This window comes from Lycorma delicatula, chromosome 3, assembly GCF_047948215.1.
Source record: "Lycorma delicatula isolate Av1 chromosome 3, ASM4794821v1, whole genome shotgun sequence".
NCBI lineage: Eukaryota > Metazoa > Arthropoda > Insecta > Hemiptera > Fulgoridae > Lycorma > Lycorma delicatula.
The window spans coordinates 82826008-83979440 of NC_134457.1; the positions used below are offsets into that span (position 1 = coordinate 82826008).

The following is a 1153433-nucleotide window of genomic DNA, read 5'->3' on the forward strand; positions in this document are numbered from 1 at the left end:
AATTTCAGAAAACATGACTACAAGATATAAAATCACTGGAAATTTTCGGTATTGCTTTTACTTAATATCAAATTATTTATTTCTGATATAAGCTTTTTTCTACTAGCAGGCAGTAATTATTTTTTGTTGTGCAGAGGAAAATATATGATGTAAGAGATTGTTGTGTGTTGTATTATTAAATTTTTTCTGTAATGCTATACAATAGTAAATATTACTGTCTTTTTTTTAAAAATAAGTTAAAAATAATTTTGAATTATTCACTGATATGAATCATACTTTGGTGTGTAGAATGTCCACTAGAAAGTTAAGAAAATTGTGATAAGTGAATTTTAGTGTTAGGTGTAGATTTTTATTGCAATAACATAAAATAATGTTTGCACATAGTGTTAACTTACTAAAATTCAAAATATTAAACTCACATTTTCTATGATGGTGAAGTACAAATATTTTAATAATTATTTTTCGTATGAGGTGAATATACCTTGTGTGTTTATCAGCATTTTCATCACTTATATGTTTAGACAAAATAGTTTTGAAGTTGAGGGGGTTTGTTGTGGGTGCCTATAAAAATTATGAGTTTTCTAGAACTATAGTACATTTTTTTTTGTCTTATTAAGATTGACAGTTTTTATTAAATAATTTTTTCGTATATAAATTATTCAACTTGTGTTTCTGTTTCATTAGTCAAAAGGTTATTAATGTTACAACATGTTTGCTCCTGACTGATAAAAGAATTGTTTTTGTTTTCAACATTAGGTAAACCCTTCATTTGTTAATATTACTGTAAAAATGAAATATTTTACATATGTATAGTAATCATTTACAAATTTAAAAATAAGATTTATATATTTTTTAATTTATTATAATTAAGTTGTTTTTGTTGTCCTAGTGGTTTGTGTTCCTTCAGTAATTCTTTTGGTATTTTTCAACAGTTTTCATATTGTTGTAATTTTCTATTGTGATTAAAAGGTGTTAATTTGTGTATATTTATAAATTTAAGTTTTTTTTTATGTGTAGGTAAATGTAATCATAAATAATGGCAGATATCACGAGTTACTACTTATTTTATCTTTAATTTATAAGTTAGAAAATAAATATTGATTTATATATATATATATATATATATATATATATATATATGTTAAGTAATTTATTGAATTTCTATTATAATAGTGGATGTGAGCCTGATTTTTTTTAACTTAGCAACTAGATTAAAAAACATGTTCCAAAAATTTAAGAAAAAATACAGTATAGTTTCCAAATTAAGCTAAATTGTTATTTTTAAGGTTTCACACATTTACTCTTATTGGTCACAAATTATTCAGCTTTGGTCAAGAGACGTAAGAATTGTAAATAAATGTAAATTAAACTTGAAGGCTGAGAATTGTGGAACTGATGAAAGATATGGCTGTAACAGTATGTAGTTTGTAGATTTGTGCTTATATACTGAAAGTAATAAATTAATTGATTTTTTTTACATTTACTTCATTTTTAATAATTTTATTTATGTACTAGTGTAATTAAATAAAAAATGTATGGAAGTTCATATAATAGTTGATATTTTTTTAACGTGTTTTGCTTTTTATACAGTAAAGGAATTCTAATAATAATGCATCAGTATATTGTTAATATGACCTATCAGTGTTCTTTGTTATAATTTTTTTTGTAATTACTTTGATGCAAATTACATTTTCTCCTATTAATTTTGATCTTGAAGAGTGTTGTTAATTCTCTTAATTAAAAACTGAAGAAGAATAAGAAATATTTATGAAGTAAATTGTGATATTTGTCATTATTCTATTAGGTTGTGGTAATGTATAGTAAGTGAATAGTGTAATATATTAGCATAACAACTAACTCAAGATGAACTGGCTATTCTGAATAAAGTTCTGGTTTCATTTCTTCAATTTTTATAACGCAGGTAATTGAAAATGTAGACATGTATAAAAAGAAATTTCATGTTTTTGATATTCCTTGAGATTTATTTGGTAATGTCTATAGGGATATCACAAGTGCTTTGTGAGACTAGTCAGTTTTCTTAAAATTCAGATGTAAAAACCACTTTAATACCTTAAACATTTTTTTTATTTTTAAAAGATTTTCTCAGATGATATCTATTTGGTATATATTTTTACATTGTAACTTTTTCCTTGTACCAATTTCAAAATACGTAGAATTTTTTGCAGTTCAGTTTGGATTTATGTAAAATATTTTTTATTGACGTTTTTATAATTAGATTGATATGGTATAATTTTTCTTTTATCAGACAGTCCAATTAGTATCAAAGTTATTTTTTATTTTTGCTAATATTTGATATTCAACATTTATATAGCCATTTAATGTTCTTTGATAACTACTTAAGTATAACTAATAACTAATAATTACGTTAAGCCTACCTAAACGTGTAGCCAACTTTGTTGATTAGGATTATTTTATTTATGTTTTTAAATAAAAAAAAGCATTTTTGATTTTATTTAAGAGAGTTTGATTATTTCTGCTACATTTGTGTATGTGTAAATAAAAAAAAAATGCTTATGGAGATAAAATTAAGTTTTAAAATAAATACCTTGATTAAAATTGTTCTGTTATCACTTCACCTCATAATTTATGACATATAGAATATAGAGAATCACATCAAATCCGTATGGATGGAAACAGTAAAAACTTTTAACTTGAAATTTTTTATATTGCCTTTTTTATATCAGAATTGAAATCAAACAACTCGGAATCAGTCATTTTATCTTTATGGGTTTTTTATGTGGTTAGTTCTACATTTGTTAATAAAAAAAATTATGTATATAAATATATTTCTTAGTACATTGTTCTAATATTCTATGTTGCTTTTATACATTAATTATACTTTATGTTTATTATTATTATTACTATTAAGTATATTCTTTATATTGTTCTATTTTAGGCTGTTTTAATTAAATTTCATACTGTGTGAACTTAAGATTCTTTTTTCTTTTACATCTTTGAGCAATATTTATACATAATTTTATGTGGTATATTATTTTCTGTGATTTATAGGGTTTTTTCAATTACAATATGATTTATATAAAAGTGAAATTTATATACTAATTAGAATTTAAACACTTACGGAAAATCTTTTCTTAAAATTCCATTTTTTAAGTTTTATTTTAAACATTATTATTATTTTTATGTAATTTATAATTTAGTAATGTGACATTTCAAGTACATGATATAGTGTTAGGATTTAAAATGAAATTAATAAATTTTACAAAATAAATTTAGCTATTAAAACGTTAATAACTACCAAAAATAAATATATTATTATAACATATTTTTATATATTAAAATATTTATTTTTAGTATTAGAATTATTATTTTTAACTTACATTTGTATATAATAATTATTTATTATATAAATTGTATGTTTAGTTAGTTTATGACGTAATTAAAGAATATTATTAGAGAAAGGTTGTTCATTTTTTTCATTGGTTATAGTTAGTTAAATGAAAAAATATATAAATTTAATTATTATAGTTTTAGAGTTAATATTTTTTAGCAATAAATTTTTTGTAGTTTTTAATTAATTGTCTTTTAACATGTTCGTACTGGTCTTGTGCATGATGTGAGATTTTTTTAGCCCTTTGACTGATGCATGTTAAGTGTTTATACTGAGGTGGGTTATTTAATCAAAAAATTTGTTTGATTTTTTATTTAATGTTTTAATAGTTTAAATTATCAAATGTAAAGCACTGTAGAATAAATTTAACAGTCTTTCCATTTTTCCTGTACTTGTCAATATGATTCTTCCCATCGCTTTAGTTACTACATTTCCATTACTCATGAATTCATCTTTAAAATTGCATATTGTTATTTCATCAAAATCAGATTTCATTATTTGAAATATATTTCTGATATTTTGCCTTTAAATAAAAATGATATCTAACACGGTAAATTGAGTACTATATGGCTCATTTACAAAATCATTGAACCAGCACAAATGGATTGTACATATTAGCCTTTGACTTTTTTTTTATTCGTGTTATTTATTTCTAACGCCTATAATTTCTTTCTTAACTAAAATCACAGCATTTATTTAAACAGTAAACATTATGAGTGTGCTAGCTGAAGCAAAATTTGAATTTGTAAATATATAAGTGTACCATAACAGATCATTTCTGTAAAATTGTAATCAAATTAACTTATTGGTCAAAGGATTAATATTTGTACGGCACAACCCTTCCTTACCTTGAGTTTTAATATTCTCTCTCCTGCTTATTAGTAGAGACTGAAATGAATGTCAATGATTTTCTGAGATATTTTATTGGTCGAATAAAAATTATTTATTTGAATATGTTTGTTTTTATCATTTTATTTTTATTTATAATTTCTGACTAGCACTTGACCTTGTACATAAATTTTATTGGACATGCTAGTATTAAAAAGTTTTGTTTGTTGTACATTGAAACTTCCTTTTCACAAAAAAAAAATAAATAAAATAAAATTTTATCTTATAAGAGTTGCTACTGATTGATGGCAATAGCATTGTTATTTTGGATTGTTAAAAACAATTTAATGTTAATTTGGACACACTTACAGTAAAACTTTTTCACAATCTTCATGCAGTTTTATCTATATTTGTAAATTATGTACCATTAACCTTAGAAAGTGCTTCATAAAGAATGCTTAATTCATGCAGTAGAGTAGAAAACTATACATAGTAAACCTGTAATTAAAGATTTAAAGGTTATAATTACAAATTATATTATTATTTTGTTAGTTATGAAATAAATATTTAAATATGTATATATTCTTTGTTGACCAAATTCTAAAAAGCTGCATCATTTTTAGTTTTTTATAACATAGAAACGGCCAAATTTGTGTTTGGATAGATTAAAAAAAGGATGGGAAACCATAATAATATTTGCTTCACTATATTTACTTATTACTTTATATGTTAAGCGATGGTTAAAAGAATTTTAAATGTTAAATTAATATAATCAATTAAACTTTTTTTTTTTTTTAGTAACAGAAATACTGTAAGGAAGTTGTAAATTAGTATCACATGATTCAGTGTATTTAGCATACCGAGAAGAATTTCACCTGTTTATAACATCGAACATGTTAAAGAAAGAATAAAAAATCATTTCCTTTAGCCATTTATAATTGTTTTATATTATTAATTAATAGTACTATTACAACTGTCTTTATGTATATGTATATCTAGTTTTAACCTATATTTTTTACTTGTAATATTATGATTAATATTTCATTTACTGAAATTTAAAAGGCCAGTTTTTATTTACTAAATTAATCAAAATCAGTGATTTGTAGTATGATTAATAATAATTAGAAAATATCAGTTTTTAAATTTAAAAATATAAAAAAATATTTAATTTCTATCATGAAGAGAATAAAATATTTCATAATTAAAACTTAAGAATAAAATTAATTACATAATTTTTTTTATTATTTTTTCTATCACGAATAAAAAAAAAAAAAGAAAAAAAAAGTAAATTGTGCAATAGTTTCAATTAAAAATGAGCCCCAAAAATTCTAGCATGAATTATAAGTAGTATATATGCCGCTAATATTATACGGCTTGATTATTTCAATTATCAAGTTACCTTACTGATGTAATTTTGTTTTAGTAATAGTTGTAATCTGTTGTAAATAATAATTTATCTTCTATTTCTTTTAGACTTGAATTATGTATTCTTCTCATTTCTCTGTTTTTCTTTTTATCAATAATTATAACTTGTAAGCAATAATTTGTATGTATATTAAAAAAATATTGCAATAGGTCATTTATAAGTATATTATATATTGTAATTAAAATTTATAATACTATATTGTTATCTTTCTACGACTGCTGGTGTCAAGTGCTTGTGGGTCAGGTGTAATGTGTATTATAATAAATGAAAAAAGAACATTGATTTTTTATTACTGTTAATGATATATGTTGTGCTGGTTATCAACTATTTAAAGGTTGGCACAATTTGTTTTTTGTTATTTTTTTTTAATTTATATTACATCACATTTAGAAGATAATTATATTTTATTACTAATACTATTAACATTATTATTATTATTATTATTCATACAGTAATTTTTTCTTTTTTAAGTTCAGTATGTTTTACGTTATGTTTATATATATATATATATATATATATATATATATTTTTTTAATAAGTGCTATGTTTTTCTATTTCTTTAACAGTTTGTTTTTTTAAATATATATATATATATATATATATATATAGAACAATAAAAATTTATAAATATGTCAGTTCATAAATATTCAGTTTGGGGTTTCATGTTAATTTATCAATAAAATTTTTACACATTTTAACTTTTTTTTTTTTTGTGAACCATTACTGACTTAACCTTTGATCTCCTAATATTACAAATTTTTATTGTGCCTATTATTTCAACTCTCAGATCTTTTAGATCATTTAGTACTTTAAATTTATTTTTTGAATGCACATTTATTTGTGCACTGACAGCTTTCGCAACATTCATTTTGATTTTTTTTTTGGACAGTGTCTAATGTTGGATGGCTTTGTTTACTTTTAGTTTATTACATAATAATATACAGATTCAGAAATTATTGTAGACATTAAAAATTAGTAAGTGTTAATGCTTAATTATACAACAATAAAAAAGTAAACAAATGAACTGCTGCACAACTTATTCTAGATAGAATTACTGCTTTTTAAATCAAAGAATGGTTTATAAAATAATTTTTTTTTGTTTTCAGTTATTTGAGTGGTTTGATGCAGCTCTCCAAGATTCCCTATCTAGTGCTAGTTGTTTCATTTCAAAATAACCCCCTACATCCTACATCCCTAACAATTTATTTTACATATTCCAAATGTTGCCTGCCTGCACAATGTTTTCCTTCTACCTGTCCCTCCAATATTAAAGTGATTATTCCAGGATGCCTTAATATGTGGCCTATAAGTCTGTCTCTTCTTTTAACTATATTTTCCAAATGCTTCTTTCTTCATTGATTTGTTGCAACACCTCTTCGTTTGTCACTTTATCCACCCATCTGATTTTTAACATTCTCCTGTAACGCTACATTTCAAAAGCTTCTAATCTTTTCTTTTCAGGTACTCCGATCGTCCAAGTTTCACTTCCATATAAAGCTACACTCCAAACATATACTTTCAGAAATCTTTTCCTGACGTTTAAATTAATTTTTGATGTAAGCAAATTATATATAAAATAATATAAACTTTAATTTTCATTATTCTGTAGTATCAGAAAAAAAAATATTAAGGAATGAGTTTCTGAAATGCTTGAAAAACATTGATTTTTGATATGGTGCAACATAGAATATAAGATAAATAACCTTTCATCCAGACATAATAACTATATTTTTTGAACCTGTTACTTCTTAACATACAATATCATTAAGAAAATGTAATTATACAGCCGGAAATTTTGTGACGAATTCTTAGAATGTTGAGTCTAGTCACTAACAAATAGATTATTTTCATTTGGTGTTAAAGCTATTTAGTTTGTAAAAAAATTGTGAATTAATTAAAACTTAAAATGCTTTATTTCAGGATCACATTATCTGTACTTCATTTACTTTGATTAGAGGTGGATTTTTAGTAACATCCTCTTATATAGTTAGTTGTTCCTTCTGATGGAGATTTGCATTGTAATGTTTTCAAAATTCCAAATGATTATATTTATAACTTAATATTTGCTACAAATTATGCTGGCAGGAGAGTTTGTTCTACATGCACAAGGTTTATATTAGTGAACTCTGGAGTTTTGGGAGCCTCAGAAATTTAATATGTTCTTTGTAATTACCTGCAAATATTACAGAATTATTTACAGAATTATGTTGTACAAGAAATCCATTTTAACACCAAATCAAATGTTTGCATCATGTTGGTTAATTTTTTAAAAGGTAATGAAATTTTTTAGGAGGGTGTTGTTTTTTCATGTTTAGAAAAAACTGATAAGCTTTGTGCTGATATAACATCTACAAGTTTTGTTTAAAAAAAAACTGAACGTTTTTAATTATGCGCCAACAGAGACATTTAGTGACATGCAGTTGGCATCATTGTGTTCTGCATAACCTCCTCTGTAACGACATGTTCTTTGATTGTTGACATCTTGTTTAGTTTTTGTATTATTGTTATTTGGGTCAACATGTTTAAAGTGTTAGTAGCAATTTTTGTAATGTATGTTTTTCAGGAGGAACAATACAACAAAATTCTGTGTGAAACTGAAAACTTTCCAAGTTTTGAAACAAGCGTACGTAGATGATGCTCTGGGTTGTATGGAATGCTGCAAATGGTTTTCACGATTTAAAAGTAGTCATCAGTCAATTGAAGATGACTTCGACCAAGAAGGCCTTCGATTTCAACTGATAACGCGCGTTCAGAAAATCAACGATCTGGCGCTGGCAAATCGTTGAGCTACTGTCAGAAAACTTACAGAAAGAGTTAGCATCTCGATTGGATCATGCCATGACATTTTGACTGAAAAATTGAACATGCTTTGAGTTGCAGTAAAGTTTGTTCTTCGTTTGATGTCTGAACAGCAGAAAGAACATTGAGTGGATAATTGCTGGCAACTCCTTGAACAAGCCAATGATGATGAAACGTGCATGCAAAGGATCATAACGGGCGCTAAAAGCTGGGTTTATGGCTATGACATTGAGACAAAAGTTCAATCATCAAAAAATTGCACATTATAAAACTCACCACTAATACTTGTTGCACTCAAATAACAATAACACAAATAAAACTAAATGAGATATCAACAATTCAAGAATATGTGGTTACAGAGAGGGTTTTACGGTATACAATGCTGCCACACGTCATTAAATATCTCTATTGGCACACAATTAAAAGAGTTTGAACTTTTTTTGAATAAACTTTATATATTGTTTGTGTGTAAAAGAGAATTGTCTTTTATTCAAGAAACCTTGTGTTGAAATAATCCTCTTATTTTTACTTCATTAAATATTGCTACTCTACCAAATTAAAAAAAAATCCATAATATAAAGAAACCCTTTTTGCCTGAATCATTATTGAATCCTTTTAAACATACTGATCTTTGTTAAAATGTCTCAATTATGGCCAAGAGATGGACCATCTGTTAATGATGTAGTCAGGTTGATTTTTATCATTTTCTTCCAGTTTGTAACTGGTTTGGAAGGGTTAATCTATGTTTTACTGATAATATTACATTTACAGTGTAAATAAAATTATCCAATGCAAAAAACTGGCTAAGATGACTGTCTCAAACAAACAAGAGTAATTTTTGTAGTTTCAATAAAATTATTTGAATCTTAAAAGACAGCATGGAATTGAGTTATGTTGTATATTAATTTAGAAATTTCATTTTTGAAGTTAAAAAAGTAATAATTGTTATGCTGAATATTTTTGTACTAATTTTTCATAAATTTGTGAGGAGAAAGTTATTTTTCTTAAAACATGATTCCTGTACTTTTAAGTTATTATTGAATATAATATTGATAAATATCAATCTGTGCCTTCTGGATTTTGGTAGCCTTAGCCCAGGCGGGCTAAGGCTATGATATAATATTTAAGTAAGCAACAATGTATCTAAATGTTTATAGATTAAGTACAAATAAAACATATAGTGATCAGACTAATAAGGACTTTATTTGAAGATATTAATGATCCAGCGACATAAGTTCTAAATAATGAAAGGTGCACTTAAACACAGTAATTTGAACCATTTACATCAGTGGCATCCTGGCAAGCTGTTAACTGAGAGATGTTAATCATCTGTGGGTTCAGAATATGACCTCTGGTAAAGCCCATCAGGGCTAGGTATGGTGGGGGATGGCGTGGTGACTGGAATCGTCACATGGCAGGATCTTCCCCTTCAGGGTCAGGATGTGCTAAATGAAATTCTTAGCTGAATTATGTCGAATTCATTTCTCTGATAACTTCATCATCTGTTGTATGAAGAAAGGTTTGAACTATGTGGTGATATATATTTACCATAGCCAATTGGAGTGCAAAGTGGCAGAGACCTGATCACTGCGATAGGCAATCACTGATCTGGCAAACACATTTGGAAATTCATTCAAGACAATTTTACTTTCATCATCGTACTTTTCTGAGTTTGTAGATTAAGTTGCAGGTAAAAAATATCCCGTTTGTTGGAAACTCGCAAAATGAATTTAACGTACCCGTTTCTTATGTTGAGCTAAGGTATGCTTTGAATATATCTCGTGATGCCAACTCCAGAAATGATAATTTCTGGAGGAGGCATAGCTCAGTATGTTATCACACCTCCCAGATAACGCTAATCCCTAACAAATAACGACATGTTTTGTTATCTATAATAGGATGTTCTCTGATCAGGTGTTTCCAGATGTTTGGTCAGAGGTACTGGTATTTCCTGCACTGAAACCTGGTAAGGATAAATCATGCCCTGCAAGTTGTAGTCCTAGCTCCTTGATCAGAGCCCTGTGCAATGTGTTGGAAAGAATGGTAAACCGTCGTCTAGTGTGGTACCTTCAAAGAAACGCCCTGATTACCGCAGAACCATGCAGTTTCCACCAGGGTAGATCATCTGTTGATTACATAGTTGCCCTGGAAGCTGCTATTCAAAACACCTTTTTATTATGCCAGTGCCTAATTGCTGCATTTTTCAATTTTCAAAAAACGTATGCCACGGCATGGTGGAGAGGAATCCTAAATGCACTTCATGAATGGGTTATACAAGGTAATCTCCTCACATTTATCAGGGGTTTCCTCAGTACTCGGTTATCTGAAAGGTTCACACAGGAAAATGAAGTACCTCAGGGAAGTGTCGTCGTTGTTAGTTTGTCATAGCCATAAACAGTATAACAAACTGCATTCAAAAACCTGTTGTGTTATTTATTTGCACACGATTTTTCTATTTATGTAGCATGTAGAAAGTTAGCTATAGGTGAGAGGCTGCTTCAAAACACAATAACCCACTTAGTTTTGTGGTGTAAATCTACTGGATTTTTACCTGGAAAAAATGAAGTGCAGTTGAGAGGACATGTTGGTCCTCAACTGTATTTACATGATGAACCAGTTGAAGCATGCACACAGGGTAAATTTCTAGAAATATGGTTAGACCAACGACTAATAACAGATTTGAAAGAGCTGAAGGTAAAATGTCTAAAAATGTTAGACTTGCTTAGGGTTTTTCTAATACCTGTTGGGAAGCTGATCGTATATGCATGTTGTACTTCTACTGAACTCTGTTCTGTTCCTGTTTAGACTAGGGCTGCGTGGCTTGTCATCAGCATGGGCCACCGCTCCAAGGGTGCTCGATACAGTTCATCATTCATTCGTCCGTCTTGCTGCAGGTGCTTTTCACTCAAGCCCTGTGGTAAGTATTCTGGTGGGTCATATCTTTGGAATGGGTAGAAGCAAATGATATGTTCCTGTGTGGCTCAGATTAAAGCACAACCTACACATCCAACTTTTGATGTGGTATTCTCCAACCAGCATGTTAAATCAATACCAGGAACAGCAGAGATCTACTGCTCCGCTTGCCATCAGAGCTCAGCTCTAAATATACAATCCAGTGCCTTACTGTTGCTTCATGTTATTACTCCTCTTGGCAGCCTTCTCTCATTAATTACTGCTTTGATATTAAAAAGAACACAAATCCGGTTATTTTGCAAAACAAATTGTATATTATTATGAATGGCATGAATCCTGATGTTGCAGTTTGTACAGATGGTTCTAAAAATGTTACTTCTGTTGGCTGTTCTTTTGCAGTAGGCAACAAAACAAACATGTTTCTATTCAGTATTTTTGTTTTGGCACTTTTCACTATTAATAAGGCCCTATGTGCAATTAGCCCAACATTTTGACATCTGCTTGTTTGCCTGGATTCCATGAGTGCCTTATAGGCAATTAGTGATATACTCCAGACACCCTATTGTTTGTGAGATTCGGTGTGTTATTTTACAAATGACTAGACGTAGTACAACTATGAGATTCTGCTGTATCCCCCAAACATATAGAAATTTCAGGTAATGAGCAAAAGAGGCTTGTTTTCAGTTTACGTTTACCAATTTTGTTGATTCTAACAATCTTATCTGTTTTTTGAAGAGGGTTGTTCATGACGAGTGGAATGAACAATAAATTTTTCCCCATTAAGAACACTATTTCATCATGGAGCTTCTGATGCAGAAATAATCAAGAAGAGGTTATTATATACTGTTTACGAATAGGGCACACTACGCTCAGTCAATGGATACACCCCTTTGTGTTGGCTGCAGCTGCCAAATAACAGTGCACCACATCCTAGTGGATTGTATCTGTTATGTGGCACTGCATCGCAAGGTTAACCAAGGGGTTAGCATGCAAATTATTGTAGGGGATAATGAAACGTTATCATAGGTTTTACGATTTCTTAGGGCTGTCTGTTTACAATCAAATATTTGAATTACTGTAGTGAGTTTCAGCTATTCATGCCAACTGCAGTAAAGGAGGATGATTATTTTATTATTTGAATTGAGTATTATAACATGATACATCTTTTTTTATTACAACAATTACATCGTATCTGGGCAATGATAATGCTTAAGCATTTTTTGACCAGAAAAACAAAGATTTTGGTCCTTTGCTGTTATTTTTTTATTTCCATAGTATTTACAATCAAAAAACCATAAAATTATGTAGTTTTACTTTTGTACATTAATTATTATTTAAAATTTGATATAAACAGGAATTAATAATTTTGAATACATTTATTTAATAACAATGTAAAACTTTGTATTAAACCTAAATTAGTTTTTAATAAAAATTTTCAAAATTATTGGTTGTTTGATTTTTTTCAAAATTATTGATTTCAGTGAAACGGAGAATTATAAATGATTTCAGTGAAACGGAGAATTATAAAAATTATGTTCATTCATTTAGTTTTGAAATGTATAAATGAATTATTTACATGTAAGCATTTAAATTATTTAAATGTTATATATATATATTTTTAAATAATATCCTTCAGATTACCACCAATTTTTTGTAGACACTACAAAAAAATTATGGGGAATTTATAAAACTTTGTTAAATAAAATACACATCATACTTTGCAGCAATTTCATAGAAATTTTATTTACTTTAGCTGGATTCAGCTTTTGAATTATATGTTGGACTGAATGACTGGATTTTCAAACATTCCCTTAAAGAAATAAAAGAAACTCTGGAAGGTTGGTCATTCAACTTGGCTGGGTACATGATGTATCCATGTACATAAGGAAGTAAATTGGTTAGGGAAAAGTTATGCCAAACTGCTTTACGAACAAATAAGTCACCTTAAGCTTCATCTTTTTGAGAAAAAAAGATTATTTTAGGTGAAAAATGAATTCAGGAACTAGAATGGTACCTAATGTATGTAAAAAGGAAGTATTCTAATCACAAGATAAATACTATTACTAGAGTGTATCTTGTGTTTATAAATTTACAAGCTTTTGTTTAAAAAAAACTTACTTTCTTAAAAAATTATAGTAGCCAACTCATCCAACCAGACAACAGTGCTTTTTATCTAATACAGTTTTTATCTAATTTGACACAATAATTAGGCTAAACATCCACATCTGGACAAAAAAGGTGCTCTTCCACCATGATAATAGGCCTCTACACATGTCTCAGGTGGTTACTGTAAAACTCCATGATCAACTTTTGGTTATGTGAAAGGATTCAGCTTTCAGCAATTACTTCCTCTTCCCAAACTTGAAGAAATGTCTCTAGATGAAGTCTCACTTCAAATGATGAAATCAAAGCTGAAACAAACACTTATTTTGCAGAATTAGACAGATCGCATTATTCTGAAGATATTAAAGAGTTGGAAGGTTGTTGATGTAATGTATCAAATTGCAAGGTGAATATATTGAAAAATTAAAAAAAGGTTTCTGAAAAATCTTGTGTTTTCTTTGTCAGGCTGAGCGAGAACTTTTCAAACGACTCTGTTGTGTTTTATACATCTAATTTTATTAATTTAGCAGTTTTTCTTGTATTTATATTTTAAATTAGCTGATCAGGGCTTGCTTTGCTCTAGCCTTCCTACCCATCTAGCCAGGACACTAGCTGGACCCCACTGTGTTGATTATCCTCATGCTTGTGAAAATATTGATAAATAACGATTTAGTCCAATTTTTAAAAAGTGTCAGTGTATTGTAATTTCATCAGGTTTTAGAATAGTTGATCCCAATCTTAAAAATAGTATAAAAATAGTTATAAAATAGTATTAAAAATAGTTATAGCTGCTTACTCATTCTTCATAAAGGTAAAAATGTATTTTGCACAGTTCTTAGTGTTACCGTACCAAACACCACAAGAAGGTGACTGTACTTCTCATTTTTTTTTTTAAATTAATTTTATGTTTTTAATTTTTTATTGTATTTTTTATGGAATAGTTTAACAACATAATCTTAAGGATGAACTTGATACAATATTTACTGCTTTTCTCTCTGGAATGTATATATATATAGATTGATCCCACAGGAGACTGGAACAAGCCACATACAGTTGCCCTTGCAAAAAGCATTATCCTGCAAGTGGGGAGACAAACCACTTGAAGCATCTACTCTTGGGATTTATTTATTGTTTCTGAAAAAGCAACTTTACATCATCTAAAGCTACTTTCTTGATAACTGAAAGAGATATTGAAAAAGACACAGACTTTTTTGAGAAAATTTAATTCTAAATACTGCAAGTGATCTTCGAATTTGATATGACCATAGTTTGGCCATAGCAAAGTTGAATATCAGCAAGGAACATAATTCGGTTATTACCCCAAGCCATTAAAACTGCCACCACTTTGAAACTGTGAAATATTTCATAATAGCAATAGTCTTGTGTTCTTTTCATTATAAAAACTATGTTCATGCAAAATTTCAGCTTAATCGGTTAAGTAGTTTTTTTGAATGAAAGATTTTTGTGTATGTTATTCCATTTTGTATTTTATGATGCTGCTGTGACTGAAGTATTAAGTTTCCGTTATTGTGTAAAGTAAGACTAGAGTTGTTTTTTTTCTACAGAGAAGGTCACGCTTAACATTCCGAATTTGGATCTACATAACATATAATTTGTACTGATCTGGATAAAATATTAATTTTATTTATTAAAAATTGATGATTATATAATTTTTTCCATTGATTGTGGTGTACAACACAATTATTATTAATTTCTAGTAAGGTTCCCTCTTTTATTAAAACGAGCTCTTATAATTGTTTTTATAACGATTCATTCTTTTATACCGCTTTGATATATTTTTATTTTACGAGGGTAAGTCAATGATTATCCGCAATATAGTTATAAATTTTATTGCAATAGGAAACATATATGTACATCATTTTTCAACATAGTCCCCTTGCATTTCAAGCACAAGCTTCCTGATGCCCTCATAAGAGAAGGATTTTGGTTATGCTGCGAGCCAGGAATGCACCGCTTCTTTCACTCTTTCGTCCGAGGTAAATCGACGGCCCCTTAATGCCTCTTTGACTGGACGAAACAAGTGGTAGTAAGAAGGGGAAAGATCAGGACTATACAGAGGGTGAGCCAGTACTTCAAAGTTGAGTTTCTGGAGCGTTGGCAGCAGTATTTGGTCGGGCCATTGTCGTGTAATAACACAACACCTCTCGACAGCAGTCCTCAGCGTTTGCTTCGAATTGCAGGCTTCAGCTTGGCATCTCATTGTAACGCGCACTGTTTATTTTCGTGCCCTTTTCCTCATAATGTTTTAGTACTGGGCCTTGTAAGTCCCAAAAAACTGTAAGCATCAGTTTTCTTGCGGATGGTTGAGTCTTGAACTTCTTTTTGCAGGGCGAATTTGGATGTTTCCATTCCATACTCCGTCGTTTACTCTCCGGCTCGTAATGATGGATCCGTGTATCGTCACCACTGATGATTCTGTCTAAGAATGGTTCGTTACCATAGCGATCCAAATGTTTTTGGCAGATGTCCAAGCGCTTTTGTTTATGCAATTGTGTAAGTTGTTTTGGGACCCATCTTGCACAGACTTTATGAAACCCAAGTCTGTTGTGGATGATTTCGTAGGCATAACCGTGACTAATTTGATGATTTGCCGCTCTGCCTAAGAAAACCATGTCACGTGCACGCTCAATGTTTTCCTCATTTGTAGCGGTAAACGGTCGTCCGGCTCCTTCGTCATGCGTAACACTTGTGCAACCATTTTCGAATTTTTCATTCCATTCGTCGACACTCCGTTGCGGCAACACACTGTTCCCGTACTGTACCGAAAGTCTTCGATGAATTTCGGCCCCTGATACACTTTCCCATCACCTAACGTTGCTCTTCTTTGGTGCAAACAGAAAGTGGAGCAGCCATGGCTAACGGCAGGGCAGCGATAATAAAGCTAACATAGCAGCATCAAACCTGCACAGACAACAATTAAACCATGCATGCGTCATCTACGCAACACTACAGTACTACCAACATAAACAAAAATATAACTAAATTGCTGATAATAACTGACTTACCCTCGTAGCTTACAGCATCATTTAATGATAAAGCAAATACTGCTTCTTAAAATTATAAGTTTTGTTTAATGTAAGATTAGTAAATAAGAAATATTTTATATCAATCGATAAATAATAACATAAATAATATATTATAACGATTTATGTTATATAAATAATACATACTATAAAGATATTTCACGAATATATGCCACCATGACTAATGAAAAACAAGAACTGGCCCAACATTTGCCTAGATGGATCGAATGAAATAATAAGTTTACCTTAAATCCACAACAGTGGATTAAAACTTTAACCAAAAAACTTAAAATATTTTACTTCTATCAGAGCAAAATTACAAAAATACACAATTATAAAATAAAATATAGAGTTGGTTCATAGTAATAATTTAAAATATTTTACATAATTTTATATTTTAAATAACAATGGTAAATTAAAAAATAACATATAACAATGGTAAATTAAATACCGCGTGATTAAAAAAGCATATAAAAATTTATTTAGACAACTTACTGATTCGATTAAGGTTTCATTTCATAGCAAAACTATCAAGTTTTGACTCACGTAGTTCAGTAGTACCGAATTTGGCCAACAGGGCTGTCATCAGTGATGTTAAAAATGGATACATTTACTGATATGGAAGTACTTGCTGTGTGTTTTGGTTTCACGATTTGCAGTCAGCAACTGCAGTTCAACGTAATTTTCGTGGTTTACGGTAGGGGGCCTAATGAGGCTCCCTACCGTACAATAGGTACGCATATTAGGCGTACAATTTACGCTTAGCACTCTAATCACTCTGTATAAATAATAAAAAAAGTTTTCCTTCGGTTTAATATTTAAAAAAAACTTCTGTATTTTATAATTCATATATAGGATTATCAAAAAATGTCTACAATTTTCCAAAATTTAAATCCCTGACCTTAAGCACAGATAAATTTTTGAAAATTTGTATGTTCTTGTTTTAGTTTTTATTGGAGGACAGTGTTAAATTTAGATGAAACTTTACCTAAGCGAATTTGTTGAGCTTAATCTGTATGAATATTTAAAAAAAAAAAAAATAATTTTTCACCTCAAAAAAATAAAATATTCTATTTTTTTGAACCCTTTTAATTTTTATTGTTACAACAAAAAGATTATTTTTCTTTGTCACTTTAACGATAATTAAAATTTAAGTATTTTTGATCTCTGTAGTTTATCCTGGACCCAAAATAAGAAGCAATTTTTTTATTACTATCGTAAAAGTTTTATTTTTTAAATATTTTACACATTTTTTTTTAATTTAATTTTTTTTTAACACTTTTATTTATAGTCGCATCAAAAATTAAAGTCATTAGCGACTTATTAGTATAATGTGTAATGTGTATAAACGTGTAGTCTTGAACAAACTCATGTTGACCATTACTAAGACGTGTGGCTAATTGAAACCCAACCACCAAAGAACGCCACTGACTGTAGGGGCAGTTAGGGCTTACAGAACGGTCTCGACGAAGGCTGCGTTAGTAGTAGCAGGGATGCCGCCGTTAGATCTGGTAGCCGAGGAGGTTGTTAAGAGGCCCTACGGCATAGCCGGACTCAGTATGGCCACCCGAGAAGTTAGAGGCGAACAGTTACCCCCCCCCCCCCCCCGCAAAGGCTGTATCGTGCCAAAAGGCGGGTCTGGTTTCGGGAAATTGGGGTATTGGAAAAAAAACCGCCAAGGAACCCCGGTATACACGATCTAGTTTTTAAATCCGAATAAAAGTTCAAATCCAACCTTCATTTGGATTTGAACCTGAGAACTTCGACTTCGAAATCGGATGATTTACGATAAGTTTACCACTAGACTAGACCAACCCAATGGGTTAATTTTTTTTCTTTTGTTAAGGACCACTTCAAAAAAAAGATTACTAAATTGTTCCTACAAAGTAAGGAAGAGCTCATAATCTAAAATATTTTTATTTGAAATTTGGGAATTTTGATGCCTAAATCTTATTTGGTAATAATCATTACAATAAAAAAGCCCCCATTGATACTGGCCGCAAAATTAAAAAATAGAAATTTTTTTTGTTACTTATTTAAACGTTTATTATAAAAATAAAAATAAGATTTTTAATGACTGAATTGAAATGAAAAACCTGTGTAAGGTATTGTATGGCTTGACCGAACGGAATTTATATTTCCTCTTCTTTTACCAGTAAGCCTACATGATGTGTCGAAAGATTTTTTTTTTATAAACCTACTAGTGTTACATTATATATGTATATAATACACAATGATTACGGGATGTTGTGGTTTAAGTACTACTACTATTATTATGTTGTTTCGTCATTAACAAACAGGAAAACCTTCAGTTACAAGTAAATTTATTTATAACTGTAAACTCCACAATAATTTATATTGTAGATTATTCTGATCTACAATAAAACCTTCTGAATGATATTTGGTCAAGAGTATCAACTACTAAAAAAAAACAAATATTATATAGGAAATATTATAATAAGAACTGTGTACACACATTACAGAAGAACAATATTTTAAAATAATTTTAAAAAATCAAATTGTGTGAAGAAAATGTAACTGTGTTGGATAGCATATTTTTCTTGTATAGTACAGCATAAAGGTAAAAACATTTATATTAATTAATCTCGTATTCTTTTAATATCAGACATTACTATTTGATTTTAATTCAATTTTTTTTTTCTAAATAGTTATTTTTCTTCACAATAATGGCAGAATGTTTTAGATGTAATATCTTAATTTCAAAGTTCTTAATTCGATAATTTAAAGACAGTGTGGCTTGGAAAAATTCAGTACACTTTGTAATTATAAATTTAAATAATTTGAATTTATTAAAAGAATTCAAAGTTGCATATTAATCTCATAAAGCAATTATCACTAATTTTTTAACTTTTGCTTATACACATCAAGGATTTAAAAATACTTAAATTAATTTAAGAGACCTACGACGATACACGATTATAAATCAAATAATTTACAAGGTATCAAATTATATTATTTAAAATCACATTATATTTGTACCATAATATTTAATTATTTTTAATAAATTAAATGAAAACTAAACAATTCTTCATTTTAATATCTTCATCTAACTTAAAGAAGTTATTTACTCATTAAGACAGTTTTATTCATATACTTTAATGATCACGGTTTCGTGAAAATTACTGCGGTTTACTCTTTTTTAATGGGATTTTAAGATCATTGAACTTTCTTCCGTCTAATATATTTTATATTATAGAATTAACTATCATTTAGAGCATCATTAGAAGATCACCTTCGGCGAGTTTATTCTTAGAATTTTTAAGTCTGTCTTCTTTAGTTTAAAATCTTTTGTTAAAATGAATAAATATGAGCGGGCTTTTTGTTGCTTAAATATTATAAGTTTGATTATAGCGTTAAATGAAATGAAATTTTATCTTTCCATTTTTAAAAATGTTGAATTCTATATTCTTAAAAAAAATTATTATTTTCAACTAAATTATACTTCATTAATTATTTGGGTTAGTTCCATACCATCGTTTTGGGGTTTTAAAAAATTATAATAATTAAAAAAATTAATTATCTTTCTGTGTTTGTATATTATCATACCCGTATATTTTTTTTTATTCTATGTAAATTAAGCTTATTTTAATTTCTAGACCTATAAAATTTTTAACTCGAGCATGTAATATTTTTACAATTATTTGTGCAATACGAGGACAAAAATATGCTACTGTTAAAGCATTAATTACATTATTCCTTAGGAAAAAAAACTGAATTACTTCGTTAGTCGTCGTTTATCTTTTACTTAAATTCGGCTGGTTTAGAAATAACTACGACTTTTTAAAAATATCAATAAAGAACTAGAAAAAAGTGCTCAATAAAATAAATAGCGCATTGTTGTAATATTATATTATAAACCACGGTCGACAGAAACAAAAATATTCTACAGCCTCTTGACCACACTCGTGGGATCATAACGAGGACTGTAGTCATAGTCCAGCATTTTTATTGGCGTAACAACAAGCGTGTTACGTCAATTATCATTACAGCTATGATAGGATGTTCTTAAATAAGTTGAGTGATTGTGAATCAACCTAAACGAGGTTGTTATGCGAATTATTTTATACTTTAATGTATACGTGTAAATTTAATTATAAAATTTATTGGTTTCTTATTTACACAATTAAATTCTTTTATATAATTAACTACTCCGCCGATCGCTTCTCTGCCTTTCATTCAGCAGGTTCGACTCCCAGTCAGGGTTGTCATTTTTCACACGCTACAGAAATTTATCTCTCATCAGCGGTTATAACTGGGCGTTTAGCTTATAGGTGTTTAAAAAAGAGAGTAAGTAAATCATTTTGTTTGTTACTCGTAAAAGATTTTGTAATGAAGTTGAAATTCCGATATTTGAGCGTAAAATACAACACTTAAAAACGGCTGATATTTTATAAGATTCGGATTCATGGACGTTGTAAAATGTTGTTTTTCCTTAATTTATTTTATTTTTAGAACCTCTTTTTGAATCTCCAGCCACAACTACGGATTCCTGGATTCCAAATCCGAAGTATGAAATTTCCTAATTATTTAAAGGAGAAAAGAGCTTAATTTTGTACAAGGCGTGATAAAAAAATACGGTGAATAACTTTTTATTAAAAAAAGTAATAAGATTACATAGAATTCGATTTAATCTCATTCAAAGTACTGTCCTGGACTAGTAATGCGCTTATCCCAACGTTGACTCCATGACTGAAGGCATTTCTGGAAGGCGTCTTTCGGAAGGGCTTTCAGCTGCTCGGTCGTGGTCCTCTCAATGTCAGCAATGGTGTCAAAACGTTTTTCTTTAAGCACAGTTTTAATTTTTGGGAAGAGCCAAAAGTCGCATGGTGCTAAATCCGGTGAGTATGGCGGATGTGGACAGACAGGAACACTTTTTTCGGCCAAAATCTCGCGAATGAGAAGCGAGGTGTGACACGGCGCGTTGTCGTGGCGAAGATGGAAGTCATTGGTCCATTTTTCTGGTCGCTTTCTTCGTACGTCATTTCGCAAACGTTGCAGTACACCCTTATAAAATTCAGAGTTTACAGTTTTTTCCTTGGAACGAACTCTGATCGCACTATGCCCTCACTATCGAAAAAAAGAACAAGCATGACCTTGATGTTGGATTTTGACTGACGTGCCTTTTTAGGGCGAGGAGATGAACTGGTTTTCCATTGGGAACTCTGCATTTTGGTCTCAGGGTCATAGCCATAGACCCAAATTTCATCTCCAGTTACAATTGTGGCCATGAAGTCCGGATCTGCATGAAGACGACCCTTCAACTCCGTGCAAATTGACACACGATTTTCCTTCTGTTCATCAGTCAAAAGTCTGGGAACAAATTTTGCACTCACTCGTCTCATTTGCAATTCATTAGTTAAAATTTTTTGAACGGATCCGTACGAGATGTTCTCGAATAGTCATTTGCCTGTTTGAACGAACTATTTTTTCCACTTTTTGCACATTTTCAACTGTTTTTGAGGTTACTGGACGTCCCGCACGCTGCTCGTCTTCAACAGACTCATTTCCGTTTTTAAATCGGTCATACCACTTGTACACAGTCTTCAAAGTTACCACATTATCGCCGTACACCGATTCTAACATTTCGTGAGCTTCTTTGGCACTCTTTTGCAACTTAAAACAAAACATAATGTTAATGTGTTGTTCAAAATCCATGTTGCGCGACAGACACGATAAACACAACCTCACTCTAGCGGCTCTGAGCCGCTAGCTGCCAGCTGACTGGCAAGCTCGAACGTGTTACAACTTGTCCCTGCCTGTCTCAGTTGATCACGGTATTGGACAAATTACAGCATATGGATGTAGGGTCGGCAGTTGCCGCTATAAAAATTCATTCACCGTCGTGTTTTTGTTTTAAGTCGAAACTTCCCAATACAGGAAAATTTTGAGTCTTTGACGAATTTACAGTCTAGTGTGACATCTAGGACTACATATAATCTGAAAATAAAATTTAAGAGAAAGAAAGATTTTTATTTTTGTTTACAAGTTTTAAAAATTCTTTTCTGAGTTAGGGAAAAAGTTTTTTTAATTCTTGGTATAAAAATATTAAAGTCGTGATTCTATCACACTCGACTTCTACATCGCTCTAACAAATAAATAAAAAATCTAACGTGAACACCACATGACTTCCTTGTACGCCTATTAAATTACACGTACGTTTACAAGGAACATCTTTTTTAAAACTTTAAATTTTTATTTTTGTTTTTATATGTGTTCTACTGTATATATATATATATCTGAAATTTTCTACTGTATATATATATATATATATATAGTAGAAAATTTCAGATACTGAGAAAATGTAATAAAAAATTATGTGGAGTAAATTTTGACAAAATTTAAACAGCGATTTGTGTTAATGTCTCTTTGAAACAAATCAGTCAATATCTAATAAATATTTTCACAATATAAAGATGTACACTAATCAGTCGTTTTATGCTTCTACTCCAGTCTTTCTTACGATTGCAATCAATGTCATGCGTTTGAAGTACAAGAAACATCAGTCCAGATTTGAATCATATATCTTTGTGTGATGCATTTTATAGAAATAGTCTGGTACTGATAAAACTCAGTCAATTAATAAAACTTAAAAAAATTATTTCAGTCGTTTAAGAGTGGTATAACAGGAAGTAAATTCCATCCGATCGGTAGTCTAGGTGATCTGTTTACTCTTAGTTAATTTTTTGACTCTGACCAAATTTGATAATACTTTCAGCATATAACAACAGAAAAAAATTATTTATTTTGCTTTCTATATCTTTTGTAAGTAATTTAAAAAAATAATTATTTCTTTGATGGAGAGTAACAGTTTTAGTATTTCAATCTAACCGCTAATGTGATGAAATATCTACCTACTTACAAAGAAGACCGACAAAATTCAGTAAATAAATACGATTTTACGGAAATGTTGTCAATACTTTTATCATGATCGAGTTTGACCGGTTTCCTGATCAGATAAGCTTCATACTATTCTACTATTCTACATATATGAAAGGAAATTATTATTTTTGTGTTAAAACTGATGACTTTTTAGAAAACCATAAAAATTTACGTACTAAAATTCTTTTATTTCATTTTAATGTAGTTAAGATGAAGTACAATTTTAATGTAGTAAACGGTATTACCTCTCACTTCTTATCTCACTTCAATTATTTATATGTTACTGTGAAAGACCAAAATTAGAGAATGTCAGTATTCTCCAGTGAATGTCGACACATACCATATACGTCGGTGAAAGATCGAAATTTTGCTTATTCGGACCTTCGCCCATATATGTCGACAAACGCAGAGAAACCGACATTGGAGGCTATTAATCAAATTCACCGCATTCAGCATGCACTGATAGTGAAAGTTGAATAAAAATATTTTTATAAAAAAACTGAACAAAGGGAAAACCATCTGACCGTTTATTTGTATCGTTATCGTTTATCCATGCAGTTAACATATTCTGTATAACCTGATTGGCCCTTTCGATTTATAAAATGCTGAAAATTTAATTAGATTTATTTTAATAAATACAGTGAATTTTATTAATCGCCTCCAGTGTTGGTTTATCTATGTATGTAAACATATACCGGCGAAGGTCCGAATGTATAATAATATAAACAAATGTTTCGGTCTTTATTTGGTATATTTCTTTCGGTATTTGGTATGTGTAGACATTCACCGGAGAATATCGACATTTACCTGATATCGGTCTTTCACGGTAACGCATACACATAGTCCAGCACATACAGAATAATGTAGTCTAGTCAGTGTATTAAACCGTTCGTGGTACTTTTGATTGTGTTTGGATCATTTTTGCTTATACATTTAATAAAGACTATATTTTTCTTTATGTACTTCATTTTATACATTTTCTTCAAAAAGCTATAAAATGAGTATAAATGAAAAAGGTATTTTTTATATTATTTTTATTTAACATATTAAATTACCTTATTTCTATTTAAAAATAGCATTTATGAAGTCAGTTTTATTATTATTTAGGTGGACTGTTTTATCCAAATTATTTACAAAAATAAATACTGCCCTTATGAAAAAAAAAGTTTTCTCAAGAAATGTGTAGGACAAAAGCATGGGTTTTAATGGTAATAGTACAAATTTCTCTACAAAATAAAAAGCTAACTAAAATGGGTCTATTTGATGAAGAGTATACTAATATACAAAAAACTGATCAGAGATTTGCATAACTTTCCCGGCTTTTCACTTGACAGATTTTTATTCCAAATAAATAGGTTTTAAAATATTAATGACTTAATTATGCAGTATTTATACCAAAATTGCAGAGATCAAAATATTAGTAAAAAAAATTTGGGTTCGATTTAATCTCCTTCCAGAGTCGTTTAAAATCATGCAGTTTTAAAAGTATAATTAAGAAAAAAATAAAAATTCTCAAAAAAAATTTATATATTAAGCATTGATGACATTAAATTAAAAAAGGGAGAGAGAGTTTTCGTTATTTTTTATTTTTTACATAGTAGAAAATTTAGGTTTAGTAAGATTAAAATACTTTATAAAGTTATTTAAATTCCAAAATTTTAAGTATATCTGTTGAAATTCAACATTATTTCTGAACATCTTTTACTTCACATCTTAAGTAAATTTGAAAAATATTTAAACTGAAGGGTAATAGAGAAAAATAAAAAAAGTATTTTATTTTTTAGAGGTGGGGATTGATTTAAATTTTTTTTATTATTTATATATCTATGGTAGATAACAAATCTGTTTTAACAAAGTTTTCTTTAAAATGCCTCTGAAGAAAATCGAAATCGATTTTTTCACTATATCCCTCCATCCCTTAACGAATTTTGAACAAAAATTAATATGATCAAGAAATGTATAGAAATATTTTAACCAACTTTGAAGAAAATCGGTTCAGTCAATCCTGAGCCATAAAGCCAAAAGCAGTGTGACTCATGTATATGTACACATATCCATAAATACATACTTATGTTTTTGGTCTAGATGAATTAGTTGGACCCTAAAATTAAAGATCTGCATAAAACCAATACATTATTTTTGATATGTTCACCATACTTTCCTCTTTTAATATATTTGCAAGAAAAGTAATATATATATAATGTACTACATTTAGATCAAATTGATTCTTCTTTTGTGTATGTTAAAAAAAAATCATTCATAATTTAAATAACTGAATCAATGAGAAAATAAGAGGTGGAAGGAAATCAGTTCTAATTAATTTAATCATTAATGTAGTAACAGAAAGTGATATAAACAATAGGAACATAATGAAATGAAGTATGAAGTGCTCTATTTTAGGAAAATTTAATCAGTTTATTAAAATAAACATTTCCAGGTAACTAGAAATTGACGTCAACAAGCTATCACTTCAGTTCTTTATGCTCCATAATTTATCTTTGAAATTCAATAAAATTTTAATATAAAAAATGTAATAGTGTTTGAAAAGTTGTTGGATGTAATGAAAAAAAAAAATAAGTAAAATAACAGTTGCCAATTTCCAATTTCTGAGTTTAAATAAAATTTTCATAGTGTTTTTTATCCTTGTAGAAGTCAATTGGCTGACACTTTGGAGATAGTTTTAGTTCTTAGAGTATCTGATTAATAGATAAAATAATTCACGTATATAAATACTGCAGTAGAAAAATTGGTAGACTGATAAAATTTATACGTCAAATATGATTTTAGCCCACTGGGTTGGTCTAGTGGTTAACTCGTCATCACAAATAGTTTTTTAACAGCTGATTTTCAAAGTCGAAAGTTGTGAGGTTCGAATCTTAGTAAAAGTTAGTTGCTTTTATATGAATTTGAATACTAGACTGTGAATACCAGAGTAACTTTGGTTCAATTAACCACATGTCTCAGGACTGGTCAGCCTGAGTCTGTACAAAACGTTCACCTCGTTTACATGTCATACACATCATCTTCATCTCATTGAGCCATGAAAGCAGAGTTGTTGATCACTAGTTGAACAGATTGCAAAGTTCACATTAGGAAAAATAAAATAAAAATATGAAAAAAAATTAAATCTATAATTTTTTTGGTTGAATCAGTTTTCAATCGATCAACATAAATCAAGATAAATACGAGTACATTCAACATAAATCAACTACATTCCGATTAATATTAATTTATAATAGTACCTCTTAATTTTCCACATAAATTTTTTAAAAAATCTTAAAAAAATTTCTAGTATTTCTCATATTATAATGGTAGTAATACCATAAAATTTCTAATCAGAAAACCTAAATTATAATTTTTTAATTTTATTTTGCATTTTAAGATGAATAGCCAAGACATCTGCATAAATAAAACATTTTCTTTTTATATAGAACAGTGATGTATATAACTTAAATGTATATTTACAATTTTGTTGATTATATGAAAAAACTGAAAGAAAAAACTAGTGGAATATATGGAATATTCTAAACTGGCAAAATACCAATAGAATGACCTAACCAAACCTTTCATTGTGTTGTCTTTTTATATTGTGACTTTATTAATAATTTATTATAACTTAAATATGCGTTGCCTTAGAAATAATTAATTAATATGTATAATACTAATAAATATGTATATTTCCAAATTATAATGATGAGAAAAAATCTATTTACATTAACAAAATGATTTTCTACAGATGAAATGATCTTTTATAGATGATTATGATTGTGTAAAACTAAAGAATTCACTAAAGAATAACATTGCTGTTTAAAAATTAACAAATATGTGTATCATATGTCTTATAGCTGGCATTATTTTATTTGTAATATTGTTAATAATTATAAAATCAAGATATAACCGCAGCACTTAAACAAACATGTACAAGGGACCAGCTGGATGAAAACAGTTTCATTTATTACAAAGAGAAAAATCACGGTAATAATATAAAAATACTTTTTAAGAGAAATGTATATTTTGTTTGGTTTACGATTAATAAAATTTCATACATGAGTGAAACAAATAATTAATATATGTATTTGTTGGCTTATTATTTTTAATAGTTAAAAGTTTGCTGTTTTCCTGTAGAGATAGGAGTAATGAATGTACAACTAGAAGGTCGATCAATTAAACTTGATAAACTGTCAGGCAGTCGCTTTTTTCCCGCATTTTTAAAAGCATAATTATTGAGAAACTTGGAAAGTTGTAAATAATAGCTAATAACTATATGCATATACATACAAACCTAAAAGTAAGAAATTATATATATATATATATATATATATATATATGGTGAACGGGAGGGTTAGTAGAGGGAATACTGATGACAACCGTCTTACTTATCTCGAAGCTTTTACTGTACACTATTTTTCGTTTGACCGTCCGGAGCACAGACAAATAAATTATTTGGCGTGCCGACTCTTGAGCAAACTACATATAATTGGGCGGACAAAAAACAGACTTTCCAACTTAATACCTGCCACACATGATACTCATAGCGAATGCAAGCCGGATGGAAAACTGCAATCGTCTGAACTCAAAAAGCATATTTGTGTCATTGAGTATTAACGTAATGGGAGGGATAAATACGTCTTCTCCTGCGGCGTTCCGCGTGATGATCGTGACATCTATTACGTTGGGTCTTGATCCGTTGCACAGTTTTGACGAGTCAATGTTACGAAATAGAACAATACGGGATAGTTTTTTTTAAATTTGTTCTTTAGTCAACTTGTATGGCGGAATTCCCGAGGGTTCCGTAGAATAATAAATACCTTGTTCACTATCCGTTACTGAATCAATGGATGAATATATAGTAGAGTTGCCGGGAAGCATTTCATATATGAGATCGTTAACGTATTTAACCTTGACGTTTTGGGAACCTAAAATGGCTCTTTCTCATAGCCATCGGCGGGAGTTGTAATTTTCATATAAATCCGGAAACATTTTAGTTATAAGTTCGTCGAGTGAAGAAACAATATGGCAGAAATATGAGGGAAACGAAATTAGACCGATAGTGTGGTGTACAGGAAATTCTCCATTAACAAGTAACAGAAGAAATTATCACGCTGCTCTTTTTTTCGGTGGTATTTCGAAAGGTCTGAAGGGTACGGAGTTAAAAGTTCCATTTCCAACGCTCTTTTTCCAACATAATTAAATAATTATGTCCCAATACTATTTTTTCACTTTTAACTATTCGAAAATAATTTTTTCAATAATCATCGATTTCCTTAGTAACGACTTTATTTTCTTGCTAAATTTTTGTAAACTTAATCGCAAAATTTGAGATTGGTTAGAGGGTACACTGAGCGTGAAAAGAGGGAGAGATATGTAGATAACAATTTTCCTTTTGTTTGGAACTTGTTAGTGTGCAAAATTCAATCATAATCGGATTAAAATTGCAGATCTGTATAAGGCAAACGGAGACACAAACATTCTTCCTATATATATATATATATATTAGCCGGTCAGGGCTCGCTTCGTTCGCCGTTTCCGTCTAGTCCGAGGGCTCCGCCCCCTGTACCCTGCAGTGTTCGTTACCCTCATGGTTGTGAGAACAATACTGGTAAATAAAAATTTTAGTATTCAGGCTTTACCTGGAAAAGATACTAAATTACAAAAGACAGAATAGTAGAACTTTTTTTTGTTTCCAATGAGTCTGAGGAACCCCATTTACGGGTGAAGTGTCAGGCTCACTTACAGTAATTGCTTTTCTTCAAGAAAAATGACTCATTAAACACGTATTCTGAATTTTAATAGAATATTGAAAATCCGTCCTTGAGATATAAATTTCTATTTAAAAATATACTGTCAGTAAATAAACCGTTTTCCTATTTATATTTATAGATTTTTTGCTTATGTTAATTACTCCAATTGCTTCCCGAATTATATTTTCCTGTCTCCTTGGACATTATATTTATATACATAATTTTAAGATATTTTTACAATATTTCGCAAAGGTAGCAAAAAAGCTCTTTTATATTTCAGTAGTCAGCAATAATAGAATTATTTACTGGCAATAAAAATTATGCTTTATATTAGTTTTACTTAGTATTTCGTAAAACTAATTCACATTTATAAAAACGGAAATTTAATTATTAAATATAAATACTGACACATGAACAAACGAACATATTTCAGGATGCATTCTAAAAGTCAAACCTTAAAAAAAATTGTCATATAAATATATAAATCCGAAAACATTTCATTTCCAATTATTTCTAACAAAATATTATTCCAAAATTTCTCTTATGAAAGTAAATTATATCATTTACATATTTGTGGACGCTAGAGAAATTTTGTTATTTTAAATATAATTTACGTATTTTGAATAATTAAAATAAATCTTAAAGCTTTATCTCCATTATTATATGATTAATCTTTTTTCTATAAAACTCAGTAAATTTCTTGTCTTGACATTTCGATGACATATCATTGAACATCTAACGTTAACGTAACACATATAATTGAACTTAATAACATATAACTTAATGACATATAAGTATAAAAAGAAAATAAGCGTTCATCCGAATATTAGTATGAGTGTCCATCCGGACTGAATACAACACGACCGCTCTGGTTCAGAATGAATACAGGTCGGTACATCATGACTACTCCTTGCGGTATTATGACGTAGGACATGGAGTAACCATCGTATGACCATAGCTTGCCGGAGAGCCTTAGCCCTCGCTGGGTAGCAGCACCCGACGGCAAAGGTGGAACTTAGCAATTTCAATCAATTGGCAATTATGTTGTCATATGTTTCAACGAAACTGAATAAGCAACTGATATAGATACTTTCTTTTTTCCATTATGGTATTCAAAACTGCTTTTAGGCTATATTTAGATAAATCAACACAAAGGAACCGTTATGCAGGTTTATGATCTATTCCAAAGTTCAGTCATTAATCAATCGAGAGCGAGGTGGCTGTGCAATTGGATCTTCACGATCAATCTACCGACTTGGGAATCGAGTATAAAGAAAATTTCTAGGCGGTAGTAAGGTGGTGCAGTAATGCTGACAGTAATCTTGCTGACAGTAATGACTTCCATCTTGATTATCATCGTATTACTGAGGAATTTTAAGCATGTTCAGATACACCATTTACGGTTGCCTACTTGAAGAAGAACGGGCCGTATAGACTGTTTGCTTAGGGAACAAAAAAATTGACCTTAGGGCTATCACGAATATGCTGCAAAGTTTTATGAGGGTTTTCGTTACCTCATATTCGGCAGTTGTGTGTTCACCTTACCATTGATGTGAAACGTTGACTCATCACTAAAAATTACATCGTCTAAAAATGTGTCGTCTTCAGTTCTATACATCATGTTCACGCAGAACTGCAGCCGAACAACCTTTTCGTCATCTGTAATGTGTTGAACCACAGTCAGTTTGTATGTCTTCAAGTGCAATAGTTTACTAATATGCGCTAAATAGTCGTTTGTGGAATGCCAGTCTCACGTGACGCACGTCGAGTTGGTTTCTTCGGATTACGTGCAAAGCTTTTTCCGAGTTATTCCACAGCAGTTTCAGGGACGCGTGGGCGTTCTGGTGAATTTATATGTTTAACAGAACAACCTGTCTCGATGAAGGTTTGGTGGCAAGCGTAAATTGGATGCTTACTAGGAAGCTCCCTACCATACTTTGCAAAAATTACGTTAAACTGCAGTTGCTGACTGCAAATCGTGAAACCAAAACACACAGTGAGCACTTTCCGCACCAGTAAATGTATCCAATTTTAACTGATGACAGCGGTGGTGGTCAAATTCGGTACTGATGAAGTACGTGAATCAAAACTTGATGTACTTTTATAGGAAATGAGACCTCAACCGAATCTGTAAGTTATCTAAATAAATTTTTAAGTGCTTTTAAACTTGTGAAGTCCTTTTTGAATTACCCGTTATATTAGATTATCTCATATGTATTTTCTTAACACACCTTATTTATAGTAAATTTCGTTATTATAAAATTCAAATGAAGTAGAAATATTAATTAAATACTTTAATATTTACAGACAGCACCTATAAATGTACGACAAAGAATGAAAAAATGTTATATAACGAGCTAAGCATAAAAAATATCCTTTTTTTAAATGTACGACAAAGAATGAAAAAAATGTTATATAACGAGCTAAGCATAAAAAATATCCTTTTCAATAGAGTACTTTTATGATTACAAATTAATTACACGATTCAGTCTTTATTATTATAAAATTACTGTCTTGTGCGTTTTTATTTTTTAATTAAGAAATTCTCTAATAAAAATAATGTTAATTCATTCAACAATTGTTGGTAAAAGCCGAAAGTGAATTGCATAAATTTCTTCGCCGGCCTGGCGAATACTAATAGCCTGGCTCACAAATTCGAAAAATGTTATCGACTTTTTGAAAATTTGAGAGTGCTTGCATCTTGAATCAGAGTGCTTTTTTTATGTTAAAATATTTTCTAAAATTGGTTTTAAATAGATTAAAATCGAAAATTACAACAAAAAAAATTCGATTTTTTTAACAGCGCCATATTTCCTAACAGTGATGTCGAGGCCACAGATATTTTGTATGAGATTTCTAGTACAGCAGAGTCCTTCGGACTGAGGATCAATATTAACAAAACGAAGATACTAACAACTGAAAGCTCACAGCCCATTGTTTACCTCGGAGGAGCTCAAATCAAACAAGTCCAAGAATTCAGATATCTCGGATCACTGGTCCAAGAAAAGAAAGTGGCATCTACAGCTGATTTCCGTTCCAGGATTGAGCAGGTAGCTACAGCTTTCGCCTCAATAAAATGGTGCCTTTGGAAGCGTGCAAACATTACCATCCGGACAAAATTCCGCCTCTTCCCACACTTATCATCCCAATTCTCCTCTGTGGATCAGAAACTTGAAGCCTCTTCCAAACAACATAACTGGCTAGAGGTTTTCCAAATGCGATGCCTGCCAGATCATACGGGTTTCACTTGATGACCATATCCGAAATGAAGTCGTCGAATCCAGATGCGGACAACAACCAATAGTTGAAGAGCAGATCCAAACGCGGAGGCTGAGATGGTTTGGTTATGTGTACCGGATGGAGCCGGATCGTTTGCCGCACTGACTCCTCTGTAGGCAATTTCCTACTCAATGGAAGATTAAAAAATCTGCGTCAAAGAAAACTTGGAAAAAACAAGTTGCAGATGACCTGAAGAATGAGCGAATTGACTTTGACCAGGCCTGGATCATCGCTATACACCGTAAAGAATGGAAATGCGTTGTGAGCAAAGTTAGGAATCCTACGGCACTCACAGCAGCTTATTGGTTGCGTGGCCAGCCGTCCCTTCCAGTCGCCAGTCAGGGGTCAAAGAAGAAGAAGTGGTGTTAATAAATTTAAAAAAATAATCACTTTTTAAAATTATTTTAAAAATTAAATATACACCCACAATTCTAAATAAAAAAAACTGTAATTTTCTAGAAAGGGGTGAAAATTTTTGACTAATATTTTTTAAAGCAATATTAAACATTGAAAGCTAAAAAAAAAAAAATTTTTACATTTTAAATGGAGTGAGTAACTTGCGAGATGGATTTGAATAAAAAATAAATAAAAAAAAAAATTGTTAAAAACGGAAAAAAAATCTTTTACCGCTGGAGTGGGATGGCAAAAATTTAAAGGAAATAAAATTATTATTACAGGTTTATTATTTATTATAAATCTACTTATAAAATAATATTATTAATTAATAATAAAATAATTTTATAATTATTTTTATAGGTTTGAAGGCCTGTATAAAATATATGTATAAAATATATATAATGTATAAAATATAAATACAAAAAAACTCCCATTAACTCCTTTTCTGAAACAAGATAAAGAAAAGTATATAGTAATTTTTTGGGTAGGCAGTGAATATTAAATAAGAATCTTTGGTAATTTGTGATCTCGATAAAAAAAAAATTCAACTTTTGTAAGAAATGTTTTTTTGCTCAAGTGCCACAGTAAAGATTTGAAATATTAATTCAGCTAAAACCCCGCCCTCCTGTTCTTCCAATATTTGCAAAACTTTTTTTGCTAAAAAAAAATTCTTTTCTCCTTAAGGTCTACCAAGTTTGAAGATAATCGGTCATCGGGGTCCACAGCTATAAGACCAACATACATTCGCACAAACGCCCGTCTTACAAAAATAAATGTTTTGGATATGGGAGCCACGGAATTAAAACGTTTTTCGCAAATATTTAAATCTATTTTTTTGTTGAATTTTTTTTGTTTCTTAAGACGCAAAACTCTATTTTGTAGATTTTTTGTATCATTTAAAATTTATTTAAATCTATTTTTTTTGTTAAATTTTTTTAAATGTCTCCTAAGACGCAAAACTCTATTTTGTACGAGTATCATTTTCAGGAAGTTTTATAAGATTTTTTTTTTTGTTATTTAAGTATGTAAAATATTTATAGAAGCGTATTTTGATCACCTTCGTAAAACGCAATATTAACACAGGCAAATAGTGTCTTTGTTATTCATCTACACAAGTTGTTATTTATCAGCTATAATCTTTATTGTAGAGGTATAATTAATAATAAACCTGTTTGTTCAGGCAGCGCTGCTGTCTGGTACCATGTGATATGAAATATTAGTTTTTTCTTCTATTCGACGTAATTTGTATTTTATTAAACATCTGTTTCAGTCATTAATTGTAGTGCGTAACCCGCAACCATACGATACCGCCTAGTTGCCAAGCTTGTTGGATTCAATGTTATATTATCGAAAGATGTATTAAATTATAATTGTTAATTCGATTCACTTTTTGTTTTATTTACAGTCCGCTTAACATAAACGAAACATATTAACAAATTAATAATTTAAATAGCAGATAAAATCTGAATCTTGGACTTGCCAAAGATTGTAACTGATACAATAAAATACAAGCTTATTGAATGAATAATATTTTCTTTATTTGGAATACTTTGTTATGAGTTTTTATTATGTTAGGTTTGTAAAAAAATATGTCAATAATAAATTATACAATTTTATCTTTATTTTTATTTTATAATCTTATCTTTCGGTGTTATTTTTTCTTTTGGTGTTCCGAGATGGTTTTGAGATGTATATAACTTAAATTTGTATTTTAAATTGTTTAGTCGTTTAATGATATAGATTTATCCTAACAGGCATTTCTTAACATAAATCAACTTACTTTATATTCTAACCTAACCTTCAGATCACATTAGGTTAGAATATAAATTAAACATCCCATTGTCCTCAAAAAATATGGACCGATTATTCCATAGGATACTGCTACTCAAAATTCAATGGATTTATGCAGCGAATTTTAATGCATTTCATTAGGTTTGTTGTCCGTACCGGAATTTTTGTTTATTTTCGTATCGAGATAAATGGAAATGTGATTCATCACTCATTAGCATATCGTGAATAACGTCTCCCTTAACTTTATAAGATTGAAAAGCTGGCGACAAAAGGTCATACTATTAACTCTAGCAGCATCATTAAATCGAATTTTATGTGGATGCACTTGTAAATTCTTATGAGGAATCCGTTGAATTTAGTGCTTGGCAAGACAAGTGAAACTGAATGGCGACAGGAAAACCATTTGCGTCTTCGTAGTACTCCACTCTGGAGTCGAGTGGAAGATTTTGTTGAGAGTAGACGTGGTTTATATTCCTCTGTGTTTATTTAGTTTTGGATCGGGTTTTGCGGTTTTCCTTTATTGAACTATCATGGTAACTGTGGTTGATTATTTGGACGTGTTTTTTATACATATAAAGAGTTTGGATAACGGACGACCTTTGTTTATAGTGTTTTTTTTGTTTAAAATTGCTTGTCATTGGTCTGTGTGGGTTGGCGTGTGTGTTTCTAATGCAGTGGACTATAAGAATTTTATTTCTTATCGTGTAGTTTAAATATTGTTAACTGTTATCTACGTTGGTTACATTTAACATTTTTAGAAGTACATTAATTTTAATTTTTATTAATTTCAATTTTAGTGATAACGAGAAGCAGTTAGTTATCTATTTGATAACAGACTATTAGTACCTTATATAGGTAAGCTATTATACAGCTGAGCGTAAGCTATTGTGTAAGCAATTGCATGTAAGCTCTGTTACCGGGAAAGTGGTTAAAAGAAGCCATATTATGCAATAACAGGCGCTTCAATATGCATGCAGCTCCAGAGGCTCGACGGCAAGTGAGTCAATTGAGGCTGCAGCGACAGAGGAGAAGAGGAAGGAGAGAAGGAAGAGAAGTCGCTCTACAAAAATGTACTAGTTGATCTAGGGATGGAAAAGAGGCTGGAGGGCACCCCGCAGGGGGAGCTTTATAGATAAGAGTTCATTAGTGTCAGTGGAACCTTAACCAGGCACGCTGAGAAGAGCCATACGGCCAGGAGCTAAGAGAGCTGCCCGAAGATATGGCAAGACTGGTGAAGGCCTTGCGAGGGTTTGTAGAGTCCAACCCGTTCGCGAGTAGAAGGGGAACGAGGTGACGTGCCAAACGAGGAGTGATGTTGGAGATAAGGAACTACTACGCCAGCTGGAGGAAGGAGTTAAACATGAAGACGTACTGGTGGCATCCAAGTGGAGCAGAGAATAGTTTGAGAACGCCGTGTGCTGCAGGGGTTAATCGTGGAGCCCATCTTGTGGGATGTAGTGTAGGACGATCTCCTTTGACAGGAATTGCCACCAGAAGTACAATTAGTGGCATATGCCGATGATTTGGCGAAGAAGCTGGAGAAGGTGGTGAAAGTAGCTACGAAGACCATTGAGAAGATCAAGTCATGGCTTCAGACGCAGGGACTGCAAATGTCAGCTAAGAAAACTGAAATTGTAGCAATGACAGTGAGGCGGCGAATACCCCCTTTTGGTGTACAAGTCGATAAAGAAATGATTGCCCCGAAGGAAGTGGCAAAATACTTGGGAATGTGGCTCCATAGGCAAGCGGGAATCCGGGAAAAAGTGGTGGTTCTCCGACCTTAGTATGCTGCGCGCAAGAGTTATGTCCGCTAGGAATAGGTACCAGCGTCGCCTCCTAACGAGGATTATCGTCGACGACGTGCGCGCTGAGCGTCTGTGGATCTACCGGGGCGCCCGTAACCAGTATGTTCATGCCATCAGGGAAGACAAACTCAAGTTTAGGCAAGACTCCATGCGCGAGTTGCAGCGCAACCCTTGGCAGCTCGCAAAGCCATGTTACCGGCCAAAGTCATTGCACGTGCTGTCCAGTGTTCGATGCGGGTTTGGTGGTCAAGACCACACTTTAAATCTGTGGCGACTTACCAGGCGTTCCTGGATACTCTGTTTCCAGATGCTCCGAAGGGTGAAGCAGAAGTCGGCGTCAGGGCGGGGGAGACACTATTCCCTGGAGTGAGGGCTGTGGATCCCGTAGATATAGACCGAGTGGTTTCTCGAATAGCACTGAGAAAGGCACCTGGAATTGACCAACTTGACCCAGATATTTTCTATTATCTGCTGTCTGTCATAAGAAAGCCCCTTGGCAGGCTATTCTCGGGCTGTCTAAGCTGGGGCTGCATTTCGGCTTGCTGGAAGGGGGCTTTGGTGAGGGTGCTCTTAAAATCAGGAAAGGATCCTTGTGAAGTCGCATTAATGCGCCTTAATACTTTACAGCTCTTTCTGGGAGAATTTTCTTTTTATTTTTAGCATTTTGCACACTGTAAAACGTGATTTCCAAAGGAAGGTCTTATGATCAATTATTAAATTTATTTCCATCTCCGCTTAAGGCGTGCTTGAATTAGCACGCCTTGAAGCTTTCAGTATTTGCTAAAATTCAGATTTCTTTTGCTGTCTACCAAGAAATTGTCTCTCTTTTTTCTCTCTTTTTCTGTTTAGCCTCCGGTAACTACCGTTTAGATAATACTTCAGAGGATGAATGAGGATGATATGTATGAGTGTAAATGAAGTGTAGTCTTGTACATTCTCAGTTCAACCATTCCTGAGATGTGTGGTTAATTGAAACCCAACCACCAAAGAACACCGGTATCCATGATCTAGTATTCAAAACCGTGTAAAAATAACTGGCTTTACAAGGACTTAAACGCTGGAACTCTCGGCTTCCAAATCAGCTGATTTGGGAAGACGCGTTCACCACTAGACCAACCCGGTGGGTTACCAAGAAATTGTCTAACATTTCATAACCTTACTTCAAGAGGATGAGCGTGAGTGTTGGTTACAAAGGGACAGCGCCACTTGCTATACAGCTCACTCTACTATGGAAATGCAACAGTTTTTCCGTATTAGAATCATTTTTAAAGGATTTTGCCTATCAAGATCCGCTGAGCTGACTAGTCCAGACTTCTTTCTGTGGGGATTCTTAAGGGAAATCGTTTATAGGAGCAATCCCCACATCCTACAGGAATTGAAGATAAACATTACCAATGCCCATTTAGGAAATAGACAAGGTGCAACTAAAAAGAGTGGCCAGGAACATGGTCAAATATGTTGACAGGTGCATGGAAGTGGATGCATGTCATTTTCAACACCTTCAGTAAATTATTATGTAAGTGTTTGCCAATAAATTATTATTTATAGATTAAACTAAGGGATGCGGCCTCTTTTATGTTGAACATTCTGTATTTATAATAGAGGACACGTGAACTTCACGTTACAAAGATTAATATCACAGACTGACGGCAGAATCTGCGCAATCAGCCTCATAAACAGATGTCTCCACGAATTTCATATATCTTTGACTGCAGGGAAAGCAATAGTTTATCCTTGATTTTTCATTTGTACATAAGAGATAAATATCTAAATGATAATGACTATCTATGATAAAAACATCGTTGTTTTGTATGTCAGTATATATATATATATATATGTTTGTGTGTGTGTGTGTGTGAGTGTGTGTGTATATATATATATATACGTTTCTTTATTAAATTCCAAGATTTATTTAAAATTCTTTTGTTCGTCCTTTTCGTCTTAAGATTAAACCTTTAGGGTTTTCATTTAAAATTTTCAACGTTTTATCAATGCGAATTTATTTATAGCTACCTTTTTTGTGTTGGAATCCTTTTATATAGATTTTCAAATTTCATATCGGAATTCTGCAACAGCTCGTACAAAAACTTATTTATTTCTCTTATTTATTAATCTAGAGCTTAATCAACATATTTTGAAGTTGAAGCAACGAGGCCTGATAATTGAATTGAGCCGTATTTAAATGCTGGTACAATATTTTCAGTAACGCTTTGTTGGTGCAACGATCTAATAATAAAAAATTGAATACTAAGTAAATAAGCTAAATTTGGAATGAACATTAAGGAGCTACACATCCAGTGATTTGTAACTTAAAAGTTAGCAACGAAAAGAAATGAAATTGAAGAGGACATCGTAAAGCTGGTTTATAAAACCACTTAATTGAATCGATATATCAAGTCAAGAATATTGTTTCTCATTAATCTTGAAAAACCGCTGATAGTGTTATTCAATAAATTGACTGTCATATAATTTGGATGCCGATCCAAACGATTTTGATATGGTTGACTGATCAGAGAGATCTCTTACCTAACGGTTTGTAATTTAAAATCATTATGTATGAGGTTATTGCTTATAAACCAAGGTATGTTTAACATCTTTCGCAGTGTTCAAGTATGTCTGATATCATTCAAGTATGTCAATACTGGAATTGCTTGCTGTAACCAACAATTCAAGCCCGTAAGTCCAAATTGGTTTCAAGATGGATTTATAAATCAATAATTTATTATCTACTGAGACCCGAGGTCTGTGTCCTGTTAGCAAGTAAACATTTTTAAACTTAAGGTCTAACTCCATTCGCTTATATTTGATATGTTTTATCCAAGTAAGGCGCCGGTCAAGATGAAAACCTATGTATTTACATTCTTGAAAATTTGGAATTGGAATATTAAAGATAGAAACAGTTGGGCAGTTTTCCTTTCGAAGAATGAATGTGACGTGCCTCGACTTTCTTTCGTTTATCTTTATTTTCCAACATGTAAGCCATGATTCGAGAAGAGTGAGATAATCTTGAATATGAGATGCAGTAGCTGGATTTTCATGAACAGCAAGAATTGCAGTATCATCAGCAAACGTTAAACAGTTGTATCTACCGTAATTGGCAACCTCGTGGATTGCAAAGCGTTTAATTGGTAAGTACATTTGAAAAGGAGAAATGAAATATTCGGAAATTTTCCTAATTTTATTTGGATCCGTTTCGATATTACGGGGCTGGTACACGTTGGAAAAGTGCTCAGCAAATAAGTTCGTCTTCTCTTGAAAACGTCTCGCCCACGTACTGTTATTTTTATAGAGAAGAGGAATAGACTGCTGGGGTCTCTTTAACGAAGTCTTGAAAAGCCCTGTTAAATCTTCCACTGCCTGCAGGGTAACGAGTTCTCTGACATACGTGTCGTAGTCTTGCGTTCTTCTATCTTTCCTCTGATGAAGACTGATTATGTATTTGTACTGGGGGAGCAGAATCTAAATTGGGAGTGGAAGCCCGCACCGCTGACTGTGTCAATTCGGTCAAATCGTGTACTCCATTATCCATATCGGCCGGTGACTTTAAAGGCATGTCCAATCGTATATTTTCCTCCAAAAAGTCTTTAAAACGTTGTTTGTGGGTAAATTTATTAAACAAAGTGGAGACCTGGCAGTTAGCGTAAAGGCAATAGACATTGTAAGCACAACAGGTGTATGATCTGACGACAAGTCAAAATGTGGTTAACATTGAATAGTTTTCAGAAATACCTTTGAAAATGAAAAAATCCAAGAGATCTGGAATTTTATTAAGATCTGTAAGCTTGTAGGTTGGTTTTCCAGAAGACAAACACTCCAAATTATTGTCGGTCGATCTGAAAAGTACCCTGATGCATTCCCTGATGGGTGATTGGTGCAATATATTGTATAGCCATGAAACTTGACAAAATGGCTATCATTAAACCTTTTTTCAGATATAAGCATTACGTTTGTTTTATTAATATATAAAAAAGCTTCTAAGTCTAGTTTTTTATCAGACAACCCGTTAGCATTCCAGATTGCTAGTCTGAAAGATGTGTTCATTTTTTCTCAAGAGGATTCATGAATAGTCCAATTATTCTATCATTATATTTTCAAGCATTCGCTCAAATCTTATGGTTCACGACATTCATAAACCCATGAAAATTTTAGTTATCAATAGTTTGTTAATCACAGTAACTACTCATTTTAACGTTTTCAGCGTAGGTAGACGGTTTTCAGCATAGACCAAAAATATTCTATCTATTATTATGTTCATTATTATTGTATAATTATATTATACAATTATATAATTATAGTAACTAGTTACTATAATTATAATTATGAAAATCATTTTTAGTCGAGTTAGTTACACGAACATCTCTTTTAGCACTCAGATTATCAATAGAATTGTTATTAGTTGCAACTCTGGTAGATAGGGCGAGTTTGGGAGAATAGACCTTAAGCTTTATACTACTGATACATTTTACACCGTTTTTAACTCTCTGGGTGTTGATCGCCGCGGTTGACGCAGGAAGCTGGAATCTGTGGTACCTTAGAATAGACTGTTGTGGCATGATCTGCACCATATTTTACACCATGGTGCGGACGATTACATAGATTTTTGATATGTTCAAAGCGTTGGCAATGTTTGCATTGGACTACTTATTTTTTTAATATATAGAGCTTCAAAGCTAACAATCGTATAGCTGACAGATCTTACGTCAAACATTTATTTACTATTAGATTTGAGCTCCAAAACTACGAAATAAAGTGGCAGCGGTTCCTTCGTTTGACAATGTAGAACGTTTGTAACGTTTCTAACTTCGTGGCCTAACTTAATGAATTCATCAGTGATCAGTGATTTTTCTTCCGAGTGATTCATCCCTCAAATGACCGCTCTATATGCTCTTTCATGTTTAAGTTTATATGTACAGCGAATGATGTTTTCAAGCATTTTTGACCTAATAATTTTATATGTTTCATTATCAACTGACAGAACTTTTACCGTGTGGCCCGATTTCATTGTCGTTAATTTATATTTAATATCATTACAATTAGAAAATAATTATGACAGAAACTTTTTTCAGTTCAGTTATTGCATTAATGCCAGTTACAAAAATAGGCTCACGTTTTAAGGTTTTTCCAGAAAACTTTCTTTGTCAACAAGAAAGACTAAATTTATTTGGGAAGACTAAATTTATTAGACGTAGGAACAGCAAAAGTGGATTGGACAAGCTAATTGTACGCGAATATTAGGTTCGTTTTACCAACTGACATTTTCGTTTTATATGAGTAATACTGGTATTGCTCGGCAAGAAGGGTTTGCCTCACTGAAATCCGTAATATCACTTTCACTCTCTGTTCCTGAAAAATCAGTCATGTTATTGATAATGTCATCTCTGACGCCGCGTCGATTTCCAAGAGTCCCTGACAGAACACTTTGAAGTCCACATATTGCATTACCTTGTATGTTAGGGTTTACATTAGGTAGTAGATTATTGTTTACATGCAATGATTTGCCGTTGCTAGGAGTAACAACTTGTAGCTGGTACATAGCAATACGCTATGGAAGGTTGTTTTTGTTTTAACTTACTATCAAGTCAATTTAGACCATATGTAGGTACGCTCATACATACATCTACATTTTTGTACGTCAGTGTGATAAGCATCAAGATCAGTTACAAGATCCCCAGTATTTAAAAAATTAGAATATTGTGCAATATATTGCTGGAAAACTTGGTCTTTTAAGTAAAAAAAATCATAAATTCATAAAAACAACGTATTTTACACTTAGAAATTTTAATTATATACATTAAAAAATTGTTTACAATTTATTTACATTTAAGTTGTTTGTTATCTGCAAAATTTTGGTAATATACATTAAATCATTTTTTTAATATTATATCTATACATATTTATTATTTACAATATTTACATTTGAAAGTTTTCTTTCTTAAAACTTGCTTCCTGTGAACATAAATTATAAAGTTGTATTAGAATTAATTTTAAATTCTTAATGATTTTAAATACTTAAGTCTAGTTTATCAAGGTGTAATGACAAAATGGAAGCGTAATCTGTCTTTTGTACAGTATTTTTCAAATACAAAAATTAATTTAAGTAGGAGGCGGTAACTGTTGAATGGCAAATGACAAGTTAGGGTCAAAAATAATCTAAAATCCAAAAGTAAAATGTTTAGAATCTGATTATTTATATAACATAGTGGTCGGGAGAAAGAAAAGGAAAAGGGAGACTATTTACATAGTATGTACGCGGTAGTCAACTGTAATAGATTATTCATTACATTTCACTGGAATATGTAAATTTAATAAGAATCATTTCAAGTCTGATGATTCATATATTTTAATGTCATTTACCGCTTGAATTTGAGTCGAATATAAATGACCGAGCAACTTTTGAAGATAGTGTACGACCCTTTTCTTATTCGAACTAAATGATATGATAACAAAAGAAGGAATTGTCAAGTAAACCTCCTTTGTAAGTTCGCGAACATAAACCTCTTTAGAAGGTGAACGAAGTAGATGCACCTTTAAAAAACTGCCAAATCATGCGATAGAATACGAAGTAGCTGTATTAATTGTAATAGAAAAATTTATTATCTTTGAAAATCTCATTTTCACAGGTGGTTTGATGACGATGCGGTTTGGTTCAGTCCGAAGTGAGTAGTTAAAATTGTATAAGAAGAATGAAAATACGTTGAATGTTATGTGTTCGCTTAGTAATTACAAGTTCCTATGTATCGTAAGAAGGAGATTGACGTTGTTGATAAACTTAAGAAAGAAAGGATTATAAACGAGCTTTGAGCGAGTACATGTATCTTTAAAAATTAAAAGTTAAAATTTTATTCGCAGAAAAAGCTGCAAAAAACGAGTTGATTATTTCCAAAATCGTAACGCGGATGAAATTCTTAGGATGTGAAATATTTTTTGTGCTGCTTCAATAATTCTTGTTTCGTTTTGTTAGATTTATGTTTTAGTTTCAATGAGTTGAATAAGGTGTTGAAGAAAGTTTATTAAATCCCGAGAATCGGTCGTATCCTTGGATTATATTATCTTAATTTAATTATTACTTATTTTAATAAAATATTGAACTGTAGAAAAGTGTCTGACTTTCTGAGAAAGTCCACCTAAATAAGAAGTGTTCGTGGTAGTAAATTAGAGGGATGTTTCGCTATTAATGGAATTTTACTGAAAAAAATTGAAGAAGATCAGAAAGTAATCGATGATCAAAATACTTTAAATTTAATAAGCATGTATTATTATGAATAACTTAAAAGGTTAGAAAATAAGAATGAACTTACACAGTTCTCTAAAATTAGTTCGAAAGTTTTGCAATTTTACTTGACACCTACGTAAAAAGCATGAAAAATGCCTCGCTTATATAAATTACATATTTATCCAAATATTCTGGATCGGTATTCTTTCTATTACTTCCGTTACGGTCTGATATACTAAAGTAAGTAGCATTTGGATAGCACAACCGATTTTCGTCGGATAGTAAATAAGCTTAAGTCTAGAGTTAAAAGTTTATGTTTTGTCTTTAGTAGCCGCTTGTTATGTGATCTTCTGACGATATGTAAACCTTTTGAAAATAATCTAGGTTTAAACTACGTCGGTCTTGATTTATATTTTTCAAATTTATAAATTATTGTTATGTTTAAGTGTAATATTTTAACTAAAAAATAATAAAATTGTTATTCAGAATGTATGGGGGTTGTCTTATAAATATTTACGAATAAAAAAGTCCACCACTTATTTTATATTACCGACAAGAATTTTTTTGCCTTTCTTACTGTTTTACAACAACTGGACATTTCTATTATGGTCCCGCTACCTATTTAACATGCAAAATTATTGAGGAAACCGTATTTAAGCTTTTCAAGTGTTACTGTAATTAAATTAAAAATTGTAACTCCCATTCATTCATTAAAAAATTACAAAATCTTCTTACATTAATACGGGCTTTTTATTAAAGTCCTTAAGTCCATGTTATATAGCGATTATAAAACTGTGAGAAAGGGCGAAACAGAATTACGTAATTAAAATAAAAATAATACTACTGTCACAAAGTAATTATTAGCACGTGTATTTGTTCGGAATAAAATCTTATCCTATTACTGTGAACAGTAATGCAGTGAAATTACACATTCATAAATAATCCTCACCCACATGACAACATTATCTATCCCTGATATTTAACTATGAACGGGGTCAAGTGTTTTTAAAATGTAATTCGTGCGCAGATTTTGACACTTGTAGGATCATTTAATAAAAATATATGTATTACGTAAAAAAGGATAATAATTTCAGAAAATAAACTGGGCAAAACCGATCGTTCGGTTCAGTTACTACGTGATCGATTGTTTTTTTGTCATACCCCGTGACAACTAGTCTCTGTTTACTGTTACTTTAATTTTATTTGGAATCGTGTCATGTTTACATCGTTACGGTTTACCCTTCTTTTATTAATTTATTATAATAAAAAAATTAAGTAATTTTGAATAGATTTTTTACCTGCAAAATTGCAGTCACCGGAGCTTGCTCCCTGTGAATCCAACAAGTTTGTTGTTCCGTATGATCTCTTAATGAGTATCACAGAGTCTTCATCGCCTTCATAATAAGTATCGTCAAATGACGTGGAAGATGAATCTTTCTGGAGGGGTTCATTATCTTCACTAGTTTCTGTTAAAGTTGGAGATGGAGTTTTAACTTCTAATTGATTGCTTTTGCGACTGAAAAAATACAAACTTCTTAGATTAAACAAACAAATTTATTTATATTTTAGTTCTGTTCTAATTTATTTAAAGTTTTTTTTTATAATCATCGGTAGAGCAAAATAATAAATTTCAGTTTGAAATGTAATGTCGAGTATTTTATCAGAATTCAATTTTATACGGTGTAATATTTCTTTCTGAACGATTAGACCTGCCGGTAGGGATTAGAGTCTATAAATTTTCGGGTTTTTTGTGATGAAGACAGGCATGGAATAGGACCGATTGATTCACAGCCAAAAACAAAAGGGTGAACGAACATGTGGCAAATAATATCCACAAGGTACCACTACAAATATAAAATAAATGTGCAGTAACAACGAAAAATATAGACGAAAACAAAACTAATAAAAGAAAGCACTAATAGTAACTAAAATCAAATGGAAAAATAAATAAATTGAAATCATAAAAAATAATAATTTTGTGAAAAATTCGTCGATACCCGATAAAAGAAAAAATCTCTCGAATTACCATTTAATTCAAGTGAATTCAAGTTTAGTGGATCGTCAACATTTAGTCACATACTCGTATTACTCGATCTTGAGACGACCGTGTTATAATACTCCTTTCCACCGTTCATCGTTTCGCATTCACTATACCGGTAAGCGAGATAAACGAGTAAAAGTTAACCGGTTTCGTCAGGAAAAGAAACGTAACCAAATTTTTTTGAGAAGTTACGATGGAGATGCAGAGGGGCTCGTTTCGAATCGCACTCATACAGGCGAGATGAAACCCAAGCACATCACTCAATATACGCCACTGACGAATCGGTTCTGTGTTGAACTACGAAGAAAAGGTCAGAACCAGGTACAGGGAAAGCTAAAATAAATTTGCCAAGGCATAAATACTGCACATTATATGCCCGTTTTGCAAGATCGAGGGAAAACTTATCGCTTTAAAAGACGTAAAATTCCGATCCTCAACATTTCCTCCTATAATCCGAACATCTTAATGCTAGATCACACTTCACCGCAATAATCGAACAAAATTATTTCAAATGCATTAATCTCCATCTTCAGCCGTGCGACTATTAGCTTGGACCACTAGAGGAGGAATCAGGAGATCAACGACTTGAAAGTAATAAAGAAGTAAAGGTGGAATAACCAGGTGTATTATTATTTTCTATGAAAGTAGCACTTTCTACAATAAATGAAGAAGTTGTTTTGAACAAATAAAAACTCGCTACAAAATTTCGATTTGTTTTTGACCAGCCCTGACATGACTCAAAATCAGTTGTTCCATTTCATTTGTACATGTTGCTATCACTAGTATTGTTAGAACATCTAAATAATAGGTTCGCAAACATTAAATTTTGATCACGAACCTATTAATCCCCGATTAGATTTTAATCGTCAGTAACATTGTGCGGGTTGATAGGAATACCTACCGACCCGATTTTCTTTAAACCAAAAAACCGATGCGTATTAACGGTCTAGAGGGTTAATTGCTAATGATAAATCTGTATTAACCAGTACGCAAAGAAATTTTGGTTATCCGAAAGTTTACAGGTTAATAAAGTTTGTAACGTGTATGAATATGAATTACGATTAATCGGAACGAAGATAGATTTTATGTCGCTTGTAACTAGTAGAAACAGGACGGTGTGTGATGCATTATAATGTATCAGGCGATGTACATTTACGGTAGAATTGTACAAATTAAAGTTATTTGTGGAAAAGAGACATTCTTATACGTGAGGATATTTTAAGTCGAAATGTTTAATATATACTTTATCACGAAACAGTGATGCGCTCATTATGTTTGCATCAAAACGATTATGTGACTACATAATTCACATTTAAAATTAATTTCATGAAATAATTCGTAGTACATCTTACATTACTTATATATTTATACATAAATTAAATAGAAACAATGACTTTTCACCGCTTTTATTTGTTGAATGGGTCTTTAAATATTGCGATAACTATGACATCACTTGTACTCGCAGATATTTCTCGATTCAGGTCGTTTCTTTATGTCATTACGTTTATCAACAAGTAAGTTACGATGAAATAAGTGCATTGTAGGGGATTGTCTTGTGTAGAATTTACGAATGCTCTATTATTAGTTAGGGTAAATTCCAGAGTTTTCAGATTTTTCGGAGTTCACAGGTAGTTCATCGGTAAAAAGGATGGTTAGATTCGTCAAGGAAATGTAATTGTGAATCGAATGAAACTATCGTTAGCAGAAAAGAGCAAAGGCGAGAAAAGGAGAGAACAGATAGAGCAGAATTCAATAACTTGTGTAAGGATTTGTTTCGGGACCTCGGGAAACTCTGGTATTTGTAGTTTACATAGGGACCATTTGTAAAGCCGGAGTAATAAAATCTCAGGAAGAGAAGATTTTAAAAAATGTATATAAATTATGTGCTTATTGTTTTATTTACTTATCGATCGATTATGTTAGAAAAATGAGAGCTCGATTAGTTTGCTTTATAAATTTTCAAATAAAATGTTTAGTTTCTAGACATCGAAACGGGCAGGAAACTTCGCTGATCGATAGGAAAGATTTGTTACAAGTAAGCGTGAAATGAATTATTATTTATCTAAACAATTGTTTCACTTCGGTGCAATGTGATTATTCTATTCTCTGAGAGAAAATCCTGGAATTGAATACATGCTATCTTGGTAATAATGAATACGTCTCTATTTTATGGAGTAACTTATGTACGAATGTCAGTTCATCAACAAACGTTATGCTTATTATATCTAAATAATAATATCGGGTTGGCTTGAAGTTATGAATAATCATTATGCTGGAAAACTCCCATATTAATTTACTAATTAAATAGGCAATTAATTATATTTATAATAGTAATAAATATCCAGTAAATATTTTTAACCGGTTTCATTTAACAAAGCATGTTTCCGCCTAACCGACTTTGTTGTAATTTGACATGAATCCTTCCAAATTATCTATTTACTTCGTAAATTTTTATAAGAAAGAAGCACGAATAAATGTATGACTTTTTAAACAACTCGAGACTTTTGTATAATTAATTAATATATATTAATAAGTATATAATATATTAATATATATATGTTAATTAATTATTTGTTTAATTAATAAACAGAAACTTCTTGCCATAATTTCACATTCGTTTAACCACATTCTTTAGCGATCTGGAATGATTGACAGTGTACATTATTGTATTGCGTCCCATAATTATAACCTTAAAGGATCGATATAAAATTCATCATGTTATATTTCTTTTAATGTAAAGGTGTACACATTAAGTGTTCAAAACGTCAGATCTAAAAATAATACCAGGAAGTGAAGGTAAATACTGTCATGTTTCGATTACTTGTCAGTTCATAAATGTAGTCCGGATTTTCACTGCTAGATAACTAATTAAGTTACGGTTTCTACTAAAAAAATGTTTTTGCCCCTTTAAGATAAAAAAAATTCCAAAGTTATAGGATAAAATTTGGAATTAACAATTTTAATTATAGTTTTCATCGACTATCCTCATATTTTCTATTTGAAATTTTTTAGTTAATTTTAATTTGATCTTGTTTTTTTATATTCTTTTAAATTCTACTCTAACTGATAGTATTATTTTGATATATTACACCTAATCGGTTTTTATTAGTAAATGGCTGTCGCTCAATAATTTGTTTCTAATTTACAAAATATAGTAAATAAAAAAACAGTTTTTAAATAAGACTTTTATATACAAAAAGTAAACATTCTTATCTGTTTCTTGTATTACACACATACTTGTATGTGTGCGCGCGCGTGTGTGTTTGTAAGCACGTGCATGTGTAGTTTTTCCGTTAATAAATTCAACTCATTTATACTTTATATTTTTTCATAGTTTTTCCTATAACTTTTATTTTTATTTTACCTCACAGTCAGTCCATGTATTTTATCGAGACGATGATAAATATTATAGCAATAATGTTAAAAAATTCGATTGGAATTGCTGCTATTCGAAACAGTGACCGTTAAGTTAAAATTAGTCACACTTCAGACAATTACTTTAACTATCTTTCTTTCTAAAATTATTTTAATTTCATTAGATGCAGGTAATGAATCTCATTCCATGACTCTTAGATATGTGTTACCTCATTAAAATTATTATAATAGAGTGTAGATTAGTAAAAAAATTAATGAAGTATTAATACTAATACTAGTAAAAATAGTAATATCAACACTCGCTGTAACTAAGTACAGTTAGTGTCGATATTACTATTACTATTTTTGAATACATTTTATAAAATAAAACACAAAATTAAAACACCTTCACGAGATTAGATCAATTTCAGCAATAATTATATAAAGAGATCGACTAGTTGACAGATCGAAAAATATATTATAATTTGAAATTAATGTGATAGATCTTATAATATATTGTTTCCATAGAAATAATGTAAGTTTAATTTCTATAGAATCTATTATTATATATTTGAAAACAATCGGCAACTAAACCGTAGTATACCTCGTATAACCTTCAATTACTCTGTCATTCTACTCAATCGTCTTTAACGCAACTAAAAACAATTTGTGTTATTATACGTCACTTTTTTTTGGTTTCCGCAGTGAGAGGAAAAAGTTCTACCAGCTGCTGTCATGCCCGAACTGACGGCAATGCGGGGCTCTCACCCGCTAAAAAATCTCCTCTCTAATAAAAAGTATAATAGACTGTAGATTAGTAAAAAAATTAATGAAGTATCTTCAAAGAATTTTTACTGAAAAATATTACTTACTTCTTATACCAATATGCGGCAGCTACTCTGCCGTTATTGGTACAAGAAGTAACAGCTACTCTGCCATTTATTGGTATTTTTTAAAACATTTTCTTAAATGCTGTTAAATACTAAGTTTTCTAAATATTAGAAACTTACTCAATACTTATTACTAAATATACTTTTCTTACTCGCTTATTTATCTAAAATACTAGATATTTTAGATAAAATACACTTCTTACTCGCTTATTTAAATTTGATCTTTTACAATTAAATAAGTAACATTTAAGCACTCAAAAGTTATTTTTACTTTTAATTTCGATTTATTTATTAAATTTTATTCTTAACTTTCCTTTATTCTAACATACGCTCCTTAGTTTGTTAACTGGAGTTAGATATTTGGAGGGCTGCATTTTTAGACTGTCATGGTCGTCCTGAAGAATTGAAATTACTTCAGTTAAGAAAAATGTTCTGAATTATCGAAGTTGTATCTCTATGGAATTTCTTATCCAATTTTTCGCAAGAGCGCTAGTATTAGCAGAGGTATCTCCTGAAGCTAAGATGTTACGGTTGAAATGAGAGAGACTAGGGGAATTCTTTTGAATGGATCATTCATCAAAACCTAGATGTTTTCACGGTTAACAGCAAGGTTGATGGATTATACAAACATATAGTTATTTAAGTGCTAAATGGACAGCACCAGTTTAATTTATACAAAATATTTGATCGTAATCTAAGAAAGCGTATTCTCAGTTCAAAAATCCGGAAATTTCAATAATTTTGATGAGAATCACATTCCGGCATTTCGTTTTCAGTTATTTCTGTTTATTTTTACATTAAAATATTCAATTCATAATAATTTTAGTTGTAATGTTTTTTTTAAGTTTTATGGTTATCAACTGCTGTAATCATTAGCTCTATGGAAGTTATAGCGTATGGTAAATGCCATGCCTGACCGGGATTCGAACCCGGAATCTCCGGATGAAAGACCGAGATGCTACCACACCACAACGGAGATCGGCTGTAATCTTATTAATCCGATTTATGTATTCATACATTATGCAGAAGTTTTCAGTACATTGTTTCTCAATAGTAAGGAATCATTTAATTTGAGTTTTTTTTAATACTTACATATTCCATCTTTCTTATATGAGATGCTTAAAATATTTTTTGTGCAAGATGCAACTTTCTCCGAGCCACATTCTTTTAAGGTAATGATATTTTTTATACAGCATTTTTTTCATGAAAGTTGTTGTGCCATTTTGTCAGGAACGTTTGTGTCGGGTTATAACAATACGGTTAAAAGTTGGTTAATTTGACTATTGTCCCTTATAGGTATAGTTTATTGTATAGGTATATATATATATATATATATATGTTTTTGTTTGCACCGGCCACTATAGGATCACTTATATTAGTTATTTCTGCTTCCTTCTGTCTTCCGACCATTTTAGGTTAGAGCATTCTTTCCTCTCTTGGGTCCTTTGATTTTTAAGGTTTTTTCCTAAGCATTGCTCTGTCTTTTAAATCTGTCACGTTTTTGTTTGCTGGACTTAGATCCTCTAACTTGTGTGAACTATTTAACGTACATCTTTTCTCCATAACGCTGGTCAAACATTCTCTTCGTAAGTGTCTGCTTGAATCCAATCTTGTCAGAAGTCCGTAGAATTCCAGTCTTTCCTTACGTATTGCTTTCGTGATGTTAAATAGTGAATAAATATATTAATTGTTTATTAAAGTTTTTACTATTTAATAAGATTAGTAAAGAATATAATTCGGAAAGAAGAAAGGAACTGTCCCTTCATTCCATAAAACATCTGATCAACATCTAGGGTTACGTAAGTTTGTTGATTGCAGTAGTAATTCACTAGTAGAATTTTAAGTTCAGTCCAACGAAGTTGGACTGTATATTCATAGGTGATGAATGAAGACAAGGCCTTGTTGCTTGTTGAATAACGGTTACGTAAGTTTGTTGATTGCAGTAGTAATTCACTGGTAGAATTTAAAGCGAAGTTGGACTGTATATTCATAGGTGATGAATGAAGACAAGGTCTTGTTGCTTGTTGAATAACGGTTTAATGAATTGTCGTCTTGACAGCAAGTGAAATATGTAATTGAACTTGACACATATCTTTACATATATAATTAAATTAAATAACATATAACTTATACTAATAAACTAAACGTTCATCCGAATATTTCCATCCGGACTGAAAGTGCATACGACTGCTCTGAATCGGATTTTGACGTAGAATGCTAGTAGGAGCTTCACTTTCCGGTTAGCGCTAGCACCCACTAGATCGCAGCACAGAACGGCTCGACCTGGAACGGAACATTCACTCAAATCGATTTTTATTCTGATGACATAGAGATCCATGATAATTTGTACGTGTTTTATTTCATATTTCCTATACTAATCGTTTAATATTTTTTGTATATTTCAGGTATGTTTTGTATCCATAAGTAAAGATATTATTTCATTAGTTACACATTTTGCCATAAGTAAACAGTTTTAATTTTATTTTTTAATTATAAAAAAAAACTAGTAAACTTTTTTTTATAATTAATAATTTACTTTTACATATTTTAAGCTCTCTATAATTTTAAATTGTTCTTACAGTTTGTGTTGATTCAAAGCATCTAGATAAAATTATTCATGTACTATTAATATCTAAACTCTGTGCATAAGTTTTGATCCGTTGCCAGAGCTAATTTATATATTTTTTTTATATATATATAATGAATTTAAGTAAAAAAAAGTTGTCATTTTACTATCCCGCCTAGATATTGCTATAGCAGAGGTATAGCTCTAGAAGGAAAAGTATTGTTATCGGTGCTTTTTGGGCATATGCGGTTTTCACCGGATCTTCAATTTTTGTTACCTAAGAACCCAAAAAATTTGATGTACATTTTCCGGATGTTAATGTTCGTCTGTTTGGTATTGGCCTCTATCTACTTATCATCTTATATCTCCAGAAGTATTAAACGATTTTGACCAAACTTGGTAAGATTACTTCTATATATAGGGCATTGATGCCATTATATTTTCAACTTAAAAGATCAAGGAGGTGAGGCTATAGGGCAAGGTCACCCTCAGAATCTCGAAATTTCGCCTAATTAAGATCATATTTTTCTTAGTTACATTTGTTAACAAAAAAATAACAGTATTTGCAGAAAAATACATTTTGAAAAATTGCAATCCATCACAACAAATGCTGTTTTAGTCATCTGCTACGTTGTGAAGTCTCAGTTGAGCGGTATAATTAAATAAATGAATGATATTTAAAGTGTAAAAAAAGTAACTCTGTCTGGCCAGACGGATGTAGCTGGGCACGAGTTGCCGGAGGAGGAAAACCGAGCCCCCAGCCTAGGTAGTTTTACCGGCGGCAACGGTGACGGTGGAAAAAAGGGAATCACCTACCCCCACACCAACAAAACCTGACCCGGCAATAGTTACAAGAAAGGTGGAGGCAAAAAAGCCGAACAAGCCTGCGACAAAGCCTGCTCCGCAGGAAAAAAGGCAGCCGAAAAATCGGCAAAATCAGAGGGCGGATGCCAAACCCACGACGTCTGGCAAACACACCAAGGTCTCAGAAGCCCCACGCTCCACCAAAAAGGCGTTAACGATTCTCGGCCCCTCCAGCAACAAAATAAATACAACCGCACTCCCGAAGTAGATTTTCGACAAGGATTTCTTGTCACAAGTGACAATTAAGGATGTCCTACCGGAAATTCTAGCAATATTGCCCCGCCTGCTCCAAGAAAAATCTCTAAAAGACTGTATTCAGTCCATCATAGAGTGACTCATTAACCTGCTATCTAGGTATGATTAGGCAAACTCTCACATTGCTACAGTGGAACGCCAACTCAGTAGTAGGCAAGACGGCAGAACGTGCCGTCTGGCCGAGAATCTACTAGTAGACGTGATACTGTTGTCTGAGACGTGTCTGAACGCGAACAAACAACTGACCATTCGAAATTACTTTACGTATAGGACGGATATTGTTGGTTAGCTGGCATCTCTCCCACCACCACCCCATTCGGTCGCCCTAGAGCATAGACCAAATGTCCGTACCAAGAAACGGCTACTGTGCCGCAGAACGGTTTTGCGACCTCGTCTCCTACAAGCTCCTAATGAGCAACTTAACAGCGTGAGCGGATTAAGCAGGGTGCTATATACCACCCGCTTATGTGTCCCTACCGCTCACTTGTCAAGTTAATCTAGATCGGGGAGGCGCACCCCTTGTACTAATTAATAAAATAAATAAAGTCAGTATAAAATAAAACACAACAATTTAAGCTGTGACGCCTCGGTCGCTGTCTGCCAGCTAGTGCCTGTCCACCATTTAAAGCGCTTGAAAAACTTCCCACAGCGGGGCTATAGGAATCGGTAAAACCCAGATTAAATAAAAATCTAACGATGACGGTTGAACATCGCAACCTCATCGAGGAACTTCCACACGGTCCGACAATGCGGCTCTCGCCCCACTGACTCGCCGTTTATGAGCGGCCAGTTTTTTCCCTGACCTCTAAGTTCCAGGGTGGCCCGGTCTCTGGCATCCCCAAGAGCAGGACAGTCGAACATCATATGCTCGTTCGACTGGACCCCCCGCAGACACACAACTCATCAGCCGCTAGGCGAAACCGAAACAGATATTGCATCAAATTCACATGGTTGGTAAGCACTTGGGCGTCCGCCGCCCTTAAAAATGAATTCGAGGCATACCATCCCCCAGATCCTGTATAAACGTATACAGGGATCTTCCCTTATTCGTGGTGTGCCATTCAAGCTGCCATGCCTCCATCGCGAGGCTCCATAGCCTCTTCCGCAGGCGGGAAATGGGCAACTGAACGAAATTTAGACCCGGTGCATTGTGATAGCCGTTCCGCTCCGGTTCTGGCCCGGCTGGAAACCGCATCCCAAATGCCTCGGCTTCCCGACCTCTTCGCAACTTCCACATGGCTGCCCGAAAACTTTCACCACTAAATCGATTGGGAGAGCCTTTCCCAATATGGTGGTAGCCTCGCAGGAGGTTGTTTTAAAAACACCAGTGCATACTATTAAGGCTCTGCGCTGGGCACTCCTTAAATTTTGAAGCAGTGCTCTATTTCTATCCAACCTGTGCGCCCAGACTGGCGCCGCGTATGCGATCATACTCTCGAAGACACCTCGGTACACCAAGCACATTTGGCGACCTGACAGCCCGTAATCCTTCAGAGCAATCCTTCTAAGTTTGTGCATCACAGAGACAGCGTCCGCCGCAACTTGCTTAATGTGGTTGCTAAGAAGAAACTTATCATCAAACAAAACACCTAGGTACTTATGAACCCTTACTCGGCTGATTACACAGCATTTATACTTAATGTGGGGGTTACGACTGCTTGATAATTTGTCTGCGCTCTTCAGAAGCATAAACTTCGTCTTGGGTACAGAAACCTTTAAATTGTGCCTGTCCATCCAGCCCTCGGCGGTCATGTGGAAGTTGCGAAGCAACTCTTGCTTTCTCTTCTCTCTTATATGAGATAACTTGAGATTAAGTTCAAGAAAATGTTCTGGTTGTTGGGCAGACGTTCTCGCTTGTCCTCGTCTAATAAGCTGGTGGTATATTCAACAATTCTAAAACCTATCTGAACCTATGGAATCGAACTAGGGGCATCGTGAGCAGAAGCAATGTCGACATCTTACAGCGGTTTCAGAATAACCTAGCGAGGTGTATAACAGAAGCACCTTGGTTAACAAGGGAAAAATAAGATCCAGGATTATTTAGGATTATGGCACTTAGGAGAGGAGGTACAACATTTCAGTTCAAAGTACGACCTTTGGCTTAGTTACACAAATCACTTGGCAGTAAATCAACTAGACAATGGGGATGACATTAGAAGGTTGAACCGATTGCACGTTCTAGATTTAAATGTCCCTATAGTGTCTTAATGTGTCTAAAGTAAACTTGGATGTGAGTATTGTGCATTATCAATTCGACTTTTAATTTTAAAGTTGTTACATACAATTAATTTTCTTTTTTATTGGTTCACGATTGATTTTACTTCTATTTATTATATCTTATTTTGCTTTCCATTGTTCTAGTGGTCTTGTGTCATTCATAATAGCTAATTTTATGTGCTTGGCATAAAATTTTTTATTATACTCGAGTGCAATTTTTGAGAAGTTTTGCTGAGACTGTTATCACGTGATTTGGGAAGTGAACCAGTTCATGTAAATGTAACCGATTGTAAATAAGTTTTGAAACAATAAAAAAAATCTTTGCTGTTATAAAACGTAGGTACACAGAAACTACGTACTGTAGAATTAAACTGATTCAAGAGTAGATTATGATTCTTATTCAGGGATGGAAGCAGAAGGGCATTTTAGAAGGGGAGCGATTTATCGATAACGTAAATTCCAGTTGAAACAAGTATCTTTCGTTGACTATCGGCTATTGGTCATGAGAAGAGATAGGCACCTCCTTTTGAGGTGGTTCCTTCCTTGTTTAAAGGAAGGAATTTGGTACACATTATTTAATTATTCGGATGTTTATATCCGAATTTATAATAATTATTATTCTTTATGTAAATTAATAATAACAATAAAATTATTTTAAACAAAATAATTTAAGTTGTTTAAGAAAATGTTTAAATAAACGTTTTTATAATAATTTCTTGAAATTCTGAAAAAGGGCTCAAATGTCCTGTAAAAAAAAATTGTAATTTATTAAAGTAAATTTTTGGAAAGAAGTTTAAAATACAGTATTCATAACCTATTTCCTTCTTGTAGGAGGATTCATTTTTTTTATAACCGTTTACTATATACGATTTTTATGTTTTATTAATGGATCTGTTTCTCTAAATTCTAGAAATTAGGTAGGTATTTTCAGTAAATTAATTTTTAAAAAATCTTATATCTGAAGAATGATCTTTAAATAAAAATATTACATTATCATTTTGATTAAGAAGAAAAGGAATGAGAAAAATAGATTACGAATATTAGGTATCATTTGTATTTATTTGGAATACAACCTCAAATAAGAATATCATATAATAAATTAATTAATTAATAAAAAATACAAATAAAGAGTTATCCTAAAACGTTTCTGGAATAAATTGCGAAACTACATTTTCATTAAAAGATTTTACTTAAAATCTAAAACAATATGGCCAATGCTATTTGACCGACTGATGAATTAATTCATCCCACAGAAACCTAAAAGGAAGCTTGTACGTGGGATTGTGAAAATGGAGATTTAAAGCGAATGAAAAAGTCATGCCGGGATTCAAACCTAAGACCTCTGGATGAAAGACCGAGACGCAAACACTTTTCAACAGAGATCGGCAATTAATTTCCTACTCGCTTCAAAGACGCTTGCTTGCTCTATCAAACTTCTCTTGTTTAATTCCAGGAGTACGGCCCTGGAAAATTTTCATCCTTTTGTAGAGTCATTACCTTAGTAGTTGAGTTTACTTAGAAACAACATTTTTAAAGATCTACAATTAGAAATAATAAGAAAAATTTGCGTGCTTTATCATATATATATAATAAATCATGCAAATATGTATACATAATATACTTTTCTTTTCTTTTTTTTTTTAATGCTTTTATTTATAGTCGCATCAACAATTGTTGTCATTAGCGACTACAGTAACACTATCACGTAGTATTACACAAAACAAAAAAAAATCATAAAGAAAATAAAAAAGTAGGAATAATAAATAACAAACATAGACAAGTGACTACAATAAATACAACATAAATCAGACAAAAATCACTAAATTGTATTCTTCATGCCACTGTAGGAGAGGAACCGCAACAGGCGTTTTATTCCTTCGTTCTGGTTTAACAGAAATTTCATATCCGAACCCAGATCTAAGTTGTTTTGTCGGATGGTTCCAAAGATTGGGGAATCAACAAGCAGGTGGTACACGGACCATTTGACCTTGCATGCCTCACAGATCTTCTGAGGAGAGCCAAATAGGTGAGCGTGGGTAAGCCTGGTGTGTCCAATCCTTAGCCGAGTTAATATACATTTATTATATGTATATATAATGAATCATTCATTAAGTGAAACTGTTAATGATCAGCTGCATTTTAAATAAATAATATTTAAAAAACTAAATACAAATTACGTAAAAGAGCTTTTGATATTAATTACCACATTTAATTAAATTTTTTTATGTTTAAAAATAATATAATAAATTTAAAAAAAAATTAATTAATAATTTAAAAAAGTAAAGAATGACAATATAAGTGTTTCTACTATTACAAAAAAATAAAAAAATTACTATATTTGATGTCATTTTGTCTTAACTTTTACCTTTTAAAGGTTGAATTTTTTTTTTTAACGATTCTTTGACAATTTCTAGATCCTAAGTAAAATCATTCAGCAGATTGAATAAAAATCGATTCGGATTTTAGTATTACACCAGTTTTTAACAGCAGTGTATATATAGTGATTTTTTTAGGGGTTGAACACATTCTAATTACATAAAATTTATCATTAAATATTCGAAAATAGAAAAATTGGTAAAATAATCAAAATATACAAATTTGATATTCTTAGCGTTTAGGAAGTAGAAAAATTTAATTTATTCGGAAGTCAGTCTAGACTGTGTTTTTATCCTTTATGGATTGAAGTTTTTAAAAATACTACTTAGCAGGTATCTAGAACCTTAGAACAACTCGCTTACAAATTTATTTTCCTTAGCACAACAAAGAAATGCGGGAGATATATAAATGAATGGTTGAAAGAAAATACGCCTAAGTAGGATGAGAGAAAGGAAATGAATGGATTTCGCTTTTGTTTACATATATATAATGTAAAATTAATTGATAGGAAGAAAAATTTAGGAGCTCTATTTCATGGTTGTAATGAATGAATCTTGTAACAACTAAAGTCGCTCCCACATAATAATCAATAAAATGTGACGTACGTTTACAGGCGCATGCGTTCGTCTGCTTTATAATACCACAGTATTCCTTCCATAGTTTTATACATTGGCAATATATATAAAGTCGACTCCAGTTCCATTTATTCAGCAGACGGTATGATAGTAAAATTACAGCAATCTGGTTTTTAATCGCTTGGAATATACTTAATTTCAGTCAACCAAATTTAAAATAGTAAGAAAATTTTTAGATTATTTTAGTTATATTATTTTAATATTGTAGATATAATTCATTCATGATTTATTAAAAAAAAATTAATAATTTAAAAAAATAAAGAATGACAATAAAGAAATACATTATTAGTCTTTAATATCAAACGTAATTAATAATTGTTTTCTTTTTTTAATTAGATTAAGTAATAATAATATGCTTATTATTAATAATTAAAAGTTATTTAATTATCTTTTCGAGAACAGAATAAGTAATAAATAACACATAAAAAGATTTCTCAATATATTTTATTGTATCTTAAAAGTTTAATAACTAAATTTATTTTAATAAACTTTATTTATTAACTTAACATATTTTGAGTTAACTCAATAAAAAATGTTTTGTTTATGTGCATGTGAATATATCTTAAACATCCATCTAATAAAATGTAATTAATAGTGGACCGGGTGAAATGAAGTAAAGCTTAAAATCATTTTAAGAAATTTAAGGGAAAAGAGTATTTTAATGTAAAATAGAATACGTTATAAATTTAAAATTGATACTAATTCAACGCTATTATATGTAATTAAACAGAAAATAAATATTTTCCGTCGTGATTTATAGAGTATTTACTTGCGTATAAAATGTAAATTTTATTTTTAATAAAACAAAAGAATGCATTTTACGTCATCGGTAACAGGTTATTACCTTTATTATAAATATATTTATAAAAACCGTTTTATAAACCTTAAAAAATAAAAAGTTAATAAAAACTAATAGACAGTTTATTTAATTGTTTTTTTTTGTATTATTTAATTATCTTTTTGAGAACAGAATAAGTAATAAATAACACATAAAAAGATTTCTCAATATATTTTATTGTATCTTAAAAGTTTAATAACTAAATTTATTTTAATTGATTGAACAACTTTCATTTCATTAAGCAAGACGGTTAAGATCAACTGCATTTTAAATAAATAATGTTTAAAAAACTCGATAAAAAATGTTACATTAATTACTAAATTTAATTAAATTGTTTATGTTTAACTTAATACAGACATTAAAAATAATATTAATTTCTGTTTTATCTTTAAATAAAAATAATGAGAATCAGTTTATACGATCGGCTAGTATAAAAACTAATATATCTGTTCCGGATGGAAATAGATTTTCATCTAGCAATAATACCGATCAGGAATTGATGCTACCAGCTTATGTGTAACGTACAGCTAATTTATGTGTAAGTATATCCGCTCATCGCACATATAATATATTATTATTTTTATTGTATATAACTTTTATTGTTCTATGATTCGGAAAGGATATCGTGTTCAGTCTAGTAAAACAACTGATGATTAATAAAATTGTAATATTTTAAAAGTTCAACGTACATTTATTTTTATTTGACGGTTACAATCATATATTTTTAATAGCAATATACTTGAACTAAATGAATGATAAAATTCCAGGTTATTACTAAAAATGGATTTCATCTGTCATTCGTGAGAAGTCAGTGTGTATAATTCTATATAAATTCATTAAAAATAATACAGATATTTATAAAACAATATAAAATATATTTTTATCTTTTAAGCTTTATCTTACAGCTTTCTTTAGTTTTCTGGGGTAAAACGGTAAGTCAACCGATTATCTTTCCTGATTCCAGCTTTATATTACACAGGACTTGCAGTACGTAATAAATAAATAAATTCTTCATTCAGATCTTAAAATAATTATACGTTATATAAATCACGGCAGGATGATAAATTTGTTACTCCAAAAATAGTAAAAAGGTAGCTTTATAGCATTTGCCTGGACTAGAGAAACTTGAAATACTTTGATTCTGACCAGCATTACAAAGGATAGAATTAAAAAAGAAATGGTTGAATTTTTATTTTTTTGCCGCGGTGTTTAATTTACAATCGGTTCCAATTTACCGGAACCATAAGTAAATCTGAATACACAAAAAATAAAAAAATATGACATGCAGAGAGGAGTTTCCATTGAAATCCCTCAAAGAACTGTGTATGTATACATATATATGCATATGTATAGATAACTTATACAGTACACATAAATCATCCTTACTAATATTATAAATGTGTACTGAATGTGAGTGTTTGTTACGCTTTCACGCAGAAACTACTCAACCGATCATCATGAAATTTCGTACACATATTCTCAAAGGTATTGCGAAGGATATAGGACACTTTTTAGTAAAAAAAAAAAAAACAATATTTTTTCGGGAGCGTAAAAAATTTATATTGGTAGGTATGATCGTCCGAAAAAAAATTGACCAAATTCAACGCCATCTGGCGTTCCAGTAAGTAAATGAAATAAAGTGCCAATCCAACACTGTAATACCGACGGTCAAGTCACTATTCAATTGAGTAAAGTGCTTCTGCTGTTTCGAATCCTTCTATATTTATTGCTATTCTTCTGTCACTTCTAAGCAATACTAAAACTTTTCCAGTTTTTGAGGTTAGGTTCCTGTTTATTGTTTTACTTCTTTTCAGTTTTTACTCTGTTTTTTTTCCCTAAAATGCCTCGGAAGCGCAAATCTAACCTGTCCAGGGATTCATCATGGGACCAAGCGGCAAAAGTTGCTCGAACTCAAGAATCTTCCGCTCATGCAGAACAAAGACGACAACAACAAGCGAGGCGACAATGTGCTTTGAGGGCTGGTGAAACAAATTCTCAGAGACAAGAAAGGTTAGATGAGCAAGCTGAACGCCAAGCTACCTTAAGAGCAGCTGAAACGCCAATTCAAACACAAATCCGTTTAGAAAAACGGATGCTGCCTGCTGAACAGCAGGCAGCTATAAGAGCGAGAGAAACTTCAGAACAATCCCAAGCGAGAAGAATCGTTCATGCAGAAATGCAAATCGCGCGCCGTAACTTCATGCGTAACAATTGGTCTGTATTTAATAATTCTGGATTTCAATATGATCCTTCACTTGAATACCATAAGCATTCTTTAATTGGTATTAGCTCAACGAATAGAAAATGTCAGCATTGCGATGCTTTGAAATGGAAGGATGAAACTGCTGGAATGTGCTGTTCCGGTAAAGTTTCGCTTCCTTTACTTGGTGAACCAGAGGAGCCTTTGAAAACTCTATATTTAAGTGTTACAGATGAGTCAAAGCAATTTTTAAGTAAAATCAGAAAGTATAACTCTTGCTTCCAAATGACATCCTTTGGAGTAGGTAAAGTGATAAGAATGCCCGGATTTCACCAACTTTTACTGTACAAGGACAGATATATCATCAAATTGGATCACTTTTTCCAGCAGATAATGAACAACATACATTTTTACAGGTGTATTTTATGGGTGATGAAGAAAATGAAGTAAACGAATGAAGTAAAAGTTGTCATTATATGAAGGAGTTGAAAGAGATACAGTATTAAAAATTCAACGAATGTTACACAGCCACAATTTGTTGGTAAATACCTTTAAAAGTGCAATAGAAAACTGGCCTCCGGATAATTACATAGTGGTCATTCATGCTGATCGGACTCCACGTGGCGAACATGAGAGACGTTATAATGCGCCGATGATCAATGAAGTTGCTGTTTTGGTTACTGGTGACCCATGCTTTCCACGAGACATAGTGTTACGGGCACATTAGCCGATACTCATAAATTTTATGATGCTTTGCAGTACCCGTTAATTTTCAGTAAAGGTGAGCCAGGATATCATTTCAATATTCCAGTCATTAATCCAACAAGACAGCCAGTTCCCAATAAAGAAGTTTCCTGCATGGATTTTTATGCGTATCACATGATGCTTCGAGAGCACGACTTCAATCTCCTTTCGCGGTCAAGGCAACTCTTTCATCAATTCTTGGTAGATATGTATATTAAAGTAGAGAGCGAACGTCTTCGTTACATTTCTATAAACCAGACGAAATTACATTAGAGCTGAAAATTACATTCATATACAAGATGCGATTAGCGCAGATGGTAATATTAGACCTAACGACATAGGCAAGATGGTTATTCTGCCTTCTACTTTTGTGAACAGTCCCGTTATCTGCATGAATACACTCAAGACGCTTTCGCTTATGTACGAACTTACGGCAGGTCTGACCTCTTTGTAACTTTTACCTGTAATCCTTCGTGGCAGGATGTAAATAAAGAGCTAATGCCCGGGCAAAAAGCCACTGATTAACATGACATAGTTGCTCGCGTATTTTGTTTAAAGGTTCACCGCGAGCGAAGCCGCGGGTAAAAGCTAGTATATATATAAAAATGAATGTTTGTTTGTTTGTCCCGTACGCGTTCCTATACCATTCATCTGATTGCGATGAAACTTTCGTGAGTTGTTGTGCGCACGCCCGTGAAGGTTTCTGAATTAGTTTGGACCCGCTAGGTGGCGCGGGGGTTGAGATATTTCAAAAAATTGTATTTTTGGTCCGATTTAGTAGCTCATATTCAGAATGTATATTAGTTACGTGAAAAGAAATATTTTTGCGAAAAAGGGAAGAAGGTTAAAAGGTGAAAGGCGAAGGGGTGAAGATTGGAAGAGGGAAAGAGGGTAAAAAGGAAACGTTACATTTTGTGATGTTCCGTAATGTTCAGTGTTATCAAACTTTCATTTGTTTTCGTTTAATCTATAAATATATATACTCAAATCTAGCAGTAGCGAAGCATTGCCAGGTCAGCTGATGTATAATAAAAATAAATAAGCACATACATGAGTACAAAGAAATTGATCCGAGTTCAGATCATAAAAAGAAAACATAAAAAAATGTAGTATTACCAATCACACAAAGAATAACTAATCAAACAAAGAAACGGTGAAACAAATCAAAGAACCGACAAAAAAGTGGGGAAACGAAATTAAGAATTTCATCGATGCACAACACCCTAAGGTTCCTGATTCGCCTCAAATCTCGCAGAACTGAACAGCATATGCATTCTCGTTCTAGGCGCCTAACGTCCTCGCTGTTATTTAGGAGGTTAATCGCGAACCACTTCGCATATTTGTTCCGTCTCTTTGTATTTTGAACCGAATCGCCGAATCTCCTCTCGAACGGTTGGCAATCCCAGAAAATGTGTATTTCTGTGTTTTTCGTAAACCACTTTTCCGCTTCTGTTATATTTCTTAATAGTTCTGGAATCGCTGTATGACTTCGATATTGCTTTCGCTTCTGAGAAAATCCGTAGGTCTAAATCGGTTTCAAGACCGCTGATTACAGCAATCGGTTTTTTACATAATGATAGTTGCGATCCCCTGCCTAGTAACCAGTACGTCTCCTGAACTTAATGTTGAGTTGCTCTTTTTCTTTTTGACATGACTCCTCCACGTCGGACGACGATCCATCTGTATTATTATATAAAAATAATTATGTAATTGAAGGTATGTCGAGCAACTACATAAAAAATATATTTATATATATATATATATATATATATATTTTTAATTTAAAGGAGTTTATTGGTAAATAATTAACCGAGTATGTGTTTTAGTGTTCATTAAGCGAAGTATGAAGAAAATTCAAGTTTATCTGATAAATATTATTTAAAACCTTATCAACATAATGTTGTTTTTATTAAAAGAAATATTTTAGTTTAATTTTTAAATAAATTAGTTAATAAATAATAAAAAGGTAAATTATATACTCATATTTTCATTTTAGTTATTGCGCTTTGAAATAAAGTGTTTGACGAGGCTAACATGTGACTTTCAATGTTATTGCTGATAAATTGTAATAACCTCAGTAATATCTCAGTAATAAATATTCTTACTGTAAAAATACATTTTAATAACTACATTAATAAAATATATTCGTAAAGGTACAGTTCGATAGGCGTAAAATTTATAATGGTACTAATGAAATTCTTTTAGAAAGTGTGATAAATGTTTTGTTTTATTAATTAAATATCCTTTCCTTTTACTTTCCTGCCATCGTAGCTCTAGAGCTATACTGCAAGAAGGAATCGGTCAAAAAATGGGATCGGGCTTTTTTTGCATTTCTTAAACGTATCATGACCCAGGGGTCCCAAAAACAAAAAAGTGGGGGTAATATTCGTACGTATATACGTGTGTTGGCGTGTTTGAAGTCTAATAACTTTTGACTGGAAATCGATTTTGATGAAATTTGGCACAAAGAATCGTATATTTTGGGCAATTTGCTGGTAAAAGTTTGCGGACACTATTACCAGGGTGTGGGATAGATAGTTATTTGGAGTCAATTTTCTCAAAAATTTTCAAACATAGCCCCACTTTATATTAAGCTCAGTATATGCATGCGTACATGATTATCTTACCATTTAAAAAAAATTGTCTCCAAATTCTCCCCTTCCCCAAAAATCGAAAGAACTATATTTTATTTTTTTCATATTTTTTTACCGATTTTTTGTCCTCCTAAGCATAGTAGTAGTGTAAGTGACAAAAAAAAAAGCCTTGGGGCGATATGACGGCTGGGGAAGCCGATCAAAGTTTAAAATGTCGATTTTTGAATTTTTTATACTTGTTTCATGTATCTTTATTTTTCCACTAAATAAGAATAGATGCCAGGAAAGTATAACAACTTTGTTGTCAGCTATTTTTTTTTTCTTTTATATGTATTTTTTATTTCTTTAACATCAATTTATAGTGTTAATAATGATGTTAATAATAATTGTTATTACAGTTCGGTATAATAATGGTAAAATTAATCGACTGAATTTCATGCACGTGAACTTGTTAAAATAAAAATTATTGTATCATTAACGTATAATTCTGTTTTACTATTTTATACTTGCTTATAAATTAACAATCACTAAATTCATTTTAAACAGTATAGTTTAAGATATATTCAATATGATGCAGCATTCATTTTTTTTTAAATTTGGAATAAATAATTGCACCTTATGCATAACAATCATTTTCTTTTAATAACAATATACATTATATGTGATAGAGTGATTTTAAAGCAGGCATAATAACGTAGTAATTAAATACAAATACAGTAGAATCAATAAAATGATAAGTATTGAATTGAGTTTCTAAAAATAAATATTACATAAATAAATAAATAAAATAAAAATTACTGAATGGTACTGAAAAATCATATAAAAAATGATATAGTCTGTCATAAAAATAAATTTCACTAGTAACATCAGAGTCATATAAACAAGTTTAGTTTTCTAACAGCTAATTTTCTAGTTGCAGTTTTGAGAAGTAGCATGTAACTGTTTTTTTTCTGATATAAAATTCACCACCTAAGGTCACAAGGCTAGTAGGTACATCATTTAGCAGTTGGTATATCTAGGAAATTCAGATTGTTTCAAGAATTTCTTGGTAAAATTTATGATCATTTTTTCTTTTTTTATTGCAGCCAAAAAAAAATTAATTCCATAATAAGAATTTTATGACTTAAACCGTAAACTTTAATTTATTCCCTTCATAAGAAAAGGAATAACTATATGATGGTCAACTATAAATCACCTTTTGTCCTTTGAAACACCTCATGATTCAATTTTAGGTCCAAAAAATCAAGTAAATTTCACTGGTCAGAATGGTAAACAAATTATGATGAATTATTATACTATTATTAATTAAATTTACATTAAAAAAAAAATTGTACCCTGTTGTTGTAGTAGTTGGAAAACTGACTTCAAGATTAAATAGTCTCAGGTTCAATTCCAGCAAGGTTCTGGCATATTTTCACCTAAAATTTCAATCATCCACATTAAAATATGGTAGAGATTTTAATAATAAAAATAAAAAATATAGCTCAATACATAAAAAATAACGCTCAGTAAAATATATGCTCCCAATTTAGTTTTTTCTTTAACTTTGTGTAAGCAATTATAATTCACACATTGACTGAAAATGTAACCTGTTGTGGTTGAAAATAACATTGTATACAAAGTTATCTCTTATAAAGCACTAGGAGGAACTTAGGCTCCAAATTCAACTTGAACATTCATTTCACAATCTAGCCTAAAAAAGATATTACAGCTTTATATATGCTGAAATATTAGGTACTAAGTTTTGCTTTTTGCACCATTTTCTAATAGTAACTTAAAGAAAATTTTTTAAATATAATAAAAAATCATCACATGCATTTCATCTTTTTAACTCGGGGAATCTCATAGACAATCATTCGTTATAAAAAAAATCCAACTTTTATATCTTGTAAATCATTCTATATGTAAAAAATGAACAAATCTATAATGAAAATGATTACACTTTCAAGTTCTTTAAAGTTTTCTAAACAACACCAACTAAATTCATCGACAAAAAAGCAATCATATGTAAGAAGAAACTTTGAAAAGTCACCAACAAACATAAAATGTATTAAATTCATGCAACTACTTTTAAAAATGTTTATAATGTAACTGTGCTTTATTACTCTTTATGAGTGTTCAGGAGATAAGATAAACTCTTTGCTCTTCTTGGAACCAGTATTTTATAATTATATTTTGTATGTAATTATTTTTTATATCTATATATGTTAAACAAGGATTCAGAAAATTTAGGTTTATTTGATTAATATTATTTAAAATTTTATCAGTGTAATGATTATATCATGGTTAAGCAAAGATTTAGAAATCAACTCGTTGACTGCAAAACTTACCCTGGAGCAGACATTGATAGCGACCATAATTTGGTGATAATGAAATGTAGATTGGGGTTTAAAAACCTGAAGAAAAGTTGTCAGATGAATAGGTGGAATTTAGAGAAGCTTGAGGAAGAGGAGGTAAAGAAGATTTTTGAGGAGGACATCGCAAGAGGTCTGAGTAAAAAAGATAAGGTAGAAAATGTAGAAGAAGAATGGGAGAATGTTAAAAAGGAAATTCTTAAATCAGCAGAAGCAAACTTAGGCGGAATAAAGAGAACTGGTAGAAAACCTTGGGTTTCAGACGATATATTGCAGCTGATGGATGAACGTAGAAAATATAAGAATGCTAATGATGAAGAAAGTAAAAGGAACTATCGGCAATTAAGAAATGCTATAAATAGGAAGTGCAAACTGGCGAAAGAAGAGTGGATTAAAGAAAAGTGTTCAGAAGTGGAAAGAGAAATGAACATTGGTAAAATAGACGGAGCATACAGGAAAGTTAAGGAAAATTTTGGGGTACATAAATTAAAATCTAATAATGTGTTAAACAAAGATGGTACACCAATATATAATACGAAAGGTAAAGTCGATAGATGGGTGGAATATATTGAAGAGTTATACGGAGGAAATGAATTAGAAAATGGTGTTATAGAGGAAGAAGAGGAAGTTGAGGAGGATGAAATGGGAGAAACAATACTGAGATCTGAATTTAAGAGAGCATTAAAAGATTTAAATGGCAGAAAGGACGGAATAGGATGGAATAGACGGAATACCTGTAGAATTACTGCACAGTGCAGGTGAGGAAGCGATTGATAGATTATACAAACTGGTGTGTAATATTTATGAAAAAGGGGAATTTCCGTCAGACTTCAAAAAAAGTGTTATAGTTATGATACCAAAGAAAGCAGGGGCAGATAAATGTGAAGAATATAGAACAATTAGCTTAACTAGTCATGCATCAAAAATCTTAACTAGAATTTTATACAGAAGAATTGAGAGGAGAGTGGAAGAAGTGTTAGGAGAAGACCAATTTGGTTTCAGGAAAAGTATAGGGACAAGGGAAGCAATTTTAGGCCTCAGATTAATAGTAGAAGGAAGATTAAAGAAAAACAAACCAACATACTTGGCGTTTATAGACCTAGAAAAGGCTTTCGATAACGTAGATTGGAATAAAATGTTCAGCATTTTAAAAAAATTAGGGTTCAAATACAGAGATAGAAGAACAATTGCTAACATGTACAGGAACCAAACAGCAACAATAACAATTGAAGAACATAAGAAAGAAGCCCTAATAAGAAAGGGAGTCCGACAAGGATGTTCCCTATCTCCGTTACTTTTTAATCTTTACATGGAACTAGCAGTTAATGATGTTAAAGAACAATTTAGATTCGGAGTAACAGTACAAGGAGAAAAGATAAAGATGCTACGATTTGCTGATGATATAGTAATTCTAGCCGAGAGTAAAAAGGATTTAGAAGAAACAATGAACAGCATAGATGAAGTCCTACGCAAGAACTATCGCATGAAAATAAACAAGAACAAAACAAAAGTAATGAAATGCAGTAGAAATAACAAAGATGGACCACTGAATGTGAAAATAGGAGGAGAAAAGATTATGGAGGTAGAAGAATTTTGTTATTTGGGAAGTAAAATTACTAAAGATGGACGAAGCAGGAGCGATATAAAATGCCGAATAGCACAAGCTAAACGAGCCTTCAGTAAAAAATATAATTTGTTTACATCAAAAATTAATTTAAATCTCAGGAAAAGATTTTTGAAAGTGTATGTTTGGAGTGTCGCTTTATATGGAAGTGAAACTTGGACAATCGGAGTATCTGAGAAGAAAAGATTAGAAGCTTTTAAAATGTGGTGCTATAGGAGAATGTTAAAAATCAGATGGGTGGATAAAGTGACAAATGAAGAGGTATTGCGGCAAATAGATGAAGAAAGAAGCATTTGGAAAAATATAGTTAAAAGAAGAGACAGACTTATAGGCCACATACTAAGGCATCCTTAAGATAGTCGCTTTTATATTGGAAGGACAGGTAGAAGGGAAAAATTGTGTAGGCAGGCCACGTTTGGAGTATGTAAAACAAATTGTTGGGGATGTAGGATGTAGAGGGTATACTGAAATGAAACGACTAGCACTAGATAGGGAATCTTGGAGAGCTGCATCAAACCAGTCAAATGACTGAAGACAAAAAAAAAAAAAAAATCAGTGTAATTAATATTTTAAGGAGATTTTAATTTTAAATAAAGTGATTAGATCTTGGCTAATTAACTGGAAAATCAATACACACATAATAAAGAAGTGGATATTATTTTTTTAAAAACAATTTTTATATTTTTACAAATATTATAAACTTAAATACATAACACAACATTTTCAATTTATTAAGTATCAGTCTACGCAACTCATAAATTATCAATACCAACAATGACCTAAAAGTCCATTTTTTCTGAAATTTTTTCTAACTCTGAAAGGGTTTCAAGATTTAAAATTTCACCTTAGGTGGGAATATACATAGATATAACATTTTAACAGTAATTGTACATTGTTAATCACTAAAAGTATAATCACCTTTTATAAAACCTATGTATGTAAAACTTTATTAAGAAAATTTTTTATAATCAAATTTGATTCAGTTTTCATGTAACTGTTTATTATAATGATTTAATCACTGGAGAAGCTTGAATCTAGTACTTGTACAGTTTCTTCACATTATACTGATGTATTTAATATTTTTAAATTTAAAACTTAATTAAAGTTTTATCAAATTAATTTTTTTGCCTAAATTTACCACAAATTATTGTTATTATATCAAAAAATGCAGTTAAGATAAAATCTAAAAATACTATATAAATAATTACATCTTTAAATTATTTTAGAGATTATTTTTTGTTTCATTTATCAGTAGCTCTTTCTAGTGTCAATCAGTGGGGGTCATGGACCCCTCCTGATTGAGAAAGAGTGGGACAGTATATTTGAGTTTGTTCATAGAGAATCCCACAGTTTTATTTTGTTATTTTACAACCATCCCAAACATATCAGTAACAATTTTTACATTACTGTAGCTTAGGCTCAATAACCACTAAACAGTGATGTTCTAAATATAGCTTACATTAGTGGTTCTCTGAGGCACATTCCCTAGGAGAGCATAAAAAGTCAAGAAAATTAATGGACTCTTTAGAGATTTTTATTAATGAAATCTCTGTCTAAGAAAGGAGTATGATGTATTATTTTATAGAGGGAAGAGTATATGAAATCACTTTGAAAAAACTTAAAAAATATTTTTTTTTTTTTGTTCAAAGTTTCTAGATGTCAATTCATTTTTAAAAATAAAAAAAAAAACTGCAGTTATAATAAATTATGCTTATTTTAGAAATAAAACACATGGGAGGCTGTTTTCCTTCATGCTCATGTAAAATTCACTCATTGCATTAAATGTAACTATATTATAAACAGTAATTAACAATTTAATATTCCTGCTGAGTTCAGTTTGAAAAAAATGTTTGTTTACTTACTGTCCAACCATTGAATTAGTATTATTATTGCCACTTCTTGCATTTTGGAAAGCATTTGACTTTTCATGAAGGGATAATTCAATAATTACTGTAAGATGTAAATTTCTATAGTTCTTAATTCATTGTACAAATTTTATTAGTGTTTAATTTAAGAAAATATGATTTAAAACTTGTTTTGATATAAACTGTAAAGAATTCTTTGAAACCAGAGTTCTTTACAACCTATTACTCACTGGAACTGGTTTAGTCTGGTTCCTCTTACACTATACAAACCTGCTGTAAGAGAAGTTCATGCATTTATTTAAACACCTTACACGGGTCACTGAATGTATCAGAAAAAATCTTTAATTAATCCATGATGCCAGGCAAATGAATTACACATGAAATAATTAACTGTAGTAGCTGAATACTCCTTCTGAATTCATTTTGGCTGGAACAGAATATATTATGTGATTCAAAATAATTATACAATTGTTTGTATAAAATAATTTTTAAAAACGTTGGAAATCTTTGGAAAATTTTGCAATGGAGCTTTAGGTCTGTAGTTAATTAAGATCAAAAGTAAATCTTTCTTGTAAGTGGGTGTTACATAAGGAAATTTCCATTAGAAGGATATGTATAATTTGTTATAATAATTAAGGAAAAATCTGAAATATTTCTGTCAATTTAAACTACTGATCTCTATGCTGAGTGTTACTGATTCAGTCCTTCATCCAGATGTTCCGGTCAGAACCTCCTGGTCAACTAGGGCATTTTTCATATTGTAAAAAATTTCCCATTCCTTATTCTGCCTAAGCTTATGTCATGAATTAAATATAAAAATAATCACTTCAGTTGAAATTTTATCCTATCGTATACATTTATTATTCTTTAGGGACATAATATAGCATTAAAATTAAAAATATATTATTAATTATAAACACTTAAGAAAAAAAATAAAAGGAGTATTATTTACAATCTGAAAGATGAAGTTTACAATTATGAAAAATGCCAAGCCCAGCTGGGGTTTCAACTCAGAACCTTCTAGGTAGAAGACAGAGACTCTAGAATTCAGTCATTGAGCTGGTGAGTTGCAGGTATAAGAATGAATTTAATTTATAAATATTCTTAATTACTGAATCTTCTTCATTAAAATATATGTATATATGTTAGTCAAAGATTTAATAGAATAAGATAAAGAAATAAAACTAATAAAATATAATTTGGTTAACTCATCGTCATAAATCAGTTGTTTAACAGCTGATTTTTTAAGTCAAGCTTCTGCGGTTCATATCCTAGTAAAAGTTAGTTACTTTTATACAATTTGAATACTAGGTATTGTAACTGGTGTACTTTAGTGGTTTGGGTTCAATTAACCGAGATGTCTCAGTAATGATCGGCCTGAGTCCTGAGTCTGTACAAGACTACACCTCATTTTCATTTTATATATATGATCCTTATCTCATTGGGCCATGGGGAGGTTGCTTATTGTTTACTAGTTGAACAGATTGCAATGTACACATTACATATATATAGTGTGTGATATGTAGCAATATCATAATAATCGTTTCCATGGCAACACAGAAATTTTTAATTTATTATATCTCTTGAATTTTGTGACGTATACAGCAGTATACATTTCTAATATGTACAAAATTTGAAAAATAATATTATTTATTTATTTTAAATTTATTTTTAATTAAATGGTTGTATTTAAATCTAATTTTGATTTAAATACAACCATAAAATCATAAATGTATTACCAACTTAATACATTTTATTACTTAAAAAATTTATTGGATTAATAATTATATACATTGCTAGTAAACACTAATTGTCTTACATGAGTAATAAGTATCTGAAAACTAAATTCATAAAATCAGATATGTATTTTAATGATTTTCTATCTCAAAATAATCAAACCCAAAAAAACAAAAGCATACGTGTTTCTTGAAGATTGAATTGAATTTGAAAATGGTACATTTTTATTTTATCTGTAAGTATTAAGTTATTGTGTGTTTCTGTTTATTTTATTTAGCTACCTTTTATAAATATTTGTTATATAAATTCACTAATTTGTTATATAAAATCGTTTAAAAAAATAATGGAGCTTCAAAGTGACAATCATGGGGCTCATGATTGTCAATTTAGCTGGGTTAGCTAAATTAAGTGTTATTTAGTTTAGCTAAATTACACTTAATCTAAACAAAAAAACACAATGCAACACTAAATATTTCAACATTATAATATTACTTCTAATACTGGATAATATGCAATGATTCTAATCTTGATTCCTTACATAGGTTTGGTATTTTTTTATCAGATTTTTTTATCAAATTCATCTTTAATATTTATAAAAGGATTTAGAGGAGAAATTAACCAACCTTTATCCAATAAGCACCTTTAGTAGCCCCATGAACATTTTTGTACAATTTTTTTGATACTATATTAGAGTCCCATGGATAGATCATGTTGTAACAAGACCGGTATAGCAGACCTGGGCAACGGATTCCTGCTAATTAAAAGAAAGTAGTAGAAAATATAATAATGAGAGCAATCCAGAAAGGGGCTAAAAGAAACCCTTTTAGTAAAGGTAACAGGTCCGTTTAACAATTGTTTTTTGTAATACTGTCCACTGACACACAATAAACACATGTCGTTCTATGAGTAGAGTTACTGGACCAAGGTTTGGAAGGCATGGGAGTGAAAGCATTCAGTCGATCGTTCTCACACTTTGAGTTGGATCCAGTCCAACAGGTAACAAGGATAGGCGTATAAATATTCCGGAGAAGACCAATTAAAAATCAGTTCTGCAAGGAGAGTCTGTGATGTGAGTCTGCAGATGTGATATGCAGGATTAAGTCTGCAATGTGAGTTCTGCAAATCAGTCTGCGAGACGTCAGTCAGTAAGAGTATTCTGCAAGGAGGTCAGTAAAGGAGCGAATTTCAAAGTGAACTAAGGTAACGTCACAAGTAATGGTTTGGTTCAGTGAGTTACTGTAAGACTATAAGTGAAAGAAATAATGTACTAAATTTCAAACATAAACTGTTAGGGTAGTTTTATTTGTGAACAGCTAAGGTATTTGCAGTTAAAGAACTTTATACTTGTCTTATTTATTGTACTATTGTTGTCAATACAAGATTGGTGGTTAAAAGTGTTAAGACTAGCGGTCATGTAATGTCTTTTGTCAATGGGACTAAATTCTACTTTTCATTATTTATCTACCTGTGAATAAATCTTGTCAATTACTTTAAATTCTGTTTTGTACGTAATCTCTGTTTATTAATATAGAACTCTTTAACTTTTGTTACTTTTATATATATATATATATATATATATATATATATATATATATATATATATATGTAAAAATATTTATAAATTTTTATAACAATAACATATACGTCCAGGCGTAGAGAATCACATACTGTTTGTACTGAATTGTGTACAATGTGGCTGAACAACGTAAAATAGATCTATCTAAATCACTTTGAACTTTTCTGAACACATTTTCATTCCTCTTTCTTTTCATACCACCAAAATTACTGTTAGTGTTATTAGCAGTATACAAACCAACTTTTCTTCAACTTTGTATTTTTTCACACACTGTAAAAGATACTGAATCAAAATTTGAGCAATTTTATCTGACACTTCACTGAAATCTAAAAGTTTAACTTGAATTCCCACCTCCAGACTGAAATATCTTATAACAATCAGAACAAGTTTTACTTCACTTCTGTTTGAGCTATCCATCATTACTGTTACATAACTAATGTTTTCCAAACAACGCAACACATTATCAAATATAAATGGAGAAATAACGTTAACAATAATTGCCTCGGTTTTGGTACTAGCAGATGAAAATTTTGAGTCATATAACTTTTTAACCATTTTAGTTGTGTATGCTGATGTTTTGAAACTGAGTTCGTGTCTTGTAGTGTGGTATGAAAATGTAGCTTCTTTAGCAGCACAGTCCAGATCACTGTTATTGTTATTTCCATCTTTGGCTTTAAAAAAATCTCTTATGTTTGCTGAAGCAGTAGCATTAATAGCACTCTTATGTTTAGCTGTTTTCACGTGATCTTCAATATCACCCTTTCCTTTATGTGCAACAGAAAATTCTCCAGTACATAGTGTGCAATAAACACATTCATTGTTACTGTCATTACACAATTTCAAAAATTTGTATTCCTGTTGCAGGTTAACAGTAAACACACATTTTCTTTTGCCCATTGCTAAACGATGAGATAAAACGAATAAAGATAAAATTATCAAAAATGTGTAGACGAGTTACTTTACACACGAAAACAATATAAACACTCTGCCCCTGTTATGTTGCCAAATGACTAAGTAAAAAGTTGTGGTGAGACTGATAACCACGCCTCCGTCAAAATCGACGTCAGTGCTTGCTCCAAGGTCTACTGAGAGATGCACGGCTGTAAGACAATGTTTACAAACAATGTCGAATACAGAGGTCTAAAATTAAAAAAAATCCTTACCAGTTATAAAATTCTCAAGCTCCAGGCAATTTTCAATCTCAGACATTAGTCTGGACAGCACTAAAAAACCAGGACTGTCCAGGCTAATCCCGGATGTGTGGTAAGCCTATCTTTAAGGCCATCCCTAGGTAATGGTTGAACAAACCTACAATCCTTTGGGAGTTCAGAGTATCTTTACCTGTTCAGTAACAATTATTTTTATCAATTCTTGCATTGCAGTAATTTGATGGTCAAGGATTTTGAATATAATAACCCATATGACTATCCACTCTCACAAAATTAAAAATAAATAAATCAAATAGTAATTTTCTTTCAAGTACTAAAGAGCAGCTAGAGATCAAGGTCATATCTCATTAAGGAAAATCCTCACCCATAGTTAACTTATATGAAATTATCCACTGAACTACAAATCACTAAGGCAGACCTCACCGGATGGTACTTATTAGGTTAAATTAACAAAATTACTCAAATCATGAACTTTGTGACCCCCCTTCTCAAAATTAAATAAAATTACAACATAAGTACCAAGTGCTTTTAACTGAATTCAGCAAAATCAATTTTTTGCCTATTTTGAGAGCTTTTAGTTAGTCAGAAAATTCTTAAATGTAAAATAATAATAGACACCACCCTGTAAGACATTATATTGCAGCCCATCTTAACAGTCTGATGGTTCCACAATATCTGGACATCAAGAGTTTTGTCTCAAAGATAGGTCAACTGAATTGAAGACAGCTGAACTGAGGATTGTTATTAAACATTCACATGCTTAGCACTTGAAACTCCATTTGCCTGGATAAATCAAGAGAAACCAAGATAAAACCTTGATCAGACTAACATGATAAAAAAAGAATTAATTATAAAATAAAAAATAGATATGATTAAAATACATAATTATTTTAAATATAATCACATGAAACAATGTTACGGAATTTTATATTAAAACATTAAATATCAAAAAATAACTAAAAAGTAATTCACAAAACAAAAGGCAGATATTTATGTTCATGTTGAACAGGGTGCAGAAAATATCAGTTTTTTTTTAATTTTTAATGAGTATTATACAAAAATGCATTGTTAGAATAATATTGTTTCTGTAAAAGAAAATGTTTTAATTATGTCTTTAAAATAAATGGATAGGAACATTTTTAAATGATTCAATAATTATTAATGGTGAGTCATATGTATTATTAATGCATATAAATTATAGATCTGGAATAATACAGCTCAAAATGTATATTGTACAATCCATTTTTACAACCAACAAAATAAAGTTAAATTAGACATAGGTATAAATATACCTGATAGACATTAGATGCTCTTTTATATTTTTGGTTACCAATATAAACACCTTTTTAATATGAAATTTTTATGAAATACGAAAAAAATTAGTTAATATTTAAAAGTGATATCTAGTTGCAGCACAATTAGACAATTTGTTTAGTCTATCAGTAGATAATCATTCTTCATTCAGTAAGGAAGATATAAAATGGAATAACAAAAGATAGCAATGGACAAAAACCTTGTTTAACAGATCACTGAATTGCATTCAGTAGCACCAGATGAATTTTTCCATGAAGCTGTGAAAAATTGGCCTTTAATAAAAATAAATGTTTTCTTAACTTTATAAATAATTGTTAATGATAGCACACTGCTGGATAGAAAAGTAAAAACAAATTTAAAATGGAATATTTACAATGCAAATAAAAGGATCTTTTATTGAATTAAAAAAATATATTGTTTACATCTTAATAAAAGAGATTTAAAATAGGAAATTCATATAATAGAAGATTTTAAAAGAGTACTCCTACACAATGAATACATTGTTAGGAAAAACAGGTTATAACAATAGAGAAATAAGTGAAATTTGTACTTTTGTAGAAAATTTCAAAAACCGGTTAAGGACCTGTTCTTACTAATACTAATAATATTTAAAACAATAAAATATGTCAGTAAATATGATTGGTTAATAACTCATGTTAGAGTCTCATCAGTCTTTATTGGTCATAAAGCAAAGTGTGCTAGTGGGAACAGATATCTCCTTACAAGAAATTCAAAATAGTTACAGGGATTCTATAACTAGATGTTAACCATGAAATATATTGTTATTATTTAAGTGAACATAGTGTTGTTATGAAGAGATGCAGGTACTGTCATTACTAACTGAACTAATTTAATTTAATTTAATGATTATATTATAAGAAAAAAAGAAACAACTAATAATAATAATAATTTTTTAAAGGAAGACTCTATAAGAAATTAATATTTGTATATTTATTTATTCTTTAAATAACTACTGGTACAAGACCCATTTACAGTTACTGAGCAGAAATACACATTTCGGCATATGAGAAATGCTAATCCTGACAAGGATTTGAACCCAGAACCTTCAGATGAAAGGCGTTATGGAGGTTTGTAATTATGAAGTCATATCTTTTTTCGCCACACAAATAATTAATTTACAAACTTGTACAAGTAGTATCTAAACCAGTTCAACCTATAATGATACCTACTCAATTGTTGTTTGGCCTAGCTTTTCTGAACACACTATCAGTTTCTCTATTTATTACTTCCTTCTCATCAAAGGAAATTTTTATTTCTAATATTAAGGATACAGAATTCATAAGAAATTTTACTTCAAGATAAGTAAATAAATTTTTTTAATTGTTGAGAAAGGAAGACTGACATTCTCTGTAAGCGATTTAAGATTTATATTTTTGATGTTAATGAAAATTATTGCATATTCTTTTCCCTATTTTCAAAAAAATAAAGACTGGATTCCAATTTTTGATTTGAAGGCAGTCTCAAAAATAGAATTTAAATATTATTAAAAAAGAAAAATTTGCTTGATTTAAATTAGACTTCTACAGATAAATTCTTTACTAATTATGTTAAAAAACATAAAAATATTTTCAAAAAGTATATTGCATATGCAAAGTTACTCTACAAAAAAGAGTAATTAAAACTTCTTTAATATGATTAAGACAACTAAAATTTTGTTAAGAAGGAAACTAGTATTTCAATAACCATATTATCACAAAACAATTGCAGTGGTTAGCCAATAGCTACTAAGCCAAATGAAATTTCGAAGTGATTAAATAAATTTTTTACTCATATCTGTGGTTCTTTTGGGATATTCATAAATATTGATCTGGATAGATCACTATTAGTTAAAGGTATTATGAGTAGTAATATTAAAGTCATTCTTTGCCTTTAAACCTGCTGGTGTTGTAAAGGTCAGCAACATCTTAAATCAATCTAAGTTATGTGGGTGGGATGAAATTAGTCTTCCTTTATTTTCCAAATACACACCACTCTAAAAATCAGCTACATTATCTCTCATTTATTTATTATTTCTCTTCAGTCAGGAATCTCAGTTGATTTGTCCAAATTTATTCTTACAGTACCTGTTTATAAGGAGAGTGACCCCATCTACTTTCCATATACTTGCAGCTTCATGAACCAATTTCTAATTGCCTGTCATCTATCCTAAGGTTTACAAATGAGCAAATATGCCTTCAAATACCAAAGTTTCTAAAAAATTCACAATTGTAATTATGTTGTTTTGTAAATTTTTAAGTGTTTAAACATTCATTGTGGTTACATCATCTATTCTTTGTCTGTCGTAGATAGTAATCATTTAATGATAATGTTAAATATATTTCTTTTTAATGCAAAATATATTATATACACCCCTTTTGATGTAACAAATCATACTGTTATAATATTGTTCAATGGTTGATATAATTATGTACTTGGTCTTTTTTTTTAATTGTTTTATATGTTTTGGACTTTAGTTATTTTTATTTATACTTTGTATTCTGTGAAGAAATAAGAATGAAATAAAGCATTTGACTTACATACATCGAAGTAAAAAATAGCAGCTAAAATATTTTGAAAGTGAAGGCAATTAAAAGTTACAAAAAATATTTTTGTAAAAATGAAAATCCTTTCAGTGACATGACTTAATAAATGAATAACCTGAGTAAAAAAAATATTTGACAAATTATTGTGAATGTAATTTATATTATTTGTGTCTTAAAATCTCCCACTTTTAACATTTTTCCTACCAAATGAGAAATTATCACGTGAAACCTATTACTAATTTATCAATTAAAAATAGAACTTGGCATTAATGACTGATTTTCTAAACATTTTATGATACTAATTAATCTAATACATGGAGGGTCCAGTCTCCAAATAATCATTCTTAATACTCACTGTCCATAATGTAAATTAGTTTATTATATTATTCACTTAGATTATCCACTCAAGCGTAGTATATTGCATATATCCATTATTTATATTTAGATTTCATACTTAATTAAATAAGTGAGTATTTATTCAGGTGTTTAGTAGTGTTTGTTCTCCTTAAAACAACAGTTACCTACAATGTTTAAACAGCATATTTATTATGTTGCAATGTCTTTTTTGTTTTCTTATGTTTTTGTTTCTTTTGTAATCATATAAAAAGAAAATTTATGTATTTAATGGTGGATTGTATTATGTATTTAATAAATAGTGTAAACATGTCTCTATTTTCAGATTCTTATTTGCAATATGTTGATGGAATTGAACTGCTGTATCTTGGCCACATTTTGCTTATTTTTGTCATCAGTAGCAGGAAAACAGAATTCAAATTTTCAATTCAAACATCACAACAATACAGAACTTTATCAAGTGCTGAATGATGTACATAGCAGATGTCCAGATATTACGCGTGTTTATACTCTTTCAGAAACATCAATTAACCATATTCCTTTATATGTTATTGAATTCTCTACTACTCCAGGACACCATAAAGTCGGTCAGTAGTGAAATTTATTTTAGTATTACTAATATCATTGCAGCATTATTTTTCAGTTATTACTTTATTTTTACAGAGAATATTTTTTTTTAAATCATTTTTACCAATTAAGTATATAGCAGTCACAAAAGTAGAATTAAGCTAGTTTGTTAATGAGCTTTGATAAAATAAAAAAATTTGAAGAAAATAATTTTTTTTTTTAAATTTAAAAACATTCAGTCTTTATAAACAATAATATAGGCTTATAAAAATTCTTAATTAGTAATGGTTAAAAAGTTATTTTTATCAGTAAGCATAAAGAATATTCCAAATAAACACTAATATGAAAGCCATCTGGGTAGTATAACTTGCCATAATTGTATTTGTAGGTAGTCACATCAGAAATTGTGTTTATTCAAGCTGAGTGGAGGATGTTAGGATAGTGCAATGATTAAGTATTTGCCTTGTTCTAAGTTCACTTTTTATAATTTGAAGCCAGACAACTGATGAGAATTGAAAATTATTCCTTTATCAATTTTCTTTTGTTGAATTAAAGGGTCCAAATTTTCACTCAAATGTAAAAGCATTTAACTTGTTTAGAATCATTCACTTTACTTTGAATGGGCCTTAATTTTTCATAAAGAAAGGAAAATTTATTCATTGAAAGTAAAATCTGGGTTATTAGTTGGATGTTTTCTAGTTCATTCTGTAATTCTAGTCACTGTCCACTCGCATGAAGACATGAAATCTTAAAAGATATTTATTTATCTTTTAAGTTTAGATAGAAATTAATCTGGTGTATATACATGAGTACCATAATTAAGTTTCTCTTTTGTTCTGCACAACTGCCTGTCCATGTAGTCAATATTTTAGTTTCTGAATTTTCAGTTAAACTGCATTGGGTGATACAAGTAAGTAACCATGAAGACATCATGTTTTTCCCCCATCCCATGGTTGCTTCAATCCAAACCACGCATCATCTTTACACACTCCTTCCTTCAATGTAATATTTATTTATTTTAGATATATATATATATATAATATTTTTTACACTCTTAAAATTATTTACACATCTGCAAAGTAGTCTGATGGTTTCTGAGATATAATTTAAGTATCAGTTCTTTACTATAGGAGTTTGATATTCATTTATTTTATTAGATCATTTTTTATTTGCCTAATATATGACTTGGAGTCTTATTTGACAGGGGTATGTTCTCCTTTTTTCATATGAAACTAACCCTACAACTGAGTTTTGGCAGTTGAATTTCTAACAAGTGTACCTTTAAAAAGATAATGGTTTCAAAAATCAATTTGTATAAAATATTACTTTCCTGTCTAGCGCTATAGTTGTAGAAGGGAAAGTATTGTAATTGGTCCAGTTTGGGCATATGAGGTTTTGACTGGATCTTGGCATTTTGACTCCTAATAAACCCAAAAAACCAGATATAAAGTTTCCCAATGTTCATATGTATATGTATGTGTTCGAGGTGATCTAGAGATATAAGATGTCTCTCAGACCTTACACCTGGACCAGTTTTGACCAAACTTGGTCAGATTACTTCTGCATATGGGGCATTGATGCTGTTAAAATTTTCAACTTAGAAGGTCAAGGGGTGAGGCTGTAGAGCAAGGTCACCCTTAGTATCTTGAGATTTTGCCTAATTAAGGTCTTATTTTTCTTAGGCACATTTTGTTAACAATTAAAAAATAATAATATTTTTAAAAAACCATTTTTCATTGTTTTCAAAACCCCACTCCCACCCCAAAAAAATGCTATAAACTAGTACAGCTGTACGAAGAATATTATATTTAAATAAACTTATAAATATTTTTAATTAAGTTATGTGTGTGTGTAAGCTGTGCATCAGAAACAAGTCGTGTAAAGGGAAAGTACGACAACTTTGTCAGCTTTTTTGTAGCATTAATATGAAAGTAATAACAGGAGTTTTGGTCCTTTGTTTATTCTGTCTACAAGTTTCTTACAAGAAACATCCTTAATTTCTACACAAGAAAGATCTGATGTGGACACCAGATAATTTCCTTGTACGCCTATTAAATTACAATTTTTTTTTTAATGAAAAGTTGATAAAATTTTATTCCATAAATAACTTTTGATATTTTTTCATATTTGTTTTTGTTATTGTTATTATTGAATTATTATTTATTGTGAACCTTTTTTTACAATCAGAGTTAACAATTTTTAATAAATCTATATATTTAAAAAAAAAAAGGAGATGAAGTCAAAAGACTTCATCTCCTTTTTTTTTCAGAAGGAGATGAAGTCTTTTGACTTCACCTCGTTCTGAACCGATGTGCCTTCCCCATGTAAAATCCAAATATTTCATTAATTAAAATTTTATTTGGCTATAACTCTGGAACCAGTGAAATTAAGTAACATTATGATATATTGTTGAAAAGCTCTCAATGAGGGCTTATTACTGCAGTTAAGAAAAAGCTCAAAATCCAAATTTTTTTGGATTTTGGGCTTTTTTGGACACTTTTGGTCCAGCCGATTGCAGCCAAAAGGGGAGATGCACAATTAGATGTTACAACAGTCCTAAATCCAAAATTTCAACATCCTTCGGCTAATCGTTTTTCAGTTATGCGAGATACGTAAGTACGTACAGACGTCATGTCGAAACTACTTTAAATGGATTCAGGGATGGTCAAAATGGATATTTCTGTGGAAATCTGAAAACTGAAATTTTTCACGATCACATTACTTCCTTTACTTCGTATAAGGAGGTAAAAAATGAATACTATTTAGATTCCTGTGAACATAACTTCATCACTCACAATTTCTTTTGTAAACCAAGTTTTCTGAAACATGACCTTTTTTCAGTCTGCAATTACTGGAGGAAGACTAACATTTACGTTATGCTGTTCTTACCCAGGAACACCAAGATACTTTTCACTTATATTTTTTAAACATTTTTCTTGCAATTTTTTTTTCCTCTAATTCTTTTCTTTCCCTTAGTTAACAGGTTTTAATAGAAGAAACATACTAGTAAATAATTTTTTAAACAGCGTTTAGCATTATTTCTTCCCTATTCAAAGTTACATCAATATTTCCAAATGAAACATACTTTATGGAAAATAAAATGTGAAACAGTTTATCTTTCATATAAAACTTATTTTGTTTAGTTTTACACAAAACAGAATTTAGATACAAACACCATCTCTAAGAAGAAAAATAAGTTGTTAGCTTGAATTGTCAGTAATTATTGAGTAAACATGTATGAGAACAAAACAGGTATGATTGGAGTTATGGATAAATATCATTAAACTGTGATTTGGACAAAAAAGTTGAACATTTTACATACTGCAATTTGGATTTAGTCAGTTTGTAGTAATAATTTAATCTTCACAATGTTAGTAATTTTAAATTTTGTATTTAACGCTTTTGGGCAGTGATAGATAACAAGAAAATAAACTAATTTATGCAGTAAATTTAAATGTCTAATTTGGAGTTACTTTCCTTTGACTACGTGGTTCATAATTGTATTTCAGAAATACATATTTTTTTACACTTTTGCTCAGGGGTAGAACAAGTAATTTACCATCTGTACATTGTATTAAAATTCATCCAAGTACACCAGTCATACCTCTTTACCAGTTTTATAAAAAAAAACTCATAATTTTTTAAATAAACAGAAATCCTAACAGCATTATTTTATTTCCCATTAATAAAAAAAATAAATGGCTGTTTGAATTCACATATTCATCAGGCTTTTGTAGTGCTTTTGAATAGTGTAATCAGGTAACACATTTCATTCAATTTTGTAATGCAGTAATATATTATCACACAACAGCTCAATATTATACATAATAACTTAAAAAAGGAGGATGTCAACTATTTACAAGCCTTACTCATGTAAACAATACAATCTCAACTATAAGTTGTGCCACAATTAAGATAGTATATTGTTGTGGAAGTCATCAGTGAGTGACAGTTGCTATCAATATAATTTCTTCGTAAAATTTTCAGAATTATGGCTTTTTATATTCACATTTTGTTTTGCCTTCATTTAAAACTGCTATAACCATTTCACTGAACTTTAATACTACACGCCCGTATAACTTTTATAATTTTGCTTATCATTAATCAGTAATGATGGGAACAATTTTGTTATGAACATAATCCCAGTTATTTGTTGACAAATTTCAAGCAAATTCATAAATTTATAATTCATATTTTTATTTCATAAATTCATGTTACTTTGCTCTTTTATTAAAATAACCATAGTTCCTCCTGTAAAAACTCCATAAAAAAGAGATTCCAATAATCTAGCCATGCATTTTTTCTTCATACTATATTACCCAGCTGTATTTCTATTGTTAAGGATACAAAATAGTTTTCTTGAGAACTAGGTGAGGGTGGAATAACAGCAAGTAATGCATAGGGGTTAACGTATAATTGTCTGTTTTAGATTTTATTTATAATTTATACTGAAGTTCACCAAAGATGAAAAATTATGTAAATAAATTTCTTGAACATGGTTCCACTGGTATATTTTAATAAATTAATTAAAAGGTAATTAACAAGTGATATATCCACCTTACCAGTAAATAAAATTTATTTAGTTTATTTGCTGAAAAGGTGGATACATCACTTATTAATTACTTTTAATTATTTAATTATGTAAATTACATATTATTTCTAATGGTTGATAATACATTTTTTTATTTTAATTGTTTATAGATTTAAACATTTGTAATCAAATTATAATTACTTTAATATCTGTATTACCTGCTAGGTTAGTCTAGTGGTTAAACTCGTCATTGTAAGATCAGCTGATTTTTGAAGTTGAGAGTTCTAAGCTTTGAGTCCTTGTAAAGGCAGTTTCTTTTATATGGATTCGAATACTAGATTGTGAATATCAGTGTTCTTTAGTGGTTGGGTTTCAGTTAACCTCAATGGAAAGACAATGGCAAACCACCCATAAAACCTGCCAGGAAAATTCCAATGGCAAAAACATCAATGCCTATGTGTTTGACCAAGGGTCAAACATGATTGAATGGCTGAGTTTGACTTTTTTTATTTGTATCAAATCAAAATTTAATATTATCATTTTTTATTTATTAAGTTAAAATTTTATTTTAAAGTGAAAATAAGCACAAAAGCAACATTTTGTGCAAGGCCAGTGACCATTCATTTGCCATGAAAATTATCACACATAAAATAATTAAAATTTTATCTCTCAGAATTCACTAGTAAGCTGATTTTAATGCTTTAATTTATTTTTTTTAATTTTTAAGAATTGATTTCTTATTGCTGTTTATTTTTTTTATTCTACAGGTCGACCTGAATTTAAGTATATAGGAAACATGCATGGAAATGAAGTATTGGGAAGAGAATTATTATTAAAATTAGCTGATTATTTATGTGAAGAATATTTAGCAAATAATCCTCTTATTGTTGGATTAATAGAAAAAACAAGGATTCACCTCCTACCCTCTATGAACCCTGATGGCTGGCAGATTTCCACAGATGCGGTAAATATCCCATGTTTAAATTATCAAAATAATATTTTATTATTAAGAAATAATCTATAAGATAATGCTATTAAATAATTGTGACAAGATTACTCTATCTAGAGTATGTCATCAATTTAATTTCACCGATGTGATTTTTCTTAGAGAAAAGATATTTACTTCAAATGTAATTTACATGATAAGATGAACATGTAAAAATCTTCAAAAAAGTTAAAATTATTAACAAGACAAATAATGAACAAGTCTTGCTCATAAATTAGCTAGAATATGGAAAAAGATTATCTGGTCATGAGTATTTGAGAATATATCATACATAAAGAACACTAAACAAAAGGTTAATGAAATCCTACACTTGCACTCTAATTACTTCATAACATAAATTTACAATAAACTACTAAATATTACAATTAGTATTAAATCACAACACCACACAAATAAAATTAATAACTGAAATAATAACCTTAGCTCAGGACATTCAGAGCAAAACAATTTCACTATACTGGGTCTACCAATGTGTTCTGGGCAAGAACAAACTTCATGTGCCCTCACCAAGACGGTAAACAACATTGACCTACCCTGATTCCTATTACCACTTACACTCTATTCTTTGATAAAAAACAGATCCTGGCATCCTCATAAACAAGAGTTTTTGGATTCTGTTTCATGCCAGACTGTACAAAATGCCCAATGATAAAAGTTGCTGTTAAGTAAATTAAATCCTCACAATCCTATCTAATAAATAATAATAGTGTGTTCACTATTTCCAGCATCCTGGGGAAAAAGTTTTTACATTTTGAAGAAAAACACATACTGTTTACAATCAAAATATCCAGGGAAATGTTATACTATTATTGCTATGTTGTTAATTCATAACTTAAACAATGATAATGCAAATAATGTCATAAATTCTTCATACTTATTAACAAACTACAGCCTATCTTATAGTTCACTGCAGAATATTATAACAAGTCATTCAACTTTCTCTGTAGAATCACATCCAAAGTACAAAAACCTTTAAAATATTTAGACAACCCACCACAAATGACTCGTTTATCTACAACACAGCTAATCACTTTAAACAACACAAACAACAGCTTTTTACATATTTATAAATGCTATCTTTGATATGTGAAATGACCAAACATACAATCACCAAACATTTCTTCCAAAAATTCTATAGTTTTTTTTGGATTATGGCACGTGTCTTGTTTCTGGTATAATAGCATTCATCAGTCTGAAGAAATGCTACAAATTGCATAATTATATCTTGGTATGCTGAACTGTCAAGGGCTTCATAAAAAAAAATTGGGCTCACTATTTGTTGTCAAGAATTTGCACACCAAAATCTTATTTTCTGTGAGTGCAGCAGAATATAATTCATGTAAGGTATGAGGATTTTGTGTTGACCAATATCTGTTGTTCTGACTATTGATATAACCACTAAGGTCAAAATATGCCTCATCACTAAAGAATACATAATCAGTATACCCTTTCCATTAAATAATGTCCACAAAAAAATCATGCTGTACAACTGACAAAAATTTTCAACATTTTCAGGAATAAAGATTACATACAGTGTTTCATTCAAACTAAAACCTAATGGTTTGACCAAATTAAATACATAAAATCATAAGAATCATTCAATGGAAATTAGCTTGATAGAATATATAAAAAATTACATATCAACAAGAATAAGAGCTATGCCATTTAAACTGCAATGACTGTTCAAAACATAACCAAGGGCAGATCAGGTTTACAATCACCTTATCTTCAATAAAGTTGTAGCTGCAAAGAATATCTAAAAGCATTAAACACTGTTACCAAATTGATTACATTGTTACTTTCTGCCCTTCCTACCACTGCCACTCTATCATCATGAGAGAAAGAAAAGAAAGAGGGTGAAACTGCACAAACAAACTAACTGACAGAAAAAAATAGTGTGGAAAATGACTTTCAGCTGCACAGTTTGTTGCTGATGTGCATAAATACACTTTAAGACAAATACTGGTTAGGATATAAGTCCTGAAGACTTTTTAATATTAGAAATCTGTAACGTTGCAATAGTAACATTTCTTCAGCATTGGCATTGCCTAATTTGTCTTGAGTTAAAAATCCATTTAAATGAAGACACTCAACAACAAATAAAGATTCTTCAATTTCAGTTGCATAAATTTTGTGTGAAGAAGATGCTGCCATGGAGATTTCTTCAGCATTCAAGCTGCATAGATTTGTAAAAAAGGAGAATCTGGTGAGAAATTCAATATACAGTGATTCTTTTATTCAAGTCAGAAAGAAGCTTATTAAGGATCAAATGAAAGCTTTCATGCAATTTGGTGGAGTCAGATCCATCAAAGAATATCTTCTCTTTTCTTAACCTTTTAGCCTATCTTCTACACATTCACTATCAAATTCAGTTTGAACAGTCATTTTTTTCTTCAGCCACATTATAGAAGTTAAACAGTCCTCTCACTTAATCCACAAATGTAATCAGAAATTTGTATAGTACCAAAACTGTAGCTACAGTCGTATGATGTGAGTGTATTTTTTCATTAACAGAGTTAAATTTGTTTAGAACACCACTGCCATAAATGAAGTTTCAGTGAAAACAACTTTTCTTAAAAGCCCTTTGGCTTTTTTTATTTTTCATTTTCATCTTGGCTGTTAGTCATACTTTTGAAAGCCTTTTCAGTTGTCTCAAAATTTCTGTTGAGGCTTTTGCATGTGTCTTCCCTGGCTGACTATCTTGTTATGCTTAGTGATTTTATGGAGAGGTTCTTCATGAGGCTTAAAAAATTATTCTAGCACGTTCCATCGATCAGTCAATGAAGAAAAAAGTTTTTAGAGGCCTTGTAACAAATCAAAGAATGATCTAAAAAGATCAAAGCATTCTGCCACACTAGATTCCACCAAAGTAATGAAATGGGCAGATCACGGAATGTAAAACATCAATGGATGTGCTTCTTTTATTCTAGTTTGTAATTCAGAGTAGACCCCAGACATAGTTGAAACATGTTCGAATGATTATCCGTGGCAATTCTGAATATAAGCCAAGAAATTCAGAAACTAAACCATGTTTTTTGCCTGTATGATCTTTAAACAATCTACAAAGCATTCTTCAGGATATCTGGACTCATTCACATACCTTAGAATGAAAGATATCTGGTTATTATGTGTAACATCAGTTGAATCAACAATTTTTGAAAAGTATTTTGAGGTTTTGACTTCTTTTAAGATACTCTCTATAACACTTCTAACTAATTAGCAAATTGTAGATAAAAGGTAAGATGATTTACCTTGACCAGGATTTCCATGTTTATCAATGTGAGCTTTAAAAAAGGTTCAAAAATCTGTGATCAGTTCTAGAAATATCATTTTGTTATTAATGGAATAAAAGAGTTCATATCCTCTAAAGGCAAGGTCACATGATGCTAGCTTCTTGACCAAGACAACCACTCATTGAAGCACATCTCTCTGATATTGACTTCTTCAATTTGAGTTTTTAATTGGTCATCAAACTTCCCCATTTCAGCAGCTCTCCACTTGTAGGTTAACACTCTATTGAGTTGAGCATGTGAGTTCTTATCTTTTTTAACCCACTGGTAACCACATTTCCACTAGATGAATAATGCCACTAAATGATTTAGTCATTTAGTTTCTACTAAATGAACATGTAATCACTAAATCCACTTTTACTGAATTGACGTGAAGTTAAACAAAACAGTTTGCAGGACCTATAAAACAAAAATCCCTAGCTGGGGGAATAAACACTATTCACTATAACTCCACTAGCAAGTTTTCTGTCAAACAATGCTTTGTTCAAAAATCTGTTTGAATTGGATACTCTCTTTTGGATTGTTCAAAGTCATAACCTTTATTTTGACTAACACCATTTTTAACAAAATAGTCTCTCATAGTGCCTTTAATTTTCCACAATACTGCTTCATTACTTGGCTCATGTTACCAGTAAACTAGTAGTAGGAGTATCAGATTTTAAAAGAACATCTTAATCTTCATAGTCAGATGCAATTTTATTTGGATCTCCACTTGGCTCAGTAGACAACGATATGAGACTAGGTTGATCATTAACTAAAGTTTCTTCTTCGACAATATACACAACAGATCAACAAAAGTCGTTTCGACTCCATCTATCTCCCTTGAACTTTGTGAAAGTGTTGAATCAGATTGAGAAGAAGTTTCCCCTATACTAGAACTACTTTTTAAAAAAATAATCTAAAATTATAGTTTGGTAATTGTGAGCCTGAACATCCTCAACCTTAATTTTTTTCAAATTGAAGTATGTTGAAAAATATGTTATATAATTAATAAATATACAAGTTTCAAAAGTCGGAAGAGTGAAATTACCTTAGTATTCTTCCTCAGAATCTGTAATGGCAGTAGTGTTGTTATCAGCTATTTTGGTCAACTCCATCATATAATCAGGATACTGTGAAGCAAGACTGGACCATAAATGATGAAATCGAGTCTTGTAGTCCTTGTATTTTCTTTTGAGAAAGAACTCTGCAAGATGCCCGTGTAAGTGATGCTTACAATTTCCGTACCGAGGAAAGTTTGAATGCACTTCTCGCCATGCACACTCGATTGTCTATGTATGAGCTCCTGTGTCCGGATGTATGAAATTATATTTGTGCACTGCTAAATGTTGGTAGCCCTCATGTTGCAAACAATTATATGTCTTCTAGCAATCACTAACAATTTTTGTACCAGGAAGAATATACTTCTGTATGATAGGCAATAAGGTGCATTTTCACGTGTAGCAACAGGAACCAATAATACTGCTTTTGTTTCTCGCTAGATGCAACCGAAAACCCAACTACCATTAATAGTTCTTCCTCTACTATATTTTCTATTTCCTAATTTAACTTTGTCGATTTCGACGATTTTTTTGGGTCATCTATCGTATTGGATTTGAAACAAAACAATTGAAAACATTTTACGGAACTATTGACCTAACCTACGTCTAACAATTTTTTTTTTATAGTGGTGAAGGCATATCATTTATGTACAAAGTGTCGGACTCGCTAAGAGGTTCCGCAAAGGTGTTAATAAAGTGCGTGTGCATGCCTGCGCCCTACCGATTAAATCTCCACCCCGATATCATCCTCCTATCGGAGGGTTGGCTTTCCAATGAGATCTGACTTCCCTCAAGTTAGCTAAGGAACATGGATCAGGACAGATTGCGGCGCGAGTGTGTAGCTGTCTTACAGGGGTTGGAATGGCACATGGAGCACAGGGAGGAGGTGGAATTGAATGTTGGGCGATTCGGCTGGGCCATCAAGACTGGCTGCGATAGGGTTCCAAGGTGGCCACACCCAGTGAACGGATCCTTGGGTATTGGCTAGTCCGCTGATCAAAGAGAGCCTGGAGCCGTCATGAACTCTGCTTCCAGGGGACCGTCTGTTAGTCGCAGGCGGCGGCCCAGGAAAAGGTGGTGGTCCTCTGACCTGAGTGTGCTGCGTGCAAGAGTGAGATCAGCGCGAAGAAGGTTTTATAGACATAGACGCAGCATCTCCTTTCTGGTATTGGAGTTCTATCCTCTATGAGTAGGAACGCCGCAATGTTCCCGTAGCCCTGCAGGCCGTAGTGCGTGACTATTTATCTAATCGTAGGGATCTGCTTAGAGACGCGCACCTGGCTGTGGAAACGTCAAGGCCCAGTCTTTCGCCGACGACTGTCTCCTTTTAGTTTGTGGTAAATCACGACTGCAGCTAGGAGAGGGCTGGATGAACATGCAAAATTTAAAGATTTCTGTGCCTAAGACGAAGTACATGCTTCTCAAGGGTACAGACAATATATAGTTTAGTCGTAAACCCCATATTAAATATAAAGGATATGTAATCAGCCGAGTTATAGTTCATAAGTACCTAGGTGTTTTGTTTGATGAAAGGTTGCTATTTAGCAACCACATTAGGCAAGTAGTGGCAGACGCCGTCTCTGTGATGCACAAGCTTAGGAGGATTGCTCGGAAGAATTACGGGTTGTTGGGCCGCCATTTGTACATGGTGTACCGAGGTCTTGACCTCGATAAAAGGTCGAAAGTATAATCTCTTATGCTGCGTCCGTTTGGGCGCATAAGTTGGACAGAAATCGAGCACTTAATCAAAATTTAAGGAGTGCCAGCGTAGAACCTTAATTGTATACATCCCAACCCCGTAGGGGAAGACACCCATTTAGTGCCGTTCCGGTCGCCACACCACCACCCTCCGTTCTTAGCCCTGACTAGGCTTTAACAGGAGTCGTCTATCGTCCTCTGAATTTTTACATCTCACAGTAATAAGCCTGGTCTCGTTGGGATGCCACCGATGTAAATGCCTCTGTAGACATTTACATAGGTGATATTTATTAACTCAGCTTTTGCCTTCGCTGTAGGCCTCGTCCGGACATCTTGAATGTCCTACATCGTATCCCTCTGAACTAGCTAACTGAGTTCGCGGAAGCACGAACCCCGCGCCTAGTTCTACTTTATTGAACCAATTTCTGTGAATGTCTCGAAATTCCAGGCAAATCTAAACACATCATACCACCTAAAAATGTTACTTGCAACAACGAAATTTAGTCCTAATTCCCTTACTGAAATCAACTTGGTTCATACCCCAGACTTAGGTTAAATTATGGACTCCGGTTGGTCTACAAGGGAGAGGCGGACAGACCTCCTACTCCAACTCAGCTCCATCGCAGAGTCCCGCGTGATATTCAGTTACTTTAACCATCGTCGAGATGCCGCAACACCTCACGGCTGCATGGGATTAATGCCCTCAGCAGTGCAGTCCCCGTTCCGCCAACAGCTTGTACAATTTAATAATCACCACAATTCTAACTTACCATGGCTCGCCGCCAATACGCCTACCTTCGGCCAATCAACTGTCCAGGCGGTCCCTAGCTACCCGGGGTCCTACTCTACTAAATCCCCTCGGCCGTCCTGCGCAGGGCAAGGAAACGGAGGAAGCCAGCCACAATTGTCCAATCTCTGCGAGTCCTCCAGTTGACTCGCAGATCAAAGAAGGAATTTACTCTCTCAAGTTCCCTAATAACTCTGGCACGTTCAGCTTCGTACCGGGGACAGACATACAGGACATGGTCCACAGTATCATCGACCCTACAGTTCGGACACAAGCCGGAGTCAATCAAACCAAAGCTAGCCAAACTATTCCTAAAGGCACCGTTTCCCGAAAGGAATCGAGTTATATGCCGATTGGAGGAAAACCAACTAATTGCTCGCAACTCCCTAACATTTTGAAAAATACCAACTGTGTATAGACCAGTAAAAGAATCGTTCCACCTAGTTTGCCAAGAGTCAAAACATTGGTCTTTAATTTCTCGCATACGCCCTGAAGTAAGAAGGCTTCCCTTCTTGGAAATATAACGCTTGCTACGTTCCGTAGCTAAAACGTCAATTGGTTTCATACCGGCGATCACAGTGACTGCCTCTCTCGAGACAGTGCTGTAGCCACCAACAACAGCTAACAATAGAAGACGCTGAGCTTGTAAAATAATATCCCTATAACATTGGAATTGTAAACGATGAGTCCAGACGGGTGCAGCGTACAACATTATAGTCTCACAGACACCTTTGTAAAGAATACGCATTCTACGATAATTCAACCTCTAATCAGGATGGATGACTATGGACGCCGAAGAAGGCATCAATGGTCTTCTTCGGTACAAACCGGAGGTGCTCCTTGAATTGAAGCTTCTCATCAAGGATAACTCCCAACATCTAAATACTTCTGAACGGTAACATACCTAATTGGAAGACCGTCCATCACAACCCGCGAATGACGAGTTGCGGCTAGACGACCCTTCAAGAACATCATAGTAATGTTAATTGTATACACTAGTGTTTTTAAAACAACTTCCATACGAGGCTACCACCGTATTGGAAAAGCTTTCCTAATCGATTTAGTGGTGAAAGTTCGGGCAGCCGTGTGGAAGTTGCGAAGAGGAAGGGAGGCCGAAGCATTGGGATGCGGTTTCGAGCCGGGACAGTACCGAAGCGGAACGGTGATCGCAATGCAACGGTTCTAAATTTCGAACAGTTGCCCATCTCCCGCCTGCGGAGTAGGCTTTACAACACCGCGATGGATGCATGGCAGCAAGAATGGCAAGCCACGACTAAGGGTAGGTCCTTGTGTAGATTTATACAGGACTTGGGAGAATGGTACGCCTCTAGTTCGTGTTTAAGGGCACCGGGAGCCCAAGTGCTCTCAAACCACGTAAGTTTGACTTTTCCAGTCAAATGAACACATGATATTCGACTGCCCAACTCTTGGGGGGTCCAGAACTCAGGCCACCCTGGAACTTAATTGACGGGGTGCGCCTACCCATTTTAGTTATATATGACAAGTGAGCAGTTGGAACACGTAAGCCGGTGGTGTATGGAACCGCGCTTAGTCCGCTCATGCTGTTAGGAAAGCTTTAGGAGCTATTAGGACACTGGTCATCCAACTGTTTTGAGGCTCAGCCATCTGTAACACAGACATTCGGTCATGCTTTTGGGGGAGGGGGCCGAATGGGGTGGTGGCGAGAGGAATGCCAAGGAAACCAGTTCCCTGAAGTCGCATGGCCAAAGACTCAGTGCATACTGGCTAGTTTCTATCCTGCCTGATCCTTTCTTCCTCTATCTTAGCCTGGATCATTGTTGTTACGGCTCTAAATATTCTGTTCCAGGCGTCTTTATCTCTCAACGTTATTTTTATATGTTGTTCACTTGAACATCTTCTTGATCTATTAGTTAGGCTCTCAACTCCCTCCATCTAACGCATGAGATTATTTGATGTTCAACCGTATCTACTTCTCCACAGTCGTTCCATCTCCTTGTATTGCACCTTCTGAACCTAAATAAGTAGCCAAGTTCAGCAAAGCAGCCATATACTGAAAGAAACTGGGTGAATCATAGCTCGTATTGCCATATTTTCTTTCCACCCAGCTTCTGATATCCTGTAAGAGTCTATTTGTCTCCGCGACCTTCTCCGCTGTACGCCTTCTTCCATTCCATAGTTGGTTCATTCTTCGATGTCCTCCGTTCCATCCTTACTTATCTGATGCTATGGCCGTTCTCGCACTAGCCTGGAGATCTATCGGAGGTATTCCTGACCCTCATCTTCCTGGTCAATGTAATGAATTGACACTTAGCAGCAACAAGTGCCGATCCTGATCCCTCATCCAACTAACAATTGACGATAGCACGATGTTTCCTCTGTCTTGCATCTCCTGCTTGATCCTACCACTTACTAGAACCACCAAATCGTCCGCATAGGCTATGGTCTCCGTATTCGATGGCAGCCGGACTCGCAGAACACGTCATATGTTCGACAGGAGGGGGTCCAACACCGACTGTGGGACCCCCCCGAACATCTGGTACCTGAGCCGACCTCCCAACGTCTCCGCTGTCTCCCATCTATCCTTAAGAGACTCGCTCACCATCTTCAAAAGGTAATTGCTGATGCCCTTCCTGGTTAGGACCCTCATAATAACGTCCCAGTATACGGACCCAAACGCTTTTCTAACATCAAGTACCACTAACATAGGTATGTCCCTCGTTCTCCAAGTGCCACGCCGAATATTCGCTGCCCTGCTCAGCACACGCGAGACTGCCTGTATAGTGGATCTACCTTTTACAACCTAACCTAATCTAACCTTTCCGACGACTAATATATGTTTTTCTGTTTTGTACTAGTTCGATTGCCCATCATATACCAATATAAGAGATATTTAAGTTGAGGACGTTCAGGCTCACAATTATCCACAGTCTTACTTATTATTTTATTCACTTTGTTTTTCATCTCGCCCGCTACTTTTCAGTATTTTACACTGCTAAGCCGTTTGCGTTCATCCATTTTTTTGGTTAAAATAACATAACGATACTTAACTTTAAACCAAAATTATAGTAAATAAAATGAACTGAGTGCATACAAAATAAATGCACTAGAATATACTGGGAATAAGATTTGAACTGATGTAAATTATAATTTTTAAAAAATATTGTAAACTTTTTATATACAACAAAAAATTTCACTGAAACGGCAAAATAGGGGTAGAATCGTAATGGAGCAATAACGACCAGACACCTCACAGCTCGTTGCAATAGCAACAGAAATAAGCGCTCGCGACAGCCGACTGTAAGCATTCTGGTAGGTCAAGACGCTCGGCTTATCGAATATAACCGATGAGGCGCAATTATCGAGCTTTAGGCTACTTTGAAAAGACATGTTTTCCATATTTTATTTTGTCATTAGTTTATATGTATAAAATTTATTTTTTGCAATGAAATTCAGATTTTACCCAAATTTTCAGCCCTGGACCCAGGCCCATGCCTAAATCCGGCAGTGGAGTTTCCTGACCAGTCAAAAAAGATGGACACAATTAACAGCAGCACCTTTGTTTATAACACTATACTGACGCCTTAACACTTTTTTTTTATAGAACTAGTCTTCATCTAAAACTGATAAGTGGGAAAACTAAAATTCTGAGGGAGGATTTTTAATCTTAACTGTAATTTTTTCTCATGGCATACAGCAATCAAAAATACCATTTAAGAGTATTTACCTGATATGAGATACAACAATTTTGATATCTATTATATAAATATTGAAGACTCCTCACACTACAAGTTTTTACTCTTTGCAAGTGTTATAATATTCCAAAAATGAAAAAAAGATCTTAGCTTATACAAAGTTATTGTCTGTTGTTCTGTGTTATTGTCTTTGGAGTAACCTTACTTTTGATTTTTAATTATAATATAATAGTGAAGAAATATCTCTCATTCATTCATTCATCATAACAACTACAGAACTAAAAATAGAGAAATAAAATTTTTAATTTAGATTCCATTCTGAATCTAAGCAACTGAAAAATAAACTTAGCCAAAAAAAATTCTATTTTAAAATACTTATATGTTCGGACTGTATGGCCATCATATAGCTGGATAGCCTCAATTTTCTATATGTAGGGTCTAGGACCTTAAAAATAGACTATCCTTAGTTTTATTATTTTTTTAAACATTAAAAAAATTATATACTAAAAGAGGATAAACATTATTGAATATAAATTTCACTGTTTATTTTTTTTTGTAACTGTTTTATATTATTAATAAAACCAAAAATTAATAACATCTGATACCCAATATGATACTCTCTATATCTGATACTCTCTTGATTTATATCTGATTTATACTTTAATATCATTGATCTAAGGTTAAAAAAACTTTTAAAGCACTTTTCTTGTGATGAAAAGCATGAGGTAAGTAAGTAGTTTATCATTAATTTAATATGTGATTCAAGTAATGATTTTTAAAAAAGTGTTATTTGTACATAATAATTATAAATAAATATAATTTATGCATTAAAAAATAATTTGTAATGGTGCAGTTTTTTTAATATAAAAATTAATTTTTTTATTAAGTTGTATTATCAATAAATAAAAGAAATTCTATCATAGCAATGTAACAAGATTAGTATTATATTCAAAATATTTCAATTCAGTGTCAAAACATACAGCTAGTACTACTAGCATATTTTGGCAGTTGGTGTGCCAAATGTAAAGTTTTTTTAGCCTCCAGGACCTTTGTTAGGTATTGCCTCAGAGGATGAGATGAAATGCCAATTTTGTAGCATGAAAAATTTGAGACATTATCACTCTGCCATGGGCATCAAGAAATAAGTACCATTATAAAATGATACCTCTACCATTCTAAATTGGGAGAGTCCTAATTACAAAAACTTTTATGACTACAGTTATGTAAAACATCTAGCCCCAATCTATATATATTAAAATATTTTACAGTATCCTACAGCAAAATTATACTGACAAAAAAATATAATACATATATTTGTACTAAACATTATAGGTATTTTAACGTATACACCACTTGTAATAACAGATATATGTATATATACATATTACTCTTTTCAGGGTGGTCAAGATTATCTACTTGGAAGAACAAACAAGAACAATATTGATCTAAATCGTAACTTCCCTGATTTGGACAGAATTGTATTTAGTTATGAACAAGCTAATATAGATCGTAATAATCATCTTCTTGAAATGGTCGACCGCTTAACACAACCTGTAAGTTATACACAACCTGATAATTTTTTATAGAACTAATTTTCATTTAAAACTGATAAATGGAAAAACTAAAATCCTGAAGGAGGATTTTTAATCTTAACTGCAATTTTTTATCTATGACATGCAGCAGTAAAAAGTACCATTTAAGAATATTTTTCCACTAGAAAAGAGAAAACAAATATAAAAACAGAACTCTAAAACACTGTGTACAATGAATTAAACATTCTCTTTTTTTATTCTATTTTAAGGCAAGGTCTAGACACTAGACACAGGACTAGACACTAGCTTCCCACCTACATGATTATTTTAACATTAAAATCTACAGAAAGAGTAAATAAATATGAAATAAGTGGAAAGAAATTTATATAATTTTTTATGATGAGATTCTTTATTCAATAATCTGGTAATGGTTATTAGAGCTTTCTTCTTTTGATGCCATATTCAACAAGCATTAGCAATTATGTTACAATCTTAACTTCGTAAAACGCCTTTCAGTATATTTCAGTTGGCTAAATCATTTCCTCAGTCACTTAACTATGATTTCCCCTCTTCTTCTAGGTAGTCTTTTATCTTCAATTTTATTCTGAATTATAAGATCTGTCCAATGTTTCCCTTCACTTATAATAACAATTTCTTGTTTTCACCGTACCTATTTCATTCATTACACAATTTAGCTATCTGATCCTCAACATTTTTTATACAATCATATTTCATCAAGATCCTAATTGTCTTATCAATGCTTCAGAGACTGTCCAAGCTTCCATCTCAAACAGAAGCAGCAGCGACTCACATATAGGCATTGTGGAACTGCAGCACCTGCTGTTTCCACTTGATGTTATTGATAACATTTAATATAATGAGTCCTTTTTTCTTTAATTCTTTCTTTATACTTATACAATATATAATCCTTAAGCTTAATGTCAGTAGCCATCCCCCAGTTTATGAAAAAGATACAAAAATCTTTGTATGGAACTGTGCACTTCACAGTTGTGAAGTGCATGTCAACTGTTACAAATCAATAATGACAAATTTATATCTCTCATACTCAGAAAAAAATGAGTATAATATAATTTTTCATTGATTTGATTGATGTCATCATATTATTATATTAAGTTACAACATATATACCAGCAAGATCAATTCGATCGTCAGGAAACATCAACATGGTTAATTAAATTCCACCTGAGTCAAATTTAAATGTTTCTGCTACTTTGAAATGGCATTGATGATACATAAATTAAAAAGTAATGGTGTTTATGGACATTCCTGCCTGACACCCTTTTTTATCCCCATTTTCTATTGTGAAATCCACTTCTAAACTTTAAATCTACTTTTATATAAGCTTGCATAGCCCTTTTTTTATGTTAATATGTTTTTCAGGTACTGTAGTTTTTGAGTAGTTTAATAATTATTAACAAGTTTGTGTAGTCTTAATGTTATTACAAAAAGTAGTTGAAATAGAATGAAACATTTATGTAGTTTAAGAGCTTACTTAATTTTTTTTTGTTAAATATAAAATAACACTAATAATGTCATATTTATTTATAATAAGAATCATTTCTCGCTTTTTAAGGAAATTGTAATTTTTTTTCTGTTATCGCTAAAAAGGGTTACTATAAAAGAAAATCAATTGTGTAAACAAAGAATGTTAAAGCAACAATAGGGACATCTTGATGAAAAAGAAGAAAAATAATTAAGTTTATCTTAATGAAAATTAAGTTATCCAACTTCAGTATAAAAAAAATATGTTCATTGGATACATTTTTGCTACTGAATTCATAACAGTATTTGCTGATAAAAACTCTCATCTTCTTATAGTCCTACTGACATTGTACGTATAACAGGAGACTGCATGAGTCATTATAAAAGTTCTTTCATTTAAAACAGGGAATTAGTTGCTGTGATTTATTTTCAGTTGCAAGTATATATTTTTTTACTTCACTACTTCAGGAGTAGGGTCATAATTATTTGTGCTGCTGTAATTTGAGAATGGCTACAAATTTTTGAGCTAACATTTTTTTCCTCTTTTCTAGTAATAAAAAATAATTGATTTATTTTATTAAATATGTTGACATAATTTGGTGTAATAATAATAATTATAATGTGGAATTATTGTTAATTATTAACATTCTACAAGACTTATTGGTTATATTGCAAATAACAGTTCAATTTGTGATGGTTTTAACACAATTTTGATATATTAATTACCAGTTAGTTAATCAGAACATCAATTAATTTTTATTAAGTATACTGTAATTAATATAGTTTATTATAGCAAAAGCTGTTCATTTATTGAACACTAAATTGCATAATTTTAATAAGTTATAATAAAAAGATAATGAAATAATATTTAATTTATTATGTATTGAAAAATAAAATCGGCGTAAGATTCTGAGAATGATATTTAAATTGTTAATATAATAATTCTGATAAGAATAACAGTAATATAAAAATTATTTATTACTTAGCAGTCAATTACATTATAGTATAATTAATTAATGTGTTCTGATTATGTAATTTTTATGAAGCAGTTTTTAGCAATACTTTTAATGTTATAATTAGAAAATAATACATCATGCACCGATTAAAATAATTAAAGTTTCTATAATCTGAAGATTTGTTTTCCCCACAATTCCATGTAACAAAAATTATTTACCAAATTAACCAAACCTTTATGTCTTAGTACTAAGGCTAAGCAATCTAATTCATCTTTTTACAAAATTCTGCTATAAGTTTCCCTTTTCTCCTATTTGTGTTTAGATTTTTCATTTCATACTTTATCAACCTACTTAAATTTTAATTAAGTATGTTACTTCATTTTTTATTTGTTTTTTTAAATTTTATTATTATTTTTATACAAAAAGGTCTATTTAAGTATGATTATCTTTTATCTGTTTATTTTCCTACTGCCTATATTTTGCTATGTCAAAGCATTTCACTCCACAGAAATATTTTTATAATCATATTTGATACAAGCAGACTTTTTTCTAGGTTTTCCTTGTGACAGCAACCTTTTAAGTACCTTCAAATATTGACTGAAATTTTGCTACCTACATAACAAACTTTTGCAAATAATTCCTGATATATTGTTTTACTGTTGGTATTTATTTTGAATTTTCTTTCCTACTAACAAATGCGTGCCACCCAAATATAAAATAATTTAATATTATAATAAATTATAAATAATTCTTTTCGTGCTCATCTCATAATTCCATCACAGATGTGGCGTTCTTTTTTGTTTTTCTCTAACCTCTTTGTAAATGATTCTCTGATATCGATTGTTTAATTTTGTTCGATATTTTTGCAAATGTTAGTGTGATATCACACTAACATCTTTGTAATGATGTCCGCATGTATTATAAGTAATGAAAAGCAATCATAAGCCCTGTATTAACTGATTTTTATTGATAGACCTCTGAATGAAGGTGATGAAGAATTAACTGAGAAATATAATTCTGCGTTTGATTTTGGAAGTTTCGCTGCAAATATGACTGATAAATGCGAGAGGATAACCTAAATTGTGAATGGATGTCGAATGTTTTAATAATTGAAATCTCCTGTTTACAGATAATAGCTATATAAACAGGATATTTTTAATACAGTTCTGTTATCTAATTTTTCAAAAAGATGTATTTAATTTTTGGCAGTACCTTTCAGTCATAAAAAATCGGGTGTGGCTGTGCGGGGCGGATGAAGTTCCTCCGAACTACAGATTGACTAACTTATCTGTAGAGTTAAATGCGAGAGCCAGCGTAGTATTTTTTTAACAAAACCTAAAGTCTCTTAATCGAAAATTTTAGTTCTTCATTTGGCCAACTCTACAAATTGGTCGGTCTGTATGCCGAGTCACTTTTATTGTATCGGATTGAAGTAAAAACGAGACATTGACCGAGTACTAAATTTAATTTTAACATAAAGCAGACACTAAACGGTACATGATAACTATTTCGACTAATATTTGACAACAATTTTGTTCAACATCGGTCTGTGATATGAGAAGTAAGAGACGTAATAAACAGCGGGAGAAGTACTCGCGCCGTCGGCGTCGTTCACTGAGAGCGCAGTGCCAACTTTGCGACGCTCCCGAAACAATCTCGCTCGCTCGGCACCGGACTCGGGGTACCTTGCGTGGCCCCTAACCTCCCCTCTACAACGATATGAATAATTTCTATTTCGGACTGGCTTTTGCGCGAGCTGAGGCTGACACTGATTTTTTATACTTTTTTACATGTTTACTTTAATTTTTTACACGTAAATATTGTCCAATACACACTTATTTAAATCGATTTATCTCGACAAACTCTAAACACAAACACACGAATCACCGCGCTATCATGTCTAAGTCGTGAGCGACACTGAATGGAAGTGTGCGAGAGCGCTAGTTTTGGCCGATCTGCGCTGTGCCCCTTTCCTACCAATCCTCTCACAAGTGACACAAACTCCAAGTTGTACCGACGAGCTGATCATGTAAGTTATAAAATGACACCGCATTTACGTTTCTGAAACTAATAGTAACGAAGTTATTAAGGCAAGACAATGTTGGCCTTTTCATTATGCTACAAATTTCTGTTCAGGTACCCGTATGTTTCGGTGTGATTAAAGATGTTTCATCCAAAACTATTCTTGATCACAAGAATGTTCAATTAAAAAATATTCAGCCCCAGGATACTTGAAATCGTAGATTAAAATTAAGATTTTAGTTGTTTAATACTGTTGTAACAAATCAGTGTTCGATGTTTGTACAGATGCTCGCTTAAAACTCGGGAACCGTTAAATCGATTTGAATGATTCTTATATCACTAAATATGCTGAACATAAATGAAGGTTTCAAGTGTTAATTTATCCATATAATTCTTAGTTTAAGAATGATGAAATTTGGTACATGGTTATATTTGTGCAGTATCACCAGCCAACCCCTTTTATTTATTGAAAAGTTAAAATTCAGGGGTATTTTATTCCCATAAGTAGTAAAAGGTTTTTTTTTCAAAAAAATGACTCAAACAATATTCTTGAAATTTCCTCAAGTAATGAATATTCATTAAGATGAAATTTTGCATAATCACCAAGTCTGGGATAACTCATAGATTCCCAAACCACTAGTGATAAAAATTAGTTTTTCACAATTTTATATATATATATATAAAACTTTGAATCTTATGCATTCTCTCATGCATATTAATGTTTATGAGAAAAGTGGAATTGGATAAACAAAGTTTACTAAAAGCACTACCCTATGTTGTGAACAGTGATCGATGCAATTTTTAGGTCAGGATGCATTGTATCCAAAGTTGTTTAATAATAACCGTGAATACTTCTTGGTATTGTGCATATGTGAGAAAGTATGTACTACATAGTACATACTTTCTCACATATTTATTATCTTTCCACAACATTTATTATCTCACCCTGCTCCAAAGTTATGACTTTGTTTGACAAAGTAAAAACTTGTCTTCAGGTCCACCCTCCCTTTCAAAGAACTTAATTTTTTATGATTTACTTGTATATATTCGCTATAGCCAATTTATATTAAATATCTTCTTTTTCAAATTAATTTTTTTTGTGTTTTCTTAGTTTATGAAAACATGTTTCTGTGTGATGGTATTTTAAACCATATTGATTGTTCCTTTTATTTTTTATCCTTTTTTAAGACCTTTTACTCTACTTGGCATTATTATTACTCACAAACACCTAACATTAACAAATTACAAAAGTGCATGTCAGTTACTAAGATTGTTATTAGTTTCTTTTTGAGACTCAAATATTCACTTTTTTTTTTAATTTAATCATTCAGTTTATTTAAACTTCCAAGTACTGACATTTATTTTTACATTTTATGATTTACAAGAATCTGTACAGAAAAATTGAGAGGAGAGTGAAAGACGTGTTAGGAGAAGACCAATTTGGTTTCAGGAAAAGTATAGGGGCAAAAGAAGGAATTTTAGAACTCAGATTAGTAATAGAAGTAAGATTAAAGAAAAGCAAACCAACGTACATGGCATTTGTAGATTTAGAAATGGCATTTAATAATGTAGACTGGAATAAAATGTTCACCATTTTAAAAAATTTAGGGACATTTTTTAAATAAAATTTTTTTTGGCTGAAGACAAAACAATTTCAGAAAACTGAAGAAAAGAAATAATGAAGTATCTTAAAATAGTTAGTTATTTGGTGGAAGAATGAGTTAGTATCAGAGTAGTTAATTAAAAATAATGTTGCTTCAGGTGTTGTTTTACCATGTAATTCTAAGCTTAAGAATGATGAAATTTGGTACATGAAATATCTGTAATATCTCCAGCTGGCTTTATATATATATATATATATATATGTGTGTGTGTGTGTGTATGTATGTGTATGTGTGTATATACATGCAACGAATATTTATAGAATTATATCTAAATTAAGTTAATAGTAGTAATTTTTTTTTAGATTCAACCTGAAACTAAAGCAGTTATACGTTTAATAATGGAAGTACCATTTGTTCTATCGGCTAATTTACATGGGGGTGATTTGGTAGCTAATTATCCATATGATGAAAGTCGTTCAGGAAAATCGACTGAATATTCAGAAAGCCCTGATGATGATACTTTCAGGTAAAGTTTTCACGAGTTAAATTTAAAAATAGTTCACTAATAAATTCATTATAATTTAGTTTACAGATTTAGAATAAATTATTTTCATAAAGCTCACTGTTACAGACTATATTTTATTTTTGCATTGTGTGAAAAATACGCATAACATTATGTAACATACATTAAATATCCAGCACTTGTTTATGTTTACACAGCCATACATGTAGATATGTTAGCCAACATATAATATAGGACCAAAATATATGTAATTTCAAAAGCATATAAAACTGTTATACATAATTAATATTCAAACAAAACTGCCAACTTATTCAGGAAAGGTAGTCACTCTTCTTTATTTTAAAGAGTACTAGAAAAATACTTAAAATCATTCAACAAACTTACTTAAAACACGACAACCCCAGATTATGCTAATTAAACTGTAGTGATAACAGTGTCAAATACACCAAATGTACCTTTTGCTTATGTAAAAAAAAGAAAAATGCAGAAAACTGTCATACAAAACTACAAAATCAATCTTTGAAGATAATCTAGTAGAAATTCTACATGCAGATTTTATAAGTACACAGAGCAGTCAGAAGTTTTAGTATTAAGTTAATTAAGAACAAAAATCTTATAAATTTATTTTATCTTTGATTAGCTAAAAATTATCTATCTGGCTCTGTGTACTACTTGGCACAGGTTTCCAATTTCTGAAGGCACTACTGAAGTAGAAGGAATCTCCTTCAAATGCTCAAACACAGCTCTTTAGGTTTTACTAATAATTTTACACTGAAGATGTACACATTTAAAAATTTAAAACAATGATCAAATGGATATTTAACTGTAAAATAAAATTCAAAAAATAAATACAGGATAAAAATTGAATTCAAGTATTCTAAACATTTAGTCTAAAAACTACACAAAAAGTTATGAATTTATTGATAGATTTTCTTTACGTTGTAAAATATGATTTCTGTCTAATTTATAACATCTATGAACTTATAATTTGATTTTATGATAATGTATGAAACAACTTTTTTATGACTTCTTAAGTCTGCTGAGTGAAATTTATCAGATTTATATTTTAAGCATTCTAGCTTTATGCCTAAATTCATGTTTTTTTTAACAAGCTATATCAAGGAAGGAGTTAATCTTTTTAAGGTTAAGACTAATCAGAAATAATTTGCTTTGATTGGTGCATTATGCATTTGATGGGTAATTTAGCCATGTTTTGAAAAATGGGCCGTTTTAATTTTTTTTTTGAAAATAAATGTTAGCAGAAAACCACTCATAAAAATAAATATTAAATTAATTGTTTCTGTTTTATGATTAACATAGCTATTATTTACTTTGCTTAGGTAGATGCCCAGTAATAGTTAAAAGTGTTTTTTTTGCTGGGAATAATAGCAAAATAATAAAAAATACCAGACCTTAGCCAGTTAGAGACCTGTTCATTGTTGCAATTGATCAACCAATATGTAATAATAAAATTTAGTTTTGTCATGTTGCTGCTTTAATAGTTGTTGCTTCATAAGATGAATATTTATGAATAAGTATTCATCTTTAAACCCTTGGATTTTAAATTGCATATTAAATATTCATTGATTTCTCCAATCATGAATTTCAAAAACAGTAAATAATAGCCTTTTTCCCCAGAATATTATCTAAATTGAATCAGTAAAAAATAATCCATTTATTTATATTTTTTCAGATTTTTAGCCATAAATTATGCAAAACATCATAAAGATATGGCTGATATAAACAGGAAAGGTTGTGGTCGAGATGGATATAACTTTGGTAGACAAGAAGGCATAACAAATGGAGCAGCATGGTACAGTATAGATGGAGGTACATACATCTCATGATAATCTTTCCTTGTTTTATTCAACATTAATAAAATTAATTTTTCTCTAATAATAGAAAAAACCCACAAAATCATTTAACTCATTTGTAAATTACAAATATAATTTCACTTTCAAATGCAAAAAATGTAAATTTATGTAAATGTAGTTGGATAGGTAATCAGACTAGACAAATAACAAACTTTACTGCATTACCTAATTTGAAGTTGGGTCCAATATTTCCAATTTTTATCATTATATTGCGTGATTGTACTACTTTGTAGAATTAAAATTTGTAGTAACCTATTTATAAGAGTTAGCTTTAAAAGCTATTTGCTGTATAATTTGGTCAGTGGTGAGAATAACACAATATGTGAATTTAGCAGCATTCTATTAGAACCTGATGGTTCCATAATAGCTGAAACATTTCAAGAAGTAATAACTTGAAAATTTAAGGTTAAAAAATCATTTATATAAAAAAACTGATTTCACCAGAGTATGGTTATGAAAACTATGAAATAAAGAGATCTGTGTTAAATGGTATAACCAAAACATAACATGCTACCTGGCTTGAAATTAACATAGTCTTTCTTAAGAATAAGCTTCTCTTGCCAGGTTTAGGAAAAGTGAGATGTGGAGTGGTTCCTGCTGCCTTCTTCACTAAACTAAACCAAACATACTGTTGCATATTGTTATACCAAGCCCACCAAAATTCAGAAGGTATTCAGCCCTATAGATAACTTCTCTCTGTTCACTATAAGGACTTGCTATGCCATTAACATTGTTAATTTCAGAAAAAGCCACCCTTAGCACCTCAATCACTTCCCTTAGCATCTCAATCACTTCAAGTGGTTTACGTACACCAAAAAGAGACACTGAAATAAAAGGTATATGACAACATATTGTTTTATATGACAAAAATATATATATTTAAACACCAGGTATCATTTTTTTTATTCCTTAACTTCTTCCTTGCATATATTTTTAATGTATTTCTGTACTACAGAATTTTACACAGCTGAATGTTTTGTAAAAAATAAATGCAAAAAAAATTATTGAATGGTTTCAAAGAAAATTTTATTTAAAAAAATAGTATTGATCGGTAGAAATTTTAAAATATTTTTAATTCCCTGATCTTAGTACACTGCAAACTTATTCATAAATTTCCAAAACTTCTGTAAACATAAGTTATTAATAAATATATACAGATGTGTATGGCCATCAAGCAGACACACAAATTGCTATAAATGTTGTAAATACATAAAATATTTAGCATCAGAAGTATTCCCAATAATAGCTCTTTTCAACTTTCTGTAGGTAAATAGAATTTGTTGTTAAAAATTAAATGAAAAATTTAAAATAATACAAAAGTTTTTGCTATGTTGAAGAAATGATGGTAATTCTACAAAATTATTAATCATTAGTCATTTATCAGCATGTAAAATTATACCATGATTTTATTAATAACAAAATTCTTTTTATTAAATATGGGTTTGACCACAGGCCTGGCACATTTTCCTTTTTCATAAACCTAAATTTTCAAGTTGTTACTTCTTGAAATGTTTCAGCTATTATGTATGGAAGTAGCAGCATTCCATTAGAACCTGATGGAATGCTGCTACTTCACATATTGTGTTATTTTCACTGCCGACCAAATTATACAGCAAATAACTTTCAAAAAGCTAACTCTTATTAACAAGTTAATACAAATTTTCATTGTCCAAAGTATCCGTACAATCATGCAAAAAGTCTATTCAGTGTTCTGTACTTATATGAAGCTTTTGTATTCTCTTAAGTATACCTGAACAGGAATTTTTTTTGTACTGTTTCTTAATGATGTCATGGAACACTTAAATGTATTATCCACAAAACAGATGAAGGATAAATTTTACATGTAATTTTCCATAATTTCTAAGATTTTCTTTAAATATACTTATGAGTTACAATTTTGCAACTCAAAAGAATTAGTTTTAATTTTATATAAAAATTCAGTTACTTCCACCAACTGATTTGTGATATATATGACTTTAAAAAAGAGAAGCTTTTTCTTTTGGGATAAATACTCTAGATAATTTTTTTGAAGAATAGAATGAAAGATGGAACGTGCATCAGATAAAGAATAATTCAATTTCAGGAAAAGCAAGACACCAATTTGTATATGAAAAATTAGATATAGTAAAAAAAAATAAATAAGAATAGAGATATCCACAGAAGGCATTATTAGCCTTCAGCTTATGCCTACTGTTTTTAAATCTATAGCTGGAAGAAGCAATAAATGAACTAAAATAACATTTTGAGATATGTAATATAGTTCAAGGCAAAATATGAAAATATTCACATTTACAGATGAAGTTATTTTTATTTGAAACTTGGATTGAATTAGAAATAATGTATGATATAAATAAATTTATTGTTTGGGGGAAAAAATCATTTTAATAGAGAAAATGAAACAAAGATAAAGAAAAATTAAATATATAGTAATAAATAAATAGTTACACAATTTAAATTAATTTTTTTACTATTGGCAGGCGTAACTGGGAAAGTTATGCAATTAATTGCCAGTTTTTTCCATTCACAATCCATGTTTTTCATTTTTAATATTAGTATATTAGTAACCCAATTTTGAAAAATATGCTTTAGACATTTTAAAATTTGGGTGCTCATGGATCTGAGGGCATTTTTTTAATAATTAAAATATTTTAAAATTGATTTTAAATAATTTTTTTTAAGAATTTAGGGTCTCCCCCATCACAAGAAGTTATTAAGTTATATTAATGACATTTTTGTCGAAAAAAATAAATTTTGAGAAAAAAATTTGAAATTGCAAAATTTTTTTTTTCATTTTGGGGCCTCCCATACTCCTAATTTTCTAGTTAGGGGGTGAAAATTTCTTTTGTACAGATACTAAAGAGTAAATTATCAAATTATTTAATCAAATTATTAAAATTACATTTAAAAAAATACAATGGTCACTTGCGAGATGGATTTAAATTTAAAATTAATCTTTAAAAGATTGAAAATATATTTTACTGATATGACAGACCATTGGAATAGGATGGGCAAAACATTTATGATGGTTTGAAGTCCTATTGATGTATAATATATAGATGCAAAAATTTCCCATTAATCCTTTTTTGAAGCAGGATATAGCTAAAAAAAAGAAAAAATATATAGTTATTTTTTTGGGGAGGGGTAATAATTTTTTTTAGTATTTGTAATCTTGATAAAAAAAACTTCAACTTTTGTAGGAAATTGTTTTTGCACAATTGCCCAAGTAAAGATTTGAAATTTTATTTCAACCAAAATACCCCCTTCTTCAAATTTTTAACAAAAATTAATACATTTCTTTCCCTTCCCTGAGGGTAGTATTTGTCTACAAAGTTTGAAGAAAATCAGTCAATAGGGTCCAGTTTATAAGACCAATATACATATACACAAATGTCCATCTAACAAATATAAATTTTTTGGACTTGGAAGCACTAGAATAAAATTTTTTTGCAGATTATCTACAATTTATTTACATTTTTTTAATATCTCCTTAAGGCACAAAACTTAAGAGACCAATTTTTTTACAACTCTGAACTTATAACTTAGCCGTTAACCATTATACCCTATCATACTCTTATACTTAACCATTGTGCTCTATAACTTTCCTGTTATAATAGCAACATATATTGCTATAGCTGGGAAAGTAATAAAGCAAGACAAAGTTTAACGTATATAAAATAGAGAAGTAAGGATGCAAGATGTATCCTGAAGCATACGGACAACAAATGGATTAGAGTAAGAGAGAAAAGTTATATTAAACCAATCAGATTGCTAATGTCATAAAGTATGTGAGACAACAATAAATCATTTTTATAATATTTAGTATAATATTACCTACTATTACCATTTTTCTGAATATAAAACATACATTCATACCCAGACACTTGATCATACTCAGTTATTCTTTTGTAGTTTTTACTGTTTTCTGTTAGGAGTGAAATAGCACAGAGGATAGAAATCAAATATGGCATCTAGAGTTTGAATTTTGTTTGCAATAAATATTGTTAATTAAAAAAAATTGTATCAATTTTATGTTTATAAGACACTAAACATTTGAGTATAAAAATTATTAAATTAAAGGAAATATCAGTAGCATTAAATCAAATATTATAATAAGATATTACTCGTATATAAACTAATTTTGATTACCAGGAATTAACATTTTTTCTGTATAAATTTTTTTTAAGGCATGCAGGATTTTAACTACTTATCTTCCAATGATTTTGAAATCACTTTAGAACTTGGATGTAAAAAATATCCACCAGCAGAATCATTAGAAGAAGAATGGAATCGAAACAAAGAAGCCCTAATCACTTTCATATGGCTGGTAAATATCAAATTATTTTTAATATTAAATTTGTTAAATTTTTATTGAAACATACTTAAGAATGTATAGAAGATAACAAAGTAGCTTTTAAACTATCAAGAAATAAAATGCATCAAGAATAAAGATTTTTGTTTGTCTTGTGACCTCTAATCTTTCTTTAATGCAAAATTGCTTTATTGTCTATTGAAAACCCTATACAACAAATTTAAAAAATTAAATTTTCTACAAAAATTTGTAAAAAATATCAGCAAAATTAAATAACTTCCTTGCTTTGCCCTTGAAAGATTTTTATTTCAAATATGCCTCATGAATTTAAATATTAATGTATTACTTAAGAAATATGTACAATTCCAAAATAGCTAAAAGTTTTCTGGAAAAAATTGGGTTCCATTAGATGATCGCCTTGCACGACAGCTACTTCATGTAACATTTTTTTATGTCACAATTTGAAAAACGAATAAAGTATGATATAAAAAATTCCCATGGAAGCCTCTTTTTTAAAGAATCTCAAATGTCATCTGAATAAATACTAGTTAGATTTTCAATCCTGAAAATTAAAGCTAAAAAACTTTCTTTTTTTTAAGTACAAGTCCCATTTAGCCCCTTGTTCTTTGGGGCTTAAAAGTTTATTTATTGGAGTGATTATATACAGCAAGTATCATTTATAGTGACGTCGGATAAAATGACCACAAACTTGTCTCTTGATTGGTTTGGTATGCTGTTAATACATAAATACAGTATGTACATTTTATAAAATTTTGTTAAGCATGGCCCGTTGGTATAAGTATATAATTGAAGTTAATATACTACAAACCCCTTACCAACAAATGAATTTGAAGCGTTCAAGCGCTTTCGGAATTAAATTACATTCTTAGGATGGGAGCTTTTAGTCCTCGGATGTAAATTATAAAAAAAAATCGTGTTATTTGTTTAAAACGTAACAGTTGGTCGTCGTCATATAGTATAAAATTATGTCAACGTAAACGTCCTGTCAATTTGGTGGCCTCAACTGTTGTGTTTGTTCCAGAAACAAATTAAGTTTTTTGTATATTTGTTGTTTTTTTGTATATTAACTTAAGGTATGTATATTGTTTGTAATTACATCGGTTGTAGTGACATATCGGTTACATTTTTTCGCCATAAAATGTTGCAATGCAACATTTTATCGCGTGTAATGACGGACGGAAGTGACTCGTCAGTAACGTAGTAGTATATCTACATTGTAACTACAAAAATATTTTGACGGTTAAAATGAGTTATCTTTTCCTTTTTACCTGCATGAGTACCAAAATTCTTATTTTTCTTATCATCTTCCTGTACCAGATTATTGTAAACTGAAGAAACCGCATTCAGCTGTTATTAATTTTTTGGTGTGAGCGTATAATATCGTGCGGCTACAGTATTTCATTTTACGTATCCTCTGTAATTCATTTAATAGTGATTTAATTATGATTTCACCATAAACATTAGGTAATTCAACAATATCGGTGACATGGAAAAACCTTGAAAAAATTATGAAAAATTTTGAAACACTTCTATGAAATTACGGCCTAGTCATCATAATGATGTAGATCAGGTGCTGTTATAATTGTTTAAATTCCAGAGGGCTAGTGATATCCCTATTAGCGGCCCTATATTGCAAACTAAGGCGAACGATTTTTTTCTGAAAAATTCGGTAAACCACGTGAAATAACCTCAGCTTGGATACAACGGTTCCGTCAGCATCAGCGGTATTATGTCGGCGAGAATAAGCAGCAAACCGCAGCAGTTTCAACCGGTGTGTCAGAAAAATGACTACAAACCATTTGGCCAAAATGAAAAAAGGGCAATTATGACGAAAAAATCTATAGTGCTCATGAATCTGATTTTTTTTTTTAACTGACGCCAGAAAGAACCCCTCGGTTTAAAGGTGAAAGGTGTTCGAGGGTAAAATTATCAAAAAAAAAAAACTAACAGTACTAATTGCTACAAATATGATTGGAACTGACAAAAAACTCCTGGTTATAGGGAAAAGTTCTAAACCCAGATGCTTTAAAAATTTGAAATCGCTTCCTGTTATCCACGAAAGTAACAAGAAAACTTGGATAAGAATGATATTTTTACGTCTTGGATACGAAAATGAGACCGTGAATGAAAGATTGAAAATTACAAAATACTGCTGCTAATTGACAACTGTCCGGCTCATCCACACGTTGAAAATCTTTCTTATATAAAGTTAGCATTCTTACCATAAAAACAGCAGTCTTACAGCCCTTAGATCAAGTCGATAAAATTCCACTACAAAAAAAAACCTGATTTTACAAATGTTACAAGATTTAGAGCAAAAAAACGAAACACAAATAACTATTTTGTGCTATAATTGTGTTGGAAAAATCATGGAATGAGGTTTCTCCGCTGACTGTAACTATTGCTTTCGACTCCCAGGATTTTTACCACAAGCTGGCGAAGTCACTGATGTTGCATGCAAAAAAGAATCTTTGGCGGAATGGGGCAATAGTCTGCAAAACCAATCGTTATTAAATGCATTTTTGAAGATTATCAGGATATTGACAAAGATTTAGAAATGCATAAAACTGTAACAGATAATGTAGTGGCTTCAGTATTAGTAGAAATTGACGGGGACGTAGTGATGACAAAAAAGGTAACGATAGTGACAACGATGAAGAAATCAACCAGCCAAATCTTCCAGAAATTTTAGCGGCAATGAAAACCGTTTGCCGATATTTCAGTTTTACAGAAACTGCTAATGAACAAACAAAGAGTGTTTGTTTTGATTAAGAAAAGAACCTTCAAAGATTCTACTACAACACGAAATGTTCGAAACCAAGCAAAATAACAGACTTTTTGCAAAAAAAGTAATTTTTTCAATTTTTCTCTATCTCTTACTCTACCGTATTTGTATTTATTGCATATTTTTGTTTTTTATATTATTTTATTATGGAAAGAAATTATTTTGCTGTATTACAATAGCCGTGTAAATGGCATATTAAAGTAGTACCACTAAGCTACCTAAACATCGGTTACTGTGACTATCGGTTATAATGACCTAAAATCGTCGGTACCTTGGAGGTCACTATAAATTATATTTACGTATTTCAGTAAGTTGGACCAATTTGGTGCTGTTATTCAACAAGGCTAAAATTACTTTTTGACCAACAAGTTTTTGAGGTATGAGGCAAAAACTGTTTAGAAATAATGCTGAATATCCCTTCCCCTAAATTTAATTTAAAATTTTGGCATTTTTAATAACTTATAGTATTTACCTCATTTTTCTGCGACCAGTATAAAAAATAAAAAATGGTGAAAATTACCCTTACCTGCTTTTTTATTTTTTCCAAAATTTAATGCTATCACTGCCCCATAAAAGAGATTCTTTCAGTTATTTTCAAAGAATTTATTTTGAATTAGTACATATATATATATATGTGTGTGTGTTTGGAAGATAACTTGTGATTCGTTATTAAAAAACACCAATTGATAAATAAACAATTTATTATACACATCTTAACACTACTTTTCTATATAATTGCCATCCAAATTAAGGCACTTGTCATATCCATAAACAAGTTTTTGAATATCCTCATCATAAAACTCAGCTGCCTGTGAATCAAGCCAGGTAGTACCATTGTTTTTCAACTCCTCATAATTTTCAAAATGCTGTGTAGCTAACAATTTTTTCAGTTTTGGGAAAAGCTGATTATCACTGGTAGCCAAACCAAATTAAGAAGGGTGATACAAAACACTCATTCACATACTCCAGAACACACTCAATGCCAAATTGACAGTTTCAAAGTGGAGCTGTTTAACCATCTTACAGTCCTGATTTGGTTAACAATGATTATCATCTTTTCCCAAAAATGAAGAAATGGTTTGCGATGCAGCATTTTGAAAATTGCGAGGAGTTGAAAAACAGTGTTACTACTAGCTTAATTCACAGGTGGCCAAGTTTTATGATGAGGATATTAAAAAATTTGTTTATAAATATGACATTTAGCTAAAAGTAAAAATAGTAATATTAAGAAATTTTTTTTACCCGTAATAATTTTACAATCCTTAAAAATTGAAGATTGAGTTGAGGAAGTGAAAGAGCAGGTAAGGGTCATCATATGATGTAAACAAATGTTTCTTTGAAACCATAGAAAAAAAATCAAAATAAAATTAAATTGAAGGTAGAGCAACAACAAATTTTTATAAGTTTACTTTGAAGTTTTCCTTTTTCCCTTTCTTCTTTTTCGCCATTTTTAAGTGCAATTTCTGCTTTCCCAAAATTGTTTATCCCATATATTCCTGGGTGACCTTTATCTGCCTGTAGATTTATAGTTTAAAAACTAATTAGAATTCACACATTCAATGTAACTGAACACTGTCACTGATATTTCTTTATTTTGATACTCAAACACATATGTTAAACTCTTTACAGATATTAACATTACATTTTAGAAAATTATAAGTTATAACAACTGCGGCCTACTACAGCCTCAGGAACCAAGTTTTTTACTGCACTTTGAAATTAATGCTAGTGAACATTTATTAAAAACCACATTTCACTTCCAAACGAGCAGGACCAAGATGATTTTAGAAAACTTTTATTTCTCTGAACATTATTCTTCAGATTTCACTAATCCCTTTACTCCTCTTGTTTTGTTAAACCTGTCAATCTAAATATGCAGATCTATCTTTTCACAGTATGAAAAATTGCAACCTAGAAGCTGAAATACCTGGTGGTGCTTAATATGTTGGTTCTCTAAAATAATCTTGAACTTTGTAGGCTTCATTCCTTTAAATGCCGTAACATTAGTTTTTTCTATAGAAATCATCAAATTATATTAAAAATTGTTTGCAATTACATTTAAAGATATTGACCAACATGGTGAACATTAAATATGCAAAAAGGTATTTAAACTGACATTCTAAATACATATTATAATTTCAAAAGATTGTTTTGGAGTTATTATGCAATTTCTACAACATAAGTATTCCAGTTCCAGGCAGTGTTATCATGGGTCCATCTTGAAGTAGTTAGAAAATTTCTGTTGTTTGTAGTTGAATGTTACGTTTGATCATAAGAATATATTGTTTGGATTATTTGGTTATCAGATTTAATAAATTTCATACTGTGTTTAAATATGGTATTTTTTAAATATAAATTTTTTTAAGTATGGTTTTTTATATATGTAAAAATAAATGTTGTTAATATCAAGATATTTTTGGAGTTACCTTGCAAAATTAATTTTCTATGTAAAAATAACTCTTTAGCTTTCAAAAGTTTCAACAGATTTAGTTAAGTAAAAAATATTAATTTAAGAAAAACATTTCAGTCTCATATTGGAATAAAGGGAGTTGTACGTGATGCGATCAGTGGACATCCAATATCAAATGCTGTCATACATGTCACAAATATAACAAATGGGATAAAGAATGAAATCCATCATGATATTACATCAGGTAAGAAGAAAGTATTATATGAATTATATAAATTTTGTACGAAGAAATATATAAGTGAATAGAATATTGTAGAGGTGAAAAATCTGATTTCTCATCATTACAAAGTTTAATCAAAATTAAATAGATGCATAATTTTTTTTACTTTAGAGTATAATATTTTTGATTAGTTATTTTCTTAAACAACATAAATATAACTTTATTATTCTATGTAATTTGAGAAGATATTGTAATAAATAAAAACATAAGAATTCTAAACAAAAAAGAATTGCAATAAATTTTTAATAACAATAAAGCAAATTAGAAAGAGCTGTCTCTCTCTCTTCCTAGGGATACACATATAATAGAACTTCAGTAAAGAAAGATAATAAGGCAGTATTTTCATAAAAATGGATAATGTCAAAATGGATGATAGCTTTCTCTTTGCAATGTAAAAAAAGGCATGAAAATTTTAATACACTGTAATTTATTTAACTTCTTACTTCTAACAAAATCATTGCCTAAATTTATAATGTAAGCATGAGCTTATAATATCAAAAATTCTTTCTTTACGTAAATAAGGCATTAGATTTGGAATAGAGAGGATTATTCTTTGCCTAATCAAAAGTCAAAATTATTTAAAAAAAAAGAAAATATCAAAAAAGTTATAACAAAATATTTAGTAAATTCATACAAAAATGATATGCAATTGACAATAGGAAAAAGTTATCACTCTCTGTAGAGAGAAGACTTTTATTTTGACACTGAACAAATTTTTTTTTCTATTTAAACAAAAGTATTTAGAATATATCTTTAGTAATGAAAACTATCTTCTAAAAGAGAATCTCCACAGCTCACTTAAATATGCAACAAAAAAAAAAGCATAAAATAAAATAATGACTGAAACACATTAAGATAGAAATCTTTTTAGACCTTAAAACACCAAAATCATATCAAGATCACAGAGTATGTGAGATGACTTGGAATGTCTTTCTTCTCTGTTCTTATATTATGATGAATGTTGGGCATAGTTGTTAATAGTAAATTAAGTCAATTTCATAATTCATCATAGTGTAGTTATTATTTAGGGAGTAAAGCTTCATTTATATTTTTAGCTATGACAAAAGAAACCGAAGCGTTGTATTTAAATAAAAGTCAATTTTTTAATTCTATTGTCAAACAGTGATGTGAGACCTTGGTATATACACATCTTGAACGTAAAAGAATTGATCCCAGACTGTCATGATGCCACTCATCAAATAAGGAACTAAAAAATAACCTTCAGAAACATTTGGCTTCCAGCCAATCAGTAAGTTACTAAGTATGGCAAGTTAATGATTAGAGGAAATGAGGCTAAACAAACAGTAAAATCAAGTCTTTGAATATTCAAAGACTACTTCCATAAATAAAGGCTAAATATATGCTACTTCCATTATGCTTTAGAAATGGTTGTAAATTCATTTTTTTATAAATATAAAAACTTGAAAGATTAAAATATGTAAAGTTTGATATTAAAAAATGGTTGATTGAAAGAGAAAAAAGAAAATAGATCTGGAAGATATAAAATATGCACACTTCAATAAACTAAAAGTATTAACATCAGAAGTATAAGTACTCTGTTAGAAAACAAAGGAGTTGTTAAGTAGCAAGAATACATACATATGATGGTTGTACAGAAGGAAAAACTACCTGAAAATGTAATAGAGAAAGAGAAATGTGTTAAAAGAAGCTTCCTTTTTTATAAGATCAGAATTTACTCAACCTCTGAAATATTCAAAGAAGAAGACAATAAACATAGATTATACTCTGAGAGAGTAAAAATTTTAGCTGTAGTAAGGCTTTTGGTGGTAAAATTTATTATGAGAACATAGGAAAATTGATTACTTCCTTTGTACTTAGAGAATAATAATTGAAATCCCAAATGTAGAAGTGAATGTATGTGAAAACAGTCATGCAAGAGTTCTTGTTAAATAATTTACACCTAATTAATTTATACATGACTGCAGCCAATGTGGAAGTCTTAATAGACAGTTCAGATGTAGAAAAAAAAACTTGAATTAACTATGAAAGAAGACTTCAGAAAAACAAAGCAGCCTATATTATATTAATTAATCTTAAAAAGGCAATCTGTTAATGTGGAGTAAAATAAATTGTTAAAATAAAAAAAGAAAACAAGACTGAATTATACAAAATGAAGAATTATTCATAACCTACATTAGAATCAACTAACATTATACATGAAAGGGTTTGTTGAGTGACATATTTGAAGGAAAATATTGAAATTTATGGATAATATTGTCCATTTTATTGAAACTAAAAATGAGTCAGAAATATATTGAATAGTGTGGTATAAATATAGGATACATAATAAATCAGAAGTCAAAAAAGTTATTATTTAGCCAGTAAAATTATAATATAAGGGTTAAAAATGGTGAGATTTTATGTGGAAAAGAAACTTATGGTATCAAATGCAAATAATTAGGAATTACAAATTTTAAAAATATCTTTTTATTGATTTTTGCACTAAATGGAATCTTTACAGTGTAAAGATAAATAAGCACAGAATAGAGGCTTTTGAAGTAGACAAATTTGGAAAATAAGCTTGGCCAATATCTTTTAAATGATTATAGTTTAGATAAATTTGAAAACAAAGACTGTAGCAGATTTTTCTCTAGAAGAACAAAGTTGAAATGTACATGTTGAGATACTCAGGTTTAATCAATTTAGGTAACAGAAAGGTAGTATAACTGTAAGTGGAGTCAAGGTATTGTTAGAACAAGTAAAGTGAATAATTAATTGAAGGTGCATCAAAATATTTTGAGATAGTAAAGATTCATGCTGTTATTACAAAGGATATGGTAAACATTACTAAGTAGGCATGGCAGGAGACTGAGTAATGTTTTGGTATCTGCAAAGCTTTAACTTTAATAATCATATTTATTTCTGTATTTATTAGCTACCACAGATAAAAATCTAATTTCAATCACATATGAAAGATGACGACTACACATGTTTATTAATTATTTTTTTAACATCAGTAAAGTTAGTTTTAAGTTAAGAGTAATTAAATGTAGTTAAACAGCATTAGTTAATTAGTTTTCCTAGCATTCATGGCTTTGTAAAAATTATAAATTGAAACAATATTTATAGTTTTACTTGTAGATAGGAACCACCAAGTTGTATAGTATTTCAAATGTATTATGTCTTTATACTTGTCAGTTTACTGTATTCCTTATTTGTTTGTGTTTGCCTTATTTAAAGAAATCCTAATTTTTAATCTCTGCATGCCCTTCTTGCTAAACACAAATGCCATCATATTTTTTATTTTACTTTTTATTTTACCCATCCTTGACTCCTTTTCCATGCCATTTCTACTTTTTAATTCTTTATTCAAAAACCAAAGTACTAGAATAAATTGGATTACCAGTTGAATAACTGTATCTTATATAAGACAGTAAATGAGTTTAAATTTTTACTTGTTTACATACATTACGTGGGCTGAAGGAAGAACAGAATTACCCAAAATAAGGTTGATATAGAGCATTAGTGATTTAATATTTAAGAATCTTATTTATTAAATTTATTATCAGTAAAAAAATAATATTTCAGTTCACGATGGTGATTACTACCGCCTGGTAACTCCAGGAGTGTATAGAATTACTGCTTATCATGAGGGCTACTATCCTGCTACACATACAGTGCATGTTACTTCAAAACCATATCATGAAGCACAAATACTTGACTTTAATCTTCATCCTTCATCATCAGTAAGTAATACAGTGATTTTTAATGTCATCAACTAATTCTTATTTTTTTAAATATTTTCAGCTTATTAGTAATGACATAAAAATATGGTTCAGCACATGAGTAAACTAGGAACAGTATTGCAAAATCCAGCTCAGCTGAAGTCCTATAGTGATTCAGCAAGGAACAGGATGTCTATTAAATAAATTACATGCGTCTGATGTAATTATCCAACACCAAAAACATACATATGATTAAATCACAAAGCAGCATTATTCTGTTGTTAAAAACTGTAATAAATTTCATATGCTTAAAGTAATACATAAGTAGTAGTACAACACAAAATAACCTTTTACAAGGAAAAAATATTTAATTTGAATACCATTAATTATGAACATGAAGGTAATTATTTTAGTTTTCATGATCTCTTAAAAGTATTCATTAAATATTAATTAACTTAGTTTTACATTATTACACATATGTAAAATTTCTACATGTTGTATATAATTAACTTCATAATAACTATTAGTATAAATAAACAAAATATGCCAAAAAATAAGCTTTAGAGTGAATGTAAATACAATGAACAAATTAATTTTCTGGACCTCACCATCAAGGAAAACAACCTATAATAAAGGATTTTCAAAATATAAACAGAAAATACAGATGAGAAAACATAATCAGAGTAACAACCTCACTCACATTGCCTCAAACCACCAACCTCATAGAAAATAAATGCTTTTATTAGTATGATCCACAGAGCACTCAATAAACCTGTGTTGCCTAAAGCCAACATAGTAAAATTCAATGTTGTAACATTGTAAAATGCCTACCACACACAAATTGATATAACAGCATACCCACTGACATACTCTTAGACAAAATAAATTAAAATAGAAACAAAGAATATATAACATTAAGACTCGGAGAAAATAGCTCACAAATTAAAAATAAAAAATTAAATGTAGCCTTCAAAACAATAAACAAAACAAAATAAATCGTACACACTTAATGTATCACCAAACAAACAAAATACATCCCTGATATATATATATATATATATATAAATAAACTATTCAGATTGCAAAATGTTTTAAATTGATCAAATGGAACACAATTTTAATCAAAGTATAACAAGCACTAAAAGCGCTCCTTAAAAAAAACATTAGCTGACCACCTCATAATTACACAACAACCTTGATATTTGTTGTTACAACTAAATTATATACTTACTAATTATTATTATTATTATTAAATTTAATTGATTTTCTTTCAGCAAATGGTATGATAAGCAAAACAAAGCAATCAATGGTATGATGGACATAAATTTTCAGACACAATAATAATATTTTTTATTAAAATGTGAAATCACCAGTCACAGTATAAAAACAGATAAGAACACTTACCAAAACATACTGCATTTAAGAAGAATGCTCATTTTAGTGTAAAATTATTATATAACACACATAAAGTATTAAGTTAATACTTTTAAAATATCAATCAGATGAACACTGTCACTGCCTGTAATTTCCTGTCTTATTGTAGTAGAAAATAGAATAGTTTTAACTTAATAGAAATTAAAGAATTTTCTAAAATGTCTGTTTCCATATTACTATTATTTATTTTCATGATTTCCAAATTGTTAGTTCGTTAATATTATTTAGCCTATAAAGTTACTAGTATATCAGCACTTTAAACTTTGTAGAACGGCTACTGTGTAAATTATCAAATTTATCTGAACACAAAAAAAATAAACCAATATAAAAAATAATTAAGGTGTAATTAGTGACAGTCCTGCACTTGTCGATTTTTAAAATTATCTAATATATTTTTGTTTTATGAATTTTATATTAATTTTTCACTGATGATGAGAGTAATTCTCTAGAGTGCTAATTTTTTGTAACTGTACTTTTACTTTACATTTTAGAGTCGGAGCATTTTCTTCCATTCACAACACATTTTAGAACACTTGATTGTTTTTTTTTTGGTTCTCTTTCAACACTGAGATCCTGGATTTAGAAAACTGTTAAAATTTACCTCAAAAATTATTTCACATCTTAATCACTCCTTGTACAGGATCTTGCCCAGCAGTTTTTTTACACTACTTAATTCCCAATTGATTAAATTGTAAGTTAATTGTAAATAGCATTTTAATAACAATTCACAACTGAAATATACATAAGATAAAAATCAAAATTTGTTTATTTATTTATTAAACTAAGTTTAAGTAGAATAATGTTGTTTTTTCTAGGAAGAACCAGTTATTGTCAATAATGGTGTGGAACCAAATTATGAAAACTACGATGACATGAACGTTGGTGATGGGAAATCATGGTTTTATGGGATTAATAATGTGCTAGTTAAACGATCAATAAGGAAATTTAATTCAAAAAAATAGGTAACCCTGATATAACTGTGATATATTTAAACTTTTCAACATAAGAAGGCAATTTTGGCCTTTATTTTCTGTACCTGTCATACATATGTATGTAAAGTTATCTTTAGCAGTAGTTTACCAAATAATACCAAATAGTTAAATCATTTAAAGAATGTACATTTTGTAAAATATATTCATGTAAATGATAATTACATTATACACCTTTCAACAATTAACAATGAAAAAATGATTTTAATATCTGGTATTGTAACAGTTGTAAAAAAGTATGTACAATAAGCCTGTGCAAGTCATATTGAATCACTTGTTCTGTAGAAACAAAAAATATACATCAACTTCTAAATAATAATGTGGTTTCTTTTTATTCAAATTACAATAGTCCCATGATTTATATTTTTAGAATTTTACATTAAGATTTTAGTTAATTAATGATTTGATGCTTCTTACGCATGATATTTATTGTTTCATAATATCTATAAGTTTAAGTACATTCTAAATTATAATCCTTGTTGAAACATTACTAATTTATCCCTCAATTTGAAAATAATGTACTGGTTATATTAAAAAAAGTATTATAGTATTATTACATAATAAAATAATTATTTAGAAAATAAGAAAATATTATATATTATAATTGTAATATATAATACTGGAAGTAAATAGAAGAAAGAACTCAAAAAACTAAATATTGCAGAAAATGTTAAAATGGGATATAAAAACAAATTTATAAACATAATATTATTAGCCTTTGCAGATGATATTTGCAAACAACATGGATGAGGCTCGAGTCTAGAAATTAAGCAAATGTTCTAATAAAATTTCTTTTGAAAAAAGGGTTCTCCAGTAATAAAAAAAATAAATTACAGATGTTAAAAATTCTCAAAAATCAAGAAATTAATGCACCCAACTACCAAGACAAAATTTATAAAATAAATAGAATCTGAGAAGAAGATTACAATTTTATGGGCATTTATAAAGAATGAGTGAAAAAAGATTAACAAAACAAATATTTAACTTTTATAACAGAACTATTAAAATTAGCTTAAAATTAAATTGGTTTAAAGAAGTAGAAAACTATCTTAAAACTTTAAAAATCTCCAAAGAAACCTGTTTAAATAGAGACCAATTTAGAAAATTAATCTAAGAATCCAAGTTTCCGGAGAAGAAGGATAACAGGAGTATGGGAAGAAAGTGAACCGAGGAAGAAAAACAAGAGTGAAAATATATTGGGAAAATAAAAGAAGTCCCAACTATTATGCAAATGTGAATGTTTTTTGGAAAATAGAAAAACTGGAATTCATGCAGCGATTAAATACTTTTTTCTGAAAGGCCTAAATGCAAAAGAAATTAAAGAGCTTGATATGACATCAGGAGACTCTTCTGTCAAATACAACAGTTAAACACTGGGTGCCAAAATTTAAAATGGGTCAAACACAAGCTAGCAATGAACAGTGCAGTGGATGCCCTTCTGAAGTAACTACCTCAGAAATGACAGAAAAAGTGCATAAAATTGTTTTGGCAACGAGTTAAAGTGAACAAGCTAGCATCAACAGAATGTGTGCACAATATTTTGCATGAACAGGCTGGGCACTAGTTGGGTACCGCATTTGCTCACGCCTGACCAAAAACAGTGCCGAAAAAACATTTTAAGCTATTGTCTCGAGCTCGTTCAGTGCAATCCAAAGTAATCTTTATATTGATTTGTGACAGTTAATGAGACTTGGTTTCATCACTAAGCTCCCAAGACAAAACAATGGGCTGAAAACGGTCAACGTACTCCAAAAAAAACTAAAAATTTTATGGCAATTGTTTTTTGGGATGCATGTGGAATAATTTTCACTGATTATCTTAAAATGGGTGAAACAATAAATTGTAAAAATTATGTGACCCTATTGCAGCATCTCAGCAATAAAAATTAAAAACAAACCCACATTTGGCAAAAAAAGTGCTTATCTATAAAGACAATGCTCCAGCTCACTTCAATATCAAAAATCAACGAATTACGGTTTAAATTGTTTCAACACCCTACATATTCACCTGATCTGGCTCCCAGAGACTATCACTTGTTCCTACCTAAAAAAATGATTTTGAGGAAAGAGATTATTGCTGCTATAAATGATTATTTTAAGATGTTAGATACATCGACACCCTGAACTGAGTGCTCTTGTGGAATGCTGGCCTAAGTGTTGACCTTAATGGTGATCACATTGAAAAATAAATCAAAAAGGACCCAGAAAAATGTTGTTTTCTTATCCAGGCTCAGAATTTTTCACCCTATCCGCATCTTTCCACAATTTGATTAAATCATATAGAATACCAATTTTATTTTCATGTAAATCTAAAATGTTATTACTGATTAATGGTTAAAAAGTATGGGACTACTATATTAATTCTTATATTTTAAGTCTAAATTCAATTAGTGCATTTACTAACTTCACCAAATTAAACAGGAAATATACTAAAGTAAAAATATTTTATTAGCTTTATAGTAAGTTTTAATGGTTAGTTTAATGTTTTTAATTAATTTTAACTACGTAGATATAAATCTACATATATTGAAAGTCTATTTGTCCTAATTAGTACTTAGGTAAATAAATACTTATTAAATAAAAATAAAAAACAACATAATATAAATAATTAAATTAAAGATAAACCAAATACTCTGAGAAAAAATATTTCAGTGAAAATTAAACAATCAAAAACTCAATTCATACAAAATTATGCTGCCCTTAACTTGGTTGGGTGATTTCTTGCAAAGAAGGAAGAATAAATTTACAAAAAAAGGAACAATTATTCTCTAGATCAAATTGGAAATGTGGACCAGACACTGGTAATTTTTGAAATGCTATCGATACAAATAATTGAAAACAGAGTATTCAGATAGAAACTGCCTGTTATGAAAAATAATGTTGCTCAGTGAAGCTGAAAATACTTTCAGAAAAAATTACCTCCCCCATATGTAATTTTTAGAAGAAACCATCTACTGATTTCCACCAGATATTGTTGTATGAACACAAGAAAAGGGTTGGATGAATAATCAATTAATATTGGACTGGATTAAATGCATCTGGGAATGTTGACCAGACATCTTATGAAAACCATCCACACTTGCAATGGACAGTTTTAAGAATCATATCACCAATGATGTAAACAAGATTGATTACTGGAAAGTGTGATCAGTTTATTATTATAGCTGAATGATATCTTTTTCAATTTTTGTATAGCTTTGTAAATTTGGTGTGTACCCAATATACCATGAACTATAATAGTTTTAAAAAATTATATAAAAATCTCCGACATAATTGCAGAAATAGATGAATCCAATGGTAAACCTTTTGTTTATGAATAATGTTTGTTCTCATATCTGAAATAATTTTGGAGAAAAATATTCCTTACAATGGTGATCAACACATTTGTACACACTGGGGTTTCCTTTAAATTGTTTTTTTATTATTTTTATTGTTAAATTAACTGTGTTGTACTGTTATATCACACAGTGCTATTATGGATAAGATATGTAGATGACATTTTGGTCGCATAGTAATCCGTAAATAGTGAACATTTGATCATTTTAAACAAACTTAATAATTATAATGATAATTTAAAATTTACATTAAAAGTGGAAAAGGACAAAAAAATACATTTTTTGGATATTGAAATTGAAATAAACATAAACAATGTTATAGGAACATCAGTTTATAGAAAACCCACAACGAACAGCATTTACAATATATGTAAATTCTAATCACCCATGGTGACAAAAAATTGGTACATATAAAAACCTGAATTTTAGAGCTTTACTTTATACAAGGAATAATGAAAACATACTCAAGAAGGAAACAGATGTAATAAAACAAATAGTAGTATTTAATGGTTTCAGTGCTGTAATTATACAATTTTACAAACAAGTTTTTATACTTCTTTTCACTTGTGTAAATACATTACCTATCTACTTATTACTATAAATGAAGTACTTTTATAACATATACCATTACTATGAATTCAAAAATTTACTCAACAGTTAATGAATCATGAGTCAAGACTTCATAACTAGTAGCATTATTGTTACCATAATTACTCAGAAATGCAAATAAGACTGCTGACAAAAAAGTAAAAAAATGCCTACTAGTTGCAAGTATCTGTGAACTGTGCATGTAGAAAGGTGCTTTTAATTGTTATTGACCACTAGTCAGCTAGTCATTGGTATCTAATCATTACTACAGTAACGCATATTTTTTATCTTAACGTACTTTTTAACACAAAAATTAAAAAACAAAATTACTAGCTACGACACTAAATAAACTAGTTATGACTTGACTGAAACTAAACAGGTTAAAAGATATTACAAATAAACAATAGATTATAAAAAAATTAATTTTATTTATTTAAGGCATTTATAAGTTGCAATATAATACTAATAATAATAATTATAATAACAATAATAATACAATATAATGCATCATCTATGCAATATAAAAATAGTAAAGTTATGAACAAACATAGACCTTACGACCTTAGTTTTGCTAACTGTGCTTCAATTTCTTCATCAGTAGGTATTCTTGATTTCGATGACTGTCCAACACTTCCTTTTATTGCACTAGGAGCTTCATTTATCTATTAAAAAATCAAAGAAAATCTCATAATTATATTATAAAAAACATACATTTTTTAACAAATAAAAAATCATTGTAGCTTTTCCCTAAACTTTAACCCCTAAAACATCTGTTGTATCACTGAATACTAATGTTTACTATATAAATCAATTTTGTAATATAAATAAAAATAAAGTAAATATTACAATTTATATTTTAATAAATAGACCACCAGGCTATTTATTAAATATAGCTATTTATATAGCTGGTTTAGTGGTTAACTCATTGCCACAAATCAGTTGTTTAACAGCTGATTTGTTCTGATGTTTAACAGAGCAGCTGCTTCAGCTGTTGTTTAACAGCTGAGGTCGAAGGTTCTGAGGTTCAAATCCTAGTTAAAGTTAATTGCTTTTATATGGATTTGAATACTAGACAGTGGAGTTTGAACCCAGAACCTTCTAGATGGAAGACAGAGATCCTAGATTCAGTCATTCAACTGCTGAGATCTAGATATGATAAGATAGTCTGTACAAGGCTATACCTCACTTATTGAGGCTCATTCTCATCTCATTGGGCCATAGGGTAGGTAGCTTATTGCTCACTAGTTGAGCAGATTGCAATGTACACATCAGGAAAAAAGTATGTCAATAAATAGCATATTATTAGGATGAAAGCTGAACTGCAAAATTAAAAAGAAATTTATCTTGCACCTTATAAATCTATCTTACAACAAAATCTGAAATAAAGACTTTTTCTTACCTTGCCCGCAATTTCAATTCCTATTTCATCAAGTACTTGGTTAACAACTCTATCACTTTCTTCCTCATCACCTTCATCATCCAAAATATCATCTAATGTATCATTAACTAAAATATAAACATACAAATTATTAGTAACATTAAAAAACAATTATAATTATTATTATTTATCCATGCTGGAGTTGGTTAGGAAACTGAATATGACTAGTTCCTGATGAAATGATGTTATAATACTGTATTTAATCTACTGTTTTCTAGCAATAGTTCAGAAGGCATCAACCTGGTTGAGATCAAGACCAATATCTGTGGTAAAGACAAGAAAACTAACTTGCCAATTGTCAGGCTCCATAAGTACATTATTTATTCATCACTAATAATTATATCAGAAAAACAAACATGAGCAAAGGATTAATTCAAACAAACATTAAAAGAGGCCCAAACTTTTCACCAATATTAAGTTCTTACTCGCCTCCACAGAAAAACTTTTTGAAAAAAATATTTACATCAGAATTTTATTTTCAGTTACCAAAGAGAGGTTAGGAAGCAAGCAGTGGTATGAGGTCGTTTTGATGGTGTAATTTAACTTGATATATGCTCTTCATGTTAATGAGTTGTAATTAAAAAGTTAAAATATCATAGAAATTAAAATTTTTATTAATTAACACAGCCAAATACTTAGAATTTTTAACTAAATGGATCTGAAAGAAGGCAGAGAATCCTGAACCTATTTGACACTAGTTGAGTTTTCTAATCCAAAAATAAAATTTGAAAAATAATGGTTGAACATTACAATACTTCAATTTATATTAATTGAGGAGACTAGAGGAGGAGGTTAGTGCTAGAGGGCAAATGATCAAGAAATCCTTTTGATACAAATGAATTTCTAATTTCCCCTTGAAGGTAGACCATATTTTGAAAAAAAAAAAACTAGTTGAACATGTCAATATTTCAGGTTTTTTTATTGATGACTAGAAACTAGAGAAGTTGAGAGAAGAGATTTTGAATTGCCAACATGTTTTTTACTTTTAAATATATCCCAAAGAACTGTAAGTTTACACTTATTTACTCCAAGTAATGCTACACATACTTTTAATGGGTACATTAGATCTGACTAAACATAAAATCTACAAATATCTACATCAAAACAGTTGTAACAATTATCCTAGTCCCTCCCCACAACTTATAAAAACTAAATAAAATTTAGTTTTAATATTTTTTCAGCACAAATATAAAAAAAACGTCTTTCTAATAAATTATAAAAATAACCAACAGTAAGTTGTTAACTCACTCATTTCATCAGTCATATCCATTTGCATAGATGCTTTTGAAAAGTTTGACATATCAGCCATTACTTGTTCAGGTTTAATAACAGCATTTATATTACGCATTGTTTTCGTTGTGGTTGACATTGCTTCAGCTAATTTCATATTAGCACCCATTGCTTTGTTTTTAACACCTATACTCATCATCTGGAAAAAAAAATGAAAATTAAAGATGGAACTGTACACTTTCTTAAAAAAAAAAAAAAGTCAATTACTGTCAAATCTTAATGTCAGTACATTACTTAAAACACAAAGAAAACTTCTAACAAAAAAATTTTACCACAAGACACTACTAAAATTATCTATAATATTCAGTGGAATTTTGTAAATTTAAAGTTGAAGAAACCAGAAGAAAGTTTTGAATCTCATGCTCTCTCAGATATACTTTTCATCTCGCCACTAATGCATGCCACCTTAGCTGCTAAACTTAGCATTTTATTATGCTGCACAAGCAGCAAATGTTCATCACTGACTTGGGGGTGAACATAAATTATTCAGCACATTTTAGGGGTTAATAAAAAATGAACAAAGCAATGTAGTTGTGCCTTATTACAGTTACTACAGTTACTGATGAGCTTGAATGAACATTCTGATACAATGCAATGTAATAACAGGGGGGATTGTCAGCTGAGTAATGGCTACTGTGCAGGAGAAAGCAATGTGCATATTATGGTTTAATGAAAATGGATCTATTAATACTGTTCGTAGAAGTTTTCATTTAGAGTTCAGCCATATTCTACATAAACTCATAAACTCTATTAAATACTGATATCAACAGTTTAAGCATAGTTTAAGGATGGGGATATTGAAATCAATAACTGTGAAGGCTCTACACAAGTGCTTAAAACTTCATGCATACAAAATTCAGTCAGAGCATGCAATTGAAGATGAGACAAACCACACTACTACAATTTTGTCATGGACATTCTTGATAAAATTAACAAAGATAATACATTTTTAGAAAAAGTAATATTATCTGACGAAGCTATCTTCCATGCTTCTGGTCATGTTACCATCGTAATTGTTGAATTTGGAGTAATGAGAACTCTCATTGCGTCTGATGAACATAACATGACAGTCCGAAAATAAACATTTGATATAATTTACTTATAAAATGATCAGACCATTCTTCTTCGCCGAGTTGAAGGTTACTAGTATTAGTTATCTAGACATGTTACGGGAGTATGCAGTACCACAAGTTGAACATATCAGCAATCTAATGTTTACTTTCAACAAGATGGTGCACCTTCACACTGGGGTTTACAAGTTAGGGAGTAACATAGAAGGGGTTTATAAAGACATTGTGTACATAACAAATGTTATCAAAATCAATGAACTAAAAAGAAGAATCAAAGGTGTAATTAATGAAATAATTCCAGATATTCTTTGTAATGTGTGGTGTGAAATAGAATATTGACAGAACATTTTACGTGTCACAAAAGATGCCCATGAAGATCTTGTTTAAATTAATGTGTTATAAACAAAACTGTTTCAAATGCTCAACAATAAAACAACCATGTAAGTATGTTGTTTTGTAACATCTAAAATGTACTGAGTATTTTAAAATCAATCTGTACATTATAATGTTACCTTTATACAGTTCCCTGCACAGTTCTGAGATGAATAAATGTGCTTACATAATAAATTAAATCTCTAGAATTTACATAATGAAAAAGTCATCAACTAAATTTAAAAAGCAAAAATACACCAATGAAACAGACAATTATATCCAATTAAAAAAAAAAAAAAAACAATAACTTCATCTGAATGAACAAGGGTCTATCATTATTAACAACTCTCATAACAGGTGAAGACGCTTACTTACTACTCTAATAAGAAACTGGTTTTTCTTGTAACAAAGTCTTTGTACCACAAATTGAATGTGATACAAAATAATCATTTAAAATTTAGCTAACATATTTTCCATTACTTTTATTAATAAATTAAAACTATATTAGCAGAGTTAGAGTATAAGAATAGAGCTATATCCATGATCTTTGCTCTGTTAAAAAATCTCTGTCTAAATCTAGCAAGAAACCATTTCTGACTGATAAATCAAATTTTATTTATTCCAGCTAACAATAATAATAAAAAAATAAATTACTACTCAAGAAGTTTCAAAAGAATGCTGTCTCTTAAATTAGCTGATCTAGGTTTCATTTCCAGCAAGGTACTGGCATTTTTTTCTTACATGTAATATTTTCTATTTCATTTTCCTCATTAAGTATACATAAAACATGATTTTATTTATTTATTAATTTCAACTATACATTTTTTCTATTAAAATTTCTATTTTAATTAGATTCAATAACATAACTAAACAAATTATTTTTTACCTTTTTTTAACATAATCTCTAAACCTCTGTTTAAACATCTGTCCTAACATGGCATTAACTTTGAAATGACCACTGTGTTTCTACCAGTCAGTTTACAGTCTCATGTCAAAAAATTAACATAATTTCACATGGATTTGAATAATTTTTTAAGAAAATTATTTTTATTAGATGAATAAGTAAAAAATACTTTCATTTTGATATGTAAGCGAAATAAAGATATTCTAAAAAAAATTTCATTGGTTTATTTTAACATAGCTTTTGAAAGTGTCCTTAATTAACAAGTAAATAAGAATTAAATATTTCACCAATATTAAATATTAACTTATGTGTAATGCTTGTTTTAAAATTTACTAAACCAATTAACATAAAAAAAATTCTAGTAGATATAAAATAGTAATTACCGTGTAATAAACTGTCTTAGTTATCAGCAAAACTTGCTTATCTGATTATTCATTAAATGAGAAACTATTAGCATTTTTATAATCACAGTATGAATAATAAATACAATATACAGATAAAATAAATTTTAAATAACTCTGATTTTTTCCTACCTTACTGTTTGCAGCAAATGTTCTATTTTTTTGTCTTCTCATTTGAACTAATTGTTTTGCTAATACCATACATCCTTCTTTATTTCCTTCTTTTGCCAATTTTTTTATCTCCATTTCCTAAAAGGTGATTATTCCAGTGAAAAAAAATTATCAACAAAAATCAGATTCAAAATGTGTTCAAAAGAACAATAATAAAAAATTTAACAATAGAATTTAATACTGTTGACAGGAAAAAGGTCCTAATAGTCATTCCTTGACAGCCGTTGACAACAGATATAATAAATTAAAATATTATTTAAATTATTCTATATTCATATGGGTATCTCTACGGATATATCCATCTACATCAACAAAAGCCAATCCATGGAAAGACGAAAGATTCTTGCTGCATGTAAGATGAAAAAGGAAAAAAGATTTGAATACTTACAGATACATAATGGAAACATACTAATAAGGAAAACAGAAGGTCAGCCAGTCATTACATTTAAATATCTCTCAGATTTAGATAATTTAGCGTAAATGGCCTAAACATAATTTTTTTATGTTTGTAATAGTTTATAATCAAAAGAAATGACAGAAAAAGATTTGTGTTTAGTTTTGAAAAATGTTAGAAGTATGGGCTAGGACTTTTCATTATTTCTATAAGAGCTATTATTACTAGGAAAAATGGCTGAAATAATAGTACTGACTAAAATATGGATTTTTAAAGAAGAATTATTTAAATATCAAATAGATAATTATAACTATAACTGTTTCTCTACCTTTAATTCTAGGAATGGAGCTGGAGGAATGGGTTATTGTGTATATTAAAAAAAGCACAGGCCTACATTGTACCAATTATTCTAAAATAAATTTTAAATCTGCAGACGGTAAATGAATTGAAATTGAAGAAAATAATTTTAAGTTTAATATAATTCCTTTCTACAGAATTAATTTGGTATCAAAAGATAAATATTTACAAGAATTAAGAGAATTATTTGAAAATGAGAATGTAATATATGCCCGTGATATAGATAGTATGACTGATAATGCAATAACTGGTAAATATTTACTTCTACTGCAAGGACATTATGGACGTGATATAAATAATATGATTGATAATGCAATAACTGATAAATATTTACTTCTATTGCAAGGACATGGTTACAGTATTATAATGAACAATCCTACAAGACATACCTGGTACATGTACAGACCACATTGCTATAAGACTGAGGAAATTATTAAGTTGTGAAAATTATGATTTGGAAAAATTCTTGATATAAACATTATAGATCATTCATTGATTTTTGTTTAACAAATAATAAAATTAAAGATAACATTAATAAAGTTTACATGAATATTATTTATAAGCTAAAAGAAAAACTTTATTAAGTGTGAATAGAGTTTAACTCAGTAAAAAAATACACATACACGCAAAACAAAATATAATCCCTTAAAACCATGGATAAATATTAATCTAGTATGTAGAATTGATAAAAGGAATACATTGTATAAAAAGACAAACCAGCATCCTAATAACATAAATATCAAAAAGTATAATGTAAAATATAAAGACATATTAAAAATTGAACTAGAAATTGCTAAAGATAAATATTTCAGTCATCTTTTTTTGAGATCCTGAAATAGTGCAGAACAATGGATGTTATTAGGAATAGTCGGATCTAAAAATAGTAAAACAAAATCTTTAAAACTTATTGGTGATCAAGTGATGAAGTTTAGTTTAACTGCAGAAAAAACTAATAACTACTTTTTAACTATAGTGGAGGAGATTAAGAAAAAAATTAAAACCAAATGACGTGCATTTCGATAATAAATTGATAATAAAAACAACCAAAAAAGTCTCTGAAAAGTCATTTTATTTGAAACCTACACGTAATGAGGAAATAATTAATATCATTAAAGGCACGAAAAACAAAAAGTCAATGAGAAAAGTTGGAATAAGGGTTAAAATAATAAGTTAGTGAGATTGTTATTAATGTTTTAACTCATTTGTTTAATTTGAGTATGGGTAAAGGTAAATTTCTCTCTATGTTTAAAAAATTTGTGGCTGTACCTATATTTAAGAGCAGTGATAGATAAGAAATATTAATAATTACCGACCTATTATTCAAAAATCGACAAAATCTGACCTATTCTCAAAAATTATAAAAATTAGATTAACAGATTTCCTAAAAAAAACAAAAATTTTCAGTAAAGATCAATATGGTTTTTGCAAAGGAAAAACTACTGAATTTTTCAATTTTATGCCCAATATAACAGAAGGTAAAAACAAAGTCAACAAGTAGCGGGATTGATCTTGGATATGAAAAAAAAATATTTGATACTGATCATAATATTTAGCTTAATAAACTATGGAAGCTGGAATAAGAGATCAGTGCAACAAATAGTTCAAGATATATTTGAGTGTAAAATCTTAACAGGTCAAATTAGGAGAAGAAATGAGTTTTCAGGGTACTGTTAAATACGATATACCACAAGGTTCTGTACTTGGAACTACTTTATTTATTATATAGGTGGAAAATTTAATGGAGAATGAAAACATCTGCAGATGGCATAGCATTAGATTATGAAGATGAAAGAGTATATGAAATATAGAAAAATACCTTACGAGAATTAGGTGGTGGTTAATCAAAAACGGCTTAAGTTTAAATGTTAGGAAGACAAATTATATAATTTTTCAATTACAATATCTGTCCGAAATGTTATACAGCATAAATATCACAATTTAATCGGTAATACAAACATAAATTGAACATGCCAAGATATATAACAACCAAGTATGGTTAACTATTTAAGAGTAATTTTAGATGTGAATCTGTCTTTGAAGAAACATATGAGTAACATAAAAAAAGAAATAGGATTAAGTATGTATAATTTTATTTCTTAAAGAATTTTTGTACAACAAAGTTACTAAAGATGTATGACTCCTTGACAGAAGTGAGATTAATGAATGTTATAACTTGTTGGAGAGGTATATATTATTCTAACATAAAGCCATTATTGGTAGCACAAAAACATGTAATGTTTTCTCATAAAAATAGATTTAACAAATCTTTTCCACTTTTTAAAAAACGTAGCATATTGTGCCCTTAAGATATTTGTATGTTTTTTGAGTCCTAAAACTTTTTTTGTAAAAGGTATAAAGTAATAATACACACATATGTTAAGAGTAAATTAAGTGGGAATAATAAATTTGTTATTTTGCCAAAATTGAAACTGTAGACTTTTTATTTATTTATGGCTTCGAAGGTGTACAATTTGTTACCTAATAAGATAAAGGAATAAAGAAACTTGGAGAATACAATGCTCTGTTATTTGTATGGTTACTAGAGATTGATGAAACGGAAAAGTTATTACTCTAATTTAATTATTGACAAAAATTGTTAAAAGAAATTACTATTTTATGATTACAAAATTTATAAATGTTTTTATTATTTTAAGTTACTGGTGGTATATATCAGAATTTTTGTTGACTTTATAAAACATTATTGTGACGGAAACCCTCAACATGGATTTATCTACAGATGGTACCTAAATTTTATCCAAGTTACACAATTTATATTATAGTGTAGAAACTGTTTTATTGAATTTTCTTTTTATTACTATTATTATAATAAAAATAAAATATGTATTTGTGTGCAAAAAGAAAATTAATAGGATGAAATTAATTTTTTTTTATCAGATTATATCAGGAGTCTATGTATGTTTCTAATTCAGAATGCTGCCTTACATTTTCATTAAATAGGTATCATGCGATGTGTACTGATCTACATTACAAAAGGTATAAGACAACTTCAAAATAATAAAATATTTAGTAGTCAAATCATATTTTCCTCAAAATAAGTAAAAAAAATAACCGTTTGAAATTCATCAAGCGGTTTATAACATAAAAATGTCTAAAATATATAAGTTAACAGGTTTTTTTTAATAAAAACTATACTCTTGAAAATATTATAAATAAATATTAACAGTAGATTTACAATAAAGTTCAAGACATAATCAACTATTGTGTATGCTTCACTGCTTTCCATGAATAAAAGTAAATTCATCTACATGGAAGAATGAATGAATTTTGATTGAAAGTATAAATTTCATAAGAAAATAACACATTTGCAGAATTCTGTATCAATAAAAATGTTACAAATAATTAGCCTGAACTCAAATTAAAGTAACTGTTGGGAAGGGAAAAAACAGTACTTACCAATTTCTTTTCTTCTCTTTCCAATTCACGACGATCTCTTTCAATATCTCTACCAGCTTTACGTAGTGCTCTATCATTTTCTCGTTGTTGTTCTAAAAATAAACAATACATTAAATGTTAACTTCAAATATTTGTATCAGGTGCATTTATCAACTGCATTTGTGACATAAAACACTTATGATCCACGAACAAATCTGTAAAATATAGTTTAACCATTTCATAAAATTAATATCACAAATTACCAGCAATTATGTACATTTGTTAAAATGAATGGTACTTACAAGCAGGCCTTTGAAGCAGAGCTGGAGCAATGGATTTTTACTCAGAGCCGGAGCACGGAAATTTGTAGTACTCCACTGCTTCGACATACATATTTTTTTAATCTTTGAGTTCGTGAGAATGGAAATGGGATAAGTCATAAAATTTAAAAATTGAGTTAAGTCCAAGCTTGAAATCCTCTGTTTTGTTTAGAATGACAGTGGCGTCAGTCATTAGCACAGAAATTCACCAGTAGAAGCAGCATTAATATTTATTTCTTACATTTGATTTTTCAATAACAATTTTAACAAACCATTAAATATTAAATTAAATTTCTCCAATTAGCCATAAAGTGACTTACGCCACTCTCATTCTCACCGGCTCATTTGATATTTTGCATTGTTAAATTTACAACACTGATATTATTTAACATGTGGCAACTTTGTCACGCAATACATACCCTTACTACTATTTTTGCATGTGCTGGGTTGTGAGTGTGACAGTTGCTTGTTTCTGTTCACAATCAGTTTGTTATAATCGCACATTGTAATTCGTAATCCGTTTGCAGAGGTAAGATTATTATTATTTGGTTATTTTATATCCACGAATGTTTATATGCGCTATTTCTCAATTAATAATACTTAAATATTTGATTATTTAAGCCATGGTGTCAAACCAAAATTTAAAACCATCACCATGATAGACAGTCGATTTAAGGAAGAGGAGCTTAAAGAGATATTTGTATTTGAATACAGTAACGGGAAGAAGTCCCGTTACTGTATTCAAATGTGTTGAATACCAAATTGTAAATGGCGAATCTAAATAATGCAACTTCAAGGCAAGTGGAACTAGTGTGTCAAAAAGTTCAACCTTTGGCAGCATGTGAAGCGTAATCATCCTGAAATTTACAAAAAGTTAGTTAAAAAGAATCAACAAGATGAAGCTGGTGCAAGAAGAACATGTAATTACAAAAATTTTACCACTGCACTTTCATGTCATAAAAAATGCAGAACTGATGAACCAAAAATTGATACATATTTTACATCATTGAAGATTACAATCATTATGGATAATAATACTTTTCGCAAGGGACTTGTTGAGATGGCTTGTATGAGTATGACACCATTCACTACGTTCACCAAAATTGACATATTATTTGTCTTGTCTTATTTGTCTTATTTGATGCGAGCCTGTTCGCATCAATCTAAGACAAACTTTAAAAGGAAAATTATGTTATTTAAAGCTAGATGCTACAACCCCCCGAAATAGAAATTTTCTTGGCATCAATGTACAATTTTTGGAATGAAAAAATGAGAAAACTGAGATAAAAACATTGGCTATTTTCGATAATGAAGAAGGCATAATTCTTTATATGTGAAAAATCAAATTAAAGAAACTTTAAACAAATTTTAAACCGATGAACAACAAGTACTGAGTATTAGTATCGATAACGCAGCGAACATGACATGTGTTGTAAATAAACTTGGCGACCATGAAAATATTTCCCAGGATAAAGAAGATGAAAAAACTGAAGAGTGATTTCCCAACAATGAGTTAAAGATCCTTTCCTAATATTGGCAGCATGGACTAATGATAATACAAAAATTCAACTAATGAGGTGTGGGGTTCACACTCTTCAACTGGCCATTTGGGAAGGATTAAAGAATGAACGAATAATAAAAATATTATGGAAAATTTGACAGGCTGTGGTAAAATTATGAATGCCAACAATTTGTAATGATGTGCTGAAAATGTATGGTAAAACTCAATCCCTAGATACAGTAACAAGATGGGGTTATTCTATATATGTCATGCTTGATCATCTTCTTTTAGGTAAATTTCATATTGTAATGGGCACCATGACTCGACTTCCAGAAAATTTAGACATATCTTTGCATTTCACATACCCCAGACCCCAAAACCACTGTCAGCTCAAAAGTTTATACATAAATTTACATATATATATTTCAATTTCTTGTTGACACAATAACTGCCGTAATTTTGTGCCAATCACTTTCAAATTGTTCCCTAAAAATAACTCAACCCAAAATCTCGGTCAAGTTCATTAACAGACAAAATCAAACCATGAAAAAATCACCATGGGGTGGCTTTTTTGAAAAACAAAATATCACTGTAACTTTCTTATTAAGTAAAATATCAAATTTGTTTAAGTTCTTACTATTCTTTGGATAGGGGTCTAAAACTTATCTAAGTAAAGTTTTTTGATATATAGATTCAGAAGACAATGATTTTGAAAAAGAACTGGATAGAAGAGAAAAGTCGGTAGAATTTCCACTATGTATAATAAAGATGACAATGAAATAGACAAACATATTGAGGAAGATTGCAATGCAATAGAGGATGTGGGGAGATTAAAGGTGAGTCCAACTTCTCAAGCAAGTGTTGAGCATCTATTTTCCAGATTAAGATTAATTTTAAGTGATAATAGACAGTCAATGAAGGATGATTTGTTTTCTGTTATTTTATTTACTAATATCAATGAATAAATTTTAGGTTGTATGTTAATTTTTTTAATAATAAATAAATTAGTCATAAATAAACAAGCTTTTTTTAAATGAATTTAAATATCAAAGAAAAAATTAATGCAATTCCTATAAGAACATTTTAACCGGAGCATGGAGCGGAGCTGGAGCAGAGCAACTCAAAAAAGTGGTCACTCCAAAGCCCTGCTTACAAGGCAATGAGCTATCAATCATAATTTTTTTATCCTAACTTTAAACAAGTAGACATTAAGTATTCAAAATTTGTCACAATTATACAGCAGGAAGATAATTCCTAAATCATTTAGCTTTTTGGTAAGATTGTTACTCCTTTGCATGTAAACCTAAATAATATTTATAATTGTTTTCAAATTCAAACCTATAACTCAATGTTACCAACAATTCTAAATCCATATTCAAATAGAATACTTTTTGAATTGAATAAGACAGAGAGATTCTACCTAAAACCCTCGAGTCTTTAATATTATTAAAATAAAAAAATTGTTAAATCAATGTTTACTACAATAACTAATTTTTATTTATCAACAGATATTAATAATTTTGGAAGAATAATGAAATTTCACTCTACTAACACAGTGATAAATTTATAAGTGCAGTAGTCATTTAAAATATTCATTAAATTATAGGGTGAAAAGTTAAGAGAAATGTGCAAATATTAAATATCGGTTGTGAGCCTTCAAGCTCATAAAATTCATTTAAGGCTTAAAGTAAACCACAACCAATTGTGATTCTTTAACACATAAACACAAATAAGTATTTCCTATCTACATAAATCACACTACTTGAGTAAAAAAAAAATGGTACGTTAGTACTGTTAGGGCATAGCAGTTCTTGATGACATCTCACATTAAACATTTTAACCATCAATTATTTGTCAGCCACTATGAAATTCATTTTTATTAAGAAGTACATGTGAAAATACAGTCAGTACTATTACAATGCAAATTTAAAAATGTTTCTAATATGTTTTAAGATGAAACAATAATTCATTAAGTAGATAAATCAGGATCAAGTTTATATTAGTAACTGCTATAGACACAGATTGACATATTCTGATAGCTCTAAATGCAGTTATTATTTCAAATACCACCACTGCCTGCTGTTACAAAATGACAGTTTAATGAAGCAATTTTTTTTTTGTTTAGTTACAATTTGATTATTCATTTAACAATAAAATTTATGTACATATTTATATTACATACTGTACTAGCCAACTCGTCTAGCTAGAACCTGGATCTCAGGGGTTATAGGTGAACCCCGGAGCCAACTCAGGGGCTTCTTGAGGCCTCTTCGAGTCAAAGGGTTACCCCAGGGCTGTAAGATTGCTTTGCTCGCCATTCTGTCTTGCCTAGGGAGGACCAACGCTCTGGACACCTGCAGAGCTCACTTTAGTCGCCATTCCTGTCTACCCTGAGGGCTCCACCCTATGGACCTCTTCAGTGTTTATTACACTCTTGGTTGTGAGAATAATACTGATAAATAACAATTAAGTATTCAGGCATTATAGAAACCTGAAAAAGAAATTAAATTACAAAAGACAGAATAATAGTAATTATGGTAAATAAAGTACACACACCTTTGACAACAAAAAATTCACAAGATTTCTTTGCCGTGGTAGCAGAACTATATTAATAAAATAAAAGGATTTTTTTTTTGCTCCTTAATGAATATCTTTCAATTCACCCTCCTTGGGAGTGAAGAAATAATGAATATTTTAAACATCTTAACATTCAAGGGAGCTAGACCCTCGGTGTATGATAAAAAAACTTCCCTGGAATAACACGAATGTATCCTGAAAATTTGAAAGCAATCGGTCAGTTGGTTCTTGTGTTATGAGAAGAAACAGTCAGATTTCACACACACACATCTATTGAAAATATCAGCAAATACCGTTTGAATTTTGAAAATTGATTGCAAAGACAAAAGATTTCTGAATAACAGTGATGTGTTGGATTGAGAGTGTAGCTGATGCTTGCAAAAGTTAGCCTTCAACCTACTAACAAATACCCCCATTTGAATTTTGAAAAATCAGACGATTGTTTATAGAGATATTATAAGAGCATTCCATTGCACCTCTCAAAAACGTGTCTCAGGGGCACCCGGATTGTTACCAGCTGATGGAGAAGATTAGTCTAGCCTCACATGAGGTGCTTGCATATCTCACCACTCTAGCCTTACACACAGTCCACATGGAAAGGCAGTTATTGTTAAACAGAAATTTATTTAATATTATTTTATTTAACATAAATTTAATTCTATTATTTTTGTAATATTATTCATTCAATTGATTCAAATCATGCACTTCTAATTCAATTCATTAAAATTTGTGCTTCAACCAGCAAATCTCCACTTCTATACACTTTTTTTTCGAAACTTTTCAATATGAAAGATATCTAAAAACCTTCTCAGTTACTCGACAAGAAACATGGGTAAAAATTTGGGGTTGTGATTAACCAAGTAGTTTTTTTTGTTTATCCTGAACAAACAAAAACCCTCCTCCTCTTTTTGTGACTATTGATATATTTTTTTAAAATTTCTTACTACAAACACACATATAATTTTAGTAATCATCTTAACATAGATTTGTCATAGGAATTACCTAAAATTAAAAATTATATGTGTATTTGGTAAAAAATAAATATACACCACGTGATAAAAAATGCTATCAAAAAATGAATATATATATATATATATATATATATATATATATATATATATATGTATATATACATATTATTTTATTATATAATTAATGTTAATTCTGAGCAATTACTTGATCACCTTCAATTTTGTTCTAACATGTACTTTAATATATCATAGTGGATTGCACGGGTCACCATTAAAGTTAAGACTTTTGTGGAGAGGGGAATAAACCATAAATTAAATTAACCTTAATAATCGACAGAATCAGACTCTGGAGTCTGTTAAAGATGACTGACGACACTCTTCGTAGGTTAATTCTTCATCGTACACATGATTAATAGCAACGAACACGTAATGTAGTTAAATAAAAATTCAGCCAAGTGTCCTATGACAGTGTTTAATATTATCATACCTTGCTACTTTACCCCTCAACTCTCTCCACAGCTGCTTGACATGATGGGTATGGGTCTTGGTGTCTACATCCACAAAGTTATAAATATAATGTGGTGATAACCTTGAAACTGTAGACAACTGTATGTCTTTCATTAATCACGATTGTAATACTGCCAAGTAAAATGTATTTTTTTAAATACATTCAAGAAGATGCCCGCCACCAATAAGACGATTTGTAGTTAATCAGTTAGTCGCTGTCGTTAGTTATTACATGGCTGAAAGGCTATTGCTATCACTTAGCTAGTAAAGATAAACTTGGTATCTGAATACCTATGTAGGCCGTACTTATTTAGTACATCCTGAACATTGCTATTGCTTAGCTAATAAAGATAAACTTGATATCTGAATACCTAAATAGGATGTAAAATTATAATCTAACCAAACTTAACTTTTTTTTTACCTCTGGGACCACTGTTAGATATTAATTTAGAGAATGAGACGAATGACAATTTTTGTAGTGTGTGAAAATGCCATGCCTGACCAGGATTTGAACCTGGACCTCTGGATGAAAGACCAAGACGCTACCACTGCCATGGAAGCCGGCAACGAAATCAAATGTAACCTATGCTTGCTAACCTTCGCATGAAAGTTAGCAATGAAGCGATCATGTTGGTAAGGAATTAAAAAACAGTTTTTAGATTCGCGTTCACAGTCAAAGCCGCATTTACCAAACTCCATTCAATAATACTTTCCCTGTTCTACTTACATTTGCCTATTTTTGCTTCATAAATTTCAATCATTTTGCCAACACCACCAACAGTTAAAGACTGTCTGTAAATAATGACTGAACACATTTTCCCAGTCCAGTCAACGACAGCCCAGCTGCTCCAGTCAACAAAGTGTGATGTGATAAGTCTTAATTCATCAAGCAAAATCTCATATCGTGGTGGTTTAATTAATGACCAGTACACAACATAATGACAAATTATGGTTTTCAAACAATGTGAACTTCATTTGAGATATGTATTTTTTGCACTGAACCTTATTTTTCATTTTATGTTTATTCACAGTGTCTACTCGGTTCAAACACTGGAGAAATTTGATTATAACAAAAATTTCCCAACTAACCTCAGAAAGCACTATAAAACTTGTTAAATATGCTCACAGTTGTCACACAAAATTGAGTTAGCATCTGAAAATGTCACCAAACTCACAAAACTTGATAGCTATTGACTAAGAGTACTGACAATGCACCATCAACTTTGACCTTGTACACATCATCCACTAACCAAACCAGCTTTCTGACAATTAGATGTTATGTTTTCTGATTTTATTATAACATATCTATTATGTTATATTAAAGTATGAAAAAGTTGAAGGATATAAAGTAATTGATAATGAGGAACATACCTAATCAATAATAATTATATATATATATATAAAACATAATGTATATTTTTTGCACACAAAAGGATTCAGCACTACCAAGATACATCAAAGATTGTCATGTTCATGACAATAATTTTATTACTGTTTTTGGAAATAAGTTTATGCATAGTTGCTCACCTAACAATCAAACATTGTTTTTACCACCCATCTGGAAATCAAATCGGAATAATCATATTTCAAACAATCTATCACCTATAAAAACATCATAGATTAATAAACTAAATTCATGAAACAAGATATCATCAAATTAACAATTACCACGATAAAATTTCCTCAATCTTATCATAGGTTTGAGATCTGCTAACAAAAAACCCTACCTGCAATCTACATTGTAATTAAATAGTTATTTCATATGTGTGACTAATTTTATAAAGCACCAAAAAAGATCACTGAAGGACAGAACAATATTGAGGTACTACTACAAAACGGAATATTTTTCTTCCAGAAATAATGTATACATGTATTGCATCTGAAAGAAAAATTTTAGACATTCAATTACAAAGTACCAAAAAAGAAGAAATTAATGACAGTTGAACTTGAACGCAAAATTCATTCGAATGTACTCATTTATAGCCAATTCAACTCATGAAATTTAAAAATATCTAATAATTTTATATGTCTAAGTGGTCATCAGCCACTACACAAAAATCTAATATAACCTTAAAACACGGATAGTACATTTTAATTCTATTCTTCTTTAATATAAAACTAAAATTACCTTTTGGAGTTAACTTTTTGCCAAAAAAAAATTCCATGATCAGAATAAGCTAGTAAAAACGTTTATAAAGCACAAACACCACAGCACGTTTGAAAACATACGATTACATTAACGGATTGCACCACCTTTGCCACTCTGGTTAAGCAGGTGATTCATAAGCAGAAAAATTTCGAAAAGCTGTTAATTTTTGTTTTGAAAAACAAATTAAAAAATGAGATATTTTATTATTAAAATGAGTATTTTATTTTTAAAAAAATTAAAATTCAAATAGCTAATAAAACTAATAACGTGAAAAAAAAAATTGCAAGATGAACTTTGGGATTATAAAGTGCGTAGTATAATCCCAAAGTTCATCTTGCAATATATATATATATATATATATATATATATATATATATATATATATATATATATATATATATATATGTAATTCTGATTTATTGTTGTGCTTTATAATTTGATATTATATTTTTTTACGCATTCCGTTAAAAAAAATCACATTTTGTTTCAAAAGCTTAATAACAAGAGTAATTTTTAAAGTTTTTGTTCGCGCCTTCAATTGTCAGCTGATCTAATATTTCAGCTGAAAGCGTGTCAACGTAAATATGAAACTGTCATTTAGTGAGGTTAGGTTTTTAGTTGGTTGTTATGTTTAGTTACAAATTTAGCATAATTTGTTCATATTTAGTGGATTAAATATGTTAATAAATTATTAGACAGCCAGTGCTATTGATTTGTACCCAGTATGTCTAATAAATTCAATTTGGACAAATTAAATAGTATAGGATCTGGTGTAGATTTAGCTGAGGTAAGTTATGTAATCTGATTATTACCATCAGATTTTTGAAGAATAATCCAAAAAATTACTTTCTGAAATATTTTATTCCATTCATGTCGCACTACCGTGTTACGTATTCCGTGATATGTTTTTTCTTTAACAAAACCAAATTATTTTTCAAACAAAATAAAAATGATAGCTGAGAATATTCTTTTATTTTAAAACTAAATCTTCATTTTGGCTATATTTTCTTCTGCTGCAGGCCAAGAGTCACAGATGAGCTCATACTTTATTGGCCCAGTTTTTAAAAAGATTTATTAATTGGTGGTGTGTGACCTACATGGAAGCCCTGTAAAATTTCTTTTCTCTCCTATCAGAATTTAAGAATGATTCAGTACTGGGAAGTAAGGCCACTTATTTTTTTATTATACATTAACAATGCATAGAAGGAACTTTCTTATGGTATTCTATTGCCTTTTGCTGATAACAGTAATGTTAAGGGAAATTAAATGATATGAGTGTTTCTTTGAATTCAGCTTTATAGTAGCTATTAATTAATTAATTTATATGTTATTCCAAGACTGAAGTTTTGAATCTATTATTAAAAAATTATTGATTCTGGTTCTTGCAAAATTCTTTGTATACAATATTTTAGGTGCAATTGTGGTAGGTATTCTGTTTGTACCATTACTCCTTAAAATTAACATGCCTCTGACAAAACTATGTATAACTGTCCTTGATTAAATACAGGTTGTTACAAAGACAGTTGCCTTTTTTGGGATTTTCCCCTGTGCTTTATTTATGTCACACAAAATGCAATCTATGTTGGAAGTTGCCTTTTTTTTAAAGGAATAAGAAAAGGGAATGTTTAATCAAAGAGTACTTGTTAAGTTTTTAGATCTTCCTTATCTGGTTTCAGCTTGAAGATCTTAGTGCCCTGTTTAGTTTATGAAGAGAAAGACCACGCAAGTTTAAACAGTTTAGAAATATGAGGTCTGTAAATAAAGTAATGAGACTAGTTTATTTTAGCAGCCAAAGTGGAAACACTGCAAAGTTACTAGTAAACATGGTAATATGAACAGCTGATTCATATTAGGTATTAATATTTTTAGTCTTGTTGCCACGTGAGATGTAAACAAACCTTTCATGAAATGAGTTTTTGTTGTGTGTTACAAAAATGTTGATCAGAAAAACAACAGGGTGTAAGTGCGCCGCCAACTTCTAGGCCAAATTGAAACTGATCCTAATTTTCTAAAAGATTAGGATTTTGTTGTTGGTGATGAATCTTGGATATTTGAGTACGACCTAGAAACAAGACACTAAAACAAGGAGTGGCACACTTCAAACTCACCACATCCCAAAAAAGCTAAAATGAGCAAATCAAAAATAAAAACCATGCTAATTTGTTTCTTCAATAGTAATGGCATTGTCCATAAGGAGTTTTTGTGTAAAGGGCAGACTGTAAATCAATATGTTTACCCTGAAATTTTTGAAAGACTATGGAAAAGAGTTGCCCGCATGAGACCAGCCATCATGACAATGTACTGTGTCACACTGCACCCTCAGTTAATGAGGTTTAGGCAAAGAAAAACATTCCTGTAGTTCCTCAACCACCTTATTCACTTGACTTGATGCCCTACGACTTTTCCTTTCCCGACTTTAGAAAAACACCTCAAAGGACACCATTTTGGAACAGTAGAAAACATTAAAAAAATGTAACTGGCCATCTGAAGTGTATTCTGGTTTCTGAGTTCTAACACTGCTATGAAGAGCGGGAAAACTGTTTGAAGCATTGCATGGCTTCCCAAGGGAACTATTTCAAAGGTGATAGAGTCCATGTGTAATTTGATTGTAAATAAAAAGTTTTTCTTAATCAGTCTCATTACTTTATTTACAGACCTTGTATACTTGGGTGTTGTACTTTGTTGTTGGTGACTTTTGAAATAGGTTTTGAAAGTAGTGTATGTAATAATTCAATTTGTTTATGATTTTATTATTTATTTTGCCATAGTATTTGATTTAGTAAAAAATGTAGTATAACTGTATAGAATGCTGCTTTCTTCTAAGCCATATCAAATATTTCTTTTACAATATTATGTATTACTGTAATTTGAGAAGGTAGCTTGGTTACATTTGTAATAACTGGTCTCAGGCACTGTTGGATGTACTCCATGTTTTTCATCAAAGTTTTTTAAGAGGTTAGAGAATTCTTCATTGTAACTTTCAGTTCTAATGTTTTTCTTGAAAAACCGGATTGTATTTGATAAATAGATTATACATAGATTTTTTTTTATAAGGTTTTTTATTAGGTTTTTCCTATGGCTGCAATTATTAATCAGTGGAATGTATACAGTCTTTGTTCTCGCCCTGAGGATATTGAAATACTAATAAAGGAAGAAAATCCTGTAATACTCAGCAGAAGACTCACCTCCGTCCCTAGGGTGAAGTGTCCTTTTGCAGGTACATCTACAAAAGATATTACTATCATACTGAGGGCAGAGGATGAGAAAGTATGTCTCTTTCATGAAGGAAATCGTAATAGCCACCCGTATTCCAATAGTGAAACCATCCCTGCAGTCACAGTGAAGATATTGGCACTTTTCAAAATGAATATCTCTGTAACTTATATGGCACAGTCATTCGTGCAGTGGTTTTGAGATTTGAACAGACTAGATCGGTGGGAGATGCCAGAAGATCAGGAAGACCAAGATCTTCCGGACATAATGAAAAAAGTAGAGTTTCTAAGGAACAGTGTATCGGAGGATGCCACAATGTCAACACAAAAACGTTCCACTCAGTCAGGCATTAATCGTACATCATTGCACAGAATATTACACAAGGATTTAAACCTTTTTCTTACAAAACCCAATTTGCCTATAAAATTGCCTTGAACAACTACTTATTATGCCTGGAATACTGCTGGTAGTTTATCAACACTGATAATTCCTTTATCCCTAATATGTGAATGAATGATGAAGTCCATTTCCACCTTAGTGGCTATGTTAACAAATAAAGTGCTCGTTTTGGAGTACTGCCAATCCCCAAGTTACATATGACCATCATGTACAGCCACAAAAAGTTTAGATTTTTGTTGGTCTTGAAGGCACTGGATTTGATGACTCCTAATTTTTTTTTTGTTTGGGGCTATTTGAAAGAAAAGGATTATGTAAGTAAGTCACGATATTTAGAAGAACTAATAAACAACATTCATTCAAAATAGCGGCAGTACTGGAAGAAACAATGATTTTAACAGTTCAAAATGTGTTAAAAAAGAGCCTAGATTTGTGAATGCATCAGAGGTCAGCATTTAAAAAATATTATTTTCAAAACATATTCATAAATTATTCTTAGTGAATTTAATTTAAAGATAAAAAAATTAGGTTTGAGTTAATTTGTAATATTTTATTAAAAAAAAAATTGAGAAGTGACTTTTGGCCCACCCTATTTAAAGAAGGAACTTAAGATTCATCTAAATTAAGGTTATTGTAAAAGAACTGGCTACAGTTCACCTATCAGGTTAATAACATTGCTATAATACCAGTTCAAGCTACTCTATAATGTCATAACTGAAACACTTGGAGTAACCAATTCAGACTGTGAAACACAAATGTTTTGCCAGTGTCCCTGACCTGTCAATGAAGTTCCCCCACTTGGATCATCCTGATCCCCATAGAGGAAGACACAGTGAATACCAGTATTGGTATACATAGAGAATACGTGGCTGCTGTGCATGAATACCATCCTGATCCCCGTAGGGGAAGACCCCTTCACCTTGTGACCATCTTGGTCACCACACCACTCCCTCTGTTCCTAGCCCTAATGGACTTTACTAGAAGTCACTTTTTAGACCCTGTAAACTTGATAACATAACACAGTCATCAGTTTGACTTCTGTCAGGATGCCAGTGATGCAAATGTCTTTGCAAACATTTTCAATGTATTTACACAACCTACTGTGGCCTTCGTATGGCCTCTTCCAACCACGACCATCTACTACAACCCTCAACTATCAAATTAACCGATTCATGGAAGCACAATCTTCTTTAACTAAAGTTTTCACACAAAAACTCTTCCTACGTTTCATTTCAATTAGATTATGCACTCAGATCATTACTTGATTGATTCTTTAAACACAAAAAATATTATCGTCATACTAACAAAACAAGTGATGATCACAACAATTTTGTCCTACAATTCAATTTAGTCAAAGTCCTCTTGATTTACTTAAAATTCAAGAAATCGACTCACAAATTTAATAAGCCTCTAATGAAAATATAATAACCTATTTTTCTCTGCTCTGGCCCACTTTTGAGAGCAAGGTCAATGTCTTCATTCCTCCTCACTGAAGCTTCATCACAGAGTTCTCTACACATCATTCTCATCCTGAATATTTCAGCTAACCAAGAATCGATACCAAAATGCCTATCTTGGCAAATTAAGCCACCCAGGTTGCTATTCCATCTATAAAGGCATTAGAACCCTTCAGCCATTCTCTACAGATCTAAGAATCTAAGGAAGCCAGGGACTATGTTCCATTCCCTTTTGGTTTTCCAGTTAATTTGCTGATCAAAACCAGAATTGATCCTCGTAAGTTGAACGTACCGAAGTAGCTCTCTAGCTACTTTGGTACGTTCACTTTGTACCTGGAGCAGACATATAAGACGTACGCACATCATCAATGTCTCTACACTCTAGACCCAAGCCTGAATTAATCAAATCAAATCTGGCCAACCTATCTCAAAAAGCACCATGTCCAGAAAGAAACTGTGTAATATGCTGATTGGGGGAAATCCACCTAACTATCTGCATACTTCTTACATCAGGAAAAATACCATGTGTGTAACAGCAATTGAACGATTCAGTCCAATTTTTGCAGAAAAAATTGTTCGGTACCTGAAAATAAAATTGGAAAAATCCATGGTATTTCAATATTGTAGAAATCTCTTGAAAATCAGATTCATTCAAATAATTTCCATTGTAGTTATGTAGGTAATATTGAAACATAGCCCATTTAAATGAATCTCTCATAATTACATTTTTTAGTTGCTAGAAAATGCAAATTTAAGCAAATAATTATCTCAATTACTTGAGAGTCTGAAAACTGGATACTTCATTTAAATACAGTGTCATTCAGAATCACATAATTAAGTCTCATAATTAGATATTAGGCCTTGTTACATCCAGCTCTACTTTTTTGAATGTGGAATTTATAATGTCTTTATATTTTTAAATCTTGAAAATGTTTTGCTTAAACAACATGCATTAAAAGTAATCTGAGATTGGAGACACGTTACATTATGAGATTGTTCTTTCATATATACAAAAAGATGTGGTATTCAGTAGAACCGATGTATTGGGTATTTAAAAATGTCTTTTTAACATCATGATTACTCACACTCTCATCACACTTCAACACAGATGTCAACTTTTATTTGCCTAAGGCTAAATTAAGATATAAAATAATAGATTGCAATGCATGCACAAACATCCCCACCACAATTGCTTTTTGGATACATTGCAATACACTAGTGTAATGAGTATATTCTATCTGCAGATTCAAAACTGCAACAGAAATTTCAGATTTGAAGAATTATTAAAACATTATTATTCAGTTTGTTCATGTTTGAACAAAATTACAAATTTAAGAGATTTGGTTTCTTTCTTTCTGTGCCATAATTTCTTCTTCAAGAATATTTTTGGGAATTGTTTCAAAAGATTTTTCATAACTGTTACAATTATTTATCAACTTGGTTAATAGAAATATTATACCTTTTGCAGATTTAATTTTTTTTTTTTTTTTTTTTAATTGAACCTGAGTTGATTTTGCAATGGCTAGAACATGCAACTGACCATTGGAGGGAGGAGAGACTTATCTTGGAGTAAAGGGAACTTTTAGAATGATATGGCTCTCCAGAGATTTGAAAGTGTATATCCTAGAGATAATTTTACACTCGCATTGAAAGAAACTAGTGACATTATGTTGTTATACTTCAAATATATTGCCCAAAACTTTTTACTTTTGTCCTAAAAATGGCTTTTTTAAAGGGAAAGGTATAACTTTGAATAACAGACTATATTAAAAATAGCCATTAATTATCAAATCAGTTGCTTTATGTTCACTAGAAGTTAATATGTCATATTACAATGATTAATTAACCTTACATTATTATGTGGCATCTAGTTAGCCACCAGATGTTCAAGAATAGAATAGGTTGTGAGGAATCTCTTTACAAGATAAGTTATTTTATTTTAAACTGGTCAGCACAATTTTTATGCGAATTGTTAATAGAATAACCAAAAACAATCTAAATGGAGGAATAAGTATTATTAATCAGTTGATTATTATGAAAAATAAATTAAGAAGTTATTCAGTTCATCTGATTGGCACTATGAGTATACACATTTGTATTTTGTTAAAAATAGATGGTTTAATTCAGCGATAACATCAAATTAATCAATGTCTGATAGCAGAGATACACAATCCCTGCTTTCTGACTAAAAATGTATAGTCTTACTGCAGCAAAGGTTTGCATTTTAAAGTTTATATTTTTTTTAGTTTTTGACTTATATAATAATATAAAATCAGCAGCATTCATTTAAAAAATATTACATCAAAATTGGTGAGATAGAACTGAAGAAACAAGCTAGAAAAAAAAAATTAAATGGATGAAATTTTGTAAATTGTAAATGGTATGATTGTAAATAGATATCAGTTTTACCAGCATGAATACTGGTGTAAATTTTGTAAATTTTGTTGTGCCTACTTGGACAGAAATTTGACATAGCAGGGATAAATTACAGATTTTCTTTCATTTAAAATACATTCAATTATATTTTTAATTGAGACTACTTCTAGACTTTAAACAATGAGTTGGGCTTAAAATATTATTTTTAATTCATTTTCTACCATATACTTGTAGTTTTTATGTTGAAAACTTTAAATTTTGTTATACTTAAGTTTTGATATTTGGTGCTTTTTTATATTAATATTATTATTGTAATTATTGTTTTCATTTTAAGTATTTGTTATTCTGTACTCTGATTCTAGGTGCCACAAATAAATAAGAAGCGATTATTAACATTTTTGAATGACTTTATCATTACAACTGTATCATTCCTAAATAATTTTGCACAGTCATGTGAAAGCAGATTACACAATTTTGAAATGAAGATGCAAAAATTGGAAGCTGAACTCTGCATAATTGAAACAAAAGTAAAGTTATTTATTTTTTTAACTTTACATTAAAATTAGCATCTCATTGGATTTTTTAAAACCTGTTTATAAAAAATTAAAATTTTAATTGATGAACTATTTGCCATTAAAAAATGGAAAAATAGAATTCTTGCAACAAAAAGTAAATTAATAAATTAAGTAGATAATATGGCTGTGAAAATATTTTAATCAAAATAAATTACAGTTTAACTATTTACCAGATATCTTATAGTAATATGCCATTAATTACATTTATTATGCAGTATATATGGGTTTTATAAAAATATTTGTTTTTAATTTCCTCTGCTAGAAATGTCCTGATGAAAAACCTTCTTTGCCAATAACACGTAAAAAATTAGATTAGTAATCCTAATGTGGTAGAAATATTCCTAAAGGCTTCTGTGACTATCATCAGTAGCAGATTATTTATAAATGGTACAAACACTTCCATAAGATTGTGAATCAGTTGAAAATTATGATAATGTTGTTTAGGAGTTTGTAAGCCCTAATTTAAGAAACCTAATAACAAGTACAACCCCAGGTGCCTTGATTACTGATTCTATTGTTGTAGGAAAATTACAGAATGAAACTTTGAATCTCTCTGTGATGATTAGTTTGTCATTTTAATCTTAATACTTTTCATAGCTGTTAGAGATGAACTAACTTTTAACAAGAACACGCTTATTAAAAATATCTCAACTACTTAACAGGATTCATTTTATATTTGTAAGTGATTAATTTATTTAGAAAGTATATATTATTTAATTAAGTTACTGTTATATAATATTCTGCATGAGAGAGATTTGATCTCAATTTGATTGAGACTGATTTACTGGTTACCTGATTTAAACAACCAATTAAGTCACACCAATCATAGTTAGTGAATTAGCACAATTATTAATTATCTGTTTATGATGTTGCAGAACCGCAGTTCAATTCACATATATTACTGGGTAGGCAACTTAAAACTGAGCTGAGCCAATTCAAACTGCAATTATTTGAGTGTCACGTTTAACCCCCATTAACATCGCTGCTACTATTGGTTGTGCTACTACTCTCATCTACTGTTATTTGTTAACTGTTACTGCTTCAGTGCAATTAAGTTTCCTTCTTTGGAATTGTGTTTTTTCTAAAATGCCTTATTCAGTCAAGGAAAAGGTTCTTATACTGGAAACTTAACGTAAAAATTTCTAAATGTCAGTATCCCAGCAAAGAGTAGCATACATGATTTGGTAAAAAAAATCGGATATAACCCAGAGCGGTTTCAAACAAAACAAAATAGGCAACCTTCGATTAGGACTCCAGAAGCCATAACCAATATTCAAAGAACTTCTGCCCATCCAAAAAACTATACTATGTAATCACTACTAAGTGATGTAAAATGCACGTCTTGTCATAAGATTCTTCATGATTTAAATTTGAAATCATATTATGTTACAACATAAATCAGACAAACCAAAACATCTTGATTATTATGACTGGCTTCTCAAAAACATTGTTGATGGACAGATTGACCCGATGTTGTATTTCATGTCAGATGAGGCATGTTAATTTACTATTGATGAACTGAAGAAGTCAACGGCATTGAAAGCAACCATTTTTGTAAGGGTCTGGTCACTTAGGCACAAAATGCATCACTGCACACCACTTCAAACACCTTTTGTAAAGATGTGGTAAATATGTAAATTTTACTAATGTAATTACAGAGTTTAATTAAATTCATATTTTCATTTCATTCATAAAATGTTGCATGTCGCAACTGTGTTTAGTCTGTAGCAGTTCGATTTTAAGTTCCTCACCTTTTATAATAAATTATTATTACTAACTTACTTTAATGTGTAATAAATTGAACATAAAGTATGTTATGAAGTAGTAAAATCATGAAATAAAAACTGTATATAGATGGAGCCAGATTTTAGAACTCATTTCTCAAGTTAGACATTTATATAGCTTTGAAAATGTATCGATCTTCTCTGTACTTCCATTAATTCCATGAAGGGATTGTTAGCAATGCCATTCCAAAACATTTTTGGCCTTCTTCCAAACTGTTTTTTAGTATAAATATTCAATAAAAAAAGATTCCTGTTATAATTTTCATGACTGTAGAACCTATAAAAAGAAGAAGTATATTCTAATCTTACTATGGACAGAACTTGTTTTGAATTATTATACAGTCCATTTATTATGGCCTATAACAAAATGAAGCATAGCTACAAAGTGTGTGTAGTAGGCTTTTTTTATAGATACTAGGCTGCTTAATCATGATTCTAGTAATGTACTTTACTGTTCATTTAAATGGTAGGTAGGCTACATTGGAAGAATAACTTTCATGAGTTATTTATTTAGCTTAAAATTTCTAAATCATTAGTTTATGCATTACATGCATGTGTGCTTGTGTAATGCAAAACTGTATTTGTAATGTGTTCTTTTTGAAAGAATAAATATCTTTAGTTTTATGATGAAGCTTAAAAAAGGTTGGTAGACTAGAAAACTTAAAAAGGGAAATGAATAGGATAAATGTGGATATAGTAGGAATTAGTGAGGTTCGGTAGGAAGAGGAAGGCGACTTTTGGTCAGGTGATTTTAGAGTAATTAACTCAGCTTCAAATAATGGGCAGGCAGGAGTAGGTTTCATAATGAACAAGAAGATAGGGAAGAGAGTAGAGTATTTCAAAACGCATAGCGATAGAATCATTGTAAGGATAAAATCAAAACCTAAACCGACAACGATTGTTAACGTCTATATGCCTACAAGCGCCCATGATGATGATGAGGTAGAGTATGTATACGAAGAGATTGATGAAGCAATTAAACACGTAAAAGGAGATGAAAATTTAATAATAGTTGGAGATTGGAATGCAAGCATTGGAAAAGGCAAGGAAGGAAATATAGTGGGGGAATATGGGCTGAGCAAAAGGAATTAAAGAGGGGACCGACTTATAGAGTTTTGCACGAAGTATAATTTTGTAATTGCCAACACCCAATTTAAAAATCATAATAGAAGAATATACACTTGGAAAAAGGCAGGCGATACTGCAAGGTATCAGATAGATTATATCATGGTTAAGCAAAGATTTAGAAATCAACTCGTTGACTGCAAAACTTACCCTGGAGCAGACATTGATAGAGACCATAATTTGGTGATAATGAAATGTAGATTGGGGTTTAAAAACCTGAAGAAAAGGTGTCAGATGAATCGGTGGAATATAGAGAAGCTTGAGGAAGAGGAGCTAAAGAAGATTTTTGAGGAGGACATCGCAAGAGGTCTGAGTAAAAAAGATAAGGTAGAAAATGTAGAAGAAGAATGGGAGAATGTTAAAAAGGAAATTCTTAAATCAGCAGAAGCAAACTTAAGCGGAATCAAGAGAACTGGTAGAAAACCTTGGGTTTCAGACGATATATTGCAGCTGATGGATGAATGTAGAAAATATAAGAATGCTAGTGATGAAGAAAGTAAAAGGAACAATCGGCAATTAAGAAATGCTATAAACAGGAAGTGCAAACTGGCGAAAGAAGAGTGGATTAAAGAAAAGTGTTCAGAAGTGGAAAGAGAAATGAACATTGGTAAAATAGACGGAGCATACAGGAAAGTTAAGGAAAATTTTGGGGTACATAAATTAAAATCTAGTAATGTGTTAAACAAAGATGGTACACCAATATATAATACGAAAGGTAAAGTCGATAGATGGGTGGAATATATTGAAGAGTTATACGGAGGAAATGAATTAGAAAATGGTGTTATAGAGGAAGAAGAGGAAGTTGAGGAGGATGAAATGGGAGAAACAATACTGAGATCTGAATTTAAGAGAGCATTAAAAGATTTAAATGGCAGAAAGGCTTCTGGAATAGACGGAATACCTGTAGAATTACTGCGCAGTGCAGGTGAGGTAGCGATTGATAGATTATATAGACTGGTGTGTAATATTTATGAAAAAGGGGAATTTCCGTCAGACTTCAAAAAAAGTGTTATAGTCATGATACCAAAGAAAGCAGGGGCAGATAAATGTGAAGAATACAGAACAATTAGTTTAATTAGTCATGCATCAAAAATCTTAACTAGAATTATATACAGAAGAATTGAGAGAAGAGTGGAAGAAGTGTTAGGAGAAGACCAATTTGGTTTCAGGAAAAGTATAGGGACAAGGGAAGCAATTTTAGGCCTCAGATTAATAGTAGAAGGAAGATTAAAGAAAAACAAACCAACATACTTGGCGTTTATAGACCTAGAAAAGGCATTCGATAACGTAGACTGGAATAAAATGTTCAGCATTTTAAAAAAATTAGGGTTCAAATACAGAGATAGAAGAACAATTGCTAACATGTACAGGAACCAAACAGCAACAGTAATAATTGAAGAACATAAGAAAGAAGCCGTAATAAGAAAGGGAGTCCGACAAGGATGTTCCCTATCCCCGTTACATTTTAATCTTTACATGGAACTAGCAGTTAATGATGTTAAAGAACAATTTAGATTTGGAGTAACAGTACAAGGTGAAAAGATAAAGATGCTACGATTTGCTGATGATATAGTAATTCTAGCCGAGAGTAAAAAGGATTTAGAAGAAACAATGAACGGCATAGTCCTACGCAAGAACTATCGCATGAAAATAAACAAGAACAAAACAAAAGTGAATTGTAGTAGAAATAACAAAGATGGACCAATGAATGTGAAAATAGGAGGAGAAAAGATTATGGAGGTAGAAGAATTTTGTTATTTGGGAAGTAGAATTACTAAAGATGGACGAAGCAGGAGTGATATAAAATGCCGAATAGCACAAGCTAAACGAGCCTTCAGTAAGAAATATAATTTGTTTACATCAAAAATTAATTTAAATGTCAGGAAAAGATTTTTGAAAGTGTATGTTTGGAGTGTCGTTTTATATGGAAGTGAAACTTGGACAATCAGAGTATCTGAGAAGAAAAGATTAGAAGCTTTGAAATGTGGTGCTATAGGAGAATGTTAAAAATCAGATGGGTGGATAAAGTGACAAATGAAGAGGTATTGCGGCAAATAGATGAAGAAAGAAACATTTGGAAAAATATAGTTAAAAGAAGAGACAGACTTATAGACCACATACTAAGGCATCCTGGAATAGTCGCTTTAATATTGGAAGGGCAGGTTGAAGGAAAAAATTGTGTAGGCAGGCCACGTTTGGAATATGTAAAACAAATTGTTAGTGATGTAGGATGTAGAGGGTATACTGAAATGAAACTAAATAGGGAATCTTGGAGAGCTGCATCAAACCAGTCAAATAACTGAAGACAAAAAAAAAAAACTTTTATGATTTAGAATATAATAGAATTTCCTTTCCTTGTGTTTTTTTGTTCTAGCTGAATTCAATTCCAGGCCTTGAAGTTAATGAGGTTGAATCAAGTACCAATGTAAATATTACTAATTTAAGTACAACCAATAATGTGCCTCCCTCCTCATCTCAACCATCTGGAACAGAAGATAAATCCAGTCCTGATGTAATAGATAAAGTCACGGTGTGTATTTATTTGAATGTATATTATTAAAATGTTTTTGAATGATGCATGCATATTAATTCTTGCTGTTTTTAATATTAAAATTGTTCTAGACATAATCAATATATATTTTTAAGAATCTTAACTGTATAATGTAATTTATGTGAAAGTGAAAATATACCATTTGAATTCTTAGTATTAATGTAATCTTATTTTATTCAACAAATGTTCAAGCTACAAATAGTTAATAGAAGAATACACCCTGCAGATGTTTGTGATGGTGAGTGATACATGCATTTTCATTTAATCAAACTACATATATTAGCGTAAATATTGATTAGAATTAAAATTGTACAGTTCTACTGTGATAACTATTAGTGCATATTCCATTTTATCACTTAAGTATTCCATATTCTTTATACCAAAAAGGGTTCATCAGTTAATTTAAATATACATTTTTAGAGCTTCCTTATATTTATATATGTAAGTTCCTAATCCATTAATGCAATTTTAAAGGTTTATGTAATAACCAGATATTGAATTGAACATACAAATATCTGTTATGAGAAAATTATTTTAATCTCAAAATTATTATTTTGAGAAATTAGTAAATTTAAAAAAAAAAGTAAATTATCAGAACTACTGGTTATTCTCTTTTGCTACATACAAAAATGCATTGCACGTAAAAGAGGATCAATTAAAGTATAAGATACTTTAATGGGTACTTTTAATGAGTACTTCATAAAAAGGATCATGGGCAAATTACATATCACTCAACATTTTCAAGATTACAATTATAGGACTAGATAACATCTACATGTTGAAAACAGTATTTTGCCTCATTTCAAGGATTAAGAAATATAACCAACTATGCCACTGTAAAGTTAACATTTCAAATATGTACAAGGTTTTTAAGGACAAAAGATATAATTATTGATAACTATAAAATATAGCAAGGTATTTACATATTTATTTTTATGTGTGGATTATTCATTGATTAAATGTGTAGTTATCTCTTGTTTTCCTTAAATGACAATGTCAGGAATTTCAATTTAAAAGTTAGGCTTACTTAGGTATTTAGTTTACATACTCTTCAAGGTAAACCACTTCTTTATAAAAAGAATAAAACTGTAGTTTTCTATTTATGAAATTATAAATTGTAAAAAAAACTGATATGTCTTCTAATACAATTAAGATTATTTGCCTTTCGTGAAGGTGAAATTAATATATTTTTAATTAAAATTTTTATGGTTTATTATTTTATTAGATTTTATTACAAAAAAAATGATTAAAAATACTTTCCAACTCGTTCTTAACGAAAAGAAACGTTTTTCATTATTTAATGCACATTATACATAATATAATATAAAACATATTAGCATAATATAAAACATATTTTCAATGTTCTATTGCTATTACCTCTATCTTCTACTTTAATAGTCAATATTAAAGCAAGATGGGTAGTTCATCTGAAACAAATTATCATTATAAATGATTACGTTTATTAATTTTTTTTAAATACAAGTTGTAGTTCAAATATAGCTCGTTTTATTCATAGAAGAATTGCCAAAAGCAACATTTAACATTTCCAGTGCGGTGCTGCACTTTATTCCATTCTTAAATTAAAATTTAATGCTGCAAATTCTTTGTTCCATTTTTACCACAAGTTAAAAATCGCCAACCATACCAAAGACATGTTACTTTTCAACAGCCAACAATAAACCAAGCATCCAATATGGCTACCAATGTAAACATATGTTAGAGAGAAGTGTACCAACATAACAACAAAAGAATTGTGACAATTGTATTTATACAGCCCGGGAATTTAAAAATTCTGCATATTTTTTATTAAACCTCGTATTTATTTACAGCACTTTTAGATAAATTTCATAAGAAAGCTACCTATTGTAATAGATACTATGATTCAACTTCTGGAAAATTTTGACATATCTTCACGTTCCACATTCCCCAGACCCCAAAACCACTGTCAGTTTAAAAGTTTATGTATTATATTAATCCTATCAATATAAGTACATAATAATAAAATAAAATAAAATAGGATGACACTTACCTTATTTCATAATTGAAGCAAGAACGCTTTCGCAATTCCCTTGCATCATCATCAGTTGCTGTATATAATTTTTCAAATCATTCATACCAAATTACACATTAAAATTAAAAATTGTATACTAAACATAAGATTTAAAATTGTTAAAAAAAAAGATAACTTTGGCTAGCTAGTCCACATGGATTTCTATTTTGTTTTTATTATTGATTTTAATTTTGACTTTTTAATTTTATTTTATTAAATGACTTCGTATACTTTTTATATATATGCAATTTTTAATTAAAATTTTAAAAAATGTTTGAATTCAAAAATTTTTAGCTTTAATTTCTGTTTTGATTTTAATTCGGTAAAAGATCTTTTAACAATTTAAAATTTTAAATCTTATGTATAGTATAGGATTTTTAATGTGTAATTTGGTATGAATGATTTGAAAATTTATTTAGAGCAATTGATGATGCGAGGGACTCGCGAAAGTGCTCTTGCTTGAATTATGGAATAAGGTAGGTATCATGCTATTTTATTATTCTGTACTAAGGTTGAGTGGATTAATATAATTTGTGTAGTGCATTGGAATATGATTCTCAAAAGGATCGATTTTAGAAAAAAACATATATATATATATATATATTCATATTGAGCAAATACAACAACGTATTGTATTGAATGAATTTGAAATTTTTCTTAACCTTAAGGTAGAAATCTTTTTTATCCCCTACTTAGCACCAGTGAAATCTACCTCCGCCTTCTGGCATGCCAAAAGGGATTTTTTGATTTTCATTTATAATTAGTATTTTTTTTCTATAAAATAAATTATTTCTGTCTTGCTGTACAGCATTATAACATACCAATTAGCATCTCTTTGTAGCAGTAAAATTGTGAAAGAGTTTTCAGTGGTTCTTGTAGTCTCCTTCAGTGTCAGAAAAGTGATTTCATCATTTTAAAATCTTGTTCAGTATATTCTTTGGGACTTTCTTCTGCTTATGTGTTTCAAAGTATTTTCAATTCATTTTCATAACTCATTTCCAAGTGATTTCACATTGAAATGCTTAAACCATTCTGAGAATGGGAAGCCCATTACTCAGAGTGGTTTTGTTCTTTCTCCAGACTGCTAGCAAATTAGTGTCTGCAAGTTGTGCTAAAGAACTTTGATATTGCCTGCTGTTACATTCTTCCTTGCATTGTTCAAAAATTTTATTGCGTGTAATAAGAAAATTGCAATAGAATTTGGTATATTGATGTAGAAAATAATTTTTTGTTTTTGATACTGATACTGAACTTCTAAGCCAACTTTATGTATAGGCTACAACATGCTCATGAAGTTTGTAGGTAGAAGATAAAATTAGTCTTTGTTAAATTTAAATTTTGATGGACTTGACAGTTGGCATATTATACTTTTGTTAGAGTAGAAGTTTTCTGTTTTCTAAAAATAAGTGTTGGTTCCACTTTTTAAGTCTATCTCCAACAATACTTGATGTCATACACACATTTGTTTAAAGTCTAGTTAACAGGAAGTTTTTTAATGTTTTTTTGTAACCTAGGATTATGTTTCTTCTCAATAACTAAAAGTTTCTTTTTAATTCCCATCTTTGTTAAAAATGTTCTTTATATAAGATCATCTAAGGTCTCGTGAGGTAGTTTGTTCCTTTTCACATGTTATGGTTAGATCCATGTCTTCTGCTTCGCACTAATTTTTATGAAGGAAATCAAATATTGAGCTTTTTCTGACCACTTCTTGAGCCATTAAATTCACTGTCAAACAGTTTTCCAAATTCTTCAAATGTGTAAAGAGGGGTGTAAAATCTATTGTGGAAAAAGTTGTAACCTGATATGGATTTCAGTGAATAAGGGTTCTGGTTCATATAATATTTCATGAATATGTGCATACTTTAAAGGAAATGTAAATATTATGTTCATTTGAAAATATATCTTTGAACGAACCTGATTATTACTCAAAATGCACACTTTTGGGCAGTTATATTTGTTGTTGTTTCAATTGTGTTATGTGTTTTATTCCTTTAATTTCATATTATAAAGAATATTGCACAAATATTTTGACAAATCACAAACAGCTGTACCACATTTTACAAAAGCATATCTTAAGTGGCTCTCAAAGTAGGCATAATAAATATTTACAGTACATAAAACTGCAGCTGTTGTTTAATACCTCCAACGCAAAGAATCTGATGATAAAAGATTTTGTTTATGTGAGTACAAGTGACATTGTACATATACACGATTGTGTCATTATAATGCCAAGAATGTCTGTTACCACATCAACAAATATGGAAACGATACTAAAAGTTATATATTGAAAAAAAAATACAATGAACAAAATGTATAATTACTATAGATATGTGCTCCATGAACAAGAACAAAGTAAAAGATTCCAATTTTTTCCATTGAAAACATTAAGTGTATGATTTTGCTTGTCTGGCATATGTGGCAATTTTTATCTGCAAAAATTCTACAACCATAGTTAAGTAAATATATAAAGACAAGATTTTCATGCTCTTACACTTACAGAATTTCATTTCCAAGATGTTTGTAGGTTTGGATTCAAACTGTCAAGAAATATTAAAATCCAGATGATCATTACTGATATTTACATAAACTCATCTTCTATTTTATATAGATAGATTGATATATTAATTAATACTCTGAGAGTATTCACATATCTAATTTGGCTTTGCTGATTTGGAACACATAGGCAGCTTCATCCCTTGTTGGTTCAGTAATGTATCTAACCTTCTCACATCTGTGAATTGTGTGATCAGAATGTGTTAATTTAAACCCATTTTAAGAACCCATGATAAAAAATATCAAGGAACATCATTAAAATAAAATTTGTCTGGCTCTGGACCTTTCATATTTTTACCTATTGCATGAAAAGGAAAGTGCTATCTGCACTATTCTGTTACTGCTTCATATTACATATCAGCTTGTATCATAATATGGATATTTAAAAAATTGTTACTATTTGTTTAAAAAAATTAATTAATTGAAGATTTAAGTTCTTAATTGCTTTTCTGTTTATTTTAATGGTTTACAGGACATTGGAATTGAAACTCAATCGCCAGCTGCAACTACTGCCAGCCAAAATCCTGAACTAGCAAAATACTTTAAAATGTTACAGTTAGGTGTTCCTGCTCAAGCTGTGAAATTAGAGATGGGGTTTGATGGTTGTGATCCTAACCTGCTGGATCAATAAACCTTATATATATTTTTTTAATGTACATATATAATTTTTTGTTGTTTCAATTGTGGTATCTTTTTTATTCATTTAATTTCATATTATAAAGGATATTGCATTATTTGTAAGATGTTCATTTTTTACAATTACCAACATATTTATTTGAAAAATATTAAACTGTATTTGTAAAATAATAAACGTATCAATATGTTTTTTGTGATTAATGCTTTTATAATGTACTTGTAGGAATAAGTATCCTGTTAAAAAACTATTGATTTTTAGCGAGTTAAAATGGCAGTAGGTTTTGAGATTAATAACAGACTTCTGCATCTGTCTACAATTTGTACTACTTTAGTCAAAAAATGCATAAAAAGTATTGCCAAAGTAGCTCTTTTTAGGGATACAGTGTTTTAGAAATTCCAGTATGTTGTTATTTCTTATCATTAAATTTGATGTAATTAGGATTAATTAGGCTGAAGCATGTATAACTGTAAATGGTGGAAACATTGAAAATTCTTTAGTACAATGGCATTTGGTTCTTTTTTTTAGAATCCTAGACATCTTTTTGTTTTTCTATCATTAGTTAAGATAATCAGATAGATGATGGCTGATGAAAAAATGCAATTTCAACCTGGGATGTTAAGTTTACCAATCAGTCGGTGTATGTATATTAATACAGAGTTCTGTAACTACTTTCTAATAATTATTTTGATCGTTAATGTAACTATTGGAATGGGTCTAAGTTTGATCTTTCAATTGTTTTCTATTGAAAAATTGTCTGCTCTTGTTTACATCCATAAAAGACCAAAATCACCTTGATTGTAATTAACTGTTTGCATATGCAAGTTTTTTTACTAATTTTAATCTTTTTTTTAATATATAGTTTTGCATAACATTGGTATCTGTATGGTTTTATAAATTTAACTTGGCGGCTTCTCTCTATTTCTTTAACAGCTGTGTTAATTTGATTTATTACAGTTCTGAGAGTGAAGAGTCCAGTTTATGGAGTCCTTCTACAACTCCTTAGTTATTTACTTGCGTGCAAACATTACACTAGATATCATTAGTAGAGTCTCTGGTTCATTATGTCTTATATATGTAAAGTTCATAATTTTTTGTTGATATTTTGTTTTTTATTTACATCCTCTGTAACCTTTCCTCAAAATTTTATTCAAGTTTTTCATAGTTTGAAGACATATTCCAATGCACATCTCTCTTAGTCAATAATAACCTGTATTTAAAGAAAAAACTCTTAGGTTTTTAAAGGCTTTTATTTACATAAGAGGCAAACATCTAATCTTTATATTTACCTTTAATATTTTTTGATAATTTCATCATTTTGTTACATTAATTTTCATATGCTGTAAACTCCCACTTCTGGCTACTGTTATCTGATCAAATGCAAACTCTTAATTATGACATCAACAGTTGAGTGGAATTAACTTGCAGAAATTGGTTTATTGCTTCATTAACATTCAAACAGCCCAAAGATATAATCATCTATATAATTATTTATCTAGGCTATCAAACAGGGTATTTATCTTGATAACTTAAATGGGTTTTTTTTCCTTCTACTGCAAATTGTATTTCTACTGTCATTAAAGTAACTTCTGGTTTTCACTTAAGTTCTCTCCAACCTTTCTGCAAGTGACCTACCCTTTCGCTCTGCTCACACCTTTTTCTGTGACTTTACTCCTTTATAAATTTCATAAGCAGTTTCCAAACATTCAGTGTTTCAATATGATAGATAACTTTTTATGGCCTTCTTTATCTTTACAATCCTTATGATCTTTCCCACACCACCATTACTTTCTCTTCTTAGTTAACACAATATTTGGAGTTTAAGAATGTCAGCAACTCTTTTTCTCTGAATTTCCAAATTCTTCAGTTTATGATTCTTAAAACTATTTTGGACTGTTTTTTCCATAAAGTTAATCTATGAATCTTTTTAATGCTCAAAAAAGCTGTTTTAAGAAGAGGAAAATGTTTAAAAGGCTGTAGGTCTAACATTACAATTATTTCTGTATACAGATTTATACTCCAGTTCTAACAAATTGAGTGAAAATCTTGTAATATTAACAAGAAGATATAAAGCATAATACTGATAATGGAAAGTGCTATCGCATTAGGTGAAAATTATAGGTATAGATAGTATTTGTAACTACAACATATGAAATAGTTTGAATGCAAAGAATGGGAAAAGTGAATGTGAGGAAGTCAACATATCTTGCACCTGTTAAACATTCAGCATCAGCTTCAGCTTCAGTTTAGACTGTGCACTCAGATCTTTACTTGATTTGGTCTTTAAACACCAAAAAAACTGTCCCATACCAACAAAATAAGTGTTGATCGCAATAATAACAATTTTTCCTGCAATTCAATTTACTCTTGATTTACTTAAAAATCAAGAAACAGATTCACAAATTTAATAAGCCTCTAAAGTATCCTTTCCCCTACCCCAAGATAGTGTGAGAGTGCTACTAAGATAGATTGGAATGGAGGAGTGTAAGATTGGCTGTGTAGACAAAAATCATAATCATTAAAGAAGAGTAGCTAAATAAAGTGAGCAAGTCATATGAAGTTTTTAAATTAAAATTGCATTTTTTCCATTTATTTAAGTAACATCTTTGTGAGTGTGTGTAAATCAGAAGTTTTATATTAAACATTACATTTTATTTATATCTAAATTTATAAAAAAAGGTGTTGTTCACCAAAGGCCATTTTCTTCTTCATTCTTTAAACTATCTTTGTGTTAAAAAGATTATACCTTGATTTATATCTGGTTCAATTCCCAACAAGGTCTGACATTTTTTTACCTTTCATTTCATCCATCTTATTTTCCTTGTTAAAATACATGCAAGAACATGTGTAAGATGGTAATAAAAAAATTTGTCTTGAATCTTCTTTATTTGTGGCTTAATCTTCATTAAAATTTAATAATAAAAACACAAATTCTACATATTACAAAAGATAAATGCTCTGTTCTGTGATTGCTTATATACTGCTGGTCAGATGTTTGTATTGCTCTATTTGTGTCTGTTCAAATTATAATTGCAAGTAACAGTATTATTGAACCTATTAAAACTTCAACACCAGTTGATCATTAAGTAAAGTTAAAAATGCATCTTTGTGTATTTTTTTAAAATTCACTTTAAAAACTGTGCTACACATTCATATTATCAACATGATTTTAATTTTGAAGACCTCTCTTAAATAAGAAAAACCAGCCCCACACAGTTTTATATTTTTTCATGAATTAAACTGTCTTAATTGCTTTGTAATCAGGATGTTTCTGGCTGTCTAGTGCAACTTTGTTGCATCAGGGCTCATAGCTAACTATATTTCTTGTTCATTTAGAGAGTGTATCTGAAGTATGTTTAATTCCTGGATTGCCAAGGCAGGATGAGTCATTAATTAGACTCAGTAATACAGTGGGTTCGGAAAGTTGTTGTGCACTGGAATTATGGACGGGAAATGTTGAAACATTCTTAATTATTACTTTGTATATTTATTTCATTATTTTATAGAAACTGATATTACAATAACTGGAATAGTTTTATAAAAGGTGTTGAAAATGACCTCCTCCAACATCAATACAACAGTGCACATGTTTCGGTTTCTTTTCAAACATGAACTAGCTGATGTACCACTGGAATGTCTAATATGTACACAATTATTGTGGTTTTTAGTTTGTCAATCATGCATGTTCTGTTGCAGTAAACTGATTGTTTCGCTGACCCATAGAAAGTAGTCTGGGGAAGTCAGATTGGGCGACCGTGTGGGCTACAAACCCCTCAAAATGATTCATGAAGGCATTTCATAAAAAAGCCATTGACAAGTTAACTGTGGCGCCATCTTGTTGGAACCAACCATGATTGATTTACACTTCTCTTAACTGACTAATGAAGTTTGTTAAAACAGCACAATAATGGTCACTATTAACTATTTTTCAAAAAAGATGGGATCCACAATGTGGTTTCTACTCGCCCAGTCCCAGACTCCAATTTTCACTTCATGTAACGATTGTTTGTATAATTCATGGGAGGTTAGTTGTAACCACAGTCATGTATTTTGTTAATTAATATACCCTCCCACATGAAACCTTACTTCATCTATAAAAAAAACATAATTTCAAGGATACCTAAGGAATTTTGTTCAATAAAATATTTAAACCATTGTCAATAATTTAGCGTTTTGGCATAATTTGTAAGTTTAATTTCTTGAACATACATTACTTTATAGGGGAAAGGCTTCAGTTCTTTTCTTAAAGCTTTATGTGGAGTAGCAAGTTTGATATTTTGCTACTGTGCTAACTTATGCATAGACTTTCAGCCATAGCATCCGAAGTATCAAGCAACTTCTGTTCGTTTAGTTAGGTGGTCTTCCACTTTGATCAGCATCTTCAGCAGAACCTATTGCCCAAAATTTTTTGTTAAGAGTTTGAACTGCATTGCAGTGAAGAACAGGAGTATTTGGAAAATTTTCAGAAAACTTGGGCTTCATTAAATTGGTATACGTGTCACTTCATGAAAAACATGTTCAATGAGAACAATGTGTTCCTCGATTAGAATTGCCATATTTTGTGGCAAATGGGCTCACCAATTTGTTCGTAAAATCCTTCTTTCACTCTTGCTTTAGTTTTGTTTTTAAATAATTTAAGCACCTGTTACTCCTAAAGAAACTTCATTCTAAAACAAATTATATCAGCAGTTACTATACCAGAGATAGAGGGGGAAAGAGTAAAATGTACATGATGCTTTGGCATCAAGGGACGCAAAATGGTACCTAAAACAAAATTAGGTATTGTAGAAAAATAAACTAATAATTGGGTTAAATGACATTTGAATTACTACATATTTATAATACTGCAGAAAATTCATTAATTTCAACTTCTATCAACATGTAGCCACAGTAAACATTTTCTGTTGGAGAATGATACAAGCTATATTTTTAATTTAACACTATTCATTATTGTTATTATTATTATTTAGCAGAGCATTTTAAAAGTACACAATAACTGAATGAAGGATACAATAACCTCTCAGAAACATAGCAAATATCTGTGGAAAAATCTGTAAATGTCAGTATTCCAGCAAAGAGAAGCATACACAATTTTTTAAAAATTGTGTACAATTGGGTTGGTTTCTAACATAAAATGAAAATAGGCAACCTGTAGGACTCAAGAGCCCATAGCCAATATTCAGAGAAGAATTTCTGCTGGTCTGAAAGAAATGTACTTATACGTTACCATAAAAAGTGCTGCAAAATTCACATCTTGCAGAAGATTCATGATTTTAATTTGAAACCTATCATATTAAAATCTTAAAAGAACAGTCAAACAAAATATCTTAATTATTGCAACTGGCTTCTCAAAAACATTGTCCAACGGACAGATAGACCCAATGCTGTATTTAATTTCAGATGAGGCTTGGTATTATTTATCTGCTAATATTAATTCGTACAACATGACTTAATTGTAAGCAGATGTTTAAGCATCCACTGATTTTCACAAATAGAAAATTGGTGTATCTAGTTGCAATTTTTTCCTTTGGGGCTATTTGAATGATAGAGTATGAATCAAATCCTCATACTATTGATGAATTGAAGGCAAACATTCAACAATATGTTGTATTGACAACATTTTGCACCAGTTAACTCTCATTATGTTCTTCAAGTACATAAATGCTACATTGTGCAGGACGTCACTTCAATTATCATATTTTTATTAATGTAAGTACAGAATTTAACTTACGTTTTCATTTCTTTGTACAGTTTTACATGGCACAACTGTATGTTTTTTGTAGCAGATCGGTTTTAAGTTGGTCACCATGAAAAAACATCATAGCTTTTATAAATGATACGTCACCTAATATCACATTAAGGAATGTAGCCAAAAATTTGGAATATAGAACTTTATTTATCTAGATTTACTAATAAATAATTTAAATTATTTAATTTATTAATTAAAAAATTTAAGGTAAAATTAATTAAAAAATTAATTAATTAAGGTATCCTAAAGACAAATTACAGTATACTTAAATTATTTTCTAAAAAATTCCCTTCGATATCAGAAAAATATAAGAAATAATTTGGGGGAAAAAACAAAACAGAACACCCAGCATTCAGATCAATATATAAATCTCATGAGGAATAGGAATGGCCATGTGTGATATTACCTGGAAAAAAGGGAACTGCCCAGGGTTTTTTATGTATTAATAAGAATTTTGAACATTCCTTTTTTTATTTATTAAATTTGTATTCCTGATGTATATTTGGTTTTTCCTTGATCCTTCCAGTCAAAGGCTAAGGAAGATTCTTTTATATATACATATATAAATTTACAATACTAGATTTAACAAGAAATAACAATTAATATTTAATCAAATTGAACATAAAGTGGAGGACATGAAAACAGACACAAAGTTGCATCGATTTTTAGGCATAACTCAGCCTTTGTTAACCGATTTAAAAAAATAAAAGGTCATTTTGTTTAAAATAAAAGGCTTAATATTTTAGCAAATAACATAAATTTTGATAAAACTAATGTTTATGGAGATATAATGGATTGAAAAATAAACATGGCCACCATTGTGTAATTTGCGAAGGTGTTAATTCCAGATTTTTTACTAATTTTAAAACTTTATTACCAAGACACTTATCAAATATTAATGTGGTTCCTCAATCTGAAATTGAGATATAAATTTTTATATAAAAATAGCGAAATGGAGACTGGGAGAATGAAGGAGAAATTGCCATTTTTCCTAAGGGGATACTTTCTGTTTAATTTTACAATTAAAATGCAAAAAAGTATAGCCAGCCCACCATCTTAGAAACACATGTGTGTGTGTATATATATATATATATATATATATATATATATATATATATATTACACTTTTTTGTATTTTTAAAATAAAATTAAATGATTTTCTTTTACAGAATTAGTATTACTGTTTAATACATTTTAAATAATCATATTAAAAAAAAAGAATGAACTTTCTGGATCTTTGTTTAACATCTAATTTATTGTATCCATCCATCTCAATTCTTATTTTGATTGTCTCCTTATTCAACAGAACAATACAGTAGTTTTAATATTCTTATATATCTATATATTAGTATAAATTTTAACCAATTTTTTTTTGTTTTAATTAATTGGAAATTTTATAAGTCTGCTCTGACCTATGTTGTAGAGCAATCTCATTCTAACATGCAGAATATTTAAACATTTAGTTACATGTTGTATTAAAGTGACTTAATCTTAAATGATAATAAACTTTAAAAATGACTTATGTCCATTAAAATATAACTGAACCTACTATCCTACCATAGTTACCTATATAACTCATACTTAGAATTAATTATAGGAATAAAATTAACCTGCAGTATAAGATACATAATGAAGATTTCACATAAAAGAATAGAGCAAAGAATAGTTTAATAGCATACAGTGTAAGCTAAGTAATGAAACAACCTTTATTTAGTCGTATTTTAATCTGGCAGTTGCTCATAAGTTTGACAGCAAGCAGTTTAGCAATATTCTGCTAGATAGCGTTGGTATAAAACTTCAGAAAAAATTTAAAATAAATAATATGTGATTACATGTGTAACCGACTTATATTGTTTTATTGATATGATAAGTTTACTTGAAAAAAAGATAGAAAAAACTTTTGGATTTACAAGAAATTTTTCCTACGATGCACTTTTCAAAAAAATTTGATGTAAACATCAAGATGGCGTCATCGTTTGTATAGTCGGCTACAGCTGACGTTTGTGGTTCACGTTTTGGTTTTTAGGACTAGGCACACGACAATGTTTTTTTTTGTATTTTTGAAATTTTTCAGTGTTTAATATATACTCTTCTCACACTTCTTAAATTATTCAGTTTATCGTTATGAGTCGTAATTTTCTTTTAAATTTTAATTGTCGGTTATAATTTGGTTTTAATTTTGATATGTGATCGGGTTGGAACTGAAAAAAATTCTTAACGTGTAAATTTTACTCTGTTGAATTTGTAAACGATACATTGAAAAATAATTGACTACAGCTGGTTGTCTATGTAAGTACGCTTTTAATGTTAGATGATGCAGTTATTTCATTAAAATATGATGTTTTAAGGTTAACGTTCTTCACGATCGTCGATATTCCAAATTTGCTATTACAAATTTTTCAACTGTCTTTATGAAAAAAAATCGCATTGCTTTGATAGATACATGAATCGTGAAGATTTTTAATAAATTTTAACATTGGCTCGTGCAAGTACAAACCGTTATTAACACATGGTCATTAATAGGATGGCGTATCATATTACTTAGTCGTTTGTTAACTCATTATCGATTTTTTATCCGCCTATTTGGTGAAATTTGTTGAATATTAGTATTTAAAAGAAGTTTCGTAGATTTATGAATTATTTAGTTTTACCCACTTTTTCATAATTTGTTTTGATTAAGCAGTATTATTTTTTCTATTTTAATGAGGCAATGTTTAATGAAGTTTTTTTTATCATTAATTACATTTGGTGACATGTTTTTATGCTAATTATTTATCAAAATCATTTTTTATGTTGAATTGTGATTTATATCTGCCTTCTACAGCAGCAAGTGAAGCTAATTTAATAATTATGAACAATATCTAGATTTTCATGTTAATTTTGCTATTATAACAGTAAAATTATCAGTTTTCCAGAAAAAAGAAAAAGTCTTTAAAGCTTTTAATTGGACACATTTGCAATAAGGTCACATATGGTCATGTGATGGGTATATGTTATTGTTTTAAACCATTAGGATAGATTGGTTGTTTTCTCTTACCCTGAAGTTGATTGCTTGATTGTATTTTAACTTATTCTGTGATATGGGTTGTATTTTAAATTTTGTGTAAGAATTTTAGTTTTATTAAAACCGAGTTTAAGTTTTTCCATTTTATTCTTTATGAGTTTATTTTATTGAAGATGTTTATAATTTTATTCCCACAAAAAATTAAAATTAAAAAGTTTTTTAGTTATTAATTTTTTACTAATTACGTGTTATTCGTAATCTTCTTCATTCTTAATAACTTTGGTTATTCGAATAGTTAAAAATAACAAAAAGCCATTGTGATTCATGTAGCAACTTCACTGCCATTTAAAGTGCACATCATGTGTATATGTAAACAAAAATTAGAATTAAGATGTGTAAATTTGTGCAATAAAATAATATATTTTATGTGTATTTTCTTACACTGAGATGTTTTAAAATTTAATTTTAGTTTGTTAATTTATTTACTCATCTTTCCATGTTAATTTTTCTGTCTTATTTTAATTATGTAAATTTTTAAAGAGTAAATCTAAGATACACTGTATTTTCTGTTTGGAAAGCATGAAAGTATTCTAATGTTGGATAATATTTCAAAAGTTGTGCTATAGGGACTCTTATCTAATGACAACCACTTCTCTGAGTTAAATTTATAACTTATAATGTACTTAATTTTTTTTTAAATATTTATTTTTAAAACGCAAGTGTTTTTAATTACCATCAAGTACAATATGTTATCAGTTGCTTATGGTACCTTAATTGCATCTGAGGTTTGTTTCATGTAGTTCCGTGCTTTTGTAAATAACTGCATTCCTTCTTCATGACTCGCTGAGGATGTACTTTTACTGTCATTCAGACAAAAGTCAGTAGAAATATTTGAAAACAATTGATGTTAAAGATGAACTGTAACAAGGGACTCTTGTTGAAAAGATAATATGCAAATTTAAACAGTCAAATATTTAGTGATTATACATACCAAAGTGGATGATGGTCCATAAAATGTTCTAATATACTCATAGCATGAAACTATTTATTGGTGCAGTACTTATTTACTTTGTAATCTTAGCAAGTCACTCTATTATGCTTATTGTAAGCATATTGGTCTATCGTGGACTTGATGCTTTGTTGAATCATAAATGGATAGGTAATGGAGAAGTATGTCTTGGTATGATAATTTTAAATAATTATTTATATTAGTTTAATTTATTGCAAATTATTGTTGATATTATATTTACAAATTGCACTAGGAACGTTTTGCAATACTACACAACGGATCATTACAGGGTGTTAAAAGTTTTAACACAATTCCTAAACTGCACTGTAGTTTATTCACTGTCTCGGTGACATTTGCTTTTTAGCTGCATTAGGGAAAAGAAAGAGATAGTGGTATCATCATGGTTGAAAACCACAATACCATCACCCTGAATATTGAACATTTTGCTTGTGGGTTAAGTGTTAGTTGATCATGTTTAGAGGAAATGACTCCGATAGTGGAGAGGATTTTCCTCATTATTCAACATTATTTAGGTGGTACCAATAGTTTGAAAAAGGGAATTTTGGCCTTTAGGATGCTCCAAGGTCATGACAACTGTCTTCATCTGTGACTGAAGGAAACATTGCTGCAGTATAAAAAATGCTTGAGACAGACAAGCATATGACCTAGCAAATAGAGGAATCATTGGGCATTATACACCAGCAGTTTGTGTTATTCTGTGAGATCACTTTCAAGTTAGAAAGCCTTGTACCTTTTAGGTGCCGCATAACTTGACCGATGATCAGATGCCAGGTTGTGTGTCATGGTGCCATGAAATGCTGAAAAAGTTTGGAAATGGGAGATCTTCTTATGTGAACAGTATTGTGACAGGTAACAAAACTTGGCTATATTATTTTGACTCCCTGACCAAGGCCCAGAATAAGTGTGGGTGTTCGAGGATGAGAAGACCTTCATTGCTATTTGAAAATACAGATCACTAAAGAAAAGAATGGTGGCCGTATTATTTAGTGTGAGAGAAGTTTTAGAGCAAGTTGTGATGGAAATTCAGAAGACAATTACGGGAAAGTGGTATGCTGAGGAATACCTGCCTAGCAAGTCTAGAACCTCTCAAGAAGCTGCGCCCAAACTCAAGGATGTACATGTGGTTTTTTCACCACAATAATACTTCAGCGCATAAAAAATATAGTTGTATTGTAAAATTTTCCTAGGCCCTTTGACATAATCCACCGGGTTGGTCTAGTGGTGAACGCGTCTTCCCAAATCGCCTGATTTGGAAGCCGAGGGTTCCAGCGTTCAAGTCCTAGTAAAGCCAGTTGTTTTTACATGGATTTGAATGCTAGATCGTGGATACCGGTGTTCTTTGGTGGTTGGGTTTCAATTAACCACACATCTCAGGATTGGTCGAACTGAGAATGTACAAGACCACATTCATTTATACGCATGCATGTCATCCTCATTCATCCTCTGAAGTATTATCTAAAAACGGTAGTTACCAGAGGCTAAACAGGAAAAAAAAGGCCCTTTAGCATAAAATTCATATTAATAATAATAATGGGTATAAAACATTATTGTGTTTTATGTCCTTGTGTGAAACACAATAATGTTTTATGTGCTAAACTAGTTGAAAAGCATCTTATGTTTTAAAAGATCAAAATTATTGCTATGAGTTATAAAAGGATTTCCAAAAAAAAGAATACTGTGATATGGCTATTTATCAGTTTTACAATTTAGATTACTTTTGAGTTTGAATTTTGTTATTTTATATGGGGGGGGGGCTTCATTTTTAACTAAATATTATGTTACATAAATTAACTATATGTATAATGGAAGGTAGGAATTTTTGCTTATTTTACAGAATTTAATGGATTTTCTACATTGGACCATCCCACCCCCTTCCCAATGATTATTTTCCAGCCTTGTGATGTTTTCCAGTGTGATTCATTTCATTATGATTTGAGAAAATATGTATTATCAGTTTAAAATCTCTGTGATTGATAGTGTCATTTATTTTCAGAAGATTCTGGGTTGGAATCCTGGTTAGGCTTGACATTTTTCAAATGTTACAAAAATCACCTCTTATCCAAAAAAAAACCTTATAAAAAAAAGCCGTATTTACATTATCAGTAAGTAAATTTTGAAATAATTTTAACAGGTTAAAATTATAAATTGAGCCATATTAAATCACCACAATGAAGAGTAATATCAAAATACTAAAGCTGTATTAGAATTGTCATTCTATGTCACACAGTTTGTTTTATAATGAACATTTCTTTTACAGATAGAATAAATTATACAGCATACAACTATTTAAATGGAAATATCAATTTGTTACTTTAGAAATTTTAATATAAAAAGGTTTTATTTTTAATATTTATTTAAAGGGTTAATTTTAATAAATCGTTCAACAGTTGTGACTAATTCATGAGAATTATCAGTTAACTAATTTCTCATGAGTAAATTATCTTTTTGAATTCAGACCTATGTTTCACAACAAATAGTCTTTTTGGATTTGAAATTTGGTAGTTTATTAGCTAAATTTGTAGGAGGTGTTTCCTAGTGAAGTGAGTGGTAACATTCATAAATATTGTAATCCTTTTGTGAGGAGAACCTTGATTTAACATTAATGTCTATTGTTAGATGAATTAAGTATGAAAAGTTGTTACTTCTAATTTTTATAGAATTTATTGAAGTTAAGAATTTACTTTTTATTTTATAGACTACTTTAAGGGAAAGTATTGTAATTTATAAGATTTTTTGGACCCGGTTTTTTCATATCTCAATGGTGATTGATTGCGTGTGTTTTGCATTATAGGGCTTCAAAGCTATTAAATTTTTATGAAAATCTCTCTTAAGAAGCAAGGTAGTTCCTTCTTAATCCATGGTATAGTTTCATTAAAGAAGAGTCTTTGGCAAGACAATAAATTACTCTGATAGAAGTTAGTCCTTTTTCACCAATCCTTTATCCTTATCATCCTGTTCAGCGGATACAGGTTGACCCTATTAGGTATTCCATGCTGTGGCTCCTAAAGAGCCAGCCCATCTTTGATATCTATTAGGAAGCCTATTCATAGACTGACTTGGGATTCTATTTGTCTTGTAGCTGCACAACAAACTGATTGGCTGAAGTGCTTATTGGTGAACCACACATCTCAGAAATGGTCGAACTGAGATTGTACTCTTCATTTACTTTTATAAATATCATCCTTATTCATCCTCTAAAGTAATACCTTATGGTAGTTCCGGAGACTGAACAGAAAAAGAACAGGATCTACTCATCTCACCTCCTAAAATGCAATATATTAAAGTTATTTAAATTTATTGAACTTACGAATTAAAGTAGTTCTGGAATGGAATTGTTAGTTTATAATTTGCCACATTTCTAATGTTTTCAACCAGTAATCGTACTTTTTTTTGAACGTACATAAATGTTTTAATCAGATTACTTTTTAAACATGAATAATCAGTTTAATTTCATATTATCTTTTTCCTGAAATTAAGTACATGTACTAATGCATTGTTCTGTTGTTTTTTTCCTCTTCTCTACTTCTTTATTTTACCCGTTAGTTTAATATTTTTGCTTAATCCTTTAACTTCAGTTATGCTTTTATGCAATGCTCTCCCTTGCTCTCTCTATTTTTGCTGTAAACTAATTCTATACATCATAACATTCAGCCTTCAAAACTTGTTTTTTTGATTTTTATCAAAAACTCCTCTTTCACTTTTTTGTGGTGGAGAAGAAGGGGATTGGTGATAACTTTATTTTGAATTTTGTCAGTCCATTTTAATTCATCGCAAAATGTTTTCTTTGTAGCTTTATAATTTATTCATGTTTCACTTGCATAAAATCCTGTTTTGTTCAGAATCAGATTTTCAGAAATTTCTTTACAATTACATTTTTATTTCAGAAATTTCAAGTAAGTTCCTCTTTGACAGTAGAGTAGGTTATACAATGAAAGTCAGTTTGTAATTATTAACTGTTAGTTTTTGAGTTTAGTTAGTTAACTTTTGTATAGATGCCGTTTGATTAATCCTGTAATTTGTAAATATGACCACTGAAAAGGCATTTGAACTGCATGATTATAACTTAATAATTGTACTATATTGTGTAGTGTTCAAGTATAGAGTTTCATTTCTATCAGATTAAACGTTCTACAAACAGTTTTTTAATGGATTATTAAATTGTACTAACAATTATACAGCTCTGGGTACCAGGGAAAATCATTGGGATGATCACACTGAAAAAATTAAAGAATTTTACGAATATTGTTTCAGATTTTATTTACTGCCCGATTCTTATCTCCTAAAATACTTTACAAAAATGTTTGTATAGCTTGTAAGTCACATAAGAATGTTTCCACAAGAAGTTTGAAGAAACAAAACTTCAAAAAAGTTTCTGTCAAAATAGAAATCAGTCCTATTTTCCTTAATGTTAAGCGGTTGAATTTTTTCCGCCATGAGCGTGTAAATAAAAAAAAACGATTCATCTTAAAGAATGCATCCTGAGAGAGTAAATACAGAAATCTGTTTTTCATCCAGAGGGCGTGGCTCACTCGTAAATATTCTAAATGAAGAATTAGAGACACTGCTGAGAATTCAGAAATGTTAATTGATGTGGCTAATTAAGTAATTTTTATTTTTCAAGTTTCGTTAAGAAAAACGTTATGTCGTTAATGCGTAACTCCGCAGTCTTAGTAAAATGGACACAAATTGAAATAAATCAAAGTACTGCCGTCGAAGGAGAAATCTTGTATTTTGCACCGAACGCAATGAAAAAATGAAAATAAACGTAATAATTCTACCTACAGACGTAACTTTAATTATATTTATAGTACACAGATACCGCTTACCTCGAAAAATTATTTCATGAGATGAGCACCTCTTGGTGTTGAAGTATAATGATTTTTATGAAGCCCCTTCTAGTTGATATCTTGGTTCTTGAAGTGTTAACAAAGTTTGAGTGCTACCTTATTTTCATTACGTCCGTGAATCTTGGACCAAAGAAGACAAATGACATCCCAAACGGTTGAGATGAAATTTTTAAGAAGTGTAAAAGATGTAGGTAGTTTAGCTTAAGAAGTGATAAGATTACCTGAATGAAGACATTAAAAGTGAGATCCAAGTACAGCCGTAAATGATACAGTCAAAACGCACACAAACAATCGATATCCTCATGTAGAGAGATTAATAGATGATAGGTTGCTTTCTCTTTCGTGCCTCATTGTAAACATGTAGGAAGATATAAGATTGGAAGACCAAGGTTATGCTGAATGGAACAGGTCTAGACCAAAATCCCGTAGATGATGAACGTTTAATTAATATTTATAGTATATAGAAAACGCCTACTACAATAAGTTTTAAATTTGTTAAAAATTAGAAAACAAGACCGCCAAAAAAAAAAACTAAAATTAGAGTTCGCCACTTAGCGGTCGAAATCGGAAACTTCTGGTTTTTTAAATTTGCATTTAATTTTCAGATGAGTACGTTGACAAACATTGCTCTTTAATATAAGATAATTAAAGAGCGTACGAGTGACAATTTTGTATATAGTATTTGTGTATAGTATAATTGTTTTTAAATTTATTTAAACACATACACACAAACACACACACATATTATAAGACACTCCTGGTAACGTTAGAATTCCAACGCGGGGTCAAACATCTAAATCGGTTCATTTGTACGGTGAAAAAACAACCAACAAACAAACATACATACACCCTGAATACATTGCATTTCTTTTTGGGCAATCTTGTAAAAAATTAAAGCTCGGCTAAGTAGAAAAATCATCATGCAGTAAAATTTTATTTTAAATCGATTATATCTCGAGGACGGTTTACTAGATTTTAATTTTATTAAAAATTCATTCTCGAGAATAGAATAACTGTGTCTTACAGATTAGGTGACTCAGAATATTGCTAACGAAAAACGACGCTGTAAAATACGAAATACTGTTCTTTTAACTACCCACCCAGTATTGGATTTATTTCGATTTACTTAATTTACGTCCAACGCTGACACCAAATTTCAGTTAAGGCAGTGATAAAAACAGTCATTCATATCGGCCCAGCCGTTTTTTAGTTTTAAATAAATATCGATGTAAGTTAATATACATACATTCTTACTGTGAATTATATGTTTTCTGTGATTGGTGTACTATTACGGTAGTTCTTCGTTATTACATAACAATAGAATGCAGATTATGTATATTTTAAGTGACCTGATTTATCTATACAGTACATGTGACAAGTCAGAGGCCACGTTTTTGATTGATATAATAAATTTTTATTAATTGTTAATTTCCTTTGTTAAAGTTATATCATTTTTTTAATATTCACTCTTAAGCTAATAATTTTGTGATTACCTTGAGCATCGTGTATTAAATTAGGTATATATTTGATTTTTTTTTTAATTTGTTTTGTTATAAATGTAATTATTAATTTTTTTGTCGTTATAGTTTCTTAATGTTCTTATTATATTCAGAAATGTTTAATAGAATTTCTCTATACGATAAATAATATTAGTAATATAGTGTATCTTTGAAGAAAGTTATTAGTCTTGCAGTTCAGTTGCTTATTGCTCGATTATTTTATTTTTTATGAATTTAATGTTGACTCCTTTGTAGCAGCTGATTGCCACAACGTTTTGCTTGTCCAGGGGACATGAACAGGAAGCAATTTTAACTTCGACAGAAAGAGAAGTTTCGACGCGTTTCCTAATGCTAAAACTTGGAAAATCTTCGGATGGTAATACTTCGTTTCCTTCTGTCTGTATAATAGCAACACTTCAATGCGGGGAGCAAACGCTGCCAATTTTGTAGCGTGTGAAAATGCCATACCTTACCGGGATTCGAATGAAATGCCATACATCACCGGGATACCCGGATGAAAGGCGAAGACTCTACCATTCGCGCCACGGCGGCCGGCTCATAACATAGACTTAACTCGAGGCAACAGACGCTGCCGTGAAACCGCTCCGACCGTGGGAAATAAACGCTCCGTGCTTAGAAGCAGTGTAAACTTCTAAAAAATGTAACAACAAAGACCTGAACTTCCTTGATGGGTAAAATACAATAAATAGGAAAGATGAAGTAAATACAACAGGCTGGAAACATAGAACATTCATTCAAGAATTGTGCCTAAATAAGAAGACTACCACAGTATAAGATAATGAAGATTGTTTGACCTAGGAAGAGGAAAGGTCCAAGAATGCTGCCCGCCCTGGCCTTGTTTAATGTGAATATTAAAATTCCTAAAGATGTGTTAAAGTCCCTTCATTTTCTTCAAGAAGGTGTCAGATGATCAGAGTATGAGGGAAGAAAACGTTTTAGATTCCCAGATAACATGAATGCTTAGAAGGTGAAGCACAGGATACTTAATAGATTTTATCAAAATTAGAAGGCATTGTAACGATGAACGTTTGAGGAAAACAAACATAATTATAGGGTTTAATAATCCAGTGATTGCCTACATAAAAGAATGAAGAACTGAAAGACGAAAACTGTGCAGGTTTCAGGTATTTAGATGAACCCACCGGGTTGGTCTAGTGGTGAACGCGTCTTCCCAAATCAGCTGATTTGGAAGTCGAGAGTTCCAGCGTTCAAGTCCTAGTAAAGCCAGCTATTTTTACACGGACTTGAATACTAGATCGTGGATACCGGTGTTCTTTGGTGGTTGGGTTTCAATTAACCACACATCTCAGGTATGGTCGAACTGAGAATGTACAAGACTACACTTCATTCACACTCATACATATCATCCACATTCATACATATCATCCTTATTCATCCTCTGAAATATTATCTAAACGGTAGTTACCGGAGGCTAAACAGGAAAAAGAAAGGTATTTAGATGAAATGTTGACTGAAGGTTTTGCATTACGTGGATAAGTTTCTAAAAGGCCATTTTTAAGTTGAAGATGATCGGTATTATTGTGATATTTCTGATGCGCGCGCGCGCAACTGCGGTCATTCCTAAACACGTTAACCACGATACTCTAATCAGCGCGCTTCAAACTTTACATGTTTAAGTTTAAAAAAAAAAGTAAGAATTATAAAATGCTGTGTAGATTCAGTATAAATATAATAGTCGTATATTATTTTTTCTGTAATTTATTAAAAAAATTAAAGCTCCTAGTTATTATTAAGTTTCTGTAATTTTAATTTTCTTTATTTAATGTCACGCGTAATTGCATGACACGTTTTTAAGTCCCAGCTTTTTTTCTAATCCACTTCATTATGCAGTGTTAACAGCCGAACATCGTTCGGTTGCCAAACAGTTAGTGTCTGATTAGCTGTTTCAAGATGCAGCAGATTTAAAATGAAAATAAAATCATGATTACTCTTCAACTGGGTGTTAGGTAAACGTATTTAAATTCCAACGACTAATCGTTGGGGTTCAAACATTGGGATTGTCTCATGATTAGGCCTTCATGTACTACAAACACGTAGACATTTTATCTAGTATGCATTTTATTTAGTAAAATGAACGAAATGTACATTATTGTAGATCCAATTCTCAATAAACGGATAAATTCATACCCTTGCTTGCGTAAACGTTTTTTATGCAATTCGCTGCTTTGCTGATCTTTACCGTTTAGCGTTATGAAATTAATATGTAAAGAAGTAACTGTATTTTGTATTAATGATGTACAGTAATATTAATGTTTTAAAAAGGAGAAGGATGGATTAAATGAGTATTCAGTTGGGTGTCGGCCAGCAATGTAAACAGAAAAATGTAGAGGCTGGAATACTATTACATCGCTCCGCTATCATCTAGTTAATAATACGATGCATTGAACTCGAGCGACGTCTTTACAGTAACGACGTCTAGTCATAATGTCTCGACGCGTCTGCTGGACAAACTCCCATGCTAGTTTTTATTGCTTAAGTTTCTCACAGTTATATCGGCTTTTATTGTATTTGTACAGCTTTGATTTCTTATTTTTAACTGCCAAGAAAGGACGTACGTTGTCGGAAGTGTTCATTACACTGATATTATTTATTACATTCGCTCAATTTTTTTTCTTGTAAAAAGTAAAATTATTTTTTTTTACTATATATTTTAATTTGTATAATCTAAAGTACAGTGGATAGTTCCCTCAAAAGCACTGCATAGTTACTTTAAAAAAAGAAAATTATAAAATTTAGCCCTGAAGAGTGGTTGTAGTAAATGGATATAAGTTGCACTTAAACTTGTTGAATCATTTAAATACAAAAATATCGTGTTTAGTATCAATTGTTCGAAATTCCTTACTTATTTTAATTCTAGTTAGTTTTATATCTATATATATATATATATATATATATATATATATATATATATATATATATATATATATATATATATATATATTAAATTCGACTTACAAAAGTGTAAACTGAATCTGATCTGAAGTTCCATACAATAAAATCTTCAAAAAGTAGGGTATATATTAACAAACAAACCACACATTTGCAGTAATGCTTTTGATTAAAGGTATCCGAAGTCAAAGATTTGTTATGATCACCGTTAACAAATATTGTAACGCATGATACTTATATTTGCGGTCAAGGGAACTTCAATTCTGTCGCACTCTGTATCAGTAATTGAAATACATTTTTTATAAACGTACGAGTTGTGTGTTTTTTATATAAGAAAAAATTGATATTTATATAAACCAGATTAAACAGTACTGTTTGTAAAAGTTAACGTATAAACTGACTGTTTGGTGAACTAAAATTATTTATTTGAATCGGCGTCATACTCCAACCAATTTACACTTGAGAAAAAAAATTGTTGCGTGGACTTTTATAAGTGGAAATGGTAAAGGGGCTTATAATAAATGTAAAAAAAATAATTGCCTGAGCGGAGGTGGTAGAGGGGTGATTTGGGGGGTTCGGCATTAAAAAAAAAATGTCCGATACAAAAGTTGTAGATCATGCAAAAATCTACAACTTTTATAGCGGTCACTTTTTTACATAACCTCAATTTCAGAGGAAAATGCGAAAAATCTGTTTTCGTTTTTTTATTTTTCATTTCCGCAAAAATAATTTAATTTCGACGAAACTTTGTGAAAGTATACCTTTCTGTGTCTTCAATTACCAAAATTTTTTGACGTCAACTTTCGTCGGAAATCGCAATAATAACATTTTTCACCCCTTTTCAACCTCTTCAAATCAACCCTCCACCACCACCGCTCAAAATTTTTTTTTTACGTTTATTATAAGCCCCTTTACTATCTCCACTGTCCAGGTAACAATTTTTTTTACCTTCTAAATGAGTTATTTCGATCGGTCTATCACCAGTACCAGATCGGTCTAGCACCTTGACAAAACAAATGGCGGAAGTTTTTGTACGTGTTGTCTTTCAGAACTATTTACTATTCAGTAATTCTAATTGAGTTATTTCTGATTTATTTGAAAACAAAAAAAAGCGTATTAATAATCACATGTAATTTTAATTTTTTTATTTATGTAATAACGTTTTGATTTCATGGTATGAACACTTTTGTCTACGTTTAATGATTTAGCATAAATTAGAATTTATTAATCATTATTTCAGTTAAATAAAAAAATAACATGTAAAATATACGAAATCTACTTTATATGGCTGGGAAAGATTTTATTTATTGCAATAACTTTGGTTAATTATTATGTATAATAACGATTCAAACATAACATACTATTAAAACGACTATAACAATGTTTTGTAACATACGCGCTCACACACACACACACACACACACAAATATATATATACACACACAGAGAGAGAGAGAGAGAGAGAGAGAGAGAGAGAGAGAGAGAGAAAGAGAGAGAGAGAGAGAGAGAGAGAGAGAAAGAGAGAGAGAGAGAGAGAGAGAGAGAGACAGACAGACAAGACTGGTTAAATGCTTTAAGAGATTGGTAAGTAGAATTGAACTGTTAACAGGGTGCAAGTTAAAACAGAAATAGTAGTGCCCCTCGTCTAAAAGATAAACTGCTAGCTTTGTTCTTAATAACTAGTCGTCTTTAATAAATAAACTGCTGTTTTCAACAAACTAGTACCTTCGGCTAGTTTTTGGAAAATGAAAATATAAATTAATAGTTATGATTGAATGAATGATTATTTGGACCTATAGTATTATTAGGGTTTATAAAAATAATTACATTAGATTATCGTTATTAGGGATTTAAAAAACAAGGAAGTGCTTATTTTAAAATAAATACTATCTCTGCCCTACGTTTTAGGTCAGGAGATAATTTTTCATTTATTATTACATTTTTAATATTTTATAAGTTGAGACTGTATACACAATGCATTGTTACTCGCAGAAAGCAGGTACATTATCTTTTGGTTTACATTGCATGCTACTGTCTTCCTTATCACTGTGACGTATGTAAACAACTTTGGTACAAGTAGCACTATTCAGAATTATTTTCCTCAAACTTAATGTTGCGTATTATACAGTCAATCCATGTAGTGAGCAGAATAAACGTCATTTAATTTGTAAAGCTGCAATTTAGGTGACAACCTACATTTTAGAGGCTTAATATTCTTATATGCCAGCAGCATATCGGGCTGCCTTTATTCAATGAAGGCAGCGGGAAACTACTTCATTCTTCACTTTGGTTAAGAATCCAGGTATTGGATGCTTATTCTGGGGAATAGTTACCCCATTTTGGGGGTGAACGTTCAGGACACCTACATGGGACATTGAAATAGACGGGATCAGCGTTTAGCATTTTATTCTGCCCGTCTTAAAGGACATCCAAATCATCCGATTTTTAATACAGTCCTTGCGAATTCTTATTTACATAGATATGAGGACCATTCACGTTGCACACCTAGTTTTTCTACTTATCCCTGTTCATATCCTAGGTGGAGAATCAACCCTGTACAGTTTAATTTTGACTTTAGTATATACAATAAAAAAATCAATAACTCCTTTTGCCTTTCAGCAAATTTTTTACCAATTCCTTTCAAGGACAAACAAATTTCTTTCAAGACGCATTAGTTTACACGGATGGATCGAAACAGAAAGATACCGTTGTGTACGCATACATAGTTAATGACAGAACCTATATGTTCGGCCATGTCAATAAGGCTTTGTATATTATTAACCCAAAATACCGAAATATCCGTATTTGCAGCGACTCGTGTAGTGCTCTCCAAGCTTTAGAAGGTTTGCATTCTAAACCTATCGTCACCGAAATCTATAATGCAATCGCTGTGTTGAACCATCGCTACACTCAAGTGGGTTTCTACTGGATCCCTAGCCACGTCGAAATTCCGGGTAATGAACATACAGATTCCGCTGCTAAAGGCGTATGTACCATCCTTCACCATTCGTGTCGTACTACATCGATTTTATTAATTCTATAAAACACTATTCATGCAGACTGGACTGCTGCAGTAGATAATAAACTCCGGCACATTAAACATACTGTATTGCCATGGGACTCCTCACGCAGACAAATTCGTCAACAGAAAATATTCCTCTGCCGATTGCGGATAGGACATACCAGAGCTATTTGCTGGTACCTGATGTCAGGAGAAAACGCACCACAATTCTTACGATGCAATTGTCCCGTAACTGTGCGCCACATCCTTGTGGATTGCGTATGTTATGCGGCCTTACGTCGTAAATTTAAATTGCCCGAAAACATTCGTCGAATCCTGGACAATGATAAGGAAGTTTTGACCGGATGTTGTTATTTATACGACTTGTTAATATTCTACACCAAATTTAATATTGAGGTTTATTTATTTTCTACTTGTGTTGAAGAGTTATTTTAATAGTTTTTTTAAAAAATAAATTTATCTTATTGCAAAGATTCCGACTGTGATATTAGTTGTAAATTTTTGGTAATACGAGGTGTGGCTAATAAATAACGAGACTGATGCTGTAAAAATTTTATTTTAAATTTATAACTATTTAGTTATTATCCCCTTCAATATAATACACCCTTCCTTTATCCCTACAACGCTCCATGCGAAGTTTCCATTGTTAGAAACTGTGCTGGAAGTCTTCTTCAGTGAGCTGTTTCATTACACGTGCTGCTTTTTCTTTCACTAGCTTCAACGGTCTGAAATGTTGTTTCTTTTAATGGAGATTTGACCTTCGGAAACAGATAAAAGTCGTATGGTGTCAGGTGGTGAATAAAGCGGATGGTCTAATACTGAGATGTTATATGTGGCTAGAAACGTCTTGACAGACAATGCAGTGTGCTGGCCTCCGTGGCGCGAGTAGTAGCGTCTCGGCCTTTCACCCGGAGGTCCCGGGTTCGAATCCTGGTCAGGCATGGCATTTTCACACGCTCTAAAATTCATTCATTTCATCCCCTGAAGAAATAAGAACTGTGGATCCGGGGGTAAACAAAAAAAAAGAAAAGAAAAAGACAATCGGTGTTGTGAGCCGTGTCCTGATGAAGAATCTATGACTTGTTCTTCCACAATTCGGGTCGTTTTTTTTTCTTATATTGTCACTGAGTTGAGCAAGGACCTTGATTAAAGACAAGACTATTTAACCGACGGTCAGATCGGATCAGATTACCAATTTTTTCTCAATAGTTTTATCTGTTTTTGACGTGGAAAGGCGACCCGAGCGAACATTATCTTCAACGTCGTCTCGGCCATCTTGGAAACGCTTAGACCACTCAAAAACCCGCGCACGTGATAAACATTCATTACCATATACTTTTTTAATAAATGATAAGTTTTAGTAGCGGTCTTTCCAAGTTTCATATGAAATTTCACGACAATTCTTTACTCTATTAAAACACTTATCATTTTTTTCGGCAAAACAAAAAACAGATGTTATCCAAACGAAAGCCACGGCCAGACTAATATGTCTACAGTAACTGGAGTGGCAACAATCAAATAATCGTTTGGTTTTGTTTTAATTTAGCTGTAGTTTTTTTTGTTAGTTATATTTGTTACAGGACGATGATAACGCGAAAGCGTTTTTTCGTTCACAAAAAAAAAGATCACTTACATGAGGCTACGGCGCTTAATACAAACATTTACACCGTTTTAAAACGGTTATACTTTGACGTATATTTTTATTTTACACTTAACTGATACAGTGGGCAATAAAAGTACGAGTTACTTCTAAATTAACCGAATACGTGTACCTGGTGTTTTTTGATATTGCAACTCATACGTGATTAAGTGATCGCACAAAGAAAAGTTATACCCACGATACCAAACCATATGTACTGTGACGTAGTGAGCACGCGTCGAACTATTTATCAATCTATCTTGAGTTCTAAATCGATTAAGAGGAAGGCCCTTTAATAATATGAAAATCCGGACGATAGCAACTCAAATGTTGTGGGGATTATTTACCGAATTTCTAATAAAAAATATAAAAGTTAATTTACCGACGTTGAATAAATATCACGCCCGATATAAATTAATTTAAAACGCATACTACAAACTGTAACAAAAACATCTTTAACCCCTTTTTTGCAAACCTAAACCTAAATAAAGAAAAAATTTATCATTTTAAAATTAAGATAATATGATTGCACTAAAAGATAAGCTAAAAAATAATTTCATAGCTTATTTTCGTTGGCAAGATGGATGGCGTTTTCCAATAACGGAATAACCTGTACAGTGTTCATTTTAAGCCTGCCTTCATGAAAATATTTGAAACTGCAAGAAAATAAAAACAAATAAACCTTAAATAATAAAAAACCTTGAATTTTGTATTATTTTTCTCTAAGGATTAAAAACACGATAAGCTGCATTTTTTAATCTACTTCCATTTTTCCAATATGGCGATCAAGGTTTTAAATATTAACGCCTACTTTTTTCAATAGAAAACATAATTTAAAGACTTTTTTATTCTTCGTTATTTTTCCCTAATAACCATTCTGAAACTACAAGCCAAAATAATTTTTTTCCTGTAACTCATATTTTTTATTTAATTTACTAAGAATGCATCATTTTACTGGTTTAGCTGGAGACGTGGTGTATCTCCTGTACGGTTGAATTAGGGGAAAAATACCCAGAAATAAGAATGTCTTAAAATTATGTTTACTACTGAAAACTGGCAAAAAAGTAAGGTTTGATATTTAAAAATTAATTTTTGAAAAATGGAAGAGAATTGTAAAAATGCCAATAACGTACTGTTAATGAATTAATAGAATTAATAGGGAAAGATAAATTAATTTTCCCATGTAGAATATTTTATAGCTCTTTCAGTTTCAGAAATCCTGTTGGTTGCACCCTTAAAATGAGCATTTGTTAATCTTGTTGTCTCATTCTTAAGGTTGTTTATTTGCATCTGTCAGTACTTTACTATTCGCAAATGAAATATTTATTTCTAGAATTTAAATGTAGAAAAAAAATTATAGTTATCAAATCATTATTTTAGTTGATAATTTATTTAGCATGTACCTAATTCAGTTTTTTTTTTAAATTCAGGTAATTATCATTCGGTTTTATATACTTGTTAGCGTATAATTCTTTGTTCTTTGTTAATTTCTTAGCCGTAATAAGAAAGGGAGTCCGACAAGGATGTTCCCTATCTCCGTTTCTTTTTAATCTTTACATGGAACTAGCAGTTAATGATGTTAAAGAACAATTTAGATTTGGAGTAACAGTACAAGGTGAAAAGATAAAGATGCTACGATTTGCTGATGATATAGTAATTCTAGCCGAGAGTAAAAAGGATTTAGAAGAAACAATGAACGGCATAGTCCTACGCAAGAACTATCGCATGAAAATAAACAAGAACAAAACAAAAGTGAATTGTAGTAGAAATAACAAAGATGGACCAATGAATGTGAAAATAGGAGGAGAAAAGATTATGGAGGTAGAAGAATTTTGTTATTTGGGAAGTAGAATTACTAAAGATGGACGAAGCAGGAGTGATATAAAATGCCGAATAGCACAAGCTAAACGAGCCTTCAGTAAGAAATATAATTTGTTTACATCAAAAATTAATTTAAATGTCAGGAAAAGATTTTTGAAAGTATATGTTTGGAGTGTCGCTTTATATGGAAGTGAAACTTGGACGATCGGAGTATCTGAGAAGAAAAGATTAGAAGCTTTTGAAATGTGGTGCTATAGGAGAATGTTAAAAATCAGATGGGTGGATAAAGTGACAAATGAAGAGGTATTGCGGCAAATAGATGAAGAAAGAAGCATTTGGAAAAATATAGTTAAAAGAAGAAACAGACTTATAGGCCACATACTAAGGCATCCTGGAATAGTCGGTTTAATATTGGAAGGACAGGTAGAAGGGAAAAATTGTGTAGGCAGGCCACGTTTGGAATATGTAAAACAAATTGTTAGGGATGTAGGATGTAGAGGGTATACTGAAATGAAACGACTAGCACTAGATAGGGAATCTTGGAGAGCTGCATCAAACCAGTCAAATGACTGAAGAAAAAAAAGAAAAATTCTTTGTACGGTTCTTCGTTTTTTGTTTTGTAGTAAATTTTTTTAATTTTTTAATTAATCATGTAAATGATTATTTACATGAATTTACAATTTTTATTATTTTTTTACAACGATTAGTTAATTCATTGTACTTTTCATATTTTAGTAATATTATTTATAAACAGATTGTCAATATATTTTTTCTTTTGTGCTAATTTTATCATTTGAGCATAAATCGCAAGAATACTCTATCATTAAACCAGAACATTGTGCATCTGCTTTGCTTGATTATTCGCTTTACTGCGTTCTTCTTTCAGTTCAAGCGTTACACTTTGCAAATTTTTTGTTTGATTTGCAGGTGCTAGACAGGTGCCTACTCAACTGGTCGTTTAAATATTTTTGTATAATTTTTTTTATCAATTCTTACTGCTTCTATTATTATTACTTTTTTTTAACAATAAGTTTATATTTTGTTTTTATGCGGTGTTAGAATAATTGCTTTGTGAAAGCTGCGATGGAGATATGGATTGTAAAAAGGTCATTAAAGCCATGATTTTAGGTCGATGGACATAATCGATTTAGGTCCGGTTTGTAAATCGATCAAACTTTACTATTATAAAGAGGCTGTTGTACTTTTCCGTATGATTTTATTGCATTTATTGATTGTACTGTTTTATCGTGACTAATATCCATATTCGAATAATTTTTATTTTTATTTTTTTTTGCAGTGATTTCTGAGTATTAATATAACCGATAAAATAATGGCTGATAATAATCTTGAAAAGACATGAAATTATATTTATAGACTCTGCAGGCGATCTAATTTACTTTTATCATGAAAATTGTGTTTTCGAGATTTTTTTTATCATTGCTGTAATCCTTACTGTAATTTAAATGTAGATCCTCAATTTGAATCCTAATATACTCGTATTTGCTGTTTTTTTCCATTCTGTGCTGACACGATGGTAAATACTGTTTTTATTTACCTCCTACAAACTTTTTCTTAAATGTCCGTCTTTTTTATAGTTTAAAAAATGATAAAAAAATCAATATTTATAAAACTATAAATATTCATGTTTGGGTGGAAACCAAAAGAGTTATTTCACATACACCTTGATTATGTAATTATTTGCGTTATGCGGCACTGCGTAGAAAATTCAAAATAGCACGCTGAATTGACATATTTTAAACCACGTTTGGTAGAAGTATTGTTTTATATAATAGTTATTAATGGTAGTATCAATTTTTGCTCGTACTTTCACGCGTGAATCGTATTTTGTTGTTTGACTCGTGTAATTTCACTACACCTTTCTTATACTGTTATGCACAACTTAGGGAAACTTTTTAATGACTTGTTTTAGACGGATGAGGCACGGAAAGGAGGGTTGCTTATTGGGCCATTTATGTACATACATTTGCACCATTGTAACTACGGAATAGAAGCACTGATTTTCATGAAATAGATATTAAAGAATCCGTCTCGATTGTACACGTGATATTAAATTTATGAAAACATAGGAAGAAAACTAAATGGCTTACGGTGGTAGACTCCACGGATCTAAGTGGAAAACCAACGTCTTTTTAAATTGAAACAACTTATCAAGACGATATTAACATTTAAAAAATGAATGAATTTGTACGGTCGGTAACAGAAAAAACTTAGTCCACCTAATAGTACAACTAAAACCAGTATAACCATTCTTATGAATAATATGAATCTCATGCCAGTTCTTACTTGAGAACGTTAGAAGGAAAAGTTCCATTGCCATCTTTTTTCACAGAGTCAAACATACTATTGTACCTTGCTTTGACAAACCACTATAATTTAGGTTATATTCAGACCTACAATCGTCACTGTTCTTTACAGGGACTGAATATTCATTTTTACTTTTAAAAAAAGCAACTCTAGTTTTTCTTGTACTTCAAAAGATGCTTTCTATGTCACAACAATAATAAAAGTAATAAAATGTTCTCTTTATTTAATAGTTAATACATTATGGAATAAATTGCTTCTGTTCATTCAGTAGGAGATATAAAAACAGTTATTATCAGGTACTTTAAAAAGGTATCGTTCGTTCTTTAAAAGCATACGGGCTTATTAATTCGGATCTAGGCGTTAAGCGCCATTAATATTGCAATGATTGCGGTTCATTAATATGATCATATATTATTCCCGAAAATTTCAGAGCGATTCTCACGAATAACAACATCCTATGGCAGGCTTACTAAGGAAAGCGGGGAGTGAAGTGATTTTCCCGGTACATTCTTCACTACAAGGTTTCTGCAATAGTATATATCCGTCTTACATAAAAAGTTTAATTAATAAAAATGAAAATTAATGAGAATAAGTAATTTAAATCGAGTTATGGAGATGTTCGGAGAAATAGGTCGTGTATGTGCTGAAGGGTAGTAACCTTTTTCTGGTTGCTTGTTTTTTAAATCCTCCTCTCTCCTACAATAAAACCTTAAATAACTAGAAGTAGTCTAAACGTCACTAAGCAGCATAATTAATTCATTAAAATTATTTAATTAAGTTTATTATTATTAATAAATAAAATAAATTTATGCGGGTTTACAATAATTGAAAAATAATTTTTTGTTTGTTAATGAGAGATTTTTTTACTGATTATTAAGAATGATTATGACAAGGAATATCTTTATTAAATAAAGATTTTTTAAATTAATTTCAAAAAAGAACTTTGTACAGATACAAGTCTTTTTTTGTTTATTTAATATTTTTGTTATTTAATATCCCTCGTATTTTTTTAAAAAATTGAACATTTTTGGGGTTTCCGTTAAACTTTGTGAATTTTATAGGTACGCATTCATTTAATGATAGATAAAAATGTAATTAAACTAGGAAAACTATAAATCGAGAGTTGTACCAAAATCAGATAGCTCAGTGTTGCTACCTATCGTGTTAAAATAGTCTTAATGTTGTATTGGACATATGAAAATCGGATGCAGACACTATTTTATTAAATCTATATTACAGAATACTCTAAAGTAACCGATTTTTAGAGAAAAAGAGTTACTAAAGTCCTGATCTGTTTTAAAGTAACTTTGTTTTAATATTCGAGTCAACAGAGATTCAAAAAGGCCTTAACCTCGAAAAAATTCTCCACAACAAATAAATTATTGAAGCGGGTTCGGAAAAGTATGTAGAATAAAAGTGTGCCCTACCGGACACGAACGAATAACTATTTACTATGATTATTGACAAATTAAGGAAAAATGTTTAGCTTTTCACCATCAGCGGCTTTATTTTTAATCGCATGTAAAAATAAAAAGCACCATTAGATAACTGAGGAAATTTCCTCAGTTAAAAACCTTGCGGGTACTTTTTTCTACGAGCTAGTCTAAAGGCGATAGCACATTTTACAATAAGCACCAAAATTGCGCTACGGTAGAGTAGCTTGGGCATTGGGGGCCTTCTCGTATACTTTAAGACTAAATGGTTAAATTAATAATTTAACCATAATTTCTTAATTTTTCTCGTAGAAAAAAGTGTTCGGGAACTTTTTTCATGAAAAATTAGGTCTTAGTTTTCTAGTGGTGGTATTTATGTTTTTCATAAGATAAAAAAATAAACAAAATACTGTCGAACACTTAAGAAAGCTCAAGAACAGAATCGGCCAAGAACCTTTTCATTTTTTTGTAATTTGTTTATTGTTAGGCATTTATTTGTTTATAGGCATTTTATCAACAACTCGCAAATTTTCACAGGTTGTTTTAACGAGCAATCAGAAATTGAAAATACTTCAAAAATTTGACTAATTTATTTAGCCTTGGGCCTTAGGAATTCGTTCCTTTTTGAATTTTTTAATTATCTCTAATAGGAACAGAGTTGTGGAAGTTTATTTATTGGGCGCCCTCCAGTTACTATGTATGATAGCTATAGTGCTATTTTTTTGCTTATTGTAAAATTCGCTAGAGTCCTTAGTTTTGCTCGTAGAAAAAGTACCCAGGAGGTTTTATATGCGAAATTTCACCAGCTATGTATTGGTAATTTTTATTTTTACATGCGATTAAAAATAAAGTCGCTATTGGCGAAAAACTAAACATTTTTTCTTAATTTGTTAATTAACAAATTTTATAGTTAATCGTTCATGTCCTCTAGGCAAACGTTTCTTCTGCACGCTTTTCCGAATCCATTCCGATAATTTATTTGCTGTAGTTAATCTTTTCGAGGTTAAAATCTTTATTGATTTGGCTATGGGATGTTAACTGGAGTGCTACAAGGCTGCGATTTTCCTAAATTTCCTAGCAACATAGAAAAGAGAAGCGATGTTTAAAAATTACTTCGTCATTATGTTTAATAATAATTAAAATGAAAAGCATTTTTACGACTTCCGTAATACTAGTTTGGTGATACGTGATTAAGAATTTTATTTCATTAAAGTACAAGAATCACCGCAACAAAATAGTTCATCGGTTCTACTTGCAGAGTAAAAATAGATTGAACTTTTCTAAAATATTAAGGATTTTTTTAAAATTTTACTAATACTGATTTTAGAAATGGAATTTTGACTTCAAATTAATATTTACACCGGAAGAATACGCGCCGCGTAGTTGAAATTTTAAACTAGCTGAAATTTTACCAGTTTCTTTCACGGGAATAAAAAGATAAAAAAAATTACAATACGGTAGAGTAATAGTGAACGGCGTGAGAGAGGTTAGAGGAAGGACTCACCGCATTGCGGTTCGTCCAATATTTGCAATAAATAATATTCACTATACGAGTATAACCTTTCTAGCTTAGTCGCCGCTAGTAGTGGCGTGGCCCTAATGAGCTGGGCGTTGCCGCCATTCTTTGATCTTCTTTGTTATGTTGTTTTTGTTGTTAATAGCGGTTAGCCCTTTTGAACCTCCTCTTCTCTCTGAACGGTCATCGTAATCATCGCCGTCATCATCCCCTTTTGTACAAATTAAATAAATTTTCATCCCCCTCCGCTTGTTTATCGCTGCGTCGTATTTTGATCGTCCTATTAATTGTTGAAAGCATGTAACAATGATAAGTAACATAAGAGAAGCTAATTATATAACATTTATCAGATAGTGTAGCGCGAAATAGTGCTGTGATAAATGCTAATCGTTGTAATTACTTTGTTTTTGAGTAAAAATTTATTAGATGATATATTCTAAGTTGCCTAATAATTATTAGAACCAAATGGCCAATAATTACTAATACGTTTAATTGCATATGGACTGTGGTTTTTAATTATACGACTTCATGTTCCATACCGGAGCGCGTGAACCAAAAGAGCTGTTGTTTTGTTAATATTTTACATTTATTGGGTATATATTTTTATCGATTTTTTGTGAGGCTTTTTAATAGTTTTGTGACAAATTTTCACTAGGATTGGGTCACGTACTGGTATTTTTTACCTGCTCTGCTACTTAGCGAGTAGACGAATGCATTAGTAGAATCTGTGTGAGTGTGTGTGTGTTTTTTTCTCTTGAATGCTTCTTTTAGTTTTATAACGCCTTAGCCTTTGTGAAAGGCAATACAGCAATACATAAAAGTTTCAAGTTCTAAGTTCTATATATATAAACTTGAAATAAGTATTCTAATTGCTTTTATCTAGGTATATATATTTTGATTAACTGTTTGCTTTTGATCAGAAATTAATCGTAATTACTTTGGTAATTAATCAATCGATAAAAAATGTTTATCACACAATTTTTACAATTTTTTAAGTAAATTGTAAAGCCCGGAATTATATAGTTGAACGGCTATGTACTTAAATTATGTATAATTCAGATTAACAAATTTAAATAATGTATGTCATATTATTTTTTCTTTTTAATAGTCAAAACTTATTTTGGGTTTGATGTAATTTTTTTTTTTGTGAAGGATGATTTATCGTTGTGGGTATTTGCTATTTCGATATCTTAAAACATTATTGTAAACTGGTATTTTAAAGAGGATAATGAGAGAAGTGAATTTGAAAGAAAATCCCAGATCTTATTGTTATTTAAATTAGATTCTATTAACAGTAAAAACAGTTAGTAATAAAACAGGGATACTGTTGCCAAGTAGTGTGATTTGTGTTTTGTAGTAATTTAAAACTCCATCATTAATTAATGCATTTTTATTAATATATTACCTCTGACTTAGTAAATATCTTCTAAGAAATCTACAACCGAAAGAGGCTGTGTTTTCTTACTCCATTATTCTAGAGTGAGAAGATAAATCTTGAATTAAATCACATAAATGATTACCGCTGTAACTCCAACATAGCTTTTTTTTTTAAAGAGGTGGAGGAACCCCATTTACGGCCGCCTAAGCAGTGTCGGGCTCGCTAACAGGTTCCGCCAGTTATATCCAAAGACATACGTATACCTGCGCACTACCGACTAAACCTCCACCCCTGGCTTCCCTCTTGCTGGGACTGCTTATAAAAAAATGTCATCAGAATAGGGAATAACCCACACACACAGTCATAACAAATCAACAAATGTCACACACCACACAAACAACATCACTGGAAGCAACATATACAGCACGTCAAATACAAACATCGACAACATAACACAAGAACCCTGCAGGAAACAGGACAAAGCTTCTAACATCCACAACACCCACGCGTTACACACCTACACAGCAGTCAAGACAGAAATCTCAAATAGTCACAACACTTACCAGTGGCCACCATCAGACGCACGAGCAGAGTGTCCTCAGCCTCATCGCAACCAGGCGACCCCCACATTTACGGGGGATCCCCTAGGCACTCAGCAGAGAACCTGTCCGCCCCGCGCCCTCCGGCGCCATTCTCCTCTGCGGGACTCCTCATATAATTGCAGCTTCCTCATGACCGTCCTGACGAATCTTTTCTCAGTCTTCCACTGTGCCTCAACTTGTAATAGGATTCGTGGGGTATCTTCGGGGCAAAACATGCGCTCACGTCTCAAGTTGCCGAGCAGCTCTCTACGCTCTATGGCGGATCGCGGGCACAAAAAGAATAAATGTTGGGGGGGGGGGGTCTCTTCCACCTCGCACTCCGGACAATTTTCAGATAGATCGAGCCCGAATCTATACAAATAAGATCTGAATTTCCCATGACCCGCCAGAAATTGTGTTAACTCAAAACTCAGCGTGCCATGGGTCCTCCGCCACCACCCCCTGATGTCCACAATAAGGCGGTGGGTCCACCTACCCTTCGTGATCCGGTCCCACCGCTCCTACCATGTGTATGCGATCTATTCTAGTTCTTCAGCAGAACGCTTCCTTTCCTATAATGGAAGTGTTCTCAGTACTATAGTTCTGCTACGCCGCATTATCATCAAGTCTACAGGCGGAAATCCAGCAATCACCTCAACCGCCTCCCTGGACAACGTCCTATAGGCGGCCGCTACTCTGATGCAACACCTCCTATGAATGGATTTCAATTTACCCCTGTACTTGGCAAATCTAACAACGCCTGCCCACAACTCGGCTCCATATAGCAGGGCTGAATAGACCACACCAGTTAGGAGTGATTTCCTTCTATGTTGGGTGGGCCCTCTTGTATTTGGGAGTAGGCTGGCAATAAGCCTTTTCAGTTTCTCCGCCTTCTCAGAGATCACCACCATCTCCGTCTTTTCAGGAGCCAACTCCAGTCCTACCCCAGCCATCCACTCACTAATCCTTGTATACGACTCTGTTATTTTGCCTACAGCCTCATACCTTGTTTCCGCCTCCACTAGCAACGCTATATCATCTGCGTAGCCAAATAATGTAACCGATTGTAGCAGAACAACCCGAAGCACATCACACCCATCTATCGAAGTTCTTCTCAGCATACACATTATGCAGTCTAAATATCATCTGACGTCCAATGAGGTAATTTCGCACCATCCGTCGCAGGTAAGATGGGACACGAAGGTCCTCCATTGCTCCCATCATTGCACGAATGCAGTTAAACGCGTTTCGTACGTTCAGTGTGAATCGGACGCAGATCCTACCATCAACTCCAACATAGCTGGCAATAACGAACAATATCACATTGTGTTATATTAGTAATTTTAACAATTAACTATGTTATATTGTATGGAATTGTTACAGTTGTATAGAATTAAATAATCGTGTGTGACACGTCCACGCGTATTTTCATAATAGCATAATCATTTTGCCATCGTCGCGAAGTACTCTTCTTTGACATAGTTTGTCAATTTAGTAGTTTTTAGTTTCACGATTATTCACTCGTTGTGTTCTACCTGCCGTTTCAATTTTAATGCTACTAATTATTTTACTGTAAGCTAGATCCTGATGTAAAAAAAATCTGTGTGGAGTTTTATCGACCACGTAAGTATATTAGCCACACTGTAATTCTAAAACTGTTATTCTAAAAAAACGAGTCTTGTATTTGATCCGGCCGCTGTGTTACTATAGTGCAGTGGTCTCCAAAGCGGGTACGCGTACCTCAGAGAATCCGCAAAGTGACACTTTGCGTACTTCGAAAGTACGCCAAAGAAGTAGTATAAGTAATAAATAAGTAGATTTTAGACTAAACACACACGCGCGCGCACACACTCACACACACACACACACACACACACACACACACACACATATATTACACTGGGTACAACTTGTAATTATTTTCGTCTTAGGGGTACGTGATCAAAAAGGTTTGGAGATTGCTACTGTAGTGTATGTATTTATAGGGCATTAAAGCATCAACCTTTTATTTACTTCAGGATTCAGCTTTTAGTAAATGGAATGTAGAAGGCCAAACACTGCCCATTAACTAATTCAGTAAATTAGTAACAATAAATTTGCATTAATTGAATCTGTTGTTGAGGGAAAATGCTAGTCTACCTGACAGGCTGCAGTTATAGTCTTTTAGCGATCTAAGTAGAATAGTACTTGTACTTTTAAACAGAAACTCAATTTTTGTTCATATTTTATCAAATTAATAATGTTTTGTATCGGCAACTGAACGTACACAAACGTACCAGATGACTATCGAGGTAAAATTTCGTTAGCTTCAATTTATTGATTGTAAAAATGGATTATAAACAGCCCATTTTAGTGCTCCGTTATTCCGAATATGAAAATTATATGTGCAAGTAGGTTTATCGTTATGTAATTTGTTTTAAATATTTAAAAATATTTTTAATTATCACTGAATAATTTTGATGTACAAAATAATGTACTGTTAATAAAAACCAGTTTCGTTAAACATAAAATTAATAAATCTCCAAGAAGTAATAATTTAAAAATTTACGATAAAGATTTTTGTTTATTAAAAACATATTATTATCGCTTATAAAGTCCCTTAAAACTTTGCTTAATAGCAGCAGTGTTTTACTGCAATTATTTATAATGGCCAAACAGTAAATATATGTTTAGATTTTACTGTATTAAAGGTGCTAGAAAAGTGTGTATGAAATAATGCATGGACATTTTAATCCTATATTTTTAATATTATACCGAATGTGCTGAGTTCGGAGGAGTATGTGAGCGTTTAGCATTACGTGCGCATGCTCAGACCAATGCTTCTCTCGATTTAGCCGATCCATATACCATATACCATCTTGGTATCACGTAGTTATTTTTTCACTTTAGATTTTCCTAGATTTTGTTTTTTCGTTTTCCGTTTTAGAACACTCTCTGAAAACAATTGCTGCTGTTCGAGCATCGTTGTTTCAGTTATTCATTTTTTAATTAAAAGTTAGATCGTTTTGAGAATATCAAGAATATTTCTCGTTTCCAAAAATATACCACTGTAAAAGAGTTCGTTTAAAACATTAGATCCATTCAATTTTTACCGATTTTGTTTGAGGAAGCTTTAGGGATGAGAAGTTAAGGTGGCTCGCATCCCCAAAACTCTAGGTGTTTGCTTGGCATTTCTCCCACCACCAGACATTCATAAGACCGAATGTCTGAGCCTAAACGGCAGCAGCCTCGAACAGTTTAGCGACTAGTATCCTAACATAGCTCCTACAGCTTACCTAACAGCGTGATCGGACTAAGCGTGGTGCCATACACCATCGGCTTACGTGTCCCAACCGCTCACTTGTCATATATTTGCTAAAATAGGTAGGCGCATCTTGTCAACTACTTAAAATATATATATGACATCTATAATAAAATTTACTTTGTCTAGGCAGCAATTCGCTGCCACGCCTAGGTCGCTGAATGCCAACAAGTACCTGTCCCTATTTTATACCGCTTGGAGCCATAATAATTGGCTGATGATCAGCCATACTCAGGGTTAGCTTCCCACGGCAATGCGGTAAGAGTCTTTCCCTTAAGCAAACTACGGATGCCGGTTGAACAAAGCAACCGCATCTAGGAACTCCCATACGATTCGAGAATGTGGCTGCCCGCCACATTGACTCGCCGCTTATGCGTGGCCAATTTTCCCCTTGACCTTTAAGCTCCAGGGTGGCCGGTGTCTGGCCTCCCCCAAGAGCAGGGTAGTCAAACATCAGGTGTTCATTTGACTGGACCTCCCCGCAGACGCACAGCTCATCAGCTGCCACAGGCGGAACCGAAACAGATATTGGTTCAAATTAGCGTGGTTGATGAGCATCCGGGCACCCGTTGCCCTTAAAAACGAGCTCGAGGCATACCATCCCCCAAATGGTTCCATAACCAGCCTTTCAAGCAACTTGCCATTACCTGCAAGAGACTGATGGGCCGATGATTGCCGACCTCACTAGGATCCTTTCTTGGTTTTAAGAGCACCCTCACCAAAGCAACTTTCAAATAAGTCGGGAAGCCCCAGCTTAGGCATCCCGAGAACAGCCTGCCCAGCGGCTCTCGTATGACAGGCAGCAGTTGGTCAATCCCCGGTGCCTTTTTCAGTGCCATTCGAGAAACCGCTCGGTCTATATCAACGGGATCCACAGCCCGTACGCCAGAGAAGGGCATAGTCTCCGCCCTAACGCCTCTGCTTCACCCTCCGGAGCATCTGGAAACACAGTATCCAGGAACGCCTGGTAAGTCGCCACAGATGTTAAAGTGTGGTTACGACCACCAAACCCGCATCGAACATTGGACGTGCAATGGTACGTGCAAATGGCTTTGGCCGGTAACATGATTTTGCGAGCTGCCAGGGGTTACGCTGCAACTCGCGCATGGAGTCTTGCCATAACTTGAGTGTGGCTTTCTTGATGGCATGAACATACTGGTTACGGGCGCGCCAGTAGATCCGCAGACCCTCAGCGCGCACGTCATCAACGATAATCCCCGTTAGGGGGCGACGCTGGTATCTTATTCTAGTGGACCTAACTCTTGCGCGCAGCACGCTAAGGTCAGAGGACCACCACTTTTTCCCGGGTTTCCGCCTGCGTTTAACAGACGGCTCTCCGGAAGTAGCGGTCATGATGGCTCCAGGCACTCTCCGAACAGCGGACTGGCCACTACCTAAGGGGCCGAGACCGCCGTAGGCCGCTTACAACCATTACAATTATTGTACTGATGTAAATATATCTCTTAAATTGGACCTCATAAAGATTGAAGATTAATTGACCACGTCTAATTTGATTTAAATCTGATGAATTATATGGATGATAATAGTCGTTGATATTGAAAAATATATTTTCATTGCACATCAATTGATATATTGAACTGAATGAAGTTATGAGAAACTTAGAAAGTGTTGTTGGTTAATCGATTTGCAAAGTTAATCAAAACGTTTATTATGAAACGCAGTGCGATGAAATTTTATTCGTACAATTATTATAAAAAAAAGATAACAGCACAACGTATTTTACTATGCAGGTGATAATTGATTGGTTTTAATATTCGTATTATGTAATTAATAAGCAGAACTACTTATCAGAATTTTTAACTGAAATTAAAGTATTTATTACTGAACGTCTACAATACTAGTAAGTTATTTATCGAATGATGCAAAAAATATATATGTATAAAAAGGATTCTTTATGGTATAAAAATCGGTAAGCGTGAAGTCCATATCATGGAAGAATAACTTAGAAAATTGTTATGGTATAAAATAATCATATATGGTAATTAAATAACGTATATTATGTTAATTGATTAATATAATAATTGTTGAGCGATTTAAATATTAAATGAAACTTATATTCGTTAAAATAAGAATTACCGCATTTTAATCTAATATATTAATAGACTAAGTTACAAACCGAATTATATTTAATTCAAATTTTTTAACGGTGTCTTTAATTTTAATCCTGCAGGCATACTTTTACACAAATATTATTGAAAAGACAATTGTGAAAGTTATCAGGCAAGGAAATATGTTCGCCCATAATTTAAAATAAACTTCAAAAGATTGTAAAAATGTAATTGAATTTTTTAGATATTAAATAGGTTTACATTTAATCCTATTTTCAGTATTTAAGTTACGACAATTATTACTAGTAAAAATTTTTTTTTAATTTGTCGCGTTCCGGGAAAGTCCTACAACTGTGAATTATTTCTGCTCCACCGCTTACACACACAAAATTTAATTAAAAATATTTATCATTTTATTTGAATATAATATTTTTTTCGTTTATTTAATTCAATGATTCTAAATAAAGCGCCAGCGCATACCGTATTTAATTCGCGCGGGTCTGGCGGTACTAGCGGTGACGGTCGGTACTAAGTAAACTAATGTAATTTCACAACTTACATAGAACAAATTTCGCTTGTACGGTCGGCGTCTGGTGTAGCCGTGAGGCTTAACGCACCAGGTACTGAGTCAACCGGACGATCGAGTTCGAGACCCAGTCAGACCGAGCTGCGTTTTTATGCTTTAAATATTATTTATTTATTTAATTCTATCGCTAATTTGTAACGTCAGAACATAGAAAACAACTATAACAGCATTTTTTCGGGTGGGGTGCGTTTTTGCAAAACATTTTTTTCAGATATTATTTTTTAATCGTTAACGAATGTGCTTAAGAAAAATGTGACCTTAATTAGGCGAAATCTCGAGGTACTGATTGTGATACTACAGCCTCACCCCTTTGACTTAAGTTGTAAATTTAATGGCATCAATGCTCTATATATAGAAGTAATAATTTCACCCGGTTTGGTCAAAATCGGGCCTCTACTTCTAGAAGATATAAGGTGATTTTGAGGTCAAAGCCGAATACACACACATATACATATGAACATTAACATCCAGAAAATTTCCATCCGGTTTTTTGGGTTCTTTACGTGTCAAAACGTCAAGATCCGGTGAAAACCGCATATGCCCAAATTGGACCTATTACAATACTTTCTCTTCTAAAGGTATAGATCGCTATAGTGCTGTCTAGACGGGAAAGTAAAAAATACTTATTTTAAATAATAAATTACTTTATAATTATTAATTAGATTAAAGAACTTTTTTAACGGCCGGATCTTTTCGTTATACTTCTGAATCGTCTTTATTGATTTCGTAAGTTAAACATTTTAAGTATTATAGAGTTGAACGTGGATATTTGTATAAAATTTAGAAAAGATGTTAATCATTATAAATAAACAATATAAAGCCCATTATTATAACACCTTTCTTTTTATAAGAACTTGCGTTTGCGTGATGTACAACATAATTAGTAGATGTCACCGGTCAAGAAAGACGTGAACATGAGCGATGCGCAAAGTTATGCCGCAACCCACACCGCGTCGCATGGAGATATAATACAGTCGGATTGTTTAGGTCCGCCCTTTTGCATTTCTAATTAACTATTGTTTCGCTCGTAAATTAAAAACAACCCTCACATTTAAGTGTGTTTTTTATTTTTCCCCCGTCTAAATTTTTTTTTTTCTTAAATCTACTCGAAGCTAGCCCCTTCATCATCATACAAATTAATTCTTGATAAATTGGAATAATTACTATTTATTTTAATCTAATATTTAAGGAAATATTAAATTTGCATACCTTCTTTTCTTATCTTATTTTTTTCTTAGTATTATTTACAGCATTCTCTAAGAATATGATGAAGAGAAATTCCTAAAATATGAAAAAAGTTACAACATAAAAACACGCACGTTAAAATAGACTCCTTCCCCCCTTCATCGACACCCTAAAAGTTATAATTAAGATCTTGTTTTTTTAGCCGTAAACTACAATTATTTATAAAAAACAAATAGTAATTTGCAAGTCAATAACGATTTTAGTATAAGTACGTGTGTGTGTGTGCAACAAGGTCACGTATACCACCAACGTATCCAGATGGAAACTGTGCCCTGCGTGATTTAATTTTGGTGATCTACGGTATCAGGCCTATTAAATATAGCTTTGATAATTTTTATATGTAGTTTCTTTACATTTTGATTTTCAGCGTGCTTTTAACGGTGAAGCTTCATATTCTTTGGAAATATCAGGAAATACATTTTACCTTAGTTTTGCCCCGAAAAACTTTTTTTTCGATATTTGTTATTCAGGATCCTTCATCAAAACAAAATCATTATGATAAAAATTAAAGCCTTAAGATTTGCAATTGTATTTTTATAGGAAATATATTTGTTTAATTTTGGTTGGGCTCCGATTGTGTTCTGGTGGAAGTATTTTCTGTTTTTACACGATGACCGTAGATTTATGTAAAAGATTTAAAAGAAGAAATTTATTTTAATGTTAGAGCTGTTGTATAAATTTAAAAAAAATCATCTTCAGAAGAATTACAATATTTTCTATGATTTAAAGAATGTTTTATCCCCTTGATTTAATTGCCGAGGATGATTTTCGTTTATAAGTATTTAATTTAAAAAAATACAATGTTTGGAAAATAGCGTACCTAGAATAAAATTGTATGGGACTCAATCTTCTCAAATCAAACCTGTCTATTATGATTTTTCAGGATTGCAGCGAAAAATTTCAAATGATTTTAAATAACTTGCACTGTTTAATTTCAAACTGTGAATTCCGTTTGATATCCATCTGTGGATACAGGTTTTGTAGTTTACTCGCTGAGGGACTCATTTTAGCAAAAGATTTTAGTTTGCGAGAAAAGCATAAGGAAGAAAATGGGAATTTTGACCGAGGTTTGTGAACGGATAGTTGATAAAACTGATACCTAAAAGAACACCCTCCAATACATTTATTAAAAACAATAGAACAAAATATTTTTAATGCAAAAACCTCAGTGACTAAATTAGACATTCTGAAGTCTATTTCAGTTTGCCCATTTGGACTCCACGCTATATTTCTTGTATTTAGTTTTCACTTAGATGCGGTGAACGTCAGAAGTGAATTTTTTATTTAATTTTTTGTAGACGACGATCCGCACACTCTTGCTGACATTTACGCGATTCAACTACGTCTTTCTCTAGCCTGGCAACTGATGAGCTGTGTGTCTGCGGGGAGGTCTAGTCGAATGAACATATGATGTTCGACTGCCCCGCTCTTGGGTGGGAGGGGAAATCGGGCCTTTCTGGAAATTAGAGGTCAAAATTGGCCACTCATAAACAGCGAGTCAGTGTGACGTGAGCGGTATTGTCGGACCGTGTGGGAGTTCCTTGATGCGGTTGTGTTGTTCGACTGGCATCAGTAGCTTATTAAGGAAAAAGACTCCTACCGAGCTGCTATAGGTTGCCTTCTAGGAATGGTCGATTATCGGCCAACAGCTCCAAGCGATATAAATGGTGTTCAGATACTTGCGGGCATTCAGCGACCTGGGCGTGGCAGCGAATTGCTATCTTTAGATTTAAGGTGACAAATTAAATTTTATGTTTACGATAGTCATATATTATATTATAGACAGAGTGCGCCTACCCAATTTAGTTTAATATATAAGTGAACGGCTGGACACAAAAGCTAATGGTGTATTTACTAAGCTTACACCGTTCACGCTATTAGGTTAGCTCTAAGATAGAATATAGGTCGATTAAACTGTTTGAGGCACAGTAGCCCATCGTAGCACGGACATTCGGTCTTATGCTTTAAGTCGACCGAATGGGACGGTGGCGGGAGAAATGCCAATAAACCAACCATAAAAAATTTGAAATTACAAAGTACCGGTTGAATGTTTCAAAAAACATTTTAAACATTAAATCATGTTATTTATTCTGAAAAACGTTAATAATTACGCCGTTAAAGAAAATTGTATAAAAACAAAAGATAAGTCTGTTCTTTTGCATTTCTTTGATTGACGTGTGTGCCTATTTAGTTAATAAATTTCAGCTTGCAACTTAAAAAGTTTATCGACTGTACATCACATGTTGTCAGGGTTTACCGACACGAAAAACGAAGAAAACGTAAATTCTACCTGTAATTAAAAATAATGGGTTAAATGTGAAAGGTTACTGATGAAAGTTTTAATAGCAGCGATCCTAACTGTTGTCTCTTGGATCTCCAAAGGTCAGTAGAGTTCGCGTTAGGAGCTCTAATTTAGAAGGTAGTAGTAAAGAAATCATAAATTTTCTGACCAGATAACATTTGCTGAAGTTAACAAAATGCATAGTACGTAGTGTAGGAAAGTTGAGCCACAAGTCTTGGCCTATATTTTGGATAAATAAGCGATTGTCAGCGCGTCAAATTGGGTTTAAACCACAGTTTCCGTATTTACGTAGTAGTTGTTTTATAGAATTTCAGTGTTAATACTACACTTAAAAACATAAACTGTTAAAATTTAATTAACAATGAGCATTTACATGGGAAATACATAGGTAAATGATGAATGGAGTCGTTTCAGTTCCCACGAGCGAAATAGTTTAGGTGGGCGGTCGGTTATCTTACAAGAATAAGAAGAAAAATAACAAATGTGTTAACGTGGGTGAGGGTTTGGTTTGTGGTTGTAGAAAATACGACGATTGATAGATTGTTTTAAAATAACCAATTTTTGTAATTTGTTGTTTTTTTTTTTACCATCATTATGTTTAGTAACTGTAAAATATATGTTTAGTACACACTTTCAACGTCAATCGTACGATGTTGCGTTCAAATTAATGAGAAATGAGGTTTTTTTTGACAGTATATCAAATTATAATTTCCCTACTGTTATTTGGAACTATTTATTATATGCTTTGGCTATGTTAAATAAAAATTCATTATATGCTGCGAGTGCGCAGAGAGAGAGAGTGAGAGACAGGCAGTCAGTCATTCATTATATAGGGGGTCCAAGCGGAGGGGTTGTTGTATAAACTTCAGGGACTAATTCTGGACATCAAAATAAAACATTTCATGTGAAATTTCCTAACTGGCTTCATTTCTCTTCTGTCGCCATTTATCTTGTGGACGGATTGAGAAATTTAATAACATTTGGTGTACATGTACCTATCTACAGACAGATTAAATAAATTCTTACATTTGCAAAATAAGTATGAAAATTTTACCTTTTAAGTTAACTTTTTTAATCATTAATACTCCGTAAATATTATTTTTATCGAGTTATGTTTTATTAAATAAAACAGTAAGACTTTTATTGTGAAAAGACTGTAATTCGCTTTTTCAAGTCGTTTTAAACAGCTGAAGTACGGCTGAAATTGTTAAAGCGGATCGTAAAAATTAGACCAAGGTTATTCTTCCTTTTCTTTGAACTGTTCATAATAATTAGTAATAATAGAAATTGTTATTATCGATTCGATTAGTGAAGAAAATAAAAACAGCAAAAATTGTGAGACTGCTTAAGTTTTGCGACCTACTTTAACAATTTCAGCTGTTTATAAACAGATTTAAACAATTGGGTTTTATTTTATTCACAGTAAAATAAAAGCACTTTATCTGTTAAATAGTAACTCGAGAAAAGTTATTTTTACAGAAACGTTGATGATTAAAAAGTTTTAATTACTGCCATTTTGGGATTTCTAAAGGTAAAGTTTTGAAGTTTATTTATTTTATAGAAGATGTTAGGCACATTTACATCAAATTTCATCAAAATACCTCGATTCTTTCTTAAGCTATAACATTTTTGTGTTAAAAAAAAGGTTGTGATTGAGAAATTGAAGCAAGATAGGGCATTTGTCCTCAACAAAAAAAAAAGGTCATGAGGACAAATGCCCTCATGACCTTTTTTTTTGATCTCCTGGATCAGTCCTTAAATTTGGCCATCATCTCCCGGAGCACTCTGTATATAAATATATGTTCTTGTATTATAATATCCCCTTCTTATTATATGAAAGTATGATTGAAAATACATATTGAAGTTAATCAGTTTTATTTAATATAACTTAAATCGGCGCGGTGCAAGAGAGTGCTTTTTAACGTTTGGTGTTATTTTTTTATCAGGTCGAGATGAAAGGCTGCTTCTATTATTTCTTTTTTATGTCTTAATCCAGGACAGTAATGTGTACTATTTCTGAAATATTTCGAATCTCTGACGATAATGTTAATCGAGATGGTGTTATGCGAGTTCGCAGTTTTATCAACGTTGAATGTCTGCTTTACTCGGACCCAAAGTTTGGAGGGCCTATGTAGGTTTCAGTTTAAAAAAGTGCATCATTAAAAAAAAAAACTTTGAATTAAAGAAAAATCGGGTGCTTTGCTTTGACTCAAAAATAATTTTTACAATTTATATTATTGGAAATTTGGCCTAATTATCATAACTTCAAAATTATTTTATCGTTAGGTGTTTCTATATTTTTTGTAAACAGTAATTCATTATCTTCATTATGAAGATTACTTTTTCATTCCAAAAAGTAACATTTTTGTAAAGAATCCAATTCGAAAGGTTAAAAAATTAAAGTTGTTATTAATTTAATATTACCTACCACGTGAAAAATTCTTTTTACGTTATTTGTATTGTGATCTATCCATTTAATAGCTGTCATCTGTATTGTCTGTGGTCATTTATGTTGATACTTGTAATGTGTAATCGACTATTTTGTCAATGAAAGTAAATACGCAATATTGACTGTATAAGTTTAGACCGTATAGATAGATGTAGATGTACCGTACACGTATATATCTGCCGTAGCACGTCCTTGAGTCCGACTCACACTAGGTTTGCCTAGTGGTTGAACTCGTCATCGCAAATCAGCTGATTTCGAAGCCGAGAGTTCTAAGGTTTAAATCCTAGTAAAGGTAAACTTTTATACGGATTTGAATACTACATCGTGGATAGCGGTGTTCTTTGGTGGTTGGATTTCAGTTAACAACACATTTCAAAAAAGGTCGACCTGAGACTGTACAAGACTACACTTCATTTACATTTATATATATCTATTATCCTCATTCATCCTCTGAAGTAATATCTTACCTGAGGCTAAACTGAAAAAGGCAGGTCCTCGAGTCAGTCTAAAGATAACTTTTAATTTATATGAAGTTTCAGTTAAGAATTTTTATATGATTATTTCCATTGTATGATAAAACGAACTATTAAACCATTATTTAGCAATAAATTGGAGCTATTAAACAACTGTTTACTGTGACGGACATTATTAAACCTACATTGTCTTTTCTGGTTAAATGTTGCTTGTTTTATTGTTAATTTGGTATTATCTTGCTTATTATAATTGTGGTTTTAATATTAGTACTCTTTTAGAAAAAGTGCAAACTTACATGTTACACAGTTTTTTGCTTTTATATCTTGGCCTAAAGATTTTGACATTTCAAAAATTAATTTTTGTCTGTAATCTGAAAGAGGGGGAGAGTTCCATCCGTACACTGACTTTTCCTACCATAACCTTCTGGTAATAACGTTAGACGTTTTTCTTTCTTAGAGTACGTTTTTTCTATTTATGTTAAGCTTCGTTAACTGGTTTAGGTAGACCCGTTCTGGTTCATAACTAGATACATTCATGAAATTCATTGCTGTAAGACAAGAAGAAGAGGAATTGATTATATAGGCACATCAAAGGGTTTTCCGATCGGTACTTGTTACAGTTCAATCAACGACAAATCCATTACGACTATAGATCGGTTTATGGTTTCTTAGATCGGTTTCTATTGTAGAATTTCAGTACTTGCTTATCACAGAACGCCCTTTGGTTATGGTGATGTACTGATTTTTCTGCCACTTACAAGGCATCAAAAAATGAACTTCAATCTCATCGTTTCAGTAACGTTGAAGGAATGTGAGTGTGTGTTGAAGAAGCAGTGAGAGATAAAACCAAATAATTTGTCTGTTATTCGCCAAGCCATCACTAAAAAGTAAGTGCATGTAAAGTGCATCTTTGAAAGCCACTTATACAATAATAGATGACTTACAGATAAATACTTTCTTTTTACCAAAGTAGATATACAAATTCATCTTTCATATAGGTTTTATTTTCTCTTTTCTTTTTTGTAAAGAATTTTTCTAAAAATAAAAGTCTTTCTTTATTCAGGATTGAATGTTGTTACTTTTAAAAAGCTTTTCAAATTTCTTCCTATTTTCTACGGCCATCAGAATGTAGTGTGCATTGAATTAAAATGAATGTGTAATATGAATGGGAGAAAACAGAAAAGTAGCAATATTATTTTCCCCTTTTTTTTATTAATAAAATATTAATGCAAGAAATTTTTGAAATAATGTTTTTCCTAAGCGATTTTTGTATGTTGGTTAGGACTGGAAACACGCGAAACTGGCATCATGAATTAATTCTATCGCCTTATTGCTGGTAATAAAATTATTTTATTCAACGTACAGCCCCAAATAATTATATACGTAGTGGCCGTTCCAAAGATACATTAATTTAAAATCGTTTTTTTAAAAATCTAACTTATAGTTTATATTAAACATCTAATTCTAACTTTGGTTTTAATTTAGTTTAACATCTCATTTAAATTTTTTGAAGAATATTTTCCCCTTAGAAGTATGATATGCAGGTGTGTGTATGTGTATTTATATATATAAATTATATATTTACTTCGTAAATTCTGTTTTATTCGCAAAAGAAAAGTTACCTCTCGATACAAGAAAAACAGAAATTTAGTAGACTTCTTACAATCTTGACTCAAATAAATGAAGCAACAGACCATAATATAGAGCCAAAAGGTTTACTATCCTAAATTTATCCCGGTACTTTTGGTGAGTGAGTGTGTGTGTGTGTGTGTGTGTGTGTGTGTGTGTGTGTGTGTGTGTGTGTGTGTGTGTGTGTGTGTGTGTGTGTGTGTGTGTGTGTGTGTGTGTGTGTGTGTGTGTGTGTGTGTGTGTGTGTGAGAGAGAGAGAGAGAGAGAGAGAGAAATTATAGTTTACTATTAAACCGTAAAAAATTACAATCTTTTTTTAACATACCAATTGTGGATTTCTTGTCGACATAATAGAACTTTTATAGAAGCACAGTTCTTCGGCGCCATTGTAAGCGTTCGGAAATATGTTGGTTAAGTTCAGACTCAGCAGTGAATTAATTTGAATCCTAGTCATCACAGATGAGTGGGACTAAAAAAAATTCCAGTTTTTATACTTTCTTTGTAGACCGAACTAACCGCCGGACCCTTGTCCAGTATATGGGAGTAAATTCGACTGCATGTACCTTGGCTTTACCCTTCATCTAAAACAGTTCTGGATTTCTGATAACATGGTCAGTTTTAAACCTCAAGTAATAAAAAATAACGTATGTTCACCGGGTCAGCCGATTGAGGTTCGTTGGGATAGGGGTGGCTGTAATCGCATTGGGCAGGCAGGAAGGTTACACACTCTCATACCTTGTTTGACAGTGCTTCCCGGTTTGTTTCATCTCTCAACTTGGATGATGGTCTTTTCCTTGCGCCTCTACAAACCAGATCCAAGCCGGGCAATATATAGTTCCGAAGTAGGTCAATTCTTTGCGGTCAGTTACCTGACGGTAGTGCAGCTTCGATTTGCATGTTTGAGTCAACTGGTGACAATATAAATTTTAACAGCTCCCGTCAAAAATCCGTTGCTTTCGGCGTCAAACCTCTCTTGAAGAAAGAAGACAATTCTTCTCAATTCTTGGAAGACAATTCTTGGAAGGAAATTCTGAGTGAATGTTGTATAACTGGGAATGCCGGTGGATGAACAGGATGAAATATTGTTCCTCAGGGTTGTGTGTAGCAAGAGGATAGTCTGAAACCTACCGAGGTGACAACAGACATCAGATATAGTTCTGTCAAAGAACGCCGATGACAGCTCTTGAAGTTAGGTTGGTGATTGTGTGTTCACATCATAATGAATCGGGGATTACGTGAAATGATAAGAGCCCCTTGGGCTAGGTGCGTGTTCTTTATCGTTTGGCATATTTTAAAAGCTGGGTGAGCTCGCAATTTCATTTTCAGCCCTCTACAGAGGTTTTTATATCGTTGAAACTGTGTGGAATAAATAGCCGTGAAAAAATTATTTTTATTTGAAATTGTTATAATGATAAAATATTCTAATTCAAGTATACAAAAAAAAGGAAATTATTTATTTGTATAATAAAATATATTATATTAAATTACATTTATATATGTATATATATACTAGCTCTACCAGCCACGCTTCGCTGTGGCACATTGTGGTTGCATGGATGAGAAATGAGAAACAAAACAAAACATACGTTTCATAGAAGTTTAATTTTGCAATACTTGTGGATATACAATATTTTTTGTTTTTCCATTGTCTGCATAGATATGCCGACTCGGGAACACGCAACATACAGTTGCCCATGTGAGAAGCAATCCACATCAAATGAAGCAATCGCAGCTCGGGTGGGTGCTGGCATTCCCAATTGACTAAGAACTTTATTTGCAATAGCTAAGCACTTGTCTTCAATATTTATCAATGCTTCGTTGTAAATGCCTTCTGTAAATTCCATGGTCATATTGGTATTTTCTAGGCGTACTCTATGCAAAATATCCTCAGCCATATGCGATCGATATCTTTCCCATAACTCTGTGGGAGATGAAGGGAAGCAAGCGGTCAATATAATTGCGAATAATGCGCGAATTTGGTTTGGATGTGCAGTGTTGCACGCGTCATTAATATATATATCCCACTGTTGGTAGTTTTCTAATAAATTCAGAGCTTGGTGAAAGGCGCAGCTCAATCACGACACGATCACACAAAAGTACCTCGATTAAAGTGAATATTTAATTCAGATTGTATAATAATCTGAATCAGAAGCAAAGTGGATACGTTTTTTTTTTTGTTTTGTTAGTAAACAATGTAATTGGGAACAGGTATTGTTTCACATGTGACTGCGGTTGTCGTTAGCTAGTATGGCGAGTGTTCCCCTCGCTTCCGGCAGATGGCGCGGTTACTGGTACACAGCTGACCGTTAAAAAAACTGTTTTCTCGCGGTCGCGAGTATGTGACTGATGCGAAAAATAGATAAAAACAATCTTTGATGCGGATTATATATCGTGCTAAAATTTGTGCTCAATTGGTGCAGAAAATGTTCTGTTTTTGAAGCATACACAAACGAACTTAACATTTTTTATATATAAAGATTTGTGGGCTGCGAAAAAAAGCCCGTAAGTCGTGCTTAAAAAACACATCATTTTAAATGCTTACAAAAGCAGAGTAATGCTTACAAATTACAGAATAGTCAAACGGCGTTGATTTCAGATGTTAATAAACTGCAAACGTAAGTAGAAGTTGTGCTGCTTCAGTGTACAACGTGATTCTTGAGTATGAATCTACTAATGAATTACGGTCTCCAAAGAAAACAAAACCCCGCGGGTCAATTGAGAAAAAGGTGAGATTTTGATAAAAACGCGATTCGTAAAAAAATTATACGAATTTGAATTATTTAGAAATAGTTTAGCGGTGTATTATGTCCTTTGGAAGAGAATTCGGTTACTGTGTTCAACAACGCTTCTTATCATTAAACGAAAAGAATTTTAGCCGTGTTATAGAAAAACAATGATATCAAAATGTGGCTTAGTTCAAAAGGAATAATTTTTGAAGAGATTTAAGTTAATATTCAATCATTGCAAAGGGTATTAAAAGTAATTATAGTCCGTATAAAATTGGTTTGGCACACAACGCCATATTGGTGTTTTTATTCGGCTCCTACCGAATACGTTTGCCGGCCTCCGTGGCGCGAGTGGTAACGTCTCGGACTTTAATTCGGTGGTTCCGAGTTGGAATGCCGGTCAGGCATGGCATTTTCATACGCTATAAAACATTCATATCATCATCTGAAGCAATGCATAACGGTGGTTTCGGAGGTTAGAAAAAAAATAAAATAAACGAATACTTAAGTTATGTGGTTTCAGTGTTACTATTTGTGAATTTTGTTCTTTGCTTTTACATAGTAAAGAACGCTAAATGACCAAAAAACGATTGTTTGGTCATATATATGTAAAAAAATAACCTAACGAAGGATTTTTTGGTCATTATGTAGGGATATTATTTTTTGTGTATTTGGTTATTTCGACTTTTTTTGTTTGCATAGTCTTAAGTCTATCTGGGCTATAAGAAAGTTGGGTGTTTTAATTTATTTACTGTAAGTCATCCTTCTTGGTGGCTTTTCTTTTTGTTTTGGTGGTTTTTTTGTTTAATAAAATACAGATGTTTTAGCTGTTAAATATAATTCAAAGAAATCTGTTACTTAATCAGTTGTGATTTGCAGTTGTTTACATTGGCAACGGCCATACGGGCTCTTTGTGATTGGTCGTTGTGTTTGACAGCGACCATCTTGCATTGATCTGATTGGTTTTCCTTTGTTTACATTTCCATCTGATTTATTAGCTTCTTATTTATTAAAAAACTGAACAAATTAAAAATAGATAGATAGATAGATAGATTTATTAAAAATAGATGAAAACAATCTTTGATGCGGGTTATATATCGTGCTAAAATTTGAGCTCAATCGGTGCAGAACATTTTGAGTTTTTGAAGCCGTACACAAACAAACTTCACATTTTTATATATATAGATATATAGAATTATTATATTATATAAATGTAATAAGATATTACAAAAACTATGTTGTTTGTGTTTCGTTAACCCTCCAAACGCCAAGGTGGCACCTTCTACCGATAAAAATACGAATTTGATTTAGTACTACGACCTAGTTGACAGATGAACCAATCACAGTTAAAACATTTCATACGGTAATTTTTGTGTTTTTAGATTTTGAAAGTAGGAAAATTTGGGACAGTAATTAGTATTTTTCCCTAGTCCCCTCACTAGAAAAGAATAATAATCTTTACATAAGCACCACCACCCCCTCCAATACGCCACAAATTGCGTGTTTGATGAGTTTTTAATTATTCAACTTAATTTTTCATTATCAGTACGTAATTAAATTAAATGTTTATATTTCATTAAGTGATATCATTATATAAAATGTCTTAATTACATCATGTAATGTGTGTGGGTTTACCAGAGGATATTTACCTAATTGATTGAGTTGATTAGTCTGATCATGCATGACTATAATACACTTCCGATTTCGTGTTTTTATTGTGTGCTGGAAGGTATTTAAATTCCTGAAAAATCACAAAGGTAATTTTTGTTATCTCAAAGTTGCTGTGACCTTAAATTTAATCAGTGGTAAAAGGAAAATTTTATTAGTTATAAGTCTCGGTCATTATGTTTTTTTTTTATATATTTGGGAGCGTTTCTGTGTTAGTAGTTTCTATGCATTAAAGTTACAGTGTAGTGTAATTTCATTGAGTGTTATGAAATTTCGTTATCTATAAATTATTATTTATGTCGGAGAATTCCTATTAGTAATAGAACAGCACTAGTAGTACAATTGTATTCGGTGTATGAAATAATCTAACGATCATGCTGGCTTATAATGTACTCATTTTTTTAAATTAACTGCCTCAGCATGACATATTTATAGCAAATTGTGGGCTAAAATTGCTGCTTTTAAAGCTGAAACTTCATGTGAAAACTCGATTTAAACTTTGTTTAAAGCCGCCTCCGCATTAAAGTACTTAAACAATAATGTTTGAATTACAGATACTTACAGATACTGCTCTTGTTCTTTTAATCAAATCTAATGCATTTAAGTCGATTACATCTTTCTTTTCTGCCTTTTTTTCTTCTTCCATTTTTATGTAACCATTTTGCTTTTGCGTTATTCTCTGACTTCATTGTTATCTTAGTCGTTTATTTCATGTGCTTTATCTACAATATAATGTTGTTATTTTTATTTATTATTTCGTTAATTTTAGATCATTAATGTATTTTTTGAATTGTTAATTTTAAAAATAGTTTATTTTACATATGAAATGTTTATGTCCGGTTGAAAAAAGATTTATTAATTAATGTTCCAGTTCATCAGTGAGAGTCACTCGAATATTTACACTCACAACGGCTATTGATTGACTTGTACTTCAATTTATCCCAGAATTTGGTTCTCTACTGAATCGAAAGATTATGCATAGTCGTCGCCAAGTAACGGCGAGCTTGGAGTGGTGACGATTACTATCCAACATAATAGCATCATGTTTATGCTACTAGGAGATGAATAATCATGGTGTGCCAATGTTTCAGAGAACAATAGTATAGCAGTGACGTGCGGTTTATCATCCAAGCACGCCGTTACGTAGCGGCTAATTTATATCGAATTTTTTCATTACCGAAAGGGATCCGTTTACTTGTAGGTCTATTATTTATCCCAGTTTTTCTTACAGTTGTGATATGTATAACTCCTGAATTGGAAGAGGTTTCAGTGAAGTTTCTTTGGCAGCAACGGTGTCCTCTGTATACGCAGCCTCCGTAGTGAAAAGCGAAGATGTCATTTGTAGATCTGAATATTACCTGATCTCCTTGGTTTGTCGTGCTGATATTCGACTGAGTGAAAAGGACGACATTTCATTTTTCATTTTTCTTAGTAAGCGTCGCATAAGTTTCTTATTTTCTTGAAAATGACTCTCATTTTTGGGAACGTTTAGCGACTCACGCTATAGGTCTCTTACAACCTTTACGATTACGACATCTAATTTTTATACATTGCTGGTCTCCGTGGCGCAAGTGTTAGCGTCTCGGCCTTTCAACCGGAGGTCCCTGGTTCGAATCACAGTCAGGCATGGCATTTTCACACGCTACAAAAATCGTCATTCATTTCATCCCCTGAAGTAATACCTAACTGTAGTCCCGGAGGTTTAAAAAAAAATTACACATACACCCACGATTGTAGCACGATCACATTATGTATTGTAGTTGCATAATTTGTTAGCTCGCAGTGCCTCAGATTAAAATCAGCCAAATAGTCTAATGACGATTTTCATAACAGCCGGGTTAAAGGTTGAATTACAGATATTTTCTCGGTTTATCGGTCAACATCAGTTAAAATATAGATTAATCCAGAAGAATCCTGCTAAACTTTACAGGCATTCCTCTGACTAAGTAATTAAAACCGTTCATATAATTTTGAATCCGGAAACGATTTGTTTTCGAATTACGGTAAGTCAAAAGTTTTCTGCCTTTTTTTTATCTATAAGGTTGAAAAATACAGTATTGCACATACGCGAACAGGTAATCTATACGATGCGGTTGAATTTATGATTTTTATTGAAATTTTACAATAAATAATTAAAATCCATTGGTTCCCTATGTTTTGTATTGAATATTTTTTTCGAAATTCCTGTGAAAAATCATTAACAATAGTCAAAAAATGTAACTTTTAACTAATCTTTTTTTTAATTACAAAAATTAAAGAAAAAATGAAAAAAAAAAACACTGAACAATACTTAAATTATTTATAAACGGTCTGTATTTACATTTCAGCTCTGAGAATTACAAATGAGATTGTGTGTGTTTATCCAACATTTTTTGGTTCTCGATTTATTCGGCTGTTATCATGGTTCGTTATAAAAATTCATTTATATTCTCTCTGATTTCTGGTCATACATTAATGCTTTCATTTATCACAAAAAAAAAATAATAGAGAGAATTTTGATTGCGTGTACTGGTTGGCCACGCGTGTTACATCTTAGTCATTCGAAGGTTGGAAAATGTTCTATTTAGATGATGAATAACAGCGATAAAATGAATATGGGTATTCTATCATGTTGGTAATACATATATGTTCATTTTAGTAGTGGGATATCCTTTTAAAAGTTGTGGTAGAACACTTTGAAGAAAGTTTAAGTTACCGTTACTTTTGGGTGTATCGCTGAAAATATTGAAAATATGAGTTTCGTTAAAAAAGATGGATCCGATAAGGACACTTATTGAGAAATACGTTAAAAATTATTTCAGTGTTGTAGAAGGATATTATTGTTTCAAAAACCTGTGTCTAAAAACACACAAACTACTAGTAGTTTTTGGACTAAAACTACTACTAGTTTTTATGCATAATCTTGTGTAAATTTTGGGGACGTGTAAAGAGTATTTACGAGAGTTGTACATTATTTTCAAACAAGAGATAAACATTAAAAATTAAAAAACACATCTAACAAAAAGTATTACTCTTTAATATAGGATAATTAAAGAGCGTGCCGGTAACAATTTTGAATATTTTTGTATAAAGTATAATTTTTTTAAGATTTAAAAACTTTTTTTAAACACACACACATGTATATATATATATATATATATATATTTATACAATGTATGACACTCCCGGTAATAAAGGGTGTCCCATATAAAACGCAACCCAACCTTATATTGGTAGGTATTGAAATAATAAAAAGGCATGTGTAAATGTAAATGTTATTTCTATTATTACCATCAATTACCTTACATTTAGAGTAAATGTTGGAAGTGGCCGCCATCTTCTTGAATACAAGCTTCAATTATTTTTACAGCGTTTCCTGCAACTTTTTTCAAAGTTTGTGGCTGGATATTTAATACAACTTGTTCAATATTGACTTTCAATTGTCCAAGTGTTCCTGGTTTGTTGCTGTAGGCTTCTTCTTTGAGGTAACCCCATAGAAAAAAATCCGCCGCAGTCAAATCTGGAGATCTTGGTGGCCACAAGCCTCGACCGATAACACGATTACCAAAGAATTCCTCGACGAAATCAGAAGTTGAACCTGCGTAGTGCGATGTCGCACCGTTATGTTGTAGCCAGCAGTGTCTGTCTTCCTCTTCCAAGAGTGCAATGAACTGAAATACTGTAAAATATCCTGATATCGTTCTGCATTAATGGTGTACTCGAAAAAAATAGGACCGATTATTTTCTTCCGCGATATCGCGCACCACACGCCCAACTTCTGCGGGTGTAATTGTTTTTCGTGATAAACGTGGGGATTTTCAGCACTCCAAATTCTACTGTTTTGCTGTTTACGTAGCCATCCAAATGAAACCGTGCTTCATCTGTGAAAAATAACGAATCCATAACATTAATTCCCTCTCGCAGAAATCGACGGAACCATTGACAGACAATATTGTAGCCGTTTTTCTTTGTCGGGCTCAAGAAGTCGATGAACCGTTTGAATGCCATAAGGTCGTAATTGTAATTGTTTGGTCGCCCGATGAATAGTTGATTTAGACAAATTAATTTCAGCAGATAAACGTCTGATCGATTTATTTGGCGAGGCGAGTAATCGGTCTTTGATTTCAGTGACTGTATCTGTATTCAACACTGACGCAGATCTTTTGTGTTCCTTGTTATTAACAGAACCAGTCTCTCTAAATTTTGTTAGGAGCTGGTTTATCTGGGTACTTATGGCGAAACAAATCTTGCACTGCAACCACTGATTTCGTACTGAAGTACGACTCAACAATTAAAACACGTTCATCTAGCGAAAACACCATCGTCCTTTAGCAATACACTGAACGGTATAATTGCATTGTTGTTACTATCGGTAGTGTTCTACTGCGTCGCCGCGATGTTCAGATGTTGGACGAGTCCATTTCAGTAACGAATAGGGGTGTAAGCTTGACTTTTGAAATTTCATGGATGAGTGATTGATGGGTTGCGTTTTATATGGGACACCCTGTATCAGGATTCCAACGTGGGGTCAGGAATCTACATCAGTACAGTCGTTGAGCTGCTGCGGTGGAACATACATACATAGACTCTAATAAAAATTAAATGATTTTGTATTATTCTAGCAAATACCCTGTTTGAGTTTTGAAAATCGGAAGGTTAGTTGCGAAGATATAACAACATTTCTGAATAACCGTGATCTATTGATCTATTTTGATCTATTGATGAATTCAAAAGTTAGCCTTCAACCACTAATAAATACCCCGTTTGAATTTTGAAAATCGGGCGGTTGTTTGCAGAGATATTATAAGAGCAGCACCCCATTGCTCCTCCCAATACAGCGCCTCACGGGCAACCCGTTTTTTTTCCAGTTGATGGTGATTAGTCTCCACGCACGAGGTGGAGACCAATGACCTCACCCGCAGCCTCACACGCAGTCCCCACGGGAAGCTCATTATTATTACGGAATTTGTTTAGATTTATTTAATATTATTTTATTTAACGAAAATTTAATTATATTTTTGAAATATTATTCATTCGACCGATTCGAATCATTCAGTTCAAACCCAGCTAACACAGTGATAAGAGACTCGCAGTTCATTAATTCAATTCATCAATGTTTGTGCTTCAACCGGCAAATCTCCACTTCTGTTACTGTAACGCTCCTTTTTTTATAGTTGCTTCTACCTTTATAAGTACTCATCTATTAGGAATCTTTCAGTAGGGAAAATGCCAACGATATTTCAAAGTTGTATGTGTATATTAAATGAAATTAATATCTCCGTGTTCTTAATTTGTGAAATGATGTGATATTGTTCTTTTACTATACCTTACCTCCTTATTACTTACATTTTAAAAACAAGAAACTACTTAATTTACAGCGAGATCTCTAATGATTGTTTGTTAAATTACTCCTTATTCGTGTTCAGTTTTTTAAAAATAGTTAAAATTTTCAATTAAAGCCAGTAAGTAGTCACGTCATCTTTTCAATTGCTATAATACCAAGTAATAAAAATAGTACTTCATTGTGAGATGCTGTAGGACATAGATTGCAATACTAAGTAATATTACAGCAATCCTAGCGGCATAATAATTGCATTACCAAATTACTTATAAAAACAGTTAACAGTACACAAATATTAAGCGTACTTTTTCTTTACTGTTATTTTGGCTGAAAATATGCTTAGTTACTCTTCTTGCGTTCTCTTACTTTGTCTTTTTTGGTAAGAAAAGCATTGCTTTGACGAAATGTCGAAACAAATGTAAATGTTGAATTTGAAATGCTGGGAAATGGAATTTTTCAAAAATTATTTAAACGCTGGGATAAACTAAAAAAAATTGTATAAAATACATCTAAAAATCATTAATTTAGTCTTGTATCAAGTACAATTCGTTTTTTAACTGCAATACCGTGTTGTTTTATCTTTGAGGCTAAAACGAATCTGTATGAAAATTTTTTGTTATTTTAAATCAGAGGAATAATCTTTCAAGTCTAGCAGGAATCTCTTGGAACGCCTTGTATTTTTGAGGTACTAATTTTTTTATAATTTGAAAATTTTTGGACTACATATTTTATATGAACTGATAGTATAAAAGATAGGTTTGATAAAAAATACACGGAATTTTTCAATTTCCCGGGCTGTATGAGTCTAATTGTCACAATTTTTTGTTGTTGTGTTGGTACACTTGTCCCTTACGTATATTTACATTGTTAGTCATATTGGGTGCTTAGTTTATTGCTGGCTATCATAAAGGTTACACGTGTTTTGGTATGGTCGGCGATTTGCAACTTGTGGAAAAAATAGAATAAAGAATGTGCATTATATTTTGTTTTAAGAATGGTATAAGTACAGCACCACATTGCAAATGTTGAATGTTGTTTTTGGCGATTCGGCTATGAAGAGGACCGTGAAGACGTTGAAGATGACGAGGGGCCTGGACGTACCAACACAAGAACAACAGATGACTGCCGCTGAATCACTAGCAGAAAGGTTGCTGATGTTGGCATATCATTTGGCTCATGTCAATCACTTTTTTCGGATGTTTTGGGTATGAAACGTACAGCTGGAAAATTTGTTACAAAATTGTTGAATTTCGACTAAAAGCAGTGCCGAATGAACATTGCTCAGAAAGTTTCTGAATGAAGGGATCGACGATCCAAACTGCTCAAACGAGTCAAAACTGATCATGAAACACAGTTGTATGGATATAACATCGAAACTAAGGCCCAATCATCCACATTGAAGCTTCCTGAAGAGGCAAGACCGAAAAAACCTCATAAAGTTCGATCGAATGAGAAGGTACTTATCACTGTGTTCTTACATTTCAACGGCTTAGTGTATCATGAGTTCTTTTCACCAGATCCTACAGTCATAAGGAGTATACCTAGAAGTTCTACGCTACGATGTTTACGTGAAGCATTGCGAAAAAATCGCTCAAATTTGTGCCATGAAAACAATCCATGAATATTTCACCACGATAATGCACCTGCTCGCACTTCACTGCTTATTCGTGAATTTTTGGCCAAAAACAACCCCGTTATGTTGATGCCTCAGCCCCCATATTCGCCTTATATGGCCCCCTGTGAGTACTATAGAAGTGGGGAGTCTGGGACAATCTTGACCTTTGACCCTCTTCCCTCGACGTCATCACCCCCTCTGACGTCACAAAAATCTCCTTCTCTGACGTCACAAAAAATATCCCCTATCTGACATCACAAAAAATTAAAAATTGGGTTTCCATATCTTTCTCAATCTCACTTTTCAATCGGGAGGCTGTTTCACGTAACCGCTGTTGAACAGCGGGGTCGTTCGTATTTGTACTTGTGAAAGGATTCACCACTTCTTTCTTGATCATATTTTCGATTCGGATGATGACTTCTCATGGTTTGAGGTCATTTTCATCGTCTGGATTGGCGGCGTTTTTAGCACAAGCACCTTTAAAATAAATGACATTAAAATTGTTCTGCTGTTCGCACGTTAATGAAGTACTACTGCTCGATGAAGTACAAACAATCTTCCATGTTAACAGCATCATCAGGACTTTCCACCCCGGCTAAATTACAAATTCTTTTTTCGCGGACGTCGATATCGCCATCGTCGGCAATCCCAAACGGGATCCTCGCGCTAAATTCTGACTGGCCTAACCTGTTGATCGGCATTTTATCGAATGAATCGTCTACAACATGGTCTCTCTTTTATTAGCCCTCGTTCTTTCAATTCCTCAATTATCGATACTATTTCATTATCGAGAGCCGTATTTCCAGCTTTTTAGATGCTATCAGCAGTTTCAACCTCTCGCATATTTCGTTGGGGTCATCGAAATAGACGTAATTGATTTTTCGGTCTTCGTATCAAGTCATCTTGTTAGGTTTTAACAATCCTTCCCGTTGTGTTTTAGTAGCTCCAGGTGGGAAAAATTTGCTTATTATCTCTACATATTTGAATTCTGGATTGGTCTTTTCTCGTTCTATAGCGGAGTTTTTTCTTCTGTGTGCGACCTGTGTGTTCGCGACCAAAATTTTCTTCTATCCTTCCAAATCCTCTCTTCTGTGTGTAACTGTGGTTTTCTCTTAAAAATCAACTCAAACAAGCCTTGAGTCGCAGGATCCTCTCTTATAACAATATTACTATCCCTATTATTACGTCCCTATTATTGCATCACTACATTTCAGTTCGTTTCCATCAAAGTGTACACCGTACACGCTATCTTTGTTATTTTCTACGTCTCTAATGGCATTCAACATATACTCTTGCGCTAACCCTTCTCGAATGCTAGTCCTTAGTCATACTCGCTTTCATCTTCCCATCAGGTGATTGCAAAGCTGTTCAATGATGGGTTGGATTTCGAAAGACTCCTCCAGTTCATTTTTTGATTGCGGTTCAACATGTTTTTCAGCACGTCGTCGATCCATGTAAGGGATTAATCTTTTTGCAGTATTTCGTTTCGTTGCTCCTTTCATCTCATCATCAACCGTATCAGACGGTTGAGCCATCCCGAAAGGAAGCATGATAGACGTATCCATTTTCTGGTGTACCTCATTAACTGACAGTTTACTTCCTTCAGTGAAACCTTCATTTATTACAGAACGTTTAGCAAGCTTCATTCTATCTTCTTCGGTCAGTTTACCATACATTGAGCCCATATCGAGTCTCTTTTCAAAATTGCGATATTCCTCTTCTTCTTTTTCTCTCAGCCCTTCAGCCGATACCAACGGTGGCGGTTTTGCCTTCGAGTATATTTCTTTTTTTATTCGCTTTTCCTCACCCTCTTTCGGTGATATCAGAATCGGATTCGCAAGTAGTCCCATCAGAACAAATCTCTTCCATCGAGCTCAAATACTCTCCTTCGGATGAAGAAGAGTTCATTGTTTCTTCGGAGCACTCCATCAGTAATCAGTTTAGAAGAAATAATACAAAATTAATAGACAACTACTTAAATACTAATGATAAAATTGTGCGTATAAATACACACACCTTTCGTTTTGCTTTCACCAGTTTGCAATTAAGCGAAGCCTTTTTATGTTCCTTAAATGGGTCGTCATCATCCAACCAGCCAAAAATTTCAACACCGCATTCGATACAAGCCACAGAATCCAACACACCGGTGATATGAAATCCTGCTTCTAACATCAATTCAACCTTCGGAAAAAGTCGAGCCCAATTATAAAAGGTATTCATCATTACGTCAAAGCGAACTATGATATCTTTAAAATATACACAGCTACTGTATTTTGCGGCGATTTTGCAAATTTAATTATATTTTTTATGTTGAATTCCACAGTGAAATAAATTAGATTCAGAGATTGTAGTCTAATTACATTCTTTACATGAAACGAATCCATCGTTTTCGTACTGATTTAAACCACAATCCTTAATCATTTTGAATGAAAGTGTGTTTAACCTTTTGTTCAGCGCCGCAAACGGACAAACATTTCTTAGATTTATTTTTCTGATTCCACTTCTGATAGCATACAGTTGTAAATAGAATTCTAATGCTTTCAATTCTTTTTAATGTTGTCCAGTCTCTTGCAGTAACTCCTTATTATCTCTTCATTCGGGAGCGGCATCAATCTTAAACACAAACAAAAAAATATATACAATTGAAAAAATTAAAAATTTAAAGATTTAATGAAAAAATTTACCTCTCAATAAATAATTAACATACCTTTTCGCCCATCGCTTCAACCTGTAACTGGACTAAACTTTTACAAAAAGGACTTTTTTCAGTATTCATTAAATGATTGCATGGGTCACATACGCGATGCCCACAGGATATGTAAATAACTTTTACCGATCTATTAAAACAAATTTTACACATGTTTTCTTCTTTTATCTCATCTTTTTTAATGATCTTACTATAAATTTTATATAATCTATCCTCAAAACTTGATTGGTTTTGCTGAAAAAGGGAAACAAAATAAAACTATACATCAGTTGACAAGAAAACTAAAAACATTTATTTAAGACTAAAATTAAAGTTTCACATAAGATGCATTGAATTGATAAGTTTATAAAATATTTAGATTTACAGTTAAAATAAACTGGATGTTCACATGGAACAGTAATAAATTGAATTAATTTTTTTTGGCAAAATTGGCATGTTATAGCTTCACGCTTATTTAACTCTTTCAATAAGAATACTTTAATTGGGAAACTATTTTTTGAAGGTTTTCCTTCAGTGTTTTTTTTAATTTTCCGAGCCGTAATTTAAAAATTGAAGTAAAATTGACCCTTTATTTATTTTATGATTAAATCCTGTACATTTTTTTATCACTGAATCTTTAGATGATATTATCACCACACCGCAATATTTTACCTCTTGTAAAGTACTATTTTTTATTTCCATCGTTATATTATATTTTTCTGTTTCTCCGTGTTTAGACTCCATTCCACTGCAAAATGCACATCCTCAACGTCACGAAACAGAAATTGGAAAAAGTATAATTAGTTTTTCTATAAAATTATTAAATATATTTTTATTCAATTATATAAATGAATAATAATTGCCTTTCAAATTTAATGCAGCGCTCTAGTGAGAATATATCGTTATCGACAAAGTCCAATCCTCTGTATCAGTAGTAGCAGCAGCAGCCTGCCGCCTCTACTGCCGTCATCGTTCTCATCATCTAACAGTCTCTGATAATCAATTTCATCGCTCCGGTTGAAATCTAACCTTCAAGTTATTAATTTCCGTTCAGCTGTAGGAGGACTTTCCACCTCATCCTTGTTTAATACTTACTTGGTTAACTACTTCTTCTAATTGCGCGCTGTGACTGGGGAAGATTTCTTGAGACATCTGTGAAAAAATATTTACAGTGAACTCAACTAAATATAGGATAAAATCTATGTTAATGTTCTATAAATTTTAAACTTACGGTTTTTTAAAAAGATCACGAATATATAAAAATACTCCTAACCAGCACGCCAGTGTAAGTTTTAAGACTTGATTTATACTGAAATAAACAGATTTTTTTATTCGTATAATCACATAAATATATTTACCATTTAAAGTTTATAACTGGAAAATATTTTACATATTATTTATAGCGCGTTTAAAAATGAAATATTTTACTTACGATTAAAATTCAGAATAGAAGTCGAATTAAAAGCGGCACAAAATTATTTCTGCGGCTTATAGAGATGTTGTTAACACTGAAACCAATCAATTCATTTTCAATTGAATATTGTTTTATTTAAAGTTAAGAAATTCCATATTATTTAATAAATACAATGAAAATTCTTTTAACATATTCAAAGTGTTTAATACTAATTATTCTAGCATTGGATATATTATTTATTCGATTCAGTTTTAACTATTATCAATAGTAATCTAACTACTAATATACTAAATATTTTATTCGTATAATCAAATAAACATTAACTGCTATACGCTTAATGTGCCAATAAATAAATATCGTTGTTTTATTCTAGAGATCATATTAATTAAAATAAAATTAGCTGAAAAAATATTATACATATTAAAAATGCGTAATAAAAACTGGAATATAAAATTACAACCAGCACGTAATTAAAACTAAAATAAACATGTTCATTTAATTCTTAAACGTATTTAACTGGAAATTATTTTACATATTATTTAGAGTGCGTAATTAATAAGTATTTTAACATTTAAGGTTTATAAGTGATTAAGATTCACCTGATTGAAAAAATATGATATCGAAGATAATACGCAAAGAACACAAAGAAGAATACAAATAACTGTAGCACAGTATAACGTAACATAAAACCGTTGAAAATCTCCCGCTATTTATATAAAAAAGTTGGCCTTGTCATTGAGATAACTTTCAAATAACAATTAAACAGATATGATGCAAATGAATTATCACCAGATATATTTCAATTTTGTAAACAAGGTTATGCAAAGTCAGAAAGCACGTGTACAACATAACGAGAGCATTTTAAATTTTTTTTTGTGACGTCAGAGGGGAGGATTTGTTTTGAAACCTCATTGGGGGGCAGGGTTAATGGTCAAGGTTGTCCCAAACTCCCCATTCTATACTACTCTTGTGACTTCTTCCATGAACGGACGACGGTTTGCCAACATTGATGAGGTAGACAGAATCGCTGAAGGAGCTAAACGCCATACCGAAAATTGCGTTCCAGAGGTGCTTCAAAGATGGAAAAAGCACCAACACAAATGTATTATATCTGAAAGGTAGTACTTTGACGGTGACAAAATTAATATTGATGAATCAATTTTTTTTTTTTTTTTAAGAAATGTAAAATTCAGCCTCTTTTTGTATGAATAAATTGCTTTAAGTGCGATATTTTAAGACTTTCTTATTAATTGTATTTATGTGAAAAGATGAATTATCAGAGAAAATAAGTCATTACGGTATCTGTAATAACAAGATCTCTTGTCTGTAAAATACGTATTTACATGTCATTGGATATTCGGTGCTGTATTGATGTCGGAAGTGAATTTTCTAGTAGAGAACTACAAAAAAAATTGGAAAAAAAATTGATACAGGATTTTTCAAGTATACTTCCCACACTAAAGGTAATCCTGAGCATACTAAACTGGTTGTGAGATTAGATTTGATTTTTTTTTTACGTATTTGGAAATTACTCCGTTGTAGTTTTCTCGATTGAACTGCGATATTAGTACGTTTGATTATAATAATAACACCAGTATGGAAAAATAATCGAGGTAAAGTGGTTTTCCATGGCAGATTCCCATATCTATTGTTACAGCCACGAAGTTGATCAAAAACAGCAGGTGTGACGGGTGGACCGTATAGATGGTAAACCGCGGTTCGATGGACCGGTACGCTTTGTTACGTATGCATTATCCCTCTAATCGATCAACAGTCTTGTATTATTTTGCCAGTTTTATTACTAATATAGTATAGAATACATATTCATATTTCTATTGAATGTAAGGGTATTGAATTATTGACGTTAAACTAATTTGATAAGTACATCTATTAATAAACATTTCAGGTTAAGAATTATGTAAAATATAATTTAATTGTGCAAAAATGTATGTAATTTTATTTAATTAAAAGATTCTGTATAATTTTGGATATGATTGCTGTATGATGTTGGATGTAGGTAAATGTTAGAGCTGTGTGCGATATGCTAATGAATAATTTTAATCTAAGAGGAAGCTTATAATTATAGTGAAAATTTTATCTTTAAATTTCAGTTTAATTTGATTACTCTAGCTGCAATAAATTTAATTAATTATTTTAATAGATTGGAGGACAAGAAATTAATGCAAAAAAAATTAGCCTAAAACTAGCTAGCTCGCTGTTTCGGTAAACAATAATTATTTATTTTCTCTCCAGTAACTTGATTTATGCCCAATTTACTACTACTGTATTTAAGTTTTTACTTCCTTGTACGAAGTAAAGGAACTATTGTGATCGCGAAAAATTTCGGTTTTCAGATTTCAACGGAAAAATCCATTTTGACCATCCCTGAATCCATTTTGACCAGTTTCGGCTTGACGTCTGTACTACGTACGTATCTCGCACAATTCAAAAACGATAAGCCGTAGGATGTTGAATCACATAATTCAAAAACGATTAGCCGTAGGATGTTGAAATTTTGGATTTAGGTCTGTTGAAACATTTAGTCGTGCAGCTTTCCTTTTGATTGCAATCCACTGAACCAAAAGTGCTCAAAAAAGCCGAAAATTTCCAACAAATTAGATTTTGGACTTTTTCTTAACTGCAGTAATAAGCTCCTCATTGAGAGCTTTTCAACGACGTATAGTAAGTAGTACTTATTTTCATTGGTTCCAGAGTTACAATCAGATAAACGTTAAATTAATGAAATATTTTATCTTACAAGGGGAAGACACATCGGTTTGAATCAACTTCATTTCCTTTTTTTTAATTTAAATGTATTGATTTATTAATAATTTTTATTAACTTCTAATTGTAAAAAAAAAAGAAAATGTACGATAAATCGTAATTGAATAATAACAATAAAAGAAATATGAAAAAATATCAGAATTTATTAATGAAATAAAATTTTATGTACTTTTCGTTTAAAAAAATAAGTGTAAATGTAATTTAATAGGCATACAAGGAAGTCATATGGTGTCCACATCAGATTTCTTAGCGTGTGAAAATACCATACCCTGACCGGGACTCGAACATGGGACCTCCCGATAAAATGGCTAGACGCTACCACAGGCCCGGCTTCCGTGTAGTAAATAAAACAGAGATGAAGTCTGATCATCTCCTCTTTTTTTTTTAATTTAAATATATTGATTTATTAATAATTATTAACCCGTGATTATAAAAAACGTTTTACAATAAATAATTATTCAATTATAAGTTATTAGCGAAATAAAATTTTATGTACTTGAAAAATGTGTATATGTAATTTAATAGGCTTTATTACATACGTGTATAAGAGATTTGGTGAAACATATGATTTTTAAGATTAATTGAAAATTATAATTTAGTTTCGTATTATTTTTGGATTTTCTAGTTTAATTTTATTTAATTATTCTGGAATTTCTGTTTAATTTGATTACTTTAAAGTTAACTACAGAGTGACTGAAAAATAGACTCTCGCAATAACAACATATACACAGAGGCATTCATGCCCGAACTTTAATAAATATTTTTTTGTTCACATTATTCCTCTGATGTTGTCTGACAGTATTCTCCCTAGGTCGGAGTTGAACATCATTTCGTTTATTTTTCTTTTGTTGCCAATCATTTAATCGCTCTTTGGTTTGATATAATTCTTCTGATCTTAATGTGTACACGTTCTCTACGTTCTAGTTTCCAAATTTTCTCGTTATTCTTCATCCTCTCTCAATCTTTCGTTTTAACGTTTTCTTTCTCTTTATATTTATCATCTTCTCTTAGTGCTTTTTTTCTTTCTTTGTTTGCAACATTTTCTTCCTGTTTATTGTTTTAAATTTGCAACATTTCTTTCCTTTTTATTCTTTCTTCGGTTTTAAAATTTTCTTCCTCTCTATGTTTATCATCTTCTCTTAAATTTTTTATCATCTTCTCTTAAATTTTTTATTTTTCCTTTATTTTTAACACTTTCTTCCTCATCATATTCATCTTTTTGTCGTTTTTTTGAGATATATTTCTTGTATGATTTTTTCTTTTTCATTTTTGATTATTCACCAAATAATCCAATATGAATATTCCAACTGAATATGAATCCAATTAAATAGTTTACACCGTAAGCTCGAAATTAACATTTGTAATCAGTATACTAAACTAGTTCACTAAACGGAATATTTTAATTATTGTAAACTTTTACTTAATTAGCTGTTAATTACCTTTTGTTAATCAGCAACTCACGAAGATACAAATAATACTGATCTAGTAATATGTGAAATAAAAAGGGACTTTTACTCTGTCCTAATATTTTATGTAAAATTGTTGAATTAATAATTGTATAAAATTTGATGTTTAAACTGTCTACTTCATAAAGAATTGGAGGATCGTATCTCACTTTCAAATGAAATAAGTTTAAGTGAAGTACAGCAAAAAATGTGTATATGTAATTTAATAGGCGTACAAGGAAGTCATGTGGTGACCACATCAGATTTTTTTTTTACGATTAGAAATTAACTTTTGTAGCGTCTGAAAAAAATATCAAGTCTGACCGAGATTCAAGCTGATGAACATCATTAGTAGATACTGAAGAAAAATAGTGCAGTAAAAAAAAAGATAAATTACAATAAAACGTTATTAAATAAACACTTTCGTATCGTTTTAAAAATTGTATCTTAATTAGTGTTTTTAAAATAAACCGAAAAAATACAAATAAGTGTTGTTTTAGGATGTTATAATCGAAAGCAAAGATAATAATTTTAAATTGTGAATCTTATTTGGAGGTTTAAAGTGTTTACATGTTGGTAAGGTAACGTTTATAAGATATAAGGTGTTTTTAAGCTTTTTTTATGTAAATATTTACGTATTTGTATTGGCTTACCAGTAACCACGTAGTATAATTTTGTATACAATATGAAGATAAATAAAGAAAATGTATGTTATACACAAATAAACGTAATTTTAATAAATATATGTGTAACTAACTCCAAACCGTAAATAGCGATCAAACTCCTTCAACGTTACAGTTCTTTTCTCTTTTGATAATATCTTATTTCACATTAGAATTCTGTAAGAATATTTCATAAACTGAAACACGGTCTTCTATGTTGTTTTATATTCAAATTCATACCTGCATATCCTTCCCAAGTACTTGAGCTGCAGTTCAGGATTTTGTGTGACCGCCGATTAGGAAATAGAATTCCCATTTTGGTCTTTGTAATCCCACCCTCATCCAAACATAGGACCCAATACATCCAAAGATTCTTAGCATTGATTCAAAGAACTTAAGTCTAAAGCTATAAGGATAAAGGAAAAGAGAATGCGCGGGTATGTAGTGACAGAGATGATTCGCTCTCAAGAGGGACTGCGAAACGAGACAACTTCATAAACCTCTCCAGTTTGCATCCTTTCCGTTACCTGCAGTTCTTTTGAGAGATTGAGATATCTTTACACAGGACGATTGTAGTACTGTTACATTACTTGTTAACAATTTTGCACAGAACGCTTCGATGTAAGTTAGAAAAAATTATTTTTTCTTCAGATACTAAATCGTCATCATTGAATAATTTAGGAAAACCAGCTCATCTTCTGATTCTTTTTTCTTCACAGAACTGATCTTAAATTTGTCGTAATGTGGTTGAAATGGGAGTAATAACGTTTAGAGAAAAGAAACAGAATCAGGGACACTGGGATACTATTTTATTTGTGTCTTAATGAAAAAAAAAAAAATTAACGCCAGTTTTGTGTTTCATATGGTAATTAGTAATAATATTATTTTTTTCAAAATAATTTTTGACATGTTTTACTAAGGTATATATAAAATAAATGCTATATATTGTAGGGCATAAATTTTTTCATTGTTAGCCGTATTTGTAATAAAGTTGTTTATTTTTACTTTTGTGCAATTATTATATTATCAAATTTCACAGTTCATTTAGATTTCAAATAATTTAAGGGCAATGTCCGAACGAAGGTCATAGCAGTTTCTTCTTTACGTTAATTAAATTTGTGACCGTATAAATATTTGCTACTAAAATATATATGATAAATTAGTTAAAGGCATGAAACTAATAATAGTAGGAGGGATATAGAAAGAATTTTAAGGTGGAGGTACGCTGTTCAGTCTTTAACCGGCCCCTTGGTCAAGGATCTGATTTCTTGTCCTATCAGATGTTGGGATGATGAAGTGTAACAACTACCAATTCACGAAAGAAGGGGGTATTCCACAGCTATAGGACGGACGTCACGCGAACCAATCCCCTCTCTCTCTCTCTCTCTCTCTCTATATATATATATATATATATATATTTCCAACACCTCATTTGTCTGTTTGTGCCAGAATTTTCGTTTTTTTTTTAAAGAAAAGATAATCGTTATCAGATATATTTGCATTTATTTTTAAGTTTATTCTTAATTGCTGTTTATCCTGATTTAAAAATACAAATTATTTTCTCTCATTTACATATAACCCTAAAATAAAATAATTCTGTTTAATGAATTCATATTTTAAAATATGTTTAATTTCTACTTCCTTGTACGAAGTAAAGGAAGTACTGTGATCGCGAAAAATTTCGGTTTTCAGATTTCAACGGAAATATATATTTTGACCATCTCTGAATCCATTTTGATTAGTTTCTGCGTGACGTCTGAGAGCTTCAACGATATATCATAAGTGGTCTTATTTTCATTGGTTCCAGAGTTATAGCCAAATAAAAGATAAAAGTTTAATGAAATATATGGATCTTACAAGGGGAAAGCACGTCGGTTAAAATTCGACTTGATTTATTAATAATTATTAACCTCCGATCGTAAAAAAAAGTTTACAATAAATAATAATTCAATAATCACAATAAAAAATGAAAAATATAAGTTATTAATGAAATAAAATTTTGTGTACTTTTCATTTTAAAAAGATGTGTGTATGTAATTTAATAGGCGTACAAGAAGTCATGTAGTGTCCACCTCAGATTTTTTTAATTAAAGATTTGTAGCGTCAAAATAGTTAGGCTGTGTAAAATAAGTATAAAATCCGTATTATTTTGTAGAATATCGGTGTCAAGTTAGATTAAAGCATATGTTTGTACTTGTAACGATTCACTGTTATTTATTTATCGGTTTGTTTGTATACTCCGTGGGACTAGATTGCGGCTCCTTTCTTTTTATTCTTTTAACTGGATATTATTAATTTTTTCATTAACAGTGAATAGTTTCTATTTTAGCTTCAGTTAATTTGAGTATGAGGATTATCCTTAATATTAAGACGAAATTAATTGTAATTTTACTTCTTTACTCTAAGAGAAATTGATTTTTCAATATTTTTTATTTGCAAAGTAAATGTTATATTTAACTATCCTCCTCATTTTCTTCATTCGAGTATTGCTATTTTTCATTCGTGTATTAGTCCTATGATTAGAATTGTAATTGTAATTGTTGATGAAATAAATCATTCATCTATGTTTATTATTTTTGTTGAAAATATTGGTATAATCATTGAGATTTCGATGTCAAAGATTAGGAAGATAGTTCTAAGTAATGAGGACTTAGTACTGAGTACTAAGGATACTCCTAGCGTGGTATCCAACACTAAAAAATGAATGTGTAGGTATTAAAAAAAATTATAATGACATTAATTTATTCACATGGAATGAAACAGTTAGGTTCCATTCATATACCAAATAAATCAATTGTTTTTCTTTATAAAATAAAGATCTTTCTTGGCTTAATCCGCTTAATATTTCTATGGTTTTTCGATGATTTCATTCCTGGAAAATAAAATCTTAAGATTCTGGATATCAAAATTAATCTCTAATTTTAAATTTGATAGAGTACTTTAACGAGGACTAATTAGCCTCATGAAAGCTTAATGATTCGACCAAGTTTCGTTAGATTACGTTGCAAAGTTAAGCATTTGTGTAGTCTCGAGACTATTCTTTTTTACAGTTATCGAATTTGTCTGATACATGGGTAAACAATTCTCGTAGTCGCGATTAACAAATTTGTATCTGCGGAAGTAGAGAAAGGATGACCGATTTGTAGAGAAAATGCATATAGTGTTTCAAAGATCGGTCGATTATCCCATAGAAGCTGTGAAGTTCGTAAGATTTTTATCCTATGTAGATTCAGTCTTGAGCTCCTCCGGGTCCATTTATCTCGGGCTGCAATTTCTCCGTGACAATTTTCCTTTTTGACAAGGCATTCTCTTTTAATTATTCTTAATATCTTGTTACCCATTATAAGTTCTTAGAATCGATTTAAATCTTATAAGATGGTTGCCGATGATAACAAGACTTGAGGAATCTACCATTCGGAGAATGGTAGATTCCTCAATAATCAAATAATAATAATAATAATTATTGAATAATGAATAGAAGAATAATGAATAATGAATAATAAAAACAATAATGAAGAATAATTATTGTATATGAATAAATATAGTTATTCTATTTCTTCTCCGGTGGAGACACTGCATATCTAACGGTTGGAGTGCTTATCTGATAATACAGAATCTTCTAATTTATTTAAAAAAATAAATAAAATCTTCAAAAGGTTTTAGTAGCAATAAAAATGTTATTTTACTAATTGATGTAAAGGTAGAATCGAATATGAATGTTTTTAATGAAGTTTAATTATTTTGTTGTTTTGTAATGTCTTTTGTGCATGTATTTTGAAGTAAACTACATTAAGTAACATACCGTGTGAACTTATTTTTATGAAAATGTGCACGCGTACATAGCTGTACATATGCGTGTGTTAAAATGAAAGTACTGGTACTAAGCTGTCGTCTATTAACATATTTGAGTTATGCTGAATCACGGTCTTTCATGTTTGTAGAACTCTACGAACGTAATGTTTATAAACTTATTAAAAAAGTTCATAATACTTTAATGAGAATTAATTTAATAAGTTTTATGCAAAGGTATACAAGTAAAAAAAAAAAAAAAAAACGCGTTTTAAAATGAATTGGGTCCAATTTATTTAATCTGTGTATAGCATTATTTTAACACAATTTTCTATTTTATAAAAATTCAAGAACTATTTCGGTTAGTAGTAGTTTTTCATTCAGCCCTTCGTAAATAAATTTCAACTTTTTTACATGCTTTGTGATTTATGTTGAAGTATTATTTTAATTTAATATTTATTATATTGAAATGACTTATCCTATTATAAGTCATTGTATTATTTAATTTTAAATTATTCTATGAATGTTTTATTCAATATACTGTTATTCATTTACGCGGATAACTTTTCTGCTCATGAAAAAATATATACTACATTTCTGAAAATTTTGTTGGAAAAAAATAAGAATAAAAGAAAAAAGATTTATCCGAGTATTTTGATGTAAATGATAATATGATAGTTAATAACCGACGAGCCGTTTCTATGACAACATAATTGTGGTTTAATCTGTTTGTACGTCTCTGTGACTTCTTTGTGTTTTTACTCAAAACGTAGGAAAGTTGAACCGCGAAAAAATAATTAACGGCAATTCCGGCGTACAAAATGAGGTTGTGCGTGAAAGTAGGAGGACATTTGAATTGGGTTTTGGAGGATTAAGTAGACCGTATAAAAATTAAAATTATCGGGACGGTTTTACTGATAAATACGCGTTTATTTACTGGTAACTTAAGGTCTACGAAAACAGCAACAAGCCTGCTAAAACAAACACTTGCACTACCGCTGAGATATTTAGACTGTGTACTTAATATTCCGGGTTTGTGCACCGACAGAGATACAATTCAGTGTTAGGTCCTCATTTATAGTTGGGTGTCAAAAATCTTTAAGAATGAGAATTAATAAGTTCACCATATGAAATAAATCTTTCATTCAAGTTGAAAGTTTTAATGGTGAAACCGGACCTAAATAAAGGTAAGCGAAGAATTTTTTGTGATTGGTGCAAAACTTTTCTGTTCAAAATGCACTACTTGATCAGACAAAACGTTGAGCTTGAAATATTTAAACATACGTTAAAATGTACCGGTTACTACATTTTTGCACGTTAATCCTATTCGACTGTGGGCAATTAAAAAAATGGACAATGAGATAATCGTCAACGCTCACAAAACGCGTTAATGCACAAATTATTTTTTTTATTACAAAAAAAAAATATTATAAATAAATAATAATTATAACAAATAAAATTTATTATTTAATAATAATTATTTTATAATATGAAGCAAAACTTCTCGTTTATTTATAAGTTAGTAAATTTGATAAAGAAAATTTTTGAATATCTCAGTTAATGCTCCGGCGTACATAGTATGAAAATTATGTTCTTTGATTGACGCTTGTAGTTGAGCGAACTATCCGGAGTTTATGTACTGGTTAGAGAGTGTTTTTCTTACTATGTTTTGCAAGTTTCAACTTGTTCAGTTGAGGCAGTCGAGAATGTTGATTGTTGTGGTGGTGAGGTTCGATTTATGAAGTTTAAAAAAGATACAAAGGGCAGCGAATAAATGTTATGTAAAGCTTGTGAAAAAACCCCTCCTGAAACGTTTGAAAGTCATACGTAGTGGAAAATATTTATAAAAAACTACTGTAATTTAATAACATAAACGGTTTAATGAACGGTAAAAGTCTGAGAATGTAGTGAACGATGAATAATATAGGTAGGTATTCCTTCATCTTCCCAAACAAAAAATCATAAACTGATTCAAGACGGTTTTATAAAATATTGAACTTTGAATGTTAGAACTGTCAGGAAATCGATAAGATTTTCAGTTAATATTCAGAAGAAAAAAAATATGCGCATGTTTTGTTCCTAGTTTTCCAACGTCGGAACTAAGGAACCAATGGTGCTGCATTGTCCGCTGAATCCATTAAAATTATAAAATTATTTAAACGGATAATGAAACTTGTACAACTTTCCTGAATACGAAGAAACTGAAAGCTCAAAGTGAAACTGCAAAAATCGGAAATAAAAACGATGTGAGTTTCATATGTTTGATGGTAAAGTGTCATTTCATTATGAATTTGTTCTTGAAAATCAGACAAACGATAAGTTTTATAAACCTCTTGTTTGACCAAACAAGGAATTACTGGATTGTTCTACTTATCTAACTGTCAGATTACTACTTACCGATTTTTTTATATTTTATAAAAATAAAAATGTAATAAAAGGATTTGAAGATGTCTCATCGATCCAGAAGTCTACGTCAAGTGAACTGATGCAAATCAAAGATAAGCATTTTTTTGGGGCATTCGAGTTGTATCAGCTACGTAAACGGTGTACAGAATTAGACCTTATTGAATGAAGATAATAAGATAATAATATGTACATACAATACAATATAAATTATGAAGAAAACGATAGATTTTATTTTAAATCTATTTTTTATATTTTGTAATTGCCTCATTCCTTAAGGTTAATCGTCCCACGACGTGCACCATGTCGGTTTTTATTTCAATTTTACTTTTAGTTCCGAAATATGAACTCATTAAGTCGGGATTTACGGTAGTTATAATTACGGATATTTTTGGAAAGGTATTTTCTCCACTAATAAAAAATGAACCTAGTTCTCTCCTACATCAGTATTTTGTTACTATCACATTTTTTAATCGATTAACAGGTCTAGAATATAACCAGTATATTGTGGCCGTGCTTAATGCATCCGAACCAAATACGTAAACTATAAACACTGCTGAATTTTCCAATCGTAATTCAAGAGGTCGATGCTAATCCACCTCTGTATATGAGTACAGAAGGCAGTTTTAGTAGTTGACTGTGCTAGAGGACCCTTGTGATTACGAATATTAACCGACTGTCATTTTGGCGCTAAAATCTTGCAATATTTGTAACTTAATAGTAACTAAAACTAACCTTTCAGTGAACTAAAATAGTGATTAAAGTAATGATTATCTATTATTGTCTATCCATCATACACATAATACGGTACATACATATAACCATCACATATAACCATTCATACATTATAATGACAATGCTATGCCGATTTTCGAAAATTATTTTATTCAGTATAGCTATATGTGTTTTTTTTAGATGTCGTCCGAAGATAGTTTCTCATATCAAGTCGGTAGCGGACAATAAGCTGCGACGTATTAAGTCTAGTGATTTAGAAATCTCCAACGAGAGACATTTCTCGAGAAAAAGTTGCCCCTTGTGTGTGTTTGGGTACACACAAACACACACAATTGGGTGGGTTAACGCAAGAATTATTCATTTCATCTCGTGTTGCTCCTCCTATTTCTCTTTTAGATAAAATTCCGCGTAACTCTGCATCACGTTCTAGTTGATAATATATATATATAACGTAGATTTATACTAGCACATAGCATCGGGTTAGTTTTTTGTGGGTATGAGGTAGAAATTTAATAACTTCAAAATTCTTGAAGTAATTTCTTTTCAATTACTTTTATTTTTGGTAACAGTCCTTTACATCCCTTCTTTCGTCTCGGATATCTAATTTGGTTATCTTTTTTACGAGTTCATCCTATGTGTAACCTGTTTCATTTAGATTTTCTTATCCTTATCTTCCAAAAATGTAATTATAAAAAAGATATACATGCAGATCAAGATATGATATGCACACGCGCGCGTCATTTTACCATGTACATTATTAAAATTAACCTCCACACTTCATAAGACAATAGTGAATCAGCTTTACGTAGAGTATTAAAATAAATTTTAAAATTCTATTATTATTTAGTTACTTTTAACTATTTCTCTCTAAAAAAAATTATTGTATAAGAAATAGAGCTAGAAGTAGTTTAGATAATTAAAAAATTGTTTTCGATGTTATAAATATACAGAGATGAACGTTTTTAAGCGTTCAGGAATTGATAATAGAAACTCTAGTTGAAAAGTTTATTCGATATCACGAGATTTTTATTTTGTTTGAGTCACAGAAGACTGCATCGCCTGTTGTGCGTGGATTTTACTTAAAATACATGCTGATGCCTAAGAGATTGAACTTAGGTAAATAAATAAAGCAGGGATGAAAAGAATTTCTAGATCCTTGAAATGGAGGATTTACAGTAATTAACGACGGTTTACATCCAGCATTGATCTCATTGCCCGTTATTACAGTTTGAGAATACAGTTAACTTAGAACGTAACTTTCCTAGATGATTGTATCGTAAACATCCAGTGAAGAAATCTAAAAAAAAATATATATCTATCTCATAATATGCAGGCTACAAGTAACATGCAGGTCTCTAATCGTGTGTGCCTAATAGTATGACTCTACGGTAGACTTCACGTTGGAATTCATACTAATCGCAGAGCTGAAACTCATCTGTTAATTGTTTGTTAAGAAAAAAAGTGAAGATGTGAAATATTCAGCGATTTAAAAATCCCTACAATATTTAATTCTCTTCAAATAATTGCTGCTCCACAACAATAACTCCAAAAAAAGGTCGTGATTAAATATGCTGTAGAGGTTTTTCATTAAGTGTTTCATAAGATACGATTTTTAAATCAAAGAGAAACGTTTTCTTTAGTGACGTGTACTGTAATTGTAAATTAGATTCGTTAAATTACTAATCTAGCTAACGGAGTATAGCCAACGTATGGACGATATTTAATCTTAACTCAGTAAAACAGAAATAGTCTTAAAACGTTTTTTCTCACATTGCAATGAAAACTTCAAGTCCTATTTTACGAAATACGTATGAAAAAAAGTACAGCATATTCAACCACGATTTTTTTCGGAGTTATTGTTGTGGAGCAGAACTTTATTTGAAGAGTATTCAATACTGTAGGAACTTTTTTTAAACCGCTGAATTATTAATTGTATTATTAATCTGTATTTTTCTTACTTGTATTCAAACGTTTTTTTCAAAATGAATTACCTTTAAATTAAATCTGTTACTTTCTTATTATCTATTAAATAACAAAATGCTTATAATCATTCCAAGGACTTCTGGTTAAATGATTGAGAATTCATGTTGAAATTTTTATGGAGAGGAACTCAACAAATTAAATTATTTAAAAAAGTAGAGGTATAAATAAATGATATTTGTATTGTAACGATCAACAGTAAATACAGAATTTAGAAAAAAGATTTATACTTGCCTGATCCTCTGAATTTTTATTGTTATTTTGTTATTATTGCATTGATCTTTTATCGTTACAGTCTAAAAGGTAATATGCAAAAACAAAATTACGCGGCAGTGAGGTATTGAAAACGACGAAAGAATAAAATATTTCACAGAATATGGGAGTTCTTTTTTCTATCGGTGGCCTCATATAATATCAAAAGAGAAAAATGAAGCGATAGATAGTATACCAAACGTACGCTATTGAATATCTTTCTAAAAATTATTCATTTACTTCAGAGTGTGAGTTGACTTTTATATAATTATTTTTAAATATAATTAAATATTTAATTACTCTGTGTGTTTATTTTCGGAGTGTCTCTCATCTTTATTAGATATCGTGTAGCGGATCTCTTAGCATAGCCGATTTACATTAGTATGGGAACACGTTTCGTGACGTCATGTCCCGTTTCCTGCAGACAGCTAGGCGGCTGGCGAGGCTAGGCCCCGAAACCGAGCGGTAGACGACTCTTGACGACTGTGGTGTGGACTGGGTAACATCATTTAATTTCATCGCGTTAGGTGTCCTCCAGACTCGCTTTCCGGACTGTACGACTGATATACCTACCACTGTCGACCCTGGTTGGTAGCGACTTTGACACTTGTTTCCGTTCTCGCTTGTATAAGAAAAATTAGGTATAGTGTATTTTATTGAATTGTTAACCATTGTGCCAAGTTATTTCCGTTATATGTTAATAATAAAAATACATCGATTATGTTAACGCCTTTTAACGGATTTGGAATGATAATTAGAGGGGAAAAGTTGCTTAGATATACACGTACTTAATTGCAAAAAGGTAGTACCTAAATTCTATTTGTTTTAAAACTACGTGTTTTGCGTAAATTTATTTATTTTTAGTATTATATAATCAACTTAAGGTATTGGTTTATCTTAACATCGATTAATTTTAATTTGTACTAAAACAACGGTAATTGGTTGTACGAAACGTTTAATTTTCAAGTCAGTATCGTTTAATACGGTCGATACAAGTATTGTTTTAATATGTAAATACTGCATAAATTTAGCTTGGCAATAATCATTCAGATTTTTGATTAAGTTTACTTATCATTATTGCCTCGCTCGTATTTTAATTACGAGCGAATGGTAAGTTTTATAAAAATATAATTTTTATACAATTGTTTAATTGATTTATTTTTTATGTTGATGACCGATAAATAATTATTTGATATGCATATGTTAAATATTTTGCTGTAATCGTGCGTTTAGAGAATAATGATTGTAACCTGAATGATTTGGGGTGAATCAGTTTTGAGTATTAACATTGATCAATTGAATTTTCATCATGTAATGCTGCAAATCAGTTTTTAAAAATTAGTTTAAGTTTAGTTTAAAAAACTAAATACTTACCATTTGGATTAAATATTTTAATTAACTTATGATGTGTTGTATCTAATATTAGGAGGACCGGATTTACGCGTCAGATATATCCAGTTCAAGGTAGACTGTTTTATAGTCAGAATTAAAAAAAAAAGAATAAAAAACCGGAATGCTCTGATGGATTGATAGGTTGAGCCGCTCTCATCAAATCTGTCAAATGTTTAGGATGTAGTAACTCCTAAATAATGCCGTAATCTAGCAATAACCAGTTGTCATCTAGCCAAAACCACCAGATAGACTACCGGAAAGAAAGAGATCAAGGATAAAGAAAATTTAATGAATTATAAGAAGAGAAAGTTTTCCCGCATAGGGATATCCGAAACGAGACGAATAACTGTACCAACTTGATAGGGCTCCTCTAGACAGTAGGATTCAGTACTGTAAACAACTCTTCCACAGATCACAGTACACATACCAGAATGTAAGGATAACATTACCGAACAACAATTTTGCATTGACCGGCATTGCAACCATCAAATATATGCTACAAAGGATGGACTTTTTCTTTAGATTCTGAAGAGCTACCTGTGTAAAGTCTCAGCCTTCATCCTTGAAGAAACATGAGATTTTTTAAGTCTCTCTTAAAAAAAATTCGCCCGTCCCAGTATTGTGTAATGTATGGAAGTATCCAACTGAACTGTGAACCAGTTAACCAGACCCCAGTCCTTTTTGAAAGTAATTTCGGATTTCATGCGGGATTAACACTGTGTACCCTAGGGTTAATATCTATGTTTCTGATTTTTTTAGTCCAGTTCTATAGCCTTAAAAAAGAAACGCAGAACTTTAATGCGAAATCAGAATTTCTAATTGGAAAAAATCTGTTGTGGACACCACATAACTTCCTTGTACGCCTATTAAATTACGTATACTCATTTTTAAACAAAATGAAAAGTACATAACATTTTATTTCATTAATAACTTCTGATATTTTTTCATATTGTTTTTAGTAAAAAATTGTTTACAATCGGAGGTTTATCATTTTTAGTAAATCAATATATTTAAATGTAAAAAAAAGTTAAAAAGAGAAGTCGGATTTGAACCGATGTGCCTTTCCCTTGTAAGATCCAAATATTTTTTTAATTGAAATTTTATTTGGATGTAACGCTTGAACTAATGAAAATAAGATTACTTATGATATATCTTAGAAAGCTCTCAGTGAGGGCTTTTTACTGCAGTGAAGAAAAAGTCAAAAATCCTTTTTTTGGGATTTTGCGCTTTTTTGGATACTTTTGGTTCAGTCAATTGCAATCAAAAGGGATTAGATTGCAATTAAAATAGATTTTACAACAGTCCTAAATCCAAAATTTCAACCTACTACGGCTTGTCGTTTTGAGTTACGCAAGGTGCATACAGACATCACGCCGAAATTAGTCATAATGGATTCATGGACGGTCAAAATGGATATTTCCATTGAAATCTGAAAACCGAAATTTTTTGCGATCGCAATAGTTTCTTTACTTCGTACAAGAAAGTAAATAGGGAAACAACTTTTGAAAAGTAACTGTGCTCTGTTGATTTTGAAGCAAGTCGCATCGTACTGCTTACCAGTTTCATTGGATTGATGTCATAATATAGATTTCGGGTCTCCTCGATAAAGCATTAATAAATTAATACTGAAGATCCTGATTGTATTTTCTTCAAGTTATTAAGTCTTTCTTGAATTTGCCTTTACAGTTTAAGAACAGTGAAGAGAAATCTTTACTGAGTTTTTTCATTGAGAAATTGGTAAAGTTTATTACAAATATTATACTTATGTGCGTATTGGGTGTTTATGTTTGTATTGAAAAATTACTTAATGTTTTGTACGTAGCGTAGGTCGGTTGTGTGTAGGTTTGAATACAGCGTTTGTATAATTCGAAGAAAGACTGAAGTTAGTTCAGAATACTGGAGTCGCTACTTTCAAGTCGAGAACCTTTCAAAGCCACTGTTGTGTTACTGTGAATGGTAAAATCATTTACGATTTGCCTAATAAAGAGTTTTCTTTAATAACGATTTAAACATTTTAGATGAGTAGTTACTTTTATGCGTACATTCTTTTTTCAAAATTGTTTTCCTTTTTTGTTTCAGACGAAGAACGACGTGGTGACGTTTCCATTCGAGACGATCTTTGGCCGCGCCCCTGTCAGGCGCTGGCCACCATGCCAACTCTCTGCGTGCACAAGGTATTTTGCATTCTGTTTAATCTATTCTTGAATCTTTTAATACAAGGGTCGTCCAATAATTAATAAAAACACAAATGATTGTAGAAACATTATTTATTTAATGGCAGTGAAACTAACGTTACTTTTCAACATCGGTTACATTTAGACACTTGTTTCATCTTTCTGTGAACTCTTTTAATAGTAAAGAATTGCTCACCTTATTGTCTGAGCCATTCTTGTAACGAATTATTGACATGCTCGTTATTGTCGAACTGGTCTCAACACTCTCAAAACTCTTTGAGAGGGCAGAACAAAAAAAGAATCAAATGGTTATTGTACGAGATCGGTACTGCAAGGTGGAAGCGGGAATACCTCCCAACCCAAGTTTGAACAGATTCCCGTGTCTTGAGCGGTATGTGCGCTGGTGTAATCGTTCAGAAGAATTATGGCTTTTGAGAAAGAACCTTAACCTTTTCTTCTTATTGCGGTTTCATTTTATTTTCTGGCATGTCAAAAGAGTACTCACTCTTGAATCTGTATTGTTCTTCCAAATAATCAAAATAAATTGGACCTTTGTAATATATATGAAATAAAACATTCAGTTTTCTTGGTAATTAAATCATAGGAACATTGTCATAAGGCTCGTAGTATCAATTTAAAAATATTACAATAAAAATAGAGTTTAAAAAATAATATCCTAATTTTTTTTTTTTAATTATGTTCAGTTATATTATTTTTTACAAACACTAATTATCCGGACAAAAACGTAAAATTTAAGTCCTGAGACTATAAAATGTATCCTTTTACAATCTCACTGCTAAATAAAACCCGAATCATCTGAGAATACAACGATACGAAATAGTGTGTAAATAAAATAGTGCTGTAACAGGATCAGTATAACGGACCAGAGTAACGGATTTCTTCCGATTAAGAAGAAAAAGTGAAATAAATACTAATGAAAAGAAGAATCCAGAAGGAACTAAAAGGGATTCTTTTTTCAGACTAACAGGTCCATTTAACAATCTATTCTTTATATTACAGACAATGGCACTTCAAAATCTCCTGTTCGACCAGATGGGTTACCAGACAGGAATAAGAATTTATGGGAAAACGTAAGGGCATGAATGATAAAAATCATATGTACGAATCTTTGCAGTTTTTTTTAATTCCTCCAAAAAATTCATTTTACTTTGTAACCCTAATAAAATAGGAGTTTATTTTGTACGATATTCTTCTATTGTTATTATAATGTTAAAATTTGTGTCAGGGTTGAAATTCTCCTTGTGAAAACATGTAGTATTGACATAAGCGTAAAACATGTAGTATAAAACATGTAGCGTTCTGTTCATAAGTTCACCTCATATATTAAGCAGAATATGTATATATATAATGTATATATACACATACACTCATCTAGTGTTTATATTTTGTGTGCACGCGCATTTCATGTTTTGTTATATTCCAAAAAATATTACTTTTAAAAATTTTTTTATAAAGTATTTTCTTGACTGCAGAAAATTCCATTTAATATTTCAGTCCGTTTTAGTTCATTGGAATTTTTTCCTAAAGTATACTGAGTGGCTGAATTTAATTATATGGTTTATTTATTATGCTTCATATCTTGTTTTGATTTTTCTAGAAATAACAGCCGCGGAAAAATTCCCGTCGTGTTTAAAGAATGTAACCCTTCGTCAGAGGTCAAATTCAGTTTTTATTGGGAATTTTTTCTCCATACTTGATTGTTCGTGTGATAAAACAATAATATTTTTCCCATTTTATTAAAATATTTTTTTCTTACTTATATATTCTATGACTGAAGAAACGTTTGTTATGTATTGCGTGTTACTACCCTAACCTTTGTATGTCCAAAAAAATTCACTTTTGAATGTTATAAAAGTTTTATTTATGAACCAGTAACAAACAATATGTTGAGATTTTTTTAATATTCAACCTAAAAAGTCTGATATAGACACCACATGACTTCCTTGTGCGCCTATTAAAGTTTATGTACACATTTTTTGATGCAGTTCATTTAAGTTTATTTCATTTGAAAATGAGATATGATCCTTCCGTTCTTTAATCACAATTACTGAAATATTAGTTTTTATTAACATAAAATATTAATACAGTTATTAATCCTACAATCTTTCATGAAATATAGGATAGAGTAAAAGTCGCTTTATTACTCGTATTACTAGATCAGTATTATTAGTATCTTCGTGAGTTGCTGATTAACAAAAGTTACAGATTTCTGGTGTGTCATATAAATAAAAGTTAATAATAATTAAACTATTCCGTTTAGTGAACTCCTTGTTTCTGTTTAATTGTATTAAATGCTTCTTAATTTAATTTACTTTATAAAAATCATTTTTCTGATTTTGTTAACAAACCGCTTTAAATTCAATTAAATTTACTTGCTTTATAACAGGTTGCGGTTTTTAAGATGTTTCAGTTAGGTTTATATTTTTGAAATGTTTTTGTTTTTTTGAAGATAAAATCGTTAACGGTTGTGTACGTAATCCAATAAAACGTGTAAGTCACACCTAAAAATGGCATAAATATTCTCAGTAACATCAAGCATCCCATGCCAAGCTTATTAAACAAAATTAACAGTAATTTGATTTTCCACCGCCGTCTTCAATGAGCCGATCGTAGTGTTGTATATTAACTAAGTCCAGTAAAATGACAGTGGTATTCAAGCCCGTATTAGTGTTACCTGATTTATTGGAATATCATAAGTCTCAGTAAAAGTAAATGTGACTAGCGTTTTTTTTTACCTCAGATGATCTACTTGCATCTTAACTAAAAAAAAGACTGATAGTGTAAATTTTGTTTTTGAAATACTGAGTTAATGGAGGCATTTCCTCGTTTAATAAAGATTTTAAATTGATTTTATGTAATTTTCGGTTAATTGATAAATTTTTCCTTTTCAATAGACGAAACTGTACGTGCTTGATAGAACTCAGAAATGTAGGTTTTTGGTCTTTTGTCCAACGATAGTAGGTTCAAAATGTATTATTTTAATATTTTTATTATGTATGATGTACGCGTTTATTTTATGAATGCATATTATGGAAGCACGATTACTCCCGGAATCGAATTCCTAAAATGTCGGTACGCTTATTACACGGAAGTTAACGTGTGACACAAGGATTACAGATGAACGAAACTTTATTTTAACAATAATATTATTGTTATCAAGATTTTCGCTTGGGTGGTCAAAACATTATTCTTGTAAATAAGACGTTAAAGGTAAACATTAAATAAAAGATATATTAAAAATCTTTGTAGTAAGTTGGGATAAATTTGATTTTCTCTTCTATAATTGTTATTAAACTACGCTATCAGAAATAAGTGTTTTAGATTATGTACTGTACTATGAGTTCTGGTTCGTGTAATGTCTTACAATAAATTCTGGTTCATGTAATGTCGCATACGAACCAATAACGGTTGAAAATTTATAATAAATAACTACATAATTATTAAATGTGTTACATCTAGTATTTGACTTCATAAGATTGAAAAAAGATTACTTGATTATGAAATCAGATCAAAAGGTTAGTACAGTGATCGTACATTGTACATATTTTTCTCGAAATTTGTTCTCAAAAAGAATATGTGTACATTACTGTGTGAGCTCAGGTTACAGTCTTGGTACGGTATATATATATATATATATACCACCATAAAATATATGTTTTATGGCGTCCGTTATATTTATTTTTAGTTATGTGCACTATATTAATGCTTAAGTTTTCAAAGTTATTGTTACGAGCATTAAACTAATCTTAAGGAAAGTTATAATTTATTACAATTTATTTTTATTTGTTTCATTTTTACGGTTACACTTCTCATGGAAAAGTTTTTCAACATTAAATTTTTGTTCATTTTAGTAGAGAAAATTGTTTACTATCATAATGTTAGCAATTTTTTTAAATATCATCCGAATTAATTTCTTATTAAGATTTTGTATGTGCCACAAATATTTAATGATGCAATACTAATTTTTTCCAAAATTTTTAAGAAAGAAAAAAGATTTTCTTTTTAAGAAAGAAAATTTTTAAGAAAGAAAAAGTAAGAAAGAAAAAAAATCACTTTTTTAAAGTACAGTTTTTATTTCAAAATGAACATCGGGGTTTTAAAGTTATGTAATAGTTATTAAGTTTTAGTTACATTTATAAATTATACAAGATATGAAAGAGCAACTCAATAGTTTTTCCTATTACTCTTCAATGTGAACATCATTCGTCACATGCCACACATCCAGCCGATAGGAGAGTTCATTCCGTACTTAATCAGCAATTCTGGAGTAATTGATGCGATAACTGCTTCAATTTTGTGTCTCAAGTCGGGTAGGTAGACCGTTAACGTTGGCACATACACTTGATCTTTTAGAAATCCCTAAAGGAAAAATCGCACGGGGTCAAATCGGGCGAATGTGGAGGCTACAGCGAACAAGCCCTGTCATCTGGTTCCCGGCGACTGATCCAGCGGTCGGAGAGAATCTCATTCAACCGAACACGTACAGCGTTGCCGTTGAGCTTTTTGCCAAATAAAATTCTGTGATTCGTATAGCAGTTGAGGAAAGAGCCATAGTTGTAGTATATCATGGTTGTAGCATTCCAGACACACTTGCTTCCGCGAAATAGAACGGCCCGTAAACTTGCCGTCGGGATACGGCACAAAAACATTCAGTTTTGGGGAGTCCCGTTCACTATTTCGTGAGAATTTTCTGATTCCCAGATACACACATTCTGAGTGTTTACTTTTCCATTAACATGAAATCTTGATTCGTCACTAACACGGCACGACAAAGAAAGTCTTCATCGTCACGGTGCATCATTTCATTTGCAAAGCTAGCACGCAAATCGTAATCTGTAGTCTTTATTGCTTGTAACAGCTCCCAAACGGTATGGACGCAGTTGTAAGCGTTTTATTAAAACCCTCCACGCAGAAGTCACTGGAATCGCTAATTAGCGGCTAGTTTTCTTAACGGATTTCCGAGGACTACGCACAAAAGACTCTGTTACACGTTCAATATTGTTTCCGAACACCATTCGGTCGTCCTGTACTCTTCCCTTTACAAATACAGCCTTTTGGTTTCAAATTGTTTATATCATCTACGAATGTTATTGTCACTTGGGGGATCACAATGGAACTTCAAACGGTAATTACAGATTAAAACTTTGCAAACTGCAAAACTCAGAACGATTTCTGTTGGAGGGGTTGCGAATTTAAAAAAAAATGTAATCGTTATCAAGAACCTAACAAAGGTTTTCTTTTCTTAAAAAAAATGTTATACCGCTAAAGAATTAATTCGTAATTTGAAACTTAGAATTCCATCTTGTAAGAAATTTTCACGTACGATAAACAAATTTCGTTATGATTTATGGAAAAGCATGTGTATGTTCATTTTAAATTTACTATTTATTACATTTACTGAATTTCTATTTATATATTGAGGTGAGTGACTCGCTTAAAAAGTACATAATCGTCATTAAGAACGAATTTTGTTTTTATCATTATGATTCACTTTTCTGGCACTGTTTAAAAAATAAAGTTCATCCAGCTGGCTTGGTTATTACGAATTTTCTTCATGTTTATTTCCTCATACTTCAGATAGTTTGTGCAAACTCTTGTAAATACTGTTCTAAGTTTATCCACTATAAATAAACGTGTTTAAAAATGCACTGTATTTTAACGGTTATACAATTTTTTTCGTGAATCACTTCGACTATTTACTAACTGAAAATTGCGTGTTGAATTACGATGAAAGAAGTTGAAAATTTCTGTATTTGGACAATTTGATTAAATCTTTTCCTCTAATTGCTTTCTGATTACAAGACTAGAATTTCGATTGTTCATCGTCCGCCTCAGTAGAATTGGATATTGGCGTTATTTTATAAATGGTTAAATTGTCTTAAAAAATATAATTTTAACAGAAATTTAAATTTCCCTGATAATTAACAAACGATTATAAAACCGTAAAATTCAAAATTATTTTTCACCAAATTTTGGCTTAAACAGTTTCTAATGATGTAAATTCGAATTGCGCTTGGTCGCTTGGATATCAAAAACTTAATAGAACCTTTAATTTTTACATGATCGTAAAAATGTTGTGATCGTGGAATTTTCCAAAACAACGCATAAATTGTACTATTTGATTAAATATTATGAGTTGAGTACGAGGATAAATAATTCGAGCCGTCTAATTTTCGTAAACTGTTCATTAAAATTTAATTCGTGCAGTTTTACGTTAAAAAAATGTTAAGAAATTTATTTGAGTAGCTATTAAGTAAATTGGAAAAAAACTGATTTTTTTAGAGTTCTGATTCGGAAGACATTAATTTTGTTGATTTTATCTTAACGTAAATCACGCATCAATCAATTACTAAATACTTATTAATTGAAACTTTAAGCTGTTCTTAATCATATAACAACGATATCTTATTGTTCCCCTCTCCTAACTCAAATTTATTATTTTTCTTACCTTTCCAGCGAAATATCTGGAATAATTTCTGAAAAATGAAAAATGTCATTTTCAGAAATACTTTTAGTTGGATAAATTTACCTTCTTCATTTTAACTTTAATCGTAATTCTTAAGTAATATATAAATAGAAATCATAAATTAAACAATTTGTAAGACTTAAAACTTGTTATTTTGCAAGATAAAAATCTTTACAATGTAAATCTTTGATTGGCTCTAATTAAGATTATTTTTCATTCATAACGGCTTTTCATTATTGTCGCCTACGGGAATTATAACTACGATCTACTTAAGAAATAGCGTTCAGCTTACGTAGGTTTTGTTGTTATTAACCATATTTTTAATTACACTGGAAATTATCCAGCGTAATTTATTTATCTTTATAAATAATTTACATTTTACCTTTGCTTACTCTATACATTAAAAAACTCGTACTTTATTAAAATTTAAATCCCCCAGACAAATCAAAGTTCCGGCCGCAGTTTTCGGCATATCACCTTATAACTAAACTTGCATACCTTTCTGATTTCTGTCAATCCCTTTTATTTTGTTTGAGCTTATCCGGCTGTTGTATTTTTTTATCGTTTAATGTAAATCATAGGAATTACGTTATCGTCAAGTAAAATTAAAAAACTGAGACTGTCCTGCCGTTCACTAACTTCGATTGAATATGAACAAATCTTCCGAAAAAGCTTGATCGTTGACGTTTTATAATATGCAGGGTGCCCTACGAAGAAACTGAGAAACTTTCAGAACATATTCCACTGTGAAAAATATGAAAAAAACTTCATATAAACATAGTTCTGAAAAGATATCGATCGATTTCAACTCTTATAAAAAGAAGCCCTACTGTGATTTTTGGGACCCAAATTAAAACTAAAATTCACGATTTCTTATGTAATCTGAGCTGGGGAATTAGGATAAAACTGGTCGCACAACTGTAACTACAGTAGTTTTTAAGATGTCCGATGTAAATCACAAAATTCGGTTTCGAAAAACAAGTTTTTGTTTTAGGTTTGTAGTACAATAGCTTTGTTAAATAACTAATAAATGCGGAAGATTTAGTTACAAAACTTGTGGAGAATTTAATTCTGAGAAAATTAATATAAATACAGCCAAAATAAGTAAGTAAAAACTTTTAAAAATCTGTTTTTTTATTAAAGCAAAACAGACGAAAAATAGAAAATCGTATTATTATTCACCTGAATGAATGCTAATAGTTTCTTAAACTGGATTGGGCGTGGTAGACCAATCAATTGACCACCACGATCTCCCGATTTATAGCCAGTAGATTACTTCATTTGGGGCATATGAGTACGATAGCATACCAACAAAAAGTTAATACTAAAGAAGAGTACTCATTAAAATACGAAATACTTTACTATACGAAATATTTTATTAATACAAAATATTTTACTCATTAAAATACGAAATACTTTTGAATTTATACGAAACGATCCTGAAATGGTACAGAAAGCCACCGTAAATATTTTACGTCGGAACAGAGTCCTTTGTGCATTGTGAAGGAGGGAATTTTGAACAATTACTGTAACTGAGGTTTTTTATTTTATCATTTACAGTTTCTTGAATTTTATTTTTTAATTTTGCTATATTAAGAATAATGTTTATTTGGCACAGTTTTTCTGTAATAAAAACCAATTTTTAAAAGGTTTATTTACTTTTAATTGGCTATATTTATATTAATTTTTTCAGAATTAAATTCTCTGCAAGTTTTGTTTAGTCAAGTCTTCCGCATTTTTAGTCATTTAACAAAGATATTGTACTGCAACCTAAAAAAACTTGTTCGACACCGAATTTTTTTTTTTATTTCTTTCACTTTTACAGAATTAATAATTAATGGAGTAATCCTAATACTAATTATAATACTTAACTTAATCATACTTAATTTAACATTGTTTTATAATACAATTTAATATTTATTACTTAACTTAACTTAATTATACTTAATTTATATTATTTGTAAAAGATGAAAGATTAGGTGTCCACAAGGGTCTCGCCCGTTTTGTGGCACCATCCCTTTTCTATTAATATTTTTAGTTTGAGTAAGGGGAAAAGTAAAGTTTCATCTTATATAGGAGGATTAGTTTTGGTTCAATTCGTGATTTACTCTGGTGGAAACTTATCTTTTCTGCAGTTAAGTATAGTGAAGATCAATCGTCGCCAAATATTTATGTTTACTAATAAACCTTTCATCCAGTGCTACCCGTTAAGTTATATATGTAAAAAATCTATTACTATGTTAAGACCAATAGTATAAAGCATTATAATTAATTATATATGTAATCATAAATCATTTAATTACATGGAACATACTTTCAGCGTCATCAATATTAATTAGCCATCGTCTTAGTAGCTTTAAGAAAGTGCTTAGGTTCCTACTGGACATTATACGATTAGGAAGTATGTTATACAATCTAGGAGCAGTACTTGAAAAGAACTTCATATAACTCGTTTTATTTTCTCTTGGGACATATACATTCCTTTTACTTCTAAGTTCGTACTCGGATATCATACTATCTCTATGACCGCTTCTGATAAAGAAAATTTTTATTACTTTATAAACATATAAATAACGTAGCGGTAATATAGACAGTTCCCTAAATATTGGCAAAGAATGATCCATAGTTCTTTTTTTACTTATCATTCTAACGAATCTTTTTTGGATTTTGATTATGGAATCTAAATTTGTAACATAAGTTCCTCCCTAACAGCTGATGCCGTAGTCTACTCGACTATGCACAATAGCGAAATAAAGTTTTCTCATGTTTATTTTTGGGGATAGTTCGTTTAAAAAATAAAATATCCTAAGATAGCTTACAAGTTTTTGCTTTAATAGCGCAATATGATTCTTCCAGGTTAGATCACTATCTAACACAATGCCTAAGTATTTACAAATATCACGTTGTTCGATCTCACTACATTCTAAACTGTCGGATTTATTTATCACACATTTTTCCATTTATATTTTATTGTAAGCGGGAATTTTATTTTCCCCTTTAAGCAGAAGTTGATATACAAAGTTTTTTCAACGCTCAAGATTATATAATGATTTGAAAAGCATAACCGCAGAGCGTTTAAATCCGATTGCATGTCCTGAGCCACTTCTATCCAGGTGTTGCGGACTTAACACAAGGCAGTATCATCTGCAAACGCATATACATTACCTCTAAGCGGTGCCGAACAGACACTATTTACATATATTATGAATAGTATGGGTCCCAATACGGATCCTTGTGGGACTCCATATTGTACCCCAGCAAGGTTACTTAAACACCCTTTTATTCTTACGCACTGTCGCCTGTTGATCAGATAGCTCTCAAACCAATCAAATGAAACACCTCTAATACCACTCATCCACAGAATGCGTAGAAGGACATTGTGGTCTACACAACCAAAAGCTTTTGTTATGTCTAAAAATAGACCGCTCACACATTTCTTATCGTTTATGCCCTGAAATACTTGGGTAGTAAAATTTAAGAGCGCCTTTTCAGTATTGCTCCCAGCCATGAATCCATATTGGTTTTTACTAAAACAAGAAGTTTTATTGAGGTACGATATTAATCTGTTCTTCATACATTCCTCATAGATTTTAGAGAAGAAATAGAGTACAGATATTGGTCTATATTGAGTAACAGAGTTTTTATCTCCTTTTTTAAAGGAGATTTATTTTGTGTTTTACTGTTAAATATCTGTTAGATATCTTAAACACTACTGAAGTTACAGGTATGGGACCTGTTTATCCTATTTCCCAGCTCAAATTACATAAAAAAACTGCCAATTTTACTGCTTAATTTGGGCCCCAGAAATTACAGTAGGGCTTTTTATTAGAAGAGCTGAAACCTGGGCCAAATTGTTCGCCAGCCGTAACTCGAAAACAAAGCGTTTCCAGACCTAGTATATGAACTTTTTTCGTTATTTTCACCGGTAGAACATGTCCTGAAAGTTTCTCAGTTTCTTTGTGGGACATCTGTAAGTTTTTTTTTCAGTGTAGCGTTTACTTTTAATTATATTAAAAGTGTACTTATATTATTATATTTTTATTTTGATTATCAATCACAATCTTTTAATATTTATTATTAATATAACATTTAATTTTTTTTTCTAATCTTTAAGGTTAAAAGTTTCTTAAGTATTGAAAAATTAAAACTGAAAATATTTTTCTGCATTAATTAAATTAATGTGGTAATGTAATTTAATTGAAAAAATTCTATATTTGGTAGAATTTTGATGTTTGGAATTCTACAATTCTAGACAAATCTGATAGATTTTTGTTAACATTTTGCTTTGTACTATTTGTAGTTCCCCCTAATGTCGACGTTTCATGCTGATTTGTTCACTGTGTCAATAATTGTTACACTGACTCTTTTCGATCAGGCCATTTTCTCAATCGACCGTAGTAAGAAAGGAATAAATTATGTATGTAAAAATGTTACACTCTTATAACTCTAAAATATGTTTTTATATTGAAAATTAAAAAAAAATTGTAATTCAAAAATGAAATGAAATGAAAATACATTTAAAAATCACATTTTTTTATAAAAAAGTTTAAAAAACACTCGTTTACTAATCAGCTTGTCTACAAACTAAAAAAGGATTATTAAAAGAATTTTTCATTATTTAGATTAGCGTCTGTTTAATATGAGTCGCCTAGATTACTGTGGTATAAAGAATAAAAATGGGATATAAGAATGCAATAGTGAGAATATTATTGAGAAGTTTAGACCATAGTCGTTATTGTTCGGACTGTGGGTTCATCACCATGTTTGTTTTACCTTACCGGCCTTATCTGTACTTATTTACCGTATAGTTTAGCGCTATAAATTTAGAACCTTAAATTAAATTTAGGAGGCATCTTCGTCTTTGTCGCTATTACAAAATTTCCAGGTAAATAATTAATTTGTACTATTTTGTTATCGTGTTTTCTTTCCTAGACAAATCTCACGGGACTGTTATCCTTACGGTTTATTGTCCTTGATTGAATTTTTTTTACTTATCGAATATTTTTTCTTTCGTAATACTTTAGTCCTAAGTCGAAACCTTTTAAGAAAACTTTTCTTTTCTTCAGTATTCTTTATTTTCTAGGTTTTTCAAACAGTTTTTTTTATGTTGTTTGCTATTTAACAGCCTTATTTGTAATTGATTTTAGGATTGCTTGTTCTTGTCTACTTTTTCTTACTCTTAATATTTATTAACACTATTCTGATAAATAATTGAATATATATTTAATGGTCTATAAATTGTATTTTATTTTTATAATAAAGTAACTATACCGCGTCAGGGATCGCTAGATGTAATCCTCTGCGGATAACAAAGAGTAGGTAGTATCCTAGCGTTACTTCGAAAAGATCGTGGAAAACCGTGGAAAAACCGCAGAAAGGGAAATAAAATATAAAATTAATTAGTGAAACTTAGGTAAGTGGTTGTACGTAACCAATACTCGTACATTAAATAATATCGATCCAAATTGTGAAAAAGATAAATAAGTGAAATCACTATTAAAAAAAATAATAATAATTTAAAAGGCGTTAATAAAAAAATATTTGCATACGTTTAATTAAAGTACATGTTAAATTAGTGTAGAGAAATAATTTATTTAATTTGTACGCTTATTTGTTAGGTGGTTTAACACTAATAGTGTTAGATAATATTACAAGCCTTGTAATAAGGCTTGTAATATTATTCTCTGGAAACATAAGAATTTCATACCTTGCGACGTATTAGAGTAAATTAAGCTGTGAAGTGTGTTCTCTGCTCCCGTCTCTGAGATGAACATACCGTCCCACATTTAGATTGTCAAACCTATTTCGAATCCGGTAATGTTGTATTGATAAGAGCAACACTTTCATTGTGTTCGTTACCATCATTACTCTCAGAAAAATCAGCTCTGACTAGTATCTTTTTAGGATGCTTTACAAGGACCACGATAATGGTAAAGATGTAAACGGATAGCTTAAATCAACAAAGTAATGGTACCCTCTAGGCTATCGTTTGAAAACGTTAATGGAATAAAATTATAACTTTTAATTTAAATAATAATAATTTGGTATGATCGTTTAGATAGTCGTAGATTATTCATTAAAAACTTAAAAAAGGAAACATAATAAAAGGTCCTTCGCGTAGGTCGAAATAATGGTTGTGTTATGTGAAAATAATTCGTTTCCCCTTTTTGTGGAAGCATATTTTTTTCTTTTATAAGCTAGGCTTATTTTTCCAGTAAAGGCGACGAATGGAAAAGTTAGCATTTTTAATTTACTAAATATCCGTTAAAATGTTTCGTTTTTACTGATACCAAGCAATCGGCTGTCAACCTAATTTTCTACCCTGAAAACAGGAATAAAAAGAATTTCAAGTATTCCCAGATAAAATATTATAATTTAGATAGCTTTATATGTACGCATAATAATAATTTTGACAAAAGTCGGGGTTTTTATTAAATTATTCTCAAAACAAATAGTAAGTTTTGATCTTGCTGAAAATGAAATCTACATTTTTATCGTGCTGTAATTGTTATCTAAATATAAAATATTATTAGATAACAGCAGTTAGCAGATTATCACTAATGAGAAATATTATCTACAAATTTTTATTTTTGGAAAATTTTCTTTTCTCAAATTCTTCAAGAACCCAGATAACATAAACAGATTATCTGTTTGTTAAAAATAAATAAATATATTTCCAAAAGCACCATTCCCAATTTAAAAAAGTGTTTTCATTTTCCTAAAAAAATTATATATCATCTTCTTAAAGATAGTCGTTGCTTGTGTTTTTGTAATTGCAAGAAAGAAATGATTTTCATATTTCTCACTTGTATGTGGAAAAAGAATTTATTACGTTTCTTTACCTCATCGTAGTCATTCATTTGCTGTTTTTAAATTGTTACGCAAGGTTTCCCGTTTGATATTGCAGAATTTATTAGTTATGTTTTGACCGATTATGTAATATGATACGATCTTTTATTATATAAAGTGGGGAACGTGGTTTTTGGTAAAATCCGTGAGGATTGCCGGTATGTCGCGAATTTTTTTTAAAGAAAGAATGACGATACATCTGGGCGGGTAAATATAAGAAAAAATTATTTTTCGGTTCATATTTTCTATAACGATAACAGATAATGGGCATCCGTTTAATTGTTAAAAGCAGCATTTAATGGCACACGTTAGGTAGTTTTTCTGGATAAAAATCTACACAAATACACAAGATATATAGTAGTTATTTTATTTTTAGATAACATCTGCTACTACTGCCGCTGCTTCTGTTTCTGTCTACCTTAATACACCGCACATATTACAACATATATCTGATTGCTTTCCTGCTTCTTCACGCACAATGTATTGAATCGCACAGCTGGAGCTAAATGTTCCACAACACCCGTATTCAACATTCACCCTTTATTGTCGTCGAATGTTATATCTCTTCTTGTTACATTATAGGCACGTAATAAGGGTTGTCAGTTTTACCACTTCTGTATAATAAAATTTGAAGAAGATTGAACTGCTTTTATAGTAAACTGTTATCAAACTATATTTAGAAACCTTTTCAACAGGGTTAAATCGATGAGCCAGTCGTACGCGGGATCAGTAACACCCACCTTTTGAAAAACTGTTACGTTATTCTACAGTCATTTTTTGATATTCTATTACTGGCATCCGCCATTTTTTTTCTCTTGATTCTTAAACAGCTTTAAATATATTCGTTTATATATATATTACAAATTCGTAGGCGTAAAGCAGAAATATATTGTAGTTTCTAATGTTAAAATAGGTAGTTTATTTTATTGCATAAGATTAGGGAAGGTACATTATTAAGATAAACGGGTTAGAAATTAACAAAAGAAAGCTGCGAAAATTCTATACTACTTTATAGTGTCCACCGCCCACATTGAGAATCAAAAATTTTCTAGCGTCCCTCAAAGTTTTTAAACTTACCATCTGTTAAAAGTAATAATTACAGTTGCTGTTTTTAAGATATTTTTATTTTTTGTACTAGTGTGGTAGGTATTTCATTTTAGTTTGAAATATCAGGAAAACGTAATTTTTGCCTTTTTTTTAATCAGCCATCGCCTTCTTAGACCACCTGATGAACGCCCTCAATTTTCTGTGGGCGTACTACCGCCCCCTCCGGAAGGCCTCCAGCGCCCACAAGGGGCGTTATCGCTCACTTTGAGAACGAATGGTTTACATTATGATCTTTAATTGTTGTTATAGTCCGGACAACGAAAAAAGATAACAGAAAAATATTTTAATGTAGACCGTATACAAAATTGAACACGTTTGTTTAAACGGCAAAAAACGCGCGCCGTTCAAAATTTTCAGCAAAAAATGGAAAACACAGTTGTTTTTTTAAAATATAATAATTTCTGAGTCTTATAATTTCGACAAAACATTTCCTTAAAATATGTTCTTGATACGTGTAAAAATATTGAATTGTTTTTTATTTCCAACGAAGTTCATAAAAGGTGGATTATAAAAAATGTTATCTCCATCTCAGTTTCTTAAACGTTGTACGTCTCTTTAACGATGTTAAACAATTTATTACAGAAATGCGAAAAATATCACTGTCTATATGACTTGAGGTGTATATATTAAGTAAATCGAAAAAGAATTTTTTCCTACATTTTCGTATTATGCGGAAGAGTCCAAGAGTATCAATTTAATCTGTTTCCCAAAGGGAAACCGTCAGTCAAAAAAGAATCACTCAAAATTCCGCTTTAAACAATTCATATTTTAATTGCTTGTGTTTTTAAAGTGCATCCCCAACGAATTAAATTACTTAACTTTGTTTTGGTCCTAAGAGTTCATAACAACTGTTTAAAATATTAGATTATTTCTTAATAGGGGTTATTTCAAATCTTATATTCTATCATTCTTAATTTGAAATTTTTGCCTTTATTTTGACATTTGGTGAAAGCATTTAGTTTTGAAACTATTAACGTTTACGCGCTTGTGTATGTATGTATGTATGGTACTTTTAGGAATATATTATTGCATGCATTTCATTGTATTTGAATTATTACCATTGAGATAACTGCTGTTTTAATATACTGTAAATCATTTACTCTAAAAATGGGTAAATTAAAGGAAGAAAAATGTTAAAGGAAATGGAAGAAGACTGTTGGTTTGGTTGAAATACTTGAACCTGTCTCCTATAATGACAGTCTTTTTCCCCATTTATGGATAAGACATTGTAATTGAAATAAATAGTATATAAACATGTTTATTTGGCAAAAAAAAATTAAAATTTTTTGACAGTTTTTCATATTCTGTAAATAAGGATCTTTTTAGTACCGAGGTGATGACATATATTTCTAAAACATTTCAAAAGTAGTAAAGATTTTTTCGTATTACCTAGATCAGACTATTTTTAGTTGTTTGAACTTTACTACCAAATATTTAATTATTGAAATAAATATACATGTAATGTTGTAACGGTTCGTTAGATTTTCACTCGATGTAACTAAAAATTAGTTTTTAATTTTACTAAAATTAAAACGTATGTGTTTTATTTTAAAGAGAACCAGTGTGGTGTGTGTGTGTGTGTGTGAGAGAGAGAGCGCGCGCGCACACACACATTATGTTCTGTACTTATAAAATGTTTTGTTTTTATTTTTTGTCCGTGCCATATATATATATATATATATATATATATATATATATATATATATATATATATATATATATATAGAACTACTCATGTAATTTAGTGGTAATTTATTACAATATCTGTTAAACATAATTAAAAACATAACATCCTCCACATCCGTTTTGATCTGGATGAATACAAATGAATTGAGTTGTATTAGATAAGTCGTATAACGTCTATTTTTTAAAAGCCGCTGTTTTAAATCTGTTGTAATAAATAAACACATGAAAATTGTTATAATTTTACTGATTTTGTATCAGTCTCTGAACTAAAGAAAATGTTCTTATTTTTCTTTCATTTGGGTTAGTGAAAATACAACTGAAATACACTAAGTCGCTTTTCGGAATAGGATAACTTTCTAATGATTTTTTTTTTTTAATTCTTGAGCTTGGTATTATGTATTGAATAGTTTTCGTAACTAGGATCGCATAATCTTTTTCAATTTTTAATTTATTGAACAAAAAATAACTAAAAGTATTAATTTTTGTTGGATTTAAATAATTAAATTGAAGTATTCGTAATTACTTCCATTTTGTAATTTGAGCATAAAACTATTATTCAACTTTTCGTTCCAAGATTGAAAAGAGGCGATTTTAAAATTATATTTTGCGCGGAATACGGATATGGTTTTTAAAGTTTTTGTCAGTAATGTCTTTGGATGACGCTTAAACCTTAAAACGGCACGGTAATATTACGTATTTGAAATTTGTGCCTAGTATATGAATTTCTCTTAAAAGTATAAAAGTAAGACTTCCTTTTCTAATTTACCTTGGAAACACTCTTTTTAAGGGTCTAGCAATAATTAATAATAGTTAATAATTCTCGGACTCTCCTTTGCCTTAATATCGCTTTTCATTCGAAAAGTCTTGATAGACTGCTCACCATTTTCTTTGCTGAATGTTGCTAGATTTTGTGGAAAAGAATTTGTTTTATTACAAGAAGTAGCTTTTCAAAGACAAATCCTATAATCTTGTTAGATTTTAACGGATTATCCACTATTTCTCCATAGATATCTGACTTTGAGATTCCCTTAGAAGTTCTGTGAAATAATTTTAAAAGACTGGCACACAGCATTTCCAGACTTCTACGTATTGTGAAAGTTCTCGTTTTTTATTTGATATCTTATTTGAAGTCTACAAAAATATTTTCTCTTTAATCCTTTCTCCTTGTGGACTTTTGGAAATCTTTATTCGTTTTAAAAATTCAAGCCCATTTTGATCATCTTTCAAAATAAAATCAAGTGTTTGGAGTGGAAACACTTTTGAATCAATAAGTACTGACAACACTTTTTTCCCTGAAAACTGAAAACTTATGTTATTAAACCCAGCAAAAAAACGGGTAGTTTTAATCCATTAGTTTTTATTTTGAAATAAAGGATTATTGATTTGCCATTATTTCTTCAGTGTAAGTTAGTATCAGATTGAGTATGTATATTGTATATATTGAGTATATACAATGTATATATATATATAATTATATACATTGTGATAAAGTATCCACACTCAACTTCAAGAAAATCACTCGATAAACCTCAGTTAAGTAATAATACGTATTTTCCATCCTACACAGCTTATACCTTATGCTTGGAAGTACTTAACGTCGTTCCTCCTTCTTTATTTTATTTTTATCGAGTTGTTTTTCCCACATTTTCCGTTTGTTGTGAACGGCGTTTTTCATAGGATTACTGATTTTTGTAAGTTTACCATATTTTAACAAATATCAAGCTATGGAATAAAAAATAAACTTTTTTTCATATTTAATCTTTTATAAAATGAAAAATATTACTTTATAATTCTTCTTTAAGCTAAATTTTTTTTGAAGACGGCTGATATTAAGGGTTTTTAAGTTGTTAATAGTTTAATTGCAGTCGAAATTTAAAGAAAGATTAAATAATTTTAATCTTTCTTTAAACAAAAATCATTTTTTGTTTAGTATTTAATAGGTTTTTAGGCCAGTTCTGTTTTCTTCTTATTTTAGTCTATTGAATAAATGATGTTTACTCAAAACAAGGAGTCACTTTTGTTTAATCTTCTTTTTCATAAAGTTTAAATATTTCAGACCGTAATAACTTTATTTAGACAATGCCTTATTAACCGGGCACTTCCCCCGCTCAGCCACTTCTCACTCGGGCGCGCCCTTGTCAGATCATTAACGTTACCTTCTAAGACCTTTATATCCTCCATTAAATGTGCGTTACCGTAACGCCTCGCACCATTATTCCATAAAATAATGGTTAACAAGAGAAGTCGTTTGTTCGTAATAATCGCGAACGATCTGTTTCGTTCGTATCGTCGGTAATAATGTTTTTGAAGGTCGCGATGGTAAATTTAATAGTTTATAGATTCACCGTCGATCTGTAAAATTTATATATGTTTTATTCATATAATTACATCAATTTTATAATAACTTTATTCTCAGTCGAGTTTAAGCTATGTGGGTGTAGTGTGGTCTACTGCGGAGTTTTACGGCCTTGTAGCAGTTGTCGGTTTCAACGTACGTCGCCCCCAGTTGACAAGACTGACTGAGTCACGGTTTTAACCGAGATGTGAAACCCACATATTGCACTTCCGTAATATTCATATCCAAATTAGTAAACAACGCAACGGAAATAACGTATTATTGTAAAAATTATACTGACGTAATTAAGGTGCAGCAGTGACAATAAACGCCTTAAAAACTTTTATCACATTGAAATAGATTAAGCTTATTAAATGATTATCTACTTAAAAAAAATAGTATTAGTATGTATTCTACTCAGATACGTTAAAATCATCATCTGATAACCGTTAAGAATCATATTACCGGTGTTCATGAATAATATTATTTCTAAAAATACGAAACTTCACTGATAAAATTCTTCGAATAAAGCAATGGATAATTAACTTGCTATTTATCTACAAAGTGCTTCTATAAAAGTACTAGTTGAGTCATACAATTTTCCTCCAGTTTTTAAGTGTTTATTATTTATCAGAAAAGGAGTTTTGGATCAATATTTCAAAAACTTTTTCCTGACACTTATTTCAAACTTTTTAATATATATATTTTTGAGGGTGTGTATGTATTTTGCACTAATAACGTTAGCGAATTGATATCAACGAAAGCAATTTCAGCCGTAAGGAAGCACAGCGCAGTCCTTCAAAATTTCAATTTTTCCTGCTATATTTGAGTTATATATTTTTTTTAAATGTATTTTAAGAAAATAATTTAAAAAAACTCTTTAGTTGGAATACGCCTCCTGTAAACATTTTATGACATCGGTAAGAAATTTAATCGCATTTAACTTATTATCTTGCATTACGCGGAATTCTTCTTTTATTTTTAAATCAAACGAGAGTCGAGCAGTATTGAGAGGATACTATCTCTTAAGTTAAACTAAATATTAAACGTGAATGTTACTCCCGCGTAATTGTTTTTAGGTTATAAAATAAAGTTAGGAAGTATCTTTTTATTTTTTTATTATATTTACATATTTTTATATTTATTTATATTATATACATGCAGTGTGTTTATATACATATATAGACAACTTATGAACAAAATAAGAATTCAGTAAGGTAGATACAAATAGAAGCTAACTAAACATCAATATCTAGGCTTCGAATCCATGCTAGCGCTGTAGCGTTGTCAGCTTTCATGAAGTCGCTCTATCTTGAAGTAATAACGAAAAATATATTTCCATAGAGGCTCCCACTCTGTAAGTTACTTTTTCTTTTTACTGTTTGACCTGTTGACTTAGATCTGCTGTTTGAACAGTTTTGAATTTATTTATTTTTTTTAAAGTGAAGAATTAATAAGCGATGGTTGAATTCTTTTTTGGATAACTGTTTTCGTTCAACCTTTATTAGAATTTATTATAAAAAATTTAATAAATCCTAAAGTCACCGAGTTTGTAGTAAAAAATGATAACCCCTACCCCAGAAAATAAATGTCAGATTTTTCTAATTCCTTTTTTTAGTCTCTAAAAATTTTGGGTTTTTGTGTTTTTTTCTGAATAACAAATTACGAAGTATAATTTGTATAGTTTTTTATTATTATAGAGCTAGAAGAAATTTTTAAAATATTTCTTGTTTGTTCAAATAGCTCAAAATGTTATTTTAGGTGTTTTATATAAGCCCCGGCCTCCGTGGCGTCTAGCCATTCTAACGGGAGGTCCCACGTTCGAGTCCCGGTCAGGGTATGGTATTTTCACACGCTAAGAAATCTGATGTAGACACTATATGACTTCCTTGTATGCCTGATAAATTATATTTACACATTTTTTTTTAAAAACGAAAAGTACATAAAATTTTATTTCATTAATAACTTATGATATGTTTTCATTTTTTTTATTGTTATTATTGAATTATGATTTATCGTACATTTTTTTTTACAGTCCGAGGTTAATAAAATTATTAATAAACCAATATATTGAAATTTAAAAAAAAGCCTTCCTCTTGTAAGATCCAAATATTTAAAATTAATTAAAATTTTATTTGATTATAATTCTGGAACCAATGAAAATAAGTACCACTTATGAAAATCGTTGAAAAGCTCTCAATGAGGGCTTATTACTGCAGTTAAGAAAACGTTCAAAATCCAGATTTGTTTGGATTTTGGACTATTTTGAACACTTTTGGTTAAGTCGATTGCAGTCAAATGGGTGGGGGGGGGAGGTGCACAACTAGATGTTACAACAGTTCTAAATCCAAAACTTTCAACATCCTACGGCTATTCGATTTTCAGTTATGCGAGATATGTACATTTCATACATACATACATACACGTACAGACCTCACGCCGAAACTAAAAATGGATTCAGGGATGGTCAAAATAGATATTTCCGTTGAATTCTGAAAACCGAAATTTTTCGCGATCACTATACTTAGTTTACTTCTTACGAGGAAGTAAAAATTATTTCATCTCATTCTATGTAGCAGTACCTAACTGTGATACCAGAGGCTAAAAAAAATTATCTACGTTTTATGATGACTTAAAAAAATTACTTATTAGGAGAGGATTGAGTTTGTGCAATTTTTTAAAATTTTTTATTGTTTTAAACTTCCCAAAAATATCCATAAAATATTGATTTTTAATTTTTTTTTTTCATTTTACAGTTTCATCCTGTGATAATTGCATGTTTTTAAAATTATTTTTTTAACGAATCCCTTATCAGATGAAAACATGTTTTTAAAACTTTTCAAATGGTTTGCAAATAATAAATTCCCTTCTTAAAAGTTATTTTTTATCATTTTTTAACTGAACGACTTTATTTTTTTTTTCTAGTTTATGTATTTTCTCGGTCAACATAGAGTAAATTAAATAAAAACAATTTTCAACTAATTTTTTATTGAAGTAATAAAAAATATATTTTCATTGTTTTACGTTATCTTAATCGGTAATTAAACTATTTTATTGATTAAGAATATAATGTTTTAACGTGACTCTCATCCCGGAATTGATTTGATAGTAATTTTTGTAACTAACTGGTATAATACACCGTTCAAAGGAATTTTATTTACTTTTATATATATATATATTTAGTTAAGAATATTTATATATATATTTATATATATTTATTATAAAATAGCTAAGGGTAATATTATTTATAAAGATTATTGCTGTGATAAGAATTACTGTCAAGAGATTGTACTTTAATAAGTTTTAGTTGACTTTTTATTGAAAATATTACACTTTAATTAATTAATTGATACTGGATTATTATTTTTTTGTTAATATTGAAAAGCTCAAAATGAATAAGAAAAAACTCTTAATGGTCGTTCCTCGTATGCAAACTGGCTGTTGGATTTGTTTAAATCTAATTGTTAAACGTTCAAATATTCCAAAACTGAAAATATGAGTATTAAGTATGTTGCAGTAAAAATTCTAAATATGATTAAATGCTTAATCTAATATGCTTAATACATAAGGAAATGTTCAGTTTTACATCTGTGGTTGTTACATTGATGATTGTTCCGATGTTTGATATCCATATATTTTTTGAATAAAACTTATATTTAATATATGATTTTATCCATCGTAGTATGAAATTCCCTCTTTCTGTGCGATATATAAATGAAAGTATTATAAAATTAGTAAATAATTCTATCCTAAAAATATATAACTATGTATCATTGATGTTTGAAACGTAATTTTTATTCTTTTTGTACTTACTTTTGACCGGTAGATTTTGTTAATCGTCGTTTACTGTACAAAAATAACGTGTATATATTATATATATAATATAAGTGTGTGTACTTCTTTTTAATAGTGAAATTTTCATAAAAACATGGCGAATTCCATTCACCATTTTTATTTTTTAAGATTGAAGACAAAGCTCTTTGAAGTAGCTGTTTTCCTTAACGATTTTTCTTCTGACGTTTAAAGTGTATTTCTTCAAAACGTTATTAAAATGTTTAGATCCGATCGCGAGCTACCGTTGTAGTTCCCAACTAACAACGTTGATTGGCGTTGTAGCTTAAAAGACAACAAAAAATAAAAAAAGGAATCTTTGTTTTTTTCGCTACCATTTCATTTTTCATAGCAGGTGTTAATGTATGTTTGACTGAATAAAAGGATTTGTCGTTCGGATATTAACCAGCAGTTTATTTGGTAGCCGTAATTTATGGTAGAAGTACTGAATAAATTGAATGTATGAATGAATGTGTGAATATGCTGCTGGTGGTCATCGTTCATAATCTATATCGTGTACACGCGCTCTCAAAAGACACATACATACACACACATTCAGGTGAAGGCTGGAGGATTATGGAGGCAGTGGCGCCGCCAGGAAACGTGACGTCACTTCCTTATGAAAGCTCAATCTTCATTAACACACCCACTTTATTTTATTCTACGGACAATTCGCACTCCGCAGCTCTTGTGCAGCCTTTCTTTTATGGATAACCGAGTATAGTACATTGTAAAGTGTGTCAGTAAAGATGTTTTCATTTCTTTTTTTTTTAATTCTAATAAAACAAGGAAATTGTTTATTTAAAATTTAGTCTGTAAATTTCTTTTCCCCTGTAAAACGTTTTTTTTTCTTTTTTAATAAAAATAAGATAATGCTCTTTAAAATGATTCTAGCTTACCAACTTCTAAAGAATATAAATGTTCTACTCGTATCAAGGTAATACGCTAAATAATAGAATAAAAACAAACAATGCGAATGCGCCCCAAGTTTTTTTCAAATGACAACTTATCATTATAAAAAATAAGAAATAACCCCCAAAAATTAAAAAAAAAAGTTGTTTTATTTTTTAAATAAAAATGTTTATGAAAAAACAATTTTTTGATAATTTTTTTCTTGCAAATACAGTATTGTCTGCATTAAAAAATAAATAAATAAACGTACATAGTATTTCTACAAGGGATCTACGTAAAGCTTTAAGAAAAGAAAATTATAATAAATTTGAAAAATGAATGATAAATAGAACAATAAAAAACTAGGAGAAAATGTCATAATAGTCTTATACGGTAAATTTTTTTTGTTTACTAAACTGAAAATCTTTTAAACTTTTTTTTATAATATTGTTTTTAATATTTTAAAGATATCATTCTATCATCCTGCCGTAAAGGAATCAAAGAAGAAAGTCTGATGTGGACACCACATGCCTTCTTTGTACGACTATTAAATTACACATACACATTTTTGAAAGTACATAAAATTTTATTTAACTTCTGATTTTTTTCATATATTTTTTTATTTATTTATTGTTATTAATGAATAATTATTTATTGTAAAAATTTGTAAACAATTACAGGTTGATAAATAATCATAAATCAATATATTTAATTTTAAAAAAATGTTAAAAAAATAAATAAAATAAAAAAGGAGATAAGTCTGATTCGAACCGATGTGCCCCTTCCCCTTACAAATCCAATTATTTCATTAATTAAACTTTTGTTTGGATATAACTCTGGAACCAATGAATCTAAGTATCACTTGTGTGATATATCGTTCAAAAGCTCTCAAGTTTTTTTGGATTTCTGGCTTTTTTGCATACTTTTGGTTCAGTCGATTGCAATAAAAAAGGGAGACGCACAACTAGATGTTACAACAGTGCTCCGGCTAATCGTTTTTGAGTTATGTGAGATATTTCCGTTGAAATCTGAAAACTGAAATTTTTCGCGATAACAATTCTTCCTTTACTTCGTACAAGGAAGTAAAAATGGATTTTAGGCATAGAAAAACCTACAAAATAACGGGCAACGTATTATTGTTTCATATAAATTAACATTTTTCAAAAATATCTTTAAAATTATTAGTTGGTGATTGAATAATACAGAAAAAAACCGTGATGACGTTTTTAAGTTGCTCTTAAAAATGTTAAAAACTATTATTTTTTATCCATCCACATGTCATCTATATAAATAAAACCAATCTTCGTTTTGTGTGTGTCCTAATAACTTAAAAACTTAACCGATTTCGCTGAAAATTTCTCATTTATTTGTCTCGGGTGTGTTTACATGTTATTAGTTCTATAATATTTATTTAATAATTTAATAACGTAATATTTAATCAGATAACTGTCTGAGGAAGTCGATATTGACATAGGCAACGATCGATATAGACGATTTCTCTCTCTCTCTCTGTATATATATATAAACGACATTAAATTTAGTAAAATAGAAGTTTTAGGTTATTTATCTGTACCTTTTTTTTAACGGTTTATATAGTAGTGAGATCGGTGAGGTTTTTTACTGTAGGAAGCATTCTAGCAATAGCGAAGCATTGTTGGATCCACTAGTTTTAAATATACCGAAAAAATTGGTTACTTAGAGATACTATTTATGCAATATTTACTTAAAATTGATGTTATTTTCAGAATTTGTCACCTCTAAAATATTAATTGATTAACGCGATAAGGAACAACATGTTATCTCGTTGATTGGTTTTTGTTTTAATGATAGTATAGGGAGGTTAAGTGTAATAAACTGGAACGTTCCCCTGCAGAGTTAAGCCGTTATATAATGCATTGTTTAACAACAGAGAGGGGTACATTAATTAGTTGTTAAAATAGAGTCGCAGTCGTTCGTATGGCTGTAAAAAGGCACCTAAAGTGTACTCTTAACCTCAACGAAAATTGCTTTTTTTTCCAAAAGTAACGTTGGTCACTGTATAGCCAAAAACTGATAGTGAAAGGTGTCACTCGTAAGTCTGAATAATGTCTGCATTTTAGTGGGCTTATCTTGCTGATTTGCAGCTATATATTCAGTTGGGTAATTAAACCAACGCGATCTTAAATCTCACGTAATTTTCCGTAATAAACCCGATATGGAATATTTATTATAATTAAAAACGGTATGTCGTTTCTGGAAATAAATTGTAAGTCATGTCAGGTCGTTTACCAGTGTTATGGTTAAACACCTAACAAACTGTATGTATTTGACTTTTTAATTTCTTCTACGCGTGACTGTATTGTTAAACCAACAGTTTTGATACGGTGTTAAAAAGTTTAAACGGTTTCTCAATTTTTAAAAGTACGGGACAGGTGAGAAATTAAGAGTTAGTTAAATTATTTAAGAGTAAAATATTTTGCCTTAAATCAAAGAAAGCTCTCGTATCGTTTGATTGAAGCTTTTTTAAATTGACTTTAAATAAATTTACAGACATATTCGTATAGATCTGTTGTTAATTACGTTTGTAATACAGTTATCAAAGGCTTTTTTATCTAACAGAAATTACAAATCGGCTGAATTTTTGGATATTGGCTATGTTTATGCTGATTAATATATCAAAAAAACCGTTTGAACGTTTTAAAAAATACGTACTGGTAAAGTAGTGATTGTCTAGATTTTCATAAATATGTCTAAAAAAAAAATAAAATAAATATGTAAATAACTGTGATGTAAATAGTGGCTGAAGTGGAGGAGAACATTTTAAAGGCTAGCTTTTTTTTGTAAATAAAATAGAAATGCAACTATTGATTGCACTTATAAATAAAAGGACGCTTTCATAAATAGAGCATGAAGCGGCTACAGTAAAATTCATATTTTTACGGTTACTGTTTGTAGTTTAATGTACAATACACAATCTTTAGACATTGGTCAATAGATGTTAAAGAAATAAAGGGGGGAGAGATTTCGGTTCTGTATATCATATTTATTAAAATTAATTATCTTTTATTTATAAATATCAAAATTTGTTATAATTGATAGTGACAATTCTTTTCTTGGGTAAAAAATAAACATTTTCGGAACTAAAACCTAACACACCCTCTTGAAAATGGGAATTATTTTGTTTATATTCTCTAAATACTTAAAGAAATTATAATTATTCTGTAAAGTTTTCTCCCTTTTTGCCTTGTAATCCAGTTTTTTACGTATATTTTTTTTTATTTCTTGGGGATTATTTGAAATACAATGAAAACATTAAATCTTGCCATTTTTTAACACACCTCCGAAAATCGTAAAAAGTTTTTTCCATTATTCTGCACCGAAACAAAAATTCTTATAAGTTAAAATTCAGCCTGTTACGAATTTTTGATAAATTTTAAATAAAATTTTATTTTATGGAATTGACCGGTAATGTTTCGCATTAATGACAATAAATAATGTCAAGTGGTTAATGGAAAATTGATCTCAGTTTATTTCAGTAACTTGCAATCTTAGTTAAGTAATTTGTTCGAGAAAACTCCAAAAAAGTAGGTCAGGATGTGACCGACCAATATAAATTGATCTCTTTTCTCAAGAATTTTGCAAAATCAAAATTGAGATGTACTTAAGGTTTTAAAAACATGGAAGAGGTAGAAAATGAAAAATCAAATGTTTCCTTTTTTTATACATCTATAACTTCTGGTAAACGGAATTTAAAAAAAAATGATTTTAATTTCAAGTCATAAGTAGTTTTCCTTTCTTTTATTAGAGATGTTTTGAGTGTTCTAAATGATATTTAGTTTTTTCTTCATGAAGAATATCTGTTTTTTGGTAGTTAGATGCCGTAACCGGATTTATTCCGAAGATGCGAAGCCATTTTGAAGAATAACGAGAATTCCTTGAAGGAAAGGAATCTAGTAATTTTAAATCATTAAGAATAAATTTTTTCTATACTATTTTCATTTTGTTTTGTTTTTAAAATTTAGTAGGTAATTCCCATGTTTAGCACTGCTTACTTCTCTTAGCTTCATTCTTTTATCTCTTGTTGACGCGTTTCGGAACCACTCAATTGTCAAAAACTTTTGTAATGGTACTTTATATTTCTGTTAATCTTTATATAGCTTTAGTCAACGCCCCTCTCTATATTTGATGTCATGCCTTATCTGGTATTCTTCTTGTTTATTTGTTATGTACACTTATGTGTTTATTAGTTGTATCATTAATAACAAATAAACAAGAAGAAGGCCAGATAAGGCATGATTTCAAATGTAGGGAGGGGAGTTGACTAAAGGCTATATAAAAATTAACAGAAATATAAAATATCAGTACAATAAGTTTTGACAACGGAGTGGTTCCCAAACGCGTCAACAAGAGATAAAAGAATGAAGCTAAGAGAAGTAAGCAGTACTAAACACAGCAACTATAGTGATCTTAGGAGAAAAGGTAATAGGAGCTATTATCTTAACAACAAAAATTTTAAAAGTTAATCATCTCAAAAAATATATATCACTTGAATCTAAGATCAATAATAAAACTATACATCATGATAATTTTGTGTTTACAGATAATTTGATTTTTTCACTTATTTCTCTGTGAGAAGTGCTGATGTGCCTTCTTGATCGAACCGATACTATTACTAATCAAAGTTTGAAGTGAAATAATTTTTCGTTGCCTTCTTCATTAAATAGAATATGCTTTGTATCAGCCATACCAAGCCTATCGAATGCAGGGTGATACGTCAGCGCTACAAGTAACGATTTAACTCTTATTCACCACAAGGACTGGTTGCATTATAAATAAACATTAAACCTCAGAAAAAACAACTTTCAGTAGTGGTGCTTTTATCTAAGATTTTTTTACATTAATCATGCTCTAAGAAATATTTGAAATTAGAATGAAGAAGTAATGCGTTATTTTCCATGAGAAACTATGTTGTCGCCATTAATAATGATTTAACATTATCCATTTGAAACTTTTTGGTGATGAATGTTTCGATTTACAATTTTAAATTATTCTTTTGTTTGTTTTAATGCCATGACCTTAAAAGTTTAGCACTTCACATGAATTTTAGCTGGATGAGTTTAGTTACAAGTCACTCCCAATAACGACGTAACCATTAATAATCACCCATGCTAGATTTATTACGAAAACTGTGGAGTGGAATGTTTTGCCGTTTGATTTTTCAGTAGATCGAATGCATTGTCGTAAAACAGCATACATAGCCACCGAAATGCTGTTAATATTCAGCAGTACGTGACGTGAAGGTATCAAAATCGAAACTTTTATAAAACTAATATAATGTCATCCAAATATTATCCCTCGTAACATCGATATGTATATAAATTATTAAAATCATAAACGTATGTACCCGACCCGACAAGAATCACGAGTGGCTTTCGGAAACGACATAGCCGTTCTTAAGAATAATAAAATTCTAAGTCGAGCTACTACAGAAATTCGGAAATGAAGTTGTTTTCTGTTGCCTTCCTCATGAATGTACTCGTGTTGAGGGGGAACATATCAGTACCACTGAAATGGAGTTACATTCAAAGCGGATCTACACTCTATTCATCAGAGGAACTGACTTTATAAGAAAAACGATAAGCCTCTTATAAAGCAGTAATAAGAAAGTAATCCTGACATGTGTCACAGCCGCAAGAAAAATTAAGAGGTGGTGTGAAACTTTCAGTTAAGTTATCCTTTTCTGTTGAAAAAACAACACGAATCCATTATTTATCTTAGTGTATCTCTCTTAGTATATCGAGTAGAGTAAAAAAAATAAAGAAAAAAAATAGTTGTATTGTTCTGGTACTTTTTTGGGGTATTAAAGTATACAATAAAAAGTGGGTCCACTTGCTGTTGAAAAAAAAATGACTAATGTATATTTGTACATTATGTTTTTAAAGTTTCCTTGTCTAAAGATATAAAAACATCCATCTCGTTTACAAAATTTACAACGTATATGTGTTGGCGTCTAATTTTTTTTTCCAACTAGTTAATCTAGTCAGATTAAATTTTTAATCGTAGCTTTTAGTATTAACAGGATGGAAATACTGTTGATCGTTCTCACAGAGGGGGAGTATATTTTAAGTTTTAAGTTACGTCTTTTTTAAATCTTAATAGAATTTTTTATTATCGTTCGTAGTTACAAAATGTAATTTGGGCAAATTTCAGTGACGTTTTCCTGGTTTGACTTTTTTTTTTCATTAATTAAAAATAATTTTAAACTTTTGTTATTAAGAAGTAGAAATTGCATTTTTTCTCAACTATTTGACGATAAGGTAATTATGTAAGGTATTGTATGTTTTATGCGCTTAAAATTCCGAAACAGCTTTTCTAATTTTTATGTAAAAGATTTCAATCTAGATTAGATTTACAAAATTATTAAAAAAAAGAAATAATTTTAAGATCATGTGCGGTAATTAAAAAATAATATTTAAAACAGATGATATCTTTTGAAAAGATTTTCTGAAATTTGTATACAAAAAAGCAAAATTAGTAAGTGCTGAAAACTTTTTTGTGATAACTGCATAATTAACTTCCTCATTGTTTAAAAGATATAAATTTAGAAAATATATTTAAAGGGCTGTTTAAGAAATATTTATCCCAAAAGACCATTCAATAAATGAATATTTGTGACCGGTTATTATTCATTACCATTTGGAAACAATGCATGAATGGCCTTGAGACAATAATCATTTAATTTATGTTGTAAAAATGTTAATTTTATACATATTGTTAATTTGTTTTGTTTTAATGTTTGTAATTTACGTTTATCTAATCGTATTTTTGTTTTGTTGGTTAACCGTAAACTAGTGAAATTCTACATTTGTGTAAGCAGAATTAAATCAGATTGATATGTAATCTACATGTTTCGTACTGATTTGTAAGATATATTGATTTCTTAACCAGTTATATTTAGTCAAGATGTAGGTAAACAAATTTTATTTGTGAAAAATTAATTTATGTTGTTGAGCCGTCTTGATAAATATTTTTTTAGTGGCATTATTTCTTGCAGTTGTGTTCCATTCTGTTGTGTTTCTCGTAATTTTTTTAATTTTTTGTTTAAATTTGAATGAATTCATCTTTTTTTAGAATAAATTTGTCTGATATCCGTTAAAGTATCTCACTGTTTATCTTTCGACGATTATTGTTTTCTTATTTTAATTGTTATTTTGCTGAAAATCGGCTAATATTTTTATTTAATGTTGTGGAGTGTCAATGAAATTGATGATTGAATTGGACTTTATCATGGGCGACTTTGTAATTGTTTGAACTAATTTATTCCTGTGTAAAAACTTTATTATTTGAAGTAAATTAATTAAAATTAAAAAAATATATATACATGAATATTTAAAACATTTAAAGAAGTTTGAATTTTCTTGAATGTAGTACCAAATTTTTGTCTACATACTGTAAATGATATGCTGGTTGCAAAATTTTTTAAATATATTATACAGTATTTGTTTAAGACTAGGTAACCATCTGGAGATGTAAGAATTCCACAGTCAGCAATCACGGTGGTTTTTCCTCTTCTTTCAGTATAAACTACAGCAACAAAACACAATCCTTCAGAATATTGTACTTTTAGACCTTCTTCTTAGAGTTATTTTCATGATTTAGGAAATGTAATGAAATGAAAAAAAAAAGGTTATTATTAAAACGTGGAATTTTATACCTATGATGACATATTTAGCTGTTCCTAGAAAATTGTTTTCATCCAACAAGTAAAAAAATATTTTGTTCCGATCAGTACATAAATGATGATGATGATTAAAACGTGTAAGGAACGGTTAGAATGTACTCCTACTATTTCAAGGGTAAAAAAAACGGAAGCGTTGCAAAATAATTAAAAAAAACTTAAGAAAGTAGTTAAAAGCTACCATTTTTAATACAAAAAAATAGTACATAAAATAATAAAAAACAAGTATTTGAAGGTATATTTATGTACTTATTACATGTTTTTCTTAAAATATTATCAATATAAAAATAAATTCAGTAAGAAAATCTACTATTTGCTTCAGGTGTTGTTGGAAATTATTTGAACAAATATTGTTTGTATACGTTAAACAAGCATGAAAAATTAAGATGATCTAATTATTATTTTTTTTAAATCATAGTTAGGGTAATAATTTGTTCCGTAAAAGAAAACCTTTTAATTTTATTTTAAATAAAGTGATGGAAAGAACTTTTAGAAGGGTCGATCATTTATTAAACATGGCGACGAAAGCACAATAAGGCCGAAGTAGTTTGTCGTTTAAAAAATAATTTTGTCGCCTGGTTTAGTAAAGACAGACAGTATTATTATTCTAATTATTTCTCTCTTTCTTTTAATATATATACTTTGCGTAATTTCATTACGCAAAGTAATGAAATTTGATCAAATTAGTTAAAGAAAAATTCCCCCACGGCCAATTATACACCACACGTAAAACATTTTGGTTGGCCCATTCTGTCTTAACATCGAAGGCAGCATGATCGTAAAATTATTACCGTATAATTCATTTATAAAATAATTTATCAATAGAATCTTAGAATTATACATTACCAACAGTAGTTTCCGCTTAACTCTGGTTGTGATCTACTGCTACCCTTAGAAGCTGTAAATACTACTCCCCCCAAAACGAATTGAATCAAAGATACAGAAAATAGATTTTTTATTAATTTTTATTAGGAGGGTTCATTTCATCAAAATATACAAAAAACGTACTCTACAAAAGTTGTTTCAAATGTTATATCAATTTTTTCACTTGAAAATTTATGAAATGTCAATACAGTAAATTGTAGAGTGCCGAGGTAATCAGAATGTATACTGGTTCCGGAGTGTAGTTATGTTGTGCGGAATGCAGACTCGTCCCTGACTAGAATTGTAAATCGATGATCGGTGGCCGTTTTTCATGCTACCATAAACTTATTTCAATTTATTTATTTATTGGCAGACTAAGCATTCAGTGTTGGTTTGTTGTCAAGAAACCGATACTTGGTCTTTAAATACGGTAACACAGTTACTATATTTAAATTAGTTCAACGTTTATTTTCCTCGTATGTTACTTTTCTTTACTTTACTTAATCGTTAAATTACTGAATATTATTTTGTCATTTTATTACATTTACCTTAACTTAATAATATTGCAAAAGAAAATCTTAAAAACTGAATGTGCTTTATGTAAATTTATATATAGAGTGATATTAAAGTATGGGGCTTCATATTTCAAAACTGAGAGGTAATAGGAGGTAAGTGCGGATCTTCATAGTTTCTATGATGTTTTAAATTTTTGTCTGCAATCTTGAAATTGAATCAAGCTTTTTTTTAATAGGAAGGTAGACATTTGATAGATGATTTTAATGTAAAATTTTACAAGAAAATCGATGGTGAAAACCGTTTCACGATATATACGCCTTCGAGTTAACAAGCAATCAAAGTTTCGAAAATCGCGGTAGTAATAAAACGAGGTAAAACGCCCCATAGTAACTTTTGTATTTCGAATTACCTTCAGAATTATGTCCAATAATAAACGTTAAGTTAATGTTGAAATTAATAACTTATAAAACAGCCTTCATTATAATTAGTAATAATAATATACAATAACTAATAATTTGCAATAGTACTACTAATTAATTGGCCTGGTCAACTGATATTATGTACTTTAATTAACACAATATTTTATTTTACAAATGTTTTAATGTTAATGTAAATGATAATTTAACATTATGAAAATTTATGTTAATGTTAAATATTTTTGGTCATAAATTACTTATTACAATAAATTTGGGATGCATATCATTCTACAAGGAATGTTCCAAATGCTTCCCTTCTACAGATTTGCAGTGTGCTTATTTTAAGTAATATCTGTTTATAACTTGCATCATATTTACAACCTCTTCGATCTATTCAATGTTCTGGAAGTCTTTCATTAAAATTTGCTTTACCCTTATATAATGTAAACGGCTCATCAGACTGATACAATCATTCCAAAGTGTAACAAACATCTATGCCTAGCTTAACGGTAAGTTTCTTGTGTTGTTCTTCAGCATGCCGAATGCATTGTTGCATATCATGGTGCTAGGCCCTTCTAAATGTAGACGATGTTCGTTACCTCAACGAAATATTAACTCCATACATAATAGGAACTGGCTGCTGCATAATGAACGACTTAAAACAATAAAAAGGTGGTTGTAAAGAACCAACTATTTTGTTTTTATTATTTTTGTATCTCGTGTGTCTGGTCACCTACAACCTTTTTTTTTTTTTTTTAATGATAAAACATTGAAAGCTTGGGTTTCTGTTATTGTCCATTATTTACGGGCTTTTAGTTCACGTTTATACGAACGTAAAATATAAATCTTTCTGAATCGGAAATTAGCAAACTTTTCAGGTGTTTTACAGTTTACGAAATCTTTCAATTGTAGGGGTTGCTGTACATTTTTTGGATTAATGTTCCGTAATATTTAAAGCTTTCATTGTTAATGTATAACGACATTTAAAATCTGAACTAGCTAAAAAAAAAAAAAAAAAAAGGTTTGTTACAAATCACAGTTATGTGTTATTAAAACTTTTTTTTTAGTTCTTCATGATATGTAAATTTTTTTTACTTAATGTGAGCTATTGTAGCTGATTATCATAAAAAGTTTCCTTTTTCTTGTAAATACTTGTTTATCAATTGCTTAATCGAATGTGTTAATTGTGTTTATTTGATATCATTGTGCTAATTTTATAAAAATATAATACAGAATTTTAATAGTCGCAATCGTGTACAAGGTTATCTCTATTCTATTTTTTATTATTAAAATTTAGTATTTAAATAGTTCAGTATTTAAGTTACTTTAATGTGTTGTTTTATTGTATTTTCCTTGTTTATAAACATATTACATCTGAATTTGTTTAATGCTGTTTTAGAATTTACAGAAATAGGTACGTATAAGGAGATTTTCTTATATTTCTTGTACTCAGTTTTTTTGTATTATTTACGTGTATGAATTCGTATCATATTCATAGTATATTTTTTGACGGTATACATTATACGTTTCTTTTTTTTAATACTTAAGTTTGGCATGATATGAATGTACTATTATCTAGTCTAATTGAAAAGATGACAATGGAGAAGACAGCAAAGAGAAAAAGAAGGAATGAGGCGGTAACAACGAGGGAGTGAAGCGTGTTCGTTACGCTGTTATGTTTCCTTCTTAACAGCTGCCCACTCTCAATCAGTAATTCTCCACTTTCGCAAGAACGATTCCCGTCTGTTTTAAAACCAGCTTTTTTATATTATACGCTGCACTGTCGTATTAGTGAAATCGAAGTAAAATTTTTCATTTAAGTTTATATTGTAATATTTTCTGTTAAGCAATTTTAAATAAGTTTTCGACTGTCCAGTTTTCATAGCCGAAACACCTCATAGTTTGACCATTTTTTTATCCGCAGTAAAAACGGAAATTACTATAAATAAACCTATAAATTAACATGAAATCATGTGTACATCATCCCTTATAAGCCGTATATTTGTGTACCGTAAGTGCCGTAACCGTAATGATTTTTAAGCATCCCGGTAGCAATCACGAATCATTTCGGAAAGCGACTTAGCTATTCTTAAGATCCGATGACGGGCTGCTGGGAAAGTGAGGCGTGAAGTGATTTTCGTTGTCTTCTTCACTGGTAGCCGAGTATACGTTTCATTTGCGCGTACCACGCCCACTGAAATGTAGAAGATATCCAATCCTGCAAGTGACGTCGTCAGTCATATTATTTGCTAATTTGCACAGAATATTTAATTTAATTTTTTTTTACCAGTTATGTCCGGTTGGCTCTAAAATTTCTGTTATAGTTTCCGTATTGTTTGTTTTACGTACAGATTTAACGTGGAAAAAAATAATTTTTATCTCATTTTTGTGTACTGGAGCTTGGCTTTTCGTTTTTTCAATTATAATAACAACTCTTTGATTCTTGTAAAATTACTGAAAATGTGTTATAAGTACTGTAAAACACATGAACGTTTCTTCAATAAAATTTTTATTTAATGATATATTAAGATAAATAATTCTCTCATTTTATTTAAGTAATTTATGAAATTTAAATATTTCTAGACGTTGTTTTTTTAATTCTATTTTACTACGTTAACATTCTATCTTATGAATTCTTCGATAAGGATGTAATATTTAATATTCTTATGAATTTTTACATTTAAATAATATAAAAAATTCTTTGGTGGGAATGTAATTTAAAAGAGAATAAAAATACTGTAATTATGTTACTTGAATTGATATATAGACGAAAGAAATTTTCACAGGATTTAACTTGAAAAATATTGTAATTTATGTTGCTGGGACGGTATTATTTTGTTGTAGTAATGGATTTTTAATGAGTGAATTTTTCATTATCTAAGCGGTTTTTTGTTGTTGTGCGTGCTCTGTAGTTATCTGTTTTCTTTCTAACCAAATTCCTTATATTTTCTGTATTTGTTTTGATTTTCTTAGTTCAGGATTTATAGTTCATACGAATTAACTGTCAAAAGAATTTATAGAATGTAATGTTTTATTTAGTATTAATGCTCTTTCGTACCGTGGATCTTCTTCTTTTAAAGAGATTAATTCGATAATTTTTCTCAGTATATTTGAAAATTATCAGTCATCTGGAATTTTCATAACAAAATATTATGAATTCTATAAGATATGTATTTATGTTATGATTTAATTGAACCAGATCCCTATTAAAACTTTTGAGAGGTAGATAGCCTAAGTGAAAATCTGGTTTGAGCCCGTTTATCGACAGATTCTTGTGATCTAATATGTTTCAATTCTTCAGAACAGTTGATGTTTAAATTTTCTTTTTAACATCCTGATTAAAACGGTTAACATCAAATTTGTTATACTTTCCTGGCGTTGGTTATTATTTATTCTTATATTGTGGTAAAATAACGCAACAAAAAAATTTAAAAAATGGATTTTTCTTTACTTTTCTGCTCCCTCCACTCCCAAAATCACCTCCCAAGAAACTTTTTTGATTTTTCTACTATTACTATATATATTTATAAATGGAAGAAACTAAAAAAAAAATCTACTGAATAATGTAAACCATTAAAAAAAGCTACGTAAGATTTCTTTTTTTAATATTATTATTAAAAGTAAACTAAAAACTTTTTAAAAATTCAAACACTCGATATTTTTTAACTTTGATCGGCTCCCCCACTCCAATATTGCCTCCAAAGTATCTTCTTTTAGGTCATTATACTATTATTATTATTGAACTACTACTACTACTACTACTACTACTACTACGCTTAGGAAGACATAAAAACATCTGTTAAAATTATGCAATAAATAAAAAGATCGTTTTTCAATTTTTGGGGAAGGTGGAATTTAGTGGAAAATTAAAAAAAAAATGGTGAAACAAGCTTGCACGAATGTACTAGCCATAATATAAAGTGGGATTATGTTTATGATTATGATTATCTATTCCCTCACCCCCCCTAAAAATATCTACCTCCAATTGGCTCCAGATTTTACCAACAGATTGTCTCATATACAAGAGACTACAAAATCTCATCAAAATCGGTTTATCCAGTCAAAAGTTATTAAATTTCAAATAAGCCAACATATCTAACGTATCTACAATTTTTTTTTTTACACCTATACCCATTTATTTTTACTGGTACATTTTTTTTACCATACTTTCGTTCTTGCAGCATAGCTCTAGAGATATGATTCCAAGAAAGTAAAAATCTCCGGATTGTAGCTAGACTCCGAATTGACATCGAATATTTGATGGGTACTTACGTATTAACGCCACCGCAGCTACAGCTTTATTTACAAACAAAGTAGTCAATCGGATTTCGGTGGAAAATGAACAGTCTCTTTATTAATTATAAAAAATGGATATTTATATTTATTTATTTTATAAATATAATTTAAGCAAACAAACTTAACCTACGCTCGCTTCGCTCGCTAACCTTGTCTAATTAACACTGTAATTTTTTGAGTATTAATTTAATAAATTCAGTAATTATTGCAATTATTTGTTATTTAAATAATCAAAACACTCCTGTTAATTAGTCAAGATTAGCGAGCGAAGCGAGCGTAGGTTAAGTTTGGCTAAATTATATTTATAAAATAAATAAATATAAACAACCATTTATTAAAATTAATAGAGACTGTTTTGAAATGTTAAACTCTACATCGTCTCATTTTCTACCGAAATCAGACTACTTTGTTTTTAAATAAAGCTTAGCTGCGGTGGCGTTAATACGTAAGTACCATTTGATGTTTATTTTAACACTTACGTGTTAAAATAAACTATAAGAAGTTACTTTTTGGTCAAGATACCTTAGAGACTTAACCCCGTAAACTCTTTCTAGAACGATAGAAGATCCTGTTATAGAAAGCTGTTATAATTTTGTAAGTAACGTTTTAAACCTCCTATATTTTTCGTTATATTATTAAAAACTCGTTTAAATATCGCGGTACCAGATCATTTGCATTTGCATTATCGAATTTTTAGATTAATTGGAAGAATTCTTATGTCTTTGATGTATGCAATTTCCGTTTTTTTAAATTTGATATATCACACTTTTGCAGAAGCGTGTTACAGTACAGAAGTTCAACAATAAATATGCGATTAACATGTGTTAAAATATAAACTTTTATTCTTACCTTCATAAATTTTAGGTCGTTTCGTAATTACGTTTAATTTTTTCAACCAGCTTGACCGGTTTGATGATATTCTCCATTTATTTCTGTTCTGTGCTAATCTTCTAACCTCTACATATTTAATTTTCATCCTTCAAATAAAATATATAATTTGTATCATATGTTTCATCTTGTTTTCTACAGTTTTGACCTTCTACGTGTACTTGTATCGATCAAATTAACTGGATTTGAATTTCTTAATACGTGGCCTACCGCGACCTAGTTCGTCTTGTTAACAGCCAGTGTCAGAAATTTCTCTCCTTTCATATTGGTATTGAAATATTTCCAATTTGATCGACCCATCTGATTTTCAACGACCTGCTGCAACACCGTATTTCAAATTCTTTTTTTTTTTGTTTTTCCTAATGTCCATGTTTCACTACCATGAAACGGTTTCTTTTTAATTCTTACATAATATTTGATGCTAGCCGATTTCTTTTCTGCATAAAAGACCTCTTTGCACGTAAAATTCTGATTTCTTATATCCATTTTACTTCATCCATCTTTTGTAATTTCACCACGTTAACAACATTCAATCGCGTACGTAACTTACGTATTCGTATTCTCCTAATATTAAGTCTTAGTATTCTCCTGTCTTAATATTTAATCTCTCACTTTTCTTCTTTCTTCACAGTTTCATTATTTTTGTTTTATTATTATAGATTTTCATGCTGAAATTGCCTCTTTTATAATAAATCCATTCCTTTCATTATTTCATTTTTGGTTTCTGCCAAAAAAAATAATTTCTTAATTTAAATCAGTAGTGAGTTTTATATACATATAAAACTACTATTTATTTTATATATCCAAATATAATTTTTTATTTTATTACAAGTAAACCGCAAATAAATCATAGTCTGTCCGTTTCTGTGATTTGGATTGTAGTTCTTTTAGGCAACCGCACTTTTGAGGAAAAGATCCTTTCCCTCGCCCGGGGTTTCTCCGTTTTCAATCCGGCAGGATGATGCCATCCTACTCTTTATTCGGTTATTTATCCGACCATCATGAAATCACATCCGATCGTTTCGAAACATTTTCATCATTATCTGTTTTTAGTTCGAAAATAGTCGAATTACTGCCAGAATAGTCGAATTACTGCCAGAAGTTTATTACATTTCATTAAGTGTAAGCGATGCATACTTTTCTAATAGTAGCATGCTATTAGATTCTATTCTACTGTTAGATCTATGAAGATTTTCGTAATTCATATAATGGAAGTATTACAGAACTGTTTTATATTTTATTTGAATATACATTTTTAGTTTATCAAAACTATATAAGTTTCAGTTCAATGTTTGTAGTATAGAAAAAAATTTAGATTTAGACGACTATCATTGATTTTTTTCTATTTCAACGTTTATTTTTCTACGATAATTTTTTTCGCTTTACTTACGTAATTCGTATTCTATATTATAGTTTTATTTGAAATTTGTTTCATTTTGGATAGTTTAAATGTTAATTATAATAAATAATTCTTTGTTTATTTATTAATTATAGACGAAATAGTAAATATTACATATCTGATGGTACTAATAATGAAACTTTGTGTTTTTTTTAAATATTTCTATATGTTTTTTGTATTGGATAATAAGGCTTTCCGTTTTTGTACGTGAAACATATTTTAAAAGAAAGATTTTGATTTTATATAAGTAAAAGGTATTATTAAAACAAAGACTTGTTTGTTTTAGGGTATGAATGAAAGAATGACAGTAGTATTGTAATGAACATAATGTACGTGTAAGTGTGAGTCTGTGGCCTTCGTATACATGAGGCAAATGCACGCTTTATGATTTCCGTAAAGTTCTTTCCCATTCTTGCAATATCCGCTTAGTTGCTGAATTTTGATGCACGCCGGTCGGGACTCTTGTGTAAAATGCACATGAAATTAAATAAATTATTATTATGTTATTTATTTATTCTTTATAAAACCAGGATCGTAATTTGTGTGAATATTGAAAAAATATCTTAAGATCATTTAATCATATAAACGTTGCAGGAAGTACGAATAGATTAATTAAATTTGCGAGGGTCCTTTATAAACCGCAACCAGAAGCTTATGTGAACTTTTTGATATGGAAAGATAATTTAGACAATATGATGTGTACGAAAACTATTTATAGTTAATCGAAAGAATTTAACTCATGCTGTGTTAATGCTTACATCTTATTTATTTATCGACAATATCGATAATTGGTAATGTAATATACTATAAGAAGGGAAAAGAGTGATCATAGTGAAAACAATTTCCTTTCCACTTTTTTTTTTTGCTTGGGGAATACGAAACTTTAAGAAGTATAAAAAAGAAGAAATTTTGTTCTTTCGTGAATATTTAAGTGCGCGCGTGTTTGTTAAGATCTATTAGGAATAATAACTCAGATTGAGTGGACCAAAAATTTTCACATTTTACAAGGTGACGTATGAAACATTGATACTATTAAAGTTTGGAGTCGGAGTCTCCTAGGAGTATGGTGATAAACAGGGAGATGAAGATTAAGAGGTTCTTATCTCCATCCATTTGGTGCAAGTTTAACTTTGCGGTTGCTAATTTTTTACAATAATCTATGTAAAATATATATGTTTGATTTGCATATAAGGGAACTCGTATTTTGTCTACGAATATGTATGTTCAGATGCTATCTATGCATATTAACAGTCTTCAGTCTCTCTTTGCGGTCACTTTCTGTTTTTTACTCTTCGTACTGATAACGTTCTTTTCAGTCACTATGGGTAAAAGGTTTTTATTATTTCCAACTACTTTTTTATGAGTGTTTTATACATTATTTTTATTAATTTATTTTCGAGCTTCTATTTTTAAAAAAATGAACAAGAACTATCTCATTTTTTATTACTGTTTTATTTATTTGTGTTGATATGAATAATGGATTTTTACGTAATTGTTTTCTAATAATACGCTGTTCATAGCAGTTTTGTTAAACTCGTGTTACATATGTTTTGATAGTTTTAAAAATTTGTCACGTGGGAAGATAAGTAAGACTTTGACCTTACATTTGTAACTCAACGCAACATATTGTAATGAGATTCGCAGTAATCTAATGAAATTAATAATTTGATATATTATGCATATTATGGATCCAAACCGCTTTTTTATCGTAATTACCTAAGTAATTAAACTACTTAAAATTGAAAAATTTAAATATATTGAAAATATATTCAAACAAACATATGTCCGAAAAACCTTTATCTTTTTCCGGCTAGGGATTTCAGTTCCCCCGGTGAAATGGGAGTCTTACTGTAATTTTTAAGGCGTTATATAAAGAGAAACCTTATTTTTTTCAACTTAAAAAACTGAATAAAACAGGTCTCAGAATTGTAACTCATAATATCCTACGTAAAACAGAAAGATTCGGTGACGAAAAAACACGTTTTTTAAAGTTTGAAGTACAAAAACGTTGTTATATGACTAATAAATAAATAGGTAAATTTTATTATCAAAACTTGTAGAGATTTTCATTCTGATAAAATTGATATAGTAAAGTCTATGAAAAATAATAAACAGATCAACTTTTATTATTAAAAACAAAACAGAAAATTGTATAATTTGTAAAAATTAAAAACAGCTTTTTTTAATTATGTATAATAAATTAGACCTTTGAAAAATTAAGATACTTTTAATTTACTCTAAAAGAAAATACACTGTGGTGTAACTGTTTTAATTTACAATAAATGTACGAAAAATCCACCATTGGCATCGAAGTACTTTCCAACTAGTTTCCTTACATTTTCTGTCGCCAATCTAATGATATCTTCGCGTTCTTGATTAGGGCAGCAGCACTGAGAATGCAAGCGATCAGTCTATTACATGTGTGTACGTTTTTCTTGTATACTTTAAATTTCATCCATCCCATAAACAATAATCTAAGAGAGTAAAGTTCAGTGTTCGAGGTGATAATTTATCGGCACTCTACGGACTATCCATTTATCAGTAAATTTTTCATATATTCTTACTTCATTCGTGAAATGTATTGGAACTCAATCATTTTATTAATAGTCACAATTCAATTCGTTTCACCGATGAGAACTTTTTAAGCATCGTAAGAAATTCATTGTTCAACAATTCTAGATAATTTCTACCCGTAACACGTTGTTCTAGTATGAAAGGGCTTATTAATTGGTTGTCCATCGCCACACCAAACGTTTATCAAAAATCGTTGCTGGAAATTTGATTAACTACAGCAAATGGGCTCTCTTAAACCACCGATGTGATTTCCGTGTGTTGTATGTGCTAGTACGGTTAAAACTAGCTTCATCCGAAAATAGTATGTGACGTATTAAGTGGTAATGATTGTTAATCCATTGATTGACTAAACTACAGTCGTGTGGTACAGTCACCCTGCTGGAGGTGTTGAACTTTCTAAAGGTGATATGGACACAGTCCGTGAGCATGTTTTATGTCCTCCGTACTATACTTTGTGGAATTTTAAATCGTGTAGAAATGCTTCACGTGCTCGTTGTTGGAGTAAGATATATCAGCTGAAGAATGTGCTCTTTTCGTCCCAATGTACCGGTTGACGTTCAGATGAAATGAGCGCTGGGAAGTATCCATTCTCAAAAAGATTATTAAACATTCTACAAAATACTATAGCACTTCCACCGCAAAAGTCGTGAACAAAAATCATATTGGCACATTCTGTTTGATTGAATTGACGCGGAATTTTTCAAACACAGGTTCAAAACGGAATTTCACCTGTTTAAATTCAGATTCAATTGTAAACTGTAGGTACAGTCGAGCACAACAAATACAAAAACACTATATTACTTGATTCTCAAAAATAATTAGACACAAGTATTTAAATTATTTTCGATGCATGCAATTAGTGTTGCCAGCCTAATTTTACAAAAGTCTAAAATTTATTATACTAAAAACTTTTAATTTTTAATTAAATTAGTTTTTAATTTTTACAACATAACATTTTTCAGTCAAGGTTTGCTGTTTTTCATAATAAAAGTTGATTCTTATTTTGTTTTTAATATACATTGAATTGATGATTTCAGTGGTATTTTCGCATTTAGCGGTCGTTTAATAAAGTTGTACTTAAAACCTAACAAACCGTATTTTTCGTCGGTGAAGTTTTTTGACTCACGTGGGATATCATGAAAAGTACGGGAGATATAGTTTTGAGACCTGTTTTATTCGATTTTTTATGTCAAAAAAAATAAGAAACCCCTTTATATAACTCCATAAAAATTTCAGTATGACCTGATTTCACCGGGGTGAACTGAAATTCGAACGAAATTTCCCGCTAGCCGTAACTCGATAACAAAGCGTTTTCTAACATATGTTTGTTTGAATTTTTTCCTTATTTCAAGTTCTAGAATCGGTTCCAAAATTATTTCCCTTTCCTCCTGAATCACTCTGTATATTAACTCCGAAGAATTGTTGGAATTAATAATCCCAGACACATTACAGTGATTTATCTTATCTTGGCAGAAGTACGCTGGTTTTCATTCAAAGATGAATTAGGAAAAATTCCGTTCGTACTGGTAACTTATATAAGGGGAACGTCGTTACCAGGTTTCAAGTAATCCAGCACATCTGGTCGTGTTATCCTTTTTTTAATTTAACTCATAAGAATTTGTTGCTAATTTACGTGGATAAATTTTACTTGCTTTTCCTAAAGACTCCTTTAGGAATGAACAAGCCAAATTTCACTTTTATAGCTTTTGTGGTAATGGAAGAATTAGAGACGAATCGAGGGCTTTTCTAATCTTGGACGTCTTTGTGTGGACCGGTGTTTTATCACATAACAGATGATACCGATACGGGAAACTGGAAGATTATACGGTAGGTAATGTATTCAAAAAATGTAAATGCGTCATTGTATCGTTATACGATTAATAATACTCTTTTAGAATGTATACCGATTTACGTTTAGTATAAAGAGTATGTTCGTATGTTGGATGAATAGTTTTATATTTCATGTAAAGTTAAGATGTTTTTAAATAAGCGACAGCTTGCTGATAGAAAGAATTTATATAACTCAGTTACATCATATGACTGTATACAACATAATAATTCTTGTATAATGTATCATATTTATTTGACGACTGAAAATACAAAATAACACCGACATTGAAATCCAGTTAAAAGTAATTACGTGCGTTTATTTTTGACGGAATTAACGAGTTCTGTTATTGTTAGCGCTTCTTTAGTTTAGCAATAAATTAAGAATATACATCTACATCGATCTATATTTTGTAAAATTAACTAATATATTTGTAAATTGAGTTGTATTTTAATTATACTGATTTAATTCAGTTAATTTATGGGTCGTATGATATTGCATTTGTTTATTTCTTACGATCGGTTATCATTTATAATATATATATATATATATATATATAAACAAAAGAAAATATTTTTTTGTGTATGTTTATTCGAGAATAATTTTCCGATTGGCTGAATACATTCCAATAAACTCTATAGAATTGTTTATTATACTGTATAAAGATATCATTTAGTAGGAAAAATGTTTTTGCCTTCGCGACATTGAACATTTTTCGCAAAATTTTTATTGGTAACAAATTTCTTTCTTTCTATATTTCACATAGAACTGGAAATGTAATTTAAATTATGCGGTCGTAGTTTGAAAATTGCAACGTTAACGAACGAAAATTATTTAAATGATTTTAGTTTGTAATTATTTTTAGAGTTTAAGGTTCATATTTAATGCTGATTGTAAATGAATATATATTTGTTGATATAACTACTTTAGTTATATATTTTAATCGTTTAATTTTTTTTTCTTTATGTAGGTTGAATTTATTAATTATTTATTATTACTCCGGATAAGTGTACATTTTGCAATAGAAAGACACTAATTGTGCGACTAGGAATTTATTTGAATTTATATCTGTTTAGTAAGGTGCATTGTGCCCGTGAGAATGCTATGCCTTCTCTATTTTATAGAAGACAATAAAATGCTAACCAGATAACGGCTCCTTTTAGCTTATTATTCCTCTTTCTCATTTACCCTCTATTCCCTTCTTTTTCACTTTGTAAAGTAATTGCGATGGCATTAGCTAGAGTAAAATTAATAACTTTATTTTTTCCCTTAAGTATTATTATAACACGAGCAATTTAGTGCGGGGATCTTAATACTGTTACTTATTTGTTGTATAAATTCGATCGAAGTTATTGTTTTTATCGACAAGCCGATGATGTTACCATCTTATACGTTTATCGTTTTATGAAGCGATCGAGAAACATGTTTATAAGGTTGTTAGTCTGACAGCAGCAGCCTAACCTCTATAATGTTTACTGTCAGTTTAGCTGGCTGCCGGTGTGGACAAAAGACATTTGTGTGGGAGGGGGGTGCATTATGGCAGGAAGCAGCCTGCCCGACATCTGCTCTGCTACCCCTGCTTCTGCTGCTGCCGCTAGTCCCGCGCCACTGCCAGGCCACGTCTCGACATACTGTATGTGCGTATGTATAAATATGTTTAATGTGATTGTGTGTGTGTTTGTCTCCTTTATTACTTAGCCTAGTACCTTTGAAATAAAGTCTTATTACAGTTTTCAAGTACTTTTACTTGTGGTGAATTTTCAAGAAATTATACAGTTTTTTTTTTATTAAGGCTTCTAACCAGAATTATTGAAAGATTGCTTTGACTTTTTATCATAGATTCTTTGAATATTTAATTATGAACCTGTGCAAAGCACAAGAAAAAACGATAAACTAGCTACTGTTGGTAGCTAGAAAGATTATCCTTTTGCCTGTAAGAGTTTTCAGTTTAAATTACCGTGGTCCTAAGCAACTTTTCATCAGTCAGAATGATAGTTACAAAAATGCGGCTACTTACGGTTTTCGGTACTCTGTTTACCGATCCCTATTATTATATATATATCAAATTAAACTTAACTTTTAGTTATAATGAATTGTAAATATACCTGGTTAAACAGTAGGTATAACAGTTCTATCCAAAAACCTTCATTTTATCTTTTGATCAACATTTGTTGAATTTCCTTTTTCTTTCTTAATGAGGAACAAATTTTTTTCTACTACTCGATCAAAAGGTTGATAAAAATTTTAATTTTATTTAAATTTCCTTCCGGTTGCGATTTGTTTTAACTTGAACTTAACATTTCCGCTAAGCCCCATTAAGTCCTCGGCCAATTCAAGTTGTAAACTTTTTATTGTTCCCTACACGATTTTAAGGGATCTGTATCTCGTCCGCAAGATATCTAAAATCCTGATTTTTGTTTTATCATTGTGATCGTTTCAGATGATCTCTGAGAAATCAATTTAAAATATCATATTCTTTTTAACATTTTTAACGTTTTTCTTATTTCATCATGATGTTGCCAGTCGTACGGCGTAAACAATAATCGACAAGTGATTAATAATTTTAATTTTGATCTGGTACATCCTTTTATGTTAAAATTCAAAGCACATACTGGTACAAAATCGCGACTGTGGTTCGTATTTTTAGCTTTTTTTAATCATACCACCGTAAGTATTTCATATTAGAAATTATTTCCTTCTTATTTATATATATAAATATATATATTTTAGCACGAATTTCTATTTAATTAACTTACCTAGAGTATACTGGATCGGACACCAATCGATACCGAAAATAGCTTGGCCATTTTCAAGAATATCGAGCTATTCATTCCTCGCTTACTAGGGAAAATAAGAAGTGCAGTAGTACCTTTTATCTTCTTCATTAAGAAAGTTTATTAAGTAAAATTAAAGTGATAGGGCCTAATCCACCAGGTTGGTCTAGTGGTGAACGCGTCTTCCCAAATCAGCTTATTTGGAAGTCGACAGTTCTAGCGTTCAAGTCCTAGTAAAGGCAGTTACGTTTATACGGATTTGAATACTAGATCGTCGATACCGGTGTTCTTTAGTGGTTGGGTTTCAATTAACCACACATCTCAGGAATGGTCGAACTGAGACTGGACAAGACTACACTTCATTTACAATCATACATATCATCCTCTGAAGTAATACCTGAACGGTAATTCCCGGAGGCTAAACAGAAAAAAAAGGTGATAGGAACTGAGTACTACTCCATTCTGATCGGTGTCGACTATGCCTCAGACGTTTTACTTCATTGCTATAAAAAGACAAGTATAAACAAAGTAAAGAAACGAATTAATGTAAACGTTTCTTGTTTTAGAAACAAATGCTATATATTTTACATTATCTCCAAATGGTAAGGGATATTTAACAGCATTTGTTAAATATAACAGATTATTATTTTTTGATATCAATTAAAAAAGACCACAACAGTAATAATAATTGTTGTTATAATAGTTTTTTGTGAGTGATATCAGTACAATTAGACATTTTACGTCATCAGCATTATTCGCGTTTTAATCTGTCTTTGTCGGGTCCGTTTATCTGGATTTTTCCGTGAGGAAAGTTTTTTTTTTTGTTCACCGTAGTTCTGTTTTCAATCAATTTTTGTTTAATTTGTAAATTATACTTCGGTAAAATGTATCTAGTTAATTGTAATAACATTCAAAAAAGCCTTGGTATTTTTAGTGACTGAATTACGTATTACTACTACAGCTGTATGAAGATGTGAAATAATTTACACTAGTTACACAAATCAAATAATTGATAATAAATATAATTATCTTTACATACATAATAATATATCTCTAAAAAATCGTGTGTATGTTATTATAATTACATCTTATACAAACCAACTTCATTTCTAAAAAGATTTCTTTTTAGTTTTTTCTTTTCAATGTGGCTTAGTTCTTATAATAAATAATTATACTGTCTTTTATAAGTTGGTGGATATATAAAAATTCAGTTCATAGTAGTAAACGGGAGCGGCTGATTTCAGTAGCTGTTGTTGTTGTTGAAAAAAGAAACTGGGAAATTGGTCGGTAAAACAGGTGTGTAGTGGGTATACTAACAAATGGATATGGGGGATGCTTTGTCGAGCGACTGTTCAAGCGTGTCCCAGCAGATATGTACTAACGCCGCCTCAATGTATACTACCACCTACCTCTTTCATTGCCACACGTCTCTGCCTGTCTGCGCCATTTAAAACCTTCTAGTGCTTTTATATGAACTGTTATAATATTATGTAATATTTTAATCATATTTCTTTGCGACTAAAGTAATTTGTTAATTGGCATGATTTTAAATCATGTCGTAATATTCGTTAAAAATTATTTCTCGGTGGAGTTATTTGTTTGGAAATCGTTGATTAAATCTTAGGAATTGCTTTTTATTTGATTTTATCGGTGCATAGTATCCGTATGAAAAATAATAAAATGTTTGTACTATTTTTATTTTTTTGAAAATGTTATTACAAATATAGTCTAAATATTTTTTTTTTAATTTTTGATTTTATTCGCTGTTATCTTTAATTTGTTTCAAGAAAGAAGGAATTTCTCAACCTGTATTTATTTTTCTTTTATATTTATTTAGAATCTACACCTCGCCAGATTGAACGATTCTCTCTTTTATGTAGGAATAGTGTTTTAAGTTTATCCCGTACTAAAATTTTCGTATAACTTAGGGGAACATTTTTTTTATATTTTTAATAAAAAAATACATTATGTATAATTGAATTGTTGAAGTACGCTGATATATGCATATATAGCCTGATATAATTCTAAAGATATTTACGTAAAAATTCAAAGAAATCACTCAGTTTGAAAATTTAGCTTAAAAAATAATACACATTCCGGGATATCAGAAAGCCTTAACCCAAGGCTTGTAACTAGTTTATACCTGTTTATATTTTATCTTTTGCATTGTTTTTTTAATTTTTTGTCAAAGTGTAGTATAACAAAATATTTCAATTCCAGACGATAATTAATCGATAGCAACAACCTCTTATCTTTTCTTTCATATTTTTACGAAAACGCAGGTTTCGCGCCTATGGTGTTATGCAAACGGCTTCTGTTTTTTCATACGGGTAGAATTTTTCTTGTCATATCCAGCTTTGAAACAAAAAAAAAACTGAAAAATATAAATTAAAATGTTAAATTTTTGTTAAAACGGTTACAGGTTTCAAAAAATGTGTAAAAAAAACATTTTATTTCTTCTTTGAAAATCTCAATTATTATTTTAAATCTCAATTTGAAAAGTCATTATTTTTTATTTATTTTGTAGTGCAAAGGTTTTCAGAATCTGATTTATTTATACATACGAGTATTTTTTATATTCTTTGTACTAAAATATTATTTTAGTCAGTATAACTACTAAAAATGACGTTAAATTGATTTTCAGGTATTCATTTGTCTCTGAAATATTAAATAAAAATTTCGTTATATTCATTAACGGATTCCAAATTATTTTAACAGCTTTAATTGGTCATACATTCCTAAAACTAAGTTTATTACCGGTCTAAATATTTTAAACCAATGACTTAGTGACGTAATTATATGTAGTGAAAAACTTCAAGGTAAAATCAAATATGAATAAAATTTGTTTTACAGAAAACTTTTTAATGCTATTAAACGATTTTCTCGTTTTATAAACGTGAAAACAACAATATAAATAGAGAAAGACAATGAAGAAAGAAAACGAAGAGAAGGTTTCTTCTGATGTCCCTTATTATTGTCCGAGAATACAAAATAAGAAATTTTGTATAAAATTTCCCGTGAACTACCTTTTTGCATTTTTTTTTAAGGAACATTTTTGTAATCTATTTTTATTCATTATTTAATGTTTTTACAGGAAGGTTTTGCATTAACATTATATTAATTAAAAAAAGATGCAAAACCTACCTAGAACAAAAAGAAAATTGTGAATTAAAACTTTAAAATAAAAAATGATAGTTTTCTAAACTAAGTAAATTAAATTTTAAATCGGTAGTTCAAGGTAATTGATGTAACATTTACTCAGCAAGTGGTCTACTGTGAAATTTTATGCTCAATATTTGATAGTATGCATAGTTGTGTGCATATTCCTTAAGGAAAGCGTTTCTTGATAAGCAAAATATATTCAGCTAAGTGAAATATGGAGAACAAGAAAATGATAATCATGAACTGCCGAAACTCAGTCCCAAACGGTATTTTATTCAAACAGTCATTCTATGAAATAAATAACTATTTTGTTAAAAATATTTTATAATTATACATACATTACGTTATTATAATTATTTATTGTTATTGTTATTATAATTACATACATTATGTTGATGTGCTACTTCACTTAAAACAAAAGGAAATTAGCTTGAAGAGACCAACAAAAACTGTAATCAGAAGAGCATAGAATAAAAGACTGAAAAGTATAAAAAATGAATTCATTGTTTATAGTTCACGTTATAATAATAATAATAATCGTATTTGTAAATATTTAAGTACACATAATTTAAGTATTCGATACGCTACGAAGCAGGTATTATAGGTTTATTTTATCAGTTTGAAATTTTTAGTTTTCATAATCAAAGTTGTTGTAGACGTTCTGACAAAAAGTCGCTCCCAAAAGTAATATAGGTTTTCTCATGAATGATAACCATCCATTTCAAGCGTAACTACATATTAAAGGGAAAGTAAGGAATAAAGTGGTTTTTTTATGCAGGGGATATTCGACACTAATTCCTGTAAGGCGACCTTCACACTTCTCTGTAAGGCGACTGGGAAATAAGTTATAATTTCATTTTATTGCCGCGTTATCATAAGAAATATTGGTAAGAAGCGTTGTGAACAAAAAATGAATCGACCGATACACCGAGCGCCTAAAATCTCGTACGTTTGGGAATTATTCTTATAAATAAATAAATAAATTGTTTATTAATTAATTTCGAAATTTTATAAATAGGAGTTGGAATGACTGGGGTTTGATTATGCTGATTCGTTTGTGAATAATAATGATGATGAAAGGAGGTCGTTTCATCACACATACCCGCGTTTACGTACACGCATTATTTCAAACTCGTGTTTTTTTTTCCAAAAAGTTGTGAAATTGTATGAAAAATTTACGAAGTTTTTTTGTTACGTACGGTTTCTTTTTCAGATCAGTATTTTCCTTTTCGAAGCCTCTTTGTAACGGTAAGAATTTTATTATCCGTAAACGATTGTCTGCAATATTCATCATTTTCTGTTTCCGTAAGTTAGCCTAATTTTCTTATTTTTAAGTCCATAAATTTTCTGAATCGTACTGGTAGTTTTCATCTCAAAAAAATAATAGATTATAATAAATGGTAACACGAGTATACATTAATGTAACATCTGATTTCATATAGTCGTATAATCCGATTTAAAATAAAGATGCCGGTTACAGATTTATTGCTGTCAGTTTTATAAGACCGTATACGGTAATATGTTTAAGAAACGTAACATTAAAATGTTTGTTTGTTTCTCTAAAGCTCCTCAATACTAACTAAGGAGAGAGTGATAGCTAGTATTTCGCTGCTTTTTAAAAAAATGAATTTAATGGTTGACGTTCTCGGAAGGACTTATCGTGAAGGAAGCCTAATACAATCTGAAACGTAGAGAAGTTATCCGATTTTTTGTGGAAAATACGAGTAATTAATGTGGATCGAGCAACATTCCAAAGATGCCGAAAAAATAATGTACTTAAGGAAAATGTTTTTGTTGTTATTGAGTTACGGAACTCTTGTAAGAACTCCAACAAACTGTTATCGTATCTTTATTTCTTTTTACGGTAACTACCGTTTCACGTATTCGTTACACGAAGTTGTCTACAAATAACAAAATGGAAAATTTGAAAGTTTTGGAGATGAGTAACACACTTTCTTCTTAATAAAAGTTTTAATTATTAAAATGTTATAAATAATGTCAATATATAAAATAATATGTTATAAATAATATTAATGATGTCGATATTTTAATCTGAAGCGTTTCTTTTTAGTGAAAGGTATTGTATTATTATTAATAAATTATTTTAGAAAAAAAATGTTTTTTCTTAAATCATAAAAATTAAATTAACAGCTTTATTTCTTATATTTATAAAATCTTTTTACTTTTTGATTCGTGAAAACGCTTTATTTATTATGTCTAATGTAGATTATTATACCGTTCCGGTTTTTTTCTCCTTAATACATTCAGCAAGAAAACTGTAACAAACAGAATATTAAATAAAAAAAGCAGCTTACTATATTATTAAAATATTGATCGGTTTAGTGGTGCCCTTGAAAGTAAAATTAATTCATGAATGAATAATAAAGTAGTACGAGGTTTTAAATGTATATTAATATATACAGTATTCCGTATCTGGTCGGTCGGTGTTTAAAGCTTTATTTTAATAATTTATTATTATTTCTTTTATTTCCTTTAAGTTGTTAAATTTTTCTTTTAAATAGAGTGACCGTACTTTTTAAGTAAAATTCCTGAATATTTTTTTAGGAATTAGCTTTTTTTTTGAAAAAATTATTACTTGGCCGTTGCAACTTATATTTAATACATAACTTTTAATTGATAGATAAATGAAAACCTAAAATACGTTTATTATCTGATTATACACTTGTTTAAAATAAATTAAAAATATTTCTACTACAGTCCTTGTATAATTATATATAATTAGTTAATTATTTATTGTAAGTACAAGTATGCTAAAATATATATAGTACAATTTATTTAAGAGATAAATATCTTATGAAGCTCGGATCAATGTCAAACGGTATCATTTTTTTACCGTTTTTTTTCTATAATAGTATACAATTTTCTGCTTGTTTTTGTAACCGACGGGGTTTCTTGTGTGTTTAAATATTTCATGAAATGAAGGTAATATATGTTTAGTCATTAATATAAAAAATACTTAAAATATAAAAATTGTGATGTATTAAAACTTCTGTTATGACCATCGGATACAGTTCGTTCAATTTAACAGTTATATAATCCGGAACTGAAGTTCGAAATCTAACGCTCGTAAATCGATACACAGTTCAAACAGTCTTGAGCTCTTCTACTTATTTTATACTTATGTTTGTAGATCGTCGTACTGAGGAACGTAAAACTTTATTGTGAAGAACACCATGATCTGAAGCACTGATAATCTTAGTTTGTATTCGACGTAAAAGAAATTAGAAACTGTTGGATTTTTCAATATCATTTAAAAATAATTCAGGTTACTTGGCCGGTATGGTAGAAAATAATCATCATAAAATTTTAAGGAATTATTAAAATTAAGAAAATATTACGTATGGTTGTATGAAAACGGTGTTAAAAATGTTTGTTTCATATCAAGACCGAGTGTTAACAAAGCTGAACGTTACCGAATATCATTCCTTACGGCGTTGCCTCTGCTTTTAACCTGTTTTGATAAAGTATTTTAAAGTTCCAACCAAATTATATAATTGTAGTTGCTTCTTTCTTTTACTTCCACGTTTTTAGTTATAATTTTTCAAATACAAAATTATACTCTAAAATATTTAAAACCCTGGATAAATCAGTGTTTCGACAGTGATGTAACCAAATTTTATTATTTTTAATTTCCTGGTAAAAAACCGGCTGAAATTAATATTCTGAGAGCTTATTTTAAATTTTTTAGTGTAATTATTTTTATTAATTCTTAAGTAAGACTCGTGGTTTTACTTCTACAGTCTTTCATAAAGAACTCTTTTTCTTAAGTCTTATTCTATTTTGATTAACATTAGCGTGTAAAATATGTTAGAAGAGCTTTGTTGCGTAAAATGTTGACCTCTTTTAAAAGGTTTTAACATTTTGTCGTGCAACAAACGTGTAAACGTAGTATAGCGATTTGTATCTGGCTTTGGTCCTTTTAGTCGTCGATGAACTCAGAAGGAAGAAGTTTGTGACCGACCGGTGTATGAGACAAGATGTCGATGATTAATTCGATTTTAGAAGGGAAAGGGGGTGACAGCATCCCTCGGGATGACCTTGGTTGTTGACCTGGGAGACAGGAAGCGCACGTGGGCTTGCCTCCAGGAATAGCGGTGACAGCTGCCACGGCTCCCTGCGCACGCGACACCCAGCTGCCTTCGCTTCTTACCTACCCTACTATCTGTACCTTGAGTCTTGCGTTGCATCTTGATCTCGGAACGGGATCTCGTCATCGAATCGACTCCCCACTTTCGTTCGAGACATTTTTAAAATCATTTGTCGTTCGTTTCTGAACCTCTACTCGATAAAACTATTAATCTATAATATTTTAATTTGAATTTTTATCAGAGAATCGTTGGCAGGTTATTAACAGCATCAGCGTTTGTTATACTTTTCCGGTTGTTATATGCTATTACATTAAAAGTAAGATATCTTTCATCTAAAATGTAACGCCTTATTTTTAATTATAAAAGTTTTTAAAAATCCCTTGAGCAAGAAAAATTATCGATTAAAAATGTATATATGTTTACAGGCTCAGTTTTCGCTTTTTATTTCAGGAACCTACCCGGGTTAAATTACCGTTCACGAAATTATGCAGTCGAGTAGAGTTTACGCGACATATTCTTTACATATTTTACAAGTCGTGTGCGAGAGGCAGCGGAAAAAAATTTACCCAGGGCTATACTTCGAAAGGGAATTTAATGGATGAAAGTTATACTTGTTTTAATTTTCTAAGATTTTTCAAAAATTATTCCGTCCGAATGGCATCATTGAAGAAAGAATACTTGAAAAAAAGATTTAGGTTAAATGTAAAAATTGTGATTAAAATTTATGATTTTTAAAAGACGTTTTTATATTTTCAGAGGGGACAAATTTCTTTGTGATAGTCATTACGAGAGTAGAAATAATTCTCAAAGTTTTATTTTAATATTTAGATAACCCATTTACTTTTAGTTAATGATTTTATCTAGAATTATAAAAAAATGAAATATTTATCAAAATTTTAAATTGAATTAGCATTTTACAGTTTACTGCATCATGATATTGAATCTTTTTTTAAGCCTAATTCCATACCTTTAGTTCATGTTTGTGTACATAATTAGTTCACTCGATCGATTAGTATAATTTTATGAATTCAATATTATTTCCTGCCTCATCACTTTCCGTTGGTTTATCTCGCATTGTTATGACTTAATGATCTTAAATCAAGATAAGTCGCAATATAAATAATTTGGGCTTTCCTAAAGTATTGAAAAAAATGAATTTATTAATTTATTTTTAATAACATTTTAATCACATTTTGTTCATTATATAGTGAATGTGTCTCTTGAAGGCAGAATTCGTTGCATTTCAGCGCCTCGGCCTGCTGATATCTAATAGTAAACAACTACTTCAATTTTTCTTTATTTAGTAAGCCTTTATTTGATGCTTGTTATTCTTGAGAACGGTTTTATCCTTTTTAAAATTGACAGGTGATAAATATTAGGTCAACTGTAGTCGTTAAAGTTATATTGTTTAATACACAAATTAATTTTTATTAATTAGGTTTTTAAATATTTTCATAATTATGAATTTTTTTATATAAGATTTTCAAGTACATTTTTTTTCTTATGTTGTTTACAGTCTCCAATTATTTTTTTCGAATCATATTCATTGTAATTCGCCTGATTTAAATGAATTGTTTGCCATATATTTAATTAATTTTTGTTCCCCCTTTGTAGATTTTCAGGAGCACAAACAATATTATGTTCCTCCTGGCATAGGACGTAAACACTTAATTGAATTAATGATCTATAAACTTCATTCGTCAAGTAGAAAAAAAGGGGAAAAATGTTTAGATATAGCTCAATTGAATATTTTTTTATCTCAGGTCGATATTACTTTTACAAAAAAATATCTATGTTCTGTATGTTATATAACATATCTATATATTCTTTCGAAGGAAAAACTCTGGTAAATTCCTATACTGCTGAACTTTCCAGCGATCCGGTGAAACATAACGAAAACATTTTTTTACAAACTCATATGCAATTTGCTAAAGATAGCCATGTTATGGAGGTATTGTGAACGTTAAGTTATATATTTGTTGAAGACAACTCGGTAAGTTGTGTTTCCTAATAATACCGTATTCCTATTTATGTAGGCAGTTAACGGATTGTTTCATTATGCAATATGTTCTATCATTACGTATTTTGTACAGTAGGCAGGTGGTGGGTTGTTAATTATCATACATATTTTACACTGTGTGTAGCGTATTCGCTTTTAAGAATGAATAGGACTTGCGGCGGTGAAAACTGTGTGAATTGAATTTATCTAGATCTCTTTTTACTGTTTATCATTACATCTGTATTACTCCATTTCTGTAGTAAAATTTATTGCTGATAATATTTTTTTCAAGTTTTATCCAACATTTATAAATTATAAAAAAACCAAAATACTATATAATAGGAACATTAAAATTATTTTTATTAAGTTAACCGTCCAATTAAGTTACTAAATTATACAACGCACATCGTTTCCCTTACAATTTTTATTTGCATAACATTTAAAGATTCAGTCATACGACGTTCACGTGTCATATTTGAATTTGTTTTTATTTGAAAAAACTTGAAAAAGGGTAAAATTGTAAGAAAAAATTTAATTTTAATAATATAATGATGACTGTACAATTATTTAAACTACATTTGAATCCGCTGTCTCAGTTATCCAAGAGTATGTATTTTCAACACTACTATCACTACAGAAATTCTTTATGAAACAAAATCACCCATTCCACATAGTAACAAAAAGACGTGACCTGCAATTTTATCAATTAATGTAATAAAAGGAACTGTAAAATGAACCTAAACAAAATAATTTAATAACAATGCGAAGTTTAACATCAGTTACGACACATCATCAATATACTATGATTAAAATTAATTATTATTAATGATACATTTTACATGTAAAAACTGAAAAAAAAGATAAATTTTATACGTATACACACACGTTTGTTGCAATACTGAAAAAATGGTAGGTTTATTTTTGCAATAATAAAAAGTGTTTTTATGTTATTTTAAAATTATAATAGTTTTTTTCACTTCGATTTTAAAAGAAGGTTGATTTCTTTTATTTGTGTTAAGCTGATTTTACTTAGATCGATTTATTCAGAATTATCCTTTGCAAATTTTTTTACAAAATTTTTTTCTTTACTGGCAATTTAATTAAGTATTTCATGCCAAATCTAAAGAAAACTGTGTATTTCGGCTGAAATGTTTTGACACATAATCTCTACTGGAGATATTATTAGAAGACCCTTTTTACGGGTCAAAAACGGGTATAAAATGCAGCCAAATTTTGTTAAAAACATATGTCCGTCAAAAATGTCAGTATATTCTTATTTTACCGCATTCGGACAATTAACCTTTTCTTTATTTACAGTTTTGCAGGTAGATCATATTTGGAAATTATTTCAGTTTCTTTATTGTACATTTTTTATGTATGAATTTTTTGTATTAAAATAATAATTTATATTTTTAAAAAAAAGATACGTTAATATGATTTATAATTTATTTTTTATCCGCTTTCTAAGTAAAATTTTATAAGCTATTACTTGAAAAATAACCAGTTTAGTCGTAAACGGATTCAAAGCTTTTAATTTGAAAGTATTTTTTCTTTAGGCTGTTTTCACGTGACGTTAGTTTTTTTAACGTTTCTCTTTTTAAAGGTTTAAAATACCTTTTCTCTACTTTTATATATAGCCTACTTTATTTCTTATTTTGAGGTATCATGGAATTCTTGGAATAATATTTATTATTTCACTAGTTCTTTTTTGAAAGAGGATCATTGATAAAAGAGTTATTTTATGTAAGCTTATTTCATAATTTTCAGTCTAAAAAGTTCAATGGAGGGGGTCATTAGACCAGTAAATCAATATTTGATACGTATTTATTTATATTAATAAAAGGCAATCTTCGTTTTGTATCTGCCCTAACTACTCAAAAACTACTTAACTGATTTCACTGAAAATTTCACAATCTATTATTATTATTTATCCCAGAACATGTTATATGTTATTAGTTCCACAACATGTAATAATATTTTAACGTAATATTTAATCACATAATAACTGTCTGAGAAAGTCAATACTGACGTAGACAACGATCGATGTAGACAACGATCGATGTAGACAATTATAATCGATATAGACAATATCTCTCGATATATGCAACAACATTAAATTTAGTAAAAGAAGTGTTAGGTTACTTACTTATTTACATTTTTTTATGATTTATATAGTAGTGGAATTGGTGAGGTTTGAACTGTAATAAACATTCCGGCGGCCATAAAAGAAAAAAAGAAAATTAATAGTGAATTAATATTGTATAATTTATTGTTGTAATATTGTCCGTTTCATTGATGTCGTAAATTAAAAATATGTAAAAAAACCTTAAATAATAATATTAATATTTATATGGAAGTTAAAAAATTTTTATAAACAAAATATTGATCGACACACAATTCGAGCCAAGAGAATAGAGAAGAAATGAAACAGAGGAAGAAACAACACAACGAAATACGAGTAGATTACATATGTTACTGTTACGGGTTACAGGATCATCAGATGAAAATTATCGTTTGCATCAATTGGAAACACTTGATCGTATCGCATTTCAGTATAATTTTGAAATTGAATATACCTTGCATCAATCCAATTCAAACGATTGCAATTTCCAATTAAATTGTCTTTTGCAATAACGATAAACAAATAATAAGATCAGTCTTTGCAAGTATGTTTATTGAGTTTGGAAAATCCATGTTTTTGTCATGGTCAATTATACGTTGAATGCTCCCGTATAGGAAAATCTAGCGATTTGTGTATATATTCTCAAAATGAAATCATCAAAAACATCGTATATCCCAAAGTATTGGATTGATTTTGATTTATTTAATTGAAATATAATTAATATTGAATTGATATTGTACATTTTATTATTTTCATAATATAATTTGACAAATGTATTTAATTCCTACACTCAAATTTAGCAATAGCGAAGCATTTCCGGGTATATATATATATATATATATATATATATATACCAAAATTAATGGTAGAAGAAACACTTGATTATGTGCTCTGTATGTAAATTTGTGCTGGCTAATTTCCTACTACATCGTTCTTTTTTTGTTTGGTGCTGTGCGATATATTTACCACTGTAAACGTACAAATATTAATTTTAAAAAGTCTACCACTATTTTAGCCGTGGCTACTTAATTTCAGTTTTTGTTTACATTGTTTCTGTTGTGGGTATGAGGTTATTAAGACTGTAGCTAGAATAGAAGGTATCTGATATCGCCTGCATTCTTTGAGATTTGTTTTAAATCAGTAACGTTGAAAGGTCATTAGGCAAGATCGTTCCTCCTGATGTATAATTTTGAATACATATTGAGGTTAGTAAGTAAAGAAACAATATTTATTGTTAAAATTATTAAAAAAAATTGATGTTATTTTTTATGTAATGTTGAAATTTTTGAATGAAAATCTCGCTAAAGGAATTTATCGTGATAGAGAACAGTTTGGACAATAGAATTGGTGGAAGATAAACGAACATCAAGGGGGTAAACGACATCTTACTAAAGCATTTAAGAAAATTAAGCCGATAAAAGAATATTTCTTTTGTTTCCTAGGTTCAGCCTTTAATGTTGTGAAAAGAATGCTGAAATTCATTTTATACCGGTGAAAGGTTTGGTATTAAAATATTCCTGATGTTAATATAAAGATTGATTACTGTACTTAGTCAACGAGCTCAATTTTAGGCTTCACTGGCATTTTTCACGTTATATCTTTGTGTTAGTGGGTATACCAGTAGTAGACGCACCGGACATGAGATAATGAAAGCTTGGATAAGTTTGTAAATCTATATATACATAATAAACAGGGATATGTCGGATATTTTTAGGAACCTTAAGATAATTAATAGATTACTGTTAATTATATTTAAATAAAACTAATTTACTCTGGGCCCACTTCAAAGTGGAACACTCAGGTATCTACCTACTCTAAATACTAAATTACATTCAGCGAAAGTTGAATCCTGGCTTCAAACCCACGTCCTCATGAATTCGTTGAAATTTTATATATGCATGGTTTGTTTTAAAGCCTTGTTTTTTTATTTGATCATTTTGACGTTTTATTCTATTTAAAAAAAGTTATTTGAGCGCAAATGTATAATAAAAGAAAAAAAAGTCCGGCTTCTAACGTATGTTTTTTTTTTGTTTACTTATTTACATTAAACAAATAAAAAAGTTACATTTTCATTTGATCGTTGAAGTTTTACCGTAGCTACTCTCCTTACATTTATTAATTTTACTGATAAAAAATTCATCTGTGTTTTCTCAGCGTCTAAAATTATTTAGAGAAAATTCGACTTGACGGCATCAGAAAAATTATTCTTACACTCTTATGATATTGAATTCAGAAAAGCATTACCCGTAATTAAGATCGAGTGAAAATGTTTCTTTACTTTTGTCGGGTCATACGTTATGAATGTGGGGCTTATGCGTGACGTAATCATTTACTGGTTCGTACCGATGCATACGTTTTTACGTAGCCTATTTTGGATTCAAAAAGCATACGGGTACATGTATTTAATTAGTACACACATACTAAATCATTGTTACGTGTAATCTTAGATCGATTGAAGGTTACACGGTATATTCACCTTATGAGAATGAAAACTAATTTTTCGATTATTATTTTAATGTTGTGGCAGCAGCAGCGGCCTGTATTGTGGGAGGAACCCCTTACATCAGATCGAACGTTTAGAGTGTAGCAGATCGACTCCTGATCGGACTGGTAATTGGGTTATTATTTATTGGTTGTAGCTTTAGTATCACGGGTGAACCGATTTGATTGTGGATGAGGGGCAGACAAGCGGCACTTATAGACCAGTTAGTTATTTAGTCCTGTTCGAAGGGATCATTCTCCATTCTCTCAAAACACACACACACACATACACACACACACACACACACACACACACACACACACACACACACACACACACACACACACACATACATACATACATTCTCTTCCTCTGCCTCCCCCTTTCCAGTTAACATTTTTAAATATAACCTTTCATGGAATTTATTAATTTGTGTTTTGACTCGTTGGCGGCACCTCGTTTGGAATGTGGTCTCATTTGTTATAGTTTACATCGAACGAACGTTCGTGGTTCAGTATACACCAACATTTATGGATTTAGTATCGTTTTTCACTATTATTAATGTAATAATAATAAATAATTGTGAACAAATTTTACATAATTTCTTCAATGATATGTATTATTGATGCGAATTTGATATTTCGACTATCAAAATATGTTAATATTTCTACCGACACGGCCTTGAAATCCGTCATGGATCTCTATAATGTTTACGTACAAAATGTTTTTTTTTATTTTTATTTTTAATAGTTGATAAATATCTAAATTTTTAAAAATTATTTCTTTAATTTTTTTCTTATTATTTTTTTAAATTATTTCTTAATATGCACTTTTATCAAACTAGACAACAGAACTGAATCTTAATGGAGCTTAACACAATACTTCGATGTTGACAAAGGCTTTCTGTTGCTATTTTTAATGGATTAAAGATCCACCAGATCCGTTTGAAAGATTTATCTTCTATATACATATAAATTTATATATATATAAATAAAATGAATGTTTGTTTGTCCTGTATCCGTACTATACCATTCATCCGATTGCGATGAAAGTTTGGTAAGTTGTGCGCACGCCCACGAAGGTTTCTAAATTAGTTCGGACCCGCAGCTGACGCTGGGGTTGAGATATTTCGAAAAATTATATTTATGGTCCGATTTGGCTCATATTCAGAATATGTTACTTACATGGAAAGAAATACGTCTTCAAAAAAATGGACCCGGTAGATTGCACGGGCTTGAAATATATGGAAAAATTGCATTTATCGTACGATTTTGCTCATATCAGAATAAATATTAGTTACACGAAGAAATATTTTTGCGAAAAATGTACCCGCTAAATGGCGCCGGTGTCGAACTATTTACGAAACAAATAAATATACAAACAGACTTTCTTTTAATCTATTTATATATATAAAACGCAATGTTAGTATGTGTACGCTATAGACGAAAAAAACCACTGGACCGATTTACGCGCAGGTTTTTTCAAAATGGTCCACGTTGTCCGGAGAAGGTTTAAAGCATTTAAATCCTCGATCTGACCAGTAAAAAAAAAGGGGTATTTTGAATCGACTACTGTCCTCAGAGAGTGGTTTGAATTAAATCCGATAGGTAGTGCTGTTGTTTTTCCAAATGGATTTATTTATACATTCTGGCTTTTATAAAGTAAAATGCTAAATTTTGTGAAGTTCCATAATGTTTTGTAACTTTCTTAATGTTCACTATTAATTGTGATGATCTTGCAGCCATATCTTTTTTTGTTAAAGTTATTTTCCACCAACTACTGTGTTTAGAGAGTGGTTTGAATTAAATCCGATAGGTAGTGCTGTTGTTTTACCAAATGGATTTATTTACAATCTAACTTTTATAAAGTGAAAGGTTAGTTTTTGTGAAGTAATGTTTTATCAAACTTTCAATTTTGTTAATTTAATCTGTGCATATAATATACTAAAATACAGCAATAGGGAAGCATTGTCGGGTCTGCTAGTATAAAACAAAATTGATAAAATTTTCATTTAAAGAAGTAATATACTCTTTGATGAATTTTTAAATAGTTTTAATTAAAAAAAATTACAAAAAATAAACCTGAATTTGCGTTTTTTGCATCTCCAAACATATACATAAATGTGTGCTCAATTAGTTTTTATAAATTCCTTCTAAACTGTTATTTATTAAGCATCTTCTCATATTTAATTTACTATTCTTTCATGTATTTTATTTTTAACTTTTTTCTTGCTCATATAACTTCTTGCTCTCATGTAACACATATGTAATAAACGGTCGGAAGATCGTAGACATCAATCACCAAATTAGTACGATAATTACGCTTCGGGTATAGGATCGTAACTGTAAAACATCTTGCAGATTCCAATACTTTCCTTTCAGTTGCATCTTTCGACTGACAGCAGAAACACCAGATATACATTCTATCAGCTGCATTCCCCGTGGGGAATTGTATAATTATTATTATTATTATGCATTTTAATCACTTTAGTTTTAATTAATCATCTATTTTGTGACACTGTTCTGGTCAATAATTTGTCACGTTTTCCCCTTGATTCACTCTGCCATATGTTGAGATGATCCCTTTGATCGTTCGTAGAGTAGCTCACCTGCCCTATTCCTGATTTTTTTATACTATTCATCATTAATTATTACGTACCCGATCATAATAAAATATTTTATAGATGTGTTCTCTATTTTCCTTAGTTATTTATTCTTAATATTTTAATATACTTTACTTTCCCACCGTTTCTGTCCGAGATAGATATCTTAAAATTGAGCCATTTCCACTCGGCTTTGTTTTATTTCTTTACTTGAATCTAATAGAAAGGGACCGTCCAGATTTAAAAAAAAAAGAAAACTTATGTTTGAGTGCTGACACATTTGATAAGATTTAATTTTAAATTTAACCGAACAAAAAATCCTATTATGTTGAAATTACTATCGATCACCTTCTAAAAAAAAAATTACCTTTTAAGTTTCGTTAATAAGAAATAGATTTTAAATCTTTCATTGTAAGTTTACCAAATGAACAGATTTTCAAAATGTCATTGGCTGTATTTAGAGGAGGAAAGCAAATTACACTTGGCAGATGACACTTTTTAACAATATGGAATGTCAAAATTTGTAAACCGATTTCATAATGATGTTTATCTGAAACTCTTAAATTTGATCAATTATACTAATATTAAAGCGTGCGTATATACATGGTCTGTTTCAGAAAATAACCGAAGATTTCTAATTACTCGTCAACAGAGATATTTAGTGACGTGCGGTTGACAGCATTATGTTCCGCATAACCTCCTGTGTAACCACATGTTCTTGGATTGTTTATATCTCGATTAGTTTACGTGTTATTGTTATTTGAGTGCAACGTGTTAATAGTGATTTTTGTAATGTGCAAATTTTTGATGATTAAATTTTTGTCTCGATGTCGCAGCCGTAAACCCAACTTTCGTCTTCCGTAAACATTCTTTGCATGAATCGTCATCGGCTTGTTCATGAAGTTGCCGTCAAACGTCTACTGGATATTCTTTTTGTTGTTCCGTCATCAAACGAGAAACAAATTTTGCTACATCTTCAACTTTTCAGTCAAAATGTCACTGCATGATCCAAACGAGATGCTAACCTCTTCTGCAAGTTCTCTGACAGTCAGTCAGCGATTTGTACGCACCAGATCGTTGATTTACTGAACGTAGCTGTCATCATTTGTAGTCAAAGGCCTTCCTGGTCGAGGGTCAATTTCACCACTTTTAAATCGTGAATACCCTTCTTAACATTGCGTTCGACCCAGAACATGATCTCTGTAAGCTTGTTTCAAAAGTTGAAAGGTTTCTGTGAAAGTTTTCCCCAATCTCAAGCAAAATTGCATGTTGTATCGTTGCTCTTGAAAACCACACATTACACAAATCGCTGCTAATAAATAACAGTAACACGAGAACTAAACGAGATATCAACAATCCAAGAACATGTGGTTACAAAAGAAGTTATACGAAACTCAATGTGTTAATTGCAGGTTACTAAATGTCTCCGTTGGCTAGCAATTAAAAATGTTCGGTTATTTTCTGAATAGACCTTTATATGTATGTCTTCTCATGTTCTGTATATTTTTAAATCTTCTGTATCTCTACATGAAAAACCGATTCGTAATTTTAATTATAAACTACCATTTCATGTAGTGGATTAATTTTCAAATTCTTCCATACACAATTACGTTTATTTATAGGTCATTTAAATTTTGTATAATTTAAACTCGATTATAGTAACTGGTGTGCAATGAAAATTATTATTCTCTTTATTAAAATCTAAAATAATTTTACATAACATGAATTTGCATTACGGTTATGTTATGGGATTGCATGTAATCTTTTTAAATTAAATATAAAATTGTTTATATGCATATACTTTGTGATATTTCACATAAGGTATAGCATGCGATTTGAGCTTTTAACATTATATAGTTTTAAAATAATGCAGTTTTTTATTGTTTATTCACAGATTACTTGATCTTAGTTTTATTAAAAACATTTTTTTGTTACTTGTGAGCCAGTTCGTGAAGGATTTATATTTTATGTACTACTTACTTGCATGTTTCTTTGAACTAGTTCACTAATAAAACGCACATAAAATGTATTTTGTTAAAGAGATTATATGTTTAAACGGTTTAGATTTCGATGGCAATATAGTTATCGGCTTACCGAGCGTAATACGCCGTCACGATTCCATGCATTATTAGTTTTTTCTTTTTAACGTACAGGAAAAAAGTTATAATTTCATATTTTCAACGTGCTGGAAAAAATAAAAATCTTGTGGAATAATAATCTAAATTTGTGGAATCGAGGAATAATTTATGAAAAGTTAGGTAATTTTCACCTTTCGCATCCGTTTATCAATCTACCGTTTTCTATGATCTTAGGTTTGTGTTTTTTTCTAATTCTAATGATACTCAAGCCCTACATCTTTTTTCAGCAGTTATATCGGCGTAAGAGTCGGACGAAGAGTTATAGCTTGTTTCCTTGAAGTTGAATAGCTCGCTGATGCTTTGTTCATTCAAATAAATAATGCTAGTACAGAAGGATAAGCTAGAGTAGTAGTCGGACGAGTTTTGATTTATTCACCGATTAGATGTAAAATGTAGCCGTCCTAACGCGAGACGGGATGGTATATTTCTTAAAAGGACAAAGAATAAAAATGTGTGCGGTGTTCAGTTATCACGGGGAGGAAACGAGTTTAGGCATAAAGGGCGAACTTCCGCTCTGACAACAGCGCCCTCTTGAATCATAACACCTTCAATTAAAAAGATAGACTGGCCGACTTCCTTTACTTTACCTTTATTCTTATCTAAATATATATATATATTACTATTCTTCTGCTTTTACCACCCGTTTATTTAATTTTTTTTTTATCTCGGTCTCGTGTTGGGTGTAAAAAAACATATTTAAAATTAAAAGTTCCCTCTTTATCGTCTGTATTACTGTTTTATAATCCGGATACTTTCCTTTACGGCGTAATATAAGTTTTTTAACTGTAGTTAAAATGTTATATTAGTTATGCAATATATACATATATATTTTATCAATTTTTGATTATCAAAAACACGGCTATAGGATTCCAAAAGGCCAAAGCTAATAATGGCCGATATTCAGCTACCTATACGGTAAGATTTAACTAAGTATTTTTTTTTTTTATAAGGGATACCCTGTGTGAGGAGAGAATATTTTTAAAAAAATATTATTTTCAAACCTTCATTATTTATATATTATATCTTTTAATTAATTCCATTTAAACGTGTAATATAGATTGTTTTTGAACTAGAATTGAATAAAATAAAAAGTTTTTATTTGGTTAAAGCTAAATAAATGTTGAAATGGATGTTCGGGCCTTTTAACCTGACTTGACCGGAGTAGAAGTGGCAGTTCCCGATTGCTACTAACATTACCCAATAGATTTGATAATTTTAGTTGAAAAGCAGGTACGATGTTACCACGATAATTTTTTTTTTGTTTTTCTCGATTTGATTATAAATAAACCAGTGTTACTTTCCGACCAGAAATGATCACTCAGAATATTTCAAGATCTTCCTTATTTCAAAAGTTTAAAAATGTAGGTTAAACTAATTCTTTGTATGTTTGGGTGCGTTATGATATATTTTACTGACCGTTTTTCTTTGCTTCTTAGGAATAGTGGAAGTAATAAAATATTGAAGTTTACAATAATGAAAATTAGTGTGATCGCTTTTATATATGCCAGGCAGATTTCTATTAGTGCAATGTATCTTTACTTCCTTTTACGAAATAAAGGAAGTATAGTGATCGCGAAAAATTTCAACGGAAATATCCATTTTGACCATCCCTGAAATCATTTTAACTAGTTTCGGCGTGACGTACGTACGTATGTATCTCACATAACTAAAAAACCATTAGTCGTACGATGTTGAAATTTTGGATTTAGGACTGTTGTAACATCTAGTTATGCACCTCCCACTTTGATTGCAGTCGACTGAATCAAAAGTGTCCAAAAAACCCAAAATCCCAAATAAGTGGTACTTATTTTTATTCGTTCCTGAGGTAATAGCCAAATAAAAATTTAATTAATGAAATATTTGGATCTTACAAGGGAAGGAACAATGGTTCGAATCAGACTTCTCCTTTTTTGCTAGCTTTTTTTTAATTTAAATATATGGATTTATTAATAATTATTAACCCGTGATTGTAAAAATATGTTTACAATAAATAATTATTCAATAATAGCAATAAAAAAATCTATGAAAAAAATCAGAAGTTATTAGAAATAAAATTTCATGTGTGTATATGTAATTTAATAAGCATTATTACGTATGTATACTTGTAATGTATTTGGTGTAACATCTGATTATTTAATATTAATTGAAAATTATAATTTAGAATCGTATTATTTTTGGATTTCCAAGTGTAATTTCTGCTTAATTTTTGTTTAATTTTGTCTACATTAAAGTTAACTACAGAGTAACTGAAAAATAGACCCTCACAAGAACAACATAAAAACACTGAGGCATACAAGCACGATCTTTAATAAATTGCAAAAAATTCATATCTTTTAGTCATTACTCCTCTGATATTGTCGGACAATATTCCCAGTCGGAGTTAATCATTTCGCTTATTTGTTTTTTGTTGCCAATCATTTAATTGCTCTTTAGTTGATATAATTCTTCTGATCTTAATTAGTGTACACATACTCTAATTTTCAATTTCTTGGTCTTAATGATTTCTTCTTTATATTTATCATCTTCTCTATCCTAATATTTCAAGTAAAATTGTTGAATTACTAATTGTATAAATAATTTATGTTAATAAAAATAATATTTTAGCAATTGTGTAACTTTCTACTTTATTAAAGAATTGCAGTATCGTATCACACTTTCAAATGAAATAAGTTTAATTGAGATGCAGAAAAAAGTGTGTACAAGTAATTTAATAGGCGTACAAGGAAGTAATGTAGTGTCCACGTCAGATTTTTTTAAACTGGAGAGGTCATATCTCTTAAAAATTTTGAAGGATAAATTTCTTCTACCTTCTTATTTATTGTCTCTTAATATGAATAATGTTCGTTAAATATTATTTTATACTTCCAAAAACTTTTAACACGAATTTCAGTGAATGCTAAGTTTTAAAAATTCTTTTGTAATTTTATTTTTAAATAACATAAATATTAGTTTAAATTTTTTTTTTAGATTTAATTATGAAGAAATTTTTTGAAAACGTTAGCGTTCATTCATTTTTTAAATTTTATATTTATCAATAATATAGATATATATGATAGATATCTATTTTTATATGATAGATATCTATTTTTATATGATACATAATAATATGTTTGTTTATCGATCATTTTCGATATCCGATCAAAATTGATCCTTGATAAGAGTTCAGAATTCGTTTTAATTAAATTACTTTGTTATTTTCAGAAATTATTATTCAGTAGGCATTATTGCTTTAAACAAACACAATAATTTTTTATTTACCGTAAATTTAATTTTTTTGATCACGATTATATTATTCAGTAAAAAGAAATGTTGATATAATTTTCATATTTATAGGCGAATCCTGGAAATCTATGCAGTTCGTTGTCACTTTTTAAAAATTTAAAAATTACATTGTTGAATGGATGATTTAAATCTTTTATTTCTTTATTGTTGTCATTATTGCGTTATTATTGATCTACTATTGAGTATTGATTTATAGTCGTAACTTATTATGATATCAAAGCCGTTTTCGTAAGAAAATTCTAGAAAATTAATCGAAAAATGAGTTGAAAAATAATAATTTCCCGCTTTCTTAAATAAGTGTCGGTAGTAATAGTTTTCTGCATATTTCATATTTTTTTGTAAATGACTTTATCGTCTGATGAAAGTCTCCAGTCAAACGGAAAACTCTCCAAACGGGAAAACGAGACTTGCTCATCTTTCAGTTTCCTGCAAACAGATTTTTTCATATGAGTGGTTGTTCACTCATTAAAATTTGTATTTTAATTACAAAAGAAACTAAAAAATTTCTTCGAAATTTAAGACTTACGAAAGCTTAGCTTTCTTTAAGCTAAGAATGCTGTTTCTTAGGCTATTTTAAAATAAGCTTAAAAAATAAATTAACTAAAACTGCTCTAATAAAATTATAAATCTGAAAATTGTTCTTTAAATTTTTTCTTAGTAGCTTAGATATCAGTCAAAACCAAATTGAAGGTAATTACTTTCAATTTGGTAATTACCAGATACCAGACACTGAATTGGCGCTTTAACACTAATCTAACGCCGGCTTCAAAAAATTTAACGGTTAAGAATTGCATCGTTTTTTTATTTTCAGATCAATTTTTATTTTCTTCATTTTTTTGCAGTTTTTCATTTTCTTTGAGCAGTTAAAAAATTAATTAAAAAAGAAAGAGAAAATGAGCATTGTCATAAAAATAAATAAATAAATTGATTTGTTGACTTTTCCAGCATCGCGTGACAAAAATCCTTTTAATGGGCAATTTTAAAAATAGGTTAACGCGAAATTTATCTTTCAAACATTGGAGTTCGTTAACTTTCAAGTTTTAAAAGTTAATTATTTTTTGTAATAAGGCAGTATAAATTATTGTTTAATTGTGGATAGTTTTATATAAATAATTTAAAACGGCACGATGTATTCAGCACATCCAGTTAAATGAAGTTGCAAATTAATTATAAATGTTACTTTTGCCCCCCCCCCCCCCCCCAACTGTTCGTATTCAGGACAAAGATAATGAGTATTTCTCAGGTTCTGTAAATAATGTATTTTTATGGCTGATGTATTGATTTTTATGTTTTCTTTTGCCTGTAAAACGTTCGTTATGAGTGATACTGGTGATGGTTGGTTAATAATCTTTTAACGATCGAGTTTTTTAGGTTTTTTTTTTTTTTTTTAGTGTCATAAATACTATATCGTTTTTACTTTTTATAATAAAGAAGTATTTTGACAATTAAGTAGTTTTATAAAGAAGTAGTTTTACGATTTAAGGTTGTTTATCAAGTTATAATAAATAAACGTAATAATAAAATAGAAAACAAAATTTTGTGTCTTTTCTTTGAAGCGATTTTGTTGATGTAATAGTTGTAAAATAGACAACAGAGTTCTGATTTTTTCTTCAATTTGCTGGCTACATAATTTTTGCTAGGTGTAATTATTAAAATACTTAAAATATTAAATCACAATGTTTTAAATTTCTTAGATATTTGCCAAAAGAAATAAAATAAAATTCTTGTTTTACTAAGTGGCAAAGTGAGATAGCAAACAGCGGTTTGGTGAAAAAAAACCTCTTTATGAACTTCTGAGCTACTATATAGTTAAATATTTCTTCGTGATAGATAGACTACTGGAAATTTTTGTGTATGTGATGCCTTTTGATACTAATTCGGTCATTATTTATTTCGTAATATTGATTATTAGAAACTACGTATTGACTATCTTATCACATCAGAATTAACATTTTTAATGTAAATATTATTACCGTATTATTCTAAAATCATTTATTAATATTAAGTATACTGTCATTATTCTATAATAACTATTACTAATGGATGGATGAAACTAAATAAAATATAAATTGTCAGTATACGAGTACCATGATAAATACATTTTATGTGTAAAATTTATTGTAATAATTTTAATAATCTGTGGTTTATAATTGTTTAATTAAAAAGATTAAAATTTAGAATAATATCGTATACGTGTACTAAAGTGACTGTACAACTCTTTATTAGAATACCTCTGTTTTGTACAGAACCATTGTTTTAACGACACTGGTTCTATATTCCGGTTATAACATACTGTTTGTCAAGTTTTAGCTTTTTGCTCCATATGCTGATAATTAAGATTATCAGCTGATTATATACGAATAATCAGTACAAATATCTAGTTTTCAAATAATATATAGGATGTATATAATATATGTATATATATAAATATATATGTAAATATATATATGTATATATATATATATAGGATGTATATAATATATAGGATATATATATAATATATAGGATGTTCTGTTGTAACCGAATTTATTTAATACAATTTTTTACTATGTTTTTAACTTCTGAACACTTCTTACTGATGAAATACTTCATTGTAATGAAAAAAAATTATACATTATACAGTGTGTGTAAAATTAATGATGAGGTAATTGTACGTTGTATTTTTTTATAATGGTTTTTACGGAAAATTAATAAAATGTCAAGGTGCTATGCGATTTTAAAAAGATTATTTTTTTCCTTTATGGAAAAAAAATTTATTAAAAAAATTATATTTTTACTTATATTCGTTGTTGATTTTAAAATTCGTCAACGTATTATCTTTTTATTTTGATTTTTTGGCATTGCTTTATTGTAATACGTACATCGGTCTATGTTTATCATCAGCTTATAGGCTTATTTGTATCCTCCGGTGCTTCCATTGTATACATCGTAACTATGAGTATATAATGCGTAAACAGCTGTTAAGGTAAGATTTATGGGTCATTTCCTTTCCTGCCTATATCATTTTAATAGTTGTTATATTAGCCAGATAAAAATGTATAGAACTATCACAGAATTTAGATTTTATTGGATGGTCTGAGATTATTTATTTTTTTTTAGTTTTAACTACGAATCCTCCGTTCTGTGAAAAATATAAAACTTATATAGTTTTATTTTCCTTTTAATAGTTTATATTCCATTTTGAAAAGAAGAAAACAAAAATTTGTTTTTGTTTTATTCAAAATTTTGTCGGAAACAAATATACCGGATGGTTGTTTTGACTATCTTACTGTTTATAAGGTTAAGATGCAGTTTGCCACAAAACGGATTCTTTTATCCACAAAAGTGCTGCTGGGCTACAACAGCCATCCAACCACCCGACACCATATGTGAATGTGTGTTCACGTATAGTCTACATATTTATTTATATATATATATAATAAGTTGTTCTTCCTAGGCAGCTGAACGGCAGGCGCCTGCAACTGGCACGCGCGTGCAACCTGATCTTTCACTACGTCCGTCCTCTTTATCCTCCCTCCTCCTTCTCCTCTTCCTCGTCCGTCTTTCATACCGCTACTTCTATTAGTTTCTTTCCCTTAGTTCCGCAGTTTTAATATAATAATAATTCTTCATTCCCTCTGGATTCTCTTGTTAGTTTTTGTAATACTTGGAAGATGGGATATTCTAAAAAGAAAAGGTTTTTTTCATCATTTCATCGTCGCTAAAATACATACGTTGATGATAACTGGAGTTCTACTGAGGTCTTTTTTTTTACTTTTTAAATTGGCTTTAAAATTATTCTACTTGTACAGATTCATCTTCCTAATCCAAAATAAACAAAAAAGGAACGGCGACTTTTCGACAAAAATCTCATCGTCCATTGCATTTGTAAATTCCTACCGTAGTTAACAGTATGAATAGCTTTCTCCCAGTTAAAACCGGGCGCCATCAGAGTTTAAAAAATAAAGATAACCATCTTATAAACAGTTCAAGTATTAAATTTAATGTCATAAACATTGTTAATTATTTTATGTATAATTTAACAATAATGGGATTTGTTGCGCTAAACATTCTCAGTGAACTCAAGGATTCAAATAGTCAGGCAGTGAGTAGAGTTTTTTTTTGTTTTCGACTTTAAGCAGTATTAATTTAAATCGAGTTTTACGCCATTCAGTTTTATGTTTGTATTATCTTATTTAGAAACCAGTATAGTTTGATTAGAGTATCCGTACATTTTTGTCATAGGCATGTAGTTCCGCAAGACATTCATTGTAAATATACAAAACTAATTTTCGTGTGTGTGTGTGTGTGTATATATATATATATATATATATATGTATATGTGTGTGTGTGTGTGTGTGTGTGTGTGTGTGTGTGTGTGTGTGTGTGTGTGTGTGTGTGTGTGTGTGTGTGTGTGTGTGTGTGTGTGTGTGTGTGTGTGTGTGTGTGTGTGACAGAGACCGCATTTTTTGTGTTAAATTAATTTTGATTATGGAAAATGGGAAGATTTTTTAGTTTCTTAAAAGTACTAAACTTTCCACTTTTGGTTGTCTTATAGATCGATAGCTGTAAAATGTAGAAACAGTGAATACAATGCTTTATTTCAAAGAGAAAGAGAACATACTATTTTACACTATCTGTCGTAAATCCTTAATTCACTATTCAGAATTGGTTTCTGTTGGAGTAATGATTATTATCATACAGTTTATCCCGTTGAGAAGTATAACTGGTAAGTTTTAGTAGTTTTATTTTCGGGGCTTAGAACGTAAATGCGACATAATATTCTATTCAAAGAGTAAGAAAATTACATTTATTATATCGATCGTTATTTTTCCAAGTAAGTCTAATATGGATTGTTTGTCAATCTTTAAGAGGGAAGGTCAACTTCAGTCGTGTAATTATGCTGCTTAAGGAACATGGCCGATATGTAACACTGCTTTTTATCGAAAGAAAATTAAAATTAAAAATTGAAAGAAAACAAATTTTCTAGATTAACATTATTTGTTTTTATTTATTTTAATTCATATATTAAACTTTTAACAAATTATTAACTTAAGATTGATTTTCTGTGGGTAGAGGTAATAAGCATTTTACGTGTTTTCATGTTGTTAAATATAATAGATATTATTCTGTTCTATTTTTTTTTTTTTTTTTAATGTTGCTCGGCAACGTGCATATAATTTAAGTTTAATATTGTTTGTGTTGTGTTGTGTTGTATAAAGTTCTTCGGACAGTATTTATTCTAATAGTCCAATAAAATAACAGGGAGAGTGAAAAAACTACTTAAGCGAAATGGGTAAATGTAAGAAAGAAAACCACCCTACTCGATATATTCCAGATCCTACCGAACCAAGTTGTTTCTATTTACGACTCTCGGTTGAATTTATTGGCGTAGGAAGTCGGTGCATTCAGAAAGGGTGGTTTTCTCCATATTTTTTTACCGATTGCTTTAGAGACGGAGTTTCTTTTCTGGCATCGTTTAAATTGCAAACGTAGACAGCCGCCCTGTGGCTTGTTTGTTTGTTAAATAATTGTATACAGTGCTTTAGAAAGGATTGTATAAATTTTGTTTAAAAATATTTCCTCGCAATCTATTACTTATTCGTATATCTCTTTTGGGAAACATTTTATATGATTTATTTTTTATTATTTGCGTGCGATATTTATTAGTGAATTAAAATTTGCTTAAATTTCACGTTCAGTGTTTTATAAATAAGATTTTGCGTAAATAAATTTTAAAATTTTCTTTTTTTTATAAATAAAGGTTTGTAGTAGAACTCAAATAAATCTAAAATCAGCTTGCTTTTCAAGCACATCGTCTGTTACTTGGTTGCTTTTTGTTTGGTTATATAAAAATTGATTTTTGAAGATAAATTAAAATATTCTGTATTTAATGTGATACCTCTAATATTGTTTTTAATTTTATTTATAAACAACAAAAAAGTGGAGGTTCTCAATTTTCCCAGTATTTTTTGTCTGTGTTTGTGTTTTACGGTCTTTGCATAATCACATTTGTCGATTTCGATGATTCTTTTTTTTGTAGAAGTTCTTACAGTGGTCTAGTTTTACAGTTTTTGTTTTAAAAAAGATTGGAATTTTTTTTTAACGACGAAAAAACACTATCTTTAAAGATTATACTTTTACACAGTGATTAATACTTAGTACTGATTGTTATGACATTTTATGATATTTTACCTGATGTAATTCTGATATTTTGAGTATTTTCGCCCGATAGTCGTAGAAAATTAAAAAAACATTATCAAAATTAAAAAGAAAATTGTAAAAATTAATCATCCCGGATTCCAAGAAGCTTTAAATAACTCTCATTAGTAGCATATTTTTAGACTTCTTCTTTCACTATTTAAACCCAAAGATTGTTTAGAGAATACGAAATGAAAATTCTGTGGTGTATGATGTCAGGCCTAATCTGAATTTGAATCCGGCACTTTCTGATAAAAGATAAATACTACATTTATGTAGTGTAGTATTTATATTTGGTTGATAAGGTGGGTCGAAAAGACATTACCATTCCGCCAGAAGGTTGAAGGTCTTTCATTTCTTAGCATTCATTTTCTTATTTTATGTGTACGTAGATTTCTAACCTTTTAGTCTTAATTAAATGAAATTTGACGACTTAGCATATTTTTTGTAGGCCTATCCAAATTAAAAAAAGCGTAAAATTATGAAATCAAATAGGCTTAAAAATAAGGTGACTTTAAAAAGTAGCATAAAAAGTAAAAATTTTACCTTTTCTATTCATTTTTAAATTCTACTGTTTTCCAAGTCTACATCAAATCAAGGTTGATTATTAAGTCGATGAGAAAGAGAAAAGAATAGATATTTGAGAATTGTTGCGCTTTTCAGGAGGATGTTGAAAAGATGAGTCGATTAACTTCGAAATACAGCGACCTTTAGACGAATACAGAAGATAGAAATTTGTAACACTATTTAGAGGCAAACTACTCATACATTTGACACCCGGGTTTATTTACTTGAGAATGTTATAAATAGAGACCGGATTATATGTAACATAAAAAGCTTGAAATATGCATGAGAAATGCTTAAAATATACATGAATAGTGTCAAAATATGCAACTTTAAATAATAAAAACATAGTTTTTAGTATTTTTAGTATTTTATTTCAAAATCAGCGTACAATTAGTAAGTAGTTGAATAATATATCGATAAATTCGATAATTAAGAATTATTTAACATTTTGTTACTTTCGTAAACATAAATAATCAGAGGTACTGTTCCATGGCTGCTAAGTGCGCCCTAAGAGCCGTGCAGCTAATATTTTTGGCCGGCTAAAACGTAAGATTTGATTTAACAAGGTACCCTACCGAAAAATATTGTAAATACAGCAAAAATATGTATCATTCCTAGATTTTAAGGAAAATATGCAATAACCGGTGAGAATGGACTTAATATGTAAGTGCATACGCAAATGCATATAATCCAGTCTCTAGTTATACAGAAAAAACTTGTAGAAGGCAAAGATTGGGTTATATAAACAAACATTTGAGATTGTTGGATGTAATAATAGGCCTATTTTGAGATGAAAAAATTAACATTTAACAAAAAAGGATGAACAGCTTCAAACAATTAAAACTTGAAATTACGAAAAAGCCGCGTTTATTTATTTTTGTTTTCTCTTGCGTATTTCTCTTGTTTTTTTTTTTTGTATTAGATAGAATTTTATATCAGGAAATACCAGCAGTGTATGGTATAAATGAACCAAATTACTGTCTTGCCCAGTATCGCTTATATTCGGTATACATATTGTAATTAGCTTTATCTGGGCTTACAGTTCACATCCAAACTAGAATTTGTTTCTAGAAATTCTACTCAAGAGATAATCAAAATCTTTTAGTTTTAATGTAGCGACTCCAATGTAATCTCCTTGTCCTGACATCGTGCAAAGCTTTTTATTACATTCTCAAAAAATTATTCGCTTTAATGACAAAACCACGAAAGAAAGTTTCAGTTAATTCTCAAACAAAGCTTGACGATTTCATCATTATGGTTAAATCTTTATAGAAATTTCTCTCGTGGTTCAAATAAGGGCTTTATAAACGACAACGTGCCGAGAGTTGCCGTTGTTTGCGCAGGAGTATAAGGAACGTTATCTTGCAAGAACGTAAAAAAAATAAGTTTTCTTTTTAATGGAGCAGATTACTGAAATAATGCTGCGTATTAATTAATTTGCGGTCGGGAAGTCCAAGTAATTAACGCTCTTTGTAGCCGAGCTACAAACCTTCTTTGTTAAAATAGAACGGTCCTTAAGTTTCGACGTATATTTGCTGTCTTTGTTCCAAGAGGAAAATAGTGGAACGATTTTCTCATCTTTATTACACCAAATTTAAAAAATTTCCTTTTTCTTTCAAAGCGAAGACGATTTCTTTTTCATCGGTCTTTTTTTTTCCGGAACAAAATTGGTTGTTCATTGATGCAAGTAGACGTAAAATGCGTCTGTCACAGACTCTATTGAAATTGCATTTGCATTATTTTGACATTACTGCAAACACTACTCCGCAATTAACCTGACAAAGATGCAATGGTTTATAGTCTGGGTTATTTGTTCGATCAATTTAAATAGCTTTCGATTCTTTTTTTGCCTCGTACTCGAACATGAGATTTATTTTCCTGCGTTCCCTTCCTTCACGAAATGTTTTTTCCCAAACTTCGTTATTATGATGTTCTGCACTGCTAAGTTGTGCTTGCAATTTCTTGAAAATATTTAAATCTTATATAATATCAAGGCTTCAAGAAAAGTTTGGTAACGGGTCGTTGTGCAATACTATTCGGCGTTTCGTAATAATGCTTAGATATCACAATAGCGAAGTGGGAGAAACCACCGCTTAATTCAAAGTTTAATCATGTTTTTGAACATTCACGATAAATAAGCATACAGAAATGAAGCATTCAGAAATGAAGTAGAAAAATGAAGTTCGTATTTGGTTGAATCATGAGATTTTAAGTTATTTTTATTACAAGAAATAATCTTTTATATTAATTTATCTTATTTTTATGGGTTTTATTACTGAATGATTTTGAATCCAAGTATAACCGGTTAAAAAATTTGAATCGCTGAATGTTGAACCCTTATTAGAACCATAAGAGAAATCTTTTAAATAAATTTTATTATTTTTAACTCCAATTTTCTGGATTTAATTTTTTTTGTAAGATTCTTTTTATTCCGTAATTATTTAACTGCATGTTAAATTAGATGTACTAGGTAAGAAAAATAATTTTATTGTCTACAAATTTGTGATTTGGGTCACAAATTCTTTCTTTTTGGGTCCCATTACGAAAATTTTGATTTTTTTTTCTCAAAAAGACGCAGTTTCAAGTTAAGACCTTAATAATGATATTTATCTGTTTTATGTTTTATAAATGAAACAGTACGCAGCCAGAAAATTTTACTTACTCATAAATAAATAGGCCGTAGTAGTAGTATCTTTATTATGATTATAAAAAATGTTGAATCATTTTATAAATAAGTTAGTTATTTTTAATTAAATTACATAACCTTTCTGTTTTTTAATGATTTATGTAGATATGGTTACACGTGTTTAATAATTAGTCGTAAGTATAATATATAATTAAAAAGGTTTTTTATACGTTATCTGTTTGATTAATCTAATCGTACGTAATACGGATATTTAAATGATTAGCTTTTACGGTATCTGTTTTGCATCTTACCTTCCCTCTCATCTGGAGGATTACGGTGACATCTATTTATAGCATTCTATTAAGAAAAAACAAAAGTAAAGAGGAACGGATCGTAACCAGGGATTCTGTGAGGGGATGTAAATCTCAGTTATTTCCTTCCTACGACTTTGAAAAAAATTTTATTTTTTATTCCTATTAATAATAATAGTTATTATTATTATTACAACAGGATAAATAATCAAATAGTAATTAATAATAACTTTTTTTTTTATTAATTTGTTTTTAAAAGATAATTATATAACGATTTAATTGTCAGTCTACTCGTATCTGTAGTATGTTTTTACCAAAAGAACACTTCTCTATATTGTAAACACTTAATTCAAAAATTTTTCTTCACTTAATTCTTTTTTTCTCATAAACTTTTTCAAATGTATAAATTCATAAAAGTAAAGCTTGTGAATTGTTTTCCTATACTTTTCCAGAAGGTATCTTATATCTTATATTTCCAGAAGGCCTTTACTTACAAAAATGTTCTTTTTATTAATATAAAATTAAATGATTACCTATTATTAAAACATTTCGGAAAACTAAAAATTGATTTGTGCAATTTTATAAGCATTGCTTCTCCATGGTGCGAATGGTAGCATCTCGGCCTTTCATCCGGAGGTCCTGGGTTCGAATCCCGGTCAGGCATGGTGTTTTTCATACGCTACATTTCCATATCCCACCCGCAAGCTTCAAGCATATGTGGCGATATCATCAAGCAAAAACAAAAACAAAATTATATATATATATATATATATATATATATATATATATATATATATATACTTATTGTAAAGTAAATCTTTTTTCTCTTTATTCTTGATAAAATATAGTCTTGATAAAATACTAATCTATAATAGATTGTTATTGTATATTAATCGATTACTGCGGTTGTTTCTTTTTTCTATTATTCTAGCTGCCCAGTACCGCTTCATTCTTTCTGATATCTCTTTCCTTTGTTCTTCAGAAAGTTCAGCCCTATTGTTCCTGCGTTTTGGCGCTTCTTAGAACCTTTTATTTTCATCTTTTAATATTCTCTTTAAAGTATCTCTTTCTCTTATAATTTCTTCAGTTATCTTTAATTCTTTTTGAACTTGTGTGAACCAATTTTCCTTTAGTTTTTTTTATTTTGGAAGAGATAAAAAATTTATTTAGTCAATCTACAGTTATTCATTCTAAATGAATGGAAGTAAAATGCAACTCGTCGTTTCCTGCTGTGTCTGACAGTTTTTCATCGTTTTTTAAAAAAAAATAAAAAAGTGTTCTTTATCAGATCGAATCATAAATTGGCAGCAACTTCAAAAAATTGAAATTTAAAGAACTGGCTTGTGTACTGCATTTTTTTGCTATAATTTTATGTATCTTTATTTATATCGTTTAAAATGTTTATTTTATTTAAACCATTATAGTGTGATTTTTTAAATTTAAAATTAGGTTACGTATATAAAAAAAAAATTCATCGTATAAGATTATTATTCTAGTAACGTAAAGAAGATAAGCTGTCTTGATAAACATTAGGAATGCAGTGGAAAGGAACTAGGTTAAGGAACTACTACCGTGATAAGTAAGGCTGTCTGGAATTATTTTTCTCTCTTATTTTACAATTATTTTTTTTAATTTCGCCAAAAATAAGCGGAATGTCAGATGATTTTAGGCTGTAACATAACTTACGCATTAACGGTCCACAACTAAACAGTGATGACAATAATAATACCTTTCCATACAGTAAGCAAAAAATAATTAAAAACAAAAAATATTTTCATAACACCTATGTTATGAGAAAGAAACTTCTACTACAAAAAAATATAAGTCAGAGCGTTTGAACGCGAGTGAGGTTTGAATATTGACTACATTCTTTTTTGAAGTTGTTAAAAGTATGAAACGGAAAATTTTCCGAAGGGTCAAGAATTTTTATATTCGTAAAATTTTTGCTTCGGTTTTTTACTTTATATTGGAAAAATCTTTTACATTAATATTCTCAGTTTTTAGCGTTTATTTAACATTTTTATTTTTTCGATGAGTTTTCATTCTCTTATAGCGACAGCAATATCTCCGGCGTACGTACGTGCATTGAATTGCTTGTGGTTCTGTAAAAACTGTGCGTCACCTCACACCAGTTGCTCCGGAATGAACCTACTGTTAACTGGAATGATTAAGTTTATTACAAGAGTCTAGAGGAAAAATAAGTTCCGTAGCATTTTACATTACCGTATCTCAGATCCGAATTTCTTAATTCAGAAGTTTTATGTTTTTACGTGGAGTATTTAAATCATATGGTTATTACTGTTTTCTGTGTTTTGACCTCTGATGTATATTTATCTTTCTGTTTAGCCTTCGGAACCGTCGTAAGGTATTACTTCAGAGGATGAGCGAGGATGATATTATGAATATAAATGAAGTGTCGTCTTGTACAGTCTTAGATCGACCGTTCCCGAGATATATGGTTGATTGAAACCCAACCACCAAAGAACACAGATATCTACGATCTAGTATTCAAATCCGTATAAAAGTAACTGCCCTTTTTAGGACTTGAACCGTAGAACTCTCGACTTCGAAATCAGCTGATTTGCTATGACGAGTTCACCGCTAGAGGTTTAAATGTAATTGAGCAAGGGAAGGACGAAGGGAATGAAATAATACTGTAGAGATGATAAGTCAAAAGCCAACTTACAACGGGTACGGAACTGATAATCAAGTTAAAACTTATTATTAAATGATTTTTTCATCTGTAGTTCTTTGGTGAGTAGATTGTATTTTTTCAACTACGTCTCTTTTTCTTTATCCTTAAATCTTTCAATCCTAGGACCAAAATTTATATGTAAGAACCTGTAAAACCGATTATCACAGATTTAATGTGGTGAGGCACAGTTGCTTTTTTTTGATTCGGGCGAATCTGGATTATATTCAATCCACCTAATCTGTCCGGTGTAGAGAGTCTAACTTAAAATTTATGCAAAGAATAAATCGGAAAAGAACTTGGAAGTGGCGTCCATATAGTGAATAAGTTTCGTTTTCCTTTTTTTATTAATTGTATAATTTTTTATAACATGAGAATAACGTTTTCTTCCTTTTTTATTGACATTGATATGGCTACAGTTCTAGTATATTTACTCAATGTAGTTAAAAATATAGTTAAACAACCTTTCATGATATTGTTCGTGTTTTCTATTGAGAAAAATCAGATAAGAGTAAAAAAAATAAATATAAAATTAAATCCTACCTTCGGAGAGTTTTATTTTAGTGAAATTTCTTTTCTTAGTTACCTATATGTACAGTAAGAGTCGATTTTTCGGGTACACCAATCGACATGTATGATTTTGTTTTTAATAATTCATGATAAATTGAACTTATTTAACTTCAAGAATATTTTATTTAGGTTTTGTGTGTGTGTGTGTGTGTGTGTGTGTGTGTGTGTGTGTGTGTGTGTGTGTGTGTGTGTTATCAATTGCAACAATCGTAGTAGTTATTGTAATATTCATGCTAAAAAATAAATTGTGAAATAATATATTAACATAAAGACAAATAACGGAAACAAACAAATACTTCATCAAAAAAAACTTTCACGCGTAAAAAATACATATATGTATTATATTTTGTAGTCTTCTCCGTTTTTCCCTATTCTATTTTTTTTTTCATTTACTTAAACCGAATCTGTTGGAATCTCCTTTGTTGTTTTTTTTTGTTTTGATTATATAATCTGCATTTATATGTCCACTTATTTCTGCACATGTCTCAGTAAATTATTTTCGTGATAATTTTGTGTATTATAGAAAACTGAAGCAATTTGATCTATATTTTGCGCATAATCGTTTCATTTACTGTCCAAACATCCGGTTTAATTGATTTTAATGAAACGTGCACGATAAATTTATTTTAAATATCTCCTTTGAAGAGTCTGGCTTAAAAATTTATAGTTGGATACGTCTTTGTAGTAAACAGTTCCGGAAATATGCGAGGTTTTTTCTTCAGGATTCTCTTCCCGTTTTCTAGTATTCTTAATTATTTCTAAAAAACATTTTTCGTAATCCGGTATTTGTTTAAGATAGCCGACGGAAAATCATTTTACTGCTGCTTCAATAATTCATTGATCTACCTTGGAATTACGAGTAGGACGTGTCTGTTACTGAAACGGGTCTTGAGCTCTGGGCGGCTGGTGTATTATAAGTCTGTTCTTCCCTAATTTCTGTTTTGTGAGTGTATACTACACCTTGACCTAATATAAAATAGTGTATTTATAAGGGCTCTGTCCCCTCGATGAAAATTAATGTCGTATTATTTACCTATTCAGGATCTACTTAACGTAAAAATTTGATTCAAAAAGCCGAAACTCGGTAAGTAAATTTATTGTAGGAAATATTTTCTGGTCCCATTCCCTTTCTGTAGAAAGATTTATTTTTTTTTATGAGTTACCCTCAGAGAACGTATTATGGCAAGACATTTCAAGGGACGTAGATGAAAAATTGTATTAATATTTTTTGAGAAAATAATGTTTTTTTCTTCGAAATCTCCTGCTCACACTTAAAACAAAACATATTTTATTCATATATATTGAATGAGTTTTATTTATTTTCTTATTTAATTACTATACACTTAATCACACCTACACCTAATTAACCACACCTTATTTAATCATACACCTAATTGAGTAGTTTTTATTTTTGGGGTAAATCAATCTCAAATGAAAAACGATAACTTCTCGTTCGTGTTCTCCAAACTTTTAAAAATCGCAGCTCCCTTCATGAATTTTTGGCATCTAACTGTGACTTACCTTATACATACATTCACATTTACTCACAGATTTATTGGCGTACTTATACATTGATATTTATTTATATGTAGTGAACGTAAAATGAAACAATTTAAGCAAATAAATATTAATTTTCTCTTTCGTCTGTTGTAGAACTGGAAAAAAGTAATTTGATAATTAAAGATTTTATGTACCATAACCGAATGTTATGAAAAATTCTAGGCCCTAGTCAAGAAATTCTAAAAAAATGAAACGTATTTTGAGTGACTACAGACGATTTTGACTTGCAGACGACTAGTGAGCGTCTGTGCTGTGCGCAATGTTTAAAGTGGACTTCATATACGGTGGAATATATAACGTCGGCTGCTGTTCATTGAAGTTTTAGTATTATCAGTAAAAAAAATAAAAAAAGTACAAACACTGATTTCTGGACACAAAATTTATTTATTTATTTACTAAAGTTTGGCTAAATGGATCTCCAGAGAAAAATATCTGGGGTTGCATTTAGCGCAACTCTAATAAAATAGTAAGTTTTATGTCCTTGGCGCCTTCAGGCGGCGTGTAATTTGGAAACCATTGTGTTCATGATTATTATATCACCGGATAGAAATGACGTAAATTATAGTTTTAAACAATTTGCTATAGAATAAGTAACTACATAAGGATAACAGTCGTCAGAAAAAGAATTTTAACTGCTTTCTTAGGAGTATTTTTTTTTTTTTAATTTTGATGAGGCTGTGTCTATAGGGTAAAAAAAATTGTTGTATCGAAAGAACGTCGGATAATTAAGCGAGACGTGATTTACGGGCATCTTTGGTTTTCGGTAGTAGTAAATGTACGAGTATATATATTTTTATTGTTATGTTGTCAGTTTTGATTTGTCAAGCGTTCATTCAATCACAATCGTTGTAATATTAATGTTTACAAGTTGTCAGCGAGTCGAGAGTTGTTATAGTAAAGTAAGGTCAGAGTTGTAGACCGCATGTTGATGATGGCGTTATACAGTCAGGTGCGGTAAGATGCGGCACGGCGTCGGCAGCTGGTTTGATACCGCATCACTGAGCACGAGCACTGGAAGACTGCGACTAGCGTTGCACCTGCCTCTTTCATACCGTCTGATATTTAAAAGATCAACGACTTGTCGCTTATCGCTTCACTCGGTGATCGTAATGTCTACTTATTTATTATTCAGTTAGCGCTAAGTTTTTTTTTTTAATGTCAGGTTTTATACTCGATTTAGTATACCTCGAGGAACAAAATATTTCTAAAAAATTACTAACAGATAATATGGCAGAGATTTTTAATTTAATTCAAATAAATAGTTATTTTATGTCTGGGAGTTGTTGGGTGAAATAGAATTATTAAAAAAAATTGTTAAATATATATTCGGGAATAAAATTTGCTATTCTGTATTGTGTAAATTGCTAAGGTCAATTTGGACTGGTCCAAAATTATTATAGTAAATGACCCTAATTTGACTTGTAAATTATTAAGTTATTTACATATCATTCAGCGTAGCTTGTTCTTTAAGAAAAAACAGTATAAAATCGAAACGCGTAATAAACTAATGGCAATATTAAGATTTGACGACTTTAAGAGAGAATAAGTGAGGGTAAAGTATATTTGATTTTATAAATATAAGAGGAAAATTTATGACTCTTCTGAAGATAGGACTCAAACCTAGAGACTTTTTTCGCCAATTTTCTATGTTAGTTTAATCTCTTCCTTTTATCTTTATCCTTGTATTCGGTGTTCCTTCAGATAACATTCTTTTATGTGTCATAACTGGCTTTTCTTTTCCTTATAGTGTGTAAAATATGTTTTCCTTCTTTGACTTACTTACTTTTTACTGACTTAATTACTAGAGAGTAAGTATACCGACTATACTCTTTACCAATATTTCGATTACAAATATTTTCCATCTTTTTTAAAAAGAAAAAAAAGTTTATTTTAGAACCATGTATAACTACACTTCTTATAACAAATGTTTTTCAGATTTCCTTATTAAAAAGAAGGAATGAGGTAAACGATAAAAAATTACGAAATAATCATCAAACTTAACCGGGGAATAAATGAGGAAAGTAGTACTTTTCATTCAGGAAAGAACAGCCATGTTTAATAAAAATAAAACAGTGACATACTTTCATTAAATCAATCTGATTATAACTAGATGATAAGGAAACTATCAGCTAATTTTATAATTATTTTAGACACCAGCAATCAAAGTTATAAAAAAAAGTATTTTGTAACCACGATTAAATTCTAGTAAATTGATTTCCCCAGATTACTTTGTAGGGATCTGCAGAATAAAATTATTTACTATTCAGAGTATTTAGGATAGATTCAATAATTTTGTTTTTAAACAAACGATACATTTTTTGTTACAGATAATACATTAGGAGCAATTCTTAAATATTATAATAAATAAAAATAGTGGGCTTAATCAACGCCTCGCTTGAATAAGGAGTACTTCTGGCGCGATTAAAACTATACGAAATTAAACAAACATAATAATAATAATAATAAGAGACTAAAGTATGACTGACCGAGTTTGTTTCCTACTTTTTTCTGATTCTGACAAGCGAATTTTCAATAGATTAAAATCTCATCCGAATGAAAGTAATGTGTTAGTAGCAGAAAAGTATTTAGAAAAGGGTAAATATACAAATAATTTATTAGTAAGTTATGTAAACAAGATAATTCAGAAAATGTTTAAAGGTGGTGTTGAAAATGGATGCAGTATTGTCAAGTAATGTATTTCGTTGTATGAATTGTTAGCTCCTATAAAAATTGGGGTAAAATAAGTATAACAAGTGTAACTATTACATTAAGTTAGTAAGTGTGTAGGTAAATTATTACAAGTAGAAACATTGTAAATAGAAATAAAGCGAGAAAAAAAAGGAGTAATCAGAAATTATCGGCCCTAACTTGTCGAAATATTACCTTGAGTTCAATGCTAGTTTTAGCTTTAATTTTAATACGTGTGTTTAATTTGTATTTTACGCAGATGGTAAAAATCGACACGATCCGTGTTAATATAAAATTACTTTCATAGCTATATTTTCCAACACATCAATCAGAATAATTTAGTAATAAATGAAAATAAATCCAATTTTATAAAATTAAAAAATAAATGCAGAAAAAATGAAATAATATTACGTCGTGATAAGTAATAACATAATAAAAGACGTTATTGTAAAGCTCGAAGTGTAGTGATCGAGTGAAGTCTATAGGCATCATTATTTATTTATGAGAGAGTGTAACATTATAGGAAAACAGATTAGTTATTCATTATCATTACAAACACGAAATGGAACAGTGGGTTTGCGGAAGTCCATAAAAGAGCATTATTTGAATATAAAACCGTATTTTTTAGGACCAAAGGTTATAGGAAACTATCATAGATATTAGACGTCTAATAATCGAAAATAAATGAATAAAAAAGTTTTAATCGGAATACGTTTTAACTCCATTAATAAATTCGTACCCCCTTCCCAATTATTATTTGGCTGGCATTAGTAGGTTTAGAATTGGTTTGAAGTACAGATCTGACTCGCTTGACTTCAACATTGAATAGACAGCAAGAGTGGATAATTTTATAAATAAATAAATTTCTATTTCCGTCTGAAATTGGTGTTCTCCGTCTTCTTGATCATCCTTTAGGATTAGTTACACATATTTCTCTACTAGTTATTTCTTTCCGGTCTTCCGTTTCAGAACCTAGTAGATCTCGTATAATATTGACCTTCAATGATTAACTTTACGTACCGTCGTCGTCTTTATGGCTTTATGGCAAAGTAGATTCATTTATTGATTCATCGGAAATGAATCATTATATAAGCCTTATCGTTATACTGATAAGGCTTATAAACCGCTACAAAACGGTGTTGGAAAAAGGAACTTAGGAATACCAAAATCAACCTACCGGTTTGGTCTAATGGTGAACGCGTCTTCCCAAATCAGCTGATTTGGAAGTCGAGAGTTCCAGCGTTAAAGTCCTAGTAAAGTCAGTTATTTTTCACGGATTTTAATACTAGATCGTGGATACCGGTGTTCTTTAGTGGTTGGGTTTCAATTAACCACACATCTCAGGAATGGTCGAACTGAGACTGTTAAAGATTACACTTCATTTACACTCATACATATCATTCTCTGAAGTATTATCTTAAAGGTAATTACCGGAGGCTAAACAGGAAAAAAAGAAAGGAATATCAAAATCAGGTTGAAAGGGAACTGCAAGAGGATTAGCGTTTTATTTATTACGATATGCTATATTTAAACAAAGTTTTGCGAGTAGGAATTTCTGGTCAAACGTTTTTTATGTTCATCAGTTACTATCTTTAATTATTATTGTCTAGTAAATGATATAGTAGTTCTATCCGACATAGAGTTTTAATTTATCTGTCTCTTGCGATACCAATTCATTTGTGACGATATTGTGTATTGATCAACACAACTCGTAGAAATAGTTTTATTTGAAGATATTCCATTTTGTATTGTTTTATATATTCTACTATAAGTTTTGACAATGATCGTCGCTATTGTCAACTCAATTGTCAACGAATAGACAAATATAGATATCAGGCAAATTGGAAAAGTAAAGATTTTAAAAGGAATGGGAAAAAAGTATCTACACGCAGAGGAACCACAGCACGAGTATAATACTACTATTCAGAGTAAAGTACAAACCCCTCCAGGCAACGGGCGCCCATCCTACCCAAAATCTGTCGGGAGTTTTGATTAAGATCTCCCCAGATGGGAGCAGCACAATGTAAATTGACAATTTTGCATCGACTAGCTTTTACAGATATTTATTGAAAATACAAAAATTGAGGTTTATTTATTAGTCAGGGAAATATTGTTTTTATTAAAATGACTTTGTATTTTCATTTTAATTCACTGATCGACAAAGCTTTACAATAATTACGCTAATCTATTAAAAAAACGCAGCGGAAGAATTATAAGGTTCTCCCCGTTTGCCGATTATCGCGCTGTATCTTTTGTGTCAGAGTAATTGTTCGGTTTGATGGAAACTGGTATTGTTGTTTGTAGGGATAATTGATTTTTTTTTACGCGAAGATTTTTAGTAAATATGGAAAACGGATGGAAAAGTTAAAATTTAATTTTTTAAATATCGCTCTGCATTAATCATATTTACGTCGCTGAACAATGTTCTTATAGCGGTATAGACCATTAAATTATACAAAAAAGGTTGTTTTTGTTTATCTCCATTACCTTTTCTTCTAATCTTCAATTTCAACGTATCACTTCATCCCTTATCTCTTCTGCAGTTATTCTAATCTTTGACTATTTTTACGCTTTCTTAATATTTGATCTACCGACTTTTTACGTATTGCAGTTTTTCAAAAAACTAGTACTTTTTCATAAAATGAAGAAGATGCGTAAAGAGAATTTTGTTTTATGTAGCAGTTATGTTGAAGTTAAAAAAAATAAGTAGAAGAGGATGGTGAATTGCATCGAACTGATGAAATTACTGGTGATGAAGTATCATAAAAGATTGAATTCCCCTTTAAATTTCGTTTACTGTTCTATTTTATTTATATCGTTTGGTTTTGTTCGCTTTCTGGAAATTAAATTACATAAATCTGTTTTAATTGTAGTATAATAATTTTCGTCAGACTATTCGTAAATGATAATTATTTGTAGAAGATTATGATCGGGCGTCTTTGCTGCGTTATATTATTTTATATCGCTACTATGTTTTTGTTCTAATATTTTGAACGAGAGCGTCGACGAAAGAAACAAGAAGGGTTGCGAACTATACTGTTTTCTTCAGATATATCATTGCATTAACGATTCAAGTTAGTACAGTACGAGTATTTCTATCTAATAGCTCTGGTCTAATGACGGTCATGAATTATTAATGCCTTCATCCTTTTACATCAATTCGTTTTCTTTTCATTAACCCGATGCTGTTCAATATTAATATATTAATCTATATAAGTGGAAGACAATTTTTTGTAATTCTTTTTTAGTGTTCTGTTTGTCGTGTAGTTTATATATTTTGTACTTTTTATAATAAAATGATTTCTTTATTAACTTTCGTAATTATTAAATCGATTTTGTGTAATTTTTACCGTCTTTTAAGTTATTCTTTAAAATTGTAAATGAATTGTTTTAACTAATTTTATAAAAAGCAAAACAAATTCCACCTCTGTGTATTTATTTTATGTAGTTCCAAGTCGAATTTCTTTTTTCTTTTGAGAAAAATTATACTGAACTTTTTACATAAACGATTTGAAGATAACTACTTTTTGTGATGTGTAAAAATTAAACATAATGAAATATGATAATATGATATTCTTATATTTCATTTTTTTGGCATGAGAATTCTTGGAAATTAATTTGAAAACGAGAGTTTTTTTTATCTTTCCCAAGACGAAAAATTTTCGCCTTGTTTTATTTGCGAACGCTTATTTTTTTAATAAACTTTTGTTGTCTGGCCATCCGCATGTTAGATAAAAATATGACCCTAAAATTAAAATAAAATAAGCTTGAGAAATGAACTAAACCGACTTCAAAAAATTAAAATAAAAAATAACATAATTTTTCATATTTTTTTGATATTTTTCTTTTTCGGTAGATTTCATAAGAAAGCTACTTATTGTAATGGGTACCACTTTCGGAAAATTTCTCCCTATCTTCGCGTTTCACATTCCCCAGACTCCAAAACCACCGTCAGCTCAAAAGTTTATTCATACATTGATATATAACTACATATTTATATTTCATTTTCTTGTGGATACGATAACTGCTGTAATTGTGCCCCAATCCCTTTCAAATTGTTCCTTAAAAGTAACTCGTCCCAAAATCTCGATCGATTTCGTTAACGGCCAAAATCGGACCATGGGGTTGGAAATGGGGGACAGCTTTTTTGAAAAAATAAAATATAGCTATAACTTTCTTATTAAATAAAATATCGAATTCGTTTAAAGTTCCTACTATTCTTTGGATAAGAGCCTAAAACCTTTATAAGTAAAGTAAAGTTTTTTGATATCACTAACCATTGGCCCAGAGGATGGAAAAAAAGGGTTTTGAAGACGAAAAAAAAATCATACCTCCCTTTAGGCGCAGTATCGAACCTATTTGAAGTTGCCGTTAATCCTCTAAACAGTATCTAAAACTTTTGTCTAAAACAATTTTTGATATTACCAACCGTACGGCAAGGGAGGACCAAAATGTTGCTGGAATTGTAAGAAGATGGGGCTTGTCGTATGCTAAACATGTGAAATTGTTTCACATGCAACCATTGTTGTACTGTATTGAGTAAATTTGAAGTTTTGCTTAACTTTAACGTGGAAATCTTTTTTATCCCCTACTTAGCAATCTATCTCCGCCTTCCGGCGTGCCGAAAGGGATTTTTTTAAATCGATTCCAAATTAAGGGATAAGTTAGATAGTTTTCAATCCGGTACAAATTTTAAAAAGTCAAAACTTAAAGGAGAATAAATTACGTTTTACTATTTTAGAGAGGTATTCTTATCCGTATTTTAGTTATTATTAAGATTATCTCAACCAACTTGATAAATAATTATTTACTGCAGAAAAATCATTGTGAATTGTCAAAAGAGGTTTTATTTAATAAATAAAATTTTACGTAAAGCATTTTTTCGGTGGTTTACTGGTTTAAAGTTTCAACAAATGTTTTTTTTTATCATTATTTATTTAATCAGACGTAACTACATACTAGAACCCGTTTATAGTTACCTACATTTTTATGCTAAATAAAAGAGTTATATTTTGTAGCGTGCTAAAAGTGCCAAGCTTGTCCTACATTGTAATCCAGGATCTTTTATGAAAGGCATGTAAATACAAATAAATTATGTACGAAAATTATACCTATGTTTTTTACTTTAACAAATATTAAATTGTTAGTTAAATTTATTATTTCATATGCTTCATATTTTAAAGTATGTGAAATGTAATAAAATTTATACTACTATGGTATATAGTTGGATTTTAGGTATTTTCTTCTTTTTGCCTCCTTAGATAAAATTAATTTGTTTCGTAATTGTAGAGTTTTTGAACAATTAACTTCCTTAACTATTTGAGCTTGAAATTATCTGATAATGTGAATAAAAACTGAAAATGTCAAAAGGTTCGATGATATGTACTGTAAGTAAGAGATTATCTGGCAGAAATAAAATGTTAAACATTTTTGAATTACTTGGAATAACCCTTGAATTTTTCATAAAAAAACTTCTTGAGAGTAATGATATTAATAACATCGCTACACTGTTCTGTGGTGAAAAGAGTGAATATTTCACCTTTAGATTTGTTGAATATAACCAAATTTAATTTTTGGAGAGCATGGATTCGTCATTTGCGATAATATATTCGCCATGGGAAACCAATTTACTCCTCTTTTCCTAGCAAGTTTAGAATCAAGTTATGCTTCTTATTCTTTGAAATGACTACTATTAGGTCATTTAGTACCGCCTCTTTATAGCACCCAACTCAGTTTCATTTCTCGTTTTATTGTAGATATCTAAATCCAGTACAGATTATGAACAATATTGTACTTTTTCGTTTTTATTCAAGAAGGGTCCTAAATAATTTCTCTGTTATTTTACATTTTACGGAATGGGATTTTTTTTGTCTCTTTTATATCTATTCTAATCTTCAGTTTTCAGGTAAAATTTTATTTGCAATAACCCATGTCATAGCCTCTGTTTGATATTTTGTTAGATAACAATAACCAACAGGTTGTAAAAATAATTTGTTTCTTTGGAAGATAAATCCGAAAACGGCACGATTGGCTTTATCGCTGTTTCTAAATAAATTATTAAATTTAACGATCAGTTAATGAATGTTCCAGAAAACTTTGATCGACGATAACTAGATATTTAGGTAAATGTCTTTCAGGACTTTGAAAAAATGAAAGATTCCGAGAGAAATCTGAGAAGAAACATTTTTACCAGCTTTTGGTAGCTCCCAGAGCTAATCAAATTTAGAATCGGTTTTCCTTAACCCCAATATTATTATTATTATTCTATTCTTATCAGAATGTGTATTAGTAAGCAGAATTAGGTTCGTAGAAATGTTACCCATGTAATCTTTGCGGTCGGTTTGCCTCAAATAAAACTAATCTTAGTCTAACTTAGATATTTTTTTTTCTTGTGGGGTGGTTTCGGTTTTGGAGTATATTTTCCTATGAAAATATACAAACTTGATTCTTTAATTTTGTTAGTTATTAATCGAATGTTACCTCTTTGTACCAAATTAATCTTACGCTATCTTTTTTGAGGTCGTTAGTAACCGTTGTGTTTATATGGATACATATTAGTGATAGATCTTAATACAGGAATACTATTGATTAAGAAGAAAAATTTGTCGTATAAAATTAGGAATCTTTTTAATTTGATTAATTAGAGACGAGGTTAAAATAAGTTTATGAAGCATTTAGTCGTTGAAAAGTTTGATGCTCGTTGTTTTATCGTCACTTGTTGAAAGAATGTATTATATTGTAAACCTCACGATGGCTGAATTAAAGTACGAGTATAAATACTGTGATAGTTGTCAAAGAAGCGAATAACTGAAGCAGTTAATGACTTCTTTTATACTAACGTGACTCAAATGAACGTGTACAGCCTACTGACATTACACTTGCACAACATCAGCAGGAAGGACCAATCTTGTTATACTATATGCGTCATCCAATCACCTCTTTTTTATTAATATGATATTTATTCTGTATCATCTTGCATTGTGTAATGGTTATAGTTATGTGAATTTATTTATTACTTGAATTAATCTAACACATAGTCTCTCGTTTATAGTGGCAATCGTGATGAGTGCGAGATAAAGAAATTTTAAATTACTTGATCGCGCCCTAATCGAACAGAAAATGAATTGAATATTGTTTTTCTCAAGCAGTTAGAAATATAACTTTGTACGAAAGCTGGGCGGTAAATCTATGTAATATTGCACATATTTTTTTCTAGTAACAATTTTAACTTAAATCTAACCGGTTAAAAAATTACTTTAAAATTTATGAAAAATCAGATTTTAAAAAATCCCAATGTTTTTGGTTATGATTACTGTTAAACCAGTTGCTAGAAACTTGAAATTTCGTATATATAGATCAAATATACCAAGGAGGATAGTAAAATTAATAAATATAGATTATTTAGTTGTATGAAGTAATAGAGGCGCGTTTATTAACCACAGTTTTGATTAATATTCGGTTTGACATCAAAAGGTCGCATATAATGTAAGGAGTTATAATTGTTTAAAATAAGGGGAGGGGTGAAATACATTGGTATGAATAGGGAGAATAGAACGAACTATACTACTACTACTGTGTTAGGATATTGTAAACAAAGGTCACTTGTATTACTCACTTCTGAGTTGATTTAAATCTTTACATAACTGTATAATTTTTCTTCTTTCCACAGTAGATGTAAATTATACAAAAAAGATATTATAAATTTAATGTGATTTTAGAATATAAAAAACGTCAAACAATAAAATTGTAGTATCTTTCTTTTCGTTTCATTTTTATTTTTAAAAAGTGAGATCCACCTACTTAGGTATTTTAATAACTGTATGAAAGATGGTGCCGTTTATAAGAAGGTACATATTTTCCGTCTACCCACTGGTTGACACTGAAACAAATTTAATTGAACGATGTAACCCTCCAGAGTTGTTCGACGTATTGATTTATTTCAATTTAAAAGATTAAACTAATTTGCAGTCGACTGGTTAAAATTGCGTGAAGTACGGCCTAATGTAGTGACGAGTTAGAAAATGTATCGAGTCCACTCCAAATACCAAAGCAGTATTGCAATATTGCCATCTTACTATAATTTTTGAGTTTGAATACATTTTATAATTTTATTTTTAAGAAAATTATTTGGAACGACGACTGTACATGAAAAAAATATCTTGTGTTTTGGTATAAATATAAATCTGTTATCAGAAAAAATTTGAAGCTGGAATATAACAATTTAATTACACCATTACTTTGAGAAGTAAGTAGTTTTGGCATTCAATATTATGTGAGAATACATTTTTTATTGATGTATTTGAAAAGATGATATTTTAAAAGAAGCAATATTTTTACATCATACTTCTGAAATTTACTAAAAATCAGAATTTTGAATACTTTGATTATTGATTGCTGATATTGTCAGTTTTAGGAACGATTTTTTTTTTTTTTTTTTAATTATTCATTTGACTGTTTGTATAATATTTTGTTTGTTTTTCTTACCTTCTACATATGATATAGAAAATACAAGGTGCAGACCCTTTCACTGTATCCGTCTCAATCCTTTTCTATTCTCAGCAAAACATTTCCTAGTAGAATTATAATATTTACTCTTAATCGGCTCCTCTTTACATCTTTACCGATCCTTCTGGCTCGTACTGATTAAACTTCTACTCATTTTCACCCTATTAACATTTTTTTAAAAATCTTTTCCTTCCGTGTATGATTTTATCTTTTTCCTCTTGTTTTGTACTTTAAAAGTTATTAAAGGGTGAGTTTCCTTTCCTTTACGAGATGGTTGAAATAAAAAGTTTTCCCGTTGATTTCAAATATATATAAATTTTTCATAGACGGTATTTTTTTTATTTTGTTATTTGTAACGTTAGACATGTTGAAAAGGAATTATATAATTTGCATCGAGTACTGTTTTTGTGTGATATAACTTCGGTAAGACGTTTATTTAATAAACAGATGGTTATTATCATAACCTAACTTCACATGTTTTTCAAACATTGTTTTTACGTAAAATTTGGGTGATATATTACTACTTTTTTTTGAAATATGAAAAAGTTGTCGGAATACATTATCGTAACAATGTAATGCACCGTAACAGTCGCTCACCTCGTCACGCTCTAAAATCAATGGGAAGTAATAATATTTTAAATTACCATTAGGTTTTTCAGCAGACCGTGCAAATTTTGTGACCCTAATTGAATTTTATAACAGCTTTACCTTTGGACCCTTACTACTACCACCGTGTTATTTCCTTTTCGGAGATTAATTATCTTTAATGTTATTATTTAATTTTTAAATTGAACACATTTTAACATTTTTGAATTTATATTCTTTAAAGATTGCAATATATAAGTTGTTTTTATTACATGTTTAAAATGATGGGCGATTGTGATAACTATTTTGTTTTTTTTTTGCTTGCCTTCTTTCTGCCCGTTGTTTGTAGATATCCGTATGTTTTAAGTTTAGGAAGACATTACTATTAAAACGTCTCAACGTTAGGTCAGCTATTATTACATCATCGAGTGGGTCCATAGTTAAATTCGCACCAAAACATACAGATACCGAAGGCGGAGAAGCAGTTTCTGATATGCTTTGAACGGATTCGATGTACGTCTAGTTAAAACTCTCCGAAGACTTCTGGAGATTGGTTAGGAATGTGGTTGACAGTGAGAAAAGAATACTTCACCCTTAGAGGAACGCGATTGTAACAGACCTATCCAAAAAGAACTTCTAAACTTCTCCTTGTAAAGGATGATTAGTGGTATTTTTGTAATTTACGGTTTTGCATCCACCAAAATATTTCTGTTTTTGAAACAGATTACTTTTCGCTTTTGATAATATAGAGCTATTAGAAAGTATGTTCAGTTTTCCTTAAGAGAAACCTTCAACCGTTATCAAGAACTAAAAGCTGAACTATATGAAATAGAAATGTTATTCTAGCCCTTACAACGATAGGATTATTTTGTTTCTGAATCACTTTGTTTCTTGTTTGTGACTGGCCAATGAGAGGGATGTTGTGTGTTCGGCTTAATGATATGAGTAGTGTAATGTTTCGGAAAATAGTTTAGATGTGTACAACCGTTAGTGTTAAAGAAGTATTTGTTACTCGAGGTCATTATTTTCTGTATCTTTGAAAATAAGAAGAATTAAAAATCTGATTTAAGTTAAAATGAATTTTATCTGAATTTTAAAATTTTATTAAGTTAACATAACCGTAATTTAACAAACTTATAAATAGAATTCCCCTCCCCAAAAAAAGTTACTGTTCTATCTCGTTGAAAGTTGTTTCTTAGTGTAATTTTTTTAGACGGGATATATATTCTTAGTTTCTGATTATACATATTGGAAGTAACTGTTGATTTTGCTTTCCTTCTGACAGTGATACGGTATGTTTTTGATAGAATTATTTATACATATGTTACGGTAAATTTTATTAACCGGTAATTATGCATAATTACCTAATAGGTTATATAGGTAAGTATGCATAATCGCCTCCAATGTTGGAGAATTTAACAAATATACAGCAATATATAATTTGTAATAAACTAGTATGTATTTTAACTAGACGAGGTTAGCGAGCGTAGGTTATGTTTGGTTTGATTATGTTGATTCCGTGACTGACGAATAGTATGTATTCAATATAACTTAACTAAACATAACCTACGCTCGCCAACCTCGTCTAATTAAAATACATACTAGTTTTTTACAAATTATATATTGCTGTATATTTATTAAATTCTCCAACATTGGAGGCGATTATACATATTAACCGGTGATTAAGCGTATTCATCGGATTAATTTAATTTACCGTGACACACACACACACACACACACACACACACACATATATATATATATAAGGAGAAGAATGAGGTAGTGTAATAATATTTGTTATACATATGTTTATTTCAAAATTTTCTAGTAAATATAGTTTTTCAGATATTTTTAATATTACAGTCATTAATATATTGTTAATTATTTCCCTCAAAAAAAATGTTTTATTAGGTTACTATATTAATCATAAACAAAATGCCGCCTGATTTAAACGAATATGTTTTTAAATATTTGAGTTTCAGTAGAAGTTTTTAAAAATCTTTTGTCCATTTTTTTAATTTTTTCAGAAAAAAAAATTAATATTGGAAAATTAATTCATTTACGATCTCAAAGTCCGAGATGAGACATCATCAGTCAATGGATTATCAATCGCTTGATAATCGGCTTCATTTTTGTCATTTCATAAAATATTTATTTTGCATCAAAGATTGTCGGGATTAAAACACTTGGAGAACTGATTATTAAATGAAGATATTGGCTTGGGATGACCTCCATTATGCAATTTCGAGCTACAATTAATGATTTCGCCATAATTTTCGCAAATATTAAGATATGCGATAATTATGGGGAATTTTCGCAAAACAAATTTTAAATTTGTAGTTAACATATTTTCCATCTTCCTTTATCTTTACCCAACTTTGAAGAAATAACAGTGGTGGATTGTTAAGCATCATCTAGCAAATCTTGAAGTATTATTTTTAGCTTGTATTTTTTTGTAATTTGTAATATAATAATACATATCATTTATATATTTCGGTAATTGTTTTTATATTATAACGTAATCGTTAGTCGATTAATTTAAACATTAACCGTGTTAGTAAAATTCAAAATCAGGAAATAATTAGAGACTGAATTCTTAAAGGCGCAACTGCTTCCTTCCTAAAAAGAAGATTGAGTTTTTCTTAATTAAACTTTAATGGAGTAAAACAGAAAAGCATTGAATTCCGAAGGGGAAAGAGGAGAAACCACAGTTAAATCTCTTTTCTCTGGCGGTAGTTTTTTCGTTTATATTTCTGCGATGTCATGAACTTTAGAACAAGACTTCTGATTATTATTATTATGAATAAATATCTGCATTCTAATATAAGGTTTTTAAACTTTACGTAAAGTCGCTTTTACGGATGTAAGTTAATAAAAATGCTATCGATATAAAGCGGAAAAATTTACGAAGGCAGGTCTATTTCGAGACGTTTATTACTTTTATCTGAATCATGGTTTGGCTTCAAATTTGACGAGGGAGTATATAAAGTAGATTGAATCAATCAAATAGGCCTGTACGGGTTAGTACCGTCACTCAAAAGACTCGTGGCTTTAACATCGACGGCAAACTGGAATTGAATGATAAAAAGAGTAATACTTTAACTCTTCCGCCTTTATTTTCTTTCCACGTTTCCGAATTTTATTAAGAAGTTTTAAACACGCACGTATTCTTACATTTCTGTTCTTGTTATATTCTTATACGTTTTAATCAGTTTTGATGTACTTAATCAATTTATCCTTCTCATTTTCTTATTTTTTAAATAGAAATTACGTTGTAAAATTGATCACTTGAAAGAAAATAAATTATTTGCTTGTGCATTTATTCTGTCGTCTTTACTAATTATATTTATCCCTATTAAGAAAATAAGTATTGCTTGTAAGTTTTAGTGTTCAGAATCCACGATTTAGGTACTTTTAGAATACAGTTTAATTACTTGTTTAAAGATGTGTGCGCACGCTTGTACTGTATATGTGACGACGGTTCAACTTATAGCTGTCTGATTAGGTGTTAGCCAAAATTCATGAGGTAGTATTAACAACGTAACCCTGTTTTTTTCTAACTTAACAGGGGAATCACCACCACCCTCTCAAAAATGTTTTTCTTTAAAAATTTATTGTCATATGTAGAAGTCAGGATAACAAATTTCTAGTTTTTATGATGAAGGAAAATAACTGAAATCTGTTAAGACTTTAGTCTTAACTGAACATTAAGACTTTAGTATCTGTAAATCTTATTTTACGCCAATAATTAACTATTAAATTACAATAGAATCTGTTAAAATCAGCTCTGATTGATTGAATTCGTACATTTGAAATTTTTGAGGGGGGAACGAATGCTTTGTGGTTTTTTAAAAATTGTCTTGCAAATATTATTGTAACAAAAAGTTTATTATGACATTTTTGTTGAGATATCGTATTATGATACCCCTTAACTCCGTACCTCCGTGTACCTATCGACGATTTTTTCAAAATGTATTATGTGTAGAAGTGATCCTACTAACTCGCCAATCCCATTTTAAGATTAAGTCAAGTGGAGACCAGTACACACGGTTTTTGTAAACCGCTTTTGCCTCATTTCAACGTTCCATGGTTCCTGAATCAGAAAAACTATGTCGATGGACAAAAATATTTGTTATGATTATGATTCCTCTGATGAAGTTGACCTGGAAATGTTTCCATTTCGATTGTAGATTTTTGTCTGCCGGTTTTAAACCCACGTCACCAAATATTGTTTGTATTCTTCACCAGAAAAATTCGCTTACTTCAAAACAAAAAGAAGCAGGTACTTTGCTGTTATCTCTTTGAACTCGTTCATTTGGAAAAATTATTTTTCTGTAGATTTTTTTTACTATTTCTGTTATCAGTCAGTTGACTTGTTTAATGTTTTCTTAATTATTCTGTATTCTCTGTTAATCTTTTAATTGCAATTTATTTTTACCTTTCTACAGTTTGTGTATTCTGGTGATTTACCTTCTTCTACGGTTTTACTTTTAGGATTCCGTCAATTACTTGACGGAAGTTAGGTCAGTTAGAACTTATAAGGCATTTTCTTCTCCAGAGTTTATAATATTTTACTTTTTATACCTTTTTACAAATTCTTTGTGTAAAATTCTCTTTTATATACTCTGTGTAAAACTGATTTAAGGAAACTTCAGTCAGCAATTGATTAATGCTTGCAAGTTCGATTGTTAAAGATACATGTTTTCTACTTTACATCTTTCTTTTATAAAATACTGTAGAATATTATAAAAAAATTATTTTTATTTAAAAATTGAATTTTTGGCAGGACTGAAAAATGTCAGTGTTTATAGGTAGTTCATATTATGCACCTGCGTCACATTGATGATAATTCTTTTATTTATATTTTTTAATAAAAATAAATAAATTTAATAGCGTCCGATTCAGTTTTGTTTACTCCTGTCACATTGACAGTAAATTATCGGTTCATATAACTTGAAAAATTGAATTGATACGTCAAGACGGGTCGAAGGGTTGCACAGTGTGTGTATATGTGTGACAGAAGGGCGACGTTGCAGATGGACGTACTATACGAGTGGTGCTTCGACCCGGCCGGTTCGAGACGCGAGCCCAACATGTCACGTCACCTGGCGGGTCGGATTTCCCTGCAAATAAGCAACACCCGGTCAGGGGTTACCACCCTTCATATTCTTTCTTCTACCTTCTTAAATTGTTAGATCAGCATCTGGACAGCAACAAGTCCAATCCGCGCGGCTTGTCCTCTCTTTACCTGTAAAATTTATTTGTTTCATTAAACATTCTGTTGGTATACCCATAATTTATTTGGTAAATTATTAATTTCTACTTTTCCGCTCTTAGGATTTCAATATAAAAAATATTTGAAAAATTATTCGATCAGATTTTTGCAGGTTTTAGGACTTCCGAATCCAACAAAAATGTTAGGTAGAAGTTATAAAATTGAGTAGTTATATGAATAAATGTATAGTACGTATTACAATAAATGTAAATAATACTTATATATTTCTATATATTTCACGTACATTTTAAACATATATTTTACGTATTCTGGCGTAAAAAGCCTGTAAATTCCATTTTGATATTGCTTTTCATGCTTAGTTCTTTGAATCATGATGTAAAATCGACGATATTTAGTTTGAAGTTTTGTTTTGGCCATTAGACTTAACAATGCCTAATAGACAATGAAATTAGACATTACAATGTCTTTACATTTATTACATTGTAAGTTACTTGCATAGCCCTATATTTAACCTATTAATTTAGCTATTTTAAGTACATTTTCTCAAAAACCAAATAAATAAATAAATATATATTTCATTATTCAATATATTGGATTTCTTTATTCTTACGTTTTTTTTTGTCTACAGAGGAGGGATGGGTTGCATTTTGATTCATAAAAACTGATATTTAATTCTTTAATTTTTAACTAAGCCCTTGTAATTGCATGACAGTTAACAAATGTTAATTTTTTTATAATCATTTATTAGATATACTTAAAAATATAATTATAGCAATATACAGGAGATTATCATCGTTAAACTTAATAAAAAAATATTAAACCATACCTACATTGTAAAAGTGTACCAGTAATTAAAAATGAGACATTTACGAAATTAATGTTAAGCTGATAAATTTGTCTCAGTGTTCGCCAGTATATGTTGGTTCATCAGAAGAATCCTATTATTACACGGCTGCCCAAAAAGGAGTGTAATGTATTTAGGGTGTATGTATGTTCCACCGTACCAGCTCAACGACTGAACCAGTTAGATGTATGACCCAGCGTTAGAGTTCTTGCGTTACCAGGAGTGTCATAGGCTCTATAAATAAGTATATATGTAGTAATGGAGATTTTCCGGTTGGAGCACAAAGTTTAATGAATTGAATTAATGAACTGTGAACTGTGAGCCTCTATCATTGTGTGAGCTGGGTTTGAACTGAATTCGAATCAATAGAATGAATATTATTACAAAAATAATAGAAATAAATTTATGTTAAAATAAAAAACGATTTAATAAATTTCTGTTTAATAATAATAGGCTTCCCGTGGGGACTGCGTGTGAGGCTAGAGTGGTGAGGTATGCGAGCACCTCGTGGGAGGCTAGACCAGTCATTACCATCAACTGATAACAAACCTCCTGGAATCCCCCAGGGGGGTGTGCCACTGGGGCGCTGTTTTGGGAGGCGCAATGAGGTGTTCTTATAATATCTCTGCAAACAATCGTCCGATTTTCAAAATTCAAACGGGTTGTTTGGTAGTGTAATAAAAAATCACGTTGGAACCAAACCAGAAATAACTGATTTACTGAGAAATGGACCTTATTACATAAAAGTGTAATGTATTTTAGAGAATATTTTGTATATATGTTTGTTCCACCGTAGCAGTTCAACAGCTAAACCGATGTAGGTATATAACCCCGCGTTGGAATCCTTACATTACCGGGAGTGTTGTAGGCTTTACAGTTTATATATAAATTTTAAAATATTGAAAGAACAATTATACTGTATAAAAATACTATATACAAAATTGTCACCCGCATGCTCTTTAATTATCCTATATTAAAGAGCAATGGTTTTTTTTTTTTTTGGCAGTCATGTTTTTCAATATTTATTCATATTTAATTTTCATTTTTTATCTTTATTGGTAAAAATTTAGCCTAATTTTTTTTCAGTAAGCTATCTCAGCTTCTTTAATACGGATTTTGTAAACTATTTTTTTTGCAAAAATTAGATATTGTAATGTTACCTGTATTGTAGGAGAAATACACACCCTCATATCAGCAAAACCGCGCATTGTATTTCTTGGAATAAATACACTTTTTTTAATTGTGACCAAATATTATCCAGTGATTTATTTTCCATGTTTTTCTTTTCATTCTAACTGTGTTGAATTGCGGTTCGGATTGTTCTCTTAATTGGCAGAAATTTTTTCAACTGAAATCCTAAATATCTTATTTTAAGAGTTTACTTTTTTCTTGAAATCCAGACGAATTTATTATTAATTAAATTATGTTCATTTTAATAATTTTCTTGTAGGGTTGGTAAGTGAAAAACACACCTGTTTATATGTATACCTTCATGTAGATTTTTTAATTCTTCTTTCTAATGTAACGTAAAAAAAAAACGATATACGTGTTTTTAAAAAAGCGTTTATGTAACCTGATAAATGAAATTTATATGTAAACTGTAAAATGTGGAACACGAAACATTTTAATATAATATAAACGCTACTCGGCTACATTTACCATAAAAAGCATTATGTTAGTTTTATCGCTTTTATTGTCGAACAGCAGCCGATACACTCTTTTACACTATATAGCATCGATTCTTCATGATAGTGTTTAAAGTAAACAGAATAATAAGATTTGTCGGTTACCTGTCAGTTGTCATGCGCACGCTCCGGTGATAATCGATTTGAAACGCCTTGGATCGATAGATGTTGTTCATTGTTACATCGATTATTGAAGCAGTTTTTTTTTTAATTTCAATTATCTACTTATTCGATCTACTTTACATATTCGATTTTATACAATTAAAATGATTTTTAATTTATTTCGTTTTGTTATGATTGATTTTATAATATTATTAATAGTATATTTGTTTTTGGATATTTACGTATTAAACTATAAAAGTCGAAAGTTATTATGAATTTAATACTCGGTCTTATTTTTATTAAATTAAAGAACTGTATTATTATTATTGTTATCATATTTTTATCTGTTACTGGTCTCAAAATTAATAGCTTCTATGATTACAAGCCTATATTTTTTAGCTGGAAGTTTTTCTTTGATCGTAGGCTACCATTTCATTTTAACCTTTCACGGTTTTATTGAATCTTTATTTTAGCTATTCTTTTGTTAATACTTAAAATTTCTTTTGTAAAAAATGTGTTAATATTTTTAATCGGCTTCAGTATTTTTGATTTTAACCTAGTTTTAAGTTTTATGTTTGATCTATTATGGTTTTTAGTTTTCTTTTTAATCTTTTTGTTATCCGAGAATGGGCCCTTTACACCCATCTCCTCGGACTTTGTTAAATTCTATTCACTTTTGGTTTTAATTAGATTTTTTCTGTAATATTAGTTTTAAGTTTTATTCATCTTTTAGATTAGCTTTATTTTCTTTTATTTTTTTATTAAAAAAAATTTCCGGGCGATGATAACGCGCCGGCGTTTTTCGCTCAAAAAAATAAAAGAAAGTATTTTTGATTATTAAATAATTTCTATAAAAACGACTTAAAACAACCGTAATAAAATTTAAAAATAATTATTTTTTAAACTTTTAGATTTCTTTGTCATGGTGGCAGAAATATAATAATGAAGCAAAAGGATTATTCTATTTTTTCTTTAGTGAATATCTTTAATTCACAACTTCATCCTCCTTTGGGGCGAAAAAATAATGAATATTTTTTATATCTTAATCTTCAAGAGATTTGAAACGGCCTAAAATCTTCGATGGCTTAAAATCTTCTCTCTGAGAACACGAATGTATCCTACAACTGTGAAAGTAATTTCAAATGTAAAAGTAAGTAAATTTGTTGGTTCTCGCGTGATGCAATTTCAAACAAACAGACAAATTTTATATATATATATATTTCCGAATAACCGCAGTCTGTTAGATCGACACTGTACCTGATACATGCAAAAGTTAGCCTTCAACCTACTAACAAATACCCCGTTTGAATTTTGAAAATCGGACGATTGTTTACAGAGATATTATAAAAGCTCCCCATTGCACCTTCCAAAACAGCGCCCCATGAGGTACCTCGTTTGTTACCAGGTGATTGTGATGATCGGTCTAGCCTCCCACGAGGTGCTTTCATACCTCACCACAGTAGCCTCGCTCGCAGTTCCCACAGAAAGCCCGTTATTGTTAAGCAAAAATTTTTTTAATTTATTTAATATTATTATTCTATTTAACGTAAATTTAGTTCTATTATTTTTATAATATTATTGATTCGAATTCAGTTCAAACCCAGCTTACATAGTGATAGAGACTCACAGTTCATTAATTCAATTCATTAAAGTTTGTGCTTCAACCGACAAATCTTCTCTACTACATATATATAAATATAGAGAGAGAGATTTTTTGACATGAAATATATCCAAAAACTTTATCAGTTATGCCAAGAAACATGGGTAAAAATATGGTTACGATTGATCGAGTAGTTTTCTTTTTGTTTTTCCCGAACAAACAAAAACCCTCTTCCTTTTAGTATAGTATTTTTCTTTATTTTCTGTTTAGCCTCCGGAACCACCGTAAGGTTATCATTTCGGTGAATGAATGAGGATGATGTGTATAAATTTAAAATGAAGCTTAGTCTTGTACAGTCTCAGGTCAATCATTACTAAGATGTGTGGTTAATTGAAACCCCAACCACCAAAGAACACCGGTATCCACGATCTAGTATTCAAATCCATGTAAAAGTATCTGCCTTTACTAGAGGATTTGAACCTTAGAACTCTCGACTTCGAAATCAGCTAATTTGCCATGATGTTCGCCGCTAGACCAACGCGATGGGTTTTATATAATAGTATAAATATATACAGATGATTCCAAATTGCACGGCAATCTCTCAGGAGATGATTCTATAGCCAAAAATAAGAAAAATGTTCTTATTAACATAGGTCAAAAAACGGTTTTTTATCGAGTTTCAGCTCGCGAAACATTTATCCTTGCTTTTTGCTCACTCTTGAAATTAAACTGTACTAATATTCTTGGGGTAAATTTGGTGCTTCCTTATGGTATTTTATCTAAGAAATTGAGTGAAATTGGTTTCAGACCTCTATCTCAATTAGGTTTTGTCGGAAATTACGGCTTTAGGTTTGGAATAAAATAACTTTATTTACCAGTAAACAAATAAAAATTTCCAGTTAACTTTGTAGAGAAGTTAATTCTGAGAAAATTGATGTAAATAACGTCTATTAAAATTAAACACAAATTTCATAAGTTTAAGATTAATTAAAAACACACCTGGATCGGAAGAGTGATACAATTTTCGTCAATGTTTGATCAACATAATGTAAATGAAAATAAATATAAAACTTATTGATAACAGAATGAAATGATTAAAAAATAATTGAAAAAAATAAAAAAACAATATAATTTGAAATCACGTTTATTTGGAATCACTTTGTATACATATATAATTAAGTCGTTGCATGAAACCTAAAGAGGACAAACCTGGCGTCTTTGCTGAAAAACAATTCGCAAGCTAATGTCTCCGAAATGAGAGAGATTATATTTTTTAAAGCTTTCAAGTAATTTTTTTGAAATTTTGTTCGGAAATATCTCGAATATTAAAATGTCTCGACCGTATATTATTATATTACAGTATCTGTTCCTAAAAAGCAAATTTTTAATTTAACACAAATGAGTTTTTTCTATTTTTTTAATATTAAAGCATAACATTTTACTAAATGGATCGCTTCTGATAATTCTTGTTCTTTTAATTGTGCAGAGGCAATTTAGCTGATAGTCCATCGGAAGTTTGACCTATGTAACTCAAGTGGAAAATGTTAAAACGAATATTTAGATTGTTACGTAAACTATTTCATTTATTTGCCATCTTCATTACTTATTATTATATTTTCGTTATTATTCTATTCAAACGTTATACGAGTGATAAAAATGTATTAAAACGAAATAATAATAATATAATTGGAAAATTTGTGAAGACTCAGGGCTCAAAGGGCCCTGGAGAATTGCTGGGGAAGTTCGCCCCTAATTGAAACCGTTTAGTTTTTAATTGTTCCTGAAAGTTAGGACATTTTTAGAAAAATATGAGTTTAAATACTGTAGTATTTAAAATTTTTTCTTATACATTAGTGTACGAGAAGTGTTGCGCGCTCGTAAACCGCTCAAAACAAATTTTGCTCTTAGTTTTAATACAACAATGATTTGATGGTCAAATCGAATTTACTACAGTTTTATTAGATAGCAGCTGGATTATTTATTAAAATACGATTTGGTCATCTAATATTATTATTTAGAATATATGATTACCAGAAGCATGACTTTTAATCCAATATAGTAAACATATTAATTGAAAAAAACTAAAAATTATTTTCAGTTTTTCGATTAAGTATTTAAGTTTTAAAGTAGTGTATTATCGGTGTAACTGTATTTCAATTTCAAAATTCTTGTTAATTATGTAGTCATATTAATTATTTATTTTTCCTTGTATGTTCAAATATTATAGAGTTGATCGAATCTTAACATTTTTCGCAGAATGTATAAAATTGAATATAAATTGAAGTTATAGTATGTCTATCTTAACGTTTTAAATATTAATAAACGGGTAGATTATTCGTTAAACATTCATATCGAATAAAATTTTTAGAAAAAACTTCTCAAATTGATTTTTTAGAACTTTGAGAACCAACTTAAGTCCTTCCAGGGATAGAATTGAAAAAAGAAAAATACATACAATTTATAATGCAAATAATGTACTATTGTAAATTTATGTTAAGAAAATGGTTTTACGTTAGCTTTAAATTGAATAAATTTATTTCTGAAATGTGAAAGAAAGTAAATTGAATAACACTTAAACCACCCTTCATTATAGTGAGTTTTAAAGCGCTTATTCCCGTGTATGTATGTATGTATTTATCTATTATTGTCAATAAAGGGGGTTTATTATTGAGTAGACGCTAGTTACAGGTTTATGTGCTTTGTAATGTAGTTATAGTTAGTAAATGTTTGTTAAACAAGGCCATTCCAAGGACGTTACCGTCGCAGTAACGAAGGTACTTGTTTATGTATATAGTATATCGATTAATGTAATTTCTTCTTGAGCCCCGGTGTGTATTGTACGGATTGGAATATGGACTATATATTTTTTTACATATAATTCACCAGTATATTTATTATACATGTGATGCCAAACCGTTAAAGTGACATTGATATATCTGCTTGTATTATATCCACGATTCGTCAACATTAATCATATAACTTTGGATCTACAAATAATAATGCACTATACAACATTATATCACTGATACTTATATTCAAATATTATTTTATTATAATGAATAATAGTTGATATATTAGCCGTTAATATTTTTTATTGTATTAGTGATTTTTATGTATGGACCGGTTTTCTCTAATATTTGTTGTTGGTAGTGTTTTGTAATTAAGTATTGGATTCATAGTTCTTCGTGAATCAAGTAGATGGGAAAAGTTGTGCCGGCAGGGAATGTTTGGAATATTTAAAACAAATTTTTAGGGATGTAGGATGTAGGGGTATACCAAAATAAAACGACTGGTACTAGATAGGGAATCTTGGAGAGCTGCATCAAACCAGTTAAATGACCGAAGACAAAAAAAAGTTCGTGAAGTAAACTTACGTACAGGTGGGTTACTAGGATCGAATATTATTAAATTGTGACACAAATATGAACATATTACGTAATTTATGATGTAAATTTGATAAACTCGAAGACAGAATTCTGTAAAAATCCTTAGTTTCTGCTTATTTGCGTTTGCATTTTTATTCGTAATCACAAACATTTATTCCTCATTATGTACGCATAGAAAATTCCTCTTCTATATGTTTACGAATATTTTCCATAAGTTCATTAGTGTCATCTGAACGACAAACAATCGCTTTGGTTTTTAAAAAGCCTAGTAATGGACAATATGCCGCTCCATTCTTGAGACATCTATCGTACTGTTTATTTGATGTTACTGAACTTTGCTGACGTTATATTGACTTGTTCCCACAAAATCATTAAAGCCGATCGCTAAAAAACATAAAAATATATTCATTAAAAAGAAAAACTCGGTCCAATGCATAACGAATTTAGGCATAACGAATTAATTACCCCGTTTGGTCTAGTGGTGAACGCGTCTTCCCAAATCAGCTGATTTGGAAGTCGAGAGTTCCAGCGTTCAAATCCTAGTAAAGTCGGTTATTTTTACACGGATTTGAATTCTAGATCGTGGAACCGGTGTTCTTTGGTGGTTGGATTTCAATTAACCACATATCTCAGGAAAGGTCGAACTGAGTCTGTGTACAAGACTACATACATTTCATTTACACTCATACACATCATCCTCATTCATCCTCTGGATGAATTACGGTAAGCTAAACAGGAAAAAGAAAGAAAGAAAAAAGGCATAACGAATTACATTTTTGGTAAATAGTGTAGTGTTAGTTGGTCGAAACGTAAAGGGGTTTTGAGATCGTAATGTGCTTCAGCATGACAATTGAAATTTTAGAATTATTTGAGAAACAATTTTGTTTCTCTTTCAGAAGTTTCATTAAATATTAATAATTCAGTTTCATTTTTCCATTCTTTTAATGAATAATAGAGGGAGATGTAAAACTACTGGATATATGTTTTTTAGCCGGTTAACCGAATTCTGATCGGTTGAAACAGTCTAAAGTTTGTGCGTGGGATATGGAAATATAGCGTATGAAAATCGCCACGCCTGACCGGGATTCGAACCCTGATCTCCGATTGAAAGTCCGAAACGCCTACCACTCACGCAAAGGAGGCCGGCAAAGCATATCATTAAAATCATTAAAGAAAAAAATCATTAAAATGAATGTAAAAATATCATTAAAATTAAATTGTGGACTGCGTTTTAACTATTTCTTTATTTTTGAGCATATTTTTCACGTATTAATAATATTCAACATGGCATTAGTAATTTTCTTGAACTGTATTTTATACTTAAGGAATACAACGTATAGTAATAATGATTTACTTTAATTTCCAAAATTTCTTAACAAATACGTGTGAATAGTTGAGAAAGGCTTTTAAAAGTCTATTGAGCTAGACACAAGATTGGATGCGGCAGATCGGTTTTGTGAAAAAAAATGTTTCCTTAAAACGTTATTGATTGACTGAATTTTGTCTCTTTTTTACTTACTTGTAGAAAGTAAAGGAAGTATTGTAATCGCGAAAAATTTCGGTTTTCAGATTTCAACGGAAATATCCATTTTAACCATCCCTGAATCCATTTTGACTAGTTTCGGCGTGACGTCTGTAAGTACGTACGTATGCATATCGCCTAACTCAAAAACGATTAGCTGTAGGATGTTGAAATTTTGGATTTAGGACTGTTGAAACATCTAGCTGTGCACCTCACCTTTTTATTGCAATCGACTGAACCAAAAGTGTCCAAAAAAGCCCAAAATCAAAAAAAAATTGAATTATGACTTTTGTCAAAACTCAAGAGGGCTTTTCAACTATATGTATCATAAGTGGTACGTATTTTCATTGGTTCGAGAGTTGTAACCAAATAAAATTTTAACTAATGAAATATTTGGATCTTAGCAGAAGAAATATTTCGATTTAGAAGGGGAAGGCACATCGGTTCGAATCAGACCTCTTTTTTTTAACTTTTTTTTAAAATTTAAATATACTGATTTATTAATAATTATTAACCTCTGATTGTAAAAAGTTTTACGATAATTAATATTTCAGTGATAACAATAAAAAAAATTATGAAGAAACAAAATAAGTTATTAATGAAATAAAATTTTATGTACTTTTCATTCTAAAAAAAATTTGTATATGTAATTTAATAGGCGGTACAAGGAAGTCATGTAGTGCCCACATCAGAATTTTTTTTCTACAGATGTTTAAATACATATTTAATTTTTAACTTGCACGAATGAGTTGTAATTAATGAGTACGAATTCCGGCTGTCATCGACTTCATATGTTGTGAAATTATTTTTTACCAGTTACATTTAAACAATAGCAAAAGTTAAAGCTTCCTTTTTTATCGCATAAAAATGTGTTATAACTTTATTTATAATAATGTGTTATTTTACTTATTTATAATTTAAAATTATTTGTAACAAAATGCAAAAGAAAGGGTCTTGACATATATATATATATATATATATATATATAGAGCATTGATTTTTTTTTTCATTTTTACATATAGAGAATCTTTTATTGAATTAAATTTTAAAAATGAAATTATTAAGATGGTTTTTTATATTCTTCACATTCTACAGTAATAAATTTGTTTAGTTTTTATATCAATTTTCCAGTAATGGGGAAGGAAAATGAGAAAAGAAAGCCCATTGACCTTGACTCTTGGTGAAATAAGGGGTTACTTTTATTTTATCGCTGTAAAAAATCAATATAGTTTTCATAAAATTTTTGTTGCTGAATTTCATCAAGCATTCTTTTTTATGACTTTTAACTACTTATTTACTTCAACTACAGTAGGGGTCTAACTTAAAAATTTGTAGTTCAGTTAGATAGCCCAGCTTCCATCATGCCCTATAGTTATGCGAATGGGAGTCTTTTTTTTAAATTCTCTAGGGTAGCTGGTAATTTTCTCTAGGGTAGGTAATTTTCTTAAAGATTAGCAGCTTTTTGACGTATATAATATACGTTTTGGAATATTGCTGGTCAGTAATGTAGATCTTCCATTTTGAATAAAGATATCCCGATTTCCTGAGGGATCATGAGCTGGAAGAGCGTGCTCTTCTTGGTGGTGACTTTCGTCTTCGGTTGGTTGTCTTACTTCTGCAATTCACCCAAGGTTAGATCATTATTTCTTCTCACCTATTCTTTTTCTTATTCTAGATGCCTTATTTTTTTTCTTCTTGGTTCTGTGAGTTTATTTCAGTTCCCGCTGGGCCCATATTGATTAAGCTGGAAACTGTAGACTATCGCATTTCTGGTGTGATCTAAGGTTGTTGACTGTGGGCAGACTCAGATTCTACATTTCCAGATCGGTGAGTGCAAAATAAATCTAAATACCGTTCGGTATTTAGATTTAATTGCCTGTCAGTTAAAGCAGAGCCTCGTAATCCTTTTTAAATTTAAAATAAATATAGTTTTGTACAAGTAATCGAGAATTCGAACTTTGGTATGGCCGCTTCGCTTTATTGTCTACTCTGTGTGTGTTGTGCAATTTCCAAGGAAAAATAACTGGCCCCATATTCTTTGACATTTCTATTTAGGTGATTTCGAACTTGTAATCTATAATGAGTTGGAACCTCATCCACCATGAACCACATTTTGTTGTGTGTGGCAAATATTCGAGAAAAGTGAAGATCAGCCATCAAGAAATGTAAATATTTTTCTCCCTTGGGCGGTTCATGTAAAAAACAGATAATAAGTGGTCGCCCAGAATACCAGCCCGTAAATTTACAGAAAACTGATATTGGTGATTGTTCTCTAACTGAAATGACATGAGGAGTTTCAGTTGATCAAATGACCGTGTTGTGAGTTTTAAGTATGCACGATCTTGTAAATTTTACTTCATCGCTAAAGAAAATTACATTAAAAAATTCGGATTAGTATATTTTCGGATAATCCATTGGCACAAGCGAACACGGCGAGTATGATTTCGAGGTAAAATAGCTTGTGCTCGTGACAGATAATCATGGAGTTGGTGCTTATGCAAAAACCTTTCAAACTGTTGCGTTAATAACATTGAACTCCAAGTCTAGCACTCTAGTATTTTTATCGTGATGGTTTGATATTTCATGTAACACACCTTTCTCGAATTCGGGTGTACATATTGAACGTGGTCGTCCTGATTTACCACGTTTTTCAGGTTTTAAGCTTACTATGTCTCTGATTAGTCTATAAATGGATGAAAACAGTGTGTAAGATGGTAACACTCGATTGGGAAAGTGTTTCTGATACAGCCCTCTCGCTTCAATGATGTTGTAACGTGCGAGACCGTACATTAAATGCATATCAGCTATTTCTAAGTTAGTATAAATATAATTCACATTACCTGCCATGGTGCATAAGATAACTGTAAAAACAAATTAACTCGTACAGCAAAGATCAATGTATTCACTTGGTCGGTAAAAAAATAAATTGGTATTAAAAAAATGTTTATTTACATTTACAACAATGACAATAATATTAATATTTTTATTGTTATAGTATTTTCATGTTTCAATAATATTTTATTGCAATATTTTCAATATTATTAAATTATTGTAAATTATTACATGAAAAACATCAGTAAAATTTTTTTCAGTCGTGTCAAACTATTTAATTTTATTCGGGAGGAAATGAAAATTTGCTTTTAATCTAGTGACTTAAAGAATTTTTACCATAACTTTGTTATTTAAGAATGGATTTTGTTTGTTTGTCATAAAACGCTTAAAGTTTTTTTGTAACAACATTTAAGTAAACCAACGGTTGTGAAGATATTAACAATTAAAAAGTTTATATGGCCGCAATTTTAAAAGGATTTAAAAGATCAGGTTCATTATTTTTATACAAGTAAACCTAACCCTAGCACTATACGAAATTTCAGTTCTACGCGATTATCCATTCCTTAGAAATAATTTTTTATGTTAAAAATACAAAGTGGTGGGTAGCCGGTAAACTAAGCGTTTCCGGACATATATTGGTATATTTTTTTTTTTCGATGTAAGGACCATCCCTGAATTCTTGAAACGGTTTTTATAAACACTCTGTATATGCTAAAAATTGATTATTAAAATGAATCCCCCGATAATTTAGAATACAGAGATGTATAATTTGTTTAACAATAAAAAAAATAATTTTAAGTTGCACACTTTTTATTTTTTTTTGTCAGGTAGCCTACAGCTTTTGTTCTGATTTTGCGAGGTAAATATTGTATTTCTTAATATAACTTCAACTTCTGCAAACCTAGAATAAGGTCTATTCCAAATAGTTTAATTTACCTCATTTTGGTTCCATTGTAAAACAAGATTGTTTTTTTTTTTTTAATGTTGCATATGTTTTTTTATCACAAAATTCTTTATAGAGAATCGACTTTTTTGGTTCGAATAATGTAAAGGAAATTAACGATGCAGAAAATTGTTACGATTCAGATCATCGTTTTAGTAGTGAATCATTCACTCGTTCATTGCTCAAATGGAATGATTCAATTCGGATTTAGAGTTATGATAATAATCCCCCTAGATTGATATTGCGCAATAAATTACTCATCTTGTTACAGTGGTATTTTAAACTACTTTGTCCTTTAGTATTATTTATACGCTGGATATAATATATGGATATACTTGCAGTAACTACAAGAAGTCGTTTTCAATCAACTGTTGTGCTACGACATTGATAATGCCGCTTTTACAAAACTTTTCTTTTTGTAATCGCACTTGTTTGAACATGTCTTTATACGATCACATCACCTGATTATATATTTTTTTATAAAGTGAATAGTATTGCATTACAAGGGTGATTTTACTTTTTTCGTCTGCGCATTTCGATTTTTATGAAGGTTAACTTGAGTGAAGGTAATTTTTTTTTGTTTTTTGAACTGTATTTATATTGTTCTGTATCGTTTATACCGTGTTTACATTACAGTTAATATATATAATTGTTATGCTTTTTATTTATGAAACTGTGCTATTCTTCCCTCTTTCATCTTCATGAATTTTCTTTCTGAAAATGAAGAAACGTTTTATCGGTGAAAATATACTGTTTTTCATACTTTAGAAAGTTAATTCTTAAGTAATGAAATAGAAGTGATATATTTCAATTCTGAGCAAACTGCACTCCGGTTTTTTTTAGTGATTTATTTTCATTGATTTGTGTTATATTTCGTTTCCATTGCTTAAAATGACGATAAACTGCTAAAATAGCGGTTAATGGTAGATGCCAGACGAAATAACACAGAAATGTGTGTTACTAGTATGCCACAATTATTAAGTTCTCAGTTAGGTTTTTTTTTGTTTAACCTCCGGGACCGCCGTTAGGTATTGCTTCAGAGGATGAGATGAACGATTTGTAGCGTGTGTATGATTTGCCATACCTGGCCGGGATTCGAACCCGGTACCTCCGGATGAAAGGCCGAGACGCTACCACTCGTACCACGAAGGCCGATTTTTTAATTTTTTCTGACATGGTCAAGCAATTAATCGTTTTTTTCTGTACCATTTGGTGTGGATTGACCTTTCTTTCTTTTCCTGGTTAGCCTCCGGGAATTACCGTTCAGGTACTACTTCGAGGATGAATGACGATGATATGTATGAGTGTAAATGAAGTGTAGTCTTGTACAGTCTCAGTTCGACCATTCCTGAGATGTGTGGTTAATTGAAACCCAACCACCAAAGAACACCGGTTTCCACGATTACAGTTTACACTAACTTCACTATGCCACGGCCTCTGTGGCGCGAGTGGTAGCATCTCTGTCTTTCATCCGGAGGTCCCGGGCTCGAATCCCGGTCAAGCGTGGCATTTTCATACACACTACAAATCATTTATTTCATCCTCTGAAGCAATACCTAACGATGGTCCCGGAGGTTAAAAAAAATCTTCACTTTAGTTTTACGTGTGTGTAGGACCAGAATACTTCATTACTAATTTTTTTTATTTTATATATATTAATGTGGCGGTCGTTCAAAAATTACGGAAGCACTTCTTTTGTTAGCTATTTCAGTCACTCTCCCTGTTATTAGTAAATACCATATCTCCTCCCTTTGCTGACATAAGATTTCTAGTTTTATTTATTATTTTTACTTCACTTTGGTTTGTAATTCGTTGATTAAATAGGGAGCTATAAATTTAAAACCTACTGCATCTAAAAATCTATGAAATATATACGTCGACGAACATTTACAAAATTAAAACTTTTCATTATTCGTTTACTTATGCATTATATTTCGTAATCAAATATTGGAATTTAATTTAAGTAATGGTATGTATTACTAATGGGATGTAGTAGTAGCTTTTAAGTGTAATACTTCAAAAATTAAATGAAGTTGAATTTTGACAAGCAGGCGCATGAGCTAAAGTTTACTTTTCCCTAATATTCCAAAATTGCTAAATTATCTTTGTGATGTTTCTAGAATTTTTCTCGAACATTGCAATCAACAAATCCTTGCGAAACATATCCTTTAAACATAGATATAATGAACCACTATATGTTTTACGGTTATACACTTTTGCCGACTTGGCTTTCTGTGTTTTATTTTACCTAAGCATTTGAATAGCCCCAAGCTCCATGTAGAAAAAATAAACAAAGCACAAACCCCTTTCTCCTAAGATGCTTACCTATTATTTGAACGGCCCGTTTAAACTTAATTTGGTTACTAAAGTCTATTTTCAAAAAACTAAAGAAAATTAAGTATCCTCATTTTTTATATTTTAATTCCATTTGGACATAAGTGTCATTAAAAAATTTCTTAATTATATTATATTAACTGCCCCATATTAATCTTTTCTCATTTTTTCACTCACTTTGGCCTTTTTCTGCTATGCCTTTCTCTATTTATCTGCCTTTTTTTAAGAAATACTTCTTCAATAAGTAGTCTGTATTTTTACTAAAAAAAGAATGGTACATTCGTTTTGATAATCAGATTAAAATGTAAATTAAAAATTGCAAATATAGAATGATTCTTACAATACTGATGAAGTGATATTGTTTAGGCTACAGGTATCCAAAAGTAACAGTTTATATTAAGAGAACTAGTTAATGTAATGTAAGCCCACCGGGGGTGGTGTAGTGGTTAACTCATCATCGCAAATCAGCTGATTTCGAAATCTTTCTAAGGTTCAAATCCTAGTTAAGGCTGTTACTTTTATACAGATTTGAACACTAGATCTTGGATATATCGGCGTTCTTTGGTGGTTGGGTTTCAATTAACCATATATCTCAGGAATGGTCGACACTGTACAATACTATACCTCATTTACATTCATACATATCATCCTCTGAAGTAATACCTTACGGTGGTTCCAGAGGCTAAACAGAAAAAGAGAGAGAGTTTACGAAATATAATAGTTCTTTTTTTAATAAACACGCAACTCGCCAAGTTTTAATATAGGATAGTCAAGTTCAATGTGTGCACCTTTCGTAGTTCAGCAGACTAGACGATAATCTAACTCTTGCCAGGTGTTTAGGAGCATCTGTGGCGTTACCAGACCAATAGCTTTAACAATTCTCTGTTTTAAATCTTCCAAATCTCGTAATTTTTTTTGGTACACAACTTTTAATAAATCCACAAGCAAATAAGTCCAAAGTAGTGATATCTGGAGATACAGGTGGACCTCCTTGTGCAATCTATAATCCGGGGAAAGTGTTGTTCAAGAACATTGTAATATCTTGATTAAAGTGTGGTGGAGCACCATCTGTTTGAAACTGAAGCCTACAGGAATCTAAAGGACAGCAGTGTTCTCAAGCATGTCGAGGTGCGTGTGTCCAGTTAAACTAATCTCCATAAAAAAAAAAAAAGAACCGATGGCGCCATTTTTATGGAGTCCTAACTAGACATTAACTTTCAGTGTGTCCCTTTCATTTTCGATTACTGTATGGGAGTTTTTAGTACCCCAAATTCGACCATTGCGTCCCTTAATTTCCCGCACGTATTAAAAGTTGCCTCATCCCTAAATAAAAAAATATCAAGATAATTAGAATTGTTTTCGATACGGTGTATTACCTCTACAGCAAATGTATATCGTAGGCGGCGAACATTTGATTTAATGCGATGAAGGGATTGCAGCTTGTACGCTCGCAAACAAAGCCGCGTATGAACAATATCGTGAACAGTGGAACGAGAAATTTGCAGTTTGTAACTAGCCCGCCTAATTGACTGTCCAGGACTGGGGGTGTATGCTTCGCGTACACGATCCACATTCTCGTCACTAACTGAAATTTTTTAATGATTTCCAGTTTGTAAATCTAAGCACCCAGTCTCTCTCTTAACGTCGTATCCCACCTAGGAATAGATTTGGATGTAGGAGGATCGATCGGTATTCTATTCAGTTCGTACACGCGTAACTGATTGAAACTCCGCTAACCAAAGAAGCATTGATCCTTCTGTTGTGGAGTCCACATCTCGGCCGACTGCTATTGCATTACGAGTCGGTTTGTCTGCGTATGCGCACTCCGCTGACCTTGAGAGTATACAGAACAAATCTTGGAAATTTCCTGTCGATTGAGACGACGTTTAAAAAATTACGACTGATTTTCTAAATATAGGTCACATACCAAAGTAAAGCTGCAATCTATATATTACATTTCTGTTACAGTATTTTATTTCCACAGCAGTTTGTGGTGTTATTTATTTTTAAAGAATTTTTTATTTATATATTATTACTTCATTATTGGTTATTTAATTATTGCGCACATTTGGAAGTTACATATTTTAAAAATATCTAAAAATGATCGTAATTGTTATAAATTTGAAAATTTTCAATTTTAATAGATCTATTAATAGAAAATCCAGGATCCAGAGACGTATAAATTGGGCGAAAGCAATGATAAAGGATTAAACTGTTTATTATATAATTTAATAGAATATATTTTTAGAATTTTTTCTATTTCTAACGAAGTCCAGTAAAATTGTAAAACTATTAAAAATAGATTACTTTTCTTTATTTTTTCGAAGACATATTTCAATTAAGAAATGAGATTTCGTAATATAACAGAGAACTGATCGAGAAGTAAAGTATGATCATCCCTAATTTCACAAACAATTTTTTAAAGCTAATTGTAGATTATTTACAATTGTTATAACTACTTAAAACAAATCGATAAAGACCGTAATGCGACCAACAAAAGTTTTATAATGTTTATTTCAGTATTAGTAAATAAATTGCGGCTTTAATTCTAATTATGATTAATCTTTACTTTATTTGCTATAAAATTTTAGCGTAATATTTTTTAATTCGCTCTTAGTAAAATAACAGCTGCATTGCTTGTATTTCGTTTTATTACGTAGAAACTAAATAATATAATCAATATTATTTATAAAAGCTTTTTCGATTTCTTCAACGGTATAATATGCGTGGTTGAAAGCCATAAATTTATTAAATTAGTCATTTATAATAATAGATTAAATATAGTTCATATTTAAGAAATATCGACCAAAAGTTAAATAATGGTTTGTTAATAATATTCATCAGAAAATATTTATTCATTGTGATATCGAGTTAAATCGTTTACAATAAGAAAATTCGTCATCTATTATGCTCGCCGAGTGCTGTAAAAATGGATTAAATATCTCAACATATAAGTTCCTTGTATCGATTGTAGTTGAAAAGTTTCATTTCCATGTATAGCGGGCGACGTATAGCTGTGCACATTGCGTGAGACAGTGATAGGACGGGTGAACAGTTAGTCATTCTTTTATGAAAACATCTCGTATAGCTCCGTATACTTACATAGTATGCAGTACATTGTCAAAGTTGTCAGGATAGTTAATAGCGCGGTAAGCTAGCCGTCACCCTATGTGCACAGCAATACGTCGCTGCATGAGTATTTTTATTTATTATATTAGTATTAAAATATAGTAATTAATTATTGATTAACAAAAAAAGCGATTCCGTTTCACTTTTCGTTCTGCAACAGGTGGAAATTGTAAAAAAAATTCATCCTTTATTTTTTAAATTGTGAACCTTTTGAAATTTATTAGAAAGTGCGATGACAAAACAAAATTTGTTTTAACATAATTCCCAATCCTCTTTTCCATAACTTAGCTTAACTTATTGGCCTATACGGCTTCATTTGTTTTATCTTGACTTGATTAAAAACGTTTTCCTGAAAATTTCTTCAGCTCCTAATAAATGTAAATTAAGTTCAAAACTGAGCTCTCAAGAATTTCTTAATATGTCAATTTTCTGATAATACGTAAAATGGATGATAGAAATATATATTTAATATTTTTTTACAAAGGCTTTTTCGAGAAAGTCGGACTGTTTATTAAAAATTCCTTGGGAATTATGATGAAAAATAACTTTTAAGATAAAACGCAAGCTTCATTTTGGAATTAAAGTAATTGTTCATTTTGCTAGTAAATAAATTGTAAATAGTTTCAGTTAAATGCATCTAGGATTACTTAACGTTCCTGACAAAGGTCTCCTTAAAGCATTTATCTCATATTTCTGTTATAATAATGTGAAAGTATGCCCGATAACTTAATAAAAAAAAAATTTCATTTCTTTATTTCTCATTTTAATTTACTTACGTAGTTTTACTCTTTCTATATATTTATAAATTTTGGTATGTTTCTTTTGCGCCTATTAATTCATATACCAGGAATGACGCAGTTTAAAACGATTTTTAAAAAATTTAATTTTAAAGAATATTATTTAAAATTTGCTCCTAAAAATTTTAAATGAGTTTTCATAACGTTTTATTGTAAAGATTTCTATTCCATAAATAAGGCGTTTTCACAGCGGAAGTATTTTTTAATACTTATTGTATTTTTAAATAATGTTTTCTAAAGTTAATTTAGTAAAAACATTTTACTATATTGCAACATGCTTTTAAACAGAGAGATTCATACGGTATTCATACAGTAATAGTGTAATATATAACCAAACATGGAATAGAATGCTTGTTATTCTTAAGAATGCTAGTAACGTTTACGAAAGTAACTTGTGTGTTTTTTTGCAGGCCGCCTACATCTATTATTATTATTATTATACCCAATTAACAAAACAACTTGGAGAAATATAAAAACACTTATAACTTTTATTTCTATGCTAAACAAAGTTCACCTGTAGCGCTGTCAGCTTGTTATTTTTTTGTTTTTTGTTATTTTAATTTGCATTGTGTGTCTCTTCATGTTTGTGAGATAGTTAATGCGGTTTATTAATGTCGTATAAAATTGAAAATTGACAGTGTGACTTGATTTGTCATTTATGGTAGTTGTTCATTAACAAAATATTGAAATTTTCTTAATTGTATGTTTTAATAAATTATTGTTAAATAACGTCAGGTTTAATAATATTTTTACGATAGAGAATTACAAATAAAAATTTAAAAATACACTTCTTATGAATAAAAAATAAATTACAATATAATAAATAAAGTACTTATACAAATTATAAAAATAAAATGTACTTTCCGTAAAGTTAATTAACATACTTAAGACGTGACCCTGAGATAATCTAAATTTGCCTTATACCTTTTGATATTGTTATTACTATATATCAATATGTTTGCGCTTTATGTAACTTCACTAAAATCATACCGTAAAACAAACTATTTTTTTATTTTTTGAGTGGTTTCTACCGCTTAGATTAGCTAGTAACAGATTACTTACCATTTACGAGTATTTTAAACGTACTTGTGTACGAATCGTGGAAACGTGTGAAGAGTATTGTGAGGGCCTTTAAAAAAATATTTAAAATATAACTTATCTAAGAACATTCATTACTAATCGGATGAAAATTATTAAAACTTGTTATTAATCATTAATTTGAAAATTTTATCTAATTTAACCTATTAAGTAGCGATATCGTCGATCATCTATTATGATAGCTTCTCTATCATGCTGCAGGAAGAGTTTCAAATTCATGTAAATGTAAGGTTTTTATGGATTTAGTGACATGAACATAATGTTATTACTGACTTTTTATTTAATTAATAAGATATAACATATTTTAACATGAATATGGATAAAAATAACTATTTTGTAATTCGGTAATTAATAAGTAATCTGTTTTGAAGCAAAATTAATTTATGTGTAGTATGGAAAGTCGTTGTGTGAGGCGGTTGCCGATTAGTTTGATCAAATTGGCAACCTACTTTATGTAACGAAGGCGATTTTAATTTAGCGTCATAGCTATGTATAATATTTAAAAACATATATAGTTATATTATACAAGATCTTATTTATACGAAGGAAAGATGTTTCATAAATGAAGATAACCAAAAATATATTTACCTCTTACACATTAACTTATTTAAAATACTTGTACGTTTTTTGTTGCCCGCTTAATTTTAGCACTTTATAATGAAACTCATCGCGCCGCGAATTAAATCAAAACACAAAAATAAATTTTTGTAGTACATGATTAGTTATGTATAACACAGACGTAGGATATTGATTTCACAGTATATTTTATTAAACAATAACAGTGCAGCTATTTTTTCACACATTAATAAACCCACAAGTTCGAAAATTGAACTGATCTACATCCGTTGTATCTATAAATATCGAATGTGTAAACAAGGTCATGTTCTTTAGCTAAACTACTTTTCTTTTTTTAATTCATCTATATAGATGGATCGTCTGTTGTTTTATTACAATATCATTGTATTATCGTATTCGTAACGTTTATCTTCAGCTTTCTGTCGAACGTACTGCCGAAGAGTTTGGTTAACCTTTTCAGATCAGGAAGCCAGTAAAGTGGCTCTGTGCGGTGACAGTTTTAAAACGCTGTTACAAAAACATTTTATATGGGATCTAAGTCGGTTATATTTTTTTATATTCACAAAGAAATCAGTTTTATTATACAATTTGAACTATAGTTATACGAATTAAAATGTTTTATTTGGACAAGAAAGAATATGACCATTTTTTTCTCAGAAATGTGCTTGTGTGTGTGTGTGTGACTGGTGTATTATAATTGCTATGAGGGTTACGGATTTATTTATTATTTACAAAACTAGCTTATTATATTAGCAACATAACGATGTATTGAAACACATAATAAGTTATGTTATACGGCACACACAAAAAAAAAAGGAATTTGTGGTCATAAATGTGTCACTTTTATTTGAGGCCTAATAAATCTTTTCTGACAAAAGATATCGGCATCAATGAAACACATACCGATTCGTAATGAATAACAGTATACAGTAAAAATAGTTTTTTGTCAATCCGAATAGCCTTTTAAGTGGAGGGGATTTTTATAAAACGTAGTTTTTACTGAATCTCTTTCTTTATACTAACATATGTTACTTTATTGTGCGAGTGAGTACGAGTGAACTGCAGTAAGTAACTTACTATCGCAAACCGGCGTTCCGTTGGTAATATATTATTTCATTATTTTTTTCAAAATTACATCGGTTTTTTTTTATTCAGTGCGATTTTTTTCACATATTGGGCGTTTTTTTTAAATTTGTGATTTTTTTTTATTTGCCGTAATTTTTTTTTTTATCGAGACAATGAATGACGAACAGATTAGGTTTGCTCTTGACGAAGAACTTTCAGATTATGACGAAAATGACAGTGACGACCTTGAGGGCTTGGATGACATCAAAAATACTGAAATTAGGAGTAACGATTTTTCGGAACCGCATCTCCTGAATTTTAGTAGCGACGATGATGATCCAGGTCATTCGATTAGTGATACTGACACGGAACAGAAAATAAATGTAGCCGGTTCAGTTCTACATCCACATGCTGAAGGAAACGGTAATATATTTCATGAAATCCATTATCGTTCTCCAGTGCAGTTGGATGTTGAAATGCAACCAGCTGTTGAATTTCCTCTCCAAGATGAGGAACTTGACACGGCGGAGTTACAAGAAAATCCAACTGACCGGGCCCAAAATGACGAAACAGTTACAGATGACGAAGGTTACGAGTTGGAAGGTCGTCTGCCGGTTCTTGGAAATCCCTGGTTAGTTTGTACTGATAGGTGTAAATATGACACACTAAACAGTTTGCCTTTTACGGGTCCGGAACCAGGTGCATTTGTAAAGAATCCCGACATTTTGGCTAAATCCGCTCCTCATAAGAGAGGTCGGCCTAAGAAGCGTCGTAGGAATTTACACAATGTGCCTGAATATATTCCTGATCCCCGTATTCATGGGCAGACGCCGTTTGCCGTATCTATGTTGTTTTTTGGGGCTATCCTTGAAAAAGTAACATCACAAACTAATTTGTATTTTCAAAGCCGTAGACCTGATAGGCCATTACCTAAGGACAGAATTCAAGGTGACGTTAGTCTTGCCCAGATGAAACGTTTCTTTGCAATCATCCTGGAAATGGGTCATACTGTAAGACACACTTTACAAGAATACTGGTCAACTGACGAGGTTTCCCATTTCGCTTGGTTTGGGAATACATTACCGAGAACTGTCTTTCTTCATATTTTGAAGTATTTACACTTCACTAACCAGGATCCACCAATAGAATCAGAAATGCAAACTGGTAACTATGACCGTCTCTGGAGAGTACGCGAAATATTTTAAATTGCTCGTCAGAAATCTCGTGAACTCTGTAATCCACGACAACAAATTGTAGTTGATGAGGTTTTATGCGCCTACAAGGGTAGAGTCTTGTTTCGGCAGTATATACCTAGTAAACGAAAGCGCTTTGGGATAAAGGTTTACAGACTTTTCGATAATTCTGGGTACACATTCGATATGAATGTATATCTCGGGAGACAACGAGAGGAACAAAATGTAAACGAAAAAATTACTGAACGTACAGTTATCAATCTAATTGCAGGTTATGAAAATTGTGGATATCATTTGTATATGGAAAATTTTTTTTCATCCCTGCAATTATATCGACGACTGAAAGATGTGGGAATTCTAGCTTGTGGAACAGCTCGATCCAATCGTGCTGGAATGCCAGCTGAATTCACACGAAACAGACGTAAACAATTAGGTTTGACCAGACACCGGTTAGCCTGTCGTACGACACTGGATGGAATATCTTGTATTCTATTCAATGACAAGCGAATGGTAACACTTCTGTCTTCTATTCATGGGCCTGCTGAAGAGGGTAAATACAGTGTAACAATTCACGGTACAGAAAATGTCGTGAGACCTGTAATGATTGTAGATTACAATAATTATATGGGGGCTGTTGATCAATCTTATCTTCTGTCTTCAAGCTATTACTTACATAGGCGCATGACAAAATGGACGAAAAAACTTTTTTCCACATTTTTGACATGCTCTTTTTCCACATTTTTGATATGCTTCTTGTCAATGCTTATACGGCTTACAATAAATAATAAATAATACGGCAATAAGATGGAGAAGAACCAATCCTTCTGATGGTTTCGAAATGAGGTTTTGAAAGGGCTTGTTTCATCATCTCCTACGAGATTTTCTGCACGAGGATCTTATGTAAGAAATCGTGAATTTTTACGTCTTGAAAGTTGTGAAGCAAGACATTTTCCTAAACGTGAGGGAACAAACAGTTTTAGACAATGCGTTGTGTGCTCGGCAAACGGCATTCGCGTAAGATCAGTCTGGAGGTGTATGGCTTGTGAGGTACCACTCTGTATAGATGGATGCTTTCTCGTGTATCACACACGCCAAAATATCACCAACTAGGGGTAAGAGCTTTTTATTTATAAATTTATTACTTCATTTTATTTGTTTAGGTTATTTATTATTTTTCATCTATTTCATTCTTTTGTTTTTTTGGGGAATCTCCCATATTGCGATTTATATGTTGGTGTAAAAACTAGTGCGCGCTCGTAATTTCTTATTTTATATATTATATATATATAATATATATTACGATTTTATATACATAGTAACATAAAAAATAACTGTTGTTTGTACCGAATAGCTTGTAATTACTGGGGTAATTATTATGCGTTTCATGAACTCTATTGCCCCCCCCCCCCCGTGGCGTGTAACAGCAATACTCTGTTGTAAAAAAAGTTTTTTTACGTGATAAATGCTCTAAGGAAGTCTTATAATTTTTAAAATAAATTTTACATTATATGTAACGCTAAGAAAAAATAAATAACTATAAAAATTTCTCGAAACTGATATGCTAATTAATCTGTAATTTATGACACGGGTTTTTCATCATATTTTGCCCAACTTTCAACCGATTTGCTTGAAAGTATTTTTTTTTTAATCTGCAAACTATGTTTCATAAACACAAATCAAAAAAAAAAAATTTCGCTAATAAAAAACGCGGTAGAAATGCGCAAAAAAAATTCTGCAATTAAATTATCGTAATTTTTGTACGGTTTCAATTTTTTTTGTTGTTACAGGCATAAAAAATATCCAATCGTAAGGTTTTTTTTTTTGTCAGAATCTGTTAAATCTCGTTAATATACTGTAATTTTTTGAAAATTTTTTCACAAGAGGGTAGCATAAGACTATGAAGAGAGGCAATCAGATACCAACTATTTTTGCGGAGCGCTAAGAAGCGCGGAGCATTGTGATGGGAAAAGGTTAAGCATGTCGTAGTTATTTATTTATTCTTACCAGTAGAATTTCTTTACAAACATCTTCATCCGATTTTTTCTTAATTTAGATATAGAAGTGGTGCTTTCTCTACGAGTTCGACCGCTAGAATCTATGCGTTCGTGTATCGTCCTCCACTTTTCGTACTCTGTCTTTTGCCATCTTCTTTTAAGCATTCTTTTATAGTTTCATATTTTCAGTTAATTCTTAGAGAAAAATGATAATAGTAATCGAAGTAAACGGAATATTTTCATTCTATTTATTTTTACTACTTCTTATCGGCCCTTTGAAAAAGTGATAAAATTAACTGTTTGATTATGTCTTTGATTTACAATAAATCGCGATCACTGTGTTAATTATAAAAACTGATGTTATTTGTATTTATTTGGTTTACAAGTACTCTCTAGGTGTGAAAAAAAATTAAATATTTTTTATTTATAAAGTATTTTGGCTTCCAGAAGAGACGGTTAAAGTTCTACAACCAAGGTTTTTTTTAATGTAATGTAATGTTTTTTAATTTTTTCAAAGTAATGTTTGTAATCCTAGAAAAAAAAGGATGTCAGCGTAATGACAACAATTAAGAAAGATTCAGAAACATCTAACTACAGTACCTTTTAATGTAACAAGGGTTCTGGCTGACCTACTGTTTAGTGTCCATTCCTAAAATTTACTTACTAGGCAAGATTTTTTTTTTACGTATTTTGTGTAACCTTATTTATGGAAAGTACGATTTTTTAAATTTTTTTCTTTGGCCGTCCGTCATGCGATTGTGTTTTACAAGTTCATAAAGAAATCATAACATTTTTTCGAGGAATTAAGTGGAAATATTTTTATTTATATTTAAGTATCTTAAAATAAAATCATCATTCAAGATAAAATATAAGAGTGGAATAAATTTTGTTTAATGGTTATATCCCTTATTCTGTTGTTTGCTCATCTAGTTTTGTTTATCTCTCGTTGAGATTTCAAAATGGAAGCCATTACGCGGTACTAACGATGCAACATTATTCATTTCTCCCGGCGTTAAGTTTAAGCCTTTCTATTTACACATAATACTAAATAAAATTATATTTATACGCGTATAAATGAAATTTTGTTTTACTCTTTTTGGTATTTTCTCTCTTCACTCCTTTTTTGTGTATGTTTTTCCCTTATCAGTAAATAAGAAACCTTGTTGCTAATTTTTATGTTCGATTTTGGTTTTTTATCAGTTTTAATAATTATTTCATTTCTATTTACGACCTAAATTTAAAATAATATATTTTTTTATAAAAACATTAATTACAAAAGTAAATGCAAACGTAATATACTTATAATGTTTTTATTTTATACATTTATTAATTGTAATGGTAATTGCTGCATATATATAATTTTTCAACGTTGTTGTATTTTATTATTATTTTTTTGACAACATTGCTGTAAGTTACCTTAATTTTGTTTTTATGTTAGGTAGTTAAATTTTGTTTATCTTTCCTTCAGTTTACTTCCCTTAACCTCCTTTGTTTGTACACAGGAACGTATGAGAATTAATTTTTCAAGCTTTATTAGAGGGGTAAGGTATATTTAATATCCTTAAAAACGAAATTTCTATAAATTTTCCCAGGTATTTAGTATTTATATTAATCGATCATACGTTTTTTTTTTTATTCTAAATGATTAATGAAGCTTTTTCAGGGTTACAATGTTTTTCAACCTTTAAAATACTGGTTAAAGTTGAATACAAATTAGCCCGATATAATTATCACTGTCGTATATTAATTTGAGCTCCAATGAAGAGGTAAATATTTGATGAGTGAAATTTGTGGCAGAACCGTATTAAGAAACAAACTAACTAGTTTGGTTTCCGGTTAGTATCTAGTTTAAAACCTATTGAGTTTTGGAATTAAAAAAAAGAAATAATAAATAACTGGAGACATGTAGCGTATTATGTTGAAGATTATCTTTCGCCCATCCAACATACTCTTTAGAGTAGTATACTTGATTAGATGAAGAGTAAGCTTATTAAAATATACCTGTTGTATTATTTTTTCTTGTTTATTATTAACATCTTCTTAATAGCTTACATTTATTCTTATGCGCGCTTGTAATTTTTTGTTGTTGTTGTTAGATAGCCTATCTAATGCATCTGTGAAATCTAAACGATGTAATTATTGTGCTGCCTACTAATAACGTAAATTGTGTTTAAGATATTTATTTTAACTTGAATGGTGTTTTTTTAATTCTACTTACCAAACAAAACAAAAAAAAAAGAGTAAGAAAAAACCGATGGAAGTGATGGTTGATATGATAAGCAAGCATTTATAACAGCGAGCAGATTACCTTGTTGACAGTTTTACAGATTTTATACAAAAATAGAAATTCTCTTCTGCCTTTTAAAATGCGTTTGATTACGGTTCGATAGTATTGTTTATTAATAACGGTAAATATTTTACATCTATGTAGTGTATATTATTTCATTTAAAATAATTTTTCCACTTTTTTGTTTACACGATGCGTAGTCTTTTTTTTTTTTTTTTACTGTTCAAAATCATCCACATGTACACGTGTGTGTTTGAAGTTAAATATCGTAACCGCTTAAAATTTCTTGCGTTTAATTACTAGTATTTGTGTATTTGTTTTAAAAATTAAGAAAAATAAGTTTTGTAAACCGCGTATATTTTGTCGCTTAAACTTAGTATTTGTAGGTTTTATATTCAAGAAATTTACTTTTCTGAAGGATTGTGATTATGGACTGTGAAAAAAGGCTTTTTAATATTGTCTTATAAAAAATGCTTTTGAGATGAAAAAGAAATTCAAAATTTTAAGATAAATTATCGAAGAGAGAAGTTTAGAATACAGGGTCTTGTAAAAAGAATTAGGTTGATATGGTACACTTTAACAGGTTCAGGGTTAGATAATTTATTTACACAAAGAAATTTCCCTCACCACTGATTAAAAGACAGTGAATATTTGTTAAAATTTTTCTCAGTATAAAATTATTTATTTTTATTTATTTTTTTTTTACACCGCCTGTTCTTCTCTTTCCAAAGTATGTGACGTGTGTAAAAAGCACCTCAGGTACAAGAATATTTTTTTTTTAGCGGGGTTGGCATTCTGATGAACGAAAATATATTCGGATTAGTGAAGAAGGGAAAGGGAAACACGTCGTTCTGATTTCCTTACTGATCTGTGCTAAAGATGCACATTCTGATGAATGGATACGCTTTACTAAAAGGTGAATTGTTCCCGTTTCTCATGCATCTCCTACAACTTTTAATGTTTAGAGAATGTATACACGACAGAAATCAGTTTATAGAATAAAAGATGAAGGGAAAAATATTTCTCTACAATCAGAAATAATGAATATAATAAATTTTCTCTTAATTACCCTTTCTTGCTTATCGTCGGGATGCATGTAAAACGCTTGAGGTACAAGACATCAGTCACATTCTTTCTCTGAGAATTATGATTTATTGTGCGGTTTGTGCTTGTGATGAATACAGTGAAGAATTACATGTAAAAGCTGACATCACCTACATTTAGTTTGGCTTGGTATACCGATGCAAACATGTATACTTTCATTAAAAAAAGGCAAAGAAAAATGACTTTATACTTCTATACTAATTCTTGGATGGATATCACGCTGTAATTAAGATTTAATTTTTTTTACCGCTATCAGATATTACTTGTGTACGACCACAGGTAACCTCTGATAAGAAAGATGGAGATTAAAATCCCACACATGAAATAAATAACTGTTATGAATATAAAAGTTGTAGAAAATGTTTTATTATTGAAAGGCCGGAAAAGAATAGAAAGGAATGAATGATTTGCATCGAACCGGTCGATAACTAATAAACAATCACATGTAACTTATTCATTAGAGAGATATTGGTGAATTTTATTTGTAACTTTATATTTGAATAAATTGAGTTTTATTTAGAATTATTCATTATTTAATTTATTATTCATCGTGTTTTCGTATGTTTATTGTAATCTTTTTCTTTTTTTCAGGTAAGCTGAAGATTCTCTTTGTGATCATTATTACGTTTTTGTAAGTACTTTTAACCGATCTTTGTTTTTTATCTTTGTTAAATAGCTTGGAAAACTTGCATTAATTCACACCCTAAGTATACAAATACTTTCATTCGCTCACCCCAATTTTATTTCTCCATTTAATTTTCGTCATCTATCACACTCGTTTCTATTGTCCCCAGTCTTTATTTTTCTCTTTTTTCTTAATTTCTATGTTTCGCATCCATACAAAAGTACACTCCAAACGTAATGAAAAGAAAAAATATTATAAATTTGTTACTATGTTATAACTGAACAAAGGTTTTATGTCAATACAAAATAATACGATTAAATACTTATTGTAATTAACTTTTGTGTCTCGGTTTAGATTTACATATTTGTTTTATCGTAGACCTTTGTCTGCATTTTGTGATTAAATATCCTAACGTAATTGTCTAATATTTTTATGTTTTTTTTTTCGCAGAATCTCTAGAATTCTTTTAAAGAATCTTAAAGTATTAAGTTTATTTATTACGCATGTTGGCATATTATTAAAAAACATTATACAAGAATGAATTTTGAGTGTTAGGCTTCTTACCTGTATTTATTTTTTAGTTATAATAATTTTTTTAACGAAATTTGAAAATATGATAAATTAATTGCTAAAGATTAATATCTCAGATAAATTTTATCGATGCTTTTGTAACATAATTTTATTCTGAAATGGTTTCTTATTTTGAATGTGTAAATTAAAACCAATTATTGCTGTTTTTTGCTTAATACTTAACCAATTTATTGTTTGTAGCATCATATTTGTATCAGTTATCCCTCAATACGTAAAATAAATTAGAATCATAAACATCAATGTGTGGGACTTCGGCATTTTAATATATATTAACCCCGCTTACGTTCTCATAACACGTAAAAGTGCAAAAGTTCTACTTAAGGTACTAGTGTTGCCATTAATAATAATACAGTGGAGGTGATATTCTCAGTTACAGAACGTTGTAGGAAGCAAGAAGCCAATCGATGATCACTAAACTATTTCTAATTCTACTCAAAGAGTAATTCTTTTAAATCACTTGAACATAGCGGGCGTGGCAATGAATCGGGCGATTTTGCAACACGGTTTTTTTTCAAAGATAGCTTAGTATAGGGATGAAAGCGCTACTGCCATTTTGTAGCTTTCTGAAAAGCGTTTAGTTGAAATTGGGCAGTGAAGAGGAGAACAACGTACCTTTGCTCTGAAAGTGTTTTACAAAAAACAGTGACAGTTACGGTAATCGCTCAGCGTGAATTTCCAAAGCATTACGTAATCGATTGCAATCGTGCTGTTTTATTAGCTCGTGTCATAAAGACTTGGTTTCGAAACTTTAAGAAGAAAGGCTTTTAGTACAAAAGCTGTACGTACACCCGAGAATATCGAGATTGTGACAAAGGAATTTCAGCGAAGTTCACGCCGGTCAGCGGGCCACCATTTTGTATGTCTTTCGAACTGTCTGACCGGAATTTACAGCGAATTTTATATAATGACCTGAAACTTCCCCCATGTAAAATTCAAATAACTCATGCAATACACGGACGTGAGTCTGAAAACAGGGTAAATTTCTGTCAGACTTTACTGTAGTTCATTAATTTCTTGCCGTTCATTAATGACCTTATTAACAATTTACTGATGAGCAATGAAGCTCATTTTCATTTGTCAGGATTTGTTAGCAAGCAAAATTTCCAACACTGGGCTTTTAAAATCATTATAATTTCCTCGGAAATGCTGCAAAAAGTAGCTAACCTTAGCAAGAGACTGGGTGTGTACGGCGGAATGGCGGTCATCTGCAAGATGTCCATTTTTAATGAAAAATTTCTGTTTTCGGTGACTTAAAATCAAAAATAGTAAATGATTTCATTTGCATGTTGTGTTCATGCTTGTTAAAACCAAACAAAAATTAATAATTTACTCTAGTACTAAAGTTTTTAAAATCGCCCAATTCACTGCGGACCTGCATATACAGGTTGTATCATGAAGCTATCTTGAGACTTTCATAGTTTATTCTACTCATGAAAATAATGGAAAAAGTTCATATATGTTCTTAAATGCTTCGTTTGCGAGTTACGGCTAGTGAAACATTTAGCTCGGGTTTCACCTACCACGGTGAAATGAGGACGTACTGAAACTTTTAGGACGTTAATTAAGGACCAGAGATTTATTATGAATTTATTATTTTTCATTAGTGATTTCATTTTATGGTTTTTGACCTGAAAAATCGAATAGAACAGGTTCCAGAACCTTATCTGCAATAGTTTTAGAGAAATCTGGGATGAAAACCAATAAATTGGGGTAAAAACCTTTTTTCTTTACTTTTTCTGTTTAGCCTCCGGAACCACAGAAAGGTATAACTTGAGAGGATGAGTGAAGATGATATGTATGAATGTAAATGAAGTGCAGTCTTGTACAGTCTCAGGTCGACCATTCCTGAGACGTGTGGTTAATTAAAACCAAACTACCAAAGAACACCGGTATCTACGACCTAGTATTCAAATCCGTATACAAGTAACTAACTTCCTTCACTTCCTTAACGTTAGAACCTCTACCGTTTAACCTTAGAACTCTCGACTAAAAATCTCGAACTCTCGGGTAAAAAACCTAGCCACCTTCCCAGAATTTCAGTAGGGCTTCATTTCAGTGGAGGAGTAGAAATCGGGGTGATATCTTTCACTAGCCGTACGCGCTAACAAAGTTTTTTCGTACCCATGTTTACTTGAACGTTTTTCATATTTTAATAGGAGTAATACGCCTATTTACCAAAATCCTCCCTGGATACCTGTGTATATATATATATATATATATATATATATATATATAAAGCAACTTGTCCTGACTGACCGACTGATTCATTAACGCCCAGCAAAATATAATTTGAAGAAAATTTGTAAATATGTACTTCTTATGTTGTAAGTGTACACTAAGAAAGGATTTCTTGAAATTCCGAGTTAAAACGGTAAACATAGAGTATCAATGAAATTTATAATTTTTTTAATTTCTCGGTAAGAAATGAAGATATCAGTTTGATTTTTGGTGTGAATAACTAAAAACCAGTTTCCAGAGAATTGAATTCGATCTTGAAAGAGTGGAAGAAAGGTAAAATAATATCGAACAGCGATTGCAAATTTTTCCCAATTCCTACTCTACTGGACGAGATATTCACTCGATTTGGGCTTGCAAATAATCTTTGGATAAATGTCTAAAAAAAATTGTTGGATTTTTTAATTTTAATATTTTACGAGGTAAAAATCATAATTGATTTGTGAATTTTTGTCATTTTATGCTACCGCTAATCGAATCAATTTTAATGAGATTTGATGACAATATGATTGTAATTTATGTTTGTAATTCTGATTATGTGTTTCGCGAACGAAACCGTGATGGGAAATCTAAAAACCAGTTACCGAGTCCTGTACTGACCAAAGTGTTGCTCTGAAGAAATTACAATACACTAATGGTTTTAAAACATTAAACACAGTTTAATTTTTATTTATCATTATTATTCTCATAAGATGAGTTAAACAGAGGGGAACATCCTCTGACGCGACGGGAAACGCAAGTAACCATATAGCGCAGGTGAAGCCGTGACGGGGATTCTAGTATATACTCGTTTCAGTGGCGGCTCGTGTATGCACTGTAGAACCGCAACACCCCCTATTTCCACTTTATATTATTGATAACATTTAATATAATGACTTCTTTTCTCTTTAATTCTTTCTTTTTACTTGTACAGTATATAATCCTTAAGCTTAATGTTAGTAGCCATCCCCCAGTTTATGAAAAAGATACTAAAATCTTTGTATGGAGCTGTGCGCTTCACAGTTCCAGCAGCGTGGTGTTTGGCTGTTATGCGCAAGCTGCACGTGAGGGAAGCACTATCGCTCCCGCAGTGCCGACCCAGGCGTGCTGGTGGAAGGTAGTTTTTTTTTACTCCGCGGGTGTATGGAACGGTCCTTGTTCGTTCCCTTTTCTAGTTTAGTCGGAATATATAATTGGTTTAGTTGTTTTTTCAGTAGTGATCAGAATTTGGTGGAAAGCAAGGGCTCTTGGATTGCGAAATCTGTCCTAAAACACGCTGGAAGGGCGAAAGTGAAGGTAATTAGTAAAAACTAATTATGCATTTGTTTCTGTGTATCGAGAAATTTAAATTAAGCACCATTGGACTATAGTGTTTTTAAGCGGACATTTTATTAAGTATTATTTAATAATACTAAAAAATATTATATGTATTGACATTTTATTATTTAATCGGTTAGACCAAATAAATGTTGTTTTTAAGCACAATGTGCTTTAACACCGTGAACCATATTCTTGAATGTGATAAAGTGTAGAATATAGATTATTACCCTGCTTCCAGCTATTCCATTTGATTCATTTTTTCGGTTCTTTTATTTTATAGAAAACTTTAACGGTGGCCTTGAAATGGCCCAGAAAAGATTTTCTGGAGCAGCACGCTCACAAATTTTAGATACGAGCCGCCACTGCTCGTTTTATATTTATTAAATTACCAATCAGTTATTTATTCAAGGAAATATATTTATACATTGTACGTGTTTGTTAAATTTTAAATATTCTACTATTGTTACAATATATAAATATTTTATGGCACTTGCTTGTTCCATACTATCATTTTGTTGGTTTATAAAGTATATTTTATTTCACTTACGTTTAAGCTTATCAATTTTAATCATCTGTTACGTCATTTAAATCTCTTTGAATTTTCTCAGTTGCTTCGTTTATTTTTATAGCTTCCATATTATATTAAAAAGCGTATCATCAACATATAACTTAAATCTACTTTTTTTTTCAAATGAATATTTATATTATGTGCTTGAGGACAACAGTGCTTTTAAAACTGTTCTCCTGTACCACTATGTTAACGTTTATTTCACTGGAATCATTATTAGTTGTTTGTGTGCTATTTGTTTGAATAACTCCTAAACCCCCTCGCTCATAAGCGTTATAACATAACCTCTTATACCGTAATAGTATCTTTATTTTAAAAATAATAGATCTGTATCTATAGATTAGAATTTTTTTCAGATAAAAAAATACAGTAGCTTTTTCTGTTTAATAATAACCTGTTCTCTAATTTCTTCATAATTTCAATTAATAACAAAATATGTCATAATTATGTCTGGATGTGTTTATTTTAAGAACTTTTGCATCTTACAATTTATTTACTTAAGAGCACTTCAAAACCAACATACAAAGCAGTTTTTTTTTATTACGATGTTATTAAAATACCTTACTTATCTTAACACATTTATAATGAAATTACTTTGTATCACACCTTAGTAGCAAGTTTTTTTCCTGTTTCGTAATATTTAGCAGAGAGTTCACAATTTACGTTCGCTACGTTCTTTTAAGTCGTAAAAATAGATAAGATAAAGGTTTATTGCTACAGTTATATTATTACTTAAACAAGCCTGCGAATAATAAAAATGAATGTTTTATATGCATTGATGATGAGTATAATGAATTTTATATTGGAAATGATGAAAGGAAATTATTTCTACTGTTTTAACTGAAGAATTTATAAGAAAGAATAACTCCACCATTGTACCACCTGAAATCACCAATATTATCACGGCGTATATCATCCAAATGACCATTCTATTTTTATCACACTATAGCCATCATTATTACTGCAGTAGTAAGTACTATTTTATTGTTGTTAAACTCAACTGAAGTAAGTTTTTTTCCTTAGTATAAAGTGGAATTTTTAAATGTTGCTTTTAAATAATTAATTGGATATTATCACTCCTGAGCCCATTCTGTCCAGTTAAATATAAATATTAGTACATAATGGTGCAGAACTTGACATCTTAAAAAAACTTCGTTCTGATAAAATTATGAAAATAGTTTTGTTTTGCCAAATACAAAGATTTTTTACCAAACTTTTTTTGTAATGTGAAGCTAAGATTATTATTATTTCTGTTACATTTTCATTAATTACTTCTGTTTATTAGAGAAGTACATAATTAACTATTTTTTAAAATTACATTTTTTACAGTACTGTCTTAAGGCATTTCTTCTACAGTGTAATATGAAAGAGAAAATACTAAGGTACCAATAACACAAAATACAATTTTTAGTTTGATTTGTGGATAAATTGATTTATAGTGTTCTATAATGTTACTGGGTAGAAGACCATACCAGTAAATATTGTCGAGGTGATTAAATTCGAATACTCATTTTACTGATGCTGTTTGATGGTTGAAATCAATTTAGTACAATGTCTCAGGAGCGGTTTGCATGATACTCAAACAACAAGATCAGCTGAAGATCTGGGCTTAAAACCTCGCGCGCGCGCGTGTGTGTACGACAATCTTCATTTTATGCGTGCCCTAAAGACTCAAAAACTACGTAACCGATTTCACTGAAAATTTTACAATTTATTATTTGTCCCGGGAGTAAACTAATTTTGGTCCTGCAAATAACTGTCTGAGGAAAAAGTCGATATTGACATGGAAAGCGATGGATATAAACACTGACAATCGGTGTAGACAACGACATTAAAATTTAGTAAAAGAAATTTTAGGCCGATTTGGAAGTCGAGAGTTCCAGCGTTCAAGTCCTAGTAAAGCCAGCTATTTTTACATGGACTTGAATACTAGATCGTGGATACTGGTGTTCTTTGGTGGTTGGGTTTCAATTAACCACACATCTCAGGTATGGTCGAACTGAGAATGTACAAGACTACACTTCATTCACACTCATACATATCATCCTCATTCATCCTCTGCAGTATTATCTAAACGGTAGTTACCAGAGGCTAAACAGGAAAAAGAAAGAAAAAGGCTATTTAGTTATACATTTTTTTTGATGATTTATATAGTAGGGAGATGGAGTTTGGTTCGAACTGTGATAAACATTCCGGGGGTCATAAGAAGAAAGAAAGAAAATTTACAGTGAATTAAAATTGTACAATGTATTGTTTTCTTAATACTGTCCGTTTCATTGGTTTCGTAAGTTAGAGAAATGTAAAAAAAAAACGTAAATAATGATAGTAATATTTATATAGAAAATAAAACTTTTATAATTTAAAAAAAAAAGCGTCCAAAACTACAAAATATTGGTCGATTTAGAATTCGAGCAAAGATAATGAGAGAATGCAGAAGAAATGAATCAGAGGAAGAAATAGCACAACGAAATAAATTACATATGTCAAGTATAATATAAAATTTAATTCATACTCTTAAGTTTAGCAATAGTGAAGCGTTGCAACGGTCTACTAGCATATATATATATATATAAAGACGTCGAAATTTAATACTCGATCAATTTTTACTTTATCGTACGTTTTTGAATTAGATTTAATGATTTATCAACGGGAAAATCTAGTATGTGTAAGACTCTCTTGTAATTGTATTTCATTCGTGCTACAAAGAATGAGAAGTATTACAAAGCATACAAGTAAAAACAATTTATCATAACGTTTCATAATACTTTAAGTCGCTTCTATTTTATATATGATGAACTGTTAACCCGCTAACTAACCAGCTGGATTTTTATTAAATAAATATACTTTATATAAATATATATATATATATATATGCATTATAAGAGACAAAATAGAGGGACAGAGAAAGAGAGTGAGAGAAAGAGTGAGTGATAAAGGAAAGAATGACGATTGAGAGAGCGTAATAACGCCTGAACACATGCAGCACGCTAAAAATGTTTTGCTCTGCGGGTTACCTAACAGTCGGTAAACGGCGTTAACCGTAAATTACATCGGATTGATTTATTATGTAAACAGAAACAAATAACGACATAAACGTAGAAAATAGCATGCTTCCTTAGTCAACCAACAACTAAAGCAGAGCTTACACTTTAATCTGGGGCATCTAAGACTAATAAATTGTAGTATCTTGTACCTTAACTTGTACCACTATCTCTTGAATAAAATATGCTATTTAATACTAATTAAAATCGTAAAATAAAAGAAAAAAATATATATATAATTTTTATTTTTAAAAACACCTGGCACCAAAATTTATTTATTTACGCCGATTTCACCTTAATAATAAATCTGTCTGACTGATAAAAGTAAATTTACAAAAAAGATCGTCCAGTAATATGTTCCATGTTCGAAAAAAGTAACACGTAAACGAAAGAAACAATTACTGGATGAGAATAACGATAAGGAATCTCTATTATTCATTAGAATTAAAGTTAAATCTTATTACTTATAGTAACACTATTTTTAAAAAAAAATTTCATCTTTATTAATCTTTTTTGAACATTTTCCCCACTATTTCCACTTTTTATAAAATTAGGGCCGCAACTATATTAGACTTAATAAATAAATTAATATCTGGAATGTTAATATGAGGTAGCTGCTTTTTAATTTTTTTTTAACTGTAATACAATTATTAACGATAATAAAATTTACAGTTTAAAAAAATATGAAACCCCTCTCAAACAATAAATTGTAAGGCAAGTAAAGAGTTTTATTTTTCATAGCTCTTTCCGTAAGTGAAGTAGCAGAAACAGGCTAAATTTTAAGGAGTTATTTTGTATTATCATTAAAAGACTTTTTTTATAACTGTAATAAAAAAATAAACAGAATTTTTTAAAGAATGTGATGTCAAATAGTTTATACAAGCCTCAGAAATACTCTCTACAACAATAATATATATTTTTAATAAATACGAGTAACTTTAAAATTCTGATCTGGCCAGGACAGATAGATAACGTTTCTCAAGATTACTGACAAAAAAAAAGATCAAAACAACCAATTTTTAATTTCCTTCTTACTTATCTTATTACACACACACACACACACACACACACACACACACACACACACACACACACACACACACACACACACACACACACACACACACACACACACACACACATATATATATATATATATATATATATATATATATATATTTATACAAAGTATATTTATTTAATAAAAATCCAGCTGGTTAGTTAGCGGGTTAACAGTTCATCATATATAAAATAGAAGCGACTTAACAAAGTATTATGAAACGTTATGATAAATTGTTTTTACTTGTATGCTTTGTAATACTTCTCATTCTTTGTAGAACGAATGAAATACAATTACAAGAGAGTCTTACACATACTGGATTTTCCCGTTGATAATCATTAAATCTAATTCAAAAACGTACATAAAGTAAAAATTGATCGAGTATTAAATTTCGACGTCTTTAAATCGGCAGCAAATTAAAAAGAACTTACCTTACCAACCGTAAATTTACATCAATTTTAAAGACAAACTGAGTAGTATTATTTTATCTTTTCTATTTAGTCCCTTTTTTGAAGTCGGTTTTATTTAGTGATTTATTTGGATTCAAATGTTGAATAAACCTAATAAGTTTAAAGATTATTATTTTTTTAAACTGCTATGATTTTCTTCTTACGCCTGTTCTTCCCAGTGTTTTTATGGGATCGGCGGCTTTAATCGGTGGGATTTATATTGCCGAATTCCTTTCCTGGTGACCTATACGAAATTGGATGAAGTAACATGTTTGTGTATTTTAGTACGTTAAACAATGCCGGTCTTGACCGAGATTTTAATCTAAAGATCTTGCAATTTGTAGGCTTGGTCGCAGTTATGGAAGGGGTTGTCAGATCAATTTTTGTAATGATTTTTTTAAATAAGAACAGTGCCTTATCTGTTGTTCTTATTTGTTACTAACGGTTATACTTATCTTGTAATTTTATTTATCTGTTTTTTGTTTTCAACAATTAGAGGTTCTTGAAAAGAACATCCGCTTGATTGTCGATCAATTCATTTACGATCGTTTTATTGTTAATTTTTAATTTGAAGATTTTTACATTTTCAATAATTTTTTTCTTCATCCTTTAATTGTGAATTAATTTCATTGATTCTTCCTTTTAGATTTGTTCGGGATGAGAGGCCACTTAGTACGGAACAATAAGAATTTACTATATTTTTATCTGACTTTAAATGTTCCATATGTAATTCCGAAATACCTGCTTCAATATTCATAAAATATTTGTGGAATGATACAGGTTGTCAAAATTGTATGGGTTACATTAGATGAACATAGAACATAAAAAAAGAATATGATGGACGATGAGTATATTTTTAAAATCTGAAAATATAATTTTACAGAGCAAGTTTATTAAATTAATAATTTGTATGATTAATAAGACGTTGTATGTAATAGTTTTAAATTAGTAGAATAAAATGTAAGTAAATTTGTAAAATATGATATCTGTATGAGATATCGGTACTTACAAAACATTTTTGTTCTAAATTAAAATTAAGTAATAAACTGAGAGATTATAGAGCTATTTTATAAATATTTTTTAGGAGTAAACTATTAATTTTTCCTTTAAATCCTGTGAAGTACAATGGCACACCTGGTTTTGAAAAAAGTTTGAAATATTTTCAAACTACTATTTGTTATTAGTGATGACCATACAGCCGTTTCCGGATTAGACGATTTCGCAATTAGAAAACCAAGTTTTTCATTTCCTTTTAATCAACGATAAAAATTTCGTGTTTATTCTCTCTACGTCATTTATATGTTATGACAAATTATGATTGCACAACCTGTGTTGTAAACTTTTCTGAGTATTATTTAAACAGTAACTTAACCGGTAACTGGAAAGATGTTGATAGTTAATTTTAGAAAATTGTAAAAGAAAGTTGTTAAATTATTATGAATATAATTTTTGTTCTATCTAGGATATTTTTGAAATGTTATACACCCTACGTTTGAATCAGGACTAAAACTTTAAAAACAATCTACCAGTTTTATTAAAAACGGATAAGTCGTTCAGAACTGTATATGTGTAGATTATTACTCAATATTCCGACCATATTTTATTTTCTAGTATCGTTACATTTATTGTAAGTAACCGCATAAAAGTTTGATGTTTGATATTAAAAATTGAAGAGAATTGAAGAATTAGAAATATCAGATTTTCGGGAAATCGGCCTTGCAATCTTTCATAAGGAATATTTTTAACATTTTTCGTTACATTCGTCAGTTGGATAATATCGAGTATTGAATAAAAATTTCTAGTTTACTTTTCCTGTAGTCTGATAATAAAGATATACAGCGGAAGGCATTTTATTAATAGAAGACAGATGAATGGAAAGTGAAGTAAACCGATTTTTGATGATTTATTAGTGTTGAAAGCTGATGTTAACATCTCTTTAAATATTTATATATATATATATATATATATATATATATATATTAAACTATTTTATATCTGCTCGTTATTAAAAATAAACGTACATTTATAAAATTAAAATGTACATATTTTCTGTTACACTATTTCCTGTGACATTATTCCAAAGCATTAAATAATTAAAAATTAATTTTACACGTACGTAAGTAATTTTCTTCTGTAAAAATATATAAATTTAATTCCGCTTACCAACCAATGTAATTAATTATTATGTTCTAGCGTTTTCGGAAGTTATTTTTCCATCTTCAGGGACATCTAATAAACTTGTATAAAAGTAGTATTCACGTCACATTAATATGATGTAGATTAAAATAAAAATAAAATAAATAATGTCCATTGAAAATTACGTAATAATTGCGACGCTTTTATCGACTGGACGTACAAATGTATTTGTACAAATGAATTTATTTATAACTTGTCGATCGATTGTTACATTTATGGAAATTTTATTTTATGTCAAATTAATATGTGAAGTGAATACTTATATCCTGAAGATGGAAAAATAACTTCCGAAAACGCTAATTTCGAGAACATAATTAATTACATTGTTTGGTAAGCTGAATTATATATTTCTATATTATATATATCAACGGGCCATGCCAAATAAAATTATTCTAGATTTTTCTTGTAATCCAACACTTACCGCTTTTCTATTGGCTTGACATCATCGTCACATCGTATTTCTCGAAATTAAAACGTAGTTAAAAACGGATAAAATATTTTAATCGTGTTTGTACTTTAAAATAAATTTAACAAAATATAAGTGAAATATTTTAATAATTCTGTTTTTTGTACATTAAATTGTTTATCAGGAACAAACGCTTTGCTGATGGGTATTTATCGAAGAGCAAAGTGTTGGATCACAATAAAAGTAGTTCGTATGTAATAAATTAATTTTTAATGATTTCATATTTTAAAATACTTCAGTTTTTCTTCGGTTCGTTCTCCTTTAAATAGTTCTTATTTAATCTAGTAGTTTCCTTATTTTAATCGTATTGATGTTGACCTAATGATAATAAATTCGCTTAGCTTTATTGTTTATCACAGTTTTTATCCTTATTAAGCTCTTTTGATCCACTTATTCCATTATTGGATATCAAATTGCGTACTAATTTATTATCGTTAGTTCTCACGATTTTATTGTTTTCTTATTAATACATATCGTCACGTATTTACAGTTATTTGATCTAAATTTTTATGGTTTTACCACATTATAATCGTTTAATCATATCTTATAAAATATGTCGGTACAAAATATATCGCTTTTAATATTACTTTTATATACAGTATTTCAATATCTATTTTTATAAGGAATATATCAATTTTTTCCTGCTTTTGAGCCATTACCTTAACGACAATTAATAAAAATAATATGCTTATAAATAAGTGTACTAGTTGAATAATTTACAATAAAATATTTGGTCTTAGCGTGCAGCTTAAAAAATTCAGAATTGTTATTACCTTTCGTTTTAATTTTATTAAAATTGTAAATAAATGATTTAAGACACTTCTTTTTATAGAAAAAGTAAAAGGAGTTCCGCTATAAGAACATATTTCGATTGGTTTAATAGAAATGTTTCTATTTTTTTCATTTTTCTGCCATAATCGAGGAGGTCCGTGGGGATTTTGGAGGCGTGAACCCTTACATAAGTTACTTGTAATCCACTTTTCATAACGGGAAAATCGATTGAGCGTTTGGTGAACGTTAACTATCACGGTTTTCTCGCAAAGTTGATGACGCACGCAGTTAACGAATGAACAAACTGACGAATGCGGCGTTGTTGAATTAGAGTTGTTTCATTTTTTACTTTCTTTTGATTATTTTACTATTTTTATTAATAATAGTAAACGTGTAAAAATCTTTTTTTATTGTGTTAATATAGAAAGCGTAGGCTTCCGAAACATTTTAAAAATGATTTTTTTTATCGATATTATAATATTTTTTCTTCATTTCGATTTTTTCTTATGCGTCCGACGGTGGCCTGTAGTAAGTTTGTTGCATGTCAGTCACTGTTTACGACTGTGTGTGTTGAGGGATGTGTCTATGATGCGATGTGCGGGTATGGTGTGCGATTGGTGTGTTGCTGTTGTGTTTTGGCGAATGTGTTGTTGTTAAGGAAGTGAATATGACTTGTGATGTATAGCGAGTGTGTAGTTTGTAGTAGTTGTGTTGCATGTGTGATGTGCTTTTGCCTTACGTCAACTTGTTAGAGTGTGACTTTCTGAGTGGTGTTTGATTGTGTCTATGGACGTTTTACCCCTTTCTTGATGAAATTCACACCGGCTGTACCAGGAAGGGGGTAGCCAGGGGTGGAGGTTTAGTCGGTAGTGCGCAGGAATACAGTACGCACCTAATGTCATCTTGCGGAATCTGTCAGCGAGTCCGACACTGCTTCGGCGCCTGTAAATATGGTTTCTCCACTTCTTTAACGAAAAAAAAAGGATTAAAAATGATGTAACAAGATATTTGATTTTTTTGCAATTACAGTATTTCGTAAACGTTTTTGAATAATTTGAAATATACTATAGGAAATTGAAAGGGAACATCGGGTGTAGAATACCTTCGGTGCCCTTTCGTTAAGGTCAGGCGTAAAAACAAACAAAAAATTAAACTGTTGTAGAGAATGAGAATATCTTATTGCTGGACTCAACATTTTCATAGACTCAGGCTATATCATCTTTGTGATTTGACGGATTTTTTTATAGGAATCAGATATAACAAGTCTGGAAGTACCGTAGCAAATACTTACAGTTAGTGAATGGAACATTTTTTTAATGAAAAATTAATTAATCACATAAACATAGAAAAGTATTTTTTTTGCTTATCATCATCACGACGTAATATCATCAAATGCAGCGGTAATGAATATCACTTACCTTTCTAATATTCAAAGGATTTTCCCAAAGTAAAACGTCAAGAAAATTATAATTGATGCAAATAAAATAATACGTATTTCGGCATTGCAGACAGCCCACACTCGGAAGTTGTTAGTTAACGTTGTTACACTCAATTTCTTTTGTCAGTTTATCAAGACGCTGGATTATATTTTTTTTGTGTCTGTCGCTGTAAATAAAATATAAAAGGAAATACTTAAAAAGATGATAAAATCTTCATATCAGAAATATGTGATTTTCTTTAGTAAGAAAATAACGAAAGAAAAAATGTCTAATTATATGTTCTTCATAAATCGAAATTATTTTACTTTGAGACTTATAAATCTTATATCTGTACCTCATAAAAACTACATTTAAAAAAGTTATCGTAAAAAAACTACTATTAGTTTAATAAATAAAAACCTAGTTCTTCAAAGATATGATATTCTTCAAATCTAATCCAGCAAAACGCAGAAAAAAATTTGCGTAAAAACATTTTTAATTATAATATAAAATAATTTCTCGTTCCAGAAAGTCTTTTTTCATACTTCATTGTGATTAAAATTTTTCTGTATTTTTTTTTCTTATTTTTATCAAGTTTTTATGATTATCTTTTTTTTTCATTTACATTGTAGGTCTATTCATTCATATTTGAAATAAAATAAAATTTAAAGCAACGAATCATCTTTAAATTTTGATTATTTTTTTTGAAGTTTATTTTATTTGTTTTGTATCGAATGACTAAAATAGCATCAGTTAAAATTTTAGTACACATCCAATGATTGCTTATTAATGGCAGTTATAGTTTTCCATAAGAAGGTGTTTCATAATTTTCTTAAACTTAAATCGATTTATTGTTATTATCATTATTATTAATTTTATTTAAATTGTAATTTATGAATTACAATTTTTCTTTAACCATAATTATAATGAATAAGAAAAAATGTATTTCTATTGATTAATGACCTCTTAAAGAACAATTACTTTTAAATTTGTATGACACTTTATTTTATTCTTATAATAACGTAATGAGTCGGAAGAATTCATTATAACGGAAGTGAGTGAAAATAATTACGGTGAAAGTATCATCTAAGGTTGGGCCGGTAGCGATGAATTGCAGTCTAAACATTTTAATTCTCTCTCATTTACAACTATTCTCAAGAATAAGTAATTGCATGATTCATATTGTATTCATTTGTAAATTTAAATTTAGGTTGTTTTATAAATACTGTAGTTTCTTTTTTTTAACGATTCGATCAAATATTTTATTTCACAACTTGCTAAAATAATTTGCAACTTTTTAGCGACTATTTTAGTTATGTAAATAAGATGTTAAATTATACATTCCGTTATTTTACTGAACAAGCTGATGCAATATTATTGTAATAATACTGTACGGTGTAGATCGTGAGTAAAATTCTTTTAAAAAAACTTCAGAGATAGTTTTTTTTTCTTTTAATATCGAATTCCTATTTGTTATATATTTGATGGATAACAATCGTTAGTGAAAGTTAGGCTATCTCAGATGTTTCTGGACGTTGCTTTTAATTATTATGCGGTTAACGTTATTAAATTCCGGTTACACATATTCGCATTGATACTATCACTCATTAACATTTTCCTGCGAATAAACACCTCTTCCTTTGTCTTTCCGTAATTATATTTATTTTTAACTTGTATAATGTTAAAATTAGCAGTAACACGGTAACCCCAGTTACGGAAAACCTACATATTGGAGTAGACAACGGTACATTTATTGAAATAATTTTTTTTCAAACAGAGAAAAGGAAAACATTTATTTCTTTTTGTGGTATTCTCTAGAGTTGGTATGGTTTTAGTGACATAACAAACATTAAATAATGTTTTACTTATCGTATGCAGTGTGTTGGGGCGGTATATTTCTGTCCCTTTAAGTCCAGAACGGCTGGATATATGTTCGTAAACTGAGTGTAAGTATTAAACGATTCTTTCTCAATTACCCTTACAACACTTAGTTCATAGCGATGTATAACATTTTTAACTTTATTTTAATTGTAATTAAATATGTTGTCAAATTAATAATAAAAATATTTATTACATAAAAAAATCATGTAATCTGGACTAGATTTATCTAACTCAGATCACAAAGTCCATTAAATGTACAAATCACAAGAAATGAGAGGACCCTTCCATCTTTTTTGATCTGACGAAGACGCAAGGATTAATTGCATGATCATTTGCAAGGTTTTTTTTTTTTTTAACAGTAATTATTGCTGGTTAATAATGATGTATATATAAGTTGTAATTTAAAAGAAATCGAAAATCAAAAAATTATGAAGCATAAAGAGACCTTTTTTTCTCTGTTGTCTAAATTATTCACCTATTTATTAATACTGATAGCTGTCTGGTATGCTATTTTGTATGACTCCTCAAAATATTAGATTCAATTAAAAAATAAAAAATATATATTTTAGAGCGAAAATCGCTTCGCGTTATCATCGCTCGGAATAAAAAGACATGAAACAGTCTAAAAAATAAAACAAAATTAAAATAAACTTAAATATAATAAAAAAATTTTTTAAAAATGAACTAAAAATAAATAGAATTTTAAAAACTCCGAGAGGGGTGTAAAAAGCCCCTTTTTGGATAACAGAAAGTCTAAGAACGAACATAAAAACTAAAATATTAAAATTTAAATAAAACTTAAAACTGATAACCCTAAAAAGAAAAAACCTGCTAGTATCACAGTCGAAATCTTAACAATATGATAAAATTATTTAAAAGAAACATAAAAATAAAAACAAAATAAAATAAAATAAAATTTACTTAAATATAGAATTTAACATAGTCCCAGAAGGGTGAAAAAGGGCCCCTTCTCTGATAACAGAATAAAAAACCAACGCAAAAACATAAAAATTAGAGCAAAAACAGACACATGCAAACTGTACGTAACAATATCAGATCTTATGTATAAGATCAACACAACGCAAAAATAGAAACATCCGGTCTAAATCTTCATTATTATTTCCCAAGATTTTACGGATATTTCTGAATTTAAATTTACGACGCAAGGCCGCATAAAACATGTAAATATTATTTGTGTTTTATACGGTAAAAATGTTAGGATATGTTCTGCTGGTGAAAATAAGAAGTAATTTTATATGAACAGGTCCGATAAAGCTTTACTTTCGAGATACGCGCTGATTTCTACTCCAGCGTTATAGTACTGAAACATTAATTGTTGGGCAAAGTTTGATGATTCTGTATGATTTTTATCGAATCATTTTCTCAAACGGGATCCGTGCACTGCATCTCCAGTCACTAATAAAGATGAAAAGCCAAAAATTAAAATTGTGAAACAAACTTTTTTTAGGTTTGGCGTAATGTTACCTTGTAAAATTGCCATTAAAGAAATAAAATTTATAAAACTCTTTAGAGAATTTATTTCTAAAAACAGTTTTACGAGGAAACTAAACTTTTAACGAATTTAAGTAATTTGACTTTTATTTAAAATCGTAACAGATCAAAAAGTGGTAAAACCAAACTAAACCAAACCCTACGGTATCGTAAAACAGATTATTGGGACAAAATTATCTGCTTTAAATAAATGAAAATAATACTAACAACTGAATTTGATAAATTATTTAGCTACAGTTTAAATTATTTAAAATTATTTCTGTTAGTTTACACAGTGCTCCTCCCTTTGATCTAAATTTTATTGGTAGCTAGCTGTAAGGAAGTTTATTGTATCAAGATGGTTTGGTATTACCTGAGCGGCGTTGTAAATTCTCATCGCTTAATTTTTTCTTGCATTAACATTTTTGTTCGTGTATTAAAGATTTTTTATGATCCCACAAATAGTAGTTTAGTGGCGTCAGATCATGTGTGCTTGGAAGCCCAATAGTTGATCTACTTTACTTTGTCTTTACTTCACAAAAATATGGAAATTCAGAATCATGTTGAAGATTTATTTTTCATCTTGTCTATATAGAAACATCTTCTAAAAGAGGTAATAACTTTGCGACATAGATTTAATTTATAACAGTTTTTCTTCCACTTTTCTGGTTAGTTTTGTTTTAATTAAAAGTCAAATTCTTTAAACTATTTATTTCCGTTTACTTTACTAGCATCAATTTTCTCAGAATTGTATTTTCAAGTTTGTTAATGAAGATGTACAAGTTTACTGGTAATTTAACGGGGTAAATTTACGGCATTTATGGTGTTTTTCGATCCCAATTTCTTAACAAAATAGTGAGATAACATTTTGGACTTAATTGTTACATTTTTCGATGTAAAAGAGTGGGTTCATAATAGTTTGTAAAAATTTTATTGGAATCTTTGGATGACGTTCCTGTTTGAGGCTATTTGTGTTCCTGCACCATTATTCCGAATGTTCAAATGATCTTGAAAGCTGAATTCTTATAGTAAAAATGTATTGTTCAGATTTTGACTACGTTTTCCCAATCGTCTTGTTGTAGGATTGTTTACATTTTAAGTGAAGTTGTTTATTTTGTTGCTTTTCCATCTTTTACCTAGTATCTAATTTTAAAATATTTGAAAACAATTTATAAATAGTTTACAAATGGAATAAATTGAATCGTTGGAAATTCCTCCGCAAAAAATCAGAGTAAAATAAATAGGACTCCCGTTTATAAATTAAATTAAAATATTTGGTTTTACGATTAATTTTACAATATTTTAAAAGCTGAATTTTTCATGATAGATACTTCGTCTTATCATTAACAATGATTGAACGTTCGGAAATAATATTGTTTACTACTCATTAGGTATAATCGATTTCAGGCTGGTTAAAAACGAATCCACTGGGTTGGTCTACTGGTGAACTGGAAATCAGCTGATTTCGAAGTAGAGAGTTTTAAGGTTCTAAAGGCAGTTACTTTTATACGGATTTGAATATCAGATCGTGTATGTCGATGGTTTTTGGTGGTTGGGTTTCATATAACATCTCAGGAATGATCGACCTGAGACTGTACAAGACTACGCGTCATTCACATTCATACATATCCTTATTGATCCTCTGAAGTAATACCTTACGGTGGTTCCGGAGGCTAAATAGAAAAAGAAACAGGCTGCTTAATAATTCCTTAAAAACACATGTTTCTCTTCTTTTCCTTTAATCACATAGGAAAGGACTCTTTCGATTAGTGTATTGACATAGTAATACACATAACTACTACGTCAAGTGCTATGTCATAGTACTACTACGTCACATAGTAATACTACATAAGGAATGAACTGCAATGTAAGTTGTTTTTGAACATGTTGATGGGCGAAGAAAAAAACTGTAAACTTTGAAGAAACGAAAAAATGTAAAACCTTTTTTTATTGAACAAATTTTTCCTGCTTCTTTAAATACTGATAATTAAAATTGGTCTTGAATTTAATTTGAAGGAGAGTATATTCACATTTCGATTAAATGTAACTTAATGATTGTAGGTTCGTTAGGGTAACGTTTCGTTTTCTTGTTCTCTAAACCAAATCGATTTTCTCTTTTACTTTCTGAATAATGGCGTCAATTAAATTTTAAATTACTTAACTTTGAATAGTGTTGCACTTTATTTATTGTATTGGGACTTTCAGAAGTCCCTACCGTAGTTTGTTTCTCCACGCGTTACCGTCACACTCTCTCTGTTTTCTCACAGAGTTGCTTGTTTTCAGTCTTTGCCGTTGTTCTTCCGCCTTTCATTTCATTTACCTTGTCATCTTTTTTATTTAACATCTACCTACATGATATCTTTTTTCTTGCTAAATTCCACCTGCAATTGTTAAATCAGATAATGATAACATTGGGAAAAAAAACAATCAGAGTTGTAGAGGTTTTGTATTATTATGATTTCAATTTTGCAGTATGTTAATTTGTTAGAAAAGTGTTACTTATTTTTTTTTTTAGATTGCTAATCATATTTATTTACAATGCATTTATCATAAAATCTTCCGAATTTATTTTGTCTACGTTCTATAGACGCGCTTGAAGGGCCTTCAGTAGGCATTGGTAATGAAAAAATAATAATTATAATCTGTAGCGTTAACATTTAAAAAACCTTTTATTTAAATTTGAATCCAGGTACGTATAATTTCTGGAATAATTTAGCAGTTATAGGTAAGTATATAAATACGTTCAGATCTATAGATTATAGTTTTTGTTAATGTTTAAAGTGACCATTTTTGTTCACTTCTTTGAATTTGTTTTGTAATATAAATACAGAGATCAGGATAAAACTACCAAAACCTGACCGATAATTGAACCCCAGAGTTTTTAATTCAATAGCCAGCATATTCTTAACACTGCACCAACTGCAGTGTTATTAATGTTTACTCCTTTTGTTGTTTAAATAACTGACAGCAGTCGGTTGTTTATTTAAATAAATTAACAATGAATTTGTGAATAATTCAATTTTTCCTCCTGTTATACTTTGTTGTTGATATTACTGTGAAATAACAATTAATTTCTGCATTTTAGGTAGATTTCATAAGAAAGTTATCTATTGTAATAGGTACCATGATTCGACTTTCGGAAAATTTCGACATATCTTCGCGTTTTACATCCCTCAGACCTCAAAACCACCGTCAGTTCAAAAATTTATATATATATATATTTCACTTTTTTGAGGACACGATAACTGCCGTAATTTTAAATATAATGACCCAAAATCTCGGTCGAGTTCGTTAATGGGAAAAATCGGATCACGGTGTGGGAGTGGGGGGGTCACAAAAAAACAAAATATCGCTATAACTTTCCTGTTAAATAAAATATCGAATTCGTTAAAGTTCCTACTATTCTTTGTATAAGGGCCTAAAACTTATCTAAGTAATGTTTTTTGATATCACCAACCATTGGTCCAGGGGGGTGGAAAAAATGGGGTTTCGAAGACAAAAAAGTCATACCTCCCTCAATAGACAGAGTATCGAATCGGTTTGAAGTGTTCGTTTGTTCTCTAAACATTACCTAAAACTTTTGTTTGAAACAATTTTTGATATGATCAACCCTTATAGCAAGGGATGACCAAAATGTTGTTGGAATTGTTGTGTTGTTCGTATGCTAAACATGTGAAACTTTATGGAATGACCAAAATGTTGTTGGAATTGTTGTGTTGTTCGTATGCTAAACATGTGAAACATGGAATTCTTTATTATCCCCTACTTATCACCGGTGAAATCTACCTCCGCCTTACGGCGTGCCGAAAGGGATTTTTTTTTTTGAGTAAGCTAAAGAATATAAAATGTGTTCCTTATAGAATTTTTGCCGTGAAAAAATAATTTCATACCAAATTTAAAGGTCATATTCACAAATCGAAATGAAATATATAAATTAAATGAAGACTCGCAAATTGTGAATCTTGATTTACCAACTTTTGAATATTTTCAGCAGTTTACTACAATGTTTTCTTGCTCCTCGATACCTTACTCCAATGAACCATTGAAGTAAGAAATGTTGTTATAACTTTCCTTTATTTGAATTTATTACTTACTTTTATGAAATCGAATATATTTTTATACGTTTTTAAAAAAATATCGAAATTTAAAAATGTTCATATTTTGAATTTCTATTGATAATCTGTTGTTCAAGTACTGCCTTCGGTCTGAATCCCGCGGGATTAATTGTTAGTCTTTTATGGTGTCCTGACTTCTAAAATACCAGTATATTTATTTAAAAAAAATATTTTGTTTCTACTTTTGTTATAACTTTTTATTTCAAAAAAAAGTTTTTTATCTAGAATCAAAAAAATCTCAGGTTGTGTAGTATTAAATTGTTTGTCGGAAAAAATTTGACAAGAAATATTCACGTTTTCTTAACTTATAAAAGAATAATTTTAATAATATTTCTTTTGAAATAGTAGTGAAAATGTTTTCTATTTTCAAAAAGTCCTCAATAAAAATGAAATTTTATAAAATAGCCTCTTAATTCTTGAAACTGATAAAATGTTTTTTCTTTTTCTGTTTACTGAGGCGTTATCAGATAATTTAAAGTTTAACGTAAGTAATTTTATTGTAAAAATAGTATAAAATATCAGTTTGAAGTACATTTTATGATTCTTTAGGACAGATATCTTAACATTGGTTTCAATTTGGACGAATGTTTGTAATAATTGTATTAACTGTCTTTCCTACTGTAGTAGGAAAGTTTTTTTTATATTAGACTATTAAATTCTCTTAAGTATTGAGTTTAAGTTTTTTGAAGTATATGTTTTTTAATGCATTTAATTTATTATGATTCAGTGTATAAAACTGCTCAGAAAATTGTATCCTGACAGCAAATTATTTTTTTTTCCGTTAAGAATTTCGATATAGATCTGTTTCATTAGAAAGTTGTTTCTTTAATTTTAATAAAATAATTAAAATAACGTTTATCTACAGCAGCCTTTATCATATTTATTAAAAAAAACTGAAATTTTTATAATTTTATCGTTTGAAGTATGACATTTTTCAGTCGGAAATAAATCATTATTATATTTTATTTATTTTGATTTTATAGATCGAATAGAAATAACAGGTTCATACTAGTTATCAGTGAGTCATTTTTAGAAGAAAAATATACATAAATTATTGAAAATATTTTTAAATACTGTAATCAAATGCTTCCATCCTTCCGCTCCTATGTAAAGTGTTCGTCGTAATTTACTGAAATAGTGATAAAGAATCCAAAAGTCCCTGTAAAAATCTGTCGACACAAACGATTGATTCTATTGTAATTTTTACCATTGCTTCTACTACATTTTTCTTCTGTGTCGTTCTTTGTCTAGAATACATTTATTTAATGTACGAAATTTGTTAATTGTTAAAGCTGGTTGAAAGTGTTTTTTGATGTAAATACTTTCTATTTCATGTGCTTGTTAGCGATTATTTCTTGACTATTACAAAACTAAATTATGCTACTTATTTTTTTGTTGGTTTATTTATTTAACTGTCCCCGAATGTACAGTAGTAGTTAAAATTTTTAGCGCTTGACTTACCGTCCGAGAGGTTGATAGTTCAAAAGAAATTATATTTTAATCCTAACTGTTCATTGATACTGCCTCAATGATCATTTTGTTGTTGGTTTTTAATTAATAGCATATCCTATCTTGGCAAAAAAAATTATATAACAAGCAATAGGGTTATTTATTAAATGAATTAGGGAAAAAGGTAATTTGTTGACTCTAGTTCCAGAAATCTACATTAGATATCTGTAGATTTCTGGGTTATCAAAAAATTATATTTTTTATAAAAAATAATAAACAGAAGGAGAACAGAAATTAAGTGTCAATTGAAAATAGAATATTAAAACTGGAGAAGCTTAGATTTATCACTAAAGACATCTACCAAAGAATATTCTTTCCAAGATCGCGAAAGTAAGACAGTATACAAATCTTTCAAAATCAAGAAGACATAGAGACAACTATAAGATTAGGAAAGTTAAATTTCTTGGGGATCAGGACGGACCCGAACAGATTAAATAAACAAATCTTTGATAAACCGAGGAACATGGAAAGCAAGTCAAATTGGCTGAAACAGGTGGAAGAAGACTGAGGTCTTCTTCCACCTCGTCTTCTTCTTTTGCCTCTTTTGGAGAAAAGAGGCTTGAAAGAAGATGACTGTAGCAATAGATAACTTACGATGAATGATTTACAATATGAAAGCTTTTGCAGCAGTAAAAAAGACAAGAAAATGAAAACGAAACCATGCCGAAAAAATGAGAAACAGGAAAGAAAAGAAACAAGAAAGAAGTAATATTTGTATGGTTCTATGTTGGCCTTTTCGCATATAAAAATAAATAAATAAAATAACTTTAAGGCGGAGGGACTCTTATCGAAGGGGTTTTCAGTACAGTTTACCAATTCCACCTAAATTCTGTTCGTCAGAAAAGATTTGTGAAAACGAACCAGGAAAATGTTTTATCTTATAAAATTAAACTTAATAACTTATAAACTAAGTTAATAACTTTAATAAGCACTTTAAAGTTGTTAACTTTATTAACTTGTTTTTCCAGTGAAAAACAAGCATTTTTTCTCTTGTAAGTATCACTTCCAAGAGTGCTACTGTTTTTGGCTTGTTTCTTGCTCTTATATACTATATCCAAATGATGGCATCTCTTTTTAGTTTATTATATCTTTATTATTTCTTTCCTGTTTAGCTTCCAGGAATCACAGTCAGGTATTACTTCAGAGGATGAATGAGGATGATATGTATGAGTGTAAGTGAAGGTGTAGTCTTGTACAATCTCAGGTCGACCATTTCTGAGATGTGTGATTGATTGAAACCCAACCACCAAAGAACACCGGTATCCACGATCTAGTATTCAAATCCGTATAAAAGCCTTTACTAGGATTTGAACCTTACAACTCTCGACTTCGAAATCAGATGATTTACGAAGACGCGTTCACCATTAGGCCAACCCGATGGGTCAGTTTATTACATCTGGAACTTTTTAGCTGAACATCATAATATTCGGTTTAGTTTAGAAATCTGTCCCATTGTTTTATTTTTAATCTTATGAGGAAGTGTTATTTATATTTTCAAAGTAGGTTGGAACTTTAGGAAAATTTTCTTGGACTTTTTAACTTATTAAAAATGTTACCAAAGGAAATACAGTAAACGCGCTTTTACATTAAAAACCCTTGTTTTTTCCATTAAAATATTTACTTAAAATATAAACTTTTATATTAAATATCATCAGCTCTCAGGTTTCTCGTTGATTGTAGGTGTTCTGTTTATTTTTAAAAAGAATACTCCTGTTTCAGTTATCATATCGGAACTTTTTTTAAAAGTGTAATTAATTACAAGTAGCGTTTTCTAGTATGCAAATTTTTTTCGGTATTAGGTAATTTCTTTTTTAGGATTTTCCCAGTTCATTATTTTGTTTTTCCTTTTCACTTTTACGAGTAAAACAATGTTCCAGTCTAAACTCACTGTTCAGAAATGTTGAACTATTTAGAATCCTCTTGAGGTAGAGTTTTTATTGAAATATGAAAATATAATGTTTTTAGTTACAATATAATTTATCTGTATATATAGAGTAGTATTTAAAGTATTGATTCTAATTTAGACTTTTAATATTCGTTTCAAACTTAATCGACCGTTATTTGCCCTTAGCTTGTAATAGGCAACACATCCTAAACGGGTGAACCTAGTACAGCCTATAACATGGGTGATATGTGCGCAGTCACTTAACGAATAAGGGAGAAACTACTTACCAGATATGTTTGTAATTATTGATTAAAATACGATTCATTCTTCTCGTAGATAAGCATGAATAAGGGTATGCATTCCTTCGACCTGATCGATTTTTACTAGGGGAATTGTAATAATATAATATTACAATAGGAGGAGGGGTTGATGAAATTGTGATATGTTGTTACAAAAGATAGGGGAGTTCGAAGTTGTCTAACAATACCTCTAAAATTACGTTGTTTATGAATAACATTTCAGCGTGTGTAATTGCAGTGAAAACATTTTTACGTATGTTTCTAAAAAGTTTGAATTAGAATTATGTTATTAAATAAAAAAATTAACATTCTGGAATAATGTGCATATATTTATATATATATATATATATATATATATATATATATATATATATTCGTACTTTTGAAAGGTAACATATCACTGAATAATTTTAAACAAGCTTATGTTTAGATTTGTTTATTTATTTAAAAGTTATTGCTTCTTGAAAATGAGTAAAGAACGAAGAAGAAATTTGATACTTTTAAAAATGTTGTTATAAAAAAGGGAAGAATGCGACTTAGGTTGCCAAAAAAATTATAATTTTTACGAAAATGATGCGGTGTCATTATGTGTGGCTAAAAGCTTGTTCAAGCTTATAAACTGGAAATTTTTAATAGTGATGTTGCATCTCTCTCTGGTCGACCGATGACTGAAAAAGTCGAAGAAATCATGAAAAAAATTAAGTCCGGCATATTAGCGGTATTGATATCAGTAACAATCGACCACAAAATAGTTAAACTCGATAATAAAAGATAACAAAAAAAACTCGATGTTTGAGTGCCACATGTTTTAACAATAAAAAATCTAATTGATCTGATTTCCATCTACGAATCGTTACTAAAACGGAATGAAATCGAACAATTATGAAAAGGCTCATTAAGGACGATGAAAATTGATCACATACGACAGTACTGTACAGCGAAGATCGTGGTCGAAGCTAGTTGAAACTCCGTAAATAGTAAAAAGCCAACCCACCGGGTTGGTCTAGTGGTGAACGCGTCTTCCCAAATCAGCTGATTTGGAAGTCGAGAGTTCCAGCGTTCAAGTCCTAGTAAAGCCAGCTATTTTTACACGGACTTGAATACTAGATCGTGGATACTGGTGTTCTTTGGTGGTTGGGTTTCAATTAACCACACATCTCAGGTATGGTCGAACTGAGAATGTACAAGACTACACTTCATTCACACTCATACATATCATCCTCTGAAGTATTATCTGAAAGGTAATTACCGGAGGCTAAACAGGAAAAAAAATAGTGCAAAGCCAGGGTTAACCTGGGTGGATGGTGACATCGGAAAGAATTATTCGTTATGCCGCCCGGTTAAACTATTGATTCTGAGCTCTACTGTCAACAACTGCAAAGATTACGGCTAGCGATAGAGATAAAGCAAACCAGAATTGATCAATAACGAAATGTATTGTCTTTCATCACGACATCAGACTCCCATACGTTTTTAGTAACCTGTGAAAAATTGAGAGAGCAGGGCCCCGGGATATTTCGCGTTTTGATGCATCCACCGTACAGTTTTTACCTTAAACCTTCAGACTACCATTTGTTTCCGTCTCTACAGAACGCTGTAAAGTTGGCTTCAAAAGTCGTGTTAAAATCACTTATCACAGTTTTTCATCCAGAAAACGCAGAAGTTCTACCATGATAGGATTTTAAAAGGATCTTTGGTTTTTGTTTACGCTTTAATAAATTTAAAAGGCACTTATGTAATCTTTTTTTTTTATGTATATATTATTTTCTCATGAACGTTGATTGATTCATTTTTTTTTTTTTTTTTTTTTTTAGAAGTTTCTTCTAATTCGTCTGCTAATTCCAGATAACTGTATGAAATTTTTTTGTTGAAAAGTTAGATGGTTAGTGTAGACAGTCTTAAAATTGTTTTGTTTGTTGTTTTTGTTTTATAACGTAAATCATTACTATATAATTATAAATTATCACTTTATAATTAAGGTAAAAAATACTGCTACAGCATTTTTTATACTACATTTTTTAGGATCAAAAACCTTTTTTTTGTGAAAAAAATAATTACAGAAATATTATTCATTTTATTTTTAGTGTATTTAATTTAAAACGGTTTTTTAAAAATCTTATGTAACGATTATTGAATCTATATAACTGCAGGTAATGGATTTAATGATCATTAAAACCTCTAGTTTAGATTTAAACGCAAAGAAGAATATTAAAGGTATTATTTTACTACATCATTAATTACTGTTATTTTCGATGTAGTAGCTCTTTTTATTTTTTATATTCTTTTTTAACACATTACAACAATCATGCATTTCCTTAGAAGCTTTAAATAGATGTTAAATTTAGTTTTTCTATAAAAAATTATTAAACTTAGATTTAGAATGCGTGTCTATGAATGAGTAAGAACAAGAGTGCATGCGTAGACTTCTTGCGTGATCTTTCAACGGGAAGGGAACTTACATAGAAATCATTCCCCGCCTTACGGTATTCGCCTAAAATAGGGGAGATTTTTCACACTGGAAATTCACTATAGGGGTAGTCAGTCGATGGCGTGGGGAGAATTTGATTTTGATAGAACAACCATCAACCTACCCTCCCCCTACGCCGTCGCCGCATACTAAAAGCAAGGTCATTGCCGGCCACTCACCTGAATCGATACTTAAACCAAAGTATAAAATTGCCTATTTTAAATCGCTACATTTAATAGCCCCAATTGATATACAAAACCGTTTTCATGTACATTTATATATAATAATAATGTACTTTAATGTTTAGGTATTTCAACCAGTATTTATCGATATTTACGAATCCTGATATTTTTGCATCCTGATATATATGTATGAAAGTTAAGAATTTACAAAGAATAATTTTATTGGTACGTTTTTTAGATATTACAAATATCTTATTATCGGTGTTTCGATATTTATTTTAATGGAGTAAGGAATCTTAAGTTCTATATGTTGCATACAGAACAAACGTAACACTTCGGCTGCCGTGAGAATCACTGGTGAACATCAGAAAAAATAATTCGTACGCCATGAGGTTCGTATAGTTTACTAGCCGGCCCGTCTAGCCAGAACATGGATCCTCGGAGCTCAGGTCAGCCCAGGCGATTGTCGGAGCCAACTCAGGAGCTCCTCGGGACTAAGGGACCAACCCCATGGCCGCAGAGCTTGCCATTCTCCCAATTTCCCAGGGAGACCGGCACCCTGGACACCCGCCATTCCGATTTACCCTGAGGGCTCCACCTCCAGGATCCCTGTAATCTACGTTATCCTTATGCTTGTTAGGATAGTAAGATAAGTAATCATTTTAGTATTCAGGCTTTATAGAAACCTAAAAAAGAAACTAAATTTAGAAAAAATAGAATAATAGAAACTATGTAACTAAAGTACACACACTTTTGACGACGAAAAATTCATAACTTATTAATTTGCCATGGTGGCAGAAAAATAGTGTAAAAGGAGTAATCTATTTTTTCCTTAATGAATATCTTTAATTCACGACCTCAACCTCCTTGGGGTCGAATAAATAATGAATATCTTTAATTCACGACCTCAACCTCCTTGGGGGCGAATAAATAACGAATATCTTTAATAACTTACCTTCAAGGGAGCTAGGGCCTCGGTCGGTGGCTTAAAACCTTCCCTACGATAACACGAATGTATCCTGCAAATTTGAAAGTATCGATCGGTTGGTTCTTGCGTGATGCAATAACAAACAAACTTTATATCCTGCATCATAATGAAAACGTGTCTTATAATGACACTCGTTATGATACAGGTTCCAGCCGCGTAATTCAAACGTTATAATACAGCCGTAGAAAAAATATTTTTATGCAATTACATCAATGATTAACGCCTTGAAAATATATCTTAAGTTCGGTTTAGATCCAGGAAAGTAATGGAAATTATCTAATTTTTTTTTTCAAATCCTACACCAGGCTTACCAATGGAAAAGACTGAGGTGGTTTCTTCACTGGACCAAATATTATGTTGCATTTCGGCGTGCCAAATCTATCAAAATGCAGGTAATTTATATCCACTTTTCGTGTGACATCTTGATTTTATTCAAAAGAAGGATTGGCTCTTCATAGAGAAAGCGACTCTGAACAGTAGTTGTTGCACCTCAATTGGCTTCACACTGAGATCGAGAACGGTAGCGAAAAGCAGAAAATTAATTTATCCCTTTCTGTTTTTTTAAACGATGCTGTGTACTTTATAGTTTCCCAAAATAAACGGGGTACTTAGATTAATTTGTTGCTTTAAGTAGATAATTAATAACGATGGATATTCTTTCTTAGTTTATTCAGGTTTTTTTTAAGTACTTCTGCGATGTTTGAGATTTTAGAATCTCGTTTTTTTAGATCTCATTTGACTACAATTCTAAAACAACTATGTGAAGTATTCATTGATTTTTGTTCTTCTTTAATTTTATTCCCATTTTCTTTACTGAAAGCACTTATATTTATATTTTTTGAATTTTTTACCATATATTTATTGCCGATTAAAGTCTACGTTTTTTCCAAAATTATCAAATGAAATTATTATTTAATCTACGCTGTATCTTTAAAGGGGTTTTCTGAATTATTTCGAATAGTTACGTATTTGTTACAAAATTAATATTTTTTTTATTGTAAAAAAATCCGTTAGCTTTATGTGTAATGCTCTTATGTGCATCAAAGGTTAGTTATTTCCTAAGTTGTAATCTATGTAGGCCTAGAAGTTGTGTAATCCGATTTGTAAATTGTGCACTTTATTGGCTGCATTATACTCAATAAATTCTTCTATGCACTTTAAAATTATTATTGTTATTTTTTTATTACTATTTTCTGATAATCGATTGAATTTTTTATCAGCAAAACTTCCTCTCCGCTTGTTAATATGCTTCACCGTATTCGGAGTGATGTCATCTTTCTCTTATTCATTTTATAGTTCATTTACACCATTATATTCACGTTACATTATTAGTTATTCTAATCTTATAAAAAGAGATTATTAATATTTTTTATCGAAATAGATAATATTCCTATTTAAATGCTGTAATGAGATCTTTCTCTGTGTATTACATTAATTAGCTTGTAATTTATTGCAAACTCTAGATGAGTTACCGGAAGTTCATATGGGTTCATGTTTACTTATTACAGAGAGGGGACCCGCTAACAAGTTTTGAAAACTGTTTCCTTGGAAGGTTTATTCCAATTTTATTTGCTTTAATTTTTTTCCATGAATCTTTTTTCTAGTAAATAATAAAAAAATTATTCACACTAGAACAGATCCTCGTTATATTCAATAACTAAAAACAAGAAATAAATTCACGGGAAAAGTCGAAGAATCAACCCACTCAGGGTATTTTCTTTACTAAAAATTAAAAAAACCGAAAGTAATAAAGACTCCGCAGATTTTTTAAGCCAGAAAATTTACTAATTTTTTTTTTTGACTAATTCACTACAAAATCTCAAAGTTGATGCGTTAAAGTGTACAATTTAAATTGTGTAGCATATGATAACTCCATGATGCATCATCGGGATTCAAATCTGAAACCTCTTCCGGATGAAAGGCTGAAACTTTTTTTCAACATAGAGGCTGTTTTTTAACTGTTATTTTATTTATAGGATTTGAAAATATTTATTGAAATACATTTTGAACGTCTTAACAAAATTAACGTTTCCCCGAAGGACATGCCCAGCCACACTTCATGAAATTCTAACAAAAAAATATAGTTTCATAGAAAAGTTGTAACAAATTTTATTTCTCTTTTAAAATTATAAAGAGGTCGAATTAATTCGTTACGTGAAACGCAATCGAGAGTAAGTTAAGGGTTTCTCATACCTGTAAATACGACGAACCTTTTAAAAATAAGTTAAAAATACTTTGTACGTATTTCAGAATGACATCAGGATACATTATTACAACCTACCGGGTTGGTCTAGTGGTGAACGCGTTTTCGCAAATCAGGCGATTTTGAAGTCGAGAGTTTCAACGTTCAAATCCTAGTAAAGGCAGTTAGTTATTTTTATGCGGATTTGAATACTAGATCGTGGTGGTTGGGTTTCAATTAACCACTCATCTCAGAAATGATCGAACTGAGACTGGACTACACTTCCCTTACATTCACAAATATCATCCTCATTTATCCTTGAAGTAATACTGACGGTGATTCCCGGAGGCTAAACAGGGAAAAAATTATTATTACACCATAACAATCAAATATTGTGAAATTATGATGAAATAGCACATAACTTAACTTATACATTGTTTATATAAACGAGGTAATTTTTGCTTAAAGAAATTTTAAGGTTATTATGTCGAAAAGTTACTGTCTGATCACCAGAGACAGTTTTTCTCTTAAAAATAAGAAAGGATTATCGAAATAAGCTTATTTGGTAAAGTGCAGAGCGTGAAAAGTAGAAGTTAAATTCAAAGAGAATTTTCTCTTTTTTTTTAATTCAGTTAAAACGGCAAAATTGGATTTTTTAAGGTTTTAATAAAAATTTATAACAAGCCTGAGTATGAAATTAAAATTCTAAAAAAAAAAATCATAACTCATTAGGTTTTTATTTATTATTAAATTATTACATAATAAATTTTGTTAGAATTTTTTTTATCTTTTATTTTAAATCGAATGATTATTTAAAAATAATTTATAAAAAGGTTTCTTTTCAACGTTGTCTTTCGCATTTTTATTATAGAGAATGATTTCATTTATCACCGGTTGGTATTTTTATTAATTTCCTTTACCGTGATGAGAGTATCGGATTAATCGCTTCCGGTTGGTTGTACGGTCTGGCTCGATCATGTCATCGTGCTTATAATTGGTCATTCGGTTCCGCGATTAAGAAGGGATTCCCCCGACGTAGTAAGGTAAGAGGCGGTTAACAGAACGGCCTTGCTCTACTAGTCCGGTCCGGTATAGCTTGATTAGGTGCATGACATACTTTTATCATGTCGCTGGCATAGTCTTAAGCACGAAACCACCTCGGGTCTATATTCCTACCCGGGTTAAACTCTGCCATTTCTATCACGTTGACATTACACGCGCACAATAAAATTTAATAAATTATAGTGGAAACAAATTTAAAAAACTGCAAGTCTGTAAATAATACTTATTAAAATCATTTCTTATTATTTTGGAGTTATTACATAAATAATAGAGTTATTTCTTCGTAAGTTCAATAATTGCATTTACAATTCAGTTTATTAAGACAAAAATACAACTAGGAGGTGAAGTATTTCGGTTATAAAGTACTCTATAATTATTACTTCTTTTTTTACTTTTGTTTTTATAAACATCACAACTGATCGTTATTCATATGTAATGTATATAATAATCTGTTACGAGGTGGAATCGTGTAGTTTACATTCTTTCTAATAAATATTGTAACTATTAGATTACATTGTTCGTGTATTATTTGATATATTCTTATTCTGAAATTATTTAATACGTGTTTTTTTTTTGAAAAGCGATTTTTTGTTTTCCATGTTGTATTATTTAATTTATATCTACTGTAGTATTTTTTGAATGGTGTTTTAGAACATATATATACATTGATTATATATATACCGTGATTCAGAATCACAACGCCCAGCAAAAACTACTGAAGATAAAATTGATGAAAATTTGTATATACGTTTATCTTAAAACGTTTCAAAAATATTTAAAAACGGTGTTAGTAGTGCACGCTAAGAAATGGTTTTTTTGAAATTCCGAATTTAAAGGGTGAAAAGGGAGTAACAATGAAATTTCTCGGTGAAAATTGAAGATATCAACTTGATTTTTTGTATGTGTAATTATCATGTGAATATCTAAAAAACAATTTCTAGATTTTTTTAAATTCTACTTTGAAAGGGGTGAAGAAAGGTAAAAAAATTTCGAAAAGTGATCGAAAATTTTCCTCATTCCCGAGTATACTGAACGAAATAATCACTCGATTTGGGCTTGTAAATTCTCATGCAATTCTACATACTCTTTAACATCTTGTCTGATCATCGCCCTTTACTTGATCCCACAGAAACTTTTCAGTGACATATTTTTTAAAGGAATTACTATTTTTCTATCGTACACCACTACCAAGTCTTTTTTTAATAGGTTCTTAAAATTTTCATCTTTATGAAAATCCAATTTCTTACTTTTTCAACACTTATTGTTGAAAATATTTCATACTTGGTTACAATAAACACGAATTATTGGTATTGAAATAGTATGTAAAGTGTAATTTAATTCCATCACTACTGATTTTGCAAGCCGAATATTAATGATAACTGTAAACATGTAAGGTTTGTGTGTGTGCGCGCGCCTGTGTACAATGACTTTTTGTTTGAGCTTGATGATTTTAATAAGCAGAAAATATAAGATTTTCCATAAGTTTCCAAACAAAGAATACATAATAAATAAAAAAGGTTTTAAAAAAAAAATTTATTTTCCTGTATATGGAAACTTATTATTGGTCAACTTGTGTATTATTATACATTGCAACCATCCTTTTAATTTAAATTCGAATTATTACGTTATACAAGTGGTTAATTTATGCTCAGACATTTCCGATACACATATGAATACTAGTCGAGCGCTTGTGAATAAATGCAAACTTTTAATAATTATCACGTAATTTATAATTATGCACTTTTGTTATGTTCTTGTCAATTACAGTTTACGATTATCGATAATGTGATCAAAAAATGGGTGCTACCTGAGTTGTGTTAGTTCATTAATTATATTTACATCAGCTGAATACTGTGTGAAAACAACATCAGTCACTGAGGATGGTCGCAAAGATAGCGAAAATATTTTTAAATTAGCTTTTTAAAAAGGCGTTTTCATATCCTAAAATAAAGGTAATGTTATTTCTCTAGCAAATGTGCATATTGCATTACGGGTTTTACGGAAATCTTCAAAAATCAATAGTCTCATCGAATCCTGAGGTATTATTTGCTTGGACCTGGAAAATTGTGGCCGACTTTAGCAAATTCAGTTAAAATATTAATGAAATGATGATCTGATAATTGTTGATAAATTAAATGATTTTATAACGCATATTGTTTACAAAAAAGAAATCCCTTTCTCTCTCTCTCTCTCTCTTTCAAAATTTAGACATACTTATCCTAAAACCGTTGTTAATTTATTTTAATATCTTCTGATAAAGTATTTTTAAAGGTTTCACCTGAAACATTTACGATTTTTTAAGTATGCAATTACTCTATCAGTATAATTCGATTAGGTGTATCCTTACTGGAGTTTAAAGGTTTAATTAGGTATGTGACTAAAATAGTTAATTCTTTACAAAATTACTGACAGATTTTTTAAAAATAATTTTTCTATAAGTTTCCGTATACTGGTGTTCTATTTATGGTTTAACCCAATTTGAATGCGTTTCATCAAGGACCTAAACAAAAAATAGGACATTTAATGTAGCGAAAAAATTACATTAGCTGTTGTTATCATTTATGTCCTCGGTAGAAAACGTATTGATAAAATTATACGACTTGGCCAAATTTTTTGGGGTGAGGAGTAAGGAGTTCAAAAAGTAAGTGGCCTTTAAAAAAAAAATAATAATAATGGCGGTTTTTTCCTCACCTCCAGAAATTCGTGGAAACTGCTTATTATATTTCCGTTAGCCCAGAAATTGTACGTTTTATTTTCAACGTATTTGCTTCGGAACAATTAGTATAGTAGAATTTTTTTTTCGACTTATCTTGAAATCTAAAGTACCGTTGACGGAAGATTTAGCTCCACGCAGCGGCCTTTGGTTCTAAAAAATGTACTAAAACTTTTTGGAGGTATGTTACATATTCTGCGATAAAATGATAACAGCTGATTAAGTTTCCTTTCAGTCGAAATTAATACAACTCGGCTCATTATCCCTGAAGTAATAGAGCCAGTTAAAATGAGATCTAGACAAAAAAGAAAGAAAAATGGTCGAAGGTTCCAGAATGATTGGTGTGACTCTGAGTATACATATAATTTTATGAAACCGCTAAAAAACTAAGTTGATTAACAAATATTGTTTTTATTACTAATATGGCTCACTAGAAACTCTATATTTTATGTGTATTCCATATTGTATCTTGGAGAAATGGTTATTAAAATTTAAACCTCGGTAAAGATAATGTGTAGCGTATAGTATTCTATGTATTTATTTAAATCATTTTTTTACCCGACCCGATTATATCTTACACTGTACATCGTTTATAGATTTGTCCCGTCATACAAATCTGTTGTAAATGAGCGTAAATAATAAGTTTTGTTAAAAACCTGCATTATATTTCGTTATTGGTAATTTTTAATTTCAATACGCATTCCTTCTTCGAAAATATCACATTAGTATTTGTTTTATGTTTTTTTCCAATATTCCTATAGACATAAATAAAAATGCTTTTTAGGATTGCGAAAAACAGAGTTATTATCGTCATGTCATTGGCCTTCTGTAAGTATAATTCATCTATGACGTGAAAGAAGTTTTATTCAAGTACGTGTAACGACTCGTAATAGTACTGTAATCGTTATCACGAGCTTCGATCCTTGATTGAAGGTTGTCAACTTCTGTACAGTGAATCTATTTTTGGACTATTTTTTTTTAAATTAAATTATTTTATTCCACTTGCCGTCGGGTTCTTATTACGGTTTTTGCTTAAGAATTGTCGGACCGATTTAATAATGACTGGTTATTACGTATACATATACGACTTAACGTTACAAGTTCTCGTAACCTAAGCAATAAGCGTTAACCTTGACTCGTTAAATGTGACAGGGAATCGAGCAGAAAATAGCACCAATTACCATTACATGTAAATTCCTCATACATTGTATTTTATGTGTGTAGGCTGTTAGAATGATTACATCGGCTTATCATTATTTCGCTCGCTGATGTACTGTCTTGCTTCGTTCGGCTTCTGAGGTGTCGCAGTTCTTCGGAAATTCAATACATATTCTTCCTGAGAAAAGTAAATGTTTTCCTAGAAAATAGATTTAATTTTACTTTTACTACTTTTTTTTTTGTTTCGATATTAAAAAGAACAAGAGTAATGGAACACTAGGAAATTTCCAACAAAATTGTCCGTTTGTCTTTTCAATGTTTTTGGCTAATTCACCATTATTTTGGTCGAGGTAACCCGACTATTAAATTTAGCTGTTCTCTGACTCAGAATCGATCGTTTTTCTTCCCAGTAAGAGTGTAAAAATTGTATATTTAAATCTTTTCCCGTCCCGTGGTCGGGAACCGGGAAATAAATTAATTACCTGGTAAATTTTACTAATATCCATTTTGTTGCATCTAGATCATCTTAATTACTAGAGCAACTCTCAAATTTTGTTTCTTTTGAAAGTAACCAATTAAAAAAAAAAGTACCAGCGACATACAAAATAAAAATGTCTTGTAAATCTGAATATCACCCTCCATATTGGGGTCGTATGCGTACCTATATGCAACAGTATTTTCGGTTCACTGAAGAAGACAGCAGCAAATTCGCTCTTTCCGAATAATTCTTAATACATACGGTTGTCTTTTTATAATGTCTAAGCTGTGTTCGGGAGGAATTTATGTCTAAAAACAAGTCACCCAAAACCGTTCGGTTGTGGGACTCAAACGCAATTACGATTACGAGCGTATGTAAAGTCCAATAAACACAATGGTTGTACACGACCTGAAATGAATCATAAGTCGATGTCAAAAACAGTACAGCTGTTCTCATTTATAAAAAGCATCCAGCGCTAAGCTTACCGTACGATTTAAGAAGTGAAGTCGGTTTCCCTTTGTCTTCTTTACTGAGCTCAGTGTAGGACTATTGATGCATATCAGGATGCCAAGTCCAATGAAAAGCAGGTGATGTTCAGCCCCACAATCGACACGTACTCTGTTCACCATAAGAACTGCCTGCATATTCGATATCATAACTCACAGAATGAAAATTTGATTCCTCTTATACGGATTTTAAAATATTAGAATTAGTTGAAATTTTGTTTTTGTTCAAACAAATGAAAAATGTGTTTTACATTATAATGGATGGTATTATATTACTTACAGTAGCCTTTAGTAAATTTACACGTAATTATGTTATTAATTATTTACGTTAGATTTTAAATTATTTAATTTTTTAAACAATTATTTCTTTGTGGACTTGAAAAAAAACAAGCGATCTAATAGTAAAACATAGTATGCTTATGTTTAATAAATTTATCATCTACCTTCAGTCATACGATGTTATCTTTTTATTAATGTAAGTACAATTAATAAAATCTTTACATAGAACTAGCAGTTGTTGATATTAACGAACAATTTAGATCCGTAGTAACAGTTCAAGGTGAAAGGATAAAGGTGCTACGATTTGCTGATGATATAGTAATTCTAGCTGAGAATAAAAAAGATTGAGAAGAAAGAATGAATGGCATGGATGAAGCTCTACCGTGCAAAAATATGCATAAAAATAAACAAAAACAGAACGAAAGTAATGAAATTTAGTAGAAATAATGTAGATGGATCACTGAATATAAAAATAGGAAGAGAAAAAATAATGACGGTAGAAGAATTTTGTTATTTGGGAAGTAGAATTACTAAAGATAGACGAAGCAGGAGGGATATAAATTGCCGAATAGCACAAGCAAAACGAAATTTCAGTGAGAAATATATATAATTTGTACATCAAAAATTAATTAAAACGTCAGAAAAAAATGTTTGAAAGTATATTTTTGAGCGTAGCTTTATATGGAAGTGAAACTTGGACGATCGGAGTACCTGAGAAGAGAAGATTAGAAGCTTTTGAAATACGGTGCTACAGGAGAATCTTAAAAATCAGATGGGTGGATAAAGTGACAAGTGAAGAGGTGTTGCGGCAAATTGATGAAGAAAGCGTTTGGAAAAATATAGGCCATGAATTAAGGCATCCTGAAATAGTCGCATCCTGAAATAGGTAGATGGGAAAACTTTGCAGGCAGGCAACATTTGGAATATGTAAAACAAATTGTTAGGGATATAGGATGTAGGGGGATATACCGAAATGAAACGACTGGAACTAGATAGGGAATCTTGGATAGCTGCCTCAAACCAGTCAAATGATTGAAGGCAGAAAAAAACAATCGATAAAGCGTGGGTGGAATCTACAGAAAAATTAAATTATTCCGTCTTATTTTGAATTAATTTTATGTTTTTATTTGGGTTTATATTCGATTTTGATGTTTTTGGTTTGATACATTTTGGATATGCATGTTAATCTTTATTTCTTTCTGTTAAATTTATGTTTACGTTATTGAAATTATTATGTTACCTTTGAAACAGCTTCGTTTATAAATGTTTGCATATGGATGTTAACATTGTTGTATATAACAATAGTAATTGTAATAAGTAATTATTTGATTGTAAAATCATGACATTAATGGGATTTAATAAAGTCGTTATTATGTATGTGGGACATTAATAGATTTTATTATTGATTTACGTTATATTTCATGGGTTTTTCTTATTAGTTCCTTTTGTTTCTTGGAACGCTGTATTTTATTCTGTTATTTAGATTAACCAGTATCCGATACAGTTTAGTGTCATCGGTTATAAGATATTGCCAATGTATATCCTTTAAATACATAAGTGGAATTTCCTTTGTTTCTGATGAACTCTAATTAGTGTTTTCCCTAAATCACTTCCGTCTTCTTTATAGTGTAAGAAAATTGATTGCGGTATCAGGATCCTTTAATTTTTTATTATTTCAAGTTATATTTGCGTTTTAATCCCGACTCCGAATAATTCAATTATTAATTTGTTAGTAACAAATTCATAATAGTATGATTTTCGTGAAATATGTATCAAATGATTTGTCACAATCAGACAAAAAATTCTGAGTATATGACGATTTCACGTAAATAAAATAGAAGCGTTATCAAATATTTTTTGCAATCCGAAAACCAATGTTTTTTTTATTCTTTTATCAAACTCATTTTCAAGTCGGAATATGATATAAGTACATAAAAAACAGATTTAAAAAATATCTTAGAAAGATTGTAACAGAATTGATTTTATCAGGGTACGATTATGAATATAAATAGGTAATTTTAAATAAATTTTTATTGAATTATTTGAAACTCCTCCGAGAAACTATGTAAATAAAATTATTCATTTTGCAATTATTTGGAAAAGGAAAAAATGCCAAAATCATTACAATTAAAATCTAAAACTAGATAATATTTCGATTGTCAAACAATCATTATTTTTTTTAAATATCGAGGAAGTACTATATGTTTTTAAAAAATAATTAATAAATAAAACGATTAAAATATTAGGAATCGCTGAAAAAAAATTTAACAGTGTTTTTAGAAATAAAATACATGAACAACTTCGGTTATTTTAGGCAATCCCAATCGAACGCGAAAAATTAGCTTAAAAAGATCTAAAACCACTGAAACTTCATGATTGAATAATCTGAATAGGAAGTTTCAGTGGTTTAATCTAATGCCCCGGTATTAGGGTCGGATTAAATAAACAATTATTTTTAAAAATTCTAAAACTTCCTAATCATAAACTAATCGGTTACATTATTTCTTCGTTTAATCAAAATTTAAAGGAAGTAATAATCGTTAATGTTCTTATAATAAATAACTTTATTAAAATATTTTTAATAAATTTAAAATTCTGTGAGGCTTTTAGATATTGATTATCGTTATTCAGAATGAAGTTATTGCATCGTTAATGATAAGTAAGTTTCCCAATTATGTGTAATCTTTTTTATTACAGATATTTTAGAAGACTTGTTCATAATATTGTGACAAGTTTTAAGACTGTATCGAGTTTTTACCGATTTCTTGTGTCTTCTTTATTTAAAATGCTATCAATACTGAGAAAATGAGACTGCTATTGAGTGCGAGCTAAGACACTGCAATATGGGAATTGTGGACTCGCAGTTTTTTCTAATTAATTGTCTATCACTTTCGTGCATTGTACTTAGTATACCAGGACGCCATCTAGCAGTGTATTGTTTAACAATAATGATATAATACTATATTTATATTATAATGATGTAGTAGCATCTATGTCGAAAAAACGTAGAAAAATATGTTCATGTAGATCATGTAATTACTCGTTTAAAAAGTGTTTAGCTAAACTTTGGCGGAAAGTAATTACTACGGGATCATCAAAACCAAATTCTATACCAAATAAAAACATTAATCGAACGCTTTATTCTCTGAAGTGTAATGCTGAAACATACCTAAAATAATACATAAGAATTGAAAACCGTCGAATTGAGTTTGTTAAAAGAGTATCTAATGTGCGTGAGATTTAATATTCTTACTGCTTGTATTAGTACATTCCGACAAAAAAAAAACTTTTTACATTGGGTACAGTATAGTATTTATATAGTCATTTTCGGGCTTGAAAATCCCATCAACGAACGATTTTTTTCTATAATTTATTTTTTTTCCGGTAGCTACCGGCCTACGCCCGATTACGTGTACGTTTTTATTTTCCTTGAACAGCTAATAAAGGCTTGAATTGATAGAATATGACTAAACATTTACAAATACTTGTTTTCTTCTTTAAAAAAATATTCATTTAGTCGTATTTTGTAACCATTTTTTCCAGATATAAAATGCGTGAAATGCATTACTCTCATATTAATTGTAAACGAAGTTATTTTTAGCTTTCATAACGTTATTACTGTTATTTGTCATTCCTTTTATATATGTTGTTCTCCTTAGAATTAAATGTTAAAAAAGAAAATGAAATATTATTACATATTTCATACCAAAGGATGTAGTTAGTCGGGAAGGAATGGAAATGATATCTTTAACGCTGAAATGAAACGTGTTAATTAGAAGCAATAAAAACTGAAATTAATATTGTGAGTTAACGGTCGTGTGGCCAAGGTTGTAATTGTAAATGTCTTTTTTACTCTCAGAAAATATTTTTCATTTTATATTAATGAATTTCATTCCCCATAGTTGTTGCTACTTAACTTAATATAATAAGCGTAGTGTAATTACTTTTGTAAAATATTAAGGCACTTTAATTGCGTGATTTTATATTATTTATAAATACGTAAATATACATACACGCACAAATAGACGTACATACTGTATTTTTTTATTTCTGCACGATTGTATGTTTTTGCGTTTTCGTAATAGAATTATTTGAAAAATTGTTTAAATTACATATTTTTTTATTAAGTAACCACGGTCGCAATATTTTATTTATAGTTTATATTTAAATTTCCGTATAAAATAATTCACGATAATAATTATGATTGCATAATCAATAAAACCACCCTCTAATAAATAACTATAAATCTGTTGTAAAAATCATAATTATTTCTGGTTAATCTGTTGCGTTTATCTTAAAAAAAAGTAATTATTTTGAAAAACATTTTTTTTATTAATATCGTTACAGCATTTAAACCGGTCAATGAACTGTAATAAATTTAGAATGAATTTTACAGAATTATGTATGAAATCGTATGAATCGGTTACACTGTAAAATGGGTGTAGGAAATGGTTTCACTGAAAAGTAGAAAATGGGTGAAGGAATCTAATTATTAATTTTTATGAAAAACTATCCAAAACCGGAATTTGTTTTTTTAAAATCTATATAGTCTTAATATTTGTGTGTTATCCATTGTGAAAGTTTTTTCATCAGTAATAAAATTTTACTGTAAGATAAAATTTTGTTTGGCGTAAGCGTGTGCCTGTGTATATGCATTTTGTGTTTTGGTAATAATAATTAGCTGTTAGTTTTGTTTTGTTGCGGATTAATCCGAAAATAACAGCATCGCTTTATCGTTATGTTTCTAAATTTATCGTTATGTCCGTTCATTCGTTGTTGAGGAACAAAGGATAAAATTAGATACCTCGAGAATTGTCTGGGCTCTAAAGAAATGAAGAATTCAAGCAGAGATCACGGACCTCAAGAAGAAAAATTGTATTTTTTGGTCGATTCCAGAATCATTAAAAAATTCATTTCATCATTTAGTAGTACGCGCAAACATTTTTTTTATGATGTCGTCTGAAGCAAATTCAAATGAAATTAAAATTACTAAGTCCTAATTAAACTTTAATTTAGCCCCAAATTTAAGTAATGTAAATTTGAGGAAGAATTTATTATTTTTTTAATATCTTCGTGAAGGCGGTTTAATTTTTACTTTCCCGACTAGCTCTATTGCTGCTGCAGCAGCATAGTTTAATATAGCGATCAACCAAAACTTTGGGTATTTGCAAATTTCGATTGCTTCAAGACTTCCTTAATGAAGGAAAAAATAATATATATAGAAATTTCTGGAAGATGTATGCAGGTACTTGTATGTTAGTCTATTGGCCTGTACTTTTATTAATGTATCCGGACTGGCTTAATATAAATTCATGTAAATTTTCCCAAAAAATTGCCTTGTTTTGGGCATTGATGAAATTAGATTAACAAAATTAAAAAATTTGATGTGGACACCACTTGACTTCCTTGTACGCCTATTAAATTACATATACACATTTTTTTTTAAATTAAAAGTACATAAAACTTTATTTCAGTAATAACTTCTGATATTTTTTCTATTTTTTTTTATTGTTATTATTGAAGAATTATTATTTATTGTAAAAATTTTGTTACAAAGTTAATAATTATTAATGAATCAATATATTTAAATTAAAAAAAAGGAGGTGAAGTCAGATTCGAACCGATGTGCCCTTGTAATATCCAAATATTTCATTAATTAAAATTTTATTTGGCTACAACTCTGGAACCAATGAAAATAAGAATCATTTATGTTATTATCGTTGAAAAGCTCTCAATAAGGGCTTATTACTACAGTTAAGTAAAAATCCAAAACGTGTATTTTGAGCTTTTTTGGTTAAGTTGATTGCATCAAAAAGGGAGGTTCACAAATAGATGTTACAACTGTCCTAAATCCAAAATTTCAACATCCTACGACTAATCGTTTTTGAGTTATGCGAGATACGTACGTTCAGACGTCACGCCGAAACTAGACAAAATGGGATTCAGGGATGGTCAGAATGAATATTTCCGTTGAAAACCGAATTTTTCGCGATCATAATACTTTCTTTACTCGGTATAAGGAAGTTATCGTTTACTTTGTATAAGGAAGTGGGATTTCTTCGTTTGTAATTTCTTGACTGTACAGTGATCGTAGAAAATTGAGCTGTAGTACGATTAAAGAACTTATTGAAATATTTAAAATTCCAAAGTTTTAAGTCAATCGGATTTAGGGGATTTTCGATATTATTTTAAAATAGTTTTTGTTTCACACCAGTTTTTAGACCAAACAAATTGAAATTTTGCACAAATATCTGACAAGGTAACTTTCTGTTAAAAACTTTTCTACTATACCTGAAGAATATTATGACGGAACTACCATAAGAACTTCGTTTACAAATTACAATAAAAAGAATATTCGAATTCGGTGCATTTAAACAAGCGTAAAAAATATATACTGGTCGTAATGAGAATCTTCTAATTTTTATTACAGAAGTCTATCAAAATTGTTTTATTTTTCTGTTGGATGGCCAGTCTTGGCCGTTATAGACATTATTTAAGTGTCACGCAAAAGGATAAACGTCAGGTATGAAATGACTCTTGCTATAACCGGAACGTTAACTCTGTGCTGTTTTTTGTATCATACTCTGCCGATCTTTTCAATAACAAATTTTTACCGCTATGCGAAAGAACTATGCCAAAACTACAAAATTAATTTTCACTTGTTACTTTATCCACCGACCAGCCTATAATATTCATTCTCTATTGAACGTTTTCTAGTATTTAATTGTAATTTTGATTTTTTAATTTTTTTTTAAGCTGTGATAAAATTATTTACGGTTAATAATATTAGCTTGTTTTTAATTGTATTTTTTACTTTTTACCGGAAATGACAGCATCATTTATTGAATTATTGACGTACTTTAGATTCAAGAATATAGTGGGATAATGAACTGTCCGTTTATTGTTGCTGATAAAAGGTAAGGAACACCCTTCCTGTCAAACGACTTAGAGGTATATGACTCATTTCCTAATACGCTTACTAATTGTTCCGGACTGTTATTATTATTTAAATCCGCATCAATAGATTTTTGGTGTACAACCATATGATATTTCCGTAATATTATCATAGTGTACTATTTGCGTACAAATTGTATTGTTAGTTTGTCTTTGCTAGTATAGTAAACTTAAAGTATTAATTCTTTAAATGAAAAGTACGATTCTTTAAATGAAAATTGAAGTTAACTTATGTCGTAAATAATAATTAAATGGATGTTGACTAGTGTATTTCCATAAAGTTTATAAATGATATTTTATGAGTCACAAGCCCTCCTGAAAATGACATACCCGTTCTCAAGAATAACTAGCATCTCGTGCCAGGCTTACTTAGGAAAACGAGATGTGAAACGGTTCACATCTCGTGCTAAAATCACCGAAATGTAGGTAATATTCAGCTCCTGCAGGTGTCACAAGGACTGGATGTATAGTGAACATATTATTTTCATATTAGTTATTATATTTTCATATTATTATTATATTAGTTAACATATAATTTTCTCAGAGAAAAGGACTCTGACTTACATCTGTTGCACCTTAGAATCTTTATATGCATCGCAGACAGAAGAAACAACGAGACACATTGCAGGCAACAAATTACGTGTACCGCTTTCTGTCGAGAAACAGGATTTACTCGCCAAATTAATATATATTGCTAGAATCATCCCATGAATATCCATTGGTTATCCATTCCTATGATTCTTTCCAAATTCCTACCCTTAATTAAAATCTGGGCAAAGTGAACGTACGAGATCGAAGACGTCTTCCCTATTTTTATTCTTTACAAGAATAAAAATAACTGTTTTGTCTTGTTAATTATCGCGAAAATGTTAGAGGTAATAGATCAGTTATTCGATTTCTTAATTGGATTTTAAAAACAGCCTGCATCAAATAATATTATTGTTTTTTTATGATTAATAATAATTAAATGATTTATTTGTTAATTATTTTTAATTACTATTGGGGTTAGCTAATTTGTTGATAATTAGTCGACTTTCAATTCAAATTTTGCCCCGCTAGTTTTTTTTTTTAAGACTAACGACTAGATCATTCGTAAAATCGAGTTGAATTAGTTAATTTAGTATTAGATTCGGATAAATGGTTACGCTATCGGAAATAAAATGAAATGCTACAATTTTAGTAAAAACTTATTAATTTAATGATTTCCTCAGTTACGGCTTTTGAATATTACTTACTTGACAATGCTATTAAGAAATTAATTTTTAGGTTTTTTTTTAAACTTTTGAGGTGACTTTAGTGTCGTTTACCTATAGCCGCTATTTGCTGTGATCTATATCCGCATTTTACATACCCAAGTAATATTTCCTGGAGCGATCGTAGTTTGAATCGTAGTATCTGAATGTGGGATAGGTCGATTAGCAGATGGAAGATTATGGTATTGAACTATTCCGCTTTTCTTTATCGACAATCCTTCCTTTATAAGTGCAGTCGTGCAGAAGTAGCAGTTATCTGTATAGTTTTTAGACTCCCGCCAAACCATAGGCACAACAAAAGCCAAAGATCGTTTTTCATTTTTCAGCCATTCTCGTAGTATAACTGAACAAAAGTTATCCTGGTCCCCTACCTTCAGGGGTCAGGTTGCGTTTCTGTGACGAAAATGTTGTTTCACCACAAAATAGCAAAAATTAATCACTGAATTTACACATTTTCGTCACGTTTTGATTTAACAAAATGTTCACTTCAAAACTATGAAACTTACTCATAGCGACAGTAATAATGTTTATAATGTTTGACAACTCCAAAAACAAAATTACCCCCAAACTAAAAATGTAGATCGGGTAAAAGATGACATGTCATTGTATCTCCAAACCAAGAGCTAATCGGTCATTTTTATGGTGATTTTTTAATTCAGAGATAGAAATATTTAAGAATAAGCCATTTTTGAGCCCGAAACATTTTCATTGTTGGACAGTGTAATTAATCAAATAGTTAATGAATTTGTACATAATGTAAATTTCGTTAACTCTAAATATTTTGTTTGGATTTCTTTTCGTACCGGGCGTTTTCACAACCACCAAATTTCCTCCATTCCCTTAGTATCTAATATAGTAGACAATTATTTATAACTTAATGTGAATCGAGATAACTAGAAAAGAACTGTGTAATATACGGAGATATAATCACCGAGTGAAAATAAATAAATTCATATTAGATTCATCGAACTATTCATAAATAGATTCATCGACATTCATATTAGTAAAATATCTCTAGCGTTTCCTGGAATCTATGACAATACATTAATAATACATCCTTAATTTTTATCGTATTCTGTAAGAAATTGCGATCGAACTGCTGCTAACAAAAATGTTAGAAGGTCCAAATATTTTGATGTATATATAAGAAAGAGACTAGATTTATAAATGAAATAAAAGTGTATATTTAAAAAAAAAAACTTTTTTCAAAATAAATTTTGAACGAGATTACTTGTGCTCTATTTCCCTCCGCAGTCGTTTTCATCCAATGCTGCAGTAGAAAATTATGTTGGGATGTTGATTAGTGGTTTTTTATTTGTTTTATTTTGATTATGTAAAATAATCAATTTTACAATAATAATTATTATTTTTACAATAATAATTTTGATTATGTAATACCTTACCCCTGGTACATGAAGAATATATATACTAGTTTTCATAAAATAAAGGAATATATATGTATAGACAGTGAATATAAGTTTATATATTGTCTATGATTTTTTCTTGTCCTGTTAAAAGATTTAGTTTACTGAAATTTTTGTTGGGTTTTATGTCTGATTAATAGTGGCATACGATGAATATATGGTCGAATTGTGTGTTCAAAGTATTTTATAATATCGATAAATGTTTATTTGCTCACAATATAATATTTACTAGGAGAATTTATTTTGTAGAAGTGATAATTTTTATCCTTGTTAATTATTTTAATGGATTTACATGTCCTGTCTTTTATTTCTGGACTAAAACCGTACAATAGATTAATAACTATAATACGGAATAACTACTAATCGTTTATTAATGATATTTTTCACTTTCACGTATCTTGTTTCTGGACTTATTGTATTTTGTGAGTATTTTTTTCAATCATTTCTTTTTTAACAAAAATTTGAATGTTTTTCATCTGATGTAAAATGGTATAAATTGAAGAAAAAAAATGGCGTTCCCAAAAAGTATAATTAATATAGAACGGCAGATGTATTAATTTAGAAGAAATACTATTTACATTCCTTTTGTTTTACCCATCTTGGAAAATTATTAAAAATTACTATTACGAATGTTTTATTTCAAATAGAATTTTACTTGCGAAATAGAAGGTTATGTAATTCGCTTTATCTATAAGTAATGTATTAAGTGATCGAGTTAGTCCTCGTCATCGTTTTTACATGAATCATAATAATATTTATGATATGTTTATTTATAGTCTAGAAATAGAAATACTATAGAGGAAAAACGCATACTTTTTTACAGCTGTAATTGCATTATTTGAAGATGATAATTCATAATCGTTTGAAGTGATGTTCACTTTTGTTTTAATCGGAAGTAAAAAATTGTTAATTTGTTAGTAATTGTTTGATAAATAATGAAATTTAAAAGAAAAATGATTAACAAAAATAATTTCGAAGGACTTTTTTTATTACGCATGTGGACTTCTATGAAATGTAATACATATTATTATTTTTTTTTTAAATAGTTTTTTTGATAATTGTTTTTTTTTTAAATCGGATGAAAAGGAGCTGTATTTCAAAAGGAAATTGGTCTTGACAAATTTTAATAAAAAAGGTATTAATATGTTGTTTTCATCTCGTATAAGAAGATCATCATGCGTAATGGTGGTAAAGGCTCAACCCTAATCATAGCTAAGAAAAGGAAAAAAGTTCATATAAACATCGACTCGAAAACGCTTCGTTAGCGAGTTAACGGCTAGCGAAAGTTTTTGCCCGGATTCAGTTCCCTCGGGAAAATGAAGATTTCCTGAAATTCTGGGAATTTAAATTAAGGTGCGAATTTAGTTCTTTTTCATGGTTTTGATCTGAAAATATTAAAAAAAAAAAAATAAAAAATAAATGGCTCCTAGAAATGTACCTACAGTACTTTTAAAGATATCTGTCGTAAAACTCAATAATTGGGGGTAAAAAATAACACGTGTTTGGGTTCAATGTAAGAAAACGTTGTTAAGTTGTATTTTACTTTTTTTCGATTAGAAATGTACAAAATTTAATTTTGAAAAGATTCATATAAATTGCTTAAGCAAAAAGTAAATGCAGGATACTGAAATTTAACTTTAACAGCATGAAATAACTAGGTACGTTTTCGTTTCTCCCTCCTCCAAAAAAAAAAAAACGGAAATTACTCAAAATTCCACCTGGAAATTACTCAAAATAGCAAGAAATATTGATATTAACAATAAGCAGTTGGATAAATAACCCGATATAACCATTTAATGAAACTCAATATATGAATGGAAGGGTTGCTTTCACAAATCTCTCGAGTAGGCATGGTTAACTTATCGTTAACCGCGTCATTAAATTTTATTACGTGTTCCACAGCGATGGGTAGCAGGTTGAAAGTCTGCAACCTATCATGTCGACAGCTGACGCCGCGTATCCTGGTTTGATATCCCGAGATTGCTGATCGAATTTAAGTGCCATATGGTGATTGCGTGTTCTAATGACGTGAGTGACAACATGATATTTGTCCTCAGGTTGGGTTATCATCTTCAGTGTTCTGTGCCGTACTGTTAGGAACCCACAAGGATTAATAACTATTTCGACTAAGGGACTTAATTTTTTTTTTCTAAATCAGGATGCGAATACTTCTAAAACTACCTATTAAGAGGATAAAAAAATACACTATAAATTTTTGTAATATTTAATTTTGTCAGTCTGCCGTCTTGAATTAAATTTGATATAATATTAACTTTCCCGACTAGACCAATATATGCTTCTATAGCTCTAAGTCGAGAAAATGTATAATAGATCGGTGAAATATATTTTTTTAAGTTTTGTGCCTGAAGACATGAAAAAAAAAAAAAATTGATATAAATAAATTGTAAATAATTTACGAAAAAAGTTTTATTCCTATGCTCTTAGTCCAAAAAATCTATTTTTTTTTTTTACCTTTGTGCGTATGTACGTTGTCCTGTATTTGAAGTCTTAAAACTCCGGTTTCTGTTGACCAATTTTATTCAATCTTGGTAGACAGGTACTACTTCCGGGGGGGGGGCACCAGCATAAATCCACCAGCATTTATTAAATGTTTGAAAAATTGGTAGGATTGCTTTGGTCGAATAGAATTTCTAATCTTTACTGGGGCGCTTTAGCTAAAACGTTTTCTTACGAACTTTTTTTAAAACGATCACAAATTATCAAAAATTGTTATTTAATATTCACCCCCTCACAAAAAAAATTAATATATATTTTTTTCTTTTTTTAGCTGTATCTTGCTTCAGAAAAGGATTTAATGGGGTTTTTAATCTAAATTTTCTACATCAATAAGCCTTCAAACCACTGTGGTAACAAAAGATTTTTAATAAAAAATAATATATTTTTTTAATTATAACACAACACAGAACAATAGTCCCACCATTCATCGCTATTAAGTCCTCCTCAAGTATAGAAACAATAAGCTTTTTTTTTGTATTTATTTAACTACTAGCCGGCCTGTCTAGCTAGAAGCTGGACTCTCGGGGCTCAGGTCAGCCCAGGGGAATCCAGGAGTCAACTCAGGGGCTGCTCGGCGCCTCCCAGGTTCAATGTTCCTATCCCATAGCCGCAGAGCTCGCTTCGCTGGTCATTCCCAATTTTTCAGGGGGGCCGGCGGTCTGGACACCCGCATAGCTTGCTTCGGTCACCATTCTCATCTACCCAGTAGGCTCCACCCTCTCAACCCACCTCCCGCACTGTACGTTTTTATACATTTCCGAATAACCGTGACCTGTTACATCGAGAGTGTACCTGATGCATGCAAACGTTAGCCTTCAAGCTCCTTTGAATTTTGAAAATTGGACTTTTGAAAAAACCTTTTTTTGAAAATTGGATTGTTTGCAGAGATATTATAAGAGCATCCCATTGCATCTCCCAAAACAGCGCCCCAGGGACACTCATTTGTTATCAGTTGATGATTGTTCTAGCTTTCCACGAGGTGCTCGCACACCTCACCACTCTAACCTCACACACAGTCCCTACGGGAAGCCCATTATATTGTTAAACAGAAGTTTAAAAAAAATAATAAAAAAGACAGTAAAATCCCAAATCAAAAAAATTATATAAATTGAAAACAATAAAATATAAAACCTAGATAAAAAAGTCGTTAAAATTTATTTAATATTATTTTATTTAACATAATTGAATTCTATTATTTTTGTAATGTTATTCATTCGATTGATTCGAATCATTCTGTTCAAACCCAGCTCACAGTTCACAGTTCACAGTTCAATAACCCAGACTCACAGTTTAATAATTTAATTCGTTAAAGTTTGTGCTTCAACCGGCAAATCTCTATGAAGAGATATGAATATTTTTCGGTATGAATTATGTCTAAAAACCTTCTTAGTTTTGCCAAGAATCGTGGGTAAACATTTGGTTTAGATTGATCGAATAGTTTTTGGTTTATTCCGAACAAACAAAAAACCCTACCTCTTGATATAATAGTATAGAAATAGATATATCTTTAAATTATAAATAAATATTTTTACATAAAAATCTGGAATAAAAATCATAATTTTGGTTATTGTGTTTTAATAAAAGGATTTATTTTATCTTAAAGAGTTTTTTCTATTACATTATTTTAATTTACAAATATAGCTTAAAATGATTGAATTGTAAAATCTTAAAAATGAATTGTCGGTTATTTTTTTAAAATAAGGTAGAGTAGAATCGTTTTACTGAAAACATAGAATCGTTTTGTCATAGGAATATATTAAGTTCTTAAATTAAAAGGATAAGTTAATAATTTTCTATTTAAATACCTAAAATATGGTTAATTTTTAAGTATATTTTCTTAGATATTAAAACAGAGCACTAGCCAGAGGGTTGTAATTGGCTAACTTTTATTACTAGTACTGGTATATAAAATCAATTGAAAATCTTTTTCTTTAGATAAGAAAGTAAAGGTAAACTAAAATCACAATGCTAAACTAATTTTAATTACTGACTGAAGCAAGAGTTAGATTTTACTATTTTTCACGTTTCGTATATGTATAGCATTGTCGTTGTTAGCTTTTTAAAGTTGTTCTTTTATTAAAATGTCAATAATTGCAAAGAATGTTTGTGTTTGTCTTTGAGGTTTATTTATTTATTTTTTTTGTGTTTAATGCTATAACTTGATTTTTCTGTTATATTCGGGATTATAACAGTCCTTCAATAATCGATTAGTTTTATCCAATTAGTACAATTAAAATTACCCACCGGATTGGTCTAGTGGTGAACGCGTCTTCCAATCAGCTGATTTGGAAGTCGATAGTTCCTCCGTTAAGGTCCTAGTGAAGTCAATTATTTTTACACGGATTTTAATACTAGATTGTGGATACCTGAGTTCTTTGGTGGTTGGGTTTCAATTAACCACACATTTCAGGAATGGTCGAACTGAGACTGTACAAGACTACATTTCATTTACACTCACACATTTCATTCTCATTCATCATCTGAATTATTATCTGAAAGGTAATTACCGGAGGCTAAACAGGAAAAAGAAAGAAGAATACAATTAAAAATATACTGTGCCTTTAATATACTTTCGGTGACCAAAATGCACCTCCAAATCCGAATTTAAAATTAACGATTATTTAACTTTGTATGAATTTGATTTTCAGCGCCAGAATATTTTTATCAATAACCAATCAGTAGATTAAAAACCTTTAAATAAATTCGTTTGTTTTATTTATTATATCTTATCAAAAATAGTAAAATATATTCTATAAAAGACCTTTTGTAGCGCAGTTCTATTTTCTGAAACGGAAAAAACCAGTAATAAAAAATTGCGGTTTTCCGATTTTGATTATGCAAGTGCTTAAAAAATGTATATTTAGCTTTTGCCACCGGACTTCCTGGTTTGTCTATAATGAAATTTTTATTTATTTCGTAACCACAATTAACCAATAGGTTTTGCACTTTTATCATTATTTTTAAAGGAAAATCATGGAAAATGTTTTACCTGAGTAACCACTACGATTTCCTTAAAGAATAGTTGCAAAGTAGATAATAATAAATTTATTATAGAAAGAGTACATGATTTGCTTTAAACAATTGTCACAGTTACAGATTGTGTTTTTCATCTAATACGTATATTAACTTTGTGTGTGTGTTTGTGAGTGTGAATGTTGCGGTCTGGAATTTCCTCCAATTGTCATCGATTTTATTTACGTATATTGACCATTTTACATATTATGATGTACTGAAAAATTTTAACCTCACATAATTTGATAAGAAAAATTTACTTAGATCGTAGTTGTGGACTACCGTCGATTGCGGTATCATTTAAACATGGTATCATTTAGAAATCTTATTGTCAACAATTCGATACGTGATAAAATTATCGAACAGGAAAAATTGATAATAGATTGCTGTTTGGGTTTAAAATCGTATTTATTCCTTGTTAGTTCCTATACATAGGCGTATATTTCTATTCATATTCTGTAAACAAAGGTAATTTCGGATTAAAAAAAATTATATACAGCTGTATCTGTTGAAGATTATATTTGATTGGACCGTTAAAATCATAAGCTTCTGTGAAAATCTTCTTACTACAGTAAAATTTATCATGAATTTCTAAGCACGGCTTCTTGTACAGATTTTCAGAACATCACGTTTTCGAACACAAAAAAAGGGTTTTGACCGCAGAAGTTTTAATATTTATTATTTTTATTTTTGTTACCGATTTTCGTTGAAAGTTTTAAGTTTATGAAATCCAGTAAAATTGTTGTTGAGCAATCGTTGTAGCCGTCAGGAATTTCTGAAATTAGTTCCTGTAACTCTTTGTGTTTTAAATTCTAAATTTAGGAATTTTTTAAATTATTCTGCGAAATACATAGGCAATCAGTTGTTTGCCCGTAGACTGAAATAATGTATGGAAAAAAGAATTCCATACTGAGTGAAATGTTTTGGAATGGAAGAACAAACGCACATAACAAAAATTATTCGAATCACTGCTTACCGTACTTCTTGTATGGCTACTATAAATTTATTTGTCTTGACGATGATTTATAGAGAAATAAACCGTAATTTAAAAAAATAAACTTTAACTTTTATTATACTTTAAATATTATTTTATTATTAAAAATAATCGGTCTGCATTGTGAATCCCTCGAGAGTAGTTTTTGTGAACTCACCCCTTTTTTGTGTCCCTTCATCCATTCTATCCTACTTTTGTCGACGTAGAACTGACCGTGCTAGGTTCTTTATTGAAAAAATACCAGCAGAGCCGTGTTTGTTATGATTTAGTTTGGGGAGGGGCGGTGGACGCTTATGGTACACTCTTATTCTTGTCCGATGGGTATATTTTCTAATGGCTGAAATGCCTAATGGGTAAACCCGAGCATTCTCATCCGTCCTAAAATGCAGAATATATTCAGAATGGTTTTTTTCCCATTTTAACATTTGAAAGTCAATTTTGGTTAGGTTACATTTTTTGAATACCTGATATACTATTATATAAAGAGGAAGAAGGTTTTTGAGACTATGGAAGAGCATGAGGATCTATTTTACGATGCTATTTAATATAGGAAAGCTACTTGAAAGTTCAGATCTGCTTTTGAGTATGATCCTCAGTTGGATTATAATTATAGTAAAGATTTACAAATTGGTGCAATGATTAAAATATGCAGTCATTGTTTAAAAAATAAAATGAAAAGATGAAGTACCTGGCTTGGGTTGTTCTGGTGGGTAAGTTTTTACTTTCTACACTTAATGAGCTACCAGAACCAGTCAACAGTTTAGTTTTAGGCTCTCATCCTTTGTCAAAACATTTTCTCGATAATGTTGGAAAATACAACTCTTTATTTCAAATGATTTCTTTTGGTGCTAAACAAATTGTAGAAGGGTATTTTATGCTTGCGTTTAAAATTCAAAGTCTACCGTCGCATAGGAAGTTTATTACCAGTATATGTGGCGATCGCCAATTTATACAAATTTACAGTTTAACAACTGCGACCTTTACATAACAGACATTACTAACTTTATACTATGACGACCAGTTGTGATTTTAAATTTACTTTTTACATGATTTAATTTTAATGATATAAATTGAAGAATAACTTTTCCTGAGGATGCTCGAATGACCGAAAGTACTAAAAAGGAGACTGCAGACGAATTGTTGGTAATGTTGTATTTAATTTATTTATATATAAATAAATTTACTTCCTTTCCGATGCTGATCAAACTTCTCTTCTTACGAGTATTATTCCAAACTTGAAGAAGGAATTTATAACACTCCAGCAAGTTTTTCTGGAATGCAATAATTTTATCAGAGTTTAAGTTCAATATTGACAACACGCTTCTGGGAAACGCGGAAGATTTTAAACTACTAATTAATGCTGATCGTGTTAAACAACATCTACAATGCTCAAACTACTAATGGAGTTGTTGTTTTATTGGTCGATCAAGATGAAGGACCTAGAGCTATATAATCTTACATTGTGATGATCAAATGCTACGTTTGTCTGAGCTTCATCGCTCTTGTGATTCTTTACAAGAGCGATGAAGCTCAGACAAATCCTGATTCTTTCCTTTTGTTTTTGAAGGGTGAAGATTGTTGTTATATAACTATTCCGCTAAATAATGAACAAAATAAAACAGTTTTCTGTATGAAATTTTATGCTTATTGATTTAATAGTTCGAGGTAACATTGACAATTTTTTACATTATTTCAGAAACATATTTAATCAATATTGTGTTGACATGATAGCCAAAATGATCACTGAAAGCTTAGCCGTCATTCGTAAAAACCAAAAAAACATTACGTACTGTTGATTATCTTCGAGATATTGTGCAAGACAGCAATGTTAATGCTAACAACATGGGTCAAAGTGTCATATTTTCCTCATCTTTCAATGGTTCACGACGGTATATGCATGAGAAATCTCAAGATGCTGCGATATACTAGAGTAAACACGGGTGTCGAGATTTATTTAACTTTTACGTGCAACCCTGAATGGCCAGAAATAAAAATGGAACTATTCACTGGTCAAAAATCTACTGATAGACACGATATTATATCCAGTTTTCCGTTTGAAAATGAAAAAAACTCTTAAACAAAAATACGACCTGACGAAATCGATCTTATCATATTGCTAAACTCCCTGATAAAAATGTTGAACCATTATTATATGACATTTTTTGTAAACACATGTGTCACGGATCATGTGGTGATATAAATAGGTCATCATGCATGATAATTGGAAAACGTTCAAAAACGTATCCTCGAATGCACATTTACAACACTCAAACTGCAGATGACGGTTACCCGACTTTTCGCAGGAGAAGTCCAGAGGACGCAGGTCATACAACTTTAAACATGCAAGGTAACATAATTGATATTGATAATAAATGGATCGTCCCACATACTGTCATACTGTCCACTACTGTCATATTGCTTTAATGTTCACATAAATATTGAATTTTGTAACTCCGTGCAAGCGATTCGATATATCTGCAAAAATATTACCAAAGGTTCAGATCAAGAAACATTTTTTCGGTTGAAAATCAAAGAGATGAATTGAATCAGTACATTAATAGTAGATTTATATGTACGTACATCTGAGGCCGATTGGCGATTTTTTGAATTTCCAGTACATCTACGTTATCCCACTATTATTGTTCACTTAGAAAACCACCAACGTATTTATTTCATTTAACAAAATCTCCAACGAGTTCTTGACAGCCCGCAGATCACTCTTATTGCTTTTTTGGAACTTTGTCATTCTGATGACTTTGCTAAGACAGTGCAATATCCTGAAGTTCCTAGATACTATACCTATAATAATAATAATAATAAGTTTAGGAGAAGAAGCGCGATTTCCTGGAATCAAAAAGGATGCGGCTCTGGATAGAGTATATACAATTTATCCAAACCAAAGTGAATGCTTTCATGTGCATATGTTATGGCATAACATAGATGAAACATTGACATATTTCAGATGAAATATTGAGTAGAGATCTCATTGAGATTTAATATATTCTCGTTACGTTAACTGAGAAATACTTATGCGATTTCGGTTTACCAACATCAGCACGTGATAATCAAGATGTTATTTATTCTTATGATTCAATTTTAAGACTTTCTTTCGACTTCGATGAAAAGAAAGAATTTGTAAGTATTAATCTTCCTAAATTAGTACCAGATCAACGTCAACCGTTTGATAATATAAATTTCAGTGTTGCTAGCAACAAGGCACTGGGAAAACTTTCTTAATCAATCTGCTTCTTGCTCTCTCAATTAAAAATATTGCAGTCTGTGTAGCATCATCAGGAATAACTAGCTGCTGAATTTATAAGTAGTGGGAGAACTGAACATTCCACTTTTAAGTTACCGTTAAATGTTGTATGTGGGAAAGAATCTGTTAGTTCTGTTCGTAAAAATGGTCCACTTGGACAGATTTTGGAAGATGCTAAACTTATAGTGCGGGATGAATCAAGCTCATATTGAAGCCATTGATTGAACCCTTCGAGATATTAGATCATGCGGTAAGTTAATGGGTGGTATAACTTTCGTTTTTGCTGGAGACTTTCAGCAAATATTGCCTGTCATCGCGAGAGGAACTAGGGGTGATGTTCAGGCATGCCTTAAGTCATTGCCCTTATGGAAATTTGTCCTCACTATTAACTTAAGAACTAATATGAGAGTTCATCTTGGTAGTGGCAATGCTAACTTTCCCTTACAACTATTAAACTTTGGAAATGGGACAATTCTTCACAATAATGGTTACATTTCTGTTGATGAAAACATCGGTACCGTTGTGCATACAGTGGATGATCTCATTTCCAATATTTATTTTACAACAACCGTACGAGTGGCTTTGCGAAAGATCTATCTATATATAACTTGTCGAAATATTTTTGCATTTGAAATTAATAATATGATTCTAGAAAAAGTTCAAGGGCAAAGCAAGGAATATCGATTTGTAAATTCTATAATCAGTACTGAAAATGCAGTCCACACTGTCCTCCAGAATTTTTGAATTCTCTTAATCCTCCAGGATTTTCAGCTCATAGTCTCAATCTTAAAATGGGAGTTCTGATTATTTTACTAGGAAACCTTCAACTCTCCAAGGTAATGCAACGGCACGAGGTTGCAAATCAAGACTTCGCGAAATCACATATTGAGGCTACTATTTTGACAGGTCTAGCTGCAGGAGAACATACTCTTATACTCCACATCTCAATGATCTGGAGCATCACCAACAGATTATCCATTTCAATTCAAGAGGCTGCAATTTCCTATAAAACTTTCGTTTGTTTTAACAATCAATAAAGCGCAACACATCGGTATTGATTTACGATCAGACTATTTTTCTCATGAACAGTTTTATGTTGGACTTTCCGGAACTGGTAATTCGGAAAGTTAATACATTCTGCTGACAATAAATCAAAAAGCCGCAGAAAAATCATACACCCGGAGTTCTATCAATTTAATACTGTTAGAAAATGGGTTGCTACATTATAATCTTAGGCCAAGCCGAGACGGGTTAATTGCTATATATAAATAAAATAACATGTAATTGATCAACGCCCAATGAAAACTGCTAAAAATAAATTGATAAAATAAAATTGTGTGCACTTTCTTCTTACGGTGTAAGTGCATACTAAGTAAATTCACTTTGAAAATCCGAGTTTAATGGGTTAAAATGGAGTAACAATGAAATTTTTTTTAATTTCTCGGGTACAGACGTAGATATCAACTTAATTTTTGGTATCAATCATAATATGAACATCTATTGATTTCTTTACATTTTTTTTATAATTCAGAGATTAAAAATGTTAAAATGAATTTTTACTTTTTTAAAATTTCTCTGTAAAAAATGAAGAAGCCACCTGATTTTTGGTGAGTGTTTTCTTCATGTCAATAAACCAATTTCTAGATTTTTTGAAATTCGTCCTTGAAAGGGGATGAAGAAAGATAACAAAATTTTGAACAACGATTGAAAATTTTCCCAATCGACTATAGTAAACTAGATATTCAGTAAATTTGGGGTTGCAACTACTCTACAGTTAAATATTTAAAAACCATTTTAGGGTTCCTTTTAATTCGGATTTTTTAAGGGGTGCGAAGGTATACGGCGCTATGGCACAACCAACACACCACTACCACCGTAATTGTATGTGTGATTGGCTGCCCTTATCTCCGGTTATTTTACTCCATAAAATAAAAGAATTGACCGTTACGGGAAACGCAAGTAACCATACAGCGCAGGCGAAGCTGCGACGGGGAGCTGGTGTTTTTATAACAAGAAAAACTATTTATTTATAATGAAATAATCCATTTTTTTTAAAAACATTAAAATTACAATATAATTAACATAACTTAAATTTTTTTTCGGTTTGTAAACATTGATCAGTAAAATATTGATTTTAAACGATAGACGTTTGTTTTGAAAACCTGTCACTTTTTAACGTAATGATTAGTTTAAAGGTAGAAGGAAAGAAAGACTGCAAGGAGTTGAAATATTGAGTACCTTTAGTGTAGGTAGAACAACGATTATTTATTAAATACTTATTATTAAACTGAATATAAATATTTATTTGTGTTTATGCTCAGCGGTTCCATTTTTATTATGAAATATTTATAGGTTGTTTTAGAGATTTATTCTTTCGCTTTTCAACGTGTTTACGGGGCGGCTACGACAGTGAATGTTTATGAAATATTGGTACGTTTAATGTTATAGGTTTTCAACAGAATTTATTTGACTTTAACAGGTCCTGTCCAGTTATTCTTCTTTTTTCTTTTGTATCCTTCCTTTTTTACACACAGTAATCTATTAAACAAGAAAATATGCATCAAATTCATAACTTATTTACATATTCATTTAACAACTAAGGGCTGACGTCCAATTCAAATAACTTTGGTTTCGATGAGGGTCATGAATTGCTTTTTAGCGTACAAATAATATCTAGTCTAATGCGATTCGAGCCCTAAACCTTCAGAAAGAGATGCAGAAACCATACCGCTCCACCTCGAAGATCGATATAGCTTCCAATGACAGGAAGCAGAAGAATACTTTTTGGCAGACTAATCTCCTGTTCAACGCATGCGCACTACACTTTATACTTCCTTGTGTTGGTCTGCTAATGTAAGTGATTGTGGTCTTTCTGACGCGACCGTAGTAGACTAATACCGTTTCGTAAACCACCGATAGATATAAATGATTGGAGTCAGGGTGCTTCTGATGACGTCACGGGGACCCTCGAGGTATGTGAGGGCGCGAGATGAGTGAAGGGCACTTGATGCGTAACGCACGTCCGGGTCTTTGTAGGTCAGGGACGGGAAGGGTAGCTTTCCTCAGGAGGGCGTTTCGGCCACCCGGAAGAGGGAGTCGGAAAGTCTCAGTGAACTAGTGGAGACTCCGATGGGGACCCCAGGTGGGGTTAAGACAGGGTGGGCAATCTGCTGCCACGTCACTACGGGAGTAACTAGATGGTAAACCGAAAGACGGATGTTCCCGTTAATTAACGTTAAAAAAAGATATAATTGATTACACCCCGTTAATAAAATTATAACCTATTCAGCTGTTTGGTTTAATTGATTACTTTTGATTTCCTATTATTTTGAACTTAAAAAAACTTTCTAAAAGTACGTACATTAATACTTTGTTCATCGGTTTACCCTGTTGGTCTGTAAATTAGTTAATTTTATTTTTTCCAATTCGTTGGTTTTTTCGTTTATCGTTTTAAAATATTCGAGTACATTTATTTGTTTGCGCAAATAAGTTGGAAATAAGTGCGTGTTTGTGCGGGACCTATCAATTAAGTCAAGCAATCGTCAAGTTTACACAAGTACTATGGATTAATTAAATCAAGTGCCTATATTAAAAAAAAGGAAATTTTAGATAAATTTTTATAAATGTTGAAATGCTATTTGTTCGTCACTTTTGTGGTTAATTGACTCCTTTTAGATTAATTGTTGGTTATTATTTTAAATAATAAACCGCGTGTTTTTCGTAAAAACTAGAAGTAATGAAACATTAAGTCGTTTCAAGTCTTCTTCTTTGCATAGTCGAATATATTCGTACTCAGCTAGCTGTCTGCACGAGTACGGTAAAACTACCGAAATGCAGACAATATTCTGCAGTAGAAGTGACTTTCACATGTACCCAAGGAAACTGGATACATATCGTATTTTTTTAAGAAGACAATTCTTGTATTTCAAATGATTTACGATGCACCACAGTCGTAAGAAAGAGTTATACAGAGATTTTAAAAATAAAACGTGACTTTTTCCGCGGAAAAGATTGTTTTTAAAACAAAAATACTGCTTATATTGAATGTCAGTAATTATTTACCTCGTACATTACTTTTATAACATAGCTGATATAATTGTATTGTCTGTATCTCATTACTTAACAAGGTATTTTAATGATAACAAAGTTTTGCTTTAGGAGCGCGTGGATAAGATAATTTGTTATCGGATAGGTTTATTTAAGATAAATTATTAGCTTGTGTTACTTTCATTGTTATCTAAGGAAAGACCTCTTACAATCGTAATTTTATATAATCGTAATTGGTTAGTAGACTTTTGAACATTTAGGTATGCTGTTTTAGCTTCTGTTTTATAAAATACCGGTCGTTGGTTTCATGCTATACTGTCTACTCTTCGTTCATTTATATCCACTAATCGAACTGACGAAAGCCTGCCGAATTATTAAATTCCGTTTATTTAATCACAAAATCGATCGAATATGCTGTGTGTTAATGATATTCATAATCGTGTTATGTTGTGGCCTGCGCCTGACGCCAGTGCTGATAAAGGGTGGTTTTGTAACAAATTTCCCTTCGGTAATATATCGATGCTTCACTCGGTAAATGTTGTATTATTGTAGGTTACTTTTAAATAATTTCTGTACTTCGTGTCTGACGTGTTTGTACATCAATTACAAGCGAATATATTCTGATTTTTTTTTTTTGTTTTTTTTTTGTTCTCATATTCTAGTTTGTGAACAAATCATAACAAATATTTTGATTAACAATATATCAAATTTTTAAATGGTGATAGCTACTTAATCGATATGTTTGTATTTTAGAGAGGTGGTGGGAATTATGATGTAGTTTTACCAGTGTTAGATTTTAAATTAAGTTCAATCTTAACATTATTAAAAGTAGGTTCTAAAAAGAATTCTTTTCTTTCTTTATCAAATTTTTTTCTCTTAACCTTGTATATTTTTTGCATTATTTTAATAAAACGTTAATTTTAACAATGAATAGTATTTATTATTTTTTATCGTTTAATTTTGCAAAAAATGGGGGGAAAATGTACTTGCAAATCACTTTTCTTCTCATGAAATATTTTATACTAGCAGACCCAGCAATGCTTTACTATTACTACATTTTAGTATATATAGAGATTAAATAAGCACAAATGAATGTTTGATAAAACATTAAAAAACTGGACATAACGGAACTTCACAAAATTTAACCTTTCACTTTATGAGTCAGAATGTAAATAAATCCAATTGTTAAAACAGCACTATCTATCGGATTTTTTAATTCAGTCTACTTGCAAACGCAGTAGTCTGTTCAAAATACCACCAACTTTCTTTCTACTGGTCAGATCGAGGATTTCAATAGCTTTAAACCTTCTTCGGACAAAACGGACCGTTCTGCAAAAACCCGCGCGTAAATTGGTCCAATAGTTTTTTAGCGGACACACATACGAATGCCTTTTGTACATATAGAAGAAGAAATTCTGTTTGTATATTTGTTTCGTAAATATCTCAACACTAGCACCACCTATTGGGTATATGTTTTGCACAGATTTTTCTTTTCACGTAAATATTATTTATTCTGAATATAAGCCAAATCGGTCCTTAAATACAATGTTTCTAAATATCTTACCCCCAGGGCCACCTAGCGGCTCCATGTTTTGCAAAGATATTTCTTTTCACATACCTAATGTATATTCTCAATATAAGGCAATTCGGACCAAAATTCAATTTTTAAAAATATATCGACCCCAGCGCCACGTAGTGGGTCCATTTTTTTCCAAAATATTTATTTTGACGTAATTAATATATATTCTGAATATGAGCCAAGTCGGACCGACCATAAATACAATTTTTCAATATATCTGGACCCCAGCGCCACCTAGCGGGTGCAAACTAATTCAGAAACCTTCGGGTGTGCGAACAACTCACCAAAGATTTTTCGCAATCACATGGAATGGTATAGGAACGCATACGGGACAAACAAACATTAATTTATACATATATATATATATATATATATATATATATATAAAGATTTAGATTTTTTGAGGTTTTGTATTCAACGGTATCATTAAATAAATATTAAAAAAAAAATTTTTTTTGTTTTTATAAAACAAAAAAACACTTCACTACCATTTGCGGCAAGTGATAATTTGACGCACTCTTTCAAATTCAATCTAGTTTTAACAATGCTTACAAGAATACAAGAATTGAAAGGTCTTGCGTAAATAATTCTCCATGAGATATTCTAAATAATAATTAAAACAACATTTGAAGTATTAATGAGGAAGTGTATGTTGGAGATCTAGTTATTGCCCTGTAATTTATCTGTGTTCATTTTTACGAGTAATTATGAATTTGATGTAATAAAGAGAATTGTTAAAAAACGACGCGTATTGTTATTTTTCAAATAAAACATAGATTTTGTTAATGCCTTTACTCTTCTTTATTTTTTGTAAAATACATTATTTGTTGTAAGAAAATAACTTTGATGTTATTTGTAGCGAAATTGATTGTATGAAATTAGTCTTTGTCCTAAAGCAGCTGTTCAGCGTTGCTTTTAGCATGTTTTGTGTAGTTCTAATTAATTTTAACCTGCTGTTGGTAACCCAGCCGCGCATTAAAACTTGATTAATGAAGAGGTTATATGAATTTTATCATTTTTATGTCAAAGTAATTATATTTAAGTTAATTGTTCTTCAGCTAATGATTTTTACGAGCTAGTCACATCACTAGCTTGTGTGACTATTAAGTCACATCACTAGCGTCCAAAAGTCATTAGACTTTGGGACGCTAGCGATGTGTAAAGTGGAACGCAATTATTGTTCTACTGTCATTTTGTTGTAAATGCTACTCGCTTGGCACAGATTTATTTAGCGAACGAATTGTGGAAAATAAAAATGAAATTAAGTACGTAACCTATAAAAAATTGTATATACATATAGTGACAGGAAGTTATGTTAATGCTGCTGTGTTGTCCAGCACAACGTGGTTTTAATTGTAATGTTCTGTTATGTACTAACAATTGTTTTCCGGTTTTATTATACTACATACTCGCTGCAGTTTCATTCATGATAAAAACATTTAGTTACATTATGAATAAAACAATATGTTATTCAATGTAACATGTGTTTATGTTGCTATTTTACATAACGCGTAATGAAATTTTATTATTTTTTAATTAACAAATTATAATAATTTTTACGGTTTCTTTGGTTTATGACAAGTCGATGTTAATATTGTTAAAATTATAATGTGCATTATTATTCAAAAGTAAATGTTCATTAATTATAATTGTGTTAAAAGAATACGTACAGCAATTTTGCTAATTATCGTAATGTATTATGTTTATTCATTTTGAATTATTATAAATTTGCTATTTAAATTATCTTTGAACGGTACCGATTTTGACCTACTATATTTTTAGGTCACTGACACTCAAACAAATTTCCTCAGATAAGGAACTTTTTGAATGCCCTTTGATCTCATGTTTCTAGAATGAAAAAAACGTTTATAACCTGGTTTTACGAGGGTCATTCAATAATTAGAGACAAATGGCAACGAAAAAACTATTTAATAGAATAAACTGTAAGTGTCTGATGTTCAAGTTGGCACCCCAGATATAGAAAATATCAGCTGTTTGAAAAGATTTTTCATTATTATTACCTCTTTTGTTTATTTTTAAATGTCGGTCTCCGCCGACAAAAATGTGTACCGTGGATTAAGACAGCTTGCTGTGATAAGAGTTTTATTTTCTGAACATGTAAAACGATGGAAATACAGTGGAGAAAAATGTATTACGGTGAAAAGTTGTAAAAGTACCTCTAAAAATTTATATCGGGCAGAAAAGCGTCACGGAGTTTCGTTGTAACTTTTATGGTCGAAGTTTGATTGACCTTTTCCATAAACGCATTAATGATTTTATTTGCGAGGACAGTCGCGTAAAAATTTGGGGACCTGCTGAAATTTGTATTGCGAGTCGGCCATTATCCATGAAATGGATAATGGCACTGTCCATTATCCATGAAAAGTTGAATGAAATGGTCAAGAATGCGGCAAAAGAATGGTTCAGACACCAAAATGAAAAATTCTTTACAACTATAGGCTTACAGAAATATGGGAAAAGCATCTAAATGTAACCGGGGATTATGTTGAAAAGTGATTTTAGTTCCGTTTTTTTTAATTAATAGAATCCCTACAATAACTTTTTTGTTGAGATTCATGTAAAAATCTGCGGGGATCTAGAGCGTAGGCATAAAATTGTGGTGCAAATTTTTTTATGTTTCATAATAGTATGAACTAACGTGCTTTCATGTTCCATTGCAAACTTACGTAAATAAACGTCAAACGGTAGCGGTACTTGACCAGTCAAGAAAAGAAATATGTCGATTGTACTGTTTACAATGAGACGATACAGTCCGGTACAATTTTCATCAGTAGGAAATATACTGCATAATTTTTAAGCTACAAAAATAACATCGATAACTATTAGAAAAATTATATAGAACGTATAAAATATATACCTTATTCAGTAGAGGTTTTACCGAACTGCTTTACTTAAAATTTTATCGAAATATTACCCGGAAAGGATAATGACAGTACGCCAAACAAATTGGTGGTGGTCATATTAGTTGTTAATGCACAAATATATAATTGCACAAACACATATTTTAAAGTACACACACACACACACACATATATATATATATATATATATATATATATATATAGAGAGAGAGAGAGAGAGAGAGAGAAAGAGAGAGAGAGAGTTTTATTCTATTTTATCCTTAACGGAAATAAAAAAGGGTGAAAATCTTTTATAATCAAATTATAATTGAATAGAAAAACCATAATTTTCACTTAGTCATTTCTGAATTTTAAAATTAAAAAATTCATATTTCGGTAACGGATTGAAATATTTCAGCCAAATTTGGTACTTATCTAAACTGAAAAATTTATTCCAAATAAATAAATGTGGAAACTACGTTCTCCGGTGTAAAAATGACAGCCTGGTTAAGTTATTTATATGTTAAAATAGTTCTGCATATGAATTATTTTAATTAACTGAAAACAGGTTTTATTTACTTATTTTTAAATAAGAAAAAATAATAAGAAATTACTAATTAACGAAAAATTTTTTATTATCAATAATAATACTTTACATCTGCTACTATCACATGTCATGCCACTTCAATCAAGAGTACTTCTTTCAATTGATTTTTTATTAATTTGTAGTAGAGACAAAATGTGGCTTTAAATTGTTTCTTAATTTTGGAATTTGACTTTTTTCTTTTAATTTTTCTACCACAAAGTAATTGGTTAAAATGGTATTTGAATATACACCTGATATGTCGTTTTTATTTTTTATCTCAAATAATTTAGAAAATTAGGGTTTAGACAATTAAAAGGTACCAATAACTCAAGGCCAATTAGATGATTTCCTGTAAATATTTAAAAAGGTATATTTTTGAAATATCTATTTAGATTGTTCGTAAAATTTTACTCGCACAATCATAAACAAATATGGAAAATCTCTGTGGAATTTCTATTGAAGTGACTTAAGATTGAAACAGGAGTGTAGCCAGTGAGTGGCTGTGTCGGTATTATATTAATATCCATTCCTTGAATTTTCGGTGGAAATAATTTAATTTTATTTTGCTAAAGAAAACTCAGCGAGTGGTTCGCGGTCGCCTCTATCCGGTACTAATTCACGGCCTTAATTTTATACCTAAATCGTAGATTTGTAAGATGTACAAATTTTTAGTGAAACCAAAAAGAATAATGGTTTTTAAAGTAAGTTATTCCAACTGCGCTAAAAATAGTACTTCATGAAACGGTGTATTTGTGAATCTGTGTAATATTAATAACAAATTACGTACGGCAAGCCAGTAGTATGAGATTAATGTTAAGCAGTTTCCGTTTAAAATTAATGGTATATTGATGAAATAATTTTTTTATACCGTTAGATGATTAGATTATAATCTAGTGTTTTTTCAGTGCGAAACGGGATGTATTAAATTAATATCTAGAACGGGTCTCTTTTGAAAATAGTTTTCACGGTTTCATCTGCTGTTCGCCCGTTCTTAAAGCCACGTATTGAGTACCGGCGAACGTTCGTCAAGTAAGAATGCGGTAGCATTAATTTCTTTAGAATAGCCGGTGTGAGCGGCCCCGATGTCAAAATATAAAAAAGAGTCCCTTCTGCCTATCGTTAATTAAAGGGGGCTGGATATAAGATTCGTACATCGGCTGATATTCCGTGAATTTGTTAGCCGATACACGCCGGACGGCCGATTCTTTATTATTCCCTTTTGTTGTTCGTTAAGCGCCCCGACTTGCTGCGTGATGGTGGTGGGGAGCTCGGTTATTTCCGCTGACGTTCGGTTTGTAGTGGGTCTTACGGTCGGCTGCCTGCTTCCGAGTGACAGAGCTTCGTTGACCATCGAACGGTGCAAGGCGTGCTAGTTGCACATGGCTCCGCGTTTTATTAGCGGTTATAGTACACGTTTGTCATTTTAATATTTTTATGCGTTTAGTTTTAACTGCTTGTCCTGATCGCAATGGGACAGAACAGTATTGAACAGTGTTACGTGAAAGAGTGAAGAGTGCCGTCCGTCGTGATGCTAGATTATTTTTTGTTGTGTGGTGTACAGTGACATGTACATAACTAGTACTATGTGGTTGTGCTCTTTATGTGGACTGTCAGCGACTTCACGGTTTTACAGGTTCCTCGCCAGGTTTTCAGGTACCGTATCGTTTTATCACTGACCCTTTTTGTAGCGATATAAATAATCTGTTTGTTTGTGTATTTTTGTTATCTATTTACCGGTAAACAGTCGGCGTGTTTTCATAGTAAATGAAGTATTTACTTTTCGTTTATATGAAGTACCGGTATAATATAAGGTATGTTTATTTTGTAATCGATACTTTTTTTTAGATTGATTACAAATACATTTCGAGTACTTAACTATACCAGTAGATAAACTTAACACAATCATATCTATTCGTCAAAATTTACCGTCTTGTTCTTATTCTATTATAATTTAAATTATAAACGTTTTTAATTATATATTATCCGTATGTTTTCTTTGAAGAGCTTTCTAAATCATTATCTCGTTTTTATTTATACAATAAACTTAGTTTTAATTTTTTTTTTTTATTAATATTTCTAAGTACATAGGTTGATGTTAATTATTTTATAATATATGGATGACTACTTTATATAAATAAATACTCTTTCTAAGGTGTTAATTTATTATTAACATTGATCCTCTGTTGTCGAACACTTCTTTTTTTATGTTTGTTTGATTTTTTATACAATTTACTTTTTATACAATTCACAGTTGGCAGAAGTATTTATTTGAACGATTGAAGTAATGACTGAAATATGTACGAAATTTCTACTTTCTATTTTTCGTACGGTATGTGTCCTTTATTGTATCGGCAGTTCTTAAAACGGTACTCAACTGCTACTGCCAGTTATTAATCCACGTTATTGCATCGTAGTTAATTCTGTAATATTATGAACTGTATCTGTGTTACAATCTCATCGTTATAAAATCATATTAAACAATCTCTTTATAACAACACGGCAAGTTAAAATTATTTTTTGACCCTAGGCGTTTTTAAAACGCATTAAAAATTATTTAAATATTAATCAGAGCCGATGCTCTACCTGTTTTACAATAAAATTTATTCAGCATGAAAATACAAAATATAAGATTAGACTAATACACGATTTGTTGTAGTAATTAATTAATAATTTCGTTTACTTTATTTAAGTTCTGTATTTTTTCCGACGTGTATTAATTTTTACACCGTTTTTAAAATGATATTAACTTAGCCCGTACAATTTTAATTATTATACCCTTATTCCGTTTAACTAGTTCACTTCCTTGCGTTAATTTAGCGGTGTGACGTCTTAGAAATTTTTATTTTAGATGAATCACACTATTGTGAGTCATTAAAAAACCAATCCTGCTGTTCCGCCTTCGAATCTGTTCAAGGTATTTTGTAACTGTTCGTTCATCTCCGTAACGTTATTGACGTAAATAAGCCACCGGTATTAATAGTTTATCGCTTCACTTACGTTTAATTACTATTTAGAACCCTTGTGTATTCCACAATTATATTGATTGTTAGCCTTAAATTTTGTAAATGGTAACGTGTGAATAATTTTTTTTTTTAGTAATTTCCGTATTTTGGTAAATATTTTAGAAATTAAAAATGTTTTGCTTATTTTCGAACATTACTGTAAATATAAAAACAATATTAAAGTCAAAAAGCGTATTTAATTTTATCGCTTATAATAATATGTCATCGGATGAATCAGATTTATATTACTTTTGAATATAAAATATTTTCAAGTGTTAAGGATTTAAAATTAATTTACAGTTAACAAAATATTTTAAAATAATTTTTCTTGATGTCGTACTTCAAGCGTGAATAAAAAGATATATTTTACTTATTTTTATCCGGTATCTCTAACACCTAATTTTTTATTATTCGATTCACAGCGGTGTAGTTTGAAAAAAAATTGTTTTAAGTCACATCTTTAAGTTTAACATGGAATAAGGCACTTAAACTTAATCGCCCACGCCGTTCTGTGTGCTAGGTATGGCATGTCACTGTTTGATCGCTGCCAAGAGACTTTAAGTTCAGATACGAACGCCCCTGTCTGGTCTAGAACGGCCGTCTACTGTCTGGGATCTCTTGGCATCGTAACCAGCTACCGACCATATTGGAATGAAGAAAACACAAAAGGAAAATGTATTTATTTATGTATATATATATATACCAAGACAATATTTAATTTGAATATTGTAACGATACAATACCGTAACATGTGTTATTGTTTTTATAAGTTTAATGCATGTTTAGTTTCGTGTAATATTGAATAACATATTTCTAGAATTTTATTCGGTGTTATTTACACAATAAGTAGATTTTTAGGAATAAAATTAAAAGAATGTCAAGTAAAAACAAAATAAAATAAAAAGTAAACTGTTATTATTTAAAAGGATACTTATTTTATTAAAATAAAATAAGTGTTTATAGTTAAATAAGATGCATTCTTCTAGCAGAGCGTTAAAAGTGAAATATACTTTCTTGCATTTCGGGTTTTGTTTTTGACCTTGCTTGACCGTGTTATACTGCATCATGATGCCTTGTAAAAATGTAAACAGATAATTTATAATTTCAGTTTAATTATGTATAAGCCCTTGTAACAGACAAGTTATTAAGGCCTTATCCGGTTTCCTTCTTTTTTTTAACAAACGCCTAGATAATATTATTTCACTCCTGGTCATTATATAGTTGTATCCGTTCATTTTTTGTTTCTTCATTCACGTTTTATCAAATGATTAAAAAAAGTAAAAGAAAACTAATAGGGATCGCGGTATTAACGTAAGCCGAGTTTTTAAGTATAAAAATTATTTTAATGTTTAAATAACTTCGATTGTATTATTAATAATCATTTATATACGTTATTGTATATCGATTAAATACAGCATTTAATCTTTTTCTGCACAAATCTTTGATATAAAAATTGTACTCGTAATGTCAACTATTCAATTTTGAAATAAGTAAGGCAGAACTGAAATAAAAATTAAACCCTTTTTTATAGAAATTAATAGCATCTGAGTTTTTGAAAATAATAAGTTCTAACAAATTTTTTTTCGTTAAAAATTTGATTTGAATATAAAGATATGAACGTCACATAATTAAATTCCTTTTATGTTGAAATCGTTAGCTTACATATTAGTTTACATATTTTATAAATACTTAACGCTATATATATTTTAGGTTTGACCTGTTCGTCTAAACGGTCATAAAACATTTCGTATTATAATCGTATTTTTATGTATATGTTCACATAAAATCGTATGCATATTCGATAGAAAATGCAATGGTCACCTCTCCAACCAATCGCATGGCTTTCGTGACTGAGGAAATTAAGTGGAGGGGAATTACATATTTGGAAATTTACCTTTTAGAATCCGTTTATGATTGGTTGAAAGTTTTACCGATCGCATTTAAAGTTAAACCTTTAAGAGAAAGATATAAAAACTATGTTTTTTTGCCTTTGTTAAAAAAATTGACTTTTTTCAAAGTTTTTGTATCTGTAAAATTATTTGAAACTGTCAATTTAATAGTTAAATTTAATCGATTTCTTTAAATTGTATTTTTAATATAAGCAGATAAAAATACAATTAAAAGTTTTTTAAAATAGTATATGTATTCTATTTGTGTGTGTGTGTGTGTGTGTGCAGGGTACAATTTTTAGATTAACGAGAAACTATTTAAATTAAAAAATGTGTAAATTTATTTCTAACTTACACGATTTTTTACAGTTTCATTACATTTTGAATATTTTTTATACAGATATTTGTGACTAAGTGTTAAATAGCAAAATATAATTATCTACTTGATAATTTGTTTTGAATTAAAATATTTATCGCTTTATTTGTTGATTTTTCTCACCGTACCGTAATAAATTAACTAATTAATATATATATTTTTTTAAATCCACGTATACGACACCGTGTGATGTAAATTTAGTTGACATTTGTAGCAGATATAATAATTATTCAGTTTGTATAATTATAATTGAATAGCCTATTATTTTATTCCATTTAAAATATAAAAAAAACTATTTTTTTATCTCATTATACAATTCTTTCTTGTTTTTTTAAAATCACTGTATGTCTTATAACACATACGAGTACTTATCCGTTATGATTGTGATGGGAAAATTTTATATAAAAACAAATATTGTTAGACTTATGTCTGTTTCACTCTGTCTCTCTCTCTCTCTTATATATATATATATATATATATATATATATATATAAGCATTTCTTCAAACTTCTCCCTCACTCACATTTTCTCTCTCTCTCTCTCTCTCTCTCTCTCTCTCTCGTGTGTGTGTGTGTGTGTGTGTTGTACATTTTATCATTAAAGTTACTGTAATAAACAACTAACAGTTTTAATTATTGTGAAAAGTGTATTGTTATTTATTTAATCTACTTTTAAATTATATTAACGAATTATGCACTTTGTACGTATATAATTTAACAAAAACTTTTTCCCAATTAGTATTTTAGTATTAATTATTATTTTTTACCGTATATTTGTTACATTATTTTATATATCTGTTATGCGAACTATATTTATTAAATAAAAATTTATCTTTATATACATAATTTAAACAAAACTTCATGATTTATGAGTGGTTTAAATTGCCGTCCCGTCATCCTATTAAATAATTTTAATTGATTAACAATTTAAAATTCGTAATAGAAATACTACAAATATATTAAACCTTTTTTATAATTCTAATCCTAATTGAACATAAACATTTTTATGAGACATAAAGGGATATACATTTTTATGCCTTTATAATCTAAAATTCTAAGGATGAATTTCAACACAGTAGCTTGTTTGGAGGCATAAATACTTTCATATAATGTAATTTAACGTTTGTTATAACATACAATTTAAAATATTTTAATTATAAAATTGATTTAGTAAACATTAATAAAATTATTAGTATGTTATTTATAGATGGACGCGTAGCTTTATTTTAAACGTAAATAAGATATATTATTTAATATTTTGATGATTGCATATTAGGCTATTCGTTCTTTTTTCATTTTAAAAACGTGATAGGGTACATTATAGTTTACGTTTATAGTTTGTCAATACTATTTTTAAGGTCATGAATTCCGATTTTTATTATAAATTTCATCATAATGGTACTATAGCAGTATATAGTTATTAAGATTGCCAAAAAGCGATAAAGAAAAAACTTATTTATTCATGCCCTATTATTAGCAAAGTAAATTAAAATTAAAGCGCTGATTAATTCTATTTTAATATTTGTTTGAATAAAATTTCTTTATGTAAACTTTGTGTAAGGTTTTTTTTTTAATTTATAGAATCTGGTTGATAATCTTACACGAGATAAGTTATTTTTAAGGTCAAATTTCTTTATTTTTGTATATATAAATAAAAGATTATGTATTAAAAAAAATAAATAGCTGACACATTATTGATAGACGATGACGTGCATCGTGTATTGAAAAAAATAATTTCGCTAAATTATTGTCTGCGATTAAAATAATTATTATTTAATCCGTAAAAATAGGTTAGACATTTTTTTATTTTATAATTATTATCGTTATTTGCTTTTATCCAGCCATCGAATTATTTTTTTTTTGATGTCACATTTACTACACACACATCTAATATAATAAAACAGGTCATGATAGTTTCTTTATTACAGATTATGAGTATGTCATACACCCTGACCTTCATCTAATACGGAATTATAAGTTTATATTACGAAATTAAACGTGAACAATGCAAATGTTAAAATAAAGAAAAAAATAGGTCTTAACAAATATAACTATTTTTGTTTTTTCTTATGCCCTTATTTAATGATTGATGGTTAGATTATTAATAGTTACAGTACTGTATTTCTTTGTTTTGGTTGGTTCAATCTGTAATATTTTTTTTAGGTTTATGATGATTTTTATTTTTTATCAAGTTTCACGATATACATTTCACATTATGTTGTAATATAATGAAAAACTGCATTATGTTGAAAATGAGTTTTTATTTAATATATTAGTAAATTTTATAAATCTCTGTTTACAATTTTAAACAAATTCTTAGCATAATAAATAAATTCAATATAATAATAATAATAAATATTTACAATAATAATATCACAATATTATCAATATTTACGTAATAATAAATTCTTTATATATTTATAACTTATAAACATACAGTAGAGTTTATATAAACAAAACAATTATATTTATATCTTTTCCCTTTATGATTTATTTACCTATGTGTAATTTTTCGTCACTGCCTAGTGATAATGACAATAAAAATTTTGTTAACGTTTTTTGAGCGTAGTTTTTTCAAATTTATTTCAATAGCGCTTCAAGATAGAAGAACTTTTATTTGCATTGTATTACATTATAAATTAAATAACAAAACAAAAAAAATTATAAAAAAGGTTGTAAAACCTTTGAAGTACTAATCGATTTGGCATTTGTTATACCCCCAGTACGCACTATTGAATTTTAGTGTTGACGGCGCAGTCATCAGTATAAAGTTTCAATCAATATTCTTTTTATTAATAAAGAATTTTCTTGAAAATTTTTCAAGAATTACTTCGTGAACATAATCTTTTTTATAGATTTAAAAATAAATTAAAAATTTCTTATCTCATATATAGTTTAAATGCGTTTCATTGACAGTGTATCCGGCAAATACACTCATATTTCACAATACACTAATACAACAAGGTTATTTTTCTATTAAATTTCAACGTTCGGTTTTTTATTTAAATAAAAACAATCGATGTTATAAATATATGTACGTTATTTCTTCATTCCAAAATGTAGATGTTATATTAAAACGAAAAACGTGCCGCATTGGATTTCTTTTAAGCATCACGACTCAATTTAACGCGTATAATACATATTTTTTCTCATTATTTTGGATTTAATACGTATTGGGATTTTTTTTTACCCTTATGTGTTTTGATTTAAGCCGTTTCATATTTATTTATTCGGGTAGATTCGGTTTTATTTATTTCGTATCCTACCGTGGAAGACGTTTTACGCTTTAAACTTATGAATAATACTGGATGTCTCATAAGTTTCCATACATAGGAAAAATAAATATATTTTTACGAAGGGCATGGTGTTTCAGGAAAAGATACTAAACATAAATCATCCCGAGGAACGTATCGTCATGGCTTTTATTTATTCTTCCTACGTATGGAGACTTACGGGGTTACGTGTTGTTCAGCAGTGCAGGGAGGACACGCATCGAAATGTGTATTTCCAAAACAGTGGTAGTTATGCAGAGCATATTATGTAAATAAAAATAGTTTGGTTAAACTATAGTTAACGGTATATACTGTTAATATGCTCGGTTATATATTATTAACCGTGGCTTATAGCTTTAGAAGTCGATTCCTGTATTAAAAATAAATAATTCGATGAAAGGAAAGTAAAATATAGAAAGATAATTAATATACTTATATTTTAAAGCCGCTGATTCACTGTCGAACTTTTTGTAGTGAATATGTCACTACGATACCAATTAAAACGTATTTTTGTTATTTTAATACGGTGCGTATTAATGGAAAATCTTTACCATTTTATGTAGCTCCTCAATTATAGATTATTATTATTGTTGCAGGTGTAATTTAATTTATTACCAAGATTTTAATACAGTTTCCTACCGACTTAAATAGGTTCCTATTTAAATATAATATATGTTATGAAGACGAACTGGTCTTCATAACATATAACTATAAAGACTTGTAATAACTATTAAGACACTTAATTCCGAAATAAAACTTTAGTATCAAGTTTCGACTGGTTTCTCTGTATTATACATTCCAGCGTTATTATAAAATAATTTTTTTATAAGTGGGTGTGCATTGTTGTATACCTTCCTTCAGTATTTTAGTGAGATGACGTTGCGTAGGTCGGCGAATATTTCAGTTTAATTGGGACAGTAGTATAGTCTGTGTTCTGTTCTGTACTGGCTTTGCTTTATATCGAATATATGATGGTTTATAAAAATTATTACAGTAATAATTTTTTTTTTAGAGCGTGGTCGTTTTTCCATATGGAAGCTTTCGTTACCTTATTTTCTTTTATTCTTTACGAACTTGCGTATAACATTTATTTTCATAATGATAAATCTTTACTTATTTCTTTAGTACGAAAAAAAATTGTTGGTTGAAGTTTTGCGTGTTACTACTACATAAATAAATAAAAAAATCATAGGGAATACGTAATTGTGACATTAAACTTCTAATTTGTTTTGTATAAAAGTACAAAATAAAATGTTGGATTATTTTTGACCGGCTTAAAAAAAGTTTCTTTTTATAGATTTTTCTTTATTGGTAAGGTCATATTTGAAATAACTGAAAATTGTAGTGAAGCTATATTATAGTATAATTTTTTACAGTTGCTTACCATAACTTTGTTTACAATCCTCCCGAGTTCTAAATCAATTAAATTTAACTATTTTATTACATTATCCGAGTGTTTTATTTACATTATTTTATTTTATGGTTGTGAAAAAGTTTTTTTTTGTTTTAAGATTGATGTACTCAAGAGTTATTGCGATAAAAAATAGGCGTAAAATTTTGAATTAAAATAAAATTACGGAAACGGTAATGATGATTGTGAATTTTTTGAAAAATTATGAACAAAAAAAAATAAGAAGTTGACTGTCCTTTGCTGGTACTTGTATAGTCCCAGTTATAATTAAAACCGGTGGTCCCCAAAGTATGCGCCTCGGAGGCCTGGGAAGCCACAATTTCCTTACAAGGCACCATGAAATATTACATAATTTCCTTTTTCAGTTCAGTCATAGGATGCGAGATAGATGTTACATCGACAAAAATGTGTTTTTATTTATTTTTACTTAACCCTTACAAAGCCTTATAGGCTACTTCCGATAAAAAAAATTGTAGGATTTGGCGTTGTACGCCTTGGAAAAATCTGGTTACAGCAAGGGCGCCGAGAGTCGAAAAGGTTGGGAACATTACGTTAAACTGTAAATTTTCTTCGATTATGGAAAATTACTGAAGTACCATTTTTTGTCAAAAAGCAAGGTTGAAGATTGTTTTTCCTTATTTAATTTTTTTTGTAAATATATTAATTAACTTGATTGTAACTACTCTTTTTTTGATTACCCAAATTTTATTACTCCCTTGTACGAAGTAAAGGAAGTATTGTGATCGCGAAAAATTTCGGTTTTTCATATTTCAACTGAAATATTCACGTTGACCATCCCTGAATCCATTTTGACTAGTATCAGCGTGACGTTTGTACGTACTATGTATTTCGCAACTTAAAAACGATTAGCCGTAGGTTGTTGAAATTTTGAATTTAGGATTGTTGTAACATCTAGTTGTGCACTTCGCCTTTTGATTGCAATCGACTGGATCAAATGTGTCCATAAAGCCCAAAATTAAAAAAAATTGCATTTTGGATTTCTTAACTGCAGTAATAAGTCCTCATTGACAGCTTTTCAACAATATATCATAAGTGGTACTTATTTTCATTGGTTCTGGAGTTATAACCAAATAAAATTTTAATCAAGCAATATTTGGGTCTTAGGTGAAGGCACATCGGTTCGAATCAGACTTCATCTCCTTTTTTTCAACTTTTTTTTTCAATTTAAATATATTGATGTATTAATTAACCTCTCATTAAAAAAAAAAAAATGTTACGATGAATAATAATTCAATAAAAAACAATAAAAAAGTATGAAAAAATATCAGAAGTTTTTAATGAAATAACATTTTACGCATTTAACATTAGAAAAAAAAAATATAAATGTAATTTAATAGGCGTACAAGGAAGTCATGTGTTGTCCACATCAGATTTTTTTACATCGTTACGGTAGGGTTGAAAACCCATACGTGCCAATTAATTATTTCTTTGTACCGGTAATTATCAAAAATAAAATTTTATGAAAAATGTTGTGAAAGGATTCTTGCTTATTCCTCGTTATCAAAAACCTTTGTGTAAAAAAAATTAAAAAATGAAAGAATAAAAAATATCCGGTGCTTTTAAATATCGTTAACGGTTAATTCAAATTAAATATTTTACGTGTTACTTTGACAAACTTTCATACCAAAATCACAGCGTATAAATTTATACTATTACTACTTCGTATTTATTCATCGCTATATATAGCCTTTTAGTATTAGCAATACTTCTTAATATTATTTGTTAATTATTTAACAAAAATGATTCACATCTTATCTGTCTGCAATTAAATTACGTCGACCGTAATTTAAAGATTATTATTATTCCTTTAGTTTATTTACTATGAATTTATTATTTATTTACGAAAGACTGGAACTTAGTCGTATGTATCTGTTATTACGTGTACACATATCGTTGTTCAAATGTAAATACAGAGTTATTGATTTTTTCCCTTGTTTTAATTCGTAGTTTTATTAAATTTTGTATCAAATTAATTATAGTCGAATTACATTTCTTTTTTGATGAAATTTATAACTCTCGTTCTTCTGAACAGTTCCGATTCCTTAACGTTCTGCGGTACGTTAATTAAGATTAGTTACTAAGGATTGCTTGACATAATCATTACATAAACGTAAATCATTTGTGTGACTAAATTTAAGACTAAAATGTGTTTATCGATCCAAAGGCACTCTTCTTCCTATGAAAGAGAGATTAATCTTTACAAGATTTTTTTTTAAAACAGTCTGGATTTAACAAGGTATATCTATTTGGATCCGTTTAGAAAGGTTTTAAACGTTATCGAAAAATCTACTCCAAAAATTTCCGTCGATACGTTACGAATACCGTTGGGTCTTCACGTTCCTTCCATTAATTGACGATTTTGCGAAACAGGTATACACAAACTTTCCCTCAAAACTTTGCTTCTAGAAGACATTTTTCGTCCAACTCATTTTTGATCAATAGCAACAAATCCAGTGATTGTGTAAACCGAGTATTTTGGCCGAATGAACTGCTGCTGAATCCGTCTGAGTAGGCTTTTCGCCACTTTCTCCGAGGGACTGATGGAAAACAGATACTTTTTTGAACAAAAAAAAATCTCTGTTAGGTTCTTTAAATAACTTCATTCTTTGTTTCTTCAGTTTTATTACAGTACTCGACGGTTTATTCTCAAAAGAATACAATTTTTGATTTTAATTAAAATCTTCATTCGATAATGGCCGATATTAACACTGGTTTTGAAATTATTTTTATACCGATTGGAAAAAAGTATAATTGAAATTATTTTAAATTAAAACAGTTTGAAGAATCTATCCGCCGTTTTTTTTTTATTTACTGTTTGCATGAACGTCTTGTTTTACCTGGGTATTTATTTTCTTTTTATACTATTCATAGTCATGTGATGGATATTTTATTTAAATAATACTTTTTGTTCATTAGAAATTTTTACGATGGTATTATGTTGTTAATTAACATTAGTTTTATTATTCTAATAACTTACAGTTTTCATATATTAAGTTTACTTAGGGAAGTAGATAAATTCTGTTCATGTGTGGTCTTTTGTTTTCCTTTGCTTACGTATGTGTGTGTGTATATATATATATATATATATAATATATCTAGATGGTGGTATATGTATGTGGTAGTGCTCGCACAGTTGCTGCTGGTTATCAGAGCACAGCGGCAGCTGAGCCCGTGCGCGCGCGTTTTCTATGTCGTACTCAGCTGGATTCAAACAAGTTTACCTCATCCCCTCTTTAATAGGTTGATCCACTACTACTGTATAAAGTGAATCTAGGCCGATTGTTATCTGTGATTATGTTCATTTATTTGGTTTATCGTATTAAAATAAAACATTTATTTTTATTATAAATACATGCATGTGTGTTTTCTATGAGGAAAAGAGGGGAGCTTTTTCAGTTTGAACTTATTTAATAAGATTTGTGCTCGAAAGGTCGATAGTGTTATATCTACTTGTTAGAAAAATAGACAACATACTGTCCTTCTGATATTCTTTAGTGTAGTAAAGCGTGAGATAATAGATTATTTTTATAACTGATAAAGTGTTATTAAATTTGATAAATATTGAAAATTGTTTAACGTATCATCTATCTATTACGTATTATTTATTATTTACGCATTTGGAAAATCTTATTTCCTTACATTTTTCCTTACATTTATTATCAAATAATTTCCAATCTTGTTATTCCTTATTTACTAAACATTTATAAATTAGCGTTGTTTATTACTTTTTTCTATCGATACAGTTAAAAAAATTGTTTTCTTCATAGACTGTACATTTACAGTTTAGACAGACTTTTAAAATTCATAACAACCGATAAAAATGGAATAAAATAAATTAAACTTAGAAATTATTAATTAAAGGGGAGCGATAAAATTAACATTTTGTAGTGAATTAATATTAATAATAAAATATTAACATTTTATTATTATCCAAGATTTTTGTACATTGTACAAGATTTTTGTCCTTTTTCTTATGAAACACAGTGTTTCAGCTCAGTAAAAACCAAAAAGGTAAAACTTTTTTTTAAAGTAGAAATTGAATCTTTTGGACTTACAAAATAAGCACGATTTAAAAAAAATGGGATTTTAGAATACCCTTTCCGTTTTTGGCTTCGCATAACTTTAGGAAGTGTCTTTTTATCTGCTGACGGGATTTAGGATAGTAATTATTTATAGTCCTTATTTATAGAGAAAAAGAGAGAGAAAGAGATAATTCTAAAGTGGTGAACGTAATTTATTTTGTTCAGTTAGTAGCTGTATAACTTAATTAGTAAGTCCTGCATTATACTAATGCCCAGATATCACGAGAACTTCACCTATTCCTTTTGTTTGTCGTACTAAAGACTACACGTTGTGTAATGTAAAATCGGTAGTATCATGTTTTTACCGCTTTATAAAGTCATCATTTTAGACTTATCGTCATGTGCATATTCAGTGCATCTAGAAAAATGAGTGTATTTTTTTTCGTTATGTATTCAGCATTAGGTTTCATTTTTGTTATTATAAACGGCATTTCGGTCTAAGAACATTTAATTTGTCGTATATGTTTGTGTAATTCTATCGTAATTGCGTAACGGTCGAAGATAAGTGATAAATCTTTCTAACGTTCTAACGCAAAGGATATTTATTTGACGAATGAACTGTGCATTGTTCTGAATTTAATTAGTAGATTTATAGTTGTATAAAAAGAAAATCTCGTAACGTTCGAATTACAAAAAGTATGTAACCTGTTTATTCTTCAAGAGAGGATCCGCATGTTAAAATTTATTTTAACATAATTTTTTTTTTTAGTGTTAAGTTATATATACTACTGAATTTCTCAGTGCAACTAATTCGAAAGGAATCCTATTATAATTTATGCAGGTGAAAGTTCTGTATAACATGTTTCTAAAGAATTGCATTGCACCAGATTTCACATTGCTAGTAGTGGTATGTTGTTAAAAAATTATTATTAGTTTTTTCTTTTACTATTTTTATATCATTTAAACTCTGTTACATATGTTCTAATTTTTTTGTATGCAATTTCTTGTGTAATTTAGTAATTAAACGAGAAGAATTTACGAGATTACTGCAATAAAATTTTTTTAATTGCATCTTTGTCCTTTGTTTTTTCGTTCGATGGATTATCACAAGGGATTCTGTAGAAGTCTTCCTTTTCGGTTCACAATACTGTATTTTGTTAAATTTTTAAAACATTAATTTAGCGGTAGGTAATTACAAAGCATAACGTTATTAAACCTATGTTAATTATTTATAAATAGCAATGATTTTATTTATAAATGTATATAATTATGTTATATTTATTGAAACGTATTATTTAAAAAAAAAACACAAAAACATTCGTAATAAATTTGAAGGTTCTTTTTGTGAATCTTTTTATCATATCAAAATCAATCAAAATTAAAATTAAAATTTTAAATTAATATTAATGAATGGTGCATATTTTTAAACGTGTTAAACAACGTTTACTATAGAATGCGTTTTTATTATCGGTTTGCTTGTTTTTTTACGCGTTCTCTTCACGAAAGCAATGTCTACTATCTGTTCTATCATGACAAGTACCTCTTAACGTTTGGTCTTAACTGGTAATGTAATCCGAACCTTTGATAGTTATTTTAAGACATATTTCGATCTCCGTAACATTAATAATTTAAAGTCTATTTTTTCGATTTCTTATTAAAGTATCGTATTCTTTGTACCTTCGTCGTACTTGGTACACGAATTACAGGGTCAAAATATTTTTTGAAATAAGTTTACCGAATAAAATAATAAATTGGGGGACCGTAATATTTTAGTATGTTTGCTGTTCTACTGTTTGCGGTGTTGTTTGTATATAACATAATGGGCAGGAGGAGAATATCGGGACGTATATCGTAAAGAAAGGGGGTCTATTGTGAGGTCGTCTTCTACATATTATAACTGCGCGGCTTGGTTTCCTGAAGAATTAAGGAGCCGGCTAGGAGTCGGAGTCGATCGCAAGCAAACCTGCTGGGCCGTTTTAACAGCAGCTGCTTTCGTGGACCACAATGCAGTCTGGACTTAGACAAAAGTCGGCCCCCTTCATGTCACTCATACTAATTTCCGTTCCAAACGGTTCTTCCTCGTATGCATCCAAAAGTTGTACAGCACTCCGCCTCTTTTTGCTTACTCTTGGGTCCTTAGTTTTTTAAGAGGTTTGAATATTTGATTCAAAACTTTGCTAAGGTCGGTTGTATCCCAGGAAGTCGATTATTTTCAGTTTTTTATCATAAAAAACTATATGTATTATTTCGGAACCGCTTTATTTAATGAAAGATTACAACAGTTTTGTACCGGAGAACTCTCATTTTTTCATTCTTTTCTCTAAGTTAAACTATTTTTAATAAATTTCTTGAATCTCTCTCTCTCTCGCCAGCTCTTATTCTTTAGTTTTCTACTGTTTTTAGTAGACATTTAAAGTATCCCAACTACTAAAATTCCTTCTATAAAAGCGAAGAAAAAGGTGTTTCAGTTGAAGAAATTCCGTATAGGTTCTGCTCTGGTAACGAAAATCGTATTACAACCGAACCTTTATTTTATTTTTGCGGTAAAACGTTAAAGTCGCACGATATGATAGAAGAATTATTGCTTTGCATTTCAAAAATTAAAATGTATAGTATTAAGTAGCATAAATTAGCATCAGAATGCGTTGTTGGTCTACATTATAGTTATTGTAAGTATTATTCCATTCTCAACAGTACTGTATGCATAACAAATGAATGGAGTATTTTCTGAGTTCCCCTAGTAGTATATTAAGGTTTTTTCCCAACTCCTAACCATTGTTTTAGGGAGAAAAGGTATTCGTGAATGATTTTTTTATGCAGAACGATTTTATTTTTTGTTTTGATTATTTATTTTTATATTATTAATTATTTATTATAATTATTACTGCTATTTATAATTCATCCGATATTGTGGAATATGAATATTTAATTTGTACGGGTTCACATATTTTTTCAAACCTTATATAAGATTTTTTTTACCAAAAATAAATTCAGTTTTATTAAAAATTATCGGTAAAGAAACAGCGATGCTAAAGAGTTATTAACATAAATTGGAAAACACGAAAAGGCTCAAAAACATTTTACAAAAAAAATTTTCAAAATACCGCAAAATGAGTATTTCTCGTAAAAAATTATTATGAGTATGTAAATTCTAAGTAAAAAAAAATACGAACTGTTGTCTTTTTAGGCAGGCACAAACTATAGGATAAATTAATTTTAAAAATTTTAGCCACTGAAATCGCTAATTATTTTGAGTGGTAACAGCAATTTAAATGTTTTATTTTTATTTTTTGTATCTCTAATAATTAATTTTGCTTTGTTTTTTCGGAAATTTCGGGAGACTATTTGGAAAAGATTTCTTGTTATTTAAATATTGCCTTATTAATAATAAATCTCATTACCGATTGTTTTTTGTCTACATAGGTGAAGGCTTCTCGTAAGGCAATCCAATTTGATGATTACAATAGTTTAGTTGTTTTAAGTTAAATTTACGCTATCGATAGTAAATTGCCTAAAACAACAATAGTTGTCTATATTTTTTTATTAATATTTATTGTTATCTCGTCATCTATTTACTTAATTTATTTACCTTTTTATTATTATTTTTTTTTAATTTACCCTTAGTATACACTGATTGATGATTGTTTAGTGAAGGAAGTAGAGATTTAATTTTAAATTTCAAAAAATTTTTCCTAACGTTTATTTAGTCTTGTTAATAAATTTACAAGAATTATCAGGTTTATTTATTATGAAAGCCATTGTTTATGTAGAGCATAGGGTTATTTGTAGAGTATGGGTAATTTCTTTTTTTTATCTATGGTTATATGTTTGATAATTTAGATAATTTAAAATTGTTATTGATTACAGTTATTTTTATTAAAGATAAAAGAAATAAGAAAAAAATGCATATATATGTATATTTAGTAAGTAATTAGAAGTTCCATAAAGACGTTGAGTTGAATTAGTGCGAAGACTCAACAGTGCGTCAATCATAAAAGTGAAGAAGAAAAAAGATATTGATAAAAAATTGTGCGTTTAATTAGAACTTTTAAATTTGGCTCAGATTTATCGGTCAAAGTTGTTTCTTGTTTTATATTGTGACGTAGTGTCCGTATTTTAAGTTAAATTTTCGGAATCTATTTTTTTCTACGATTTTTGTTATTAAATTACTATAAACAGTCGAAAAAAATGTTCTGATTCGTTTTCACTGAATTTACTTGAACTTTTATTTAACAAAAAATTGTACTTACGTTCTTCTAATTTAGCGGACATTATTTATATCCTGAAAAAAAAAGAAGAAAATAGTTATCAATTTTCAATCATTGGCCTTAAAGTCAAAAAATTGTGAGTATATTTTACGTAAAAATTGATGTGGACACCACATGACTTCCTTGTGCGCCTATGTATATACAAATTTTTTTGACCTGAAAAGTGCATAAAATTTTATTTCATCAGTAACCTCTGATATTTTTTTTCATATTTTTTATTGTTATTGTTGAATTATTATTTATTGTAAAACTTTTTTTAAAATCAGAAGTTAATAATTACTAATAAATCAATATATTTAAACTAAAAAAAAATATGAGATTTGAACCGATGTGCCTCCCCTTGTAAAATCCAAACATTTCTTTAATTAAAATTTTATTTGGCTATAACTTGGAACCAATGAAAATAAGTAACACTTACGATATATCGTTGAAAAGCTCTCAATGAGAGTTTATTACTGCATTTAAAAAAAAGTCGATTGCAATCAAAAGAAGTGCACAACTAAATGTTACAACAGTCCTAAATCCAAAATTTCAACATCCTACGGTTAATCGTTTTTCAGTTATGCGAGATAAATAAGTGTACATTACGCCGGAACTAGACGAAATGGATTCAGGAATGGCCAAAGTGGATATATCCGTTGAAATCTAAAAACTTAAATTTTTCGCGATCACCAGTTACTTCGTACAAGGAAGTAAAAAAAAAAAATTGGAATTTTTTACCATTTTTTTTAAGTTGTGGGAAAAATTTGTTTAAATTATAAAATACAGCTTCCGTATATTTCTGAAAAATCAGTTACCATTGTGATTAAGAATTCAAGAATGAAGGTCTATTATAACCGGCAGGCCTACCAGTGCAAGTTTAACTTAAGTCTGATTCCACTACTTTTTAATAATTACAATAATTTATAAACCTGACTTAGCGGCATTAGATCTCCTTATGGTTAATTATAATTTCCTTATTGCATGTAGATTAAAGCACGATTAGAAAGCATTAATATAATAGTTAATACCAGTACTGGAAATTTTCTTCTCCCTTGAATTGCATTAAGGTATTTCTTCCTGTTTCAAATTTTACTTTATATTCCTTCAGTATTTGTTTTTCCTACACGTTCCAATCGATGTGTAGATTCACAATTTAATATTTATAGCTTTTATTTACTCGATTAGAAATCGATAATTATATTAATTAATTTTATTTTCAGTTAGCAACTTTATTATTTTATTATATAGTTGAAAATGTATTATTGCTAAAAATTGTAATACCAAATTTATAATTACGATTTGAAACCAATTACAATCCCAGATAATAGTCATCAATTTCTCTTGTAGCATCTTATTATTTCTTTATTCTTTATTCATCAATTTACTATTTCACGTATTACGTCTCGTTATTTTTCAAGATGCCGCTTTCTACACGAACCATACGTTTTTTAGAGTAATATATGTCTGATAAAATTTCAGCTTTTCGCCGCTAAGTTTTCGTTATTTTTATTTATCAATTTATTTTTGTATTATATAATTTGATGTTCCTAAGATACAATGTATTAATGTTTTTGTTGATAAAATGATATGGTTTTTCGGCGTTTCATTTTTATTTAGCTCTTGGTTTAAAGAAACTGGATAAATTATTCGTTCACAATCCTGCCGTAAATGCTTATAATTTTGTTTTGTGGTTGAAATATTTGTTCAGAGATATTTGTATAATGATTTATTAAATAAAACATCTTCAGGAGCCGAGTTGAAGATTTTTTTTATTTGAAAGTTCAGAAATAAGTTAAAGTTTAGTTAATAATTATGTTATTAAATAATAATTAATTATTATTTTTATTAATAACTAATAATTATTAGGTAACAGAAATAAATTAAATCTGTAGAAGTTATGTACTAGTTTTTATTATTTTACACCCCTGTAAAACTTGTTTTATTTCATGATAATAAGTAGGTAAAGCAATTTATAACTTTATCTGATGTATTTCATCATATAAAAATTATTCATATTAAAAGTTTTTGTTTTTTTTAGTGGTGATTCCAGTTTAACCTTGGTTATAAAGGTTTTGGCTGTATCGTGTTTTCCCCTTTATGTATATTTTTTTTAATATAATAAAATTATACTTTATTGCGGTTTTTAAATTAATTATAATTTTTTTTCTTCTTATACTATTATTAATAATTTAAGTTAATATCCAGTTTTTTTATATTTTCATTTTATTTAGTTTTATTAGTTAACCATCTTTATATATATATATATATATATTTATTTTTTATTCTTGCCTTTAAACGTGGTAGTGTTAATATAAAGTTATTCAATTTGCAAACAAAATAAAATGCCGGTCTCCCTTTAAATTAAAAAATAGTTTTGATAAAATAATAGTTGTGGCATACAGACAAACGGAGGCAATAAGAGACTATTTGGGCATCTCCACCGCAGATGTAAAATATAAACTACAATGAAAGTAAAAATCCATTGCTCAGAAAAATAAACTTGCAGAGAAATTGTTTTACAAAAAAAAAGAAAAATAATTACAAGAAAGACTTTTTTTATTAAACGAGTTACTTCGCTGATCTCTTGAGGGTTTTTTTTATGATTGTGACGCTGCGGGTGAAGTTTTGGAAAGTATTTCATGAGAACAAGAATTAAATTTAAAAAAATACTTTTTTACTGAGGTTCTCTTACGGACAGTAAACAAGATTTGGTATTAGTAAGAACACTGGATAATTTGGGTTATTGTACGTAGTTACAAATTATACTAGTGATAAATATAAAAAATTGAAAAACACGTCATTAGATAAACATTACTCTTCAATATAGGATAATTACTAATATAGGATAAATTAAAGAGCGTGCGGTAACAATTTTGTATGTAGTATATATTTTTTTTTCAATTTTATATATATATATATATATATATATATATATATATATAAACCTATAACACTCCCGGTAACGTGACCCCTATACGGGCTAAATCGGTTCAGCCGTTGAGTTCCTACGGTGGAACAAACATGCATACATACACCCTAAATACATTACTTTTTGGGTAGTCGTGAATAAACTGTAAGTAATCTACATGGAAGTGGGATCCCAACAAAAAATCGGGAAGCAAGAGAAAATATATTGAAATTTCGACAAACCCTAACGGGTTTTTTAAAAACTTTAAAAATATTTGTAAATTTCGGCTTCAACATCACCTTGAATTCCGCCATTCCTCTTAACTATTTTGAATCTCTGACAAAATGCTGCATAGTTTATCTAGTATAAAATTAATGCGGTAGTTACAAGTCGTCACTTGAGGTATCAACCTGGTTGTCCCGAGTGCAAACGACAAAGAACGACTTTAAGGCCGCTGTTTCGCGTTGATATTTGGATCGACTAGTGGAAGTACTTAGTACAGGCATGACCAACTTACTGCCCACGAGCTGGATTCGGCCCGTATAATGAATTTATGTGGCCCGCGAAAGAGTTTTCAATATTAGCTTTTTTTTATAAACAATTGAATAATGGAAAATACGGAAATTTAAAAATCTTAACAGGTCACATTAAGTTTTTTTATTAATTTGTTGTACTAAATTTACTTACATTTATTCATAAATATCGTTTTTGTATTTAACATTTTTTAATTTTAATAATTCCTGAAAAACGTTTTCCTTCCAATTCGGCTCGGAGGCAAAAACTGTTGGCCACGCCTGACTTAGTGTGATGCAGCTTATGCGGATAACTTAAAATATATGGAGAGGTGCAAATAGTGCTTACTCTTAAAAATTGATGTGTTAAAATAAACGCACAGTATATTTTTGGAACAAATTTTAAAATATTAATAAGTACAGTAATAATTAATAGGTTTGTACGATTGATTTATTTTTAGCTTATGTTTTTGTTTAATAGTAGCAGTATCGGCCTAATCACCGAAGTGCTGACTAATTGTCAGTATCGTTGTCTTCAATATCTAGCCTACATTTTAATTGTGATCTGAATAAAATAGGTATTATTTTATATTCCATTAAATTATTATTTATCTGTACGGTGTTGATTTATTTATGTTTTTATTGACGTCGATTTAATATTGTATTTTTATATTTATCTTTAGTCTATATAAATGATTAATAATAGATAATCTTAAAAGTATAAATTGATTATTTATCGTCGTGTATTATTTATAACCTTTGACTTATAATTCGGTACGGTCTTAGCTCAGCGTGTAGTCAGACAAACAACCGAACAAACCGTGAGAAGGGACACCTTGGAAACAAGGTAAAAGAAGATCGTCTTAGTTGTTTGTAGTACTATATTATGTGTATATAGTTGAGCCGCTTCAGCGCTGCACCGCTCCGCACTGAACCGCCAGCCGGTTCGATCGGACGCTCTTCTCCTTTCCGTCCGCATCTATCTTTCCTTCCTTCCTTATAAGGTATGATGAATGACCCTTGTCTTCTGTTGTGTATAATACAATAAATAGATTTTCCAATCCGATCCGGTCTAACCGCATGCTGCTTACCATTTCTATCAACAGTCATTTTTTATTTCTTTCGCTTGAGGATCATCATTGTACTGAATTGACATCATTATTGAAATAAGGGCGATTTATTTATTTTATTTATAGCAAATAAAGCGTACTTGTCAAACTAAGAAACCGGCGACAAATAAAACAAATACGGTACACTCTCAAATACTAATTAACATTTTAATTAATTGGGGAAAAGATAAAAAAATTGTTTTTACGCTTCATGACTATGCGGATATATGCGAACAAGCCCGACAAAAATGAGAACCGAAATCAGCATAACTATGGTCAAAAATAACAAAATAACAGGCTTATTAAGAAAATGAAGGTTGAAGTGGTTTCCCATCGCTTTTTCTTTTCTTAGACGAATATGTTGTTACACACCAGTAACATAGCCTTATCAAAATAATTATAATATTTTACAGCGCTAGACATACGTTGTTCACAGCCGGAATGGCTGTGAAATAAACATCGGTACTCTCGGATAATACAATTCTGACCGGTACATATAAGATGCTTCGTATCGTTACAACCGTAAAAATAGCTACTGACCACAGATGGTGTAAAGTAACAAAATTGTTTTATCCGTTTAGAGTAAAAACGAATAGATGAGATGAATAAACTTTATTTAATTGGTGGGAAAATTGTATTGTATAATGCGCAGATATTCTGCGCAGTTAAGAATATTTAACTGGACAGTATTTTTTTGCTAGATGAATTAATTAATTAATTAACGGTCGAACTGAGAATGTACAAGACTACACTTCATTTACACTCATACATATCATCCTCATTCATCCTCTGAAGAATTATCTAAACGGTAGTTTCCGGAGGCTAAACAGGAAAAGAAAGAAAGATGAATTAATTCACCACAGAAGCTTTAGAGAAGCTTGTACGTAGGCCTATGGAAATGGAACATTGTAGTTCCATTGTCAAGGAAAATGGAAATGGCAAGATGCCATGTCTTAAAATTGTTGTTTCTGCTGAGATCACTGTAGTTTCTTTATTTATTACTGGCTACCTTTCTTAGCTTCATTTTTTTGACGTGTTTCGGAACCACTCCATTGTAAAATCTTCTTGTACTATAAGTTTTGAGTACAATAACTTTTGACAATGGAGTGGTTCCGAAACTCATCAACAATTGATAAAAAAATGAAGCTAAGGTAGGCAGTACTAAAGATAGAAAATGCAATGCCGTGCTTTTACTTTTAAATTTGTATTGTTGCATAAAGCTCTGATCGCTTTTTTATAATTAAAGTTCTGTATCATTTTTAAAATCTTTAATACGACACCGAATTTAAAAAAAAAAACCAACAAATTACTCTTTGTTTGGGCCGGATTTAAAAAAATTGAAATTTCAACACGAATTAGATAATGTTATTTTCCAATTTTACTTTCATTGAAAATGTTAGTAGACACGTCGCTCACATAAAAAAGAAATGTTTGCGAGATTAAGTAATTAAGGTTTATTATAATTTTTATAAATCCATGTGTGTGTGTGTGTGTGTGTATGTCAATAAACTAATAAAAATGATCTTCGTTAAATTGACATGCAATTTTTCATTGACTTGAATTGCGAACCACAATTTTTTTTAAATCTAAAATTTTTCAAACAGCTAATTTTTTACTTTATTTATAAAGTATAATCATTTAACTTAGTTTATTATTAAAAAAAAAACAAAAAAAACTACTTTTTATGCTGATATAAGTTTACTTAAACTTTTGCGTGTATTAAGTATATAATCGATCCAATTTAAAAAAATTAGTATGTTTGTTCCTGATTTTTATAAAAATTTTATAACGATTTCGTGATTACAAACTATAAATAAAAATGTGGATTATATAAAAAATAATGGTTATAAGGGTAGCGCTAAACATTTATATTAGCAGGGTACTATTTACTAGAATAAATATTTTTTTATTAATGCTTATTTAAGTAAAAAAAAAAAACCACTTCTCGTAAGGAAATAGGAAGTATATTTACGTACAATTGTTGTTTTTTTATTCATTATTTACTCCCCTCTAATATTGAATAAATATACAATATGTGTTTATTATTAATTGCGTTTTATTAAAAAAAAGTTTTTGTATGTAATTACAATTTATTATAATTTTTTTTATTAGAGATTAAATTTTTTATATTATAATGGATAAATGGCGAACTAATCTATGATTAAATTTTATTCTAGAAAAATTGTTGTGAAAAATATTATATCAAAATTTGATCTAAAGATTTACAAGGTTTTACTTGTTTTACTTTCTTGTGATTTTGTTTTGGCTGTGTGATTAATTAGAACTAGATTTTGTTTCACGAATGTACTTAATGCACGATAGAATATTGTATTGCTATTTTTATTATTATTTTATGTACTCTCCAGTTACATTAATATTATTTGTCGAAAGACACGAAGCTGTTATTAGTTAACCGTTCCGAGTCGCCTTGTGTATACATATATAAATTTCTCTTGTTTTGTGACATATTGTTACATGCTTATCTGTAACTATACTTAAGTCTATGCGCTGTAGTACAACGTTTATTACTGTAATAGTAATAATATTATTGTTTTATAAACCCTTGTTGCATTCTTAGCCGAACACTGACTGCATGTATTGCCTTCATGCTATGCTTATAATGCGGCTGTCATGCACGGGTTTTCTGTGTTTTTTTCTTTATTGTAACAAAAATAACGGTTATTAAAATATAATTATCTGGAAAGTCAGCGTGTTTATTTTTAATCGATTCCGCGTTATGTTTACACGCTAATAAGATAATATTTACAAATTATTTCTTAATAATCTGTTATTATTCTTTTCGTTTGTTCAAATTTATTAAAATGGAGGAATGAACATATAATAATATTTATTATTATGAACAGGTACGCTCATTGTTAAGATTTACGTTCCGTTTGTTTAAGTACTTTTAAAAGTTTGTTAATTTCCTATTAAGCATTTGTTATATATTACAAAGGCTGACCACCAGGAAATATTTTTTACTCCATATTTTAGTATTTAATTAACTTGAAGGTTTAGTCTGATTTAAAAATAAGTTCACGCTTTATGTTTCGTTATAACCGTTTTTTTTCTCAATATTTATTAATTGCTTAATATTTTTAAAAAAAATTTAGAGCATTAAAAGTATAAAAATTGTATATTTTTTAGATAAAAATGTTTGTATAGATACAGTTAGTAGATGATTTTTTTCAAAATCAGTATCTCAGCTGCGGCTGGAGGAGAATAGCGTAGTTTCTATTCGTTCCCTTCAAGGAGAAATTATTACACTGAATGCCGAGTAGTAAAACCAGGCGTACAATGTAACATCAAGGGGTAGCTGTGATATAGGCTTTACCGCAGACGCCGAATCTCTATCTTGGCGTCCCTTATACCCGTATTCTATCATTCTGTAGATGAAGGGTGCTAGTATACCCCAGACTAATTTTTTTTTTGTGTTGTTGCGTATATCTTTTAGTAATCTTTCCCCTTACTCGAGACTAAACTTCGGATTTACTTCTGTATCCAGAGATTTAAAATATGATTTTCTGTAGAAAATAGCAAGAAAAATTATTTTTATGTGTATATATACATAAATATATATATATATATATATATTTTTTTTTTTTTCTCTTCGATCAGTTGAGTAATTATTTTGTGTGAAAAGAGGCTTTGTTTCGAAAAATAAAACTATAAAACATTTACTCTGACTACTTTAATTTTTAAAACAATCTCAAAAATACACATTAAACATATTTATAAATTAATTTTTAAGTTTTCACTTTTAAAAGTCAGCAGAAAATTTAAATTAGAAATTTGTAGTTGTAATAAATTTGTCACCATGTTAGAAAGTAAAATCAGGTTTATTTATTTTTTTAAATTTTGTTTCGTGTATCTTTAAACATGAGTACTGCCTATATATTAAAAAAAATCCCTTTTGGCACGCCGGAAGGCAGAGGTAGATTTCACTGGGCCTAAGTAGGAGATAAAAAAATTTCCACCTTTAAGTTAAGAAAAACTTGCAGATTTACTCAATACGACAATCGTTGCATGTGAACAAAGTTTCACATGTTTAGCATACGACAAGCCCCATCTTCTTACAATCTCAGCAACATTTTGATCATCCCTTGCCGTAAGAGTTGGTTATAACAAAAATTATTTCTCACAAAAGTTTTAGGTAATGTTTAAGGGACTAACGATCACTTTAAACCGATTCGATACTGTGCCTATTAAGGGAAGTATGGTTCCCTTTTTTTCCACCCCCTGGGCCAACGGTTGGTGATATCAAAAACTTTACTTACATAGATTTTAGGCCCTTATCCAAAGAATAGTAGGAACCTTAAACGAATTCGATATTTTACTTAATAAGAAAGTTACAGCGATATTTTGTTATTTTTTTAAAGCCCCCCATTTCAACCCCCATGGTCCGATTTTGGCCGTTACCAAACTCGAACAAGATTTTGGGACGAGTTATTTTTAAGGAAAAATTTGAAAGCGATTGGCGCAAAATTACGGCAGTTATTGTGTCCACAAGAAAGTGAAATATATATATATATATATATATATATATATATATATATATATATATAAACTTTTGAGCTGACGGTAGTTTTGTGGTGTGAAACGCGAAGATATGTGGAAGTTTTCCAGAAGTCGAATCATGGTACCCCATTACAATAGGTAGCTTTCTTATGAAATCTACCTAAAAAGGCCATTTCGGAAAATGCAAAGGTGAAATTAAAATACAGTGAAATGATGTAAAGAAAACTATCACCATGTGTGAACTACGGTTCTCAAAGTGCTTGAATATTTATTATTATTATTATTATTATCTTTTTACCCGATATTTTTTACTAATTTTGTGGAATCTTCGAGCCAAAATAATGTAAGTATTGAATGTATTAGGTTATGTATCAATTACATTATAACGAACCAAAATAATACTGAGTAATCAAGAAATATAGAAAAATAATTTCCGTATTTGTTGATAATTTAATTTTTCATTCAAAAACGTTATCGTATAAATTCAACTGGAAATAATTATTTCAAGACATCAGAAAAATTTACTTCAGAAAATAAAAAAAATGTTGAAATCACTGACTTTCCTTGAGAACCTCCTCTTCTTTTTGTAGTCCTTTAAAAATATACATAACAAATAATTGCGTCAGTATGATTATTTAAAATTAATATTTCCACTTACTGCTTAATTTTTTCTTCCATGTTTTACGGTTCTTTAAAAAATAAAGTAAAAGGTAAAAAATTAATGTTTATTAATAAAATTGTGTTTGCTAATAGGATATACTTCCAATTTGCTTGACTATTAATCGCAGGTATTTGTATGTATTTGGCGTATTTTAACCGTCTGTACTTTTAAGTCGGCTATCTTCTTTTTAAAATTCGTTTTAACTATATAATATTTTTCTATTCTAAATTAAATGTATATACAATTGTGGTCGCAACGATTGTATTATGTTCCGACGAAAATAAGTTGTGACAGTAGTACTGAATAAATGTTATTGTTTTGTTGAGAGCCCGAATCGTTTTTCACACTATACACACAGTGAACAGTCGGTAATGTGTATGACCCCCCCATCGGAACTTCAGCGTATGAAGCCAAAATTATTTTTTTTTATATTGTTTAAAAAGTAATAATAAAAAAGAAAGGTCATTGAACAAGGACGTCTCCTACGTAGGTAAATATCTAAATATTCGTTATGGGTATGGGAGAGAGTTTATTGCTAATTAGTGTTTATTAACTTTGTGAACTCCATTTTTTGTTTCGTGTTTTTTATACTCTCTTTAAATTATTATAATAATATATAAAATATTTAATATAAATATGTAACCAATTTTATAATCCATTATCTTCAATTTAAAAAAAAAGTTTTTTGCAAGCATCTCTTAATTTAATAATTTATATTAGATTGAATCTAAGTTTTCATTAATTTTACTTTATTTAAATTAAAAAAAAAAAACATCATTTCAATAAACCAAAACTACACTTAAATATGAATATTATATATGAAAATTATATTCTTATTTTTTTTTTATTAATCGAAGTATCAAATTTTCTATCTTTCGCTTCTGTGTTCTTTCGATAACTAGAACGTCTGAATGAATTTCAACAAATCATTATAGAATACACTCCTGCATACTGCAAACATAAGTTTGTCACTACAAAAAAAAAATCAGTGTGTGGTTGAACCACGTTATCGCAAAATGCAGGTCTAGCCTCTTAACAGGTTTGTCACACTATCTTCTTTTGCATATACTGTCAGGGTATTTAATAGACCGGAAAAGCTAAACCATTTGTTACGACTAATTTCTTCTGTTCTATGATCACATAGCTTTAATATATACGAAGTCTATAAATAAAGTAATGAGACTAATTTTTCTGGCAGCCAAAGTGACAACACTGTAAAATTACCAGTAAACATATGGTTATTGGGTAAACATATAAACAGCCGATTTATATTAGGTATTAATATTTTTAATCTGTTGTTGCCTTGTGAGACGTAAACAAACTTTTCGTGAAACGAGTTTTCGTTGTGCGTTACAAAAACGAGTGATACTAATTATGGGCAACGTTTTGCAATCGAGTTTTGTGTTAGACTCTGTGAGAATGCTACTGAAACTTTTTCCGTACTAAATAGGGCATATGGGGATGAAGCTCTGTCAGGAGCTCAAGGTTTTCGGTAGTTTAAAGCATTTTCAGATGGCCGGGATTCAGTTACGGACGATCCACGTACTGGAAGACCGTTAATGACAAAAAGTGACGACAATGTTGAGCGAATCAGATTTGATACGGTACGACCGGCGATTAACTGTCGGAGTGATTGCAGAACAATTTAATTTGACCCGAACCACAGTCCAACAAATTTTGACAAACGAATTGGACATAAAAAAAGTTTGTGCAAAATTGGTCCCAAAAAACCTCACCGTTGAACAGAAAAATAACATGGTTTAAGTGTGCCGCGATCTTTTAGAGCGAATTGAAACCGATCCTGATTTTCTAAAAAATGTTATTACTGGTGATGAATCTTGGATATTTGAGTACGATTAAGAAACAAAACGTCAGTGCAAGGAAGGGACACACTTCAAACTCATCACGTCCCAAAAAAGCAAAAATTAAAACCATGCTAATTTATTTCATCGATAGTAGTTGCATTGCCCATAAAGAGTTTTTGCCTACAAAGCAGACTGTAAATCAATATGTTTACCGAGAAATTCTTGAGAGACTGCAGAAAAAAGTTGTCCGCGTGAGACCAGCCATCAAAGATAACTGGATGCTGCATCATGACAAAGCACCTTGTCACACTACACTCTCAATTAATGAGTTTTGGCAAAGAAAAACATTCCTGCAGTTTCTCAACCACTTTATTCAACTGACTTGAGTCCCTGCGAATTTGTCCTGTTCCCGACTTAAAAAAAAAAAAAACACCTCAAAGGGACAACATTTTGGAATACTAGAAAACATAAAAAGAAATGTAACCGACCATGTGAAGGATTTTCTCGTTTTTAAGTTTCAACACTGCTATGAAGAGTGGGAAACCCGTTTGAAGCGTTGCGTGGCTTCCCAATGGAACTATTTCGAAGGTGATGATAAGAGTCCATGTATAATTGGATTGTAAATGAGAAGTTTTTCTGAACCACTCTCATTACATTATTTACAGATCTCCTATTTTACGCACGCTAAATAGATCCGACATTCATGTAATTGTAAGTTGTTTTGTACCTTTTATCTATATTATATTGTTTTTTTCTTCAGTGTCATTTCCTTAGTCATTAGAATAAAATTTAATCTATTTTTCGAGATTGATTAACCGTTTTTAATTAGGAATGCCTCATTTTTTATTTTAAGATCTTTTGATTTGATTTAACATAGAAGTTATATCGAATCGTTTTTGTATCGGATTTTGTTTTATAAATTTATTTCATTTTAATACGACGTTCTTCGGCTCATGTGGTAGTGTAATAAAACTGTTTTTATGGCCTAACGTTTTGCCTTTTCATAAGTTTCAGGTATCCGTCGAAGCAGGGTGCATTTCATTATTATTTTTAATCCTTTATCAAATGTTATTATTTAGTTATTTAAACATTTCTGTCTTGTGCGTGACATAAAAAAAAATTGAATTGTAATATTTATGAAATTTTCTGTTGAACCGGTATAAATATTGTTGTTAAAAGTGTAGTGCATCGATTATCTCGCATCGCGTTAAAATAAAATGATGGCGACGTGAATTTATTTAGTAAATTTACATTTTGTTGAATTAATATAGCAAGTATGTTTTATAATTTTCAATAATATGCTATTATTTCAATGTATAATTCCATTTTAACTACGATTATGTTAATTAAAATGAGATAAATCTGTATCTCATTAATAAATAATTTTTGTATTAAGTAATCAAAAGCGTATATAGAATATAAGATAAATAGCCAATAAAAGTGGGAAAGCATACTATCAAAGTTTACTAATAACCGTCTTAGGATACAAAATGAGGGATTCGTAATGTTTTATCTGTTGAGATGGTTTTTCGGTATAGCGTTTAAAAAATTATACATAGGAATTAACATTATTTAGTAAGTGTTCAAATTATTACAGGAAATACAAACAGTCTCTAACTCTTTATGTTACTTAATCCTTTCAGTTTAAAGTCCGGTGGAGTTAAAATTTACATACATTAAAAAAAAAAAATTATTCTGTTCTAGAAAATAAAATCACCGCTTTTTTACTGTTTGAGAGTAATGTTTTATATTGCTTTATTAATATTAGGAAGTCGATTTACGATATATTCTTACTGATTTTATTTAAATTATTGCAGGCTCTATTAATTAAAATTAAATTACGGCTGTGTTAATTAATAAAGAGTAGATTATACCTTAATTACTTGTAACTTTTTTTATGGGATAATAGTTATTTATCTTAGTTACTTTTTAGCGAGTCTTCTGTAAGAGCTTGGCTATGTGCACGTTTAGAGTTCTTGAGTTTGAATCTCCTCATACAGTATTATAATATAATGACTATTTAGCGAGGAAACTGGCTTCGCTATATGTTTGACATTAAGTTAAATAATAATAATAAAATAGATTCTAAATATTTGAACCGTTGGATTAACGTAATAGTTTAATTTTTAATGGTAACTTCTTTTGTTTTCATTTTACGTCAAAAAAATAAATCCTATTAAAAATAATTCTCCACATAAATGTATACCTACAGTTGTTATCTTGTACCGGATGTTTAATGATAGCGAATTTTAGTTTACCTTACGGAAAATTCCGTAGGAGTTGCTAATTAAGCGTTTTTTTATTTTTAATTAATTTATATTAATTTTTTTATTTGAATTGAAAATTGTACCTTCATTTGATTATGGAATTTTATATAGGGCATTATTTATAATTTAAACTCTAATTACTAGAAAATAAAATGGTACCACTTTACCTAATAAACAGAGTGTGATGTGCTTATTGCATAAGGAACCTATGTAGTTGAACTAATGTTACAAATATATTTTAGATATATGTAACGTAGCCTTTTATAGACTGTTGCGTTAAAATTCATATTTATACGAAATATATATATATTTTTTTATTTTATTTATTTATTTATTTTTTGATCGGGTCGCTTTGCGTCAGTACATTACGAGTGATGTCTTCCGAAACAGGCGTTGAACTCGTAATGGTGGGGTACACTCGGTTCGTTGCACAACTGGACCTTCTTTCCCGGTCCGAATGACCTCTTTTCGTTGTATTTTATTTTTCTGTGTTTTATATAAAAAAAGGTTATTTAAAAAACGTGTATATAAAGAAAACTACATATATATATTTTTTTAAATTTTTTTCATAGCATTATATTAGTGTTAACAAAATACGAAGTACAAATCAGATTTGTTTTGTAAATATACGTACTATCCAATGATTTTTTTTAATGATACATTTAGTATTGTAAATCAACTCATGGAAGCATCCCTTATTTAAAATAAAAACCATACGATATAAAATCACGCACTTATTAATGCTTCCTTCGGATAGCAGTTGATATTAGGCTCCCTTCGTATATGAAGGTCCTGTGTATTAGGATTGTAAAAGTAGAATATTGGATTACTGGGAAATAAGTTTGAGGTTAGCCAACTGATAACATATTATTTTTCCTACAGAAATGAGAGCCCCAAATCCATGAGAACGGGCTCAGGGTTCATTGTGGGACATCCTTGATCGTTCCCTTCTACCATTATTAATACGTTGAGTAATGCTAACAAATCTTACTTTTGCTTGGTGTAGGATTTTATACGTTCAAAACTATTGATGTTAAAAAAAAATCGATAAACTAAATTAACTACTTTTCTTTTTCTTGTTTTCACAATAAAGGAAGTTTACTTCCTTTTCTTTATTTTCTTTTTTTCGTATAAAAGGTTAACTGCTTGTTTGGATAATATAAGATTCTTTACAATTAAGTTAATATACACTAATTTAACGAAAATATTTTTTCACTCCCTGAATTCGTTTGTGTACCGGTAATCGTTTTATTTTTATAAAGTCGGATTATAACTTATAAAAGCGGAAGTTGCTTACTTTTTGCTTAATGTTATTGATTTATCTTTTTTTTTGCATTAATTATGTTTTCGTGCGGTCTTAATTTTTGTAATTTTTTGCGTTACCTTTTTGTTTTTGTTAATATTTGGTAAAATATAGTTTATATATATTTATTATTTTTTTCGTGTAATTATTCTAATCTGAATGAATAACCTCCTTGAATTTTAAAATATTTTGTATAAGTGGTGTGAAACAATTATTTTGTTAATTTTTACTTTTCAATACTCAGATTTGAAGGTTAAGTAAAACTAAAGATTCAGAAATTAAAAGCGTTTTAATTATTACAAAATCTAGAATAAATTTCTTCTCTAAATGCCGTCTATACGTCAGAGGTTGGCCGTTATCATGGCGCCGGTTTGGAACAGATCGCCGCAGAACATTCACAAATTGCACAGCCGCTATAATCTTCCTGCACTTCGCCTTCTCGTTGGATTTTCCTACTTCATCTTACGTGGAATATTTTGTTCCCCGTACTGTGTAATCAAAATATAACTTTTTTGCTTTTAACCAAACCACAATTATCATAATTTCTGCTCGTTTGTTCATTCTTATCAAAATTTCACGTTCACAACCAGATCTGACCAAGACATTATTAAAATTATTTCATATAGCCTTAATTGTTTGTGTTCATGATCCGTACTTCCATTCCTTAAAGAAGAACAATGAAGACGAACCATATCACCGAACGAACGTTTAAATTGAAATTTATATCCCCGCTAAATAATACCCTTTTCATTTTAATGAAATTTACTTTCTTTCTCAATTTAAATTTAAATTCAGAACTAAAATTTAATGAAAAGAAAGAAACTATTTAAATTTAAATTTTCTAAAGTCGTGCTTAATTATAGAGATATAGTAGTTGTATACAATCTCTTCAATTTTTCAATATTATTTTCTTTTATACCGAGAGATATTGACGGGTTGTTTCAAGATTTGCATGAATTTATTCTTTCTGACGCTCATTATTAATACACATTCACTGCTACACTTGACTGATCAACCTCTGTAGATCTCCAATACACCCACTAAAATCAGTTTTCGTCGGCATATCGTATATTGTTAATATTAATCCCATTGGCTTTTTTATTTTTTTTCTGAGAATTTCCTCACTATACGGCGAAAAGAATCTGTGCTTAATATATACTCCTTTTTTACTTATCTTATGGTTTCTATTTCTTCAAATAATTTTTTATCACTGCGTATTATCCTCAGTAATATAATTTTATGAGAATAATTATTATTAAAATTGACAGCTAGATTAATTTCAGTATTTAAAAAAAAATATTAATTACGATCAATTATATATATATATATATATAGTTGACATGATTTCCCAAAACATTAACGATAACAATCTGTTTACATTAGATAGTTACGACTCTAATTATTTATTTGATTGCACTACTTTCTCAATAGAAATTTTTTGTGTCCATTTTCGAGGATTTCAAGATCCCATATAAGTCCTCTTGAATTAAAATCCTTTAGACTTACTTTTGGTAACGTTTATCTGCTTTTTTAATTTGTGGGCATTTTGCTATGTAGTTATGATTTTTTTTCGTTATTGTGTTTTTGGTTAACTATTGAAGTATATAGGTGATATACCTATAGTATTTATAAAATCGAAATTTGTGTACTTACTTTATCATTCGGTCGTTTACAATCTACCGTTATGAAATTTTCTATATAACATTATTTTAGCGATATCGAATAAGAGTATACTTATCGAAATACCTTAAAATTTCTTCTTTGATTTTAATTAAGATTTCCCACACTTTCTAAACGCCACAGGATAGTTATTTTATAAAGGAAATTGTTTAATTTTTTCACGTAGTCTACATAATACAATAAACAGATTTTTACTTATTTTCCTTGAATTAAAAGTTATATTTTTCGTGTTATTTGCAGATTTTTATACTGGATAATTTATTTTATCTTCTTCTTTTTCCATGTTCAATAAAAATACAAGAATTCTGTGCTTACCAGAATCAAAAGAAAAAATAAATTAAATTAGATGGTTATAAACTTTTAAATTGATAAAAATTTTTTATTTTTAGTATTAGTATTTTTTTTGGTATATAAATTTACATCCACTCCAACTCATAGGTTTAACCGCTATCAACATTGAACTAGTATTCGTTTATATTTTCTCCTAGTCTATTTAATTTTTAGTCTAGAATTAATTTCCGTATTTTGTTACATCTACGCTTACATCTTATTTGATTTAAAAACCGTTACTCGGTTTGTTTGTATTATTTTATTATAGATTTGTATCGATCTTGGCGATCTAATGTTTTCAGAAAGGCGTAAGGGAATCCGCATATTACGCTTTGAATGTAGCTTACGGCTTGTCGTTTGTGGGCAGTTGTCATTCTTAATAGAACGATAACGTATGTGGGTTTCTACTGTCAAAAGTTGTTTTACCTTGACGGCCGCGTACTATATAGATAAATATTTTAATCCGTCTGTTGTGAACCGGTTTCTTTTTCTTTGCAGAGACTGTACATCGTCACCTCGGGGTCGAATAAATGTAATGGAATGAAAAAGTGTGTTGGGCACCGTCACGGTCCGAGGAAACGCTGCTCTTTTTTTTATTAATGTTTTACCATCCATGTCGGCCGGCCCAGCATGTCTCTCGGAATCAAATCGGTCGGGCGCGTTGAATTAAAAGAATTTTTCACGTGCCGTATGTCTCCGGAACAATCTTTCCGGACTCGTAGCCTACTTAAGATCCTATAGGAATTTTTTGATCGGTGTCAATGATGTTTGATGTAGAAACACGATTCTATCAGATTCAGGTCGTCCTCCGCGTCATTATTTTTATTCGCGAGTTTATTTTAAGCGTTTGTAAATAATCGTGAGTAAAAACAATCGATTTCCGGGACGATTTATTTTTGTATATATTTTCCATTATCTTTTAGTGTAACGATGGCTGTGGACGATGGATATTATTACAAGAAAATTTGACAAATTAAACCTTATTTTTAACGTTTTAATTTTCCTAAAAAGAAAACATATTTCAAGAAATATTTTGCAAATAACTGAACCACTGCTTGGAAATTCGTACGGTAAGCGTTAATTGTTAATATTGTTAACCAACCATTAATTGTTAAAAAATTTAATAAAAATATAAATTAAGGGTTTTTATCAATTTCATAGGTGCCCGTTTTAGTTATTTTTAATTTGGAAACATAATCGTAAGAAAAGAGCAATTGATATGTTGTTATTCGTTTAAACCTATTATTGCTGAATCCTCCTTTATGAGGGATTATATTTTTTGTGGGGAGTTATATATTTATTATATCAGAAATTTTTGGAGGTTTTTAGGGTTGTATATTATTTTAATTCGTCTGTTTAAAAACTACTACGTAATTTTTTAATGATTACCAACACGAATCGCAAATAAAGACTGAAAAATGTAGAAAATTGTGTTACTCTGAGATTGCTTCTTTACGGATGCTATTTTATACTACTAGTTAAGGTTTTTAAGTAATTATTATTATTAAGACTTAGCGTTATTTCCTTAATTTAAAATATTTTGTACGGTCGTAGATAGTTATTATTATGGTATAAATAAAGTTTTATCTTTTTTTTAATAGTATATTAGTTTGTGCTTGAAAAAAATAATATTTACAAAATATATAACTTCGGAAGATGACTAGTTTTACCAAATACAATCAAAACGCTTTCTGCGATGTAAAAGAAAATTACATATAACCAAGAAGACCTTATCTATGCATCAAGCTTTTCTGTTATTATGTTATTTATTTAAACTTAAAGCCTATATAAAAATATTTTGGTTATTTAACCTTTGAAAGTTTCTCATGTGTTAACTTAAGAAAAATAGTATTCGTTCTTATTTTTTTGTAATTTTTCAACACATCTGGTCATATTTACTTGCGATTTGTGACATAACTTTTCAAGAGAATTGGAAAAAATAATACAGGATAAAATCGCATTTAGATGAAAAAGTTCTTATTAATATATAGAATTTCTTCCTTAGAAGCATCACTCAATTACATCAGTAATGATTTATATATTTTTAATAATATTTAGCATTATCATTTATAGTTTTTAAGAGTAATTTAAATGTAAATATTTTATACCTTTTCTTTTATTATCTTAAGGCCATTATGGTGAATCTGTAGGGATGGCTAAAGATGCAGATGCTAACTGTGAAGTTAGTTGGTAAATCGGATGTAATTCATGCTTATTATTATTATTATTACTATCGACTACCCTATATGCATTGAAATTTCGTTTTTAACCTTCATGTCTAGTTATAACTAGAGAAAATGTTAAGATTAGTTCATTTCTTATTGGTTTTTTTTTTATCGGCTAGAACTTTTACGGTTAATTTGTTTTTTGGGGTTCCTAACATTTTATAACATCTCTGCTGCAGATGCTCACTTGTTATTAAGAACTATCTTGTTTTTTCTGTTGCTTTTAAACGTCATTACTGACGTGTATGGTAAGAATTTTCTAGTTAGTAGTCGTAGTGGAGAGGCTAATAATACGTTTTCTCACAGCATTTTATTCATTTATTATTATTATTATTATTATTATTATTATTATTATTATTATTATTATTATTATTATTATTAATAATATACTTTTTTGTTTTATTTATTTTTTCTTTTTAAATTTAGAATCTCAAGCAAGTTTAAAATTACAGAAGACTAATTTTATATATATTACGCGTAGGCTACTATTACAGTTAACTGTTAACAAGGTTAAATTGTAATTCCTTCAGAAACTCTGTATTTCCTTTTTAATCCTTTCTATAAAATATTCATAACAAGTTTGGTAATATTATTATAAAACAGTGTAGTTTTTTTCTTTTTTTTATTAATTCATTACATTTTTTTATGTTTTGGCAATAAATAGAAATAAAAAAATATCAAATTTATGATGATATTTCTTGGAATTAGTTTTTAAATTTGGCATTTAAATTGCGGAACTTGAGGAAAATTGTAAGATTAAAATATTCATGACGTTTTTTAGAATTTGTTTTTTGTGAAAGATCTTTAAATCATCTTGGAAATAAAATCAAAATTATTATCAAATTGTATCCCCTTATAACGGACTGCAGTGCTGTAAAAGATAGAAAATTTTCCATAGCCCGATTTAAATACATTTTTACAAAAAATAAAAAAATAATACAAAAATTGAATTAGGTGTTTATTGTCTTGTCTTTTATCGATAACGTGTCTAATTTTGAGAAATATAATAAACAAATATTGAAGTCGCTCACCGGAATAAAAATGGGAAGCAGCAAGAGTTTATAAAAAATCTGATGCAGACACCACATGACTTCCATGTACCCCTATTAAATTATGTATCCCATTTTTTTCTTTTTTTTTACAATATACGTTAATTATTAATAAATAAATATGTTTGAATTAAAAAAAGAATTTAAAAAAAAATAGTTTACAATCAGAGGTTATAATTTTATATATATATATATATATATATATATATATATATAAATGCGTTCCTATATCATTCATCCGATTGCGATGAAACTTTGGTGAGTTCTTGTGCTCACGCCGTGAAGGTTTCTGAATTAGTTTGGACCCCCTAGGTGGCGCTGGGGTCGAGATTTTTCAGAAAATATATTTACGGTTCGATTTGGCTCATATTCAGAATATATATATATATATATATATATATATATATATATATATATATATATTAGTTACGTGGAAAAAAATATTGTTGCAAAAAATGGACCCGCTAGGTGGCTTTGGGGTCGAGATTTAGAAAAATTGTATTTATGGTCCGATTTGCCGTATTCAGAATATATATTAGTTACGTGAAAAGAAATATTTTTGCAAAAAATGGACCCGCTAGGTCACGTTGGGGTCGAGATATTTCGAAAAATTGCACTTCAGTACGATTTGACTCGCAGATTAAACATTAGTGAAAAGAAATATTTCTGAGAAAAATGGAAAAAGGGAAATAGTGAAAAGGGGAAATGGGAAGAAAAGAAGAAAGGAAGAAGGAAAATATTAAATTTTGTGAAGTTCCGTAATGTTCAGTTTAATAATTTTTTATCAAACTTTCATTTGTGTTCATATATATTTCATTAATATTCATTCATATATATTTCATTTAATATTTCATTAATTAAAATTTTATTTTCGGGTATAACTCTGGAGTCAATGAAAATAATTACTACTTATGATAGATCCTCAAAAATCTCTCAATGATGGCTGATTACTGATGTTAAGAAAAAATTCAAATGTTGTTGGATTTTGGCCTTTTTTTGGACACTTGGTCTAGTCGATTTCAATGAAAATAAGAGTTGCACAGCTAGATGTTACAACAATCCTAATTACAAAATTTAGTTGAAATCTGAAAACCGAAATTTTTCGCAATCACAATACTTTCTTTACTTCGTACAAGGAAGTAAAAACAATTTGTGGAAGAGGGAATGATATATTTTGAAAATTTAAAAATTACGCAAGAGTAAAATTTTAATTCCAATCCTTTGGAACGTCCTTTCAATCTCCCCCCACACTGTAAGATTTTTTTTTTGTAAATATAATAGAATATGTTCTCACAATAAAAATACTTCATTTTTATTTTCTTTACATTTTTTTATTAATTTCAGGATTTCATCTTTATTTATTTTTATTTCTTTTTGTAAGAATAGTTATTAGCCGATAGTGCAAAAGTATTGCGAAATTCAATAATTATGTTACTTGGTGGGAGTAAAATTATACATATCAGTCACCTTGTATATCCTTGCAAATGGTGGCGTAATTTGCGGTACATACCTCCTTACGTATACATAAATATACACACACACACGTATATATTTAATTATGTGTAACCTCTGCTTATAGACTCTAGGCAAGCAACATTTCAAGGAGAGAGTTAGAGTCGCGAGTTCATTGAGCCTTTCATTCATAACAAAATGTGTGTGTAATCTTTCCTCTTTATTTATAAGTAGAAAATATATGACTTTTAAAAATTAAATGACTTCATTTACATAATATATTTTTTGTGTGTGACGGTGAATATTTTTATTTTATTTAACAATACGTGTGCTCGTCTACGTCTTACAGGTATACTACTCCCAAGTACCTCTAAATGTAGTAATAATTATTAACATTAAAAGTAGTAATGTTATTCACTACATCGCTTATACTATGTGCAATAAAAATTTGTATCGATCCCACGAAGACTCCGGGACTAATTATATTTATTGTCTGGAAAGGGAAAAATATCTTGTTAATGTTAAGTTGTTATTTAACCATTCACTTAAACTCGTCTTACAGATTAACGTACTGTTTATGCGCATATATTTTATCGAAACAACAATATAAATGATATAAATAACGTCAGGTACTGTAGGTTTGCTGTTCCACTTTTAGAAAAAAAAATTCAGAATTTGCCTGAAGAATAAAAGAAATGCGTAAACATTTTGATTAAAGCTGTATTAACAGGTACGATATTATTAAATAAAAAAAAGAGAGTGGTATATCTTCTCTTTTATGTAAAAAAATATATAATATTCTCATATCATATATCTTCTCTTTTATGTAAAAAAATATATAATATTCTCATATCAAAGTAAGATATTTTTTTTTAAATATACCGTATTTGCATTAAAAAATAATATTATGTGAAATAATAATGATAATGCGAAGTTGAGAAATAATATGAAATTGGTTTAGAATAATTAAACGATTTTGGGGACCTTAATTAAAACAATTTTTATATTTTATCTGATTTGTAATATTTAATAACGCATTGTCAAAAATAATGCTGTTTTAAAAAAGGAAATTTTTAATAAATTAATTACTACTCTCTTATATGGCGAGATACTATGCTGATGAGTAACGCAAAAATTATATTGAATAACGTTTAACAAACTTTGTGCAATACTCGCAGATGTTTTTTTTTTTTTTTTTTTAATACTATGGAGATTAGACAGGAGTTAACTTTTGTATATATATATATACACACACACACAACGTTATTCATTTGATTTTTCGTATTATTTTTACTTCCTTGTGCGAAGTATTGTAATCACAAGAAATTTCGGTTTTCAGATTTTAACGGAAATATGCATTTTGACTATCCCTAAATCCATTTTGACTACTTTCGGCGTGACGTCTGTATATAGGTACGTACATATGTATCTCGTATAACTCAAAAACATGTAGTTGTTCACCTTCCCTTTTGATTGCAAACGACTGGACCAAAAATATCCACAAAAAAAGCCCAAAATCCAATAAAATATGGATTTGGCATTATGAAACAATCTAAATAATAATTCAGTAATAAAAAAAAGAAAAAATCAGAAGTTGTTAGTGAAATAAAATTTGATGTACTTTTCATTAAAAAAAAAATGTGTATATGTAATTTAATAGGCGTACAAGGAAGTCGTGTGCAGTCCACACAGATTTCTTTATATCCGAATTCAAATTTCAAATTATCCTCAATATATACACGTGTTTGTAACTTACTTAAAAAAAGCTCTTTTTTTTTCTTTTTGTAGAAAATATCGTCTAACCTGTTTGTTTATTTACTTAAGTTTTTCACCGTTCATTATTTATAAATAAATACGGTTTATGTTAACAAAATTAAAAAATATTCTTGTAAGTAGTTCCATTTGCCCGTTAATTCAGTTAATTAATTAGTTTGATTCAGTTTTCCATTGCTTTTTCTATATTCATTTTTCAATCTGAAAGTATTTTGCGTATCAGTTATTTACGTCTTATATTCTAGTTTTTCCCTTAAAGATTTTACTTTTTATGTATATATACACATATTATCATTTAATTTACATTATATATATATATATATATATATATATATATACACGAGTATATATAAAATGGAATATAGAATTAATGCTATAAGGTATGATTTACCAAATTAGGATTCATTTTTTGAGTATTCTACTACAAACTTGCCTTTTCGTTAATCTACTTTATAATTTGGAACTGTATATATATGTGTCAATATTATCATTCGTTCGTAATACGACGTTTCAAAAGGCCCGTTTATTTTCTTGCTTTTCTACGTCTGTCACTTTCTTTTTCACTTAATCTTTCACTCTTGTACGGTTTGAATTTATTTCTTATTCCAGGAGAGGTTTTTCGGTCTCTTCTGAATCGTTCTATTTGTTTTTTGATAATCAAAATCATCGTATTGTAATTTTATTTCCTATATAATAATAAAAAAAGATTTTAAGAAAGGTAAAACAAATAATACTGTGTAAATTTATACAGTAAGTGTAGATTGTATTTTTTATGTGAAATTAAGAAACCGTTTGTTTGGTTTCGTTAATTTATGATAGTTCTTTTTGTATAAAGTTACGGTAGTGTTAAGTAATAAATCGCGTTGGATTGCGGAAGCTAAAATTCAAGTCGGATACACTGAAAAACTCCTCCGCGGTTTCAGGTCACATTTTTCTTTTTCTTTTAAGATCACATAAAATTATAAAAGAAAATTCTGTAGATTTTTTGAAGTTCATTTTTTTAGCTTATACTTTTATTAAATAAGCGAATGCGAATCTAAAATGTTTGGTTTTCTAGCGACAATAATTTAATTAAGTAAATTAATTTAACGTACGGGATTCTCTTTGTTTATTTACTTAATTTATCTTCTAACATTTTATTTTATTTTATTTAATTAGTTTTATGCTAATAGCACATCGTTCCTTTATGTTTCAGGTAGGACATGAGAAGTCAATTAATTGTAACCGTTTGCATAGGAACAAATTAGCACTGGCATTAGAAAGTAATGCTAAGGATGGTTGTAAGTTGTTTCTTAAGATTTTGTTATATTTCTATTAGTTAATTTTTACATCACTTTTATTGTACAATGTTTATTTCTAATTAGTTATATTTATTTATGTAACTTGTTCTAATTTGTATATTTCTATATCATATATCATTTAATTTGTTGATCATTTAAATATGTATATATATTTTAATTTGATAATTTTTAGTTTTTTTTTTAATTATTTGAAATTAATTTTTTTTCGTTATTAATAATTAAACTTTTCAAGAATTTGTAATTTTTTTTTGGAAAAATTGTTCGGATATATTAATTTAATCGAGATTTTTATTTCAGTTTTCTTTAGTGATCGATAATGTTTCTTTTCATTATATTTCGGTTAACATGAATTATTGATATGTAGCCTATATTTATGTTGGTGGATGTAATGAGTCTTTTCTTTTACCGAAAGATTATTATTGATCACTTAATGATAACACATCATTTTTCAACAGAAAACGGTTCATTAATTTGTTGCTTACGAATATTAACAGATTTTCTTCGATCGGAGAAAATACGGCAAATTGCTTTCGTAAACGAATGAAGCGCTGTCACTTTTACAGCCGAGAATCGTTAAATTTCTTTGGTCTTAGCATACGACGTATATTCGGCTCAAAAGACAACGAGATCGCGCTTCACTCCTCGCTTTTCCTAACACTTGGCCTGGGGAATTCTTGTTATACTTTGAAATGGCACTGCCGTTTTTGGAACTGTCAGTATCTACCTCGTGTCAGAAAGCCTATGAACACTCAGGTTAGGGCATTAAAATATCTACATACTTAATTGTACCGTCTAAGATGTTTTACAAATACGTCAATTGTTTGAAAACTGTCATGATTCATACGTATAATATTGGTGTTTTTTGTGTTAAAAGTTTTTGACTTTTACGGTTGGTATTTATTAGCGCATTTTTTGGTGCATGTTCCAACAATGATTGTATGTAGTCTGTTGATAAGGTTTGTTTTCAATTTTGTGTTCTTTGAAGGCCATATTTTTACAGATGAACCCCTTTCTTACATTTCAGTCGCAAGAATATGACGGTGCCCGCCATCTTGTTTAAAGTTGTGTACTTCATGTTTGAAATGATCTTATTTTGATTATCGAGGTGTTGTATTGTCTTTTGTAATAATTTTTCTTTGGATAATGTTTCAAAATGCCATTTCTCATAATATATTTAATTTCATGAAGAAATTAGGTGTCTTATTTATTGGTTTTTTGGTCATCACTCTTTGAACAGCCCAATTTTCCTTCCTTTTTCCTTTTTAGCCTCTGGGAATTATCGTCAGATATTACTTCAGAGGATGAATGAGGATTATATGTACGAGTGTAAGTGAAGTGTAGTCTCGTACAGTCTCAGGTCCACCATTTCTGAGATTTGTGGTTAATTGAAACTCAACCACCAAAGAACACCGGTATCCACAATCTAGTATTCAAATCCGTGTAAAAGTAACTGCCTTTACTAGGACTTGAATGCTTGAACTCTCGACTTCCAAATCAGTTGATTTTGCGAAGACGCGTTCACCACTAGACCAACCCGGTGGGTTTGAAAAGCCCAACCTAGTTTCAGTAGAACTGGCAGAATGAGTCTCTCCTTACTCTGATCAAATTAAGCCCGTTTATTAACTTAAAATATTACATTTCCTCTCTACAAAAATATATTGTATTTTTTTTAATTTAGTCATCTTTGTTAACAGAATTGATTCCTTTAACTTTGTAACTACATAGTTATTTTAAGACCGCTACGTAATTAGATATTCTAATGTAAAATTATAATCCATAACACCATTCCGTAAGTTTACAGTTCAAAATGAATTATCGATTGTGTTTTAAATTGTTTACTTTTTTGTTATTTTTTCCAAAGTATCTTATTTTCTGAAGTGGAATGCGACTTCTTGAACTTTGAATTTTTAAAAAAAATTTTTTTCTTATGTCTTATTAAGAATTTACTTAATATCCGTGGTGTAACATCAGATAAATAGTTGTATATATTTAGATACTGTCAGTTCAAATTTCAGCAGTTTTTGTCTTTAGTAAAACGATCAAGATAAGTGTCAATTAATCTATCAAACTATCTCAGACATTATACGTCGGGTTATTGCCGATAAAAGTCAAGCGATCATCAGAATTTTTTTCTCTTTGATGTCGTTTTTATTTTTTCTGTATTAGTTTTATCGGGGGATTCCTGTTTTTGTCGTCTCCTGTCGTATATATTTCCGTTAATCGTCTCTTACTGCTTCCTCGATGTGGAGATGGCTGGGCCATAATTTGTCTGCGTTATTCTATTTAATAGGTCTGTAAATGTTCAATGGAGCTTAAATAAAGATTCGTCGTCTGCATTCAAATACACCGGACCACATCCAATTCTTAGCGCCCGACCGACTGACTGACGGCAGTCTAATTTAAGAGCAGACCTACCTGTAAATATATCTTCCGATTTTTTTTTAATTAATCTTTTGCTGTCATTGTTTTTTTAAATCTTTTATAGAATCATAAATATCGTTAATTGTAAATTTTATTATTTTTAAATTATTTTATGTACTTGTTTTATTATATTTATTGGTGGTTGTTTCCGTACACTTTCATCGGTAAAATTAATTATTTCCTGTTAATTTTTTTCTCGTTTGAAATAGTTTTTAATTATTTTTATTAAATATGTAACACAAGATTGTTGCGTTAAAACGAAGTTTCGTATAACATATTATATTTGTATGGAAAGAAAAAAGCATTCTTATAGAAGCATTAACTATAGTAGAGTACTACGTCTCGGTACTATCGTTGCTAGTACTCTAAAATAATTTGACACAAATAAATATCTATTTACTCGTGTATTAAAAAAAAACAAAAAAAAAAAACAGAATAATATTTCCTTGTAGATACGCAATTTTTAAAGAATATTATTAAATAAACTTTTAGTGGAATTGATTATAAAACGTTAAAATTGAGTTTTAATATTTTTGAATCTTACTGAAAATGATAATCTGTAGTTACCGGTGCGAATATTTCTCATATTAAATACGGATCTTTCATTTCTCAATCCGAACCGTGTTTTCATTACAAAGATCAGTTCTCACGTGTTACGTAAAATTATTTTTTTGTCAATGATATAAGAGCATATTTACGCAGATGATCCGATACTAGTCACAAATTACACCTGAAAATTCTACAGATATGCTACGAATGAAAACATTATTCCAAGCGTATTAGGGTAAATGAGAAACTGTTTCCCCTCGTCATTAATCGTTCAGCAGAAATGTACGATGTCGTGATGTCAACAATCACCGATGAAAATCAACACGCAAGTCGATCGGACAAGCCATTCTAAGTGACATCTTTGTTTCACTGCAGGGTCTACATAATAGCATAATTACTCTTAGAGAAAGCAACTGTAAATGATAATGCCCTTAATGATGTTTAATGTATTAAGATCTGAAGCGACTCCGTTTAGAATTACTGATGTTCGGTAGAATTATGCCCTCTCTCTGTTTATTAACGTCAATAAAAATAGGATAAAAAATTTTTTATCTTTAAATTATATGTCACAGTCGTGAATAAAATTTCCTTAATTATAATGTAGTGCCGAAAACTTTATCTTAGAAACGTTTTCATTTTCATCCGACGTTTAATTTTGCAAAACGTGCAAAAAATCTTTTCTTCGTAAAAGTTTCTGTCTTTTCTTTTAAATGATTTATTTTTAATTCTGTCGATCCGTAAGATCCACAGTAAAAATTAAACGTTACGAATGGTAATTTTATCGAAACTTCTTATATTATGATCATTCTTCAAAATTATTATTATAAATAGGTTTGAGGGCTGTAAATTTTGATGGTGTAAAACAGCAAATTATACTTTTCTCTTTTGAATCTCAGTGTATATGCGAAATTAAATATAACTTCACGTTGTGGATTAATGTAATAAATATTTCGTTAAAATAAAACATAGTTCAAAGGATACTTTACATAAAATAGACGCTGCACAATCGTTTGCTATTTCTTTTAAGAATTAGATTACAATTAATAGGAATTAGTTTATTTTATTAAATTTCTCTTAAGCAATATTTACTGACTGTTTAACACCAGCACAATAGTTATTCCCCTTTCAAATAGCGAATTCAATTATTTTTATAAAATTATTATATCCGTTTAATTTTTATATACAATAATTATTACAATTTTTTTCTCATTTACTCGTTTTTAGAAGTTAAATTTTATTTCACGAAAATAAGTATAAGATATTATATTATTTGTATTTTATATAGCGATCTGAAACGAGATATATTTCAAGAGTTAACGTCTTTACTGATATTTTTAACCGAGGGGGCAGTAACGTCAATGATAGGTTAACATCACAAGAGAAGAACATTGTCCTCATCAGCACTTGAACACTTGGCACAATCTTTAGTTCTTAAATATACATATATATGTATTAATATATTTATAAAACTAAAACTAACTGTATTGCTTCTTTTTAATTTTTATTTCGTTCGGTTAATTGTGGACGCTTTCATCTATGGTGATGAATTTTTTTCACGGTGAAACAATTTAAGTGAACTAATGTTCGTATATTGTGCAGTGATTTAAATCTTGTTTTTGTTATTATTATATAAAATTGCACCCTTTTTAGACTATATATTGGCCTTCATACAGTTTTACGCCTCTAAAAGTAATTAATTTTCGTAACGATTAACGAAATTATAGTTTAGTTTAATCTTATTTATATTTACAATTAATAATTCTATTTACAATTCTGAACATACGAGATCTATTCTGAGTTCATAACTATTAACCGCTTTGAAGTTCACTTTATCCGTCGATGTATTGTGTTCATTTTTATTTGGCATGGGTACTTTGCATCTGTTGCGTACGATAACTTTGCTTTTTCATTGTATACTTAGATTAATCTATTACATCGATTACGGGAGTTGAGATTTTAAAGTTTTATGAAAAAAGGAATATTCGTATGTTTCCTTCTGGTAGGTTTTTGGCGTACGGTTGCTTGAAGAAAGGAAATAACACGGTTGTACTACCCGGCTCAAGTCGCTTACGAAAACGATAATACCGTTTCCAAAAATGACAAGGATCCTATCCCGAGTTACTTTGGAAAGCGAGTGAGTGAGTGAGTTCATTAAGCTAAATATGCTGTAACGTAACAATATGCCAAGCTCTCCAAAATGGTAATGTTACTCACGCCTGAAGTAACATTTTCGTTCTGTTCATCTCGAGGATATGCTGTATAATAAAGATAATTACGCTCAGAAAAAGCGACCCTTTCTAGTGCTACTTGTATCTCAGATGTTTTCTCTACCATTGCATTTATAATAAAAAAAAAAAAAAAAATGGTATAGTTTCTCTAATCCGACAGAATAATGTATCGGATTTAAATACATAAGTATTATATAGTTTTTTATAAATAAAATAAGAGAAAAACCGCGGAAACTTGGAATCGGAACTGTTTACGTAGTGTACATGACTCAAATCAAGTGATATATAATGGACTTTATTACACAGTAAAATTATGGAACGCAATTTAAGATGAAAAATCCTTCTAACATTGAATAAGGTGTTCATAATTTTGAAGTGGAACGGGCATCTTAAAAAATGAAAAGATATCATCGGTCGAAGAATGTATAGGAATTATAGCGGACGTAAAAGAGAGTGATGACGTACTGTTGAAGCGATTTGTTAGACTACGGAGAGTAGAGGTTTTATTGATAACATTTAACAAACGTAGATGGCTGTTGGATTATTATAAACGATTACCGATTTAACAACCGCAAAAATACTGTGATTCTTGTATTAGATTTTGTTTATTACATAAAGATATGTAAAACTGGATTTGAATACTAGATCGTGGATACCGGTGTTCTTTGGTAGTTGGGTTTCAATTAACTACACATCTCAGAAATGGTCGACCTGAGACTTTACAAGACTATATTTCACTTACACTCATACATATCATCCTCTTTAGCCTGGGAATCTTGTTAGCCGGTAATCACCGTCAGGTGATTCCCGTAGGCTAAACAAGAAAAAACTGGATTAATTACTCTTTCCGTCATTTTGTAAGCGCTAATATTATTTTCAGTCTTCTGTCCCGTAATAAATATGTAGTATGCACGCTTTTTTTAATTATAATAATTTTATAGTTTTTATGCTAAAACTACGTTTTTTATGCGGTTTAAATATTTTGGTCATATTCTTTCTTAACGTTTTGAAATTTTGCAAGAAATTATTTTCTAAAGCACGTTAATTATAATTGTTATTCTGTTCAATCAGATGGTATCGTAATATGATCTCTGTTTTCTTGAGACGGTTTATTTGCGGATTCCTAAACAGATCGTTATTAGCCTAACAGTGCTAAATATAGTACATTACGTGCTATTTTTATAAACGTGTTATGATCAGAATGATCACTAAATGAGTTAGGTATACAAAGAATATAGTGGGCGATATTTTTTCACCTTCTCTCCTTGTTACAGGATTTTTTCCGTCATTCGAGTTAATTAATTCGGAAATTATGTACTCGTAATAATTAAACTGATTTCTTTTGGAACACATTCTGATATTTGTTATAATATTTATTAATTAATTTAGGACAATAAATTTTTATACTAATGATGTATTTTACATTTCATGATGCGTTATATTTTGTTTTTATTCTTTAATTATTTTTAACTTTTTAAAAATTGAAAAAAAAAAACACGTAATGAAGAACCGATTAAAAATCTGCCGGACTTTAATTTATTACGGAAATTATATTTTTTTTGTTTTTTTTTTTCAAATGGTCTTAAAATTAATTAACAATATAAGCTATGGTGGCTGGTAGACGCATTTTACATCACCACTCAGATTACTACTGTTTGAAATAAGTAATGTGTAATGTACTGGTGTACAGCTTACTTTCACTTCATGGAAAAAATAGAAAGCAAAAAGAATGTCGGACAATTATTTTGTAGTTAGTATTAATTGTTTCATGAAATAAATGCGTCTCGACTAATTTTTGTGAAGATTTATAATAAATATAAATGTTAATCTTTTATTTTCAGCTAGCTTACTTTTATTAAAGCGTATTTTCAAATTTTACGATAATTTTAAAAAACGTATCCATTAATTTGTTTAGATTTTATTTTAAATAATAGTGATTTATGATATATATTTTGTCAAATAGTTTCAAAAAATGTATATTTTCTAGTAATTACTGAACTACCCAGTTTAAATCGGCTTCGTTATTGATCTTTAAACATTATTTTAAGGGGTCCCGGTCGAAACAGTTTGTTTTTTTATGATTTTTTTTGTTTTTAATTAATCCTTATATTTTCCCCATTACAAAAAAAATAATAAGCTTAATATATTGGTATTAAACATTATTTGTGTTAAAAATATTTATAAACGTTATGCGTCATGGTTTATACTTAAATAAACTGTTCCACATAGGGTGCTCAACTCTAAAATAGCGGTGAACATATTTGTAAGACAACGTAGTACAGCTAGGAGACTGTCCAAAAAGAAACTGGAAGAATATAATAAAATTTTCTGTTTCGTTGTAAATTTTAATTTATCTAAAAGGCTTTAGTATCGTCAAACATTATTTCTCTTATTTTTGTAATTTTATTTAGTGCACCTTAAGTTTAAACAAATTAATTCTTTTTCTGGGCTCCTTAACATATTGTCAACATGGAAATTTGCAATCAACGGCGTCTATTTTATTGTGTAACTTTCAATAAAATACCTTTGTTAAACTATGAAAACTGTTTTATACATTGTATGTAAAAACATACATTAATTCTTAGTGAAGAATTATTTATTTTGAAATATTTCGTAAACGCTGTCTTTAAATTTTATAAATTTAATTTCTTCATTATTTTTAATCGAAATTCTATTCCAAACCTACTCGTTTTTTATACGTGCATTTTCTAACATAAGTAAATTTAATCAGTTTTGATATAATTCATGTCTTTCGGTTATTAATCGCTCATTATTTTATTTAGACTGCCGCAGTCTTCGACAAAAAGAACTTAAAGAACTCGCAAGCGATATCTAGCTGAAATCGATGTACACATATAATTCTATAAAAACGTGAATCCTTAGTGCCAACATAAAGTAAGTTTAATCGTGTATTCTCGTATTGTGTACACGTCGATGCATCTTGTGATTTTGTAACATCTTGTATTGTACCCATCAAATTTTTTGCTGTACACCACGGTCTTAACCAGTCTGTGATGCATGGAAAGATCTTTTTTTCTTTGTTTAGCCTCCGAGAATCACCGTCAGGACTACTTCAGAGGATGAATGAGGATGATAAGTATGAGTGTAAGTGAAGTGTAGTCTTGTACAGTCTCAGGTCGACCGTTCCTGATATTGTGATTAGTTGAAACCCAACCGCCAAAGAACACCAGTATCCATGATCTAGTATTCAAATCCCTATAAAAGTAACTGCCTTTACTAGGACTTGAACGTTGGAACTCTCGACTTGGAAGTCAGCTGATTTGCGAAGACGCATTCACTACTATACCATCTGGTAGGTTGCATGGAAATATCTAACTACAAATTACACCACAATCAAAGCCGATTTCTCTTAAAGTAATTGTGTTAATTACACAAACATTTCTTTTAATGAAACAGTTCATTTGGTATTAATGAATATAGGTTGGCGTATATTAGCTTGACATATCGATAAGCAGTATAAGGTTCATCGAATAAGATAACGAGAAACCACTTTATTCCTCACTTTTTTTAGTTTTCCTACCATAGAATGCTTGTTATTCTTGATAACGACTTCGGTAATTTATAGGAACGTGTGTTACGTATATTGTCAAATGGTTTATAACCGTTAAGTTATGAAACTTTATATTTTATTTAAATGTAAATTTTTTTATCTTTGTATACTATATTATTAGTTTCTCTTAGATCTTACTTTATCGTAAGATCTAAGAGAAAAGAAAGAGTGTAACAGGATTACACTCTATTTAAAATTAATTTTCGTTTACCCTTTTTCTCTGTTTTGTTTTATCTTTTTAGTTTGTTTTGTTCCCAATAGACATTAAGAATAAAATTTTTCGTCGATAATTTTATGTTGCTTTATTTGACTGGTTTCTTTTCTTTTAATAAAATATGAAGTATTAATTTTTTATTGGTGTAACCTGTTAAGTTTAGTCTTGTGTCAGTCATGGCCGTTAAATGTTTGTAAATGTCACTTAAACGTTTTGTTATATAAACAGTCGAATCGATTGATTAATTACTATGTAAATCTATCTCTTTTCATTAAAATCATTATTATCTTATTGTTTTTTGATTTGCGTTTTTTTTTATAAGAAAAAATATTCAAATTATAATATCGGGATCCTTAAAATTAAAAAAAAATCTGTTATCTAGTTTTTAGCCTACTGTAGTTTGGCTACTGTTTTTTTTTCATTCCATATAAAAGTACCTGTATGCATTTTTTATTCCTTAATTGCTAAACTTAATACCGAAGGATCCGGTTTCTGATTTATTTGCAAAAGATCGGTAATTAAACTGCGTTTAATGATATTTCTTAATATCCCGTCTTTATATGGTTTTAAACTATAGATTTATTATCGTTTTAATTCGTAAATATTAAAATTGAAAGAGTTTTATTATTTAATTGGTTGTTTAGAAAATAATTGTATTTTTATTACTGTACATAAAAGTAATAATAGTTGAGTAAATATTGAAAACGGAGATTACGCATATTGCACTCGTATACTATAATATTTCAGGCTTTATAATTAAACGTGGTCTGATCGCCATAGAAACTAAAAAACCTAGAATAAAAGTACCTTTAAAAAGCTGTAAGACGAGGAAATATATAACAGAATTAAATGTAATGATGTGGATATTAATTGATTAAGTTAAATCATTTATTTCGATTTGTTTCAGTAAAACTTATTTATTTCACTTTTTCTTATTAAAAAAAAACCTTTATTTTATTACCTTATTTTTATATTACTTTTTGATGTATTTATTTATTTTTTAAATTTAATAGCTGTTGTGGTTAAGTTTATTTTTATTAGTCAATATTCTATTTTCCTAAAGAACTTATTATATGGTTATTTGGGTTTATCGATTTAGAAAATTTATTTATTGTTTTAAAATAAACTGCTTATAATTATTTACATGCAGATGTAATAAAGCAACATTGAATGTGTTACGTTGTTTGAATATTATATATCAGGACAAATTTAATATATCTATTCTTAACTGCAAGTTAGTAAAGGAAAAAAACCATAAATCGGGCGAATGTAGTCGTATTTTCGATACAAGTGTATACCAATAAGTTTAATTAAGTTAACAGATATTTAACTGGTACATTTAAGAAATAATTGAAATATATTTAGTAAGGCAAAATATATTCAGGATGTTGAACAAAAGTTGGGAATTTAAAAAAATAAATATATTGTATAATAGATTTACGAGTTGATTTGCCAGTCCAGTCTGTGTAGAAACAATCCCGAAGGGAATTTTTTTTGTTCTGCTTTATATTACTGCCGTAGATCGACAGCATTGTACACGGGTAGATTTTCTATAATCTGTGAACATTTATGATTCAGTTGAATACGCCACACAATTCCGGGGTGAGTGAAGTTTTTCCTGTACGAGCCCTTTTGCCTGAAAACTCGGTTGGCTTTTCTTAGAGGATATGTTTAAGGTGGTTTAAAGCAAAGTCGTTGTTTATGTTGCTCTTATTCTGTTATAATTGTCCCGATCTTCCAAGGCTTTGTGGTCAAGTGATGGGTGCTCGGTGATCGAAAGGGAATGCGTTTTTCTTTTAGCGCTTTTCTTTATTCCGTTAATCGTTCTTTCACCAGCTGCGAATTTACCTCAATTTTGATCGGTTTTCTAGGTATACATTTGATTGTACTGATCATCGGTACTGAGAATGCAAAGATATTTAGAACCCTTGGTATTCAAGCTGTTTATGGGCTACGGGACTCTTTCTTTCTTGTCCGATGACTTTATAAGAAAACGAATAGCTATCGAATAAAGCTGAGTCTCTTGAAATACAAATACTAGCAGATTGCGGGGCGGTTACTTTCTCGTGCCGAACACTCCGCTTTTAATAAAATGTCGTGCTCCTATACATTGATATAAAAGATTCTGAAGGAAACTGTACTGTCATTGGTGTTTATATGCGCTTTAATGTTTTACGTGTAATTGTACCTGTTTTGCATGTGTTTTATGCATTAAATTATTTAGTCGTAAAAGAGTTAATGTAGACATGTTAAAATTATTTATAAATAAAGAATGTATAATATTGGTTTATTATTATTATTTTTAACACGATATTAAACGTAAAATATTTTCAGTAAGCAACATATGCGTAGTAAGAATTAGGGACGAAAGTAGAGGATGGTGTTAGTGGACAATTGTTAAACCAGATGTCAAGTTTCACAATTACTATGACAATTAGGCACAGTTATCAAAAAAAATCTCTAATTATTATTTTTACACACACATGTCTTCATTTATTTTTATATCTTTCTTTGTGTGCATGTTACTTCTTTTGGAACGATTGTTTTGTTTGTTTTTTCCGTTTTAAACATTTTTCCATTTTTTTTTTTAACATAATTATATACTGAAATATTACGTTATTAATATTAATAACTTATTTGTTTTCCATATTTGGTTAATTTATTAATTTTGATGTATCTGTATTTTTTGTTTCTAAATGTAAACGGTAGCCACTCTACTGTTAATAGGATATTGTGTTATTTTTTTAAATTATTATTGAAAACGACAAACCATTTAAATCAATAGGAAGTATCATTTTTCGTTGACTTTTCAATTTAATCATTATAAGTAGGTTAATTAAAGTATATATATATATATATATATATATATATATATATATATATATCTTAGTCAACATAAGTTTTTTCCAATTACTTTTACTATTATGATGATATGACTTTAATTGACTAATATGATGATATTATTGTACTAATAAAATTCCTTGTTTCTCGATAGAAAGGGTTACATTTATTTGTTGCTTTACATTATTACTTAAAAATTTACGGATATTGTACGTGTAAAGTGTCTGATATCAAATAGTATTAGTTTCAGAAAGTAATGAAACTATGTCTATTTATTTTTCAATCGGTCCTTGTGATGAACAGAGTGCAGGCGTCATCTGTATTTCACAGATGACAGTACATTCATTTAAACTAGACGAAAACTGATAAACACTTCCTTAGTGAATGGTTTGTGTTTTGTGGTCACCTAACCTAATCGGTTATGTATGGCAGCTTAATATACGTAAATGAATCATATAAATTAATTGCAGTTACAAATAGATTTATAGTTTGAAACCTATGGAAAAATATAAATTTTATTTTCTCAGAATCCATCTTAAAATTCATTTATGCTATACCTTAACATCGTTATTTTTTGGTAGATTTCATAAGAAATCTACTTGTTGTAATGTGTACTATGATTCGACTTCCGGAAAATTTCGACATATCTTCGCGTTTCACATCCCCCAGACCTCAAAACCACCGTCAGGTCAAACGTTTATTTATTTAAATGTATATATTTCACTTTCTTGTGGACACGATAACTTCCGTAATTTTACGCTAATTACTTCCAAATTGTTCTTTAAAAATAACTCGGTCGAGGAACGGGCAAAATCTGGCCATGGGGGAGGGCTTTTTCGAAGATAAAAAAATAACAAAATATCGCTATAACTTTCTTATTAAGGAAAATGTCGGATTCGTTTAAAGTTCCTACTATTTTTTGGATAAGGGCCTAAAACGTATGTAAGTAAAGTTTTTTGATATCATCAACCATTGGCCAGGGGATTGAAAAAATGGGGTTTCGAAGACAAAAAGAATCGTACCTCCCTTAATAGGCACATTATCGAATCGGATTAAAGTGATCGTTGGTTAAGTTTTCTTATCTTCAAGGTGGAAATCTTTTTTATTACTTGGCACTGGTGAAATCTACTTCTGCCTTCCGGCGTGCCGAAAGGGATTTTTTTGTAATACATTGCTGTATTTGTTAGTTCATTAAAGACTAAAGTCATTATAATTATTACTATTTTAACAAACTTCTAGCTAGTTGCATCCTACCAACAATTGTGATGTACTTATTGCTTATTTTGTTCTCTTTTTTCACGTTTACCGTTCTCGCAGTGATCTCTATCGAAATGATACAGTTACAGTATGAACATTTCTGGCAGAACATTAAACTCTTCGGTAGATAATAGCACCAGAATAGTTAATTTTATTTTGTAAACATACTTCTCTAAATTTTTTTGTCCGACATATATAATTTTTACGTTCTGATAAAGCAGTGATCTCTGCGAAAGCACTAAACGTGAAAAAAGAAAACATATGCAGTAAGTACGTAATAAAATTATTTTTTAAGAAAAATTACTATATTATTTTTGTTATTTATTCTGGTGCGTAATTTTTCTTAAATTCAGATGGTTATAGCTTGATAAATAATTAGAGGTATTATGTATTTTTGTTGAAATATTTTCCAACGGAGTAAAGTATTGTTACATAGCACCTGATTAAATATTTTGATCAGTTATATTAAGAACTTGTAGCATGTTTGGTTATTACTGACGTTCAGTAACACTAAGTTCTGGCTAACATCAAAAAGACAAGCATAGTGATTTTTTTGATGCTATTTTGGCGCAATCACATGAACAATTCTTAACTTTTTTAGGTATTTAAATGACTTCTCATTAAAATATAGTTGTCCATTTAACAATATATATTGGGGAAATTTTAATTTTTTTCGAAAATAAGTATGAAGAGCTTTCATACCATTCCGGTCGTGTCCCGGCTTACAATATTCATTATTGTCAATATTTTAATTTAATAATAATACTTTTATATATTTCAATTAAAATTGAGTCCTGTGTGCTACGAATAAAGTTAACGTAAACCGATTTTTTCTGTATTGACGGTTAACATAATTTATTAGGAAATTGTTTCATTTTCTGTTGAATTTGTTTTTTCATGCTGCAAATTTAGGCAAATTTTTCGGTAAAAAAAATTGATTTATAAAATCTTTACGGGTGATGAACATGTTTAATCCTTCAATTTTTCTGTTTGAAATGTATTTTCAAACGTAATGTGTAGAAATATATCTTTACGATACCGTACCTTATCTATTTTATCGAAATTGTTTCTCGAATGATTCTAATCGTCTTGGACGTAATAATATTTCACGTGACAGTTATTTTTAATTTTTTTTTTTTTTGTATTACTTATTATAGCTTAATTTTAATGGTTTCGTAATTATTCTGCTCGCGTGCCGCTTCCTTTTTTTGCATTTTCTTTTCTTTTTATAATTTTAATCGCTAGGCTTCGACGAAGTTAATAATCCAGGGAGAGAATTCCACTCTTTCTCGGTTCGGGCTATAAATTATGCTAATTCTGTGTTATTGCTCAGTTTTTAATAATGTCCGGCAGCAGGTTTGAATAAATCTACTATATTATTTGTCGATTCTTTTCTTTCCTCCGGTTTACCTTACTGACAAGAACCGCGAGTTTTTTCCTTTTTCTGCCGCATAAGCTTTACTCGTTGTAGTACAGTTATCGGTCCGCGACTTTTAACATCTTCACTTCATCTCCCTTCCGCACACTATTTCTCTTTATTTTCCTTCTTCTTTACCTCTCTTTCTTTCTCCTTCCTTTCCCTAACAATCCTGGCTGTTGCGACTAGCAGCCCTGCGAGACATTCCTCCGATTTTTTCATCATGAAAAGGGAAATAGCTTTTGTTCATCAGGCGTAAAGTAAATGCGTTGTGTCAACGGCCTTCTTCTTATTATTCTTTTTCTAACTTCCAAGTAAATAATTCTTCATTTCTTTCTTTTTCTCTTCTCTTTACCGATTCGGTTGTTCACCTCATTCGAATTAATCTCCATTCATATACGTGTGAAAATAGTTTTTTTTTGTTGTGATTTTATAAAATTTCTTAATTCTTCGCCGGTTAATTATATTAGTGATGTCGCATTCCTAAAAGTTTACTTTAAAATTTACATTTCATTCTTTATCATTTCTTTATTTTTTAATTATTCGTAAATTATATTTCGTTTGCAGACTCCATTTATGTTGTTAACATTATAAAGAAATTCGTACACACTGTAGTATTATAAGGCGAAGATATAGAAGAAATAAATTGCCATCCGAATAAAAAATTAAACTGTTATTTTATTTTATTTAATTCGCATAGTTTATTTGTACGTAATAAACTGGTATTATTTTTTAGTTGCGAGAATAATTATTAATTCATAAAATTACGATTTGTCGTTTCTAGAAAGCATAATATTACTTAAGAGGGAATTACCCTCTAGTTTATATAATCTTTTTGTGAGTTACGATTTAGTTGAATGGTTTGATGCATTTCCGATTCCATTCTGTTACGTACTAATTTTAAATTAAATCTACTTATTAAATTTTCAATTATAAGTTTTATATTTTACTACCGAATTGATTTAATCTGAATGTCTAGTTTTCTTTATTGACTTGGTCCGTCTCTGAACAAGAGTCTGTCGAAAGTTTCCTCCTCTCTTAATCGTCGAATTTTATTGACCCTTTCTCAATCATTTCTGTTTTTCTCATCATCCACGTTTCATTAACATAAATCGTTACAGCCCGATTAAATGTTTTCAAGAATTAGTTTCTAAATTTCTTAAATCTGTATTTGATACTAGCAGACTAGATCGTGTTTAAACGGGTTTTATGAAGTTTGTAGATGATTTTGTTTGTAATATTGTGGGTATCTTGAAGTTACTATTTTTTTATTTTTTGCCCTACGAGTATTAGTATTCTACATTGAATTTAATATTGGTTTTTTACGTGAAACAAACAATCATTTTTTAGTTTATTTTTGTTTTACTCGTGTATATATTTTGTACCGGTGTTGAACAGTTTTTTTTAATACAGTTGTTTTTCTTACAACTGTTATGATTTTTATGTTTGTTTACGAGAAGGGGCCGTTTAAACTTCTTTCGGATCTCGTTATATTTTATTTATGTTTAGTTAAATTTTATAATTTTTATGTTTGCGTTGGCTAGTTTTAGTTGTTTTTTATTGTTACACTTTTAGACATGGGCGATGGCAACGCGAAAGTGCTTTTCGCTGAAGAAAGGAATTTTTGAATACAGCGACATCTTCAATAGAAGGGTGAGAATAATATAATAGTTGTGCCCATTTATTTGTGTACGTATCTGTGAGATTTAGGATCGCTAAATCCTGGTGGTTAAGGAGTCTGCAGTAAACTGCTTAGGTTATGCGTCAGAACCTGTATGTTTTTCTGTAAAATTTACATACAATAAATCTCATGTGTCTTTTATTTGTTAATAAGGATTCTGTATTAAGGCTATCTGTTTTCTATATTTTGATGTTGTATGAAAAGACATCCTTTACGCGATATAAGAATTATTGTAAGTATCACGCAATTCCGTACAGTTAATAGTGAGTAAAAGTAATGGAATAACCTAATAGTTTCGTTTTTCTTGTACGATATACATTTTCATGTTATAATTAAACGTGACGGCCAAGTATTTATTATAGTAGATCGTATAACTAACTGCATTATCGATTACTTACGTTTCGTCATTGCTGTGATATTAAATCTGTTTTTCTTATTGCTTGCTTTTACTCTTGTCTTTATCCAAACAAAAATGTACGGAAGATTGAGATATGTTATTAACAACTGGATACGTTCCAGTTGAATGCGATTAATAGTTTGTGTTTTTTTATATTTCAGAGTGAAAGATTTGTTTGTGTATCTGTAGTCGATAATTGAATTTCTGATTTAAAGATTAATGCTTTACAATTTGATGGTTTGAACTTTCATTTACTGATATTTGTCTTTAGTATACACATTATACATACATATGATGTTATTATATATTTCATTTTTTCCAAAAGTATATTCATTACTTTTATATTTCTTTTTTTGAAGTCGTTTAGAAAAATATCATTTAAAAATTAAACATTTTATTTGCCGCAGTTTTTTCAAATAATATAGTAGAAGTGTTAATGGTCAATAGAAAAGAAAGGAAGTTGAAGAATTTTGCTACGTACTATTTTTTTAATGTAGCACATCATACTATTTTTATTTTTCTTAACATTTTTAGCTAACTGCAATCTTTTGAAAATCCTTTAAACGTAGCTTTTATTTATTTTTCTTTTAAAATAATAATAAACAGTTTAAAAATTAAGTAATTCAGTACATGCATATTTACATTCAAAATGAGTAGTAGAGGAAGGAATAATATTTTTTTAACAGACGTAAAGTTCAGGTAAGACCCGTACGTAGTTATTATTTTTTTTCTTTAATTTTGTTCAAACATTACTTTTTACTGATTTTAATGATTTTTTTTTTACTTTAGGTAGCATGTTTTTTTGATGGCCCCGTAGAGAGTAGAATTTGCTTTTAAACGAAAAATTACATAAACAGTTTGAAGATATTTTTCATTTGTTTGTAGTGATCATTGCTTAGAATTTTATTATTATAGAAAAGGATAGACAGAAGTCATTCTGATATCAAAGTATTATCACTCGAAAATGCAAGAAAAATAATGGAAGATTTGAAGTAAAAATAAGAGAATAATAGATTTTCCCATTTCTTCGCCTTTTTACTTTTTATTTTTTGGTTTTATATAAGCTTTCAGGTTTCTTGCCTTTTGCGTATTTTATGAACGGTGTTCTATTTTCATACGATCTTGTTTTTGTAGGCCTATCCTTATTTTAAATAAACATAAAATTAAAAACTTTAAATTAAATGTACTTTATAAAAATCGATTAAGAAAATGCACTTAAGTAAAATTCTGTTCATGAAATATACTTAATTTGCAAATAATTTGTTTTGAAAAAAAATGCTTTTAGGCCTCGTTTTTAATTTTTTTTTATTTTTATTTTGATCCATTTGGGTCTGCCTTATTTCAATTTTCTATAACGCATTTTTGAAGACGGGATAATGGGGCAGGAATGTATTACATCACAATCTTAGTGGAAGGGTATAAAGCTATTTTCTATCCGCGTGATCTGCTCTAAATTTTATTTTATTTCTGTTAGTCCGCCGAACGTTATCAATATGTGTATCGTGATAGAACTCGTTGCGTTTTTCTCCCCTAATAGTTTAGTCACTTAATTATTAAAAGGTCTGTAATACTCGTATCTTGAATTCCAGTTAAATGTCCAGACGGTTGATTCTGATGTTCTAGTAGTTTATTTCGCGACTAGCCTGCGAATTTACTACTGTCGTATAATTTTTCCCCCTCGATTTTCGAGTTTGTGCACAGCACCCCAGTAAGTGATATTCTATAAGAGGGGTTAGTTTCAATTAATTTAGATATATATAGAACATGATGCTGTATTATGTTAATAACTATTATTAAACTATTTTTTCCTTAATATGAATCTTTATATCATATCCTCCTGCCTTTTGTAAAATATAAGTACAATTTATCTTTTTTTCTCCTTTGCCTCATATATGTGGCATAAGAAAATCGTATATTAAAACTATTTAGGTGTAAGAAACTGACAAATTAAAACATTTTCCATAATTTTTATCTGATATATTGTTTGTTGTAGGTTCTTCTTCGGAATTTCACATCCAAAAAAAAATTACAATTATAATTATAATTTGTATATTTAACATTAATTAAACGATGTTAGCGAGCGAAGCGTGCGTAAGTTATGCTTGGTTAGATTATATTGATATACGAATCGTATATACACATACGAAAATATCGTATAAGAATATATTGTACTCGAATCGTGCGTATACAACATAACCTCTGAGTTTTTCTGTTTAGCCTCCGGAACCACCGTAAGGTATTAACTTAAGAGGAATAAGGATGATATGTGTGAATGTAAATGAAGTCTTGTATAGTCTCAGCTCTATCATTCCTGAGATGTGTGGTTAATTGAAACCAAACCACCAAAGAACATCGGTATACACGATCTAGTATTCAAATTCGTATAACTGTAACTGCCTTTACTAGGATTTGAACCTAAGTACTCTCGACTTCGAAATCAGCTGATTTGCGATTACGAGTTAACTACTAGACCAGCCCGGTGGGATTGTTTTTCTTTTTCTGTTTAGCCTCCGGAACCGTGAGGTATTACTTCATAGGATGATATGTATGAATGAAGCGAAGTCTTGTACAGTCTCAGGACGACCATTCCTGAGATGTGTGGTTAATTAAAACTCAACCACCAAAGAACACCGGTACCCACCGGGTGTTGAAATCCGTATAAAAGTAACTGCCTTTACTAGGATTTGAACATTAGAGATCTTGACTTAACCTGCTCTCGAACATAACCTACGCTCGCTAACCTCGTCTAATTAACGTTGAATGTACACATTTTTTATGTAACCAAATAATACGCTGACGTATAATGAATAGCAATAATATAGATGAACAAATTTGGCTCTGTTATTCCCAAAAAGTACGTGTTTATATTTTCTTGTTGCATAATTTACCCGTACTTTTTTGAAGTTTTCTGCCATAAAAACATCGTCGACCTATTAAACACATCTCGCAATTACAAATTTAAACAGTGTTTATTTAAATGTACCGAATGATTTTTTTTTTTTTTAAATTAGAAATTCATCCCTCATACATACCTTTGGTATTGATCTATGAAAGTGCTAGGATATTCGGCTTTACCTTAGCTCCTAGTTGGGTTTTTTTGTACCACCACTAAATAGAAAATAAGGCTCCCGGACAAATATCTAGGCAGAACCCCTAACATTAAACCAGATGTTTCCACTTCGTCATAATAGTGTGATTTTTTATTAAATTACAAAAATATTATTTGATTATTTACGTTTTAATTTAATTTTAACAATTATTAGATAAGAAACAGTTGTAAAATACACGTTATAACTTAATAATGACCTAAAATACTTTTTGTCTTATCTCTTTAAAGTATATGTTTTACGTATCTGTGTTTTGTTAACGCGCTCCACGCGTCCGATTGTTTACAAAAGAATAAAAGCCGTTCATGCGTATCACTTAATCTGTTTAAAATAGTAGTTACGACAGAGATTAAAATTTCAAAGCGTACATAATGAAACAGAACGTTTGGAGAATATTTCTGGGTTCTGTGTTTTTTTTCTTAGTTAGCTGAATCGCTATTTCTTCTGGTACGAATGAAGTCGAATTAGGAATGAAGAAAAGAAAAGCGATGAGCTATTTCTCACGCCCATTAACCTTGCTCTTAAGATACCTATACATAGCTGCTACTAGTAGTTAGAAGCCTTTTTTGATGTCACGTCACTAATCGAGTCTAATAGCTTTTACATCTTTCTCTACTTTCTATCATTTTTCTATACTATTTTTTACTTTGGTAACAATTATTTATGTTTTCTTAGTTAAAATAATTTTTTAAATCTTTATTGATATTTTAGAACAATTTTTTTTTTTAGTTAATACTTTATATTAAATTCTTCATTGATTATTGTACGGTAAAAAATATGTTTGCAGTAACTTAATATTGTAAATTATGTTTATTGAATATTACCCGGTGTAGTTTGGAAAGAATGATTGATATTGTCGGATAATATTCTGCAAGCCTCCTTTTTTTTGCAGCTTCGGTGGCAGTTATTACTTGTAATTAGTAGAACTATAATAATTCCCTAACCGAAACGTTTTGGGATTTGTTAAAATATTTGTAATTATTTGTTGTCAAAAGTGTTATCGAGATCCGCATTCTTGCTTAAGATTAAACAAGTTTAATCTTGTAAGACACTTATTTAATTTACTTCTTTTATTTTTTCTTCCTTCCAAATTAGCTTAAGTTTTATTCTAGTAAGTTTCTCTCTCTCCAGCTTTTTTAAAAATATTAATTTTTTTTTTTTTATTTCATTTTATATGCATTAGGAGAACGTTTTATTTAAATTATTAAGGGAAATGACGAGTAATTTGCTAGAATTAAAAAAGGAAAACGTGAAATTGCATATGGAGAACACTGAAGAGATTAAAATTTGGTTTTCCAAATATTATCGTATCCAACAGGTCAATTTATTGCATCTAGCAGGTTGCGGTATTTTTTTCAACTAAGCTTTAGAGAACAATCATGTTGTCCGTTCTTCAGTTTGGATCTTAAAATAAATCAAAGTTTCATTTACGTGTGAGAATATATAATTTTTTTCAAAATGTATGAAATTTTCCATTGACACAATTTCTCTCCAGTGCTTCCAATTAGGCGGCAATAACGAGACAGAGAGAGAAAGTTGTCTTTCAGTTCCTTTTCGTATTAGAAATATAAATTGTCAAGTAAATATTTATTATTCAATTAAAAAAATCTGTTCTTACGATTACTAAACCGTAGTCTAAAAAAAAATTTATTCATTATGTCAGCGATTACCACATTAAATAATTTCTAGTTTAAAAACAATTATTTAGCGTAGCGTTTAAATTACTAATCGGTTACTTGTGTAAGCATTTTACTTCGTTTATTACATTTTGTCGGCTTTTTACTTCATTGTTTTAATAGCTTCTTAATGGTATGATTTTAGTAGGTTACTCCAAATTTATGTTAAAGAATATTAACGGTTTTTTCATTTCCTATTCTTTATCGTCTTTAGATAGATTAAGTATGATTAAATTAATTGTACAATTTTAATTGCATAAAAATTATATTCGTTATATATTAACACTTTGTTAAAAAAAAAGAAGAAAGAAAATAGTATGATTAAGAACAAAATTTGCATTTATTTTTGTAATTTAAAAAAAATTTATCAAATAATAATCTGACATCATGATTTATTTTTTACTTATAGTAATTAATTATTGCATGCATAATTTAATTAACAAAAATTAAAATAATTACCGATTTTATAATTTTTTTCCGTATATTATTATTATTATTATGTTTATAGATTCTGAAATTAATGAATAGTCTGATTATTTTTGTTCTTTATAAATAGTTTATTGATTTTAATATTAGTTTATTTCGAGTTTTTATGAATGAAATGTTCCTTGATTTCAAGGAATATAAATATTGTTATTTGTTAATAAGTTAATAAATTGTTTTACTTCCTATTTTTGGTCTCGCTTTATAGTTTATATACGTATATGAAACAAAATTGCAGTATGTTATTCTGTTTATTTTTTATTTTTTAAATACGATTTACCATTCCAAATTACTTGTACAAAAAACGTTTTTAACAAATTTAAAATATTTAAATATGTGATTATAGAGCATCGACAGATTCACAGGAAAAAAGGTAAAAAGAACTTCACGTAGAAAACGTTTTTAAAAATATCTTACCCGTAATTATACCGCTGATTTAATTTTATTATCGATTTCATTAACTTTATTCATTCATTAGTCTCGGTTCCTCTGCATTTTAATATACATTTATTTATCTGCTGATTTTCTGTTTTCTAAAAAAAAAATCGGATGCATTTAATAATTTTTTGTTATCATTTTAGAATTACGTCGATGGAAATCTGTATTTAATAACTGAAGTGTTTCGTTCTTTGTCATAAGCGTAAACCCTAAAAGATTTCGTGCACAGTAATTTATTTGTCTGCTTTTCTTGTTTATTTGTACACGTTATCGGTTTACTTTTAAGTCTATTTTTACAGAATTTTATTCATTTCTTTTTTAGATCTATATTATTAATCTATTTACGTCGATTTTACTGTATTCTTTTATTACTATTTACACATAGTATTAAATGTTTAAATTGTTAGACGTATCTGTATTGTTATCAAAATTCTACAGTATATTATAATAAAAAAATCGTGCATTATCTTTATGTGCTATCCGTCATTGTCCTTTACGTATTGTGATGTAATTTTTATTTTTAACTTTGAAAAATTACTAGTAAAATATTTGTAATATTATTATTATTGCTTTATTACCTGTTATGCATAATTTTCTTTTTTATGTTAAATTTATTACCGATTATTATTGGTTTTTTAATTTTTTAAACGAATTTGTTTTTTATGAAAAAGCTTCTTTATATTATTTTAAATAATAAAGTTTATTTTATATGTATTTATACATCGCTTGATATAATTTGTTTATTAATTATTACCCGTTTTAAAGCAGTTAATTTATGAAAGTTCTTAATCAAAGAATTTAATTCGGTTGTGTGTATCTGTGTTGTGCGTTTTAAAACGTTTCTTTTTATTGTATTTTAGAATTAATGGTTTTTATCGAAATTATTTTATTTATTTTATAGGGCGGAGACGCTTGGCGGGTGTGAGGCTGGCTCCGTGCAGAATGCCCCCTCTGTTGCCTGCAACTCTACTAGTCTTTTCGTCCCTTCTCGCCATTACAGGTAATGATATAGTGATTTAATTTAATTTGTAATGTAAAATAACGTATAATAATTTTAATTTAAGGATTTTTCTTTTACGATTTACGACAGAAAAAGTTTTTTGTAAATTTATATGGTTTTTAATTAAAATTCAATATTACTTATTGTTCTCTTCGATTAACTATAAATTCTGAAGGAGATCGATTTTAATGATTATATAAGCTACCGACCGGTATCCAGTAAAAATCATTGCGTACAGGCTTACCGTCATACCGGTCTAATATTGATGTTTTGAAGATTCATTAATGATAGACTATAAACTGCCGGGCAAGTAGTTTTTAACCTCAAGGCAAAAGGGTTTTTGTATAAAGGAGTTGCGTTATGAGTGCTTAGGGTACAATTTAAGTTAGAATCGTTTACCGGGAGGGTTATTTAACGATAAAGATATCTTATTATTAAATTATAAAAAAGAAAAAATATCGACGGATCGTTCCACTTAGAGTAATTCACCGTTTAAAGTAAAAAAAAAAAGAACATATTATTTTAGTTAGTGATTTTTATTTTATCTATATGTTAAAAAATGTGCAGAAAATTCTTAAAAATTGTTTACAAAATAAAATGTAAATCTAAACCTAGTTGCGGATTTTGATCGCGAATCGATAATAATTACAAGGGATTTTTACCTTGAGTATTTTCAAGGTAAAATAAAAAGAAAAGGTTTAACTAAATAAATAATGGTTGCTGAACACTATTAAAAAATATATATTTTATTTATAAACTTAATACAGCAATTGTCGATCAAAAGTTATGCAGTATAGTTTAAGACAGTCCACGAAGAAAGCAGAAAGTAAAACAGAGCTTAAACTATTTAAATCTCCTTTCAGACTGGCCCATCACATCTTTTTATTTGCTGAAATGATAAATCATAAATCGAAATTGGTTTCTTGATGTATTATTTAATTTTAAACAGTTTTGGAACGTTTCCTTTTTAAATTTTATTTCAGTAACCGTTTAGCGTCAAACTGTTCTTTGGTTTGTGAAGTATATATATATATATATATATATATATATATATATATATATAATGTGTTTACAAATATTGAGAAAGTAACTAACTGAATTTATAACTCTGTAGGAAAAATATTCCATTGCCTATACATTAAGTTTCATTGTTGTTATCATACCTGTACTTAATAAAAAGCTATATTAGGCGATATCTGTTTTGTTAATACACTGATTTTTGAACCGCACAATTTATTTAACGTCGAATTCGATTGAAAATCGATTACCTTCGTTTTCATCTTGCACTATTATAATCGTGTACTGCTTTGGCGTCGTCAGTTAGAGAATTGTGCCGTAAAAATCGGATTTGATCCTACCGAAAGACGTAGAAAATTTGGTTGAAAACATTAAAAAAATGTTTTCTATATCAATTCATAATTTCTGTGTACTATTATAATAATTTCACGAACATTCAATTTTTTTTTAGTAGATAGTTTCTTGTAGCTCCGTTATCTTTTTTCATGAAGGGATATGTAAATTTTTGACGTAAATATGTGTAGTTTTTGTAAATTTGACGGTCGGTTTGGGTGTTATTTCAGTCAAATATTTAATATAAATTATAGAAAACTACGCTTTTTTTTCTGTAACAAAGAAATTCTTGTGTACGTAAACTATGCTCCTTTATTACGATAAAAAAGCCGGTACGTTGCACTTGCCAGTATTGGATTTACAAAATGAAAAATAAACTGCCGGTTTAGAATGCCTTGAACCAATAGATGTATTAGGAATGAGAGTACTATTGTACGTGCTAGTGCGAAGCCGTGGGGGGTTCAAAGGTGTCGGGCCGCGTCTCGACGCGCGTTGAACACCTGCCAACCTCGGTCGGCGTCGCTTTGTTTGCTAGCCTTGGCCACTGGAGGACGACGGTCGTCTCGATCCGATTACTTTGCTTTATTCTGCAATTCACTCGATGTTGCCGCCCCGCTTTTAGTGCCACCGTAATTGTACGAGCACGGTTATCGACTCCCGACGACAACATATTCTCTGTCACCGACGGTTCGCCTAATATCGTTTAAAATTGATTTTTGCTTTCTTTTGTATTTGTACAGTTTAACGGTCACATTATGTGGAAAGTACAGTAGTAATTCAAAGAAAATAGTATTTGCATTTTTGTTTGTGTCAGAAGTAACAACGATTAAGATATCTGGTGTTTATTTAGAGTAAATAACAAGATATAGAAGGTTCGTTTTCTGCATATTAACCGAAACAAATATTAATTTATCGGGACTGCGTGATACACTAAAGATAAAATGGTTCTGATAAGCACTACTTCGTAATTAGTCCAAGTAACCAAAAAACACGTCCTATAAATATTTTCAGATAAACGTTATAGTATATTTTAAAATCGGGATTTTTGTTATTTACGTAGAAAAGAAGAGGCCAGTGGCCTTTGTACGAAGTATATTATATAGATATATATGTAGTCGGCAGTTCACACAAGCGTAACTCTTGTTAAGTTATGAGCTGTTGTATTTATGACGTGAGTTTGTGAATTGGAGCTTTAAAAGCTCTGCAGTTTTCTCACGGAAATTTTCAGAATAGGTGTTTCAGAATTACTAGCAGTACATAATGCGTACGTATATCATTGTCGAATCCTCCACATGACAGGTAACGGATACATTTTACCGTTGAAATCTCAATATAAACGTACCGTCTACTCCGCTTCTTTAAAAAAAAGTTCGGTTATATTTTTTGATTTATATTATTTCATGTATTTACCTCGTTTAAAGAAACAATAAATTATTTGACATGACAGCTAGTTTATCATTTTTTTTCATTTTAAAATAAAATGTTTTTAATGTTTATTTATCCATTTAATTATAATATACTGTCTATTTTTTTTTTTTTCAGTAAGGTTGTAATTTTTCCCTATAATAAATCTAAATCCTTGTGTGTTTAATAACAAAAAGTTTTGTTTTATGTTTTTCGTGTAGAAGTTTTCAGTAATTTTCGTTTTTTTTAAAATGTGGACAAAGGAAAATCTCCATATATAATTTATTGTTTGTGTTTTAGAAGGGAATAGAGGACATTACCCGATCGGCATTTCAACCTTTATTGTGAATCCCCCTGTTCATGAGTTCTTGGTTTGAACGTTGATCCTGTATACTACGGTATCTTCAGCTGAATCTATTAAACCTATCGAATCATAGCTAAACCCCGTAAAAACCAAAATGATAAAAGGGATCAACGATAAGAAAACGAATGGTAGATAAGAAAGATGTTCTATCTTACGAGGAATCGTAGTACGAGACGAACCCAACTAAGAGGATAACCCGTGGTTTCCTCCACGCATCCGATAATTCCTCGAAAAATCAGGGAAGTTTTACCCGAACGGATGAGCATAGTATTTATTAACGATTATGAGATGACCGATTTAAATATATGTTACAAAAAAATTATTTTTCCTTCAATAATTGAAAATCTTTACAAATATTGTTACGCTATTCCAACCGGATCGGTTTAGCTGCATCTCGAAATTACATGAAACGTGGAAGAACTTAATTGTTAACTGTTCAGCCAGAATTCCATCGGAAGTTAATTGTGTATATTTCACAATTCATCATCGTTGTTTTAGTGTAGGTCCGTAAGTAGGCTCTCAAAATTGTCTTTTTTAATTGTTAGATAATTTTCACGTTCCTTTCAAATTCTTTATCCGATTTCATTATTATACTTACTTCTTTTTTCTACTCTTAATTTTTTAAAAAGTGGTATTTCAAACGTTCTACTCACGAATTATAATTTAACCGGTTAAGTGTTTTTTTTTTCTTGTGTAATATTGATGTTGATGGACTAAGGCGCTGCTGCTGTTGGTGCACTACGTTGCTCCTTCTGTTAACGGAATAGATAATGTAGTCTTTATTAATATTAGCCAGACAAAATTACAATGTGTTTATTCCATCCGTAACTGTACGCATTGTATATGGAATGCTGGCAGTTAAATGACTTCTAACCGTTATGCTAACTGTCGCGTAGATAACTGCATTTAGTGACTGCAACAGATCTTTGTAACGTCTAATTTTTTCATCGATAGATAAAGGCTTTTTTATTATTTTCTTTTTTAAGAAGTTTTAAGTAACAAACATAAAGTAAATTTAGAAGAAAAGTAATTCAAAATTAAAGATGTTTGTTTTATAACTTAATGATTAATATTATATGTTTTTTCCGGTTCAGAAAAACCGTGCGTATGTGTACAACTTCAACTGTACTAAAGTAAATTATTTTTTTTTAAATTCTTAATGACTCTGTTTTGTCGCTGGTTGTTTGTTAACGATTTTATAAAGTGGCTTATTAGGAAAGCTTTAATGTTTATTGTGTTACGTATTGGAATATTTACCTTTTAGCAGAACCGCTCGCAGTGTTTATAACAAAAACAGGGTGATCTTATTCTAGACTGGTATTAAAATATAAAAAAATATGTGTCTCCTTTTAGAGATAGATGCCTTCATTATCACTGGAGCCATCAGTTTAGTATTATTATCGACGCGGTTGGTTTTTTCGTTTTCTTTTTTTTTTTTATTTGTTTACGTGCTATAGTATAAGGAGCGTATATCGGTGTAACCGATCGACAGACTCCAAGTCTTGTGTAGCCAGGACACGAGTAGCGAACGAGGGAGTGTCGAGTTCCCTGCTCTTGTGGTCGCTGATGCCACTTGTTAGGTTTCTTTCGCCTACTATTCCGACCTATTCCGCTCATTCGACAACTTTGGACGGTGGTTACCATCGACACAAAGGACCAAGTATTGTTTTTATTCTTCTACATTAACGTTTCTTTAAAGTGTATTTCATTTTTTGTCAGGTAATGATATGGAACTAAAAGAACTATGTTTCTTAGTGTATTATTTTATTCTGAAAACAATACAAATGCGATCAAACCTCGAGAGATTTTATTATAAAACTGTAGAGCGATTGAATTTTAATCCTGTTACGTAATGATTGTGTTTTTATGCTGTAATTCCTTGTTATTATATAACAATCTAGATGATGCTGTTGCTGCCCTTACCCTGATTTACCAGAATCCTTCTTTTTTTAATTAAATATTTTTGTTGTTATTATACTTCGAAAACACTAAATTGATTAATGAGATCAGTTGATTCAATCATAAAATTTATCATAAATTTTAAATAAAATCATAAATTTTGGTCTGATATAAAATAATTTCATTTCTAAAAGTTCATGTATTTATTTTTTTATGATGTGTTAGCTCAAGTAAAATTGTTATTTTTTATTCACTTCAGTAAAAAATGGGGTTCTTAATTATATCTATATATCTTTTTTTAACTGGTGTTCCAAGTCTTTAACTGTCTGTTCCAACGAATTCACTGATTCTTTTTTATTTTTATTTCATAGTAGTTTTTTCTCTGATGATTCTAAATTAAGTTTTTTAAAAAGAAATCTGTGGAAGATATTTTTAAGTAATTGAATGATCAAGAAAAGATCTGAATATGTTTTTATTGTTGTTATCGTTACTTAGTATTGGACTGTGGTAGTAGCGTAATAATAAAAAAAAATATTACCCGTTTTGATATTATGCTACATTCTACGAAATTTACACGGTATTCTTATACAAAACTTAAAGGAAATTAATTGGAAAACTTGAAGTGAAAAATAATTACGTGTTCTACTCATTAGTAAGGTTTCGCCTTACGTTCGATAGTATTTAATATTATTATCCTGGCATATTATTTTTATCGTGATGTAAGTTACACGTGCCTGCATATTGTATTTTTCGGTAGACTTCAATAAGAAAGCTATTGTAATGGGTACCATAACTCGACTTCTGGAAAATGTCGACATATCTTCGCGTTTCATCTCCCTCAGACCTCAAAACTACCGTCAGCTCGAAAGTTTACATATACATATAGATATATATTTCACTTTCTTGTGGATGCGATAACTGCCGTAATTTTGCGCCAAAAATCTACCCAAAATCTCGGTCGAGTTCGTTTATGGTAAAAATCGGACCATGGGAGTGGAAATGGCGGCTTTTTCGAAAAAGAAAAATATTGCTATAGCTTTCTTATTAAGTAAATTATCGAATTTGTTCAAATTTCCTACTTCTTTGATGAATAAGGGCCTAAAACTTATCTAAGTAAAGTTTTTTGTTATCACCAACCATTGGCGCAGGGGGTGGAAAAATGTGGTTAAAAAAAAATCAAAGACAAAAAAAATCATACCTCACGTAATAAGCACATTATCGAGTCGGTGTTTGAAGTGGTCGTTAGTCCTCTAAACATTACCTAAAACTTTTGTCTGAAGCAATTTTTGATATGGCCAACCCTTGCGATAAGAGATGACCAAAATGTTGCTAGAATTGTAAGAATATGGGGCTTGAGAAATTTTTTCACGTGCAACCATTGTCGTATTGAGTAAATTTAACTTAGTTTTTAGTAACTATAAGGCGGAAATATTTTTTATCCCCTACTTAGCACCGGTGAAATCCAGCATGCCGAAAGGAATTTTTTAACATCTAAGAAAAGTATAAATTAATTTAAAAAAATAAAACCGATTAAGAAGTAAAAGATGTTTAAAAATGTTTATTAAATTATTTAAATTTTGCTTTCTTCGACTTCTGTTTCAAATTAAGAGTTGGTAAATTTTTGGTGGTTTGTTTTTTTATTTTAGCGGCGATAAATTTTTCTTTTTCTGAAAACCGAATTATAAATTCGATCGATTTTCGTATGTTCACCCGTTAATAACGAAGCATTTTGTTTTTTATTTAAATTTTATTTCTACTGAAATTTTTTGTAAAACATCGTTGAAATCGTTACTCGTTTAATCCTAATAATGTAAACAGTTTTTTATTTAAAAAAATTAATTATTACAGGTAATGAAGTATATTTTTAACGTATAAAATTACGACAGATATTATTCAAATTTAGTGTATAGGCCGCCTGGTAAATTTGTTAAGTTAGATGTCAGTGAACATTTTTGAAGGCCGATAACATATCCAAACTTGGGGTATGCAAATCAGCTCGGCGGATGTCTCTTTAACTTCGAAACGTGAAAGAATTTTTGTCGGTGTGTGTCAGGTTTGTCCGTACGTCGTTGTATCAACAATCAAGGATGTTACTGCGGATACGTAAGGAGTATCGTCTTATTTAAGAACTATTGTCTGTGTTATTTTATGAAATGGAAGAAATGAAATCCTTCAATTTTTGCCTGTCTTTATCCGTTTACTTCCACTTTTTTTTACGTTTTTAAAACTCATAAAAACGAAACGGTTTTTTATTTTTTTTTTTTTTTAGCTATTAAAATAACATTAATTTTTCGTTAAATTTTAAATTAAACGTTTGTAATATTGTAAGTATAATTTTTGGCGAATCACTTATATTAAAATTCATCGCTCTTAAAATACGAACAAAGAAAAATACTTATAGAGAAAATAATCATAAAAAAGAAAGATCTTTTCGTCGATATAAACTAGTAACAACCCATCAAAACGACTGCCAAGAATATTATAATATTAAAGTAATTATTTGTCTCGGGCAATAAATTTTATTACCGCTCTTTTTTGTAATTTAAAATGTTGCAGGGTTACCGGTTATCAATTATCATACCCTCGTTTTTGCTTTACTGAATCTATCGTTTTAAGCCCTTCGCATTCAAATAATTAAAACGCGTATTGTCCTTCAGATAGAATCATTTATATTACATTATTGTACAATCTATTTTTCTCGTTAATTCGAGTAGGAACACGTGAACAAAATCTTTAGTCGTTAACTTTATTTTTACTACTGATATTAAACTTGTCTCATCTTTAAAGGTAGATCGCATATTATTTTTATTCTTACATGGAGTTAGAAATTTATATTTAGTTAAATAGGATATAAAGATTTTATTTAAAACTATATTTAGAAATCGCTCCGCATGAATCATTCGCTTAGAATGTGGATGTTGAAATTTTGTCAATTTGTTTTTTTCCGGTTCTTTGTGCGTAAAAATGCGTACTATTAGCAAGCTAAATTTTGAAACTACTTCTTTTTTATAGACTAGTATTTCTTTAAAATCTGGTCAATAAATGTTGTCTTGTCTTATAATGTAGGTTAATAACATCTGTAATGTTATTCTTTGTTTTTATATATACAAAAAGAATTAAAAACAAGATTTATTTGACAGTTAGGTAAGGACATTTTTATTTTTTAATGCTATACATTTGGTGTAGTCGTGGTTATATTTTTTTTAACTTTTAACAAAATGTTAAGTCATTCCGTAAATTCTGTTTATTTTCTTGTTATTTAATTATTTGGAAACCTGCAAACTATTATTTTCTCACTAAATTTTATGAGTTAATTTTCAGTTAATTTACAGCGGCGCGGTTGACAATATGTATTTAACAAATTTGGAATAATTAAATAAATTTTGAAAATTGTATACATTTTATTGAACGTAGCCTATTTTTTATCATTCGGCGCTACTATTTTAAGCACATACTAATTTTTATAGTTTGCGTTTCCGAGTTCTTCGCAATTATATAAAAAAAATTCTTGTTTTCATTATCATTGAGTAGATAAATTAAAAGGTAGAACCAACTAAGTAGACCTATGTTTGCTACATAAAATAAATATATATTTAATCTTTATATGCACGCGTGTTTGTGTGTGAGATGGTGCGTATTTATATTGTTTTTAGATGCCGGTACCTTTTTGTAAAAAATTAATTCATCACATAACCTCCAAGTTTATATGAATATGGAATTTCACGTATGAAAAACTCATTACGTTTGTAGGATTCGAACCGCTGGACCTTGTGGATGATAGGCTGAGAGCTGCCGTGGAGGTCAGAACAGTTCAATGTTTAGTAAATTTTTTTTACCCGAAGTTAATTGTTTTGTTTATCTAAAATATCGTCATTTGCTTTGTTCTTATGTAAACAATTGAACGGAATCTCCGATTATTCTGCGTGCCAGATTTAAAAATTAAGTTTAATTTGTAAAGATAGTTTGTCACATTTAATAAGTCTACTAACACGATTTTGAACTTAATCCAAAAAGTTTTTATTTTTCAGTTCTTTCCTGCCATTTTAAAGGGCTTTAATTTTATATATTATGCCGTTGAACACTATAATTAAAATAAATTGTGTCTTTTGTCTATTTATTTTTAAAATTATTTTACCAAAATAAAAAATAAATGTTATTAACTAGTATAGATGTTAATTAAAATGTAGTTTACTTCCAGATTTTTAATTTTATTTAATAAGATTTTCTTAGCGTCTTTTTTTACTTGTTTGATTTAGTTTTTCATAGGTGTTATTAGTTGATCTGTATGTTTATCGATTAGATTTTGTTTTGGAAACTTATGTATTTTTCATGAAGTAGTGATTGTAAAGCGTCCGCCAAAACTGTAGGGTTTTACATACGGCGGTTTGGGGTTGACGTTTACGTATATTACGTACTGCGTATCTGTTGTGCGCGCGTTATTCTTTTCTAGATGAGTATCGAAGATCGTTCACGTGCGTTTGAAAAGTGACCCAGTGTGACAGTTTCGGTTTGAAGTGGCGGGTGTCTAGTCGCGATGCCGCCGTCCTTGTCTCGCTCGAAATAGACGCCGAGACGCCAGGAAACGACGCTTAAATAGCCTTTAGTTCAGTGAGGTGGCATTCTCCACCTGAGTTCAAGTGCATTGCACTGACATGAGAACGAGATCGCTTCTTTTTTTTCACATACTTCACCTCTTTTGCTTGAGTAACCTTACGTCTTGATGTATCTGCTTTTTAACTATATAACATGTAACACTATTTAACTATATAAGAGTTCTGCAGTCGATTCTTTTAATCTACAACTGTTAACATTGTATACTTATATCGTAAAATTTATTACTAAAATTTAAAATATCGTTTATTGTTTTTTCTTGCTATATATAATAACAAAATATATAAACGATCATTCGTTGAGATTGCAGAATTTGCTGCATATTACATTAACGTTTGACTTTACACGAATTTAATAATACGAGTTAATCAGAAACGGTCTTTTTTCATATTATTCTGAAATAAGTTCTTAAACTAAATTTTATAAATTTCATTAATTTAAAAACCATTAATTATACACCTTTAAAAAATAGTTTATAATTTTACCAAACGTGGTCTGATATAATACAGGAATTACTGTAATTCATTAATTTGAAATTTAAAGTTTTATCGTAAATAATGGGTTACAAAAATTCATCTGTTACTTCGTCATCGTGTTCTCAGTGAAGGGTAAATGAAGTCAGATACGCATAAGCCCAGATATTTCACGTTTTTACGTTAAAAATGGGCTGCTATGTCAATTCCCAAATATACTCTTATTATTATAGTTAATAAATTATTTATTTATTAAAATCTTAATATCTTTTCAATTTGATTTCAAACAATATATTTAAACATCCTATTGTTGTACTGTTAAATACATAGCTAACTGAATTTTTTTTTTAAATATAAGATTCTTGATAAAAAGTTTTATCAACGGCAGAAAGCTAAGTGTAAGTTTTCCATCCTAATATTTAACAAATAATTGTATTTCCTTTGTATCTTGGATGTATTAGAACCTCTTTATCCTTGGAAAAATAGAAATTATCAAATGAGTGAGTGGGATCTATTATTTTCATATAATTATATATTCGTTTCGCGTGCCTTTACGCTACACATTGCAAGTGCTAAATTGCCACACCAATGTTGCTAACTAGCCTTATAGACTATCATTTCTCGACAGTTTAATAGTATATAACGGTGTGAAAAGGCTTAATTGAATTGAAACATGCTTTTTAATTAATTCATTTAATTTAAACTGTCTGCTAGTCTGAGGAATTAGTGAGCCGGCGAATGAGTAAATATCCTATAGTTAGAACAGGGAATGGCAATTTGTACTCCGGCTTGAATTCCTATATTATTACCTACAGTAACGGCCATTTTATTGTGGTATTTACGAACGGACCGCTGATTATTAGACTCGCTTACTATTATTATTGGATATTTTGCAGTATTCAATTTGCATATTAATTAATAAATTAATTATATTACATTGCTTACAGTAGTAATAACCCTTATCTTGATTATTAAAAAAAGAAGTCTAACGTTATCCGTTACACCGTCTGTTCTCTTCATATAGTTTTTACAAAATTATATTTTTTACTTCGTAACATGTTCGTTATCATTAATTTAGTAATAAGAATGTATTTAAAAGGTATATTTTATTGAATTTATATTATGAGTAGTTCCTTATCTTAGGTTGTGTTTTTCTGTAAAGCCTCCAAACACAACAAACAGCGCCCCCAATAGATCTGTACATTACGTAAGTACGAAGGATACAATGACTATAAAGATCCCTTACGTCTTCCTTAGTATGGTTCTGGTCTCCATCATAAATCTGTCAGAAACACCAAGAAGAAAGGCATGAAAGTTATAGTGAAAAATTGAATTGAGAACGAGACAAATCTACAGGCAAATAGTGATGAGTCAAAACCTACGGAGTGCTTAGAAGCCTCATCCAAAGTGATATTCCATTCCGCCAGTAGCATTTCATTTATCCACAATTTCATCTGACCGACCAACTATTTCCGGCCGTCTTTTTGGATCTGTCAACGATTATGCGTTGATCGACCCAAAAGATTGCTGCAACGTATTGATTTTACCTCCAGTTATTATAAGCAGCTTCACCTACTGACAAAATTAGGTTTACGTGTTGTGTGATCCGCTCGAATATCCCGAGAATTATGTGATCGTATCCAAATGAACTATTATTGAACCCTATTAAACTGGACATGTTAGAAATCGAAGGATATCAAGAAGTTTATTAGTCGACTGCAAAAACTGGGAAATATATTTAACAATCTTTAAGGCGTGTATGTATGTTGGTATATTAGCTCTGTAACTCCGAAATGAGTCAATTTTCTTGGGATAGCTATCAAACGATTTCGTCATAATTGCGCTGTTAACGCCATGAATAAGATGATTTAGGGTAAACGTAATAGTTAACGTTTCGAATGAGTTTTTTAACCGATCGAAGTAGCAATACTGTTTCAAATAATCTGTGCAAGTTATTAAAGAGTTAAAAGTTTACTAAGAATACTCTCGCACACAGACAGACCCCTCCTCCTAGTTTTGGCTTCGAAAACTGATGAGGTTTATAATTTTTCACCCCCTACAAGATTCATTTCTCATCGTCAAAAAACTTTAATCGAGCTGTAGTCCGTAATTTATAAGAGAATAAATAAATAGAACGTTTGTTGTAATACAGCTCATTATTATTACATTAACGTAAGTATGGAAATAGTAAATAACACAAATATTTACCAATAATTCTATTACTTAAATTTAATCTGAATACTCTTTCAGAAATAGCTTATTTTTTTGAGTATATCTGAAAAAATCTCGTTTGTTGATAAATAGAAAAAAAAATTGTAATTAAATACGTTACGGAGAAAATAATAATTTTTAAAAGTTGAAAAAAAGGGTTTTCTTCCTCATCTGTCATAAAAAATACGTTCTTTTATTTTTATCCCTTCGTTCAATTGGACGTAAGTTTTTATTAAGGATCTAACTCTTACGGATTTTGTTATTTTTGTCATAATCGGAAAACTAATTTTAGAAATAATTTAGATAAAACGCGAAAATTCGCTAAGCATTTTAACTTTCTGTTAATTACGAGAAATAAATCTGTTTGCTTAAAATGCATAGAATAACCAAGATAAATTGTTGATGTTTGTGTCGTTTTGAAGTTATTGCGAATATTTTTTTTCTTTCACGATAGGGTAAAGTAAACTTAGTCAGGATAGTATTTTAAAATATGTAAGAGATATTCAAAATGATTGTTTTGTCCTAAAAATTATCATTTAGCGACACTTTTGTTCCTCTGTATGACATTGATATATTTTTGTCACGCTATTTTATTTAATTTGTCTCATGTTATTATATCCATGACTTTTTTCAATGTGTGTGTGTGTGTGTGTGTGTGTGTGTGTGTGTGTCAGTGTGTCAGTCTGCTTACAGCCTTTGCATGTTATATAACCTTAAATAATATTGTTTATTTTTTATCTTAACTTCTGCTGAAGTAATTTGTAATACAGCGTTATCTATTATAAGTTTATTGAAGGGATAATAGTGAAGGCTGCACGGTTCTAATTCTGAACAATGTTTTCTAGCGAATCGATTGTTGTTCCCTTTTATTTAAAAATTTTTTATTTCTACTTTACAAATGAAGTTAATCTTAACATTTACTGAAGTTTGTTATTTATTGTCTGTAATTAAAAAGATAGGAAAGTTAATTTTCGTTAATAATAAAAAAAAAAACTTGAATATTTGGAACATATAACTTACTTTTTATTTTTATTTTTGTGATTTATTTAACTGGTTTAATATACATTTCCATTCCTTTATGTAATATTTTAAATCTCGGTCCAAAAAATTTTTCATTTGTTGGTTAATAGTTAAACTTTTTGTGTTGTGTTACGATTTATCCAATTTTTACACATCTTTCCGTTATTATATAAGGACAATAATGACATTTTTTCGCAGGTAAAATTTTATTTTTTTTATTTCATTTGAAGTCCAACTGACGAACTTAATTTGGCAATTCTCTAATAGTATTGTACAATATTTTGTATTTTTTGATTTACTGTCACTCGTGTGCTCGTACAGCTGCAATTGAGCGTCGCTCTTACGCTAGGATGTATTTTTAGAATTCATATTAAATACTTTATTATTTTAAAATTCATCGTTTTCCAGTCGTTTTTTTATCGGTTATTAGTTTAATGTTTATTATTAAAAACTACGTAAACCTAAAATCACGTAGAGCGAGGTAAAATACAAGCAAAAAAAGTATGTCAAGGCCCCACGCACTAGTACGTTTGTTGCAAGATATGTTGTAAGTATGATAAATCTACCAAAACATTCAATCAAAGTCGTCACTGTTAAAGAAAATTTTATATATATAAACGACCTGTGCTACAGATTCGGATAGTCTTTTATTAATAAATTCACTATTTGTCACTCTAACGCTGTTAATGTCACCATCCGTATTATGATGCATCGACTTCGTGCTCAAATAAAATGCATGTTCCATAAAAAAAACCACATGAAAAATGTAGGTATGTGTTTGTTTGGAGACCGAGTTGGCGGAATCGTAGCCTACTCGATTTTCAACTGCTACGTTATAGGTTCACATCTCGTTCAGATTTGGGATTTTTTACACTAAATATAGAGCCATCCTGTAAATTTCAGAACGAATATACTAGCGGATAAACGTATTGCGTATAGGCAATTTTTTTTTATTAACTTTCCTTAAATAAATTTGTAGGAAATTGTTCTCAATTCGAGCCTTAATGTTTTTCTTTTTTTTATATATATTCGAGCGTTGCTTTTCACTACATGGGTTGATTTCGTTAATAGTATATTTCGTATAATAGTATATATCACGGTGTAATTATGATGTTAAAGTATTTTCACGTGAAAATTCAAGAAAAATAAAAGAATATCGTAAGGCTAAAATAATGCAAATTCCCCGGATTCCAGGAAGTCTTAGCTTATGCTTGTTAATAGTCGATGTTGTTTCTGCGCATTCCTTCTGTTATTTTTATCAAGGCGCAAGTTTTTGCCCTTGCGTTTCATGCAAATAGTTTTTCTCATACGGGTGAATTATTTTATGCCTATGCAAAATTTTACATAAAAGTATTTGAAAAATAGGTTTTAACCGGCTTGAAAAATTTGGTGAAAAGTTTAACGGTGTATAAAATTTTAATGATAAGCTACTTCCCAGAAAACTGTTTAAATCGATCTGTTGCATAGCTTTTGACGTATTCATTTTTACTTGTTTTAGTTGTTTCTTCATTTAATTAAATTTAAACTTTAAGTTTTTACCGTTATTTTTCGTAGTAAAAAAAGTTCTAATTTTAGACTACTAAAAAAAGAACTGCTAACACTAAAATATCTACTTTGCTAAAAAGTCGTAAATTATATTTATATTTAAATGTAGATTTGACTCGCACCAGTATTTTATAGGATTGCCTTGGCAATCATTTCTTTTTAAATCCAGGTCAATGAGGTAGGACGACCAATATTTTCTGACCCCTAAAGTGCGTGCAGCGCCGCATAATTATGGATGTATTAACTGGACAGCGTGTACATGACAAAATTAATTTCGACTACCAGCACCGTATTTGAATTATTAATAATTAAAAATTGGTCAAGAATTTTCAGACGACAATTTTTTTTAATATTTATTTATTACCATTACCTTCCATATATGCTTAGTGACAGAATAGCTTATTTTGAGTTATTTATTAATACTTTCAAGATTTTATTTTAAACAGTTTTTTGTTTGTACACTAAACTGTACGCTAAATAAAATTTCTACGCATTTTAGTATAAAACAGTTATATTTACCGTATACAGTGTATATGGTTTATAAACTTTATGTTTAATTCATTGGATACAGTGACTGTTGTAAAAAAGGAGATAGACAGAATCCAGACAGATATACTTTGTGTGTCTGCATGTGTGTTTATGTGTGTTTGGGAGAAAGAGAGATCACCGCTGTGGCAAACAATAGAACAATGATGCAGGTTTTCATCTGTGAACCGAACATTTACCATTTAAGGAGGCCATTGTTTGTCATGTGAGTCATTCCTAAATTGTTTTACCTCACTTATTTTGTGCCTGGCCCACACCTTACTATTTCATTTCATCCCCTTTTTTCACGGTATTTAACGAACAGAAATACTGATACGGTATTTTGAAATCGTATTTTAACGTTCCACTTCTACGTCTATTTTGTACGTTGATTTTTTTTTATATTTTAGTTATTTCAATTATAATAGGATTACATTAGTTTCCACAGTTGAATCGTTTACTTAGACCTTAGTCTCAATTCAGAACTCGTAGAACAGTTCAGAACTCTCATACCTTATAAGATTCTTGTATTTCTTTATTAATCTTGCTAATTGACAGTAAATACAGTTATTTTGTTAGAATTGGTGGATAGAATTTCTATTCCTTCATTGTTCTTCTGTCTGTAGAAATAATTATTCTCTTCTTCTAAATTGTTCTGTATAATGGTTTTTTTTAAATTGATATTTCGTTTAAAAATTAAAAATGATTATAATAAAAAAATAATAATATTAAAAAAAGTCTATTCACAGGTGTATAAGAGAAAGTGGCCTTGATGCGCCGGCCATTTCATGGAAGGGGGAGTTTTCCTGTAAGTAAGCTGTTAGTTCCTGGTCGTAGTACAGTTGCCTACTGTAACACTGACTACTAACGGCAGGAAAGGGAAGTGGTGGAAGCGTGACACGACCGATAATGCTACTGTCAAATCCAGGTGCTGTAATGTGTACACGCGCTAGAGTGAATAGGAAATATTGTAGTGAGATTATACCGCGTGGTGCACACAAAATAGTAACGATATTAATGTAGTTTATAAACCGGTAGTAATGTATTTTATTCGTGTATTTTTAATATTTGAAATTATCATTATCAAATTATCAAAAAGCGGTCGATTGTAATCTGGACAATAGTTATTCTAAACCTTTTTCCTGTTTAGCCTCCGGGATCAATCATTACTTAAGAGGATGACATGTATGATTGTAAGTGAAGTGTAGTCTTATACAGTCTAAGGTCGACCATTTCTGAGACTTGTAGTTAATTGAAACCCTACCACCAAAGAACACCGGTATCCGCGACCTAGTATTCAAATCCGTGTAATAGTAACTGCCTTTACTAGGACTTGAACGCTGGAATTCTCGACTTTGAAACCGGCTGATTTGCGAAGACGCTTTCACCACTAGACCAACCCGGTGGGTTAGTGATTCTAAACCTACAATCTTAGTGTGGTCGGTCGTTTGCTTGGATGTGCGTATATTTATTTGTAGGTAATTGTAGATGCAAATTCATTGATGTTTATATTTCCAGGAAATTTTTATTTTTATTGCTCGCTGATGTTTAGAAACTTAATCTTGGTCATCGTCATAACTTAATTCGTAGTTATTTAATTTTTAAATAGTTAAGACTTTGGTGTTTATTTAGTTTTTCTTTAATTTTGTTGATTACGGGAAACTGTCTACTGTACGCCGGATTAGTCCTCTGTATTTATCCATATTTTCATATCCTTCGATTTCCACACAGGTAATCATCCTCTGTGATACTCTAGGCGTTGCGGAATCATCGCCTTATAAAGAGTGAAGTCGATAGTTTTATCCACGATCCTAAAAAAATGCGGTAATTTTACCGCGAGAAAATGTTAATTTTCCTATCAGAAACCATTTTTTAACCTCATTTAAACTAAGCATTATAATTTAACTCATCTATTTTTTTACTTTTCCACTTTTCCCGTCTTTCTTCCTACAGGAGATTTTTTCCCATTACTTTGCTCATATTTATGAATCCATAGATCTATTCAAGATTAATAGTTCTATAGATCTATTCAGTTATTTAGCTTGAAAAATGTAATTGTATTTATAACGGTGTTACAACCCGTGAAGCGCGTAATCTGAAAGACAGTTATAGGAAAAAACCCTCATACATTTTATACGTACACTGTGTATATATCTTTTTAAGAAATAAATAACACGGGTAATTCAACATATAGGCTAAAATTTTAACAAATATTAATTGATGTTGATTTGTTTATAAAAATAAAAACAAAAAAGGCCTGGTAAAATAAAAATACTCGTAATAACGTATAACAATTTTGAAATTCTTAAAATAATTAGTATACTTTTTCAGACATCACATTTGCCCAAATTCCTTCCTCTGTATTCTTCCTGTCATAAACATTTGCAAACCTAACCTATAGTAGTTGCGTGACGTTTATGAACAGCTTCGTAGATAATTGTAATTCTAGATCTAGCGTATTATTTTCTTTTAAAACTTTTTAACATCGGTAATGCAATTGTCATAGTAATGTGTTATTATTGTGAGAAAAAACTATTTCCGATGAAACGTTGTTTAAAAATGTTATTTGTTTACACGTAATAACAATAATTTACGTTCGTTTAGTGACTTTTTTTAGTATTATTTTTTTTTTTACTGGAGCACAAAAATAATAATTATGATAATCGTGAAAAATCTTCTTTCATTTTTATAAATTCACGAGAAACTTTTTTAAATATTTCTTTTTACGTTATTATTGGACTAATATTAGTGCAATTTGATGAATAATAATAATAGTAATAAAAACTATTGTGTGCTGATGCAGCTATTATATAAACAAGCGTATAAAAAGATAATTAATTTCAGTTAAATATTTTGGTTGGCTAGCTATTTTCTATTAATAATCGCACGATGTTATTCATATTGTTGTGACTTTTATATGAGTTTTGTTTTAGAAACTGAACCCGCTGAAAAGACTGACGGCATATTTATTCTGCGATATGAAGGCCAGCGCTACATAATTCAGTAGCTTATTTTATATAATAACCCGACCGACGTTTTCTATACATCTGCAAATTGTATTATTATTAATGTACGTGATAGGACACATATCTTATTAACATATATGTTTTACCATATTGATTATACTATGTTTCTTCTGTCCGATTTTTTTAAATTCTATTAATTCATTATTTTTTTCGTAAAATTGAATTGTTTCTTTATAGCATAATTGTTGTCGATAGTTTTTATTGTTTTGTTTTTTACGTCCATATTAGCCGGTTTTTTGGTCGATATATAGTTTTAGCGGAACATTTTTACGTTTAGATAAACGTTCTGATATCAAAATACTAGTTTGCAAAACGGTACGAGGTCTAATTTAAAGGTCACCATCCGTTTATTTATCGTGTTTGTTGTTTCTTAACTCGGGTGTTCTTATTGGATAATCGTATTAAATCCGGCAAAATAGCCGACTACGCAGTAAAATTAACCGTAGCTAATTCTAAATATTGAAATTAGGTTTAAAGGCTTGTTTTTATTAGGTTCGTCATTTATTTATCCTTAGTAACCATTAAATTGTTTGCTATATTATTTATTTCAGATTAACTACGGTCGTAAATTGTACAACATATTAAAATGCTATTTAAATGCATCTGTTATTGATGAATCAGTGTTTATAAACAAATTACTATTTATGTATTTGAAAGAGAGAAGAAAATTATCGATCCGTTATAAACTATTAATTAAATCTTTAAACATTGTAAGTACGGTATTTTGTTTTCTTCGTAATTTAATTGTTAGTAAGGTTTTCTTATGGCTATGAGAATACGGGTGGCATTATCGTATTACGTACGGATGCGGTTTTTTCCCATAAAGTATTTTTAATTTTGTTCATAAAATGTTCGAAGATGTACATTTATTTAATGGAGGATATGCGGAACATTTCCCATATATTTTAGAAAAAAATGTCCGGCCTATTAATCCTCAGTCTCCGGATACTTCCTCCTTTCGGGAGCTAGAAAAACAACTTCGGTGACTTTAAAAACAAATTTACGACAGATCGTACTTGAAAATGTTTTACATTGTTGTAAATAGTGGGACGCAAATAATGTTATCAGATTCTTGCGTAAACTTTTCATTCGGTATTCAACGTTTTTGACCTACTATTTAGTTTAGGATTTGTAGATTCTTTTTTAGATCAACAAAAACAGATTTCAGGAAAAAAAGGGAAAAGGAAAAAAATAATTTTACTTATTCTTATAAGTAAAAATTTGTATGTATTTTAGGAAAATGTACAAAAATATAACTATATCCGACAGGCTTATTGATGACCCAACGGCCAGGAAACGGGAGTTTTTCAAGTCAGCTCACAGGCATCCTCCTATACTCAGACGTACACGCATAGGACACATTACGTTAAGAAGGGATTGAGCTAAGAAAAAAAATGTGGGGATGAGAAACTATCTAGGAGGTACTGCGGCGCGAGACAATTTGCCATATTTGAGGTAATGTCAAGTCCTCTTTGGAGCAGACGCCCATCCTGCCCTCAATCCTTTGAAAGGTCACTTTTATCCAGTTTGGAGCAGCAAACATGTTAAATGTACGCTTTAAAATAATTTATTTTACCTCCAAGAATTAAAGAAAGATATCACTTGAGAACTTGTACAAGGTTTCAAAAGTAACATTATTATCCACCCAGATATCGAGTGAATATTATAAACCGTTCAGTACGGCCCCCACTGGAAGTTTTAATACGTAAATATTTTCTCGACATCAGTTTAAAATTATTGAAGTGCTTTCAATAGAAAAACAATTTTTTTCAGTATTTTTTTTTTTTTTTTAATTGTGAACAGGCGTTAAAATAGCTCCAAAAATATTATATTCTATGTACCAATAAACTTAAAAAAATTGAATGAAAAAGTCTGTTTTTAATTTATAAGTACAGAAAATAATACGTTTTATGAAAAGTATTGGAACTTTTTTTTATTGCTGTAATATAAAAAGAAGAACTAAATGTTTCCTTATCGTTTGAACTTTGTAAATTTTGCAAAGAACTAAATTTTGCATCCCCATGGTTTATTTGAATTTGATTTCATAAGGAATGAATATTGCATCTGTAATAACTATACTTGGGTTGGCAGAGATGGACTTCTAAATTCTCTTTTTAAATGATCTTTTATAAAATATTGTTAATAACAATTTTTTACTTTATATATTTTTACTGTATGGCTTCTTTTTTTTTGTTAAATTTTATTATGCAATAAATATTGTAAAATATTTTATAAATTAAAACCGATTTGTTTTACGGGGTTTTGTTGTTTTTTTTTAATCGTAAGATGAATAAAGTACGTGATACAAAGTATTAATGAATTGATGACTACCAGCGCACAGGATAAGCCTACTCATGTTGAAAACAAATTCTCGCATGTTGACTCCAGGTTAGATTCCTTCTATCCTTCCCTCTGCATACTCCACCTACTGCTTCTTTTCTTTCTTCTTCTAATTCTCCTCTATGCTATGAAATTACGAAGTTGAAATATGTTTCCGGTGTGTACTATACTGTATTTACAGACTTGTTCGATTTTCTGGTTATTTTCAAATTAAATTCATCTTCAATTATGTTAAAAAAAAAAAAAAATTAATTAATTTTAATATTTTATATACAGTAGAATATATTTCATATTTATTTTTAAGAATGCATGAAATATATATACATATATGCGAATTATTTTATGTATATTGCACAACATTAACTATTTTCGTGTTTTTGTCTTTTTTATTGTATTATTTTTTTAAAGTGGTTCTGGCATAGTGAAAGTTGCTACGTAGCAGTAGAAGATAACTGCATCGTGTTAAATTTATATTGCGGCGTTAGTATTAACGTAATACTTCTCATTAATGCGCGCTCATTTACTCATTTACGTATATCTACATCTTTAAAATTATTGTTTGAATAATAATATGGTATAATTGTATTTATTATCTTCGCCCAGTTCATTTATTGCAGCCGAAATTCACTCGCCGAATTATAATAAACGAGTACTTGATATAGTTATAAAATTAGTTGGTGTAATGAATTTATTCGTTTAATCGGGAAAACACCGATTAAAGAAAGATATTTGCTATTTTAAAAATTAATTTACGTGGAATCATAATGTACAAAATATTGTTTACTGCTTAATTGTTATAACTTTTAATGATTAAAAAAAAAAACAATTTTCATACAATAGAAAAAAAAATCTGAATAAAAGAGATAAGGAAGAATGTTATAAATAAAAGAGAGTTTACCTATTATATTGGCTCGAAATCTTTAGTTCTCGTTTATATAAAGAGAACGTAAATTAAAAAAAATATTATCTGTACCTCTCCCAATATAATTCATTAAATCGTTTTATATTCTACTTATAAAAGTTTATGACTGATAATTTTTTCAGCTTTTAAACAATGTATAATAAAAGTTAATAAATAAATTTAAAAAAATATTATTATTGTTACAATATTAAATTGAAATTTGTAAGTAAAAATCACAATAATGTAAGTCTTTAAGCGTACGTCGTTTAAGATCTAATAACTTAATTGTATATTTTACTACAAAAAATGTGTTTCGTATTTCTATTTGTTTATATAGAAGTAAAAAATTCTTGCGTAGTTATGCGCAAGAAGACCGATTTTTTGTTTAATTTTGCATAATATTTTTCGTATAATTTTTGCTCAAGAAATTTACAAAACGTAAATTAAATGAGAAAACTGAAAGAGGTATATATATTCTTTTATTTAATATTAAAATATATTTTCTGTTTATAAGAAAATTAAATAATTAAAACCGTAATTTCATGAAATAATTAAAAAATAACGAGTGGACCCTACACACTATGATCACGTTTAAAACTTGCTCAACACTGTAATTCACTGCATAAGCGCGTATGAAAAATCAACCAATATAAAGCCAACGTATCATCAAATTGAGGTTATGTTGTATGTTTTCGAACTTAAATTGAGAGTAACTGAAGAACGACTTAACCATACTTCAAGAAATTTTTACATTCACAACTTCATATAATATTAACTACTACAGTATTTTTAAATATCAATGAAATTGACGTATTAGTTTTGGAGATTTTTGAACCACAGAATTTTCAAATTTTTTGGAACAGTTGAGCGCAATTCAAGATAGATTCAACCAATCTTCATCAAATTCTCATATGCGCTACTTCAGGTACACTGCTGCAGCATATGTCAATTTCAATGAAATTGATGTATTATTTTTGGAGATTTTCGAGCCATAAAACTTTATACGTGGGTACATACAGACACATACAAAATACATTTTAAGTGAATGGTATTTTCGTACTCGTCCTACTTCATAATGTAAAAAAAATTCAATTTCACCCCCAGTCCCCCACCATGCGAAAGTGTTCCCCAACACTTCTCCTTTTTTCTGTAAAAGACTGAAAAGTCTGTAAAAAACATTTTGTAAATAATTCGATTTGAGTTGAGACAACTTGTAATCGAATGTCTTTGAATATATTATTACGCTAATAAAAAAAAGAAAAGGTAAAATTCATAAAAAAATATAAATAAAGAAGTGGTTGCGAGAATAAAACTCCCTTTTCGTCTCTCTCTCTCTCACTCACTCTCTCTCTCTCTCTCTCACCATCTACACATTTTTCTTTTTATATCTGTGATTTGTAAATGTAAAACAACCCCTCTACAAATACACCATCTGCCTTAGTTTAAAATCCACTGTATGGTTGCTTATTTTGCGTTTGTCATGTCATTTCCTCAACTAAGTTGTCATTTGTATTCGTGTGTAAATGAAGGAAGTGAAAAGAAAGAGAATACGTATTATAAGAGCTGTTGTTATCGAGGGTTTTTTCTTCATCTGTTGTGCGATGTCATTTTCAAAAGGGTGCATACTCTATTAAGCCCAAGCGAATGGGGATCATCTTATAAATATAAATAAGTGTAAAGGATCACCAGTAATTTTTTAATACTGCACGTGCTCATCGTCGTGTTTTGCATTTTTTACAGATCAGTCTGTCGCAAAAATGTACGAACGGTTTTACATGTAGATAGTGTCTAGATTAAATATTCTCTATTATTCTCATGTGCTTTTGTAATAGATAAATTATATTACGTATTGAAAAATTTAAATTATTAACCCGTACTAAACTGATGTGTGATATACCTGTTAATTCATTAATATTGACAAGGAGTATACGTTATTCGCTTACTGTATTACGTACCGATAAGTGTGGCTGGCGCCTCAGTATACGGATGAGTGCCCCCAGACTTCAGCCGTTGTTTTTTTAATAGGCTTTCTACTTTTAATTAACGTATTATTTTTCCAAACTAACCCCGAATCGTTCTTTACATGTCGTTTTTATTAAATTCCTATTATGTGTTACTTTTTTCTTTTTTTTAATGTACTTAATTAATCCCGTATTATTCATAGATTCAATTGGTTGTAGCTGTCTGCTGTACACCGATAAATTCATTTTTAATATAATATATATTACAAAATTTAACTTCATTGGATATTTATCATTTAAACTTAGATAAGCGATATTTTGAAGAATCACAGAACATTACTTTTTTGTCACGTACACCTTATTGTATGTAGGAACTAATCTGAATATATACAGTCTGTTTACAATGAAAATATAAAAATAATTGACATTTTAATTTAGGAAGTTTTGCAGCTTCAGAAGAATCTACTTTATAACTTAAACCGAGTTTAAACACTTGATAAAAAAATACGTGTAGAAATCGAGTACGGGTCCGTAGAAAATGTTTCAGTGAGCGGGTAATATTTCTAATATAAAAATCATTTTCTTCGGTCGCTAGAAAATTTAAGATTTTCCCGTTTGACTTCACCGACAAGTTTTTTCTAAACTAACTATTTTAATTTAAATTACATTCACATATTTTTTGTTGGTAAGAAAGATATAGAAAAATAAAACTTACAACAAAACATCTTAAAAAACAAGTATCCAACATTCCACCTCGACAAGTATTAGTTGATTTACTTGTTTTTTTGAGAAAGTATTTTTTAATTTAAAAATTATTATTAATATTATTTACGGAAAATCTGATTTATAATCATCATGTAAGAAACAATGAATGCATGTTATTTCATCGTATTTCATGGACACATTCTTCTGTATTTAAAAAAAAACCAGTATATTATACAGTAGTATTCATTAAGGTCGCGCTAGTAACGTTACCTTTGAGGCAGCCATTAACAGAATTTCTAAAACTCTATATTTTACTTCAGTAAAACGGCAATGTCCGTTTCGACTCTGGCAGGTTGTATCCCAACAACTGGATTTCTTGTATTCTTTAAATATCACTATTTACTCTATTTAATCAGTATTGGACGGTAATTAAAAAAATGCATAATATAAATTCATAAAAGTGCAGAGTAAAAAAAAAGATAGGTGGTTAATACATAACTTTACAAAATACTAGTTTCGATTATCTCTAATAGTTTCTTAGATTCGATTTTTTTAATTTCTGCAACCTTTATCGATGGCCGTATTTTGGTCTAGAGTAGGACATATTTTTAAAAATTCAGTCCGTACTATTAAGGTTCATTATGTTCGGTTTGGATTTTCCTTGCTTGCAACGGCTAAAAAAATAAATAAAAATCGAGAAATTGAATAATTTGCTTCAATTTTGAATGAAACTGAAAGATTCCATTGAAAACGAACTTAAAATAATGTATTTCAAAAACTTCATGTTAATTCTTTTAATATTATTAATCGTTGATTTTTTCTGAATAAATCTAGGTAAAAAATGCTTGTCAGAAATTGACGTTACTATGTTTTTAATCGTATAAAACGTATGACCTTCGTCATTCCTTGTAATCATATATTAAATGCAATGTAATACAGATATTATCTTTATAAAACAATGCGTATAAAAGTTATTTTGTGAAAAGAATAGCTTTATAACAGGTTACTATAAACAACTACTGCGGTCAGTCACTTCGTTGTACTGTTTATTAGTAACAGTATGTGCTGTATTTACAGTCTTCGCTCTACTGTATGCCTACTGTATTGTACAACACCTTCGGGAAACCGTGAATGGCCGAAGTGAATGAGCGTCATATATGTATGAATGTATATGTGTGATCAGCTGCTCACACTTCCTCCCAAGACGGCCTTCCGGCACACGCCTCCTGCCAGCTTCCTGTCCTCTTCTCCTGTCTTATTCCTTTTTTCTCGACGATCTGTCTGTCTCCCTTTTCTTTTTTTTAACCCTCATGAATATGGTACTCGATATATTAAAAAAAATCATACACGCGCACGTAAATATTAAAAGAGCGAGTTTAAGGCTAGTAAAGATCCTATATAACCCTACGTACCGATAAAGTACTTATAGTACTTTACCGATTAATTTGCAGGTGTTTTTGTGATCATGCGTGCTTGTGTGGTGCCTGTGTTTCATTATTTGCATTAAATATTAAACCCTTTTAAAGGTTTAATGTTAGAGAACGCGTGTTGATTGTTAGATTGAAAAACTCCTCTTGTTGAAATCCTTTGTGTTTTAAACCGTTTATTTAATAAATAGTTAATAGCGGTCCAGCCGTTAGTTGATTTTTGAAATATTTTAACTGTAAAAAATTTAACCTTACGTAAACTTTTTTTTTAACAGTTTGAAAAAGTAGATAAACAAAATTTTAGCAAATACCTTCGAATTGTGCGACCATCTATAAATTTTTCGACGGTTTTTTATTTGTAAATTATTAAGAAAGATGTACCTGCTCGTAATATTTAATCTATTGTGAATAAAAAATAAGGGAATATCGAATTTGGGTTTTCGAACTCCCTTAATTTTTTGATCATACTTTTTTCAGGTAGATATTTAAGGTTTTAAATAATAGCTTCTACTCGTGAACCGTTCGGAATCATAAATCGGTGATATTTTTGAGAATTTTGAATTTATAAAAATATTTTTTTCCTGTTTTCGGAAAATATTATCAGATATGTTTTTATTAGTGAAACGTACCCGTAGTTAAAATAACAATCACCTGAACACTTTAAAAACAAATTGAACAAGTTTTAAAAAAAATTTAAATGTTGGAATCTTTTTTTTTATTAAAAAATGTATGTTTTGTCTTGCAGTTATTAGGGGGAAAAATAACTTTCAAGTGATACAAATCTGACTGTCTGCTTACTTAAGAATACAAAGTCAGATCAGTATTTGTTTGTTACCGTAATTTTAATTTTAAGGTCGTAGACTACCCGACTTGAGACACGTGCAATCGTTCGCAAAAGTGGTAGAGCTATTCTCAGGAATAACAAGTATCCGATCGCATAGAAAGTGACGAATGAAATGTTTCCTGTTGCTTCTTTGCATAGTCGTAGACGTTTTAGACATCAACTCATTGCAGGTGAAATTCTTCCCTATAGGTGATACTATAACTCTGTCAACGTAGGGTTTGATTATATAGTGCTACATCATTACTCTCAGAGAAAGCAAATTATACGGGGAAGATGCAAAGATTACAAAGAAAAAGATGAAAGTTTCCCTTTCTGGTCTTTGTAGCCGGTAATAAAAAATCCCAAACGTTGTTTTATAAAATTGATAAAGTAGATGTATAATGTTTTTGTTTATTAAGATTTTTTTTAACAATGTTTTATCGTTACATTATAAATATTATTATTTTCCTTTCTAATTAACCAGGTGACGAAATGATTTATGTTCTTATTTAATTGTTAACATTTTTACTTACGTTGCTTAAACCATTTGAAATAATTATCCTTTTTTTGTATTTGTTTTTTGTTTTTGTTAGTACGTAAATAATTATTCCTCTCTTCTGTTTAACTCGCGCTTGTATGTTTAAGTACTTTCCGTGTTAAATATTTATGATGGTTACATGTTTATAGGAATTAACTATACGAAACATTGATCTTTAATTCTACCTCTAAAAACTCTACCTTTACTTTTATAGCAAAACGTACTTGTAGTCTACATTGTGGTTTTTTGTTTCTGCGTAGTATTTTTCTTTATCTTTGTGCTTCTTACAAACCGAAATAGCATTATGTAACTTTGCAGTAAATATAAATAGTAATAATATTGCGTATAAATTATGAAAAAAGTATTATTTCAACTTCAAAAGCTTTTTGCGATTGTTTTATGGTCGTCAGAATTATTTAGTGTTAGATTTATGGGCTTTAAATATATTGGAGAACGGGTGCCTAAAAATCTAAGCGATAGAAATTTTGTTTGTATATATATATATATATATATATATATATATATATTCACGTTCATGAGAGTTCCTGAAGATGGATTTTAATTCCGAAAGCGTTTGAACGCTTCAAATTCAATTGTTGGTAAGCGGTTTTTTGTATATTAGCTGAAGCATGGCCCGTTGGTATAATTATATAATTTAAAATATAACAAAATTATCGTATATTCACGTTAAACTGATTTAGGTATCAAGTACGCTGATAACTATGGAACAGTGATTGATTCAAAAAAGTCGGCGATTACAAAAATTCTTAATTTTCATTAATTCATATTCTTTGAAAGTTTTTTGCTTTTAACAAACGGGCAGCTTAGGTAATACAAAAAAGAATCATTCAGTTATCCTTTAATGTACGTGATTTTTGTAGAAACATTTACTTCAGTTTATAGTAGCCAACCGCATTTTTTTGTTATTTGCCCAAAGAACTTTTCAGTTTATATATTGCTTAATTTTTAACCGCTTTCATAAAGTTTTGTCAAAAGGTTCGAAAATTTGTATGTATGATTAAAAACATTAAAAATTAAAAAATAGATATGTTATTTATATGAATGACATAATATTTTAACTCTGTATAATACTTTTCTATAGTTTTATATGTATTTTAACTGTTTTTAGTCCGATTTAATTCGTATAAGTATATTTTTATATGTTCTGACGAAGCAGGACATCTGCGAAAACGCAGAGATTAAACGGTAAGTAAAATGGGAATTTTATTTTTATGAATAATTACAGTTTATATTTATATTTAGTTTTATATATACAAGGATGATAATTTTTTTATATATATTAGGACGAAGAATACAACGAACTTTTATGAGATGTTGTTCTCGTGAAGATAAAAAAGAAAGTTCTTGTAAACGTAGGTTTAAAAACGCTTCGTTAGCGAGTGTCGGCTAGTAAAAGATTTCGCCCTGATTTCAGCGCCTTCGGTAAAATTAAGCCGAACTGTAATTCTTGGGGCCCTAATTTAAGCGATAAATTTAGTGGTTTTGTATGAAATCTGATCTGATAATCGAAATATAAATAGGTCCCAGAATTGTATTTTTAATACTTTTCGAAAAATTGATGTAAAATAGAAAATATTAGGGTCGAAATACACAATGTTTTATTACTGGCGTAAAATAAATTTGTTAAGCGGCTAATAAAACGCATAAAAATTGTGAACAAAACTAGTAGAGAATATTATTCTGAGAGAAGTGATATAAGCGCACAGAAACTAAAATACAGATATAAGAATTCGAAGCTTATTAAAAATAAAACATATCAAAATGTGGCAGATTTTAAGTAGTATTAAACGAAACAAAATTTGCAATATTCCCAAACAAAAGAATTAAATATTTTAGAAAAATAAAAATAACAGATAATAAAACCAATATACAAACAGTTAAATTAACTACTGAAGATGTCCTCCTCTCCAGTGTTTATAGCACTCTGCCCGACAAACTATGTTTTTGGTGGCTTTGCGTATTTCATCTCGGTTGGTTTTATCGCATGGAGAATCATAAGTCCTTTCTTGTGTTACATTTTTGTTCATACACTAATAATTTCAAGCGGCCCCACAACGAAGGATATTCTTTTGTCATCCTTTTAACATATCTATTTAGACTAGAAAAAATTTTTTCATTCTGCGGTCTTCTTATTTTAGAAAAAAGAAACAAATGCATAACCGTACTGATATATTATTTCAGTGAAAGTAGTGTAACTGGATTTGCGTGGGGAATTTTTTTTTTAAGTTGTTGGAGTCGAACTAATGAAATTATACACGAGTACTACTTCAGATTATACGTGTATATTAAGAAATCAGTCAATTTTAATTAATTTTGTTTTAAATTTTGTATTTGCGTTTAGAATTTATAGTTATAATTTAATGGAATTTATTTGAACGAAAGTGATGCTCATTTTTAGTAAGTATCAAATGATATGATTACGTAAGATATTTCATACGCTTTATAAAGGTAATTCGTTTTAACTTTTGAAATGTATTTGGAACATTTTTATATAGCTTAAATATAATATTGATTATGATATTTATATAATAATATAACATTTTATATTTGAAAAAAGAAAAAAACAAAAATAGTTTTAGTTTTTACTATTAATTATTCTGAGGAAATATGTTTAAGAATTAAAAATTTTGATACCGGGCGCTGAAAATATATTACAGTCGTGTTGTGTTGAGCCATTAAACATTGCCCTGACTACGCTGATATTACTGCATTATGAAGAGAGAAAGAACGAGAGGGAGTCGGTCGTAAGGGTAATGCTCTCAAACATCAAGCCGCCATTAAAACAGTGGTATTACGGGTAATGACACATTTGACATAGGCCTTGGCTTCTCTATCTTCTCTTAGACTGTATGTTTCCCTCCTTCGCGTTTGCGACAGTCATCCTTTGTGTTTGCATACGATGCTCGACTCTTATAATGCGATTAAGGTACACGTCTTGCTAAATGAACGTTCAACCTTATACTGCCTTATTAAATTGAATGATGAGTATTTAATGCAGTACAAGGTAGTTGTTGCCGTTGTTATAATAATAATAATTATAATAAAAGTAAGTCTGGATGAATAATGTTTTGAAGAAAAATTGATTGCGATGTCTTCTTTGATCTCACGATACTTACGTACTTTAAACTATCATAGTTTTAAAATGTACTACCTAAATTTATTCACGTTTGATTTATCATTTTTGAATCTTTTATCAGCCTTTTCCTCGTTATTTATTCTAGGAATCAAAGTTAATTATTTTACATTAATCTGTTTATCTTAAACACGCGTCAACAATAATGTTGATTAGATTTTTAGGAGTTATCATTGATCTAATAATACGAGGTCAATAATAGTTAATAGTAAAAATATTATGCAATATGTATTAAGTACTTAAATTACACGTTAAACGTGGAATTTGATTTATATTCTTTAAGGGGGTTGATAAATGATAAAATTTTAATCAGTATTTTTCTCGTGTGATGAAATAATTTTGTGGGAGCTTCTTAGTACTTTAATTTTCAAAGGTTTCAGTTCTATAAAGTGCTATTTTGTCATATTGTTATACACTATTTTCTTGTTCGTATACTTTTAGCCTTAAAAAACAGATAGTCTGTAATCATTTTTCAAGGATTAAAGACCCTTGAATGTAGATAAATTTTAAAAATAAAATTTTAAATAATTTGGAGAGATCTTATTCTATATAGAGATTACATTAATACTAAAATTTCAGATAGTTTTGAAAATGTTAAAGATTTAAAAAAATCCTTTAAAAGATCATTGGAGAATTTTTCCTTGATATATACTCATGTCAGTAAGTCTTAATTGTGTTATTTTTGTTCAGCCAACGTGCAGGAAAAGTCCTTGGGCATTCCTTCAAGCAGAGCCGATTCCATCTAACCCCACAAATATCAAGGACGCTACAACTGAATTAACGCCTCACCAAGGATCCAATGAACATCTAGTAGAAAACTATTGAATGTATCATGTATCCAGGATGGAAAATAAGGGATTATCTATCGAAAGGGGGGCGTGAAAAGAGACAACCGTAACGAGCAATTCAGGCAGGCCACCTCTAACTTTGGCCGCATGCAATCCCGAAGATCGCGTCCCACCGATCTTCGATTTTGCGATGAGCAAATAAAATCTATGCCGCAACAAATTGCCTCTTTTTTATTTACCGAATACTCGCTTGAGGCTCAGACTTTCTTAAGGAAAACGAACGGTTTTCCTTAGAATTCTATGATTTATTGAATTATTAAACTGAACTATACAAATCGTTCAGCGAGATCTATACTGAAAGATTGAAATACATAATTTTTTGGTAATAAAAAGTATACAAAATTATGGGATGTTTGGATGATTATACGAGTATGTTGTAAACATATTAAACATAGTATATGGGATATTATTTATTGACCTTAAACGACGTAATTTGTTGTATTGTTTTTTTTAAGTGTATAATAAATGAGTAGAATATTATTTTTCAATGCTCTTTTAATGTAGGAATAAAGATAAATATTTTGTAATATTTTTCCTCGGATAAATAATTTTACACGTATCGTATTATTAACTAGGATATTTCATTTCTTTGGTAAAGATATATCTGTCTTCACGTCCTTCAATTTCTTGCGTAAGCTAAGGAAGTGAATGATTAACGTTTTAGAGACATCTTAAAAAAAAAAGAAGAGAATTAAACAAAGAAAAAGTTCATGAATATTTCTGTACGCATATTATACGATTTATTACTAATTCATCATCTTGCGTATGAATTGATTGATAATACCAGAATTAACTTAAAACATTTTATTTTTTATATGGTTTATTATATCTATGAGCCATATTAATCGATTAAGTTGATTTATAAAAAATACTATTTTTAATAAAAGAGCACAATTTATTATTTTCATACGTTATTTGTTGTTATTGTTATGAAATACTCGTACTTATAGCACCTGATCTGTTAATTCTATAATTAATGTAGTTTGTTGATTTTTATTTTAAATAGAAGAAAAAACTTGAACCTTCCCAAACCTTGCTGCATAAAGCAGTATATATATCTGAATGATTCAGGAGGAAAGGGAAATAATTTGGGAACTGATTCTAGAGCTTTAATTAAGGAAAAAAGTTCATACAAACTTATATTGGAAAACGCTTTGTTATAAATTTATGACTAGCAAAAAATGTCGTCCCGATTTCAGTTCACCTCGGTAAAATGAGGTCATAATGAAATGTTTCTTATGTTTTTTGACTTAAAAGTAAAATAAAATAGATTCCAGAACTGTATTTCCTGTATTTTTATGTTTGTTCTACCGTATCTACTCGACGGCTGAACCGATTTAGATGTATGATCCCACGCATTGGTGGAACCCTTTTTTCTTTTTAGCCTCCGGGAATTATCATTCAGGTATTACTTCAGGGGATAAATGAGGATGTTATGTATGAGTGTAAATGAAGTGCAGTCTTGTACAGTCTCAGTTCGACCATTCCTGAGATATGTGGTTAATTGAAACCCAACAACTAAAGAATACCGGTATCCACGATCTAGTATTCAAATCCGTATAAAAGTAACTGTCTTTTAAATAGGACCTCAACGCTGGAACTCCAAATCTTGTGGATTTGGGAAGACGCGTTTACCACTAGACCAACCCGGTGGGTTACATTGGAACCTTTACGTTATCGGAAGTGTCATAGGCTATATAAATTATATATTATATATGCAGGTGATTCAAAAGCAAAGTGAAATAATCTGGGAACTGATTCTTCTAGAGCGTGAAACGAAAAAAAAAGTTCATGCAAAATATGTCCGAAAACGCTTTGTTGTCGAGTTACAGCTAAAGAGAAATTTCGCGCGGATTTCAGTTTCCCCGGTGAAATTTCATTATATTTAGAGGTAAACTTGATGGTTTTTTATGTTTTTTGATCTGAAAAATCGAATAAAACTTGTTCCAGAACTGTATTTCCTCCAGATTTCATGATATCCAATGTAAAACAGAAAAGTTCGGTGACGAAAAACATTTTTTTAGGTTTGAAGTATAATGACTTTGTTAAATGATTAATGAATGCGTAAATTTTGTTATCAAAACGTGTAGAATTTTTTTTTTTTAATTAATTTTTATTAACAACAAACTTAACAAAAGAATCTTATGAATTTGTAGTAAAAATTGAGCTGTTTACAATAAATTTAAACCTTGAAAATTTTAAATATTTTTAATTTACTTACTGTAAAAATACTCACTGTGATTTATACTCTAATAATTTATTACACGACTGGTCAAAAAGGAGTGTAATGTATTTAGGGTGTATGTACGTGTGTGTATGTCTGTTCCACCGTAGCAGCTCAACGGCTGAACCGATTTAGATATATGACCCCACACGTTGAAATTCGTACGTTACCAGAAGTGTCGTCATATGTATATATACAAATATATTTATTTAATTTATTTTATTAGATCAACCAAAGTACAGAATAAATAAAGTAGGCTGACTTACCTTATTCCACTATATATGCAGGAGCGCTTTCGTGATTTACTCGCATCATCAGCTGCATTATATATTCATATATTTATCTCAAACTACATTATAAACTTCATAAAATATAACATGTCATTCATTTATTTATTTTATTTAAAACCCTTAATCTTTTTTTTTTATCGATTTAAATTAAAAATTAAAATAAAATTTAAAAATATGACGTCAAGGCATAAAATCAAATTAAAATTAAAAATAATATTAAATAAAGCAATTATGTATGTTGTCCATTTAACTGAACTTATTTTATCATACTTGATAGTAAACTTAATATACCAGAGTATAGTAAAGTAAATTTACTATGTATTTAATATACATATATGTTTAAATTTGAAAAAAAGAATTTACTTTATACAAAATAATCCACGCTCTCTAATTATCCTATATTAGTAGTTATCCTACACTGAAGATCAATGTTTGTCAGCGATGCTTTTTTTTGGCAGTCGTGTTTTTTTAATTTTTAATATTTATTTCTTGTTTTTGTTTTTTTCTGTTATGTGCCATAACGGTTGGAAAATTTGGTTAGTTGCGATTTGCATTTTAGAGAAGAGTTGTCCTAGTCGGTTCAAAATTTGTGTTTTGTTAATGGCAACTCATTTACTTAAATGGAATGTATGCTTCATTAGAAAATAAAAATAAAAGAAAATCAGTATTTCTGACTGTAATTAATGAATAGAGATTCAACACATATTCAACATTATTCGCTGTATGATCTTAATTTTTTTTTTAATCGATTTGTTCAATTACAGTTACATTACATTTAATTTAAATAGATAAATAATGAAAACTGATCGGCAGCATTACATTTAGTTCACTTATAAAAATTCACTTTAATGGTTTTATGAAAAGATCGGCAAATGATATTAATTATCGTTCGTTATATTACATTTTAACGCACTTTTCAACACCTTTTAATAACAGACAAGCGAATACAACAATTATATCAAATTATTTAATTAGTGACATGTGAACGTCGTGTTAATCGCTAAATAATTGAAACGTACGAAAAAGATGTTATTTAAAGTAATATTATCTATTATCTTGGCGCCTTTCATGTTTTTTAATGCTCTTGAAAATTTGATGATGATTTTGTTTGTGTATAATTTTTATCACGTACTTATAATTTTTATTGCCTTTTGTATTTAGGTTTAAATGTTAATAATTAAATACTGTTCTGTATTTTTACGACTAACTCAAGTACAATATAATGTGTAGCTTGTTAATTTTGTGTAAGTCCACGTACACATTTTTATAACGTTACGTAATTTAATGTTTATTGAAATGGATTTATTATTTTCTTTCTTTTATTTAAATGTTTAAATTTTTATAATTAAACTTTAAAAAAATAAATGACGTATAAATGTATATTTATTTAAATATATTTATGGAATAAATTTTTGTATATTATTTTTAGCATTACTCTGAATGTTAATATTTATTTTAAATTATTTTCTTTATTTTAGAAAATAAATAACTTCATTATTAGGTAAATTAGGAAATAATGTTGGATTATATGATAAAGTTAATTTATTTTTTAATATCACATTTTGACCTTGACGATAAAATATTTTTTACTAAGTGTTATTTATATGTAATATTCGTGCATGGAAGTAAGGGTGTTTTTTTATTACTCTATTATGAAACCATTTAAATAGAAATTGAATAAAATTACTACTGATGTTTGTTGTTGGTATGACTGATTTGTAATATATTTATAACGTATATATTTTTATTATTGCAAAAAAAAAGCTTAATTTATTGTTGTGTTTCGTGAATAACTGTAATGATATTTAAAATTATTTATTCCTTATGTATATTTAGTCGATGAATATATTATATTCTTATATTAATATTCCGTTTCACAAGTATTTGCTTTTTACTTCGACGAATCCATTAACGTTTATTTTCGAATTTTTGTTCCCGTAGTTCGTGCTTGCCGCTTATATTATATGCTAATGCTTTTCGATGCGGGTTTTGTTTTTATTTTTTAGCTCTACAGTATTTTCCTTCCTTTAAATATTTTCTCGTTAGGGGTCAATCTTTACATTCTCATTCTTCTTTATTGAATTTTTTTGATTAGTAATTAAATTTAAAAATATATATATAAGATTTTGTGAAGAGAATTCGTGTTAAGAGAAAAAAATTGTGATATAAGCTGTACATGAGAACAACCAATTTCGGTTAATTTGGTAATAAGAAGGTCATGTAAACAGTAAAAACTGTGAACAAAGCTCAAGATTAAAATATCTAACTTAGAGGAATATATATAATCACGTTGTTTAATAATATTTGTTTATAATGTGTGTAGTAGAATATATAATATAAAACTGAGGATGTAGTACCGTTAATTATTTTGAAATAATGATTAGCACAGAACAGAAAAAGCGGTTAACAGCATCAAACCTGTCAGTCAAATGAATGACGACAAGAAAACAAAAATAATCAGTATGTTACCCTTTAATCAAACGGGCCGAATCGTTCATTGTTTCTTATTTTATTGCGGAAGTTCCTGCAGTATCCCGTTAGAAGTTTCCTCAGATTACTTAATTAGAAGATGTTTTAAAGGAAAAATTACAAGTCTGCGTAGATGAATTAAAAATATTTTTTTTCGTTATTATTATTATTATTATTTAGTATTGAATTGTTGTAGCGTAATGAAACATATCCTGACTTCAATTTGTTATTCAAAGTATTTTCTCGTGATAAATAGAATAGATTTAATTGGAAAAAGTAAGGTAAAAAAAAAGATATTTATAAACTCCTCCAACCAGAAAGCCCTAGCTTATGCTTTAATAATAGTGATGTACGCCATTTCTCTAAATTATTATTTTTTTTAACAAGATCTATTGATTTGTTATACTTTTATGTTTCTTCTTGAAAAATGCGTAATAAAATAAACTTTAAATAAAATAAAAAAAATCTAAAATGTAAAGTATAAAGCATTTTATTCTTTAAATTTTGAATTTTGGAAATTTGCGCTTAAAAAAAGTTTTTTTTCCCACTTTTTCGTGTTTTTTTTTTAAATTTATATTATTAATTTTATTTCTTATTTTAAACAGTAAAATGTAACTAAAATAAATTTTTCTTTAGAGTTTTCATTATTTGAATTTATAATTATCTGCACGGTGTCTAAAGAAGCATGCATTGTGAAATTGTCAGGGGCGTTGCGTTGCATTAACTTACCTCTTGTCTATAATACACAGAGATTTCCTTCCATTATTTCGTAACGTCCGTACTAGATAATCATTTGTGTATATAATTTTTAAGCGTCTGTATAGTGTTGTAACAGTAATTTTTAGTACAATATATTTTATTTATTTATACACCAGTTCCTCCCCTTAAAAATCTATAAAGAAAGAAGTTTTCTTTACGAAAATTTCACTTAAAATTGTTGTACTTTCAAACCGTAGCTCTTTCAGATCCCATAATCTTTCCTCAATAATTTTGATCGTAGATGGTTAATATATGTTTATAATTCGGGCCTTCTGAAATATCAGATGAAATTCAAGTTAAAATTTTAGAACAATCCATTTCTGAATCTCCGCATTAAAGAAATTTCAATTTTTTTTTTGTTGCTGCTTCTAATTTTGAGGTCTGGTTAACCGATTAAGGTCCGTGTATATACCGAATTTTAATCTATGATGTTTGGAAATGTTCGTTTCGGTACATTTATTACAACACTATTTTGGGAAAATATCATGCAACCCCTTCAATCAAATTTTTTTCCCATATTATTACAAATAACCGAAAATTAGATTTACAGTCTTACATTTAGAAATAATTAATATTCCTAATACAAAGTAATAACAAATATCAAAAGAATTCCTCAAATAATTTTACCGAACAAAGTTGCTTTCTTAAAAACACTTTGCTAAAAATCTTATAAGAAAGTTGTTGAACTTTTCTTACCAGAAATGAAGTAGAACCCACGTAATGGGAATTAAAAAAAAAATTGTTTTCATAAAGTTACTACTTGTGCAGTATAAAGCTAATTACGTTTTAAGGTGGGGTGGTTCTCTCCATAGTTCTTTTCCAAGAAATAACATTTAGAATGTCCTTTTTAATTTTTCAAATGAAATATTTCGCTAACTCGATCTCTTTGAGATATAGTACTTCCTATCACCATAACTCCCAACCCATGTAGGAATCATCTTAGCTGTTTTTAGAAAATTATTTTAAGAAACTTCGCAGTTAAGAATGAAAGGGGTTTATACTCAATTCACATCCAAACATACAGAAATTCGTAATTCATCCTTTGAATTGTTGGGCTAGGAGCTTCTCAAAACGTTGAGAAATGAAAAAGAAATCTGCGAGGGCGAAACTTTGTGCGATATTTATTCTTTGTTTTGTGTCAGGGGTAATTAAGGATAAATATTTTGATTTTTCTCCTATAAACTCTGAAGCGAACATTCTGTATTGCAAAAATTAGACCAGTTTTCGTGAGAATTGAGTTGTTTACGTAAATATGGACAGTTTTTACTGTAATATTTTTTGCCAACAAAAAACTGTGATGACCTTGTATTTATTAGTTTATGATAAGGCTGTCCAATACATGGCTATTTTTATCTAAATAGTTTCTAGATTCAAGGCAGGTTTTTCATTTTTCCGAGGTGTTGGGGTAAAATTTTGACTGTATTTCATTGAAACTTTTTCTCTGTTTCGAAAGGATTTTCAACAAAAAATTTGGGTCAAATCAGTAACGACAAGATAAAAAATTTTCAGCCGATTAATGTTTTACTATTTAATTCAATTTCTTTGTTATTCCTGCTTGCAAAAAAATTATAAATTATAATTTTTAGGTCTACATTCTTTGTAATTTGTAAAATGGTAGTATATTCACGTCAGGAGTTATGTACTAATTTATCTATTGCTTTAAAAGAGTGTAATTTTTATCGAAACGCCGATCCGAAACGTATGAAAAATTTATTCATACAAACATCTGTATACGGTACGATCACGAACGTGAGCGAGCTCGTCACAATCCGACTTTCACTCATTCATAAGCGCTCCGAGTTCTAGCCGGCCGCCTTGGACGAGCCAGAAATAGCTTTTCACCCGCTCTTTTACTCTCTCGTTCTATAGAGATGTCTATCTCTGTCGTTCTTCCCCTTCTCTATTGCTCTCTTATGTTGTCTTGATATGTTTCATTCACTCTTCTTTCTTATATGTACGTAAGTATACTGTGTCTGGTACACTGTTTCCACACTCCTATGTTCTTATATCGTTTAAATATTCTCACTACAGTTATTTAAAAAAAAGATAATAATAAAAATAAACAGCTCCACACATATGCTGGAAAGGTCAGGGAATTATTTCCATTCGTTGTAGATGTACGTAAATTATTTCAGGGTTTTGACCTTGGTTTTAGCATTTTTTTACTCTTCTACTGATACGTTTGACATTGTTAATAATCGATGTCGATGAACTTATCATTTGTTTTCGTTTCATCCGCCAGTTTATAGCGTTCTCTTTTTTTTTACATAGTTAATTTTTAATCGGCAACTGTCAATTTTTACAATGTTGTAATTCGTTTTCTCATAATAGAATACTAGATTGAATTAATACATAAAGTAGTAATCGGTTTATAATAGTAATGTAAGAGTGATTAAAATTAGGTATTCAAATTACCAAATTTACTTTAGTTACCAAATTCTAATTAATTTAAAAAATCGTTTTCCTGTTTTTCATTATTATTTAATTACTTGTTTACCGTTAAGTTAGCCAAAAAACAATGAAAGATGGAACAATATTATGAATGCTGAGTGACAATTCGAGCACAGAAAATTATTAAAATTGCTTAACGACCGATGACATTCTCATTTTGCCGGAAAAAAAAGAAAAATGAGATTTGAAGAAATATTGAGCTAATGGATTCATAATTCGAATAAATAATCATTTTGAAATAAGGAATCCGATGAAATGCCGCAAAATGGTGATGCTGATAAGTGAAATAGTATAGCCGAGAATAATATACTAGACGGAGAAGAATTTTATTATTTACAATAAGGCAGTAACATTAAGAATGATAAAGCAGATTATCGTGACGTAAGATTGGTTCAAACACGGAAAGTTATGGTTCAGAGAATCTGCTGATATCAAACATATTTATGAAGTTATAAAGAAATCCTTAAATAGTGTTGTGCTGTAACGTTAACAGTTGGATGATTAGAAAGAAAAAGAGTTGTTAAATAGATGAGGATAGATAAATAGAAAAAAGAAAAATATGAATATATGTACGAAATAATAAGAGAATTAGTGAAGCCTGCGATGGAACCTCATAAAAAGAATTAAATCGGTAGGTTATATATTAAAACATACAACAGCCGTAACTTACCTAGAGTTTCGTAGTAGGCTTCTGCATTTATAGTCGTTCCACGTGGCATGAAATCAATCAGCAGTTTGCCAAACCAATCCCAAAAAACTGTGGCCGTCAGTTTGCATCGAAATTGCTGTGGCTTGACCTTTGTTGGTCTGGTTGGTGATTGAGGATGACGCCATTCATTTAAATTGCCGTTTTCTCTCTGGCTTGTAATACGAAATCCATGTTTCATCGCCAGTAACAATTGATTTAAGGAACTCATCACCTTTTTCTGTGTAGCGCATCAAAAATTCCAAAGCAGATCTCATTCGGTTTTTTTGTGACGTTCCATTAAGACGTGCGGCACCCAACGTGCATAAACCTTTCTGAAGTCTGAATGGTCATAAACAACGCGACCAATAACAGATCATGAAACATCAGGAAAAAAACGGCCAGGTCGGAAATTATTGAGCGACGATCTTTTCTGATTTCATCATCGACGGGTTTCAACAAGTCCTCGGTGATTATCGAGGGCCTCCTTGAACGTTCTTCATCTTGCACATTAATTTTGTTATTTTTAAACCTTTCACACCATTTTTGGACATTTCTTTCGTTCATTACATTATCACTGTACATAGCAACCAACTGCCTACTTAACGTTTAGATGGTATATAATACGTATGACTGCACGTACTTCACAGTCGGCGACAACATTGATTTTCCTATTCATTTTATAACGTATTAACTCGCACGTAATCAAATATACTATAATCCGACAACTTACAGGCAAAAATGCAGTGTGTACGTTACTAGTGGCCATGAACGACACAGGTTCGCCAACCTTAAGGATAGAAATTTCCAAACGGTCTTTACTTTAGAGCTATCCCTCGTACAATTAATTATTTATTCGGTGTCACTTTTATCTGGATTATCTTACATTTTCGTTATTTACTTTTGTATTAGAGGGTTAAGTTGAAAGTTTTGTTTTCAATAAACTGTTGAAATTATTTTTGCTCGATTTTGGTTTTAAAGATCGCGTAAGCGATATTTATTATATATTTGTTATTTAATCGATAATTTAATTTTTTTTACGTTCGATTAAAGATTTTTATGCGGTTTTAGTTGTTTCTATTTAAAAATTCATAAAGTATACATAAATTTAGTATAAATAAATTTCGGCGTATATCTTCGGAAGATATTTGATACAAATATATTACTAAAATAGAGTTGCCTTGTTAATGAACATAAATTCTTTTCATACCTTAATTGAGTATTTTTTCCCTTTTCACACCGCCATATAATCCAGTAGAGTAAGCTGCACCTGCCGTAGATCGCATTGCCGTGCACGACGCTAATTCTTTTGAACTTATATTAATTATTTTTTTTTATCCAGTTAAATTTTATAACCGTTTTACTTGCATACATTTAAAATATCTATGCGTTTTGTTAAACGAGACGTAAGCTGCACCCGCTGTACTGGAAGCGTGGACGTGCCGTAGTTTTATCATTCTACAGAGTCCATAAAAACGTATGTTGTAGAAAAAAATTTTGTGTATACGAGTATAATTCTCAAAAGAAATAACTGTAAACCAAATAAGTTCCCCGTATACTGTCAAAGCATGACAGATTTTATAATGTATCGCTGGTGCAGTACATCTTAAAATCTACTCACGCACATCATTATTGTATTACAACCGCATATATTAATCACACTAATTAATAAAGTAGTAAAAGGGTACTAACCTCCTTATCAGTATGTATCGGGTACTTTAATATATATTTTCTTCGTCTTTTTTCGCTTTTTATTATTATTTTTTTCCTTTTCTATCCATTATTTAAAACACAAAAAACGGTAATTTGTTCAATTATGTATTCTCGTACTCAATTATTTGTTCAATTATGTACTCGTAATCTCGACGCTGTTCAAATTTAAGGAAAGTTTTTAGAAAAATGAAAATAACTACTTTTATTATTAAGTTAAGGTGTAAGAAACATTATTTTATAATGGAAAGAAAACTGCCTTGTTAAAGTAAAATGTATAATTTTAACTTCTTTAAACGTTTAACTAATTATAAGTGTTTTAATTTCGTCAACCGGCAACTTTGATAACGTGTGAACACAATCGATAACACAAAATTCATTGAGGAATATAAACCATAAACCTTTTAAATTAGTTTTAGTATAATTAGTAAGTATAATTAAGTATAATTAGTAAATTAGTTTTACGGAATAATGCATTATTAAAAAACGTCGTTTTTACCTGTATGTATGTGTAATTCAGAGGGTTCGGAAAGGTACAATTTTTTATCTAAAAATGGACTTCGGATCTTGGCCGGTCATTTTGTATTTCGATGGGAAACAATTCTCCTTAGGTAAGTTCACAATAACTGGAAACAAATTCTCCGTTGCTTGGTACTAATCGAAGCGATAGCTAAAATCAAAACCTACTACAGAAGACTACTCGAATTGAAGGGATGGTAAGGGGTAGAACATTGGCCATTAATGAGATATGTTGAAAATAAGAGATGGTCAAATCACAGGAGACAAATATCTCTCGCGTGTAGGAATACCAAATTGTCATTTATTTTTTTTTAAAGTATGTTTCAAATCGCCCTTTTATATTGTGTAAGATAGATAATTTATTAAATCGGAAGTTGATCGTTGTGTAAACAATAAGTGTATTTAATTCTATAGGTTTCTGTAAGTTACTAATGTTTTACGTTGAACAATTAAGTTAAAAATTATTTCTTGTTTACAGAAAGTTAGTACTTTCTTAAATAAGTAGGTGTATTCTGTTGAGTGGATATTTTAACGAGACTCTTAGAATTTTTGTATTGGAGTAAGTTTTCTTCGTGTATCTATTAAATACGTTTACTTTTGATTTTGTTCAGGTAAATGGTTACAATTTTTTATTTAAATCATTACGATTTTATTAATTTTATTTAAAATCTTGGAAGAATCTTATTTTTTTATTAATTTTATAACATAAGATGTTACAGAAAAGCAATCAAAATAATGTAAGTTTTCTTAATATTTTGTTTTAACAAAATTATACTTAAAATTACAAAATTATCACCTAATGTGGCGTTATCAAGATAAAAAAAAAACTTAATGTAATTTGATGCGACGCTTCTATTAAAGATTAGTTTATTAGGATTTTAAATCTGAATAAAAAAAGGTTACATTGTATGCTATAATATTTTCGTTTATTACACCGCATAATGAGATGGGAAATTATTGACGTATTTTTTTTTTGGGGGGGGGGGCTTATTTTGTTAATATTACTTACGCTACATTTGGCAATACGTATTGTGGTAGATATCAGTTGTTCAAAGAAATGAAGTTTAGGAGGAAGGAGAATATAACGGAAGTATGTACAAGGTTAAACATGTTTTAACAAGTCTGATTAAAAAAAAAAAACTTGGCCCTACGGTTTAATTTTTTTACGCTGCTTACTACGTATATTTATATACGGTTTTTTTTTTTGTCTCTGCACACTTGCGTAAAATTAGTATAATACCGAATATGAATAAAAGCGACGTTCAAACAGGCCTTTATACATAACTTTTAAACGAAGTATCAACCGATAAAACAAGTGTTTGATTCTATTTATTCGTCTTGACTGAACCGTTCATAATATTTGTTTGGTGTAATTTATACAGGGATCGTTAGTGAATTAATAACTCGATTTTAGTGTATTAATCTATATATATATTTTTTTTATTATAATTCGGTTACTTTTGTTACTTCCTTGTACGAATTAAAGGCATTATTGTGATGGCAAAAACTTTCAGTTTTCAGATTTTAACGGAAATATCTATTTTGACCATCCCTGAATCAATTTTGACTAGTTTCAGCGCGAGGTCTATACGTACGTATGTATCTCGCATAACTCAAAAAAACGATTAGTCGTAGGAAGTTGAAATTTTTGATTTAGGATTGTTGTAACATCTAGTTTTGCACCTTCCCTTTTGATTGCAGTCGACTTGACCAAAAATCTCCAAAAAAACCAAAATCCAAATTTTTTGGATTTTGGACTTTTTCTTAAGTGCAGTAATAAGCCCTCATTGAGAGCTTTTACGGTATAACGGTATACCATAAGTGGTATATATTTTCATTGGTTCCAGAGTTATAGCCAAATAAAATTTTAATTAATGAAATCTTTGGATTTTACATGGGGAAGGCACATCGGTTCGAATCAGACTTCATCTCCGTTTTTTTTTTTAATTTTTTTTCTAATTTAAATATATTGATTTATTAATAATTATTAACCTGTGATTGTAAAAAAAAAAATTGCGATAAATAATAATTGAATATTAACAATAAAAAAATAATATATATGAAAAAATATCAGATGTTATTAAAGAAATAAAATTTTACGTACTTTTCATTTTAAAAAAATGTGTATATGTAATTATATAATAGGCGTATAAGGAAGTCATGTGGTGTCCACATCAGATTTTTTCCTCAGCGCAACAAAATTGTTTATGTATATTTATTCATTCTAATTTTTCTACAGTGCAAATAAATGTAAAAAAAAGTTAAATATATATAGAAAATTAATTTTCTTAGTTTTTTTTTTTTTAATAGGGAAATTATAATATTATTTTATCATAATTATTAAAATATTGAAAAAGGGCAGTTATATATTAAAATTTTTGATTTAATTTCTTCTATCGGCATTTCTGTTTTACCTTCAACTTGATGTCTGAAAGTCTAAACAAACTGTATCATCTTCGTGAAGAAGCTATGTTCAAAGGTTTTTTTAGCTCGTTTTGTTTGTTCTAAAGTTAAAAGTAGACATCGATTGGATGATACACACGCACTGTTACTTGAAATAAACTTAGTATTGATGAAATCGTAATATATAAAATATATATATATCCATTTTTTTCTTGATAATTGCTTACTTTTCACGTATTATAAAATCCTAATTATCAAAAAAATTATGAAATCGCTTACGTAAAGTGAATTTACCCTATTAGCGAACGAAATTTTTTTTTTTGGTTGCGTAATGTAACGTTATTTTTTCGGTATGGCCATCTAAGAATCACGTTTAACAACAACATTTTTGTTTTCCCGTTTTTCCATTCTTTTTTCTGTCCGTAGGTTCTTTTTAAACCTCCTAGAAATTATCGATTTAATTTATTAATTTTTTACTCTTCTAATCAGTTTTCTGATTTTTTTTTAAATATAGCTTTTATTCTGATTCTTCTCTTTCAAATTTTTGAGAAGTTTTGATAAATTCCTTTATTGAATCTCATTTTATATTTTCCGTTTATAAATTATGATTCCTAATTTTTTCGTAGAATTCTTTCTTTTGTTTTCAAATTTTAAATTTCAGTTCTGTTTAAGAAAATTAGGCCCCGTGATAAATACAAACCTTCTCATAGAATTATCGAGTTGGGATATCTGAAAAATTGCATTTATTATTTTTTTTTAATCTGTAGATCTTTTTGGATCTTATTTTATCTTCCAAGGTTGATTTTCGATCATTATTGTAATATTTAATTATTTCATCCAAATATTTAATTAGATTTATTTGTTTTTATTTTGTTTTCATCCAAGGCAAGTGGTTTTAATACAGTGCGTTCGGAAAGTTGCTGTGTACTGGAATTATGGACGTATAATAATGAAACTTTCTTAATTATTATTTTATATTTTTATTTCATTGTTTTATAGAAGTTATTACAATAACTGGGATAGTTTATAAAAGGTGATGAAAATGATCTCCTTCAATATCAATACAGCACTAGACACGTTTCAATTTATTTTCAGACACTGTAACCAGCATCAGCTGGTTACAGTTGGTTTACATGTACAGCTGGTTTACAGCTAGTACATCAGTACTAGGATGTCTCTTAGATATTCCATTATAACGGTTTTTAGTTCGTCGATCGTGCGTGGTCTGTTTGATATAATGCTTATTTCGCTGCCCCCCGTAAAACCTAATATCGGGGAATCAGATCGAGCGATCGTGTAGGACTAAACATCTCCAAATTATTCGTTCACCAAAAACATTTCGTAAAGAAGGAATTGCCTTATTAGCTGTGGCGCCATCTTGTTGGAACCAACCGTGATTTATTTCCACTTTTGTTAACCGACTAATGAAGTTGATAAAACAACACAATAACGATTGCTAATAACTGTATTTTCAAAAAATATCAAGCCCACAATGTGCGTTCTACTTTCACCAATTTCCGACTTCTTGTAAAGATTGTTCGTGTAATTCATGGGGATTAGTTGTCGCCCACAGTCGTGTATTTTGGAATTAATATACCCTACCAAACGTCACCACACTTCATTCTGTAAAAAAAAAACGTAACGTCGAGGAAATCTACGGAATTTTGGTGAATAATACGTTAAAACCGTTGACAATAATTTAGTCTTTTGACTTGATTTGTAGGTTTCAGTTCTTGAACACACATTATATTGTAGGGGAAAAGTTTCAGTTTTTTTCTTACAGTTTTATGTGCGGCAGCAAGTCCGATATCTTGCTGCTGTGCTACCTTACACATCGAATTTCGGCCGTAGCATACGAAATATCAAGCAGCTTACATTTGTTTAATTTAGGTAGTCTTCCACTTCGTTGGGGTCATCAACAGAGCCTGTTGTCCAAATGTTTTCGATAAAAGTTCGAACTGCATTGCGGTGAGGAACAGGAATATTTGGAAATTTTCAGAAAACTTGTGTTTCCCTAAATCAGTATCGTTGTCATCTTCACGAAAGACTTGTTCATCAAGGAAAATGCGTTCCTCTACTGAAAGAAGTATTATGTTTCTCGCAACTATTGATTCCGATAAACGAAACAAAGCACGTTCAATCACAACTCACAGCTGACGTCTAGGTTTATTACTGAGCAACGCCCAACGAACCCACAGGGCAACCAACCTAACGCCGAAAGAACAGAATGGACCATGTAATTTTAAAGCATACTACACAGCGACTTTTCGAACGCTCTATATTTTGTTACGAATTGGGCGTTTTTTTTTTCTTGGTCATTTCTTTTTTCTTGGTCATTTCTTTTTTGATCAAATTTTGTAATTTGATCAGTTACATGTTTAAAATTACAAAAATTACCTGGTCATCGACGAAACAAGAAATTTTGATTTTTTCTTGTTTCCTAATTTAATTAAAAACTGTTCCAAAATTCTCCAGTAAATTTAATTTTCAATGCTAAGTTCTTGATGATTTAATTAAATCTTCTGATTTTTTTTTTTTTTTTGCTTATTATTATTTTTAATTTTATAAAAAATATTTTATAAATCAGACCTATTTGAATGACTCCATATCGTGAGTTCTTTGATTGTGTTTGTCAGACATTGAAGGCTACAGTATATTGTGTGATATAACTATTACAATTAGGCGGTATAATTTTGGAGGTTACGTGACGACAGTAGTTGTGGCGGATCTGATGAGCCTCTCTAACTGTATGTGTTGAATTATAAAAAGAAGAAAAAGTAGCGTCTTTTGCGTATCTCATCACTTTTTTTTACATAATAATAAATGTATTATTTCTATTATTTTTGTTGTTATAATATTAACCTAGTATTTATCCTGGTATCCTCATTGTATTATGTGTTTATAATTTATCGGTGCGTAATTACCATGTAAATATTTCAAAAACATTTGAAATTTTGGATTTGAATAAGGCAGATGAATCGTTAAAAGAAATGAATATGAAAATGACTACATTCTTACTGGTAACTGAACCCGAGATCGGCTAATCCAGAAGGCAACCTAGGAACCACTACACCAAATACCAGCCAAGTTTGTGGTGTCAGATAATGATTTAAGTTCCACCGGGCTGGTCTAGCGGTTGACTTTTCACCGCAAATCAGCCGTTTAACCGCTGAAGTCGAAGGTTCTGAGGTTCATATCCTAGTAAAGGTTAGTTGCTTCTATACGGATTTGAATGCTAGACAGTGGATACCGGTGAACTTTGGTGGGTTGGGTTCAATTAACACCATGTTTCAGGAACTGTCGGCCTGAGTCTGTACAAGACTTCCACTTCATTAACATGTCGCACATTTCATCCTCATCTCAATGAGTCGTGGGGGGGGGTCCTTAAAATGGTTCACAAGTTGTGCAGATTACAACGTACAAATTGGAAAAATAAAATAATGATTTGAATTCGTGTAACCTACAAATTAGTTAGCGGCCTTAGTTCTATTAATACGCTGGTTTTTGTTTTTAATACACCGATGTTTAGTTAAAGTTGACACCACGGTCTTTAAATTGATCTCAAATTGTTAATTTACATATGCGCTGCTGCTACTCTATGTATCAGGAAGGGCCGTAAAAAATAACGTCACGTTAGGTTACAGTGAAATTTAGGATAAAATGGGCATAAGAAAAACACTATTAGCTATTCATAAACTTAACAGAACTCATAATCTGTATTTAGTCCTGTAACACAGGTAATAAAAAGCTAATTATTGGGTGTATATATTAATAGAGATCGATCGATGAAAAAATGTTTTTGTGTATATATATATATATATATATATATATATATTATAATGTACAAGCCGGATTTTTAAAATTGTAATATAATTTGAACTATACTTGTTAAAAAATTACTAAACTAGTAACGTTAAATTGCGAAAAAAGAGAGGATTGTTATATTAATTCTCGAGAAGAAAAAAGGAACTCTTGCGGCGTGTCCTTTCTAGGATAAGGCAAATATGGTTTAGTGGCCGATAATTTAAATGTTGTGTGTTTTACAAAGAATATCGTTTTAAATTGTGTTTTTCGTAAATTTTTGTTTACATAATAGTACAGCCATGAAATTAGCGAGGAGTAGCATATGTGAGAAAGATGTAGATTTTTTGTTAACACATTCAATCCATCCGTGAATTGAAGTTTTCTTTAATTTTAAAAATTAAAAAGCTTCATAAAAAAAATTTTTAATCGTGCGTTTTATAAAGTTAAAAGCCTTAAGCGACCGTTTAGACGATTATTGTTGTCGATTCATAAACCATGAAATTAATTAAGATAAGCTGTTTATGGTAGGTTGAATATTATACGTTCAAAAAGGATTACTTCCACATATTATTTTTGAAAAGAAATTCTTCATCCCGTTATACCGATTTATTTTTTACGTGTATATTCTACGTCGGGACAATTTTTATGCTATAATCACAATAACAGTTGCATAAAATGTTTGTCATACGAAGAGAAAAATAACCTTTTCTTGTGCAGAAGAATTGAATAGACTAACCGGGTGGCAATTTATAGAATATTCTTTTTTTTTTGTAAATGATGGACAGAGAGGAAGTTGAAAAAGGTGAATAAGGGCTAAATATTTTGGTAACCTTGAGTCGATAGTTTGAGTTTTGGGTGTTCCTAATGGGCTAGTGGTGACAGCCTTTTCGGATGTCAAATATGCTGTTTTGAAATGACATGAGCTCTATCGCTACACAGAAGTAACCGACCGGAATTGTAGCCCTTTAATCTTGACGTCTATAATATTTTAATGTATTGTATAGTATACATTTATTTTAACCGAAGCTTTAGTTGTTTTTCCTTCATTTATTTATTTTTTTACAGTTTCTTTCACCTTTTGGATAGTTAATAAATGACGTTGAAAAGAAATGTAAAAGTTGAAGGACGACGAGTACTTCCGTATTTATTCCCTTTACTTGTGTTTTACGTATTCTTATACGAAGCATTTATATAAATTAATATGGAAACGATTCGTGTCTTGATTATCTGTTATTTTTGTAAGATCAAAATTATCGAGTCGCTATGAATCATAAGAAATATTTAACGTTCGGCCGAACTAGTTTATGTTGTAATCGTATGTCTGATATTCAAATATATCTAGTTTATCGTACCGGCAATTCTGTGAATAATGTACTTAACGCTCTGTTAATCCAACTGACTGGCGATATAATCGAAAAATTGTAGATATAATAGTAGAAAGAATTTTGCTTAACATCTTAATAACCGATACACCATCGAATTAATTGTATATAATGTTGTTATGATGTTGATGATCAGTCGGTTTTATTTGAAAAATGTTTACTTTACACAATAAAAATATGAGGTATTGACAGAAACCGAAATCAATATACGGATTGTATCGTCTTTTAAAACACACGCTAAATATTCTGTTGCACGAGTTCTTTCTAAAAACTCGTTAAGCTTTGTCATAAAGTAATAAAGCCGACTGCTATTGATTTACAACAAAATTTTGTCTCACAAATTTCTCTTCTAAATTTTATTAGGTATTTTGAATAACGTGACTAAATAAATAACAACATCTAATTAAAAGTGTTACAGGTAAACGTAATTAAATGCCATTTCTTAATTTTATATAAATATTTTTTAAATTAAAAAGATTTATAGTAACTTAAAAAGATTTTTTACTGTAACTCGTTTCTTTTTGATTGCTTGTTTTTTTTTCAATATTAACTTTTATTTCTTATTGTCATTAATTTAAGATCGATAATTTATCTAATTTAATTTTTTAATAAACCGCTAATATTTTGTTTGGTAGATAAATAGGCCTTCTTGAATGTCAGAGACTTTAACGAGTGTACAGAAACGAAGTCTTTCGTGATCTGAATTTTGTAATTATTATTATTTTAAAGCTAAGTTATTCGTTATTGTCTCTCCTTCCAATTATTTATCGCTTACATAATACCATTAGATCGTTGAAATCTCAGCATTTTGTTCTTTTTATATTTGTTCCTCTCGAGCAAAATATTTTTCATGTAGGTTATTTAAATTTATTGTTATTCATTTTGCATATAGATACGAGTATGTTTTATTATATTCATTAATTTTTAATTTTATGTTGTCTATAATTCAAGTTATGCACGTGTTAAAGAATTTAATTTTTTTTGTGTACACATTATTACTGTATTGTTATAATGAATAATTCACTAGTTAGTCGGTTGGCGTTGGTTGTCTAGTGTTATTGGTCGGGCTTTCAGGTCGTGGAACAATGCACAGTGTAGGACTGTCGTCCTTAACATTAATGATGAATATTGTGAATTGATGATCTCACAATCAGTTTAAGTATTTAGTAATGAAAACTGTCTTGTAGTTTATACTAGTAATGAATCGCCTACATTCATAAAGGCAGTTCTAGACTGACGCCTCCTTTTTTTATTTAATTTTTTTTCTATTATTACATTTTTACATATAATTTAGTTATGGTTAAATTCGATATTTCTTTAAAAATAATTATTTGTTTGCGTATGAGTTTTCTTTTATTTTAGTCGTTATGAATTATAATAAATAACATGATACTTGACTACCCTGTTAGTGTGCTCGAAAATGTAGATTTCGATATTCCTATTCCGTATAGAAAATATCGACTTGTTCATTTACCCTCTGATTAGTGTATAAAATTAAAAATAGCTTTGTTAAAATTTATTTTGAACGACTTCGAATGATTTCTTCTAATTTAGGTTATTTATTTTTATTACTTATTTCGAACGGTTGTTTTTTTTTAGTTTTTTTGTAATGTTCTCTGTGTAATAATAGCTAGAATTGTTTCTGTCAAATAAATAAATATATAATTATATATGTTGACTAATCGACAAAATAAAATCTGAATATAGCCGTGTTTTGTATGGGGATACTGGATGGTTTCGCCTCGGTTTTGTTCTTACCCTTCTGCTCAACTATCGGAAACAATCAGAAGATATCTTATTCGATAGATAAACATTAAATTTGAAATCCATTATTTTCGATACCGTAAAATAAACTTAAAAAAGTAATAATAACACCGACCTTGAAAAATCAAGAATTAAAAATTTATACAGTTTTAATTCTTCTTAATTTAAATTTTGAAGAAGACGCCAAATTGCAAACAAATAACTTAATAGGCTATTAATTAATAACGACTTAGTAACACTTAATTTGTTGGACTACTCCTGAACGTTTTAAACGATGTTTGGAGTCTCTAATAAGGAACGTCACTAAGGTTGTCAGGAAACAGGAAGATATATTTTTATCTTAAATTTCCCGACTGATTTACTTGAATTTGTCATTTGGTTAGACAAAGATAGAGAAATACAGAAATCTTTATTTTTGAATCTTTTAAAAACTGAAGTTCAATTTAGCGATTAATTGCTAATCTATTTCGTATGTTTAAATGCCATAATTACGATATTCTGTTTTAAGTTCTTTACAAAATAAATTTAACTATAGGTATATTTTTTCAAGTTTCTATTATCGTTTAAGTTTCTTATCAAATTGAACGATTTTGTTTTAAAAATAATTTTCTTTCTACCTTTTATTTTACCAATGTGATAAAAGAGATGCTTAGGTTAATTTTTTTTTGTTATTCGCTGTACGTGTGAAATTATCTGAGCGAAGGAGGTGCTAAGTTTTTATTTCTATTATTTATAGATAGCAAATTAATAGCGATGCTAGTAAAATGTTATATTTACGTGTTGTTACGAGAAAGTTGTTACCCTTGTACTGGCACAAAATCAACTGCTTGTTTAATAATGTGATTTTTAAATGTTTCTCCGTTCCTCAGCGTTATTCTTATTAGTTTATTTTATGATTATCAGAATTTTTAAAATAATTTTTCTAACGTTTTTAAAAAAACGTTAGTGGATTGTGTTATAACTTAATTATCAGTTTTTATTTTAAAGTAAGTAGACCTATACTGCGCTGTATTTTATTATTCGCTTTGATTTTGATGAATTATTATTATTATTGTTATACTATTATTGTATCCTAATGTAGCTTATTTTAATGATTCTTATATACGTTTTGAAATTCAATTTAAGATATACGCTGCCGATTTACTTAGTCGACGGTTCAGTTGACAAGGTAGTTGACAGGCAAAACCAAGGTCAAGGCCACGGTCTGAACAATGAGTTCAGAGAACTTGCATTGTTGAATGAGTTTAGATGCCGCCTACCAGCATTATGGCCGTCTTGTCCGCCCTTACCGGTTATCTTACTAGGTCCGACTATTTGCTTGTTTCTACTGTATGATTTTAGATGTTTCTATAAAATATAGTGTTTTAATAATAATGTTTGTTTATCTAGGATGCGCTGTAATTTGACTGATCGGCAACGGACTGCATACTTTTTTAAATAGTCTATTTTGGCGCAATTCATTCGTTGTTATTATTTTGTTTCATTGTAAACCATTTTTTCTGTTCCTCTTCTTTGTAAGACAGATAATTTTCTACGTGAATGATCACTTAAGTAATGATATAGAACTTTTGAGTTTGTAATTTAAAACTGAATTGCAGTGTGTAATATCGTAATAATTTCTCAATTTTATCTTTAAATTATTATTTTATATAAATAATATATTATCTTATATTACTTGTATAAATAATTTTTTTTATTTCGTGAAATTTTTTTTAAATATAAAAAAAGTTACATTTGTGGCTTATTTCTTTGGACGAAATTTTAATTATATTTTTAATTGTTCGTCGTTTTTCTCCAACATAAGCTAATATAGAAAAGAAATAAAAGATGTAACGCGAATGTGAGATTTTACTTTGTTGTAAATTGAAGTAATATCGAATAATCTTCGTAGATTAAGTTACTCTCTCTAAATATGAACTTGTGTTCGTTAATTTTAAACTCAAAAATTTTATATTATTTTATAATTTAAAATTAAAATGAAGGGACTTAAAAAACTAGCCGATCTGCGTTTACTACCGTAACGTAATGGATAATTTCTTATAATTATTAGGGCAAGAAATTGAGGTAAAAAGAAGAAAGAAGCGGTTTATTTTACGGTCGTTAATATAAAACTGCCGGTAACTTTTTATTCGTTTTCCTTCGCCTCGTTTGTCGCTTGTCAGAGATTCAAGCCGGGTTAATTGAGGAGGCCGTGCCTATGCCGGCGGTCCAGCGGTGACGAGAGACCGTTCGCTAGACCCGTAAATATTGAATAGGGCCGTCCGAGCCGGGTACAAAAAGAGCGGAAAATTTATTTTGCTCACCCGGTCGGCCGACGGCATTGTCGTGTGACAGCTAAATCACACGCTCCTGTTGTACGTCGGAGGTGGTGGTGCCGCCGCGGCGAGATGGAACGTTTCCTCATAACTCATTCTAGTTAACTAGGTGCAACATGTTTTTGCACCGCATCGCTATCTCTCTTTCTTTATCTTTCATTCCTCTTTTACCTGTACGTTCGTTTATTTCTTGGAAAGTCTTTTTTTACTTATGAACAGAAAATTTCAAATTTTACCGGAATAATAAATCTATTAACGTTAAAATGCTTTCGGTTCGGCCTTTAAGAATTTTATTTATTTATTCTATTGTGAATTAAGATGTTACGTTTACTGCAGTAATTAAAATTCTATTACACGATATTTGTTGTTTTGGTATCCGATCGTAACCGTTTAATAAAGTTTCTTGTAATTTTCTTTATTTTTGAATATACTTTTAACATTACTTTGTAGTGTTTGTTTACTAGTATGGTGGCATAACTAAAATTGTGTTTTAATGGTGTATCTTCCTTTTTGGTGGTATCAATTTGATCTCTTTATTCTCCTTTATGTTCTACCGTTTTTAAATATCTATTACCATTTTAGAAGTTCATTTTATAATTCTCCTGTGTAAATTGTTACTACGTACAAGTAGTATAAGATCCAACCGAGATTTATTTTCCTTTTGTTTATCATCCCCATCAGATTTTTCTTTTACTTCATCTTCTTGAATTCTTCGTCATTTTATCCGTCCATTTTACTCTCCGCATTGTTCTTCACTAATGCTTTTCCAAGTTCGCTTCTTTCTGATTTTTTAGATTCAGATGCATATATCACGCTTTATGAGAAATCCCCTCTATAAATTTATTTATTTTATCTTTCCGGAATGCTATTCAAACATTTTTAAATATAATAAAGCATTATTATTTAACTGAAATCAATCATAAAAAAAATAGAGGTATTAAGTTTATATTTAAAAAAGCAGACGTTAATTGATGGTTTAAATGTTGTATTTTTTAAAACTTTCGTTGGCATTTATTGGTGGTTTTATTAAAAGAAACGTTTAATAAATTGCATCCTTAATTAAGGCTAATATTTTTAACACTTATTAAATTAATAATATTCACACAATAACTTATCGGTTACTTTAGTATCTCACTAAATCTGAAATATTTTAAAAAACTTCTTTTTAAATAGGTTACAGTTATTTCTACATACATTTAAATTTTTGAATCGATAAATTATTAAAAATAACTAAAACGGCAACGACAATCGAAAACATTATAATCTAGTTAGAAAAAAAGTTTTGTATTCTGTTAATCGTTAAAGACTTACTTTGTATTAAAGAAAGAATCGATTGAAAATATTGATAGAAAAAATGTTAAACTTCTTAAAATCCATTAACTTATAAAATTAGGTGAATCGATGTAATGTTTTACTTATTTGGTTAGTTCTTTGTAGATGTAGTATATGATGTAGTTGTAGATTTCGAGAAGAAAATATTATTTAATTTGTTTTTAAAATTTTTATATTCTAACAACATTATTTATCCTTATAACGAAGAAATGAAAAAAACACGATAAAAAATCTGATGTGGACACCACATGACTTTCTTGTACGCCTATTAAATTACATGTACTTTTTTTGTTGAATTATTATTTATTGAAATTTTTTTTTACAGTCACAGGTTAATAATTGTTAATAAATCAGTATATTTAAATTAAAAAAAGGAAATGAAGTCTGATTGTCGCCGATGTGCCTTTCCCTTACAAGATCCAAATATTTCATTAATTAAAATTTTATTGGGCTATAACTCTGAAACCAATAAAAATAAGTACCACTTATGATTACCGATGAAAAGCTCTCGCAGTTAAGGCTTATTACTGCAGTTAAGGAAAAGCTTAACTTAACTGGGCTTTTTTTTGGATATTTTTGGTCCAGTCGATTGCAGTTAAAAGGGGAGGTGCACGACTAGATGTTACAACAGTCCTAAATCCACAATTTGAACATTCTATGGCTAATCTTTTTGTTTTATGCAAGATAGATACGTACAGACGTCACGCCGAAACTAGTCAAAATGGATTCAGGGGTGGTCAAAATGGATATTTCTGTTGAAATCTGAAAAACCGACATTTTTCGCGATTACAATACTTCATTGTACTTCATACAAGGAAGTAAAAAAGTTGATGGAAAAAAATTGAAGTAATACCGAGCGAGCTTAATAATGCACGAGACTTACATACAGTACATACATTTTCATGGTGTTAGATTTTTTACATTGAAATTTTGTTGTACCGTTTGAACTGGAACGTCTTACATTAGTGAAATTTATTCCGATTTTCACTGAAAGCTGGAGAGCTATTGTTTGTCTATTATATTTATTTCAGTACCGATTAGTTTCATTTAAATAACAGTAAAATATAATTTATATTATGATACGATTTATATTTTCTAAGTCGTAAATATTATAAAAGTTAAAAGAAGAGAGTAAATTTTTAATGGAAGTTTTACTTTGAAATTACTCATGATGACATCTTAAATGTAAGTTAGTGAAAACATTTAACGTATATTTTATTGTTGGAATTTTGATGGTATTTATTTTAAGGAAATTCGTACATTCTTCTGGTAAATTCAGTTAAAACAAACAAATTTTTAAAATATTGAACCGTGTTCGTGTAATTGTTACGATTATCTTTGTTTTTTGCGTGCGTATAAGGACTTAAATTACCTCGTTCTCGTTATGATTGTCGAGTAGTTTCGGATAGGCTCGTGCTAGATAACTAGGCGACAAATCACACAGAGGCTGACGGGGGCCACCCGCACTCTCATCACGCTCTTCTTAATGACAGGGCGGTAAAAGCAGCCCCTGGCCGATAACCTCACCCTCACAGCCGCCGCCGCTGTTGTAATACTTACTCTTTCTACCTTGTTTCAAATCGTTCTCATCCTCTTGCACTTAAACTTCCCTCCTCATCCTATTCTCGTATTACATTAAGTGAGCTATTCGATCCTACAGCTATTTTCTTGTCACGATTCGGTCAGTATGTCATTAGCAAAATTTTATCTCTTATTTGTTTATTATTTTTATTTAACTTGCTTGGGTAACATCAACATCTGTCGTAATTTTATGTTACGCGGTCTTTTTTGGTTTTTCGTTTATTTATTTTTATACGTAATTTAATTATATTCTTTATTATTTATCCTTCAGGGCGCATTTGATTTGAAATGAGAAATGCGTGTATAATAACCAATCTCGTTATAACGTTTATTCTTCTACATACATTAACTGCTTAAAAGCTAAACCGATGAAGGTCTTCTACGTTATTACTGACCGATATTATTCAACTCTATGCATTCCGTGTACTTAACTTCATTTATACGTTAATTATCAAATTACCGGACGTATTTAAACGAAGAATTTACGGACTTTGTCCTTGAATCTTATAAAGAAGTCATTTTTTATGAGGTTAGCCTTTACAGATTTATTTATTGTTTGTTTTAAAAATTTTTTAAATTAGTCGATAGAAATGTAGAAGACTATTGCGAGTAGATTTATTCCATTAAAAACCGATCTGTTACCTGTGAAGAATTTTATGAATGTAATCGAAGTGTATTTTTCACTAAACTATTAGTTAAAGGTATTAATTAGTAATTATTTATAACCAATAATTGACTTAGTTGCTATTTTATCTACTTCCTGTTTCCCTCTCCCTCCTGGTAATATTTTTTTTTTACAATAAACTAAGTTAGGTGTACGGCTCTATAGGATTTTTTGACATTTCGCACTGTTTATGAGTCGATCTAAAAATGAAATCGATTGCAGAACAAGAGGTAAAGCGTTTGAATATGATAACAGCCGCATTTTTTTAAAAAATATTCTGAATATCAATTTTAGTAATTTATCTAATAATCATTTGAATTTTACTTTTAATCATTTATTCTAGGGACGAGTATATTAAGGTTTGTAGATAAAAATTCTGTACTAAGCTTTATTCATCGTACTGTGATAAAATATGAAGTATTATAAAGAACAGAAAAAAGTATTTCTAACATATTTTACAGTTAGGAATAATATTACTTTGTTATTGTTTAAAAAAATTCTATTGTTTAAATCTGGGTACGATATTTTCATTATAAATAGTTTTATACTGAACTTTTAATTTATCCAATTTACCCTAATAAATGATGAACTCTCATCTTTTACCAGTATCTAAAAAATTAACTTTGCCCGTTGTGCTGATCTCACTAGTTTCTTCCATCGTACCGATGAGTTTATAACTTAATCACTCGTGTCATAAAATAAAAATTATATTTTATTTATTTTGCTGTTAACTTAGGCAATTTCATTTTGTTACTAAAATTTTGCTTCAATATTTAATAAAAAAACGAAGAATTTTTTAACACGACGCGGCTGTTTTTTACTTCCTTGTGTGAAATAAAGGAAGTATTGTGATCGCAAAAAATTTCGGTTTTCAGATTTTAACACAAATATCTATTTTGACCATTCCTGAATCCACTTTGACTAGTTTCGGCGTGACGTCTGTACGTTTGTATCTCGCATAACTCAAAAACGATTAGCCGTAGATGTTGAAATTCTGGATCTAGGACTGTTGTAACATCTTGTTGTGCACCTCCCCTTTTGATTGCAATCGACTTGACCAAAAATGTCCAAAAAATTAGGGTTTGAACTTTTTCAGCGATATATCAAAATGGTACTTATTTTTATTGGTTCCAGAGTTATAGTTAAATAAAATTTTAATTAATGAAATATTTGGATCTTACAAGAGAAAGGCACGTCGGGTTCGAATTCGACTTCATTTTATTTATTTATTATTTTTTTAAATTTCAATGTATTGAACTATTAATAATTATTAACCTGCGATTGTAAAAAAATGTACAATAAATAATAAGAATTAAAAAAATTATGAAAAAAAATCAGAAGTTATTAGAGAATTAAAACTTCATGTACTTTAAAAAATGTGTATATGTAATCTAGTAGGCGTACAAGGAAGTTATGTGGTGTCCACATCAAAATTTTTTCCTAATTTGTACGTTGCAATCTGTTTAACTAATGAACAATAAAATAACCCCCTTTGCCCCAATGAGGTGAAGATAGTATGTATGACAAGTAAGTGAGGTGTAGTCTTGTACAGACTCAGGCCGACTGTGCCTGAGACGTGTGTTAAATTGAATCCCAGCCACCAAAGTACAACGGTATCCACTGTTTAGGATTCAGATCCGTAAAAAAAAACAACTAACTTTTATCAGGATTTGAATCTCAGAACCTTCTTTAACAGAACTGATTTGCGACGACGAGTTAACGAATAGACTATCCCGGTGAGCTGTGTTTTAAGCTCAGTTAAGTCGGTACTAAATGTGTAAAAAAAAAATTAAATATATGCTACTCAGTAGTATCGCTCAATTTGGGGGTTTTTCTATCAACATTATTCTCTTTATCGCCATTTTTAAAGTAACGTCTAAGCTAATCAGGAAAGGAATGGTTCACTTTTTAAAAATTAAAAAAAACTGGGGTTTCGTTTTGATGAATAAAATTAAAAAAAATTGTTTGCTAATTTCACCCGATCTCATTAGTGAAAAGTAGAAAAAAACAAAATTGGAGGTTTATTTCTTTAGTTTTTATTTTTGTTGATTCTTTTTTAAAAAAATGTCAGTAAATTGACAGAAATTGGGGTGTAAAAAGAGAACACCCTTGAATTTTTATAAAGCGAGTTCTTAACCTTCAAACAAATCGGTAAAGATATAACCCTATTTAGTGTAGGCGGTATTTGATGCAATGTATTACAGACGTTTTTTTTATAACTTAAATATTCTATTTTTATGTTAGGTTGTGATGTAATAGATGTTATATCGTTTATTTGTATAGTGATTAATCTTTTTACGAAATCGGAACGAGAGTTTTAAGCGTAAATCTAGGTATGGAGTATTTATTTAAGTACGTAATTTAATATTTTATCGTATGTAATATTTTATCGTATCTATTAATCGTGGTTATTTTAGCTTTATTTTCAAGTGCTTTTATATCAGTTACTCCGTATTTATCGGTATAAGTGGAAACAATTATAGACGATCTGTTACGTTTAATGCTGTAGGAGACGAATTTTAGTTTAGTCTGAAAAGCGTTATTTGTTAAATCGTCGGTCGGTCGCTCGCTTGGTTTCGTTATTCGGTTGTTGCAACAGTGTCTACATGCGTCTGTCTGTTTGTCTTGACTCTATGTCAGCCTGTCTCGTATTTAAAATATTCAAGTTGCAGCAGCGAGCGGTTTAATAAGCCGGACGGAATCGTACTGTAGTCTTACGGACGGAAATAGACTAAAGAGTACTGCTTTCAACAAGTCCGTGCCATGGATGCAAGCACCAGTCTGTATCTACTTTACTTATAATTGACAGCTTTCATTTCATCCTACTGCTTTACAAAGTTCTGTTGCTATTGGGTTTTTTCTTGGTTTTGTTTATCTTTCTATTAGATATCTAGTATTTGTTCTAGTCTTCTTTTACTAATTTAATTAATCCAAATTTAGAAATCCGTTTCTCTTAGTTTTGTACTTGTACACGCATAATTTTTATTCTGTATGTCAATTTATTATTTTCTGTTTTAATCGTTTATTGTAGTCACAAACGCTATTTAATATTATTTTAACTTCCAGTTGTGTTTATGTTATTGTAACTCTATTAAAAAAAAAAAAAAAAAAATTTTTGTTTCCGGTATTTGGTAATGTATGATGAATTTTTATTTTTATTTTTAAGTAATGCAGACCGTATCTCATTAATTACATTATGAATTAACCCTTTGTACAAGATGCAACATTATAATTTTTGCCTTTCCTACAAAAAAGAAAAAAAAAAGGCTTTTTTTGTAACTATATATACTAATTTTTTTACATTTATAATTCTATTATTTACAAACGTTTTTAAATTACGCAGTAATCAAAATTTTTCGACCATTTTTCTAAAACAATTTTTTCTGCTTTTTCCATACATTAAAAATTTTGTTCCCAAAAAATGTTACTTTGCTTTTTTAAAAACGCAAACAAAAAATCTGATCATGGAAAAATCACCTGAAAAGCTAAAAAATTATACACGAATATAAATTTTCAAGTCTGTAATATATTAATAGATTTAATTTTTTTTACGGTTGGTTGTATTTACTACTTATAAATTTCATAAAAATAATTGTGACGATTTCGTTAAATTTAATCGATTAAAGTTAAAATTAATAATATTGTTTTAAAATATCGACGCTGTTTTTCATAACTATTTAAACATACACACCAGACAAACCCCAAATCTACGTATGGATTATAATGATGCGACACCATTTTGTGCATTAAAAAATATTTTTTTTTTTTTTACTTCACGCTTCTCTTTGCACAACAGTTTTTCCTTCATTTTTGAAGTAATTTATCTGAATACTTATTATTACTAGCATCCGCGCACCAACTTCTTCGATTAAAGGGAGCTCTTAGCTCCATTTAAACGAAACTGTATTTCTAAATTTTAATCGTATCTTTTAGTAAGGGCTTTAACAATAGATAAATTAGAGAAGATTAGATGAAATCCAAACTGTGCAGTAATATTGTATTTATAAAAATTATAGAAGATAATGATCATTCTTATAATAAAAAAGACCGTGACGCTTATCGAGAATTCGCAACATAAAAAAACATTCCAAATAGCTGATGCGTAGTAGGCTAAATATAGAACCTCTAACAGTAAAAGATAAAAACCGTACGACTAAATACGTACTCGATGCTAACTTAGATTTTTCCTAAATCGTTTGATAAAAAATCATAAGCTAAAAAAATAATATTATTTTATAAATTATTTCCTTTGTGCCCGGTTATACGGATGACTTTTCAAACGTACTAACCGTGCGCATGGAAGACGACTGTGGGCATCTTTAAAAACTTAATTCTGAGATCTTTTATAACCGTAGGTAGCATTCTAACGTTTCTACAGTTTTAAAACCTATCCGCATTTTTCTATTAATGTATGTCAGTATATATATATTTTTTTAAATACTACGACATCATAGGGAATAAAATTGCGTTAATATATTAAGTTGAAAATTATTATAAGATGTAATCTTATGTAATTTTGTCGTCCTAATATCAATAGGATTGATCGAGGCAGATTATAAATAAGAGTAATCCATTTAAAGAGGTTCCTTTTAATAATTTTTCCACGCAATAAAATGTAAAAAATGTGGTTATCACTTCATGTTAATCGCACGACGGATCAGGATTGTATTAAGCTTATCTTTGTGAGAATTTGATAAGAATATTAAATTACACTTATAACTTTAACTTCAACTTTACTCTAATTCGGCTTATATCTGGTCATTCACTAACATAATTCATCTTTTTATTCATAACGTGACAAATTTATTTGATTCTCACATATTAACACATCTTTAATTTTTCCTTAATTTTGTAAGCAGTGTTAAAAAATGTACGGCAACAGTCTGTAGTGATATAACATGGCGGCTTAGGTTAGATATCTGCATACTGTTCAGTATTAGTAGGTCAATTACAAGCACTTTCTTTTGTTTGTTGACTTTTCTTTTATTTAAGACTAATTCTATCTTTTAAATAAAATCTACTCAAATAATATTTAATTTAGTTTAATATTGTAAATTACAATAAACAATAAGCAAAACTGTTTTAATAAATGATTACCTGCGGTTGTATCCTGATTTTGTTTCTTCGGTAAAGAGATTAGAACGTACGTTATATTTCCGTTTGGAACTAATCCCCTTGGAACTTAAATTTTGATTTGTCGGTGGTTTCATTAAAGATACGGATAAGTTTTTTTTAATATGTAATAAGCTGGCAATTTTTCGGTTAAATAACCGATAAAATCTTGTATAAAACTAAAAATTAAATTTTTTTGAATCGTTCTCAGAGTGATTAGTTTTCTTATTAGTTCAGTTATTGTTCAAGACTTATTTATTCGTTTGAATTTAAATCTTAAAACTAAAAATATTTAATTACGCTTACAACATTACTCTAATTCGGCTTATATTTGGACATTCACAAAAAACGATTTTTAAGCTCAAATCATTTTTTTTTTTTTTTAATGAAAACAGATTGAATACAGCCCCAAAATAAATTTGATTATCTGAATTTAGCCGGATGTCACATGCTACGTGGACCTCTGTTAAGAAACCAGCAGCTTGCGCCTTATAGAAGGTGAAAGGCTGTGGCGAGCGGACCGGTGGTCTTCGGGTACAAAGAGAGGGAGGAAGAGCGCGATGGAGTGAGGAAGGGCGTACTAGAGATTTGATGAAGGAGTAGGTCGCCGTGCCGCCGCTCGGCTGTGGTGGGTCCACACGCACACAGGCACGCGCAAGTGCGTACAAGATCTCGATCGGCTAACCTTCCCCTGCCCTCATCTCCTATACGGACCCGATCTTCGGCCTCGCCTGCTAGTTTGTGCCGTTGCGGTATCTTGTTTGTTCTCACGAGACGTACGGTCCCCTTAATTCTTTTTGACAGGTAATAGTCTAAACACGTTGTTAATCAGTTGTGCACGAAGAACAGACGGTGTAGGTCGAAGAAATACATTTTCTGAGAGACGTCTTCTTTTCTAATTGTCGTCACTCGTTTTCATTTACTGAATATTGTTTATTTTTGTGTAGAGTAAAGTCGATCTCTTCTGTACTTTTCTGTTAATATCGTTCAGAAGTATTTTATTATACATTTCTTATCGTAAAGAAAACTATTTACTTAAGCGGCTTTTAGATTTATTGCGGCAATTATTTTTCCTGTCGTCAGACATCATCTTTATAGTCCACTATCGCCTAACGAACACCTCATCGTTCGCTAAATTTACGCATTAATAACATTTCTATGCAGGTAACCGATAATAATTAATTTGAAATTGTAATCAGCCGTCCGTCCTATCGCTTTCAAAATAGAGCTAACAAATCGATCTAGTACTCGCCGTCTTGTGAATCCTAATGAAGAAGCGATCGAGATCGGCGGTAAGTTGTAATTTAATAATATCGTGATGTCCATAACTCGATTCAGAAAGGGACCGGCCGAAGGTGTGAGAAGTGTAATTAAGGGTGATTAACTTGAGCGTAACCATTGTTATAGGTACCGCAGTTGTTAATATTAATCAGGAATTGTTGATGGATGAAGGCGGCTCGCTTTGTGATTATGTGTCACGAAACCAGATGTCGCCTGTCAGATGACTAATGGCTCGCTCGGTCCGCCTAAGATTCGTTCGCACGGGAACCGCCACGTCGCGGCAAAAGAGACAAAAAACTATTTAATCAGTCAGTTATCAACCTTGAGCGGCGAGAAACACAGCGGAGCCATCCAGTGTATTATGGTATATACTATACCGTATTGTAGTATTATTAGTTGTTACCGATTACAAATTTACTGCGTTGGCCCCCGCTATCAATCATCGTTTTAGTTATGCTGTTATTACGCTGCCGGTACTGTATTATACCACCGCCATTAATTCTATCGATAACTACTGGAATAACCCGTAATCGATACCGGTTATTAGATATCGTACAGTTCCGATTAATTGTTCTACTTTTACTGATTTCGAATAAATTAGGACGTTAATTTATTAATAAAATAAATAAATTTGACTTAAAAATTCGAATATGTATAGTATATATATATATATATGTACAGTATATATAATTTTACGGTAATGTAACTACATTATAGTTCCACCGTTTTTTACGAGGTAGGTGTTAAACGATTCGTGTAAGTAACCGAATGATATTGAATTTATTATGATTTTAAAAATTACTCGAGACAATAGTCGAGTGCTAAATAAAAGGACTTGAATACAAGATTTAAAAAAAAAATAAGTTGTATAGTAAAATTCGTGTTAACATTTAGCGTGCAAGATACTTAAAAACTTAATTTTTTATATTAATCGTTTAGTTAGAGGAGTAATGATGGTAATGATAATAACAGTAATAGAAATAAGTCTAAAGTTCACTGGAAAATAATTTTAAAATCAATTCGAAATTGCTCTGTTTTATAAAAGAGCTACATTTTGTTATAACAAATAAATATTAAACATTATTAACGACTTTAAGAAAAAATAATTCTTTTTATAAATTTAAAAACGAACGCTTAACATTACCGATCAGTAACTACAATTACAGCTGTTATATGATGCTGCAGGATTTCCTGGAATTTGAATGCCTATGATATCGATGTTTTAAAAAAAATCAAGACTTTCCTACTTTCGGCAGACCCCGGATTTGAATCCCGGTCAAGCGTGGCATTTTTCATACCTTACATAATTTTTACCTCGTATTCCCTTCTGCATGCGCCAACCTTATTTGGTGAATTAATCATCAAAAAAATCTCATGTGGATATCTCATGACTTCCTTTTGTACGCTTATTAAGTTACATATACACATCTTTTTAAAATGAAAAGTACATAAAATTTTATTTCGTTAATAACTTCTCATGTTTTTCATATTTTTTTTTTTTAATAATTATTGAATTATTATTTATTATAAAACGTTTTTTACAATTGCAGGTTAGTGGTTATTAATAAATATATATATTTAAATTTAAAAAAAAGGAGATGAAGTCACATTCGAACCGATCTGTCCTTGTAAGATCCAAATATTTCATTTGGCTATAACTTTGGAACCAATAAAAGTAACTACCACTTCTGATATATCGTTGAAAAGCTCTCAATAAGGGCTTATTACTTAGGTTAAGAAAAAGTCAAAATCCATTTTTTTTAGTTTTTGGGCTTTTTTGGACACTTTTGGTTCAGTCGATTGCAATCAAAAGCGGAGGTGCACAACTAGATGTTACAACAGTCATAAATCCAAAATTTCAACATCCTACGGCTAATCGTTTTTAAATTATGTACATACAGGCGTCACGCCGAAACTAATCAAAATGGATTCAACTATGGTCAAAATGGATAATTCCATTAAAACCTGAAAACTGAAAACTTTCCCGATCACAGTACTTCTTTAATTCGTGCAAGAAAGTAAAAAAGAAAAAACCCAAATGCACGAATTGAGACTTAAAAAGGATTTTGAAATTTTATCCTATTGTGAGCAGTATAAAACACAAATAAAAAAATCTCAATCCTTTAAGTAATATCGGTTAAATGTAAATTTTAAGAAAAAACGTTCCTTTATTATGAAAAAGGTTATATATTTTTCTTTTCTTTGCAACAATTTCCAATCTTGGACTTGTAATTAGGAAACGTTCGTTCTCTACACTTTTTTTAATATTTGAAAAATATTTTTAAAAACTTACTTGTTGAAATAAATAAACGTTTAACTCCGAAACGCTTAAATTTATTACTACTGATGAACGGAAATCGTATGACAAATAATAGCTTTCATGTAATCCGTGAATTTGTTTTAAATATTTGTATTATGATGCCATTTTTTTCTCATACGTATTATAGTGTTGTTTTAATAAAACGAAACGTTTAATAACAGTATTAATAATAACGGTTAAGTACTTATCTACTTCAGTTTTATATTTTAGAGAAGGCGATGAGTATATTCGATGTAAGAACGATACCTATGATGCGTCAGCCAGTTAGTGAGAGCACCTCTTACAGCTGTTTTAATGTACATTCAAGTGGAAGAACCCGGTTGTTGTACCGAGGAAGCACGCGCTCTAATAAAAGGTAACGTGTCATATCGGGTCTTGGGATCGTACATGAGGAAATGGCCACTTGCCGCTCGATAGAAACTAAGACCTACCTCATCCGACTTCGCATCTGTTCTAGGACTTTGTTGTTATTATTATTAATAATAACACAAAAGATATTCGTTTACTAACTTTTTTTATGTTATTAATTAGGGATAATTATATTAAAAATGTCCATAATTTTTATTCGGGTAAATTTATGGAAAATATTGTTTTTTCACATGTATTTTTCCGTTATTGTGATTCAGATGTAAACAGGATAAAATATGTTTGAATTTGTTTTGTACAAATCAAATTTCATATAACATTAGGAGTTTATCATTACAACTAATAATAGTCAATAGTGAACACAGTATACACAAAAAATATAATTTCAATTGTAAAATATTTTTTATTATTATTTTATCTTCATGTATATTTATTATATTATTTTACTGTAATAGGGGTAATAACTTATTTTTTGAATAATCTGTAAAGAATTTTAAATAAGGTTATTTTTTTTAACAACTACTTTATCAATTTACAGTATGTATAGTTTGTAAATAAACATCTTTCACGTTTTTTTAAGAAAAAATAATTTTTGCAGTATTAATACGAAATTATAATCGTTTTTTTAAACATTTTTTAAACAAGGATTTTTTTATTTTAATGTTGATTATAATATTAATTACAATTTTATTATTAAACGAACCGTAAATAATAAGGTATTATTGTGTAAATAAGGTAGAGATTATAATAGAATAATTATTTTGTTAACCTTGATTATTATTATAATGATGATGATTAATAGTAATATTAACGCGTGCGCGCACGCATACTTTCACACATATTCCTGTAGTTGTCGATGTATTTCTAATGATTGCATGATGCAATTGCACCCGACTGAGTTTCCTATTAATAGAACTTTAATAATTGATCTTACAAGTATTCCAACGTTATGGTGATGTTTTCCACTCATTTATAAAATTTCCTTTCACCGTTTCAGTTTCTTATGCATTTTTCTTTTTTTTCTATGAAAACATATTAATAAAATTTTATTGGTCGTTAAACAAATATTCTTTATTTACTTTTAAATATTAGTTTATTTTTTGTTAATCTGAGAATCACAAAACTGTGGTCTAAAATGTAAATAACTCGAAAAGTATCTGTCAAAAAGATTTTTCAATTTTTTTTTTCTCACCTGTTATAGTATACACCCGAGACTTCTCGGGTGTACAATGCTACTAAATTTTCTTATATCCTTACGTTTTGAAATAAAAAAAGAAAATGATTAAAAACCTTAAATAGGTATTAAAAATCTTGGTTATTAAAGACTATTTTCTATTTGACCTTCTGTCATAGAAAATGTTTAACTTAAAATACATAAATTTGGCATGGCGATAGGTATATGAGAAGGTTTGATTTTTATTATTTTTTTTTTTAGATCATTTAAAGAGTGGAAAGAAGATAGTTGTTACAGGAAAATTGTATCCCGAAGGGATTTGAATTTGTTAAATAGTTTATTTATGCGTGTACATTTATGTATATTAATCAATAAATAATACCATAAATATCATTTTAAATAACGGTAATGAAATTTTTTTTTTAGAAAAAAATTTGTTAAAAGTCAAATTTCACCTCAAAAATATCGCTAGTATAAATGTTGAATCATTTTTTTTTATATTCCATCCATCGATTTGAAAATTTCATTAGACAATAAAGTGATAAGTTTAAATACTAAATATTTTTTTGATAAATAAAGGAAGTAACGTATGCACCCACACAGGCACACACACACACACACATATATATATATGGAAATACATTTTTTTAAATATTTATTTGGATTAAAACTCTTTAAATGTGGCACTGTTAAAGATTTTTTAAATGGAAGTAATATCCGAATTGCTGGAGCCGTGTTCAAGAGCAACAATTATTCCATGCCAAGCTTACATCGGTAAGAAAGAAGCGAAGTGATTTTCCGTTATTATCTTCTTGGTGCCGAATATTATTATTGTCTTCGACATGCTAATGAAATCCTCGTACATTCTGAAATCCCCGATAGTGAGACGTACATTCTGATCACCGATGATAGTTACCACGTTTAGAAGTTTTTGAGAACTTCATGACTCTAAATGAAAGTAACTTTGTGACTTTTATAGCTTGTGTTTATACGCTTAACTGAGACTGGGTAGGCAGTGTAATGTTGAATATTAATCAGTTCCTTTTTATTTTATAACGGTTCATTATATTTACAGTATCTTTTTCTCGGCAGTAGAAAATAAATAATTTTATGAAATATTGATGATAGAGAGGAAATTCGTGTAGCTTATCGTAAAAGGCTTCCTGAGTAGTTCGGTTGTAGAAGGAATTGTATGGAATAGAAACTTTAAAGGAAGACAAAGAGATTAGTGAATTTTTATTGAAAAAATCTCTTTGCAAATAATAATGAGAGTAACGTAGAAAGCAAAAATTTCATCAATCAATTGACAAATATATAAATTATATTGTAGGCCTAAATTTATAGTTTTATTTTATATACCTTAAAATGTTTGCCTTTTTATTACGATATTTTGTTTTAAAAAAAAACACTTTTTATAAAAAATTGTATTCGCTGCCATAGTGTGAGTCAGGAGGCGGTTAGCTTTAAATATTATGATCCTGGCGTGGTAGTAACCTGGACGACCTTGGTAACAATGTATCTTAGCAGTAATAATAGTTGTAGTAATGGTGAAATAATACCGCAATGCAACTTGCTGGTTGCGTAGTACTGTACTCAGAATGCTTGTTTTATTATGTACACGCATTTACTATATGCACTTAGTATAAATAAATAAATAAAGCCGCTTTAAACGCCGCTGTAATCTAATCCGATGTTCAAACGACCACCTTCATGTGACCTTCGTTTATTTTTCATTCATTGATTCTGTAAGGCTTTGGTTTTATTAGTGTTTTTATTTAGTAACGAAAAAACATTTCTATTGAAAAGTTTTTTCCTATTTTTCTTGTTTTTTTTTTTTTTTTTGCGATTTAGTTTTTTTTTTTTTACTCACGGAGTCGAAATTTTATTTGGTTTTCGTAGATACACAAAAAATAAGGAAAATCTTACCATTCTTTATTTTTTGTATTTTTATTAATTGTTATAACAAGTAATTGCATCTATTTGCAATTATAATTATTATTATAATTATATTGCAATTATTAATAATTATTATTGCAATTATAATTATAATTATTTTGGGTAATTTTTACTAAGTTTATTTTTTCTGAACCTGAACTTTATAATGATTACAATACTGATATCCTAGATTAAATGTCTGGGTTTTTTTTAATAAAGGGGATATTTGGCCCCAGTAGGCTGGTTGATCAGAGCAACTTATCTAACTTAGCATCTAACAGAAAATTAACTGTTCACACGATTTTTCATTTTTCTTCTTTTCTTTGCTTTATAATTTAACTATTTACCTTGTTCATAATCCAAAATATGGATAATGTTCTTAGAGAACATTGTATTGAAAAGAAGTACAGGTGATAAAAGGTATCGGCGTCTTGTGTAGGACACCATTGAACCATTTTTTATGTTCCTTAAAATTGAAAGCTAGAATCACTTAAAGGTTAATATATTCGTTTGTAAATCAACATTAATTGAATATATTTATTTTAATTTATTTATTTATTTATTCTTAGATAATCCGCTTGAAGAAATATATGATGAACTTAACAAAACTATATATATATTCTAGTAATATTTCGGGAAAAGATTTTTCGTTGAATTATTTTTAAATTTATATTAAGTTATTACATTGACGTAATGTTGGTGGAATGATATTTGTTCCAATTGTTTTGAAAACTCAGTAAATTGATACAAATAACTTAGAGTCTTTTCAGTCTTTTCCTATCAAGTATAAAAAATATTATAACCCCATTGTTGTATTATTTTTTTTCTATCGGTTTGATAAACACTATACGTTGCAGGTGTCGGGTCTGTTGCCGAAATTTAATTACAATAGTTAATATAGGACGGTCTGAACGCGTTACGGTTCCGTATCGCAAATAATATCAACAGCAGCAGGCTGAAAACGTAAAATAAGAATTCGTTACGTCTACAGACAATGAAAGAGGCTCTGTTGCTTTTAATGAATGGCGGCTAATTTTCCATCATATCGGAAAGGTATTTGTATAAAACAAGGGTAAAACATATGAACGTAGACAATAAGAGGGTCGGAAAAAAATAGCGTTTCCTTTTTTTTCGATCGGTCCTGCGGACTGCGTCGGCGCAGGTGAAGCCTTTTTTGAAGTGTTTTTAATGTAATTTTATTGGGGCTTTTTTTATTGTAAAAATGATTGTGCGGTAGGATAGCGGTGGCATACGGTTTGCGATGGCTGGCGCGAGCGAAACCGTATAAGCCCACCATATGGCGTCTTCTACCGTTCTTTAAAGGTAAGGGCACGGGTCACCGGTCCAGACTCCTTGATCCGACCTCAGGTCGTGTGAGGGCTAATATCCACTTAATAATAATATGTAAACAGCGTGTCATCTGTCGGAAATAGTAAAACAAGTTTAACAGAATAAATTGTCGCTACGTTAACAGTTAATAAATCGTGTTTTAAAGGTGGATTCAGTCATCTGTGTTAAAAAATACTGTATATTTAGTAAAATAATATTATTTAATTACCGTTAAAAATATCAGATTTAAATTCATTCTTTCAGTACCCAGTTTGCGTATAAAGCCGGTTATTATTAAAAAATTTATAAAAAAAGTGTAGAGAAAAATTTATTTAACAAAGGTCTGCTGTTCTATTCTTTAAAGTATGTGGGAAAAAATTTAATATTATTGAAAAAAAGGCCAAAAATTAAATAAAGTTAATTTTGTAATAATTATTATTAGATCAAATTAATATTAATTAGACCGTTAAAATGTTTTTATTCTCCTCCTGATTTAGGAGGGTTATAAATTTATTTATTATCGGAGAGTAAGTTTATATACCAATGTAACTTCGAAATGGATTCGCTGATTTTTATTAACATTTAGTTATCAAACCTAAACTGTGGTTGCTACAGTTTACTTCCGGGTAATATGAGTATGTTGATTTAAAAAGAATTAAAGCGGTTAATGGTTAACATCGTAATTCCGATGAAAAAACCATATTATGTAAAATTAAATTAAAATTAAAATTTTACCGGGGTCTCAAATCAAAGAGTTTTGAAAAAATATTTAATATTTTTAAGTTTCACTGAATTTAAAATAAATTATGAAAACAAATACAATAAAAAATAATTAATTGAAATATCTTTGAAAGAAATAACTCTACATTTGAACTGAAAAAGGGAAAAATATTTAGAATTCGTTTTTTTTTAAATTATCAAAATATATGTAAGTAAATGTATTTGAAAGAATATTGATTTTACAAATTTATAAAAAAAAAAGTTGAATTTTTATGAATTAACTCTATTATAGAAGAACTCTTCGTCTCATTCATCCAAGTGACACTGGGTGTCTTGAAAGGAATTTCAGACTTCCTTTGCGAACAGTTTTTCGATAATATATAGAATCCTTTTAAATGGGATAAAATTAGAATTAAGTTTATTAGAAATATTAGAGTAATTTTAAGCTGGAAGGCCTATTGAAAAACCATGATGCATTTTGAAAAATAAAATTGAAGTTAAAAGTAAAATCGATGAGTTCGTTTAGCGTATCATAATATTATTAAATTTATTTTGTTTTTATATTTCAGCTAACAATTTTATAAAGAGAAAAGTACGAACTTGTCATCATTTGTTGTTGATTTGCAGCGATGATGAGAGCTGAGCTGGTGTTTAGGTTAAGTCCCCCTCCTGATCGACGATATTCTTCGTGCAAAGCAGTCTGGCATTGCCAAGGACGGTTCCTTCTTTATATAGAGATAGCTTTGTCTCATTTCATTCTTCTATTTCTATTTTCATCTCCCTCATGTTTTTCTCTCATTTTTTTATAGCGAACGTAAAAGATAATTAATAAATGTCATTTTATATTCGTTAGTCCGGAACTTGAATGTACTGTCTTATGTCGTTTCTTTCATTTTCTCACACCCACTTCATTATCTTTGTACGATACATTAAACTCAAACGTTTTTTACCAAAAAATGTATTTATTATATTTGAACTTTTTTTTGTATCAAATTATCGAAAATTATAGTCATTAAATTTGATCGATATTCTGAACCGACTTGGTGCCAGATACTAAAACCTTTACTTACTCGTTTGTCTTAAAAATTTTCTTAGGCGCTGCGTTAACTCTCAAGTCCTGAATATAATAAAATATGTACCGATCGTCAGATTCTTCGCCTGATAGGTTTATTCATTCGCCTTGACAACAATGTTGAATTTAACCGATGGACAAGTGTGCATTAATTGTTTTAAAATTTTTTTATGATTGTTAAAATCGTACTTTTGTTCATCAAATGTACCAATTTTGATAATTGTGGTTTTTTATATCTTCTTTCAAAATTATCTTTCACCAAATATTAAGATCAGTAGAAAAGATTTTAAATGAAAAATAACATGGTCACTTGATAATTCGAAGGTTTAATTTTTTTTCATCATTATTTGATACTGGATTATAAGGCTAATTATTACTATATTTAAAGTATTCTCTCTTTATTTAAAGTATTCTGAAATTATAAAAAAATTAGACGAAAAGCTTTAAGGTAAAATAATTCCCGCATTGTATTAGTCTAGAGAAGTTTAGTCCCTTTTATACCTACTATCTGTAGACTTACTATTGGGCGGCATCGGTTTTTGTAGGCCTATCCAGATTTTAATTTGACGTCTACTTCGTTGTCAAAATTTAAAAAATTGAATTTTTTATTTTTAGGCCTTTTTATGACGTAGGTATTATTATTATAAGTTTTATTTCCCTAAAGTTATCTCAAAAAAGTATTTCCTTTAAATTGACTGGTGAATTATTGAATGAACCGTACGAATTGTCTTTCGCTTTCAAATTCAGCAATTTTAAATCTCAGTTCCTGTCTTTTACTGTTTTCCGAGTGTTTAGTAGTATTAAATTTTTTCGTTAAATATGAGTAGTTATCAGTTTGTATGTTGTGTAAGAATGATTATGTTGACGTAAGCTTTTATTTATTCTGATGATTAGCAAAATACAACATTGGATAAAAGTTTGCAGGTAACAATTGATAAGCCTAAAATCTATATTTTTTTACGAGTTAATCAATTAAAATTATTTATTAATTAATTTTTTTTTATAATTACAAAGTATAACTTCATAATAATGACAATATATTATTAAAATAACTAATTCTTTTCACATTTTCAGAGGCATGTTCGAGCAGGTCGACGCCGAAACCGCGGCCCCCGGCACCCACTCCGCGGCCGAACATTACATTCCATACGTTAACCTGTCCACCAGCCTACGCCGCCTGGTATTGCCTCAACGGCGCCACTTGTTTCACTGTAAGAATAGGCGATTCTCTGCTCTACAATTGCGAGTGAGTATTATTACGTATTTTTTTAATTTAATTTAATTTTTTTTAAATGTTATATTATGTTTTGTTGATTTCATGTACGATTTTAAAGAAAAAAGGAATTAAAAATCTATTAAGTTTGAAGATAAAATACGAATAATAAATATTAATAAAATGGTATTAATAAATATATATATATAAACGTATAAAAAAAATTGTTAACTTGTATGAATGTTAAATGAAAACGATGTGCGATAGATTTGAAATTTTACTTAAAATTTTAAATCAACATTAAAAGTTTTTGAAATTTTAATGTTGCGAATTTGTATAATCGTTTATGTATCTTTATCTGATCTATTGTAATTACGTTTTTTATTAATTTTCGTTTGAAACATTCGAAATATGCTCTAAACCTTTATCCTAGCTTTATTGATAAACATTATTTCAATGTCTTGAAAATGAAATCGTTTTATTTATTTATTTATACTTTTAGTAAATGATAAATACAATAAATTGTTTTTGAGAATATACTTTTTTTTTTGCTTAAAAACGTTTTTAGTAGTAGGTGAAATAAAATGTTGGAAAGTCTGTTTCCTTTACACATTAATATTCTGTTTTAGCTGTTTATTGAATGTGTAAACACAAAATTACTCTAGAAAATAGATTATGGACTAATGAACTGAAATGACTACACTGATAGATAAAATAAAAATTCTTAATGTTCTCCAAGTGCGATACCATTTCTTGAATTGCTTTTTTGCGTACATTGCTGATTTGTAAATACAAATTCTGTTACTTGTAGTTTTAAATAAATTACGCTTCAAAAAAATTTAAGGGAAAATATAGTTAAAATCGATAAAATTTTGCATGACTATATCTGTGTTAGAATGATTTCGCTGGCATGACCATACCAGCGTTAGAATGATATCGCTGATGCTTATATTTCATAAATAGCCTCAGGCATATCCCGAATTAATGTCCAACAGTAATCGGCTAGCATGTTAGTATTCCATTTCCCTTTATAGTGGCTTTCCATCACCGAAATGTCTTGGTGGAAACGTTCACCGTGTTCGTCACTTACGTCTCCGAGATTGTCCGGGAAAAAATCCAGATGTGAGTGGAGGAAATGTAGTTTCAAAGACTATGACAACCCACAGCTCTGTATGAAGTAAGAAGTTGATTACAGTATCGTGGTAATTTTCGAATTTTTGTTTGCCGAGAAAACTTTTGCAAACGTTTTTAAATGAAGCCCAAGCTGCACTTTCTACATTATTTAACATTGAGTTAAATACATCATATTTGACCAGCTCTCTTATTTGAGGACCGACAAATATTTATTCTTTAATTTTCTCTTCACTTACATTCGGAAATTTCTGCCTGATGTAAAAAAATCCGGGACAATCCTTCTTCACTGCTTTTACAAAATTTGTCATTAGTCCTAGGTTGATGTGGAGAGGGGTAAAAATATTTTGTTGGGTTCAATTAAGGGCTCATAAATAAATTTTTCTTATTTGGAGTTAAGTTGTCTCGTTTCTACCACTTTTTGGTAATATAATATTTATTCCTATTTCGGCTGTCCCATTCGCAAAGAAAACACATGTACTTGTATAGCCTAACTGCATGCCCAAAAAAAATAGCTATAACTTTCAAATCACCATATATTTCAGCTATATTTTTTATAATTTATTTTTTCAAGAACATCTTTCATCACAACGTATGTCTCTTTGAAATTAATATCATAAGCGATTGGTACCGAAGGATATGTGTTACCGTTATGTAGTAGAATCACTTTAAAATATACTTGGACGAATCTATGAAAAGGTGCCAGTCCTCAGGTTTATGAACTTGTCCTAAATGCAACATAAACTCATCAGTATTTGTGCAATAAACCAAATTATTTTCATCAAGAAAGTACTGAGAAAGTTCGTTTTGTCGGCTTCGAAAGCCCGAAATTTTTGTAATTTTTTGAAGTAAATTCCAACCTTGCAGTCTTGATCCTAACAGTTCAGCTTGATTTTTTGATAAATTTTGAACTTTAACCAAGTCATTTAATTCACCTTGTAATATAAGATTACAGCTTATTGGAAGATAATTCAAAATCAGAATCATTGTTGTCTGCTTCAGTACTGGCTGATTCTTCATCGCTGCTTTCGAAATTCACATGTCCAGGCTCGTACATTCACATGTGGCTCAGGAACTGGAATAATTTCACTGTGAGATACAAGCCTGATTGCAGATTGCAACGAAGGATATTTTACATTTGTAATTCCAGATACACTATTTAAACAAAAGTAACAATCTGTTACATGATCCTTTGGTTTACGTCAAACCTTAGATACATCGAATTGCAAAGCCTTGCGTTTACCTTTCAGCCATCCTCGTAAATATTCAGAACAATTAGTGCATACTATATGAGGATCCCAGGTCTTATCCTTATCACCAACTTTACACTGAACTACAAGTTATATGTTTTTTTTTTCCTAATTAAAGGTGTAATGTTTTTTTCTAATTGATTTTGCGGTTAACTCACCACATACATAACAAAAGGTATTTACCAATTTCGAGGCATTATGGCACTGCACTGTTAATAAACTTAAGACAGCAATTAGACTGAACAAAATTAATTCGTTCCTAAATCCAGTGCTTAATACAAACAACACAGCTGTGTTTTCAGCTACATGTTTTGACCTGCACAGATATGATTAATCTTGTCCATGAAGGCTCACTCTTCGATATAACGTAGTATGTGATTATGATATTATTTAATTCTTTGTGTAGTATTGTTTATTTATAGCTTTCAAATTATGTTAACAAAGTTAAACAATAAAAAATGAGCTAAAAAAATACAATATAGGAGCTTAAAATGCTAACTATACGTTGAAAAATGAAAAGAAATCCTTTAATTAATATTTAAACATTTTTCAAAAATGGTAGGTGATAGAAAGATTCCGAATTCATATTCGTTTTCAGCATCGAAAAACAGATTAAAATCATGTATCGCATGTTAGGAAACAAAAATTATGTTATCAGTGTTATTTAACTGCTGTCAGTTTTTTTGTCATTCATTTTTTTGATTGCATCAATTGCTTTCTGTTCTGTGCTAAGTTTTTAATGTCAACATAATTATTAATTCTGTGTTATTTACCCGTTTTGTATGTATATTAATATTTTCATCTCTTCGTCTTTAATCGTTCTCAGACATTGATTCTTCTATTATCTAGATTATACCGCAGATTCTAGATTCTATCGTAGATTATGCTACTTTCCCGTTATCGATGTTTCATTATCATTATAGCGCTACATCGCGCACAAATATTTTTAACAATCTCTAATTTATTAGCTCTATATCTGATACTAGCAGTCTTCTTTTCTGCGTATAAGTTCTTATTTATAACTGTCCGCTTTTGTTGTCTGCTTCTTCTTTTACTTTTGCCCGCTATAAGAAATTAATTAATTTTTTCAATTGTTCTCCCTCTAATATTACTTAATGTAACGTTATTTTTCTGTTTTTTATCTCGATAGAGTTTCTTCTTTGCACAAATAATTTTTATTTTCAAAATTTATCTTTTTACGGTGTAGTCTTGGAAACTTTTGATTTTCCATTCTCTTCAGGAACTTTGTATAAAACCACTTACTTTCACAACGTATCTTTATTTAAATGTGAATGTTATATAAGTATAAATTAGTTTTCTAATTAATTATCATAAGTTCCTTCTATTTAATAATGGATATTCGGTTACGGTATTGTGATTTCCTTTCTTGTTGGTTGAAAAGAAATTACAAAAGTACTTTCTTTTAGTATGAAAGGAGTGTTTTTTCTTTTTCATCGCCTTATTCGGCGGTACACTCTGCTGGTACTGCAAGAAGTTTCTTGAAAAGTGTTTTTTTTTTCTTTTTTTTTGAATCGCCATTAGTATAGGACTCGTCGGTGCAAAGGCTTTTGACAGGGTGAGTAATGGACAAGGAGTTCATCGCGTACTAATCCCGACACCTTGACATCAGGCACGTCTTCAACAAAACACCTTACAGTGTCACTCACTACATTATAACATACCTTCTTTTCTTCTACGCCATCTCCACCGCCACTCGTAGTCTTCGACTGTTAGTTCTGGGAATGGAATTTTAATTGTAAAATAACAAAAATTCGAAAAAGTTTCCCTAGCGTAACAAATCGGAACCTTTAAAGTGAGATGTTCATGTTATTTGTACTACGATTATTTTCTGTTGTCAGTATATGCTGCTTAATAATTATATTACGTTTTCAGTAGCAGTATTTAATCGGTTAATTTATCGCCGGTATTATAGATCAGTGATACCTGTTAATGTAATCGGCATAATTATTGTTGCATTTTTTTTGCGTGATTCTGGTTCATTAAATCTACATTTAACAATGCTTTCTTTCGATACAATTATTTTACTTCATCCTTTCCTATATTCTTCTCCGAGATCGTCAAATTGAAGACAGAATTATATGTAGAAATTGAGCGAAAAGTAAGTTAATATAACTCGCTGTTCAAAATTATTCACACAGGAAATTTTTAATGGGAATAATGATTGGAATATCGATTTTTATTGACTTTTCACTGCCTGTTAGGATTTTTTTTATCGTTTTTAATATACGATTACATTTTTATTTATTATTTTTTTACTTCCACACGAGTACTTTAATTTTTCTTTTAAAGTACTTTTTTTAAGTCAATTCTTCTCTCTGCACCGTAAATAACGTTTAAGTATTTTGAAGGAATAGGCGTATATATCATTTTGCTAACTTTTCACCTTAATTAATAAACCGTTAGACTGCGGTGATATTCTTTTTTCGGTTTGCGTATTGTTTATTTCTTTTCATTTATAATACAGATGTTTTTATTTTTTTTTAAATTACGTTAAAGATTTCCGTTTAATTTTTTAAAAATGTTATCTTTCTTCATTAGTAAGGCTACAAGGAAAAAACTTTGTTAAATATACCGAAAGTGTGGAGTTTTTTTTTCATTTCCTAAATGTACTGAACCTATGGACTCTACATGAATTTGTAAGTTATATAACTACATTTTCCTTGCAATTTTACTGCTTCAGCGTGGGCTTAAACTTGCAAAAATGTTTGTTTTAAATTCTGAAATTTTTTTTTAATTTTCTGTTATTGTTCTGGCTTTTATTACCCGTTTATTGCCTATCATATTCATATTTAATATTCATGTAATATTATTGGATTATCATTTAAAGAACTTGATAACTAGCGCGTCCACTATTTTTCTTCTTCTAGATTCTTTAGATATTTAATATGTAGCATGTACATGACGAACGGTTGTCGACTTTTAACGAGTTTGACTGTTTGAATACATTATTTGTTGTCATTGAATCCCAAAAAAAATTATAATTTGAGTCAACATGCACTGTTAAACAATTCGGTATATAGGAAAAAACAAAAACTGTTTTTTCAGCTTGTAATATACTTTTAATTCTTATAATAATGTTTTTAAATCATTATTACTCTTTAAGTATTGAATAAATAATAACAAACTAGAAGAGGGTTTACTTAGTTAGGCTTTTAATTTTTTTTTTTTAAGTGCTCTGTTTACGTTAAGGAAGATCGTATATTATATTAGGGAGAATATTAACGGGACTATTATCTAGTTATTATTTTACGGAGAAGTTTGAGTTGTCTGATGATAAATACTCCTGAAGAGAAATTAAAATTTTCTTTCAGTTTTTTAAATTTATAAAAGTAGGAGTACTATTAGTGCGGTTCGAAATATTCGTTTTTTTATTAGTTTATTAACTGTTAAAAAAAAAATTATATATATATATATATATATATATATATATGAACTACATATTCTCAATAAAACAATGTGTTATAAATACATAATTACATTACAATTAGAATACAGTATATAAAACAACGTTATTATGAATCACCTCAAAATATGTTGATTTACGGAGCAAGCGATCACATTTTCATTTTTTTAATTACTCAAGTAAAAATATTGTAGCCGTTAGTTTTACATATTATGTACTAGATTTAAGAAGTTCTAGAAGGTGTCATCTTTAAGTTAGCATGTACGTCTAAAAGAATTTGCATCTTAACTTAAAGTTAAATATTTTTTTTATCTTTCCCAACTCTTATAAGAAGAAAAAGGTATTACTGTCTGTCAAACACTCATTTCTCGTTGTTTTGATGTCCTTGAAGCCAAAAGCAGAAAAAGCGTCTAAAAATATCTATATTTATGAATTTGTAGGTTGTCCGCTGAGATTTAATAACCTCGGAACCGTTTAGGGTAAACAATTGAACGTTAGTAGTATTATTTCTGTATACGGAGCAATTTTCTACACGGTCATATTATGAATAGTGAAATTTTGGTGATAGTGGTTGTTATTATATCTCGGCGGGAATTGATTTTACGAAGTACTTTACTCGTGAAGTAAAGTACTGTTCAGAAATCTAATCCTAAAAAATTATAATTCGGATGTTGTTTAATTACTGAGTTTTTAAGAGACAAATATTTAAAACGCCGCAAGCCATAAAAAATCTGGCTGTTTACGATTTAAAATGTTAATTATACACGTTAGGTATTTAAGGTATAGTCACGAATAATTTTGATAAAATTATCCTCTTGAAAATAATTTATCGATCAGTGTAAAAAAACAATAATTTGAAAGGGATTAGTTTTCCACCTGAAACTTGAACTATAGAGGGCATTAAAAAAATTGTAATCTCCATCTCTTACCCCGCACAAACTGTGGAAAAATTTCAATAACTAAACGTAAAAGTATATTGGTATTCGGAATAAAATTATGCAAATTTTACTTTGGCCTTACAAGGAAAAAGGATTTAAAGTGTTTTTTTAAAGTTTTCTTCCTATTTTAATGAAAACTCTCATATTTTATTAATTATTAAAATATCGGTGTGGAATATCTAATTTTTTGTGTAAAATATTGGTACCGCGCTGTCATATCATTACGGTTGTATCGGGTTTGAATCGCGTTCTTTGCTTCAAACTGGATTTTTTCCAAACTAACCAAACGCTTATAATTCTAAAAGCTTCCGCTATTAGATTTATAAGAGTTGATCGTTATTACCAGGTGGTTAATTTCTTGTAATACAAACATTTTTAGTGTAACCCAGAACCACAAAGTACTTCTAAGTAGTACAATACTTCACTTGTATTTTTTACAATTAAAAAACTATATATATATATATATATATATATATATATATATATATATATATATATATATTAGTTTCAGGTTGTTTATACCAAAGTTGCAATTTTTTTTCTGTTAACAATTGATCGGATCGGCGCGGCTTCTTCATACCTATTTCTTTATTATTAAATTTTGTTATTAACTGTGCGTTTTGTTAATGGCCTAATATAAATGAACAACTGGTATTTGGTTCGGTCGTCGTCATCGTTATATTATACTGTATTATTGTAGAGTAAAATAAGTCAGACTACAACGGTTGAGGGTGTCGAGTCTGTTTAGGGATGCGTCGACACGTCCGAGCATTCCACCCTGAATATTTCTTAAATTCCTCTCTCTCAGCTCTTGCTCGTCCCACTCCCCTCTTTATCCGTATACTTTCAGTTCCACCTTCTCTCCTCGTACCTTTCATCCTTACCTTTAATTTATTATTTAGACATACATTAATTAATTGATTCTTTTCTCTCCCCTCCTTTAAGGCTACTGCAAGGTTGTACTATAAAATTAGTCGATGTATCCAATCATAGCTTAATTTTGTTTTACTCTGTGTAAAAGATAATTCTTAGAAAATATTCCGTTATTTTAATGCAATATAAGGTGTATTTTTATTATTTTGTAAACATTGTGTGTGTGTGTGTGTGTGTGTGTGTGTGTGTGTGTGTGTGTGTGTGTGCGTGTGTGTGTGTGTGTGTGTGTGTGTGTGTGAACAGTAGTTTTATTGACATACTTAAAAAATTTGAAGCCTTCTCTGTAAGGAGGTATTTGATTTGGTTATTATACAACGTTTACAAATTTATTTTGCCTCTTAATTAAAATTTAAAGATGTAAATGTATCATTAATTCTGGTAACGCTGGATGATAATATGCCGATTTAAAAATACTAGTAGTAATAATAAAAAAAATGGAGTGCGACGAACGCCATCGCCCATGAAAGAATATAAAATAAGAAATCTATAAAGCGCATTTAAAAAAAAAATGAGTTCTGTATCTTATCGTACATAAATAATAATGTTTTACAAACGTTAAAGAATAAATCGAAATTGATTTTGTGGAATGTCTTCAAAAAAAGAATTAAAAATTGCTTCTAAAAAATAAATAATTGATTTTACTATATTAAAAATTTGTCGCCAATTTTTTTTTCTTTTCAGAAAGTAATTTAGTAGCTTGTGAAAAAAGTTCCAGTCTGACTGATATCCGTACCAGAAACCTTGAAAAGTAGAGACGCTAATATTTGAAAAATAATTTAGCGCAAGACGAAATGGTTGATGCTTTTAAGATAAACGAATACTAATTAATCCTTTTACTTCAGTTTAAATGCTTTATCGGTTAACACCTTCGTCTTTTTCAGAACGAAATGATCAGTTATAAAGTAAAGGAAGGAATCTGTTAAATGAACACAGTACTATCAAAATATATTACTATTATAAAAACAGTTTGTTATTGTTTTCCGTTTATATAAAGTATACGACTATTTAAAATTTATATTTATTAGAAATAATTATAATTATTACTATTAGCTTAATTTAAATACTTAGATTCTCATACCATTCGCCGTATTGAACTTACGTACAATGAATATTAAAAACTGATAAGATGGGTAAGTTACAACGCGTGCATATGAACCCTCCGAGCTATGAAAAATAATTTATTACTTTTGTATGAAACTGAAAAGTTTTTGAAATTTCTTTAGTAATTTATTCTTTATTAAATTTTAATTTTGCAATTTGGCTAGTTACACTGAATATTAAAATTAAAAAATACGGGTCGTCTCCCAGGTAGATGGACGACACTTTACAGAAAAAATAAGGCATCATCTACGTAGTTGATACTCGTTACTAAAAATGTTAAATGTTTTCGAAAGTAATTTAATCTTAATTAACCGAATTAATTCTTTTAATTTCATTAATAAAAATAATTTTATTATTAACGAGTGTGTGATTATTAATGCTAAAGGTTTTCCGTAATATTTAATTTTCATGATTGACCTTGCTTTTTTAAAATTAATGTTAAATATCGTTGAAATTCTCGCATTACCGATAAAGAATCTTTCTAATAGATTATTAGAATGTCTTGTTCCGGATCGATTTTCGTCTTGTTTTAGTCGATGAAAATTATTTTTCATTTTTAAAATGATATGACGTAAATCGTAATTAGCTTAAAAAATATTTATTTAAAATTTTTTTAATCCTGTTTATATTCTGTTATAAATATTTATTTATGCTCTATTACGTTGGGAATAAATAATATATTGAATGTAATAAACCATTTGCGTTAGTTTTTACTCGTCTTATTCGAATCTGTTTTAAAGAAAGTTAACGTAAAAGTATCGATGTAAGGTGAACATAGCGTGTGGGGCTTGGCACAGTTGTGTGACGTATTGAGGTGAGGTGCACGAATATAAATAGGAGCGGTTGGTTTTTAAAGATAAGATAAGGAAAAGAGGCGCTAGGCACTTGTACAGCGCCGTGCCGCCGATCGCTTCAACTCGTGAATGAGACACGATTACTTTGTATAACGATCTTACCCGCTTTTCATGGTTAGAAACACGATAAAGAAGGTTAGAGGGTTGCGAATATAGAGTATATACTCGTAGTTCGTGACACGGTAAGGGTTCCGTGCATTAGCACTTTCAGATTGTGTACGCGGTTGTGGTAGGATATGTAAGGTATGTTATAACATACCTTCTTTCTTTATGGTTGCCCTTTTTCTAAGAAATAATATTTGTTAACTTACTCTCAACAGACATATACTTGGTTTTATAGAATTATCCTTATCAGGAATTGAATGTGTTATAAAAATAAAATACGTTAACAAGTTTCATTGCCACAGAATCCAATTTAAGCTAACTGGATGTCACCTTAATAATTTATGTGGCGATTGAATATCAAATCTTTTACCTCACTTAAATTATGTTCATTATATGTTTGACCATGTGCCCAAAAGCTGGATTGACCTATTCACTGTTAAAATTATCTGTTACATAAAGCTTATGCCACACTAGAAAGGTTACAGTAAGCTGAACTAACGTCAGCCAAGATTTATTGAATATGTGGAGAATTCCGTATTCAATCAAAAAGTATACTTGTAATAAATTGATATTTGTAACTAGTTACTGTATTTACTAGAAAAATATTTATGCTATAACATGATTAGATGTAAAACAAGTGATGAAAATTTAGTTTTAAAACGTATCTCAAAAAGAATTTTTGATTAAAACTTTACAATTTGTTCTGAAGCGTGAAACAAGAAACAGTTAGGATAAAAATTTTCCTTCTCTTCAACAGTCTGAAATTTATATTAGATTTATTAAACATACAAAATAACTGATTGGTTTTTTTTTAATATTTTTTCCCAATAGAAATTTATACAAGTTAAAGCAGCTAAGAATTTTTATTACAGAATTCTCTCAAAATTACATGAGTAGATGAGATTATTATTTGAGGAGAATTATAGTAATTGAAAATCACTTGATTCTAGAAGACAGTTAGCAAGGTCTAACACTATGGTGCTCTTACTGTTGTTCAGATTTAACTGCAGTTTCCTTTTAGAAGTTCACTTTCCTAAATTTTTCAATCCTTGAACTTGATGAAATTTACAAAATTTAAAAAACTGTGGACATTCAAGTATCACATGAGATTTTTTTTACGTTTAATAACAATTAATTTAATAAAAAGCCCATTATTTCCTAAATTAAGGTTAAAAATTAACAGAATCCTTGGTAAGATGACAAACTACATCTTTTATAGCCGATGGTTCTATACTTTGAATTTCGTAGGGAGTGGAATCATGGAAATACAAGTATAAGAGTGTAAAGTAATGGAAAGTGGCTATAGCCAAAACAACAGTTCCAGTAGAACATCAAAGTTAAACGACGCATGCACTTTCACTGCATGCTTTAGCATTTTTAGTGAGTACTGACCATAGTAGTTGTTGTTACATAAAAGAAAATAAAGAAATTTCAGTTTTAGTAAATTATTAATATAATATAAAACTTACAAATGAAGGTGATAATTTCTTATAGAACTTACGTAATATAAATTTTAATTTCTGTAATTTCTGATCTTTTTATGTATTAAATTTTAGTTTATGAAATTTAATTGTGCCTACATATTATGATTTTTAAACTGCGTTTTGTTTGTCACAGATGTGCAGATGGTTTTATGGGGCAGCGCTGCGAATTCAAAGACTTAGATGGGTCATATTTCCGTAAGTGTTTTATTATTTTTTATATAAGAAAATAAGTAATATGTAATTCTATTTATAAATAGGTAATTAAAATTTAGGTATATTTTTATAACATCTTTGCCATTAATGTTTACTTTTTGTTTGTTTTTAAAAAATACTTATTTTTTGTCTTGTGGGTTTGGTATTCAAACAACTTGAACTATGTTTTGATAGTAATTCAACTCAGGTAATGTATTTATTTACCTAACAATAATCAGGTAATAATCACTGTAATAACACTGGGAACAAAAAAAATTTTTTTTGTCTGGAAAAAAAAATGCGATTCTGAGAGTATTTTTTCTCCTGAATTCAAATATCATATTGATTTTTCCCCATCACTCAAGGTTTCTGAGAGACACGCATTTATAATTTCAAACATTTTAATAATTCTGCATTCTTAACTACACAATATTCACACATTTGACTCGCCTAGAAAGTAAGGAATGACAATTTTCTGCTATATTTCGCCTGTGGAGCATCCCTCTTGATGGTCCGACAATAATCAGCAACATATTAGGATTCCATTTGCATTGATATCTCTTTTCCACAGCTGAAATCTCCTGATGAAAGTGTTTCCTGTGCTCATTGCTCACTGCACCAAGATTATCCGAGAAAAAAACTAGGTGTGAGTACAGGAATTGTATTTCTAAGGACATATTACAACCCAAATTTTTATAATATGTTACAAGGTCTTGGACAATATCATGGTAATTTTCTGCCTTTCGATTTCCCAAAAAATTCTGGGTAACATTTTTGAATGCTTGCCAAGCTGCTTTTTCCAGTGGATTCAATGAATAAGCGCCATTCTGTTGGGTTATGTTATTATGTTCATTACAAACTGTCTCCTTAAGAGAAGGGATGTCACTTTTTTACTGATTGAGTAAGATTTTGTCTTTGGGACTTGAGTGTCACTTCACCATATATATAAAAAAATTGTTAGGATAATTTAAACAGACTCTAGACATTCTGTAAGTAACCACTAATTAATGGAAAAAAGTTATTATATATAATACAATAATTCAGACACACAAAGCACTCACAATGACGTGTTTACTGGTTCTACTATCTCACAACTGGCATCTTTCTGATGAATGTGTGCTACACTAGATCACATTTGTACATGTCTATACACATCTGAACCTGCAAAACAGTAGCAATGCTACCCTTTGAGTTAACTCATTTGGTTCCATCATATTTACAGTGCTTTAGGAGCTTTTATTTGACAATGGACAAGTGGATAAAAAAATGTTTTAAAATATTTTAAAAAATTAAAATAAAAAACTGTGGGTGATGGAGAAATTCTGAATACATATTTGAAAACAGGATAAAAAACTGCATTAAGGTATACATATTGGTATACTCATGAGACAAAAATCATGTCGACCAGTGTAATTAGATATTTATTTTTATAGTTTGCATTTTTGTTTCATGATTTACTTCATTAATTCTACATACTACACAACTGCAGTGATGTGGTGCACATCTAGTTGTGCACTTCCCATTTTTATTGCAATTGACTGGACCAAAAGTGTCCAAAAAAGCCTAAAAACCAAAAAATCTGAATTTTGAACATTTTCTTAACTGCAGTAATATATTTTAAAGCTATCATTGAGAGCTTTTCAATGATTTATCATAAGTGGTACTTATTTTCACTAAGAGTTATAGCCAAATAAAATTTTATTTGATGAAATATTTAGATGTTACAAGGGGAAGGCACATCAGTTCGAATGCAACTTCATTTCCTTTTTTTCCATATAAATGGAAAAAAAATTTTCCATTTTTTTTTTAATTTAAATATATTGATTTATTAATAATTATTAACCTCTGACTGTAAAAAGTTTTTTATTATATGATAAATAATAATTCAATAAAAAAAAAATACAAAAGAACATTAGAAGTTATTAATCAAATAAAATATTATGTACTTTTCATTTTAAAAAAAATGTGTGTCAGTTTTAATAAGTCATGTGTTGTCGACATCAGATTTTTTTTTAATATGCAAAGATATTAACATGAAATTAAGTAGATTGTAAAAATAAGAGAATTATTTTTAATATTGATATATTAAACTATATCATGATCAATGTTTTTAGGTGAAGAAAATTTTATTAATTATAAAATTATTGCAGTGTATGTTTAATCAATTTTTCTGTTCTCTTATTACAGCGACAAGACAACATGTACTGCTAGAAACAGCAAGTATAGCATCTGGTGCAACAATTGCTGTGTTCCTTGTTGTAATAATATGCGCTTCGCTTTACATTCGATATCAGCGCCGACTCAAACAAAACCGAGCAGCAAGGTTTGTAGTTTTATTTATTATTTCTATGAAATTGGATTTTACCTTGCTTTATATATATATATATATATATATATACAGGTGATTCCAAATTGCACAGTAAACTCTTGGGAGATGATTCTATAGCCAAAAATAAGAAAAAAAGTTCATATAAACATAGGTCCGAAAACAGTTCGTTAGTGAGTTTCGGCTCGTGAAACTTTAGCCCTGCTTTCTGCTTCCTCTGTGAAATTAAAATGTACTAAAATTCTTGGGGTACAAGTCGAGGGATAAATTTGGTGATAAATTGAATAAAAGTGGTCCCAGACCTCTATCTCTAGAAAAACAGGGTAAAACACAAAAACATTGTGAACTGAATAATTCTTCCGATATTCATGTGCACAGCAGCCAGTCCATTTTTGTTTACTTTACCATAAATTAAGATGTCGGTCAGCTCTCTAAATGAAAAAAAAATTTCCGGATCACCCATTGTGAGTGACTGTCCAACCAAACAATAACAGCACAAACAAATGAATATTTCAAATGAATATTTAAATGCTAGCCACTGAACTTAGTTGTTAATAAGCTTTCATTGCTAACCTATGAAAAAATAAATATTTTTATTAATACGTTTTAGAAAGATGGCTTCCAAATTTATTTTTATAATTTTTAGCATTTGTATGTAAATTGTTCTGTTTAACATCATATCATTTATCCAATCCATGTTGTTTGCTTTGTTTCTAATTAAGGTTGAAATTCTCAAATTCGTATTTAATTTTAATAGATGTGATTTACCTCAATTTTCTCAGAATTAAATTCTACAAGTACAAATTTTTATTTGTTTATTAGTAAATTAATAAAATTATTTTATTCCAAATGTAAAAAAGTATTTTCTGACAAAATCTTTTTGTGTTTTACCCAGTTTTTCCTAAGGTCAAAGAGATAGTGAGATAGAGGTTTGGGACCACTTTTATTCAATTTCTTAGATCAAAAACCATAAGGAAGCACCAAATTTACCCATCAAATTTTAGTACAGTTTAATTTCACAGAGGGAGCAAAAAGCAGGCAATTTTTTCATGAGCCAAAACTTGTTATGAACCTTTTTCAGACCTACGTTTATATAAACTTGTTTTATTATTTTTGGCTATAGAATCAACTCTTGAGAGATTTCCATACAATTTGGAATTATCCGTATTTTTAAGTTGTTAAAATAAAATTTATTATTGTAAGTCACTTCACTTATATCAGAACTCTTAATTATTGAAAGTATCAAACTATTTTTGATCTTTTAGATATACTGGTAAAAAATACATTAATCTTGATTTTGTTCAGATTTTGTGCTATTTTTCTTTAACTTGCTAATTTATTTTCAAGTTAATTTATGACTATTTATTTATTGTTGTTCATAAGAAATTGATTTTGACTTTGCACGCTACATGCAATATTGCATTCAGCTGGAAATCACTTCTTTTTCTCGTGGTTCTTTTTCTCACTTCTTATTCTTAGCATTCAAACTAGCTGTGCCATTTGGGAGTGACTGGTGTATTGCACAAGATTGCAGACAACCAATATTCCTTGAATAATATCATTTTATTTCATAAAGATTTTTTTTTTTAACTCATAATGTCATTTAGGTCATAAAATAGGTCATATTTTATCACTCATTTTGTAGTCTTCCTAGTAGTTTTCCTTTGACAGATTATCATAAAATTCTTATATTAGCAAAGTTGTGGAACATAAATTCGTAAGCATTATTGATAATGGTATGGAAGTACTTGCTATTTGTTTTTATGTGTGCATACGCCGGGTCTTGGATTATGAATCTATAACATAAATCGTGTTTATATAACTAATCGGGTAATTAATCTGCTTGAATAAACTGTTAAGAAATAAAAAATTTAAGTTCTTTTCTATTTCTTTTGTTTTATTGAATCTTTTTTATTTTTATTTATTTTATTTTATTTAGCTGTGTGGACAGTGGCGGTGACCTTGAAAGGAGAGAACCATTTTCAAGGGCTCCTCCTTCAATGCCTCTCAGTCGAATAACTACTGTAAGTATTAATTTATATATTACTGTTTCTAACTAATTTATTTTTTTAAATGTGGTTTGGCTGTTGTTTTCTTTCAATAAAATTAAATCACATATTGCTAATAGAAATGCTTATTATTTTTTGTAAGAATCTTGTTGGGAATTGTGTTATTCAGTTATTAGAGTTGTAAAAGCATAAATGTTTAAGATTGGAATTTATATTTGTTTTACAATTGTTTTTTGTTTATTAATGTATTTTTTCTAATTACATATTTTAATACAGTTGGTTTTTTGATAGTGATTAGCTGGCTGGATTATTACTCAGAATTGTTGTAACCTGTTTGTAGTAATGGCTTGTAAAATTGTTGTATTTCTTCTCCAATGTTTTATAAATTAATTAGAATTTAGCACGTGTTTCTGAACAAAACCCTAAACATGGGTTTTCTATCTAAAATCTTGTTTGTTTATGATTATTCAAAAAGTGACTAAACCTCAATTTTGTTTAACCCTCATTAAAAATCTTTTCATTTTTTTTACACCTGTTTTGGTCAAGGACAATCTTAAGGCAAAATTTCAGCTACCTTGGATATTGGACACTATCCTTTCTTTGTTTGAATGTAGGACAGAGAAAGTGAATAAGTTACAGTCATATAATATAATCCAGAAAGTTTTAATTTGCATACAGGAAATCAAAGTACAAAAAAAATTTTTCTTGTTTAGTTGAATTGATTACATTTTTAAAAACATGAAATACACAGGATGACCCAGTATTCTTTTAAGGAAAGATTTTTTTGTAAAGTTTTTAAAACATCTTTTTCTTTGGTAAGCTTTGTTTTATTCACCTGATAGCAGTTTAGTCTTTTTAATCAAACTTATCAAATCTTGACATCCTGCGTTAATTTGTATTGTGTAAGAAATAAGTTTGTAGCTACACAGGAAAAAAGTGTAAAAAATATTCTATTTGGTTTTTGATTGAATTCTCATGTGGTAGGATGAGAAGCAATTTTTAGTTCTTACTTAAAGACATGCACCATTCTGTCGTTAATGTACCATACTGTTTCTCAAGCTTGATATGAGACTTTTGTCTAGTCTAACAGACCAGACAAAAGAAATCGTAAGAAATGCAAGTAAGGTCTAAAAATATTCTAGTTGTTGAAACTTTTTTTTTCATTAAAGATACACATGTGTGCTTTCAGTAATTAGTATTTTTGGCAGAAGGTAATATATCTAACGATTCAAATAAACCGATTAGGTATAAATTGTATATTTTATAGAATTAAGTTTGAAGTTGACATAAAATAAGTACAAAGTAAATCAGGTTAATAACAGTACAGCTGTTAGTGTTAAATAATAAAAAATAAGTCAGGATCACTTATAGTGCAAATACTGACCTCTTTCCACTCGTCTTGTGCAGATGCAAATTTGTTTTGAGTTTTGAATAAATTTCATTGAAAAAGACAAGAGTAAATAAGTTTTAGTTTTCAGTTCTTACAAACGTTAATATGTCTAATATTAGCATTATCTGACAAGTTATTTATAGGTGTTTTTTAACATTGTATTATTTTTTTAGGATTTTAGATATTTTATGTGACTGTATTGTAGAATGAAAAATACTTTGTAATTTTTTTTTAAATGCGATTTAAGATGATCCTTCTTGGGTTAACCTTGAACTTTCAACTTCCTATTAGTAGTAGCCTGGGCTTTCAGGATTAATTTAAAATGAGTTTTCAAGCGGTTTCTATTTTCCTTTTTTTAAGTTAATAAAAAATATACTAATTTAACATATAGGTAAAATAATAAGTTAAATTTTACAATTTTTTAACCTTTGTACAGAGTACTCTTACAATTATGTGTCTAAATTTAATGAGCCTTGCGTTGCTTTTAAGAGAACTTTCAAAATTATATTTATGTTCTCATAATTTCAAATTTTGAAATATATTTTAGTTATAGTGTATATTCAATCTTAACGCACCTAAATGTAATGGGTTATTAATTGTGTTATAACATCATTTTAAATATTGTATTTCAATTACTGTCAAAGTATTTTACTATTGTACATTGTTGTAAAGCAATAATAATTAATCTAATTTAATTCTCTAGTTGCCTATTATTTCAGTTTAAGGTAGTGACTACCTTAATTGAATGACTCTAAAGAGGTCAATTGTCTTATTTTTAATACTTAAGACAGCTGTTATGTCATTTAACTGTTTAAGAGGAGCTGAGAATCTATTTTTCATGATTATATTATTTCACTTTTAAGTTGAATTAATATGGTTTTATAGTTTTTTTTCGTAGCTCAGAATATTATGCACCATGATTAACATTATACAATGTTTTCATTCAGAATATGCCTTTTTTAGTAGTATTGTAATTTCCATGGTTTTTTAAAGTTAATTTGGGTTTTTAATCCTTTTTTGTATTACTTTTACTTTTTTGCAATTATTTTTGAAATATAGATTGGTCAATTTTGTTCCCTGATTGTGGGACTAAACTAAGTTGAAAAAAGTGTAATATAATAAACTTAAATCTCAGTATAGATCCTGGTTTTTGGATTCGTCCAGGATCAGTATTGATCCTGGTTTTTTGGTTTGGTATGACTGCTCAGAAATAATAGTTATTAAATCCAATACTTAAAATTCTGTATACAGATATTTTTGACAAATAAGCACATGAGCTTTAATTTTTATATTACTTTTATTTAATTTTTTTACTTTTATATTTTATTTTTATGTCAAAGCTGTTGTGATATTCTGAGAATGTTTCTAGAATATTATTATTAGAATATGCATTAAATGTTTATTGGCGCTTTTGTTGATTTTGCTTCTTTTCTTATGTAAGCATTTGAGTAATCTCCTATCAGAAAAAGTAAGCCAGGTATGAACCTCTTCCTTTCATGCTTACATAATACTTGAACAGTCTTTTAATTCTTCATAATAAAATATAATTTTTGCATCTCTAAATATTTTCAAAACATTATAAATTGCTTCGTTTTTATTTTTAACTCTGTAAGTGTACATTAGTGCACAGTGTGTAACTAAGTCATTGTACATTTATATATAATGTTTATTCATTTTTGTTAAAATTTTCTAGGATAAAGAATTTAGGACAGATACTAAAACTAAAAATTTTAATTAAAAAAGTTAGTTAATTTTTAGAATAGGTGTATCCTTTTAAGCACATATAGGTTAAGGCTAGAGCAGTTGTATTTTAATACTATTGGTTCCTCTATATTCTTTTGTCCCCGTTCTGTTAGGTCTAATTTAAATCCTGGTCTCGTAATTTGATATCATATAGATTAATATCAATCAACGCGTTTTGTTTCATATTTCACTTTATAAATTCCAAACTACAGTAAATATTTCAAGTCATTTAATGTTTTTTTCTGTAGTCTATCTCATTTTATATTTTATCTTGTACACATTCACATGCCTCAGTGTGTGAAAATTCTTTGGGTTTGTGAATCTGTTTAAATATTGTAGTTAATATATTTTTAATAAAGAATTGTCGATGTTATTGAATTTTACTTTGTTTTACAGGAGTCTAGGGGTCGGCCACCAGCTGAGAAGGGGGATTGTCCACCTACAACAACAGCATTATATGTTCACCAAACACCTTCATTTAAACAGAATATGAGTTCTAGTGTTGTACAGGATCCTGTGCCTCCATAGATCGTATTTTGTGTTGTTATATTGTTGACATTCAAATACAAACGACCGAAATAATGACAGTTTAGTGACTGTGTAGATTAAATTATCTTTATTATATTTTGGGCCTGTGCCTTGTCGAGTGACACGACATAAATATTTGTAACAATTTTTTTTTATATGTTATTACTATTAACAACATGTTATTATCTCGACTTGTGTTTGGCACTGTTAGCTCTAACAATTTACTAATAAAGACATGTTTTAGCGAAGAGTGTTTATTTTTTTTTTTGGACGCTATTAAAAAGAAGTGTTAACTTGTTGAAAGACTTTAACAAATGTGAGTGGAATCATTTTTGTCTGATATTATATTATTTTTGAATTTATATATTATATGCACGTTTTCTTTTCAAGTATCGTTAACAGGAAAAAAATACTTTAAATACTTTCTTATCTTCTTTTTTTTCATTTATTGAGTTTAAAAGTTTGTTATACATTTTGTTCTTTTAATTGGACACATATTTAATGTATTTATTGTTTAATAATTGTATTTATTTAAATATATTTTTTAATTACAAAATTATAATAAAGAAGCGAAGGCTTGACATTCCTATGATTGTTATTGGTGTGAATCTATTTTGTATGTCTTTGTTTTGTTTTTGTTTTTTTTTTTAGTTATGCGCGAATGCCAGTTATTAAAATTATGGATGAGCATATGAATTGGAAGAATATAACATTTTTGTCTAGAATTGTATGTAATGAATGTTTGAAAGCTGTTGATTAATTTAAATTAATTCTTATCTTAGATGCTTAAAATTTTATTCAAAAAGCAGTTATAGATACTCATATAAATAAACAATACAATAATTACCCATTCACTTTGTTTATTGTATAAACTAAAGAACAATTTTTAGTAATTAATTTATGTAAATAATATTGTAGATATTCTAAAATTTAGAAAACCCTCTATATAATTAATTCCAGTTATTTTTACTAGATTTAAATTTAATTCATGTATAAGGTTTTCTTGTATTATATAGTCTATAAATTTATCGAATAAAAATCTTTATCTTTATTTTTATTATTATTTTTTCTGATAGGCAGCTTTCCAGCCTCTGTAATAATAGTAGTAATTATGTTTAATATTGTACTTGGTTCCTAATTTATTGTCATTATTATTATAATGTATAATTATTATTATTTTTGTGTTTTAGAACAAAAATCATTTTTGTATATAATTTGTTCTTTTACATGTCTCCATCCATTGAATATATCGTTATAAAATTTTGTTTTTAGTTTTTTTAATTTTTTAATTTTTTTTTGTTTAATTATTTATTGGTGACCATGTTATATGAATACCATTCCTTAAAATAGTAAAACCAGTTACATACTGCTGATCGATGTTCATAATTAATTATCGTAGTTGTAGATCAATAGTTATTTATTTTATAATATGTAATATAATTAATAGTATGATGTTCTTAGTGATGTTATTATTATTATTTTTTAATAATAATTAAGCTTTAAGATATTAAAAAGTATAATAATAATTAGCCTGTTTGAAGTTATAATGATAAATAATAATAATATTCCATGTCATTTGTTATTTTATTATTATTGTTATTATTATAAATACATAAGCTGTTTTTATACATGTAAAATAGCACATTAATTGCTGTTGTAACATAATATATTAACATACCAAAGATATATATTAAAAAATATATATATATATGTATTAATAATTATAAAATTATAATTATTTTTTTGTGTATATGTACATGTGTGTTTAATTTAATTACTATTTTAGCAATGCTTATCATAATTACTTACTTATAAAGTAATAATAAGGTCACCAATAATTATTTGTAGTAAATAAATAAATTTTATAATTTAAAAGAAATATTTAATAAATAATTAATATTATTTAAAATAAAAGAAAATAATAATAATAAAAGTTATTTACCAAAGCTAATTTAAGTATATTAAGAGAATGGGATTGTATAATTTGTCTTTAGAATAAATTTTCGTTTGTTGATAATGATAGTAATAATAACAATAATTATAATAATAATAATAATGATAATGATAACTTTGTTGTATTATTATTTTATTAATATTATTATTACTAAAGACATGTGCTGGGTTATTTTAAAAATCAGCGACACTGTTCAGGCCTAATTATTTATAATAATTATTAATAAATATATAATATTAATAATGAAATTTGTTGTATGTTGCCTTTATACTCTTTTGTTATTATACATATATATTAAAAAATAAAAATTATTTACCGCAGATATTCAGTTATAAGGACAAATAGTGTTTCATGTTTGTTTTTTTCTGGTTTAATTTATTTTTTTTTAAGTGCATATGTACTGAAATCTGAAGTTCCTGAAGTTTTGTCTTATAATAAATCTTGCAACATGCCACTTTTAATTATTATAAATTGTAGAAAGTATTATTATTATTATTATTAATGATTATATTATATAGTCGTAAATGTTAAAATGTCATTATTATGTAATAATAATTATAGTAGTACAATTTTTTATGTGCTTCAGTTGATTATAATATAAATAAAATGAATTAATAATACAGTAAATAAATGTATAAATATCGCTTTTTAGGATCTGTGCTATTAAGGGAAAAATAATAATTAATTACTTAATCATAGATAATTTATATAATATTTATATTTACTATTATTATATATTTACGAAAAGTGTTAAATATTTTAAATTATTATTTTATTTTATGAAGTTTAAAAAATTAATTTATTTATTATATGTTTTTTTGTTCATTTTGTATTTAAATTTAATTTTAAAAGAAGAATATGCGGCTTTGTTTGTAATATATATTTATGGCAATGATTAATTTTTATGGCAGCTCTTGTATAGATTTAAGTAACGCATTAGTATACATCACATTACATGAGAAAAAGCAGAATATTAATATAATTATAATAATAATAATGATAAGTTTATTTATTGAAAATTAATTTTTTTAATTAAATAATAATGCGTGCACTCGCATGTACCGATTGTGTACTATATTATATTAATCCTATACACGTACACTAGTCAACAGTTTACATTAAAAAAGAGGAAAATAATAAAACTTTTTTAGACCTCTATTGTTAAATTAAAAACACACTGCTTACCTCTGTAATACACTCTGTAAGATGTTATTTTTAATTTTAATGTTATTTCTGCCTGAAATAAAAGAAAAACAACTTTAAAATTGAATAAAGGTAAAATATTTAATATATAAAGTATTTCTAGGTTTTGTGAATTTATTTATTGTACCTTCTCACTTCCTTATTCCTTTTTATTTTCCTATTTTCATCATACAGACTTACCGTTTGGGTCTAGTAATCAGCATCTCATACATTTGATGCTGATTACAGTAAGTCTGTTCTCTTAATAAATACATTGATGTATTTGTTTCGTTTTTGTAATCTTAAAAAAATAGGCGGTTATGTGTTTTCAAATCATATGTGACAATCAGGCAAGTAATCTTTGCTTACATCCACCAGATAATTATATTTCTCAGTTCTCTTCTGCAGATAATGGTCTTGAAATCATTGAGAGAAATAGTTTAATAATTTGAGATTTGTTCAGAAAGACGCTATCCTACCCCTTATGTCTTTTTTTTTTTTATTGGAGCCAGCCAGAGCTGAGAAGATTAATTTAAGACACTGTACAGTAGCTTGTTGTAGGTTGTAGATGCATGACTTTTTACTGGTCTGCTTACTTGAGGCAAATGCTGTCATGCAGCCAATGTTTGTACACATAGGATTTTCACCTGTTTGGAATAAATTATTCCTAGTTAAAGGAAATATGTATTAGTGAGAATAATGAATTTTGAAGAGACTATTCAGAAAGTAACTTTTGTTTTGGTATTAAAAAAAAAAAAAATAGCTGTTGGGAAAAAACATCCAATTTGAAAATACATCCTTAAACTACTACATAGCCACCAAATAAATTGAGACACTTGTCTTATCTGTGAATGAGTTTTTATATCCATCAAAAAAATGTTCAACCTGATTTTTGCAGCTGCTTTTTCAAACCCATCAGCACAAGATTTATGATAACTCAACTCTTTCATCACAACTTGTGCAAAAGGCTACATGAAATTTTCAGAAATGAAAGCCCTACATTGTAAAGCACCAATTAGCACAAATATTTCATCAACAGTTTATTGGTTAGAAAATTAGGTTGGCCCCATCATTTAACTACTCCCTTTTTAACATAATACATTACTGCTTCACTGCGCCTTCATTCATTACATCTTTCTCATAAACATTATATAATTCCCGGTAAATCTCAATGCGTTTGTAGTTTTTTATCAAAAGAAATCTAATAACTGACATCACTTTACAACCAGTAGGAGTTTCTATAACCACATATTTTAAACACTTGTAAAAAAACAAAATGCGTCACTGTCCATGTTACGCAGCTTAACACATACTGAGTCAAGCTAGAAATGACCACCAAGGTAGTGCTGCTACCCTCACTTCATCACAAACAATAGTGAAACATAGGTTACTTTTTGGATAATCCTTATTTTTAAACAATAACAGTCATTTTTTTAAATCTCTTTTTTCAATCTTTTAGAGACATAACTCAGACAAGTGCTATAATTTTATTTCTTCAACTCATTTTTTTTTACAATATCGGATTTGAACAATATGCAAAGAGTATTATGAATGTCATCAGTTACAGTTATGAGAGCTATCCAAAATTTTTATTTCATTCTTCTAAAACTGTGGCTGACAGTTTTCTGGTTTAAGGAAAGTAACTGAATTTCGTTCTTGATTTTTTTTTTTCTTTTTTTTTTTTAGTTTTGAAATATTATTTATGAAACCATGTACCTGCTTCTTCTGGAGTACATTTTGGTCAGACATTGAGTAACTTACTTTACTATAAACTCTTTTTTAAATTTTAGAAAAATTAAAAGAGTGGAATGATTTTAAAAAAATTATGGTAAAGTATTATGACATTAAAAAAAAATTAATAATAATTAAATATCTGGGTGGTAATGTTTAGGATCAGACTTTGTATTTTTTGTCCAAAATAACAACTTTAACAAAAGTCGGATTGGGTCTCCACAAGGTGCGCCTGCATATATCTGGAACAAGTAGGAGAAATTTGTCCGGTGAACTGAATCTAAACCACAACTCATTTATCATCAAATCACACCTCACTAGGTCACCACAGGATCTAGTCTCTAGTCTCACCACAGATGACCCCTTGACAGTCAACCATGAAAGGTCTTTTAAGGAATATTCCACCGGCTGAACCAAGCAACACCATAGTCAGAGAATACAACATTCGAATATAGTGGACTGCCACTTAAAAGATAACATGTGATCAGAATCATTGGAATGCCCCAACACTACACACACAAACAAGAAAAATACAAAGTCCAAAATCAAACCAAATCACCTACATTTCCATACACAATGTAAACACACTCATTTAGACTGGTAATCTAAAAATAACTCGCCTAATGGACCAACACAAAATTCTCATCATGGTCTGCTGGAAATAAGAAACATTGACCAAGATCCCATGGAATCCCAAGGATATAGGACAAAGGTATATCTGGGAAGAGAGTGATGAAAAATGTCCCATAGTTTGGAACAGGCTTTTAGTCAGTCTCAAAATAATAAATTCCATACAAGAATTCAAGTCACAATCTCTAAGAGTCTCAAGACACATCCCAAAAGCATCTAATAAAATCTGCATTATAATAAATACCCATGCACCATTATTATTATTATTATATGCACTATTTATTATTAGTGCTCATTCACTAATAATAAAAATAACTCTCCAAAAGGCCGTAAAGAAACAGAAACATTCCAGGATCTACTTGCCCTGACTGTAAATAACGTCCCCAATTAAACTATCGAAGAAAGAAGAGACCGCAACATCATCGGAAAATAGCCTGACCAAAAGAAAACAAACAAAAATGGACAGACTCTTTGATCTCTGTAGAAACCACAACCTAATCTCCAAAAACACATATTTCAAGAGGAAACCTCAACTGGAAACACTTTGACTACACTAAAGGAGAATGGTAACTAGACCATGTATGTGTTCATGGACAAACACCACCACAAGGAGATCTACAGGTTAAAAATTTCTCAGAGGAGTAGACACAGGCTAAGATCACTATGTAATCAAAATTGAAATTAAATTTACTCCCCAAAGAAAGCAACAAAACCAAGCCCCTAAAACTAAACTAAAAATTGACCCTACCCAACTAATCAAGAATGAAAATTACCAAAAAGCAACCGTAAAAATAACAATCGCTGATAAACTAGAAGATCAATCACAGACAACAACCTTAAATAAATCACAAAAGTATTAGCCCCAATAAAAAGCATCAATGTTGTAACATTGAATGTGACGAATCAGTGGAGAAAAGGCATCAATCATGGCTATTTCATCATTCCTAAAAATCAGTAACATTCTTCCAATATCTAATAAAACAAGAAAAGAAACTACCCGGTTTGGGTAGTTTCCTAACCTTAAGTAGTTTCCTTAGAAACCTTAGGGTTTCTAAGGAAACCCTAAGGATTCTAAGGAAAAGAAACCCTAAGGTTTCTAAGGTGAATAAAAAGACACTCTGAAGTCAATAGAAGAAGAATTCTATCAAAAAACTGTTGAGAGACTATGACAAAACCTTAAAAAATCAGCTGCAAAAATATGAACCCCCAACCCTACTAATAAAGAATGAAAATTGTAAACTGGCCTATAACAACAAAGACGATGCAGAAATCCTAGCTATTTCAACAAACAACTAAATTGCAAAGAACCAACAGAACTCAACACCAACATCACCAGAAAACATCAACCTTTCCACAATAAAAGAAATCTACCAAGCACTGGGTAAGATGAAGAATTACAAAGCAGTAGGAGAAGATCAGACATCTGTAGAGATATGGAAACGTGTAAGATCAGCAGAAATTGGCCTTCATCAACAGCTTGACAACATCTGGCTCAAAGAAAAACTGCCAAAACTCTGAACGACAGCACTCATCTATCTGCCGCACAAAAAAAAGACAACAGACCCTAACAATTACAGGGGAATCTCACTCATAGACACAACATACAAGATTCTTTCAAGAATCATTCTCAACAGGATCAGTTCACAATTCGAGAAAGAACTAGTAGAATACCAGCGAGGTTTCAGACCCTGGAGGAGCTGTCCAAACCAGATCATGAATCTCAAGCTAATAGATTACAACAGGAAAAGAAACAGAGACATGGTAATAACATTTGTAGATTTTAAGAAATCTTTGACTGCATTCACAGTGAATACTACTAAAAATTCTAAGATACCTCATACTACATACCAAATTAAAGATAATAAAACTGATCCTCACAAACAATAAGTCAAAGGTAAAATTTAGAGGTGAGCTCTCAGAATCATTTGAGATCAACACAGGACTATGCCAAGACTTGCTGGTATTATTCAACTGAGCTCTAGAAACTGTAATGAGGGAATGGCTCAAAAAATGCTCCTCAAAAGTAAAAATAGGCTAAAAAATCAAAAAAACTGTCTTGGTTTGCCAACAACTTGGCACTGCCAGCAAATGACATCGATGTAGCTAAATCAGAGGATCTGAAGGAAATCTGCCTTACCAGAAGACACCACAGATAAAGATAAAATTAAACAAGAAAATCATGAACAAAAACACACTCGCAACACGATCATTTTCATCTGATTTTTTAGAATTCTTATTAAGTGCAGATTTTCCACATACTGATGTTTCTATTTGGTTGTTCTTGTTTATTTCGATATTAACATTTCAATAATTTAACGTTCTATTATCAATTTTGAATGAAAATTTTAGATTTTCAGTATAAAAATTTAACTTGTTTAATGTTATTAGATATTCAGTGTTTATTATTGGGTTATATAAATGAGAATATCAACATACAACATCCATAGTAAAACTTTTATGTGTGTGAGTGATGCTATGCACTAATTTACTCTCAAAATCTTGTAAACTGTAAATAGTACTAGTTTATGTATAATATTTATAAAAAACAAAACAAAATAACTACCTTACAAGACAAAAAAAAAGTAAAAAAGTAAAATTAAAATTAAAAGTAAAAGTAAAATTTTGTGTAAACAATTTGATGAACCATCAGTGTTTAAGAAGGGACAGTCTTGTAATAACTATAACAGATAGCAGCACTAAATTAATATAATATACTACTAATATGTATAATATATTATATATAGCACTATAATATATTAATATGCAATTTTTATTATTTTAGTTTTAATATTTTTAATATTCATTAATTAAATATTTCAATTACGACTGAGTATTCGGAATCCTGCGAAAATACTTTAATGGTAAAATTAGAGTTAGATATGTCGTACTATATTTTGTTTCACGAAAGTGTGCAATTAACCAAAGCAGTATGATGGTAGTAATTTAATTTAATGCTAAATTAAATTGAATGATTGCTGAGCCTAATCCATAAAAAAACCACTTATGTTTACTTTTAACATAAAAATAAAGTTTAAGATAACTTGTAATAAAAAAATTATAAAATTGTCACAATTCATTTCATTGTGACACTCTTGAGAAAATGTGGAATAACCATTAAACACCGTTCAAATAACCAATTTCACTTGCTACGTGCGTTACTATTAATCGTTTACCTTTTCCAGCAGGCTTTTTCACCCCAGTTGACAAACCTTTCATAAAAGCCTCTTTTGCGCTCTTTGTTTTTTATCCACCCATACCTTTACCCGTACATGTCTCACATTAACCCAAGTTTCTTCTAGATGATAAATTGTCTTATCCTCTTCACGAAACAGCTGAAATTCTCTAAAATATTTCCTTATGAAATAATATTTTCGCGTTCAGTCAATAAAGAATAATTTTTTCTGGACATGGAACAAAAATGCATTGATTTTAAAACACTCTGTAATGTAGTAATAGAAAAATTCGTAGTTCAGAATCGGTATCCACGATATTTAATGATTTATTCAAGTGAGGAAGCTTGTTATAGAAATAAAAGAATGAACTTTTTTTCTGTTAGCGGTTTTAGTAGAATCGTTCAGCTTTTCAATCATTTACACTCGCTTTCGAGTCTTTTTAGGGTTAATATATTTGTCATCAATTTTGTGTTTATTATATTAAAAATCTGATGTGGACAACACATGACTTCCTTTTACGCCTATTAAATTACATTTACAAATTTTTTTAAAAGAAAAGTATATAGAATTTTATTTATAAAAACTTCTGATATTTTTCACATTTTTTTTTTTTTTGGTTGAATTATTATTTATCGTAATTTTTTTTTACAATGAGAGGTTAATAATTAATTATTATTTAATCAATATGTTTAAATTTTTAAAAAAAGTTAAATTTAAAGGAGGTGAAGTCTAATTCGAACCGGTGCGTCTTCCCCTAATATCGAAATATTTGATAAATATTTTATCTGGCTATAAGTCTAGATCCAATGAAAATAAATACTAATATATATCGTTGAAAAGCTCTCAATGAGGGCTTATTATTACAGTTAAGAAAAAGTCCAAAATCCAAATTGTTTTGGATTTTGGGCACTTTGGCTCAGTCGATTGGAATCAAAAGAGGGAGGTGCACAACTAGATGTTACAACAGTCCCAAATCCAAAATTTGAACATCCTACGGATAATCGTTTTTGAGTTATACGAGATATGTACGTACGTACGCTGAAACTAGTCGAAATGGATAGGGATGGTCAAAATTAATATTTCCATTGAAATCTGAAAATCGAAATTTTTCGCGATCACAATACTTCATTTACTTCGTACAAGGAAGTACTTTTTCTTTCGCTATCGACTGTTGGACTACTTGTTTTCCGAGAAAAGTATCTGACTGCAGTTTAATAAGGTCAATTTATGTTTCACGATGGAATCACTCATTGTTAAAACCTGACTGGCACAAAATCACAGAGTAAATTGAAATTAATGAAAATAAGACCGAAAAAACTGTTATAAAAATTACGTATAAAACTGAAACGTACCGCGCAGAGTAACACGCGATAACATAGAATGAAATACTTTCTTTCACTGAACTGAATAATTTTATGAAGCATTGCAAATGCTTATTAAACACCAAACAAAGGCTCAACAAGATTTTTAATTGCTTATCATCGGCATTTCACGGCGCCGAAAGGGTGAAAGCTACAGTACATTATTGTACACATAAAGCAATAATTATACTTGCAAAGAATAATTCAGCCTAACTACTGAGATATTACTAATACAATGAATTTATATATATTTACGTACACAAAAGCGTCCAAATTAATCCTAACACAGATGTTATTTAATTAAAAGTAACTGTATTTTCAAAAAAAAAAATATTATCTGTAAAATTTGTGAATATTTAATACTACAAGTAATACAAGTATACTACACTTTTTTTTTTGTTTCTTCATCATTAAGTTGTACCTGTATTATTGCTTTAATAAGGCCAATTTTTGTGGTGCAATTAACTTTTTACAGTTTTTTCAGACTATTACCCAAAGATTTACAATTTGGTTTAAATCTGGGGAGTTGACTGGCCACGGGAGCACATTAATCTTTCGTTCTTCGAAAATTTTTCCTCTCTTTTGGAAGGTTTGGTATGATGCCAGATCTTATTAGAATACTCCGTAGCCTTGTGGGGATTTGTTTTAAAGTTGTGTCACAACCCTTTCCTTCAGGATCTTAATATATGCATCACTTTTCAACACACCATCTACTGGAAGTAATGAACAAGAACCTTTAAATATGAAACAACTCAAAGTATTTTTCTGGGGATGTTTAACTGATTGGTGGGTACGAACCAGAGATGTATCTGATGTTTTTCCAATGTGTGGAACCCTTTGTCCGTGAACATAAGAATGTGACTCCCCGGAAAATATAACATTTTTCCAGTCTTCTAACTGGCCGACGAGCTTTACATCCAGCTGCATGAAGTCGGTGTCTAACAGTTGTCACGTGTAAATCTGTTTCACTGGTTGCTAATTCTCGATTTAAGTCCACAGCAGATAATTTTGGATCAAGTTTACTTTTCTCATTAATAACTGATACTGTGTTGGAGTAGTTTTTCTCTTACGGCCACATTTGCCTTTACTTTCTGGTGAAATTTGAAGGTGTTGTTTTAAAACGGCATTCGCTGTCCCCTAGTCTAACACCACATTCAAAAGCTGTTTGTCATTGGTATCACACTAGTATGCTCAGAAAGAGAACAAATTTCGAACACTTGCTTGGAGTTATGTTCATTATTATACATACATTCAAGACGCCTAGAACAAAAAATAAAAAGTATGGTTTTGTAATAAAAAATGAAATAATTTCACAAAACATTATTTGTAGCCTAACAGGAAAATTGTTAGATAGAACAATAACTGTAGCATTATACAGACAACTAAACGAATGGGTATAGTCAAGAAGCCACAACATTGAAATAAAAAAAAAATTCCTTTATTCAGATTAATTTGCTTGCTACTGTGTATATTTTTTATAATATTAATGTGTGTATTAACACACACACATTAATACACCAGAATCCTTGTCCCAGCTTTGCCTGTGCTATATGGTTACTTGGATTTACTACCACGGTCAGGGGATGTCTAGTCAGGGGCTCTGCTCCCTGGACCCTTCGTGTTCACTAAACTCGTGCTATAAGAATAATAATAATGATAAATCAAAATTAAAGCCTGTTCAATTAATAAAAACTATCAGTCTAATTTTTCAGACTGTTAGTTTGGTCAGTACAGGACCTACTAATTGGTTTTTAAGTTTCCCTTTGCGGCTTCGCTCGCGAAATACATAATCAGAACTACAAACACAATTTACTATCACAATATTACCAAATCTCATAAAGATTTTCAGTAATAAAACTATAAAAAAAAAAATATGTTTTTTTAACTCTTGAAATATTAAAATTAAAAAAAATCTGAAAATGGTTTTTAGGTATTTTCTGAAGAGTATTTGAAAGCTCAAATCGAGCGAATATCTTGTTTAATGTAGTCGGAAATGGGGAAAATTTGCAGTCATTATTTAGAATTATTTTTTATCTTTCTTCTTCCCTTTCAAGGTCGAATTTCAAAAAATCTAGAAATTGGATTTTTAGATATTCTCATGAAGATTACTCAACCAAAAATCACGTTAATGTCTTCATTTGTTACAAAGAAATAAAAAAAAAAAAAAAAAAATTGTAAATTTCATTATTACTTCATTTTAACCCTACAAAGTTTTTTTTGTTTGTTTTGTTTAATCTCCGGGACCACCGTTAGGTATTGCTTCAGAGGATGAGATGAATAATTTGTAGCGTGTGTGAAAATACCATGCCTGACCGGGATTCGAACCTGGGACCTCTGGATGAAAGGTCTAGACGCATCCACTCGCGCCACGGAGGCCGGGAAAACCCCTATAAACTTGGAATTTAAAAAATCCTTTCTTATTGTGGACTTATCATAAGAAGAACGTGTATACAAATTTTCATCAATTTACCTTCAGTAGTTTTTGCTGGGCTTTCATTATCAGTCAGTCAGGACATGTTCTTTTATATATAAAATAATAGGTATAAAATAATAATAATAGGTATCCAAAAGTAATGAATGGCCTATATTTAGAAAACTGGTGGACGTAATTTCTTAAACATAGGCTCAATCAACAGAAAATATCTATAAAATTTATTATGTATACTCTCAAAGTCTCCAGAATATACACGGTAGGAAAGCCAACTCATAATGCAGTTGTAGTACCTTTCATTTTCTGTTACTGTTTGGGGGGGTTTTCAGTATCACAAATTTGACAATTGTGTCTTAACTTTACTGCATGTATGAGAATGGTTGCCTCATCGTAAATAACAATGTATCAAGATAATTGGGATTGTTTTGAACACATTGCATTACCTCTATAGCAAATAATATTGTAGTGGGCAATCATTTGGTTTAATATGATGAAAGAGTCGTAACTTGTATGTTTGCAAACGAAGCCGCTTATGAACAATGTCATGAACAGTGGAATGAGGAATTTGCATTTTGTTACTAGCCCTAGTCTAATTGACCTTACAGGACTGGAAGTGAATGCATTCTGTACAAAATCCATCCACAGACTCGTCACTAACTGAAACTTTTGGATGATTTCCAGTTTGAGAAATCAAGCTCCTAGTCTGTCTTTACATCTCAATCATAGTTTCAGTCTCAGGTTGACCATTCCTGAGACGTGTGGTTAACTGAAATCCAACCACATCTTGACTGACTTTCTTTTTCTGTTTAAGACTCCAGAACCACCGTAAGGTATTACTTCAGAGGATGAATGAGGATGACTGACTACATCTTGACTACAACTGCATTGTGAATCAGCTTGCCTACACACATCTATTTGCTGACAGTGGGAGTGTACAGAACAAATCTTAGAGATATCCTGTCAATGCATTTAAGAGATTACGACGACTGAAAAATATAGGGACTGAAAAATATATACTTTTGCATACCTTTAGCCTGAACACTCTGTAAATAGAAGATATCAGTTTCAAGTCAATTAAATCTGTAAATAAATAAATGTTATATGTATAGTTGGAACAACTAAACTTAAGAAGTAAAAGCATATGTAAGCCTACACATCACCTTAAATTCTTTATGAATGTAATGAGTTTTTATGATGTAGTTGCAATATTTTGAATAACAAATGGCATTATAGAAACCAAGATAATAAACATACAAAAACTGATTAATAAGTATAATAGAAATGATTAATGAATTACTTTTATTGAAAAAAAATGAAAAGATAAATATTTTTCTTTAAAAATGATCACTTATTTTATTTTTTATTCAGAATAGAAGTTGATAGGCTGCACCCAATAATGAAAACTTTAATTACAATCTTTAAGTTCCTGAACTAGAGTTTGTTTTACTTTTTATTTTAACAAAATAAAAGACCATTTTAAGTACTGACTAAAGTTTCCCATCATAAATTATTTATTTAAACTATTATACGAATGCATTTTATGCCAAATTGTGTATTCAATAAAATTATCAATAAATTTTATTTCTTTTTAGGCTGTTTTCTGAGAATACCAAATTTTACATTACATCCTTATTTAAATACTACCAAGAGCACACACTATTGCATGACAATATTAATGAAAGTGTGTGTTCAATTTCATGTACCCAAGTCATATATGTTCACTCAGAATAATATTTATCTTTATTTGTTCAGACTTCAGATAAAAAAAAGTCTTACTCAAAAGATGTAAAACATATCAATTCATATTTATATTTTGTATCTTAATATTTATTGATTTATTAATATATTCTGGAGTCTCCATATATCTAGTGAAGCTTTCTTGATTAGTGACCTGTAGGCAGATAAGGGGACCTAATTAGTGACCTCCCGGCCTCCGTGGTGCGAGTTCTTCAATGGGAAGTCTTCAATGGAGTGAATTTTTTTTAAAATTAAAAATGACAACCCATTTTATATAGATATTTTTGTCATCACATGTGATGAAAGGCAAAAATTTATTTTTATCAGAATCACCTAAAGGTTGAAGCTACCCACTTTGATTACGCTTCTGACACTGGCCTCATGATGGAAAGCCAAAATGGTTCTTTTAAAAACCATTTCAAAGTATTAAGACTCATAGTTGATTAAACTTTTGCTGTTGGCAACTTTGCTCAAAAAACCATGTCTCTTTTTTAGAGTCAATCTGAATATAAAGGTGCCAGCCTGCTTCAGTCAATACTCCTGACTGTACCAGCAACTGACTTAACAGAATAGCCATTTTTAGACCACCAATATTCAAGGCACCTCTTTCGGTCTATGATTACGATATATTTTACAAATTAATTGTTTGTTCAGAGTTATAGAGCTAGAAAATTATATGTAATGAGCATTTGCTCACATTTTATTAAAATAATAATATATTTCTTATTGTTTAAATAAGCTATTAATAAAATAATCTAAAGTAGAATGCCTTTTATTTATACTGTATATTATTTTTTACAACTATAACATACAAAATTATGATGACAAAATCTTGAGTGTTTTTTTTTCATAAGTCAAGAAGGTGCACTAAAGAAGATTTCATAAAGTTATTTACACAACAGTTGTAGGTAGTAGTATGCAGTTTATGGTGAAAAGGGGATGATACCCCAACACTATTGAGATGATATAACAAAACAATGATCATAAAATAAATATGATGCAAAAATGCTTTTATAAAAATAAGGTGCAAAATGATAAGAAACCCTTTTTATATCAAACTGAATAAAAGATAGAAAAATCATATAATTCTAATTAAAAAATGTAATAATCATTATATAAATTAGAATCAATAGAAATTTACTTCTAATTCAGTGAGTAAACTTCTAATTAGGGCTGTTGGAAATTCAACAGAAGTTAAAAGTATGGTTATTGTCAGAAACTATTGATCACAAAATTAGTGATTCATATTTTTTTTAATTTTAATTTAGCGGCTACAATCTAGCTGCCCAATTATAGTAATGATAGTGTAGTGCATGAAAAATGTCAGTTCTTGACAGGATTCAAACCTACAGCTCCCAGATGATAAAGAGAGATGCTATTCACTATGCCATGGAGGTTGGTAATAACTACTGTTAATTTGAATATGGTGAAGACTCTTATTCCAGATATCTATTCACCAGATGAAGACTGGTATCTTTATTTATAGTAGAAGTTTGGAGCATATTTCTCATACTATTAGCCCAGTGCTATTTTTTATGACAAGAGCATGTCTGTGAAGGAAGCAGTGTGTCCATTCTGCCCTCGGTGTAAGACTTAATTTTTTCTAGAAATCCACTCTTCTTTCCTGTTATCGCCTTTGCACTGTCATTACATACTACAATACATTTTGTTAAATCTGTGTTATAGTTTTTAGTAGCTTCATAAAAAAAACATCAAAAAGATATTGTCCTGTTGAATGACCAGGCATTGATTTGCAAAACAACATATTTTCTTTGACTGATCTGTTCCTATCGTATTCATTCCTCACAAAATATAAGAACTGGAAAATATTTGCAATATCTGTTTATTGATCAAATTGAATACTAGAAAATTCACTTGAACTCAACTGCTGAATTATCTGATCGCAAACAACAGCAGCCATGTCATCATTTCACTTTGATACTGTGTCATTAGAAAGTGTACATTTTTTAAATATCTTTGCTTCTTCCACACTTATTAAAACACTGACCATATCAATTACAGCAGACAATGTGGGGTTTTCTGCAATTATATGGGGTTTGGATATCTTAGCTACTCTTTATGATACAAGACAAGATGCTTCAAGTGTACTTTTAACAGTATGGCTTGATCTACAAATAGAAACTTGTTGATTTCTTCAAAGTATCTAATTTTCTTTTGGAAAATTCTAAGGGTTTGCTTTTATGATCCAGATGTTTAGTTTCAAAGTGTCAAATTAATTTTGATGGCTTCATGCTTTCATTGGAGAGGACTTGAAAGTAAACAATGCACTGTGGCTTTCCATCCTGGAAGGTAAAACCATTATTTAAATAACTGTATTGTACTATCTTGTCTTTTTACCAATCGATTCACTGGGTGTAGATGGCTTTCTTTGTTTTTCACAAATTTATCCATTTTGCATAAGAATCTAACTGAAAAAAAAGTTGCATTGTTTGACCACACATTAAAAAAAAAAAACTTCAATTATTTTATTCTCAATGAAACTACCCTTTTAAAAACTTAAATAAGGCACCAGACACAGTCTAAATTAAACTGACGTTTTGAAATACCTTACTTCTCTTTTATGCTGAGAGCATGATGTTTTCAAACATATCATATGCATATTTGAACATGACATTCTCTCAGCAAATATTATGCAAGCAGACCAAATTACAAAAAGCATGTACACATCAAGTTGGAATCTCTAAATTACTCATGTTTATTCACTTTATACATGCATGTTCATATCCATCATTATCAATGCAGCTAAATAGTTTTAACTAGGTTTCATTGGGCTGGGATTGAGAGGTCACAAAATTTCATTACATTTTTTTTTTTTTACTTTTTGGGGACCATGGAACTAAAAAGGTTGGGAATCATGATCTACGGGAACTGGTTCATTAAGCTTTAGATGTAAAGTGTTCACTTTTACATCGTACAATTCTTGAATGGTACATCATGTTGCAGTTGTGAAAATGGTTATTTTATTTTCATTAGTTATAAATATTTATTAAAAACTTACATTAAAGTTATCAGGAAGGAAAAAATTCATCAAACTACCACCATTGTTTTGAATGAATAAAAAAATTAAAGTTGAAGAATGTGTATTATGCAGTTCAGTTCAGCAATTCACTGAGGTTTTATTGGTTGTTGAACAGTACATATCAATATCTGTAGCAGGAAGTGTGTGTTTTTGGGACCTACTAGTAATGAGTCAGACTTTGGAAAATGTAAGAAGTGTTTATTTGGTTCAAGACATTATATTGTTTTTAAAAACTATTTGTACCTAGAATATCAGTGTTGTGAAAATGGAAGTATCTACCTCTATTTTCTTAGAAATTTCAATTTTGTTAGCTGTAAAAAAAATACTTCATCGGAAAGAGAGTACAAGTTTTCTTCCTTATTCTTTTAGGTTGGTAGAATATTATGAAGGTATCCTGATATTGAACTTACTAGGCATTAAGGCTAATAGACACCTTAATACTTGAGTTTCAAATCTTACAAATGGAAATTTAAACTTCTATAATCTGGTACAAAGAGGGATTGATTTAATTTAAAACCAGACACTGTGTCCCTTGATCTCTCTATTACAAAATAAAATTCCCTATAAATGAAAGCCAACCCGGAGTATTTCGCTCAGACACTGTACTGACATTAAATATTGAAAGCTCATGGCAAATTTCCAGTTGTTCAGGCTCTATTTGCCTCCAATACAACATGAATCACAGCAACTGTCCCCATTGATCGTACCCCTGCACTTTACAACCATGGCTCAGCCTATTTTGGTGATCTAGCCTCAAATCACAGCTTGGAGACGGATAAAAGAATGTGGTATCATTTACTGAGGTCTTGCCTTCACTCCTTGTACATGCTATGTCATTAATACAATATATTTATTATTAATATTGTGAAGAGCAATGACAAGATATAAATGTTTTTGTCCATCAAAGATTTGTATTTCAGATAACTCTGATTTAACTATCACCAAACAGGATTTTGGGCAAGTGAGATACAAACATAAAAGAGGGACTATTCTACCTGATAGAGAAGATTGAGCAAGCTTTGTACCTTCATACTGCATACAGTAAATATTTTGGCATAATTTTTTGTGGTTATTTATTTTTAAAGTCATTTGCTATGTTGTCTATTACATGCACTAATTAAGTTTCATCGTTTAGGCTTGTCAAAACCTGTAGGTCCGATCTTATCTCCACTCCAAATATATTTTTAGACGCTAAGGAAGACTTTCTTTCGAACATTTTCGACACAACTGTGAGCCATCTGAATGTCGATGTAACTGAAAGTCCATAAGGATTTTGAATTAGGTTTGTACAAACGTGTAGATAAATAATTGTACAGCTTGTATTTCAGGCAGATGAATTTTTTTTGCTCTGAAAGAATTTGCATTATAAATTAACACAAATTTTTCATTGTTTGTTGGTTACGCTAGATCTTGGATACCGGTGTTCTTTGGTGGTTGGGTTTCAATTAGCCACACATTTCAGGTCGCTCTGAGACTGTACAAGACTACACTTCATTTACACTCGCACATATCATCCTCTGAAGTATTATCTGAACGGTAATTACTAAACAAGAAAAAAAGAAAGAAATAGAAAATATGAGTGAGCGATTGGAAACGGGACGAGTGTTTCTTAAATGAGAAAGTAAATTTGGTAGTCGCTTGGTGCTCTGAAATCCAGTTTGGAAAAAAATCAAATAAAAGAAAATTATGACCAACTTTATGTAGGATTAAAGAAAATAAAAGCAATATTTTAGTAAATTACGATTTATTTTTCTGTGTTTAGATGTTTACACAGATATAAATATGTATGAAGACTTTTGTATATTGGTTGGCTCACCTGATTGTAATTCGCTTTCCGTAGAATATTGAAAGCAGTGATCAGGCCGTGGTGTTACTGACGGTGTTAAAACGTTTTGATGAGTTTAGTATGCGATTTCTTTTTTTTACTGACAAAACGTTGTTTATTAACTTCCAATGTATAAAGTAACGTCGGTAAAGAAGCTGCGTGAAGTAAGTATATGGATTTATATTTTTTGTATTACTAGTTTTTCTGTTTGTATTTTTATGTCGGCTTTACTGATATGTGTGTGCATTTTGTTGATTTTTTTTACTATTTATAGGGCTAGTAGTTTTATAAATAATTATTTAATTTCAACAATTATATAATTATCGATTTATTGTTCAAAAATTTTAATGCATTGAGTATTGTATTTTGTGTGAATTATTCAGAATGTGTTTTGTACATAACCTCAATTTTCCGGTAAATACTTTCTACATGTAGATTAATTTTGGAATTACTTTTTTACTCAGTATAAATTACAACTACATTAATAGTTATTAAAACTAACAGCCATTAACAAAAATATTCCTTTTACCATTAAATTTGATTAATGGTAGTGCAGATCAATTACTTGCACTAGTGTTATTATTTTTGTGTATGAAACGAAAAGTTGAAATAAATTGATTTAATTGTTTTATGTATTTTCTTATTATTTTGATCCCAATTTATGGCTTTTTTTGTGTAGAAGTAGTAAAGTTGTTTGTATCTGTATTTATTTTAATATGTATGTTGAATTCTGTAATCTTGATTGTACAAAATCCAACATTATTTATTTAAAAGTATGAACTTAACTATATAAATTCAGCTGGTGTATGTCATTTAGATTTCTCATCTCCTAAGTATGAACATTATCATGAATTCATATATCTCTGGTGTTAATGAATGTAATTATAAAATTGGTGTTTTTTTAGTGTATTTAGTATAAATATAACATGCTAAATATACATATTATGTGCTGTATAATAAATTAAATGCCATAGTAAACTAATATATAAACAAAGGTAAATATAGTATAGTAAAATTATGTATAAATGTAATGCTTTAGTATAGTGTTATTATACCAGTTAGCGAGATAAAACATATTATAGATCTGTTTATTATTAGTGTATTCACACCTACTTGATTGAAATAGCAAAATATTTTGCTATATAAAAACATTTCTTCACTTATTAAATTATTGGTTTAGTAATGTTTTTTTTTCCAGTTATTAGAAGAAGAACGTAAATCAAGAAAACAAAAAGAAGATGAGGTACTTAAATTTAAATCAGAATTGGAACGGAAAAACCGACTGCTTTCAACTTATAAGAATTTGTCTGCTGTCTCACAGTAAGTAGAGGAATAATTTATTTTTATGTTTTTGTCCAAGATGATCATGATGATATTAATATGAAATTTAAACTTTTGTAATAACTTGCTGAACCAGTTGTCTAGTAAAACCTTCCTTTAAAAATCTATTTTAAAGATGATTCAAACATTTTAAAGTAGATTTAAAAAAATGTTATTTATAATTCAGTTTGGTTCAATGAGTTATTTCAAAAGTTTAAATTTCTTAGTAATTTATTTAAATTATTTTTAGAGTCAATTCTAAATAATCTTATGTAAACACATAAAAATAACCATTTAACGCATTCATTCCCGATCATGTATTATGTTTACCAGCCTATTTGTTGGATCAAATTATTAAGATTCTTACTATGATTAAGGTTAAACTACTATTATTAAGGTTTCTAATTATGGAAATTTAATTTTTTTTTTAATGATTTCACTAAAATCTTGATAAAAGCGTCTTATTATGTATTTTCAATGAACGATCAGTTTGTAATTGGATTCAATATGTATGTGTATGAACCCTTTTTATTTTTGATTTTGATTGTGGATTCGGATTAACAAAAATATGAGGATTACAAAACTATGCAAATTGTTGCGATCAGCTGTCAGGTTCATCTCAAAAATGGCCACCAGAATTAAAAATTTGTAATAATCATTAAATAATAATGTTGTAAGCTATCAAGTTGGTTTAAATGCATTGATGTATGCATAAAATATATAAATATCAAGTTTAAGACTCCAAAATTATGGAAAACTTAACTTTTTAATAATTGAAAAAAGTAAAATACGCTCTGAGACCGCCAAAAAATTAGATAAATATTAATATTAATATATAATAATAAAATAAATATTAATAAATATTAATATAATAATATTAATAGGAGCTTAAAACCATAAACTGATTTGCACCACCTACAGATTTATAAAAACAGTTTTTAAGTAGAAAAATTTGAAACGTTTTAATTTTAACATCCTGAAAAGGAACCAATGTCATATAGGACTTTTAATAGACTGTTAATTATGATAAATAATTGGCTACCAGTTAGTAGTCACATGACCTAAGGGAACTTTAAAACTAAAAATTCATACATATCTCATCCCATAAAAATGTATGTGCGTTTGTTGTGTGCTCATATTTTTATTTTAGTTGCTATTGGTACAGAGCGGACCAGTGGTGGTGTGCTGTGCGCAGCGTATAAATGATATATGCTTCTCAAGCGATTGATTCGTTCAAATGATTTATACGTCTCGATTGATTCATTCATTCAAACAATTTATACTTCTTGATACAAATGATTTATTCAAAATAATATATGTGTTTTGGGGATAAAAGATGAAAACATTGGGGTTAGAGCTGTGTTAAAAAATCACAACTCAAGAAACAGCTAAAAATGTTCAGGATTTTGAAGCTTTTCATTGTTAAAGTTTTTGCTGTTAGTACGGTAAATTTATGAATGTTATTTAGTTACAGTCTGCAAAAACATTTAATAAAATCAACCATGTAGTGGTGTTTTTTTCTTGTAAAATCTATAAATGGCAATTTCATTAAATCAAACAGTACTCATATAAATATTATACAAACATGTAGGTCTAATAATCTAAGTTAAGTAGAAGTTAGAGGTAATAACTTTGTTAGAAATTAATTAATAATTGAGAGAACAGTAAGTAATAAGGATGTTGGTTCAGGACAGTCTTATTAAACTTTTCATTAATAACTGGTTTAAACATGTTTTGTTCATTTAAACATGATCATTGATATTTTTGTTTGTATTTTATATTATAAGGGTAAATCAAATATAAATCAGAATTTTTGTTTTATAATTTATTAAAGATTAATAAAAATACATACACACAATATTATTATTATTTTTCTATATTATTATATTATATTATTTTTTTAAAATTATTTCTCTCTTTTGGAAACACATTTTTCCCAGCGGATAAGTAGCTTTTTGACTCCACTATCATAAAGTGAAGGTGGCCTGGGCGTGATGTCAACCAATTGCGCTCGAATGCTTCAACAGTAGCATTGTCTTAAAATTTCCATCTTCCAAGTGCTTTTAGCGGCCCAAATAAATGATAATCACAGGGTGAAAAGTCCGAACTGTATGGAGGGTGCTCCAGTGTAGTTCAGAGTAGGATGCAATTTTTTCTTGAGTTTGAGCTGCAGTATGGGGTCGAGCGTTGTTGTGAAGCAGAATGACACCTCTGATTGGAAATTGATGTCTTTTTTGACGATATGTGAGTTTTGCTTCGTCTGAAAGTTGGCAGTAGTATGCAGAATTCACTGCATGATGTTCATGAAGAAAATCAACATGCAAAACTCCTTTGAAATCAAAAAATATTATGGCCAGAACCTTTCCAGTTTACAGATGGGTTTTGGCTTTAATGGGTACAGTCTCTCTATCTTTTTCACCACTCTATATTTGCCTGTTTTAATTCTGGGGTATAATGGTGCACCCAAGTTTCATCGCAGGTCATGAATCGATGCAGAAAAAATTCTTGAGCTTGGAAACGACTTAACACCTTTAGCCAATAGAGCTTCTGACCTTTGGTGAGAAGACAAGGAACCCATTGTGCTGCTACTTTTTTAAATCCAAGATCACCAGTAATTATTACCTGAGCATTGGCTTAGCTTATTCTGATCTTAGAAGTAATTTCTGCAATTGTTAATCAATAAGGTAAAGAACCATGAGAATTTTCAGCCGTACCACTTGTCCTTGACTGGTGTTTGTGACCTTCATTTTAAACTGGTTCTCCTTCTGAAAACTGCTTATGCCAATCATACACTTTAGTCTTTTTAATTGTGCCTCAAATTATGCCTGAAGTGTTCTCAAAATTTCGCATCATCTACACCCTCTGCCGTGAGAAATTGAATAATAACACATTGCGCAACATGTGATGATGGCTCCTGCTCTGACATTCTGATACTGACTAGAAGAAAGTAGTGAGCTGGCTTTGCAAGAGTGGGATCCCATCCAAACATCCCTACATAAATCACTGAGAAGCCATGCCCCTATCCATTAGCTGAGCATCAACAACAAAAATTCCCGTTTATATTTGATTTACCCTTGTAGTATCAGTAAAATGTGATTTTTTTTGGCCAGAATTTCTTTTGAAGTGCAGTAGAATTATTTATTATATCTTTTTAATTATTTCTGGATTTACTTGTTCAGTATAACATACTTTTGAATTATCACAGTTGTTACAAATCTTCTAATAATTTTTTTTCAGTATTTTAAGTTTTGCCTTGCTGATTACATTTAGTAGTCAATCCAATAAATAAAATTAGTTTTTACTTGCAGTGTGAAACTTCCTGAGTTTATTAGTTTCTTTGATATCATTGGCATAACAATTATTATTTTTAAAAATTGTGTTTTTTTTACAGTTGACTGATAAATCAAATCCTTTTGTAGAGTATAATTTTAATTGTAGCTGTATAGAACATAATAGGAAATACTGTTTATTACCCCGTCTCTCAATCTCCCACCATTTCTATCCATGTGTTTGTGTGAGTGTGTGCATGTGCACGCACGCATGTGTGGATGTACGTGTAGTGAATCTGAACTGTTTTAATAAAAAATTGCAATATGATTTCAGTTTGGCAGTTGTTGAAGCAAGGAATAGCAATGCTGTTCCTGTTATGGTACTTCGGGAAGATGAATTACGTCAACAGTTGGAGTTTAATATCAAACGGTTAAAAGAAAGTGAGAAGGTAATGTTGATTTTATTTTATTTTATAAAATAATTATGGTTTATTGATTGTAATATTATTTCTTGACTTTTATGTTTGCAGTGCCTAGGAATTCAGAATTTGAATTTCAGTATTTGGTATAAAGAGTTAATTAGTCAGAGAAAGTTTTATTATTTTTTGAATTCACATAATGTAACCACAGATTTATTTTTCTTCATATGAAAACAGAGCTAAAAGTGATTGAAATTATATGAGGGAGTTTCAAAACGTTCTGAGGCTAGCTCTGTTAACAAGAAACTACTTTATTTATCTGTGTACTCCCTGTCACCTTCAAAGTGGTTCCCTTGCATAGCAATACAGTGTTCCCAGAGTTCTTGTCACTTCTGGGATGTGTTCTGTAAGCCCACTTCTTTAAGTATTAGAAGTACCTTCTGTGATTTGCACTGGATCTCTGCAATGGTGTCAAAACAATGCCCTTTAAGCTGGGTTTTCAACTCTGAGAAGACGATCTTCCCTCAGCTGTGTTAAGACCAGCCACCCAGCTCAGCCAGACTCAGCTGTGTTAGAACTTGCTATTGGTGGTCTGACCACTGAGGACAAATTCTCATTGCACAATGCTGCGAATGTAAAAAAAAAGACGATCATGCACTTATTTGAATTGCGTATCTGCCTTGCCTTTTTTGTTAGCAAAAGAAATACCGTGATATCATTGGAGAATGGCCTGCCTAAAAGAAAACAAACAAAAATGGACAGACTTGTGATCTCTGACTAAAGGAGAATGGCAACTAAACCATGTTATGGAGAAACACCACCACAAGCAGATCTACAATGTAAAAGTTCTCCGAGGAGTAGACACAGGCTCAGATCACTACATATGTAGTCAAAATTGAAATTAGATTTATTCCCCAATAAAGCAACAATCCAAGCCCCTATAACTAAACTAAAAATGGACCCTACCTAAATAATCAAGAATGAAAGTTACCAAAAAGCAACCGAAAAAATAATAGTCACGGATAAACTGGAAGATCTAGTCAACAACCTTAAGCATATTGCAAAGAATTAGCCCCAATAAAATCCCATAAAAACATCAATGTTGTAACAGTGAATGTGACAAAACAGAAGAGAAAAGGCATCAAGCATGGTTATTTCACCAATCCCAAAAATCAGAAACATCCTTCCAAAATCTAGTAAAACAAAGAAAAGAAACCACCCGAACCTTAAGAAGAATAAAAAGACAACACCATAAAGACACTCTGAAGTCAGAAGAAGAATTCATTAAAACATAGTCAAGAGACTATTTCAATCTTCAAAATCTTCAATAATAAACTCCAAAAATATGAACCCCCAACCATACTAATAAAGAATGAAAATGGTAAACTGGCCCATAACAATAAAGACAACGCGGAAATCCTAGCTAAATATTTCAACAAACTCCTAAATTGCAAAGAACCAATAGAACTTCTAAACTTCAACACCAACACCCCAATAACAACACCACCAGGAATCATCAATCATTCCACAATAAAAGAAGTCTATCAGGCACTGGGTGAAATGAATAATTACAAAGCAGTAGGAGAAGATCAGACTTTTGTAGAGATGTGGAATCATGCAGGAAGATCAGCAAAAATTGTCCTTGAGCAACAGCTTGTCAACATCTGGATCAAAGTGGAACTACCAGAACACTGGATGACAACAGCCCTCATCCATCCACTATACCAAAAAGGAGACAAAACAGACCGTAACAATTGCAGGGGAATCTCACTCCTACACATAACATACAAGATTCTTTCAAGAATCATTCTCAGCAGGATTGGTTCACAATTCGAGAAAGAACTAGTAGAATTTCAGGGAGGTTTCAGACCCTGGAGGAGCTGTCCAGACCAGATCATGAATCTCAAACTAATAATGGTTTTCAACAGGAAAAGACACAGAGACATGGTGATAACATTTGTAGATTTCAAGAAAGCTTGACTGCATTCACAGAAAATTACTACTAAAAGTTCTAAGACGTCGTACTACATACCAGATTAATAAACAGGATAAAACCCCCTCACAAACACCAAGTCAAAGGTAAAATTCAGAGGCGAGCTCCCTGAGCCATTTGAGTACAAAACAGAACTGCGCCAAGGAGACGGGCTCTCACCGCTATTATTCAACTGTGCTCTAAAAATGTAATGAGGGTGTTGCTTAAAATCCTAAGACTCCAGAAAATGGAAAGAATTGGAAGAACCTGTATCAATAAAAAGTGCCAAAAAGACGGGCAGTGGTGGATTGTACTCTACAAAGTTGTGTACATAGAGTTAGAACACATCACCGGTATTATACATAGAGGAAACTAGGATTCTTTAGACATATGAGGTTCAAAACTAATGAAACAGCTTGTACTGTACAATCTTGACTCAAAAAACAAGACGGGATGCAGATGGATCAGAGAAATAAGAGAGGATCTGAAGGAAATCTGCCTTACCAGAAAACACCACATATAAGATAAAATTAAATAAGAAAATCATGAACAAAAACACTTGCTTCATACACTTGCAAGAAAAAAATGGAAAAAAAAAACTCGCAACACAAACATTTTCAACACTAGAAGGGGCACAAAAAGCAGAATGTATGAAAAAGTCCTGGGAGGACTACAACATTATTTATTTATTCACATTTAATATGTGAATAAACACAAAGTATCAAAACAATTAAAAGTTGTTTAAATTATTTACAATAGCGTGCATATTAATCTAAACCCAGATGTTACGTAATAAAAAGCAACTTTATTTAGAAAAAAAGTCATACCTGTACAATTTATGAATATCTAATAGTTATGTCCAACCTTTATTTTTAATTATTTCACGTACATGATTTGGCATCGATTAAACAAATGCACTACTTATTTTTTTGATTTCTTCATAATGAAACCATACCGATATTCTAGAAATGAAGTCAATTTTTATGGTAAAATTCATTTTTGACGGTAGTGTTTTAATTATTGCCTAATGATTTTCAATTGGGCTTATGTGTGGGGTGTTGTTAGACATGGGAGAACTTTTGTGTTTCATTCCTCAGAAAATTTTTCGACATTCTTTGGCAGTATGACATGATGCCAAATATTGTTGGCCTTGTGGGAATTTGTTTTGAAGTTGTGTCACAACACTTTCCTTTAGAATCTAGCCATCTTTATCACTTTTCAACATACCATGTACTGGAAGCAATAAACAAGGGCCTTCAACTGTTAAACAACCCATAATATTTTTTCTTGGAATGTTTAACTGATGTTGGATACGATCCAGAGATGTGTATCTGATGCTTTTCTAATGTGTGGAACCCATTGTTCCCGAACATAAAAATATGATGAAAATATAACATTTCCCAGTCTTTTTTGGTCCAGTTAGCATGTGCTTTAGCCTACAATAGCCTTATTTTTATACATTGCTGATGTTTTTAACTAGTTGGCCAATTAGTTTTCCATTCAGCTGCATGAAGTTGGTGTCTGACAGTTGTTATGTAATCTGTTCCACTGGTTGCTAATTCTTGATTTAAGTCCACAGCAGATAATTTTCGATTGAGTTTACTTTTTCCTTTTAATAACCGATACTGTGTTGGAGTAGTTTTTCTTTTACAGCCACATTTGCTGCCTTTCCTTTGAGATGAAAGAAACCAGTTTCTTTAATTATTTTAAAACAGCACTCACTATCCCTAGTCCAACACCACACTCAGAAGGTATTTGTCATTGTGCCACAATAGTATTTTCAGAAAGAGAAGCAATTTCCAAACACTTGCTTGGAGTTATGTCCATTATTATATATTCAAAGACATCCAGTACAAAAAATAAAAAAATGTGATTTTGTAATAAAAAATGAAATAAAGTTTTACAAAATATTTATGTAAATTGTGAAATAGAACAATAATCTTGTATTACACAGACAACTTAAAGAATGGGTATGGTCAAGCAGTGTAGCCACAACATAGAAATAAACAATAAATTTCCTTTGTTCAGATTAATTTACACCACTGCATGCAGATGATTCAGGAGAAAGGGAAATAATTTGGGAAATGATTCTAGAGCTTGAAATAAGGAAAAAAGTTTATATAAACATATGTCCAAAAACACTTTGTTATAGAATTACATTCAGCGAAAATTTTCGCCTGGATTTCAGTTCCCCTGGTGAAATGGGGCCTTAATAAAATTTTTAAGGTATTATATAAAGGGTAAAGTTGATGGTTTCTTATGTTTTTTGACCTGAAAAACTGAATAAAACAAGTCGACACATGACAGACACACATGATGAACTGATTGTTTGCATTCTCATTGTTGCTGCCCTCATCCAAAAACATGAAGATATTAGGTTAGGACAGAAACAGAAAAGGTAAGGAAACGAGTTGAAAAGTGCATTGATGTCAGTGGTGGAATTATATGAACTTTTAAATTAATAGTGTTTTTATTGCAGTAAATTAAAAGTATTTTAATTTTTTAAACCTCTGAATTTATTGTACTAAAAAAGGTGTTTTTAAATTTTACAAATTTATAACATATTTCTGTTAAGTTTTGTTTTTAATAATGAAAGTTCTTTTTTTTCATAGACTTCATTGTATTAATTTTCTTAGAATTAAATTCTCTACACGTATTTGTAATAATATATACATATTTATTAGTCATTTAAAAACATTATTGTACTTCAAACCTAAAAAAAACATGTTTTTCATCACTGAATTTTTCTGTTAATTATTGTTTGTCTTCCATTGTGTATAACAGCAGATTAAACTGTTTTTTAAGTTTTTAACTTACAGTACCATAAAACTGTTCACAAAATTATTCACAAATTTTTTTTTTAATTTTATTTATTTTAGCGTTATAATATAAAGAATTTTGTTTTTTTTTACTTCCTTGTACAAAGTAAAGGAAGGCATAACTGAAAATCGATTATCTGTAGGATGTTGAAATTTTGGATTTAGGACTGTTGTAGCACCTAGTTGTGCACCTCCCCTTTTGATTGCAATTGACTGACCAAAAGTGTCCAAAAAAGCCCAAAATCCAAAGAATTAGGATTTTGAATATTTTATTTTATTTTGGATTTTTTTTTTTTAATATCACGTATATTTATTGGAGCTTTTCTTCTTATATTAATGCACCAAATCAGCTCCCAAAGTATTTCTATGCATTTTGAATTCTCCCTGTTACATTTATTATATATATATATATATATATTGATTAAGGTAACACACAAATAATGCATAAATTTCATTTCAAATGAACTGAAAGTCAATAATTTTTAACAAAGGTCAGCCAGATGTTGGCAGAGCACAGTATGATGAAAAAAGTTTTCATTTTTCATCAGTTTAGGACCATAACCTCTGCAGAAGTAAGTGTAGCTAAAGAATTCAGTGGTTCTTATTTTGTTTTCACTTGGTTGCATAGGAAGAGGTGTTCTATGCAACAGATTGGTTTTGCAGTTATTTTAAATGAATAAATAATAAAAACTTGATTTTGACAGAAATGTGAAGAGCTTGTCGCACGTTTAGAAGAAGTGAACCGGTTCTATGAAACAGCTAATAATGGTGTTATTAATCAGCAGTTACTTGTTCAACAGTTGGAGGCACTAAATGTAGAAAAATCCAATGAAATAAAACAGCTACAGAGTAAGTTGAAATTAAATTTATTTTATATCAGTCATAAATTTTATACTGCCTTAATATTATATTATTTCTATCACTGCTGTTTGGTATATTAGGTTGTTTGAACTTACAACTGTGGGGTTTTATTCTAGTTTAGTTGACCATATGATTATTTAATCAATTTTTTCTGGCTGGTTTTATTAATGAGAAAAGTATAAAATTTTCTCAGCTGGTTCTTCTTGCACATTTTTCAGCACATGTATATATCAAGATTAAGGTTACAAAATTATTATAAGTGTCAAGTTGTCTTTAATTGATTTAAAAGCTTAGGCTTAGATTAAAATCTTTTACTTTTTCTAATTTATTGTATTAAAAATAGAAATTATAATTGTAATATTTAAAAATAGAATAAATAATGAATAATCTATTTGCTTTATTCATAATTGTTATTATTATTATTGTTTTTCACTACAGAAAAATTAATACACTATGACTTTGTTATATGTTGTCTGATGTAGAAAATTATCTCAAATTATTCTTGAAATAATTCTGTAATTCAGTGTTCTCTTAATTATTTAATTAAGTGTGTTCTGCTCTGATATACTGTTGAATAGTGCAACATTTATTTCTGCATTAACATTTTTGGCATTTGCAAAATTATGATAAAACCACTTTTTATCCATTATCTTCACTGTATTATCACTATCCTTATCAATAGCAAATACATACTGGTAATAAAAAACAAATTTAGCTGACCTAAAAAAATGTTAACCTTAAATTAGGATGTAAGCATGTTGTAATGATTATTTTAATGTAAATTAATTAATCTTTTTATAAAAACGTTAGATTTTTTTAAATAAAAATAGCTCTACTGCTACATTTTTCATAGTTATCATTCATGAATCTTCAGTAAAGGATGGTAATTATGTTATATTTTTAATTTTGTGTCTCAGTTCTGTAAATGGGTAAAAGGCAGGGTCATTGATGTAGTTTCATACAGCTTAATAATACTAGCCTCATACAGAAAGGTTATTGAAATTCTAAAAACATAATAGCTTACTGAAATACCCACTTAATTGAGTTGCTGTGGTGAAAGCTTGTGTTTATTGAATGCTCTTGAATAACATAGGTGTACAGTATTTTCTTTATTATTATTTCGCAGTACTTCTTACATAAGTCAATAAATGAATTGCTATGATTATCTGTGTGTATTTTGAAAATGTTTATCGAGATGATTTTGTTGAGTGAAAAGAAGAAAAAAACTGCAGAAAATATTATTAATATTCCTTTTCGAAGCCATTTTTAGATTTTGATTATTATCAGTTGCCTTTTTTGGATTTCATACTCAGGTTGTGGAGATCACATCACTAGTTTGTACGGGTGCAGCAGTGAATCAGGTGATTCTAAAAACATTTAATAATGTTTTTAGAATAAATTATTCATTTTATTTGGTTTTAACAAGTATGAACTCAGTATAGATGTGAAAGCATCTACAGTTTTTGATTTTAAGCCATTGAAAAGAGAAATTTATCATCCAAAAATTACTTCTTGTAGATGACTGCCATTCCACCATACACACTCGGTAAGTCTCTTGCTAAAGTCGCCGTTACTCTTTGCAGCATCCATAGTGGAATTTTAGGGTTTTGAGAAGCCTAGTATCTGAAATTTTGCTTGTTAACAAATCCTGACAAATGATCATCACTCATCAATAAATTGTTAAGGTCTTCTTTCCTTTCATTAATTAACTGTAGTAAAGTTTGACAGATATTTTCCCTGTTTTCATACTCACATTTGTTTGTGTATTGTATTGAGTTATTTGTATTTTATATGGGTGAAGTTTGAGGTCATATGTAAAATTTTCTGTATATTGCAATCATTACCGCCTTTCTTCTTTAGTGTAGAATTAGTGGTCTTAAAGTTTTAAACTCAATGACATGAGCTAATATAACAGCATGATTGCGATCAATTGAATAATATTTTCAAAATTCATGATTAGCTACACATTTTCTAAACATTCACATTTACATTTAAAACTAATCTTTTTAACTACTTTGTAGTTGTATAACTTTTTCTTCTAATTATAAGTTGTAGTGTGCTAATAAATTAATATAATGTAAAAATGGTAATAAATAGAGAGGATGTACTGAACTGCAGGAAAATGTTGCCTGAGATAAGGAGATTAAATGTAAGTTCTCCGATTAAAAATCCAAATAAAAAGATTGATAAATTAATTAAAATGAATAAAAAATACTTCAGACCAAATTAGTGAGCTGGAAGTCCTTATGAGAAAAAATAATTAATTATTTTTGGATTGGAGCAAGTAAAAAATGAAAACTTTTATGGTATATATAATAATGTGATTGGTCTGTGTGGCAGTGTGCTGCGGAGACTGATGTTAAAGTTGGTGACATAAATTTAATGGTTGGATTGGAATACTGGTATAAATTGAATTCAATTGTTGTCATCTGTTCAAATGTGGTAAAATACAGGATGCTCCACAGCAACTATAATTTAAGGCCAGTAAATCTTTTTTTTTATTAAAGCAAGGGCAAACATTTTAATGTTCTTTAATTAAAGATATACTCATTGAAAAGATATGAGTTTTAAGATATTTACACAATTATATGTATTTTAAGATACTCAGAGAAAAGAGAAATGCTAAGAATGTTAATTAAAATATGAATGCACTTAAATAATTCAGAGAAAGGGTCAAAAGGTTATGATCTGGTTATTAATGGCAAATTTCACAAGTATGACAACCTGATTAAGTTGTATAATCCAGTTATTGGTTATTAAAGTAAGAAGAGAAGAAGGTTTAGAAAATTATCTAGATCAGATATTGGAGAGTTTTCTGCCGCAGAAAAGATTAAACTGCATTGAAATAGCCAGATGAAAATAAAGAAAAGCCAATAAATTCATTATCTTTTGCTCTTGTCAATATCATAGCTTACAATTTTAATGGAATAAAAAATAAGTTATTTGGTTTGGATTTCAGTAATTTTTTTTATAAATATGGGATTTTTTATTGTTTGAAACTATTTTAGACTGTGATAGTGAATTTATTGAAATTATGGATATTTTTGGAATTCATATATGGAAGCCAGCAACTGAAATTTCTCACTGGCAAATGGACAGAAACATTTTAGGGATAAGAAACTATGATAAACTAAGCAAAATTGATTAAATTTAGTAGTTAAGAAATAAGGATGTGATTATAATAAATGAAAATTTGCTGCCTGTATTTATTATTTCAGTTTATGTAAATTGTAGATACTTGCATTAGGACTTCACAGAGTTGTACAAAACATTGCAGGACAACAATAATCGTAAGTTTTTGTTGATTGTGATTTTAATGATTAATTGCTACTGAACAGGAAGCTCATAATGTTACAATTATGAAACAAACTACTTAGTTTCATAGAAAAGAATTTCTAAAGACAAAGTTATTAATTCAAATGAATGGGCAATATTAAATTTCTTTGATATGGTGATTTAAATGATTTTACTCAAAATTATCCTTATGGTGAATATACTTTTATACGATCTTAGGGTGTTGGTTATTGATTGTTATGCTGTTTTAACAGAGGTAGTGGTGCCTTTTGTAAAGTCCTTTGAGGTGATCAGTGTTCTGTTTATCTCCCAATTTCTGTTGAACTGTAACTGTGGGAGGTTCTTACCTAATAACTGTTAGAGGTTTACTTCTGTTGAAACTAATATGAAAGGAAAAGGATAAAAGGTTATATCAAGAATCGATACATTCAATTGTGACAAACCTACATGGTAATATTCTTAATTCAGAAGACTTTTTAGGTATTATTTACAGTTGCTGTATCATAAAGAAAATAATTTAAAGTTAATATGCAAACAGAAATAGTATGATACACAGTGTTTAAAGATCTGCTCAGAGCTTTTTGAATTATTAAATAAATTTAGAAAAATGGATTTGCCAGTAATTAAGGATAAATATGTAAAACATAGAATGTACTATAATTGACTTACGTAAGGATAAAAATGACTGAAAAATAATGATAAAAATGAGGAATAAATATATTATTAACCTGAAATATGTAGTTGGTTTTTGCAAAGGAAAGGAATTAGTCCATTCTTTTAAGGAAAATTGATTTTTATTCCTTTAGATTATTACATATGTATAGTAGAATATATGATGCAGGAGTTGCAGCAGAAAATTAAAAAAAAGATAGGCTTATATTCCTCATTTATGAGGGTAACTCAAATATAAACCAAAATTTTTGTTTTTTAATTTATTGAAGGATAATAAAAATACATACTCACAATATTATTTTTCTACATAATTTTCTCTTTTGGAAACACATTTTTCCCAGTGGATAGGTGGCTTTTTGATCCCACTATTGTAATGTGAAGGTGGGTGTGACGTCAACCAATTGCACATGAACGCTTCAACAGAAGCATCATCTTCAAATTTCTGTTCTTCAAGTGCTTCTTTTAGTGGCCCAAACAAATGATAATCGCAGGGCAATAAGTTCGGACTGTATGGAGGGATGGAGGGTGCTCCAGTGTAGTTCAGAGTAGGATGCAATTTTTTCTTGAGTTTGGGCCATGGTATGGGACCAAGCATTGTCGTGAAGCAGGTTAATGTCATGGATTGTAAGTTGATGCCTTTTTTGACGGTATGTGAGTTTGCTTCATCTAAATTTGGCAGTGGTATGCAGAATTCACTGTACAATGTTCATGTAGAAAATACATGCAAAACTCCTCCTTTGAAATCAAAAATACTGTGGTCAGAAATTTTCCAGCTGACAGTCGAGTTTTGGCTTTAATGGGTGCAGTTTCTCCCTTTTTTTGCCACTCCATACTTGCCTGTTTTGATTCTGGGGTGTAATGGTACTCCTAAGTTTCATTGCAGGTCATGATTCGCTGCAAAATAATTCTCCTTAAACTTGGTAACGACTCAACAGCCATCTGGCACATCTTTACATCTTTAGCCGATAGAGCTTATGACCTTTAGTGAGAAGACAAGGGACCCATTGTGCTGCCACTTTTTTAAATCCAAGATCACCAGTAATGATTGCCTGAGCACTGCAGTAGCTTATTCTGATCTCAGAAGCATTTCTGTAATTGTTAATTGATGGTCATCCTCGATAAGGTGATGAACCATGAGAACGTTTTCAGCAGTATCACTGTCCTTGGGTGACTGTGACCTTCATTTTCAACTAGTTCTCGCCCTTCCGAAAACTGCTTATGCCAATTATATATACACTTGATTCTTTTTAATTGTGTTGCCCTCGAACTGTGTCTGAAGTGTTCTCAAAATTTCAGATGGTTTTACACCCTCTGCCATGAGAAATTTAATAATAATATGTTGTGTAACGCACGACGATGCCTCCTGCTCTGATATTGTGATGCAGACTAGAAAAAAGTAGTGAGCTGGCTTTCTAAGAGTGGGATCTCTTCCACGCATCCCTACGTACAGCACTGAGAAGCCACACCCCTATCCACTAACTGTGCGTCAACGACAACAAAAATTCCAGTTTATATTTGATCCACCTCATATAAAAAGGGTAATTTTAATGGTGTGGATAATTATAGTAGGATATCTTTTGAAAATGATAATGGCAAAGACTATTACTGGTCTGTTGTTGGACAAGTTGATGATGACTTGGATAGATAATAAAATTTTGCTAAAAGTATTTCAAGCCAGCTTCAGAAAATCACACTCTACTGTCAATAATCTTTTTCTAACAAGTACTGTAATAATGAAGCTTGTTCAATTCAGTGTCAGGAGATGCATTGTTTTGCAACACTTAAGTCTGGAATCAATTGTACAGAAGAGGTAGAAAGAGTATTTCATTTCTTTATGAAGAAGGTTTTTAGCCTAACATTAAATACACCAGATTACAGTTTGTACATTGAGACTAAACCTTGGTGAATTTTCTATTCTCTTTAAATATACTTGAAATATACTATATAATATAGTATACTTGAAATATACTGTTAAGGTGTAATACCTTGACAATGGTATTCATAGATATAGTAAGGTAGTGTTGGAAGATGTGTTGGTTTTGGAGATATTTTGTGAACGATTGGAAAAATTTAAGTACACACTTTTACACACATTTGATGATTTTAAGCTGAACGAAATTTTGAAGAATATTAAGATACTGCAGATTGGAGTGTATATACATATTAGCAAAATCAATTATTTTTTTCGTGATTGTATTTGTCTATATTCCCTTCTGTACCAATTATTTTAAAGACAAAAGTATAACACAGTTTTCCACCAACAGTACAGAATTCAACAATGCCTGTTACCTTATGCTTATTGTTTTTTCAGTTTAAGAGTGCTTTCAAGGGTCTCCCTCATCGTCAGTTAATAAAAATCTTTTAATATCACACATTAAACTCAAAACCATTAGAATTGTTGCATATTATAAAAATATGTAAAATAATAAAATAATAATAAAATTTAAAATATAATATTTCATGTGGCCAGCCACACATACAGTACTGTGTTAACATTATTTAAAATTTTTATTTAATAAATTTTACGAATGTGCTTGTTATCTATGACAATTTTAAGAAAGTCATTATCAAACTCTTTCTGTACATAAATCAAGTTAAACTTTTGTCTATACTTGCATATATAATATTTTTTTAAATATTTATTTTTTTATTATTATCACATTCTTTTACAATTTCTATTATTTTTAAATTAGTATCAGTCAGTGATTGAATGTATATTGATTATCAAATGGTCTGCAAAATTGGAAAAACCTAATTTATTGTTTTTATAAGATCTAAAGTGTTCTGCAAACCTTGCCCTAAATGATCTACTAATTTTCACAATATAAATTTTGTTACAATCATTGCATGTTATTTTATAGATACCACACAAATTATTAGGATCATTATCATTATTATGAATTTTCAAATGTTTTATTATGTGATTGTATGGTCTATATGGTGTTTTATATTTTTTATCATTATTAACATTAACCAAGTTTTCAATAATGTTGTTAGTATAGGAGTAGTTTGTATAAATATTTTCATCACATTTATTATTTATAGGTATCAACATTGTTGCATTATTAGATTTCAATTTTTGTTTTTTATAAATATAATCAATTAATGATGTATTATATCCATATTTTACTGCAACACATTTTATAATATCTATTTCTGCATCTAGTTTTGCTTTATTATTCTGTGTGTAATATATTACTCTATTTAACATGTTCGTAAATGTATTAATTTTGTGAACCCAAGGATGATTCGATCTTCTGTTAATAGTTATTTTACTAGTTGTTGGTTTCCTATATACAGATGTTATAATTTTATTACTTTTACTAATTTCTGTCAACATCTAAAAAATTTATTTTTCTATATTTGTCCGTTTCGAAGGTAAATTTTTAATTATTATGTTAAGAATTAAGTTTTTTTTTTTTAATTATCAAATGTTCATTATTTATAACAGGTTCATAGACTACCAAAATGTCATCAATGTAACAAACTCATAATTGAATTTTATGAATGTGGGTCAATACCATAGAATATTCTACTCTCGAGTTCCTGTAAATAAATTTTGGACATAATGGCCGATAATGGAAATCCCATGGGCGAAGTATTATCTTGTGTGTAAAATTCGTTGTTAAACTCAAAATAATTTGGTTGGCATATATTTCTAATGATGGTTATCATATTATCCATAAATTTCAGATTTTTATATTAATTTTCAATTTATTTCTTATTATATGTATAGTTTAGGGATATTAGGGTACATGTTAGTTTTGTCATAACTTATCATTTTAGTATTTTTGTTTAGTAAATTATTTTAATTTATTTACTAAATCGTACCCATTTTTTTACAATATACTTATTTCATAAATTGATTTTAGATCTGAGTATTTTATCAATTATTTTAGTAACAAAATAACAAGGTGTAATTTCAAATCCCCACCTTTGTGTCATGCTATATACATGTATATATACAAATATATTTAATTAACTAAGTAAAAACAATTCTTTTGTTATTGATTTGTTCATATTCCCCTCTGCACTAATATCTCAAAGATAAAAGTATAAAAACCGTTTACCACCAAGAGTACAGAATTTGATAATTCTTCTTACCTTATGCTTATAATTTTTTTTCTAATAGCTCTTTCGAGGTTTTCCCTCATCATCAGTTAAACATTTTCTTCCAAATCACACATTAAATTCAAACCATTAAAATTATAACATATAAAAATATGTTGTCAGAAATTAAAAATAAAATAAAAAATTAAAATTTTTTATTATTTTTATGTGGCTAGCCATACATACAGTACTGTACTCCATTGACATATATATTTATATATACATATTTGTTGTATTAATATATTTATATATATATATTTTAGAATAATTAACTCAGCTTCAAATAATGGGCAGGCAGGAGTAGGTTTCATAATGAACAAGAAGATAGGGAAGAGAGTAGAGTATTTCAAAACGCATAGCGATAGAATCATTGTAATAAGGATAAAATCAAAACCTAAACCGACAACGATTGTTAACGTCTATATGCCTACAAGCGCCCATGATGATGATGAGGTAGAGTGCGTATACGACGAGATTGATGAAGCAATTAAACACGTAAAAGGAGATGAAAATTTAATAATAGTTGGAGATTGGAATGCAAGCATTGGAAAAGGCAAGGAAGGAAATAAATAAAAGGCAAGGAAGGGTGAATATGGGCTGGGCAAAAGGAATGAAAGAGGGGACCGACTTATAGAGTTTTGCACGAAGTATAATTTAGTAATTCCCAACACCCAATTTAAAAATCATAATAGAAGAATATACACTTGGAAAAAGCCAGGCGATACTGCAAGGTATCAGATAGATTATATCATGGTTAAGCAAAGATTTAGAAATCAACTCGTTGACTGCAAAACTTACCCTGGAGCAGACATTGATAGCAACCATAATTTGGTGATAATGAAATGTAGATTGGACTTTAAAAACCTGAAGGAAAGGTGTCAGATGAATCGGTGGCATTTAGAGAAGCTTGCGGAAGAGGAGGTATAGAAGATTTTTGAGGAGGACATCGCACGAGTTCTGAGTAAAAAAGATAAGGTAGAAAATGTAGAAGAAGAATGGGAGAATGTTAAAAAGGAAATTCTTAAATCAGCAGAAGTAAACTTAGGCAGAATAAAGAGAACTGGTAGAAAACCTTGGGTTTCAGACGATATATTGCAGCTGATGGATGAACGTAGAAAATATAAGAATGCTAGTGATGAAGAAAGTAAAAGGAACTATCGGCAATTAAGAAATGCTATAAACAGGAAGTGCAAACTGGCGAAAGAAGAGTGGATTAAAGAAAAGTGTTCAGAAGTGGAAAGAGAAATGAACATTGGTAAAATAGACGGAGCATACAGGAAAGTTAAGGAAAATTTTGGGGTACATAAATTAAAAATCTAATGATGTTTTAAACCAAGATGGTACACCAATATATAATACGAAAGGTAAAGTTGATAGATGGGTGGAATATATTGAAGATTTTTACGGAGGAAATGAATTAGAAAATGGTGTTATAGAGGAAGAAGAGGAAGTTGAGGAGGATGAAATGGGAGAAACAATACTGAGATCTGAATTTAAGAGAGCATTAAAAGATTTAAATGGCAGAAAGGCTTCTGGAATAGACGGAATACCTGTATAATTACTGCGCAGTGCAGGTGAGGAAGCGATTGATAGATTATATAGACTGGTGTGTAATATTTATGAAAAAGGGGAATTTCCGTCAGACTTCAAAAAAAGTCTTATAGTCATGATACCAAAGAAAGCAGGGGCAGATAAATGTGAAGAATACAGAACAATTAGTTTAATTAGTCATGCATCAAAAATCTTAACTAGAATTATATACAGAAGAATTGAGAGAAGAGTGGAAGAAGTGTTAGGAGAAGACCAATTTGGTTTCAGGAAAAGTATAGGGACAAGGGAAGCAATTTTAGGCCTCAGATTAATAGTAGAAGGAAGATTAAAGAAAAACAAACCAACATACTTGGCGTTTATAGACCTAGAAAAGGCACTCGATAACGTAGACTGGAATAAAATGTTCAGCATTTTAAAAAAATTAGGGTTCAAATACAGATATAGAAGAACAATTGTTAACATGTACAGGAACCAAACAGCAACAGTAATAATTGAAGAACATAAGAAAGAAGCCGTAATAAGAAAGGGAGTCCGACAAGGATGTTCCCTATCCCCGTTACATTTTAATCTTTACATGGAACTAGCAGTTAATGATGTTACAGAACAATTTAGATTCAGAGTAACAGTACAAGGTGAAAAGATAAAGATGCTACGATTTGCTGATATAGTAATTCTAGCCGAGAGTAAAAAGGATTTAGAAGAAACAATGAACGGCATAGATGAAGTCCTACGCAAGAACTATCGCATGAAAATAAACAAGAACAAAACAAAAGTAATGAAATGTAGTAGAAATAACAAAGATGGACCACTGAATGTGAAAATAGGAGGAGAAAAGATTATGGAGGTAGAAGAATTTTATTATTTGGGAAGTAGAATTACTAAAGATAGACGAAGCAGGAGCGATATAAAATGCTGAATAGCACAAGCGAAACGAGCCTTCCGTAAGAAATATAATTTGTTTACATCAAAAATTAATTTAAATGTCAGGAAAAGATTTTTGAAAGTATATGTTTGGAGTGTCGCTTTATATGGAAGTGAAACTTGGACAATCGGAGTATCCGAGAAGAAAAGATTAGAAGCTTTTGAAATGTGGTGCTATAGGAGAATGTTAAAAATCAGATGGGTGGATAAAGTGACAAATGAAGAGGTATTGCGGCAAATAGATGAAGAAAGAAGCATTTGGAAAAATATAGTTAAAAGAAGAGACAGACTTATAGGCCACATACTAAGGCATCCTGGAATAGTCGCTTTAATATTGGAAGGACAGGTAGAAGGAAAAAATTGTGCAGGCAGGCCACGTTTTGAATATGTAAAACAAATTGTTAGGGATGTAGGATGTAGAGGGTATACGGAAATGAAATGACTAGCACTAGATATGGAATCTTGGAGAGCTGCATCAAACCAGTCAAATGACTGAAGACAAAAAAAAAATATATATATATATAGGAGTTTCTAAAATGGTGGGCTGGCTATATAATTTTTCGGATTCTACTTGTAAAACTAAACAAAAAATATCCTTAGGGAAATTGGCATTTTTCTTCATTCTCCCTTTGTCTGCCATTTTGTTATTTTTATTTAAAAATATGTATCTCAAGTTCGAATAGAGGAATCACATTAATATTTAGTAAGCATCTTTTTAATAAAGTTTTAAAATTAGCAAAAAATCATGACTTAAATAACTGCAAATTACAAAATGGCAACCATGTTATTTTTCAATCCGTTATATCTCCATAAATATAAGTTTTATCAAAGTGTATGTTATTGCTAAAATGTTAAGCCTTTTGTTTTGAACAAAATGACATTTTATTTTTTAAAATCGATTAACAAATAGCCGAGTTATGGCAGAAAATTTATGTAATTTTGTATTTTGTGTTTGTTTTCATGTCCTCCACTTTACGTTCAGTTCAATTAAATATTTATTATCTTTTTTGTTAATTGTAGTATGGTAAATTACTATCAAATTAAGTAATAATTTTCTCGCAATAATAGACCCAATAATTAAAAAAACATAACTACCCGTGATAAATCTTACGTTAATTGTTGTTGAACATTAGGTATACTTTTTTTTAAATAGTCAGTTAACAATTGTTAAAGTTATAAGAGATGTTCAGTGTCCTTCATTAGAAATTACACAAGTCCCCAGTCGTTTTCTGAGAGATTCTTAACCATTCAAAAATTCCAGGAGTATTCCTAATTTCTTGAAATCCATTTTGGATCCTTTATTGAAGATCCTCAATGTTGAGTATTGGAGTTGAATAAACAATATGTTTCAAATGGCTCCACAGATAGTAGTAGAGGGTTTAAGTCCTGTGATCAGACAGACCAGGACACTGGCCTTCTGCGGCTTATCCATTTTTCATGGAAATTTTCATGCAGGAAATCTGATACCAACTGGCTGAAATGTGCTGGGGCTCCATTGTGGTGAAACCACATATTTCCTCTTAATTGTTGAGGTAAGTCTACCAAAAAATGTGGAAGATTTTCGGTCAAATGAACAAGGTAATTTTCTCCATTTAAATGATTTGGTTGAATGACATTACCCAAAAGATAGTCATTAAAAATACCTGCCAATATGTTCAAAAAAATCTTTGTCGATGGTTACTTTGGCTCCTCGTGGTACCATGAGGATTCTTGTTGCTCTATGTACACTGATTGCGATAGTTGTTTAACTATCACAACCTTTCCTGTTGAAAGAAGCTTCATTTTTACATTGTTAACAAAATCAGCAGTAACAGTCGCTGTGTAAAATTATTCAAAAGCAAAAAATTAATGTCAATTGTTTTATTATTATGTATTATTAAATTTTATTGTGAGAAAATTATTACTTAATTTGATTCTAATTTACAGTACTAGAATTAACAATAAATTAAAATAATTAAAGTTTAATCCAATTGAACGTAAAGTGGTGGATATGAAAACAGACACAAAATTACATCAATTTCTTCCATAACTTGGCTATTTGTTAACCAATTTAAAAAAATAAAATGTCATTTTGGTCAAAAAAGGCTTAATATTTTAGCAATAACATAAATTTTGATGAAACTTACATTTATGAAGATATAACGAATTGAAAAATAAACATGGCCGCCGTTTTCTAATTTGCGAAGGTATTTAAGTACTGATTTTTTTTTTTAGTTTTAAAACTTTTTTTACAAAGACGCTTACCAAATATTAATGTGATTCCTCTCTCCGAACTTTAGATACAGGTTTTTATATAAAAATAACAATATGGCGGACAGAGGGAGAATGAAGGAGAAATGCCATTTTTCCTAAGGATTTTTGTTTAGTTTTACAAGTAGAATCTGAAAAAGTATAGCCAGCCCACCATATTAGGAACTCCTGTATATATATATATATAAATAAAAAACATTCAAGTCGACTGCTATACAAAGACCCTAATTTTGCAAATGATATTATATTAGAATTAACAAACAGTTCAGGTTGGTAAGGTGGATCTTTAAAGTGAGAGTTGGGTTATTATATTTAGAACTTTAAATAATAATGATAGAAGATGTGGTTTACTTTATTACGGTTTGCTGGTTTTAATGGAAATTGAAGAATTTTTTTTTAAATCGGTTTCAAATTATTTATGTATTTTAAGTACAAAACAATTGAGTTCTTTAATACTAAGAAATGGTCTAATATAAATCTGTACCGTAAATATGCCTGGAATTAGAGGTACAGTCTGTGACAAGAATTTAATTATTGGTAGCTATTTATTTATTTACTTTTTTTGTGATGGGGGATTGTAATGTTTCTATCACCCTAATATTTTAATAGTAGAGTTTGTTAATATTGTTTTTATAATATTTGCTTATATATGTGGGTGTACAGATTTAATTTTTTTTGTGATGCTAATTGCAAATTGCTGTGTAACATTTCTTTTGTTTTACTTGTTTGTGTTGCTGTTTTGATATTTCTCTTAATGTTACTAAGTTTTGATATTTTTGCTAATTATGATCTATGGTACTCCATCTGCATCTCCTCTGACAATCTGATGAGCAGAAAATATTACCTGCTGTAATTCTGTTTAGTTGCACTATAGATTCATTTTATAAAACTGTTTTTTAATCTTATCAATTGTATCCACTTATTATTATTGTTTTAGAATTGGCATTAACAAAGTATGTTAATATTATTAACATTGTTATATTATAATAATTTTGTTAAGCATGGCCTGTTGGTATAAGTATATAATTATAGTTTATATAGAAAAAATTGCTTACCAACAATTGAATTCAATGCATTTAAGAGCTTTCGGAGTTAAATTCCATCTTCAGGATTTCTCATATTTGTCCTAATTATAACATTAATTAATAATATTATCCAAGAACACAACAGTTGAGACCACCAAATTGACAGGACGTTTATGTTGACATAATTTTAAAACATATGATGACCAACTGTTATATTTTAAGCATCACGATTTTCTTATAATTTTACATCTGAAGTTTTAATTAATGTTGTAATTAGGATGAATATGAGAGTTCCTGAAGATGGAATTTAATTCTGAATGCTCTTGAACGCATTGAATTCAATTGTTGGTAAGCAGTTTTTTATTAATTAACTATAATTGTTATACTAATTGTTGGGGATGTAGGATGTAGAGGGTATACTGAAATGAAACGACTAGCACTAGATAGGGAATCTTGGAGAGCTGCATCAAACCAGTCAAATGACTGAAGACAAAAAAAAAAAAATTGTTATACTATCCACATGGTCTGTTTCCATTTGCCTATTTGCTTATGTTGTTTCCTAATTCAGGTCTCAGTGCTGTGCCCAATAGGATAGCGTTTCTTTTATTAGGTAGTTTTAAAAATATCTTTATTTTTCTACTAACTACCAAAAAAATCTTTAGTTAAATTTTTAACTCCTTTTTCATTGTTTATATTTTTTGATTTTAAATAAAGAATTATATTCACATAACACCTTATATAGAATTTGAGAGAATTGTATAAAAAATTTACTACCTTTGATCGCAGAATTTTGTAACGTGTTAATATACCTGGTTTAGAGATTATTTCTTAAATTTGCAAAACTTATTGCGTACAGTATGTACTATTATAAAAACATCTTGATCATTGTTGCCTTCATTCATTTACAATTTTACTTTTGATTGTATCTCTATTTTACATTTTTCTTTATAGTAATATCTATCAGTTTAATTGGCGATAAGTAGAAAATAAGTTTATCAAATTTAAGTTTGAAAATGTTGAACACCATTGACTATGATGCCAAATTGAAAACACTAGTCTTCAAATTTTCAGTGTCTGAAAACCCTCCAAAATAATTATGATTTATTTCCGCATAAATTTTTTATTATAATTAAGTTGATATGGTTCCATGACCTTAATTTTTTCATCAATCATGCCCTAATCTTCAGCATTCACACATTCATTATACATTTCTTCAAAAGCAATTCACTATCCATGTTTCTGTTATTGTAAAAAAAATTCAAAAAGACTCCTTAATAAAATAAACAGAAAAAATTAAATTTAACAAAACAATTACCATATGCACAAATAAAAAACATTAGATTAGTGCAGATGGTGGATATGACTGCCTCTGTGTTTCATACTTATTATCTATTTTTGACAGCTGTAAGGGTTTAAAATTGTTAATGAACTCTGTTGACAGTGTAGTAAACCTGAAACGTACAAGTCTACTGGGTAAATTAATTAATATACTTTATATTAGAGACCATTCTTGTGACATCACAAATATATAGATGTATTGGTGAAATGAATAAATGAAAAAATAAAGTTTTATCTGTAAAATTGAAATTTAATTGCAGTACTGTTGGTTATGAAGTATGTTAACTATAACTGCAGTATTGGGAATATTAACCAACATTCCCAATATTTTTGTGTTTGTGATAGTGGACCAAGCAAGTTTGCTTCTTCTACTCGCACAAATCAAAAATAAATATTTTTAGTTTTATACTTTAAAACCAAAAATTATACTTAACGATGCAGTTATTACAATAAATTAAATACAATATCTGTGGTCTCTCATTTATCCAAAATTGCCAGCAAAATGAAGCCAAGATTTACTACTTACAACATCAAGATCTATGGTAATTACCTATTAAAAGTACAGCATCGGATCTGTTGGCTTAAATAAAATTTCTGATATAATGATTTAAACTTGGTAATCTTTTGGTTACACAATAAATCTGTTCAGAATTAAGTGTAGAAGTGTATTATGCAAGATACATCAGATTAGATTTTCATTGTACCAGATAATCAATTTAGAAATCTGATTGAAAAATTAATGACTGAATTGTTGTTTTCAGAAATTGTTAATGAAAGTAAAATGAAGCGAGATAATGGTACTCTGACAATCCAGCCTAGATATGTTTCTTCACTGAAAAATGCTATTGCATTTGGAGAATTATTATTAGAGAAAAATGGTGAGTAATTTAAAATCACATTTGTTAATTCTCTGTGTAAGATTAAGGTCAGTGGAAAGGTCACAAAACCATATTTACAAGTTAAAATTATTGGTATAATATGTATTCTAACTATTCAGTTGGAATTTTTTAATTTGAGATTCCGTTCATTTAATTTTAGCCATAAAATTCAGGTGCATAAACAAACAGAATTTATAAATTTCTTTAAAATTATCCATATCCAGATATTTTTCCTCATTGGTTTGGGTGTTTGTTTTTTTTTATCCAAGCCTAACATTGTTGATTTTTTCTTCCTGGGGAATTAATCTTCTTTCATGAAATAAATATCAGCATTTACATTCATTAAGGTGTAAAGCTTTTGTGCTTTGATTGCCATTTTTGTTATATCCGAGACAGTTCCTGTTCTTTTCCTCTTCTCTTGATTTGCCGGAAGTATTGCTTTTTTATTTTCGTCTAATATTCTTATATATTTAATTTACTCTTATACTTCAGTGTCCTTAATTATTTTTTTAATGATATGTATCTCTTGTCAAAAAAACCATTTTATTGTTTAACTTCTTTTTTTTATAAGTGGTGGATTCCAAACTTTCAATTAATTGATATATATATATTTTTTTTTTGTTTGTTTGTAATTGTTCTCTTTAGTCACAGTGTCTCAAAATAAACTGAACTTAGAGATGTGTTGTGGCATTTTAATTAAAGTTAGAATTTATTAAAGTTAAGATATAGATTTAATATTTTATTAAATAGTTAAATTACTGGAATAATGTGTATTTTAGTGGTTCAGTAAACTGATGCTAAAAGTAATTTGTTCTAAAAAAAATTCAAGTGGGGAAAAAAATCATATTTGTAGGTCAGTGTGTAGATTTTCTGACTTGTACAAAGTAACAAATGGAGTTGGTTTGGGTGGGTAATTTTAGTTATACTTATATAGATTCCCAATCCTTCATATTTAAATAATTTTAATAGGGGACAATTGCTATCATCATATTACGATTTCATAAGATATCAGTTAAGGCTAATTTTAATTTTTTTTTTTTTTAGTATGAAAGATATGTATATTAAATGAGTCAGAACTGTAGTTAAATATTTTTCTATAATTTTTTTTTTAATGGAAGTTGTAATTTTTAAGAAAAAACATTTTTAATTACACTGTTTAATATAAAATTTGGAACTGATTAGTTAGTAGGTGTTTTATATAGTATTTTATATGCTGAATCTGATTGTGTATTCCAAAACAACTCATTACATAGCGTTCTTACAACCCCTTGTAACCCCCCTCCCGCCATTACACCTAACTTGTAAGTTTCAACCCCTAAAATTTATTTGTTCCATCATTCGTGGAACAAACAATACAAATAAGTTAGTATGTCTGTATGTTTGCTTATTCACATCTGATTTATGTTGTGGTACATGCTGCAAACCTATGTTTGATACATAACAGTCGAATGATGTCATTTCATGTCAAGCCAGACGTGTATAGACATGTGTGTTAGTCAAATGATGAGTAATTCAACGTGTTGCAATTTTCTTCAGTGTGTATGAGTTCAGCTCTTGGTATGACTTGCTGTGTTCTTTAGTTGTGGTAGTGGTTTTATATTACACATATAAATACTGTTTCATTAGTGACGCCATAAATTTAGTGAATATTTTTTATGACGGATCAACTTGCGGTATCATTTTATTGAACATCAAGATTTTTTAAGTTGCGTGTGTACACGCGTGTGCAAGCATGCTTGTGTTTTGCGCTATGCTTTATTGTACTTCATGGTGAAACAATTCTATGAAGTATTTTAAGTAATTATCTATAAATTAATACATAATTATTTTTATAATTAAGGATTTCTGTAATATTTCAGTTTACTTTCATTCATTAAAACATTTTCAGTTTTACAAGGAATAAAAATTGGGCTTGTAAAAATTTTCCAAATATTTTTTGTTACGTTTGTGGAGAATTTACCATGAAAAGTCAATGAAAACCAGTATTGAATCTGCTGAAAACTGCATGCAAACATTATCTTGATTATCCCATGGGAGACTCAAGATAAATCATGGGCTCCACATGTAGCATGCATCAAGTGCTTCGTTAAACTTAACCCATTGGTTAAAAGGAAAAAAGAGTATTTGCCTTTTGACGTACCTATGATTTTTGAGAGCTAACCATTGTGATGACTGCTATTTTTGTTTAAAAATTCTTACGGTTTCAGTTCAAACAATAAAAGCAATATTGCGTACCCAAATGTTAATTTAGTTATGAGACCAGTACTTCATGGTGTTGATTTATTAATTCCGATTGCTCAAACTTCTTGGAAAGAAATTTCTGATTCGCCAGAAGGCTCAGTCGATGAATCCTCAGTTTCAATAGATATTAATTACATTCCAGAAGAATGAAATACTGAACCTCACCTCATCACACAAGCAGAATTGAGCGACCTAATTCGTAACTTCTATTTGTTGAAACAACATGCAGAACTCCTAGGTTCACGTTTTAAAGAATGAAATTTGTTAAACAAGGATACTAAAATTTCAGTATATAGAAATCGAAACGAAGATTTACTGAAATACTTTAGAAGAGATGGTTTAATTTGTTCCTGCCATGCTGTTAAGGGGCTAATGTCTGAACTGGACATTGAATATGTCATTCATTATTGGTGTTTATTTATACTCATCCAAAAGAAGCTTAAAGGCAGTGTTGTTGCATAACTTGAATAAGTTTTCTTATTTTAATTACAATAGTTATTATTTTTGTATTCTATTATTTAATAGATTTCTCAATATTTTAAAGGGTCATAACTAAAAATCTGAGGGTGATGAAAAAATTTATTTCATTTTAAGATTCAGCATAAAAAGTACATTCTAATTCATCTAATTTTATCTCTGTTCCAATTACTACTTTTTTTTTGTTGGCCTGTGTTGTTAAATTATTTGAAGAAGAAAATGTTTACCTCTTTTAGTCTTTTGTTTTATAAGAGGAAAAATTTTTTTATTGTCTTATTGATTAAATTGATAATGTTTTAATTTTTATGTTAAATTTTCAGTACCTTTACCTAAACAAAAGAAACATTGGATTTCTAACGCTCAGATATGGTTAGAACAGATTGGTGAAAAGAAGATAAAAATTGATATTAAAGAAAAAACAGATGATAAAGAAGCCGGTGATTGCAATGATAGCAGTAGTGAAAATTTTGAGGAGTTTCAAAGTAGTGCAGAGTCTGTTAAAAGCTCAGTTATGCCGCTTCAGAAAAGCAATGATTCTATTAGTAAGTGAAAGTTATCTTTAATTAATAACTGTATTTAATAAGATTGTTCTATTTTGGGGTAATTTTGTTAAAAGCATGTGATTGTTTTTTCATCTTGTGTTCTTTACTTAATTCCTAGTATACTTTTATTCAAAAGGTGAAATAGTTTGCATTTATTTTGTTAATAACAAATTAATTTTTCACCATCTGCTAATTATAGATTGGAAACCTAATAATAATAAAATGTGAATATTTGGATTGGCCAGAAATTACCAATAATTTCTCAGTTTTTATTTGCAATAACTGTTAAATTTTTATTATACCAATTAGTTTTTTATTGAGATTTTTTAAGCAAAATTTAAAATAAAATTTATAATTTGTTTATTTCATTCTAGTGATTTCAATCAATAGTATGGTTTAATTGTTGACTTGAAACACTTGAAGACTCAGGGAGACAGTGGCTGTATTTGTGGTAGATCTATTTAAAATTGAAACATTTTATACTTAAATTGCTTGAAAATATTTATAAATAAATTAAAACCAAATCAATCAAACAATTACTTGAAGTTTATTTTTTTTAAATTTACAATAAAAAATATGATTTTTATTCAAAACGTGCTTTTCACATTTTTCCAGCCAAGGTACTGGGTGAATAAAATCTGTCTGTTTATCTGTCTCTCTAGTTCAGAGAAGTTTCAATTATTAATATTTACTTGTACAACTTCTGTTATTATAGAACTCATTTGTGATATTATTTAACAATTCTTAATTGATACTCTTGTGCAATTGTGTCTGATTAAAAGTAAATAGGTTTAATTAGATATTTTATATATAATTATAATTTTTTTTGTTTCAAATTTTATTAAGGGGATGAAATTATTTGTATTACTTGAAAAAAAAGTCTGGGATTGTTGTTTTAGATTATTTGGCCCCAAATTCAGCAATGGAACGTTTACTAAGAACATGAATTATTTTCAGAAATTGGTTTATCCACTCTCCAATTATAATGTGTTGTGATGAGTTGCAATACAGGGAAGATTTTCATATTCCCCTTTAAATTTAAAAAAAAAAATTACTGGATCTAATTTTTTTAACTAATCTAGTTTAACCAAAAATTCAGACTGGAATTAATGGGTTTGTATTGTATTTTAAATTAATTTAATAATAATAAGTAATATCCTTTCAGATTAGTTGTATTATTTGCTCATAAAATAACTAAACTAATTTTTAACTGTTTATTAAAACCTTCTTTTACTGTAAAAGAGTATTTTTTTGTTAATGTGTATATATTTTCATAATATGATGTTTTTGAAAAATCATCATGTAAAACTGCAATTCTTATTATATCAAACGAATAATCTCCCAATAGTGTACGAGTTTTGGTTGCAATGTCATTTTGCACATCCTATCTTTTGTTTCATTACTGTTTTCATTAAAGTTCTACAAAAAAATTTCCTCTAGAAAATTAAATCTTATTTTAAAAACAGTCACAAAGATATGTTAATTTTTGAGGGATGAATAATTTGAGTACTTAAAAATTACTAAAATTTTGACTGTTGTACTTAATCTGTAACACAAGCACATATTTATTTTGATAATATTTACAACTATATGAACGTATTTACTACTGAAAACTTTATCTTGATCTAACCGTCTTAGAACTTAGAAGGTGCTAAAATATGGTTTCTCAGAATAATATGATACGTAGCCTTCATTCAAGTATTCATCTTACAGCTTTTTCTAATATTTTTCTTTATATAAGGACTATTTTTAAGTAAGGTCTGTTTTTTAATACAAACAAAAATAATAAAGATATTGTCAAAAACATTTTTTTATTTCACTTTTAACAATTTATGCTACATTTCTATGTAGTTACCTTGTTTGTTTAAACATTTATCATAGATAGCATTTTACTAAATTGTTTATACCCACATCATAGAAATCAGCCACCTGATTCAGCCGTCTGGTTGTGAAGACAACCAGTTTCAATTGTTGTTTTCACTTCTTCATTGGTGTCAAACCAGAAACTATTTTGTATAGCAGTGATGTTGAAACTTGTGGGAATATCAGTGACAAGGTGAATCATGATTTCCAGTCTTCAGGAATTATTTGTGTCAACTTCGCGCACTAAATCGTCTGTGATTACAGAAGGTCAGCCCGACCATGGTTCATCATGCACATTGCCCCATCTGTCCTTGAACAGTCTTACCCATTTATGCATTTGCTGTCACTCATTCAATTAGGCCCGTAAACTTCACATATCACTTCACTTAAAAAATAGTCCTAGTAATTTCTCAAAACTCTACTTTAAATTTCATGAGGGGGTTTATTAAAGTCTTATGGCTGTATATTTATTATTCCTTCTGCTAGTTTTTTTTTTAATATATTCTCAATAAATGAACGGATTTATGTCTTGTATTTGAGAAATTATAAAGTTTAGGGCTGTTTTTCTATAATGATGACTCAGTGATTCTGATATGTATTTTTCAAATAAATTAAGTGCTAATATCTCTGATCCTTTAAGAATTTTTTCTGTTTTGTTAAATATAATTTTTAATTGTTTTATTTTATTCTTATTAGCTGACTTTCATGCAATTATTCTATAGCTAACAATGTAATTAATATAGCTATGTAATAAATTCCATATGTAATAGTAAATAAATTTTGAACAGTAAGAAATCTGCTTAAATCTTGATGTCAAATCAGTATATTTTATTTGAAATTTGATAACCCCATCTTAAATTGTAAAATTATGGTAAATCGTTTAATGTATATTTCAATATTTTTTACCTGTTTTTTTTTTTTTTCAGATTCACCAACATCTTGGTCAGATGAAGGAGTTGGATTATCACCACAGCTTTCAGTCATATCAACGAGTAGCAGTTTTTCAGAAAGAACAACATTCAGTTGTTCTAGTAGAGATAGTGGGATAGCAGATTGTAATAAAAGTACTGCTTATAATAACAACAGTGTTAATACTAATAATATAAATTATTCTTCTGATCACAACAAATTAATGAGCCCTAAATCTGTAGATCAATTGTTTGAAAAGGAAAACAATAGTAATAATGATTCTAAAAAAGAGGATTGCTTATCTTCTTCAGATGTTTCGGTAACATTAGCTGAACAAAAGCCAGACTCTTTGAAATCATTCAAGCCTGCATCCCCCGTAGAAAAACCTCAAGTTCTGTTTAATGACTTAAAGTCAATTTTTGATCCAGTATTGGTTTGTGAAGATAAAAAGTTAAGTGTAGAAAAAACTTTAGGCAAATGCTCAGAAAAAGAAGAGAGTAAACCTATGAAAAAAGATATAGAAATAAAGGGGGAAGCCGAAATTGAAATAAATTGTTTACATAATAATGTAGGTGAAGTCGAGTGTACAGATGTTACAGATGGTTTTCTTGGCTTTGAAAGTATTCATGATACCAGTACAAATTCACTACTGAAAATTAATAAGACTGATGCAAATAAATCTACAGGAGAAGGGGACATATCCAATAATAGATCTATTTCACTTCTTCCTCAGTCCTCTATTGGTATTATTAATGATAATGAAAGTGCTACTGAGGCGATTTCAAGTTCTTTTGAAGTCAGTAAGAGTGCTGTATTGTGTGAAGAAAACACTTCATCTTTTGATAAAGGTGTGATTACAAATCCAGTTAGTGTATCTGATTTAAGTGTACTCATCGACCAAGATATTAATATGGTACTCAGGAATAAAGAATCATTAGATAGTGATAGTCACCACTTCAATTCAGATACTTTATATAAGGTAAATGCTGATTTAAAATGTAATATCGATCGGATTTGTAAGGATCTAGCAGTAGTTTATTCTACAGAATTAATTGACAATACTGGTACAATAGAGATTCTAAAATGCCCAAAATTGAATAAGCTGTCTGTTGTCAAGATCAAAAAATTTCAGCAGGAGATTGATAAATTTGAAAAACATTGTGATCATCATTATTCGATCAATTGCTGTAGTAAAAATAAAACAGAATGTAAGTCTCCTAAAAAATTATGTAATGATCAGTTGGTAAAAAATGTTGAGGATGTAGTGTGTTCTGAAATTACTCCTGTAGAATGTTTTGAAGTTTCAAAATTTGATGATAAGCATGAAAAACATATGGACTCCAATTCTTTCGATGTAATAAGTATGTCTACAAACAATTGTGATGCAGTTTCTTCTTTAGATGGGATTTCAACATCTGAGGAAAAGAATAATAATTTAAATGTGACACTTTTTTCACCTAATAAGAGAAATTCTGCTGATACTTTAATTTCCAGTAACTCCTCTGATGCTTGTGAAGCATTGTTCACTGATAAAAATGTGCATATTGTGGATGCTGAAAGCAGAATTGTTGAAGAGTCTAGTGAATGTTTATTGGTTAATTCAGAAGTTAATTCTGTGACTGAAAATCTGGAATGTTTTAGTGACATAAATTCATATAATAATGTTGATTGTATTGTTACTGATAAAATTGAAGGTAGCAACACTGATTTGGAATTAGATCTTGTAAAAGGATCTGATATTAAATTAGCAGATGATAAAAGTAATAAAAATAATGGCACAGAAATACTGGTTCATGAAATCGGTGGCTATAATCTGTTAGCAGATACTGGTAATGAACAGGTCAAAATAGATTCTGATTATATTGTTTCTAATGTTAGTGAACCAAATGTAAACCCGGTTGTGACAGAAGTTGATGTCATGGAAGAAGACAGTGTTAGTTTGAATTGTATGTCAGAAAGTAGTAATGATTGCACTGAGGATGATGATGATATGGAAGAGTTGTTTTGTGAAATAAAAGATATTACATCATTTTGTAACATAAGAATGTTATCACCCATGTCACCAGTGAAAGGTATGTTATTTTTAATGGTATTGTTAAATCGAATTTACTGCTTTGTTACTTAAATATTGTGATTAGACCAATTTGTTTAAAGTATGTTTTTTATAATGTTAACTTATTAATTTTTCTCATTATTTTTTCTATAAATGCTACTTTATAAGTTTATTCGTATTATTGAATTATGATTAAGACTATTACAATGTACCACTGAATGAGATCATCACTTCTTAAAACCATTTAATCAATTTGTTATTTAAGTCAGTTTTAATGTTGTTTAGAATATTTTGTCTAGTAGCTTGCGTTAATAGTAGAATTGCTGTTTGTAGTTAGCAGATAAAGATTGGCTGATCCAATATATATAATTTTTTTTGTTTAGTTAATGTTATGATTTTTTTAATTTCTTTCCCCTTTAACTGTACTTGAAGTGTGTAATTAAGAGTAGGTTCAGAAATCTAATTGCATTTAAAAGTTTTTGAGAGCAACTAATTTACTTGATGATAACTGCAGTCAGTAGTACTGGGTGATTCAAAGAACCGGGAAATTTTGAAAGATGTGTTGGTAGCCGTGGGCGATTTGTACCACTTGATAAGTGGCGCCAGCCTCTCTAACCTAACCTGCCATTTAGTTGTCATGGATCCTTGGAGTGGTGCGCAACGTGCATTTGCTATCAAAGCATTTTACAAAAACAATGACAGTGTGGAGGGAGCGCGTAGAGAATTTTGCCGTCATTTTAATCTGGGACGGCACGACCGTGTTCCATCAGCACATGCAATTAAAACATGGATATCTAATTTTGAGGAAACTGGTTCGGCAACGCACGAAGAGACTTTGTGCGTGTTTACGTAGAAGAGGAGGTCACCTGGAAGATGTCATCTTTAAAAAATAAACTAAAATGTATATATCCTAAAATGGCAACATTTGTACAATTACATGAAATAAAATTCATTTTCTAAAAAAAAGTTTTCATTAGCGTTATTTAATTTTTTAAATTTCCCATTTCTTTGAATCACTCTGTATATTGCTTAATAGTAACTGACATGTGAGATGAAAAAAAATAAAATAATAAAGTACTTTTTTTAAATTGTTTCATAAATTTGATATACATGTGCTGCAGCGTGGCTTTTAATGTTTCGCTCGTGCACTGAGAAAAAAATTTATTTGCTTGCTACAGATGCCATTATTTGATGTTAGTTATTGTTTACAGTTTCCTATGCATGTTTAAAATGCCTATAACCGTAGACAGTGCTACCGATTGTGAAGTACGTGCCATAATTAATTTCTTAAGTGCAAGTCGCAAAAACAGCCAAAATTCACGAACAGATTAGTGAAGTATACAGGGATAACTCTATGTGTGATGGAAAAGTGAGAAAATTGGTTAGGGTATTAAAGAGGACCATACAAGTGAACAGGATGTGAAATTGAGTGGGTGACTGTTATTACTAATAACCTGGTGTAGAGAGTCAATGGAAAAGTCTGAGAATAGACAGCTTATGATTTCTTGACTAAGCAATGATTTTCCTTTAATTTCAGAAAGTGTTCACTATGAAATTGTTTAGGTATCCTTAAATTATCGGAAGTTAATTTTGTATCCAGTTAATTTTTGCATTTTTGCAAAAAAAAAAATGGATAGCTAGTGCTTTGAATTTTCTCATGAGACAGCAATGAAGGCAATCCATTTTTAAGCCAAATTTTTACTGGTGACGAGACATGGGTGTCCCACATTAAACCGGAATTGAAACAACAGTTTATCAAATGGAGACACTCAATATCTCTCAAGAAAGTGAAGTTCAAGGAAAGAATGTCAATCCAAAAAATCATGTGCACTGTGTTTTGAGAAGTCTCAGCAATTAATGTGCTGAGACATATTTTGAGATCTTGGCAAAACTTTCATGCAATTAAAAACAGAAGGCATGACACAGTATGGGAATTGTGCTGTGCTTCACGACAGTGCTCGACCACATGCAGCTCATTGCACCCAAGATCTTACCTGGTGCCCAGTGACTTCTACTTGTATCCACATTTAAAGTAGCACCTTGACACTCAGCATCATGATGACATCAAAGCAGCCATTCAGCAATGGTTATCTTGGGTGCAGATTTCTGTGAAGCTGGAGTGCAGAAGCTGATCACACAATACAATTGCCTTGACCTAGGTGGAAATTACGTAGAATTGTAGATTAAGATCCAGACTTTCAGGTGAATATAGATTTAAAAAAAAAAATTTGTCTGTTATTTTTGTTTTAAAATGTACTTACTTAAAAAACATGCCTTGCAATTATAGTTTTATTCCATTAATTTTAAAATCTCTTTGTGATACTTATAAAAATTACTCCATGATAGTTAAATTTTATCTCCGAGCAGGAATGATGCTAAAAGTAGAGTTTAATAAGGAATAAATGCTGAATGGTTACTGAATGTACAAATTATGCTGGCAGCATAAGCTTTTGTCTTGACAGTTTTATTTCTTTAGTTACTTATATGAGTACATGACATCTCTAATAGCTGTCTGCTGAATATTTAGTTTAGTTAAGTGTATAATTTATATTCATGCCTGAATATAACATCTGAATGTACATATATTAATAAATCTCTTTACTATAGATGAGAAACTAACATTGTGAATGACTTGATTCAAACAACATTTATGTTTTTATTTACTTTTTCAATTTCATTTTTTTAATCTTTTTTCTTAATTGTTAAATATGACTGAGGATATCAACTGAAATATATATATATATGTATTTCAGTTTATATATATATATATATATATACAGGTGATCATAAAATAGTCTGCAATGTGTGATGAATTTGTGACAGAGATCTTGATGTTTTATAATGATGTTCATTAGATTGAAATCTCTTTAAGACATTTTTTTATCTGATAAAAACTTTTCTAATTCCAAGTGTATATTTATTAAATACACAAAGATTTCTGAAAACAGATACGTTTATTAAATATGAACCTTCTTGGGTTTCAGATTTACATGCTTTCTTATTATCAGCTCCAAAATCATAACCCTTCTGGCATATATGAAGGCAAATCAGAAAGCAACTTCTGATTAGTTACTAAAAAAAAAAAATTATAAAAAGCAATCTATTGTATATATTCATAACTACATCTTTTAGTTACTGTTCTACATAATTGCCATCCAAATTAAGGCCCTAGTTATTTCTGTAAACAAGTTTTGAATACCCTTGTCATAAAGTTTGCCTTATACCCTGCCACCTGTGAATTAAGCCAATTAGTAACACCATTTTTCAACTTCTTGTCATTCTCAAAATACTATGTTGCTAACCATTTCTTCATTTTTGGAAAAATGTGATGATCATTGGGAGTCAAATGAGGGGTGAATGGAGGATAGTTAAACAACTCCCATTTGAAACTGTCAATTTGGCATTGAGTGCATACTGCAGTTTGCGGATGAGCATTTTCATGAAGAAAAATTATTCTTGAACTCAGCATGCCGTGTCATTTGTTTTGTATGGGCCTTCTTAATTTCTTAAATCTCTCGGAATGTTAATTGTTGTGCCTCTTTCCATAAAATCAACCAAGATCACACCTTAATGGTTCCAAAAAACACATGCCATCAGCTTTTTTGAAGAAAGTATTTGATGGGCTTTTATGGGTTTTTGAGGAGAACTGGTGTACCCCGCCTACATTGATTCAGCTTTTGTTTCCACATTAATGAATTTAACCCATGTCTGATAACCTGTTACTATATGGTCAAGGAATTCATCCTTCTCATTATTGCGACTGTGAAGGAAGGTTAAAGGTTAGTGCTGATCCCATCCTCGTTTTTGTATGTTCGTCAGAAAGAAGCTTAGGCACCCAGTGAGCACAAAATTTGTGGAAGCCCAACCTCTCGGTTACAGTTTTATACAGCACTGTTTCTGATATGTGAGGAAAAATTTTCATTAAATCTACTGTCATGAATTGACAATTTTCTTAAATTTTCATATACCTCCATATACTGCACAAAGTTCACAATGAATTTAAGCAACTGACAAGTTTTTTGCATGAAGGAAATTGATGACGGCACACACTTCACAGTTGACAGGATTTTCTACAAATATGAATCAAATATAAGTGGTAATTTTTTAAAATAAATTTATTGATTAATAATATACACAATTCATGCTTTCATAATTTCTCTGTATAGTCTCCTGCACAATCTACACACTTTTGCCAACGATTTGGAAGCTTGAGTATTCCTTGTTCATAAAAAGTTTGAGGATGAGTCGTCAACCAATTGCACACATGCTCCTCAATGTCGTCATTGTCTTTGAATCATTCTCCTCAATGCGATTCTTTCAAGGGCGCAAACAAAAAATAATCACAGGGGAACAAATCTGGACTGTAGGGAGGGTGGTCGAGGATTTCCCAGTGCATTTTTTCCAATTTATTCCATGTCAAAATCGCAGTATACAGCCTGGTGTTGTCATGGAGAAGGATGATATCTCTGATGGGCATACACCATCTTTTGTTTCGGTAGGTCGCATTTTGTAGTAAGCCGCATTCACTGTTTGTTGATTGTAGAGAAACTCAATGAGTAAAACTTTCCTTAAGTCAGAAAAAATCGTTGCAAGAACTTTTCCGGCTGACGGGCGGGTTTTGGCTTTCACTGGGCAGCTCCTATCCTTCCTTTGCCACTGCTTACTTGCCATTTTTAACTTCAGTTTGTAAATGATGAACCCATTTTTCATCACATGTGACAGTGCACCTCAAAAAATCATCCCCTTCTTGCCGAAATCGATTCAGAAGTCTCTCGCAGATCTCCAACTTGACCTGTTTTTGATTTTTGGTCAACAAACTCTGAACCCATTGAGCACCAATTTTTCTAAAGCCAAGATGATCAGTGATAATGGATTGAGAACTCCAATAACTGATAACCGCTTCTGCGATTTCTTCAACAGTGAACCTTCGATAAGCTCTTATACAGCATACATATTGTCAGCTGTGAGATTTGACTTTGGGTGATGATCATGACTTTCGTTTTCTATACTTTCTTGCCTGCCCTTAAATTGTGTGGCTCACATATACACTCTGTTCTGGGACAGTGTAGTGTATACATATTATATAAATATCTGTATTACAAAGAGATTTAATTACACCCAATAAATGCATGAATTATCTATTTCTTGTAAATGGTTTTCAGGAAATGAACTATTCATCAAGTTTAGTATAAATTAGTATATTTGTAAATAGAAATTAAAAAATTGCTATAATTTTATTTTAAATATTTAATTAAATGAATTTTGTATTATTTTAGGGAAAATGGGAATTCAATGTAACCCAAGACTGAATGTAGAAAATTTGCTGGATGGTACGTTGGAGTTTCCTCATGGAAAAACAGAAAATTGCACATTAAATAGTAGCTCTGCTACCTTAATTACTGCAGCTGTTTGCACTGATGAAGAGAAATTGTCTGTAGATGATGATCATGATGATGCAGTTTTAAAACGTATCTTTAATGATGTTTTCTGTCCGTCTCCTCTAAGCTCCCCTACTGATGGTTCTGATATTTCTAGTCCTGAAAGTATTTTGGTTAATAAAAATATAGATAGTAAATCGTTTAGTAATGTTAAAGTAGTTAATGAAAATAATATTACAGAAATATTGCAAGAAAATGCTAATTTGAATGAAACCGAACAGAATGCTTTAAGAAATGATTTAACTGTCAGTGATGATAAAGAGATTTGCCTGAAAAATAAACAGACAAATGATTTATTTTCAGTTAATGAAAATAATAAGGACAGTTCAGAAAAACAAAATGATTTTAACAATGATTTGTCTGTTAGAATTGATAGAGAGATTTACCTAAAAAATAAACAGATAAATGGTTTATGTTCAGTTAATAAAAATAATGAGAGCAATTTAGAAAGACAGTCAAAAGCTTCTGAAAATTCTGTCCTGAGTAAGTGTACTGATCCTGCAATTGAAATTAAGCAGAAATGCATTGAGAGGACAAGTTCTTATTTTCTTAGTAAGAATGATGAATTTCAGAACATTAAAGATCTGGCAAGAAAACGACATACATTATTGGATGAAGAAGAAGAAGCAGATTATTTTAACATCACTGTTTTTGAGAAGTATTTTCAGTTATTGGCTTCTTCATCTTATAATGGAAGAGTTAAAAATAGAAGTAATGAAAATGGGTTACTTACATCTGAAAATTATTGCTGTGTTGAAGAAAAATGTGATAAATTGTTCAGTAAACAAAATAATAAAGATCTAGATAATAGTATAATAAAGAATTCGGATGTACTAACAGTTACATCTAGTCAAAATACTCTTAATCATAATGAATATATATCTGAATATGCAAACAAACTTGAAGTAATTAATACTGATCAGTCTAAATCCATTGCTTCTGTTTGCCCAAAAAGTCCAGCTAAACTCGATGATTCTGAAATCAGTAGCCAAGTTCGCCGAAGTTCAAGGCTTTATTTAAAATCTTTAAAAAACGAACCAGATTCTGTTAGCCTAGAAAATAAAGAAAATATATCAAAAAAAAATGAATTGTGTAATAGTAAACCTTTGAAACAGGAGTCAAAAGATGATATTTCTAAAAAAAATAGAAATCTATCTAGGACAAATAAAAAGGAAATTTGTAAAGTTTCTGCTAAATTTGTGGATTTAAAAGAGTTACCAACTTCAGACCTAGACCTTTCGCAGCTAACCAACAAACCATGTAATAGAATTAGTTGTCGTAGCCGAGAGAAACTTTCAAAATTAGATAGAAGTAGAAGAAAATCCTCTAGGTTTAGCAGAAATAATTCACATCAATATTGTACTTACTGCTGTAAAGATTCAGTTGATAAAAAAGATTCATTGAGAGAATCTTGTGGTAGCCTTATTGAATCTGAATTAACAGAAAACATTATTCTGAAACATTCCGGTGATGTAAGCATTTCTAATAAGGAATTACTAGATGAAGGTATAGTTACGGGTGTATCTAGTACACTTCATGAAGGTGTTATACCTGAAAGTACTAGTAAAGTGTTTACTACATGTAAAGATCATTTTGATGGTGTTTGTAAGTCTGTTATAAACTTGAGAACTTCAAGTAGTGAAATTGGAAATAAAGGAACATGTAATAAAAGTAAAATTATGAAAAGGAATTGCATAAAAAATAAAGAACGTGTAGCAGTTAATAATATTAATAAAAAAGAGACTGAAAGTGGTCATTCAGGAGAGAGATGTCAGCAGGATGATGTTATTAGTAATCCTTTGGAAAATGCCATAACATCTGAAAATGAAAAGGTAGTTAATAGTTCAGATAAAATTGCTAAAGATGGTATACTTAAAAGTTATCTTCTAAAACCTCCTACTACACCTGTAATCTCTCAGTTACCAGACGCGAAACATAAAGAAATTGAAAAACATAATTTTCCTAATACAGATTCAAGTAAACAGAAATGTAGCACGGTTCAGGAAAGTAAACAGAAATGTAGCACGGTTTCGTTTAACCCTCAAATTAAAAGCAATTGTGTTGATTTAAAGAGCACAACTGTTCCTTTAGGTAGTTTAAAAACAAGTGAAGCAGACCTATATTGTATGAAAAATCCATTACAAAATTGTAAAGAATTACCATCAAATTCAATGAGTGAAAAATTAAAAAAACTTCCTTCAGTTTCTGTTAAAACAGTAAGTTTTTATTCAAAATTACAAAATAAAAATGAATTTTCAGAATGCTCAGGTTTTAGATTCGGTAATAAAAGTTCCATGAATAGTGAGGTCGCTAGTAATATGGAAGAAGATAAGCCAGTAGCTAGTAAGCTTTTAACATCAGATTCAGTGTTACAACCTAAATCTAAAGTGAAACGTATGCAGTTTAGTACATCGGAAGCTCCTAAAAGTGTAAATAGTTTGAAACATTTATTTAAAATGAGAAATAAATGTAATATCAAGAAACAGCCTACTTTTGCTGTGAACAATAATTGTATTATAAAGGATCCTGTAATTACACCTTCAGAACGTAAAGCTCAGATATTTAAGAATAACATTTCTGAAAGTAAATATGAACTCAAACAATCAATTGCATCAGGTGATAATCATATTAGTAATTTTTCATCCAATCATCATTGTAAATTACCAGATCTGATGTCTCAATCAAATAAATATTTACATTCTATTCCGTCAAATGAAACAAAACCTAAGTGCATGACAAAAGTGTTACCTGATCTGTCAAAAGATAAATTCAGTGAAATAATTTCCAAAAATGATGATGCTAAGAATTTAAAAAGCGTTACAATGTCAAACGATATTTCAGTCACTGTACCTTCATCAGTTTATAGTTTAACACCTGCAATAGATTTTAGACAATCACTAAATAAACAGAGGTATTCTCAGATTAATATTAATGATGTAAAATCAGGATCTCTTCTGCAGAAAAATGTACTACCAGAAGACCCATTAAAGTTACCTTCACATTCTGAGGTGGAAAGATCTCAGATTTCAACTAATGGACAAGTTTTATCACAGTCCCTTGAAGTTGGTCACATTATTTCTCCCTTAACTCATTCTTCACAAAATGTGTTTCTTGAAGAGTCCGGTCATAACATTAAATCAGATATTATAATGAATAATGATAGCTGTGCTGTATATCCGAACTTTTACACGAGTAATAATATACTTAAGAAAAGAAAGTTAAATGAGTCAGTTGAGGATGATACATCAGATAGTAAAAAACGTCCAAAGATTCATCAAGAAATCAGCGATGTAGATATTGAAAAGGAAAAAGCAAATTTGTTGGAAACAAATGTTGAAACTGATTACAGAGATATAAGGTTTATTGAAGAAAAAGTTAACTGTGAGAGTAACATTATTGATGCAGCTCTAAATTATCACAAAAATTCTCTTTTAGCATTAACTGAAGCAGAAGCATTGGAAGAAAAAAAGAAAGAAGGTAATGTAATGTTTTTTCTTCCGATTATTCATTTTTATTTGTATTAATTTACTTTATTTCTTTTTTATATACTCTTGTTGATTTCATATAATACATGTCATAGTCATAGTTGGGAGCTACATGTGTTCAAAAGTAAAAGAATTAGCAACGTGACACTAAACTGTAAAAAATCATGGAATGCTTTTGTTTACACAGTCAGTATGGTACAGATTCATTTTTATATGTGTATTCAAAGGATTTATTTTAATGTGAATTTATAATTTGTGACATATTTAGCATGGGTCAATTAAAGTTGTAATTTTAATCAAACCACGATATTAGATGAAAAAAACAGAAAATTAAATAACCTTAAAAAAATAAAACTAACAAAAAATGCACAGAAACTGGAAAATTACATTTTTTAAATTGTCAATTTCAAATTTTCAAACTATTAGCCAAATTAATTATGATAGTTTTTTATTTTTAATTATCCGACTAAAAAATTAATATTCAAAGAATAAAAAAAATATTTCAAGTTTTTAGTGCAGTTTTCTGAAGTTGCTTTTATTTTATTTTTACTTAATTAACAGAGAGTGCAAGATGCAGCCTCAATGAAAAAAGTTGTTTCCAAGAAACTCTAGTCAAGAAGCATGTGAATAACAAAAAAAATGCAGAGAAATGTTATAAAGAGATTGATTCTGAGCTATATAAATCTACATGTATTGATTTTGAACTTGTGATAAACCTCATGCTTATGTTTCATGGAAATGTTAATGTTGTGGGATTGCATATAATTTTTTTAAGTTAAGTTTTTCAACTAATTTTGTTTTGAAAATACTTTGAATATACTTTGGTGGTTGGGTTTCAATTAACCACACATCTCAGGAATGCCCAAACTGAGACTGTACAAGACTACACTTCATTTACACTCATACATATCATCCTCTGAAGTATTACCTGAACGGTAATTACCGGAGGTTAAACAGGAAAAAGAATAGAAAGAAATGTATGTATACAGGAACGTGTTTTTTTTTTAGGCTAAGGGAATCCTCATTTCTCATTTTATATAAGTCTGAAAGGATCCATCCCATGTCATGATATAGGCTGGAATGAATCAGGATACTATTTTTGAAAGAGTGTGTGAGTGTTGATTGTTGGTTGGAAATGTTGAAGAGATGGTTAAGAGTATCATGGAATCATGATACCAAAGGAATCATTGTATCAAATACATCATGGAATTTGTCTGATTGCAACAAGACATGAGCCTCTAGCTCATTTTGCTCGTCAAGGACGCTACTTCCTAAATGAACAATTTCTAGGCTGCTATGGTTTACAAGCATTGTCAGCCCCATTACAATGACACCACAAAGCCTTCATCTTTCCATACACAACAATTGATTTTGGGGAATAATCATGGCCTCTGTATCTCAACCTCAACATCAGTATGTAACAAATGAAGAGTTGCTTGACAATATAGAGAAACCTTTCAAACCACAACTTTTGAGATGCTTTATAATTTGTCAAGGAGAATGTGGAGATGCATAGTTCTGTGCATACAGCAAGATTATACACACACAGTTTTTCTTGATAAATAATTTGTGTGTACAAATATATATAAATTTTCAAAATATGTCCACAGCACATACTGTATTTGTCAAAGGGTGTGGAGGACTTCTTGGACCTGCTGTTTCTTACGTCAGTTTACAAAGTTTGTAATGACAAAGAATGTATATTGTTTTCTATTATATTTCTCAATAAAGACATATAAAAAACTTCTGAGTTCATGTTGACTGCTAAATGACTATTAATAAGAAATGTTGCTAGAGAATAATCAGAAGACAATAATATGTTTTAAATATTTTAAGAAGTAAATGCTTTTTATCTATTTGAGGCAATGACTACATTAAAATTGTTGAAAGATTTCAGTTACAGCATCCATACTAATGGCAGTTTCAACCTTGTAATGACCAAGTCGTTATCAGTATTTCTAATCGTCAAATCAAAAATAGAAAGTAGAGATACTTGTCTTGCATAGTTGCAGTTTCAATAAATAATCATGTTTGTTGGATGGAGTTGTACTATAAATGGATGGCATTTCAGAAACATTTCTCAATGCACAAAGCTTATTTTCAAACTATGGACTCTAATTTCAAGTATTTATTTGCAAAGTAAAAACAAATTTTATTCTTGTTTTCAGTTGAGTAAATGTAAGTATTCTTCAGTTGAATTTCTACCTGATCAGGAAGGTTTGGGGGATTCTGAACATAGATTGCTGGAAACAATTGTTTTAATATACCGTTTTAATATACTTTAGTTCATTTGTGAAGGTTAGAAAATGTCAGTCTATTTTTTGAAAAACTTTGTCTCCATAGTATGTATTTCAGCTTAGATCTTTACTTTCATACAGTAAATTGAAATACTATGTTTATATACCAGTAAAATACAAAAAGATGAAAATTTTGACTAGCTTAAAAAAATCACTTGAAGTGCTTTCATTATATAAAAATCTTCTTTTACTTATTTCTGCTATACGAGTATAAACATGCTCGTTATTTCTGTTATAACTTTTGTCTTTAAATGAATGACTAGTATTTTATGTCTTTTTGTGATTTAATAAGTTTAATAAACTTTGATCATTTTTCTGTAAAAAAAATAAAATCCTTTTTAGTAAATAATATGTAAATATTATTAGAAATTTGGAAGTACAACTTCCAACATAAAATTCTCAAATTTAATTACTTTGTTGATTAGCATAATGAAAAGTGGTAGCTTTTTAAAAATATTTAAGTATATGTTATATTTGATATTGAAAATACATAGAAATTATGCTCTCAAAAGTAGTATAATGAGTAGTATTTTCAATGAACTATTAATTCAGAACTATTTGTTCAGCATCTTAGTGAAGCTACTAGTGTCTGTTAAGAAGTAACTTGGAAGTTCTTTTAATAAGTTGTTAAGTTTTATAATTATTTGATCTGTGTTGTGTTTGTTCACTTAAAAGTGGAAAGTTTATGAAAATATTTCAGTGAATTATTGAAGTAGCTATTATCTGTGCTAATGATAAGTGATACTATGATTATTCAAATTATAATTTATGAAGTAACTTTTTTATGAGTTGCCTTGAAGTTATGTACTATATTTAGTTAGTTATTAACTTAGTAGTTGTTATATTTTTGTTTGAAAATATGGATTATATATTCATAATATGCCTGTAAGTATGAAGTAAACAAGAAAACAAGTTTGTGTTTTTTTTGTCTTTGTCCATGTTTACTATATATTTTTGCTATTTGTGAAGAGTTTGAAATATGGGATATCATGTTTTAGGTAAAGATGTTAAATTGGCTGAAAGTGTCTTAGAAGCTGTACAAAAATCAGCTTGTGAAGACAAACCTGTAACAAAGGAATTTCTTGATCAAACTATTAAAAAATTAAAAGTGTGTGGACCTAAAAGCATTGCTGAGTAAGTTGAATATAATTAAATTTAATTCTATATTTAGGTTAAACTTAGGCAAAATTGTACAGTTTGTAAATAAATTCTCTTTATTTGTTTCCTACTTTGGAGAAAACCTAACAATTCTTCCTTGATTCATTAAGTTACTGTAAATGTAGTAATAAGATTTGTCAGAGTTAACAATTTTCAAAAAAAGAATCACATTTTTACTGGGAGACTGGCACAAACATATCAAGTGAACTCTCTAGGGCTGTTTTCCCTTGCTCATGTCAAAGTTTAACAGCGACATATTTAAACTACATTCAACTGCTGTAAAAGCTTTGACACTTGTTTGATTTGTGCTGCAATTTCTAGGGATCACGTTTGAGTACTAACATTTTTTTTAACTAACAAAAAATTTCTGATATTATGGTAAACTTTGCCAAATACATTTGTAAAATATAAAATTGTATAAACAGCTGTTGAGCATATAATGTGACAAATTTCAGATTTACAAGTTACATTTTATATTTAAGTTACATTTTATATTTAGTTATATTTTGTCAGTAAAATTGTCTTTCTATTTCTAAATGATGGAGGTTCCTCATGATAAGAGAATATGAGGAAAAAGGAAGACATCTCATTATTCAGTGAAAGCTTTATATTATTGTAACGTTGTCTTCAGTCTCAAAAAAAAAAATAATAATAAATAAATAGATGAGAAAACCCTTTTTTGTATTTTTTCAAATAATAGTTTCTAAATAAACATCAGTTTACTTTAAGATGGTTTACTTGGCCTAAGTTAGCTTTTACACTATATCAGTCTTCTTCATAGACTGGTTGAGAGCATGAAATATTCTCAACAAAAAAAAGTTATGTTATTAGTGTTTATTTTGATTTTTTTCTGTAATCTATATTGTCAATCTTCCTGCTATTTTCTGTTTAATCCAGACAGTTCAGGTAAATACTTTATATTTTGTATTTCATCCTGGTAGTTTTTTTTTATAAGCAGAGTTGTGCAATAAGGTACTGAATACTGAAGGTTTATGTTGGGATGGTTAACTGGAGTTGGCAAAGAAGATGAGTTCAATATATAGAACTCTTTCAGTAACAGCTAATTTAGCAACTACACTGAGAAAATTTCCCATAAATTCAAAAAAAATGTATGTGTCATCATGTACAGAACCACTAATAAAAAAACAAAATACAAATTGCCTAACAATAACTTGGGCAAACAAATTCAGTCAAAATCAATTTCAACTTCATTTCTGTAACTATAATATGTTTTACACAGAATATATTGGACACAAGTTTTTACAGTGATCCAAAGTACTGTAAAAGTACTTCACTCCACCATTGAATCCACTTTTATCATTACCTCATGAAACAAGTTTTATATGTATATATGAGAGTAAGTCAATTATTATCTGCAATGTAGTTATAAATTTTATTCCAATACAAAAATAGGAAACTTACATGTACATCATTTTTCAACAGTCCCCTTGCATTTCAACGCACTTAGTCCATTGTTGCACAAGCTTCCTGATGCCCTCATAAAAGAAGGTTTTTGGTTGAGCTTGCGAACCAGGAATGCACTGCTTCGTTCACTGTTTCATCCGAGGTAAATCGGCGGCCCCTTAATGCCTCTGACTGGACCAAACAAGTGGTAGTCAGAAGGGGCAAGATCAGGACTATACGGAGGATGAGCCAGTACTTCAAAGTGAGTTTCTGGAGTGTTTCAGCAGTGTGGGCAGCAGTATGTGGACGGGCATTGTCGTGCAACAACACAACACCTTTCGACAGCAGTCCTCGGTGTTTGTTTCGAATTGCAGGCTTCAGCTTGGCAGTAAGCATCTCACTGTAACGCGTACTGTTTATTATCGTGCCCCTTTCCTCATAATGTTCCAGTACTGGGCCTTGTGAGTCCCAAAAAACCGTAAGCATCAGTTTTCCTGTGGATGGTTGGGTCGTGAACCTTTTTTTGTGCAGGGTGACTTTGGATGTTTCCATTCCATACTCTACTGTTTACTGTCCGGCTTGTAATGATGGATCCATGTTTCATCACCAGTGCTGATTCTGTATAAGAAGATGTCCTGTTTGTTAGCATAGCGATCCAAATGTTTTTCGCAGATGTTCAAGCGCGTTTGTTTATGCAATTGTGTGAGTTGTTTTGGGACCCATCTTGCACAGACTTTATGAAACCCAAGTCTGTTGTCAATGATTTCGTAGGCAGAACCGTGACTAATTTGTAGATGATGTGCCACTTCATCAGTAGTTACTCGTCTGTCTAAGAAAACCATGTCATGTGCACACTCAATGTTTTCCTCATTTGTGGCGGTAAACGGTCGTCCAGCTCCTTTGTCATGCGTAACACTTGTGCGGCCATCTTTGAATTTTTCAATCCATTTGTAGATACTCCATTGCAGCAACACACTGTTCCCGTACTGTACCAAAAGTGTTTTATGAATTTCGGCCCCTGATACACCTTCCGACCATAAAACACAGATCACTGAACGTTGGCTCTTTTTTTGTGCAAACAGAAAGCGGAGCAGCCATAGATAATGGCAGGACAACAATAATGGAACTAACCTAGCAGCATCAAACCTGTACAGACATAACAACAATTAAACCATGCAAGCATCATTTACGCAACACAGCAGTACTACCAACATAAACAAAAATATAACTAAATTGCGGATAATAATTAACTTACCCTCGTACATCAACTGAAAACCAAAAATAAACATATCTATTTTACTTCATGGTGAGTTGATATAGCTTCAAAGTCATTCTTTGCAGCCCCAACTGTCCAACTTAACTATCCATGATGTCCTCTGTCAAACCCATTCTGTTTATGAAATTTTCAACTTCATCTCAACATTAACCTTTTTTTCCCTTCCTGGGATCGCTCATGGAGAGCATTACATCTGGTAAAGGGGAGTGTCATGCCGTCAGGCCTCGAAATGTGGAGTGCCTGCTGCCTCATTGCGCAGAGATGACCCCCATGTGCTCGGGGAGCCCCCTAAGCGCTCAGCAGCGGATCTATCTGCCCCAGCACCCTCTGATGTCTCATTTTCTGGCAGGACTCTTCATAAATATGTAGCTTATCCATCACCTTATTAACATAGCTCTTAATCGCTTTCCATTCATTAACTCCTTTTAGCATGTGTGTCATTCATAAACTCCTTTTATGCTTTGTGTGTCCTCTGGATGGAACATATCTTCCAAACCTCACATATTTAACATCTCCCTGTGTTCTTCATCAAATTGTGGGCAAGAGAAATTCACGTGGTGAGGAGTCTCTTCCTCATCGCAGTGATCCATGTGGTCAAGGCCATATTTATACAAATATGCCCTGAAACAGCCGTGACCCGCCAGGAACTGTTTTAGACTGTATCCCAGCGAACATGGGTCCTCCTACACCAACTTCCAATGTCGCTTATAAGGTAATGGGTCCACCGATCTTTAGTGGTTCGGTCCCACTGTTCTGCCAAGTCTCCATTAATTTTTCTGTTATCTGGGATGTTATGTGCTTTTTGTCTCTTAATGGCAGGGGCCCCTGCTCCCAGAGCTCTTCTGCAAAATAACCAAATCTGTCGGTATTGCATCTACCAGGACTTCAGCTGCCTCCTTAGAGACTGTCCTATATGCTGCTATGATTCGCAGACATTGTTTATGAACCAACTCTAGTCTTCCATGATATTTTGCAAATCTCGTTATGTCAGCCCAAAGCTCTGCCCCATACAGCGTTGTAGCATATGTCACTCTCGCTAATAATCTCCTCCGATGTATAGTTGGTCCACCAGAATTATGTAGGAGACCGGCTATTAATCTCGCAGTACTCTTGACTTTATTAGCTGCCTTTACTGCTTGTGTGCTAAATCTTAACCTGTTATCTATCCATATCCCGAGGTGTTTTATTGCCGGCCTTGACACTATTCTCCTGTCCTCTAATGTTTCTTCTTAATTGTGGAGATTGCTACCACCTCTGCCTCATCTGCAGCTAGTGTAAGTTCCACTCCTGCCATCCAATCCTTTATTTTCGTATATACTTTTCTTATTTTGTCAATGAACTCTTTTATTCCATTGTACAGAGTTTAATAATCAAGTTAACCATTTATCTTCCTTTACTGTACATTTTTCTTTTTCCTGGAACCACCATAAGGTATTACTTCAGAGGATGAATGAGATGATGTGTATGAATGAAAATGAATTGTAGTCTTGTGCAGTCTCAGGTTGACCATTCCTGAGATGTGTGGTTAATTGAAACCCAACCACCAAAGAACACTGGTGTCCATGATTCTTGTACTGAAATCCCTATAAAAGTAACTGCCTTTATTAGGATTTGAAATTTAGAACTGTCAACTTTGAAAGCAGCTGATTTTTCCTTTACTGTACCTAATTTATCTTTATTGTCCTGAGATTTTCTAATAGCCAAGTAACCCCAGGTACTTAAACTCATCACACACGCTTTTATAAAAATTTTTTCCATCTGAAGATTATGATCCTGCTCTTCAGCCACCATATAAGTTCATTTCTAAACCTCCATTTCAAAATCCATTTCAAGTATCAGCATCATATATTTGAAGTTAAGTTTCTTCCTATATTTCACAAAATTTACTGCATTCTTGTACAACTGGTGAAGACAAAAAAATTGTTCACAAATAATTTCGCTCCTAAAAACCCTCTTTGCTCTAACATTACAAATGTCTCAGAGAACTACCATTTTTACTGTGTCTTTTTTCCTTTAATATTTATGTTTCATTTAATGAAATTAACTTTTACAACTCAAAATATATTGAACCCACAAAAACAAATAAAAGAAACATTCTAAGTTAACAAACACAATTTAAATCATCCCACATTCTTAGAACACATCACAAACAATAAAAATCATTGAGAAGCTAACCCTACACCAGTATCAGCAATAAAAATATAGTTTCAAAACTCCCTGATGAGGCTTAATTTAGAACAAAAGCTAGCCCAGATTCAGGTGAAGATCATATAACTTTTCCTTTAAATTAAAATGTACTGTAGTTGATTTAAAAACTTGTTTTAATTTAATTTTTTGTAGTCTTATCTTTAAACATGTCATAGTTGTAAAAATTCAAATATTTTTTTAATATTTTGCATTAATTATCAATTATGTCTGGTGTTTATTTAATTTATTTAATTCTGTTTTTATATTTTTTAATAGAAATGATTTGCAAAAAAAAAAAATTTACCCATTTTTTGGAACAAAAAATAAATTCTTTATATACATTATTTCTATTAGCTTCAACTATTCTTCAGAATTTGTAATTGTAAAAGTTCAATAATATGTAATAAACTTGGAGATAATTTGGATTACACTAGAATTTAATTTTGAATTGTTATTACTTGAACTTACAATTGATGTTTACAAACAGTTAAACAATCAGCACTGTGTTTGTGCTAGTTTTGAAAAATTCTGCTTTTCAATTCTTAGTTTGCTTGTAAAAGTTTTTAATTTAAAGAGTGCTAGGAGGCCTGGCTTAAGTTGATTTTTTTTAGGTCTTATTGTGCAGTCACCTTAGAGGAAACATTACTAGAACAAGTCTATAAGCAGTGTACTCCTTTCAGATAATAGCAAGACTGTATTAGCTCCACATCAACATGGATTTAATAGTGTTTATTCCTACCCAGTCTCACAAATTGAACTCATCAGAAAAGATGGACTGCAAGAAAATTTCTTTTCCTCCAGAAAAAAGGACATTTCAGGTTTTTTAAAGGAACATCCTCTGTTTCCCTGAATTGTACAGTTTGTGGAAAGAAGTAATCATCTTATTAGAAACCATTCAGCCAGACTCCTGTTGTAGGGTTTAAAAATATTAATATAGTACATTTTTTTTTCTAGGAGAAAGTTAGAAGACTATAGTTGTGAGATAGATTCATCATCAGAGATAAGCATGTTTTAACCAAAGTTATGAATTTTAATTATTGTGTATTTTATTTATCATTACCAATTTTAAAAATAAATTTGTTTATCTAAATATTATAACATTTTATTAATATTTTGTATAGGTTGCAATTCTAGGAAGCTTGTTAGCTGTATTGATTGCTTATTTCTTTAACGTAGATTATATTTACTATTTGTTGCAGAATGATTATAGATTTGCTTTGTGTAGACAATGGAAATGTTGATCATACATTAAGTCCATCTCTAACACCAATTCAGCAGTATCTTTTCCCTGTTGCTCACAATCTTTGCAACAGTGATGATTATCAAGATTTCCTTCATGTGTTTCTTCTATCTGTTAAAACAACTTTGTTTAGTTCTACTGATGTCTGCATGGTAAGAAACATAATATTAATTTAAATTTTATCATTTTCTTTTATGCTAATTACAAGATTGTGATTTATATTGATTATCATCATTCACTTTCTTCTTCATATCACGATGATTATGATTATTTTAAGAGATCAATAACTTATTTTTTAATTCAGTCCACAATCTTACTTTCAGTTCAGTCAGGATTTTGTTTACAAAAATTTATATATTTTTTTTTAATCATTGTATTTTCATTTCCATGAGGATTCAGGCCTGATTTCACCTTATGTGGCCTTTACCCTGGATTTTCTGCTATTCGAAGTAGTTTTGATATTTGTCATCATAATTGAGTTTTCAAGTTTGAAAGTTTTGTTCCATATGTGCAGCATTTACACTGAAATGAAAAATTGAATGCTGAAGATGAAATGTTTCATTGATAATTGCTTTATATCGTTCAAAAAATGTTAATTTTAGATTGACAATAAGTATGTATGTTTTAGTCATAGCTTTATTATTACTATACTATTTTTATGATTAATGAAAGCAAATTGTTTATTTTATTTATTTCCTTTTAACCTTTTTTTCTTTTTTTTTTAATAGGTTGAACCATCTAAATGTTTAACCAGATTCTCAACTTTATTGTGTAGAAGTCTGGGAGCAGTTGAAGAAATGAGGTGGTTCATGTATGATGTGTTGTATATGTTGCGATTTAAGTCATTACCTATTATTTTTACAATGTTAACTCATTGGCCAGACTTACTGCCTCATTCCGATGCTGGTAAAGGTAATGTATCCATTATGAGTAGTAATCTAATAATATGGAGTAAGAGGGAGTGTATAAAAAGTGTAATTGATTTACTTGTTACATTAAGGAATCATTACATTTTTATAGGTAAAGTTTGAATTTCTTGTATCTGTATCTTTTGAGACATAATTAATTATATGTACAGAAGATTGCTAATAATTGAATGTATAAGCTAGAAATGACACATTATTTTATTTTTCTGAAGGAAACACTGACTTATTTCCTTTTTTCAACAGAAACATTTTTCATTATCATTGTATATACTTAAAATATCAGTTAAAATTGATTGTTTACTATATTATTTTTAGTTATTTTTATGTATTTTTATTAAACAGTAGTGTTAGTTGTTAAATACAATTAATTAATTTAGAAATAGAAAATAATAACTTTCAGGTTGCTTGATTTTATAATCTTCAGAATTCTTCCCTATTAAAATATACAGTTATTATCTATAACTGTATGAGATAATAACTGTTGAGATTACATACATCCTGAGTTTACCTCTTACATTAAAAAAATTCCCTCTTTCAATTCCTGTATGCATAGATTATTAACAGTATCTTTAAGCTAACAAAAGTTAAACTAAAATCATTGAATGGATTATACTAAATAATGGATACAGTATTGAAATAATAATACTGTAATGGGTAGAGAAGCTTTCAGATAGAAGAAAAAATTAAAATAAAAAAGAATCTAGTAGGAATGACAAAGAGATTCTTTCTAGAAAAGGACTTATAGAAAAGTGTAGAAGGGATAGGCAATGGAAGTTATTACATTTGAACTATCAAAAGAATGGGTCTTACTGATACTGCAGGTCAGAAAATGTTAACCTTGCCAGGGACCAGCAGAAAGACAGTAGTTTTTCGAGTTCAGTGCAGTGTCCTATAAAAGCAATCACAGTAAGTGTTTGGTAACAAGTGAGAGAAGAGTACATCACACGGTGGACAGTGGTTGAAAACAAGAAGCTGTTCGGTGAATCATTTGTGAACAGGAGTGAAAGTGACAGTATTGTTTTCATTCATAAATTGTAAGGTTAGTTCTTTTATAAACAGTAAAAGTGAATAAAGTACTTGCATAAAGTGAATTTTATGAATTACAGATTTTTCTACTGTTATTTTATTGTTAATTCAATGTTAGTTTCTATTTTAGTTTAAAAATCATAATAGAAGAATATACACTTGGAAAAAGCCAGGCGATACTGTAAGGTATCAGTTAGATTATATCATGGTTAAGCAAAGATTTAGAAATCAACTCGTTGACTGCAAAACTTACCCTGGAGCAGACATTGATAGCGACCATAATTTAGTGGTAATGAAATGTAGATTGGTGTTTAAAAACCTGAAGAAAAGGTGTCAGATGAATCTGTGGAATTTAGAGAAGCATGAGGAAGAGGAGGTAAAGAAGATTTTTGAGGAGGACATCGCAAGAGGTCTGAGTAAAAAAGATAAGGTAGAAAATGTAGAAGAAGAATGGGAGAATGTTAAAAAGGAAATTCTTAAATCAGCAGAAGCGAACTTAGGCGGAACAAAGAGGACTGGTAGAAAACCTTGGGTTTCAGACGATATATTGCAGCTGATGGATGAACGTATAAAATATAAGAATGCTAGTGATGAAGAAAGTAAAAGGAACTATCGACAATTAAGAAATGCTATAAACAGGAAGTGCAAACTAGCGAAAGAAGAGTGGATTAAAGAAAAGTGTTCAGAAGTGGAAAGAGAAATGAACATTGGTAAAATAGACAGAGCATACAGGAAAGTTAAGGAAAATTTTGTGGTACATAAATTAAAATCCAATAATGTGTTAAATAAAGATGGTAGACCGATTTATAATACGAAAGGTAAAGTCGATAGGTGGGTGGAATATATTGAAGAGTTATATGAAGGAAATGAATTAGAAAATGGTGTTGTAGAGGAAGAAAAGGAAGTTGAAGAGGATGAAATGGGAGAAACAATACTGAGATCTGAATTTAAGAGAGCATTAAAAGATTTGAATGGCAGAAAGGCTCCTGGCATAGAAAGAATACCTGTAGAATTACTGTGCAGTGCAGGTGAGGAAGCGATTGATAGATTATACAAACTGGTGTGTAATATTTATGAAAAAGGGGAATTTCCATCAGACTTCAAAAAAAGTGTTATAGTCATGATACCAAAGAAAGCAGGAGCATATAAATGTGAAGAATACAGAACAATTATTTTAACTAGTCATGCATCAAAAATCTTAAATAGAATTCTATACAGAAGAATTGAGAGGAGAGTGGAAGAAGTGTTAGGAGAAGACCAATTTGGTTTCAAGAAAAGTATAGGGACAAGGGAAGCAATTTTAGGCCTCAGATTAATAGAAGAAGAAAGATTAATGAAAAACAAACCAACATAATTGGCATTTATAGACCTAGAAAAGGCATTCGATAATGTAGACTGGAATAAAATTTTCAGCATTTTAAAAAAATTAGGGTTTAGATACAGAGATAGAAGAACAATTGCTAACATTTACAGGAACCTAACGGCAACAGTAATAATTGAAGAACATAAGAAGGAAGCCGCAATAAGAAAGGGAGTCCGACAAGGATGTTCCGTGTCCCCGTTACTTTTTAATCTTTACATAGAACTAGCAGTTAATGATGTTAAAGAACAATTTAGATTTGGAGTAACAGTAAAAGGTGAAAAGATAAAGATGCTACGATTTGCTGATGATATAGTAATTCTCGCTGAGAGTAAAAAGGATTTAGAAGAAACAATCAATGGCATGGATGAAGTCCTACATAAGAACTACAGCATGAAAATAAACAAGAACAAAACAAAAGTAATGAAATGTAGTAGAAATAACAAAGATGGACCACTGAATGTGAAAATAGGAGGAGAAAAGATTATGGAGGTAGAAGAATTTTGTTATTTGGGAAGTAGAATTACTAAAGATGGGCGAAGCAGGAGCGATATAAAATGCCGAATAGCACAAATGAAACGAGCCTTCAGTAAGAAATATAATTTGTTTACATCAAAAATTAATTTAAATGTCAGGAAAAGAGTTTTGAAAGTATATGTTTGGAGTGTCGCTTTATATGGAAGTGAAACTTGGACAATCGGAGTATCTGAGAAGAAAAGATTAGAAGCTTTTGAAATGTGGTGCTATAGGAGAATGTTAAAAATCAGATGGGTGGATAAAGTGACAGATTAAGAGGTATTGCGGCAAATAGATGAAGAAAGAAGCATTTGGAAAAATATAGTTAAAAGAAGAGACAGACTTATAGGCCACATACTAAGGCATCCTGGAATAGTCGCTTTAATATTGGAAGGACAGGTAGAAGGAAAAAATTGTGTAGGCAGGCCACGTTTGGAATATGTAAAACAAATTGTTAGGGATTTAGGATGTAGAGGGTATACTGAAATGAAACGACTAGCACTAGATAGGGAATCTTGGAGAGCTGCATCAAACCAGTCAAATGACACAAAACAAACAAAAAAGTTTCTATTTGTTATTGTACATTTTTTAGTAAATTGGGACTGTATTTTAGGTACTTGTAGTTAGATTATGTATTAAATTAATTTTGTTTTTAATTTGAATTACCATTTTATATATTAAAAACTCAGTATAATAAGAGATTTTTATGTTTGCTGTCTCTCAATATCCTTATCGAACTACAAACTCACGACAATATATTAATTTTAGACATATTTTGGACATAAAATGGATGTGATATTACTTTAATTAATATTATCTATAAAAAACAACTATCAAAACACAATAACAAAATAACTGTCTTACAGAAATACAAAATAAGACACAAAAGAGTAAAAAAAATACACAAAGTATTTTACATACTGGTAATATCATTGAAAGCATTACTAAAACTTACAAGAAAGAAATATTTAAATTAACTTACAAACCTAATAACCACATAAAGAAATATTTAAAAAACAAAAATGACAATAATAAAATAAACAACCTGTATGGAATTTATAAAATTAAATTAGTAATGATAGTGATGTTATTTATACAGGAAAAACAAATAGATCCTTTAAAACTAGGTTTCTTGATCATTTTAGAAATTATATAAATGATAAATTACTTTTACCTAATACAGCAGACTATTTAATAAACAATAAACTTTCTATTTCTGATATTAACACAGATTTAGAAATATTACAAATAATAAAGATGGCATAAAATAAAATATATTAGAAAAATATTATATATGTAAATACAAACAAAATTTCAATTTGATAAACCATCAGACAGTGTTAGAGTGAGACGTTTGTATAAAAACTGCAACAGATAAACAGCACTCATATAAATTAATATGCAGTTGTAATTATTTTAGTAGTCTTATTTATATTATTATATAATAACGGAATTTTTTCAATCATAACTGTGAATGTAGGATCCCACGAAAGTACTTTAATGAAAAATTAAGATAAGCTATGTCTTATCTCAATATGTCATATACTATATGGTTTATTTAAATATATATATATATATATATATATTTATTATATTTATTGGTGTATCATGAAGTTCTTCCAGGACTTTCATAACCTATTCTACCCTTGAAAATTATGGAAAAATAAACATATGTCCTAAAATGCTTCGTTTGCAAGTTACGGCTATGAAAGATTTCACTCAGATTTCAGTTACCCCAGTGAAATAAGGTCATACTTGAATTTTCAAGATGTTAATTAAGGGGCAGAATTAGTGGTTTCATATTGTTTTTAACCTGATAAATCTAATAAAATAGGTCCCAGAACCATATCTGCAGTAGTTTTTGACAAATTTAGGTGAAAACTAATAAATTGGGATAAAAAGCCCGGTTCTTTATGTTTTATATATAATAACCTAATTAAATTGGTAATAAACACATAAAAAACATTAAAACAAAACTTATAGAGAATTTAATTCTGAACAAAATGGTATAAGTTAAGTTGAATAAATCAATGAAAAGTTTAAAAAATTGGAATTTTATTTAGAAACAGTACATTACTACGTTTGTCAGAGAAGTACTTATTTAATGTAAACAAAAACCAAATTCTTTTTTGGTGTTATGAAAAATTTGTAAAAGTAAAATTTGCTGTTAAAAATTTAAAGAAAAAGGAAATTACACAACAATTTTAAAATAAAAAAGTTACTTAAATTCTTTTTATTAATTTACTTCGATTTTTTTTAATAATGTCAGAAATATAATAAATTATTTGAAAAATTGTTATTTAAAAGTTGACAATAAAATAATGGCTGATCTATCTACGACGCAATTCTGTGTTGGTGTTTAAATCATTCTGTAAGATGTATATTGGGTACTGCGAACTGTGCTGTTAGTGAAGTTTTTCTGTGAATTTTAGTTTGAACGTGATCTGTTTGCCATTGAAGTAATGCCGTATTTACGTTCAACAGAGGAGGAATATGCTGATATGGTATTCATTTTCGGTATGTGTAATGATAATTCTACAGCCGCTGCAGTAGAATATGAAATACGTTTTCCGAATCGCAGGATTCCAGATCCCAAAACAATTACATGATTTTTTGCAATCGTCAGGAAACAGGTATAGTACCTTGCATCATACCAGCTACGAACAATCTGTCCAACACGATACTGATTACAGTTCAGCGCAGTCTAAGCTATAGTACACGATGTCTTTCTAAGGGGATTGGAGTTTCACATTTGATGGTTTGGAGAGCACTTAAAACAAGTTTTATCCTTATCACAAACAGCCAGTTCAACATTTACACCCAGAAGATGGTTCTGCAACTGGTGGAATACAAATCGACAGCTCTACAGGTATGTTTTGTTTACCGATAAGGTAAATTTCACTTGAGATGGAATTAGCAACTTATGCAATGATCATACACGGGCAGAAACTGTCATCATGAAACAGTAGAAGGCAATTTTCAGCACTGATTTACTATCACTGTATGGTGCGGCCTTCTTCACAATCAGTTGTTTGGACCATTCATATTACTGGCCATTTAATTTCTGTTGTCTACTTGCACTTTCTTCAGGAAGGATTGCCACAGCTGCTTGAAGATGTTCCTCTAGCGCTGACATGCAAAGTATACTTCTAGTACAATGATGCGCCTCCCCATTACTCTTATATCTTTTCCAATCACTTAAATCATCATTTCTTTGAAAAATGGATTGGCTGTGGAGCTTCACATTCCTAGCACCAAGATCGCCTGATCAAACACCTTTAGATTTTTGCATCTGGTGATGGATGAAACATTTTTGTACAAAATAAAAATACACTCATGAGGAATTAATTGTCTGCATTATGGATGCGCCTGAGCAATTTAGGACAGCCCTGAATAACTAAAAATAGCAACAAAAGCATTACAGAAGCGTGCCAAGAAATGTTGAAAATGTAGGCTCATTTTTGAATATTTATTATAAACTGGTACCTACGAGGCATTTTTTTTAAGTAAGGGCGTGTTGTTATAAAAATTGAAATAAGCGAAATAGAAAACACTTTCTTATAACAAAATAAACTTGCATATTTATTTATATGTAATATTTATATACTATTTTTCTGCATATTCGCCATATTCAGCAAAATTACTTTAAACTTAATGATAAATATTATATTCAGGAAAATACTTTACCAATGAGTTTTCCATTATCAGCTACATGTCCAAGGTTTATTTACAGGATTTTGAAGATAAATTTATATATGGCATTATTCATACACATTATATCCTATTATGGACTAGGTTTGATGATGTTTTTGTAGTTTATAATCCCATTATACACAATGAACATTCAATAATTTTGAATAAAATTAATTCATATTATAATAGTTTGAAATTAACATAAATAGAGAGTTTTAGATATTAGTGTCAAAGTTAACAGAAAATAATCAATTTATAATGTCAGTATATAGGAAATCCACAACCAATAAAACCACAATAAATAGAAATAGAAATTCATCCATGATCACACAAAATTAGTACATATACACACATGGTTAATAGAGCAATTAATTACACACAATATAATAAAAATAAAAGTAAATTAAACAAAGAAATAGATACTATAAAACAAACTACTAAACATAATGGTTATAATGTTTCTTTAATTGATAATATGTACAAAAAAACAAATTTCAAAAATTAATAATACCACAACTCTTTATAACCTATAAATGATACACAATAAATTAACAACGTATATTTAAAATATTTATACATTGATAATGTAGTTGAAAATATAACTAATATTTATGATAAAAGTAAATTTAAACCAGTATACAAGACAAACAATCATATAGTAAAATATTTAAAAACTAACAATCACACTGACTTATATATAATTCATGCGGAATTTATAAAATAAGATGCAATGATTGTGACCATATATATATATGGTCACAATATATATTTACCTGTATATATATATATATATATATATATATAGGTAAAACTAATAGGTCTTTTAAAACTAGATTTTTAGAAGAGATTAGAAATTATAAAAAGGTAAATTGGGTTTATCGAATTTTACTGACCAGCTTATTAATAACAAACATTCTGTATCTGATATTCAGACAAATTTGGAAATAGTGGAAATCAAGAAATTTAATTTAAAAGAAAGTAATAACAGTAAACGTTTGGACATTTTAGAGAGATTTTATATATATAAGTACAAAAGAATTTCCAACTTGATCAACTTTCAAACAGAATATGAGGATGACGCTATTATAAAAGCAGCAACAGATGGCAGCATGTTTTTAGATAAAAATAGATATAATCAGAATGTATATAAATAATTTCAAATCCACTCAGTAATGTAACATTGACTGGCCAGGTTACACGGTATAAATCTTCTAATTATTTTATTTTTAAAGTTAATTTTAATTTTTAATTGACTTCATATTTAAATATATGTAATTATTTAATTTAATTGACTTCATGTTTTCTATATATGATAGTAATTTTAATTTTAATCTTTTTCAAAAAAAAAAAAAAAAAAATTGTTTTGATACGTAATTTTATATAATTTATATTCAACTGATGGTGTGGGATCCCACAAAAGTGCTATTGGATTAAAAAAAGAAAGAAAAATAAGGTAAGTGTCATTTAATTTACTTTGTAATTCTGTACTTTGTACAGGTTGTTCAAGTTGATTGTAAAAAATACAATATATATATATGTATATTTATTGTATTTTTATCAATATATATGTATATATATATATATATATATATATAAATTTAAAAAAATTTTTTTTTATACATTGTTAATTTTTATTTTATATCTTACAGATTGCCCATTGACATTCTGTATAAGTCATGTGATAAACAATCAGTCAGTTGATAAACAACACACACCATTGTATAAGGGGTATGGTTTAAAACTTTTGCTGAAACGTGTATATAATTATAAATTTGGTGAAATGTCATCTGAACAAGTTTTTGAAAAGCTGTTAAGTATGATAGCTAATAAAGGTAAGAAGATTTAGTTATCATTATTGCTTGAAAATAATATAATTTAATTTTTCAATTTTTGTGGTTTCTGCAGTTCTTTATGTGAGCTTACCGAGTCTGTTTGCTATGAAACTTGGATGAAGTATTTGTGTAGCATTATGACTTTATGCTTATCTATCTATCTTATGATGGCATCACCTCACCGCAGAAATATGCATTATAAAATGTCTCATCACATTAATCTTTTATCTTTGACTTTTATGATATAAGCCATCTGTCAGTGTTGATGATCTTCCCAAGTGAGGATAATTATCTGCTTGACATAAATAGAGATTTCTAGATGTTAGTATCAAAGTTAACAAAAATAATCAATTTGTAATGTCAGTATATAGGAAACTCACAACCAATCTAGATTTACATCTAGTTTTTAATCGTGTAAATCACCAATAAATGGAGTACGGATTAAGAGAGTCATTAACTTAATCTTGCATTAACAATTCATGAATTTTGGTAAATATTTTCCCTAGTTTCATGTATAATCTCACATTAATACATTGCTCAAACAAATCACTTCCCTTAAAAGTCGTATTTTCATGGATGATAAAGCAATGATTAAATCAATGATTATAACCCATTTAGTGTTAGCCATGTTTTACAAAGTTTGCTTTAGAAAAGTCATTAAATTTCTGTACTCTACAGTATACATTATAAAAATTTATAAAAAAAATTATTTTTACTCAATTGATTTTGGTGTAATTTTTTCAAGTATTGTTATATATAGTAAACTGGAATTTTATAGAACAAATTTTGTTTCTCATTTTCCTTATTATTTTAATTTAGAAAAATGACGATAAATAAAGTACTTTAATATAAAATATTCTAATTTGAATGGTTTTTGTAATTTTAATTTTTTTTTCTTCAAACTGTGTGCAATTTTGAGCAGATGGTGTCATAAAAATTAAAATAGTTAATTGTGTAATTGTCCCCAAGATACAAAATAATATAGATAACATGAACATCAGTCTTTGTACGAGGGCTATTCAGAAAGTAAGGAACGTTTCCACCTGATGCTGCCAGGCGCACGCCAATCGCGTATATATTGGTGTGCTCGTGCTCGGCACCTCAGTCAGCGTCCAGCCGTGACAACAGGAACATCTCCGCACTGCCCGTTTTTATATACAAATTTGAAATGTATGCTGCAATCGAAAATCCTGCCAGTTGTGAGGTGCCCTCTGTGATTCGTTTTTTGTTGGCAAAAAACTTAAAACCAATAGAAATTCATCGGGAACTGTGTGAAGTGTACGGGAACAATGTAACAAGCGAAAGTTCTGTCAGGAAGTGGTGCATTCAGTTTAAAAATGGCCAAACAAACGTTCATGATAAAGAGAAGAGTGGACGTCTGAGCATTGTGACTGACGATCTGGTCTCCAAAGTTGACGAAAAGATTCGTGAAAACCGCCGTTTCACAATAACTGAGCTTTCTCTATGTTTCCCACAAGTTTCACGGACTTTATTGTTTGAAATTATTTCACAGAAGCTAGGCTACCACAAATTTTGTGCAAGATGGGTGCGTCACCGAGTCGTTGAGATCACAGGCGGCAGAATTCTATGACACAGGAATTTCAAAGCTCGTCCACTGCTATGATAAGTGCCTGAATTTATATTGTTATTATGTTGAAAAGTAGTATTTTAGTCCCTCTTTCACATGTATATAATAAAAAGTTTTTCTTGTACTTGGTTTTTTAAAATTCCAAAACGTTCCTTACTTACTAAATAGCCCTCGTATTATTGCTCTAGAAGCAAGTATAATTAAAACATATCAAACAACATGTTTTTTTTAATGTACATACTAAAATTAAGTAGTACAAGTGTTAAACAGAACAAAAAAGTTCCTGAAAATAATTGCACAAGATAACTAAACCCAACCATCTAATTTCAGCAGCTTGCCATATATTATTTATTAATTTTCTATGATAACATATATGTATTAATATGTAGATTTTAAGTAGAGGTATATATATTTAATATTAATGATATTTAAACCACCAATAAACAGTAATAGATAGGTTAAACTTACCATATTAATTTCAAGAATTTATTTTCGTGGTACCCCACAACACCTTCAGTTGATAATTAATTAAAATAATTTTTTTATTAATTTTGAATTTTGTATCTGTGTATATAATCAATTGTAAAAAAATTATTTTAATGTAATTATATAATTACATTATATATATATAACTAAAAACAAACAAACAAGCAGCACACACACATACACACACACACACACACACACACACACACACACATACACACCAGGTTTTCAAAAACAACCTAATAATAAATTTAGAAGATTTTGGTTAAATGTCTTTTCCTCGGTTTTCTCCTATATATTTGAAAATTTTAATTTATAAAAGTCTGATAATGTGTGTAAATAGTTAGTTAGTAGTTAACTTTTCTTCTCTTGGCTGAAACAGACTAATACAGATTTTCAGATGAACAGATTGAAATATTAAATGTTAAAACAAATGTTTTCTTTTTTTTTCATTTACTGTGTACTTTAATACTTTCCACATGTTATGTAAGTATTTGAACTTTTCCCTATACTTTATCATTAGAGGTTGACATTCATCAAATGTGTGGGAAGGCCCTTCATTGCATTGTGTACTTTGTAACTGTAATTGCATCACTTCTTATTTATTTCTGTTGTGTAATTCATTTGTATCAGTTTTGAAATCTTTATCATAAATGTCTTGATTCACTATGTCTGTAAATTACTTTTCTTGAACATTAAAATTTTCCTTAAATTTATAAAACAATTCACTAAAATATGTTGTAATTTATTTGCTTTTATGCTTGTGTGTTAAATTTGATTCCAAATTAAAACTAATGATTTATTGTATATGAATAGTTTATTTTTGAAATTTAATTATTTTTATGATGATTCTTATTTAATTATTTATTTTTATGATTGGTTCACCTCTTAAATTATAAGCATGTACTTAGAGAGAGTGATTTAAAAAAATAGTAGTATACTATCTGGTTTAATAACCAGGATTCAAATCTAGGACCTTTGAGGTTAATTCAAAATTATTATTATTTGCACTCTGACATTGAGGAATACTGAGGTAATGGCAAAGACAACTTTGTTATTTACTAATTGTGGTAAACACTTGATGCACAAATTCTATTGTAAGATCTGAAATTTAATATTTCTTATTTAAATATTTTGTTAAATTTATTTATTTACTGTTTTATTTTGGTAATTTTTTTCTGAATAGAAATACAGATTTCTTATTCTAATTTCAGGTTTTATTGATGCAGTTATCTTATTGTGTAAAAGAGAAGGTTGTAGTTGGACTACTGAAAAAGTAATTAAGAAGTCATTTCTTCCTATGTTGGAATCATGGAGGAAAGGAAATATTGATGATGACAAAGCAGCTGTTATTATTATCACTTTAGGTTGGATTATCTTGGAACATAATTATAAAAAAATATTAAAATAGATTTATAGATATTAGAGATACTTGAAAGGTAAAAATAGAAAGCCAAAACAAAAAATTATTTTGAGAATGAGTATATTAAATTTAAAACATATTTTTATTTGTTCAACAGTCACCATGTATTTCGGTGCGGCTAGGGAACACTTTCATGATTCTTGTGTCATAGAGGTCTCCCAATTTTTAATTACTCAGCTTGAAATTTCTTTCTGTTTACAAGCTAGAAGATTGTAAGCTGTCTGCAAGCTTGGACTAAATTTCTCACTGCTGGATCTATCAGACAGTGTGGTATAATTTGTTTATAGATGATAAACAGTAGTTAGACTTCTTATTTCTGTTTCTTCTCATTTGTTTTGTGCTACCGTATGCAGTTTTTTAAGGTCTCATAGAAAAGCACCTATAATTAGAGTATCTCTTTGAGGCAGCGAGTCGTTAAAAAGTGGGCCTTTCTTTGTGTTAATTTTTGCACAAGGAAGACCAATTACATGAGATTTTATGCTGATTATATTTAAATAGTTTGTTGATAGTGAATTTTTGTGATATTAATGGATTTATTGTAGTTTTTTCTTAAATGTGTTGTGACCCTATATTTCATCTCCTATTATATTGGAGAAACTTGTCACTTTGATACTTGGTCTATAAAAGGAATTCTTTCATTATAGCTACTTAGGTTTTGAGTGATTAACAACACTTTTGACAGTCACTCTACACACAGTTTCTGATAGCCTAATCTTTCCATAACTATTTAAAAACCTATTTTTGATATTATTGGAATTTTTTTTAAGCCAATCTTTTCATTGAGTGTATATTGATTGGATTTTTACTTTTTTTGTTTAAAATAGTTTCACAAGTGATATGGATTTTCATTCCTTGCTTCATCATGTATTACACTCACTTTTGTTTGAGATTCATATAGTTTTTAAGCTGTACCTAATTTAATTTTTTGCCTTGGTTAGAAACAAGTTGTAATATTTCAGCAGCAATTCTTCTTTGCACAAACTAGTCAAATGGCTAAACATACCATGTGATGACAGAATTTATACTTGATGTGGCCATTTGAGCATACACTGTAAACATAGCATTGCTGTGGGTGATGATCCATGGTAAACCGTGTATCATTTGGATTCAAACATGAATCACATGTCTACTATCAAATGTGACAGTACTACCAGATGTGTAAAAACAGTTTCCTTGCCTTTTTATTAGGAAGGGATGATAATCTTTACTTATTACTTAAGTATCTATTTATAAAAAACATTTATCTTAATTTTCTTAGAGTTTTTATTATTGTGTGTACAATTTCGTAATTAAATTTGTAATTAGTGTGTCATAAAAAAGTTTGCTTTTGAAGATCTGTACTATAAATTTTATACTCTGTTAGTTTTTGCATTATTAGTTATAATATTTGAATGAAAGCCATACAAATACAGCAAATAATGCTTATAAAGTATCCCATTTTGCTCTTTCTGGTAATTCCATAACTTGAAGATAGTATAACAAAAAATTTGATGTGGACACCACATGACTTCCTTGTATGCCTATTAAATCACATATATACATTTTTTTTTAAATGAAAAGTACATAAAATTTTATTTCATTAACTTCTGATATTTTTCATAATTTTTTTTTATTGTTACTATTTAATTATTATTTATTGTAAAAATTTTTTTACAATCAGAGGTTAATCTTATTAAGAGGTAATTTTATTAATAAATCAATATAATATATTTATATTAAAAAAAAGTTAAAAAAAGGGAGATGAAGTCTGATTCGAACCAATATGTATTCCCCTGGTAAGATCAAAATATTTCATTAATTAAAATTTCATTTGGCTACAACTCTGGAATCAATGAAAATAAGTACCACTTATGATATATCGTTGAACACGATAATAAGCCCTCCTCGTTAGGGCTTATTATTGCAGTTAAGAAAAAGTCCAAAATCCAAATTATTTTGAATTTTGGGCTTTTTTTGGACACTTTTGGTTCAGTCGATTGCAATCAAAAAGGGAAGTGCACAGCTAGATGTTACAACAGTCATAAATCCAAAATTTCTACATCCTATGGTTAATTGTTTTTGAATTATGCGAGATGTATACGTTCGTAGAGGCGTCATGCTGAAACTAGTCAAAATGAATTCAGTGTTGGTCAAAATGGATATTTCCATTGAAATCTGAAAACTGAAATTTTTCATGATTACAATGCTTCCTTTACTTAAAAAATTGGCTTTAAAAGTTAAATTTAAGAAGAAATTTTTATTTATTGTTAAAATATTAATAAAATTATTGTGATGCTTGTGTTCAGTACAGTGGACTAAAGGGACTTAGGCTATGGGACCTTCTAGGCCTATCAGTCTAAAAATGTTTATTTCAAAGTATGTTCAATCTTATTGGCAGCAGGGATACACCATCTTGTTGAAAATAAATTTAATTTACATTTTCAGGTTCATCTGTTAAATAAAGCAATAGTCATTTAACAAATTGAGTTATACATTTCCAGTAATAGTCTTTTTAATATATAAAAAAATCCTTGATATTACAATTTTACATTAAACCACACAAAACTTTAATTTTGAACGTGTCGCATTCTTTTATCAATAATTATGTCTACTTCAGATTACCAAATTCACAAATTGTGTCTATTAATTATCATCCATTAAGCCAAAAGTAACTTTATCTGTAAAAATTACATAGTTTATAACAGCTTTATAAAGCTGTTTTATTTTCACTAATTTTGTCTAAACTTTTAACAGCGAGCTGGAACGTTTTCTGTATCAGATGGTTTTATTTCTTATAGTAGCTGAATTTTAAATGTATATGAGTCTAACCTTTTACGTAAAACTTTTTGTGAAGTTGTTTTTAGAATTTGTAACTGAAAGCTTTGACAACTGATTTATTAGGATTGCTAACCACAGATCATCTATTAAGTTCTACATTTTCTTCTGATTTTGGTCTTCCAGATGATTTCTGTTTGAGAGCAGATTCTACTTCTTTGAACTGATTGAAATGGCATCATATATTGTATTCATGTTTGCTCCTTTTCATATGTAATTCAAAATGCACTTGGAATTAAAATTATTGACTGTTTGGCATGCCATAAAACACACTCCTTTTTCTTGAACAGAGAACATAGTAAGTACATCTCATCGTCAATACAGATTGATGTAGTGGTTAAACAGCTGTTACATAAACTTTTCAGGTGGAGGCTTTCATTGTTACCAACCTAATTTCTCAAAATGTCCCCGATGACTTGATCTCACATAACTGAACTCCACTATTCTTTTATGCTGATCCATTATTATATTATATTTTTATTTATTGTACACAATTAACATTTTTTAATATGATGTAAATATAAATGTTTATATTTATTTGTTTTAGGTTATATATTACGACCATTTCCTCAAGATGTGGCTGGGGAAGTTACACATGAAGTTTTGTGTGAACTAGACCGTATCTTGTCTGATAAAGAAGGTAACGTTTTGTCACCTTTTTTTATATCTACCATATATGAATTCAAAGAATAATTGTGATTTTTTCATTTTACATGAACTACTTTGAATATTGGATTTTTAAACTTTAAATGATGGGGAGTCTGAATATTGTAATTCTCACTTTGTAATGGTTAACTTTGTATTTATTTTTTGACCCAGACTACATTCATTGTACCCTGTAAAATACTGACCAATTTCAGTGTAGTTTTCACAAAATTGTTGTAAATATTTAAATATCCAAAACTGTGTATCACCTTTGAATTAATTTTTCATGTTATGGAGTTCTAAAGCGAGCTCTGTGCATTAACATATGGCTAGCCTTGTTGCCAGCACTGATATTGCTAGCAAGCATTCTTTCATTCATTTGCTTAAAACATACCAGTATTTTTCCATCATTTCTTGTTTTTTCACATGTATGTAAATTATTTATTGCTTGATTATGTTTGTGTAACTTAATTTTTTTTTAACCAATGATTTAATAAAACACATCCATTTCCTAGTACATTTTATTTTTACTCGATTGTGATGAATTACGGCTACTTCAAAGAATGCTTCAGAACAAAATGTATTTACCATAATTGGGATGAAAACTTTATTTTTTTTTTTTAATTATGAAGAAGTTATAAAAACTAATAAAAAATAAGTAATGTTAAAAGCAAATTTGATATGTTACTTATAAAAAGAAAGGAATCTGAACAAAGCAAATACTTTTTTTGTTAATAAGAAATGGACATCTAACACCTTAAACATATGTAAATGTAAAAAAGCTTACTACTATTAATTTCTTAGTTTTTGATGGTTCTTTTTTTATTTTAAACAGAAAGTTTTTTTATTGGTTCACTTTTAAATTTTTTCCAGATAACGATTGGAAATTAAAAAAAAGTATCTAAGTAGAAGATTATTTTCATTTTTTTGGTCATTTTGTATTGGATTATTATGGTGCACTTAGTATTTAATGTCATTTGGTTATTCAAAGATGTTTTGGTTTTTTTGTGTATTCCTTTGTTATACATATAGTCGTTCCCTAGCACTGTTACTTTGTATTCCTTTTCTTATTTTATCATGAAGCATGTAATCTTTGCATCTATTGTAAATGTTATTTTTCATTCTAGCTATGTTTTTTGTTAAATTAAAATATTAAATTTGTTTTTGAATGAATTGACACCACATACATGTCACTAAAATTACTTTATTTAGCCATAAACAGATACATGTTCAACATGGTTGAATGCCTAGAGTGCATTGACTGATTAGCGCGAGTTTCCACAAACACACTCCCACCACTCTCACTCCAAAAAAACCATGCACATGCACCTCACACAAATACAGTCACACAGCCTAACAAAAGTTAAAAAATAAATAAATAAAACAATTTAAAGTTACACAAAAGTTTTTAGGTAATACTTTTTCAATTTTTTTTTAAGTAGGTCTCATATAAACTTCGTAAGTTGTTCTTTTTAATTTTGAGCAGACTTCTGTTCTGAGATTTAAACAGATTTTCTTTTCCACTTTTTAGCATATTTTTTTGAAGTTAATCATTTTTTATTTTTCATTTTTCCTTTAATTTAATTTTTTGTGAAATGTAATTTACGCATAATGAAATTAAAAAAAAAACAGCTGTCAGTACATTTTAGTAACTGTCATCAATAAAGTTTTGTTATCTTTATATCAGTAATTTCTTAAATATTTGTTAATGATTTTTATCAAATCGTTAGCTTGCTGATATTGGTGTTACTTCTATTTATGTAACTTTTTTTATACAATTGAACAAGTATATAGGGCTATATAAATATAATTTTTTCTTTATTTTATATGCTTGCTTTTTTGCTTATTTTATAAGCCTACATTTATTCATTTTCTATTAACATAAATTAATAAATATTCTTAGCCAGTAATACAGTGCCTAATATTTGTAGTTAATAAAATATTACCAACTTTTAACCAATTGTTAAGATTCATTTGTTTTCTTTGTCCGCTTGCTTAATGTAAACATCTCCTGTCATCTTATTTCTTTTTTTTTTTTAATGAATTAGCTGATCTTAATTATTGTTAGAATTAACGATATGGACTTACTTTCCTTTAAGATTTATTAGCAAAAACATCATTAATTTTTTATTGTTCTAGCTAGACATATTTAATATACATTTAGAATGTGAATAAATGTAAACCTAACTAAAAAAATAAATTATTACAACTCATTGCAATGTTTAATTAATGAAGTGTAAATTTTAAAGTAAATAAAGGAAGTGGTTATCCAGCATTGCTTAATGTATACAGTTTACACAACCAACGAATTGCTCTACAGCTGAAATTGTTATACACTAATTCACTGACATTCACTTAAGTTTGTCTGTCTGCTCAGTATATAGACAACAAGTATTGAGGGATGTGTGAAAAGGTAGTCTTTCATCATTTGCTGTGAAGCACACCAGGTAATTGCACAGATTTTTCATGTCACCTGGGGTGTTATATGTTCTCAGATAGCATTGCTGTTTAGATTCAAGCTAGAACACAAAATTAGAATGTTTGAAAAATAATTTAGTCAGAATTTACAATTTAAAAAAAAAATTAATTTATAAATTGTCTTAAATTGTTAATTTTTAAAAACTGTCAGAATTTTAATATATTTTCAATGATTCTCTTTAGGAAGATCCCTTTACACTCTTATTCCAGTTACTTAAATTTTCCTTGTGCCATTCTATTTTCTTGCTTTTATTTTTACACTTATTTTGTGAGTGATGGATCTTTTACAGTCATCATAGTTGTTGATTTCTTCAATTTGTCAATATAAGAGTCTAAAAGAACCAGTTGCTAATTAGTCCCAATTCAAAAAAAGCTGCAATAGATTTTGAAGATGTGTAATACCGCATAAATCAGTCAGTTGAGAAAGTATTTGCATAAGATTGATAATTATAAAATATATACTGATAATTCCTTATAACAATAGTGGTATCTAACTATGGACTTTCCCTGAAGCTTTGAAAAACCTATTTGATGTTTGTTTAGTAATGTATATTTTTAATGCTGTTTATTATGCATTTTTCCTTTTATTAATGATTAATATTTATATTCTGTTTTCAGGTCGTCCAGTTGTACAGGAAGCTGCTGCAATCAGTGCATGCCATTTAAGTCGGAGTGATTTTTCTGCCTGTGTTAATATGTTAAGAAAATGGACTCCTAAGAATGGTGAAGTGTCTAGAAATGTTATTGAAACTATGAAGTATTTCATTTGTAAAAAAAAACCAGTTTGGTGGCAGAAAGTGCTGTCTGGTTGTATTAAAATACCTGATGTATTAGTTCTGTAAAAAGCTGTACGATGTGAAGTTTAGAGTGGAATATTAAAAGCCTTTTCATTTTTATTTTTGTTAATTTAAATTATTATTTCTATTTTTCTTGATTTTAATGTAAATTCGTGACTTTACAAATTAATGTCTTATTGTGTTGGGTCAGTCCAATTTGTAGTCTATTTCCCCTCTGTTTGTGCTTGATTATTACATAAACGTTAGGAATTAATTGTTGTTTGTAAATGGAGCCGTGTCGTCCTAGATAGTTATATTCAGTGTGAAATTGGTATAATAGTTGTATCATGGTTTGTTTAATTCTTACTTTTTTAGTTTCAGGTTCCTAATCATTTAAGCTTCATTTTACTGTAAAGTTTTTTTATTACTGAAAGTACTAAAATTCTCTCATGGTAAATATGATTTTTACCCATTGTAAGATATCTGATTATGAACTTATAATTTCTGATGTAAACATTATTATTATTAAATACTTTCTTTTTCAGTTTAATACACGCTTTATATCTGTTGTAATCTTTAATGTAGCATTTTCATGTTTTAGAAGTTATATGCAAGACCTCATTTGCTATAGTAATAAAATTATTACTGATTGAATTATTCTTTATTTTATTACATAGTTTTCTATCAGTTAACTTTTGACAGCAGGAAGATATTGCATTTTAATTTGCTTTGTAAAATAATGATTTCATATGTGAGATTTTATTTGTGACCTACAGCATGAACCTTTCAGAAATAGTTAAGAGATTTATATGTACAATGTTAGTGTGGTAGATTGTTTTGTTATTTGATGTTCTGTTAAGTGTAACCAGTTATTAAAAAAGATATTGTAATTGAATAAATTGTTACATGTAAATGCATTACTTAACTGTACTTTTCATTTTAAACAAATATGTTCATGTTGAGGTTATTTATAATGTTAAAAGTTTTGTGTTAATAATTGTAAAAGTCCTTCAACTGAAATTCCATATGACAACAAACAAGTTAAAATCAGGAAAATTATAAAAAGGATGTGCATCTAGATAATGCACAGTAACATTTAACTCATTAATTACGTTTGATCTCTATAGTTTAACTTAATAATCTTACAGCATTGAGAAATTATGAATAAATTTTGTTGGACTGACTTATACATCTTTTATCATGTATATTATGTTTTGGATTGTTAAATAGAAATGTATCAGGTTTTACCTCTTATATTATTATTTTTTTTTTTTTTACAAATATTGTCTTAAAAATTAATTTTAATAATTTATTTTATAATAAATTTAACTTTATATTTGATTACCTTGCTTACATCTGTGATATGTAAGAATATTAATTATAACCATAAATTTTATTATACGTATATTTTTTTATATGTTTCAAGTAATATACAACAACAGTTTTAAAGGTTACTTGAGGTTTTTTTTATATAGTACATTAAATTATATAATTTCTTAATTGATTTATATTTTAATTTATTATTCAAATGTTGTCAATGTACAAGATTATTTATTTAATGTAAATTAATTAAGTAGTGTGTGTGTATACAGAAAATGGTCCTATTACATTGATGTTGTTATTGTTGTTATCAGAAGTGTGATATTTAGTTATAATGTTATGCCAAAAATAATTCAGTTATTAATAAAATTTTCTAAGTTTTTTATAATAAAGAATTGTGTGTTATTTTCTGACAAAATATTGCATTATAGTTTTTTTAATATGAAAGTTTCTTTTGGTGTGTTCAGGCGAAAAAGTTAAACTTATTAACTTAAATATTTGTATTGCATCAATTAAATGTGTAGTTATTTTAGAAATTTTCACTTAAGTTATTTTAATTAACAAGCTTCTTTATTGAAGTGTATATATATAAAATATATCATTTTCAGTTATATTGTATAATTTTATGTCATATTGGAAGAAATTAATCAGTCTCCTCCACTTTAAAAAATTCTGAAAACACCATGTGTAAAACAAAACTGGAAACTGAACTGGTTACATTTTTCTAATATAATGGTAAAACTATTATTGATATTTGATAAAAAATAAGCAGTACAATAATACTTCTCTATGATTCCATTTTATAAAAACATTTTCCTGCATGATAATTAGTGAAATGTGTGATGGTAAAAGAGAAGATTTATATGTCAGCAACTAAAAAAAAATATAGCCCTCTTATTTACAAGCTCTCTTGTACTATAGGCTTATACTGGGATCATTCAGGAGATAATTGCAACTTACTTTCTTGTTCTTTACTAGTGTGATTAAAGTAAACCCTATTAGAATTTAATTAAATAATTGGTAAAAAAAAGAAAAAAGTATTTATGGACAGTCTTAAAAAAATTATGCACACAATTTCAGTTGATAGAAAGCAGATAAACAATTTTAGCTGTTTTAAATTCTGAGATTTGTTGTATTGCTTTAACTATTTATAAACATTATTGTTGATTGTATATTGAAGTCTATAATTAACATTGCTTTTATGATTGTTTGTTTAAAGTTGAAATAAATTTTATGGTTTTTTTCTAATTCTAATTTTTAAGTGAAGACAAAATTGGAGAATATTAATTTTATTTATTTAGCATGTTGAAAATGCTTGCCGTTAAAACAATATGGACATAAATTTGTTAAAATTGCTATACTATAATGAAATTTTATCTAAAATTAAAGTAAAAAGGAAGGCTTAAAGTAAAGGATGGCTATAGACATGGAGGTCATTAGGAAATTGTTAAATTTATAAAAAAAAATTTATTCAGGTTTGTTTGAGGAAGGTTTTAATTTATTTCTGTAAAAAAATTGCTTGCTTTTGATCATAATTACTATCGGGTAGCCTTCTTCAGTGTGATTAATTTCAGTTTTTTTTTTTTTTTTAATGACCTTGTGTAAAAAAGAAGCATGCAAAAGGTATGAAAGCTATACATTGCTGTTCTGTTGTAGCAAGCTATTGATCATCATTTTTTGCCATGTATTATGTATATAACATTGTATGTAATCATTTTATTATTGTAGAATTATGTAGAATTAATTTATTTGTACTGTAATCATACAAGATTGTAATAAAAATGGGCAAATATTATAGACTCATCATTTGTCCCTTTAATCAAGTGAAATTTAAAGAAAAAGTATTGATTTATGTTTTTTGACAGAATTTTAATGGTTTTCTGTTATAAAAATCGCATAAGGCTGGTTTCATTATTTAAAAGTGTTTATTAGTGTTTGTTTTTTATTTTCATTATTATTAACTGGAACATATTTTATTTTTATTTTTATGAATAAGGTTATTAGGTGAAATAATAGATAAAAGAAATTGTGCGGATGAAACCTCAAGATAGCTACTGAAGAAATCTTTATGGTAATCACATTGTTACTTTATAATTTAAGAACCAAAAATTTTAAATAAGACCATCTCTGTTTGGGAAACTTCATTATCAAATAAGTTAAGCTACGTATTAGCTTTTAAGAAGTATCCTTCTGTTGGATGAGGTCTCTGATTGGTATACCATGTTCAACCAGATTCTGATTGGTGTACCATGTTTACGTCATTAATATAATGGAAATCTTTATTATTAAAATAAATGTTTTTATTTCTGTTACATTCTTAAATCTGGTCTTTGAAGTAACATATCTGTAAATGAAGTCACAGATACTGCTATTTGTAAATTTTTTTTTAACTTTTATTTTAAAAAACTTTATTTGATTTTTTATTGCTGCAGTTAATTTAATTTTTAAACATTTTGATTTATTAATATATTTTTTTTGTGACATTTTAAATTTATTTAACATATCTATGGATGATTCTCACATTTGTGATCATACTGTTAGGAGTTTGTTTATCTCATAGTTTGTGTTGTATTATAAATCTATCAAATGATACTGATGGTCATCTTGTTACTGGAATGAAATAAAGTTTTCCATAACACTTCAGTGTTTCTAGAACTTCGTCGTCAAAATTATTTCAGATTTGAACAACTTGAAGTTTGCAGTTAAATGTTATCAAACATTTTGCTATGAATATCATCCAGATTTATGAACTCATCCAAGTAGTAAAATTTTAAGAAAGAATTCATATCTTAGTGATTCTTTCTTACGAACATAAAATTATTTTTGGAAGTACTTTCACTATAAGTTCTTTTATAAGTAATATTAGATTTTTAAATTATTTGAGTTAATATATAGGAATTTAAAACAATCATGTTAGTTTTAACAAAGCTTACAAGTAAACTTTTAACATATATTGCTATTTAATATTCTAAAACTTTTATTATATTTTGTGTCAGTTTAAAAATTTAGTATTTCTTTTGAAATCACTAATGAAGATGGATACCTCACGAAATGTTTTCTTCAATATAAATTCATCATTAATATTTTCTTTAATTTTTACTGCTTTTTTTTAAACCATCGGATTCACTGTTAGGTATTGCTTTAGAGGATTAGATGAATGTCAATTTTTGTACGTGTGAAAATGTGATGCCTGACTGGGATTCGAACCCAGAACCTCCAGATGAAAGGACGAGACACTACCATTTGTGCCATGGAGGCCAGCAAAAAAAATGTTTAATGCTTAGGTGAGAACGTCAAAAAAAAAAACATTTTTTATTTGTGCTTATTCGGCTGTAAAAATTTATTTTGTGGTGTGTTTTATCATGTATATTGTTTGTATTGTTAACTTAATCATAAAAAATAACCAACAAAAACAATATTTCAAATTATACAGTAAACCAAGAGTGACAGACTGAAGTGAAAGTAAGCTAATGATAATATTTCATCATTATTAAATATTTATTATGATTATATATATTCCCATTTGAAGTTTAATATCATTTCTTGTAAGCTTCAGGTTCGTTATCAAATATCAAATCATAAACCTTTTTTAAAAAACATCAAATTTAATAACACAAAAAATTTTTAATTTATATTTTTACATAAATTTACAAAACTGTAGTACTTACTATGTCGGGATTTGCAAAATAATGTACTAGGACTATCCTGCATATGTTGTTCTTACAAAAATTACAAAAAAATTATAAAAACTCATTACATAAAATAAACATTACTAATTGCGATGATTGATACATATTACATATAAAAATAAAGAAAATAATAAACACATTTGACTCAAGAGTCCCAAAACTTGTCTACTTAGGTTTGTACATAGAACCGCTACTACATAATTACTTCTACACATCAAAAATTAACAAAATATCTTACTAATATATATGATACTAAAGAATTGGTAGTAAACCTTGGGTTTCAGATGATATATTGCATCTGATGGATGAACGTAGAAAATATAAGAATGCTAGTGATGAAGAAAGTAAACTGAACTATCAGCAATTAAGAAATGCTATAAACAGGAAGTGCAAACTGGCGAAAGAAGAGTGGATTAAAGAAAAGTGTTCAGAAGTGGAAACAGAAATGAACATTGGTAAAATAGACGGAGCATACAGGAAAGTTAAGGAAAATTTTGGGGTACATAAATTAAAATCTAATAATGTGTTAAACAAAGATGGTACACCAATATATAATACGAAAGGTAAAGTCGATAGATGGGTGGAATATATTGAAGAGTTATATGAAGGATATATATGTTATATATGGAAGTGAAACTTGGACAATCGGAGTATCTGAGAAGAAAAGATTAGAAGCTTTTGAAATGTGGTGCTATAGGAGAATGTTAAAAATCAGATGGGTGGATAAAGTGACAGATTAAGAGGTATTGCGGCAAATAGATGAAGAAAGAAGCATTTGGAAAAATATAGTTAAAAGAAGAGACAGACTTATAGGCCACATACTAAGGCATCCTGGAATAGTCGCTTTAATATTGGAAGGACAAGTAGAAGGAAAAAATTGTGTAGGCAGGCCACGTTTGGAATATTTAGAACAAATTGTTAGGGATGTAGGATGTAGAGGGTATACTGAAATGAAACGACTAGCACTAGATAGGGAATCTTGAGCTGCATCAAACCAGTCAAATGACACAAAACAAACAAAAAAAGTTTCTATTTGTTATTATACATTTTTTAGTAAATTGGGACTGTATTTTTGGTACTTGTAGTTAAATTGTGTATTAAATTAATTTTGTTTTTAATTTGAATTACCATTTTATATATTTTATTGTATGTTTGGAGTGTAAAGCAATCATTATCGAAGGATATTTGTTACCATTGTGTAGTAGAACCTTTTTATACTTTACTTGGACAAATCTATGAAAAGGTGCCAGTCTTCGGGTTTATGAAATTATCAGGTTTATGTAAATTATTATAGATCCAGATTCCTGTTCACCTTAAAATTCTCACTGCTTGAAATAGTAGCACTCATTCAGTCAAAGAATCCAGATCCTTAATTAGTGGCACATTTGAAATACTGATTAGGCCAAATTTTTCACATTCTGATTAATGATCACATATTAGATTCTCAATTAGTCACAAGTTTTACACTCTAATCCCAGTGCACATTTAATTTTCTATTCTAGTCGCATGTATCATTTTCTAATCCAGTCAAATACTTCAGATGCTGATCCAGTAACACGTTTCAGACCCTAACACTCCCACAAACCTCTGACACCAACTCTGATCCAGTCGCATGTTCCAGTTGTGTTGTTCATATACTTTTGCAGCCACAACTTTCAGTTTCTAATCCAGTTGCACATTTCATTTTCTGATCCTGTAGCTTGAAATATTGAAACAATAAACTGTTTCAGAATCTGATCCAGTAGCATGTTTCAGACCCAGATTCAGTTTCAGACTCTGATACTGTCGCATGTTTCAGTTTCTGATCATCTTGCTAGTTTCAGACTTTGACTGTGATTATTCTCCATGTTTCAATGGCATGTTTCAGAATGTTCAGCAGTAGTACGTTTCAGAATCGAATCCTCTTGCACATTTCACACAAACGCGCGCGCAGATAGAGAGAGAGAGTGAGAGGGGGGGATACATCATAAGTTTCAGAAACAGATACTGTAATATGTTTCTGACTGATCCTTTTGCATTTTTCAGACACCAACAATGATCCACTGTCACGTACAAGCATCAAACTAATAATATACAGTCGCTTCTTTCACATTCCTTTCCAATCGGAGGTTTAAGATATTAATCCTAGCATGTTTCAGAATTTTTTCCAGTCACATGTTATAAACTACGACTGATACATGTGCACATTTCAGACACTGTGTTCACGATGCACTTTTTAAAAACATAATTCTGTTACACAAATACGTTACCTGCACTGGTCTTCCTTGAAGTATTTTATATACCACATTTTTCCTATTCTCGACATATTTAACAAATTTTTTAGGAAAGATTGTTTTAATGTGAAATAAAATTATGATATTTGTGAATTTTTTCATTCTTCCTGTTAGAGTTCCCTGTTTCCAACATTTGTTTTGCTGAATATTAAACCCCATATCGTGTGTTAATTTTTTAGTTTCGCATACTTCTACAGTCCTGTTTAGGACTACTCACTCAAGGTTCTTTATAGGACAAGGTGATGAGCATTGGCGATGCAAGAGGGGGCTTTGGGTATACATCAGCTTAAATTGAAAAAAAATGTAGCATGTCATAGGATCTTTTAGCGATCCAGAAGACTCTGTATATCCAACTAATCATCACCTGTTATTTAGAATGAAATAAAAAAATTTCTTCCTCGTAACTTTCACTATACATTCCTGTGTAAATTATGTGAAATTTACTTAAGATTGGTGGAATGTGAACATTCACTTGTAATCATACAGTTGTGGAAAATGCTTTTAGAAAACTAGATGACAAACACGACATCCTATGTCTGTGTTCTGAAAAAATTGTTACGCCTGCATTGATTCGAACTTGTTTTAGGATACTGCTTCTGATTCTTATCGGATCCAGATTCCTATTCACATTAAAATTCTCTCTTGCTGAAATATTCTGGTCCTTATTCAGTCAAAGAATTCAGATCCTGAATTAGTGGCAAGTTTCAAATGTTGATTAGATATTGATTTTGCTGAGTGTTTCTCAGTGTGATAAATCATCACATATTAGATTCTAAACTGACACTAGTTTAAGACTCTGATCCAGTTGCACGTTGTAGATACCGATCCAGCAACATGTTTCATAATGTTATGCAGTAACATGTTTTACAAACGATTATGCAATTATTAATATAAAAAACCCTAATAATTATGTATTACAAAGAAAAAGGAATTGTGTGGAAAATTTGGAATAATACAAGAAATTAAACCGGTGTAAAAGGATAAGTGTTTTGTTAATAATATATTATTTTCATTACATTTATGAATACTTCAAGAGTTGTGATTTTCAGTTTATATGCACATAAAAGATTTAATTGATATTGAAAAATAGAAATTAAATAAAACTTTTTACATAAAAATAAATCGGTTAACGAATCATAACAGAGATATGCATCACAATGCAATATAAAATAAATTTAAGTAATATTAATAAATTTAATTTTATAAACTAAATTTTCATAATTGCTTGTTCTTGTGTAAACGATCCAGCAGTAACTAAGAGGTATGAAGAGTGACAGGGGGACAATCATACCTATGGCTGCCTGTACCTTACTGCAGGCAGTTGTTACATTTGTGGGCCTAACTAAAGTAGTAGATATCAGTAAATATGCAGATAGATTAACTTAGCTTATATTATTTACTTAGGGAAGCATTGGCAAAGATATTGATTGTAGAATCTGAGGGAAAATTCAGGCATGTTAGAAATGAAGAGGTCGTCAAGAGGTGAGTGAAGAATATTTCCGTCTTCTCTTCCAATGACAAAAGCCAAACTAGTAAGGCAAGTAGCTGGTACATCCATCAACCCGGGTTCCATAAAATAATCTGATTAGTGATTTTGTCTGGGGGCAGAGCTGGTAGTTCTGTCTCTAGTAGTACAATTTGAGGAACAATATGAGCAATTTTAGAGGTTTCTTGAAGGCCCTTGAAGCACCTCTGCAGCAGATCACAGACAAGTGATCCTGTGGCCTAATGAGTTTAAGACAATGTTCTCTGCTTTAACGAATGAATTTGAGGTGCTTGTCTCTAAGCAAGCTGAAGTTAAAGAGGCAGTTTCAGTTCTGGTACTAGCGACTGTGCCTATTAGGGTAGAGCAGAAACATTATGCCAAGGTGCTTAAAAGTACGTGGGAGGGCAGCTTAACTTGCATACAGCCAGAGGTCATCTTCCCAAACAGGAAAGAGTCCTCTACAAAAACAGAAATTAGAGATAAATTTCAGACTGCTCTTTGGGGCAAAAGGTCAAATTTGAAAATAAGGAATATAAAGGATTCTAGGAATGGTCTGGTTGTCATAGCAGATGACAAGGAACCAGTCATTTTAGAATCAATGTCTCTGATCAGCAGGGCACTTCCTGCAGAGGAAGGCAGACTGGCTTAATATTCTCTCTGCTAGACTTCGTGTCTTAGACCGAAGTCTGGATGATATTCTATTGGACGACCTGTTAGAAAGATTTTCTCTGGCTTTCATCGATGCCACTGAGAATTAAATTCCCTGAAGTTTGAGTCAAGAGAGCATTACCCCTTGGTGAGTTATAAACCTTGGTAGAGTTATATTTGTTGAAACAGTTTGTGAACTGTCTCAGGAAATCTGCTTGGCAGGAGAGTGATCCTGAACAGTGAGCAGTTTTAGAAGATGACTATCGAAGACAGGGGTCTGAATATTTTCATTTGGCCTGGACATCAAAAAGGGATACTTTGTGTTCTTTTGTTGGAACTTGAGGTGTGTACAGAGTCCTAGATTATAAGCATAAGAAAAATGTTCTTTTACTGGCTCTCGACCGAGCAGGGTAAATTTAAAAATAAAGCTGAGATTTTAAATATTCTATTGTATGATTTATTGCTATGTTATAACTAATGAAACCTTGTATCATCTGCGAGTCCAAGAGGAAGTTGCAACTTTTCGCTCTGATGTTTTATCTGTGACAATTACAGTGGCAGAGGTATATCAAATAATTTGCAGTTCTGGTAAAAATAAAGTCACCAGTTTTAATGGAATCATGGTGGATGGAGTTCCTTGTCTGTTCCGTTAGAATCTGTGTTGTATTTTGACTAGAATTTTTAATAAGATGCACTTTGTAGGCTACTTCTCTCTTTCTTGGAAAAAAGGTGTTCTTAAATTTGTATCTAAAGTGGTGATAAGGACCCACTGTAAGCTCCTTGTATAGTCTTTCAACACTCCTGTCAGTTATTGGAAAGGTTTTTGAGAAGGTTTTGTGTCTGTATTACTGATGGGTTGAAATGTAGAATGTTGTTGAAGGATGATCAATATGGATTTTGTCAAGGCAGGGGTATTTTTAATAATTTGTGATGGCCCTCTTTTCAAGTTTCAGCTGCAGAAGTGTGATTTTATGCAGAATGAGCTGAATGTGTTATATAGTTATTTCAGCAATAGAGATGTCATTCTTCGAAACAGCATCTTTGAAGTAGGAATGATGCTACCTAAAGGTTGTCCGTAGTGTAGTGTTTTAGAACCCCTGCTATAGGTTGTTGTTTGTAATCCCAAAAAAAACAAACATAGCTAATTCAAATTATAAGTTGAACTTAAATTATAATGTTACTAACATCAAACAACAGTTTGAATTACTGATTGCAAAAAAATATCAGTAGCTTGCATAGTTTTTACAATCATCATACTTTTTAACACCTTATAACTTTGCAAAAAAATAATATACATGTATTTTTTACTATACTATATTGTGTATTTCAATCAGTAGAATTTTAAATGGAGGAAAAGTGAATTTAAAAAAAATACACTTCTAGTGTTTTTGCAATCACCAATTCATTTATGTTTTGACGTGTTCCAGTTCTAAACATAAATAAAATCACTAATAATAAGCGTTACAATAATTGCTAAAAGCATTATATATACTAAGGTACTGGTGTGAATTACTATTTAAAAAAAGCAATGTCTTTGCAATAGTTTACTTTTTGGTGAATGGAATGCCAATCTTGACCAAACTGATAAAATACTTTGGTATTCATTCTCAAGGTACCTGATCATATAGAATCATGACAGAAATAATTTAGTACAGTCACCATGCTACTCTACTCATGGGAACATTACTACTGCACTACTTTATGTTCAGGTGTGCAGAATCTACTTACTTAAGATATTATTTGGTAGGATTGTATAATGGGAAATTATAATGCACAGTTGGACATAACTCTCAAATAAAAAGAGATAGTCAAATGAAACAAATATGTCATAAAAATATTTTTTGTTGGATACAAATACCTATATTTATTTTCCCAAAAAAGTCATTTCTCCCAAAAGTGAAGCAGTTTTCTTAATTCATCAATGAAGATTGATGGCGGTCTTTCCATTTCCATGATCAATGATCTCACTGTTCTTCAATTTACCATTTAAGGTGAAATGAATACCTTTAATTTCCCTCTTTAATCGCAGAAAGAAGTGAAAATCATATGGAAACAAAGCTGGCTAGTACAAATGGAATACTCCTTATATGGGAAGTTGTAAGGTATTAGAGAGTAGGTTCAAATTTCAACTTACAAAAATCTTGGCATTTGCATGTGAGTGGGTGGTCAAGCATTATCGTGTTACAGAATTATCAGCTGTATGGATTGTCAAAAAGGACACACACACACATCTCATAAGATGTTTTAATATCACTAAGACTTACACACAACTTATCCAGCTGCCAGGTAGTCAGTATACATTCCAAACTTCTGACAAGAGCATTTTTTTTGCAGAAGATGGTGTTTTGAATTTTTTGGATGGGGGTGAATCAAAGTACTTTTATTCCATGCTCTGTCATTTTCATTACCAACAGCTTTTACACAACGATAATTTTCACTTTTTCCACTGTTAAAAATGCAATAATTGCATGTTGTTTTAGATGATTTGACATAGCAAACATACTCAATCCATAACAAAAGAGGGACTGATAAAAAATGAGAGGGTGTGTGTATGTGCACTATAGAATGTTAATATTAAAAGAATGAAAGTACAAGAGTACCTGTTGCTTTGTGTGACATTTTGTTCTATTACATTCCAATATACAGTACATTTCAGTCTTCCCTTGATCTTTGACAATCAAAATAATTGAAGGGTTGTATTTCACTTTAAGACTACAGATAATTACATACAGGCAAACTATACATGAATACATATTAAAAAATCCAAAAACAAATGTTTAAAACTTTATAGTTAGCTAAATTTAAAAGAAAATACAGGAACTTTGTATAAGATAAATTAAAATTTAAAGTAAATAGAAAATAAAAAGAGTAAATAGAAATATCTACATTTTTAACTAAGTATTTTTAAACAAAATGTAGGCATAAGTTAATTAATAAGTATTCAAAACACTTAATGTTGATAATAATTTATTTTTTCAGTTTGAAAAAGTCAAATAAACAAAACTGTATATAATTTTCTTAGTGATAATATTAATAAGCAATTTCTCGTAATAAAATTATTTCTATAATATTATTTTTTTCATTAGAAAAGTATCATTTGTGACTGTGGTTTCATTCTAAATGACTGAAATATTTTATCATTTGTATCTGTTTGCATTTATAATTACTTTAAAGTGCTGATTATTTCTTAACATAAATTAAACAGGTTATTCTTATATCAACAATTCCAGATACTTTTGCAAATTTTATTTTATGTATTTATTTATTTTTTTAGATTTTGAGCTATGCAATCAGATATATCATCCAACTTTTCCTCTGTCAGGATAGATTGTCTTCCGAACTCGCGTGCATCTTTGACAGATCCACTACCATAGAACTTATTGATCAAGTTACGACAGTACTAAAATGTGAAACATCAATATCTGGAAACCTTTGATGAAACATTTCTTTCAGTATTCTGTATTCTCATCATCACAGTAAAAGCATTTTCATCTAAAAGATGTGAGCTTCAAGTATTAATATCATTGTTATACAGTGGAAACAAAATGCAAACAAAAACTTTAGTGGTTTTTAAAATAAAAAGTACTCTCAGCAATGAAACATAGAAGTCAATTATGAAAAAAATCAGCTTGTAGTTTTACTTCTGCCAATATTAAAAAAACAAATTAAATTTGTATTTTATTGATTGAAATTCAAATGCTTTTGTTTAGATGCACAGATATATTTGGGATATTCCATAGCCTTTACCACACATAAATGATAACTTCTGCCTATCATATGAGAAGAATTGGGGATTACCAAATACGTAATTGTATTATTTTTATTGCAATCGATGGATAGAGAGATTTACATAAATCAAACATAGGTTGATGATTACTTCATGGATACTGGATACCCTGTACTGTTTTGGTTATTTCTATAATAATCATAATTTCTTCCTTCCTCTTTTCTACCTTTGTTACAAGCAATGGAAACCAATAGAAAAAACCAATGGAAAATCAAGCAATGGAAACCTATGCTGCAAGGAATAAACTTAAAATCAGTTGAGAGAGTAAATAAAAATGATTGAAATGAAGTTCATTATTAAAAACTTGAAACTAACTCTAGGTTACTCACAGAATTATAAGTTACAGCAACACTCAACAATATTCTAGGTGTAATTTTTATCTCCTTGTAAGAAGTAAAGAAAGTATTGTGAACATAAAACATTTAGGTTTTCATATTTCAATGGAAATATACATTTTGATCATCCCTGAATCCATTTTGACTAGTTTCGGTGTGTTGTTTGTATGTACATATGTATCTCACATACTCAAAAATCATTAGCCGTAAGGATGTTAAAATATTGGATTTAGGACTGTTGTAACATCTAATTGTGCACCTCTCCTTTTGATTGCAATTGAATGGACTAAAATTGTCAAAAAAACCCAAAATCCAAAAAATTTAGATTTTGGACTTTTTCTTAACTGTAGTAATAAGCCTTCATTGAGAGCTTTTCAACGATATAACATAAGTGGTACTTATTTTCATTGATTCCAGAGCTATAACCAAATAAAATTCTAATTAATGAAATATTTGGATATTACGAGGTGAAGACACATCAGCTCTAATCAGACTTCATCAATAATTATGCAAGAAGTATTCATTTTCAATGGAGTGGAACAAAATGTGATTTAAAAAAAACAAAAAAAATTTTTACTGATTTTGAAGAAAAGTATGGAACTACCTTTGGTTGCATGGTATGAGTGAGGGGGAAAATGACTTTTATTTGCATTTTTAGGTATGAGGAGTATGAAAATACCATTCAATTAAATTAGAGATTCCCTACATACATAGGAATATTATATATAGGAATTATTATATTTTATATGAAATATAAACCATCAAAACACAATAATTCGATTAATTAAACTTATCAAATTAATTTCCAAGAATCGATTTTCACAACATCCCGCATCTTCAGTTGGTATTGAATTCTATAATTACATTATAATTAAACAAAAAAAAATTACAATTTATTTTAATTTTATTTTAGACTGTTATTACATTACTCAACAAAAAAAATTGCGTATGCATTCATAATACAGAGTCCGTCATATAAATCTGATGATTTTGTAGCAATTATTTCAATGAGAAAGCGGGAGTGTTGCACATCAATAGGTCTATTCATGCTATTTCAGTAGCCAGTATGTCGTGGTTGGGTGAACAAGAGCGTTTGTGATTGAAGCCTATTTTAAAGATAATGACTCGGTTATTGTAACACAGCGTTTATTTCGCAGATATTTCAATTTAAATCGACTGTTCCTAGTAGGAATACGATATTGTTGTGGGTGAAGAATTTTAGGAACACATCATCTAATTTAAAAATGAAAACGGACTGTGAGAACGCCTGAAAACATTAATGCTGTAAGGTTAATGTTTTCAGGCTGTAAGGTTTAGTTGTTACGCGGTCTCCACGACCTTCAGCAGCGAGACATGCTGCTGCACTAGCCATTTCAGATCGAAGTGTACGACGAATTCTTCATGCCGACCAGAAATTCCATCCGTATAAGATGATTTAGTGCAGCAACTTAATGCAAATGATTGGGCGTTTCGCAAAGCAGCTTGCGAGGTCATCCTTGAAAATGTCCACCAGGATGCCATTATTCTTTTAAGTGACGAGGCACATTTTCATCTGTTAGGATTTGTGAATAAACAAAATTACCGTTATTGGGCTTCGCATAATCCACGGCAAATTTTTGAAAAACCACTTCACAGTCAATATGTTACAGTATGGTGTGCGGTTTCAAAGTTCGGCATAATTGGCCCATATTTTTTTTGAGGAGTTAAATCACAGAGTAACAGTAACATCTCATTGATAAGTAAACATGTTGAATGAATTTCTGCGACCGAAACTGAATGACTTTCAAGGACATGGAATTTGGTTTCAACAAGATGGTGCCACCGCCCATACGCCGAGAATCGCATTGGATGTTCTGCGAGAAACCTTTCCTGGACGTTTGATTTCCCGATTTGGCGACATTCCTTGGCCAGCGCGTTCACCTGATCTGGCTGTTTATGATTTTTTTTTCTGCGAGGGTATCTCAAACATAAATTCTTCAGTAGTCGACCACAGTCAATTGCAGAACTCAAGGAGGCCATTCAACGAGTAATTGAAGCAGTTCCACAAGTGATGATTAAGCGAGCAATGTCACATTTTAGAATAAGGTTAAGTGAGTGTGTGAAGAGTAATGGAAAACATTTGGACGACATAATATTGAAATAAATAAAAAATCTATGTAAGTAATTCACTATAAATTGCAAAAATTGATCTTAATTTGATATATTAAATGTTTTAATAGTACGAAACACAGTTTAATTATTATCCCTGAAAAATCGTCAGGTTTATATGCCGGACCCTGTACTTCATAACAAAGAACAATCTAAAATAAAATAAAAATAAAAGATTTTTTAAAAGAATTATAATGTAATTAGAAAAATCAATACAAACTGAAGTTGCTGTGGAAACCAATTCTTGGAAACCTGTTTCCACACCAATAACTTATTTAATTTGTGTGTTTTGGTGGTTAAATTTCATATAATATTAAATTTTATTAACACAGCTGTCAATATGTTAATGAATTATTTGAATTAAAAAATATATATATATATATATGAAGATATATATATATATATATATATATATATATATATATATATATATATATATATATATATATGAAGATATTTCAAAAAGGATGAAACTCTAAGATTAAGAAGGTAGAAGTCACGGATAGGTAAATTTTATTTCTCCCGACATGTCAGTTGGCAACTTGTAAAGGTTAGCAGATTGTAACAGTTGAAATGTCGTTATGCACTAGTGCTGTACCAGTATAAAATCGTCTCTATTGTGTTTACTATGACATTTTCGAAGGGCAAACACGTGTTTATTATTAAGACTTATTGCGCGTATAAATCTTACGAATGAATGAAAGATGAGTCTCGGATAAAATTTACCTACTCTTCAGTTCCTAATAAGTCGACAATATCGCGTTGGATTAATAAATTCATGAGACTGGGAGTGTACATGTTCGAAAAAGCACAGGTCGACCGTCACTGTTAACAGTAGAAGTTCTGGAGGATGTGAAAGAACGTTTAACTCGCTCACCCAGAAAATCGCTCAGAAAGTTATCTTCACAGGCTGGGCTTTCACTATCTACAGCTTTCAGTGTTATTAAAAAATAACAATTCCATGCTTATCGCATCGGTGTAGTTCAAGAACCAAAAGAAGTATACTACGGAAAAACGTTTACAGTACTGTGGTTGGTTTCGTTTTCTTGTTGATGTTGGTGGTTTCGTTCTCTTGTTGATGACAACGGTATTGAAATTTTGGATCGTGTTTATTTCAGCGATGAGGCATGGATTTACTTGGATCGCTACAATAACAGCCAAAACTGCCGAATATGGAGTGCTGAAAATCTTCACACATTTCATGAATGATCATTATATGCACGTAAAATTGGTGTTTGGTGTGAGATCTCCTCGTGTCGTGTAATAGGGCCTATTTATTTTTTGACAAATATGTAGATGGTGTGGTTTATCGCAACTTAATCTAACAGTTTATTGCCATGTTAGATTTAGACGAACGAGAATGTTAGTTCAAGAAGGATAACGCAACGTGTCACTGCTAATGAAATGTTGGATATGTTACGGGAATGTTTTGGTCATCGTTTGATATCAAAAGGTTGTGGCCTCAAAGATCCCCAGATCTTACACCAGCAGACGTTTCCTTTGGGGGTATTTAAAAAGTGTAGTTTTTAAAAGTAAACCTCATACACTTGACGAATCTAATACTCAAGGCTAACATTGAAAGTGAGATTTCAAACATTACGAAAAGGGGCTGCAAATGTTACGAAACGTGTACGAACCTGCATCGGGATCACAGGAAATCTTTTTGAACATCTATTGTAAAGTTACTAAAGATAATTTTAATAATGTTGTTATAAGTATTTTATTAACATTAATATTTTTTTAATAAATTCACGTCGTCAAACAAAGGGGTTGCGTCTTTTTTTAAACACCCGTTTTATATATTATCGCAAAAGTACCGTAAAAAATTGAATAAAATGATCATATTCGAGTCCCACGGTCCATCAGATGAAAAAACCGTTGTCTAACAAAATTCGAAGTATTTTTTGAAAGTATTCTTTATTACAAATCTAATTGAACTAAAATATAATGTTTCCACGATTATGTTTTTCCCTCATTTTCATTTCACTGTTAGGTTAGATCATGTTTAAACTGTAAACGTTTAAACTACCGGGTTGGTCAAGTGGTGAACGTGTGTTCCCAAATCTGCTGATTTGGAAGTCGAGAGTTCCAGCGTTTAAGTCCTAGTAAAAGCAGTTACTTTTATAGGGATTTGAATACTAGATAGTGGGTACCGGTGTTCTTTGGTGGTTGGGTTTCAATTAAGAACACATCTCAGGAATGGTCGAACTGAGGCTGTACAAGAGTATACTTTATTTACACTTATACATATTCTCTGAAGTAATATCTGAACGGTAATTCCCGGAGGCTAAACAGAAGAACTGTAAACGTAGTTCGCGTTGACTTCGCCGTCTGCAGACTCTTTCCGTTTTCACCAACTCAGTGATATTGGATCTCTCTCAGGTACTTTTTTATACCCACGTTTGAATAAAATAGACGAGTAGAAATAAAAATATAGAAGACTAATCTAAGATTGATTATTAATATGGAAAATTTGTGCTTTTTCAGTAAAAATGTCATTTGCTTATTGGTTTATTTGGTTACTGATATATAAATGTAAAATGCGCATTTTTATTGTTATTTTTTAGAAAAAAGAAAAAAGTAGTACCCGCTAACCGAAAAAGGTTTAAAAAAAGTTATTTTAAAATAGGCCAAAATAATTATTTTTATGGTATACTAACTCTGAACTAAAATTATCTACATTTGAACGTAACACATCATGTAATGGCGTTCAGACTACTACGCTATCTCTTAGCTAAAAGTTAAACTAAAATTATTCCGTTAGAATGGTTAATGCCATTTTGTGGTTCACTACGAAAGTAATTGAGCTTTTAAACGTTATTAGATTATTAATTTAACTGAACTTTGTTTTTGTAAATATTATTTCAAGATTGCATTTGTATTCTGTTAATAAAAGTTACAGAAAATCTGGGTTGATTTTGTAGTAAACGATTGAATACACGTTGTTCGGCGTTGTTGCAAAAAAACAAAACTGTCATTACTTTGCTTTAACATAAAAATAAAGTAGTGGATTAAGTGTTATTGTGGTTTTTTTTTTGAGTGTATTGTGTTTTATTTAATAATTAACCCTGGCGACTACCGGTGGCGATGGCGATGAAACATTACCTAAAAAGCATAAGAAACATAAAAGGGAAAAAGGTGAAGGTGAGTTCTAGATTTAGAGTTGCCATACTTAAAAAAAGAAAAATAAACAATGAGTTAATGATCATTTTTAGTTGCAGTTGTATCCTTTCATGTGAGAGGAGGTAGGCTGTTCCGTCGATGTAATATGTTATTCTTTAATATGTTGTTACCTTTTTAAGCTTCATGTTTGTATGTTCTTCTTACGATTATGTGATGAAACGTTTTAGTCGTTTTGAGTATTTATTTTATCGTTTTTAATGGAAAATAGATATTGAACCTGCCGGTGTTTAAGCAGTTTTATTTCACGATTTTGCTAAGTTGTTTCTTTTTTGTTAAAAGGGAGTCAGTTTTATTGAATTATTCTATTTTAAATTAGACCTATTTGTAGTTAATTTTAAAGTTGAGTGTCATGCATATTTTATTAAAAGGCATCTTTTAACTATCGCAATGGAACGTACGCCGTCTTAGAAGAAAGGTATATCTTCGTGTAAGTTACATTTAAATTACTGTTTATAAGTTGCCATTCATGAAACAGATTCATAAGAAATGAAAACTTACTGTTTTTTATACGATATATTTAAAATTTGTGCGTGAGTATAGGAAGATTTGTGGGTGGATATTGATTTTTTGATTAAGTATCCAGCGTTAGTTCATACAACAAATATGGACATTTTCTTGTGTAGTTTAAACGACTTAATTTAAAATTAGATCAGTGTTATTATTCATATAACTTTGCTTAGTGAATTTGTATAAATGGAATATTGTATTTGTTGCTTCTGGTTGGGTGGGGTCAACATTAACACATCCTACCAATAGGATGCTGAAAATGGATGAAATATAGGTGTCTAGATCAATTAATTGGAATAAGCAGTATGTTATAAAGATAATTCTGGTGTTTTATTTCTGTTGTAGTTTATAAAAATGTTATGCTAGAGGAGTGCTATGTTAAGTTTGTGATAAATATACTTTCAGTAATGTATATAATATTTCTTCTCACTATTTCTCTTGTATCCATTTGAGTACCATGGAATTTTGTGATAATGCTGGGATGGTATGAGTTGTTAGGCTTAATTTATTCATATGTTATGTGTAAGCAAGAAAATCTTAATCATAGTATTTTTGTAGTATTTCATTGTTATTTGTTGAAATATTTTGCCATTAGGAGATAGGTTGAATTTATGGCCATTAATTAATGTATTTCAGTCTTTGCTAGAAATAGTAAAATTTTTAGTTAAAAGTGGTAGATAAAAGTTACGTACGTTATTAACCTTCAATTTTTATTTATATTAGATTATCTTATTTAGATTTTTTCCCAATCTGATTCTGTCTTAACAATAAGCATTGCCATTAATGTTAGAAGAGTCTGTTGTTATAAATAAATATATTTAAGGTTTTAGAACATTAACCTGTGATAAATGATCTCTTAGGGAAATTTGAAAATAAATATTCAATTAGTATTACTTATTAAGTATATTAATCTTTAATAAGTGAAATCAGAGTGTACAGTAATAGACCACATCAGGAATGCTCATTGTGGTATTCTAAGAAAGGAATTGTTGCAACAGTTCCTTGATGGGAAAAGAATCTAATCAGAGTGGCATCAATAAATAATAGTGCACAATTAACACTTTGAATTTACTAATTGGTTATCCTCATTGTAACTCTAAAGAAAATGTGTGGACTAAATATACATTTTCTCTTGATTGAATTAATGAAGGCAAGATTTTTTTGTGTTGAATTTTTTTGGCTACCTTTTCTATTTGTATATTAATACTCTGTTCGTCAGTTTTAATTTGTTTTGAAGTATGTTTTGAATTTGTTTGCTAGTTACTAAGGAAGCTATTATTTAGATTATTTAGGAATATGTGTATTAACAATTGTTAGGAATATAAATACATTAAGAATGATAAAATACATTATATTTCGTACTGAAATTATTAATTCTTTTCAACTACTAGTTTTCATAGTCTAATGAATGTTTTGTCTTCAAAATAAAAACGCATTTACATTTCATTTGTAAATAATCATGGATCAAGATTAAGTGAGAAATTTTTTTTTGAAATTGATCGGTGTATGTGTAAGTTTATTAGTATTTAATGGTTTTACTGTGTAACTGCACAAAATGTACTGTTTATCAGATGAAGTAGTACCATAAATTCTGTTTACATTGTTTTTGATAGATTTATTTATTAGATAAGCTCTTAATTATTGCAAATTATTTATAATTGAGATAGATTTACATACTTTACTGACATTATTTTTTATTTAGTTGAATGATAGTTAATAAATTTACTTGCTATTATTTCATAACAGTTGAAATATAATAGAATGGTTTTAGAACTATATGATAGTAAAATGATTGTATAAAAAACAAAAATTATAAAATTTAAGTTATTTGTAATGTTTCATAATTAAAAGTTAAAAACATAATTAAATTGGAAATGAAGGGATAATATTGAAGATATACAAAACAAGTTCTGTAGTTAATTTTTTTTTATCAAGAGAATATATTGTAGCAGCAGATATTAATATGAAGACATCGAGGTTTACTTCAAAATTTAGTTTAATTGAGGGGGACATGTTCAGGTCACAAAATTTCCTGATAGCATGCTGCCTGTGTCATCTAATACTACTGAATATTATAAAATTATTGAAATGTAAATGTATGTAGTGAGTTATTTCAAATTTATTTTTTTTAAATTTGGATATTATAACTTTCCAGATTCTTATTAATGTTTCTTGTAATTAGGCTGTAATGTAACTCTAATCATTCATTTTTATTTACTGTAGAATTTAACAAATTTGAAAGCTAAATGTTTAAATTATAACAAATTTAATGTGGTAAAAAGATTTATTATTGGATAAAATTTCTTGTTATCATGTAATTTTTACTTTCACAGTTAATCTATATAACTTTTTGGTAATTCTGAACAATTACTTGATCAATATCAAGTTTGTTCATACTTTAACCATAATATATGTACATAAGATTAGGAAAATTCAAGATCTTAATGGTGGAAAGGAGGTTTAGATAGTGGATGACATGTGCAAGGCCAAAGTCTGCACTGCATTCAGTATTCTAGTCAGTTAGCTATCAGTTTTGTGAGTTATCAAGACCTGCTCAGATGCTAAACCATTCTGTGTAGAGAGGTTAGGGGTAACGTTAGAGTTTGTGGAGAGAAGATAGAGATAAATTACCAGGTATGGCAATACTTAAGACCATCTCTTAGGGCACTTCGCTTAATTTATGTTTAGATGGTAGTATAGTCACTATATATATATATATACATATATATATATATATATATATAGAGAGAGAGAGAGAGACAACACTATATGTTATATGGTTCTCTTAGTCATGTGTGTGATGGGTAATCACTTTATAAAGAGCGCTGTGAGTCATGATCAACAGCTGCGGATTCAAAGTCTGACTCTGGCAGTTATTAAACTTAGTTTAATTAGTGTATGGTTTATTCTTCTCCCACAAAGCTCTAACCTTAACATTTACCCTAACCTTTCTCCACAGAATGGATTAAAGTGAAAAGGTCACCATGACTCACAAAACTGATTGCCAATTGACTAGAGTGCTTATATGCTGGTGCAGACTTTAACTTTGCACAGGTCATCTGTCCAGATCTGCTTTCTAACATTTAGATATTGTGTTTTTCTGATCCTAAGTATGTCTACTATGGTATATTGAAGTATGAAAAAAATATAAGCTGATAAAGTAATTGCACAGAATTATCAATTTTTTAGGGGGTTTACATGAAATTGACATCGTGAGTATGAACAGTGATAGTGTTAGTGTCTAACAAAACAGTAGTGGGCTGATGCAAGCTGTGAGATTTGTTGCAGTTGTTTATCATAAAATTACTTGCAGTATTTTCATTATATTAAATAATATGGGCCTATCATACTCTTTGCTAATGTACATCATATATTTATATAATCAACATTTGATAAAAAATTCGGAGTTTTATAGACTCTAACTATCTGTCCATTTAAAAGGTTTTGAACTGTTTGGCGTAAATTGCACTGCAAGAAAAACAGCAACAATTCTTAGGTGGATATATAATGATTGTACTATTATTTTTTTTAAATACCCGTGAAAAATCTACAAACTAATTTACAGTCCTTTTGAATTTTCCCAATCTGATGTGCTGACGGTAGCTTGAGAAAGGATAGCTGTGTGTTATAAATATACATTTCCTCAGCAAAAAGTTTTTATTATTTTGTTTTAAAAATGTATCGACTGCTAAGGATTCTTTGTTTTGTAGCAGCCACTTTGTACCTTTGTTGGTATGAAACTTTTCTCTAAAAAGTGTGGGTTATTCAGTTCTGAAGAGTTTGCTTTGTTTTCAGAGTTAAATTGACATTATTGGTCATTGATAATACATTGTCTTCCAAAAAACTCAGAAACTTTGAACTTGTAACTGCTAAAGATTATTCAATAATATGAGTCTGATTTCTTTACTAGTGCCAATAAACTGTATTGAGGCCATCTTGGACATGTTTTTTGGTGGTTCAGTTTCCAATGAATAATTGAGTGAACTGCCTATATTAAAAATTTCAACAATTCTTTTTACTGTAATTTATTTCTCATTAATACAGGAATTGAAATCACAGTTAGTTCTGCAGCCACACTGGTTCTTAATACTTTGGCTATTTTTTCTGTGAAGATTATGTTGTTTTATAAAACTTCTTTTGTATTGGTTAAACATCCAGGAGTAAATTTCAGATGGTTTTATTCCTTCTATAACCACAAATCTTATTACTGAAAGTGGGTTTTAAAGTGGTACCATTTTCATTGTGATTGCCAATTTTTAATGATTACTATTTGTATTGTAATAGTGTGCTATTAAGTGGTATTTCAGCTGCTTGAAATTGATGACAGTGATCCTGATATTTTGAAAGCACCATACTAAGTAGTTTCAATTACTTGAAGTACTTTCAAAATAGTTTTTAAACTACTTTGAAATTTTTAAACTTCAACACTTTATCCGTACTTATTCTGTGAGTTTTTGTTACAATAGTTATTTGACTGGTTTAATTCTGTCTCCCTTTCATTGTGTTCTGCCGTACCTTTTAATCTCAGTTTAATTATTGCATCCTATGTCCTCAACTGCCTGTTTTATAAATTCCATTTTTTTATCTTTCACTACAGTTTTTACCCTCTACATGCCCCTCTTTAACTAAAGTAAGTAAATCTTAATGTCCTAGTTTTTTTTTTTTTTTTTTTTTTTTTTTTTTTTGATTTACAAGATTTTGCTGCAACTTTGCTCCTCTTTTTTGTGTGTGTAAAGATCTCATCTCATTTTTAATCAAGCCATTTGATTTTCAATAAATCCTTTAACAAGGTGTTTCCTCTTATATATGCTATGTTATCATAAAGTGCTACACTCCTTACAAATATTTAAAAAAAATTCTTTCAGATAATATATGATACTTCTTTTCTGCATAGAAGCTTTCCTTGCTTCCTTGTGTTTAATATTTATCTTTTTGTATCAACAAATTTTAAGAATTTACTTCCTAAATAAAAAAAATTCCTTATCCTATGGTTTATGATATTCATCTCTCTTAATATATAATTTCTCATAATACTTTCTCTTCCCTTGCATTATTGTTGTTTTACTTACAAGTACTTTAAAACTGAATTCTTCTTCTAGCTGTAAAACCATCCAGAAATTTGTCTTATTAACTTCTGGAACAATGTTGTTGGTAGTGAGTCTTAACATTTTATTTTGTATTCTAGGAGACTACTTCATTTCCAAATTTTTCTTTCAGTTTCTTAATTACATTTTCCTTTTACTACTTGAAAAACAATGAGTTCAGTTTTCTTTAAAATTTTAATTATTTTCTTTCTTTCTATGTTTCTATATTCTTCTTGTGTGCTTTCTAAGCCTAGTTGAGAACCAGAATGGCCTCCCTTATTTTCTGAGTGTGTGTGAAGTACATTTGGTGCGCATGTTAAATGCTTTTTAGCTCTATCACAGTTTTATCTCAGAATAGAATCTCTTAATTTTATCAGTTCCCATTTCTTCAAAACTTTATCTTTTAATTTTTTTCCTTTGTATTTTGCCATTTGCTTTTTTTAAATATATTTCTGCCATATGCTAGCACTTCATTATCTCTCTAACACTGGTTTTCAATTCGCACTTATATTAATTACGTATATGTATATTTTTATTACCTGATATATTAAAATTCCATAATTTATTTTTCAATGTAAGTAATTGTTTTCTTTTACTTTTAATTTTATTTTTAACTAGTAGTATTAACATTGGTTTTTCTTAATTTCAACAGAACTTATCTGTTTCATAAAGATAAACAATTGAATGCTGCGGAGAGGCCTGCTGGTTTAAAGTTGATCCTGAAGGTCGGAAGTTCATCTACTCCAGAACACAGCAGTGATTCGCTGCCTCAAAACTACAGTGTTGCCACTCCTGGTGACGAAGAGTCTATGCATTCTGTTGCTTCCTTCCAAAATGCTACAAGAATTGAAGATAAACTTCATAAAAAAGCTAAGAAGAAAAAGAAAAAGAAGGAGAAAGACAGAGATAAACATGAAAAGAAAAAGAAACATCATCATAAGGTATTTTGAATAAATTTAAGGAAATTAATTCTTACATAATTTTAAAACAATTTGCTATAATAATAGATTTAATTTGCTATAATTTATAGATTTTTTATCTATTGAGTGTTTTGTAACTTCTCAACTATCATTCTAAAATTTTGGGTAATACATTTTTAACATGTATACTTTTCAGATATAAGATTCAGAGATAAAATGAAAAAAAAACTTATATGTGCTAGTGGCTAGGAAAGACAGTTATGTTACTTGTTTCTGAAACATAACTTGATGGAAAAAATACATTAAACCTTATTAAATCTTGTTTACTTAACTAGCCCTCCTTCTGCAGATTATTGCAGAAGGAGGGCTAGGTACTTTCGTAGCATTAGGTCCTCCAAGCATAATTCCTGGCGCCCAGGAGCAAGGGAATAGAGACCTTTGGGGCGTTGTGTACAGAGCCCTTGGACATAAGTGCAGGAAATATGCCCTCTTGTCAGCTTAGTCAACCCATGAAGATGTGGTAATTGATAAGGATCGTGTCCTTAATATTTTGCTGAATGATTTGCTCCCAGATTATACTATGGTGGGTGGGGTTTCATACCACCAGCCTGTCAGGCAGGAAGTTGCGATTTTTGAGACCGACTTACAATCTTCTGAGATCACTGAGGTGGAGGTGTGCCAGCTGTAATATGGCACGGAACAAGGTCCCCGGATATGATTGTATCACAGTGGAACTCTTCGTCTGAGCACTTCTAGTACTCCTTGGTCCTCTAACTAGAATATATAATAGGTTGCTCCTTTCAAAGGTGGTGACAAAGATCCTACTGTTAGTTCTTCGTACTGTCCATTAATGCTCTTGCCTGGAATTGGCAAGGTTTTTGAGGTTATATATTTGCGTATTAATATTAGATTGACCATTGATCATTTGCTAATGGACAACCAGTATGGTTTCCAACTGGACAAGAGCACTAAAAGTGATGGATATAGCTTCCTCTAGTCCACCTAAATATGTATTAGGGATTTTTCTGGACATATCCGGGGCATTTAACAACTTATGGTGGCCCTCTGCCCTATTTCAGATGCAGAAGCATAAGTGTACACAAAATGAATTAGAAGTGCTCTCAAGTTATTTCAGCCATTGGACGATTTCCCTGCATGATGGTGTCTTGGAGGTTTGTAAGACCTTAACTAAAGGATGCCCTTGGGGCAGTGTTCTGAGTCCTCTTTGAATCATAGAATTCGATTTGATGTTGCGTTTAAGGTTGCCATATGGTTGTCATGTCATTGCTTATGCTGATGGACACGATGCTACTGATTGAAGGGGATTCGTGTAACGAGTTCTGAGCTGCTCATGCTTGTGAGACACTGCAACTTTGGAGTCTCCAACATAAGATGATTTTCAGTCCAGAGAAAACCACAATGTTGCTTAAGGGCCGATTGGCTGCTTTCCAATGAATCCAGGTTCGGATAGCTGGTCTCTCCATTCGGTACATTACAACTCAAAAATACCTAGGTGTTTTATCCTTGATGAGAATTTTCGGTTCAAGGAACATGTACAAAAAATGCTGCTGCTGCTTCTTAAGGAATCTACAGAGTCATTCATCCCGATTGGGGGTTGAATTACCGTACCATGCGTATCCAGGCGGCCGTGCTGCCAGGGTATGGTAACCCTTGCAACCAGGGTGTGGCTTTGTTCTGCTGGTGGCAGCCCTGGTTTGTGACTTGGAAATGCTGTGCAAGACTTCATGATGGGACTGGGTGGGGGTGCGGGATTTGTCCTCAGCTCCTGCGCGGACCTGAATGAGGTTATGTTCCCCTTGTTAGATGACCTAAATTGGTCAACTTATTTGGGTACAGGTCTGAATTTCTATGTTGTGTAAAACATAATTTTGATTGGTATGAATGTAGCAATGATTTAACTTAAACTTGTTCCTTTTCTGAGGCATTCACAGTCATGAATGGTGTTGTCAAATTTGGACTAGGTGCAGGGTCGCGCTTCTGTGTTTTTGGTCAGTTGGTTTGAGAGAATCATGTTAGGTTGGATATGAAGATGTTCGTTTGAAGCCTATATGAAGGTGAAATTTGATATATATTTTACTGATGCAAATGTCTGCAGAGGCATTTACATCGGTGGCATCCCGACCGAGGCCTGGCTGATGACTGAGATGTAATCAGTTAGAGTGTTTAACGACAGCCTCCGGTAAAGCCCTTCAGGGTTTGAGGGTGGTGTGGCGACCAGTAGCGTCACAAGGTAGGTGTCTTCCCCTTATGTGTTGGGATGTTATTCATTAGGGTTCTGTGTATTTGATGAAAAATGTACCAGATTTATAACAAATTATACATAAAGAGCACCCTGTTAATTAAGTGATGTGGTCGTGCAATTATAAATATTCTATAATTTTGTACATTGTTATATAAAAATTATTGTTTAAGTAATTTTGGAATAGTATTATTTTAAGAATTTGTTGTAAGAATTTATAATACTTCTTCTGACTGTCAGTTTCAGTCTGGCAGCTATTTTAAAAAAAAAATTAAATTTAAGGTCTTGGAGTAAAATAGAAAAAAAAATTATACTAACATTTTTCAATTTTTATTAAAGAAAAATATATATTAAACTATTTGTTTTAATGACAAAATTGTAGTTAATGATGAGGTGAGGAAATGGTTGAAATGAAAAGAACAATATATTATAATATGGTATAAAACACAAATTTTTTTTAATAATAATAATAATTTACTTTCTAGGAATATACTTTTTTAATCTTTATTTATATAAATTCATTCAGTATGATTTCTCATTCATATGTGGAATGGTTTACTAATGTTTTATTAACTTAAATTTTATCTTAATATTTTTTCCAACATTATATAGGTTTATAGAACCATAACGAAAACACAATTACAGTCTTAAACATTTTGAATACTATTGAAAATAAACCATTACTAGGAAACATTGTAATATCAGTTATAAATTTCACAACTAATTAGTTATTATTTTTTTAAATTTTAATTAGTTTAAAAATGATTAACATACAATTTAATGTTTTATAAATAAATATGAATTGATGTTAAAATATTGTGAACATAAGACTCTTTATTTTTACTTTTTAAGGTTTTAAATTGAAAGTTTAAAAAATTAATTTGTCACTCTCAAATTATACTGAAACTTTTCAAAAGAAAAACTTCTTTTGAAAAGTTTACACATTGAAAGTCAACAAAGTTGTGACATTGAAAGTCACATATTGATAAACATCAATGTGTGACTTTTTTATAATTTTCCGGCAGGTTATGTGTAAATGAGGATGTTAGAAAGTTTTTCCAACAAGTTATGAATGACTGAGTATAAGCCAGTCTGAAACTCTTAGAATGCTCATGTTAAAAGAGTTAGCAGTGCCAAATTAAGAAGTTTCTAGGTGTAACAATCTCTTTAAAAATATTGAATGAGCAATTTTTGGAATGTTAATATCATTCTTTTCTTTGCATTACTGCTACCCTATATCATTAAATATTTAATGATATATTCAATCTTAGTGAGTCTTAAATATTACTTCAACTTGGGTATTGCTAAGTTTTTTGTGAAATTTGAATATGGAATGTAGTACATCCTTTCAAAGTAACTGTCTGATGATGACAGATAGGAGAAGACATAGAGAATTCTAAGCAGTGAAGATCTTGGATCAGCTTTGTCCAATGACGACAAATGTCCCCAGATAAATAATTTAAATGGTGACAAATCAACTTTACAGTATCCAAATGTCAGATTTTTAGTTTTATGCAATAATTAGGAAGGTGGTCTCACCTTTCATAAGGTCTCACCTTTTTGTATCAATAAAGTAGTAACTGGCTCAAGCGGTTTTCCCAAGAACATAAGAAAACTGAGCAATGGATCAATTCTAATAGAGACTTTCAGTGATGAGCAAAGTCGATTGCTCTTACGTCTTAACAAATATGGGTAGTATAAGTATAAATGTGCTGTTTCATAAAACCTTGAATACTAGCTAAAGAGTAATTTTTTGCTGGGATCTTCTTGAGATGGATGTTAAAGAAGTTGCCGGAGAGCTTCGTCCCCAAGGTGTTAACGGAGGTGGAGAGAATAATGAGGCATCAGAGTGGGATGGAAGAACCTACTCCCTCCCTCATATTAACCTTCAACCTTCCCACACCACTGGAGAAAATTAAAGTGGGATACCTAGTGGTTAGAGTACAACCGTTCATCCCTAACTCATGCCAGTGTTTCCATTGTCAAAGGTACTGTCATACTACAACACCGCTGTATGTGCTAGATGTGCAAAAGAAAGCCACAAGGAGGAAGAAAGATGTGCAATCTGTGGAGGAACACATTCAGCTTGATCTCTAGATTGCCCAAGAAGAGAAGGTAATCCTAAAAATCTGTACTGAGGAAAATGCTTTTTTCCCAGCTGCCGGAAGAGAATATAAAAACTGCCTAACTCTCAAAACCTGCTTAAACCGGATGTCTCTTTTGCTGCTGCAACGTCAAGTAAAGCTCTTATAAATAAAGACAACAAACAGTGCGGATCCTGTAGTGAGCTGAAGAAGCTTGCTCAGGTGTTATTTGATCAGGTTACTTCACTTACTGCAACTGTTTCTGAGTTAACAAAGATGAATAAGAAGTCTGTAGTTACAACTAGTGAAACTAACACTAATGGGATCCCTTTCAAAGTTCCTGTCTCTAAAGTTTCATCTTTGCAGACAGGAGTAAATATAACTGGTGATAAGCCACCAAATAATAAACTCCCTGTTAAGGGAGCCCACACAACCACCTCCTCTGGGATATCATTAACACCCATGTTTCAAAATCTCCTCCAACACTATGTATACTGAAGGTTATGGTAGAGGAACTGCCTGATACCAGGGCACTGGAATTTCTTAAAATTAAACATTTGAAAAAGAAAAACCAGATCACCTATAACTAATTTTGTCATATATTTATCTATATTTCTGCATCTGATTACATTTTTTTATGAGCATTATTCAGTGGGTCTTTGGTCCTGCATTGAAAATGTTAGAGTGTTGATGCGTGCACATGAACCATTAATAATGTGCTTCCAAGAAACGCATTTAGTACAACAAGATGCGGTAACATTCGGAGGATATACCTGTGAGAGATAAGACTGTCTTGTAGATAGTAAAGAGAGTGGTGATGTTGCTATTTTCATGTGGAATGAAGTGTTGGCTATAAGGCTACAAGTAGCTACCCTCATTCCTGCTGTTGCTGTAGAAATCTCAGTCATCTTTAAATTGCATAATCTCTTGCCAAACTTTGAGTTCAATGCTCCAGAATTGTCAAATCTCATGCAAATCCCATCGCCGTTAATAGTAGGACTTTGGTGTCCACCATATTTCCTGGGGCTCATCTTTCTGCTCCTCTTGAGGAAATATGATAAACACTCTAGACATGACATGGACCTTTGTCTACTGAATGGGTCATACACATTATGTCCTCATCTTCTGGTACACTGTCAAACATTGACCTCTCCTTTTGCTCACCAAATTTAATCCCTCGTCTTAAATGGTCTGCTTGTGACGACCACAGCAGTGACCACACGCCAATTACTATAACTTTTGGTTTACTGCAAGGTGAATAAAAGACCACAGAGATGGATTGTTGAAAAGGCAGATTGGAACAGTTACCATAAAGCCATCCCATCACAGTGTGATGATGGTGAAGATGCGCTTGACGAACTTACCTTGTTTATATCTCTGATACTTGACAATGATAATAGATATATCCCACAAACATTGGGAAACCCAAGATGTCCTTTTGTTCCTTGGTGGAATGCTGATTGCTAAAACACTATTAACAATCAATGACAAGCACTGTGCAAATTTAACCATAGACCTACAAATGAACACTTAGATTTGTACAGTAAGGCTAGAGCTGTATGTCGTCGGGTATTCTTAGACACTAGGAGGAATTATGTGGACACCATCTCACCCACTACTCCCATGTCTACTTTGTTAAAAAGATTTGTACAATCTGTGGATCACCAAAATAATCCATTCTCTGACTAATTCATGAAGGAGAACTCTTTACATGACCTTCTACAGTGGCAAGTATTTTGGCAGATTGTTTCCATTCGGTGTTCTTCACCTCATCATACAGTAATGAATTTGAAAGGTACAAATTACAGATGGAAGTACTATCATTGAATGTTGGTGATTCGATCGGTGAATTAAATGTTCCATTTTCATTCAATGAGTTGTCACATGCACTTTAAAACTCGCATGACACCTCCCCTGGATCTGACAAAATTCATCTCAGTATGCTCTCATACCTTCCTAATTCGGCGCTACAACATCTATTGTGTATTTATAATAGTCTATTCTCTGCACAAGTTTTCCCTTTGGTCTGTTCACATTCCATTGTCGTAAGACAAAGGAAGCCTCTCAAGCTAGTGCCCTATCTCTTTGACAAGTGTTTTATGCAAAGTGATGGAGAGAATGGTGAACTGCAGACTCACATAGTACTTGATGAGACATGGCCTTCCATGTCTAGAACAGTGCGGTTTCCACCAAGGTCGTTCTTCCATTGACCATTTAGTGTCACTGGAAGCAGCTATTCAAAACGCTTATGTACTCTGCCAGCACCTCGTAGCTATCTTATTTGATATCAAAAAGTCATACGACACAACCTGGTGATGTAGTGTTCTTAACACCCTTCAAAAATGGGGAGTCAAGGGCTGTATGCTTGCATTTATCAGGGATTTCTTAAATGACCGAACTTTTCGTGTTCGTGTTGGAGATTTCTTATTGGCTAGCATCACCTTGGTGAATGAAGGGTTACCGGCTTCACCTTTTCACCTGAGAAAACAAAATGTGTAGTCTTTTCTTGGTTGCAGGACCCTACCATTCTGCAAGTTTTTTTCAACGGAGAGCTAATTACTATCTCTCCTGATATTAGGTTTTTAGGTTTACTTTATGATAGCCGCCTTACTTGGGTCAATCACATCAAAGAATTAAAAACAAAACAATGGATTCCTAGCCATGTGGGAATTCCAGGCAATGAACATGTAGATTCTGCTGTTAAAGACGCATGTAATCAGCCTCCTTTCACCACTTGTGTTGCTCCTTTGACTTTACTAATTATATAAAAGTCTCTTCATGCAAAGTGGCAAGGTGACTGGACAGCTACCGTTGATAAACTCTGTCACATTAAAGATTCTGTGTTGCCATGGGACTCTCATGCAGAAAAATTCGTCATGAGGAAGTGATCTTCTGTTGATTGTGATTAGGACATACATACTAGAGACACATACACACACACACACAAGTACCTGATGTCAGTGGGACACGCACCCCTATGCAGACAATGCAACTGCCGCATGCCTGTGCGCCATGTATGTGTGGATTGCATATGTTAGACGGCGTTATGTTGTAAATTTAAATTACATAAAACATTTGCCAAATTTTTGGCAATAATAAGGAAATTTTAGACCGAGTGCTGCTATTTTTACGAAGTGTTAATATTTTACCCAAAATTTAAAATTGTATATAATTTTTATTCTAGTGCTGAAGAATTATTTTAATGTTTTTGTTTTTCTGTTCATTTAATTGTCATGATTTTTATTTTTTTTGTATTCTACATCCAAGATGGAACCTTTTACATCCCTCTCGGACTTTGTTAAATTTATTGAGTCTTATTTAAATTTGATACATTTTTTGTTTGTTTCCTTTTAAATAAATATTACCTTATTAAGTGTCCCACTGTGATATTTGTTATATGTTTTTTAGTGATATTAATTTTAAGTTTTTTTGTGATATTTTATCTGTTTTTTACTTGTAAGTTTTAGCTTTTTAAATATTTTAGTTTTTAACCTAGAATTTAGTTTTTTATGTTCATTTTTTTAGTCTTTCTGTTATCTAAGCTGGGGCCCTCTTGCACTTTTATAAACTCTTTATTTCTAGTTAAATTTTATGTTTTTAGTGTTACGCTTATTTTTAATTTTATTTTTATAGCTGTGATTTTAGTTTTTAGTGTTTTTAAAAATAAATTTTTAGCTGTTATATTAGTTGAAAGTTTCTTAATTTTTGAAGTTATACTTTTTTTGGCACGTTAGGAAAACTGATCAGAATGTATTTTCAGTAAGTTATAGAAGTTGCGTGTGTCAGTGTAACACACCATGAAAATTTGCACACGCCCAAGTTGATCAATTTGTATGCACATGCATGTATTGTCTAATTCAGTCAGTTGTTCAACGCAATTAAGTGATTAGCACGTGTTGTAAACATAACAGATATTGAGTCATAATAAATATATATTTATATACACATATTTCTGAAGATGGATATTTTAAACTGTGAATATTGTTGTTCATAAAACTTTATTTATATTGCAGTGAATATTTATTTTATTCTTTTTTGTGAAAATTGTCTATCAAGATTTGAGATTGATTTTTTTTTTAATTATATTTTTTAATGACAAAAAATAGCACACATCAGATAAATTCTTGATTTTGCATAAATAATTTTAAATTTACCAAAAACAAAATTTTTGATAAAATACACTATATAAGATAAATCATATTTTTCATATCATAAGCCACTGATAGCCCTTGTGCCTATTCAGTCATCATCCAAAGAATTAATGTAACTAAACTAATCAAAATATATTTGATGAACTTTGTTTTATATGACAACGAATAATTCAATACTTTTTAAAGTGTGAAAAATAAATATTTAATTGAATTTAAGTATTATTTATTCAAACTCTTATTCATGGTATTTAATGTCGTCTATTAATCGTTTGACTCAGTTCAAATTTGTTTGAATGTTAAAAAATTTCTTTTTTTATTCACCCCAAAGAAGTATAACTTTTTACGTGCATACATAAGTAAGTACACACAAGCTTTTTTTTAGTTTTTAAGACTGTTTTTTTTTTTACTATTTATTTTCTTTTATAAAATTTTATTCTGGGCCATGATAATGCCGAAGTGTTTCTTGCCCACCAAAAACACACACACAAAAAAATGAACAGCTGCTCATAGTACCAGAAACTATTTGGTCTTTATTGAAGAGTCTGTAGCAGGTTGTACAGCTGTGCCATTTGCTCTCCAAATTTGCTTTCTTACATAAGACAGGGCTGCTCCTAGTTGGCTCCAAAAAAAACTTGATGCGGCAATTTTGTCATGTATGAAATGATAATACAATGAAAGCACTTAATACAATTATATGAAGACTGGGATAGACTGAATTCATTGACCAAGTTGGGAAAAAATTCTTGCCTATTAAAAAAATTAATATATCGCTGCAAAACCTTGCCTTTTGACTCCACCTATTTCCCAAAGATTTGTATTGCATTATGCAGTTATTACTACTACTTTTCGCAATGGAGATATTTATTCATTGTTATTTGTGAATCTGGCAATAAATTATTGTTTAACCCATTTTAACAGAAAGAAATAATTTGTCATTTAACAGGGGAAATAAGTTGCTGTCTCATAGATGTTTACTAATGTTAGGCAATAGCTTTTATTGAAGTTTTACAGGTTTTTTTATGGCATTTTATTTACTGTGTTTGATATTTATTATGTGAAAAATTTTATTACAGGAAAAAAGAAAAAGAATAAGAGAGGAATCAAGCCAAGATGATATAAGCTTAGGTGAAGAATCACTACCGGAACCTCCACTACCTAAGCGCCTCTCCCTTGCTCATGATTTAAAACCAGGTAGAGTTACTTTATTATAATATGTTATATACTATCTATACTATATGCTTTAAATATAATTAAATAGTGTATTAATGGGTTGCAGCATGTAACATTATTTTTAGCTCATCAAAAAAAATCATATTAAACTTGATTTTTAGCATTTGTTGGACAGTGCTAAATTTTACGTTGTTAGGAAAGAAAAGTGTAAACAAAAAAAAAATGTTAGAAATACAAATTACACCTCTACCTGGTTATGAATCATTTAACATCTGGAAATTGACAGCAGCTGTATGTATGTGTGTGTGTGTGTGTGTGTGTGTGTGTGTGTGTGTGTGTGTGTGTGTGTGTGTGTGTGTGTGTGTGTGTGTATGTGGGTGTGTGGGTGTGTGTGTGTGTGCGTGCGTGTGTGCGTGTGTGTATGTAAAGTGTATAGCTTGGTGAAGGTATGTGTGTCATAACATAGTAATCATAATTCTTTCCTCCTTAGATTTCATATTTATTGTTTTTTAATGTTAAGTTAAAATAAATGCATAATTGTCATTAATAGAAATCACTAATCTACAATATAATGTTTTTAATTTTTAGTGTTTTATTTGTAAGGGTCATTCAATAAATAAATAAGACTTTAAACATTTATAGGTTTACTTCTCAGTATGATCAGATTTTAATATTTGCATTACTTTTAATGTAATTCCCTGTTTTCACTATGCCATTTCCTGCAAGCTTTTGTATTCCAGTGGCAAAGAGTCTTTTGGGTTGACCCCTAAACCATATTTATGTGTTTGTTTTCACTTCATTATCTTGAAATTGTCTGCCATGTAAGAGAGATTTTAACAGACAAAAAAGGTAGTAGGACCAATGGTGCCAAATTAGGACTATATTTATGGATGTATTAAGATATCAGTCGAATTTGGTGATCTTGTGAGTCATTCCTTTTTGAATTATTTATGTTGTTTATTGCAAATAGCCAGTTTCAAACATTTTTCCAACTGAATAATTGGTACTGTTCTCAGTATTCTGAATAAAGCCTTTTTTGTCTCAAAAGACAGTAAACATCAATCACTTTACCAGCAGAAGGCTGATTTTGGAATTTCTTTGTCATTGGGTATTCAGTGTGTCCCCACCTTTTACTTGGTCGTTTCAGTTCTGGTTTGTAATGTCAAACTCATATCTGATTACAGGTCACTGTTCAACTTAGAAATGTCTTCATTTCATGATCAAATCAAGATTTTTAGTTCTGTATGGATCTGTAATCTTGGATGTTTTGTGTGCTGTCAACATTTTTGGTACCAACAAACCATTTGTTGACTTAAAAGTCATTGTGGATAATATTGTGCACTGTGCTACTACTAATCTTGTCCTGTACTATTTCTTTCACAGATTAACAATTGTTGAAAGTAATTTGTTCAACTTCAAAATTTCTCTTGACATGCCTAGTGGATGCCTGGAATGTGCTTCATCTACACTTTTTTGACCACTTAAATTTGTTTATCCATACGTAAAAACTTATCTCATTGATGCAATTCACATTGTACTGAGCATTCATTCAGTAAAAAGACACCAGCAGATTTAAACCTTCAGATAACAAAACAAATAACTGCACGCTGCTCTTCTGAGGTACACTCTGATAAAATATTCTATCCTGCATACTTGAGTTTTGATAACAAAGGATAAATAGGTAGATTGCTGCTATTAACTATTTACTTTGTAGCCAGACACACTAATTTTGGTGACCATGCAGTCAACTAGATATTTGCAATTATGGTTGTGAGCACAGGCACTCAAATAACAAAAAACAATTATTAAATGAAAAATATTTTTGAATTTTTAATTTCCTATGCTTACTTAACAAAAGGTCATGTCAGCATTAATAGATTTTTGCACACAGTTTAGTCGTTATTAATCCAAAATTGTAGTTGCACTGATAAATTACTATCGGTGTATATAAAGATAGGAAATATAGGATGTAACTTTTCTTTGAATAGTGAACATCTGACTCCACTGGTTGTCAGAGATATTGCTACAATACAAGGGTTGCCCCAAAAATAATGCACTGATCATCAGCATTAAAAAAAAAAATAATTTTTCCACCAAATTAAGGTCTTTCAACATAACGTTCCCCCAGCTTGCCAGTTGTCTGGCAGCTTTAGGATTCCTGTCAGGAGACAATCTTTATTGAGAGGTATTGAATGTCCTGGGGCATGACAGCTGATCTCTTTCAGACTGCTGAATTCCTTGAGTAGTTCTTTGAACTTTGGTAAGAAATTGAAGTTTGTTGGACGTAAATCAGGGCTGTATGGCAGGGGAAAAAGCATTTCCCAAGCAAAATCGATAAAAATATCAATGACAGAATTCACAGTGTAGTTTACAAACTTCTGTTAAAAAATTTCCAAATAAAGTTTTGATAGTATCACTTTATTGACAATTTATAAGACTTTATGAAGTCTGTCGATTCAATAAGACATTTTCTATTTTGGGCAGTGACTTATGGGTGTTAATAAATAAATAAATAGATTCTATTACTGAGTAATTTTTTTTTTTGAGTGCATATGTCTGTTGCTTGTACTTTTAAGAATAATTTTTTTTTGTTAATTTTGTTTCTATATTTTAGTTTATTTCTTATTTTAATTGGCTGCTATATTCATTAGTCACTAAAAGTTGCCAACAACATATAGATATTTTTTTATTCATTGTTTATTTTACGCTATTTCTAGTGGTTTTATATCATCTTAGCATACTGATTCAGACTTTGGGTATGAAGATTTATTTATTTGATTGAGCCTTAATCTAGTGTTGATTCTGGTATGTTAAAATGTAGAAAGTTATGCAAAATGCTAAATTATTATCAAATGGGTTATAAAAGAAGAAAATAAGTAAAACCTTTATGGTAGTGTTTTGTTAATTTTAAGACAAGGTAATTTTTGATATTTTTAGTCATCATATAATGCATAAATAAAATATAACATTGACAATGCAAATTTGTAGATTGTATTTGTACTTATTTATATTCATTGGCGTATAAGCACATATGTATATTTATTTTTTTTAAGGTGTGGGAAGTCCAGGTAGAGAGCCTAGGCTTTGTGTTCAGTTATTGCGGATGCGACAAGAACAAAAGAGTCCGTTGCAAAAATTGTTAGACCATTTACAGAGGCTTCTAGAAAAAAAAGATCCACAGCAATTTTTTGCTTGGCCTGTAACTGATCAAATTGCTCCTGGCTATTCACAGATCATACCTCAACCTATGGATTTCAGTTCTATGCGGCAAAAAATTGACGATTCAAGCTATACTATCCTCAATGATTATATTGTATGTATTAAAATCACTAGTCATTATTATACATTGTTGTGTCTTATATGTACAGTTGGTGGCTCACTTAACCATTTATTTAATCCTTTAATCAAAATCATTTTTTCATTAATCTGAACAATCAAGGATTGTAATAAATGAAAAAAAATGTTTTAAGCATTTCTCAATAATTAAAATCTCCAGAAAAAGTAAAATAAATCTTTAAAAAAATTATAAAAAATTATCCTTTTATCATTGATTTCAAAATATTATTAAACATTGAGTAATGCAATCAAGAAATCATTACAAAAACTAATTTCAGATTCCATCAATCCATTGAGTCTTCTGTAATAGCAAACTTCCGTTGTATTTGTTTACTTTTTTTTTATATTAGTTGAAAACAGACCTTGTTTTTTCATAGTCTCTCCTTTCTTGTAATAATGTGCTTTTAATGTCCTTTTTATGTTGTCCGCATTTGTTTGTAATTTTACTTTCTAAAGTAAAATTCTGTTTAGTAAATTCCGTACAGTATATTTGTACTTGTTTGAATAATATTTGGTATATTATTATTACATCCAAATTAAAATTTTTCTCCTGTCGGTAATCCACAAATTCAATTTTTCTTCTAACTTCTTTTTAGTCTTGTTTTAGTTGAAAATAAACATCATCATTAAATCATAACATCTTTATTTTTATTCTTGGTTTATTACTCTGTTTTTAAACTTTTTCATTTAAATTGTGTATTATCTCTTTTATATATAAGTTTAAAATAAGCAGGAACAGACTACATCTTTCTTTGTTTACTTCTGTATGCATTGTGCTTATATTCTAATCTCAGCTACTTTGTTCTCATATAGATAAGTAATTCTTCTTTGTGCTTATTACAGTGTTACATGTCTCAAATCCTAAGCATTTATTTCACTCTATATTATCAAATGTGGTCTCTAGTTTAATAAAAGGTCATATTGATAGTTTTGTTTTTTCTAGTGCGTTCAAAAAATCACTGTGCCAGTATGCTTTAGAATTAAGTGTTGCATTCTGTTCTTTTGGTGTTAGGTTGGTTGTCCTGTTGGTTCATTGAGCATTGCTCAGTAATAAACCAAAATGTCAGTTGTTGAGTTGTGATTGAATGTGCTTCATTTGTTTTTTTTTGTGTATCAATAGTTGTGAAAAACATAATGGTTTTTTTGATAAAGGAATGCATTTTCTCGTTGAAACTATCTTTCGTGAAGGTGACAAGTGTACTGATTTAGTAAAGCATAAGTTTTCTGAAAAGTTTCCAAATATTCCTGTTCCTCACCGCAAGACAGTTTGAACTCTTATTGAAACATTTTGGGCAACAGGCTCTGTTGCCCGTTTTTCACAGAAGTGGAAATCAATCATGATTGGTTCCAACAAGATGGCGTTACAGTGCACACAGGTGTGCTGTGATGCCAATGACATTTTGAATGTATGCCAATGTACGTTGAATGACGTTTTACAAAATGTCTTTGGTGAACAAATCATTTCGAGGCTTTTGTGGACTGCATGATCGTCCAATCTGATCCTCCAGATTACTCTTATGGGTGAGGGGGTGGGCAGCGAAACAAGCAGTGTATTGGAACATACCATGACTGATAAACTAAAAACTACAATAATGGCATATATACAAGATGTTCTAGTAACATCTAGTTACTACAAGACATACAATATATGTATGTGTATATATGTATGCCATACAATATATGTATGGCATATATACAAGATGTTCTAGTACATTAGTTGATTAAAGTATTTGAAAACAAATTGAAACGTGTGCGGTGTGTATAGATATTGGAGGAAGTCACTTTCAACCCTTTTATAAACTATTCCATTTGTTGTAATATCAATTTCTATAAAATAATGAAATAATACAAAGTAATGGTTAAGAATGTTTAATTTTTCTTCCAAGATTAATATGAGAGTTCAAATCTCACTGCCTTGTATCCTTACATCTATACTTTTTCTGATGAGTTAGTTCAAATCTATATGCCTTCCTTATCCTGTCTGTTTTATCTGTATACTATTCTGGTTAGTACCTTGAATTCATGGAATTTTATGGTGATATTAACGTGTTTCTTTCAAATGTTTTATCTTTTAAAGAGTGTAGTTATTCTTTTATTGAGATTTGAGATGTATTTATATTTTTATAACAAAATATAAGAAAATAAGGCATACTGTGCTTGATTTTACATTTTATTTAAAAAAATAAAATTTACAGTACCTCTATTTTGTGATGTTTATTAATTTAATTTTATGAAAATTAATTTTTTAAAATGATAATATGTGGCAGTATAGTTTTTTAACTAGTTTTTTTTTTTAAATAAAATTATCTGTGGAACATCTTTATTTTAAGGATGATAGTTTATTTTTAAAATATTATTGTCTAGTGCAAGTCTTATTAACAGGGTATTATAAATTTCATATATGAATAACAGGATTAAAGTTGGATGTATTAATAATGTATTATATATTAAGTCTCTGTATAAATTGACTTGTCAGATTATTCTGTTATTGTACTTTAATTCATTTCTTTATTTTATCCATAATTTATAGCTAATTCTGGAGAAAATTAAATTTAACGTATTAGTTCTGTAATTCAATTAATAATACTCAACAAATTTTAATTACACATTACAGTGAATGTAAATTAATAATTAATTAATTATAATTAAATACACAGAACATTTATAATTAAAAAAAGTGTATGTATATATATATATATATATATTATTGCTGAGTAAGTAAGTAGCATACTCTTTGGTAATAAATATATCTGTGAATATTAAGTAACATTGATCAGATATGTTATTCAATAAAAATATGTCCACTATATTTTATTCTCTTAATAATTCCTTCAGGGCTGTAAGATTTATACATACTGTTATTTATTTTCTTGCCGCTTGCTGTGTATTATAATAATTTATACATTTTTTACTTTTTACTCAGGATGATTTTAAATTAATGTGTGGCAATGCAATGGTGTATAATCATCCAGATACGATATATTACAAAGCTGCAAAACGTTTACTTCACACAGGCGTTAAAATAATGAGTCCAGAAAAATTAAGATTGTTGGTACCGTCATTACCATTTATGCATCAGATACCAAAAGAACAACTAGGATTTGATATTAGTGATTTGAAGGTTAGTTTTAATGTCTTTATTTGTTTAATATTTTATTTATAATCATATTTTACAGGTATTGTTGCTACAATGATAAGATTATTTAAATTATTTTTTTCATCTTTATTTTTCATCACGGTTACTTTTTTCTAACTTTATTATCTTTATCTCATGTTACAAAATTACTCACCATTACTTGGGTATGCATTGCTATATTCAGCATTTATTGTATGTTTAATGTAATGAAGTTTATCTAGAAGTAGTGAAGTATTGTTAACTTTTTTATGATCTCAGATATGTGATACACAATTTAATTTAAAGAAGTAAGTAGGTAAAAAAAATACTAGACCCTTACCAGGACTCTAATCTAGTAACACCCGATTTAGAAATCAGTGTTCTTACCATTAAACCAGCTTGCCAACTGCTAAATAAGTTTATCTTATTGAAGGGATTAAAATAGAATTAACACCTTTGATTGTGTAAGAGCAAATCCCTCAGAAAAAAAAATCCTGTAAAAGTTGTTTTAAATCGTATATCCTTTAATTTTTTCAACTTGAACATTTTTTAAAATCATGAAAAATTTACTCTTATGTAAATTATGAAACATTTATTTACTAAAGAAAACTGTGTTGAGCCTCTTTTATTTAAAAAATGTTATTGCAGACATTTAACTTTATATAGTGTACTTTAAGAAATTGTAGTGTATATTTCACTTTAAAAGAGAGCATGTATTTGATAAGGTAACCATTTGTCCCAAATAAGTTTTATACAGCAATACAATGTGATGAACATAAAAAACCTATTTTTTATGTAAATGAAGCAATATATGAAATTCATAAATGCTTTTTTACTACATGAGATGGATTTTGGCATCTTTAGTAATTTTTTGAAATCGTAGCTAATTACCATGATTCAAATTATGAAGTAGTTTTTTTGTGTTATTCTTTCAGTATATCTACTTTTTAATTACGATAAAAAAATTTCTTATCATAAATTGCATTTATTTTTTGCTGAGTGAATAATAATAATTTTTTTAAACATTAAATAGAAGTAAATTCAATGGACACATAGTTATCTACTATTATAATTCAAACATTAAATTATACAATGTACAGTATAATTTTGAATCATGTAAATTGGTAGCATTTTTGTCACTGTAGGTAATATATTTAGTCAATTTAATTACAAACAATTCCACTAAAACTAAAATTTAATTTTTTTTTTAAAAATCACAACTCAAAATTTTCTAAGAATTTGCTATGTATACATTAACATAAATTATTTTTGTAACTCAATAATTTTTTTTAGGTTAAAGATGATAAAGATGATAAGGATGGTGACAGAGATGATGCTCAGATTCCTGGAAATGTTGATAAGTTAGATGAGGATGGGCCAGCTACTCCTTTAAGAAGAGGACCTCACTTTTTACCTGAGTAAGCCAATTGGACCTTTTTTTACCTATTTTATATATGTACTTTGTATGTATTAGTAGGAAGCCTGCCGTACTTAGGAAGGATCTCAGCCCTAATTGGAGTTTTTGTGTTAGATAAGAAACAAAGAGGATCTAGGCAGTATCAAAGACAGAGATGCCTTAATAAAAATATAAACAACTTATTAGTTCTACAGGTGCTAAATTCACCCCAGTGTGAAAATAAACAATTGACTAAAAGAAAAGAGAGCTTTAAGTAAAGTCCTCCCTTGCTCAGATAATGGGGTTTTCAAGAGAGTAGGATATTTTTAACCAGGATGATAAAATCATATTTTTGTTGGCTAGCTGAAATTACACCACAATAAATCACATTTCCTCCAGACATTAATCTGTTAACTATTGAGTTTATAGACTACTTGAAAGATCAGTTGGTACTGATTTTATATATGTATATTCAGATATGAAATAATCACATGCTCTGTGTTAGATTAACAAGGTTGTTGCATGTGGTTATGAGTTTTATTCATCAGTAATTATTATTATTCATTACTAAGACTTAAAAAAAATAATTATATCTATAATAAATTTATACTTGTTATAATTTGAAATTGAATGATATTTTTTAAAACAGTTGTCTAAATTATAAGTCATTTTACAGTTTTTATTCTGAAAACTTATTTTTGCTAATTTTTCCATTGCTAGCATAGACGTATGAATTTTTCCTTCGTTGTGGGATTCTTCCAGTAAAATGCCTTCAAGATTCAACTCACTGGAATGGTGAATCTCTAGTTGTTGTTGGCTGACTCAAATTAGACCTTAGTGGAAGTTTTGCAAACTGAAGATTATATACAGCAAGATTTATTTTTAATTTCATGAAATACACATCTCATCACTAGTTTGCATGATAATGTTGGTTTATAAATATCTTGTTTAAAGAAAATGGGAAAAATTTATTTTCTTTTCTTTTGCAAACCTTTTTTTGAAGTTGGGAAGACAGTTTCTGCCTCACTTGTATAGCTGTTATTATCATTCAGAAAATTTGGTTTCAGTTGAAATGACTTCCTATTTGTTTTTGATTACAACCTCCTCAAAATAATATCTATCATGTAGAATTGTAAACAGAGATTTCACTTCACATTTCACTTCACAAGATAGGATTCTTCATTCATTATAATTCTATTCAAAAACAAGGATGAAATGTATTGAACTTTAGTAAAGAAAGCTTTTTACCTACTTATCTAATTGTGTAAGTGTGAGAAAGTGTCAACAGTGTCAATATTTACAGTTTGTTCAGGAGGTAGTACTTATTTTTTTTCTTTTTGTTTAAATTTAACTTCTTCTATTTATTTGTTATTAAATGTAGGATAACCCCTACTGAATAGTGATGATGTGTTATTTTCCACTGAAAGGATGGGCTAGTTTGTGTCTTACAATACTTGTCGCATTCTTTCTTATGGATCTGCCATGTATAAAGCATCTGAGAAATAAGTTTAACCCAAATTTGCTTTCCTGAGTATATCAATGTTTGCCTTACAGCTAGACTTGGAGTTAACTGAGTAGCAAATATACTTGCCATATCAATATTAGTCTTAATGTTTATCTCTGTTAATGTCTAATTCTTATCTCTGATAATCAATTAGATGTGTTTTTGTACAGCTTTTAAAATTTTATATTTACAAAATCTGTAAAGTTATTTTTTTAAATTCATCACTAACATTTTGTATGTTTTGTTTTTTGTTAAATTTATCATAAATATAATCTATTTTACCTTCCATTTCCACTTTGTTTTTGCAACTTCTGTAATTTAAATACATTCAGAACTGATATTGTGTCGTTAAAATAATTTCTGCATTACAGAAATAGAATTAAATTTGTTTTAGGTAGGTAGTTAGCTATTGATGCACTAAGTTGCTAAATTTATAAAATTACAATGAGTCATAAAAGTAGTGTAAAATATCTGTGAGTCAGAGAAATATGTAATCGTTAGAAGAGTAATGGCTAAAAAATTATTGGTTTTAAGTTTCGTGTATTGTTTAAAGAAAAAGGTGCGTAGTGTATTTATTATACTTAATAGTTGATTATGAGTTGGAATTAATTATTTTTTTTGTAAAGATGATCAGGTATATTACTTATACATTAACATTTTATAATATTTTTCAAGATTTTGTTTTAAAATATTACTTTATAGATTCTTGAGTTTTATTATTATTATTATTAAAAATATTTTATGTATTTATACTAATCTCATGTTAATAAGTTCCAATTTTTTAATTGCAGTAAAACTTCTTATAAGATTATTTATTCTATTTTGTTTGCATACCCAGCCACAAGCTCTTTAAAATAATATTAAAATTTTATGTTTATCATTATTTTTCTTGTTAACAATATTATTTTTTATCATTTACTTAAAAAAAAAAGTAGTCGTTTTTACATTTAAAAAAAAAAGTCTTAATCTTAGTGAAGCTTATATTTTTTCATGGTTAACTTCATTTTCTTATTCATAAATTTATTTTACACTTATTTACATAAATAAATATTTATTATATTTTTTATTATGCATTTATTTTTTTATTTTGTTTTTAATATTTGTTTTGTGATACCTTCTTTTGTACGATTGAGTTTTTGCTATCTTCCTGATAGGAAGATAGTAAATTTGTAGGGATTTTTTTTTTAATATTTTACAACCCCTTTAGTGATAATTTTCTTTCATTTTATGCCACTAAAAAATAATATTTCTTTTACTTTTGGCTTTTTCTTTTTTCTGTATTTGTAAAGTTTTCAATTTAACTTAAATATTAAATGCAATATTCTAGTTTTCAATTCTAGTTTTTGTTCACACAATAGACTGGCTTTTCTCCCATAAAAAATCATAATTTTCCCTGGATACTAAATTCTTATTAATTATTGTTATATGTTATAGTTGTTTATAAATCCAATAGGGCCTACACACCTATTGTAATAAGGATCAGATATCATAAATTGTAGTTTAAATATAACTTTAAATGCAAATGTAAATACAGTAATTAGATGATGATGTCATTGTAAATATGATTTCTTAATATTATTATTGTAATAAAAATTTTTGTGAAATGCACGCATAACTGTTCTTCAATATAGCGTGGACCCTACACATAAGAGGTGTGTGAGAAAAGTAATGAGACTGACTTTTTACTTACCAAAGGTTTTATTATTTTCAAACAACAATATTATCCCCTTCAAAGTAGTTTCCTTGAGCAGCTATACACCAGCGGAGTTGTTGTTCCCACTCCTGGTAGCATCGCTGGAAGGCTTCAACTGGTAGGGCTTTTAACTGGTCGGTCATAGTCTTTTGAATGTTCTTCAGAGTTCCAAAATGACATCCTTTTAAAACATGTTGCAATTTCGGGAAAAGGAAAAAGTCAACAGGACTCAATCAGGTGAATAGGGGGTTTGAGGAACTGTAGGAATGCTTTTTGAGGCCAAAAATTCCCTGATGGAAATGGCCGTATGACACGGGGCATTCATGATGAAGCATCCAGTTGTATGCAGTGTCTGGTCTCACGCGAATCACTCTTTTCCTGAGCCTTTCAAGGACACTTTTGTAAAAAAACTTGGTTGACAGTTTGTCCTGAAGGAACAAATTCTTTATGCACGACCCCTACTGTCAAAAAAACAAATCGGCATGATTTTGATCTTTGATTTGCTCATTCAACATTTTTTCGGTCAGGGAGATGATGGAGTGTGCTACTCTTTGCTTTGCCACTTTATTTCAGGATTGTACTCAAGGATTGTATTCCTGGATTCATCACCTGTTATCACACGATTGAAGAATTCTTGGTCATTGTCAATCCTCTCAAGAAGATCAACGCACATGTTTCTTCGATTGCCCTTCTGTTCCGTTGTGACGTTTTTCGGCACCAATTTTGCCCAAACCTTTTGCATGTCTAAATCATCTGTCAAAATTTGATGTACGGTGAAAGTGTGTAAATTTAACTGTTCACTCATCATTCTTATTGTTAAACGACAGTCTGATCTAACAAGAACCCTCACACGCTCAACGTTTTAGCCAAGATTTTGAAGTTCAAGGTCTCCCTGAGTGAGGTTGATCTTCAACGTGTTCTCGGCCTTCCAAAAATGATTTATGCCAGCAGAAAATTTGTGCTCTTGATAAGCAATATTCCCCATAGGCCTGTTTCAACCTTTCAAAGGTCACACTCGTGGATTCCCCAAGTTTAACACAAAACTTGATTGCACAATGTTGCTCTAAATTCCGATGCTCCGTTTTCGTAACACAACAAAAACACAATTTCACTGATGGTGCTGTCAAAAATTATGTGTTGGCTGAACGGAGTTGAAACTCGTACTGAGCTTGTGGAAGGGATGAACAAACCGGTCTAGCACAGACCGGTAGACACAGCATTGCCAGATCGCTTGCAGCATTACCAATCACTTACTTTTCTCACACACCTTGTATGCAAGTTACATTTGAGCAAGTACCAATGGTACAAACAGTGAATCTTATGCTGCACAGTGAATGTCAAACCTGAATTCTATGTTTACAAACTACCCGAAAAACAAGCAAAAGATACAAACAGAAGGAACATACTACTATAAGTACAGTTATAAATTCTTTAACATGCTATTAATATACCTTTGCCATAAATGGTGAATCACATCATGCTACCTAACAAACAAGATTACTCAAAACTTAATAACTTGTACACATTTGACAATATAACTATATTCATTTTTTGCTTCCCATTTTCAGGGAAAAAGGGAAAAATAATTTTTTTATGGGAGAAAAGCTAGTTTATTACTGTGTGAACAAAAGAACATAATAAAAACAATATTTAAGTTCAATTGAAAATTTTAATTTTGTACAAACACAGAAAAAAGAAAAAGCCAAAAAAGTAAAAGAAATATATTTTTTTAGTGGCATAGAATGAAAGAAAATTAACAGTAAGGGGATTGTAAAAAGATACAAACAAATATTAAAAAAAAACCCAACAAATCATGAAGATAGCAAAAACTCAGTCATATAAAACAAAGGATCACAAAACAAATATTAAAAACAAAATAAAAAAATTAATATATTATGAAAAATATAATAAAATAATATGTAATTTATATTACATATAATATATAATACAAATATAATATGAACTACAGGAATTTCAAACAATGTGTTTCCAAAAAACTTTTGGGGAAATTGAAACCAAATTCTGTAGTAGTTAGTTCTTGTTAATGTGCCATACCATTGTTACAAATTAGAAAATATTTCGAGTATGGAAACTCTTTTTAAAACAGAAATGCAGGAGTGGCTAAAGAGGTGGAATATTTCCTTTAATTAACCGATGATTAAAAGAGAATACTCAAGAGTAGAACCAATTTGAGGGAATAATAAAAACGTGGGTGGGAGATTGAAAATTAACCTTTAAAGGAGCAGGTACTATTGCCCTCGTTGAACAAAATTTATTCATTGATGCTAGTATTTGGTTAAAATGTTGTGAAAAAGTTATGGAAATTGAAAATGATTACTGGTGTAAAGAAGAATATGCCACGAATATTGAAGTTGACAAACTTCAATAATAAAGCTAAATGATGAAACTTCCACTAATGAAACAGCAAGTGATACTGAAGATTAGGTTCCATTAGAGATACTATCTGGAGTTTAAGAAATGTTTTCATAAAGCTTGAATACAGAACACAGATCAGTAAGTTTGATTTAACTAATTCAAATGTTAATGAAATGTTTAACCTATATGGGTATCTAAATTAGATTATTTGAGTAATTAAAACATTGTAATAATTAAATAACACATTCGCCATTATTTAATATGTTACAGTAATTTATGTATTTTTCCATGGATTTTTTATTTTTCATAATTTTTTAAAGTTATTATCAAATTACAATTACATCTTAATTAATCTAATTTGATTTTCTTTCAGTAGTTAAATTACCTCTTGCAGCTTCAGTGTATTATGAATTGTAATTTATAACATAATTGCTTTTGGTTTAGTTTCATTTGCATTTATAACCGTAATATATGTCACACTTGTGATGAGGTGGGACGATATTAGTAAAATGTACGGTATACTGTCCCTTGTATGGTCAATTGTTAAGTTACACTATGCGGCCTATAATCTCTTTTTTTTCAATGAGGAAAATGTGTGTGGAAATTTGTCTTAATTTTTTTTTAATGATTTATTAAAAAAAAAATTGTGTTGAACAATATACATGCTGAACAGTGTACGGTTTACTGAACCATATGCAGTTGGATAGAACTTGGCATTTGGTTTAATTAGCCATTAAATAAATCAAATTACACTAATTTTCAGTGATTTTAAAGTGAACCACTACATTTTTTAAATTATGAAATTAAACATTAGATTGAACAGGAAACAACATTGGCAGTTAATGTACATTTCTTTCAAATTTGTATGTTTAATTTGGATGTTATAATTTAAAAGAAAACCCCCATTATATTGTGCTTGATATCATTAACAACGATCCCACAAAGAAGTATAAAGAAGACTGTTAACAGATTTTGCAGGTAAGTTTCTTTTAAGAGACTCATTATGTAGAAGTTATTCAAAGTTTGCTCTTTATGCTATTAAAAAATGAATCTCAGGAAGGAATGAGAAAAGAACCTCAGAGGTCTATAAAGTATGATTTTGGAAAGAATGTTATGGATAAATTGAATAAAGTATTGATGAATGATGAGTTGCCACAGTGGTTAGAGGAGTGTAGATCGATCTTAAAGTTTTAAAAAAACTGAAGTCATGTTTCATTATGTCATGTATTAAGACAACGGTTAATTTCTGGATGGAGTAAAACTTGGACAGTCAGCTAGAGGAAAGGCCTTGGATATACTTTTAAAGCAAGTTGTTGAAGTTGGTGGAGCTAACAATTATGACACACCGAAGCATTTGGTTTGTGATGGATTCAGTTAGACAGCTGTCAGTCATTAGATTTAATGGATAAGAAGGTGATTAAAGAAATGTGCTTATTTCATCCATCTACTAGACAAACATTTATAATCTAGTGGTTCTATGTATGTAGTGAAGTCATATTGGTCATTATTAATTTTTTTTTATCATAATAAGTTATTTGTGTTCTAGAAAAAGGGGCTAGTTATAAGAAATAATTGGGAATCTAATGTAATTTTAGTAATGAAGTATAAGATAATTTTCTGTTATGTATAGCTCAGTTAGTTTAAATTGTTCAACTGGAAATGATCAATTTTTATATTGGGTACTGTAATGTAGAATTTGTTTACAGTTAAATCAGCTTGATATGAATTGTTATTAGTCAATTTGTTACTTAAATAGGTGAAGTTATTCATAATTGGATGCTTTAACACCTGTCACATGAACTACTGACTGGTGATGTCATAAGGTGAAAAAAAAACGGGTGTTTCAAAAAAGAGGTAACCCTAAGGTTAAGAAGGTACAAGTCACACATAGGTAAATTTTATTTCTCTGTACATGTCAGTTGGCAACACTGTTCATAAGTTATCAGCTTGTAGCAGTTGAAATGTCCTTATGTACTAGTGCTATATCAGTATAAATTTATCTCTATTGTGTTAACTATGTCATTTTCCAAGGATGAATGAGTGTTTATTACTGAGACTTATTGCGTGTATAAATATTATGAGTGAGTGAAAGACGAGTTTTGGATAAAATTTCCCAATTTTTCAGTTCCTAATGAGTCGACAATATCGCATTTGATTAGTAAATTTTGTGGGTCTGGGAGTGTACATGATTGGAAAAGCACAGGTTGACAATCACTGTTTACAGTAGAAGTTCTGGAGGATATGATGAAAGAAGGTTTAACTCACTCACCCAGAAAATCGTTCAGAAAGTTATATTCACAGGCTCTGCTTTTACTATCTACAGCTTTCAGGGCTGCTAAAAAATTACAATTGCATGCTTATTGCTTCGATGTTGTTAAAGAACTGCAAGAAGTTGACTATGGAAAATGTTTACAGTATTGTTGATGACAATGGTACTGAAATTTTGGATCATGTTTATTTCATGTTTATTTCAGAAACCTGGTTTTACTTGGATTAACAGCCAAAACTGCCAAATATGGAGCACTGAAAATCCTAACACGCTTTTCATAAATTATCATTATACGCATGTAAAATTGGTGTTGGGTTTGTGATCTCCTGGGCATCGTGTAAATGGGCCGTTACGTTTTGACAAATCTATAGATGGTGTGGTTTTCGCGACTAAATCGAACAGTTTATTGCCATGTTAGATTTACATGAACGAGAATGTTGGTTCCAGCAGGATACTTAAACATAACAAAATTAAATAAATTATTTTATTTCGCAACATGTTGTACTGCTAATGAAATTTTGTATATGTTACGGGGATGTATTGGTCATCGTTTAATATCAAAAGGGTTGTGGTCTCTAAGATCCCCAGATCTTATATTTTTTTTAATATTTAATTTTTTCTCTACAGATTATTATTTTCCCTTTTATTTTATTTATTTTTTTTGTGAAATTAAAGATAAATATTTGTTTTTTTGTGTTTTGAAAGTATGTATTTTTTATATTTATTACAGAAGCAAATTTGATGCTATTCCTGATGATCTAACACCAGAAGAAATCTTAGAACAAGCACAAAAGGCTGCTCAAGCTGCTGCTGATAAGCTCTCTCTTAAGAAACCAAATACAAAAGTGAGTTGTTAGTTGGTTTGCTATTTAATTCCTATGTGATGTTTTTTCTAGTGGTTTTAATTTGTTTTTTTTTTTAAGGTGTGTATAGAACTATTGATTTTGATTATTTGTTAATTCACTTAATGAGTATTTAATATTGCTTGTATGTTTTAAGTTTTTGTTGTATGGATTCTGTAGATACCTAATAGTCTTGCCTTGTTCCTTTTCTTATTTTCCTTGAGTAAGGTTGGGTTCCCTGATGCCAAATTACTAAAAACGTTACGTGACATTATATTATATGCTTAAGTTCTGTCGGAATTTTATGATTGATTCTGTGTGTATAATTCCTTTTATTCATGTACAAATGACAATTGATTTTACACTATTATGTTTAACCTAAACAGTACTTGTTTGATATGTAATCTGTATATCAAGTACGCACTTGTTGAATGTTTATGGGTAATTAGATAATCCATTTTTTGTAAATATATTGTTTATTTTGTTATAATGTATTACAATATGATTAATTAAACTGGGTTTGTAACACTCACAATATTATCTTCTTATTTTAAGTTTCAATTTTTTCCCAAAAAGTATTAGGAATTTCTAATAATCAGGCTGGACTAATCTGGTTTAATGTGTTTGTATTATTTGTAAAAGGGGAATTAGATAAATGTTGCTTGATGTGGCAACACAATTTAGAAAAAATTATGCTAATTGGCTGTTGAAAAGTTGATGGCTCGGTTTGTGAGGTTGTTATGTGTACATCATTTTGAATTGACATGTGTTATAGAAATAACATCTGTAAGTGCTTGGGTGCTGTTGAAGGTAAAGATGTAAGATCTGTTAAGGATAATTATATAAACATAAATAATGAACCAGTCAAAGAGGCTGAAAAACATCAGCAGATGAATAAATTTTAAACTTATGTGTGAGGAAATGTAACATCGATATTGTTTATTATGAAAACTGATTTGCAGTAAAGAAAACTGATGGTATGATGGATCTCACTGCTTGAATGCTGAATTGCAACGTAATCACCTGGACATTACAACATTATTGAGGGGAAAAAATTTTGCCTAAAAATGTCTGGTTTCTTTTAATATATATATAAAAAAATTGTTTTGGCACACCAGAAGGTGGAGGTAGATTTTACTGGTGCTAAATAGGGGGATAAAAAAGATTTCCACTTTTTGAAGTTCAAAGTAATTTGAAGTTCAGAAAACTTCAAATTTACTCAATACGACAATGGTTGCATGTGAAAAAAGTTTCACTTGTGTAGCATACAAGTCCATTAAGTGAGGTATGATTTCTTTGTTTTTGAAACCCCATTTTTCCATCTCCTGGGCCAATGGCTGGTGGTATCAAAAAACTTTACTTAGATAAGTTTTAGGCCCTTATCCAAAGAATAGTGGTAGGAACTTTATTAACAAATTTGATCTGATTTAGTCCATTAACAAACTCGACCGAGATTTTGGGTCATTATATCTTATGTATCAATTTGAAAGTGATTGACATAAAATTACAGCAGTTATTGTGTGCACAAGAAATGAATATATATATAAACTTTTGAACTGAGGGTGGTTTTGGGATCTGGGGGATGTGAAACACAAAAATGTCAAAATTTTCCGGAAGTCAAATCATGGTACCCATTACAATAAGGTAGCTTTCTTATGAAATCTACCTAAAATGTCTCATTCATTATTAATTAATTTGAACTGATTACTTTTAATTTCTTTAAACCCAATATTTATTTTGACTGTTTAATTTATTAATTTTTATCCTCTTTTATTTGATAGAAGACAATTTAGAATTATCTTTCCCTTACAGAGATGTAGTAGAGTAAAAATTAATGTTTACAGTCATTTATGTTTCTTTAAAGTACTTCTTTGGGTGTACTTTGCCATTGTCTGAGAATTATTATTAAAATAATAACAAAAAAATTTGTTTAAAAACTTAACTATAAAAAAATTGTAGTTATGAACAATAAAATTTGTGTGTTCAAAACTAATAGAGCAATGAAATAAGTTCAAAAATTATTTTATTATTTCAGTGTTAATTTTATAATTATAAATCTGATGGTGACATAATAAAATTTAAAAAAATATATTTTGTTTTAAACCATTAGTATGTTTTAGTTTGGAACTTTCATTAATCTCAGTATTGGATATTTCTACCAAAGAAGGAAGTTTAATTAAAGTTATTATGTATATATATGTTTTTTTTAGATGGGATTTTTACGTCAGAAAAAAGATGGATCCACATCTTTAGCAATATTAGTGCCAGGAGATGGTGTAAACCCTGAAACAAATGAAAGACCAGTGTCGCTTGGACAGTTAGTTGGTAAACTAAGCCATGGAACTGGGCAGTTGCAAGGTTTTAAAGAAGATAGAAGAAATATTGCTAAAACTGGTAAATATGAAACGCCAAGGTTATTTTAATGTAAAATATGGTTTCTGTTTCTTTAATTTTAGCTTTTATTATTAAAAAGAAAACTTTTCATCATTTATTATGAGAAAAAATTTTTCTTTTATATTATTTATGATTTTATTTTTTACCAAACCCCTAATCATTTGAAGAATCAAAGCAATGAGGTGTTAATTTGTCAGCAAGTGTGGTCTAGTGTAAAATATATCATTTTACGGTCTAAAAACATGTTAATGCCGCAGTTGTCAAAATTGTGGGGAGGTATTTTTTTTTAAACTTTATGTTTAGGAGCATTATGATAAATAACCATTTATCAACATTATAGTATAAATCTGATGAAATGTTGACTGTTAAGAATATGTATTTTTGATAAACATTCTCATGAGTAGAGGTATCCACAAAAATACTAAACACTATAGAAAAAACAAAAGCAGTTAAAGGGAAATTTACAGTATCTAATTGATCTATTTTTAATAATATTTGCTGAAATTTGATAAAAAAATGGTCGGTTTACTAATATTGCAAACAAGACTGATTGAAAACAGGATTTAGTTTCATAATTTTAATGAAAAAATTATAGGAAAATATTTTTTTATTTAAGCTTGTTGATAAAAAGATAAAGATGTTTTAATTAAAATTAATTTATATTTAGCCCATAGTCTCTATCTGCATGATCATGGAGACATATTTATAAATCTGAAAATAAGAATCTAAAAGGCAAAAATTATCAAAGATTTATTTTAAAAATATGTTGAAAAACCCACCACAACTGGCACTTATCCAACACTTTTAATTGCAGTAAAAAGCACAAAAAGGGAGCTTTTTTCACATTTTCCATCTCCTAATATGTAACTCTTATTAGTAGACAACTCCAACAAAGAATTATGTGCAATAAAATATAATTTTGATATTTTATTGATGATGTTTGATCAATATATACATGACATGCCATGTAAAATACAAAAAAACAGAAAATTCATAATGTTGTAAACACTAATCAACATTTGTACAAAATTGCCAACATTTTCAGGAAATAAGGTCTGTGTACCACTTTCAAATAATTAAAAATATGTAAGTTTATATAATGTTATCACATATATGCCTAATTTAATATTGGGGCTGAACATGGTACAGCAACTCAGATATGAACTGGTGCACAGTATACGGATGTATACGATACAAGCATCACTACCACTGCGCAGTACTCTCACCATAGCGGCGCTGCAGCCCCACCACTCTCAGGCTCCAATAAAAGAGTATGCACCATGATAGTGAAAGCAATTCATCATCGACCACCACCTGGAGAAGACCAAGAAAAAGAAGAAGAAGAAGATTGAAGAAGACAGTTCTCCCTGGCTGGCTCAATGTGGGACCACCTGGCAGATGCCAACATCTCCGCCGGAGCAGCAGGCCTGTGGCCAGCCTGCCGAGGGAGTTACTGGATGCGGAAGCTACTTTCCTGCTCCTGCTTCAGCTCACCAGGCTTCAATTGCCCTGGCTGGTGGACTCGGCAGCAGTAGCCAACCCAGCATGGGATCGCTTGGGGAGAACTGCTTCGGCTGTGCTGGCGAAGGATGATCAATGCCGACCCAACACTGCGAGGCACTGGCGGCCACCACGGTCAAGCTGTAGTGGGGACCCAACTGCCGCTGAGGAAAAGCCTGGTTGGCAAGCCGCAACTCCCCGACTTTGCCAGAGACCAGCTTCCGCACCCAACAGCTCCTGTCAGAGCTAACACAAAAATGGCCCTTTTCAGGGCCACCACAAGGTTATGGATTACGAACTGTCGAAGCCATTTGATGACAACAGCCCTTCTCAGGGCTACCCTAAGGTTAGCAATTAACGAGCTGTTGAAGCCAATCGACGACAATAAAAAGAAAAATAACAAAATATACATTGATAGACAGAAGAAAATGAATTACTCAACAGGAGTACATATTGAAATATATTTTACTACTAATGTAGAATTTAATCATGTCTAGGTTTTATTGTACAATTAATTGTATATTTTGTGCTGCTGCTCTGATCAAGGTTTTACTACAGTTTCTTGAACCATTCAGAGAATTATTGGGGGAATTTGGGAATTTCATTTTTTATTCTGGGTGTAGCATATCTCTTCGCAAGTGATGTATGCATATTGTATTAGGTACTGATCAGAATGAGAGATTTATTTTTTAAATGTTAAATGTTGAACTACACATTCAATCACAGATATAAAGAACACATTCAAGCTGTATATACAGTAGAATCTCTATAAATAATTTAATAGAAACAGGTCACACATTTGTAGATAATAACCTTAATAAATTTACAAGTACATTTTGTTACTTAATAAATGTACATTTTAAAACATTTTCTGTTAATATATTTGATAAGCAGGACCTGCTTTGCTGAATTTGTCTTTTAGCATGCTGTAAAAACTTAACTTTTGTAAAAGAATGACAACAAGGCAGAACTGCAGACGAGGTAGAGTGCATTACAAGAAGTTGTTACTTTATTGTTTTGAAATTTTCTGTGAAACATTATTCAACTCCTGCACATGGTTGATTCAACTAATTTCTGATGATTGATGTTTCAAATAGTGTAAGGAATTGTTCATAAATTGTTCTTTGTTAATTGTACATAGTATAAATCAATTTACGCTATATGTAATGTAATCATAAAAGCTCATTATGGTTGATTTAATTTTTTCCAGTGAAGCCTTTATACTATGGAGCATTTGGATCATATGCACCTTCTTACGATTCTACATTTGCAAATTTAACAAAGGAAGAATCTGACCTTGTTTTTCAGACTTATGGTGATGAAGCAGCTGTTCAGTATGCTGAAAGGTATGGTTTTATTTTTGATTGTGTAATAAACTTTAGGGGACATCAGAATCACTGTTTACAAATTAAGAGTGTTTTCTTATTACCATACTTATCTGCTCCAGTCTGTCTCATAGCCATGATGAATGTAAAATAATTGAAGTACAAGAGGCACAGAAGAACTTTGCAAACCTGCATCATGATTTCAATAAAAATGGACATTTTTAAGTTGAAAATTGGGATTAAGAGAAAAAGATAAACGTGTAATGGAAAATTAATTTAGTAAAATTTTTTTGTAAAGCTTTAACATTTAACATATTAAGACTTAACATATTAATTTGATTTTATTACGGTTTCTGTTTATTTCTTTTAATTGTGCTAGTTTTTAGGCCATAATTTCTGTCTTTTTTAATTATATTTTGAGACCAGTTTTATTTATAATGTTTTTTGAAGTTCTAATATTTGTGATCTAATTTCATCAATATCGTTTGCTAGCATTGCCAAGTCATCGATGAAACCAAGACAGTTTGTTTTGATTTTTCAGTCCATTTTTACTTTTAGGGCATTTTTTGGAGCCATTCCCTCATTATCATTTCTAGAGTGCAGTTGAATAATAGTAGTGACAGCCTTGTTGCAGTCCTATGTTGATCTCAAATGGTTCCAAGAGCTCGCCTCTGAATTTTAACTTTGACTTAGTGTTTGTGAGGGTCAGTTTTATCATGTTTATTAATTTGGGGTGTAGTACAGGGTGTCATAGAATTTTTAGTAGGGATTCTGTGTGGATGCAGTCATAAATTTCTTGAAATCCATAAATGTGTCATCATGTCTCTGTTTCTTTTCCTGTTATGATCTATTATTAGCTTGAGACTCATGATCTGGTCTGGAGAGCTCCTCTAGGGTCTGAAATCTCACTGGTATTCTCCTAGTTCTTTCTCGAATTGTAAACCGATCCTGTTGAGGATGATTCTTGAAAGAATTTAGTATGTGTGTATAGGAGTGAGATTCCCCTGTAATTGTTAGGGTCTGTTTTCTCTCCTTTTTTGTGTAGTGGATGGATGAGGGCTGTCATCCAGTTCTTTTTTGATCCAGATGTTATTTATTATATAACCTAATTATATTATTATATGTAATTAGTTTATTGTTATTAGCTTTAAATTGTTTGTTATTATTTCTCCAAGGTATTTAAATTGGGTTACTATTTCTTTACTTTATTACTACTTATGTTTACTTCTTTTTTTAATTGTGTTGGTTTTTGGGGCATAATTTCTGTCTGTCTTTTTGAATGATATTTTAAGGCTGTTTTGAATGTTTCAAATATTAAAACTTCAAAACATTGAAGTTTTAATATCTGAAAGTCTGCGTAATATACTTTAGAATTATGTAGTGCGTTCTGTTATTTCAGCATTAGGTTGGTTGCCCTGTGAGTTCATTGGGTGTTGCTCAGTAATAAACCAAGACGTCAATTGATAAATAAACGTGCTTCGTTTTGTTTTGTTTATCAGAATCAATAATTGCGAGAAATGTAATGTTTCTTTTGCTTGAGAAATGCATTTTTCTCGTTGAACATGTCTTTTATAAAGGTGACAAGTATACTGATTTAGTAAAGCACAAGTTTTCTGAAAAGTTTCCAAATGTGTGTGCATGTGCATGCACGCACATGCACAGGTGTCTTATAAATGTTCATTTTTTGAGTAGGTTGTATATTATACATAAGTTTAGAATTATATTATATTCATGCATTATATTATATGTGTTGTATATTACTATAGTTGGATAATTTATGGGTCTGCTTATTTTTTACTATTACATGCTAAGTATGTTGTATGGAGTCTTTAATTATGTAATAATTGTTACTTTTTGAGATGCTATTTTTTCATTATATTTTTTGTTTCAGTATTTTAAATTTTGCCAAAGATTGTGATTATACTTTAACAATGGTAGATAATTTATTAGATTTATTGACTGGAGGAGATCATAGAAAGACCAAAAAAGTGCTTGAAGAAAGGAAAAAGTTCAGAGAAGAGGAAGAAAGAGTTAAACAGTTAATGGAATCTAAACCAGCTCCTCAAACTGCAACTGACGTAAAAATAGATGTTTCACAGTTAAAAACACTGGCAGATCTAGGAATTGAAACCAGTTTCCTTGATTATTATGGTAAATATTTATTTATTGATTTCATATTAAATATTAGGATCTTGAAGTTGTGAATAAAAAGACATTTTCTTATGTCTTTTCAGTTACTAGGGACTACTAATTATGTGAATTCTTGTGATATAGTCTAATGTTTGATGGTTTTTCACTCAGAATCCTTTTGAACAAAATCGATGGACAAAATTAATTGATGAACAAAATTTGGACATTAATTAGGGAATAGGTCAAGGAACAAAAGTTATATAGTGCTGATGTGTGTTTTTACCCTGGGGGTGGATGACACCTCTTCTCAGGAGTGGAAATTATTACATTCAAAATAACTGCAGAAATCGATGAAGGAATAAATTCTAAGCAAAAAATGTTCTATAATAATTCTTTCTAAAGTCTATACTTTTTGAGTTATTCGTGAATGAAATTCTTGATTTTTCATCCAACCATTGAACGATTTTTCACGAATAACTCAAAAACCTTATGTTTTATTAAAAAAGTTATTAGAAAAAATGAAGCTTATAAAATAATGAAGAGATTGGTTTATTTTTTATTTCTGTAGATGCAATACCAACCGAGTTATGCCTCATTGAAGGTAACTTTTTGTTTACTGAAATCTGAAGTCAAACCTTTCAACATTAAATAATTAAAAAGCGGAAAGTTTTTTAAGTAAAACCTATAGGATATTTTTCAAAGTACTTGAAAAGACCTTTAAAATTAGTTTTGGTAAAAGTCATTAGCATGAAAAGTAACAGAGTTATGATGAAAATAAAATGGTTGTCTCACTTTTTCGGAGAAAAATATCAGCAGTGAAACAAATGACTTTTCTGCGGGAATTGTAATTGAACGTAATCCTTTTACAATTTACTTTATTTAAGTACTAACAATATGTTGTAGATATTTGACTGGTTTGAAATGCCTAGATTTGAAAAAAAGGTTGATTCAAATGTGAAAATTTTTTTAAAATTTCGTAAAAAATTTCCTTTTTTCACAATAATTGAAAAACTAAAGAAAATACAAAGAAAATGCTAGAGTACAAAAATTTAGTTTTTTTTAATTGAACATTTTTTTTAAAAATTTTTCTGTAGAATAAAATTGATTGAGATATCACCATTAGAAGTTTGCATTTGAATGCAAACCATCTTCCCCAAGCCCTTTAAACCAAAAACTTTAAAAAATGAAAGGCTCAAGGAATCTGAACTTTACATGCCTTGTAGCCCTTGAAATTCCCTGCAAAATGGTTTTTGGAGCAATTGAATAGGTTAAAAATTAAGGAAGTTATCATTGAAAAACCAATTGCATTTTTTCGGTGAAATTTTCAGAGCGGTAAATTTTTATATTCTCGACAGTTGTTCTATATTACAATATGTTGCAGTATATTCAAACGTTGCAATAAATTATAAATTACGTTAACAACTGCAAAAAGTCTGTAATTCATTATAAATGCACCATTAAAACATTTTAAGCTGTTGAAAACTAGTTTTTTTTTGTCATTAGGGTGAATTCCAAGGGTTGCAACATTGTAACACATCATAAATTGTTTCAGAAAGTGGAGTATATTTATTCTACACATTTAAATGATTTTGAGCTACAAAACACTTAGATCTATAATTTTAACAATTTTTTCATAAGGGTTGTTAAGGGTTGAAATGTTGCAATAATCATAAATTATATTATAAACAGTAAAGGGATTTTAATTCATTATAAATGTACCATTAAAACATTTCAAACTGTTGAAAACTATTTCATTGTAAGGGGTGCTGTCTAAAGGTTAAAACGTAAAATATCATAAATTATATTCCGCAACGTAAAAGAATGTTTATTCAATGTATTTAAACATGATTTCAATCTATGAAATGTTAAAATGTATGGTTTTTGAATTTTTTTTAACAAGGGGTAGTTTTCACCCCCAAAAAACAAAACGCACACATCAGGAACATATAACTTTTGAAGCTTAATTACATATTTTCATGAAAATGGATTCTGAGATAAAACTTTATTTTTATTTTCTAACACTGGACTAATAACTAATACTGTTTTTAACCTTGTGAACTTGAAAATGGGCATTTCTAACCTTAGTTACAGAGATTAAATTTCTTTTTGCTTTCTTTTTTCTTTTAGTAAACTAATGTTGTAGAATTGTAATCGTACTATTTGGTTTCTGGTTTCCATTCATCATCATCATCACAATCTTTTAAATGTAACTTTCTCTGTATTAAAATATTTGTAATTGTTTTCATTCAGATTACATGATTATCTGTAATTTTTTCTATGTAATATTTCTCTAAATATAATTTTTTTCTTTTTTAAATATTTTTTCTGTTTTAATCCTTTAAAAAAAACGATGTATAATTTCATTTAAAATAAGTATCGACATATATGATAAAAAAAAAAATTGGATAGTTGACATAACACCAACAAATAAAATATCTAGTGGAGTTAGATCAGTCAACCTTAGTAGACATGGTGATGTTGAGCTATCTCATCCAGTGCCGGCACCCTGGAAAGCTTGTTTTCAAGGTGGGCTTGGATATCTAGTAAAAGCTGTGGTGCTTCTCATTAGGATATTTGTAGGAAAGGTGTGATCAGAAAAATAACTAAAAAATTTGTTGGACAAGAATGTTGTAGAAAATACTGCTTTATGAAATTTGTTTACTGTTCTATTTAATACAGATGTAGTTTTTTTTATTCTTGCTGCCAATTTTTTTAAGATAGTTTTATAGGAATCAATCTTTTATGTTTTAAATTAATTGTATATTACAAGTATGTTTATTATCTATTTTTTGCAGAGAGAGCATGGAAAGAAGAAAATATGATGCAAGAATGTTTAGATCAGACTACTGTATTATTAGAAAAATTACAACAGGTGCAAAATGATAGATTGAGTGCTCCACCTCCACCTCACCTTAGCAATGTTATGCCTCCTTCTGATACTGAAATGCATTTAGGTATGTATATGTGTAATGTATTAAGTTTATATAGTTACTTTAAAAATTACATAATTTTTTTATTATTGAAGTTTAATCTTAGTAATTTTTTTTTAATGTCATTAAGCCATAACAGTTCAGTTGAATATATAAACTTATTTAGAGAAACTTTTAAGGAAATCCTTTCAGCCCAAAATTGGTTTAATCTTTGCTATATATTTTTTTAAATCATTGCTTACATAAATTAACATAGATTCGGATCTGTAATTGGTGCATTCTCTTGTTCAATTACTGTAATGAACTGAATGTTCTGTTAATTCACCCACAACATTAAAATAAACATTTTCTTCATCAGAACTGTATCATTTACTGATAGTCATTTGGGTTTATTAATGTATATAGTACAATAAAAATTAATATGTGAGAATAATCTATTAAATATAAACAATTAAGTTATAAGAGAATTAAATGCATTGAAAAATATTTTAGAGGGTGTGAAAAATAAATAATAGAAAATCCCAGTTTGTTTTGAAATGTTTACTTACATTCCAAGAAAAACAGAAATTGCCTGACTATAAACAGTACTTACTGTCATAAAGACATTTGCTAAAAGGTAATAAGAATAGAAATTCGTACTTGCCAGCATTAGTGGAGTATTTTGAAAAATCCTCGTTTTTGGAATATACTGTATCCCATCCAGTATTTGCTGTTAAATACTGGATTAAGGGTTAAAAAAACCCATAACTTTTTCTGCTTCCAGTTATCAAAAGGTAATTTTTTTCTTTCTCTCTCTTTTTAACTTCAGTTGATCTGCATCCTGATTTATCCTATATCATCTCTGTTAGATTTTGCCTCCAATTTCACTCCTTTTCTTATATCTTTACACCTCTTAATTTAGATTTTATCAACTCGCCTGATTTTCAACATCCTCCTATAACCACATTTCAAAGGTCTTTACTTTTTCCCTGTTTTTTGTTTCACTGTATAAAGTGCTACTCTCCATACAAATATTTGATACTAATCAATTTCTTTTCAGCATATACCAGTTTACTTTTGATGTCTGTATTCCTTTATAATTTACTACTTAAATAACAAAATTCTGTCACTTTGTTATATTGTGTTCCCTTAATTTAATATTAAATTCTTCATTGTCTTTATTTCTGCGACGTTTTATTTCCAATGCTCAAAATGTTAAACTGATGGTAATAGCTCTCACAATTATCTGCTGGTCCTTCTTTTTTCTGTTAACAATTGGACACTTGTAAAAATTTAGAAGGTTCTTCAGTTTGTTAAATTTAATATACTAATGATTAAAGTTTATTCACTCCTATTTATCTCATATGGCATCATGATTCAGATGATACATCATCATTTTCTACTGATTTATCTGTATTTAAATCTTTCAGACCTCTTATCAAATTCCGATCATAATATATAGATTTCCATTGAAGTCATCAGTTTCTTTTCCTTCTAATATTTTATCAGATTATTTTTGTCCTCTATTCAGTACTTCTTCTATATCTTTCTATGAGCTGTTAACTCTTTTCTCTGTAACAAAGGTATTCTATTAGCACCATTTTGGCTTCATTTTTTCAAAGCTTTGAATCTATACTAATTAAAATAACTTTTTCCATTTCTTTTAAAAACTGTGCTAATTTTTTTTCATTTGTATTCCAACTCTCGTTTTGATTTTGTGTTGATTGTTTAAAATTCTCTTTGACCCAAAAATTCTCCTTATCTTTCAATATCCTGTTATATCCCTGTTATATCTGGCTTACAACTTATGTTTAATTTCCACATTTTGACCCAAAGAATGTTATTCTTATATTTTCAGATGATCTCCTGTTATCTACAGTCTTCAACCTGAAGGTCCAACTAGGGGACTATTTTACATATAGAATATTTTATCCAAGAGGAAGCTACTATATAAATTTATAAAAAGATAAAAAAAGAAGTGAGGAAAAGTATTCCTTCAGAAAATACAGCTGTAATTTTCCATTGCTTTTAGCCATGCAGTTACTCAAAGCCTAAAATAACAAAATAAAAAAAATAAATAGTTAAAAATAAAAAGGAACAACCTAAACCTTTTAAGTTTAATTTCAGGCATCTTCACCCATATTTATTGGCACCCTAAACAAGTAAAAAAACGAGCTGCTGTCCTTTCAGGAATTATTTGTTTGTCTGGCTTATCTGCATATACTTAATCACCAATTGTAGTGTGACTTTCTGCTTCTTGAAATCCTGAGAGGCTTGCCAGATGATTTAGAGGAGCCAATGCTTACCTGAGGCACATTATTTGTATTGTTGCATTTTAGGTGTATCATCCTTCTTTAGACTACTCCATCATACCTCACATATTTTTACTACCAGTCTGTGACTACTTGTAGGAATTTCTCCGTATTCATGGACTACCATCATATTAATGACTGTACTTCTAGCCTCCATCTGTGTTGTGGAAAACACAACATACCCTACTGTATGTTGCTGCAAGCAGCTTTGTTACCTATAGCAAAACAGATTGGGAGCTTAAATGATGATTTATCACTCCTATAGATTGAGAGTCTAGCTAGACTCCCAATCTATGGGATAGTTTTAAGTGTATTGTAAAATTAACATATATAAGATACTGGAAAAAGAGATATTCTTTTCACTCCTTTTACAGGATTAATCATCAGGTTTTATTATATATTTTTATTTTATTTAAAATTTGAAGTAAACTTAATATTATAACTTTTGTTTTCTATTTTACAATTTAATTTTGCTAACTGCAATAAGAACTTAAAACAAAAAAAAATTATTAAATTCTTTTTCTTTTTTTTTTATAGCCGAAAAAATTACAGAAAGCTTGACAGAGCTAGCCAAACAAGTTATTCCTGGTGCAATAGCACCTGTTGCTGGTATACGTAAAGCAATGGGTATTGTGCCTGAACCGTTACCACCACCAGCTAATTCTTCTAGTAGTAACAGTGCATCAGATTCTGCAGCGACTCCTAGTTCTCCAATGGATACTTCTCAGGTTTAATTTTTTAATTTTTATTTTTTGTAATCATTATTCTACTTTTTTTATTAAAAAAGAAATAAGAATGAATATTGCTTCAAGTATTAAAACTTTATTACTACAAAAGAAAGAAGAGTAAGAACATAAGGAACAGCATCAGGAAAGTTTGCAGTTCTTGGCAGACTTTTTTTATTACTTATTGATACTTTGGAATATTTGTTTTGCTAATAAATTATTTAATATCTTTAAAAAAACCTTGTTGATTTTTAATAGTAAAAAGAATATAAATGGGGTGGAAAATTAAGTGAAGTAAACCTAGTTAAAACTAACGTAAATTATGTGATTATATGAATAAATGTTAGAGCTAATTTTGTTTTATAAAAAAAAAGAAAATTTAAGATTGAATATTATTTCAATTTTTTACTACAAAAGAATGAAGAAAAGTGTTGTAAAACTTCTAAAGAATCTTGCATTAATCCTCTGCCATTCATTTTTTTTATAGTTTCCAACCCACATCCAGTAGAGTGGTCCTTATTCTTATGGGTGGAAATCTTTCCTCAATTTTTGTTGATCGCATTTCTGTAAATTGACACTGTGTGAAAAAATTATTTGTGTAAAACTTCAGAATGATTGTAAGAAGAGAACCTGTGCTGCATTTGAATTGAAATTTAGAAATTCTAAGGATGTCACGATATCTTCTCGTTATATATGTATATCCACTGTCAAATGTAGAAAAACACTTTTACTTATTAAAAAATTCTAATACAACCCTTATAATCCTGATAAGGAAATTTCCTTATATATGCATGTATACTATAAAATGAAAATACTACTAATAAAAAATGTAAAATTAATGAATTTAGTTTTCCATCAAATCAGATTTAGTTGCAATAGGATAACATTTCCAATACTACTCCAGTACTTGAATGATGTATTGTTCACTATTTTCTTCCTTAGTTACTTCTTTCTTTCCTGTTTAGCCTCCGGTAACTTCCGTTCAGATAATACTTCAGAGGATGAATGAGGATGATATATATGAGTGTAAATGAAGTGTTGTACATTCTCAGTTTGACCATTCCTTAGATGTGTGGTTAATTGAAACCCAACCACCAAAGAACACCGGTATCCACGATCTAGTATTCATATCCATGTAAAAATAGCTGGCTTTACTAGGATTTGAACGCTGGAACTCTCGACTTCCAAATCAGCTGATTTGGGAAGACACGTTCACCACTAGACCAACCCGGTGGGTCTCGTCTTTAGTTACTAAATTATTTTACTCTGTCACTTTGACCACTTGCTGTACAAGATCATTTACAGTTTTGAAGTTTTTTACAATCTTCAATTCTGTTATGTACGATGATTCTCCCAGGTTAATGGATAACAAAAAGGAAAGCAATGGGCATTTCAAATTTGTCAAAAAGTTCTTGCTTTCTTTAGAAAAAATGTTTTCTTCCTGCAGTACTTGAGGGATTTGTGGATTGAACCATGGTTGAATATGTATATATTAACAATATAAATTTATATTAACAATGAACATACATATATCTTTGATACTACCTAACTTCATGAAAAATATACATTTTTAATATATAAATATGGATGGTTTTAAAGGTGGATGGTTTTAGCCATCCACCTAGCCTGCCTGGTGTAAAGCTCCAAGCTGCAGAATGATTCCCTTCGGGCCAATTTCCACCTAGAAAGATGATGATGAGTGCTAAAATTTCTTTATTATCATCTCTTGGATGTTTTTCTTCTAGATTTTTCTGACACATTTTAATATTAATTCTACACCCTGCAGTTTTTGATATACATAATGATCATTAATGCTTGATTGAAAATTGGTTGATCTATTTTAGGCCAAGCTTTTGAAAACCATTAAAAATGATCATTTTAGGTCTTGAAGATTTTCCTATTTTTTCTTGAAAAACAAATTTCAAAACTCTCGTATGTATGATGATGACAAGGAAAATACAATAGAATCTGCTCAATGATCTGTTCCGTTAGGATACAAGTTCCCTGGAATCTTCCCATATTGTTAGAAAAGCAAGTAATCACATTAAAAGCAAAAGGCTTGCACAGTTACACACTTGCACACTTCCACACTTGCACACTTCTCTTGTGTTGCTTGTTGATATTTTAGGAACTCCTAATCGTTATTCACTTTAGTCATATGTAATTATAACAAGTAGCCTTTCTACTGAGTTCTTCGCGATAAGTTTGTAACATTTTTCCATGCCAATGGTGTATTGGTTTTTAACCAATAAACTTTGATATATACTGTTGGAAAGCTTCTCTTAATTTTGTAGTTCACAAACAAAGGTGACTATGCCTAATTGTGCCTAATTGAATCACTAAATTGTAAATATCATGACCTAATGCTTTTCAGCAACAGCAGTACACTCTGTATTATGATCAATAATTTTACTTATGTTCAAAGTTGCCATGAGTTTCATATTAAAACAATCTGTTTTGTTTCCCTCATCTTCTTTGGTTTACTTGGGCCTGGATCTTCATTACGGGTGTCAAAATCATCCATCATAGAAACTTTGAATATAATTAAATTTCATGCGTAACTTTCTCTTTCATCATTTGTGAAAAAAGTCATCACATGATGTTGATTGAAGCTGCAATATAAAAGAAAAGCAGGTAAGAATCGGAAAAGATTGCTGAATAGAGAATTAATTTTTATAGCCCCTCTGCCACAGCCCTGTGTTATGACTCAAGACACTATGTTGTGTGATTTTATCGTTAATAAATTGGTTTCCGATATAATATTGAAACATATATAGCGGAGCCGTTCTAGCAAGGTGCCTTATCCTCTATTTACAGCTGTACATCTGTTTTCCTCCACAAGTACCTTGCCATAACTACTCTGCTAACATGAATGACGTCATCATTATTGTCGGAATTTGTAATTTCATCGTAAAGTATTCACTAATATTTTTGCAGGAAGTGTATATATCTGTAATGGGTATCATCTATAATTGTGATATCATTGAAATGTCTAAACTTCAATATGAATGTGGCACAGGTTTCCTTTGTCCAATCCCGAAGTTTTGTACAAATTATTTTTTCACACAGTGTTGTAATTTACAGTGGTATGATTAGCAAAAGTTTGAATTGAAAAATAAGGACCACCAGTTTAGACCAGTTTAGTCCAGTTTATTCATGGTAAATTCTTTAGTTCCGTTTCTGTTTGTTTTATAACTTTTTTTCTTTTCTGGCTATTATTCTATTGCTTCTGCAGCTATTTTCAGCTTTATATTTGATTATTTTTTCTTTTCCTTTATTTTTTATTTTTCTTTCCAGTGTAGCTATAAAGGGAAAGAATAGTGATAGCCAAAAATTTCTGTATATGAGCCATTGGTGTCATTAAATTTTGGGGGAAGGGTAGTTTTCACCATTTTTAATTTTTGACTTTTTAGTATAGTAGTCATTGAAAATTGAGCTTTGTTACATATTAAGTTATCTCTAATTCCTAAATTTTAAGTCTGCTGGATTTTGGGATGGGACATATTCAACATTATTTCTAAATAGTTTTGCTTTGTCGTCTTGAAAACCTTTCACAAAAAATGTTGAAATTTGGCTAAATATTTAACACTTTTGGAGAGAATTTTTGTACCCCTTAGACAAGTGGGCATTTTTATTTTTTTTAGCTTTGTTGAATAACATTCCACCAAATTGGACTCAACTTATTGAAGTAAATAATTACTGCATAAATAAAATTTTAAGCCCCAGAAATCAAGGGGTTGAATGGGACTTAATTAAAGTAGCAATTTTTTTTAAACTTTAATTTCAAGATTGAAAATCCATCTGTATTTGGATTTTATTTTATTTTTCATTGGTTTGAGTTATAGCTAAATAAAATTTTAATTATTGAAACATTTGGATCTTACAAGGGGAGGGCTTATAAGGGGTTGGATTGAATCATAACTTTTTTTTAATTTAGATATATTGATTTATTAAAAATATTAACCTCTGATTGTAAAAACCTTTTTACGATAAATAATAATTCAATAATAATAATAAAAAAAGAGAAAAAATATCAGAAGTTATTAATAAAATAAAATTTTATCTACTTTAAATTTGAAAAAAATGTGTATGTGCAATTTAATAGGCATACAAGGAAGTTATGTGGTTTCCACATCAGATTTTTTTTTGTATTGTTATCAATAATAAAAGTTGATTTTTTTTACTTTTTTTTTGTTTTTCATAGACTTTATTACATCAATTTTCTCAATATTAAATTCTCTACAAGTTTTGATAATAAAATTTATGCATTTGTTAGTCATTTAACGAAGTTATACATGTTTTTTGTTTTACATTGGATATGAAAACTACAGAAAATAAAATTCTGTAATCTGTTTTATTTATTTTTTTGTTTAAAAAACATAAGAAACAATCAAGTTTACCCCTTACATAGTGCGTTAAAAATTTCATAATGATTTCATTTCATCTGAAATCCAGGAAAAATATTTCATTAGCCGTATCTCAGTAACAAAGCGTTTTTGGACATTTGTTTATATGAACTTTTTCCTTACTTCAAGCTTTAGAATCGGTTCCAAAATTATTTTCCTTTCCTTCTGTATCACCACGTATATATTGCTAAAGGATACTATTTTAATTTAAAACATTCATTGTGTATATGTTTATAAAAAAATTGAAAGATTTTCTGAAAAAGAAGAATTTTTCAAAATTTTGTATTAAAAAAAAAACTGTTTAAAGATTAAGGTGAAATATGGGACTGAAAGTCAAACTGTTCGAGTCAACCTGGATGCAAAATTTAGTCTATTTGGATAGAATTTTATAAGGTTAAAACCATCCTGGAACTGAACTATTATTGAATTGCTGAAGACGTGTGTTTTAGAATTTTCAAAATAGGCATATCACAGTAAAAATCAAGTCATAAAAATAAAAATGTTTTTACCTCATTTTAATGATTTTTCCACAATTTCTTTGCTATAAACTTTTGAAAATTAAATAATGAAAATTTAATAATAATTCAGTATATTTATTATATAGACTATCATTAAAGATGATTTGTGTGTGTGTGTGTGTGCTGCGTGCATGCTTGCGTCGAAAAACTCTTTAAAGTTTATTTTGATTTTTCTAATTTTTTTTTGTAAATGTTAGCCAAAGTTTAAAAAAATATATTTACTTATTATCATACTGATAATTTGAAGTAGCTTTAATTATGTAAATTGTAAATTTATTTGTTGGAGAAAGTATAAAGTTTTATTCGGAATTATAACATTGAAAATTAAACTTTTAAATTAGTCTGATCATCCATGTGAATTATTTTTCTGTGTGAAATTTTCCAAGGAGTTTTCACAAGTTCCTTGCCGCTTCAGATGTTTAATTTTTAACTTAATTTATAAATTTTGATTCTTCTGTTTTTGATGTTTATCTTTAAGTATTAAATTGTAATTTATATCCATTTAATATTGTAATTAATTTAATTTTATTTTGATATTCAGAGACAGTCATCATCTGCTGGGGTATGCCTTGAATCAGGAACTTCAGGTGAAGAGGCAAATAGTAGTAGTCCTGAAGAAGAGAGTGGAGTTGGTGTTGATCTTGAATCTGAGCTTAGAGAATTCCTTGAAAGTGAACCAGCTCTTACCAACTTCCCATTGCATGATGATAAAACAATTGAAGAAATGCTTTCTGAATCGTGAAAATAAATTTTTTTAAATTTGAAGGTTTGTAGCATTTTTTTTAATATAGAAAAAATTTGTAGTTGTTAAGGAGAAAATGGTGGTTGAATTAAGAAATCATTTTGAAGCTATAATGTAAAATTAACGCATTTGATATTTTTATTACTTTCTGTAATGCAGTAAGGTAAATGCATCTATGTCATATATTGTTTTGCAGCAGAAGTTTGTGTGTTGATTGTTGTGTTCTACAATCTGCCTCAGCCTTTCTTGTGGTTTTGATACGTTTAAAACATCAGAGATTCACAGACACTGGTGTCAGGAGTTGGTTTCTCTGAGGAGTAATGATGTGTTTCACAATAGTACTACCAATCTCTGTAGTGAACAAAGTGAAGGTGTTATAAAACTGATATCACTTGTATTTCAGTGGCATGATGTTTCTTGAGAGTATGTTTGGCTTGGTAAAAAGGAAATTAAAACGCACTTTAATTTTCTCATCATTTGTAACCTTGTTTCTCTTACTAATTTGACATGGGATATTTTGGCTGTTTTTTAGACTGGCTTTAGTTTAAAAGTATAGCTTTTGTTTAATTTTAGAACCAAACCTACAATTGATTAGTTACGGCATCTAATAGATATTAATTTTTTTTTTGTATTAAAACTTTTAAACAAAAATATTGAAGTTTCATCATGCTGCTTAATACATTTTTACACTTAACTGTTTTTGGTGTCTTACATAGAACATTAATTTATCTTTAATTAAATTTAAGCCCATTTACATTTTAACTCTTTTAATCGTAACATTTTTTTTCACTTTACTTTGCAGGAATCAGAGATGTCTTTCTGTTTGTGTATGATGTTTCCAAAAATTTAAGTTTTCAAAACTATTTTCTCAAATTGGTTGATATTTAAAAAAAATTGTTGCAATAAAATGTTTTATTTAGTACCTTTTGTAAATACAATGTTTTAACTTAGAAAAAATTCTACTTATGGTAATCTAATAACTACAGAAAGTATTTTGAACGGGTAACTGATATTTTTATTTAAACAGCATTCAATTTTACATTATACTCAACAATTTCAAAATTAAATTTATAAAAATAAATTTTTTTAGTTGCAATTTTGAATTTTCATGCAATATTTAAGTTAGTTTTGTGTGTGAGATGTGTGTGCATGCGTGTTTTTGTTTGTTTATACTGATGTAAAAAAAATATGCACTAAAAATGAAAAATATTAACTATCACAAAGTTGGCTAAAATTTTAACCAACTTGTATAACACAAGTGCTTATGACATGTACAGCATAAACAGTTAAACCTTTCCAAATATAGTTACACTTGCTGAATACAACTTATAAATGTTAAGATAAAATTTTAATTTATAAGTCAAATCATTCTTATTTAATGTCTAAAAACTCAATTTAAGTAGAAAATTTGAAGATTTACAATTTTTTTTATGAAATGAATTGCAAAAATTAAGTAAAACATTAAACAAATGCAAAATCAGATAACATAGGAATTGTGCAGTATTAGAATGCTATGAAAAAACATTTGACATACCACAATAAACTCAGTAGCCAAATGCATAGTACAGCAGAGAAAAAAAATATTAATTTAATTTTAAAATGATGTCGTGTTATATTTTTAAAATTCTAATATTTCTGATCATTTTGATATGTTTTAATATTATTAGAGAATTATGAATGATGTTATGACATTGATAATGAAGATTCAATATAATTGTTCAAGACAATGTAATTTTTATTTGGGTCCTGTTCTTGAAAAGGTCATAGATGTGTGTATAAAAATATGTTTACCATTGTGTATAACAATATCCATTTTATTCATTGATAGTAAGCTTTTTTGTTTAGCATATTTCAGAATGTGCTAAACAAAAACGCTTACTAAATTTATTTTTTGTTCTTATTAAAAATAATAATTTACTATATGTAGATTAAATGGAATGGATGAATTTCTGGAACAGTCACTTTAATAATAACAATTATTATTAAAGTAGATTTAGAAATCGTCATAGCATCTTTTTTTATCTTTTGTAATCTCAATTGAGTATTTTTGCTGAGAACTAAACAAATATTTAAATGTTAAAATAGTAAACTACAACACCAAATTGATTGATAACAAAAATTTCAGTTTGTTATATAGTTGCTTTTTATTTTGAAGAATTAGAAGTGTACTACCAGATAAACAAGTATTTAGTTAAGACAAATCAAAATGTTAATTAAGCATTCTTTAGGCACTTAGCCATTTGTTCAATTAAGCAGTTAATAATTTACTTTTACTTTTATTTATTTACTTTTTCTTAAAAATATATAAATCTGTTAGTGCCTCACTCGTTCTAATAAATATTAAAAATGAAATAATTTTTAAGTTTGTTTAGAAATTACTATGTATTATTCTCGCCATATGTTATAATTTAGCTTATTCTTTCAGATGTACCTGGTCAACAAGTATCTCATTAGTTTACATGAAGTGGCATGAATGGGATGTTTAAAGTTTCTAGAAAAATTAGCTGCCCTAGTGAAATTTTATTTGTTATATGTGAGAATTTATTTAATTTTTTTTATTGATGTTTGGTATACATTTTGTCCATGCCAGCTAATTATGGAACTGTTTTTCTTTTATCTATCATTCCAGTTTGAGTGGTTGAATGCAAAGAAATAACAATTATTTATTATTGTGATTTTTTATTTAATTATCCTGTATAATAATATCTTTTATTGATACAAGTATTTTATACCCATATATTTCCAGCTCTTTTAAGCATTCATTTAAATATCTCGACATATAATTCTTCCAGTTAAACAGCAAACTGTAGATATAAGATTTTAGCTTGACACACACACACACACACACATATATATATATATATATATATATATATATATATATATATGCATGTATTTTTTAAAAATCTTTTATCTTTTGATATTTATTCATATGTTGGTCAACAAAAATATATCATGGTGCTCAGTCTGAAGAAACATTTTGAGCTAAAACTTACTGAATATATAACGTTCTGTTTTAGACTGAGCGTTATCTAGATGATAACAAAGAGAAATAAATGAGCCTTGTGTTTTATATTTGAATTAAAAATATGAATTAAATTATGCTTTTTCTTATCAAAATACAATGGCAATAAATTTTAAAGAGTATTCAAGATTCTCTTGTGCAGTGTAGTCATAATATTGATGGTGAAATCATATGTTCAGTAATAACAATTACACTAGAATTATCTTTGCTATCATCTTTATACAAAAATGACACAATGAATGAAATAACTATATTGTTATGCCATCGTGAAAATACTTTTAATGTGATGTTACAAGAGGAAAACATGTGTTACTTTATAACTTAAAAACCATGTTGGAAATAATCTTATCAGTGAGAGTAAAAGACAAATAATGAAACTCCATTATTATTGAAAAGTATAATAGATACAAGGATGAGTAAAAAATTACTATACTTTTTCCATAACACACCTTCAAGGTAGTCATATTGCCTTCTGTGCCTTCTATTGCCTTCTTAGAATTGGTATGACTGCTGGTACATGTGTGAAATTTGATCTCCATCACATCATTTGCTTTCCTGCTATAACAGTGTAAACATACTGCTCCACTAGTTATCATTGAGAGATGATTCTGACAAATAGGCAAATTACAATTGATGAGATAGCATGTTCTGAACATGCTGTCACTCATGGCACGAGTGGTAGCATCTCAGCCTTTCATCTGGAGGTCCTGGGTTCGAATCCCTGTCAGGCATGGCATTTTTCATGTGCTTCAGAAATTATATTTCATATTCCTACACACAAGCTTCAAGTTTCTGTAGTGAATTTCCTAAAAAAAAAAAAAAAAAAAAAAAAAAAACACGAGCTCAGCTTCTGTAAAGTCTATTTTCAAAGAATGTGTTGTTATTGCATGACAACAACCTGCCTGCATGCGGCTCGCCACATCATTCATACCATCAACATGAACTCCAGTGGGAGTGATCAGCATCCATCATCAATATTTTTTTTTACACTAGAAACTGATTGTATTATTTATTAATAATATAAAAAATGTAAAATTACACTTTTTTTTTTAAATGTTGATATTCATTTACATTATATTTTATGATATTTACATTTTTACATTTTATGATAATTTTCAAAACAGTTGAAACAAAGATCTGGACACATTATACATTCATATACAGTTGTGTTTCCGTATTTTCTTTTGTCTACAGTTTTTACATCCTTCAATTCTTTCATTCCTTTGTTTTCTGGTGATGTTCAATTTAACTGATGCAGTGGAAACAATCTTCAGAAGGTTTGGCAAATTTTCGAATGTTTAATGCTGTACAGGATAACCAGCTTATTATTTTTAATCAAAAACTGTAAAAACAGCCATCCTTAATATACAAAGAATATAAAAATATGCATTTAACAAATTTAGTTGCAAAATATGTATCACCTAATGGTTTTTTTACTACAAGGGTCTTGTCTATCTATTCCAGACATAAAGTTATTATAATTTAAAATGGCTTCTTAGTTATAGTGCGTTTTTGATTTGTAGAAAGCCCCATTTGATTCCATTAATAGTAATATAATTTGCAGTAAGCTTGTCGTAACATTTCCCAACATGAACTCCATTACATATTACAGATTTATTTTCTTCTTTTTTTTTTAATTTTTCAGACATTAAATTTTGGGGTTTATTTCTGTTCACTCTGGGAGTACCAGTACAGTATGTATCTTGGTCAAGTAATTTGGTAGCTAGGCCAATGCTGTTATAAAAATTATCGAGTTATACTGCATGACCATTACCTAACTTTTCTTGCAATAAATGCATCATTACTTCTTCTGACCAGTACCGTGTAAGATGTCCATGGCCCACTTCATATACACAAATTTTAAGCACCAAACCATTTGGTTCAGTTAGGATATATAATTCATGCTATACTTATGGTGCTTGTTTTTTTATGTATTGTCAGAATATTAAATGACATGCAGAGAACCACGGACTCATTTAAAGACATTTATTTGTCTGGGTAATAAATCTTGATCATTTTATTGGTAAAAAGAGTCAATTACTAGTCTTATTTTTTTGTAGATGGTCATCTGTATTACTGCTGATAAGAAATGTAAACATCATAAAATTAAAATAAATTGTTTTAGAACATTTACTTTCTGAATATTGGTTGAAAAGAGGATTGGTTTTCCAGTAATCACTGAGACGCAATGAAATAGTACCAGTATGAAGCAATAAGGATAAAAATATTTTTAATTCTTCTAGTGTAACATCCTTCCAATCTGCAGTATCGGATTTCACCTTTGTTTGTGGACAATGTAAAACTTCAACAGCATGTTCTTTAGTAAACTTGACAAAAGTTTGCAAAAATTATCATCAATCATCATCAATAATCATTTTAAAAACGCTTAATGGCATGGCACAACAGGAATTGGAATAAGCATTCCTTGTTTTTTTAATACTATTATAAGTTGCATTAATATACCTGTCTCTTCCCACTGGTTCCTAACCTCCTCATTTTCATCATTCACTGCCTCAACTTCACCATTAACTACCTTGGCTTCACTTCTGACTACATCAGTTTCATCCTTAGAGTTGTAACTCAAAGTTTCAGAACCCGGAAAATGCTCATCGTTGCTATCTTCTAAAGTATTCTCATTATCTTCCAAATATCACAGTAGTTCTTCATTACTTAGCAATTTATTTCTGCATTCACATTGGAGTCCAGAAGGACTTGATGTATCGGCCATTTTCATCTAAGACTGCTCACTATTGAAGACGAAAAATATGTAACCGACGTTAGTGTGTATCAAAACCACTATTTTTCAAAGATGCTGCTACAGCAAAACAATCCTTTCAACTGCGTCATACTCACATACAGCTAGAGAAAAGACTACTCTCCGCTCGGTGTTTGGGGGGGGGGGGGGAGTGTTACCGAAGGAAGCTGATTGCTGATCAGAGTGGTTGCTAGTCAACGTGTTATAACATAAAACCACCTAGTACAAAATATTGAGATAAGACATATCTTATCATGATAGTACTTTCATGGGTCCTTCCTCAGTCATGATTGATTTCATTTAATTAAACTGTGTGATCTTGCTGAAGTACTCTCATGATAAAGTCAATATAAGATCTTATCTCAATATTTTGTACTACGTTGTTTATATTAATAAAATTAAAAATATAATTTAACAGTAGAGAGAAATAATATGAATCTTAAAAAATTAATTTCAATTAAATATCATATAAAACATGTAAAATGATTAATTTAGACCAGATCACATTGTTAAGAACAGTTGCCATCAAGGCATCTGCTATACATGTTCAGCAGCTGCTATCAAGACTATTTAACAACTTTTTTATATTTTTCAATCAATAAGACAAGTGTTTTTCTTATATTTACGTAGAATGCATGTTATTTTCAGATTCAACTTCATTTTAGGGATCCCTTAAAACAGAAAAACATTGCTTAAAATGATTGAATTATTAAAGGAGTCATGTTCTTTTGAAGATAAAGTAACGACAATACTTTTTTTATTCCTCTATCTTGCTTTTAATTATTTTTTTCTTCAAAGTAGTAAAACGATCTGTATGTTCTTAGTGTGATGTTATGAATTAATTTGTCATAAACATGTAAAAGTCTATAATGGAGGCAATGTTTGAATATAGTTACCTGTTGTTTATGTTGCATTATTTCCTGTTCACCAATGAAATTTGTTGTAATCTGTTTGTCAGGTGGTTGATAATACTATTTAATAATGAAGATGTTCACCTACTCTTGAAGGTAGTGTTAGGTAAAGTTAGGAGATGAAAAGACTGGTTGAATGGAACAGAGAAGTGATATGAAGCAAGGTGATCCTTTTTCACCTTTGCTGTTCATTGGTATGATGAATGATGAGAGTAGTGGTATTTGAAAATAACTTCAGCTGGATTCGTGAAGAAAAATTGTTAAATAGTATGAATGATATTTATATTAGGAATTGTGAGATGGTAGTCACAACCAGAAAGAAAGATAGTTCCTCAAGGACAATGATGATAGAGAAGAACAGCAGAAGGAATTGGCAATTTTAAGTATCTTGGAAGGAAATAGGAAGGAGATTAGCAAGAGGACTTGTCAAGCTTAAATGCTTTTTTTGTAGTGTGGGAGTCCTATCTGAAGCCAAAATGTATCCTGAAAAAGTAAGAAGTGATGTACCAGGTTAATTATATTTTAATATTTACATGTACAGCAGTCATGAATTATGAAAGAAGGGCATGAAAACAATACAGACTTGTGAGATGAAGTTTCTTAGAAGTAACATGGGAATTCCAAGGGTTGACAAACAAGGGTTGACAATTCAAAGGGAATGAAAGATTGAGAGGTACAGTGAAGGAGGAACCATTACAAAAAAAAGTATATATATATGTATATGCATGTGTGTGTGTGTGTGTGTGTGTATATAAGAATATGGAAGAAACTGTATAGACTTATACAGAGAAGAGAGGAAGGTAGGGTGGAAAAGATGGAAATACTGGTATAGGTGGTAGAAGAGAGTAGAAGCATATACAAGAGAGGAGGATGGGAAGGAGAATGCCAGGATAGGAAGGTATGGAAAAGGCTTATATTACAAGTAAACTTAATAAATTGCACATGATGCTCTGATTTTAGACTGCTACCAATTTAAAAAAGCATATGATCTTAATGTTTACGACAATGCACTCTCAATATTTTTGCTCTTGCGGGTTCCTAATTCCTTCCTTTTATCAAATATTGTTATAGGTTTAAATTTAAGATACCTGTAGAGCCAAAATTTGTTTTGGAGGTTTGATTGATTATTGTACATGTAGGAGGCTAAGCACTAGCTGAATCACATTAGATACCATAATCTTTGATTACCTTAATCAATTAGTTACTAGTAGAGTTTTTTCATGCCCCTTTCCCATTCAGAAAATATGAAAAATTATCCCTGAAGATCAGAATCTTCAGGGAAAAGTCTGCCATACTGACACTTGGCAGTTATAGTATTGTGTCATAAACTTGATTACTATTCAAGATAAAGTCATTAAAGTTAAGAGGGAAGATTAACCCTGGAAGAGTTATCTCAGGAGATCAGGTTAATTTACTAATTTGCTTGGTTATAGAGGTTATTGTGGTTGCAGTTGATAAGAATTTTTATAGTTTCTACATTTTGTATTTTTATTTAGATTTTATTGAATATATTAAGTAGTATTAATTACCCAGATAGAAAATGGAACTACCCAAGTATTTACCTCAATGGATCAAGAGAAACGTGATTAGAACAGCATTACATAATTAATTATACAAAACATTTAATTATTTATTAAATAAATTCTAATTAATTTCAATTCATAATTATTAAATAAAAAAATAATTCCATTAAAGACAGTAAATTATTTTTATTGCAAACAGATGAAATAATCTTTAGGTTAATACATGATTATACTAAAAGTAAAAACTTTATCACAATTCAGAAGGCATTGATGAATATTTTTGTGTGCATTTTTATGTACATGTTGAACAGATATAGAATTTTTTTTTTTTTAAACTAGTATTTAAAAATTCATTGCCAGTAGTAATGAATCTGTAAAAGAGAATCTTTTAATTTATTTTAAATAAAATGGTAATGATTTTTTAAATGGTTGGTTAAGTAAAGAATGCACTGGAAATAAGAAGGCCCTTTTAAAAGCTGAATATATCTTATTCCTTAATAAATACTGATTTCCTACATTTGTGGTAGGTTCTACCTGTTGAGATGTCATCATGATGGTTATGTGAAAGACGGAGATGTCCTAATTGACTGTTACGTGAAAGTATATAAACCTATATGAAGACCTCAGGCAAAGAACAAGTACATTTTAAAAAAAAATTGGATTAGTGCTGCCATCTATTAAATTTTATTGGTTTTACAAGTTAAACTAGTAATTTTCAGGAAACAACAGTCCATGTCCATGATATTCATGTTTGAAAATTATGCATTCAGGGAATTATCTCATTTATATTGTTCTACTAAAATCACTGTTTTCTAGAAAAGAGTCAAATGTGACTTAGACTGTTATTTGCCTGAAGTTTCATATATTTATCCAACCCATGATTCATGTTGCAGCGAAGGTTGGATAGACCAGGGCTTCTTAAACTTTTTTATATAGCGACCCCCTTCAAGCTTAGGAAATTTTAAACGACCCCCTCCTCCATATAATGAAATATATATTAACCGTAGATGTAGATGTAATATCGCACTATTTTACAATGTAAATAAAATAAGGATTAAAGAATACGTACCCATTCATTTCACATATATATAATTGAAACGTTGACGGGATATCGGTCGTAATAAAACACAATAAATAGAATGACATAAAACTATATATATATATTTATTCAATAGAAAAAATAAACTTTTGTAACAATTTTTTTATAAGAAAACATAAAACTATATCTATATATTCAATAGAAAACATAAACTTTTGTAACAATTTTTTTAATAAAAACATATTAACATCAAACAATATTAATGTGACGGATGTGATTGTTTATTTTTACACAAATAATTAAATCTAGGCTCAATTTGAGTTAGTGCAGATCGTAATAAATTTTCAACGTTTATTAAAGTTGAACGGTATTTTGATTTTATGTAAGTTAATGTGGAAAAGGCTGATTCACATAAATATGTTGTACAAAATGGCAGTAATTTGTTCATTGCCATTTCCGATAGTAGGGGATATTCTGATTTGATTTCTATCCAAAATTCATGCACAGGCACTTGAGAAAATCTAAGTCGCAAGGTAGTATCACTTGTTAATTCGGCAAATTCTTCTTGTGCTTTTAAGTTTAAAAAATTAATTTCTTCCATTTCAATTGAAAATGGATTGCAAATCCATTGTTGTGTATCGATATCATTGGGAAAATACCTATGCATGTAAACTTCCATATCCTTCAAATGATTAACTATAATTTTTGTTATAGGAGTATCTTTTTTTGAAATATTGTTACTAATTATATACTCGTCAGTAAATGGAAACATTTCGAGCGATCCACTTTCCACTCTGTTCTTCCATATAAGAATTTTTTTAACAAAGGCCTCAAGTTTATTTTTTAACATAAACATATTAACGCAGACTCCCTGCATTGATAAATTCATATCATTGATTTTATCAAAAATATCTGCCAAATAGCATAGCTTGAGAAGCCATAAATTATCTTGAAAATAATCGGCCAAATTAGAATTTTGCTCTGTTAGAAATATAAGAACTTCATCTTTTAAAGTTAATAATCGTTTCAAACTTCGACCTTTTGATAGCCACCTAACTTCAGCATGTAACAATAAACTTGTATAATCCGAATCCATATCAATGCACAAATTTTTAAACAATCGACTATTAAGTGCTCGACTTTTAATAAAGTTAATGATTTTGACTGCATCAAAAAACACAGTGTTTAATTCTGGTGCAATTTTTTTAACAACAAGTGCCTCTCGGTGAATCATACAATGTGTAAATGTAATATGATCATTTCCAGCTTTAACAAATGCTGTAAAACCAAGATCTTGTCCGGTCATTGCTGCAGCACCGTCCGTGCACACACCAACACAATTTTTCCAATTTAATCCTTCTTTTTCAAAAAACTCATTTACTTTTTTATATATATCTTTTCCACGAGTATGACCTTCCAGAGGACGACAAAACAGTATATCTTCATGAATGCTTCCCTCATAAATATATCTTACAAAAAGTAACAACTGTGCCATTTTTGAAATGTCTGTCGACTCGTCCAGTTGTATTGCAAACTTTGAGCTGTCTTTAAGCCTCATAAGAAGCTGTTGAAATTGATCATTGCTAATGTCTGAAATTCTTTTGGACACAGTGTCATTTGATAATGGAATTTTACTAATTTCAGCAGCATACTGTTTTCCATGAACAATTTCAGACATTCTTATAGCTGCAGGTAGTAAAAGTTGCTCTCCAATAGTAAAAGGCTTTTTCGTTTTTGCTATCAAATACGAAACTTCATACGATGCCAATAGATATCTATCATTCAAAGTAACATACTTCTCCAAAGTGTTCTTTTCTTTATTTGATGTTTGCAAAAGACGCTCAAAATATTCTATTGGCTTTTTTGATAACGTTGCATGTTTAGTATTCAAATGTCGTTGCAGTTTTGACGGTTTCATGCTTTCTGCAGCCAAAACTTCTTTGCAAATTAAGTACACTGGTTGTTCTTCATTGTTGTGAGAAGAGCATGTGAAGCCATACTGCAAATATGATTCGTCATATTTTCTTTTTTTTGTTTTGCTAGAAGTCGGATTTGAAGCACTGCAACTTGGTTGTGACGGCGTGGCAGACTTATTAGTTGGAATTTTAATTAGCCATTTATCCATGATGGTTAAATAATAATAAATAATTAAACAAAATGTAGTTGAACTTTAACGTAATAATTAAAAACACCAACTGAAAATTACACAGTAAATACACACATGTCACTACGAAGACAAAGCTGAGTCCAAACTGAAGTACAAACAGAAAAATAACTACACTCGAATCTTTACCAGTGCAATGACAACAAATTACGATCAGATCAACCCCGACGCATGGCGTGTTCAAAGTGTGCAGCGCACAAAGGCGCCGTATCACAAAGACGCCGAAAAAGAAGCTTTCATTTAATTTTTTTTATTATTCTTTTATAAAAATAATATGCCGATTCGCCTAGCCTAGCTTGATTATGCTTCCGTATTGTATGTGTAAGCTGTAAGGCGACGCGGCGTCTGGGTACTTATAATCACTAAGTTATCTTGCAAACACTGACGCCGGCGGCCAGACATCAATGTCGAACGTTCAGTTGAAAATCGAGGAGCGCGTTGTATTTATTATTTTAAATGCTACTTCCATATTTTCATTTATAGGCCCTACATAACAGTTTTGCATTGCCACTTTTTTAAAAAAATAGTTATAATAAAACTACAATAGTATTTTGTATGATTTTTATTTGTATTTATATTTGTACGTAGTGTGTATACTAATTTTAAAATTTTATTTATAATGATTGAAAAGTATCAGATCTTTGCGACCCCCTTTCAGTAGTCTCGCGACCCCCCTGGGGGTCGCGACCCACAGTTTAAGAAGCCCTGGGATAGACTATGAGCTCATCTGTTTTGTTAAAAGCTTTAAAGTAATTCTATACTAGAAAAGAGGTGGGCCTATGGCCTGCCACGAAAATGTTACATGGTGTTTATGTTTCATTACACATGATTTTGTTAAATTTTTTTGCCAACTGTAACTAAATAATGTTCATGAATTTAGGATACTAACAACAGAAAAATTTACAATGAAAAGCTTCATTTTTAGCTGTTTTTTGAGTTGTGATTTTTTAACACAACTCAAACCTGAATGTTTTCCTTTTTTATCCCCAAAACATAAATATTAATGTTAGATAAATCATTTGTATTAAGAAGTATAAATCGTTAGAATGAGTGAATCATTGTAGAAGTATAAATCGTTTGTGCGCTGCGTGCAGCTGTGTGGTCCGTTCTGTGCCACTAGCAGCTAAAATAAAAATGTGAACACATACATCAAACAAACTTGTGCACAATCTATTTTTATGTGAAAGATTTGTGATATCAAGGAAAATATATAGAAGGCTTTTGAAAGGTGAGATTTCAGTGTTCCTATCTTTACCTCTTGTTTTGATTTAGTACAGAAAGCTTTTTCTTTCAAATACTCTGTGTTTCCTGTACTATGACATAAGGGGTTAGAAGAAAGTGACTCATGAATAATATTTTTAAAGTTTTTTAATTATATCAAAAAGAGGGTTTCAACAGTTTCTCCCTAAACGTTTTGCATATTTGTGTTTTTATATTTTAGAAATACCTTTTATAATTGTGGAATATTTATAAAACTTATTTATGTCGTACCCAAGAAATACTTAGTATAGAAATCTTGACAAAATGATCATCTTTTTAAAGAACTACTGCATTGCATTATGTACTTTTTGTATGGTAAGAAGAAGTAATCTGAGAACTAAATCTATTTTCTAGTTTACTTTATCAATATCTTCTTAAGTTGAAAGATGTATTTGTTGAGGCATTGCTCTGTTATTAATGAGATTTCCTATAAAATGTAAACTTACCAAAGAAGAGTAAATTTTGGATATAATAATTTTTAATACTTTAGGTAAGGCTTTTAGGTTTAAAAAAAAATCGGTCCATGACTTCCTTGTACGCCTAAAATTACATACACACATTTTTTCCTGCACTTCATTTAAACTGAAAGTGATATATGATCCTCCAATTCTTAACACATTGCATCACATTTTTTTTGTGGTGTCTGTATCAACATTTTATCTTAGTGTATATATTAATTTTTTTTAATGTCACTCAAGTAGTTATGTGGTGAAGTGAGAACGTGTTGGATCTGTAACCATGCACACATTGGTTCGAATCCGACTTGATATACATATATTTTTTTTAACTTTTTTTTTTAATTAAAATATATTGATTTATTTATAATTAATCTCTGTAAACATTTTTGAATTAAAATGAAAAATACATCAAATTCTATTTCACTAATAACATGATTTTTTTCAATTGGAGGTTAATAATTATTAATATTTAAACTGAAAAAAAGAAAATGAAGTCAGATTCGAACCGATGTCCCTTTCCCTTGTAAGATCCAAATATTTCATTAATTAAAATTTAATTTGGCTATAACTCTGGAACCAATGAAAATAAGTACCACTTACGATGTATCATTAAAAAGCTCTCAATAATTGCCGACTACTGCAGTTAAGAAAAATTCAAAAATCCAATTTTTTGGATTTTGGGCCTTTTTTTGGACACTTGATCCAGTCGATTGCAATAAACAGGGGAGGTGCACAACTAGATGTTACAACAGTTTTAAATTCAAAATTTCAACATTCCACTGCTAACTTTTGTCAAGTTATGCAAGATACATACGTATGTATGTGTATATGTATGTACATACAGATGTCATGCCAAAACTAGCCGACACAATTTTCTCTTTCATTTACACTCGATGGTGTTGCGACATCTTACGAAACGCAACCGTAACCTAAGGTGGGAACTATCGTGCCGATGGGTGAGTGGCTCTATGTATTGAGTCTCGAACGATGTCCTCTGGGCACCTGAGCAAACCCAGTTGTATTTAGCTAGCTCCAGTACGCGTGTGCTCTGCTGGAGTGGTCTACTATATCGCCGGTTCTCGTGGGACCAAAATTTCAGTTCCTTCAACAAATTGTATGATGGTTGGTGGTCCATCTGAAAAACCAACCAATTTCAGCCTAGTGAAAAGGCCTCGGTCAGCTTCGTCTGACGAGGATAATTTTGCTACAGCGGCGAAGATGGTGTCAGGTGTAAAAATGTTCGCTTCGTTGTTATCCGAAATAATCATGAAGGTGGCTCCCTTCAAAAGGTCTCACCTTTCCTGATTAACAAATGCGTCACAGGATGTATTGTTCTCCGAGGAACATTAAGAAATTATGTGATGGAACGGTTCTGGTGGAAACATTTTATGATGAGCAGAGTTGCTCCCTATTACGTCTGACCAATAAGGGCGGCATAAACATAAGTACGACATGCCACAAGACCCTAACTACCAGCCGAGGGGTAATTTTTTGTTGTGACCTTCTGGAAATGAATTTAAGTGAAATTGCTGATGAACTTCGTACTCAAGGTGTTGTAGAAATGAAACGGCAGAACAGAACAGAGGAACTGACACCGTCTCTTATACTGACGTTCAGTCTTCCTGTTCCACCAGAGAAGACTAAAGTGGTGGGCTATCTCTCCGTTCGGGTACGCCCATTCATACTCAGCCCACGGCAGTGTTTCAGATGCCAGAGGTATGGTCACACTAAATCTTCCCCGAGAACGGAAATCTATGCTCGGTGTGCTAACGAAGGTCACAATAACACTAACTGCGAGAAAGTGAAAAATGTGCGAACTGCAGTGGTTTACATACCGCCCGTTCCCAAGATTGCCCAACCTTTAAGGAAGAAAAGGCAATTCTCAAGATCTGTACTGAGCAGAAACTGCCTTTCCCGGCTGCACGCAGGGAATATAGGAAGATAGTTAACTCACGGAACCTCGTAAAACCAGAGGCGTCTTTCGCCACCGCTACGTCAAACCAAACTCCTTCAAATGTTCATAAACCGCAGTGCGGATCCTGCAATGAACTTGAGAAACTCGTTCAGATGCTTTCTGATTAAGTTACTTCGCTTACAGCCACTATTTCAAAGCTGACAAAGATGAATGAAAAGTTCTACGTTGCAGTAAATGAATCCAACAGTGTGGTCCATACGAAAGTTCCTGCTCCCAAAGTACTACCGGTACGGGCAAAGACTACCACAGCTGTGAGTAAGCCAACTAACAAGCTCCCCACAAAGGGAACTCACATAACCACCCCCTCTGGGATGTCAATAGCGACATCCCATTCTAATAAGTATCCTCCACCGTCACCCCATATACTGGAGGATATGGTTGAAGAACCTCCCGACCCAAAGGCGTCGGACTTATCTAAATTAAAGAATAAAAAGAAAAACCGAATCGCATACAACTAGATTTTATATGGTTTCTTAAGTATATTTAATAATTTTTTCCTTATGAACATTATTCAGTGGAATGTTAGAGGTCTTCGGTCCCGCATTGAAGATATTGAAGTGCTGGCACAACATTATCCGATAGTCATGTGTTTCCAGGAAACTCATCTACAACATGATCAAGTAGCACTCAGACAGAGTATACTTCTGTGAGAGATACGACTGCATAATAAGACGGTAGAGAGAGTGGTGGAGTGGCTATTTTCATGAAGGATGAGGTATCGGCTAAAAGGATTCAACTGACCACTGTCGTTCCTGCTGTTGCAGTAAAGATCTCTGTCCCCTTCAAGTTACATATCTGCAATCTGTATCTCTCACCGAACACTGAGTTCAGTGCTCTGGATATCTCAAATCTCCTCACACAAATACCATCTCCATCGTTAATAGTAGGAGACCAATGCCCACCATGTTTCCTGGGGCTCGACCTTCTGTTCCACTCAAGGAAATATAGTACACAGTGTGAGACAAGACTTAGACCTTTGTTTGCTGAATAATGGATCTCGCACATTCATGTCTTATCGTCTGGTACTATGTCTAACCCCTATGCTCACCGAATTTACTCTCTCATCTTGATTGGTCTGTTTGTGATGACTCTCACGGCAGTGACCACAAACCAATTATTTCGGTGTGGACCATGAGATTAAGAGAAGGCCACGGGCAGGTTTGGATGGATATCGTAAAGCCTTCCAATCACAGTATGACAATGGTGCGAACATCCTTGAGCAATGTTACTCTTTTACGTCCATGGTACTTGAAACTGCCAGCAGATATATCCCACAAACATCGGGTAATCCTAAACGTCCTTCCGTTCTATGGTGGAATGATAATTGCAAATGTGCTATTAAGAATCGACGGCGAGCACTACGCAAATTTAGTAATAGACCTACAACTGAACATCTAAATTTGTACCGCAGGGCTGCGGTATTCCGTCGGGTCTTCTTGAACGCTAAGAGGAATTCATGGACGAAATATGTGAACACCATCTCACGTACTACTCCCACGTCTACTGTGTGGAAAAAATTATGCAATTTTCAGATCGTCAAGTCAATTTATTCTCGGTGTCTGATGAAGGAGAACTCCTTTCATCATCTTCGGCTGTAGCAAATACTTTAGCAAAATCTTTCCGCTTGGTGTCTCTCACCTCATCATATAATATCGACTTTCAGAGGTACAAAGCACAGATAGAAATATTGGCGTTAAACATTGGTGATTCGGTTGGTGAATTGAACACTCCATTCGTATTTAAAGAATTGTTTCACGCACTTAAGAACTCACGTGACACTTCCCCTGGACCAGACAACGTTCGCCTTTGTATGCTTTCACACCTTCCTAACTCAGCACTACAACATCTTTTGGGTATTTACAATGGTTTATTCTCCGAACAAGTCTTTCCGCCCGGCTGGTCAGAAGCAGCATTTATTATACCAGTTCTAAAGCCTGGTAAAGACAAAACCGATCCCTCAAGCTACCGCCCTATTTCTTTAACACGCGTGTTGTGTAAAATAATGGAGAGAACAGTAAACCGCAGGCTTACATGGTACTTGGAGAAACATGGCTTTCTTTCTTCGGAACAGTGTGGTTTCCGACAAGGATGATCTTCCATTGACCATTTAGTGTCAATGGAAACAGCCATACAAAACGCCTTCCTGAACCGCCAACACCTCTTTGCTATCTTCTTCGATATAAAAAGGCGTACAACACAGCCTGGCATTCGTGGTATTCTTAATTCATTCGTGGCACAACGTGGTATTCTTAACACCCTCAAGAGATGGGGAATCAAGGGCAATATGCTTGCTTTTATCCGGGGATTCTTAAATTACCCATCGTTTCGTGTTCGTGTAAACGATTCACTTTCAGACAGTGTCGTCTCGGAAAATGGAGTACCTCAAGGTAGTGTATTATGTGCCACCTTGTTTTTTGTAGCCATAAACAGCATTACCAATTGTGTACAGGCTCCTGTCTCATGTTCTCTATTCGTTGACGATTTTGTTATTTACATTGCGAGTCGTTCAACGCCCACTGCAGTGCGACTGCTACAGAACACTATATTTCGCCTTGAGGCTTGGTCCAGAACTACTGGTTTTACATTTTCATCCGACAAAACGAAATGTGTAGTCTTTTCTCGGCTACGTAACCCTTCTATTCCGCAGGTTTTTCTGAACAGAGAGCTTATTGCTATCTCTCCTTACGTCAAGTTTCTAGGTTTGCTTTTCGATAGCCGTCTTACTTGGGTCAAACATATAAAGGATTTGAGGACTAAATGTTCCAAACTTTTAGATATGATGCGGGTCCTTAGTAACACAAATTGGGGAGCCGATCGGTCATGTATGTTACGTTTTTACTATTCCCTTGTTCGTTCCCGTTTAGATTATGGTTGTGTTGCCTACTTTTCAGCTCGTCAAACCGTGCTTACAATGCTGGTCGGTGTGCATCATGCTTTTCTTCGGCTTGCCACAGGTGCGTTTAGATAAAGCTCTATCGCAAGCTTACTTGTAGACTGTGGCGAGCCATCACTTTGGGATAGACGAGACCAGATTTTGTTACCTTATTCTGCCCGTCTCAAAGGACAACGAAATCACCCGAATTTTGACCCAGTTTTTAGGAATCCTAATTTAAGGAAGTATTAGGACCGTCCACGTTGTTCTGCGCCTGTGGGTGTTCGTACCCGATGTCTGCTGCAGCATATAAATTTTGACACTCCCTAGTTCTTTCCATCATGTCCGTGCTCATATCTTCCGTGAAGAATAAACCGTGTAAATTTTACATTTGACCGTACAACACACGATAAACAGTCAACACGATAATACTGTTTTCCGGCAAATGTTTCAGTACATTCTCACAAAGACGAACCCAGACAAGGTGACATATACTGATGGGTCGAAACAAGATGATACCGTTGGTTGTGCTTTTGTTGTCAATGAAAAAATATATGTTTGGCCTACTCGGTATTAGGAGTGTGTTCACCGCTGAATTACTGGCTATAAATAAGGCTTTAAATATCGTTAAACCTAAATACAGAAACGTTCTTATTTGCAGTGACTCGTGTAGTGCTCCCAAGGCGTTAGAAAACTTTTATTATGAACATCCTGTCGTCATTGAAATTTACGATGCAATCGCTGAGTTAGGTAATCGCAACATAGAAGTAAATTTCTGCTGGGTCCCTAGCCACGTAGGGATTCCAGGTAACGAACAAGCAGATTATGCTGCCAAAGAAGCGTGTATTCAACCTCCTTTCACCACCCGAGTTACTACCTTTGATTTTATTAATCGTGTAAAACAATCACTGAGAGCAAGGTGGCAAGGTGACAGGGCGACTACCGTGGATGATAAACTCCGACAGATTAAAGATTCAGTGATGCCATGGGGCTCCTCTTGTAGAAAAACTCGTTGTGAGGAAGTGGTCCTCTGCCGGTTACGGATAGGACATACGAGGATCACACACGAATACCTAATGTCAGGAGGAGTCCCACCTCTATGCACACGATGCAAGTGCCGCATGACTGTACACCACATTCTCGTGGACTGCATATGTTATGCGTCGTAGGTTTAGTCTACTTAGAAACATCCGTGATATCTTGTACAATAATAACGAAATTTTGGACCGGATATTTCTGTTTTTGCAAAGTACCAGGTTACTGCAAAAAATGTAATATTATCATATATATTTTTATGCTAGAAGAGTTTTTGATCATTTTTAACCTTTACTTTCAATTTTGATTTTCTTGGTTCTACGTCTTTAATTTTATTATCCGAGAAGGGAGCATTTTGCACAACCTATCGGAATTACATAAGTTTTATATAGTTTCTTTATTCTATTATTTTAACTTTTGTATTTTAAATACTTCGTCTGCGATATTAGGTGAGTTTTATTTCCAGTTTTTGACTTTTGTTTTAATAAATTTTTATTATTTGATTAATATTATTTTTACACCTTATAAGTTTTATTATTTTGGAGCTATTTTACCTTTTGTTAATAAAAATACCGGGGGATGATAACGCTCAGGCGTTTTTCGCCCCCCCCCCCCAAAAAAAAACTAGTCAAAATGGATTTAGGGGTGGTGAAAATGGATATTTCTGTTGAAATCTGAAAACTGAAATTTTTTATGATTACAATATTTCCTTCCTTTACTTTGTACAAGGAAGTAAAAAGACAGTGATGTTAATAATAGTTTAATTAAAGTGACAACTAAGTTTGTAATTTTTTATGTTTTTTAAGTTAAAAATAATCAGAATTAATTTTCTTTTTATTTACTACTGGAAAGAGGGGATAAGTTTACCATTCTCATGATATAGAGCTTTGTTGATTGTAGAAACAATAAAAACAACTAATGTAAACCAAATGAATAGTTTTAAAATTAAAAAGATTTAAAGAATCTGTCAAAATAATTTACATTATTTCATTTTTTTTTTTTTTGCTGTATCAGGGTTAAATAAACTTAGTTCATACAGTTTGTGCCTAAAAACTTGAGAAAAAACTTTCTTGAACTAAATGTAAATGTACATGTAAATCTAAATAAAAATTAAATCTAAAAAAATAAATTTAAATTGTAATGAACGTAAATGTTTTTTTTAAGTTAAAAAAGAATTCATTTACAGTCAGTTTATTTCCTAAACAGAGGTAAGGTGTTTCATAATAAAGCTAAATCTGTGCTTTGTTTTTTTATTTAGCCATCCATATGCAAGTGAGATCATAAGATAAGTGATATGCAACTTGAATTATACTTATATTCTTTGAAGAACATGTTTCTCATACTCATTAAAAAGGCGAATTATAAATTTATTAAATCTTGTTTTGAGAGAATTTCCTTGTGTATACATTCACTTGTATGTAGCAGAATAAGTTTAACTAATGAATTTCTTCTTCGTTATAAAATAACACAATAATTAATGTTTTTTTTTAATGTTAAAAACTATTTGGAGCTTTATTAGTAAATAAAGAATAGACAGTTTATTGGCCTGTGATAGTAGCCTCCTGGCCTTTAATCTACAAGGTTCCAGTTCAAATTCCAGTTACTCGTGGCATTTTCCTTTGAACTAAAAAATTCCCTACCACGTTAAAATCACTTAAAAAAGAAGAAAAATTAATAAAATAGAAATGAGCTAAAATTAAGTGACATGTTATGAAAAATTAACCTATAGTAAATTATGCATTTTACTATTTACGTTATATTAGATGAACATAAATTATTAAACACATTTTAGGGGTTAATTAAAAATAAACAAAGCAATGTAGCTTTGATTTTTTTTTCAAACATTAATGAAGGTATTAGAGTTACTGATGACCTTGAATGCACACACTGGAGTAATGTGAAACTGCTTGTCAATTGAGCAGTGGCTATTGCGCAGGAGAAAGCAATGTGCGCACTATGGTTTTATGAAATTGGATCTGTTATTACTGTTTCTAAACATTTTTGTGTGGAATACAGCAGTAATCCTCCTAATAGAGACTATTAAACATTGGTATGGTTAAAGGTTAAAGGAAGTGTAGTACACAAAAAAGTGCTGGCAGACCTACTGTCTCCGAGGTAGTTGTGGATCGAGTAAGAGAAACTTTTCAGGGAAGCCTGGGTAAATTGACTCATTGTGCAAGTTTAGAACTGGAAATACCACAATCTACAATTGTAAGGGTTCTATACAAGTGCCTAAAGCTTCATGCATAAAAAATTCAGTTGGTGCTTGCAATTATAGATTATGATAAACCACACCATTACAATTTTGGTGTGGATATTCTTGATAAAGTAAACAAAGATAATGCCTTTTTAGTAGAAGTAATCTTTTTGATGAAGCTGCCTTCCAGCATCTGGTCACGTTAACTAACCATCGTAATGTCAAATTTGGGATAATGAGAACCCTCATGCCATTTGATAAACAGAATGTGATAGCCCAAAAATTAACATTTGGTATGCAAATGTTAATGAAGTCTGTTTATGAAGTGATCAGATCATTCTTCTTTGCAAATAATGGTTACTAATGCGAGTTACTTAGACATATTACAGGAGTATGCCGTACCACAAATTTAACATCGGCGACCCAATGTTTACTTTCAACAAGATGTTGCACGACCACAATTGGGTAGACGTTAGGAACTACTTACATGAACGGTTTCCTCCATGTTAGTACTGGATTGGTCATGTTGGACCAATTCCCTGGCCATCTCAATCCACTGATGTTACGCCATTGTATTTCTTTGTGATTTTGTCAAAGACAACGTGTGTTGTAAACAAAATTGTTTAAAATGCCCTATTAAAAAATAAAATGTGCATGTTAGTACACTACTTTGTTATTTTTTTATTAACACCAAAAATGTGCTGAATAATTTATGACTGCCTATAGTGTGGATTTTTCTAGTGTTACGTATTGTCTAATTAAATACAAATGATTTTTAACCTTCAGTTAATGATGATGTGACAGATTGAACACAAGCAATCATAAATAAATATATATGTTCTTTAATTATTCAAACAAAACAGATTTAAATTGAATAAGTATGTAAAAGTTATTGAAATAGAATGATTACTTATAAAAAACGTGTTTATAAATTCCATGCACATTTCAATGATCAGACATGAATTCAGTGTTTCCAGAGTGTCACTATTGCATTGTCATGAACTTGTGAGGAGGAACTATGCACAATTTATAGTAACAAATTGGAAACTGATAATTAAGAAGTGAAATGAAAAGCAATGTGATTTTATTGGTTTGTCTTACTTTGCTGTTTTGTAAAATTTAAATAAATGTGTTTTCCATGTTTCAGCCAGTTTCTTGAATTCAAGGAACATAAAACTGGTAGAAATTCATTGTCATATTTGTCACATTTATACAGAAAATGCAATGATGCATGCTAGCGCCAGGGAAGGATGTGATAACATGTACAATGATTAATGGATTTGGTGACCATCAATGAATTGTTGAAGTATCCACTCTATGACAAAATTAGAGAGAACAGATGATTCATCATAATAAGATGTTTTTTCATGTATACTTCTGCACAAAATTGTATGTATGCTGATTGCCAAAGATGCTAATAAATAAATCTCAAAATGATAATGGGATTGAATTTTTCATTCTGTACAAAAAATAGGCAACCACTTCTAGAGCTATGTAGTCATTAGGGACAAGTTGTAGGCGAGCACGTAGTGTCTGAACAAAACAACATCATACTGCAATGAAGGGATGGTGCCCCGCTGTAAGTGTCTTACCACTAGCAGGGGGATTGTATAGAATATTTTTAAAAGATTTGTAATTCAAAGAGCATCTAGTAATCGAGTAACTTATATTTATTTTCTTATTCTCGATCTATTTATTAGTCTTTAGAATTGATCCAGGCATTTTCCTGGTCATTGAGACATGAAAGGTCTAGGAAATTCTGAAAAAGAGATGCAAGATTTTTTAATGGCAAAAGGAATAATGGAAATCATAATAAATTGTATTGCCTTGTTAAAAATTATAGATCATCAACTCAAATTACATATTATCAGTTTTTCTAACTACAGAAATTAGATTCAGTTTACTTCTGAAGTAAGTAACTGAAAATAAATATTTCAAACTCTGAAAACTATTATTACTGAAATATTTGGGTACTAAATTCTTATTAAGTTAACAAGTAACTTGTTAATCATAGGATAGGATAGGTAATAACACATTATAATCCTCTGTTTCAGGAGACCTCAGTGATTAAGAGACTTTTTTTAACCTTAGTGAGAAATTAATATTAACACACATAGAAGGATAGAAAGATAAAATAATGTTACATGTATACTTTCCTAACAGATATGGTACATTTTACTTATGTGGTACATTACATATATACAGTATCTGTGTTATGATAGATTTCGATTGCAATGCTTTAGTTGTATTATGTAGTAATGCAAATTCTCTCCCAGTGGTGATATTACGAAAGATTTGTTAGAAAAGTTATTTTATCTCCCAAAGTTTTAGTCATCTTTTTGTGCTGATATATATATATCCCAATATACAGGGCGTCTCTTAATGTTCTTCGGAGTTTCGAAAATTCATTAACAAAAAACTATTTCACTCAAGAATAAAACAAGTACTGTACGAAAGAGTACTTCAAATAGTTTTTTTCCACATATAATAGGCAGTTAGTAAACCATTTGCTCGCTAGGCGTCGACAGTAGAGAAAATGTCTGCCACGGGAAGTGAGAAGTCGTTTTGTGTGTTAGAATTTTACTTGTCAAAGTCAGTAATTTCTGTGCAACGTGCATTTCGGTTGAAATTTCATAAGAAGCCACCAAGTGACAATTCAATTCGTGCATGGTATAAACAATTCAGTGAAATCGGTTGCTTGTACAAGCCAAAATCAACTGGTCGTCCATCAACCTCAGAAGTCAATGTCGAACGTGTGCGTGCAAGTTTCATTCGCAGCCCGTCAAAATCGACTGCGGCTGCAGGCAGAGAATTAACAACAGTGTGGAGAGTTCTCCGTAAACGTTTATTATGTAAACCGTACCATCTTCAATTAATCCAGCATCTTTCTGATGGAGATAAAACACGTAGGCTCGATTTTTGTTTACAGTTACAGGAAAAGATGTTGTTAGATGAAGGTTCGACGAGATTTCGATTGCAATGCCTGATTTGAAATATGTAGTATTGTAAATTTTCTCCCAGTGGTAATCTTAGGGAAATGTGTTTGAGAAGTAATTTTTGCTCTCAAATTTCAGTCGGCTTTTTGTGCTGATGATACAATATATATATTTTGTGTTTATCAGCCCACTATGCTGATATAAACTCATCCTAGCTGGTGGGTGATGTGTGTAACAGGAAATCATTTCACTACTAACCTTACTCAGTGAGCCTAGCAATGGATCTTTTTCGCATGAAACCTAACGCATGAAACAAAGCAACAATGTATGAAATAGTGACGCACTTCGCCGCCATGAAAAACAAAATGTAAATCGATCTTGCAACACTCCGAAGATCATGTGAACAGAATTCTGGGTCAAAAAGAAGATTCTCTTAAACACTTGTTGCCTTAGTACTCTTAAACAATAATGGTATATAGTGGAAACAATATAGTAATTGACTTTATCCGAACCTGCTGTGTCTCGGTTACCAGGGGCGTTTTGTTGATTATCGTAAACACTGCCGACAACATAAACTCCACACGACCTTAACCTGGAAAATATCGATCAGCACCTTTACAGCGAAGATCTGTCATCAAGTGACTATCACCATTTCAGCGTCTTTAAACGTTGCTTCTCTCTCTGGCAGTCAAAAATGACGAAGTGTGCTTAAAATAGGCTTGCAGGAAGCATCATTCTGTGATGAAGGGACGGTGCCCCGCTGTAAGTGTCTTCTCCCCAGCGGGGATTCTGTAGAAAAATTTTTAACTCAGAGCAATAATCATTTTAGAAGTACATTCTTAACGTTTTTAATAGCCGTCTGACCCTATTTCTTGGTAACTTCTCTTTTTACGTTGTAAACTATTCAGTACGTCTGAAATGTTGGTAATATCCACATACCTTGTTCAAATTATTAAATATTGTGTGAATTGTAGGTTGTTGGTTAGAAATTCCAGAAAAACTGTTCCTTAGGTTTTTAATAAAAATTTTCTATTCTAAGATTACTTTTTTATGAAAAATCACGTTTGCGTGACTTTCTTTATTGATTTACATGAAAAAATATATATATATATATATATATATATATATATATATATAGAAAAATTGATTTGAAAGCATAATTTGGTTTCCTAAATTCGTTGTGTCACAGGGAAATTAGCCAAAAATTTACTTTTAAAAGGAATTTCATTCAAGCATAATGAATATCAATTAAATTCATAAAATAAGTAATGGTTGGATAATATCACCTTTTAATATGATCGTTAAAAAAAACTATTTTTTCTTTGTAATCTGAAAAAAAACTCATTAAAATTTATATTTGTTATTTGGAACTTCACTTCATTTTATTAAAGAAATTAATATACATATACGCGTATTTTGTCGCTATAAAATACACACTTAAAGGTATTACGTAGAGTCCGTAATTTTGTTAAAGTGGGTCTATTTTAAAAAAAAATTATCATATAGCCACTTTCTCTCTCTCCAGTCTTGAAAACTGAACTAACTTCACGGTGTATTAATTTTACTTTTATTCCTATATAATTTTATAACTTGACAGAAGCCGTGATAGTCTAGTGGTTAGGACCTCGCGTTGTGGCCGCGATAACCCAGGTTCGAATCCTGGTCACGGCAGAATGATATTTTTTTAATTTATTTTGTTTTACCAAAAAAAGTAAAAAATATAAATATCATACTGTAACTTAATTTATTTTCTTATTCATTATCTACTTATTAGTCTTTAGCATCTATCCAGTTATTTTCCAGGTCTTTGGGACTTGAGGGTCTGGGAAGTTCTGAAAAAGAGGTGCACGAGTATAAATAAAAAAAAAAAATACTTATTTCTGTTATTTATTAATCTAGAGCTTCATCAACATATTTGGAAGTTGAAACAACGAGGCCTGATAATTGAGCCGTATTTAAATGCTGGTATAATATTTCCAGTAACGCTTTGTTGGTACAACGATCTAATAATAAAACTCAGGAAACTTTAATTGGAGTTTGGTTATCAGTTTAAGCGTAAATTTAAACTAGTATTTAGTGTAAATTATGTCCAGCACATCTTTTATTACAATTTATCAATCATCATTGTTTGTGTGTTTATTTTACAAGCCATTGTCATGCTTATCTAATTACAATTACGTGATTTTTATTTATATTCCGTTATAACGTTACAGTAGCATTACAATCTGTTCAGAATTAAAATTGAATACTAAGTAAATAAGCTAAATTTGGAATGAACATTAAGGAGCTACACATCCAGTGATTTGTAACTTAAAAGTTAACAACGAAAAGAAATGAAATTGAAGAGGACATCGTAAAGCTGGTTTATAAAACCACTTAATTGAATCGATATATCAAGTCAAGAATATTGTTTCTCATTAATCTTGAAAAACCGCTGATAGTGTTATTCAATAAATTGACTGTCATATAATTTGGACGCCGATCCAAACGATTTTGATATGGTTGACTGATCAGAGAGATCTCTTACCTAACGGTTTGTAATTTAAAATCATTATGTATGTGGTTATTGCTTATAAACCAAGGTATGTTTATCATCTTTCGCAACGTCTTTGTCTGATATCGTTCAAGTATGTCAATACTGAAATTGCTTGCTGTAACCAACAATTCAAGCCCGTAAGGCCAAATTGGTTTCAAGATGGATTTATAAATCAATAGTTTATTATCTACTGAGACCCAAGGTCTGTGTCCTATTAGCAAGTAAATATTTTTAAACTTAAGGTCTAACTGCATTCGCTTATATTTGATATGTTTTATCCAAATAAGGCGCCGGTCAAGATGAAAACCTATATATCTACATTCTTGAAAATTTGGAATTGGAATATTAAAGATAGAAACAGTTGGGCAGTTTTCCTTTCGAAGAATGAATGTGACGTGCCTTGACTTTCTTTCGTTTATCTTTATTTTCCAGCATGTAAGCCATGATTCGAGAAGAGTGAGATAATCTTGAATATGAGATGCAGTAGCTTGATTTTCATGAACAGCAAGAATTGCATTATCATCAGCAAACGTTGAAACAGTTGTATCTACCGTAATTGGCAACCTCGTGGATTGCAAAGCGTTTAATTGGTAAGGACATTTGAAAAGGAGAAATCAAATCAATTTCATTTGTATCAGTTTCGATATTATTGGGCTGGTACACGTTGGAAAAGTGCTCAGCAAATAAGTTCGTCTTCTCTTGAAGTCTCGCCCACGTACTGTTATTTTTATAGAGAAGAAGAATAGACTGCTGGGGTAACGACTTTTCATAAAGTATATTCAGCAGACTGCTTGAATTAATCTTTAAAGTCTTGAAAAGCCTTGTTAAATCTTCCGCTGCCTGTAGGGTAACGAGTTCTCTGCCATACGTGTCATAGTCTCCGGCGTTCTTCTATCTTTCCTCTGATGAAGACTGGTTATGTATTTGTGCTGGGGGAGCAGAATCTAAATTGGGAGTGGAAGCCCGCACCGCTGAGTGTGTCAATTCGGTCAAATCGTGTACTCCATTATCCACATCGGCCGGTGACTTTAAAGGCATGTCCAGTCGTATATTTTCCTCCAAAAAGTCTTGAAAACGTTGTTTGTGGATAAATTTATTAAACAAAGTGGATACCTGGCAGTTAGCGTAAAGGCAATAGACATTGTAAGCACAACATGTGTATGATCTGACGACAAGTCAAAATGTGGTTAACATTATGAATAGTTTTCATAAATACCTTTGAAAATGAAAAAATCCAGGAGATCTGGAATTTTATTAAGATCTGTAAGCCTGTAGGTTGGTTTTCCAGAAGGCAAACACTCCAAATTATTGTCGATCGATCTGAAAAGTACCCTGATGCATTCGCTGATGGGTGATTGGTGCAATATATTGTATAGCCATGAAACTTGACAAATTGGCTAACATTAAACCTTCTTTTTTCAGATATAAGCATATTTTCAAGCATTCGCTCAAATCTTATGGTCCACGACATTCATAAACCCATGAAAATTTTGATTATCAATAGTTTGTTAATCACAGGAACTACTCATTTTAACGTTTTCAGCGTAGGTAGGACCAGAAATATTCTGTCTATTTACGTTACTATAATTATAATTATGAAAATCATTGTTAGTCGAGTTAGTTTAAAAATCGTGTTACTCGAACATCTCTTTTAGCACTCAGATTATCAATATTGTTATTAGTTGCAACTCTGGAACTAAAGAATAAACTCTGAAGTTTGGGAGAATAGACCTTAAGCTTTATACTATTGATACATACACCGTTTTTAACTCGCTGGGTGTTGATCGCCGCGGTTGACGCAGGAAGCTGGAATCTGTGGTACCTTAGAACAGACTGTTGTGGCATGATCTGCACCATATTTTACACCATGGTGCGGACGATTTTTGCATTAGACCACTTCTTTTTTTAACATAAAGAGCTTCAAACATTTATTTATTATTAGATTTGACAATGTAGAATGTAGTGATTCATGCCTCGAATGACCGCTCTATACGCTCTATATTGTGTAAGGATTTGTTTCGGGACCTCGGGAAACTCTGATATTTGTAGTTTACATAGGGACCATTTGTAAAGCCGGAGTAATAAAATCTCAGGAAGAGAAGATTTTTAAAAATGTATATAAATTATGTGCTTATTGTTTTATTTACTTATCGATCGATTATTTTAGAAAAATGAGAGCTCTGTTAGTTTGCCTTATAAATTTTCAGATAAAATGTTTAGTTTCTAGACATCGAAACTAGCAGGAAATTCCGCTGATCGATAGGAAAAAGTTGTTACAAGTAAGCGTTGAATGAATTATTATTTATCTAAACAATTGTTTCACTTCGGTGCAATGTGAGGCGATTATTCTATTCTCTGAGAGAAAATCCTGGAATTGAATACATGTTATCTTGGTAATAATGAATACGTCTCTATTTTATGGAGTAACTTATGTACGAATGTCAGCTCATCAACAAACGTTATGCTTATTATATCTAAAATAATATCGGGTTGGCTTGAAGTTATGAATAATCATTATGCTGGAAAACCCATATTAATTTACTAATTAAATAGGCAATTAATTATATTTATAATAGCAATAAATATCCAGTAAATATTTTTAACCGGTTTCATTTAACAAAGCATGTTTCCGCCTAACCGACTTTGTTGTAATTTGACATGAATCCTTCCAAATTATCTATTTACTTAATAAATTTTAGAAGAAAGAAGCACGAATAAATGTGTAAGCATGATTTTTTGAACAACTCTTGAGACTTTTGTATAACTAATCAATTAATAATATATATTAATAAGTATATATATATATATATATATATGTTAATTATTTGTTTAATTAATAAACAGAAACTTCTTAATTTATGCCATAAATTTCACATTCGTTTAAGCACATTTTTTAGCGATCTGGAATGATTGACAGTGTACATTATTGTATTCCATCCCATAACTATAACCTTAAAGAATAGATATAAAATTCATCATGTTAATAAATAATAATATAAAATGGAAGTCATTTTAAACTTATCTACAATAAATATTCATATATATTTCTTTTAATGTACACATTAATTGTTCAAAACGTCAGATCTAAAAATAATACCAGGAAGTGAAGGTAAATACTGTCATGTTTCGATTACTTGCAGTTCATAAATGTACTCCGGATTTTCACTGCTAGATAACTAATTAAGTTACGGTTTCTATTAAAAAAATGTTTTTGCCCCTTTAAGATAAAAAAAATTCCAAAGTTATAGGATAAAATTTGGTATTTTAAATTTTAATTAATAGTTTTCATCGACTATCCTCTCTTATTTTCTATTCGAAATTTTTTAGTTAATTTTAATTTGATCTTGTTTTTTATATTCTTTTAAATTCTACACTAACTGATAGTATTATTTTGATATATTACACCTAATCGGCTTTTATTAGTGAATGGCTGTCGCTCAATAATTTGTTTCTAATTTACAAAATATAGTAAATAAAAAAACAGTTTTTAAATATATCTTTTATATACAAAAAGTAAAAAGTCTTATCTGTTTCCTGTATTACACACATACTTGTATGTGTGTGTGTGCGCGCTCGCGCGCGTGTTTGTAAGCACGTGCATGTGTAGTTTTTCCGTTAATAAATTCAACTCATTTATACTTTATATTTTTTCGTAGTTTTTCCTATAACTTTTCTTTTTCTTTTACCACACCGTCAGTCAATGTATTTTATCGAGACGATGATAAATATTATAGCAATAATGTTAAAAAAATTCGATTGGAATTGCTGCTATTCGAAACAGTGACCGTTAAGTTAAAATTAGTCACACTTCAGACAATTACTTTAACTATCTTTCTTTCTAAAATTATTTTAATTTCATTAGATGCAGGTAATGAATCTTATTCCATGTCTCTTAGATATGTGTTACCTCATTAAAATTATTATAATAGAGTGTAGATTAGTAAAAAAATTAATGAAGTATTAATACTAATACTAGTAAAAATAGTAATATCAACACTCGCTGTAACTGAGTACAGTTAGTGTCGATATTACTATTACTATTTTTGAATACATTTTATAAAATAAAACACAAAATTAAAACACCTTCACGAGATTAGATCAATTTCAGCAATAATTATATAAAGAGATCGAATAGTTAGATCGAATAATAAATATATTGTTTCCATAGAAATAATGTAAGTTTAATTTCTATAGAAACTATTATTATATATTTGAAAACAATCGGCAACTAAACCGTAGTATACCTCGTATAACCTTCAATTACTCTGTCATTCTACTCAATCGTCTTTAACGGAACTAAAAACAATTTGTGTTATTATACGTCACTTTTTTTTTTGGTTTCCGTAGTGAGAGGAAAAAGCTCTACCAGCTACTATCATGCCCGCACTGACGGCAATGCGGGGCTCTCACCCGCTAAAAAATCCTCCTCTCTAATAAAAATTATAATAGACTGTAGATTAGTAAAAAAATTAATGAAGAATCTTCAAAGAATTTTTACTGAAAAATATTGCTTACTTCTTGTAAAAATAAATAGCAGCAATTCTGCCGTTTATTGGTACAAGAAGTAAGTAACAGCTAATCTGCCGTTTATTGGTATTTTTAAAAACATTTTCTAAAATACTGTTAAATACTAAGTTTTATAAATATTAGAAACTTACTCAATACTTATTACTAAATATTAGAAATATACTTTTCTTACTCGCTTATTTATCTAAAATACACTTCTTACTCGCTTTATATAAGCGAGTAATTGAATTGTCTTTTACAATTAAATAAGTAACATTTAAGCACTCAAAAGTTATTTTTACTTTTATTTTCGATTTATTTATTAAATTTTATTCTTAACTTTCCTTTATTATAACATACGCGTCTTAGTTTGTTAACCGGAGTTAGATATTTGGAGGTCTGCATTTTTAGACTGTCATGGTCGTCCTGAAGAATTGCAATTACTTCAGTTAATAAAAATGTTCTGAATTATCGAAGTTGTATCTCTATGGAATTTCTTATCCAATTTTTCGCAAGAGCGCTCGGATTAGCAGAGGTATCTCCTGAAGCTAAGATGTTAAGGTTGAAATGAGAGAGACTAGGGGAATTCTTTTGAATTGATCATTCATCAAAACCTAGATGTTTTCACGGTTAACAGCAGGGTTGATGGATTATACAAACATATAGTTCTTTAAGTGCTAAATGGACCGCACCAGTTTAATTTATACAAAATATTTGATCGTAATCTAAGAAAGCGTATTCTCAGTTCAAAAATCCGGAAATTTCAATAATTTTGATGAGAATCACATTCCTGCAATTCGTTTTCAGTTATTTCTGTTTATTTTTACATTAAAATATTCAATTCATAATAATCTTAGTTGTAATGTTTTTTAAGTTTTATGGTTATCAACTGCTGTAATCATTAGCTCTATGGAAGTTATAGCGTATGGAAAATGCCATGCCTGACCGGGATTCGAACCCGGAATCTCCGGATGAAAGACCGAGACGCTACCACACCACAACGGAGATCGGCTGTAATCATATTAATCCGATTTATGTATTCATACATTATGCAGAAGTTTTCAGTACATTGTTTCTCAATAGTAAGGAATCATTTAATTTGAGTTTTTTTTAATACTTACATATTCCATCTTTCTTATAACGATGAGATGCTTAAAATATTTTTTGTGCAAGATGCAACGGTCCGAGCCACATTCTTTTAAGGTAATGATATTTTTTATAAAGCATTTTTTCCATGAAAGTTGTTGTGCTATTCTGTCAGGAACGTTTGTGTCGGGTTATTACAATACGGTTAAAAGTTGGTTAATTTGACTGTTGTCCCTTATAGGTATAGTTTATTGTATAGGTATATATATATATATGTTTTTGTTTGCACCGGCCACTATAGGATCACTTATATTAGTTATTTCTGGCTGGTTTTTAACTCTCCATTACCTCCTTTTTCTTTCACTGTGTTGCTTCCTTCTGCCTTCCGACCACTTTAGGTTAGAGCATTTTCCTCTCTTGGGTCCTTTGATTTTTAAGGTTTTTTTCCTAAGCATTGCTCTGTCTTTTAAATCTGTCACGTTTTTGTTTGCTAGACTTTGATCCTCTAACTTGTGTGAACTATTTAACGTTCATCTTTTCTCCATAACGCTGGTCAAAAATTCTCTTCGTAAGTCTGCTTGAATCCAATCTTGTCAGAAGTCCTTAGAATTCCAGTCTTTCCTTACGTATTGCTTTCGTGATGTTAAATAGTGAATAAATATATTAATTGGTTATTAAAGTTTTTACTATTTAATAAGATTAGTAAACAATATAATTCTGAAAGAGAAAAGGAACTGTCCCTTCATTCCATAAAACATCTGATCAACATCTAGGGTTACGTAAGTTTGTTGATTGCAGTAGTAATTCACTGGTAGAATTTAGAGCGAAGTTGGACTGTATATTCGTAGGTGATGAATGAAGACAAGGCCTTGTTGCTTGTTGAATAACGGTTTAATGAATTGTCGTCTTGACAGTAAATGAAATATATAATTGAACTTGATACATATCTTTACATATATAATTAAATTAAATAACATATAACTTATACTAATAAACTAAACGTTCATCCGAATATTTCCATCCGGACTGAAAGTGCATACGACTACTCTGAATCGGATTCTGACGTAGAATGCTAGTAGGAGCTTCACTTTCCGGTTAGCGCTAGCACCCACTAGATCGCAGAACAGAACGGCTCGACGTGGAACGGAACATTCACTCAAATCGATTTTTATTATGATGATATACAGATCCATGATTATTTGTAGGTGTTTTATTTCATATTTCCTATACTAATCGTTAAAATTTTTTTGTATGTTTCAGGTATGCTTTGTATCCAGAAGTAAAGATATTATTTCGTTAGTTACACATTTTGCCATAAGTAAACAGTTTTAATTTTATTTTTTAATTATTAAAAAAAACTAGGAAAATTTTTTAAAATTAATAATCTAATTTTACATATTTTAAGCTCTCTATAATTTTAAATTGTTTTTACAGTTTGTGTTGATTCAAAGCATCTAGATAAAATTATTCATGTAATATTAATAAGCGTTTAATATCTTAACTCTGTGCATAAGTTTTGATCTGTTGCCAGAGCTAATTTATATATTTGTTTTATATATATAATGAATTTAAGTAAAAAAAAGTTGTCATTTTACTTTCCCGCCTAGATATTGCTATAGTAATGGTATAGCTCTAGAAGGAAAAGCATTGTTATCAGTGCATTTTGGGCAAATGCGGTTTTCACTGGATCTTCAAGTTTTGTTACCTAAGAACCCAAAAAACCAAAAAAATTGATGTACATTTTTCGGATGTTAATGTTCGTCTGTTTGGTATTGGCCTCTATCTACTTATCATCTTATACCTCCAGAAGTATTAAACGATTTTGACCAAACTTGGTAAGACTACTTCTATATATATGGCATTGATGCCATTATACTTTCAACTTAAAAGGTCAAGGAGGTGAGGTTATAGAGCAAGGTCACCCTCAGAATCTCGAAATTTCGCCTAATTAAGATCATATTTTTCTTAGGTACATTTGCTAACAAAAAAATAACAGTATTTGCAAAAAAATACATTTTGTAAAATTGCAATCCATCACAACAAATGCTGTTTTAGTCATCTGCTACGTTGTGAAGTCTCAGTTGAGCGGTATAATTAAATAAATGAATGATATTTAAAGTGTAAAAAAAGTAACTCGGTCTGGCCAGTTCTCGAACTCGATCGCTTGTTGACTCAGCACCTGGTGCGTTAAGCCTTGCGGCTACACCAATCTGCCGATCGTACAAGCGAATTCGTTCTTTGTAAGTTGTGAAAGTACATTAGTTTAGTTAGTGCTGACCGTGGTCACTAGTACACTAGATACCCGCGTGAATTAAATATGATATGTTCGGACCGCTTTAATTGGAATCATTGAATTAAATAAACTAAAAAATTTGTATTTAAATAGAATGATAAATACGAATACTTAATTTAAAGTTGTGTGTGTAAGCTGTGCATCAGAAACAACCCACAGCTGTTTGTCAGCATTTTTTTGTAGTGGCATGAGTTCGAATAATTCGTTTTCATAATTAAATCCATAAAGTAATGAACTATAAATCGACTGGAAAGGGATTTTCTGGACTTGCTTACAATAGTAACATATTTAGGAAATAACTCCGTTAGTTTATAGTACAGTTTTGGGAGAAAAGAGGAAACGGTATCGAAGGAAATTAAATCTAAAGTGCAACTGCGAGTGTGCCCTGATCGGAAATAGGAGAATTGTGTTAGAAGCAGTTATCGCCAAATCACGTCTCGATCAGTTTGTTAAGTTAGGAGTCCATCCCTTGGAGGATACAATATTGATTTACATATACAGATGTTAGCCTATAAATTATTCTACAAGCTAAAATTATTTTAATTTATTTTGTTCTTTGTTAATATTATTGTATTAAAAAAAAAAAAAAAATATATATATATATAATTAATATATAATAAAAAAAAACGCAGTAAAAAAAAGGTAACAATCTGTCTTTTATAGAGAAGTTTTGTCTAAGCATATAATATTACACCAAATACCAATATATAAACTCATATTTTATTATAATTAAATATTTTAACTTGAATGCATTCTAATCATCCCAAGCTCCCCCGCAAGCGTGGTTTTTTAATAACTTATATATATTTAGCCTTTATCTACTATTTATAATTTTCTTAAATTAATTTAGGACATATTTTCATATTTTGTTTGTAATAACTTTGATAAATAAATTAATTTTCGTAAGTAATTGGATTGCACCTTGCTCGAAGAAAGGTAAAAACAAATTAGAATAATTATTAAAAATGTTCCACATTTCCCAAACTATACTAAACTATATATTTGCTCCATTTGTGCTTGAAAATGTTCTAAAAACCATTTTTGCTTTTCTTTTGAATTTAATATTTTAAGGAATTTTAATGTAAAACGTATAAATTGATTTTTACACTTTTGCCGTTTTATGCTACCGCTATGGAATTAATTTTTACGAGATTTGGTGATATTGTGATGGTAACTTATGTTTATGATTCTGATTATGTACTTCTCGAGAGAAGCCACGAAGAGAAATCTAAAAATCAATTAATGAGTCCTGTACTGATCAAACTGGTCTGAAGAAATTACAATACACTGATAGTTTTTATACATAAAACAGACTTTAATATTTACTTACATTCTTGAGTTGAATGAACACAGTGGGTTCAAGTGGCAGAGCTCCTGTTCGCCCGATACATCCCCTGATCGCGACGGGAAATACAAATAACCATATAGCGCGGACGAAGCCGTGACGACGGTATTGGTAGTGTGTTAAAAAGTTTTAACTTTAAAATTAAAACATGTACGTATATTTATTTTTATAATATATAAATACAATTTTTTGTCAATTTGGCTTATTATCCTGAGACAAGTTTTAGGTGTGGTTTATTTGATTAATTTAGAATTACGCTTTAAATATCTTCATAATAATCGTTACTCTTTTTTATTAAAAAAAACAAAAAAAAACAAAGAATTTGTATTTATTAAACCCCCTTTTAATTGTTTTATAATTTCTTTTCTTGATTTAATTGTAACATAATTAAGCAATTTCGTAACCGAAATAAGGTTTAAAATAAAAATAAAAATGTTAAAATAAGAAATAGTGAAAGTGGTTTAGCCATTCATAACTTAAGAACAATGGAAAAATAGGAGTAAAGTCGTTTCCCTTGCCTTCTTCAATGAGCTGAATATAATTCTCAGCTTACCAAGCCAGTCGAAATTCGTGCAGGTGATTCTTAGTTACTAGTGATACTTTCATTCTTTTGTTTACTATACAGATCGGCTGTATAGTACATACCATAACTTTTTGAGACAACCGGTGACTACCGCTTTTTTTATTTCAGATTTCACTTTTCTTATTTTTATTACAGTCGTAAAAAATACTGGGAGAAATATCGTAAAATCAAACACTTTTTGAAATAAAATTAAACCAGAGATAAAGAAAAAGAACGAAAATACATATATTTCAATTTTATGAAGCGGAACGGCCGGCTGATTTGCTCCGCCATCAATTCCACCTCCTCTCTACTCTTCATGCGCCACTGCAATCCCTGTAAGGCAGCATCGCATACACGCCTCAGCCTGTGCCGATCCAGGCCCCTTAGGTTATAGCGACCTGAATCTGGCGCTCTTAGACCGCCTCCGTAAGCAATATCATAGGTTATAAGCCTATGATCGCTCACACTGGCCTCGGGCCAGACAGTCCAACTACTTGTCTTCCGAAGCAAGTCGCCCGTCACCAAAGTGACGTCTATGTAACTCTCCCCCAGTTCGCTGGAGAAAGTTGGCGGCTGCTCCGCATCATTAATCAAGTAGAGGTTCCTGGCTTCTGCGAACTGTTCGAGACCAGCGCCTATGGGGTCGTTAATATCGAAATATTTCAACAACTATTGTTGTTGAAATATTTCGATATTAAATTCTAATAACAAGTGACTTAGTAACGATAGGCAATATAGGAGCCTAGTAACGCATTAGAAACCTTTGTTTCAGGTGCCCGCAATGATTTCCCGCTTATTTTTTAACTGTAGTGAGGAGATTACTATTAACATACATAGAAGGTTAAAGTAATATATTTCATGAACATTTTCCCAACAAATAGGATACATTAATGAATTTTTTTTTATACATCACACATGTATAGCATCTGAGTTACGCGAGATTTCGATCGCAATGCTTTATTTTAAGTATGTAGTAATTTAAAACCTTCTGCGATGGGTGATCTTAGGGAAGTTATATTATCTCCCAAATACAAGAATTTCCCTGAAGGTATAAATATAATTAATTAAAATTTCAGTGATGAGTAATGTTGATATCAAAAATCGAAAATTGAAATAATTGTTGAAAATAAAAATTACGTTTATTTACAAAGAATGAAAGGTGTGCCTTAATTGAAATAATTTTGATATTACTTAAAACGTAACATAAAATAACTGATCACTCGTAGGTAATTTTAATTTACGAGATGTAGGTGTAACAAGCAACGTGTGAAACAAAACGACAATTCTGGGACAGAAAGGAACTTTTCTTGAATACTTGTTGCTTTGATTCTCTTAAAAACAGTAGTAGTATGTATTGCAAAACGTTGCAAAAATCTGCTTGCATTATCCGGACATGTTGTGTCTCGGTTACCCGGGGATTTTTTTTTGATTATCGAAAACGGTGCCGACAACATAAACTCCTCACGACTAAAAATCGATTAGAAAATATCGATCATCTTTACAGCGAAGACTTGTCATCAAGTAACTATCATCGTTTCAGAGTCTTTAGACGTTGTTTCTTTCTGGCAGTTCCAAAATGACGATTACGGTGAGATGAAATATCTGCTTAACATAAGCTTGCAGGAAGCATCATTCTATGATAAGGGACGGTGCCCCGCTGTAAGTGTCTTACTACGAGTGAGGATTATGTAAAAAAATTTGTAACTCAAAAAACAATAATCATTTTAGATATACGTTCTTAACGTTTTTAATATCCGGTTTATCCTATTTTCTTTGTACCCTTTCTTTTTATGTTATAAACGGTTCAGTAATTCTGAAATGTTGGTAATATCCACATACCTTGTTCAAAGAATTATATGTTGTGCGAATTGTAGGTTGTTCATTAGAACTATCTAATTTCAGAAAAACAGTTCCTTAGGTTTTTATTAAAAATGTTCTCTTCAATGATTGCTTTTTTTTATTGAAAATTACATTTGTATGATTTTTGAATTTATTTACTTGAAAATACATATACAGAAAAATTGATTCGAAAGCATAATTTGATTTTCTAAATTCGTTGTGTCACGGGAAAATAAAACAAAATTGTTCTTTTAAAAGGAATTTTTTACAAGCATAATGAATGAATATCAATCAAATTAATAAAATATTGGTAATGGTTTGAGAATAGCATCTCCCTTTAAAATGATCGAAAAAAAAATCATTGGTTCTTTGTGATCTCAAAAAATATTACAGATTAAAATTAATATATGTAATTTGGAATTTCAGTTCATCTTGTAAAGAAATTAATATATATATATATATATATATATATATATATATATATATATATATACGCTTAGTTTTTCGATAAAAAATACATGCACAAAGATATTTCGTAGAGCGTGATTTTGTTAATGTTGGTCTACTTTAAAAAGAAATTATCATATAGCCACTTTCTCACTTTCTCTCTCTTCAGTCTTGAAAGGTGAACTAACTTCACGGTGTATTAATTTAGTTTTATTCCTATTTAATTTTATTATATGACAGAAGCCGTGATAGTTTAGTGGTTAGGACCTCGCGTTGTGGCCGCGATAACCCAGGTTCGAATCTTGGTCATGGCAGAGTGGTATTTTTTTAATTTATTTTGTTTTACCAAAAGAAAGGAAAAAAAATATGATACTATAACTAATTTATTTTTTTATTCATTATCTACTTTTTTATCTAGTTTCATTATTTTTTTTTATCTAGTTTTTAGAAACGATCTTAATATCTGGCACTGAAAATTTTGGAAAATACTGAAAAACAGGTGCACAATTTTTTAAGGTGTTTTTAAAAGGAATAATGGAAATCCTAATAAAGCCTATTGTTTGTTACAAATTATGGATTAATTATCAACACAAATTATATATTATCATGTTTTTTTATTTCTGAAATTCGTATCGGTTATATCTGTAGAAACTAACTGAAAAGAAGAAATATTTAAAAATCCCAAAATTATTTTGCTAAAATATTTACGTACTAAATTCTTATAACAAGTAATCTGTTAAACGTAGGATATGTAAGTACCTATTAACAATCCTTTGTTTTAGGAGTTTTTAATGATATCCCAACTCTTTTTTTTAATTTTCGTGAGGGATTACTATTAATGAACATAGAAGGTTAAAATAATGCATTTCATATACACTTAATTTTTTTTTCTTTTATACATCACACTTGTATAGCATTTGTATTATACGAAATTTAGATGGTAATGCATTATTTGTACTACGTAGTAATGTATAACCTTTCCCAGTGGTGATCTTAAGAAAGATTCGTTTAGTTATTTTATCTTCTAAATTTCAGTGGGCTTTTTGTGCTGATATATAGCCCAATATTTATAGTCTGTGCATATCAGCCCACTATGCTGACACAGCATGAAGTGCATACACACTTCATAGTTGGTGGGTGATGTGGGTAACAGAAAATCATTTCACTTCTAATTTTACTCAGCGTGGGAATGTGGTTTTTTTATTTTTGAGATTGCAATATAAGATGTTTTGTGACACATCGCAGATAACTTGCAGCATGTAAAGTAGAAATCTAATTAATTAAAATTTCAAAGATTGTTAATGTTTATAAAAAAAATCGAAAATTAAAAAAAAAAAAATGAAATCAAAATTACGTTAATTTACAAAGAATGAAAGTCATACATTAATTGAAATAATTTTGATATTACGTAAAATTAACTGACCTCCAGTAGATACGTTTTAATATTCGAGAGTTAGGTTTGGGTAAAAACTAACGCCTGAAACATAACAACAATGTTTGAAATCGTGACTCACTTCGTCGCATAAAAAAACAAAATGTAAGTCTATAATACATACTCCGAAGATCATCTGAGCAACATTCTGGGACAAAAGGAAATTTTCTTGAACACATGTTGCTTGATTCTCTTAAGCAATATTGGTATGTATTGTGAATCTTGAAATCTGTGCCGACAAAACAAACTTCTCACGACATTAACCAGTAAAAATATCGATCTTCTCCTTTACAGCGAAGACCTGTCATAAAGTGACTATTACCTGTTTCAGTGTCTTAAAACCTTGCTTGCTCCCTGGTATTTCCAAAATGACGACGACGGTGAGATCAAATAAGTTCTTAATACTGACTTGCAGGAGGGTTTGTTCGTAGACAAAAAAGTAAAACTTCAGGTGCCCCGGTTTAGGTGCCAAACCAATGGCGAAAAGCACGCAGAAAAATTTAAAAGGATTTGTACTTCAAAGCATTAAACATTTTGGATGCGTTTTCGTTAAATTTTTTGTTCGTTAGAAGTGGCTCATTTCAGAAAATACAGTTACTTAGGTTGTTTACTACAAAGATTCTGTCTAATAATATACGATTTTTTATAAAAATCATGCCTGCATAATTTTTCTCTTTATTTGGATGGAAAATCATATATAAAAAATGGTTCGAAAGCAAAATTTTCATTCCTTATTTCGTTATGACTGATTAATACAAACCAAAAATGCTGTATTTTATTTTACGTGGAATTATGTAGAGGTGTGATGATTATCAATCAATCTCAGAAAATAATAGTAATGGTTGGAGAATAACATCACCTGGAGGAACGAATGGTAGAATAATATCATTTTTTCTATGATTTAGAACAAACAATATTTTATATTTTTGATAATGATCTTCAGTTCATTATTTCGATGAAATATATAAATATATATATATTTTTTTTCTTGATAAAATACGCACAAAGGATTATGTAGGTCCGTGATTTTGTTAAAGCGGATCTACTTAAATATCCACTTTCTCCCTCTTCAATATTCAAAGCTGAACTAATTTCAAAGTGTATTAATTTTACTTTTATTCCTATATAATATTATTACTTGACAGAAGCCGTGATAGTCTAGTGGTTAGGACCTCGCGTTGTGGCCGCGATAACCCAGGTTCGAATCCTGGTCACGGCAGAGTGGTATTTTTTAAATTTTATTTTGTTTTACCAAAAAAAGTAAGAAATATAAATTTCATACTATAACATAAATTTAATTTCTTATTAGTGATCTACTTACTAGTCTTTCGAATCGATCCAGGAATTTTCCTGAACTTTGGACGTGAAATATTTGGAAAATTCTTAAAAACAGGTGCACGATTTTTAAGGTTTTTTTTAAAATGAATAATGGGAATCCTAATAAAGATTATTGCATTGTTAAACTGATAATAGATCCATCGTCAACTTAAATATCATATCTTCTAACTTCAGAAATTACATTCAGTTCATGTCTAAAGAAACTAACGGAAAAGAAGAAATATTTAAAAATATTTCCCGAAAGTATTCCCAGAAATATTTACTAAAACTATTTTCTGAATTATTTCGGTTTTAAATTAATATAACAAGTAACCTATTAACCATAGGATATGTAAGAACTTTATTAGGGAGTAACGCATTAGAAACCTTTCTTTCAGTGCCCACAATGAGTTCTCGCCTTTTTTTTTAACTGTAGTGAAGAGATTAATATTAACGCAGACACAAGGTTAAGTAATATATTTTATGTACACTTTCCTAACAGATACGGTACATTAATATGCTCTTCTTTTGTATATCACACATGTATAGCATTTAATTTACGAGAGATTTCGATTCCAATGTTTATTTGAAGTATGAAGTAATTTAAAACCTCTCACCGTTGTGATCTTAGGGAAGATTTGCTTGTTAATTTTTTTATCTTCAAAATACAAGAACTTCCCAGAATGTATTAATGTAGTTAATTAAAATTTTTATGATGCGATAACAGAAACTGAAAATTCAAGTAAGTGTTGAAAATTAAAATGACGTTCATTTCCAAAGAATGAAAAACGTGCCTTAATTGAAATAATCTTGATATTACTTAAAATTCACTAACATAACATAAAATAACTGGTCAGTTATCTTATGTTATGACCACTCGTAGCTAGTTATAATATACGAGACGTAGGTGTAACAAGTAACGCGTGAAACAAAACAACAATGTATGAAATGGATGCGCACTGCGCTGCCATTAAAAGCAAAATGTAAGTCGATTATCGTGTGAATAATATTCTGGGACAAAAAGGAAATTTTCTTGAACTTGTTGCTTTGATTCTCTTAAAAACAATAGTAGTATGTATTGCGAACCACTGAAAAAATTGGCTTGCATTATCCGGACATGCTATGTCTCGGTTACCCGGGGGCTTTTTTTTTATTATCGAAAACCCTGCTGGCAATACAAATTCCTCACGAAACCTGGAAAACTAACCTGAAAAATAACCATCATCTGCTTTACAGCGAAGATCTGTCATCAAGTAACTATCACCGTTTCAGAGTCTTTAAACGTTACTTCTCTCTGGCAGTTCCAAAATGACAACAACCGTGAGATGAAAATATGAGCTTAAAATAGGCTTGCAGGAACCATCATTTTGTGATGACGGGACGGTGCCCCACTGTAAGTGTTTTACTACGAGCGGGGACTATGTAGAAAAATTTGTAATTCAAAGACCAATTATAATTTTAGATGTACGATCCTAACGTTTTTTATAGCAGTTTTATCCTATCTTCTTGATACCCTTTGCTTTTATGTTATAAACGGCTCAGTACGTCTGAAATGTAGGTAATATCTACATTCCTTGTTCAAAGAATTATATGTTGTGCGAATTGTAGGTTGTTCATTAGAACTATCTTATTTCAGAAAAACAATTTCTTAGATTTTTCATTACACATTTTCTATACTAAGATTACTCTTTTTTTTATTAAAAATCACGATTGTAATTTTTGTATTTACGAGTATTTACACGAAAAATAATATACAGAAAAAATGATTCGGTATAATAAGCATAATTTGGTTTTCTAAATTCGTTGTGTAACGGGGAAATAAAACAAAATTGTTCTTTTAAAATGAATTTTTTACAAGCATAATGAATGAATATCAATCAAACTCATAAAATATTGGTAGTGGTTGGAGAATAACATCACTCTGTAAAATTATCTACAAAAAAAATTCATTGGTTATATGTGATCTCAAAAAAAAAAAAAACAGATTAAAATTAACATATGTAATTTGGAATTTCAGTTCATCGTGTAATTTAAAAAGAAACATTCATCTAGCCAGTTTCTCCCTCTCCAATCTTGCAAGCTGAACTAACTTCAAGGTGTATCTAGTTTTATTCCTATATAATTTTATTATTTGACGGAAGCCGTGATAGTCTAGTGGTTAGGACCTCGCGTTGTGGCCGCGATAACCCAGTTTAGAATCCTAACCCACCGGGTTGGTCTAGTGGTTAACGCGTCTTCCCAAATCAGCTGATTTGGAAGTCGAGAGTCACAGCGTTCAAATCCTAATAAAGCCAGTTATTTTTACATGGATTTGAATACTAGATCGTGGATACCGGTGTTCTTTGGTGGTTGGGTTTCAATTAACCACACATCTCAGGAACGGTCGAACTGAGAATGTACAAGAATACACTTCATTTACATTCATACATATCCTCATTCATCCTCTGAAGAATTATCTAAACGGTAGTTACCGGAGGCTAAACAGGAAAAAAAAATGGTTCGAATCCTGGTCACGGCAGAGTGGTGTTTTTTTAATTAATTTTGTTTTACCAAAAAAAGTAAAAAATATAAATTTCATACTATAGCTTAAATCTATTTTCTTATTCATTATCTTCTTGTTAGTCTTTCGAATCGATCCAGCAATTTTCCTCGTCTTTCGGATTTGAAAGGTATGGGAAATTCTGAAAAAGAGATGCACGAGTATAATAAAGTGTATTTTCTTGTATTACCGACTATAATTGCCGACTAAATTACCGAATATAATAATTAATTAATTAATAATTACCTAATTACCGAATTAATTACTATAATTTATATAATTACCGACTCAAATGACAGTCTCAAGTTTTCTAACTTCAGAAATTAGATGCAGTTGATGTCTGAAGTAACTGAAAAGAAGAAATTTTTCAATCTTTCAAACAAAACATTTGAGCAACTATTGCTGAAATATTTGAGTATTAAATTCTTATTAGGTTCACAAGTAACCTATTAATCATAGGATCTGCAGGCACCTAATCACGCATTAGAATCTTTTTTTTTTGTAGCCCTCAATGATTTCCCGACTCTTTTATTTAAACTTAGTGAAAAATTATTATTCACACAAGGATAGAAGATTAAAAGAAATTTGTTTTATGTACACATTCCTAACAGATAGGGTACATTAATATGTTTTTCTTATGTACATCACACACATACAGTATCTTTGTTATGATATATTTTGATCGTAGAGCTTTATTTATACTATGTAGTAATGCAAATTTTCTCCCAGTGATGATCTTAGGAAAGATTTATTTGAGAAGTTAATGGATCTCCCAAATTTCAGTTCGCTTTTTGTGTGGATATATAGCCCAATATATATATATATTTTGTGTATATCAGCCATGGGCTGATATACACAAAATGTGTATCAGTATAATGAGCTGATGTATAAATGGGCTGATGTGTGTATCAGTATAATGATACTGATACACACATCACAGTTGATCGATTATGTGTGTGAAAGGTAATCATTTCACTTCTAACCTTAATCATTGAGACTAGGATAGGTTTTGTTTTATTATTGAGATTGCAAAGTAAGATAGATGTTTTGTTACACATCGCAGCTCACTTGCAGCACTTGGTGTTAATAGCAGTACAAGAGTTTCTTTTAAAGTATAAATGTAATTATAAAAATTTCAGAGATGGTAATGTTGAAAACAAAAATCGATAATTAAAAAAAAAATGTTGAAAATGAAAATTATGTTCATTTACAAAGAATAAAGTCCGTGTCTTAATTGAAATAATCTTGATATTACGAAAAATTAACTAACGTAACATAAAATAACTGACCTCTCTTAGGTACTTTTAATATACGAAACACAGTTGAATTAAGTAACGTCCGAAACAAAACAACAACGTATGATATGGTGACGCACTTCGCCGGCAAGAAAAATAAAATTTAAGTCGATGTTGCGCACTCATGTGAATAGTATTCTGGGACAAAATGGAGATTCTCTTAAACACTTGTTGCCTTGATTCTCTTAAACAATAGTGGTATGTATAGTAAACGTGTGCAGCAGTTGACTTATCTGAACATGATCTGTCTCGGTTATCCGTCTTGTATTGTTGATTCTCAAAAACGATGCCGAAACACAAATTCTTCACGACCTTAGCCTGGAAAAATATCGATCATCTGTACAGCGAAGACCTGTCATTAAGTGACTATCACCTGTTTCAGCGTCTTAAAACCTTGCTTGCTCTCTGGCACTTCCAAAATGACGACGAATGTTAGAACAAACGTTTGCTTAATATAGGCTTGCAGAGGTTTCGTTCGTAGACAAGAAGGTACAACTTCAGGTGCCCCGCTGTAAGTGCCTAACCAATGGCGGGTAGCATGTAGAAAAATTTGAAATGATTAAACATTTTGGTTGTACGTTCATTATATTTTTAATAGTAATTTGATGCTTCTTTCTCGGTAACCTCTCGTATTATGTTGTAAACGTTATAGTATGTAAAATGCCCACATAGATTGTTTGAAAAATCTAAATAAGTATGTTGAGAATTGTTGGTTGTTCGTCAGAACTGGCTTATTTCAGAAAAAAAAAAACTTAGGTTGTTTACTAAAAACGCTTTGCCCTAGTAATAGATTTCTTTAATAAAAATCATGATAGCATGATTTTTTCTATTAATTAATTTGGATGGAAAATCATCTATAGAAAAATGATTCAAAAGCATAATTTCCTTTCCTTATCTCGTTGTAACTGATTAATACAAAACAAAAATGTGGTTTTTTATTTTAGGTGGAATTATATACGGGTCTGATGATTACTAATCAGTCTCAGAAAATAACAGTAATGGTTAGAGTATAACATCACCTGGATTAACGAACGATAGAATAATAAATCATTGTTTTTTATGATGTAGAACAAAATAGATAACCCAGGTTTGAATCCTAGTCACGGCAGCGTGGAATTTTTTAAAATTTTATTTTGTTTTACAACAAAAAAGAATAAAAAAAATAAATAAAAACTCATACTGTAACTTATATGTATTTTTTCTTATTTTTGATCTATTTATTAATCTTTAGAATCGACCCAGGTATTTTCCTGGACTTTGGAACTTTAAAGTTTTGGTAAATTCTTAAAAACATGTACACGATTTTTAAAGATTTTTTTGTGGTAAAAGTAATAATGGAATGCCTTATTATAAATCATAGATCCATCATCAACTCAAATTTTATATTATTATGTTTCTAACTTCAGAAATTAGATTCAGTTGATGTCTGAAGAAACTAAATGGAAAGAAGAAATATTTAAAACTCCCAAAATTGTAGTTTCTGAAGTATTTCGGTTTTAAATTATTATAACAAGTAACTTATTAACCACAGGATATGTAGGAACGTTACCAGGTAACTGAATGATCATTCAGTAGTATGGTTCATTCAGATAACACCAGCAAAACACGGTACCCAAGATATAGTATTCAAATCCAAGAATATAATATTCAAAATGAATATTACATTTTTGGTTTACTTCAAAACGTTAGAACGAATTTCAGAAAAACGAAAATATATTGCCGAGCAGTTTTGATATTAACGAAACAGGTCAATTAATTACAAAGATCATGAATTTTAGTAAACCACATATTAAAACGGTGAATTTTATTTTAAGAAGAATTTTATGAGATAAACTTCTTTAACAAACAATCTAACGAACTAATTTTCTGAGATTAGATATTTTAACAGAATCGTTTATATTTCATTAAATATTTTATTTTTTTTAAAAACAAATGTGAATGAAACTAATATTTGGGACATACATTTACAACATAATATGAAGTGATAACAAGAACGTAAGTTTAAGGTTATTAAAAAATAAAATAAGCAATATACGTCTAAATATGTTCATTGCTCATTAAAGTATACAAACTTATCTTTAAAACAGTTATGTATACTGGCTTATTAACAATAAAATTAAAAAAGAAAAACCACTGCACAAAATAATGTAATACTGTATTTCAATATTTCCCAAACTTTCTAAAAGAAATGACCAGAAAAATGCATGTAACGATTCTGAAGAACAATAAGAAAGTTTCATATAAAAAAAAATTTTAACAGCCCTATTATTTTAATTTTTTCGGTAAAACGAAATATTTTTAAAAAATATCATTCTGCCGTGACCAGGATTCGAACCTGGGTTATCGCGGCCACAACGCGAGGTCCTAACCACTAGACTATCACGGCTTCTGTTAAATAATAAAATTATATAGAAATAAAAGTAAAATTAACACACCGTGAAGTTAGTTCAGCTTTTAAGATTGAAGAGAGAGAAAGTGGCTAGATGATTATTTAATTTTAAAATAGAACCACTAACAAAATCACAGACTACGTAATAACTTTGTGCATATTTTTAATCAAGAAAATATATAAATATATATATAAATTAATTTCATCGCCTAATGAATTTATGAACATAATTCAGGTATAAATATAAAAGATAGTTTATTTTAAATCATAAAAAAACAATGATGAATATTTTATAGAGCATTTCATGAGATGGTGTTATTATCTAACCATTACTATTGTTTTGTGAAACTGATTAATAATCACAGCTATATTTTATGGTGGATGGTATAAAGACATAAGTAAAAATATTTTTTTCAGTGCTAACATGCATAAAAAAATTCTCTTTCAAATGGTATTAATTCTCTTACAGATGACAGTTAAGTCAATTCTTATTATGAGTGGTTTTATAAGCAGTGTTTCTTTTTGGCAGTTCCAAATTGATGACAGCAATAAGATGAAAGATGTGCTTAAATATGCTTGCAGGATCATCATTCTGTGAAGGGACGGTGCCCCGCTGCAGGTGTCATACTACTAGCGGGGATTATGTAGAAAAATTTGTAATTCAGAGTGCAATAATCATTTTCATGTACGTTCTTGACATTTTTATTAGCCGTTTGATTCTACTTTCTTGGTAACCTCTCTTTGTTTATTATTATTTGACAGAAGATGTGATAGTCTACTGGTTCGGACCCGCGTTGTAACCGCGATAACCCAGGTTGGAATCCTGGTCACGGCAGAGTGGTATTTTTTAATTTTATTCGTTTTACCAAAAAAAAAATAAAGATGATACTAAACTTATATTTATTTATTTTATTCATTATCTACTTATTAGTCTTTAGAATCGATCTTGATGTTTGGCATTTGAAACGTATGAAAAATTCTGAAAAAGAGGTGCATGATTTTTTAAGGTATTTGTAAAGGCAAAAGGAATAATGGAAATACTAACAAAAACTATTTGCCTTGTTATAAATTATAGATTCATTATCAACAGAAATTATATATTATCATGTTTTATGATTTCAGATATTAGATTCGGTTGATATCTGAAGAAACTAAATGGAAAGAAGAAATATTTAAAACTCCCAAAATTGTAGTTTCTGAAGTATTTCGGTTTTAAATTATTATAACAAGTAACTTATTAACCACAGGATATGTAGGAACGTTACTAGGTAGTAACGCATTTTTAAACTTTGTTAACTGTAGCGAATAGATTACTATTAACTTACATAGAAGGTTAGAATAATATATTTCATGTACACTTTCTTAACAGATAGGGTACATTAATGTGTTTTTCTTTTGTATATCACACATGTATAGCGTCTAAGATTTCGATCGCAATGCTTTATTTTAAGTATGTTGTAATTTAAAACCTTTCCCAATGGTGATATTAGGGAAGGAATCGTTTGATAAATTTTTTATCTCAAATACATGAATTTCCCTGAAAGTATACATGTAATTAATTAAAATTTCAATGATGAGTAATGTTGATAACAAAAATTTAAAACTGAAATTAACGTTGAAAATCAAAATTACGTTCATTTGCAAAGAATGTAAGGCGTGACTTAATTCAAATAATCTTGATATTACTTCAAATTTACTAACGTAACATAAAATAACTGACCACGCGTAGGCACTTTTAGCATACGAGACGTAGATGTAACAAGCAATGCGTAAAAAAAAGTCATTGTATGAAATGTGGTCGCACTCCTTACAGTTCCATAGGTTCTTATTACAAATTTTCTCTTCTAAGATTTTTTTATTGGTTTACATGAAAATACATATATAGAAAAATTGATTTGAAAGCATAATTTGGTTTCCTAAATTCGTTGTCACAGGGAAATTAGCCAAAAATTTGCTTTTAAAAGGAATTTCATTCAAGCATAATGATTATCAATCAAATTCTAAAATATTAGTAACGGTTGGATTATAATATCACCTTTTAAAATGATCGATAAAAAAAACCATTTGTTCGTTGTAATCTGAAAAAAAAAACAGATTAAAATTAATATCTGTAATTTGGAACTTCCGTTCATTTTATTAAAAAAATTAATATACATATACGCGTATTTCTTCACTATAAAATGCACGCTCAAAGGTATTTCGTAGAATCCGTAATTTTGTTAAAGTGGTCTACTTTAAAAATAAATTATCATATAGCCACTTTCTCCCACCCCAATCTTGAAAATTGAACTAACTTCACGGTGTATTAATTTTACTTTTATTCCTATATAATACTATTACTTGACAGAAGCCGTGATAGTCTAGTGGTTAGGACCTCGCGTTGTGGCCGCGATAACCCAGGTTCGAATCCTGGTCACGGCAGAATAATATTTTTTTAATTCATTTTGTTTTACCAAAAAAAGTACAAAATATAAATATCATACTGTAACTTATTTTCTTATTCATTATCTACTTATTAGTCTTTAGCTTCTATCCAGTTATTTTCCAGGTCTTTGGGACTTGACGGTCTGGGAAGTTCTGAAAAAGTGGTGCAAGAGTATAAAGTTTTTTTTTATGGTAAAAGGAATAATAGAAATCCCAATAAAAAGTATTGCCTTGTTATAACTTATAGATCTATCATCAACTGAAATTTCATAATATCATGTCTTCTAACTTCAGAAATTAGATTCAGTTGATGTCTGACGAAAATAACTAAAAAGTAATAATATTTCAAAATCCCAAAATGATAGTTTTTGAAATATTTGGGTTTTGAAATTAATATAACATGTAACCTATTAACCATAGATATGTAAGAACTTTATTAGGGAGTAACGCATTAGAAACCTTTCTTTCAGGTGCCCACAATGTTTTCTCACCTTTTTTTTAATAGTGAAGAGATTACTATCAACCCACACAGGAGGTTAAAGTAGTATATTTCATGGTCACTTTCTCAACAGATCGGGTACATTAATGTGTTTTTCTTTTGTATATCACACATGTATAGCATCTGAGTTACGCGAGATTTCGATCGCAATGCTTTATTTGAAGTATTTAATCATTTAAAACCTTCTGCAAGTGGTGATTTTAGGGAAAATTAGTTTGATAAGTTATATTATCTCCTAAATACAAGAATTTCCCTGAAGGTATAAATGTAATTAATTAAATTTCAGAGATGGTAATGTTAATAACAAAAATCGTAAATTCAAAATAAATGTTGGATATAAAAATTACGTTCATTTACAAAGAATGAAAGGTGTGCCTTAATTGAAATAATCTTCATATTACTTAAAATTAACTAATATAACATAAATTAACTGACCACTCGTAGCTACTTTTAGTATACGAGACGTAAGTGTAACAAGCAATGCGTGAAGCAAAACGTCAATGTATGAAATGTGGACGCACTCCGCTGCCAAGAAAAGCAGAATGACAGTCGACTATTGTGTGAATAATATTCTGGGACAAAAAGGAGATTTTTTTTTAACACTTGCATTGATTCTCTTAAAAACAATACTAGTATGTTATGCGAAACGCTGAAAAAATGCTTGCTTTATCCTGACATGCTGTGTCTCAGTTAACCGGACCTTTTTTTTGATTATCGAAACGCTGCCGACAACATCACGAACACTCCTCATGACCTTAATCTGGAAAATATAGATCATCTCCATTACAGCAAAGTCCTGTCATCAAGTGACTATCACCGTTTCAGATTGATTGTCGTCTTTTTGGCAGTTCCAAAATGACGACAGCAATGAGATGAAATATGTGCTTAAATATGCTTGCAGGATAATCATTCCGTGATGAAGGGACGCTGCCCCGCTGCAGGTGTCATACTACTAGCGGGTATTATGTAGAAAACTTCGTAATTCAGCGTGCAACAATCATTTTGATGTACGTTCTTGACATTTTTATTAGCCGTTTGATCCTACTTTCTTGGTAACCTCCCTTTTTATGTTGTAAACGGTTCAGTAAGTCTGAGGTACTGGTAATATCCACATACCTTGTTCAAAGAATTAAATATTGTGTGAATTGTAGGTTGTTCGTTAGAACTGACTAATTTCAGAAAAACAGTTCCTTAAGTTGTTTATTAACAATTTTCTCTTTTAAGAATTTTTTTTTATTAAATATCACGATTTTATGGTTTTTGTATTTATTTACATGAGAATTCATATATAGAAAAATTGATTCGAAAGCATAATTGAATTTTCTGAATTCATTGTGTCACGGGGAAATAATATTGAATAATAATATCGCCCTTTAAAATAATAGATAAAAAAAAACTACTGGTTCTTTGTGATCTGAAAAAAAACAGATTAATATTAATATTTGTGATTTAGACCTTCAGTTTATTTTGTTAAAGAAATTAATATACATATACGCATAATATACATTTTTCGACATAAAATACACGCACAAAACTATTTCATGAGTCCGTGGTTTTTTTAAAGTTGGTCTACTTTAATAAGAAATAATCATATAGCCCACTTTCTCCCTCTCCAATCTTGAAAGCTGAACTAACGTCAAGGTGTATTAATCTAGTTTTATTCCTATATAATTTTATTATTTGACGGAAGCCGTGATAGTCTAGTGGTTAGGACCTCGCGTTGTGGCCGCGATAACCCAGGTTCGAATCCTGGTCACGGCAGAGCGGTATTTTTAAAATTTTTTTGTTTTACCAAAAAAAAAATAAATATGATACTAAACTTATATTTATTTATTTTATTCATTATCTACTTATTAGCCTTTAGAATCGATCTTGATGTTTGGGATTTGAAAGGTATGGAAAATTCTGAAAAAGAGGTGCATGATTTTTTAAGGTATTTGTAAAGGCAAAAGGAATAATGGAAATCCTAACAAAAACTATTTACCTTGTTATAAATGATAGATTCATTATCAACACAAATTATATATCATGTTTTCTTATTTCAGAAATTAGATTCGGTTGATATCAGAAGAAATTTGCTGAAAAGAAGAAATATTTTAATCTCCAAAAACTATTTTTGCTGAAATATTTAAGTACTAAATTCTAATAACAAGCAACGTAGTAACCATAGGCGACGTAGGGACCTAGTAACGCATTAGAATCCTTTGTTTCAGGAGTTTTCAATGATATCCCAACTTTTTTTCTTTTAATTTTCGTGAGGTAATGCACAGAAGGTTACAGTAATGTATTTCGCGTACACTTTCCTAACAGATAGAGTTCATTAATTTTTTTTTCTTTTGTACATCACACTTGTATAGCATCTGTGTTATACGAAATTTAGATGGCAATGTTTTATTTGTACTTTGTAATAATGTTTAACCTCTCCCAGTGGTGATCTTAGGAAAGATTCGTTTGAGAAGCTATTTTATTTCTCAAATTACAGTGTGCTTTTTTGTGCTGATATATACCCTAATATATATATATTTTTTTTTTCTGTGCATATCAGTCCACTATGCTGATATACACACTTCATAGTTGATCGGTGATGTGGGTAACAGGAAATTATTTCACTTCTAACCTTACTCAACGTAGGAAAGATTTTTCTAATTTTTGAAATTGCAATGTAAGATGTCTTGCGACACATCGCAGCTAACTTGCAGCACTTAGTGTTGTATAAATCTTATTATAAATGTATCTATGTATAAATCTTATTGATAACAAAACACGAAAATTCAATAAAATGTTGAAATAAAAATTACGTTCATTTAAAAAGAATGAAAGTCGTGCCTTAATTGAAATAATCTTAATATTACGTAAGATTAACTGACCTCCAGTAGGTACGTTTTAATATTCGAGACGTAAGTGTGTGCAATGTTTGAAGTCGTGACTCACTTTGTTGCATAAAAAACAAAATGCAAGTAGATAATGCACTCTCCGAAGATCAAGTGAAGAACATTCTGGGACAAAAAGGAAATTTTCTTGAACAGTTGTTGCCTTGATTCTCTTAAACAATATTGGTATGTATTGTGAATCTTGAAAACTGTGCGACAATAATACAAACTTCTCACGACCTTAGCCTGGAAAAATAACGACCTTTTCCTTTACAGCGAAGACCTCTCATAAAGCGACTGTCACCAGTTTCAGCGTCTTAAAACCTTGCTTGCTCAATGACACTTCCAAAATGACGACGATGGTGAGTTCAAATAAGATGCATCCTGGCTTGCAGGATGCATCTCTGTGAAGAAGTGACGGTAACCCGCTGTAAGTAAGTGCCTTACCATGGCCGGGACGGTGTAGAAAAATTTAAAAGATTTGTAATTGAAAGAGCAATAATCATTTTAAATGTATGTTCTTAAATTCATCAATAGACATTTGACCCTTTTGTCTTGTTAACCTCTCGTTTTATGTTGTAAACGGGTTAGTACATCTCTAATGTGTTTATTATTCACGTAGGTTGTTCAAAGAATTAAATATTGTGTGAATTATAGAATGTTCGTTAGAACTGGTTAATTTCAGAAAAACAATCCCTTTACGTCTTTTATTAACAATTTTCTTTGGTAAGAATACTCTTTTTTTTATAAATATCTCGATTGTATAATTTTTGTATTTATTTACATGAAGAATGAGAAATAGAAAAAATAATTCGAAAGCATAATTTTCTTTCGTTATTTCGTTGTGATTGATTAATACAAACCAATAATTTAGTATTTTTTTTTTTAGGTGGAGTTATGTACAAGTGTGATTATTATTATAATTTAACAAAATTATATTAATTGTTGGATAATAACAACACCTGGAGAAACCGTAGATAAAATAATTGATCGTTATTTTTTTATGATTTAGAACAGGCTGTATTTATTTTAAACAAACTGTAATGTATTAATTTTACTTTTATTACTGTATAATTTTATTTATCGACGGAAGCCGTGATAGTCTAGTGGTTAGGACCTCGCGTTGTGGCCGCGATAACCCAGGTTCGAATCCTGGTCACGGCAAAATGGCATTTTTTTTAAATTAGTTTGTTTTACAAAAAAAGATAAAAAAAAATAGAATATTATATATTTTTTTTAATTTTCTTTAGAGTGTTTCGTCATTTTCCTGTTTTTTTTTTTTTTTTTTGCTATTGTGGGCAGTATAAAGGACTTAAGACTAAAACTGTGATTTTTCAGCAGAGCAAAAATAATATTCAAAAGATTCTGCAGAAAATGATGATTGACTGAATTTTTAAAAAATTCCTGATTTTGTTAACAATTTATTTCTCTTCAATGTGCATATTAACTTGTTATCAGTTTTTTAATTTTTATCTGTTTTTTCACAATTTTTCATTACTAATGTATTGACCTAATTCTTTGGACCAAGTAACGAATGACTTAAGCCTTTTCACCAAAATGTTCTAATATTTCTATTTTTAATAGACAATGATCATAAATTTTATAATAATTGTGGGATTAATAGTAATTAAGCTCTACAATTATTCTTTTTCACAATAAAATTACAATTATTGGTAAAATAATTTCTTTATTAAAAAATATAATAGTATTAGACATTACACTAAACATTAAAAACTGTAAAAAATATTTAAATTATTCATGCACATACAGTTCATGACAGCTTGTTTTAATAATTGTAAAGAGAAAAAAATTATTACATTTGAATGGAGTACCTTATTATAAAATAAAACTACAATAATCGTCTATAACTATGATAACCACAGTAATCAGATATGAATATACAAAAAAATAAATAGGCTATTTTTATTCCTATACATAGACCATTTTTATACCATATATTAAACAACATTACATAAATTATTAATAAACTGATTAAAATTGAAACAATCATAACATCTTTTAACATTCTTAACACAAAATACTTATTAAATTTGAATGGAAAAAAATGAAATTAAAAAAAAAAATATTCCCATCACAAAGATAATTAAGATTGAAAATTTATTTCTAAAACTTACCATACTAGTTCCTCTTCATCATACTACAAAACATGCTGCTTAAGTATGATTAGAAAAATAAGCTACTTTTATTATTAATAACAAAAATTAAAAAAAAAAATTATATAAATTTAATATTACAGAAAACTAAATGATATGGTTTTATGTTTATGGTGAAAACACAATTAATTATTAAAATTGCTTTAATAATAATCAAAATACAAAAATATACAGGCTAAGGTCGTGAGAAGTTTGTATTATTGTCGCACAGTTTTCAAGATTCACAATACATACCAATATTGTTTAAGAGAATCAAGGCAACAACTGTTCAAGAAAATTTCCTTTTTGTCCCAGAATGTTCTTCACTTGATCTTCGGAGAGTGCATTATCGACTTGCATTTTGTTTTTTATGCAACAAAGTGAGTCACGACTTCAAACATTGCACACACTTACGTCTCGAATATTAAAACGTACCTACTGGAGGTCAGTTAATCTTACGTAATATTAAGATTATTTCAATTAAGGCACGACTTTCATTCTTTTTAAATGAACGTAATTTTTATTTCAACATTTTATTGAATTTTCGTGTTTTGTTATCAATATTAACTATCTTTGAAGTTTTAAATAATAAGATTTATACAACACTAAGTGCTGCAAGTTAGCTGCGATGTGTCGCAAGACATCTTACATTGCAATTTCAAAATGTAATAGCTTTTCAACAGCCCAGAAAAGTAAAAACAAATGGTCTTGTGTCATTTCACAAACTGTAAACTGCTTCTTCCTCAGAGTGCTTCTCACCAACTGATAGCAATCATGTGGATGATATACTGGCATAGAAAGAGCTACCTTTTTTCTTTTCAGTTAGTCTGTGATTAACGTCACACATCATGTGAGAATGACCATGAACCAAAAATTTGTGGTGTATGTCATTAAAAAGTGGAAAGTTAACCATTGCTATCAGAAACATAGCAGATACATGAAAGTTTCTATTCTGCCCACCACAGGAGTCAGAATAAAAGTAAACTTCTTTTACATTTTTAGAAATTGTGATGGTACACACACACTGTAATTTCATTAGGTCTTCTTCCAGCTAAACCCTCATGTCACATATAATGTGTTGAAGTCAACGTTCACAACTGGTGCTTATAAAATGCAACAGAAGTACAGACAAATGGCGTTTGTAAAAACTACTGCAGGTCAAACCCAAAAATATTCTTTATTTCACTATTTTTTTCAGCTTCTTTATTGACACTCTTCAATTCATATGCTTCATCAGCAGCCTCTTGGTGCAGTCTAAATTCATTTTCAGCGTCTGATTTTACTTTGTCATCTGCAGCTTTTATCTTTATTATTTAAAGAACATCTTTTAAGAACATCATTTAAAGAACAACTGTGAAATTCTCTCTCATAAATTTTTCTACAGACTGGTTTTCTGTCTTCTCACAATACAGATCATTTATGATTATTAAATTCAAATGATGGAAGAAATTTCTTATCATTTGCCCTTTGTGAGTAATGGTTTTCATATCAAGGGAATGATTCTATATGGAATCATACTTGTTCCATTTCATCTTCAGTTTTTTTATTAATTGAAGGATGCTTCCTTCGCTGATTACTTTTAGTAATCAGCGAGTTTCAAATAAACTTTTCTTTCTCTTCTAGGGTTTTGGTAAAACAGTCGTTGCAAACAATACATCTTTCTCCTTTCATCTGAAAAAAATATTCATAACTAACATTTCTTGATTTTGAACTTTCAGGTGTTCTCTTTCGGCTGTACAATAGTTCTTTGTTATTAGCATGTGCAGCTATAAAAGCCACTCTTATATCGTGGGACTCTAAGCTCCAATACTCATGAAAAATAGCAGTACGGACTTATCAGTTAAAAACTGATAAGTTTTTAGTGGTTTCCATAATTCTCTTGCAGATGCTTCTGTCCCTTTAAAATTAGTGTAGGCCTTACTAGTGTGCAATTTTTGTTTTCTTTCTTCACAAATTTTCTTTGTCCATTTATTTAATTCTTTTTAACTCTGCTGTTCTGATAGCCTCTCTTCAAGAACTGCAGCATGACTTTGTGAGCAGATTTTCAATCTGCCTTACATTATCAAAATTTACTTTATCAATTTCATTAACAACAATTTTAGACTATTTTCCATATTATTTTGTTCTTGACGTTTATGTTTCCTTGTAACTGAAAGAGCAGAATCTTCACTACTCTCCCTTTCTGGTAGAGTAACATATATTTCATCTTTATCAGAATCATCATCAATCTGTTCTAATAAGCCAAAGAACAAAGAAATGGAATGTCAAAGAAATGGAATCCGAATCATTGCAAATGTCTTCCATGTATTTTAAAACATCTGGATTTATATGTCATACTGATGATGTACTTGGTGAATTAGTGGATGTATCCATGTCAGAAAAGAAAAATAATCTGAATCGTGTGGTTAGGTTATGAGAATTTAGGTTATTTGAAACACTGAAGAATTATCTAAATGGTAGTTACCGGAGGCTAATACATCACCATACACTTAAAACCATATCATTTAGTTTTCTGTAATATTAAATTTATATAATTTTTTTTTTTAATTTTTGTTATTAATAATTAAAAGTAGCTTATTTTTCTAATCATACTTAAGCAGCATGTTTTGTAGTATGATGAAGAGGAACTAGTATGGTAAGTTTTAGAAATAAATTTTCAATCTTAATTATCTTTGTGATGGGAATATTTTTTTTTTTTAATTTCATTTTTTTCCATTCAAATTTAATAAGTATTTTGTGTTAAGAATGTTAAAAGATGTTATGATTGTTTCAATTTTAATCAGTTTATTAATAATTTATGTAATGTTGTTTAATATATGGTATAAAAATGGTCTATGTATAGGAATAAAAATAGCCTATTTATTTTTTTGTATATTCATATCTGATTACTGTGGTTATCATAGTTATAGACGATTATTGTAGTTTTATTTTATAATAAGGTACTCCATTCAAATGTAATAATTTTTTTCTCTTTACAATTATTAAAACAAGCTGTCATGAACTGTATGTGCATGAATAATTTAAATATTTTTTACAGTTTTTAATGTTTAGTGTAATGTCTAATACTATTATATTTTTTAATAAAGAAATTATTTTACCAATAATTGTAATTTTATTGTGAAAAAGAATAATTGTAGAGCTTAATTACTATTAATCCCACAATTATTATAAAATTTATGATCATTGTCTATTAAAAATAGAAATATTAGAACATTTTGGTGAAAAGGCTTAAGTCATTCGTTACTTGGTCCAAAGAATTAGGTCAATACATTAGTAATGAAAAATTGTGAAAAAACAGATAAAAATTAAAAAACTGATAACAAGTTAATATGCACATTGAAGAGAAATAAATTGTTAACAAAATCAGGAATTTTTTAAAAATTCAGTCAATCATCATTTTCTGCAGAATCTTTTGAATATTATTTTTGCTCTGCTGAAAAATCACAGTTTTAGTCTTAAGTCCTTTATACTGCCCACAATAGCAAAAAAAAAAAAAAAAACAGGAAAATGACGAAACACTCTAAAGAAAATTAAAAAAAATATATAATATTCTATTTTTTTTTATCTTTTTTTGTAAAACAAACTAATTTAAAAAAAATGCCATTTTGCCGTGACCAGGATTCGAACCTGGGTTATCGCGGCCACAACGCGAGGTCCTAACCACTAGACTATCACGGCTTCCGTCGATAAATAAAATTATACAGTAATAAAAGTAAAATTAATACATTACAGTTTGTTTAAAATAAATACAGCCTGTTCTAAATCATAAAAAAATAACGATCAATTATTTTATCTACGGTTTCTCCAGGTGTTGTTATTATCCAACAATTAATATAATTTTGTTAAATTATAATAATAATCACACTTGTACATAACTCCACCTAAAAAAAAAAATACTAAATTATTGGTTTGTATTAATCAATCACAACGAAATAACGAAAGAAAATTATGCATTCGAATTATTTTTTCTATTTCTCATTCTTCATGTAAATAAATACAAAAATTATACAATCGAGATATTTATAAAAAAAAGAGTATTCTTACCAAAGAAAATTGTTAATAAAAGACGTAAAGGGATTGTTTTTCTGAAATTAACCAGTTCTAACGAACATTCTATAATTCACACAATATTTAATTCTTTGAACAACCTACGTGAATAATAAACACATTAGAGATGTACTAACCCGTTTACAACATAAAACGAGAGGTTAACAAGACAAAAGGGTCAAATGTCTATTGATGAATTTAAGAACATACATTTAAAATGATTATTGCTCTTTCAATTACAAATCTTTTAAATTTTTCTACACCGTCCCGGCCATGGTAAGGCACTTACTTACAGCGGGTTACCGTCACTTCTTCACAGAGATGCATCCTGCAAGCCAGGATGCATCTTATTTGAACTCACCATCGTCGTCATTTTGGAAGTGTCATTGAGCAAGCAAGGTTTTAAGACGCTGAAACTGGTGACAGTCGCTTTATGAGAGGTCTTCGCTGTAAAGGAAAAGGTCGTTATTTTTCCAGGCTAAGGTCGTGAGAAGTTTGTATTATTGTCGCACAGTTTTCAAGATTCACAATACATACCAATATTGTTTAAGAGAATCAAGGCAACAACTGTTCAAGAAAATTTCCTTTTTGTCCCAGAATGTTCTTCACTTGATCTTCGGAGAGTGCATTATCTACTTGCATTTTGTTTTTTATGCAACAAAGTGAGTCACGACTTCAAACATTGCACACACTTACGTCTCGAATATTAAAACGTACCTACTGGAGGTCAGTTAATCTTACGTAATATTAAGATTATTTCAATTAAGGCACGACTTTCATTCTTTTTAAATGAACGTAATTTTTATTTCAACATTTTATTGAATTTTCGTGTTTTGTTATCAATAAGATTTATACATAGATACATTTATAATAAGATTTATACAACACTAAGTGCTGCAAGTTAGCTGCGATGTGTCGCAAGACATCTTACATTGCAATTTCAAAAATTAGAAAAATCTTTCCTACGTTGAGTAAGGTTAGAAGTGAAATAATTTCCTGTTACCCACATCACCGATCAACTATGAAGTGTGTATATCAGCATAGTGGACTGATATGCACAGAAAAAAAAAATATATATATATTAGGGTATATATCAGCACAAAAAAGCACACTGTAATTTGAGAAATAAAATAGCTTCTCAAACGAATCTTTCCTAAGATCACCACTGGGAGAGGTTAAACATTATTACAAAGTACAAATAAAACATTGCCATCTAAATTTCGTATAACACAGATGCTATACAAGTGTGATGTACAAAAGAAAAAAAAATTAATGAACTCTATCTGTTAGGAAAGTGTACGCGAAATACATTACTGTAACCTTCTGTGCATTACCTCACGAAAATTAAAAGAAAAAAAGTTGGGATATCATTGAAAACTCCTGAAACAAAGGATTCTAATGCGTTACTAGGTCCCTACGTCGCCTATGGTTACTACGTTGCTTGTTATTAGAATTTAGTACTTAAATATTTCAGCAAAAATAGTTTTTGGAGATTAAAATATTTCTTCTTTTCAGCAAATTTCTTCTGATATCAACCGAATCTAATTTCTGAAATAAGAAAACATGATATATAATTTGTGTTGATAATGAATCTATCATTTATAACAAGGTAAATAGTTTTTGTTAGGATTTCCATTATTCCTTTTGCCTTTACAAATACCTTAAAAAATCATGCACCTCTTTTTCAGAATTTTCCATACCTTTCAAATCCCAAACATCAAGATCGATTCTAAAGGCTAATAAGTAGATAATGAATAAAATAAATAAATATAAGTTTAGTATCATATTTATTTTTTTTTTGGTAAAACAAAAAAATTTTAAAAATACCGCTCTGCCGTGACCAGGATTCGAACCTGGGTTATCGCGGCCACAACGCGAGGTCCTAACCACTAGACTATCACGGCTTCCGTCAAATAATAAAATTATATAGGAATAAAACTAGATTAATACACCTTGACGTTAGTTCAGCTTTCAAGATTGGAGAGGGAGAAAGTGATTATTTCTTATTAAAGTAGACCAACTTTAAAAAAACCACGGACTCCATGAAATAGTTTTGTGCGTGTATTTTATGTCGAAAAAATATGCGTATATGTATATTAATTTCTTTAACAAAATAAACTGAAGGTCTAAATCACAAATATTAATATTAATCTGTTTTTTTTTTCAGATCACAAAGAACCAGTAGTTTTTTTTATCTATTATTAAAGGGCGATATTATTATTCAATATTATTTCCCCGTGACACAATGAATTCAGAAAATTCAATTATGCTTTCGAATCAATTTTTCTATATATAAATTCTCATGTAAATAAATACAAAAACCATAAAATCGTGATATTTAATAAAAAAAATTCTTAAAAGAGAAAATTGTTAATAAACAACTTAAGGAACTGTTTTTCTGAAATTAGTCAGTTCTAACGAACAACCTACAATTCACGCAATATTTAATTCTTTGAACAAGGTATGTGGATATTACCAGCACCTCAGACTTACTGAACCGTTTACAACATAAAAAGGGAGGTTACCAAGAAAGTAGGATCAAACGGCTAATAAAAATGTCAAGAACGTACATCAAAATGATTGTTGCACTCTGAATTACGAATTTTTCTACATAATCCCCGCTAGTAGTATGACACCTGCAGCGGGGCAGCGTCCCTTCATCACGGAATGATTATCCTGCAAGCATATTTAAGCACATATTTCATCTCATTGCTGTCGTCATTTTGGAACTGCCAAAAAGACGACAATCAATCTGAAACGGTGATAGTCACTTGATGACAGGACTTTGCTGTAATGGAGATGATCTATATTTTCCAGATTAAGGTCATGAGGAGTGTTCGTGATGTTGTCGGCAGCGTTTCGATAATCAAAAAAAAGGTCCGGTTAACTGAGACACAGCATGTCAGGATAAAGCAAGCATTTTTTCAGCGTTTCGCATAACATACTAGTATTGTTTTTAAGAGAATCAATGCAACAAGTGTTAAAAAAAAATCTCCTTTTTGTCCCACAATATTATTCACACAATAGTCGACTGTCAATGCTTTTCTTGGCAGCGGAGTGCGTCCACATTTCATACATTGACGTTTTGCTTCACGCATTGCTTGTTACACTTACGTCTCGTATACTAAAAGTAGCTACGAGTGGTCAGTTAATTTGTTATATTAGTTCATTTTAAGTAATATGAAGATTATTTGAATTAAGTCACGCCTTACATTCTTTGCAAATGAACGTAATTTTGATTTTCAACGTTAATTTCAGTTTTAAATTTTTGTTATCAACATTACTCATAATTGAAATTTTAATTAATTACATGTGTACTTTCAGGGAAATTCTTGTATTTAGGAGATAATATAACTTATCAAACTAATTTTCCCTAAATCACCACTTGCAGAAGGTTTTAAATTATTAAATACTTCAAATAAAGCATTGCGATCGAAATCTCGCGTAACTCAGATGTTATACATGTGTGATATACAAAAGAAAAACACATTAATGTACCCGATCTGTTGAGAAAGTGACCATGAAATATACTACTTTAACCTCCTGTGTGGGTTGATAGTAATCTCTTCACTATTAAAAAAAAGGTGAGAAATCATTGTGGGCACCTGAAAGAAAGGTTTCTAATGCGTTACTCCCTAATAAAGTTCTTACATATCTATGGTTAATAGGTTACATGTTATATTAATTTCAAAACCCAAATATTTCAAAAACTATCATTTTGGGATTTTAAAATATTTTTACTTTTTAGTTATTTTCGTCAGACATCAACTGAATCTAATTTCTGAAGATAGAAGACATGATATTATGAAATTTCAGTTGATGATAGATCTGTAAGTTATAACAAGGCAATACTTTTTATTAGGATTTCTATTATTCCTTTTACCATAAAAAAAAACTTTATACTCTTGCACCACTTTTTCAGAACTTCCCAGACCGTCAAGTCCCAAAGACCTGGAAAATAACTGGATTGATGCTAAAGACTAATAAGTAGATAATGAATAAGAAAATAAATTAAGTTACAGTATGATATTTATATTTTGTACTTTTTTTGGTAAAACAAAATGAATTAAAAAAATATTATTCTGCCGTGACCAGGATTCGAACCTGGGTTATCGCGGCCACAACGCGAGGTCCTAACCACTAGACTATCACGGCTTCTGTCAAGTTATAAAATTATATAGGAATAAAAGTAAAATTAATACACCGTGAAGTTAGTTCAGTTTTCAAGACTGGAGAGAGAGAAAGTGGCTATATGATAATTTCTTTTTAAAATAGACCCACTTTAACAAAATTACGGACTCTACGTAATACCTTTAAGTGTGCATTTTATAGTGAAAAAATACGCGTATATGTATATTAATTTCTTTAATAAAATGAAGTGAAGTTCCAAATAACAAATATAAATTTTAATGAGTTTTTTTCAGATTACAAAGAAAAAATAGTTTTTTTTAACGATCATTTTAAAAGGTGATATTATCCAACCATTACTTATTTTATGAATTTAATTGATATTCATTATGCTTGAATGAAATTCCTTTTAAAAGTAAATTTTTGGCTAATTTCCCTGTGACACAACGAATTTAGGAAACCAAATTATGCTTTCAAATCAATTTTTCTATATATGTATTTTCATGTAAACCAATAAAAAAATCTTAGAAGAGAAAATTTGTAATAAGAACCTAAGGAACTGTAAGGAGTGCGACCACATTTCATACAATGACTTTTTTTACGCATTGCTTGTTACATCTACGTCTCGTATTCTAAAAGTGCCTACGCGTGGTCAGTTATTTTATGTTACGTTAGTAAATTTGAAGTAATATCAAGATTATTTGAATTAAGTCACGCCTTACATTCTTTGCAAATGAACGTAATTTTGATTTTCAACGTTAATTTCAGTTTTAAATTTTTGTTATCAACATTACTCATAATTGAAATTTTAATTAATTACATGTGTACTTTCAGGGAAATTCTTGTATTTAGGAGATAATATAACTTATCAAACTAATTTTCCCTAAAATCACCACTTGCAGAAGGTTTTAAATTATTAAATACTTCAAATAAAGCATTGCGATCGAAATCTCGCGTAACTCAGATGCTATACATGTGTGATATACAAAAGAAAAACACATTAATGTACCCGATCTGTTGAGAAAGTGACCATGAAATATACTACTTTAACCTCCTGTGTGGGTTGATAGTAATCTCTTCACTATTAAAAAAAAGGTGAGAAAACATTGTGGGCACCTGAAAGAAAGGTTTCTAATGCGTTACTCCCTAATAAAGTTCTTACATATCTATGGTTAATAGGTTACATGTTATATTAATTTCAAAACCCAAATATTTCAAAAACTATCATTTTGGGATTTTGAAATATTATTACTTTTTAGTTATTTTCGTCAGACATCAACTGAATCTAATTTCTGAAGTTAGAAGACATGATATTATGAAATTTCAGTTGATGATAGATCTATAAGTTATAACAAGGCAATACTTTTTATTGGGATTTCTATTATTCCTTTTACCATAAAAAAAAACTTTATACTCTTGCACCACTTTTTCAGAACTTCCCAGACCGTCAAGTCCCAAAGACCTGGAAAATAACTGGATAGAAGCTAAAGACTAATAAGTAGATAATGAATAAGAAAATAAGTTACAGTATGATATTTATATTTTGTACTTTTTTTGGTAAAACAAAATGAATTAAAAAAATATTATTCTGCCGTGACCAGGATTCGAACCTGGGTTATCGCGGCCACAACGCGAGGTCCTAACCACTAGACTATCACGGCTTCTGTCAAGTAATAGAATTATATAGGAATAAAAGTAAAATTAATACACTGTGAAGTTAGTTCAATTTTCAAGATTGGGGTGGGAGAAAGTGGCTATATCATAATTTCTTTTTAAAGTAGACCCACTTTAATAAAATTACGGATTCTACGAAATACCTTTGAGCGTGCATTTTATAGTGAAAAAATACGCGTATATGTATATTAATTCTTTTAATAAAATGAACGGAAGTTCCAAATTACAAATATTAATTTTAATCTGTTTTTTTTTTCAGATTACAACGAACAAATGTTTTTTTTTATCGATCATTTTAAAAGGTGATATTATAAAGCAACCATTACTAATATTTTAGAATTTGATTGATAATCATTATGCTTGAATGAAATTCCTTTTAAAAGCAAATTTTTGGCTAATTTCCCTGTGACAACGAATTTAGGAAACCAAATTATGCTTTCAAATCAATTTTTCTATATATGTATTTTCATGTAAACCAATAAAAAAATCTTAGAAGAGAAAATTTGTAATAAGAACCTAAGGAACTGTAAGGAGTGCGACCACATTTCATACAATGACTTTTTTTTACGCATTGCTTGTTACATCTATGTCTCGTATGCTAAAAGTGCCTACGCGTGGTCAGTTATTTTATGTTACGTTAGTAAATTTGCAGTAATATCAAGATTATTTGAATTAAGTCACGCCTTACATTCTTTGCAAATGAACGTAATTTTGATTTTCAACGTTAATTTCAGTTTTAAATTTTTGTTATCAACATTACTCATCATTGAAATTTTAATTAATTACATGTATACTTTCAGGGAAATTCATGTATTTGAGATAAAAAATTTATCAAACGATTCCTTCCCTAATATCACCATTGGGAAAGGTTTTAAATTACAACATACTTAAAATAAAGCATTGCGATCGAAATCTTAGACGCTATACATGTGTGATATACAAAAGAAAAACACATTAATGTACCCTATCTGTTAAGAAAGTGTACATGAAATATATTATTCTAACCTTCTATGTAAGTTAATAGTAATCTATTCGCTACAGATAACAAAGGTTAAAAATGCGTTACTACCTAGTAACGTTCCTACATATCCTGTGGTTAATAAGTTACTTGTTATAATAATTTAAAACCGAAATACTTCAGAAACTACAATTTTGGGAGTTTTAAATATTTCTTCTTTCCATTTAGTTTCTTCAGATATCAACCGAATCTAATATCTGAAATCATAAAACATGATAATATATAATTTCTGTTGATAATGAATCTATAATTTATAACAAGGCAAATAGTTTTTGTTAGTATTTCCATTATTCCTTTTGCCTTTACAAATACCTTAAAAAATCATGCACCTTTTTTTCAGAATTTTTCATACGTTTCAAATGCCAAACATCAAGATCGATTTTAAAGACTAATAAGTAGATAATGAATAAAATAAATAAATATAAGTTTAGTATCATCTTTATTTTTTTTTTGGTAAAACAAATAAAATTAAAAAATACCACTCTGCCGTGACCAGGATTCCAACCTGGGTTATCGCGGTTACAACGCGAGGTCCGAACCAGTAGACTATCACATCTTCTGTCAAATAATAATAAACAATGAGAGGTTACCAAGAAAGTAGAATCAAACGGCTAATAAAAATGTCAAGAACGTACATGAAAATGATTATTGCACTCTGAATTACAAATTTTTCTACATAATCCCCGCTAGTAGTATAACACTGCAGCGGGGCATCGTCCCTTCACAGAATGATGATCCTGCAAGCATATTTAAGCACATCTTTCATCTTATTGCTGTCATCAATTTGGAACTGCCAAAAAGAAACACTGCTTATAAAACCACTCATAATAAGAATTGACTTAACTGTCATCTGTAAGAGAATTAATACCATTTGAAAGAGAATTTTTTTATGCATGTTAGCACTGAAAAAAATATTTTTACTTATGTCTTTATACCATCCACCATAAAATATAGCTGTGATTATTAATCAGTTTCACAAAACAATAGTAATGGTTAGATAATAACACCATCTCATGAAATGCTCTATAAAATATTCATCATTGTTTTTTTATGATTTAAAATAAACTATCTTTTATATTTATACCTGAATTATGTTCATAAATTCATTAGGCGACGAAATTAATTTATATATATATTTATATATTTTCTTGATTAAAAATATGCACAAAGTTATTACGTAGTCTGTGATTTTGTTAGTGGTTCTATTTTAAAATTAAATAATCATCTAGCCACTTTCTCCCTCTTCAATCTTAAAAGCTGAACTAACTTCACGGTGTGTTAATTTTACTTTTATTTCTATATAATTTTATTATTTAACAGAAGCCGTGATAGTCTAGTGGTTAGGACCTCGCGTTGTGGCCGCGATAACCCAGGTTCGAATCCTGGTCACGGCAGAATGATATTTTTTAAAAATATTTCGTTTTACCGAAAAAATTAAAATAATAGGGCTGTTAAAATTTTTTTTTATATGAAACTTTCTTATTGTTCTTCAGAATCGTTACATGCATTTTTCTGGTCATTTCTTTTAGAAAGTTTGGGAAATATTGAAATACAGTATTACATTATTTTGTGCAGTGGTTTTTCTTTTTTAATTTTATTGTTAATAAGCCAGTATACATAACTGTTTTAAAGATAAGTTTGTATACTTTAATGAGCAATGAACATATTTAGACGTATATTGCTTTTTTTATTTTTTAATAACCTTAAACTTACGTTCTTGTTATCACTTCATATTATGTTGTAAATGTATGTCCCAAATATTAGTTTCATTCACATTTGTTTTTAAAAAAAATAAAATATTTAATGAAATATAAACGATTCTGTTAAAATATCTAATCTCAGAAAATTAGTTCGTTAGATTGTTTGTTAAAGAAGTTTATCTCATAAAATTCTTCTTAAAATAAAATTCACCGTTTTAATATGTGGTTTACTAAAATTCATGATCTTTGTAATTAATTGACCTGTTTCGTTAATATCAAAACTGCTCGGCAATATATTTTCGTTTTTCTGAAATTCGTTCTAACGTTTTGAAGTAAACCAAAAATGTAATATTCATTTTGAATATTATATTCTTGGATTTGAATACTATATCTTGGGTACCGTGTTTTGCTGGTGTTATCTGAATGAACCATACTACTGAATGATCAGCCTGAGTCTGATCAAGACTACATGTTTTCTGGTATATTTACACGATATTGAGTCGCTAATGACTTTTATATTTGATGCGACTATAAATAATAATATAAAAAAAAAATAATTTTTAGATGGAATTGTTTATAGGTAAAATGAATATTAAAAAAAAAAAAAAAATGGAGTTGGCTGGAGAATAACATCACCCAATAAAATGATCTATGAAAAAATCATTCTTTCTGAATAATTTGAAAAGAAATAACTAAAATTTAATATTCTCGACGTATTAAAAAAAACAAGCATCATAATACATGTACTGATTAATGTTACTGATAAAAAATCTGTTTTATTCAATGTGAAATTACTTGTTTGATTATATTTAAAAAGCGGAATTTCCGTCAGACTTCAAAAAAAGTGTTATAGTAATGATACCAAAGAAAGCAGGGGCAGATAAATGTGAAGAATACAGAACAATTAGTTTAACTAGTCAGGCATCAAAAATCTTAACTAGAATTCTATACAGAAGAATTGAGAGGAGAGTGGAGGAAGTGTTAGGAGAAGACCAATTTGGTTTCAGGAAAAGTATAGGGACAAGGGAAGCAATTTTAGGCCTCAGATTAATAGTAGAAGGAAGATTAAAGAAAAACAAACCAACATACTTGGCGTTTATAGGCCTAGAAAAGGCATTCGATAACGTAGACTGGAATAAAATGTTCAGCATTTTAAAAAAAAATTAGGGTTCAAATACAGAGATAGAAGAACAATTGCTAACAAGTACAGGAACCAAACAGCAACAGTAACAATTGAAGAACATAAGAAAGAAGTCGTAATAAGAAAAGGAGTCCGACAAGGATGTTCCCTATCTCCGTTACTTTTTAATCTTTACATGGAACTAGCAGTTAATGATGTTAAAGAACAATTTAGATTCGGAGTAACAGTACAAGGTGAAAAGATAAAGATGCTGCGATTTGCTGATTATATAGTAATTCTAGCCGAGAGTAAAAAGGATTTAGAAGAAACAATGAACGGCATAGATGAAGTCCTACGCAAGAACTATCGCAAGAAAAGAAACAAGAACAAAACAAAAGTAATGAAATGTAGTAGAAATAACAAAGATGGACCACTGAATGTGAAAATAGGTGGAGAAAAGATTATGGAGGTAGAAGAATTTTGTTATTTGGGAAGTAGAATTACTAAAGATGGACAAAGCAGGAGCGATATAAAATGCCGAATAGCACAAGCTAAACGAGCCTTCAGTAAGAAATATAATTTGTTTACATCAAAAATTAATTTAAATGTCAGGAAAAGATTTTTGAAAGTGTATGTTTGGAGTGTCGCTTTATATGGAAGTGAAACTTGGACAATCGGAGTATCTGAGAAGAAAAGATTAGAAGCTTTTGAAATGTGGTGCTATAGGAGAATGTTAAAAATCAAATGGGTGGATAAAGTGACAAATGAAGAGGTATTGCGGCAAATAGATGAAGAAAGAAGCATTTGGAAAAATATAGGCCACATACTAAGGCATCCTGGAATAGTCGCTTTAATATTGGAAGGACAGGTAGAAGGAAACAATTGTGTAGGCAGGCCACGTTTGGAATATGTAAAACAAATTGTTAGGGATGTAGGATGTAGAGTGTATACTGAAATGAAACGACTAGCACTAGATAGGGAATCTTGGAGAGCTGCATCAAACCAGTCAAATGACTGAAGACAAAAAAAAAAAGATTATATTTAAATCTTTTAATTTTAATTACTGAAGCCAAGGTGCTCAACAAAATTAATCAGTAACCAAAATTTTTAATATTAGTATATTAGTATTACAATTTCGTAAAATACGTTTTCGACTTTTTAAAAATTTGGGGCTCACGCATCACGGGTCTTTTTAATGATTAGAATATTTACTAAAATTGATTTTAATTAAAGTTAAATTAAAAAAAAATATATCGATTATTTTTAAATTTGGAATTTTTCCATTATGATAGAGTATTATTATAAGTTTTTTTAGTAGTGACTTTATTGTTTTTTAACAAAGTATGTTTTGAGTACTAAACATTTTAAAAATCGAAAAAACTTTTTTTTCATTTTGCTTCCGTATTCAAGGAGATACATTGGAGTAAAATTAATTTTTAAGAAAATAATTTCTAAGTGATGATAATAAATTAAAATAAAATAACTTTTTAAGATAGTTAAAAAATAAAAATACAAAGCTACAGTCATAATTTAAAATAAAGAAGTCGTAGTTTTCTAGTTTAAAAATTTTGGCTATTTTTTTTTTTTTTAGTAATACTAAAAAATAAATGCTATCAAAAAATTAAGATGTTTTACGTTAAAAATAGATAACTTGCGAGATGGATTTAAATTAAAATACATTTTTATAACATTTTTTAAAGATGAAAAAATATTTGACGTTACTACGTACGACCTTTCGAATAGGACGGGCAAAAACTTTTTTTAGTGGTTTGAAGGCCTATCCATGTAGAAAATTGGATGCAAAACTCCCACTAACTTTTTTATGAAACAAGATATTGCTAAAAAAAAAATAAAAAATATATATAAAGTCATTTCTAGGGGAGGAGGTGAATATTAAAGATTTTTTGCCTATTTGTGATCTTTATAAAAAAATTCAACTTTTGTAAGAAAAACTTTTAAGAATTTCACTGTTTAAGAGCTGCAGTAAAGACTTGAAATTTTCTTTCGCCCAAACACTCCCCCCGCTTTACAATATTTGCAAAGATTTAATTCATTCTTTCCTCTTAAGGTGGTGCCAAGTTTGAAGAAAATTGATCCACGAGGCCTAGAGTTATAAGAACAAATGCAGGCCAACATAAATAAGTACATACGCAAAACGTGCGTCTGACAGAAAAGTTTTTCGTATATTAGTTAAAATTTATTTATTTAAGGGACAAAACAAAAAAAAAAAAACCAATTAAAAAAATTTTTTTGAAAGTGCGACTAATCTACTTTAAACTAAGTGAAAAAAAATAATCATCTGATCTTTTTCTCCCCTTTCTTGAGTCTTGAAAGTTGGGCTAACTTCACGTGTAATAACTTTACTTTTTTTATGCTATTATAATGTTGTGAAAAAGTAGAAGCCGTGATAGTCTAGTGGTTATAGCCTCGCGTTGTGGCCTCATTAACCCAAGTTAGAATCCTGATGCTGACAGAGTGATGTTTATTAAAAAAATAATTTTTTATAAAAAAAGTAAATAAAAGAAGAAAGTTATATAAATTTTGTTACCTTAAACTTACTTAATGGTCTTCAGAATCGTTCCCATCTTTTTCCTGGTTGTTGGATTTAGAAAGGTGGAGAAATGCTGAAATACATTATTAGAATATTTTGTACAATTGTTATTTTTTTACAGATATTATCTTACAAATATAATTTTTTTTTTTTTATTACTAATAAGCCACTAAACTTAGCATTTTTAAAGTTTTTTTTAATGGCAAGTCCTAATTAGATCAAAGCCCTCTTAAACATTACAGGATACATTATCAACAGAAATTGTGTATTACCATTTTTTCTAATCTGAGAATGTAGTTTCAGTTAAAGTCTGAAGTAATTAAATAAAAAAAAAAAAATAAATAAATAAAAGTAAAAAGTTAAGTAATGTTAAGTAAATTTAAGTAAATATTAAGCAAAAATAAAAGATATTTTAAAGTTCTAAAATTATCTTTGTTGAAAAATATGGCTGTTAAAATTCTTATAAAAAGTACTCTATTATTTTTCGTGATATGTACCCTCCAACTATCCGTTAGAAATTTGTTTTAGAAGCCTATTTCTGAATTTTTTTTTAAAGGAAACTCTGTACTGTTAGTCAGGCACTAATTTTAACAGAAATAAAAGAGGTAAAAGTACATTTTTACTGCACTGTTTTGTACAGATTGGGTACAATAATACATTACTTAACAGTAGTATGTCTTTCTCATGGACATCTCACTTGTATAACAACTGAGTTGTGAGAGATACTGATCACTGTTGTTTTATACAAAATTATCATGTACAAACATTCTCTGTGGTGATCAGAGTGAAAATTTCATTTATAAAAGCATTTTATCACCTGCATTTCAGTGGGCTTATCATGCTTGTATATAGCATGAGCTTATCATGCTATCATGCCGTGGGCTTATCATACTTATATATTGATCAGCAAAGAGTGTAACAGGAAGAAATCATTTCACTTTTTACCTTTTTTAGTAAGCCTAGCATCAGGTGTCTTTTATTCTTGATACTGGTAATATCAGTTGAATTATGAGTCATCTCAGCTCTCTTACGAAATTACAGTTTAGCACATAATTAATATACTACTCACATGTACATGCATACAAAACCAATATTATCTGGTTTTTGGTAGATAAATGAGTTTGGCACTTTGAGCTGTAGGTTTTTGTTTTAAATAAATGTTTGGTTTAATCTGCTCACAAAAAAAAATCAACTTAACTGTTTTCTTTCTTGTAAAATTATTTTGCCCTGATAACACATGATTATGTGCAGCAGCATCAAATTGTAGTACCGGTCTTAATGATTTATGACCAACATACAGTAGGCATTATTTTAACTTTTATCAACCAGAGATAACACTGCCATATGTGATATATGATTCCTTGAAGAAAAATTAGATGTTTTTGAAATAACTTCATTGTCTGAATGTGGATGATTGTTTTGAGGTCATGTTAGAATAAACAAAATTCTCATAAGTAAAGGCTAAAAATATTTTAGCCTGAATTAGATTTTTAAAGGAAATGGCAACATGGTTTTTTGGACTCGTAAATTTGGGTTGGAGGTTCATCATATTTTCTGTTGAATTTTTTAAATGAGTTGACATGATTTCAGGTTAATGCTTATATAATCTGATTAATCTTATCCTGTTTTTATTTGATCTTATAAGGGCTGGGATGTTTCCTATGGTTTTTTGGTATTATTTTTTTTTCTTAATTTGTACGTTAAAATCTTCTGGTAAAATTTTGATGTGATCATTTGATACTTTATGGATTTTGTTTTCTAACAGTTCTTAAAAATTCTTCTTCTTTATTTGGATTTCTTTTCTTATCTTCATTAATTGCATGGGCATTGATTAATGTGTAATTTTTTATTCCATGAGTTATTGTTAGAAAAGCTAAACAACCAGAAGCGTGAATAGAAATTTTTAACAGAGTATAATATTTTCTTGTTCATTTTAAAGTTTGTTCCCAAATATGTCATATTTTTCATAATTTTTGTTTTCAGGTTACCATTTGAAAATTCTGTATTTTCTTTGACTGTTGTACTTTAGTCTGTAAATATTGATTCTTGAAGTGTGAACTGTTTGTTCGTTTAAAATTTTGATTAATTCTTAAAGTTTTCCAATTTTTAAATGATCTGATGTTTCAAAGAAATAAATGTTTTGGCATTAATTTTGATAGTGGGTTACTAGAAGACTCTGATTTCTTTCTTGTATGTTGGCTGCAGGCTCTCCAAACTCCAATTGCCAAAATGCATGCATGGCTTGTTGCCATGTTGGATTCTTGTTTTTGATTACCACCTGGATTTAGTGTCTTTCAAAAGCTTCCATCAAGCTTGTTCAAAGTGTGATATTTTTTCTGGGAAAGACAAGTTTTTCCAATGTTAAAAATACGGTTGTAAATCATTGAGCTTTTCTCCTCTTTATTAAGTTGAAGGTTCTAAAAATCTTCCTGAGTCAATTAATCCAGGGTCACCGTATGGAGGAATGCACCTCTACATTCAGACCTATTCAACCTTTACAGTTCTTGGAAGAAAATGCTCAACAGTATTTTTGATGGGTAAATGAGCCTCAAATATAGGGATTATATTTATATTTATTTGCATTTTTTTGCCAACCTGTTTCAGACAAGTAGACTTATATATGTATATAAGTAATATATATATGTATATATATTACATGAATGTAAACGTATATAAATAATTAATGAATTGAAGATCATACAGCTTAATAATTGGAACAGATTTGAACATATTTTATTACCTGAGCCTTAAAGGCTTGCTCTATATCTCCTATTAGTCTAAGCTTATATGTGCTTATGTGCAACACTGGATATGAAAGAGTCTTCAAGTGTGTTTACCAGCTCCTGTAGCAGAATCAGACCCAAACAAGAGATCAACAATAGCACAGAACCAAATAGCAATAAGAAAAAGAATGAATGATGTGAAAAGGTATGGGTTAGATCAGGGTAGTTTATTATCTTTTCTAGGACCATTGCTTAATGTTTCAAGATTCATACTGATAATTAACACTTATTATATTGTTGTGATCTTTGATTTACACTGTTATAAATGGTACATTTTTTTGTCTTCAGTCATTCGACTGGTTTGATGCAGCTCTCCAAGATTCCCTATCTAGTGCTAGTTATTTCATTTTGGTATACCCCCACACCCTACATCACTAATAATTTGTTTTACATATTCCAAATGTTACCTGCCTGTACAATTTTTCCCATCTACCTGTCCCTCCAATATCAAAGTGACTATTCTAGTATGCCTTAAGATGTGGCCTCTAAATTTGTCTGTTCTTTTAGCTATATTTTCCAAATGCTTCTTTCTTCCTCAATTTGCCGCAATATCTCTTCATTTGTCACTTTATTCACCCACCTGATTTTTAACATTCTACTATAGCACCACATTTCAAAAGCTTCTAATCTTTTCTTCTCAGGTACTCCGATCGTCCAAGTTCCACTTCCATATAAAGTTATGCTCCAAACATGCACTCTCAAAAATGCTTTCCTGATGTTCAAATTAATTTTTGATGTAAGCAAATTATATTTCTGACTGAAAGTTTGCCTGTGCTATTCGGCATTTTGTATTGCTCCTGCTTTGTCCATCTTTAATAATTCTACTTCCCAAATAACAAAATTCTTCTACCTCCATAGTCTTTTCTCGTACTATTTTTATATTCAGTGACTGATCCATATTCTTTATTTCTACAAAATTTCATTACTTTCACTTTGTTCTTGTTCTTGTTTTCATGTGATAGTTCTTGCGAAGGACTTCATCCATGCCATTCGTTGTTTCTTCTAAATCTTTTTTACTCTCAGCTAGAATTACTGTATCATCAGCAAATCGTAGCATCTTTATCTTTTCACCCTTGGATCTAAATTGTTCTTTAACATTATTAACAGTTAGTTCTATGCAAAGATTTAAAAGTAACGAGGATAGGGAACATCCTTATCAGACTCCCGTTTTTATTATTTCTTCTTTCTTATGCTCTTCGATTATTACTGTTTCAGTTTGGTTCCTGTAAATGTTAGCAATTGTTCTTCTATATCCATACTTAAACTCAAAATGTCTTAAAATGCTAAATATTTTATTCAGTCTATGTTATTAAATGCTTTTTCTAAGTCTATAAATGCCACGTATGTCAATTTGTTTTTCTTTAATTTTCCTTCTACTATTAATCTGACTACTAAAATTGCTTCCCTTGTCCTTATACTTTTCCTGAAACCAAATTGGTCTTCTCGTAACACTTCATCCACTCTCCTCTCAATTCTTTTATACAGAATTCTAGTTAAGATTTTTAATGCATGAGTAGTTAAGCTAAATTGTTCTGTATTCTTCACCTTTTTCTGTTCCTGCTTTCTTTAATATCATGACAATAACACTCTTTTTGAAGTCTGACAGAACTTCCCCTTTTTTGTAAATATTACACACCAGTTTGTATAATTGCTTCCTCAGCTTTACTGTGAAGTAATTCTGCAGGTATCCTGTCTATCCCAGGAGCCTTACTGCCATTCAAATCCTTTAATGCTCTATTAAACTATTAAATTCAGATCTCAATATTGTATCTCCCTTTTCATCCTCTTTGACTTCCTCTTCTTCCTCTATAACACCAGTTTTTAATTCATTTCCTCTGTATAACTCTTCAATATCTTCCACGCACCTGTCAACCTTTTCTTTCGTATTATAAATCAGTTTACCAGATTTAGTTAACACGTTATTAGATTTTAACTTATGTAATACAAAATTCTCCTTAATTTTCCTGTATGTTCCGTCTATTTTACCAATAATCATTTCTCTTTCCACTTCTGAGCACTTTTCTTTTACTAATTTGAACCTCCTGTTTATAGTATTTCTTAATTGTTGTTTCTTTTACCATCTTCATCACTAGCATTCTCATACTTTCTATGCTCATCCATCAGCTGCAATATATCCTCTTGTTATCCAAGGTTTTCTACCAGTTCTCTTTGTTCTGCCTAAGTTCGCTTCTGCTGATTTAAGAATCTCCTTTTTAATATTTTCCCATTCTTCTTCTGTATTTTTTACCTTATCTTTTTTACTCAGACCTCTTGTGATGTCCTCCTCAAAAATCTTCTTTACCTCCTCTTCCTCAAGCTTCTCAAAATTCCACCAATTCATTTGACACCTTTTCTCTAGGTTTTTAAACTCCAATCTACATTTCATTTCATTTAAATTATGATTGCTATCAATGTCTGCTCCTGGATATGTTTTGCAGTCAGTGAGTTGATTTCTAAATCTTTGCTTAACCATGATATAATCTATCTGATACCTTGCAGTAATGCCCAGCTTTTTCCAAGTGTATATTCTTTTATTATGATTTTTAAACTGGGATCCAGTTTAAATAAATTCTCTATTAACTCTACAAAACTGTTTTTTTCTTAGATCCTTAGTTATAAAGTTAATTAGCAGAAAACTCAAAAGAAACATTCTTTTATCAAATGGAATAGAAAAAAAGCAAAAATTAAATACACATAATTCATTCTTTTTTATCTTAGAGTTTACAAAAAAAAGACAAATTTCAGGAATATTTATACTATTTTCAAACATAATTTTTGTTTCCTAACATGCAATACATGACTTTAATCTGTTTTTGATGCTGAAAATGAATATGAACAGAATCTTTCTATCACCCACCATTTTGGAAAAGCTTTTAAATTTTAATTAAAGGATTTTTTCATTTTTCATCTTATAGTTATCATTTTAAGCTCCTGTATTTTGTTAGCTCATTTTTTGTTGTTTAACTTTGTTAACAATCTGAAAAAACACAAAGAATTAAATCATAGTCACATATTGACATCATATTTAATACTGAAGGGTGAGACTTCATGAACAAGATTAATTATGTCTGTGTAGATCAAAACATGTAGATGAAAACATAGCTGTGTTGTTTGTATTAAGCACTGGATTTCGGAATGAATTAATTTTGTTCAGTCTTATTGCTGTCTTAAGTTTGTTAACAGTGCAGTGTCATAATGCTTCAAAATTGTGTAAATGATCTGTATTCCTTTTGTTATGTATGTGGTGAGTTTACTGTAAAATCAAATTGAAAAAACATTTCACCTTTAATAAGCACATTATATTTACTTTCAGTGTAAAATTGGTGATCAGGATAAGATGTGGGCTCCTCAAATAGTATGCACTAATTGTTCTGTATATCTAAGAGGATGGCTGAAAGGTACACAGAAGGCTTTGCTATTTAGTGTACCTATGGTTTGGCGTGAACCAAAGGGTCATGTTGGTTTGTCATTGTTACTTTTGTTTAACAAGTGTGTCTGGAATATCTAAAAAATCTAAACATACTGTAAAATATCCCTCATTACAATCTGCAATCAGGCCTGTACCTCACAGTGAAATTATTCCAGTTCCTGACCCATCTGTGAATGTATGTTTCAAAAGCAGTGATGAAGAATAAGACATTACTGAAGAAGACAACAATGATTTTGATTTTGAATTACCTTCTAATAAGCCACATCTTATATAACAAGGTGTATTAAATGACTTGGTTAGGGATTTAAATTTATCAAAAATTCAATCTGAATTGTTAGGATCAATACTTGGAATTTTCTAAAAAAAAATACAAAAATTTCAGGCTTTCAAAGCCGACAAAAAGAACTTTCTCAGTAGTAGTATTCCATTACATTATTATGCCATGCATTCCATTAGTATTAATTTGCATGTGCAAAGCCATTGCACATGCTGTCCAGTATTCGATGCGGGATTGGTGGTCGTGACCACTCTTTAGCATCTGTGGCGATTTACCAGGTGTTCCTGGATACTCTGGTTTCTCAAATAGCACTGAGAAAGCTACCAGGGATTGACCAACTTAACCCAGATATTTTCTATCATTTGCTGCCTGTCATAAGATAACCACTTGGCAGGCTGTTCTCGGGATGCCTAAGTTGGGGTTGCTTTCCGACTTGTTGGAAGGTGGCTTTAGTGAGGATGCTCTTAAAATCAGGAAAGGATCTGTGTGAGGTCAGCAGTTATCGACCCATCAGGTTCTTGCTGTAATCGGCAAGTTGCTTGAAAGGCTAGTTGTGGAACGGCTCTGGGAAAGCATCAATATGAACTCACTTATAAATCGAGGCCAATATGGCTTCATGAAAGGGGTTGGCATCAAGGATTGCATCTTAATTGCTCTTGCCGAGGTGGAAGGTGCCAACTGTAAATACGTTTTGGTAATTTTAATTGACATAGGCAGCATTTCCTTCCTTGTGTTAGAGTTCTGCCCTCTATGAGTTGGAATGTAGCAATGTTTCTGTAGTCCTGCAGGCTGTAGTATGTGACTACTTGTCTAACCGCACGGCTTTGTTTAAAGATGCACACCTAGTTGTAGAAAAAATCCCCACTAATTATCATACAGTCGTAACCGCCGTATAAGTATAAAGGCTGTGTAATCAGCCGAGTTCGAGTTGTAAGTACCTAGGTGTTTTGTTTGATGAGAAGTTACTGTTTAGCAACCACATTAGGCAAGTAGCTGTGGACGCCGTCTCTGTGATGCACAAGCTTAGGAGGATTGCTTGAAAGGACTACGGGCTGTCGGGCTGTCGGGCTGTCATGTGTACATGGTGTACCGAGGTGTCTTCGAAAGTATGACCTCTTACGTGGCATCCGTTTGGGTGCATAGGTTGGAAGGAAATCGAGCACTTATTCAAAATTTAAAGAGTGCCCAGTGTAGAGCCTTAATTGTATGCACTGGTGTTTTTAAAACAACCTCCTACAAGGCTACCACTCTATTGGGAAAGGCTTTCCTAATCGATTTAGTGGTGAAAGTTCGAGCGACCATGTGGAAATTGTGAAGAGGCAGAGAGGCCGAGGTATTTAGGGTGCGGTTTCAAGTCATGCCTGTACTGAAACAGTGATGTCAATGCACCGGTTCTAAATTTCGAACAGTTGCCATGCCACAACTAAGGGAAGGTCTTTGTATAGATTTATACAGGATCTGGCAGGATGGTATGCCTCTCAACGGGAGCCTAAGTGCTCTCTAACCATGTAAATTTAAACCAATATTTGTTACGGTTCCGTCTGGCAGCTGATTAGCTTTGCGTCTGCAGGGAGGTCCAGTTGAATGAACTCATGATGTTCGACTGCCCAGCTCTTTGGAAGGCCAGAACTCAGGCTACCCTGGAACTTAGAGGTCAGGGCGAAAATTTGCCACTCACAAGCGGTGAGTCAATGTGGAGAGAGCCGCATTGTCGGACCATGTGGGAGTTCCTTGATGCAGTTGCTTCATTCAACCATCAGTAGTTTACCTAAGGGAAAAGACTCCTGCCATGCTGCTGCAGGAAACTAACCAAGAGATATGGCTGGCTACCAGCCTGATTAAGGCTCCAAGCACTTTAATGGTGAACAGGTACTGGCTGGCATTCAGCATCCTAGGCATGGCAGCGAATTGCTGTCTTTGACAAGATAAATTAATTAATGATAGTCATATATGTTTTAGTAGTTGACAGGGTGCGCCTACCCATTTTAGTGATATATGACAAGTGAGCGGTGGGACACGCAAGCGATTGGTGTATGGTACTACGCTTGCCCTCATCACCAATTATAACCAAAGTTAAATAGTATCAGTATCTCTTATATAAAAATCATGACACCAAATTTCATCTAAATTGGTCCACCCAATCTGCAGATGTCAAACACAAAAACAGGCCAATATACTTATACACATCCTTCTGGAAATTTTTTAAAGCTAAATTTGTGTTTTTTGGTTAAATAGGTGGTAACAAGAGTCAATATGTGATTTATTGATTTGGTTACAGGGATGATGATTTGAAAATGTAATTCTTCAATTCATTCTAAAGTTCATAAAAACATTTTAAATTGATTTTCATTTTATTCACTTAACAGATTCATTTCTGAATAAAATAGATTAACCAGTTTATATTTTAAATCATGATTGTATGTTTGGCAGTTTTTTCCAAAAAAAAGATACTAGGATTTTAAAAAATAGCTGTGGGAAACAGATTTTATTACTTAGGGGGTTATAATAGTAAATAATTCTTTATCTATTTTTTTTTTTTTAATATGGCACCAACTTTTCTAATAATAATAAAATAAGTTGGTAAATGTAATAATAGTATTAATTATTCAAATCAAAGACTATTCTATTTACTTGCTGTTCTAGTAATTTTATGTGATTAAAAAATAATAAAATCTGAGTTAATTATTTGTTTAAAAATAATTTAAATGAATTATACAAGTATAAAATTAATTAATTTTAAAGAAAGTGGGGATAGATTTTCCATGATCATCAGAATTTTGGCTTGATTCCAGTTGGATTTGGAACTATTCAGTTTGGACAAACTGTTTAGATGAGAACAGAATTTTCTACTTGTTCTGTTCAATTTAATTAGTCTTTTCCTCTTAACCCTTCCTCTTTTATTTTTGTCTTTCTCTCTCATCTAACATCCTTTATTTTTGACAGTATTATCAATCAGGTTTAATTCTTGCTGTTTCTTTTAAACAATAATCACTACTAAACTCATTGTATTTATTTTATTTTCAAATAATGAAATAGATTGCTCAGAATGTTTCTCAGATTCATTTTTCAAACATTAAAAGATGTTCTTTTAATGTTTTTCTTATTAACACATATATTTAGGGATATAAAAACACATATGTACATGTCTATTTATTTATTATTTGATAATATGTTGAGTGTAACATTAAATTGGTGTTTAGCATTTATCTACCTATGTGGAAGATTGCTAGTCCAAGATCAACCAGTTATATCTTAATGTTATTGGCGATGCAGTATATTTGATTTGTTGAACAGTATGATAAAATCTGATAGTGCTTTAAAATTATTAAAAATGTAGCTTTCAAGACATTGGAACTATTCTAAAGATTTTCAGAGCTAAATATCGGAATCTTTTTTTATAGAGTTTTCTCGTAGCATTTAGATACATAAAATATATAAGTGATGTTCATCATCACATCACTAATACTCACAGTTTTGTAAGATAACAATTAACTGAAGAACTCAGTACAGTAAACGATCAGTCACACTAAGAACAATATATTATATAACATAACAGAAAAAATAAAAAAAATATATGTAGTGATAGAAAATAGTTTAACAAAATAACAATAAATTGACAAAATAATCATTCATCAACCAATAGTCACACAAGCTTCCAAACAATTTCAAGAGGGAAGAAAGGTTATTGTAACAAAACAACAAACAAAATACACAAGACTACACACTAAACCAGTAAAACAAACTAAAACACAGCAACCGATGAGTACATAGATTTAACTGTATTGACTGGACCAAATACTAAATCAGACTAGAAATACATTCACTCAATGATAAAAAAAGAAAATATACAGATACTACAAACAAATAAGTATTTAATTATGATTGTATAAATTGTGTAAGAAATGGGTAAGTGTATTAGGCCATAGGTAAAAAAAGGGAGCATTCAAGCTTTTAATGGATAAACTAGAGAATATCGTGTTAAAAGCTTTATAAAAAAAGCAGCATCACAAAATGCTAGGGATGAAAATAAAAAAAAAAGTAAAATTAGTTATAAAATGCAATAATGTATAAGAATAATTGATATGTGAAATAATAATGAGGTCAATTCTGAAGATACTAAAACACAAATTTTATGAAATTATGTGAGAACATTGTATGTTCTCAAAAGTTATTTGTGCTTGTTAAACAAAAATTCAGAAAATTCATTTTTTAAAAACTCTTTTAATAGAGTAATATTGCTTTGATAAAAGAAACTTTTTAATTTCATTTTTAGTAAATAAGTAAGATGATCTATTGAATGGGTTGGAGATTTATTAAAAACAGTCATTACAGCATAATAAAGACTCCTTCTAGAAAGCTGAAAAATTTGCTGAGTTATAAAAAAATAATTCTGTTTTGGTAAAGGTGACTTATTGTTTTTTTTACCAGAAGTAACATATTCATAATAATGAATATATATACGAGGATTCTAAATAAACTAATGAGACTGGTTCAGTAAGACTCATGGACTCTATCAACTTTGAAATAGTTCCCTTGAGAAGCCACTTAATGCTTCAAATGGTTTTCCCACTCTTCATAGCAGTGTTGGAACTTAGAAACCGTTATATCCTTCAGACGGTTGGTTAGATTTTTAAAAATGTTTTCTGCTGTTCCAAAATGGTGTTCTTTGAGGTGTTTTTTTAATGTTGGGAATAGGAAAAAGGTGCAGGGACTCAACTCAGGTGAATAAGGTGGTTGAGGAACTACAGAAATGTTTTTCTTTGCCAAAAACTCATTAATTGAGAGTGCAATGTGACAAGGTGCATTGCATGAAGCAACATCCAGTTGTCTTTGATGGCTGGTCTCCCATGGGCAATATTTTCCACAGTCTTTCAAGAATCTCAGTAAACATATTGATTTACAGTCTCTGTCCTGTAGACAAAAACTCGTTATGGACAATGCCATTACCATCAAAGAAACAAATTAGCATGGTTTTGACTTGCTCATCTTTGCTTTTTTTGGGACGTGGTGAGTTTGAAGTGTGCCACTCCTTGCTCTGGCATCTTGTTTCTGGGTTGTACTCAAATATCCAAGATTCATCACCAGTAATAACATTTTTAAAAAAATCAGGATCAGTTTCAACTCACCCTAGAAGATTGTGGCCCTCTTGTTTTTCTGTTCAACAGTGAGGTTTTTTGGGGCTAATTTTGCACAAACTTTTTCATGTCTAATTCATTTGTCAAAATTTGATGGACTGTGGTATGGTTCAAATTCAATTATTCTGCAATCATTCTGACAGTTAATTGCCGGTCATACTGTATGAAGTCTCTGATTTGCTCAACATTGTCGTCACTTTTTGATGTTAACAATCTTCCACAGCGTGGGTCATCCACAACTGATTCCCAGAAATTTGAAAATGCTTTAAACCACCTAAAAACTTTGGCTCGTGACAGAGCACCATCTCTATATGAACCTTTTCAATTCTGAAAAAGTTGCAGTAGCATTCTCGCTGAATTTAACATAAAACTTGATTACACAATGTTGCTCATAATTAGTATCACTCATTTTTGTAACAAACAACAAAAACTCGTTTCACAAAAAGTTTGTTTATTTACGTCTCATGTGGCAAAAATAAACTAAAAATATTAATACCTAATATAAATCAGCTGTTCATATAACTGTATGTTTATTTTTAGATATTTTAGATAATAACATTTTAGATAAAAAAAAAAAACAATAGTCATTTTCATGAATGTAAAGTTTTTTTTGTTACTTTTATTTCTAACTCTCACTATTTGGTGGGAAGGGCTGTAACAATTTTTTTTTACATAATATCTGCATCAGTAAAGATATATTCTTCTTCTTAGCTGTATCAAATTCTGATTCTTTCCTACTTTTCTTAGTACTTATTCATTTCTCATTTTGTCTGTCTATTTCACATCTGTTCTCATTTTGTTTGTCTATTCTACATCTATTCTACTATACTACGAATTTAAGACCTATACGTGTACTTTTTTCCCTTCTTTCTAACCATCCAGGATTCTGATCCATTGAGTCCACACATTTAGTAAATATCTCTTTTGGTTCAGTCAAGATGCATCTTTCATCACTAATTGTTTTGCTTCAGAAGCATTTTTCTCCATAAATATTATGATTATTATCCTCTACGCAGCTTTTGGAAATTTTAGATCTGGTGTTGATATTTCTTAAGGCTGTCCATTTATACTCGGATATTTAATTTATTGTAGTGTGTATTGGCTCTTCATGCTAATAGCTGTGTAGCAGTTGGAAGATTTATTATTCTAATTAAGATGTAAAATGTAATATCTGTTAATACCAAATATCTGATAATACCAAAGTGTTTTTTGTCCAGGAACTAAAACAAAAAAAAAAGCTTTTGTTCTGAGCAGCTAAAAATTCCAAATAGTTTACCTTTTTTTTTCATATTTTTTCAAGCAATCTATTTAAAGAACCTTCTTTTTTGCTGGCAATAATCATTTTAATTATTCCTATATTTGGCTTCTATCGTTTATTACTAAGTAAAAAATTATATTATTATTAATAATCTTGCTTTTCTTTGGCAACTTTTAAATTGTTTTTCAACATCATATAATACTATGACACTATATCATCTTTATGATATAGTGTCATTAACTGAAGAATTAACTACTAAAGAATATTGTTAATGTGGTTATTTAAATCCAATTAAAAGTAAGTAAATCATTAATTCATTTTGAACTAAAATCCTGTAATGTTAGTAATATTTATTTTGGATTTTAATTACCAACATGATTGCTTACCTTTACTTATAATGATTTACTTACTCCTAACTTACTTTTGAATGATCACTTTAGCATTTAATTTTAATAATTAAGGTTTCAATTAATGACATTATGTCAAAAAATAGTTTATCATAATAGGGTTTACATTTTATTGAGAAACTACTTTAGACCACAAAAAAAATAAAGATTATTTATGATAATAATTAAGAATTTTGAGTTTTTGAATTTTTTGTTAAAATGTTTAATTCTTATTAAGATACTAATTTAGAATTGTGTTAGCTACCCGGAGAATAATTGTTAGCTACTCTTAAATTTATAGAAGTTGTCAAACTTATTTTAAACCATGTGACATTTTTTTTTATATGTTACTTTTATCAAATGAAATAAATTTAATATTAAAATAAATTTTAATTGCATTATTTTATTAATAAATTTAAAAAGAAAATTAAGTAGATAAGTGTAATATTTTATAGTCGATTGCTTAGGTAATGTTGTGAAGATGGTTTGACACAATTTATGTGTACTTTTAACCGCTCATCAAATATGTGCACTTAAAGCAATGAAAGAGATGATATATTATACATCATATTACTCTTTTACCTCATGGATGTAATGCACGCCATGACACTACATCTGTCTGTGTCACTGTTTTATCCAACATATCTTATTTCATTCACTTCAGCTATGACTCAATTCAGTTCCACAAAAAAAAAGAGTTACATTTTCTTTTCTTATATATATATATATATCTAAACCATACTGTAATTTAATTTTTTGAATTAACCGAGTGTGTATTACTTACATTTTAATAAATAAAATACATGGAAATTGTTATTTTTAAAATTGAATAATATTATTATATTTTCTTATATAAAAATATTAATCATGTTTGTATGTTTTGTACCGTTGTTTTAGTTTAAAGTGTATGAAACTTTGGTCCAACCTGAATGCTTCTTTTTGACCATATCTGAATGAATGTAAAAAACTTTTAAGAATTGTTTTAGGTCCAATTTTATCTGAATAAATTTAATACTGAAACAAGAAGAGCATAAACAGCAGATGTGTCATATTTTAAAGCATCATTTTTGAGCCGCTGACTAAATAATGTTATTTAGCAGTGTAATAACGTTTAGTAAGCTGTTAGTTACTGTTTTAATATTTAATTTATCTAAATAGAATGAAGTATCTCAGATATTTTATAGAAAATTTTATTTTATCACAATTTCAGAAGTAAACGTCATAATTTTTCGTAGCTGGTGCTATATATTCTTAATATCTTTAATATAATGAAATTTAAATGATATATACTATCCAAAAAAATTACAATGAAATTGTAAACAGTATGGTAAGAATCTCGCAGATATAATTTCTTCTGCTCAAAAAAACAAAAATTTCTATAATTTAAATAAAACTGTTTTTAACAAAATGAAACTGATATCAAAAAAAGTAAGACACTACATCTCTCTTATCAAAATCTGTTATTAATTTAGAATTTTGTTTAAAAAAAAATGCATGTTAAATATATGCAATAGACAATATACCAATATATACCATATATATGCAATAATAGATAATAAAAAACGTTTAAGCATTCCATATAATAATAATAAAATAGAAAAATTTGTTACAAAACTCTTACCGGCCTGATTTCATTTATTAAATAACGAATAATGATAAGAATTGTATTATTTCTGTAAGTGTGGTAGTTACATTTAAATGAAATCGGGCCAGTAAGAGTTTTAAAAATTAGTAAGATTAATTATTAGATAAGAGTAATTAGGTACCGTAATTATTTATTTACATAAAAACAAAACAAAAAAAAAATTAAACAACATGTAGTATAATTTTCTTTTAAATTTTATTATTTCAAGTACATTATCAGGTTTTTGTATGCTACTTAGTACTATCAAGTACTGCTACCTAGCGGCGCGATTTAACCCACCTTTTTGAGGAAAAAAGACATATTTGAGTCCCACGGTTCATCAAATGGAAGAAAAAAACGTTGCGTAACAAAATTCGAAGTATTTTTAAAAGTATTCTTTATTACAAATCTAATTGAACTGAAATGTGATGTTTTCATACTTATTTTCTTATTTTTTCCCCATTTTCATTGCACTTTTAGGTTAGGTCATGTTTAGAACTGTAAACATAGTTCGTAACTTCGCCGTGCCGTTCAGTTCTGTGGACTCGTACCGGCGAAGTTCTAACGAACTTCTTGATTATATAAAGAGGAAGAGCGTTTTGTTTGTTCTGGATAAAAAACTACTCGACCAATCGCAACCAAATTTTTACCCATGTTTCTTGGCATAATTAAGAAGGGTTTTCGATATACTTCATATCGAAAAATTTCGAAAAATATATATATATATATTTATTTAGTAGTGGAGATTTGCCGGTTGAAGAAAAGCTTTAATGAATTTGTGAACTGTGAGTGTCTATCACTGTGTGAGATGGGTTTGAACCGATGGGTTTGATGAATATCTAAATGCCAATTTCTAGATTTTTTAAATTCCGAGTTTCACGGGTTAAAATGGATTTTTTAATATTTTTCGAAACCCTGTTATTTTTTTAATTTCTCAATAACAAATGAAGAATCTGATTTTTGATGAGTGCTACAATCTTCGTGTCAATAAACCAATTTCTAAATTTGTTAAATTCGACCTTGAAAGGGGATGAAGGAAGGTAAGAAAACTTTTGAACAATGATTGTAAATTTTCCCAATCCTGACTATAGTAAACGAGATATTCAGTAGATTTAGGCTTGGAAATACTCTTCAGATAAATATTTAAAAATAAATTTTTGGGGTTTTCTTAATTCCGATTTTTTTTAAGTGGTGCGAAAGTACACGGCGGTATGGCTCAACCAATACAGCCACTGCCACCGTTACTATATGTGTGACTGGCTGCACTTGCCTCCGAAGACTGACCGCTAAGGGAAACGCAAGTACCCAAATAGCGCGGGCGAAGCTATGACGGGGAGCTTGTGATTATATCTGTATATATTTTTTTTCACCAATTGATTTTGTTTCTAAATATTTTATAATATTCAAATAATTCTTGTTTTGGTTTAAAATTGTAATACTATAGTTTTATGCCATGTTTGACCCTCTTTCGCATTCCAACTATTTTGGCGATTTTCTGATCTCCAGATGTAGACATTATGTGTATTAACTTTTTCACTGAGATGAAATGTTGATTCATTACTAAACACAAAATAGTCAAGAAAGTTATCATCTTCACACTGCAATATTTCTATCACAAAGTTATAGGCTTCAAAGCCTATAACTCCAGTAAATTCTATTAAAGATACGTAAGGGTTTTCTTAAAATATTCCACACTCACTATCATTTCTAGTATCACCAGCTAGTTCGCGACTGATCTCATTAACAAATTTTTTATTACAGAAAAGACTGGCAGAAAAGACTCCCTGATAACGTTTAACATTTTTTTCAGACGCCCTTCTCATACTCTTCTGTTTACACAGTCATCCAGACGTTTCAAACCAATAATGCCATCGATGAATGTTATTCTCAATAGGAGGATCACACAGTTGAATTTTCTGTGGAATTGTAGAAAGTATATTTGTAACTACAGATTTACATTTAGCAAACTGCAAAACACAGAAGGCTTTCTGTTCAGCAATCGCCATTTTTAGTAATAACGCTGTCACGAGGAAAGATGGACTCAATCTACGGCTATGTACGAAACTAAAACTCTTCTTTTTGATCTTTGATTGTATCCTTAAATCAATACTAAACATCTCATCCAAGCGATATAACAGATTAAAATCCTCGACATTCGTTTTTTATACACCTGGATATACAAGTATTGGGTAGGAAATAGAGTCGTCATCATTTCCAAAGACAGAACAACTCTGTATAATCAGTTGTACCTTTATAATTTAGTAGATCAATGGACGCCTAGCAAACGTTCACAGATGCTACCGAGGAGGAAAGTATGAACCATATGCGAAAGAGTAGGGTGGGCTTGCTATCCTTTTAAATACAACAGAATTGTTTAAAATTCGAACTCACACGCGCGCGCGCGCTTGGTTCACTTTCAATCTTTTTCTTTTATTTTGTTTTAATTACAGCGATACAGCTGCGGGTTTTGTTCGTACAATGAGTGACCGCAAAAACATTTGCAATTAAGTGAACCTTTCACTTCAACGGAAAATTCAAAGTGAATTTGAATTTAAGTGAACCCCCAATCACCAGTGAACACAGGTGGATAATATGGGCGTTCAAATGAATAATGATTATAACTTTAATTAGTTGTATCAGATTCTAATTACAATAATGTGTAGCAGGTTGCATTACAGGAACTACTGCAGTGTCATGATGATTTCACCAGTAGGATATGAGTGTGATAGTACTTGCAGTGAACGCTAATAAAAATTATGCTTATATTTTTAACTATAATATTAAAAAAAAAAAAAAAAACGCTATTAGACTTACTTAAAACATATAATGATTGTGGAGAGAAACTACTCTTAGGTTTTTAGAGAGAATCAAATTTAAATATATACCGAACTAAAATCGTAGATAAATTATTTATATTTCAAAGATCCTTTAAACGAAGTTTTTTTGCAGTTTCAAAAATGTTAACTAAGTAACTTTTAGAAGAGACCACTGAATTCTGGTTTACTATCGATATAAAAACGTTTTCTTCTGATATCCTCTTTAACTGTTCGAAAATTTATAATTTGTGTTTTCATAAAAATAGTATGAATTCTAAGAGTGAATGTTGAATAAATAATTGTTAAAAGTAATATCATGGCGTTTATCGCAAAAGATAATGCCTGATATGTTTTTGGACAGTCAAGACAAAAATCTTATACGAGCTCTAAAAATCGGAATCATCACTAGTTAGTTATTTTATACATTGTTATTGAAAAATAGTAGGTTTAATTTAATTTTTACTTTATTCATATATTCTGTGATTTTTTATTTAATTTTATTAATTTAGTTTTACCGTTGCATAATTATTTTAAATATTCTGCAGCGGTATAGTTAATTTGTAGGTAAACACTGAAATTACAGAAAATGATAAAATATTTTACTTTCCCGGCTACATTCGCCGGGAAAGTAATTTCCCGGCCTATATTATAGCCTACATTATAGGGGAAAGTATGGTGATTATATAAAAAAATGGGGAAATCAGCTTTCCTGCAAATGTTTACGTTTTAGGGTCCAACTAGTTCCACCTAGACCAAAAAAATCTGATGTAGACACTCCTCCTTGTACGCCTATTAAATTACATATATACATTTTTAAAAGTACATAAAATTTGATGTATGAAATAACTTCTGATTTTTTCATATTTTTCTTTTATTGTTATTATTGAATTATTATTTATTGTACATTTTTTTTTACAATCAGAAGTTAATAATACCAATAAAAAAACCAATGAAAATAAGTATCATGATATATCGTAGAAAGGCTCTCAATGAAGGCTTATTACTGCAGTTAAGAAAAAGTCCAAAATCAAAATTTTTTTGGATTTTGGGCTTTTTTTGGACATTTTTGGTCAAGTCGATTGCAATCAAAAGAGGAGGTGCACAACTAGATGTTAACAACAGTCCTAAATCCAAAATTTCAACATACTACGGCTAATCGTTTTTGAGTTTAGCGAGATATATACGCACATACGTTAAGGCGTTACGCTGAAACTAGTCAAAATGGATTCAGGGATGGTCAAATTGGATATTTCCGTTGAAATATGAAAACCGAAATTTTTCGCGATTGCAGTACTTCCTTTACTTCATACAAGGAAGTAAAAGTACATATGTGTGTACGGGAACATGTACGTATGTGTGTCGCACTTACTTATTTTAATCTCTATTGAAGAGAATTTAGATTTATGGATATATATAACCTTACTTAAGCAGATTTGTTAAGCTTAATCTACGTATATATGAATATTTTTATAAATTTTCTTTTAAATTTATTTCCCACCTGCAAAAAATATAATATTCTCTCTTTTGGCTTTACGTCTTTTAATTTTTATTATTAAAAACTTTTTGGTTGTATTTTCTTTCATCACTTTTAAAGGTTTATTAAAATTAATATAGCTTAGGTACGTATATTATATTCCGGACCCAAAATGAGAAGCAATTTTTTCATTACTTTCATTAAACTTTACTTTTTTAATATTTCTAAACAATTTTTTTTAAATTAAATTTTTTTTGTTAGCGATCACTTCTTTATAAATAAATTTTTCCTAAGTTTTCCCTACAGAGTAAGGAAGCCTCTAAAATCAAAAATTTGCTTTCAAAATTGGGAATTTTGATGCTTAAATCTTGTTTTGGTTTTGATCGTTGTTGGCGGGAAAGTAATATTCTGCTTTTACTTTAATGTATTTAAGGAAGTAAAGTTAGTATAGTTGTTTACATGAGTGACAAGTTGTCGCACTCATTTACAAAAATTACACAGCTATTCTTAAGAATAACAAAATATCATGCCAGGATTATTAATGAAATTGAGTAAAGAATGATTTTCTTCTTCACTGAGCCGATTATTCTCGTACAGTTAAATGTCAGTGCCCCTAGCCTCCGAAAAGCGGTTGATATATATCAACCACTAAGAGAATATATTCAACCCTTATAGGGTTGAATACCTTACAAGGGGTTCAACCTTACAAGAGACATGTTTATTTACTGTAATTTTTTAATTCAGACTACTAAATTTTGCCAGAGGTTAGATTTTGACCAGTAATTCTTCCTGAATAAAAAATGTAATTTTTATTTCGTTTACAATTCCATTACAAGTTTCTAGAATTTTAATTTACTTTTAAAAGGTTGTCATGAAATTAATATTGCTTACGTTTTGAACGATCTACTTCTTTCGTGAAGTATTCGTTACAAGATGTAATCTATCTACGTTATAGAAATTGGGTCAGATAATTTTAAACCGTACGATTGAACCGAGATATTTCTAGATCAAAAATAACGTCTTGATTAAAGAAGTACTAGAATATTCAAAAATTGTTTTTGTTTTTACGATGTACAAACTTGATGTTTAGAAAAAGTCTAATCAAATAACTTAATCATGCAACTTCAACGGTCTTGTTTAGACGCTGCTGATTGCAGTATTGAGATAGCTGCTTCATAAGCCGTCAGTTTATCTGAGTTATTTGCCTCTACGACGAATGCCTTATCGAATATTTTCTGTGGCAGTTTTTCATTAATACAAGATTGTATTCACACTTGGCAAGTATAACTATCTCGAACTTAGCCATAAAACACAATAATTTACACTGTAATCATATTGACTATAAGTTTTATACGGCTATTGATCTTGAAACACATAAGCTAATATTGAAACTTTTCGTATCAAAAACTTTTATAGCTTCTTTTCATTTTGATATTTATACTTCATGTATCTTATTTTCTATCCAAATCCAAATTCTTTGACTGGAGAAATGCTACCATTATTTTACGAACATACTTTACATAAAGATATTCTAGAATGAGTAATTAAGTTAGTAAGAAGTTTTGAGTATCTTCCAACTTCAAAATGTGTTGAAGTTCTCAGCCTTAAGGTGTTATAAAAAATAGTTACAAGAACCTCTCATATAACAATAAATTTAATATTTGAACAGAAATTAATTTTTGACAAATTTTAAAACTCTACCATTGTGATAAAAAATATTCTTGATCGATATTTCAAGTTGAAATTTAAAAGTAAAATTTACAATATTCCAATGTTTGTGTATAGGGGTTTACTATTCATAATTTTCAAATTTTCTTAAAACTGTTCTAGCTAAATAACGCTTTATCTAGAAAAATAATTCTTGCCAATAGCTAAAGAAGTTTCACAGGTTAACTTTCTTGTAAACTTGATTGGCACAGCGCAGTGATCTATACTAATCTACAGCTTAACTTCAAATGATGGAAAAATGTGAATTAACAATTTGCGATTGAAGTAGATGAAATAATCTACCTGTTTTTCCTTTTTATCGAAGTATTTAATAATATTTTTCTCTTCACTATGAATATACCAGTTTTATCATATCTGGGTACTTATACTTGTTTTCGGTCTTAACCAGGAAAATAAGTATTAAAGAAGTAATAGGGGAGATAGACGATAAAATAGAGAGAATTAATATACTGCATTTCTGAAAATTTCATAGTTAAATATTGAAAAATTAAATATTAATATCCATATCGAAAAAAAATTGGTCAGTATACAAAACAGCTGGAATAAACGATTACAAACCCGCCTATATTTGTTGCCGTAGCTATTAAATATAATATTATTATTATTATTGTGTTTTATGGCTAAGTTCGAGATAGTTATACTTGCCAAGTGTGAATACAATCTTGTATTAATGAAAAACTCTTTTAGGTTAATTCTTAACTTAGAAAAGGATCAAAAATAGGAAATCGTTTGCTAATAGAAGAAGTTTGATAATGCTACATTTAAATAAAAATAAAAATACACAAAAGAGGTTGAAATAATGAAGCTATGAAAATATCTGAATATCACTTTTTTTTTTGAACGAGAAATGTTTTCCTAAGCTTTTAGTTGTTCTGTGAATTTTTTTTTCAAAACCCCAAAAGTTTTTGATTCAATAGTATTAGTAATAATATTATTCTTTGATAAATACACAGTCCTTTGGAATTTTCATAAAATTTACTGTTCAATATTTTCTCAAAATATTAGTTATCCGGTGGAGCGGGGAGGAAGATCACTTTCTTTTTTTTGAGTTCATCAGTTTTTATCCCCCCCCCCCCTGGAGGCAGACCCGAAACCAAGCATGAACGCAGCTCCAGGGGGTGCCATTGTCTCAAACTGCCTAGTCGAGAACTGACGTTCCCCCCAGACAGCCGGGGCTCGGTCTTTAATTAATCGCCATGCCTCTAATGAGGGGACCTCGTAGAGATCCCCCCTACGGGACTCCAGTCTTGACGCCACGCCTCAAATGGGACCCCAAAGGGATCTCCCACCGGGACAACGGTCTTTCTTTTCCTCTATCATCGAAGTTTGATCGGAACGCTAAGGGAGTCCCTGTCCAATCACCGGCAGCGGGACACCTAAGCGGCCCACTTCTCCTGGAAAGGACTGTCCCAACTCACATCTTCCCCAAAATACAGGAAAAGAACCTCATTATTTGGTCTTGGTCCTCCAGCCGCGTCCCCCGAGAGAATGCCCCGAGAATTACAAAGGGTACAGTTGGTCTCCGTTAGGCAATCCTTACGTAGATGGCCCGCAATCCTTCAATTGAAGCAATGCAATCCCCCACCCCTCAGCGTATAGCAACGTTTCTCACCTTGAAACTCGGCAAGACACCCACCCAATGCGCATGCAGCAATCCTTCAGCAATTTATCCACGAGCAGAGGCGGAACCGCCACCGTCGCCACTTTTTATCCCCAAATGTGGGCCGCAAGGAGAGGAAATCTATCGTCACTGAGTCTCCAGCCGTCTTGCGGATATCACGCACTAAATCCATCTCAGAGGTAAGGGCGTCTACTTTCTTTATGAGCAAGTGAACACGTCGAACGTTTCGACCGGCCGTAACTGCGTGCTTTCCACCTTATCCAAATTTTGCCGGCTCTTAACTCTGATGTGAAGGTCCTCTCCCTGACCTCGATGCGCCGAGAGTATACCTGCTTCGTCCGGCAACATGGAGTCCTTTACAGTGCGAAGGATATCCGCATATGTGTGGCCTGCCATCTTCACCACCACTGTCGCGATTGGGGGCCCTGCCGGTTTCTTCATCGAGACCCACTGTGGTACCCAGTGATGACATATCTGTGTGCGCCTGGTGCTTACAAGAGCGCCTCCGAACCACATACTTAAAAGTCACATGATACAAAAGAAGCCCCACCCTCCCGTGAGGCCCACAAAAACAGGCATTGGCATTCTCACCCAACACCAATCGAGCTGATTCCATCAAGCGATTGAGTAAACGTTCCTCACCCTCCGATGAGTCCACTAACACTAAATAATTTAGTCCGCCTATGTTCACTGACCCACCGGCCTAATCCATCGCACGGGTATTTCCAAGAAATCAGTCAATGTTTCAAATTAATTCAATCAACCAAGTCTTCGATTAAAAAGAATATCCGGAAAACACAAAAAAAGAGAAGTCTTTAAGTATAAAGAAAATCTCATGTTCGAAACATTAATAAAACAACACTGCGAGGAAGATCACTTGACCGATAGCAATATTTCCTCTCTAAAATTACTAAGTATTAAACAATTCATTTAAAATTAATGAAACGTTTTTTATAAAGTCCTTTCAAAGCTGACTATTGAATCCTACTGTTGAAATATCTTGGTTTTCTGCTTGTGTAGAAATGATTTAAGAAAAGTTATTGATTTTCTACTTTGTGACAATTAGGATTTATACTTTTTGTTCTTTGATTCTTTGTTTTCTTCATTTATTAATTCATACATTTTTAAATCTCTTTTTTTTATGTTTGGGATGTTTCATTCATTGCTTTTTTTGTAATCAAGTTATAAATATTACAAGAACATTTGAAGGACCATTAAAAAGTACTTAGTTTAAACCAATACGATTATTAAATCCAATTAACTCATTCTTAATTGTCAACAGTGTGATGCCTCTCGTTAAAAAGATTATGAAACGGTTTTAGTATATAACTGAATAATGTAATCGATTTATCTTTTGTTCGTTTGTTTAATTAATATGTTATTTTTGACAAATTTTGTGTGTTTGTAAATTTTATAACGTTCAAGTTTTGTTGAGATCTTCCGTAAATGTATTATATAATGTAGTATATGTAGATGTATTATGTTTGTGTATGCATTTTATGTGATAAATGTAAAATTTTAATATTTTGGTTAATTTCTCTTTGTGTCTACTTGTATGAGATTTTTCGCAAAAGTTACTTTTTCGTGCGTGATGCATGTATTTCTTCCTTGTATCTGTGAATGAATATGCGTTTGTTCTGTTTTATGTAACAATTAATGCGATTTAATTTGTGCACTAGTAGATCTAATATGTCAATACACGTTAGGTTATTTGCGTGTATGATCTTATACCTTATAAAAGCGGCATTGTAGCCTTTGTCGAAAACGTTGGACATTTTATACGATGTTATTCGATATGTTTTAATTTTATATTTTCTATCTCTAGGGATGTTTTCAATTCATTCTGTATTTATTTAGGTGTTTCATATTATATTGTGTATTTATATATTGGCGGGTAAATTCGTTTTATTATATTAAATCTTTTGGTACAGTTGTCGGGTATCAAAGACAAGTTTATTAGGTAATATCATATTTCAGTAAAATGTCGTTATTTTCTTATGGTTTATCATAGGATACTGTACTGTCACCTATTCTTCTTTTAATACATGTAAACGATCGCTTAAACCTTGGATCTACAAAATGGTAAAATTACTTCGTTTGCCGACGATACGGTGTTAATTTTTTCAGATTATTTACGGGAAAAGTTTATACTGTTAATAATAACGAATCGGTTGAACGGTAATAATTTGGGTCTGAATATGAAGAAAACAAAATAGATTACATTTATTCTTACTAAGAGAGGGCAACCAAGTTTAAATAATTTGCTGAAATTGCATAATAATTATATTAGTTTCTTAAGTGATAACTTGTATAATTGTCCCATGTTTGCAACAGTAAACGTTATAAAATATCTTGGAATAGTGGTAACTGAAATCTTCGTATAAACTATTTATATAAAATTAAAATACATATCTTATAAATTAGGAAAATTCTTATCATCTAGGTATGAAAATGAGTTTTTTACGCTATTTTACAATCTATTCTGCAATAGGGTTTGATAATGTTGGGTGAAGTGTGTGAATCTCATTTACTGGACTTATTTACACCGTAAAAACTAATTATAGAAATAATACTAAATAAACTAAGAATGTTTCCGAGTCGCTTAATATATAATGACTTAAATATCATTACTATAAGTCACCTGCATCTTCAGAGTATAATTAAAAGATTTTATAACTACAGTAATGAATTTGAATGTATGAGTAATGTAATTTAATACAAGATTGTATTTTAAGAAAAAAACAATTATAAGTTCATTCTTTTTTTTATTTCATTTTACAACTACTAGAAGACCCATAATCTGTATAAATCGAATCTTTACAAATTCCTTCTTCTTTATTTAAATGATTAAAATAAAAATAATTTTAAATCCGTTATCATTGATAGGATTAAGGAAATTACTTTTTTAAACTCTATTTCATATAAATTCTGTTACATCATAATTTTTTGTTAACTTTCTGCATTCTATAATAATTTTAATCTGTTGTTATAATTAATAATGTCTTAAGCTAGCAAAATTGTTTACTATGTACGATTAAAAAAAGAAAAATGACGACTGCAATCGATGAGCCAGTTTGTCTTTTGGTGGCTGTTGCCTTGTTATTCTTTTAGTAACCATTAGTAATGTAATGATTTTTGTTTTAGTCATGTATTATGGCAAATAAATCTAATTCAATAACAGGTGTAAGAAAGTTTTTTTTTGTACTCTAAGAGGAATATTTAATTGAATTATGGATAAGCATTCCGGTTTTAGCAGGTTTCCTATAAATTTAAACGATATATCTGTTATTTATAAGAGACAAGGTCAGATAAAACAAGTGAAGTGATTTTTATTGAATTCGTATTCTGGAAATAAGTATAAATAAGAGTGTAATATTTTATTGGTTAGGAGTGTACAACCATAATTAGCTTCGATAGGTCTTTGTAAGAAAAAAATTCTATTATAATCTGAAATTAGGTCGATTGATAATAATAATTGTTAACAATTTTTGTCATGGAGTTCAACAATTTTCCCTTTGTGGTTTAAATTATGTAAGTAAAAGAAATAATAATAAATAAATAAAATAGAAACGATGAAGTCAGTTCATTGTTGTAGGGTTATTTTCCTTTGTATAATTTGGTTTATGATGTTAGATGCGATTGTTGTACTAAGTCTATATTCAAGTTGTGTTTAAAGAGGTTACTAATATTACACAGTTAGTACTCGAATAAAGGTAGAAGGAGAAGGGTTTTGGTAAGGTTGTAGGTTGTTTACTACATTAATTCCTTCTATTGTTACGGGCAGCGTTGTGAATAGGGCTTGCATCGGGCCGGAGCTGCTCTTGACGTGTCCAGGAATTTATGTTCTATTATCGTACACTGGAAAAATCCTTTCTCCACGACTCAGCGGACAATAGTGCCCTCTGGCTAAATGACATTCGCGAGAAAATGCTTTCCCGACAAAAAGAAACGTTTACGAGTGTCTACTGAATAACTCGCAAAGCTACACGGATTGATAGATGTTGCCTTTGCATCAAGTGTAATGTAATTCTTTTTTTGCTAGGCAGAATCAAGTTTTTTTTTACTCGAGTGGGGTCCATTCCGTTATACTCCAAACACTAATTAATTTACTATAAAAGGTTTATACTGTGTAAATAATCGATTAAATTGAGTTTAAATCTTATTTTAATAGAATTTCCTTGTTACTTGCTGCTGTTATCCTATCTGAGGAAAAATATCACTTGTGAAAGTACATTTCCACTGCTCATTCCTTCTAGTCTGGTGGTTGTATTAATTATTGTGCGGTTCATCGTTTTTACTTCCTTGTACGAAGTAAAGGAAGTATTGTAATTGCGAAAAATCTCGGTTTTCAGATTTCAACGGAATTATCCATTTTGACCATCCCTGAATCCATTTTGACTAGTTTCGGCGCGACGTCTGTACGTACGTATGTATGTACATATCTCGCATAACTAAAAACCCATTAGCCGCAGGATATTGAAATTTTGAATTTAGGACTGTTGTAAAATCTAGTTATGTACCTTCCTTTTGATTGTAATCGACTTAACCAAAAGTGCCCAAAATCCAAATATATTTGGATTTTAGACGTTTTCGTAGCTGCAGTAATAAGCCCTCATTGAGAGCTTTTCAACGATATATCATAATTGGTATTTATTTTTATTGGTTCCAGCGTTAAAGCCAAATAAAATTTTAATTAATGAAATATCTGGATCTACAAGGGAAGGTACATCAGTTCAAAACAGACTTCATTTCCTTTTTTTAAATATATTGATTTATTAATAATTATTAACCTGTGATTGTAAAAAAAAAATTAAAAAAATAAATGAATAAAAATCAGAAGTTATTAATAAAATAAAATTTAATGTACATTTAAAAATGTGTATATGTAATTTAATTATTACATATGTGTATATGTAATAGAGTTGGTGAAACATCTGATTATTTAATAATGATTGAAAATTATAATTTAGAATCGTATTAACTTTGAATTTTCTAGTTTAATTTCTGTTTAATTTAATTTAATTATTCTGGAATTTCTGTTAATCTACATTAAAGTTTACTACAGAGTGACTGAAAAAAAGACCCTCATAAGAACAACATATACACTGAGGAATACATGCCCGACCTTTAATAAATTGCAAAAAATTCTTATCTTTTAATTCATTACTCCTATGATATTGTCAGACAATGTTCTCCCTAAGTCGGAGTTGAACATCATTTCGTTTATTTGATTTTGTTGTCAATCATTTAATCGCTCTTTGGTTTGATATAATTATTCTGATCTTAATTTGTATTCACGTTTTCTAGTTTTAACATTTTTCTCTCTTTATATTTATCATCTTCTCTTAACTTTTTTATCTTACCTTGTTCTTAAAATTTCTTCTTCTTCTTCTTCATATTCATTTCTTGTCGTTTTTTTGAGATATATTTCTTCACGTTATCTTTCTTTCTCCTGTATGATTATTTATTTTTCATTTTTGATTTTACTCGAAATAATTCAATAATAAAAAAACTGAATATTTTATACCGCAAGGCCGAAATTATTATTTGTAACCAGTATACAGGAGTTCACTAAATGAAACAGTTTAATTATTATTTACTTTTATTTATACGACACACCAGAAATCTGACGCTTTTGTTCATCAGCAACTCACGAAGATACGATTAATATGATTTAGTAATATGAGTAACAAACTTTTACTCATCCTAATACTTCATATAAGATTGTTGAATTAATAATTGTATAAATATTTGATGTTAATAAAAACTAATATTTTAGCAATTGTGTAACTGTCCACTTTATAAAACTTATCTCACTTTCAAATGAGATAAGTTTAAATGAAGTGCAGCAAAAAATGTGTAATATAATTTAATAGGCGTACAAGGAAGTCATATGGTGTCATCTAATTTTGGCTAATTTCAAAGATATTTTTGAAGTTATGATTTTTGTAAAATTGAGCAAAACGTAATACAACTTTAGAAAGTTATGATATCACACACGCACATGTCCGCATAACCCCAACGTGGTGTTACTATTTTCTATAGAAGAGCAGAAGGTTGGAGATGCGGTATAAGTCAGTGTTATTATTTTGGTATTGGTGTTCGCCAAAGTAGCTTTATATATCTTATTCGCGTTTAGTAATTTACTTTCATTCATATAAAATTGGTTCGTTGAAATGTCGTCAATGCCAGTTTACGAACGCGAACTCGGCTTAAACCATAATACTATGATCGATTGGAATAATTATTTCCGTTATGTTTCGGCGTGAATATTTATAAATGAAGAAGTAATTAGTGGGTAGGGTCAAATTGTTGAAATTGATGAATCGATTGATGTTTACCAAAGTTTTTAACAAGGTATTATTCAGGCCGAAAGCCAAAACAGTAGTGGGTTTTTGGCGGTATTTGTTGTGAAACAAAAACATTTTTCTGGTAGCCGTCAAAGATAAGCACTCTTATGCCTATAATTATAAAAACTAAATCAAATAAGCTCCCGGCTCTAGAATTATTTTTGGCAAATGGAAGACGTACAACGGTTCAAGAACGGCGGAACCATTCTCAAAATTTTATAGGCCATAACACAGGCGCCTGCACTAACCAACCGAAGGGCAAACGTGGGCTACTGCGAAAAGGTTTTTTAGAAAACCTTCTGACATCAAGTTCACCATTATTCGGAATCTATCTTTGCGAATTTATGTGGCAGAACCGTATAACGTTCTCTATTTATAACGTTCTGTATGTAATATTTTATAACAGTGGGTATGTAAGGGAATGAATGAATTTTGAACATTCGACTTATATTTAATAAATTAACATTTTTCCAGAAAAAATACTTTTTTTTCTTAAAAGTAATACAAAGTAATTTAAATTGCTACCATCATATAATTATTGGTTGTATGCCACTTCTTACCAAGGTTTTTGTTCAGTTCTTTGATGATGACTGCTTGGCACATTCTTTATTTTTAAATGTCAATCGGTTGGAGATGAAATTCTGAGGTTGAATTTTATTAAATGAAGACATACAGTAGATATGTTACTTTTAGTAAAGTTCGGTTACGAAGTTAAAAGGATTATCGGTTTCCTTTCAATTCAATTTTTCGATATTTTATTTCTAGAATTTTCTTGATGAGTTGTCAGTAAAACAGTAATCACGTAATCAGTATGTGTAGCATCTCATCAGGATCACATCAACCTCTTATCCAATTGTTTAAAAACATTTTATAGAATCATATCAGTTATTTTTGTACTAATGATAATACAAAATGCTGAGAAATATAAAAGAAAATATTTAAAATAATAGGATTCACATTTTTTTTAGAGAAAGAATATGTTTTTTCGTGTCATGGAAAACTATAAAAATATTGAAAATGTGTTAATTATTTTTCAAGTGAATCATTAAAATTTTTTTAAAAGTTTTTTTGTTAGCAATTATTAGTATCTCTCAAACAATTCTATAGAGGAACATTTGGAGATTTTTTGTACATAGAATTAGTGACATTAAAAGAAAACTCTCATTAGAGCTACCTTAATTTAACAAAAATTAATATAATAATTTATACTTAGTTTTTTACAATTAATATATTTTAATTTAACCACATACAGAATGATTATCTTACAGTAAAATTAATTACAGCATAATTAATTGATTATATAACAGTAAAATTAAGCTTTGAAACCGTTGTTTCGTTGCATTTCGTGTTAGTATCATTTCTGCTTTGATTAGTAGATTTATTGTCAAATAATTTTCGTGGGATTCAAGTTTTTTCGTATTTATTAACGGATTTTGAAATTTTTTTATTTTGATAGTAGAAATTTTTAGATCTGTAAGTATCATCTATATTTTATTGTAATATATCATCATGCTTGAAACTGTGAGCAGAAATTTCAACTGGAAACAATAAGACAACTAGACGTCAAATCGGTTTTAGGAATAATTTAGATATCAGGATTTTATCGTGGAGTGATAATTTGGAAAGCCGTCTAAGAAGCTAAAAGAATCATTTACTTGAATTTTGGTTGCACTTTGTCGGATTTGTTTTTTTCAGTTAAGTCTTCTGTCTAAGTTTAAACCAAGATGTTTAGTAATGGTTGCATGTGAAATTTGTACATTGTTGATAAACATATCCTCAGTAGTTACCGTGGTAGAAGTAAAATGATAGTAATAGAGAGAGTACATGTGTAATGTTTGATTCGGTGATTCTTAAAAGCCTTTTTTTCAGCCAATCATGAATAAGATTAAAATAGTTGTGTAAATGTAAAAATTCTGCGGTTGGGTTTTCGTGTACTAAAAGAATGACAATATTATTTGCAAAAGTCGGTATTGCTGATTTGTAAGTTTGTGGTAAGTATTGGCTGTAAAATTGAGAAGCTGGTCTGAAATTAAATAATAAAGAGGCAAATAGAAAGAAATATTCTTTAATTTTCAAAGAAAAAAATGAGGAAGATATTTTTTGTTTTTAACTTTGAAAAGAAGACCAAGCTGACTTAAATATCCAGAAGATGTCTAACACATTTTAAGTCCTTTAAATGTGCTGTGCATCATGATGTATGATAAGAATATTAACTTCAATATAGGGTCAGCATAGTATTTAATATTTATTATACCTAAGTTTACTATTGTCTGAAACATACTTTTAAGATTCGGGACTATTTTAAAAAATCAGAACGAATTTTCAGGATAAAAAAGTGTACGGGATTTTTTCGATTCGAGTTTAGTCCTTACAAATTTGACATTTCCTGACAAAAACAGCATTATTTATTTCTAACAAAACAACAGAATACATTTCACGTACTCTACAAAATACTCTAGCCTACAAAAAGGAATGTTATTGTTATTCAATTTATAATTTTAATAGATTATCTGTTGATCTATAAGAAATTCTGATCAATTTATTTAAAATTAAATTAAAACGTTTCCTTAAAAAAAAAGAAAGAAAGAAAAACAAATTAGTACCCTGTGGTAATGTTTTACGGAATAAATAAGTAAGTAGTAATTAAGAGAATGCAAGATTTTATTTTGTGTGCTTTCTTAACATTTACTTAAATAAGAAAGAAATTATTTTGCATTTACCTTATATTATTTAAAATTGGTATTTTTATCTTGTTCCAATTTTAACTATTAATCATTCTTGCATAGTTTCATAGAATTATTATTTAAAAATTTCTATAAGAATTCTGATCAATTTATTTAAAATTAAATTAAAACGTTTCCTTAAAAAAAAAAAGAAAGAAAGAAAAACAAATTAGTACCCTGTGGTAATGTTTTACGGAATAAATAAGTAAGTAGTAATTAAGAGAATGCAAGATTTTATTTTGTGTGCTTTCTTAACATTTACTTAAATAAGAAAGAAATTATTTTGCATTTACCTTATATTATTTAAAATTGGTATTTTTATTTTGTTCCAATTTTAACTATTAATCATTCTTGCATAGTTTCATAGAATTATTATTTAAAAATTTCTCATTCTTATTTTATAGCTTTATATATTATAATGTTACATATATAAAGATGTTTTACCTGTTTCCTTCACGTTATTCCTTTTTGTGTGGTTTTACTTGAAATTTTCGAAAATGTTGGAACAGTTGTTTTTTTAATGTCCGCTCTGAAGTAAATTAACCACGCCTGACGGGAACTATTTAATATGTTATTATGTTACAATTTGAATAAGTTGTTAATTTGGTTAATGTATAGGTAGAGTGGTTTAGACGTGCGAAATAATAGACAAGAATGTAAATAATAAAGGATAGTAAGTTTTTATGACCAGATATTTATAAAAATAACTTTATGTGTTTTAGAAATGACTGTCCTTTGATCAGTTATTTCCCACTACAAAAACGATGGTGTAAACAAAAATTTGTCATGTTCATTTATAATTTGCACTTTTTCTGAGTTTTTTCAATTTTTAACATGTTCTGACTTACGATCCACTCCGTGTGACAATCATGGCAAATGAAAATATGTGTACCGTCGTACGGCATGGAACGTCATAACGTGAATCATATCTGTGTACTAAACAACGTGCTTTTCCTATTCAAATTACTTTACGACACGATAAATTACAAAACTCCTAGTTTAAACGGTATCATATACGGTAGACAACGGTAGACATATAAAATTTCTCATAATTATGTATAACATGTTAATAGGATTTAAAAAAGGCGGGAAAGGACATTATAATTTTCTCGAATTAGCCCTTGACAGATTTTTTTTTTTTGATGGGATTTTAAAATAATAATGACTTATTTTATGCAATATTTTGAATGCAATTGTAAAAAATATTAAAATGTTGAGTAAAATAATTTGGATCCGTATTGACACCCATAATCAAATGACGTTTATACTTTAATAATTATGAAATATTAAACGTATAATTGAGAAAAAATTAGAATTCTCAGTAAAAAATATATTGGGTGCTAGCTGACCCCTCCAAATTAATCAAATGGCGTTTTTGTCAACAAAATTATACAGTAAAATTAGAGCTGCTAAAAATTCAAAATCTTTAGTAAAAGAAATTTAGGTCATATTTGAACCTCTGTTTAAGAGCTACCTCGTATAAAATTTTTAACAACACCCACTATTTGAAAAATAAATAAATTATAATAATTTAAAAAAAAATATTTAAAATTCTTAAATCGAGTTCATAAAATCTTTTTTAAGTTTTCATGTCGTCTACAACAATACTAGGTACAATTTGGTGTTCAGTCTTAAAAATTACAGTTATCATTATTTTAAGGAGTCCCATTCAGACCCTCTTGTTATCTTGGAGCTTGAAAGTTTATTTTGAGTAATTATTTGCTTTTTGCGCAATGTTATTTAATTAGGGGAAAAATAAAAAGAAATAAAATGGGTACCGTCATGCCTCCTTTGCCAATAGGGTCGAAAATCAGGCAAATCTGCAATACGTACTTAGCCAAATTTCAACTTTTATCAACGGAATTTCATGATATGAGCCAAAAACAGTGTTGACATAATGTAAAGTATCCCCATCCCTAAATCCGATTGACTTAAAATTTTGGAATTGAACTTTTTCTGGCTCTTTCAGTTTTTAACATGTAGATGAAAATTAAAAGTATTGTGATTACATAAATTTTTGAGCCGTTTCGAAGAATTCTTGTCGAGCCAGTTCTTAGATATTAATCAGAATACTCGCCAACACGCGCGCGCACACATGCACACAAACACACACACACACACACACACACATATATATATATATATATATATATATATATATATATATATATATATATATATATATATGTATATGTAGAAATTTTTATAACTTTATATGCGTTTTTTCTACTAAGAAAATTGAAACGTTAATATTTAAAAAGATAGATTAATAATAATTTGAGTAATATTAGCTTTTAAAAAGATTTTTTAGATTTACCTTTATGTAATTGACATTAAAGTAGATGTTTTATATTAACGTCGCACCGATTTAAGAAAGAGTGTAGAAATTAGAAGATATAGTTAAACAGAAGATTCAAGAAAAAAATTGTTTTTACTTTTCCAGTTATATAGTTATATTAACCGATCGGAGCTCCTCCCCCTCAATCCCCAGGAACAAGGTCGACTCATGCCTTGAGGTTAACCCAGCGGCTCTCCAGACTCCCAAACCCTCAGGGCCAACCCTAGGGAACCCCGGAGCAACCAGGGATCATCGAGCCGAACCCAGGACCTCAAAGTTTCCATCGCTTCCCGCCTAGCCAGATCCTCGCATTATGGTAACTAAAATACACAGACTTTTGAGGAGGAAAACTGCAAAACCTATTTCAGTTGCCATAGAGATAAAAATAAAATAAATTAAATGGATTAATCTTGTTTTTTTTAATGAATTTTTTTAATTCAGAACTTTATCCCCAGCGGGTAAGGGTCTCGATCTATGATTTAAAAAATTCCCTGGGAAAACACGAACGTATCCTGTAAATTTGAAAGGGATTAGTCGATTGGTTCAAACGTGATGCTGATACAAATAAACAAAGAGACAGACAGACTAACAGACTGCCAAGACTGATTAACCATCGATGGTGTATGTTTTGTTAGTATAAAGGGATTCAAAAGGGGATAGGTTTACATACTTAACCAGTTTAACATACTTTTACAAAAATATAGATATTTTTTTATTATTTCACTTGTTAAATTACAGCTATTTGTTTTTTTTTCAAAAAATTAAGGTGATTCTATTACAATAGTTAATTAAATTAAATCTAACTTTTGTTATAATTGAGAGCTAGGGAGATATGGTCCAAGGAGGCTAGGGAGATATGGTTTAGCATTAGTCCAAAATTTTACTCGTAGAATAGAATAATTTTTTTCATAATTTGTTACATGCATTTTTATAAACTACAATTTTACGCTTAATTTTCCTACTGAATAGGAATGTGTTAAGGACGAGACCTTCGGGAATCATAACCGGATTTCTTCTATATTTTGTCACTTAAAAAAAAAATAAAAAAAATATGATTGTTTATTTTTAAAATTTTAGTATTTAATCAAGTGTTAAAACAAGAAAATGAAAATATTAAAATAAACAAAAAACCGGCACCACATCACTTTTTAACCAAATTAATTGTTATTTTATTCATTACTTATATGTTATTTTTAATTTTTTTAAAATTTTCTTCCCAAGAACTTTTATTTGATGCCTATAAGTCAGATACTGTGATAAAGTTTGTCTATTGAAATTTTAATTTTATATATATATATATATATATATATATATATATATATATATATATATATTTTTTATGGCGGCTAGCCTCCGCCATATTGATCATTTCATGATGTCATCTATCCTATTAAATCTGCATTGTGAAGTGAAACCGATTTATTAAAATCGGTTAAGCTGTTTGGGCTGTAGAAAGAAAATAATGAATCTGAAATAAACTATGTTAAATAGTTAAAAGCCATTAACAACAAGTACAAAATCTTCTTTGGGATAAGCCTTTGATTTCGGACGTGGACAATAACTTCTTTAAAAAAAAAATTAAAATAAATTTGATTTTAGTATTAATAGTGTAGATTTATTTTGTTTATGAAAATTCAAAAGCCTTTAATAATTTTTGTAATTAATACACAAATCCTGTAAAGTATAACAGTAGCCTTTCTTTAAAAATCAACTACTGTATAGCTCATATAATCAATTAGCAAAGCATATAATAATCATTTTTAACTGTCAACTTGCGTGCTGTATATTTTAATACAAAAATGATTCATAATGAATTACATGATTCTTTCCTAATGATTTACACGAAAAAAAATTATAATTATTCTTTTTTAATTTTAATAAACAGTCGTATATTGTTTTCGAGGTGGATCTAACCGACGACGAATGAAAGTAAACGAGCAAAACAAAAACAAAAATTAACGAATGTGGGTGTATAGTAAGCTACATCAAACGTAAACAAGAAAGCTTAAATGCTGACAAACGCTATATCCATTGTTAGTAGAAACATCAAAGGAAAAATGTTCATTCGTGTACGTCATGGATGGGATTTTACCAGCTGTTTATGCACTTTGATAATGTATTCGATGTTATTTTAAACATTTGTTGTATCTTAAAACTAGGGAGTTTCCTCATTATTTAGCTCATTGCAGTGGTACGAAGTATAAAGATTTTGATAAGTCCTTAAAAAAGAAACTCAATAACACAAAAGACATCAATAACACTGAACCTATAAACCTTTTTTTTCTGAGATCTTGTAACGAATTCCTCATTCTAGTTTTAAAAAGTCTCACTAGATATAAATATAAAAACATCCACAATTTATAAAATTAGTTGATTAGTGTTTAATAATTATTGTTAATAACATAATATATATATAATAATGGAATAATTTAAATGAAATACCTGTTTACTGTATCGGTAATTTACATATGTTGGAAAGCTACCAATTCGCTTCAAAATTAAGTTGAAAATTCGAAATTAAATCTTGTTTTATTCTTCAGTCCATTTTCTTTAAGCTTTAATTTAATTGTACTGATGAAACACTTTTACATCCGTGTAAAAAGTACAAAAAATTCTCAGGTTAGGTTATGTCGTATTAAGTGATTAATAACTAATCAGTTTTCATTGCCCTCGCCCAGTTTGTTTATTATTAGATAGAAGTTTTTTACTTTTCAGTCATTTTTTAAAGAAATAGGTATTTCAGTTGGAAGTGGTTATCTTGTAATAAAAAACCTTACATTATGTTAATTTCGATAAACTAGGTAAGAAAATGTATTAATAATAGTAAAAACAACCATTATTACGACATAAATAAATATATATTTTTATATTTCGTGCAAGAACTAGAGCTGTACGGTACCTCTCTCAAAAAAGAAATCAGTGTCTTGTTTATGGGCAGCATTACATATTAGTTGTAAAAAGGTTCTGTTACAACGTGTTTGTTACAATTCTTTTTTCTTTGTAGCATTGTAGAGAGCTAGAAATCTTTCTATGCTAAGAAAGTATAGTATAGAATGTATTGAATAAACTCTGTTTATTCAATGACAGGAGTAATTTAATTACGAGAACAGGAAACTAAGCATTATACCTATAATTTTTAAAAACTTTTATCGAATTGTATATCATAAAAAATATTCAAAATTTCTACCTTAAGCACTGATGAAAATATCAACTCGTTTCTTTATGTTGAGTGCAGGTTTTCTTAGTGTTACTGAACTGATGTTAAAAATGTTGGCTTTGATAGTTTATTTCAGTTGATCCAGATTGTGCGGGTCATTCTTGAAAATAGCCTTTTTTTTTTAAAAATAACCCCGTAAATAAAAATCTGGTAATGAGAGAACCGGAGTTGTTGAAGGTCATAGTCCGCGGGAAGTTACACGGTCATCGAAAATTTCACGTATCAACTTATAGTTGAATCGATAGCGTGGTGTGTCGTACCATCTCTTGCTGTATGTAATAAACAGTTTCGCTATTCAGTTTTAAGTTAGTGTGCTACACTTGTAGTAATTTCTGAGTAAGGTTCTGAAGTTAATGTTTCTTTGATAAAAAGTAAGTCCGATCGCTCTTTATTGTGAAATCGCGCGTCAAACTTCTTTATTATGAATAAGGGATGGCGAATCACATTATGTATTTTTTTTGATCTTGTGTAGTACAATTTTAGCAAAGTAGTAGCTGCTTCCTCTTGTGTAAAAATATATTTTTTTTTGAAGGATAAAAATTGATATAATGAAAGTGAAATTAGAAATTTAATTCTAGAAATTGATATTAAGGAATTTGGATTTTCCGCAAATGATCGGTAAATTCCGGTGCCTACCTTTTGGATATAGTTCATTATTTTATGAAGAAAAACACTTACATAAATAAAAAAAAAATATATATTATTAATACGTGTTTCGCATATATATATATAGATATATAATAATAAGTATCACATGACCACCACGAGATATGTACTAACGAATCGGGATTTTCCGCTAGTGATCGGTACATTTCGGTGCTAAACTAAGGGACACACACACACACACAGACCCACATACAAATGCTCTTTAGTTAGCAAAAGTATTTGCCTTACAAGTGACCCTGTGACAGTACAAATAAAAAGTGTAGGATCGGCGTCCGTATAATGAATACATAAATATGTACAAGGTATTTTTAATTTAAAAATATAACTGCTCCTGATTAAAATAACTATTGCTTGAAAAAAAAACCGTTAGACCAAAGCACTAAAATTGTATAATGTTTTTAAACCGACAGTGAGAAAATATTAGTTATTGTGAAGTTAATACTGTCAGATTTCTTTTTATGCGCTTCACAAGAACGTAAAGTTCAGTTTAGTTAAAAAAAAAAAATCCGAAAAGGGGTTTGTTTAGTCCTCTTCAAATTCTTAAAAGAAAAAGTTTCAGTAAAGAAACGAGATTGTAAAGGTTAATAGAAATGCATTTCGGAAGTAAAATGAAATCTCACTCCTTTCTTTACGTATTCTGAAGCAAACTAATCGGCAGAGATATAGGATAAATAGATATATGGTTGATAGACCTAAATTAAGAATGTGATGTACAGAATAAAATAATGTTGAAATTTCTCTTTTAAGACGAATTTTTTACGTAAACGAAAATCGCTGAAAAATTACAATAGTATAGACGCTATTTTGAGAGTTCGGAAAGTTCTCAGCGTTTTCAATGCCGTCACCTTGCAAATGATGCATTTAGACCAACAACTTTCCAAATTTGTAATACCATCATTATAATGCAATTTGTCCACTTCTGTAAATAACCGCTTATCTCAGCTTTTACCTCATCATTTGAAGTGAATCTTCATCCAGCGAACCATATCTTCTGGGTTAGCGGAGGAAGTAGTCGATGGGAGGAAAATTCGACGAATAAGGCGCATAATGAAAGGAATTATTTTTATTACGATTTAACCTACTGTGCTGGGTTTTAACTCATTGTCGCAAGTCAGTTGTTAAACAGCTGATTTCGAAGTAGATGTTCTGAGGTTCAAATCCTAGTAAAGGTTAATTTCTTTTATACGTGTTTGAATACTAGGCAGTAAATACCGGTTTACATCGGTGACTGGGGTTCAATTAACGCACGACTCAGGAATGGACGGCCTGAGTCTGTACAAGACTACACATCATTTTCATGTCATCCTCATCTCACTGGGTCGCGGGAGGGGGGGGGGGGTGTTTATTATTAACTAGTTGAACATATCGCAAGGTAAACACTAGGAAAATAAAAATTATAATTTTTACAAATAGATATTATTTAGGCAGTATAAAAAATAACAATAAAATTATTGACAAATTATAAAAAAATAAATAATATTACTTTAAAAAGAAAATTATTAAGTAAAAACGATCCATTTAATATGGACAGACAGTGTAATTATTACCCATTAAGATTTATGAACTTAAATTGACAACCATTCGTGATAATCTACAGAAGTTCCATTTTTCGATAGGTACATATTGTCTATAGTTACATTTGAATTGAGGTGTAACTTCTGATTGGTAAAATTTAGGAGAAAATGCCTTAGAATAAAAATTTTGCAGAATATTTTTATGTGTTGTATCTGAAAATCTTTTAAAAAATGGGTGTTTCTATTTAAAAAAGTGAAGCTGGGCGTCTTTTGGAAAAATTGAGTAAATACACATCTTAGAAATTTGTACAGGTCTAAATGAAGAATTTATTTACGAATTTGGATTACACTTAAAGATAATTCTTTCATGAACACCTAATAATTACTAGATTATTTTTTAATCTATTTTATAAGTCATTAAAAAATGATATTATACTGTTTACATCAAGTAATAGTGAAAAATCAATGTGTGTTAATTTACTTAACGAGATTAATTCATCATGTTGGTGTGATTCAAGAATTAATTTGGTTTTTTAACATTTTTTTCCATGAAGACTCAGGCACGTACAGCTAATCTACATCACTCACTTCATGTTGAATATACTTTTAAAATTAAAATACATTTTTCCATATTTTTCTTAATGTTGCGGTTTACGTTATGGGTTTTTATTAAGTGAAATTAGAAACGCATATTTGAATATAGGTGAAAATAAAACTATTTAACTCGACTTCTGAGTATATGGCTGCTACATTAATGTATACTTTTTTGTTAATAAAAGTTTAGTTAAAAAACGAGCCAAATTTTGTAACGGATATATTATTTAAATTTAATTTGACGGTAGAGCATTCACTCATGGTGTAGTGTCAGAATTGCTCATTTTTATGAGCTGACTTGAGAAGCGATATGTTAGCAACCTAACATATTTCTAACTTGCATATGAATAACCTCCGGAGTTGTAAGCGTGTATAATATAAACATAATCTGATAAAAAGGTATTCAAATCTTGTCTTATTTTGTATCTAATATATGTCATGAAAAATAAAATATAGATTATAAACTTAAAATAATTTTTAATATTATTTAAAGATTTAATGTGTAAAGATTTATATTTAAAACTACAATTAAAAAATAAAATAAAAGTATATGAATAAAACTACTAAACCTTTAACTGAAAAGATATTTAAAAAAAATTAAGGTGAAATAAATGCTTGGGTGTTTGATTAGTCCGTGCTAAAATAAAAAAGACTTTTTTTACTTCTCAACATCTTCTTTCAAGTCTATTTAATATGGTAAAAATTTTGAAATACCCATCTCATAGTACAGTATAATTTATTCACATTTCCAAAATAGGCAGATGTTTCGGCAATAACTTATTTCATCATTTCCGATAAATCTCTTTCCTGCAAATCAGTTCTTCATACCTTTTTTCCCTGTTTAACCTCCGGGAATCATGGTCAGGTATTTCTTCAGAGGATGTTATGTATGAGAGTAAGTGAAATGTAGTACTGTACAGTCTCAGGTCGACCATTTCTGAGATGTGTGGTTAATTGAAACCCAATCACCAAAGAACACCGGTATCCACGATCTAGTATTCAAATCCGTATAAAAGTAACTGCCTTTACTAGGATTTGAACGTTGGAACTCTCGAATTCGAAATTAGCTGATTTGCAAAGACGCGTTCACCAGTATACCAACCCGGTGGGTTGACTTCTTCATGTCTGGAAGCAGATAATAATCCGAAAGTACTAAGTATGGTGTACAGAGTGATGAAAAATAGTTTTCTAGTGTGATTCGAACAGTATTGCTGTTCAGTTAAGGAAGGGTAAGCCGGTAAATCGTGTTGGTGAAAAAGAATATTTTTTATCGTCAAATCTTTATTTCCCATGCAGACGATTGAGTAAAAATTTATAACATCGCCTAGTATCGTTTAACCCTTCTCCACAAAGTCTTTGAAAATTATGCTATGAGAATCCAAAAAACACCTTTGGCCATTCACTTTCCTGCTAATGGAACGGTTTTCGGTTTATTTGGAGCGAGTTTTCCGATTACAATCCGCTGTTTTGACCGTCCTCGGTTTCAAATATAGTCCTCGGTTTCGATAGTGATATATCAGAGTTCTATCAATTGTTAAACGGTATAAAATTTCTTCTCGGTTACGTAGAAACAGCGCCAATCATGCTTAGAAATGTTAATTCGTTTACACGTTTGATCAATTCTGATCGAACGTGGAACCCATCGTATGGACAGTTTTCACATATGTAAATGTGATGTATCCGTTTGTTTGAAATGTCTCTTCTCTTAGCAGTCTCATACACTTTCAATGTTTATCCTTCATCACCATATTGTGGATGCTTTTTTTCAATATTTTCTACAGTTGTCACCTCAACAGGCTGTTCGAAAAATGTTCAGCGCCGATTTTGATCATTTGACCATTCCAAAAGTAACCAAACCTTTGCAAATTGATGGAATTTATATTTATGCAATTTTACGACTAAAACATTTCGGAAGGACGTATTCAAGTACATATGCCTGTTGATATCTACAGACTGAAGCACCGATTTGGATGAAATATAGTAGAATGATTTCTACATATGGTGCATTGAGCCGTTTAGTTTTGGTCACAGCTGATCAAGAGAGTAGGAAGTTACAGAACTCATGAATCTTGTGTCTCAAAATTTTACTCAAAAGATAGGTCGATTTTTTTACATACGTTTTAAAAATTTAAAACCCCTTAAAAGCGTGGGGGCAAGAAGCTTTTTTCATTTTCTAACGTTTCTGGATTCAACATCATATTCTTCTACTAATTAGATGAATCCATTACACTAGAATGTCATTTTGATTAAATATTCAGGATATCTCATTCAAGGGTATTCTGCTTCGTTTCGTTAGTTACAGTTTTGCTTGACATCTTTCGACTGGATAAACCGATTTTATGAAGTTTTGTCCAATAACTTCTAAATATGAGTCACTTTTGTCATTAAATTTTGGTAAAAATTGGTCGAGGGGATGATAAGATACGATCCCTTGAGAAAGTTATGTTACAATTTGCCGGTTTATACTTATTAGTTTTAACGAATCGTTCTAGAAATTCTCGAACTCTTACAAATTTTAACCAATCTCTAATCAACAAAAACCCAAGATATTGTAGTAATAATTGAAAACACATTACATTTGTAATTGCCAAAGGTTTTCAACTAATTTTTATTTTCCTTTATTACCGGTTCTATAAAACTAATTATGGTTGTGTTTGAAATAATAATATATTTTTTTGTTTTTAATTTTTCGCTGTGGGAAGGAATAAATATTAAAATTTATGTAAATCTTGTAAAGTTATTGCCATTGACTTTAGTTTAATATTTTATTATTAAAAGAAAGAGATGTAGTTTGATTGATCTATCTACTAAGTAAAATTTGTAATATATTACTTTTTTATTCCAAGCTTAATAAATGTTTTAAGTTTAGCTTAAAAGTACAAATAGAATAAATAATTAAAATACATTTTATATTGATCACCCGATATGCTTTCATTAATCAAATGAATAACTTGGTATATGTTTTTTTTAAATTAAAAAAGGTAGATTATTATGTAACGTTTTTATTTTTCTAGAAAATTTGTTAAAATATTAATTAATTTTATTGGCTGCAGCAGAACAATACCAGATTTTATACTTACCAACAATCATTTTTATTTTCACCCTACTATTTGAAAAATAAACATTTTTTTCGAAGGAAAAAGATATAACTTGCATTTGGTTTGTTGGGAACAAACCAGATGTGCGAATTATAGTCCCTAGTTTTTTCCAGCTGTAGCCATTATTATACGCTTGTATGGACTTGAGGGTCCCGAGACCGAGGGGTGGATAATTTTGCCTTAAGGGAGTAAGGGAGTATAAGGGAGCGAGTGTCTTGTAGAATTTCCTCTTTTTGTTATTAATATCATTAAAAGAGTAAGTAAAAATAAAAAAAATAAAAAATAAAACGTAAGGAAAAACAAAATAATATGGTATTATTTTCTTAGTAAATTTAACATTATTTTTCTTTTTGAGCCTTACGTTTATTTAATAATTTTATAGTATCGTTATTTTAAACTAATTCATTTAATTCCACCGCATTTAAAAACAAAAATAAATGTCCTTGAAGCGTAAATAAGTTTTATTATTTCTTTTAAATTATATATTTAATAAATAATATAAATATAATAACTTTTTTATATATAAATAATATAAAAAAATTATATATTTAATTATAAAATTATCCCCTTTTAATAAATAACAGGTTATTTCTTGAGAGGGGAGATTATGACTCTAACGCACAAGGCAGTAGTCAAAAGTGATCTCTTTGATAATAATGCTGTTTATTATATGTGCATTATTTATTATAATCCTGTGGTGGTGAACCGAATGAACATATGACATGTAGATTTTCACATTTCCTGCATTTTTATGGCTCAGTGGTTTTCATTGTAATAATAGTAATTGTAATTAATAATAATAAATTAATAATAATAGTAATAATAATTAATAATAATTATAATAGTAATAATAGTTAATAATAATTATAATAATAATAGTAATTAATTAATAATAATAATTGTAATTTGGCTCATTGAAGATGGCGATAGGAAAACTTTATCTTCTCATTTAAACCTGCGATGGAGTGTATTTTATATTGAGAACGGCTGTGCCAGTGATTTGTGGCTTATATTAAATTACTCATAACATTTTTGGCTACGGTACCTTATATATATAAATATATTTAAAATTAAATAAATAAGTAAATCTTTGTTCTGTTTTTATATAAAAATAAATTATGTAGATAATTCAATGTCAGAAATGATAGGTGTGTTACCAGATGGATAAATAAAAGGAACTTTCAACATTTGCTAGGGTGGATTAAAGGAAGCCAATGTAAAACATTGATTAGGAACAGCGTCACAAAATACACAATCTGTATACCTATAAAAGAATATGTCGTGAGTGATTCATAATCAACGCCCAGCAAAAACTACTAAAAATAAATTGATGAAACTGTACACGCGTTCTTCTTACAGTGTAAGTGCACGCTAGGAAATAATTTCTTGAAATTCTTAGTTTAAAGGCTTAAAATGCGCGTTCCGTTCTACATCGAGCCGTCCGGTGCTGCGATCTAGTGAGCGCTAGCGCTCAACGGAGAGTTAAGCTGGTACTAGCATTCTACGTTAGAATCCTGCAGAATACGGTCGCATTTTTCATTTCGTCCGGGTGGACAATCAGTGTTACTCATAGTTACTAGTATTTGGCGCTCGAATCTGATCCCAAGGCGGTCACGTCGTACTCTCAGTTCGGATGGGCATGTTCGGATGAGCGCTTAGTTTATTAATATAAGTTATATGTTATTAAGTTTAATTATATGTGTAAAGTTATGCATTAAATTTTCAATTACAAGACGACAATTCATTAAACCGTTATTCAACAAGCGACAAGGCGTTGTCTTCATTCATCACATATGAAAATACAGTTCAACCTCGCTCTAAATTCTACCACACGTTTCATGGTCCTCACGGGCCGGATCTACAACGTTTCAATGCGAGTAACAATAAAATTTACTACTTTTTTCTAATTTATCGATAACAAATGAAGATATCAACTTGATTTTTGGGTGTTAGGCTAGGAGCATTTGACATAAAACAAGCAATTCTTCGCAACAATTTGTAATATTCTGGAACTTGACACGGTGATGTAACCGAAGAAAATTAATGTTTTTAACAAAAAAAGTAACATGAATCAGGTTTCGAAAGGGAGAAAAGAAAGAAAATTGAAAGAAATGGCCCGAGCGATCGGCGAAAATCGCGTATAGCTCGGCCGAAAAAAAAGTCAGAGGAAAACGTTTTAAGGTAATCTGTTAACTTATAAATTGAGACATTGTACATAACTATTCCATAATTAGGTCACGTACAATACGAAAAAAGTGCAAAAAACACGAAAAAAAAAATAGCTCTAATGCTGACTTAAAGGTACCCTTGGAGCTGGATGGTGTAAGATAATTTGTTATTCTAAAACAACCATTTTGCAAAATAACTCGACGTGTTCATAACTGGGATGTGTTCATAACTGGGGTTCATAACTGCGACGTGTGGAGCAAACAGGGATTTCTGAGTCTACTTGGGCTAAATTGAAAGAAGAGGCAAAATGTAACTTTTTCTTATAAAAAAACATTATTTTTCAGCTCATTTTTTATTAATCTTTATAACGTTTTGCAATATTATAAAATTCTGTATTTCGGCGAAAAATACATGTATTCAATTGAAACCAATTTCATCTAGAAATAAATTTTTTACTTTTAATTTAAGCTTCAAAAGACTTTAATCGGCTCCGTAGTCCGCGAGTATATTGCAAAACTCATAAATCCAAAGCGAATTAACATTAAGAGCTAAGATTTGGAGGGGTGTTTAAGGAATGTTTAACCATTAATGTAATGTGTATTTAAAATTTTTTAGTGCGAAATTGTCAAACAAACAGCGATGAAAAAACAGAAAACTGACCGCACCATCGAATTTGCGCGGCGTCGTTTGCTTCACGGTTCTCGAGCGCTCGCAAGTAAGCGACCACGCGGCTTCAAACCGTCGCAGTAATTGATATTTCTGGTTCTAATCATTGAAAATTGATGATTATTTTTTTACAGCGAGGTAGCAATAAAAGGTTTTAGCCTTATATCTCTAGATTGGTCAAAATATTTTTTTCAAATTTGGCTCAAACGGCTTTTCATTTGCCAACTTTTTTCAAATTTGGCTTCATTTTGGCTCAAATGTTTCTATATTTTTGAACATATTGTCTCATGTTCGCGGCTCGATTAGGATATTGAGAAATTGACAATTGAAAATGTTTATGTAATTACAATTTATTAGTTTAATAACAATAAATAATAATAACATTAATAATAATAATATTATTATTACTAATCTGTCACGCAGAGGTCACTACATCGATTCAAAATCTCCTGTTACACGAAGTTTTTGGAAATAATGATCTTTAAAAAGTTTAAAAAATCAGAAAATAAATTAATTTATGGAAAAGGCCCTCATTTACGTTTTAACACTTAAATACTGTACTGTTTAATCGCCCATAATATTATGTGAATAATCCTTAATACTCGTACTTGCCTGAAATACTAACTGGAAGATAGTTTCAAATAATATTTTCCTTGTTATCCCCAGAAGTTTTTTTTTTTAAATTTACTTACTCATAAATTTATTAACTTTCTTTCCAGTGAATCAGACCTATACCTAATATTAATTATCCTATTCTCCTTTTTTTTAGATGCTAAGAAACGAATTCTTTATCGTGTGAAAATACTCCAAGTCTGACCAGTACTTTAATCCAGAACATTCCGAATGAAAGGCAGGCCGGAGAGATAAGCTTTTTATCATTCAAAAATATTCAAAATATATCGTCCAAAAATATGAAATCATTCAAAAATATTTTAGTTATATATGATATCCGTAAAAGATGAGCATCCCTAAAAGCATGATTTACACATTACTTGGACCACATCTTAATCACAAAAAAAGACAGGGGAAAAATTTTCATTTAAAGTTTTCAAAACGTTTTCATAAAAATCATATACAATTTCATTTGTTTTAATCTTCAGCGCTTGAAATTTATTAAGAAGTGTATGTAAATAAAAGAAACCTTTTTACCGAAAAGTAGTCTAGTCTGGTTTTATTAATTTTTTTATCATATTACTTTTTTTTTATAGAACGCATCCTGAATGAGTAAATAGCAAAAATCTCTTTTTTGTCTAGAAGTGTAAAAGTTTTTAGTTAAGAAATAGCATACTACTAAGATTTCAGTCGTAAATAATTTATATGTCATCTAAAAGTAAGTTCATCATCAAGTTTCATTAAATAAGGTAACGTAGACGAGTGTGTTCAAGCATTAGAATTGATACTAGCTTGGTAGCGATAATAAGCACAAATTGAAATACACAAAACAGTTGAAGCAAAAACACTCTAATGTTAGTTTTGTACCGAATATAAAGACGACGTGAAAAAGCATCATAACAATTAAAGTTGTACTCAACATTAATTATAAGTACGGTTCATAGAGAGCGCTCGTTACAAAAAAATTACATGCCTCTACCTATAAAAATCGTTGAACTCGAATTTTATTTTAAATAGCTAACATCGCGAAAACGGTATAAAACGATTCCAGTAAATACCAAATAAAATTTTGTTTCACAGCTCCACTTAGAGGATTCTGTATCTACGTATTTAGCATAAAATATATATTCGCGCTATCTCTTCTATGTCAATTATTTTAAAACCGATTTTCATGTTATAAAAACAGTTTTGTAAAGAAAGGATTACTTTGCTAGATTTTATTTTTAATTTTTTATTAAGTATATGCCGAAATTATTTATTATCAAATGCCAATCTCCGTGGCAGAGTGGTAACGTCTCGGCCTTTCAGCGGGAGGTCCTGGATTCGAATCATGGCTAGGTGTGGCATTTTTCATATGCTAAAAGTTTCCATCTTCTTATTCTCTTACGCCCAAATTTCTTTGTAAAATTTTTGTGGTGAATTAACTCATGAGTGAAAAAAGGAATAGTTTGAACCTAATTTACGTTAAACATAATAAAAATATTGAAATTTTGAAAAGAAAATCTAGTAATATGAACCTTTTCAATGAATCGATGAAAATCGATTCATAATGTTTTATAATGTTTTTTAAGCACTTAATTTGTTACTGCGTAAATGTTTGCAACGCATTCATCAACAAGTGAATGCCGGTTTTAGTGGATCTAGTGAGTATGTCTTGTGTGATAGGAACATTCGTATAAAGGATTCGCTCTCATTCACAGTTGTCGGATATATATTAATATTTAAAGATGAATTTCAAGTGTCACAGGGATATTTTATCCTCTTCACTTATCTGAGCCTGATCGTTTGTACCTTGCTGTGTATCTTCTTATTAAGTGGTGAATACTTTTTTTTTACTGACTGTTATAAGTTAAATTTATTTGTTTTTTAAAACGTGGATGGAATTTGATATTGCATTCCGGTGCGTTTAGATCATTGATCTTTAAAAATTTTGATGTAGTTAATTTTTGGGAGAGTTGTAAGAATTTTGTATCCTTTCCACGGAATAATTTCTTTTCATTCCGTCCTCTAACGGCTTTTATATGTCAGTTCCTTTTGATCTAGAAAGAATGCGTCTGACGGTACGAGTATTTAAAATCTACACTGGTTTATAATTAACATACAAGATACAGGAGTAAAGGAGGAGACAGTGCGTGTGGCACTCATAGAAAAATGTTTGAAAAATATTTTAATCGTTACCGAAGAAGGCTATAATATAATAGTATGATACTACAGTATACGATGTCTATTGTAACTTGGTGTTTTACCACTACGATCACAGAATAAGAAAATATTCTAGTTACAGAATCATCTTAATTTAGGTATCAAAACGGAAACCACGTAAATATTGTTTACAGTACGTGATTTGGTCAGCGATTTATACATTATTACTACACTATAAAAGAAGTAGTTAATTACAATGTGCTGTCCATTTAAGTTATTCTGGTCAGCCGATGATGTACATAATCTAGATGAACTTCTACATAAAATTCATAGTTTCATAGCTTACGTAATTTAAGTATAAAAAAAAATTATATATATGTATATATACTTGTTTGCTTAATAAGTATATATATATATAATTTTGTATGACCTGGTATATATTGATTGCCTTCGCAAAACCCCACTTTTAAATCTGTCACGGCAGCAAAGCTTGATATAAAGGTATCGTTTTAGATTTCTCAGTTGTAAAAACTAGAAATCATCTCGTTGTGTTTCACACCTGCCTGTCTTACTATTTATCAGCATTCCTTCTTTCAAGCTTATCTTTTTTTTTAGTAAATGGTTAATAATTTTCTTGTTAGTATGTAGTAAAATAATGTTTCGTCTTTGCCGTTTATCAGCCTTCTATTTCTGTAAAATTAAATTTTTCAGCTATATAAAAAACATTATATTGAAAACTTACGTTGTAGATTCTATTTTAGCTTTCATTCACTGTAATTTAGTGTAGATTGTAATTTAAAACGCTTAGAAAATCGATCTGCGGTAATAAATTTTTCATAAATTATCTAATGAATCTACTTGAATTTTGTTTGTTTTTAATTAAGTTTAAATGTAATTATTTTATGATGAATATTAGAAAGCTATAATATATTAACTTATTTTATATTTGGTTTAGAAGGCAGGGAGATACGAATCGTATTGCTTCCGAATTTTTATTTTTTTCTAAAGAGATAAAAGAGTAAAAAAGTCCGGCTCTGGCTACAGAAGGCGTACAGATTAATAAACATCTATCCTTTTATAATTGTCTTTAACATACTACTAGTTAGGAGGAAGATAAGCAAACCATTATACTACTCTTTGAGTACAAGTTTGAGATACAGAAATTATGGTGATCTTATCTTCCTAACCCCCTTGAGCAATTATAATAAAAATTAAATCGCATCAATGAATCATATTCAGTCATCATCGTATAAAGTTTTTTATAACAATCGTTTGAAGATGTTGGACGAAAAGATAACTGATGAAAAAAAATCGATACCTCTTAACCCTGAACGAAATTGCATACATATATAAATAAATAAATATTTATATATACGTTATCAATGTGACATAAATTATAATGTAGTGGAACTACCTTAATTAGCACGAAAAAGTGATCTTGAGTACATACCAAGAGACTAATACTTGTTATTTTGCTAAGTAAAATTATAAAAATTACTTTTACCCCCTCATATATTATAATGCTCCCTTTTCTTTATGGGATGAAAACCTATTCCTTTCGTATTCCTTTTCAGTAACAAAATTAAACACCAAAGGTATCTTAGTTACCTAAGTGGCATTATATTGTGTGAAAACATTTACTTTGAGTAAAATTTTGTTATGAAACCCATGACGTCCATACTTCCTGCCCCCTTGATCAATGGTGAAAAAAATTAAATTACATCAATATCCAATATGATAAAATAATCGAGGCAAACTTTATCCAAACTGATCCATCCAGTTTGCAGATCACAAACAAATAACATACCAATATACATACGTAAGTACATTCTCGCTATCGAAATTTTTCATGTTAGAATTATGTTTATGGATAGAGGAGGTCATGAAAAATCATTAGCAAAAACCTCTGAAATTCGAAATAATTTTAACCTGATTAGCATACTTTCTTTTTTGTAGTATATTGTAATAGTACAACTATATAAATTAACAGGTAAAATTAATTAAAATAACTGACCTAAAAAAAAAAAAAAATTTAACACTGAACTTCTTAATTTGGTTTTAAATTTTTGATGTCAGCGACATGTTAAGAGTTAGTTTTTTCTTTATTGATCGTTTTTAATGTAATGAAGGCTTCAAAAAGTTAATTAATTGAGTGGTTTTATTTTTTTACTTTTAATCTTTATTTTACTTTTTTAAAAGTGTATTTTATACATATTCAATAATTATATTTTTTAATAATTATACAATTAACAGTTATAAATTTTGCAATTATTAAATAATTTTAATAAGTAAAAGTAAAAAGTCGCAAGTGTGGTATAAAATGAAAAATATGATTACAAAAAATCAAAATTTTTTAAAATTTCTTAAAAGTTAAGTTTTTAATTTAAAATTAAAATTAAGATTTCTCTCTAAGAAAAATCTTTACGATATTCAAAGCCTTAATATTATATTAAGAAAAGAAAAAACCATTGTAAAATATAAAAATCATTGTTAATGTCAATCATGAAATAGTTTTTTTATTCATCTTATTGATTACAGTAAATTTTTATTTTGTATTTTATTTTTATTCACTAAAAACAATAAGTGTGTCATGAAAAAAAAAAAAAAAATAGTATGCAATATGAATGTTTAACAATAAAAATTAGTAGAAAGTAGAAGAGACGGGAGTGTTTTGTAAAAAGAATGGAGTTAGGATTTCACTTCTATTGGAAGTTTTATTTGCCCAATCAAGTAAATAGTGCAATTCTCTGTTCGCGTTCCATTCTGCACCCAGACAACAGTTTTTTCTCTCTTTATCTTGCATTCATTTTATGCTGCTTTCCGCTTTCTATTTGATTAAAAGTGAATTGTTGACAGTATACTGTCTGTCAGAATTGAAATAAAAATTTTTCTTGTTTATTTATTGATTTTCTTTTTTTAGTTTAATAAAGTTAATCTTCGGTTCTGCTATGCTTCGAAAATATTTTTATAATATATTATCAAGACTTTTTTAGTTTTATCTTTTTCTTCTTTTTCAATCTGCTTCTCTTTTTTTTAAGTTTAATTGCCTGCTATTAGAGTTAATAAGTAAGCTTTTAGTTTATATTTTTGACATATTTTACGTTATTATTTATATAATCGTTCAGAATCTCGAAACATTGATTTTAAATTACAAATAAACCGTGGACATTTTAATATAAAATGAATATAACAAAATAACAGTAATTAAAAATAATAAAATGACGGATAAAGAAGAACAAAATTTTATCCAGAGTAAATAATAATAAACCTTTCAGTTAAAACCTAATATTTATGAAATGAGCTAGCTTATTTCCATTACAGTACCCATAAACAAATATGGTTTGCATATTTTCAAAATATGCAGGAAAATTCCTGTAAATGGAATACTAATAAATGGAATTATTCCTTGAACTTGTACTCGTACAAGGAAGTATTGCAATCGCGAAAAATTTTGGTTTTCAGCGTTCAACGGAAATGCCGATTTTGACCATTCCTGAATCCATTTTAACTAGTTTCGGCGTGACGTCTGTACGTACGTAGATATATATCTCGCAAAAAAGTATGTTTAATCCAAAAATTTTGATTTTGGATTTTTTCTTAACTGCAGTAATAAGCCCTCATTGAGAGCTTTTCAACGATGTATCAATAAGTGGTACCTATTTTAATTGGTTCCAGAGTTGTAGCCAAAAAGTTTTAATTAATGAAATATTTCGATCTTATATATATAAAAATCAATGTTTGTTTGTCTGTCTGTTGACAATCCAATGTTGTCAAAATGGAAAAAAGTAACTTTAACGCTGATAACTCGCAACCGTTATGTCGGAGATCCAAAAAAATTAGCCTATGTTCACCGCAGGGCTTCAAAGTGTAGGTGTGCAAAATTTTAAACAAATCTATCCGGTAGATCTCTAGTTAAGTTGGAACAGACAGACAAACAAACATTGATTTTTATATATATAGATAATTAATTTTATTTTTAGGTATCTACTAATACTGAAATAATTTTTGTTTCAGAATTTATAATACATTATTCTTCGAGTAATTTTCGGTCCGTTTTATTTTCAATTAACTCTTCTTTGTATTCAGTTGAAGTTTCCTAAACATATTTTCACAGAATTACATTCTCTACAAATTGTTTAGCACTATTTGATTTGTTTACTAGCAATTTTACGAAGTTATTATACAATAAACTTAAAAAGAAATCGTGTTTTGTTTAAAAATTTAAGTTCTTTTAAAAGGAATTTTATATTTTCCTCCTTGATGTTAACAAAGTTAAAAATCAAATTTATTAGGAGATCACGAATGTTACGCGGGAGAATCTACGTCGCGTCATGTGTATCTGGGAGATGGAAGTAATAACTTGTCTGTCATGGAGGACTGCTTCGAGATATTGTATTTAAGACGTCGGCCATCTTTGTGAATCCCAAACACTGTCTTACTTAACCGTATCAGTAAGTTTTGTTGCTGGGTTCAATAAATGTGTTATCCTACTTTCAAAATGAATTACTTTTGATGATGCATTTTGTATATAATAATGTAAAAAACAAATTAATATTTGTCCTGGTGTTTATTTTGAGCGTCTGAGGTACAAACAACGCACTACTCAGAGTTTCTTTCTCTGCAATAAACGTTGTTAGCTAACAGTTAAGTCTCTATCGTGAATAGAGTTACATTTTACTTTTTGGGCGAATATCAATTTATTTTCGTAAGATTACTTACATTTATCAGCACAATCCGTTTTTATAATTATTCTACAAAAGTAGAGAAACAAGCTGGATAAAAAGTATAAATCTATTTTTTTTTTGTGAATATTACATGCTGGAAAGATACAGTTAGCAATATTACGTTAGATTCTCTAAAAATATTTTCCGATCATAATCTCATGCAATCTGGTAGGTAGTAGATAATAGGTGTGTTACGTATTTCAGTGGAAGTTTCACTTATTAAAAATGGAAGGTTTTATTTCACGAAAGAATTACAATAAAACTAAGACATGGAGTAAATAATTCGATTCAGCAAAACAACTATGTTTTTCAAATAAAAACGGTAAAAATGTGGCCGGATGCGAAAGAGCTATCTTTTTGAATGGGTTTTTAAAAGTTTTCGATAACCGAGGCAGGCCTTCTTAGTTATCGGGTCTGACAGTTAGCTACTATATCTGTCAAGAGTAAAATATCCCCTCCATCCAGTAAACTACTCCTCCTACCGTGTGCCGATACCTTTTTACCGTCATACACCATCTAAAACCTCTTACCACTCGTTCACAATTTCGTTCTTTATGCCTCATTTACTTCAAATGCAATTCAACTCGGCTTTCTTATTTCGTAGGTACGATCAATTACACGTTACTATTAAACTCGCCGTTTTGAAAGAAAATTATAAATAAATCTCTTTTTTCCGTATATGTTTTATTTTTCTGTGTTAAATGTAGTGCTCTTAAGAAAAAACATAACTATAAAATATCGATAATATCCACTAAAATATAATCTGCGATTGTATTACGTAATACTAAAAAAATTAAGTAAGAAATAAACGGCGTTAAGATGTTATATTTGACTTTAATTTGAGTAAACCACAGGTACGTAAAAATATTTGAAATCTACCTACTTTTATTATATAGATTACCGCTACACGATCATTCAGGGAACTTCACATAAATAATTTATAAATAAAATAAATACTATTTTTATCAGTACATAATAACACTTATCATGCCAGGAATAGGCAGATATGATGCTATTACAAGGATAAAAAAATAAACTGCTCCCAGCGTTTGTCTGGATGGATCACAACTGTAAGAAAGATCTTTATTCAGAGCACTGTTACAAAGTACACAATTCATTTTAAAATAAAAAAAAGATTAGACAGAAATCTACATTAACTATTCAAAACAAAAAAAACGAAATAATATTAAGGTAAATCTTAAATCAGAAGGCGTTAATGAGAATTGAATACATATTTATGTACGTATTGAATGTGATGCAGAAAATCAGGCTTTTAAAAACAATATTAACTAATATTATTTAAAAATTGTAGAATATTATTATTTAAAAAAAAAATCGTTTAATTGTATTTTAGATAAATTGGTGGAAAAAGTTTTTAATGGTTCAGTAATTTATTACAAATGACAACGGAAACATATACCTATATACATATATACCTTTCATATAAGCTGAAGTGTTTACACGAATATATTTCTATTGTCTGGTTTGGTAGAGGTAGATATTGCTATTTTTTTTAAAGAATAATTGATTATTGCTTTTATCCCAAATTGGAATCACAGTCACAAAAGAATAAGTTAGAATTTTTAATTTTTTAAATATTGGTATGAATGATAAATTTTATATGATTCCAGCGACATTATACGCATTATGTTCCTGGAATATTCAGAATCGGTTGCATAGGTTTGGCTGTTTCCTCTTCATCATCACGTGACACTCCAGGTCAATCGCCGATCCAGGTGAAGTCCCAGATACCGCACAGTCTCCATTTGCGGGATCAAAACACCATCGAAGTACACACTGGTACCTCTCCGCATGGCAAATATGACGTGCTTCGACTTACCTTGATTAACCTTAATCCTCCACCTTTTCTGCCACACGCACCCACGATCCAGCGCCATTTGTAGGTTCTGCGAGGCTAGGCCAGGGTTTTCGTTAACGGTCAGAATAGCAGTGTCATCAGCGAATGTGGCGACGATGAAATCATCCAGGATCGGAATGTCCGCAGCGAATGTGGAATGCAACACATGGCCCAGCACAGAGACCTGAGGGACACCCGATCCAATCTCAAAGAACCTTGAAAACTCGTCATTACATTTCACCTGAGCAAAACGCCCCTCAACATAATTCCGCAAGACTAGAAAGTAGGGTTGAGGAAGTTGTAGCTTTAACTTGTAGAGTAAGCCAGGTATCCATACCTTATCAAAGGCCTGTTGGGTGTCTAAGAACGCCGCCGAGCAGAATTTCTGCTCCTCCAGACAACCACTGATGACTCTATGGGATTGTTTGATTGTGGAATGGCTACACCTGAACCAAAACTGATGGTCCGGAATTATTCCTTTATTCTCCAACACTGGCCTAAGCCTGTGCAGTAGTAGCTTTTCAAACAATTTAGATAAGACCGGTAACAGGCTAATTGGTCTGTAAGAAGAAACTTCCTGGCTTCAAAATCATCGCCACTGCGCACCTTCCATTCCGCTGGGAAATAATACGTCCGCAGAATAGCGTTAAACAAATTCCTGATATACTCGATACCTTTAAGGGGGTAGCATGACAAGCATTTTGTGCGTCACTAAGTCAAAGCCTGGGACCTTCCTTAATCGTTTTCCTTGGTTGACTAATTTCAGTATCTCCCTTGCAGAGATCCGTTTAATCGGGAACCTGATTGGCATCGGGCTCTCAAGGAAGTCGTTAACATCCACATCACCGGGACCCTCTGCACCGTGGGGTCAGAACGTTACCTTTAGGTGTGAAGCAAACAGATCGGCCTTTTATTTGTCAGTCCTCGCCCACGATCCAGTACGCCTCCGTAGAGCGGGGAGCGTTCCTGATGATCGTTGCAGTCCCTTTGTAGCCTTCCATAAGGAGCATCCGTTTCCATTCAGGTGAGAAAGATTTCCTGTGAGAATGAATGTCTCGTCTCTGATAGTCCTCAACAACCTCCTCAGCCTCCGCGCCGTCCTATTAAGAAGAGTCCTATCTTCTGGCCTTCTGAAACGCTGCCAATTCCGCCGAAGACGCCGCTTCGAGACAATTAGTTCTGTCACTTCCCTCGGATAGGTATTGTCTCTGGCCGAGTGCAAATCATCAGGTGTAGACCGTCATGCTCCCGACGTCAAAAAGTACGTCGCGTAATCAATATCCCCAATGGTATCGAGTGGAAACGGATCAGTCAGTTTCCCTTCGATCCAATCCTGGTAAGAAACCCAATCCGTTCGTCTCGTATGAAGAATAGGCCTCTCTTTCCTTCTTAACACCGTCGTGCTCAATGTAAGTAGAACGGGCGAGTGGTCCGACGATGAATCGTAGTTGTTCGCCACCAAAGTGTATGCAGATGATATACCCGAGGTAACAAAAAAGTCAAGCAAATCCGGGATCTTCGTCAGGTCCGTAGGCCAGTATGTCGGCTGGAATCCCGATACCACGTCCAGGTGCAGATTTTGAACACATCTCCTCAGCGACCTACCCCTGCTGGTAGTCAACCGGGATCCCCATAATGTGTCTTTCGCGTTCCAGTCTCCTCCGGCAATAAATCTAGAATCCAGAGTCGCAAAGAAATCAGAAAACAACTCATCAGTTACAGTATGCCGTGGAGGGCAGTACACAGCGGACAGCCTAATAGGCCCCAACCAGTCTGTAATTTCAACCGTGGTTGCCTGAATTTGGTCAGTGTAAAATTTTTAAAAACAAATTTTTAATAAAAAGATCTGGATATCATTTAACCTCTTTGCTCGACAGCTACTTCAAATAAAATTTACAAGTCATATTTTGATAAAAAAAGTGAATCCACAGAAATTGTAAAATATTCAAATAACTTTTTATAAATTTTTAACTCGGGTTTCTATTGAAACCTCTTTTATAAAAACGACTCCATTTCATCTACATTAATTGTAGATGATTTCCAGTTTTGAAAATTAAGTTTATCAAAATTGAATTTTTAGTAAGTCCCACCCACTGTGTGTATGTATATAATATAACAAAATTTCAATTTTTTTTTCAACGGATTACGAAATGTTTACAGGTTATTTTTAATATCCTCCGATTGACTTAAATCTTTGGAATTTTAAATCACTCACTAAATTAATTAATTGTATTAAAGTTAAATTTTCTACGATCATTATGTATAAAGTTAAAATTTTAGAAATGGCAAAAACTATCGGTCCCATTTTTTTATTTTTTCCAGTTTTTAATGCTATCAATACCCAATTTACAGAAACGTTTTGAGCCATTTTTCGAAGAATTTATGTTGAGCCAGTCCGAAGGTATTAATAAAAATACAGGCCAGCTATTACACTTACATACTTTGTGTTTTTCGGCTAAGGGGTCATGAAACGTTGACATCTGGAAAAATCCCGATTCACAAACTTTTGGCCGATCGCTATGCTTTCCGTTTCTAGTTGTACTCCTGCAGCAGCAATGTAGCTATAGCCGGTAAAGTAAACATGAAATTGTGCGTTATAAGTCTGTCGTCTGTTGGTTTCTATTAAACTGAATTCTCTTGAGAATTTACGTACACTGTTCGGTGTAACAGCATCTGACGAGAAGAGACAACGCAAAGCCACAGAATTTGATAGCGCGCTACTCTGAATTTCATCTGTTAACATCAATTTACTTCTTAGTTTACTTAGCTAACTAGTGTCCCGTCTGTTGTTAGCCTTTACTCTTACTGGTTAAGAGACTCTGCATACATAGTTTCATCGATTTCTTAATGTCCCGAGATACTCGGAATGTACTAGCACTGATATCGTAAATTCTTATAAGGCAAGTTGAGAAGAGGTATCCGCTTTAACCGAGAAATCCAAGAAAAGGTAACGTAACAAAAAAATAAGTTTGTTATTAAATAATATACTATAATGCGTTTTATAGATTTTAAATTTTAAATCGTAGTTTATTTTAAATCATATTATAAAACGTTGAATAGATAAATATTTTAGTACCAGGTTGCTAAAAGTTTTTACAAGTTAATTTTTATTAATTAATTAATGCACGTGCAAATAATTTAACAAAAAATTAAGTTTAAATATTCGGTTCCATTCGTACGCCTATTGATTTTATAAAAGAAGCCGATTTCTGCTGTACCCAAACGACAAATAGCAATTTTTGTAATTATTTTTTATTGAATTTGTTTTACTCATCTTTTTTGTTGTGTAAGGCAGTATTTAATTGTTATTATTTATTGTAGATTTATTTCTTAACTGTATAAGTTTTCTAATAATATTAGCAGTTATTTAACGTACAAATTAATTAAATACTCATTAATTTTATTTTAACTATACTTAACAAGTATAGCTTTGCAAAACAAATAAAATTTTTACAAGTTTTGCGTGAAAATAAATTAAAATAATTAAAAAAAAAACTCAAAAACATAATTTATGTTATTTTGTACTTCTTAGTAATATCTCGTCAATGTTCTATGGAATACACACTTTACTCCTTATCTGAAGATTTACTAGAGATATATAATCATCAGATCCCAGATGATCTATTTACGATATTCTAGAAACTATAAAATTGGATCTCAAGGCTATCCCAAGGAATTATTATATCGAGTTTGAAAATGCTGATATACCCTAGAAATATTTTCATAATATCGTGGAACTTGGCTAGAAAACTTTCAAGAATATATTTTTAGGAATAATGATATCCTGAGGATCTAAGGAATATTCTTGTAATGCATGAGTTTAGGCTTACGGTCAAAAATATATACGAACAGAAAAATTGCAAAAACTTTGCAACATCCAATCACCCTTCCGTTTTTTAAATTATACAAGTGAGGAAACCGTGTGTAAATCTGTTGTCTCCTAATTTCCAAAGTGGACACGAAACAGCTCGGTCTTGTTTCAGAATAATAAATAGTGTTAAATATTAACAATAATTTATAAAATATTTTGTAAAATAAATCTCGTAAAAAAAAGGGGTTGGTTTACTCAACTATCACTGACAAATTGTGTACTGGTTAACAACAATTAACAATGCTGGGTAGTTTCATATAATGTTCATCGAACATAGAAAATATCTTGATCAATTACCTCACATAATCGAACCTAAGTAGATCTCTGTCCAACACGCCTCTATTTCTCTATTGTTATGCTTGTTACATTGTACTCATAGAATGCAAATCGATTTCTATCTCGCTGATAAATTTGTCTGTGTCAAACGTGATGTGAATTGATGGATGGCTGGATCAGAACTGCCGCGTAACCTCCTCTAATCGCCCGTGTAGTTCGACTGATGGTATTACTGCTTTCCATTTTGGCTCCTTCATAAGCGTGATAATCGCCTCATCCTTTTCAAATTAATTTTTATCAAACGGTAAAGACGCTCGTGTGGTTTAGACAATTATGCATAGACGTTTTTATTAAATAAGGTGATTGGAAAAGGCAAAACCGAAACGGTTTTAACCTTGTTATGAAAATTAAAAATTATTAAAAATAATGATATTGCATAATGTTATTGGATTTAACTTAAAATGATATTATTTACATGCAAATATACGTACTTATACGAATCATATGTAGCTATATAGGTTATATGTCAGGCACAGATGATGGATACATTGTACTGTACAACTGTTTAAATTTATATGTGTAAAAACCGTTGCATTGTATTTCTCAGGTAGACTAACATTGCTGATCGCTTAGATAATTCTCATTAATGATAACGATAGTATTTTTGTTGCCCATAAAGCGAAATTTGTAGGTGTTTTATTAGATGATAAATTCTAGGTGGATAATCAACCAAATATCGTTCGTAACAAACCGTAATATTTTTCTTTGAAGCGGTCTTAAAACGCTAACCTTATAAACTTATTATTATTAAATATTTTTTTTATTATGTACATTCACGTTAGGTACAATATCGTCTCTTTGGGGCTCTTCAAAAAGTCAAAACTGGTTTTCAACGTACAAAAATGAGTTACTAGTTCACTGTTTGGTGTCAGTAAACATGAATAGTATAAACACACATTTAGAAAATTAAAAATGTTATCTTATTATTGTATTTCTTCGTATTAATGAATCTGCAGTCTTTGTTAAAAAGAATAATCCACACATTTAAAAAAATAACAATATTCATCTTTATCAAACCAGTAAACAGAACTCGGTTTTTTATAACTCAACTCAATACCTTGACTTATGAAAAAGAGGCTTTATATAAAAAAAGAGATCTTTAATTAATTTGCAATTTTTAATAAATTACAAAACTATTGCTTTAATTGATCTTCCCACCTATTTGTTTAATATCCAAAGAAAAGATGTTATTTTACAGAAACAGTCTTTCGATGGATTTTTAAATAATACTAATTAGAAAAAAAAACCGGCAATTCATTTTCTAAAATTCAATTATTTTAAGCTTATTTTTTTATCTTTATGAGAAAATAATTCAAAAATGTTCAATAAGCCAGATTCAGTTATATCATCATTGACATACAAAAAAAAAAGAAAACTAGAATCGTAATAAATTTTAATGTTATTGTTTAAAAACATTTTCTTATTACAAATTACTTTCTTGCTTGTTTGAATAAATTTAAATCTTTTAATTTTAATCTTTGAAGTCAAGATGCTCAACAAATTAAGCAATAACGAACATTTTTAATATTACAATATCAGCATCAGAATTTCGGAAAATGTTTTCGATTTTTTGAGGATTTGGTGATTCATAGATTAAGGGACGTTTTTGATTATTAAAATATTTACTAAAACTGATTTTAAATAAATTGAAATCCAAATTAAAAAAATTTTTTTTGGATTTTTTTAAAAATTGGGAGCTCCTCCAAATCAGGGAAAGGAGTTATTTTAAGAACTTCATTGTTTAATAAAATAATTTCTAAGCATAACAAATTTGAAATTGCAAAAAATAAGAAAATAATCAAATAAATCCCATTTACGGGCGCATAAACAGTTTCGGGCTCGCTAACAGGTTCCGCCAGTTATAACCAAGAGCGTATGTATACCTGCGCCCTACCGACTAAACCTCCACCCCTGGCTTCCCCCTTCCTGGGACTGCTTATAAAAATATCTCATCAGAAGAAGGGGGAACCGCCCACACACATAGTCATAACAATCCCTCAATGTCACACACCACACAAATAACACTACTGAAAGCAACACATACAGCATGTCAAGTACATACGCCGACAACAACACACAAGAACCTGCAGAAAACAGGACACGCTACAATATTCACAACACCGTGGGTGTTATACACCCACACAGCCGTCAAGACAGAAATCTTAAATAGTCACACCACTTACCAGTACCACTATCAGACGCACGAGTAGATTGTCTCCGGCCTCATCGCACCCAGGAAACCCCCACACGTACGGGGGGCCCCCTAGGCACTCAGTCGAGGACCTGTCCGCCTCCACGCCCTCCGGCGCCATTCTCCTCTGCGGGACTCCTCATATAATTGGAGCTTCCTCATGACCGTCCTCACGAATCTTTCCACAGTCTTCCTCTGTGCCTCACCTTGTAAGAGGACTAGTAGGGTATCTTCAGGGCGAAACATATGCTCACGTCTCAGGTTGCCGAGCATCTCTCTACGCTCTATGGCGAATCGCGGGCACAAAAAGAAAACATGTTGGAGGGTCTCTTCCACCTCGCACTCCGGACAATTTTCAGATTGATCGAGCCCGAATCTATACAAATAAGAGCTGAATCCCCCATGACCCGCCAGCGTTAACTTAAAACTCAGCGTGCCATGGGTCTTCCGGGACCACGCCCTGATGTCCCTAATAAGGCGGTGGTCCACATACCCTATCCCACCGCTCCTGCCATGTTTGTGCAATCTCTTCTTCTAGTTCCTGTAATGGGAGTGTTCTCAGTTCCCTAGTTCTGCTACACGGATTATTTATATAAGATTCGCGGATTATTATTTATAACGCGGATTCATTTAAATCTAAGTTTTTTTGTAAAAAGTCGTTTTTTATTAAATGTCTTCTTAAGGCATACAAATTAAGAAAATACCAATATTTTTAGATTTTTTTTTGCTAATATATTCACTTCCCTGTTGTAGTTTTATCTCCTTTAGCAGCATATATCATTGTAGCCGGAAAAATAAAAATCAATTTTCCGCATTATATTCAACGTGTACATAAATATATCTTCAAATAAGTTTCATTTTAAATGGTAATTTTTTATTTTTAGTTTTTATGTAAAACTTTCATATAAAGAGCATATTTACATTTGCTCTTTATATGAAAGTTTTACTTTCATATTCCGGAAGTGATTCCGGAATAAAGAATCTTTATTTGTCTGTAATGAATAATTAATTTTTTTTTTATTGTAAGCTGAATTTTAATATTTAATATTATGAATTTTTTGTATTATCTTAAGTAATTGTCATTCAAAATCAGATTCACTTGGAAAGTGAATCTTTAACATCCATAAAATCGTTATTGGTTTCGAAAAATTTGATTAGCCATGTATTTCTTTATTTCAGTTTATAAGAGTAGTATAATTAGTAGTAATTATATAAATTTTAAAATTAATTGTTCACATAAAAAGAACAGTGAGATTTTAATGTGTTTTAGTCACAGAAATCACAGTTTTTTTTTCGTTTTTGCGTCTTTCTGTAAGTTATTAATTTTTATAATTACTATAAAATAACTCAGTAAACTTAAAATTTTAGTTTTGTATTTAAATTATATAATATGTACCGCTAACTTATTTACTTCGTACTATTCGAAGAAAAATATTTGTTAACAATCTTGTTAATAAAATCTGTTAAAAGAATACTTTGCATCAGAATACGGTTACGTTTTTAAAAAGGCTTGCCTATTACGATATTACCGCATCACGCCGTTACTCCTCTCTTCTAGTTTTTGTTCATTTCATGAAAAATTCATCTGTATATCATTTAAATCTACCGAAGAGGAGTTACATTTATGTCTCCGGTCGCAACTGCTTGTTACCGTTAACAGATCATAGCATGTCAACGGATCTTTTGTATTTGATAAAAAAAACTTTGTCATTACTTTTCTCGGTTTTGAAATGAGTTTTCCTGCTTAAATGAAATATTATTTTCACTCCAACCTATCGAGCTTGTTCTACATTTCTTGTAAAAATAAAGAAATTCTTCTTTATAGAAGATAATAATCTAAAAACTTTAAGTAGTGAATTCTTCGTTACGTGACCGTTTGCTTGTATGTACGTATTAGTTTGTGTGTAACTAACTGTTTCAAAGTTTTGAAAAGTCTTGTGACAGTGTGAGAGAAACTGAAGGAATGATTTATACGCAAGGGATTGGATATAATGACAATTACATGTGCATGATTTTTTTTGTCTTTAACGCGTGTACGAAATCAAATTTTACTACAATGTTTATAAACGTTTAAGTTAAGATTTTAAAATAACGACAAAAACAGAGTACTACTATGAACTTTTATTCATAGAAGATGCTACGAATAATCGAAACGTCATCGATTGCCTCCTGGCAAACTTCTATTTTGTAATAAATTTTCCTAGCTAATTAATGTTTCACCTATCAACTTAAAAAAAAAAAAAATATTGTTGTCAAAATCAAACTTGATCAGGCTGGAAACAATTATGATCTTAATAGACGTTTTTGGGGGTAGTAGGCTGCAGTTCCTATACTTAAACTAAATACTAAATATTTTCTAACACTTATTCTAAAATTATCGATTGAAAATTTTATAGTTTTCTTCATTTTGTTTAATTGTTATCATATTGATATGTATAATATTATATTAGTATATCTTCTTTTATAAAGCCAAATGTTTGTCTGTCTGTGGGCCTGGTTTGTTTGTTTTTAATAGCATCATGCGAGTACCAGCCGACCGATTGCTTTCAAATTTGCAAGTTACATTTGTGTGTTGCAGGGAAGGATTTTAACCATAACCGAGACCCTAGTCCCTTGTGGGTGAAGTTTTGAATTAAAGATATTTGTTAAAGAAAAAAGATTAATCTTTTAACTTCATTATTACACAGTTCTGTAATTAAGGCAATTGAAATAAGTTATGAATGGTTCGTCATCAAATGTGTTTGTATTTTAGTTACCATAGTTAGTGCTACACTATGTAATTTAGTTTTTTTTCAGATTTCTATTAAGCCTGAATACTTTAATTGTTATTTATCAGTATTATTCTCCCAACCCTGAGGGTAATGAACACTGCGGAGGTCCAGGGGGCTCCGCCCCCTAGCAAGACGGTAATGATGAGCTCTGTATGATGAGCTCTGGACCCATTTTATTGCAATTATTTGGAAGAGTGATGTAAAATCAACAATGAGTACTATTTTTGACGTGCTAGAAAATTCAGCCAATCCGCAATAAGGAGGAAACGTCCCGATTCTCTTTCAAAATGAGTAACTCTTCGGCATGATAACGTCCGCCCTTATAACGCTCAAAAAGTATGGGAAGCTATTCATAAGTTGGATCAGGAGGTATTGATACATCTAGCTTACAGTCCCGATCTCAAATAATTTTTTTTGTTCGGTCTTCTTTGCGCATCAACTATGAGCAGGTCAAGAATGAATCAAACAATTCTTTACTATGGGATGAGAAAGTTAAAGATGAAACAAGTGCTTAAACATACCCTGGTATTATTAAAAAGTAGCGTTAGTTTTATTGTTATTGAATAAATAATAACTTTTCTACAATCATTTGCTTCTTTAATTTTTGAACAGTCCTCATATTTTTAATGAAATGATGGACTGCCGGCTTATATGGAAAAATCACTTGGGAGAAAAGAGAAAGTAAATATCAAGTTTTTGCGGTTGAACTGGTTATTAGGAAGGAGGTATTTTTAAAGCCAAAGTGGGCCTACGGGATACAAGTTTGGAGTACGGCATGCAATAGCAATATTGACATCACCCACAGGTTCCAGAACAAAGTGCGAACATATCGGAGGCTCCATCGTTTGCGAAGTACAAGGAGAGCCACGCTTACTTAGGGATGCCATCTATTCGTAAAGAAAATTCACCGGCTAAGTTCAAAATATGTACTTAAGCTTAACGCGCAAGAAAACCATCTGGCTGTTAACCTTTTGGATAATAGTGATGTGAGACAACTGAAGAGTACTGGATGTACTGGATCTAGAGGCTGTTGTGTGTTGATTATCATCCATTTCTAACCGATATTATTTTAGTTTAGTAATATTAATGCTTGTGTTTCGTTGTTTATGAATTGTTTAAGTTAACTGAATTATTTTGTTTCGTGGTATTAACTTTGTTTCTTATAAGTGGCCAGTGTTAATTTATTATATGTCTTCTTTGTTTCTCCTATATGACCTGTGACAATTTATTATATTGAATTGCTTGCTCTGTTTTGTTAACTTTATTGTTCTCTATAGCTATGTTATGTTATGTTAATATTTAACTTTGTTGTTCTTTGTAGTTAATTGTGGAAGTGTGTGTACTTTGTTATGCTTAGTTATATATTTATTGGTTATACCTTTTGTTGTATTCTACTTTTATTTAAACCTTTATATTGTCTTAGTAGGTATAACTGGATGCCTACCTTTCATGTCATTATTATTCTGTAACATTTATTTATAGTTTTATTATTCAGGAAACTGTCTGTAAATAAAACAGTATACAAAAAAAGAGTTTATTTTAATAATAATAATTGTACTGATTTTAGCATGAATTTAAAAATAAATTTTTATTTCCCCCGCCATTAAGTTTATTATTTATTTATTTTTTCAAAGCAACAATAGGCTTATGTTAATTATAGCCACTTTATGATAGATGAATTTTGTAGCGTATGAAAGTGCCATGCCTGATCGGGATTTGAACCCGGGATTTCTGGATGAAATGCCGAGATACTATCTCTCCGCCACGGAGATGGGCCTATTAATTTTGCTTTCCCGTCTATAGCTGTATTGCTGCAACAGCAGCATAGCTATAAACTGAAAGTTGGCGATCGGCCAAAATTATTTCTATCGGGGTTTTTACAAATATCAAACACTTCAAGATCCTTTTAGTCCAAAAAAATTATAAAAATTTCCAGAAGATGTATGTACGTAAGTAATACCTACGTTTGTTATCCAGTGGCCTATAATTTTATTACAGTTACATAATATAAATGTTTCAAAAAGGGCTCCATAAATTACTATATGTAAGAAGCCGATTTCATCTATTTTTGGTCTAAATTAAAAAAGGGAGAGATAGTTTCCAAAATTTTTATTTTTTTTAATTTTTGTATAACGGCCGTGAAAAATTGAGCTTTAGTGCAACTGTAATACTTATTATGTTATTTAAAATTCCAAAGTTTTAGCGTTGTTGAACAACATTACATCAAATCAAGAGGTGAATAATTACTTCAATAACGAGAAATTTATTCCCAAAAAAACAGGGGATTGAATAAGACTCCTATTATATATTATTATTATATATATATTATATAATAAAATATAATTATTATATTATATATATATATATATAATATATAATTATTATATATTATATTTTATATATATATATAATTATTTTTTATTATTTATTTCATATTTTTTCATTAGTAGCTAACCCGATAATTTGGCTGATTGATAGTACCTGATCAGCCAAACCAATAAAAAAATTATTTTCACTATTATTAATAATACCAGTGATTTTAATCAGTAATAACTTACATTTATTATTAATATTATTCATTCTTTTAACTTCATTGCACTGAATATTGTCTGATTTTTTCCTTAGTAAAAGTATAATAATACTAATATTTAAAATTTCGTTTAACTAAATTTAATTTATTTAATTAGTTCATTTTATTGTATTATTTTAATTTTAAAATTGTAGAACGTAAAAGAGTAAGAAAGAGCAAGATTGCTGGAAAAGTTTCTCAATCCTTTGTCGACTTTTTCATTTTAAAAAACACAACTATTATATAGAATAAAATGTGGTTCTATATGTAAAGATAAAAGGAATAGATTTTTGTATAAATATACGTTGGTTGTTTATACGGAAAATAGGTAAATTTATTGTTGAAGTGTTTCTAAGTTATGTTGTTTAGTCGTACTTTTAGAGATAATATTTTAGCAAGTTATTGGCTATGTAATCTTATTAAAAGAAAAAAGTAAAAATGGTATTTTCATAAATAACAGAATAATTTCCAAATCATTTGGTAGTAAAGTTTTACAGAAAACAAGATTGGGTCATTTTGATACTTGGATAAAATTTATATTATTTTTTTTTATTTTAAATTTTATTTAAATCTTTGGACATTTTAATTATTTTGTTACAGTTTTAAAATTTTCTATTTGCTTTACTATTATAATTTTAACAATATTAATTAATCATTTATAATCAATCTGTCATATTATAATTTTGTTATAAATAATAATCTAGTTATATATAATTCTTTAACAATGAAATTATTTTAAAAATAAAAAAAAGGTGAGTTAATATATAAGAGTCTTGAGGTTAGGTTTTATTTTTCTGGTATTTGGGAAACAGTCAAAGTTAAAGTTAGTCGTTTTGTTGGGTCTGAGAAAGGTGTCGTGTCGTCTTTATAAATCTTCTGTAAAAAGTCACAACCCCGACCAACTTGGTTCTTTTCTGATGAGCTTTTGAGATACGATACTTACTTGCTGTAGTAGTCTTTCTTCCTAACTCGTACTCAGACTTCTATATAAATGCCACTTTTCTCTTTTTTTTCAAAGGAAAAAAAATATATATATGTATAAACAGTAAAATAATTTATAAAAGTCACGTGTAAGTTAATAGGATTACTTAAAATTTTCTTTTTACTACTGAAATAATATTTACAAACTAAAGTTATTTTCATAAACATCTCTCTTGAAGAGAAAATAAAATATTTACAAATTAAAAACTAAATGACATTTTTTAAGTAATGTTTCTTAAAATAAAATCTTCCGCTTGACCAAAAGCAATAATCTTTTGTACGTGTTTAGGGATTAGGCAGGTATTTAATAGGCAATTATACTAAAGGATGTTATAAGGTCACACAAGATTACATTTTTACTGAGGAAATGAGTGTATTTTTACTTTACCGGGTGTGTAGTTGTACTGTATTTTATTTTTTTTTTTACTTTTATAAAGATGTTACTTTACCGCCTTCATATGGGCAGCGTTTTATTATAAGCGTAACCAAATTTAAAGAAAGATAATAATTAACATTTATGTAAATTAGAACTCTAACTGAATTTTTTTTTGTGCAATTAAGTAGTTTTAGGTAGTAGATGCAAACTCAGTATGTCAACAGATGGATTATTAACTAAATTTTCATAATAGGAGTACTTCTAGTAAAGCAATAACTGGTTGTACTAACAACATGAGAAGACCAGATAAAATTTGGAAAATGAATGTCTAGGAAGAACAAGAGGTGGCGTGCTTACTTGTTATACTTTAATTTCCAGATTCGGTTTCCTTGCAGGATCTTGAGAATTAATTACGAGTCTACTATAAAATTTAGTCGCTAAATGATTTCTGTAATTTATGAGCTAAAAAAAATTTGTAACTATTCGAATAATTTTTTTAATATTTTTATTTATAGTAGCATCAAAAATTAAAGTTCTTAGTGACTTATCAGTGTAATGTAACTGTGTAGTCTTGAACAAACTCAGGTGAACTTCCTGAAACCCACCGGGTTGGTCTAGTGATTAACGCGTCTTCCCAAATCAGCTGATTTGGAAGTCGAGAGTTACAGCGTTCAAGTCCTACTACAGCCAGTTATTTTTACGTGGATTTGAATACTAGAACGTGGATACCGGTGTTCTTTGGTGGTTGGGTTTCAATTAACCACACATCTCAGGAATGGTCGAACTGAGAATATACAAGACTACACTTCATTTATACTCATACATATCATCCTCATTCATCCTCTGAAGAATTATCTAAACGGTAGTTACCGGAGGCTAAACAGGGAAAAGAAAAAAAAGGTGAACTTCCTGAGACGGGTTATGGATTATTGGAGTAATTATTGACTTCAAAAGTCCAGTTAATTTGGTGCAGCTTTACTCAACAAGGCAAAAAGATTATAGTTTACCAAAAAGAAAAATACTACCATGATCTCCTTATGGCAATGTGGGTCGATGTATGATTGTATATGAATATGCATAATATTTAAGCTAATTTTAAACTTCATGGTCAATTGATTTTCGAGAAATGAGGCAAAAACTCAATCTCGACCTATTGTAAGTTAAAAATTAAAAATATTTCCATAGTTTTTTATTTAATAATGTGTTACTTTTAGAGAAAGAAATAGTTATTTATTTATTTAAAAAAAAAAAAAAAACAACTTCCATTTTACAAACAAGACAATAGGGCTTCCTAAGAGAATGTACCGATTATCCTTCTTTTGTCGGTTTAAAAAATTACTTAATTTAAAAAAAAACTTTCGATCAATTTATTTAAATTTAGATTAAGCTTAATTCCATTCTTATTAAACGTGTATAAAAAAACAATTCCTTGCGGTACACCGGAAGGCGGAGCTAGATTTAACCGGTGCTAAGTAGGGGATAAAAAAGATCTCCACTTTAAAGTTAAGAAATTCTTCAAATTTACTCAATACGACAATGGTTGCATGTGAAAAAATTTACACATGTTTAGCATACGACAAACCTCATCTTCTTACATCAACATTTTGGTCATCCCTTGCCGTAAGGGTTGGTCATATCAAAAATTGTTTCAGACAAAGGTTTTAGGTAATATTTAGTGGACTAACGATCACACTTTAAACTGATTCGATACTATGCTTATTAAGGAAGGTATGATTCTTTTTTGTCTTCGAACCCCATTTTTTCAACCCCCTGGGCCAATGGCTAGATATAGAAATTTTACTTAGATAAGTTTTAGGCCAAAGAATAGTAGGAACTTTAAATTAATTCGATATTATCTTAATAAGAAAGTTAAAGCGATATTTTGTTTTTTCGAAAAAGGACCCCATTTCCACCTCCATGGTCCGATTTTGGCCGTTAACAAACTCGACCGAGATTTTGAGACGAGTTATTTTTAAGGAACAATTTGAAAGTGATTGGCGCAAAATTACAGCGTTATCGTACCCACAAGAAAGTGAAATATATATGTATATATAAACTTTTGAACTGTCGATGGTTTTGGGGGTCTGAGGGATGTGAAACGCGAAGATATGTCGAAATTTTGTGGAAGTCGAATCATGGTACCCATTAAAATAGGTAGCTTTTTTAATGAAAATTACCTAATAATCTATATGTAAGCATTTTTTATTTAGCCCTTAAAAAAAATTATAATTTTCATTTTAATTCTGTAGTGATTGAATTAAAATATTAGTTATGTTTACGTATTTATATGGACTTTAATAAGTTAGTTATATTATAGCTGTATTACTATTGCAGCAACGTAGCTAAAAAGGGAACATTTTAGCGATCGGTCAAAAATTTGAGTATCGAAGATTTTGTAAACTTTGAAGTCTCGAGGGGTCATGAAATCTGATTTTTGTGCCTAAAAACACAAACATATATATATATATATATATATATATATATATATATGTAGAAATTTCCCGAAGAAGTATCTACGAACATGAGTTGACCGTTATTTGATTAATATCTCCGAACTGAGTTAACATAAATTATTATTTAAAAATTTTTCAAGGAATTGAGAATTGAGTAGAGATTTATTTGAGTTTTAGTGCAACAAAACTACTTACTATGTCATTTAAAATCCCAAAACTTTAAGTCGATGGCTATAGGGATGAAGGGATAATGAACATTATCTCTAAAGATTTTTGCTTTAATTCTCGAAATTCTTTTGATCATAAAGTTAACATTTAGCTCAAATATAATGTATATCTATATCCAATTTATGGTCTGAATAGTTTAATTTTAATGCTAAAAATATCATTTGTTCAGGAAGGCCAATTGGGACACAGCATTTTTTACTCAAGATTTTTACTTTTTTCTCAGTTGTAGTTTTAATATTGCAAAATTGTTAAGATGAAAATATCATTTGAGCAAAGTTGTCAAATCGAACCTAAATCTCTTTACTAAACATTTTGATATTTTTCGCAATTGAATTCTAAATATTGCATAATTAAGCCTGTAATATTTAAATCTCTATAGCATTTTATAATAGGAATTATTTTCACATTTAAAAAAAAAAAAGTTTTTCAAAAGAGCACCAGACGGAATGGATTTTATCAGTATTGTTATAAACATTTTTTTTGTCATAAAACGGTTCTGATAAATTTTTCATTGCGGTTTTCCTTGATTCTTCAAAGAAAACAATTGGAAGTTTCTTTGTTGTGTCTATTGTACACCCGAAAACTTAGTGATGTGTACAATGTATTATTAATTAGATTTATATATGTATTTATTATATTATAAACATTATAAGGGACGGATGATTTAAAATAAGGTAAGCAACGGCAGTATTATGATGAAGAGTAAATCTGGAACGAATGTTTTTTAAATTATATGGAATGATGTGCTGCTTCGATAGAGCTCTGTACTTCAGCCTGTTGACGGTGCTGTTAGTACGCTTGCGCAGCTCCCGTTGACCGCTGTTATCTTCCAAGCGTACGTGTCCGTACAGGTACGAAATACTCAGTTACTGCGTTGCGTTAAACTGATTGTGTCGTTTATTTAGTGGTCCTGCAGTATAATAATACATTTATGTTTTAAAATATTTATAACTTAATTTTCTTTAAAAATATTATTTGCTGTTTACTTATATATTGATATGTAACATCTATAATCTGCAGGAACAAATGTTTTTAATAATTAGGTAAGATGTAAACAGTTTTTTGTAAATTTAGAACTTGTTTATAAGTTATTTACTATAAGTTACATGCAGCATTTTTTTATTTTTTATTTTAATCTCTTAGTTGACAATCCGTATTAGATAGATAAAAAGTAAGTTATGATAATAATTAGGCGTAGAAGTTTAATCAGTTACATTTAATTAAAGTGAACATGACATCTAAAGTAAACCATGGGATTAGAAAAATAATAGATTATTTCTTGGGGTTCTGATCCTTTTCATTTATCGATGTTAGAAGGAGGAGTTTTCTATTTCCAGGTATCCTTCATGTATTTATTTATTATTATTTTGTTTTAATAGCCTATAAATTGATTTTGAGGGTCCACTGGGTATGAAATCGCAACTAGTAACTTCAATATAATAGCGATTATACGTTTTATACTGCGTAACTAATCGATTACGATTGATTGTTTGCTTGATTGTTTTTAGAATCTTATTTAATACAATCTGTTAACAGTTACCATCACCTTATCTGAGGGCAGAGATCACATTTACAATGTATTCCAATTGCTCATTCCTTCTAGTCCAATCATTGTATTAGTATGATTCGTTATTTTTAATTATGGCTAATTTCAAAAATATTTTCAACGCCATTATTTTTGTAAAAATGAGCATAATATAACACATTTATTACAAAATCACATCATCCACGAGATCGTTTCCAAATAACCACAACAGGGCGTTAGAATTTTCTAATAAAAAAAGCGACACGTTGGAGATGCTGCAAAAATTGTAAATTATTTTTGTGCATATACCGTTTTTCCGAAGTGTCGTCAATAACATTTTGTAAACGTGAACTCCGTACTACGATCTGTACTACGAATTATAATAGTTATATTTGTGAAGTTTGTGCAAGGAAATTGTTAAACGAACAGGAAGCAATAGGCAAGCCGGGTCAAACAGTTGAAATTTATGAATCTATGTTTACGCGACCAAAGTATAATGTAGATCAAATGCCAAATGCCGTAACAGCGGTGTCTTTTGACGATATTTTCCGCGAAACAAAAAACGTTTTCTGTTAGCCACTAGATAAGATAGAACACTCGGCACTCTTATGCCTCTAGTTACAAATCGAGTAGATCGTGCAACTAGCATTTATTTCGGTGAATTAAAATGTTCAACGCTATAAGAACAGCGAAACATTATTAGACTTTTTTTGTTTGTAAATCCTAATACAGGCACCTGCACTAATCAAATAGAGTGTATGTGGGCAACTGTAAGAAGGCTTTCTGGTAAACTTCAAATATCCATTTCACCATTATTCGAAACCTACCTTTGAGAATTTATGCGGAGTGCTAGACATCCACCTTAAACTAACCTATTTGGTGAAATTCTTCGTGATGTTTCTGTTTTCACCACCGAACAGTAACTCGCAAAAGATAAAGGTTCAATATTATTGTTTTTGTTTTCGTTGAAAAACCTAGTATTATACGTACATTACTGAACCATATAACGTTTTCTATTTTTAAGAACTGGGGGATGTAAAACGGAGTGGACCCGATTTTATTCTGTTTAATAACTACGGCGACCTTCGTAACTCCTTAAAACCCCTTCTCGCATTTACCCCCTAAAAAAGTGAAATATTGCTACAATGGTATTTGTGTATTTTTCAAAAGATGTTTTGTTTTGACAAGTTAGTTAACAGCTAATCGTTATCGAAAAGGTTTGGCTTGTATTCCAATCCCTCTTTTATTTTATAATCATTGATATGGTGTGTTATATAGGATTGTTTATTTTACACAGTAGTTGTAGGCACTAAATTTAAGTTAGTAATATGTTGATTATTCTGGTTTTGTTTGCCGTATGAAGGGTTACAATGAAGATGTCTTGGTTTGGATTTTGCCTAACTTGTTTGAATTGAATATCAATTAAAATCTAAAATACAATGAAAAGTTAATCGTGTGGTCGGTATTTTGTGATCATAATTTACTTAAAATATTTTCTAATAACTCGACTTCGCTGATGTTTCATACAAAAATAATTTTTTCAGATAAATTTGCAATACGGGAAAAAAGATTCAGGTAATATATTCATAAAGATATTTCTTAACAATCTATTACAAATGCCGGTTTTCTGGTAACTTGATCTCATAAGTCTAAATTAAACTAAAAGTACGTACGTTAACATTAAATTATTAATAGTAATTTATTAAATTTTATTGTTAAGTTTAATCTTTTTTTTTTTTTAACAGAATATCATTTTCTATAATTTTGGGCATTATTTATATTTTTGTGAACGATCAATGCAATAATTTTTTTTTCTGGTGGTTTGTTGGTGACAATTTGGTGTAACATGATTTTTTTAAATTTTTTTCCAGTAGTAATAGTAATATATTATATTAGTAATAATAATATATATCTTGTGAAAATTTGTGCTTACCATACCACAATATTTTCATCTAGAAGAATTGACAAGGGATAAAAATATAAGGGAAATAGATTCAAAACGAGATTATTAAACTTTTCATAAACATTGATTGGTTAGATAAGATATTTTCTTATGAAATTGAGTTTTATGACATCCCATTTTTCGGTCCAAATCCGATAAATGCCCATAACGCTTCCGTTAGTTCTTAGTTGGCTCCTCTGAAACGCAACGTTGAAATAAGAAAATAAATAAATGAAATTATAAGTATAATCTAACCAAACTTAACCTACGCTCGCTTCGCTCGCTAACCTTCGCTCGTAGTTAAGGCAAAATAACGGAAGCGTTATGGGCATATAACGGATTTTGACCCATTTTGCTTTTAACTATTTGAAATGAATTCTTGGAAAACTAATAGTTATCACTATATATTTTTTTTTTTTTTCAAAGGTAAAAGAAAATTTTCAACAATTTCTACAATTTATTACAGTTTACTACTATTTTTCTTACAAAAATAGTATTTTCGAGGAAATTTCGTATTTATTTAAAAAATGAAGTAATGAAACTTATTTGAGAACATATTTGTATACACTTTTATGGGATGCAGAGAAAACAGGGTGTTTTAATTATTATTATTTAAAAATTCATCGGCAGAGTAACACTGTTCCTATAAAACTTATTTTAATTGTGTTAAAAATAAAATGGAGGCAGTATTTTTTAAAGAGTTTGTCAATTTATTAAAAATATTAAAGGATACATAATAAAACCCTTTCTCGTAAGCCGAAGTTTTGTACAAAGGTAATTAAGTTGAACTATATGAATACAGTTCTTTTGTCTTGTTTGATAGTGGTGATGGCCGGCCTCCGTGGCACGAGTGGTAGCGTCTCGGCCTTTCATCCGGGGGTCCCGGGTTCGAATCCCGCTCGGGCATGGCATTTTCACACACGCTACAAATCATTCATCTCATCCTCTGAAGAATGCCTAACGGTGGATCCGGAGGTTAAAAAAAAGAAAGATAGTGATGATGAATATTGATATTTTTTAAGAATAAATGACTATTATTTTAAGATAAGATTGGATATTCATAAATATATATACAAAGATAATTTAACATTTTTAATTTTTTAAATGTTGGTCTCCATGATTCATAATTTACGGTTGGCATTAAGTGATTTCACCGCCCATTTTTGCAACTTTAAAATTCATTTTTTCTTTTTCAGTGGACCCAAAAGATGGAATTATACTTCAGGTAGGAGGGATATACACAAGCTTAATGAATATTTCATAATGATGACAAGCTTAGCGTTTGATTAAAGCACTACAAAAAAAAAGTGTGGTAAGTTTTAACTATACATTAAACTTTCTACGTAGATAGTTTAGATTATAATTACTTCTTCTAATGAGGTAATAAAAAATTTTTTTTTTTGCGGAATTAGAATACACCATACACTAAATTGGATTCAAATCCAGAATGTTTCTTTAGCGTAAAATTTATTCAAAATGTAATATATTTAGTTTTTAATAGGATATGTTTAACATTTCTACGAAAAAGCGCCGGAAGCATAAAGATTACAGATTACTGACAACTCTGCCTTTAATAATAGAACACAGCGTTACCTGTTAAGGTTAATCATATAAAATAACAGAATTATAAAACATAACAACATAAACATTTTTCGTTAAAATCCTTGCATGCGGATTTAAACCATTTGAAATCACTTTTAATTAATTATTAGTGAGTATGTATGATTACAGGTTTTTTTTTTTTTTTTTTTTTTTTTTTTGAGGAGGGAGGTGGAAATGCATTTACGCACGGAGTGTCGGGCTCCCGCTGATGGTATTATCCAATCACCATCAGCGGACTACCGACTAAAACCACCCCCCTTTCTACCAGGACTCGACCCGGAACCGTTTAACACATTACTTCCGGTCGAGTCCTCCTATACTAGCCTGTTAGTAGGTGCTACCTAATTTTCAGGACTGTCCAGGTCAACCTTTTTGGCCCTGAGTTTGTTGGCGAGGAATCGGGCTACGATTTCCCAGCTGCCCAGGTCACGGAGCATCATCGCAACCACGTTGTGGGGGCTCAGTGCTCCGTGATCCGCCTCTAGTGTCCCTCGATCTGCCGCCCACCGAGCACATTTGAAAAAGGTGTGCTCAGCGTCGTCCCGTACACCGGGACAATACAGGCAGTCGGGGGACGGCGCTTTCCCTTTGACATGGAGGTAAGCGCGGAAGTACCCGTGACCCGTTAAAAATTGGGTCATGTAGTACTCCACTTCTCCATGCCGTCGCTCCGTCCACGGTCTGACCAGAGGAATAAGCCTTGCGGTCCATCGTCCTCTGGTCTCGTGGTCCCAGGTCTCTTGCCATGCGAGGAATGTGCGAGTGCGTTCCTCGTTGGCAATGGTCACCGGGTCTGCGCTTGCCCGTCGCCTCCTGTACATCGCCTGGCGCTCCCTTGCTAAAGTAGCAATGGGTATGACGCCGGCGACCACAAGTACTGCAGGCTCGGAGACTGTCCGATACGCGGAAGCGACTCGCAAGGCTGCGGTGCGTTGCACCTGCGCGAGCCGCTTCCGGTTTCTCGCAACTCTTAATGCCTGGGCCCAACTTCCGACCCGTATAGCAGGATGGAATGTACCGTGGACATCAGCAATCGCCGTCTGCTGGCCTTCGGTCCGCCAACATTCGCCATAAGCCGGCTCAGCAAGCCATCGTAGACGGCGTTCCAAAGGTCGGGCCGAGAATCGACCCCTGCGCCGCCCCTGACGTGATCGTAGTCCTACGCCAGCCTTCTGCGGTCTCGTAAATGAGACCGCGGTTCCTCAGGTATGCGTCTATCATTCTCAGAAGGTATTGAGGCACATGGAACGAATGCTCCAGGGCCCGAATCATATCGCTCCACCGTGCGGAGTTGAATTCGTTTTTTACGTCTAACGTAACGAGAAGGACCACACGTCGCGAAAAATGGTTGTGGTCCTCTGCTCGCCGCACTGCCTCAACAACCTCCTGAATTGCGTATAGGGTCGACCGACCCTGCCGGAAACCGTACTGGTTAGGTGACAGGCCACCTGCCTGATTCATCGCCGTAACCAGTCTTTTCTTTAACAGCTTCTCCAATACCTTCCCAGCTGTGTCAAGCATACACAATGGGCGGTAGGAAGACGGCGACTCTGGGTTTTCTTTTCCTTTGGGATTTAGCACAAGACGCACGGTCTTCCACCTGGCGCTAAAAGACCCAGCCTTCAGACATGCATTATACATGTCTAGTAGAAGACGGGGCCTGCAGCGCCCCACTAGTTTGAGTACCTCGGCCGGTATACCGTCGGGACCAGGGGCTTTTTTGCATTTCAGCGACCGTAGGACTCCTTCCAATTCCTCCATCGAGAAGAGCGGGAAGTCGCCCATGTCGCTGAAGTCCCGCTCGGCACGGACCGAGTGCGCCGGGAACAACGTCTTAACGACGTGTTCCGCTTTAGCTTCGTCTAGTGGAACTGGTGACCGCGAGACCCCCAATCGCCGAGTAACTATCTTGTAACCTAGCCCCCAAGGGTCTGCATCCACGGTCTCCGTCAGTTCTCTCCAGCAGCGTGCCTTGCTCACGTTGATGGCTCGACGGAGCCGCTTCTTTGCCGTCTTATACTCGGCTGACCTGGCATTCGCGTCTATGCGATTCCTCGCACGTTGCGCCACTCGTCTTAGTCGAAGACACTCCCGGCGCAACCCCGCAATCTCCGGTGTCCACCAGTACACAGGTCGCTTCTGGTGCCTCGGCCCCCTGTGGGGCATGGAGGCGTCGCATGCAGAAGTGATCAGCCGCATAGTCGCAGCAACTACGGCTTCAGCGCCAGCGTCCCCCCCCCCCCCCGTTGGCGAAGTTTTCAGGGGCTACCACCCCTGAGGAGATCTTTGTCTTGAATTTATTCTCGTCGATTATGTTGATGTTATATCTTTTCGACTGCCGTGGGGGCCCCGGGCGCTCTCGTGTACCATCTAGGACTCTAAATGAGATGTATTGGTGGTCGCTACCGGTATAATCCTCGAGGACTCTCCAGTCCTGGACGAGCGCGACCAACTCTTTGGAGGCGAGGGAAATATCAGGAATGGTTTCCAAATATCCTGGGCGGCGGAACGTCGTCGTCTTCCCTGTATTGAGAGTATGATTACAGTACATATCAGACTCATTTTAATAATAATAATAATAATAATAATAATAATAATAATAATAATAATAATAATAATAATAATAATAATAATAATAATAATAATAATAATAATAATAATAATAATAATAATAATAATAATAATAATAATAATAATAATAATAATAATAATAATAATAATATTATTATTATTATTATTATTATTATTATTATTATTATTATTATTATTATTATTATTATTATTATTATTATTATTATTATTATTATTATTATTATTATCATTATCATTTTATTATTATATTATTAGGCCAGTAGTATAGAGTTTGTTAAAGAATTTAAAAAGATCCTATCATAATCATTATACAGAAAATAAAAGGTTTTTTTTTGGCTTATACAATACGCAATATTTACTTAAAACGCAGGTGGTAGGATGGTTTCAAAAAACTCCGTTATGGTTGGATTCCACAGATTTCTGTAGCAATGGTAATCTAGTGTCTGTATTTCCACTAAACCAAGCTGTTTTTACGGAATAAAGGGATTAGTAATAAAAAGTTTTTGGAGTCTGATAAATCGTGGGCATTTTTATAGTTAAATTCTTGTTTTATTAATTAAACTTAATATTAAAAAAAAACAAAAAACAACAACAACAAAAATGCCTCTATTTTCAAAGGGATGAAGTAATTATGTTGTTTTATTTTTTTTTGACATAGATTGTTCAATATTTATAGATTCTGCTTATATACGAGTAGAAAAATATTCGACTAATTTTCCTCATGCAAATATACAAATACTCTTATGTACTTTTGAGAAGATTTTTTAAAAATTATTTTTAACTGTAAATGAAACTAAATATGCATTAAAATTTGCATTTATTTACTAATGTATATATATATATACTGTCATATATTTCGTACGGTAAAGGAAAAAATACGTTTTAGTAGTTATTAAAATATAAGGTTACGTCTGTATTACTAATTAATGGATATTTTACTGGGTTCCTATTAGATGCAGTTTATTAAAATGTTTTACTTACTACGTTACCTTTCTTTAATAAATAAAAACAATTTTTGGTACATCAAATTATCAACTATATGACATAGCGTAATTTTCTTTTTTATTTAGGATAAAACCCGGAAAATAACTGGAATTTAAGCGCAAAAGTTCTCCGCTAAAATCGTATAATCAGGTGCTTAGGATAAAATACTCTTTATAAATACCGTTTGTTGGCCTCAGAAGCTCGCTGTTGTAGAAGGGCGTTAACTTAATTTTATTGTATAAAATCAGAATAGGCATTAAAGATTCTCTGTCGGAAATAATTAATTCACAAAAAGGATCTGACAATTCATTCGCTGAGGATGGGTAGTAATGAAAAAGAAAAGAATTTTAATCACAAAAAGTGAATTTTACATTCCTAACTATAGCGATATATGTTGCTATAGCTACTGTTAGTACTCAGGGTTATTTAAATGACTTATTTAATTTATAAATACTCATAAATGTTCAATTTTTTATTGCTCCTGTTTACATGTTGGAACTTTAATTTTTATTTAATATAGGACTTATAAATTTAAAGATCTTCGGCTTCGGTCGGATCCACTCGGCTCCTTTCGGATGCACTCGGCTCCTGACGAATCAGTGGCTTCACCAACATTATATTAGCAAGCTCTTTCCTACTTTAGGCCCAGTCTTATGCAGTCCAGATCTACGCCGGTTCAGTTCCAATTCAGTTGCACTTCTACAGTTCTATAATTCAGTTCATTTCACTTACAGAAATAATTACAGTTACCATGAAACAGTTATAATTAATGTTGTATTTCAATCGTATTCAAAAAATTAATGTTATGTATATAAATAATATTTCAATCATAAAATATTTATAATAACAAGAAATCAAAACTTAAGTTATTAAAAGAATCAGCGCCAACCTTCAACAGCTATAACGGGGAAAAAAAAAAATATATATATATCGGATTTTTTAAAGTTTTTAGACATTTAAAAAAAAATTAATAAAAAAAAATTTTTTAATTGTAAATATTTTGCGAAAAAAGTTATTCCAATGCTCCCAAAAAATTTATTTTTGTTTGATGGCCGTTGGTCCGTATGTATGTTGGTACATACTGGTATGTTGGCTCGTATTTGGCCTTAAAAATCTGTACCCCATGGACCGGTTTACTTCAGACCTGTTAGGTAGGTACTACTTTGAGCGGAAAGAATGTATTAAATTTTTTTTTAAATTGGAAAAAGGGGTGAAGGTGCTTCGACCGAAATAAAATTTCAAATCATTACTGCGGCACTTAAGTAAAAAAATTGTTCTTACCAAAGTTGAATTATTTTCTCGTCTAGATAGCGCTGTAGCAGAGCTATAACCCAAGAAGGGAAAATATTGTAATCGGTCCAATTTGGGCATGTGAGGTTTTGACCCCTAAGATACCCAACAAACCGGATGGAAATTTTCCGGATGTTAATGTTCGTACATACATGTGTTCGGTGTTGGCTTCTAAATCACCTTATATATTCAGACTAGTGGACCGATTTTGGTCAAACTTGGTCAGATTACTTCTATATATGGGGCACTGATGCCATTAAATTTTCAACTTAAAAGGTCAAAGAGGTAAGGCTGTAGAGCAAGGTCACCGTCAGTATCTTGAGATTTCACCTTATTAATGTCATATTTTTCTTAAGCACATTTTTTAATTAAAAAATAACAATATTTGTAAAACAAACATTTTTGCACAATCGCACCCCCACCCCCAAACATTCTCTAAACTATTACTGTGTTGTGACGTCACAGGTGTGCGGTGGAATTAAATAAATTAATGTTTAAAGTATACAAAAAAATTATTCCGTTTGGTGGGGTCTCAAACTCGATCGCCCGGTTGACTCGGTACGTGGTGCGTTAAGCCTCGCCGTTACACCAGTCTGCCGACCATAAAAGCAAAATTTGTTCTATGCAAGTTGTGAAATTACATTAGTTTAGTTAGTGCCGACTGTCACTACTAGTACCGCCACACCCACGTAAATTAAATACGTTATGCGGGCGCGCTTTAATTACAATCATTGCATTAAATAAACGAAAAAATATTATATTTAAATAAAATGATAAATATTTTAAATTAAGTTGTGTGTGTAAGTCGGGTATCAAAAGTCGGGTTGTCAGTTTTTTTTATTAAGGTCACAAATTATCAAACAGATTTATTTAATATTCAGCCCTTCCCCAAAAATGGCTTTATGTATTTTTCCTTTTGGCTATTAAACATTTTTGGCTATCTCTCTCCAATGGTTTGTGGTAACAAAAAATATTCTATCGTCTATTTTACAGTACCCTAACGTACCAAAATTAGATCGAGAGTTCTGAATCGATCTATTAGAAAATACTCGTTTAACCGCGATGTGAGCATTTAATTTGAACTTTAAAATAGGATATAGTAGCAAAAATTCTAGTTTCGGTAAACGGAATTTAATACTAGTCGAATTTCTTAAAAATTATATATGTAAACTGTTAACAGATCATCTTTTTTAAAAATTAAAAAAATGTATTTGATAGGTACTGTCAAACTGGATTTTATTTCCGGTCTTTTCATTGTTCTAAAAGTGAATTTTATTGCAGTGCAATGTTAGAAATTCTGTAGTGAAATAGAGTTTATCTCAGTCTCTGTCCATACGTTACAGGAAATGAGTAAAGAAAAACATTGTTTGTTGAGTTATTCAATAGAATTACCAGGTTGCGAAAATTCAGCGAAGAAGAAATTAAGAAATGTCTCGATTATGATGAGAAAAAACAAATATTGACGAAAGTAATAAGAATGATGGATCACTAGCTATCAAGCGATGCAGGTTTGGCGAGGAAGAAAAACGTGACCGACATAATGTGACGCACTCAGATAACTCATGTTTGTGAAAGATGTAGAACAGCAGTCATTAAAAACAAAAAAATTAAAGTAGGTTCTTATGATTAATTTTATTTGTAAATTAGTACATCCTACTATTGTCAAACATATTAAAAATATAACTTAATATTACGTTAATTAAATACATCTTCCAATATTGGTAGCTTATCTTTAATTTTTTTTTAATTCTCAATAACTTGAATTTTTATTTCTATGTACGAAGTAAAGAAAGTATTGTGATCGCAAAAAATTTCGGTTTTCAGATTTCAACGGAAATATCCGTCTTGACCATCCCTGAATACATTTTGACTAGTACATTTTTGATTAGTACATTTTAGAACTAATTTTCGGCGTACGTCTGTACATACATATGTATCTCAAATAATTCAAAAACGATTAGCCGCGGGATGTTGAAATTTTGGATTTAGGATTGTAGTAACATCTAGTCGTGCACTTCCTCTTTTGATTGCAATGACTGAACCAAAAGTGTCTAATAAGCACAAAATTCAAAAAATTTGGATTTTTGACTTTTTCCCAACTGCAGTAATAAGTCTGCACTGAGATATATCATACGTGGTACTTATTTTCAATGGATCCAGAGTTACAGCCAAATAAAATTTTAATTAATGAAATATTTGGATCATGCAAGGGGAAGGCACATCGGTTCAAATCCGACTTTACCTCCTTTTTTCATTTAAATATATTGATTTATTAATAATTATTAACCTCTGATTATAAAAAATAGTTTACGATAAATAATAATTCAATAAGAACAATAAAAAAATATATCAGAAGTTATTAATGAAATAAAATTTCATATACTTTTCATTTTTAAAAACGTGTATATGTAATTTAATAGGCGTACAAGGAAATCATATGATGTCCACATCAGACTTTTCTGTATTTTAAAGGGTCTGGGGATCCACATTAACTCGGTTTGGCAAGACTGTACTTTAGTAAAAGGGCCGGTTAAAAATCAGTTTTACATAGTCTCTTAACATGTTATATATTTTCAAAACAATGAATTATTTGTGCTTGGAATAAAAAGAAAATTACCGGAAAATATCGTTTCTCTTTAAAAACATGTATGTTGTACCTGCTTCTTGAAAAGATTAAAATTTAGATAAAACCGTACCGGTAAACAACACTGGGTGACTCTTTTGTCATGACTAAATTCTACGTTTTACTTTCCTAGCTATAGCGGTTTATGCTGCTGTATAACGAAATAATATACAGATCACTAAAAAAAAAAAAAATAAAAAATTGGTATTTTTTTAAAGTTGTGTGAATTAAGGAGACAGTTAAAGAAAAAAACATTTAATATCTGTAAATGTATTATAAAATTAATTTTAATGTATTTAAAATCAGTTTTAGTAAATATAAAAAAGCTATCGGATATGAACTCCCAAATTTAAAAAAATCCGAAAACATACTTTTCTCAATTGTCATGCTAATATACTAACATTAAACATTTTGGTTATTGCTTTGTTTTGTTGAGCATTTTGGTTTCAAAGATTAAAATTAAAGGATTTAAATATATTCAAACAAACAAACAAACAAGAAATTTTGTACTTAATAAAATAATGTTTTAAATCAATAACATTAAAAATTAAATGTTTCATCTGCTATATGTCGCAGAAGTAATATAATATTTAATTTTGATGTTAGGATTTGTGTTCGTGATTACATTTTACTTGAAAAACTTAAAATGGATACATCACATTGAATGTAAAACTTTAAGTTTTCATTGTAAATTGGCATGCAAAATTACCTCATTTTAAGTTTCATTGTTTTGACTTCTCTAATGCTTTAAATGAATCTCTTTAGTATTCAAAGTACGAAAAATCGTATTCGACATTCATTTTTTTGTGGTAATTCTTTCTTCATCAAAGAGACTGGTGATATAATAAATCATTACTTTCAATGAAAGCAAATCCGCATTGAAGTTCCTTTTACCAAAAATGATTTACATATTACTTGTAAGTGAAAAAAAATTTGACAAATAGATCTCTATCAAATACAGATTGTATAAGTTGCATTTGTATAATGCGTACTGAATACAGACAATATATATACCGTGAGTTGTTTCTCACAGAAATTATTTACCTTAATTTGAAAAAATATTACTTTGGAACGAAGAATGGGATAGAATTTTTTAATAGAACAATTTTCGTAACATCGAAACGGGCATTGTATTTGTTTGATAACCGTTCTTTATGTTACATTTATTCTTTTGTTTTTCTGAAGGTTAAATTGTATTTTCTCTAGTGGTAAGCTATTTTATATAAGTTTTTGTTTATATAGCTTCAGTAACCTAATATTTGTTTTTTTTTTTTACTTATTTTTTTTTTTTGTTAATGAATGTCCTGTTATATACATTTTTTTGTGGGTAGGTATTTTAGAATATTTAGTGTTTTTCATACAATTTAACTTTGAATTTAACTGAAAATTTAGAAAAACATTTTGTATTTAAAATTATTATCATAAAAAACCTTTTAGACATTCATGTAAAAACAATTATAATATAAAAGTTATATTTAACGTAACTACTTGTGTACGCATAGTTAATTGTATATTTTAATATTAGTGTCACAAAAGATGTTATTTTATTTATATTAAGCCGGAATTGTTGGCCTTCCAACGATTGAACTTAAAATTTTAGGCCCTCCGATTCTGGCTTAGTATAAATAAAATAAGTTCTATTTGTGGTGTTAATATTAAAATATACTTACAGCTATGTGCACGCAAGTGGTTGGATTAAATTAACTTAAAATTTATAATTGTTTTTACATGTACGACTAAAATATTTTTTTTCATGAAAATTTTTATAAATACAGTCTTTTTTCTCACGTTTTAGTTTCACCTATTACCTAAAAATGTTAGTTGATTTACGAAGAATGCTCATTCTTTTGAAACATACGTTTAAAGTACATACTTTTGAAAGTAACTTTCAAAATATGTTTGACTGGTAAAAATAAAAACATTTCGTATAAACATAGGTTGGGAAACGCTTCGTTAGCGAGTGTCAGCTGGCAAAAGATTTCGCTGCCTATGGTAAAATGAAGCTAGATTTAATTCTTGGACCCAAGAATTACCCATTGTGGGGTAAATCTAGAACTTTTTGAGAAATCTGTAGTAAAAGACAAAAGATTGAATCTGTGAATTGAATCTACGGTAAAAGACATAAGTTAGTTAAAATCTGGTACATTTTGATGTGTTTTTAATACACTTCAAAATTCTTACGTTTGTATTCGGTTTCTGTGGACTTAATTCATATTATTTTACTTAGAATCAAATTATCTACAATTTTTTTTAGAACTTTTATGTGTTTATTACCCATTTAACCAAATTATGTTACGCCAAACATAAAATAGTGTGTTTTTCGACCTTAATCTTTTGTCTTTTTTGGTGGCAATAGAAACATCACGTACCCCGTTAAAAAGAAAAGTGGACTTTGTTTTCACTCGAAAATTTAGTCGATGTTATAATAATAATAATAATGTCCTGAGGTAGATAATTCCCACGTCCGGAACACAACACCTAGGTTCCACGTCCAGGGCGGAAATGCTGGCTAACGGGGCTCCGAGTGTTTTCCCTCGGAGATGGAATTTTCTTTGGCCTGATTCCACCTATAGGCCGTAATATAAGGACTGGTATTTCGATCTGCATATATGGAAAACTTTAATGATTAAGGAAATGGATTCACACCATCTTTAGAGCTGGCGATATGACGGCGAGGTTGAAGTGATTGCAGATGTAATGGAAGCCATTCCGCTGTCCATATGCCCCCGCGATGGCAAGCATGTAGCAAAGGTGCCTATGTATGTCGGTGCATGGGAGGCCTGTAAACTTCGGTGTGTAGTTGCCTGAAGTCAGTGCAGAGATTGCGCATCCGCTCTCTACCAGGACATATGCCGGTTTCACCGTAGTACCGGACCAGACCTCCAGGGCTACCAGCCCTGGAGTGGGGGTGTACCCCGGCGGCTAGCCTTGCTACAGAAGGGATCAACTTAACATCCAGCCTGAAAAAGCAAACGTGACAGAAGGTTCACGTAAACATCCTCGTCTTGAACCAGCCGTTTTACCTGAGGCGAAATGGAGAAATTTTTTGAAAATAAAAGGATAAAAAATGATACCAAGAATTTGTAGAGAGCTCTATTCAAGAGCAATATTCCAAAACCCAGTATTTGGTAATTATTAAAAATGATGGTAATTTTTCGAGAGTAAGCCCCTTTCTTATTGCTCGAGAAATAATTAAATGTGCTGGCGGCCCAGTTAAGGAAATCAGAAAAACATATAACGGGCTTCGTGTAGAGACAATTAATGATGCACAGAAGCAGAAGATCCTAGCACTGAAGAATATTGGAGAATTTTCTGTGCATGTCGGATCTGCACATTAAACTCAATACCTCAAAGGTATTGTAGTGTTGGGATCTGCTGAATTGCACAGAGAAGGAAATAGTTGAGGAACTGACACCAGAAGGCGTGATGAACATGAGAAGAAACAGCGAAATCCTACCTTCTGCTTCTCATGTCCTCACTTTTAAGAGACCAACCCTGCCGGAGAAAGTGCTTGCAGGAATTTACTAATTGGATGTGTGGGCTTTTGCACCACAACTAATGAGGTGCTTCAAGTGCTAAAATTTTGGCCACACTGCTACCCGGTGCGAGAGACTGCAAATATACACGTGTGGTGAAGAGGTTCATGAAGGGGAACCATGTAAGGATCCTCCTTCATGAGTAAATTGTAAAGGACAGCAATCGTGCAGATCCAGAAACTGTCCTGTTTACAAAGATGAAGTAGCTGTGCAGGAAGTAAAAACCACACAAATGCACGCAAGTCTAGAGCAGCAACAACTTATGCTCAGGCTGCAGGTACTGTTCCTGTTCCCGTTCGTGCTCCAGCAGCTGTCGATGAAAACCAGCATCTTGGAAAACTTGCTCCCACTGGCTAGTATGAAACAAAGGATAACAGAAAATAAAATGAAGTCTCTCAGTCGTAAAGAAACCATAAAGCCAACGATAGAAATACAGCCTCTTGATGACATCTCGATTAAGAACAAAACGATTAAGAATCGTTTTGTTCTTAATCGAGATGTCATCACAATCGCCATCACTAAACTAATATTAGTCATTCCAGCAGAAATCAGCAAAAGTATTTATATCGATGATCTGGCAATTGTGTATACCAGCAACGCTACAGCTATGGTGAAGTACAAATTACAACGAGCGATAAACGCCCTCAATAAAGTTGCGAGGAATAATGATTCCGAATTTTCACCAGAGAAAACGTACTATGTACACTTTTGTAGGAAGGGAATTCCTCACCAAAGTCCTGTTTTGACCAGTTTTGACCTTCGACGACCATCCAACAGAATACAGGGATAATGTACGAATTTTAGGTCTGTTATTGGATAAATGCCTTACCTGGAGACTACATGTACATGTCTTGGGTGATGATACAGAAAGCCCTAAACATTATTAAATGTTTATCCAACATCAATTGGGGATAAGATAAAGAAATATTACTGATGCTGCATAAAGCATTGGTTAAATCGAAGCATGATTACGGATGTATTGTATACTCATTCGCTAGAAAGTCACATTTACGAAAGTGTTAAACCTAATACATAACAGCGGAATAAGACAACAGGGGCATTCCGTACAAGTCCGGCGACTAGCCTAATGTCAAAAGCCGGGATTATGCCACTAAATTATAGAAGAGAGATCCTATTGCTAAGATATGTGGCAATCATATGGGCCTTTCCTACTCATATAAATAATAAAACTTTCAACAATCATCCTTTGGCTGCATTATATGAACATCATGCTATCTATTCCAGACCAGCCGGAATAAGGTAACACGAATTTACAAGAAAATATGAAATTGCTTTACCAGAGACATTAGCAATTTCTACAAGAGAAATACCGCCGTGGCTTTTACCAGCGGTAAACACAAGACTTGATCTCTCTGGAGAAAAAATAAAACAGAAGCCAGGAGCAATCAACCAACAGGAATTTTTATCAACCGTTAGTAGTTCCGAAGAATACATTAAAATTTATACTGACGGTTCTAAAATCAAGCATGGTGTTAGATGCTTCATATATGTATGTTTTAAATCAGCGATGTGTACTTTACGGACTCTACAGCATGCTGGTATTGCAGGGAATGAAAGTGCAGACGAAACTTCCAGAAAGGGGACGGTCTGTGATAACCTGGATATAATTCCTGTACGAGTGGCAGATGTTAAAAATTGTCTAACCAATACATTAATAAACCGGTGGAGTAATGATTGGAGAAGCTTTAACTCAACACAATACTTCGGCTTATAAGAAAGGGCCTTATTATATTTCATATTATTCACCAGATAATATATTTTCTTCATCGATTAATTATGAAGCCATTAGAAAAAAAACTAAGTCTGTTATTTATAATTTTGTGATAAAAAACAAAGAAAAAGGATATTTTTACACCTTGTTGGAATGTTCATTTTCCACGTGTTCTAACTTAAAACAATTTAAAATAATTTTTTTTTAACATACTTTAAGATTTTTATTTTTACTGTTATCAAATTTATTGTAAATTTCTAAAATTCTTTTCATTTTTCGTAATGAAAAAGAAATGCAGTATTTAAAACAGAGTTCATTCGGTAAGCCTGCTTCTCGTAACAGCGTAATATTTAACCTTGGTATGTATAGTCATTGTTCATAATAAAAATATTTAAATATTGCTGTATAAACATTCACTGGTTTATTCTTTAAATGATTTTTATCGTTACCCATTTACGATAAAGTTTCATATTTACCCCACATGATATAAATACTTGATTTTCTCATATTATTAAACATACTCTATAACCTATATAAAATTGTGAATTTTATTATATTTAATTCTCATTTATCTATTGCAAATAACACAGCTGTTTTATAATATACGAAGAATATTAAAAAATTTCTTAATTAAAAATTTAATTTAGATATTTATTTTTATATTATATTTATTATATAAAATTATTATATATTTTATATATTATATTATTTTATGTTCGTAATTATTATAAATTAAAAATTTCAATTTAAAATTTTATGACGTCATACAGTCCTTAATTTATTATTAGAATTACGGAAATTCGATTTAAGCATCAAAATTCTTAAATTTCGAAAAAAAGTAGATTTTAAGGGCTTCTTCTCTTGGAATTCCCTAAAAGTCAGAATGAGTTTTAAGTTATAAAAATTGTCAGATCGTTGTTAATAGACGCTCATAAGTATGAAACAGGAAGACTGATATTTGGAAAATTAAAAAAAAAATAAATTTATCTTTGTATTTCTAGAGTGCGATCATTTTATCGCTCACGAATGCATTAACTGAACAGTCTTCGAGAAAATGTTTGCGTAAATTATCATCGCAGACAGGAATATCGTTCAGAAGCGAACACAAGGCCACAAAGAAATTAGGTCTACATGCATACCGAATACATTGTGTACAGGAACTGAAACCTCCAGACAATTTAGAAGAAGAAGGTTAATGTATTTTTTAGTGATAAGGCGTATTTTTACCTTAGCGATTACATCAATAGTCAGAACAACAGATATTGTTCAACACCTCGCGTGAATCGCTGCTGCGCTCACAAAGGGTAGGGGTTTGGTGTGTAATTTTTCGTGGCGAGTAGCGGACCCGATTTTTTTTTTACGAAACCCTTGACAGTCCATCCCAACTCCGTACGGGGAAGACACCCACATTGTGACGTTACCGGTTGCCACACCACCCCTTCCGTTCCAAGCCTTGAGGGGCTTGGAGGACGTCTTTGACAGTCCAGCATACCAGAATATAATTAAGCAATTTTTTTTTCCACCTTGGTGAACACTATCGTTAACTGCAACAAGACGGGGTAACAACCACATCCAAAAACACCATGGAATTTTTGGAAGAAATATTTGATGATTGCACGATCTCAAAAAGTCCATGGCTCCCTCGTTCCTCTGATTTATCGTCACCAGACTTCTTTCTCTGGGTTTCTTGAAAGGACGTGTATATCGAGCAAATCCTCGTACTCTACAAGACCTAGAGCGAGCCATTACTGCACAACCGAATTCCATTAGCCCTGATGTCCTACTTGTGCACAACGCATTCTATGGATCAAATCAAATGTTAGTATCTCTGTATTATAGTCCATAGTGGAATTATAGTGTGTAATATCATGATGTTAACGATAAAATGATCGCACTTGAATTATGAAAATGTAATCATTTTTAGAATGAATTGTCGATTACTCTTAAAAGAATAACAGTATCCATCTCCATAAAACCAGATAATAAAATTATCTTTTTGTAACGTAACACAAAATTCGACTTACGAGAAAGGGCCTTATTATATTTCTACTACCACCTTAATGTCAATAAAGGTCATTGTATGTATGTATGTGGTTAAGTGGTTGTATGTGTGATGTATGATGTGGAACAAACATCATAAATTCCACACATCCCTTCATTCCCTCCTATACCAAAGGACCGATTTCAGCCAAACTTGGTACAATTATTAATTATTAACTTGGAAAAAATACTATGGGTGTTTGACATCACTAACGAAACCGCTACTACGTAAGGGGTAAGTGAAAACTTTAACAAATTAAACTTTTGAAACGTCTGGAAAATTAGCAAAAAATTAAAATTAAATGGCCATATCACTTAATATTTTAAACCAATTAAAATATATGCTTGTAATTAGTAAAATAAATATTAGAATGGACAATTTAGAATTATTTATGGAATTAATATATTTAAAAATAGAAAAGTATTAAAAAAATAATATTATAATTTTTACAGATAAATTTTTCAAGCTCCTTTTTATGTTTTGGTCCAATAAGCAAGTTCTTTTTTTGCTGAATCAAATTGCATCCAGAAACCCGTGTGCCATATTTACCAATCGCTCTTTGTGGTTCTGTGTGAAATGAAACAAATGGCATGGCATTTGTGCTGTAATATCAAGGTAATAAAAATACGTTGATTTTCCTCACGCAAATTCACAGGCAGCCATACACACACACCCATTCACACACAACACACACGTGCGCGCGCGATCACACACACACATATATAGACAAAAAAAGAACCTAAAAGTCTTATACATTCCTTCAACGTTTGTAAAATTATTCATGCAGGACTTATTATTATTCTCTGTTCTTACAGAAAAATATGTTTTATATTTATTTTTTTTTTAAATATGCAATTTTTCTAAGTTTTCTAAAAATTTTCTTAATTTTAAAATATGTATTTTAAAGATTTTTAATTATTGTTTGATAAGTATTAATTTTGGAAAAAATTAAATACTACTCTTTAAATGGGCTGGAAATCATTAATTGCTATGTGAACAATAAATATTGTATATTTGCTATTATTATATATAATTCTATAATTTTATTTTGAATAAAACGGCTATTACAATTGTTAAATTTAACTACAAATTAATTGAATTGATTAGCTGATCCATTATGTATAGGGCAAAGTTTTATTTATTCTCAGAGTTTTCATACAGTACAGCAATCCTTACATAACTACTGTTGAACGTAGAAAAATAAAATGCTTCAACTTCCAACCGATCTATTTTTTAGATTTGGATAACAACACTCAAAGCATCAGAGGGGTCTCATGAGAGGACAACTAAAATATATTTAATGGAACGGTAGGATTGTCACACAATTTTAAAGAACACTTAAAAAAATAATTTGACATAAAAATAACATCGGGCTACAACTGTAACCAAAGTGGCGGCCATTTAATATTTTTCATAACTAGTTTCAAAAGTGGTCAACAGATATCTTAAACAACTGCTCAATAGTAAAAAACTAAAAAAATAAAATTTACTAAATTTTGCTAACTCAAAACGATTTATTTATCGGTATGAGATCACTATTTGAAATGTGTTGTAGGCCACTTTTGAATTTAGCTAAGAAAAGTATTAAATGGGTGCTATTTTAGATGGGATAGTCTTAACCTAAAGTTATTTTATTTTTAATCAGTTTTTTCAGTCTCTTTAATTAAATTTTCTCACTCCTATTCTTTCCATTTTAAATGTACTAACTCTCCCAAATTGTGATTACGGAGATAGACAGGCGTTTCCATGAAAAAAAAGTTTTTAAAAAATAAATAAATAAATTTTTTTAACAAGTGTTTTACTATTAATTTTGTTTATGTAATGTAACACACATTAATACCGTTTAAACTTTAGCAAAATTAATTTATTGAAATTATTTTGAATATATTTACAATTTTAAAATGAAGGAAAGAACGTTTAATACAAAAATGTTATTACTGCTGATTTCTTTTCCCCTTTGAAAAAAAAAAGGTGTTTATGTATATTTTGTTTTGTAAATAAACTTATCCGTTATGTATACATTCGGTGTACTTGTAAGTAGCTTGATATAAATAACATTAAGTGTATTTATGATATAACAGTAGTTCTGTGTCTGCAGTCCTCGCTCATTTACGTTGCGTATTGGTATCTGTAACAAAATTAATTGATAAATAAAAGTTAAGATACAGTACAAAAAACAAAATTTTTGATCGTAAATGGTTGCGGTTTGGTTTGCCAGTCAAAAATAATTTTACTGTACAGATTTTACGTAAGATAATGATTTTTTTTGGAGGGGGTGAAAAACGTTTTCACGTTATCCTTGTCCGGTAATGTAATGATGGGATTTCAGTTTCAGTACTGAAAAAAAAAAAATGATAGAAACATTAAGTTTACATCAAAATAAAGACAAATTTTCCAAGAATTGTACCTCATCAGTAGATTTCGATATGCACTCCTTATTCCTTTATTTGCCATACAAACATCATTCCTTTATTTGCTCTACAAACATCAAGCCTATATTCCACCCATTGCGATACATGACAGAAAACATCCGGTGTGATCCGGTAATGCTTCAAATCAATCATTCTTTTAATCGTTCAAATTTCTTAGCTGAACAGAAAATACTTGTGTCTTTATTACGTAAAAAAACAAAATTATTTAAAACATCCATAGGAATAAAATCCAGAGACCGAGTAGGTCAGGCTATCCATTCTTTACATCCGATTCGCTAAGGAATCTTTCGTTTAGGTAATCCTGAACTAACACAGCAAAATGTGGAGGAGTTTGGTCTAACTAGAGAATGCATTCTCTAACTAGAGAATATTTCCGGTATTTGGAAGATTGGATATCCTTCTAAAATATCCAGGAAGTTCTTTTCTATTATAGTTTTTACAGAAAAAAAGAAGGGAGTGATAATTCTGCTTCGTTCAATTGTGTACCACAAATTAACTTTTGGTTTATTAAGTTGATATTTCATAATGAGACGTGAAGGTTCAGTATACCATATTCGAATGGTATGCCGATATATTCGTTCTAAATATGAAACATAACTTCATCACTGCAAACAAAGCTTGTTTAAAACTTCACATCATTATTTAACCTATCAGGAATATCTGCAGCTAATTCAATTCGTTTTACATTTCGGCCTGTGGATAAATTTTATGTAGCACCTGAATTTTAAAACCGATAAAGTGTAACCGTTTTATTTTAAAGATTTTGAACATGTGCTTTTGAAATTCCTAACCCTACGAAACACTTCCGCATTGATTTTTTTTGGATAAAAAAATTTTCACAGTTTAATGGTATCGTCAGATATTGATAGTCGAAATGACGTGAGTATTTCAGTAGGCTGCTCGTTTCTCTGATTTGTTTCTCCCATCGGTTAATATTTTCTTGTGGTGGTTTTTCATTGAACACAAGACAGTATTCACGTCTAACAAATGCAACTGATGGAAACTTAGCATGCCACAAAAACGCACTGAAAGTTCCTGTGCATCTTGATCATGATGCCTAACGAGCTTAGTGACTACTGGCCGTATAACACAGCACGCATCAACTGTAACTAGATCTTTTGTTTATTTTATCGAAAACTTTGATAATTTCTCTGTATACTTTATATTTCTGTCATGTACCGTTCCAAATTGATGACTAACCCATCGTCATGTATTAGTAGTAGCGTGTGGGTTTAATGGATCTGTTTAAAGGTACACCAGATTTTTCTGATTGATATCTGACTTAAAAGTATTTTCCATTTTATTTCCATTTCCCCTTCATTTTTGACATTTTTTTTTAACTATCAACATACAAAACAATTTTAAATGTGTTATGCACGTACCGTTACAACTATTATAATCTTTTACACGATCGCCGAGTGATTCTGCGGTAACAGTTTGATTTTCTCGAACTGAAGCTATTGTGTAAGTGGAAAAAATTAGTTGCAAATAAATGAAAAATGTTACGCATAAAATGGAAATTAGTTGTGTGGAACTTAAAAATTTCATATAATTGGAAAATGCAGTTTGACCGTACCTATGATACAAGCAAACAAACGACATTCAAAATTACAAAATAAACAAGATCTTACTGTGCTAATTGAATAATTATGTATAATTTAATAATGCAGAGTTATATGGAAGGATAAAACTTGAAGAAAACTAAGATACACAGTATATTTATCAGATAAAATAAAATTTTAAGTTACAAAGCTTTTTGTGATCAACAGAGAATAGAAAGGAATGATAAAAAACATGAAACTACTCTAATGAATGATGCTTACATATCTTTATAGAATTTATTTATTTATGTTTATTTTGATTGTGCGCGCGAGTAAGCGTATTTCTACTCTTTTATTAATTAACTCTTAAATAACATTAATTAAATAAAAGCATTAATTTTCATCTGTTCGAGTAATTTGCAAAATTAATATCAATATGGATGTAATACTTTTCAGACTAGAGACCATACAACACTATATTTATATATAACTTTTTTATTTTCTAAAATACATACACATAACACTTTTTAATATAATAATAATAATTTGAAAAAAGTTTTGTGTTATTAATGAAAAATAATCAGTCGGCGGAAATACTCATCCATACCATGGAAGTAAGCTTTATTTCTTTATTTTATTAAATAGGGTATTAGAGTTTTCTTCTAAAATGCTTTAAAGGTATTTATTATAGAATGAGACCTAAATATTCTTTTACGTAGAATTTGTTAGCGCGGGAACGATATTGAGAAAGGTCCATTAATTCTAGAAAAAATTAAAATACATACTTACACATGAAATACATTTAAACACGTAAAAGAGGAAATTTAAACACTTTTTCTTACATCTTTAAATAACGAAATAATCTAGGTTTCTAATTTCTTAAAAATTATCCGCACTTACGTATTAACGCCACCGCAGTTACAGCTTTATTTAAAAACAAAGTAGTCAATCGGATTTCGGTGGAAAATGGGCCGATATAGAGTTTAGCATAAATAAATAAATATTTATTTTATAAATATAATTTAACCAAACTTAACCTACGCTCGCTTCGCTCGCTAACCTTGACTAATTAACACCATAATCTTTTGAGTATTTATTTAATAAATTCAGTAATTACAATTATTTATAATTTAAATAGCAACAATTACTGAATTTATTAAATAAATACTCAAAAAATTACGGTGTTAATTAGTATAGGTTAGCGAGCTAAGCGAGCATAGGTTAAGTTTGGTTAAATTATATTTATAAAATAAATATAAATAACCATTTATATTCTGTTTTGAATCTGTTTCGGCCCATTTTCCACCGAAATCCGATTGACTACTTTGTTTTTAAATAAAACTGTAGCTGCGGTGGCGTTAATACGTAAGTACCAAATTATCCTAATGATGTATCTCTGTTCAGTAAGTACTTAATTATTAATGGGTTTTTCTGAAGTGTGTTTCCCAACTGTAAGGAATAAAGTATCCATGTGGAATATGTCTTTCCACATTTAAAAAAAAAATTCTGACTAGCTTATTGGTTAAATTATTTATTACCACCTAAACTTTAATTTATCATATAATAAGTGATTCTGATTATTTTTCCTATGATATTATCGTTTATAAACTACTCCGTTGAAATTAATCGGTTGAGGTTTCGTTGAAAAATTTTATATCAGATTATGATGACGAAAGCAGTAAGATTCCCTCTTTAATACACAATAAAATTGTTCTGCCTAGATCGGCATTCTCCGTTTTATGAAGTAAATACTATCATCTGTAAAGTTTAGTCGATTTACATGGTTAGGATTACATTAAAGCGACAAAAGGAGAGGGGGGTCATCATCACAGACTCTGTGGCTCTAGTCGGCCCCATCAAGGAGAAAATAATTTTTTTTAAAGTATCTTTTTAATTAAATTAGATTTATAATTAGTCGTTGTATCTGCTTATTTTATATTACATAGGAAATCTTTTAAAAAAGCTTTGTTGATTTTAATTTCTAATGAAAAATTATTTTCATCGTACTATCAAATCCTTGGGATTCTAATTTTAAGTCTCATTATGAATATTTGTTGACTAATTGATCGACTTAACCAAAGCGCTGTTTTAATTAGTGCTTTTAAAATTTTTTCTGTTTGTGACGCTTTGCAGCCAATACGTTTTGTTTTTATGAAATTTTAAAGTTTTGGGTGTTGAGAGGGGGGATTAAAAAGTCCAGCTTTATCCGACAGGTGTTCAACGATAGCCGTATAGAACAGCTAACAGACATTAAACAGGGTTCCTGAATCAGTACATAAATAGTCCCACTCGATCATATACCAAATATGTTAACTGATCTTCACTGTCTGGATCATTAGCATGGATAATTTAGTACCATGGAGAACCCGAAAATCTGTAAAGAGGATGGAAGGATAAAGTAAATAAGAAAAGGATAGATGACGCAAAATATGCCTATCAATTTAGATTAAAGTAGTGTAATGGCTTTTTCCTAGACTCAAATCTAAAGTAAGTTTCCTGTTTGGCGGAACGATGTATTTGACGACCTCGTAAAATCTTTGTTGTTTTAAAATGGTGGGTTTTAAATTACATTCATTACAACTCTTTCATTTTGAAAAATAATGGCTTAACCAACGAACTGTAAAACTTAGGAGTTCACTTCCCGTCTACTTAATTAAATTTTGTTTTAAATTTTATTAAAGTTAAGTTTAATGTTTTAAATTATATTTTTAAAATTAATTAATTTTTTTTTAATGAAAAATGTGTAATTACTGAAGTTACAAGTACCATTTTTAAAAATTTGATTTTTTAAACTGTTTCTCTAATGTTTTTAAGCCAGAAAAACACAGTCGTTTCGCTTCTGTCATTGTTAGTCAGGAAAGTGTGAGCTGCAATGTCGAAAAGGTTTCTATTGTCAAGTTACCGTTGCTAACAACTACTAAACATTGTAATTCCCTATATTTCTGACGCAACCTTATTTACTGCTCATCATTCCAAATTGCTCTGTGCTTATCTTGGAACCGATTAGATGACGTTTTTAGACTAAATCACTGCTCTAGGCGTAGTTAGTGTGTTGATGGTTATGATAGGCGTTTTTAGTGTATTGAACAACGTAATGAACATCAAAACGTTGAAGCTGGCTCCTGGGTGTATTTACTTAGTTCTTTATTTGCCAGTAGGCTGTCAAATGTGCTCACTTGAATTCAGCTTGTATCGATCGAGCAGCTAAGGCTCTTTGACCCAAGGAAACAACTGATTGTTAGTCCCCACTCAATGAGTCAACGCCTGGCAGGTGCCTTTTTGTTTAAAATAAAGGAAAAAACCTTTAATTGGAAGTACCTGCTCAATAATCGTTGGTCAGCGATTTCCAAGTATTTGGATACAATAATTGTATTATTTGCTAATAAATAAGATGTTTTTTTGGAATTGGTTTAACCTTACCTAACTAATTATGATCCACAGATCTATTTTGTAATTTATTTGATTATTTATCATCTTATTGATTCATTTTTATTGTACAGCCAAAACAAATTGAGGGTTAGTAATCGTAGTATAGTTTTTTAAAAATTATTATGCATGTTTAACTGATAATAATAAAATCGATCTCAATTCTAATTTTTAAAAATTAAAAAAATGTCCTTGTTTACATGACAATTTCTGTCAGTAGTGATTACAAGAAATGTTCTATTTGGGACTGTTTAAAGGGACCCGTTAGTTAAGACATTGTAGTCTATTTTGGTTGAAAGGGGTCAGGTGTTCAATCGTTCTCTTCATGTCAAAAGGATAATGAAGGAAGAGTAAGGTGAGGTGAGTTCATCTAGGTAGATAGACGTTTTATTAACTACCAAAGCGGTTACGTCATTTAACATACATCCTTGACCAGGTCATCTATTCTAATGTAACTGACATGATTGAAAGCTTAAAATCCATTGTTTTGAATTTAGACTAACATAATTTAATCTATTAATGGTTCTTCAGAAAACTTTTCCGAAGAGAAAAATACAGACGTACGCACGCACTTGCAAGCACGCACAGACACTGAGAGGGAGAAGAGAAAGTGGTAAAGAGGGAGAGAGAGAGAGAGAGTGAGAAAAAAAGGTCAATTTTTTACTAATTTTAATGCTTCGAAAATGTATTTAGTTAGCAAGAATAATTTGACTGTTCAAAATAAGATTATTATTGTTTTTATTTTTTTTTAGTTCTTTGTTATAAAAATGCAGATAGAACATGGTTATTTTGCAGCGCGCTTTATGCTTTTTAGATTTGTTTACTTATTAGCCTTTAGTTTTATATATATCATAACTAATAACTAATGATTATATGTACTGTACAACACAACAATTTATTTACTTATCCCCTACTGAGTAGTGGTCATGTTGTAATGTTTGTTTCTCAATAGAAAATACAAAAACTTGTTTACTCCGTATGTTCCAATCTTTCTCAAGGCAGTGATGCATGTAAAGCACCTGAGTCACAGTAGCGTTCTTTGAGTTATGTACGAGACTGAAGATTTGTAGGCGTGAGTATCATGTTTGTTGTGCATTGGCATTCTTATATGCATTGATTATTCGTTTCTACAAAGAAAACAATACGAAAACACTTCACTCCTCACTTTCCAAAGTAAGCTAACATGTTCTTGAAATTATTTTACGTTTTTTGAAATTAAGTAAGATCCATCTCTAACAGGTTGTTGTGTAACATAACATTTTCTATAACAGTAAATTTTCTCTGTGAAAAGAAAATTAAAACATATTAATCTTTTTTGTAAACCAATAAAAGATTGTAAAAATTTAAATCCAATCTTGTGCTTCGGTAATCTGAAAAAATGTTTATCCAAAACTTGTTGGGTTAAAACTGTCTATTATTTTGGGCTATTTGAGTGAAAATTTGTTTTTTGGTTTATCTAAAAGTTTTAGCGAACATAAGGTCGGCAACTCTGGTCATTGAGGACTCCGCCAACAGAATACTACTTAGGAGGAAATTAAGAAAAAATAGATATATGCAAGTAAAGAAACGTGTAAAAAATTCTTCTATCTTTTCAGTAAAATTTTAACATACGGAACCCATGGTGATCGAATTTTACCATCCTCTTGACCGATTTTAGGATATTAAATAGCATCACTGAACCATATTTAGGAGTCATCGTATAAGATTTCCTAAAAATGTATTAATTCTGACTGATTGAATATTCAAGGAAAACTATAATGGGCGAAAAAAACTGAAAAATATTGTTATTATCCCTCCCCCTTGAATGAAATTTTCCAAATACATAACAAAAGTGACGTATTGATGTAATGAAATTGTAAAATGTTCAATTACATCTAATTAATTTATTACATTACATGATTCCATTACATTTAATTAATATAAATAAGATATTATATATTAATATTAATATATTATATTATGTTTAAATAAGATATATTGAGACCAGAAACGATAAAAAAGTTCTTTTTTGTCTCCATCTTTTTAATAAAGACCAAACATCATCAGATTGCATCTTAGCTTTAAAGAGGCTTTAGGTAAATTTTAATGTAAAATTTTTACTTTTTAGTAAAATTTTGATATGCGGAGTCCGTAAGGCTTGTTGAGTTCCCTCCTCTCTTGAGGACTATGACCAAAATTAGACTGTATCGGTATCTCATTTACAGAAATCATCGTGCGAAATTTTATCCAATCAGTGCATCCTATCTGGAGATTTCAAGCAAAAAAAAGCAAACATGAATACGGACCTTCGTCTACATCTTAGCCAAAATTTTAATTTCTAAAATTGTGTTTTATGGCTAGAGGGTGTTATGAACTGTCTCGAAAAACCCCTACACGAAAAATTTGATCCGATTGCCATACTTTCTTTTAGTTTACTGTATATATACAGTGTAATTAAAATTATGTTGTTGGGAAATTAAAAATATATATTACTTTATTTGATCTACTGTTTCAATTCTGAAAAAAAATTGACAACAAGAAATTAAAATCTAATCGCTGTAATCTCAAAATTCTTCGGGACTAAATAGTTTTATACGATTACATCATAACCTAATGTTCTGGAGAAAAATATTAACTTATTTCTTTGAAAATATAGCTGCGGACAAAAAATACATCTTTTTCTTTTGATTTTAAATTTAACAACAGTTTTTTTACTCAAGACGACTTTTTATGTTAATTTTTTTAACTTTTAAAGCAATAACAAGCAAAATAAATTATAAATTATAAGGAAAATATACCTAACTTCTCTTTCCCTAAATAAGTGAGCGTCCTATAAAAGTCATTCAGTTTTATTATTACATTTTTTACTACATTCTTTTACATTTTAATAAGGTTTATTTTGTCCTTGCACAGAAATTTTATCTTCTAAAATATGCATATGACTATCATTTTTATATTATTTTTTATATCAGAATTCATCACTTATTGTAATCTACACGGTTATCATAAAATAATGGTAAGATTTAAGGGATGAATTAAATAAAAACAAAATATTCTTACAGTTATGTTGTTTTATTTATAAATTTTCTATCTTTGTTTTATTTATTTTTCTTTCTTCGCTCGACAAATATCCAGTCGATATTTAGTTTCTACTCGTATATAACGTTACATATCTTCTGTTAGGATTGTAATAGCTTCCTTAATTCTTTCTTTTAAGTGATTTAGGTCACGCAATTTTTGCGAATAAACAGTGTCTTTAATGTATCCCCAATGAAAAATCAGGAAGAGTTAACTCTGGACTTCTTGAAGCTCAGTTTATTGTGTCATCTCGGGCCTATCCATATATCTGAAAACTTTTCTTTAAAAGTTTGACTAACAAATTCATTAAAGTGTCGAAACGCACCATCTAGTAAATAATTATTCAAAATAAATTTTTGAGTTCACCCGGTTGAAGAGAGCAATAATCATTTAACGTATCAAATAGATCTTCCCATTAATAGTTTTTTCAGCAAAGAAAAAAAGGCCAGATTACACGATATTTTATTAAATCATACCAAACATTAACTTTAGGTGTACTGCGTGTTTTCTTGAAAGTTATATGTCGGTTTTCAGATTCACAAATTAGTGAATTTTGTCTTTAATATATCCTTAAGGAGAAAAGTAAGTAGCTTCTTCTGTAAATATAAAGTCATTTAAAAATAATTCGTTTTCACTAATTTTGTCTATAATTTATATGTTTCCGAACCAAAATCGTTTTTCTGAATCAGATAGTTTTATTTTTTACTGTAGCTAAATTTTATACTGATACATCTTTTAAGTAAAAATTGATTATTTTGCTTTTAGAATTAATAAAATAGAATTACTCGAATTAACTCGATAACTGATGATGTTAGGACTTCTGATTGCAGACCGTCTAATTCGATCAATTCTCTCTTCGGATATTGGTGATGTTCCAGGCGATTTCTGTTTGAGAACAGAACCAGTTTCTTTAAACTGATTGAACAGAAGTTCCTTTTCAACTTATGTTGAGTTGCATCTTTAAATAAAATTATTGTCTTCAGTTTGGCATGTCACAAAACACTTTGTCTCTTTTTAAACAGAAAATAAGAAAAAAACACCTCAACAACAATTCATATTCTTATGGAATCGTTAAAATAGCTATTACATAAATTTATCAGGTGAAGGCCTTTAGTGCTATAAAAATATTCTCACAATATGTTCTTGAACTAAGCTACTGATACTTCACTATTTTTTTAATGAAAACGTTGTATCTTCTGTTTTGTCTATTCTTCAATAAAGTTATTTTCAGTATCATGATAGACCGAATTATTTATACACTAATGTTTTTTCAGTTCTATTTTTTTTTTTTTAACCTCCGGGACCACTGTATTGCTTCAGAGGATAAGATGAATGACAAGTAGCGTGTGAAAATGCCATGCCTGACAGGGATTTGAATCCGAGACCTCCGGATAAAAGGCCGAGACGCTACTACGCGCCACGGAGTCTGGCTCAGTTCTATTAACTCGATTTAAGTTAAACAATTCCGTTCTTAAAATAATAGTAATAATAACTTAATATAAGTAATTAATATTAAAATTACACAAAATAATTGCTTCATTTATCCATTAATAACAAACTCGACAGTAAAATGTTTCACAAAAAAAGATTACAAGATGGATGCCTGTATCTGGCAGGTAGAAGTAATATGTTTGTGCGTTCATTATTCATACGATTAGTTAAGTTCTAAGGGCTGCACAATTTTAATTATTTGGTATAAGTAAGAAAAACTTTTTTTCTCTTGTATGAGAACAGTTATCATGTTGTAATTTTCCTTGAAAATTACAACACAATATTTTGTATATACTTGTAGTCTGTTACATTAAGGGCGATTAATAATTAATTTTTCTTCACAAATATAATAATTAGAAATTTTCATCTTACATCAATTTCTGTATCTATAGTAATTTTCTTCATCTTATTTTCAGCCTTTATTTATTTATTTTTGTTTTATCAATTACATTTGACGTTATTATTTCTATATTTTCATTTTATAATAATCTCTTTAAAAGTAAATTAATATAATAATAATATTCGAAGTTTGAAAGATTATAACATTTTGAAGTGTAATCTTGTTTTACCAATTTTTTTAATAAAAATTAAAATTTTTCTCAATTTTTTGTTGTTGTTATTGAACAATGTTAAATATATTTTTTTCGATCAAGCCGGTGAGAACCACATATGAGATGATGCCACTTATTGCGCACGCCGCAAGCACTGTAGAACTAGCCCGCCGGTGTTCCGGCCTCCCCCAGTTGTAACAGAGCTCTACCTGACGGTTCCCGTACAGGTCGTCTAAACGTACCCCACGGCCCAGCATCGATAACATCTGTTCTCATCCTCCCTGATGACCACCCTACAATGGAGCCATCCGATTTTGATCTTCCTTTCCGTCATACGTTTTGCCGCTCGGAACGTTGTAATATTCGTGACGTTTTTAGTTTCTCCATAAGCGGGACGGATGGACGTCACCCGGAAGCCGTCAGTTGCCACAATAACAGCTGCTACAGCTTCGTGTATTTCCCGGTCAGTTGTATCCGCATCAACGTCCTTAAAATGCACAACGGTCCGTTTAGTGCCCCGAGACTTTATATCAACGCGTAAGTCTGGCGCTCTGACTCGTAGGGCAGCTGAAAACTCCTTAGCCTTATTGGCTTCTTGACCCACATACACAGTTCATTGGACGCGCCCCGACGGAGGGACAGCAGCTCACCTATTTCCTCCTGCGTCACTGTCCCCGTAACCGCCCTCAGAAGATCTGCATAGAACATTCCTGCCGCCCGCACCCTTATAACCCCGCTATCACTAACAGCCGGAGCAGTCCTTGGAACTACCGGAGCCTCCCCGTTGGCGGATGTGGCAGTCGACGGAGGGTATAAATTTGCACGGGAAGTTTTGAATTCAAGAAAGGTTACGGGTGGTCAAGTATATCTGACTTGAAGAAAATGTTGAATGAGTGCAACGGCATTTATTTGTAGTCCGTATAAGTCAGTATAACAAGCATCAAGTAGGACATTAAACATTCCTTTAAACTGTTTACAAATAAGCATTAAAAAAAAAAGTTCTTTAACAAATATATGTAATAGAAAATAAAATAGATAACAAAAAACATGTTCCTTTTTTACGGTATACCTATATAATTGTATACCCAAACGTTTTCATTGTATTTATTTTAATTAAATATAAAAAATAATATTACTGAAAAAAGCAGAATGATCATTGTTAGTGGTACAAACCAAGAGATGATTTCAACACAATAGTATATTAATATTTATATAAATAGCAGCTGTGTTAAAATTTTAAATTAATATACTTTTGTTTATGTTATTTAATTCGTGTAAATTAATATAATTCCCTGCTGAGTTGAAGCAGTTTATATAAGATCTTCTCTGTAGCGCATCGATTTGCTACAGACAAGATGTACTAATTCGATGCTTAACACTGTCTGTTGCAGTTTATTTTTATGTGTGTAACTTACGTAAAGCACCTTGAATGCAAGAGATACCTATTTGAAGGAAGATATTTATTATATATCTAATCTCTATGAAGAACGGAGTAAAGTTATAATTTATAGAGCCGAGCTATTTAAAAAAAAAAAATGCGTTAATTAAAAAAAAATTCCTAATATCAGTACGGAAAGGAGGCGACAGGAAACCGTTCACCTCCTTACTTTATCTAGTAAGCTCGGCGTGGGATACTTGTTATCCTTAAAGATGGTTGTGTTATTTTTCAGGAGTGACTTGTAACTCATGACAGGTCACCTACTACTGTTATAGTTATAGCATTTAATAAGTATACAGTAAAATGAATTTGACATTTTTCAATATGTTACTAGGTCATATAAATTTATATATCTTTGTCTCAAACTTTTCCATACTTCCCTCTGAATTTATAGATTTTTTCTTATAAGCTTTTATTTAACTTACTTTAGTTATAATCAAATCTTGCAACTATATCTTTTGATCTATCGTATGAAAATCAATGAAATTTAGTACACGTATGTAATTTCGATGACAATACAGCACTACGGTGCCGGAATTTGATATGAAACACCTCCACGCCCCCACGCGCTACCGCTACGCTAAATTCTTGCATTTAGTTAAAAATTCATTATATTCCTCGTAATATATAGCTGCTTCTTTGTTATTAAAAAACGATTATAATAGATAGCTTTGTTTTAATTATATTTTACGTATGTTGTGAGCCCGGATATTGTGTATCTTCTAAACGTTCAATATAAATATCAGATATTGTGCTGTTAAATGGGAATTCCATGTTAAAAATTATTTAATATAAAACTGATTGCAGGTTTTTATCCGATTCAGTTTATTTCAAATCACTTTTCCTAATATTTACAAGTCGAAATTTGAAATTACATTGTTGAAATTATTTTTATTTATTTATTATTTTCACACATAATTACAAACAATCCGACAATTACATATCTTATTTTTAATGATGATAATAAACAGAAAATTCAATAAAAAAATTCTGTAATATAACATAAAATGTGTGTAACTTGTTTGAAAATTTATGTAACCTTCAATAAAAATTACACACAAAAAAATTTATTAAGTGAAAAAGAAATTCTGAGATACACCGCCAGCAACTTAAAATAACCTAATATAATAATAATTTTTTTTTTTTTTTGCTTAGTGAGGTGGAAATGCATTTACGCACGGAGTGTCGGGCTCCCGCTGATGTTATTATCCAATCACTATCAGCAGACTACCGACTAAAACCACCCCCCATTCTACCAGGACTCGACCCGGATCCGTTTAACACATTACATCCGGTCCAGTCCTCATATAATAGCTTGATTAGGTGTTACCTAATTATCAGGACTATCCAGGTCAACTTTTTCGGCCCTGAGAATGTTGCCGACGAATCGGGCTACACTTTCCCGGAATGTCACGGAGCATCATCGCAACCACGTTGTGGGGACTCAGTGCTCCGAGATCCGCCTCTAGTGTCCCTCGATCTGCCGCCCACCGAGCACATTTGAAAAACGTGTGCTCAGCGTCGTCCCGTACACCGGGGCAATACAGGCAGTCGGGGGACGGCGCTTTTTCTATGACATGGAGGTAAGCGCGGAAGTACCCGTGACCCGTTAAAAATTGGGTAATGTAGTACTCCATCTCCCCATGCCGTCGCTCCGTCCACGGTCTGACCAGAGGGATAAGCCTAGCGGGCCATCCTCTCTGGTCTCGTGGTCCCAGGTCTCTTGCCATGCGAGGAACGTCCGAGTGCGTTCCTCGTTGGCAATGATCACCCGGTCTTCGCATGCCCGTCGCCTCCTGCAGATCACCTGGCGTTCCCTTGCTAAATAATAATAATAATAATACTTATTATTAAGCAACTTTAGCTTGCTTAATAACTTAAGCAACTTAAGTTATTAGAGTAATAACTTTCCAATTTCATCGATTTCTAATAACCTTACAAATAACAGAGCATTGTCATCTCTAAAGTTTCTTGATTCCTTTATATTATTAACAAATTGTAAATCTTCGGAGCCACAAGTGAATAAAAATATCTATATAGTTTCAATTTTGGCAAAGGTAACAAAAATTTATCATTCCTACTTAAATTACTTTTAACATATGTGTGTGTGATACTCTAAATCATTCTAGTTAAATGTTTTTGTGCTACCAACAATGGCTTTTTATTAGAATATTACATAACAAATAATATTACACATTAATTTCGATTATATCAAGGAGTGATACAACATCTTCAGTAACTTTGTTATACAAAACTTTTTTAAGTTTTATAAGGAAATAGTTTTTATAAGAAATTTGGCATGCGACACTGTCTAAATAAAATAAATAATTCTGTCCGTAACTTTATAAGCGCTAAGTTGTAGGGTTAAATCGTAATAAATTTCGATATCTACAGTTTTATCAAAACAATTCTACAACAAATATTAAATAAGCGATCTGATGGGGCGCAATATAAATCAAAATTGTATTTGCCTCCTAAGAGGTATAGAATTATGTAAAAAAAAACTATTTTACTCTTAAGAGTAAACGTTTAATCCATTCATCTCCTTAATCGATTGGCAAACAGGGTGAAGAGATACGATCAAAGCTCCCTAAGCAACCTTCTGGTGTTTGGTTTAAATTAACCCATGTAATGAACTGAAGATAGGAACACTTGTTTTTGTTGTATGTAGACTCAAAGTCACATTCTTGTACCAATGATAGGATTACATTACCTTATTATGTTCCTTTTGACAAATTTTTCGAAAGTTTATTTTAGGATCGAGGATAGTAAGCCTAATTTTTGTTTTTTACTTTTCCGTTTTCGTCGATTATTCTTTTGCTTGATTTCTTCAGTCTGGATTAACTAATTTGTATGAAACTGTGTACGATGATTTCTGAATGCGAAAGACTTTGATGCCATTTAATTTTTGGTTACAATTGCTGAAGGGGATGAAAAGATACAGTAAAGATAATCAAAATTAAATGGCATCAATGATCCGTACTTAAAAGTTACCGTATTAAATTTCAAGGAAAATTTCTCTCTAAAGATGTCAACCAAAACAATAACCGACAAAAACCAACAAATTTAGTTTATTATTCCCCACCCCTGAATGAAATTACCCAAATACATGACCAAAGTTACATACTAATGTATTGGAATTTTTAGTACAGGAATATGACTGAGTCTAAAAACGACAAATAAAAAAAAACTATTTTTTTCTCACGGCTTTGTGAAGATTTGTTAAACAATAAAAACAAAAAAAAAAACTACCTAAGGCGCATTCAATTATGTGAAGAATGTTCTTAATGTTTGAAAAAAATTTGACATACGAAACCCTAAGTTCCATACTTCCCTATCTCTTTGACTGGAAGCAAAATTAATACCCTTATTAATATAGCTGATATACAGAAACCATCCTGCTAAATTTCATAGAAATCGGCCCATCAAGCAAAAAAACAGGAAAAGATATCCGTACCTGCTTCGAAAATTTTGCAATACTAAAATTTTTTTTTTTTTGGTCAAAAGGGCTCTCGAAATGGCTGATCTACAAAACTTCCGACATGCTAACTTCGAATAGACTAATATACTCTACCTTATGTAGTATATAATATTGTAGCAAGGCCAGTATAACGGACCGGCGTAACTGATTTCTTCTATTTAATAACAAAGAAAGGGAGAATAATATTGAAAAGAAGAATCTAGAAGGAACTAGAGGGATTTTTTCTCAGAGTAATAGATCCGTTTAATAATCTGTTCTTTGTAATATAGACCTTCAAAAGCTGTTGTTCGACAAGGTGGGTTACCGGACTGGAATAAGAATCTGTAGAAAAACCTAAGGGCGCTGATAATGAATATTATTACACTTCAACTAAGGGATAAGACAGGTACTGGCCAGGGGATATAAATCTACTAGGAACCAGTGGAGACGTCAGTAGTTCGGCAAGGCCGTGTTCGCTGTAGTCGTGATAACAAGCGATAACAGAGTAGCTTCGCAAGCCCGAGTTTGACGCGGTTGCGGTGATGGCGATATCAGTAAGCGTGTGGTAACAACGAGTGAAGAGTACGTCACCAGCATTCCAGTGTGACAGTAGGTGAATGCAGGAAGTTTTTCGGTGAGTTATTTATTGGTAAACAGAAATAAAAGGACAGTTTAATAATATTTGGAGAAAATTGAATCGAATGAACTTTAGGCTTTGCTAGTGTTATCTTGTTGTTAATACAATATCGGGTTCTAGTGGTCATTAGTTTTAGTAAATTAGACAGTATTCTGGTTTTTATAATTTAACTGTCTAAACAAATCTTGTCCTTTTTGTCTGAATTACTATTTTGTATGTTTTATATACGTATTTTCATTATTACTATCATCATCGCTGTTATTATTTTTAACATTTATTTTGTTCATATATCTTTAGGTAATAAATTGTACTTATAAAAAATCTTTAGTTTGCTAGCCTCTCAATATCCTGATCGTGCCGAAAACACGCGACAATGTAGTTAAACAGTATCAATATAGCATAACCGGAAAAGTAAAATTAATTATTATTAACAGTTTTTTTACAAGGCGGCAGGACATTGCTTGTAGAATAACCATTAATTTTATGTGTGTATTCATAAAGGGCTTTTCTCTATATATTATTATTTTACCGGCACACATACAATGTAACGTGATTCAGCATCTCAAATCCGTTTTCATACATAAAAAATTAAAACCAATGATCATACTGTTTACGTTAATTATAGTTACAATGCTTTTAATTTACAAAGAACAACATGCAGTTAGCAGTAAATGTTTAATTACTAGTTATTGAATCCAATATATGATATTTTTTTCTGGATTTTGTAATATTTTTTAAAGAATTTTCGAATTAACAGTGGTAGTCGTTGTGGATCTTTTTGATTCTGTAAATTAAATTTACCTATTAATTACCTATTATTGATGTATATTGTGATTAAATTATGTATGTACTCGTATCAATTCTAATTAATTTTTTTAATTTACTGCCTGAAACTATAGATCTGAAAAATTTTACTGAATTTTAGTACCGTTTGAGCAATTCATACTCCAAATGCTGTGTCTTTCTTTTTTCTGATTAGCTTTCGGAACCACCGTAAGCTATTAGTTCAGAGGATGAATGTGGATGATAATCTTCTCTGCTATGTAGCTATGCTGTACAGCATTGCAGTATATTACGCGAGGGAAAATGTGCTAATTGGGTAATATTTTGGAAGTCAGGATTTTTACATATCTTGTTGATTCATGATCCCTTCCACCAAAGGATTACATTTAGGATTATAACATTTTAGTATTGTAAGATTGCGGAAGAATGTTTGCACGTACGCATATATATTTGTCTGGTTTTTGCTTTATATCTCTAGACTGGATGGACGGATGAAATTTTTTGGCAACGATTTCTGTTTATAGGGAGTTCATGATACTTAATTATATTCACAATTTTTCAAAAAGGTTGAGAGATACAGAACACATGGATATCATATCTCAAAGTTTTTTCCTAAAGGTTTACGTAATTTAATATCACGTAGGTAGCTAAGATACTTTCTGAAGGGTTTGGTTTTATTCAGTCCCCTTTAAAGAAGTAGGGAAAAATCCTTTTTTTCTTTTTTGTCGTTTCTGGAGTCTAATTTTTATACAAATTGATTCCATTACATTATTAAGTCATTTCAGTTTTATACATGGGCAGTTTGATTCAGGAGTGGTGAATAATAAGCTGTAAGCTAATTTTTGATATTTTCAGTCTGGATGAACCTATTTTTATGAAATAAAATTGACTAAAAAATGTAATTTTTTATTAATTTAAATGTTTTTACTTATTTATATACTTGCATACTTATATTCTTTGTATACTTTAGTGTTCTACTTAATTTTCCTCCTGAGTAGTTGTGTATCCGGGGTGAAGCCCTCGGAGTCTGTTCGTCATCGATTGCTATTTAAATTTTCTTAACGTCTTTTTATTTTTTAACAATCAGTTTATCTAATTTGATTCATCTTCCATTACATTACATGAAAAACCCATTCTTTTTAACTTCCTTGTACGAAGTAAAGGGAGTATTGTGATCGCGAAAAATTTCGGTTTTCAGATTTCAACGGAAATATCCATTTTGACCATCCCTGAATCCATTTCTATTAGTTTCATCGTGGCGTCTGTACGTCTCTCGCATAACTCAAATACGATTAGCTGAAGTATGTTGAAATTTTGGATTTACTACTGTTGTAACATCTAGTTGTGCACCTTACCTTTTGATTGCAATTTACTGATCCAAAACTGTCCAAAAAAGTCCAAAATCCAAACAAATTTGGATTTTGGACTTTTTCTTAACTGGAGTAATAAGCTCTGATTGAGATATTTTCAACGATATATGATAAGTGGTACTTATTTTCATTAGTTCCAGAGTTATAGACAAATAAAATTTAATTAATGAAACGTTTGGATCTTCCAAGGGGAAGGCACATCGATTAAATCCGACTTTATCTCCTTTTTTTAACTTTTTTTAAATTTATCTTTTTCAATTTTTTTTTAATTTAAAATATTGATTTATTAATTATTATTAACTCCTGATTATAAAAAGATTTTTACAATAAATAATTATTCAATAACAACAATAAAAAAAAAATATGAAAAAAAAATCAGAAGTTATTAGTGAAATATAATTTTTATGTCCTTTTAAAAATTTGTATATGTAATTTAATAGGCATTATTAGATATATGTATACGTAATCGATTTGGAGAAACGTCTGATTATTTAATATTAATTGAAAATTATAATTTAGAATCGTGTTATCTTTGGATTTTCTAGTTTAATTTTATTTCATTTTTCTGGAATTTCTGTTTAATTCATTCTACATTAAAGTTAACTACAGCGTGACTGAAAAAAGACCCTCATACGAACAACATATACACTGAGGCATTCATACCGTTCTTTTATAAATTGCAAAAAATTCTAATCTTTTAGTTCATTACTCCTCTGATATTGTCAGACAATATTCTCTCTAAGTTGAAGATCATTCCGTTTATTTGTTTTTTGTTGCCAATGATTTAATCGCTTTTTGGTTTCATATAATTAATCTGATATTAATTTGTATACACGTTCTCTAGATTTAAATTTTCTCTCTCTTTATATTCATCTGCCTCTGTTCTTTGATCTGAATCTTTTTATTCTTTCCTTTGTCTTAACGCATTCTTCCTCTATATTTATCATCTTCTCTTAATCTTTTTATTCTTTCTTTGTTTACAACATTTTCTTCATCTTTGTATTCATCTTCTTGTCGTTTTTTTGAGATATATTTCTTCATGTTGTCGTTCTTTTTCCTGTATGATTGTTTCTTTTTCATTTTTGATTATTCACCAAATAATCCAATAATAAAAACTGAATATTTTACACCGTAAGGTCGAAATTAACATTTGTAACCGGTATACAGGAGTTCACTAAACGGAATAGTTTAATTATTATTAACTTTTTTTTATACGACACACCAGAAATCTGAAACTTTTGTTAATCAGCAACTCATGAAGATACGAATAATAGTGATTTAGTAATACGAGTAATAAAAGAACTTTTACTCTGTTCTATTATTTCATGTGAGATTGTTGTGTTAATAATTGTATAAATATTTGATGTTAATAAAAACTAATATTTCAGCAATTGTGTAACTTGTTCACTTTATTAAAGAATTGGAGGATCGTACCTCACTTTCAAATGAAATAAGTTTTAATGAAGTGCAGCAAAAAACGTGTATGTGTAATTTAATAGGTGTACAAGGAAGTCATGTGGTGTCCGCATCAGATTTTTTCATATTTATAAGCAGAGGAAATAATACATTTCTTAAGTAGGTAAAAAATTAGTAGACTGTAATTTTTCAACAGCAAAAATAAACTCCAGTTTGAGTACTGATTTGTAAAGAAAAGATATCTGTCCTATTTTAATATAATAGAATATCAGTAATCATTTTTTTTTTATTAAAAGGTTGATTTATTAAGGTTAAGTTATTAAAAAGTTACTTATTCATTCGTTTGATTCAAATATAGAGTAAATCTTTTCTGTATTTTGTTTTTTAATGTGTCTAATTTTAATTGTAAGGAATAATAAAAATATATTCTGCTGAGTAAAAGAAAACTAATTATGTTACGTAAAATTGAATTCCATGTATAAAAGTTATTGTAAAATAATTATTTTCTTTCGTCTTTATTCAGAATTTTACAATGGTTTTTCATGTTAATAGTAAAGAAAATAATTGTTGTATTAGAATGCTCAAACCTTTAAAACAAAGAGAATAAAGAAGAAAAACGCTTGTAAGTGAGATAGAACGTTATGAAGAGAAAAAGAGTTCGCCCCTTTTAGACAGCTCTTAATTCATCCAGCAGGCAGCTGAACATACCGTGTTTTAATTTCACATTCTGCACCATCGAATAGCAGCGTACCTCAATATGGGCTCCGGAATCCAACTTCTATTTTTCATTAAAATGCCATATCTATTGATTAATAATGTCAGCAGTGGCAATGACATATTCACATATTAATTTAAATTAATTTATTACTACTAACCGTGTACGAACAATAAGTACGTTGAATTTATGCCTTAAAAAAATATATATTATAATTTACTGAAGAACATTTCTGATTTTAAATAGGAAGATTAAAATAAATAGATATATAGAATAGAACAGCAGAGGTTTTTTATATGCCATTTTAATATTAAAAGTAATTCAACTATAGGCTATTAAAAAATTAATAAAATGTAAAGTTTTAATTGATTTTTAATAGATAATTTTTTACTTCCTTATACGAAGAAAAGGAAGTATTGCGATCGCGAAAAATTTCGGTTTTCAGATTTCAAAGGAAATATCCATTTTGACCATTCGTAAATCCATTTTAACTAGTTTCGGCGTGACGTCTTTACGTATATGTACGTATGCATCTCGCATAACTAAAAAACGATTAACCGTAAGATGTTAAAATTTTTGATTTAGGACTCGTGTAACATCTAGTTGTGTACTCCTTTTGATTGCAATCGACTGGATCAAAAGTGTCCAAAAAAGCCCAAAATCTAAAAAAATCTAGATTTTGGGCTTTTTCTTAACTGCAGTAATTGCTAAAAAGCTCTCATTGAGAGATTTTCAACGATATATGATAATTGGTACTTACTTTCATTGGTTCCAGAGTTATAGTCAAATAAAATTTTATTTCACGAAATATTTGGGTTTTATAATGGGAAGGCACATCAGTTCAAATCCGATTTCATCTCCTCTTTTTTGTCGCTTTTTTAATTTAAATATATTGATTTATTAATAAATTATTAAACTCCGATTATAAAAAAAATTACGATAAATAATAATTCAACAATAACAGTAAAAAAAAGAGAAAAAATATCAGAAGCTATTAATGAAATAAATTTTTATGTACATTTAAAAAAAAGTGTGTATATGTAATTTAATAGGCGTACAAGGAAGTCATGTCCCACATTAGATTTTTTATTAACCACATTAAAGCAAAAATGAGGTAATCTGCATCCGGGTGAAATAAAATCTTCCTTAATATTAGGACTGATGTTAATAGAACTAATGATAAGTAGTCAGTTTGTGTGTGTGAGTAGTATATGTAGATTCCATTTAACTTTGTGTAGGTAATTTTCACTCTGAATTTATATAAAATGAAAAATTACTTTAGTGTTCGCATCTTTTTCTTCCACTTCACATTTTCTTAAAATAATCTTGATTTTTGTTTTAATGAATCGCAGCTATTAAAATCTTATCCTTTATTTTAAATATATTTTTCTCTTTTTAAATATTATTCACCTTATTTCACTTAAAAAGAAAACTCTGTGTGTTTTTATTATAATTATCTAATATTCCCAGGGTAATGTATATATAATTTCACCTTCTTCTTCAAATATTATTCTGTTATCATAATCAAATTTAAATTTCTTAGCTACGGATTTATTTACTAACTTCTAAGTTTTGACATCTCGAACGATCTGATTGCTTCTATCATTTTCACCGAATCTTCTAATATATGTTTCATTGTTTCCAAATTTAACATCTTCGCATTCTTATTGTTCAGATGGGTAATATTTCCACCCCTTAACGCTCCAACTACCAATATTTTACCTACCTTTCAGTTACAAAATTGAAATTCCAAACCTCTAAGCTTTGCAGGATATACCTAACATCTTAATCTCTAACTAACTTTGAAGACAATTAACTTTTAAAATGATACCTATAAGTGAATGAAAAAATTTAAATTTAAATAATAAAGAAATAATAAAAAAAATTTAAATAATAAAAGAAATTTATTAATAAACATAGATGGAAAAATACCGAAGAACTTTCGAAGAAGAAATGTTACTACCGAGGAAACTACCTAAGTTTACTACCGAGAAATGTAACAAGAGAAAACATTTCTTCTAAGATGATTATGTAGTAGTGTGGTAGAGAAAAGTTTATAGAGAAAATTCTACTAATAAAACTGTTACAGGAAAATATGAAAAGAGATAATCTTATAAAATACATTGGTTGTTTAAAATTTGTGGACTCTACAAAGCACCCCGTTGATAATAATAAAAAATTATTAACCGAACCTTTTTGCAATAACATAATTACTTATAAAATTTTGGATTTTATATACTACGAAGGTGAATCATTCCTGGCAAATTTTTAGTTAATAAGGATATTTGTGGCGAGCTAACAAATAATTTAAGTTATCCAAAATAGACCAAAATAAAACAAATTAAGCAGATTAAGCAGATTTAAAAGAGATTAATACAAGATTTAAACAACCATTCGTTTTAATATTTAAAATAAAACTTGCAGATATAACTTTAGAAAATTTACTTAAGGAATAGTCAGCAATTTTAAAAGATTTAAACAAGGAATTTTTTATTTGGCTGATTTAGATATAACCCAAGATATAACACGGAATTTGATAAAAGGAAAGTGGAACATTATCTAAGTTAAAAAGATTTGAAGCGAAATTTACAACTGTACAACTTTTAAAGATAACGACAATGAATTTTTCAAGTATTCACCAATAAAAGATGCAGGAAAATGTTTTACAAGAAAAAAACAATACTCTATAGAAGCTGCACCATTTTACTCTGTCTCTTTTGAAGAAATATGGACAAAAACTATAATTATAATTAAGAGCACTAGTTTAGTTTCTTACAAAAATAAAATTGCGTACAGAATATGGTAGAGAGTAAAAACAGCCGAAATTATTAGATACTTTGTAAAGGTTACACCAACGGATAACAAAGAAAAAATAATAACGTTTATGATTTCGGCTCTTGGTTTTAATCTAACATCAGTTTATTATTTAGACATTGAATATATAAAAAAAGGATTCTTTTTATTTATATAACTAAAAATTCTTTTTAGTTATAGATTTTATAACTTGCGTTATAAAAACTTTTTATAAAAAGGCGAAACCTATTTTATAAAATAAAATTCCATATTTTCTACTGTAGTAGAAAACATAAATGTTAGAAAAACTGCATTAATTGATATTAATAAAAAAATAAACCAAAACGTTTTTAAATACGATTAACCTAAAAACTTGTAAAGCGGGTATTTGTAATGTAAAATAAATTTATCTAGGAAAAGAACCATTTTTAAAATCTTATCAAAAAAAAAATCATTTTTGAAAGAAGAAAGAAATATTTCAAAGAGAAGAAACAGGAAAAATTTAAAAGAAACAAAAAAAAGATAGATAAAAGAGAATATCACTAATGCTTTTCAAAAAAGATGGGAAAATTTGGTTCAAATGTTAAATTAGCTATACGAGTAAGTACATGCTTTTTGTGTAAATCTCTACTCAAACTTAAATTATGTTTGATTGTATATTGCTAGGTATGTTGTGTTTTGTGTTTGATGTTCCAAGACGGTTCTATTTTTTTTATGAATTAAGAAAAATGTTATTTAAAAAAAAAAATTGAACCCGTCTTGAAAGTTACCTATTTATTTAAAATTTAAAAATCTTAATTTTTTGATTGCCCGTACGCTGGTATTTTTCGAAAAAATTACTCAAAAATGTTCACCTGTTCCTGGAAAATTGCAACTTTGTTTATTTAGAACAATGGCTGAATATTTGTATTTTTTTAAATCATTTTTAAAAACATTTTTTTAAACTGTTATCACATAGGTATTATTTAAAAAAAAACAAATTTACTCAAATATATTTCCTTGAGTAAAGGAGCTTCCAAAATGAAAAAAATTCTTTCTGTAATTTCAAATTATTAATGCTCTAAATATATTTTGTTACAATTAAGTCTCTAAAATTACTTAATATCCTCCTGTGATAGGAGTGTTTTCAAAATATAAAAAAAATTGAAAAACGTTTTATTTAAATTTCGATTCTAAAATATTTAAAATCAGTTTTAGTGAATAATTTAATCATTGAAAAACCATGTTTCATGAGTTTCCAAATAGCTTAAAATGATTGAATATGCAATCATTTTTTAATTATCATTATTGTATAATAATTTATATTATTTTTCTCAAATATTAACAGTTATGGTCATAACAAAAATATTCTACAATATTACTGCCGATCTCCGTGGCGGAGTGGTTGCCTCTCGACCTTTCATCCGGAGGTCCTGGATTCATAACCCGATCTGCATGCCATTTTTCACACATCAAAATCCATTTATCATTCATCTAGTAACTGTAAGAGGCATAAGCCTCTTATTAATATGTAAATAAGTAAATAGCTTAAATAAAAATTAAATTAATATCTTTTTATTTATTTTTAATGGAAATAAGTAAATTATTTTCGATATTCATGTACAAATATTAATTAAATATAAATGTGTTTAATTAACTAACTTCCTAATAGAGGATATTGTAAAACTTCCTGCAAATTCAACGTGTTTTTTACTACACCACCTGGTGAATTAATTTTTTTGTTACACTGGCGTAGAATAAATGAATATTTCAATGGAAAAGATTAAGTTAAATAATTTAATGATGAAAGGTTTTTTAATTTTTTTTTTTGAACTTCAAGTAAGTGCTTTATCCTTCTAGCTAAGGAATTTGTTGTTGTTGTTTATTTAATAGTTTAACCTACTGATCGCATTTAATGAATAAATCATATTACATACTGGCTTATAGTGTATCCGGGGTAATTTGGAATCATAATTTCTTCAAAGGCCCATCCATTTATTTTTTTTACAAAAATTGGCACTAATTTTCCACAACATACAAAAATCTCCTGTCCATTCCTTCTTGTTAGATTTAACTTTTCAAATCTATTCTAACAGCACTATGCATTGAATGAAAGCACGAGGAGTTTGAAGAAAGAACATGTAATTTAAACTTTCAAACAATAACTTACGCAACTATACAAATACGTATAATTTGATTTAATTAATTAATAATTTACCCTGCCTTGAGTATCGAGAAAGAACCAATAAACAGACAGAGATTGTATTCGAATACACATAAATACACGTACAAATGTGCAGTATATAAATAACTAATGCTATGTGCAAACAATTATACAAATTTACAATACATATACAAATAATCACGCATTTCAAACAAAACACAACAGAGTTCAAGGCTGAGACGACTTAAGACTATTTTAATACTTGTCTGTAAACAACATTTTGTCCTTCCTTCTTGTTATAAAACGCAGTGCTAATCATTTTAAATTTTTAAATGAAGAATTAGAAGGATTAGTTTTAAGAGATGGTATAGCCGTTTGAGTGGGAGGGGCAACAGAGAAGAGGCCATGACAGTAGCGATATAGAGTGGGAGGAGCTTAACATCGATAGTTATTCGATGATCCTAACTCAGGAAGACTGATGCTAAAAGTAATTTTGAGAATGGAGGAACTCCGAAATACGTCAACAATGGATGTTAGAGTGATAATGCTAGAAATAGATGAAAATAATACTCAAATCAGCCAATTAGTATTTTAAACAAATTTTTTTGAAATATTTTTTGATATTTTAATGGATAGTGTGATTCATTCCGGCATCTTCTGTTAGATTTTTGTGATTTATTCTTTAGTAATTTATTTTAGTATGTACTCAAATTTTATGAAACCAGTAAACGCTATAAAAAAAAAAGTAAATACCTAAAATTTTGATAGATAGATTTTGATTACCCTTCCGGGTAATAAAAAAATGAAAACTGATAACCTGAAATAAAAACCGCAATCTAGTTCAGCTAATTATCTTCGCATTTTGTTCTATAAATAATTATAATACCATTACTAAACCATAAGACTATGAACATAAATTCAATACCACATTCATTCCTTGTAACATTATTAATTGATTACAAATTCTATGTATCATGATGAATATTAATATCAATAAGCAATTTGTGTAATTGAACCACTAAGTCGTTAAAAGGAAACTAAATTGATATTAGTATAATCGCATGAGGATACAATATTCAGTAAAATAGGTCTTATAATCACCTAAATAAAATAATATAATTTATATAAAAGAAGAGTCTGAAAAAATTTAGCCGAGCTTGTTTGAAATTTATATTATCATTAAAACAGGATTTAATGATAAAACCGAAAATTATTATTTATTTAAAGGTACTCTGTTAATTCTATCCGTGTTTCCATTTTGATTAAACTACTTTTTAAACCTTAATAATCCCTAAATTGATTAATTTCAATGTTACTTTGTTATTTATTCCGTAAAGGAAGTTCTTCCGCTGGTACCTTTTAATTTTTCATGGTAGCTTTAAGTTAAAGATTTTTTAAAGGAAAAAAATTATTGTCTACAACCAGTTATTTGAAGATACAGTATATTGGCTTTTTCTTTCCCTTTTCTATATCCGGGAAAGTATACAAACGGCTCATATTTTGCATGACGGGGTTTTAACAAATCTTGGTTGATCTTCGTAGATAAATTTCATGACAGTTCCTGATTAAAAAACACAATTTTAATATTGAAAAATCCTGAAAGATTTAATACGGACTCATCGGTCCAGCATCTCAAATTTTAAAGGTAGGTAATATTTCAAATAACTTAATGCCCCTTAGATGTTTGATCTTCTTCAAATATCCCATAAAGCGGCGAGGGTAGAAAAGTTTTTTCTTTTTTTTTTTTGGTCCTATCTGGGAACAAAGCCACATTCTTTTACTAAGGAATTAATTCCATTACATTATTACGCCACTTCGGTTATTTATATAGGCAATTCTATTCAGGGACGAGGGATAATAACGCTAATTTTTTACGTTTTACTTTCTCATTTTCATCAGTTATCGTTTTGGTTGATATCGTCAGGGGATTAACCAATTTTTATCAAAGTTTACACAATGAATTTTGGGTGCGAGACGTTGTTGTTATTTAATTTTTGGTTAAAATTGATTAAGATAGTGGGAAGGTACGATCACATAAATTCCCTATCTTAAAAATTTACTCAAAGAATAGTGTGTATTTTTTTTTTAAACAACTCAGTAACTCTTAGGAGGCTTATACATTTTTGGTTAGTTTTGTGTCCCACTGGACGGAGTAAGGGCAAAAGACTTCTTTTCACATTTTTCATCTATCGTAAAATTTAATTTTTCCTCCTAAATAGTATTATGCCGAGAGTAAAGCCGTCCGTATCCAGAATAGAATATCCTTCCCGACTTTGTTGTAGTAATCATACTATTAACCCACCGGGTTGGTCTAGTGGTGAACGCGTCTTCCAAATCAGCTGATTTGGAAATTCGAGAGTTCCAGCGTTCAAGTCCTAGTAAAGTCAGTTATTTTTACAGGAATTTGAATACTAGATCGTGGATACCGGTGTTCTTTGGTGGTTGGGTTTCAATTAACCACACATCTCGGGAACGGTTGAACTGAGAATGTACAAGACTACACTTCGTTAACACTCATACATATCATCCTCATTCATCCTCAGAAGTATTATATGAACGGTAGATACCGGAGGCTAAACAGGAAAAAGAAAGAAAAAGTAATCATACTATTAGATTATTATAGCATAATGATTTATAGTGTAATATTTGGATGTTAAAAATATTATCACGAGGAAAATTCTTGAAAATTATTTGAGGAATTTAGATTGAAAATATAATACACATCCGCATTTCACCGAGACTTCGTTCACGCTCGGTAACAGTCTAGTCAAGTCGTCACGTTTTTCTCACCATACCTTTTATTATACTTTTTATTTTATTGTATCAGTGTGAATCTTGTGCGTATGAATACGGAACAGAAATATTTTAGCATATGAATACGGGGATTTGAGCCCGGGACATTTAGGTTGAAAAGCATCTCTGCTTTTCACAGCCATTGCTTTTCACAGAGGTGCCTCATTCAGCCATTGAGACAGACTTTAATTTTATTAAGACGCAGAGATCTCACTTTTCTGTTTCTTGTTTTTTGTTTATATAAACTGATTTTTTGTAGGGCGGTTCAAATTTTAATTAAAATGTATAAAATCAATTTTCTTAAATAATAAAACTGTGTTCAATATAAAAAAAAAACATAATACTTATCTAATTTTTTATTTTGAATAAAAATTACACAGAGAAAATATAATACTTTTTCAATTCTAATTCAGTTTTCGAGTTCTATGAATTAGCATAACACAGTAATTGTTTGTTTTAACATTTTTGAAGTCTGACTCATTTTGTTTCCTTCCTTAGCTTTGACGGTATTATGTCCGCTTTCGACATAGGGTGCTTCATTGGATAGTATATAACTTCATTATTTACGATCAAGTAAATCACAAATCATAATTTGAAATCATAAAAATTTTAGAAAGGTTTAAAACATAAATTTTTCAATATGATTTCTACTTTGATGAGCAATTTGGAGTAAACTAACAGCGTGTTGTGTTTCACGGAATTATCTCTGGTTTAGTAACATTATGAAATGGTTACTTAAAATCACGTGTAGTAAAACGTACCTATATTGTTTCCACCAATTAAATTTAGATAATAAACTTAATCTCTTATATAAAAATTTTATGTCACTGTTTCCAATTTATTACAAATTAAATAGAACATTTCATCGTTTTACAATTTTCTTACGTGAGCCAATAGATAACTTTTTGCTAACGAATTCAACGTAACGTGACTTCTATCTTTCTAGAAGACGTACGTCCTTGTACAAATTAGTTGAACATGATTAATTTTTTAATATAATCGTTTTATTTCTTTGTGGTGAAAAAAGTTATTTATATTAAAATTATTTTTAGTCGTTATGTTCTCCTTTAGCTTTAAATAACATTTAATATTATGACATTGAGTAAACCAAACCAATAATTTAGATTTTTTACGAATCTCAGTGTCACTTAACCATACCCAAATAAGCGATGAAATTTTTTCTTTAGTTGTTCAGTACATATTCCTGAGTGTATTACTAAAAATGAAGTACAGTTTTTCAATGGGATTCAAATCTAGTGAATTCCCAGGTCATTGAATACTTTTATTCCTTGGTCCTAAAGAAATCTGTTTTCCGTTTTTGAAACGTAATTCCGCGAGATCTTACTGAAAAACTGCAGATACTGTCACCGAATTGTTCCGACGGCAAGTGGCACGTTAGAACCTCGCGGTAGTCCTGGATTTTTGTAGTGGTGAGTCTGAACAGGGCCGTTTGTATCTTTGATGAGGTAACTCCTTCTCATTGATTCTACCTCCCTCTGACATCTTATTGGATAGCGTCGCGATCGCCGACAGGAAGCACTACATATGGCAACAATACATAAGGGTGAAGTTTTGTTAATTCTATTAACAATTTTCGTTCCAGTAATAATGAATATTTTTTATTATTCGTCATGCTTTTACAGGATACAAGTGATCTCACCGGATTAGCAGAAAAACAATCCAAAACATCATTTTAAAGATGCTTTACTAATTAAACTATATGATTAAAATTTAAATTTTATGATAGATTTTTGTACGTATTCTATTTCTTGAAGATAAAATTGGAATTTGACAGAAAATAATATCTTTTTCTAGTCTTCCTAAATCCAACTTTTATATTTTCCAATCCATTCTAGTCATTTGTTTCATGATTGCAGGTGTTAAAAGTTGTTTTTCACAGTCTACGGCCCTCCAATTGGCCTCCAATAGTCTCCGACAAAACTGCTATCCGCTAATTTGACCTCCAACTATTGTAAGATCTTTTTTTTACTCTTACATCCTTAACGTGATTCTGAATCGGTTTCATTTTTCATTTTTTTTTTTGTGTTTTAACCCTGCCTCCCGAAACCAGACCCGCAATTAAGCATTAACATGGTTCCGGGGAGAGATACCTTCACTTCTAGTCATCAGATGAGGGAAACACCAGGTCCGGCTATGACGTTCCCTAATCCCCCATCATCCAGCAACCGGGACTCGGTCCTTTGTGCTTCGCCTCTAACGGGGACACACCCGAAGGAGCGCCCCCGCTGGGACTCAGTCTTTTAGCTTGGGGGCTCGAGAGTCCCTGCACGTCATCACTATTGCCCACTCGTGCAAGCACGGGCGAACGGCAGCTCCGTACGGAGTTGTCTCCCACCCCCTCGCTTCCTAATCTTTCATTTGAAAAATACTCGACACAAACTCCGCCACAGTCGAAATCTACTACACTGCGTAACATCATTCCCATAGATGGTCCCTACCTCAAGATGTTCAGTTACGGCAGCACAGTCGCGGCGTTCCCAGTCCCACCGTGGGTAGTGGAATATCACGTGCTCCGGCGTGTCTAAGCCTCGACAGTAGCAGCAGAAGAGATCTTCAGCTCTTCTTCGTTCACACAGGTATGAACGAAAGATCCCATGGCCGGTCAGGAATTGTGTCAACCAGAATCCCACTTCGCCAAACCCCGTCCCGGCTCAAGGCTCAATGTGCGTGATGAAACGATGCGTCCACCTCCCTTTTGTGGACACATCCCACCTAGCTTGCCAATTCTTGTAAACTTGCGCACGAGCCGCCACCAGCTGTTGAAGTGGCGGCATCCCAGTCACACCAGCACTGCCTCAGTCGAGACCGAGGCGTATGCCGACGCCACTTAAGATCCATACGGCGCTGTACTCCCTCCAAAGGTTTTTTGTTACACCCTACCGCCGTGGCTCTCTTCCACATTGGGGCGCCATAGAGGTGGCGGGAGAAATGCCAAGCAAACCAATGCAAAAATCCTTCTTGGCATTGAAGTTTAGATGATAATGTCATTTCCTTTTGATTTTTCTTACAACTACATTTTCTTAACACAAATTGTTTTTGTATTCTTAAGTGTTTAAATATATTATGAATAATGGATTTTTTAAATTGCTTGAAATACAATACAAGTATGCTTTATTGACGAACCTTTAGCATAAGTTTTAAGAATGTGTGCTGTACAGGTATTATCCAATTTTTAGAAAATATTTTAATGCCGTAGGTAATAAAAATATTACTTTTCAATTTTTTGCCATCTCAGTAAATTATTTGATTTAGTTTCCCATTTTTTAATGACGAAAAACTTAATAATATCTATGGTATCAGAGATACGGTTAGTTGTACCATATTGTAAACAGGAAAACATATAAATTTCATCCTTAGATAAGAATACACATATAAAATTAGACCCTCAAATAGACCCTCACTTCAAGATTTTGACTGCAGAGTGCTACAAAGAAGTATCCACGCCCTTGCGCTTTTCATGATATTTATTAATCATCTGTTTCAAACATAAAATATTCATTATTAGGGTAATAACATAACTGTATCTTTATCCAACGAATATTATTTAAAGGAACTTGAAAATTTTATGCTGACAATTCAAAAAATTGTTCATTGGATGAATTTTAATAATTTAACTTTAAATATGAATAAAACTGAGCCAAATTTTTGATTTGTTAGATGACAAATAATCTCATTAACGACCTCTCAACAGAGGTTTACATTTTTATTTTGTTTATTTACAGTATACACTCGTATTAAAATTTGTTTGAAAATTGTTAAGAATGCAAGTTATTTAATACAGAATTAAGTAGTTCTATTTATTTTATAGTTACACATAATTCTGTATTTTGTAAAAACTCCTCTAGTCTAGCCTTTACCACGACTTCCCTCGATCCGTTCACTACAATTCTAGGGGAGTTCATTTCTTTGTCATGGATTAATATATCTATCCATAACTGACGTAATTTATATACTTTATTTTTTTGTAATATTGTTTATCTATTCACCACGATTGGACAATCGTTTTTTAAACATTTTTGATTAAATACAAATTTAATTATATTGTTTCGCATCTTCATTGTTAGGTGAAGAACATAATTTTCCTACCACGCTGCTTGTAAACTACATATACGTATTACTAAATTTGCCTGTAAATTCCTAAAAATGCATTATGTATTCGTGATATCATTGCATTTTTATACAAAACTATATCAGAAATTCATTATATTAATTTTTATCTATTATAGTGTTAGCCAATTTTATAGATTTGTTTATATTTTAGATCATGTCACTTGTTTCAACAGAATTTCGAATGACTTTTAATTTAACCAAGCAAAGAAAGTTTGTAGTAATCTCAGCGACACCTGCTTAACGTAAAATATATACTTTTAGGCCTCTCCAACTCGATGAAAATAGATTTTTGGCATTTACACAATTAAGTTATAATTAATCAGAACAGTAATCGAAAATAAATCCGTCCTTAATTTTGGCGAAAATTCTTTTAATTTTTACTCTCCAGACGTAACGAAAATTTTAATTAGCAAAGGGGAAAGTGTATTAACTTAGGTTGGTTTTTAAATAGTTTTCACTGTAATAATTCAAGGTTGTCATTGTCAACTGGTGCTGGAACAGCGTGAAAACAATGCGCACAACGACATTCTCTGAGTGGTCTAGCTATTAGTTTGCGTAACATATGTTATAAGAATGTGTTGAAAAGTAAAAGACCTCCGGAGATATTACTCAGTATTTCTCTCTTTCTCTTTTCCTTAGTCTACTGCAGTAATTGAAATTGCAATTCTTCATCCTTGTCTTCCTCAAAATTATTATTTTGTAAAATGTAATTAGTTAAATGAGTAGCATCCTAACAGTTGAATATAATCACACGTTATTAAAAGTAAATTTTTACCGCTACTGCTTTTACTTATTATATTAATTAATTTTCTGTTTTTCATTCCTCTATAAAGTTTTTTCTATTTTTTCCCGGCTTCCCCAGTCAAGCCATACAATACCTTGTACAGATTTTTTCATTGAAAAAACTTTCCGACTTTGACGGAAGGTCTTTGCAATTCAGTCATTAAAAGTCATATTTTCATAAAAAAGTTTAAATATGTAAAACAAACAAAATTTTCTGAATCTTTTATTGATTATGGGGCTTTTTATTGATTATAATGATTACAAAATAAGATTTAAGCATCACAATTATCAAATTTCTAATACATTCTTTTTTTTATTTTTGATTTTGGAGCAAATGTTATAGGAAAATTCTGTTGAGAGCCCAGCGTCTCCTATTGTTATTTATGATTAGTGCCTACAGGGCTGTCTCTAGAAAAGCGGTCCTTGTTATCTGTAGTATTAAGCCCATTAATATCCTTGCAACTGAGCGCCACTTATGTTATGATGCTAAGAAGGTAGGTCAACTTACCTCTGGGCGTATAAAAGAAATAGACAACCAAGATTTCCCTTTATGGCAGATCAGGTGGACTGAATTATCCGATGGCCGTTACACGCATAGAACTTTTCCTGATGTGAAAATTATGCAGGTAATTAAGTTGTTTTCCCTCAATCGGCATGTTAAACAGTTTCTTTCTGGACATGGTGCTTTTCGAGGTAGGTTGGCCAGATTTGGTTTCATTAATTCAGGGTTTTGTCCGGAGCGTAAGGCGATTGATGATGTGTACCATGTTTTATATGGTATACCAAAGTAACCAGAGAGCTTGCGAAGATCAATTGTGGTTTTGATTCGTAAGTTAATTGGAAAACCGAAAGGGAATGGAACATCGTTGCGACCGGGATCGTTACAAGGCGGGTTGTCTTTTTTCTTTGTGGTGGGGGGAGGGGTTCAGGATGTCTCTCTAGAGAAGTGTGTGTGAGAACAACTTTATACACAATATTTTTTATGAAAAATGGTTCCTTAACAAAATATACATTTAAAAAAAATATTGTTAAAAATATTGAAAAAAGAATGTATAACTTTTATAATAGTAATAAAGAAGGTTGCTTCATGTTTTCGGTTTGGGGTACATTATAGGGTCAAAACTAGTTAAATTTTAATTGCCCTTAAAGTTACTAAGAAAAAAAAAAATTTTTTTCAAAAATAATAATTGAAAGAGTTAGAGCCAGATAACAGAAAACAGAATATTGTATTTTTACTGGAGGGGAAATTATTTTTTCCAGTAAAGTTATTTTTATTTCAGCCCCAATTAACCGGAACTATAAGTAAATTTTATTACGATAAATAAATGACATGCAAGTAGGAGGACGTCATTGAAACCTCTCCAGAATTATAAATACATGCATCTGTATACATATCTTATACTGTACTCTCAAGTGTATAACAAAGATGAAGAATTAAATACAGTTATGAGTTCAAAGAACATTTATCAAGTCCATAACATAAAAAGAAAACCAAGAAAACACCAAGAAGTATATCTCTCACAGTTATACAAAGAATCACAAAAACAAAACTAAACGGTGAAAAAAAAACGAGATATTTTGACAAAGCATAATGTCCCAATGCATTATGTATATCCAAATCTCGAAGAACCTTACAAATACATTTTCAAAAAAATAAATTTTTTAAAAATTCTAGAAGTTCTAGAAACTCTTCTAGAATTCTAGAAAACTTCCCAAAAAGCCTAAAAGAAGAAATTGTTCAAAACACTTTTCTGAGTTCGGGGTTCATAATTTTTTTAAAATGTTGCTATTTTTTTGACAACCCTATATATGAGAATAACATAACAATTTTTTTAATATTAAAACCGAGAGGAGATATAGAAACATTTCCTTTTTTTCAGTTATAAGAGGTGGGGGTTGAATTTTGAAAAAATTGTTTTTGGATTATTTACACATGCAATGAAGGTAAAAAAGTTTCCAAAGTAAATTTTTTTCTACAATGCGTATGAAGAAAATCGAAAATGGTTTTTTCGTGATATCCCCCACTCCATGAATGAATTTAAAAAAAATTAATATGAAAAATGTTCATTTATAGAAATATTAGAGCCAAATTTAAAGAAAATCGATTCGGTAAATTCTGAGATATAAGGACCGCAGTGCGATACAGATACGTACATGTACAATATATTTTATTGGTTTAAATGAACTAGTTGGACCATAAAATGTAAATTTTTATAACAAATACGATATCCCATTTTTGGCACGATCATTATACTTTCCCCTTTGATAACGATATTCGCTGGGAATGTAAGAACATTCATGTAAAAAACATTTAAAAAAGAGAAAGAAATAACTAATTATGCTTTTCCACATAAAAAAAATAAAAACCTGTTTTAAAGCATAGAAAATATGTCATTGTTAACAATAAATCTAAATCCCATACATTTGAAAAATAAAATAGCAATGATAAACAGAGCAACGAAAAAAATTAACACTAATAAGTTAAAAAGAGAAAATTAATAGGTTAATTTGAATTTTATCAGAATAGGGAAAAAATAAATTTAATTTAAATTTCTCACATTTATATTTTAAAATATATATTCAAATCATGTCTAGTAATTTCTTTTCAAATGTTAATATATTAAACGTTTTATCTTATCCTTGTATTTATATTTCTGAATATGCAAATATTTCTAAAAAAAATAATCAATAATCCCTAAAAAAATAAAAAAATAACCACATCCATTTTTTAAAAAAGACAACAGAACTGTTTTCGCCAAATTCAACACAAAACATCGTCTTACGAGAAGGATATTATTTCGCTTTTGTTTATATTTTTAATAAGTTACCAAAACATTTTTAAAAAAAAACATACCATTAATTTATTTAAAATTAGAATAAAAAAATTTTCATTTAAAAAAAAATATTACTCAGTAGATGAATTTTAAAATAATAATCTGTAAACAAAAAGATTTCTGCATTCTGTACATAAATAATATGTAGTCAAAATAATAACGACTTTTGAATCGAATTATTTTGTAATTATTTTTTACATTTAGTACATTCATGTAGTTGATATATTCATATATTAATATAGGCGAGCGAAGAGGTACGCAATCCTGAATTCATTAATCCACTCAAGTGGAAAATTTGCTTTAAAGTTGGCACTAATGAGTGAGTTGGCAATGCTTGACCCTGTAATAATAACTTATTCAACACAATCAAGCAGCTCTCTCTTTTTTGTCTGTAAGTGGCAGGGGTGCTATAAAAAGACTATAATGGGTTTTACACAGCCTCAACGTGCATTTATTCTCGATAGTTATTTGTAATCGCAATCGTTTTTAAAGCGCTGTGAAAAATTTTCTGTTACTTTTCCTCGATCAAACGTATCCAATAACTTGAATAATTTTCGCATATTCGCTAATTTTATGGAACCCGGTAGTATAAATGAACGAAAACAGTCCGCTGGTCGACAGTTTTAAATAACGAATCATAGAATGTGTTCGTGCATCCACTTTGAACCATCATTTTGAAAGTTAATAAAAAGTCCATCTTTGCAGATGGTAACACCATATGGGAGTATCCGCAAAGCCAAAAAAATTTAAAACTACTTCCGTACCGTATTCTCGTCGTTCAGGTATTGCAAAAATCCAGTCAATTATTGCAAATGGTTTGAACGTTTTGATCGCAGCTATTTTTTGATCTTTGATAAAATTTTCTTTAGCGTGAAAACTTACTTTCATCAACGTAGTTTTATAAATAGCCAGAACAATCGATATTGAAATGCAGAAAACTTTCCCGTTTTCCATGAGATTACATTACATTCAGAAAAGATTGAATTTCAGGCACGATTTCTCGGAAGAGAATAGCCGATCAAATATTTTTCACGAAAATAGCAACATTAAATGCTACCAGGAAATTATAACTGACTTAATAGCGCTGTTATAAGAAGATTAAAGGATTGAAGTACAGTAAGACGGTGCAACAGTCCGCACAGCAAATAACGTAATGTTCTACGCGAGTTCTTCGGAAACAAAGCCATTTCCTGTGGTGTTTGGACACCTAGGTAGTCAGGTTTATCTCCCTCGGATTTTTTCCTTTGGTTATTTATAAAAACTTTCAAAAATAATCCTCCCACAATTGATTGTCTCAAACAGAAGGTGAAATATTCCATATCAGTGCTACAGCCATTAAAAATGTGGATGACTGCTAACATGGAGAAAGATGGTAATGCCAGTTTACCTATAATTGTAACAGAGTTATTGTTAAGTTATTATTTAATATCTATCTATTTTTCCACATATAGGTTTCCAGGAACGTTGTTTTTCAGTACTGTTTCGTTATTTTTCGCTGTACTTTAAATAATCAATCTAGACATAAGTCATATCTATTTTTTATTTATAGTTATTTTGTATTTTTGATGCGTGTTGTGATCAAGGTTTACTATGGCTTCCTTTGAACCATTCAGGCAAATGGTGGGGCAGTTCCTTTATTTATCGATATTCCTGCTGTGGCAGTAGCATGTCTCTCAATTCCTGATGTGATCCTTATAATGTATTATTGTGAACGATCTGAATAAAATTTTATTAATTGTAATAGCAGCACAATAATATATTTTTTTATTTATTTATAAAACTGAGATAGTAAACGTACAATTATTTATTTTTAAATTATGGTTTATTCACATTGTATAAAACATCGTTTCGAAGAAGAATCTTGAAAGTAATTAATGAAGATAAAATAGATAAATGAAATAAATGATAAATGCTGGTCTTTAAGAAAATAGTTTACTTTTTACTCTTTCTTTTTCCTGTTTAGCCTCCGGTAACTACCGTTTAGATAATTCTTCAGAGGATGAATGAGGATGATATGTATGAGTGTAAATGAATTGTAGTCTTGTACATTCTCAGTTCGACCGTTCCTGAGATGTGTGGTTAATTGAAAACCCAACCACCAAAGAACACCGGTATCCACGATCTAGTATTCAAATCCATGTAAAAATATCTGGCTTTACTAGGATTTGAACGCTGTAACTCTCGACTTCCAAATCAGCTGATTTGGGAAGACGCGTTAACCACTAGACCAACCCGGTGGGTTAAGAAAATAGTTTACTAAACATTGTTTGTTTAAATTTAATTTTTCCTTTACCTATTACGTTCGATTATTATAATTTTAAAGAATAATTGTAATTTACTTTTAGAAATAGAGAAATAAATATTAATGTAATTTTATTTATTAAAAGTTCTTAGAAAAAAAAAGAATAATGATAACGTGTTATAAAATAAGAGATGCTCTCTTAAAGATTTTCATCTTTAATTTTGTGATAAAAGATTTTCCTTCTTCAAAAAATGTTATTAAGTTTATTAATATATTAATCTATTGTTTATAATGTCGTTCTGCTAACAAAAGCGAATATTTTTCATCTTTTACAAACAAATATTTAAATTTTATTCATTGTGAATTTCTTTTAATCCTGTTAATTAAATTTCTATTCATTGTATTGACATTCCCACAAAAAGTGCTGAATAGGCGAAATTAATATCAAAGGTATTGTCATTAGAAAACAAATATTAGTTTTGAAAATTTAATTAACTATCTCTGAGAAAAGAAATTTGTAAATTTTCTAATATTTAACCTCTTAATGAGATGGGGGATATTTGTATGATAAAGAAGATATAAAAATTTCACACTAATATTTTTATGAAAATCTTTGCACCCGTGAATTTCTGACTAATCGTATCAATTTTTTGTCTTTTAATTAATTATATATTCTGTGATGCTACTCCGATGAAGTTTTACCATGGTTTTCCTTGATACAACTAGAAAAATTCTGTGAAGTTCCTTCTTTATATTTGTGGAATTGTATAATTATCCACTTCTGACATTTTTTCCTTGATTCAAGCCCATCCATGGACTGAGTGAACAATGGTACATATGGTTTAAAATATTTTTATTGCAGTAATTTTCTTCTTTTTTTTTTGTTTTGAGTAGAAGTGTTTTTTCTCCTCAGACCACGCCAAGATGCTGAATTCATTGAAATTCTTTTTCTCAACGTATGTCCAGTATTGTGTTTATTTTCGGTAATGTTTATTGTTTGCATATTTTTACGGATGTCGACGATTCATATATTGTTCTTTTGAGTTTTGATGTAAGTGCTGATAAGTTTCGTGAGGTTTATATCATTCATGTGAGAAATTTGTCCGTAGAATTAGATTTGCGTTTTCGGTTTATATCGGTTAGTTTCTCACAGTGAATGTAGAGGTTCTTGTCGGTCCAGAGTTTGTAGTTATTAAGGGTTTTCCTTGGACCTACGATTTTCTTGAGGATCGTCTTTTTTTGCGTTCAACTTGTTGAGTGTCGAGTATTTGTTAATGTTCGAAGGAATTCTGCTGCATACAAGCATTCGGATAGATGATGTTCTAGCGGCAGAACTTGGCGTCGATGGAGATGCATTTTTTATTATGAATGTTTCGGGTGAGTCGGTATGCATGATCCATTTAAAATTCAGTATACGAATTTCAGAACAAATTATCTATTTATTAATAGATTACAACCAATAATGAATATTAAACATATGAAGTTGTAAAAATATAAGAATCACTTTTCCAGCTATAATATATCTACTATCTAGCTTTCAAAGTAATTCCAATTGGTATTCGTGTAATCAATACCCTGCACATAGCAAATAAATAAAAATAGAAGCTAAAGAAAACATTCATTGGTAGAGTCCTAGAATCTTCTTGTTCATTATACAGGATTTCATTTTCAAGGTATTGCCCAACAGCACTACCACAAGAAGTTAACTTTTAGTAACTGAATATTTTAGAGATGTTTCTTGGGAGTGAAGACATCCACCTGAAAACGTCAATATTTAAAAAAAAATAATAAGAGATAGTGTGAACATAAGTTGTGAATTTCGTGTTTATTCATCTATAAAATTATATATTACTGAGAAAAAAGGAAGAATTTAATGAAATTATCATCATTAAGTCTCTCCTCCATTTCCGAAATACCCAGAAAGGAAACTTAGTAAAGTAATTTATAAAAATTATTTTACGGAAAATAAACAAAAAATATTTGTATTATTCCTAGTAATTCATGTAAGATTAGAAAGAGCTAAGGGAATTATCAAAACTGGAAGAGATAATATTCTCAAATATTAAGGTACTCTCTATAAAGAACTTTTTTTAGTTTACCGGTAAGTGCGAAAAAAGTGAGAATCGATTTTTTTGTTCCGTTTGAGATAACAACTCTGAAATTTATCAGGAATTGTTAATTTAACAATATTTTAAGTAATATCTTTCCAATTTTACAAGTACCCCTTAAACCATCTTTAAAAGGGATAGTTGGGATTAATTTTTCTATCCTATAATTAACTTCTGAACCTGTTGCAATAAAAACATGAGTTTACAGCTGAGAATATTTCTTACACAAATATTCTCTGAAAACTTATCTCAGATTTTTTTTACCATAAAAGCTTTTAAGTAATATCAACGGCGAATTTAATAGTTACCATATATTTTCAATACATTTGTGATAGAAACTAACGGTTTTTTACTTTAAAAATAATGACAATATAATAAGTAAATGACAATAATATAAATAACAATAATATTAATGACAATAATAAATAATGACAGTAATTCGGGCTTTACTCATCAGCCCCTAAAGAAACATATGAAACGGGATAGGAATAAATTAAATATTATTCTCTTTTTAACACATTGAAGAAACTAAGAATTGATTTTGATAGAATATTCTATAAAAACGTACGAATTTTATTTTCAATCATACTTAAGAAATACAACTTTTTATATAGATTTTCTATCTTTAGTTTACATTTTGAAAACGTCAGGAACACACAACTTGATAGCGATATATAATATATACGATTAACGCATATTAATACAATTAAGGTTTAATCATGATTAGTTTTTTCCGAATTAAAATAGCTAAAAAACTAAGATTTGGCACAATTATTCTTAATGGAGCGTTTAAAAATGTAAGCAAAAAATTAGTTTAATCTATTAAAAAAGAGAGGTTCCTAAGTATAAAAATTAGGCTCTTGGCTTGCGAAGAACAGGTATATTTCTGTTACCGCGTATGATCCATCAATCTAATCAGATAAATTTTTCACTATTACTAACAAGAAACATAATTGATTGAACGGTTTATAATTTAGATAAGCGGTTTGTGGTATACCACTCAAAATTTCTGAGGTGGATGACGTTCCTTTAGCAGTTCTGTCCTGATTCACCAATGTAATTTTAATTTTTGAAGCAAATGCGAATGTTACCGCATATATTTAAGTCGATCAGAATATTTTATTAGTAATATGTCGTTACTTCCGGGTTAAATTACTTGAATTTTGGTGGAATAAGGGAAAGCCCTAGGGAAAAGTCGAATTTTTCCTTTGATTGGGTTTTTTTCTATAGTTATGGGGATAGTTCTACCTCACAACTCAATTGTTTACATCTTATCCTTGAACTTTTGTTCCTTATTTTTGCTTTTTTTAGGATTTATATCTGTCCCGGTTGGGTCCCGCTGAGGATGCTAGGAACTGAATATCATTAGTGTCATCAGGTTGGATGGGTTTCCGCTGAACAAACCCAGCACCTCTTTTTAACTGTCCGATCGCGCAAAAGTGAACCTTCAGATTCTTTTAAGTTCAAGTACGGTACAAGAAAGAATAATTTTCTTATAAATAATATTAAAATAATAATAATAATTAAACAATAATTATAAACTATTTTTATACTTACAAATAAGTATAATATTTTGTATCTGCACTACTTTGGTATTTAATAAAGTGTTGTACAAATAACAAATTTTTAGACAATTTTTCGTAAATTTTTAACACTAACTCTTTAAAAATAATTATTACGAGTATTTTCTAATTGATTTAATTAATTACAAGAAAATATACTAAAACGACTTTCATTATTAGCCGTAAATCTTTGATGAATATGTTCATTTTCACTTTAAATTAGAAAATAAATGAAATTCAAATATTGCATTATAGGGTCTACGTATAACGCTATTACATTACACAAGAATATATATATATATATATATATATATATATATATATATATATATATATATATATATAACTCTAGAGAAGACGTTAGAATTTCGTTAGTTCATTTAGTAATATTTACATCCTCATAAATGTTTGAGTTGATTGAGAACAAAACGTCATTAGGAAAGGCGTTATTAATCCTTTGTGTGAACAGATTGCAAATAAGAGAAGCATTCGGTCGGTATACCCTTTCCTATTTAATGATGTGCTGCTGCCCGGCCTCTCTCAAAGGAATATTCTCTCCTTCCCACTCTCGCTCTATCTTTCTCAAATTGTATCTATAATTTTCTCTCTTTGTCTAAATATCTGCCCGTACCCCCTTTCTTATCGTTTTCTATCATTCTCTAAAATCTCCTTTATTTCCTTCTACGGTTACTTCTCTTTATCTCTATAAAATTAAGTGCACTATTCTGTTATTTAAATACAAGTTGGTTTATAGGGGGATCCTTTAATTTGTATTCACTTTTGTATTGAATTTTGTAAGCATAGGAGTAAATTTAATCACATTTTAATGAATATCTTTAAGTAAATCATTTTCCAGTTCGTATTTATTTGTGCTATGTGTGCATGTTTGTTTCGTAGGAAAATATTCGTTAAAAGATAGGGGGGGGGGTTCCTTTACATTAAATTAAAACTAACTTAATGAAAAAGGTAAAAATATTATGCGAATAAAAAATTGTTTATAGTGAAGTTATAGAAATCTGGAGATCGCCCAGATTATTTATTTAATTAGTGTCATGTTTACTTAGTATTGAATTTTTGTAACTTAACAATTTGAAGTTATTCTAATATTCAAATTTAAATAAACCAAAAATTCTAAAAATTGGAAAGATTTTTATAATCAGATTTTAAAAGAATTAATTGGAAAAATTAAAATAAAAAAGTTTACTTATTCTCACATTCCTTAGAACCTCAACCTAATTATTGGAAGGAAGGTCTGGATTCCCTTGTTCCTAAAAAAGGAGATCTCCATTTAATTTCAAACTACAGGCCTGTATCAGTGTTGAATGTTGTTTCAAAAGTCTGAAGAAATTACTCACCATTATTTATTTTCGTTTCTATCTCGTAGTATTTTGCCTTAACTGCATGGTTTTGTGTCTATGAGGTCAACCGATACAACTCTTGATGAAATGTTATCGGTTGTAGGCCCTGAAGACGAAAAAGGTTGATGTATATTTCGTCTTTCAAAAGGACAATCACACTAACTCATGATTTACTTTTACAAAATTTCCTCTTTTTTGTTTCAAATAAAGTATGTTAATTCCTACCTTTTGAACAAAACTTTATAAAGGTGTTTGATAGGATTTCTAGTAAGTATTCTGCTCAATTTGATGTTCCTCAGAGTTCTAATTCAGATCTTCTGCTTTCCATCCTCTGCATAAATGGAATCAATATCTTTATTTCTTCTAAGATTCTCGTTTGTGAGTAATACCAAAATTTCCGCTAAGGTGAATTGTAAATCTGATAAGTTTATTTTGTAGTAACAATAATAAAGTAAACTATAGTTTATAATTAATAGAATACCCGTCAGTCAAGAAAAAACCATTGTCGTCGTTACATATTCTAGAAAAATACTGAAAATTAAATACTGTATGAAGTTTAAATACAGTAAAGATTATCTAGAGAAGATTCAGTTATGGACTTGAATGTTTTGTTTGATTTCATACTGTTATTTAATAAAAATATTTCTCAAAAAGCATTTAAAGCAAGGAGATACCTTACTGATTTATTGGGTCTGTCTGTCGCTTGTTTCAAGATGTTCGATCCTTCATCTGTACATGATAACGGTTAGGACAGTCCTTGAATAGTGTGTCCCAATATGGAATTACTATTCTACAGTTCTAATTTAATTAAAGTTGTTCAGGTACGCTCTTTTTCAGTTTTGACATATATAAGCTGTAATGTGTTGCTGTAACGTCTTCTGATTATAAGGCACAGTGTCATTTTCTGGGATCTTAGTTCCCGGAGTGATTTGCAGATGTTTCAGGATTTGTATTTGTTACTAAGGTACTCGAAAGAAGTTTTCTCAGTGATATAACCGATATAGGTTTTCGATGCCTTATGTTAGATTCAGAAAGAATAGTATTTTTCTTTTGGTAGAGCAGCCAGCTTGGTTGGTTCCATTGGCAAGCAGTTTGGAAAAAAATATTGTTATTCTTTCAGGTTCAGTGGATGTTATTGATGATTAATATGTAAAGTCATCGATTGTAAGTAATCAGTTGGTATAATTATTTTGAATTCGGGTAATTCAATAATTTAACCAAGGTCTTAGCTTTCGGCCTTTTTCCTTCTTATTAATATCATCGATTTTTTTTTTACGGGCATCGACTTCTGAAGCCATTAACCCTCGTCACATTCGTAAAAGAGGTTTATATCACCATGATGGTTGTCATATGTGAGGGTGTAAAGGGTCTGACATTTTGTTTAAAAGCACAAAAAAATTAAACAACATTTAACGACAAAACACTAAGACAACACTTACGGGGTGTAAAGGGCCCCGACCTTAAAATTTAAAGAGAAATTAAAACACATGTATGGAAAAAATAATGTCTACAATACAAATATGTTTTTAAAATCCTGTCTTCATTATTTTATTTAAGCATCCTCGGGGCGACCAGAACCACCGTTAAGCAGCACATCAGTTAGCCCAGGATGCCGTGGCAGTTGATTCCCCCCTAAAAATAGTCTTGTAGGACGTAACCCTTCGGGGTCCCCCCGCGTCATAAGAGCAATTTGACCACCTGTTCAAGACGGCCAAAGAACCCCTCGGCGGGGAGGCTGCCCTTCCCCGGCCCTGACCAACTTGGCTCCAGGCATGCCTTGCGCGTAACCTTGGCCCCGCGTCCTCAGTCCACCCTCGAGGATCCCCCATGCCATCATCGGATACGCCCCAACTCCCCTACTCTTCAGCCTGAGAGGCCTAGGCAAGAGGGCTACCTCCCGTCACTATACGTGCCACGCTTCGAGACTCCCATTGTATATATATATATATATATATATATATATATATATATATATATATATATATATAGAAGCTACCCCTTAGAGTTTCTTTAACACAGCTTTAAAATTTTCATTTTTACATACTTTTAAGAAGTCCACTGGCGTGTAAATAAGCAACTATTTTTTCTTCAATTATTCAGATTAGCAGCAATATCATTTCTTAGTCGGAACCTCTTTCTGAGGTCCTCATGTATGGTACACTTTTTTAATTAGATAAGTATTTTATTACAAACACCGCACATTGGTCTTTCTTCGCCGGTTAACAAATATGAATTTATTATTCGCGTGTGATCGATTCTAAGTCTGGTAACAGTCACTTGTTTTCGGTCACTCAACTTCCCGACGCTTTTCCATTTCTACGGAGACGTTTTGACTGAGTTTAATTTTGTATTTAATCTACTCCAATCAGTTTTCCTCCTGTTTCTTATTGTCTTAGACAGTTTTTAATATCCGCCACCCGTACAGGAATTACATCCAAGTTATCGCAGACTGTCGCGTTTCTGGCAGCTTCGTCTGCGCTTTCATTTCCTGCAATACCAGCATGTTCTGGAGTCCATACAAATACGCATCGCTGTTCTCGTTGATATAGAACGTACAAAATAGACAGGATGTTTGCAATTAGGAATTCTTAATGTTCTTGTTCCGAATTATTGCAACAAGTGCAAATCGGAAAATATTAGCACTCTCTTCGCAATAGTGTTCTGTGTAGCGAAGAGCTTGCTGTATGGCAGTAAGTTCTGCCGTACAAACACTGGCCATATCTGGCAGTTTCAAAAATGGGCTTCTCCATTTACACATATGGAGCATCCAACATGTTCGGTTTTAGAACCGTCAGTTAAAATTTTAATATGTTCTTCGTAACTACTGATGGTTGACAAAAATTCCTGTTGGATGATTACTGCTGGCTATTATTTTACTTCTTCCCGAGAGAGATCCAGCTTTGTATTTACCGCTGGCGAATGTCATGGCAGTATTTCTCTCGTAGAAATTGTTAATGTCTCTGGTATAGCAATTTCATATTTTCTTGTTAATTCGACGTACCTAATTCTGGTTGGTCTGGAATAGGTAGCACGATGTTCATATAATGCAGTCAAAGGATGGTTGTTAAAAAGTTTGTTATTTGTATGGACAGGAAAAGCCCATATATTTGCTGCATATCTTAGCAGTAGGAGCTCTCTTCTATAATGTTCGTTATTCAAAAATAACGACTAACTACGAATATTTGTTTTTATTATTGATTAAAAAATAAAGCTATTTAAATTTTTTCAGAATTTAAAAAATTTAATTTTAAATTTATTAAAATTTAAAATAGTCTACATATTTATTAATTGTTTAATAAATATATGGACTTAGTAAATAACGTTAAATATGCTTCATTTAATAGGCAATCGAGTGTTAAATATGGCAACTAACTGTTCTTTTATTTGTATTGTTGAACTAATATCTAACAGAATTATAAAAATTAAATACTTTACCGTAAAAAGCTAGTGTAATGAGAAGCCACTACAGCAATGGAAAGGGGTAGTAGGGTGGCACTTCACAAAGGCTGAAATCTCGTTACCGGCGTTGCGCGCCCGCGGCTTGGAATTCGGTTAGATCCAAAGGTGATGCTCGAGCTTGAACGCCCAGAGATTCACGGAACTCTACAATTTTCTTGGCTTTACCGAATCCATTGTTAAAAGGACAATAAGATATATCTTTTTTCCTTTCTATTATCAACGATTATAAAAATAAAATAGTGTTTTAAATTTAATTTAAATATTTCTGTTTATTCTCTTCTTTATCATATTTCTTTTCAGTTGATTAATCATACTATGAAAATATTTGCAAGACTTATTTGTTGAAGAAGTACAATATTTAAAAAAAATTTATCAATAGTCATTAAAAAAGAAATAATGTAAACTTCTACTCCTCTAATAAAGGGTGAAAGCTAGCTATTCCTCCCTTATTACGTCATTTATTTTAAATGTAAAAACATTTTTGGTTACTTAATTGAAATGGTAAAATTTTAAAAATATGTATACGGTAAATTTTTTTTAACAGGATTTAATATCTCCCTGTTTCTTTAATATAGATTGAAGATTGATTTTGTTCTGATAAACATTCTATTTACTTCCTAAAGGAAGTGTTGTGATCGAGAAAAATTTCGGTTTTTAGATTTAAAAAGAAATATCCATTTTGACCATCCCTGAATCCATTTTTCTAGTTTCGGCGTGACGTCTATACGTACGTATGTATATATTTCGCATAACTCAAAAACGATTGGCTGTAGGATGTTGAAATTTTGAATTTAGGACTGTAGTAAACTCTCATTGAGAGCCGTTAAACGATATATCAAAGTGGTACTTATTTTCATGGGTTTCAGTTATAGGAAAATAAAATTTTATTTAATGAAATATTTGGATCTTACAGGGAAAGACACATTGGTTCGAATCAAGTTTCATTTCCTTTTTTTTAACGTTTTTTTTTCATTTAAACATATTGAATAATTAACTTCCGATTGTAAAAAAAAATTTACGATAAAAAATATTTCAATAACAATAAAAATTAATAAAAAAATGAAAAATTTCAAAAATTATTAATGAAATATAATTTTATGTACTTTAATTTAAAAAAAATGTGTATGTGTATTTATTAGGTGTACAAGGAAGTCATGTGCAGTCCACATCATATTTTTTTTAAGAAAGTGAAAAATACGTTTTCCCAGTTATTTCAGACTGAAACTTTATTCTGATCAATAAAATTTTGTGGCTTATTTAGGCATAAGAAATATTCTATACTTTTGACATTTTGATTACGAATCTACTTAACTTGTCACATTCTATCTCTGAGTAAATAAATTTGTAAATATGTTTATATTTAACCGTTCTATGAGGTGGCGGAAATTTACAATTAATGTATATAATTATTTGTAAATAACTATTTGATAAAAAGATAATCAAAATTTTAAACTTTGTGAATTTTGCTTTTTACCTTTTGAAACCATCTTTATCAAGAAATACTTATATCATGTTTATGTAAACAGGTATAAATATTTCACATTTAAGCACATTATCGATTTGTTTTAATTTTTAATGGATGTTTTATTTTTCTAATGTAAAGTTTCACATTAAACTTGTGTAAACCAATATTTAGAAAGTTAAAAATATAAATTATCCGTATGTTTGTATTTATGAATCTTGCTAAAAAGAATAGTCTCATATTTAAAATAAATAAAATATCTACCTCTATTAAACCAGTTAACAGACTTGTTTTCTTGTAATTTAATACAAGATTTCGGCTGATAATAAAGAGCCTTTATTATGTTTACAAGACTATTTTAACAAATTACTGAAACATTCAAAAAACGCCTCTCACCAATTTATTTTTAAATGCAGTTAACTGATTTTCTTTTACTATTAGTATGTCGATAAATTTTTAAATAACACTAATTAAAATTTTTTAAAAATCCTGAATTTTCTGCAACCTGTTGAATGCGATCACTAATCATACGGTATATAATATTAAAATCCACTTTTTAATCTAATCAATATTTGGTTAATTGAATTAAAACGGGAATAATGTATGGAACAAGTATGACTTTTTATAAAATTCAGTCGCTACTTAATTAAACAAAAAGAAAAAAGTTAAGATTACTATTTTGAAATCTAATGAAGTTTTAAAATCAGTGATCTTATATTACATGTGATAACATAAAAAAAAATTACAAGTAAAAACATAGAATAATTAAAAATCTACATTTTTTTGAACGTAATTAATTATTTTATGATCGGGATAAAATCATACGTATGTCATATTTTCTTCCTAACTATGTATTTCGATTATTATTCAGTACAAAAATAATAAATAAAAAGAAATTAAGTTTATTAAAATTTACATTAAAAGCTACGAGTAGCAATTTATGTGTAGCTCAACTATAGACAAGGCTAAAATCGAAACTTATCAACTCGTATTTGGCAGCCTTGTTTCGTCTAATACACAAATAAACACACTTTATATTTTGCGATCCTTTATATTTCCAATTTGAAACTCCGATTGTATTTTTTAAATTTATTTATATTTTCTAAATAATTTTATATATATTTAAAAAAATAGTTGAAAAATATTTCCACAACTAAAAAAGCTAACAAACGTTGTTGCTAAATTTTCTGGAAATTTGCACTAAGCTTAAAATATTTTGTCCACTTCACTGTTTATTAAATTGATAATTTTTATTCCCCTTATTGCATTAACTATCTTTTATTTTGTATTTGTAGCTAAATATACCAGCAAAAATAATAACATTATCATACATGAAATTCCGTTCTAAGGTAAACTAAATAATTACATGGAAATTTTTAGTAGCTGGAAAAATATTTTGAAAAGTTTTACAAATTTAAATAATAATTCTATGATACATGTCGCAAACAATTTATAACCTGATTACACTTCACTAAAACAGAATTTATTAAAAACGAAATTTCTAGCGGAAATCAACTAACGAATATTTTAGAGCAGTAATCCATTGTTTGAACTTCTAAATCTAAGAAAGAGCTACCTAACCATCTTTATTGTCGGTTAATCTATTGATTTGGTTTGATGCAGCTCTCCAAGATTCCCTATCTAGTGCTAGTCGTTTCATTTCAGTATACCCTCTACATCCTACTTCCCTAACAATTTGTTTTACATATTCCAAACGTGGCCTGCCTACATAATTTTTTCCTTCTACCTGTCCTTCAAATATTAAAGCGACTATTCCAGGATGCCTTAGTATGTGGCCTATAAGTCTGTCTCTTCTTTTAACTATATTTTTCCAAATGATTCTTTCTTCATCTATTTGCCGCAATACCTCTTCATTTGTCACTTTATCCACCCATCTGATTTTTAACATTCTCCTATAGCACCACATTTCAAAAGCTTCTAATCTTTTCTTCTCAGATACTCCGATTGTCCAAGTTTCACTTCCATATAAAGCGACACTCCAAACATACACTTTCAAAAATCTTTTCCTGACATTTAAATTAATTTTTGATGTAAACAAATTATATTTCTTACTGAAGGCTCGTTTAGCTTGTGCTATTCGGCATTTTATATCGCTCCTGCTTCGTCCATCTTTAGTAATTCTACTTCCCAAATAACAAAATTCTTCTACCTCCATAATCTTTTCTCCTCCTATTTTCACATTCAGTGGTCCATCTTTGTTATTTCTACTACATTTCATTACTTTTGTTTTGTTCTTGTTTATTTTCATGCGATAGTTCTTGCGTAGGACTTCATCTATGCCGTTCATTGTTTCTTCTAAATCCTTTTTATTCTCGGCTAGAATTACTATATCATCAGCAAATCGTAGCATCTTTATCTTTTCACCTTGTACTGTTACTCCGAATCTAAATTGTTCTTTAACATCATTAACTGCTAGTTCCATGTAAAGATTAAAAAGTAACGGTGATAGGGAACATCCTTGTCGGACTCCTTTTCTTATTACGGCTTCTTTCTTATGTTCTTCAATTGTTACTGTTGCTGTTTGGTTCCTGTACATGTTGGCAATTGCTAACATGTTCAGGAACCAAAATTCTTTGTTCTTCTATCTCTGTATTTGAACCCTAATTTTTTTAAAATGCTGAACATTTTATTCCAGTTTACGTTATCGAATGCCTTTTCTACGTCTATAAACGCCAAGTATGTTGGTTTGTTTTTCTTTAATCTTCCTTCTACTATTAATCTGAGGCTGGTTCTACCGCTGTAATTACCTTCTTTTACAACTTTTTTTTACGATAACGGCAGTCATCCACCAAATTATATGGCGTGAATAAAACATGTGAATAAAACATATAAGCAGGTAGTTTGTAATATAGAGGAGAGAGAAAGATTTTTGTGATTGTTTGTGTACAAATTTCATTTTAATGGAGTATTGTTTACAATTATTAAAAAATTCGTTTTTCATAGAAACATTTTTAATAAAATTTCTTTTTGTATCTATTCTCTTTTGGTATTTTTCCGAAGGAAGCATGGTGTAGAAGGTAATAATAATAATAATAATAATAATAATAATAATAATAATAATAATAATAATAATAATAATAATAATAATAATAATAATAATAATAATAATAATAATAATAATAATAATAATAATAATAATAATAATAATAATAATAATAATAATAATAATAATAATAATAATAATAATAATAATAATAATAATAATAATAATAATAATAATAATAATAATAATAATAATAATAATAATAATAATAATAATAATAATAATAATAATAATAATAATAAAAAAATAATAATAATAATAATAATAATAATAAAAAATTGAGAGTCTGAACTTTTAACGAACGAGGTCAGTTTGTTGATGTTTTCTTTTAATTATGAGTTGCAGATTAATATTTTTATTTGTGAGCTATGTTTCAACGTTGTGTAACATACTCGAAAGGGTCATCGAAGGGGATGTAACCATGTACAGCCCGGTTAGCTTTTAATCCGGTTCGAAGCGGTACTCTAACAATAGCTGTGAAACAGCATTCTCGTTAATAGCCGCCGCTGGTTATTTGAAAACAGAATTTACATTGTATAGCGCTGATAGATGAGGAGTTCGGTCGTGGTTTGAGAGAAGGGGGAACGAACGCCTATCGCGACGTTATTTTTTGCCACCGTACCTCATACCGGCCGAACGCTATCGTGCTCGGATAGGCACAATTTACAGTCACAATCATTCCACGCCCGGCTATATCGTTGAATTGAAACGTAATCTAGCTCGTTCGCTGTGTCGGACTGTTTTCATTAGCAAACACATTATTCGACTTACAGATAAACGAATAGGGCCCCTACAGCGAACGGCTAAGTGTGAAATAAACACAACAAATCATTAACAATCCCGGTATCAGGTTAAAGACACTGATTTGTCGTAAACGAAAAAAAACACCAGAGAGAGATTAAATAAATTAAATATTGTGCAAAACTTATTTCAAACTTTAAATTTAACATATATAATTTAAATTTGTCACAGATAACTGAAATTTATATTAAATTATATCTTGATTTTATTATTTCTTTATTTTGAATTTTAATTTAAAGTTAATTTAAAGTTGAAATTTAAATTTATTAAAAATAAATGTAATAAAAATTTATAACTATAATATTCGTTGTCATCACTAACATCAAATTATATTTTTACTACTTGTACGAAGTAAAGGAAGTATTGGGCGAAAAATTTCGGTTTTCAGATTTCAACGGAAATATCCATTTTGACGATAATTGAGTCCATTTTGACTAATTTCGACGTGACGTCTGTACGTACGTATGTACCAAATAAAATTTTACTTAAACTTTACTTAAATTTTACTTTTAGTTTAAATTTTACGCGAGATGTATGTATGCATCTCGCGTAATTCAAAAACGATTAAGCCGTAGGATGTTGAAATTTTGGATTTAAAACTGTTGTAACATCTACTTGTGTACCTCCCCTTTTGATTGCAATCAACTGAACCAAAAAAGCCCAAACTCCAAACAAATTTGGATTTGGAAGTTTTTTTAAGCTCTCATTGAGAGCTTTTCAACGATATATCGTAAGTGGTATTTATTTTCATTGGTTCCAGAGTTATGGCCAAATTAAATTTTAATTAATGAAATATTTGAATCTTTGAATGGGAAGGCACATCGGTTCGAATTAGACTTTATCTCCTTTTTTTAAATTTAAATATACTGATTTATTAATAATTGTTAACCTCTGATTGTAAAAAAAAAAATATTAACGATAAATAATAATTCAATAACAATAAAAAAAAAAAATGGAAAAATATCAGAAGTTATTAATAAAATAAAATTTTATGTACTTTTCATTTAAAAAAAAAATGTGTATATGTAATTTAATAGGTGTACAAGGAAGTCATGTAGTGTCCACATCAAATTTTTTTCAGATGGATATTTGAGTTTCAAAATAATATAATTATATGAATTTACGTAAATAATTTACATTATTCAAAATTTGATGAAGGTACTAAATCTCCTTGAAAAAAACCTAAATCTTGATGAGGGTATAAAATGACTCGGGAGTCATTTTCTAGGGAAAGTAGTATTTACTCAAATAATTAAAAATATAATCAAGGTGTATATTCGTCTTATAAAGTAAAATTTTATTTGTAAAAACGTGAAAAAAATCTTTGGTAGAAAGATAACAATGTAAAAATTTTTAATAATTCATAAACAAATATTTTCCAATCGAAGTTCAATCTATTTTACATGTACAAATTTTGTAAAGATATCATTTGTTTTTGTTTGCTTAAAATACCAAAAAAAAGATTACAAAAGTTTTTTATTTTATTTTCGAAGCGGTCTACTACGGATCATGCCAATATCATTTATTTTTTGCTTCTTTCCAAAATTTCCTTCATTTTTTCGGAAAGTTAACGTTTTGCTTTTTCTATCCATTTTATTTTGGTGCTTTTCTTCATTAATTAACTAGGACCTTTGTATTATAAATTATTTCTATAAATTTCACTTTATCCAAACAGCCCTTTTCATTTATCCTTAAATTTTGAATCTGCTATTTATGCTGTCCTTTTGGCTTTTTAGTTTCTGAAGATTTTCGAAAATTGTTAACGTAGATCGTTTTATTTTTTAGTTTATTACATTTTTATACTGATTCGTATCAAATGTCCAAAGAATTTTAATATTCTTCTACTAATTGCATTTTTTAAACCTTTCTGGCTTTTATAAATATTTCCTTATTTGATTTTATCCGTATCCTTCTTCTGTTTTTCTGGAATCGTAAATACTGTTAGGAATTTTATTTAAATTTTTAGAAGATTTTCTTGTTAAAGTTGCAGTTCCGTATAAGATTTCTGGTCTAATAAACAATAAATTGAGAAATTTTTATCTCTCAGTTTAATATTTATAGAAAGATTTTGTTTATTCTAAAGATATTATTTAAAAAAAAAAACATAATACAAATTAAAATCTGTATCGAGTGCTTTGCTTAATAGCTTCTAATACATTTTAAAGGCATACAGTAAAAATGCATTTAACTTTGTTTAATTTCGGTTGTCAAAGGGAACTGGTTTAATAAACTTTTATTTTTTTTGAAACTACTTTATTTCATATCCTTTAATTTCCTCACGTCTTAAATTTCACTGAGATGTTTTAGAAATAATGGAACAATGTTACAAGTAATAAAGTAATATTACAACATAAGGGAGACAGTTTACAGTTGAAAGTATAAAAAATAAATAAAGACAAACTCAAAGAATTTTAAAAGTTGGATAATTTAAGTTTTAAACTGTTAACAGATAATGAGTTTAGTTCATTCATTAATTCGTAATAGTTAATTAACAGTTTTAATTTGTAAGGAACATTTAATTGAAAATTATTTCCCAATTATTTAGTAATTATACTTGTATTGACGAACAGTTAATTTTACTATTTTATAATATATTAAAATTTACTTGTATTAAATTTGGTAAATAAATTATTCTGGATTTAAATCTAATTTATACAGCTGTATAACTCGTTTTACCCTAATCTACTTGTGAATGTAATGTAATGTTTTTGTGATATTACATTAGTATTTGGTTACGATTTTGGAGAAAATTGTAGTAATAAAATTATTTTATCTACTTTTTTGTTGTGATGGGGATTAAAGTTACATACAACGAAGGCATATATATTTTCTTATTATTTTTTCCCCCTACACCCCTGCACTGGATCAACAGTTAATCATGGCTCAGCGCAGGGGCATCTCCTTGAAACTCAAACTAGGGTCGCCGGTTGGATTTCTTACGTCTAAAAATCAAACTAGAAAGGCTAAAATAAAACTAGACCGGTTAAAAAAGCGAGTATTTATAAAATGATTTGGGAACAATATTACAATTACGGATACATAGAATAACGAAAAGGAAATTTGAAACTAGGATAAAGAAAAATTTGATTCGTTATATTTACAGAACATTCAAGAAATTGACCAAAATTATCTAAAAACTGGCTACAAAATTAGTTTATTAGAAACAAAAGTTTGAAGTCTGTAATAAACAGGAATTAGGTAGTTCGGGAAACATAGTTTAACTATAATGATTCATAAACTTTATTGCTATATATAAACAGGGAACTACTATTAAATAATATATATTTGCAAAAGATTTCTGTCATAAGATCATTAAAAGTTTATCCCCTCTCTTAAAATTTTCTTAAGGAGGATATGTCTTTGATTGGTTTTAAGTTTGTTCTATCTCTATCCCTAGTTGAAATCTGCCATACTTTGTTTTTAATAAACTTCAAAATTCTTGTGTTTAGTTTCTGTAGAGTTCATTCATATCGTTTTATTCGGAATTAAATTCTTTACAAATTTTATTTAAAAAGTTATGTTTTTATTACCCATTTAACAAGAATATTTTACGCCAAATATAAAATAGCGTCTTTTTCGATCCCAATTTTTTTTTTCAGCATGTTTCTCAAAAACTATTAAAAATAATACAGTTCTGGGATCTTAATTTTTCAATTCTTCAACTCTGATATCATATAATACCAATAAATCTACCCCTTACCTTAGGTTTCAACAATAGTAGCCTAGCTTAATTTTACCGAAGGGGCAAAAAGAAGGGTGAAATCATTTACCACCCGACACTTCCTAGCAGCGTATATGTCCGCAACTTCCCATTTTTCTAAATCTCCTCCCCCCACAACACTACGTTTACTGGAGGATTTTATAGAGGAACCACCCGATTCCAGGGCATCGGATTATCTTAAAATAAAAATTAGAAAAAAAACGGGATTGCCTGTAATTAATTTTGTCGTATATTTGTCTGTATTTCTGCATCTAACTTTTTTTATTTATGAGCATTATTCATTGGAACGTTAGAGGTCTTCGGTACCGCATTAAAGATGTTAAAGTGTTGATGCGCGCATATGAACAATTAATAATGTGCTTCCAAGAAACGCATCTATTACAGCAAGATGCGGTATCACTCAGAGGCTGAAAGTTACGAATGTCTTGTAGATATTGGAGTGGTGGTATTGATATTTTTATGCGGAATGAGGTGTCGGCTATAAGACTACAACCAACTACCTTCATTCTTGCTGTTGCTATACAAATTTCAGTCCCGTTTAAATTGCATATCTGCAATTTGTATCTCTCGCCGAACTCTGGGTTCAATTCTCTGTAAATATCAAATCTCCTTATGCAAATCCCACCGCCATTGTTAATAGTAGGAGACTTCAATGCCCACCATATTTCCTAGAGTTCATCTTTTTGTTCCACTCGAGAAAATATGATAAACAGATTGAGACAAGACTTGGATTTTTGTCTACTGATTGGTCATACACATTTTTGTCCTCATCTTCTGGTTTACTGTCAAACATCGACCTCTCCTTTTCTCACCAAATTTACTCTCTCGTTTCAATTGGTCTGCTTGTGACGACCGTGACGGCAGTGAGAACAGGCCACTTGCTATAGATTTCGGTGTCGACTGCAAGGTGAATAAAAGACCACGGAGATGGATTGTGGAAAAGGCAGATTGGAACATTTACTATAAAGCCTTTCCATTATAGTATGATGGTGGTGAAGATTCGCTTGACGAACTTACCTCTTTTATGTCTCTGTTACTTGACAATGCTAATAGATATATCCCACAAACATAGGGAAACCCAAGACGCCCTTCCGTTCCTTGGTGGAAAGCTGATTGCTAAAACGCTATTAGCAATCGATGACAAGAACTACGCAAATTTAGCCGTTGGCCTACAAATGAACACCTAGATTTCTAACGTAAGGCTAGAGCGGTATGCCGTCGGGTATTCTTAGACGCTAGGAGGAAGTCATAGAGGAATTACATGGACAGTATCTCATTCACTATTCCCACATCTACTGTGTGGAAAAAGATCCGTACAATCTGCGGATCACAAAAACAATTCATTCTCTGACACATACATGAAAGAGAACTCCTTACATTACCTTCTACAATGGCAAGTATTTTGGCAGATTGTTTCCGTTCGGTGTTCATCACCTCATCATACAGTAATGAATTTCACAGATACAAATTACAGATGAAAGTACTATCGTTAAACGTTGGTGATTCGGTCGGTGAATTAAACGTTCCATTTTCATTCAACGAGATATCACAGGCACTTAAAAACTCACGTGACACCTCCCCTGGACCTGACAACATTCGCCTTAATATCCTCTCACACCTTTCTAATTTGGCGCTACAACTATTGTGTATTTATATTTGTGTATAACAGTCTATTCTCCTCACAAGTTTTCCCTTTGCTCTGCTCAGAAGCCATCGTCATACCAGTACTTAAACCTGATGAAGACAAAGGAAGCCCCTCAAGCTACCGCCCTATCTCTTTGACAAGCGTTTTGTGCAAAGTGGTGGGGAGAATGGTAAACCGCAGGCTGTCGTGGTACTTACGGAGACATAGCACCTCTCTTGGACTTTAATTTATATTTTACTTCTAATTAAATTTTTGTTACTTCTCTTTGTTTTATCTTTAGGCTTAGTTTTAATTCAAACTATACGGCTGTTATATTAGTTTTAAATAGTTTTTAAGAGGAATTTTATCTGTGATATTAATTGTAAGTTTTTGTTTAATTTCTTAGTTTTTAAGCTAATCTGTTTCTTTTATTTTATAAAATTTTAATCCGGGCGATGATAACGCCAAAGTATTTTCTGTCCCCCCCAAAAAAAAAATGAGTGAGTGTTTGTTACATTCTTCGTGAATCACTCTGTATAAACGGTGTGCATTTTATCGTAGTGGGTAATCTGAAGTTGAGGTTTTAGTGGTTTAGTTGTGTTTAAGGTCACTTTGTTTTCAATTTGGATTACCTAAGGGTAATGACACACACACCTGTTTTGACCGATGCGTTTACCGAGTCAGTAATTGAATCGGTACATCATTCAATTGTCCTGCAATATAAGGAAACGACTAACGCGTTAATCATGATATCTACTGTAATGAGCACCGCCAAGCAGTTTTCTAACTGAATTGCAAATTAGAGAAGTTGAATGCATGAGTCGGTTTTAATTATTTCGGTTTATTTCTTTATATTGTAATTTTAAATATTTTTTTCTTGATTCTTCTATTTATAATTTTAAACAATATTTGAGGATATTTTTGTTAATCTAATTAAATTATAATAATTAAAATCTTTGGAGGAGTGGGGAAAATTAATTTTAAAATTAAAATAAATCTGAGGACTGGCGCCTTTTCATAGATTCGTCCAAGTACAGTTTAAAAGTGGTTCTACTTGGGATAGACCTAGGGTGCTAGGGATAAACATTATGTTACCAAAGAGTGGAAGAAACGAGATAACTTTAGTCCAAATGGGAAAAATGGTTATTCATGAGTCCTTAGTTGAACCCAAAAAAATATTTTTACCCCCTCTCCGTATCAAGCTAGGACTAATGAAAAATTTTGTAAAAGCAGTTAAGAATTCCTTCTATGGTATAAAGGAAGTATTGTGATCACGGAAAATTTCGGTTTTCAGAACCGTTTATATTCGTTGTTTCAACGGAATATCCATTTTGACTGTCCCTGACTCCATTTTGACTAGTTTCGGCGTGACGTCTGTACGTACGTATTTATCTCACGTAACTCTAAAACGATTAGCTGTAAGATATTGAAATTTTGGATTTAGGACTGATGTAACATCTAATTGTGCACCTCCCTTTTTTTTCGCAATCGATTAAACCAAAAGTGTCCAAAAAAGCCAAAAATCCAAAAAGAACTGCAGTAGTAAGCTCTCATTGAGAGCTTTTCAACGATATTTATAAGTGATACTTATTTTCATTGGCTCCAGAGTTATAGCGATATGAAATTTTAATTAATGAAATATTTGGATATTACAAGGAGAAGGCACATAGATTCGAATCAGTTTTCATCTCCTTTTTTTTTATTTATTAATAATTATTAACCTCTGATTTTTTTCTCCCCGGGCCACATCCTGCAGTTAAGTATTACACAGCCCAGGGGAGTGTCATTTACTCTAACGAACCGCCGGTCGGATCTCATTTTGCGCCAGCCTCAAACTCCCAGATTAGGATCCTCAAAGCCCGACTATGCCATCCCAGGGTACCCACTCCGGGAGCCGCGACTCGGTTTTTTTCACTCGGGAGTGAGAGAGTCCCCGTGCCTCATCGCTACTGCTCACTCGTGCAAGCACGTGCGAACGGCAGCTCTGCAGAGGGTTTTCCCTCATCCCTGAGCTCACCAATCCTTCTCCTGAAGAACCCTCGTCACGAACCCTGCGATGGTATCAAAACTCTTGGGGCTGCACAACATGGTGGCGATGATGTTCTCCACGCTGAACGGTCCGGTAATCGCCGATCAAGCCAGGCCATATTCATCCCATTGCGGGACCAGAACACCACGTGTTCTGGGGTATCCGGATCGCAACAGTAAGGGCAGTAGGGGTCATCAGCCCTCCTCCTACCACTCAGGTAGGCGTGGAAGACCCCATGATCGGTCAGGAATTGCGTGAGCCAGTAGTTCAGCTCACCAAACCTCCGACTGCCCACGGGTTTATATCCGCGATAAGGAGGTGCGTCCACCTGTCTTTGGTGGACGCATCCCACTAACTTGCCAAACTCGAAACAGGACCGCATGTATGTCCTGCTTGGGAACTCCCCGGTGGCCCAAAAATCGAGCCTCTGCTAGCTGCTGATGAGATGGCTGCCCCGTGATCATCAGAACCGCCTCTGTCTACACCGAGGCATATACTTATACTATCTTGAGGGCCATGCGACGCTGTACCCCCTCCAGGATTCTCCTATTAGCCATAGGATTCTCCTACGGCCATGGCCCTTTTCCGCGCAGAAGTTATTAGTGAAAAAAAACTTTTTGTACTTCTCATTTAAAAAAAATGTGTATATGCAATTTAATAAGCGTGATGTGCATGTGATGTGCACATCAGATTTTTTATTTTAAAGTTACAGTGACAGTTTGCCTAAAATATGGGATTTAAAGTTTATTTTTAGTTTTTATAAATAGAGATTATAGAAACTTAAATATTGGTTGAAAATAATGAAATTATATCCTATCAATGTGTCGTATCTTACCATTAAGTTGTTACCTTAAAATCCATTTAGATATTTTGAAATATAAACCATATTTTTCCATAAAATCTTTTTAATTTAATTGAAGTATGATAGGAAATATTTTATAAAAATTGCCTTCGTAGAAATAAGCCAGTCGGAATTATTCTATCAAATTATTTAAAAAAACTAGTTCAGGTTCTTCTGGTTTTTATTTCTATTTTTATATTATAGAATTTATTAATATAACTGCAGAACATATGCAGAACGACTAAAAAAATAAATGAAAAGGGTTTCAGGATATTTTCTGCAAGTGAATATAAAAAAAAAGCTTACATATTTTGAGTTATAGCTTGCGAAACATTTCGCCGTGATTTTTTCTCCAAAAACGAAACCATACTGAAATTCGTGGAAATTAATTAGAATAAATTTGACGGTTTCATTTGGTTTTTGACCTGGTAAATATATATACATAAATAAATATAAATAAAACAGGATTCATAACGTTATCTCTAGTGTTTTCTGAGAAAATTATTGCAAAATACAAAAAAAAGGATATGATACAAAACACAGATTTTTAAGTTTGACGTAAAATAACTTCATTAAATTGGTTCTAAAGAAATAAAATTTTGTATCATTTGTAGAAAATTTGTTCCGAGATAATCTGTGTAAGTAACGTCAACTGAACATAAAGAAGAGTTTAGGAGATTTGACTTTTATTAAAAATAAAACAGACGGTATAATAGTGTGAAACCTTAATACTAAAATCCTTTAAAGATCTGAAATAGTTTACGAGGTCAGTTACAAGTTACTACTTTAATAGAATTTAATCCTAATCTAAAAATTAGATTAAGCAGACGAAAAATATGTTAAATATAGCTTTTTTTAATTGAATTTTAACAATTTACATATAAATGAATGATGTAATTTCAGTTTTATACATTTTAAATAAAAGAGGGTTGGATATCAATACCTTTGGAGTTGGCCATTCGAAATCACTTCCAGTTGGTTTGAATCATTTCTCAAATCTATGTAACAGTATGGTTGAATTATTATCAGCTGAGTTTATCTTATCAAACATGGCATTTATTTCTTTATAAATTTAATCGCTAACTTGTATCAGCATTTCACAAATTGTGAAGACCATTCGGAAAGTACTGGGCCTGACAAAGGAAACAAGTTTTTTTAGAAATTTTTTTAAATTTATTTTTAACGTAGACCTTGTAGTTAAACATATTTAGACTAACGACCTTTAAACTTTTAATAGCCTCAGTAAAATGCAATTCGTCCAGCTCTGCAAAATAAGTTGTTACAGCTTTTACCTCGTAATTTGAAGTTAATTGATACATTGTTTTCAGATTTGGGAAGAGAAAGTAATTGCTGGGAGCCAGATCTGGCGAATACGGCGTTGTGAGAGCACTTTAAATTGTAAGTCATGGAGATTTGCAGTTACATCCGAGACATGTGTACAGGCACATTATGGTGGTGAAAGATTTATTTTTGGCCAGATGTGGATGTTTAATCTGAATATCACACTTCAGTCTTTTTCCAGGTAGTCTCTAAATTCCACACCATGGAAATTCCAAAAAAACCGTAGGCATGACTTTTCCTAGAGATGAAAATATTTTTCGCTTTCTTTTTCCCACTTTCACCGGTTCTGTCCCGCTGTCTGGACTGATTTTAGTCTCTCGCGTATAATAGTGAGTCTATGTTTAATCTACTGTTACAAAATATCAAAAAAACTTAGAATCACTTTTATTTAATCGCGATTTCGCAGAATTCTTTATTCGAGTGCTTATAAATGCACTTTTTTTTACCCCTCCTCACAGGGCCGGACCCGCAATTAAGTATTACCAAAACCCTGGGAGGTGCCATCGCCTCTAACTACCAGGACGGAGCAGTACCAGGCCCGGCTACGTCGTTTCCAGCCGCCCTACCCCGGTAGCCGGCACTCGGTCCTTTATTGTCATTGCCTCTAACAGGGGCATCCCGGAGAAGGGTGCCCCTGTTAGAGATCCCGCTGGGTCTCGACCTTTTCAGCTCGGGAATCAGGAGTCCTCCAGTTTCTCGCCGCCGCCCACCCAAGTAACCCCGGACGAACAGCGACCCCACAGAGGACTGTCCCTCAACCCTTCGCTTCCCAGTCCTTTTGTTGCATTACCCCAGCGACATCAAGCGAGATATAAATGAACTTGAGAAGTGTTCAGTCGTATACGATTTTGGTATTGTTAACAAATGCGGGACCCATCCAGCGGGAAGACCTTTTCATACCGAAAAAATCGTGTAACTTGTGATGTCTGTTATGTCAGATAGGTCTCTTACCTTCACTCGGCGATCATTTAATGTCATTGTAGATTTTTGTTACGATTTCGTCGGTCATAGCGGTTTTTGGGCTTCCCAAGTGTTCCTCATCTTGAATGAATGTGTAACCAATTTTAAATTCAGTAGTCCACTTTTTTACTATCAAGAGAAAAATAATCGTTTAACTAAGATTTTGTCCATCCAGGTTAAATTTTTTTAAAAACGAAGTACATTGAAACAAATCTTCGATCTTATCCATTTTTAAGAAAATTTCAATTCTTGTTTCCATTAATCGATCGCCACAAACTAGCTAGTAAAGCTTACATCTGAAACTTTTCAACACGCTATCTAAATTACGTAGATGACAGATTTCATATACATCTAGTATACTTTTTGTCAGGCCAAGAACTTGCCGAACGGTTCTAGTATTATGGGTATTAAAATCTAAAAAACAAATTCGCACAATTACAATATGTACGATTTAATATAGTCGTACAATAAATTCTATCATTGTACTGTAATTTATTCAGAGCAACAGTTTGGTCAGTACAGGACGCGAAACTTTTGAGTGATCTGAAGAATGCGGGTTTAAAAATAGTCGGTCTCCATCTTAAAAATAGAGGTTACAGTTGGTTATCCGTACGAAGGATATGTAAAAATATATTTTCTTCATAGAGCTATCCAGCAACTACTAGGAGGACTCTACTTCGTTTCTCGTTTTTTCCATTTTATGTTTATTTGTCAAGTAACTGGAAGCAAGTGCAGCTAGTCGCGTTTCATATACAGGAACAGTGGCAGCAATAGCTGTGTTGGCTGAGCCGCAGCACCTCTTAAAAAATCAAAATTAAAAAAAACCGAAAATAATTTTTAAATATTTATTTGAAGAGTATTTAAAAGCCCAAATCCAGTGAATATCTTGTTTGTAGAGTCAGAAATGGGGGAAATTTGCAATCATTGTTCAAAATTTATTACCTCTTCACCCCTTTTAAAGTAGAATTTCATAAACTCTAAAATTTATTTTTAGATATTCACATGAAGATATTTCACATTCCAAAAATCAAGATTATATCTTCATTTTTTACCGAGAAATTAAAAAAAAATTCAATGTCTCTCCATTTTAACTCTTTAAACTTGGAATTTCAAAAAATCAATTTTTAGTGTGCACTTTCACCGTAAGAAAAACGTGTGTAGAAATTTTTATCAATTTATCATCAATAGTTTTTGCTGGCCGTTGATTATAAGTAACTCAGAACATTTTATTTTATATGTACATATTATTTAATTAAATTCATAAATAAAGAAATTTTGATTCAGAAGATATTGAGATTGTGGAATGAATATTAATTTTTGTCTGGATTTTGAAATATTTTTATAAAAAGGATGTTATATCACGAATGTCTTCATGGGAATTAAGACAACTAATCTGTTAATTGGTTCTATAAACTTATATTTTTTCAAATGTATCATTTTCTGTTTTAACTAGTGAAATGTATTTGAGTAATGACTTATTGGTAACTCATATTTATATAATTTCCATTTTAACTTTACAAAAATGAGATAGATAGAATATAAAACTCAGTAAACGTTCACTTATAACATCTTTTTCATGCTGTATTAAAATTAATATAAAATAGAGACTTATTAAAAATTATGATTTATATTAATTCTGGATTTTTTAAATTTATATTTTTATTATAAATGGTAAAAGTTATGTATACTGGCCTTTATTTTTGGTTTGTTGATATCGCCACATAAGCTTGAAGCTTGTGCGTGGCATATGGAAATGGAATTTTGTAGCGTATGAAAAATGCCATGCCTAACCGGGATTCGAACTCTATTAAAATTTAAGTTATTTTGGAGATTTTAAAAATAATATTTGTACAATTTTTTAGCCTTTACAAATATCACGGGGAAAAAGTTGTTTACAGTAATTGATTTTTAAAAAGAATATTATCGATCGTATTTATTTAAAAAATATTATCATTTAATTATTTGTATAACAATAACGTTTTTTTTTTCTAAATAAATAAGTTGTTTAGTTGTGGTTGTACAAAATTTGTTTATATTTCTGTTGATATCAATAATAATAAAAACAACTATTTTGTCCTGTGGGTTAGGAATTTCTGCCTGTTTTAGTTTCCATTTTTTTCTTCAACCTTCCAATATCTCTTCTCCCTATATTATATATATTTTCTTTCCTGCAATTCCCAAAGATATTCAAATATTCTTTACAGATGGTCATTCTACTTTAATTTAGAAAATTTTATTCGTTCATCGAGGGGAAAAATCTGTAACTCCAAAATATTCATTTTGCAAACTATCCAGTTTTGTATAACCTTTCACTGGCCGGAGAAATTTCATTTCCGCGACCCAATCATCTTTCTTCATATTCACCTGAGCTTCATTTCAATACATCAAAGTCGATACAGTCACTATTTTATAGAATATCAGCCTAGTCTTCTTTATTTTTTTTTCATGTCCTATGACTTATCCCGCGCATTAAACTAATATTTTTTAAACTTTTCATTTTCATAGAAGACATCACATCCTAAGTAGTTAAACTGGCTTACGTCTTTTAATATTCAATAATTTTTTACAATTTTTGATTTCATTGTATATTTTATAGAAATAAACAGGCGAAAATGATTGATAATTTGTGATATCACAAATAAATGATTGAAAATTTGTGGAATACTTTCATTCATTTGTTTCAGCAGATAAGTAGCTGTCTACAAATAATTCTCACTAACTTGCCATCAATACCATGTCGTCACAATAAATAATTCCACTGATGTATTCATCTTCGCTCGGTCTAGTAATTTCTTTCCACTTTCGGAAAACGTAATCAATAAATATAAATTAAATAGACAGCAATAGATATCCCTGTCTCAATCCCTTGATTATTTTGACGTGGTTAAGTAATTTTCCCTTTGTACAGTGGTGTTGTACGTAATTTTCAAAACAAAAATTAATGAAATGAACAGCTCTTTATTTGTAGTATATCTTACAGCTTAGATCAGTCTATATTGTCAAGTGCAAATGGTGGTAAATACTAATTATTTTTTATCACAAATTTAGAGAAAAATATCTAATCTTTAAGTAAATATTTTTTTTATTTGGGCTCTTGTAAAACATTTTTTACAAGTTATATTTGAGTCTTCTACGATAATTGATTATACTATGATCAATGCTATGATAATTATCATGTGTACATATATATATATATATATATATATATCACAGTCATCGTCATTATCATTAAAATATATTTTAGAAATAAACAACTGAAACGAAAATCACATTTATTAATAATTCAAATAATTACGTAACATTTCAAGTTACTAGAACGGCGTAATAAACACTCCCCAGTCATTTTCATCTACAACTTCCCGGAAATGAGTTTATTTAAGTTAAAAACACTGGTTATGTAGTAATATATTATATTAACTTTGATTTAATTCGAATCTGAAAGCAATCCCACCTAATTTGTCTATCTTCGGTTAAATATTCCCAAATATCGCTTACTGTATTCATTCCTAAATTACACATGAATTGCACATTCTAGTAATGTATGAAGTAAAGATTCTGGCATCCTTAGGTTACGCATAAAACATTCCAATATCGAATCTGTGACGTACCCCAGATCTACGATATATAAAAAAATTTGCCTGCATGATGACTATTGCAGTTGTGTGATATAGCTACTTTTTTAATTATGTTAGTTTACTTTATATAGTTTTCAGTATTTAATCTGAGTTATTTAATTAGAACAATATTTATTTCCAGCCAAGATAGTAGCGTGTTTCAGTATTAGGCAGCCATTCGTGTAACAAATAATTTTGATCTTACAATTACTTCGACATTCTCTAACCTAATTCGTAATATTTTGATGCATCCCTTCCTAATATATATATTAGATTTTTTGTAGTTTTCAAAGTAAAAGATGTAGAATATTTATTACACATTAATAAAGATTAATTTATTAAAGTAAAAATACACTGGTTTAACCATTCCTCAAGATCAAAATTAGGATTAATAATTTAAAAATTGGACAAGCTTTTGAATATTGCTTTCTGCCTATCGTTTTCTATCAAATAATTTTTATAATTCTGAAAGATATGTATTTTTACGTTAATAAATTTTTCTTTATTAATCTGTAATAAATATTCTTCATCTTTTACTACGAAAACTACAAAATATGTAATATATATTAGGAAGGGACGCATGAAAATCATATTATTATGAGTTAGGTTAGAGAAAGTCGAAATAATTTTAAGATCAAAATTATTTGTTACACGAATGGCAGTCTAATACTGAAACATGCTTACTATCTTGGCTGGAAATAAATATTGTTATATTTAGATAAGTTAACTTAAATACTGAAAACTATATACAACAAATTAGCAGTTAAAAAAAAAATAACTTTTAGCGATACATTATAAAATACAATGAACTTAATATTACAATATTCTTGCGATTGTGTACTTTTAAAATGAGGGTATTGTAGCAGTTGCTGATATCCTGATACCTAGAGGGAAATGCCCACCATGTAGGATTCCGAATGCCACATCGTCCCATACGTTTCTAGCCCTGACGGGTTTTATTGGAGGTGGTCTTATGTCCTTCAAATACTGATTATGTATCGCATTCATTAAGTAGGCCTCATCAGGATGCCACCGATGCAACTGCCTCAATAATTTCCATCGGTAATTAATTCTTAGATTTTGCCCTCGCTTAGGCTTCTTCGAACATATTCTCTCCACTTTCCAATGCGTTACCCTTACAACCTAACCCAGCTGCGGAAGTGCGAATCCCATGCCTATCTCTATAAATACCAAAGAAAGCTATAGTAAACCTGCTAAACTTCAAACATTGCGTTAACTCTTGAATTAATTGTCCTTGAGTCATAATCTAATCCAAAATTGGCTCCAGGCTCATACCACCTATAATACTTAAAGAAACAACAACGAATTTTAAACTAGCACAGCCCCAAAATCTACACAACTTAACTCAATTAAATAATACATTTCCACAAATCTACAAGCATTTCAAGGTATTTCATCATCATTTCACTAATCTAAGCTAAGTGAGGACTCTTTTACATTGATATCTAAGCACATTAAGACAGTTACAATTTAGCTTTCACTTAATATATAAATTAGATGTTAATATCTACACTGTGTACGTAACACGTCAAGCGTATGACGCTTTATTCTTATTGTTAAACACTTATTTATCCTATAAAGCATTGTCTTATTTTTTAAACTTTTAATACTGGATATGTCTCAGCCATTTACTGATTTATTTATTCTCTCTAATACTGTACATTTTTACATCTACAGAGTACACAGTTTTAAGAGACACAGAGTACACACGCAGTTTTAAATACAATTTTCCAAAATTTTTATTTAAATTTAAGTCATTGTACAGGATGAAGATGAAAAAATAGAATCATACTGAAATAAATATATAAAATATTTTGTACACGTTATTTTATATATCGTTAACAGAAATCAGTCATAACTTAAAATTTATTAGGAAACTAAGAAAGGAGATAGGTTAAATATATAAAATGACAAATATTATAGCTTATATATCCAAATTTAGGTTGTATTCACAGTCACTTTGTGTTTACGTATAGCGATTAACATGGTCGCAGGCAAAAATTGATTGTTAAACAAGTAGTTGTAGTAGACGCATCAGCGGTGCGGTGCAAGATAGAAAGAGACAAATATAATTGAGCTTAGGGATGGTAATAAGGGAATAAAGAAGTTAATTTCAGTGTGAATTAATTAACTGGATCTTGCCAGCTAGGGCTGTGGGACAAAGGACGACAATAATATGATAATGCCCAGAAGGGGCAGTGCAGTGGGCGCGCACTTTGATTACAGAAAACAAAAGATATCCCAGCCGTAAATTTGTGCGCTTTGTAGAGTAGAGAATTTACGTTGTGAATATGTATGTATATACTCTAATGTATGTTCGTGTGTGTCTGTATATTTGTACGTGTGTACGTATCTACGAAACCGGTAGTCGCCGCAATCGGACTCCTGCTCATTATTCCCGCTGCATTACAGATGTAACAACGTTACCGCACGAAAAGTCCCTGCTAGTCCAAATCTCTGTTAAATGTATTATCACATTATTTCATACTGCCGCTGCACAGTCGCTTCTACCGTCCAGATCTCTTGACTAACAAGAATTTTTATTGCTCCTAGCTTCAGGCATAAATACTCACACTCAGTATTCTCTTTTCATAACGTTCATCGCTTAATTTTATTTGAGAGCGACTATTAAAATTTATGTATTTTAATGTACGAATATGAATTTATGTATATATTATTTTATTAAAGAAATAAAAAGTCGAACAGTTATGAGCGAAGCAGGTAAACATGAAAATTACTTCTTCAAACAAGCAGTTTATCAACAAAATAATTAAAAAAAAGCCAGTAAATTGAAATAAGCAAGTAAAAAAAAAAAAAAAAAAAAAAAAAAAAAATATTGTACTCATATTTCAAGAGATAGAGATTTTCTTTCTTTCTAACCCTAACGGCACGGCTTATTTTGAGAAACAATTTATAAAGTAAAATGAATATATCGAAACCGTAAAAATTAATTTTCAAGTTGTAATATTTTTAGTTTAAACCTTCTGATAAGAATTAAACAATTTTCCGGATCTGATAGCGCCTCATTTACAAAAATAAACTTAAAGAAATTATTTTCCGTTGTTAAATTAAAAAATCTGATGTGAATACCACATGACTTCCTTGTACGCCAATTAAATTACATTTACACAATTTTTTCTGCACTTCATTTAAACTTATTTCATTTGAAAGTGAAATACGATCTTCAAATTCTTTAATAAAGTGGACAGTTTATATTTGGCATTTTATATTAGTTTATACATTAATTTTGTTCCACGTCGCACAAGTAGTTATATGGTGTAAATGAGAACGTGTCGGATCCGTAACCATGGACATATCGGTACGAATCCGGCTTCATATACATGTATTTTTTTAACTTTTTTTAAAAATTTTAATATATTGATTTATTAATAATTATTAACCTCTGTAAACATTTTTGAATTAAAGTTAAAAGTACATAAAATTTTATTTCACTAATAAGTTTTGATTTTTCTTACCATATTTTTTTCAAACGGAGGTTAACAATTGTTAATAAATAAATATATTTATTAAAAATATATATTTAAATTAAAAAAAAAGCTAAAAAAAATATATGTATATGAAGTCGGATTCGAACCAATGTGCCTTCCCCTTGTAAGATCCAAATATTTCATTAATTAAAACTTCATTTGGATATAACTCTGGAACCGATGAAAATAAGCACCACTTATGATACATCATTGAAACTCTCAATGAGGGCTTATTACTGCAGTTAATAAAAACTAAAATTCAAATTTTTTGGATTTTGGGCTTTTTTGGAAACCTTTTTGTCCAGTCGATTGCAATCAAAAGGGGAGGTGGCTACAGCAGCTCTAAATCTGAAATTTCAACATTCTACTTCTAATTGTTTTTGAGTTATGCGAGATACTAACGTACGTACGTACAGATGTCACACCGAAACTAGTCAAAATGGATTCAGGGATGATCAAAATGGATATTTTGGTTGAAATCTGAAAATTATCGCATCATAATACTTTCTTTACTTCGTACAAGGAAGTAAAAGTCATCGAATCAAAACAAGATCTAAAAAATATGTTTAGTTTGTTAACTCTAATTTGGTGCAAACTTCAGAATTCGAAATGTTCAAATGGTTACTACTTTAATTTTATTTTTGGAGTAGTTTTTTCTTTCCCGGCGAATGTAGCTAGAATAGCTATAATAAAGAGGAAAGTATTGGTGATCACGTCAAAAATGGGGTATCGGTTTTTTTTGCAAATTTTTGTGTTTTAAGGTTCAATTAGTTAATCAAGATCAAAAAAAAAGAACGTTATGTATACGTACGTAATACATATAAGTTTACTTTACTAAAATAAAGCTTTTTTTAAAATATGTTACCAGTTTATTTATCTAATCATGATCTTATGTACATAAGTCTACTAACCCACCAGCTTGGGTTATTAGAAGTCCTGAAAGTTCATTACATTCTTCGTGAATCACCTAATTCATATATATATATATTCATATAGCTTATGTGTTTAACGTTTAAGACTGAAAATTTTACTATGATATTTTATCTTTAAAACTATTATAAATATTATTTACTTGCTCATTAAAATGTATATTTTTTAAAATTTCAAAATTTTTATAAACATACGAGAGAGTATACGAAGGAAAAAAAAAATTTTCTGTGTTAAATAGATTTATTAATTTTTAAATTAAAGAAATAAAAGAATAAAGAGATTTTACCATTTAAGTGTGTGCAGCTAGCGGCTTACATACATTTATTCTTTTAACTCTGATTTTAATTCAGTTTTCAAATTGATAAGGAGTTGTTTGTTTTTAGCCTAAGTTTACCAAAGTGTATATATATAATTTTTTTTTTAATTTTCGCAGGATAATACATATCATTTTAAACAATTATACAACTTGATTAATATCATGTAAACAACAATGACGACAAAAATAGATTGAGAGAAAAATAACTTCAGATCATATAAACAGAGAAAGATTATCAACTTTACAAAAGAAAAAATAGTAATTTGTCTTTTTTTTGTAGAGTAAGGCTAAAAACTGAAAGAAAAATATAAGGCAAATTGAAAACCTCCTCCCTCTTTCTTTACTGATGTTGATTAGAAAAGGTTTTTATATATGCGTTCACTTAGTTTTAATTTTAAATTAGAAAATATTTTAAATAAAATTTCACAAAAGGCAAATCTATAAATGAGTGTTTTATTCATTTCTTTTTTCATTTTTTTATAGTGGCTAAATTTTACTTTTAGAACAGAAACAAAGGACGTTGAAAATTATTTATTCAATTCCTTTTTATACAGCTTCATAATTATTTATATTTCTTATTCTAATTTTTAGCTCATTTACATTAGATTTTTAATGGAATTTTTACAGTCAATTCAACATTAATACATCCATTATGAGAATTGGCGTATAGATATACCTGCTAAATAATGTATTTTTTAAAATTTATTATAATGTTATTATTTATCTGTTAATTAATCTAGTGACGTATACTGCTTACCTATTTATTTTTTCTGCATATAGACTGAGCAAAAATCTAATTTAAATTTAGTTCGATAAGTTTTACTTCAGTCGTATCCTCATTTAAACAAATTTTAAATTATGTGTTTTGCAAGCAACAGAATATAACAAAAAAATGTCAGTGTACAGATATATATATATATTAATATAATTTTCTCTTCTTTAGAGAAATGTAATAGAAAAATGTTACTTATATGGTTCTCAATTGAAAGTCCCACTTGTGTACATAGTTTTATTTTAATCGATCGATCTGTTTCCAGGACTAGGAGTGCTGAAGAAAATTGGTCGTCCTATTTCTAGAAAAATGATGTGTCCCTGGAGATACTAAGCTCTTCTTAGTGAATTGAAATGAAATCCTCTGAATATAAACTCAAGACTTCATCCGTGCTAAAAGTATTCAGCTGAAATTATGTTTGGGATTTTAGGTAAGAAAAAAAACTACTGTGATAAAATATTTTTTCCTATAAAATATTAAATTAAATAAGTATTTATAAACAACTTCTGATATACGTTTACAACTCCGTTATCTTTTTAATGTAATTATAAGGAATGTACATCTGCCGCAAAGTACGCGTTAAATATCGTCTGAAAAAAATTGATAGTAAAAGATAAGATTCCGTACTGTCGAATAGAAAATTCTTTAAAGCAGCATGTAAATCTATTGTGATATACAGGACGAAGGAAGTCTGATGTTTCAAAAATTGAAGATCTCGGAAAAAAGCAAACGATTTTTTTGTTGAAATGATTGTTTAGTTTACTACAGAAAACGCCCAATTATTTAGATATTATTAGATAGGTTTCAATCTTTTGTTTGTGTACTTCCTAAAAAGGTTTTTCTAAATACGTTTTCACTTGATCAGCCTGAGAATAGATTACCCGATTTTCTAATTAGGAAGACATTTATTTTGCAATTTTATTAGGTAAAGGAATGGAAGCGACTGTTTTAAAGTTATAATTACCATTTTGAATCTAACACTGAAAACCGGGAAGATTGGTTTCGGGCATGGCGTTGTGACCGACGGAATTAGACAAGAGGCCAAGAATAAATGCCTGGAATGGTTTAGTTGGTTAGAATTCCATGTCTGATAAAAACCTTTATAATAACTTAAATGACATGCTCTATGTACAAAACACAAATAGCAGACGGTTCATTAGCTTAATTTTTTGGGGGTAGGATCTTCATGATGCCACTTATCAAAGCTCCACATACGAAACCAAATGCTCATTTATGCTCGTTGTATAATCTAAAAAAAGAGGAAGATATCATTGACTTCATAGCTCGATGTTTAATTTTAAAGGTATTTAGATTGAAATATTATTTAATGACAAGGCGTTAAGCGAAGAAGAATTTATTACGAGCTGGTCAGCAAATTGGAAAAAACAAAACTGGGAACATTTTAGTACTTTTTAAGAAAATTGAAGAGGTACGGAAATATTCTGATGTAGGAACTTAATTATTAAATAATAATTACTGTATTCACTTTTTTTTTGTGCTTTGAAAGAAATTTCTGTTTGCTCTACCTGGAAAGTGACTTGTTATATTACATTATCAGTGTGTGAGATTTTTTTACTTTTACCGTTTTTATTCTTGTTTACAGTATATATATATATATATATATATATATAATATAGAGCAGAAGTCGCTTATAACGAGGTGGTTTGTAACAACAATCTGGTTTAACGTGCAAAAATAAAAAAAACTAGTTGGTTTTCTATCTTATTAATGTATAGTAAATTTTGTTTTAACGAGCTAATAATGAAGTTAGAAGTCAATTATTACGAGCAAATTGTTTTCTTTCGATTAGTAAATATGTACCCTAAGTAATTAATATATTTGATTACATATAAATGCATATCTCTATACTTGAACCATACATTTTTTAAAATGCTGAAAATTTTATTCCAGTTTTCATTATCTAATGCCTTTTCTAAGTCTATAAATGCCAGTTATGTTGGATTGTTTTTCTTTAATCTTCTTTCTGTTATTAATCTGAGTGCTAAAATTGCTTCCCTTGTTTCTATACTTTTCCTGAAACCAAATTGGTCTTCTCCTAACACTTCTTCCACTCTCCTCTAAATTCTTCTGTAGAGAATTTTAGTTAAGATTTTTGATGCACGAGTAGTTAAGGTAATTGTTCTCTATTCTTCACATTTATCTGCTTCTGCTTTCTTTGGTATCATGACAATAACAATCTTTTTGAAGTCTGATGGAACTTCTCCTTTTTTCGTAACTATTATTTTGTATAATCTATCTATCGCCTTCTCACCTGCACTGCGCAGTAATTCTGCAGGTATCCCTTCTATCCCAGGCCATTCAGATCCTTTAATGCTCTATTAAATTCAGATCTCAGTGTTGTATCTCTCTTTTCATTCTATTTGACTTCCTCTTCTTCCTCTATAATACCATTTTCTAATTAATTTCCTCTGTATAACTGTTCAATATATTCCACTCACCTTCTCTTTCATATTATAAATCAGTGTATCATCTTTATTTAACACATTATTAGATTTTAATTTTTGTACCAAAAATTTCTTCTTAACTTTCATGTATACTTCGTCTATTTTACCAATGATCATTTCTCTTTCCACTTCTGAACAATTTTCTTTAATCCATTCTTCTTTCGCTAATTTGCACTTCCTCTTTATAGTATTTCTTAATTGTTAATAGTTCTTTTAACCTTTATCACTAGAATTCTTATAATTTCTACGCTCATCCATCAGCTGCAATATATCCTCTGTGTTCCGCCTAAGTTTGCTTCTGCTGATTTAAGAATTTCTTCTTTAACTTTCTCCCATTCTTCTTCTATATTTTCTACTTTATCGTTTTTATTCAAACCTCTTGTGATGTCCTCCTCAAAAATATTCTTTACCTCCTTTTCTTCAAGCTTCTCTAAATTCCACCGCATCATCTGGCACTTTTATTCAGGTTTTTAAACCCCTATCTACACTACATTGTCACTAAATTATGGTTGCCATCAGTGTATGCTGCTGTTTATTTTTAAATCCTTGTTTAATCATGTATTCTGTCTGATATTTGCAGTATTGCCCGGCTTTTTACATATGTGTATTCTTCTATTATGATTTTTAAACTGGGATGGGCAGGAGTAGGATTCATTACGAATCCTACTCCTGCCTGCGCTTTATTTGAAGTTGAGTTAATTATTCTAAAATCACCTGACAAAAAGTCGTTTTCCTCTTCCCATCAAACCTCGCTAATTCCTGCTTCATCTACATTAACCTATCCATTTCCTTCTTTAAATGTTATAACTTACCAATCCTTTTTAGACTTCTAACATTCCAGGCTCCGACTCGTGGAATGTTATTTTTTAATTTTCTGGTGACCCCTTCCTTAGCAGTCTCCGTCTGGATACGAACGGGGAACTAGTTTACCTCCGGAATATTTTACCTGGGAAGGCGTCTCCATCTTTTTTATGTGAAAATGCAGAGAGCTACACTTTCTTGGAAATAAAAAACAGCTGTAGTTTTCCATTGCTTTTAGCTGCGCAGTACTCAAAAGTTTGAGTGATGTTGAAATGGCCGTTTCAGTCTTTCTGACCTACGCCCATAACAACTACTGAAAGTGCTGCTGCCCTCTTTCAGGATTCATTCCTAAGTTTGGCTCTCAACAGATACCACTACGATATAGTTACACCTTTGGTCCAGCTACTCTGTATCATTGAGCACTCAAGACCCTTCATCATCGGCAAGGACTCATAATTCATAGAGAAGTTTATTAATTTTATTAATTTGTTTAATCAGTTTATTAAGTTTATTAATTTGTGTTCTTTTTTTAAATACAAAAAAAAAAACAAATACGAAGAAAAATAAGATTTATGTAATTTTATTGATTTTTTAAAAGTTTATCAATAAACCTTCTACACAAAAGCAAATATTTTGATTAACTTTCATCCGGAGGTCCCCTGGGTTCGAATCCCGGTCAGTCATGGTATTTTTCGCATGCTACAAAATTCCATTTTTATATCCTTCGCAGAAGATTCAAGCTTGGTGATATCACCAAGTCAAAAAAAATCTTTTGATTATTTTTTAGATTATGTAAATAAGATGAATTAACAGTTCTACGGACAGAAGAAACCCCTCGTTTTCTTTTGTGTTTAACAAATTGAACGAAATCTAATTGATAAGGTGAAAAGTAAAATAAACTGAAATTACGGAATTATCAAATATATTAAAAACGTAGACAGACCGAAAATTAATCTTATTGGGTAAGCAAATTTATAACCTCATAATCACTATTTTCAGCGACACCGATATTATTGACCGATGACTGTTGACGAAGTACATGCCCCTTTATCAGCATTCATTTTTCTTATATATTTTAATATTTAATTTTTTTTATTTTATTATTTATTTGTTTATTTACTTACTGGTATTTCCGTCGTAGCTTCGACCGCGCTATGTAGTTACTTGCGTTTCAGGTCGTGGTCAATTTTTTTTTTTTAATATTTTTAATAAAGTAACTGGAAGCAGCTGCAGGTGTTGTGTTGAACAGATAGTAAAAGTGACAGTAGCTGTGTTGGTTGAGCAGCCACGCCAAAAACCGTCGTACCCCTTAAAAAGTCGAAATTAAAAAACCCGAAAATTGTTTTTGAATATTTAACAGTATTTTTAATCCCAAATCTAGTGAATATCTGGTTTAGTATAGTCGGAAATGGGATAATTTGCAATCATTATTAAAACTCTGTTTACCTTTTTCAGTCCTTTCAAGGTCAAATTTTAAAAAAATCTAGAGATTGGTTTTTAGATATTTACATGAAGATTACACATCATAAATCAAGGTTACCGAAAAATTCAAAACATTGTAAATTTAATTCTTACTTCATTTTAACCTTTTAAATTTGGAATTTCAGAAAATTCTTTCTTAGTGCGCATTTGCACTGTAGGAAGAACATATATACAAAATTTCATTAATTTATCTTCTTTACTAGTTTTTTCTGGGCGTTGATTATAATCACTCACGAAATATTCTTTTATATTATTTCTTTTAATAATTTATATATATATATATATATATATATATATATATATATATACAGATTAATAAAATCTATATGTAGATTATTAATAATTTTGTTGTTGTAAATAAAGTGTCCACGAGGAAACCGATAAAAGATGATTAACCAAAGTTCGTTATAAGATTAAGCATCTTATAACCTATTGAGAAAGAACGATGTAGAACTGGCTCAAAGACAAAATTTAGATTAAATGATCGAGTAAAATGTAAATAGTTAAATACTGTACTCTGTAGTCTCAGTCTTTCTGAGACGAGGACTGGAAATGGTGTTTGAAATCAGAATTTGAGAGGAGAATACATGTTTATACCACAGCATAAGTGCTTAGCGTCTTCACCGCATCTTTAAATAATTCCTGTTTAAGCAGCAATTATTCTGAAATGGGAAAAGAATATTAATAAATCGTTACATATACATCTATCCACTTAAAAGCAAAATAGAACCAAATTGAAAAATTCATAAAAGCGGAAAATCTTTCTTCTCCCAATTATAAAATGGAAGTGAACGTAAACAAGTCCTTTTTTTCTAGGTCAACGTATTATGTTTTAACGCAAGAATATTACAAAACTTTTTAAAGATTTTAAAAACTTGTTTTATACTTTTTAGTCATACATTAATCAAATCATCATACATTGCATGAATTTAATTAGTAGGTTAATTTGGATTTAAAACCCCGCATAGCCGTTTTGCAGATTTTGTAATTTTTTACATCCTCACCCTTAATTTCCATCCTTAATTTACCCCCATACGGGGGGGGGGGATGTTTGCTAAAGTAATGGTTAAATATTGTATTGTCATCCTACCTTAGTAACTGTGCAAAATTTTATCAATAGACAATGTCAGAAAGTATGTTAAATTAAGGATGCAAGATTTGAGGACAAACATGAAAAAAAATTGTGAGTTAAAATAAAGCAAGTAAAAATGATATTAACTGATTACTGATTTGATAAAAAGCAATACTTTTTCTCAAAAAAGCTTCATAGGTTCGAAATTTCATTAATTTATCCACATAAGAAGAAGAACTATTGATGATTAAGAAATAAAGAAAAATTCTTCGAATTGACAACATGGAGGATTTAACTTCTTGTTACAAAATCTCTTCACACAATCTATTTGTAAGAAATTTAAACGGGATTACAAGAGAAACTCACATTTCAAAAAAAAAATTTAAAAAAAAATAGAAATCGATCAATTTGAGAAAGGGTTAAATTTGAGTCCACAAAAAGTTATGTAAATAAATAAAATAAATATTGGTTTATCTAGAAATCTCTTTTTTAATGAAGTTGTTAATAACATATTCTAGCAATTAAATATTTTTTTGATATAAAAAGTTATTAAAAATTACTAAAAATAATTACTGGGTGGAATTTAATCGTATGGTATTGGAAGGGTTCCAGTTCGTGTGCTTGTGTGTATTTCTCTGTGGATGTGTGTGTTTAGGGGGACTAAAAGGGAGTGTTAGTTCCTTGAGTCAGTGTGTTGGATTTGTATTATCTCTACGTTACTATAGCGACCAAAGACCAACTTGATGCTTCTAACTTGGATCTAACTTGGCGACAAACAATCTATTCTATCCCATCCTATTAGGGAAATTAGGTTAAACACACAGGTAATAAAACACGTCCCTCGGGCTAACAACCTCGAGTGTGTGTACGTATTATACACGAATGTAACACATGTATAAACATTTTAAAGTGAAACTTTGTACACCTTTCATTTATCATCTTCAGTTATTTATTACTGAACACTTGCCAAGTAATCCATTTATTATTTTCATATGTGAAATTAACCAGACACTATTGAAGTAAATAAATTTACTATATTTCAAGAACTGTTCCTTTCGTTTAAAATTTTGAAAATTAATTAACTAATTTTAATTAGCGATTTGTTTTGTTTGTTTAATTTATTTACCCCCGTCGTATTAGTATGTCATTACTATTAACTGTTTACTAAAGAGAAGTTCTTCGCTTTAATCGATAAATACACCAGTATTTATCAACAAATATCGACTTGCCAAACCGGCAGATCATTAAATCCCACATGTAATCTAACAATATTTCAGAACGTAAATTTTACATGACATTCAAGCGTTATGTTAGTATAGTAATTAAGCTACAGTCATACAGAGAAGGAGAACCAAATGAGTCTTTCAAAGAATAATTTTCGTTACTATTTCTTTAGAATGTGTTATAGTGGTAAATTATCTACCGATTAAGAAATGAAAGTTTGTTTTTGATTGAACATATAAAGTTTATCGTATACATTGCGGCGACACTATCACTCTACTTCGAAGGTGGCTTATACTAATGTAACGAAGATTAAATCTTCTTAGTTTTAATAAATATGTAATTTAGTTTTATAAATTAGGTCATTTATACATACAGGTGTTTTGACCAAAGTGTAATAATACATCAGTTATTCAGCAGCACAACGAAACCGTTGACGTTTACCAAGATATACACAGTAGTTCCTTGTCTAGCGGGTGTCTAATGACTCGGTGGATGGAAAAAATGACTGCCTGAGCCGGTTAGAAGTACTTCAAGCGTTTTGTAGTTGCATTGTTGTACGTTTGTCGTGCCAGATACAGCGGTTTTTTAGGCACTTTTAATTATCTTTTTATTTATTTATATTATATTTTTACTCTTCTCGCTATATAGTTATACTGTACAACTATAGTGTACTATGTAAGGAATAGTATACAAATCGGATCAAATTTTTCATGTTAAGGTTCGGGCAGATCTGGACCTTTTATGACCGATTTTTATCAAAAAATCACAGATTCAAAGAGAAAAAGCAAAATTGTAACGTATAAATCGGAGAGGTTTCGAATTATGATAGTTGTGATGCTTGGACAAGAAGAAACGAATGTCTTGAGCAAAAATCAATAATTTTAACTTTTGATGTTTAAAATAAAATTTCCTAAATCAGGCCAGTAATCATCGAAAGGCAGTAATCTATGTGCAAGTTAGTGATCTGTATTTTTAGTGTATTTTATCGTTAGTGATCAGAGTATTTTCGTATCTGAAAAAAAAATAACTTCTATAAATTTCCTCATTTTTTATTGTTACGAATTTATAATAACTACCGAATTTTACTATACATTTTTTTCGAAGACAGGCAGTATTAGAGTTGCAACACCTATAAAAACTTGTCGGGAAACTTGTAACACTATTAGAAATAAAAAAATCTATAATTTTTTTAATTGTATTTTTCAGCGAAATAACTCGGAACGTTCTCCATTATTTTTTATTTATTTTATAAAATATGAATTTGAGAAAGTTTTTAACATTGATCACAAAATTAGGATATCATCTATTTTTATTTTTTTTTTTACTTCTTTATTTTATTTTACTTTATTTACTTCTTTTGTTCAACTATCCTAAAATATGATCATTTCAGGCACTTTTTACCATTTAATGTGTTTATCAGTAAAAGTACTTAAATTTCTCAATGTTTTGTATTAAGTATTTCTAAATGTTTTGTAGCAGTAGATAAAACATGGCTTTACCATTACATGACACAGAGTAAATAGTGGGTTGGAGCAGGTGAAAGTGCGCCAAAGAAAGCGAAAACGGTCCTATCTGCAGGAAAAATCACGGACCTATTTTTACTTATAGACTAGTTGGAAAAAGGAGGGACCGTTGCCGGAGAGTTTTATGCGAATAAAGGATTCTGTTCAGCTAATAATTCACGTCTGGCAAAAAATAAAATGTTCTTTCACAACGAGAATGCGTCTTCACTCACTTTTCGGGTGGCTGCAAAATTCATGACCTACGTTTCGAGGTGCTTCCACATGCGCCATATTAGCCGAATTTGTCTCTGAGCGATTGCTTTCTCTTCCCAAATCTGAAGAAATAACTGAGAAAACTTTTTTGGAGAATTTGACAAATTTCAATATAAGTGTTATATGGGAATATACGTTTTTAGTTGTCAATCAATTCTTTGACGGGCTTTGCAGATGTAAGGTCCTTCTTTACAAATTAAGTTTACCTTCCATCTGCTTATTTATTGTTATATTAAAACTTATCCTTACTTTTAAGATATTTATTTATGCGAAAAAAAATTTATATCTCATATTTTCTCTATTGATGCAGGAGATACCAAAGATCAGTTTTACTAATTTTTCTTATTCAGCGTTTATACAGAATAAGGCTGACGCTGATGATGACAAAAGTATTCTTCAAAGATTCTTGTGATCCACTTTAACTCTTTAGTACCGCATAAATGAACTTTGCTTATCACTCTACAACCAGGAAATTAAAGGAAACTATTTGAAATTACGACCTAACATAATCTTCTTTCTCCGTCCAGGAATATTCCACCCAGTTCTCATTAATCCCTTATTATGCGATGCAACAAAATAAAATAATCATACGCTCAATCATATTTCGCAGAACAAAATACCTGAACGGTCTAATTAATAAATTATTCTTTACCAGTAGTAGCTTGCAATATAAAAACATCTTTTAAAATATAATTAGACCTGGGTAGGATTTATTATTCGGAAAAACAGACACATGCAGATTTAAAACAAATTTAAATTTAAATTTAAACAGACTCTTTTGCAGATTTATTAAATTTCTTACTAAGTCTAATATTTAACCATGGTACGTACATAAAGATTTACTACACAATAGTGATATAAGGTACGACAGAAAATTATTGCAATAAAACTTTTTTACAAATAATTTCATCACAAAACATGATATGATAAATATTTCTTAATAATTATAAAAAAAGCTTGATACTTACTCAAAGAGGTTAGGGTGAAAAGAATAGAAATTTTTTAAGTCAAGAAAAAACCAAAGAATTTCATAACTTTTCTAGCTAAACCGGGAAAGTTACGCAACACTGGATATTAAGATCTTCATCTTCAACAGATAGCTACTTAAGAGAAAACTTAAATGGAACATTAAAGTATATAAGTATGCTAGTAAAGAATTATGTAATAATATTATTCTACTCTTTGAATAAAATTTTGAGAAACAAGACCTTTGGTGACCTCTTGAACTATTGTAACCTTCTAAAAATAAAAATTCCAAGATTTGTAAAAAAACATAACTTGCTAAATTTTACCCGATTAGCATATTTTTTCTAAAGTATATATAAAAAAGAATGATTCGATTTCAAACAGATATATTTTATAATAAAAATGTTTTAAAAGAAGAAGATAACAATGCCCTGTTCTTGTGTTTTCTTCAAAAAAGAAAAGGCCAAAAACCACACAAACATTAATTTTTGGTGAATCTCGCTCTTGCTAAACAATTTTGTGCCGATTCTCAAGAGTTCATATGCAAACATTGTGGTGTGTAACATTACCTTTTAAATGAAATTTTGCTTTATCGCTAAAAATGAACCGCGGTAAAAATCTATAGTTTTCCATATCAACTAAGAGCATATCACAGAAATCTTTGTTTTCTTTTGTTATTTTCATAAAGAGCTTGTACCTATTGTCATCGGTACGGCCAGAAATACAGGCGTCATCTGAAATGCATGCTAAACAGTTATATGAAAGATTGCAAGTTCTCGGCTAGGGCGCAAAGTGGACTTTTTCGGGCTTCTCCGAAATGCCTCTTGAATTCGTTATACGTTTTACTCTGAAGTGCGTGTTTGCTTTAGCTTATTCCATTAGCTCGAAAATTTCCTTACATAAACTCCCTATTCTTTATGTTGTTTATACCGGCGATGATTGTTCTTAGCCGATGGTGGATCGATCCTGAAAAGCAGTTGAAAAGCACGCTGAACCGTTATTATGGAATCTGTATTGCTAAATTTCAAAACACAAAACGGCTTCTTTTGTATACACGCCATGTTGAAGACAATTGAGGTTATCATACATTTGAGTGCTAGTATTGTAATCTGGGATAGGTAGTTCTAGGACGTGCACTTTTAAATGGTGGAAATTTCATTCAGCGACCATACGCGGTTGCACAGGTGTATGGTTTTGAAATCAGGTAATTATTTTTGATACACGGTGTGTATTACACTTATAAAGTAAATATACTGCCAAAATGTATAACATATCTGCGATAATTCAGTCGCAAATACCTAATAAAAAATATTATACTCTCATTTACCATCATTTTTAATTCAGTCTTTTAAAATAGATAGTCTTTTCATCGTATCTGTTCTCTTCTGTCATTCACTTACCAAATTTGTAATTGTATTAAATATAAAGAAACAGATTAATGATGAATTTAAAAGAAAATTTGAGGAAATATGTTAAATAATTTCAATTTTATTGTTGAAAGAATAGTTGAACTTTTAAGTTCTAAGTAATTATTTTGTGTACAATTTCTCTGAAATTTTACCTTACTTTTTAAAATCGATTCTGTTCCTGTACTTTAATAATACATACAAATGTTTTTCTTCCATCGTTTTTTCTCTACGCATGCTATTATTATTATTATTATTTTTAGCAAACTTCATTTATGTAACTCATATTTTATTTCTTTTTCAATTTCACGTATACTTACATTTCTCTTTTACTATTATTATTAAAATTTCAATTCTTTTTTAAATTATGGTTCCCTCGTTAATTAAGTTATGCAGGCTTAAGTATAATCTACGTAAATAAAAAAAAATTCACTGAATATATAATTACAAGAATGAAAAAGGGACAATGATAAAAGGAGAATCTACGAAACGGAAGTTTGAAGTGGTGGTTTAGGGGGTACGTGAAGAAAGTAGAAAACAGACTGTTTATTTCTTTACGGAGTGTAAAGAACTTCAATGCGATTTACTCTGAAAATGAAAGTTATAACGTATATAGGGTAGTTAAGCCTGTCTCTAGAAAATGAACAATGTGTAAGGGTAGCTGAAAGTTTCTATGACCTCTCTCCAAAAATAACGCCTATAGAACCATGTAATAGAAGAATATGTATTACTTTTCTAAATATTACTTGTTTTCTTTCTAAAATTATCTATTTTATTTCTTCATTTTATACATAATTTATTACGTGTTTTCCTGTTATATTTTAAAAACAAAATAGAGTATAAAATTATATATAGATAATTAATAGCACTAGTACAACACTACATAAAAACCAACCTAAATTACCAACTTAAAAATTGTTAATACAAAAAAAAAAACATTGAATATGATCTCAACCCCAAGTTGCCGACCGTAGTTGATTAGGGTAACGTTTAGTTGGTGCTTAAAGTAATTTTAATGTATGAACAATAACGTAAGAACAGTTTTTAGGTACCGTGGTCATTCAGTGATAATTGTTAAGGAGATTCTTTACTGTATACCAATATTACGAGTATTTTTAACAAGCGAATTGAAGTACAATATTAACATAAATTTTTAGCATTCTTCTATTTGATTGTTTATGATGCGTTTAATGTCGAACGCGTTTTCTAATTTTTATAAAATTTTAGGTTCAGTTTCAATATAAAGTAAAAAAAATATATATAACGATTTTTCATAAATATTCAATTTCAAAATGGCGGTTGATGCTTTCCTTAGGGATAGACAAAAAAGACGTATGGTGGAGATATTTCCATTGTCAAGCTCATATCCGGTGTACGATTCTCCTTGTCCTCCATCCACTATTCCGATCTGTTCCTTAGTGGCTACGTGTTAGATACTTTACCTAATACTCGTATCAGGTTCAATATTTGTGTCTGAGACAGTTTTCCAACTACTATAAAATGTCGTGAATTTTTCAATAATCTTAATTATTTTCTAAATTTAATTTTATTTCGATTTGACTTATTTTTCATCGTTTTCCTCTTGGTCACTTATACACAAAATAATTAAAAAAATTTATTTATAAATTAAAGAAAACGAAAGTGATGTGGTGGAACCAACTCCTAACAATCATCCTAATCAATCATAGTTATTTTCGATTCCTGGAAACAGAGCTAACGATTATTTACATAATTATACGACAACAATAGGCTGACGCCCAATAACAATTACCAGTGTATAATAATAAATCTTTGTAGAAGAGGTAAAATACCATATCTGATCTGGACCCCAAACCGGGACCTTCGGATGGAAGACAGCAGCGCTATCACTTTGCTTTGCCATGGAGATCAGCGAGTATGCTTATATTGTAATTGCTAAATATTCCGTAATTTATTACGTCCGATAATTTCATTACGTATGTTATTTAAATTTTCGTTTAGTGCTTAGTGTTTCGAAAATTAATTAAGTTTCGTTTTAGTGCTTAAGTTACAAAGAATAGAACAAAAAAACCACAAATTATTCTGTTCATGAATTGGATCTTTTTCGGTAAGCGGGTAACACCACTTTTTCGTTTCTTTTTTTTGTCAGTGTATCAATAAAAACGCAGATTTTTAGACTTAAGGCAAGGTTAAGTTAAGGTTAGATTATATTTATAATTTTTCTGCAAATACGCACTGAGTTTTCCAAATACTTTTCCAAATACGCACTGAGTTGGAAGAAAAAAAAGAAAAAATGTGGTACCCGCTTACCAAAAAAGTCCAAAAAAAAAACATTATTACGATGCGGATCAATTGGTGTTAATTGAGGTGTAATTAAATATTTAATTAATCTGGATGATGTATAGCAATTTACAGAAAATAATGAGTCGGTGACTTATCATAGGACATACTTATACTTTCTTATTTTTCCTGTTTAGCCTCCGGTAACTACCGTTTAGATAATACTTCAGAGGATAAATGAGGATGATATGTATGAGTGTGAATGAAGTGTAGTCTTGTACATTCTCAGTTCGACCAGACTGAGATGTGTGGTTAATTGAAACCCAACCACCAAAGAACACCGGTATCCACGATCTAGTATTCAAGTCCGTGTAAAAATAGCTGGCTTTACTAGGACTTGAACGCTGGAACTCTCGACTTCCAAATCAGCTGATTTGGGAAGACGCGTTCACCACTAGACCAACCCGGTGGGTATCATAGGACATACTAACATAGGATAATACAATTGGTCAAACAATACTACTGAATTTGACGAGTAAATGAAAAAAGATAACAGACGGTTGATAGGACATATTTAATTTTATTTTGATCGTTTCTTACGGGTATAAAGTTGAATAAGATTAAAAAATATTCAAAAAAGTATCTTGAGTTATATTTAATATTTTTGAGGAAAATTTCAGAAATGAAATGAAAATGCATTTAAAAAATGATTGGTTAATAAAATTAAACAATGTTTTAGCGTAATTATTAGGAAGCTTCAAACTTATCACCATAAAATTTTGTGGTGAATTCTCCATGTTACTGGGTGTAAAAAATCTTTGAAAAAATTTAATTGCTCTATTAGAATAATTAACATTTTCTGCTTAAAATGAATTACTCTTGGGCTGACTTCTCGGTTTTCTTTTTATTAGACTGAAAATAAAAAAGACACTTTTTTAGATGATTTTCTGAAAGTAAAATTTAGTCAGCTTCAAAAAAATAATTCAAGGCGATAAAAATGAAATATTCTAACTTTTTGTTCGTCTAAACCATTTTTATCACTCTGCCTAACATCAGTTTGATTAAATGATTTTTAAAATGCTGATGATTTTTTTTTTCAAATGAAGTGTATTTTGGAATCTGACGGACGTTTTGGGTTAAATTTGGTTCCTTTGAATCGTCAGTGCAACAAAAATTTTATTATAACAATTTTAAATCAAAATGCAATGATAGAGACACGTAGACTAGATTTGAAAATATTTTATTTCAAATAAAACAAAAAGAGAGAAAGGCAGATCTCTCTTTTAATTACTACTGCCAGTTTCAACAGAACAACAAATCTGCAGGGAATAGTAAAATACTAATTTTTCTTTCTCGCTGAATAAAATTTAACAACTATTTAATAATACGTGAAAATACCTTAATTTATTTAGTAAATTTAAATTTATAAAAAAATATCTATAGGATAATACAATAATAATCGTCACACGATTCTTACTATTAATTCATAAATACGATTTAATCTAGGTTTTATCGATCACTGTAGCTGTTATAGAATTTGAAATAAGTTACGCTAAAGAAAAAAAAAATGATTAAGAAAGAAATACTTTGTACTACATTCAGTGACTTACTGCGGTGATATATTTAGTTTATTCAATAAAATTTGTCACACGTCATAACAAAGTTTTAAAAAGTTAATAACAAATTGCAAGTTACAAAACACATCGCAACCAGACTACTTGAATAGAGAACTGTCGTTCATTCGCGCCTTTTAATTTTAGAAATATTTTCAAATCTCTATCTATTATTCATTTCATCATTTTATTTGATTTTAAATTATCGTTGTCAAATTTATGTTTCAGTGACGATTTCAACAATAAAATTTTTTATCAAAAGGCCTATCAGATTACAGCCTGCGCTTTTTTTGTAAAATAAAACATCAAGGAGGTTTTAAAAATCATTTAATTGAATTTGTACTCGGCAGAGTAGTAAATTAGAGCTACATGAACAACATATTAAAATATAAAAATTTCTATCGTGTCTGTTGTTTTTACAACTGCCTAAATCTTTTTATTTTTCTCATAATCTCCTGAAATACAGTTTATTTCCATTTTCATGCTAATAAAAAAAAAAAAAAACAAAAAAAAAACTAAAAATTACTCGTAAATTTTGTTTTACACATTTTACGCAGGAAACAGTGATAAATTTAATGGTTTAATTAAATTTTTTCTACTTGTTTTTTTTATGACAGTAATATGTCAGCTTCCACCGAGTTATATGGGGCTTAGTTTAATACAGTTACACTAATAAAATCAAAACTGTAACAACACAGAAATTCAGTGAATAATGTTATTAAAAACCACATGACCACTTTTATATATGTTAAAAACTGTTGTAAAAAATTAAAAAGGTATCAATTTAAATATTTTAATTGTTAATGAAAGCTGGTTATTTATGTATTATTTTGTGGTTACGTTAGTTTTTTTTAAATAAAATAATATTTTGGATGAGAATAAGCTATTTATTTACTCATTTAAAATTTTCAAAACAAAGAAATGTTTTCATGAGTTTATATATATATATATATTTTTTTTTTCTCGATAAACTACATTTATTTGTCTGTTCCATCAGGTTTGTTTATTTAAAGCTTAATGTATATATGTCTGTCTGTTGGGGAATTACTGCTGAACGAACAGCTTATCCGTTTTTAATGAAACTCGCAGATTGATCCCGTTCTTGCTTCTTATTAAACTTAGGCTGTACAGTATTTCAAAAATAATTTTGAGGCGTCAACCATCTCATGGACAGAAACGGATTTTCATTATTTTTTTTCACGGTTGATATTTCATTAAAATAATTTAAAAATTATATTATTTAGTCTCCTTAAGATTTAGGAAAACACTGATTTGAACAAGAGGAAGTAAAGATATCATCCATTTAAACATTTTGAAAGTCTATAAAAGGATGATAGTTATAAATAGATTAAAATATAAAAAAAAATCATTTTTTATAAATTTTTATTTGGCATCAATTGCTACGGTCATTGTTGTAGTTTTTTCAAGTTTTCTCTTCAAATTTAGATGTTCCTGTTACTGTCAGGATTGACAAATACTTCTAAAACTTATTTGTAAAAACTGAGATTTTTGTTTTTTTATTTCTAACATTTTGGTATTCTATCAATACCAAAATTACGTTATTTAAAACGGGTGTTTCCAGAAGGACACAACTCCTTTGACGACGTAAATATATTACAAAAATTTTATTATTTAGAAAAGTACTTATATAACAATACTCAAATTACCTTTAATAACTTTACAATAGATGTTTAAAATGATTTCCTTTGATCTCGATGCTGGTTCGTACACGTTTCATTATATTTGCAGCCGCTTTTCGTAACGTTTGCTTAGTAATGTTTGAAATTTCACTTTCAATGTTGGCTTCAATTCGTCAAGAGTATGAGGATTGTATTTGAAACTATACTTTACAAATACCTTTAAAGGAAAAAGTCCGCTGGTGCAAGATCTGGGGATCGTGGAGGCCATAACTCTTTTGATATCACACGATGGCGAAAAAAATCCCGCGTTGCATTATCCTATTGAAACCGATATTCTCGTTCGCGTAAATCTAACACGGCAATAAACTATTTGATTAAGTTGCGATAAAACACACCGTCTACAGATATGTCAAAATGCCCTTTTGCACGACGCCGGGAGATCGCACACCCAACAGCAATTCTATGTGCTTGTAATGGTCGTTCGTGAAACGCGTGAGGATTTTCAGAGTTCCATATTCGGCAGTTTTGGCCGTTAATGTAGCCATCTAAGAGAAACCATGCCTGGTCGCTGAAATAAATACGAACCAAAATTTCAATACCGTTGTCATCAACAAGAGAACGAAACCGACGACAATACTGCAAAATTTTTCCTGGTGTACTTCTTTCAGTTCTTGAACGACAGTGATGCGATTGACATTTTTTAGTAGACCTGAAAGCTGTAGATAGTGAAAGCCCGGTCTGTGAAGATAAATTTTTGAGCTATTTTCTGGGCGTGAGAGTCAAATGTTTTTTCACATCCTCCAAAACTTCTACTGTTTAAAATAACGGTCGACCTGTGTTTTTCCGATTGTGTACACTCCCAATCTGACTAATTTATTAATCAAACAGGATATTGTTGACTTATTAGGAATTCAAGAATTGGGAAATTTACTCGTTTGTAAAATTTTTTATGTGCAATAAGTCTCAATAATAAACACATTTTCGTCCTTGGAAAACGACATAGTTAACAAATAGAGACGAATTTATACTGATATAACAGTCGTGCATAAGAAGGGCATTTCAACTGATACAAGCTTCTAACCTTTAGTACACTGTTGCCTACTGACATGTAGGGAGAAATAAAACTTACCTACCTTCTTAATCTTAGGGTTGCGTCCTTTTTAAAACACTCCGTTATTACAGACCTACATATTAGTAGTCTTCAGTCTACAGCCTACATATTAGTAGGCTTTATATTATTAGTCATAAAATTGAGATGTACCATCTATCTTTTTATCTATTTTAAATGGAAAAATGAAAGCCTACCACAAAAAGATTATCTCAATTAATTATTAAAATTATTATTAAATAATTATTAAAAAGCCGGCAACGAGTTGCATACATTACTCCGGATATTTCAGGCACGCCATAGAATTTTTAAATTTTAATGATTTCATTACGCAGTATAGTACAATTACGAAAAACATTAAAATTTTCGATAAAAAAAGGTGGATCGGAATTGACACCCTTGATCAATTGACGTTTTTATTTTGGCATTTGTTAAAATAGAGAAAAGAAATTGAAAATAAAGAAAATAAAGAGATTTAGAGATGATTGAAGAAAATGATAGAAAAAAAAGAATCATACACACAATTTAATTTTGTTATTTCATAGAATAATGTAACTATTTTAGTATTCGACTCGCTTTTACTTAAATTGTACTTACTCTTTCTATTAATTCATAAAATTTTTTCTTTTTTTTAAGACTAAAAATACATCCGGTATCAGTCGTGCCCTCTAAAAAAGGACTGTGATTTCTAGTCAAAAGTGTTGATTCACAAGCAAATGCCAAAGTATCCTGAATTACATGAAGAAATTTTTCAGCGAATTTTTTTACGCAAAAAAAGTAAAATACTTCTTTTTTGCGTTTGGGAACTAATTCTGGAGCTTCAAATGAAAAATATTCGTGTAACATTGATGTAGTGGCTTCTAGGTCAGCCGGTCTCAGGTTTAATCCCTGACAAGGGTTCGATATTTTTTCACTTATTTTAATCAATATTATTCTACATTCACTGGTCCGTCAAAAAAATAAGGACTAAACAAATTACGAGCTGTCATTCCAGCCCACATCATGACGTTCGGTGGATTTCTTTCTATATCTGTTGCGTAATAAGGAATTTTTTTTGCCCAAAATAACACATTTCTGGCATACAAACTGCGATAGATTGTATTTTCATCGGTAAAAAGCACCTTTCCATGGTGCACTGTAGTAGGGAATTTTTTTAATAAAGCCCGGCAGGATGCAGTGCGACATTCCATGTCTGCATCTGACAGTACATTGATGAACATTGGACGAAATAGCCTAACTTTCAAGTCCTTTTTCATATGGTCTTGCATTGTCGTTCACGGTATACAAAGTTCAGCTGACCGTTTACGAGTTGATTTCATTGAGGATTGTTCAATGGAAACTGCAGCAGCAGCACTTGTTTCTAACCGAGTTAACTTTCGTCAACTCTGCGGCATATCTTGCCAACACTATATAATTCAAACGTACGTTTTTCCCAAGCAAACATTGTTCTCCCACATTGTTGCTTTTCGTCGTGGCGACTTATTAAGGCGTTGCCAAAACATATTACTGTTTAGCTTCATTCTTTGATTCGTGTGTTGTCGTTCATGAACCCATACACTTGCTACTTACCACTCTTCAACGCTGTAACTACTCGTGTCAGCCACTTTAGCACAGCAACGTAATTAATAACAAAACAAACTGTAGTAAAATATAAATAATAAATACACTAACGGAGTTAGTGTATTTGACTCTACCCTAGAAATGGTAATAATAATAATGATAATAAAAAAAATAAAATGACTTGCTGCTCCAATTTATTAAAATGTTATTATAATTATAATTTGTAAATCATTTGCTTATTGAAATAAATATAAAAATTATAAAAAAACTAAATGGGTATTACAGACAAAATCGTTTAAACAAAACTTACAGAGAACTTGATTTTTAGTAAAATTGTTTGAATAAAGTCCACAGAAACAAAACACAAACGTAAGAATTTCAAATTTTATTAAAAACAAAACATATCAAAATGTGGCAGATTTTAACTAAGTATTAAAAGGAAAAAGTCCACAAAACAAAAAAAAAAAAAAAATATTTTTGATAAATAAATAATCAGTGTTAAAAAAAATCAAATAATACAATTTATTAGTCCTGCCAATCTATAAACCTGCTTAAAAATAAATTTTATCAAGATTTGTTTGAAATAATTTTTTTTTTCAAATTTTCAGATCAGATTTCATATAAAAAACACTAAAATTACTCAATAATTATAGTGTGGCTTAATTTTACGAAGACACAGGAATCAGAACTATATATATTTCGCTAGCCGACACTTGCACGAAGCGTTCTAAAAACCTAATCTTAAACCTATGTTTGTATGAACTTTCTTTTCTATTTTCACTAGTAGAATATATCCTGAAAGTTTGTTACCCCTTGAAACACTCTGTATGTTATCATTTTACTTTTCCTCTACAACCGTTACCTTCTTCATAACCCTCAGTCTCTAGATTTAGTAAATCTTGATGAATTAATGTACTGATAACCTCTCTAGGGATAACGTATCTAGTTTTCATGTAACAAGCTTCGGCCACAAATCTCTCTCCCCTCTTACCGCATCTAAGACATTTTCCTTAGGAATTTCATTAATCCATCTAATTTTCATTGTCCTTATATAAAAACACATTTCAGTAATCTGTTTTTCATATTGTTCATTTTTCAGTACCATAAGATTTATCCATCTTTTGATCTACCCAAACATTTTCAATAATTTCTTTTTATACTTTGATATTAGCAGACCTTTATTCTGCATGTTGATCTGCATGCTGCGTACGTTGACTTTATTTTAATGTATATTTATTTTACTCATAATTTGTAATTTTACCTTTAAATAAAAAAAAAATCTAATATTCCCTTATCTAATTTACTTACTCATTTTTGTTGTATTCTTTTCTATCGCATTTCATTACCTTTGCTTGTTTGTTAGTTATTTTCAAACTTAATTTCATTCCTAACAATAGATTGTTTATTTATTCATGTTTTCATTCGTACAACATAATGTTTAATTATAATTACTGTTGATGCTAATGAATTTTGTAGTATCTAGAAAAATGTCATTCATAAACAGGTTTCGAAATCCAAATCTCCAAATGAAAGGCTGACACTAAGGTGAAGATCAGATATACTGCTATACTCAACACTTTTAATTAAATTAAAAATTTTCTTTAAATATAAATAATATTTTTATTAAAATAAAGTTCATTCTATTTTTGCCATCATTTATCTGATTGATTATTAATTGAAAAAAATTCTGAAAACTGTAAATTTATTAATATAATTACTTGATAAAATAAAATATTAACCAAGATATCGAAAAAAATTGGCTTTGTTCTACTAAAATAATTAAGATAGGTTAAATATTTATATAGATTTAAAGCAAAGCTTACAGTAATAATAAATTGTTATAGTACACTGTTATATAAACATATAAATATATATATGCATTAGATTACGTTATGAGTTACATTAATTATTTACTGTTTCTAGTTGTCTACATCATGCAGTAATAAAATGATTTCTCAATGAGTACTACGGTATGATAGTTTGCACCATCGTCATTCATGTAGAGTTGATATTTACGATATAGTCTTTACCACACGGTTAATATCCATGCATATACATATGTGCAAATGCGATCGTTTCCCCTTGCACAGGAATAGTTAAAGGCACTTAACAGGAAATAAAATTCCACATGTTGTACTAGACAAGATTAATAATTATTAAATATTAATTTCTTTTATGATGATTTTTATTATTACTATTTTTAATTATCTAATTACAAAGTGTTAGATGATTAAACGAATATTATTTTTAGATTTCTGATCCTCAGTCATTGGACTGGTTTGATACAAAACTCAATTCCTTTCTGTTCTGGACTAATAATTTTACTTCAGTATAAATTTAATTAATTAGTTGCTTTTTTTTTATTTTTTACCTTTATTTCTCCGTACAATTATTATATTTTACATTTCTTATTTTTACTATAACGGTTGAGGCGATCTCACACAAGATAAAGTTACTCCTCAAAATGGCACAACCATTTCCAAGAAGTACAAGCATACCGCGTCAGGCTTACTAAAAAGAACGTGGAATGAAGTGCTTTTTTTTATTACTTTTTTTTACTGAAACGAATATACTATTGCATATCAACATGCCGATCTCACCGAAATGCGCACGATATTATCCCTGTAAGACACTTTCACTTTTTTTCTATGCGGAATGCTTTATAATGAGAATCATTACTTTCTTTCTGAGAAAGAAATTCCGACTAACTACTTATGTATTTTGAATGTTTTACGTAAAAGTCATAAGACAGAATGAGACAACTAATGTAAAGAAGCAAATTAAATAATGAATTTCTGTAGGAAAAAACCCTTATGTCTTCTCTCAGTAGGAGAATTATAAATCCTACCCTTATTAAATTCCCAACCAGTATTGCGTTCATTTTTGATTCATCCACCATAAAAATAAATACGATTAAAAGTACTAAACAGCGCAATTAGCAGGGAAAGAATCTATAATGAAAACTATTGGTGTTAACGAAATATACTAGTCCTTAAATAACTTATCGATAGTAAATAATTGAAAAATGAAATTTTGTAAATAATTCTGTCTCGAAAAAAATCTACGTTCTGATAGGGACCATCTACACCAAAAGCACCCAGAGGGGCTCATTTTAAAAGGCACTGAAAAAAATATGTTTACATATAAACCTTAATAAAAATAATAACCCTTAACAAAATGATAAAATTTTAATGCTTTTTCCAGCTGGTTTCAAAAGTTGTAAAACTGTCTTAAATAACTGCTCAGCAGAGAAAAAAATTAAAAAAAGTATGAATGTAGCAGATGATTGTACCTCAAAAGAATCTACTTTTTGGTATAAACAATGCTTTGTGAATACTGTGAGCCATATCTGAAACTAGTTGTGAAAAATGTTAAATGATCAACCATTTAGTTCGGGTTGTCGTAGGCTGAAATTCTTTAAATTCAATTTTTTGCTTTCAATACACTTTAAAACGTGTCATAATTCTATTATTTTCTTTAAAAATTTTTGAGTTGGTTTTCCCTTGAAGCCCAACTGGGTTCTTTTCGTGGGGTAGTCTTCTATCAAATGATAGATTCTTTAGAGATATTTGCAAAATTTAATTTTTCTGTGTTTAACGTGTTAAAAAGTTTATGTTACCATATTTTGGTTAACATTCTGCATATACATATAAGTACTTAGATTTGGGTTTCATAGCCAAATCGTATGATCACGTGATAAATGTTGAAATATTAAACCATAAGTGTTTATAGATATTATAATCTTTTTTCAAATCTTTTTAACTTATCATTTTTCAAACATTATTTATCTTAATATTCTTTGTTAATATAGTTTTTAAAAAATAACTTATTTTTTGCTACTATTAGTATGGGTTACATTTTACATGAAAAGTCAGAAACATTGATTAGTTTCCTACATTTTAATCATTACCAAAGCCCAGTTTTGTGCCGTGTATGGCTGCAAAACATAGTACCATGTTTTACAGATATGTAGAAAAGCATTTCATAAAAATGTTTTAAAATATTTCTTTTTAATTTTTAAATCTAGTTCGATACTCGTAAACTTCTTATTTTGTGAAGCTCTCCTTTCTTTGTACTAATCTGTTTTTAATGTCTTTCTTACATTATCTTGTATTTTTACTTTCTTAGTAACACAGTTCTTTTGATATACTCGTATAATTTTTACCTACCTCATTATTTAAAATATATTACCTTCCTTATTTTCATATTCCATTACTTTTGTTTCTCTATATTTATTTTAAAATTAAATATTTCTTGTAAATTAAAACCAGACTAGGTAATTACATTAAATCACAATATAAAAGATGTTTGTTTTTACATGAAATAAAGCCGACTTTGAGTAAAGAAAACTTAAAACCAAAGAAAATTTTTTTAAAACCTTTATCCTTAGTAATTTAGAAATTATAGGAAAAACTATATTATTCAACTCATTAACTTTTTTATTTTAAAAACGCAAAATCATTTATTTAAGTTAGAATTCTGACATTGATACAATAAAATTAGTATTAAAGTGCTATAAGAAAAAACTAATAAGGAACACAATGAACTTTGATAAAAGTTTGTTTTGGCACGTAATTTAAAGAATGAAGTCCCACATCCAGACAGGAGTAATTTTTTCAAAGAAGGGTAGAAAATATATTTTTGTAAAAAGAAAATTCAAAAAAGTAGATTTTCCCCAAAATAACTAATTTTCTAATTTTGACTATTATATGTATAATTTATTGAAAATCCCTACTTTTTTTTTTTGACTCTCCTTCCCTGGGGCCGGTCCGACTGGTTGGTATTGCGCCACCCAGGGGAGTGCCTGTTGTACTCAAATGGGCTTTCCCACCTACCGGCTGTATGTCCAGCATGGCAGGTCGGCCCACCGGTCAGTTCTTTTGAGTCTATTGATATGCCCATCTATATATATCGCCACGCCATACCATAGCAATTTCGGGCTGTGGTCGGAGCTGAATTCGAGGAACATGAGATAGTTGATCCGAACATCTTAACGGATGTGGTTTATAGAGCGGGTAGAGAAACTAGAGTCATTTAGGACACAGTCCATGGTCATCGAGGGGTTTACTGGTAGACTCCTGACCTGACAGTTTTAAGAAGAAGGTGTACGGTTAGTCGATGACGTCTTCAACGACCGCAGCGACGGGGTGTGGATCTGGATGATGAGCTGCATCGACTTCGGACGCTCAGGAGAGAGTATAAGCACGGTGTAGCAGTGTCCAAGAAAATAAAGTGGTTACAATTGTGTGATTCGGTTGATGACGATCCCTGGGGCGATGCGTGTCGGATCGTGACGAAGATGTTCGGGAGGAGGTTATCGGTCTTGTCTAAAGAAGATTTGGTAAAGAGTGCAAGAGAGCTGTTTCCACGAGACAGGGACACCTATAGAGAGGAGATGGTGGCGGAGGAAGTTGTCCCATTTACCCTCAATGATTTGACTGTTGCTGTCAAAACTATTAAGGGTGGCAAGAGTCCAGGACTGAACGGGAACCCTCCTGAGGCTGTGAAGATCACAATAGATACCGTGCCGGACAAGGTATTACAGGCCATGAAGACAGTTATTAACAACGAGTGGATGCCTGAAAGGTGGAAGGGTGCAAGGTTGGTTATGCTGCGGAAGCAGGTAGGACGTGTGGGTCCTCCGTCGCTTATAGACTGTTATGCCTATTGGACTGTTTTGCCAAATTATTGGAGAGAATGCTCCTGCGGAGATTGAATGAAAGAGTGGAGGCCTCTGGAGGGCTGCATGCAGATCAGTATGGCTTCCGAGTTGGACGCTCAGAGCAGAATGCCGTTGGGAGAGTTCTGAGCATTGTGAGGTCAGCGGTTGCAGGGACATGGCGAACCAGAAGAATTGGGGCAGTTATGTTCCTGGATGTTCGAAATGCCTTTAACGAAGTTCCGTGGCAAGTGATGTTTCGCGAATTACGGGACAGGCAAATCCCGCCATACCTAAGGAGAGTCATACAGGAGTATTTCAGAGACAGGTACGTGATCGGAAGTTCTGAGGAGGGAGAAGAAAAGTTCTCTGTCGAAAGGGGTGTCCCTCAGAGGTCAGTTTTGGGTTCAGCTTTGTGGAACATAGCATTCGGTGGAGCATTACGACAGGAGTATTGCAGATGACCTGGCGTTGGTTTTTTTTATGGGCGAAAAACGTCTACGCGTTATCATCGCCCGGTTGGCATTGGTGTTAGTCAGTAAAACTGAAGACGAGATGATCGCTGTGGGGAGGAGGCGGTGGATTTGGTGAGGGGATGGCTGACCACTAATAGATTGAGGATGGCAGATGATAAAGTGAAGGTGGTTGTCATGACTGGACGCCGGAGGTTAAGTCCCTTTCGATTCCGGGTGGGTGAAACGTTTCTGTACCCCAGCCCGGCAGCGAAGTATCTGGGGATTTGGATGGATAGGTACATGTCTTTCTCCATACTTGTTGAGGAAAGGGCGAGCGGGTTGTCCAAGCCCTGACAAGGTTGATGAGAAATATGGGTGGCCCCAGGACAGCGAAGAGGAGGCTACTGTCGTGTATACTCTTCAGTAGAGCTCTATGGGGCATCTGTTTGGGTTGGTGCTCTTGACAGGGCACGCAACAGGAGAAAGTTGGTGAGCCAACAACGACGGCTCAATCTGCGGGTTATCGCGGGGTACCGCATGATAGGTACAGAAGCGTCGTTAGTCATAGCTGGTGTGTCACCGATTGATCTGCAGGCCAGGATGAAACATTCTATTCCTTCTGGGAGTGAGAGGAAAGTGGCTGTGGATGAGATGTTCAGAGCCTGGAACGACAGGTGGAATGCGGCGGAGACTGGGCGATGGAGGACACACCGGCTCGTCAGTGACGTCAGGAGCTGGGTAGAGCGGAAGCACGGTGATACCAATTACGAGCTCACCCAGTTTCTATCAGGGCACGGGTGCTTTAAAGATTACCTGTACCGTATGAGTAGGAGTACCACGAGATGCTGCTATGATTGTGGAGAGCAGGATACGGCAGAACACGTAGTGTTTTCATGCACGAGGTGGAGAGACTTGAGGGGTGCCATGATGAGCCACGGTGCAGTAAACGTGGACAATGTAATAAGTGTGATGTTGGCTGACAGAGATGTTTGGATGAGAGTGACGACTGTGGTGTCAGCCATAATTAGAAACATGGCAGGGTGGAGAGGGGCAGGCAGACTGGAAGACTGCAGTTGACCTGAGGTGGAGAGACCGCCGCAGGTCAAAGAGAAATAATTTAGCTAAAAAAAATAAGCTATAATTAACTATTATCTAGCATTTATCGTTTTATAATTATTCACGAAAGACTTTTTTTGGCACTTCAACGTTAACTAAAAAAACAATTTATGTTTTTGTAAAATAGTTATATTTCCTTCAAGTTTTTGGTAATAAAATTTTAACTTTAATTTTATGAAAGAAAATCACGTTAACTTTCAAATTAATATTTCATAAGATTGAAACCACTTTGGAGGGAAAAATCAGCTGATTTTGAAGTCGAAGTTCTCAGGTTCAAAACCTAATAAAAGTAAGTTACTTTTATTCGGATTTGAAAACTAGATCGTGGATAACGGTGTTCTTTGGTGGTTCTTTCTTTTTCTTTTTCCTGTTTAGCCTCCGGTAACTACCGTTCAGATAATACTTCAGAGGATGAATGAGGGTGATATGTATGAGTCTTGAAGTGTATGAGAATGAAGTGTAGTCTTGTGCATTCTCAGTTCGACCATTTCTGAGATGTGTGGTTAATTGAAACTTTGATGGTTGGGTTTCAATTAACCACACGCCTTAGGAGTAGTCGACCTGAGTTTGTTCAAGACTACAAATTTATCGGTACAGTTACATTACACTCTTAAGTCGCTAATGACTTTAATTGTCGATGCAACTATAAATAAAAGTATTAAAAAAAAAAACTTGAGTAAAATTTGAGCAAAAGAAAAAGTTTTTGTTTCTCTTTTTACTTATTTTTCCAATAAAAAGCGTTAATAGATATAAGTTTGAATGTGAAAATAATTATGTTTATGTTTTTATTTAGAACTAAAATTATTTCATATGAAATTTAATATATATAAGCAGGACTTTATAGGAATAAATGGAAGTTTTCTCGCGATTAATCTGATAAATAATCTCGACCAATCGGACAAAAAAATTTCTCAAACTGAATTTACTAAAACTTTCCTGAAAGTACAATTTAAGGAAGGTCCAAGTAATTAAAGTTTTAATAGGCACCAGAAGAATCACTTGAATGATGAAAGGACACGTAAAATAAATCTTTACAACATCTGAAATTTCATTTTATCGAAGAGTTGGACAATATTATACTAAGCGAACAGCTTCTGTTCTTCAGAAAGCGCTTAGTTAGTCGGCTATAATATTCCATTGTAACTAACGGTTATACACTAAGTATGTACGGTTTACGATCAGTATAAACCACAGATAAGGGCCCGTAATGGTGTAATACATAATATTGTAATGCTATTATACAATTCCGTCTGTATACGTTCTATACTCGGATTTCACTCCGATGAATGTCGTGAAACGGGAAAGTACTTTTGCACATGCAACGTGTCCTGTTTTATGATGAAAAATTATTTTTTCCCAAATTACTTACTATTGTTCAAAAAATTACTCTGTACATCTTATCAATTATGAATTACTTTAAAAGAAGCAAGGCGTATATCGGTAAATAAAAAAAGTGATTTGAGGGTAAAACTTCTAAAACAAAAAATTCGTTAATCATTACGACGAAATGTAATAAAATTTCAAAAATACGTAATAACTTATTCGATTTTTATATTAGTAAAGATATTTTAATTTTCATTTGATAAATATGTGATTAACTGGAAACAGTAAAACATTCTGCAAAGATTTTTGTACTCAGAATTACTAACAAGCTACATAACATATAGAAGGAAAAATACATTTAAAACCCAAATCGTGACAAAAAATACATATCAGTAATCTTCCACAACCGAATTTAATAAAATACTGCGAAAGTTTTCAGAAAAAAAGAATGCGATTATTTGTAACTAAATACAAAGTACATAACATCATTTTAGTGTTATGCTGCATTATAGCATTATAAAATGTGACAAACCACGAACATATAAATATAGAAACCCAGATGTGTACAAATTGAACTGCAGTCACCGGGATAAGCAATATAATGGGAAAATTGGGAGAATAATCCAGAACATAAACAAACACTAAAAATATCAATGAAATCAACTCATAGAAACAAAAATAAAACAGAATTTTAATAGAACATGTAAATGAAAACGGAAGTTAAAATTAATTTAAAAAAAAATTCATTAAATAAGTTGCCTCCATATTGGGCAACCCCAAAATTGGTTTGTGCTGGTATCTCATACTGGAAAATAGATTTTTTTTTTGCAGTAGGAGCATTAGCTAAATAAGATTTTTCTATTTCCAGTAATTGAAAAGTTATTTAAGGATTCCACACCTGATTAACACTGTATAAAAAAATCCTTTGACCGAGATTAATAATTCTTTTAGATTCAGATGACCGTAAAGTCCAGTCAAAAATTTTAACGAGGGATAACAGATGATTTTTTTTTAATGATAGCAATTTTCTTCTTTTTTTATTATAATAGTTGGAAGAGGAAAGTAAAAATATATTAGAAGTTTAGATAATAAGTTGTTAAACTTTTTTGATAATCGATCAAAATACAGTAGTTCTAACAAATCTTTTTCTCCTAGAAAATATGAATAAAAGATAAAGAAAAATCTTGAAATATCAAATTTATAAATTTTATTGCATAAATAAATTTTATACGCCTAAATAAGATTCGAAGATGATAAATTTTACTGTAGAATAATTTGAATAATTATATTGTATTATATTTTGATAGTAGTAACAACAGACAAGGAATTTCCAAACAATCTGCAACTTGATGATAACTACTTCAAATCAATTAACAAACATACCTTTAATTTATTGAAAATAACTTAAGAACTAAGTCGTTCTATTTATTGTAATCAGAGTATAATTTTAACGTTTTTCCAAATTATTTCTTTTATTCTTTAATTTAATATAAATTAGAGTAAGATTCATGAAAAAATAATTATTAATAACAGACAAAAAATGAACTCCCTGAAAGAATTTTATATTTTTTAAATGAATTTAGATTATCTTAGTAAAAAAAAAACTAAAGTTTGGTTAGAAAATTCGATATATGCTGGTATATACTTATAGATAAGATGTTGGCTTCGGTGTTGACATGATACCATTTATCTGGTTCAGGAATTTTTTTGTCAAATTATTTTATTTAAAAAATGGTATATCCGTTTTAATAGATAACGGAGTAAAAAATAATAAACACATACTAAATTTCTTACTTTATAAATTGGTTTCTTAAATTCAAAGAGTAATAAAAGTACATCAGCATTATTACAGCAGTGTATAGTATTATTACAAAGACGATAAAAATTTACTATTTCAAGCTTAGTTTCATAAAAAAAAGTTATATTTAGTAACCACGTAACAAACTGTATACATCAGAAATAATTTCAAAATCATAAATTGTTCATAATTACCTTATAAAGGGATTTACCATACTATTTTAATAAATTACAAATAATAGAAATTTAAAAAAAGCGGCAAAGTATTGTAAAACTTTCCAGGCGTTGTCTCTTATACTCAACAAAATTTTTAAATTGAAATAATACACTAAAATTAAGTTGTTACTTAAATTTTATTTAATTTTAAATTAAATAATAAATTTTAAATATTTCATTTAATTTTTGAAATATTTTTATTATTCGGCTTTTATGAATCTTAAATCCAAATCAATAATGAATGCCATGAAGTTCATGATTTTATTAAATAAACTAATAGTAAAATAAATGAAAACCAAAGTTTTGAATAATATAAATCAAAGTATTTACTACGATTATAATAAGTTATTCATGATTATAATTATTTTATTATTAATAATAGTAGTGAAAATAGGGGTTTTATCGGACTGGTGATCGGGTGTAGTAACAGATTCGATCCGCAATCACGAAAAAAATTTAAATGTTCGGTAAAAAGAAACTGGGTTCGATTTGACCCCGCTAATCAAATGATAACTCTACCTTAAAAATCTGCAGTATTAAAAATATAATTGAGAGAAATATCAAAATTCTTATTTAAATAAAAAATTTGACTCATTTTCTGTGATATTGGGATAAAAACTCAATTCAACTTTTTAATAAAATTCAATTTTAGTTAGGCCTAAACAGGAAAAAGACTGGAAATCAAAACCAAGTTCAACAGTATGTTTTATCAAATATATTTTACGATATTGAAAAAGATAATTTGTTGATAAGTTTTTAATTTTTAAGAAATTCGGCTTGGATTATTGGAAACTCATATTACCGAAGCTTGAATTATCGTGACTATACTGAATATGTTAACCTAAGAACTTGAAAATTAACTAGAAAAATAATGAAGCGGTATTTTATTTTATTTTAATTAAAAACATTTTTAATTGTTGTTTTTCTTTTAAAAGTAATGATTTTAATCTTTCATTTTTATATTCTACACTAAATTTATTTATATAAAATATAACCATGTAAATTAAACAAAATTTAACTAAAAATATTATCTTTTTACTTGATTCCCTTTTGTATGTTACTGAATGGACCTTCCTTCGTACAGAAAACCGCGTTCACACAGTTTTCAGTTATATCATTCAATAATATTTCTCTCTTTATATTCCTATTAAAATATTACGTGTTTGATGATAAAACTTTTAATTTAATTATAAAAAGACAAAATAAATGAATGTTGTGTTTGTTATAAGCGTGCTACTGTAATTTTTTGTATTGATTTTTATAATTGCGTGATAGTTATTTAGATTGTGAGCAGGAATATCTCATGTACTTTTGACAGGGATTTACTTTGTTTAAAACACCTTCATTCTTAAAGTTGATGTCAGCAGTTTTTTTCCGTGGGAATATTAATGTTAGTGGTAGCTACTTGATGACATGATGCGATTTCCTGTCGGCACTACGTTTTAAAACCCAACCCGACGTGAGCTATAAACTGCTTTTTAACTTAAAACTTTACTGACGTAATCAAACTTTGAAAACATTATGTAATTTATCTAAATCAGTGTACTTAATGAAAAACGAAATAACTTGTTAATAGTTAGTTTGTTTTACTTTTTAATAATTATATATATATTAATTTTATAAAAAATTACCGAATATATATATTTTTTTAAAGTATAAGTTTAAATTCAGTTTTTACAAAATAAAGAATTATTCTTCTTTAATTTTAAATATGATAATAAAATATGACTGTACTTTTATGTGTCAGGAATTTTTATTAAAATATTTCAACAGATATATTCTAAAATATGCTTAAAATTACAGACAAGTTAAGAAAGAAGATACGTAAAAGATTATACAAGAGACAAAAGTAATTAAATTTTATTCAGTATTATTAAAATTATTCAGTATGGATAAAACAGTAATTATGCTATTGCATCGTCAAAAGGGGGCGAAAAATACACGTACGTTTAACTGAGTGTGTGCGTGTATGAGTCTTTCTGCAAGATGTAAAAGTCTGACAGGTTGTACCGAATAACGGTTCATTTCTCTCCACATCCTATAAGCTTGTATTAGATACGGTCACTGCAAGTAGTTGAATGTTATTTCTATACTTTTTACTAAATATATTGTAGAAAAATAATTATTAATTTTACAAAACAACGTGAAGAAGTGGTAACTACTTTCATCTGGCAAAGTTATGAGTTTGAATCTTGGTCAGGCATAATATTTTTTACACGATATCAATTTCCGTTTACGCGGTTTCGGTCAGAAAGAAACATCGACTATAAAATTCTTATCAAAATATCTTCCACATAATCCAAGACAAAACACGAAAAATAGGCTATGGGTAAAAAATCAGTTTCACCTGCATGCTGATTTAATATCTGTAATAATTGGAAAAATTTTGATTTTGGAGTTAATAATCAGTTCATATAAGATTATTATTAACATGTTGTTTAGCACGTCAAGTTTTGTAAGCGTAGCTTTTTGTAATGTATCCACCGGCTTGGTCTAGTGGTGAATGCGTCTTCCCAAATCAGCTGATTTGGAAGTCTAGAATTCCAGCGTTCAAGTCCTAGTAAAGTCAGTTATTTTTATACGGATTTGAATACTAGATCGTCGATACCGGTGTTCTTTGGTGGTTGGGTTTCAATTAACCACACATCTCAGGAATGGTCGAACTGAAACTGTACAAGATTACACTTCATTTACACTCATACAGATCATCCTCTGATATATTATCTAAATGTAATTACCGGAGGCTAAACAGGAAGAAAAGAAAGCTTTATGTGACGTAGATGGAGTAATTATACTGTTGCTTCGACAAAAAGAGGTCAGAAACACACATGCGCTTAACTGAGTGTGTGCGTGCATTAGTATTTCTGCAGGCAGTAAAATTGTATGACAAGTTGTACATTGCAAAACGGTTCATTCTTTTCTCTATCCCATATACTCCCACTACATCCGGTAACCAGCATCAACACATACCCAGATGTAAATAGAATGAACTACTATGCATTAACAACTTCGCTTAAAAAGCTTAGACTTCCTGAATCTGTGTTTGTATTTTTGATTGAGAACAATGGTGTTTAAGTACAAAATAGTAAATAAAACATTTATAGTTTGTTGTAACGTTTATGGTTAAACCATAAAACCATAAATGTTACTATGCTATATAAATATAAATCCAAAAATAATACTATACTATCTAGGAAGAACATCAAATGAGATTTTGTAATTATTTACTACCAACTTGTCAAAATTTATGTAAATTTTGACGGGTTTAAATTTTGGAAATACAGAGGCATTGGACATGATCTAAGATCAGGTAGATCTAGTGCTAGTTGGACTATAAAAAACAAACAACTCGTTGTTTAGATATGAGCAAAGAGTCCTAAAACTTCAACAAGAAAAGCTTCCGTTAGCTGAATATTCTCGAACAAGTTTAAGGTAGAATATAAAGTAGTTGAAGTTTTAAGTATTATTGACCATTATTAATGCATTCTCTTTGTAAGATAATTTTTGTAATTATCTTGAAATTGGATTTTTGTGTAAAATTTGTTATTCATTGTAAAGCAGATACTTATTTATCCAACTTAGTAATAGGATCCGATGAAGCATGCTTCTAAGCGATTGGCCTAGTCATAATTATAATTATTTTTTTTTTTGGTCTGATGGAAATCATCGAGTAATTATAGAAAAAGAAAGTTATTCATATTTTTGTGTGGGATCACAAAAATATGATTTTTACGACCTTATTTTATGGACGGAATTATAAAACGCAGTTCTTATCTCTTGAGAATTGTAAAATTTTGTCATCCCTGAACTGTTAAACGAGTCTGTGTCAAACACACTTGACTCTATGCTTGATAGACTGACGGGGCACCTCCTCAGCATGGTTTTCAAGTTAAAGACTACCATGATCAAAGTAGCGATAAGATATTAAGAAATGGTTTTATATTCATATGTTTTGACCCTTTGCAACTTTTCCCTTTGGCGGCTCGTCTAAGACTTAGTATTTTCTTAAAATTCAAATCACTTAAACCATATTATGCTATTGGTTGAAAATAAAATTTGATTTTATTAATCGGAACATATTTTTATTCGAACAAGTGCATGTAAAAACAGAAGGTTGACAATTTGAACACTTCCTGTGATGTGCATCATTAAACATGAAGTAGTAAAAAATATTATTTAACCTTTATTATTGTTTTGCAATTAATAATTGGATAAACCGGCTAGCTATTAATCGAGCCATACACAGACTACAATGTTCATCCAGGAGAAAAATTACACAACTCTAAAACATAATTTTTTCAACATCTTCAAATAAAAAAAAAATCCTTCTTTATTTGTTGGAAGTTTAATTTAAGTATTTACCAATTATCCAACAGATGGAACTTAGTCAGTGCAACAATTCCAAACGTTGCACTCACTTTCTTTAAAAATAGAGAGTCGCTACTTCAGTAGAGAGTATATGTGTGAGTGCGTGCCCACTGCCCAGGATATCTAATTTTAAAAGTATAACATCGTAATTTATCCAATAAACTGCTACGAAATAATGATTTTTTATTTATTTATAAAATATTTTTAGTACGGTAAGTATAATTTTAACTTTACTGTACGAAATAAAGTGTTTCTTCTTCTTTTTAATATATTTTCTTAAAACAAATATTTAAAGTTATTCACATTAACAATAAAAAAGCACAACTATTATCATTTTTATTATAATCGATACATTTCTTTGAATGATAATAGAACCTGATCTATGCCTTTTTGCGGCATTAAAGTTACGTAATTGAAAAATAATAATTTAAAATTTTAAAAATCTTCTTGAAATCAAAATTTGTTGAAAATGAAAATAAAATAATTAATAAAAAATCTGATGTGGACACCGTATGACTTCCTTGTACGCCTATTAAATTACATACACACATTTTTTTCTGTACTTCATTTAAACTTATTTCATTTGAAAGTGAGTTACGATCCTCCAATTCTTTAATAAAGTGGACAGTTGTTACACAATTGCTGAAATATTAGTTTTTATTAATATCAAATTTTTAATTAACATCAAATTAATTCAACAATCCTGCATGAAATATTAAGATAGAGGAAAAGTCCCTTTATTACTCATATTAGTATATCAGAAAATGTTAAAACCAAAGAAAGAATAAAAAGGGAGAAAATGTTGCAAACCAAGAAAAAATAAACACGAAGAAAATGTTGCAAACAAAAACCAAAAGAAAGAATAAAAACATTAAGAGAAGATGATAAATGTATAGAGGAGGAAAACGTTAAAACCAAGGAAAGAATAAAAAAATTAAGAGAGGGTGATGAATGTAAAAAGAGAAAATTTGAAAACTAGGGAACATGTATAAAAATTAAAATCAGAATTATATCAAACCAAAGAGCGATTAATTGATTGACAAAAAAAGAAACAAATAAACGAAATGATTATCAACTCTGACTTAAGCAGAATATTGTCCGACAATATCAAAAGAGTAATGAACTGAAAGATAATAATTTTTTGCAGTTTATTAAAGATCGGCCATGTATGCCTCAGTGTATATGTAGTTCTTGTGAGGCTCTATTTTTCAGTCACTCTGTAGTTAACTTCAATGTAGATAGAATTAAACAGAAATTCAAGAATAATTAAATAAAATTAATCAGAAATTAAACTAGAAAATCCAAGAATAATACGATTCTAAATTATAATTTTAAATTAATATTCAATAATCAAATTTTTCACCAAATCTATGACGTATACACGTATGTAATAATGCCTATTAAATTATACACAGATTTGTAAAAGTACATAAAATTGTATTTCACTAATAACTTATGATTTTTTTTCATTTATTTTTTTTTCTTCCCCTTCTAAGATCCAAATATTTTATTAATTAAAATTTCATTTGGCTATAACTCTGGAACCAGTGAAAATAAGTACCACTTATGATATGTCGTTGAAAAGCTCTTAATAAGGACATTAGTGCAGTTAAGAAAAAGTCCAAAATCTTTTTTTTTAGATTTTGGGCTTTTTTGGACACTTTTGGTTCAGACGATTGCAATCAAAAAGGGAGCACCTCCCTTTTTCTGTTGTTCTATGTGCTGAGCACATAGTCCTAAATCCAAAATTTCAACATAAATACGGTTTATCGTCTTTGAATTATGCGAGATACATACGTACATACATACACACACGCGCGCGCGCGCGCGTGTACGGACGTCCAGACGTCACGCCTAGGCTAGTCAAAATGGGTATTTCCGTTGAAGTCTGAGGATCGAAATTTTTCGCGATCACAATACTTCCTTTACTTATTACAAAGAAATAAAAACCAAAAACTCCGACTATTAACTGTACAAATCTAATCAGAATAATTATGAAAAAAGATCTAAAAATTACATAAAACGTTTTTCTTTCTTTTCTTAAATACCTTTTTCAGGATACAGTAAGTTAGTCAGCGAGGTGAAATTTAATATTACGTCTACATTTTATGATATCCGGGTGCTTTAATAAAGTGGCGGCCAATAAAGTCACCATCTTATGTAGCTACGCAGGAACCCGACTACAAAATAAAAAAAAAAATTATAAAAAAAAAATAAAATATAAAATAAATAAAAATATATAAAAAAAATATAAAATGTAGAAGTAATATTACATTTTCGGGCTTTTTGTTTAATAATTTTTTTATTTAGAGATTTTTTATTGTTTCCATAATTCTAGTCATCTGGATTGTATAATTTTGTATAAATACTGTACAATATTTTTTCTTTTTATTTATTTATTTATTTTTTTTTAGAAAAATGCTATTTAAACTGAATTTTAATTTTAATGAACTATAATTTACATGCATGTAACGTTTGTATGTACTAGCCGCGATGCATTCTTACTTTCTTTTGCTGAGCACATTATTCACTTATATCTCGAGAACGATGAACTTGTGAAAAAAATCACAAGAGGAAAAAGTGTTCTTTTTTATCGTTATTTTCTAAAATCATTAAAATATGAAAATAGGCTAATTTTTTAATTTTACCACCCAGTGTAGCGGCTTCCCCGTTCTAAATAAGACAGTTTAATACAGTAGATACTCTGTGTTACTTCCAGATCGAAGACCTGTTATACTTAAAAGCTTGTTGTGCTTGGTTGGTTCTGTGAAGCTACAGAGGGAAACAAACAACATTCAAATATGTTAAATACAATTCCTTCTATGGACCTTGTCGGATGAAAAAATGAAACTTCACTTTGCTAGACTGTGAAATTAACAACAGCTTCTGGGTTGTAAAATTTTTCTTCTGAATAAGCGATATACTTTTATCATATACAACTTCCTTATATATATGATGTCTCACGATAAACGGAAAGAACTTCAGAACATGTTCTACTACTGAAAAAAAAAAAGTTAATACAAAACATTATAAACATGGGTTTGGAAAGCTATGTTTTTGAGCTTGAGAAAAAATTTTCCCTGATTTCTGGTCCAAGTTTAAAATGAAGCCATACTGAAGTAACATGGGTTAAATTAAGCGGTAAATCTGATGGTTTAATATGGTTCTTGACTTGAAAAGTTAAATAAAATAGCTTCTACAACTACATTACTCGTTTTTAAAAAATATATTTCAAAACACCAAAAAAATTGGTGTTGCAAAATAACTTCGGTAAATTACCATTAAAAAAATAATATCTATAGGAAATGTAATTCTAAAATATCCATGTGATTTATGTCAACTGAATATAAAAAAAGTTTAAAAAAATTGATTTCTATTAGAAACAAAATAGATCGAAACGTAGCAGAAAAATACTGCATTATTATTTTAAATTTATAACAAGAATCATTTCAATGTTGGAAAATAGAAATTTTTATATAAAATATAAACGGAATAAATTTTTATATAAAAAGAAAAATGAAATAAGATAGGTTATAGTGCAATATTAATATATAGTTTTTTAAACTGATACGTTATCCGGCCTCCATGGCGCGAGTGGTATTTAAAAAAAATAATCATATCGGCCTTTCATCCGGAGGTCTCGGGTTCGAATCTCGGACAGGTATGACATTTGCACACGCTACAAAAATTATCATTCATCTCATCCTCTGCAGTAATACCTAACGGTGGTCCCGGAGGTTAAAAATCAAACTGTTTTGTTAAAAATATTATGAAAAAATTCATTATTTAGAAAAAAAAAATTATAAAATAAGCCTCCACTTCTATATTTTCAGGTTCAACTTTCAAAAGTCTCTGTGGTAGATTAATGAATTAATTCATCATTCCAAAAAAAGAATTGTTTTGAAAAAATAAAATGAGGAATTTTTGCATTTATATATTTTACATTAGCAGGCCTTAAAACCACTATTCAATTTTTTTCCCATCTCACTCCATTGGTTTATGATATGAAAAAAAAATTTAAAGTAATTTTAAATCTAAATCCATCTCGCAAGTTACCCGTCGTATTTAAATTAAAAAAATTTAATTTTTTCGTAACTCATTATTATTTCTTCAAAAAAAATTAGCCAAAAGTTTTTACCCCCATCTAGAATATTACAGCTTTAGTCAAAAAAAAAAAAAAAAAATTTATTAATATTTTTCAGCTTACTGACCAGGCTGTTTTATTCGATAACTAGTTGTCTTAAATCAGTTGCTTAGCAGCTGATTTTCAGAGTCGAAATTTCTGAGGTTCAAATACTAGTAAAAGTTAGTTGCTTTTATACGGATTTGAATCTAGGCAGTGGATACCGCTGTCTAGTATTCAAATCCGCTAGTATTCATAACCTAGTATTCAAATCCGCTAGTATTCATAACCTAGTATTCATAAATCCGCTAGTATTCATAACCGCTAAAGTACATTAGTGTTATGAATACAACTTTAGTGGTTAGGGTTTAAATAACAACACGTTTCAGGAATGATCAGTCTGAGTCTGCGCACGACTACACATCATTTTCATGTCATATATATTAACTTCATCTCATTGGGCCGTGGATGGTTGCTTTTTTTTGACTAGTAACAATATCCTTTACTAGTAATAAATCCAACTATATCTAGTAATAATGTATACGACATGGAAATATTTAAAAAATGGTGTCCCATGGAACCCGCTTAAGAATTAAACAATTTTTTAAATTTCTAATATCTTGTCTATTTTTTCAAATTGCGGGTCTTGTTAAAAGTGTTATGTAAGGTGTCTGTTGAGCAAGCGGATCGTTAAAAGATCCAAATATTTAAAAAAAAATTAAAACTAATATTTTTTAATTTCTATCTCTTTAGCCATTATATTATAAATAGAATTTCATTGTATAGCTTAATTCTTCTTACAGTATAATACTCATGATAAAAACATCATTTGGTCTGGGTGATCAACTGAACCCAACATTTTTTAATAAAAATTTTCATTTAAAATTACTGAGAAGCTCTCCATGTTGGCTTAATACCAAAAACTAATTGTTTCAAATTAGGAGGATTTATTATTTTTTTATTGAACTGTTGAAAAGTTGTTTAAGGATTTTCATACTTTCATTAACATTCTGAAGCTATATTGGCTTTATTTTGATTTATTTATCCTCTAAAGAAACTTTTTTTTTTTTACAATAATTTAGATCCATTTTATCCAATACTAGACAAAGCTTGCTTAATCAAGGGTAAAATTGATACCTCGTTAATGTTATTTAATTAAAATTCCCCCCAAAAAATACAAAATAAATATATTGTATCTTTTTAAACTTTATAAATAAGTATTTATTTGATTTTTGGGTTAAATAACGCATACTTTTTTTTCTAATTTCACTTTTATATACCGTTGAAAATACTTTATTTGTTATAATTTTCTAAAAACAAATGATTAACAGCAGAACATTGGAAATGGATAGTCGGGTTTGATTTTCGTTTCTATTATTCTTTGACAAGTAACAGGATTAGAAAGGGTAAATTTGTATATTTTACTTAATATACAAGTATATGATTATAATAATAGTTTTGTTACAAAATGAATAATAAACTTTTTTTTATACGTTTTTTGTTCATATTAATATCATAATTAAACAATGAAATAAAAATAAAATCAATTAAATATTTTTTTTTAATATGTTTTAAATTCAAAGGTAAGAAATACCATTTAAAAAAGAAAAAAAACTACGTACCTTTTTGTGCTCGTTATATAAAATAAAGCGATCGCCAATAACAGAATTCAGCACTTTCTTTAGGGGTAAGCAAATATTTGTCGTGGATCTTTATGGTCTTAAGCGGTGGATTCTTTCAATATCATCTCTTTTCTTTCACCCTCATTTTCAACCTCTTAGTATTTACACTTTTTCTTTATCTATTCTTTCTTTTCTTTGTTTTCCTTCTTCATCACTGGAAAGAAACTTTTGTTTGTTAGAAGATAAATACTATCAATCATTACCTTCTCATAATTACTAGCATTATTAATTCTTTTGTAACAAATTTTTTTTCATCTTTTTAGAAATATACTATTAAATAAATTTAAAATTATACATCGTAAAAGTATTGATTATTTTATATAGGTATAGTTATAAGTAAATTTTTGGATGGGTCTCTGTTTTTATGTGATTGTTCTTATTGGTATATTTTTAATTTCCATAGTCTACTAATTACTTTAGACCATTAATTATAAAGGCGTCAATATATATAAGCAAGGAAAACTTCTTGGTATTTTTTTATCCTATCTTTACATTGCTTCCATTAGTGTGACATTTCCTGTAATCATTTTATTTTATGTGTATCGGACAGGACAATTTATCGCTTTATTATTTGCTTATAATCAAACGTTATCATAAAATACTTTTCTAATTACAACTTCGTAGTAAAAAATACCAGTATTACTTTTTTCTGGAAATTTAATATTAAAATATATATAAAACTACTATTGTACATTGTATGTGTACTACCACTGGTATCTCGTATTTTGGGAACATATGTACGTATGTAGGGAGTACTAGAATAGCTACGAAAAACATTAAATGGGAAAGCTTTATCTTGATTTCTGAATAAATTAAAAATACCATATTGGCATGTTTTTCATAAATGAAAATAGGTTATTAATCTAATAAAACTGACAAATTATTTTTAGTTAAACTTTATGAAAATAAATGCTTTTTTTTAAATAATACAAATAAATGGAAAATACTAGTTTACTGAAGTTTATAAAAAAATTACTTTTTAAAAAAGAATCTATATTGACAATTAATTTAATTATTACATAAATAAAATTTATAACTATCCGCGAAAATTTAAGCAAATATCATATTTAAAAAAAAAATATATATATATATATATACATATTTATAATGTATAATGTTGCACATTGTCGATGGGTAAAACTGGAGATGGGACGTAGCTCCAAAAATTTTAAAGAGTAAAAGTGTCTTAGACTTATGAGTTGATCTGAAAATTTTATAAAAAATTGGAGGTTTCTGTTTGAAAAAATGAAGTTATCATTAATTTTGGAAAATTATGAAGATTTCAAGCATGTCAATAAAGCATTTTTAATGTACTCAGAAATCGAGGGAAGAGATCCCATTTAAAAGTTTTCGTAGCTTTCAAAATTTACAAGATCTCAGTAACTCCCACATTTAAAATGAACGAAACAACTGTACGCATTATTTTATTTTAATTGTTTATCCTAAAAAACTTTTTCAAAATCTGCTTAAAAATATACGTAAAGTTTTCTCTTAAAATAACCTTTTTTTATTGAATTAATTCACTTGTATTGATAATTTACGCCGTATATTTTTATATTTTTATGTGAAAATAATATTTTTGAATATTAAATCATACAAAAGGTAAATTACATAAAGAAGTTAAAACGAATAAACAAAATCAGTGTATTTGTATTTTATTTGAAATTCTCTTGCATGTCGTCTTATTGATTCTTTGAATAGACATTCCTATTGAATCAAATCGAGTTTGAAATATAAAACATTCAATGTTAAAATGAGTTACTGAGAAATAAGGTCAGATTTTGTATTATAGATAACGACCAGAAGATACATTCATATATGTTGTTTATTTTTGTATTCTGAATGTAATTATGTAAATATATATGCATTATATATTAAAAAATATATTATTTCAATCTATTACATTTATATACATTTAGATGAAAATACTATATTATATATTAGATGAAAATTTATGAGTGTAAAAATACTATTTTCAAAATAAAATAAAAAACTCAATTTTTATCAAATCGTACACATTAAAAAAATAATTTATACGAAAATCAGGTGGAAAAACAAAATTATCATAAAACATTAAACATTACTTAGAAAAGCAAAATAGAGTTTTGGTAAATGTGAAATATTTCCATCAAAATAAAATATCAAATTTCAATTTATCATTGCAATCTTTTTTTTAAAGGTAGATCTAAAGGGATATACATTTAAAAAATTTAAATATTATGAATATATTTGAATCTATTGTAAACTGAGTTACATAATAAAAGAAATTTAATGTAATACTAATAGATCTTTAACTTGCTTTTTCACAAAATTATTACTTTTGCATTTTGTAACTGACAAAAAAAGACCCATAAAGTATTAGAACACTTTCCCGGTGCTGTTTCCTGTCTGCGTCAATTGTCAGCGCAACCTAGAAATTGTCTAATATAAATATAAATAATATAATATAAAGAAGAGGTAGCAATCCAACAGATCAAAAGCACTCAAAAGGTGAGCTACGTAGAAACGAAGAAAATTGTTAAAAATAGATCACCGAAGACAATTTTATATGCACAAGTGTGTCATCTTCTGCAGCTTCCTTCAATGCAAAGGATGTAATTTCGGAACTCGCTCCAGTATTACCAAATATGGTTGAACTTATCATCGACAACAAACTTAGAAATCATTCAACCAGAGAAGATAGTTTAAAACAATGGAAGAAAACACCAGTTGTTAAGCAAAAGAGTTCGTCTCCTTTGAGGAATGAACCTTTGAAGAAAAAGAACAGTGAATACAGGCAAGAGAAGAAGCCCGAACCAAAAGTAGAAAGCACCGAAATACCCGTTCAAGAAAGTGACAAGATATAGGTGAAAACCCTAGAAAAAGAAGATTTACAAAAACCAAAAATGGAACCCCCAAAATCACGGAGGCCTTTAGTTGAGAGGGCGAGGACTATGGACGTCCCACATGTTTTATCGGTGAGTGCACCCAGTTTGAACTGTGATGTACTGCTAACCGCACCTCAGGAACCGGTGTCGTCTGATGCCGGCAGTACTCCTACTCCGGTGGAAATCGCGGAGGATCTCCATCCTCCGCGATTTCCACCGGAGGAACTGAAGGATCGATCTCGGATGCATCAGATACCGACGAATTTGACATCGAGGCCTTCAGAAAGATGGAGAAGAGGAACGAGAAAGGATGGTCTAAGGGAAAACGTAGGCGATAGGCATTAAGATGAAGCTCGTTTTATATGCCTTGTCAAATTAAAATTTGACAAGGCATTTAACGAATGGATGAATATTATAATTTTTTCGTGACATTATTTTTAAATTTTTTGTTTATATGATAATCTGATATGATTTCTTGATGTTTCTATTATAAGTATTCTGCGTGATGTTAATTGGCAAGGACCACTCATTCACTCTTATCATATTGTGTTTGACTTTTCAAAGGGCGGTTTAATTTCATCACAGAATTTTTGTTTTGACAGTTTTGACCAAATTTCGGAAGAATTGGCTAGAAGATGTAAAAATAACAAGGGCCTTTACAACCTTGTTATGATATGTTTACGGGGTTTTAATAATCATTGACAAGTTTATCTCTAGATGCTCCTTCTGACAAGACTAGTCCTTGACTTAGTGTCTAGTCCTTGACTAGTCACTATTTTTTGGGGAGGAAAAGATACTTTTTTTTTCTTTTGAAGTTGATAGGGCTAATGACTAAAGTAGTTGATGCCCCTAAAACCTCCAAAAAAAAAAAAAAAAAAAAAATAAAAAAAGATAAAGAAAATATAGTTATAATATTATTAATAATATATAATAATAACTTCTTTTTTATATATAATAATAATAATAATAATATTATTATTAATAATTGTATATCATTATTATTATTCTTAGAAAAATTGGAGTTTGTTGGCTTACAGAGTGAAAGAATCAGATTTAACTCACAATTTTATGAAAAGAATCAAAATGTTTAGTAAAGAAATTGAGATTCCATCCACTTGACCTTGATCAAATGAGGATTTTTATCTTAAAAATATGTATTAAGGTATTAAAATACCTATTTAAATAAGTATTTTAAGTAAAATTTCTAAAGAAAAAAAATTAAAAATTTAGTAAAACATTTTGGGACCCAGTTTACTCAGTTGATCACAAATTATGAATGTTTTATTCGATTTAGAATATACTGGCTAAAAAAAACTCAACATTTTTAGTAAATGTATTTGGGAACCGTTTGAGTTCCTTGCTATGGACACCTACCTCATGTAACATCTTTAAAAGCAGTTACAACTTTAAAAATAGAAAAAAGTATCTACAAATTTGTAATATTCTAAGTCGAGTTTTACGAGATTCCCTTTTTTTAAAAAAAATTGTTCTCAACTCTCTCTCTCTCCCCCCCTCTCTCTCTGTCTCTCTCTCTCTCTATATATATATATATAGTAAAATCTCTTTGCTAAATTTCAACATTTTTAATTAATTGACTTTTGAGACATGAGACAAAATCTGTTTAGAAATAATGTTAAATATCTTCGCAACCCTAAATCCGATTGATTTAAAATTTAGAATTTTAATCAATTTAATAAGTACTAAACAATTATTTGATTTTCCACAAAAGATTCATTTAAAATACCATAATAACTGAATAACTATTTCGGAATACAGGATCTTCCTCAGGTGTTATCAATGGAATACAAATTTTTGTGAAAATCAAATACTCATTTTTTTATATTTTTTGGTAATTTATGGATTTTCAGCAAGTAACAGATTCCTCCATCGATTATTAATAAGTATTTTCATCATAATAAAGATCAATTTTCTACGACCACTGAACAAAAATTCAAAATGGAGAAAACTACCCGTTCCCTTTTTTAATTTCTTCTAAAACTTAATTATATAAACACCTTTTGAGCTAATTTTAAACAATTTATGTTGAGCTAGTCCAATGATATCAATCAATCTTCTAAAAATTTTCTGTAACTATTTGTAATTTTTTGGACTAAGGAAATCTTGAAAAGTCGACCAAATATTTGGCCAGTCACTGCTTTTTCCCTTTACAACTACGTTGCTACATATATATATTTGGATGTATGTTAAATGAACTAAATATATATATTAAATGACATAATCATATATGTATATAAAACATAACAAATGCTCGCACTTAAAATAATCTTTTTTTCTGTATGATATCACCATAAATCCAAGGCAGATGAGGGGTAACTCAAAAATTCTAGATGGATGTTAGGTTGTTATAAATAATTTTAAAAGAAATTAAAAAGAAACATTTTTTGGTAAAACAAAATTTGAGGCTACGACAAACCTTACTAGAATCACGGAGTATTTTTCACAGATCATTTAAAAAAATGGCTGGTAATACACCCCAGGTCGTAGTTTAATACCGAAAAACAAATCGTCTTGAAGTAGGAATATTTGCTTAATTTTATTTTTTTTAATATTTAGCTGTGAGAAGTTATTTAATAGCAACTATTAACCACTTTTAAGAATAACCCTAGAAAAGCACTCAATATAAATTACTGAATTTTTCTGTTTTTTTTTCTTTCTTTCTATAAACAAACGGGTTTATGAAATTTTTGTTTCTATTTATTATTTTGTAGATTGAAATGATGTAACATCCAGGTGTTATAATCAGTTTAATCGAAGTTAAACTGAAAAATACGCTATATTTGTATGTTATACTTTGGAATATATAAACAAACAGTAAATATTGTAGCTAATGATCAAAACTTTATTAGGAAAAATTTAACTGTAAGTAAATTTCAAGAGCAGAAAATAAATCAATACTTTAATTTGAACTGTAAGACATACGAAGGAAAGTTAAATTAATTATTTTCATCTTCGTAGAAGTATTCAGCAATTAAATCTATTCAGAAATATACATTTTAAAAATTAATTATAATTTGCATTATTATAAGTCGATTGAATATAATGCTATATTATAAGCTTATAATTTGAAAATTATGGTTATAAATGGCATCTATTTATGTAAATTGCAATGCATTGTCTATATAACGCATATATGCATATCATTACCGGATTATTTTCCACTGTGTAATTTGTCAGAACATGTTAAAGCAACCAGAGATAGAGTAGATGAGGAAACAAAGGCTTGTACTCCTAATGAGTTAAGCCACGAACTGTGGATCCCTTTTACTTAACCGAGGATACCTGTGATTAAACAGAAATACAGGTTCGAGTACAAAACATTTCTACCTGTGTGTGTTTTAACAATAAATAAATAACGACATGTTCTGTGTTCTTAAAATAAATTTATTTAGAATACAATGCTTTTAATCGCTTTAAAAAAACCATTAAATAATGGTATACGTTTGTATATAATAATGTTTTGATTACGTAAAAATTCATATAATATCAAAATTTGTAATTTATGCATTTGTAATTTAAATATAAGCGAATAAATTTTACTAATTTTATATTACAATAGAAAAAAGCTCACGTTAATAATATTGAAAATTCCTGATAATTTAATAGTCTTTAGAATTTAAATTTTAACTCTTCTTCCATAGATAAAACTGAAAATTAGTAACATTTTATTTATTTTGTAAAATGTAATTCAAAACATCTCAAATGAGACAATATTTTGGACAGTTGAAATTCCTATTTTTAAAGATGGATTTTTTTTTACATCCATAGACTTAATAAAAAAATTCTTTTTCAGTCAGATAAATCCTCATTTCGGAAAAAAATAAATTTCAAGTAAATATGTTGAAACAGTTAAAAATTAATTTTTTTTTAAAGTATTTATTATGTAAATTAAGGTTGCTATTATGAAAAATATATTCCTCATTTTTAAATGTATTATAAACAATGTATGGTGGTGATGTATGATTCTTTGATAAAGTAAAAAGAAAGTGCAAGAGTAAAATTCTTCTCGCTTAATTTTATATTCTAAAAAATAATTAATCCGCTAAATACGTAAGCTACCACACAAAAGTTCACATCTTTGTTGATTAAACCATTTCAGAAAAATAGAGCAAAGTTTGATCAAGATTGAAATTCACCATACACAGGGTACATATAAAAACTTTGTAACCAAGATTATCTTAAGAAAAAAAGTCTTGTCTTTGAAGAGCTATATGTTACAAACCAATTGATAGACTACATTTCGATTTATACAGGAATTAATCCTTTTCTTTTTTAACTATAATTCTTTTTAACGAGAAGTAATTACGGAAAATTCCACGTAAAATATACTCCAATGTTTACACTTTTCCCGATGGAGTTATAAGTTAACAACGTTCCATTTATTCCAAGAACTATAATTAGTATTTAAATTTATTTAAGAGCATTGTTTTATCAATAATTTTAATATTAAAAATAATGTATTTTTAATTCTAAAATACATGCTTTCATACTATCATGTACTAAATCAATAAATATATTAAAATATTGCTGCCATTCTAAAACATTACCTCTACATAAAGGTATATTGTTGGATAAACTTTATTATGGCCGAAACTGAAAAAAATTCTTTGTCGAAACTGCTCAAGAAGACTATTTTATATAATATTTTTTTTTAATAATTATTTTGTATAATTTTTTGCTCAAGAAATATATAAAACACAAATTAAATGAAAAACTAAAAGATGTATCATTTTTAGTTCAATATTAAAATATATTTTCTGTTTATAAAAAATTGAATTATTATAACCCTAATTTGATGAAATTATGGTTATAATTACTAATAGACTCTGTAAACAAGTATCAATTTTAAGCTCACTCACTACTGTAACTTACTGCATAAGCGCGTATGAAAAACACATCATACATAGTCAACAAAACCTCAAATTGTTTTACCAAAACATAATCTACTTAACAAAACAGGTTATTGACTTATGAAGTAAGAACAGTTTAGAAATGTTGAATATACATCACCTCTAAATGAGATTGATATAAAATATTGGAATTTTAATTAATGTAATAATACTTCTATCCTACTAAAGTTAAAATTTCGTCAACAACAATACATGAAGTTTAAAACTAGATATTGTGAAAACTAACTCTCCCGCTTTTTTAATTTTTGCAAAAATGTAATGCCATTAATGCTCCACCTACAAGACAAATTTTTTGAGTCATTTACAAAGAATTTATTTTGAATCAGTCCAGAGAAATTAATCAAAATACAGGCGAAAACGCGTACGTACCTACGTTTGATATTCATTTTCTGAAAATCTCTATAATTTTTTTTTTCTGTTTATTTTAGGAAAAAGGATCTTACAATCCTCAAAACATTATTTTTAATCGCCCTATGTTAAAACATTTGTCAGAATATTGCCATTTTTTCAGCGATATTTATGAAGTAGCAGATAAAAGCTGTAGCTGGGAAAATAAAAAATGTTCTTTCTTTCATAATAGTGGGAAGAGTAAACCCTAAATATTAAAGATATTAAATATTATTTTGAGAAAAATCGTACAAAATACTGATATAAAAGATAAAATTTAAGAATTAAATTTACTTAAATATTTATTCTCGTTATAAATCAATAACGGAAAGAGGTGTTTATAATAGTTTAGAATTAGAAAATACAAGTCGTACATAGATGATCAAAAAAATTAATAGTAAATTCGAATGGAAAACTATATTAAACTTGTTGGTTGATTTGGTAGGATGGGAAATTATATAAAGGTAGAATTTACTCAAACAGGCGGATGAGGTATTACGATTCATTTTGCTTGTTTTAATTTAGAATTACTGCCGTATATGTATAGTTAAGACTGGATATGCAGATACGTATGGATTGCACGCCATTAATATTCCCTTTAGGGTGCCGTAGCGTCTAGATGAACAAATCTATCTCCACTTCTGCCGAATATGATTTGACAATTTAGGGTTATAGTTTGTATAACAAATAATTTTTTTCCGGCAGCGTTAATTTACGGTTCCAGTTTACTGGAATAATAAGTAAATTGGAATGCAAAAAAAGATAGAAAATAGTAGTTTCCATTGAAATCTCTCAAAGTACTGCATACATACATACATATCTTAAACACTTACATAAATATATGATAAACATAAATACGTACATCCAAAAATGAGTCAAAGAAATATTGATAAAGTTGAGAACATGAAAAGCAAACATCAAAAAATATTCTTATCAATCATACTAAGAATAACTAATCAAAGAAAGAGTGAAACAAATGAAAGAACAACAAAAGTAAGTGGCGAAACGAAATGACGAATTTTGACGATATACAACACACACAAAAAATAGAGTAGCCGATTCACCTCAAATCTCAGAGCATTTATAGATCTAATACCTGCAGTCGCTTTAAGCAACTACCGTCCTCGCTATTATCCAAGAAGTTAACCGCTAACCACATCACATGTTTTTTCAGTCTCATTTAAATTGCCGTATCTTCTTTCGAACGGTTAGCGATTTCAGGTCATCGTATCACATGACTTGAATCTCACCTCTCATGATTCCTCCACATCAGACGGCGACCCATATGCAGTTCTAGATAACGGACGCTATTAGTATGGGAAATGAAATCGTTATGAAGTTTTTACACGGGAAGTCACCCGTCCTCATGCAAACGCAACATGCATAGACTAAGCCGGACTAATATTAACTTTCTATTTAGCTAGCCATTCGTTAATTAGATCTAACATAGACTGCAGTTCAGCAGAAGCTACGTTACGGCCAGCATCCACAGTTCAAGGCCTAGCCTAGTTAGTTATTTTTACACGGATTTGAATACTAGATCGTTGATACCGATATTCTTTGGTGGTTGGGTTTCAATTAACCATACATCTCAGAAATGGTCTAACTGAGTCTGTACAAGACTAACACTTCATTTACACTCATACATTTCATCCTCATTCATCCTCTGAAGTATTATCTGGAAGGTAATTTCCAGAGGCTAAACAGGAAAAAGAAAGAAGACCCAGAGCTTCAAATATTTTTATTTAATCTCAAATTTTTTTGTTTAGAAGGACGATCGAAAGCTCCAAAAATGGTTACGAATTTTACGATGCATTATTTTAATGAATTGTCTATTTTCATAAGTTTTTAGGAGTTCAATACGCTGCTCTTACAAAAGGGAGTCCAGGTTAGGTTTGTCCATTACTCAACTTGGTGTATATAAAAAGTTAACCAGAAACAAAGAAACATTTTGTAGTTATAGTCATTAAAAATCCTAAAGCTATTTTTGGAACACCCTATGGTTTTAAGCAGAAAAAAATCTTATTACATGTGATGATTTTCTTGATTTAAAAACTTATTTCAATTCAAAAAATTTCTTTCTTCATAGTTATGTTTACTTCATAAATTATCTTATCAAAATTGTCCCAAATTTTATCTCATCCAATCCATTATTATTACCAATTTTGTTATTTCATTCCTTGCCTTATTTTTGCCTATTCTATCTGCTTATTTGTTCTTCTTGTTTTAATTATTCGTTATTTTATTAATAATACGTAATTTATTGTGTACTATTTTATTAATTCAATAAATATATTTATTTTCCTATGATTGTAAGTGCTGTAGTTGCCAATACTGAAAGTGTTTTCTCTCTAAAAATTGCAAAAGTCAAGAAAAGAATATAAAATTTACAATATTTATGTTCCCAGCTGTACGCCATTCCTTAATGCTGTTCGATAAGTATTTACTTTTATTGAAAAAATAAAAAAATTGAGATACAATATTTTTCTGCCATCAGACTATAAAAATTCTGAATATGAAATTGTTACTGACACGATTTTGGATTAATTTCGTGTGTACGATTGGAAATCAGAAGCCAGTACTGTTAAGGTTCCGAGTTATTGACAGTTTAAAATTCAATTCTTCAAAAAATAACCATAAAAGGATTGCTGTGAAACTCTGTAAGATCTACTGTTAGCAATAGATGAGATTTTTAAGAATTGCATGTTGTCAAGTAACACTGCATCAATTCCATTAGTAAAAGGTGTGACAGTAAAGTTAGAAAAGTTGTAACAAACATTGCGGTAGACTGGAAAACGAGGTAAACATTTTATTTGTTAAATTTTAAAAAACGTTTATAATGATGTGTATCTGAAAATGAAAGGCTGTGATTCACTGAAGTTGAATTAAGATAAGCGTTTTTTTTCAGTTTAATAAAAATATTAAATTTACGGCTCAATTTCTAAAATAAATTATAATGACAAACATTTTTATTATATCTTTAAAAACTTACCTTGTTTGATACTGGTTATTCTAAAAATAATGTTATCCAAAAACTGATTCCCAAAGTGGGCTTATCTAAATTGAAATAGAATAAATATAGAATTTATAAAAAAACTTTATTTACATTATTTTGGTTGATGAATAAGAAATTCTGATTTAATTATTTTATATCTCATTTACACTTATAAACCAAAGGGCATATTTGTAGCAGGTGGATAAGATGCTTTTAGAAAGAACTATGCGATTCATGTATTTATTTTTGCTGTATCTATATTTGTATTCAAGCTTTTATAATGATTAAAGACTTATTTTTAATAAAAAAATTATAGAATTAAATTTACACCATTTGGAAAAGATGCAGAAAAAGAGTATATTAAAAAAAAAAAAATCTGATATAAATATAAAATTCTCTAATCAGTCGGTTCGTAAAATATGCATACTTAAAAGTTCAGCTATTTGGTCTGTGACGCGTACTATAAAATCTCTTGGTTATATATACATCAGATGACCTCGCAAAAATCCTTTTCTAAAGCTCTACAAAGGCTTTATTTTATTCCATTTTATTCGCACAATCTAATGTACGTAAATTCTTTGTTCCGTCATTTTCGAAACAAAATTCATAATAGAATACTACCTGTTTACTCGGCAGTCAAAGTTGAACTAAACAATTAATATGACTGAAAATATTAACTCTTTTTTTCAAAGGAAAAAGGTGAACTCAGTGAAAAATATGTAGCGTGCTCAATTAAAAATATCTCGTTTTTTCTACCAAGTCTCGTATACTTGAATTTGTATGATTTTATCTATTATTTTCAGAAATAGATTAGTCTGCAATTGTGAAATTTAGTGGGGTAGTTTGTATTTTTATTAGACCTAATCTTAATTTATTTAATATAATACAAGAAAATATTGAAGGGATGCTATTTAAGTTTTACAACAAAAAATGAACTAGTTTTTTGTTGCTTTTAAAAAATCATACCTCTGCTGTACTGAATATGACAATAAAATATCGAAAATATTTCTAATAAAAGTAACTTAATTTCTGAAAAATAATAATTCAATTTAAACAAATAAATAAATTGAACCTCTCAACTATAACAAGTTTTATTACAGTATAAGTATAAACTTTTTTTATCGTAAGATATAACTTTATTCATGAGAGTTTTTTCTTTCGTAATGCGTAATTTGTACAGCATTATTCGAATAAGAACTTAAATTATGAAGTATCATAAAAATCATACAGGAATGTATTTTTAGTGTTCTAATCTTCTAATCATAGAAAATGAGTGCCACACTGTGTTATTTTTAATAACAAACTGTTATTTGTTTAAATGTTACAAAAGGTAGATAAGAATCAAATTACAATAATTAATAAAAAAAAAAAAAAAAAAAAAAAAAAAAAAATGGTTTATTTTAGTATTTTTACAGCCTCATACTTTTATCGTTAGGTTTAAATTAATTAATGAAGTTCTTTTAATATTGTCAGTTTGTATTGGAAAAATCATCTGTTAAAATTTAATTGGATTTACTGACATCTGTCAGGCATTATAATCTCCAAAAAAAAAGATAAAGAAACCATTTGTTACTATTAATAGTAGTGACAACTATGTGTAGGTAACAAAGTAACTCGGGTAATGCTGTAAATGAGCTTCACGTTCCAAAACTTCGTTGAAAGTAAATCTTGTAAAACTTCTCTCTTCTTCTGAGAATCTGTCTTGTGATATGTATCAAATGAACATCCTCCGTTTTTGTCGGTCTATAGCATCTTCCTTCATTTCTTTACAAGTTCTTTCTTTGAGGGTTGGTTTTTTCAACCTTTCTACTTTCTTTTTCTTTTCAAAACTCTTTTCCTCCATTGTCCTCCGTTGAGGACAGTCCCTCACACATATTTGACCCAAATATAATTTTATACATTTCCACTTCATTAGAAATTTTTCATGATTACCATAGCACGTCTTATTTTCTCAATCCATTTCATTTCTCATATGATTCTCTATTATCGAATTTAAATCCTGACTTATTATGTTTGATTTTCATATCTGTCATAACGTGTTATATTTTATAGATGATTACTTTACAACATAAGTATGAAGCTTGTTCGTGGGTATATTAATGGAAATTTTGTATCTTACGTAAAATTAAATACTGTGTCTATCTGAGATTTAATTCCTGAACCTTCCAGATAAAAAGGCTAATACGCTATCATTCCTCCAGAGGTCGGTAAATTTTCATTCAGTTTATTATTATTTCACCTAAGTACCATAAGCGCAACAGTTATCTCTACTCTACCTAACTTTATAAATCCTTTGCAAGCGTCCCTTGCAAAGTGTGGTGAGAAGTGGATTTCCGTTGCCTTATTTATATACATTAGTATATTCAGAATACAATCTCCTAGAGATGCAGCAGATGTTTAACCTATAACACCATTACATTGTTCATTGCAAATAAAGGTTGCATCGGTATTGTCAGTAAAAGTAATTATCACTTAAGGTTGTTGTTCCTTAGATGCTTTAGGTGTGTGTGTGTGTGCCCTTTCTTAGAGAAAGAGTAGGGCAGATAGTATCAAGAAGAAAATTAATGTATCCCATCTCTATTGTAACGTATTGTATACTGTTTCAAATCAGTATGTGAATTTCTTATAAGACTAAAAATGTAAACAAAGTTCGAAACCAGTGATGGAGCAGAAGAATAAATTATCCACCACCCACCCTCAGAATAGATCAAATAAAGTGTACATTTTTAATGTATCGATTGATTAAAAAAGTAATTTTGTAGTCTTTCGATCAAAAATAAGATTCTCAGTAAACTAAACTCATGATTTTATATTGTGACAATAATCGTAAAATAATAGCTTTACAAAGTACTGGTAGTGGTTTAAAACCATTAGCTAAAAAATGAATAAAACGGTCTCACCGCAACTAAATTTATTGATTTTTTCCTTTCCCCATTTATGTAAAATGTAATACAGTTTAATAATATATTTAGTTTTTTATCGGTAAAAATTTAACATTCTCGGAGAAAAATTTAAATCCAGTTATAACTTTTATAACGATTTCAGAATTAAATTAACATTTAGTCCCAATTTAAATTGACTTGGACTTTAATTAAATAAAATTTATTTTCTCTTTATCAAATCTAAATAATTCTACTACACTTATTATTTTTTTTTTTTACTTACATATTTTTTAAATAAAAATCAAATAGAGATAAAGATTAAACAATATTATCATTCAAAAAATAAGAACAGTTATTGTAATAAAAAAAAAAAAAAATAAGCTCAAGAACGTTTAAGGAAGATCAATGAAACTAATATCAATTTCGGCTGCTTAATAATAAAAATAAGTATTAAGCTATTAGGATTTATAAATATAAAATTATAAACACATTAAAAAGTAACATACAAAACAGTAAAATAAAAGGATATCTGTCTGTATATCTGAAAATTATCTTAAAATAAAATTTTATTTATTTCCGCCGATCTGTGTGGCGGAGTGTTAGCGTTTCGGCCATTCATCTGGGGTCCCAGGTTCGAATCCCGGTCAGGCATGGCGTTTTTCATACGCTACAACTTTTCATCTTCATGTTCCACGTAAAAGCTTCTTTGTAAAGTTTTTTGGTGAATTAATTATTTATCAGTCAAAAAAAAAAACATAAAAATATAACTTATCAATGATCATCCAAGCGGAAAAATTTATTTGAAAATTATAATTTTTTATTTTACAAAAACAAACATAAAACGATAAATAATTTACAGATAGAATCATAAATTATAAAACACACAGAAAATGAAGAAAATTTATAGTAACATCAACAAAAGAAACCTTCGCCGATGGCTGTAGTGAAATTTACCAAATGATTTTTAGTTTTGCTCTTGTAAACTTTCAATAAAATTTATTAAAAAAAAAAAATATTGAAATTTTAAAGAAGGAAGCTTACATTTTTATGAAAACAATGTTTCTATCTTTCGAATAATCAAGCCAGTATAATAAGAGTTAAGTCGTTAATAATTTATTAGTTTAAAAATAGTCTGATGATCTCTGTGGCAGAGTGGTTGCATTTCGACCTTCCATGCCGAGGGTCCCAGGTTCGAATCATGGTTAGGCATGGCATTTTTCATACGCTACAAATTCCTTTTCCATATTTCTACGTACAACCTTCAAAGCTTATTTGGTGAATTAATTGATAAAGAAAAAATCTATTTATTTAATTGTTTTCATTCTTATATAATTCAAAATCGGTAAAGTTAAAAAATTGAATTTCACTAGAATAAATTTCGCAACAAAATACAATATTAATGATATAAAATTAAAAAAGAATACTTTAAAAGTAATTAGGTAGATACAGAAATTAACAGAAATATGTTAAAAAAAATCACATGTACTTTCGAAAAGAAAGTACAAGGTTTTTAGATATAGTTTCTTCAAATTATGGTTAATATTTGTGTGGGAAAATTGTACATTTATAATGTATGTATAATAGTTTGTATATATAATTATGTATGTTATGTATATATGTATTTGCAATAGTACTTTGTATTATTTATAAAAATAGTACGATATGTATAATTATAAGAAGCATTACAATTAATGGCAGTAGGAAGAATATAATACGACTTAATTAATATAATTTCGGGAGAAAATATGAGGTAGCAATTAAATTTCAATCTCACTATCCAAATTTTTATAGCTCTTTCTCTTGGATCATATCGACTATAAATTTAGGTAGGAATAATATTAATTAATCTGATACTAATATAGTCTAACTTCCTTCGGAATAATGTTATGCTATATACCACAAAATGTTGGGGCCGTGTTTTTTCTAAATCTATAGATTTAACTTTGAACCGGACAGAACTAGAAAAATACTTTTTAATATAACATAATGGGCTTTTAATATACTATATATTTTATTGTTAATACGTAAAAGATAAAAAATTCTGATGTGTTTGAAAACTCTGGTACATCTATAACCCTTTTATTATTTGTTTTTGCTTAGCAAATAACAGTTTATCCGAATGAATATCAAACGTGCGATTTCAGATTGCTGATCTCCGTGGTGGGGTGATAGCGAGTGGCCTTTCATACTGGGAGTCTCGGCTTTGAATTCCGGCCAGACATGGCATTTTTCATAAGCTACATAATTTCATTACTATATTCTCAAAAACTTAAAAAAAAATTACGATACCACATTACAAAAATCTTAACTAAATATTTAGTAACGATAGTTCTAGCATTTAGTAACGACAGTTCTAGTTAACTGTGCTCGAAATTAAGAACTATATGGTCGGTGTAGAATATTATTTTGTTAATCAGTATTAACCTTAAAGAAATCATTATTGTATAATACTCGTAGTAATAAAATAGAAGAGGATCGTTTCTTGGGCTCCGAAATGTTCCAAGATTTCTCCCAAAAGCTCAGGACTTTTACAAAATTTGTTTTTTCTTCGTATTTGCTGTTATAAATGCAGATTAAATTTTTGTTTTATAATGTAAAATTTTTATTTTTATATGTGTATATATTTTTCTTTTCCATTGTTCTCAGTCGCATCAACGTTAACAGTCATTAGCGACTTAAGTAAAATTAAATGCTAATAAATAACTATACAGTAAACGGCAAACATTGGAATATCAAATATCAAAACAGAAACATAGCCACTAGACTATTTCCACTGGAAACAGAGTACTCCGTAAGGGTTCTTACGTAAGCAAAACCGGTAAATGAAATTCTTCATTCCACTATCACAGAAAAACCGCAACAGTCTTTTGATGTATTTCTTCCGGTTGCGTAAACCCTTCACATTTGAACCCAGGTTTAATTATCGATGAATAGACCCGAACATTAGACAGGTTATGAATAAGTAATCTATGGACCATTTTATATTGCACCCCTCACAGTTCTGCTGGAGAGAACCAAATAGATGGGCATGAGTTAGTATTGTGTGCCCAATCCTCAGCCGCGTTAGGATAACTTGGTATCTTCTGTTGTTTGGGATAAAAGGTTTTTCGAAGACGTTCTCCAGGATGCCATGTACGGCCGTGGGAGGACTCAGAAGCCAGAACTTATTCCATTGAGTATGTAGTTTGACACGGACTGTCTTCGTGAAGTCACTCTCACATGTTAAGTCTAATCGGAGACCATTTTGTTACCACCCTCTTGGCAGTCTTATCAGTGCGTTCGTTATTGAGGGTGCCGCAATGCCTGGGAGAATATCACTGTTTATTCTTGAGATTGTGTCGTAGATAATTTGAATGATTGGTACAGATCATCTGCAGTTCATACTTTCAAGTACCTTCCTAGAGGCAGTTATTATCAGAAGCTGTCGTCATGACGGGCCTCAATAATTATCAAGGGGGAGTGAATTGAGAAGGTCTCGTAAAAGAACAAGGAATAATTGGCAATAAGGTTATATATTTTCTTGTTATCAGGGCGTATTATTAAACAGCCACACAAGTTTGCCGAGATACAGCCATCTAAATTTATGTGTGTGTAACATTTGTGCATCTTAGTCATCTCGCTAAATTGGTCCCTAGCAGATCGGTAATGTGGGTTCCGTTGGCGTCTTCTAGACGCTAGTGGTGAACTCAACGCAAATCAGCTAATTTCGAAGTCGGAAGTTCTAACGCTCAAATCCTAGTAAAGACAGTTACATTTATACGGATCTGAATAGTAGATCATGGATACCGGTGTTCTTTGGTGGTTAGGTTTCAATTAACCACATGTCTCAGGAATGGTCAGCCTGAGACTGTACTAGACTACACTTTATTTACATTCATACATATCAGCCTCATTCATTCTCTGAAGTAATACCTTATGGTGGTTCCGGAGGCTAAACAGAAAAAAGAATAAGACGGTTTATATCAATTTTAGAAATGTGGGTAGCCAAGGAGTGCCGCATCTTATTTCCTTTCCGAGAATACTCGGAATAGACAGGCCTAGTTTCTAGAGATAGCGAAGCAGTGTAAGGTCAAAAAACTGGGGTAAGGACCTCTTCTTCTTAAAAGTTTTGAGTGCGAGTGGGCCTGGTCACCTGCCTCCTATTAGACGGCGTATTTTATAACCTGGTGTTTCCTCTTATAATGAAATGGAAGTTCATTGTATTTCATTAATATACTTTGTATAGGGCTAGTGGCAAATGCCCGTATGAATATTCGAATGGAAGTATTGTACAAGGCGTCTAGTAAGCCCCTAACTTTATCTCTCTCAGAGTCGTGCAGGATAGACCCGTATTACAGCTTTGACAAAACGATGCTTCTGTGTTCAGGATGATGCATGTTTCTCATTTGAGGCATAAGGCAGATACAAGACCGAGACCCGGCCTTCTGCAAGGCTGCAGCATTGCTGGATCCGAAGTATCCTTGCTGAGGATTACAGGCTGGCACAATAAACAAGATTCAACCGGCGGGCCGACCTGTTTTACCGGACGTACAGCTAGTGAGCGGGAAGGCCCGTTAGACTTAAAGGACTGAGTTATACTTAGCTGTTCAGTCTTATGCTTTAGGGAGACCGATTGGGTGGTGGCGGCAGAAATACCATGGAGATCAATTAGCTGTGGGTCCGGCTTGGGGGAGGGAAAAAATTGCACTATGCTTGGCGTTTTCATTATACTCGTATATCTTTCTAGCCCTCGAGTGACTTTTTTTTTATTCCACAAGCGGCCTCATTCCTATGCCGTTTATATCTACTGACGCATTCTTTGATGCGTTCAATAGATGTACATATCCATCTCTTATTTGTACTCGTTGATCCACAAAGGAATACATTTTCTACCCATGTACGCAGACGTTTTGGGTATAATGAGCTTAGAAGCGAGCATTACAAGATCTACAAAATCCCTAACATATCCATTTTTCTGTGCCTCATCGCCTGCCACGTGTGGACCCCCAATTCCTTAAAAATCATAAATCTAGTCAGCCTGCTGAAATAGCCATATACGGCTCATTCTTCTTAGAATATATGTCACTTTGCGGTGTTTAATCGCTATCTAAACAGAAAATTGTTTTCTGCCGTACAGTTCTGTAGAACTTCTAGTTCAAAGAGGCGGACTGATGAGCAGTTACATGTTGTTAGGTTAATAGCACTAAAGATTCCTTAAGAGCTGTTGAGATCTGATGAATGCCCAGGTGTAGAAAAACAAATTTCGGATTCTCGAGAAATATTTCGATTAGACCCTAGTGTCCATCCTCTTGGATCCCCAACTATTGATTTGGGCATTTAAGTCATTTACTAGTAGAAATGGTTTAGGCAACTGCCTAACTATATATTCTAGTTCCTCAACAGTTCCTGTTGAGGAACTAGAATATAGGGAGAGGAATATAGGCGAGAGGAACTGCTCGGGAGATAGATATTACGTATATTAAATGAGCCAGAAGTAAATGTAAAAGATAATCATAACTTCAAGAGCAGTATGTAGAAGATTTGTTTACAGTTTAGTCGATCGTTGATATAGATGACCACACATCGCTGGCGTGGGAAACGTCCAATCTATTCATGAAAACAACATAATAACCTTTCAGTACTGGTGTTACCATTAAAATTATCCTCTTGAAGGCACATAAGAGCAGGACCAAGCCGATTAATAAAAAACTGCAAGTTTTCGCTCTGGGGGATGGAACCCATTAATCAATCTTAATATGAATAATCAATCTTTGGTAGGATTGTGTCGTTGTTATGATGAATATTGCCTATCTTTGTGGAACTTATCGAAAGGACGATTATACATGTGGGTCGGCCACTGGGTTGTCGATGAGAGGCATCTCAGCGCTGCTGTCGTTGCAATCATCATATATGCTTGTAATTTCAGCAGCCTCCATTGACTGGTCGAAACGTGTCGCTTCAATTTGTTGATTACGCACGTAGATCTATTAACACTCCTTTCCGGTACTTTTAGGTTTGTAATATTTATATATTTATTTTTAAGTTTCATACATATTTTATGATGATAAAAAAAAAAATAGAATAAAAATTGTTAATAATTTTTGAGCGTATTTGTAGATAATTTTATAGAGTTTGTGCACAATTATTCTAAAATATTTTAAAATTTATTTGAAAAAAAATTGGATCGTTGAATGGGATTGTATAATACCTTAATTGCTTTAGTAATACCTTAAATTTCTATAGAATAATTGTTTCCCATTAAAAATACTCTATACTGAAAAAAATCTAAGTTTTGATAATTAATTTAAGAGAGAAATTAAAAATAAAAAAAGCGGACGTTTGTTTACATTTTAATAATTGTAGATTTTAAAAAGCTAACCTCCATTTAGTTATTATCGATCATTTTACTTTTGTTTCTTTCCAAAAATAGGATGAACGAGATTAAAAATAAATAAAAAAATCTACAGTTATTACAGATTCCGTTCGTTTGTATTTGTAATTTGTATTTCTTTCCCGTTATTCATATTACTTTGCATTGTAAAACTCTTGTTATATTTCAGTTCAACAGACTTTATTTCTCTTGTAATAAAACTGAGTAGTTTGATTTAATTGGGTGTAAGATTGTAATTGTTCTAATAGAATAAATAAATAGTAACGAATTGACTATTGTAAAAAAAAAGAATGAAAAATAATTCTAAATATTTAATAATAGATTTTTAAATAACATTTCTTGTTAATTTACAAAAATCATAGTACATTTGTAAGTTGTATTCATATTTGTGTGTTTGTCTGCAAGATGATTCACAAAGAATGTAAAAAAAAATGAAATATTGAAAAAAATAGGTTCTAGAGCTATATTTTTAGTAATTTTTGAAAAATCTTGGGTAAATGACAAAAAACTGGATCGAAAAACACACTGTTTTATGTTTTGGTAAGATAACTTTGTTAAATAGGTAATAAACACACAATAGTTATAAACAAAAGTGTAGAAACTTTGATCTTGAGGAAAGTGTTATGAATAAAGTTTGCTGAAACTAAATACAAAAGTAAGAATTTTGAAGTTTATTAAATACATTATAGAACAAAATGTGGTAGATTAAGGCATGCATTAAATGAAACAAAATCTTCAATATTACAAAACAAAAGAATTAGACATTTTAGAAAAATATTCATCCTTATGTTTAAAATAATATCCATCATTATTAAAAGTGAACCAGAATGATCTTGTCTTTTAATATTTGTAGGTAGATGCCACTAGTGACAGTCCCTTTAAAGAAAAACTGTTCGATCATTCCTATGGAAGATAGTTCTTACTATATATGCGGTAAATTAACTTGTTTTCTTCAAAGACGTGTAGGTTTTTATTAGCTCAATTATGTCATTTAACAGTAAGTTTAAGATTAAAATTCATCGTACCAAAAATTAAAATTTGAAAACCTTTTATTGTTTCTCACATACCTACGAACCACCTGCAAAACTGGACGCCTTACTCAATAATCTTAGAACGTTTGATTCCACTTTTTACTCTTGTAAAAATGTGTAAAAACTTATTTTTTTTTACACCAATCTCACAAAAACATAGCCTCTTACAGTTCTTTGGCGATCGAGATTATGATTTGTCGTTCATTGTCTTCCTACAGATGTTCCCTACAGTAGTACCGGTCCGCAATTCTTTCGATTCTTTAATTTTTTATTTCAGCTTGTTCACACCATCGTTTTCCAATAAAACTTCATTATATCTATTTAAGTTGCTCAAATGCTAACTTCACCATCACCATGTTTGTTGTCTACATTGACAACGTATTACTCTAGAAAAAAAAATCCGTCGATCTTGAATAACTTTCCCGGCTGTGCCCTTGAGAGATCTTTGTATCAAATAAGTTATAAGGATTTAAAATATTAATTATGTTATTTTATTATATTTAGTATGTATTTGCGAAAATTATAAAAATATTTAATTAACAAATTTGGATCTGATTTGGTTCCTTTATCACATGACACTTTTACCTTTAAAATTATGCAGTATTAAAGGCATAATTGAGAAAAATTCAAAATTTTAGTAAAATACTTTGGGTCCCAGTTGACCCGTTGACCAAATGATGTTTTATAATCAAAATTATGCCGTGATTAGAATATATTTGCTAGAAAAAGATGAAATTTTTAGTAAAAAAATTGGGCCAGATTTCACCTTCTCGCTTGACAGTCAGCTCACATAACATTCTTAATAACAGTCTCAACTTTGAAAACAGAAAAGTGTGAGAAATTATAAAAAAATTAAAAAGTACTTAAATTTTTAAATTGGGTACAGGGGAACTCCATTTTTAAAAAGTGATCCCATTTCGTCTACATTAATACTAGATAGCAAGAAAATTTTTAATCTTCGAAAATAATATTAAAAATATATGATATTTTTTAGTATGTTTTAAAAAGTTTTTAAAGAAGTAACCGTTACTTCAGTAAGTTGGTCTATTTTGGTGCAATGTTATTCAAAAAAGCTAAAAGAAATATAGGTACCGTGATGTTCCCTTGTGTGATGGGAGTGAAAATCAGGCCAAAGCTGGGATATATATTTAACCAAATGTAAGTGCCGATTTTCAACTTTTTTGTACTAGTTTCCAAGTTCTGAGACAAAATTGATTTTAAATAATGTTAAATATCCCTTACACCCATAAATTTATCGTATTAAAATTTTGGAATTTGAATTAATTTAATAATTACTTTTATTCTATTAAAGTTCAATTTTCAGCAATATCTACACAAATAGTGAAAAATTCAAAATTGCCAAAACGACACCTTCCCCATTTTTTAATTTTGTCCAATATTAAATTTTGGACAAAATTTAAAATCTGGGCTACAAACGGCCCAGATATAACTTTTTTATTAATCAGTTTCAAAGAATTTTTGATGAGTCAGTCCGGATATATTAATAAAAATACGTACGTACACACATCTTTCGGAAATTGGTGTAACTTTTTTTGTGTTTATTATTAAGGGAAGGGTCTTGAAACGTTGATATTTGCAAAAAACCTGATACACAACATTTTGGCCAATCGCTATACTTTCCCTTTGTAGCTATGTTGCTGCAGAAACAATGGACTATACCCGGGAAATTAAAAAACGAATATTTGCGTTGCTATTCTAAATGAATAAATTCATATTTATAAATAAATGAATATTCTAAATATTTATAAATATTATAAATTATGAATTATAATATGAATTATTATGAATATTTATAAATTCATATTCTAAATGAATAAATTCATATTTATTTTATTTTCATTTTTATTTTTGGTTTAAACATTCAAATAGTGCGTGCATAAATTGAATAAACTTGTTTATAGGATAAAATAGTTTTTTTTTATAATTTTTTTTATCGATAACATTTTGAAAAACTTTTCAATTAATTAAAGTTAAATTAAAAATATTTATTTTTTTTTGTAAAATTACTGATAAATTATTTTTTATATTTATTTATTTATTTACCTTTTATTAGTTTAACTTATTGATATGATTCAATTAAATAACTTAACATATTTAGTGATTTATCAGTGATACTTTAACACTAATTCAATAACCACTTTCCTTTTAGCAATCAATCAAAAAAAAGAAGAAAATCTGTTACATGAAAATAAAAATAAAATAAAATGTTCAGATTATAGACGGTAGTCATGGGAATTTGTTGCCATATTTATGACAATGGGAATCAGAATTGTTTGGTACACAATAGTGTCAGGCTTCATGATTCAGGTGTACCCTGGGGAACCTCCGTCACTCCATGCAATACCCGGGACTTACCCACCTCTCACGGGCTCGTCGTGAAGCGACTCTTAATATCTTGGATTAATTCTGAATTTTTGTTGTTACAATTTTTTTTTTTTTTAATGATGTAAAGAAAATAATACAGTACAAATATACAATAGAAAAATTTATTTAAATCTTACATTGAGTAGGGTTCTGTTGTGCTATTATTTCGAATACAGTAGCATTTATATTGAAAACAAATCCATGTTGTTTCATTGCATTCAGGATTTAAATTAACTTACAAGTCAGGAAACTATAAATTTTAACTAGGAATCAAATTTTATTTATTCTAAATTAGTTTTTAAGCTAATGAATAAATAAGCCAGCTTATTATAAAATTAAAAATACATATAGAAAATTATTCATAATCCTCTTTCTGTTAATATACATTTTGTAAAGAAAATTATTTAATCCCTCGTTTCCATGAACCTGACTAATTTTTTGTAAAAAAAAAATTCATATCATATATAGTTTTCATTAGCATAGATGAATTTTAGAATGAAAATAGTTTAATATTTTCTTGGTATTAAGTTTAAATGACATTCTAAGCTCGTCTATAAAGAGTAATACAAAATTAAAAATTTATCACATTTTAAATTATCGCGTATTTAAAAAAAGAAAGGTTACTTGTTTATTATTTTTAATTTTGTAGTAATTTCTTGATGCGAATAAAATTATTTAGTGAAAAAATGTCTTTATAACATAATAAATTTTGTGATTAGCCAAAACCCTAAAATATCGAAACATTCTTTTCTGGCATAAATACAATTATTAAATTAAATGATAATTTTTCAACGAGTATCAAAACAAAAATTATAAAGAAAAATTAATAGTGAAAATTTTGAGGATAAACAAGCGACTACTAAACGTATACGTGAACCGAATGATCAACAAAATTAGATTAAAACAAACAAGAAAATGTTTATCCCAAACAGCAGCTTCAAATCAAAAATAGCAATGTAACGATAGATTAGAACGTGATTGTATCACTCGCAGGCAAGATTAGCAGAAACATCGAAGAACGCGAAGCTAGATTGAAACGCGAGTGTTTATACCATTTGAAAATCAGACCGAATATAATGTAACATTTAATTAGACGAGAACTATATAACAAAAGAATGAAATTATCAACCTCAGTTTGAGGTTACGCTGTATATGAAACTTAAGTAGCATACCTAGCATCATACCAACAAACACAACATTGACACCAAGAACTACCATGAACTTTTCTGCTGATATTTGAACTTTCCTCGACCTTGTTTCAGTCGATTTGAGTACACATGGTCGAGGAAATACAACAAATCAACGACTACAAAAACACTTGTCTTTCTCCCCCTTTCTCGACCAAACAAAAATTGTATTGCAATATGAATAATTGAGTTTTATATATATAGATACATATAATTATAAAAATTAAACCTTTTCCTTGTTCCAAATAATCTAATATTTAAAAGTTGCTTAATGCAATCGACTTTTAAATTGGGTCAAATTAAATTATTTTAAAGATTTATAAAACTAATTGTTTTTTAATAATTAGTTTATATTCTGTTAACGTTTATAAATCTCTATTCATTTAACTTTGTATTCATTTTCATTTATACGGGAAGAAGTTTCAATTTTATTGAATGTAATTAAGTTATTTATGAATTTACTATATGAATTCGCACTACCAGTACTAAACTCTTTTTATTCTATTACATACAGCCAATCGTTTTAGTTTACATGGCATCTAATTTCTGAATTATGTATAAAAAGTGTTCGATCGTACAAAATGGGATAAATAAATGGAAATATCAAGGAGCCAAACTGTAGATTATAAAGATATATGATTAATTCATCTATTGGACCTGAATTAGAAAACAGTTATAAAAGGCCGCTGACTACCACGAAAGCTGTAGGAAAATGGGGCTCCTGCGTCACTAGTTCTCCCCTCTACTACTAAGAGCGCTAGTGTTGCAGCCGCAATGTTGTGACGTCACAGTGGCAATCTTGTAGCACCAAAATAATTTCCCCGCACGCGCGAAAAAAAATGTTTTTTGTATGATGCCAAAAATGAAATATAAAGATCAAGATCACCAAAAATTGTTTTTTGTATGATGAATCCCCTTTCAGCGATCAGAAAATTGTCATTTCTAATTTATTTAAAAGCTATCTCAATCACAAGGTCAACGGTTGTATGTAACCACAAAGTTGTCAACGTGACTATTTTGTATACTTTAAATATTAGTTATTTAATTTATATAATATTTCAAAAGTTGACCCTGACGTATAACTATTGTGTACGTCTGCTATGATTAAAAAAATTATATCTAATATAATTTAAAAAATTAGAGAATTAAAAAAATTATATCTAAAGTGTAAAAAAGTAACTGGTCTGGCTAGGTTTTGAACTGGATCCCTGTAAGGCGGGATACTGGTGCTTCCCACCACAACTACCATCAAAAGATTGCGTAAGTTCTTGGGATATCACAATTAATAAATGAGTGCAAACACTCTCCTCATCATTCGTAACATAATTTGTTAACGGACGTATCCATTATCAGATTTAACTACAGGCCTTGGAACCTTTTCTTCCAGTAATTAGAATAACTAAAATTGTAATAAACCAATATTAGTTATATATTACTGTATGGGGGTTTAAAGTGTTTTGTTTTGTGTATTTATGATTGTTTTGTATGTGTTAGTGTTATATGTAGTTCTGAAAAGGACTGATTATTACATTTTCCACACTACCTATGAGGTAGGTAACATGGTGCGTTGAGATTTTTTTATTAACGAATGTAATCTCTGCCCAAGAAACCTACTATAAAACACTCAGCTTTGTTTATTCTCTATTTTTGTTATTATTTTGTCTCCTTTTATATTTATGTTTTATTTCTTTAAAAATAATTACAGTCAACTGAATATTGTGTGTCTTTCCACCATTTTTCAGTCAGAAATAAACCCGGTTCATCGAATAAAATTTTGGATTTCTTAAATCTTTATCATTGAATCGTTGTACATAACTACCTAAATAAATTTGGAACAGTTCGTTCTTTATCGTGTCGTTCAAAACGAATATCAATGAAGCTCCATATTTGGTAAATACCCTTTTTGTGTCCCACACAGTGTATTCAAAGGGAAATTGTAGGTCTTCAATCTTTTCGTCTGATAAATGATTGTAGATGAGGTGTAGTTAAAGAAATTGATGAATGTGATTAAATCCATCTGGATATGTGTTAACTGCTTGATGCTATTCAATAGAATAATAAAATTTAACGGATACGTAGTATTTAAAAATATTCTACTCCACTTTTCACACTTAGATGTGATAAGCATCTTGTGATTATGCGATTTCTTGAAACAAACTTTCCAACTCATCAGCATCAATTACTCGAAAGTTTCTTGTTCCTTTTTACAAGAGTTCAATACCCTTCTTTCGCACACGTAATGTTAGTATCTTGAAGTAGCCTCTGATAAATTCACAAACACAATTGTACACGTTATGCGGTCGACATTCAGGACGTGAAAGGTGAAATCTTCATCCAGAAGGGTGATGAAAGAATCGTAGCTAGATGCGAAGCCGCACGTTTCACGTTGACTACCATATTAGTGAACGGAGTCCGCTCCAAACTTACGGAGTTGCAGCTTTGTAAATTTTCTTGTTAAAAATGATAATTCTCTGTAATGATGTTTCTTTGGCTTTTATTCTAATCTGGAGCTTTTTTAATTTTTTATTCAAAAGACTTTTCATATCGTAATCACAGACAATCCAGTTCTTATACGCTTCAAGTACTTGGGAATGCCAAAATAAATGTCGCCGGTATCTCATTACTTCTGGACTATTTCGCTTGAAAAAGTAGTAGTTAAAACCGCTGAAAATTATTTTGTTGTTAATGGTACACCTGGTATGACAGATATCATCTAAGTTGACACAGCCATTTCTTAGAACCTCAGCTTGACTACTGGCTCAATCCTCCAACGGCTATCAATAATATTGATTTCCCCCGCCACTCTCTTCCTATATATATCACATATACCTATCGCAAATAGAGTCACATTCTTACTTGATTGTTCGTTTGATAATAATCAAATGTTGTCTAACGGTATTGTAAGGCACTCTTCCTTTTCATCGTTAATAGCATACGCCATACAATCTCTATATGATTCTCCTAATTATCATGTGACAAAAGTTTATTAATCGATTCCCGTGAAATATGTTCCAAATGTCACACCAGGTCTTGAAACATTTTCAAATTGCATCGCAATCTTTGTTGCATAACAAAAGAAGACTACCAAACATCAGAACGATCTGCATCATTTAAAAAATACCCCCTCCCCAATCTATTAATATTTTCACACCACCCATGAGGTATGTAACATGGTGCGTTGAGGAGTTTTTTATTATTTTATCCCAAAAGGGAAACATGTTCCTTTCCTTGTTAGGATCAGGTAGCTTCACACGTTGTAACTAATGCTGTTTACATTCGATCATATGTTTCTCCATGTTCTGGTTTGCAACGATAGCATCGGACGAACTAAATATGTGCAAAAAGTAACTGTAGTAGCGACAGGTAGTTTTGTGATTCAGTCCAGTTAGTGGTCGTGACAAACGACCACTAACTGGACGCTTACCTGACGCTTAACCTGAAAACAACGCTTACCTGAATAATAACGATGTGAAAGAGAAGATGTTGAAGGCAGAAATTATAAGAACAGAGTAAAGAAGTTTAAACTGTGCGGTATAAACTTGTACAATTGAATGAAATCTAACCGTTATTTATATACGACCGTTGACCTAGTGATTGTGATAACTTTCAAATAAACAAGACCTGACGCTTGATCGTCGCTTTTTGATCGTTGGGGGGAGGTTCAACATAAAAAATAAAATTTTTGGTAGCCTTGAATAATTTATTGCATTTTTGGCATCATACAAAAAGTATTTTTTTGAGCGCGGGGGAAATTTTTTTTGGGGCACAAGATGGCCATCTTTAAGTCACAACATGGCCGCCGTGACATCTCAACATGGCGGCTGCGACACTAGCGCTCCTATCGGTGGAGATGGAACTAGTTAGGCAACAACCCCATTTTGCTATTACTCGTGGACCTTGTTTAAAATATATGTTTAAAAATGTTTGTAAATAAGATGAAGAGCTCAATTTTGGAGGAAGAAGAATAACTTGTGTAGTTTATAGGTATGAAATATTGTTTATTTTAGAATATGAAAGGGGGGGTGTTGGACGATTTCAAAATTAAAAAACATTGAGATAAAATACGAAATTAAAACACATGTTAATAAACTAAAGCAATAAGTTTAGGAAACAATAAACTAAGTAATGTTTAGACAAATGAAGGAAGAAACTGACCAAGTAAAACATTGCAATTATTTAGATATGATGTTAACAAATGATTGAAAAAATGAAAACGAGATAAAAATAAGAATAGCAACAACTAAGGAAGTAAATGTTGGTTGTAACATAATATAGATATAGGTAGTATCTTGTAAGATAGTTGGATTTGAAATAACGTCTGGTGAAGTATTATGTTTGGAATGTTCTTCTGTGTTTATGTAAAACATGGACACTAAGAAAAAGGGTAAAAGAAAAGTTAGAAGCATTTGAGATGTGATCACGTAAGTGATTAGGAAAATTAAATACACAAAGTAAATAATAAGAAATAATGAGGACGTAAACGATGAAAGAAGTTTAATAAAATAATTCAGAAATATAAATCTAATTGGCTGGGACATATCATTAGAAGAAAAGTGTTTATTAATACACCTAAAAGAACCGGGAGAGGTTGGAATAGAATAAATTATAAACGATCTGAAAGGCAGTGGAAGCTATATTAAAAGTTTATAAAATAAAAAACAACAGCGAAGGAAATGTAGCAATAGACCTGCCTCAAGGCTGATGAATGTTTCCCGATAATGTATGTAAACAATTAAATTAAATTCAGTTCCATTCAAATAAATCTTAATACGATATCGACTGAAGATTTGAACTGATAAGAACTAAAGAGAGTGAAAGTTTAATGTAGAAAATAAAAAAAAAGTTTAAAAAATGACTAAAATTACAATTTAATATTAAAAACATATTTTTTAACCACAAAATTTTTTTCTTGTTTAGTTAAATATTTTGTTCATTTATTTACTTATTTTGACTGGTATGTAAACTACATTTATCGTATATTGCTAAATTTTTTTATTCTTTCTTCTTCTTCTTTATTTTATTTTCATATAATACGTAGAATGGGGGTGCCCATCAAAATTTTTTAAACTCTACACGATCCGTAGCCAATTTTTTAATTTCGTGCAGATACTTTTCTATTTTTATCTTTTCCAGTGAAAAAGATAAAAATGGATTGAATGGATTGAATAAAACAATGAATTGTTTTATTCAATCCATTCTTTGTCTCCTCCTGCTTCTTTTCAGTCGATCTTTAAAATTTCTACTTATTTTCCGGTGGTAGAAGTTACGTTTCATATTCAAACTGATTTTTCGTGCTTCCTATTTACTGATATTATGCTTGGTTCAAATACATTCTTTTGTGTTTTATGGGTTTTTTAATCCGTTGAACAAGGAATTGACCCAATGACAAAACAAATCAGATTTAAGGCTCCCTCTTCCTTTTAGTAGTCTGTATCCTCCTTTTACATCCTCCATTACTCTCTTCTGATAAGTGAGGTGTTATATGATTTGAATCCTAAACGCCAAAAAATTCAAATAATCTCCATGAGTGATATTATTTACCCGCAAACACGACTGTTCTTTAATTCTTCAATTTATCTGGTAAAGAGATTGTAATTAATAATACAAATTTATAAATTAACAAATTGGTTGTTAAAAATAATACAATTTTTAAAATTATATATTATTTTTTCTAAACTTTTAAAACTTATCTATCGAAAGAATGAGTAAATCTTATTATTTAAAATATTAATATAATTTTCTGTAGCAAGATTACTCAAAGAACGACTGAAAAGCACAGTTATTGTTTTCAATTTATTTTCGATTTTGGTCTCTTAAGCACCACGTTCTCTCACTTTTCTCACAACTCTTTCACATCATTTTTTTCAATGTTTTCTATTTTTCCAATACCTCTCCAGTCTTTCTACATTTATTTTTGGGTTTTTCTGATCATTTCGTTCTCAGATTTTCTTTTCACCTTGGAAACCCGCTTAATATAATTTTAAAGGACTCTTCTTAATTTTTTTGATCTAGTTTTCCTATTTGCAAAATAAAAATCTTTTATATATTTATGTTCGGGATTACTTTTAATACCATGATTCGAGATTAGTAAGGTGATTTTGTAAATTTAATGTGACATCATACGGGTGGTTCGAAGAAAATAAAATAATCATATCGTTTGCTTAAGAGATCATAGTTTGTTATACAGTATGAGTAAGTTTTTTTCTTTTAATTGGAATGTAGCCAAAGTTTTACTCTAAAAAGATGTAGACTAAAAAATTTTATTAATGAAAATTTAATGTTTTGAAATCGTTATCAAACTGTTTTATTATTATTTTAATATAAAACTTACGGTTTAAGTTTTTCTTTTGTTTCAAAACAATTTCAAATTACTTTCGCCAAGAATTTTTTATTCAATTTAAGTTTGTTTTTGAATAATTCTTTTATAGTTATTTTTGTAAATATTTTAATGATTGTTTTTAATAAAATTATATATATGTTCTTATGCATACTATTACACAGATTAAAGTAAATTTTATTTTCTTAAATCGATGCACACATCAGTTTTCTATTATCACTCGTATGAGTCATGCTAATTTTTTTATACTTTTTTCATTATATGGGTTCAGTCATTCTATAATTACATGAACTGGAACAATAACAAAAATTACACTTGAAATTAACTTCTCTCGGTCAGGTAATAATTAATTTGATAAAAATATATTTATATTATGATAAATAAATGTTTGGTATTTTTAATAATTCTAAACTTGGCTTTTAAATTTTAAATATTAGACTTCTAGGGAGTGATAAAAATTAGTTTTTATAAAATGCTTTTTATATTACGTACCGTAAAACTTTGCTACATTATGAAAAAGATTTTTTCATATAAAAATGTAGTACGTAACGGGAACGTTATAAATCAAGTTAACTGCTATTTATTCAAATTACATAATTTTTTCCTTAAGGACTACACATATAAGCCTATGTAATATTAAAATTCTTGAAAGTTTTGTTGCACATAAAACTATAGAGTATCTTGTTGTCTTTGTATACATATATAAATAAAGGGAAGAATTTAAACGTAGAGGGAAGGAGAAAAAGTGATCCCTGAACTTCTGACTTTGATGGGGGAAATACAGTTTTATTTTTCTGGGGTTGAAAGCACTTTGTAAATAATGTCTTGTCACGGGCAGATTCACACGTTGTGGAAATAATGGTTACTGTATCTCACCCTCTTTTACCATACGTAAGGGATATTCGATTATTTCTTTTGTCAAATCAACACCTTGTTTCAAACTTAAATCATATTAAGTATCTATCACAGCGTAATTTATAAATATTCATTCTTTAATTCTGGTGTTTTTAATATTGGAATCAACAAATTTTATGATAATAATTTTTCTCGTTCAACCAACAGCGTCCATTAATCGGATTTGTTACATGCTATTGTAACACCGTACGGTTTTGGATATATTTATAAGAACAATATATATATTAATTTGGAATTTGAGATTATTTTATGTATATTATAAAAATATTTTTATTTATCTTTTATACACCATTATCAACATTTAAAACATCACAATTTTAATGTGTCTTTATTGAATGATATGATTATCCACATATTTTTTGAATATAAATTCATTTCATTATTTAAATTGTATGGTTATACAGTATACTTAAAAAGGGAATATACTAAACGGTCTAGTTTTATATGTCGGAGATATTTGCAGATTTTGACGTTACATGACTCCTATTAAATATTTAAAAAAATTGGAAGGGGAAATTCCATGACATTAGCGTTGATAATATAAATAGAAGGATGTATATACGTAAGTAGGTATTGATATACTTTGACATATTTTGCTTGTATGTTCTGTTTTTTGTTTTGGAATGATCAATTTAGATGTAATTTGGCATTATGATTTGTTTTGAGAATTGATACTGATTATTGTTGGTCAAACAGGTTAAGGATACAAAGAGAAGTGACTTTGTGGGTCCGCATTTCAAGATTTTATTCAAAAGGTAAGTAAATCTTTTCATATATTTAAATAACCCTTATAAAGATAAGATACTTTCAGATGATTCGCTATTATTCTACAATATCAAATATGCTATATAATGGAGTCATGTAATTATACTAATTATATGACTGTGTTAGAATTCACATTGACTAGTCATTAAATGACTTGTATTAATTATATGCTAAATACTAGATGACTCGAGTATTCTAGTAAGTCACCTTGGTTATGTATTTGGGCAATTTCATTTAGGGTGTTGGATAACAAACCTAATTCTTTTTTTTTTTGAGAGTTATCTTCAAATGATTGATATCTTCAAATTGTCGTAAACGATTTAAAATAAAAAACAAAAAAAAAAATTATATGATGACTTCTGAATATGGGTCACTAATGCCATTTAATTAAGTTTACGATTGGTCTAGGGAGGCACTGTCACAATAGGGGTCCCTTATTTTGAAATTTTACTCAAAGAATAAAAAACCTTTTTCCATAATTCAATATCCCTTATGTTTTTTTTTTTTTTTTTTTTTTTTTTTTGTCTTCAGTCATTTGACTGGTTTGATGCAGCTCTCCAAGATTCCCTATCTAGTGCTAGTCGTTTCATTTCAGTATACCCTCTACATCCTACATCCCCAACAATTTGTTTTACATACTCCAAACGTGGCCTGCCTACACAATTTTTTCCTTCCACCTGTCCTTCCAATATTAAAGCGACTATTCCAGGATGCCTTAGTATGTGGCCTATAAGTCTGTCTCTTCTTTTAACTATATTTTTCCAAATGCTTCTTTCTTCATCTATTTGCCGCAATACCTCTTCATTTGTCACTTTATCCACCCATCTGATTTTTAACATTCTCCTATAGCACCACATTTCAAAAGCTTCTAATCTTTTCTTCTCAGATACTCCGATTGTCCAAGTTTCACTTCCATATAAAGCGACACTCCAAACATACACTTTCAAAAATCTTTTCCTGACATTTAAATTAATTTTTGATGTAAACAAATTATATTTCTTACTGAAGGCTCGTTTAGCTTGTGCTATTCGGCATTTTATATCGCTCCTGCTTCGTCCATCTTTAGTAATTTTACTTCCCAAATAACAAAATTCTTCTACCTCCATAATCTTTTCTCCTCCTATTTTCACATTCAGCGGTCCATCTTTGTTATTTCTACTACATTTCATTACTTTTGTTTTGTTCTTGTTTATTTTCACGCGATAGTTCTTGCGTAGGACTTCATCTATGCCGTTCATTGTTTCTTCTAAATCCTTTTTACTCTCGGCTAGAATTACTATATCATCAGCAAATCGTAGCATCTTTATCTTTTCACCTTGTACTGTTACTCCGAATCTAAATTGTTCTTTAACATCATTAACTGCTAGTTCCATGTAAAGATTAAAAAGTAACGGAGATAGGGAACATCCTTGTCGGACTCCCTTTCTTATTAGGGCTTCTTTCTTATGTTCTTCCATTGTTATTGTTGCTGTTTGGTTCCTGTACATGTTAGCAATTGTTCTTCTATCTCTGTATTTGAACCCTAATTTTTTTAAAATGCTGAACATTTTATTCCAGTCTACGTTATCGAAAGCCTTTTCTAGGTCTATAAACGCCAAGTATGTTGGTTTGTTTTTCTTTAATCTTCCTTCTACTATTAATCTGAGGCCTAAAATTGCTTCCCTTGTCCCTATACTTTTCCTGAAACCAAATTGGTCTTCTCCTAACACTTCTTCCACTCTCCTCTCAATTCTTCTGTATAAAATTCTAGTTAAGACTTTTGATGCATTACTAGTTAAACTAATTGTTTTGTATTCTTCACATTTATCTGCCCCTGCTTTCTTTGGTATCATAACTATAACACTTTTTTTGAAGTCTGATGGAAATTCCCCATTTTCATAAATATCACACACCAGTTTGTATAATCTATCAATCGCTTCCTCACCTGCACTGCGCAGTAATTCTACAGGTATTCCGTCTATTCCAGGAGTCTTTCTGCAATTTAAATCTTTTAATGCTCTCTTAAATTCAGATCTTAGTATTGTTTCTCCCATTTCATCCTCCTCAACTTCCTCTTCTTCCTCTATAACACCATTTTCTAATTCATTTCCTCCGTATAACTCTTCAATATATTCCACCCATCTATCGACTTTACCTTTCGTATTATATATTGGTGTACCATCTTTGTTTAACACATTATTAGATTTTAATTTATGTACCCCAAAATTTTCCTTAACTTTCCTGTATGCTCCGTCTATTTTACCAATGTTCATTTCTCTTTCCACTTCTGAACACTTTTCTTTAATCCACTCTTCTTTCACCAGTTTGCACTTCCTGTTTATAGCATTTCTTAATTTCCGATAGTTCCTTTTACTTTCTTCATCACTAGCATTCTTATATTTTCTACGTTCATCCATCAGCTGCAATATATCGTCTGAAACCCAAGGTTTTCTACCGGTTCTCTTTATTCCGCCTAAGTTTGCTTCTGCTGATTTAAGAATTTCCTTTTTAACATTCTCCCATTCTTCTTCTACATTTTCTACCTTATCTTTTTTACTCAGACCTCTTGCGATGTCCTCCTCAAAAATCTTCTTTACCTCTTCTTCCTCAAGCTTCTCTAAATTCCACCGATTCATCTGACACCTTTTCTTCAGGTTTTTAAACCCCAATCTACATTTCATTATCACCAAATTATGGTCGCTATCAATGTCTGCTCCAGGGTAAGTTTTGCAGTCAACGAGTTGATTTCTAAATCTTTGCTTAACCATGATATAATCTATCTGATACCTTCCAGTATCGCCTGGCTTTTTCCAAGTGTATATTCTTCTATTATGATTTTTAAATTGGGTGTTGGCAATTACTAAATTATACTTCGTGCAAAACTCTATAAGTCGGTCCCCTCTTTCATTCCTTTTGCCCAGCCCGTATTCACCCACTATATTTCCTTCCTTGCCTTTTCCAATGCTTGCATTCCAATCTCCAACTATTATTAAATTTTCATCTCCTTTTACGTGTTTAATTGCTTCATCAATCTCTTCGTATACACACTCTACCTCATCATCATCATGGGCGCTTGTAGGCATATAGACGTTAACAATCGTTGTCGGTTTAGGTTTTGATTTTATCCTTATTACAATGATTCTATCGCTATGCATTTTGAAATACTCCACTCTCCTCCCTATCTTCTTGTTCATCACGAAACCTACTCCTGCCTGCCCATTATTTGACGCTGAGTTAATTACTCTAAAATCACCTGACCAAAAGTCGCCTTCCTCTTCCCACCGAACCTCACTAATTCCTACTATATCCACATTTGTCCTACCCATTTCCCTTTTTAAATTTTCTAGCCTACCAACCTTTTTCAAGCTTCTAACATTCCACGCTCCGACTCGTAGAATGTTATTTTTTAATTTTCTGGTGACCCCTTCCTTAGTAGTCCCCACCCGGAGATCCGAACGGGGGACTATTTTACCTCCGGAATATTTTACCAAGGAAGGCGCCTCCATTATTTCTATGTGAAAATGCAGAGAGCCACATTTTCTTGGAAAAAAAGCAGCTGTAGTTTTCCATTGCTTTCAGCTGCGCAGTACTCAGAGGACTGAGTGATGTTGATACGGCCGTTTAAGTCGTTCTGACTCACGCCCCTAACAACTACTGAAAGAGCTGCTGCCCTCTTTCAGGAATCATTCCTTAGTCTGGCTCTCAACAGATACCTCTCCGATATGGTTGCACCTTCGGTCCAGCTACTCTGTATCCCTGAGCACTCAAGCCCCCTCACCAACGGCAAGGTCTCATGATTCATAGAGGAGGATCCCTTATGTGACTTATACATATTTGGTTCGTGTTTTGTTCCATGGACCCTAAATTAATAGGATGAGAAAAAAAAGTTTTTTTAATTATTTTCACGTATCGTAAAACTTTTCTTATTCACCGGTGTTAAAAAATGACTTAGATAAAACAGGAGAAATTAGTCGATAGTATACCTGATCGAATCTTTGAAGTTATCTTTGTTCAAGGTTTACTAATGTCCTCCTAACACTAAATTGCTACCGTAGCAATTTTGGTTACATAGCCACTGCTTTCTTTTTATTATTGTATTTATAACAGAACTGCAGTACACTTCCTCTAAAATAAAGACAGCCGAAAGCTGGCTTCAATTCCTACTCTTATCTTTGAAGTAGCTTGGGGAAGTATGGTGAGGGAGAACTATCAACTTTGTAAAAGAGAAACCTTGGTTCATCTGGCTCCTCTTAGTTACACCTAACTTTCTCTGCCTAGGATTACAAATAAAATTCATTCAATTGTTTTAAAAAAGAAGATAATTTCAACGGCGAAGAAAGTGGAAGAGCTTTGAGGAGTTAACCCGAAATAATTCCTGCATGGTTGGAGGCAGCATGATAACAGTCCTGCAAAGACTAAATTGTACTGGTTTCGTACTATAATCAAGGAATTTTTTTTACTTTACTGGCAATCTCAAAATGGAGCCTCGGATAACATTTAGTATTTAACTTATTCTGATAAATCGGTGATGAAATTAAAAAATAATTTTTTATGCAATTTTTATTTTTAATGTTGATGAACGAAGTAACAGTAAATTTCTTACCGCTATTGATAAATATAATTCATAGTTTTAGGTTTAAGTTCTTTCTACTACGTATAAATTAATTGAGTAATTTCAACCAGTAGTAGTTCTCAACTGAGGTACGGTACACCCAAGGGCACATATCCGAAAGTTCAGAGATAAGTGAAAAAAAATTGATTAATGTTTGTTTAAAGAATAATTTGTATTATATTTTTGTTGTAGTTAATTTAAATTAGATACCATTAAAAAAAAAAAAAAATTGTATGTTTGTTAATTAATTATAATTTATTTTTCTTTCTAATTAAAAATTAAATTCTGCATTTTTTGTTACTATCTTATCTCACCAGAGTGCATTTGGTTTTAACTGCTTGTAATTCACTTGACTATTTCAACTTGAAATACAATTTCGGGGATAGAAGAGACTGTTCCTTCAGGAACCCTGTACTTATATTCAGGTAGTTCTATAATTTCTTCGAGAGAAAAATTTTTTTGTTGAAACCATTATGTAGATTGATCAATATAAGATAGTTGATAAATGTTGTATTAATCCCTCACAAGGCCAATTTTCGTTTTTTCCCCCTGCCTCCCGAAACCAGACCCCCAATTAAGCATGAACACGGTTCCGGGAGATGCCTTTGCCTCTAGTCACCAGACGATGGAAACGCAGGCCCGGGTAGTGCCGCTCCCGGCCTCCAATCACCCAGCAACCGGAACTTGGTTTTTTGTGCTTTGTCTCTAACGGGGACATCCCGGAGGGATATCTCCCATTTTCCCTTGGGATTGTAATGGGTCTTTCCCAAATTTTCTCATATCAGTGATATTTGTCTTTCTTATGCAACGATTCAAGAGTAATGATGCTTTCTCACTGCCGCCCGTCTTTTTAGTTTTTAACATCGATCGCTTTACCCCAACTTTCGGTGATATTAACAAATTTGATCTTACCAGGTTTATACAGAGGATGCTGAGAACTATAAGATGCAATCTATTTCCAGTCTAAAACTGCGCAATGGATGATGGCGATTATACTAAAGGTACACGTAGGATCGTGACAATTCTGAGAGTTGAAATGCATATCGGTAAAAACGGGAAAATTCATTATTCTATTTTTATTTTGTTCTTATTTCATTATACCCTGACTCATTTATTTATAATACATTTAAAATATAAACAACTTTATTTTTTACAAAAAAAAAATTAGTAAAGGATTAAATAATTCTATATATATAAATGTTTGCATACTCTAGAGTAAAGATATTAATTATTGGGAAATAATAATTTTTATTCCATTACTAGGGACGTAATTATAATTTATTTAAGCCATATCATCACCGAAATAAAGGTCATAAAAATCTGAAATTTTATGAAGGTAGAAATAAAATATCATGCAATAAAATAAGTAAATATTTTTTTTGATCGGGATATAATAATACATTATATTGATAATGTCAGTTTAAGATAAATTATAAATATAAAGCTAATTAAAAGATAAGGGACAGATGTTTTTAGGACCATATGAATTAAATACATACATATTAAATAATATTTTAATATATATCATATTATATAATAAGATTATTACAAATCAATTCGCAATTTTGATGCCGCTATTGGAAATTATTTTGAGGACATATTTATGTACATGAATGGAATACAGATAAAGCGAGTTTTTTTCTTTTTAATTAGTATTATTTAAAAAACTATCAACAAAATAATATTATTCCGGTAAAAGGAATTATTTTTACTGTACTTTAAATAAATTAATGGAAAGATTCGTAAATGGGTTTAGAAAAAGAAAACAGAAGTGTAATAAAACCCTTTCTTGTAAACCGAAGTATTATGTTGAATTACGTATATGAAAATAGTTCCGTTGTCTGTTTGATAAAGGTAGATATTGTTAGTTTTTTCCAATAAGGATCATTCTTTTTATCAGTGATTACATATTCATAAATACAAACAGAATGATAAGTTAACATATTTAATTTTTTAAATATTAATCTTCATGATTCACACTTATGGACACCAGATAATGATCTGACATCCATTTCGTATCTTTTCAACTCGTTCTGAGTTTTTGAAGGAGACACTAGGGATGGCATTATTCTATGTACAAGAATATATGTAAGTATAATAAATACTTAATACGCATAGCAAGGCAGTTCAGAGCAAAACGTACGGCTTATTTTATTACAAAAAAAAGTTTGATCATCCCATGCGAATGTGTTATTTAATAATAAAACACACAGAAATTTCGCTTTGTGGACAACAAAAATACAATCGTTATCGTTAATGGGAATTCTAGCCATGCAACTAACAATTTTACATCTACCTAAGAAGCGCAATGCTACGAATTTATCCATGTTTAAAGTTAAATGGTTACAATTTATCCGGTGAACAATTTTTTAATCATTTTTATTTTTTTAAATGTTTAATGGAAGTTACAGAACAAGGAATTCGTTTATACTAGAGAAAAAAAACATCTGTGAAAGATGAGTTTTTTCTGTATTTAAAAAAATGTGATTTTATGTTAAATAAATTTGAATAAAATACTGTAGAAGGACTAGATACATTTTTGTATGTAGTAGTATTTATTTCAACAATTTGATTTCTAAATTAAAAAATTATTATTTTTTTTTCATTTGCTGAACTATAATATTTTGTCTATTTTTAATTTATAGAATCACTCAACCTCATTTTTCTGGCCGTCATAAAGCATTACCCGATAGACTGACAATTTATTTCACCTCAATACATATATTCTGAAGATTTATCATGATATAAAGTATAATTTTACATAATCTTTTATATTATTATTAATTCATCATTGTTAGGAAAAGTGAAGTGACTGTATTTAGAGATATCTTTAAAAGAATATATTTTTTAATCGATTTTGTACATTAATATTTTTACTGAATATCATATTTTGATGAGAAAGTTATTTACGTATAAATAAATTTTAGGTTGTTTAATCTAATTAGAATTTCGTTTAAAACTAACATAACATTTTAATGTTGTTTTAGGTGTATTAAAATTATGTTTTTAATGCCCTAAAAGAAAAACTCGTAGGTATTCACTTTCTTATAGTCTATTAAGTTATATATTATTTCTAAGAGTTTTCTCGCATGAGTTTAAGTAGAAGTTTTATATAATCTAAATTTTATCTTAATACCGTGAATTTAAATCATAAATTTACCAAAACAACTTCGTTTATGTTAGAAGACAAAGAATGGAAGTCCTTACTGTAAATTAACCCATAAACAGTTAAATTCCTAGCACTGTTAAATCTCTTCATTCGAGATTGTTATCTATGAGTGCTTCGTATATATATTTATATACACCATATTCCATTTTTACTTCTATTGTAAGGAAAGTTATTTTCGTAGTCAAGCTAAATTACATATATTATAAGTACGCAAAAGTTTACAATAAATTTGAAATATGTGTTTCATAAAGAATGACTAGAAAGAATTTTAGCTGTATTTAAAATATGACATCGACTTGATGAGACTTCCTGTATTAAAATTTCTTCCGGGAATGTTACTATTATTATATTTAGACAATAACTCTATTTGCATATTTTCAGCTCCTGTTTATATCATTGTTTTAGCCAAAGAAGTTGTTTATATAATACATATATTTTGAACATTGTTTCTTTTGAATAATAAATACATTACGTAAATAATTTTCTCTAAATTTATAAATTGTTTCTTTTTTTGTTGAAATTTTTAATTTTTCGCGGATATAGTTTTGCTAAACAAAATATTTTTATTTAAAATCTACCATAAATTTTTGTATATTTCTATTTACTGAAGACATTTAGTAATAAATTATAAAAATCGTAATTAAAAAATTCAGTGTATGTGTATGTTTGTGTAAAGATATAAAAATGAAACTTTTTAAAAACATTTGGTGAATAGCAGATATGAACTTTAAATTTTACTTGAACATTTGATCAGCAGTTTTTATAAATTATGATTTTATCCTGTAGATCCATATTTATTTTCAAAGGGTAATAAGAACATTAGATGGACACCTATAGTAAGAAAAACAGGAATTTTGACGTAAATACTTCTTATGAAATTATCACAAGGATAAAAGTGCATGCGCGAAATCTCGATAGAAAAAAATCTGACAACACAGTTGTAGGAATTTCCCGGAACGCGGCTTTAGCCGCAAAGCCGCGTTCCGGGAAATTCCTACAACTGTGGGTTGTTTCTGATCCATGGATTACACACACACACACACACACACACACACACACACACACACACACACACACACACACACACACACACACACACACACACACACACGCGCGCGCGCGCGCGCACACACACACACACACACACACACACATACCCATACACACACACACACACACACACACACATACACACACACAAACACACACACAAACTTATTAAAAATATTTATAATTTTATTTAAATATAATATCTTTTCTTTATTATAACATATATATATATATATATATATATATATATATATATATATATATATATATGTATTTATTATAATATTTTTTCGTTTATTTAATTCAATGATTCTAACTAAAGTGCGCGCGCATAACGTACTTAATTCGCGCGTGTATGATGGTACTAGCGGCGACGCGACGGTCGGCACTATCTAAACTAATGTAATTTCACAACTTACATAGAACGAATTTCGCTTGTATGGTTGGCAGACTGGTGTAACCGCGATGCTTAATGGATCAGGTACCGAGTCACCCAGGCGATCAAGTTTAAGACCCAGCCAGACCAAGTTACCTTTTTACACGTTAAATATATTATTCATTTATTTAATTTTACCGCTCACTTTTGACGTCACAACATAGCACTAGTTTAGAGTATCTTTTGGGGTGGGGGTGTGATTTTTTGTACAAAATTTAAAAAAAAAATAAATGAAGGGGTTGTTTTGCAATTATTTTTAGATTATTATATGATTTTGTATTTTTTTTTGTCATTTTGAAAGAGACATGGTAATTTTATTTCCCGAAAATGTTGTTAAATTTTTATTACAGTTGCTAATGTTCAAGGGGTGGCGAAATATAATGCACAGGCAAATAAGTAATAATCTCATAACTGGCAAATAAGAAGAGGAGTTAACTAGAACAAAAATAGCATAAAAGTACCTTTTATTTGCTCAAAACCTTACATTGATTTTTCCATGAATCATCATTTACAAATTAGATTTCACCCACGGATGAATCAGTTTTCTCATTTCGTCAATGAAAAGTGCTGGTGGTCATTCCTTGATTTACGACTTCACTGCTTCCTTCAGTTCATACTCCGTGGTGAAATGAAGAATACCCTTAATATCCCTCATTAACTGAAGAAAGAAGTTAAAATTTCAGTGCACCAAATCTGCTGAGAATAGAGGGGGTGGAATAAGTTAAAATTTCAACTTCACAAGAGCCTCAGTGGTTTCATGCGATGTGTGCGATCGAGCATTATTGCGTTGCAGGATTATCGGTTCCACGGAGCTAGAATATGATATACATGATATAAACGTCTCATAAGGTGTTTTAAAGTTTCTAAGTTCAGAATTTACAGTCGACGCTGCTTTCAACTAGTCAGTCATGTACACATCATAAGAACACCGTCAAGAGAATTTTTTTGCAGTCGGTTTTGTTTAGAATTTTTTTGATTATAGTGAACAGTAGTGGTGTTATTCCATGTTATGGTTTTTCATTCTGGATCGTAATGATGTATCCAAGTTTCATCTGTTGTAATAAATATTAAAAAGGAAGTTATCTCTCGTAACGATAACATTTCAGAAACTGTTCCCAAAATTCCATTCGTTGTTGTTTGTTATTTTCTGAGTTTACGTGTCACTCACCGAGAACATATTTTACTGTAGCCCAATCGTATAGTAGTAATATCTCCTACTCGTTTTTTAAAATGTCTATACGGGTGACGATGCGTTGTTATGTGATGCAACGGTCATTTTGAACCAATACATCCACCTCTTTTTCGTACTTCTCATCAGGTACAGAAGATAGTCGATCCCGAAGAGATGGAACAAAATTCTCTTTACCAGGTTCTGATGCACAAAATTTTATTGCCTATCTATTTGCAGTATTTCGATCAACAGATTTATTGCTATAAACGGTCTTTAGGCAACGATGGATTTTAGTAGTGTTCATTTATTCCGCCGTTAAAAATCTTAACTGCACGTTATTTTAGACGCGTTGACATATCAGGCGTATTCTATTCTATAAAAATTGGTGACTGATGGAAAATGAGAGAGCGTTTGTGCTCGAGTTTTTTATGTTAGTATTAGGAAAATAAAACTGTCCCTTTGTGTTACATTTTGTCTCCCGTTAAGATCCAGCGTGCATTACATTTCAGCCGCCCACTGTTTGTTAGTAATATATATTTTCTGGTAATAGAGGGTAGTTGGTTTTATTATATATTCAATATAGTACGTTGCTGATAAGTGCAATAGTTATTAATTAACTTTTGCCGGATGTTTTATTGAATTTGCTTGCATTAAGAGTTGTAAAGTGTATAACAATTTAAAAAGTAATGAATACTTAACATTCGACAAGCCTTTCACCAGAAATTTGTCCTCAAACTCTGATGTATACGTAACATCTATATCTTTCTAAAGTTCAGGAATACCATAATATTTTTTTTTCAAAATACTTAATCGATTTACTTTAATCACAGCAAAAGTAGAAATACAAAAAATATTTCATTGTAGTTTTGTATTATAAATTATTTGTTTAATGTTTACTTGATGCAAATCTGTAACTGTCTTGAAGAGACTCTGTCTAAGTAGAGTTTATTATTATTATTATTAACCTTTACATACTACTGGCTAGAATGCATCATTAGGAGTTAAAAAATTAATGATAATATATGAGTAAAAAAAAACCCGTAAAATTGCAATTAATAGAATATAGTACTTCTGGAGATTGAACAAAATGTTTAAAGTTTAAGGAAAATGGAGTTGAATTCTATAATTCAGAGAAGACAACGAGATAAGCTGCAGAAGAATCAGATAGCTGTAATTAGAAAAAAAGACAAGGAAAGGTAATCCAGAACACTGAAAGCTCTGAGTAAAAGATGTACTTTATCCTTGTTGGTTTTCAACGTACAAGTAGAACAGACAATAAAAGATTTGAAAGAATAACTTGAAAGAAGAGTAAAAATCCGAAGAGAAATATTAAAATGTTAAGGCTCCCTCTGCTAATGTTGTTTGTTTTTTAAAATTAAATAAAAGAATAAATTATACGACATAATGAGTATTCCAGATTAATTAATAATACAGAAATTAAATTAAAAAATAAATTAATATTTAACAACGATAATAATAAATGTAATATAAAGGATGAAGTAACCGCGAAAGTTATGCAGCTCTACAACCAAGGTTGAAAACAACTGAAACCAAAATTAAATTGCATCAATAATTCATATTTAGAAGTCATAATATGAAATTTCATAAAAATCGTTTAATCCTGTCTGAAGATAGTGTATTAAGCTAAACGATAACTAACTAAAATAAGAAAAAAATAATTATACTTGTTTTACCCCACCCCTAATTGAAATTTCCCAAATACATATCCAAAGTGACATATTAATACAATCGAATTACTTAATCATTATAAGAAGGTAATTTTTAGTTCAGAAACGATAAAAAAGAGAAACTGAAAAGTGTGTTATTTGCTCCACTCTACGGAGGTTTAAATAAAATCAGATGCCATAAAAAATTATCTAGGCTATCTAAGGAATTAATTTCCTTATTGAAAACGAGCTGATACTTCCTCTTAAGTAAACTTCTTGAAGTATGTTCAAACGAATTACTAATGATAGACCGGATGGTTCTATTTGGTTGAAATTTGGCACAATGATATCTTATATCACATTCTTAGTGCAAGACTGTGACAACTCAAATCAATAATTAGTTTTTAACCCAGACTATTCTTCGTGCAAACAGTAATGTTGACTTGATGTAGAGCTGTAAAATTGTCTTGCATCAATTATTATTATTGTTGCCCAGAAAAATAGTATTGGATCCTAAAATCAATTTTTTTTTTGTTGAAATATTATAGTCTTGCAATAAAGGTGCGATATACAAAAATCATCGTGAAAAATTTCATCCAAATCGGTCCATCCAGTCTAACATTAATTCATTAATTAATGTTACACTGGAAGTATTTTCGTACCAATACATTTATTGGTACGAAAATACTTCCGAAATTTTTCAGTGCTAGAAATGTATTTTTTTTTTAAGGAGAAGGAATCAAGATTCACAAAAACCTAAATGCAAAATTTCATCGGATTTACATATTTTCTCTTGTATAGTATACTGTATAGCTATGTATTAAAATTGTATAAGGGAAAGTAAAAATAATAAATTAATATAAATATAGGTGATAATTAAAAACCAAACACCATATGAGAATTTATTTTTTATTTGGATACTAAAATTAAAAAGGATTGACAATGAAAAGAAAAATATTAAAGCAAATTATCTTAAATTAAGAAAGGTTTTATGAAAAATAAATTAACAGTTAGGATTTTATATGAGCAAAATATAATAAAATAAGTTAGATAAAATACGTTATTAAAATAAAAAATAATTTTTTTAAAAACATATTTTTACAGAAGAAACTTCAATATTCAAAGGGTTGAAAGTATTAAAAAATAATAATAAAGAAGTTTGAGGATGAATCATAAAATATTCTGCGGAAAATTTTTATTTAAAGTGGAATTAAAATTATTTTTACTAAGTTATAATTAATTTTATATGCTATAGTTAATTTAGTTACAAAAAAGTCTAAAATGTTTAAATTTAAAAAAAAATATTTAATGATAAAGCAGAGCTATAAAGTCATAAACATGTACGAAGAACCTTCGGGAATTTTTCAATGCTGGAATTGTATTTTTTGATTGGAAGGGGTGAGATCGAGATCTGCAAAAACCACGACATGCGAGTTGAATAAATAAAGCAGATAACTGAAGAAGTAGAATAAAAATATATTTAAATTAAATGATTACTAGAAAGTACAAGGCAGTAGGGAATTTTATTGAACCGATCAACTAACCGAAAAAATTTGTTGATATTAAACATTTCTCTAAACTGAGTTTAAATAATAACGGTTATTTTATAATTGAAAGTTTATTAAATTTGTTAATTAAATTATTAATTCATAAAAAAAAATAACAAATATTTATTATATGCCTTTAGGAATATTTAAATCTAAAATAATCTAATTTATATATTTTTGTATGTTTAAATAATTGTTAAATTCCTGACCTAGTTACAAAACGAGTGTTGAATTAAAATAATTTTAAAAATATTCTCCAAAGTTAGTAATTTTAATAAGTAAAAAGTTAAGAAACAGGATACAAACATTTGTTTTTTTTTATTTTTTTTTATTTTACTTATTCTTTCAGTAAGGACCTGTTTAATAATAAAAAGGAATGTTAAAGTTTCATTGTATTACAAGAAGTTAACGTGTAACGGAGACGAGACAAAAATTAATTTATAATAGGCTACCAAGCCGAAATTTAATTGTAAAGCCGAAAAAGAATGTCGAGATTCTGAGACCGAGTCTGCGGGGAGCGCGAAGCGTAGCGCGCTCAATTATTAATATTGTAGGACAACCCATGACGAGATAAAGGGCGCATATTTTGAATTCCTTAACTCAAGATTCCCTCTTCGCTGCTTTCCCGCAGCGTAGGATGCTCATGTAATCCCCTCTCCATCGGTCGTACGGCCCCCAATCCTACAATATATCCCTCACACCACAAAGCCCCGCGGCACCTTCCCTTTTCGCCCTGACCCTTCTACCGACCGACTCACAAACTTCATATTTTACAAGAATAGCCCTCAAATTATAGCTGCTAGGAAATAAGATAAGACCGCATCAAGCTTACCCATTCATTTCAGCTTATCGCATTTTAATTATAAAAAAATTATACTAAAATATACCAAGGAAATAATAAAATTTTCTCCAGATTTTAGGTTTTACTTTTTCAACAAAACAAAATATGTTAAACATCGAATTTTATTTATTTATTTTTTAAATAACATTTTTTCAAGTAATACTACTATTATAAGGTTTTGTTTATTTTTTGTAAACAAGCTGTATGTACAATTAGCAGCTTTAAAAAAATTAACATTTTAATTTATTTTATGTACCTCCTCTTTAAAAATTAAATATTCCGGCGATAAGGTTATTTAATAACTTACAAATGAGTGGTTTAGTTTAACATATAAGTAAAACAATAACTTTTGAATTTACAAGTACTTATTAAATGGTAGTTAAAGGTAGATGTCATTATAATTATAGCCTACTCGGGTAATATCGGCAAGGTGACAGCCAATTCCTTTAGAACAATACCCTTCTAAAGTATGTAATATCAGATAATGAGTAATTATCCAGAAAGAAAAAGTTTATACAACAATATTAATTTACATTTCATCTGGTTAAAGATTTTTCCTTTGTTTAAATAATTTGTTTTTTTTTTTACCCTTAAGATGATTATATAATATCTTGAGTATGTATGCAGTGATCCTAAAGCACATAAAACAAATGCACTTAAATGATTTTACATTTTTATTCTCACATCATTTCAAAGATTTCTAAAAGTATTAAAAAAACTTCTGCGTAAGAAGATCTACTATTCGTTATTTTATTTTGTTTCTTTTTTCCCCGTCCAAACGCATACCAATCATCATGACCCTCAAAGTAGATAACGCTACTTAAAACCGCGGAACAATTTGCTAAAATATTAAAAACCGCAGATAAAGAATCGTCAACGTTCCAACTTGTAGCATCAAAACTAATCACATTTTTAACTTGCCTGTTCAAATTTTGACCTTAAATTGAGTGTAATTCACGACTTAACCAATCATAATTAAATTTTCAGTTTCACAATTTCAGATACCCTATTACAGAGTATCTAAATTTCAATGAAATTTATGAAGTAGTTTGGAGATTTTTCCAGCCAAAAAATTTATACAAAGGTCTGTAAATAAATACCTATATAAGGAAACCACAACTTGTACCCTTTATACCTCAAAACGTAAAGAAAATTCATTTTCGCCCCGAACTACCAGCATACGACGAGGTAACACCGTTATTTTTTTCAAAAAGTCGGTAAAATATAATAATAAACCCATTAGTTTTAAACAAAATTTGCAATTAAATGTATTGAAGCATAACCACTCTACCGAACAGAAGTGGTAGTGTCTTTTTCTTTTCAAGGTTTTGGGTTCTAGTGTTGTCAAACTTAGAATTTTTTCATACGCTACAAAAATTTCGTTTATTTATACGTACAACTTTAAGTGGTGAATTAATGATCTATTAAACAAAACAAAATAATTTAACAACATATTTTACCTCTTTTCCTTCATTTATCATTTCCAAAAGGGCGAACGAACGTTCATGATGTAGAACGTATCGGCTGGCCGACGTTTATAACGGATGAATATTTTGAACGATTTGACTAACAAATTCGAAAAAATCGGACCTTCACCGTATCAGAATTGTTGTTTGATGTTTCTTAATATATGTGGTTTATGAAGTTTCAACTGAAAAATTGAGTTATAAAAAATTGTTTGTCGGATGAGTGCCGGGGATGTTAACCGAGATTTCGTCGCCTAGGAAAAACATTTTTCGGTTTCACACGCAAGGAAAATCATCTTCCTGATGTGCATGAAATTTTTCGGCGTTACGAACATAGAGGTGATGAATTGTTCGATCATATTGTTACCGGCGGTAAAATCTGGGTTTCTTATTCGAACGTCGAGACAAAAAAGCAGTCAGTGCAATGGCAGCATTCAACGTCTCCTATACCGAAGAAGTTCAAACAAGAACTTTCAGAAAAGATGCTTGTAGTTACTCTTTTTGAGGGACAAAAATAATGCTTTCCTTGTCAAATTTAGTAGTCGCAGAACTGCTGTGAACAACGATACTTATTGTAAAACGTTAATAATTTTAGAAGACCTATAAAACACAAACAACGTGGAATCAAAACACACAGAATTTTATATAATAATAAAATTATATATATATATATATACGACGAATCAGGCTGACTTCGGCTTGATTATCAACCTAACCCGATGAGGGAGATAATGGTATCTATATTTTCTTTCTTTTTCATAAATACTTTTTTAACCTTGTTCAATATTTAAGTAAATAAATATTAAACAAGTTGGCCTTACTTTTTGGTAAGGCCAACTTCTATAAGTTAGGCTGATTTAATGAAGCAAACTCCAGTAAATAAACTTTTAAGCTATAGAAAGTTGAATGGGACCCATATTTAAAATGTGAATTTAAAAAAAAAGTTTTTAAACTTTTAAAAGCCAAAAACAAATAGCATTAAATATTGTTTGATTTTTGTATTCGTAATAATATATATAAATAACTACTTAATTTTATTACAGTATTTCCATTTTAACATTTTGTTTGAAAATAAGGAGCAGTACAGGAAAAGTATTCCAATCCTTTTCGGTTTTTTTTTGTATTATATATAATGTTTCTTTCTAAAAAAGGTTTTTATATATTTTCTCTTTGTTTCAATGATATAAATAATAAATTTATATATTTAATTTCCCCCTCGTTTAAACTTAATTTCTAGGTAGGGCGCACAAACTGAATCTGATTATGTTTTACGTTACATGGTTACAAACAAACAGATCCTTGTCTCCTGCGCCGACTTATCTTCACACACATATACCTCCACTGACTTCTATGAATGTGTAAACCGTTTGTACTTCATACCACTGAAAGCTAAACAATATATCAGTTACATGTACGGCGTTTGGTGTAAACTACTTTGTATTTTCATCATTACCATCATCATAAGCTCTCTGCAGATTAGAGGCAGAATCTTTCCATCATTAATGAATTTTTCAATTCATATTTTTTTGTGGTCTACCGACAACCCATTAACTTTAGGGCCATAAATATTATCATTAAAGTATGGTAAATGATATTAAAAGAATTCAGTATACTAGTAAATTGAGTATATCTCAAGATATAAAAACGTTTAATCAATTTTAATTTTGAAAAACGTCTTTTGACCCTTAATTAAAGCTTTAAAAAAGCTTATTGGACTAATTTTTTTATAATGAAGCTCATATTTGAAAATTGTCCATTTCGTAAAATTAAATTATTTTATTCTATTAATTAATTTTTTAACAGATTTCCAAAAATTTGTAGAAATCGCTACTGCGCTTAGTCAGATTTTTTAAAGGAAAGTCGTGATAAGGGGGACCATCCTTTCTTAACATTTTGGAGTCTCCTGAACACGATTTTAGTAAGTTTATATACATATGTACGTATGTATAACATTTTTTCGGCCGTTCTACCGGACGCAAATTTTAACTGATCTTGATGAAACATGGTAGGATGATGTAAACCTTGTCGAAATAGTACCATATTAATTTTCAAGCGAATCGGTTTACAGGAATCGGAGGCAAAAAACTGAGGTTTTTGGTACATTTTCAAGGTAACTTGTAAGGTTGTAATTTGGAAGGTGAACATGTTAGAAAACCAAAATTAGAATTTTACAAACACCAATAGGTGCGAGCTGGTTTCGAAATGGTCCCAAAACATCAAATTTTTAGTCTAAATCAGATTTTTGCGAGCATCGTCAGGAGCGAGTTGGTTTCTCTATATAGTACTTAGTTTTGTAATAATAAAAAATGTGATCTGGTGTGAAGGAAAGAGGTTGGTGTCCAAAAAGGTTCTGAAGTTTTAACCGTCTTGGCTCTGTTTTAGGTCAATTTGAACCTTTACTTTGGTGTGATCTAGGCTCCAAAATCACAGAAATTATTGGTAACAGTATCAAAGTGATTTGTTGGCAAATAGCAGTGTCAAGCAATTGATGCAGTCACAACTCAACTATGTGAAAAGAAGGAAGAAGAAATAAATTATCCAAGTACAATATATTTATTGGAATAATACACAGTACCTCGCAGTATTTTATAAGAACACATGATACTAACATAAAATGGAAAAAAATCACCGAAAGATATATATAATATACCGATAGCAATATTATTTTTAAAAATTATTACAGCAGTGTAACATCTTTTTTTCTTAACTAAAACCGGAAACTCGCCGTTCTGACACACTTATAGCGACAGTATTTTTTTAAGTTATTGTTTTACATTCTGTTGATTATGACTTAAATTATTGTAATTTATAATATCATAAAACATTTTCCTATAATGCAGTACAATACTTCAGCTTATAAAAAGGGCCCGATAATAATTCCATTGCTATTTATTGTAAATTAGCCAGCTATTTAAAATATCTTCCTATCAATTTAAAATAGAATTAAAAAATTTTCGTTTTGCAGAAACAATATTACTGTGTCTATGAGTTTTTAAAAAATACTGATTAATAAATTTTTAAAACCGTGAATTTTGTGGATCTCCCTTTAACGTGTACATAATTATGTGCTCAAATAATTTTCCTTTACGCCTTCTGGATTTGGGGTGTTTTTTTTTTATTATATGCTTTTAGTTATATTTAAAATAATATAATATGGACTCTAATCACACCTGTTTTAACTTTCCCGACGAATGAAGGTAGAATAGATATATTAATGTGGAAAGTAAAGTAATCGTGTCAAAAATAGGATATCGAGATTTTTACAAATTTTTACGTTTTTGGGACCGAGTAGTTCAACAAAAACATGTGTATTAGCTATATATGTGTGTACGTAGGTACATATGTAACTATGAATGTCGCACTACGTTTGGCCTTATATCTCAGTATTGATGGAATCGATTTTCTTCAAATTTGGCTCAAGTATTTCGATGTATGGGACATTGATCATATTAAATATTTTTCAAAATTCGTTCGTCGGGTAGGGATATCGCGAAAAAACTAATTTCGATTTTCTTCAGAGCACTTCAGAAAAAACTTTGACAAATTTGTTATCTACATTACACATACAAATATAATCCAAAAAACGTTTTTCAAAAATCAATCTTACATCTTAAAATAGAATTATATATATTTTACTTTATCTTCCTTCAGTTTTAATCGTTTTTTTTTAAATTTCTTGGAATTTTATATACAGGGATATTAAAAAATATCTATAATTTTTAAAAATTATAAACTCCGGACTTTAAACACGGAAACTTTTTTCGAAAATGTTTACTTTCGTGCAGTAGCCTTTATTGGAGGGGTTGTTAGATTTAAAGAAAACTTTACTTAAGCAGATTTATTATACTTAAATTATATAAGAACAGTTTTAGAATTTTTTTTAATCCCCACCTATAAAATATATAATATTCTGTTTCTTTTTTTTGTTCTAACTCTTTTAATTTTTATTATTCAATTTTTGTTTTGTTTTTCGCATTAAGGGTAATTGAAATTTAAGTATTTCTGGCCCCTATAATATACCCCCGACCCAAAATGAAAGCAATTTTTTTCACATTATCATAAAACTTATACTTTATTTTTTCATTATTTTTTAAACAATTATTTTTAAATTTATTTATTTATTTTTTTGTTAATGATCACCTCTTTATAAAAAAAAAAAATATTTATTAAATTGTCCTCGCAGAGTAAGGAAGCCTCCAAATTCAAACAATTTTTATTTGAAATTTAGAAATTTTGACGCTTAAATCTTATTTTGCTAATCATTATAATCAATAAAAAAAGCTCATACGTGGGCCCCAAAATTTTTAAAGAATCAAATATTTTTTAAACGTTTGTTATAAAAATAAAAGTTAGACTTTTAATGATTGAATTGCAAAGACTTTCCGGCTTTGCCTGAAGACTTGACCGACGTAGCCAGAAAATTCATGTAATACATTTCCTGCTAATTTTAATTTATAATTAACTGATTAACTGCGTAATTTTGTAATGCTGCTGTGATCACTACTTTACCATGGTTTTCTTTGTTCCATTCAGGCAAAACTTTGAGCAATTCCTTTTTTTAATATCCATGAAGTAGATACTTCTTCCTGATACGATTTATATAATTTGTTATTATATAATTCGGAAAGTAAATTTACTTACCTATTTATCGGGATTTATTTATAAAAAATACGTATCCAATTGAATAATTTTTTAATAAGTCTAATTGTTTAATAATATTTAATTAACTTTGAATGGAATCCTTATCTTCTATCTTTCTCGTCTATTTTTTTCTATAAAAATTAATCTTTGTTTTTTAAATTTATTTCCTTTTTATTAATTCTTTTGTTGTTTAATATTTAAAAGAATTAAACTGGGGAAAAACAGAAGGAAGAATTTATTTGAATTATACGGGTTACAACGAAATTTTCAGTTAATCACGATGGTCTTATTTTTAAAATAACATTAAATTCTAATTATGTATTTTCAAAAAATTAAATCAATAATAGTCTACTTTTCTTATAATTTTAAATTTAATATTTTTTTTTTAATTTATGTTAATAAGGCGGTATATTAGTTATATATATTTTTCTAACCGTTGTAAAAATATTTTTTTTTGTTTGATAAAGTACTTTCCTGGATAAAAAAAAATTTGTTTCCTAATTTGTACGGTTCAATCTGTTCAGCTAGGGAACAGTAAGCAATCCCCCCTAGGCCCAATGAGATGAGGAAGATATGTATGAAACATTAATGAAGTTTAGTCTTGTATAGAATCAGGCCGACCAATTCTGAGACAATTGGTTAATTCAACCCCAACCTCTAAAGAACACCGGTATCCATTGTCTAGTATTCAAATCGTATAAAAGCGACCAACTTTTACTAGTATTTCAACCTGCGAATGTTCGACTTCGAAAATCAGCTGTTAAACAAGTAATTTGCAAGACGCGTTTATCACTAGACTAGCGCGATGAACTGGAAAAAATTATGTAGTAAATTTCAACTTTCCATGATAAATTAATTTAATAAACACCTGTTGTGTTGTTGCAAAAATATGACAGATAATCTGAAAAAGATAACTGTAAGAATGATATGTTTTAACAAAACTGTATGATTCCACAACAATAATAAATTGTAATTAGTATTTTATATGAAAAAAAAAACATGTTAATTTATGTCAGTTTTAATTTACTTGATAAAAAAAGTAAAGAGTTGATTAGGCCAAATAATTTACATTCAACTGCAATGGGGGTGTATGTACTTAACAACTAATGTTTTAACGATCTGAATCCTAATACTGCGGGAAAAGAGGTATTATTTAGCTTATAATGAAATACCCTTTACTCAACAGATTCCCCGCATTTACCATAAATAAATATATATATATTCCCTGCACTTTATATATATGGTAAATGCGGGGAATCTGTTGAGTAAAGGGTATTTTATTATAAAATAAAATGCCGCCACATAAATTCATGTTGTCGGTATTAAAAATATTCTATGATTAGCAAACAAAAAAATGTATTTTATAAAATAAAATACTTGGATATATATAAAAATAAATAAATAAGGATTCAATTAATGAAAATTTACATCTGTTAAGATTAGCCGACCTCGTTTCCTTTAACTTTTACCAATCAATGGGGATTATTATTTAATTCTAATTTACATAGTTTCCTATTGTCAGTTTATTTGTGAAAATAAAACCAATTGTTTTGAAATTATTTAAGACCATTGAGCTTTAAGAAATTACGTTTTAAAAAAATTAAAAGATATTTTTAATAAAAGAATATTACATAATTTAAGTACAGCTATATATATATATATATATATATATATATATATATATATATATATACATAATTTTTCTTCCTTCTTTTGTAAATAATTAGTTTAAAATGATTGAGTGAACGATAATAATTATTAAACAATTCAAGGTTTATTTATTTAAAAGTAAAAAAAGACAAAAAACACCTTCTACTTATAAAATATTTAGTTAATTAATTGCGTATATCTGTATTATGCAGTCAAGTACCTACTCTCATAGAATTAAATTATGAAAATCTTTTATTTTATCCAATTGTTTAACTTAAAAACTCCTTCTTATCTATTATAATAAAATAAAGCGTTTTTTGAAATGAAAATTATTCATTGTTATCGTTTTAAAGATTTTCATATGAAATCGAATCAGATAGAGATGGTTTATGATTCCTATGAAATGTTTTCTCTCTTCTTTTTACTCTTATATTAATTTTTTCTTTCAGAATAACTAACTTCGATTTTTTATGAAACCTTAACGTTCTCTAAAAATGAAATTAAAAGAAATACAATAAAAATTATTTTTCTTAAAGGCACCATAACCAAATGATAGTAGGTCATCTGACATAAGACAATAATCACTTTTAAAAAACTGTATATCAAGAATGACAAAACTCCCTGCCTCTGTCAGCAGAAAAAAATGAAAGCCGTTTCCCATATCCTAATTTACTAAGCTGAAAACATTGTTATATATCAGTAGACCAACTGAGAAAATGTAAGAGATTTTCTTCCTTGGGTTCACCGAATAATAAACATCAATTTTCTCAAACACAATTACTCAGTTTAATGCCACATATTATCTTACCCCAGATAATTTATTTGTGTCACACCTTATGTAAAAATAGTGTGAAACATCCTTAAATATGTTAAATCAATTCATAAATAAATCAAAAACCAACTAATCGATATTTAAATTGCTGAATAATAAGAAATAAATATTCTTTTCAGACTAAACTTAATCAGACTCTAAAAAAGAATCGATCTGTTTAAAATCATTAAAAGTCTAAGTCTGTCTTCAACATTGAGGACAACGTTCAAATATTAACCTAGCCTATTATCTATCGAATATCTAAAGTAGATCTTTTTAGATAATTTTTTTTTGTTGACATAACTAGTATAAAAACATTTTGTTTGTCAGAACATCTTTTTGGTTTTTTTTTTATAATTGTGAGGCATGTGAAGTAACAGAATGCACTGAAGTCACCGGCCAGAGTTGCTTTCTGGGACATTAATGATGTTCTTTATAAATGCCATTCTTACAGTAAACACAGAAGAATATTAACTGTATTTCTTTGGTGAGTTCAGCAAGTTTATAAGCAAGTTACGAATATATTCGCTCAGCAAAGAAAGTAACTGGAAACTGATCCATTCCTAACGTTTTTCGTTGTCTGACATCTGATGCTTGATATTATTTAAGATTGTAGAATGAGGCGCCGTATTTTTACAGTTATCTTTACCTCAGAGTCAAATCATCAGATTGTAGGTATTTATTGATTATAAAAAACTGTAAAATTATTTACCAACATCAATTTGATATCTCGTTGACGCTCATACTTGATCCATTCCTGTTCTTACAACTAACCTAAGGAAAAAAATGCCCCAGTAATTTACCATTATAGTCACAAAGCCAGGATGGTAAAATGTCAATCTAGATTTATTTGTAAATTATTATTTATGTATTCAGTAGATATTTTGATGTCATAGTAAATTTGTATATATATCACAGTGTCATAGCCTCATCTGCATCACAGCGTTATAAAGAACTAGAAGCAGAATATGTTAAGCAACAAATTAATGTATATTTTTCGATGAATCGTGCTTAACGTGTGAAAAACGTTTTGGAAGATAATCGGGATTTAAATCTGGGAATTTTAATTTTAAATCTCGATTCAGGTTTCTTACAAATAACTTATTCGCCTAGGCCTAACCGTATTTTACAGAAAAAATAAAAACTAAAATATTTTTACTTTCTTTTACGAAGTAAAGTAAGTATTCATATCGCGAAAAATTTCGGTTTTTAGATTTCAACCGAAATATCCATTTTGACAATCTGTGAATCCATTTTGACTAGTTTCGGCGTGACGTCTGTACGTACGTATTTATCTCGCGTAACTCTAAAGCGATTAGCTGTAAGATATTGAAATTTTGGATTTAGGACTGATGTAACATCTAATTGTGCACCTCCCTTTTTGTTCGCAATCGATTAAACCAAAAGTGTCCAAAAAAGCCAAAAATCCATAAAGTTCAGATTTAAGACTTTTTCTTAACTGCAGTAGTAAGCTCTCATTGAGAGCTTTTTAACGATATTTATAAGTGGTACTTATTTTCATTGGCTCCAGAGTTATAGCGATATGAAATTTTAATTAATGAAATATTTGGGTATTACAAGGAGAAGGCACATAGATTCGAATCAGTCTTCATCTCCTTTTTTTTATTTATTAATAATTATTAACCTCTGATTTTTTTTCTCCCCGGGCCAGATCCTGCAGTTAAGTATTACACAGCCCAGGGGAGTGTCATTTACTCTTAACGAACCGCCACGTCTTACCACGATCTTACAAGGGTAAGATCCAAGCACATCAGTTCAAATCCGACATCTCCTTTTTTTAACTTTTTTTTTTTTAAATAAATATATTAATTTATTAATAATTATTAATCTCTGATTGTAAAAAAAAGTTTTACCATAAATTCAATAATAACAATAAAAATATAAAAACAATGAAAATATATCAGAAGTTGTTAATGAAATAAAATTTTATGTGGCTTTCATTTAAAAAAAAATATGTGTATATGTAATTTAATAGGCACACGAAATTCATGTGGTGTCCACATCAGATTTTTTATGAAATAAATTTCAAAAATATTAATAAACCAATTCAAAAAACTGTACTACAAATTTAAAATAAATAGATAATTTTTTATAGTTAGCATTATGCTAAGAATTAGGTTTCTTCAATTTGGCACCATCTTCAAAGCAATAAGAATTTAAAAACAATTCTTATTTTTGGCTTTTTATAACTTAATTTTATTGTTATTATTTGTTTTAGAGTTTATTTCAATTAAAATTTGTATTGCTCCTGCGTTCTTTTTTTGTAATTTTGAGTAGGGTTCTCATCTCTCTCTTTGTGAAAAAGTTTTCTTTGGTATTTTCTTATTTGTTACCTTTTAACATAATCTTAAGAAAAAATTAATTCTCATGTAATTTCCAGCAATTTATTCTTCTTCTTATAATATTGAAGGAATAGTCTTCTCCCTATTTTTTTAATTTCAAAAGTCACATTTTCCTTTATAAACACCTATATTAAAAAAAACACAGTTTTAATGTTTTGTAACTTGTTTAAAGTTTAAATTTTAAAGCTACTTAATATGCTTATTAAATGCGTCATAATATATATAGCAGAATAACTAATATTTTATAATTTTACCGGTTTTGAACTAAATAATATAATACCTTCATAAAATAATTCTTAATTCTATTGCCATCTTCTGCGAGTTCATCCAACTTCCCTTTTTCCTTGTGAAATATTATAATACTGACCTTTATACTTCTCATGTTAGGTCTCGCTTACATATCTTACATCAGTATTGTTAAGAATGGTGATACTATATAGCTTACGTTATTAGTATTGTTGACATTGATGTTTTACTCTGCTTAATTTCCCATATAAAGTAAATAGAAATTTTCAATTTTTTTTTGGGGTTTATTGAAATTTACATAAAAATTCAGTTGTTTTTAATCACTTATTAACGTAGAAAACATTTGAGCAGGGCAATCTTACCGTCACCAGTTCACTTATAATATTTCACTGAATGACAAAATTGTATCATGCAGTAATATACAAATGAAAAGTTAAGCTTTCTAAGTGCAAGTTCAGCAGTGATCACTGTTAAAAAAAAAAAATGAACAAAAATCAACATTTTGTTAAATTCTACGTGAATTTTAACGGCTAGAGTAACGGAAAACAAATATTAATTTTTATTTTTTATAAGATTAATAGGTTTTAATGCAATTACCTCACGATAATATCAAAAATTCAACAATATTACTTAAAAGTGATAATAGAGGCTTCATTTTGTCAACATTAAATAGTTCTGTTTTTTTTAGACAAATAGCACCTAATGCCAAAATCGTGACTTTTTTCTTGGTATAATAGTTTGATTTTTATGTTCATAATACAGGAAAGTCTTTTTGTTACAGGAAAGTCACGTTGAGAAGTACGTCATTTGCGATGACATGTAACAGTGGCAGTAAATATGGCCTGGATATTAAAATACCATCAAAAGGTTAAATTTCATGAGGTACGTCTTAATCATTTCGCATACTTTAAACATTTACAGATTTAGAATAATTTTCTAATTTTATTATTATTTTCCTACGTTGTAGAATCTTAGCTATCCCAGAACAGAGCTATGTGAATGAGAATCACTTGGAATTTAGTTTATTACTTACTTTGTTGCTGCTCGTTTAGTTATTCTATTTTTGTGTAAAATTTTAAAAATGATTTTCAAGTTTCTTGTAGCTATAGTATTTTGTATTAACCCCCAGAGGCATGGGGAACAACTCGAAAGTTTTAAATAGAAAGGGTAAGGTTATGGTAAATCCTTTTAAAGAGCATTGTAAAATAAAAGTTTTGACGTAAAAAATATTGGGCTACCACCCTTACGAAAATGGCACCCATTTAATATTTTTCACAGCTAATTTCAAAATTTTCCTACAGTACAGCCGAAGTATGCGTAAAAAATAACATACATAAAAAAAAATAGATCAGATAACAAACATATTGCTTATTTTTTTAAAATTATTTGGCCGCATATATATATATATATACACACACACACACACGTACGTATATAAACATTTTAATACTTAAAATAGTTCTTTGTTCCTCTCATTTCTGAAAGCATTATTAAGGAGGAGAAACGTATGATACATGCTGTAAAAGAGGCATCTGTTAAAAAAAGGTATGGAAATCACTATTTTAATGATTCTACGTATTGTCGTGAAATAAAGGACTTTTTGTTTTGAATTTAGTATAAGAAGTTTTAGAATATATTCCGTAGAATATGTTTTAACAACTTTTTGAAGAGAAGTACGATATTACTTTCGTTGGACGGATGGAATTGGCGGATGAGATTGAATTTTCTTTACTTTTTGAGATTTAAGGAGTACGAAAATACCACTCCCTTAAAATATAATTTCCTTATATATATATATATATATATATATATAGGTCTATGTATACATTTTGTGGCTCAAAAATCTCCAAAAATAGTAGATCAATTTTATTGAAATTTAGATATGCTGTAGCAGTATATCTGAATTTGTGCACATGAAAGTTTTATTAAGATTGGCTGAGTGGTTCTTGAATTACGCTCGATTTGACGTTGACAACAGAACATAACCTCAGTTTGAGGTTATGTTGGTTGTAGTAGTGGTGTATTTTTCATACGCACTTATGTTGTGTCACAGCGGCTCACGAGTTTAAATTTGATGCTTGTGGGTCAACTCGTTAATCGAATGCATGTAGCGCATTTTACTCTGAAAATCAGTGCGTTTCTGACTGAAAAATAGTGAATGTGTCGGAAACGAAAACACGGTCTTCTTGCGGATTGAGTTATTTTTGCTGCTTTTTTGCTTTACTTGTTTATATTAAAGTTATTCGTTATATTATATTTCAACTTTACACTTGAGGTCATTTATCTATAACATATATTACGTTTTATTTAAAATGTAAATTACGCATTTAAAAAAATTTTCAAGTCATTTTTAGATTTGATTTTAGTAGTGAAGTATTTGAGAAAAGATTCCTATCAAAAACGGGTTAGAAAAAAATCATATTATTATGGTCGTAAAAGCTTTGTTATATCTTATATTATTAATACTTATTATGAATAAGAATTGTAAAATTTTATTGTCAGTGGTGGAACTTGTTAAAATGATTATATACATCTTAGTAAGCATTTAAAGGAGAACTTTACTCACACTAATATTTTCATTTACACACAGTTATAACATTCAGTAATCATTCAATTATGAGTCTCTTTGAAGAAATGTAGTTTGCGTCACCGTAAAAAGTTACTTTAGAAGTAAATATTTTATTAGTCAAGTATTCAGGTTGAATCTGTTTGCATAATATTTATTCTTCAATGCTTTAGTAAAAGCAATACAGAAAACTCACGATGGTAGAATTTAATCTGGTTATGTGTATGTTTTATGAGATACACCACAAATATATTAATGGTTTCCTTTTGATTTTTCAAATAGCATAGAAAATTTTTAGTTAAAACGTTAAACCGTGTACTTATTAAATTTGTTAAGTGAACTGTAAAATGTTACCAAGTTCTATTTGACTGATGTGTGTTTGCATGTGCTTCTGCGCGCGTCTATATGTATCTAACTATATATATATAAAATAGATGTATGTTAAAGGGAGAAATAAGAGTGTGTACAAGTCGAGAGAGGGTTGTTTGTGTTGAGAAAAGATAAAGGAAGGGTTTAGTTGTGTACAGACGAATAGCGAAGAGATTCAGTCCACTGATGTGGTGTGGTGATATGAAGAGACGTCCGAACAGAACAGAAGCAACAACTTCAGCGACACCGTCACCCTTTCCACTGTCACAGCGTTCTCTGAATTCCGAACAACATACTTGAACTAAACTGAATACAACATCCATATCGTGCGGTGGGTTACAGGATTATGTTGGTATACGCTAGATGAATGACTGGGTAGGTATTTAAATACTATATTCAGGTAGGATCACATTATAATATTACTTTGTATGTAAAGTAATCTTACAAATCCCTTTTCAGTTCATGGAACAAATATTATAATTATTTGTTTACATAATTAAATCTAAAACCAATAATTATATTTATAAATTTACTGAAGAAACTGATGATAAAAATGGTAATACATAAATTTATTTAAAATTTCATTTATTCTTCAAAATCAAATAATTTAACTATTTACAAACCGAATATTGATCTTTTAACATAATTTATCGAAAAAAGGCACTGAAAAATTTTATCTTTTCGATCCGTAATATCCTTTTATTAACGAAATATACAATGTTTGGAATTCGATCCATCCTCTACAAATCGATATAATTTATCGCTGTAAGGGAACTGTACGATTCTGAAAAGAAAAATACCATCCACACCCCCAAAAAAGATCTAAATAAACTAGCGGCTAAGTACTTATATTGCCTTAATAGTACCCCCTCCCACCACAAGGAGCGCTAGTGTAACACTGACGTACAGCTGTTGTAGTCGACTTCTTATTTTTCTGTTTAGCCTCCGGAACCATCGTAATGTATTACTTCACAGGATTAATGGGGATGATATGTATGAATATAAATGGAGTGTAGTTTTGTACAGTCTCAGATCGACCATTCCTGAAATGTGTGGTTAATTTAAACCCATCCACCAAAGAACACCGCTATCCACGATGTAGTATTCAAATTCGTATAAAAGTAAACTGCCTTTACTAGAATTTGAACTCTAGAACTCTCGATTTCGAAATCAGTTGATTTGCGATGACGAGTTCACCACTAGACCATCCGGGTGGGTTGTGCGGTTGTGGACTGTAGTCCCCTGCTATTTTGTAAGTCACAACTGCGCGAATGAAATACGGTATGCGCGCTTGAGTTAGAATCATAGAATTAAATAAACAAACAAATATTATACTTAAATAGAATGATAAATATTTTAAGTTGTGTAAATTTCTTTTCAGACGGCTCAAATACCAATTTAATATTTCCAGCGTCTACCTTTCATCGTTATATATTGCTGTATGGGCAATCCAATTCCATTTTTTCTCTAGTATTATTTTACTTAGTATTATGTCTATCAATTTTGTTTCTTGCACAATCCATCTCTTAGTTTTTTCTATATCTTTTAGCAATTCCTTCCGGCCATTGATCTTGTGTTTGTAAGTAATTTCTGTATTACTTCCTTTGCTAGCGCCTAGGTTAATCATAAATCATAAGTGGCAGTTAATAAAACAATATTGCTTTATTTTGCTATTTCTACATCAGATCTAATTGTGTACCTGTATTTGTTAAATACTGTTCATCCCATCTTAATCCTTTTATTGAGTTTTAATTGCTTCCCATCTGTCTCAAAGCTTTGCTCTAAGTAAATGAACCTTGAAAAATTTTCTATTTCTCGCTCTTCACCTCAATAAGTAAAAATGAGTACGATTAGACAGTCAAATAAAGGAACAAAGGTGTATGTTTTGTTGTTTCTGTGACACCCAAAGACGTAGTATTTCTTACTTTACGTCTGCAGTCCTTAGAAGTGAGTAATATCAAAAAAGTCCTGTCTTGTCACCCTACTTATCTGTCACATTCACTTTATAGATATATTTAAATTTCTATTATTGGTTTAGAGAGAAACACTACTCTACGTCTTGTTTTTGGTAAAAAATCATATTTTGTGATTTATTTTAATAATGACTAAATCAAAACGTGGTAACAAATTAAATACAACGTTAACGAATGAAATTTATAAAGTAGATTTTTTTAAAATTATTATTTAACTATTAATTTTTATTTATTATAATGGTTGAACTCTTTATTATAATATTAGATATTAAGTCATCAAATGTTTGCTACAAAAATTAATCCAAGTATACTTTACATATATTATAATACATTATTAAAAGCTAATCCCTGTGTGTCTTTTACTACACCAACGAGAATAAAATCCTAAATGCACAATAAAGTGAAAACTTTGCAAAGTTACCTTACACGAGTTTAGAAACTAGCAACTGTATGATTTATTCCCCCATAAAAAGGACTAAAACCTGTTCCACTTTTTTTTTTGTTTTAAATAAAGCTTATTTTCTGTGTTTAATTGTGAATGTATTTTTAATCTTATGAATGAAATAAGAAAATTAAGGAATAAAAAAAAGATAAAATGAATTTAGACATTCAATTTTATATAAGATAAAATTAATTTTGAGTTATGTGGGGTTAAAAAATTGAATGCTACGTTATATACTCAGAGAATTAAACGATTTGAAAGATATAAAGCAATAAAAACTTAGTTAATGAGTGATTTTATTTTAGCAATAAAAACAGTAAGCCGAAGAGGAGTGTATGTATATTTTAGGTATGGCAAACAATTTAATCACTAGGCTTATCATGAAGACTTACCATAATTCGATCCACCCTCTACAAATCGATATAGTTTATCGTTGTAAGGGAACTGTACGTCTCTGAAAAGAAAAATACTCGTACCGTATTAGTTAACATAACGGGTGTAATCCGTGGCGAGATCAAAATGAAGGATGATTCTTTAAAGGAATAGCCAATTTTCTTTAGTTATTTAGAATTCATAAAAGTTAATGAGCTAAGAAGGAACATAAAGTTTTGTATACAAGGGTTTGAATATTTATTATTTTATGGTTAAAAACAATTTAAAATTACAGCCGTATTTCTTTGGAAATTTTATCTTCATTCCACTTTCTTTTAATAGAAATTTAATATAAATCTCTTGGGGAAATTATTCCGGAATGAAAATAGTTTACCATTCAGGTCTCAAAGTCTGGATTATACAAGAAAATATTACCTGTAAGTATTATATAAAAAAAAGACATATTGTGGTTAAATTATTAGTTCAGAATAGAAAGGAGTGGAGATGTGTATCAAACCGGTTAAAAACAATTCCAAAAAAATTTTCGATTGTATTTCCGAGTACAAATATTTAAAGGACAATGAGGTATAGGACTCTAATTTTCTCCGATGGGAAGATCGTCCTTTTTCACCACCCACTTCTTTTCGCGAGATTTTCGCGATCACAATACTTCCTTGTACAAGGAAGTATTTACTTCCTTGTAATACCCTTTTTATTTTATTTTCCGTGCACCTCCTATAAGGAAGTAGAAAAGGATTTACTGTTCAGATCTAGTACTGGATCAATTTCCAAACATTTTCATACGAAGCGATTTCTACGAGCTAATACGAAAAATACAGTGGTTCTACAGGTGTTGGTGAAGATGCTACTGAAAACGCAGTACCATCGTCAATCTTACAATGATAAGCCAGTAATAAGGAATAAAAATAAGTAAAGAGGGGTGATTGTGAGAATGGATGATTTAAATTTGAAGACAAACAACTACACGGACCCAGAAAAAAGCTTAAGAATCCTCCAATGTAACAGAAAACCATCACATCCCCAACGCCTCGGGTACTTTTATCCAGATGCAAACAGAAAATTACTGATCAACGATTTTATATTGAGGAAAATAAATATATGCTGAAAAAAAATAATTTTTGGTAGGTATTTAAAACTTTTCCAGAAAGACGTACGAGGATCCCAAAGGAACCAATACCGACTATCTCTCGAGTCAAGTTGCATGAAGTATCCGTTTGAATAACAAACCATTCAGACAGACCCTCCCACTCGTGGAGGTTAGAAGGGAGGTGTAATAAAATTGTAATAAATGTAAAAAAAATGTAATTAATTAAATAAAGTTATTAAAATCCATCAAATTACTCGTTGATAAGATGCGTAATTTAGTAGTGAATTGGTAAAGATATAGGAGCAATACACAATTCGTTTGTGAACATGTATGTGCGCACATTAACACAAACGATGTTCACTCTGTTCAATGCATTCTTTATTTTTTGTTAATAGTTCAATTTTTTTGTTCGGATGCCATGAAGGAAAGAAATCTTTAAACAATTAAATATATTATTATTGATGTTACAAAGACTTCTTTGGTAACTGAATCGCATAGATTTTGTATTATCCAGTTATATATATATATATATCTGTGTGTGTGTACGAGGATTGTTCAATAATCAAAAATACATATAATAGAAAAACCGATTATTCATTCAATGACAATGATACTGAAGCTACTTTTCAACATAATCCCGGCTACATCTCGGCACTTGTACCATCTTTCTGTGAACGTAATTATTTCAGTAGTAAAGAATTGTTCACCTCGGTAAAGACTGTTATGAGTCATTCTTGTATCGCAATCTTGGCTTAGTCATTGTTGTCGAACTCGGTGAAACGTAAAATCTCTTTTTATTAGGAACGAATAAAAAGAAAAACCATTTTTCGACCCGACTTTTGAGTAGCTATCGATGTCTTTTAAGAGATATGGGGGCGGGCCTTCCCGTACAGAAAAATTATTTATTGACTAGCTTGTTTGAATAATTACCTTCTTTTTTTTTGAACTATATGAGACTAAAACCGAGACGTTTTTCCTTATTGGCGGTTTCAGTTTATTTTATTGCATGTCTCAATAGTACTCACTGTTGATTGTTTGTGGTTCTTCCGAATAATCAGAGATTTTGGAAATTTTTATGCCTTTGTCCTCGCAAATAAAATCATACTTCATTTTGCAGAAGCGTCGGTTGAAACTTCTACAGGTCTTCCGCTACGATTAAAATTGGTGACAGTTGTTCTACCCGATTTAAACTGTTCGATCTTCTTATAAAAATGTTTACGGTTAATATACTTTTTACAGTGCTGTTTAACAGTGGTTGATATTTTCTCTTCCAGGGATGCCAACTTGAACGTCTGACAGTTTGTTTCTATTTTAATATACAGGTTTTCCGTTGTTAACATTTATTTCCTCTATTTTATTGAATGGCTATTTTACCGTGTGACAGAAAAGTAACTTACACCTCCTCTAAATTTTTTTTTGAATGAGATAACCGAATGAGGTTTGCAACATTTTTCCTTTTACCGAGGGTACAATATGAAGGTATATTTCACTCTTGCGGTGGGTGGATTGGGGAAACACAACAATTTCAAAAGAAACCAATGGTTATTGATATATAATTTTAACTAGCACGATGAGACGAGAAAAATGATACCATTAAAAGTTACTAATTAAACTTATAGTCTTGAATTCAAAAATAATTCATTTAGTAATTTTTTAATGTTTTTATTTAAACCAAAATGACTAATAATCATTTATTTAAACCGATACGACGACCACAAGTGTCATTACATTAATTAAAAATTAAAATATTAAGTATTAAAATTTTTCAAATAATTCCTTTAATTAAACTTACAGTCTTGAAGAATTTTATTTAATTTAAGTCAATAACAGTTTGCAATTTAATTAATTTTTTACGGGTAATTAATTCTACTATTTTTTATTTAAGAAAATCCTATAATCTCATGAAATAAAATCACCGATAATAAAATTATTTCGGTAAAAATTATTATTGCCTCACTTCATATTAAATCTTGAAACTGTCCTGCCCATTCCTCCACGCAGTAACACAGACGCTATTCAAAAGCTTCTCTTGCATTGTGAACAGTTTTTGGTAAAATCATCCTACATTCTTTCTCAATGCGTTCCCTTAATTTTTCGAGAGAAGTTGGCTGTGAGCTATAAACGGTTGTTTTTAATTGCCCCTATAGGAAGAAATCAAGGGGATTCAGGTCAGTTGATCTGTCTGGCCATTTAATCCTATCACGTCGACCTATCTAACGATTTGGAAAATGTTAGTTCAACGGTTATACATTAATTAATAATCTGTTGGTTATGCTTCTGTTAGCTACTTATCACAATTCAGCAATGAATATAAATTTTGAAAAATATAACTTTTTTTTGTGTTTGTTCTCATCCTCCTCTGAGCCGGCACAACAATCAAGTATTACTCAGCCCAGAGAAGTGTCCTTGCGACTTTAATGAACCTCCAGCCTACCGGCAGTACATCCGGCATGGCAGGTTGGCTCACCGGTTCCGTATCTTTTCCTTATTTTCATCTTACCTTTACCTCTGACCGCTAAGGCCAGGGACACCGGGTCCGGCTGTGCCGTTCCCGGCCCCTGCCGCAGGAGCCGGGTGTCGGTCGTTTTGTTAGCAACTCCTCCCACTTCTTGTAATCCACTTTCTTGGCTCGTATAACCTCAGCCACGAATTTCTCTATTGTCAGCCATTCCTGTTTACCTCTTAGCATATACTTTTTTGTAGTTTCCGGGGTAATCTCTTGTATGTTATATCTTGCTTTTAGATCCTCCCAACGTAAATAGAAAAAATATAACTTACCTTTAATTCTTGATCAGCTGTTTACATTGCCAATTGTGACATAAAGATTACTTTCTTAAAAGTTTCATAGGAAATATTATTTTAATGTTAAAAATGATTCAATTAATTATTACTTAATTATCTAATTACGTTTAAACTTAATACTAATTTTATTTAAAAGTAGTATTTGAAAAATGTAAGTTGATTTTTTTCAATTTTTAATTAACGCAATGACATTTGTGGTCGCCATTTTGATTTAAATAGTCAGAGTTTAATTTTTTGAACCGTTTTGCTTACGTGGTAAAGACCTTTAAAACAATGTATCAGTAATAATATGCCCCATTTAAAATTTCTGAACCGCCCCTGTCCTCTGCTACCCTGAAAACCGAATACTCTTTTTTTGGGCTTACTGAGTTAGTCTCTCTTATAGGAGAAAATTTGCAAAGGAGAATCAGGGTACCTCAAACAACAAAAAATTAAAGGGGAACATACAACCGAAGTTCTAGTTATCTGAAATAAACACATTGTTGGCCGCCATTTTGGATTGGGTGATCAGAATTTATCTTTAATTGTGTCATTTTTCTCGTCACATTGAGTTGTTTAAAATTATGTATTAAATGACTACTAGTCTTATTTGCTATTTTTGAGTTAACCCCACCACCGCTGCCAAAAAATCATAAAGAGTGAAATACACGTTCATTGATGTAGCCCCTCGGTACAAGGAAGAATGCCGCAAACCGCATCCAGTTCTCAATTATGAAAAAGTTAAGAGGTGTAGTTTGCTTTTCAGTCATCCGGCATATAAATAAATGTATCATTTTGTTGTTGAAGTAATTATTTGTTGGATTTGCTAGATTTTTTTCGAGTGTGTAAAAATAAAAAACTTACAATGTTTAGAAAATAATTTTTTTTCATTTTTTTTAATACCGGATTTATTGGGTGTTTTTTATTCAAAAGTAGATTCCAATCTGGGTTTTACAGTCCATCGGGCTGGTCTAGCAGTTAACTCATGTCGCAAATCTGTTATTTGATAGCTGATTTTCAAAGTCAAAGGTTCTGAGATTCAAATCCTTGTAAAAGTTGATTGATTTTATACGGATTTGAATACTAGATAGTGGATACCGGTACTTTGGTGGTTGGGGTTCAATTAACCACACGTCTCAGGAATGGTCGGCCTGGTCTGTACAAGTCTGCTATATCTCATTTACATATCTTCATCTCAATGGTTCGGGGGGGGGGGTTGCTTAGTATTCAGTAGTTGAATATATTGCAACGTACACATTAAGAAAAAAGAAAAACTTTATGTTAATTTTCGAGTTTAATTTTTTTTAATGTAGCCGATATTAATGTTTAAATGAAGAAATATTTGCTGATTATTGTCTGTTCATGTATAAAGTTTAATTATTCTTTTTTCCGTTTTGTTAGAGCTAGCTTTTGAAACTGTAGGTTTGGAAGTAAAGTTTTTACTTTCTTTCACTTGACCTCCCCCATATCGCCTGATTGATTAGGCGATGAGATAAGATACAAGATTACATGAGATAAGATACAATTATCATTTTATTTACTGGTTCTAACACAAAATTAAAATATTTTCTATATTGTAAGAATAAATAAATAAATTTAAAAAAATAAAATAACACAAATTTAGTCATATTTTTTTCTGTAAATATTTGTTTAATTTGTTTATCTTCGTTTTTAATCTTGAACACACAATTTTAAACCTTTTTTTAAAAATAATTTAGCTCAGGAAGGTAATAATTATTGCTGTGATATTTGTTAGGTGTGAAAAATGCCAATTCTGTCCGTGAGGAGGGGTTTCAAACATAATATCTCCCAGATGAAATATTTTATTATAATTTTTTAACTTAAAAGATGAAGAAAGAATAACGATTATTTTTCAACTCCTAACAAAAATAATATCTTTTCACTAAACTTTTTTATAATATTATAATTTTTTATTAATCGTTTTAAAGGATTAAAAAAAAATTGAATAAACGTTTTTAATACAAAAAGATTTATTTTGAATACAAAAGATCATTCATTACAAATCAGTGATAATGTAATGTAATATTGAAGAATTTATTATTATTTTAAAAAATGTATAGTTACCAAAAAAAGTATTTGTATGTACAGAGTGATTCAAAAAGAACTTCACAAATTTAAAAGCATATAAAAATTTATTGAGATAACTTAATCAATTTTTAACTTAGGTCGAGGTCTCATTTCATAGAAAAACACATCAAGTTTGTCATCACCCAACATTCATCTTTTGTTCGATATGACTTCCATTTGTAATGGAACATAGAGATGAAGTCGATTTCATTCATTTCATTTGCTCACCTGAAGTCTATTTCATTCGAGAATCTAGAACGGGCCGTAAAGTCTGTTTGCTTAGGGCACAAAAACATTGACCTTAGGGCTATCACGAATGTGCACGAAATTTCATGAGGGTTTACGCTATCCCATTGTTCAGCAGTTATGGATGTTACCAATGATTTGAAACGTTGACTCATCACTAAAAATTACATTGTATAAAAATGAAGCGTGGTCTGCAGTTGTATCCATCATTTCCACACAAAACTGCAGCCGAGCGTCTTTGTCAAGATCTCTAATGTGTTGAACCACGGTTAGTTTGTGTAGCTTCAAGTGCAATCGTTTACGTTATACGCGCCAAACAGATGTTTGTGGAATGCCAGTCTTACCCTATGATGTCAAGTTGATTTCTTTGAACTACGTGCAAATCTTTCTCCGAGTTGCTTCATAGCTGCTTCAGGGTCGCTTGGGCGTTCTGGTGATTTTGTATGTTTAACAGAATAACCTATCTCAACGAAGACTTTGTGGCAAGAGTAAATTGTATTCCTACTCTAGATGGCTCTCTACCGTACTCTTTACGAAAATTACGTTGAACTGCAGTTGGTGTCTCCAAATCGTGAAACCAAAACATACAGTGAGCACGTTTCGCACCAATAAATGTACCCATCTTTAACAACACTGGTGGCCAAATTCGGTACTAATGAACTATGCAAGTCAAAACTTAATTTATTTTGCTGTGAAATATGTACGTACATGTGGTATACGCGTATGTATTATATATTGTTGCGTGTTCGCTTTTAGACAAGGATATTGAGAGACTAACAAACGTAAAAATTTCTTATACATACTATTTATTCTGTAAAAATATGTAAAACAAAATAAATAATAATAATGAAAAAATAAATAAATATATGTGTGTATATATATATATATATATATATATATATATATATAACATACAAAATAGTAATCTTTCATTTTATTTAATAGTCATTATTACAAATTATACATTCATTCCTATTTTCAAGTAACTCACCGAATAACTTACTGATACCTAAAATGGAATACTTGTGACGTATTCTACACTCGTTATTACCATACGCTTTCTGTTATCGATTTATCGCACTCTGCACCAGCTAAAAATAGAAAAACTACTGATTCTGTCCGCTGATCCTCGGCTGTATTTATACTTCCTGGCCTGTACAACCAGTACCCGACCGTCCTTTTGATTGTTTAAGCTTTAATTTTTATTATCTGCTCCTTCTGCATTTTTCTTTATTTTCTCTCTCTTTCTCCTTTTTGGAAGAAACCCATTATAATAGTCTTGTAGCAATAAATATATATATATATATGTTCGTGTTTTTCGATAGAGCTATACTCAGAGCGTGCTAAAAATACATTGAAAAAACAATCTTACAAATATTAACAAAATGTAATATCTGTAATTTTTCTGAATATATATTTTTCACCTTTAATTATTTTTGTAATTTCAAGTAGTTCTCATTACAACGGTCTTTTTGATTACAATAGTTAACTTTTTGTTTAAATTACAAATTGACTTATAGAGGATTGAATTTTTTGATTTCATGGCGTTATGTATCATCTTGTTTTATCATAAAAACTCAATCGATTGAAATTTTAAACGCTACTTAACTAATCTTTTAATAGAATAAAATGAAATTAAGTCCTCATGTACAGAGTGTTTAACAAACCATGAAAATATTGAAATGCCCAATCATCTCTCTCCATCCCTCCCATATTCACGTTGCTGTATGACACGAAGTCCATTTTCATGAAGAATTAAGCCCTGGGACGTCCTTTTGATTTCTTCTGTACTACTTTTCCTTCAAAAATATTTATCAAGAACTGATTATTTCGTAAAACATGCCCAATGAATTTTTCCCTTCTTCGTGCAATCAAGTTTAAGAGTTTACTCGTAAAAGCGATTTCCTTTCATTTACTTCTAGAACTTGCTAGCTTCTTTTTCTATTTACCCGGGTTTTTCTCGTCAGTTTCCTTCAGATCTATATATTCATCCTCCCAAGTCTCTTTGTTTTTTGTTTTCTCGAAACTTTTTGTTTACTTTCACATCCTACGTTTACTTAACATAACATTTTTAGCGAACTTTTTCTTTATTATAAGCTTATATGATTATTTATTAGTAAATTCGTTTTATTTTAGAACTTTTTTTAACTAGTGCTATACTTCTGTTAATCTCGATCCCAAATTTCTTTTCATTAGTGACGACGCTCCCTAGTTAGCAAAAATTATCAACCAGGTCCAACATTGTATTGCCAAATTTTATATCAGTTTTTAAATTTTTTCTTTCCTAACACGATCGTTTTTTTTATTGACTTGGAAATCTTCAATTTATATTCTACAAATTTAAACAGTGTTTTTAGCATTCTAATCGTTTCTTTTTCATAATCTGCATTTATTACTAAATTATCAAAAATCGAATACTATGAAAACATCTTACGTTAATTTAATGCCTTTGATAGTTCCTTTTATTCTCGTGACCGCCTCTTTTATGAGCGAGTTATATAAATAAGGTGATAGAGAATTACCTTGTCTCACGCTTCATTTTACTCTTGCTTTTTTCTTACAACCATGTATCTTAATTTTTTTGTTTTGAAACTCGTATAAATTAAAAATTAGTCTTGAACCACCAAGTTCAAAATTTTCTCGTTATCATAGATAATATTTCGCAGTAGACTTTATTAAACGCTTTTTTCAAACCGATGAAGATCGATTATGTCTTTTACCTCGATTCTACTCTCTCTCTCAACGAAAATAATTACTTCTCTAGTCTCCCTTTCTGATCTGAATTCAAACTGACGTTCTACTAAATTTATGTCGATTTTTCTATTCATTAAGTTTTTTTCAATATTCAATAGCATTTTAAAGCGTGACATAACATGTTAATTTGTCTGTAATTATCATAACCTTGTCTCATTGCCTTGGAAAGAGAAAAAATAAAATACAAAAGTTTTGACGCAAAAAAAATTGAATTACAATTCTAACTGAAATGGAAGCAATTTAATATTTTTCACTGCAAATTTCTAAATTGATCTTCAGTAAATCTTACATAATTGTTCAACAATGAAATGTTAAAAAAAAAGATTTAGATTTAGATTTTTTTTGTTCTTACTTCAAAACGATCATTATGAGGCCACGACTTGGGGTGAAATATTTGATAATGATAAATCACAATCTAATTTGGTACAATTAATATTTAAAATAGTAATCACGTTTCTGTCTATTTTTTTCTTAATTAAAGAAAAATTTAAAAAAAATATTCTTCTGTAAATTCAGTTGACATTACATTTATTTTCTAAGAATTAAATTCTCAAAACGTTTTCTGAATAACTTTGTTTGCTTTTACGAAGTTAATTTAACGAAGCTATTGTTTGTTAAACCTAACAAATTTTGCTTTGCGACACCGATATTTTGTGTTTTCCAGTAATTTTATCACAATTACAGATATAGTTCTTGCACCTATGTTATTTTATCTTTCAGGTTGAAAACCATATAAAACAATCAAATTAACCCTTCAATTAAAATTTAAAAAAATATCAGTATAGCTTTATTAATATATTAATTTAATAATTACTGCTCATTTATCTGATTCAAGGATCAATTCTTGGCTCAGAAGTCAGGGGGTAATGTTTCGCAAACTGCAACTCGAAAACAAAGTGTTTCCAGACTCATGTTATATGAAATTTTTTATTTATATTTATTTAGAGAACATTGTTTTTCCGTTACTTCTTGAGTCATCCTATTGAACAGACTCCAATTGTAAAGCTACAACTTTTCCTCCATTTACCCTAATACGACCAATCTAAAATTAAAACATTTACCTTTAAAATAAAATTTTATTTTGTCTTTAACAATAGTTTAATACCATACACATTCATTTCTTAGGAGATGGAAAGTAAGAAAAACATTTCTTGTTTTGTAAATCATTTTTTATTAAATAATCTTATGATAAAGATAACATTTAACCTATGATGTTGCTGCTGCTATTGAAATTTGGGTTTCATATTCCCAAATTTGTTGTTATATCAGCGTCAAAGTATGGCTAAAAATTTAAAATGAATTCGTTTTGATTACTAAAAAAGCGGTAAAAGGTTATTTATCTGCGGTAAAAATGAAATAAAAAACAATAATAGTGCAATTTAAGTGATTTTAAGAAAATATTCTGCTGTTAGCATCCAATTTGCTTAGTTAATATGAATCAATATAATTACTATTAATATAGCTCTATTATAGTAATTATCTTTGAAGAACAGTTAGTTATACATTCCTACGATTAATGAAGGTGTTTTATAGATTATTTTATCAATGAAAGTTTTTGTTAAGTAAAGTTATTATTCTCTCTGAAAGTTGAATATATTTTGTTAATTATCATATAATATATATTATATTATCACATAATACTAGATCATGGATATCGCTGTTCTTTGGTGGTTGGTTTTCAATTAACTACAAATCTCTGGAATGGTCGAATTGAGACTGTACAAGACTACACTTCATTTAACTCATATATATCATCCTCATTCATCCTCTGAAGTAATACCTGAACGGCAATTCCTGATGGCTAAACACGAAAAAAAGAAGAAAGTTAATTATAATCAGCACAAGGTTTATTATCCTAATGAAATATTCCAGGAAATTTGGCTAAAATAAATAGACAAAACTGTCATCAGTTAATTTTTGCAGAAAAAACATAAATTATATCTAGGTCTATATAAAAGGATTTTTGAAATGAAAACTAAAAATTAAGATTTTATTTTTTAAAAATCAATTGATTATTTGATTATATCCCAAAAATAATCTAGGAGATTCTACTTCTCCGTCTAGCGCTATAGGAGAGCTATAGCTTTAGAAGGTACATACTGTAATAGGTCCAATTTGGGCATATGCGGTTTTCACTGGATCTCGACATATTGTCACCAGAGAAACCCAAATAAATTCAAAACACCGCAAGGGAAATTTTCAGATGTTCGTAAATACGTGTGTGTTTTCGGTCTTGAACTTCTTATATCACCAGAACTGCTGGACTGATTTTGACCAAACTTGGTCAGATTACTTCTATATATTGATGCCATTAAATTTCAAACTTAAAAGGCCAAGGTAGTGAGGTTTTGTAGCAACACCACCCTCAGTATCTCGAGATATCGGCTAATTAAGGTCTTATTTTTCTTAGACACATTTGTTAATAATTAAAAAATAATATTTGAAAAAAATCTTTTTTTGCAAAAATCAACCCCACCCCAAAAAATGACCTAAATAAACTAGCGGCTAACTGCGTATATTGCCTCAATTGTACCCTCTCTCACCACAAGGAGCGCTAGTGTATCACAAACGTACAGCTTTTGTAGTCGTCTTCTTCTTTTTCTGTTTAGCCTCGGGAAGTATCATTATGTATTACTTCAGAGGATTAATAGGGATGATATGTATGAATGTAAATTAAGTGTAGTCTTGTACAGTCTCAGGTCAACCATTCCTGAAATGTGTGGTTAATTGAAACCCATCCACCAAAGAACACCGCTATCCACGATATAGTATTCAAATTCGTATAAAAGTAAACTGCCTTTACTAGAATTTGAATCCTAGAACTCTCGACTTCAAAATCAGTTTATTTGCGATGACGAGTTCACCACTAGACCATCCGGGTGGGTTGTGCGGTTGTGGACTGTAGTCGCCTGCTATTTTGTAAGTCACAGGTGAGCGGTAGAATTAACTAAATGAATAATAATTAATATTTAAAGTGTAAAAATGTATTTAAAGTGGTCGCTAGTACCGCCACATCCGCGCGAATGAAATACGGTATGTGCGCTCGCTCTTGAGTTAAAATCATTGAATTAAATAAACAAACAAATATTTTATTTAAATAGAGTGATAAATATTTTTAATTAAATTGCACAAATTTCTCTTCAGACGCCTCGCATACCAATTTAATATTTTCGTCTACCTTTCATCATTAGATCTTGCTGTGTGGGCAATCCAATTCCATTTTTCTCAAGTATTATTTCACTAAGCATTATTTCTTTCAATTTTGTTTCTGCCGTAATCCATCTCTTAGTTTTAGCAATCACATTTAGCAATTCCATCTGGTCATTGACCTTGTGTTTGTAAGTAATTCCTTTATTACTTCCTTTGATAGCGTCTAGGTTAATCATAAATCATAAGTGGCAGTTCATAAAACAATATTGCTTTATTTTGCTATTTCTATATCAGAGCTAAATGTTTATCTGTATTTGTTAAATACTCATCCCATCATAATCCTTTTATTGACTTTTAATCTCTTCCCATCTCTCTCAATCATTTTCTATACGTAAATGAACCTTGAAAAATTTTCTATTTCATTGCTCTTCACCTTAATAAGTAAAAATGAGTACGGTTAGACAGTCAAATGTTAACAGTAATGACTGCTGAGACAGTCAAAAGAAAGGATCAAAGGCATATGTTTTGTTGTTTGTGGGACACCCAAAGACGTAGTGTCTCTTACTTTACGTCTGCAGTCCTTAGAAGTGAGTAATAGAAAAGATTTCCTGTCTTGTCATCCTACTAGTCTCTTATATTCACTTTATAGATATATTTAAATTCCTAAAGTTTAGAGAGAAACACTACTCTACGTCTTGTTTTTGGTAAAAAATCTTATTTTGTGATTTATTTTAATAATGACTAAATCAAAACGTGGTAACAAATTAAATACAACGTTAACGAATGAAATTTATAAAGTAGATTTTTAAAAAATTATTATTTAACTATTAATTTTTATTTATTATAACGGTTGAAGTCTTTATTATAATATTAGATATTAAGTCATCAAATGTTTGCTACAAAGATTAATCCAAGTGTGCTTTACATATATTATAATACATTATTAAGAGCTAATCCCTGTGTGTCTTTTACTACACCAACGAGAATAAAATCCTAAATGCACAATAAAGTGAAAACTTTGCAAAGTTACCTTACACAAGCTTAGAAACTAGAAACTATATGATTTATTCCCCCATAAAATGGAATAAAAACTGTTAAATTTTTTTTTTTAAATAAAGCTTATTTTTTGTGCTTAATTGTGAATATATTTTTAATCTTTTGAATGGAATAAGAAAATTAAGGAATAAAAAAAAGATAAAATGAATTTAAACATTCAATTTTATATAAGATAAAATTAATTTTGAGGTATGTGAGGTTAAAGAATTGAATGTTACGTTATAAATTCAGAGATTAAAACGCTTTGAACGATATAAAGCAGTAAAAACTTAGTTAATGAGTGATTTTATTTTAGCAATAAAAACAATAAGCCGAATAGGAGTGTATTTATATTTTAGGTATGGCATACAATTTAATCACTATCTTATCATGATGACTTACCGGCGAACAGGAAAGGAAATTCAGGTATAGTTTTCAGTCTAAAAATAGGAGATTATGTAGAATTTTCGCAAAAATTTAGTGTCATATATATTAATTTTTGTTATGAATTCCACACTACCATCATCAACGCGGAGGATGAAATTAAATTTTGTGAAATTTTTAGCTCCTAATCTTATCTATGGATGGAATTGTTTAAAACGATGATCTCAATTAATGAACGTTTGTTCAGACAAAATATGAAAAGTAAAACATAATCGCCGTTTATTGTACGATTGTATTTTTAGGGCTAATAAATATGATTTCATGCAGTTGATAACCGAAGGAAGAAGAAAGATCGTTCGGAAATTCTTTTCATGGCTTAGAGATAGTAATTTAATATTGTGATGTTGGATTTCTTGTAAGGTTAGTCAGAGTAGAGAGTACCGGAGGATGATTGCCGACTTCTGGAGGAAAAACAAACGAAGTTGTTAATTTAAACTTTGATTTTAAATAATCAAAACAATAATTGGTTTTAAATAATCAAAATATATTTGTACAGTTAATTTAGTTGGTTTGATTTATTTATTTTTGTCAATTTTATCAACTTCTACTTATTATCATTGCTTTCTTATAATTATAGTTTTACTTTCCCGGCTCTATATATATATTTGTTTTTTTTTTTTAAGGTAAAGAATGCTAATTAGATAGAATTTTGCAATTTGAGTATTAGTAGATCTTGACTTTCAAGACTGCCTTTAAGAAAAAACGCAATTTTGCCATTCAACAATTTAAAAAATGTATGTACGAATGTACAAAGTAACTTAGTATGTATGGTGTTTTTTCTTGCTTCATGTCTCCAGATTGGATGGACCGATATATAGCAAATTTGATCAAATGTTTTCTGTATTTGGGGTATTCATGTCATTTAATTTTAGCCATAGTTGATCAAGGTTGAGATACAAATCTTTTGTCTTATATCTAAACATTTTACTGAAAAATAAGTCAATTTTTCACATAATTTAAAGTCCATTAGATAACTGAGATCTTTCTGATAGTGTTTGGTCTTATTCAAACTTCGTAAAGGGGTGGGAAATTTTTTCTCTCACAAACAATTTTCCCCCACTCATTTTTCTCTTTTTTATCATTTTTGAACCCAAAATCAAATTTTTGTATTAACTAAATGATACTATTACATTAGGATGTCAGCTTGGTTATTTGGAGAATTTCACTCAGGTTTGAGAAAGTCCTTTTTCAAACATTTATGTAGGTGTGTAGGTGTGCTGACATGTTTGAAGCTTAAAACTTCTGACTGGATAAACGAATTTTAATGAAATCTTATAGAGACACTCGTGTAAATGAAGAAATTTTTTGGTGAACTTTTGGGGTCAATATCTCTAGAGGTTGGGATAAATATTTTCTTTGGGTTCAATTTTCCTAAAATTTTGCAAACGTATCTCCACTTTATATTAAACTTAGTTCATGCGTGCGTGCTTGTCTTACCATTTTTAAAAACATTTTGCCCCAAAATTTCCTCATTCCTCAAAAAATTGAGAAAAGCTATCTTTTTATTTATTGTATATTTTTTAACGAATTTTTGTCTTCCTAGGCAGAGAGTAGTAGTGTACGTGACTAATAATATTCTTTAGAGACAATATTGTGGCTGGGGAAGCCGATCAAAGTTGGAAAATATAGATTTTTTGAATTTTTTAAAACGTTTTTGATATGTTTTCATTTATGGTTATTTTCTGACAATATAAAAATAAATAATGAATGCCAAGAAAGTATTGCAACTTTATTATCAACATTTTTAAACTTTTATGAAACTTTGTACCATAACTTCTAAATATAAATCATTGTTGCCTTATAATTTTAGTTGTAATCAATTATGGAAGTGGTGGAGAAATACGTCTACACATCAAAATTTTATTCAAAGAGTAGATTAATTGTTTTTACATAATATTTCCCTTCATGCATACGTAGCTTAAAGTTCTATTTAAATTTCCTCTTAAGGATTAGTCTGTTTACGTTACTGGGAAAGATGTGCAGGATTTAAATAATTAATAAAGTAGAAATTTTAAAGTAGAAAGTAGTAAAGTAGAGATTTTAATAATTAGTAAAGTAGAAATTGAAATAATTTGAGTAGATATTGGGATGTGATTGCAGGCTTTAAATAATTAATTAGTAAAGTAGAAATTTATGGAAGCCTAAAAAATCTCAGTTGAAAGAAGCTGTCAGCAAAAATCTATATATTAAAAAAAATTTGGGAAAGAAACTAAAAAAATTTAGTTTTTCTCCAATTACTCAGAAACTAATTTAGTTACAGACTTCGTTTGGGTCTTAAAACACTCACTACATCAGGCTATAGATAACCAGCACGCACCGACTGCGTACACTTAATTATTAGAGGAGTTTTAAGGGAATACAACTCCTCACATTCAAACCCTTAGCTCAATGGAATTAAAATCGATAAATCTCAGCAATTAATTAAGGTACAGAATTTGTTTGGGTCTTAAAATAATCACCATGTTAAGCCCCATCAAATAAGCTTATACCGACTTTGATCACGCAATTCCTACAAAACGTTTGAGGGAACTTTAAATTAAATTAAACAATAAGAAAGCATATGCTCTTTGTTTGGTTTAACGGATTGACCTATGACATAGAACCTGTATCATTTTACAGGGTTTTCATTTTAAAGGGTGTGGGTAAATACGACAATAAGTCAATTTCCTATACGGTTAGTATTTTCCATGATCATAAACAACGCACAAGGACAAACTCTGGACCGGGAAGGAATCTAGCTACCTGAATCAGTTTAAGTGGAGATGAAACCGACACACAGTTAATGTCGATGCACAGCTAATGTTGTCTGGGAAGAAGTCTTATGAAACAAAGTAAATTATCTATTAAACTTAATTTATTTGTTGCTTTTTTTACCGAGCAGCACGGGTCCCCTACTAGTTGTATAATTTTTATTCATTGTTTTTAACAACTAAAATTCTCTTGTTTTTTTTTTTATTGTAAAAATGATCTTAAAAATTCAGTTTAGTTAAACGGTTATAAATTAGAGACCATAAAAACGTAAGAAAATCAAAAGCTATAATTACGTAGGTAGCAAAATTTATCCGCACGTCTTATATTTTGTAATATATGGCCGATAATACGAGTAATAAGTGATAGACTAGTATAACTATTAAACTTGCAAAAAAGTCGGGTAAGGTTTTTAATATACCTTCATTTATAAAAATTGTTATTTAAATCCAGAAATTTATTTTTATAAAAAAGATATTCATAAACAATAAAAAAAACGACACCGACACAGTCAGTGAAATAAATTCACTTTATACAGTTTATTTTATAAAATATTCAAATTTAAGCTCCGAACTCCAGCGGTAGGGTATTACGAATGAACATTATGGTCCTAAGAAGGACATGATTTTTGCTATCACATAAGCCAAGGGTGCATTTTCTTTGAATCAATCGTCGTCTTATATTTAGAGTAGGGAGAAGAGAAGGTTTGAAATTGTTAAAGTGGAAAATTTATTGTGAATACATGGGATGGAAAACGCAATAAAAAGTGCTGAAAAGAGAAGGGGTCGTTTGGATTTATTAGATATAATAGGCGTGCTAAGAATGCGAGGAAAGCGTTGGTCTGCCGCTCGCTTCCCTTTGCACAGTTTCGCATTTCACCTAAAGTAACGCGTGCAACCCGCCTGCAGTTATAAATTCCTTCGGCATGAAATTATATCTAGATATTAGTTAGTGAAAGATGCCTCGGAGCCTGCTTTTTACTAAAAGCTTTATGCATACATTTATATTTATTCGACAACAAACTAGTATCGTAGAAGAATTTCCCGAGCATTTTTGATCCGTCCGTGTAGTAAGTTTTCATAACTCATCTCATTTAATAATATTTTCAAATAAAGTTACAATTCATGTTTAAATGTAATCGTAACAAGCCTAAACGATAAAATAAAGTAATATAAAATATAATTCAAATAATACAAATTAAGATATTTAGTTTATACATTTATAAATTTAAAAAAGGCGATGATGTTACATTACTTTTTTCAGTTGTTCCACAAAGCTTAAAATTTTTACTCTTCTCTCGTTGATAAATTAGGAAAACTCGTTTAATTGCTTACTTGGTTCCACGATGATCCAGAAATAGCCAGCCAGTATAACAGCGCGAATTACCTTATTTTTTTTTAATCAAGCTGTATATCTCTTTTTTGTGTATTAATTACATCTTCATGTTATAGTATCTCTTTAATGAAAGTTCTCGAAGCGTTATTAATTAAAAGCGCCAAGTAAAGAGTGCTGGCTTGGAGGTAGAAAAACGTTTAACTTTGCGGTAAAGGTTAACTGCTTTCCAATTTAATAAAATTCATTTAGAAAAATATAATAAAGAACTGCATATTAAAACGATCCTTTATCTGTAATATTTTTTTATTCCTTCAACAACGCTTACCGAGTGTTTCAATACCATATAATTATAAAAAAATTAATTACCCTCAGCAAAATGAAAGTAGTTCTGGAATATTTTGTATGAATTATGGGGCATTCTCTGGTGTTACTCTGCCTACTGTACATTGTATAATAACAAAAAATCAGGATAGATTTTAAATATTAATTTATACAACAACGATGAATGAGAGCCGAAGCGTATGTTCATCTTACGACAGTAAATCATAATATTTTAGCAACATACACAGTAGTTGCGCTGAAACCGGTTGAGAAATTTATCGTTGAATTTGATCCAATACAATAGTATGGTTCTCAAAAATTTATTTAAAAAAATCCGTATTACTAGATTTGTTTTTCAAACGTTCAATAATTATATTATGTTTAACATAAATGGGACATTGTCAAGTTTTACAAAAAGGAATTCATTTTGTAATTTTTAAGAGATTAAATTTTTAAACTAATTATTAAGATAATTTTTTCTTTACAAAACCGTTTTTATTTCATAAAAATCGGTTACAAAGTGATAGAGATATTTGGGATCGTGCTAAACATGTTTCCTATTTCTGAATACATAAATGTAAAAACCTTTCTTAAGTTAAACCAACACAAGGAATTTTTTTAAGTAAATATGAAGTGAATGATTTATTTTAAAATTCTTAGCATAAAACACATGAGTGATCAAGAACTTTTTGCTACACCTTGCAAGTGCATTACTTTCATTAAAATAACAAAAAAGTACATAATAATGAATGTAGGTTTGGAAACTCATTGTTTTCTAGTTGCAGGGAAGAAAAAGATTTCGTCCAGGTTTCTATTCTAAAAGGCAGAAAACGTATTACTAAAACTTTATAGCCACAAATTACTCTTTGTTTAACCTCCGAGACCACCATTAGGTATTGGTTCAGAGGATGAGATGAATGACTTGTGGCCTGTGTGAAAATGTAAGCCTGATCGGGATTCGAACCCGGAACCTCCGAATGAAAGGCCGAGACACTACCACACGCGCCACGGAGGCCGGCAGCCACAAATTACTGAGGAAATTTATTGGTTAGATATGGACTATTGAATGAAATATTGAGAAAATAGATCGAAATTCTGTATCTCAGTAGTCTCCTAGAAAATAGTAGTAAAATCCAAAGACAAAGACAGCATATTTTCCTTATTTGTAGTGAAAATGTTCATATTTATATTTGTTGTATTTGGTTTTCAATAGAAATAGATTTTGTAAAATTTGATTCAATTTTTATTCTCTTTATTTATAAATATTTTCCCAATTAAATTCTCTACAAACTTTGAGTTGAGGTTTGCATTTAGTAAACAGAAAAACACATGATTTTGAACCCAATTTCGGATTTTACAACTCTTTTCTTAGAAACTACTGTAATATAAGAGTATCACGCAATTATCTAGTTTTTCATGCAAGCTTACGTAGATAATTAATAATCTTGTTTAATAATTTGTAACTGAAGAATATCGCATTATTTGAGTATACGGCAAAAGACATTTTGGTGAAATCATTCGCTAGCTGTAACAACAAAACAAAGCGTTTACAGAACTATGTTTATATGAATATTTTTCATTATTTTGATGAGAGAAATACATCTATAAAGTATAACAGAACCTTATGAAACGTCTTTCTTAATATATATAGGTATTACTTCAGAGGATAAGATGAAATGAATTTTGTAGCGTGTAAAAATGCCATGCCTGACCGGCATTCGAACCCTTGACCTCCGGATGAATAGCCGAGACGCTACCATTTGCGCCACGGAGGCAGGCTTCGTAATACATCTAGAACAAGTTTACAAATAGATTGTATTATACAGAGTGATTCACGAAGAAGACGAGAAACTTTCAGGACCTGTTCTACTGATGAAAATAAAGAAGTAAGTTGGTATAAATTTAGGTTCGGAAACTCTTCGTTAGCGAATGTCAGCTGGCGAAAGATTTCACTCTGCTTTCTGCTCCTTCAGTAGACTATAATTCTTGTGACCCAAATTAAAGGGAAAAATATTAGTTTTACATGAAATCAGATCGGAAGAATAGAAAAAAAATAGGTTCAAGTACTGTATTCTAGTAACCGTCTTAGCGGAAGACCAGAGAACTACGATGAAAATCAGTGACAGTTGATTTGCGCAATTAAAAACTATATAACTTATATTATATATATAAATTTGCATAGTAATAGATTTTTTTTTATTATAAATTTTTTTACATCCTCAACTAAATATTGACCGGTTTTACATTTTCAGAAAATAAAAATTGCATCACATTTCGCTGCTCTTCCAAAGTACACGTTTCAAGTGTAACCAACGTATTGAAATAAACAAAAGAGGATAAAATAATGTAAGTTATTTTCGAACACTTGATTTTTTTCTAAGTTACTCGTGCCATTTTGAACACCAGACAGTTTCAGTTTATTTTATTAAATAGTTTTACCCCTGTTATCGTTTGTCTGTTTAATTATTGAATGTATTCAATCGAATAAGCTAATTGTTGTGTGATCTTCATACAACAAAATAAAATAGATTTTATCTTTATACTTATAGTCGTTTAACGGTCCAAGGTGTTGCAATATTACTAAATTTTAAAAATTAAAATATTTCGTAATAGTAGTAAATAATTGAAATAATATCTGTAATGACAAACAAAACAAAGGAAGAAAATAAATAAAATACATTCAAAAATTTTATTATACCTAAATTATCTAACATTTTTTATATTACTTGCTTAAAACAACCCCATTTTTACTAAATAGAGAGTATTTGACTCATTTAAATTTAATATACTTTTTAAGAAACGTGTTAACACCTAATTTTACACTGCATTAAATACAAAAGTGCAAAGTTTTCTAAATAATTTTCTTCCCTTTTTCTACAGCGGGAACACAGTACAAAACTTACAATATAAGAGTATCTACTAAATAATCGATAGATAGATTATTAGATAATCGATTCTGTTGTTTGAACTATTGCTTTGGGAATATGGAGATGGAGTTTTTTTAGCGTATGATAAATGCCATGCCTGTCCAGGATTAGAACCCGGAAACCCCGGATGAAAAGCCGAGACGCTATCACTCTGCCACGAAGATTCATAGAAAAGATTCACGAAGATTCACTTTCATTGAAAATATAATTCATAGTAAAATTTAGCTCTTTATTTATTAATTAATTGTGCTAGTATACAATTAATTAATTCATTTATAATTATCTTCAAGTTCCTTTTAATTTTCTTACAATATAATCAATATTAAAATCATAAAGTTGATTCAAGGATACCAATTTCAACACATGCATGCGATCCTTAAGCAGTTATATTTTTCTATCAATTAGTATTATTGTTATGTTTTTTAGAAGAATATTTCTAGCGGAAATATTCATCAGCATCAGGTTTCAACTGATGCTTTGTAAATTGCCTTAATGATAGATCTTCTTTTTTTTGGATTCTCGTAGAAAATTTTGAAAAATGGCTAAAATTTGTATTGCGAGTATCGGCACTGTCCATTCCATTTTCCAGCTCTACACATGTTTTCCAGCTCTGGACGGGTTCCAGAGACCTAAAATCCCAAAAGCATCTGAGTTCACAACTGTACGAAACTTAAATGATAGGTTTTAATGGAAGATAACGCTCCTTTATCTTATAGTAATTTGTGATGAAACTTGGATTAATCATTTTCCTGAACTGGAATCCAAACGTTAGAGTATGAAATGGAAATATCCAAGTTGAAAATTCAAAACCTACGCGTCAGCCGGTAAATGAAATGTTTTGAGATTATAAAAACTCAGTTTATTACAATAATTTTGTATCACAAGTACAATCAACAGCCAGTACAATTGTAACGTGCTAAAAAATAAAATGAAATCTACAATAAGCAGAAACCATTCTGGTTTTCCTCTCAAAAGACATAATTTTTCTCAATGATAACACCCAGTCCTATACCGCTTATCCACTTTTGCCTTATCCACTTTTTTTTATCTTTTACTAGTCCTTAGGGTCGGACCTGTTTTTATTATGAACGAACCCAAAGGGATAATCAGGGGAAATACAATCCTCTTTATACGGATAATTGAGACTCCACGTAATGTTGTACAGGGTTAGCATTCCGAATTCTCTCAGGCATACCCTTGTCGCAATCGAAGATGGGGGTTCTGAGGTGTCCTCATTTCAAAAATAATCACGCTCCTATGAGGGCCTCAATGGCCGCATCACATGTATGTTTAGAAGCAACCGTGACTGGTAAGGAATGAGTCAACTCGTACCCCAGTTATCCCTGCTTGCGATCCAGTCATTTCTGGAGGTCCGAGATTAGTTTACAGATCAGTCTACCTTTCATCAACTGATCCCGTACATCCACCTAATAGTTACGATCTCGCACCATCAGAATTTGGATTCTTTTGTTGAGATTTTACATTTGCACCATGTTCCGCAAACGGTGGTTGGTCAAGATATTGGTACAAGAATGGCTCAGACATCGAGATAAACAATTCTTTACTACTAGAATAAGAAAGCTAAGCAAAAGGTGGGACAAGTGCCTAAATATAGCCGAGAATTATAAATAATAATTTTTTACAGTCATTTGTCTCTTTAATTATATTACTGAACGACCCTTGTATCTCTTGTATTCAATAAAGACACTATTATTACTTATTTATTCATTTGATTTTAAAGAGAGTTTAAATATATAATTTTTATTGAATTTTGATAAGAATAAATTGTTTTAAAAACTGCAATAACAAAATTTAAGAGTATTTTTTTGCATATTATGTTTTTAGAATTAAATTTATTTAAATTTTAACAAACGGGAGTCTTATAATATATATTATTTTAAATAAAATTAGTGATTATGATATTTACCTTTGTTTAGTCACTCCTATAGAGTGATTAAATTTAAGCCTGACCTATGTCAGGCTTACATTTAGAATTCTCATTTATTTTTGGGTTAATGCAGTTTTTTAAAGACACATTATTCATGAGATGAATTTAGAATTTTACAAATTCTAAATTCAGTAATGATATTTTTCAGTTCATCCAGAGTGTGAAGGTTATAATACTTGTAATTAGGTCCTTTCATTATTCACCATAAAAATATATAAGTGTAAGAACTAAAGAACTCGGTGGCTAGATGTAAATGAGTCTATACCCAAGAAATTGACGTAGTAAATTTTATGAAATGGGGTGCAATGTTGCTCCATCTTGTGGAAAGAACGCTCCAATAATTTCTTATTTTTTTATTGACTCATGAAAAAATATCTTTTTTTTCAATAACGTTGTGATTACTCTGTTCTGGAAAAATTAAATGATTTCAGCTTACGTGATAAACACAACTGTTCTTTTTTCGACATGTAACGTTTCTTTCAAGATCTCATGAGAATTATTCACAGAGCATGCCAGACGCTGACATATAAATGAAAAGCGATTCATCTGAAAAAGATATTACATCGAGAATATCTTCTCCATCTATAAAACCCATTAACTACTGGATATATTATTCAACAAGTTTAAAAACAATTCCCTGCACTGCAGTTATTTTATACTACGTAGTTTTAAATGTTTAGCCAGTACTCTGTGAGTACTACCTTTGAAATTTCTTCTTATCGTGATAATTTTCTGATACAGCTTTTTTATGGTTTTGAGCTATGGAGTCAGAGATATCATCTAACTTTTTTCATCGATCTAGTATCGATGCATTGCAGTTTTTTGTGCAGGTGTATGTTTAAATATTTAGTCCTTGAGATATTTTTTTCTTGCCCCAATTTTTTTTTAGATTTTGGTCTTAAAGCTATGCAATCATAAATATCATCCAACCTTTCCTTGAATGATAGTAGTTTTTGGACTTGGTACTTACTAAGTACTTTTCCCAGAATAATAAAAAAAAACAACAAAAACAATAAATCCATTATTTCCCGACATTTTTGTTACCTCCAACATTCTTTTTTATTTAGATCTTTCACCAATTATAAGATGCGAAGAATTCTTCAACAAATAGCAGTTAAACCTTTACAAGTCTGTAGATGTCAACCAACACTATTGATAGCTTTATTTTATATTTTCTTCTTTATAATAATATTACTGATTCAAATCAAAATCAGTAATATATTTAATTTTAAATAGGCTGATGCATTATAATAAAAAATAAATGTAGAATTATACCACGCAGTGGTTTAGGTTAAGTCAAATTTATAATTTTTTTATCATGACAATAGCTCAAATATATATAGATTAGTAATGTAATTGTTCACTATTCGAAACATTTTTCATTCAATGTGGATTATTTTCATGGAAAAGTAGTAGGAAGTTAATTTTGTTTATCTTTTTTTTTCCTTTTCCTGTTTAGCCTCCGGGAATAACTGTTCTGGTATTACTTCAGAGACTGAATGAGGATGATATGTATGAGTGTAAACAGTCTCAGTTCGATCATTCCTGAGATGTGTGGTTTATTCAAACCCAATCACCAAAGAACACCGGTATGCACAATCTAGTGTTCAAATCTGTATAAAAGTAACTGCCTTTATTAGGAACACTGGAACTAACACTGGAACTCTCGACTTCCGAATCAGCTGATTTGGGAATACGCGTTCACCACTAGACCAACCCGGTGGGTTAATTTTGTTTACCTATTTTCTTGTAAAATCACTTAAAAGTCTGTTTATATTACTTAATAGGTATTTTTAAGTCTTAATGTAAATTTTCTTATTTTATATATTACAAACCATACGTTACTAAATAAAGAAGCTTGCAAGCAAGCAATTTTTGTATGGGAACTGTAAATTAGGAATATGATAACCAGAGTAAATTCAGATGGTAATTGTAGATTGTGAATTTTTTCGGTAAAGAAAGATATCGTCTTATAAGACGTCGAAGACATATTTTGTTGCGAGAAAATGTTTAATCTTTTAATTTAATGTACCGCGACATATGCTGTTTTCCAGGGTCATAGTTATTATCCGTAGATACTATTATTTAATTGTGAAATTGGTTCATTGGTTTTTTTTTTAATATAAACTTTTTAATGGAAAATTTCGAGCGTCACCTAGCAATGAACGTTATCTATAGTCGTATATGTTCTACCGAGGTCGTATTCAGGTGCAATCATTCCCACAAATCCTGTACTCATGAACTAACCAGAATAGCACGACAGTCATGTTCTCACGAACCCCACATAATTTATATGTCAACATATAAACTTGCCTATCTTCTCTAAACTGTATTTGTTGTGTTTCCGAAGTTGATTTAAAAAAAAAAAAAGTAAAAGAAAGTAACATAAAAAATAAAATGTATAAAAATAAAATAAAATATAATAAATAAAATAAAAAAAAGTAATAATAATTTTCATAATAAATAATAATAAAAAATAATAAATAATGTTAATAAATAAAATATAATATAAAATAAAGATAAAAAGTACCAGAACGTTTGAGACCTTTGACCTTTGTTAAAACAAGACCTTTGTTGACATTCTCTAAAAAAATAATCGGTTAAGACGATGTATAAATTTTGAAATAGGATGAGTATCCTATATTTCCTACCATTTTTTTTTTTTTTCATTATTTGCTATTGAAATCTCTAGGAATTATTATGTTGTACCTAATTCTTACTTAAAATCCTTTCTTGGAAAGAAATTCAATTTAGTTATTTGCTTTATAGGTAAGCTTTTAAAATTAGTTGACATAGATTTCATGTTAAAATCTTTGCACAAACTAATTTTTCTCCATTTTTACTTCCTTGTACGAATAAAGGAAGTATTGTGATCGCGAAAAATTTCGGTTTTCAGATTTCAACAAAAATATCCATTTTGACTAGTTTCGGCGAGACGTCTGTACGTACGTATGTATCTCGCATAACTCAAAAACGATTAGCAGTAGTATGTTGAAATTCTGGTTTTAGGACTGTTGTAACATCTAGTTGTGCACCTCCTATTTTGATTGCAATATTCTCTCGCTACTTTCTTTATATATTTTTTTTTAATATGGGCGCTAAAGTCATCAATTAAAATTTTATGATATTTGGTATATTATGAATTCCCATCTCTAAATATTTCCAAAAATCGTTTCCTTTTTTTCATTTCTTTTGTTGACTTCATTTAGTTGCATTTGGATGTACATGGAGTAATGTGTAATTTTTATTTTCACATCTTTAGAAATGAAGCTGAAGTTTTGAAATGAAATGAAGTTAGTTTTGTCTTTTTGAAGTTGTATAAAAATTTGGAATGGTGTCTAAAATTTTATTGTTTATTTTGAAACAAAAAAAAAAAAAGGCTGCCCAATATGACGTGATTTTCTTATTACATTTTTTTTTCGTTTAAAAATCCTATAATTCACTAAATCACAAATGTTTTTTCTGTATATCTAATTTCTTGAATTGTCAAAAAAAAAATATTTTGTTCCCTCAATTACTTTGATCAATTCTTTAAATTTAACTACTTTTAAAAGTGAATTTATGTTTGAAGTTCCTAACAGATGATTATTTTTTGGTTTTAATTTGGATTTCGGGTTTCAAAACCTCCGATTCTTCGCTTTAGGTCCCCAAAATCCTTATAATCAATTGCATTGCTGTTTCCCATGTTGATGGATTTTCTTTTCAGATCACCACCCGGAATAATCTCCATTACGTGTAAGTTATTTAAAAGTTTAGTTTGAAGAAATAAATTTCTCTATTACAAAGTTAAAACTAGGACGTAAGTCCAAGAATTCTCTCCTTTAGTGCATTATAATTTCTTCTACTTATTCATAGCTACCACATGAAGGATTGCGCCTCTACTTTAGTTCTGATCGAGATATTCCGGAGAGATCCTGCTTTATATTATTCTTTGAAAATAATAATAATTGAGGTTTCGGTTTTTTAGTGTACGGTTACACTTTTAGTATTCAGGGGAGTTGAGCACCTTGTTCTTGTTATATTATTTTAATTTTCTTTTTCTAATTATGTAGGTTGTTGACCACTGTCAGCGCCCAAGAGATTAAGTACCCCGTATACTTAAACGTACGGGTTCTGTCCCTGTTAACGTTTGCTATAATTTTACAGGAATTTAATGCATCTAATTTTTTCGTAAAACTATTTTATACTTTGATATTTTTAATTTCACTAATAATCTGTTGTGTTAACACTGACTATTTGACACGTCTTTTCTCTTTTCAGTTCGATTATTCAGATAAGTAAATTTTGTTGTTAATTAAAAGTTTAAACAGTGCAAAATAATATTGTTGTGTATTACTGAAATATTTTTGCTGTCTTTTGTACAAAATTTCTCTTACTTTTCTCTCATGAATATTCTGTCCAATTTTGTAAATAATGTGGATCGCTTTAGGGGAATTGGAACAGCCATATAAAAAAAAATTAAATTGAAAATGAATGAATAATGGACTTTTATTCAGGCACAGAAGAGGCTTTATAGCCTGTTCAATTTAACCTATCCAGTAAAAAAAAATAAAAAAAATAATAGTAATAAAGAATGATATAATAAATTGCGTTCTTTTAAATTATTATAATAAATAAATTGATAAACTTATGTATAAAACAAATATTTTCAAAATTAAGAAGTGCGTTTTTATATTAATACACAGCATTTAATTAATAGTTCGTGCAGAAATTACAGTTACAGCAAACATAACTTTATATATTTAAAAAAACTCTTACACGTTTCATATTAATATTAAGTAAATCCAAATTATTTCGAATAAATTGGAAAAAAAATTAAAACTTAAAACGTAAAATAATTTACTATTGAAAACCGGTGGTGTAATAAAAGAAGAAATAATTGTTGTTTTTTGCTCTCGATTAAACCTAGAAGCTATAAAACCGGGAAAATCTCTACGACTAGACTTCCGGTACTTCTATTGTAATTATTATTTCAATTTAAACATACATAACTGAATAAATATATCGTATAGACGGATTAATATCTGTACCCAAGTCATATCATATCCTTTCAACATGAGAATTTATCAGTAACGAACTTTCTCCCAAACTGACCGGTGTAAAGTAGTTCAACTTTCTGTATTTGAATGTATGGATCTTTTGACGAAAGGTCGACAAAAATATAATAAGCAAAATAAAAAAATAAATAATAATAAATAAAGATAGTAGAATATAATTGCTCCAAGTAACTTCCGGATCAGGATCACACATGAAATACTTTCTGACGCCCCCAAAATTACTGGGTTCTTGGCCCAGACCTTCATGACCTGATCCATTAATTCCTTATACTTCCAGTGGAATGAATGACCACGTCGATGATGAGAATCGTTTTCACCTGTTTTTTCTGGAAGTTTATATCGACCTGTAATGTCCCACCGGTTAATTCGTCAAGGTAGTTCGATCATAGAAGACCATCTTTTACGACGGAACTCGTAGTATAACTATATAAGGGGACGGAGACATCAAGGAGACCCTGGCTCAGTAGAATTCTCTGGTGAAGAATCCTTCACATATTGTTACGGAGGGAGATATATTCTTTCGGAGCTATAACCTGACAATTATATATTACGTGTCGATAGAATCAGTTGTCATATTACAAAGACAGCACCATTTAATGTTCTGATACTTCCTAATGTACTGTATACTTCCTAAAAATGCGAGTATACAGTGGAACCTGGTTCTGAATTGGAAAAACTAGGTCCTCAGTCTTTACAAACAACTTCCCATATCTTTGCTATGTTAAAAGCATCAGTGTTAGTGTCGTCCACGTTGGCAGAAATGTGTCTAACATGAATATACAAAATTAACTGTCAATATTTATTTATTTCTGTTAATTGCATCCTTAATCATTGCCATTTATTTTTTTAATTCCTTTTTAAATTTTTCATTCTTTTCTTATCATGGTACTTTGTTGCTTCACTTGTCCAATAACGCCTTTTGTGCAAAAATTCATCTGAAATTACTTTTAATTATGTTGTATTTATTTTTATTGCATTCTCTGTTATTGTCGTCTAATTTTGAACTTATACGTTGAGTACGTTATCTGTTATCAGAATTATATTATTGTTATTTATGTCGGCTTATGGCAACTCACGTAGGGTTTTATTTCATTTTAAAATACTTCTTCTTCTATTATATACTCAATTCTGTAAGTGGTTTTATCACTTGGTAATTTCAATGGCGTACGGTGATTTTGATATTTAAATCATTTAATTGTTATAAACATTTTATTTTTCTTATAAAACTCAAAAAATCTTTCTCCCTTTTTGTTCAGTATTTTCTGTTCATACATTCCTTCGACTTGTTGAGCTTCCTTTGTCTACCAGAGAATGAAATGTTGTAGGATAGTGCTGTAGAATAATATTGGCGGATTGGGAATCCATTGTTATTATTCTACACCAACCTTTATATTCATTTTATTAAATCTTCTTTATTTGTTCACATGTATTTCATCTGTATCACTGATTAGTTAACATGTGCACTTAAACATAGCAAATCCTGTAGATTCAATCTTATCATAATAGCAGTTATCTTATAATTATAGTAATTATATTTTGCATGTATTATGTTATTTCTTTGTTTAGAATGATGAATACACTGTTTTTATAGCTATTTAAATTTTCTAACTTGCAAAGTGATATTACGTTTCGTATGACAATTTATATAACCTTTACTTCTTTTTAGTGAATGCTTTTCTAGCAGATGATTTCCACAATCTCTCGTGTTACTTTCCCCGAAGATCCTAGTGGAAAACGATTTTAACATCAGGACATTTAACATTATAAGATTGTTCCAACATGTTATTATTTGGAAAATCATTCAATAGTGATGTTTCGTAACCTTTCACTAATAGATCAGCAGTCCCTAACATGGTTAACATTATTATAATCCTAATACTCAACTAATTTTTCTGCGAAAATTTATTATATTAGTGAGAAAACGTATGGTAAAAAATAATATATGTTCTTAAATTCCACATTCTTATATTATGCTCACTAGTAGTTTCTTCACGTTGTTTATGTAGCATTCCTTTTTATTTTTTGTGAAGATAAATTTTTATAAGGTTCTTGTCTTTGTAGTTCTTTCTAATGTTTTTTTCTGACGAGCAGCATTTTATCTACAGATTGACCCACATTTTAGATAAAAAATAATTTACGTAAAATAAAAAAATACATCTAAAAAAAAGTAAATCTCTTTCAGTTTAAAGAAACGTTCATTAAAAATTGTGAAAAATAATTTTTTTTTTTTTTTTTTTATAGTTCTTGTGCCGATTTAAAAAAATTAACATATTTTTTCTTTTTTTTTAATTTGGTATTGTTTTGTTTAAGAAAGAGGTTGTTTGATTTATGTAACATATTCTGCGTAGTCTTTTTATGACATTTTCATATAATTCTATGAAAAATTCATATAATTTTTATTAAAACAAGTGTTCAGTATTGATATACATTATTACTATATTTATATAAAATAATAATGATAATAATAAGAGTCTAATAAACTTACCATTTATGTAAAGTAATTCATCTGTAAATAATCATTAGAGCTGATTTTCACTTCTACATGATTTTGTGTTTCTACATACAGTTTAAACTAAGAAATTCCCTTATACTATTTTAAATTGCTGCATGGAATGCACAAGAAATAAACATAAGAAAATACGAGAAATGTACGCGTGCTTGCGCTAACGTACACATTTACAAAAATTTATAACAGAATACTATTTCGGTCTTAAAATCTGTAGATTATTATTTGAATGCTAAAATAAACTTCAACAGTTTAAATTAACACAAATTAAACTGGATTATTATAATTTAAATTTAAATATTTGTACGTGTAAATTGTACTTACAAAAAATAGTAAATACCACATTCATTTATTTTTTTACGGAGGTGTAAATCCTAAGAACCATGTAAAAATTTATAAAATTTAATCAATATTGCGAGATAAAAATGTGATTAAAATTTACTGATCAAATAATTTTCACATTTTTAAAATTAAGACATTAGAAATTTGTTTATTTATTTCACGTTTTTATAATCTTATTCAGGTGGAACATTTTCTTTAATGATTATTCTAAGTAATTAAAAAATTATTGAAATTTTAACTTTCGTTAAAACGCTTTTTTTTGTTTAAACACAAAATATCTGCGTGCTGTGTACTATATCATCTAAAAAGTGTACTATATTGGATAAACTTCCCTATCTTAAACAGAGATAGGAATTTCTGAATCTTTAAGGAATTTTGAAATGGGATCAATAGAAAAGCTACATCTATAAAACTTTTATATATATATATACTTGCATCCTCGTCGCGACTTCACCAGCCCTTCATAGTTACTTGCGTTTCCCGTTGGCGGTCAATTTTTTTTTAATCAAGTAACCGGAGGCAGGTGCAGCCAGTCGCGTTGCACATAAAATAACAGCGGCTGTGTTGATTGAGCCGCCGCACTGACAACCGTCGCACCCCTTAAAAATCAAAATTCAAAAAATCCCAAAAATAGTTTTTAGGTATTTATCTGAGGAGCGTTTAAAAGCCCAAATCTAGTACAAACCCAATATCTAGTTTAGTGTAGTCGGAAATGGGGAAAATTTGCTATCATTGTTCAGAAAGTTTTACCGTTCTTCACCTTTCAAGGTCCTTTCAAGAACCGACCTTTCAAGGTCGGTTCTTTGACCTTTCAAGGTCAAATTTCGAAAAATCTAGAAATTTTTTTTAGATATTCAAATGAAGATTAAGCACATCAAAATCAATTTGATATCTTCATTCGTTACCGATAAATTAAAAAAAAAAATAAATACATTTCATTGTTTCTCTATTTTAATCCTTTAAAATCGAAACTAACAAAAAAATCATTTTTTATTGTGCACTATCTAAAAGAAGAACGTGTATACAAATAATAATGAATTAATCTTCAATAGTTTCTGCAGAGCATTGATTATGAATCACTCATGACATTTAGTTATATACTTATATACGTACTTAAACTGAAATTTAGTTTATGAAAATTGAAATTGTGGTAGGAGGTTCAGTTAACGACGATACACGATGGATGACTGAAATGTAATGCACAATCTTTTATACCTCGCAAACGAAAAGAGATAGATATTCAAATGAAACAAATATGGGGAAAAAGTAAAATTTTATTTTTCCATGTTGTTCCCATTTACACCTACATATTTTTTTCATAGGCAAAACAGTTTATTTTGTCAATGAAGAATGTTGGTCGTCTTTCCTTGCTCCATTTCCTTACTGCATCCTTCAGTACATCATTCGTGATGAATTGAATACCCTTAACATCCTTATTTAATTGCGCAAATAAGTGAAAATCGTAGGGCACTTATCCAGGTGAGAACAGAAGATGTAGAATAGGTTCAGTTTTCAACTGAACCTCGGTGGTTATACGTGACATGGTCCAGCATTATCGTTTATTAAAATTTTTGGCTCGTGGATTGTTGATTATAACACACAGAAGTTTTAACGTGTCTGTGTATGAAAATAATTTATAATCAACGGGGCTTCCAGGTAATCGGTCACGTAAGTGTTTGGAATCCCCCAACACTGTCAAAAGAATATTTTTTTTTTTTACCGTGAAATGTTTTGAATTTTTTTGATTGGAGTAAACAATAGTACCATAATCCACGCTTTGCTGATTTCTTCTAGATTGTATGAATGTGAATAGCGTCCATTTTTTCCGTTCCTTGTTTTATGATCGTCGACACATAACAGGCGTACGCGATTATATAACAGTGGCTACTGACAGAAAATGAAAGGATGTGGTTCACCGAATTTTTTATTGTTAATAATAGGTAAATGAAACTACCAGATGGCAGAACCTGTCGCTTTTTGCAACATTTTGTTCTACCATGTTCCAGTGTACATTATATTTCACCCGCCTCTTCGCAGGTACCCACTGAGAAGATTAAAACAAATTTAATTCGTTATTACATGGTTTGTTTTCCTCATTATGTGATTATTTTATAGCTGAAAGATAATATAGTCTAAGCGGATGATATTATTATATCAGATCCATACATCTTTCTCGATGAATTTGGGTCTAATAATTCGCTTCGTAATAAAGTTAAAAAATCAAGGGTTATCATATTTTATTCATCAGACCTTATTGTGTCCTTCAGTACATCATCCGTGGCGAAATGAATACCCATAACACCCTGATTTATTTGCGGAAATAAGTGAAAATCATAAGGATATTCATTTTAAAAGGATTCATTTTGAAAGTTTTATACCAATAAAATACTTGAAATATAAATTTAATTTTTAATATAAATTTAAATATAATTTAATTATCATCTGCTAAATAGCGACTATAATATGACCTAATTCGCTAGCATTCAGCTAACCTAATGAAATATTATAAATAAATTAAAAACGTAAAACAAAATTGTAAATGAAGTACATAGGTATTTTTCTATTAATTTATGCTATTTTACAACAGTAAAATTTTTCTTTAAAACTTATTTTTTTCACCCTTTCAACGCTAATTTAGACGATCTGGATAATCATTTTCCTGTAACTACCAATTTTTAGTTACTGCTAACTAATTAACGGTTTTTCTAAAAGTTAAAAAAGTGTAGTTTAAATATTTTGACAAATTAATAAAAAAAAAAAAAGAAGCTGTGTAATTATTAAAGAGAACCATTAATACGACGCAGATTGAACGATGTTTGAAAAGTTAAAATATGTTCAAATCTTATAAGAAGAATAATTATTTTTACAATACGGTTAATGAAAGAAAACGTATAATCTGAGTTTGAGTTTATTTAATTTTATAACCCACAGCAAGAAAAACATACGTAATTTATATACAATTAAGGCTTGTTTACGTTTTAGATTATTTTATTAAAAACTCTTTTATAAACGGTAAGAAACGAGTTATTTACATCTGTATGTAGAAAAAAGAGGGAAAGCAAGGTTTTTTGCCCTCATTTTTGGAACATAATGTTTCAAAGCGTTATAAATCTGACCGCATATTTAAACATCGTTTATTTACCTTTGACAGTTATATACGCTTTGCAAAACCAACAACTAAAATAGAAAATCAAGTTTAATTAATGTTTAATATTATAAACGTTACACTTAAAATACTGGTTACTGTTGTATACTTTACCTACAAGGCTATTTGCTACAGTAAAGGGGTATATAAGTGTGATTTTGGAATGGTAAACTGATTGTAAAATAAATATTTATAACAGCGAATGAATTTTTGGATAAAAATTCGTTTTTCGATTAATTTTAATTTCAACGAGTTATCAATAAATGAGGATAACCTTGACATTTTTTATGGTTTGATGTTTTACTATTACCTACATATACAATATTAGCCTATCACTTACATATTATAATCATTTGTCTACGGTAAATAGTAAATTGATGATACGGAATTCATTTTAACAGCTTTGTGCTAATAAATTATTTAAAATATAAATTTAACAAAAAATCTACTATTAAATATCGAAATATATATTAAAGTATGTAAAATAAGAATGTATTAATAAAAATTATTGTATGAAAAAATAAAAATAAAAATTTGTGTTGGTTGAGCTTCCACGTCGTATAACGTCACACCACTTAACAAATAGAAATTCACTAAAAATCGCTAAAATAGCCTTTAGATATTTATCTGAAGAGAATTCTCATGCCCATATCTAGTGAATATCTAGTTTAGTTTAGTCACAGATAAGGAAAATTTTCGGTCATTGTTCAAAAGATTTTACTTTTCTTCACTCCTTTCAAGGTCGAATTTCAAAAAATCTAGAATATTCACATGTAGATTATACACATAAAAAATTAAGTTGATATCGTCAGTTAATATATAAAAAAAAACAAAAAAAAACAGTAAATTTCATTGTTACTTCGTTTTAACTATTTAACCTCGGAATTTAAAAAAAGCCTTTCTTAGTGTGTACTTAATAGTAAGAAAAACGTTAAACTTTCATCAATTTATCTTCTACAGTTTTTGCTGAGCTTTGATTATGAATCACTCACGAGATGTCTTATATATATACATACACACACAGGCACACGAAAATCTATACGAATTTCAAGACATATTCTAAAAGTGGAAATAAAGAAAAAAAAAATTATAAACATAAATCCAGAAGTGCTTTGTCCTCAAGTTATGCTATGATAAAAATTCATCTGATTTTTACTTCTTGGATAAAATGAAATCCTACTGAAATTCTTAGAACTTACATTAAGAAGTGAATTTGATGGTTTCATTTGTTTTTTGGTTTGAAAAATGTAACAAAAGAAGTCCTACAGTTGTATCTGTAAAACTTTTTGAGAAAATAATTATAAAACGGAAACAAAATTTGTGGTGACAAAACAACAATTTCTTAGAATTGTTGTAGAATAATAAACGCTGTCGTATAGTTTCGTTCTTTGTAATTGTCTTTTTTTAAAATGCCTCATTCGGTCGAGAAAAAACAATGCTGTAGTGGAACCTTAAGCACGTTCTGTATCCTTCAAAGGAATGCGTAAATATTCACGGAAAAATATTTGAATGCTAGTATGCCAGAAAAAAGCATACATAATTCGGTTAAAACATAGCAAAGGACGGGGTTGGTTTCAAGCGCAAAACGAAATAAGGCAAGCTTACGTTAAGATTCCAGAGGCCACAGCCAATATTCAAAGAAAAAATTTCTTCCAATCCAAAAAAAAAATCTTTACATGAATTATCACGGAAGTGGAAGAAATTACATATTTTGCAGTAAAATTATTTATAATTTAAATTTGAAACCGTATCGTTGAAAAACTGTAATAAACTTAAGAGAACAGACAAACCCAACAACTTAATCATTGAGGTTGGTTTCTCAAAAAAAAAAAAAAAAAAAAAATATTACTGATGGACAGATAGACCCAATTCTATTTCTCATGTCAATGAAATTTACTATTTTTTTTTTTATTTTTCGGTAATAAATGAAGATATCAACTTGACTTTTGGTGTGTATAATTCTATATTTCATGGCACGGTTTCATATATCTGGGCATGTTAATTCACCCAAGAACCAAGTATCGGATGACTGAAAATTTTCATCGGATGTTTGGACATCCATGTAACGATGAAAAACTGAGAAAATCGGTGCATAGTGTGTTTTTTTTGGTAACCGTGGCAAATGTTTTTTTATGGGAATATCAATACCCAGATGTATTGTGCATTTTTCGAAGAATTCTACGCTCAGTTAAAAGCTCATGATATTCAACAAAAAACTGCCTTCACCGAGTACAACGTTTTGCATCAGAAAACTACGTAAACTGAGCGCAAAAAAGCATCGCTACTCTGGGCATTCATTTCTTTTGTAAAAATATATTAAATATGTAAATTTTTTCTAATATAAGTAGAGAATTTAATTTACGTTTTAGTTTTTTCATTTCATTCATAAAATTTTACATGCAGCAATTGTGTTCAGTCTAGCGGTTCGGTTTTAGGTATCTAAACCGATAAAATTTGATGACTACTGTAGTATGTTGTATTTTTGAGAAATTGTATTTACAGAATATATGTATTATTGTATCTAAAGTAGTTACTCATAATTTTATACCTATTTTTCAGTGAACGATCGTAGCATCCATATTTTTGATTTTAATACTGTTCCTTATTATGTTCTGATGATAATATGTAAACGTTAAAACACCGAGGACAAAAGAGGAACAAAGTAAATTATAAATGGCATTGTGGTCTGAGCTTCGAACACAGATCAACTCACTATAGTCTATAATAGTACTTGCTTGTAGCCCTATTATTTGATGTTTAATCAGACTGCTTTGATGTTGACAAGTGGTTTGGGTTCGTTTTGTAATGTTGCGTAATACTGCAGATTTACTACTGATCTGGCCGAAATTCTGTGAAGGATTATTGCTAATAACCCTCTGAATATAATCTAAAATTTCCATGAAATCTCTTTTTTTTCTCATAATGAAATTGATTAAAATTTACTTTGATCTCCTAATTTGGAAAAATCAAATTTTGCTTGAAAGTTTGAAAATTGAATACATAAGTAAAACGTTCAGTTTTACCAAAATATTAATAGTTTTCAACTTCAAAAATTTCTATCATTTAGAATAAGTATTAAATTGTTTTTTAATTTCGATTCATGTAATTTTTACTTTCCCGCCGAATATAATCAAAATATTAACGAACTGAGGTGATCATGACAAAAATGACTACCGGTTTTTTTGTGCAAATCTTTATGTTTTAGGATCCAACGAGATCATCTAGACCAAAACCATACATGTATGCGTATGGTTATATTATATATTCGTGTATAGTACCGCATGTATGTCGCACTGCTTTTGGTCTTATATCTCAGGATAGACCAAATCGAGTTTCTTCAAATTTGACTCAAATATTTTTATTTATAGGGCATTGATAATATTAATTTTTAAAATAAATTAGTTAAGAGGGTTTGGGGATATCGCGAAAAACCTATTTTTGATTTTCTTCAGAGGCGTTTTTAAGGAAATTTTATTAAAAGTAATTTGTTACCTACTTTGCATATATAAATACCCAAAAAAAATTAATCCATTCCCACCTCTTAAAATTGAAATATATGTGTTTTAATCTTTTTCTTTATCTCCATTTAGTTTAAATATTTTTCAAACATTTTTGAAAGTTTGTACTACATATATAGAGTTATCAAGAAATGTTTACAATTTACTTAATTATAGACTTAGTATAAGTCTATAATTAAGTATATTTAGCCTAACGGGCTTGTCTAGTGGTTAACTCGTCACAAATCAGTTGTTTAACCATTGATTTTTGAAGTCCAAGGTTCTGATATTCAAATCCTAGTAAAGGTTGCTTTTATAAAGGTTTGAATACTAGACAGTGGATACCGTGTAATTTGGTGGTTGGTTCAATAAATCATATGTCTCAGGAATTGTCGGTCTGGCTCTGAACAAGACTACACTTGATTTACATTCATACATATTATCCTCATTCATTCTTTGAAGTAATATCTTACGGTGGTTCCGGAGCCTAAACAGAAAAAAGAATATCATAACATCCTCATCTCATTTGGTCGGAAACGGGAGGGTTGCTTATTGTTCACTAGTTGAACAGATTGCAACATTACATTAGGAAAAAAAAATGTATAGTATATTTTAATATTTTACAAAACATTTGCAGAAGTGGTTTATTCTTAATTGTGTAGTTAATAATTAAAATCAAGTCATGCTTGCAAATGGATATGCCTAACACGAATGGCGGATTTAATTGAGTACAAGGAAGGAATGATGCTATAGTATCTGAATAGAAAAGCTTCTAAGTCCTGACTATGTTCGTTCTAGATTTGAATATCTCCTTAAGTCCTTTGTAATTACATTTTCCTTGACAAGCATCTCATTTATAACTATGTTTGTGTTGGAATTTCAAACAGTTGACCATACCGTAAGAATCAATTGTGGTCATAAAAAGTCAGCGAGGATATTTCATGAGGTTATTAAAACTTATAGCCTGGAAAATCGATAAAACTTTCAAAAATTTGTGAATATACCAAAGTAGATTTTTGTGTTATTTTTTCAATTTATTGTTTTTTTTTGTGCTTGAATTAACTAGTCTACAACTCTTAATAACAAAAACAAAAATTTTGTTCATTTCTTACAACTATAAATTTCCTGTTTAATACAAAAAATACACCCCAGATTTCGTGTTTTTTTCTTAATGATTTTTTGTTACAAATATGTTGGAGAAAATGATTTAGTAGTTTTCTTTATAGAATGGAATTATTATTTTGGATTAAGCAATCAAAAGAATGTTTTGATTATAAAATTTTTATAGAATTTATGTTAAAAAAATCTGATGTGAACATCACATGACTTCCTTGTACGCCTGTTAAAGTACATACACACATTTTTAAAGTACATAAAATTTTATTTCACTAATAACTTCTGATTTTTTTCATATTTTTTTTTATTGTTATTATTGAATTATTATTTAATGTAAAATTTGTTTTTCTATCAGAGGTTAATTATTAATAAGTAAATATATTTAAATTAAAAAAAAAATTTAAAAAAGGAAATGAAGTCGGATTCGAACCGATGTGCCTTCTCCTTGTAAGATCCAAATATTTCATTATTTAAAATTTTATTTAACTATAACTCTGGAACCAATGGAAATAAGTTCAATTAATGATATATCGTCGAAAAGCTCTCAATGATGGCTTATTACTGCGGTTAAGAAAAGTCTAAAATCGAAATGTTTTTGGATCTTGAGCTTTTTTGGACACTTTTGGTTCAGTAGATTGCAATCAAAAGGGGAGGTGCACAACTAGATGTTATAACAGTCCTAAATCCAAAATTTCAACATACTACGGCTAATCGTTTTGAGTTATGCGAGGTACATATGTACGCACAGATGCCACGACGAAACTAGTCCAAATGGATTGAGGAATGGTGAAAATGGATCTTTCCGTTGAAATTCGAAAACCGAAATTTATCACAATCACAATCCTTTACTTTGTCCTTCATTCTTCGCTTCCTAGTGTTCTAAGGGCTTCATCCTTTACTTTGTACAAGGAAGTAAAAATAATTCACAATTAAAAATACGTTATGAAAATTATTTGATCACATATTTATGTATACGTTGATTGTAGATGTAGAAAATATTGTTTTTACATTTGAGACTAATAGTATTATTTGTAAAATAAAATCCTTTAATTTTATTTTTAATAAATTTTACTTTTAAAAAAGTAATTTGTGAACAGCTAAAAGAAATTGAAAACGTAAAACTTTCAATTACAAGAATTGAAAAAAATTCAAATGAATATCAATAGATTGATTTGTTTTTGCAGATAATCTAGTGACCTTTGCTGATGACCTAAACGCAGCGCAAAACAATTAAAAATTTTGAAGGAAATCGCCGAAAGAAGTGACTGCAGATTTCATTTCAAGAAAAAGGAAATAATGACAAATCTAAGAGAATATCCCAAGAGACGTAAAATAAAAGTTCGAAAAAATTAAAGTCGTGGAAAATTTAAATATTTAAGCGAAGTAATCCAAAAAAATGGAATAACAAAATACGTCGAGAAAATCGAAACCAAGTAAACAAAAATCTTTAAAATAAAAAAATCTAACTCCTTCATAAAACTTGAAAGTCTTTACACTTAGTTACATAATCAAGAAATACTACAGAAGATGATTGAAAAAGAAAAGATAAAAATCTGATAAAGTTTAGGCCCGAAGTGAGAAAATAATAAAAATATTTTAAAATCAAATGTTGAATTTTGTAGAAAATTTGAAAACATAATTAACACAATTACAAAACGGAGTATAATATTTTACAGTTTAAAAGAATGAATGAAAGATCTAACTTATTTAATTATCTCAAAATACAAATAAAAACGACTGGCTTATAAATATATTAAACATCTTCACCGAAGTGATTGTAATTAGAGAAAAAGAATTTTTTACCATTTTTAAGAAAAAGGTACATGAGTTAAAAAGATTTAAGTGGCTTAAGACGTAAGAGGAAACAACAGGAGAATCACAAAACCCAGAGAAATGTTAAGAAAAATGATGACTAACTAATGGCAGTAGATTAAAGCCTCAAAGGAAAAATAAAGTTCACCGTTCCGAAATGATCAATTCGAAAAAAAATCGGTGGGAAGATTTTTTTAAATGGTTCATTAATCTATTAAAAAAGTGGCAACTTAAGCCACCGTAAAGGACTTATAAAGCAACAAAGGACATAAAGCATTTAAAGCATTAAAGAACAATAAAGGAACTTCTCGTAAGCCGATTTATTTTACTGAATTATACGATGACAGTTTTATTGTCCGTTACAGGGATCCATTGCATTAGTTGGTTTTTATTAAGATACTAGCAGACGCGGCAATGCCTCGCTATTGCTAGATTTGAGTATATACTGGTATATAGATTAAATGAATACAATTGAAAGTTTGATAAAACATTAAAAATTGAACATTACGGAACTTTACAAAGTTTAACCTTTCACTTTATCCCTTTTTCCTTACCCGTATTCCCTTGACTCTATTCTCCCTTTCCCCTTTACCCCCTTTCTTTTTCCCCTTTCTCTATTTCCCCTTTCCCTTCTCTCTCTCTATTCCACTTTTAATTTCTCCCTTTTTCCCCATACGTAAATTGGTCAAGTAGTTTTTTAGTCTATAGCGGATACACATACAAACATTGCCTTTTATATATCTAGAAGAAGAAATTCTGTTTGTATATTTGTTTCTTTGTTTCGTAAATAGCTCGACACCGGCGCCACCTAGCGGGTATAGTTTTGAAAAAGTTTTTCTTTTCACGTAACTCATATATATATATATACTGAACATGAGCCACACAGATACATACGTACGTACGTCACGCCAAAAATAGTCAAAATGGATTCAGGGATAATCAAAACGGATATTTCCATTGAAATCTGAAAACCGAAATTTTTCGCGATTACAATACTTCCTTGTACGAAGAAAAAATCTATAATTAAAGGACTTTCTTTTGCACAAAAAATATAATTGTGAATGAATTTTTAAATAATATTAATTATAAAATTTAAAAAAAACCTGAATTTTCTGCATCCCACTTATCGTTTTCATAAATATGTACTCATATAATTTTCAGTAATGTCTTCTGAATTTTGAATTATTTGTTAGATTTATAATTTTCATATATTCAAGATAATATTATTTCACGAATTTTTATTTTAAATAGTTATTAATTTTAATCGCATCTAGTTTTATTTTATAATTAAATTTTATGCTACACTGATGAAAATTTTACCACGGATTTCCTTCGAAACGGATAATCCATTCAGAACAAATATTGAGGTAGTTCCTTTTATATACACGGAAAGGAATATATTCCCATTTCTAATGTGAGTTGTGTAGGGTATTATTAATTACCGATCAGAGCACATGAATAATTTATTTATTTATTCAGTACTAAGAAATGATGACTGTAAATCAAAACGAACTTCAAATCTTCTGCTTGACAATTTAATATTTAATTTATAAAAATTATCTTCCGTTTAAATTACCTGGAAAATCTACTAAGGGTCTATCTTAGGAAACATCAATTTCATCGTGAATAAATTTTAGGAAAATACATTTAAAAAGAAAACCTGGTTTTTTGAAAAATCTTTCTAACTGGTTAAAAAAGAAGACATTTTCATATAACTTAATAAAGATCAACTAAAACATTAATTTTTTTCATTGTAGAACGTTTTACTAATTTAAAAAAAATTTCTTTAGTTATAAAGAGTTTAGATATAAAAGTACGGTTCAATCGACATTTCTCTGATAACGATCATCGAATTTTCACGAGTATGAATATTAAATGTTGGAGTGACTGAGAATGATCTGTGTGTGTGTTTTGTATGAAATAGAAATGGGTGGGAGAGAGTGTGTGTGTGAGATGTGGATCCAAGCGGATTAGAGTTCATACACTTATTAAAACTTATGAAGTTACTTTTTAAATTACTTAGGCAAGCTCATTTTGAAAGTACACACTATTATGAATTTACTAACTTTATAAAACATTTTAAAGTTAAATCTCCTTTTTTATTATTTTTTTATTTGTTTTTTTCTTAGAGTAAAACGAATGCAATAAAATTGTTTATTCTGTATTTAAGAATGAAAATTTTTGATTAAAAAGAAGAAAACAAAAGTCAACCTAAAGTTTTTACCTATAAATATTGATTTAGATTAATGTTACATAGAAATGTTTGAATTTTCCTTCGATAATATTCCTAAATCATAAAAACCTTGAAATATTTACAAATAAAATACAGAGAAAATTTACAACCTACGGCTGTCAGGTGCAGCACACAGTTTAGAAAAGTTGAACGAAATCTATGACGGGTAGACTTTATTACTAGTGAATGACAGGTTCATATTCTTCAAATGTAATACTATCGCAACAAATTTTTGTATAAAATCTTATTTTTTAGCAAAATCAGTTTCTTTTATCGTTATTTTTAATAACATTTATCCAATTCATTACACAAAATAGATTTTAACCGTAAATTTTATTACAGTAAATAAATATATAAGTGTAATGTTAGAAAATCTGTATGCGAACGGAATGTACGGATGCTATTTTATGTTAATTTATAATTTTCACTTTCTGGATTGTTTTAACTCATTCACAAATACTGGAATTATGAAATCTCTGTATCAAATTACAAAAATGTAAAATTGATTCTTTATAAAGAAATTTAAAGATATCTAAAAGTATTTTCAGACATAAATTCGGGAAGAGAAAAATCGTGTTAGTTATTTACTAACAATCAAATTTTAAAAATTTATTTAAAATATATTTTTTTATTTAATTTAATTTTTATAAAATTTTATATTCTGCATCTGATTCGAATTTTTTGTTTCTATTAAAAGTTGGCCAGTTGATCTAGTATATATTATATATTGAGAGTGGATATTATATTTCTCTCTCTCTCTCTCTCGTGAGAGAGAGAGAGAGAGAGAAATATAATATCTGAATCTTAATATACTGATACCTCTCTCTCTCGTGAGAGAGAGAGAGAGGTATCACGGGAGATGGTGGCCAAACTTAAGGGACTGATTCAGGAAGTCAAAATAATTGAAAAGGTTCATGTAGACAAATGCTCTCTTTCGCTTCATTTTTCCTCTGCTCCCCATTTTGTTTTTTTTTTTTTTTTTTTTTTTAAATAAAAATGTATATCTTAGAAATAAACTGTAATATTTTAATAAAACTTGGCGTACATGCAACCAACATCTTCTACAAAATAAGAATATTTGAACATTTTGCCCAGCCATTTAAATTTTTTAATCATTAATAATTCCATAAATACTGGTTTATCAATTTATGTTTTATTAGATAAAATGTTATTACTTTTAAACAAAATTACCCCCTCATTTGCTCAGCTCAGATGATAACTGAAATCTGGCTGATATTGTTAAAGTGGATCTCAAAAGTTACGCAGTCTGAAAATTTTGTGTCTATTTTCCCTTCCTCCGCCTATTGACTTATTTGATTACCTATGAATGTCCTATGACTTATTCTATAAATTAAATTTCGCAATTTTATTTTTAATATCCACTATTTTCATAAGAAATATTGCATTCCAAGGATATTCGTGGAGAGTTACAAATATTTCTCCTCGATGAAAGAATTAAGGAATACAAACTTAAGTGAACAACTTAATAGAATGGTTGATGAACGTTTACCGGTTCTATCCAGAAAGTAGAGCCCTAGGGGAAGGAGAAATATTGGAAGGCCTAAGAAGAGATGACTGCCGGAAGAGGCAGGCAGTATTGCCTAATCCGTCAAAGAAGAGGAGAATGATGTATGTAAAGTTTCTTTCTTCAAAACTTTCTACCGGATTTTTTAAAAAAGAATATGCAATATTTTTAAAAACATGTTAAACAAAAAACTTTTATGGTTTTAAGAAGAAAAAACAGAAATAGTTATTTTTATTTTCATGGTAAATTTAAAGATTATTTCAAGATCAATTTTTTTATTTTAAATGGAAACTTATAATTTTTATTGCAAGCTCTTATTTCCCGCTAAAAACGTTTAAAAAAATTAAAACATTTTATCATCCATGATATTTTTAAAATATTATCAAAAAAATATTGTACTTCATGAATAACCTGATTTATCCACTAGTTTACACGTTTCCATTACTCCTTAAGAATAACAAATGAAAGAAGCAATAAGAAATTATAATTTTAATAATAAATATCATTTAATTGTACATTACTTACTCGAAATTTCATAATAAATTATCTCCAGAAATTCTTGAAATATTAAATATTATTGTTCTATTGTTTACACATTTTTAGATTTCTTCAAGTCGATAGTAAATTATTAGTTTTTAAAGATTATAAAACGTTAATAGTAGCAAGCTTATCTAGTTTTGATTAGTGATATAGATTGGTAAAATTTGATAAGCACAAAAAATATTATAAATAATCCACACGCTACTTACTTATGTACCTTATTTCAAAGGATGGGGCCTAAGGATAGGAATTTTATGGTATTTTATAATCATGGTAGCACATAAAATAGTAAAATGTTGCTGAAAATTGTTAACTTATCATATTACCAGAACTTTTAACATTAAAAATCGTCTAATGTGAAAACTTTTATGACCAAACATTTGTTAGTGATTTTATTCTGATATTGTATACGGTATATAGTTAGCCAGATTTCTACTGCAATACGTGAAATAAAACTCCTTAAATATATTTTTATGTAATACACCTAATTTTTTCACTTGATATTGTGTGATATTGATGCATATATCACTTGATATATATCTGTGATATTACGAACAAAAAATTGTTAATGGATACGATCTTACTGTAAATTGCAACACCATTCGTTTTCCATTTTAAAATATTTTTTTGAACAAAATTTCTAAACTAAAGATTCATACTTTTCACTGTATTTTATTATTTTCAGATAAGTCAAAATATTTATAGCATACCTCTTTCTGTTTTATGCTAGATGATTATATGTTAATTAGCTTGCAAATATTTCGTATCCTCGGTTTTTTTTTCAAAATTTTATTAAAATAATTTCATCATAGTTTTTATAACCAACATAACCTATAAAATAATTAGAAAAATCTGCTTGCCTGCAATTGGGTTAATCAGATACTATCTGGCTCGACAAATTACACGTTCAGTCAAAGAAGAACCTAGGATAGTATTTATATTTGGTTAAATTCAGACAGATTTCTTTTTCTTGCCACATGTATATTTATTAAAAGAATTAAAAATATAAATTCTAGAATAATTAAAATTATTTATAACAAACATGCTTCATATACAAAAATGATCCTAAAATTTAACCATTTATTTTTAGTTCCTGGTTTCATTTAGTTCTACGCCTAAAAGAAGTATAAATTTATAAATACTAATAATTATATCATTAAACACAAATATAAATATTGTTAAATAACCAATTATCAACTTTTTTACTTTCCCGGCTATATAGCGAAATGGATACCGGTGTTCTTTGGTGGTTGGGTTTCAATTAACCACACATCTCAGGAATGGTCGAACTGAGAATGTACAAGACTACATACACTTCATTTACACTCATACATATCATCCTCATTCATCCTCTGAAGAATTATCTAAACGGTAGTTACCGGAGGCTAAACAGGGAAAAGAAAAGGCTATATAGCGAAAAGCAAGCTAATCGAGTCAAATTTTGCATGTCGAGGGTTTTACAGATCGTGATGGTTGATCGATCACTCAAACTAAAAAAAATATTGGGATTAAAAAATTACGAAAGATGTATGTTGTCTTGCCTTTTCTTAATATATCTGGACTAAATGTACCGATCTGTATTAAATTAAACACGATCATTTGTACATATAAAGTATTTATGCCATTTAATTTTTGTCAGAATTATTTAAGGGACTGGGAGGTTCGGAAATTATGGATTTCGTACCACAAAGTTCAATTTAAGGGTAGGTAATTTTTTTCAAGTAATTTAATCCCGCTTAGATAGATAACATAATCTATAATGGTGCTTGGCGATACTTAAATCCCCAGAAAAAGGTGGAAGAAAAACACTTTTTTTCTTTTTAATTGTTTCTGGATTCAGTCACATATTTTAATTAATTAGATGATTCCATTACATTAGTATGTCACATTGTGTGTATTTCAGCAATTTCATTCAGGATGGATGATTATAAATCTAACGTTTAGTTTATTTTCAATTATCCTTTTGCCTAATATTTTAAGACTATTAAAAATTGGTTGAAATTTTTATAAAATTTTATAAAAAAATCTTATAAAATGTTGTACTGTAACTTCTGAATACGACTACTGAGGCACATATTTAAAAGGTTTACGCGATTTGATTTGATTTTCAAGGTATTCGATCAATGGGTTGGACGGTTTACATATAGGACTAATTCAATATTTCAATAACGATGACGTAGAATTGTGAAATTTCAAAACTGGATGCAAAAAATTGAAACTGTTATAAAGTTTATGCGTTGAAACAGTATGTGGGGTATTTTAAGGGAAATTTATTTAATTTTTTACCAGTTTTTTTTATTATTATCATTTCAAACAAGTTATTATTATAATAATCAATAGTTAGTTTTTAATTGAAAATATGTAATATTTATTTTTTTAATTTTATTCACATTTATCTGTATAAGATAATTTTAATTTTATTAAATACGTTAAAAACAGTTTGTTATGTTTTTTTTAGAAAATAAAAATAAAAATAATTAATGAAAAGAAAAATTTAATCTATTACATTTTAATTTTTTTTTTTTTTCAAAGGAGTGTTACGGTACTAGACTATAAATAAATTCTTTACTAGAATTTATTTGTATTATGAGTTTCTTAACATAATATTTTAAAAGTATAGATTTAGTTAATTTTCTATTATTCAATTTAATTAATTATTTAGTATATAATAAAGTAATAACACTATTTTGTCTACTTCTATTAATAATTACTCAAAATAACCGTTTTGTTACTTTTAATTCTAGTTTTTCTTAGTTAATGAACCTTAATAAAATATTATGTATTAAATATATTAAAAAAGTGGCGTATATCCTTTCCAAACATATAGTTTAATTATTACATTTTTTTCAATTCTGTCACGAATTCTCAGTTTGGATACATTTTTATTTAGATGATATTTGAACGAAATTTAAAGGGAATGTGTAATTTATTTATTTAGGTACAGATACAACTTCGGGAAGAGGTAAATCGTGTTTACTTAGTTATTTACTAACAACCAGACCAAGTCGTGGTATCTGATATAAACGGCAAACTAGCAATAATTAAATTGGTTAGTACCTAGGATAGATTTAATTTATATGTTTTACCAACGAAAAGCAAAGTTATGACTTTTACAGGAGCAGTGCCTACGGGATCGAAGATCGTAGTTGATGACCGTTTTGTTGAACAAGTCAGCCGCTCTAAGATGTATAAAAACGATTTATACAGCTGTTATGCGATATAACTGTATTAATTAGTCTTAGAGTTTGAAAAAGCGTCTTAAGAAAGAATTAATTTGTTAAACATAAAATTTTTTTAAATTGTGAAAAGGAAATAGGTAGGGAAAAATTAACTTCCTTTTACCCGTAAAATGTTTTCTTTCACAGTAATATATGAAAATAGTGAAATCAGAACGGTAAAAATTTTTGTCTTATAAGCTTATAAGCTAATTTACTTAAATAGGTCATAAAAGTTTCTGTTGAGTAGTAAGATTGTTACAAGAAATAACTCTATGTATCATCTACAAATAGAAATAAAACCATTTTATAAAACGAAATAGGGAAAAACAGTAATAGTTCTATTTTAGCGAAATAAAAATAATTTGAATCATGAATACCGGTGTTCATTAGTGATTGGGTTTCAATTAATTACTACACGTCCCTGGAATTATCAGTCTAAGTTTGTTCAAGACTACACATTTACCAGTACAATTATATTGCACTGATAAGTCGCTAATGACTAATTATTGATGCGAATATTAATAAAAATATTTTTAAAAAATAAATAAAAATAATTAAAAGAGTTTTTGATATGACATTCATTATTATGTAAAAAACATTAAAAAATGTAGTTGTTGAGGGATTCACGCACTAATAAACCTCAATGTGGTGGCACTCCATTTTGTTGGAATATGATTTCGGGTTGTAACTCTTCAAGGTAAGGTTAAACAAACCCTTCTAATGAGTCCAGACAGATATTCGCATTAGCTGCTGTTTTCGCAAAGAAAAAATGCCCAGTCACACGAGCGTGAAGCAGTCCATACCAAAAATTAATTTTTGGGCTTCTCTAATACAGTTAAGTGTAATATATAGGTTCTCTGTTTGCTATATTCGAACGGTGTGATTGTCTACTTTTCCAGACACATGAAATGTAGCCTTGTCTAAGAACACAACTTCTTTTAGGTAACAATCATCATTTTCAATTCTTTCAATAATTTCCGCAGCAAATTCCTTTCTAGCAGTGATCTTGTGGTGTAATGTGCTACAGTATTTGTAATGTATAAGGACGTAATTTTAACCGTTTATTCAAAACATCGTGAATGGTAAATTGCGGAAGATTGCTGCACTCCGAGTTGATTCCCAGGACTGCGAATAAAAGAGTGACGAATGATCTCCATTTTTTGATCTGATGTCTTAGGCCTGCCTGCACTCCTCTTGTGTTTAACACTTAGTTTCTGTAAATTTATCATACCAAGAACGAATACTTGTTGCAGAGGGTGGTTTTCATTTATACAGAGTTCAAAAATTACATCGAACTTGGGCGTCTGATATTGTTTTAATAACCAACTCTCTACGCACTGTGCTTTCATCTGTTCATTCATGCAAACTGACGTATGCAATCACAGCGCTATCTAATATTTGTAGAGGAAAACTTTATAAGTTCTTGTTAAAAAGAGCCTAACCATTTATTAATAGGACTATTACTTTCTATTATAATAAGACATCAGAATTGTTCAGATAATTCTCGGACAATCGGCATATTATTCAGACCACGTCATGTGTGGATGGATAGGCTTCTCCACGGATAAAAAATGGAATTGCCTCAGTATTTGCCTGGATAGATAAATAAAACCATGATAAAACCTTCAACTGAGTAGCATCACAGAATAAAAAATTATTTATAGAATAAAAAATATATGTGATTTGCATCCAAATAAATTATATAAAAAATAAACATATTAAATAAAATCCTCTATCGTAAGCCGAATTATTGCCAGTCCGTTGTCCGGTTTGATGAAGTTAGATAATTTTATTTTTTTTAAGAACAAGTGACTATTCTTTTTAGTAAAGATTGCAAATTCATAAATGTAAACCCATGGATAAGTTAACGTTATTAATATTCTACATATAGGTTTACATAATTCATTGTTTGGAATCTAAGCAATCATCAGACCTTTTTATCTGGAACATTTGTCCTAAATTATTTAGGAAATTGGAATTTCCTAGACAAAAATTCATATGGTATATTTCTGAAGGAAATATACGTAAATAAAATAAATATCTCATATCTATTTATAATTTAATGTTTTTTTTTTGTTATTTATAAAGAAAGTATCCTTGGCAACTTTCAAGCATCAGCTCCTTTGGTATTTGTGATTCTTTTCTTTTATTTAATCCTATATATATGTATTTAAATAGATTAATTTTTGTTAGTTTTTCTTAAAGAATATTTTTCTATTTTACAATGAGGACTTCCTCATTTACATAAACAGTTTCTTTTTATTCAAGATATAAAAAATAATAAGTAACAGACTATACAAAGTTTATATTGTACTTAATAATAAAATACTTATGACTTTAGTATTAAAATACTTTTATGCTCAATTTTGAACAGATTGTATAATTAAAATTTAATATTCTTTCTTCAAAACGTAAAATCGTATTTATGTCTTATGTAATGTTATAGATAATAGTTAAATTATTGAACAGACCCCTATGCATATAAATTGAAGATTTTCAGTGTTTCAAAAATTTTCCTTACAATATTTTTACCAATACTTGTTTTTTATCTTTTTTTTTAATTTTTGTCACTGTTTTTCTTATGAAACTGAATAAAAAATATACAGAAAATAATGTTTACCGTTGAGAAGTTTGATTATCAGAAATCATAAAACAAATCGTTTTGTACAAAGAGCTATGTTAATCGGGATAATAATAAATTGGAAGAGTAGTTAATTTCAAAATCTGTTCACAAAAATTTCCTTCAAAAACAAAAAATGAAAAACTTGATTGAGTCTTAAATAACCATTTAGTCATGTAATTATTAAGCAGTTAAATTGTTCAACATTTTGATTATTAAACAATCAACAGTAGACAATTAGAAAATCGGTACTCTCATATATATATACACGAGTATATATGTATAGTTGCAGTTATAGACAGATTATTCTGTATAAACAGATATATAAAGTAAATTAGTAAAAGAAGCTGACAACAAAGTTGTTAAACTTTCCTGGCATTGGCTATTTATCAATTTCCTCACCAGCAATATTTCCTCCCAATTTTTTTTTGGGCCACTTACACTATTACTACGGTTAGCAAGATATAAATAAGAAGTCAATCTAAAAATAAGCAATAAACAAAAAGATAGCGTTTTCAATTTTTGGAGAAGGGGATAATTTGAGAGGAAATTCTATTTTAAATGCTAAAATTCTATTTATATGCTTTAAGCATGTACGCATGTACTGAGTGAGCTTAATATAAAGTTGGGTTATGCTTGAAAAATTTTGGGAAATTAACCCCAAAGAAACTATCTACCCCACCTCCTGGAGATTCTGACTCTAAACATTTACTAACAATTTGTCCCATAACAAGAGTCACCGTGCCATATTTCATCAAAATCAGTTTATCCAGTCAAACATTTTTAAACTTCAAACACGTTAACATACGGATATATTCTCATCACGTTTTTTTTTTGTTTTTGGGGTCCCTGAGTCGAGAAATGCAAAAACCCCCGTACCCCATTTTTTGACTAATTACCATACTTTCCTTCTTGCAGCACAGCTCTAGAGCTGTGATTCCAAGAAAATAAAAGAAGAAATACAATAATAATAACAATAACAATAATAAAGGTGACTAATTATAAAATGAACAGATTTTGAAACCTTTAAAAAAATATTTTAAAATCTTTTTAGAACTGCAGTAAAAAATACTAAGAACAGCACACCTTTTAGCAAAATCTCAATAAAACGAATAGATTTAGTTTAAAATTATTAAAATTTTCATTTCAGATTGCCTATATGAATCTATTTCTCAGAGTTATGAATTTTACTAGTGATAAAGTTAAATGATTTTTTACAAAAATGCATTGACAGAGTATGGTTAATATTTAAGGTTAAACATTTAGGAAATGCAACAAAAGAATATTACTTCAGAAGGATAGAAAAGTAGAGTAGAAGAATAAAAGGAAAAAATGTATACAGCCTTCCAAACAGCAACGAAGCAAAAAAAAAATCTTTAAAATTACCGCGGATTCTTCTGAAAACTGGCCTTTGCCATTGGAAACACTAAAGATAAAAAATAAACTCGTTTAAAGAGCGGGCATCTATATTATAAATGACCTTATTAATTTCTTATTTTTTTTTGATGTGTTATGTTACGTTTTATCTTATTTAAATTTTCTTTTTTTGCATACAAATCATTTTATTTTTAAAGAAAATTACCACAATTCAGGACAACTAAAAGAAAAATTTAAACTAGAATGAAGAAGCATTTGGCTAATTATAAATTTAGGACAATAGAAAAATTGGCTGTCGCCCAGAGTACCTGGAAAGTAAACAGAAAATTAATTTATTAGAATCGGTAGATTTAAAAAAAATATATACGTAATAAAAATAAATAATATGGTTTTGAAACTTATCATCAATTATGCACAGGAAATTCATTTTAAACAAGAGACTACCAATATTTCATTGCTTTTTAAATTTAAAATTATTAAAATCTTTTTTGTGAAATTTTTCAACAAGAAGAACACTACATACAATTATCCCTTCCCTTAAATCTTGTTAAAGGGTGGAGATGTCTCTTTGATTGGTTTAGATTAATGTTTTTTTATCTTATACAAATTTTTATCAATTCAATCAATATTAGAGAAGAATTAGGTTGTAGAAGGGCTCTGAATTGAAAGGTATGGTGAAGTTTGATCTTTTAAAATTAAATTCACTCCTTCTACTGGGATTGCCTGAAACAACATTTGTTTGTACTTCTTGCAATTACGAAAAACATTTTAAAATTATTTTTTAATAACACCCTAGAATGCTCTTTAAACTTATAAACATACATATGTATACATATGTTTATTTATCAGTCAGTAATTTTTCTTTTTTTCGTTTATTTCTTTAATTTAGTTTCTTATTTTCTTTTGTATTTTTTTCCTATGTATCCACTGATGACGATTATTTAACAATTGAAACAATCATTTAATTTTATTTCTTTAGTAATTTCTTTTTATCCTTGTCCTAAAAGGTTACATAATTCTCAATGCCTTTTGTCAAATATATTTTTCGAAATTTTTCGCACTAGTTTTAAAACTTTTCTAGATGAAAAATATGTATTTTTTTAAACTTCATAGCTTCGTGCTCGTAGAACCTGTGGTCCTTATCAATAAAAAACTGAACCGAATGAAATT

The 1153433-nt window shown here is 30.1% G+C and overlaps 6 protein-coding genes, 1 long non-coding RNA gene and 12 other non-coding genes across 35 annotated transcripts; 12 read left to right on the forward strand and 7 right to left on the reverse strand.

The window, feature by feature from the left end:
* The first annotated feature begins 18913 nt into the window (after window positions 1–18913).
* On the forward strand, window positions 18914–122558 carry LOC142321745 (carboxypeptidase E-like). 2 transcript variants are annotated; one of them, XM_075360086.1, is made up of 10 exons: window positions 18914–19064; window positions 80044–80305; window positions 85584–85780; window positions 97709–97864; window positions 104291–104454; window positions 106145–106281; window positions 110510–110649; window positions 115968–116094; window positions 119680–119837; window positions 122066–122558. In XM_075360086.1, exons 2-10 carry the CDS (start codon window positions 80059–80061, stop codon window positions 122210–122212), a joined length of 1473 nt encoding a protein of 490 aa, XP_075216201.1. In that variant the 5' UTR covers window positions 18914–19064; window positions 80044–80058; the 3' UTR covers window positions 122213–122558. The 2 variants fall into 2 exon arrangements, with proteins under 2 accessions (XP_075216201.1, XP_075216200.1); XM_075360085.1 differs by lacking the exon at window positions 18914–19064 and adding an exon at window positions 58809–58966.
* Window positions 44930–79774, reverse strand: LOC142321746 (uncharacterized). The gene is made up of 4 exons (XR_012755712.1): window positions 79720–79774; window positions 71296–71452; window positions 66517–66600; window positions 44930–45124 (listed from the first exon to the last, which is right to left on the reverse strand). It is a non-coding gene; the product is annotated as an uncharacterized LOC142321746 (long non-coding RNA).
* Window positions 122559–126569: 4011 nt separating the features above from the next.
* On the reverse strand, window positions 126570–144114 carry CHMP2B (Charged multivesicular body protein 2b). Its single transcript, XM_075360087.1, has 6 exons — window positions 143956–144114; window positions 135973–136064; window positions 131769–131885; window positions 128848–129028; window positions 127561–127667; window positions 126570–126823 (listed from the first exon to the last, which is right to left on the reverse strand). Exons 1-6 carry the CDS (start codon window positions 143990–143992, stop codon window positions 126716–126718), a joined length of 642 nt encoding a protein of 213 aa, XP_075216202.1. The 5' UTR covers window positions 143993–144114; the 3' UTR covers window positions 126570–126715.
* A 431-nt stretch (window positions 144115–144545) lies between these two features.
* On the forward strand, window positions 144546–162882 carry CCDC53 (Coiled-coil domain containing 53). Of its 2 annotated transcripts, none has more exons than XM_075360088.1 (4): window positions 144546–144763; window positions 151781–151945; window positions 157277–157432; window positions 162529–162882. In XM_075360088.1, exons 1-4 carry the CDS (start codon window positions 144701–144703, stop codon window positions 162685–162687), a joined length of 543 nt encoding a protein of 180 aa, XP_075216203.1. In that variant the 5' UTR covers window positions 144546–144700; the 3' UTR covers window positions 162688–162882. The 2 variants fall into 2 exon arrangements, with proteins under 2 accessions (XP_075216203.1, XP_075216204.1); XM_075360089.1 differs by having other exon boundaries at window positions 144546–144581.
* A 7544-nt stretch (window positions 162883–170426) lies between these two features.
* Window positions 170427–600404, forward strand: LOC142321750 (protein spitz-like). Of its 6 annotated transcripts, none has more exons than XM_075360091.1 (8): window positions 170427–170728; window positions 242470–242564; window positions 503646–503744; window positions 577605–577776; window positions 589097–589158; window positions 591343–591478; window positions 593421–593505; window positions 597020–600404. In XM_075360091.1, the coding sequence occupies exons 3-8, from the start codon at window positions 503687–503689 to the stop codon at window positions 597149–597151; spliced, it is 645 nt and encodes a 214-aa protein (XP_075216206.1). In that variant the 5' UTR covers window positions 170427–170728; window positions 242470–242564; window positions 503646–503686; the 3' UTR covers window positions 597152–600404. The 6 variants fall into 6 exon arrangements, with proteins under 6 accessions (XP_075216206.1, XP_075216207.1, XP_075216205.1 ...); XM_075360092.1 differs by lacking the exons at window positions 170427–170728; window positions 242470–242564 and adding exons at window positions 276636–276677; window positions 480359–480443; XM_075360093.1 differs by lacking the exons at window positions 170427–170728; window positions 242470–242564 and adding exons at window positions 355687–355918; window positions 480359–480443.
* A 15832-nt stretch (window positions 600405–616236) lies between these two features.
* On the forward strand, window positions 616237–692679 carry LOC142321751 (uncharacterized). Its single transcript, XM_075360097.1, has 15 exons — window positions 616237–616379; window positions 617414–617535; window positions 621139–621253; window positions 626719–626863; window positions 642798–642914; window positions 645953–646174; window positions 648964–651018; window positions 656276–659914; window positions 663218–663353; window positions 669444–669636; window positions 670213–670396; window positions 678655–678837; window positions 682126–682278; window positions 685696–685788; window positions 688890–692679. Exons 1-15 carry the CDS (start codon window positions 616344–616346, stop codon window positions 689111–689113), a joined length of 7617 nt encoding a protein of 2538 aa, XP_075216212.1. The 5' UTR covers window positions 616237–616343; the 3' UTR covers window positions 689114–692679.
* Window positions 692680–707507: 14828 nt separating this feature from the next.
* Brd7-9 (Bromodomain containing 7/9) lies at window positions 707508–762253 on the forward strand. 10 transcript variants are annotated; one of them, XM_075360101.1, is made up of 14 exons: window positions 707508–707877; window positions 714160–714448; window positions 723996–724113; window positions 727146–727405; window positions 730352–730549; window positions 731837–731961; window positions 740512–740626; window positions 742834–743017; window positions 745728–745863; window positions 747734–747993; window positions 750768–750926; window positions 753731–753921; window positions 759384–759608; window positions 762010–762253. In XM_075360101.1, exons 2-13 carry the CDS (start codon window positions 714317–714319, stop codon window positions 759582–759584), a joined length of 2079 nt encoding a protein of 692 aa, XP_075216216.1. In that variant the 5' UTR covers window positions 707508–707877; window positions 714160–714316; the 3' UTR covers window positions 759585–759608; window positions 762010–762253. The 10 variants fall into 10 exon arrangements, with proteins under 10 accessions (XP_075216216.1, XP_075216215.1, XP_075216219.1 ...); XM_075360100.1 differs by having other exon boundaries at window positions 714180–714448; XM_075360104.1 differs by having other exon boundaries at window positions 707508–707871; window positions 714180–714448.
* A 23080-nt stretch (window positions 762254–785333) lies between these two features.
* TRNAH-GUG (transfer RNA histidin (anticodon GUG)) lies at window positions 785334–785405 on the forward strand. Its single transcript has one exon. It is a non-coding gene; the product is annotated as a tRNA-His (tRNA).
* Window positions 785406–798593: 13188 nt separating this feature from the next.
* On the forward strand, window positions 798594–798665 carry TRNAH-GUG (transfer RNA histidin (anticodon GUG)). Its single transcript has one exon. It is a non-coding gene; the product is annotated as a tRNA-His (tRNA).
* Window positions 798666–800930: 2265 nt separating this feature from the next.
* Window positions 800931–801002, forward strand: TRNAH-GUG (transfer RNA histidin (anticodon GUG)). Its single transcript has one exon. It is a non-coding gene; the product is annotated as a tRNA-His (tRNA).
* A 6246-nt stretch (window positions 801003–807248) lies between these two features.
* Window positions 807249–807320, reverse strand: TRNAH-GUG (transfer RNA histidin (anticodon GUG)). Its single transcript has one exon. It is a non-coding gene; the product is annotated as a tRNA-His (tRNA).
* A 2352-nt stretch (window positions 807321–809672) lies between these two features.
* On the forward strand, window positions 809673–809744 carry TRNAH-GUG (transfer RNA histidin (anticodon GUG)). Its single transcript has one exon. It is a non-coding gene; the product is annotated as a tRNA-His (tRNA).
* A 2191-nt stretch (window positions 809745–811935) lies between these two features.
* TRNAH-GUG (transfer RNA histidin (anticodon GUG)) lies at window positions 811936–812007 on the forward strand. The gene has a single exon. It is a non-coding gene; the product is annotated as a tRNA-His (tRNA).
* A 2201-nt stretch (window positions 812008–814208) lies between these two features.
* Window positions 814209–814280, forward strand: TRNAH-GUG (transfer RNA histidin (anticodon GUG)). The gene has a single exon. It is a non-coding gene; the product is annotated as a tRNA-His (tRNA).
* A 4595-nt stretch (window positions 814281–818875) lies between these two features.
* TRNAH-GUG (transfer RNA histidin (anticodon GUG)) lies at window positions 818876–818947 on the reverse strand. Its single transcript has one exon. It is a non-coding gene; the product is annotated as a tRNA-His (tRNA).
* A 2201-nt stretch (window positions 818948–821148) lies between these two features.
* TRNAH-GUG (transfer RNA histidin (anticodon GUG)) lies at window positions 821149–821220 on the reverse strand. The gene has a single exon. It is a non-coding gene; the product is annotated as a tRNA-His (tRNA).
* Window positions 821221–823399: 2179 nt separating this feature from the next.
* On the reverse strand, window positions 823400–823471 carry TRNAH-GUG (transfer RNA histidin (anticodon GUG)). The gene has a single exon. It is a non-coding gene; the product is annotated as a tRNA-His (tRNA).
* A 1562-nt stretch (window positions 823472–825033) lies between these two features.
* Window positions 825034–825105, reverse strand: TRNAH-GUG (transfer RNA histidin (anticodon GUG)). Its single transcript has one exon. It is a non-coding gene; the product is annotated as a tRNA-His (tRNA).
* A 2353-nt stretch (window positions 825106–827458) lies between these two features.
* Window positions 827459–827530, forward strand: TRNAH-GUG (transfer RNA histidin (anticodon GUG)). Its single transcript has one exon. It is a non-coding gene; the product is annotated as a tRNA-His (tRNA).
* Window positions 827531–1153433: the final 325903 nt, after the last annotated feature.

Bases quoted from the DNA above. Each gene is read 5' to 3' on its own strand.
- LOC142321745 (XM_075360086.1), top strand. From the start codon at position 80,059: ATGTTGATGGAATTGAACTGCTGTATCTTGGCCACATTTTGCTTATTT. The intron at 85,781-97,708 runs GTAAATATCCCA...TACTCTTTTCAG, and splicing joins GGCAGATTTCCACAGATGCG to GGTGGTCAAGATTATCTACT. The intron at 106,282-110,509 runs GTACATACATCT...ATTTTTTTTAAG, and splicing joins ATGGTACAGTATAGATGGAG to GCATGCAGGATTTTAACTAC.
- CHMP2B (XM_075360087.1), bottom strand. From the start codon at position 143,992: ATGGAATTTTTTTTTGGCAAAAAGTTAACTCCAAAAG. The intron at 129,029-131,768 runs GTAGGAAAAAAT...TTTTTTTTCCAG, and splicing joins CATTTGCTGCAAACAGTAAG to ATGATGAGTATAGGTGTTAA. The intron at 127,668-128,847 runs GTGAGTTAACAA...TTTATATTTTAG, and splicing joins GGATATGACTGATGAAATGA to TTAATGATACATTAGATGAT.
- CCDC53 (XM_075360088.1), top strand. From the start codon at position 144,701: ATGTCTAATAAATTCAATTTGGACAAATTAAATAGTATAGGATCTGGT. The intron at 144,764-151,780 runs GTAAGTTATGTA...CTCTGATTCTAG, and splicing joins CTGGTGTAGATTTAGCTGAG to GTGCCACAAATAAATAAGAA. The intron at 151,946-157,276 runs GTAAAGTTATTT...TTTTTGTTCTAG, and splicing joins TCTGCATAATTGAAACAAAA to CTGAATTCAATTCCAGGCCT.
- LOC142321750 (XM_075360090.1), top strand. From the start codon at position 355,897: ATGAAGGTTAACTTGAGTGAAG. The intron at 355,919-503,645 runs GTAATTTTTTTT...TTTATTTTATAG, and splicing joins GAAGGTTAACTTGAGTGAAG to GGCGGAGACGCTTGGCGGGT. The intron at 503,745-577,604 runs GTAATGATATAG...TCACATTTTCAG, and splicing joins GTCCCTTCTCGCCATTACAG to AGGCATGTTCGAGCAGGTCG.
- LOC142321751 (XM_075360097.1), top strand. From the start codon at position 616,344: ATGTATAAAGTAACGTCGGTAAAGAAGCTGCGTGAA. The intron at 616,380-617,413 runs GTAAGTATATGG...TTTTTTTTCCAG, and splicing joins CGGTAAAGAAGCTGCGTGAA to TTATTAGAAGAAGAACGTAA. The intron at 651,019-656,275 runs GTATGTTATTTT...GTATTATTTTAG, and splicing joins ACCCATGTCACCAGTGAAAG to GGAAAATGGGAATTCAATGT.
- Brd7-9 (XM_075360099.1), top strand. From the start codon at position 708,687: ATGAAATATAGGTGTCTAGATCAATTAATTGGAATAAGCA. The intron at 708,727-714,179 runs GTATGTTATAAA...TGTTTCATAAAG, and splicing joins TCAATTAATTGGAATAAGCA to ATAAACAATTGAATGCTGCG. The intron at 753,922-759,383 runs GTTTAATTTTTT...TTTGATATTCAG, and splicing joins CTCCAATGGATACTTCTCAG to AGACAGTCATCATCTGCTGG.